General features: G+C 45.3%; 30 protein-coding genes and 5 long non-coding RNA genes across 125 annotated transcripts in view; 16 read left to right on the forward strand and 19 right to left on the reverse strand.

Moving 5' to 3' along the window:
* LOC310669451 (FK506-binding protein 15-like) overlaps positions 1 to 8,451 on the reverse strand; it is an 83,022-nt gene extending 74,571 nt beyond the window's left edge. The window contains exons 1-4 of the mRNA XM_083423490.1: positions 8,167 to 8,451; positions 3,628 to 3,737; positions 1,524 to 1,644; positions 353 to 422 (exon numbers count right to left, since the gene is read on the reverse strand). Coding sequence (XP_083279616.1) covers positions 353 to 422; positions 1,524 to 1,644; positions 3,628 to 3,737; positions 8,167 to 8,309 — 444 coding nt within the window. The 5' untranslated portion in view covers positions 8,310 to 8,451. The remainder of the gene's footprint in view (positions 1 to 352; positions 423 to 1,523; positions 1,645 to 3,627; positions 3,738 to 8,166) is intronic.
* Positions 8,452 to 14,629: 6,178 nt separating this feature from the next.
* On the reverse strand, positions 14,630 to 139,119 carry LOC310669447 (FK506-binding protein 15-like). Its single transcript, XM_083423483.1, has 27 exons — positions 138,828 to 139,119; positions 134,700 to 134,809; positions 101,610 to 101,733; positions 70,966 to 71,035; positions 62,680 to 62,754; positions 62,029 to 62,127; positions 61,600 to 61,749; positions 60,787 to 60,855; positions 59,786 to 59,929; positions 59,488 to 59,630; positions 58,816 to 58,864; positions 57,267 to 57,386; positions 56,623 to 56,704; positions 55,911 to 55,996; positions 55,019 to 55,109; positions 54,013 to 54,122; positions 52,925 to 53,032; positions 51,061 to 51,155; positions 30,368 to 30,470; positions 29,496 to 29,528; positions 28,478 to 28,649; positions 27,371 to 27,507; positions 26,684 to 26,766; positions 18,482 to 18,590; positions 16,765 to 17,360; positions 15,877 to 16,043; positions 14,630 to 15,537 (listed from the first exon to the last, which is right to left on the reverse strand). The coding sequence occupies exons 1-27, from the start codon at positions 138,968 to 138,970 to the stop codon at positions 15,509 to 15,511; spliced, it is 3,297 nt and encodes a 1,098-aa protein (XP_083279609.1). The 5' UTR covers positions 138,971 to 139,119; the 3' UTR covers positions 14,630 to 15,508.
* LOC310669633 (FK506-binding protein 15-like) lies at positions 33,159 to 43,028 on the reverse strand. The gene is made up of 7 exons (XM_083424056.1): positions 42,743 to 43,028; positions 39,348 to 39,457; positions 37,610 to 37,730; positions 36,307 to 36,376; positions 34,927 to 35,001; positions 33,904 to 34,002; positions 33,159 to 33,623 (listed from the first exon to the last, which is right to left on the reverse strand). Exons 1-7 carry the CDS (start codon positions 42,883 to 42,885, stop codon positions 33,441 to 33,443), a joined length of 801 nt encoding a protein of 266 aa, XP_083280182.1. The 5' UTR covers positions 42,886 to 43,028; the 3' UTR covers positions 33,159 to 33,440.
* LOC310669638 (uncharacterized protein) lies at positions 86,270 to 89,399 on the reverse strand. Its single transcript, XM_083424064.1, has 3 exons — positions 89,376 to 89,399; positions 88,482 to 88,589; positions 86,270 to 87,327 (listed from the first exon to the last, which is right to left on the reverse strand). The coding sequence occupies exons 2-3, from the start codon at positions 88,575 to 88,577 to the stop codon at positions 86,656 to 86,658; spliced, it is 768 nt and encodes a 255-aa protein (XP_083280190.1). The 5' UTR covers positions 88,578 to 88,589; positions 89,376 to 89,399; the 3' UTR covers positions 86,270 to 86,655.
* Positions 89,799 to 97,316, reverse strand: LOC310669635 (uncharacterized protein). Of its 2 annotated transcripts, XM_083424058.1 has the most exons (6): positions 96,747 to 97,316; positions 96,449 to 96,591; positions 95,258 to 95,360; positions 92,157 to 92,189; positions 91,133 to 91,304; positions 89,799 to 90,090 (listed from the first exon to the last, which is right to left on the reverse strand). In XM_083424058.1, the coding sequence occupies exons 1-6, from the start codon at positions 96,864 to 96,866 to the stop codon at positions 89,879 to 89,881; spliced, it is 783 nt and encodes a 260-aa protein (XP_083280184.1). In that variant the 5' UTR covers positions 96,867 to 97,316; the 3' UTR covers positions 89,799 to 89,878. The 2 variants fall into 2 exon arrangements, with proteins under 2 accessions (XP_083280184.1, XP_083280185.1); XM_083424059.1 differs by lacking the exon at positions 92,157 to 92,189.
* On the reverse strand, positions 113,330 to 130,888 carry LOC310669544 (FK506-binding protein 15-like). The gene is made up of 16 exons (XM_083423836.1): positions 130,548 to 130,888; positions 126,126 to 126,200; positions 125,478 to 125,576; positions 125,049 to 125,198; positions 124,212 to 124,280; positions 123,348 to 123,491; positions 123,056 to 123,198; positions 122,837 to 122,885; positions 120,293 to 120,374; positions 119,569 to 119,654; positions 118,693 to 118,783; positions 117,672 to 117,781; positions 116,586 to 116,693; positions 115,428 to 115,522; positions 114,788 to 114,890; positions 113,330 to 113,974 (listed from the first exon to the last, which is right to left on the reverse strand). The coding sequence occupies exons 3-16, from the start codon at positions 125,517 to 125,519 to the stop codon at positions 113,921 to 113,923; spliced, it is 1,326 nt and encodes a 441-aa protein (XP_083279962.1). The 5' UTR covers positions 125,520 to 125,576; positions 126,126 to 126,200; positions 130,548 to 130,888; the 3' UTR covers positions 113,330 to 113,920.
* A 122-nt stretch (positions 139,120 to 139,241) lies between the features above and the next one.
* On the forward strand, positions 139,242 to 204,447 carry SLC31A1 (solute carrier family 31 member 1). Of its 7 annotated transcripts, none has more exons than XM_083424107.1 (6): positions 139,242 to 139,306; positions 184,791 to 184,961; positions 200,293 to 200,470; positions 201,306 to 201,378; positions 201,857 to 202,025; positions 203,554 to 204,447. In XM_083424107.1, the coding sequence occupies exons 3-6, from the start codon at positions 200,336 to 200,338 to the stop codon at positions 203,753 to 203,755; spliced, it is 579 nt and encodes a 192-aa protein (XP_083280233.1). In that variant the 5' UTR covers positions 139,242 to 139,306; positions 184,791 to 184,961; positions 200,293 to 200,335; the 3' UTR covers positions 203,756 to 204,447. The 7 variants fall into 7 exon arrangements, with proteins under 7 accessions (XP_083280233.1, XP_083280232.1, XP_083280237.1 ...); XM_083424106.1 differs by lacking the exon at positions 139,242 to 139,306 and adding an exon at positions 179,977 to 180,097; XM_083424108.1 differs by lacking the exon at positions 139,242 to 139,306 and adding an exon at positions 180,149 to 180,282.
* On the reverse strand, positions 144,725 to 179,864 carry LOC310669938 (FK506-binding protein 15-like). Its single transcript, XM_083424402.1, has 27 exons — positions 179,600 to 179,864; positions 171,880 to 171,989; positions 171,380 to 171,518; positions 170,521 to 170,590; positions 169,180 to 169,254; positions 168,042 to 168,140; positions 167,612 to 167,761; positions 166,723 to 166,791; positions 165,779 to 165,922; positions 165,487 to 165,629; positions 164,812 to 164,860; positions 163,115 to 163,234; positions 162,471 to 162,552; positions 161,764 to 161,849; positions 160,883 to 160,973; positions 159,642 to 159,751; positions 158,316 to 158,423; positions 157,153 to 157,247; positions 154,466 to 154,568; positions 152,980 to 153,012; positions 151,990 to 152,161; positions 150,854 to 151,064; positions 150,268 to 150,316; positions 149,389 to 149,496; positions 147,792 to 148,387; positions 146,028 to 146,127; positions 144,725 to 145,248 (listed from the first exon to the last, which is right to left on the reverse strand). Exons 1-27 carry the CDS (start codon positions 179,740 to 179,742, stop codon positions 145,171 to 145,173), a joined length of 3,333 nt encoding a protein of 1,110 aa, XP_083280528.1. The 5' UTR covers positions 179,743 to 179,864; the 3' UTR covers positions 144,725 to 145,170.
* Positions 204,448 to 209,888: 5,441 nt separating the features above from the next.
* On the forward strand, positions 209,889 to 211,470 carry LOC310669692 (barrier-to-autointegration factor-like). The gene has a single exon (XM_083424163.1). The coding sequence runs from the start codon at positions 210,237 to 210,239 to the stop codon at positions 210,501 to 210,503; it is 267 nt and encodes an 88-aa protein (XP_083280289.1). The 5' UTR covers positions 209,889 to 210,236; the 3' UTR covers positions 210,504 to 211,470.
* Positions 211,471 to 212,026: 556 nt separating this feature from the next.
* CDC26 (cell division cycle 26) lies at positions 212,027 to 214,236 on the reverse strand. Its single transcript, XM_083424164.1, has 2 exons — positions 213,980 to 214,236; positions 212,027 to 212,457 (listed from the first exon to the last, which is right to left on the reverse strand). The coding sequence occupies exons 1-2, from the start codon at positions 214,058 to 214,060 to the stop codon at positions 212,284 to 212,286; spliced, it is 255 nt and encodes an 84-aa protein (XP_083280290.1). The 5' UTR covers positions 214,061 to 214,236; the 3' UTR covers positions 212,027 to 212,283.
* Positions 214,237 to 214,306: 70 nt separating this feature from the next.
* PRPF4 (pre-mRNA splicing tri-snRNP complex factor PRPF4) lies at positions 214,307 to 226,353 on the forward strand. Of its 2 annotated transcripts, none has more exons than XM_083423798.1 (14): positions 214,307 to 214,440; positions 215,611 to 215,788; positions 217,292 to 217,478; positions 217,581 to 217,668; positions 217,873 to 217,952; positions 218,174 to 218,267; positions 218,718 to 218,812; positions 219,290 to 219,348; positions 220,240 to 220,363; positions 222,457 to 222,546; positions 223,155 to 223,277; positions 224,707 to 224,814; positions 225,211 to 225,329; positions 225,755 to 226,353. In XM_083423798.1, exons 1-14 carry the CDS (start codon positions 214,408 to 214,410, stop codon positions 225,946 to 225,948), a joined length of 1,572 nt encoding a protein of 523 aa, XP_083279924.1. In that variant the 5' UTR covers positions 214,307 to 214,407; the 3' UTR covers positions 225,949 to 226,353. The 2 variants fall into 2 exon arrangements, with proteins under 2 accessions (XP_083279924.1, XP_083279925.1); XM_083423799.1 differs by having other exon boundaries at positions 214,329 to 214,431.
* A 703-nt stretch (positions 226,354 to 227,056) lies between these two features.
* Positions 227,057 to 230,575, reverse strand: RNF183 (ring finger protein 183). Its single transcript, XM_083424105.1, has 2 exons — positions 229,263 to 230,575; positions 227,057 to 228,669 (listed from the first exon to the last, which is right to left on the reverse strand). The coding sequence occupies exon 2, from the start codon at positions 228,623 to 228,625 to the stop codon at positions 228,035 to 228,037; it is 591 nt and encodes a 196-aa protein (XP_083280231.1). The 5' UTR covers positions 228,626 to 228,669; positions 229,263 to 230,575; the 3' UTR covers positions 227,057 to 228,034.
* Positions 230,576 to 231,726: 1,151 nt separating this feature from the next.
* Positions 231,727 to 237,360, reverse strand: LOC310669154 (uncharacterized protein). Of its 2 annotated transcripts, none has more exons than XM_083422740.1 (3): positions 237,269 to 237,360; positions 233,851 to 233,953; positions 231,727 to 233,115 (listed from the first exon to the last, which is right to left on the reverse strand). In XM_083422740.1, the coding sequence occupies exons 2-3, from the start codon at positions 233,918 to 233,920 to the stop codon at positions 232,208 to 232,210; spliced, it is 978 nt and encodes a 325-aa protein (XP_083278866.1). In that variant the 5' UTR covers positions 233,921 to 233,953; positions 237,269 to 237,360; the 3' UTR covers positions 231,727 to 232,207. The 2 variants fall into 2 exon arrangements, with proteins under 2 accessions (XP_083278866.1, XP_083278865.1); XM_083422739.1 differs by having other exon boundaries at positions 231,727 to 233,118.
* Positions 237,361 to 244,477: 7,117 nt separating this feature from the next.
* SLC2A6 (solute carrier family 2 member 6) lies at positions 244,478 to 259,462 on the forward strand. The gene is made up of 9 exons (XM_083422792.1): positions 244,478 to 244,602; positions 247,775 to 247,981; positions 249,492 to 249,591; positions 252,500 to 252,711; positions 254,574 to 254,726; positions 255,800 to 255,908; positions 256,571 to 256,744; positions 257,468 to 257,613; positions 259,012 to 259,462. Exons 1-9 carry the CDS (start codon positions 244,540 to 244,542, stop codon positions 259,150 to 259,152), a joined length of 1,305 nt encoding a protein of 434 aa, XP_083278918.1. The 5' UTR covers positions 244,478 to 244,539; the 3' UTR covers positions 259,153 to 259,462.
* Positions 259,463 to 261,122: 1,660 nt separating this feature from the next.
* CACFD1 (calcium channel flower domain containing 1) lies at positions 261,123 to 280,650 on the reverse strand. Its single transcript, XM_083424123.1, has 5 exons — positions 280,355 to 280,650; positions 270,770 to 270,842; positions 266,847 to 266,972; positions 264,902 to 265,009; positions 261,123 to 264,776 (listed from the first exon to the last, which is right to left on the reverse strand). Exons 1-5 carry the CDS (start codon positions 280,488 to 280,490, stop codon positions 264,680 to 264,682), a joined length of 540 nt encoding a protein of 179 aa, XP_083280249.1. The 5' UTR covers positions 280,491 to 280,650; the 3' UTR covers positions 261,123 to 264,679.
* Positions 280,651 to 283,504: 2,854 nt separating this feature from the next.
* On the reverse strand, positions 283,505 to 321,912 carry ADAMTS13 (ADAM metallopeptidase with thrombospondin type 1 motif 13). Of its 15 annotated transcripts, none has more exons than XR_014507179.1 (32): positions 321,715 to 321,912; positions 320,156 to 320,222; positions 319,441 to 319,736; positions 318,572 to 318,713; positions 317,489 to 317,628; positions 316,248 to 316,331; positions 314,649 to 314,773; positions 313,768 to 313,914; positions 312,112 to 312,246; positions 309,863 to 310,013; positions 309,220 to 309,324; positions 308,778 to 308,929; positions 308,203 to 308,266; positions 306,601 to 306,730; positions 306,338 to 306,486; positions 301,458 to 301,578; positions 300,450 to 300,530; positions 298,852 to 299,033; positions 298,566 to 298,701; positions 297,577 to 297,706; positions 296,058 to 296,207; positions 295,285 to 295,474; positions 294,207 to 294,324; positions 293,278 to 293,407; positions 292,225 to 292,404; positions 291,852 to 292,034; positions 290,932 to 291,136; positions 288,889 to 289,225; positions 288,069 to 288,215; positions 286,980 to 287,178; positions 285,653 to 285,837; positions 283,505 to 284,038 (listed from the first exon to the last, which is right to left on the reverse strand). XR_014507179.1 is itself a non-coding variant. In XM_083423362.1 (32 exons), the coding sequence occupies exons 1-32, from the start codon at positions 321,787 to 321,789 to the stop codon at positions 283,886 to 283,888; spliced, it is 4,767 nt and encodes a 1,588-aa protein (XP_083279488.1). In that variant the 5' UTR covers positions 321,790 to 321,906; the 3' UTR covers positions 283,505 to 283,885. The 15 variants fall into 15 exon arrangements, 10 of the variants coding, with proteins under 10 accessions (XP_083279488.1, XP_083279487.1, XP_083279485.1 ...); XR_014507180.1 differs by having other exon boundaries at positions 286,980 to 287,156; positions 288,863 to 289,225; XR_014507181.1 differs by having other exon boundaries at positions 286,980 to 287,156; positions 288,863 to 289,225; positions 296,058 to 296,237; positions 321,715 to 321,911.
* Positions 321,913 to 326,418: 4,506 nt separating this feature from the next.
* On the forward strand, positions 326,419 to 896,774 carry LOC310669594 (uncharacterized protein). Its single transcript, XM_083423962.1, has 4 exons — positions 326,419 to 328,235; positions 651,107 to 653,014; positions 683,069 to 683,167; positions 896,261 to 896,774. The coding sequence occupies exon 1, from the start codon at positions 326,450 to 326,452 to the stop codon at positions 327,440 to 327,442; it is 993 nt and encodes a 330-aa protein (XP_083280088.1). The 5' UTR covers positions 326,419 to 326,449; the 3' UTR covers positions 327,443 to 328,235; positions 651,107 to 653,014; positions 683,069 to 683,167; positions 896,261 to 896,774.
* LOC310669697 (telomeric repeat-binding factor 2-like) lies at positions 354,169 to 362,689 on the forward strand. The gene is made up of 9 exons (XM_083424168.1): positions 354,169 to 354,359; positions 355,987 to 356,201; positions 356,804 to 356,890; positions 357,266 to 357,412; positions 358,055 to 358,440; positions 358,637 to 358,882; positions 359,543 to 359,661; positions 361,144 to 361,229; positions 362,064 to 362,689. Exons 1-9 carry the CDS (start codon positions 354,191 to 354,193, stop codon positions 362,244 to 362,246), a joined length of 1,638 nt encoding a protein of 545 aa, XP_083280294.1. The 5' UTR covers positions 354,169 to 354,190; the 3' UTR covers positions 362,247 to 362,689.
* Positions 366,462 to 374,196, forward strand: LOC310669907 (telomeric repeat-binding factor 2-like). Its single transcript, XM_083424373.1, has 9 exons — positions 366,462 to 366,652; positions 368,281 to 368,495; positions 369,098 to 369,184; positions 369,559 to 369,705; positions 370,348 to 370,733; positions 370,930 to 371,175; positions 371,836 to 371,954; positions 373,007 to 373,065; positions 373,898 to 374,196. The coding sequence occupies exons 1-9, from the start codon at positions 366,484 to 366,486 to the stop codon at positions 374,060 to 374,062; spliced, it is 1,593 nt and encodes a 530-aa protein (XP_083280499.1). The 5' UTR covers positions 366,462 to 366,483; the 3' UTR covers positions 374,063 to 374,196.
* Positions 375,534 to 395,068, reverse strand: LOC310669713. 3 transcript variants are annotated; one of them, XR_014507298.1, is made up of 4 exons: positions 394,866 to 395,068; positions 392,938 to 393,151; positions 389,177 to 389,323; positions 375,534 to 379,127 (listed from the first exon to the last, which is right to left on the reverse strand). It is a non-coding gene; the product is annotated as an uncharacterized lncRNA (long non-coding RNA). The 3 variants fall into 3 exon arrangements; XR_014507299.1 differs by lacking the exons at positions 375,534 to 379,127; positions 389,177 to 389,323 and adding an exon at positions 390,731 to 391,423; XR_014507300.1 differs by lacking the exons at positions 375,534 to 379,127; positions 389,177 to 389,323 and adding an exon at positions 390,731 to 391,423 and having other exon boundaries at positions 392,808 to 393,151.
* LAMC3 (laminin subunit gamma 3) lies at positions 382,535 to 448,623 on the forward strand. 2 transcript variants are annotated; one of them, XM_083423364.1, is made up of 28 exons: positions 382,535 to 383,096; positions 393,853 to 394,157; positions 396,831 to 396,961; positions 397,928 to 398,094; positions 398,415 to 398,603; positions 399,412 to 399,529; positions 401,234 to 401,332; positions 401,959 to 402,095; positions 405,999 to 406,112; positions 407,082 to 407,283; positions 408,577 to 408,689; positions 410,017 to 410,235; positions 423,851 to 424,039; positions 424,945 to 425,190; positions 426,769 to 426,922; positions 428,085 to 428,227; positions 429,766 to 429,944; positions 431,246 to 431,390; positions 432,426 to 432,631; positions 433,356 to 433,432; positions 434,040 to 434,174; positions 435,212 to 435,350; positions 435,969 to 436,121; positions 439,364 to 439,466; positions 441,834 to 442,033; positions 442,422 to 442,568; positions 443,687 to 443,786; positions 446,272 to 448,623. In XM_083423364.1, the coding sequence occupies exons 1-28, from the start codon at positions 382,724 to 382,726 to the stop codon at positions 446,520 to 446,522; spliced, it is 4,734 nt and encodes a 1,577-aa protein (XP_083279490.1). In that variant the 5' UTR covers positions 382,535 to 382,723; the 3' UTR covers positions 446,523 to 448,623. The 2 variants fall into 2 exon arrangements, with proteins under 2 accessions (XP_083279490.1, XP_083279491.1); XM_083423365.1 differs by lacking the exons at positions 382,535 to 383,096; positions 393,853 to 394,157 and adding an exon at positions 395,206 to 395,451.
* On the forward strand, positions 454,050 to 470,416 carry AIF1L (allograft inflammatory factor 1 like). Its single transcript, XM_083424144.1, has 6 exons — positions 454,050 to 454,293; positions 454,565 to 454,626; positions 460,951 to 461,017; positions 466,102 to 466,143; positions 467,336 to 467,498; positions 470,276 to 470,416. Exons 1-6 carry the CDS (start codon positions 454,263 to 454,265, stop codon positions 470,361 to 470,363), a joined length of 453 nt encoding a protein of 150 aa, XP_083280270.1. The 5' UTR covers positions 454,050 to 454,262; the 3' UTR covers positions 470,364 to 470,416.
* Positions 477,389 to 556,723, forward strand: NUP214 (nucleoporin 214). Of its 16 annotated transcripts, XR_014507177.1 has the most exons (37): positions 477,414 to 477,569; positions 479,461 to 479,656; positions 483,352 to 483,503; positions 484,316 to 484,505; positions 484,984 to 485,054; positions 486,843 to 486,906; positions 488,180 to 488,283; positions 489,566 to 489,672; positions 489,838 to 489,904; positions 490,859 to 490,985; positions 491,608 to 491,769; positions 495,015 to 495,462; positions 496,479 to 496,651; positions 497,506 to 497,597; positions 498,192 to 498,281; positions 498,523 to 498,672; positions 500,290 to 500,448; positions 503,906 to 504,009; positions 504,638 to 504,820; positions 508,450 to 508,532; positions 510,137 to 510,220; positions 511,025 to 511,273; positions 516,565 to 516,720; positions 518,227 to 518,335; positions 522,630 to 522,705; positions 527,779 to 527,887; positions 531,267 to 531,372; positions 533,691 to 533,752; positions 534,665 to 536,419; positions 538,780 to 538,850; positions 540,455 to 540,611; positions 544,653 to 544,805; positions 545,318 to 545,522; positions 551,991 to 552,162; positions 552,857 to 552,999; positions 554,214 to 554,238; positions 556,530 to 556,723. XR_014507177.1 is itself a non-coding variant. In XM_083423325.1 (36 exons), exons 1-36 carry the CDS (start codon positions 477,528 to 477,530, stop codon positions 556,561 to 556,563), a joined length of 6,222 nt encoding a protein of 2,073 aa, XP_083279451.1. In that variant the 5' UTR covers positions 477,389 to 477,527; the 3' UTR covers positions 556,564 to 556,723. The 16 variants fall into 16 exon arrangements, 15 of the variants coding, with proteins under 15 accessions (XP_083279451.1, XP_083279450.1, XP_083279452.1 ...); XM_083423325.1 differs by lacking the exon at positions 545,318 to 545,522 and having other exon boundaries at positions 477,389 to 477,569; positions 516,568 to 516,720; XM_083423324.1 differs by lacking the exon at positions 545,318 to 545,522 and having other exon boundaries at positions 477,394 to 477,569.
* Positions 503,391 to 505,718, reverse strand: LOC310669712. Its single transcript, XR_014507297.1, has 3 exons — positions 505,532 to 505,718; positions 504,486 to 504,952; positions 503,391 to 503,986 (listed from the first exon to the last, which is right to left on the reverse strand). It is a non-coding gene; the product is annotated as an uncharacterized lncRNA (long non-coding RNA).
* Positions 568,148 to 596,445, reverse strand: FAM78A (family with sequence similarity 78 member A). 3 transcript variants are annotated; one of them, XM_083423959.1, is made up of 4 exons: positions 595,513 to 595,850; positions 593,438 to 594,257; positions 575,781 to 576,305; positions 568,148 to 572,704 (listed from the first exon to the last, which is right to left on the reverse strand). In XM_083423959.1, exons 2-4 carry the CDS (start codon positions 593,770 to 593,772, stop codon positions 572,572 to 572,574), a joined length of 993 nt encoding a protein of 330 aa, XP_083280085.1. In that variant the 5' UTR covers positions 593,773 to 594,257; positions 595,513 to 595,850; the 3' UTR covers positions 568,148 to 572,571. The 3 variants fall into 3 exon arrangements, with proteins under 3 accessions (XP_083280085.1, XP_083280087.1, XP_083280086.1); XM_083423961.1 differs by having other exon boundaries at positions 568,148 to 572,292; positions 595,513 to 595,778; XM_083423960.1 differs by lacking the exon at positions 595,513 to 595,850 and adding an exon at positions 595,852 to 596,445 and having other exon boundaries at positions 572,236 to 572,704.
* PLPP7 (phospholipid phosphatase 7 (inactive)) lies at positions 609,134 to 634,852 on the forward strand. Its single transcript, XM_083424048.1, has 3 exons — positions 609,134 to 609,971; positions 632,675 to 634,237; positions 634,594 to 634,852. The coding sequence occupies exons 1-2, from the start codon at positions 609,521 to 609,523 to the stop codon at positions 633,037 to 633,039; spliced, it is 816 nt and encodes a 271-aa protein (XP_083280174.1). The 5' UTR covers positions 609,134 to 609,520; the 3' UTR covers positions 633,040 to 634,237; positions 634,594 to 634,852.
* On the forward strand, positions 664,878 to 732,680 carry PRRC2B (proline rich coiled-coil 2B; the record flags this gene model as incomplete). 20 transcript variants are annotated; one of them, XM_083423313.1, is made up of 34 exons in its annotated part: positions 664,879 to 665,166; positions 681,233 to 681,400; positions 684,229 to 684,406; positions 686,095 to 686,197; positions 686,387 to 686,459; positions 686,753 to 686,896; positions 689,130 to 689,371; positions 689,455 to 689,576; positions 690,527 to 690,660; positions 691,418 to 691,508; positions 693,091 to 693,283; positions 694,488 to 694,800; positions 695,096 to 695,286; positions 696,143 to 696,344; positions 697,480 to 697,705; positions 699,061 to 701,244; positions 702,662 to 702,849; positions 704,460 to 704,605; positions 705,744 to 705,885; positions 706,979 to 707,061; positions 707,325 to 707,516; positions 707,788 to 707,982; positions 709,187 to 709,273; positions 709,734 to 709,838; positions 710,977 to 711,169; positions 716,228 to 716,320; positions 716,426 to 716,523; positions 717,774 to 717,901; positions 718,823 to 719,063; positions 721,435 to 721,626; positions 722,631 to 722,722; positions 725,501 to 725,562; positions 725,834 to 725,915; positions 727,280 to 732,680. In XM_083423313.1, the coding sequence occupies exons 2-33, from the start codon at positions 681,286 to 681,288 to the stop codon at positions 725,884 to 725,886; spliced, it is 6,801 nt and encodes a 2,266-aa protein (XP_083279439.1). In that variant the 5' UTR covers positions 664,879 to 665,166; positions 681,233 to 681,285. The 20 variants fall into 20 exon arrangements, 19 of the variants coding, with proteins under 19 accessions (XP_083279432.1, XP_083279439.1, XP_083279423.1 ...); XM_083423297.1 differs by having other exon boundaries at positions 725,504 to 725,562; XM_083423298.1 differs by having other exon boundaries at positions 664,880 to 665,166; positions 721,435 to 721,611.
* On the forward strand, positions 734,681 to 762,178 carry POMT1 (protein O-mannosyltransferase 1). Of its 6 annotated transcripts, none has more exons than XM_083423621.1 (20): positions 734,681 to 734,783; positions 736,349 to 736,493; positions 737,264 to 737,370; positions 738,235 to 738,285; positions 739,696 to 739,842; positions 741,128 to 741,239; positions 743,179 to 743,244; positions 744,667 to 744,760; positions 745,826 to 745,981; positions 746,729 to 746,859; positions 747,908 to 748,003; positions 750,217 to 750,309; positions 751,031 to 751,127; positions 752,023 to 752,115; positions 752,980 to 753,100; positions 754,291 to 754,388; positions 756,094 to 756,207; positions 757,411 to 757,537; positions 758,277 to 758,454; positions 759,966 to 762,178. In XM_083423621.1, exons 2-20 carry the CDS (start codon positions 736,372 to 736,374, stop codon positions 760,138 to 760,140), a joined length of 2,178 nt encoding a protein of 725 aa, XP_083279747.1. In that variant the 5' UTR covers positions 734,681 to 734,783; positions 736,349 to 736,371; the 3' UTR covers positions 760,141 to 762,178. The 6 variants fall into 6 exon arrangements, with proteins under 6 accessions (XP_083279747.1, XP_083279748.1, XP_083279746.1 ...); XM_083423622.1 differs by having other exon boundaries at positions 734,681 to 734,742; XM_083423620.1 differs by having other exon boundaries at positions 734,781 to 734,914.
* Positions 762,682 to 770,325, reverse strand: UCK1 (uridine-cytidine kinase 1). Its single transcript, XM_083424007.1, has 7 exons — positions 770,096 to 770,325; positions 768,596 to 768,755; positions 767,600 to 767,696; positions 766,982 to 767,124; positions 765,553 to 765,647; positions 764,310 to 764,358; positions 762,682 to 764,064 (listed from the first exon to the last, which is right to left on the reverse strand). Exons 1-7 carry the CDS (start codon positions 770,237 to 770,239, stop codon positions 763,877 to 763,879), a joined length of 876 nt encoding a protein of 291 aa, XP_083280133.1. The 5' UTR covers positions 770,240 to 770,325; the 3' UTR covers positions 762,682 to 763,876.
* On the forward strand, positions 775,705 to 779,210 carry LOC310669640 (uncharacterized protein; the record flags this gene model as incomplete). Of its 3 annotated transcripts, none has more annotated exons than XM_083424069.1 (3): positions 775,705 to 778,009; positions 778,112 to 778,405; positions 778,479 to 779,210. In XM_083424069.1, the coding sequence occupies exons 1-3, from the start codon at positions 777,733 to 777,735 to the stop codon at positions 778,622 to 778,624; spliced, it is 717 nt and encodes a 238-aa protein (XP_083280195.1). In that variant the 5' UTR covers positions 775,705 to 777,732. The 3 variants fall into 3 exon arrangements, with proteins under 3 accessions (XP_083280195.1, XP_083280194.1, XP_083280196.1); XM_083424068.1 differs by having other exon boundaries at positions 775,705 to 778,030; positions 778,094 to 778,405; positions 778,479 to 779,209; XM_083424070.1 differs by having other exon boundaries at positions 778,175 to 778,405; positions 778,479 to 778,624.
* Positions 778,674 to 885,993, reverse strand: RAPGEF1 (Rap guanine nucleotide exchange factor 1). Of its 19 annotated transcripts, XM_083423439.1 has the most exons (27): positions 885,280 to 885,985; positions 871,274 to 871,444; positions 827,338 to 827,477; positions 825,497 to 825,675; positions 823,609 to 823,765; positions 820,512 to 820,600; positions 818,843 to 818,995; positions 816,095 to 816,218; positions 815,058 to 815,241; positions 813,487 to 813,957; positions 811,244 to 811,446; positions 809,989 to 810,150; positions 799,964 to 800,254; positions 798,542 to 798,634; positions 795,334 to 795,422; positions 794,314 to 794,425; positions 792,144 to 792,219; positions 791,160 to 791,248; positions 788,056 to 788,144; positions 786,710 to 786,895; positions 786,111 to 786,195; positions 785,002 to 785,096; positions 783,067 to 783,145; positions 782,386 to 782,487; positions 780,937 to 781,034; positions 780,325 to 780,453; positions 778,674 to 779,369 (listed from the first exon to the last, which is right to left on the reverse strand). In XM_083423439.1, the coding sequence occupies exons 3-27, from the start codon at positions 827,443 to 827,445 to the stop codon at positions 779,219 to 779,221; spliced, it is 3,594 nt and encodes a 1,197-aa protein (XP_083279565.1). In that variant the 5' UTR covers positions 827,446 to 827,477; positions 871,274 to 871,444; positions 885,280 to 885,985; the 3' UTR covers positions 778,674 to 779,218. The 19 variants fall into 19 exon arrangements, 16 of the variants coding, with proteins under 16 accessions (XP_083279565.1, XP_083279564.1, XP_083279562.1 ...); XM_083423438.1 differs by lacking the exon at positions 871,274 to 871,444 and having other exon boundaries at positions 788,056 to 788,148; positions 791,164 to 791,248; positions 809,989 to 810,147; positions 885,280 to 885,986; XM_083423436.1 differs by lacking the exon at positions 871,274 to 871,444 and having other exon boundaries at positions 788,056 to 788,148; positions 791,164 to 791,248; positions 885,280 to 885,986.
* Positions 889,273 to 892,636, reverse strand: LOC310669769. Its single transcript, XR_014507372.1, has 2 exons — positions 891,401 to 892,636; positions 889,273 to 890,502 (listed from the first exon to the last, which is right to left on the reverse strand). It is a non-coding gene; the product is annotated as an uncharacterized lncRNA (long non-coding RNA).
* A 58,495-nt stretch (positions 896,775 to 955,269) lies between the features above and the next one.
* On the forward strand, positions 955,270 to 957,294 carry LOC310669763. The gene is made up of 2 exons (XR_014507366.1): positions 955,270 to 955,730; positions 956,304 to 957,294. It is a non-coding gene; the product is annotated as an uncharacterized lncRNA (long non-coding RNA).
* A 488-nt stretch (positions 957,295 to 957,782) lies between these two features.
* On the reverse strand, positions 957,783 to 1,115,544 carry MED27 (mediator complex subunit 27). 4 transcript variants are annotated; one of them, XR_014507239.1, is made up of 9 exons: positions 1,115,241 to 1,115,544; positions 1,113,149 to 1,113,293; positions 1,051,605 to 1,051,735; positions 1,010,565 to 1,010,658; positions 991,114 to 991,221; positions 982,450 to 982,490; positions 978,729 to 978,770; positions 963,759 to 963,836; positions 957,783 to 959,359 (listed from the first exon to the last, which is right to left on the reverse strand). XR_014507239.1 is itself a non-coding variant. In XM_083423987.1 (8 exons), the coding sequence occupies exons 1-8, from the start codon at positions 1,115,444 to 1,115,446 to the stop codon at positions 959,225 to 959,227; spliced, it is 939 nt and encodes a 312-aa protein (XP_083280113.1). In that variant the 5' UTR covers positions 1,115,447 to 1,115,544; the 3' UTR covers positions 957,783 to 959,224. The 4 variants fall into 4 exon arrangements, 2 of the variants coding, with proteins under 2 accessions (XP_083280113.1, XP_083280114.1); XM_083423987.1 differs by lacking the exon at positions 982,450 to 982,490; XM_083423988.1 differs by lacking the exons at positions 978,729 to 978,770; positions 982,450 to 982,490.
* A 3,305-nt stretch (positions 1,115,545 to 1,118,849) lies between these two features.
* LOC310669754 lies at positions 1,118,850 to 1,144,704 on the forward strand. Its single transcript, XR_014507357.1, has 4 exons — positions 1,118,850 to 1,119,021; positions 1,123,698 to 1,123,822; positions 1,137,995 to 1,138,082; positions 1,144,621 to 1,144,704. It is a non-coding gene; the product is annotated as an uncharacterized lncRNA (long non-coding RNA).
* The last annotated feature ends 3,389 nt before the right edge of the window (positions 1,144,705 to 1,148,093 follow it).

The following is a 1,148,093-nucleotide window of genomic DNA, read 5'->3' on the forward strand; positions in this document are numbered from 1 at the left end:
AGCTTCTGTCTGCAACGTGGATGCTGTGTTGCTGTGCGACAGCCCCTTCCCTGCTGCAAATGCTTTTTGCAGAGAAGTGAGGTCAGAATAAGAAAAATGGGAGCTATAACCCTTGTGAGCTGATGGGCAGAAAGAGACAGGAGCCAAAACAGCACCTTTGCTTTTTCCAGAGTAAGACATCATCAGGAAAACAGGATTCAGAGAAAGGGAAGCATTTCCTTAGCCTAACCTACATCAACCCAGTATCCTCCAGATGTTTAGAACCAACAGCAGCTGTAGCCCCAAACATCTGGAGGACAGCAGGTTGCCAGAAGGCCAGGCTACTTCAAGACACCACACCTCCTCCTCTTACCTCCTTGGTTGCATTGCTGCCCACTACAGCTGCTCCATACTTGCCATGTTTCACATATTTCCCATTGGTACTGGAATGAGAAGAGAACACCTCTTAGCTTCCCACAATTGTTACCACCATGCCAACCCCATCAGTTATGTTTAGCAGCTCTTTCCAAAGACTTCCCAGGGGTTGTTTGACTCCCATCAGCCCAGGCCATCTGGCCAGCGGTGAGGGGCGATGTGGGGGGCGGGCTGTAGCAGCCCAGCAACATTTTATCAGCCCACAAGCTCCCCATCCCAGGAGGTCTCTGTCATCATTTCAGTTCAGTGTTGGCTGGTGCCTCATTGGGGTGAATGCAGGGAGCCCAACTCTAGGTGGCACCAGAGCCAACGACAGGTAGGGCCAGCTAAGTCTAGGGCTGTCCCCATCTTCCTCCTTGCTGTGTTCTACCATGGTAGCATGGAGGCTGAGGGGGAAGAGGAAGCTGACAGGTAGTCCTCCCCTCTGGATCAGTTGGACGTAAGAAGGCAGGCAGGTGGGAGCCAGCTAAGGGCAGAATGAGGGGGTACCTTACTACTGGACCTGCTTTCACTGGTATGGCATAGGGCAAGGAAATCAACAGCACATCGAGCCAGAGTCAATGATATCCACAGCCTGATTGGCTGGAAGTAAAACAACAACAACAGGCAGGTGGGAGCAGGCTGAGGTTGGGGAGGCAGTGCCCCATTCGGCCCAATTCACCCCCCCCCTGTTGCTCCACCTCCATTGTCCAGCCCAGACACTGAGGTCCAGCCCTGAGGCCCTTCTTGCAGTTTCCTCGCTGTGAGAAGTGAGGTTCCAGGCAACCAGGCAGAGGGCCTTCTTGGTAGTGGCACCTGCCCTGTGGAACGCCCTCCCAACAGATGTCAAGGCAATAAGGCAAGGAGCAACTATTTTACTTTTAAAAGACAACTGAAAGCGGTCCTGTTTAGGGAAGTTTTTAATGTCTGATGCTGCACTGTTTTTAATATTTGGTTGGAAGCTGCCCAGAGTGGCTGGCGTATAAAAAATAAATTATTATTATTACTATTCAGCTGCAGCTCTTTCCAAACAAGCCAGGCAAGATGGAGAGATGATTACAAAAGATGTGAGCACAGGACTTCGGTAGCAAGAACACCCTGCAGCTCATCCCCTCTACTGTAGTACTCACAACAAATATGCATGAACAACTGTAGCGAAGAAAACTGAATGCACTGCTGCAGTGGACGCAGGAGCAGCAGCGGCTGCAGGAGCAGCTGCAGGAGGATGCTTCTGGGTAGAGAGACCTGCAGCTGGAGCAGCACATGAGAAGGGTAAGTGCTCTGTTGCAAACAGAACATTGCTTGCAAACATCAGGCCAAGTTAGCGCCCTTGTCTGAGCCAGTTGCTCAGATTAATGGAAAACAGGAAGTTGACTTTTTCCCCCTTTTAATTCTTTTATTTTGCTTTAAACAAATACAGATAAATATAAACATCCAAAATTACAAAAGAAAAATTATTAATAACAATAATGGAAAAAGCTAAAAAACTACAAAAAATATCAAAGTACATGGCATAGAACATAAGCCATTATGGGAAAGAAGAAAAAAGAGGAATGGAGGAGGAGGAGGGAAAAGAAAAAAGTGGGGGGAGGGGGGGAATGAGCCAAAACACAAGAAGGCTCCTCCATTGTTTGCTTCCGTCAAGATCACAACAGATCATTATTCTTATCAATTCTCTCTATCTGCATTCCATAGAATCCCTCATCTTGGTATCAGGGAACATTTCCCTATGTGGTATCATTCTAAACATAACCAGGTCTTTATTGATGTACCCTTATCCCCTAGATAATTATTTAAACATTCCCATTCTTTTTTCACCATCTTTTTAGGTTTATCTCTTATTGCATCTGTCAGCTTCACGAGCTCCAAGTACTCGCACAATTTGACTCCCCATTCATCTTTAGTGGGTGTATTTTTATCTTTCTGGTGTTTTGCCACTATAGTGGTGCCTCGCAAGACGAAATTAATTCGTTCCGCGAGTCTCTTCGTCTAGCGGTTTTTCGTCTTGCGAAGCAACCCTATTAGCGGCTTAGCGGTTTAGCGCTATAGCGGCTATTAGCGGCTATTAAAGGCTTAAGGGATTAGCGGATTAGCTGCTAAAAGGCTATTAGCGGCTTAGCGGCTTAGAAAAAGGGGGTGGGGAGCAAAAAAAAATCTCAAGACTCGCAAGACATTTTCGTCTTGCGAAGCAAGCCCATAGGGAAATTCATCCTGCAAAGCGCATTGAAAAACAGAAAACCCTTTCGTCTAGCGGGTTTTCCGTCTTGCGAGGCATTCGTCTTGCGGGGCACCACTGTATATCCCTTGCTGCTGACATTGCATACATAAATAACCTGGTTTTGTTTTTGGGAATATTATCCGAAACCATTCCTAGTAAAAAAAATTCTGGATTCTTACTAAATGTAGTTTTTATCAATCTCTTTATCTCTTCATAACTCATATTCCAAAATCTTTATATGTCTAGACAGGACCACCACATATGGTAATATGTTCCTAACTGTTCTTTACATCTCCTGCACTTCTTATTATACGATTTATTAATTTTTGCTAGTTTTACGGGGGTCAAGTGCCGTCTATAGTACATTTTCATAAGATTTTCACTTATAAGGAAGCAAGCCATTATTTTTTATTCCATTATTCAATCCAAATACTGGGTTTGATCATATGTTCCAGGTCCCTCTCCCATTTTACCGTAATTTCTTTGATATCCTCCTCCTTTCTTTGCCAATTCAAAAATAATTTGGCGGATTTTAGTTGATAATATTCCAGCCAGGTTATTCCCTTCTGTTTCAGTTCTCTTAGGTCCTTTATTTTCGGGTTGCTACTTATTTCCTCTACTAAATCCTTGTATGTTAACCAATCACTCTTCATATTTTTCCTATGAACTGTCATAGATTCCATTGGTGACAGCCACCATGGTGTTTTGGTCACTACTGGTTTTTTACTACTCTCCCATACTTCATATAATGCCCTTCTCACAATATGATTTAAGAACAGGAAGTTGCCTTGTATGGCGTCAAACCACCGGGTCCATCTACCTCAGTGTGGTGAATACAGACCACCAGCACCTTTCTGGGGCCCCAGGTCAGGGGTCTCTCCCCAGCACTACTCAGGAGTTGACCAACCCAGTTGATTCTGTGGGGCTTCAGAGCCAAAGGTTGGACTAGATGGGCCACTGGCCTAGTCCACAAGGGCTCGTCTTATGTTCCTAGGCATTGTGAACAGTTTACTTACCAGTAGCTAGTTGACCTTTTTTAGGCTGCTTGGGTGGCATGTATTGGAAGAGCACATTTCCAGATTCTGTAGCTGTCTGATCCTGTCCAAAGAGAGAGGCCAGCCTGGTCCTGGGCAGAGAGAAAAGTAACCATTCACTTCATTCACAGAGAGAGGCAAGCGGGTGGGAACAAGACATGTATCTGCAAGCACAAAGATGCTCATGTTTCACTGCAGGTTGGCGATTTTGTTGCAGCCTTGCAACAAATGGATTCAAAAACTAGAATCCTGTCAGTGATTAGGATGTTGGCCACATGACCCGGAACCTGTACGCCGGCTCCCTCGGCCAATAAAGCGAGATGAGTGCCGCACCCCAGAGTCGGTCACGACTGGACCTAATGGTCAGGGGCTCCTTTACCCTTTACCTAAAGGAGTAGACACATTGTGGGTCTTCTCTAAGCAGAATGTAGTTGGAGACAATCTCTTCTTTTTCCTATCAAGTTTCTATAACCTCTCTTAAGAACAAAAGAAAAGCCTGCAGGATCTGGCCAAAGGCCCAGCGAGTCCAGCCTTCTGTTCTTACAGTAGCCAACAGAACCCAAGCACAAGTTTTGTCTAAACTACAAAGTCCCTAAAACTGAAAAGGCCATTGCCCAATTATTGCACCCAAGCTTTTATAGAACCTAGTACAGTGGTACCTTGGTTTTTGAACAGCTTAGTTCACAAACTACTTGGAACCCTAACACTTCAAACTCGGAAATGAGTGCTCAGGTTTTCAAACTTTTTTTGGCATCTGAATGTACTTCGTTGGGGGGGTGCATTTTCGTTTTGAGTGCCACACTTCCAATGCTCTCTCGCTTGTTGCCTGACCTGGGCTTCCCTTATTCAGCGCTGGCCGCGCCGGCCATTGGCAACACCCGAAAGCGGAGGAGGGGGTGGCAGAGGAACCCAGCAGGTGGCAGCGACACCCCCTGCCTGCTCGGCACGGCCTTCCCTCAGTTGGTGCCGGCAGTGAAATCTGGAAGCAGAGAAGGGTGTCGTTGATGATGTAGCGACTTCGCCTTCTCTGCTTTCGCTGCCACCAATCCAGGCCCAGAAGTGAGTGCCATGACAGGATGCTGGTGCCACTACTGCAGTAAGAGTTCTTCACACACCCAAGTGGCGGGGTGGGTGGGTGGGGGGAGGGATCCAGAAAGGCTGGCATGAGGGGAGGGAGAGAAGCCAACTGGCTCCTCAGTGAGATGACTTTTGCCTTCCTTTCCATCTCTCCCGCCCCCCGCCACTGGAACTCTCCATCACACACCCCGTGCACTCATCCCTCCAATGGCAATGGGTAAATCACTGCCAGTTTTTAATATTGGGTAGTAGATAGCAGCCTGGTCTATTGCTTTCATTTTATGGATCAATAGTCTAATTAGATAGTCATTTGCATGCTAAATTGCTATTCTGGGAGTTGTTTTTAATTGTCTGGAACGGATTAATCCATTTTGCATTACTTTCTATAGGAAAGTACGCCTTGGTTTTGGAATGCTTTAGTTTTGGAACAGATGTCCAGAAGACACTGTAAATAAAACAAAAATTTAAAAGGTATCTGTCAGGGGTTCAGGAGGAGAGTCACAGGAGAGGGAGGAAACGGAGAGCGAGGGGGAGGAGTCGGAAGGAAATGTCAGCGACGACAGTAGTCCGAGGTCTCTGAGTCTCTCCAGTGACTCGGAGGATTCACAGAAAGGGGCCCCCATGGTCAGGGCAAGGGGAGTGCCCAGGGGGACACCTCGGGAAGAAGGGGCCAGAGGGGACTCAGAGAGTAGCAGCTGGAAATCCGGACCAGCGTCCCCCCCAGAGTGCAGTAGGGGGGAGGAGTCCAAGGCATCGGGATCAGGGAGCGCGCAGGCAGAGGGAGAACGTGAGGCAGGAGTGACCACACCCTCGTCAGGGAGCGAGGAAACGGTCATCCGGAAAGTTAAACGCGCGCGCGCGCCAAGTTCAAATGTACAGGAGGGCGGCAAGGTGGGCAGCCCGGGTAGGGAGCCAGGTCCTAAAGCCCGCCGAAGAGAGGAGGAGGAGTCAGAGGGGTCAAGCTCTGCGTCGGAAGAGTCCAGGAGGAATGAGACCCCGGGGGGTAGTAAGACCCAGAGGAAGAGAGAGAGAAGGAGGAGGTGGAGTAAGATTAGAGTCTTAAGCTGGTGCACAGGGGGCGGAGACCCAGACAGAGCTTCGCCGGTCTAAAGTCCAGACGTAGAGCTGGGACGCTGAGACTTGTAAATGGAGACTATTCTTCAATAAAGACTTTGATACTGTACTATCGGCTAGCGTTGGTCCTTGGTGAGCTGGGACCCGGAGCCAGCTCTGACAGTATCCATTACAGTGGTACCTCGGGTTAAGTACTTAATTTGTTGAAGAGGTCCGTTCTTAACCTGAAACTGTTCTTAACCTGAAGCACCACTTTAGCTAATGGGGCCTCCTGCTGCCGCTGCGCCACCGGAGCACAATTTCTGTTCTCAATCTGAGGTACTATTTCTGGGTTAGTGGAGTCTGTAACCTGAAGCATATGTAACCCGAGGTACTATTGTGTTGCAAAGATACAAGCCCTGCCCTTGCGGTTTACCTTTCTCCAGACAGGGAGATTCACTGCCAGGAAGGTGGGGAAAGGGAATAAACCTGGCTGAACACAAGTGGTTTTCCCTACAGACATTCAGAAGTATCTCATCTCAGGGTTGTTCTGGAAGCAGAAACTTACCCGTTACCACACATCCTAGCCCAGGTCCCCGCACTCCTGAGAGCTAGAAACTTGCAGATTAAAACAAACAAACAAAGAAACAAACAAACAACACACACATACTAAGGCCAAGTATCTTCAAACATTAAATCTCCAGCCTTAGACCCAAACTCCATGCTTTACTGAACAGCAAGCAAAAATACCCAAGGGGTGAAGTGCTCATTTTAAATGCCTGACAGCACCCCAAACAGCTAGAGAAAAACCACAAGTGGCAACATGCATGTTTGAGGGGCTCCCAAAAGAAGCGAGCGGAACAGAGATTGTGAGCTTGGCTTCTCCTTCTGGGGAGAGTGACATTCTGGGAAGACATAGATCAGGGGGCAGCAAACTTTTTAAGCAGGGGGGCAGTCCACTGTCCCTCAGACCTTGTGGGAGGCCGGACTATATTTTGAATATGGGGAGGGCACCTGCAGTTCTCCATAAATTTCTCCAAAAACTACAACTCCCACTGGCTATATGTCACTCTGACCTTTGCTTACGGCCAGTGTTGCCAAAAGCAGCAGTGCATGCCCTTATTTTGAACACCTAAAATGTCACAGTGTAAAGGACACTAGAAATATTTCTTAGGGTTCCTTTTGTAAAAGGAATCTAAGACCCCCAAACACCTCCATTCAGTCCTGTTACTGGCACCCACTTTAGGGCAGGAGTTAGAATGCCAAATTGTGACCTGGGAGATCAGGGTGCAGACCCCCACTTGGAGATGAAGCTCACTTTGTGACTCTCTCTCAGAAAGCTAGAATTAGGAAAAGGGAAAATGTTTCACCACAGCACAGGCAACAGGCATTTGTATGCAAATCAATCCTATGTACATTCATGGGGAAGTTCAGTTGAATTCAGTGGAGTCTACTCCCCAGTAAGTCTTGCTTTTTAAGAATAATCCTCCTTTCCCCATTAACCCTTGGGCTGAACTTCCTAATTCCCAACCACTACTAAAACATAATGTATTCTCTCACTCTACAAAAGGTGTGCGGTTCCTTTGGCCCTCTGGATTGTAGCGCAAGTGCACTCCCATCACCAGTGGTGTAGTTGCGGAGGGTTGCGGAGGTTACTATTTCTGCAGCAGGGTCCCTGCCTCCCGCACCCAATCATCATGAGAGGCGAACTTTTTAGCCACTGCATGCTCCAAAGCTAAGCATGTAAGAAACAGTGAAAACACAAGGCACTTCGGTTTCAGCTCAGAGTAGGTCCACTGAAATGGGCGGGCATAACCAACGCGTAGCTTAGTCGGATGCAAGCCAGCGCCTCCCATTTCATCCTTAGCTGGACGAAACCCCGCCCATTTCATCCTCACCAGCAACGCTGTGAGGCAAAGAGAGAGAGAGAGAGAGAGAAAGAAAGAAACAGAGACAGAGAGAGAAGGAACCTTGCTGGCTCAAAGACGCCTAGCTCTGCTGAACTTCGCCTCTCTCTCAGCGCCTAACAGCACGTAATTGCAGACAAAGCCCTCTGCATGTGCTCGGAGTCACCCTTCGCAAGCCTGCACCCTCCACCCCAGACCCACATACAGCTTTAGTCCCACATGCTGCCCCAGCCCCAGATACAGCTCTAGTCCCACATGCAGCCCCAGCCCCACATGCAGCCCCAGCCCCACATGCTGCCCCAGCCCCACATACAGCTCTAGTCCCACATGCTGCCCCAGCCGCACATGCAGTCCCAGCCCCACATGCCTCCGCAGCCCCACATACAGCTCTAGTCCCCTCACACAGCCCCGCCCCCTCACGCGGACCCAAAGACACCCACACACCCCGCATCTCCCCCCACGCAGAGAGGCGCCGCATTCTCACCCTCCCGTCGGAAGCTGGAAGGCCTCGTCGTCTTCATCCATGTCCCCCGACATCCTGACGGCCCCTCGCTCCCCGCGCCCCTCGGCTAAGCCCAAGCCGGGAGGCGAGAGCCGCAAAGTGCGCGGCTGCAACTTCTCGGCCATGGCTCAAGCGCTGGGCTGCAAGCCAAAGCGGCCGGCGGCATTCGCGGTCCCCAAACGGGCCAAACTTCCACGCGGAGGGAAGAAACGCGTCCAGGGTGACACGAGCGATCAGCTGCTGCCGCAGCCGCGAATTTGGCGGCGGGACTCTTAAGTTTGACGGAAAGGGAGGGGGACACGGCTGGACCAATGGGAAGCTGGTTTCTGGGAGAGGGAGGCGGGAGGGCGGGTGACGCTCGCTCGAGGCTGGCCAATGAGGTGGCGCCTCCGCTCGCCGGGCGAAGAAGGGACGCGTCTGAGGAGATCGAGGGAAGGAGGCGAAGGCGAGGAAGGCGCAGGTAGCTAACTTCCGAGTCTTCTCATTGTGCTATTTACACTTTGTCTGGCAAAACACATTTCTTTCTTCTTATTTAGAGTTCTCGTTTAATATCCATAAACTTTTACTATGTACACTCTCCATATTCCAAGATTCATTCTAGGTCTGTCAGGAGATTAACGTCGTCACTAATTTTTATTTATTTATTTATAAATAATATTTTATTAAGATTTTCCATAACGTTACAAAAGGAAAAAAGAAAAATACAAAAATAATAAAGAAAAACAATTAAAAACAATTCGATTTTTCATAACATATCTTGCATTTGCTTGTTTCCCGGACCTCCCCACACCTCCCCTCTTTGTATTCCAATTCAGTTTATTTATTCAGCAAATCCTTTCCCTCTTTACTTTATCCTTATCTTGATCATAATATGTTATACCTTTAAATTTTCACCTGTTAACATTCCGTTTTTACATATTCCTTCGTACCGTTGTTACTAAAAACCCCTTAACCTCAATCCAACATCATTCTAACATTCATTAATTTTATAATATTTCTGTAAATAGTCTTTAATTTTCTTCCAATCTTCCTCCACCAACTCTTCTCCCTGGTTTCGGATTCTGCTGGTCATTTCCGCCAATTCCATATAGTTCATCACCTTCATCTGCCATTCTTCCAAAGTGGGTAGTTCTTGTGTCTTCCAATACTTCGCGATGAGTATTCTTGCTGCTGTTGTAGCATACATAAAGAAAGTTCTATCCTTCTTTAACACCAATTGGCCAACCATGCCAATTGGTTGGTTCGTCGTCACTAATTTTTAAGATCTTCCTTAAATGTTATCCGATCTTGATTAACTTTTGGTATTGAATTTCCTCCTATTCTCCCTGTTGTTCTGGCAAGTTGTAGATCTTCTATCATTTTTGCTTGCCAGTCCGTTTTTGTGGGGATGGTATCACTGTTATAGAACATATAACATCACCTTTCCACTTCCTTGCTATTAAAATCCTGGCTGCTGTGGTTTCATACATAAAGAGGGGTCTGTGGTTTTTCCTAATTTCCATGGACATAATACCTAACAGGAAGGCTTCAGGGTTTTTTTGGAAATGAAAGTTTGAAGATCTTTTAAACTTTAGAGTAAAGAGTAAAGAGCCAGTGTGGTGTAGTGGTTAGGAGCGGTAATCTGGAGAACCGGGTTCGCTTCCCCGCTCCTCCACATGCAGCTGTTGGGTCACCTTGGGCTAGTCGCACTTCTGTGAAGTCTCTCAGCCTCACTCACCTCACAGAGTGTTTGTTGTGGGGGAGGAAGGGAAAGGAGAATGTTAGCCGCTTGGAGACTCCCTAGGGTAGTGACAAAGCGGGATATCAAATCCAAACTGTTCTTCATCATCATCATCATCATCATCATCTTCTTCTTCTTATAAATAGTATTCCAGAATTCTTTAATCCTTTCGCATTCCAACCACATGTGTATAAAGGTACCAACCCCATTTTTCCACCTCCAAGAAACATCTGAACTGTTTTTGTACATCTTGGCCAATTTGGCCAGGGTTAGGTACCACCTGTATAACATCTTCATCACATTTTCTCTAAGATTATAGCATGCAGTGAATCTTATGTCCTCCTTCCACAGCCTTTCTCACTCCTCCATATATATTGTGTCCAATATATGTATCATAACCCATTTTAGTTCCTCCTCCTTGACTTCCCAGTCACTCAAGTCACATTCAAATGAAATGCTTCCCTCCCCCAAAGGATCCTGGGAATTGTAGCTTGTTCATCGTGGAGCTACATTTCCCAGCACCCTTATGCTTAAGTTCCCTGCCTGGCTTCATACACATAATACGTTTAAAGCATGTGTCTTTCCCCCAAAGAACCCTGGAAATCATAGTGCATCCCTCACTGGGCTACAGTTCCAAGCACCCTTAAACTAAAGTGCCCAGGGTACTTTGAGGGGAATGTGCTTTAAATGTGTGGCATTTGTGCAACCTGGTTGCATATGCAACATAAATTTAAATTACATTTCCCACCTTCAAGTTCCCCAAACCCTTAACAGACTACAGTTCCCAACATTCTTTTGTCGTGAGGGAAAATTGTGTGCTTTAACAATGTAGTGTGTTCACACCCTCAGTTGCTTTACTGTGTAAGTCGCTTTGAGGTACCTGAATGCAAAGATAATGTGGGATTTAAGAGGTCTGGTGATGCATCTTACTCTAAACACACATGACATGTCGTAGAAAATAATCCAACTCTGGGATCATCTCTTGAGGTTGATTCTTTCATTGAACAAGTAGTGTGCCTTTCATTCCCACACACTGCTCCAGTAATGTTTGCAGCTGAAGCCTACATTTCAAGAAAGTTCCAGGAATCTGTGAACAGAAGCATTGCTGATTTTTCTACAATGTGTTATAACAAGCTTGTAAAGCTTGTGTGGCCTAGGTTAGCCAATTGAAAATCTGTGGTCACCAGAACATGCCCTTGCTACAAAAAGCCTGCTGCACCACTTGAAGATGGTGCAAGATGAAGGACAAAGATGCAAGGGTGTGGTATCTTTCCCCGTCTCTGCACCTGCATCATCTTCCTCCAGCTCAGAGCCAGAAAGGTAAGATAGAGGTTTGTTTTGGCTCTCTGTTCACACCCGACAAGTGCAGAACTAAAGCAAGCTGTGGGCTTCTAACCATGTTTGGGACGGCGGAGGGAGTAATTATTTCTACCCCTCTGCAGCTCTAATGTCAGAAGAAGGCCTCAGACCTCCCTCATAAGAGCACATCTGACTCCTTGCCCTGATGAAGGAAGCAAGCAGGCCTTTTTTCTTCTAATAAAGAGTTAACTTCTCTTAATCCATATGATTTCTTGCTGGCTGGCTCGCTGAGAACAAACTACCACAGAAGGAGCATGGTGTGTCCTCCACCAAAGTACTACCTCTCCTCTAACACCCCCCACACTAATATCACAGACACAGGCACTGTCCAGGATTCACAATGGCACCCAACATCCAAACATCAATGAAGACCCCGACACACACCTTGAGCACTCCTGAGCAGCATCTAGCGATCATATCTCTACCTGTGGCTGAACATATGCCACAAAACGGGCAAAGTCATACCAAACTGAAATTTCAGTCTGCCATCTTGATTCAAAATGGCACCCAACATACAAACAGCAATAAGGTCTGCCGCCCCAACCTGAGAACCCTCATGCCAAGTTTGGTATTATGGATGGAGAGCTGTCCAATTGCATAGAGGGCAAATGGGCAAACCATTTCCCAAAATATCAGTCAGGTCAACATATTCCTCCAGCATGACATAGAAAAAGTGGGGGTGGGGTGGGAGGGAGAGTTGGACTCCCCAGAGTTGGAATTAATAGATGGCAGAAAAAGCCAGTGTCTTGTCAATACATAATTCCATTTAAAAGCTGTAAAATCATGAGTCCCAGCTCTTGGAAGCAGGAAAGAAGGGGTTGGGAGCGATTCACTGATAAATGTATTTATGCACTGGCTCAATGGGAAAACTTTAGAAATTCCTTGGAAATCACTCATTGTATCAATCTTCTCCGTTCCAATGGCATTTAGGACCCAGGGAAGTGAGGTATAAGGGGAGGGGTGAGTGAGCCCACCATAATCCCCGAGATGTACAGACACATCTGCAGGGCCTTCCCAAGGAGTCATGGCCAGTGATATCCTGCCCCAAGAGTGTCAGACAGATTTCCAACGACCTCAATCACAATGCCTATCCATCCTATAGTGGGATGAAGACGGGCAAGACAGAGGGGTGTATTTGATTTGACTCATGGACCAAGGAGCTATAAATACTTTCCTTTGTACTGGGATGGGAGTAAGTGTGAAAGACTATATTTGTGTGACAGGGGTATGCCTGGATCTCAGGTTCTATCCGAGACCACACCTTTTCTGTGACAGATCTATGATGTCTTGATGATGCATCCTGAGATGTATTATGGGAAACTTTAAAATACGGATGTAACCATTGATGGGGGCTTCTGGCTGCTTTGTCTTTGTGGCAGTGGGAAGTCTTGTTGCAACAAGAAAGATCAGGCCTACTGGCTGCTGTTTTGTTTCTATCACCTGGCTAAAGTCTCTTGCTTGTGACGCTCAACCTGAACCTATGGGAATCAAGGTTAGGTGATTGTGGGGTGCTCCAAGGTCTCCCTGTTACACCTGAAATGGAAGGGTCTGAACTGGCAAGCCTGGTGAATAGCCTTTGCTGTTGTGTAAGTTTGGAGTGTGTGACAGGTGGGGTATGTGAAAGAGAGAGAGAGAAGCTACGAAGCTCTTTGGTACGATAATTATAATGTTGGAAGCTAGGCTTTTTTCAGCTAGAACTTGCTGGAATTCAGTTCCGACACATCTCAGGTGGGCGCTATCACTGGCAGAGGAAGGGGGGTGCAGTGGGTGTGGCTTGCCCCAGGTGTCATCCCCATAGCTGTCAACTTTTCCATTTTTTTAAGGGAAATCCTATTATTCCAAATAGGATTTCCCTTTAAAAAAGGGAAAAGTTGAAAGCTATGGTCATCCCGGGGGGGGGGGGGGACATCTCTGCGCCGCCTCCCTGGGACACTCGCCATGCCTCCCTGGGACGCTCGCCACCCACCCCCTGGGGACACCTTGTCCCTGCAGGTGGCTAGCCCCACCCTCACAGGCAGCTAGCCCTGCCCCAGAGTGCACAGCACTAGCTCTGGGTACCATTGCCATTCTAAGAGAATGAGGGAGGTGTTCACGGTGAGTTCTGGCACATCTTTTTCTAGAAAAATGGCACTGGTTGCAGACCCATATTTACCAGGGATGTTCCTGATTTAAAGATGCCATCTTGGTTTATGATTTGATCTTGGAGTGTCCCACTTTTCCTTAGGATGTCCCTATTTTCAATGGAGAAAGGTTGGAGGGTATGGAGTTATCCATCCCCTGAGCCATCTGAAGGCAATCCTGTAGAGCGAAGTTTCTTCAAAAAGTAATGTTTTATGTTTTTATATATGAGACTTCCGGCGTGGTACACTCAGTGGCGGGTCGAGGGAAAGTGCTCTGCATCAGTGGAGCATGCCCACTCACGGTAAACGGGAACTGGGGAAGAGCGAGGCGTTTCACAACACGCTGTGCCTGTGAATACTTTCTTTATCCTGAGCAAACCGTTTTCTATGACTGCCTTTTCGGACTGATGAAGCGTGTAGCGAAACCTGTAATATATCCGGAGAACAGGTCTCCTTTTGCCCACTTGCGTTATTCTCACCAGGGTGGTGGCTTTGATTTGCCTTCCTGTGATTGATCCATGCAAACGGCTTTGTGTTTCCAACTCAAGACCTATTGAAGAACATCTCATCCAGTTCAATCTTTGAAGAACAGCTTTGAAAAACTTTTACATGTTCTCCAGTGTGCTACCCTTGCCATTGTGGCGGCACAGGGTTGCCATTCTGTGATTGGACTTACGCTACTTGTTGATCGGTTCATTTATCCAGTCTGTGTAACGTTTATTGCACATGCAACTTCTTAAGATACAGTTGTACATTTATCCACTCCATGTTTACAGTATCTCCAGGCTTTGTTTTGCACATGGCACCTTAGTATGCTTGTTGCTTGAATGGTTACAAGTCTCCAGCTCTATTCTAGTTATTATTCTAGTAAATTTGGTTTTATACTGATAAGCCAGTTTGTGGTGGTGTTGTTTTGCTGCATTATTACTGTCACCACATTTGATACTTTTGTATATACTTTGTAGTTTTGTATCAGAGATGAGGACCAAGGTATCACCTTCTGCATATCATTCAACCTTTGGGCAAGCCACTCTCTGTTCCAGCCTCCCAACCTGAAATACGAAGAGATTACTAATACTGGCCTCCCTCACAGGACTGGTGTTAATTCTTACCATATCAGGTGTATGTACGTGAAGCACCTAGGATGCCCTATAAATGGTGAGTGGGTTTTTGGCGTACAGAACCACACAAATACCCCTCCCCTTCTTGCCTTGCTAAAGTGAAAGAACTAAGGCAACAGGGTTAATTTATTTTAATTGCACTTTATTATTATTTTCTTCAAGATCCGGTTTTGCCAAGGTTCAAAACTGGAGGTGAGCTATGGCAATAGGTTAAGTTTGGTTTCCACAGAGAGGAGCTGTTCAAGGTGATACCCATCGCTACTCCCAGCCGCAGCTGGGTCAAAAGCGTGTCGGGTACAGGTGTGTTCGGCAGTGGTGAATTAAACAGTCAGGACATTGAAGCGAAACAAAGTCCCCAGCTGACATTTGCTACCGAGAGAGAGAGAGAGAGAGAGAGAGAGAGAGTCACCCCTCTTCCTGCCAGCAGTCTCTGACCACAAGTTAAGGCCACCAAAGCCCAAATGAGCAATCTGGGGAGGCCCACAGGAAAAACTCCAGCTCCATCCATCTCAGATCCAGATCAGCAATCACTGAAGCTCTTGAGAGAAGAAAGTATTGCCATGGCATTTGCCAGGCTGCTCATCCCAGCAGGTATAGGTCATCGTCATCATCATTCTCAAAGAGTGGGGTGGGGGGAGGCCGACCCTTAAGGCTCTGAAACCGAGAGAAAGAAAGGCAGGGATAGGTCACCGCTGCTTGGCAGAGCAGGTGGCCAGCTGAGCAGGACCATCAGCAAGGTAAGCGGGAGAAGGAAGCCAAGGATGTGGGCTCTAGGTTTCTTCTAGTAAGTCGCAGGGTTGCTCCTTGTGGGACTCAGCAGGGAGGACAAAACTGGAAGTAGTTGGCTCTGCTGCCTGTCAGTGGCTATGGCTCCAGCTATTGTTAGTATTGAATAGTGGACATTGACCCTAATAAAGTGAACATGCCACAAAACCGTAACAATACAGCGCCCCTAACAGCCACAGGAAAGATTGGTGGTGCCCTGGTAACGAAACACCACCACTTTAGTTTATCAAACACCTATTGAGGGCGTCTATGGGTGGCGCTGTGGGTTAAACCACAGAGCCTAGGGCTTGCCAATCAGAAGGTTGGCGGTACGAATCCCCACCACAGGGTGAGCTCCCGTTGCTCGGTCCCTGCTCCTGCCAACCTAGCAGTTTGAAAGCATGTCAAAATGCAAGTAGATAAATAGGTGGGAAGGTAAACGGCGTTTCCGTGCGCTGCTCTGGTTTGCCAGAAGCAGTTTAGTCATGCTTGCCACATGACCCGGAAGCTGTACGCCGGCTCCCTCAGCCAATGAAGTGAGATGAGCGCCGCAACCCGAGAGTTGGCCACGACTGGACCTAATGGTCAGGGGTCCCTTTACCTTTACCTATGCCTTCCACCTTAAGTCGTCCCAAATGGCACCATACACCACTGCACCCCCTCAAAGCTCTTACCACCTCTTCCTCGTCGTCGTCGTCTTCTACCAACAGAGTTCCCAGTGCAGATGGCTTGGGAGTGGCAACTTTGAAGAAACCACCCTTGTCCTCAAGAAGACTGCAAGAGAAAAAGACAGAAGGAAAGGGAGAGTGGGAGTGATGCAGTGGTTAACGGACCAGAACCCTGGGAGACCAGAGTTCAAATCTCTACTCAGTCCTGAAGCTCATTGGGTAGTGCCTACCTTATAGGGTTGATGTGGGGGTTAAATGAGGCAGTGGGGAAGTGCTAGCACTGATGTCAATGAATGGAGCAGAGGGGTGTTGAGAATTCCATTCCTCCCGTACTGCAGATGTGTGTGGGATTGTTACATGTCACATGTCTGTTTACATTCCAGCACTGATTGTGGGAGTCTTGTGAGAGGAAGTTGAGATATGCTGTTTCCGCTCTGTATAGCTTTTGTTTTTTGCAGCTCTCTCTCCGAGGAAGAAAGACAGAGAGAGGAGCCATGTTTTATTTGTTCTGTTCTGTTTAATTTGCAATAAATTAGGCTTAGATGTTACTACTCAAGGCTGAGCTTCTGTTTTGAACTCTGCTCACTGTGTGCTCATGTCCCTGGATATGGGCCACATCAGTGTGACGGGAGACCCGAGGAATGAATCCCGGGCGACGCTGCAGTTGGGGGGAGGCAACAGGCCTTGGCATTGTCACCCAACAAGGGGGAGCCAGGCTCTTCCTTTGTGCCTTGAACCCCATGCTATTAGGGGGTGGGGGGAAGGCACGGAAAGGCAAGAGACTCATAATGGGTACAGTTCCCGTCCCCTCCCGCCCTGGCACAAACCTGGAATCCGCTTCCATGGGGCTGGACGCTGGTCTTGGCTGTGATGCTCCAGCCAAGTCCTGCTGCTTGTTGGCTAGAGCAGCTTGAGAGGTGGGGCCAGTGGTGTGCTGACTTGCCCCACTCTCCTCCTTGCCCTCTGGATCCCTTGTGGGCCCCTCCATTGCAGGTGCCGTCTCATCCGCCGCTGGATTTGGAGGTGCCAGAATGGCGGTGTCTATTGTGTCCATTTCACCCTGAGTGCTTGGCCTCTCCTCCTCAATACTGGCGGAGAGCCTGAGAGGCAGCCTTGCAGTTTGAGCAGAGGCTGCACGAGTTTGTTCAACCGGTGCTTCCGAAGAATGAGCCTCAGGAGCTGCAAAAAGCAGACTGTCTGGGGCTCCTTCGAGAGCAATGAATGGCGGACTGCTTGAGCTTTCATTCAGATTAGCCAAAGGAGCAGGGGGTGCCACTGGTGCTGGTTCTCGGAGAGAGTTGCTGTGGGGATCCCCATAAAGGGGTGCGGCACTTGGCTGCTTCCTTTCCGCCGGTCCTTCCTCCTTGGTGCTGCTGCTCCCCCTTTGCTCCTCCTGACTCTCCAGCAGCTGCAGAGTTGTTGTCTGGAACAAGTAGAGGGGAGGGGGGATTATTTGCCACAAAAAAGACTGCAGCCCCTGATGAAAGTACAGTGTAACGGTTGGTCTCTAACCAGGACTCAGGAGACCAGGGTTCGAATCCCTACTCAGCCACACAGGCACAGCTAAGTGACTTTCACTTTGTAGTATCTTAGACACAACCTGTTATTTCTAGAGAGCTGGGCCTCTTTGCTGCTCCCATGATTAGCAATATGGGGCTAAATGCCACCCCAATCTCTGACTGGTGCAAGACTGCAGGGGTCTAGGCACTTAGTCTGTGTTTCCTTTGGAAATGAGGCACAGTGTAGACTGTGGTGTCATAATGATATATAGTTTATTTACACCTGAGCCTGTAATGGAGGGGACCCCCAGCATACACTCCAAGAGAGTCCCGTTTTTCCTATTGCTGCAACCTCTAATTCAAACTGTCAGTCTGCATTGTGCTCTGATCCTGCCTCTCCAGCTTGCTGCATTTAACAGACTGAAAGCCTTTTTTCTTTTGATCACACCATAGCCAATTGAAATCCTAAAACTTCCTCCTAACCAAAACATTGGCACTCTCTTCAAACTCACTATCTCAAAGCTCTGGGTGGGGCCTCACCCATCTGCTGGCTGGTAGAGTGTCTGTCTTGCTGATGGCCCATCTCTCTGACTGCAGGACATACTGTATACTAAAATTGGATTGATAAAGAGGTTAGCATGGCCTCTGCAAATTGGTGAAGTGTTCCATTTTTTAAAGATGTTTAATGTTTGACTATGTTTTATGTATGTGTTGGAAGCCACCCAGAGTGGCTGGGTATAAATAAAATTATTATTATTATCATCATCTTCATTATTAGTTCTCTAATGGCCCACCTTTCAAGCGATCTCCTCAACACAGGAAGCTGAGTCCAGCTGTTAAGTGCCTGACTTTCAGTTTCACTCTCCAAGCAGTGATTAAATTCTAACACTTACTAAACCCAGTAGTTATGGGCATCTTGCACCCAAAACTCTGGCACCCAAACTCATGACATTTGGAACCATACAAAAAGGAAGAGAAATGATAGACCAGTTCACTCAATCTGCATCTTATTCAGGTGTCAGGATCCATCTGCCCTGGGCTGTACCTTGATGGCGTTCAGGACGATACCCAGGACCTCCTGGCCGGTATAGGACTCCTCCAAGTTGAACTGGCCCCGCAGGGACTGGAAGACCTCGTTCATGATCTTCTTCACCTGGGGCAGAATGATGCCAAAGAGTCAGAAGGCAGGGAAGCAACACCAGCAAGGACAGTGGGCTTTCAAGAGCTTCTGGACAGCCAAATGTGGTGCTGATTTCATTTATTCATTTATTTTACAACAAACATACATTATCTAAAATGGGAATCTATTTAAAGATAATTATGATAAATGCTGGACTGAGATAAAGAAAGATCTAGAAACATGGTCGAATTTGAAACTTTCACTATTAGGCCGTATCGCTGTGATAAAGATGAATGTATTGCCTAGAATGTTGTTTTTATTCCAGACACTGCAGATTATTGACAAAGTGGACTGTTTTAAGAAGTGGCAGAAAGACATATCTAGATTTGTCTGGCAGGGCAAAAAGCCAAGAATAAAATTTAAAATACTAACTGATGCAAAGGAAAGAGGAGGCTTTGCCCTGCCAGACTTAAAACTTTATTATGAAGCAGCAGCTTTTTGCTGGCTGAAGGATTGGCTACTTCTTGAAAACACTGATACTTTGGATTTAGAAGGATTTAACAATGTATTCGGTTGGCATGCATATTTATGGTACGAAAAGGTCAAAGTGCATAGAATGTTCAAAAATCATATTGTTAGGAAGGCCTTGTTTAATGTGTGGATAAGATATAAAGATCTACTTGAAAATAAAACACCAAGGTGGTTGTCTCCAATGGATGCAAAAGCTCTAAAAAAGCTCAATATGGAGGCCAATTGGCCAAAATATTGGGAGATTTTGGAGCAGGAGGGGGATAAATTAAAACTGCAGAGTTTTGAGAAAATAAAAAGTAAAGTGTGAGAGTGGCTTCATTATCATCAGATAATGGAGGCATATAAATTGGACAGGAAAATTGGCTTCCAGGTGGAAAAATCAAAATTAGAAACAGAACTACTAGAACCTAAAACTAAGATTTTGTCAAGAATGTATAACTTGCTGTTGAAATGGAATACACAAGATGAGACAGTGAAATCTGCAATGATTAAATGGGCACAAGACGTGGGTCATAATATAATGATGGCTGACTGGGAACGGTTATGGACTACTGGTATAAAATTTACGGCATGTAATGCCTTAAGAGAAAATATTATGAAAATGATAGATAGATGGTACATGACACCAGTCAAGCTAGCTAAAATCTATCATTTGCCCGATAATAAATGTTGGAAATGTAAAGAAATTGAAAGTACATTCTTCCACCTTTGGTGGACATGCCCAAGGATTAAGACCTTCTGGGAAATGATCTATAATGAATTGAAAAAGGTGTTTAAATACACCTTCCCAAAGAAACCAGAGGCCTTTCTCCTGGGCATGGTTGGCCAAGAGGTGAAAAAGAAGGATAGAACCTTTTTTATGTACGCCACAACAGCAGCAAGAATACTCATTGCACAACACTGGAAGACACAAGAGTTACCCACTCTGGAAGAATGGCAGATGAAAGTGATGGACTATATGGAATTGGCTGAAATGACCGGCAGAATCAGAGACCAGGGAGAAGAGACGGTGGAAGAGGATTGGAAGAAATTTAAAGACTACTGTCAGGGAACTGCCATCGGCAGCACAAGAGGTGCCAAGGCTCTCTGAAGTAGAGAGAGACGTAACACCTGAAGAGGGAACCAGTAGGGGGCGAACAGGAATGTCAAGGGAAGGAGAGTCGGAGGAATGGCTCAGAGACGTTTCTAGCGAAAACAGTGGGGATGTCTCAGGTCCTCCTATAGGGACCCCCGTTCCTCGCCGGAAACTGTCACGCAGAGAGTCCAGAAGACGTGTTTCCGTTAAGGAGCTTTTATGTTGGAAACGTTTCCGAAAGCAACCACTTTCGGATTCTGCTAGCGACTGACGCAGCCATGCTGGAGGGGCTCCGTCACAGGCAGAGGTTTGAGAAACTGTTCAAACTCTGAGGGATTTGCAGTTTACACACAAGCAGCTCTTCATCCCATCACAGCAATCCGAAAGTCACCGACAGCTAGCTTGTGCCAGGGAGAGGCATCATGAGCGAACCAGCCGGAACTGGAGGGGCAGCTGGAGGAGGTCCAAGCCTGGAGGAAAGGTACAGGGCGTTAGAAATCCAGCTTGCCTTGCAGACGGCGAGGCTGGAAGAGAGGAGGGCTCAGGATGCAGAAAGGGGGAAGGAGAAAGCCACCCCACTCAACAGAAAGATGCCAGGATTGGTGCAGAAATTTGGGGGGGACCCCAGAAACTATCATGCCTTTAGGACAGAGATGCAATACGCTCTCAATCTGCAATTTGATGACTTCCCTGATGAGGAATCGCGAGTGGCTTTTGTAATTAGCCATCTTGAATCAGGGGCGAAGGACTGGGTTAGACCCTTGATGGCAGCAAATAATGAGATCCTAAAGGACACAAGGAAGTTTTTTCGTGCCATGGACCTGATGTTTTCCAGCGACATTGAGCAGGGAGAGGTGCGAAGGCAGTTAATGGCTTGCAGACAGGGAAACAGGACTGTCCGTGAGTACTGGACTGAGTTCACTATGCTGATTCATAGATTGGGGTGGGACTTGTCTGCTGAACCCATTCAGATGCTTTTCGAAGAAGGTCTGTCTTCGTCCTTGAAAGATGAACTTTCCCGGACCCCCAGAGCGGAGTCTATGGACCAGCTGACTAAAGCCGCGCTAGCCATAGGAGCGCGCCAGGAAGCGAGGGCTTTGGAGAAGCGGGAGGGGAAAGGAGAACGTTGGAGGGAGCTCCGCATTCCAGACATTCCAGAGCAGCCTTTCCCGCCGGCAGAGCCGATGGAAGTGGGAACAGCGCGTGCGCGCGCAGTTTCAAACATCGGTGAAGGGCGGAAGAAGGAGGGAAAGGGCGGGAAGAAATGTTATCTCTGCCAACAGCCAGGACACTTTGCCAGAGTCTGTCCACGGAGAAAGGAATGGCAAGGCATGGCAGGAGCTGTTGGGGGAGAGGAGGAGGAAAGCACGGAGCAAGTAAAAGCCAACGCCTGGCTGCCGTCGGGGCACAGCAGCCAGGCTCAAAAGCAGTGAGAGTGCCCGCACCAGAACCTCCCAGACCTGCTCTAGTGATAGAGGTGTTGCTAGAGCTGCCAAACGGACATCCTCTACAGATCAAGGCCCTTCTGGATTCAGGCAGCTCCTGTAATTTCATGAGTAAGGAGTTCGCAGCTGAGCACCAGATACAAACCCTCCCCTTAAGTAAACCCCTGCAGGTAACCACGATTGACGGCAGAGAGTTGTTGGGAGGAGAAGTGAACCAACAGACAGTCCCCATGACAATGAGGGTGGCAAGGCACACCGAGCGGATAGCGTTTAATGTGGCCACCTTGGGAGGAGCTCCCATAATTTTGGGGATGAGCTGGCTGGCACTACACGATCCTCTAGTGGGCTGGCACCAGAGGGTGGTCTCCTTTGGGTCAGCGCATTGCCTAGAACACTGCAAGCAGGGAAAGGATCCAGGGGGAGCCAAGCTCACCCTAGCTGGGATGGAGGTAATGAAGCAAGGGGAGGTGCCTCCGCAATATGCAGATCTGAGCAACGTATTTAGCGAAAGGGAAGCGGACAAACTGCCGCCGCATAGACCCTTTGACTGTCAAATCAACCTACTCCCTGGGGCTCAACTCCCAGTGGGCAAGCTGTACGCCATGTCAGACAGGGAGATGCAGGAGCTGAGGGAGTTCATTGACAAAAACCTGAAGAGGGGTTTCATCAGAGAGTCCCGAGCGGTGGGGGGCAGCCCAGTGTTTTTTGTGGACAAAAAAAACACAGATAAGCCGAGGCTTGTAGTGGACTTCAGATCCCTAAATGCCGTGTCGGAACCCCTGGCTTTTCCTATGCCCCGAATTGATGACATTCTGACCAGGGTAAGGAAGGGGAAGATTTTTACAAAACTGGACCTGCGGGGGGCGTACAATCTGATACGGATAAGGAAGGGGGATGAATGGAAGACCACCATGTTCACCCCTTTGGGAGCATTTGAATACCTCGTAATGCCCTTCGGTCTCCAAGCCGGCTCCGCATGTTTTCAAAGTTTTATCAACCACGTCTTGGGACCTTTGCTCTACAAGAATTGTGTGGCCTTTTTGGATGACGTGTTGGTGTATTCGGAAGATGAAGAGCAGCATGTGAGAGACGTGAGAGAAGTGTTGGGCCGGCTGCAAGCCAATCAGCTGTGGGTGAAACTGGAGAAGTGCCAGTTTCATGCCAAGGAGGTGGAATTCCTGGGGTACCGCTTGTCAGACAAAGGATTGGCCATGGATCCAGGCAAGGTCCAGGCGGTGCTGGAATGGAAGACACCGAAGACCAAGAAGGATGTGCAAAGGTTCCTGGGGTTTGGGAACTTTTATCGGAAGTTCATCAAGAATTTTGCACACTTGACAGCGCCCATCACCGACTGCCTCAGTAGCAAGAAGAAATTTGTTTGGACGGCGGAGGCGGAGAGAGCTTTTGAAGAACTGAAAAGGGCTTTCGCTTCGGAAGAACAACTTCTGCATGTGGACCTACAGAAGCCCATGAGAGTGGAGACAGACGCGTCAGACAGAGCGGTGGGGGCGGTGCTTCTTCAGCCGGGAAGAAACACGTCGGAGTGGAGACCGTGTGCCTTTTTCTCGAGGAAGCTGAATAAGTCCGAGCGGAACTACACGGTGTATGACAGGGAACTACTCGCCATTCACGAAGCGTTCCGGAGGTGGAGACATTTATTGATTGGGGCACAACACAAGGTGCAAGTGTGCACCGACCACAAGAATTTGGAGTATTGGAGGACAGCTCGAGTACTCAACCAACGACAAGTGAGATGGGCACAGGAATTTTCCAAATTCCACTTCGAGATTTGTTATGTACCAGGCCCAGAGAACGTCAGGGCGGACGCTCTCTCACGCAAACCAGAGTACTTGGAGGGGGAGGGGGCAATCGAAGAAAGACATGTCATTCCCGAGGACCGCTGGGTGTGTGGGGCGGCGCTGGTGGGGAGACGGCAACTGGTAGAAGAAACGGAAAATGACGAATATGCCCAAAATAAGCTCAGAGGTCTCAGGGGAGAGGGTGAGAGCCCGGAGGGTTTTGAAGAAAGAAATGGGGCATTGTATTACAAAGGGGCACTGTATATACCAGAAGGTGAATTGAGAGGGAGGGTACTCAAGCAGTTGCATGATAGTCCCACGGCGGGACATTTTGGACAACACAAGACCATGTGGATGGTCACCAGGGAATTTTGGTGGCCCAAGGTGAGGGAAGATGTAAAGGAGTATGTAAGAGGGTGTGACCAATGCCAGAGGGCCAAGGGGGAAAGAAGGGCGCCGGCAGGGTTATTAGAACCACTACCCACGCCAGAACGGCCTTGGGAGGCGGTATCAATAGATTTTATGACGGATCTGCCCAAATCCAAAGGGAAAACGGCCATCATGGTAGTAGTGGACCTGTTGACTAAGATGTGCCACTTTGTAGCATGTTCACATGCAGTCACAGCGGAAGAAACAGCGAAGTTGTTTGTAGAACACATCTTCCGGCTGCATGGCGCCCCCTTGAGGGTTATCTCAGACCGCGGGAAACAATTTACTTCCAGGTTCTGGAGGAAGCTCATGAGCTTGCTGCACGTGGAAGTCAATTTCTCGACGGCCCGGCACCCTGAAACCAACGGGCAGGCGGAAAGAGCAAATAGCATCCTCCAACAATATCTGAGGTGTTATGTCAATGACAGAGAGAATGATTGGGTCGAAAAGCTGGCGCTGGCAGAATTTGCCTACAACAATGCGGAGCATGTGTCCACAGGGATGAGCCCCTTTTTGGCCAATTACGGGTGTCACCCCAGGGCATTCCCGGGGGAGGGAGGCGAGAGATGGAGCGTCCCAGCGGCCGAACATTTTGTAGAAGAGATGGAAGCGATCCATCGTCAGCTTCAGCTCAACTTAGAAAGGGCCAAGGCACAATATAAGAAGCAGGCAGACAAGAACAGGAGGGAAGGTGAAACAGTAAGGGTGGGGGATCAGGTGTGGTTGTCCACCCAAGGGTTGCCGTTCAAAGGGGGTTGTAAGAAATTAAGACCCAAGAGATTGGGACCCTTTGAGGTCATTCAGCAGGTCAACCCAGTGGCTTTCAAACTCCGGTTACCCAACCACATGAAATTGCACCCAGTGTTCCACAGGTTGTTACTGTCACCGTACAAGGGGGGAGGTGAAGGGGAGTACAACAGGGGACCAGTCTTGGAAGAGAGGGAGAGCAGTAACCATGTAGCGGAAATCCTCGATTCCAGGTGGAAGGGCAATCAGGTGGAGTATTTAGTGGCGTGGGAAGGGGAACCGGAGTCGGAAAACACTTGGGTGACAGCAGAGGAGGTCAATGACGAGGTTTTAACAGAAACGTTCCACCAAAGATTCCCGAGGAAACCACAGCCGGCAGCAAGGTTTAGGAGGGAGTATTTCGGCACCACAGACGAGGAAGAGGAACTGGAAGGATTCGCGGAGTCGGAGTTGGAAGAAGGAACGGACTCAGACGACGAGGAGTACCGAGAGACTGGGAACCGCAACAAGTGGAGAAAGGTGTTCGAAACTTCAGACGATGAGGAAGGTTCTTTCCGGGGTTTTGCCCCCTCCCAACTCGAAGGGGAGGAGACGGGAGGGGGTGAAGGGGGCCCTGGAGGGGAGGTGGATGTCAGGGAACTGCCATCGGCAGCACAAGAGGTGCCAAGGCTCTCTGAAGTAGAGAGAGACGTAACACCTGAAGAGGGAACCAGTAGGGGGCGAACAGGAATGTCAAGGGAAGGAGAGTCGGAGGAATGGCTCAGAGACGTTTCTAGCGAAAACAGTGGGGATGTCTCAGGTCCTCCTATAGGGACCCCCGTTCCTCGCCGGAAACTGTCACGCAGAGAGTCCAGAAGACGTGTTTCCGTTAAGGAGCTTTTATGTTGGAAACGTTTCCGAAAGCAACCACTTTCGGATTCTGCTAGCGACTGACGCAGCCATGCTGGAGGGGCTCCGTCACAGGCAGAGGTTTGAGAAACTGTTCAAACTCTGAGGGATTTGCAGTTTACACACAAGCAGCTCTTCATCCCATCACAACTACCTACAGAAACATCATAAGATTAATGAATGTTAGTTTGACATCAGATAGAATGTAAAAGGTTATTAGTAAAAAAGTTGTAAAATTAAAAGACTCAACATTTAAGACATTAAGGAGATTAAGTTATACTAAGATATTAAAATTAAGATAAGGACCAATTAAGGTAGAGGGAAGGGATTTGCTGACTAAATATAAGATCTGGAATACAGTGAAGGGAGGTTTGGGGAAGTCGGTGAAATAAGTCAATGCAAGAAATATTACGAAAATGGAATTGTTTTATTGTTGCTTTTTTCTTTTTGATGTTTTGTGTTTTTGTAATTTTGTATTTTTCTGTTTTTTCTGTTTCTGTTTCTTTTCTGTTTTACTTTTTGTGTCAAAACTTAATAAAAATATTTTTTTTTAAAAAAGAACATACATTATCTGGATAGCATCCATGTGCCAAGCGATGGATGACATTGCATAGTGCTGTTCAGACTAACAGGTAACACCTCCTGATTGAAGTTACAGAAGTGTGGATTGCCATTGCTTTTGCTGAATGTGACTAAGATTTCTCTCTACTGCTTGTCCCCCGCCACTTTCCTTAACACTTCTTATTTCATGAGCACTTCAGGGTTTGTTACAGAGAGAGGAACACATCTGTGTGTATTTTTAGGAGATACCTTATTTGTGAGACTGTAAACTGTTTTAAACTGTTGTTAACTGCTGTTGCCTCTGCCAACCTGGTGCCCTTCCAAAAGTTTGGGACCAATTAGGCAAGCCACATTTCACACTGTACTATGGACAGGGAGTCCAGTGTCTCTCTCTACAGATTGTATACAAGGTAAACTCCCACCCAGCTGCCTGCACTGAATTTTACGGGTCCTCCAGCCTTTGACAACATGTAATTTATGAGTTGCTTTTTCAGCTAATGCTAAGCTCTCTATATATTTGCATCAAGCAGTTCAGTCTCTGCATTACTACACAGCATCACACTGGCTCACAGCACAGATGTATAACAAGCCTGTGGGACACGTTAGAACCACAAACCCTCCATCAAGACATTTTAAGGGAGCCCCACCGATATTGCCTTTCACAGGCTCTGGCTGTTCCTGCTGTGGTGACAGCTTCTCGTTCTCTGAGCTTCTTGTGGTTTTAAGCAGGGAAAGCTAGAAGAAAACCAGCATTGACTAAGTGGCGGTCCGCAGACCACAGTTCAGGAGCCCTTGTAATAAACAGTAATCAGAGAGGCCTATGGCAGACATGAAAACCTAGCAGAGTGAGCAGAGGTGTTCCAAGGACAGGTGGCTCCTGCCCATTGAGGTGGGTGGGGCAGAAGGCAAGGAGCCCAATGACAGGCAGAGCCACATCCTGATTGGCTGTAAGGAAGAAGGCAAGCCAGTGGTGGCTGGGTGAGGGCAGTGCCCTGTTTGCCTAATAGACTAGACTCCACTCGGTGGAGACTGACCTCTTGGGGACCGCCTGCCAAGAGTAAAAGTAGGTGGAGCAACATACGTTAATTTCCCCACTTGTCCCTTTCAATCCTCCATTTAAGAATGAAAGAAGCCCAGCCAGATGGGCGGGGTATAAATTATTTCATTATTATTATTATTATTATTATTATTATTATTATTATTATTATCATCATCTTCATCTTCCAGGGAGGCAAAGAACAGTCAAGGGTGCAAAGCTGGGGTGGAAGGAGAGGGGTGTGGCACTGGGAGAATCTTCTGGCCTCGGGTGATGACTTTTGCCACCCCTGGGCAACAATACCTTCTCCAGATTCTCCTTCTTAATGCGGATATCAGCCAGCTCCTCTTCCAGGGCTGCCACCTTCTCATCCAACTTCTTCCCACTCAGCTTCTCCTCCTGGTATCTGCTTTTCATGTTGTCAGACGATTTCTGAAGTTCTGTGGAGGTGGGGCACAGAGCCAGTTACAGTGCATGCCCTTGTTTCCATGCACTGCACTATATGCGTCAAACACTCACAGCTTCCCACAAAACATTCTGGGAAATGGGAACATTCTCTTAAGGGTGCTGAGAGGTGGTGGGACACCCCAGTCTGCCACCACCCCCAGCTACAATTCCCACACTGTTAAGCTATGTTGGAAATGGCCGCTTAAGCAGGGCTCTCCACTTCAACACAACTAGTGGCAGCCGGAATGAACCACACTTCCCAGGATTCCTTGGGAGAAAGCCATGACTGACTGCAGTGGCATGATAACGCTGTATAGTGTGGATGGGGCCTCCGTGTAACTTTAAAGACATACAGGTGAAACTTGAAAAATTAGAATATTAGAAACTAATATATGAAATAACTCATGACATGCAAAGTGAGATATGTCAAGCCTTTATTTGTTATAATTGTGATGATCATGGCATTTATACACATATCACATGTTTCTTCTCACCGCTCTGCTCTTGCATGCAGGGCAAGGAAGCTGCAGAATCTGCACAAACCCATTTTCTATTATGTTACATTATGTTAATGTTACTTATTGTTTGTAAGCTGGAGATTCATTTCAACAAAAAGCAGCATAGAAATACAATCAATTAAGTTTGTAGAGATCAGAAGCTTGCCCTCTTTAAAAGGATGGAATTAAAGTCAAGAGTCTTTTTGGAGACACTGTGTCTGAGTCTTTAACAGCTACACTGCAGGAGGCCCTAAGGAGCAGGACCTCCAGAGGTTGCTGGACTCCAACGCCCATCATCCCTGGCTACGCTTGCTGGGGCTCATGGGAGGTGAAGGCCAGTAATACTTGGAGGGCCACAGGCTCCCTACCCGCAAGCTAAAGAATTTCCTAGAATGATAAAACTACTCTGCACATGCTTGGATCGTGCTCTTCTGCTATTTCAGCGCCTCCTCTCAGCTTCTCTTACCTGCCAACTGTGCCTGCAGTTGGTTGACCAGGGCTTTCTGCCTCTCCGACTCTGTCAGGGCTTCATTCAGTTGGGAGTGGTAATCGATCCCCTCCTTCTGAAGACAGATCAACCTCTGCTGGATTTGGGAGATCCGCACCATGATTTCCGCTAGCTTCTTGCTGATTCTGACCTGCAATGCAAAGGAGGAGAAGAGACAGGAGAACATATGGGGAAGGAGAGCCACAAGACCTTTCCTGGGAGGATGCAAGAGCTGTGCTTTTGGAGGCTCCCAAGTGCTAAGAATGAGTCTCCCAGGAAACACCCTGCAGAACTGGTCTACTGGCAAGGCAATGAGGAGCAGGGGGAGGCAGAAGCCTTGGGCTTTTTAGTTAGTTCAGGAGAAAGCATGCACGACAAAGGTGCATAAAATGGAGAGCAGAAAAGATTTCCCCAGAAAATTCAGGACAGACAAAAGAAAGGACATCTTCACACAGCAGAGCTCTCTCCCAAAAGATGGAATGAAGGCCACCAAGCTGGATGGCTTTAGCAATGGAGCAGGAAAAGCTATCCACAGCCCGCAGCCACAAGGTCTCCTTCCACCGTTGGAGGCAGCATGCTGTTCCTGGGAATTGCAAATGGGGTGAGCACAGATCCTGCTTGTAGGATTCCCTTTCGGGACATCTGGTTGTGAGAATAAGACGGGCTTTGGGCCTGATCCAGCCAGGCAAAAGCACTCAAGGAGGGTGCAATGTAGGACTGGTGAGGGTGCGTGGCTTGGAAGGAGCTTTGAGGGCCAGACACATAGGCCTGGAAGGTGGCCTTTGGTCCAGGGGCCTGGAGTCCCCCCACCCCTGATTTAGGAAAACCCATTGTCACTGAAGCTGGGATGCCAAAGCACAAAGAGGCTTCGCAACGAGAGACACCTGCAGAAAGCGTGGGGTTTTCGCCTGCTAAAAGTATGAAATGGTGACCTGGAAAGTATGAAAGGAGTAAGGAAGTGCTCAGGTAATCAGGACACCCAAGGACAATGCCTCACCTGGTCCCACCCCTGATCCAGTGGCGGCATGTGCTAGAGAGAAAAGCGGCAACAAGGAGAGGAGAGTTAATACCACCAGAAGCAAAAGCAGCAAGAGGGGAGAAAGTTTTATCAAAAGAGGCAATGGCATTCTGGGTTAAGAGCACTCTGCTTATTCTGTGGTCCAAGGGCTGATTATATCACTCCAAATCCCAGCGGCCTCAGGGTAAGATGCATGGAAGATCCCTTAATGGCAGGGTTTGCACGCTGATGCCCAAGCAAGAACAGGCCACAGCAAACCTGGACTTGCATGCTCTCCCCTTACATCTCCTCCTCTCATGCGCCCAGGAACCCTGACACTTATGCCTAGCCATGGTTTGCTGTGTTGCCTGGGACAACGAGCTGCAGCTAACATCAACTATGGGTAATATCAAACACACCAACTTCAAATGTTTGTTTCTATAAGCTAACTTCAGAAACTAATTCTACTTAACATTAATGGCTGTTCTCAGTCCAGACATCAGAGGAAGCAGCAGTTACCTAGAAGTGGAAACTCTCACACCCTTCTTCTTGGCTGCATAGGAGGAAGTGAGGGGGACGTTCACTGTGCTTGCTCACATCATGCCAACCTGAGGTGCTTTTCAAAGGATTACCTGAAGCTTATGAATCTTTTACCTGTATGTGCATGTATACCTAGCCAATCGTTTGTTCTTTTTTGTTGTTGCTGCTGCTGCTCAGAAACCTAACTTCTTTCTGGCCTGCAGGCAAAGGGGAATAGTGACCTGCACTAGCGATTGTGAACTCAAGGACGGGATCCTGGGATGGCACTTGCCCTCCCCACAGCCTCAGTCACTTGGCCCTCCTGTTGTGGCTGTCACACTGCCAGGGCTTACCTTCTCCTGTTCAGCATGTAGGACCCTTGCCTGGGTGTGCTCCATGGTCCTCTGCAGTGAGCTGTTGCTCTGCTCAGATAACAGGTTGCTTTGCTCCACATAGCTGGGGGAGATTTGTTTTTTTACACACGTGAATGTGCATGATTTGATACTTTCCACCCTCTCATGTAAAAATAAATAAATCAAGGCAGTATCATATGTAGATCTCACTTTTCAAAAGCCACCCTAGGAGAGCTTCTATCCTTTATATCAGAATCCTAATAGTTCTTATTTTATGTTCCATCTTTCCTCCAAGGAGCTCAAATACTGGTATATAGTTTTCCTCCCTTTTTTATCTTCACAACAAGCCTGTGAGGTAGCTTAGGCTGAGAGAGAGTGACTGGCCCAAGGTCACCTTCATGGCAGAGTGGGGATAGGAACCCTGGTCTCCCAGATCTTACTCTGACAGACCCTCTTAACTGGAACCCCACCCTGGCTATATTCCTGTATTCCTCTATTTGTCCATCCAGCCCAGTACTGTCCACTTTGACTGACAGCAGCCTTGAGGTGCCTGGGGATTGAGCCAGGCCACCTGAGCTTTAGGCTCCCTGCATTATGGAAGGAAGGGAGTTAACAAACCTGAGCATAGTAGGAAGAGTCTATTAGGGGGTAGGATCCTCAACTGATCTTTGGGACTCTGCCTCGGCCAAGCCCCTCACCAACCCCACCTCATGACCTCCCCAAGGGAGCTTTAGCCTGGCTGGAATGTGTCCTTGAACTGTGACAGTGCACCTTGCTTCCCTGGACAGGGAGAGGTGTGTGCAGAAAGAAGCCCCACATGGTGTATTTTCTGGCTACACAGAAGGCAGGAGCAGCATCTGTTGCTCTCTCCACTGGAGCCCCAGCCCAGCCCAGCCCTGGAATGTGGCCCCTGCCAGGTTGTCTATGAGACAAGGTGGCCTCAGGATTCTTTGGAAGAAGCCACGGCTGCTGAAAGTGGCATGGCGCTATTTGGAACATATGATTGACTATAATTTATTGAATTTGTATACCAGATTTCATCTGTAGATCTCAAGGTGGTAGTGCAGATGGGGTCTGAGTTATGCAGCTGAGGTGAAGGCCAAAAGCCTCAAACACAGAGGTGGCAACCTATTTAATTCAGAGTTAGGATTCGACAACTGGGAGAATGGAAGGCTTAAAAGCTAAGGGCACCCTCAATTTATTTCTCACCCTGGCTTTGGAGCAGGTGTAGGAGGAGTCAGCCATGCTGGGTCTGTAGCGGGGCTTTCTGATGATGGTGCTGGTGAAGGTGTGAAAGAGTCCCTGGGGCCCAGGCTCTGTCCGGCGGAGTCACCGCCCTTTGCAAACCACACCTAAGGGAGCAAAAGAGGGGCAGGGGCATCATGGAGTCTGGTCAAGGCAACCACTGCCTCCATTTGTAGAACTTTATCCAGGCCGTAGACCGACCACCCAACAACCTTCCGAGGTTCTCTTGGTTGCTAACACATTGGGAGGAAGACACACTCACCCGTTTGACTTCCACCTCAAAGGCCAGAGTTGAGTCCAGAGGAATGCGTTCAGCTTCTGCCAGACGCCCATAAGCCAATGCTGGTGGGACAAGGAGGAACCGCCTGCCTCCTCTCTTCATGCCAATCATTCCATCTTCCAAGGCCTTCAAGTTCCAGAAACGGAGAACCAAGCAAAAAACAAATTTGGGTGACCGACTTCACTAAGGGCCAACAGGATCTGTGTGTGTGTTTGTCAGGTTGGTAAAGGCTGGTCGAGAGCAGGGCAGAAGAATACTGACAGTTCTCATGCAGTCATGCGGAAAGAACTGTAGTTTAAAGCAGGGATGAAAACCATTCCCTCTGGGGAAGCCTTCTTGGTGGGGAGGAGCATCCCAGGAGTGGGTGGGGCAAAAGGGGAAAGTGGGAGGGGCAACAAATGTAATTTTTACCTTTGTACAATAGGCTACTTTAGACACCCACTCACACTCCCCCCTCTGTCTCTCATCCAGGACAGCAAAAGGCAGCACTGGAGGTGCAGGACTGTTTTGGTCCAGGCCACAGAGCAGGCTTGGCGAGGGGCATGGCCTGGGGCGAATCCTGAGGGCCAGTTTCAGACAAGCTGGGACAGCTACCTGCCTGCTGTTCTTGAGGAAGCCATTTGATCTGGGTTTGAGCTCAAAAAACATCACTGCTATTTAGCCTTCCACATAGCCCGGGCTGCTGAACTCTGCTTAGATGTGGAAGTGGAAAAAGAATCCTTGCACTGTGGTGGGAAGATAGCGCCATCTTACCTTGATGACTTTGCCAGAGCCTAGCTTCAGACGGAGCAATTTCCCTTTATTTATATTTGAGTCGAAAACCTGTTCCAAAAGTGGAAGGTCGATGGGGTGAAATTACTTTTAACGTGGAAGGTAATAGGTTCACGTTCCGCTACTCCCACTGCTGAGCCAACAGCAATGAGTATCGAAGGACGGGGCACAGCTCAGGGACACAGCACCTGTTTTGCAGGCAGAAGGTTCCAGGTTCAACCCTGGCATCTCCAAGTAAGGTCAGGGAAAGGCTTTTGCTTGGAAGCCTGGAGAGCTACTGCCAGTCAATGTGGGTGATGCCAACCTAGACCGGTGGCCTGATGCAGTGCAGGGCAGCTTTCTATGTTGAATCCCCTACCTAGCGGTGCCTCCCATGTTGCAGATTGGGTAAAATGAGGTTGAGAAATAGGATCTACACCTTGGAGACAGGTGTAGCTTAGGGCCTAACAGCATGTGCTTCCCAGGAAGAATGTCTTGGGTTCCCTCCCCAGTTGAGAAAGGGCGGCAAGGCTGGGCAGGGCCCCACCTCTGGAGAGCAACCAATGCAAGCCCCATGGAAAAGCACTGGCTAGAGCTCATTGGGGTTGGGGTCAAATGCACATTGAGCTGTGAAGCAAGCTGGGTGAGCCTCACCAAGTCCCTCTACTGTTTCATTTCCTTGCAATGTTATTGAAAGGCAAAAAGACGGGGTTGTGGGAGAAAAGGGCTGTATGCAATCTATAAACCAGGAGTGGGAAAGCTGTGGCCATGCAGTGCTGCTAGAGACTTCAACCCCCATCATCCCCAGACACCCCCTCTGCCAGGTCTCACCTGCCCAAGACTACCGTTCTGGAACAGCCAGCCTGTAAAAGTGATCTCCAGGACATCTCCAGTCACCACACCTTGGCCGTCCCCGAGAACAAGATCCTGGCACAGCACTGAGTCAGGAGAACGGGTGCTGTTATACTTGGCAATGCACAGCTGCAAAGAGGAAGAACCAAGCCCCTTTGTGTCATTAGCCTGCATTGTCATCCGGACCTATGCAATCTGGCCCAACGCAGCACTGGCTGAAGACCCCAGGGGCCTGAAAAGGCCCCAACTGGCTACACCACCATTCCTTGCCCTCCCTGGATGCTTCTTAGTGGTTGGCAGAGAAAGCTTCTGGTGACTGATGCAAGAGAGCTGACCTCCCGCGAACACAAGTTTAGTGTCTGCAGGACAGCCACCCCCCACCCCACAATGCAATGCACGCCTCTGGCACCTGCTTGCTGAAGTCCACAGCCGCCATTTCTGATTCAAACATGATGGACCAAATCTGCCTCTGATCATCATGAAATGTGCAGTAGTTGTTGGGCTGCACCTGCAGAAAGAGAAAAGAGAAAGTGGAATTCTGAGCAGCAGACAGCCTCTGCTCAAAACAACTTTCTTAATGATGGGTCTTGCTAAAGACTTTGTGTTGTGTCCCAATGTTAGCCCTACTCAGAGCAGACCTATGAAAATTGATGAACATGATGAACTTTGGTGCATTAATTTCAGGCAGTCTACTCTGAGCACACACACAAACATCAACATATGTAGTGTGTCATGTTTAGAAATGGAAAAATGCTATAGGACTTCGGGGTGGAGGGCTACCCCATGGGATGTAAGCTACAGTAGGACAGAGGGCAGAATGTCATCTATTTTACTTTGTTACCTCTAGGTAAGTGTTTTAACCATAGAGGGGCCCCTTGGATCTAACACTACTCAAATCTTATGGGTTGCAAAAAGCATTAAAGGTAAAGTTACCCCTGCCCGTACGGGCCAGTCTTGACAGACTCTAGGGTTGTGCGCCCATCTCACTCAAAGAGGCCGAGGGCCAGCGCTGTCCGAAGACACTTCTGGGTCACGTGGCCAGCGTGACATCGCTGCTCTGGCAAGCCAGAGCCGCACACGGAAACGCCGTTTACCTTCCCGCTAGTAAGCGGTCCCTATTTATCTACTTGCACCCGAGAGTGCTTTCGAACTGCTAGGTTGGCAGGCGCTGGGACCGAACAACGGGAGCGCACCCCGCCGCGGGGATTCGAACCGCCGACCTCTTGATCGGCAAGCCCTAGGCGCTGAGGCTTTAACCCACAGCGCCACCCGCGTCCCAGCAACAAGCATTAGCCCTTCTCAAAGCAGACCCACTGAAATTAATTGACCACAGCTGAGACCTCATATGCAATGTGCATTTCAAACCACCAAAGAATTCTGCTTAGCTTCAGCCTATGCCATGGTCCTTGCAGGTCTTAACGTCAAAGCTTACCGTGAATACAAACCAGGCATGGATGCTGGCGGTCGCAATCTGCTGCAGCTGGCTGATATAAAGAAGCACTCTGTACTGGATTCCACAAGAGACGGAAGGACAGAAGAAAACAAGAGCAAAAGTGAGGAATCAAAAAACTACGGGGCTGTCTGTTTTCAAAAGGACCTGGAGCTCTTCTTATACCAGGTAGCATTTCCACAGCACCCCAACAGCCAAATGACACATTAACATATAAATACATCAGAGGTGTTCATCGTAGGAATTGCTTTGGTTGCAGGTGCCTGCCTTAGTTACATGTGGAGCGACTTCGTTACAATGGAGCAGGCGTGGGGAGCGTTTGGTGCTGAGCTACAACACCCATTGGCTCTTGCCAGCATGGGCAGTGGAGAGGGATGATGGGAGCTGTCGTTCTGCGACATCTGGAGGACCAAAGGCTCCCTATACCTGGAGTAACCAAGGGGTGAGATCTGTCCTTTTCCGCCCAATCAGCTAAACGGGAATGACAGCCCAGTGTTTTATCCTGTCCCCACCACCCTCACCTGCAATAGGGGAGTAGGACAAGGCAATCATACCAGAGTCTTCCTGGAATAAACGCACATGTTTCCTGACATATTTTATCCGTTGATTGTAAAACACCTGTGAATCCTTTCATAGAAAGTGGGGCAGAACAAACCACTGAAGAGCTAGCTGAATGGGCTGAAAAGGACAGAGGCTGGAAAAACTGAATCCCTTTTCCAACATAAGCTGCTGAAACCCCCTTCCTTTTTTGAGTGTGGTGGGAACGTTTATTGGTTTTTCAAGCCACGACAAAGTTACCGTCTCACCTCTCTCTATCCACTCCGCACACAATATCCCCTAGGCCCTTCTTTTGTCAAGATTCTAGTCCACATGGTTCTAGAGCACATAAGAGCACAGGGAGCTGCCTTGGACTGAATCAAACCACTGGTCTCTCTAGCTCAGGACTGCATACTCTGACTGGCAGCAGTGTCCCCAAGCCCTAACCAGAGGAGCTGGCGATTGGATTTGGGAGCTTCTGTCTGCAAAGTGGATGCTGTGTTGCTGTGCAACAGCCCCATCCCTGCTGCAAATGCTTTTTGTAGAGAAGTGAGGTCAGAATTAGAAAAATGGGAGCTATAACCCTTGTGAGCTGATGGGCAGAAAGAGACAGGAGCCAAAACAGCACCTTTGCTTTTTCCAGAGTAAGACATCATCAGGAAAGCAGGATTCAGAGAAAGGGAAGCATTTCCTTAGCCCAACCTACATCAACCCAGTATCCTCCAGATGTTTAGAACCAACAGCAGCTGTAGCCCCAAACATCTGGAGGACAGCAGGTTGACAGAAGGCCAGGCTACTTCAAGACACCACACCTCCTCCTCTTACCTCCTTGGTTGCATTGCTGCCCACTACAGCTGCTCCATACTTGCCATGTTTCACATATTTCCCATTGGTACTGGAACGAGAAGAGAACACCTCTTAGCTTTCCACAATTGTTGCCACCTTGCCAACCCCATCAGTTATGTTTAGCAGCTCTTTACAAAGACTTCCCAGGGATTGTTTGATCAGCCCAGACCATCTGGCGAACAGTGAGGGGCAATGTGGGGGGCGGGCAGTAAGCAGCCCAGCAACATTTTATCAGCCCACAAGCTCCCCATCCCAGGAGGTCTCTACCCTCAGTTCAGTTCTGTGTCGGCCTGTGCCTCATTGGGGTGAATGCAGGGAGCCCAACTTAAGTGGCACCAGAGCCAACGACAGGTAAAGGTAAAGGTACCCCTGCCCGTACGGGCCAGTCTTGACAGACTCTAGGGTTGTGCGCCCATCTCACTTAAGATGCCGGGGGCCAGCGCTGTCCGGAGACACTTCCGGGTCACGTGGCCAGCGTGACATCGCTGCTCTGAGGGCCAGCTAAGTCTAGGGCTGTCCCCATCCTCCTCCTTGCTGTGTTCTACCATGGCAGCATGGAGGCTGAGGGGGAAGAGGAAGCTGACAGGCAGTCCTCCCCTCTGGATCGGTTGGACGTAAGAAGGCAGGCAGGTGGGAGCCAGCTGAGGGCAGAATGAGGCGGCTCCTTCCTACTGGACCTGCTTTCACTGGTATGGCATAAGGCAAGGAAATCAACAGCACATCGAGCCAGAGTCAATGATATCCACAGCCTGATTGGCTGGAAGTAAAACAACAACAACAGGCAGGTGGGGGCAGGCTGAGGTTGGGGACGCAATGCCCCGTTCGGCCCAATTCACCCCCCCCGTTGCTCCCCCTCCATTGTCCAGCCCAGACACTGAGGTCCAGCCCCGAGGCCCTTCTTGCAATTTCCTCGCTGTGAGAAGGGAGGTTACAGGCAACCAGGCAGAGGGCCTTCTTGGTAGTGGCACCTGCCCTGTGGAACGCCCTCCCAACAGATGTCAAGGCAATAAGGCAATGAGCAACTATTTTACTTTTAAAAGACAACTGAAGGCGGTCCTGTTTAGGGAAGTTTTTAATGTCTGATGCTGTACTGTTTTTAATATTTGGTTGGAAGCTGCCCAGAGTGGCTGGGGTATAAAAAATAAATTATTATTATTACTAATCAACTGCAGCTCTTTCCAAACAAGCCAGGCAAGATGGAGAGATGATTGCAAAAGATGTGAGCACAGGACTTAGGTAGCAAGAACACCCTGCAGCTCATCCTCTCTACTGTAGTACTCACAACAAATATGCATGAACAACTGTAGCGAAGAAAACTGAATGCACTGCTGCAGTGGACGCAGGAGCAGCAGCGGCTGCAGGAGCAGCTGCAGGAGGATGCTTCTGGGTAGACAGACCTGCAGCTGGAGCAGCACATGAGAAGGGTAAGTGCTCTGTTGCAAACAGAACATTGCTTGCAAACATCAGGCCAAATTAGCGCCCTTGTCTGAGCCAGTTGCTCAGATTAATGGAAAACAGGAAGTTGACTTTCCCCCCCTTTTAATTCTTTTATTTTGCTTTAAACAAATACAGATAAATATAAACAACCAAAATTACAAAAGAAAAATTATTAATAACAATAATGGAAAAAGCTAAAAAACTACAAAAAATATCAAAGTACATGGCAGAGAACATAAGCCATGATGGGGAAGAAGAAAAAAGAGGAAAGGAGGAGGAGGAGGGAAAAGAAAAAAAGGGGGGGAAAGGGGGGGGGAATGAGCCAAAACACAAGAAGGCTCATCCATTGTACGCTTCCGTCAAGATCACAACAGATCATTATTCTTATCAATTCTCTCTATCTGCATTCCATAGAATCCCTCGTCTTGGTATCAGGGAACATTTCCCTATGTGGTATCATTCTAAACATAACCAGGTCTTTATTGATGTAAACTTATCCCCTAGATAATTATTTAAACATTCCCATTCTTCTTTCACCATCTTTTTAGGTTTATCTCTTATTGCATCTGTCAGCTTCACAAGCTCCAAGTACTCGCACAATTTGACTCCCCATTCATCTTTAGTGGGCGTATTTTTATCTTTCCAGTGTTTTGCCACTATAACCCTTGCTGCTGACATTGCATACATAAATAACCTGGTTTTGTTTTTGGGAATATTATCTGAAACCATTCCTAGTAAAAAAAAAATCCGGATTATTGCTCAATGTAGTTTTTATCAATCTCTTTATCTCTTCATAAATCATATTCCAAAATCTTTATATCTCTAGATAGGACCACCACATATGGTAATATGTTCCTAACTGTTCTTTACATCTCCTGCACTTCTTATTATACGATTTATTAATTTTTGCTAGTTTTACGGGGGTCAAGTACCATCTATAGTACATTTTCATAAGATTTTCCCTTATAAGGAAGCAAGCCATGATTTTTTAGTGCATTATTCATTCCAAATACGGGGTTTGATCATATGTCCCAGGTCCCTCTCCCATTTTACTGTAATTTCTTTGATATCCTCCTCCTTTCTTTCCCAATTCAAAAATAGTTTGGCGGCTTTTAGTTGATAATATTCCAGCCAGGTTATTCCCTTCTGTTTCAGTTTTCTTAGGTACTTTATTTTTGGGTTGCTACTTATTTCCTCTACTAAATCCTTGTATGTTAACCAATCACTTTTCATATTTTTCCTATGAACTGTCATAGATTCCATTGATGACAGCCACCATGGTGTTTTGGTCATTACTGGTTTTTTACTACTCTCCCATACTTCATATAATGCCCTTCTCACAATATGATTTAAGAACAGGAAGTTGCCTTGGATGGCGTCAAACCACTGGGTCCATCTACCTCAGTGTGGTGAATACAGACCACCAGCACCTTTCTGGGGCCCCAGGTCAGGGGTCTCTCCCCAGCACTACTCAGGAGTTGACCAACCCAGTTGATTCTGTGGGGCTTCAGAACCAAAGGTTGGACTAGATGGTCCACAAGGGCTCGTCTTATGTTCCTAGGCATTGTGAACAGTTTACTTACCAGTAGCTAGTTGACCTTTTTTAGGCTGCTTGGGTGGCATGTATTGGAAGAGCACATTTCCAGATTCTGTAGCTGTCTGATCCTGTCCAAAGAGAGAGGCCAGCCTGGTCCTGGGCAGAGAGAAAAGTAACCACTCACTTCATTCACAGAGAGAGGCAAGCGGGTGGGAACAAGACATGTATCTGCAAGCACAAAGATGCTCAAGACCAGAGGGTAATGGATTCAAAAACTAGAATCCTGTCAGTGATTAGGATGCTGGCCACATGACCCGGAACCTGTACGCCGGCTCCCTCGGCCAATAAAGCGAGATGAGTGCCGCACCCCAGAGTCGGTCACGACTGGACCTAATGGTCAGGGGCCCCTTTACTTTTTACCTTAAGGAGTAGACACATTGTGGGTCTTCTCTAAGCAGAACTTAGTTGGAGACAATCTCTTCTTCTTCCTATCAAGTTTCTATCACCTCTCTTAAGAACAAAAGAAAAGCCTGCAGGATCTGGCCAAAGGCCCAGCGAGTCCAGCCTTCTGTTCTTACAGTAGCCAACAGAACCCAAGCACAAGAGGCCTCTCCCCTCTGTGGCTTCCAGCAACAGTTATTCAGAAGCGCTGCTGCCACCAACCTGGTGAGCACAGCCACGGTGACTAAACATCGCTAGCCGCCTCCTCCCTGAATTTTTCTAATCCTCTTTTAAAGTCACCCAAGTTGGTGGCCATTCCTGCCTCCTGCGGGAGAGTTCTGTAGTTAAACTGTGCATGGTGCGAGAAAGTTCTTTCTTTTGCCTTCCCTGAAGGTCTTCCAACATTCAGCTTCATCGGATGTTCACAAGAGGGAGAGAAACTGTTCCCTATCCACTTTCTCCATGCCATGCCTAATTTGATAAACTTCTATCATATTATCTCTTACTTGCTTTCTGTCTAAACTACAAAATCCCTAAAACTGAAAAGGCCGTTGCCCAATTATTGCACCCAAGCTTTTATAGAACCTAGTACAGTGGTACCTTGGTTTTTGAACAACTTAGTTCACAAACTACTTGGAACCCGAACGCTTCAAACCCGGAAATGAGTGTTCAGGTTTTCAAAGTTTTTTTGGAATCTGAACATACTTTGTTGGGGGGGGGGGCATTTTTGTTTTGAGTGCCACACTTCCAATGCTCTCTCGCTTGTTGCCTGACCTGGGCTTCCCTTATTCAGCGCTGGCCGCGCCGGCCATTGGCAACACCCGAAAGCGGAGGAGGGGGTGGCAGAGGGACCCAGAGGGTGGCAGTGACACCCCCTGCCTGCTCGGCACGGCCTTCCCTCAGTTGGTGCCGGCAGTGAAATCTGGAAGCAGAGAAGGTGTCGTTGATGATGTAGCGACTTCGCCTTCTCTGCTTTCGCTGCCACCAATCCAGGCCCAGAAGTGAGTGCCATGACAGGATGCTGGTGCCACTACTGCAGTAAGAGTTCTTCACACACCCAAGTGGCGGGGTGGGGGGGGGGAGGGATCCAGAAAGGCTGGCATGGGGGGAGGGAGAGAAGCCAACTGGCTCCTCAGAGAGATGACTTTTGCCTTCCTTTCCATCTCTCCCGCCCCCCGCCACTGGAACTCTCCATCACACACCCCGTGCACTCATCCCTCCAATGGCAATGGGTAAATCACTGCCAGTTTTTAATACTGGGTAGCAGATAGCAGCCTGGTCTATTGCTTTTATTTTATGGATCAATAGTCTAATTAGATAGTCATTTGCATGCTAAATTGCTATTCTGGGAGTTGTTTTTAATTGTCTGGAACGGATTAATCCATTTTGCATTACTTTCTATAGGAAAGTACGCCTTGGTTTTGGAATGCTTTGGTTTTGGAACAGATGTCCAGAAGACACTGTAAACAAAACAAAAATTTAAAAGGTATCCATTACAGTGGTACCTCGGGTTAAGTACTTAATTTGTTGAAGAGGTCCGTTCTTAAAACTACAACTCCCACTGGCTATATGTCACTCTGACCTTTGCTCACTGCCAGTGTTGCCAAAAGCAGCAGTGCAGTGCCCTTATTTTGAACACCTAAAATGTCACAGTGTAAAGGACACTAGAAATCTTTCTTAGGGTTCCTTTTGTAAAAGGAATCTAAGACTCCAAAACACCTCCATTCAGTCCTGTTACTGGCACCCGCTTTAGGGCATGAGTTAGAATGCCAAATTGTGACCTGGGAGATCAGGGTGCAGACCCCCACTTGGAGATGAAGCTCACTTTGTGACTCTCTCTCAGAAAGCTAGAATTAGGAAAAGGGAAAATATTTCACCACAGCACAGGCAACAGGCGTTTGTATGCAAATCAACCCTATGTACATTCATGGGGAGGTTCAGTTGAATTCAGTGGAGTCTACTCCCCAGTAAGTCTTGCTTTTTAAGAATAATCCTCCTCTCCCCATTAACCCTTGGGCCGAACTTCCTAATTCCCAACCACTACTAAAACATAATGTATTCTCTCACTCTACAAAAGGTGTGCGGTTCCTTTGGCCCTCTGGATTGTAGCGCAAGTGCACTCCCATCACCAGTGGTGTAGTTGCGGAGGGTTGCGGAGGTTACTATTTCTGCAGCAGGGTCCCTGCCTCCCGCACCCAATCATCATGAGAGGCGAACTTTTTAGCCACTGCATGCTCCAAAGCTAAGCATGTAAGAAACAGTGAAAACACAAGGCACTTCGGTTTCAGCTCAGAGTAGGTCCACTGAAATGGGCGGGCATAACCAACGTATAGCTTAGTCGGATGCAAGCCAGCGCCTCCCATTTCATCCTTAGCTGGACGAAACCGCGCCCATTTCAACCTCACCAGCAACGCTGTGAGGCAAAGAGAGAGAGAGAGAGAGAGAGAAAGAAAGAAAAAGAAAGAAACAGAGACAGAGAGAGAAGGAACCTTGCTGGCTCAAAGACGCCTAGCTCTGCTGAACTTCGCCACTCTCTCAGCGCCTAACAGCACGTAATTGCAGACAAAGCCCTCTGCATGTGCTCGGAGTCACCCTTCGCAAGCCTGCACCCCCCACCCCAGACCTACATACAGCTCTAGTCCCACAAGCTGCCCCAGCCCCACATGCAGCCCCAGCCCCACATGCAGCCCCAGCCCCACATGCAGCCCCAGAACCACATACAGCCCCAGAACCACATACAGCCCAAGCCCCACAAGCTGCCCCAGACCCACATGCTGCCCCAGCCCCACATGCAGCCCCAGCCCCACATACAGCTCTAGTCCCACATGCAGCCCCAGCCCCACATACAGCTCTAGTCCCACATGCAGCCCCAGCCCCACATGCAGCCGCAGCCCCACATACAGCTCTAGTCCCCTCACACAGCCCCGCCCCCTCACGCGGACCCAAAGACACCCGCACACCCCGCATCTCCCCCCACGCAGAGAGGCGCCGCATTCTCACCCTCCCGTCGGAAGCTGGAAGGCCTCGTCGTCTTCATCCATGTCCCCCGACATCCTGACGGCCCCTCGCTCCCCGCGCCCCTCGGCTAAGCCCAAGCCGGGAGGCGAGAGCCGCAAAGTGCGCGGCTGCAACTTCTCGGCCATGGCTCAAGCGCTGGGCTGCAAGCCAAAGCGGCCGGCGGCATTCGCGGTCCCCAAACGGGCCAAACTTCCACGCGGAGGGAAGAAACGCGTCCAGGGTGACACGAGCGATCAGCTGCTGCCGCAGCCGCGAATTTGGCGGCGGGACTCTTAAGTTTGACGGAAAGGGAGGGGGACACGGCTGGACCAATGGGAAGCTGGTTTCTGGGAGAGGGAGGCGGGAGGGCGGGTGACGCTCGCTCGAGGCTGGCCAATGAGGTGGCGCCTCCGCTCGCCGGGCGAAGAAGGGACGCGTCTGAGGAGATCGAGGGAAGGAGGCGAAGGCGAGGAAGGCGCAGGTAGCTAACTTCCGAGTCTTCTCATTGTGCTATTTACACTTTGTCTGGCAAAACACATTTCTTTCTTCTTTTTTAGCCTTCTCGTTTAATATCCATAAACTTTTACTATGTACATTCTCCATATTCCAAGATTCATTCTAGGTCTGTCAGGAGATTAACGTCGTCACTAATTTTTAAGATCCTCCTTAAATGTTATCCGATCTTGATTAACTTTTGGTATTGAATTTCCTCCTATTCTCCCTGTTATTCTGTCAAGTTGTAGATCTTCTATCATTTTTGCTTGCCAGTCCGTTTTTGTGGGGATGGTATCACTGTTACCAGAAACAGTAGATTCAAATTCTTTGTACTCATTCAAATCCTAACAGATGTTGGTTAGATCGGACAAATAGCTGAAGAGGAAACTGAGCTGCTGTAGCCAATAATGTGGGATTTAAGAGGTCTGGTGATGCACCTTACACCCATGACATGTCGTAGAAAATAATCCAACTCTGGGATCATCTCTTGAGGTTAATTATTGTATTGAACAAGTGGTGTGCCTTTCATTCCCACACATTGCTCCAGTAATGTTTGCAGCCGAAGCTTACATTTCAAGAAAATTCCAGGAATCTGTTAACAGAAGCATTGCTGATTTTTCTACAATGTCTTATAACAAGCTTGTAGAGCTTGTGTAACCTGGGTAGCCAATTCAAAATTTGTGGTCACCAGAACATGCCCTTGCTACAAAGGGCCTGCTGCACCACTGGAACATGGTGCAAGATGAAGGACAAAGATGCAAGGGTGTGGTATCTTTCCCTGTCTCTACACCTGCATCATCTTCCTCCAGCTCAGAGCCAGACAGGTAAGATAGAGGTTTGTTTTGGCTCTCTGTTCACACCCAGCAAGTGCAGAACTAAAGCAAGCAGTGGGCTTCTAACCATGTTTGGGACTGCGGAGAGCGTAATTATTTTTATCCCTCCGCAGCTCTAATGTCAGAAGAAGGCCTCAGACTTGACCCACTCGCAAGAGCACGTCTAACTCCTTGCCCTGATGAAGGGAGCAAGCAGGCCTTTTTTCTTCTAATAAAGACTTAACTTCACTTAATCGATATGATTTCTTTCTGGCTGGCTTGCTGAGAACAAACTACCACCGAAGGAGCATGGTGTGTCCTCCACCAAAGGTACTACCTCTCCTCTAACACCCCCCACACTAATATCACAGACACAGGCACTGTCCAGGATTCACAATGGCACCCAACATCCAAACATCAATGAAGACCCCGACACACACCTTGAGCACTCCTGAGCTTCATCTAGCGATCATATCTCTACCTGTGGCTGAACATATGCCACAAAACGGGCAAAGTCATACCAAACTGAAATTTCAGTCTGCCATCTTGATTCAAAATGGCACCCAACATACAAACAGCAATAAGGTCTGCCGCCCCAACCTGAGAACCCTCATGCCAAGTTTGGTATTATGGATGGAGAGCTGTCCAATTGCATAGAGGGCAAATGGGCAAACCATTTCCCAAAATATCAGTCAGGTCAACATATTCCTCCAGCATGACATAGAAAAAGTGGGGGTGGGGTGGGAGGGAGAGTTGGACTCCCCAGAGTTGGAATTAATAGATGGCAGAAAAAGCCAGTGTCTTGTCAATACATAATTCCATTTAAAAGCTGTAAAATCATGAGTCCCAGCTCTTGGGAGCAGGAAAGAAGGGGTTGGGAGCGATTCAGTGAGAAATGTATTTATGCACTGGCTCAATGGGAAAACTTTAGAAATTCATCGGAAATCACTCATTGTATCTATCTTCTCCGTTCCAATGGCATTTAGGACCCAGGGAAGTGAGGTATAAGGGGAGGGGTGAGTGAGCCCACCATAATCCCCGAGATGTACAGACACCTCTGCAGGGCCTTCCCAAGGAGTCATGGCCAGTGATATCCAACCACCTTAGTCACAATGCCTATCCATCCTATATTGGGATGAAGCTGGACAAGACAGAGGGGTGTATTTGATTTGACTCAGGGACCAAGGAGCTGTAAATACTTTCCTTTGTACTGGGACGGGAGTAAGTGTGAAAGACTATATTTGCGTGACAGGGGTATGCCTGGATCTCAGGTTCTCAGGCATTACCTCAATAGAATTAGAACAGCGAGAGGGGGGAAATCAAAAGAAGGGAGATTACCATATTCATTTTTTCAAATGGCAGAAAATTTAAATTTAAAAGACGCATGGAGACATAGATACCCAAATGAAAAAATAATACACAAATTATTCTGAGGCCAAGCAATAGGCAGGAAGAATAGCTGGAATTTGGATAACAAAGAATTTAATTTGGAAAATCAAAAAGGTAGAAATACAACCTACATCAATAACAGACCATAATTCAATTATGATGGAGTTAAGAAACAACAGAAAAATACAGTTGAGCCTTGGGTTATGTTACCTTTGGGTAACGTAATCCTTGGGTTGCAAACCTGGAAGTGTATACTTCCGGGTTTCACTGCGTGGTCATGCACAGAAGTGCTCAATCGAGCTGTGCGCATGCACAGAAGGGCGTCTCCAGTTACAAAGTTTTTGGGATGTGGCCAGGCTCCAGAACAGATCCCATTCGTAACCGAAGATGGAGAATGAATGAAAAAATCTTAAACAATGAAAAGATAATGAACAAAGCACAAGAACTTCTGAAGGATTTTTTTCAAATAAACATGGCACAAGAAACATACATCAGAGTGAAATGGGATGCAAGCAAAGCTTTCATAAGAGGATTTTATATACAACATGATGCGATACAAAAAAGAATTAGGGAGGAAAAATTCGATCAAATAAAAAGGAAATAGATGCAAATGAGAAAACATTAGCCAAAGACCCAAAGAATGAAAATGCAAATAAAATAAAAAAAGAAATTATTTCAAAATTATTTCTATTGTGTCCATTTCACCCTGAGTGCTTGGCCTCTCCTTCTCAATTCTGGCGGAGAGCCTGAGAGGCGGCCTTGCAGTTTAAGCAGAGGCTGCACGAGTTTGTTCAACCGGTGCTTCCGAAGAATGAGCCTCAGGAGCTGCAAAAAGCAGACTGTCTTGGGCTCCTTCGAGAGCGGTGAATGGCGGACTGCTTGAGCTTTCCTTCAGATTAGCCAAAGGAGCAGGGGGTGCCACTGGTGCTGGTTCTCGGAGAGAGTTGCTGTGGGGATCCCCATAAAGGGGTGCGGCACTTGGCTGCTTCCTTTCCGCCGGGCCTTCCTCCTTGGTGCTGCTGCTCCCCCTTTGCTCCTCCTGACTCTCCAGCAGCTGCAGAGTTGTTGTCTGGAACAAGTAGAGGGGAGGGGGGATTATTTGCCACAAAAAAGACTGCAGCCCCTGATGAAAGTACAGTGTAACGGTTGGTCTCTAACCAGGACTCAGGAGACCAGGGTTTGAATCCCTACTCAGCCACACAGGCACAGCTAAGTGACTTTCACTTTGTAGTACCTTAGATACAACCTGTTATTTCTAGAGAGCTGGGCTTCACCCTCTTTGCTGCTCCCATGATTAGTAATATGGGGCTAAATGCCACCCCAATCTCTGATCGGTGCAAGACTGCAGGGGTCTAGGCACTTAGTCTGTGTTTCCTTTGGAAATGAGGCACAGTGTAGACTGTGGTGTCATAATGATATCTATCTATCTATACTTTATTGTGGTCCAAAGATCCACAAAACAATTTCTAAACTAGATACAGTTAAAACAACCAGACAGACAGATGGAAGAAACCAAGGCAGTCATTTTGTTTTATCTAGGGCATAATGATCTTTGTTTCTTACAACCTCCGAAAGGAACTTTGCCACGGCCAGTGTCATATCATTTGACCTGTCTTCCAAAAGGTATTTAATATGGGAGGCTTCCGATTTTCCTGGTAAATTTGCCAGTAGGGGATTGATCTGTTGGTCCCTTGCGTGTTCATGCAATCAATGTCTGCAGAACATAAACAAAGCCTATTCTGATAGGGGATGCCTCTCAGCCTGTCATTTAGAACTTCCAAGGGAAATACATTTAGTCTGGCTTTGGTAAATAAACGCCGATAGGTAGGTACAGACAAATTCCTAAGGTATGAGGATATTTGATAGTCATACCCGTATTGGATTCCAGCTGCGACCAGGCTACAAATTACATAAGATCGGGATCGCAGGTCCCTATGTGAGATGTCCCAAAGCCTTTGCCTCAGGGATTCAAGGGCAGTGTCATAACCCAGATGATATAAGAGGGATGATGGTAGTGGAGCAACACACGTTAATTTGCCCACTTGTCCCTTTCAGTCCTCCATTAAAGAATGAAAGAAGATGCATGATCAGGGTACAAGGGCATCTTCCAGGGAGGCAAAGAACAGTCAAGGGTGCAAAGCTGGGGGGAGGGGTGGCACTGGGAGAATCCTAAGGGTCAGAGAGAGTTTTCCAGGGAGCCACTTCTGGCCTCGGGTGATGACTTTTGCCACCCCTGGGCACTACCTTCTCCAGATTCTCCTTCTTAATGCGGATATCAGCCAGCTCCTCTTCCAGGGCTGCCACCTTCTCATCCAACTTCTTCCCCCTCAGCTTCTCCTCCTGGTATCTGCTTTTCATGTTGTCAGACGATTTCTGAAGTTCTGTGGAGGTGGGGCACAGAGCCAGTTACAGTGCATGCCCTTGTTTCCATCCACTGCTGTAGCTAAGCCTAAGTACAGTGCCATCTGCACTATATGCGTCAAACACTCACAGCTTCCCACAAAACATTCTGGGAAATGGGAACATTCTCTTAAGGGTGCTGAGAGGTGGTGGGACACCCCAGTCTGCCACCACCACCAGCTACAATTCCCACACTGTTAAGCTATGTTGGAAATGGCCGCTTAAGCAGGGCTCTCCACTTCTACACAACTACAGTGGTACCTCGGGTTAAGTACTTATTTCGTTCTGGAGGTCCGTTCTTAACCTGAAACTTAACCTAAGGTACCACTTTACCTAATGGGTCCTCCCGCTGCTGCTGCCACGCCACCGGAGCACGATTTTTGTTCTCATCCTGAAACAAAATTCTTAACCCGAGGTACTATTTCTGGGTTAGTGGAGTCTGTAATCTGAAGCGTCTGTAACCTGAAGCGTTTGTAACTCGAGGTACCACTGTATTGGCAACTGGAAAAAAACACACTTCCCAGGATTCCTTGGGAGAAAGCCATGCCTGACTGCAGTGGCATGATAATGCTGTATAGTGTAGATGGGGCCTCCGTGTAACTTTAAAGATATATCACATGTTTCTTCTCACTCTTACACTGCTCTGCTCTTGCATGCAGGGCAAGGAAGGTGCAGAATATGCACAAACCCATTTTCTATTATGTTACGTTATGTTATTGTTTGTAAGCTGGAGATTCATTTCAACAAAAAGCAGCATAGAAATACAATCAATCAAGTTTGTAGAGATCAGAAGCTTGCCTTTTTTAAAAAGATGGAATTAAAGTCAAGAGTCTTTTTGGAGATTGTGTCTCTGAGTTTTTAACAGCTACACTGCAGGAGGGCCTAAGGAGCAGGACCTCCAGAGGTTGCTGGACTCCAACGCCCATCATCCCTGGCTACGCTTGCTGGGGCTCATGAGAGGTGAAGGCCAGTAATACTTGGAGGGCCACAGGCTCCCTACCAGCAAGCTAAAGAATTTCCTAGGATGATAAAACTACCCTGCACATGCTTGGATCGTGCTCTTCTGCCGTTTCAGCGCCTCCTCTCAGCTTCCCTTACCTGCCAGCTGTGCACGGAGTCGGCTGACCTGGGCTTTCTGTCTCTCTGACTCTGTCAGGGCTTCATTCAGTTGGGAATGAAGATTCATCTCCTGCTTCTGATGACGGGTCAGCTCCAGCTGGAGCTGGGAGATCTGCGCCATGGCTTCCGCTAGCTCCTTGGTGACCCTGACCTGCAACGCAAAGGAGCAGAAGAGACAGGAGAAAATATGGGGAAGGAGAGCCACAAGACCTTTCCTGGGAGGATGCAAGAGCTGTGCTTTTGGAGGCTCCCAAATGCTAACAATGAGTCTCCCGGAAAACACCCTGCAGAACTGGTCTACTGGCAAGGCTATGAGGATCAGGGGGAGGCAGAAGCCTTGGGCTTTTTAGTTAGTTCAGGAGAAAGCATGCACGACAAAGGTGCATAAAATGGAGAGCAGAAAAGATTTTCCCAGAAAATTCAGGACAGACAAAAGAAAGGACATCTTCACACAGCAGAGCTCTCTCCCACAAGATAAAATGAAGGCCAAACAGCTAGATGGCTTTAGCAATGGAGCAGGAAAAGCTATCCACAGCCCGCAGCCACAAGGGCTAGGGTCTCCCTCCACCATTAGAGACAGCATGCTGTTCCTGGGAATTACAAGTGATCCAGTGGCGGCATGTGCTAGAGAGAAAAGCGGCGACAAGGAGAGGAGAGTTAACACCACCAGAAGCAAGAACAGCAAGAGGGGAGAAAGTTTTATCAAAAGAGGCAATGGCATTCTGGGTTAAGAGCACTCTGCTTATTCTGTGGTCCAAGGGCTGATTATATCACTCAAAATCCCAGCCCCCTCAGGGTAAGATGCATGGAAGATCCCTTAATGGCAGGGTTTGCACGCTGATGCCCAAGCAAGAACAGGCCACAGCAAACCTGGACTTGCATGCTCTCCCCTTACATCTCCTCCTCTCATGCGCCCAGGAACCCTGACACTTATGCCTAGCCATGGTTTGCTGTGTTGCCTGGGACAACGAGCTGCAGCTAACATCAACTATGAGTAATATCAAACACACCAACTTCAAATGTTTGTTTCTATAAGCTAACTTCAGAAACTAATTCTACTTCATTAATGGCTGTTCTCAGTCCAGACAACAGAGGAAGCAGCAGTTACCTAGAAGTGGAAACTCTCACACCCTTCTTCTTGGCTGCATAGGAGGAAGTGAGGGGGACGTTCACTGTGCTTGCTCACACCATGCCAACCTGAGGTGCTTTTCAAAGGATTACCTGAAGCTTATGAATCTTTTACCTGTATGTGCATGTATACCTAGCCAATCGTTTGTTCTTTTTTGTTGCTGCTGCTGCTGCTCAGAAACCTAACTTCTTTCTGGCCTGCAGCAAAGGGGAATAGTGACCAGCACTAGCGATTGTGAACTCAAGGACGGGATCCTGGGATAGCACTTGCCCTCCCCACAGCCTCAGTCACTTGGCCCTCCTGTTGTGGCTGTCACAATGCCAGGGCTTACCTTCTCCTGTTCAGCATGTAGGACCCTTGCCTGGGTGTGCTTCATGGTCCTCTGCAATGAGCTGTTGCTCTGATCAAATATCAGGTTGCCCTGCTCCACATAGCTGGGGGAAGAATTGTTTTTTGCACACGTGAATGTGCATGATTTGATACTTTCCACCCTCTCATGTAAAAATAAATAAATCAAGGCAGTATCATATGTAGATCTCACTTTTCAAAAGCCACCCTAGGAGAGCTTCTATCCTTTATATCAGAATCCTAATAGTTCTTATTTTATGTTCCATCTTTCCTCCAAGGAGCTCAAATACTGGTATATAGTTTTCCTCCCTTTTTTATCTTCACAACAAGCCTGTGAGGTAGCTTAGGCTGAGAGAGAGTGACTGGCCCAAGGTCACCTTCATGGCAGAGTGGGGATAGGAACCCTGGTCTCCCAGATCTTACTCTGACAGACCCTCTTAACTGGAACCCCACCCTGGCTATATTCCTGTATTCCTCTATTTGTCCATCCAGCCCAGTACTGTCCACTTTGACTGACAGCAGCCTTGAGGTGCCTGGGGATTGAGCCAGGCCACCTGAGCTTTCGGCTTCAGCCACAAATACCAGCTGTTTCTCATAGAGCATTAAAAGTGAGCAAGAGTCTCCCTCACCGTTGGTTGCGGTCAATCAGTTCACCAATCTTCTTGTTCTGCTCCTCAATGCGGCTGCTCTTCTCAACGATCTCCTCTTTCAACCTCTCATTTTCCTGTGGCACAAAGAGCAAAACGGAATGCGTCAGAGCCAGTCCTGGCCTCTACAACTCTCACAATCTCCAGCCACAATCTCTTCCCCAACCTCTCTTGGGGACCCAGATTTGAGCAGAGAAATCGTTGTGGTCTTCCGCCATGCAAGCCTATTTAGTAAGCAAATTGCGAGACAGCTGTACTGCATGAAGCCATGTGTCAGGGGTTCAGGAGCAGAGGCACAGGAAAGGGAGGAAACAGAGAGCGAGGGGGAGGAGTCCGAAGGAAATGTTAGCGATGACAGCGGTCCGAGGTCTCTGAGTCTTTCCAGCGAATCGGAAGATTCACAGAAAGGGGCTCCCATGGTCAGGGCAAGGGGGGTGCCTAGGGGGACACCCCAGGAAGAAGGGGCCAGAGGGGACTCAGAGAGCAGCAGTTGGAAATCAGGACCAGCGTCCACATCAGAGTGCAGTAGGGGGGAGGAGTCCCAGGCATCGGGATCAGGCGGCGCACTGCCAGAGGGAGGACATGAGTCAAGATTGGCCACGCCTCCGTCGGGGAGCGAGGAAACGGTCGAAAGGAAGGTTGAAGGCTGGGCGCGCGCGCCAAGTTCAAATGTACAGGAGGGCGGCGCAGTTGGCAGCCCGGATAGGGAGCCAGGTCCCAAAGCCCGCCGAAAAGAGCGGGAGGAGTCAGGGGGGTCAACGTCAGCGTCAGAAGAATCCAGGAAGGAAGGGACCCCGGGGGGTAGCAGGACCCAGAGGAGAAAGGAGAGACGGAAGAGGTGGAGTAAGGCTAGAATCTTAAACTGGTGTACAGGGGGCGGAGATTCAGATGGAGCTTCGCCGATCTAACCCTAGACGTAGAGCTGGGGCGCTGCGGCTTGAAAATGGAAACTGTACTTCAATAAAGACTTTTGTACATTACTACCGGCTAGCGTTGGTCCTCTGTGAGCTGGGACCTGGAGCCAGCTCTTACACCATGGAAGCAAGATACATGGTAAAAGCAAAATACAACACAGAAATCCAAGCTCTGAGAATGAATAAAATCAGTTTCACAAACTCTGATACAATAAGCCCATCTATTCTACTCAACTTTAAGAAACAACACCATTTCAGCAGGTATAAAACTTGATCTTCATAAGTGACATCTCAGGATGGAAAGCCCTCCAAAGCAAGCATGCTTTCAAGAGGCATCTGAACAGCATCACACTAGGCCCTGGTCTGATTTCTGGATGTCTGGAGCTGCAATACTAAAAGCCCAATTGCTAGTGCAGCCTTAGAGGAACTGGAACAGAGGAAGCTCCCTTAGCTCAAGCCAGATAGTTGCGTGTATCTAGCTCAGTGCAGCCTACAACAGGGGCAAAGAACCTCTGCCAGTCCAAAGGCTGCCTTGCCTCTGGATCAACTGTCCAGGTGTGGGCGGGGCTAGGGACAAAAGTGGGTGGAGCAACAGATGTGGCTATAATACAGGAGACAAGAAGTCTCTACACCGATTGCTCCACATCCAGGCTAGCAACAAAGACACTTCCAGCTGACTCAAGGAAGGTGCAGAGCAGGAACAGGGAAGGACAGGGCAGCATTTGTGCCCAAGGCTCCCCACTGACTGGCAGCGTCTCCTCCAGGGTTTCAGGCACAGGGTCTCTCAGCCCTGCCAGGAGACACCATTGGGGACTGTACCCAGGACCTGTTGCCTGCGAATCACAAGCTCTGCCACTTAGCTGTGACCCTTCACCTGAAGGTAAAAGCAAGGTGTTCTAGTCTTCATGCTCTCAAGTAGACAGGATCTTTACCTGCAGGATACGCTGGATGTTACTCATGATCATAGAGGTTTCCATGGTAACAGAAGAGATGCCTGGCAGCAAACCGGGGCCAGAGTTTTGCTTCCGTAGTTCCTCCAGCTGCAAGGGATGTGGGGAGAGAAAGGAAAAACAAAAAGGAGATGCAGCTTGAAGTGTCAGCACATGGGAGAGAAGAAGCCAGATCAGGCCTGGGCCCTTTGAGCTGCTCACTTGTTTGCCAAGGAGAGAAACTGCTGGGAGCACAGGAACCTGGCTCGGTATCAGACCACTGGGTCCATCTAGCTCAGTGCTGTCAACACTGGCGGGCAGCATCTCCCTGGGTTTTCAGACTGGGGAGTCACCCAGTTCTACCTAGAGACATTAGGGAGCTAACATGGAACCTTCTGCATGCAAAGAGGTGCTCCACCACCTAGCTGAAGCAACTTCCCTAGTCCCCAACCCCCCCCCCCATCAGAGATTAAAAAGACAATTCACAAGCCTACTATAAAAGCAGCTAGATACAGTTCTCCAACACTATGAAACAGAAGCAAAACCTGAAGGTAGATTGATTTATTATTTCAGAAAATGTATATACTGCCTGATATATGTATTATACAATGAACATAAAACCCCAAAGTTGTTTAAAAGCCTTAAAACAGTTGAACAACAATCAATATCAGGCAGGCACCTTCACTGTACAGGCAACTCCCCATCTGTGGGCGCACCACTTTTGGCCCTGCAGGGGTGCGGGGCAGGCTGACATGCACAGTGCCTCAGAACGCAAACCCCGTGTAAATGGGGAACTGCCTGTACCCTTTTTGGCACATGCTTCTTGAGATCTCTAGAATGCTGATAGGTTTCTAGTTTATCGCTGGTTTTAATTTTTTGAATATTTTAATCGTTTTTACTAATAATTCTATTGTTTTATTCTTTTTGTAAAGTGCTTTGAGTTTTTTTATGAAATAAAATAATCAACAATACAAAACCAACACCTCAGGGGAGGGAGCTTTTCAGCCCACTGGAAAAGCCTGTTGCAAGAAAAACACCTTCCTAGCAAGGCAGTTCTTAAGCAGCTTCCTATCCTGAAAGTTCTGTATTACCTTGACTGACAGCTGGTCCATCTTGTCAGCCACCTTCCCAACGGCCAGGCAGATCTCTGTGTTCTGCTGCTGGGTGTCTGTCAGCAGGAATGAACCAAGGTCTCCAGCTGCTGTGAGAGGAAAGAAAACTTTGCAAGGTTGTGTTTGTTATTGTTGTTTCAAAATGAGACAGCCAGCGGAAGCAAATGCAGTGGTACCTTGGGTTCAGGTTACAGACTCCGCTAACCCAGAAATAGTACCTCGGGTTAAGAACTTTGCTTCAGGATGAGAACAGAAATTGTGCAGCAGCAGCGTGGCAGCAGCCGGAGGCCCCATTAGCTAAAGTGTTGTTTCAGGTTAAGAACGGACCTCCAGAACGAATTAAGTACTTAACCCGAGGTACCACTGTAGAAGTGGACAGGGCGGGAAGAGAGGGGTCACACCAATAAGAAAGGGCAGGGAGAAAAGAACACAGTTGTCCCTGAGCATCTTAACAAGCAGCCGTGAATCTTCGAGGGTGGGGGACTTTAAGGCAACTTAGCTGCCTATTCCCAGCTTTTAAACGGCTGGAATAAGGCAAAAGGAAATGCTTCTTCACACAGTGCAGACTTCGGGAGGCAGTGATGGCCACCAACCTGGAAGGCTTTAAAAGAGGATTGGACAAATTCACGGAGGAGGAGAAGGCTATTGATGGCAACCAGCCATGATGTCCATGTTCCAACTTCACAATTGGGGGCAATAAATGCTTCTGAATACCAGCTGCTGAAAAGCACAGGAAGGGAGAGGTGCTCAGATCCTGCTTGTGGGTTTCCCACAGGCATCTGGTTGGCCACTGTAAGAAGAAAATGCTGGACTACATGGGTCACTGGCCTGATCCAGTAGGCTGTGATGCTCTGAACGGGGGAATTTCTAAGTTTCACTGAGACTTTTGGGTTGTCAACAATGTTAATAAAGGGGTTTGCTTTTTTAAAAAAGTTAATGTTTGAAAGCAGCTCCCAAAGCTACATAGTGCAGAGTTTGAACATACCTTGGAAAGGAGCTGGGCACAACCCAACAGGCTGGAGCTGGGAAACTGCGGCACTCACTTGTGGGTAAGCATATGGCATCCCTGCATAAGGCTGAGAACACAGGTGGGGGAGGGAAAGGAGAGTCAGGTGACTTGTCACACTGACCAAACAGACGGCAAAAAGGTCCCCCATTAAAACAGCAGGATTGCTTAAGCCTGCTCTCAAGGGCTAGATGACCCAAAGGCCAAGGACTGCAAGGGATCCTCTCCTGCAAAAGGCAATGATGGACAACCATTTGGACAGCTTTAAAAGAGGATTGGGCAGATCCATGGGGGAGGCGCCTATTGATGGCTACTGGCCTCAACAGCTAATGGCTGGAAGAAGGAATGCTTCTGAATGCCAGTTGCTGGAAACTGGGGGAGGGGAAAGAGCTCTTGCACGCAGGCACTGATTGTGCACTTTGCACTGGGACATCCAGGTAGCCACTGAGAACAGGTGCCCCCATGTGAACAGGATGCTGGGCGAGATAGGCCGTTGGCCTGATCCAGCAGAGGTTCTTCTTACATTCTTCTAAAGATCATCCAATATATAGAAGATCCCAGCTGGATTTGGTGGAAACTACCTCTGCTGAGGTAACAAACTGCTTCCCTCCAACCCAAGGCTATTAATACTGCCAGTTCTTAATCTAGCGCTTTTGGGATTTGCACCGAAGGGCTATTACCTTCATGGTTATGCTTCACCCTCCCTATTTTGCAAATGAAGACTGACACTGACAGAAAAGGATGAGGAAACTTAGTCAAGCCTGCTAGTCACATGCCCCTGTCTTGAGCAAACCAGGGAACAGAGCATGATATTGTGGCTCACTTGGCAGCCTATGAAAGAACCTTCCTCTGCCTACAAAAGACTCCTTACCTGACAGTTTTGAGGGGTTATTGGAAGGGGTGGGTGTGGCTGGGGGGCAGCAGGCACCTGGAGCCACGAGATAACTGGATGAAGAACTAGGAAGAAAGCAGAGGCATCAGCGTTGCCCATCTCAATACAAGCAGCCCATCATCATCAACAACAACATCAAAATGTTTGTCTCTATTTCCACCCAAAGGAGCCCAGAGGAGTAAGCACACAAACAGATTAATTCAAGCATCTAAACACAATGCCAGTGACAGATGCAGACTCTGCTCAAGCTGATCTACAGCAAATGAAGGACTGCTCCCCCATCCCCCCACATCCAGATTTCCTCCGCTTTCCATGCACAATCATCATGCTGGCTTCTGGGTTGTGTCCAACTAAATTCTACTGAGTAGAGCCACTGCACTCAAGAAGAACCCTGCCAGATCTGGCCAGTGACCCATCTAGTGTGGCACCCTCTTCTCACAGTGGCCAACCAGGTGCCCCCCATGGGAAGCCTGCAAACAGCACCTGAGCACAAGAGCCCCTCCCCTCCTGCGGTTTCCAGCCACTGGCATTCAGAAACATTCTTTCCTCCAGCCGTGGAGGGAGGGAGGGCGCAGCCACAGTGCCAGTGGCCATTGACAGCCCTCTCCTCGTTGAACTTGCCTAACCCTCTTTTGAAGCCACCCTAGTTGGTGACCATCACCAAGGCACAACAAGGGAACACACTTTTTACCTTGCATTGCCCACTGAGGAGGGGCCATTGGACAATAGTCGTTCGGACAGAAGGTTGAAAATTCTTGAATGGCATGCGGCTCCTGAAGAAGACAATGCACAATTAACCCTCCTGGGAAGTGGAAAGGGACCCTGGAGGTTTCAAATCCCACATTAACGAGAGAGAGACATGCCAGAACATTTGTAGCTATGGGGTTTTTTTTAATACGTTGTAAGCCGCTTTGAGCATTGTTTTAACTTGGGAAAGGCGACATACAAATAAAATGATTGATGATCCTTACAAGGCTTTCCCTCAAATTAAGATTCAGACCCAAAACCAGTTTGGGGTGAATACTAGATCTAGGGAGGGCAAGACTCTCAGTTTCATGCAAAAGGCCCCAGGTTTGATACCCGGTAGGCAGGGAATGCCCCCTGTCTGAAACCCTGTAGAACCAGGTAGGTTTGTAATTAAGTAAAAAAAAGGGCCCTCCCCTCCTTCACTGCCAGTCAGTGTAGACAGTAGGGAGCTAGGTGGATGAGCAGTCTCACTTGGTATAAGGCATGCTATGTTCGTCAACCGTCATCCTGCCAACCTACCTGAATTTCAGCAACAGCCAATACACACAAACCCCACTGAAAAAAAGCTGAGAATTGAAGCTAACACACCTCTACCTCCTTGTCAGCTGAGTCCTGCTGGGGTGCAAGTGTGCCGGAGGGGACAGGTAGCATAGGCTGACCCATCTTCGCCATACGGGAAATCAGTTTCACTTTTGTTACATCAGGATTCTGTCCGGGGAAGTGGGGGGGGGGGCGAGAAGAGAAGGGAAGAGAAATTGGTGTTATAATTGGCCATCCAGGCTTTTCAGAAACGCAGTTATTGTTTGCCAGAATATGACATCAGGCTATAAAACAGGGAGGGTGATTGAGGGGCCCTTCCATCTAGATGTTGTCGGCTACAACTGCCCAAGCCAAAGTGACCTCATTGCCCAGCTAAGGAAAATAAAAGTGGTTTACAAGCTCATACAACAGCTTATATTGCATTTAGATTTCCAATCTTCCTGCATTAGATATTTTCATGGTTTCTTTAAAAAAGAGAGAGATTCCTCTTCCCATATCATGGGATGCATCCAGTGAAACAACCTCTCATACCCTTTCAAAGCCTAACAGTGGGATTTCAAAATGGTGGTGAGGGCTGTCACATGCCCTGGGCAGGATTAAGCCAAGGGGACCAGATCCCCTAAGAGAAAGCAGCTGTTTGTCCTTCTCTCTCTCCCCCCACTGTGGCTTCCTTTGTGCGCCTGACAATGCATGTCAGATGCTCAGTACTTAGGCCTTAGTTGAGGGCATATCAACCAGCTGAAAATGATGGCAGAGCTGAGATAAATTCAACAGAGTAAATAATTTTTGATGGTGTAAAAGTGGAAAACTGATTTGAATGGTTTACTAAAATATGCAGGAATGTATAATATATAAAATGAACCATGGTAGGAGAAGAAGGGATATTTTACAGTTTGTAAAATGTTTATTCTGAAATGTAAAATAGAAAACTTAATAAAATTAGAGAAAAGGGCACAGCAACCTTCACCAACCTGGGGCCCTATAGGTGTAATGGACTACAACTCCCATCAGCCCCCAGCCAGCATGCCCTCTGATAGGAAACAGGAATGAAGTACACAGATAATCAACTAAGATGTTGTCAACATGAACACCCATGGGGGGGGGGGTGTCCTCATGAACACACCATTTCCTTGCTATATTTTCACTCTAAAACTATTAATGCATGAACTTTAAAACTGCATTTTTTTTAAAAAACACACACACTTAGAAACCCATCTTAGAAGTCTATACAAGCACAATATCAAATGTTAATTACTTGTATTTACTGATAATAGGCTTTTCCTGTGACACACCGTATTTTTCCGTGTATAAGACTAGGCATTTTCTCTTAAAAATAATGTCAAAAATTAGGGGGGGTCTTATACACGGATACATTTCCTCCCATTTTCTTAAATCTAAGTCCCCCAAAATAGGTGGCGTCTTATAGACCGAAAAATACAGTACTTTTATTATGTGGGAGCTTTTGAGTTTCTCAAAAAATGCTCACCTATAAGGATCCCTCTCTCTATGAGAGGACCAAGTTACTTCTCATTGCTTTGGTCACATTCAACAGGAACTATTCAATCAATAGGAAGATTTGGCTCCAATGGGGACTTACCGCTCGCTGTTTGCTAATAGAGCTTGATTTGGCACGCACAGCTGGCTCCCTGCAGTATGGAAGGAAGGGAGTTAACAAACCTGAGCATAGTAGGAAGAGTCTATTAAGGGGTAGGATACTCAACTGGCCTTTGGAACTCTGCCTCGGCCAAGCCCCTCACCAACCCCACCTCATGACCTCCCCAAGGGAGCTTTAGTCTGGCTGGAATGTGTCCTTGAACTGTGACAGTGCACCTGGCTTCCCTGGACAGGAAGATGTGTGTGCAGAAAGAAGCCCCACATGGTGTATTTTCTGGCTACACAGAAGGCAGGAGCAGCATCTGTTGCTCTGTCGACTGGAGCCCCAGCCCAGCCCAACCCTGGAATGTGGCCCCTGCCAGGTTGTCTATGAGACAAGGTGGCCTCAGGATTCTTTGGAGGAAGCCACAGCTGTTGAAAATGGCATGACGCTATTTGGAACATACGATTTATTGTGATGTATTGAATTTGTATACTGAACTTCATCCGTAGATCCCAAGGTGGTACAGTGCAGATGGGGCCTGAGTTATGCAGCTGAGGTGAAGGCCAAAAGCCTCAAACACAGAGGTGGCAACCTATTTACTGCAGAGTTAGGATGTGACACCTGGGAGAATGGAAGGTTAAAAGCTAAGAGCACCCTCAATTTATTTCTCACCCTGGCTTTGGAGCGGGAGTAGGAGGAGTCAACCATGCTGGGTCTGTAGCGGGGCTTTCTGATTGTGGTGCTGGTGAAGGTGTGAGGGAGTCCCTGGGGCCCAGGCTCTGTCCGGCGGAGTCAGCGCCCTTTGCAAACCTCACCTAAGGGAGCAAAAGAGGGGCAGGGGCATCATGGAGTCTGGTCAAGGCAACCACTGCCTCCATTTGTAGAACTTTATCCAGGCCGTAGACCAACCACCCAACAACCTTCCGAGGTTCTCTTGGTTGCTAACACATTGGGAGGAAGACACACTCACCCGTTTGACTTCCACCTCAAAGGCCAGAGTTGAGTCCGGAGGAATGCGTTCAGCTTCTGCCAGACGCCCATAAGCCAATGCTGGCGGGACAAGGAGGAACCGCCTGCCTCCTCTCTTCATGCCAATCATCCCATCTTCCAAGCCCTTCAAGTTCCAGAAACGGAGAACCAAGCAGAAAACAAGTTTGGGTGACCGCCTTCGCTAAGTGCCAGAACCACACAGCCTTCGCCAACCTGACGTTGTCCAGATACCTTGGACTCCAACTCCAATCAGCATGCGCTGGCTGGGGCTGATGGGAGTTGGAGTCCACAGCACCTATATGTGTGTCAGGTTGGTAAAGGCTGGTCGAGAGCAGGGCACAGGAATACTGACAGTTCTCTTGAAGTCATGAGGAAAGTAGCTTTAAGCAGGGATGAAAACCATTCCCTCCGGGGCATCCTTCTTGGTGGGGAGGAGCATGCCAGGAGTGGGCGGGGCTAGTGTGGAAAGTGGGAGGGGCAACAAATGTAATTTTTATCTTTGTACAATAGGCTACTTTAGACACCCACTCACACTCCCCCCTCTGTCTCTCATCCAGGACAGCAAGAGGCAACATTGGAGGTCCAGGGCTGTTTTGGTCCAGGCCACAGAGCAGGCTTGGCGAGGGGCATGGCCTGGGGCGAATCCTGAGGGCCAGTTTCAGTCCCTGCTGGGCCTGAGGTTCCCCACCCCTCCTGTAAATAAAGGGCAAGCCTGACTGACCAGTAGGGCAGGATCAGGAATTTTGCAGGGATCGAGGGACCCTGTTTCGGCCTCCCACTCCACCAGATCCTGGCAAGCGTAGACAAGCTGGGACAGCTACCTGCCTGCTGTTCTTGAGGAAGCCATTTGATCAGGGTTTGAGCTCAAAAAACATCACTGCTATTTAGCCTTCCACATAGCCCGGGCTGCTGAACTCTGCTTACATGTGGAAGTGGAAGAAAGAATCCTTGCACTGCGGTGGGAAGATAGCGCCATCTTACCTTGATGACTTTGCCAGAGCCTAGCTTCAGACGGAGCAAATTCTCTTTATTTACATTCGAGTCAAAAACCTGTTCCAAAAGTGGAAGGTCAATGGGGTGAAATTACTTTTAATGCGGAAGGTAATAGGTTGACGTTCCGCTACTCCCACTGCTGAGCCAACAGCAATGAGTATCGAAGGACGGGGCACAGCTCAGGGACACAGCACCTGTTTTGCAGGCAGAAGGTTCCAGGTTCAACCCTGGCATCTCCAAGTAAGGTCAGGGAAAGGCTTTTGCTTGGAAGCCTGGAGAGCTACTGCCAGTCAATGTGGGCGATGCCAACCTAGACCGGTGGCCTGATGCAGTGCAAGGCAGCTTTCTATGTTGAATCCCCTACCTAGCGGTGCCTCCCATGTTGCAGATTGGGTAAAATGAGGTTGAGAAATAGGATCTACACCTTGGAGACAGGTGTAGCTTAGGGCCTAACAGCATGTGCTTCCCAGGAAGAATGTCTTGGGTTCCCTCCCCAGTTGAGAAAGGGCGGCAAGGCCCCACCTCTGGAGAGCAACCAATGCAAGCCCCATGGAAAAGCACTGGCTAGAGCTCATTGGGGTTGGGGTCAAATGCACACTAAGCTGTGAAGCAAGCTGGGTGAGCCAAGTCCCTCTCCTGTTTCATTTCCTTGCAATGTTATTGAAAGGCAAAAGGATGGGGTTGTGGGAGAAAAGGGCTGTATGCAATCTATAAACCAGGAGTGGGAAAGCTGTGGCCATGCAGTGCTGCTAGAGAGTTCAACCCCCATCATCCCCAGACATCCCCTCTGCCAGGTCTCACCTGCCCAAGACTACCGTTCTGGAACAACCAGCCTGTAAAAGTGATCTCCAGGACATCTCCAGTTGCCACACCTTGGCCGTCTCCGAGAACAAGATCCTGGCACAGCACTGAGCCAGGAGAACGGCTGCTGTTATACTTGGCAATGCACAGCTGTGAAGAGAAAGAACCAAGCCATTTGTTTCATTAGCTACCATTGTCATCCGCACCTATGCAATCTGGCCCAAGGCAGCACTGGCTGAAGACCCCAGGGGCCTGAAAAGGCCCCAACTGGCTACACCACCATTCCTTGCCCTCCCTGGATGCTTCTTAGTGGTTGGCAGAGAAAGCATCTGGTGACTGATGCAAGAGAGCTGACCTCCCGCGAACACTAGTTCAGTGTCTGCAGGACAGCCACCCCCCACCCCACAATGCAATGCACGCCTCTGGCACCTGCTTGCTGAAGTCCACAGCCGCCATTTCTGATTCAAACATGATGGACCAAATCTGCTTCTGATCATCATAAAATGTGCAGTAGTTGTTGGGCTGCACCTGCAGAAAGAGAAAAGAGAAAGTGGAATTCTGAGCAGCAGACAGCCTCTGCTCAAAACAACTTTCTTCCTGATGGGTCTTGCTAAAGACTTTGTGTTGTGTCCCAATGTTAGCCCTACTCAGAGCAGACCCATGAAAATTGATGGACATGATGAACTTTGGTGCATTAATTTCAGTGAGTCTACTCTGAGCACACACACAAACATCAACGTATGTAGTGTGTCATGTTTAGAAATGGAAAAATGCTATAGGATTTCGGGGTGGAGGGCTACCCCAAGGGATGTTAGCTACAGTAGGACAGAGGGCAGAATGTCATCTACTTTACTTTGTTACCTCTAGGTAAGTGTTTTAACCATAGAGGGGCCCCTTGGATCTAACACTACTCAAATCTAATGGGTTGCAACAAGCAATAGCCCTACTGAAAGCAGACCCACTGAAATTTATTGACTACAGCTAAGACCTCGTATGCAATGTGCATTTCAAACCACCAAAGAATTCTGCTTAGCTTCAGCCTATGCCATGGTCCTTGCAGGTCTTAACGTCAAAGCTTACCGTGAATGCAAACCAGGCATGGATGCTGGCGGTCGCAATCTGCTGCAGCTGGCTGATATAAAGAAGCACTCTGTACTGGATTCCACAAGAGACGGAAGGACAGAAGAAAACAAGAGCAAAAGTGAGGAATCAAAAACTACGGGGCTGGCTGTTTTCAAAAGCACCTGGAGCTCTTCTTATACCACGTAGCATTTCCACAGCACCCCAACACCCAAATGACACATTAACATACAAGGTGCCTGGCTTAATTACATGTGGAATGACTTCGTTACAATGGAGCAGGCGTGGGGAGCGTTTGGTGCTGAGCTACAACACCCATTGGCTCTTGCCAGCATGGCCAGTGGAGAGGGATGATGGGAGCTGTTGTTCAGCGACATCTGGAGGACCAAAGGCTCCCTACACCTGGACTGCGGAGAAACCAAGGGGTGAGATCTGTCCTTTGCCGCCCAATCAGCTAAACGGGAATGACAGCCCAGTGTTTTATCATGTCCCCACCACCCTCACCTGCAATAGGGGAGTGGGACAAGGCAATCATACCAGAGTCTTCCTGGAATAAACGCATATGTTTCCTGACATATTTTATCTGTTGGTTGTAAATCCTTTCATAGCAAAGTGGGGCAGAACAAACCACTGAAGAACTGGTTGACTGGGCTGAAAAGGACAGAGGCTGGAAAAACTGAATCCCTTTTCCAACATAAGCTGTTGAAACTGTAGAATAGTGGGTAGACACGGCAGATGACACAGCGATTTCTCCAAAGCAGCTCTTTATTTTGTAAGCTGGAACAGGACTGAACAGCAAACAGCTCAGCCGGCCTGCTTTTATAGGCAGCCGGCTGTCAACATTGTAGCAACAACAACCCAGGGTTTCCTGCCTAAAATAACTGACGTGGACCTGAATGAAAACTATCTACAGTATCCCCCTGCTGGCCCAGGGTGAGAACTTCAGTACATAACACCCCTCCCCACCGAGATAAGGCGTTAGTTACAATCGTAATGGTTTCCTTATATACAGCACTACATGTAATGGTTCAAATGTGCACAAAAGCATATTGGTTACATTTCCCATACTTAGACCAACAGTGATACATGTCCAACAACATAGTCCTTTAAATAAGTTGGGCGCTTGGAAACTCTGCCAGACCGCCGGGGACTGGTAGCCAAGTCCGGGGGGCCACCCAATTCTTCCTGAGGCTGTGGTGCGACCCTAGGTGGCGTTGAAACCAAATCCCCTGCTGTGGGTGCAGCCTCCGCAAGTGGAGTGGTCTGAGTCTGTGGTAAGTCTGGCAGACCCTCTGAAGCGGCTTGGTTCAGCTCCACGCTGGCAGTTTGCGAGGGAGGTGTAGGTGGAGCCTCGCCATCTGTAAGTGTCTCTTCTGGAGCCACAAGCGCAGCTGGGGGCACCACGGTAGTGTCCAAGTCCCCAACCCTGTGCCTAAGCTGGTCTATGTGCCGGCGCCACAAGCGTCCGTCTTCGAGTGCCACCTGTTACGAGCGAAGTCCAGTGACTCCCACTACTGTGGCTGGCACCCAAGGAATGTCCCCCACATAGTTCCGGGCAAAGACCTGGTTTCCTGGAACAAATGACCGTGGCGCGTTGGCACAGCCTGGGGGTTCAGCCACGGCAAAGTCCGGGTGCAGCCGGTCGAGCGGTGACCTGAGGCGGCGGCCCATAAGCAGTTCAGCAGGACTCCGCCCTGTGGCTGCATGAGGGGTGATGTGTTGCACAAACAAGTATTCGGCGACCCGCTCGTGCCAGTCTCCCCGGTTCAGGCGCGCCAGTCCCTCTTTTGCCGAGCGCACCATTCTCTCCGCTTGCCCGTTGCTGGATGGATGAAATGGTGCCGTTAGGGCATGGCGGATGCCCAGTCCCAAAAGATGCCTGACGTGAACTGCGGTCCGTTGTCGAAGACAAGGACATCAGGACACCCATGCGTTGCAAACAGGCCTCGCAACACCGAGGACGGCCTCGGTAGGGGTGGAGGGCATCAGGGCCACCTCCAGCCATTTGGAATAGGTATCTACCACTACCATAAAGGTCCGGCCGTGAAAGGGGCCAGCCAGATCGATGTGCACCCTCGGCCAGGGTGTCTTTGGCATCTCCCAGGTGTGTCCCTTAGCTGCCGGTGGTGCAGGCCTTGATTCTTGGCACGCTTGACAGGCAGACACCCAGGCAGTGATGGCATCGTCCATGTTAGGCCACCAGACGTAACACCGAGCCAACGCCTTCATTTTGACAATTCCCGGGTGGCCAACGTGCAGAGCCTCCAGGACGCGTTGACGGAGTCTTTGGGGAATCACGACGCGGTCTCCCCACAGCAGACAGCCACAATGAGCGGAGAGTTCATGTTGTCTAGTTGCGAAGGGCTGAAACTCCGATGCATAAGGCCCTTGTGGCCACCCCCTCCACACCCAGTTGAGCACACAGCTGATGGTGCGATCCTGGGCAGATGCGGAGGCCACAGTGGCAGCCGATACAGGTGCTGCCAGAAGATCCTCAATCAAGAGGAGTGATGAAGCTGGTGCCGGGTCTTCCCCAAACGCTGGAAGAGGGCAACGGCTGAGGGCGTCAGCATGGCCCATCGATTTCCCCGGGCGATGGACGAGCCGGTAGTGGTAGGCAGCCAGGAAAACAGTCCATCACAGCATGCGCGCCGAGAGGACCGGTGGAGCTGGATGATCACCGGCGAGGAGGCCCAGGAGCGGCTTGTGGTCAGTGATGAGGTCAAAAGTCCTGCCATAGAGGTATTAATGGAACCTCTTCACTCCAGCCACAAGTGCCAATGCCTCCTTGCCGAGCTGGCTGTAATTCCGTTCCTTCGGAGATAGCGTCCTGGAAAAGTAGGCGAGCGGTACTTCTCTTCCGTCTGGAAAACAGTGACTAAGGACAGCGCCAATGCCAAAAGGTGAGGCATTGCAGGCAAGGACCAGCGGCCTGGATTCACTGTACTGTACCAGCACACTGTCCGATGAAAGGAAAGCCTTGACCGCGTTGAAGGCCGCCATCTCCCGATGACCCCAGGACCAAGGCGTCTTTGTGCTGAGGAGTCGGTGAAGAGGCTCAGCCACCATGGCTTTGTGGGGCAGGAACATGTTATAAAAGTTCAGCAGCCCCAGGAACACCTGCAACTCCGTCTTGTTCTTTGGGATGGGGGCCTGCTGGATAGCGCGGATCTTGGATGTGGTCGGGTGAAGGCCGGAGGCATCGATAAGATAGCCCAGGAACTCTACCTGTGGCACGGCGATCTGGCACTTCTCCCTCTTTACCTTGAGTCCGGCCTCTTGGAACCTGGTCAGCACGGCACGGAGGCGCTCGAACAGCTGCTGGTGTGAGTCTGTGGACACCAAGACGTCATCAAAATATGGTACCACGCCCGGAAGCCCTTGCAGGAGACACTCCATAAGGCTTTGGAAGATGCCAGGAGCGACACTCACCCCGAACTGCAACTGGCGGCAATGGAATGCTCCTCAGTGGGTGACGATCGTCTGGGCTTCAGCAGTGGCATCATCGACGGGCAGTTGTTGATAGGCTTGGGCAAGGTCCAGCTTAGCAAAGACCTTACCCTCACCCAGGGAATGCAGCAGGTGTTGGACAACAGGAACCAGATAAGCATGCTGCTGAAGTGCCTTGTTGATCGTGCACCTGTAGTCAGCGCAGATTCTCACCGACCCATCTGGCTTGACAGGCGTGACGATGGGGGATTCCCACTTGGCGTGGTCAACCAGCTCCAAAACTCCTTGGGCGATCAGCTTGTCCAGTTGTTCGTCCACCTTAGCCTTGAGAGCAAAGGGAATCCGGCGTGGCTTTAGCTTGATGGGGGCGACTTGTGGATCAAGGCTAAAGGAGATGGGCGTACCTGTATATTGCCCCAAAGTGCCGTCAAAAACCTCGGCAAAGTCTTTGACAAGACCCTCAGTCTCTGCGTTAGAGATGCAGTTGATGCCGGTGACTTCCAGGCTGAGGGCATCAAACCAGTCTAGCCCTAGGAGGCTTGGCCGCTGACCTTCGACCACTACCAACCGGAGCAGGCCCGAAAAATCCTTGAAGGCGATCCGGAACTGGCCAACGCCTACCACAGGAATGTCGCTTCCCTGGTAGTCTCTCAGGTGTACGCGGTGAGAGTTGAGTTGCCTTATGGCGGATTTCCTCCGTCTCGGAGGGGACCGCTCTCCGAAAAGAAGGGTCTGACCGCCTACGGCGAGGTGGAGATCCGCAAAAAACCACGGTCGGAGGAAGACCGTGAACTTGGGATCCGGCTTGTGCCATCAGCGCCTCCCCTACTCGCGGGGAGACCCGGTTTCGGGGCTCCGGAGCGACGTGGGGTGAGTGGCGCGGCACTTTGGATCGATCGCTATTTTCGGGGAGTGAAGCCCCACAGCTGCTGTCAGGAAGTGCCAACTTTTCCTGGTGGACAATTGGATCAAAGAAACTTTTGTAAGTAAAGGAAATCGGATTATAAATTATTGGAATTCGATATTAGATGGAAGGTTAAAACAGGAAGCCCACCTTCCACTCTGTAGAAAGATCAAGGCAAAAGTGAGAGAACTGGAGCCTCTAAAAAGTATCTCGCAAAGAAACAAATCTGTCACCTAAGTCTTTTAAACCCCCCCTCGGAAGCAGGGGAAGAGGGGGAGATTGCCTCAACAGCTTATAGCCCTGCAGAGCAGTGTATTTGACTTTATTTTCTACCGTCTCGAACCCGGGACCGGGCTGCCAAAAGGAGAAAAAGAATTCTTACAACTAGAAATAACTATTAAGAAGGAACGGATTAAGGGAGAACTGAATCTTTTCGTCTCTTGTTTTTTGGAAAGGAAAAAAGGAGCTGAACTATAACTGTTATTGAAAGGTAGATGAAAAACAACTAAAGGGAACTGTAACAGACTGTTGTGGACTGCTACAGAAACACATATTGGATTGTTATATTGTTACACTTTTGGATGGAAAATTCCCACACAGGCTGCAATCCTGCAGACTGAATACAAGCAACTGACCTTGACAGCAAGGTAACATTGAAAGAACAGGCTTGGGAATATGGCAGAAAAAATAACAGCTCTGTTTGAACAATTTCAAAAAAACCTGTCTATTCTGGAACTTTGCATTTCTTATTTGAAGGAAAACGCATACAGCTTGGCTCAACAAGGAAAAAAATTAGCAAACTCAGCTCAAGGATTGAAATCAACTCAACAAGGATGGATATCTGAGAAGAATATGGATCAAACAGAACAGGCTCTATCTCTGCAAGAGAAACTCTGTGGAAATTACAGTAATAGAGCCTCAAATTGATGGACAAAAAATGGACTATGAGAGTAAAGAGTTCAAAGGACAGATTTGGAAAAGTAGTGCCACATATGGACTGAGTGATACAGGTTTGATAAGGTACATTTTGGAAATTGGCACTTTGAGAAAGTTTGAAGAAGTGAAATCTAGCAACTTTAAAGAGAGTGTGGAGCAAGCTTTGGACAATTTTTCGGTTTACAAGAGGAATTATAGAGTTTGGGCAAGCTTGTTCAAAAAGGTTAAAGAAGACGTTGAGGGGAAAGTGTCTTGGGACATAATTTTAGGCTCGAAAAAGACTCTGCAGACAGGCCAGGAAGATGACTTAAAGGCCTCGGATATAAGACAACCTGGCTGATTGATTGACCTTATGGATTGGAAAGACTTTAAAAATTGTAAAAAGGACTGGCAGTACCCGAAACCGGGGGGAAGAGATGGTGGGATAATTTGGAAATTTATAAGTAAAATTGGATATAATATGGATTGAACAAGTATTTTTGGGGGATGATGGAAGGAATTTATTTGGTTCCAGGGATTAAGATAAGGAAAAGGAAACATTAGGATATAAGGGTACATTATTATAGGGTTTTAAGATTAGAAGATTTAAGGTTAATTTTATTTTTCTATTATTATCTTTCTTTTTAAAAGGGGTAAAGGTAGATAAATGAAAAAGCAGCAAAAGATGGATGGAATTTGCCGATCAGATTAAAAATTCGGTATACAAAGAGGGAGGTGGGAGGAAGTCGAAAAAACAAGTTAAAAAAGAAGGAATTTGAAACTTTGCGTGGTTTGGGTGTTTTTGTGTTTGCTTTTTGGGAACTTTTGTGTTGGGGGGTAGGGAAGAGGGTCTCTTTTTTGGGTTTTTTATTTTTTTCTCTTTTTACTATTTTATATTTCTCTTCTCTATTTTTGTTTCTTGTGGATATGTTTTTGTTTTGGTGTTATGCTATTGGAAAAATCAATAAATATTATTTTTTTTAAAAAAAGAGAGTCGAGTTGCCTTTTGGACACTTTGGGTACCAGTCTTTTGATGGTGCTCCAAGACACGATGGACAGGGTAGACCCGGTGTCGATCTCCATGTCACATGAACACCGTGACGTTCAGCTTGCGTCGCGTAGGCGAGTCGGTTTGGCCAATCGTGGTTCCAGACGGGCAGCGGCAGTTGGAGAGAGCGAAACAGCTTTCCTTGGCAGACTGGAGTGAAGACTTGGACTTGCGAGTCAGTGAAGGGGGGGTGTCAGACGGAGCCGATCGGCACACCTTAGCGATGTGGCCCCTTCTGGAACACGTCCGACAGATGGCGTCTCTGAATCGACACTTGGCATTCCGGTTGGCCCTTGGACTTCTGTTGGAACTTCCTGCGCTCCCGCTTTGTCTGGTGCACGTCATCGTCTTCACTGGAGGATGCCTCATCACTGCTGGCCTCTTCATGATGCACTGGCACTGGCTTCCTAGCAAGACGCGGGCTGCTGGACTTGCGGATCTCCCGGGCAGAGCGTTCAGCGCCGAGAGGACCGGTGGAGCTGGACGATCACCGGCAAGAAGGCCCAGGAGCGGCTTGTGGTCAGTGATGAGATCAAAAGTCCTGCCATAGAGGTATTAATGGAACCTCTTCACTCCAGCCACAAGTGCCAATGCCTCCTTGTTGAGCTGGCTGTAATTCCTTGTTGAGCTGACTGTAATTCCTCGGATCTCCGAGGCAGAGCGTTCAGCAGCTTCTGAGTCCACAGCCTGCTCAATGGCTTTCTGTAGCGTGAGGTCTGGCTTGGCGAGGAAACGCCGTTGCAGATGGATGTCCCGGACCCCGCAGACGATTCGATCCATCAGGGCATCGTCTAAGTCTCGGAACTCGCAGTTCATTGCAGCCTCTCTGAGGGCAGTGGTGTAATTGCTGATTGACTCCCCCCTGCCTGGTTCCGGTGGCGGGCAGCAATCTTGGACGGCTTTGGCGCGTAGTGGTTGCGGAGCTTCTCTTGGATCGTGTCCCATGATGTTGCCTGGACTGCTTCAGGCGCAACCAATGCTCGGGCCGTCTCAAACACCTCAGGCCCACAGAGGCTGAGGAATAGGCCCCGCTTCCGTTCATTTGATACTGCTGTCAGCTCGTTGGCTTGGAGGTAGTAATCGAACTGAGCGAGGTAGGAGTCCCATGATTCAGAGGCTGGCGTAAACGGCGGTAGAGTGCTCTAGCCAGAACAGTCAGCTCTGAATTGGTTCTGTCCAGTGATTTCGCTCAGTGATTTCGCTCTGTGATTCAGCTCAGTTCAGAGGATGGCCGCCTCTGGCTTTGCTCTGATGTCCACCGATCCCATCCTCGTCGCCAGTGTAGAATAGTGGGTAGACATGGCAGACGACACAGCGATTTCTCCAAAGCAGCTCTTACAGAAACCCCCTTCCTTTTTTGAGTGTGGTGGGAACGTTTATTGGTTTTTCAAGCCACGACAAAGTTGCCGTCTCACCTCTCTCTATCCACTCCACACACAATACCCCCTAGGCCCTTCTTTTGTCAAGATGCTAGTCCACATGGTTCTATTTAAATAAGAGCACAGGGAGCTGCCTTGGACTGAATCAAACCACTGGTCTCTCTAGCTCAGGACTGCATACTCTGACCGGCAGCACTGTCCCCAGCCCTACCCAGAGGAGCTAGCGATTGGATTTGGGAGCTTCTGTCTGCAAAGTGGATGCTGTGTTGCTGTGCGACAGCCCCTTCCCTGCTGCAAATGCTTTTTGTAGAGAAGTGAGGTCAGAATAAGAAAAATGGGAGCTATAACCCTTGTGAGCTGATGGGCAGAAAGAGACAGGAGCCAAAACAGCACCTTTGCTTTTTCCAGAGTAAGACATCATCAGGAAACCAGGATTCAGAGAAAGGGAAGCATTTCATTAGCCCAACCTACATCAACCCGGTATACTCCAGATGTTTAGAACCAACAGCAGCTGTAGCCTCAAACATCTGGAGGACAGCAGGTTGACAGAAGGCCAGGCTACTTCAAGACACCACACCTCCTCCTCTTACCTCCTTGGTTGCATTGCTGCCCACTACAGCTGCTCCATACTTGCCATGTTTCACATATTTCCCATTGGTACTGGAACGAGAAGAGAACACCTCTTAGCTTTCCACAATTGTTGCCACCATGCCAACCCCATCAGTTATGTTTAGCAGCTCTTTACAAAGACTTCCCAGGGGTTGTTTGACTCCCATCAGCCCAGACCATCTGGCCAGCGGTGAGGGGCGATGTGGGGGGCGGGCTGTAGCAGCCCAGCAACATTTTATCAGCCCACAAGCTCCCCATCCCAGGAGGTCTCTGTCATCATTTCAGTTCAGTGTTGGCTGGTGCCTCATTGGGGTGAATGCAGGGAGCCCAACTCTAGGTGGCACCAGAGCCAACGACAGGTAGGGCCAGCTAAGTCTAGGGCTGTCCCCATCCTCCTCCTTGCTGTGTTCTACCATGGCAGCATGGAGGCTGAGGGGGAAGAGGAAGCTGACAGGCAATCCTCCCCTCTGGATCGGTTGGACGTAAGAAGGCAGGCAGGTGGGAGCCAGCTGAGGGCAGAATGAGGGGGTACCTTACTACTGGACCTGCTTTCACTGGTATGGCATAGGGCAAGGAAATCAACAGCACATCGAGCCAGAGTCAATGATATCCACAGCCTGATTGGATGGAAGTAAAACAACAACAACAGGCAGGTGGGGGCAGGCTGAGGTTGGGGACGCAATGCCCCGTTCGGCCCAATTCACCCCCCCCCTGTTGCTCCCCCTCCATTGTCCAGCCCAGACACTGAGGTCCAGCCCCGAGGCCCTTCTTGCAATTTCCTCGCTGTGAGAAGTGAGGTTACAGGCAACCAGGCAGAGGGCCTTCTTGGTAGTGGCACCTGCCCTGTGGAACGCCCTCCCAACAGATGTCAAGGCAATAAGGCAATGAGCAACTATTTTACTTTTAAAAGACAACTGAAGGCGGTCCTGTTTAGGGAAGTTTTTAATGTCTGATGCTGTACTGTTTTTAATATTTGGTTGGAAGCTGCCCAGAGTGGCTGGGGTATAAAAAATAAATTATTATTATTACTAATCAACTGCAGCTCTTTCCAAACAAGCCAGGCAAGATGGAGAGATGATTGCAAAAGATGTGAGCACAGGACTTAGGTAGCAAGAACACCCTGCAGCTCATCCCCTCTACTGTAGTACTCACAACAAATATGCATGAACAACTGTAGCGAAGAAAACTGAATGCACTGCTGCAGTGGACGCAGGAGCAGCAGCAGCTGCAGGAGCAGCTGCAGGAGGATGCTTCTGGGTAGACAGACCTGCAGCTGGAGCAGCACATGAGAAGGGTAAGTGCTCTGTTGCAAACAGAACATTGCTTGCAAACATCAGGCCAAGTTAGCGCCCTTGTCTGAGCCAGTTGCTCAGATTAATGGAAAACAGGAAGTTGACTTTTTCCCCCTTTTAATTCTTTTATTTTGCTTTAAACAAATACAGATAAATATAAACAACCAAAATTACAAAAGAAAAATTATTAATAACAATAATGGAAAAAGCTAAAAAACTACAAAAAATATCAAAGTACATGGCATAGAACATAAGCCATTATGGGGAAGAAGAAAAAAGAGGAAAGGAGGAGGAGGGAAAAGAAAAAAGTGGTGGGAAATGGGGGGGGGGGGGAATGAGCCAAAACACAAGAAGACTCCTCCATTGTATGCTTCCGTCAAGATCACAACAGATCATTATTCTTATCAATTCTCTCTATCTGCATTCCATAGAATCCCTCATCTTGGTATCAGGGAACATTTCCCTATGTGGTATCATTCTAAACATAACCAGGTCTTTATTGATGTACCCTTATCCCCTAGATAATTATTTAAACATTCCCATTCTTCTTTCACCATCTTTTTAGGTTTATCTCTTATTGCATCTGTCAGCTTCACGAGCTCCAAGTACTCGCACAATTTGACTCCCCATTCATATTTACTGGGTGTATTTTTCTCTTTCTGGTGTTTTGCCACTATAACCCTTGCTGCTGACATTGCATGCATAAATAACCTGGTTTTGTTTTTGGGAATATTATCTGAAACCATTCCTAGTAAAAAAAAATCCGGATTATTGCTCAATGTAGTTTTTATCAATCTCTTTATCTCTTCATAACTCATATTCCAAAATCTTTATATGTCTAGACAGGACCACCACATATGGTAATATGTTCCTAACTGTTCTTTACATCTCCTGCACTTGTTATTATATGATTTATAAATTTTTGCTAGTTTTACGGGGGTCAAGTACCGGCTATAGTACATTTTCATAATATTTTCCCTTATAAGGAAGCAAGCCATTATTTTTTAGTCCATTATTCAATCCAAATACTGGGTTTGATGATATGTCCCAGGTCCCTATCCCATCTTACTGTAATTTCTTTGATATCCTCCTCCTTTCTTTGCCAATTCAAAAATAATTTGGCGGCTTTTAGTTGATAATATTCCAGCCAGGTTATTCCCTTCTGTTTCAGTTCTCTTAGGTCCTTTATTTTCGGGTTGCTACATATTTCCTCTACTAAATCCTTGTATGTTAACCAATCACTCTTCATATTTTTCCTATGAACTGTCATAGATTCCATTGGTGACAGCCACCATGGTGTTTTGGTCACTACTGGTTTTTTACTACTCTCCCATACTTCATATAATGCCCTTCTCACAATATGATTTAAGAACAGGAAGTTGCCTTGGATGGCGTCAAACCACTGGGTCCATCTACCTCAGTGTGGTGAATACAGACCACCAGCACCTTTCTAGGGCCCCAGGTCAGGGGTCTCTCCCCAGCACTACTCAGGAGTTGACCAACCCAGTTGATTCTGTGGGGCTTCAGAACCAAAGGTTGGACTAGATGGTCCACAAGGGCTCGTCTTATGTTCCTAGGCATTGTGAACAGTTTACTTACCAGTAGCTAGTTGACCTTTTTTAGGCTGATTGGGTGGCATATATTGGAAGAGCACATTTCCAGATTCTGTAGCTGTCTGATCCTGTCCAAAGAGAGAGGCCAGCCTGGTCCTGGGCAGAGAGAAAAGTAACCATTCACTTCATTCACAGAGAGAGGCAAGCGCGTGGGAACAAGACATGTATCTGCAAGCACAAAGATGCTCCAGACCAGAGGGTAATGGATTCAAAAACTAGAATCCTGTCAGTGATTAGGATGCTGGCCACATGACCCGGAACCTGTACGCCGGCTCCCTCGGCCAATAAAGAGAGATGAGCGCCGCAACCCCAGAGTCGGTCACGACTGGACCTAATGGTCAGGGGCCCCTTTACTTTTTACCTTAAGGAGTAGACACATTGTGGGTCTTCTCTAAGCAGAACTTAGTTGGAGACAATCTCTTCTTCTTCCTATCAAGTTTCTATCACCTCTCTTAAGAACAAAAGAAAAGCCTGCAGGATCTGGCCAAAGGCCCAGCGAGTCCAGCCTTCTGTTCTTACAGTAGCCAACAGAACCCAAGCACAAGAGGCCTCTCCCCTCTGTGGCTTCCAGCAACAGTTATTCAGAAGCCCTGCTGCCACCAACCTGGTGAGCACAGCCACGGTGACTAAACATCGCTAGCCGCCTCCTCCCTGAACTTTTCTAATCCTCTTTTAAAGTCACCCAAGTTGGTGGCCATTCCTGCCTCCTGCGGGAGAGTTCTGTAGTTTAACTGTGCATGGTGTGAGAAAGTACTTTCTTTTGCCTTCCCTGAAGGTCTTCCAACATTCAGCTTCATCGGATGTTCACAAGAGGGAGAGAAACTGTTCCCTATCCACTTTCTCCATGCCATGCCTAATTTGATAAACTTCTATCATATTAGCTCTTACTTGCTTTTTGTCTAAACTACAAAGTCCCTAAAACTGAAAAGGCCGTTGCCCAATTATTGCACCCAAGCTTTTATAGAACCTAGTACAGTGGTACCTTGGTTTTTGAACAACTTAGTTCATAAACTACTTGGAACCCTAACACTTCAAACCCGGAAATGAGTGTTCAGGTTTTCAAACTTCTTTTGGCATCTGAATGTACTTCGTTGGTGGGGGGGTGCATTTTCGTTTTGAGTGCCACACTTCCAATGCTCTCTCGCTTGTTGCCTGACCTGGGCTTCCCTTATTCAGCGCTGGCCGCGCCGGCCATTGGCAACACCCGAAAGCGGAGGAGGGGGTGGCAGAGGAACCCAGCGGGTGGCAGCGACACCCCCTGCCTGCTCGGCACGGCCTTCCCTCAGTTGGTGCCGACAGTGAAATCTGGAAGCAGAGAAGGGTGTCGTTGATGATGTAGCGACTTCGCCTTCTCTGCTTTCGCTGCCACCAATCCAGGCCCAGAAGTGAGTGCCATGACAGGATGCTGGTGGCACTACTGCAGTAAGAGTTCTTCACACACCCAAGTGGCGGGGTGGGTGGGTGGGGGGAGGGATCCAGAAAGGCTGGCATGAGGGGAGGGAGAGAAGCCAACTGGCTCCTCAGTGAGATGACTTTTGCCTTCCTTTCCATCTCTCCCGCCCCCGCCACTGGAACTCTCCATCACACACCCCGTGCACTCATCCCTCCAATGGCAATGGGTAAATCACTGCCAGTTTTTAATATTGGGTAGTAGATAGCAGCCTGGTCTATTGCTTTCATTTTATGGATCAATAGTCTAATTAGATAGTCATTTGCATGCTAAATTGCTATTCTGGGAGTTGTTTTTAATTGTCTGGAACGGATTAATCCATTTTGCATTACTTTCTATAGGAAAGTACGCCTTGGTTTTGGAATGCTTTAGTTTTGGAACAGATGTCCAGAAGACACTGTAAACAAAACAAAAATTTAAAAGGTATCCATTACAGTGGTACCTCGGGTTAAGTACTTAATTTGTTGAAGAGGTCCGTTCTTAACCTGAAACTGTTCTTAACCTGAAGCACCACTTTAGCTAATGTGGCCTCCTGCTGCCGCTGTGCCACCAGAGCACAATTTCTGTTCTCAATCTGAGGTACTATTTCTGGGTTAGTGGAGTCTGTAACCTGAAGCATATGTAACCCGAGGTACTATTGTGTTGCAAAGATACAAGCGCTGCCCTTGCGGTTTACCTTTCTCCAGACAGGGAGATTCACTGCCAGGAAGGTGGGGAAAGGGAATAAACCTGGCTGAACACAAGTGGTTTTCCCTACAGACATTCAGAAGTATCTCATCTCAGGGTTGTTCTGGAAGCAGAAACTTACCCGTTACCACACATCCTAGCCCAGGTCCCCGCACTCCTGAGAGCTAGAAACTTGCAGATTAAAACAAACAAACAAAGAAACAAACAAAGAAACAAACAAACAACACACACATACTAAGGCCAAGTATCTGCAAACATTAAATCTCCAGCCTTAGACCCAAACTCCATGCTTTACTGAACAGCAAGCAAAAATATCCAAGGGGTGAAGCCCATTTTAAATGCCTGACAGCACCCCAAACAGCTAGAGAAAAACCACAAGTGGCAACATGCATGTTTGAGGGGCTCCCAAAAGAAGCGAGCGGAACAGAGATTGTGAGCTTGGCTTCCCCTTCTGGGGAGAGTGACATTCTGGGAAGACATAGATCGGGGGCAGCAAACTTTTTGAGCAGGGGGGCAGTCCACTGTCCCTCAGACCTTGGGGGGGGGCGGACTATATTTTGAATATGGGGAGGGCACCTGCAGTTCTCCATAAATTTCTCAGCTCCGAAAACTACAACTCCCACTGGCTATATGTCACTCTGACCTTTGCTCACTGCCAGTGTTGCCAAAAGCAGCAGTGCAGTGCCCTTATTTTGAATACCTAAAATGTCACAGTGTAAAGGGCACTAGAAATCTTTCTTAGGGTTCCTTTTGTAAAAGGAATCTAAGACTCCAAAACACCGCCATTCAGTCCTGTTACTGGCACCCGCTTTAGGGCAGGAGTTAGAATGCCAAATTGTCACCTAGGAGATCAGGGTGCAGACCCTCACTTGGAGATGAAGCTCACTTTGTGACCCTCTCTCAGAAAGCTAGAATTAGGAAAAGGGAAAATATTTCACCACAGCACAGGCAACAGGCGTTTGTATGCAAATCACCCCTATGTACATTCAAGGGGAAGTTCAGTTGAATTCAGTGGAGTCTACTTCCCAGTAAGTCTTGCTTTTTAAGAATAATCCTCCTTTCCCCATTAACCCTTGGGCTGAACTTCCTAATTCCCAACCACTACTAAAACATAATGTATTCTCTCACTCTACAAAAGGTGTGGGGTTCCTTTGGCCCTCTGGATTGTAGCGCAAGTGCACTCCCATCACCAGTGGTGTAGGAGTCTGGGGTTGCGGAGGTTACTATTTCTGCAGCAGGGTCCCTGCCTCCCGCACCCAATCATCATGAGAGTAGGTCAACTCAGAGTAGGTCCACTGAAATGGGCGGGCATAACCAACGCGTAGCTTAGTCGGATGCGCCTCCCATTTCATCCTTAGCTGGACGAAACCCCGCCCATTTCAACCTCACCAGCAACGCTGTGAGGCAGAGAGAGAGCGAAAGAAAGAAAGAGAGAGAGAGAGAGAGAGAAGGAACCTTGCTGCCTCAAAGACGCCTAGCTCTGCTGAACTTCGCCTCTCTCTCAGCGCCTAACAGCACGTAATTGCAGACAAAGCCCTCTGCATGTGTTCGGAGTCACCCTTCGCAAGCCTGCACCCCCCACCCCAGACCCACATACAGCGCAAGCCCCACATGCAGCCCCAGCCCCACATACAGCCGCAGCCCCATATACAGCCGCAGCCCCACATACAGTCGCAGCCCCACGTGCTGCCCCAGCCCCACATACAGCCCAAGCCCCACATGCAGCCCCAGCCCCACATGCAGCCGCAGCCCCACGTGCTGCCCCAGCCCCACATACAGCCGCAGCCCCACGTGCTGCCCCAGCCCCACATACAGTCGCAGCCCCACGTGCTGCCCCAGCCCCACATACAGCCGCAGCTCCACATACAGCTCTAGTCCCCTCACACAGCCCCGCCCCCTCACGCGGACCCAAAGACACCCGCACACCCCGCATCTCCCCCCACGCAGAGAGGCGCCGCATTCTCACCCTCCCGTCGGAAGCTGGAAGGCCTCGTCGTCTTCATCCATGTCCCCCGACATCCTGACGGCCCCTCGCTCCCCGCGCCCCTCGGCTAAGCCCAAGCCGGGAGGCGAGAGCCGCAAAGTGCGCGGCTGCAACTTCTCGGCCATGGCTCAAGCGCTGGGCTGCAAGCCAAAGCGGCCGGCGGCATTCGCGGTCCCCAAACGGGCCAAACTTCCACGCGGAGGGAAGAAACGCGTCCAGGGTGACACGAGCGATCAGCTGCTGCCGCAGCCGCGAATTTGGCGGCGGGACTCTTAAGTTTGACGGAAAGGGAGGGGGACACGGCTGGACCAATGGGAAGCTGGTTTCTGGGAGAGGGAGGCGGGAGGGCGGGTGACGCTCGCTCGAGGCTGGCCAATGAGGTGGCGCCTCCGCTCGCCGGGCGAAGAAGGGACGCGTCTGAGGAGATCGAGGGAAGGAGGCGAAGGCGAGGAAGGCGCAGGTAGCTAACTTCCGAGTCTTCTCATTGTGCTATTTACACTTTGTCTGGCAAAACACATTTCTTTCTTCTTATTTAGCCTTCTCGTTTTATATCCATAAACTTTTACTATGTACATTCTCCATATTCCAATATTCATTCTAGGTCTGTCAGGAGATTAACGTCGTCACTAATTTTTAAGATCTTCCTTAAAAGTTATCCGATCTTAACTTTTGGTATTGAATTTCCTCTTATTCTCCCTGTTTTTCTGGCAAGTTGTAGATCTTCTATCATTTTTGCTTGCCAGTCCGTTTTTGTGGGGATGGTATCACTGTTATAGAACATATAACATCACCTTTCCACTTCCTTGCTATTAAAATCCTGGCTGCTGTGGTTTCATACATAATGAGGGGTCTGTGGTTTTTCTTAATTTCCATGGACATAATACCTAACAGGAAGGCTTCAGGGTTTTTTTGGAAATGAAATTTGAAGATGTTTTAAACTTTAGAGGAAAGAGTAAAGAGCCAGTGTGGTGTAGTGGTTAGGAGCGGTAATCTGGAGAACCGGGTTCGCTTCCCCCTCCTCCACATGCAGCTGTTGGGTTACCTTGGGCTAGTCGCACTTCTGTGAAGTCTCTCAGCCTCACTCACCTCACAGAGTGTTTGTTGTGGGGGAGGAAGGGAAAGGAGATTGTTAGCCGCTTTGAGACTCCTTAGGGTAGTGACCCCCTTCATGGATCACTGCCTTGCCGTGGCGAAGGGGCTTGAAGAACTCAGAGAAGCTATGAACTATGCCGAGCAGGGCACCCAAGATGAACAGGTCATAGTGGAGATTTTTGACCAAACGTGATCCACCTGGAGCAGGAACCGGCAAGCCACTCCAGTATCCCTGCCAAGAAAACTCCATGGACAAAGACAACAGGCATATAAAAGTTATGACACTGGAAGATGAGCCCCTCAGGTCGGAAGGCGTCCAACATGCTACTGGGGAAGAGCGGAGGACAAGTACAAGTAGATCCAGAGCTGATGAAGCAGCTGGGCCAAAGCCGAAAGGACGCTCAGTTGCGGATATGCCTGGAAGCGAAAGGAAAGTCCAATGCTGTAAAGAAAAATATTGCATAGGAACCTGGAATGTAAGAACCATTAACCTGGGTAAGTTGGATGTGGTCAAAAATGAGATGGCAAGAATAAATATTGACATCCTGGGCATCAGTGAACTAAAATGGACAGGAATGGGTGAATTCAGTTCGGATGACCATCATATCTACTACTGTGGGCAAGAAACCCGCAAAAGAAATGGAGTGGCCCTCATAGTCAACAAAAGAGTGGTGAAAGCTGTACTGGGATGCAATCTCAAAAATGATAGAATGATCTCGATACGAATCCAAGGCAGACCTTTTAACATAACAGTAATCCAAGTTTATGCACCAACTACTGGTGCTGAAGAAACTGAAATTGACCAATTCTATGAAGACTTACAACAACTTATAGAAGTGACACCAAAGAAGGATGTTCTTCTCATTATAGGGGATTGGAATGCTAAAGTAGGGAATCAAGAGATAAAAGGAATAATTGGCAAATTTGGCCTTGGAATTCAAAACGAAGCAGGGCAAAGGCTAATAGAGTTCTGTCAAGAGAACAAGCTGGTCATCACAAACACTCTTTTCCAACCACACAAGAGACGACTCTACACATGGACATCACCAGATGGGCAGCATCGAAATCAGATTGATTATATTCTCTGCAGCCAAAGATGGAGAAGCTCTATACAGTCAGCAAAAACAAGACCTGGAGCTGACTGCGGCTCAGATCATCAGCTTCTTATAGCAAAATTCAAGCTTAAACTGAAGAAAGTAGGAAATACCACTGGGCCAGTAAGATACAATCTAAATCAAATCCCTCATGAATACACAGTGGAAGTGAGGAACAGGTTTAAGGATTTAGATTTGCTGGACAGAGTGCCTGAAGAACTATGGATGGAGGCTCGCAACATTATACAGGAGGCAGCAACAAAAACCATCCCAATGAAAAGGAAATGCAAAAAAGCAAAGTGGCTGTCCAATGAGGCCTTACAAATAGCGGGGGAGAGAAGGCAAGCAAAATGCGAGGGAGATAGAGAAAGATACAGGAAATTGAATGCAGAATTCCAAAAAATAGCAAGGAGAGACAATAAGGCCTTCTTAAACGAGCAATGCAAAGAAATAGAGGAAAACAACAGAATGGGAAGAACCAGAGATCTGTTCAAGAAAATTGGAGATATGAAAGGAACATTTCGTTCAAAGATTACCATAATAAAGGACAAAAGTGGTAAGGACCTAACAGAAGCAGAAGACATCAAGAAGAGGTGGCAAGAATACACAGAGGAATTATACCAGAAAGATATGGATGTCTCGTACACCCCAGGTAGTGTGGTTGCTGACCTCGAGCCAGACATCCTGGAGAGTGAAGTGAAACGGGCCTTAGAAAGCATTGCAAATAACAAGGCCGGTGGAAGTGATGGTATTCCAGCTGAACTATTTAAAATTTTAAAAGATGATGCTGTTAAGGTGCTACACTCAATATGCCAGCAAGTTTGGAAAACTCAGCAGTGGCCAGAGGATTGGAGAAGGTCAGTCTACATCCCAATCCCAAAGAAGGGCAGTGTTAAAGAATGCTCCAGCTACCGCACAATTGCACTCATTTCACACACTAGCAAGGTTATGCTTAAAATTCTACAAGGCAGGCTTAAGCAGTATGTGGACCGAGAACTCCCAGAAGTCCAAGCTGGATTTAGAAGAGGCAGAGGAACCAGAGACCAAATTGCAAACATGCGCTGGATTATGGAGAAAGCTAGAGAGTTCCAGAAAGACATCTACTTCTGCTTCATTGACTATGCAAAAGCCTTTGACTGTGTCGACCACAGCAAATTATGGCAAGTTCTTAAAGAAATGGGAGTGCCTGATCACCTCATCTGTCTCCTGAGAAATCTCTATGTGGGTCAAGAAGCTACAGTTAGAACTGGATATGGAACAACTGATTGGTTCAAAATTGGGAAAGGAGTACGACAAGGCTATATTTTGTCTCCCTGCTTATTTAACTTATATGCAGAATTCATCATGCGAAAGGCTGGGCTGGATGAATCCCTAGCCGGAATTAAGATTGCTGGAAGAAATATCAACAACCTCAGATATGCAGATGACACAACCTTGATGGCAGAAAGTGAGGAGGAATTAAAGAACCTTTTACTGAGGGTGAAAGAGGAGAGCGCAAAATATGGTCTGAAGCTCAACATCAAAAAAACAAAGATCATGGCCACTGGTCCCATCACCTCCTGGCAAATAGAAGGGGAGGAAATGGAGGCAGTGAGAGATTTTACTTTCTTGGGCTCCATGATCACTGCAGATGGTGACAGCAGCCATGAAATTAAGAGACGCCTGCTTCTTGGGAGGAAAGCAATGACAAACCTAGACAGCATTTTAAAAAGTAGAGACATCACCTTGCCAACAAAGGTCCGTATAGTAAAAGCTATGGTTTTCCCAGTAGTGATGTATGGAAGTGAGAGCTGGACCAAAAAGAAGGCTGACCGCCAAAGAATTGACGCTTTTGAATTATGGTGCTGGAGGAGACTCTTGAGAGTCCCATGGACTGCAAGAAGATCAAACGCATCCATTCTTAAGGAAATCAGCCCTGAGTGCTCACTGGAAGGACAGATTGTGAAGCTGAGGCTCCAATACTTTGGCCACCTCATGAGAAGAGAAGACTCCCTGGAAAAGACCCTGATGCTGGGAAAGATGGAGGGCACAAGGAGAAGGGGAAGACAGAGGACGAGATGGTTAGACAGTGTTCTCGAAGCTACAAACATGAGTCTGACCAAACTGCGGGTGGCAGTGGAAGACAGGAGTGCCTGGCGTGCTCTGGTCCATGGGGTCACGAAGAGTCGGACACGACTGAACGACTAAACAACAACAACAACAACAACAGGGTAGTGACAAAGCGGGATATCAAATCCAAACTGTTCTTCTTCTTCTTCTTCTTCTTCTTCTTCTTCTTCTTCTTCTTCTTCTTCTTAATAGTATTCCAGAATTCTTTAATCCTCTCGCATTCCCACCACATGTGTATAAATCTACCAACCCCACTTTTCCACCTCCAAGAAACATCTGAACTGTTTTTGTACATCTTGGCCAATTTGGCCAGGGTTAGGTACCACCTGTATAACATCTTCATCACATTTTCTCTAAGATTATAGCATGCAGTGAATCTTATGTCCTCCTTCCACAGCCTTTCTCACTCCTCCATATATATTGTGTCCAATATCTTGGGCCCAGTGTATCATAACCCATTTTAGTTCCTCCTCCTTGACTTGCCAGTCACTTAAGTCACATTCAAAGCACATGCTTCCCTCCCCCAAAGGATCCTGGGAATTGTAGCTTGTTCATCGTGGAGCTACATTTCCCAGCACCCTTAAGCTTAAGTTCCCTGCCTGGCTTCATACACATAATACGTTTAAAGCATGTGTCTTTCCCCCAAAGAACCCTGGAAATCATAGTGCATCCCTCACTGGGCTACAGTTCCAAGCACCCTTCAAGTAAAGTGCCCAGGGTACTTTGAGGGGAATGTGCTTTAAATGTGTGGCATTTGTGCAACCTGGTTGCATACGCAACATAAATTTAAATTACATTTCCCACCTTCAAGTTCCCCAAACCCTTAACAGACTACAGTTCCCAACATTCTTATGTCGTGAGGGAAAATTGTGTGCTTTAACAATGTAGTGTGTTCACACCCTCAGTTGCTTTACTGTGTAAGTCGCTTTGAGGTACCTGAATGCAAAGATAATGTGGGATTTAAGAGGTCTGGTGATGCATCTTACTCTAAACACCCATGACATGTTGTAGAAAATAATCCAACTCTGGGATCATCTCTTGAGGTTAATTATTGCATTGAACAAGTGGTGTGTGCCTTTCATTCCCACACACTGCTCCAGTAATGTTTGCAGCTGAAGCCTACATTTCAAGAAAGTTCCAGGAATCTGTTAACAGAAGCATTGCTGATTTTTCTACAATGTCTTATAACAAGCTTGTAAAGTTTGTGTAACGTGGGTAGCCAATTCAAAATTTGTGCTCACCAGAACATGCCCTTGCTACAAAGGGCCTTCTGCACCACTGGAACATGGTGTAAGATGAAGGACAAAGATGCAAGGGTGCGGAATTAATAGATGGCAGAAAAAGCCAGTGTCTTGTCAATACATAATTCCATTTAAAAGCTGTAAAATCACGAGTCCCAGCTCCTGGGAGCAGGAAAGAAGGGGTTGGGAGCGATTCACTGAGAAATGTATTTATGCACTGGCTCAATGGGAAAACTTTAGAAATTCCTTGGAAATCACTCATTGTATCAATCTTCTCCGTTCCAATGGCATTTAGGACCCAGGGAAGTGAGGTATAAGGGGAGGGGTGAGTGAGCCCACCATAATCCCCGAGATGTACAGACACATCTGCAGGGCCTTCCCAAGGAGTCATGGCCAGTGATATCCTGCCCCAAGAGTGTCAGACAGATATCCAACCACCTCAATCACAATGTCTATCCATCCTATAGTGGGATGAAGACTGGCAAGACAGAGGGGTGTATTTGATTTGACTCATGGACCAAGGAGCTGTAAATACTTTCCTTTGTACTGGGATGGGAGTAAGTGTGAAAGACTATATTTGTGTGACAGGGGTATGCCTGGATCTCAGGTTCTATCCGAGACCACACCTTTTCTGTGACAGATCTATGATGTCTTGATGATGCATCCTGAGATGTATTATGGGAAACTTTAAAATACGGATGTAACCATTGATGGGGGCTTCTGGCTGCTTTGTCTTTGTGGCAGTGGGAAGTCTTGTTGCAACAAGAAAGATCAGGCCTACTGGCTGCTGTTTTGTTTCTATCACCTGGCTAAAGTCTCTTGCTTGTGACGCTCAACCTGAACCTATGGGAATCAAGGTTAGGTGATTGTGGGGTGCTCTAAGGACTCCCTGTTACACCTGAAATGGAAGGGTCTGAACTGACAAGCCTGGTGAATAGCCTTTGCTGTTGTGTAAGTTTGGAGTGTGTGACAGGTGGGGTATGTGAAAGAGAGAGAGAGAAGCTACGAAGCTCTTTGGTACGATAATTATAATGTTGGAAGCTAGGCTTTTTTCAGCTAGAACTTGCTGGAATTCAGTTCCGACACATCTCAGGTGGGCGCTATCACTGGCAGAGGAAGGGGGGTGCAGTGGGTGTGGCTTGCCCCAGGTGTCATCCCCATAGCTGTCAACTTTTCCATTTTTTTAAGGGAAATCCTATTATTCCAAATAGGATTTCCCTTTAAAAAAGGGAAAAGTTGAAAGCTATGGTCATCCCGGGGGGGGGGGGACATCTCTGCACCGCCTCCCTGGGACACTCGCCATGCCTCCCTGGGACGCTCGCCACCCACCCCCTGGGGACACCTTGTCCCTGCAGGTGGCTAGCCCCACCCTCACGGGCAGCTAGCCCTGCCCCAGAGTGCACAGCACTAGCTCTGGGTACCATTGCCATTCTAAGAGAATGAGGGAGGTGTTCACGGTGAGTTCTGGCACATCTTTTTCTAGAAAAATGGCACTGGTTGCAGACCCATATTTACCAGGGATGTTCCTGATTTAAAGATGCCATCTTGGTTTATGATTTGATCTTGGAGTGTCCCACTTTTCCTTAGGATGTCCCTATTTTCAATGGAGAAAGGTTGGAGGGTATGGAGTTATCCATCCCCTGAGCCATCTGAAGGCAATCCTGTAGAGCGAAGTTTCTTCAAAAAGTAATGTTTTATGTTTTTATATATGAGACTTCCGGCGTGGTACACTCAGTGGCGGGTCGAGGGAAAGTGCTCTGCATCAGTGGAGCATGCCCACTCACGGTAAACGGGAACTGGGGAAGAGCGAGGCGTTTCACAACACGCTGTGCCTGTGAATACTTTCTTTATCCTGAGCAAACCGTTTTCTATGACTGCCTTTTCGGACTGATGAAGCGTGTAGCGAAACCTGTAATATATCCGGAGAACAGGTCTCCTTTTGCCCACTTGCGTTATTCTCACCAGGGTGGTGGCTTTGATTTGCCTTCCTGTGATTGATCCATGCAAACGGCTTTGTGTTTCCAACTCAAGACCTATTGAAGAACATCTCATCCAGTTCAATCTTTGAAGAACAGCTTTGAAAAACTTTTACATGTTCTCCAGTGTGCTACCCTTGCCATTGTGGCGGCACAGGGTTGCCATTCTGTGATTGGACTTATGCTACTTGTTGAACAGTTCATTTATCCAGTCTGTGTAATGTTTATTGCACATGCAACTTCTTAAGATACAGTTGTACATTTATCCACTCCATGTTTACAGTATCTCCAGGCTTTGTTTTGCACATGGCACCTTAGTATGCTTGTTGCTTGAATGGTTACAAGTCTCCAGCTCTATTCTAGTTATTATTCTAGTAAATTTGGTTTTATACTGATAAGCCAGTTTGTGGTGGTGTTGTTTTGCTGCATTATTATTACTGTCACCACGTTTGACACTTTTGTATATACTTTGTAGTTTTGTATCAGAGATGAGGACCAAGGTTGCATATCATTCAACCTTTGGGCAAGCCACTCTCTGTTCCAGCCTCCCAACCTGAAATACGAAGAGATTACTAATACTGGCCTCCCTCACAGGACTGGTGTTAATTCTTACCATATCAGGTGTATGTACGTGAAGCACCTAGGATGCCCTATAAATGGTGAGTCAGTTTTTGGCGTACAGAACCACACAAATACCCCTCCCCTTCTTGCCTTGCTAAAGTGAAAGAACTAAGGCAACAGGGTTAATTTATTTTAATTGCACTTTATTATTATTATTTTCAAGATCCAGTTTTGTCAAGGTTCAAAACTGGAGGTGAGCTATGGCAAGAGGTTAAGTTTGGTTTCCACAGGGAGGAGCTGTTCAAGGTGATACCCACTGCTACTCCCAGCAGCAGCTGGATCAAAAGCGTGTAGGGTACAGGTGTGTTCGGCAGTGGTGAATTAAATAGTCAGTTCTTTGAAGCCAGACAAAGTCCCAAATTGACATTTGCTACCGAGAGAGAGAGAGAGAGTTTGTCACCCCTCTTCCTGCCAGCAGCCTCAAAAACCACGAGTCAAGACGACCTCAGCCCAAATGAGCAATCTGGGGAGGCTCACAGAAAAACCCCATCTCCATCCAGATCAGCCCCAGATCAGAACACAAGGCACTGAGTACCATAAGACCCATCATAGGTACAGTTCCCGTCCCCCTCCTGCCCTGGCACAGACCTGGAATCCGCTTCCATGGGGCTGGACGCTGGTCTTGGCTGTGAGGCTCCAACCAAGTCCTGCTGCTTGTTGGCTACAGCAGCTTGAGAGGTGGAGCCAGCGGTGTGCTGACTTGCCCCACTCTCCTTCTTGCCCTCTGGACCCGTTGTGGGCCCCTCCATTGCAGGGGCCATCTCATCCGCCGCTGGATTTGGAGGTGCCAGAATGGCGGTGTCTATTGTGTCCATTTCTCCCTGAGTGCTTGGCCTCTCCTCCTCAATACTGGCGGAGAGCCTGAGAGGCGGCCTTGCAGTTTGAGCAGAGGCTGCACGAGTTTGTTCAACCGGTGCTTCCGAAGAATGAGCCTCAGGAGCTGCAAAAAGCAGACTGTCTTGGGCTCCTTCGAGAGCGGTGAATGGCGGACTGCTTGAGCTTTCCTTCAGATTAGCCAAAGGAGCAGGGGGTGCCACTGGTGCTGGTTCTCGGAGAGAGTTGCTGTGGGGATCCCCATAAAGGGGTGCGGCACTTGGCTGCTTCCTTTCCGCCGGGCTTTCCTCCTTTGTGCTGCTGCTCCCCCTTTGCTCCTCCTGACTCTCCAGCAGCTGCAGAGTTGTTGTCTGGAACAAGTAGAGGGGAGGGGGGATTATTTGCCACAAAAAAGACTGCAGCCCCTGATGAAAGTACAGTGTAACGGTTGGTCTCTAAGCAGGACTCAGGAGACCAGGGTTTGAATCCCTCCTCAGCCACACAGGCACAGCTAAGTGACTTTCACTAAGTGACTTTCACTTTGTAGTACCTTAGACACAACCTGTTATTTCTAGAGAGCTGGGCTTCACCCTCTTTGCTGCTCCCATGATTAGTAATATGGGGCTAAATGCCACCCCAATCTCTGACTGGTGCAAGATTCCAGGGGTCTAGGCACTTAGTCTGTGTTTCCTTTGGAAATGAGGCACAGTGTAGACTGTGGTGTCATAATGATATATAGTTTATTTACACCTGAGCCTGTAATGGAGGGGGCCCCCAGCATACACTCCAAGAGAGTCCCGTTTTTCCCATTGCTGCAACCTCTAATTCAAACTGTCAGTCTGCATTGTGCTCTGATCCTGCCTCTCCAGCTTGCTGCATTTAACAGACTAAAAGCCTTTTTTCTTTTGATCACACCATAGCCAACTGAAATCCTAAAACTTCCTCCTAACCAAAACATTGGCACTGTCTTCAAACTCACTATCTCAAAGCTCTGGGTGGGGCTTCACCCATCTGCTGGCTGGTAGAGTGTCTGTCTTGCTGATGGCCCATCTCTCTGTCTGTAGCACATACTGTATACTAAAACTGGATTGATAAAGAGGTTTGCATGGCCTCTGCAAATTGTTGAAGTGTTCCATTTTTTAAAGATGTTTAATGTTTGACTATGTTTTAGATATGTGTTGGAAGCCGCCCAGAGTGGCTGGGTATAAACAAAATAAAATAATAATAATTATTATCATCATCATCATCTTCATTATTAGTTCTCTAATCGCCCACCTTTCAAGCGATCTCCTCAACACAGGAAGCTGAGTCCAGCTGTTAAGCGCCTGACTTTCAGTTTCACTCTCCAAGCAGTGATTAAATTCTAACACTTACTAAACCCAGTAGTTAAGGGCATCTTGCACCCAAAAGTCTGGCACCCAAACCCATGACATTTGGAACCATACAAAAAGGAAGAGAAATGATAGACCAGTTCACTCAATTTCATCTTATTCAGGTGTCAGGATCCATCTGCCCTGGGCTGTACCTTGATGGCGTTCAGGACGATACCCAGGACCTCCTGGCCGGTATAGGACTCCTCCAAGTTGAACTGGCCCTGCAGGGACTGGAAGACCTCGTTCATGATCTTCTTCACCTGGGGCAGGATGATGCCAAAGAGTCAGAAGGCAGGGAAGCAACACCAGCAAGGACAGTGGGCTTTCAAGAGCTTTTGGACAGCCAAATGTGGTGATGATTTCATTTATTCATTTATTTTACAACGAACATACATTATCTAGATAGCATCCATGTGCCAAGCGATGGATGACATTGCATAGTGCTGTTCAGACTAACAGGTAACAACTCCTGATTGAAGTTACAGAAGTGTGGATTGCCATTGCTTTTGCTGAATGTGACTACGATTTCTCTCTACTGCTTGCCCCCCACCCCCGCCACTTTCCTTAACACTTCTTATTTCAAGAGCACTTCAGTGTTTGTTACAGAGAGAGGAACACATCTGTGTGTATTTTTAGGAGATACCTTATTTGTGAGACTGTAAACTGTTTTAAACTGTTGTTAACTGCTGTTGCCTCTGCCAACCTGGTGCCCTTCCAAAAGTTTGGGACCAATTAGGCAAGCCACATTTCACACTGTACTATGGACAGGGAGTCCAGTGTCTCTCTCTACAGATTGTATACAAGGTAAACTCCCACCCAGCTGCCTGCACTGAATTTTTCAGGGTCCTCTAGCCTTTGACAACATGTAATTTATGAGTTGCTTTTTCAGCTAATGCTAAGCTCTCTATATATTTGCATCAAGCAGTTCTGTCTCTGCATTACTACACAGCATCACACTGGCTCACAGCACAGATGTATAACAAGCCTGTGGGACACGTTAGAACCACAAACCCTCCATCAAGACATTTTAAGGGAGCCCCACCGACATTGCCTTTCACAGGCTCTGGCTGTTCTTGTGGTTTTAAGCAGGGAAAGCTAGAAGAAAACCAGCATTGACTAAGTGGCGGTCCGCAGACCACAGTTCAGGAGCCCTTGTAATAAACAGTAAGCAGAGAGGCCTATGGCAGACATGAAAACCCAGCAGTGTTCCAAGGACAGGTGGCTCCTGCCCATTGAGGTGGGTGGGGCAGAAGGCAAGGAACCCAATGACAGGCAGAGCCACATCCTGATTGGCTGTAAGGAAGAAGGCAAGCAAGTGGTGGCTGGGTGAGGGCAGTGCCCTGTTTGCCTAATAGACTAGACTCCATCGACTGACCTCTTGGGGGCCGCCTGCCAAGAGTAAAAGTAGGTGGAGCAACATACGTTAATTTGCCCACTTGTCCCTTTCAATCCTCCCTTTAAGAATGATCAGAGTTCAAGGGCATCTTCCAGGGAGGCAAAGAACAGTCAAGGGTGCAAAGCTGGGGGGAGGGGTGGCACTGGGAGAATCCTAAGGGTCAGAGAGAGTTTTCCAGGGAGCCACTTCTGGCCTCGGGTGATGACTTTTGCCACCCCTGGGCACTACCTTCTCCAGATTCTCCTTCTTAATGCGGATATCAGCCAGCTCCTCTTCCATGGCTGCCACCTTCTCATCCAACTTCTTCCCACTCAGCTTCTCCTCCTGGTATCTGCTTTTCATGTTGTCAGACGATTTCTGAAGTTCTGTGGAGGTGGGGCACAGAGCCGGTTACAGTGCATGCCCTTGTTTCCATCCACTGCTGTAGCTAAGCCTAAGTACAGCGCCATCTGCACTATATGCGTCAAACACTCACAGCTTCCCACAATACATTCTGGGATCTGAGAACATTCTCTTAAGGGTGCTGAGAGGTGGTGGGACACCCCAGTCTGCCACCACCCCCAGCTACAATTCCCAAACTGTTAAACCATGCTGGAAATGGCCGCTTAAGCAGGGCTCTCCACTTCAACACAACTATTGGCAGCCGGAATGAACCACACTTCCCAGGATTCCTTGGGAGAAAGCCATGACTGACTGCAGTGGCATGATAACGCTGTATAGTGTGGATGGGGCCTCCGTGTAACTTTAAAGACATACAGGTGAAACTTGAAAAATTAGAATATCGTGGAATTTATTTATTTCAGTAATTCAACTTAAAAGGTGAAACTAATATATGAAATAACACATGACATGCAAAGTGAGATATGTCAAGCCCTTATTTGTTATAATTGTGATGATCATGGCATTTATAGACATATCACATGTTCCTTCTCACTCTTACACTGCTCTGCTCTTGCATGCAGGGCAAGGAAGGTGCAGAATATGCACAAACCCATTTTCTATTATGTTACATTATGTTAATGTTACTTATTGTTTGTAAGCTGGAGATTCATTTCAACAAGAAGCAGCATAGAAATACAATCAATCAAGTTTGTAGAGATCAGAAGCTTGCCTTTTTTAAACAGATGGAATTAAAGTCAAGAGTTTGGAGATTGTGTCTCTGAGTCTTTAACAGCTACACTGCAGGAGGCCCTAAGGAGCAGGACCTCCAGAGGTTGCTGGACTCCAACGCCCATCATCCCTGGCTACGCTTGCTGGGGCTCATGGGAGGTGAAGGCCAGTAATACTTGGAGGGCCACAGGCTCCCTACCCGCAAGCTAAAGAATTTCCTAGGATGATAAAACTACCCTGCATGTGCTTGGATTGTGCTCTTCTGCTATTTCAGCGCCTCCTCTCAGCTTCTCTTACCTGCCAACTGTGCCTGCAGTTGGTTGACCTGGGCTTTCTCCCTCTCCGACTCTGTCAGGGCTTCATTCAGTTGGGAGTGGTAATCGATCCCCTTCTTCTGAAGACAGATCAACCTCTGCTGGATTTGGGAGATCCGCACCATGCTTTCCGCTAGCTTCTTGCTGATTCTGACCTGCAATGCAAAGGAGGAGAAGAGACAGGAGAACATATGGGGAAGGAGAGCCACAAGACCTTTCCTGGGAGGATGCAAGAGCTGTGCTTTTGGAGGCTCCCAAGTGCTAAGAATGAGTCTCCCAGGAAACACCCTGCAGAACTGGTCTACTGGCAAGGCAATGAGGAGCAGGGGGAGGCAGAAGCCTTGGGCTTTTTAGTTAGTTCAGGAGAAAGCATGCACGACAAAGGTGCATAAAATGGAGAGCAGAAAAGATTTCCCCAGAAAATTCAGGACAGACAAAAGAAAGGACATCTTCACACAGGAGAGCTCTCTCCCACAAGATAAAATGAAGGCCAAACAGCTAGATGGCTTTAGCAATGGAGCAGGAAAAGCTATCCACAGCCCGCAGCCACAAGGGCTAGGGTCTCCCTCCACCCTTGGAGGCAGCATGCTGTTCCTGGGAATTGCAAGTGGGGTGAGCACAGATCCTGCTTGTAGAATTCCCTTTTGGGACATCTGGTTGTGAGAATAAGACGGGCTTTGGGCCTGATCCAGCCAGGCAAAAGCACTCAAGGAGGTGCAAAGTAGGACTGGTGAGGGTGCGTGGCTTGGAAGGAGCTTTGAGGGCCAGACACATAGGCCCGGGATGTGGCCTTTGGTCCAGGGGTCTGGAGTCCCCCCACCCCTGATTTAGGAAAACCCATTGTCACTGAAGCTGGGATGCCAAAGCACAAAGAGGCTTCGCAACGAGAGACACCTGCAGAAAGCGTGGGGTTTTCGCCTGCTAAAAGTATGAAATGGTGACCTGGAAAGTATGAAAGGAGTAAGGAAGTGCTCAGGTAATCAGGACACCCAAGGACAATGCCTCACCTGGTCCCACCCCTGATCCAGTGGCGGCATGTGCTAGAGAGAAAAGCGGCAACAAGGAGAGGAGAGTTAATACCACCAGAAGCAAAAGCAGCAAGAGGGGAGAAAGTTTTATCAAAAGAGGCAATGGCATTCTGGGTTAAGAGCACTCTGCTTATTCTGTGGTCCAAGGGCTGATTATATCACTCAAAATCCCAGCCCCCTCAGGGTAAGATGTGTTAAGTTGTGGGCGAACTCCCACCACAGGTTTGAGTCTGTGGTAAGTCTGGCAGACGCTCTGAAGCGGCTTGGTTCGGCTCCACGCTGGCAGTTTGCGAGGGAGGTGTAGGTGGAGCCTCGCCATCTGTAAGTGTCTCTTCTGGAGCCACGGGCGCAGTTGGGGGCACCACAGTAGTGTCCAAGTCCCCAACCCTGCGCCTAAGCTGGTCTATGTGCCGGCGCCACAAGCGTCCGTCTTCGAGTGCCACCTGGTACGAGTGAGGTCCAGTGACTCCCACTACTGTGGCTGGCACCCAAGGAATGTCCCCCACATAGTTCCGGGCAAAGACCTGGTGAAGGCCGGAGGCCTCGATAAGATAGCCCAGGAACTCTACCTGTGGAACGGCGATCTGGCACTTCTCCCTCTTTACCTTGAGCCCGGCCTCATGGAACCTGGTCAGCACGGCACGGAGGCGCTCGAACAGCTGCTGGTGTGAGTCTGCAGACACCAAGACGTCATCAAAATAAGGTACCACGCCCGGAAGCCCTTGCAGGAGACACTCCATAAGGCTTTGGAAGATGCCAGGAGCCACACTCACCCCGAACTGCAACCAGCGGCAATGGAATGCCCCTCGGTGGGTGACGATCGTCTTGGCTTCAGCAGTGGCATCATCGACGGGCAGTTGTTGATAGGCTTGGGCAAGGTCCAGCTTAGCAAAGACCTTACCTTCACCAAGGGAATGCAGCAGGTGTTGTACAACAGGAACCGGATAACCGTGCTGCTGAAGTGCCTTGTTGATCGTGCACTTGTAGTCAGCGCAGATTCTCACCGACCCGTCTGGCTTGACAGGTGTGACGATGGGGGTTTCCCACTTGGTGTGGTCAACCAGCTCCAAAACTCCTTGGGCGATCAGCTTGTCCAGTTGTTCGTCCACCTTAGCCTTGAGAGCAAAGGGAACCCGGCGTGGCTTTAGCTTGATGGGGGCGACGTGGATCAAGGCTAAAGGAGATGGGCGTACCTGTATATTGCCCCAAAGTGCCGTCAAAAACCTCGGCAAAGTCTTTGACCAGACCCTCAGTCTCTGCGTTAGAGATGCAGTTGATGCCGGTGACTTCCAGGCCGAGGGCATCAAACCAGTCTAGCCCTGGGAGGTTTGGCCGCTGACCTTCGACCACCACCAACCGGAGCAGGCCCAAAAAATACTTGAACGCAATCCGGAACCGGCCAACGCCTACCACGGGAATGTTGTTTCCCTGGTAGTCTCTCAGGTGTACGCGGTGAGAGTCGAGTTGCCTTTTGGACACTCTGGGTACCAGTCTTTTGATGGTGCTCCAAGACGCGATGGACAGGGCAGACCCGGTGTCGCTCTCCATGTCACATGGAGCTCCTTCAATGAGCACCGTGATGTTCAGCTTGTGTCGCGTAGGCGAGTCGGTTTGGCCAATCGTGGTTCCAGACGGGCAGCGGCAGTTGGTGAGAGCGAAACAGCTTTCCTTGGCAGACTGGAGTAAAGACTTGGACTTGCGAGTCGGTGAAGGGGGGGGTGTCAGATGGAGCCGATCAGCAGACCTTAGCGATGTGGCCCCTTCTGGAACACTTCCTACAGATGGCGTCTCTGAATCGACACTTAGCACGGGAATGGTTGCCTCCGCAGCCGGCACATTCCAGTTGGCCCTTGGACTTCTGTTGGAACTTCCTGCGCTCCCGCTTTGTCTGGTGCACGTCATCGTCTTCACTGGAGGATGCCTCATCACTGCTGCCCTCTTCATGATGCACTGGAACTGGCTTCCTAGCAAGACGTGGGCTGCTGGCCTTCCGGATCTCCTGGGTGGAGCGTTCAGCAGCTTCTGAGGCCACAGCCTCCTCAATGGCTTTCTGTAGCGTGAGGTCTGGCTTGGCGAGGAGACGCTGTTGCAGATGGATGTCCCGGACCCCGCAGACGATTCGATCCATCAGGGCATCGTCTAAGTCTCGGAACTCGCAGTGCATCCCATCCTTGTCGCCAGTGTTGTGGGCGAACATATAAGACGACACAGTGATTTCTCCAGAGCAGCTCTTTATTGTAAGCTGGACAGACTGAACAGCAAACAGCTCAGCCGGCCTGCTTTTATAGGAGCCAGCTGTCAACATTGTAGCAACAACAACCCAGGGTTTCCCCCCTAAAATAACTGACATGGACCTGAGTGAAAACTATCTACAGTATCCCCCTGCTGGCCCAGGGTGAGAACATCAAGACATAACAAGATGCATGGAAGATCCCTTAATGGCAGGGTTTGCACGCTGATGCCCAAGCAAGAACAGGCCACAGCAAACCTGGACTTGCATGCTCTCCCCTTACATCTCCTCCTCTCATGCGCCCAGGAACCCTGACACTTATGCCTAGCCATGGTTTGCTGTGTTGCCTGGGACAACGAGCTGCAGCTAACATCAACTATGGGTAATATCAAACACACCAACTTCAAATGTTTGTTTCTATAAGCTAGCTTCAGAAACTAGTTCTATTTAACATTAATGGCTGTTCTCAGTCCAGACAACAGAGGAAGCAGCAGTTACCTAGAAGTGGAAACTCTCACACCCTTCTTCTTGGCTGCATAGGAGGAAGTGAGGGGGACGTTCACTGTGCTTGCTCACACCATGCCAACCTGAGGTGCTTTTCAAAGGATTACCTGAAGCTTATGAATCTTTTACCTGTATGTGCATGTATACCTAGCCAATCGTTTGTTCTTTTTTGTTGCTGCTGCTGCTGCTCAGAAACCTAACTTCTTTCTGGCCTGCAGCAAAGGGGAATAGTGACCTGCACTAGCGATTGTGAACTCAAGGACGGGATCCTGGGATAGCACTTGCCCTCCCCACAGCCTCAGTCACTTGGCCCTCCTGTTGTGGCTGTCACACTGCCAGGGCTTACCTTCTCCTGTTCAGCATGTAGGACCCTTGCCTGGGTGTGCTTCATGGTCCTCTGCAATGAGCTGTTGCTCTGATCAAATATCAGGTTGCCCTGCTCCACATAGCTGGGGGAAGAATTGTTTTTTGCACACGTGAATGTGCATGATTTGATACTTTCCATCCTCTCATGTAAAAAGAAATCAAGGCAGTATCATATGTAGATCTCACTTTTCAAAAGCCACCCTAGGAGAGCTTCTATCCTTTATATCAGAATCCTAATAGTTCTTATTTTATGTTCCATCTTTCCTCCAAGGAGCTCAAATACTGGTATATAGTTTTCCTCCCTTTTTTATCTTCACAACAAGCCTGTGAGGTAGCTTAGGCTGAGAGAGAGTAACTGACCCAAGGTCACCTTCATGGCAGAGTGGGGTCCCAGATCTTACTCTGACAGACCCTCTTAACTGCTACCCCACACTGGCTATATACTTGTATTGCTCTATTTGTCCATCCAGCCCAGTACTGTCCACTTTGACTGACAGCAGCCTTGAGGTGCCTGGGGATTGAGCCAGGTCACCTGTGATTTAGGCTCCCTGCAGTATGGAAGGAAGGGAGTTAACAAACCTGAGCATAGTAGGAAGAGCCTATTAAGGGGTAGGATACTCAACTGGCCTTTGGGACTCTGCCTCGGCCAAGCCCCTCACCAACCCCACCTCATGACCTCCCCAAGGGAGCTTTAGCCTGGCTGGAATGTGTCCTTGAACTGTGACAGTGCACCTGGCTTCCCTGGACAGGGAAAGGTGTGTGCAGAAAGAAGCCCCACATGGTGTATTTTCTGGCTGCACAGAAGGCAGGAGCAGCATCTGTTGCTCTGTCCACTGGAGCCCCAGCCCAGCCCAGCCCTGGAATGTGGCCCCTGCCAGGTTGTCTATGAGACAAGGTGGCCTCAGGATTCTTTGGAAGAAGCCATGGCTGTTGAAAGTGGCATGGCGCTATTTGGAACGTATGATTTACTATGATTTATTGAATTTGTATACCAGATTTCATCCGTAGATCTCAAGGTGGTACAGTGCAGATGGGGCCTGAGTTATGCAGCTGAGGTGAAGGCCAAAAGCCTCAAACACAGAGGTGGCAACCTATTTACTGCAGAGTTAGGATTCGACAACTGGCAGAATGGAAGGTTAAAAGCTAAGGGCACCCTCAATTTATTTCTCACCCTGGCTTTGGAGCGGGAGTAGGAGGAGTCAGCCATGCTGGGTCTGTAGCGGGGCTTTCTGATTGAGGTGCTGGTGAAGGTTTGAGGGAGTCCCTGGGGCCCAGGTTCTGTCCGGCGGAGTCAGCGCCCTTTGCAAACCACACCTAAGGGAGCAAAAGAGGGGCAGGGGCATCATGGAGTCTGGTCAAGGCAACCACTGCCTCCATTTGTAGAACTTTATCCAGGCCGTAGACCAACCACCCAACAACCTTCCGAGGTTCTCTTGGTTGCTAACACATTGGGAGGAAGACACACTCACCCGTTTGACTTCCACCTCAAAGGCCAGAGTTGAGTCTGGAGGAATGCGTTCAGCTTCTGCCAGACGCCCATAAGCCAATGCTGGCGGGACAAGGAGGAACCGCCTGCCTCCTCTCTTCATGCCAATTATCGCATCTTCCCAGTCCTTCAAGTGCCAGAAATGGAGAACCAAGCAGAAAACAAATTTGGGTCACCGCCTTCGCTAAGGGCCAACAGGATCTGTGTGTGTGTTTGTCAGGTTGGTAAAAGCTGGTCAAGAGCAGGGCACAGGAATACTGACAGTTCTCTTGAAGTCATGAGGAAAGAACTGTAGTTTAAAGCAGGGATGAAAACCATTCCCTCTGGGGAAACCTTCTTGGTGGGGAGGAGCATGCCAGGAGTGGGCGGGGCTAGAGGGGAAAGTGGGAGGGGCAACAAATGTAATTTTTACCTTTGTACAATAGGCTACTTTAGACACCCACTCACACTCCCCCCTCTGTCTCTCATCCAGGACAGCAAGAGGCAACATTGGAGGTCCAGGACTGTTTTGGTCCAGGCCACAGAGCAGGCTTGGCGAGGGGCATGGCCTGGGGTGAATCCTGAGGGCCAGTTTCAGACAAGCTGGGACAGCTACCTGCCTGCCATTCTTGAGGAAGCCATTTGATCTGGATTTGAGCTCAAAAAACATCACTGCTATTTAGCCTTCCACACAGCCCGGGCTGCTGAACTCTGCTTAGATGGGGAAGTGGAAGAAAGAATCCTTGCACTGCGGTGGGAAGATAGCGCCATCTTACCTTGATGACTTTGCCAGAGCCTAGCTTCAGACGGAGCAATTTCCCTTTATTTATATTTGAGTCGAAAACCTGTTCCAAAAGTGGAAGGTCGATGGGGTGAAATTACTTTCAACGCGGAAGGTAATAGGTTCACGTTCCGCTACTCCCACTGCTGAGCCAACAGCAATGAGTATCGAAGGACGGGCCACAGCTCAGGGACACAGCACCTGTTTTGCAGGCAGAAGGTTCCAGGTTCAACCCTGGCATCTCCAAGTAAGGTCAGGGAAAGGCTTTTGCTTGGAAGCCTGGAGAGCTACTGCCAGTCAATGTGGGCGATGCCAACCTAGACCGGTGGCCTGATGCAGTGCAAGGCAGCTTTCTATGTTGAATCCCCTACCTAGCGGTGCCTCCCATGTTGCAGATTGGGTAAAATGAGGTTGAGAAATAGGATCTACACCTTGGAGACAGGTGTAGCTTAGGGCCTAACAGCATGTGCTTCCCAGGAAGAATGTCCTGGGTTCCCTCCCCAGTTGAGAAAGTGCGGCAAGGCTGGGCAAGGCCCCACCTCTGGAGAGCAACCAATGCAAGCCCCATGGAAAAGCACTGGCTAGAGCTCATTGGGGTTGGGGTCAAATGCACACTAAGCTGTGAAGCAAGCTGGGTGAGCCTCACCAAGTCCCTCTCCTGTTTCATTTCCTTGCAATGTTATTGAAAGGCAAAAAGACGGGGTTGTGGGAGAAAAGGGCTGTATGCAAGCTATAAACCAGGAGTGGGAAAGCTGTGGCCATGCAGTGCTGCTAGAGACTTCAACCCCCATCATCCCCAGACACCCCCTCTGCCAGGTCTCACCTGCCCAAGACTACCGTTCTGGAACAGCCAGCCTGTAAAAGTGATCTCCAGGACATCTCCAGTCACCACACCTTGGCCATCTCCGAGAACAAGATCCTGGCACAGCACTGAGTTAGGAGAACTGATGCTGTTATACTTGGCAATGCACAGCTGCAAAGAGGAAGAACCAAGCCATTTGTGTCATTAGCTACCATTGTCATCCGCACCTATGCAATCTGGCCCAAGGCAGCACTGGCTGAAGACCCCAGGGGCCTGAAAAGGCCCCAACTGGCTACACCACCATTCCTTGCCCTCCCTGGATGCTTCTTAGTGGTTGGCAGAGAAAGCTTCTGGTGACTGATGCAAGAGAGCTGACCTCCCGCGAACACAAGTTTAGTGTCTGCAGGACAGCCACCCCCCACCCCACAATGCAATGCACGCCTCTGGCACCTGCTTGCTGAAGTCCACAGCCGCCATTTCTGATTCAAACATGATGGACCAAATATGCCTCTGATCATCATGAAATGTGCAGTAGTTGTTGGGATGCACCTGCAGAAAGAGAAAAGAGAAAGTGGAATTCTGAGCAGCAGACAGCCTCTGCTCAAAACAACTTTCTTCCTGATGGGTCTTGCTAGAGACTTTGGGTTGTGTCCCAATGTTAGCCCTACTCAGAGCAGACCCATGAAAATTGATGAACATGATGAACTTTGGTGCATTAATTTCAGTGAGTCTACTCTAAGCGCACACACACACACATCAACATATGTAGTGTGTCATGTTTAGAAATGGGAAAATGCTATAGGACTTCGGGGTGGAGGGCTACCCCATGGGATGTAAGCTACAGTAGGACAGAGGGCAGAATGTCATCTACTTTACTTTGTTACCTCTAGGTAAGTGTTTTAACCATAGAGGGGCCCCTTGGATCTAACACTACTCAAATCTTATGGGTTGCAACAAGCATTAGCCCTACTCAAAGAAGACCCACTGAAATTTATTGACCACAGCTGAGACCTCATATGCAATGTGCATTTCAAACCACCAAAGAATTCTGCTTAGCTTCAGCCTATGCCATGGTCCTTGCAGGTCTTAACGTCAAAGCTTACCGTGAATGCAAACCAGGCATGGATGTTGGCGGTCGCAATCTGCTGCAGCTGGCTGATATAAAGAAGCACACTGTACTGGATTCCACAAGAGACGGAAGGACAGAAGAAAACAGGAGCAACAGTGAGGAATCAAAAACTACGGGGCTGGCTGTTTTCAAAAGCACCTGGAGCTCTTCTTATACCAGGTAGCATTTCCACAGCACCCCAACACCCAAATAACACATTAACATACAAGGTGCCTGGCTTAATTACATGTGGAATGACTTCGTTACAATGGAGCAGGCATGGGGAGCCTTTGGTGCTGAGCTACAACACCCATTGGCTCTTGCCAGCATTGCCAGTGGAGAGGGATGCTGTCGTTCAGCGACATCTGGAGGACCAAAGGCTCCCTACACCTGGACTGCGGAGAAACCAAGGGGTGAGATCTGTCCTTTTCCGCCCAATCAGCTAAACGGAAATGACAGCCCGGTGTTTTATCCTGTCCCCACCACCCTCACCTGCAATAGGGGAGTGGGACAAGGCAATCATACCAGAGTATTCCTGGAATAAACGCATATGTTTCCTGACATATTTTATCCGTTGCTTGTAAAACACCTGTGAATCCTTTCATAGCAAAGTGGGGCAGAACAAACCACTGAAGAGCTGGCTGACTGGGCTGAAAAGGACAGAGGCTGGAAAAACTGAATCCCTTTTCCAACATAAGCTGCTGAAACCCCCTTCCTTTTTTGAGTGTGGTGGGAACGTTTATTGGTTTTTCAAGCCACGACAAAGTTACTTTCTCACCTCCCTCTATCCACTCCGCTCACAATATCCCCTAGGCACTTCTTTTGTCAAGATTCTAGTCCACATGGTTCTAGAGCACATAAGAGCACAGGGAGCTGCCTTGGACTGAATCAAACCACTGGTCTCTCTAGCTCAGGACTGCATACTCTGACTGGCAGCAGTGTCCCCAAGCCCTAACCAGAGGAGCTGGCGATTGGATTTGGGAGCTTCTGTCTGCAAAGTGGATGCTGTGTTGCTGTGCAACAGCCCCATCCCTGCTGCAAATGCTTTTTGTAGAGAAGTGAGGTCAGAATTAGAAAAATTGGAGCTATAACCCTTGTGAGCTGATGGGCAGAAAGAGACAGGAGCCAAAACAGCACCTTTGCTTTTTCCAGAGTAAGACATCATCAGGAAACCAGGATTCAAAGAAAGGGAAGCATTTCATTAGCCCAACCTACATCAACCCGGTATACTCCAGATGTTTAGAACCAACAGCAGCTGTAGCCCCAAACATCTGGAGGACAGCAGGTTGACAGAAGGCCAGGCTACTTCAAGACACCACACCTCCTCCTCTTACCTCCTTGGTTGCATTGTTGCCCACTACAGCTGCTCCATACTTGCCATGTTCCACATATTTCCCATTGGTACTGGAATGAGAAGAGAACACCTCTTAGCTTCCCACAATTGTTGCCACCATGCCAACCCCATCAGTTATATTTAGCAGCTCTTTACAAAGTCTTCCCAGGGGTTGTTTGACTCCCATCAGCCCAGGCCATCTGGCCAGCAGTAAGGGGCGATGTGGGGGGTGAGCGGTAGCAGCCCAGCAACATTTTATCAGCCCACAAGCTCCCCATCCCAGGAGGTCTCTACCCTCAGTTCAGTTCAGTGTCGGCTGGTGCCTCATTGGGGTGAATGCAGGGAGCCCAACTCTAGGTGGCACCAGAGCCAACGACAGGTAGGGCCAGCTAAGTCTAGGGCTGTCCCCATCCTCCTTCCTGCAGCATGGAGACTGAGGGGGAAGAGGAAGCTGACAGGAAGTCCTGCCCTCTGGATCAGTTGGACGTAAGAAGGCAGGCAGGTGGGAGCCAGCTGACGGCAGAATGAGGGGGTACCTTCCTACTGGACCTGCTTTAACTGGTGTGGCATAAGGCAAGGAAATCAACAGCACATCGAGCCAGAGTCAATGATATCCACAGCCTGATTCGTTGGAAGTAAAAAAAACAAAACAGCAAGGTGAGGGCAGGCTGAGGTTGAGTTGGCAGTGCCCTAATCGCCCCAATTGACCACCCCCACTGTTTTTCAGTTCCACCTCTTTCTGAACAAGCCAGGCAAGATGGAGAGATGATTGCAAAAGATGTGAGCACAGGATTTGGGTAGCAAGAACACACTGCAGCTCATCCCCTCTACTGTAGTACTCACAACAAATATGCATGAACAACTGTAGCGAAGAAAACTGACTGCACTGCTGCAGTGGTCGCAGGAGCAGCAGTGGGTGCCGCAGCAGCAGCTGCAGGAGGATGCTTCTGGGTGGGCAGACCTGCAGCTGGAGCAGCACATGAGAAGGTTAAGTGCTGTGTCGCAAACAGAGCATTGCTTGCAAACATCATGCCAAGTTAGCTCCCTTGTCTTGGGACCAAGCCAGTTGCTCCGATTAATGAAAAATAGGAAGTTGCCTTGTATGGCGTGAAACCACTGGGTCCATCTACCTCAGTGTGGTGAATACAGACCACCAGCACCTTTCTGGGGCCCCAGGTCAGGGGTCTCTCCCCAGCACTACTCGGGAGTTGACCAACCCAGTTGATTCTGGGGGCTTCAGAGCCAAAGGTTGGACTAGATGGGCCACTGGCCTGGTCCACCAGGGCTAGTCTTATGTTCCTAGGCATTGTGAACAGTTTACTTACCGGTAGCTGGATGACTAATTTTGGCCCGCTTGGATGGTCTGTATTGGAAGAGCACATTTCCAGATTCTGTAGCTGTCTGATCCTGTCCAAAGAGAGAGGCCAGCCTGGTCCTGGGCAGAGAGAAAAGTAACCATTCACTTCATTCACAGAGAGAGGCAAGCGGGTGGGAACAAGACATGTATCTGCAAGCACAAAGATGCTCATGTTTCACTGCAGGTTGGCGATTTTGTTGCAGCCTTCCCCAAAGACCAGAGGGTAATGGATTCAAAAACTAGAATCCTGTCAGTGATTAGGATGCTGGCCACATGACCCGGAACCTGTACGCCGGCTCCCTCGGCCAATAAAGCGAGATGAGCGCCGCAACCCCAGAGTCGGTCACGACTGGACCTAATGGTCAAGGGCCCCTTTACCTAAAGGAGTAGACACATTGTGGGTCTTCTCTAAGCAGAACTTAGTTGGAGACAATCTCTTCTTTTTCCTATCAAGTTTCTTTCACCTCTCTTAAGAACAAAAGAAAAGCCTGCAGGATCTGGCCAAAGGCCCAGCGAGTCCAGCCTTCTGCTCTTACAGTAGCCAACAGAACCCAAGCACAAGAGGCCTCTCCCCTCCTGTGGCTTCCAGCAACAGTTATTCAGAAGCCCTGCTGCCACCAACCTGGTGAGCACAGCCACGGTGACTAAACATCGCTAGCCGCCTCCTCCCTGAATTTTTTCTAATCCTCTTTTAAAGTCACCCAAGTTGGTGGCCATTCCTGCCTCCTGCGGGAGAGTTCTGTAGTTTAACTGTGCATGGTGTGAGAAAGTTCTTTCTTTTGCCTTCCCTGAAGGACTTCCAACATTCAGCTTCATCGGATGTTCACAAGAGGGAGAGAAACTGTTCCCTATCCACTTTCTCCATGCCATGCCTAATTTGATAAACTTCTTTCATATTATCTCTTACTTGCTTTTTGTCTAAACTACAAAGTCCCTAAAACTGAAAAGGCTGTTGCCCAATTATTGCACCCAAGCTTTTATAGAACCTAGTACAGTGGTACCTTGGTTTTTGAACAGATTAGTTCACAAACTACTTGGAACCCTAACACTTCAAAACCGGAAATGAGTGTTCAGTTTTACAATTTTTTTTTGGAATCTGAACGTACTTCGTTGGTGAGGGGGTGCATTTTCGTTTTGAGTGCCACACTTCCAATGCTCTCTCGCTTGTTGCCTGACCTGGGCTTCCCTTCTTTTCTTTTATTTTTTAATTAAAGATTATCTTGTTTTACAGAAGCATGTGTAATGTCTCTCGTATTTTTTCCATGTAACATTTTATCAAATCCGTTTCATTTGTTGAGACATTAGGGGGAGGGGGGGAAAGGGTGGAGGGGGGAAGATGGGTAGGGGTGGGGTCAGGTGGCGATGTTTCTATTATGCTTAATGTATGTAGGGTTTGGTGTCAGCGTTGCTTGTGCTGTTCACTTGTGTTCCTTTGGTGGTGACAGAGGTTGGGGTTGGCTTAGGGTGTGGTTGTTTGTTTGTGATTGGCTGTGGTGATCTTTGCTTTTATCTGTGAGTGGGGTGGGTGGGTGTTTTGGATCAGGTTAGTCATATTGATTTGTATGCTGTTGGTGGATTATTGTCATTGTCTTGTTGGGCTGTGTACGTGATAAAGGGGAGCCATACCGGGGTAAAGGCGTCTTCTTCTGTTTGTCCCCATGTCAGTTTCAGTTTATTGGTTAATTTTTCTTGTAGGGCTGTTTCCCATACTATTTGGTACCATTGGTCCATGCTTACTCCTGACAGGTCTCTCCAGTGTCTGGTTATGGTGTTTCTGGCTGCTGAAAATAGGTGGGTTATGAGTTCTTTGTGGTGTAAATGGGCATTGTTGTCTTGGAAGATGTTTAGTAGGGCCAATTTTGGGCTGATGTCTAATACTTCCTTAGTTATTTTACATATTTCTCGTGTGGCTGTTGTCCAGAATAGTCACCTTCCTTTCCATCCCCCCCTCCCCCGCTGGAACTCCCCCATCACGCACCCTCGTCCCTCCAATGGCAATGGGTACATCACTGCCAGTTTTTAATAGTCTAGTTATGGGAAAGCAGACCTTGGTTTTGGAACACTTTGGTTTTGGACCTGATTAAGTTTGAGAACCAAGGTACCACAGTAAACAAAAATAAAATTGTAAAGGAATCCATAATTGAAAAGATACAAGCCCTGCCCTTGCGGTTTACCCTTCCCCACACGGGACAATTCACTGTCAGGAAGGTGGGGAGAGGGAATAAACCTGGCTGAACACAAGTGGTTTTCCCTACAGACATTCAGAAGTATCTCATCTCAGGGTTGTTCTGGGAGCTGAAACTTACCAGTTACCCCACATCCTAGCCCACATCCCTGCACTCCTGAGAGCTAGAAACTTGCAGATTCAAACAAACGAACAAACACTAAGACCATGTATCTTCAAACATTAAATTTCCAGACTTAGCCCCAAACTTCATGCTGTACCAAGGGGTGAAGTGCCCATTTTAAATGCCTGACAACACCCCAAACAGCTGGTCCCGATGAAACAAACCCGTGGACTGCCTGCCAAAGGTACTTTGTTCGCCGTAGGTCTGACATCGCTGTTCAAGTGCCCCAGTTGGTTCTCCAGCTCCCACCCATTCAATGTTGGCTGCTGTTTTCTCGTGTCATTACCCCTCCCCTCTCTTTTCCATCCTGAAGCATCAGCAAAGTAAGGCGTGGGCAGTGGGGGGTGAATTAAACAGCTAAGGTTTCCAAAGGCAATTCTGCGTTTGCACAAGAGCAATCCTCTGGAATGGCTGCATGACCTTGTGAGAGATATGAAAATCTATCCCGTATCATCCCTAAGCAGTTCTTACAGGATTCCAGCTGGAGAAAAACCACAAGTGGCAACATGCATGTTAGAGGGGCTCCCAAAAGAAGCGAGCGGAACAGAGATTGTGAGCTTGGCTTCCCCTTCTGGGGAGAGTGACATTCTGGGAAGACATAGATCAGGGGTCAGCAAACTTTTTAAGCACGGGGGCAGTCCACTGTCCCTCAGACCTTGTGGGAGGCCGGACTATATTTTGAATATGGGGGGGGGGGATCTGCAGTTCTCCATAAATTTCTGAACTACAACTCCCACTGGCTATATGTCACTCTGACCTTTGCTCACTACCAGTGCTGCCAAAAGCATCAGTGCAGTGCCCTTATTTTGAACACCTAAAATGTCACAGTGTAAAGGACACTAGAAATCTTTCTTAGGGTTCCTTTTGTAAAAGGAATCTAAGACCCCAAAACACCTCCATTCAGTCCTGTTACTGGCACCCGCTTTAGGGCAGGAGTTAGAATGCCAAATTGTGACCTGGGAGATCAGGGTGCAGACCCCCACTTGGAATGAATGAATGAATAAAACTTTATTTGCATAGCCAACAGGCCATAGCATCGAAGGACAAACACCAACAGAAGTACATTACAAATATAGTTAAAATCTTGTGACCTATTAAAACCCTAGGTAAATTAATAATCTCAGTACTTAAAACTTAGCAGAAGTAATAAAATAATAGTAATAAAACATAATGATAATAATCATAAAAACCCAGGCGAGGAATCCGGGTGACCACACTGATATCATTCAGATACCAGCTCTCAATCTCATTGCTCTCTCGATAAATTTGGCAACCTTCTCTGTTGTCGAGCTGTTCTGATCGGCTAGAAGTGAGCACAATTTGGCTTCGCAAGAGCGGCCGGGGATGGCAGATAGGAGCGGTGTGATGGTCTCGTCCCTGAGATCTTTATATAGGGAGCAAGACAAGAGAACGTGTGACGCCGTCTCTACATAGCCAGCTCCACAGGGGCAGAGCCGGTTCTCAAATGGAATTTTTTGATATCTACCTTCAAGAACAGCTGACGGTAACATATTTAGTCTGGCCAGTGTAAAGGCCCGCCTAAGTTTTGGAATGGTTAAGGTAGACAAATAAGGTGCCCGAAAATCAAAATGGGAGGGGGGCAGATAAGCGTACCAAGCACTAAATTTCTTAATATAGGCCAGATTATTCTGCTGCTCAATATCCTTCAAGCGCTGTTCGATAATGGTTTTTGCCTTGGGGAGACCCACTTTCAGGAGATGCTGTGCTTGTAGGCCACATGTAAGTAGTTTTTGATGCACTACTTTGGACCACCGACTTCTATGAGCGTCTCGTGCTACTAGAGGTAATAGTCCGGATGGGTTTAAATTTAAACGAAGCCAATAGTTGAATGTTCTTATCCAGGTCCGGGTCTCGACGGAGAGGAGGCCGGTCTCCAGCCGTAGGGCCACATTTGGTACGCATGATGGAACGGCTAGAATCTGTCTTAGGAATTTAGACTGGACCGTTTCGAGTGTGCGGCAATGATTTCCCGTCCAGATTTGGGCCCCGTAGAGTAGTTGTGCCAAGGGTTTTGCTTGAAAGACCTCCAAAGCTGCTGGGATATGTCTGCCCCCCTTCGTAAAGTAAAAGCGAGACAGTATTTTGACGCTTTGAGATGCTTTTTCCCTAGCATATTTATGGTGGGCCTCCCAGGCCCCTGTTGACTGGAAAACTACTCCGAGGTATTTGAAAATTTTGACCTGTTCTATTGGCTGATTGTCCATCTCCCATCTGTGATGTCTGTGTCTCCTAGCGAAGACCATGACTTTAGTTTTTTGGTGATTAACCACCAATTGATCTCTCCTGCAGTAAGCTGAGAATTCTCTTAGTAGCCTTTTGAGGCCTACTTTAGTTCGTGATAAGAGAACCGCGTCGTCCGCATAGAGGAGCACTAAAATTGATTTTTCGGCCAGTTTGGGGGCATGGAACTCTGGGGATGTTAGGTGTTTGACCATGTCATTGATATATAAGTTAAATAAGGCTGGGGCTAGAATGCAACCCTGCTTGACTCCTTTGGTGGCTGGTACAGGGCCAATTAGTTGCCCATTTACTGAGGCTCTTACATATAACTTGGAGTCTTTATATAGGCTTTTTATCAAGAATAGTAATCCCCCACTTGGAGATGAAGCTCACTTTGTGACTCTCTCTCAGTGTAACATCAGCACAGAAGAAGTGGAACAGAAAGCTAGAATTAGGAAAAGGAAAAAATATTTCACCACAGCACAGGCAACAGGCATTTTTATGCAAATCACCCCTATGTACATTCATGGGGAAGTTCAGTTGAATTCAGTGGAGACTACTCCCCAATAAGTCTTGCTTTTTAAGAATAATCCTCCTTTCCCCATTAACCCTTGGGCCGAACTTCCTAGTCCCAAACCACTACTAAAACATAATGTATTCCCTCACTATACAAAAGGTGTGGGGTTCCTTTGGCCCTCTGGATTGTAGTGCCTAACAGCACGTATTTGCAGACAAACCCCTCTGCATGTGCTCGGAACCACCCTTCGCAAGCCTGCACCCCCCACCCCAGCCCCACATGCAGCCGCAGCCCCACATACAGCCACAGAACCACATACTGCCCTAGCCCCACATACAGACCCAGAACCACATGCAGCCCCAGCCCCACATGCAGCCTCAGCCCCACGTACAGCCCCAGAACCACATGCAACCCCAGAACCACATACTGCCCCAGCCCCACATATAGCCCCAGAACCCCATGGAGCCCCAGAACCACATGCATCCGCAGCCCCAAACCCACCCCAGCCCCACATACAGTCGCAGCCCCACGTGCTGCCCCAGCCCCACATACAGCCCAAGCCCCACATGCAGCCCCAGCCCCACATGCAGCCCCAGCCCCACGTGCTGCCCCAGCCCCACATACAGCCGCAGCCCCACGTGCTGCCCCAGCCCCACATACAGTCGCAGCCCCACGTGCTGCCCCAGCCCCACATACAGCCGCAGCTCCACATACAGCTCTAGTCCCCTCACACAGCCCCGCCCCCTCACGCGGACCCAAAGACACCCACACACCCCGCATCTCCCCCCACGCAGAGAGGCGCCGCATTCTCACCCTCCCGTCGGAAGCTGGAAGGCCTCGTCGTCTTCATCCATGTCCCCCGACATCCTGACGGCCCCTCGCTCCCCGCGCCCCTCGGCTAAGCCCAAGCCGGGAGGCGAGAGCCGCAAAGTGCGCGGCTGCAACTTCTCGGCCATGGCTCAAGCGCTGGGCTGCAAGCCAAAGCGGCCGGCGGCATTCGCGGTCCCCAAACGGGCCAAACTTCCACGCGGAGGGAAGAAACGCGTCCAGGGTGACACGAGCGATCAGCTGCTGCCGCAGCCGCGAATTTGGCGGCGGGACTCTTAAGTTTGACGGAAAGGGAGGGGGACACGGCTGGACCAATGGGAAGCTGGTTTCTGGGAGAGGGAGGCGGGAGGGCGGGTGACGCTCGCTCGAGGCTGGCCAATGAGGTGGCGCCTCCGCTCGTCGGGCGAAGAAGGGACGCGTCTGAGGAGATCGAGGGAAGGAGGCGAAGGCGAGGAAGGCGCAGGTAGCTAACTTCCGAGTCTTCTCATTGTGCTATTTACACTTTGTCTGGCAAAACACATTTCTTTCTTCTTATTTAGCCTTCTCGTTTAATATCCATAAACTTTTACTATGTACACTCTCCATATTCCAATATTCATTCTAGGTCTGTCAGGAGATTAACGTCGGCACTAATTTTTAAGATCCTCCTTAAATGTTATCCGATCTTGATTAACTTTTGGTATTGAATTTCCTCCTATTCTCCCTGTTGTTCTGGCAAGTTGGACTCCCCAGAGTTGGAATTAATAGATGGCAGAAAAAGACAGTGTCTTGTCAATACATAATTCCATTTAAAAGCTGTAAAATCATGAGTCCCAGCTCTTGGGAGCAGGAAAGAAGGGGTTGGGAGTGATTCACTGATAAATGTATTTATGCACTGGCTCAATGGGAAAACTTTAGAAATTCATCGGAAATCACTCATTGTATCTATCTTCTCCGTTCCAATGGCATTTAGGACCCAGGGAAGTGAGGTATAAGGGGAGGGGTGAGTGAGCCCACGATAATCCCTGAGATGTACAGACACCTCTGCAGGGCCTTCCCAAGGAGTCATGGCCAGTGATATCCTGCCCCAAGAGTGTCAGACAGATATCCAACCACCTCAGTCACAATGCCTATCCGTCCTATAATGGGATGAAGCTGGACAAGGCAGAGGGGTGTATTTGATTTGACTCAGGGACCAAGGAGCTGTAAATACTTTCCTTTGTACTGGGACGGGAGTAAGTGTGAAAGACTATATTTGCGTGACAGGGGTATGCCTGGATCTCAGGTTCTCAGGCATTACCTCAATAGAATTAGAACAGAGAGAGGGGAAAAATCAAAAGAAGGGAGATTACCATATTCATTTTTTCAAATGGCAGAAAATTTAAATTGAAAAGACTCATGGAGACATAGATACTGAAATGAAAAAATACACCAATTATTCTGAGGCCAAGCAATAGGCAGGAAGAATAGCTGGAATTTGGATAACAAAGAATTTAATTTGGAAAATCAAAAAGGTAGAAATACAACCTAAATCTATAACAGACCATAATTCAATTATGATGGAGTTAAGAAACAACAAAAAAATACAGTTGAGCCTTGGGTTATATTACCTTTGGGTAACGTAATCCTTGGGTTGCAAACCTGGAAGTGTATACTTCCGGGTTTCACTGCGTGGTCATGCACAGAAGTGCTCAATCGAGCTGTGCGAATGCACAGAAGGGCGTCTCCTGTTACAAAGTTTTTGGGATGTGGCCAGGCTCCAGAACAGATCCCATTCGTAACCGAAGATGGAGAATGAATGAAAAAATCTTAAACAATGAAAAGATAATGAACAAAGCACAAGAACTTCTGAAGGAATTTTTTCAAATAAACATGGTACAAGAAACATACATCAGAGTGAAATGGGATGCAAGCAAAGCTTTCATAAGAGGATTTTATATACAACATGATGCGATACAAAAAAGAATTAGAGAGGAAAAATTCGATGAAATTAGAAAGGAAATAGAAGCAAATGAGAAAACATTAGCCAAAGACCCAAAGAATGAAAATGCAAGTTTAAAAAAAAATCAAATTATTTCAAAATTATTTCTATTGTGTCCATTTCACCCTGAGTGCTTGGCCTCTCCTTCTGAATTCTGGCGGAGAGCCTGAGAGGCGGCCTTGCAGTTTAAGCAGAGTCTGCACGAGTTTGTTCAACCGGTGCTTCCGAAGAATGAGTCTCAGGAGCTGCAAAAAGCAGACTGTCTTGGGCTCCTTCGAGAGCGGTGAATGGCGGACTGCTTGAGCTTTCCTTCAGATTAGCCAAAGGAGCAGGGGGTGCCACTGGTGCTGGTTCTCGGAGAGAGTTGCTGTGGGGATCCCCATAAAGGGGTGCGGCACTTGGCTGCTTCCTTTCCGCCGGTCCTTCCTCCTTGGTGCTGCTGCTCCCCCTTTGCTCCTCCTGACTCTCCAGCAGCTGCAGAGTTGTTGTCTGGAACAAGTAGAGGGGAGGGGGGATTATTTGCCACAAAAAAGACTGCAGCCCCTGATGAAAGTACAGTGTAACGGTTGGTCTCTAACCAGGACTCAGGAGACCAGGGTTTGAATCCCTACTCAGCCACACAGGCACAGCTAAGTGACTTTCACTTTGCAGTACCTTAGATACAACCTGTTATTTCTAGAGAGCTGGGCTTCACCCTCTTTGCTGCTCCCATGATTAGTAATATGGGGCTAAATGCCACCCCAATCTCTGACCGGTGCAAGACTGCAGGGGTCTAGGCACTTAGTCTGTGTTTCCTTTGGAAATGAGGCACAGTGTAGACCGTGGTGTCATAATGATATCTATCTATCTATCTATCTATCTATCTATCTATCTAATATGGGAGGCTTCCGATTTTCCTGGTAAATTTGCCAGTAGGGGATTGATCTGTTGGTCCCTTGCGTGTTCATGCAATCAATGTCTGCAGAACATAAACAAAGCCTATTCTGATAGGGGATGCCTCTCAGCCTGTCATTTAGAACTTCCAAGGGAAATACATTTAGTCTGGCTTTGGTAAATAAACGCCGATAGGTAGGTAAGGCAAATTCCTAAGGTATGAGAATATTTGATAGTCATACCCGTATTGGATTCCAGCTGCGACCAGGCTACAAATTACATAAGATCGGGATCGCAGGTCCCTATGTGAGATGTCCCAAAGCCTTTGCCTCAGGGATTCAAGGGCAGTGTCATAACCCAGATGATATAAGAGGGATGATGGTAGTGGAGCAACACACGTTAATTTGCCCACTTGTCCCTTTCAGTCCTCCATTAAAGAATGAAAGAAGATGCATGATCAGGGTACAAGGGCATCTTCCAGGGAGGCAAAGAACAGTCAAGGGTGCAAAGCTGAGGGGAGGGGTGGCACTGGGAGAATCCTAAGGGTCAGAGAGAGTTTTCCAGGGAGCCACTTCTAGCCTCGGGTGATGACTTTTGCCACCCCTGGGCACTACCTTCTCCAGATTCTCCTTCTTAATGCGGATATCAGCCAGCTCCTCTTCCAAGGCTGCCACCTTCTCATCCAACTTCTTCCCCCTCAGCTTCTCCTCCTGGTATCTGCTTTTCATGTTGTCAGACGATTTCTGAAGTTCTGTGGATGTGGGGCACAGAGCCAGTTACAGTGCATGCCCTTGTTTCCTTCCACTGCTGTAGCTAAGCCTAAGTACAGCGCCATCTGCACTATATGCGTCAAACACTCACAGCTTCCCACAAAACATTCTGGGAAATGGGAACATTCTCTTAAGGGTGCTGAGAGGTGGTGGGACACCCCAGTCTGCCACCACCCCCAGCTACAATTCCCACACTGTTAAGCTATGTTGGAAATGGCCGCTTAAGCAGGGCTCTCCACTTCAACACAACTATTGGCAGCCGGAATGAACCACACTTCCCAGGATTCCTTGGGAGAAAGCCATGTCTGACTGCAGTGGCATGATAACGCTGTATAGTGTGGATGGGGCCTCCGTGTAACTTTAAAGACATACAGGTGAAACTTAAAAAATTAGAATATCGTGGAATTTATTTATTTCAGTAATTCAACAATTCCGAGACTGTTAAACCATGCTGGAAATGGCTGCTTAAGCAGGGCTCTCCACTTCTACACAACTACAGTAGTACCTCGGGTTAAGTACTTATTTCGTTCTGGAGGTCCGTTCTTAACCTGAAACTTAACCTAAGGTACCACTTTACCTAATGGGTCCTCCCGCTGCTGCTGCTGCTGCCACGCCACCGGAGCACGATTTTTTTTCTCATCCTGAAACAAAATTCTTAACCCGAGGTACTATTTCTGGGTTAGTGGAGTCTGTAATCTGAAGCGTCTGTAACCTGAAGCGTCTGTAACTCGAGGTACCACTGTATTGGCAACTGGAAAAAAACACACTTCCCAGGATTCCGTGGGAGAAAGCCATGCCTGACTGCAGTGGCATGATAATGCTGTATAGTGTGGATGGGGCCTCCGTGTAACTTTAAAGACATATCACATGTTTCTTCTCACTCTTACACTGCTCTGCTCTTGCATGCAGAGCAAGGAAGGTGCAGAATATGCACAAACACATTTTCTATTATGTTAATGTTACTTATTGTTTGTAAGCTGGAGATTCATTTCAACAAAAAGCAGCATAGAAATACAGTGGTGCCCCGCAAGACGAATGCCTCGCAAGACAGAAAACCCGCTAGACGAAAGGGTTTTCCGTTTTGGAGGTGCTTCGCAAAACGAATTTGCTATGGGCTTGCTTCGCAAGACGAAAATGTCTTGCGAGTTCCTGCGGGGTTTCCCCCCCCCCCTTTTCCCAAGCCACTAAGCCGCTTATCAGCTGATCCGCTAAGCCCGCTAAGCCACTAATAGCGCTAATCCGCTAAGCCGCTAATGGTCTTGCTTCGCAAGACGAAAAAAACCGCAAGACGAAGAGACTCGCGGAACGGATTCTTTTCGTCTTGCGAGGCACCACTGTACAATCAATCAAGTTTGTAGAGATCAGAAGCTTGCCTTTTTAAAAAAGATGGAATTAAAGTCAAGAGTTTGGAGATTGTGTGTCTGAGTTTTTAACAGCTACACTGCAGGAGGCCCTAAGGAGCAGGACCTCCAGAGGTTGCTGGACTCCAACGGCCATCATCCCTGGCTACGCTTGCTGGGGCTCATGAGAAGTGAAGGCCAGTAATACTTGGAGGGCCACAGGCTCCCTACCAGCAAGCTAAAGAATTTCCTAGGATGATAAAACTACCCTGCACATGCTTGGATCGTGCTCTTCTGCCGTTTCAGCGCCTCCTCTCAGCTTCCCTTACCTGCCAGCTGTGCACGGAGTCGGCTGACCTGGGCTTTCTGTCTCTCTGACTCTGTCAGGGCTTCATTCAGTTGGGAATGAAGATTCATCTCCTGCTTCTGATGATGGGCCAGCTCCAGCTGGAGCTGGGAGATCTGCGCCGTGGCTTCCGCTAGCTTCTTGCTGATTCTGACCTGCAACACAAAGGAGCAGAAGAGACAGGATAACATATGGGAAAGGAGAGCCACAAGACCTTTCCTGGGAGGATGCAAGAGCTGTGCTTTTGGAGGCTCCCAAATGCTAAGAATGAGTCTCCCAGGAAACACCCTGCAGAACTGGTCTACTGGCAAGGCTATGAGGAGCAGGGGGAGGCAGAAGCCTTGGGCTTTTTAGTTAGTTCAGGAGAAAGCATGCACGACAAAGGTGCATAAAATGGAGAGCAGAAAAGATTTCCCCAGAAAATTCAGGACAGACAAAAGAAAGGACATCTTCACACAGCAGAGCTCTCTCCCAAAAGATGGAATGAAGGCCAAACAGTTAGATGGCTTTAGCAATGGAGCAGGAAAAGCTATCCACAGCCCGCAGCCACAAGGGCTAGGGTCTCCCTCCACCATTAGAGACAGCATGCTGTTCCTGGGAATTGCAAGTGATCCAGTGGCGGCATGTGCTAGAGAGAAAAGCGGCGACAAGGAGAGGAGAGTTAACACCACCAGAAGCAAGAACAGCAAGAGGGGAGAAAGTTTTATCAAATAAGCAATGGCATTCTGGCATGCTTATTCTGTGCTCCAAGGGCTGATTATTTCACTCAAAATCCCAGCAGCCTCAGGGTAAGATGCATGGAAGATCCCTTAATGGCAGGGTTTGCACGCTGATGCCCAAGCAAGAACAGGCCACAGCAAACCTGGACTTGCATGCTATCCTCTCATGCGCCCAGGAACCCTGACACTTATGCCTAGCCATGGTTTGCTGTGTTGCCTGGGACAACGAGCTGCAGCTAACATCAACTATGGGTAATATCAAACACACCAACTTCAAATGTTTGTTTCTATAAGCTAACTTCAGAAACTAATTCTACTTAACATTAATGGCTGTTCTCAGTCCAGACATCAGAGGAAGCAGCAGTTACCTAGAAGTGGAAACTCTCACACCCTTCTTCTTGGCTGCATAGGAGGAAGTGAGGGGGACGTTCACTGTGCTTGCTCACACCATGCCAACCTGAGGTGCTTTTCAAAGGATTACCTGAAGCTTATGAATCTTTTACCTGTATGTGCATGTATACCTAGCCAATCGTTTGTTCTATTTTGTTCTATTTTGTTGCTGCTCAGAAACGTAACTTATTTCTGGCCTGCAAGCAAAGGGGAATAGTGACCTGCACTAGCGATTGTGAACTCAAGGACGGGATCCTGGGATAGCACTTGCCCTCCCCACAGTCTCAGTCACTTGGCCTTCCTGTTGTGGCTGTCACACTGCCAGGGCTTACCTTCTCCTGTTCAGCATGTAGGACCCTTGCCTGGGTGTGCTTCATGGTCCTCTGCAGTGAGCTGTTGCTCTGATCAAATATCAGGTTGCCCTGCTCCACATAGCTGGGGGAAGAATTGTTTTTTGCACACGTGAATGTTTGCATGATTTGATACTTTCCACCCTCTCATGTAAAAATAAATAAATCAAGGCAGTATCATATGTAGATCTCACTTTTCAAAAGCCACCCTAGGAGAGCTTCTATCCTTTATATCAGAATCCTAATAGTTCTGTTCCATCTTTCCTCCAAGGAGCTCAAATACTGGTATATAGTTTTCCTCCCTTTTTTATCTTCACAACAACCCTGTGAGGTAGCTTAGGCTGAGAGAGAGTGACTGGCCCAAGGTCACCTTCATGGCAGAGTGGGGATAGGAACCCTGGTCTCCCAGATCTTACTCTGACAGACCCTCTTAACTGGAACCCCACCCTGGCTATATTCCTGTATTCCTCTATTTGTCCATCCAGCCCAGTACTGTCCACTTTGACTGACAGGAGCCTTGAGGTGCCTGGGGATTGAGCCAGGCCACCTGAGCTTTAGGCTTCAGCCACAAATACCAGCTGTTTCTCATAGAGCATTAAAAGTGAGCAAGAGTCTCCCTCACCGTTGGTTGCGGTCAATCAGTTCACCAATCTTCTTGTTCTGCTCCTCAATGCGGCTGCTCTTCTCAACGATCTCCTCTTTCAACCTCTCATTTTCCTGTGGCACAAAGAGCAAAACGGAATGCGTCAGAGCCAGTCCTGGTCTCTACAACTCTCACAATCTCCAGCCACAATCTCTTCCCCAACCTCTCTCGGGGACCCAGATTTGAAGAGAGAAATCTTTGTGGTCTTCCGCCATGGTCATGGACAGAACATGGGCAGTTTGGAGCTGCTCCCCTTTTGCAAGCCTCCTAGGTAAACGTTATTTAGTAAGCAAATTGCGAGACAGCTGTACTGCATGAAGCCATGGAAGCAAGATACATGGTAAAAGCAAAATACAACACAGAAATCCAAGCTCTGAGAATGAATAAAATCAGTTTCACAAACTCTGATACAATAAGCCCATCTATTCTACTCAACTTTAAAAAACAACACCATTTCAGCAGGTATAAAACTTGATCTTCATAAGTGACATCTCAGGATGGAAAGCCCTCCAAAGCAAGCATGCTTTCAAGAGGCATCTGAACAGCATCACACTAGGCCCTGGTCTGATTTCTGGATGTCTGGAGCTGCAATACTAAAAGCCCAATTGCTAGTGCAGCCTTAGAGGAACTGGAACAGAGGAAGCTCCCTTAGCTCAAGCCAGATAGTTGCGTGTATCTAGCTCAGTGCAGCCTACAACAGGGGCAAAGAACCTCTGCCAGTCCAAAGGCTGCCTTGCCTCTGGATCAACTGTCCAGGTGTGGGCGGGGCTAGGGACAAAAGTGGGTGGAGCAACAGATGTGGCTATAATACAGGAGACAAGAAGTCTCTACACCGATTGCTCCACATCCAGGCTAGCAACAAAGACACTTCCAGCTGGCCAAAAGAACTCAAGGAAGGTGCAGAGCAGGAACAGGGAAGGACAGGGCAGCATCTGTGCCCAAGGCTCCCCACTGACTGGCAGCGTCTCCTCCAGGGTGCAGGGTCTCTCTCAGCCCTGCCAGGAGACACCATTGGGGACTGTACCCAGGACCTGTTGCCTGCGAATCACAAGCTCTGCCACTTAGCTGTGACCCTTCACCTGAAGGTAAAAGCAAGGTGTTCTAGTCTTCATGCTCTCAAGTAGACAGGATCTTTACCTGCAGGATACGCTGGATGTTACTCATGATCATAGAGGTTTCCATGGTAACAGAAGAGATGCCTGGCAGCAAACCGGGGCCAGAGTTTTGCTTCCGTAGTTCCTCCAGCTGCAAGGGGTGTGGGGAGAGAAAGGAAAAACAAAAAGGAGATGCAGCTTGAAGCATCAGCACACGGGAGAGAAGAAGCCAGATCAGGCCTGGGCCCTTTGAGCTGCTCACTTGTTTGCCAAGGAGAGAAACTGCTGGGAGCACAGGAACCTGGCTCGGTATCAGACCACTGGGTCCATCTAGCTCAGTGCTGTCAACACTGGCGGGCAGCATCTCCCTGGGTTTTCGGACTGGGGAGTTGCCCAGTCCTACCTAGAGACATTAGGGAGCTAACATGGAACCTTCTGCATGCAAAGGTGCTCCACCACCTAGCTGAAGCAACTTCCCTAGTCCCAAACCTCCCCCCCCATCAGAGATTAAAAAGACAATTCACAAGCCTACTATAAAAGCAGCTAGATACAGTTCTCCAACACTATGAAACAGAAGCAAAACCTGAAGGTAGATTGATTTATTATTTCAGAAAATGTATATACTGCCTGATATATGTATTATACAATGAACATAAAACCCCAAAGTTGTTTAAAAGCCATAAAACAGTTGAACAACAATCAATATCAGGCAGGCACCTTCACTGTACAGGCAACTCCCCATCTGTGGGCGCACCACTTTTGGCCCTGCAGGGGTGCGGGGCAGGCTGACATGCACAGTGCCTCAGAACGCAAACCCCGTGTAAATGGGGAACTGCCTGTACCCTTTTTGGCACATGCTTCTTTAGATCTCTAGAATGCTGATAGGTTTCTAGTTTATCGCTGGTTTTAATTTTTTGAATATTTTAATCGTTTTTACTAATAATTCTATTGTTTTATTCTTTTTGTAAAGTGCTTTGAGTTTTTTTATGAAATAAAATAATCAACAATACAAAACCAACACCTCAGGGGAGGGAGCTTTTCAGCCCACTGGAAAAGCCTGTTGCAAGAAAAACACCTTCCTAGCAAGGCAGTTCTTAAGCAGCTTCCTATCCTGAAAGTTCTGTATTACCTTGACTGACAGCTGGTCCATCTTCTCAGCCACCTTCCCAACGGCCAGGCAGATCTCTGTGTTCTGCTGCTGGGTGTCTGTCAGCAGGAATGAACCAAGGTCTCCTGCTGCTGTGAGAGGAAAGAAAACTTTGCAAGGTTGTGTTTGTTATTGTTGTTTCAAAATGAGACAGCCAGCGGAAGCAAATGCAGTGGTACCTTGGGTTCAGGTTACAGACTCCGCTAACCCAGAAATAGTACCTCGGGTTAAGAACTTTGCTTCAGGATGAGAACAGAAATTGTGCAGCAGCAGCGTGACAGCAGCGGGAGGCCCCATTAGCTAAAGTGGTGTTTCAGGTTAAGAACCAGCTTCAGGTTAAGAACGGACCTCCAGAACGAATTAAGTACTTAACCCGAGGTACCACTGTAGAAGTGGACAGGGTGGGAACAGAGGGGTCACACCAATAAGAAAGGGCAGGGAGAAAAGAACACAGTTCTTGAGCATCTTAACAAGCAGCCGTGAATCTTCGAGGGTGGGGGACTTTTAGGCAACTTAGCTGCCTATTCCCAGCTTTTAAACGGCTGGAATAAGGCAAAAGGAAATGCTTCTTCACACAGTGCAGACTTCGGGAGGCAGAGATGGCCACCAACTTGGATGGCTTTAAAAGAGGATTGGACAAATTCACGGAGGAGGAGAAGGCTATTGATGGCAACTAGCCATGATGTCCATGTCCCGACTTCACAATTGGGGGCAATAAATGCTTCTGAATACCAGCTGCTGAAAAGCACAGGAAGGGAGAGGTGCTCAGATCCTGCTTGTGGGTTTCCCACAGGCATCTGGTTGGCCATTGTAAGAAGAAAATGCTGGACTACATGGGTCACTGGCCTGATCCAGTAGCCTGTGATGCTCTGAACGGGGGAATTTCTAACTTTCACTGAGACTTTTGGGTTGTCAACAATGTTAATAAAGGGGTTTGCTTTTTTAAAAAAGTTAATGTTTGAAAGCAGCTCCCAAAGCTACATAGTGCAGAGTTTGAACATACCTTGGAAAGGAGCTGGGCACAACCCAACAGGCTGGAGCTGGGAAACTGCGGCACTCACTTGTGGGTAAGCATATGGCATCCCTGCATAAGGCTGAGAACACAGGTGGGGGAGGGAAAGGAGAGTCAGGTGACTTGTCACACTGACCAAACAGACGGCAAAAAGGTCCCCCATTAAAACAGCAGGATTGCTTAAGCCTGCTCTCAAGGGCTAGATGACCCAAAGGCCAAGGACTGCAAGGGATCCTCTCCTGCAAAAGGCAATGATGGACAACCATTTGGACAGCTTTAAAAGAGGATTGGGCAGATCCATGGGGCTACTGGCCTCGACAGCTAATGGCTGGAAGAAGGAATGCTTCTGAATGCCAGTTGCTGGAAACTGAGGGAGGAGAAAGAGCTCTTGCACTCAGGCACTGATTGTGCACTTTGCACTGGGGCATCCAGGTAGCCACTGAGAACAGGTGCCCCCAGGTGAACAGGATGCTGGGTGAGATAGGCCGTTGGCCTGATCCAGCAGAGGTTCTTCTTACATTCTTCTAAAGATCATCCAATATATAGAAGATCCCCGCTGGATTTGGTGGAAACTACTTCTGCCGAGGTAACAAACTGCTTCCCTCCAACCCAAGGCTATTAATACTGCCAGTTCTTAATCTAGCGCTTTTGGGATTTGCACCGAAGGGCTATTACCTTCATGGTTATGCTTCACCCTCCCTATTTTGCAAATGAAGACCTGATACTGACAGAAAAGGATGAGGAAACTTAGTCTAGCCTGCTAGTCACATGCCCCTGTCTTGAGCAAACCAGGGAACAGAGCATAATGTTGTGGCTCACTTGGCAGCCTATGAAAGAACCTTTCTCTGCCTACAAAAGACTCCTTACCTGACAGTATTGAGGGGTTCCTGGAAGGAGTGGGTGTGGCTGGGGGGCAGCAGGCACCTGGAGCCACGAGATAACTGGATGAGGAACTAGGAAGAAAGCAGAGGCATCAGCGTTGTCCATCTCAATACAAGCAGACAATCATCATCATCATCATCAACAACAACATCAAAATGTTTGTCTCTATTTCCACCCAAAGGAGCCCAGAGGAGTAAGCAGACAAACAGATCAATTCAAGCATCTAAACACAATGCCAGTGACAGATGCAGACTCTGCTCAAGCTGATCTACAGCAAATGAAGGACGCTGCTCCCCCATCCCCACACATCCAGATTTCCTCCGCTTTCCATGCACAATCATCATGCTGGCTTCTGGGTTGTGTCCAACTAAACTCTACTGAGTAGAGCCACTGCACTCAAGAAGAACCCTGCCAGATTTGGCCAGTCGCCCATCTAGTGTGGCACCCTCTTCTCACAGTGGCCAACCAGGTGCCCCCCATGGGAAGCCTGCAAACAGCACCTGAGCACAAGAGCCCCCTCCCCTCCTGCGGTTTCCAGCCACTGGCATTCAGAAACATTCTTTCCTCCAGCCGTGGGGGGAGGGAGGGCGTAGCCACAGTGCCGGTGGCCATTGACAGCCCTCTCCTCCATGAACTTGCCTAACCCTCTTTTGAAGCCACCCTAGTTGGTGACCATCACCAAGGCACAACAAGGGAACACACTTTTTACCTTGCATTGCCCACTGAGGAGGGGCCATTGGACAATAGTCGTTCGGACAGAAGGTTGAAAATTCTTGAATGGCATGCGGCTCCTGAAGAAGACAATGCACAATTAACCCTCCTGGGAAGTGGAAAGGGACCCTGGAGGCTTCAAATCCCACATTAACGAGAGAGAGGCATGCCAGAACATTTGTAGCTATGGGGTTTTTTTTAATACGTTGTAAGCCGCTTTGAGCATTGTTTTAACTTGGGAAAGGCGACATACAAATAAAATGATTGATGATCCTTACAAGGCTTTCCCTCAAATTAAGATTCAGACCCAAAACCAGTTTGGGGTGAATACTAGATCTAGGGAGGGCAAGACTCTCAGTTTCATGCAAAAGGCCCCAGGTAGGCATTCCCGGTAGGCAGGGAATGCCCCCTGTCTGTAACCCTGTAGAACCAGGTAGGTTTGTAATTAAGTAAAAAAAGGGCCCTCCCCTCCTTCACTGCCAGTCAGTGTAGACAGTAGGGAGCTAGGTGGATGAGCAGTCTCACTTGGTATAAGGCATGCTATGTTCGTCAACCGTCATCCTGCCAACCTACCTGAATTTCAGCAACAGCCAACACACACAAACCCCACTGAAAAAAAGCTGAGAATTGAAGCTAACACACCTCTACATCCTTGTCAGCTGAGTCCTGCTGGGGTGCAAATGTGCTGGAGGGGACAGGTAGCATAGGCTGACCCATCTTCGCCATACGGGAAATCAGTTTCACTTTTGTTACATCAGGATTCTTTCGAGGGAAAGAGAAAGGGAAGAGAAATTGGTGTTATAATTGGCCATCCAGGCTTTTCAGAAACGTAGGTATTGTTTGTCAGAATATGACATCAGGCTATAAAACAGGGAGGGTGATTGAGGGGACCTTCCATCTAGATGTTGTCGGTTACAACTGCCCAAGCCAAAGTGACCTCATTGCCCAGCTAAGGAAAATAAAAGTGGTTTACAAGCTCATACAACAGCTTATATTGCATTTAGATTTCCAATCTTCCTGCATTAGATATCTTCATGGTTTCTTTAAAAAAGAGAGAGATTCCTCTTCCCATATCATGGGATGCATCCAGTAAAACAACCTCTCATATCCTTTCAAAGCTTAACAGTGGGATTTCAAAATGGTGGTGAGGGCTGTCACATGCCCTGGGCAGGATTAAGCCAAGGGGACCAGATCCCCTAAGAGAAAGCAGCTGGTTTGTCCTTCCCCCCTCCCCACTGTGGCTTCCTTTGTGTGCCTGACAATGCATGTCAGATGCTCAGTACTTAGGCCTTAGTTGAGGGCATATCAACCAGCTGAAAATGATGGCAGAGCTGAGATAAATTCAACAGAGTAAATAATTTTTGATGGTGTAAAAATGGAAAACTGATTTGAATGGTTTACTAAAATATGCAGGAATGTATAATATATAAAATGAACCATGGAAGGAGAAGAAGGGAAGTGACTGGATATTTTACAGTTTGTAAAATGTTTATTCTGAAATGTAAAATAGAAAACTTAATAAAATTAGAGAAAAGGGCACAGCAACCTTCACCAACCTGGGGCCCTATAGGTGTAATGGACTACAACTCCCATCAGCCCCCAGCCAGCATGCCCTCTGATAGGAAACGGGAATGAAGTACACAGATAATCAACTAAGATGTTGTCAACATGAACACCCATGGGGGGGGGGTCCTCATGAACATTTCCTTGCTACATTTTCACTCTAAAACTATTAATGAAAGAACTTTAAAACTGCATTTTTTTAAAAAAAACCAACACTTAGAAACCCATCTTAGAAGTCTATACAAGCACAATATCAAATGTTAATTACTTGTAGTTACTGATGATAGGCTTTTCCTGTGACACACCGTATTTTTCCGTGTATAAGACTAGGCTTTTTCTCTTAAAAATAATGTCAAAAATTAGGGGGGATCTTATACACGGATACAGTGGTGCCTCGCAAGACGAAAAGAATCCTTTCCGCGAGTCTCTTCGTCTTGCGGTTTTTTCGTCTTGCGAAGCAAGCCCATTAGCGGATTAGCGCTATTAGCGCTATTAGCAGTTTAAGGGCTATTAACGGCTATTAAAGGCTTAAGGGATTAGCGGATTAGCTGCTAAAAGGCTATTAGCATCTTAGCGCTTTAGAAAAAGGGGTTGGGGAGCGAAAAAAACCCTCAAGAATTGCAAGACATTTTCGTCTTGCGAAGCAAGCCCATAGAGAAATTTGTCTTGCGAAGCACCTCTGAAAACGGAAAACCCTTTCGTCTTGCGGGTTTTCCGTCTTCCGAGGCATTCGTCTTGCGGGGCACCACTGTACATTTCCCCCAATTTTCTTAAATCTAAGTCCCAAAAAATAGGGGGCGTCTTATAGAGCGAAAAATACAGTACCTTTATTATGTGGGAGCTTTTGAGTTTCTCAAAAAATGCTCACCAATAAGGATCCCTCTCTCTATGAGAGGACCAAGTTACTTCTCATTGCTTTGGTCTCATTCATCAGGAACTATACAATCAATAGGCAGATTTGGCTCCAATGGGGACTTACCGCTCGCTGTTTGCTAATAGAGCTTGATTTGGCACGCACAGCTGGCTCCCTGCAGTATGGAAGGAAGGGAGTTAACACATCTGAGCATAGTAGGAAGAGTCTATTAAGGGGTAGGATACTCAACTGGCCTTTGGGACTCTGTTTACTGCAGAGTTAGGATGCGACAGCTGGGAGAATGGAAGGCTTAAAAGCTAAGGGCACCCTCAATTTATTTCTCACCCTGGCTTTGGAGCGGGAGTAGGAGGAGTCAGCCATGCTGGGTCTGTAGCGGGGCTTTTTGATGGTGGCGCTGGTGAAGGTGTGAGGGAGTCCCTGGGGCCCAGGCTCTGTCCGGCGGAGTCAGCGCCCTTTGCAAACCTCACCTAAGGGAGCAAAAGAGGGGCATCATGGAGTCTGGTCAAGGCAACCACTGCCTCAATTTGTAGAACTTTATCCAGGCCGTAGACCAACCACCCAACAACCTTCCGAGGTTCTCTTGGTTGCTAACACATTGGGAGGAAGACACACTCACCCGTTTGACTTCCACCTCAAAGGCCAGGGTCGAGTCCGGAGGAATGCGTTCAGCTTCTGCCAAACGCCCATAAGCCAATGCTGGCGGGATGAGGAGGAACCGCCTGCCTCCTCTCTTCATGCCAATCATCCCATCTTCCAAGCCCTTCAAGTTCCAGAAACGGAGAACCAAGCAGAAAACAAGTTTGGGTGACCGCCTTCGCTAAGTGCCAGAACCACACAGCCTTCACCAACCTGACGTCGTCCAGATACCTTGGACTCCAACTCCAATCAGCAGGCGCTGGCTGGGGCTGAAGGGAGTTGGAGTCCACAGGATCTGTGTGTGTGTTTGTCAAGTTGGTAAAGGCTGGTTGAGAGCAGGGCACAGGAATACTGACAGTTCTCTTGAAGTCTTGAGGAAAGCAGCTTTAAGCAGGGATGAAAACCATTCCCTCTGGGGCAACCTTCTTGGTGGGGAGGAGCATGCCAGGAGTGGGCGGGGCTAGAGGGGAAAGTGGGAGGGGCAACAAATGTAATTTTTAGCTTTGTACAATAGGCTACTTTAGACACCCACTCACACTCCCCCCTCTGTCTCTCATCCAGGACAGCAAGAGGCAACATTGGAGGTCCAGGACTGTTTTGGTCCAGGCCACAGAGCAGGCTTGGCGAGGGGCATGGCCTGGGGTGAATCCTGAGGGCCAGTTTCAGACAAGCTGGGACAGCTACCTGCCTGCCGTTCTTGAGGAAGCCATTTGATCTGGGTTTGAGCTCAAAAAACATCACTGCTATTTAGCCTTCCACACAGCCCGGGCTGCTGAACTCTGCTTAGATGGGGAAGTGGAAGAAAGAATCCTTGCACTGCGGTGGGAAGATAGCGCCATCTTACCTTGATGACTTTGCCAGAGCCTAGCTTCAGACGGAGTAATTTCTCTTTATTTATATTTGAGTCGAAAACCTGTTCCAAAAGTGGAAGGTTGATGGGGTGAAATTACTTTTAACGCGGAAGGTAATAGGTTCACGTTCCGCTACTCCCACTGCTGAGCCAACAGCAATGAGTATCGAAGGACGGGGCACAGCTCAGGGACACAGCACCTGTTTTGCAGGCAGAAGGTTCCAGGTTCAACCCTGGCATCTCCAAGTAAGGTCAGGGAAAGGCTTTTGCTTGGAAGCCTGGAGAGCTACTGCCAGTCAATGTGGGCGATGCCAACCTAGACCGGTGGCCTGATGCAGTGCAAGGCAGCTTTCTATGTTGAATCCCCTACCTAGCGGTGCCTCCCATGTTGCAGATTGGGTAAAATGAGGTTGAGAAATAGGATCTACACCTTGGAGACAGGTGTAGCTTAGGGCCTAACAGCATGTGCTTCCCAGGAAGAATGTCCTGGGTTCCCTCCCCAGCATCCCCAGTTGAGAAAGGGCGGCAAGGCTGGGCAAGGCCCCACCTCTGGAGAGCAACCAATGCCATCCCCATGGAAAAGCACTGGCTAGAGCTCATTGGGGTTGGGGTCAAATGCACACTGAGCTGTGAAGCAAGCGGGGTGAGCCTCACCAAGTCCCTCTCGTGTTTCATTTCCTTGCAATGTTATTGAAAGGCAAAAGGATGGGGTTGTGGGAGAAAAGGGCTTTATGCAAGCTATAAACCAGGAGTGGGAAAGCTGTGGCCATGCAGTGCTGCTAGAGACTTCAACCCCCATCATCCCCAGACACCCCCTCTGCCAGGACTCACCTGCCCAAGACTACCGTTCTGGAACAGCCAGCCTGTAAAAGTGATCTCCAGGACATCTCCAGTCACCACACCTTGGCCGTCCCCGAGAACAAGATCCTGGCACAGCACTGAGCCAGGAGAACGGCTGCTGTTATACTTGGCAATGCACAGCTGCGAAGAAGAAGAACCAAGCCCGTTGTGTTATTAGCCTGCATTTTCATCTGCACCTATGCAATCTGGCCCAAGGCAGCACTGGCTGAAGACCCCAGGGGCCTGAAAAGGCCCCAACTGGCTACACCACCATTCCTTGCCCTCCCTGGATGCTTCTTAGTGGTTGGCAGAGAAAGCATCTGGTGACTGATGCAAGAGAGCTGACCTCCCGCGAACACTAGTTCAGTGTCTGCAGGACAGCCACCCCCCACCCCACAATGCAATGCATGCCTCTGGCACCTGCTTGCTGAAGTCCACAGCCGCCATTTCTGATTCAAACATGATGGACCAAATCTGCCTCTGATCATCATAAAATGTGCAGTAGTTGTTGGGATGCACCTGCAGAAAGAGAAAAGAGAAAGTGGAATTCTGAGCAGCAGACAGCCTCTGCTCAAAACAACTTTCTTAATGATGGGTCTTGCTAAAGACTTTGGGTTGTGTCCCAATGTTAGCCCTACTCAGAGCAGACCCATGAAAATTGATGGATATGATGAACTTTGGTGCATTAATTTCAGTGAGTCTACTCTGAGCACATACACAAACATCAACATATGTAGTGTGTCATGTTTAGAAATGGGAAAATGCTATAGGATTTCGGGGTGGAGGGCTACCCCAAGGGATGTTAACTACAGTAGGACAGAGGGCAGAATGTCATCTACTTTACTTTATCTCTAGGTAAGCGTTTTAACCATAGAGGGGCCCCTTGGATCTAACACTACTCAAATCTAATGGGTTGCAACAAGCAATAGCCCTACTGAAAGCAGATCCACTGAAATTTATTGACTACAGCTGAGACCTCGTATGCAATGTGCATTTCAAACCACCAAAGAATTCTGCTTAGCTTCAGCCTATCCCATGGTCCTTGCAGGTCTTAACGTCAAAGCTTACCGTGAATGCAAACCAGGCATGGATGCTGGCGGTCGCAATCTGCTGCAGCTGGCTGATATAAAGAAGCACTCTGTACTGGATTCCACAAGAGATGGAAGGACAGAAGAAAACAAGAGCAAAAGTGAGGAATCAAAAACTACGGGACTGGCTGTTTTCAAAAGCACCTGGAGCTGCTCTTATACCAGGTAGCATTTCCACAGCACCCCAACACACAAATGACACATTAACATACAAGGTGCCTGGCTTAATTACATGTGGAATGACTTCGTTACAATGGAGCAGGCATGGGGAGCCTTTGGTGCTGAGCTACAACACCCATTGGCTCTTGCCAGCATGGCCAGTGGAGAGGGATGATGGAAGCTGTCGTTCAGCGACATCTGGAGGACCAAAGGCTCCCTACACCTGGACTGTGGAGAAACCAAGGGGTGAGATCTGTCCTTTTCCGCCCAATCAGCTAAACGGGAATGACAGCCCAGTGTTTTATCCTGTCCCCACCACCCTCACCTGGAATAGGGGAGTGGGACAAGGCAATCATAACAGAGTCTTCCTGGAATAAATGCATATGTTTCCTGACATATTTTATCTGTTGGTTGTAAAACACCTGTGAATCCTTTCATAGCAAAGTGGGGCAGAACAAACCACTGAAGAGCTGGCTGACTGGGCTGAAAAGGACAGAGGCTGGAAAAACAATCCCTTTTCCAACATAAGCTGTTGAAACTGTAGAATAGTGGGTAGACACGGCAGACGACACAGCGATTTCTCCAAAGCAGCTCTTTATTTTGTAAGCTGGAACAGGACTGAACAGCAAACAGCTCAGCCGGCCTGCTTTTATAGGCAGCCGGCTGTCAACATTGTAGCAACAACAACCCAGGGGTTCCCGCCTAAAATAACTGACGTGGACCTGAGTGAAAACTATCTACAGTATCCCCCTGCTGGCCCAGGGTGAGAACTTCAGTACATAACACCCCTCCCCACCGAGATAAGGCATTAGTTACAATAGTAATGGTTTCCTTATATACAGCACTACATGTAATGGTTCAATTAGGCACAAAAGCATATTGGTTACATTTCCCATACTTAGACCAACAGTGATACATAGTCCTTTAAATAAGTTGGGCGCTTGGAAACTCTGCCAGACCGCTGGGGACTGGTAGCCAAGTCCGGGGGGCCACCCAATTCTTGCTGAGGCTGTGGTGCGACCCTAGGTGGCGTTGAAACCAAATCCCCTGGATTCGCTGCTGTGGGTGGAGCCTCCGCAAGTGGAGTGGTACGAGTGAGGTCCAGTGACTCCCACTACTGTGGCTGGCACCCAAGGAATGCCCCCACATAGTTCCGGGCAAAGACCTGGTTTCCTGGAACAAATGACCGTGGCGCGTTGCCACAGCCTGGGGGTTCAGCCACAGCAAAGTCCGGGTGCAGCCGGTCGAGCGGTGACCTGAGGCGGCGGCCCATAAGCAGTTCAGCAGGACTCCGCCCTGTGGCTGCATGAGGGGTGATGTGTTGCACAAACAAGTATTCGGCGACCCGCTCGTGCCAGTCTCCCCGGTCCAGGCGCGCCAGTGCCTCTTTTGCCGAGCGCACCATTCTCTCCGCTTGCCCGTTGCTGGATGGATGAAATGGTGCCGTTAGGGCATGGCGGATGCCCAGTCCCAAAAGATACCGCTCAAAAGAGCCTGACGTGAACTGCGGTCCGTTGTCGGAGACAAGGACATCAGGACACCCATGCATCGCAAAGAGGCCTCGCAGAACCCGGATGACGGCCTCAGTAGTGGTGGAGGGCATCAGAGCCACCTCCAGCCATTTGGAATAGGCGTCTACCACTACCATAAAGGTCCGGGCGTGAAAGGGGCCAGCCAGATCGATGTGCACCCTCGACCAGGGTGTCTTTGGCGTCTCCCAGGTGTGTCCCTTAGCTGCCGGTGGTGCAGGCCTTGATTCTTGGCACGCTTTACAGGCGGACACCCAGGCAGATATGGCATCGTCCATGTAAGACCACCAGACGTAACACCGAGCCAACGCCTTCATTTTGACAATTCCCGGGTGGCCAACGTGCAGAGCCTCCAGGACGCGTTGACGGAGTCTTTGGGGAATCACGAAGCGGTCTCCCCACAGCAGACAGCCGCGATGAGCCGAGAGTTCATGTTGTCTGGTTGCGAAGGGCTGGAACCTCAATGCAAAAGGCCCTTGTGGCCACCCCCTCCACACCCAGTTGAGCACACGGCTGATGTTACGATCCTGGGCAGATGCGGAGGCCACAGTGGCAGCCGATACAGGCGCTTCCAGAAGATCCTCAATCAGGAGGAGCGATGAAGCTGGTGCTGGGTCTTCCAGAAACGCTGGAAGAGGGCAACGGCTGAGGGCGTCAGCATGGCCCATCGATTTCCCCGGGCGATGGACGAGCCGGTAGTGGTAGGCAGCCAGGAAAACAGTCCATCGCAGCATGCGCGGGGAGAGGACCGGTGGAGTTGGACGATCACCGGCGAGGAGGCCCAGGAGCGGCTTGTGGTCAGTGATATACCTGCCATAGAGGTATTCATGGAACCTCTTCACTCCAGCCACAAGTGCCAATGCTTCCTTGTTGAGCTGGCTGTAATTCCGTTCCGTCGGAGATAGTGTCCTGGAAAAGTAGGCGAGCGGTGCTTCCCTTCCGTCTGGAAAACGGTGACTAAGGACAGCGCCGATACTAAAAGGTGAGGCATCGCAGGCAAGGACCAGCGGCCTGGATTCACTGTACTGTACCAGCACACTGTCTGATGAAAGAAGAGCCTTGACCGCGTTGAAGGCCGCCATCTCCCGATGACCCCAGGACCAAGGCGTCTTTGTGCTGAGGAGTCGGTGAAGAGGCTCAGCCACCGTGGCTTTGTGGGCCAGGAACATGTTATAAAAGTTCAGCAGCCGCAGGAATGCCTGCAACTCCATCTTGTTTTTTGGGATGGGGGCCTGCTGGATAGCGTGGATCTTGGATGTGGTCTGGTGAAGGCCGGAGGCGTCGATAACTCTACCTGTGGAACGGCAATCTGGCACTTCTCCCTCTTTACCTTGAGCCCGGCCTCTTGGAACCTGGTCAGCACGGCACGGAGGCGCTCGAACAGCTGCTGGTGTGAGTCTGTGGACACCAAGACGTCATCAAAATATGGTACTACGCCCAGAAGCCATTGCAGGAGACGCTCCATAAGGCTTTGGAAGATGCCAGGAGCCACACTCACCCCGAACTGCAACCGGCAGCAACGGAATGCCCCTCGGTGGGTGACGATTGTCTGGGCTTCAGCAGTGGCATTATTGACAGGCAGTTGTTGATAGGCTTGGGCAAGGTCCAGCTTAGCGAAGACCTTACCCTCACCCAGGGAATGCAGCAGGTGTTGGACAACAAGACCCGGATAAGCGTGCTGCTGAAGTGCCTTGTTGATCGTACACTTGTAGTACACTCGCTTCCGTTCATTTGATACTACTGTCAGCTCGTTGGCTTGGAGGTAGCAATCGAACCAAGCGAGGTAGGAGTTCCATGATTCAGAGGCTGGCGCAAACAGCAGTAGAGGCACAAGTGAAGCGATGATTCCGATGCCGGTGTGAAGGGCGATGGATGGAACACAGTGCTCTAGCCAGAACAGTCAGCTCTGAATTGGTTCTGTCCAGTGATTTCGCTCAGTGATTTCGCTCTGTGATTCAGCTCAGTTCAGAGGATGGCCGCCTCTGGCTGTGCTCTGATGTCCACCAATCCCATCCTCGTCGCCAGTGTAGAATAGTGGGTAGACATGGCAGACGACACAGCGATTTCTCCAAAGCAGCTCTTACAGAAACCCCCTTCCTTTTTTGACTGTGGAGGGAACGTTTATTGGTTTTTCAAGCCACGACAAAGTTGCCGTCTCACCTCTCTCTATCCACTCCACACACAATACCCCCTAGGCCCTTCTTTTGTCAAGATGCTAGTCCACATGGTTCTATTTAAATAAGAGCACAGGGAGCTGCCTTGGACTGAATCAAACCACTGGTCTCTCTAGCTCAGGACTGCCTACTCTGACCGGCAGCACTGTCCCCAGCCCTACCCAGAGGAGCTAGCGATTGGATTTGGGAGCTTCTGTCTGCAAAGTGGATGCTGTGTTGCTGTGCGACAGCCCCTTCCCTGCTGCAAATGCTTTTTGTAGAGAAGTGAGGTCAGAATAAGAAAAATGGGAGCTATAACCCTTGTGAGCTGATGGGCAGAAAGAGACAGGAGCCAAAACAGCACCTTTGCTTTTTCCAGAGTAAGACACCATCAGGAAACCAGGATTCAAAGAAAGGGAAGCATTTCCTCAGCCCAACCTACATCAACCCGGTATCCTCCAGATGTTTAGAACCAACAGCAGCTCTAGCCCCAAACATCTGGAGGACAGCAGGTTGACAGAAGGCTAGGCTGCTTCAAGACACCACACCTCCTCCTCTTACCTCCTTGGTTGCATTGCTCCCCACTACAGCTGCTCCATACTTGCCATGTTTCACATATATCCCATTGGTACTGGAATGAGAAGAGAACACCTCTTAACTTCCCACAATTGTTGCCACCATGCCAACCCCATCAGTTATATTAAGCAGCTCTTTACAAAGTCTTCCCAGGGGTTGTTTGACTCCCATCAGCCCAGGCCATCTGGCCAGCGGTGAGGGGCAATGTGGGGGGCGGGCAGTAGCAGCCCAGCAACATTTTATCAGCCCACAAGCTCCCCATCCCAGGAGGTCTCTGTCATCATTTCAGTTCAGTGTTGGCTGGTGCCTCATTGGGGTGAATGCAGGGAGCCCAACTCTAGGTGGCACCAGAGCCAACGACAGGTACGGCCAGCTAAGTCTAGGGCTGTCCCCATCCTCCTCCTTGCTGTGTTCTACCATGGCAGCATGGAGGCTGAGGGGGGAGAGGAAGCTGACAGGCAATCCTCCCCTCTGGATCGGTTGGACGTAAGAAGGCAGGCAGGGGGAGCCAACTGAGGGCAGAATGAGGGGGTACCTTCCTACTGGACCTGCTTTCACTGGTATGGCATAAGGCAAGGAAATCAACAGCACATCGAGCCAGAGTCAATGATATCCACAGCCTGATTGGCTGGAAGTAAAACAACAACAGGCAGGTGGGGGCAGGCTGAGGTTGGGGACGCAATGCCCCATTCGGCCCAATTTACCCCCCCTGTTGCTCCACCTCCATTGTCCAGCCCAGACACTGAGGTCCAGCCCCGAGGCCCTTCTTGCAGTTTCCTCGCTGTGAGAAGTGAGGTTACAGGCAACCAGGCAGAGGGCCTTCTTGGTAGTGGCACCTGCCCTGTGGAACACCCTCCCAGCAGATGTCAAGGCAATAAGGCAATGAGCAACTATTTTACTTTTAAAAGACAACTGATGGCGGTCCTGTTTAGGGAAGTTTTTAATGTCTGATGCTGTACTGTTTTTAATATTTGGTTGGAAGCTGCCCAGAGTGGCTGGGGTATAAAAAATAAATTATTATTATTACTATTCAGCTGCAGCTCTTTCCAAACAAGCCAGGCAAGATGGAGAGATGATTGCAAAAGATGTGAGCACAGGACTTGGTTAGCAAGAACACCCTGCAGCTCATCCCCTCTACTGTAGTACTCACAACAAATATGCATGAACAACTGTAGCGAAGAAAACTGAATGCACTGCTGCAGTGGGCGCAGGAGCAGCAGCGGCTGCAGGAGCAGCTGCAGGAGGATGCTTCTGGGTAGAGAGACCTGCAGCTGGAGCAGCACATGAGAAGGGTAAGTGCTCTGTTGCAAACAGAACATTGCTTGCAAACATCAGGCCAAGTTAGCGCCCTTGTCTGAGCCAGTTGCTCAGATTAATGGAAAACAGGAAGTTGACTTTTCCCCCCTTTTAATTCTTTTATTTTGCTTTAAACAAATACAGATAAATATAAACAAGCAAAATTACAAAAGAAAAATTATTAATAACAATAATGGAAAAAGCTAAAAAACTACAAAAAATATCAAAGTACATGGCATAGAACATAAGCCATTATGGGGAAGAAGAAAAAAGAGGAAAGGAGGAGGAGGAGGGAAAAGAAAAAGGGGGGGGAAGGGGGGGAAATGAGCCAAAACACAAGTCCATTGTATGCTTCCGTCAAGATCACAACAGATCATTATTCTTATTAATTCTCTCTATCTGCATTCTATAGAATCCCTCATCTTGGTATCAGGGAACATTTCTCTATGTGGTATCATTCTAAACATAACCAGGTCTTTATTGATGTACCTTTATCCCCTAGATAATTATTTAAACATTCCCATTCTTCTTTCACCATCTTTTTAGGTTTATCTCTTATTGCATCTGTCAGCTTCACGAGCTCCAAGTACTCGCACAATTTGACTCCCCATTCATCTTTAGTGGGTGTATTTTTATCTTTCCGGTGTTTTGCCACTATAACCCTTGCTGCTGACATTGCATACATACCGTATTTTTCGCTCTATAGGACACACTTTTCCCCCTTCAAAAATGAAGGGGAAATGTGTGTGCGTCCTATGGAGCGAATACGCTATAGCCCCTTGACCCTCTCCCGGCTGGAGAGGGGACACGCGCCTATAGCAGGAGTCTCTTTAGCCGCGCACCACCTCTTCAGCCGGGAGAGCGCTTGCAGGGCTAAAGCAGCCCCCCACCCCGCGACCCTCTCCCGGCTGGAGAGGTGACGTGTGCCTATGGCAGGAGCCTCTATAGCCGCGCGTCACCTCTCCAGTCGGGAGAGCGCGCGGGGGGCTAAAGCAGCCCCTCGCGACCCTCTCCTGGCTGGAGAGGTGACACGCGGCTATGGCAGGAGCCTCTATAGCTGCGCGTCACCTCTCCAGTCGGGAGAGCGCGCGCGGGGCTAAAGCAGCCCCCCGCGACCCTCTCCCGGCTGGAGAGGTGACACGCGGCTATGGCAGGAGCCTCTATAGCTGCGCGACACCTCTCCAGTCGGGAGAGCACGCATGGGGCTAAAGCGGGCTTTTGCGAGAGGTGAGGGAATTCCCCCACCTCCCAGGAAAGCCAAGAGAAGCCGTGCAGCCCTTTTAAAGTGCGCGCGGCTTCTGACGGTTTTGCGGGAGGTGGGGGAATTCCCCCACCTCCCAGGAAAGCCAAGAGAAGCCGTGCAGCCCTTTTAAAGTGCACGCGGCTTCTGACGGTTTTGCGGGAGATGGGGGAATTCCCCCACTTCCCAGGAAAGCCAGGAGAAGCCGCGATCTCTTTAAAGGGATTGCGCGGCTTCTGCGGGCTTTTGGGAGAGGTGAGGGAATCCCCCCACCTCCCAGTAAAGCCAGGAAAGCCCTGCGCAGCGTCTCTCAGCAAGGAGAGGCTGCACGGGGCTAAATGGGAAGCCAAAACAGCGAGCGGGATCCATCCCGCTCTCTGCCTTGGCTTCCTCCATAGCTGCGCGCAACCCCTCCTGCAAGGAGAGGCTACACGGGGCTATGGATTCTTTTGCCCTGCGCAGCGTCTCCTGGCAAGGAGAGGTTGCGCTGGGCTAAAGAGGAAGCCAAAACAGCGAGCGGGATCCATCCTGCTCTCTGCCTTGGCTTCCTCCATAGCCGCGCGCAACCCCTCCGGCAGGGAGAGGTTGTGCACAGCCTGTACGCTGCTCTTTGGGGCTGGGGGGGAAAAATATTTTTTTTCTTGATTTCCCCCCCTAAAAACTGGGTGCACCCTATGGTCCGGTGCGCCATATGGTGCGAAAAATACGGTAAATAACCTGGATTTGTTTTTGGGAATATTATCTGAAACCATTCCTAGTAAAAAAAATTCTGGATTCTTGCTAAATGTAGTTTTTATCAATCTCTTTATCTCTTCATAACTCATATTCCAAAATCTTTATATCTCTAGACAGGACCACCACATATGGTAATATGTTCCTAACTGTTCTTTACATCTCCTGCACTTGTTATTATACGATTTATTAATTTTTGCTAGTTTTACGGGGGTCAAGTGCCGTCTATTGTACATTTTCATAAGATTTTCCCTTATAAGGAAGCAAGCCATGATTTTTTAGTCCATTATTCATTCCAAATACTGGGTTTGATCATATGTCCCAGGTCCCTCTCCCATTTTACTGTAATTTCTTTGATATCCTCCTCCTTTCTTTGCCAATTCAAAAATAGTTTGACGGCTTTTAGTTGATAATATTCCAGCCAGGTTATTTCTGTTTCAGTTCTCTTAGGTCCTTTATTTTCGGGTTGCTACTTATTTCCTCTACTAAATCCTTGTATATTAACCAATCACTATTCATATTTTTCCTATGAACTGTCATAGATTCCATTGGTGACAGCCACCATGGTGTTTTGGTCACTACTGATTTTTTACTACTCTCCCATACTTCATATAATGCCCTTCTCACAATATGATTTAAGAACAGGAAGTTGCCTTGGATGGCGTCAAACCACTGGGTCCATCTACCTCAGTGTGGTGAATACAGACCACCAGCACCTTTCTGGGGCCCCAGGTCAGGGGTCTCTCCCCAGCACTACTCAGGAGTTGACCAACCCAGTTGATTCTGTGGGGCTTCAGAACCAAAGGTTGGACTAGATGGTCCACAAGGGCTCGTCTTATGTTCCTAGGCATTGTGAACAGTTTACTTACCAGTAGCTAGTTGACCTTTTTTAGGCTGCTTGGGTGGCATGTATTGGAAGAGCACATTTCCAGATTCTGTAGCTGTCTGATCCTGTCCAAAGAGAGAGGCCAGCCTGGTCCTGGGCAGAGAGAAAAGTAACCATTCACTTCATTAACAGAGAGAGGCAAGCAGGTGGGAACAAGACATGTATCTGCAAGCACAAAGATGCTCCAGACCAGAGGGTAATGGATTCAAAAACTAGAATCCTGTCAGTGATTAGGATGCTGGCCACATGACCCGGAACCTGTACGCCGGCTCCCTCGGCCAATAAAGCGAGATGAGTGCCGCACCCCAGAGTCGGTCACGACTGGACCTAATGGTCAGGGGCCCCTTTACCTCTAGGAGTAGACACATTGTGGGTCTTCTCTAAGCAGAACTTAGTTGGAGACAATCTCTTCTTTTTCCTATCAAGTTTCTATAACCTCTCTTAAGAACAAAAGAAAAGCCTGCAGGATCTGGCCAAAGGCCCAGCGAGTCCAGCCTTCTGCTCTTACAGTAGCCAACAGAACCCAAGCACAAGAGGCCTCTCCCCTCCTGTGGCTTCCAGCAACAGTTATTCAGAAGCCCTGCTGCCACCAACCTGGTGAGCACAGCCACGGTGACTAAACATCGCTAGCCGCCTCCTCCCTGAATTTTTCTAATCCTCTTTTAAAGTCACCCAAGTTGGTGGCCATTCCTGCCTCCTGCGGGAGAGTTCTGTAGTTAAACTGTGCATGGTGTGAGAAAGTTCTTTCTTTTGCCTTCCCTGAAGGTCTTCCAACATTCAGCTTCATCGGATGTTCACAAGAGGGAGAGAAACTGTTCCCTATCCACTTTCTCCATGCCATGCCTAATTTGATAAACTTCTTTCATATTATCTCTTACTTGCTTTTTGTCTAAACTACAAAGTCCCTAAAACTGAAAAGGCCGTTGCCCAATTATTGCACCCAAGCTTTTATAGAACCTAGTACAGTGGTACCTTGGCTTTGGAACAGCTTAGTTCACAAACTAAGTGTTGGAACCCTAACACTTCAAACCCGGAAATGAGTGTTCAGGTTTTCAAACTTTTTTTGGCATCTGAATGTACTTCGTTGGGGGGGGTGCACTTTTGTTTTAAGTGCCACACTTCCGTTGCCTGCTTGCTTGCTGCCTGACCTTGGCTTCCCTTATTCAGCGCTGGCCGCGCCGGCCATTGGCGACACCCGAAAGCGGAGGAGGGGGTGGCTGATGCTGCAAGGACAGTGGTGGCAGAGGAACCCAGAGGGTGGCAGCGACAGCCCCTGCCTGTTCGGCACGGCCTTCCCTCAGTTGGTGCCGACAGTGAAATCTGGAAGCAGAGAAGGGTGTTGTTGATGATGTAGCGACTTCGCCTTCTCTGCTTTCGCTGCCACCGATTCAGGCCCAGAAGTGGCTGCCATGACAGGATGCTGGTGCCACTACTGCAGTAAGAGTTCTTCACACACCCAAGTGGCGGGGTGGGGGGGGGGAGGGATCCAGAAAGGCTGGCATGGGGGGAGGGAGAGAAGCCAACTGGCTCCTCAGAGAGATGACTTTTGCCTTCCTTTCCATCTCTCCCGCCCCCGCCACTGGAACTCTCCATCACACACCCCGTGCACTCATCCCTCCAATGGCAATGGGTAAATCACTGCCAGTTTTTAATACTGGGTAGCAGATAGCAGCCTGGTCTATTGCTTTTATTTTATGGATCAATAGTCTAATTAGATAGTCATTTTCATGCTAAATTGCTATTCTGGGAGTTGTTTTTAATTGTCTGGAACGGATTAATCCATTTTGCATTACTTTCTATAGGAAAGTACGCCTTGGTTTTGGAATGCTTTAGTTTTGGAACAGATGTCCAGAAGACACTGTAAACAAAACAAAAATTTAAAAGGTATCCATTACAGTGGTACCTCGGGTTAAGAACTTAATTTGTTGAAGAGGTCCATTCTTAACCTGAAACTGTTCTTAACCTGAAGCACCACTTTAGCTAATGTGGCCTCCTGCTGCCGCTGTGCCACCAGAGCACAATTTCTGTTCTCAATCTGAGGTACTGTTTCTGGGTTGGTGGAGTCTGTAACCTGAAGCATATGTAACCCGAGGTACTATTGTGTTGCAAAGATACAAGCGCTGCCCTTGCGGTTTACCTTTCTCCAGACAGGGAGATTCACTGCCAGGAAGGTGGGGAAAGGGAATAAACCTGGCTGAACACAAGTGGTTTTCCCTACAGACATTCAGAAGTATCTCATCTCAGGGTTGTTCTGGAAGCAGAAACTTACCCGTTACCACACATCCTAGCCCAGGTCCCTGCACTCCTGAGAGCTAGAAACTTGCAGATTAAAACAAACAAACAAACAAACAAACAACACACACATACTAAGGCCAAGTATCTTCAAACATTAAATCTCCAGCCTTAGACCCAAACTCCATGCTTTACTGAACAGCAAGCAAAAATATCCAAGGGGTGAAGCCCATTTTAAATGCCTGACAGCACCCCAAACAGCTAGAGAAAAACCACAAGTGGCAACATGCATGTTTGAGGGGCTCCCAAAAGAAGCGAGCGGAACAGATTGTGAGCTTGGCTTCCCCTTCTGGGGAGAGTGACATTCTGGGAAGACACAGATCAGGGGTCAGCAAACTTTTTGAGCAGGGGGGCAGTCCACTGTCCCTCAGACCTTGTGGGAGGCCGGACTATATTTTGAATATGGGGGGGGGGGCACCTGCAGTTCTCCATAAATTTCTCAACTCCAAAAACTACAACTCCCACTGGCTATATGTCACTCTGACCTTTGCTCACTGCCAGTGTTGCCAAAAGCAGCAGTGCATGCCCTTATTTTGAACACCTAAAATGTCACAGTGTAAAGGGCACTAGAAATCTTTCTTAGGGTTCCTTTTGTAAAAGGAATCTAAGACCCCAAAACACCTCCATTCAGTCCTGTTACTGGCACCCGCTTTAGGGCAGGAGTTAGAATGCCAAATTGTGACCTGGGAGATCAGGGTGCAGACCCCCACTTGGAGATGAAGCTCACTTTGTGACTCTCTCTCAGAAAGCTAGAATTAGGAAAAGGGAAAATATTTCACCACAGCACAGGCAACAGGCGTTTGTATGCAAATCACCCCTATGTACATTCAAGGGGAAGTTCAGTTGAATTCAGTGGAGTCTACTTCCCAGTAAGTCTTGCTTTTTAAGAATAATCCTCCTTTCCCCATTAACCCTTGGGCTGAACTTCCTAATTCCCAACCACTACTAAAACATAATGTATTCTCTCACTCTACAAAAGGTGTGGGTTCCTTTGGCCCTCTGGATTGTAGCGGAAGTGCACTCCCATCTCCAGTGGTGTAGCGGTCTGGGGTTGCGGAGGTTACTATTTCTGCAGCAGGGTCCCTGCCTCCCGCACCCAATCATCATGAGAGACAAACTTAGCCACTGCATGCTCCAAAGCTAAGCATGTAAGAAACAGTGAAAACACAAGGCACTTCGGTTTCAACTCAGAGTAGGTCCACTGAAATGGGCGGGCATAACCAACGCGTAGTTTAGTCGGATGCTAGCCAGCGCCTCCCATTTCATCCTTAGCTGGACGAAACCCCGCCCATTTCATCCTCACCTGCAACGCTGTGAGGCAGAGAGAGAGCGAAAGAAAGAAAAAAGAGAGAGAGAAGGAACCTTGCTGGTTTCAAAGACGCCTAGCTCAGCTGAACTTCGCCTCTCTCTCAGCGCCTAACAGCACGTAATTGCAGACAAAGCCCTCTGCATGTGTTCGGAGTCACCCTTCGCAAGCCTGCACCCCCCACCCCAGACCCACATGCAGCCCCAGAACCACATGCAGTCCCAGAACCACATACAGTCCCAGCCCCACACCCACCCCAGCCCCACATGCAGCCCCAGCCCCACATGCAGCCCCAGCCCCACGTGCTGCCCCAGCCCCACATACAGCCGCAGCCCCACGTGCTGCCCCAGCCCCACATACAGTCGCAGCCCCACGTGCTGCCCCAGCCCCACATACAGCCGCAGCTCCACATACAGCTCTAGTCCCCTCACACAGCCCCGCCCCCTCACGCGGACCCAAAGACACCCACACACCCCGCATCTCCCCCCACGCAGAGAGGCGCCGCATTCTCACCCTCCCGTCGGAAGCTGGAAGGCCTCGTCGTCTTCATCCATGTCCCCCGACATCCTGACGGCCCCTCGCTCCCCGCGCCCCTCGGCTAAGCCCAAGCCGGGAGGCGAGAGCCGCAAAGTGCGCGGCTGCAACTTCTCGGCCATGGCTCAAGCGCTGGGCTGCAAGCCAAAGCGGCCGGCGGCATTCGCGGTCCCCAAACGGGCCAAACTTCCACGCGGAGGGAAGAAACGCGTCCAGGGTGACACGAGCGATCAGCTGCTGCCGCAGCCGCGAATTTGGCGGCGGGACTCTTTAAGTTTGACGGAAAGGGAGGGGGACACGGCTGGACCAATGGGAAGCTGGTTTCTGGGAGAGGGAGGCGGGAGGGCGGGTGACGCTCGCTCGAGGCTGGCCAATGAGGTGGCGCCTCCGCTCGCCGGGCGAAGAAGGGACGCGTCTGAGGAGATCGAGGGAAGGAGGCGAAGGCGAGGAAGGCGCAGGTAGCTAACTTCCGAGTCTTCTCATTGTGCTATTTACACTTTTCTGGCGAAACACATTTCTTTCTTCTTATTTAGCGTTCTCGTTTAATATCCATAAACTTTTACTATGTACATTCTCCATATTCCAAGATTCATTCTATGTCTGTCAGGAGATTAACGTCGTCACTAATTTTTATTTATTTATTTTTAAATAAATAAGATTTTCCATAACGTTACAAAAGGAAAAAAGAAAAATACAAAAATAATAAAGAAAAACAATTAAAAACAATTCAATTTTTCATAACATATCTTGCATTTGCTTGTTTCCCGGACCTCCCCACACCTCCCCTCTTTGTATTCCAATTCAGTTTATTTATTCAGCAAATCCTTTCCCTCTTTACTTTATCCTTATCTTGATCTTAATATGTTATACCTTTAAATTTTCACCTGTTAACATTCCGTTTTTACATATTCCTTCGTACCGTTGTTACTAAAAACCCCTTAACCTCAATCCAACATCATTCTAACATTCATTAATTTTATAATATTTCTGTAAATAGTCTTTAAATTTCTTCCAATCTTCCTCCACCAACTCTTCTCCCTGGTTTCGGATTCTGCCGGTCATTCCATATAGTCCATCACCTTCATCTGCCATTCTTCCAAAGTGGGTAGTTCTTGTGTCTTCCAATACTTCGCGATGAGTATTCTTGCTGCTGTTGTAGCATACATAAAGAAAGTTCTATCCTTCTTTAACACCAATTGGCCAACCATGCCAATTGGTTGGTTCGTCGTCACTAATTTTTAAGATCTTCCTTAAATGTTATCCGATCTTGATTAACTTTTGGTATTGAATTTCCTCCTATTCTCCCTGTTGTTCTGGCAAGTTGTAGATCTTCTATCATTTTTGCTTGCCAGTCCATTTTTGTGGGGATGGTATCACTGTTATAGAACATATAACATCACCTTTCCACTTCCTTGCTATTAAAATCCTGGCTGCTGTGGTTTCATACATAAAGAGGGGTCTGTGGTTTTTCTTAATTTCCATGGACATAATACCTAACAGGAAGGCTTCAGGGTTTTTTTGGAAATGAAAGTTTGAAGATCTTTTAAACTTTAGAGTAAAGAGTAAAGAGTAAAGAGCCAGTGTGGCGTAGTGGTTAGGAGCAGTAATCTGGAGAACCGGGTTCGCTTCCCCGCTCCTCCACATGCAGCTGTTGGGTCACCTTGGGCTAGTCGCACTTCTGTGAAGTCTCTCAGCCTCACTCACCTCACAGAGTGTTTGTTGTGGGGGAGGAAGGGAAAGGAGAATGTTAGCCGCTTTGAGACTCCCTAGGGTAGTGACAAAGCGGGATATCAAATCCAAACTGTTCTTCATCATCATCATCATCTTCTTCTTCTTATAAATAGTATTCCAGAATTCTTTAATCCTCTCGCATTCCCACCACATGTGTATAAAGGTACCAACCCCACTTTTCCACCTCAAAGAAACATCTGAACTGTTTTTGTACATCTTGGCCAATTTGGCCAGGGTTAGGTACCACCTGTATAACATCTTCATCACATTTTCTCTAAGATTATAGCATGCAGTGAATCTTATGTCCTCCTTCCACAGCCTTTCTCACTCCTCCATATATATTGTGTCCAATATCTTGGGCCCAGTGTATCATAACCCATTTTAGTTCCTCCTCCTTGACTTCCCAGTCACTTAAGTCGCATTCAAAGCACATGCTTCCGTCCCCCAAAGGATCCTGGGAATTGTAGCTTGTTCATCGTGGAGCTACATTTCCCAGCACCCTTAAGCTTAAGTTCCCTGCCTGGTTTCATACACATAATACGTTTAAAGCATGTGTCTTTCCCCCAAAGAACCCTGGAAATCATAGTGCACCCCTCACTGGGCTACAGTTCCAAGCACCCTTCAACTAAAGTGCCCAGGGTACTTTGAGGGGAATGTGCTTTAAATGTGTGGCATTTGTGCAAACTGGTTGCATATGCAACATAAATTTAAATTACATTTCCCACCTTCAAGTTCCCCAAACCCTTAACAGACTACAGTTCCCAACATTCTTTTGTCGTGAGGGGGAATTGTGTGCTTTAACAATGTAGTGTGTTCACACTCTCAGTTGCTTTACTGTGTAAGTGCTTTGAGGTACCTGAATGCAAAGATAATGTGGGATTTAAGAGGTCTGGTGATGCATCTTACTCTAAACACACATGACATGTCGTAGAAAATAATCCAACTCTGGGATCATCTCTTGAGGTTGATTCTTTCATTGAACAAATAGTGTGCCTTTCATTCCCACACACTACAGTAATGTTTGCATCTGAAGCCTACATTTCAAGAAAGTTCCAGGAATCTGTTAACAGAAGCATTGCTGATTTTTCTACAATGTCTTATAACAAGCTTGTAAAGCTTGTGTAACCTGGGTAGCCAATTCAAAATTTGTGGTCACCAGAACATGCCCTTGCTACAAAAAGCCTGCTGCACCACTGGAAGATGGTGCAAGATGAAGGACAAAGATGCAAGGGTGTAGTATCTTTCCCTGTCTCTGCACCTGCATCATCTTCCTCCAGCTCAGAGCCAGACAGGTAAGACAGAGGTTTGTTTTGGCTCTGTATTCACACCCGACAAGTGCAGAACTAAAGCAAGCTGTAGGCTTCTAACCATGTTTGGGACTGCGGAGGGAGTAATTATTTCTATCCCTCAGCGGCTCTAATGTCAAAAGAAGGCCTCAGACCTCCCTCACAAGAGCACATCTGACTCCTTGCCCTGATGAAGGAAGCAAGCAGGCCTTTTTTCTTCTAATAAAGAGTTAACTTCTCTTAATCCACGTGATTTCTTTCTGGCTGGCTCGCTGAGAACCAACTACCACAGAAGGAGCATGGTGTGTCCTCCACCAAAGTACTACCTCTCCTCTAACACCCCCCACACTAATATCACAGACACAGGCACTGTCCAGGATTCACAATGGCACCCAACATCCAAACATAAATGAAGACCACCCCCACACACACCTTGAACACTCTTGAGCTTAATCTAGCGATCATATCTCTACCTGTGGCTGAACATATGCTATAAAACGGGCAAAGTCATGCCAAACTGAAATTTCAGTCTGCCATCTTGATTCAAAATGGCACCCAACATACAAACAGCAATAAGGTCTGCCGCCCCACCCTGGGAACCCTCATGCCAAGTTTGGTATTATGGATGGAGAGCTGTCCAATTGCATAGAGGGCAAATGGGCAAACCATTTCCCAAAATATCAGTCAGGTCAACATATTCCTCCAGCATGACATTGAAAAAGTGGGGGTGGGGTGGGAGGGAGAGTTGGACTCCCCAGAGTTGGAATTAATAGATGGCAGAAAAAGCCAGTGTCTTGTCAATACATAATTCCATTTAAAAGCTGTAAAATCATGAATACCAGCCCTTGGGAGCAGGAAAGAAGGGGTTGGGAGTGATTCACTGATAAATGTATTTATGCACTGGCTCAATGGGAAAACTTTAGAAATTCATCGGAAATCACTCATTGTATCTATCTTCTCCGTTCCAATGGCATTTAGGACCCAGGGAAGTGAGGTATAAGGGGAGGGGTGAGTGAGCCCACCATAATCCCTGAGATGTACAGACACATCTACAGGGCCTTCCCAAGGAGTCATGGCCAGTGATATGCTGCCCCAAGAGTGTCAGACAGATATCCAACCATCTCAATCACAATGCCTATCCATCCTATAGTGGGATGAAGCTGGACAAGACAAAGGGGTGTTTTTGATTTGACTCAGGGACCAAGGAGCTATAAATACTTTCCTTTGTACTGGGATGGGAGTAAGTGTGAAAGACTATATTTGTGTGACAGGGGTATGCCTGGATCTCAGGTTCTACCCAAGACCATACCTTTTCTGTGACAGATCTATGATGTCTTGATGATGCATCCTGAGATATATTATGGGAAACTTTAAAATACGGATGAAACCATTGATGGGGGCTTCTGCGCCACTTCCCTGGGACACTCACCATGCCTCCCTGGGACGCTCGCCGCCGCCCCCGGGACACCTTGTCCCTGCAGGTGGCTAGCCCCACCCCCACGGGCAGCTAGCCCTGCCCCAGAGTGCACAGCACTAGCTCTGGGTACCATTGCCATTCTAAGAGAATGAGGGAGGTGTTCACGGTGAGTTCTGGCACGTCTTTTTCTCGAAAAATGGCACTGGTTGCAGACCCTCCAAGTGCCCATATTTACCAGGGATGTTCCCGATTTAAAGATGCCATCCTGGTTTATGATTTGATCTTGGAGTGTCCCACTTTTCCTTAGGATGTCCCTATTTTCAATGGAGAAAGGTTGGAGGGTATGGAGTTATCCGTCCCCTGAGCCATCTGAAGGCAATCCTGTAGAGCGAAGTTTCTTTAAAAAGTAATGTTTTATGTTTTTATATATGAGACTTCCAGCGTGGTACACTCAGTGGCGGGTCGAGGGAAAGTGCTCTGCATCAGTGGAGCATGCCCACTCACGGTAAACGGGAACTGGGGAAGAGCGAGGCGTTTCACAACACGCTGTGCCTGTGAATACTTTCTTTATCCTGAGCAAACCGTTTTCTATGACTGCCTTTTCGGACTGATGAAGCGTGTAGCGAAACCTGTCCGGAGAACAGGTCTCCTTTTGCCCACTTGCGTTATTCTCACCAGGGTAGTGGCTTTGATTTGCCTTCCTGTGATTGATCCATGCAAACGGCTTTGTGTTTCCAACTCAAGACCTATTGAAGAACATCTCATCCAGTTCAATCTTTGAAGAACAGCTTTGAAAAACTTTTACATGTTCTCCAGTGTGCTACCCTTGCCATTGTGGCGGCACAGGGTTGCCATTCTGTGATTGGACTTATGCTACTTGTTGAACGGTTCATTTATCCAGTCTGTGTAACGTTTATTGCACATGCAACTTCTTAAGATACAGTTGTACATTTATCCACTCCATGTTTACAGTATCTCCAGGCTTTGTTTTGCACATGGTACCTTAGTATGCTTGTTGCTTGAATGGTTACAAGTCTCCAGCTCTATTCTAGTTATTATTCTAGTAAATTTGGTTTTATACTGATAAGCCAGTTTGTGGTGGTGTTATTTTGCTGCATTATTACTGTCACCACATTTGATACTTTTGTATATACATTGTAGTTTTGTATCAGAGATGAGGACCAAGGTATCACCTTCTGCATATCATTCAACCTTTGGGCAAGCCACTCTCTGTTTCAGCCTCCCAACCTGAAATACAAAGAGATTACTAATACTGGCCTCCCTCACAGGACTGGTGTTAATTCTTACCATATCAGGTGTATGTACGTGAAGCACCTAGGATGCCCTATAAATGGTGAGTGGGTTTTTGGCGTACAGAACCACACAAATACCCCTCCCCTTCTTGCCTTGCTAAAGTGAAAGAACTAAGGCAACAGGGTTAATTTATTTTAATTGCACTTTATTATTATTTTCTTCAAGATCCGGTTTTGCCAAGGTTCAGAACTGGAGGTGAGCTATGGCAATAGGTTAAGTTTGGTTTCCACAGAGAGGAGCTGTTCAAGGTGATACCCACTGCTACTCCCAGCAGCAGCTGGGTCAAAAGCGTGTCGGGTACAGGTGTGTTTGGCAGTGGTGAATTAAACAGTCAGGACATTGAAGCGAGACAAAGTCCCAAATTGACATTTGCTACCGAGAGAGAGAGAGAGAGTTTGTCACCCCTCTTCCCGCCAGCAGCCTCAAAAACCACGAGTCAAGACGACCTCAGCCCAAATGAGCAATCTGGGGAGGCCCACAGGAAAAACTCCAGCTCCATCCATCTCAGATCCAGATCAGCAATCACTGAAGCTCTTGAGAGAAGAAAGTATTGCCATGGCATTTGCCAGGCTGCTCATCCCAGCAGGTATAGGTCATCGTCGTCGTCATCATCATCAAAGAGTGGGGTGGGGGGAGGCCGACCCTTAAGGCTCTGAAACCGAGAGAAAGAAAGGCAGGGATAGGTCACTGCTGCTTGGCAGAGCAGGACCATCAGCAAGGCAAGCGGGAGAAGGAAGCCAAGGATGTGGGCTCTAGCTTTCTTCTAGTAAGTCGCAGGGTTGCTCCTTGTGGGACTCAGCAGGGAGGACAAAACATAAAGTAGTTGGCTTTGCTGCCTGTCAGTGGCTATGGCTCCAGCTATTGTTAGTATTGAATAGTGGACATTGACCCTAATAAAGTGAACATGCCACAAAACCATAACAATACAGCGCCCCTAACAGCCACAGGAAAGATTGGTGGTGCCCTGGTAACAAAACACCACCACTTTAGTTTATTAAACACCTATTGAGGGCGTCTATTGGTGGCGCTGTGGGCTAAACCACAGAGCCTAGGGCTTGCCAATCAGAAGGTTGGTGGTACGAATCCCCACCACGCGGTGAGCTCCCGTTGCTCTGTCCCTGCTCCTGCCAACCGAGCAGTTTGAAAGCATGTCAAAATGCAAGTAGATAAATAGGTACCGCTCTGGCAGGAAGGTAAACGGCGTTCCGTGCGCTGCTCTGGTTTGCCAGAAGCGGCTTAGTCATGCTGGCCACATGACCCGGAAGCTGTACGCCGGCTCCCTCAGCCAATGAAGTGAGATGAGTGCCGCAACCCCAGAGTCGGCCACGACTGGACCTAACGGTCAGGGGTCCTTTTACCTTTACCTATGCCTTCCACCTTAAGTCGTCCCAAATGGCACCATACACCACTGAACCCCCTCAAAGCTCTTACCACCTCTTCCTCGTCGTCGTCATCTTCTACCAACAGAGTTCCCAGTGCAGATGGCTTGGGAGTGGCAACTTTGAAGAAACCACCCTTGTCCTCAAGAAGACTGCAAGAGAAAAAGACAGAAGGAAAAGGAGAGTGGGAGTGATGCAGTGGCTAACGGACCAGAACCCTGGGAGACCAGAGTTCAAATCTCTACTCAGTCCTGAAGCTCATTGGGTAGTGCCTACCTTATAGGGTTGATGTGGGGGTTAAATGAGGGAGTGGGGGAGTGCTAGCACTGATGTCAATGAATGGAGCAGAGGGGTGTTGAGAATTCCATTCCTCCTGTACTGCAGATGTGTGTGGGATTGTTACATGTCACATGTCTGTTTACATTCCAGCACTGATTGTGGGAGTCTTGTGAGAGGAAGTTGAGATATGCTGTTTCCGCTCTGTATAGCTTTTGTTTTTTGCAGCTCTCTCTCCGAGGAAGAAAGACAGAGAGAGGAGCCATATTTTCTTTGTTCTGTTACGTTTGATTTAATTTGCAATAAATTGGGTTTAGATGTTACTACTCAAGGCTGGAGGAATGGGAAAGGAGTACGACAAGGATGTATTTTGTCTCCCTGCTTATTTAACTTATATGCAGAATTCATCATGCGAAAGGCTGGGCTGGATGAATCCCTAGCCGGAATTAAGATTGCTGGAAGAAATATCAACAACCTCAGATATGCAGATGACACAACCTTGATGGCAGAAAGTGAGGAGGAATTAAAGAACCTTTTATTGAGGGTGAAAGAGGAGAGCGCAAAATATGGTCTGAAGCTCAACATCAAAAAAACAAAGATCATGGCCACTGGTCCCATCACCTCCTGGCAAATAGAAGGGGAGGAAATGGAGGCAGTGAGAGATTTTACTTTCTTGGGCTCCATGATCACTGCAGATGGTGACAGCAGCCACGAAATTAAGAGACACCTGCTTCTTGGGAGGAAAGCAATGACAAACCTAGACAGCATTTTAAAAAGTAGAGACATCACCTTGCCAACAAAGGTCCGTATAGTAAAAGCTATGGTTTTCCCAGTAGTGATGTATGGAAGTGAGAGCTGGACCATAAAGAAGGCTGATCGCCGAAGAATTGACGCTTTTGAATTATGGTGCTGGAGGAAACTCTTGAGAGTCCCATGGACTGCAAGAAGATCAAACGCATCCATTCTTAAGGAAATCAGCCCTGAGTGCTCACTGGAAGGACAGATCGTGAAGCTGAGGCTCCAATACTTTGCCCACCTCATGAGAAGAGAAGACTCACTGGAAAAGACCCTGATGTTGGGAAAGATGGAGGGCATAAGGAGAAGGGGACAACAGAGGATGAGATGGTTAGACAGTGTTCTCGAAGCTACAAACATGAACCTGACCAAACTGCGGGTGGCAGTGGAAGACAGGAGTGCCTGGCGTGCTCTGGTCCATGGGGTCACGAAGAGTCGGACACGACTGAACGACTAAACAACAACAACACTCAAGGCTGAGCTTCTGTTTTGAATTCTGCTCATTGTGTGCTCATGTCCCCGGATATGGGCCACATCAGTGTGACGGGAGACCCGAGGAATGAATCCCGGGCGACGCTGAAGTTGGGGGGAGGCAACAGGCCTTGGCGTTATCACCCAACAAGGGGGAGTCAGGCTCTTCCTTTGTGCCTTGAACCCCATGCTATTAGGGGGTGGGGGGAAGGCACAGAAAGGCAAGAGACTCATAATGGGTACAGTTCCCGTCCCCTCCCGCCCTGGCACAAACCTGGAATCCGCTTCCATGGGGCTGGACGCTGGTCTTGGCTGTGATGCTCCAGCCAAGTCCTGCTGCTTGTTGGCTAGAGCAGCTTGAGAGGTGGGGCCAGTGGTGTGCTGACTTGCCCCACTCTCCTCCTTGCCCTCTGGATCCCTTGTGGGCCCCTCCATTGCAGGTGCCGTCTCATCCGCCGCTGGATTTGGAGGTGCCAGAATGGCGGTGTCTATTGTGTCCATTTCACCCTGAGTGCTTGGCCTCTCCTCCTCAATACTGGCGGAGAGCCTGAGAGGCAGCCTTGCAGTTTGAGCAGAGGCTGCACGAGTTTGTTCAACCGGTGCTTCCGAAGAATGAGCCTCAGGAGCTGCAAAAAGCAGACTGTCTTGGGCTCCTTCGAGAGCGATGAATGGCGGACTGCTTGAGCTTTCATTCAGATTAGCCAAAGGAGCAGGGGGTGCCACTGGTGCTGGTTCTCGGAGAGAGTTGCTGTGGGGATCCTCATAAAGGGGTGCGGCACTTGGCTGCTTCCTTTCCGCAGGTCCTTCCTCCTCAGTGCTGCTGCTCCCCCTTTGCTCCTCCTGACTCTCCAGCAGCTGCAGAGTTGTTGTCTGGAACAAGCAGAGGGGAGGGGGGATTATTTGCCACAAAAAAAGACCGCAGCCCCTGATGAAAGTACTGTGTAATGGTTGGTCTCTAACCAGGACTCAGGAGACCAGGGTTTGAATCCCTACTCAGCCAAACAGGCACAGCTAAGTGACTTTCACTTTGTAGTACCTTAGACACAACCTGTTATTTCTAGAGAGCTGGGCTTCACCCTCTTTGCTGCTCCCATGATTAGTAATATGGGGCTAAATGCCGCCCCAATCTCTGATCGGTGCAAGACTGCAGGGGTCTAGGCACTTAGTCTGTGTTTCCTTTGGAAATGAGGCACAGTGTAGACTGTGGTGTCATAATGATATATAGTTTATTTACACCTGCATTTAACAGACTGAAAGCCTTTTTTCTTTTGATCTCACCATAACCAACTGAAATCCTAAAACTTCCTCCTAACCAAAACTTTGGCACTCTCTTTAAACTCACTATCTCAAAGCTCTGGGTGGGGCTTCACCCATCTGCTGGCTGGTAGAGTGTCTGTCTTGCTGATGGCCCATCTCTCTGTCTGCAGCACATACTGTATACTAAAATTGGATTGATAAAGAGGTTAGCATGGCCACTGCAAATTGGTGAAGTGTTCAATTTTTTAAAGATGTTTAATGTTTGACTATGTTTTATATATGTGTTGGAAGCCAGAGTGGCTGGGTATAAATAAAATTATTATTATTATCATCATCTTCATTATTAGTTCTCTAATGGCCCACCTTTCAAGCGATCTCCTCAACACAGGAAGCTGAGTCCTGCTGTTAAGCGCCTGACTTTCAGTTTCACTCTCCAAGCAGTGATTAAATTCTAACACTTACTAAACCCAGTAGTTATGGGCATCTTGCACCCAAAAGTCTGGCACCCAAACCCATGACATTTGGAACCATACAAAAAGGAAGAGAAATGATAGACCAGTTCACTCAATCTGCATCTTATTCAGGTGTCAGGATCCATCTGCCCTGGGCTGTACCTTGATGGTGTTCAGGACGATACCCAGGACCTCCTGGCCGGTATAGGACTCCTCCAAGTTGAACTGGCCCCGCAGGGACTGGAAGACCTCGTTCATGATCTTCTTCACCTGGGGCAGAATGATGCCAAAGAATCAGAAGGCAGGGAAGCAACACCAGCAAGGACAGTGGGCTTTCAAGACAGCCAAATGTGGTGATGATTTCATTTATTCATTTATTTTACAACGAACATACATTATCTGGATAGCATCCACGTGTCAAGAGATGGATGACATTGCATAGTGCTGTTCAGATTAACAGGTAACACCTCCTGATTGAAGTTACAGAAGTGTGGATTGCCATTGCTTTTGCTGAATGTGACTAAGATTTCTCTCTACTGCTTGTCCCCCGCCACTTTCCTTAACACTTCTTATTTCATGAGCACTTCAGGGTTTGTTACAGAGAGAGGAACACATCTGTGTGTATTTTTAGGAGATACCTTATTTGTGAGACTGTAAACTGTTTTAAACTGTTGTTAACTGCTGTTGCCTCTGCCAACCTGGTGCCCTTCCAAAAGTTTGGGACCAATTAGGCAAGCCACATTTCACACTGTACTATGGACAGGGAGTCCAGTGTCTCTCTCTACAGATTGTATACAAGGTAAACTCCCACCCAGCTGCCTGCACTGAATTTTTCAGGGTCCTCTAGCCTTTGACAACATGTAATTTATGAGTTGCTTTTTCAGCTAATGCTAAGCTCTCTATATATTTGCATCAAGCAGTTCAGTCTCTGCATTACTACACAGCATCACACTGGCTCACAGCACAGATGTATAACAAGCCTGTGGGACACGTTAGAACCACAAACCCTCCATCAAGACATTTTAAGGGAGCCCCACCGACATTGCCTTTCACAGGCTCTGGCTGTTCTTGTGGTTTTAAGCAGGGAAAGCTAGAAGAAAACCAGCATTGACTAAGTGGCGTTCCGCAGACCACAGTTCAGGAGCCCTTGTAATAAACAGTAAGCAGAGAGGCCTATGGCAGACATGAGAACCCAGCAGAGTGAGCAGAGGTGTTCCAAGGACAGGTGGCTCCTGCCCATTGAGGTGGGTGGGGCAGAAGGCAAGGAGCCCAATGACAGGCAGAGCCACATCCTGATTGGCTGTAAGGAAGAAGGCAAGGAAGTGGTGGCTGGGTGAGGGCAGTGCCCTGTTTGCCTAATAGACTAGACTCCACCGACTGACCTCTTGGGGAACGCCTGCCAAGAGTAAAAGTAGGTGGAGCAACATATGTTAATTTCCCCACTGTCCCTTTCAATCCTCCATTTAAGAATGAAAGAAGCCCAGCCAGATGGGCGGGGTATAAATTATTTCATCATCATCATTATCATCATCATTATTATCATCATCATCATCTTCCAGGGAGGCAAAGAACAGTCAAGGGTGCAAAGCTGGGGTGGAAGGAGAGGGGTGTGGCACTGGGAGAATCCTAGGGGTCAGAGAGAGTTTTCCAGGGAGCCACTTCTGGCCTCGGGTGATGACTTTTGCCACCCCTGGGCACTACCTTCTCCAGATTCTCCTTCTTAATGCGGATATCAGCCAGCTCCTCTTCCAGGGCTGTCACCTTCTCATCCAACTTCTTCCCACTCAGCTTCTCTTCCTGGTATCTGCTTTTCATGTCGTCAGACGATTTCTGAAGTTCTGTGGATGTGGGGCACAGAGCCAGTGACAGATGAAGCCTGTGCCACAATGCATGTCCCTGTTTCCATCCACTGCTGTAGCTAAGCCTAAGTACCCCCGGTCTGCCACCACCCCCAGCTACAATTCCCAGGCTGTTAAACTATGCTGGAAATGGCCACTTAAGCAGGGCTCTCCACTTCAACACAACTATTGGCAGCTGGAACAAACCACACTTCCCAGGATTCCTTGGGAGAAAGCCATGACTGACTGCAGTGGCATGATAACGCTGTATAGTGTGGATGGGGCCTCCGTGTAACTTTAAAGACATACTGGTGAAACTTGAAAAATTAGAATATCATGGAAAAGTTCATTTATTTCATGAGATAACTAATGACATGCAATGCGAGATATGTCAAGCCTTTATTTGTTATAATTGTGATGATCATGGCATTTATAGACATATCACATGTTCCTTCTCACTCTTACACTGCTCTGCTCTTGCATACAGGGCAAGGAAGGTGCAGAATCTGCACAAACCCATTTTCTATTATGTTAATGTTACTTATTGTTTGTAAGCTGGAGATTCATTTCAACAAAAACAGCATAGAAATACAATCAATCAAGTTTGTAGAGATCAGAAGCTTGCCTTTTTTAAACAGATGGAATTAAAGTCAAGAGTCTTTTTGGAGACACTGTGTCTGAGTCTTTAACAGCTACACTGCAGGAGGCCCTAAGGAGCAGGACCTCCAGAGGTTGCTGGACTCCAACGCCCATCATCCCTGGCTACGCTTGCTGGGGCTCATAAGAAGTGAAGGCCAGTAATACTTGGAGGGCCACAGGCTCCCTACCAGCAAGCTAAAGAATTTCCTAGGATGATAAAACTACCCTGCACGTGCTTGGATCGTGCTCTTCTGCCGTTTCAGCGCCTCCTCTCAGCTTCCCTTACCTGCCAGCTGTGCATGCAGTAGGTTGACCTGGGCTTTCTGCCTCTCTGACTCTGTCAGGGCTTCATTCAGTTGGGAGTGGAGATCTATCTCCTGCTTCTGATGACGGGTCAGCTCCAGCTGGAGCTGGGAGATCTGCGCCGTGGCTTCCGCTAGCTCCTTGGTGACCCTGACCTGCAACGCAAAAGAGCAGAAGAGACAGGAGAACATATGGGGAAGGAGTGCCCACAAGACCTTTCCTGGGAGGATGCAAGAGCTGTGCTTTTGGAGGCTCCCAAATGCTAAGAATGAGTCTCCCAGGAAACACCCTGCAGAACTGGTCTACTGGCAAGGCTATGAGGAGCAGGGGGAGGCAGAAGCCTTGGGTTTTTTAATTAGTTCAGGAGAAAGCATGCATGACAAAGGTGCATAAAATGGAGAGCAGAAAAGATTTCCCCAGAAAATTCACGACAGACAAAAGAAAGGACATCTTCACACAGCAGAGCTCTCTCCCACAAGATGGAATGAAGGCCACCAAGTTGGATGGCTTTAGCAATGGAGCAGGAAATGCCTCCACCGTTGGAGGCAGCATGCTGTTCCTGGGAATTGCAGGTGGGGTGAGCACAGATCCTGCTTGTAGGATTCCCTTTCGGGACATCTGGTTATGAGAATAAGACGGGCTTTGGGCCTGATCCAGCCAGGCAAAAGCACTCAAGGAGGGTGCAATGTAGGACTGGTGAGGGTGCGTGGCTTGGAAGGAGCTTTGAGGGCCAGACACATAGGCCCAGAAGGTGGCCTTTGGTCCAGGGGCCTGGAGTCCCCCCACCCCTGATTTAGGAAAACCCATTGTCACTGAAGCTGGGATGCCAAAGCACAAAGAGGCTTCGCAACGAGAGACACCTGCAGAAGGCGTGGGGTTTTTGCCTGCTAAAAGTATGAAATGGTGACCTGGAAAGTATGAAGGGACTTAGGAAGTGCTCAGGTAATCAGGACACCCAAGGACAATGCCTCACCTGGTCCCACCCCTGATCCAGTGGCGGCATGTGCTAGAGAGAAAAGTGGCGACAAGGAGAGGAGAGTTAACACCACCAGAAGCAAGAACAGCAAGAGGGGAGAAAGTTTTATCAAAAGAGGCAATGGCATTCTGGGTTAAGAGCACTCTGCTTATTCTGTGGTCCAAGGGCTGATTATATCACTCAAAATCCCAGTGGCCTCAGGGTGAGATGCATGGAAGATCCCTTAATGGCAGGGTTTGCACACTGATGCCCAAGCAAGAACAGGCCACAGCAAACCTGGACTTGCATGCTCTCCCCTGACACTTATGCCTAGCCATGGTTTGCTGTGTTGCCTGGGACAACGAGCTGCAGCTAACATCAACTATAGGTAATATCAAACACACCAACTTCAAATGTTTGTTTCTACAAGCTAACTTCAGAAACTAATTCTGCTTAACATTAATGGCTGTTCTCAAACCAGACAACAGAGGAAGCAGCAGTTACCTAGAAGTGAAAACTCTCACACCCTTCTTCTTGGCTGCATAGGAGGAGGTGGGGGGACGTTCACTGTGCTTGCTCACGTCATGCCAACCGACAGTTTAGCATGGCATGTGAATGAAGCCAATGAGATCTTACTGTAGACCAATGTAGTGCATTTTTTTTTAGTCACTGTGTTAGATTTTAAAGGGACATTCAGTTGTTTTCTCATATTCAACCTGAGGTGCTTTTCAAAGGATTACCTGAAGCTTATGAACCTTTTACCTGTACAGTGGTGCCCCGCAAGACGAATGCCTCGCAAGACGGAAAACCCGCTAGACGAAAGGGTTTTCCGTTTTTCGATGCGCTTCGCAGGACGAATTTCCCTATGGGCTTGCTTCGCAAGACGAAAATGTCTTGCGAGTCTTGAGATTTTTTTTCGCCCCCCCCTTTTTCTAAGCCGCTAAACCGCTAATAGCGCTAAGCCGCTAATAGGGTTGCTTTGCAAGATGAAAAAACCGCTAGACGAAAAGACTCGCAGAACGAATTAATTTCGTCTTGCGAGGCACCACTGTACATGCATGTATACCTAGACAGTCGTTTCTTCTACAGTGGTACCTCGGGTTAAGTACTTAATTTGTTCATGAGGTCTGCTCTTAAACTAAAACTGTTCTTAACCTGAAGAACCACTTTAGCTAATGGCTCCTCCTGCTGCTGCCGCCGCGCCGCTACTGCACGATTTGTGTTCTCATCCTGTGTTCTTAACCCGAGGTAATACTTCTGGGTTAGCAGAGTCTGTAACCTGAAGCGCGTGTAACTTGAAGTGTATGTAACCCAAGGTAGCACTGTATTTTGTTATTGCTGCTGCTCAGAAATGTAACTTATTTCTGGCCTGCAAGCAAAGGGGAATAGTGACCTGCACTAGCGATTGTGAACTCAAGGACGGGATCCTGGGGTAGCACTTGCCCTCCCCACAGCCTCAGTCACTTGGCCTTCCTGTTGTGGCTGTCACACTGCCAGGGCTTACCTTCTCCTGTTCAGCATGTAGGACCCTTGCCTGGGTGTGCTCCATGGTCCTCTGCAGTGAGCTGTTGCTCTGCTCAGATAACAGGTTGCTTTGCTCCACATAGCTGGGGGAGATTTGTTTTTTTACACACGTGAATGTTTGCATGATTTGATACTTTCCACCCTCTCATGTAAAAAATAAATAAATCAAGGCAGTATCATATGTAGAGCTCACTTTTCAAAAGCCACCCTAGGAGAGTTTTTACCTTTATATCAGATTGGAACCCTGGTCTCCCAGATCTTACTCTGACCGACCCTCTTAATTGCTTTAAAAAAAAAAAAAATTATTCCAATTTTAACAAATACAGAAAAGAATTGAAAAAGACAAAATACTGTAAAAATAAAGAAAACAAACAAGAATAGAGAAAAATTAAAAAATACATAAGAAACCACCCCTCCACCCCCCATGCAGAAGAAAAAAAAACAAAAACATTTAAAAAAAAAGGGGGGGGAACCACTTCCATTTTTCACAATTCCATCCTTCAATAACTTATTTCCTCGGCCTCCTCCCACCTCCCTTTTTGTATTCCAGTTATTAATTAAGTCTGCAAATTCTTTCCATCCTTCACTGCTTGCTCACTTATTTATCTTAATCCATTTGTACCTTATCCTCCCATAAACATCTAAAAAATTGTCTATACTCCAATCTAATAAGAAGAGAGAAAAAGAAAAAAACCTTAAATCTTATACCCTTAAATCCTAAAATCTCAGGTCCTTATCATATTTCCACTAAAGTCATATAATTTCAATCCATCATCTCCCAACATTCCTTAATTATACAATATTATACTAAATGCTGTTTTAGAAAATTCTCTTCTCCATGGTTTCGGATTTTATCAGTCTTTTCAGCCAATTTTATCAGTCTTTTCTGACAGTTCCATTAAATTGATTAACCTGGTGCTCTTATGTCCGAGGCTCTTAACTCCTCTCCCTGTTCTGTTTGCAGATTTATTTCAGTGCCTAAAATTAAATCCCAAAGGGCTTTCTTCTCAACAGCTCCTTTATTCCATTTCAACATATTTGCCCATACTCCATGTTCAAAATTGTAATCCAAGAGGTATTCCAAGGCATACTCCACAGTCCCTTTGAGGTTACAGAACTCCACTTTTCCAAGCTTTCCTGCAGTGCCTCGCTCCAACAAAAAGTCCATCCATCTTGCCTTATTCAATCCAAGTGGGGCACTGCCTCTCCAATTCTTGTTTTCAAAGTCCATAACCTCAAACTTCAATTTGTATCCATCAATTTGGTTCACTGGGGCCAGGGCCTCCACTTGAGTTTCATCTTGCAAATCCAAAACAGTTTGTTTTTGTTGTTTCATCTTCTTCTCCAATGCTTGCCATTTCGAAGTTGGTTCCACATCCCGAACAGTACCTGTTGAATTACTCACTTTCTGTTCCAAGACAAGTGCATTCTGTTTCAAGTTGGAAACACTCTGTTCAAGAGTGTCCACTTTCTTTATCATCAAGTCTGTCATTTCAAACATTTGCTCCAACAGAGCATTTATTTTATCAGACATGTTCCCTAGAGCTTCTTGTTTTTCCAGTATTATCTTAACCCTCCTCAAGGCCACTTATTTCTCAGCCTCTTTCCTTTGGTGGAAATTTCCACCTCACACATGTCACAGTGCAACAGTTTCTGAAGCTCCCTCTATCGGCAACAGTTTCTATTTTTTTGTTATTTTCAAGTCAGAAACCAGTAACAAAATTACAATTCAGCTCTTCTTCTTTTTAAGTATCACGAAATCAATACGAAAAGATATATATCTCAATTCAACCGTCCATCAAGATGTGTTCCATTCCCCATTGTTGTTTTTCCAAATCATAAAGCTTTTTGACAGTCCGATCCCAGGCTCGAGATAGTGGTAGATTAAGTCGTCTTCCTCACTCTCCTGCAGGTTTAAATCATCCACAAAGAAGTCCCCCCCCCTCCCCTGCTTCCGAGGGGGTGTTCAATATCTTAAATGGTGAAAATTAATACTTTGCAAAATACTTTCCCAGGCTTTAGCTTACGACAGCTTTGCTTTGATCTTTTTACAAAACGGAAGGCGGACTTCCTGTTTAGACCTTCACGTTCAAATTCCAGATTAAAATGTTTAATAGTCCAATTTTCTATTTACTTACGAATATTTACTTAAAGTCCAAATGTCCACAGGAAAAGTCGGCGCTTTCTGGCAACAGCAATGCGGCTTCACTCCTTGGAAGTAGCGGCTGATTCGATGTACCATGCCGCTCACCCCACGTCGCTCCGGAGCCCCGAAACCGGGTCTTCCCGCGAGTAGGGGAGGCACAAAAGGTACATGCCGAATCCCAAGCCCACGGTCTTCTTCTGTCTGTGGTTTTTTGCGGGTCTCCGCCTCGCCGTGGCGGTCAGACCCTTGTTCTCAAGGAGCGGATTCCTCGGAGACGGAGGAAATCCGCCATTAACCAGAAGCGCCAACCCGGACGTCTGACGACCCTTTTAATTGCTACCCCACACTGGCTATATTCCTGTATTCCTCTATTTGTCCATCCAGCCCAGTACTGTCCACTTTGACTGACAGCAGCCTTGAGGTGCCTGGGGATTGAGCCAGGCCACCTGAGCTTTAGGCTTCAGCCACAAATACCAGCTGTTTCTCATAGAGCATTAAAAGTGAGCAAGAGTCTCCCTCACCGTTGGTTGCGGTCAATCAGTTCACCAATCTTCTTGTTCTGCTCCTCAATGCGGCTGCTCTTCTCAACGATCTCCTGTTTCAACCTCTCATTTTCCTGTGGCACAAAGAGCAAAACGGAATGCGTCAGAGCCAGTCCTGGCCTCTACAGCTCTCACAATCTCCAGCCACAATCTCTTCCCCAACCTCTCTCGGGGACCCAGATTTGAGGAGAGAAATCGTTGTGGTCTTCCGCCATGGCCATGGACAGAACATGGGCAGTTTGGAGCTGCTCCCCTTTTGCAAGCCTCCTAGGTAAACGTTATTTAGTAAGCAAATTGCGAGACAGCTGTACTGCATGAAGCCATGGAAGCAAGATACATGGTAAAAGCAAAATACAACACAGAAATCCAAGCTCTGAGAATGAATAAAATCAGTTTCACGAACTCTGATACAATAAGCCCATCTATTCTACTCAACTTTAAAAAACAACACCATTTCAGCAGGTATAAAACTTGATCTTCATAAGTGACATCTCAGGATGGAAAGCCCTCCAAAGCAAGCATGCTTTCAAGAGGCATCTGAACAGCATCACACTAGGCCCTGGTCTGATTTCTGGATGTCTGGAGCTGCAATACTAAAAGCCCAATTGCTAGTGCAGCCTTAGAGGAACTGGAACAGAGGAAGCTCCCTTAGCTCAAGCCAGATAGTTGCGTGTATCTAGCTCAGTGCAGCCTACAACAGGGGCAAAGAACCTCTGCCAGTCCAAAGGCTGCCTTGCCTCTGGATCAACTGTCCAGGTGTGGGCGGGGCTAGGGACAAAAGTGGGTGGAGCAACAGATGTGGCTATAATACAGGAGACAAGAAGTCTCTACACCAATTGCTCCACATCCAGGCTAGCAACAAAGACACTTCCACCTGGCCAAAAGAACTCAAGGAAGGTGCAGAGCAGGAACAGGGAAGGACAGGGCAGCATTTGTGCCCAAGGCTCCCCACTGACTGGCAGCGTCTCCTCCAGGGTTTCAGGCACAGGGTCTCTCAGCCCTGCCAGGAGACACCATTGGGGACTGTACCCAGGACCTGTTGCCTGCGAATCACATGCTCTGCCACTTAGCTGTGACCCTTCACCTGAAGGTAAAAGCAAGGTGTTCTAGTCTTCATGCTCTCAAGTAGACAGGCTCTTTACCTGCAGGATACGCTGGATGTTACTCATGATCATAGAGGTTTCCATGGTAACAGAAGAGATGCCTGGCAGCAAACCGGGGCCAGAGTTTTGCTTCCGTAGTTCCTCCAGCTGCAAGGGGTGTGGGGAGAGAAAGGAAAAACAAAAAGGAGATGCAGCTTGAAGCATCAGCACACGGGAGAGAAGAAGCCAGATCAGGCCTGGGCCCTTTGAGCTGCTCACTTGTTTGCCAAGGAGAGAAACTGCTGGGAGCACAGAAACCTGGCTCGGTATCAGACCACTGGGTCCATCTAGCTCAGTGCTGTCAACACTGGCGGGCAGCATTTCCCTGGGTTTTCGGACTGGGGAGTTGCCCAGTCCTACCTAGAGACATTAGGGAGCTAACATGGAACCTTCTGCATGCAAAGAGGTGCTCCATCACCTAGCTGAAGCAACTTCCCTAGTCCCAAACCTCCCCCCCCCCAATAAGAGATTAAAAAGACAATTCACAAGCCTACTATGAAAGCAGCTAGATACAGTTCTCCAACACTATGAAATAGAAGCAAAACCTGAAGGTAGATTGATTTATTATTTCAGAAAATGTATATACTGCCTGATATATGTATTATACAATGAACATAAAAACCCAAAGTTGTTTAAAAGCCTTAAAACAGTTGAACAACGATCAATATCAGGCAGGCACCTTCACTGTACAGGCAACTCCCCATCTGTGGGCGCACCAGTTTTGGCCCTCAGGGGTGCGGGGCAGGCTGACATGCACAGTGCCTCAGAACGCAAACCCCGTGTAAATGGGGAACTGCCTGTACCCTTTTTGGCACATGCTTCTTTAGATCTCTAGAATGCTGATAGGTTTCTAGTTTATCGCTGGTTTTAATTTTTTGAATATTTTAATTGTTTTTACTAATAATTCTATTGTTTTATTCTTTTTGTAAAGTGCTTTGAGTTTTTTAATGAAATAAAATAATCAACAATACAAAACCAATGGCTGGCGCTGTGGGTTAAAACCACAGAGCCTAGGGTTTGCTGATCAGAAGGCCGGCGGATCAAATCCCCATGACGGGGTGAGCTCCCGTTGCTCGGTGACTGCTCCTGCCAACCTAGCAGTTCGAAAGCATGTCAAAGTGCAAGTAGATAAATAGGTACCGCTCCGGCGGGAAGGTAAACAGCGTTTCCGTGCACTGCTCTGGTTCACCAGAAGCGGCTTAGTCATGCTGGCCACATGACCCCGAAGCTCCCTCAGCCAATAAAGCGAGATGAGCCCAGAGTCAGTCACGACTGGACATAATGGTCAGGGGCCCCTTTACCTTTACCCTGAAAGTTCTGTATTACCTTGACTGACAGCTGGTCCATCTTGTCAGCCACCTTCCCAACGGCCAGGCGGATCTCTGTGTTCTGCTGCCGGGTCTCTGTCAGCAGGAATGAACCAAGGTCTCCAGCTGCTGTGAGAGGAAAGAAAACTTTGCAAGGTTGTGTTTGTAATTCTTGTTTCAAAATGAGACTGTCAGCAGAAGCAAATGCAGTGGTACCTTGGGTTACATAGGCTTCAGCTTACAGACTCCGCTAACCCAGAAATAGTACCTCGGGTTAAGAACTTTGCTTCAGGATGAGAACAGAAATTGTGCAGCAGCAGTGTGGCAGCAGCGGGAGGCCCCATTAGCTAAAGTGGTGTTTCAGGTTAAGAACATTTTCAGGTTAAGAACGGACCTCCAGAACGAATTAAGTACTTAACCCGAGGTACCACTGTAGAAGTGGACAGGGCGGGAAGAGAGGGGTCACACCAATAAGAAAGGGCAGGGAGAAAAGAACACAGTTGTCCCTGAGCATCTTAACAAGCAGCCGTGAATCTTCGAGGGTGGGGGACTTTCATGCAACTTAGCTGCCTATTCCCAGCTTTTAAACAGCTGGAATAAGGCAAAAGGAAATGCTTCTTCACACAGTGCAGACTTCGGGAGGCAGTGATGGCCACCAACTTGGATGGCTTTAAAAGAGGATTGGACAAATTCACGGAGGAGGAGGAGGCTATTGATGGCAACTAGCCATGATGTCCATGTTCCGACTTCACAATTGGGGGCAATAAATGCTTCTGAATACCAGCTGCTGAAAAGCACAGGAAGGGAGAGGTGCTCAGATCCTGCTTGTGGGTTTCCGACAGGCATCTGGTTGGCCATTGTAAGAAGAAAATGCTGGACTACATGGGTCACTGGCCTGATCCAGTAGCCTGTGATGCTCTGAACGGGGGAATTTCTAACTTTCACTGAGACTTTTGGGTTGTCAACAACTAACTTTCATTGAGTTAATGCTCAACAGGTAGGATTTCATTTCCTGAGCTACAGAGGTAGATGCTCAACATTCACTATCCATACCAGTTTGGGAAATATGGGTGTCTTAATTAATACTGGTGAGTCACCATTTCTTTCTCTTATTATTTATTGTTTGCTTTCTTCATATATGGCAAGCCTGCTACCAGACTTTTGGGTTGTCAACAATTTTAATAAAGGGGTTTGCTTTTTTTAAAAAATTAATGTTTGAAAGCAGCTCCCAAAGCTACATAGTGCAGAGTTTGAACATACCTTGGAAAGGAGCTGGGCACAACCCAACAGGCTGGAGCTGGGAAACTGCGGCACTCACTTGTGGGTAAGCATATGGCATCCCTGCATAAGGCTGAGAACACAGGTGGGGGAGGGAAAGGAGAGTCAGGTGACTTGTCACACTGACCAAACAGACAGCAAAAAGGTCCCCCATTAAAACAGCAGGATTGCTTAAGCCTGCTCTCAAGGGCTAGATGACCCAAAGGCCAAGGACTGCAAGGGATCCTCTCCTGCAAAAGGCAATGATGGACAACCATTTGGACAGCTTTAAAAGAGGATTGGGCAGATCCATGGGGCTACTGGCCTCGACAGCTAATGGCTGGAAGAAGGAATGCTTCTGAATGCCAGTTGCTGGAAACTGGGGGAGGGGAAAGAGCTCTTGCACGCAGGCACTGATTGTGCACTTTGCACTAGGGCATCCTGGTAGCCACTGAGAACAGGTGCCCCCAGGTGAACAGGATGCTGGGTGAGATAGGCCATTGGGCTGATCCAGCAGAGGTTCTTCTTACATTCTTCTAAAGATCACCCAATATATAGAATATCCCCGCTGGATTTGGTGGAAACTACCTCAGCACTGCCGAGGTAACAAACTGCTTCCCTCCAACCCAAGGCTATGAATGCTGCTAGCTCTTAATCTAGCGCTTTTGGGATTTGCACTGAAGGGCTATTACCTTCATGGTTATGCTTCACCCTCCCTATTTTGCAAATGAAGACCTGACACTGACAGAAAAGGATGAGGAAACTTAGTCTAGCCTGCTAGTCACATGCCCCCGTCTTGAGCAAACCAGGGAACAGAGCATGATGCTGTGGCTCACTTGGCAGCCTATGAAAGAACCTTTCTCTGCCTACAAAAGACTCCTTACCTGACAGTTTTGAGGGGTTCTTGGAAGGGGTGGGTGTGGCTGGGGGGCAGCAGGCGCCTGGAGCCCCGAGACAGCTGGATGAGGAGCTAGGAAGAAAGCAGAGGCATCAGCGTTGCCCATCTCAATACAAGCAGTCCATCATCATCATCATCATCATCATCATCATCAAAATGTTTGTCTCAATTTCCACCCAAAGGAACCCAGAAGAGTGAGCACACAAACAGATTAATTCAAGCATCTAAACACAATGCCAGTGACAGATGCAGACTCTGCTCAAGCTGATCTACAGCAAATGAAGGACGCTGCTCCCCCATCCCCACACATCCAGATTTCCTCCGCTTTCCATGCACAATCATCATGCTGGCTTCTGGGTTGTGTCCAACTAAATTCTACTGAGTAGAGCCACTGCACTCAAGAAGAACCCTGCCAGATCTGGCCAGTGACCCATCTAGTGTGGCACCCTCTTCTCACAGTGGCCAACCAGGTGCCCCCATGGGAAGCTTGCAAACAGCCCTCTCCCCTCCTGCGGTTTCCAGCCACTGGCATTCAGAAACATTCTTTCCTCCAGCCATGGAGGGAGGGAGGGCGTAGCCACAGTGCTGGTGGCCATTGACAGCCCTCTCCTCCATGAACTTGCCTAACCCTCTTTTGAAGCCACCCTAGTTGGTGACCATCACCAAGGCACAACAAGGGAACACACTTTTTACCTTGCATTGCCCACTGAGGAGGGGCCATTGGACGGTAGTCGTTCGGAGAGAAGGTTGAAAATTCTTGAATGGCATGCGGCTCCTGAAGAAGACAATGCACAATTAACCCTCCTGGGAAGTGGAAAGGGACCCTGGAGGCTTCAAATCCCACATTAATGAGAGAGAGGCATGCCAGAACATTTGTAGCAATGGGGTTTTTTTTAATACGTTGTAAGCCGCTTTGAGCATTGTTTTAACTTGGGAAAGGCGACATACAAATAAAATGATTGATGATCCTTACAAGGCTTTCCCTCAAATTAAGATTCAGATCCAAAACCAGTTTGGGGTGAATACTAGATCTAGGGAGGGCAAGACTCTCAGTTTCATGCAAAAGACCCCAGGTTTGATACCCGGTAGGCAGGGAATGCCCCCTGTCTGAAACCCTGTAGAACCAGGTAGGTTTGTAATTAAGTAAAAAAAAGGGCCCTCCCCTCCTTCACTGCCAGTCAGTGTAGACAGTAGGGAGCTAGGTGGATGAGCAGTCTCACTTGGTATAAGGCATGCTATGTTCGTCAACCGTCATCCTGCCAACCTACCTGAATTTCAGCAACAGCCAACACACACAAACCCCACTGAAAAAAAGCTGAGAATTGAAGCTAACACACCTCTACCTCCTTGTCAGCTGAGTCCTGCTGGGGTGCAAGTGTGCCGGAGGGGACAGGTAGCATAGGCTGACCCATCTTCGCCATACGGGAAATCAGTTTCACTTTTGTTACATCAGGATTCTGTCCGGGGAAGTGGGGGGGGGGGGCGAGAAAAGAAGGGAAGAGAAACTGGTGTTATAATTGGCCATCTAGGCTTTTCAGAAACATAGTTATTGTTTGTCAGAATATGACATCAGGCTATAAAACAGGGAGGGTGATTGAGGGGACCTTCCATCTAGATGTTGTCGGTTACAACTCCCCAAGCCAAAGTGACCTCATTGCCCAGCTAAGGAAAATAAAAGTGGTTTACAAGCTCATACAACAGCTTATATTGCATTTAGATTTCCAATCTTCCTGCATTAGATATCTTCATGGTTTCTTTAAAAAAGAGAGAGATTCCTCTTCCCATATCATGGAATGCATCCAGTAAAACAACCTCTCATACCCTTTCAAAGCTTAACAGTGGGATTTCAAAATGGTGGTGAGGGCTGTCACATCCCCTGGGCAGGATTAAGCCAAGGGGACCAGATCCCCTAAGAGAAAGCAGCTGGTTTGTCCTTCTCTCTCTCCCCCCACTGTGGCTTCCTTTGTGCGCCTGACAATGCATGTCAGATGCTCAGTACTTAGGCCTTAGTTGAGGGCATATCAACCAGCTGAAAATGATGGCAGAGCTGAGATAAATTCAACAGAGTAAATAATTTTTGATGGGCGTAAAAGTGGAAAACTTATTTGAATGGTATACTAAAATACGCCAGAATGTATAATATATAAAAAAAACCATGGAAGGAGAAGAAGGGAAATGACTGGATATTTTACAGTTTGTAAAATGTTTATTTTGAAATGTAAAATAGAAAACTTTATAAAAATTATTATAGGGAAGGGCACAGCAACCTTCACCAACCTGGGGCCCTATAGGTGTAATGGACTACAACTCCCATCAGCTCCCAGCCAGCATGCCCTCTGATAGGAAATGGGAATGAAGTACACAGATAATCAACTAAGATGTTGTCAATATGAACACCCATGGGGGGGGGGAATTACATTTATAGAACCTACCAATGTGGGGGGGGGGGGCTCATGAACGCAGCATTTCCTTGCTACATTTTCACTCTAAAACTATTAATGAAAGAACCTTAAAACTGCATTATTATTATTATTATTATTATTATTATTATTATTATTATTATTATTTTTTAAAACCCACTTAGAAACCCATTTCAGAAGTTTATGCAAGCACAATATCAAATGTTAATTACTTGTAGTCACAGATGATATGCTTTTCCTGTGACACGCCATATTTCTCTGTGTATAAGACTAGGTTTTTTTCTCTTAAAAATAATGTCAAAAATTGGGGGGATCTTATACACAGATACATCTTTCCCCATTTTCTGAAATCTAAGTTCATAAAAATAGGGGGCGTCTTATACATGGGAGCGTCTTATAGATAGAAAAATACTGTATCTTTATTACATGGGAGCTTTTATTTAAAAATATATATCACAGGATCAACAGGGAAATGTAACCTGAGTTCCTCAAAAAATGCTCACCAATAAGGATCCCTCTCTCTGTGAGAGGACCAAGTTACTTCTCATTGCTTTGGTCACATTCAACAGGAACTATACAATCAATAGGCAGATTTGGCTCCAGTGGGGACTTACCGCTAGTTGTTCGCTAATAGAGCTTGATTTGGCACGCACAGCTGGCTCCCTGCAGTGTGGAAGGAAGGGAGTTAACAAACCTGAGCATAGTAGGAAGAGTCTATTAAGGGGTAGCATACTCAACTGGCCTTTGGGACTCTGCCTCGGGCCAAGCCCCTCACCAACCCCACCTCATGACCTCCCCAAGGGAGCTTTAGCCTGGCTGGAATGTGTCCTTGAACTGTGACAATGCACCTTGCTTCCCTGGACAGGGAGAGGTGTGTGCAGAAAGAAGCCCCACATGGTGTATTTTCTGGCTGCACATAAGGCAGGAGCAGCATCTGTTGCTCTGTCCACTGGAGCCCCAGCCCTGCCCTGCCCTGGAATGTGGCCCCTGCCAGGTTGCCTATGAGAGAAGGTGGCCCTCAGGATTCTTTGGAGGAAGCCACAGCTGTTGAAAATGGCATGGCACTATTTGGAACATATGATTTATTGTGATTTATTGAATTTGTATACCGGATTTCATCCGTAGATCTCAAGGTGATACAGGGCAGATGGGGTCTGAGTTATGCAGCTGAGGTGAAGGCCGAAAGCCTCAAACACAGAGGTGGCAACCTATTTACTGCAGAGTTAGGATGTGACACCTGGGAGAATGGAAGGCTTAAAAGCTAAGAGCACCCTCAATTTATTTCTCACCCTGGCTTTGGAGCAGGAGTAGGAGGAGTCAGCCATGCTGGGTCTGTAGCGGGGCTTTCTGATTGTGGCGCTGGTGAAGGTGTGAGGGAGTCCCTGGGGCCCAGGCTCTGTCCGGCTGAGTCAGCGCCCTTTGCAAACCTCACCTAAGGGAGCAAAAGAGGGGCACCATGGAGTCTGGTCAAGGCAACCACTGCCTCCATTTGTAGAACTTTATCCAGGCAGTAGACTGACCACCCAACAACCTTCTGAGGTTCTCTTGGTTGCTAACACATTGGGAGGAAGACACACTCACCCGTTTGACTTCCACCTCAAAGGCCAGGGTTGAGTCTGGAGGAATGCGTTCAGCTTCTCCCGAAGACCCGTAAGCCAATGCTGGCGGGATGAGGAGGAACCGCCTGCCTCCTCTCTTCATGCCAATCATCCCATCTTCCCAGCCCTTCAAGTTCCAGAAACGGAGAACCAAGCAGAAAACAAGTTTGGGTGACCGCCTTCGCTAAGTGCCAGAACCACACAGCCTTCGCCAACCTGACGTCGTCCAGATACCTTGGACTCCAACTCCAATCAGCAGGCGCTGGCTGGGGCTGATGGGAGTTGGAGTCCACAGCATCTATGTGTGTGTCAGGTTGGTAAAGGCTGGTTGAGAGCAGGGCACAAGAATACTGACAGTTCTCTTGAAGTCATGAGGAAAGTAGCTTTAAGCAGGGATGAAAACCATTCCCTCCGGGGCAACCTTCTTGGTGGGGAGGAGCATGCCAGGAGTGGGCGGGGCTAGAGGGGAAAGTGGGAGGGGCAACAAATGTAATTTTTACCTTTGTACAATAGGCTACTTTAGACACCCACTCACACTCCCCCCTCTGTCTCTCATCCAGGACAGCAAGAGGCAACATTGGAGGTCCAGGGCTGTTTTGGTCCAGGCCACAGAGCAGGCTTAGCGAGGGGCATGGCCTGGGGTGAATCCTGAGGGCCAGTTTCAGTCCCTGCTCGGCCTGAGGTTCCCCACCCCTCCTGTAAGGAAAGGGCAAGCCTGACTGACCAGTAGGGCAGGATCAGGAATTTTGCAGGGATCGAGGGACCCTGTTTCGGCCTCCCACTCCACCAGATCCTGGCAAGCGTAGACAAGCTGGGACAGCTACCTGCCTGCCGTTCTTGAGAAAGCCATTTGATCAGGGTTTGAGCTCAAAAAGGGTTTGAGCTCAAAAAACCTTGCACTGCGGTGGGAAGATAGCGCCATCTTACCTTGATGACTTTGCCAGAGCCTAGCTTCAGACGGAGCAGCTTCTCTTTATTTACATTCGAGTCAAAAACCTGTTCCAAAAGTGGAAGGTCAATGCGGTGAAATTACTTTTAACGCGGAAGGTAATAGGTTCACGTTCCGCTACTCCCACTGCTGAGCCAACAGCAATGAGTATCGAAGGACGGGGCACAGCTCAGGGACACAGCACCTGTTTTGCAGGCAGAAGGTTCCAGGTTCAACCCTGGCATCTCCAAGTAAGGTCAGGGAAAGGCTTTTGCTTGGAAGCCTGGAGAGCTACTGCCAGTCAATGTGGGCGATGCCAACCTAGACCGGTGGCCTGATGCAGTGCAAGGCAGCTTTCTATGTTGAATCCCCAACCTAGCGGTGCCTCCCATGTTGCAGATTGGGTAAAATGAGGTTGAGAAATAGGATCTACACCTTGGAGACAGGTGTAGCTTAGGGCCTAACAGCATGTGCTTCCCAGGAAGAAGGTCCTGGGTTCCCTCCCCAGCATCCCCAGTTGAGAAAGGCGGCAAGGCTGGGCAACGCCCCACCTCTAGAGAGCAACCAATGCAACCCCCATGGAAAAGCACTGGCTAGAGCTCATTGGGGTTGGGGTCAAATGCACACTGAGCTGTGAAGCAAGCTGGGTGAGCCTCACCAAGTCCCTCTCCTGTTTCATTTCCTTGCAATGTTATTGAAAGGCAAAAGGATGGGGTTGTGGGAGAAAAGGGCTGTATGCAATCTATAAACCAGGAGTGGCAAAGCTGTGGCCAAGAAGTGCTGCTAGAGACTTCAACTCCCATCATCCCCAGCGCCTGGAGGATGCCACAGAAGTGCCCCATATGCAGTATAAAAACAGTATCAGCCAACCCCTCTGCCAGGTCTCACCTGCCCAAGACTACCGTTCTGGAACAGCCAGCCTGTAAAAGTGATCTCCAGGGCATCTCCAGTCTCCACACCTTGGCCATCTCCGAGAACAAGATCCTGGCATAGCACTGAGTCAGGAGAACGGCTGCTGTTATACTTGGCAATGCACAGCTGCGAAGAAGAAGAAACAAGCCCGTTGTGTTATTAGCCTGCATTTTTCATCTGCACCTATGCAGTCTGGCCCAACGCAGCACTGGCTGAAGACCCCAGGGGCCTGAAAAGGCCCCAACTGACTACACCACCATTCCTTGCCCTCCCTGGATGCTTCTTAGTGGTTGGCAGAGAAAGCATCTGGTGACTGATGCAAGAGAGCTGACCTCCCGCGAACACTAGTTCGGTGTCTGCAGGACAGCCACCCCCCACCCCACAATGCAATGCATGCCTCTGGCACCTGCTTGCTGAAGTCCACAGCCGCCATTTCTGATTCAAACATGATGGACCAATTCTGCCTCTGATCATCATAAAATGTGCAGTAGTTGTTGGGCTGCACCTGCGGAAAGAGAAAGGAGAAAGTGGAATTCTGAGCAGCAGACAGCCTCTGCTCAAAACAACTTTTTTCCTGACGGGTCTTGCTAAAGACCTTGGGTTGTGTCCCAATGTTAGCCCTACTCAAAGCAGACCCATGAAAATTGCTGAAGTCCACATGATGAACTTTGGTGCATTAATTTCAGTGAGTGCACTCTGAGCACACACACACAAACACCAACATATGTAGTGTGTCATGTTTAGAAATGGAAAAATGCTATAGGATTTCGGGGTGGAGGGCTACCCCAAGGGATGTTACCTACAGTAGGACAGAGGGCAGAATGTCATCTAATTTAATTTGTTACCTCTAGGTAAGCATTTTAACCATAGAGGGGCCCCTTGGTTCTAACACTATTCAAATCTAATGGTTGCAACAAGCATTAGCCCTACTCAAAGCAGACCCACTGAAATTAATTGACCACAGCTGAGACCTCATATGCAATGTGCATTTCAAACAATATCATACCACCAAAGAATCCTGGGAATTGCAGTTTGCAAAGAGTGCTGAAATGTTGTTGGGAGACGCCCCTACTCCCCTCACCACAGGGCTACAATCCCCCCCAGTTCTGTACGAAGAGGGACTGACCATTGAAACATGAAGATCGCTGGGTGTGACCTTGGGCCAGTCACTGCTTCTCAGCCTCACCTCCCCCCACAGGGTGTTTGTGGGGATTAAATGAGGCAAAAAGAGAACCACACATATCACCTTGAGAAAAAGGAGGCATAGAAATGCAAAAAATAAGCAAAAAGGCAGACCACTAGGTTTCCAGGATTTTTTTTGCATCAATTATTTTTGCTGACCCTCTGGATGCATAATACCTGGCTTATGCCGAGTGATTTCTATTACTACATGAGAGATCTCAAGGCAGGCCCACAGGGTTCCTAGAAGGTCTGCTGTCCAGGAGCCAACCAGCTCCACACCTCCTTAGCTTCAGCAAGATGCGTTGCATTGTGTAACCTCAGCCTATGCCATGGTCCTTGCAGGTCTTAACACCAAAGCTTACCGTGAATACAAACCATGCATCAATCCTGGCGGTTGCAATCTGCTGCTGCTTGCTGATGTAAAGAAGCACTCTGTACTGGATTCCACAAAAGATAGAAGGACAGAAGAAAACAGGAGCAAAAGTGAGGAATCAAAAACTACGGGGCTGGCTGTTTTCAAAAGCACCCGGAGCTCTTCTTATACCAGGTAGCATTTCCACAGCACCCCAACACCCAAATGACACATTAACATATAAATACATCAGAGGTGTTCATCATAGGAATTGCTTTGCTTGCAGGTGCCTGGCTTAGTTACATGTGGAGTGACTTCATTACAATGGAGCAGGCGTGGGGAGCCTTTGGTGCTGAGCTTCAACACCCATTGGGCTCTTGCCAGCATGGCCAGCGACATCTGGAGGACCAAAGGCTCCCTACACCTGGAGAAACCAAGGGGTGAGATCTGTCCTTTTCTGCCCAATTAGCTAAACGAGAATGACAGCCCGGTGTTTTATCCTGTCCCCACCACCCTCACCTGCAACGGCGCAGTAGGAGAAGGCAATCATACCAGAGTCTTCCTGGAATAAATGCATATGTTTCCTGACATATTTTCTCTGTTAATTGTAAAACACCTGTGAATCCTTTCACAGCAAAGTGGGGCAGACAAACCACTGAAGAGCTGGCTGACTGGGCTGAAAAAGACAGAGGCTGGAAAAACTGAATCCCTTTTCCAACATAAACTGCTGAAACCCCCTTCCTTTTTTGAGTGTGGTGGGGAACGTTTATTTTTTTAAGCCATGACAAAGTTACTGTCTCACCTCCCTCTATCCACTCCGCACACAATATCCCCTAGGCCCTTCTTTTGTCAAGATTCTAGTCCACGTGGTTCTAGTTAAATAAGAGCACAGGGCCTTGTACTGAATCAAACCACTGGTCTCTCTAGCTCAGGACTGCATACTCTGACTGGCAGCAGTGTCCCCAGCCCTACCCAGAGGAGCTAGCGATTGGATTTGGGAGCTTCTGTCTGCAAAGTGGATGCTGTGTTGCTGTGCGACAGCCCATTCCCTGCTGAGAATGCTTTTTGTAGAGAAGTGAGGTGAGAATAAGAAAAATGGGAGCTATAACCCTTGTGAGCTGATGGGCAGAAAGAGACAGGAGCCAAAACAGCACCTTTGCTTTTTCCAGAGTAAGACATCATCAGGAAACCAGGATTCAGAGAAAGGGAAGCATTTCCTTAGCCCAACCTACATCAACCCGGTATACTCCAGATGTTTAGAACCAACAGCAGCTCTAGCCCCAAACATCTGGAGGACAGCAGGTTGCCAGAAAGCCAGGCTACTTCAAGACACCACACCTCCTCCTCTTACCTCCTTGGTTGCATTGCTGCCCACGACAGCTGCTCCATACTTGCCATGTTTCACATATTTCCCATTGGTACTGGAATGAGAAGAGAACACCTCTTAGCTTCCCACAATTGTTACCACCATGCCAACCCCATCAGTTATATTTAGCAGCTCTTTACAAAGACTTCCCAGGGGTTGTTTGACTTCCATCAGCCCAGGCCATCTGGCCAGCGGTGAGGGGCAATGTGGGGGGCGGGCAGTAGCAGCCCAGCAACAGTTTATCAGCCCACAAGCTCCCCATCCCAGGAGGTCTCTATCCTCATTTCAGTTCAGTGTTGGCTGTTGCCTCATTGGGGTGAATGCAGGGAGCCCAACTCTGGGTGGCACCAGAGCCAACGACAGGTAGGGCCAGCTAAGTCTAGGGCTGTCCCCATCCTCCTCCTTGCTGTGTTCTACCATGGCAGCATGGAGGCTGAGGGGGAAGAGGAAGCTGACAGGCAGTCCTGCCCTCTGGATCGGTTGGACATAAGAAGGCAGGCAGGTGGGAGCCAGCTGGGGGCAGAATGAGGGGGTGGTGTCCTACTGGACCTGCTTTCACTGGTGTGGCATAAGGCAAGGAAATCAACAGCATATCGAGCCAGAATCAATGATATCCACAGCCTGATTCATTGGAAGTAAAAAAACAACAACAGTAAGGTGAGGGCAGGCTGAGGTTGAGTTGGTGGTGCCCCATTCACCCCAAATGACCACCCCCCACTGTTGTTCAATTCCCCCTCTTTCCGAAGAAGCCAGGCAAGATGGAGAGATGATTGCAAAAGATGTGAGCACAGGACTTGGGTAGCAAGAACACACTGCAGCTCATCCCCTCTACTGTAGTACTCACAACAAATATGCATGAACAGCTGTAGCAAAGAAGACTGAATGCACTGCTGCAGTGGGCGCAGGAGCAGCAGCAGCGGGCACAGCAGTGGGTGCAGCAGCAGCAGCTGCAGGAGGATGCTTCTGGGTGGGCAGACCTGCAGCTGGAGCAGCACATGAGAAGGTTAAGTGCTCTGTCGCAAACAGAGCATTGCTTGCAAACATCATGCCAAGTTAGCTCCCTTGTCTTGGGACCAAGCCAGTTGCTCAGATTAATGAAAAAAAAAGGAAGTTGCCTTGTATGGCATCAAACCGCTGGGTCCATCTACCTCAGTGTGGTGAATACAGACCACCAGCACCTTTCTGGGGCCCCAGGTCAGGGGTCTCTCCCCAGCACTACTCAGGAGTTGACCAACCCAGTTGATTCTGTGGGGCTTCAGAGCCAAAGGTTGGACTAGATGGGCCACTGGCCTGGTCCACAAGGGCTCGTCTTATGTTCCTAGGCATTGTGAACAGTTTACTTACCGGTAGCTGGTTGACCTTTTTTAGGCTGCTTGGGTGGCATGTATTGGAAGAGCACATTTCCAGATTCTGTAGCTGTCTGATCCTGTCCAAAGAGAGAGGCCAGCCTGGTCCTGGGCAGAGAGAAAAGTAACCATTCACTTCATTCACAGAGAGAGGCAAGCGGGTGGGAACAAGACATGTATCTGCAAGCACAAAGATGCTCATGTTTCACTGCAGGTTGGCGATTTTGTTGCAGCCTTCCCCAAAGACCAGAGGGTAATGGATTCAAAAACTAGAATCCTGTCAGTGATTAGGATGCTGGCCACATGACCCGGAACCTGTACGCCGGCTCCCTTGGCCAATAAAGCGAGATGAGCGCCGCAACCCCAGAGTCGGTCACGACTGGACCTAATGGTCAGGGGCCCCTTTACCCTTTACCTAAAGGAGTAGACACATTGTGGGTCTTCTCTAAGCAGAACTTAGTTGGAGACAATCTCTTCTTTTTCCTATCAAGTTTCTATAACCTCTCTTAAGAACAAAAGAAAAGCCTGCAGGATCTGGCCAAAGGCCCAGCGAGTCCAGCCTTCTGCTCTTACAGTAGCCAACAGAACCCAAGCACAAGAGGCCTCTCCCCTCCTGTGGCTTCCAGCAACAGTTATTCAGAAGCCCTGCTGCCACCAACCTGGTGAGCACAGCCACGGTGACTAAACATCGCTAGCCGCCTCCTCCCTGAATTTTTCTAATCCTCTTTTAAAGTCACCCAAGTTGGTGGCCATTCCTGCCTCCTGCGGGAGAGTTCTGTAGTTAAACTGTGCATGGTGTGAAAAAGTACTTTCTTTTGCCTTCCCTGAAGGTCTTCCAACATTCAGCTTCATCGGATGTTCACAAGAGGGAGAGAAACTGTTCCCTATCCACTTTCTCCATGCCATGCCTAATTTGATAAACTTCTATCATATTATCTCTTACTTGCTTTTTGTCTAAACTACAAAGTCCCTAAAACTGAAAAGACTGCTGCCAAATTAGTGCCCCCAGGCTTTTATAGAACCTAGTAAACAAAAGAAAAATGGAAAGGTATCCATTATTGCAAAGATACAAGCCCTGCCCTTGCAGTTTACCCTTTCCCGACACAGGGAGATTCACAGCCAGGAAGGTGGGGAGAGGGAATAAACCTTGCTGAACAGAAGTAGTTTTCCCTACAGACATTCAGAAGTATCTCATCTCAGGGTTGTTCTGGTAGCTGAAACTTACCAGTTACCACACATCCTAGCCCACTTCCCTACACTCCTGAGAGCTAGAAACTTGCAGATTAAAACAAACGAACAAACACTAAGGCCAAGTATCCTCAAACATTAAATTTCCAGACTTAGCCGCAAACTCCATGCTATACTGAACAGCAAGCAAAAATATCCAAGGGGTGAAGTGCCCATTTTAAATGCCTGACAGCACCCCAAACAGCTGGTCCAGATGAAACAAACCCGTGGACTGCCTGCCAAAGGTACTCTGTTCGCCGTAGGTCTGACATCGCTGTTCAAGTGCCCCAGTCGGTTCTCCAGCTCCCACCCATTCAATGTTGGCTGCTGTTTTCTCATGTCATTACCCCTCCCCTCTCTTTTCCATCCTGAAGCATCAGCAAAGTAAGGCGTGGGCAGTGGGGGGTGAATTAAACAGCTAAGGTTTCCAAAGGCAATTCTGCGTTTGCACAACAGCAATCCTCTGGAATGGCTGCATGACCTTGTGAAAGATACGAACATCTATCCCGTATCATCCCTAAGCAGTTCTTATAGGATTCCAGCTGGAGAAAAACCATGAGTGGCAACATGCATGTTTGAGGGGCTCCCAAAAGAAGCGAGCGGAACAGAGATTGTGAGCTTGGCTTCTCCTTCTGGGGAGAGTGACATTCTGGGAAGATATAGATCCAGCTCACCCCACTCACGTGCCTACTCAGTTCCGCTTGGAGGCAGGGAGAGCAAACTAAAGAAGAGGAAGTAAAACAGGAATTGGAGTTGACAGGACCCTCAAAGCATTTATTTCTTTATACACCACACGCCCCTTGCCATAGCAGCAAACAAGTGTGTGATATATATAAAAAATACAATTAAAGCTTAAATAAAAATAGAGAAACTGTTAAAAACATCTAAAAGCATAACAAAGCATCGAAAACCAATTTAAGAACAAGAATCCAATCATGTGCCTGGAGAGGCTTGTTAAAACAGAAGAGTTTTCAGCAGGCATCTAGAAGAGCAATGATAGTGCCTGCCTAATGTCAACAGGCAGGGAGTTCCACAGTTTGGGTGCTGCCACACTAAAAGAAATGACTCCCTAGTGACAGATGGTACACGAATAGCCCTTGCCGAAGTGCAAGTTCCACAGGTCGAAAGGGATTAAACTGACAAGTACTGCATGGAGTACGGAAATGCCTTAAGTAATCTGGGACTTCAGCAGTGCCAAGATAGGATTTTCCTGTATCTCACAGGCTCTCTTCCTATGGCCCCTCTAAGCTAAAGTAGGGGATGAGAAACTTTTTCAGACAAAGGACCTCATTCCCCTGTAGGCAACCTTTCAGGGGCCACATACTAGTTGTGGGTGGGATCAGGGGCCAAAGTGCGACTCTTACCTTCTGCACAGGTCAACTTTTTATTTTTATGTTCAATCTTTATGCATAATTTATGCTGCAACCTATATTTGGTTGCCTTATTAATACATCTGAAATTTGACTCTGCACATGAGGCTACATCCCACCCATGCAAAAGTCAGAGATTTCCACACACCCCTCTCTCTATTTTCTCCATCTAGGGAAGCAAGAGGCACTATCACAGTTCAAGAAAACATTCCACACAAGCAAAAGCCCTGAGGTGTGTGCAGGGCAGGGCCAGTCAGAAGAGTGAACCAGGGAGTGGGCATCACCTTGGTAAAGGCCTGAAGAACTGAATTCCAAAGGATCTCTCTGCTACCACATTTGTACATTAACTGAACTGGTGATGACTGGTTTCCATTGGGACTGGTGGGGTGGAAGGCTGGGAGCCCAACAGTAGGAGGAGGCAGAGCCAGGAAAGTCTGGTGGTGTTGTCCCCATCCTCTTCCTTCCTGCTGAATTCTACAATGGGAAAACTAGGGCCACCCCTTGGACTGGTAGGCATAGACAAGAAGGGACGCAGGTGGGAGTTGGCTAAGGGCAGACTGAAGTTGATGTGGCAGTGTCCCATATGCCCTAAAACAGCAGCCTCTGATGGCTTCCCAAGGGCTTAAAAGTTTGACGCTGTTACTCAGAATCATGACATTTTTCCTACTTGCACACCGAAAGCACTCAAAAGAGCAGTTCTTTCTCCCTTAAAAATTGGCATCAACTTTCTACCAGGCATTAATCACGTTTTCAAGCTTCTCTTCATATCCTTCAAGGCTAGAAGGATAATAATTTTATAAAGGCACAACCTTAGGTGAAAACTCTCATAAGTGAAAGCCAAGATTCCCAATACAAATATATTAATAAAAAAATTGTCCAGTAGCACCTTAGAGACCAACTAAGTTTGTTCTTGGTATAAGCTTTCATGTGCATGTACACTTCTTCAGATACACACCTAGTTGTTCTCTAAGGTGCTACTGGACATTTAAATTTTATATATATATATATATATTTCGACTGCGTCAGACAAACATGGCTACCTACCTGAATCTATTCCCAGTACAGTATTTCTCAGTTCTATGCCAAGAACTAGGCTCTGAGCGCAGTAGTGGTGCAATTGAGGAATTCACCAAGTTCCTACACCAGCATTTCCTCAGTGTTTGCCCTTCTGAATTCTTTTAGATTCCTGTTTTTTCTGAAAATCCTTCCTAAACTGGAAACTAACACCAATGATCATTCCTGTTCCTCAATGTATTGCCAATGATGATGATGCAATGTTCCTTGCTGGATCAGGGTTCATTTTTACATGCCTCCTCATCCAGGAATCCACTACCACAGGAACAGCCAACAAGTCAATGAATGGCACCCCAACCTTGCTAAACCCAACTGCACTTGTTCCTTTTGTGCAATCAGTATTCACAGCTTACTTATCTCACTGAATTCTTGCAACATTCACTCGGGGTCCAGACAGTTAACCTCCCCCATTGCCACCCTTAAGAGTTCCAAGGCAACGACGACACTCTCCAACACCATCATGTCTGCTCATGATATGGGGGGGGGGCATCAGCAGTTCTCCAGAAATTACTGGACTACAACTCCCACTGTCCCTGGCCTTCAGCCATGCTGGCAAGGACTGACAGAAGCTGGAGTCCAGCCATAGGTTCCTCATCTCTGCCTTATGCCCTCCTTGTGGCCCTCTGACATGGCAATGCCCATAATAATTCCTTGATAAGAGCTCTAGCCCCCTTACTCTGGAAGAATGTTCTACTGTGAGGCAATCTCTCCTTTGGAGGCACAGATTTAGGAGGAGGGAGTTATGGAAACAAGGCATAGCCTTCTCCCCACCAACCACCATAAGACATGAGAGGTGAACACCCAAGGAAAATGTCATGCCTGAAAGGAAAAAGATCAGGAACATAAGAAGCTGCCTTCTATCAAACGAGACCCTTTGTCTATCTAGCTCAGTACTGTCTACTGACTGGCCGTAGCTTTCCTGGGTTTCAAACAGGGGGCATTCCCAGCCCTACTTGGAGATACCAGGGATTGAACTTAGGACCTTCTGCATGCAAAGCAGACACTAAATTTTGTTCCCAAAGCATTCCAAAAGAATCAACTCAGCTAATCAAAGGACTTTACCTTCAGCCTTGGGGCGGGGGGAAGCTGCAGCTTGGGGAAATGTCTTTTGCAGTAGGAAAAACAAGCTAAGTTGAGCTGCAAGAGGCGCTGCCCTGATTTAGGTTCCCAAGGAGACTGACAGACATCCCTCAAGTCAAGCTGAATGCCCTTGCAAAGGATTCTCATTGCTTTGCCAGAGAAATGTGAGGTGGAAGACAATTTAGTATGTTTAGGTTTTGTATACCCTGCCTTTAGTTGGATAAAGCATTGAATTTTTGTTAGTTTACAGTGGTGCCTCGCAAGACGAAAAGAATCCGTTCCGCGAGTCTTTTCGTCTTGCGGTTTTTTCGTCTTGCGAAGCAAGCCCATTGGCGGATTAGCGCTATTAGCGCTATTGACATTTTAAGGGCTAAAAACGGCTTTTTAAGGCTTAAGGGATTGGCGGTTTTGCTGCTAAAATGCTTTTAGCAGCTTAGCGCTTCAGAAAAAGGGGTTTTGGAGCGAAAAAAAAATTCAAAATTTTTCGTCAATTCCATAGGGAAATTCGTCTTGCGAAGCGCCTCTGCAAACGGAAAACCCTTTCGTCTTGCATTCTCTGTGGTTCCATAATAATTTGGGGGGGGGGGGAGATTTTTTTTAAAACCTCCTCAACTTGCCCAAGCACCCCAGCCCAGCTTGAAGGCCATTCCTGTGTGTGTGGTTGGATGTCTTCTTCCTAGGAACATAAAAAGTGGCCTTACATTGAGTCACGTCCTTGTTCCATCTAGTTCAATTTCACCTATAGCAACAGCTCTCCAGGGTCCCAGACAGGGACCTCATCTGCACTATACATTGGAAGCACTATTATACTCTTTATGCCCTCATGGCTTCTCCTACAAAGAATCCTGGGAACGGTAGTATGTTAAGGCTGCTGTGAGTTGTTAGGAGACCCCCTGTTCCCCTCACAGACTTACCATTCCCAGAGTTCCCTGGGAAGAGGGAATGCAGTCACTCTGAGAATTGTGTGTGGATGCAAAAACTATTGAAAGCTGTATGATACTGCTTTAAATGTAAAGTGAAGATGAGATCAGGAAGTTTTTCCCAGCCTTACCTGCAGATGCTGGGCATTGAACCCAGGACCTTCTACATGTAAAGAAGATACTTCACCACCCTGTAATGCCAGTGTTGGAAAGTGTGGGTTGCAGAGGTTGGGCCCTGCAGGAACAGAGCACTTAGCTACATGGGCTCTGGGCCTGATTCAGCAGGGTTCTCCTTATGACCTTAGCCCTTACAAATCTGTGATGTAGACCAGTATAGTATTCCCAATCCTATAGGAAGTAGTGACCAAAGCCTGAAAGATAGCAGATTCACTTAAATAATGTACGTACTGAATTGGGGACTTTCCAAGTGATGCCTTTTTCTCTTGCTTACTAATTATCACACCAGTTCCTGAAGCAAATTAATCAGCTACAAGTGTTAGGAAGAGTGAATCCTAGCTGACCAAGCTGCAGACCTACGTTACCCTCCAGATGAGTCGTCCTCTCATGGGGCAGTTAGGGTTCAGTGGCCACTTTATTCAGGTGGCTATATGTCACTCTGACCTTTGCTCACTGCCAGTGTTGCCAAAAACAACAGTGCATGCCCTTATTTTGAACACCTAAAATGTCACAGTGTAAAGGGCACTAGAAATCTTTCTTAGGGTTCCTTTTGTAGAAGGAATCTAAGACCACAAAACGCCTCCATTCAGTCCTGTTACTGGCACCCGCTTTAGGGCAGGAGTTAGAATGCCAAATTGTGACCTGGGAGATCAGGGTGCAGACCCCCACTTGGAGATGAAGCTCACTTTGTGACTCTCTCTCAGTGTAACATCAGCACAGAAGAAGTGGAAACAGAAATTTAGAATCAGGAAATGGGAAAATATTTCACAACAGCACAGGCAACAGGCATTTGTATGCAAATCAACCCTATGTACATTCATGGGGAAGTTCAGTTGAATTCAGTGGAGTCTACTCCCCAATAAGTATTGCTTTTTAAGAATAATCCTCCTTTCCCCATTAACCCTTGGGCCGAACTTCCTAGTCCCAAACCACTACTAAAACATAATGTATTCCCTCAGTCTACAAAAGGTGTGGGGTATGTTTGGCCCTCTGGATTGTAGCGCAAGTGCACTCCCATCTCCAGTGGTGTAGTTGCGGAGGGTTGCGGAGGTTACTATTTCTGCAGCAGGGTCCCTGCCTCCTGCACCCAATCATCATGAGAGGCGAACTTTTTAGCCATTGCATGCTCCAAAGCTAAGCATGTAAGAAACAGTGAAAACACAAGGCACTTCGGTTTCAGCTCAATGCTGGCTCTGCTCAGAGTAGGTCCACTGAAATGGGCGGGCATAACCAACGTATAGCTTAGTCGGATGCAAGCCAGTGCCTCCCATTTCATCCTTAGCAGGACGAAACCCCGCCCATTTCATCCTCACCAGCTGGCTCAAAGACGCCTAGCTCAGCTGAACTTCGCCTCTCTCTCAGCGCCTAACAGCACGTAATTGCAGACAAAGCCCTCTGCAGGTGTTCGGAATCACCCTTCGCAAGCCTGCACCCCCCACCCCAGACCCACATACAGCTCCAGAACGACATGCAGCCCCAGAACCACATACAGCCCCAGAACCACATGCTGCCCCACAACCACATATAGCCCCAGCCCCACATGCAGCCCCAGAACCACATACTGCCCCAGCCCCACACCAGCCCCACATGCTGCCCCAGGCCCACATACAGCTCTAGTCCCACATGCTGCCCCAACCCCACATGCAGCCCCAACCCCACATGCAGCTCTAGTCCCACATGCAGCCCCAGCCCCACATACAGCTCTAGTCCCACATGCAGCCCCAGCCCCACATACAGCTCTAGTCCCACATGCAGCCCCAGCCCCACCTACAGCTCTAGTCCCCTCACACAGCCCCGCTCCCTCACGCGGACCCAAAGACACCCGCACACCCCGCATCTCCCCCCACGCAGAGAGGCGCCGCATTCTCACCCTCCCGTCGGAAGCTGGAAGGCGTCGTCCTCTTCATCCATGTCCCCCAACATCCTGACGGCCCCTCGCTCCCCGCGCCCCTCGGCTAAGCCCAAGCCGGGAGGCGAGAGCAGCAAAGTGCGCGGCTGCAACTTCTCGGCCATGGCGCAAGCGCTGGGCTGCGGAAGCGAAACTAGCAAGCCAAAGCGGCCGGCGGCACGTGATCACGACCAAGCATTTACCGGTCACCAAGCGGCCCAAACTTCCAGGCGGAAGAAAGAAACGCGTCCACGGGGGCGCTAGCGAGCCGCTGCCGCTGCCGTGATTTTAGCGCCGGGGCTCTTATGTTTGACGGAAAGGGAGGGGGACCAATGGGAAACTGGTTTCTGGGAGAGGGAGGCGGGAAGGCGGTGACGCTCGCTCGATGCTGGCCAGTGAGGTGGCGCCTTCGTTCGCCGGGCGAAGAGGGGACACGTCTGAGGAGGTCGAGGCAAGGAGCAGAAGGCGAGGAAGGCGCAGGTAGGCGGCGATCAGAGGGAGCGAGTGCGAGGGTTCCGGTGCCAGCGCCTCACCGGGGGGGGGGGGGGAGGCTGAGGGCATAGTTGTCAACCTTCCCTTTTTTTGCGGCAAATCCCCTTATTCCGGAGCCGTTTCCCGCTGCTGTCCCGGATTGTTAGAGATCCCGTAGCCTGTCCCCGGGACAGGTGAGGCTGCTGATCCCTTTTTTCCGAGGCTGCTGATCCCTTATTTTCAAATCTGAAAGTTGACAGCTATGGCTGAGGGAGGTGGACGAGGAGGCAGGGAACGAAGATAACTGGAAACAGTTCCGTTTTTATATGTGTTCATATATCTATATGGTAATCTTGAAAAATAATAAGATAAATATGATCGTTACCTCAAGAATAATGAATAAATCCTAAATGACAGAGGAGCAACGGGAACGCAGGGAGCCTGGGGGCCTGAGGGTGAAAAGGAGGAATGAAACGGGGGTGAAGAAGGGCAGGATTCCGAGGGGGAGGCAGAGGGCAGGAGGGACGAGGGCGGAAAAGGCGGGTGGCTGGAGCTCGGGAGGTGGGAAGTGCCGTTGTATTCCGATGTGGCATTTTAGTTCTTGTTTATTATTGCTTTCGTCTTTTTTCAATACCTTTGGGTGCATGTGCCACACAGTACACTTCAGTCACATTCTTTTTTTTTAAATAATTTTTTATTGTTAAAATAATTCAACATTAATACACATACAAACATACATTTCATACAACATACCTACATACATACAACATACCTACACTCAATCCCACAGATAATTCCCATCACCATCCACCACCCCTCACCCTTTGTGTTAGACTTCCAATCTACTCAATTGCAATTTCTTTCCACTTCTATTACTTTCTTTCACACACCTTTAACCTAATTTCATACTTCTTTTTCTATTACACATTGTTATCCATCTTATTTAGTATTCCAATATTTGAAACGAAACTTGTTTATTCTAACAGGAGTTCTGATTTTTCGATATAGTTTTGCAAGTATCTTTTAAACACCTTCCAGTCCCTGTCTGCCTTCTCTTTTGAGATCCTTCCAATTTCTCCCATTGTTTTGGATATATTGTAGTACTCCAATAATTTGGCAAGCCGCTCTATCTTTGTTGGTACAGTACCACTTTTCCAATTTTTCGCAATCAATAGCCTTGCGGCTACTGTTGCGTATAAATATAAGGTCTTGTCTTCTTCCTTTAGGCTTCCTGGTACTATTCCCAATAAAAAACCTTCTGGTGTTTTCCTAAATGAATATCTGAACATTTTTTTCATTTCGTTATATACTGTTTCCCAAAATTGTTTGATGTTTAAACAATTCCACCATATATGTATCATAGTACCTTTTCCAGTGTTGCATCGCCAGCAGACATCGCTACAATTTTTATTCATTTTTGCTATTCTTTCAGGTGTTAAATACCATCTGTGTTGCATTTTGAGATAGTTTTCTTTCAATGTATAACACATAGTGAATTTCATATCTTCCTTCCACAATTTTTCCCATTGTTCAAACATAATATTTTTCCCAATATCTTGCACCCATTTGATCATTGATGCTTTAACCAATTCATCCTTTGTTTCCCACTCTAAGATCAAATTATACAATTTAGATATATTTTTTGATTTTTCTTGTATTAAGTATTTATCGAATTTTGATATTTCTTTTTCAAATCCTAACTTTTTGTCTTTTGCTAATCTGTACTTAATTTGAATATATTGAAACCAATCACTAATATGAGCTTTAATTTCTGTATAATCCTTCAGTCACATTCAAAGCACATGCTTGCCTCCCCCAAAGGATCCTGGGAGTTGTAGTTTGTTCATCGTGGAGCTACATTTCCCAGCACCCTTAAACTTAAGTTCCCTGGCTGGCTGCATGCACATCATACATTTAAAGCATGCATCTTTCCCCCCAAAGAATCCTGGAAATCGTAGTGTACCCCTCACTGGGCTACAGTTCCAAGCACCCATAAACTAATGTGCCCAGGGTACTTTGTGGGGAATGTGCTTTAAATGTGTGGCATGTGTGCAACCTGGTTGCATATGCAACATACATTTAAATTACATTTCCCCCCTTCAAGTTCCCCAAACCCTTAACAGACTACAGTTCCCAACATTCTTTTTTCGTGAGGGGGAATTGTGTGCTTTAACAATGTAGTGTGTTCACACCCTCAGTTGCTTTACTGTGTAAGTCGCTTTGAGGTACCTGAATGCAAAAATGTCACTAATAATTGTAAAATAATAAATAAAAATAAAATGAATTGAGTGAAGAAGAGTAAGGATCCGTGAAAGCAGAAGATGGGCAGAAGAACTCTGTTGCAGGAACAAGCCAAAGCCTATCTAATCCAGCTTTTGGTCCTGACTGAGGCCAACCAGATGGATGTCCTCATGGAAAGCCCACAGGGAGGAGCTGAGTGCAACTACAGTGCTCCCTAGCAGCTCATATTCAGACGCTGACTGCCTCCAACAGCGGAGGGAAGACATAGGCATCATGGCTAGTAGCTGTTGGTAGCCTCTTAAAGCCTCTGTGAGTGAAGGTGGGTGTGGAAAGGTGAGAAGGATGGGACCTGAGTGTTGAATTGAAATGAGATTTGTAAAGTGTAGGGGACTGAATGGAATGGGTGACAGGATGAAGAGGTGGGTTAAGGGAAAGAACATGAGAGTGAATGATAGGCGAGAGACAGAGGCCGAATGAGAAAGGAGAGTGGTGGTAGAGAATGATCAGCTGGCTGGACTAGTAGAGTTTAATGTTATAGGGAAATGGGGAGGTGTGTATTTATGACCAGCAGGCCTTCCAAAGTGTCGTTCTAGGAAGCGATGTAACTTGCCTTCCTAACTCTCTAGTTCTTTTATGTCCAAACAGTTTCTTTGAGGGATTTTTCTTTTTGGGTTTTTCAAGACTGAGCTAGAAAGAATGTCAGTTTCCAAGCTGGTGAAGAAGTGTTTGCTGATTTGGAAGACAAACAGGCCCAAAATACAAATAAATCAATAAATCTATATTGTATAGGAGTGGCTTGTGTGAAATGTTTTTTTTCCACCCTTGCTTTGGAGGTGGCAGTGTTGTAGGGCACTTCCTAGATTGGCGCACAGGAGTAGGTGGATAAGTATTCTAGGCATCTGGTTTCCCAGGCTCCAATAAGTGTAAAGGTGGCACCTAGAACTTCTCAGGCTTGAATTATCATGATTGGTGCTGACTACTGAGGAGTAGGAAATCTTTTTGCAGGTGTAGTCTAATTCATTCTGCCCAGAAATGCACCCTTCTTCTGTTATCTTCTGTGCCTCAGGTTCCATTTCTGGGCTGTTGTCCAGGATCTCCTGGTTTAGAATGCCTTTGTCTGGAGAGTTGGCTAGGCACGTCTCCCAGAAGAATTAAGAACTGATTTTAAAAAGGCTTTTACACTCTTGGAGATTAACTCTGTAAAAAAAACCCCCAAAAACAAACTTTTCTGTAATAAGAGTCTCTCTCAAAATGTGATTTGAAACTTGAGAGTTTAGAAGCCAGCTGTATTTTCCCTGTCAATTGTGTCTTTGAAAACTGCATCACCAGAAACAGCAGATTCAAATTCTTTGTACTCATTCAAATCCTAACAGATGTTGGTTAGATCGGACAAATAGCTGAAGAGGAAACTGAGCTGGTGTAGCCAATAATGTGGGATTTAAGAGGTCTGGTGATGCATCTTACGCTAAACACCCATGACATGTCATAGAAAATAATCCAACTCTGGGATCATCTCTTGAGGTTAATTCTTGCACTGAACAAGTGGTGCGCCTTTCATTCCCACACACTGCTCCAGTAATGTTTGCAGCTGAAGCCTACATTTCAAGAAAGTTCCAGGAATCAGTGAACAGAAGCATTGCTGATTTTTCTACAGTGTCTTATAACAAGCTTGTAAAGCTTGTGTGGCCTGGGTAGCCAATTCAAAATTTGTGGTCACCCGAACATGCCCTTGCTACAAAAAGCCTGCTGCACCACTGGAAGATGGTGCAAGATGAAGGACAAAGATGCAAGGGTGTGGTATCTTTCCCTGTCTCTGCACCTGCATCATCTTCCTCCAGCTCAGAGCCAGAAAGGTAAGACAGAGGTTTGTTTTGGCTCTGTATTCACACCCAGCAAGTGCAGAACTAAAGCAAGCTGTAGGCTTCTAACCATGTTTGGGACTGCAGAGGGAGTAATTTCTACCCCTCTGCAGCTCTAATGTCAGAAGAAGGCCTCAGACTTGACCCACTCACAACAGCACGTCTGACTCCTTGCCCTGATGAAGGGAGCAAGCACATCCCAGATGCAGGAGCAGGGGTACCTTTGTTCCTCCAGATGTTGCTACACCTCCCATCAGCCCTAGCAATCATGCACAATGGACAATAATAATTGGAGTTGTACTTCAGCAACCTCGGGGAAGGTTCTTCACACTTTTGTTAGAGCATGTACACAGTTTTAAAAAGAAATCCCCAGAAACCACATTGCCCTGTTCTAGCTGTTTGATTCCAGTCACTGTGCTATCCATCTGACCTTGGACTGTGTATTTGCCAGATCGAGAGTGTTTTCATAAGAAGAAGGCACAAAATAAAAATCAACATGAGGGCAACTTTCCTCCTTTTACTGTGTACCTGCCCATGTCCCTGGGGTTCTTAAAGGTGGTATTCCTATTGACTAAACAGTCCATTTTTTTCTTTCTTGGCAGTGTACAGAAATCATCAGTCTGCTGCCAGGAGTTGGAGTTTAGGCTTAGGTGTTCGGGAGCAGAGCTAAGCACACAAACAACGGAGAATTACAGATGATATAGATTGCAAATTTTACACAGGATAAGAGCTATCTCTTCATTTGTAAACTTTTGAAGTCATCCGTAGTTAAGGTAAGCCTTTTGGTCTATTTTTAGCTTGTTAATTAATGCTTGTTTATCTTCCAGCAGTTCATTTATTTTGTGGACATTAATTAGCTGGCAGATAGAGAATCCAAATAGTTCTTCTAGTTTCGTGAATAGTTAAAAGAAGGAGATATTGCCGACCTAGTGCCCTAATTTAAGAACTATTATACAGTGTGTGGACTTCATTAATGTTCCTTGCTCAAGACAGTTCTCCACCTCCCAAAACTTCTATGTCGTATGAGAGGTTTATCTTATCCCTGACCCCCTTATCTCAAAAGGGAGTTTTTTCAATATGCCTTGGTTGCCTTTAATCATGGCATAATGATTTCTGTGGACAGGAGTGTCAGCAGCTGATAACTAGTCTCCCATCATTCCTCCTTAGAAGTCGAGTTCAGTAAGGCTTTTGACAGTTCCCCATGATATTCTTGCAAAGTAGGTGGTAAAATGTAGACAGGATGAGGTAACTGTTGACTGGTTCACTGACCGAACCCAAAGAGTGCTCACTAATCATCATCCTGGAAAAAAGTGACAAGTGGGGTACCACAGGGTTCTCTCCTGGGTCCGTTGTTATTCAATGTCTTTAAAAATTACTTGGATGAAGGAATTGATGGGGATGCTCATTAAATTGGCAGATAACACCAAATAGGACAGGTAGCTAATGGATTCAAGATGACCGTAACAGATTGGAGAACTGGACCCAAACTAACAAAATGAATTTCAATACGGGCAAATGCAGGGTTCTGCACTTAGGCAGGAAGAACCAGATTCACAAATATAAGATCAGAGACACTTGTGAAAAGGACCTAGGGGTCTTAGTGGACCACAAGCTTAACATAAGTCAACAATGTGATGCAGCAGCAAGAAAGCTAATGCAATTCTAGCCTGCATCAACAGTAGTGTCCAGACCAAGGGAAATAACAACACCACTCTATTCTACCTTAGTCAGACGATAGCCAAAATATTGACAAGCTGGAACATGTGCAGAGGAAGGAACCAAGATGATCATAGGTCTGGAAATAAAGACTTCACGGGAACAGTTGGAAGGAGCTGGGTATATTTAGCTTGGAAAAGAGGAAACTAAGAGGAGATGTGATAGCCATATTCAAATATCCCAAGGGCTGTCACATGGAAGATGGAGCAAGCTTGTTTTATGGTCTGGAGGGTAGGACTCGAATCAATGGCTTCCAGTTACAAGAAAGGAGATTCCAACTAAACTTCAGGAATAACTTTCTGACTGTAGGAACTGTTCAACAGTGGAACAGAGACTCTTGGGAGGTTGTGGACTCTCCTTCCTTGGAAATTTTTAAGCGTAGGTTGGATGGCCATCTGTCATGGATGCCAGATGTTTTAGTTAGGGTTGCCATATTCCCAATGGTGAAAATCTGGACAGAGTTGCTGAGTTGTTGTTTTTCTTTGGATCAAAGTTGCTGAGCTTTTTTTGGGAACATCTCTCTTTTTGGTGGCTTTTCTTAGATTTTTTAGATTTTTTAAAAAATATCCCAACTTGCCATACTTTCAGGTTTTCCCAGACATTTTGCCGATTCAGCAAAGAATCACCCAGACACCATTTTCTGAACTATTCCTGGACATATGGCAGCCCTACTTTAGTTGAGATTCTTTCATTGCAAGGGGTTGGACTAGATGACCCTTGAGGTCCCTTCCAACTGTACAATTCTATGATTCTATGAAATACTCTGGTCCCAGACCATGTACAGCTTCATAGAGGATAAACCATGGTAACTAGCCTAGGTGCTTCTGCTTTTTGCTTCTTAAACATTTTAATTTTCTTGCAGTGGCATCCAAAGCAGGCCTGTTTTTGATGATAAGGGAGAGTCTCATTTGTGCTGACTTGTCTGCTTACCCCAGAATAGACTTCATGTTTGTTGGATTGGGTGGTGTTAATTAAAGTTAAACTTTAACTCAGAGTAATTAAACTCGGAGTAGAGCTATTGAAATTAATGGACCTAATTTCATTAATTTCAGTGGGTCTGTTCTGAGTAAAACTTAGGTGAATGTCCTCCCCCCTTGGTTTTTTCTTTCTTTTCTTTTTTTTTAGAATCTCAGGATCTATCAACCAGAGTCAGATGCAAAAGATACACAATATTTTTTTCTTTTTTTTCTTTTTCTTTTATTTTTTAAATAAAATTTTATCAGATATTTTATAATTATAAAAAGAAAAACAATGAAGAAAAACAATACATAAACTCAACAAACAATACATCAACAATAAAAGGGGGGGGGAATACTACAACAATACAACATAAAGAAAAAACAAAAACACACCTCCAGATTTTATATCCAAATCTTTCATTAGCTTATTTCCTCAGCTTCCTCACACCTCCCTTTTTTGTATTCTAGTTCAAATTATCTGGTTCAACAAATCCTTTCCCTCCTCTTCAATTTTTGTTCTATATTTTATCCTAACACAATTTAACTTTCAATTTTCCAATTTAACACATTAACACTTAATATTCATATAATTCTTAATAACCCTTCTGCTAAAACCACATAACTTCATTCTAATATAGTTCTAACATTCATTAATTTTGCAGTATTTCTGTAAATATACTTTTAATTTTTTCCAATCTTCTTCCATCGACTTTTCTCCCTGGTCTCGGATTCTGCGGTCATTTCCGCCAAGGATACACAAGATTTAAAGGGCATGTGTCTAAGTGCAGTTTGAGCCTAGGGATTTGTTCTCAGTACAAGAACTGAACTAAGCTCACAGTCTTCCCGGTTAGCCTTCAGCTTTTTTCATTTCAGCATTTTATTCATATGGAAAGAATAGTTGTTTATTAAACAAACAAAACAAAACAAAAAACACCTAGTCGATCAGCTGCAAGTCACTCAGAGATCTACCAGTAGATTCCAATCCACCTTCTTACCGCCCCTAGTCTGTTCTGTAGTTACTCTACATGGCAGTAGGGTGGGAGAAAGCCTTGAGAGTACACAGTGATAATGCGAAAAGGCTTGCCTTAACTCCACAGGAATGATTCTCTTCTCATTGTAAAATCTTGCCAGCTCTCCTCAGAGTGGGTGTTACTTGAACATAGGGTCCACAGCTAGAAAACAGTTGCAAAACCCACAAGCAACCCATACAAAGAGTCACTCACAAATGTGCATCACATGCCTATATTCATGTGCCTTAAAGTTAATCTCTTCTTGTCCTTTGTCAGTGTCATTTACCCATGCCTGTATGGAGGCTTCCAAACAGAAAACTATTTTTTTCTTAATCTAGAGTAGTCTGTGGAGTTATTTGGCGGGGCATTTAGGTTTTGGTCATGTGACTTTCTAGGCTAGCAGTGCTTAATCACAGGTCATACAGAATCTTTAATTGCTAGAAATAGTGGTACATTGAGGAAGCAGGCTGACTTGGTTTTGGTTAGTTGCACCCCCTCTTTTTGCTTCTGTTGCCCTCTCCCCAAATATCACTATTAGAATGAGCTCAAGTCTCAAACCTCCCTGGGGGTGATGGCTTGGAAGAACAGAGACTGTGAAGCTGAAGCAGCTTTGGAGAGTTAATAATTACCCTCCAGGTATACACAGTGGGTCTGGATGCTGCATGTCAGTGCCATTGAAAGCTGCTGTGTGGAAACTTTGATCTGCTGAGGGATTGTTGGCAAGGGCGGAAAGCTGGTCTCCTGCCAGCTGTGAAATGGGGAAGCAGATGGGGAGAAAGGAAGCCCCCAACCCTTGTTGGCCTATTCAGGATTTCTTGAAAAGCATTACGTTTTTAAGAAAGCCAGGAAGCTAGATTATTGGAACTTGCAAACCTTTATTGTTCTGATGCCAAACAGGAGTTCACTCTTTCCCTGTGCTGATTGGCAGCAGGCTCTCCCAAGACCTCAGGTAGTGGTCTGTCCCAGCTACCTGACATCCCTCTTAACCTGGGAATTCCTGCATTTGAAAAATCAGCTCTTACATTGAACTATGAGTCCTCTGGGCACCACATAGCTTGGATTGCTAGTGGGAAAGGCGAGCTGCATTTCCTAATGGCTGGACCATATATGCAAATCTTTATCTTTGACCACTTCAATAGCTTTCTTATGACCAAATGCACGGCATGTTGTTACTAGCTACTATATCTTCCCTCCCCGCACAGCCCTCCTCCAATCAGCTGCTCACCTGACAATTAGATAGAGGGTAATATTCAAAGGCAATAACATTTGAATTCAAGGAAGGCTTCTGAAGAAGGAGCAGTCTTGAGAGGCTTCTTTAGGAAGGCAGCAAAAATATACCACCAGCTTGACACCAAACAAATTTTTCTTGCTTTGGTTACATTCCCCCCCCCCCCCCATCCCAGAGCTCCATACCCACAACTTTAATGTGTATTTTGGCAGATTGAATAATCTGCCAAAATACAGAGTCTGCCTGTCTGCTGTTCTCTCTAGGGGGTGAGCAGGACCTTCCTAACACAAACCGAACTGCTCATTGTTCCATTTGGCTGAGGTCCTTCCTGGTTTTGAAACCTGATGATCCCTACAATTGCTATGTGCTATGCTAAAATAAAGAATGGGTTTACATACATTTGCCTGTGTTTCATGTTGAGTCTTTACAGCACAGGAAAGGGTCATAGCTGAGTGGGAAAGCATTGGTTTTGCATGCAGAAAATCCCAGGTTCAATCTCTAGCAGTACCTCCAAGTTAAGGTTAGGAGAGAGCTCTGCCTAAACCCCTAGAGATCCACTGCCAGTCAGGGTAGACAGTATTGAGTTAGATGGACCAATGGTCTGGTTCAATCCTATGTTCTTGCTGTACAAAGTGTATAAGATGTTGTGGGGGTACTTTGCCATTCAACTCTGAATGGAACTTCATGCCTCATTTCTCCCACCTTGCCCCATTTGTCCTCCTTATGTTTCTGACTTTTCTGTAAACTGTCAGAACACACCATCTTCCGTTATGTGGTCGTTCATCCAGATTTCACTGGCAATAGTGATGGTTCATAGGTGGTACCTACTATTCACTGCTCCTGGCTGTTGGCCCCCACAGATACCTGCCCCAGCAAGCAATGGACTTGCGTCAAAGGCTCTAATCTGCCAGCCCTCTGGCCTTATCATGCCAAGACAAAGTTGGGTGCTGTTCTAGAGTTCAAAGTTGCACAACAGTTGCCTGTAGCCAAAGGGTTGCAGTGCTTCTCTGGAGGATGGGGGGCACGGGACCAAAACCATTGCTCCTGTTTTCTTTTGATGCTGCAGTGACTTTTGGCAGAACCCCACTGTAAGCAGGTTTACCATCTTTTTTGGGGTCAGGCACGGGCAATGGACTTGAGGGTGGAGCTTGCCAATTGGATCATTACAGCCTGTTGCAATAGCTGTAAATAATAGTGGCAGCAATTCCTTTACAATTACATTCTAATCTAAAGGCTTAGTCAGAGGAGAGGTACAGAGGTATTGTTTCCCCTTGTACGGTAAGTCTTACATTGTGCAAGGGCACAATGTCCATTCTCTTGTCACCTCATGAACAACAGTATTGAGTTTGCAAAATATCTGCGGGGTTTCAGGAAATAAAATTGCTCCTTCAGCAGGAGCCAGTTTCCCTGGTGCTTTTCTTCCTGGAACCTAGATTTTGCCTTGATATGGTCATTAGTTTACCAGCCTGTGCCTCTTTAAGTTCTCCCAGGAAATAATAGTGATGATCTGCTGAGGGAAGAGGGGTTTGAATCTCTTATAATATTGCTCTGTGCCCTTTGGTGTGGTTCGCATGGCTTTATTGCTTACCTGGGTCCACCTTGCACATTACACAGGCTCCTCTCTAGGAGGAGACTGTCTGAGGAAGGGCTGTAGCTCAGTAGCAGGCATCTTCAGGTAGGGCTCAGAGAGACCTCAGTCCAAAAGTCTGGGGAGCTTCTGCATGTTCTGACTTTGTATAAGAAAGTCTCCTATGTTTCTCTCAAATGTTAAGCACACTCTTTGGTGCTGAACATCTTGGTGTGTGGCCTGAAAAGCCTGGCTGTTTTTGGTTTCAAGAAGTCAGATATTGTTCTTTTTTGCCCTCTTTCTTCCTGCCTGTTTTGTGCTTATTCTTTCCAAATGGGAAGAGTGAATGCAGCATCCTACTCTCAATGATCCCCTGGGCTAGGAAGGAAAGATTGCTGCAGTGCTCGCTTATTGTTTGGAGAGTAGAGTATGTGGTGCTGCACTATAATGTCTGAATCTGCTACTCTTCCAATGTGAGCAGATGAGGAGGAGGAGCTTCTGCTGTGTCTTAGATTGGTTGTGTCTTAGATCGGAAGAAAACACAACAGTATTTTTTGCTGTCTGGGGAACACTTTGCTGTAGGATGTACTAATTCTCATCCACCTGGGAGAGGAAGAGGAATTATTTGCTGACAATGAGCTAATTGCAGCTATGAAGCAAAATATACAGACCAGTTGCCTTTGAGGTTTGGAAGAAATTAGGGGTTAATATTGGGACTGTGGCCAGTTCAGTCTTTGTTGTCCTGCCACATTGCCAGGATAGCATTATATGGAGAATAAAAAGGGGATTTGGGGATAGGTTGTTGTCTCCAGTCACTACTTGTGATCTTCTTTGGAATACCTGTTTGGATACTGTTAGATGAGGAGGTCTGAACTAGGTGGACCTTGATCTGATCTCAAGGGGAAACTCCAATTTTCCAGAGCAGAGGTACAAGAACCTCTGGTTCTCCACATATTGCACCATAACTCCCATGATCATCCCATATTGTTGGACCACAGGTCCCTCGTCTCAGTTATAGAAGGATTAAGTGAGAAAAACACTTGTGTGGGAGACTATCTCCAGAATTGAATCTGAGCTGCATCACACATTAGAGAAGCTATAAGCCACCTCTGAACTCTCATGAGCTTCTGTGTTCTGACCCCTGACCTCAGGTTCACAGGAGTAGAGGCAGTGCTCTCCAAATACTTGAATCTGCGCTAAAAATAGCAAAATTGTCAAGTGTGGGATTGGAGTGTGGGAGAGACATTAAACAAAACAAACACAACTGGGCAAAATCCTTATCAACTTCATGATTATAAACATGCAGAAACATGAACCTAATAGTATTAACTTCTTTTTAAAGCTTAAAGATAACCTCATTGGCAGGTTAAGTTGTAAAACCTGTACCTCCGGTGAATGCAGACCTCTAGATTGTCTCAATGCAGTTGGGTGTGACTTGCTTGTCAAGTATGTTGTTGCTGTGATAATTGGCCCATCATAAATACTTTCTGGGCTGGCAGCTGATTTCAAGCTTTTAGAATAGTCAATAGCAGGGTGGCAAGCTTCAATTTCCTGCCCATGGAACTTGGTCTCTAGCTGCATAAATGTGCATGCAGACATACAAAAGGCCAAATAGAAGTAGTGTGCCACTATAAGAAATGACTCACAAGGTCATGCCTCTGTACTGTCCTATTAGTCCACATCTAATACACAGGACTAGGGCTGAGCTGAAATGGAAAAGCATATTTCATGGGAAACAATCACCCCTTGTGAATGCTACCATATTTTTCTATCTATAGGACACCCCCGTATATAAGACCCCCCTATTTTAGGGGACTCAATTTTAGGAAAATGAGGGGAGATGGCCCAAAGTTGTTGAGCCTCTCCCTCCACACAGCCGCAGGTAGGAAACAGTTCCTAGTTTCCCATGTGCAGCAGCATGGGGGGAGGGATTTGCGCTCCCATCAGCCATTGGGCTCCAGTGCTGCTGCTTGTGGGAAACAATCCAGGGAGCACCCACCGCACGCAGCGGCAGCGGGGGAAGTTGCGCTCCCTCCAACGAGCTGGCTGGTGGTGCGCAGCTTCTCCGGCCCCCATGTAGCTGCAGGCAGGAAACACCCCCCAGGTCGCTCCCTGCTTGCTGTGGCATCGGGGGAAGCTGCACTCCCGCCAACAAGCTGGCTGGCGGCACGCCACTTCTCCCCCCCCCCCCCAATCCACTATCCATGTATTGGACAACCCCAGTTTTTTGACGTGATTTTTGAGTCAAAAAACCTCGTCCAATACACGGAAAAATACGGTACTATATATACTCACATTCACAAATGCAGCAATAAGTATTTGAGGTGGGGGCACTGGAATATAGGGCAAAAATTTCCTCCACTTGGTTTGAGGGTGGGAAGCATTGGCCTCACTTTGATTTGGTTTAATGATGCTATTGCAGAACCAAATCTGTTGCCATGATGTTGTTGTCATATTGGTTATATGATCATTGATTGCCTGGATAACATAGCCAGTGAGATAATTTTTCCCTAGCCAAAAAGTGCCAAGGCTGCAGTGAAAAGAGGAAGTGAAATAATGTGAAAAAAGGGTTTAGAGAGGTCTCTTGGAGAATATCTTGGTGAGATGTCTCCCCTCTCCCCATATTCCATGACACTTGAGCATCCTGAAATTCTGCACCAAATATATCCCCCAAGAAAAATTTGGCTCAAGCCCAGACCTGCATCTCCCTTCCAAACCTCTCCCTATTCTGACCTTTCATGTACCCTGCCACTTATCTCCCCAGCCTAGCTTGATTATAGGTTTCAGTCAGGATAGGACGGAAGGTGAGACAAGATTGAGCTTCCCCTTAGCCGTGAACTCCTTTGAGGGAGCAAAGCAGACCCTCCCATTCTTCCATTTTACCCATGAACATTGCAGTCCTATGAATAAATAAATATGGCTGCTCCATCATCTCTCCATATGTGTTCTCCTAGTAATACAGCCTGCCACCACCCTGGGCAATGGACATGGTGTTGTACATAGTTTGTCATAAGCCACCAATACATATTTTATTATTCAGTCGCAGACCCAGTAAATCATAAGCCATAAATCAGCCTGTGTGTCAAATGAGCCTGGTTTGCAACCCAAGTTTGAAAAATAATGCAACTCAGGGAGGGGGCAGGGAAAAGCAGAGTAAGCACAGAGAGCAAAGGTTTACAACCAGAGGCAGTGATAAGGGGAAGGAAGGAGCGAGATAATGAGGTTGTTTGTTTGTTTGTTTGTTTGTTTTTGAAAGGAGAAGAGGAGGAGACTGAACGTATGAGTTGTGTGTGTCTGGATATAAAATTCAACAGCTCTTTGCTCGCCATTTCTCTGAATATTTGTGGAAGTGTGGGCAAACACTTGGATCGAATCCTGTTGTGGCTCTTTCCATAAATATTCTTCCCCTCAACAACTCCTTTTTGCAAACTGCTGAGGTTCAGGGCTTGAAACGTGGTAGTATTTACTTTGGAGAGGAAGTGGTTAATATTTGCAAAAGGATGTCAGGAAATTGAATAAACTGGGAGCAGCATTCTGGTCTCATGATGTTGAGATTAAGAGTATCCATTGCAGTTGGCAAGCGAGTGTGTGAATAAACAGCTCTGGGGTCCCTCATCTCCCTTTAGCGGGCAAAAGGTTAGTCTGAAAAGAGCTTGGCTCAGAGGTAAGAATCCCTAACGCTGTGTTTACCTGCCAGCTTCTGCCTCACCTGTATGTATTGGCTGTTATTTCTAACTCTGCATGTGTAGCAGGGAATCTTTTCCGGTTAACAAGGAGACAGGGCTAATTAGATGCTCCCCAGCATTTGTTTGAAGTTTATATCATTTGTCCTGGGAGATAGAAGGGGAATAATTTACATATGTATGTCTGAGCTGTGGACTATCTGCTGTCTGCTTATGGGATGGATCAGAGCACCAGAAATAGTGGCTGTATCTCACTACAATCTGGAGAGCGTTCCTAACAAGCATTGTCTGCTCGTGTGGAATTGCTGCAAGATGGGAACATCCCAGTGTGGCAAACCATTTGTTATCTGCCTCATTGGACGGCTGCTATTTTTCCAAACCTGGGATCTGGTGGGAAGGGAAAAGGTTATGTGTGTGTTGAACAACCTGGTCACAATGGAAATCCAAGAAGTGTGATGTTTAACTCTTGTTCTTCTGGGAAGACCTGAGGGCAGTGATTAAAGGGCAGAGGGATGTGTGTGTTGAATTAATAAAATATATTGTATTCTGCATTTGTAAGTGCTCTGTATCAGTAAGTGTTGGGTGAGAGGGAAAGTCCTTTTGATTTGTGCTTCCTTGAACATGTACATGTTGGAGGAGGGAAGCTTCCTGGTGCTATAATCTCCTTAGCAGTGTAGTGTTTTGATTTGAGAGATTTTGCTGTTAACCATAGATTAACCATTGCAGTAAAGCTTGTTAGCCACTCAGTTATTATTTTTTTTATCTTAAGGGTTTTGGTTCAAATCTATTTTTACAGCTGCGCATTGTCGGCTGAAATCCAAAGCCCTACTTAGACTCGCCCAAGTGTTTCCTTAGACCCAGTAGGACTTTTCCCGTTTGAACAGCTGATGGGCTGTGTTGTAAAACAGGTTTTCTAACTCCCCTGCAGTTTTGCTATTGAAGTGTGTGTGGGGGGGTGCTTTAGGTGGTTTACATGTCCTGTATAAGATAAGCAAAATTTATTTAATTTTTTTTAAAAAAAACTTGTTCTGATTCTGCTGGTCCTGAGGAAGGAATGAGATCTGAGCAGGACACTTTGTCCACTGGATATTTGATTGGTTTTGGCCTGGTGCCAACATTGTCAGCTTTGGGGCGCTGAGCCTGTTTGCTCAAGTTTTTGGTTTTAATTTAGATCACACTTAGATCAATTTATAATCTGGGATTTTTTTGGTGTTCATCTTCTAGTGGGGTGGGGTAGGATTTGTTGTTTTTATTTTTTTTGGATGGACACCTATAGGCATTTTTTTAAACAGTATTATTATTCTATGTATATAAGGTTGTATCCAATGTTTGGCCTATTGGAAAAAAGCAAATACATTTAATTATTCTGAGGTTCTAGGTCCTTTGTTACATGAGTGCTCTGTTTGTCCAGCAATCTAGCCAGCACTTGCCTGTATCCTCTCTAAGTTAATTCTGCCCCCTGCAAGCTGAGCCATTTTGTTTTCTCTCTCCCAACTTGTTAATCGAGTGCAACCCATTGTTTTAAATGATTTATGACCTGTTGGATATTTTTATATTTTTGTAAGTTGCTTCTGAGACATTTTTTGTAGAAAGTAATGAATAAATGCAATTAATAATAATATTTACCTCACACTTCCCCCCCTTTGTGTGCACATGCAAAAATCATGCTACAAAATGAAGAAAAAAAAGATATTAAGGCTGCAATCTTGTGCCTCCTAGGGCTTACGTGCCTGGGATTTGTGTTGTAAAAGCATAAATAATCTTCATAAAATAGGAATATTTTTAAGACTTCTAAAAAAGAAGTTAAAAGTCATGTAGCGACAGCCAAAGCACCATTGAAACAAAGTTTTCAATAAATGAAAGAAAAGGCTCTGTCATGGGTACCTTTGTAGCTGATTTTCCCAAATGGGACAAGGAGCAGAACCTGCAATTTGGTTCTTTCTTTCTTGTTTACAAAAAAAGTTCAGTGGGACACGTTAAACATAACTACATTGGATGCAAAATACCACTTATATGTTGACAAAATTCAGAGAGATTAAACCTGAACCAGTGGGTTCAAATTGGAAGAAAAATTATTTAGACTGGGGATGGGAAACCTCTGGCGCTCTGGGTAGTGTGGGTCTCCAGTTTCCACCAGCCCCTGCCAGCCCAGACAGTAACCAGGGATGATGATCATTGTAGTCCAATAACAGCTGTAGACTAGTTTCCCGTCTCTGACATAAACACTAGGAAAAACCCTGATGTTACAATCTGTTGGGCAGTGAGACAGACTGTAAGCGGAGGTTTGATGGACATCTATCAGACTCCCTGTATGTAGTACTACATTTACGAAGTGTTAGATTAGAGATTCCTTCAAGCTCAATGGCTCTATGAGATCCTTTGCATGTAAAGTGTGTGCTCTGCACCAGGCTACAGCCTTTCAAGGACCAGTTTCTATATTTAAAGTTGCAAACTTGGAGCTATACACAGCCCTTTAATATGCATGTGAGTACATGGTGTGCGCTTGCAGCGGAGGAGGTTGCCTAGCACTGGAACACATTCAGCTCTTGATCTTCATGCTTTTTCATCATTTATGCTAATGTGCAGAGCAGACACAGTGCCGAGAGGTGGAGCCCCTCCCTGCCCTGAGATTCAGCTGCCAGGATTCACTTGGGTTGCCCAGGCTGCTCGGGAGTCCTGCCTGCGGCAGACAATAAGGTGCTTTCAGGCTGAGCCACTGGCTTCCTGTCAAAGAACCGCACACTTTGCTTTGGGGGCTGCAGCTCTGCTATTGCACTTGACTGGCTGTGTTGTGCAGGGATCTCCTTTTGCAGTGGCTGGAAAATCTCTGAGCATCTGGTATTGCTGTGTAAGGTGTGGGCCTTGGCATGTTTGTGGGGCAGGAAAGAGGCTCTCGCCACACATCAGCTTAAGTTACTTACTATTATTATTGTATATTATTATTTGATACCCACATTTTGCCTGACGTTACACAAGGCAACTTACAGATATATAACAAGAAGGGTTAAAAACATAGAAAAGACCATAATTAAAAACAACTAAACAATAAAATAAAAAATGTATACATATATAAAATCTATTAAAACCATATCAATATTTGCAATAAAAACAGCACAGCACCAGACCTTTCATTAAAAGCAGTCAATTCCCCCAAGCCTGTTGAAACAAGAAGGTACCCTGCTGGCAGAAGGACAGCAAGGAGAGAGCCAGTCCAGCTTCTCTAGGGAGGGAGTACCAAAGTCTGGGAGCAGACACCAAGGATGCCGTTTCCCACGTTTGTACCAAGCATGCCTGTGAGGGTGGTGGGACCGAGGGCCTCACTACTACTACTGCTGCCATCACCATATCGAAAGTCATTCAGAGCTGGGTTGGATCCTGTAACATTCCAACCTTTTACCATAGCTTCCGCCCTTGCTTTTGCCCTACTTGGGAGACTGCTTGGTTTGCCCCATGCATAGGGATTCTGTGGCCCTCCTGATGTTATTGGACTCCCCATCAACTTAATAGACAGGGGTGGTAACAGCTGTAGTCCAACAGCATCTAGAGGGCCACAGGTAAGTATTTATTTATTAATCTGTGGATTAATGTTGCAAGGTGATTTGTAGACACATTCTTAAAACCGGTTTAAATAATTTTAAAAGCAGTAGAACAACTGTGTATAGGTTTAAAATCAACACAGGATGAACACGTAGGCAGAGACCTTTTCCTCTTGTTGAAACAAAGATGAAAACAAACAGTCTTCAATTGTTTCTGGAAAGTACAGGTAGCAGGTGCCTGACATATTATTATTTTTATTATTTATTCAACTTATACACCGTCCTATACCCGGAGGTCTCAGAGCAGTTCACAACATATCTCAAGAGGAAAACTCAGGAAGCTAGTGGGGTGCCCACTATCTGGTTCCCCATTCCTGGTTTACACATATAAAATCGCTGGCACCACCAATCCATTTCTTCCTTCATAACTTTCCTTGGAGTCAATCTTCTGCTTTATTCCCTGAAAGTCCTCATCCCCAGTTGAAACAAAGCCTACATGTGGTAGAGTTTGATAATATTCATTCCTTGTTATTCTTGACTCTTCCTTCTTCCCTCTCTGTTGAAATTTAGGCTGTGAGCTCCTTTGAGAAAGGACATGGCTCTCTTCCTGCCCCACTCCCCAAATATGTTACTCCTTAGAAGTGCCATGGCATTATAAACCATAAATCCCCCTTATCTAGCTGGGGAGGGGGCAGGAGTTTGTGTCCAGTGTTCATCATTACTAGCTTCCTTACAGTACATGTAAAGTACCTTCTTTACAGTTCCAAACTACTATATGGTTTGGATCATTATATGGTAAACGTTTAAACATCTCCTTGCTTGGATTTCTTACCACTTTTCCTCCTGTGGAAACAGCTACACCTTGAATGTTGGGCAGCCACATTTTCTCTCTCTTTCCCCGGAGACTATTTGATTATCCGTGGCAATGAGATTAAAAAGATTTCAATCCAGCCTTCTGTGCACTTAACCATCTCCCGCTTCATTCAATTATGAAGACATGGGGGAGGCTGTTGCTCTGGCAACGGGGACTAGATGGCTGGGGGCAGCTGATGTCCTTTTCTGCTGCTGGACAACACCTTCACCTAATGTGACTGTAGTGATCTGTTCCCCATAAAAATGTCCAGTTGCCAATTAGAGGGGAAAGTTTCCATGCATTTGACTTTTGAGTTGATGTAATTTAAAATAGGGCTGTAGCACAATTAAACCTGTGACAACAAAGTTATCTTTGTAGATGTTTGTGGATAGCTCCTGCAGTTCCCAAGCAGATATTTGATAAAAAGCATGTCCATTTTTGCTTATTCCTGCTCCCTGTTGTGTCATAGAATTGTGGGTCTGGCTACAAGGTGACCAGGTTCCCTTTGGTCCTCTATGTGTCTGTGCAGTGTAGGATGGTGCTCATTGGGCCTGGTGGGCCAATGTTATGAAGAACATCAGTAGGTGGAGCCTGAATCACTGACAGGCAGAGTGAATTTTAGTCCAGCGTTCTCCCACCTGCTGAGTTCTACAAGGGCAACACTGAGACTAAGAGGAGGAGTCTGGGCTGGATGTAAGTAACGAGGCAGGCTGGGGCTGGCAGAGGGTAGACTGAGTTTGGTGGGGCAGTCCCATGTTTGCTCTACTATGTCTATGGCAGCCTTGGAAATTATTATAGAATAGTTCCTGGCCTGCTACATGCTTTTATGTAGCCTCCGGCACCCCTTCCTTCTCCAGTTCTTAAATGCCAGTTCCTTCTGCCAAGCTGCTAAGGGACTCTTCCATGGGATCGTTGCCCTTCACAGCTGGGAGAGCTGAATGGGATAGCCTTGTACTGCTCTGTCCATTATAGTATTGGTCAGGGGTTGGCAACCTAAGGCCCATGGGGGCCGTTTAACTGACCCACGAGCCACCCCTGAACCGAGCCACTACTGGTTCATGGCCTGATCTAAAGCAGGCTGTAGCAGCATCACCATATGGGGGGGGGGGAGAAAAAGAACTGGGTCCCCAAATGTATGCTTGAGTTAAAGTTTGGTCCCAGGTCTGTAAAGGTTGAAGACTACTGCTGCAGGTGACTTTGGGCCACGCACCAACTTTCAGCCTAACCTCAGAGTGGTTGTGAGATACAGTGGAGCAGAGGGGGAAAATGATGGAATATAAATAAAAAGCACTTTTAATGAATGCACTTCTGTATATACATGTTAGCTGTTCTTGCATTGCGCAATCTTCCAGAACTGATTTCCATATCCTTATGAGGTCTGGAAACTTGATTTTCCAAAAAAAACTAAAAGAGTAATGAACATTCCAGTGTTTATGTAGAATATCCATAGGCTTGGTGTAAGGGCCAAGTTTCTTAAGATTAGCTACAGGCATGCCTCTTCCTCTAGAGGTACTTTATTCTTAATTTCTTCTATTTTGTGTGTGTTTTCCAGGCTTCTACAGCATCCCCTGCCCTCTATTTCCTTGGGGGTCAAAATGTCCAACCATCACATGGCGCACATGGGCCATGATATGAATAGCTCAACAACGCCCACCCCAGATCCTCATGCACACCATCATGCCATGACAACATCGGGGCATATACATGATGGAGGGATGATGATGATGATGGTGAGTAGAGCCCAAGCGATACCTCTGGTGCAGAAGCTGTGTGACAAATTTGGTCTGCCAGGCCTCCACATTGGATGTCAGGTGTAGGGCAGGCAGAGGTGTCCTGCTTGTGCACCTGAACCTTGCAGAAATAGAATTTGACTCCTGCTTTCTGAATGGTAGGGTATATCAGCAATGTCACCAGATCTACTAAAAATCTGTCCAGATCCAGAAAGAAAGAGAGAAGCAACAGCACGCACATCCCACTTGGACTCTTCAACTCTGTGGGTGCCAACTCCCAGTCACATGGCCTGTTTGTGGCCCCACCAAACTTTAAGCAAGGTGCTGATCAACACCAACAGCAAGCCCTGTGGCATCCTGATCAGTGACTTTTTGGTGAAGGTGATCCCTGCCTGAAGCAGGGCTTGCTGATTGGCGCTTGCAGCAAGCCACACAAAAGTCAGCTTTGAAGTTGGGTCACCTGACAGCAGGGTGATGTTGAATGATTGACAGGTACCGGTAATTTCAGAGGGTCTTCAAACCTTAGTGGAACTGCAAGTGTTTCCTCCTTCCATCTCATGAATTGGGAATTCAGCTGCTGACTGCAAATGGTGACTGGAGAGAGCAAATGTTGACCACTCTCTTTTCTCACATGCACACATTCACTACCCTTGGATCATGCTGGTAAAGAGAGAGGCAGTGGGGTGGGGCTGGGTGAGTAGGGTGCAACTCCCATGAATTTGCAGTCTCTGTGGTTCTAGTCCCGTGCAACCTGTTTGAAACTGTGATGCCCAAAGACCCTGCCACTCACAAAGCTCCATTGTGGCATTAAATGGACTCCTTGTTTCTTGTGCAGGATATGACCTTCCACTTTAGTTATAACAATGTGCCTTTGCTGTTTTCCGGGCTTGTCATCAACACTGCTGGAGGTGAGTGAGTGATTTACTAGGTGCCACTAAGATGGGTCAAAGTATCTGTTGCCCAAACCACAGTCTGGTGGAGGAGTGGGGGATGTTGGACTGAATACAGTACAGCAACAGGCAGGAAAAAACATCAAATAATCTACTAAGACCCTCAGCAATTTTCAAGTGGTTCTTAGGCAGGGGAGATGGGGGAGAGAGTTTGGGAACTGTTAGATTTACTGATTTATGTGTGGTAGATCAACTTCAAGACTTGTTCCATTATCCAGACCTCCTTGGAAATGTTAACAATGGGGGTGGGCCATAGCTCAGTGGTTTATCACATGTGGTCCTTCTGAATAACTTAATGCTGGAATCAATGTTGCTGAGTAACAACCTCAGCCAATCAGATTGTAGTGTCACTTGAGTGCTTTACCTGCCTTAACTGGAGTGCTGATATCCCAGCATGGAATAGATCCAGGAACTTTCCTCCTTCTCACTCTGCTAGAAATGGCTGGTGCATTTGTGGCCATTTTCCTCCTGGCCATGTTCTACGAAGGCCTGAAGATTGCCCGAGAGAGCCTCCTCCGGAAGTCGCAAGTCAGCATCCGCTACAACTCCATGCCAGTTCCTGGACCAAATGGCACAGTCTTGATGGAAACACACAAAACAGTTGGGTACGCACACTCTTTCTATCTACAGGGGACTTTAACATGGGAAACCCAACTGGGGCATAGCCAGTTCATGGTCCTTTCTGACCTAACTCACAGTACTTGTGGTATCTCACAAAGCAACTTTTCTCTGCCTGGTGCCCTCCAAATGCCTTGGACTACATCTCCCATCAGCCCTGACCACTGGGGTTGTGCTGCCTGGGTCTGACGGGAGTCAGGAGTCCAAAATTATCTGTTGAGGATACCAGGTTGGGGAAGGCTGCTGTAGAATCAGAGATGAAAGAAAGCAGGATCCATGGTGCAGGTTGCAGCTTCAGCATCCATGGCAGATGGTTTTAAATACCTTCCACAAAGAAAAGTCCACCACCTCTTGAGGCAGACTATTCCACCAGGTTATATCCAATGTTAGCCGTCCGACTCAGAGCACCCGTTGAAACTGATGGACACATCTAACTTGGGCTCATTAATTTCAGTGGGTCTCCTTTGGGTATAACCTAATTGGATACAACCCCTCTCAAACGTTTACCCCAAAACCTGCTTCCTGCCCACTAATTCTTGTTTGCTACATTTATTTCTTGCCTTTTCTTCCAAAGAGCTCAAGGTTTGGCATACATGGTCTTCTCCCTCCCCACAACAACCCTGAGAGACGGGGACTGACCCAAGGTCACCTAGTTAGCTTTGTGACTAAGTGACTAAGTGAGGATTTGAACCCCTGGTCTCCCAAACTCAAGTCTTACACTCTGTTTCCCAATCCACTCTTGTTCTCATCCTGTCCTCTGGTGCAATAGGAATCAAGCCCACTCCATCTTTTGTGTGACAGCACTTCAGATATTTGAAGTTGGCTATGATGCCTCTCCTTAATCTTCTCACATTTAGGCTGAACATTCCCAGTTCTTTCAACCATTCCTCATAAGGCTTGGTTTCTAGACACCTTACCATCCTGGCTGCTCTCCTCTGGGCATGCTCCAGTTTGTCAATGTGTGTCTTAAAATGTGGAACCCAGAACAAGGCTTGACCAATGCAGAATAGAATGAGCTGCTATTTTTCATGTTCTGGATGCTTTGCAGCCTAAGATTGTGTTACTCTAGTGTTGTTGTTGTTGTTTCTATACCACCCTTCAAGTTTAGCTTGTGATCCACCAAGTTACCTAGATCATTTTCACGTATGCTGCAGCCACACCAGTCTCCCACATGCTATGCTTGCAACCATATTTTGTGTGTTTCCCTAAATGCAGGATTTCACATTTATTCCTGCTGAACTTCCACCCTGCTGGTTTCAGCTTGTTGTGTCAGGAACTAAAGTGGGCTGCTCCTTCTCTAGCAGGGGGGCCGGGAGCCATTCTATGCTAGATGTGTGAGAGAAGTGTCAATTTAATTCTTTCTTATTACACCTTGTTGCTTCAGTTCGTAGGTCATTTATAGATCTTAACCCTTTCTGGCTCCAAAGTCTGCCATTCGTAGTCAGTCCTTGCCCATCCACCCAGCATGTACTGAATGTTTCCTTTCTCTCTCTCTTTTTCTTTCTAATTGGTCAGGCAACAGATGCTGAGCTTCCCTCACCTTTTCCAGACTGCGCTGCACATCGTCCAGGTGGTGGTCAGCTACTTCCTTATGCTTATCTTCATGACCTACAATGGCTACCTCTGCATTGCCGTGGCAGCAGGCGCTGGGACAGGCTACTTCCTCTTCAGCTGGAAGAAGGCTGTGGTGGTGGATATCACGGAGCATTGCCATTAACACCAGGCAATGGGTCCAGGCCTTTCCCTACAGCCTCTGGCAGGGACCAGGTGCAGCCCCAGTCTTACTGGAAACCAGGCCAAGAACATCCCATGTGATGCTCCCCCCCCAAAACTCTCTGGGGATGAAACCTGTGCCTCTCACTCCCCCCTCCCCCCATTTCCCCCTCCTTCCCAATAAGCATGGGCTCCTGACCATAGCTGTCAACCTTCCCCTTTTTTGTGGGAAATTCCCTTATTCCAGCGCCGCTTCCCGCTGCTATTCCGGATTGTTAGATATCCCGTAGACTGTCCCCAGGCCAGGTGAGGCTGCTGATCTTTTATTGTCGAGGCTGCTGATCCTGTATTTTCAAATCTGAAAGTTGACAGCTATGCTCCTGACTGGTGGAAAGAGTGCTGATCGCCAGCTAAGATAGCCTGCTTAGGATGGTTGGGTTTATATGCTAGATACAATTAGTGTGCTTGATTGTACTTTTTTGTTTTTAGACTGTACCATGATTGAAAATAGCTGGCAAGCTGACAGGAAAATTATTCCATGTTCTTTTAATAATACTTTTAAGTAGCATATGCTCTATTGTTATTTTTTACTCAAATCAGTGGTAGCAGAAATGTACAGAGAGCTTCAGTCATTGTGCCAGTACTTCTTTCTGGTAATATAATAGAGGCCTGTGCCTATTGCTTGGAGGCTCTTGATCACTTGTTTCCTCAATGTTTGAGTCTAGTACAGTGGTACCTCGCAAGACGAATGCCTCGGAAGACGAAAAACTCGCAAGACGAAAGAGTTTTTCATTTTCTGAGTTGCTTCGCAAGACGGATTTCCCTATGGGCTTGCTTCGCAAGACGAAACGTCTTGCGCCTTTTTTAAAAAACCGCCAATGCATTCCTACGGGAAACCGTCAATACGCAGTGGTGCTTCGCAAGACGAAAAAACTCGTAGAACGAAAAAACTCACAGAACGAATTAATTTCATCTTGTGAGGCACCACTCTATTGTGCTCTTCTCCCAAACCCCCAAGCCAAGCAGTTTATGCCCCCCTGGTTTGGGGCAGCCTGTTGCCTCTGGTCCAGGAACTGCTGCAGCACCTGCTTTTCAGAACAGCAGTGGGCCTCTACACATCAGCCAAGGGTAATAGGCCAACTGCTAAGAACAACACATAGCTCATGTGCAACTGGGACCTGCTGATTTAATGATGGGATGTGCAAAAATGAATGCAAATGAAACCAGTTTTAGAAGTAGCAAGTTCTATTTTAAATAAACTGATGGAACAAAACACTGGCTTTGTTTCGACTTTTGGGTAGGAAGAGTGTCTGTCTTATACAAACGGTTTGCATATTGATCCACAAGATTGGAACTCCCTCAGACCAGGTTGGAGTTGGGAAATCTTTAGGCAGTTTCTGCTCCAGCAATCTATCTGTTGTTCTTTTTTGAGGAAGGAGTGGTGGGTGGGTTTCTCTCCTCCTGGTACATTTCTGCAATGGCTTTTGTCTATTTCCCAGCCCCTTTAAGATAAAGACCAGCACAGGAGTTGCCAGGGAGCACACACAAACCTATTACCCACTCCAGAAGATACTGAACTACAACTTCCATCATCCTCCCTAGCTATTGGCTGATGGGTGTTAGAGTTTAGCAGCAACTGAAGGGCCAAAGGTTCCCCACACCTGTGTTAATTCATTTACAGGTAGGCATCTCAGTTTGCAGTTTCAAGCAGCAAGCTAGCTAGGGATCAATGTCCTTGACTGTCTAAATCATCACAAGAAACTTAGTTTCCCGCCTAAGAACACTACTGGTTTTCCCTGAAGTAATACTATCCCAGAACTAAAGTGCAGGTTGTGCCGGTGATTCCTGGTATGTTCTAGATCTAGCCCCAAAATAATAGTGCATGTCTCAGGATGCTGAAAAAATATATTTTTTATTTTCAAAGCAACCCTGTGACTTTTGCCTTTCTTGCACTTCTTTTCTAATGTATGTTTAGGGCATAACCTAATTTATTTAAGAAAGATGGTGAAGACCACCTGAGTGTTGTTTTCTGGAAAAGTGGTACCTTACACTATTAGCACAGGGCTATCCAAAATGAAATTTTATAATTGTGAACTGCTTTATATACCCAAAAATCCCAGTAGAAATACCATAACCCCATCCCAAAAAGTCCACTATGTCATAGAATCATAGAATTGTAGAGTTGTCCCCCTTGTGTTTTGATCAGTCCTGGAGCAAACAAAGAATTCAGCAACCAATAGAGCTGTGTGTCTGCCCCAAAGTCAGGTGTGGAGAAACTTTGGCCTGCCAGATGTTGCTGAACTACATCTCTCATCTCTGGCTGTTAGCTGTTAGCAATGCTCGTTGCCTGGACTGATGGGAGTTGTATTTCAAGACATCTGGAGGGCCAAAGGTTCCCCCACACCTGCCCTAAGCCCATCAGCAGTACAATGTAAGAAATTTTTCCTGGAAGGGTTACAGGGCTCTGTTGATGTCATTCAGGGCATACCTACCTTCCCCAAAAGGAACAAATGTGAAGAACCAATTATCTGTTTTAATGTCATGCAAGAGGCTACTTTCTTAGGTAGGAAGGACGACCTGGAGGCTGCAGTTGGGGAATCAGTGACCTATGTTGCATGCCACTGCTCACTTGATGACCCTTAATATACAGATTCAAAAGCTGCCTTGTAGCAGACCACACAAATACAACTAGAGCTAATGAAGGATGTGCTGATTAATACACAGCCAGTAGGGCCTCGGTGGGTTTATTCACAAGGAACAAGGAAGTCTGCAAGAAAAACATCTCATGAGGAACTGGGCCAGTTTTCCCTTCAATACAACAAACAATAGTTTAAGTTTGATGTAGAGTACCTTTGGCCCTCCAGATGTTGCTGAACTACAACTCCCATCATTCCCGGCTGTTGACCATGCTTGCTGAGGCTGATGGGCATTGTAGTTCAGGAACTTCTGGAAGGCCATAGGTGTAGCTGGAAGTGCCAAACAGCATCAAACTGAAATAACTGACACAGAAGCAGAATGGGACTTTAACCAGCATTAGTTTGTCCTCCATTAAAAGGTATGTAGCAAACAGGCTCCTCTCACTACCTCATTCCCCTGCAGCAGGTATTCACATAGGCATTTCTACCTCTGTAGGTTAGGGATGTGGGTGGCGCTGTGGTCTAAACCACAGAGCCTAGGGCTTGCTGATCAGAAGGTCGGCAGTTCGAATCCCCACAACAGCGTGAACTCCCATTGCTTGGTTCCTGCTCCTACCAACTTAGCAGTTTGAAAGCACATCAAAGTGCAAGTAGATAAATAGGTACTGCTCCGGTTGGAAGGTAAACGGTGTTTCCATGTGCTGCTCTGGTTCCTCATGCTGGCCACAGGACCCAGAAGCTGTCTGCGGACAAACGCTGGCTCCCTTGGCCAGTAAAATGAGATGAGTGCTGCAACTCCAGAGTCATCCGCAACTGGACTTAATGGTCAGCGGTCCCTTTACCTTTATCTAGAGGTTATCTAGCTAACAGCCACCAATTACTTTATTGGCTATAAATTTGACCAATCTCCCATTAAAGGCATCAAACCAGTGGTCGTTGCCACATCCTGTGTCAGTGAATTCCATAAACTAATTTAGATGTTCATTGTTTTGGGTACGTCTTGAATCTGTTGCCATTGATGTAGTAAAGCATTGCGTAGCAGATGAGGGTCCCTGTACATACTTCTTGTTGGAACTACAGCTGCCAGCATCCCTGGTCATTGGCCATGCTGGCTAGGGCTGTTGGGATTTCACAACGTCCACAGAGGGTCACCATTTGGCTACCCCTGTCTCCAGAAGCCCTTTGGGCAAGTTTATTGGAAGCTAAAAATGAAAGCAGTGTATCATTTAACTCTTGGTCATTCAATATGTTATGATGTTGCTTAGCATATAATAAGAGAGGCTTTATTTAAATAATTGCCTAAACTCTTCCTTGCAACCACATTCATGGTCCTAAATGAAATGAAACAGCTCCTCTGTAGGGGAACACTTAAGACTGAAGGTCTATACCTCCATTACCAGTAAGGAAAATATTTTGGACTGATTTCTTTGGCATAATTTCTTTAGAAGGCATGTGCAACCCTTCTTGAGCAGGCTTGGCTTTCAGTCCCTGCATATAAAAATGATACCCACTTTTCTGCTTTAGACTTCTGCAAAAATTGACTTTGGAGGCAACAACAGAGTAGAATTTAGATAGCCATTTGCTTCAAGTGGTCTTTTTTTTTTTTGTAAATTGCTTTGAGTGTGGGTGGTTCTTTTCATCCAAGATCACTACATGCCCCAAATGAATAATACTGTGTAAGTAAAGTTAGTAACTTTATAAAGTGAGATGTAAGGTTATTACAGAATTTCTGCATGCAGTCTGTCTTTAGCATGAAGCAAACAAACTGTGTCCTAGTTTAAATGTCACAGTCAAATGGCTTCCCCGGGTCTATGCTGTGTTTTATGTGTTTTTAACATTTCACTATACACTAAGTCATTTGAAAAGGTGAAAGTCTATAGTAGATGGTAGGTAACTGAGCTATGTGTAAGCAGCATCCAACCTCTGAATCATCTCTTTACAGGCAAGATGCTCATACTAGAGTACAGGGATGGGAAACCTTTGGGCCCACCAGGTACTGCTGCACAAAAGTTCCCATCATTTCTGACCAGGGGCTGTGCTGCTGATGGGAGCTGGAGTCCCAACATCTGCAAGGCCACAGATTTCCCCACCTCTGCCCTAATGATAGTATCAGTGTGCTCCCAGCTTTAGGAGACCTAAACTTTCATTTTATATAGATGGGAGGAAACCAGTCTCTTCTAGTGTGCCTAATCTTGGCTTATATCTTATGTATAACTGGAAGTAAAACAAAACAGGCAATTTGAATCTTATGTGCATTTAACATGTGATTTCAGCAATATGTGCTTGGCGGCAGCTACATTCCAGCCTTTTTCTTCTGCCTGCTTCTGTTTCTCTACTTGCTTCCCGCCATCGGTCCACAAACCTATTTCTGCCCAGGCAAGTACTGCTTGGCATGTTCTGTGAATGGGGTGCCTTTGGTGGAAGTGTGGTAGCTCTGAGAGTGAAGATCCACAATGTTCTCATGAGAAGTTGCAAGAAAGGCTTTTCATGGGTGTACTTGAGGCCTCCAGCTTCCTCCCACCTCCGAGCCTTCAACTTGCCAGTTGCCCCCTTTGAACAGTCATGGCTTCTCAAAAAATCCTGTGAACCTCAGTTAAGGGTACTGAGAGTTGCTAGGAGACCCCCTTTTCACCTCACAGAGTTACAACTCCCAAAGTTCCCATGCTAAAAGGATTGACTGTTAAACCACTCAGGGAATTGTAGCTATTAGAGGACTAGGGGTTTCCTAACAACTGCAGCACCCATAACAAATTGAATTTCCCAAGATTCTTTGGGGAAATCATGACTGCTTAAAGCAATGCGATATTGCTTTAAACATATGGTGCAGTTGGGGCCTCATTTTACTTGCTAAAGAATTGTGTCGCTGGTGCTGTATACCTCACTGTGCCCAATAAACAATGGTGCCTTTCAATGTATTTTCAGACTTGTCTCTCTCTTCTAGCAAAATATTCTATGGCAGATGTACATTAAATCCAGTTTGAGATTGCCCATCTGATAACATTATATAAGTACAGATGAACAGTCTGTGTATGTAACTAATAAAGCAGAATGTATCATATAGAAATTATGGATGTGTGTGGAATGTTTCAAAGCACCTAGCAGTACCACGAAGCTAGTGTCCGTTGGGATACTGCCAGGGAGACAAAGTCCATCATGACTCCACGTCGTCTCCGGACGTCCATCGATCTCCCGTAGACACGCAGTATCAGCAATTAGCGACACGAGCTCCAGAAATAGCTTGCCACATTCCAGAGCTGATGCACACTCTATCAGCAGAATTCACACAGCGAAAGATGCACGCAGGAGAGCATTATTTACAAGTTTATTCAGCGTTGGTCAGAACAAAGAAAACATGACTGTCTGCTTTGGTGTCTCAGGCACAGAGAGAAAATGAAAGCATAGACACAACAGAAACATCCTGTGAACAGGAAATGCGCAGGCTATGACACAAACATCCTGCTCCCTTTTAAGGTGGCACGGAAATATCCTAACAGTGTCTTTATTTTATTTTTTAGGCCAGCATCTTTCATGCATTTCGGTGTCAAAACATTTTTTGAACCATGTGCAGGAGATAGATTTTGATGATGCCTCCTTATATATACTGGCCACATTCACAAAACACATTTAAAACACTATTGTTTTAAATAGTCATGGCTTCCCTCAAAGAATCCTGAGAACTGATTTGCTAAGAGGGCTGAGAACCCCTTTTCTGCTTCCAGAGCGGTTTATCAATCCCAGGGAACTCTGGGAATTGTAGCTCTGTGAGACTAGTGGGTCTTCTAACCACTCTCAGCACCCTTTGGTGGGAGCAGTGGTTGAGACAAGAGAGCAGGCAGAGCTCCAGGCAACATGACCACCAGTCAGAAGCATCAGGACTTCGTGGCAGAGCCCATAGGGGACAAGTCTCTTGGTACTTTAGTTGGCATTGGAGATGTACTTGGCAGGAAGCTGGAAGACAAAAACTTTGACAAGGCGTATGTGGTTCTGGGACAGTTCTTAGTGCTGAAGGACAAGGACCTCTTCCGCGAGTGGCTGAAGAACATGTGCATTGCCAACGCCAAGCAATCCAGAGACTGTTATGGCTGCTTGAAGGGATGGTGTGATGCTTTCTTGTGACTGTTGGCCAAAGCCTGGTGGATGCTGTGAGGGCTTTTGTAGTTGAATAGAGATTGTTTCTCTCCATCTCTCTCAGCACCTACTTCTTATAAACCTTCCAGCATCTACACAGGTTGCTGAGGCCTATTGCTCCCAACACTGGGGTGGGGTGGAGGGGAGCCATGGCTGCCTTTTAATGTAACTGAATCTTTTTTCCTCCAGGGAGAGGACTGAGAAACATCAAATGTTCTAAACATCAAGTAGGTCGTTGTTTTTTACATGGCTTTAATAGAAACCTCCCTCACTGTTAGGCCACCCAACTCCAGAACCAGACCTGCCTGCTAACAATAATAGAAGTTTCCCTGCTCCCTTTGTTTGAGCTCGTTAGACTGAGATTTACCCGTCAATTCTGAAGACAAAAGATGTTATTAGGATTATTGTTTTTGTGATTTCTCTCCAGTGTTTGATCCCCGCTATAATTTTTATGCTACTCAGTTTATTGGCAAGAACCAAAAATCAGCTGTGTTTACTAAAACAACTCTCAGCACCCTTAACAAACTGCAGCTCCCAGAATTCTTTGCAGAAAACCATTAGCAGCTATCACTTGTTCTAATCAGTAAACCCAATTAAACTAATGGACCCAAGTTAGTCTCATTCATTAATTTCAGTGGATCTACTCTGAGTAGGACTAGCATTGGCTATAGCCTACTGCTTATGAATGGATCACACAGAATTCAAGCACAAAAGGCAGGAGCAGATTTTATTGCAACCCATGGACTTATAAGGCAGCCTCTTGTGGCATACTGTTTTGCAGGAAGATTAATTTGTCAGTATGCAGCAGCTTTAGAGAGAATGCCTACTTCCCAAGACAAAAGGGGGAGGGGGAGATTCTCAAATACTAACACCTCCTGCATCTTTGGAGCATCTCTGTAGCAAGTAGATCTTGGTACCTTGTTTCACCCCGCAAATAAAAGCATATTGGTCATAACCGTGGTCAACTCCATCTTTGTGTGAGAAAGATGAGGAATATAGTGTGATTGCCCCCCAAATCAATTTTGCTTCAAAGTCAGACTTTTTGTCCACCTAACTCAGTTCAGTCCACTCTAAAGCAGGCGAAATTCTGCCACTGTCCACCAGACAATGGTGAACTCCTAATTCCTATCAATGTCAGCCAGCCTATTTCAATGGTCAGGGAGGATGAGAGCTAGGATTCAGCACCGTCTGGAGGACCACAGCTTCCGCACTCCTTGTCTACTCCAGGGATACAGGCAGCAAATGGTCATTTCCCAGGCTGGCAACTCAGAAGCATTTTTAACTGGCAATGTCAGCAGTTCAGCCTGGGACCACCTGCATATCCAGTCTGTGCTCTTCCGCTAATAATCTAGGGCCTCTCAGTTGTAAATAAACCCACTCTAAAACCACCTCAAAGTAAAAAAATAAAAATTGCTCAATTTCACTTCTGTTACGGCACCCGTCAGCAAGGCTCAAGGTCTCTTTCATAAGTAAAAATGCCCATCTATGTTTATACAATGAAGCATGCAAAGTTAAAAACAAACATTTTATTAAGCACGGCAGCCTAGCAAGGTTGCACAAAAGAAACCATCAAGTAAGAGACCCCATCTTTGTAGGGAAAGCAAGACTTGCTCTGCTTGGAGGAGGAACTCCCGTTTAAAACCTAGAGGAGAGAAGCTCAGTCTCTTCTGCTATTTCTAAACAGAGTTTGTTGGGCTTCTGAAACAAATTCCTGCTTTCTTCCGAAGCTCACAGGTACCAGGCACTGCCACTGTCCACCCTTTGGGCTCTAGAACTCAAAGTTCCCAAACTGAGATGAACGGTTGTTTGGTTTGGGCTGGGGTTTGTAGCCAATCCGGTCATGTATCATCTGCTCCCGGCTCTTATGATCAGTGCTGAGTCCCAGCGCACCTTCACCATCGCTGCCTCCCACCACATCCACCTCCTCACGCTTCCTACGACTCTGTGGAAACAAATGGGAAGAATGATTAAAGAAAACTACTCCAGGACAATCACATGTGTGCCTCCTCCACCCATGACATGTTTTCTTTTTCAAATATAGCTGCAATGTATCAGATTCTTTGCTTTCAGATTTAAGACACTGCAAGCTGTCAAAAGGTTCTGCCACAGAAAGGGGCCAAAGACCTTTACTTGTGAGTGCAGGGTGCTAACATGAAGGCAACCTCAAGAATCATTTGGCATTTAGATCTGCTACTGTGCACGCACAAACACACCTTCTTGCACAGGAATACAGGTAGCAGTTTTATACCAAATTGGACCATTGTTTCATCTTGCTCGGTATTGTCTACTCTAACAACAATATTGCAGGATTTCAGGCAGGGAGTCTCCCAGCCCTACCTGGGAGACTGAACTTGGGATCTTCTGCATGCAAAGGAAATGCTTTACAGCTGAGCTTATGATCATCTAACATAGAACACAGGAAGCTGCCTTTTACCGAGTCAGACCATTGGATCCACTTAGCTCAGTATTATCCACCCTGGAAGGCTCTTCCAGACTTACTTGGGGATACAGTACTCACAATTGAACCTGGGACCTGCTCAATGCAAAGAAAACCCTTTGCCACTGAGCTGCGACCTTTCCCCAGCCAACAACCTTATATTAAAACAAGCAAATATCAGCCCTGAGGAGCCAGTGTTCTTTCTCCATACTGTGAATAATTTTATAAGCTTGGTTCTGCAAGTTTCACCCAAGTAAGAACAGTAGGAGGGGGGAATTGCATCCAACCCCAGCGGGTCGCTCTACCTCACCGCCTGTTTACTATACTCAGTACCCTCCTGAGTGGGACAGAGCAGCCTGGGCCGGGCAGCTCAATAACAAACAGGATGGCTACTCCCCTTGTGAGGAGAAACAGCTTTTTAAAAAAGAAAAGAGAGAGCAAGGACAAGAGAATCTCTAAGACATCACCTTGCCAACAAAGGTCCGTATAGTTAAAGCTATGGTTTTCCCAGTAGTGATGTATGGAAGTGAGAGCTGGACCATAAAGAAGGCTGATCGCCAAAGAATTGATGCATTTGAATTATGGTGCTGGAGGAGACTCTTGAGAGTCCCATGGACTGCAAGAAGATCAAACGTATTCATTCTTAAGGAAATCAGCCCTGAGTGCTCACTGGAAGGACAGAACGTGAAGCTGAGGCTCCAATACTTTGGCCACCTCATGAGAAGAGAAGACTCCCTGGAAAAGACCCTGATGCTGGGAAAGATGGAGGGCACAAGGAGAAGGGGACGACAGAGGACGAGATGGTTAGACAGTGTTCTCGAAGCTACCAGCATGAGTTTGACCAAACTGCGGGAGGCAGTGGAAGACAGGAGTGCCTGGCGTGCTCTGGTCCATGGGGTCAAGAAGAGGCGGACACGACTAAATGACTAAACAACAACAAAGCATGTGCAGAGTGCGCAAACAACAACACCACCACCGAAGAAAGGTGGGCAAGGAGCGCCTCGCCGTCCCGCAACCACCCACCCACCTCGAGTTCCTTGCGGGCGCCGTCGAACTCCTCGATGTCGTCCAGCTTCAGTTCAAGCCGCGTCGGTTTCCGCCGCAGCATCTTGCAAGTACACCTTTTCCCCCCGCGGCTCTTCCGCGCGTGCGCAACAGCAACCCGCTCTTTTCTTCACCTGCACCTCTAGTTCAGACGCCAACGCCAGAGGCTAGATCCCACCATGCCCCACGTCGCCGGCCAGCAACCCGGAAGGTCTCGCTCCGCATAACCATAGAGCTCCCAGGCAGGCTAGAGCGACCCGCTCTCCGGGATGGAATGGAAAGGCATCATTGGCTGTGGCGCTCCGCGGGGGCGGGGGAAGCCGCTGTGCCGGAAGTGTTTGTGGGGAGCCCGTTGTGTGCGATTCCCCCACTACAGAGCCCCGGTCTGAGAGGAGGAGTTGGGAAAGCGCCATGGCTGCGTCGCGGATCGCCGTGGTGAATAAGGCAGGGAGCTTGAAACTGGGATATAATGTGGTTTCTTAGTTTAAAAAACGTGTATCTTTTCATAGAAATGATAAAATGAAAAATCTGTTTGAAATAGACGCCAGTGTCTACTTATTTACTGCAGTGACTAACGTAACCTCACGTCGGTAGTAAAAGTTTTTAAAGCGTAACGGATTGTATCCAACTAAAGCTCAATTCAAGGTTGGACTCATTTGAATTAATGAATATGACTCGCTTGCGGCTGTTAATTTCAGTGGTTCTACTCTTTCAGTGGAGCTGAGTTGGGTGCAACTCAACGCTTCGGCTTCTGCCACAAAAGGCAGAATGTTATGCTTTAAGATTTCTAATATTTCTGCTGCATTAAAATAACAAGGCATTCTTTGCCACCTTAAAGACTAACAAACGTTGTTGTTGCAAAACCACCTATTAGAGTGGACTTGTAGTCCATGAAGATTATGGCAGAATATATATGTGTGTGTGTGTGTGTGTGTGTGTGTATTGTATCCAGTGCTATCTCTACACAGAGCAGACCCACTGAAATGAATAGACATAACCAATTCAAGCCCCTTAGTTTTAGTGGGCCCACTCAGAGTGAGATATGGATACAGTCCTTTGCTTTTAAAGTAGCATGATACTCATGGACTAATATGACTGTTCCTGTGGAATATTTTATGTTAGTCACTGTAATAAATATATTACCAAACAGTATAATCCTTAACCATGTTAGCTCAGAAGAAAGTCCTATTCAGTTCAGTAGGGCTAACTCCCACAGAGGTGGGCTTAGGGTTTTAGCCTTAATGATTAACAGTATGCTGGGATTCAAAACAAAATTGTCTCATGTACTGTTTGATGGGGTGGGGGCTGTCAGATGTGGGCAGATGTCATGAGTCAGGAGTATAGGGGGAGGGGAGCTGGTTGCTGCCTTTTGGCCCTATTCCTTTACAGCCTCCTTTTCTGCCTCAGTCTGGACTGCTCTCTGCCCCAAGTCTCTTCCTGCTCACTAAAGCCTGTTGCCTCTTCTCCCTCTGACCATGCATCACTGTCCCTCTGGCTCTGAACCTTCTTCCCCAGTTCTCTGCATCAAGCCAGCCTATGATAGCAGGTGGGGGGAAACCCACATTTGCTCTCTTACTTCTCCATGTAGGCTACTGCTGAGTTTCCTTCTTGCAGGGTTCAAAAACAAAGGCTTCAGATGAAGGGGATGCTCCTCCAGCCAAGAAAGGCCCGATTTTCTATGGGAGCTTGGAGGAGAAAGAGCGAGAGCGTCTTCTCAAAGGGGAATCTGGGATGATGGGCAAAGATGCGGTCAAAGCAGCTATTGAGGCTGGCAACATCAATATCACCAGTGGTAAGAGATGGTAATGAGCTGACTGGGAGATGGAAGGAAAAGGATGGAGGGAAGAACAGCTAAGTGGGGCTGATAATTTGTTTAGAATGCTTGTAAGCAGGTCGTTTTCAGCAAATGCTCTCAGAGCTCACAGTTCAATACTAAAATTACAATTAAATCAGGAAGTCCTTTAAAACAAATCACACTAAAACATTACACAGCATAATGGAGATTAAACGAGATGCTGACATAAAACCACGTGCTGCAGTAGAACATCTTAAAAGTCTGTGCAAGCAAAGAAGGCATTCACCTGGTGCTGACAGAATGCCACAACTAAGAAGCCTGTGTCATTGTCCACCATACTTCCAAGGGTGGTAGGACCTAGAATAGATATTAATGTTTGGGTGGGTTCATGCGGGAACAAGTAATCTGTCAACTAGCCTGGCCCCAACCCATCTGGGGCTTTGTAGGTCAAAATCTGCACTTTGGCTTGAGCTTGGCAATGAACTTTAATCCAGTGTATCTCTTTTGGACAGGCAAAATAGGTTCCACATGACCAGTCCCATTTATTTGCTTTAACTGTAGTTTCCAAGCAATCTTCAAAGACAGCCCCAAGTACAGTGCATTACAGTAATCAGTCCATGGATAAATGTGACCAGGCTATCTTTATCCCAGGGATGCTATCTGTTATACATACGGTGGTACCTCTGGTTACAAACTTAACCTTTTCCGGAGGTCCGTTAGTAACCGGAAACCGCTCGTGACATGAGGCGCGCTTCCGCTAATGGCGCCTCCCGCTGCTGCCGCACCACCAGAGCGTGATTTCTGCTCGCATCCTGGGGCAAAGTTCGCAGCGAGGGGCATCTACTTCCGGGTTAGTGGAGTGTGTAACCCAAAGAATTCGTAAGGGGGACGGTTCGCAACACAAGGTACCACTGTAGTTCTTTACAGGAGAAAGCAAGAGACAAATCCCTGCCCTGAGGTCTTATAATCTAGGTCTAGATAGGTGTGGCAAGGAGCAAAACACTAGATGAGAAGGAGTGTCACAGGTGGCAGCAGATCAATGTGGGTACACTCTGCTTAGGTTTCATTTCAGGGGAGGAAATGGTTGTTGGCTAGCTGCTGCCCATCTACAGGTCCTTTTTGTTCCCTCTGGATATAAAAATGTGTGCTGCCAGTGGCCATAAGAGATTGTGCTCTCTTAACCCCCCCCCAAGCAATACCTTAATTACATTGTGCCTTTGTATGAATTTTGATTTTAAGCCATTTGGGGAGCCACTTTTGGCTGAAAAGAGGGGTGTAGATCAAAGTCTTAAGCCACAGGCCTCACTGATAACATAAGCTTTGACCTGGACACTCAAGGAGCACAGAGAGGTGACACAACGTATACCACATATTGTTGCTCTTTGCTTGTAGCTTCATTGGAATGAAGCAAACGTACGAAATGAGGGTCAAGTGTTGAGGCTTTGTAGGGTCCTGTTGGGGTTGTATTTCCTATAACTTTTGGCTTTCTACTATGATCAGGAGAAGTTTTTGACTTGGAAGAGCACATCAGTGAGCGCCAGGCAGAGGTCCTGGCAGAGTTTGAGCGCCGGAAGCGGGCCAGGCAAATCAATGTTTCCACAGATGACTCTGAGGTCAAGGCCTGCTTACGAGCCCTCGGGGAGCCTATCACACTTTTTGGAGAGGGCCCTGCAGAAAGGAGGGAGAGGTGAGAGAGGATGAAATTGACTTGCTCTCACTTCCTTTTCCAGTTCATTGATGTGACTCATATAAACAAAGGCAATTTAATCTTTACTTTATTTCTCAACAGGCTACGTAATATTCTGTCCGTGGTTGGTACGGACGCATTGAAGAAGACCAAAAAAGATGATGAGAAGTCCAAGAAATCAAAAGAGGAGGTAATAATTTTTAAAGTGTGTTATGAGTGACACCAGCTCTGGGGTTTCAAATGGGAGTCTTCACAAATCCTAGGACCTTTTGTATGCACAGCTCACACTTTCCCACTGGGCTCTGACCTTTCCCCTTAGCTATAAATGTGTGCCCACTATACTAGCCAAGTCTCACAAGAGATTCCCACCCCTTTAATGTTTCCTTTGTCTTAGTATCAGCAAACCTGGTACCACGAAGGACCAAATACTTTGAAGACAGCCAGACTGTGGATTGCCAACTACTCTCTCCCTCGGTAAGGGGCTGGGATTGAGAAATGCTAATGCATACATTGATGAGGCCTTGTATATCTGTTGTCCCTAACTAGAGTGGTGGTGATGGTTGAGAAATGGGGGATTTCAAACCCACCCACCTTCTGCACATGACAGAAGAATTGTCACCATCACAACTTGCAGGCTTCTGCAAGGGTTGAATATGGGCAAGACCTGATTACATTAATTTTTGTCCCCTTCACAGGGCAATGAAGCGATTGGAGGAGGCCCGGCTGCTCAAGGAGGTCCCTGAGGCCACACGGACATCCCAGAAACAGGAGCTGCACAAATCTCTAAGGGTAAGTGGGACCCATCTCTGCTATGACTTAAAAGTTCTGGGCACTGGGCTGCTGCAGCTCAGAAGGCCCCCGAGATGCAGAGGTTCAAATGAGCTTGCAGAAGGCTTCTGTGCCTCTGCTCCTCCTCAGCATAGTTCAATGGTAAATGCTTTGAATGTGGATGATCCCAGGTTGACTCCCTGGCATCTCCATCTCCAAGGACACCTGGACAAGGAAAGATTTCTGCTGGTTGCTTGGAATTCAGCTGCCAGTTCAGAGCACGTAACATTGCACTAAATGGGCCCAACAATTCAGCTCAGTAGAAAACACTACTGGGGGTGAGGTGGGGGAGCAGCCTGGGCAGGAAACATCATCTCTTTTCTTTACCACCTCAGGGCCATCTCATTTTAGTGAGCCCCTCAGTTCCTCTGGTGGCAAAATATTATCTTTAGTTTTTTGTTTTTCTTTCAGTCTTTGAATAATTTCTGCAGCCAAATTGGGGATGACCGCCCTATCTCCTATTGCAACTTCAGCCCCAACTCCAAGCTCCTGGCTACAGCTTGCTGGTAAACTTTATTCTGCTTTTCATTATTTCCCTCCCAATCCTGCTAAGTTCTCCTATAGTGCACAGGAGAGGCTGCCTGAGCCGTTGAGGGCAGTCATAGACTCATAAAATTGTAGCACTGGAAGGGATCCCGAAAGTAATATTGTTCAAGGCCGGCAATTAGCAAGCTCTGGAAGGCTATTGTGGGGGTATTTAGAAAGTGATAGTGCTGTGGGTGCATTTTATCATTTTGTTGAAGGTTGTTTTTAAACTTGCTATCTTCTGTTTTGTTTTTAGACTTGTTATCTTGCAACTGGCGTGTGTGTTGCTATTGAATTTTGCTTGGTGTTTATATGTTTTTGATTTTTTTTTACTCTTAGCTTCCTTGATTGGTTTTGTTTGGTTGGTTTTGTTTGTAAAACAGAAAGACAAGGTATTGAAAACATTTTAAGATAAAATAAAATGCCAGTCAGTTTTCCTTCTGCCTTTCCTCTCCCAGGAGCGGCCTCTGTAAGCTGTGGTCAGTGCCGGATTGTAATCTCATTCACACTTTGCGAGGTATCGTAACTGTTTCCCACCGCACCCATTGCCAAAACAACCTTCTTTTCTCTTATCTTCCCTCAAATGACTGGAGCAATTATATGGCTGACTAGGAGCATAAGGCTACATGGGTGGGAGGCTATGAATTTTGAGAGTGGTGCTGTGCAAACCTCTTCTTCTTCTTTTTTCCACCTTGGGCTTGGGTGAGATGGCATTCCTTTCTCGAAGACAGCCTAGACTCTAATAATCAGTGTTGGGAGTCATATCCTGTAGGCCCACTGCTTAGCTGCTGACTAATTCAGGGCTTGGGAACGTCAGGCCTGTGAGCCACATGTGGCCCTCACAGCCTCTCTGGCCCTTGGGATTCTCTTCAACTGCACCAACCCTGCTTGGCACCCTCCTTAAGTGTTTTTACTTGGGTGGAATGTGTCCTTGAATTCTGATCAGGTCTGGAAGGAGACTAGAAATGGGAGTGTGAAGGCAGGTAGCCTACTGTACAAAGGGAAAAGCTGCATTTGTTGCTCCATCTTCTTTTGCTTTTGGCCCCTCCCACTATTGGCATGCAGCCATCCTCCATTCAGGCCAGCCAGAGTCATTTTCAGAATTCAAGGATGCAATCCAGGCTGGCAGAAGACACTCAAGAAGGGCGTGAAGCAGGGACAGTGAAGTGTGTGGCCTGAGGGGAAAGAGTGAATTAGTGTGGGGAGAGTGCCAAGGGACCAAAGTGGAAGGTCTTGAGAGCCACGTTTGGCTTACAGGGCCAAGCTTCCCCACCCCTGCTTTAGCACAAAAGCTAAATTTGGAGTGATTCCCAAAGAGTCTCTTCGGAGCAATAGGAAGAGGCCCAGACAGAGGAAGCAAGCTTTAAATTGGCTGGCTCTCAAACTGTCTGTCTTGTCTGTTCCCCAGGGCACAACACCAACGTTGGAGCCATTGTCTTTCACCCCAAGGCAACCATCTCCCTGGACAAGAAGGACGTTAACCTGGCTTCATGCGCAGCGGATGGCTCTGTCAAACTCTGGAGTCTTGAAAGGTAGGCCTGGGCCCAGGAAAATCAGTTGCCTTCCCTTCCTTATTTTATTGGCTGCTGTGGGTGGTAGAGAAAAATATTAAAGCAGCCCAGAGAATGGCTTCCTGTTTAACTTCCTTCTGCAACAAACAAAAAGCTAACACAAGTGACTGAGGCAGGGGCATGACCACACCATACTTTTAAAGCATGTGGCTCCCCCCCCCCCCCAAGAATCCTGGGAGCTGTAGTTTGTTACAAGTGCTGGGAATTATAGTCCTGTGTGGGTGAACTATAGTTCCCAGAGTTATTTTGCCATGGGTGCTTTTGGGGCCTGATCCAGCAGTGCCCCTCTCTCCATATAATGAGGCTTCTTTTCTGTGTTACTGTTTCTAAAGCTTTATAGAGACACGAGTTTGCTTGGCTTATTGGTTGTGCCCCCGGCCCAAACTGTGAGGTGGTGGTGGGGTTTCCCACTTCTCCCCCATGTCATACTTGTCTTACATTTTACACCTCTTGTCTTGCTATGTCCCTGTTAGTAGCACCCAGACAAGCTGGGTTTGTTCCAACAGTCAAGGCACTGTGACTCTTGGGGAAGGCCGTTGATTTTGTCAGTGCCTTATCCAAGGAAACACAGAGAGAGAGAGAGCAGATTCTTTAATTGGGCCTCAGGGAAGAGGTTTATTTCTGCCAGATACTGTTGCTGTGGGTAGAAGCATCAGTGGCGGTAAATTCACACTCCTTCTGTCAGTCTTGGGTGCCTGTGAGGTCATAGAATCATATAATTGTCAAGTTGGAGGGGACCACGAGGGTCATTGAATCCAACCCCCTGCAATGCAGGAATCTTTTGCTCAGACTCATATTTAGTGATAGATTTTCTCCCACCTGTTGAACTCGAGACCCTCTTTTGCAACAGTGAGGGACCTGTGGCCCATGGGCCTGACTGGGCCTGGCCGGGAAGCTGATATGGCCCATAGGGCCATTTTTGCCAAGCCGCACCTGCCTCACCCCTGACATCTTGTATAATATGGGGCAGGTAAAGACACGGCCACAAAAGGGACAAGTTTTAAAATGTGTTGTTCTGGGACCACTCTGTGGCTTGTTATATTGATGTCAAATTCAAACCCCACTGGGTTAGGCTTCCTTCTGGAGTTCCCTGAGTTCCTTCACCTTTTATTTAAGAAAGTCAGGGTTGCGTGTTCAGGACTGGATCATTCCAGCAGCAAGGGGGCTCAATCCAACTGAAGATAGCGGCTACAGTAAGTGGAGCTGGTCTAGTAACTCTGATACTTGAGGAAGTATTAAGATTCCCCTCTGCCAATGAGGTCACTGTTTCACTATCCGGTCACTTTCTTTTGGAACACAGGATTGTAGACCCATTGAAATGCATGGACATGGTTAACCTAGGTTCAGTAATTTCACTGGGTCTGCTCTGAAATGAACTTAATTGAATACAACCCCATAGGAAGCTGCTTTATAGCAAGCCAGACTAATTGCCTCTCAAGACCACTGTTGTCTGCTCTGACAGGCAGTGGCTCTCCACAGTTTCAGGTGGGAGGATTTCCCAGCTGTACTTTGAGACCCCAGGGATTGAATCTGGGATTCTTTTGCCTGCAGAGTTTGTCTACCACTGAGCCACAACTGCTCTGCTTGAGCAGTCAGGGGTTTCCCTTCTTTTTTGACCGCCCTTTGATTCCCCTGGTTGAATTTCAGTGTATATCATTTTAACGGTTTTCCAAATCCAATATTCTTATAAAATTAACTTAATCACTTAGCATCTTTCTTTCTTCCCAATTCGGCATTAAACATATTGATTCATCACATTACATATTTAAATCCTAAGCCTATCTGATATTTGCAAGTTTTTCCAATTAAGTTAACTTAACATATTTAACTAAATAGTCTTTAAATTTCACCCATTCCTCCTGGTAATCCTCCTCCTTCTGGTCACGGACTCTTCCAGTCAGGTCTGCTAGCTCCGAAAAGTCCATCATCTTCATCTGCCAGTCTTCCACTGTTGGTACTTCTTGTGTTTTCCAAACTGCCTCTTTATTTTAGTCTCACTTATGGGACAGCCAGCACCATCAAGAATTTGCCGTGAGATGTTGTGTTTCTTTCAGTGATGAACCAGTGGCTGACATCGAGGGACACACAGTGAGAGTAGCCCGGGTGGCATGGCATCCCTCTGGCAGGTTTCTGGGCACCACCTGGTAAGTCAGAGGAGGGGGTGCAGCCCAAAGGGCCACACGTGGCACCTGGTCTAATTTCTTGTGGGTAGCAAGGAGGAGAATAAATAGGGAAATGATGTGATGGAGAGGGAGGAAGAGCAGAGAGCGGCAGAAAGGAAGAAAAGGGAGTGCCTTCCATTGTTAGTAGTTTCGCCACCACTGGCAATGCCGCCGCCATTGGTTACCTTCGAAAGAATTCTGTCTTTGATAGAAAAACAGTTGTGTTTTATGTGTGATATGTTACTTCTTTCCATTCAGCCCATCACTCATTACACAAGATGGAAAGTGAGAGGTCAGAATGGGAGGGAGCTGCAGTTGAAGATCCCAATACTTCCTCAGTGAGATTGGCAACTGAGCAGGGAATTGAATTATGTGTCCTAAATGCTACACATATCCCTGTATCAGTTGGCTGATCGCCTAAGTTTGTGGGGGCCAGGGGCAGATTAGATTAATTCCATGGTCTCAGCTTGGAGTGGAGATAGGATAGACAATCCAGCCACCTGCTTGAACTTCAGGGAGGGGACCTCTTGGGGCCTTGTGAGATATTCACGTGGGTCTTTGTCTCTTCTCCACCTCCCCACCCCCTGCAGCTATGACCACTCTTGGCGCCTGTGGGACCTGGAGGCTCAGGAGGAGATCTTGCACCAGGAGGGGCACAGCAAAGGTGTTTACGACATCGCCTTCCATGTTGACGGCTCCCTTTCTGCCACTGGGTAAATCTACATGCAAGTGCAAGTCCTAACCCTCCTTGGGGGTTTTACTGAGCGAGTATCAGCCAGTCAGTAATGGTGCTCATTCTTGCTAGTTCTAAAATGCCAGAAAAGAGAGAGAACTGGTTGGGATTCTACCTTCAGAAGATTCCACTCAAGTCTTCACTCCTGCAGCTAAAAAGTCACAGGGTGGAAATTCTAATGAGGGAGGGGCCATAGCTTAAATAAGAGTGTCTGCTCTGTCTAGAGAAATTCGCAGCTTCAATCCCCTGTAGTTATCTCCCTGTCTATAATCCTGGAGAGCAGCTGCCAGTCAGTGTAGACACTACTGAATTAGATGGACCAATGTTTTGATTCATTTCAAGGAAACTTCCTTTCTTCCTAATAGCTTGACTGTATTCCTGAGTTTATACTACACATTAAAATAAAAGTTTCAACTGTTTAGGGTAATATTAACATTTGCCCCATCATTGTTCCAAATCTGCAAATTCTGATCTGGGCAGCTCTTGCTTTAGCTTGTTTGTAATTGAGTCGATCCTTCATTGCCATATAACTATGCTTTGGAACTCCCTGCCTATTGACATTAAGCAAGCTACAGTGGTACCTCTGGTTACGTACTTAATTCGTTCCGGAGGTCCGTTCTTAACCTGAAACTGTTCTTAACCTGAAGCACCACTTTAGCTAATGGGGCCTCCCGCTGCTGCCGCGCCACCGGAGCACAATTTCTGTTCTCATCCTGAAGCAAAGTTCTTAACCTGAGGTACTATTCCTGGGTTAGCGGAGTCTGTAACCTGAAGCGTATGTAACCTGAAGCATATGTAACCTGAGGTACCACTGTTTATAGTTCTAGGCACCTGCTGGATCCTTTTTTGGGGGGGGGGGGGCAAGCCTACCCAGGTGCATAATTTAGTTACTTTATTTTTAAAGTTCTACTTATTTTTATGCGTGTTTATAATGCCAATGGCTTTTATGTATATTTTTTCTTTTTAATTGTTTTGCAGATTTTAGCTATGTTTCACCTACAGTTTTCGTACTCCTCTTAGATAACTTTTTGATTTAAGTGCATTATAAATATTCTAAATCTATACAAACAAAGTGTGCTAATTAGACTTTGCTACATGTGATTTGCCAGGTAGGTCAGATCTGGGTTCTGCTTGCAGAACCTTGGATCTGCAGACAGGAGGTGGTAGTAACATGGGAGGCAATCTGAGCTGCATTTCAGAAAGGCTTTGCTCCAGTTTAACAACTGTGGTTCACAGAAGCTCCTTTGGCTCCTGTTTAGTGATGTTAAGAGGCATCCAGCCTAGGTGACAACTAAAGAGGAAAGAAGATCCGAAAATGGCTTTAAGTGAAGCCACTTATTCAAAGTGGAAGCACGGGAAAGGGGTTTGTGTGAGAAAAATATTGTTTGACATTTTCCTCTTCCTTTCAGTGGCCTTGATGCATTTGGCCGCGTGTGGGATCTGCGCACGGGGCGTTGTATCATGTTTTTGGAGGGTCATCTCAAGGAGATCTATGGGATCAACTTTTCCCCTAATGGGTAAGAACCAATTTGCCATCCCCTCTTGGGGTGCAGGTCTTAATATTGACACACAGACAACTAACTTCTGCTTGGAGTAGATTAATTGAAATTAATGGAACTAATTTAGTCTGCATGCACACTATACATTCAAAGCACATTTCCCACCCCAAATCATCCTGGGAACTTTAGTTTTCCCCTCACAGAGCTTATACCCTTAGTAAACTAGAGTTCCCAGGATTCTTTGGCAAAAGCCATGTGCTTTAAATGTATGATGGGTGCATAGCCTTCCCCCCCTCCCTCAATATATTTTATTAAAGCTTTTTCATAATCATGTAGGATTATGAATAGGGCTGAAGCTGGGAACAACCCCCTTGCACGCAAACCCAAATTCCTCCTCTCCCATACTTCTCATAGGTACCACATTGCCACTGGCAGCGGTGACAACACCTGTAAAGTGTGGGATCTCCGCCAGAGAAAGTGCATCTACACCATCCCTGCCCATCAGAACCTGGTGACCGGAGTGAAGTTTGAACGTAAGTCTCTGCAGCTCCTATGGCCTTTCCCCAGAAACTGAGGATATATAATGGGCTGAAAAGTACCTTGTCTGTGGTTTCCAAGTGCAACATAGATTCCCAAGACATGGATATATACCGCTCCCCATCCTCCCCAAATACACTGGCTCTTGGGAATAGCCTGTATGCTCTGTCACTCGCCCTCCCTCTTCCTGCATCCCCCCTGTTCCCTGCTTATGGTTGGCTTCTGGGTAAGGTTTTGGGGAAACTGGTAGCACTCTGGAAGTAGTTGGACTCCCAACTCCATCAGCCCCAGCCAGCATAGCTAATGGTCATGGACGATGGGAGTTGTAGTCCCTCACCCCTGCTGTAAGTGGTGAATCTCTGTATTGCCTCCTTAGTCCTCCTCCTCACTTCCTGTTATTTTTCTCTTTCCCGCCACCCAGCAAATCATGGCAACTTCCTGCTTACTGGAGCTTACGACAACACAGCCAAGGTCTGGACGCACCCAGGCTCATCCCCACTGAAAACCTTGGCAGGACACGAGGGCAAAGTCATGGGCTTGGACATCTCCCTGGACGGACAGCTGATCGCCACATGCTCTTATGACAGGACTTTCAAGCTTTGGATGGCAGAGTAGGGGGAAGGAGCATTTCTGCCGGATCCACAGCCAAGGAAGGCAGCCTGCTGTGACTCCCTGGGCCTCCGCCACAGATCAGGGCATGGCTTGATGCACTTCTGGGATACTGCCTCCTCCTCACACCTGCACACCCTCTGGTCAGGCCAAGCTGAGTTTGAGAACGCCTTTCCTATTGCATTTTGCTGTAGTTGTGTACTCTCCCCTCCCTTCCCTGTGGAACAGGCTTGCATTGATCTAACACCACCAACCTTTAGGAATACCCATGGTGCTAACAGAGCTGGTAGGGTGGGTTGTTCTGGTTGTTATTTGGGAGTGGGATCACAGCTTCTTCTCACTCGGACAGAGACTTTTCTTGAAAAACGACACCCTAACATTAAAGCAGAGTGGCTGCTTGAAAATGGTGAAGCCTGTGTGGGTTGTGTTTTTGACGCGTTGTTTCTTGAGCCAAACAGCCTCTGGTGATGGGGTGCCTCCCCTGCCCCACCCCTCAGTGCTCTGCTTTCCTATTATCACTCCTGCATTCATGGACTCATCAAGTTGGTAGGGACCTTAAAGATCATTAGCCCGGGAATGGTGAAACCACAGGCCCTCTAAGCGAGATGTGGCCCTCCAGGCTTCCCTGCCTGGCCCTCAGGACTCTCCCCCGGCCACAACCCCCCCGCAAACCATGTTTCACATCCTCCCTGAGAGTTTTTGCCTGGCAGGAATGTGTCCTTTCACTCTGATAATACTTCTTGCTTGCCTAGATGGAGGAGATGGAAGGGCGTGTGTGTATATGGAAACTGGCCTGCTGCACAGAGGTAACATTTACATTAGCTGCCCCACTCACTTTTGCCTCACTCCACCTACCACCGGCATGTGGCGTTCATGCCCAGAACGGAATGAGGTAATTAGGTTGGGGGGAAAGATCTTCCACCCCTGAATTGTCATTTCCTTGTAGGGAAAGGCTCTGCAGCCACCCCACTAATGTTCATTTTGTGTGCCCCTTTCCCAATCCACCCTGTCCTTGCTAAACCTACCTCCTTGCAAGATCCAAAAGATTGCTTTGATCCTATTATCAACCCCCACTCTTACAAGCTGATGCAATTTGAAACAAAACACTGCAGCGTAGATACAAAAGTTTTAATGTCACTGCCGTTTGGCCCTCTAACCATTAGTGCATACACCAGGAGAAAAAAAACGTTGAGCATCTGCCTTCATTTTCATACCTGCATGACTTGAGTACACAGCGGACCATCTCCAACCCTGGACAGAGAACAGTTAAGATCTGCAGCCTTGGTGGTTCCACATTCAGCAGTGCAGTCAGTGTTCTCTGGATGTTGGGAACACTTCATTGGCTGCAGCAGAGGCATTTGGCACAGGGGAAGAGTCCGGTTTGGAGGGTCGGCATGGCTCAGTGGTAGAGTCTTCCAGGTTCAATCCCCAGAATCTCCAGGTAGCAATAAGAGAGACCACTGCCTGAAACCCTGGAGAGCTGCCACTCAGTGTAGACAGTATGGAGCTAGATGGACCAATGGCCTGACTAATGTCCCTATGTCCCTTTACTCCAAGTATGGGGAAGCTTGGGCCCTCCAGATGTGGTTGTGTTACAGCTCCCATCATGACCAGAGATGATGGGAATTGTAGTTCAGCAACACCTGGAATGAGAAAAGCTCTCCTCTCCACACCTGCTATGTTCCCATTATCCATTTTCACCCTCTTACCCACTTTAGCCAACTTAGGAAGCAGTGAGATTGTTTGTTGAAATGCTCCCACTGCCCTGCCATGTCCTCATCCCTATTTTAAAGCTCACAAGTAACCCTCAAGGTCAAATCCTGGGACCCAGTGGCAGTCCAAACCATTTTGCTGTCTGGGGCGAAGGACAATTGGCAGCCTCTCTCTTGTTCGATAGGCAGAATCTGACAGAGCTTTGAGTCTTAAATCATAACTCTGGGCAATGTCTTCCAGCACACTTGAGCTGACTTAGAGAACTCAAGGCAGGTTGTGTAGCACACACAAGCTAGTCCTCCCAACACTTTGCTGCTGCTTGCCAACCACCTCTACCCTGCTCCCAGCATCTTCCGCCTGAGGAGGCTGCTGGTCCCTGTCACCCCCACCCCCAAAAGAACTGCCTGGTCCAAAAGATAGAGAAGATGAGTAGTAAAGTCACACTTAAGATGACAGCCATCAGGTAGGTGAAAATCCGGAGCTGGGGGTTGCAGGCACACGCCCACATTGGGGAGCGGTGGTGGTTGGGCAGGGTTGTGGCGGCAGTGGTAGTGCTGGCCGGGCGGCTTTGCTCACGGTAGCTGTCAATGCTGGGATCTGTCACTGGGCCCAGGTCCAAGGTGTAGACCCTGGGCTGGCGGAGGAAGTACCTGCTCTTGCGCTGCTCCTTCAAGCACAGCTGCCGGCCCTCCAGGATGATGTGGTTGGGCTCCAGGCGCAGCAGGCGCAGGATGGCCTCGTTGGTGGGCAGCTCAGTGACGGGCTGGTCAGAGGGGAGGACAGTAGGGTGGCGGCAGAGTGGGCACTGCAAGCGGTTCTGAGCCAGGGACACCAAGCTGAGATGAGCCAGGCACTCAATGCAGAAGGAATGTTGGCACTGAAGGACCTTGGGGGTGCGGAAAGTGTTGTCGTAAGGGTTCCAGCAGATTGGGCATTCGGCCTCCAGCCCCTGGACCTCCTTCTCAGCCATGGGGAGACCCGTCAGCAACACAGCCTTCTTTGCTACCTAGGAGACTAAAAAAACAAGGGCAGGTGGAAGCTCAGTGACAGTAATCATACAGCAGCATCAACGCAGTGGAACCTTTGGCCCACAAGATGCAACGATTGGCTTGCCATAGGGCCGTGCTTGCTGAGGCTGATGGGAGTTGTAGTTCTTCAGCATTGGTGGGGGGACAAAGGTCCCCAACATCTGGTTTTTACAGCATCAGCAAATGCAAAGAGAGAGGTCCTCCACCCAAGGGAGTTTGCAGTATGAAGTTTAAGAGTGGAAGCGAGCCCTTCTCTTGCAAAGCAATTGATAAGGCAAGGATGGGAAGATAAACATCCACATCAGAACAGCCTGCTGGATCAGGCCAATGGCAATCTAGCCCAACATCCTCTTCTCACAGCAGCCAACCAGAAATGCATGGGAAACCTTGCGCACAGAGCATAGGTGTCATGGCTAGTAGCCATTGATAGCCTTATCAGAGGAAGCACATAGAGGCTTGTGCTGTAGTGGTAGAGCCACTGCCAGTCAAAGGATCAATGCTCTGACTCTGTAGCATAAAGGCAGCTGCCTGTGTCCTACACCCACCCATCCCTGCAAAAAAACAATACCCAAAACCTACCTTGCCTTGAAAAGCAGGAGATGTGGACAGTGTGGCCTCATCCTAACTCAATTCCATCCAGGAACAATGTTGCTTTTCACACCTGCCAGAAGTCTGATGCATTCTCCTTCTGCTTCCTTATTCTTTCTTAAGATTGGCGAGCAAGTGTGGGTTTGCAGCGGGATCTGAACTGGTCCAAAATGAAGAGAGAGAGAAAGCCTAGGCAGGAAGATGCTTCCTTTGCTGGTGCTGCTAAACCAAAGGTGCTCGCTCTCCTCCTCCCATTCTCAGGGGACTTTGTCCCTTAGGCAGAGCTTCGCATTCTCCTCTGTCAGGTTGGTAAGCAGCTGTTGTTTACTACCAGGGCCTGGCAGCCAAGGTGAGAGAACCGGTGGAAGGCCGGCAGGGAAAGCCTCCTGGAAGCCCCAAGCTGACCTATTTTTCAGCACTGCTGCCATTGATTTTAGGTACCTTGGTTTAGGAGCATGGGAGAACAATAAGGCACGCTCCAAGAAGCACAGCAGCATTTGCCTTAAAATCCCAGCACAATTCTCAAAAGCAGTAAGACATGTTTTCTCTCCTTAACACCGTCCACTGTCTCCTTCTAGTACTGAATTGTAGCTTCGAAACCCTGCTGGGAGGGCAAAAGCTTTCCCCCTTATACATTGCAATGGACCATGTCCATTGATGGTGGAAACAGGTATAAATGTATTATTTAACATCATTAATATACTGATTGTGCTAAAACCTCTAAACAATACTCCCCCCCCCCATTTTTAAAAAAGCATTTAAGGATAATTGAAACTAATAGTCAAGAGATTAAAACATGTTAACATCGACATGCCCATATCAGCTTTCCAACAGAAAAATGTTTTTAGCAGGCACCGAAAAGAATACCACAAAGGTTTCCCACTTGATTTCATTTGGCAAGGAGTTCCAAAGTTTATGTGCTGCCACAGTAAAAAGTTTGACTTTTTGCAAGTGTGGAACAAGTATTCTGTGGAACCAGTAACAGGGCCCAAGTGGGCACATATGAGATAAGGTGATCCCACAATAATAATAAAAAATCTCCTGCATTTGTAAGTGATATTATGGTTTGTTTACTTTTGTGTGTGCAGAGCCCCCCCCCCCCCAGGCAATGAAGAGAATATTAATATGAAAGAAAGCACACAATAAAATACAATGAATCAATCAGAGCAATATAAAATGGTGAAGTGGCATGGCTTGCCAAGAAGCCTAATGGCAGCCTGATCCAGCATCTCCTATATGTAAGGGGCTAATTTATAGTTGAACAACTGCTAAGTAAAAGCATAAAAGGTAAAGGGACCCCTGACCATTAGGTCCAGTCGCGTATAGCTTCCAGGTCATGTGGCCAACATGACTAAGCCGCTTCTGGTGAACCAGAGCAGCTCTCGAAAACGCTGTTTACCTTCCCGCTGGAGCGGTACCTATTTATCTACAGTGGTACTTCGGGTTAAGTACTTAATTCGTTCCAGAGGTCTGTTCTTAACCTGAAACTGTTCTTAACCTGAAGCACCACTTTAGCTAATGGGGCCTCCTGCTGCTGCCGCACCGCCGGAGCCCGATTTCTGTTCTTATCCTGAAGCAAAGTTTTTAACCTGAAGCACTATTTATGGGCTAATGGAGTGTGTAACCTGAAGCATATGTAACCTGAAGCATATGTAACCTGAGGTACCACTGTACTTGCACTTTGATGTGCTTTCAAACTGCTAGGTTTGGCAGGAGCTGGGACCAAACAACAGGAGCTCACCCCATCGCGGGGATTCGAACTGCCAACCTTCTGATCGGCAAGCCCTAGGCTCTGTGGTTTAACCCACAGCGCCACCAGCATCCCAAGTAAAAGCATACTGCTCCTCAAATTTATCTTCAGAAAGGTCATGTTGTGGGGGTTATAAAAATTAGCTGGCTAAGCAAGATTTACAAGAGGTGTTGGAAGCACATTGCCCAGTGCTGCTTGAAGAGACTGGCGAAATACTAAATATCCTCTGATTACTCTGGATATGTGTTTGTGAACTGCCTTCATGCTCTCATCACACAAAACTCCCATCATTCTGCTTCTCATTTGGAAGCCAGGCTAACACACATCCTGCCCCCCTCCCCTTTCCCCTCCGCTCTGGTGTCTCAACATGGAGCAAGCCCGCCCCACAACCAATCACCCTCATTGGGATGGGCAAAGCCAATTGGCAAACCACTAAAATCCTTCCCTCCCTTCCCAAATTCCAGAGGTACCATCCTTTATTCATTGGCCATAACATACTGTAATGGAACTTCCAGTTTCAGAGGCAGTATACCGCAGACTATCAGTTTAGTGGTGCAGCTGGGTAATTGTAGTCCTTGGTCTTATTACCTCTGTGCATTGTTTCAGTTGCCAAAAAAAGAACCTCTTCTCCCTTCCAACCCAATGTGCTTTATAACACACTGCACTGTCAGAAGCAGTATGGCTATGAATACTAGTTGTTGAGAATTAGAAATTGAAGAGTGCTGTTGCACTCAGGTCCTGCTTCTGGGCTTTCCATAGGTGTGTGAGTGGCCAGCCAGTGATTTGGACAAACAGGATGCATTTAATCCTCCAGGCTTGCTGGCTGCAGCTCAATGGCAGAGTATCTGTTTTGTATGCAGAAGATGCCAGGATCCGTCTCCTGCAACATCTCCACATAGGACTGGGAGAGAACCCAGCCTAAAATCTGGACTGCTGCCAGTCAGTGTAGACAATACTGGGTGTGTTTATTTCCAGGAATACAGCTGACTGGAACCAGGGTAGTGCTCCTGATGTCACAATTCAGGTTGAAAGTTTCTTAACCCATATAATCTTCAAAACCCAAGGAACAGTGGCTTCTGTTTTTTAATGCATGCTATCCAGACTCTCTTGTTACTCTGCAGCCACACCAGACATTGACAGGAAGGTGTCCTCTTCTGAGAGTGTTGGCGTTCCAGACACCTGCTCCTCAGCAAACAAAACCACTTTCCAAATACTGTTCAGACTTTACCAGGAGGACAAGGAAGCTCCCATTAGAAGCCACCAATTTATCCACTGCCCTATCAGCAAAGAGAACAGTATTCAAAATGTCAGACACCAGTCTGGGAGTGAAGACTTGGAGGAGGAACTCTTCCCGTGCTCGTTTGATACCATTCAGCAGAACAGCAAGGCTGATCTTGGTGGCCAACCGTTTTCCATCCACAGAGCTCCGTGTGGACACCATTATGCCGTAAGGTACAAGACTTTGCCCCACATAAATCTCTGCAGCAGAGATATCACAGGTCCCATTTTCCAGAATGCCCCTCCAGGGAAGCCAGACACTACTTTGCTCGAGATATCGAAGTTTCACGGCACTCTCCTCTGTCAGGAGGGAAAGAGTTGCTTTGGTGAGGCACAGAAGTGTGCTTCTTGCATCACCCAGCCCAGCGGTGACCAGGACCCAAGGTTTGTCAGGATTTGTCCCTCCCAGCTGGCCACATATGTATTGCTGCAGAATCTGCCACGTAGTTTCTGGCTGGTTTGGGAAGAGAAGGCGAAGGAGTCCAAGCCGGCTTTGGGGCAATTGATTCTTGGTGGGGCTCGCAGCCCTGTAGTCATCCAAGGATAAGTGGCTGTTACCATGATGGAGCAGGATCATAGAAACAAAGACAAACACGAGGGCCAAAAAGGCAGCAAGGGAAACAGAAGGGAGGAAATCAGAGTCTTGCAGGTCTGGTGCAGGGGTTTCGGTAGAGGCAGAAGGAGCTGATCTTTCTCTGGCCTCCATCTCTGCACGCTTCCAGGGTTCACAACACGGTTCTTCAGGGAAGTTTCTACAGTCAAACAAATAGGTCTCCTCCTCATCAACATCTTTCCACATCCCTCGCATGTCTTGGTCTTCTAGCACAGAGAAGGAAAGGAAAGCTCATAAGCAGGGTCTTAAAAACAACACACACACACACACACACACGTAAACATAGCACTGAACAAGGTGGTAGAGACCTGAAATAGTATGGCTGTACCATTTCACTCTGAAGGAAGAGGGTCATATTTTGGAATGTTCCCTGCAGGTCCAAATCCAACATAACTGGAACTTCTCTGCCTGCTGTGCTTTTTATTTGTGGGGTCTGGATTGATGGATTGATTTTAATACAGAGAAGCATTAATAATCACCCCAGTGGCTGCCCTTGTCTCCAGTTTTGGTCCCCTTAAAACTCTACCCCTTCTTTGAGAGCCAGTGTGATGTAGTGGCTAGAATGCTAAACTAGGACATGGGAGACCAGAGTTCATTTCTTCACTCAGTCATGAAGCCCGCTGGGTCACCTTGGGCCCAGTCACACACTCTTAGCCTTACCTACCACACAGGGTTGTTGTGAGAATAAAAGCAACAGGAGGAGAAGTGTGTATGCCACCTTGACCTCCCTGGATAAATAAGTAAAATAAATTATGTTGCAAGTGCCTATGTCCAAGCATGCAGGTTGATCATTAGACAGAGCTATTTGCCTCTACCTAAAAGCCTTATTTGGTAGCGGACATCGCAACACCTTGTGGTTGTGAGTTCCAAAGGTTTATTGCACATCACATGCAAAAGACAATGCCAAGGAAGTTGCCACACCTACACCAGCGACTTACTTTCAGCTTGGAGTGCAGACATGTCTTGAGCCATTCTCTGGATAGAGGGTCGTTTCCCACAAAGCTTCATCTATAGGTACATCTCTCTTACATCTGGGACCTACTGAGTATGGAGAGAAGGAAAAGAGGAGAGTGGCCCAGTTAAATTAGCCTCTTGTAGCAAAAACAGCCAAGACCCCTGAGACCCCTTAAGAGACCAACACATTCTCTGTGGCAAACATTTGCATAGACAAGAGCCCAGTTTGTCAGATACACAAAGTAGGCTGCCGAGACTGAAATTTAGGTAACTGCCTAATCCCAAGTCAAACGGCTGGTGCATATAGTCCAGTCTTGTCTACTCTGACTGGCAATGGCTCTCCAGGGTTTTAGGCAAGGGTTTCTCCCAATCTCTACCTGGAGATGCTGGTAATGAGAGAGAGAGACATGGGAAAGTGGGGGAGTAATTTGGCTCCACCTTTCTCCTCCTTTCTCTGGGTGGCGTGTGGGTTAAACCACAGAGCCTAGGGCTTGCTGACCAGAAGGTCAGCGGTTCGAATCCCCGCGATGGGGTGAGCTCCCATTGCTCGGTCCCTGCTCCTGCCAACCTAGCAGTTCAAAAGCACGTCAAAGTGCAAGTAGATAAATAGGTACCGCCCCGGCGGGAAGGTAAACGGCATTTACGTGCGCTGCTCTGGTTCGCCAGAAGCAGCTTAGTCATGCTGGCCACATGACCAGGAAGCTGTACACTGGCTCCCTCAGCCAATAAAGCGAGATGAGCGCCACAAACCCAGAGTCGGTCACGACTGGACCTAATGGTCAGGGGTCTCTTTACCTTTACCTTCTCCTTTCACAGGAGCAAAAATAAATTGAACTCTTTGGTGACAGAACCCCAGCAGAGATTTAAAAATCACAGCACATGCAGCAAAGTAAAGCATGAAATTATAGGCTGTTAGACCTTTATATATACACTTGTGAGTTTAAAAACTTCCCTCTTCCCCTGGCATAGACTGACAGCAAGTAAGAAGGCAGATTGGTTGGGGGCTGGCTGAGGGCATGGTGAGATTGGTGGAGGCATTGCTCTACATGTCCAATGGACCAGCCTCTACTAACCCTCCAAGGAGGCTGATCAGTGAGTACACTCAGTCCTAACTGGGAAGTATTGGGGGGCAGGGAGCTCCCTCAATTTAGCATTTCTGCCCCCTCATATTTTTGTATTTCTGCAAACAATGGGGTTCCTCCGAACTTGTTTGGGGATACAACTTCTGCTTTCTTGTGTCTGGGTGTTGTCATGTGGCTATATAAGGATCGGCACTTGACTCTGAACTTTGGCAATAAAGGGAATGTTAGCACTGAAATGCTAATAAACTCTTATGATCTGTTATGAGCCATAAAAAAAAAAAGGCCTGGCAGTTTTTATAGGATGATCTCAGAGAATGGTGCCATTTTGTCTACAAAGTGATCAATAAACATTGGCCATTCCAGTGAGGTGGGACAAAGTAGGCTAAAGGCAAAGTTTTAAAGAGGGAGAAAAATGAAGAGCTCTCTGCTGAGTTTCCACTAGTGTATATTCAATCACTTTAAAGGCAATAGTTCTTCAGCTGCATGCACACTACCATTCACTTTTGCTCTCGGGCAAACACAGATCCCACATCTAACACCAGTGGTACATGCCACTCCAATACCCATGAGCTGTAAGAGATTCCTGGGGCTCCAAGTGTTTACCCGGGTTGTGTCTCCGCTGGGAAGATTGAGGCACAGCAGAGGCTACTATCTTTAAGAAATATGGCTTATTAACACATATTTACACCTGGATATCTGCCATGGACGTGGGACGTGGGACGTGGGTGGCGCTGTGGGCTAAAGCCTCAGTGCCTAGGGCTTGCCGATCGAAAGGTCAGCGGTTCGAATCCCCGCGGCGGGGTGCGCTCCCGCTGTTCGGTCCCAGCGCCTGCCAACCTAGCAGTTCGAAAGCACCCCTGGGGGCAAGTAGATAAATAGGGACCGCTTACTAGCGGGAAGGTAAACGGCGTTTCCGTGTGCGGCTCTGGCTCGCCAGAGCAGCGATGTCACGCTGGCCATGTGACCCGGAAGTGTCTTCGGACAGCGCTGGCCCTTGGCCTCTTTGAGTGAGATGGGCGCACAACCCTAGAGTCTGTCAAGACTGGCCCGTACGGGCAGGGGTACCTTTACCTTTTTATCTGCCATGGAGGGGTTGCTGAACATTATACCCCAGGTGTGTCTCTCATTGCCCCTCTCATATCTTCAGCAAACTTGGGTCCAAAACAGCAGCCAGTCATGGCTCGTGGTCTCCTGGTGCAGCCTCCTCCAGCCAGTGCCAAAGTGGTTCTGACCTCTACACACACCCACACCCTCCACATAAAATTCTGGCCTTCCCATCAGCTCATGGAGAACTAGCCTTTGCTCTCCTTCCTGGCACACCTCTTGCCAAAACCCCAAGCCTCCTGTGAAATTATACTTTTCCCTGTCACTCCTGTTTTGCACAGACCTGAGAACCTTCTTTGATGTATAGTACCTGGCCACTGTTTCATAATGGTTTGCATTCAACCAGCCAGGCCAGACTGGTTTGCATAAGCTGGCCCATGGATTCCTTTTCTGACACAGTTCTGTAGCCTGCATTTCCCATTCCTATCCCAGACATTAGCTGGATTAATTAATTTATTGGGTTTAGGCGGGGGTCTTCCCCTGACCAAACTCTTAACAATATTCATTCAGCCATCTTATTGGGAGGGCTGTAGCTTAGTAGAAGAGCATCACCATTTTGCATGTAGGAAGCCCCAGGTTCAGTCCCCGGGACCTCAGGTAGGGCTGGGAGACACCTCTGCCTAAAATTCTGGATTGCTGCTGCCGATCAGTACTTTGGCTAAAGCAGGTATCCTGTGTTCCTGGAAAGCGCCATAGCTCAGTGGTAGAGCATCTGCTTTGCATGTGGAAGGTGCCAGGTTCAATCTCCAATGGCATCTCCAGGTAGAGCTGAGAGACCCCCCCCCCCAAGCGAGGCTCTGAAGAGCTTCTGCTGGTCAGAGTAGACAAGGCAAGCTAGATAAACCAATTATCTGGCTTGGACTAGGGCAGCTTCTGATGTTCCTCTGGCTGCAGCTCAGACAATGCCTATTAAAAGCATAGCTACAGGCGCTTGTGCAAAACCTGATAACCTTATCTGCCCACCACCCCAAAAATGATGTCTGGTTTTATTTACTGAAAATATTTGGGATCGCCTCTTGTCTTCATTCTTGAGATGTTTAGACTCACCTTTACTTCATGCTTTGCTGTATGTGCAAAAGTTGGCAAAAATTATCAGATTCCTGGCACTTTCTAGATTTGCAAGGAACATAAAATGGTTTGTTCCCCACCACCTCTCCCCCCAAAAAGTTATTATAGAACCAAGGAGAACAAGTCTTGAAAAGGAGCAAATACTTACCACCTTTTCCACATACAAATGGGGTACACTCCACTCCCCCATGAAAAGGTTCCCTTGTTGCATTTCAAGTTGCCCACTGCTCTTTCAACTTGGCACCACCAACTTCCCCGCAGACACCTCTCATCTGCATACAGGTAGATGTTATCACAGGTATGCAACTAACAGAAGATCTCCTCCCTCCAAGGCACAGTTTTCCCCAGGTCCTAAAGCTAGTATGTCTTAGTTCTGGGCGTAGCACATAATGAGTGCATACAAGCCAGGGCTTAATTCATTTGTATAGGTTCTGCAGAGAAGTCACACCTGGCTTGATCTCATCCCAGCAACATCAGAAGCTGCCTTAGAGTAATTCAGGCCTATTGTTCCATCTAGATCCACACTGATTAGCAGAGATTCTCCTGGGTTTTGAGCAGGAATCTCTTTTATCCCGACCTGGAGATGCTGAGGATTTAACCTAGCACCTTTTCAAATGTGAGACATGTACTCTGTTACTAAGATACATGCAACCGAATACACTACAGCCCCTATTTTAAGTCCCTGCATGCAACCTATTATACACTGTGTGTGTCCCCCACTACTGTGCTCCAGTGCAAAAAAATTAAATGTGTTATAAACAAAAAATAAGGGCATGAAACATTTCCCACCATGACAACAAAGCCTCCTGCATATACAATATATGATGCTGCCATTTAGAAAAGAGGAACCAGCAATCCTAATGGCAAATTCCTGCTGCTCTGTGGATTGAGAGATGCACTCTGGACATGCTCAAAAACCTCCCTCCACCAATTGTTACTAACAGGTATGGATCCCCCCCCTCCATTTTAAGTCTCCCTTTCCACATTGGTTTGCGATTTATTTATTTTTAAGTTCTCCTGGAAATTCAGCAGCCTTTTGATGTAAATTATTCCTAATATAAACAGTTTGCTATGCAATTTTGCCTGATACACACATTTTTGCAAAGGAATTTCCCCATGATACGGAACGGGGGGGGGCATGTCTTCTTCACCCCTTCCGCCGGTCACCAGAGGGTCTGAGGTGATAACCTCTAGGGCACCCAGCCCCATATGGACCCCTCAGCCCCCACACTGTTACACAAGCACCACACTTAACTCCGAACCCCATAAATAAAAGTGCCTTTCTCCTTTCCCTACGTCCATTCGCTAGAATAAATAGACCGGGCGAAAATAAGCCCAAACCGCCTTATGTCTCCCTTTCGCTATACCCGCTGTATTGTTTCCATTAGTAGACCGTGTACAGTGGTGCCTCGCAAGACAAAATTAATTCATTCTGAGAGTTTTTTCGTCTTGTGAATTTTTCGTCTTGCGAAGCACGGTTTCCCATAGGAAATGCATTGACGGTTTCCCATAGGAATGCATTGAAAAAGGCGCAAGACGTTTTCGTCTTGCGAAGCAAGCCCATAGGGAAATTCGTCTTGCGAAGCAACTCAAAAAACTCTTTCGTCTTGCGAGTTTTTCGTCTTGCGAGGCATTAGTCTTGCGAGGTACCACTGTATACAGACATTTTGTATCTCTTTAATGGGTGCGTTCTACCCAACCAGAACCATGCATTCGCTTTGCAGAGCTAGCTCAGCGAGCTCCTGCACGCCTCATTTAACCTCTTGACAACTGCTGACGGCTCCCCGCTGGGAGAACAATGGAACTGAAACTTCTGAACTCATAAAAGTGTCAAATCTTGCTACAATATATCTATTTTGTTTCCGACTTCAATTACCAATATAAAATGGACCCCCCCAAAAAGACTACAAATCTTTAGAAATTCGTATAAAATCAACCACAACTCCGATTTCCTTGCTTTTGGTGCCGATCGGCTCAGTCTCTTCAGGACTCCATGACACCTCCCCTGCCTCCATGATCCCTCGAGTGAGGTGCCACGTACTCAGGAAGACCCTAATCCGGTCAAATCGCTCTGCCAAGCCTTTCCTCCGGAAATGCCAGGTGGCAGACTATGCATACATGGACCATTGTCTTCTCATCACCGGTACTCAGGATGTGCTTATCTGTGCACATCTCCAGCTCTGCATATTCCCCCTCCGTCCTCCATATGTTAATCCGGTGTAACCCAACCTCTTCCTAATGTATTCGTGATGTAATCTGTGTAACCCAACCTCTCCTTAATGTATTCATTATGTAACTATGATGTATTTTGCATTGTACCCTGGGACATGGAGGGAAGTTTCAAAAGTTCATGTCACCCCTTTCTCGCTGTTCAATCTCGCCTTGAACCTGTTGCGCAATAAACTTGGATCTTCTGCATCTTGCTCCTGTCTCCGGCTGAGCTCATTTTCCTCCGAAGGGACCCGCGGACTTAGTCCGACAAGCTGGGTGGCAGAGCAGCCTCGCACCCAGATTTTACTGTAACACCCCAACATCTTTGTATCATGTTCCCATTAATATAGACATCTTTATGCACACTTCAAGCCAATATATAGAATTCTGTACACAATACATGACTGGAGATCTGGCTTGCAAAATTCTGAGAAGGGAGGCTGCGTTTCAATCTGCACATGGTTTTGGAAAGTTCAAATCAGATAGATTCGTCTTTAAATGTGAGCAGAAACTAACTTCTCCCCCAGCCCTAGACACAGGTTATGCTGGCTGAGGGAGATGGGAACTGTAGTCCATCAACTACAGGCCACAGGTTTCCCATGCCTTTGTGTTAAAGCCCCCCCCCCCAATTGCAGTGGATAAGATTCAAAGACATCACAGTAGCTGAACTATTATAATTATTTATATTTATTAAATTTGCATACCACCCTTCACCCGAAGATCACAGGGCGGTTCACATAATAAAAGCAAGAACAAAAAACAAACAAACGAGCCAATAACCCCTTTCAACCAAACACATTTAAAAGAACATGGAATGTTAATCAGCCCGGCTAAAAAGAAAGCCTTTTGCCTGGTGCCTAAAAGTATGTAGTGAAGCCGCCAGGCAAGCCACACAAATTAGCAAAGGTTTGGCAAGTCCTAACCAGTAACTATGCAATAATGTTTGCGCTGCTTCTTTTGGAAAGCAAAAGCAAGCTGGCTGTTTCCACTGAAAGTGGAGATTCCCAGAATGAACCACCCTTAAGGGTGCCGTATGCCCTGTTTTAAGTCAATCGCCTGCAACACCTGCACACCAAGCAAAAATTCAACAGGTTGAGCTATTTCCATGGAGAGGTGGGGGAAACGCAGCCTGTGGTTTCCCCCACTTCCAGCACACAGCGGTTCAGGAAGACCCAGTGCTTTTGGCCAGTTAAAAATATAGCACAAGAGTAAAGCTTGTAAGAAAAAGTTGGCTGTTCTAATGCCCCTGAGACTTCTTAGTCTCTCACATACACATGGCTTGCTGTTTTCATGTGGTGTGATCCCATGTGGCTGCAGTGTATCTGTGAGGAATGGAGAACCTCAGTTTCCCTGTGTATAGCTGTTGAACTCCAGTTCCCATTAGCCCCAGCCAGTATAGCTGAAGATCAGGGATGATGGGAACTGGAGCCCACCAACATCTGGAGGGCCACAGGTCTCCCAAACCCAGGAAGATATAGATGCTGCAGTCAAATGGCTGGGCTGATCCTGTGGACAGCTTTCACCCCCCTTCAAGGCCTTGTGGCAATTGAGTGGGGGAGACCACCAGTGGGTTAGTAAAAAACAGATACACCACCTACTGAATGAAAGCCTGTTGTGCTGTAGGGCCAACCCAATAGCAGATATGGAATAGGTCCTACATTTCCACTATTAAAAAAGCGTTGGGTTGTATTCAATACTAGTCCTACACAGAGTGGACCCACTTAAAATTATGGGCATAAAATACTTGTGGAACAAACTGGGTTCAGACCTATGTCAAGCTTTGCTCATTCACAATGAACCTTAGGAGAGACTTCCTAACAGAAGGAGCTGCTTGACAGTAGAATAGACCTTCCTTGGGAAGGGTCATGGGCTCTTCTTTGGCGAAATTGTTTAGGCAGCATCTGGGTGGGAATCTTTAAGGGGTCTTGGACTTGGGAAAATTCCTGTCAGGGATCCAGCATGTCATAAGATTTTTGCCACAGATACTGGAATGCCCATAGGTTAGGGTAGAACAGGGTGGGTGGGTGGAACTGAGGGAAGATGGTGGGAGGGGCTTAGCTGCAGGGTGCAGCCTCCCCCAGTTGACCTTGGGAGAGAGACCTATTGGGGATAGAGAAGACAAACACTGCATACACAGCATGCATCACATCCCCCCACCATTGTTATGGCTGCTGGGAATTAGTTGCTCTGTGAGGAGTCAACTGGAATTGCCAGGATCCTTTGGAGATGTGTGTTTTAAATGTATGGCATGCACACAGCCCAAGGGAGCTAGATTCTCTTCTAATATAACAAGGATAATGGCAATAATAATGGTTTTATTATTTGTATCCCACCCATCTGATTTGCCTATCTTTGTCACCCAGCTCAAGCATGATATCTCCTCTGTTATCTTATTTCTACACCCTGTTTGCTCATCCTCCCTGACTTCCTCTTTTTGGTCTGCTGCTAGACCAACCAGAACAGAGATTTCCTCCCCAATAGCACACTTCGTTTGGTGTTTCTTCTACAGTTGCTATTATTTTTGCCTTTTCTGCTTTTTCCTTGCCCATTTGGGGAAGGAAGGTTTGCTGGAAGGCAAACAGCATCTCCTGGTGCAGAGGGAGTGGGAACAACTGGGCAAACAGCTCTGTGCCCCCCAGCTGCATCTCCATCTCTCTCTGAGAGGGAAAGGCACACCTTGAGCCACCCTGGATCCCCGCATCAAAGAGCCGCTCCTCTGCAAGGAGCCTAGAGAAGATTATCAAAGCTTGAAGGAGAAAGATGCTCAGCAGGCGGAACAAGAATATTACAGGTAAAGTTTCTGCCTCTCTTAAGACAGCTCTGCTAATTTCATCTCCCTTTTTTCCCTTCCCATGCTTAGAGGCACACCTTTCTTGCTTATAACTCTTCCCCCTTAAATCCCACTTTCCTGGAATACTTTTGGCTTAAGATGCTAGTCCTCATCCCACACCAGATCCACACCATACTTTTAAAGCATATTTAACGCATGTTTAAAGCACATGGCTCACCCTCCCCCAAAGAATCCTGGGTACTGTAGTTTGTAAGGGTGTTGGGAAATGTGCCTCTGTGGAGGGAAAACTACAGGTCCCAGGATTCTTGGTGGTGGTGGCTAGGGAGCTGACAGTTTAGCTTACGGTTCCTGTACAAAACATCATGTACTTTGATAAAGTGTTGTTTGTGTTTCTGTGATCCAGGAGTGGGAGAAAACATTTTCAGCCTGAGGCAAGGCATTCAGTTCTGGCAAGGGTTACATGCCAGCGATGGCCACATTTGCCAGAGGGAAAAGTGGGTGAAGTAACACATGTAAAGCAAGAAGCATGATAATATTGCAGATATTAATATTGTGCAGCTTGAAGCAATTGTATGCATTAAAACTAACTCCTCTTGGAATAAAACGCTGCCCCGACCCATAAGTATTGTTCAAAGCTTTACTAACCAGATCTTCTTTCAAAACAGGTACAAAAACATTAATGATACATCCAAAACAATTCCTTACAGTCATGTGCATGTCCCAACACAGGTTGGGCTTCTTATAAAATATGAAACCAAGGGTCTGTCTCTCCACAACCTCCATTACAGCCTGGAGCTGTTTTCCCTTTAGGAGAGACCTCATTATCACATCCTTTGTTATTGGCTGCTTGAGAACTCAACTCACACAAAACAGAGACCCCCGCAGATTAACATATGCATAAAAGATCAGTCTATCTCTTTCATGTGATCTAAGTCAGTCACGAGACAAACCAGAAGACATCAACAGTTAATCATCAACCTGCTAGAGAGCAGAAAGCTCCTGTTGCTCTTCTTTAGTTTCGGAAATTTCCAGTTCAACCCTTAGTAATATACATAGAGGCATTCACCATTTCAGTGTCAATTAAACAAGTATACTTAACACATAAGAGTTCAAGGACACATTTCAGTCAAGAAAAAGCACTAAAAGAGGGTGTGGATTAGGAGCCATGCGAGGCCTGGAGAAAGTTCAGGGGGCCATACAGAGAGACTTGGAGGGTTGCATTCAGCCTGCATGGAGGGCAGGTGCATGGAGTTTAGGATGATAAGATGGAGCTGCAAAAGAGGAAGGCTCCACTCAATGATAGAACCAGTACCTGGCAACCCTGGGCAAGTTGCTAGGAGCCTGACAGCCTGGCAGGGGCATGCTGCCAATGGCTGCCTTGGCCACCCAATTTTGACCTATTCCAGCCGGGCTCTTCCTATGTTCCACCAAACTCATAAAAATACAGGAACCCTCTTGCCATCAACATCCGTGATGGACCACATTGGTCATTCCATAATTGTTCTCTTCTCTCTCCCTTTCCTTTCCAGGACTCTTAAAAACCATCGGCTCTTCCTTGCCACCTTCGCTGCTGTGCTTGGGAACTTTAGTTTTGGTTTTGCTTTAGTCTACACCTCCCCGGTGATCCCTGCTTTGGAAAAATCTCTGGTCCACAACTTAAGACTAACAGAGGCAACGGCATCCTGGTTTGGGGTAAGACTGGCAAGCAAGCAGGAAAGGCGGGAGAAATAGACCTGAGAGGTGCATGCCATCGGTTGGATTGCAGTGCTCCCAAGGGGTGCCAGGTCTGAAAATATGACCCAAAGCTGCAGGTCTCTTTCTCTGGGTCTCCATGGGAAATATTAAAATTTAAGACTGGTGGGGTGGTCTAGTTTCTGCTTGGGAACTTTTGCTACTAGCCAGGGCTGGTCCACCTATGAAGCAGTATCCAAAAGGGTGGAAGGACCCAGAAGGGAAACAGATCCATCCATCCAATAAATTTATTGCTTCTACCCAGTGACAGAAGTGACAGCTGCAGCATGCTTCTTGGAGGCCAGATCTGCCACTTCCTTGGCAGCACCCCCATGCCACTTCTACAGCGGCCTTTTGCTAAACAGGAAGTGCTGATATTCTCCTCCCCCCCTTGTTCCCAAAGAATGTCCTTATTCCCTCCTCCCCCCCATCCTGATGTAGATCTTCACTCACTCCTTCCAGGGATGGTGATGGGGTGTGTGTGCCTTTTTGTGGTTTGGCTCAAGTGCCAAAATGTATTGGGCCAGCCCTGCTGCTAGCACCCATTCCATGATGACCAAGCCCCATCCCATCCTGGTAGGCTCCACCCCCTGGCCTATATGCCATCACTTGAGCCTCAGGAGACCCAGCAGCCCTGGGCTCAACCAAAAGATTGTTGGCCCCCAGAATCTGCTTTAACCTTTGCAATGGAAGAATCCAAGCTGAGTGAAGGGGTGAGGCTGAAGCAAGGATATGCCTTCTATTTCTGGGCAAGTTGCTGTATCTTGGATTAGTCGACTCTACCTCGCTTGCAGGGTTGTTGAGAGGGCATGATTGCATTTTTCAAATCCCTAAGGGGACAAAACGGTTCTCTGCTTCTCCAGAGGGCAGAAGTGGATCTCATAGGCTTCAGTTACAGGAGGGTAGCTTTAGATGGAACGTTAGGGAAATTATTTTGTCAGTAAGAGAGGTTTAGCAACGAACCAATTACCAAGAGGAGGAGTAGACTCCTCTGCTTTGGAAGTCTTCAACTGGAACCTGATGAGCCCTGGAGATGTTCTTGCTCTTAAGTTTTCTTCTATGACCTCGTGGTTGGATTAGCATAGGGGGTGGGGAACCTTTTTTCAAAGATCTACACTGGCTCCCAGTACGTTTCCGAGCACAATTCAAAGTGTTGGTGCTGACCTTTAAAGACCTAAACGGCCTCGGTCCAGTATACCTGAAGGAGCGTCTCCACCCCCATCGTTCTGCCCAGACACTGAGGTCCAACTCCGAGGGCCTTCTGGTGGTTCCCTCGCTGTGAGAAACCAAGGTACAGGGAACCAGGCAGAGGGCCTTCTTGGTAGTGGCACCTGCCCTGTGGAACACCCTCCCACCAGATGTCAAAGAGAAAAACAACTACCGGACTTTTAGAAGACATCTGAAGGCAGCCCTGTTTAGGGAAGCTTTTAATGTTTAATAGACTATTGTATTTTAATATTCTGTTGGAAGCCGCCCAGAGTGGCTGGGGAAACCCAGCCAGATGGGCAGGGTAATAATATTATTATTATTATTATTATTAATAATAATAACAATCAAGGGCCACATTCCCTCCTGGATAACTTTCGAAGGGCTGCATAGCAGTTGTGGGAGGGGCTAGAGGCAAAAGTGGGTGGAACTTCAATGCAAATGCTAATATTAATAACTACACGACTTTTAGAAGACATCTGAAGGCAATCCTGTACAATGGTACCTCGGGATGTGAACGGGATCCGTTCCGGAGCCCCGTTCGCATCCTGAATGGAACGTAAGACGTGATGGCACGTCTGCGTGTGCGTGGGTTGTGTTTCGCCGCTTCCGTGCATGCGCATGATGTCATTTTGAGTGCCTGCGCATGCTCGAGTTACTTCTGGGTTGCCGCAGAGCACAACCCGAACGCGCTCAACCTGAAGCACATTCAACTCGAGGTATAACTGTATAGGGAAGCTTTTAATGGTTGATGTTTTTCTGTGGTTTTATATAGTGTTGCAAGCCGCTCAGAGTGGGCGGGGTGAATGAATGAATGAATGAATATACCTGCAGGTCTCAGGGCAGTTACAACATAAAACTACAATGTAAAAACAGGGAATAAATAATTAAAACAAAAACAATCCAATAGTCCCCTCCTCCCCAACACATTTTAAAAGGCCAGTGGATGTCAATCAGCCAAAGGCTTGGGTTAAAGAGGAATTTTTTTGCCTGGTGCCTAAAGGTGTATAATGAAGGCACCAGATGAACCTCCCTGGGGAAAGCATTCCACACATAGGGAGCTGCTGCCAAAAAGGCCTGTTCTCGTGTTGCCATCCTCCGGATCTCTCATGGAGAAGGCACACAAAGGACCTCAGAAGATGATCTCAGGGTCCAAGTTGCTTCATATGGAAAGAGGCAATTCCTTGAAGTATTTTGCCTTCATCCAGCTCATTTCAACCACTCAAGGAGTATGCAAAGCAGGGCTGGTGAGGGTTGTGGCCTGGGAAGATTTTCCAGGGACCTGAATTAGAAGATGGCCTACAAGACCTCTAGGATTCTGCAAAATTAAACAAGTGTATTTTGCAGAGATGATTAGGCCTAAGAAATTTAATCTGGGGAGCGATCTGCAAATCCATCAGATTAGTCAACGGATGATAATTTTAACCAGTAGGGCAGAGAGATAAATACATCCACTGGGTGCTGCTGCTTTGGCTTCAGTGTGTTGCTCTAGCAGAGGAGGCTGTGTTAAAAGTGGCCTTCCTGTCTGACAATGTGGGAGTTTTTTGTTAATTAAACCATAATGTCACATGTTTCCTTTCTTTCTCTTAACATCGCCTACACTGAGGCTTTAACAATATGCAAATATACTTAAATATAGTTGATGGGTGGGTTTAAGAGGCATGTCAGCTCTGCCTATTTTCCACAACCTATCCCAGCCCCCCTTGCTTGTAATCTTCATTCTAGTGAGAGTAATTGTTCAGGTGTCATTACCAACTCCAAAGACAAACATAACTTTAATGAACAGACCATACAACCCACTAGACTTGCTTGTGATGCTTCCTTCCTGGGCAAAATACTGATAGTTCTATATAGGACACTCTAATCACCCTGAGAGCTGGAAGGGACCACTGGAGGAGGAAGAGGGGGGCAGGGGGAGCGTACCGCGCTTGGCAGCACAATCCTAGTGGGGCGCCATTGCAGCTGCCCCTCTGCCTGCGCTGGGCACCACGACCCCGCAGGCGGTGTGCCATGCCCCCAGGATGTGCGCCAGCCACGCCCATGCCTGATCTCTGCCCCCGGTGCCAGAGCATGAAGCTCTGCCACTGGAAGGGACCACAAGGGTCATCTAGTCGAACCCCCTGCAATGCTAAAGAATCCCCAACTGATGGCCGCCTGGCATTTGTTCAGAAATCTCCAGTGAAGAGGAGTCCATCACCTTCTAAGAGAGTCCATTCCACTGTTCTCAAACAGCTTTTACTGTCAGAAATGCCTTCCTTACGTTTAGTTGGAATCTTCTTTTTAATCGTTTGAATTTATTGGTTCAGATCCTGCCATCTGGAGCAACAGAAAACAAGAGGCTCCATCTTCCAAGTGACAGCACTTCGGCCATTATATTAGGGTTGCCATATTTCGGACGCAATTCGAACACAAAAGTTGTTGAGGTTTTTTTTTGCAAAATCTCAAACAACCAATACCGTCATATTCTGTTTGCCAGGTGTATGGCAGCCCTACCTTACATTAGCTCTCAGAGTACTCTTCTCCATGCTATGCATACACAGCTCCCTCAAGTCTCTCCTTCATCATGGAAAATTTATTTCCCCCCCGGGCCAGATTTCTCAGGGTGCTGAATTCAAAGCCCACTAGTTGCACTCCTATTTCTATGGTTTCAGGCCGCCATCATGATCATATTTTCTTTCCTAACATATTGCCCCTGTTTCTTTGTGTGTCTGGCAGTCTGTGTTCACCCTTGGAGTCGCAGCAGGTGGTTTGAGCACCATGTATTTCAACGACTACCTGGGCCGCAAGCTGAGCATCATGTTCTCTGCTGTCCCATCTGTCATCGGATATCTCTTCATGACCAGCGCCCAAGGGACCTGGATGCTGCTGGTGGGCAGGCTGTTAACAGGATTTGCTGGCGGAGTGACTTCTGCTTCCATCCCAGTAAGTCAACAATGTACTTTTCCTTCAGGTTCAATCCCATTCCAGCAAACTCAAATTGTGTACCATATGTTGAAAGCAATTTGAGGCCACTTTAAACAGTCATGGCTTTCTCCCAAAGAATCCTGGGAAGTGTAGTTTGTTCAGGGTGCCAAGAGTCATTAGGAGACTCCTGTTCACCTCCCAAAACCACCATTCTGAGAGTGGTGTAATAACCAGTCCCTCTTCCAGGACATCCAGGAATTGCCAAGCCCACACTGGAACTTGGATGGGTCATAGAGATTTTCTTGCCTCTGCAGCTACTTTTGGGCATGTGCCCAAGAGCCTGGATAGTAAAGTGATAATTATCTCTGCCACACACTTCCTTCCTCTTCCATTTACTGGCTGAGCAATATTTAAAATAGTGAAGTTGGAGGTAGTGGTGTCCTGAGTTGTAGTTCCCCCTTTCTGTCTCCTGAAAGGACCACAGGAATATTAGGGGAAGGACCATAGTACAATGGGAGAGCATCTGCCTTGCATACAGAAGGTCCCAGATTTAAAACCTGGCATCTTCAGGTAGGGCTGGGAATATCCCCAGTCTGAAACCTTGGAGAGCCACTAACAGAGTCAACAATAGTGAAGCAGTGCGTCTGACTCAGTAGAAGGCAGCTTCCCAAGTTTTTCCATTTAAACCAGACCATTATTCGGAACCATAAGGACTGGAAAGCTTAATTTAATTTTAGGGGAACAGTCGTAGCTCAGTGGTAGAGCATCTGCTTTTTATGCAGAAGGTCCCTGTCATCTCCAGATGGGGCTGGGAAAATTTCCCCGCCTAAAATCTTGGAAAGTCACTGCCAATCAGTGTTGACAATCATGAGCGGTTTGATTTTCATACTAACCTACCTTTGTAGGGCCCTGAGTGCAACAGAGTTCTCTACACCTATAAATCCCAGCAATTGGAATTCAGAGGCATATTGCATCCGACAGTATGTGGCAAGGAACAGGGGAGAAATTAAGTTCCCATTCAAATGTAAACTTTTAAAAAATGCAATTCCCAACACAGTATTTGAACCAAAACACAGCCATTCTACAAAATACCCACTCATCTGGATTTTGCACTACAGTTTTCCAGCCACGCAATGTCTCAAAAAATGTATGTGCTAAGGTAAAGTGAATCAATGCATATATCAGTGAAAATAATGTACAGAAGTGCAAAACTGCTCAGAAATAACACATAGAGTAGGAGACATTCGCACAAAAAATGTTGATGAATTTTTTTCGAGGACATGTTATTTATATATTAAAAAAAACAGGCTGATGTACAAACATGGATGACTGATGTTATGCTTGTTAAAACAAGAAACTGAGAGAAGCTGAAACTGATAGATTCATCCATCCCTAATTGTGGCTACATCTATTAACATAGGTCCATTAATTTCACTGGGTCTACTCTGTGCAAAGCCTATTTGGACACACACACCCCTGTTCTGCTGATTAAATTCTGGCAACTTACCTTCCTTTTCTGTCCCTCCAGGTGTACATCTCTGAGATCTCTCACCCTGGAGTCCGGGGAGCTTTGGGCTCCTGCCCTCAGATCATGGCCGTCTTGGGTGCCCTTTTCCTCTATGCTTTAGGCAAGTAATTGGATGTGAACTGTGGAGGAACGGATCAGCGTCAGACTATTTGGCTTAAACGTAGGGCGGCTGGTGGTCCTTAGATCAGTGGTGTCTTCAGACAGGAGAACTGGGCTTCAGAGATGATTGGAATGCTTTGTTTGTTCTGGAAGGATTAAGGTATCCTTCTCCTCCCCCTGCCAGAGTCTTGCATCCCCTCTTCCAATACATGGGCCTAGTCTTCTGGTTGGACAAGTAAGACCAGCTCAGGACCTCCCCAAATTGCAGGGTTTCCAACCCAGTGACTCCTTGTTTATTTGTTTGGAGAAACACTGGAAATTTCACAAGCTATTTATCTGATCTTTTGAAGTCATTCTGCGTTTAACCCTTTCTCAGACCTTTGACACTGAGGTCCAGCGCCGAGGGTCTTCTGGTGGTTCCCTCACTGCAGGAAGCCAGGTTACAGGGAACCAGGCAGAGGGCCTTCTCGGTAGTGGCACCCGCCCTGTGGAACGCCCTCCCACCAGATGTCAAAGAGAACAACAACTACCAGACTTTTAGAAGACATCTGAAGGCAGCCCTGTTTAGGGAAGCTTTTAATGTTTAACAGACCACTGTATTTTAATACTTTGTTGGAAGCCGCCCAAAGTGGCTGGGGAAACCCAGCCAGATGGGCGGGGTATAAATAAATGATGATGATGATGATGATGATGATGATGATGATGGCAGAAATACACATTGGTTATCAGAGCTTAGCCAATGTCTGGGGCGTGGGCTTCAGATCAGTGGCAGAGCTTCTGCTTTGCATGTAGAAATGTCCTAGGTTTAATAGCCAGCAGCTCCAGGTAGGGCTGTGAAAGACTCCAGAGGAGAGGAGAGTGCCCTGGATCTTGGGTGCTGCTGGTGGGCTACCCATTGGGGCATCAGGTTGGCAACTGTGAGAACAGTATGCTGGACTAGAAGGGCCATTGGCCTGATCCAGCAGGCTCTTATTCCTTGTCTGAAACTCTTGGAGAACTGCTGCCAGTCAGTACTGTCAGAGCTGGCTCCAGGTCCCAGCTCACAGAGGACCAACGCTAGCCGGTAGTAATGTACGAAAGTCTTTATTGAAGTACAGTTTCCATTTTCAAGCCGGAGCGCCCCAGCTCTACGTCTAGGGTTTAGATCGGCGAAGCTCCATCTGAATCTCCGCCCCCTGTACACCAGTTTAAGATTCTAGCCTTACTCCACCTCTTCCGTCTCTCCTTTCTCCTCTGGGTCCTGCTACCCCCCGGGGTCCCTTCCTTTCTGGATTCTTCTGACGCTGATGTGGACCCCCCTGACTCCTCCCGCTCTTTTCGGCGGGCTTTGGGACCTGGCTCCCTATCCGGGCTGACAACTGCGCCGCCCTCCTGTACATTTGAACTTGGCGCGCGCGCCCAGCCTTCAACCTTCCTCTCGACCGTTTCCTCGCTCCCCGATGGAGGCGTGGCCAATCCTGACTCATGTCCTCCCGCTGGCAGTGCGCCGCCTGATCCCGATGCCTGGGACTCCTCCCCCCTACTGCACTCTGGTGTGGACGCTGGTACTGATTCCCGACGGCTGCTCTCTGAGTCCCCTCTGGCCCCTTCTTCCTGGGGTGCCCCCCTAGGCACCCCCCTTGCTCTGACCATGGGAGCCCCTTTCTGTGAATCTTCCGATTCGCTGGAAAGACTCAGAGACCTTGGACCGCTGTCATCGCTAACATTTCCTTCGGACTCCTCCCCCTCGCTCTCTATTTCCTCCCTTTCTTGTGCCTCTGCTCCTGAACCCCTGACAAGTACAGACAGTAATGAGCTAGATCAGCCCTTCTCAACCTGTGGGTCCCCAAATGTTGTTGAACTACAACTTCCATCACCCCTAGCTAGCAAGGCCAGAGCTCAGGGATGATGGGAGTTGTAGTCCAACAACATCTGGGGACCCACAGGTTGAGAACCGCTGAGCTAGATGGACCAATGGGCTGACTCAACATAAGGTGGTTTCTTATATTCCTGGAAAGGGCCATAGCGCCATAACAGAGCATCTGCTTTGCGTGCCATGTTCATTCCCCAGCTTCTCCAGTTAAGGCTGGGAGAGACCCACATCTGAAACCTTTCGAGCTCTGTTGACATCCAGTGCAGGCACTACTGAGCTAGATGAACCAATGATTGGAGTCACGAAAGCTACTTCCTGTTGGAATCAGATAGATTTGAACCCTGGCCTCCCAGGTCGTAGTCCAACTCTCCAACCATTGCACCACACTGGCTCTTCAGGTTACTCTTTCAGGGGCCAGGCAACCTTTTCTGTAAATGTTCAGGTTGACATTCAAGAGGCAAGGACTGTGTAACTCAAGAGCCAGGAAGTGCCCACGGAAGACCAAACACACTGGACAGGATTGGGGAGCCGATAATGTCGCAGTCAGGCTCTTGGTTGCAAAACCTGAGATCGAAACAACAGATTGGGTAGAGATAATGCAGTCGCTCAGGGCGCCTGCCAATTAACTCAGAACATGTAAGGTTTTTGAAACAGCCTGGCTGGTAAAGGAATGGAGAGAGAAAGGGGATCCAGCAGTAATGTTGTAGGCCTTCCCAAGATGACAAAAAGGACTGGAATTACTGTACATTTAAGCTGTTGTGCCCAAAGCTGGGGCAGTCACCATGGTATCTTCCAGCTGATATTGGACTACAATAGGTATGGGTAATCTTTGGCCCTCCAGATACTCATGGGCTATATCAGCCCCAGTCAGCACGGCCAACAGCCAGGGATGATGGGAGCAGTAATTCAGCAACATCTGGAGGCCCAAAGGTTCCCCAAGTGTGGACTACACCAGCTCTGAACATGGGGAGTAGAGGGGTATGGTTGTTTATTACTGTTGCAGCTTGTTGGAGACAGTCCTTCACTCACCTCTTGCTCTGTCCTCTTCCCACTGCAGGCCTCGTTGTTCCCTGGCGCTGGATGGCAGTGGCTGGACAGGTGCCCGTCCTTCTCATGATCGTATTGCTGTCTTTCATGCCTGACTCACCTCGTTTTCTGGTCTCCAAGGGGAAGGAGGATAAGGCCCTGGATGCCCTGGTATGGCTGAGAGGAGCAAAAGCAGAGTACTGGTGGGAATACGAGCGAATCAAGGAAAGCTTCAGTGAGCAGGTGTGCTATGGAAGGATGGGCGAACATGTCAATTTCAGTTCCTTTGTTCCAGTCGTAAATTCAGTTCTCCACATTTTCACATCCTTTTGCAACTTACAAAAAAAAAAAAAAAAGCTCCTGTGAAAATTTGTCAGCATTTTTGTGTGAATTTCTCTTACTGTACACATCTTTTAATGAGATGTTGCCTAATGTCCCCCCCCCCCATATTTATTTTTTTGGCAAGGCCACTTTTCTCTAATTCAATGCATTTTTGAACCAATTTTCACCCATATATGCATTTTTATGGATGCTTTGCATAGCATTTTCATTTTTGTACACCTTACTTGGCTGAAGTGCAGCACTACAAAATTTGGCAAAGTGTGAATTTTGAAGGAGGGCTGTGTTTTAGTTTGTACAGTGGTACCTCAGTTTAAGAACAGTTCTGTTTACGAACTACTCCGCAAAACTGGAAGTAGTGTCCTGGTTTGCGAAATTTACCTCGGTCTAAGAATGGAAGCCGAATGGTGGAAGGGCACCAGCTGCAGGAGGCCTCATTAGGGAGAGAGCACCTCAGTTTAAGAACAGTTTCGGTTTAAGAACAGACTTCCATATATATATAATATATGTAATATAAAAACTGCCTCGCAGTTTGCAGTTAACTAGGAGAAGTCTAAAGTGGCATCACCCCAATTTTCTGATCTCCTTCTGTGCCCCCTGCTCCCAAATTACACTCTTGTGTCTCAAAAGTAGGGCTGGAGGAGGAATCTGCCTTTACTCAGATTCTAAATCTCACTTACCATACTTTTCCGTGTATAACACGCACCCGTGTATAAGATGCCCCCTATTTTGGGGGACTAAAAATTAAGAAAATCCCACGTCCCCGCTAGGCACTACCCATGTGTAAGACAACCCCCTATTTTTAAACATAATTTTTCAGTAAAAAACATAGTCTCATACATGGAAAAGTACAGTACTTAATCCAACCCAAGAGGATTATGACCAGGGGCAGGTCAGTGGCCCATTTCAGAATCTGCAGTCTGGCAGATTCCTTTGCAAAGTGCCCTGGAGTTTTAAAGCTACAGTTACTTAACACTGTAGTCTGAGTATTGCACACACACCCCAGGGGCGTCTTAGCCATAGAGGCTAGTGGCACGGGGCGCCATGGCACCATGTTCTGGAGGGCGCCAGGGAAGAGGCGGAGGCTGGATGCTGCGCCTCCAGGCATCAGCTCGCCGCCCTCGCCCACCTCCGCCATGTCGCGCCGCACCAGGAGCCTCCGCCCCGCCGGAGGAGCTGCCCTCCAGCCATTGCCTGCCCAGAAGGAAACGTGAGGGTGGGGGTGGGGGGCAGCAGAGGGATCCTTGCACCATGGCGCCAGATATGCTTAAGACGACCCTGGCTCCCCCGCACTGTCTTCCCCGCCTTTGAAGCTTTTGAAATAGCCTGCCTAGCTGTGTATGCTTGCTGGTGCTGGTGGGAATTATAGTTCAAAACATCTAGAGGGCACCAGGTTGGCCAAGTCTAGAATATGCCCCTGAATGGAAATAGTTTCCCACAGGAATTCCTCCTCCGTTGACCTGGAAGGCAACAGATCCTCAAGTGCGATGTGAATCTGTCTTCTTCTTTATGTAGAACAGGTGTGAGGAGCCATTGACCCTTCAGGTGCTGCTGAACTACAACTCCCAGGGGAGAATGGTACTTCAGCACTTTCTGGAAGGCCAAAGGCTCCTCACGCATACAGCAATTGTCTATAGAAAGGGAGAGCCAAGCAAAAGAGGAGGCATCATTCCATTCCTTGGAGGCCATTCCACGAAATCCTGATCTTGTTCCTGGGTGTGTGTGAAATGGATCTGTCTGAGCCGTTTGTATCCATATTTCCTTAGAACAGACCAATTTCTTGGAAAGAGATCAAGCAGCCCTACATCTGGAAACCGCTGGCTATCACCTTGATGATGAGGTTCCTGCAGCAGCTCTCAGGGGTTACCCCCATTCTTGTATACTTGCAGGTGATATTTAACAGCACAGAGGTCATATTGGTAAGCTAGCCACTTATCCGAAATTCTCCTCAGGACCTGTCCCCACCCCCATTCCACCCACTGCCTTCCTTTTTTGGCTTCCATTGAAATATCCTGCTAACTCTCATTTGTGAAGGGGCCTTCTAACAACAGTTCCCAGGATGCTTTGGGGGAAGCCATGACTGCTTAAAGTGATAAGAGAGTGATTTAAATGTATGGAGCAGATGTAATTTAGTTTTTAAAGCATGCCTTCCAACGTTCCTCAGATGAAAGGGGAGACATTCTGTTCTACATCAGTATCACTGCCCAAGGGGAGGGTGTTTCCCCATGTTTTTATTAAAGTTTTCCATTACAAAGACAGCCCCTGCCCCGCAACTCCCCTGACGATTGCCTATGCTGATGGGCTGATGGGAGTTCTAATTTAACAGCATCGAGGGAATCAAATACCAAATCAGCCTACAGAAGGGAGGGCGCTGCTTGTTCACTGTGTGTTTCGTTTCTACCATTGTGGCACAATGGTTAGGGTGTTGGACCAGGACCTGGGAGACCAGGGTTCGAATCCTGACTCAGCCATGAAGCTGCTTGAGTGACCTTGCGCCAGTCACCATCTCTCTGCCTAATTTACCTCACAGGATTTTTGTAAGGATGAACTGGGGAGGAGGGAAACGATGTGCACCACCTTGAGAAAAGGTGGCATATAGAGGTGATAAATAAAATAAAATACCTTTACAACCTGTACGTTCCCCACACCCCAGCACCAAACTAGACATGAAACTAAATGTGGCATTTGGAATCACCATAAAAAATTGCTCCTCATCAACATCCACACATGATTAAGAAAAAATATTATATCATTCTTAGTTTATTAAATTTGTTCTCGTAACAGAAAATAAAACACTAATTTTCCTCAGGCTTACAACCTAAAGAGACACGAGAAAAAGGGGAAATGGGTTGGGGGCGGGGGAGGATTTATTATCATGTCCAGTTTGGCCAGTTATCTCCTGTTCGCTGTGTGCGTCTGTTTTAAGAAAATGCTGACTCAGGGAAGAAGGAGCCTCAGACACGCTAAATGGTTTCTCCTTTTACCTTTGCAGGAGCCGCAATATGATGCTGTTATCGTGGGGGCCGTACGCTTAGCATCAGTGGCAGTTGCCACCTTCTCAATGGATAAAGTCGGAAGGAAGGTTCTTCTATATATCTCAGGTGCAGGTTTTGTCCACTCTTATCACACCCCACCTGGTGCATCTATAGATCTATTTTGCAGAGTCAAAACCAGCTTTGGGGAATTGTTTGATTCAATCTTTGGGGTGTGGGGGAGAGAGAGGGGGAGAGATAAAGTATTGAATTGAAAGCACTGAACATGTGGGGTATGGGTGGGCATTCTCTCCCCATCACCCCCCAAACCAGATACCCAATAAAGTAAAATGTGCCGCTGGTGCTTTGCAACATTTGCCTTTCCAACCTAGGCCACATTCACACCACACATTTAAACTACTATGATACCACTTTAAACAGTCATGTTTTCCACACAAGAATTCTGGGAGCTGTAGTTAAGGGTAGTGAAAGCTGTTAAGGAAACCCCTTATGGCCTTCACAGAGCTACAATTCTGGAGTTCCTTCTGAAGAGAGATTGGTCATTAAACTACACTAGGGATGGTAGTTGTAGTTCAGCAACATCCATGGGGTAGGCCAAAGTTCTCCTACCCCAAGCACTTTACGGGGGGGGGGGCAGTAGGTTCTTAGCCACAGGGCCATCTCCCTAGAATGTCAGGATCCAGAGACTGGGTGTGAAATAATGAGCAGGTTGAGGAAATTCCCAGACATAAATAACCCTCACATCTCACACTGTTGTTCTTTTTTTACAGCCATCATTATGCTTGCCTCAAACTTGACTTTGGGCTTCTACATCCACTTCATACCTCAATATTCCCATAATTCAGCAATTATGGTTAACAGTAGTAGCCACGAGGGCCTGGCTACCAGCTGGATAAGTGGCCTCACCGTCATCCCTCTGATCGCCACCATGGTCTTCATTGTAGGTATGTTATTGTCAAGAACAGGAAGCCACCCAGATACCCTCTGAATGTTTTAAGCAGTAGCTTGATGTGGCTTATTATTATTGCAAATTAAATTTATATACCATCCTTCAAGTGAGGATCACAGGGCATTTATAGTATAAAATTATGCAAGGTGTGGAGAATGTGGAAAGAGAGGGACTTTTCTCTTGTCTGTCATAATGCTGGAATTCATTGACATCCAGTGAAGCCAAATGTTGGAAGATGCAGGACAGATCAGAGAAAGTCCTTCTTCACACAGCACATAGTTTAACTATGGAATCCACAAGAGGCAATGATGACCACCGGCTTGGATGACTTTAAAAGAGTACTGTACAAATTCATGGAGGAAGAGGAGCCTGTCAATGACTACCAGTCATGATGGAAGTGCATTACCTCCAGTACCTGTCACTGGGGAACATGAGTTGGGAGAATGCTGTTGTGCTCAGAACCTGTTTATTGGCTTCCCTTTGGGGTATGTGGTTGGCCACTATAACAACAGGATACTGGATTAGATGGGCCTTTGCTCTGAGCCAGCAGGGCTCTCCTTATGCCAAAGCTTCCCTACACCTGCTGTTATAGAACAGAACTAAATCAAAATTGACATTTATAGCTGTTTTGGTTTGCCACACTAACATGTTTGAGGAAGGACTAGTCATTCAGCTTTGCCTGAGGTTTTTCAGAGGGGCTCCTCTTTCCTGTCTCTAGGTTATGCCATCGGTTGGGGCCCCATCACCTGGCTGCTGATGGCTGAGATTCTCCCACTGAAGGCCCGAGGGACAGTGTCTGGGCTCTGTGTGCTTGTGAGCTGGTTGACTGCCTTTGTCTTGACAAAAGTCTTTCTGTTGGTTAAGGTAAGTAGAGGAAGAAGAGCAGGGTCGTCTTACCCTTAGGTGCAAGGGGTGCGGGGCACTCAGGCGCCGGGCTCTCAGGGGCACCAGGCCAAGAGTCTGGGGCCGAGATTTGGAGTCCGGAGATTGGGAAGAGCCGACAGCTGCTGCCGAGCAGAGCAGAGCCCGTCAGAGTGCAGCAGCAGTTCTGCTGCGGGCAAGCGAGGTGCTGAGGCAGCCGGCTGACTCCACACTCCTGCGTGCCTGGGATTGGCGGGCCGTTGAGAGGCCCGCCCAGAGCACGCTGATCACACAAGGCGCCTGGCTTCACTCAGTCACCGCCACCTCTGGCTCTACTGTTGTGCTGGGCTCTGCTTGCCCTCCCCTCCCCCCCCCCAAGTGCCTGGCCCCAGCCTTGCTCTGTCGCTGCCACCACCACTGCCTCAGACTCCTCTGTTGCTGCTGAGGTGGCCAGCCCAACCAGCTTTGCTGTGTGCACCTCGCTGGCCCGCCCTAAAAAAATGTCAACAACTTTGGGGTCCCCCCCTAAAAAAGGTCGACTTGGGGGTGTGTGCGCCAGGCGGATCTTTGTACCCCAGCGCCGCATATGATTAAGACGGCCCTGAATAAGAGACTTCATACATGTTGCGAGATATGCCACAGAAAGGGGCTGTGTACACACCCCCATTCACCTTCAGTGCAGCCCCACCACAATCTGTATCTATCGTGTCATTTCTTATGGAATATTATGTTTTGATGTGTTTAACCCCACAAACCCAGCTTCAGGTGAAACTGAGAAAAAGGACCTAGCGGCGTTTTAAGCTGGTAACAGCCCTAACCTGCTTTAACAGTCTGACCCCTGATCCTAGGAACCTTCAGCACTCTTAACAAACTACAGTGGTACCTCAGGTTAAGTACTTAGTTCGTTCCGGAGGTCCGTTCTTAACCTGAAACTGTTCTTAACCTGAAGCACCACTTTAGCTAATAGGGCCTCCTGCTGCTGCCGCGCCACCGGAGCACGATTTCTGTTCTTACCCTGAAGCAAAGTTCTTAACCTGAAGCACTGTTTCTGGGTTAGCAGAGTCTGTAACCTGAAGCGTATGTAACCCGAGCTACCACTGTACAACCCACAGAATCCTTTGGAGGAAACCATGACTATTTAAAGTGGCATCATAGTGCCACCATAGCGCATAGTGGTGTGAATGAAGCCAAAGTCTCAGTATCCTCACCAGGGTCTAGAGCAGGGTTGGGGATTTTTTTTTTTTTTACCACAGGGGTCACAGATGACTAGTGGGCAAGGCCACAGTCAAAAGTGGGAGGAGCATGTAGGAAATAGATTTAATGCATAAATAAGTACTTTTCACTCTGCCCCATGTCCTCTTTCTCTGCTTGTCCAAAGGATAATTTCTTTTTCTTTTCCAGGCACAGTATGGTCTGGAGGTTCCTTTCTTCTTCTTTGGGGCCATCTGCATAGTGAACCTTATCTTCACGTTTTTCATTCCCGAAACCAAAGGAAGGTCCTTGGAGCAGATTGAATCATACTTCCGGACTGAGCAGAAATAATTTATGGAATCTTTCCACCGCCTTAAATGAACTTTCAACATCAATTCAAGTCCTTACAATATAAGCAAATGAGAGACTTTTGAGGCCATGACAGGTTGACCACTGTGATAACTTATTATCCAAGTTTCCCCAGTCCTTAAACTGGGATGGGAGGTGGGGCAGATATAGTGAGATATTATTGCTCATATGCATTTATTAATTTCCTTAAAACTGACAGGTGCCATGGCAGCTAAGAGGTTGCAATACACACCAGAAAGTTCTCAGCTGGAACCTTGCCTCAGTCACAAACTCATTAAATGGTTGAAGGCAAGCCACTCTCTCTTTATTAGCTTCCTCCATCTGCAATATGAAAACAACGATACTAACCTACCTTGCAAGGTTATTGTAAGGGCTGCTATTAGGATGTGTGTGAAGCATTTTGAACATTGTGAACCAGGGGCTGGCAACAACTGTGAGCCAGTGAGCATATCTGGAATTTTGAGAAAGTGCCATGGGTGCAATTACTCATTTGTTCATCCCAGGCTTTTCAATGGACTTCTCCATTGCTATCCAAACCACACAGTCCATGCCCTCCCGCCCCCCGTTTAAAATGGATTTATTTGAACTAGAGCAACTGAGTGCTTTATTTAAGCAAATCTGACATTTCAGTATGTGTTTGAAATCCCTCCTACAAAATATTGGCTAGAGGCACCATTTGTCATTTCCGCATGTGCTCAGCTTGGGTCTAGTAGATTACCTGGCAACCACCACACCTATTTTCCTGGTTCACGAGAGACAATGGAGAAGAATAATAGATTGCTATGGGCCCCAGTCTACAAGACGTTTAGCCAATAGCATTCAAGAAGTCTGTCAAGGACCCAAATCCCACTGGCAGCTCTGATCACATTCAGTACAACTGTTGCTGCCATTACCAAGTGACCCAACCAATATCATTATCATTATCATGATCATCTAACCTCTGGGCTTGACAAACAGAAATAAACAGGGGTTTCTTTTCATATCATGGAGAGCAAAGTCAGCAAAGTCATCTGCTCAGAAAACTGCAGTGAGAGGCACAGCTGCAGGAACCAGTTGAAAAAGTTGGCAGCCCCAATGGCCACACCATAGATTCCAACGCCAAGCATCAGAATGCATTATGTGCATTAACCATAGGCAGCTTTAGCTTTTTAAACTCCATATTGGTTTCATACTACTTCTAAGGAGAAGAGGAAGCCCCAACCATTCATTGAACTAGATGGAGAATGTTTATGTATTTAAAATGCCAGCAAATGGCATTGCATTCTGTTCTTGTATTTGCAGCCCAAGCACACATATTTGCTTTAATAGTGCCATTTTTCAAGTAATGAATAATTGTTTGGCAAAGAAGAGAGCGCAAGAGGGGAATGGAGAAAAGGGGGAGGGCTTTATGGACTAGGTCAGTGGTGTCCAAACTTTTTTCAAAGAGGGCCAGATTTGATGAAGTGAAGGGCCTTTTTTAGGATTGAAGTTGTTGAGGGTTTTTTGCCTCAGGGGCAGAATTAAACCGACCAGTGGGCTGGATTAGGCACCCAAAACGGACTTTGGACATGCCTAGACTAGGTTAAGCTCAACAACTACAGAAGTAGAAGCTTTTCAGTAGTACCAAGACTCCCCGCAACCCTCAATCGCTGGATATCTCCCCCTCACTTTTGGTCCTTTGAACATTCATCATCCATGTCAGCATACTTTCAAGCTGTACTGGGGAACTTTCAGAAAAAGTTAAAGCACGTGCAATTTTCATAAGATAGGAAGTAGCTCCTCTTAAGTCTGAAATAGCTCTGAAAAGATCAAAAGGGTCAGAAGCTCTTTAATCCACAGGAATCAGCTCTATATAATGTATCCTGCTTTTTCTGCTTCCAGAGCACATTCTTTAGCAGCAGGAAGCACATACATATACAAACACACACACATTCCACTGTAGTAAGTAGCTTTTGAAACTGAAGAACTTATTACCAGAGGTAGAATGGTCTTTTTATTCACTGCATACACAAAAAGAGGATCAGTGACAGGCAGGTTCAGTAAACTGGTGGTTGTCAAGGGATTATACACAGAATAAAAACTGGTTTACTCAGATCAACCTTTTCCCCGTGGAACAGTGATGCAAGCCAGCGGTATCATCTTCACAGAAGTGGCCCATCCCATTTTGCCAACTGAGGAGAGACAGGAACGTGCGCCCTTGTAGCAGCGTCCCCTCAAAGCCCCACTTACTGGAGCTGTATGGTGACTTCTAGCGAAACCTCCCTGGAAGCCACAGCTGCACAACCCCAGCACTAACCCATGGGATTCCACTGCCTAAGCTGGGCTGCTTCATCTGCATCATGGGCCCTAAAGCTTCACATCCTTGAAAAGGAGGAGGCCACCTGCTCATGGTTGCTTATCCTGTAGGCCAGAGATGACCAGCCAGTTGCCTTCCAGAATCTTACTTCCAGAATCCCTGGCCATTGGCCATGTTGGCTGGGGCTGATGGGAATTGTAGTCCATGAACACCTAGGGGACATACTCTACACAATATCCCTCCACTAGTGCATCGTATAATTCACGAGACAGGCGTAAGGACTTCTTCACACAGCACGTAGTTGAGCTATGGATTTTACTCCAGAGAGCTGTTCCATGAGGGGCACCAAGCAAAGATGGCTTTAAAATGGGTTAGGACAAATTTGTGAAGGGTAATAAGGCTATTGGCCACAGCTGCTATGATGTTTTGTTGTTGTTGTTAATTGAATTTATATACCACCCTATACCTGCAGCTCTCTAGGTGGTTTATATCTTGCCTCTAAGTGCCAGTTGCTGGAAATCACAAGTGAGGAGAGTGCTGTTGTGCTTGGGTCTGTCTTGTGAGCTTTCCACAGGCATCTGGTTGTCCACTATAAGACCAGGATGCTGAAGTAGATAGGCCTTTGGTCTGATCCAGCACAGCTCTTGCTGAGGCCCCTTAATAGCAGGGGTGGGGAACCTCAGGTTCAGGGGCCAGCTGTGGCCCTCCAGGCCTCTCTAACCGGCCGTCAGAACCTCCCCAAGCCACACCCTTCAGCAGCCCTGCATCACATCCTCAAGTGGTTTTGCCAAGCTGAAATGTGTCCTAGGATCCTGAAGGTGCCTCTTGCTTGCTTGCCAGGATGGAGGAAAGCAAGGCGTGTGTGAATGTGTGCTGAAACTCGTCTACTGTACAAATGTTACACCTGTCATTTGGCCCACTTTTGCCTCTGGTATGTGGCCCCCGAAGGTTGTCAAAAAGGAAATGTGGCCCTCAGACTGACAGGTTCTGTGCCCCTGCACTAGGGTGCATGAACGGTCTTTCAAACAATAGCTTTTCATTCCGCCATTAATTACAAGATAAATAAATTTGAGAAGGGATCCTAGAATTAAATCATTGCATTTCCATCTGCTTGAAAGATGGTGTTGGTGAATACAAGTGGTACGTTTGTTGCATGCTAAAAAAAACCCAAACACCTGAAGGGAAAAATCAGACAATACTGTGCAATGTGCATCCTAGAAACAAGAAAATATTATCCGTTATACAGTACAGTAAAAGAAAAAGAAATTCTTACAATGCAGAATCCAGAGTCTCCAATAATTATTCACAAAAATTAACTACGCCTGAGAAGAGACTGCCTTATTCTTTTATGCTCTTTCAAAATGGCAGTGATCCAGCTTTGTTCAATCTTCAGAGACAGGGGTGAGCTTTTTGACAAAGGTCCCTTCCTCTGAAACCTTATCTTTCAACAAGAAACAGGAATCTCTAGCAAAGCATTTCCTCCTAAAGGAAGCCTACAATACCATCACTTCTTGTTGATAATGCATTTGAAAATACTGACCCTTAGCGGTGGGACACAACATTGCATCCGGCAGGTAAGATTCTCACATGCCCTTGTATCAACTACCTCTATAGACTTAATTAATTATTCACACTATTTCTGTGCCCTACTCAGTTCCCAACTAGCCCCATCTTCCTCTTCCTAAAAAGACAGAGACCTAACACTACTAGACAGAAATCGTTTCCCAACAAATGAAAGCACCTGTCTCATGTTCTATACCCCAAGAGAACAGATCCCCCACCGGAACAGTTCGAGGAACTCCAAATAAATAATAATAATAATAATTATACATTTTTTATGCTTTCCAAAGCAAATTACAAGGAAAAGGAATAATAAATTAAATTTATAGCTACAGGGTATAAATATGGAAAGTGGAATTATCAAGTAGTAAAACAGGTTAAACAGTAGCAAAGAAGATTGCGACTGCGTAGCATTTCAGGGCAAGGAAGTTTTTTCCCAGTTATAAAAAGCAGTGACCAGAAACAAAACTGGCCAACTGCTTGAACCATTTTACAGTATTGCATTATGGAACCTAAGATTTGTGCTTTTTACATGTACAAAAAATGCCTATAATTGCAGCTCAAGTGTTTTTTATGGGGGACGGGGACGGGGCTTATTGAGGCCCTTAACTTGAAATGCTTTGAGGTATTGTAAACCAGTTCTTTCATGCCACCTCTGGCCATCTTTGCTGCAAAGTGAGAGTGACAGTTCTCTCAAGGAAGCAGGGGGTCCTTTGCTAGACTTTGGGATGCAACAATGTCTGCCCTTCCCATCCTTGGAAGCCAGGATGACTCCAAAAAGTTATCCTTTTCCCCCACAGGAAAAGCTATTCCCCCCCCCCCCCCGCCCGCTGAAGAATCCTAAAAGGAAAAATACCAAACGCAAACAAACTAAGGGTTTTCAAGTAATTTCTCTCCTTAAGAAAATGCATCTCACAAATCAACACACAGTTTGCTCAGTTCTTAAATTACTAAAGAAACGTCAGTTCTAAAATTACTATAAAAAAAAGGTCTAAAAATTCATCAGGGGAATAATTTTCTGCAATGCAGAGGGGGGAAAACAAGACTCTAAAGTAGAAAGACAGCAAGGTCTGTCAAGCCCCCAAAGTTTGTAACTCTAAGAGAGAACACCAAATCAGAGACTGGGTTGGTGGCTCAAATACTCAACGCTGAGGTCCTAGAATTCATTTGGTACCACATTTTCCAGCTCCCAAAATAGCTTCCCCATCACCCCAAATGTCAAAATAAAATCAAGGCTCAGAATGTAGCTTCTGATGATCTCAGAAGTACCGCATTGAGCTGCTAAAACTGTATCAAAAGGCTGTTGCAACACAGGCGACTAAGAGTCCACCACAGTGATGTGACAAATGGGGCTTGTTCACCCTATATGGTTCCACACCAACCTGAGAAAGGAGCAGGGTGGGAGAAGGGAGAACCCCCACATTAAATCCTGCCCCCTTAAAGCTGCAGCATATAAGATTCACAGTGTTGCATAAATGTGTTTTTGTTTTTTTAAAATGTTCTGGGGACAAAGGAGAAGGTATGTTTTCATTCTGCACTCTCCGCCTTGAAATTAGAAGTTTTGAAAGAGTTTCACAGCACAGGGTTCCAAGGCCAGTTTCTAAGGCTGGAGTGAATTCCCAAGCTTTGCTTTTCAGTGAGATGGGAATGACTGGCCTCAAAAGAATGGCGATGTCACACGGCCTGCGGTTCGACACTTCCTGTCACCCCTTCTTCGTTTGTTTGCTTCCGTTGCAACTGCTGCATCCTTGCGTACGTGATGGCGTCTCCCCTACAAAAGGCAAAAGACAGCATAGGAGCTTGGAGTGAGTGGCGGTTTCGACAGGCACAGCACCCAAGACAGACCAGCAATCCACTGGCTGAAACAGGGAGGGAGGGAAAACTCTTCTCTCTTACTTTTTGCCTAATGCTGAAAGTCCATAGAGCACTCCCGTCGCAAAGGCAATGGCATTGCCTAATAAAGTTGTCAGAGTCAGGCTCAGTATAACTGGGAATATAGCCATCCTGGGGGAAAAGAGAGGAAACTTCTGAAGTTAAGGCAGTGTCATGCTGCAATCCATTTCAACGCAGGATGCCTAGCAAAAAAAAAGGACCCAAATGTGGACCAAGCATTTGCTGGTACAGGATTTTGTGACCTCAGATTTTTCGCTTCCAAATGGTCACTGAAATGACCTACTGAAATGAATGAACCCAAGTTAGGCATGCATGCCCATGAATTACAATGTGTTTTAATCACACAATCAGATTTAGGGTACATACAAACCAGATATTGGAAAGGGGTCTGTGGAGAGGGAAAACATACCCAGCTTCAAGAACCAAAGTCATTCAAGGGGGGAAAGTTTAGAACAATTTGTATTTTAAACATACTGGGTGATATCCAACAGGTCAGTGTCAGAGTAGATTCACTGAAAGTTACTGGACAAATGACTGAACAGGTCTACTCCAAATATGAGATATTGCCCATTAACAACTTTTCTAGGAAGCGTACGCCAGGCAACACTCATGAACTTTCTTTTTTTAAAAAAAAAAGATTTTGGCCACATCTGCACCATGCATTTAAAGCTTTATTAGATAAGTTTTAAACAGTCATGGCATCCCCTCAAAAAATGAATCCCGAGAATTGTAGTTAGCTGAGAATTTTTAGGAAACCCCCATTCCCCTCACAGAACTACAATTCCCAGAGTTGTTTAATTATCAACCCCTCTTCCCAGGGAGTGGGCCAGCCTCCACCAGGCCTCTTCTTCCTTAACTGTTACTTGAGGGCAGCCATTCCACCCCAGGAAGCCAGGCTCATTTCATCAGCTTTACTTGAGGCCCAGCTTCATCAGGCACCTCCTGACCCTATACAGGACCAGATGGTCAATACAGGAACAACTGTCTAGAAATCTGTGCCTGTGTTTTTTGTTTTCCTCTACCCGCCTTGTCCTTTCCCCCTTGCGTGTCATGTGGGTTCTTGTTAGATTGTAAGCTTGTGAGTAGGAACTGTCTTGTTTTGTTTGTATTGAAAGCTGCTCTAGGAACCTTTTTGGCTGAAGAGTAGGGTACAAATGATATATATATATATATATATCTGGGATAGCTGAGTTGGTAGAGCATGAAACTTTTAATTTCAGGGTTATGGGTTTGAGCCCCATGTTGGGTAAAAGATCCCTGCATTGCAGGGGTTTGGACTAGATGGTCCTAGATGGTCCCTTTCAACTCTACAATTCTATGATTTCAGAAATAGACTGGAAAGAGAAGTTGCTGAATTGCAACTTATTACCAAAATTAAAACCATGGAGAGACCTGGTCTGAATAGAGACATTGGATTCTTATCTCATTATACATGATAAAGCTATTTTTAGCCATCTCACCCCTTGCTTTTTCCTGTAAGACCAATTGCAGTCGTTAACAGTTGTCAACAGGTTTACCACACCTATCAGCCAATCACCCATTCCCACCACCCTTCTGAGTAATACCCCTCCCCACCCTCTCACAATATATAAGGGTCTGGTGACTCCTGTTTCAGTGCATCTGAAGAAGTGTGCATGCACACGAAAGCTCATACCAATAACAAACTTAGTTGGTCTCTAAGGTGCTACTGGAAGGAATTTTTTTATTTTGTTTCGACTACGGCAGACCAACACAGCCACCTACCTGTAACTATTCTATGATTCTGTGATTCTTCTCACTAGTCATCATCCCCTTCCAAACCACAAAGAGTATGCTTTGTTGTGTTTACTGTGGATTTGTTATGCCAGAGCACTTTAACTGTGCAAATTTAGAGCTCTGGTATGCACTTGAATCCCTCTGGCACAATACTGGCAATCCAGAGTCACTCCCAACCCCAGGACACACTTACCCGCAGTAGAAGGCACCTTTCTGCCATGGACGCAGTTTGTCTGCCCTTGCTGACACAGCGTTTGCAAACTCGATGAACTGGCAGCAGAAGGGGGCCTCGCACAGGAAAAGGACGAAGGCATTCAACCTTTGGGGCAAGAAGTCACACTCAAAACCAGAGAGAACCCACCCCATCCATAATGAAAGGGGCCTACCGGTGAACGCATGAATTTTTTGCTGGATCAGGCCAATGGCCCATCTAGTCCAGCATCCTGTTCTCACAGTGGCCAACCAGTTGCCCCAATAGAAAACCCACAAGCAGAAGCCAAGGACAAGAGCTCTCTCTTCTCCTGTGGTTTCCAGCATTCAGAAGCATTGCTGCTTTGAACTGTGGAGGCAGGGTAGAGCCATCATAGCTTAGAAATCATGGATAGCCTTCTCCTCCATGAATTTACCTAATCTTCTCTTAAAGGCGTCTTAAAGTTGGTGGCCATCACTACCTCCTGTGGGAGCAAGTTCTTCTCTACACTGAGAGAAGAAGTCCACCCTTTCGTCTGTCCTAAATTATTTGACTTTCAGCCATGTTGGATGCCCATGAGTTCTAGCGTTATAAGAGAGGGATTTAAACTTTTTTCTACCCACTTTCTTCATGCCATGCATAATTTTATGAACTTTCAAACAAAGATATTTAACAGGAAACTAAAATATTATCTTAAAGATTTCAAAACAGAACATTGCAAAAGAGGCCAACTACAGAATGCGCATTTAACACAGCACAACTAGCAAGAGAATAAAACATTACCTTAAGCATAGAACATATCTGCTGCTGTTGCTGCCAATCCTGCCATTGGTGGTTCATGGCAGGCAGCGGATGTGGAAGCTCAGGCTCTGTGACCTGGGTCTGCACTAAGAGACAGCCAAGATGGCAATTTCCCCATATACAGTGGTACCTCGGGTTACATACGCTTCAGGTTACATACGCTTCAGGTTACAGACTCCGCTAACCCAGAAATAGTACCCCAGGTTAAGAACTTTGCTTCAGGATGAGAACAGAAATCACGCGGCGGTGTGGTAGCAGCGGGAGGCCCCATTAGCTAAAGTGGTGCTTCAGGTTAAGAACAGTTTCAGGTTAAGTATGGACCTCCGGAACGAATTAAGTACTTAACCCGAGGTACCACTGTATAAAGCATTTTTATATGTTACTTTCACTGATCTATGTACTTAAAAACTTCAGGGAAGTTTTTAATATGTGACATTTTAGTGTATTTTTCATCTTTGTTGGAAGCCGCCCAGAGTGGCTGGGGAAACCCAGCCAGATGGGCGGGGTACAAATAAATAATAATAATTATGATGATGATGATGATGATGATGATAGGCACACTTTACCTTTGTCTATGCACTGCATAATCCAGAGAAGCACAAATTTCAATATTTGGCTGTGTTTCAGTTCTCGTTGTTTCAGAAAGTGTGGGTGTGGTTGGTGTGCCTTTAAATGCAGCTGACCCTCCAGGTATGGTGACTGTTAGCTTGGTCTGACTCAATTATGTTTTCTTGGGTTCTGTGTTTTATTTTACTTCTAATTTTAAGTGTTTTAAATTTTGTGGTGTTTTAAAAGTTTTCCAGTTTGTATTGTGTTGTTGTTGTTTTAAATCTTCCACCTTGCTTGTCATGGGGCATTTACTCAGAAAAGTGGCTTTAAAAGATTTTCAATTAAAATTGCCTAAAATAAACTGGCAGCAGCTCTCTGGGATTTAAGAGCAAGAGACTTCCCAGCCACACCTAGAGATGTCGGGAATTGGACCTGGGACCTTCTGCCTGCAAAGCAGATGCTCTAGCACTGAGCTATGTCTCTTTCCCTAGAAATAAGGTAAGATTCTAGTCCTCATGGTTCTGAACAAACACATGGAATTGCCTAGTACTCAGTAAGACCCCATGTCCATCTAGCTCAGAACTATCTGCATTGATTGACAGTGGCTCTCCTGGAGATGCCAGGGATTAAGCCTTGCTCTACCAGTAAGGTGTGGCCCTCTCCCAAAGCCACTCTGAATGGTTTTCTATTTTCAGAGCCACAGGGACTCAGCTGCAAATACAGTCATACCTCGTGTTACGTTTGCTTCAGGTTGAGCGTTTTCAGGTTGCGTCCTGTGGCGACCATGACATAAGTCATGTCAGACTAACCTGATCTCGTTTTTTGACAGAATTACAAGCCTGGTAGATGAAGGGAATGCAGTGGATGTAGCCTACCTTGATTTCAGCAAGGCATTTGACAAGGTGCCCCATGATATTCTTGTAAAGAAGCTGGTAAAATGCGGTCTTGACTATGCTACCACTCAGTGGATTTGTAACTGGCTGACTGACCAGACCCAAAGGGTGCTCATCAATGGTTCCTCTTCATCCTGGAGAAGAGTGACTAGTGGGGTGCCACAGGGTTCTGTCTTGGGCCCGGTCTTATTCAACATCTTTATCAACGACTTGGATGATGGACTCAAGGGCATCCTGATCAAATTTGCAGATGACACCAAACTGGGAGGGGTGGCTAACACCCCAGAGGACAGGATCACACTTCAAAACGACCTTGACAGATTAGAGAACTGAGCCAAAACAAACAAGATGAATTTTAACAGGGAGAAATGTAAAGTATTGCACTTGGGCAAAAAAAATGAGAGGCACAAATACAAGATGGGTGACACCTGGCTTGAGAGCAGTACATGTGAAAAGGATCTAGGAGTCTTGGTTGACCACAAACTTGACATGAGCCAACAGTGTGACGCGGCAGCTAAAAAAGCCAATGCAATTCTGGGCTGCATCAATAGGAGTATAGCATCTAGATCAAGGGAAGTTATAGTGCCACTGTATTCTGCTCTGGTCAGACCTCACCTGGAGTACTGTGTCCAGTTCTGGGCACCACAGTTCAAGAAGGACACTGACAAACTGGAACGTGTCCAGAGGAGGGCAACCAAAATGGTCAAAGGCCTGGAAACGATGCCTTATGAGGAACGGCTAAGGGAGCTGGGCATGTTTAGCCTGGAGAAGAGGAGGTTAAGGGGTGATATGATAGCCATGTTCAAATATATAAAAGGATGTCACATAGAGGAGGGAGAAAGGTTGTTTTCTGCTGCTCCAGAGAAGCGGCACGGAGCAATGGATCCAAACTACAAGAAAGAAGATTCCACCTAAACATTAGGAAGAACTTCCTGACAGTAAGAGCTGTTCGACAGTGGAATTTGCTGCCAAGGAGTGTGGTGGAGTCTCCTTCTTTGGAGGTCTTTAAGCAGAGGCTTGACAACCATATGTCAGGAGTGCTCTGATGGTGTTTCCTGCTTGGCAGGGGGTTGGACTCGATGGCCCTTGTGGTCTCTTCCAACTCTATGATTCTATGATTCTATGATTCTATGACCCGGAAGTACTGGAAAGGGTTACTTCCGGGTTTCGCCACTCGCACATGCACAGGTGTGCAAAATGACATCACACACATGCGCAGAAGCGGTGAATCGCGACCCTTGCACATGCAGACACGCAGGTGCGGATTGCGTTCTGCTCATTTTGCAAACGGGCCTCTGGAATGGATCCCATTCGCAACCAGAGGTACCACTGTATAACGTTTTAAGTGCATTTAAAGTGTATTAAACAAATGTGACACTAGGTGGCACTGATGAGCTAATGGCAAATTCCATATATACTTTACTACTTTTTATTTTTTTTAAAAAAAGCACTTTCACAGTGTTTTTTTATATCTGTGTAGATTCAGCCTGGAGGGGTTGGAACTGGCAGGAAGGCCAGAGACTGTGCTAAGTGGGCAGTGCAAAGGCCACACATCCCACCAGGACAAATCATTCATTGCCTGCCTCTGCATTTGCAACAGACTTCCATCTCAGTTGCCGTTGACTTGCAGCACCCCGGTACTCGAAACAAATAGTCACCGCAAAGGAAGTCAAGTTTACTTACATCATCCAAACGCCAGCTGCGATGTTGAGAGGGTGAATAGTCACACAGTTAAAGAGGCCAGCAAAGGCACACGCTGAAAGGAGAAAGCAGGTAGAAAATGTTAAGATCAGCCCTGGTGGGTCAAGGCATCCTGTTCTCACAGTGACTGACCTGATTCCTCTGGGAGGCTCCCAAGAAGGTCTTGAGTGCAACAGCACACTCTGTCAACTTGCATTTCCCAGCAACTGGTCTGTATACACTGGTATATACTGGGGTGTATGAGGTGATAGGGGAGGGGCAGTACCTCTGGCAGGGGACATAACATGCTATTTCTGGGGTAGATTGTCCACCTCCTCCCCGCCCCCAGCTCTCACCTGTGGCTCCTAGAAGTTGCCAGCATGTAACAGTGGCCACAACCCCAGAGCAGCTTCAACTGGCCAGCTAACCAGGTGAAGGTAGCTGATGGTGAGTCAGGGACTTCTCCTGCATGTGAAGACAGGCTCTGGTGGATTGAGTGGATGAGACCAATACTGGGTCCAGTAGTCAAGAAGGCGTTTTGCATTCATGTTGTAGAGGGAAGTGAGGGGCAGATGGGGTTCATCAACCTAGGAAGGTAGCCCATCTAGCTGAAGGAAAACTCTGATCCTAAACGTCCAATGCCTTGTGGGATATTGTGATGGGATGAAGAGCTGCTTGTGTGTAAATTGCAATCCCTCAGAGTTTGAACAGCTTCTCAAACCTCTGCCTGTGACGGAGCCCCTCCAGCATGGCTGCGTCAGTCGCTAGCAGAATCCGAAAGTGGCTGCTTTCGGAAACGTTTCCAACATAAAAGCTCCTTAACGGAAACACGTCTTCTGGACTCTCTGCGTGACAGTTTCCGCCGAGGAACGGGTGTTCCTATAGGGGGCCCTGAGACTTCCCCACTGTTTTCACTGGAAGCATCTCTGAGCCATTCCTCCGACTCCCCTTCCCTTGACGTTCCTGTTCGCCCCCTACTGGTTCCCTCTTCAGGTGTCAAGTCTCTCTCTACCTCAGAGAGCCTTGGCACCTCCTGTCCTGCCGATGGCAGTTCCCTGACATCCACCTCCCCTCCAGGGCCCCCTTCACCCCCTCCCGTCTCCTCCCCTACGGGTTGTGAGGAGGTAAAACCCCGGAAAGAACCTTCCTCATCGTCTGAAGTTTCGAACACCTTTCTCCACTCGTTGTGGTTCCTAGTCTCTCGGTACTCCTCGTCATCTGAGTCCGTTCCTTCTTCCAACTCCGACTCCGCGAATCCTTCCAGTTCCTCTTCCTCGTCTGTGGTGCCGAAATACTCCCTTCTAAACCTTGCTACCGGCTGTGGTTTCCGCGGGAATCTTTGGTGGAACGTTTCTGTTAAAACCTCGTCATTGACCTCCTCTGCAGTCACCCAGGTGTTTTCTGACTCCGGTTCCCCTTCCCACGCCACTAAATACTCCACCTGATTGCCCTTCTACCTGGAATCGAGGATTTCCGCTACATGGTTACTGCTTTCCCTCTCTTCCAAGACCGGTCCCCTGGTGTGCTCCTCTTCACCTCCCCCCTTGTACGGTGACAGTAATGACCTGTGGAACACTGGATGCAATTTCATGTGGTTGGGTAACCGGAGTTTGAAAGCCACTGGGTTGACCTGCTGAATGACCTCAAAGGGTCCCAATCTCTTGGGTCTTAATTTCTTACAACCCCCTTTGAACGGCAACCCTTGGGTGGACAACCACACCTGATCCCCCACCCTTATGGTTTCACCTTCCCTCCTGTTCTTGTCTGCCTGCTTCTTATATTGAGCCTTGGCCCTTTCTAAGTTGAGCTGAAGCTGACGATGGATCGCTTCCATCTCTTCTACAAACTGTTCGGCCGCTGGGACGCTCCATCTCTCGCCCCCCTCCCCCGGGAATGCCCTGGGGTGACACCCGTAATTGGCCAAAAAGGGGCTCATCCCTGTGGACACATGCTCCGCATTGTTGTAGGCAAATTCTGCCAGCGCCAGCTTTTCGACCCAATCATTCCCTCTGTCATTGACATAGCACCTCAGATATTGTTGGAGGATGCCATTTGCTCTTTCCGCCTGCCCATTGGTTTCAGGATGCCGGGCCGTCGAAAAATTGACTTCCACGTGCAGCAAGCTCATGAGCTTCCTCCAGAACCTGGAAGTAAATTGTTTCCCGCGGTCCGAGACAACCCTCAAGGGGGCGCCATGCAGCCGGAAGACGTGTTCTACAAACAACTTCGCTGTTTCTTCCGCTGTGACTGCATGTGAACATGCTACAAAGTGGCACATCTTAGTTAACAGGTCCACTACTACCATGATGGCCGTCTTCCCTTTGGATTTGGGCAGATCCGTCATAAAATCTATTGATACCGCCTCCCAAGGCCGTTCTGGCGTGGGTAGTGGTTCCAATAACCCTGCCGGCGCCCTTCTTTCCGCCTTGGCCCTCTGGCATTGGTCACACCCTCTTACATACTCCTTTACATCTTCCCTCACCTTGGGCCACCAAAACTCCCTGGTGACCATCCACATGGTCTTGTGTTGTCCAAAATGTCCCGCCGTGGGACTATCATGCAACTGCTTGAGTACCCTCCCTCTCAATTCACCTTCTGGTATATACAGTGCCCCTTTGTAATACAATGCCCCATTTCTTTCTTCAAAACCCTCCGGGCTCTCACCCTCTCCCCTGAGGCCTCTGAGCTTATTTTGGGCATATTCGTCAGTTTCCGTTTCTTCTACCAGCTCTCGTCTCCCCACCAGCGCCGCCCCACACACCCAGCGGTCCTCAGGAATGACATGTCTTTCTTCGCTTGCCCCCTCCCCTTCCAAGTACTCTGGTTTGCGTGAGAGAGCGTCCGCCCTGGCGTTCTCTGGGCCTGGTACATAACAAATCTCAAAGTGGAATTTGGAAAATTCCTGTGCCCATCTCACTTGCCGTTGGTTGAGTACTCGAGCTGTTCTCCAATACTCCAAATTCTTGTGGTCGGTGCACACTTGCACCTTGTGTTGTGCCCCAATCAATAAATGTCTCCACCTCCGGAACGCTTCGTGAATGGCAAGTAGTTCCCTGTCATACACCGTGTAGTTCCGCTCGGACTTATTCAGCTTCCTCGAGAAAAAGGCACACGGTCTCCACCCTGACGTATTTCTTCCCGGCTGAAGAAGCACAGCCCCCACCGCTCTGTCTGACGCGTCTGTCTCCACCCTCATGGGCTTCTGTAGGTCCACATGCAGAAGTTGTTCTTCCGAAGCGAAAGCCCTTTTCAGTTCTTCAAAAGCTCTCTCCGCCTCCGCCGTCCAAACAAATTTCTTCTTGCTACTGAGGCAGTCGGTGATGGGCGCCGTCAAGTGTGCAAAATTCTTGATGAACTTCCGATAAAAGTTCCCAAACCCCAGGAATCTTTGCACATCCTTCTTGGTTTTCGGTGTCTTCCATTCCAGCACCGCCTGGACCTTGCCTGGATCCATGGCCAATCCTTGGTCTGACAGGCGGTACCCCAGGAATTCCACCTCCTTGGCATGAAACTGGCACTTCTCCAGTTTCACCCACAGCTGATTGGCTTGCAGCCGGCCCAACACTTCTCTCACGTCCCTCACATGCTGCTCTTCATTTTCCGAATACACCAACACGTCATCCAAAAAGGCCACACAATTCTTGTAGAGCAACGGCCCCAGGACGTGGTTGATGAAAGCTTGAAAACATGCGGAGCCGGCTTGGAGACCGAAGGGCATTACGAGGTATTCAAATGCTCCCAAAGGGGTGAACATGGTGGTCTTCCATTCATCCCCCTTCCTTATTCGTATCAGATTATACGCCCCCCGCAGGTCCAGTTTTGTAAAAATCTTCCCCTTCCTCACCCTGGTCAGAATGTCATCAATTCGGGGCATAGGAAAGGCCAGGGGTTCCGACACGGCGTTCAGGGCCCTGAAATCCACTACAAGTCTCGGCTTATCTGTGTTTTTTTTGTCCACAAAAAACACTGGGCTGCCCCCCACCGCTCGGGACTCTCTGATGAAACCCCTCTTCAGGTTTTTGTCAATGAACTCCCTCAGCTCCTGCATCTCCCTGTCTGACATGGCGTACAGCTTGCCCACTGGGAGTTGAGCCCCCGGGAGTAGGTTGATTTGACAGTCAAAGGGTCTATGCGGCGGCAGTTTGTCCGCTTCTCTTTCGCTGAATACGTTGCTCAGATCTGCATATTGCGGAGGCACCTCCCCTTGCTTCATTACCTCCATCCCAGCTAAGGTGATCTTGGCTCCCCCTGGATCCTTCCCCTGCTTGCAGTGTTCCAGGCAATGCGCCGACCCAAAGGAGACCACCCTCTGGTGCCATCCCACTAGAGGATCGTGAAGTGCCAGCCAGCTCATCCCCAAAATAATGGGAGCTCCTCCCAATGTGGCCACATTAAACGCTATCCTCTCGGTGTGTCTTGCCACCCTCATTATCATGGGAACAGTCTGTTGGTTCACTTCTCCTCCCAACAGCTCTCTGCCGTCAATCGTGGTTACCTGCAGGGGTTTACTTAAGGGGAGGGTTTGTATCTGGTGCTCAGCTGCGAACTCCTTACTCATGAAATTACAGGAGCTGCCTGAATCCAGCAGGGCTTTGATCTGTAGGGGGTGTCCATTTGGCAGCTCTAGCAACACCTCTATCACTAGAGCAGGCCTGGGAGGTTCTGGTGCGGGCACTCTCACTGCTTTTGAGCCTGGCTGCTGTGCCCCGACGGCAGCCAGGCGTTGGCTTTTACTTGCTCTGTGCTTTCCTCCTCCTCTCCCCCAACAGCTCCTGCCATGCCTTGCCATTCCTTTCTCCGTGGGCAGACTCTGGCAAAGTGTCCTGGCTGTTGGCAGAGATAGCATTTTTTCCCGCCCTTTCCCTCTTTCTTCCGCCCTTCACCGATGTTTGAAACTGTGCGCGCACGCGCTGTTCCCACTTCCATCGGCTCTGCCGGCGGGAAAGGCTGCTCTGGAATGTCTGGAATGCGGAGCTCCCTCCAACGTTCTCCTTTCCCCTCCCGCTTCTCCAAAGCCCTCGCTTCCTGGCGCGCTCCAATGGCTAGCGCGGCTTTAGTCAGCTGTACCATAGTACCATAGACTCTGCTCTGGGGTTCCGGGAAAGTTCATCTTTCAAGGACGAAGACAGACCCTCTTCGAAAAGCATTTGAATGGGCTCAGAAGCCAAGTCCCACCCCAATCGATGAATCAACATAGTGAACTCAGTCCAGTACTCACGGACAGTCCGGTTTCCCTGTTTGCAAGCCATTAACTGCCTTCGCACCCCTCCCTGCTCAATGTCACTGGAAAACATCAGGTCCATGGCACGAAAAAACTTCATCGCGTCCTTTAGGATCTCATTATTTGCTGCCATCAAGGGTCTAACCCAGTCCTTCGCCCCTGATTCGAGGTGGCTAATTACAAAAGCCACTCGCGATTCCTCATCAGGGAAGTCATCGAATTGCAGATTGAGAGCATATTGCATCTCTGTCCTAAAGGCATGGTAGTTCCTGGGGTCCCCCCCAAATTTCTGCACCAATCCTGGCATCTTTCTGTTGAGTGGGGTGGCTTTCTCCCTCCCCCTCTCTGCATCCTGAGCCCTCCTTTCTTCCAGCCTCGCCGTCTGCAAGGCAAGCTGGATTTCCAACGTCCTATACCTTTCCTCCAGGCTTGGACCTCCTCCAGCTGCCCCTCCGGTTCCTGCTGGTTCGCTCATGATGCCTCTCCCTGGCACAAGCTAGCTGTCGATGACTTTCGGATTGCTGTGATGGGATGAAGAGCTGCTTGTGTGTAAATTGCAATCCCTCAGAGTTTGAACAGCTTCTCAAACCTCTGCCTGTGACGGAGCCCCTCCAGCATGGCTGCGTCAGTCGCTAGCAGAATCCGAAAGTGGCTGCTTTCGGAAACGTTTCCAACATAAAAGCTCCTTAACGGAAACACGTCTTCTGGACTCTCTGCGTGACAGTTTCCGCCGAGGAACGGGTGTTCCTATAGGGGGCCCTGAGACTTCCCCACTGTTTTCACTGGAAGCATCTCTGAGCCATTCCTCCGACTCCCCTTCCCTTGACGTTCCTGTTCGCCCCCTACTGGTTCCCTCTTCAGGTGTCAAGTCTCTCTCTACCTCAGAGAGCCTTGGCACCTCCTGTCCTGCCGATGGCAGTTCCCTGACAGATATCTTCATGGGGGTTGGGAAGGCTAAGGAGTAAATCCTACACAAATTTGGAGTGGAGTCCCTAAGATGAATGGATGGCACCTCAAGTCCTCCTTCCAGCAAATCCTGCAGCCAAGCTGGTGCCAAACATATTGCTCTGCTTTCTTCTGGACCACATTGGCGAGGCTGAGAGGCTTGTAGTCTGGGCAACCAGGACCCCCAAATACTGCCCAGGCTTGCACACCACAGAAGGTCACAGCAGTTTGACTTCACTCCAAGAGGCACACTAACAATGGTATTCACTGCTTCCAGCAGTGGAGGTAGAACATCGGGATCCATACCCTTGTCTACGAATCTTCTTTTAAAGCCATCCAGGTTGGTTGTCATCACTACATCTTGTGGGAGTGAGTTCCACAGTTCAACCATGGATTGTGAGAAATGAAGCTGCAACATGACATCACATGAGGAAGATGACAAAATTTTGTGGCTATTCTGAGGACAGATTCTGACACCAAGGGCTAGTCACCTGCCTAAGGTTACGCTTCGCTTTCATAGCAGAGGAAAAACTTTGATGTGATTCTCCTGGATGTAACCAGACTGAGTTCCGAGAGCTTTGAGAACTGGACGTTTGTTCTCTACAAACTCTGACAATGTTTCCAAAACTAATTTTTGTAGGGTTTTTTGGGGGTGGGGTGGGAGAATTGAGTGCATCTGTGTGCATCTGTTTTCTTTGTGCCATTATTTCTTGTCTACTCAGCTCTGCTGGCCCTTGTTTTTTCATGAGCAGTGTCGCATAATACTGGGATTAAGTTACCTGCTGACGAACGCGAAAGGGGTCTGATGCTGTATCGGATGCAGAGAACCTTGCTGCAAGTTTAATGAGGACCAAATCCCAGGTGGTTCCAAGGCTTATTTTCGGACTGTTCAGAGCATAGTTGCTTTTTTTGTGGGTGGGGAGGGGCAGGGGGAAGTGCTGCCTTTAAAAGCAGTCAAAGGTCTGAGAATTTTAGCAGGTGAAACTTTCCCTAACAAGTGAGTAGGAGAAGCAGAGAGTGGAACCCAGCCAAATTCTACTATAGCCAGAGCCAGCTCGCCCATGATGCAAGGAGAATAGTGGCTGCGACAATGAATGTGAATTTTTGTACAGTAGGCCAGATTCTACAGCCTCACACACCCCTCTCTAACCTCCATGTAGACATGCAGGAAGCATTATCAGAGTTAAAGGGGGGAAACTCTCCTGGATATTTGTTTGAAGGGGACCCAGTGTGTGCCGCAGGTTCAGCACCCAGCCTCCCCCAGAGTGCTCAGCCTCCTTCTGAGGACATTAAGTTGCACATGCATCGTGCCTATGATGTCACACACGCCACATCTGCCGGGCCCCCTCAATCTTGGGGGCAACCTGGCGCCTCTGCTCACGGAGGGGTCAACACTTGGCTGGCGAGGGGTGTTGCATGAAGAGGGATTCAAGGAACAGAAAGAGTGGCCTGGGGCTGAGGAATACCAGCTTGACAAAAGATTACTCAACAAGTTTAAACATAGGGAGCAAAGTACAGCAGGAGCAAAGTTCAACCCCGTTATCAGGTGTGACCTAAACCATGAGTAAGAAATCACATTACAGAGAAGCAACTGGGAACAGGTATCCAGGGCTGGGTGTAGCAAGGGAGAAGTTCTTTCAAGTTGTAAGCAAGTGTCTCAGGCACTGTCCCCAACTTAATCAGCCTTTGCAAAACACTTTTTAAAAACACTGACTTCTACAAAAGTAAACTCTGCTTAGAAATGCAAACATACCAGAGAATGAACAAATCAACTATACAAATGGGCTCTGCAACAAAATGGTACAGCACAGAGTGCTCCTGTACCCAGTCGGCTGGGCAGCCATGCCTTCCTGGGCAGCCATGCCCTCCATTCCATTCCTGAATGAGAGAGGGTGCACTTTTTGAAAAGAGCTTCATTCTATCTGTCTGCTTTTATTTATTTGAATGTTTCCAGGCCACCTTTTAGAGCAACACCCTTGCAAGGCAGCTTACGGCAAACACAAAATGCAATATTACATTTCGATTAAAAACAAAAACAAATCAAGAACCAGTCAAACCAGGTCCCTTAACTAACCCACAGGCTAGCAAAGGGCCATTGTAGTGAATGAAAACAAACTTAATACTAGAAAAAAGCCAGCAACAACACAAAACTAAAACAAAAGTTTCAGGCCAGCTGCCCTATTAAATCTTTCAAGGAAAAAGACCCTGGAAACGTGTGTTTTTTATATAAAAAGTTCAGCTGCGCTGATGGCAGACATATGCAAATAACTTGAAAGGGTGTGTCACAAGCATGGAGTCACCACCAATAAGGTCCCAGTTCTCATGCCCCTGCCTCACAGAGCTACAATTCCAGTGTGATTTAATAGTTGATCCCTCTTCACAGGGAACTCCGGAACTGTAGCTCTGTGAAGGGAATAGGAGGTCATCTAACAACTCTCAGCACCCTTAGCAAACTACAGCTCCCAGGTTTCTTTGTGGGAAGTCATGGTTGTTTAAAGTGGTATGTTATTGCTTTAAATGTGTAGTGCAGATGTGGCCTGAGTCAACATCGGCTGGCCCTGATAAGATAGTGGAGCCTCCATGGTCGGAAGCAGAGAACCCACTAAATATCAGATCCTGGAGGTGAAGAATATGGAATGGCTAATATCATTGTACCCTTCTTACTGGTTTCCTGGTGGCATGTGGCTGGCTGGACCTTTGATCTGATTCAGTCATGGAGTTCTTATGAATCAGGATGGTGGGGGGCATCTAGGCACAAGCAGAGACTGGGTGGGTGTTCCCCACATGCCACCACTGTAGGCTGAGACATGAGAGAGACAACTGGCTGAGCTTGAACTAGTCGTTGCCTCCCAGCCTCACCTACCTCACAGGGTTGTTGTGAGGATAAAATGGGGAGGGGGAGAGCCTTGAACTCCTTTGAGAAAAGGTGGGATATTAATATTTTTTTTTTAAAAAAAAAACAATGAAGTGACTCTGAGTAACTCAATCAAACACCAAATACAAACATTTGCTAATGCAAAATAGGCACTACCCTGTTGCACTTTTGATCTGTTTTGCATATTGCACACCCTGATGTAGGTATTTATTTACCTACTAACTATATTTAAATGAAGGCAGTCAATAGTTTAGTCCTCTTGACAGCTCACAACAGAAGAGTGACAAAACATGTTTCTTTTTTTTTTAAGAAAAAACCCACCCCAAAAACATGTGTACAAAAAGTTTGCAGTGCTATTCCCCCGCCCCCTACAGGAGAGAAAATTAACGCAAAATTCCCCAAAGACACAAAATCAGCCAGTCGGTGCAAAGCAAGCCCCCAGCATAGGAGGCAAATTGCGTCTTGGGACTTTGCTCAGGAGGTGCGGGGATAGGGGAATCACTGGAGGAAAGAACTGTGGGGTGGGAGGAGTAAAGGAAATACTCACAGATGCCCCCAATGATGCCAGCCAGTCTGCATAACCACTTGTACCACCAGGTCATCCCATCATCATCATCGGTGGAAGACGGGGTAGCAGCAGCAGTAGCTGCATCTGACTGAGGCTGCTCTTCATGGGAATTCATCCTGCCTTTGGGTATGTGTGTTAAACGACAGGTAAATCCACCTTTCTCCTTTGCTGCTTGCCACTGTAATTTCTCCCCCGCCCCTAGCACTGGGCAGGATCCTAGTCCTCAGCGCATCGCTGTACACCCACTGCCCACCCACTGTCCCTTTAAAAGCAGCTCAAGCTGACAATGGAGACAGCCCCGCCCACCCCAACCAGCTGTCCCCCCCCCCCAGCGTCTCCCTTTGTATTGCATTCTGGGTCCCCTCCTCCTCTGCAAGAGGATGAAGTGGGAGGGGCTGTCTACATCTCTCATCCATAGACTTAAGGAGGGAAAAGTAGACTGACCTTTGTTTGTTAAGGGCTGCAACTCCCTTGTTAATTTTGAAGCCACGTAATAAAACTGCCTCCAAGCCTATATTCCAGGGGTGACCCTGATTTAAAGAAGCTGCCCCGGTTTCTGACTTGATCCCAGAATGTCCCACTTTTCCTTAGGATGTCTGTGTTTTCATTGGAGAAATGTTGAAGGGTATGGAGTTATGTGACCTCCGAGCCATCTGAAGGCAATCCTGCATAGGGGCGGTTTTTGTTTAATGTTTTATTATGTGTGTGTGTGTATATATATATATATATATATCGAAGGGACGCGGGTGGCGCTGTGGGTAAAACCTCAGTGCCTAGGACTTGCCGATTGTATGGTCGGCGGTTTGAATCCCCGTGGCGGGGTGAGGTCCCGTCTTTCGGTCCCAGCTCCTGCCCACCTAGCAGTTCGAAAGCACCCCTAAGTGCAAGTAGATAAATAGGTACCGCTTTATAGCGGGAAGGTAAATGGCGTTTCCGTGTGCTGCGCTGGTGCTGGCTCACCAGAGCAGCTTCGTCACGCTGGCCACATGACCCGGAAGTGTCTTCGGACAGCGCTGGCTCCTGGCCTCTTAAGTGAGATGAACGCACAACCCTAGAGTCGGACACGACTGGTGTGTGGAGTATACGTGTATATCATTATGGAATGGGATGTCCCTATTTTCATCGCAGAAATGTTGGAGGGCATGCTATAGGAAACTGGTAGCTGAGAGATCTCACACCCCCTTAAAAAAAGGAAAAAGAAAGGGGAGGAATAGCAGCAAATGCATAACGACTTTATGCTCTTTCTAAGATGTAATGCTGAATTTTCATGTGAAGTTGAATTTTGAAACATGTTAAAATCTTGCTTGCCAGTGCAAATGGAAGGAGATGCTAGTGCGGTGCGATGGTTAGAGCAGAGCTTTCCAAACTGTGTGTCGCGACACTTTAGTGTGTCGGCTGCAGTGTGTAAGTGTGTTACACAAACGCTCCCCACACACTCCTCTAGGGGATGGGAAAGGGTTAGTTTAACCTCTGGTTTGCTAGTGAAACAGAATTACTGTGTCACGAAATGATGCATTTCTAAAAAGTGTGTCACCAACATGAAAAGCTTGGAAAGCTTTGGGTTAGAGTGCTGAACTAGGATTTGGAAGAGTTTTCAAATATCCATTCAGCCATGAAGCTCACTGGGTGACCTTTGGGGCAGTTAATTCTCTTAACCTAACCTCTACCTCACAGGGTGGTTGTGAGCAATGTTTTTTCCAGGGGTACTCAAGGGTACTCAAGGGTACTCTGTACCTTTTCTAGATAAAAAGGACTGGCTGTGAGGATAACGGGGAAAAAGAGAACTATGTACACCACCTCACATGGGTACAGCCAGGCTTTATGGGGGGGGGGGCAGAACCAAGTTGTCTGCAATGCAATTGGTCAGTTAGTTAAGCATTTTTATTTGTTTACTTGGTTTAGGGGGGTAGCCCCCCCCCACTACACACATGCCACCTCAGTCTTAAGTATATATTTTTCAGAGTCTCACTAAGCCACTTCCCAGGGTCCACCGGACTTGTGGACTTGAACATACTTTGTTCAGAAGGGGTGTTGGGAGTAAAGCAACAACACTTGCAATAAGTTGCAGCATTATCAAACTATTTATTCCTGCACTCTGCTGTGTACACACATACACTCAAGGCTGTTGCCACTGCTAGTGTTGCTCGCTAATCCCTCCTACCGCCTGCCTGCCCCTCCACCCTCTCACAGCTCCTGTCTCTCTCCATCCCTGCGTCCTTCAATTCTTACTGTTTAAAACCACCATTTTAAAACTTCCTTTCTCTTCTGCTCCCTTCCCCCACCCTGACCAGGCAAATCCAGAAGTGTGATGCAGCACTACAAATCCTCCAATGGGAGTTGTACAATGACAGCGTTTGATTTTTAGGTATATAGAAAAATATATACCAAACTCCAACACTATTTGCCTCACAAGTAGTAGTTCCAACTCAAGAGTTGGAAAACCTGCATTTGCAACTGAGTCTACACATCCTCCAGCGTGCCATGGCCAAGCCTGTATCTGTAGTGAGTGTGGATGCATAACACACACAACTGCAAACATATTTGAACACACTGCATTTTTCAATATACTGTATACACAATATACTGTAGAAGAGTTAATATACTGTAGAAGAGTCAATATACTGTAGAAGAGTTTGAATTATGGTGCTGGAGGAAACTCTTGAGAGTCCCATGGACTGCAAGAAGATCAAACGTATCCATTCTTAAGGAAATCAGCCCTGAGTGCTCACTGGAAGGACAGATCGTGAAGCTGAGGCTCCAATACTTTGGCCACCTCATGAGAAGAGAAGACTCACTGGAAAAGACCCTGATGTTGGGAAAGATGGAGGGCACAAGGAGAAGGGGACGACAGAGGACAAGATGGTTAGACAGTGTTCTCGAAGCTACAAACATGAGTCTGACCAAACTGCGGGTAGCAGTGGAAGACAGGAGTACCTGGCGTGCTCTGGTCCATGGGGTCACGAAGAGTCGGACATGACTGAACGACTAAACAACAACAATACACCCTCACCTAAAAATCAGAGGCATTTGGAATAATAATTTCTAGGTAGAGGACAGCAGAGATTGGCCAACTCAGACTTACATAATACAGTACTCAGGTGCAGGGATTATTAATTTCAGGCTAATAACTTTTCAGGTTCACACCCATATAAAGACTTTATTGGCTGATCTCCAAGAGGTATGTGTATGTTGACTTTACCACATGAGAGGAGCAGGACTAACCCTGCTCGAAAACAACAGCAGCAGCATTTGAAGGAAAAATAATTGAACCGGTGGAGATCCCCACCTGAGACAGTGGCAGAGGCAGGGTGAGTTCAGGCATGAGAAGCCCCTCCCTTCCACAGCAATGGGAACAGGTGCAAAAAAAGAGAAGGGCTCCTGCAACCTCTAAGAGTTTTTCAGTGGATATCACTTTCCATCCCTCCTACAAGACAAACTGTGTTTACTAACTCCCCCTGACTATACAACCCTTGGATGAACAGTTGCCCTTGAAACAACTTGAGGCTGTGTTTATTTGGGCAAAGTTACCCAGTATTCTGCTTGGAAACCGACGCTGGCAAAGTCTTTGCTGAATTCAATTTCGGCCCTGCTCCCAACTGACTCCCAGTAGAATGGCTGGTTTCCATGGAAAACTGCGGTCTTCATGGCATTGACATCTCGGATCTGAAGAATGGAAGGTCAGGTCAGCCAAAGACACAGAAACGTGACATCCACAACAGTTAAACTATACTTTGTAGTGCAGAGGTAAACCATGGAACTCACTCCCACAGTAGGCAGTGATGGTCATCAACTTGAGAGGCTTTAGAAGAGGAGTAGGCCACAGTTGGAAACCATCATTTGCTGGAAACCACAGGAGGGGGGAGTGCTCTTGTGCTCAGGTTCTGTTTTCGGGTTTCCCACAGACACCTGGTTGGTCACTGTGAGAACAGGATGCTGGACTAGGTGGGCCACTGGCTTGATACGGCAGGCTTTCTTTATGTTCTTATGTTCACAATGCCTAAGGATTCCTTCATTTCTCCAGTTTATGTTTATTTTGATTTGTGCTTATGATGGTATCGGGAGGGTTATACACGACCACACTTTTGCACCTGCAGATGTTTCAAGGTGGACTTACTGCTTACTACAGTCAGCACGTCCCATAAAATTCCTGCTGAAATCATGTAACTTTTCACACCACAAACATTCTGGTTTATTTATTTTGTCCTACATTTGTTGCATTGGTGGTGGGTTTATCCTGGACTGTTCACACATTCTTCTGCTTTATTGGTTGTTCTGCAATGCTTCCCCAAAATGGAACCTCACTATTACTACCTGGAAGTGTAACTCTTCTGCTACAGAAGAAGAAGAAGAAGAAGAGTTTGGATTTGATATCCCGCCTTTCACTCCCTTTAAGGAGTCTCAAAGCGGCTAACATTCTCCTTTCCCTTCCTGCCCCACAACAAACACTCTGTGAGGTGAGTGGGGCTGAGAGACTTCAAAGAAGTGTGACTGGCCCAAGGTCACCCAGCAGCTGCTTGTGGAGGAGCGGAGACGCGAACCCGGTTCACCAGAATTACGAGACCATCGCTCTTAACCACTACACCAAACTGGCTCTCCACTGCTCTCTACAGGGCAACAAATGTGGGATAAAAAATAAGCCAGAATATTTGTGGTGTGGAAAGTTACATGATTTCAAGGGGGGGGGGGGACCAACAACAACCCAAACCTAGTATGGACTCTGGAGGGGTCCCAAGAGTGGCTATTCCACCATAAATGTCCAGGATAGAAGCAGCATTTTGATGGAAAAGGAGCAGGGGTGGGGGAGAGAAAAAGCAGAAGACAACAACAAAATTTGAGTGCATGTTAGAAAATAGCCTCCTGTACAAAGGTAACATTGGCACTCATTGCTCCACACACTTTTGCCTCTGGCTCTGCTCACCATGGGTAAATGGCTCCCAGAAAGTTGTCCAGGAAGGAATGCAGCCAATAGGTCAGTGGCGGACTTTGGTAATATGTCGCCCTGAGTGAGAACAAAATCTGACTTGCCCTTCCCACCTCCCATATTTTTTATTTTCACAATAATTGTTTTTGGTACAGTGGATCTTCTCAGTAGGTACCCATATGAATATAGGTGGTTGTTGTTTTGCACCCCTTGGCTCAGCGCCCTGTGCGGAAGGAACCACCCACACCGCTGTAAATTGAGTGCTGATCAGGTTCTCCACCCTTGCATCTGATTAATGTTATGCTTTTATTCTCCTAGTGTGTGAGACCTGGACCCTTACTCTGCAGTTTTCTCACCGAGATGTAACTGGAGTGTGTTTGGTTGGAGTCAGCTGTTGGGTCCACATATGCAGCTTGAATGGCAATGCGATGCCTTGGAGCCACGTCAACAAATGTCCTGCAAGCCCTTTGTTGTTCCCAGCCTGCCAAAGGCATAGGGGTCACTATTCTCCCACTGGGACCGAACAACTGCACGTCGCAATCTGTGGTTTAGGAAATGGATGCAGAAGACAGCAATGAGTCCAGGGATTTGTGGTAGAGTTTTACTTGTGCTTTAAAACTTTTAAAATGTTTTTGAAAGAAAATGCCTAGCTGCCCTGGAAAAATGAATGCAATCCAGGAACTCTCCTAGACCAGGGGTCAGCAGACTTTTTCAGCAGGGGGCCAGTCCACAGTCCCTCAGACCTTGTGCGGACTATATTTTTTTTTGGGGGGGGGGAATAAATGAACGAATTCCTATGCCCCACAAATAACCCAGAGATGCATTTTAAATAAAAGGACACATTCTACTCATGTAAAAACACACTGATTCCCGGGCCGTCTGCAGGCCAGATTTAGAAGGCGATTGGGCCAGATCCGGCCCCCGGGCCTTAGTTCGCCTACCCATGTCCTAGACTATCCCTCCCCAAGTGCCTCACTCTGTGAAAGAACCTGCTTTCCCTTCCTCAGAGTAAGGCAGAGATAAGGAGCAGTGAAAACAGACTGTAGTTGCATTACAAGAACAAAACATTAAAAGCAAGGGAAGTGTTAGGCTCCGGTGGGTGAGTGCACCACCCAGTGGAGCACCCGACCCCTAACACATGTGCCTGGCCTGGGTGGCCTGTGCGCCAACCTATTTTTACACTCTGAAAAAAACACCAGAGGATCCAGCCACAGACCTCATGTCTCTCATGGAACCCTAAGCCCTTCTTAAAAAGGTAAAGGGTCCCCTGACCATTAGATCCAGTTGTGACCGACTCTGGGGTTGTGGCACTCATCTTGTTTTACTGGCCGAGGGAGCCAGCGTTTGTCCACAGACAGCTTCTGGGTCATGTGGCCAGCATGACTAAGCCACTTCTGGCAAACCAGAGCAGCACACGGAAACGCCGTTTACCTTCCCGCTGGAGTGGTACCTATTTATCTACTTGCACTTTGATGTGCTTTCAAACTGCTAGGTTGGCAGGAGCAGGGACCGAGCAATGGGAGCTCACCTCGTTGCAGGGATTCAAACCGCCGCCCTTCTGATCAGCAAGCCCTAGGTTCTATGGTTTAACCCACAGAGCCACCCGGGTCCCTTAAGCCCTTCTTAGATCTCCCTTTTTCACTTCCAGTGGAGCCAGCTCAGTATGGCAGCAACCAAACCTACCTTGATGGTATTTCTTAGCTGCCACTTTGCTGCTGTACCAAAGGGAAACTCCATTCCCAAGACCCAGGCGGCGCTGTCTCACCACCAGCGTGTTGGTCCTGGTGTTTATGGTGGAATGCGCCAGCTTCTTACAGCCTGTCCGCCACATCATCCGTGTAGAAAACAACATCACGTCACCTGGAGCAAAAGACAAGGGATGCTGGGGAACACGTCAGACTGATCATCCACAACCATTTTATAATAAATGAGACTGTCTGCTGATAGTAGGGAAGGGCAATTAATTCTGTCCATTTTGGTTCCCTCTCAATTCCTACTTTTTCCAATTTTGTGTTCACTGCGTTTCTGCATCAGTGTGTGATTTTTAAAAAGGTCCTCATGAACATTTAGCTGCTATTTCTCATAATCTGCTATTATATCTTTATATGCACATGCTTGTTTGTAATCTTAATTGTAAAAATATTTATAAACCACTATTCATTTTTTAAAAAATACTATACGTGAAACAATACAATAGAAACCTTGTATACAGTTAACATCAGAATCAGCTAACTATTCTAGAAATATGTTTTCTTAATCGTCTACATAAGTCTGACAGAATAGAAAACTTTCCAGCAGATGCTGAAGCACAAGGCGCCTGCTGAATCTCTATTGGCAGAGTATTCCACAATTTTGCTTAATACACGTATATTTTGGCACAGCACTTTTCCTTAATGTAATGCATTTTTGCATGCTATTTTCACTAATATATATATATATATTTACCCAAAAGCATGTTTTCCTGCACACATTACTTGAGGCTGGAGAACTGTGTTGCACAAATTTTGAAGGAGGGCTGTGCTTCGGTTCATGCATTGTTTCAGAAAATGTGAATTATGATAGGTTTGTCTTTCAATGCCAATTCAGTTGGATTTCTCTCCCATCCTGAGCTGTCGGGGACATATATAACTATGCAGGCACCTGTAATCTCAATTCAGGCCACAGAATAGGGTGGGGAAGCTATTTCAGCCTAGCATCTCCTGGTTGAGTTAAGATTTGAACTGGTGGCTTGCCAGCTCTCATGCCCTCCAATGCTATGAACCAAACACTCACCTGCACTGCAGTTCAGGGAGCTCTCCAGCACTTGGACCCTTAGGACCTCTCCTAAGGGGCGGCCAATGGCAACAATGCAGTCGCTGGCTTGCACACCAGTCATGTTGATGAACCCAGTGGAATTTAGGAATAGCTGCCCACAGGGACCTGCAAAGGAAGAAAGGCAGCAATGCTTCTGAATGCCATTCCCATTAGTGTATCTGATCAGCAATTGTGAGAAGAGGACTAGCTGGGCCCTTGGACTGATCCTGTAGGCTCCTATGTTCTTAAGAGGGCATAGCTCAGTACCAGAGCACCAGCTTCTCTTACGTTGAAGTCATTATGTCATGCTCTGCAACAGCCATTTTATGAATTTATTATTATTAAATTATTACCTGCCTTTCTCCTGCAGGTCCCAAGGTAGGTTACAACAATTTGGAATTTATTACTAAGAACACTTAGCAATCATATGTACACTGTGGGTCCAAAACCACATAAAACTCAGGAGTCAACGGCCAGGGTAAAAAAAGTACATCTGTACAGGTTTCTCTGGAAGCTGTATAGTTAAGAAGCCAGATGTACCTCTGTGGAGAGGGAATTCCAAAACTTAGGGGCTGGCACAGAGAATGTTCTCTTCCAGGAAACCACCACCCTGAACTTTTGAAGGCTTTTCTGATATTAACACCCAAGAGAGTCTGTAGGAAAGAGGTGGTCTCTCAAATATGCCCCACCAATTGCACTTCCTCACAAATGTACTTCCTGGCCTAAAAGGGGTTGGCAGCCCCTGTTAAAAGGCGAAGTCTAGTGATAATCACACGTAAGTAAATACAAGCTGCGCAACTGTACTCATCAGCGTCCCACAGTATATCCTCAAATCGTTTCATGGAAGGAGCAAGTTCATCAGGCTGTGGAAGGTCCAAAGCTCTATGCTGTGGCTTTTCAGGGCCAATGGTCACTGCAGCCATCAGTTGCTCCGTAGGAGGCGGCAAAGTCCTGAGATCTGTCCTGGAGACTGGAGCTGCTGTGGCCTGTTCAAGGCAGGGAGCGACAGAGCAACTTCGCAACATCACAGGCTTAGGGGAGTGCATGCAAAAGGTGGGGTTCACCCGTGCCCCAGTTTCGGGATTGACGCAGAAATCCTGTCGTGTCTGAATACCATTCCCACAAGAGGCAGAACACTGGAGGGAGAAACCCAGAAGCAATTTTTAAATGAACAGTAAGCATTATCGGATGAGAGGAGCCCTGGAATAATGATTGGCAGCCCCATCATTGGCTTATGACACTTCTGCCTTTTCCTCAGAGACCACAAGCCAGTACAGATGGCTTTCCGTTTTGTGTGAGAAGGGTGGGCTGGGAAAGAATGACTCCCACAAGGGTGGTATTTGAGATTTGAAGCTAGGCTGATCTAGCTCTAGTCGAAGAGTCTAACCCAGGGCTCCCCACAACCAGTTTGGGCTGGAGGTCACATTCGGAAATCTAAGAAAACTGTGGTGGGCACCACAAAATGCCCATTTCACAGAAGAAAAGCTGGTGGTACTGAATCCACCTATCTAAATTTTAACAGGGAGAAATGTAAAGTATTGCACTTGGGCAAAAAAAATGAGAGGCACAAATACAAGATGGGTGACACCTGGCTTGAGAGCAGTACATGTGAAAAGGATCTAGGAGTCTTGGTTGACCACAAACTTGACATGAGCCAACAGTGTGACGCGGCAGCTAAAAAAGCCAATGCAATTCTGGGCTGCATCAATAGGAGTATAGCATCTAGATCAAGGGAAGTTATAGTGCCACTGTATTCTGCTCTGGTCAGACCTCACCTGGAGTACTGTGTCCAGTTCTGGGCACCACAGTTCAAGAAGGACACTGACAAACTGGAACGTGTCCAGAGGAGGGCAACCAAAATGGTCAAAGGCCTGGAAACGATGCCTTATGAGGAACGGCTAAGGGAGCTGGGCATGTTTAGCCTGGAGAAGAGGAGGTTAAGGGGTGATATGATAGCCATGTTCAAATATATAAAAGGATGTCACATAGAGGAGGGAGAAAGGTTGTTTTCTGCTGCTCCAGAGAAGCGGCACGGAGCAATGGATCCAAACTACAAGAAAGAAGATTCCACCTAAACATTAGGAAGAACTTCCTGACAGTAAGAGCTGTTCGACAGTGGAATTTGCTGCCAAGGAGTGTGGTGGAGTCTCCTTCTTTGGAGGTCTTTAAGCAGAGGCTTGACAATCATATGTCAGGAGTGCTCTGATGGTGTTTCCTGCTTGGCAGGGGGTTGGACTCGATGGCCCTTGTGGTCTCTTCCAACTCTATGATTCTATGATTAAACAGGCAAAACATTTAACCACTTTCCCAAAAAACAAAGACTGACAAAAAAGCAGGCAATGCCCCCAGAACAAGTCCTCAAAGTAAAAAAAAAAATAACGAGAGGGGCAGGGGGCCTTGGCAAGTGCCAAGGGGGGTTCCTGAGAGCAACCCAGCTCTGTCCTAATTCCAACACATCTCTGAATGGTATTGAAGCCTGAACCAGGGGTGGGGAACCATTTTTAGCCTGAGAGCCACATTCCCTTCTAGGCAGCCTTCTGAAGGCCACATTCCAGTTGTTGTTGTTGTTGTTGTTGTTGTTGTTGTTGGGGCCAGAGGCATAAGTGGGAGGAGCAATGGATGGAAATTTTGCTTTTGTACAGACTCGCCCCACCCCGTCTCCATCTTCCATCCAAGCAAGAGGCATTATCAGACTTAAGGGACACATTCTAGCCAGGCAAAAGCACTTGAGATATGAAGCAAGGCCAATGGGGTATGTGGCCTGGGAAGAGTTTTGCTGGCCAGATAGAGAGGCCAGGTGACCCCAAGGCTTTAGTTCCCCACCCCTGACTGAAAGGTTTACCTGTGTCCATTTGGTGACCCTCCATTCATAAGGGCAGACCCGGATCACACAAGGCACACTGAAGGGGGGCTTCTCTGCTTCTGGGCACTGGCCCTTAGCCAGCTCAATCTCTTGTCCCCCAGAAAGCTGCATGCAAGTCACCAACTGGGTGGCTACCCCAAGTCCACAGGAGGAGGAACACGGACCCATTCTAGTCACTTTCCACCTTCTCAGAGAGAGAGAGAGAGAAGAGAGTTGATCAGTGAGTCAAGTGAGAGTTGATCAGTGAGTCAAGTGAACACACACAACTGCCCTCTTCAACATCCCCAGATTTTAACAGGACCTTCCTATCATTCCACTTTGCACAAAACATTTGGGAATATCAGATTATCTATATCTAGCTATACTGCTCTTCATAAATACAGCCCAGAGCAATTTACACACCACATTCAAATTCAATCTAAAACATTAAGGTAATAAGAAAATTATATGTAGCATTTTAAAGTTTTCTGTTTATGTGTAAAGAGCTGTTGCATGTTTTGGAGCCCTTGACATTTTGGTGTTGTTGTTCTAGTGTCTTCGTCTCAGTCTGAACCATTTGAATATAATTTATGCACAACTAGCAGCCTCGTAGCTGGCATGCCTTGGGAATTCTAAGAAACAAAAGAAAATTGTTGAAGATTTGAAAGGTTCAGTCCACCATCTTAATTCAAAATTGCTTTCAACTGTATTCCAGTATAGACAAAAACTTGCTCCTTCACCTCAGGAAGCATCATGCTAAATTTGGTTGCAATATTCAAATGCAGACTGAAAAAACAACTTTCCAAGATATATAGTACAGATAGATAAGCAGTCTATAAATTGGCTAAATAATAACAAAATAATATTTGTGGTGATGAGGAAAAGACTCCAGTTAAATGAATGCACAACTAATGAATGACCTTGGGGGACATGGTTCCAGGTTGCACACTTCCTGCTCTTCCGGGCGAGGCAAACTCTCACAGACCGTGTCTGGTAGAATCTCTTCCTCCGCCTTCTCCCCCATTGCCCGTGCACAGTACAGGACCTTGCGCATCACGCCTCTACCACAACTGGTGCTACATGTGCCCATTTTGTAGGACCACCTGGCAGGTGGAAACAACAGAACCCAGTTGTTGAATCAAAAGCACCCAGGGGCCAACATGTGACTCCCACCCTCAGTTCCACCCACTGTTAACAGGCCAATCCCAGACCTGGCTCTAGAGATTATGAATTCATCATAAAAGACAAAGAACGCTCTCCTTGGCCACTGCCCTCAAAACAATTGGCACTTACCTGGCTGGGCATGGCTCCATAGCACATTCTCTGTTGCTGGCTGGCCTGTGTATCCGGCTACATTTCGAGTGAGGAAGAGTGCGGGTTGTGTTCTTGTCTCGCCGGACGCAGCGGACCAAGAGGGGTATCTTTCCTCCACCACAGGTCACAGGGCATGGAGCGAGTTCCTTCACTTCCCAGCTGGAGGGAGAGCAGGAAAGGAGGAGACAGACACAAATCAACTTATTCCATCAACTTCCTTGGGCTTGTGACAAAACCACGGATCCAGTCACTGGTGGCAAGCAGGAATAATCTCCAGGTGACCATCAGAATCATAGAATCATAGAATCATAGAGTTGGAAGAGACCACAAGGGCCATCGAGTCCAACCCCCTGCCAAGCAGGAAACACCATCAGAGCACTCCTGACATATGGTTGTCAAGCCTCTGCTTAAAGACCTCCAAAGAAGGAGACTCCACCACACTCCTTGGCAGCAAATTCCACTGTCGAACAGCTCTTACTGTCAGGAAGTTCTTCCTAATGTTTAGGTGGAATCTTCTTTCTTGTAGTTTGGATCCATTGCTCCGTGTCCGCTTCTCTGGAGCAGCAGAAAACAACCTTTCTCCCTCCTCTATGTGACATCCTTTTATATATTTGAACATGGCTATCATATCACCCCTTAACCTCCTCTTCTCCAGGCTAAACATGCCCAGCTCCCTTAGCCGATCCTCATAAGGCATTGTTTCCAGGCCTTTGACCATTTTGGTTGCCCTTCTCTGTACACGTTCTAGTTTGTCAGTGTCCTTCTTGAACTGTGGTGCCCAGAACTGGACACAGTACTCCAGGTGAGGTCTGACCAGAGCAGAATACAGTGGCACTATAACTTCCCTTGATCTAGATGCTATACTCCTATTGATGCAGCCCATCAGGCAAGGAATCGTTTGTAAACACATGAGTGAATGGATTCTTTTTTCTTTCTTCCAGGCTGCAAATGTGCCTCAAGGGCCTGTGAAAGGAATACAAGGCTAGATCTGCAAGATTTATTCATACTTATGCTCATGCTATGCACTTTTACCTTGCTGGACATGGCGTGGGGTTACACAGTTCCAGCTGACTCGCTGGCTTTGGTGCCTGGTTACAACGTTCCTCCTCTGCTTCCTCTCTGGTGTCAAAGACCAGGCAGACATAGCTCAGCCACATCAAGCCTGGAAAGAGAAGTGGCCAGAGTGGATTATGTAAAACTCCCTTGTTTTCCCCCAGGAGCCCACTTGATGAGCTCCAATTTCTTTTAATTCCTTCTCGCAGGGATACTGGATCTTCCCTCTTTCCAGCTCTCAGCCTGGCAGCAGCCATTCCATCTGGCTGTGAAGCCAGGAGCACAGAAGGGAAGCAGTGCTATTCCACTGGCTCTGCTGAAAGACCAATTGATTTTGGTTCTCTCTCAACTGTCACCTAGCAGCCACCATCCAGTCAGGCTGCAGAGGAGAATAGCTATCAACGTTTCCCTTTTTTTTAAGGGAAATTCCCTTTTCCCGAATAGGATTCCAGCTGGGCAGCAGCCATCCCATCAGGCTGCAGCAGAGTGAGGGTTGGGACTACATCAGCTCTGCTGAGAGACCAATTCCATTGGGCTTCTCCAGCCTTCAACTGCCATCTAGCCATGGCCTTTGCATTCCATCAGGCATTCCATCTAACATTAAGAACCAGTCCCTGAGCTTGCTTTTTCCTCTTCCCTCCTCACCCCTATTTTCTTTCATGTCACATCACTCAGGATAGACAGTTAGCCTATGGACAGGGATTGTCTTGCTTTATTGATCATATTTAAGCCACTCTGGAAGCTGCTTTGGTTGAAGAGCAGAATGAAAATGCTTTGAAGTCAAACAAACAATTAGTGTAGGATAAGAGTGTTGTCAAGACAAAGCTCCATTCTGGAAAATGATAATACACAAAATAGTCTTTGATGAGCTCATTAATGCACAAGAAGCACCTAGGAAACCACCTTACCTCCCCCGCAGGTGACAGGGCATGTTCCAGCCAAAGGGCTCCAGACATACACTGAGCGATCTCCAGTCTTATGAGGCCAAAACGGGACCAAGAGCTCTGAGCGGGGCATCTCTTCCTGCTACAGAAGAGCACAATATCTCATGGCAGGGAAACAAGTTAGGATGTGGAATGTAACATATCTGTCAAGGCTCCCATTTAGGGAACCCAGGGGACTCCCGTTCTGGCACAGGGATCTTCTCAGCAGCTTCATCATACTACAGCTCCCAGGGTGGTGAAGTATGTAGCGCTGATGTGTCCAGTTTGAGGATGCATCTATGCTACATACTTGACCAGGGGTCAGCAAACCTTTCCAGCAGGGGGCCAGTCCACTGACCCTCAGACTTTGTGGGGGGGCCGGACTATTTTTTGGGGGGGTGGGAAATGAACAAATTCCTATGCCCCCAAAATAACCCCGATATCCATTTGAAATAAAAGGACATATTCTACTCATGTAAAAACACGCTGATTCCCGGACCATCCGTGGGTCAGATTTAGAAGGCAACTGGGCCAGATCCAGCCCCCCAGGCCTTAGTTTGCCTACCCATGTACTGGACCAACTTATTTTAATAGGCTACATTGTCAACACAGTCTCCTCTAGAAAACCATTTCATGTTACAAATATGCTGGGGTTGCTTTCAATTGAAAAGCTATTATTACGCAGGAGTCGATGGAGAGAAAAGCTGAATAAGTGTACATGGCTTGAGCTGTTAGCATACAGTGGCTACATTCAACTGCAATTGTATCTCCCCCAATATTTCTATTTTCCCTTCTATAATGCACTTTGTATGTTCTTTTCACTATTATATGCATTTTTATACACACTTTAGTACATGCATATTTTGGTATACGTGGAGAACTGCATTGTCAAACTCGAAGTTCAAATTTTTAACCATGGCTGCGTTTTAGTTTGTATATTGTTTTGAAATGGCAAATTAGGTAGATTTCTCTTCAGATGCGAACTAAACTGGGCTTTCCCTGCAACCCTAATTGGACTGGCCTTTAGTCCAGTCCAACAGAGCTCCTCCTATGCTCTACGTACCGTGTTCCATCCCAAAGGGCAGATGTTCACCATGCAAGACACAAAGGCCAGGGGCTTCTCATCCGCTGGGCACAGGCTGGCATCCACGGTACTTTCCACCCCATCCCAGAGTTGAACGCAAGTCAAATTCACTGGGGCAACCCCCAAGCCACAAATCGCAGAGCACTGGCCTGGCTCTGATTCCTTCCACCTGGATAGAAAGTAACAGCCATTACAGAATGGCATTGGCCACTTCTGGATTCCTCTGCAACAGATTCTATATTCACTGTGTGTTCGTGGGTGGAGAGATGGATAAGCTTTCCAAATCTTTTATGGAATATAATGCTATCAATGGCTTCTAACCATAATGGTTCTGTTTTCCCTTCATTGTTTGAGGCAGTCTGCATCTGCAAGAGGGGAGAGTTGATGTTGAACCCAGGTCCTGCTTGCGGACTTGCCATTGGAGGAATCAGGTTGGCCACTATGAAAACAGGATGCTGGACTAAATTTTTTGGTCTGACCCAGCAGCCAGGCTCTTCCTATGTTCTCCTTGGATTAACTTAGAAATGATCAAAGTTTTCCTGGTGTAGTTGGGCAAGATCAGAGAAACCCCTCAATGTAATTTTGTGAGCCAAGTAAAGACTCATGGTTCCAGGTGTATGTGTGTGCTACCACCCATCTTCACCAATCACTGCACATTTCTGCAGTTCTTCCTTGCTCTTCCGCAGAATCACAGGAGGCCAAGACATTGGACAACCCATTGTCCCTTATGGGTGACTTATATGTTTACTTACCTTGGAAGACACATCTCAGTGTTGCAGGACTCGACAGCTGATGGTTTGGGAGCATCCACACATTCTGAATCAGGCAGGGTCACATTCAATCCTCTTTCTTCCTTTGCACAGTAAACCAGTCGCTCCATCACACCACCGCCACAGGGGACGCTGCAGGGCCCAAAGTACTCTGCTACCCATCTTGAAGAAAACAGGAAGGGCCTGTCACACCCACCCACAGTCATGCAGGAAGTGGCATCAGGAGCACAGGAAGCTGCCTTATAACAGAGTAAGAGCTAGGGGTGGGCGATATACCCAGAACTGGTTTGAAGTCCGTATCATATTGGTTTCATAATTCTTGACCTGGCAATATATCACGAATCATGATATGTGTGTGTTTATGTGCTATACAAAAATCACAATGTGGGGAAAGCCAACCAATGCCTCTACAAAGCTTCATCCTTATTTCAGTCATTGGGATGTATTGGTATATCACCAATGTTTAACTGATGATATATCACAAGGTTGAAAACCAGATATCGCCCAGCCCTGTTCAGAACATTGATTTGAATAGCACAGTAATGTCTTCAGTGACTGGCAGTGGCTCTCCAGGGTTTCAGAAGGGTCCCTTCCAGCCCCACCTGGAGATGCCATTGGGGACTGAACCGGGAACCTTCTGCAAGCAAAGCAGATGCTGAGCTGCTGCAGTAGTAATAAATATTCTAGTCCTTGTGGTTCTGAGTACAGGGGATGAAATAAAAAGGGATGTTGGAAGCTGCCTTGTATGAGTCAGACCACTGGTTTATCTAGCTCAGTAGTGACTCTCCAGCATTTCAGGCAGAGAGTCTCTCCCAGCCCAAGCTGAAGATGCTGGGGGTTGAACCTGGGACCTTCTGCATGCAAGGAAGATGCTCTTCCTGGGACTCTGTGCCACCTAGTAAAACCACTGCACCACACTTGCCTAGCCAATTCTAGCAACCAAACTGGAATATTAGGACTAGTGGATTCATGCAGAGTTGGTCTTCTGAGATAGCTTCAATATGTACACATCTCCTAAATTAAACTATATTTACTGTTAGGACATAAGCTAACGTAGGAAGCTGTCTTATATTGACCCAGACTGTTGGTTACCCAGCTCACTGTCTACACTGACAGTTCTTTGGAGTTTCAGAGGATTCTTTTCAGCCCTACCTGAAGATGCTGGAAACTAAATCTGGGACCATCTGCATGGAAACCATGATCTACAACCCTTTCATAGAAAGTTGCTTTGTACCTAGTCAATCCATTGTTCCACCTAGCTCAATATTCTCTGCGCACGCTGGCAGTGGTTCTCTTGGGATTTCAGGCAGGGAACATCCCCAGCCCTAACAGGATTGAACTTGGAACCTTTTGTATGCAAAGCAGATGTTCTACCACTGATACCCTACTTTAGCCTTTTCAGTGATGGCAGCGATGGGCTATGCTGAGGCTTTTGAAGATGAACATGGGTCACCTGGGCTCCTCCTTTCCCACGAAGAGAACTAGCAGAATCTTTACTCACTGGGGCTGGCAGGGGGCCACAGCACAAGGCTCTTGCCTGGCAGGGGGCCTTGGGGTCTTCAGACAATGTAGGTCATCCGTCATTTCATTCCTTGCTTTGTCAAAGCAGGAGTAACTGACCTTCAGAGCACCTGCAAAATATGAAGTGTAAAGGAGATCGAGATTTGCCAGAAGGAAAGAGGGGAGTCAGTGCTGATTGGACAGAACAGCTATGGGTGACAAGACAGACAATATTAAAATAGATGGCCACAACTAACAGGTTAGTTATTTTCTATGGGTCTACTCTAAGTAGAACCTAGCTGGATACAACTAATTGCTTTTCAGTACATACTTTGCCACGTGAAATATGCATCTTTGTACAAATTTAATCCAAAAAAAAAAGAAGAAGACAGAAGTGCCTGGCGTGCTCTGGTCCATGGGGTCACGAAGAGTCGGACACGACTGAACGACTAAAACAACAACAACAACAACAATCCAAAAAAGCTCATTTTTGTGCACATCTCAACCCCAAGCAAACATATTGCCACTTTTTCTTTTTTGGGGGGGACTCAAGGAATTTGAGAGTGGCAAAACTGGAAAGTTAATGCCTTTTAGCCCTGAGTAGGGTGGATCAGGTTAGTCCACTTAGAACTGTGTACCAAATGAAATTCTCAACCATCCTCATCCAACCCCTTGCAGGAAACCTGAGGCTATAACATCCAGTGGTGTCAATTGGGAGTGGTGGGGTGTGCAAGAAGACCAAGAGGAGGTGGAGCCATAGCCAATGACAATAACCCTTGCAACTAAGGAGGAGGCTGACAAGTGGGGCCTGTGGACTATATTTAAGTAAAAAGGTAGACAGAGGTTGGTGAGACAGTGTTCCACTTGCTCCAGTGCACCTTTATTAAGTCAGCACCCTGGAGAGCAATCCCACCTCTGCGCTCAAATAACTTCATCACAGAAATGTCTCATTCACAATTGAGTGTGGAGCCAGAAAACAATGTGCCTCACCTTCCCCACAGCTCACGGAGCAGGGGCCAAGCTGGGGTACCCATGAATGTACCTTTTTCTCACTTGGTCTAAAGTAGCTGAAGGCAATGTCTGGGCTAGTGGCAGCCCCATACTCCTTCCCATATTTCCTATAAACCTAGAAGGGAAAAGCAACCAGGGTTTGAATGGCATCCAGAGATCAACCAACGGCTTGGCTGATTTCAATGGGTTTAAGAGGGAGTGGGAAAACTCAGGCCCACAGGCCAAATGACCTGCCAGCCCTCTCTATCAGGCTGTACCGTGTTACCTGTATTTCTATGTCCTCCTGCGTTGGCCCATTCACATGAATCTCCTCCAAGCTTGGCAGGTTCTCCACAGTGAGAAAGACCTTGTATTCTATCTGATTGTCTTCCAGGGCCGAGGGGTACGTGATGTTGAAAGAGATTCTGCCTTTCCCTGCTACTACATACTGCCCTTGTACCTTCACACCTGGAAGGAGGCAACAGCAATGTGTCACCACAAGGGATGGGAGATACCCGCTTTTCAACATTGCGATGCTATCACCAGCAAAACATCGCAGTAGAGTAATATATCATGATGTCTGAAAATGAAGAGGAAGGAGGACTTCAAAGCAGATTGAACTGGCTCAGTACAGTAGTCAGCCAGCCCTCCGTAGTCAATCCTCATTTGCGGCACTGATGGCATAGCATATACCGACAGCATTGCCTCGCCTCAGCGCCTCTCACCGCCCTGAAGCAGGTGCACCAGCTCCCTCCTAGCCTACCCCATGGACCTTGCTGCACTTCACGGAGCACCTGACATTGCCGATGCCCCAGCCAACCCCGCTACCTCCATCTTGCAGGCAGCAGATTGAGGGGAAACAGGTGCCACTGCCAAGCCACCATGAAGGCCTAGAGGTGAGGCAGAGGACCCAGCGCTGCTCCCCATGTGCTCCCACCACAGGGATTCAAAGGACACGGCCCTGCCTTCGCTTCCCAGCACCCAGTGTGAGGCAGAAGGAAGGAGGCAGCTTGCTTGCTTGGCTGGAGAAACGATGGCACTGACAGGCGAAAGAGCCTCCCCCTCCCTCCCTCCCCAGTCTGAGGAGAGCTGAGGACTGAGGAGGCCATGCGTGAAACACTGGCGACACCTGCTGGGCTTCATTGTATATTGCCTACCTTAAAACTGTGAAATTGTCACCGCTATGACCCGTTTCACACCCAGTTTCGGGCAATGTTTGCCCAGGCCTATTCTCCACATCTAATTGGTACAGCTTTTGCTGTGAATATAAGCATATTAAAAATGGAGCTTTGCAAAAGCATGGCTTAGTAGGTACAATCCCAAGACATTTGTTTTTGGATTGGCTTTTGGTTAAAGGAAACTGGGGTGGTTGCTACATTGGAATATTGGGGTTCCCACAAAATGATGCGTTTGTTGAGCATTCATCCTGATTTCCTTGGGCAAAGTTTATGCAGAGGCCAGACAACGTACCCTATTAACTGAGCTGTTGTTCAGAATTGTCTGCGGAGAGATTATACATCAAATGAGAGCATTCATCCTGATTTTCTTGTGTGGTGTTTATTCATTTATTCCACTTTTTAATGCATTTCCCCGCCACTTCCATTACCACAAAAAGTCATATTTTTCTTTTAAAAAGTGAATTTGTTGTGCTAGAGCGACAGAGTACTTTAATCTACTTTAATTAAGCAAATGTATATTTCTGGTTTGCGACTGATTTCCCCCTGCAAAATGTTTGCATTCTTGAGGCAATCTCGTATGGGTTTGCGTTAGAAATTATGGAGGTTGGTTGTGGCAGTCTTAAAGCAGCTTTACTATCTGCAGCTTTGTCTTATATGTTTAAAGGATTTCAGTTTGTTTGTTAAAAAGCTGGATTACTAAACTCACCCAAATGCGTGAACAGTGGGTTCCGGTTGACCACATGGACCATGGTGGTGTTAGGAGGGAGCCTCAAAAATGTAACGTACTCTGGAAGGGGGACAAAAGAGAAGGGAGAAATGGGGCACATTTATACCAAAGAAGATCCAAGAAAGGAAAAACGAGAGGCAGGAGAAGATGTCTGGAGCTAAAAATGTGTGGGTTTGAGGCACAACCAGGCAAAGTGGAAAATTCCATTTAAAAATAGAAGCAGAAATTGCTGGTGCTTATTTGCTTGGCCTGTGTTTGGAATGTAAATCAATCCAGCAAATACCGATTGGTAATTGGTGGTGTTTTCAGTCCTCAAAGGATGTGTAATTGATTACTTCCTCTCATGCGCCCTCAGTTTAAATTGTGCTTTCTTTGTATTCAAATGAATGATGAGGAAATTATTATGTCGTTCATTGCATTAAATTTGTAACTTACATATGATATGATAATAATATAATAATTTATTATTTATACCCCTCCCATCTGGCTGAGTTTCCCCAGCCACTCTGGGCAGTTATATGGAAATTATTATTTAACTTACATGAAATAGCAGAAAGCAAGGCAAATAATATCTTATCTGGTGGAAACCGAACTGCAGGGGCAAGGAAACAGTGATGGTTGGGATAAGAACAGCTCAGAATGGAAGTTGCTGACTTTTCACAGCCCCAGCCATGTGACATTCAAAGCTATGCCAAAGCTATGCCAAAAGATTTCAGTGTCCCAGTGCAAAAAATGGTTTATTTTTTTTTTACTTTTAATCACTGAACTAAACTTAGATCCAAGCAAAATTTCAGTTTGCAAATTGTTTTGAGATAACCCGATTTCTTCCCCATCCCTACCAGGAACCACTCACTATATTTCGGCTTAACCTACCTTCCAGGCTTGTTCTGAATGTAATGAAGAAAACAGTGTGCTCCATTCTTGGAGGAAAAAGAATAATAAAAATGTAACAATTAGAAAATAAAAAGAGAAGGAGCAGTGCTATACCTCTGGATTTTCCTTCTGCGTAAGAATCCTTCACACTGAAACAGGTAGTGTTGTCTCCACCACATACGCGGCACATATCCATCCTCTTCACAGAATCCATCCTACCGTCACAACCAAACATCTGGGCAAAAAAGAAAGCAAACTGCTTCAGTTGCGCCCAGGGAATGATGGAGCCACAACTGGCCTAATGCAGTGATAGGATATGATGAAGGTCCCCAGCATGGTGCCCATGGACACCATAGGGCCCTCAGTCCATCACCCCTTAGTTTCTGCCCCTCCCTCCCCCTCTCCCAAAATGAGTTGTTTAGACTTTGGGGAGTGTTGTCTATTGTGGGGGAGTTGCCTGGCTGTTTTTTTTAATACATATTTTTACTTATTGGGGGAGTTGCAGGTTTTGGGGGGGTCTTTTTTGGGGGTGTCGGTGTAGACAATACTAAGCTGGATGGACAAAGGGGCTGACATGGAATAAGGCAGCTTCCTGTGTTCCTAAGGTCCCTTTCTCTTCTGTGCAACTGGATGATGGGGGAAACAGGGAGGCATAATTTTTTTTAAAATGTTTTTATTAAAGGTTTTGTTTTTTTTTAAGTTTTTTATTTATACAACAAGAAAGACAAACAAACAAACAAACACCAAGCACAAATACTAAACCATACACTAATCACAAAAACAACCATAGACACACAATACTCCTAGCAGACAATAAAACATCTATTGGTCTTAACACTAAAGACCCGACCTCCCGTCCATTCCATACTTCAAATTCATATTACTTATTGCCCATACACATTTTTTCTTATAATTAAACTTATTCTCATTAAATCTAATTTCTTATATCTACCTTACAACTATTACTGAAGTTCCTCGAATGCTGCAACAGAATTTAAACTACTATATTTATTTTTCAGATATTCTTTGAAAACCTCCCATTTAGAAACAAATTCCTGTTTTGATTTATTCTTTATTTTTTCTGATAAACCATCTAATTCAGCATATTCTGTCAGCTTTTGGATCCAATCTTGAATAGAGGGGATTTCATTACTCTTCCATTTTGCTGCGATCAAAACTCTTGCTGCCGCCGTGGCATATAAAAAGATACTCTTCCTCTTTTGTGGAATATCCAAATCTGTTATTCCTAGGAGGTAGGCCTCTGGTTTTTTATTAAAAGAGATCTTTAGCATTTTTTGCAGCTCTGCATGTATACTCTCCCAGAATGCCTGTATTTTCCTACATATCCACCACATATGGAAGAATGTTCCTGAGTCTCCACATCTCCAACAATTACTTGATACATTTTTATACATTTTTGAAAGCTTCCATGGTGTTAAATACCATCGATGTTGCATTTTTTGAAACTTCTCTCTAATCGTGTAACAATTTGTGAATTTCCAATTGATCTTCCATAAATTTTCCCATTGGGCCATGGTTATTGAGTGGCCAAAATCCTGGGACCACCTCACCATTGCCACTGTTTCCTCCTCCTCCTTGACCGTCCAGTCAAGGAGGAGTCGGTAAGTTTTGGAAAGGGTTTTTCTTTTAGAATTTACAAGATCAGATTCAAATCGGGAAATTTCTGTTGAGAACCCCTTTTGTTTGTCAGATTTAAATTTTTCAAATAACTGATGGTATTGGAACCAGTCTGAAATGTGGTCTCTTATTTCCTCAAAGTTTTTTAATTTTATTTGGTTATCTTCATTTTTTAGAAGTATTTTATATGTTGGCCAGCTTTCCTGAGTATTTTTCCGTTTTACTGCTATGGCTTCTACTGGAGAAGTCCACCACGGGATTTTAGGCTCCATCAGGTCTTTATATTTTTCCCATACAGCAAAGAGTGATTTTCTTATTATATGGCTAGTAAAGTTTTTATGAATTTTCGCTTTTCCATATATTAGGTAGGCGTGCCATCCCCAGCGGTTGTCAAAACCTTCCAGGTCCAAGAGGTCCGAATCCTGCAACGTGCACCAATCTTTTATCCAGGTGAAACAGGCTGCCTCGTAGTAAAGTTTTAGGTCGGGTAGGGAAAAGCCTCCTCTCTCTTTTATGTCTATTAAGATCAGGTGTTTAATCCTAGGTTTCTTCCCTTCCCACAGAAATTTGGAAATTTCTCTTTGCCATATCTTGAGACAACCTGCTTCACCCAGTATTAGAATCATTTGAAATAAAAAGATTAATTTTGGAAGCACATTCATCTTTATAATGGAAATTCTACCCAGAAATGTTAATTTTAGTTTACTCCAGATTACCAAGTTTTTTCTAATCTCTAACCAAGTTTTGGTGTAATTATCCTGGAATAAATTTATGTTCTTGGGGGTGATCCAAATACCCAGGTATTTCGCTTTTGAGGAGATTTTCAGGCCCAATGTTTTTTCTAAATCGTCCTTTTCTTCTGTGGTTACATTTTTAACAAGCATTTTTGTTTTTGTTATATTCAGCTTAAAGCCTGCCACTTCTCCGAATTCTTTAATCAATTCCAGCACTCTTTTCAGACTTTCTTTAGGGTTTTCAGTCATAACGAGTAAGTCGTCCGCAAAAGCTTTAATTTTATATGTTTTGTTTCCCAGAGTGATGCCTTTCACAAGCTGATCCTTTCTTATCTGGTTGTTCAAGACTTCCATCACCAAGATAAATATCAGTGGTGACAGTGGGCAGCCCTGTCTAGTTCCCTTGTTTATTTTGCACTCCTCAGTAATTCTTCCGTTGATGATCAGTTTTGCATATTGTTCTGTATAGATGGCATTTATTCCTTTACAAATACTTTCTCCCAGTCCGATTTCTTCCATTAATTTTTTCATAAACTTCCAGGACACATTATCAAAAGCTTTTTCAGCGTCCACCAACATAATAGCTGCTGATTTGTCAATTTTAATATCCAAATATTCTAATACATTAATCACACATCTAATGTTGGATTGCATAAATCGTCCGGGAAGAAATCCAGTTTGATCTTTATGGATTATCTCTTTCAGCACCATTTTTAATCTATTTGCAAGAATGTCTGCGAATATCTTGTAATCGTTATTTAACAGTGCGATGGGTCTGTAATTGGCCATATTTGAGGCATCTGTTCCCTGTTTGTGGATAAGCGTAATAAAGCTATCCTTCCAGGTTTTCGGTAGCTTTCCATTTGCCAGAATATTATTCATTAGGTCTTTCATGGGAAGAAGTAAAACTTGTTCTAACTTTTTATAGTAATTAGCTGGGAGACCATCTGGGCCCGGTGTCTTTCCTAATTTTGATCTCTGTATAGCTTGTTGCACCTCCATAGCTGTTATTGGTGAGTTCAAGATTTCAGTTTTTTCCTTAGGTATTATTGGTAGTTTATTTTTGCCCAGATAATCAATTATTTTTTCTAGAGTCTCTGGACCTTCTTTATATAGTTTTCCGAAAAAACTAGCAAAGTTTTTACTAATTTCCTTCGGTTCTTGAATCCATTTGTCTTCAATTTTAATTTTATTGATAATTCTATCTTCCTTTTTCTTCTTTAATTGCCAGGCCAACAGTTTGCCAGGTTTATTTGCAAACTCAAAATTTCTATGTCTCAACCATTTTATCTTTCATTCTATCTCTTCATTTATTATCATGGAGAATTGCGTCTGTAAAATTTTTATACTTTGCTTAATTAGTTCATCATCTGGTTTTTGGAAAAGGATCCTTTCCTTTTTTCTAATTTCCTCCCATATCTCCATTTTTTTCTCCTCCTTTATTTTCCTTTGGAATGCATTTTGTTGGATAAAGAAACCTCTTATGACAGCTTTACCCGCATCCCAAACCGTCTCTAGATCTACTCCTTGATTTAAGTTGAACTTAAAATATTCTTCTAAGGTTTTCTTGATTTACAGAAGTATATGTAATGTCTCTCTCTCTCGTATTTTTTCCATGTAACATTTTTATAAATCAATTTCATTTGTTGAGACATTAGGAAGAAAAGGGGGAGGGGGGGGGAGATGGGTGGGGTGGGGTCGGGTGGCAATGTTTCTATTTTACTTAATATATGTAGGGTTTGGTGTCAGCGTTGCTTGTGCAGGTTCTCTGCTGTTCACTTTTGTTCCTTTGGTGGTGAGAGAAGTTGGGGTTGGCCTAGAGTGTGGTTGTTCATTTGTGGTTGGCTATGGTGGTCTTTGTTTTCATGTGTGAGTGGGGTGGGTGTTTTGGATCAGGTTAGCCATACTGATTTATATGCTGTTGGTGGATTATTGTCATTGTCTTGTTGGGCTGTGTATGTGATAAAGGGGAGCCATACCGGGGTAAAGGCATCTTCTTCTGTTTGTCCCCGTGTCAGTTTCAGTTTATTGGTTAATTTTTCTAGTAAGGCTGTTTACAGGAGGCATAATTAAGGGTTGCCACCTTTTCCTTTCAGCCTTGCTCCTGTGCCTTTAACAGCAGCCAGGAAAACTAAACCGAGTGTGTTTAACAGGTTATTTCTTTTAAGGGGTTATTGCTCAGTTCCTCCTCGTGGGATTCCCACTGGGGCATCTGAAAGAAGAAGATGCTGGACCGGATGAGTCACTGGCACAATCCAGCAGGGCTATTCTTAAATTCTTATGTTCAATAACAAAGCCTTGTTTTCTGATTTTATGTTATGCCTTCAGCTCTTAATCTTTTGAAAGCATATTTTTATGCAGGGAGCAACTAATGTCAAATGAATCATAATAATTACATAAATGCACAAGCAAGGCTTTTCCTGTCCTGGAGATACATTATAGGGTCCTGGAGATACATTATAGGGAAAGCTTCACTGGGCTGAGTCACTGAGGAGACGAACTAAGAATGGGTGCAAGACAGAAAAAGGCACAGCATTAAAAAAAACAAAACTCCAGGACTTGCTTGCCTTAATGAAGTGCCAGATGTTCTCTGGCACACCTCTGCATGGCTATTGTCCTTACCCTGCAGCTGCCCATCACACACAGGCCAACCGCTGTCTCTTCTGCAGGGCTGCTCAGCTCACACCTTGTTCCATCTGTGAATCGATCCCCTCGGCTCACCATGAAATTCTTCCCAGATGCCCTACACATGTGTTTGCACATAGCTTCTCCTGTGATGGGTAGAAAGCGCTTAAGAGTTTTAGTGTGACAATGAATTTAAATAGTATTGAGGAAATGTTAGAACTCCCCACCCCCTTTTCATAAAACCCCCAAATTTGGATTACCTTTGGTGTAGCCAACAGCCGATACCCACTTATAGAAGGATGGGAACTCAAGGCTGAGGTAAAGTGGTTTCATATCCGTCAAAGCACATTGTTCATCCATGAAACCCACCTGGGTTGTCGTTGGACAGGGCTGTGGAAGAGGAGACAGATCAAATGGCTGAGATCAAACATGCCATTTCCTACCACCATAACAGCTGGGCTGCCCTTTGCTTTGGAGAAACAAGTAAATGGCCCACTCTTCTAACCGCATTGGTGAGTTGGAGGCAAGTCCTTCTGATTTAAATTCCAAGCTTAATTCCAAGTAGGGGCTTTTAAGGGATGAATATCATGTCCCAAACCTGAATTTGTGGAGATGGCATCAAAGGAGAGGCAGTGCTTTTAGAGATGGATTGGCAGGTGGGAAGATAGGGTACTTAACCCTTCCTGTGTCCACCAACTATTTCCTCAATTTAAGCAAGTACACACATATTCTAATTCTAGTTGCTAATACTCTTATGCAAGGGACCCTTACAGTTAAGTCCAGTCGTGAACAACTCTGGGGTTGCAGCGCTCAACTCGCTTTACTGGCCAAGGGAGCCGACGTTTGCCCACAGACAGTTTTTCCAGGTCATGTGGCCAGCATGACTAAGCCGCTTCCGGTGAAACCAGAGCAGCACATGGAAACACCGTTTACCTTCCCGCCGGAGCGGTACTTATTTATCTACTTGCACTTTGATGTGCTTTCGAACAGCTAGGTTGGCAGGAGCTGGGACCGAGCAACAGGAGCTCACCCTGTCATGGGGATTCGAACCACTGACCTTCTGATCGGCAAGCCCTAGGCTCAGTGGTTTACACCACAGCACCCCCCCCCCGCGTCCTGTATGCAAGGGACCACATCCATGCAATTCCCTTATGTAGCCTTGTTTCACCCTAAGACCATCCATAACTAGCTGGAGCTTGTTTTTTCTCTGTTTAGGGAAGCTTTTAATGTTTAAATGAATATTTTATTTTAATATTTTGTTGGAATGGGTGGGGTATATATTATTATTATTATTATTATTATTGCAACCTCTATACATGCTCCATTGGGAAGAGCTGTATAGCTCAGGGGTGGACAGTCATGTAGAGCTGGGAAAGGCTTTTGCCTGAAACCCTGGGGAGTTGCTACCAAACAGTGTATGGACAATAATGAGTTAGCTGGACCAATGGTCTGACTTGGTATCAGGCAGCTTTCTATGCGCCTGAGATTTTCTCTACAGCTTGAGGACTAGAAACTTGACACAAAGCTAGGAATTAGAGGTCCACATCTGTGGATGCTGAACTAGACTCCTCACCAATGTAAGAAGAGCCTGCCGGATCAGGCTAGTTGCTTATTTAGTTCAGCGGCCAACCAGATGCCTATGGGAAGCATGCTAGTGGGATCTAAGTGGGATCTAAGTGCAACTGCACTCTCCCCTCCTGTGATTTTCCAGAAACTGGCATAACTGGTACATGCCACATGTAAGGAATCATGGAAGACAACACAGAGCCTATGTATATGAAGAGTGTCCTGGTGTTTACAAAAGGAAAAGCTGCCAGGGCTTTCTAAACAAAGGACAGAAACAAAAATGGCTGCCTGCCTACCTGTTCATTACACATCTCTGCTTGCAAGTCTTCTCCCTCACACTGACGTCCACCAAAAGCAGGTCTGGAAGGAAAGGACACCTTTGTGTGTGTGGCAGGAGGAGAGAGGATCTTAATCACACCCACACTGTACATTTAAAGCAAGTCCTGACCCCAATCCTGGGAACTGTAGTTTCTTAAGGGTGCTGGGAATTGTAGCTCCATGGGGGGAACTACAGCCCCCAGGATTCTTTGCATTGGGTGAGTGAAAAATGCTTTAAATGCATGGTGTGTGACCCATCAGATCCCAGTTTCTGAAGCGAGGTTGCTCTCTGAGCATAGACCTGGGACACACCTGGCCATCAAGCAGCTTGGCCCAGGTGTCATTGGAAGGACCTATGAATGTGCACTGCGCTACTAAGCAGACATTTACACATCTCGTTTCAATTAAGTGCCTTAGAGGCTGTCCCATTGGGGTGGATGGAGCTTTGCCCCACCACCCTCAGTTCACCTGCATCCAACTCTCTCCCAGGTTCTATGGCTCCCTTCGAACACAGTCCCAAAAAACCCCACTGCTCTAACAAGGACTTACTCACCTAGGGTTGTTGCACTGTCGCCGCCTGGCCACGACTCCCCCACCACAGCTCCGAGAGCAGGCAGTAAAGGCGGTCCAGGTAGACCACTTCCCATGGACCGCTGCAATAGGAATCAGTTCTTCCAAAGATCTACAGCGGCCTTTGGAGCACCACTGGAATTGAGAACATCACGGCCATCAAGTACCAGAACAGCAGCACAACTAAGGCCATGGAGGTGTGAATCCAGAAGGGCCACAGAGAAGCTAAGCAAAATGCATGTAGCTGGACTCTCAACTCCCATCACCCATGACCACAACATCTGGAGGACTACAGGTTCCTTAGACTGATGGGACTCCCATCAGTTCAAGGCAGCCTGGCCAACATTCAGGGAGCTAGACATCTAGAGGGCCACAATGTCCTCATCCCCATTCTACTGCTGTTTCATATCAGAAGACCCATTTACCTTGTTGATTCCACATTCAGTGCCATCCAGGAGGGGAATGAGGATCCGAGTGCAGCTGGATTGGTCGGCTGGGTTAGTGTGGCAAGAAAGAACTTTGCACATATCCTAGAAATAGGAGAAGGGGGGAGGAAGATAGGTGACCTGCTGCTTTATTGGTTGTTATTTATTTGACTTAGGGAAAACATGGGAGTGGGGAGTGTAAGGGGAACCACTCCCACAGCCTCAGCACCCTGCTATAACACTGGCCTACCTTACTAGGGTGTTGTCCAACATGACAAAGATAACGTACATGACATGCTTTGAACATGCTGAAACGCTAGGTGAATCTGAGAGCCAGTGTGGTGGTGTGTCAGATTAGGATCTGGAAGACCAGAGTTCAAATCCCCTTCTCAGCCACAAAGCTCACTAGCTGATCTTGGGCCACTTACCATCTCTCAGCCTGTCCTACACCACAGAACTGTTGCAAGGATAAAATATGGGGGGGGGCAACAGGTGTGAAGGGAGGAGTGGAATGTATGACACCTTGAGCTTTTTGAAGAAAATATGAGATAAAAATGTAATATGTAACTGAATTGGAAATGCTATGATTATGACTATTTGCATGTAATATCAGCATGACCCAGCAGATAAATGTAATACATACAATGTCGTGCCTGGAGAAAGTGCAAGCTGTAGCTCCGCCCCCAAAGGCCGTTTTGCACTGCTCATCCACCCCATAATAAAGGCCTGGCTTCTCTCCTGGGATATTGTCCTTGAGGTCTGGCAAGTCATTTGTGCAGCCTGCTTGGCCTGTACTGGGGAAAAACCAAGACAGAAAAACTGCTTGTGGATTAGCTTCAAGAAGTGCCAACTGTTATTAAATGCGTAGCCCACCAGTGATATCTTTAAAAAAACCAACGGGTTTCATCATAGTCCAGATGCTAGGGCAGGGCTATGCAGAGGGAAGAGGTGGAGCCAGGAGTGTTGTGGCCCATTTTGCTGCATGAAGCAGAATGGAAAGTGTTGCTTTGTTGCTCCTGTACCAGCTTCGCTGCCAGCCCTGCTACCTCCACCACTGGCAGAAAAGCGGTGCCTGTATCTGCACCAATTTGCATGAATCTTGCTGAAATCAACCTGGGACATTGCCTTTGGGGGCTTCAACTACCTCAGTCCGCTTAATGGTCGAGCCCACACTGAGCGGGGTCATGTAGCTAGGAGATGGCTCAACTCTCAGATGAAGGAGATGGGGCTATGCAGATAAGTCTTACCTCAGCTCTCACTGGCTGTCATTTAGTTCTATTGGGCTGAGCAAAGTCACCCTGGTGAGGCTGTTTATAATATGCAGATGAAGTGGGATGGGCTATTCAGATAGGAGCTGGCTGAGCTCTCAGGGATCGCTGTTTAGTATTTGCAGATGAAGGAAGTTGGGCTATGAAGTTGAAGGCTGACTCAGCTCTCAGTGGCTTCCACTGACTTCTATACACTGGCGGAAGAAGAGGAGTGCGGAGGAAGAGGAATGCGGAGGGAGTGCAATGCCCCCCGGCAGCGCAATCCTGGCAGGGTGCCATCGTGGCTGCCCCCCCCCCGCCCACGCTGGGTGCCTTACGCCTCCAGGCAGTGTGCCCCACCCCCAGGACACGTGCCAGCCCTGCCCTCGCCTGATCTCCGCCCCGCCCCCCGCCCCCCCCCCCCCTGTGCCGGAGCATGAAGCTCTGCCACTGCTTCTATATGAATCATTAACTTGTCCTGGGGCTTTGCTATTGATGAGTTAATAAGATTATATTAATATTATATTAATAATAATAAAAAAGAGGATGGAAAAGGAGTATTCCCTTATAGCAGGAGGTATTTACCCAGTTTTATTTCCCCACACCCTGTGGAGAACAGATCCTGAAATACAGTGGTACCTTGGGTTGCATACGCTTCAGGTTACATACGCTTCAGGTTACAGACTCCGCTAACCTAGAAATAGTACCTCAGGTTAAGAACTTTGCTTCAGGGTAAGAACAGAAATCGTGTGGCCACGTGGCAGCAGCGGGAGGCCCCATTAACTAAAGTGGTGCTTCAGGTTAAGAACAGTTTCAGGTTAAAAACGGACCTCCAGAACGAATTAAGTACGTAACCAGAGGTACCACTGTAACTTCTCCATGTCTATAGGTAAAGGACCCCTGGACAGTTAAGTCCAGTCAAAGACGACTATGGGGTTGCGGTACTCATTTCGCTTCAGGCCGAGGGAACCAGTGTTTGTACACTGACAGCTTTCCGGGTCACGTGGCCAGCATGACTAAACCGCTTCTGGCATAATAGGACACCATAACAAGTGCCAGAGCACACAGAAACGCCATTTGCCTTCCTGCCACAGTGGTACCTATTTATCTGCTCGCGCTGGTATGCTTTTGAACTGCTAGGTTGGCAGAAGCTGGGGCAAAGCAACGGGAGCTCACCCCGTAACACAGATTCAAACCGCCAACCTTCTGATCGACAAGCCCAAGAGGCTCAGTGGTTTAGACCACAGCGCTACTGGTGGTCTCCCTGTATATAGACTGATATGATCCCAGAATCCCATTGTTAAAATGAGCTATAAAAAGTGTATGTGTTTTGTTCCCATTAACTGTGTGCCCAAGAGCAAGTGAAGGATAGTCTATTAGGAGGTGAGCCCTGCCAATCTCAGCCTTCCCCCCGCATACCCCGCCTGCCTGCCTTCTTACTTACAACCATTCCAGGGGGTGGGAGAACTCAGCAGGGCGGATGGTGGGGGAAAAACAAAAATTAGTTGGCTCTGCCTGATGTTGGCTGGCTCACCCTACTGTTGTGCTCCTTACCTTCTGTCCTACCAGTCTCAAGGAACACTGATCCACCACTGCCCAGGAGGTTGCAAAAGACATGGTCCAAAGGGCCCCTTGGCCCTTTTACCTGACAAAGGCTAAGAACTGCTCTCTGCTACAGGCGGACCAGGTCAAATCCACACTGTTGTGGCCACCTTCAGAGCCCATGATGTGCCCATCGCCTGCACATCGGTTCCCTTCTCCGTCATGCTGGATCCCAAAGCTGCAATGAAAATAAAAAGGGAAGGAATGGAAGGAAGGAAGTGTGAATAGGTATGGGGGGGGGAGAGGATGAATCTGAACTTAAATTCTGTGATTTATTACTGCAAATCATGGCATGAACCTTGGTTGACCCTGGTACCAGCCTTATCACAAACATATTCTGAAAGCCAAGGTCAGCACAAGGGAATCAAGTTGCCACTAAAGTCTGTTCAACACCTGAATGAATGGCATCAAGTTAATGGTGAGATAATTTTAAGGCAGCAGGTAGAAAAAACGGATGGCCAGGTTTAGTCAATTGCTCACTTGGAACATACTCTTTCAACCTTTTGTTTTAAGCAAAACACAGAGAGTGAGAAGCAGGCAAGAAACTGAGATAAAATCAATAGCACAATAACTGGAATTTTAGGAATTGTTCATGTCAAGCCCCACCCCCCTTCTCCACTGGAGGGCATTGGATGAATTTAAAATTCCCTAGATTTTCAAGTTAGATAGCTCTCATAGCTTCAACAGCAAGGAACTTACTCAGCACTCCCATGCCTGCTTTGTACTCTCCCCTTGTTCTCTGCTTTACTTTCAGTGTGAGTTCCATAGGAAAATTGTCATTCTTACTTTTCTAGGTTTTTTAAAACAGTTGGGGAATCTTTCACTCTTCAGATCAAGGTGTGATAGAATTTGCTGGCAGCTTGAACAGTAATTTTGCTGTCTGAAATAGCATTTATATATTCTGTCACTTTCGTTTCATATAATAAACCAAGCTTTATTCCTTTGTGCAAGAACTTCTATGGGTATAGGTTTAAGGGTAAAACACATATTCGTAAATGGACACACGTTATAACTCCAGCAAAAGATCCCAAACCTCTCTGTAATGTGTGTATGCATACATGTGAGTGCTGGATATGTACGCGGGTACAGACAGATGCTTGTAACTCCCCCCCCCACCCCCAGTTTTTCCAGGTTGAAGACAGATCATGCACTCTGGCTGTATTCACAACATATATTAAAATAAATTGTTCATTCTTTGCTGTTTGAATTGTATAGCATGGTTTTAAATTAGAAAAGTGCAATAAAACCACCCAGAAGTCACATAGAAAAAATATCAGAGGCTGTATACAAAGCAGACCTTGCAGAGCTACATTTCCCAGCACCCTCAGCAAACTACAGTTCCCAGGATTCTTTGAGCAAAGTTGTGTGTTTTAGATGCACTTTAAATGTATGCTGTGGATCTGCCCTTAGCTTAGTATGTTCCCTCAAAACACAAGAGGCCTTCCAGCCTTCATTACATATCTTTAGGCGCCAGGCAAAAACATTTCTCTAAAACCAGGCCTTTGGCTGATTAAACATTCTATGACCTTTTCAATGCATTTATGAAAGGGGGGAGGGGTTATTGATTTGTTTTTGATCATGGATTTTGTGTTTTCATTTGGTATTTTTAATGTTGTGAACTGCCCTGTGATCTTCGGATGAAGGGTTGTATACAAATTCAATAAATAACAATGATGAGATTAATTCCTTGCCCACTGACCTGTGACCGATCTCGTGGGCAATGGTAACTCCCAGACCAAATCCAGTGTCTTCGGTGATGATGCAGCTCCAGGAACTGGAACAGGCCCCGCCCAGCTGAGTGACACCACGCACTTGCTTGTTTCCATCAGGCAATTCCAGGTCAAATCTAAAGCAAAACAGGTAAAGAGGAAGAACACTAGAACAATGGGGGGGGGGGGGGCTCCTCCAGAATGTATTTTGTGGGAGTACAAGTGCATACTGGAAATTTTAGGTGTGCACAATTAAAGTGGGATTAAAGAACTCTGTTGCCCTAGCACAACAAATCTACTTTTAAACAAAGTTTGACTTTTTTGAAGTTAGGAAAGTAGGGGGGAAATACATTGAAAAGTGCAGCGTTAAGAAATGACTAATGGAAAGACATATAAACTTCCTGCAAGCAAATCAAGATGGATGTTCAATAAAGACAAGCATTGTCTAACCTCTGTGTAAGTTTTGTGCAAGCATATCAGGGCAATCGCTCAGTAAATATGTCTCGAGGAGCCCAGGCAGATGGAGAGATAGGAAACTAGTGGCTCTCCCCATGCTATTGGACTACGATTCCCATTATCCCCTTTCCACTAGCTGTATTGGCTGGGGCTGACGGGACTTAAGAGTCTGGAGGGCCACAGTTTTTCCTGTCCCTGGACAAGGCTATCAAGAGCTGCTTTGCAGTTCCATGGGCATTGCAAGACCTACTGAACTGCTAAGTTTCAGCACTGGGTGCTCTCACACCATCCATGTAGGGACCATGTGCTCACAGGAGAGGTTCAGGCAACCTTTCCTGTAGGCCCAGTGTGTTCCAAATTTTGGTCCACCTTCCATTACACATCACTCAAAGAAAGGAGAGAGAGCTTAATTTACCTGGTCATGTACAGAACTAGATCTGCATGGTGAGGATCCGAATCATTCTCAGGGTTGACTTTCTCAGCCCATTTGCAAATGCTGATGATCGAGGAAGTGATGTTGGTAGAGATGTCGATGCCTTCCTAGAGAGAAGGTGTTCACTGAGGCCACTTTAGTCTCAGGGGTGCCTTTGTAAAACTCAGCAGGGAGGAGGATTGGCACAAATGAGAATTAGTTGTCTCTGGTTCTCAATGGCTATGGCTCTGCTTGCCATTGACTGGGGCTCCATCTACTGTTTGGGCTCCTTGCCTCCCCCTACCCATCCCAATGGCCAACAACCACCCAATTAGGGATGTCATTTATGAGTAAGATTCATTTCATTTACCATTCACGAGTTATTGATCCTAGCTTGGCCCATGAGGAGGGTTCTGGAACCGAGTGCACACAGATCCATATGAGCTTACTAGGCCAGGAGGTTCCCAGTAGGGCACTCTCCTGACAAAAGTCCCTAGAATCTGAGGGTGTTATGCGCCAGGGCCAATTAAAACCTGGAGCTGACTAGGGCTGGGTGATATCTGCTTTTCAACACTGTGATGTATCACCAGCCAAACATTGTGATATAGTGATATATAATGATGTCTGAAAATGAAGAGGAAGGAGGACTTCAAAGCGGTTTGAACTACAGTGGTACCTCAGGTTAAGTAGCTGCGCCGCTGCTGCACAATTTCTGTTCTCATCCTGAAGCAAAGTTCTTAACCCGAGGTACTATTTCTGGGTTAGTGGAGTCTGTAACCTGAAGCATATGTAATCCGAGGTATCACTGTATCTCAGTACAGCAGCCAGCCCGCCCTCCACAGCCATTCCTCCTTTGTACCACATTGTAGATTCTATCTGCACTGATGGGACAGCATATACCAACAGTATCACCTCGCCTCAGCACCTCTCACTGCCCCCAAGCAGACGCACCAGTTCCCTTCTAGTCTACCCCACAGACCTCACTGCTTCATGCTGCGCCTCATGGTGCCAGTGCCACAACCAGTCCCACAACCTCCATCTTGCGGGTAGCCGCTTGAGGGGAAACCACCATGAAGGCCTGGGTCTGGAGGCGAGGAAGAGGAGCTAGCAGTGCTCTTGCCGCTGCTCCCTGCATGCTGCCTCCTCAGGGGCTCAAAAAACTCGGCCATGCCTCTGCTTCCCAGCGCCAAGTGTGAGGCAGAAGGGAGGAGGCAGCCCACTTGTTTGGCTGGAGGAGGGATGGCGCTGGCAGGCAAGTGGGCAGGTGGGCGAGTGAGTGAGCCAGTGCAGCGCTCAAGAGGTAGGTGCAGGCATGGCTGCTGCCCCCAGGACCACTCCAGTATCATAGGGGATGGCTGGGCAGTGGAGGGAGGGAGGGCGGGAGGGAGTGGGCCTCGGGTGGCCTTGCATGGCTCTCTGAGAAGAGCTGAGTGCTGAGGAGGCCATGCATGAAACACTGGTGACACCTGCTGGCTTCACAGTATATTGCCTTGCCTAAAATCGTGAATTTGTCACTGTGATGCACGTTTCAAAACCATTTTCGGGTGATTAATCGATACATCGCCCATGCCTAGAGCCGACACGGTCTTTATTTATTTATACCTCAGGTTCAGTGAGGACAATCATTTGGACTAGGTGAACCCTGAACTGTGCTCCCAGTGACGCATCTCGAAGAAGCTCTGCTCCCTGTTGAGAAAAAGAAAGAAAGCTTAAGGCAAGGGTGGGGAACATGTGGCTCTCTTAGATGTTGTAGGACTACAGCTCCCATCAGCCCCAGCCAGCATAGCCAATCGTCATAGATGGAAGGAGTTTGAATCTAACTTTACATGGAGGGATACAAGTCCCTGGTTTAAGACAAAGCTATGAGCTTCATATCAACAGCAGTAGATGAATTACAGTGCAGAACATGCCATTTCAACTTGTTCTGTGAAGCTTTGGAAGGAAAGGGCCACCTTTTAAACACTGGTTTTTTGCATTCTCTGTTGCAATAAATGTGAGAGCTGAAACAGTCTCAGAATCGCTGTTAAATGTTCGAAAAAAGTCAGAAGCCCTAGACAGTATAAGTTCCTCAACTAAGTTTATTCAACATTTGTCAGTGACAACAGCTCACTCATAGGAACACAAGAACCAAACTGACTGGACGATAATAATGCCAAGCATGAACTGACCGTTGACAGTTGACAGTTGACAGTTGACAGTTGACAGTTGACAGTTGACAGTTGAAAGTGAATGTGCTTACTTGCCATTAGAACGTTTGTCTACCAACGCTTATATGATTGGTTAGAACACGCCTTGTAACATAAAATATGTTAAACCCAATACACAACAAACGCTTAACTGAATGGAACCTCCAGATCCAGGAGCAGACTACCTCTGGATTCCAGTTGCTGGGGGGAAAGGAGGAAGAGCAAAGGAGGAGGCTTGGCTTTTTGGAAGCCCATGGCTGGCCACCACGGAAGTGAAACAGAGTGCTAAAATAAAACAAACATTTGGTCTGATGAAGCAGGGGTTTTACTGGGGGTGGAGGAGAGGAAGCAAACTTCCAGCGCTATCAGGATGTTGGCAGAGTTTGCTAGATGTTACTGATGCATAGATATCATTGCGTCACACCTATTTTTTGTGCTCTAGCTACTAATGCGTTCATGCCCTGCTTGCAAACTTCTTGTTAGGGCATCAGGCTGGCCCATGGGATGTGAGAATCCTGTTCTTAGATAGGCTTATTGCCTTATCCAGCAGGACCTTAAAAATTCTTTTAGTGTACCATCACATAAAAGATACAAACTGCCACAGGATCAGGAAAAGAAGGGGGGGGGGGGACTGCATACAGCCAGAGAGCAACTCACAATGTTCACGTTGGTGAGGATGTACCTCTCGGTATCTTCTTTGTGGAATTGAAATACATCTGGGCCCACCACAACCAAAAGCTCCAAGTGTTTCACGTCCCCTTCAGCCCCTCTGCGATATCGGGATGGGAACTTCCACCCTGCAATAGCACACAAACTGAATCCATTGAGAGCTTCTGCCAAGCCAGTAAATAGGTAAAGGTAAAGGTACCCCTGCCCGTACGGGCCAGTCGTGTCCGACTCTAGGGTTGTGCGCTCATCTCACTTAAGAGGCCGGGGGCCAGCGCTGTCCGCAGACACTTCCGGGTCACGTGGCCAGCGTGACGAAGCTGCTCTGGCGAGCCAGCTCCAGCGCAGCACACGGAAACACCGTTTACCTTCCCACTATAAAGCGGTACCTATTTATCTACTTGCACTTAGGGGTGCTTTCGAACTGCTGGGTGGGCAGGAGCTGGGACCGAAGGACGGGCGCTCACCCCGCCGCGGGGATTCAAACCGCCGACCATGCGATCGGCAAGCCCTAGGCGCTGAGGTTTTACCCACAGCGCCACCCGCGTCCAAGCCAGTAAATAGTACTGAGCTATTTGGACCAGTGCTCAGAGCCAATATGCGGCTGCTTCCTTTGTTCTCCTAATATACACATTGTTTACACAGTTTTCTCTGATATAATCAATATTATTATTATTATTATTATTATTATTATTATTATTATTATTTATACCCCCACCCGTCTGGCTGGGTTTCCCCAGCCACTCTGGGAGGCTTCCAGCAAAATATTAAAATACAATAATTCATCAAATATTAAAAGCTTCCCTAAACAGGGCTGCCTTCAGATCTATGGATGTCATTATCGCTAACGTATTTCATGCATACTACATGCGATTTTTAAAGTATTACTTGACTGGAGACCTGCATTGCGAATTTCAGTGGGTGTCTGCATTTTGATTTGCATATTGTTTCAGAGGACAAATAGGTTCAACTTTACTTTACTGAATTTCTTCCCCATTCCTACTCTGAACAACATAGACTGACACGCAGACCAGACCCCCTGGTTCTTGACAAGGTTCTGACAAAAATGCCTACCTGTCTGTGTTGTTTTGTTGTTCTGTTGAGTCCTTAAGATGACGTGAGGTTTGGGAAGGAGTGGGCCCATCAGCAGCCCTTGGTCTTGTCTTCTAACTGGCTTAATGTGAATTTTAGCACCATGGACAATGACAAATCCTTGCTAGGAGGAGGTAAAAACATAAGAAAGAAGAATCTCCTGGATCAGGCCAAAGGCCCATCTAGTCCAGCACCCGCCTCTGACAATGGCCTGCAGGAAACTGACAAGCAGGCCTGAGCACAAAAACACTCTCCCTTGGTGCAGTCTCTAGCAACTGGTATTCAGGCTGTGGAGGCAGAGCCTAGCCATCATGGCTAGTAGCCACTGAAAGCCTTATCCTCTGTGAGTTTCTCCAGTCCTCTTTTAAACCATCCAAATTGGTAGCCATCACTGCCTACTCTGGGAATGAGTTCCATAGTTTAATTATGTGAGATGATTATGATTATTAAATTAGAATCATATTCTTCCCTTGCTGTCAAAGAAGCCCAGGCTGGCAAACCAAAAACCCACCCACATCCACCCCAAAAAGTAATACTTCTCAATTAAAGACATTACATTTTTTTTGTAAAAGATATAGAAACAATCACATATCCTCACAGCTAATAATTTCAAAGTTGCCAGAAACAGTATCTATCAACCAGATGCATTTCACAAATGGAGAACCACCACTGAGAAGGCCCTGTGCCAGGTCAGCACCAACTTGGTAACCCCCAAGGGCAACATCACCAACAGGGCCTCCGCTGCCAATCTTGGAGCTCAAGCTGATGTACTTAGATACTTGCAGAAATGTGATATTTGCCTGCCTCATAGGGGATCTTTGCTTCTTAAAACATGCTGAGACTAAACTCACCAGCTGCCCTTCACAATATGTCATTCGGCCTTCTGCACCTGGAGGACTGAGGATCTGTCCCCCAGCAAAACAGTTGCCCCAGAAACGGCGTAGCAAACTGTTGGATGAGCTCAGCCTTCGGTTGCTCACGAAGGAAGTGGGAAAGAGGGCTTGGTCCTCTGAGAATTTGAAGGCAAAGACTTCCCCTGAGGCTCTGAATGAGCAAAGTTGGGTTTTGCAAGATGTCCATCCAGCATGGCCCTCTTCACAGGAGCAAGTCAGGTACACCACTTTGAACTCTGGCACTGTGGAAACACCTGGCGTTAATAAAAACTATAGATATTGATGAAGAATTCAAACAAGTGCAATGATTCTTTAACCAGGTCTTTGGCTGATTGACATTCAAATGCTCTTTTAAAATGTGTACATGTGAGAGGGGAGTGCTATTTGGTTGTTTTTGTTTCATTTTGATTGTGTATTTTGTTGTGATTTTATCGTGTAAACTGCCCTGAGACCTGTGTGTATAGGGTGGCATACAAATTTTAATAATCATAATCATACATACACACACACACACACACACACACACACACAGCATCCCCTTCTCCCTCCAATCCCAGGTTACAAAGTTGGTAGCCAATAGAAGGCTTCCCCCCTGCAATTGCAGAGCAGACGACCCATTTGAACCCAGACTGTGCTTGCTAATGCAAAAGCAGGGTAGTAGCTAACTTCTTACCTTCAAATACTGAATTGGTGCCAAAATATGAGGAAGTGTCATGAGTTTCCAAAGAATCCAGAAACGTCTGCAAGGGGCAAGAGGGCGGAGAGAGAGTCAGAAACTATGAATGTGTGGACCTGACTCTTGGCTTGATGGGTTGCCCTCTGAAGAAGTGGGGTGGGATGATAGAGCAGCCCCTCCAATGCAGACAGGGAACCTGGGGACTATGAGGGGTAAACCAGAGAGGACTTCCTCAGATGACAGCCTGCCTGACGAAACTGCAATATGGAGGGTCCCAATCCCTACCCACCCTCCCAAGTTGGGCGTATCTGAGGGCCATTTTTAAAAGCAAGAAAGTGTAGTCATATATTTGGAATGATAGGGGTGTGTGTGTGTGTGTGTGTGTGTGTGTGTGTGTGCTGCTTAAGAGGTGGCTAGTTTGTGTGTGATTGATCATGATTTTAAAAGCAGGACTCTGGAACCCATAGTTGCCAAGAGGATAGGGACTGGTTTGGCATGTCCCTATATTATCTGACAGTTGTCTCCTTAGCGGCTACCTTTGTGAACAGGCCTTTGTGTAACTAAAGAGGTCAAATACAGATACCGTGTTGACATAGAAACTAAATAGCCATGACCCTTAACAAAAAAATAGCCCAGCTCTAAAAGGAGCCAAGTGGAACCCTTACCCCCAAAAGGCACCCCTAGCATTCTAAGTAAGTTTGTGTCACTTGTAAAAGGTTTGTTTCCCCCCCTCATAATCCCTTGCAAAACTTTGATATTTTTGGTGTATTTTTATTTTTGTAAATCTACCAAATAATAAAATCAAATCAGGATCAATGTGTTCTTTCCAGGAAGGCGGAAGGGGTGTGTGCTGTGTCCCACTGATGAAGTGGTGGTGGCACCCACCCTTCTTCTGATAGGAAATGCTGGGGGGGGGTGGAATGGGGATTTGAGGAGGGTCATTTGGGAGGTGGGGAGAAATGTCCCTATTTTCATCTGAGGAGTATTAGAGAGCGTGCCAGAACCTCCGCTGACATTGGCTGTAAATAAAAACTGCAGTTGAAAGGACTTGTGCTTGAACTTTCTACTCCTCCCTCCCTCTTGTTTTTTCCTTGTGTGCTGTGTGTGTTTTTAGATTGTGATACTTGAGGCCTGGGGCCATCTTAGTGTTTATCTTTGTAAGCTGCTCTGACATGTCTCTGGTTAAAGAAGTCCAAGTGCCATAATAAATAAATTTTAAATGTCTTGTTCAGAGACAACACTACAGCAATACATTCCCCCTTCACCCACTGCAATGATCTGGGCTTATATATATTTTCAACCTAGTATCTGACGGAGTGCTTCTTTCCATGCGTGAAACTAGCCACGCAAAAACTGCTGACTAGATGGTGCCATTCATAGAGATGCGGGAGCAGGGAGCAGGCTCAAAGCTGAGGAGGGCAAATTAATGGAGGTTTACCACTGAACTACCCCACAGTTTTATTTAAAGAGCTGGATCAACTCCATCAAGTATTTCTTTAGCAGGAGGAAATGAACTCTTTCCCTTGCAGCCCTGTTTTTCTAGAGGTCAAACTTACCCGTTGGGTTCTTGACAGCCAGCAAACTCCCAAGGGGAACACTGCACAAAATACCACCCAGGTATTTAGGGTCATGATGATACCAGCAGGATCTACACAATGTACACCTCGGAGCAAGTGAGAAACTCTGGGCTTCTTTTTGGCCTTTTCATGTCATGGAGCAGAATCAACAAACGGCAGAGAGTTTAAACAAGTGAGGTGGGGCATTTCAGGGGAAAGGGTATTTTTCTGCTGCAGCTGGGGGCTCTGCCAAAGGAGCTGAAGGGCGGAGGAAGGCTTGTGCAATGTTTGCACAGACTGGCCTCAGCCAAACAATCAGTGATGGAAATAGGAGCTTTGGGATGGGTTATTTTGAAAATGCACACACAGCAAAACAAGACAGAAAAGAGAAGCCCAGGAGTGCAGGGGGATGGAAGAGGCATTTGTTCTACTTTCAAGCAGATTCCCGGTTTGTGTCAACCAGGGATGGAAGGCTCTTGTCAATTTTGGTCATTTCAGTTTCTCATTTTTCCAATCTTTAATCAAGTTCTCCATATTTATGAAGCAGTTTGCAAACTTTTAAAACCCCTCACAAAAATTCTACAGCACTGTGGTGCCAAATTATTGTATTAAAACACATATTTCTCTGCAGTTTTGACTAGTGTAAACATTTTTGCAAGCATTTTTTCCTAATGTTTCTGTATGTTATTTTCACAAATACATTCATCTTTATGCACATTTCCCATCCACCCTTCTCCAGTGAGAGATGGTGACGCTGGGGCTCCTCACCTTTGCAGTACATCTGCATAGAACTGAAAACTAATTTGAGGTAGCCTCAGTGAAAATTGAAATAGGGCAGTTTTTTATTCTGGATTAGATAACCCAGGACAATTTTGTCTCTCTGGTTTCATATATCATAGACTCCAGTTCTCCACACTGCTGGTAGAAACTATCAATTTGTTCTCAGACTTTGGGGGGACATTACACCTTAGTCCCCCCCCCTCCGTATGCTGTGCAAGCAAGAAATATACACACACACGAAATTTATTTTTATCAAATAAAATGCTGCTCCTTCCAATCATTCTGAAACTATATATTAAGATGGGGAGACATTTAACAAAGCTGGGGTGAATAATGAAAAGAAAAGCTCTCTTAGGATGCAAGAAAAGGGATTAAATTCAGGAGACATGTGGGATGCATAAAATGAGACTCTATGTGGACCCTAGGGCCAATGGTTGTCCACATTTCATTTACAGCTTTCAAGAGAACAGCCTGTACTTTGAGTTGGGCTCATCAATTGAGGCATCAAAAAATGTTCTTCTGAGTTGGCCTTTTGAAGGCTTCTAGGCCTAGTTCCTACAACAACTGATGAGGTGGTAAACTCTAGGCTTTACCATTTTGGATGGTAGTTGGGGCTCATGGGACAGAATACACTTCAATATTAAAATCAAAGCCGTAGTGTAGAAAACTGGATGTTGAGTGAAGAGTTTTAGCCTAGTTTAAATAGGCTGGGAGGAAAGGAATTTTTTTTCTTCCACTTTATCATTTTCAAAAATATAGGTTTTGCCCCTACAGTTGTAGGGAATATGACCAACTGCTGTGTAAAGGGAGCCAGTGAGAACGGTCAGGTACCACCAGGAAGAGTGAATTTATTTCTCTTTCTACCCCCTCCCTCCCTGAGTAGTTCTTATTCTACACTTCCATCTTACATGATGACATCCTAATAGTCTCCTTCCTCACAAGTTCCATGGTTGTCATAGAGATGGCAATAAATTATTTTGCATCATCATAATCATCCTGTTGAGTTTTCCTGTTTTCAAGGACTCTGAGCAGTTCCTATTATGCACTGGGATGCTAGGATATTAGATTGTGGGATGTTAAGTTTCCATGCATGGAGCGGTCTGCACAATATTGCTCAAGCGTAATGGGGATTCTGATGAACAGAACTCCCTATTCTAAGTGGGATGAGGAATTAATGAATATTCAACACTCCTGTACCTGTGTCTCCTTGGCTGCCTGGGATACCATGTGCACATATGAACTGGACTCTAAATAAGAAATGATGTGACAATGTAAGGAAATGACGACGACCATATGTTTGGAACAGGAGTGGGAAACCTGATTTTAAGAAATTGTAGTAAATTAAATTAATTTGGTAAAAAAGTAGGGCCTATTTTTATTGTAGAGTATATTCCTCCTGAGGTACTTAATGCTTCTTCCAGTCCATTATTCCTGTTCTCCTTTTTACATAGTACTATGCTATTTCAGTAACAAAAAAAATCTGAGGGGCTGCAAAATTCAGAAGATCCACTTGGAGGCTCCAAATATTGGCTTCAAAAGATTACCAAAGTCTGCACATTTTATCCTTCTTGGGGAGGATAAACCTTATGCGATCAAGGCTTTAATCAGGTGTATTTGTGTGGCGGCAGTAAATAAAGGGAGAGTAGGTTTCTTCTGCTCTCTTTTTATTTACTTCCCCCACACCTCCTAACACCAGAGTTCTGCTTAAGCCCATGCAACAGCAGGAAGCCCTTTCTGCCTCACCTCCCCTTCTCCCATGTTGCTGAGACTTGCTTGGCAGCCACCACTATTCCAATGAAAAAGTAAACTGGTGTTATTTACTGAGTTAAAAATAAATAAACTTGTCTTGTTTTCTAAGCCTCTTTCCTCTCTTCTCCCCTCCTGTGTGTGTGTTTCTGTGCCCTCTCCTCTCTTTTAGGGAACGTTCCATCACCTTACCTTTGATATCTATGCTACTCATTAGTTCTACAGCTTTTATTTTAGATAAAAGCTGCTAATTTAAGAATTATGTGTCCACTCACCTCTACATAGCTCCGTGCCTATTTCAGACTTGCTGTTATAGCGGTATATAATGATGTTTAGCTGATGACATATCACAATGTTGAAAAGCAGACATCTCCCCGCCCTAGATGCAGCACTTTTCCTTTATCACCTATGTTTATGTAGGATGCTCATTTCAGTCTGTGAATCTTCCTGCCTTTTCAAGTATCAGTACCTCATTTGTGACATAATATATTGCATGTAGGACTTGCTTTTGTTTTAGGTATGTTCCTCCAGAGGTTCTTAACTGTTTCCAGTCCATCATTCCAGTTCTGCTTTATACATAGTGCTATGCTATTTCAGTCAGCCAAAAATCTGAGGTGTTCCAAAATTCAGAAGATCCACTTGGGGGTGCCAAATATTGGCCTTCCAGAGGCACCCTTTTTAGGAAAGATTTCAAAGTGCATCCATGGAGGGCGGTGCTAGGACTCTGGCATGCTGCCAGAGTACTTGCTTGCCCAGGGTTGGCCAGGAAAGAAGGGCTCTAGGACACTGCCAGAGCCTTGGACTTCCCTACCCAGAACCAGAGTGCTGCTCAGGTCGCTCAGCCAAGGTGGCACAAAATTGAGAAGATCTATATTGTCTGCCTTTGGAAGGGTGGCACAAGGGCTCTGGGGTGCTGCCACTAAACCACTAAACCTTATGAGACTGCAGTGGGGGGGGAGGTAAATAAATGGAGAGTGGAATTCCGCTATTTATTTACTTCCCTAGACTTCCGGGTTGGCGCTTCTGGTAATGGCGGATTTCCTCCATCTTGGAGGAATACGCTCCTTGGAAATTAGGGTCTGACCGCCACGGCGAGGCGGAGACCCACTAAAAACCACGGGCAGAAGAAGCCCGTGGACTTGGGATTCGGCAGGTACCTTTTGCACCTCCCCTACTCATGGAGAGACCCAGTTTCGGGGCTCCGGAGCAATGTGGGGTGAGCGGCACGGTACATCGAATCAACCGCTACTTTCAAGGAGTGAAGCCACATTGCTGTTGCCAGAAAGCGCCAACTTTTCCTGTGGACATTTGGACTCTAAGTAAATATTCGTAAGTAAACAGAAAATTGGACTACTAAACATTTTAATTTGGCATTTGAACATGAAGGTCTAAACAGGAAGTCTGCCTTCCGTTTTGTAAAAAGATCAAAGCAAAGTTGCCGTAAGCTAAAGCCTGGGAAAAGTATTTTGCAAAGTATTAAATTTTCACCATTTAAGTTACTGAATACCCCCTCGGAAGCAGGGGAAGAGGGGGAACTTTTTTGTGGACGATTTAAACCTGCAGGAGAGTGAGGAAGACAGCTTAATTCACCACTGTCTCGAGCCTGGGATCGGGCTGTCAAAAAGTTTTACGATTTGAAAAAATTAACAACAGGGAATGGAGCACATCTTGATGGACAGTTGAATAGAGATATATATTTTTTCGCACTGGTTTTGTGGTATTTAAAAAGAAGAAAAGTTGAATTGTAATTTTGTTACTGGATTCTGACTTGAAATAACAAAAAATAGAAACTGTTGCCGATAGAGGGAGCTTCAGAAACTGTTGCAACTGTTACATTTGAGAGGTGGAACTTTCCACCAAAAAACAGAAGCTGAGAAATAAGCGGCCTTGAAGAGTCTTAAGATAAGAATGGAGAAACAAGAAGCTCTAGGGAATATGTTTGACAAAATAAATGCTCTGTTGGAGCAATTGCATGAAACGACAGACTTGATGATAAAGAAAGTGGACACTTGTGAACAAAGTGTTTCTGACTTGGAACAGAATGTATTTGTCTTGGAACAAAAAGTGAGTAATTCAACAGGAGCTTGCAGGGCAGCAGCTGAAGAAGGAGCCAAAAGGGTTTTCTTGTGTGTGTGATTCTTTGTGGCTGATTAGCTGCTCTCCCTGTGCAAAGGACCGCTGTAGCCACCCCCAACGACACGTTCTCAAGATGGAGGGGGAGGGAACAGCTGCAGTCGCCTGCGGTTCCTGCGCAATGTTTGCCATCTTGCCAAAGGTTGCAGGCAGCTTTACCTGCAGCAATTGGAGGTTGATTGCCCTCCTAAAAGACAAAGTCCAGCAACTGGAGGAACGTGTAGCTACGGTCCAAAGAATTAGAGAGCTGGATCTCTTCTTGGAAGCAACAGAGCACACCGTCTCCACCAAGGAGGAGACAGGGGACTCCCCTGAGAAGGAGGCTAGTTCACCAACACAGGAGCCAGATATATGGAGAAACGTGACTCAAAGAAGTAGGAGGCCCAGGGTTCGCTCTGATTGTTTAGAAATACACAATCGTTTTGAGGTCCTCTCCCCTAGCATAGAAGACGAAGAGCAGACTCCATTTGAGGATCTCTCCCTCATTACAGTCGATCAGGTATATGAAGACGAGCAGCAAAGTCAGTCCTCAGGGAATGTGCAGGCGACCTTGGAACGGACAGCTCACGGAAGAACCCTGACCAAACCTAAGAGGAGGCGTGTAGTGGTGATAGGGGATTCCCTACTGAGGGGAACAGAAGCAGTGATCTGTGGGCCTGACAAGATGTCTCAGGAAGTGTGCTGTCTCCCCGGGGCTAAGATCCAAGATGTAACTGAACGACTGCAAGGAATCATAAAACCCACTGACAAATACCCCTTCCTCTTGGTTCATGTGGGAACCAATGACACTGCAAGCAATAGCCTCCAGAAGATCAAAAGAGACTATAAGGCTCTGGGCAGGAAATTAAAGCAATTAAATGCACAAATTGTCATCTCATCTGTCCTCCCAGTTGAACGACGTGGCCCAGGGAGAGAGGGGAAAATAGTGGAAGTGAACAGCTGGCTTCGCAAATGGTGTAAACAGGAACGGTTTGGATTCTTAGATCACGGACTGCAGTTTCTTGAAGATGGACTTCAGGCAAGCGATGGGCTGCACCTCACAACAGTTGGGAGGAATGTTTTTGCCTAAAATCTCAGAAACCTCATCAAGAGGGCTTTAAACTGACTAATGTGGGGGAGGGAGACAGTGCTCCTGAAGGTAGGAGTCTATCAACTGATGAAGATGATCATCCAAATGTCATAGACCAAATGGAGCAAACAGCACGCAGACCTAGTGGTGGGAGGAAAAAATCCTTAAATAAGAGACACGGGGGAATGATTAATGGACTTCAATGTCTGTACACTAATGCGCAAAGCATGGGAAATAAACAAGATGAGCTTGAGCTCTTCGTACAGCAAACTAAATATGACATAATAGGATCCCTGAAACCTGGTGGGATAAGTCCCACGATTGGAATGTAATAATGGAGGGATACAATCTGTTTCAGAGAAACAGACCACACAAGAAAGGAGGAGGAGTGGCGTTATATGTCAGGGATGTGTATACCTGTGAAGAGATTCAAGATTTAGAAACTCAAAGCCAAAGTGAGAGCATTTGGGTCAGAATTAAGGGAGAGAAGAATAACAGTGACCTCATTGTGGGAGTTTACTATAGATCCCCAAGCCAAACGGAGGACATAGATGATGCCTTCCTGGAACAGATGGCCAAGCATGCAAAAGGAAGGGAGATAGTAGTAATGGGGGACTTCAATTACCCGGATATTTGTTGGATGTCAAACTCAGCCAAGAGCATAAGGTCAAACAGATTCCTCACTGGCCTTGCAGACAACTTCTTTGTCCAGAAAGTGGGAGAAGCAACAAGAGGAACAGCCATTTTAGATCTGGTCCTAACCAATGTTGATGACCTGGTTAGTGGGGTAGAAGTGGAAGGATCATTAGTGATCATGCTCTTCTGAAGTTTACTATACAGCAGAAAGGAGCAGCCAAACATACTAGGACTCAATTTCTTGACTTTAAGAAAGCCGACTTCATAAAGCTTAGGGAAGTACTGGGTGAGATCCCATGGACAGTAATACTAAAAGGAAAGGGAGGTCATGATGGCTGGGAGTTTGTTAAGAGGGAGATAGTAAAAGCACAACTTCAGGCAATACCAATGAGACGGGAACATGGAAGGTGCCTAAAGAAGCCAGGGTGGCTATCTAAAGAACTTTTAACTGAGTTAAGATTTAAAAAGGATGTGTACAAAAAATGGAAAAGGGGGGAATTCCAAAGAGGAATTCAAACAAATAGCCAGCACGTGTAGACACAAAGTCAGAAAAGCTAAAGCACAGGCTTGCTAGAGAGGTTAAAAGCAACAAAAAAGGCTTTTATGGGTACGTTCGTAGCAAAAGGAAGAACAAATAAACAGTGGGGTCACTCAGAGGAGAAGATGGTGAAATGCAAACAGGGGACACAGAAAGGGCTGAACTCTTCAATGCCTTCTTTGCCTCAGTCTTCTCCGATAAAGAAAACAATGCCCGACCTGAAGAATTTGGAGCAAATGATTCAGCAGAGGAAACACAGCCCAGAATAACTAAGGAGATAGTACAAGAATACTTGGCTAGTTTAGATGTATTCAAGTCTCCAGTGCCAGATGAACTGCATCCAAGAGTATTAAAAGAACTGGCAGATGTGATCTCAGAACCACTGGCAGTCATCTTTGAGAATTCCTGGAGAACAGGTGAAGTCCCGGCAGACTGGAGGAGGGCAAATGTTGTCCCTATTTTCAAAAAGGGGAAAAGAGAGGACCCAAACAATTACCGCCCAGTCAGTATGACATCAATACCAGGGAAGATTCTGGAGCAGATCATGAAGCGAACAGTCTGTGAGCACCTAGAAAGGAATGCTGTGATCACCAATAGTCAGCATGGATTTCTGAAAAATAAGTCATGTCACACTAACCTGATCTCGTTTTTTGACAGAATTACAAGCCTGGTAGATGAAGGGAACGCAGTGAATGTAGCCTACCTTGATTTCAGCAAGGCATTTGACAAGGTGCCCCATGATATTCTTGTAAAGAAGCTGGTAAAATGCAGTCTTGACTATGCTACCACTCAGTGGATTTGTAACTGGCTGACTGACCAGATCCAAAGGGTGCTCATCAATGGTTCCTCTTCATCCTGGAGAAGAGTGACTAGTGGGGTGCCACAGGGTTCTGTCTTGGGCCCGGTCTTATTCAACATCTTTATCAATGACTTGGATGATGGACTCAAGGGCATCCTGATCAAATTTGCAGATGACACCAAACTGGGAGGGGTGGCTAACACCCCAGAGGACAGGATCACACTTCAAAACGACCTTGACAGATTAGAGAACTGGGCAAAAACAAACAAGATGAATTTTAACAGGGAGAAATGTAAAGTATTGCACTCGGGCAAAAAAAATGAGAGGCACAAATACAAGATGGGTGACACCTGGCTTGAGAGCAGTACATGTGAAAAGGATCTAGGAGTCTTGGTTGACCACAAACTTGACATGAGCCAACAGTGTGACACGGCAGCAAAAAAAGCCAATCCAATTCTGGGCTGCATCAATAGGAGTATAGCATCTAGATCAAGGGAAGTAATAGTGCCACTGTATTCTGCTCTGGTCAGACCTCACCTGGAGTACTGTGTCCAGTTCTGGGCACCACAGTTCAAGAAGGACACTGACAAACTGGAATGTGCCCAGAGGAGGGCAACCAAAATGGTCAAAGGCCTGGAAACGATGCCTTATGAGGAGCGGCTAAGGGAGCTGGGCATGTTTAGCCTGGAGAAGAGGAGGTTAAGGGGTGATATGATAGCCATGTTCAAATATATAAAAGGATGTCACATAGAGGAGGGAGAAACGTTGTTTTCTGCTGCTCCAGAGAAGCGGACACGGAGCAATGGATCCAAACTACTAGAAAGAAGATTCCACCTAAACATTAGGAAGAACTTCCTGACAGTAAGAGCTGTTTGACAGTGGAATTTGCTGCCAAGGAGTGTGGTGGAGTCTCCTTCTTTGGAGGTCTTTTTAAGCAGAGGCTTGACAACCATATGTCAGGAGTGCTCTGATGGTGTTTCTTGCTTGGCAGGGGGTTGGACTCGATGGCCCTTGTGGTCTCTTCCAACTCTATGATTCTATGATTCTATGATTCTAGGAACTGCTCAGGATGTGGAACTAACTTTGAAATGGCAAGCATTGGAGAAGAAGACGGAACAAACTGTCTCGGCTCTGCAAGAAGAAACTCAAGTGGAGGCCCTGGCCCCAGTGAACCAAACTGATGGATACAAATTGAAGTTTGAGGTGATGGACTTTGAGAGCCAGAATTGGAGAGACAGTGCCCCGATTGGACTGAATAAGGCAAGATGGGTGGACTTTTTGTTGGAGGGAGGCACTGCGGGAAAGCTCGGAAAAGTGGAGCTTCGTAACCTCAAAGGGACTGTGGAGTATGCCTTGGAACACCTTTTGGATTACAATTTTGAATATGGAGTATGGGCAAACATGTTGAAATGGGATAAAGGAGCTGCTGAGAAGAAAGCCCTTTGGGATTTAATTTTAGGTACTGAAAGAAATCCACAGACAGAACAGGGAGAAGAGTTAAGAGCCTCGGACATAAGAGCACCAGGTTGATGAATTTTATGGAACTGACAGAAAGACTGATAAAATTGGCAGAAAAGACTGATAAAATCCAAAACCAGGGAGAAGAGATGGTGAAAAAGATTGGGAATTTTTAAAACAGTATTTAGTATAATATTGTATAATTAAGGAATGTTGGGAGATGGTGGAATGAATTTTTACGACTTTAGGGGAAACATGATAAGGATTTGAGATTTTAGGATTTAAGAGTATAAGATTTAAGGTTTTCTTTCTTTTTTTATTAGATTGGAGTATAGATAATTTTTTAGATATTGATGGGAGGATAAGGTTTAAATGGATTAAGATAAATAAGTGAGTAAGCAGTGAAAGATGGAAAGAATTTGCTGACTTAATTATTAACTGGAATACAAAAAGGGAGGTGGGAGGAGGTCGAGGAAACAAGTCATTGAAGGATGGAATTGTGAAAAATAGAAGAGTTTCTTTTTTAAATGTTTTTGTTTTTTCTCCTGTTGGTGGGGTGGAGGTGTGGTTTTTATGTACTTTTTAATTTTTTTCTATTCTTGTTTCTTTTTTTATTTTTACTGTATTTTGTCTTTTTCAAATTTTTCTGTATTTGTTAAAATTGGAATAACTATCACTCTAAAAAAATAATAATATTTATTTACTTCCCTAAACTGGGGTTATGCAAAAAAAAAAAAAAAAAAAAAAAACCTTGTCCCAGTTATTTAAGCCTCTTTCCTCCCTTCTCCCCTCATGTTTGTTAGGGAATATTCTCTCATCTTACCTTTGATATCTATCCTGCAAATCATTTCTACAGATTTTTTTTGTTTTTAGGGAAAAGGTGATAATATTAAATTTTCATGTACTGTAATATAAAATAACAGTTGTAACAATATTTAAAGGGTAAGAAAACATTTACAAGTTTTAGTCCCCTCAGTAGTAGCAGTTGCCAGAACAGGACCCTGTACACATCTACATAGATCCATTGGGGGCGGTATTTAAGTAGGGACTTGGGGAACAGCTGAATTCCCTTACCTTTTTTATTCATTTTTTTTGTCTGGGAGAACTAGAATGGATATATACACAATGCTTGATCATTCAGATCATTGTCTGCTTGAATTTATTAACCACACCTTACTTTTAGGTACTGGGCAGGGAAGGTGGCAATCCGACTAGGGCTGCAATACACAAACAAAACGTTTCATGATGAGTTCCTCCACTTTATTCTAGAAAAAATGCTCTGGTTCTATCCTTATTTCAGACATGCTGTTGTATTGGTATATCACAATGTTTAGGTAGTGACATATCACGATGTTGAAAAGCAGGCATCGCCCAGCCTCGTTGTATCACCATTTTAGGAAAGATTACAAAGTGCATCCATTTTGTGTAGCCTTTGGAAGGGCGGTGCTAGGGCTCTGGGATGCCAGAGCCCTGGCACCACCTTCCCAAAGCCGGAAATCTAGTACTTGCTTGTGCAGCATTGCGGAGGAGGGAGCTGTTCAAGGACACTGCAGTTTCCTTCCCAGAGCCAGAGTTGTGGCAGTATCCCTGGCAGTTTTTCTGCCCAGGGTACCCAGACTCTACCTTTGGACCCCTATTCAGGTTAGACCCCTATGCAGTAGCAGTTGCCAACAGATCACCCCGTTTGCCTCTACATAGTTCCATCCTTATTTCAGACATGGTGTTATATTGGTGGTATATAGTGATGTTTAACTGGTGACACATCATGTTGTTCAAAAGCAAACATCACACTGTCCTTTTCCGTTCTGACCTATGCTTATGTAAGATGCTCATTTCAGTCTGTCAATACATTGCGTATAGAACCTCCTTTTGTTGTAGGATATATTCCTCTGGAGGTACTTTACACTATTTTCAGTCAGTTTTTACATAGTGCTAGGCTATTGGAGTCATTCCAAAATGTGAGGTGATGAAAAATTCAGAAGATCCAATTAGGGGCGCCAAAAATATTGGACATGCACAGGCTGCCATTTTTGGAATGATTACAAAGTGCATCTATTTTGTGCAGCTGTGGGAGGCCGGCACTAGGGCTTTGGGGGGGGGGCTGCTGCAGCCCTGGCACTGCTTTCCTGAAGCCAGAATTTAGTAAGGACTTGCCCACACAAAAGTGAGAAGATGCATACTTGAGAAGATCTACTTGGGGGCACCAAATATTGTCCTCCCAGAGGGTGCCATGTTAGGAAGTATTACAAAGTGTATTCATTTTGTATAGCTTTTGGGAGGGTGGCGCTAGGGTGGCCCCTCCTTCCCAAAACGGGAAGTCTAGTACTTGTTTGTGCAGCATTGCGGAGAAGAGAGGTGCACTGCCAGAGCCCTGCAGTTTCCTTCCCAGAACCAGATCAGTGCCTGCAGCTTTCATCACAGCAAGCCCAGCTTAGGTGGCACGAAATTTGGGGCTCTTGCAAGAGTAGGAAGCCATTTCTGCATCCCCTCCCAAAAGCCCGGCATGTTACTGTAGCTCGGATGGCAGCCTCCACTACTCTGGTAGAAAAATAAACTGGAGTTATTTAATGCTGAGTTTAAAACAAAAATAAATCTTGCTCTGTTTAAGCCTTTTTCCTCCTGTTGCCACACAAACAGTCTGCGTCTCCCTCATCTCTGTTAGGGAACTTTCTGTCACCTTACATTTCACATCTATGCTGCTGATTTCTTCTACAGCTTTTTTAAAAAAAGGTATTATTTTAAAAATTATTGGTAATATAAAATCACAGTTGTAACAAATTCTTAAGTGTAAGTTAAAATAGGTTTTAGACCCCTAAGTAGTATGAGTTGCTGGCATGTAACCCTGTTCGTTCTACATATCTCCGTTCATATTTCAGATACGGGCATGGTGCTGTATCAGTATATATCACGATGACATATCACAATGTTGAAAAGCAAGACATCGTTCAGCCCTCCTTGCAAAATTCAGAAGATCCTCTTGGGGGCGCCAAATTGGCCGCCATTTTAGGAAAGATTAAGAATTGGGTCCATTTTGTGTGACTGTTGGAAGAGGGCGGTGCTAGGGGTGCTTCCAAAAGCCTGGCACTGCCATATTGAAGCCGGAAGCCTAGTAAGGGCTTGCCCACACAAAGGTGAGAAGATGCATACTTGAGAAGATCCACTTGGGGGCACCAAATCCTAGCTTCCCACAGGCCGCAGCCATTTTAGGAAAGATTACAAGGTGCATCCATTTTGTGTGGCTGTTGGAATGCGGTGCTATGGCTTTTGGAGGCTGCTGCAGCCCTGGCACTGCCTTCCTGAAGCTGGAAGTCTAGTAACTGCTTGCCCAGTTTTGAGAAGAAGCGAAGGGCTCTAGGAGGTTGCCAGAGCCCTACAGTTTCCTTCCCAGAGCCAGACTGCAGCCTGCAGTTTTTATGAAAAAGGCACCCTGCCAAGGTGACACAAAATTTGGTGGCTCTTGCAAGAGGAGGAAGCCTTTTCTGCCTCCCCTGCCAAAAGCCTGGCATGTTGCTGTGGCTTGCATGGCAGCCTCCACTACTCTGATGGAAAAATAAACGGGGGTTATTTAATTTGGAGTTTAAACCTCTTTCCTCCCTTTGCCTCCCCCCATCTGTGTCTATCTCATCTCTGTTAGGGAACATTCTCTCATCTTATCTTTGACATCTGTGCTGCTGATTTCTTCCACAGATTTTATTTAGAGAAAAGGTGCAGATTTTATAAATGTTGGTAATATGAAATCACAGTTGTAATAATTTCTAAAAAAAATAAATACGTTTTAGTCCCCTAACTAATATGAGTTGCCAGCACGTAACCCTGTTTGTTCTACATATCTCCATTCATATTTCAGATACGGACATGGTGCTGTATCAGTATATATCGCGATGACATATCACAATGTTGAAAAGCAAGACATCGCTCAGCCCTCCTTGCAAAATTCAGAAGATCCTCTTGGGGGCGCCAAATTGGCCGCCATTTTAGGAAAGATTAAGAACTGGGTCCATTTTGTGTGGCTGTTGGAAGAGGGTGGCGCTTGAGGTGCTTCCAAGGGCCTGGCACCGCCATATTGAAGCCGGAAGCCTATTAAGGGCTTGCCCACACAAAGGTGGGAAGATGCAAACTTGAGAAGATCCACGTGGGGCGGCAAAGCTTCCCGTAGACTGCAGCCATTTTAGGAAAGATTACAAAGTGCATCCATTTTGTGTGGCTGTTGGAATGTGATGCTAGGGCTCTTGGAGGCGGCTGCAGCCCTGGCACTGCCTTCCTGAAGCTGGAAGTCTAGTAACTGCTTGCCCAGTTTTGGGGAGCAGGGAAGGGCTCTAGGGTCTGCCAGAGCCCTCCAGTTTTCTTCCCAGAGCCAAATCGGAGCCTGCAGTTTTTAAGCAAGAGTCACCCTGCCTAGGTGGCACAAAATTTGGGGCTGTTGCATGAGCAGGAAGCCCTTTCTGCCTCCCCTCCCCAAAGCCTGGCATGTTACTGTGGTTCACTTGGCAGCCTCCACTACTCTGGTAGAAAAATAAACCAGTTATTTAATGCTGAGTTTAAAACAATAAAAATAATTCTTGCCCTATTTAAGCCTCTTTCTCCCTGTTGTCCCCCCCCCCCATCTGCGTCTCCCTCATCTCTGTTAGGGAACTTTCTGTCACCTTACATTTCACATCTACGCTGATAATTTATTCTACAGCTTTTATTTTAGAGAGAATGTATAATTTTAAAAATTATTGGTAATATAAAATCACAGTTGTAACAATTTCTTAAGCGTAATTTAAAATGAATAAGTTTTAGACCCCTAAGTAGTATGAGTTGCCGGCACGTAAGCCTGTTCGTCTCTACATATCTCCGTTCATATTTCAGACACGGACATGGTGCTGTATCAGTATATATCGTGATGACATATCACAATGTTGAAAAACAAGACATCGCTCAGCCCTCCTTGCAAAATTCAGAAGATCCTCTTGGGGGCGCCAAATTGGTCGCCATTTTAGGAAAGATTAAGAACTGGGTCCATTTTGTGTGGCTGTTGGAAGAGGGCGGCGCTTGAGGTGCTTCCAAGGGCCTGGCACCTCCATATTGAAGGCGGAAGCCTATTGAGGGCTTGCCCACACAAAGGTGAGAAGATGCATACTTGAGAAGATCCACTTGGGGGCACCAAAGCTTCCCATAGACTGCAACCATTTTAGGAAAGATTACAAAGTGCATCCATTTTGTGTGGCTGTTGGAATGCGGTGCTATGGCTTTTGGAGGCTGCTGCAGCCCTGGCACCGCCTCCCTAAGCGGAAGGTCCAGTAACTGCTTGCCTAGCTGTGGGAAGGAGGGAAGGGTGCTGCCAGAGCCCTGGAGTTTCCTTCCTAGAGCCAGAGCAGTATGGGCAGTTTTTCTGCACAGGGTGCCCAGCTGAGGTGGCACAAAATTTTAAGGATCCTTTTTATCTGCCCTTGGAAGGGCAACACAAGGACTCTGGGAAACTGCCAGAGCCCGAACAGAACCTTCCCACAGCTGAGTAAAACAAATGCAATTGAAGCTTTGCTGTAGTGCAGAGCTTTCCAAACTGTGTGTCGCAATGCGTAAGTGTGTCCTGCCACCCGAACACTCGCCCCCCCTTTTTCCTGGGGGGTGGAAAGGGATTCATTTAACCTGTAGTTTGCTACTGTGTCTCAAAATGATGTATGTCTAAAAAGTGTGTCCCAGACATGAAAACTTTGGAAATCTGTGTGTGTGTGTCTGAGAGAGAGAGAGAGAGAGAGCTCTATTTATTTACTTCCCTAAACTGGGGTTATTTCAAAAAATAACCCTTGCCTGGTTTTTTAAGCCTCATTCCTCCCTTGTCCCCTTCCTTCTGTGTGTCTCCCTTGTGTCTCTTAGGAAATATTCTCCCACTTTAACTTTGAAATCCAGGCTACTAATTACTTTCACAGGTTTGATTTTAGAGAAAAAGTCTGAATTTTAAAATTATCTGTACCATAAAATAAAGGTTGTAACAATATGTTAAAGGTAAGTACGATTTTATAAATTTTAGATGCCTAAGTAATACCAGTTCCCAGCACATATCCCTTCCATTCGCCTCTGCATAGTCCCATCCTTATTTTAACCAGTGTTTTGTTGTTGTTTAGTCATGTCCGACTCTTCGTGACCCCATGGACCAGAGCATGCCAGGCACTCCTGTCTTCCACTGCCTCCGGCAATTTGGTCAAACCCATGTTGGTAGCTTCAAGAACACTGTCCAAGCATCTCATCCTCTGTCATCCCCTTCTCCTTGTGCCCTCAATCTTTCCCAACATCAGGGTCTTTTCCAGGGAGTCTTCTCTTCTCATGAGGTGGCCAAAGTATTAGAGCCTCAGTTTCAGGATCTGTCCTTCCAGTGATCACTCAGGGCTGATTTCCTTAAGAATGGATAGGTTTGATCTTCTTGCAGTCCATGGGCAGTGTGTTGCATCAGTATATTGCCATGTTTAACTAGTGACATATCATTACAGTATGTTGAAATCGCTCAGCCCTAGTTGCAAAATTAGGAAGTTCCACTTGGGGGCAGCCATTTCAGGAAAGATTCTGGGATGCTGCCAAAGTCCTGACACTGCCTTCCTGAAGCTGGAAGCCTTGTAAGGGCTTGCCCACACAAAGGTGAGAAGATCCACTTGAGGGTGCCAAAAATTGGCCTCCCAGAGGCTGCCACTTTAGGAAAGATTACAAAGTGCATCCATTTCGTGTGGCTGTTGGAGATGAATAGCATGCCAGAGCCCTGGCACTGCCTTCCCCAAGTGCGAAATCTCGTACAGTGGTACCTCAGGTTAAGTACTTAATTTGTTTCGGAGGTCCGTACTTAACCAGAAACTGTTCTTAACCTGAAGCACCACTTTAGCTAATGGTGCCTCCTGCTGCTGCCACGCTGCCGGAGCACTATTTCTGTTCTCATCCTGAAGCAAAGTTCTTAACCTGAGGTACTATTTCTGGGTTAGCGGAGTCTGTAACCTGAAGCGTATAAAACCTGAGGTACCACTGTACTTGCTTGCCCAGGTTTGGGCAGGAGAGAAGGGCTCTAGGACACTGCCAGAGCGTTGGACTTCCCTACCCAGACCCAGAGCACTGCTCAGGTCGCCCAGTCAAGGTGGCACAAAATTGAGAAGATCCACGGGAGGAATTTGCTCCGTGGGAATCTGGGTCTGGCCGCCACGGCGAAGGCGGAGACCCCGCAAAAAATCACAGGCGGGAGAAGCCTGTGAGCGTGGGATTCGGTGGGCACCCTTTGTGCCTCCCCTACTCGACGTGGGGTGAGCGGCGCGGTGCTTCGAATCGTCTGCTTCTTCCATGGAGCGAAGCCGCATAGCTGTTGCCGGAGAGCACTGACTTTTTCCTGTGGAGAATTTGACTTCAAAGTAATTACCCGTGAGTACAGCTGAAGTGGGAGGATTGGACTTTTAAACATTTAATTTGATATCAAAACGGGGAGGTTCAATACAGGAAGTCCGCCTTCCCCTTTTGTAAATAGACTGAAGCAATGAGGCTGCAAGCTGAAGTCTTGGAAAGCCTTTTGTAAAGGATTAAATTTCCATTGGCAAAGAACATTAAACCCCCCCTTGGAGGCAGGAGAAGAGGGGGGGAGTTGTGGGCTGAGTGTGCCTGTAGGAGACAGCGAAGAGAGCTAAAATACCGCAGCTCTGACCCTGGAAACAGACTGCTAGCAGGACTGACGTTTTTTGGAATGTTCATTGACAGCGTTTAGAACGTTCATTGACAGCTAGCTAAATAAGGGAGAAATACATTGTTTCTACTGTCTCCAGCTGCTTTTAAAAAGGAGTAAAAGTAACTGAAAATTGAAACTAACTCTGGATTGTTTGAACTGTGTTTAAAAGAGAACATTACTGGCTAATATAAATAGAAACTGTTTCCCCCCAGTGGAAGTCTTTGAAACTGGTTGCTTTACAAGAGCTGGGCTAGGGGAATTTCCAGCTGCAAGATAAAAAACTGTGAGACGCTGGGACTGACCATGAATCTTTTAGGTGTTATGGCAAATGGAAAGGAAAAAACAGATCAGTCAACTGCTGAAAAAACTTTAAGGTCTGGGAGGACTTGGCAGCAACCCAGGAGGGGCCCAACATCAGGCCCCCCTGCTTCTTCTGTTGCTGCTTCTGCACCAGTACATTCAAAACCAAGAGGAATGTCGACAGAAGAGGCCTTAGCGGTTGCATTAGGTAAGATAAATGATTCACTGGAACAGCTTAACAGGAAAAGAGACGCGTTAAATGCGAAAATAGATGCTACAACTATTAAAATCGACTCAAATACACAAAGTATAAACAATCTGGGACAAAAGGTGAATACCAATACAGAAATCATCCAGAAATTGATATAGGAATCTACTTTGATTCGGCAAACTGCGGAGGAAGCCAGGGAGAAAGCCGTTGCTGCTGAATGGAAAGTAACACAACTGGAGAGAGAGAGAGTCCCAGCCCTACAGAGGCAACTTGATGAACATAAGTTGACGCTTGCTATGATTGAACTTAAAGAAAAACAGATTAATTTGAGGATCAGAGCCCTACCTGAATTGGAGAAGGAAAGCTTGATAGACTTTCTCACACAGGAATTTGCTGACTTTTGGGACTTGGACTTGGGTCAAGGAGAGTTTAGAATTGTGAGGGCCTTCAGACTTGGAAGAGGAGGGGGAAAAGAGAAGAATAGAATAAGAGACTGTTTGATCACCCTTCGAACTAAAGAAGAGAGAGATAGAATCTTGGGTTGGCATTACCAGAAGAACCTTGAAGTACAACAGTCAAGAGTGGAAATTTTTAAAGACGTCCTGAAATATCTTTTGGATCTTAGGCCTAACTACGGAGATATTGTTGCCCTGCTGAGAAGGAATAAAATCATCTTTAGGTGGCAGTTTCCCCCACCTATCTTTCGGCTTCAAAGGAAGGAAAATAAAAATAAGATCAGTAGAAGATAAAGTAAAGTTTTTGTATAAATACGAAGAAGATCTGCAGAAGGGACTTGGAAAAGAGCCAAGAACATCGGATAGAAGATCACCAGATAGAGGACTAGAACAAAGAGCATTGGACAGAAGATCACCAAACAGGGGAATATTGGATATATCAGCATTATCCTTTGGATTGGCTCTCCCAGTGAATGTGTCACCATCACTACCAACAGAAGAAGAGCAAGCATTGGGTGCAGTTGGAGGAATATCAGAGTAATTACATGATGGCGTTGCAGGTTTTGAGCTGGAATGTGAATGGACTAAACTCCCCAGAAAAAAGGTAGAGAGTCTTTCATTTATTGAAAAAAGAACAGTTGGACTTGATTTGTTTACAAGAAACACATGTGATAAGGCTACACAGGAAGATATTGAGTAATAAAAGACTGGGCCAAGAATTTATCTCATCAGACAAAGTCAAAAAAAGAGGAGTGGTCCTTTATGCAAAGGAGAGCCTATCACTGAAATTCATATTCAAATATGACCAAGGAAGATTTGTTGCAATTGAAATTCAATCACAAGGAGAGAAATTCCTGATTGTAGGTATTTATGACCAGATGAAGGAAAATCGGAGTTCTTTAAGAAGCTACACGAGATTCTGATGGATTATATGGATTATAATATGATCTTGATGGGAGATATGAATGGAGTGGTGTCTACAAATATGGACAAGGCGCAGAGACAGGTAGTCACCAAAGATAGTAGATTACCAAAAACCTTTTTTGACATGACTGAAAGTATGGACTTAGTTGACATTTGGAGAATGAAGAACCCTCTGGGAAGAGAGGGAACTTTCTTCTCTGAGGCTAAAATGACTTGGACAAGAATTGACCAAATCTGGGTAACCAGGGGATTGGTTCCGAAGAGCAGCAAAGTGGAGATTTGCCCCAAAACTTGCTCTGACCATAATGCTGTGAAGATGGAAATGAAATTGACGCCAATTGGTTCCTTTAGATGGAGGGTGAACGATACTTTGTTCAGGAATGAAGAGGTGATCAAGAAGGCCCAAAAAACTCTAAGAGACTACTTCAAGATAAACATGAATACTACAGTGGAAAAAAGAGTAATTTGGGATGCAAGCAAAGTGGTTATGAGAGGATTTCTAATACAACAGAATGCAATTAAGAAGAGAATTCAGAATGAAAAAAAGGATAAAATCCTGGGGAAAATAAAGGGAGAGAAGAAACTGCGAGCAAAACCAAAGTCACAGGAGATCCTGAAAGAGATAAAGTTATACCAAGTACAATATACGAAGCTGATGAATCAGGAAATAGAATGGAAGATTAAACAGATGAGGCATAAGACATTTGAATCAGCAAATAAGTGTGGAAAATTGTTGGCCTGGCAAATAAAAAAAACAGAAACTTAATACTATTACGAATTTGGAAGTGGAAGGAAAGAATATACAGAACCCAGCGGAGATCAGGAAGTGTTTTCAGAGGTATTTCAAACAACTTTATACACAGGAGAAGCAGAAAGAAATGGACATTGATCAATTTTTGAAAATAAATGGACTACACAAAATCTCTCAGGAAAAACAGCTAATGTTGAATGGCAAAATAACAGATCAGGAGGTGGAAGGGGCTATTCAGAACATGCAATTAGGAAAATCTCCAGGACCAGATGGTTTGACTTCAAGATATTACAGATCTTTGAAAGAATGGTTAATACAACCATTGAAGGAAGTCTGCAATGAAATATTGGAAGGGAGAAAGGCACCAGAGTCGTGGAAGGAAGCTTATATTACACTTATACCGAAAACAGAGACTGAAAAGACACAGCTTAAGAACTACCGCCCTATATCACTGCTTAATGTAGATTACAAAATTTTTGCAGATATTTTGGCTAAGAGATTAAAAAAGGTGTTAGTAGAAGAAATTCTTAAAGACCAAGCGGGCTTTCTCCCGGGCAGACATTTGTCTGACAACATGAGGAATATAATTAATATTCTAGAAAAACTACAAGTGAATATCAATACTAAGGCAGTCTTGATATTTGTGGATGCAGGGAAAGCCTTTGACAACATTTCTTGGAGTTTTATGAAGAAGAATCTACAGGGGGTGGGGGTAGGGCAAGGTTTTGAAAATGGTATAGGTGCAATTTATTCAGAACAAAAGGCAAAATTAATTGTGAACAATGTAGTGACAGAAGAGTTTAAGATTGAGAAAGGGACACGACAAGGTTGCCCAATTTCTCCATTGCTCTTTATATCGGTCCTTGAGGTTTTGTTAAATATGATTAGAAAGGACCAAGAGGTTAAAGGTATACAAGTGGGAGCTAAACAGTACAAACTGAAAGCATTTGCTGATGATTTAGTATTGACTTTACAGGAGCCAGAATCTAGTACTAAAAGGGTATTGGAACTGATCCAAGAATTTGGACAGGTAGCAGGTTTTAAGTTGAATAGGATAAAAACTAAGGTTTTAGAGAAAAACTTAACTGTGAATGAGAGAGAGAAGTTTCAGAAAGAGACAGGACTAACATTGGTTAAGAAAGTGAAATATTTATGGGTTAATATGACTGCCAAAAATGTGACTTTATTTAAGGATAATGATGAAAAATGTTGGATTGAATTGAAAAAAGATCTAGAAGTATGGACAAATTTGAAGTTATCATTGTTAGGCCGAATTGCTGTGATAAAAATAAATGTGTTGCCAAGGATGGTTTTTGTTTCAAACATTGCAAATTTTGGATAAGATGGATTGTTTCAAGAAGTGGCAGAAAGATATTTCCAGATTTGTTTGGCAGGGCAAGAAGCCTCGAATAAAATTTAAGATATTAACTGATGCCAAAGAAAGAGGTGGATTTGCCCTGCCAGACCTTAAACTTTATTATGAATCAGCCGCTTTTTGCTGGCTGAGAGAATGGCTGCTTCTTGAAAATACTGAAGTGTTGGATTTAGAAGGCTTCAACAATGCATTTGGCTGGCATGCATATTTGTGGTACGACAAGGTAAAAGCACATAAAGCGTTTAAAAATCATATTGTTAGAAAAGCATTGTTTAATGTTTGGATAAGATATAAGGATTTGTTAGAAAAGAAAACCCCAAGATGGTTGTCACCAATGGAAGTGAAGGCACAGAAAAAACTCAATATGGAGGCCAAATGGCTGAAATATTGGGAAATTCTGGAACAGGATGGAGACAGAATAAAATTGCAGAGCTTTGAAAAATTGAAAAACAAAGTGCGAGATTGGCTCCATTATTACCAAATAATGGAGGCATACAATTTGGACAAAAAAGTTGGTTTCCAGGTGGAAAAATCAAAATTGGAAACAGATCCAAAGATTAAGAATTTGTCAAGAATGTATAACTTGCTGTTGAAATGGAACACTCAGGATGAAATGGTGAAATCAGCTATGATTAAATGGGCACAAGATGTTGGACATAACAGAATGATGGCTGACTGGGAACAGTTATGGACCACAGGTATGAAATTCATGGCATGTAATGCCCTAAGAGAAAATTTAATGAAAATGATTTATAGGTGGTACATGACACTAGTCAAGCTTGAAAAAAGTTATCATTTGCCCAACAATAAATGCTTGAAATGTAAAGAGACTGAAGGCACATTCTTTCACCTTTGGTGGACATGCCCAAGGATTAAGAGATGATGATTTTTAACGAAATGAAAAAGGTATTCAAATATACCTTCCTGAAGAAACCAGAGGCCTTTCTCCTGGGCATGGTGGGCCAATTGGTGCTAAAGAAGGATAGAACTTTTTTTATGTATGCAACAACAGCAGCAAGAATACTTATCACGAAGTATTGGAAGACACAAGATCTACCCACCCAGGAAGAATGGCAGATGAAGTTGATGGACTATATGGAACTGGCGAAAATGACTGGCAGAATCCGAGACCAGGGAGAAGAGTCGGTGGAAGAAGACTGGAAAAAGTTTAAAGACTATTTACAGAAATACTGTAAAATTAATGAATGTTAGAAGAATGTTGGAATGAAGTTATATGGCTTTAGTAGAAATGTTATAAGGATTTAAGTATAAATAGATTAATAGAATATTAAAGGAAAAAATAAGGTTAGAATGTGTTAAGATAATTATACGATAGAAAACAGAGGAAGATGGAAAGGAATTGCTGAAACAATTGACAGAAGTGGAATACAAAAAGGGAGGTGTGAGGAGGTCGGTGAAATAAGTGAATGAAAGATAAGATATTGAAATTGTTTGAGGTGTTTTAAACTGTTTTTGTTTGGTTTTGTTAGTTTAACGTGTTAGTGATATGTAGTGTTTTTGTATTGTATTGCAGTTATTTTTTATTTTTTTATTTTTGTTCTTTGTTTTTGTTTTGTTTTGTAGTGTTTAAATTGTTGGAAAAGTAATAAATATTATTTTCAAAAAAAAAAAAAATTGAGAAGATTCATATTGTCTGCCTTTTGAAGGGTGGCACAAGGGTTTTGGGGTGCTGCCGGAGCCCCTGACACAACTAAACCTTATGAGATTGCAACTTTGCAAGTGGCGGGGGGGGGGAGGGGATAAATGAATGGAGAGTGCAATTTGTAACCCCTGGTTATAAACTGGGGTTATTAAAAGAAAATAAACTTTGTGCTCTTTCCTCCCCTCTGCCCCTCTGTTTGTGCATGTCTCTGTGTCTTCCTCCTGTCTGTTAGGGAACATTCTCTCACCTTACATTTGATATCTGTGTTACTAATACTAATAAACTCTATTAAACTCAAAAATAACAGTTGTAAGAAAATCTTAAGGGTAAGTAAAAATGTAGAAGTCTTAGATTCTTAAGTAGCAGCAGTTGCTAGCACAACACTGTTGAACTCTACATCATTTTCAGCAGGAACTGAGGAAACAGCTTAGCTCCCCTACCTTTTAAAAATTATATATATATATATTTTTCCTGAGGGGGGCTGTAATGGATATACACCCAACGCCTGAGCCAAACATCCACCTGTATCTGTAGTCAATAATGTTGTGGCCATTTCCAATCCAGATCGTTTGGTTGAATTTATTAATCACATCTTCATTTATACATGGGTGCAGGGGGTGCCAATGCAACCGATTCTGCAATAAATAAACAAAAAGACAAGTTCCCCCGGTTTCCCCCTCCCCCAAAAAATGCTTTGGTTCTATCCTTATTTCAGACATGCTGTCATTGCCTTCCCAAAGCGGAAGTCTAGTACTTGTTTTTGCAGCATTGCGGAGGAGGGAGCTGTTCAAGGTGTTCAAACTGCTAGAGCCCTGCAGTTTCCTTCCCAGAGCCAGATCAGTGCCAGTGGGGTGTTTGCTTGTATTTCTGTGTCTCCCTCCTGTCTTTTATGGAACATTCTTTCACCTTACCTTTGGTATATATGCCAGTAATTACTTTCACAGCTTTTTTTCCCTTAGGGAAAAGGTAGTATTAAAAAAAATTATCTGTACAATAAAATAACAGTTGTAACAATATTTAAAGGGTAAATAATTTGTAAGTTTTACACTCCCAAATAGTAGGTAAAAGGTAAAGGCAAAGGACCCCTGGATGGGTATGTCCTGTCGTTATTGACTATGGGGTTCACCTCCATATATTTATCTACTTGCCCTGATATGCTTTTGAACCACGGACCTTGCCGAACTGCACCTGCTTCCCTGTTTGCCTCTTTATAGCTCTATCCAGGGGTTTTGAGTTGGAACTTGAGGAAATTCAGTTTTGCTGCCTTTTTTAAATTAAATTTTTTTGTTGTTGTTGGGCAGGGTGGGGTTGGAATGGATATACACCCAATGCCTGATCCAAAAATCCACCTGCATCTGTAATCAAAAAAGATGTGGCCATTTCCAATCCAGATCATTGTCCACTTGCGTTTATTAATCCCATCTTACATTTAGCCAGTGAGGGTGCTGCGTGGTGGCACTGCGATAGACAAACTTGGTGGTGAGTTCCCCCACCTATTTTTCCAGAAAGAATGCACTGTTTCCATCCTTATTTCAGACATGCTGTTATATCAATATATCGCAATGTTTAGCTGGTGACATATCACAATGTTGAAAAGCAGACATCGCCCAGCCCTCATTGCAGCCCCTTTCCTTTCTGACCTCCGTTTATGTAGGATGCTCATTTTAGTCTCTCAATCTTCCTGCCTTTCAAGTAGCAGAATCTCATATATGATACAATGCATTGCAAACAGGATCTGTTACACGTAGGACCTGCATTCGGTGTAGGGTATATTCCTCTGGAGGTACTTTTACATAGCGCTATGCTATAGCAGTTATTCAAGATCTGAGGTGCTGCAAAATTTAGAAGATCCACTTGGGGGCACCAAAAATAACATAGCCCGCCATTTTAGGAAAGATTACAAAGTGCGTCCATTTTGTGTGGCTGTTGGAGGGTGGCACAGAGCCATGCGCCGCCTTTCCAAAGCCGGAAGTCTAGAAAGTTATTGCCCATCTTTGGGGAGGAGTGAACGGCTCTAGGACCCTGCCAGAGCCCTAGTGTTTTATTCCCAAGGTTGCACCAAAATGAAAAGATCAATTTTGTCTGCTTTTGGAGGGGTGGCATAAGCGTTCCGGGATGCTGTTGGAACCCCTAACACCATGTAAAGGATATGTGATTGCAATTTTGAACTAGTGTGTGCGTGGGAATAAATAAATGGAGAGTGGATTTCCTCTGCTCTCTATTTACTTTGGTCCTTTTGTTTAAGCCTCTTTCCTCCCTTCTCCCCTTCTGTATGTGCTGGTGTGTCTGTCTTCCTCCTGTCTGTTATAAAAAATTCTCTCACAGTACTTTGATACCTATGTTACTAATGACTTCTACAGCTTTTATTTTAGAGAAAATGTGCTAATTAAAAAATTATCTGTACTGTAAATTAAGAGTTGTAACAATATGTTAAAAATAAGTAAATTTCTATAAGTTTTAGACCTCTAAGTAGTAGCATTCCATGTAGCACCTGCTTTTGTTTAGGGTATGTTCCTCTGGAAGTACTTAACAGTTAACAGTTTTCAGTTCATCATTCTTGTTCTCCTTTTCAGATAGGGCTATGCTATTTTAGTCATCCAAAAATCAGAGGTATCACACAACTGAAAAGATCCACTTGAGGGCGCCAAATATTGGTCTCACACTGGGTGTGATTCATGCCTGTCCATTTTGACTGGCTGTTGGAGGGCAGCAGAGAGCCCCGGCACTGCCTTCCCAAAGCCAGAAGTCTAGTACAGTGGTACCTCTGGTTAACCTGAAGCACCACTTTAGCTAATGGGGCCTCCTGCTGCTGCCGTGCCGCCGGAGCACAATTTCTGTTCTCATCCTGAAGCAAAGTTCTTAACCCGAGGTACTATTTCTGAGTTAGTGGAGTCTGTAACCTGAAGTGTATGTAACCCGAGGTACCACTGTAATTGCTTGCCCAGTTAAAAAAATTATAAAGAACCAAAAAGCCTCTTTCCTCTTTCTGTTTTCAGATCATAAAGTTCTTTTTATAGATAATTTATATTCAGTATGGGACTTTGATGCTGTATAGACGCTGACACAGAAAACCTCATACATACACTATGTAAATGAATTAAAGTTTACTACCTCCTTCTTTTCCCCTCCCAATCTATCTCTCCACCCCTCCTCCCCCACCTTATAATTGTATTTATTATGAATAAATATTGCATGCACCTCAACTAACAAAACAAAACACAAGGGGGAGGACACACTACTGTACTAGTCTCCGAAATTATTTATGGAAGTGTTCAAAATGCTGAGTTTAAATCTCACACCTCCAAACTTATTACAATGAAATTTCAGATCCCGTATAAAAAGCATATCTTTGTGGGATGACTTTGTGGTCCAGGAGACCATTGAAATCAGTTTCTGCATAAATCAGAGAATCCTCATTAAAACTTCTGCTTAGGTGGCACTATACACTGGTCATGCTATCCAGAATATTTAAGGAAGCTGATCCTAATTTTCAGAGGGGTTGCACAGTGAAAGCTACATATTTCCAAATGTGGTGGTTTTGTGACATCACCAAACCTTTTCGGAGTTGTGTCTTCAAAGAAATAGCTTGTTATATAACAAAACAATTAAATCAACCAATCTCCTTTATTGGCCTAGAAAAAGTGCATCATGTACATGGATCAGAACACAATTAACAAAACATAGTAGAAGATAGTTTAGGACAAACCTGTCCAGACATTGTGAGGTTCATAGCATCACTCAAAAATATTTCCACATTATCCACAATCTACAATTGTTCAGCAGATAAGACACCCTGGAAGAATCAGTGCAATAAATCCCCTCCTTCAATAAGGGGGCCAAATACTTATCATATATTTTTGCATAGAATGGGAAATAAAACAAAACGTGTGTGATGGATTTGACCTGTTTTGTGCCGAAAGGGCAGTACTGCATCTTTCAGAGTAGGGGATTTTCTAAAATCTACCTTGCAAAACTGCAGATGGTAAGACGTTGAATCTTGCGAGGGAAATTGTAAAGCTGGTGTAAATATGGCATGTCCTGGCCCAAATGAGGGTGGAAATATATAACAAATCAATTGAAATGTCTCCTGCACTAGCACTACTTGGGCTTATGATCCCACCCACTCAAGACTACCCTAATACAGTGGTACCTCAGGTTAAGAACTTAATTCATTCTGGAGGTCTGTTCTTAACCTGAAACTGTTCTTAACTTGAGGTACCACTTTAGCTAATGGGGCCTCCCGCTGCCGCCATACCACCGCCATGCAATTTCTGTTCTCATCCTGAAGCAAAGTTCTTAAACCAAGGTACTATTTCTGGGCTAGCGGAGTCTGTAACCTGAAGCGTCTGTAACCCGAGGTACCACCGTAATTAGCCATTCTGTTAACAGCTGGCTATATGGAGATAGCCATATGTTGGAAAACTGGTGTTGGGATGAACAATGATTCTTGGTATACCAGAGTATGGTTAATAATAATAATAATAATAATAATAATAATAATAATAATAATAATAGGACCCTGCCCATTTGGCTGGGTTTCCCCAGCCACTCTCGGAGGCTTCCAGCAGGATATAAAAGCATAATAAATCATCAAATAAAAAAACTTCCCAATACAGGACTGCCTTCAGAGGACTTCTAAAAACTGTGTAGTTCTTAACTCCTTTACATCTGAAGGGAGGGCATTCCACAGGGAGGGTGCTACCGCTGAGAAGGTCCTTTGCCAGGTTCCCTGTAACTTCACTTCTCACAGTGAGGAAACTGCCAGAAGACTCTAGGAAGTGGACCTCAGCGTCCAGGATGAATGATGGGGGTGGAAACACTCCTTCAGTCACATTGGCAGAGAAACAACATGTCTTTTTTTATAATTAATTTTTATTCAATTTCCAATATACATCTTATCCAAATTTAACATTCAACATATACATAAACATCTTTTGTACTTCCCTCAACCTATCTGACAATTCTCCATATTATCACTACATCTCACATTTCTTAATTTTATGTTGCACTTAACCTCTTTTAATTTTAACCTATTTTTCAAACAACATTTCAATCAGTCTTTTTCACAAAGCTTCTTGAAAGCCAACAAGCGTTAGTTGCTCCTCACATACATTTTTGATATATTCTGTAAATTTATTCCAGTCCTCGGAAAATCTCTGATCGCGTTGGTTCCTTATTTTCCCAGTCAATTTGTCCATCTCCGCATATTCCGTCAACTTCCTCCTCCATTCTTCCTTGGCCGGCATTTCTTCCTGCTTCCATTTCTGGGCCATCAAGATTCTTGCTGCTGTCACTGCATACCTAAACAATTTCACATCATTCCTACTAATTTCATTCCCTACTATTCCTAATAGAAATGCTTCTGGTTTCTTAATAAAGGTATATTTCAACATTTTCTTCATCTCATTATAGATCATTTCCCAGAAGCATTTTACTTTCTTACATTCCCACCACATATGGTAAAAATTTCCCTCTTTTTCTTTACATTTCCAACATTTGTTACACAGTTTATACATCTTACCAAGTTTCACTGGTGTTACATACCATCTGTACATCATTTTCATTACATTTTCTTTTATTATAGTGCATGCAGTGAATTTCATTCCCTCTTTCTACAATTTTATCCATTGATGAAATTGAATATTATATCCAAAATCTTTGGCCCACTGAATGATAACCGACTTCACTTCCTCATCTTTAATGTGCCACTCAAGTAATAATTTATACATTTTTGACAGAACTTTAACATCATTATTCAAAATTTCCTGTTGAAACCTCGATTGCTTTTCTTGAAAACCTCTTTCCAACAATGCCTTTTTGCATTTATCTGATAGTAATGCAACCAATCATTTACATTTTCCTTCACTTCTTCATATGGTTTTAATTTCCATTTATTGCCTTCTTTTGTTATCAAATTCTCATATGTAATCCAATTCCCTGGCATATTGACCTTTTTTACACTCAATATCTCCAGTGGTGACAACCAGTATGGAGTTTTAAACTCTAATAGGTTTTTATACCTATTCCAAACATCATTCAACGGTCCTCTGTTCTTTTCACACCATAAATACGCGTGCCACCCGAATCTATTGTCATACCCTTCTAGGTCCAACAATTGTGTGGAGAAACAACATGACAGGGCCAAGTGGCAAACACAATCCCTATTCCTTTCATAACATATGGCAAATGTTTATTGAACACATAAATTGTTCTGACTGTGGCAGGAATCCACCCAACACTCATGGGAAAATGTGGCATGATTTTTTTGGAGCAAACAAATGCAACTTTATTACATAGCATGACGAAAGTCTGTAATTTTATCAGGACAAGTTATTTGTTGTTTACTGTTGGAAATTGTTTTCTCAAAATGTATCTTCTGTACCATTAAAAATAAATGAAAACATTGTTTAAAAGAAAGAAATCTAACTGTGAAATGGAAAGAAAAAGGCTTATAGAAAACTCAGTCAAGTTAATTCACAGATGGCAGATGGCATCTAAACACCCATAAGACATTTACATAGACAAAACATATTTGCCAGCATACTGGAAAGATGCAGAGCAACTGGTACAAGATTCCCTATAAGGTGGACATTATGGGGAGGAATATTCACTGAAGCCTCCTGCCAACCTAGCAGTTTGAAAGCACGTCAAAGTGCAAGTCGATAAATAGGTACCACTCCAGCGGGAAGGTAAACGGCATTTCTGTGCGCTGCTCTGGTTGGCCAGAAGCGGCTTAGTCATGCTGGACACATGACCCGGAAGCTGTACGCCGGCTCCCTCGGCCAATAAAGCGAGATGAGCGCCGCAACCCCAGAGTCAGCCACGACTGGACCTAATGGTCAGCGGTCCCTTTACCTATTCACTGAAGCAATATTAGAAATCAGAAAGTGCTGTGTAATCAAAGTTTGAGCTATTAACAATTTTTAAGGAAGAACAACTTGCTTTGTTATATAAGGATCATTATTTTCCTTCTGGTGGCAACACTATTACTTATAGCACAGAATTGGAAGAAACATCTGCATATCACACAATGGAGAGAGAATGTAAGAACAATTACCCTAACTGAAAAACTACTGAAGAGGGTACATGCATTGAACAATACAGCTGATGCAGACATTTCATTTGGTATCTCATCATAAAATATTCAAATGAACATCCTGATGACAGGCATCCACCAACCACACACATGGACTTATGGCAAAATCTTATATATATAAGTCTTCTGTTCAGGGGTGGGAGGATGGAGAATGAGGAAAACTTACTGTTTTGTTTATACATTTTGGAAATAATTGAAAATTATTTTTTTTTAATAAAATACTAGTTTGCAACAGTTTGTTGCAGATAGTCAAATTACAATTGAATAAATAGAACCGGCCCCTTGCCCTGTAAAGCAAGATGAGCACCGCATCCCCAGAGTTGTCTGCGACTGGACTTAACTGTCATGGGTCCTTTACCTTTTCTTTTTTTCTTTTTTCTTATTTTACTAAAGCCCTGTCTCTTCGAGTCTTCATTCCAGATGTCCAGGCAGTGAAATGACTTCCTTTATTGTAGAACCATCAATCCCTCTTGATTCATTTATTTCAGAAGTACGAACTCTACCAATACATCAGTAGATGCTGGCCAATCCACAGATATCCCTCTAGTCTGAATTAACATAAGCCCCACTATGTGTAAGTCTCCAGATTTCCCAACAAATAATTAACACAGATCTAGATCTGTACTCTGTTGAATCTATTTTGATACCAATATGTTGGGCCTCCTTTGTTTGTAGCTCTTGGACAGGGTTGCTATATTCCGAAAGGTAAAAATCAGGACACCATGAAAGTTGTTGAGCATTTTTTAGCAGAAACGCCAAAATAAACCCATGACAGTAGTCCTGGAATAGGGCTCATTCTCTCTCTCTCTCTCTCTCTCTCTCTCTCTCTCATTTCCCACTACTCCCCCCGTAAGAGCTCCCTAGCACTCAGTTGGAGCAAACAGCAAGGACCTGAGTAAGGAGAATGCCATCCTATTCTTACCTAATGTTGAGAGATCATACATAATATGTAACTGGTTCATGCTCTGTGCAAGGAAACTAGAAATGGTGAGCAGGGTTAGGGGTTGGGGGTGTCCTCATATAGTCCTTCTGTTTTTCCTTTCTTTCAATGGCCAATGTATGAATACAATCTGCTAGAGCAACCCTTTGCCAACAAATATCCAACAGGAAGATTTGGAGGTGCCAAGAGTCCAGGAACAGGAGTCCTCTGTCAAATGTCCAAACCCCAAGGGACCCGAAAAACTTTTATGTCTTGAACCATCATGTGATCTTTGGATGAAAGGCTGTATTTAGAAAATTAATTAATTAATTAAAGTAGTAATAAACTGCAATCAAATCAGAAACAGTCTGGAGTCTGGAAAAAAACATATGGATCAAAAGGTATGGAAGGAAAAATGCCTGACCAAGAATGAGCAGTAAAGGGGTAGATAAAAATGGATTGCCTGTTTCCTCCCCATCCCAAGGATTAACAGTACGTATTCCGTCTTGGTCAGCTAGGAACACCTCTCTGTAAAGTTTCTACCCCTTGTAAAAGTTGTTCCTAACCTAATGTTCTCTAAATATTATAAATAATGTTATCTAAATACAGTGGTACCTCGGGTTAAGAACTTAATTCGATCCAGAGGTCCGTTCTTAACCTGAAACTGTTCTTAACCTGAAGCACCACTTTAGCTAATGGGGCCTCCCGCTGCCGCCGCGCCACCACCGCACGTTTTCTGTTCTCATCCTGAAGCAACGTTCTTAACCCAAGGTACTATTTCTGGGTTAGCGGAGCCTGTAACCTGAAGCGTCTGTAACCTGAAGCGTCTGTAACCCGAGGTAACACTGTATTAAGTGTACCTGAAGAAGTGTGCATGCACGCTAAATCTCATACCAATAACAAAATTAGTTGGTCTCTAAGGCGCTACTGGAAGGAATTTTTTTCTTTTCTTTCGACTACGGCCGACCAACACGGCAACTAAATATCAACTAAATATCTACCTGCAACTAAATATCAGGGGCATGGAGGTGTGGTTCCACTGGGGATATAGGAGTGCAGAGGCGGAGCTAGCTGCTCTGGTACCCACAGCAGCGCACATGCTGTGCACCCGGGGGTGGGGCGATCGTCCCACAGGGGCGGAGGGGCGAGCACGGGGGCGGCACCGCCTGCCGCTACAGTCCCATGGGGGCGGTGCCACCCGCGGCGAGCATCCTAGGGGGGCGCGGCGGCGATGTCTCCCCCACCTCAGGGATGACACCGGGGGCGCATCCCCTTCCTTAGCCAGTGCCCTCGAGCTCCGTCCCATAGCTGTCAACCTTCCCTTTTTTGCGGGAAATTCCCTTACTTCAGCGCCGTTTCCCGCTGCTTCCCGCTGCTATCTCGGATTGTTCGATGTCCCGTAGACTGTCCCCGGGACAGGGGAGGCTGCGGATCCCTTCTTTTCAAATCCGAAAGTTGACACTATGCTGCTGATCCCTTCTTTTCGAGGGTGCTGATCCCTTCTTTTCAAATCTGAAAGTGGACAGCTATGCTCCGTCCTCTATCCTCCCCAAGTCTGATTTCTCTGCCTGATGTCTGTGGGAACCTGCCCGGCCGCCCCCTTGATTTAATAGACTTGTAGATTTGCAAGGGTTCCTCAAGGATCATCAAGTCCAACCCTTTGAACTGCAGGATTTGCTCCTCGGTGGAGGAAAGAGTATTTGGAAAATCAATGGGGAGGGGAGGGCAACCTTTATTGGGCAGCCTCAGGCAAGCCTTGCCCTAGCCTGCTTCCCAGGGCTGTCTTGAAACTCCACTCCAGACTCTCAGGAAGAGAAAGGGCAGTATAACAAACCACACCAACCAAATCCCTTTAAGGATTCCTGCCACGTCAGGGGCAGGAATCCTTAAAGGGCGCAACTTGCGCTACGCCCCCTTCCCGGCGTCTTGGCGCACGGTAGGAGGGAAGATGGAGGAGGGTGGCTGCCGAGCGTCCGAAGGAGCCGCGGAGGCTCGCGAAAAGGCCCTCGAGGAGGCGGTGAACCGCTGGACCGGCCCCTTCTACGTCCACCAGGCCCTTCAGGCTTTCCGGGCCGGCCGCAGCCGGGACTTTCGCCAGCTGCGGGATGTCGTCTATGGTGGGCAGGCCAGTTAGTTTTACGAAAGGGGCATTGGGGGAACATTGGCGCTGGGTTCAAGGATTCTCAAGGTGCAGTGGTACCTCGGGGACTTAATTCGTTCCGGAGGTCCGTACTTGACCTGAAACTGTTCTTAACCTGAAGCACCACTTGAGCTAATGGGGCCTCCTGCTGCTGCCGCGCTGCCGGAGCACCATTTCTGTTCTCATCCTGAAGCAACCTTCTTAACCTGAAGCACTCTTTCTGGGTTAGCCGAGTTTGTAACCTGAAGCCTATGTAACCCGAGGTACCACTGTACTTCCTGCAGAGGGACGTGAATGTAAATAACTAATAATAATAATAATAATAATAATTTTATCATTTATACCCTGCCCGTGTGGCTGGGTTTCCTCAGCCGCTCTGGACGGCTCACAGCACACAGTATATCAGAACATACTAAAACATCAGACATTAAAATATATTGCCTAATAGCCCCAGTTCCACTTATGTCACTATTACATATTTACATTTATATATCACATTTAATAGTCATTAGGTGTTTTCATTTAAGAAAAAGTGAACCTAAAGCAACTTAAAATATAATACAATCTATATCCCTGGTATGTTTGTCATTTGCCTTTAGAAATTAAGGGAACCGATTTTAAAAGAAAAGGCACAACGTACAACGAACCAACAGCACAGAACCCAAAAGGAAGGTCTGAAAACAGCCAGTTGTGATTCTCAGCAAGATGGTTAGGATACATGCCCCCTTAAATGAATGCCTCCTAAAGCCCATCACAGATGGTCACGAGAAGGGTTAGGATCCCCCCACCCACACTTAGCCTCCTAAGTACAGTGGTACCTTGATTTATGAACTTAATCCGTTCTGCAAGTCTGTTCTTAAACCAAAATGGTTCTTAAACCGAGGCGCACCTTCCCTAATGAGACCTCCCGCCTCCGGTGCCCTTCCACCGTTCGTATTCCGTTCTTAGACTGAGGTAAAGTTCTCAAACTGGGACACTATTTCCATTTTTTTGGAATTCGTAAACCAAATCGTTCTTAAACAGGACTGTTCTTAAACCGAGGTACCACTGTACCTGAAAACTTCAGCGCCCTCTTGAAATCTATTACAAATTGGAGAATGTTGATGCGTATATTAAGAGAATGAGTTTAATGAGTTTTGGGTATGGCCCGTAGTTGAGTGAGATGGTTTCCAGAAGCCAACCGATAGGAATGGCCTAGCACCTTTGGAGTATAGTTTTAAGAAGCTCAACTACTTTCCCACTCATTTTCTTACAGCAATTATTTCTGTATGTCTGTAAATAAAATCTGTACATACTGCATTTCTGCCCTACAAAACAGGAGCCCCAACAAAATATCTGACCACAAAGATGAAGACACTGAAAAGTGATGTGTTTGTGTATATATGGATACTAAGGATATTGTAGTTTACACAGAAAAAGCAAGCAAATGCGCCGTGACTCCTGGGCCAAAGGGCATGTTGGGATGAAGTTGGCTGTCTGTATATGGTCAGGGGATAAGGTATGGGACAGGGCTTTGGTGCCCTGGCCCAAGCCTCATGACACCTGATTGGCTGAACTATCTGATTTTGCTCAGTGACTGTTTGGACTGTCTTGTTCTTCTCCAGCTGTGCTTGCACGGCCCCTAGCGCAAGAGAAATGTATTGGCATTCAGCTGCAGATTGTGCAGTTTCTGTCTAAGATTGATGAAGATTGGACCATTGATCCCAAGACCAAGTTAATGCCTCTTGAAGATGCCCTTGTTATTTTGGATAAGATGAAGGATGAACTGAAGTTAAACAGTGATGCAGTAGAAGAAATAAGAAAAAAAATAAAGGAAGCGGTAAGTGTTAGCAATTCCTCTTCTGTAGGCACTGCTTACTGTTTCTCAGCCTAGTTAGAAAGTATGAGGACAGCTGTCTTTAAGTTTCGAAATGCAGTATATATCAGAAAGGGTTTAATGAAGGTTCTAATTCAATGCCAGGATTAACTCTTGCCTATTTTTCTCCATGCTTAAATTAAGCTTTTCAATAAGTTCACAAAAGTTAGTAGAAGCAAGGAGGCAAGATTCCTAGATGGTGGGATGAAATGAGAGAGAAATGTATGCTCAAAGGTGCCTGAGTTTATTGGAACTCAGCATGTTTTCCTTCTTCGGGAAATCCAGGGTAATCCAGGAAAAATTGGCTTCTTGACTGACTCTCCTAAGGCATCCATTATTCCAATGTTGTTAGCCTTCAGATATTTAAGTAGCTTGCCTTACTTGAATTTAAAAATAATTTTCTTTAATAAGTGATCTAATATTACACAATGAAAACCCACCGAGCTGAAAATGTAAAGCAGATCTAGAAAACTGTTAGGGGGTTGCTCCCAAACAGTATCTTCTTAGATTAGGAACATTCCCCCAAAGTCTTCCTTGCAAACCATTATTTTGTCTTTCTTCTTCAGGCTGTTATAATGTGTATAAAAAACAAAAAATATGGACAAGCCAGAATGATCTTGAATAAACACATGACAAAGGACCCAAGTTCCCAGGTGAGCTTTCAGCAGGTATGAGTTCATGTTGCAATTGTTGTTGTTGTTGAAATGTGCCTCTTATAGGGTCATTTCACTACAAAGCAGAGTCATGGTTTGTCCTTCCCACATTCTCCAATTCAGTGAGTGTCTTAAATACTTAGGAGTTTATTTTCCTCCTTACGCAATGAGAAAAATTATATCCGCAAGCAGTACATGTTGCTACCGATTGTGCTCTAGTCATCATTACTTTCATGCATTCGTGACATTACCTAGACTGCTCTTGTGGTTTGGCTTCTTTTGTTTAAACGTCTAATGACTGCAAAAAATTGTTTTTATCTCTGCCCTGCGCTGCAATTTGCTTGCAAGTTCTGAAAAACATTTTCCTTTTCTTAGAAAATGAGGTCAATGTTGCAGAGAATCATCCGAAGGAAAAAGTTAACGCATCCAGCCATCTTCAACTTTTCCTATGAAGTTTTCCAGCAGAGAATACTTCTGTCTTTAGAAAGCTGCTGGAGTGTCCCTGAGCCCTTTCTCCTACACGTAAGCAAGGCTATGGGGTGTTGTTTGATTGTTGTAGTAGTGGGAGGACTATAGCTCCGTAGCCGAGCATCTGCTTTGCATGCAGAGGGTCCCAAGTTCAACCCCTGACATCTCTAGCTAGGACTGGGAATGCCCCCTGCTTGAAACCCTGGAGAGCCACTGTCACTCAATGTGTGGTGATGGAAAACTATGTGAGCCAGCTTTTTTTCTTCCTATGTTCCTGTGTGTTGCTGGAGCGCTTGAATATCACCCACCTTGCCACAGCAGAGCTCTTTCCGTCTAACCACTGTGATCAAAAAAGCACATTCAACACCAGAGGCTTAAGACAGAAGCCTTCTCCCTGGACTAACTATGATGTGTTTGGGAAATATTTTTGTGAAGAGCAAAGTGCCCCACTGCAGAACAGAACATGGCTGCAATGTCACATTTGACATATATCAAGCTTGTAACCTGACAATGTTTTGGACTAGCAATACCCAACAGCTCCAGCATCATGAGGCTGTGCTGACTGGGGCTTAGGGGAGTTGTAGGCAAAGCATCTTCAGGGCACCAGCTTGGGCATGGCTGCTGTATAGAAGTAGAAAAAGAAAAAGAAAGTAGAGCAGTGTTGTCTAGTAACTGTGTTCACACTCTCTGTTTAAGATGGCAAAAAAGGATTTGGACGATCAGATAGAGACCGGGCTCAATCCTTTGGAAATGGCCAGCAAGGAGGAAATGGTGAAAGAAACCTCAGAGTTGGCAGCAGCAGATAATCCTGAATCTGTGGGAAGATCTGATGAGACTTTGGAAGAGCCCAGGCCTGAGGGAGGGCTGAGCAATACAGCGGAAGAAGAGCCCAAGTCTCGGGAGGGAGGCCGTGAGACAGTTGCAAGGCTTTGGATGGAGGCAAAGGGAGCTGTTTTGGAAGTTGCTAAAGGGGTTGATGAGTGCCAGGCAGCTTCAAAGCCAGAAGAAGAAACCAGTGGAGCTGCAGAGCCTGCTCTAGTTGCTGATGCCACTGTCTCAGCAGCTTCCAGTGACACTGACAGGTTAGCAGCCTATGGCCTCTTCCAGTTTTGACTCCTTTGCCATGCTGGGCAGCTGTTTTGCCATACAACTTCTGGCTCTCAGCACTCCAACTCAAATTGCACCTGCTGCCAGGGGAGCAAGGTCTTGGGGGTGAGGTCAACAACATAAACTGGCAAAACTTGGGGAGCAACCTGCTGAGGTTTCTTTCTTTTGCAGATGCTCGCTTAAGAGGATGGGCTCACATCCATGTTTGGATTCTGATTTCCACGCAGCCAAGTGCCAAAGGGAGGAGGAGAACCATGCTGCCTCCAGGCCACACCCTAGTGAACGCTCAGTGTCCATAAGCACACTGGTTATGGGGTCAGAGAGCGGGAACCCCCCAACTTCCTGCCAAGTTTCATCCAAGAGGCCTGCGCAGCCCCAAATACCCACCCAGCCTGATGAGACCTCCCAATCTCCCAGGTAAGAGTCCATGACTGCTGTGAGGTCTGCTGGGGAGCTGGCACAGCATGAAGCATTTGGTGCCACTTTCCCCTTTGCAAGGAATCCATTCAAAGGCCTTAGGCCTCAGCCCAGAAGCTCCAAGGAAGGCAAAGGTGGTTGCAGTGGTAGGGTTGCATTGCTGTGCATCTTCTCCCCCAGCTCGTAGAATCAGGTGGCGAGAGAATCAGGTTCACATACCTTGTCTTCATCTTTATTACTCAGATTGCAAAGATAGCAGAATTGACAATACGGTCTCTGGCCCCATTAAAGACTGCTAACCAAATTTATTGTGGCAGAAGCACCTGTGCCAGACTCTGCTTTGTCAGATGCCTGGAATGTTAGCTTCAGTTGCCAGACAAAAGGTAGAAAATGTTATTTCTCTCCCCCCTCCCTCCTTCCGTCAGTTTCAAGGATCAGGGTTTAGGTTTCTGCCACCAGCTATTTGCTCATATTTAAACAGTCATAGGTCTCCGCAGTAGTGTGTTTGCTGTGACAAATTAACCTCCCTCCTTGTCTGATACTTAAACTCAGCATCTCCATAATTTTGGTTATGTGTGACATTAACTGATGCAGCTCAGTCCTGTCCCATCTCCTTGTGGGCTAAGTCTTTCCTCACTTGTGTTTCTCTGTTCCATTCAGATTAGCTAAGAGGAGACTAATTTGTCCAGATCAGAATGAAGAAGAGGATCTCCCAGGTGATGAAGAGGTTCATAGGGACCGGGACCGGCCCGAGACCCCCAGAGACGCCCGACACCTGGGTAAGCAGCAACGGTTTAAATCCGCTTGCCTGGTTTTGGGTGCTTGGCATGATCAAGGTTTCTTTGCCCCAAGGCTGCCATTGCAGAAATATAGCAAAGCTACTCTCCAAAGAGCCCTGCTGCCAAGCAGCTGAGGCTCTCCTCTGAATGTCAGGCCAGAAGCTTTGAGTTCCCATTGTCTGCTCCATAGATTTGGAACCTGGTGAAGCAGCTAGTATCCTGTACACAGTAAGCAGAGGGGTTTTGGGGTACATCTCTTGGCTCAAAAAAGTAAAATATTTGGACTGCCTGCTCCAAGTGCACAGCAGCAGCAGCACCGACAAAATCATTGCCTTTTGCCTCAGACTGGCTTCTTGTTCTGCAGGATGCTCAACCATGGCTCCATGCACTCTTCTAATGAAAGCACCTGTGCAGTTTTGATGTCTTCCCACATTGCATTACCCAGTGACATCACAATGACATGGGGGAAAACATCGCCAGCATGGCAGGCAAAGACAACTGTTAAGTGCGATCCTTCAGGAGGCTTGCTTAGGCTATGCACAGGCTGGCTAAAGGCAAAGCTCTCAAAACCTGGTAAACGTCTTACAAAGCAAAGTGATCAATTTGGTGAACCATGCTAGAATGAGGTGGCACCTGTGAGTGAACATGGATGGCTGTTTGCCACATAGTTTAGAGTTGCCATATCTTGAAGAGCAACAAAGAGGACAGCCTGAGCCAGGGAAAGAAGTGCACCCACGTGCCTCTTTTCCCAGCTTGGGCTGGCAGCAGCAGCGGTGTATAGAGCCGGCCAAGCTTTAGTTTACCGTATATACTTGAGTATAATACAACCTTTTCAGCACATTTTTTATGCTGAAAAAGCCCCCCTTGGCTTATAATCGAGTGCGGTGGCGGCGGAGGGATGAGCGGCCCGAAAAGAGCCCTTTCTAGCTGCTGGTCCCACCCGCCTCTTGCAAGGGCAGGCACAGGAGCTGGGGTTGGGAGAGGTGCTGCGTTGCGCTGTGCCTCTCCTAATCACGGCTCCTATGCCTGCTCTTGCGAGCGGCAGAGGCAACGGCAGAGGGACAAGCGGCCCGAAAGGAGCCCTTTTGGCCTGCTTCTTGTTCTTCCACCGCTGCCGCCACCACCAGGTTTCTTGTGTGGTGAACCGGCTTATACTCGAGTCAACAAGTTTTCCCAGTTTTTTGTGCTATAATTAGGTGCCTCGGCTTATATTCGGGTCAGCTTATACTCGAGTATATACGGTAATAAAGGAGGACATGTCTGGCATGTCCCAGACGTATTGCAACCCCAACATAGTTTCATCAGTAGTTGGCTGCCTAGGCATCGTGGTGCCAAGGCTGGGTAGAAATTGACCACTACCCTGGATTCCTGATAAGGGGACAGTAGTGGTAAAACCTCCCAATTACTGAGCCAGTAGCAATAACCAGCATACTGAGTGGTTCCATGCATCCTGTAAAGTTTGTAAATGAATTTGTGTTTCAGAATCGAAGGAAAAAAGCAGCAGCAGCAGCAGCAGCAGCAGCAGCAGCAGCAGCAGCAGCACTTCCCTCTTGGGTTCTAAAAAGAAGGTAACCAAGCCTACACCCAGTCTGGAGCTGAGCACACCAGTGAGGACAGATAGGTCTGCCTTGATAAGACCCCTCTGAATGGAGGCCAGTTGAGGAGGACCCCCTCTCCCAAATGAAGTAACTGATGAAATCCCCATTAATGGGAACATAGGAAGCTGCCATATGCTGAATCCTGATCCCTCTAGCTCAGTATTGTCTGTGCTACAGGCTTTCAGGCAAGGGGTCTCTTTCGCAGCTCTGCCTGGATATGTCACAGGTTTGAAGCTGGGATCTTCTGCGTGTTCAACCACTGGACTACGGGGCATCTCCTAGTTAATTAATCAAGGGCAGTGATGGCCAAACCTGGCCCTCCAGCTGTTTTGGGAGTACAATTCCCATCATCCCTGACCACTGGTCCTGTTAGCTAGGGATAATGGGAGTTGTAGTCCCAAAACAGCCGGAGGGCCAAGTTTGGCCATCACTGATCAAGAGTCTTGGATACCCAGATGTTTCCAAGAAGCCTGGGCAATCTCAGCACGTCATATCTGCTATCTTTGATAGCCTCTTGAACCACACTGTAAGGTGGCTGAATTTTATTACCCACATTTTGCAGAAGGAGAACTAAGTGTGGAGAGCATGCCATCAAGTTGGGTTTAATCTTTCGAAATATGAGCCAAATATTTGCCTGCTGTGAGTCACTGGGCTACAGCCCATGTCAGCGGTTATCCTCTGTTAGCAACAGCCATGGAGCCATCTCCAGAGGGTGGGGTATCTGTCGTTCTGTCATGGGGGCAGGGGGCAAGTCTTGCAGCACTTGATGGTTGCTCACAAGAGCCTGTGCCCTCTTCTTTCTAGATCTGGACCTCAGAGGAGTCTCAGTGGATTAAGGAAGGTGTGAAGAAGTTTGGGGAAGGGAGGTGGAAAGCCATCTGCCAGGCATTCCCCTTTAAGAACCGGACGCCTGTGGCGATCAAGGACCGATGGCGGACGATGAAGAATCAGGGACTCTTCGGGAATGACCTGGAAGCAAGTGGCTGAGCTTCAATGCTATGTGGACATAGGGTGGGCCAGAAATACTTTTGCAGTGTATTGCATTGGGCCAGCAGGCTGGTCACTGCAATCTCTTAGCATCCCTCTGCTTTCTCACATAGGATCTGCCCCTGCCTGAAAATACAGGTTCAGCCAACAGAACTTGAATAAGATATATTCTATCCACAAACAGGACAACATCATCTTATATTCTCAGGATAGGCAAACATTCTTATTTACTTTTGGAATCAACTTACTTCATTTAGTATTAATAACATACTGTATAAAATCCCACCACACTCAACCAACTCCAAAGATTATGCATCGCCTTGAGTTAATTTAAAACTAAATGTTATTTTTACTGAAACTGCAGTGTTTCACACATTTTGTGTAGCAATTGTGTTTGTGTTGCACACAAACCATACAATTGTATAGTTATCAAAATATTTCCAGTGTTGCTACAGTTGGTAAGAAAGTGATGAGTTCTTTAGATACTACTTTTTTTTTTGGACTGAAATCCAAAGATTTAGCCTCGCCTTGAGTTAATTTAAAACTAAATATTATTTCTACTGAAACTGCAGTGTTTCATTTTGTGTTGCAATTGTGTTTGTGATGCACACAAACTATACAATTGTATATTTTTCAAAATATTTCCAGTGCTGGATAATGGAATAGCTTGCTACAGTTGGTAAGAAAGTGATGAGTTCTTTAGATACTACATTATTTTTTTATTTTTATTTTTTGTATCTTGGAACACTGTTAAAATAAAAAATCTGGAGTGAATTCAGTTGTGTTCTTTATTATTGCTGTTAGCTGTATGTGAACCAGGGACCAAACAACCTGTATACAGGAACAAGTCCACCATAAATGTATATTTGTCCCCTTAGCGTCATATCCACACCAACATTAGGGGCTTATAGCTGATGTGATGTTGGGATGGAGTCCTATACCATCTGTGGAAGTGAAAGTTCTTTAATATTTGCAGACACTGACAATATTAGAAATCAGAAAGTGATGTGTAATCAAAGTTTGGGTTATTAACAATTTTTAAGGAAGACCAACTTGCTTTGTTATATAAGGATCATTATTTTCCTTCTGGTGGCAACACTATTACTTATAGCACAGAATTGGAAGAAACATCCGCATATCACACAATGGAGAGAGAATGTAAGAACAATTACCCTAACTGAAAAACTAATGAAGAGGGTACATGCATTGAACAATACAGCTGATGCAGACATTTCATTTGGTATCTCATCATAAAATATTCAAATGAACATCCTGATGACAGGCATCCACCAACCACACACATGGACTTATGGCAAAATCTTATATATATAAGTCTTCTGTTCAGGGGTGGGAGGATGGAGAATGAGGAAAACTTACTGTTTTGTTTATACATTTTGGAAATAATTGAAAATTATTATTTTTAATAAAATAATAGTTTGCAACTGTTTGTTGCAGATAGTCAAATTACAATTGAATAAATAGAACCGGCTCCCTTGGCCTGTAAAGCAAGATGAGCGCCGCATCCCCAGAGTTGTCTGCGACTGGACTTAACTGTCATGGGTCCTTTGCCTTTTCTTTTTTTCTTTTTTCTTATTTTACTAAAGCCCTGTCTCTTCGAGTCTTCATTCCGGATGTCCAGGCAGTGAAATGACTTCCTTTATTGTAGAACCATCAATCCCTCTTGATTCATTTATTTCAGAAGTACGAACTCTACCAATACATCAGTAGATGCTGGCCAATCCACAGATATCCCTCTAGTCTGAATTAACATAAGCCCCACTATGTGTAAGTCTCCAGATTTCCCAACAAATAATTAACACAGTTCTAGATCTGTACTCTGTTGAATCTATTTTCATACCAATATGTTGGGCCTTCTTGGTTTGTGGCTCTTGGACAGGGTTGCTATATTCCGAAAGGTAAAAAGCAGGACACCACGAAAGTTGTTGAGCCTTTTTTAGCAGAAACACCAAAATAAACCCACGACAGTAGTCCTGGAATAGGGCTTATTCTCTCTCTCTCTCTCTCTCTCTCTCTCTTTCATGAGTTAGCATACTTATGTAAGAGATACTTATGTATTTTTTGCACAATGCCCAGAAACACCTTAAGCCACGCACGCCTTGCCCCTTCTGTGTAAACACCTTTGCCTGTGGACTAGGAACTCCTTCCCGACCACCTTCCCAAAGCCTGCCTGATTTTGACAAGGCTGCCTAAGGGCTCCTACCATGCTGACGCAGCCCCAGCTGGCACTGCGTTCCCAGAGAGCCAGGCTTCCTGGCACAGCGGAGATCTGGCCTGGAGGGAGGAGTCTCGGGAGGAAAGGTAGCGGCAGGGCACAGGATTTTTTCCCTTTCCTAAAACATCCCCCGGTTGCTATTTTCGTATCCCGTGTGTGTATACGGGAAAATCCGGACATATGGCAGCCACCCTCTCGGGCTGCGTTACTCTTGTTGCATATCTATATTTCCTCTTTTCCCACTACTCCCCCCGCCCCGCCCCGCCCCGCCCCCCAAAGCGCTCTCTAGCACTCAGTTGGAGCAAACAGCAAGGACCTGAGTAAGGAGAACGCCATCCTATTCTTACCTAATGTTGAGAGATCATACATAATATGTAACTGGTTCATGCTCTGTGCAAGGAAACTAGAAATGGTGAGCAGGGTTAGGGGTTGGGGGTGTCCTCATATAGTCCTTCTGTTTTTCCTTTCTTTCAATGGCCAATGTATGAATACAATCTGCTAGAGCAACCCTTTGCCAACAAATATCCAACAGGAAGATTTGGAGGTGCCAAGAGTCCAGGAACAGGAGTCCTCTGTCAAATGTCCAAACCCCAAGGGACCCGAAAAACTTTTATGTCTTGAACCATCATGTGATCTTTGGATGAAAGGCTGTATTTAGAAAATTAATTAATTAATTAAAGTAGTAATAAACTGCAATCAAATCAGAAACAGTCTGGAGTCTGGAAAAAAACATATGGATCAAAAGGTATGGAAGGAAAAATGCCTGACCAAGAATCAGCAGTAAAGGGGTAGATAAAAATGGATTGCCTGTTTCCTCCCCATCCCAGGGATTAACTGTATTCCGTCTTGGTCTGCTAGGAACACCTCTCTGTAAAGTTTCCACCCCTTGTGAAAGTTGTTCCTAACCTAATGTTATCTAAATATTATAAATAATGTTATCTAAATACCAAAAAAACTCATAACAATAACAAACTTAGTTGGTCTCTAAGGCGCTACAGGAAGGAATTTTTTTCTTTTCTTTCGACTACGGCCGACCAACCCGGCAACTAAATATCAACTAAATATCTACCTGCAACTAAATATCAGGGGCATGGAGGTGTGGTTCCACTGGGGATATAGGAGTGCAGAGGCGGAGCTAGCTGCTCTGGTACCCACAGCAGCGCACATGCTGTGCACCCGGGGGTGGGGCGATCGTCCCACAGGGGCGGAGGGGCGAGCACGGGGGCGGCACCGCCTGCCGCCACAGTCCCATGGGGCGGTGCCACCCGCGGCGAGCATCCTAGGGGGGCGCGGCGGCGATGTCACCCCCACCTCAGGGATGACACCGGGGGCGCATCCCCTTCCTTAGCCAGTGCCCTCGTGCTCCGTCAACCTTCCCTTTTTTGCGGGAATTTCCCTTACTTCAGCGCCGTTTCCCGCTGCTTCCCGCTGCTATCTCGGATTGTTCGATGTCCCGTAGACTGTCCCCGGGACAGGGGAGGCTGCGGATCCCTTCTTTTCAAATCCGAAAGTTGACACTATGCTGCTGATCCCTTCTTTTCGAGGGTGCTGATCCCTTCTTTTCAAATCTGAAAGTGGACAGCTATGCTCCGTCCTCTATCCTCCCCAAGTCTGATTTCTCTGCCTGATGTCTGTGGGAACCTGCCCGGCCGCCCCCTTGATTTAATAGACTTGTAGATTTGCAAGGGTTCCTCAAGGATCATCAAGTCCAACCCTTTGAACTGCAGGATTTGCTCCTCGGTGGAGGAAAGAGTATTTGGAAAATCAATGGGGAGGGGAGGGCAACCTTTATTGGGCAGCCTCAGGCAAGCCTTGCCCTAGCCTGCTTCCCAGGGCTGTCTTGAAACTCCACTCCAGACTCTCAGGAAGAGAAAGGGCAGTATAACAAACCACACCAACCAAATCCCTTTAAGGATTCCTGCCACGTCAGGGGCAGGAATCCTTAAAGGGCGCAACTTGCGCTACGCCCCCTTCCCGGCGTCTTGGCGCACGGTAGGAGGGAAGATGGAGGAGGGTGGCTGCCGAGCGTCCGAAGGAGCCGCGGAGGCTCGCGAAAAGGCCCTCGAGGAGGCGGTGAACCGCTGGACCGGCCCCTTCTACGTCCACCAGGCCCTTCAGGCTTTCCGGGCCGGCCGCAGCCGGGACTTTCGCCAGCTGCGGGATGTCGTCTATGGTGGGCAGGCCAGTTAGTTTTACGAAAGGGGCATTGGGGGAACATTGGCGCTGGGTTCAAGGATTCTCAAGGTGCAGTGGTACCTCGGGGACTTAATTCGTTCCGGAGGTCCGTACTTGACCTGAAACTGTTCTTAACCTGAAGCACCACTTGAGCTAATGGGGCCTCCTGCTGCTGCCGCGCTGCCGGAGCACCATTTCTGTTCTCATCCTGAAGCAACCTTCTTAACCTGAAGCACTCTTTCTGGGTTAGCCGAGTTTGTAACCTGAAGCCTATGTAACCCGAGGTACCACTGTACTTCCTGCAGAGGGACGTGAATGTAAATAACTAATAATAATAATAATAATAATAATTTTATCATTTATACCCTGCCCGTGTGGCTGGGTTTCCTCAGCCGCTCTGGACGGCTCACAGCACACAGTATATCAGAACATACTAAAACATCAGACATTAAAATATATTGCCTAATAGCCCCAGTTCCACTTATGTCACTATTACATATTTACATTTATATATCACATTTAATAGTCATTAGGTGTTTTCATTTAAGAAAAAGTGAACCTAAAGCAACTTAAAATATAATACAATCTATATCCCTGGTATGTTTGTCATTTGCCTTTAGAAATTAAGGGAACCGATTTTAAAAGAAAAGGCACAACGTACAACTAACCAACAGCACAGAACCCAAAAGGAAGGTCTGAAAACAGCCAGTTGTGATTCTCAGCAAGATGGTTAGGATACATGCCCCCTTAAATGAATGCCTCCTAAAGCCCATCACAGATGGTCACGAGAAGGGTTAGGATCCCCCCACCCACACTTAGCCTCCTAAGTACAGTGGTACCTTGATTTATGAACTTAATCCGTTCTGCAAGTCTGTTCTTAAACCAAAATGGTTCTTAAACCGAGGCGCACCTTCCCTAATGAGACCTCCCGCCTCCGGTGCCCTTCCACCGTTCGTATTCCGTTCTTAGACTGAGGTAAAGTTCTCAAACTGGGACACTATTTCCATTTTTTTGGAATTCGTAAACCAAATCGTTCTTAAACAGGACTGTTCTTAAACCGAGGTACCACTGTACCTGAAAACTTCAGCGCCCTCTTGAAATCTATTACAAATTGGAGAATGTTGATGCGTATATTTAGAGAATGAGTTTAATGAGTTTTGGGTATGGCCCGTAGTTGAGTGTGATGGTTTCCAGAAGCCAACCGATAGGAATGACCTAGCACCATTGGAGTATAGTGTTAAGAAGCTCAACTACTTTCCCACTCATTTTCTTACAGCAATTATTTCTGTATGTCTGTAAATAAAATCTGTACATACTGCATTTCTGCCCTACAAAACAGGAGCCCCAACAAAATATCTGACCACAAAGATGAAGACACTGAAAAGCGATGTGTTTGTGTATATATGGATACTAAGGATATTGTAGATTACACACAAAAAGCAAGCAAATGCGCAGTGACTCCTGGGCCAAAGGGCATGTTGGGATGAAGTTGGCTGTCTGTATATGGTCAGGGGTATAAGGTATGGGACAGGGCTTTGGTGCCCTGGCCCAAGCCTCATGACACCTGATTTGCTGAACTATCTGATTTTGCTCAGTGACTGTTTGGACTGTCTTGTTCTTCTCCAGCTGTGCTTGCACGGCCCCTGGCGCAAGAGAAATGTATTGGCATTCAGCTGCAGATTGTGCAGTTTCTGTCTAAGATTGATGAAGATTGGACCATTGATCCCAAGACCAAGTTAATGCCTCTTGAAGATGCCCTTGTTATTTTGGATGAGATGAAGGATGAACTAGAGTTAAACAGTGAGGTATTAGAAGAAATAAGACAAAAAATAAAGGAAGCGGTAAGTGTTAGCAATTCCTCTTCTGTAGGCACTGCTTACTGTTTCTCAGCCTAGTTAGAAAGTATGAGGACAGCTGTCTTTAAGTTTCGAAATGCAGTATATATCAGAAAGGGTTTAATGAAGGTTCTAATTCAATGCCAGGATTAACTCTTGCCTATTTTTCTCCATGCTTAAATTAAGCTTTTCAATACGTTCACAAAAGTTAGTAGAAGCAAGGAGGCAAGATTCCTAGATGGTGGGATGAAATGAGAGAGAAATGTATGCTCAAAGGTGCCTGAGTTTATTGGAACTCAGCATGTTTTCCTTCTTCGGGAAATCCAGGGTAATCCAGGAAAAATTGGCTTCTTGACTGACTCTCCTAAGGCATCCATTATTCCAATGTTGTTAGCCTACAGATATATAAGTAGCTTGTCTTACTTGAATTTAAACATAATTTTCTTTAATAAGTGATCTAATATTACACAATGAAAACCCACCGAGCTGAAAATGTAAAGCAGATCTAGAAAACTGCCGGGGGGTTGCTCCCAAACAGTATCTTCTTAGATTAGGAACATTCCCCCAAAGTCTTCCTTGCAAACCATTATTTTGTCTTTCTTCTTCAGGCTGTTATAATGTGTATAAAAAACAAAAAATATGGACAAGCCAGAATGATCTTGAATAAACACATGACAAAGGACCCAAGTTCCCAGGTGAGCTTTCAGCAGGTATGAGTTCATGTTGCAAATGTTGTTGTTGTTGAAATGTGCCTCTTGTAGGGTCATTTCACTACAAAGCAGAATCATGGTTTGTCCTTCCCACATTCTCCAATTCAGTGAGTGTCTTAAATACTTAGGAGTTTATTTTCCTCCTTACGCAATGAGAAAAATTATATCCGCAAGCAGTACATGTTGCTACCGATTGTGCTCTAGTCATCATTACTTTCATGCATTAGTGACATTACCTAGACTGCTCTTGTGGTTTGGCTTGTTTTGTTTAAACGTCTAATGACTGCAAAAATTGTTTTTATCTCTGCCCTGCGCTACAATTTGCTTGCAAGTTCTGAAAAACATTTCCCTTTTCTTAGAAAATGAGGTCAATGTTGCAGAGAATCATCCGAAGGAAAAAGTTAACGCATCCAGCCATCTTCAACTTTTCCTATGAAGTTTTCCAGCAGAGCATACTTCTGTCTTTAGAAAGCTGCTGGAGTGTCCCTGAGCCCTTTCTCCTACACGTAAGCAAGGCTATGGGGTGTTGTTTGATTGTTGTAGTAGTGGGAGGACTATAGCTCCGTAGCCGAGCATCTGCTTTGCATGCAGAGGGTCCCAAGTTCAATCCCTGACATCTCTAGCTAGGACTGGGGATGCCCCCTGCTTGAAACCCTGGAGAGCCACTGTCACTCAATGTGTGGTGATGGAAAACTATGTGAGCCAGCTTTTTTTCTTCCTATGTTCCTGTGTGTTGCTGGAGCACTTGAATATCACCCACGTTGCCACAGCAGAGTTCTTGCCGTCTAACCACTGTGATCAAAAAAGCACATTCAACACCTGAGACTTAAGACAGAAGCCTTCTCCCTGGACTAACTATGATGTGTTTGGGAAATATTTTTGTGAAGAGCAAAGTGCCCCACTGCAGAGCAGAACAGGGCTGCAATGTCACATTTGACATATATCAAGCTTGTAACCTGACAATGTTTTGGACTAGCAATACCCAACAGCTCCAGCATCATGAGGCTGTGCTGACTGGGGCTTAGGGGGGTTGTAGGTAAAGCATCTTCAGGGCACCAGCTTGGGCATGGCTGCTGTATAGAAGTAGAAAAAGAAAAAGAAAGTAGAGCAGTGTTGTCTAGTAACTGTGTTCACACTCTCTGTTTAAGATGGCAAAAAAGGATTTGGACGATCAGATAGAGACCGGGCTCAATCCTTTGGAAATGGCCAGCAAGGAGGAAATGGTGAAAGAAACCTCAGAGTTGGCAGCAGCAGATAATCCTGAATCTGTGGGAAGATCTGATGAGACTTTGGAAGAGCCCAGGCCTGAGGGAGGGCTGAGCAATACAGCGGAAGAAGAGCCCAAGTCTCGGGAGGGAGGCCGTGAGACAGTTGCAAGGCTTTGGATGGAGGCAAAGGGAGCTGTTTTGGAAGTTGCTAAAGGGGTTGATGAGTGCCAGGCAGCTTCAAAGCCAGAAGAAGAAACCAGTGGAGCTGCAGAGCCTGCTCTAGTTGCTGATGCCACTGTCTCAGCAGCTTCCAGTGACACTGACAGGTTAGCAGCCTATGGCCTCTTCCAGTTTTGACTCCTTCGCCATGCTGGGCAGCTGTTTTGCCATACAACTTCTGGCTCTCAGCACTCCAACTCAAATTGCACCTGCTGCCAGGGGAGCAAGGTCTTGGGCGTGAGGTCAACAACATAAACTGGCAAAACTTGGGGAGCAACCTGCTGAGGTTTCTTTCTTTTGCAGATGCTCGCTTAAGAGGATGGTATGGCATCCATGTTTGGCATCTGATTTCCACGCAGCCAAGTGCCAAAGGGAGGAGGAGAACCATGCTGCCTCCAGGCCACACCCTAGTGAACACTCAGTGTCCATAAGCACACTGGTTATGGGGTCAGAGAGCGGGAACCCCCCAACTTCCTGCCAAGTTTCATCCAAGAGGCCTGCGCAGCCCCAAATACCCACCCAGCCTGATGAGACCTCCCAATCTCCCAGGTAAGAGTCCATGACTGCTGTGAGGTCTGCTGGGGAGCTGGCACAGCATGAAGCATTTGGTGCCACTTTCCCCTTTGCAAGGAATCCATTCAAAGGCCTTAGGCCTCAGCCCAGAAGCTCCAAGGAAGGCAAAGGTGGTTGCAGTGGTAGGGTTGCATTGCTGTGCATCTTCTCCCCCAGCTAGTAGAATCAGGTGGCGAGAGAATCAGGTTCACATACCTTGTCTTAATCTTTATTACTCAGATTGCAAAGATAGCAGAATTGCCAATACGGTCTCTGTCCCCATTAAAGACTGCTTACCAAATTTATTGTGGCAGAAACACCTGTGCTAGACTCTGCTTTGTCAGATGCCTGGAATGTTAGCTTCAGTTGCCAGACAAAAGGTAGAAAATGTTATTTCTCTCCCCCCTCCCTCCTTCCGTCAGTTTCAAGGATCAGGGTTTAGGTTTCTGCCACCAGCTATTTGCTCATATTTAAACTGTCATAGGTCTCCGCAGTAGTGTGTTTGCTGTGACAAATTAACCTCCCTCCTTGTCTGATACTTAAACTCAGCATCTCCATAATTTTGGTTATGTGTGACATTAACTGATGCTGCTCAGTCCTGTCCCATCTCCTTGTGGGCTAAGTCTTTTCTCACTTGTGTTTCTCTGTTCCATTCAGATTAGCTAAGAGGAGACTAATTTGTCCAGATCAGAATGAAGAAGAGGATCTCCCAGGTGGTGAAGAGGTTCATAGGGACCGGGACCGGCCCGAGACCCCCAGAGACGCCCGACACCTGGGTAAGCAGCAACGGTTTAAATCTGCTTGCCTGGTTTTGGGTGCTCGGCATGATCAAGGTTTCTTTGCCCCAAGGCTGCTATTGCAGAAATATAGGAAAGCTACTCTCCAAAGAGCCCAGCTGTGAGTGAACATGGATGGCTGTTTGCCACATAGTTTAGAGTTGCCATATCTTGAAGAGAAAAAAGAGGACAGCCTGAGCCAGGGAAAGAAGTGCACCCACATGCCTCTTTTCCCAGCTTGGGCTGGCAGCAGCAGCGGTGTATAGAGCGGTGTATAGAGTCGGCCAAGCTTTCATTTACTGTATATACTCGAGTATAATCCGACTTTTTCAGCACATTTTTTATGCTGAACCCCCCCCCCCCCCCGGCTTATAATCGAGTGCGGTGGTGGCGGAGGGATGAGCGGCCCGAAAAGAGCCCTTTCTAGCTGCTGGTCCCACCCGCCTCTTGCAAGGGCAGGTACAGGAGCTGGGGTTGGGAGAGGTGCTGCGTTGCGCTGTGCCTCTCCTAATCACGGCTCCTATGCCTGCTCTTGCGAGCGGCAGAGGCAACGGCAGAGGGACAAGCGGCCCGAAAGGAGCCCTTTCAGGCTGCTCCTTCCCCCTCCTCCGCCTTTACCACTGTTGGCGGTGGAGGAACAAGCAGCCTGAAAGCAGCCCTTTTGGGCTGCTTCTTGTTCTTCCACCGCTGCTGCCGCCACCACCAGGTTTCTTGGGTGGTGAACCGGCTTATACCCGAGTCAACAAGTTTTCCCAGTTTTTTGTGCTATAATTAGGTGTCTCAGTTTATATTCCAGTCGGCTTATACTCGAGTATATACAGTAATAAAAGAGGACATGTCTGGCATGTCTGGCAACCCCAACATAGTTTCATCAGTAGTTGGCTGCCAACGCATCATGCTGCCAAGGGCTGGGTAGAAATTGACCACTACCCTGGATTTCTGATGAGGGACAGTAGTGGTAAAACCTCCCAATTACTGAGCCAGTAGCAATAACCAGCATACTGAGTGGTTCCATGCATCCTGTAAAGTTTGTAAATGAATTTGTGTTTCAGAATCGAAGGACAAAAGCAGCAGCAGCAGCAGCACTTCCCTCTTGGGTTCTAAAAAGAAGGTAACCAAGCCTACACCCAGTCTGGAGCTGAGCACACCAGTGAGGACAGATAGGTCTGCCTTGATAAGACCCCTCTGAATGGAGGCCAGTTGAGGAGGACCCCCTCTCCCAAATGAAGTAACTGATGAAATCCCCATTAATGGGAACATAGGAAGCTGCCATATGCTGAATTCTGGTCCGTCTAGCTCAGTATTGTCTGTGCTACAGGCTTTCAGGCAAGGGGTCTCTTTCGCAGCTCTGCCTGGATATGTCACAGGTTTGAAGCTGGGATCTTCTGCGTGTTCAACCACTGGACTACGGGGCATCTCCTAGTTAATTAATCAAGGGCAGTGATGGCCAAACCTGGCCCTCCAGCTGTTTTGGGAGTACAATTCCCATCATCCCTGACCACTGGTCCTGTTAGCTAGGGATAATGGGAGTTGTAGTCCCAAAACAGCCAGAGGGCCAAGTTTGGCCATCACTGATCAAGAGTCTTGGATACCCAGATGTTTCCAAGAAGCCTGGGCAATCTCAGCACGTCATATCTGCAATCTTTGATAGCCTCTTGAACCACACTGTAAGGTGGCTGAATTTTATTACCCACATTTTGCAGAAGGAGAACTAAGTGTGGAGAGCGTGCCATCAAGTTGGGTTTAATCTCTCGAAATATGGGCCAGATTTGCCTGTTGTGAGTCACTGGGCTACAGCCCATGTCAGCGGTAATCTTCTGTTAGCAACAGCCATGGAACCATCTCCAGAGGGTGGGGTATCTGTCGTTCTGTCATGGAGGCAGGGGGCAAGTCTTACAGCATTTGATGGTTGCTCACGAGAGCCTGTGCCCTCTTCTTTCTAGATCTGGACTTCAGAGGAGTCTCAGTGGATTAAGGAAGGTGTGAAGAAGTTTGGGGAAGGGAGGTGGAAAGCCATCTGCCAGGCATTCCCCTTTAAGAACCGGACGCCTGTGGCGATCAAGGACCGATGGCGGACGATGAAGAATCAAGGGCTCTTGAGGAATTAACGTGGAAGCAAGTGGCTGAGCTTCAACACTATGTGGACACAGGGTGGGCCAGAAATACTTTTGTAGTGTATTGCATTGGGCCAGCAGGCTGGTCACTGCAATCTCTTAGCATCCCTTTGCTTTCTCACATAGATTCAGCCAACAGAACTTGAATAGGATATATTCTATCCACAAACAGGACAACACCATCTTATATTCTCAGGATAGGCAAACATTCTTATTTACTTTTGGAATCAACTTACTTCATTTAGGATTAATAACATACTGTATAAAATCCCACCACACTCGACCAACTCCAAAGATTATGCATTGCCTTGAGTTAATTTAAAACTAAATGTTATTTTTACTGAAACTGCAGTGTTTCACACATTTTGTGTAGCAATTGTGTTTGTGTTGCACACAAACCATACAATTGTATAGTTATCAAAATATTTCCAGTGTTGCTACAGTTGGTAAGAAAGTGATGAGTTCTTTAGATACTACTTTTTTTTGGACCGAAATCCAAAGATTAAGCCTCGCCTTGAGTTAATTTAAAACTAAATATTATTTTTACTGAAACTGCAGTGTTTCATTTTGTGTTGCAATTGTGTTTGTGATGCACACAAACTATACAATTGTATATTTTTTCAAAATATTTCCAGTGTTGGATAATGGAATGTTGTGCTGTGATGAGTTCTTTAGATACTACATTATTTTTATTTTTATTTTTATTTTTATTTTTATTTTTTTGTATCTTGGAACACTGTTAAAATAAAAAGATCAGGTGTGAATTCAGTTGTGTTCTTCATGATTGCTATTAGCTGTATGTGAACCAGGGACCAAACAACCTGTATACAGAAACAACTCCACCATAAATGTATATTTGTCCCCTTAGCGTCATATCCACACCAATATTAGGGGCTTATAGCTGATGTGATGTTGGGATGGAGTCCTATACCATCTATACACAGGGTGGGCCAGAAATACTTTTGTAGTGTATTGCATTGGGCCAGCAGGCTGGTCACTGCAATCTCTTAGAATCCCTGGAGGCTTCTCCCTCTGCTTTCTAAGATATATTCTATCCCCAAACAGGACAACATCATCTTATATTCTCAGGATAGGCAAAGATTCTTATTTATTTTTGGAATCAACTTACTTCAATTAGTATTAATACCATACTGTATAAAATCCCACCACACTGGGCAAAATCCAAAGATTATGCATTGCCTTGAGTTAATTTAAAACTAAATGAGTTAATTTAAAACTAAATATTATTTTTACTGAAACTGCAGTGTTTCACACATTTTGTGTTGCAATTGTCTTTGTGTTGCACATAAACTATACAATTGCATAGTTATCAAAATATTTCCAGTGTTGGATAATGGACAGCCTTGCTACGGTTGGTAAGAAAGTGATGAGTTCTTTAGTTTTTTAGGTTTTTTGTTTTGTTTTTTTGTATCTTGGAACATTGTTAAAATAAAAAGATCCGGAGTGAATTCCGTTGTGTTCTTTATTATTGCTGTTAGCTGTATGTGAACCAGGGACCAAACAACCTGTATACAGGAACAAGTCCACCATAAATGTATATTTGTCCCCTTAGTGTCATATCCACACCAATATTAGGGGCTTATAGCTGATGTGATGTTGGGATGGAGTCCTATACCATCTGTGGAAGATTCTGAGTGAAAGTTCTTTAATTTTTGCAGACACTGACTTGAAGGGTTTGTTCGTCCATATGCCTTTCCAAATTGAGTCTTCCGTTGTTACTTTTAAATCATATTCCCATATCAACTTTATGCTAGACGAGTCCCCAAATTGGTTCTGTATTAAGTGACCATAAATTTTTGATACTATTTCCTGGGTAATCCTCATTACCTAGTGGCACCTTGGATCATTCAAAAGAAGTTGCATGTAGTTTAACTTATCAGATCCTTTAGTAAATGTTTAATTTGTAGAATTTGAAGCCTGTTTAAAGTTAATTCCCATTTTTAGTACATTTAAAGTTACTGGTCTTACTCCTGTAAAAAAATCACAGTCTGAAATAACCTAATTTTACCCTGTTCCTTATTTTAGCTTCTAAAGTATAATCTTTCAGACTGGCAAATGCCTGCAGAGCAGTGAGCAGTGAACAACCTGGGGAGATTCGACTTTCATTTTTCCCATTTCCTCAATTTAGTTTGTAAATATGGGTTATTCATTCAGGCAGTAATTTTAAGGATTAAGGTTTTTGAAAGATAAAGCACATAGCAGACCTAGGCCTATTTGTTTTTCTTCAAACTGATCCATTTCTTACCATCCTTCATAATCATGAAACCTAGCTGTGTCTATAGGAATGCATCATGGTATACCGAGAGGTTTGGTAAACCCCAACCACCTTCATTAAAAATAAAAAATAAGATTTTATGGGCAACCATGAAGACTTAACTTGAAATATGAAACAATTTTAGTTTGCCATTTGGAAGTTGGAAAAAAGTAGGGAGGACCCGAAAGAGGAACAGAAAACAAGGAATTAACATGATATGTACTGCTGCAATAGAGCCTAAAATGGAAACGTTAAATTTGTTCCACTTTCAAAAGTCCATGTTCATTTTTAAAATAATGGGATAACTCAGTTTAGATTCATGGTTCATGATTTTTAGAATCGGCACACTCAAGTCTCTAAATGCAGAGCAGCACATAGGTGTATTAAGAATATGACAAGTGTGTATTTGAATCAGTGGCGGAAGACTGAAAAACATCAGCATTGATTTTCCAATGTTTACTTTTAAATCTGCCACTTCAGAAAAGGATGTTAATTCTTCCTTTAATGCACAGGCTGACCCCTTAGGGCCTTTCATCATCACAACAATATCTGCATACATTGTCAACAGGTGCTCCTTGCCCTCTCTCGGATATCCTTTTACATGTGGATTAAGACGTAGGATATTAGTGAATGGTTCAAGAGAGAAGGTGAGGAGCAGTGGGGACAAGGGACAACCTTGTTTTGTCCCCCTCCAGATTGCAATTGCTGAGGAGTCTGTTATTGTTAGGGCAGCTGAATTATTTGAATAGAGTTTAGCTATTGCTGTAATAAGGTGATTGCCTAGTTGTCATGTCTGCAAAATGTTAAGAGATAACAGAATTCCAGACCATCAAAGGCTTTGTAATAATAATAATAATAATAATAATAATAATAATAATAATAATAATTTATAATATATTATTTATACCCCGCCCAACTAGCTGGGCGCTCACTCTGGGCAGCTTCCAACAAAACATTAAAATACAATAATTCATCAGATATTAAAAACTTCCCTAAACAGGGCTGCCTTCAAATGTCTTCTAAAAGTCTGGTAGTTGTTGTTCTCTTTGACATCTGGTGGGAGGGCATTCTACAGGGCGGGTGCCACTACCGAGAAAGCCCACTGTCTGTTCCCTGTAACTTTGCTTCTCGCAGTGAGGGAACCGCCAGAAGGCCCTCAGACTGTACCTCAGTGTCTGGACAGAACGATGGGGATATACAGGGGTATACAGGAGCGCCTAAGGAACATAAAGCCAAGAAGAATGGTTTGGTGAGGCACTGTGAATCACATTCAACAAACGGTCTTCTGGTTTAATCCTGCCCCTGTGGCAGTCTATCTCCTGGGGTAAAATCCTAAAAGCTCAACAACCTCAATTCTAAAAATGCTCAACAACTTCGGGGTAAAATCATAAAAAAGCTCAACAACTGCAAAACTGCAACTGGTCAGCCCTCACACGTTTACTCCATCAAATCTGGCCCTCTTTGGGCACCCCTAGGCGTAAAATGAGTTGCAAGCCCATCGGGTCAATGGCTCTTATTATACAGTACTTCAGTTTGTTAAGAGCTTGATCAATTCTTCTGCAGAATGTTATCTTTTGTTGTGCTTTCTTTGTTAAAGGTTTGATACCACATCTTTTCACTATTATTATTATTATTATTATTATTATTTTAGGTAAAGGGTTATTTTGGTTATATAAAACTATAAACATATTTATAAAACTCCATAAACATATTGCTAATCTGATTTTAGTCATGACTGAAAGTGCCATATTTAAGGTGCATATTTAAGGTAATTGTTTATGTAAATTGCTTTCTTTTGCTAGTTGTTCTCCCATTAGGACAGACTGTTCCTATCACCACTGTTTTTCCTGTTCCTTTTTTAGCTGGTGGGACTGGCCAGAGGCGGAGCTAGCTGCTGTGCACCTGGGGGTGGGGCGAGCGTCCCACGGGGGTGGGGTGGCAATGTCAAAGACCCTCCAAAACTGGGAGATGCCCTTCTTGTGATGATGCCCACAAAGGAGAAGGTAAGCCATTTCCCTCAAAGCATCTAAGGTGGCCATGAGGACAATCTTTAAAAATTAATCTAACCATGACAAGGTTCCCTATGTTTCTAAATCTTGAGGGATAGCAAAAGAAGCAGAATGCAGAAAGAATTAGGAATCCTACTTACACTTTAGATGAAGTGTCTCTTCTTTGCGTTAGAAAACATTTTTGCTTACTCACAAACTACCTCTTCTCGCCTGAACTATAGTTGCTCTTCCCAAAGTCCTTATCCCAAAGTCACTCAGCAGAGGGACGTGTCACAATGGAGGACATGACACCGTTACTTTAGCTACCTTGTTTAACAATGGGCATTGTTCCCCATAATATTTATTTTTCAAATATATCTTTCAGTAGGTTAAGCAGTCTTATTTCATTTATTGAGAAAAGATCTAGAGCTGGCTCCATCCAGCACGGTGCATTTCTGGAAAGGACAGGAAACACCTCACATACACACTTTTCAACATGGTGGGGTCACCAAGGGAAAACACTTCTGGCCTAGATTACGCCTGCTGTTTCTCACTTAATAGTTAAAAATAACCCTCTCAACACCCTGTAGTAATCTTTCCAGTATTATGACTTCACCTTTAGGCCTCCTTAGGCTGCAAGGAAGTGAAATGTTATGAGTTTGTGGGTGTCAGACTCACCTGAGTTTCTGGGAGCCAGACAATGAAACTCTGGACACTGAACATCTGGGGAGTTGATAAGCCTTGTTTAAATGTACCCAGTGCTTCTTTTTGGGGGGACGAAGGAATATGCATGAATCTAACAGGAGAAAAAAATTAAAATTTTAAAACTAAGGGGCAGTATTTCAATATGAGTAGGAAAATTACTATTTTTCATCATCACAGCCAGCAAAGAAGTGTAAAGTTAATGAGGACTCTGTAAAAACAAAAGATGTTGTGTAATATAAGCTAATGCATGTTCTTTGTACTTTTGTCTATTTACTGTATTTATTTTCCCTGAATTGAACTATAAAATGGTGATTTTCCTGAGTCAAAATGAGAGTACCCCATATCATTTATATAGAAAAAGGGGAGAGAACTAAAGCATTTACCATTTCAAAGGAATGACCAGGCTACCCAGAAAATGCAATCAAGTAAGGCGTTATCAAGCATCCTGACAGTCAGGAGAGAGGCAACACTCTCTCTCAGATTTCTGCTGGAGACCGTCACCTTCTGTGATGCATGTATGATGTTTTGGGGGGTGGTCTTGGGCTACAGGGTGGGCAATTTCAAAAGTCTTTATAGGGGCTTGCGCAGCATTGTTCTGAGTCTTTCCTACCTCCATGGAAGGAGGGTAGGAAACTGTTGCAACAGAAAATAAAGATCTGCCTTGCTTTCTGTGGATCTTGTCTCCTCCATCCATTCATCTTTAATGAAACACGGACTTGGGGGACTCAGTTCCTTGGGGAGTTGGGCAGCAAAACCCAACCCTATTTTTTTCTATAACAGGCCCACACACCAATGGGTGTTCTACAGGGATGTTCACTTTGAGGAAGGGTAGAGAAACCCCCCAATTTAACATTCTTCAGCAATACCTGGCTCTTTTATCTCCCTGACAAAATAGGCACTCACCAGTCAATCACCCACCTACCTGCTGCCCAGCACTCTCCTGCCTGAGCTGACAGAGATGGTCTCAGGGGCTGTGTTGAGAAATCCCAGAATGCTGGTTATGAGGGACTTCAACATCCATGCTGGCTCCCTGCTATATTCTAGAGCTTAGAATGAGAAAACAGGCTGGAAGACGGCTTGAACGCAAGTGGGGGGAAACTCTGGTTGTATGCAATTGAATACTGGTGAAGTGAAGACAGCGAAGAAGCTTTACTCTGCTGCCTCCTTTGCATCCTCATTGTCCTGTCCAGCAGAGCTTTTCCAGGTAGCATGGAGCCTGCCAAAGTCTGGCCCGAAGAAGGTGGCAGAACCAATGGCAGCTTGCTGTGACTTGTTTGCAAGGCATTTTGAGGATAAAATTGCTTGCATTCACCAGGATCTTGACTCCGCTGTTACAGTAGATTAATCTCAAGGGGCCTTGGTGGATTAACATTCTATGTCCCTTTAAATATGCTTGTGGGAGTGGGGCTTATAGGTTTGCTTTGGTTTTTTCCTTGTTTTTATTATGTTTATTATTATTACATTAAACAGTCATGTCTTCCCCCAAATAATTATGGGAGCTCTAGTTTTTTTACATGTGCTGTGAGTTGTTAGGAGAGCCTTAATTGCCCTCTGAGAGTTACAATCTCAGAGTGGTATAAACAATCAATCCTTCTTCCCAGGGAACTCTGAGAACTGTAGCTCTGTGAGAGGAATAGCGGCCTCCTAATGACTCTCAGCACCTGTAGCAAACTACAGCTCTCAAAATTCTTTAGGGAAAGCCATGACTGTTTAAATTGCTATCATAGCTGTTATAAGTAATAAAACTGCTCCTTTCCCCTTAGGGGGTACCCAAGAGCCCATATAGAGTCCTTCTGTAGGTAGGAGAAAATAACAGAGACCAACCAGAGAATATTGAGAAGCAAAGCAGCTAGTAAGCCTGATCTTTATTAACTGTTGCAACAGGGTGCCCCTTTCACACACAGGAGAAGGAGGAGGACCCAGAACCTGTGGGAATGTTCAGGTGTGCAGCAGAGGATATATTGTGAGTTTATATCCTAATCCAACTTGTGCTAACAAGTTCCCAAAGTATCAGCAGAGTTTATAGACATTCCCCTTTAAGTTCGCAACGGTAACGTCTGCACAGGTTTGCTAGAACCTCTATAATAATTACTCTGGTAATTTCCCCTTTGTTCCCTCCCTTTTATAAAGACACGACACAGTCTTTATAAAAGTATAAAAGAGTTTACTCACGTTCTGTTCACAATATGATCCCAGAAGGCAGACAGCTTTAAAAAGGTTACATACATTCAGAATCTATCTTATACGAAGATAGTCCTTATCTCCTCTCTTGGCTGGGAGCCAAGAGAGCATCCTTAGATGTTTCCTCATCGAAGGAAGATGGCAGAGAGAGAGAGAGAGAGTGGCTGGCTGCCCTGTGCTTTTATCATTTACCTGCACAGGTGAGGCCACACCCACCTCTGGTCACATGCAGAGGAAGTCCGTCCCAGGAAGTTTACCTGCTTGCTGGACTGACATCCCTCCCCATGTTCTAACATGTACACTCTAGGAATGTTGTCATTGACTGCTCCTGTGTTTACATTCCACAGAACCAAGGTGTGTCCACCCTTACATAGACATTTTTAATTGCCCAGCCTGGAGTCCAAGACCATCCCCAGAAACATCATCCATCCATCCATCACAGAAGAGGTGTAGCCCAAGACCACCCCCCAGATATATTAAATAGTGGGTGGACAGAGCAGATGACACTGAGCTTTCTCCAAGTAGTTCCTTATAAGTAAGCTGGAACTGAACTGAACAGCAAACCATTCAGCCGGCCTGCTTTTATAGGCAGTCGACTGTCAACATTGTAACAACAACAACCCAGGTTTTCCCGCCTAAATTAACTGACGTGGACCTGAGTGAAAACTATATACACGATACCCCTGGTGGCCAGGGTGAAAACTTCAATACATAACAAGATGCATCATACCTACATCACAGAAAAGGCAGTCTACAGCAGAAATCTGAGTGCGTTGTTTATCTCCTGTCTGGCAAGTTACTTGATTGCATTATCTGGATTTTGGCCACTCTTTTGTTATTATAACTACTTAATTCCTGAATCTAGGTCACAGGCTCACACCCTGTTCATATCTTGAATGTGCCCTGAAGACAGGATCTGTGAGGAAAGATACAATGGGGAGGTTTCCCACTTTGACCTGGCAGAGAAATATTTGAGGTCAATTTGTTCAGGACCTAATCTGTGGGGTTGCAGACATGTGGTTTATATATACAGTTATGAACATTTTTTTTAATATGACCTTAAAATTCTTATAACAATAGCACTTTAAATTTATGGAGTGGATGTGGCCTTGGAAAGTTGCTAGTACCATAAGATATGCTGCCTCATGAAGGGATTTATCTGAGCGCAATAAAAGATTTTGGTTCTTTACGGGCCTTTTCTCTAAGTGTCCTCCCTCCAAAACAAACAAACAAACAAACAAACAAACAAACAAACAAACATCCAGTCCCCTTCTCTCTTTCTTTGATCCTGAGAATTTTGGTAGGCCATTTTCACCCAGACCTACAAAATAACCTTTGGATGTGGAGTGTGACGTTTCCATCTCCGTCCACAAGATGGAACTGGGAGAGAGAAGATCTGTGGGATTCTCTCTGCTCAGTCAGAGGAGGAGAAGGAGGGAATTGTGAGCAGCTCTTTAGAGCCTGGGATTGTGTCAAGACATTTCAGTGGCTTCTTTGAGACTGATCATGGCTGGGGTTATCTGGTGTCTGGCTTTGGTTTGGCTGGGACTGCATCTGACCATGGGGGCCATGGATTCATGCTATGATGCCCATGGACGGGCACAGCGCTGTATGCCCATCTTTGAGAATGCCGCATTTGGGAGGCGTGCACAGGTGTCCAACACATGTGGCTCCCCACCAGAGGATTACTGTCTCCAGATGGGAACACGAGACTCCACCACACTCTGCCACCGCTGTGATGCCGGCAGCGATGTGCTCCACCACAACGCCACCTACCTGACAGACTTCCATAGCCAGGAAGAGCCCACGTGGTGGCAGAGCCAGTCCATGGCCTTTGAGGTTCAGCACCCCAACTCAGTCAATATCACCCTTCACCTGGGTAAGTTAGAGTGACCTTGTTTTTCTCCCTTCTCCCCTCTCCCCTGCAAACTGCAGAAATTATTTTTTAAGATGTAGCAGCCAAACGGTACATTGAAAGCACATTTTTACCTCCAAAAACCCCTGGGAACTGTTGTTTATCCTTCACAGAGCTAGAACTCCCAGCACCCTTAAACTACTGTTCCCAAGTTTCTTGGGTGTGCGTGTGCTTTAAATGAATGATGTGTACACAGCCTTAATTCAGCATCACATACAGGCACGTTGGCAGGATGAAATTCAGGGATGAGTGGGGTGATCTCTCCTACCTATATCTGAAAGGGTGAAACCCTCCTCAGCCACTTTACCTTATTGTTTTTATCTGGGGGTCTCAGCATTTAACCTTTTATTTCTGTTAGGTTAGGGCAATGGAATTATTTAGAAAATCAACTTGCAATAAGCTTCTAAAGTTTCTATTTTAATTCAAATAAACTACCCCATATGTGCCCACTTGATAGCTGCAATCAGCGGAACTGGCACGTTTAGAATTGCCACATAATGTTCATTCCGTGGCTGCAAGGAATGGGATCTTTTAAGGCCTCATTTGCACTATACATTTCATTGCGTTTCACACCACTTCAAACAGAATCCTGGAAAATGTAAATTGTTAACAGAGCTGAGTTTTGTTAGGAGGCCCCTTTTCCCTCCCAGAGCTACAATTTCCAGAGTGGTTTAACAGCCAAGCCCTCTTCTCACGGAACTCTGGGAATTGTAGCTCTGGGAGGGGAATAGGGAGGTCTCCTAACAACACTCAGTACCCTTAAGAAACTACAGCTCCCGGGTTTATTTGGCTTTTTAAAGCACTATGATACTCCTTGAAACCTGTAGTGCAAATGAGGCTCTAGTTTATGGAACTCCCTGCCTATGGATGTCAGATAGGTATCCTTGAATGTTTTTAGCACCTGCTAAAGGTCTTTTGGCGGTTCGAATCCCGTTGCTCGGTCCCTGCTCCTGCCAACCTAGCAGTTCAAAAGCACGTCAAAGTGCAAGTAGATAAATAGGTACCGCTCCGGCAGGAAGGTAAACGGCGTTTCCGTGTGCTGCTCTGGTTCGCCAGAAGCGGCTTAGTCATGCTGGCCACATGACCCGGAAGCTGTACACCGGCTCCCTCGGCCAGTAAAGCGAGATGAGCGCCGCAACCCCAGAGTCGGTCACAACTGGACCTAATGGTCAGGGGTCCCTTTACCTTTACCCAGCCATGTAGTTTTATAACAAACATTTGTTTTTAAATCTGCTGACTTTGCCTATATTTTGATCATTTCATTATGTCAACTTGAATAAATATTTTATACCATCTTATGTAAACTGCATAGAAATAATGGGTGGTAGTCAACTATTTTTTCCTCAGGGTAGACCTGTTAAAATGTTCATTTCTATAGGTTTGCTCTGAGTAAAACGTCATTGAATACCATCCATTTGTTTGTTATCAACGGGTTTGTAAAACACATATCTATGTATAGTACTGTGATTAACAAAATAGGTATTTTATATTTTGGCTTCCACCTTCATCAGATACTCTGCTAAAAAATGAAATTATATTGTTTCCAAAGTGGCAGTTATGGAGCTTTGAGGATGGAACATTCAGATTGGCTTTGTTTGATGAAGCAAAACGATGCTGGTACTATTCTCCATACTGAGGCCTGATAACATGTCCTGCAGTGTGTACATGCAGACAGACAGCTATAGATATAAGAAGTGCTTTTATGGGTGTTGGGGGGGGAATGAGACACTGGTACTCATATGTTGATAAAAGTGCCATGGGTGCCAATGCAAGATCGCTGCCATGAGCAAGAGGTTAGGGCCCTCTGTGGTGAATATCACCACCCAAAAAGCATTGGATATAAACATATATGTATCCAATTTTAGTTTTATTCAGAGCAGACCCAGAGGAATTAATGAACATGACTAACATAGGTCCGTTCATTTTGGCAGGTTTACTATAAGCAAAGCTGAATTAGATACGATCCCTTGCATTTAATATTTTGAATAGCACAGCTGGAAACACTGGTAGATTTTAGATACTGGCAAATATTCATATGGGCTCTATTTCTGTTTTGGAATGCATGTGTTCATGTTGCAACATGTGAACATTGGAAGAACTTGTGGTATGGTACCAGTGACCCATCTAGTGCACTATCCTGTTCTCACAGTGGCCAACCAGACGTCTCTGGGAAGCCTGCAGCCAGAACACTAATTTCACTTGCGATTCCCAGAACTTACGATTCAGAGACATATTGTATAAAGACTAAGAAGTAAACTATAGATAATATTGTAGAGATTAAGACCTAAATCATATTTTAACTGCTGCCACAACTGTTTTGTTTATTGTTATATTGATTGTTAACTTAAACTTAATTTTATTGTGTTTCTGATTTGTTTAGTACGGTATGTGAGTCCGGTCTGGGACCGTAATAAATTCAATTCAAATTCAGAGGCATATTGCTTCCACCTGTGACAGTGGACAATAGACAGCCTGAAAAATTAGCAAGTAATTGAAGTGCTCCTTAAAATAATTGTTGTTGTTGTTGTTGTTGTTGCAACTGAAGTGCTCCGGAAAATAATAGCTGTTGCTGCTGTTGTTGTTAATTTATATACCAGCTTATTCCCTGACAGGGACTCAAGGTGGCCTACAAATAAAAAAAGAGCTAAAAAAATGTGTGTGGTCCAAAATAATTCTAGTGAAAAAGCTTGAAAAATAGCAATAATCAATCAAATAGAAACCCACTGTTATATACTGAGCTAATGGCTTATCTCCGACAAAATAATAATTCCTCTCTGCTAAGATGGAGATGGAGAACCTGCGCTGTCCTCCCTCCACACATTACTAGACTCCAGCTCCCATCAGCCCCAGACAGCATGGCCAACAGTCAGGGATGACGGACACTAACATCCAGTCCAGTAACATCTGGAGGTCCACAGGTTCCCTATTACTGTACTGTCTTACCACCTTTCCCAATATTAACTGACTTGTATATATTGCTATTTCTGGGATACTAGAATTTGTTAGTGAATGTTAGCAATAAATGAATATTGGGCATATTGAAGGGAAGATAACCGCTGCAGCAATTCCCCTGAAAACTGCCACACATGGAAATTCCTGGGTTTAGCCTAAGCAAACTAGTCTGGCTGGGTTGGTTGAATGTAAACCATTATGAAACCAGGGCCAGGCATCCACACATCAAAGAAGGTGTCTGGGTCTGCACAAAACAGGGTTGCAAAGGTAATGGGGAGGAGCCTGAATAGCACTTGGCATCCATCTGTCTCGAGAGACAATGGAGTGTACCTCCAGGGATGAAGCACTGAAGTGACCTCCCGGGGGTGCAAGCCTGGGCAGTGTATTGAGGTCCTGAACTGCCTAGATGAGAAGACCACCCTCTTAAAGGTAAAGGGACCCCTGACCATTAGGTCCAGTCATGGCTGACTCTGGGGTTGCGGCACTCATCTCGCTTTATTGGTCGAGGGAGCAGGCGTACAGCTTCCGGGTCACGTAGCCAGCATGACTAAGCCGCTTCTGGCGAACCAGAACCGTTTACCTTCCCGCCGGAGCGGTACCTATTTATCTACTTGCACTTTGATGTGCTTCCGAACTGCTACGTTGGCAGGAGTAGGGACCGAGCAATGGGAGCTCACCCCGTCGCGGGGATTCAAACTGCCGACCTTCTGATCGGCAAGCCCTAGGCTGTGTGGTTTAACCCACAGCGCCACCCGCGTCCCTAACCACCCTCTTAGCCTTGCCCTAATGCCATACAAGAATATAGAAGGGTGGGGGGAGCTGACAGGAGGTGTTGCAATTGGCTATGTATTCTGGGAAGGTGAAGAAGAAAAAAGAGAGAATACCATCTAGGAGCAGGAGGGCATCAGCTATTAGGACTGGCTGGGGAGCAAGAACAAAGGGGTGGTGCTTAGGATGGCTCTGTCTGCAATGCTGGGCTGCTATGAGAGCCAGTGTGGTGTAGTGGTTAAGAGCGGTAGTCTCGTAATCTGGGGAACCGGGTTCGCGTCTCCGCTCCTCCACATGCAGCTGCTGGGTGACCTTGGGCCAGTCACACTTCTTTGAAGTCTCTCAGCCCCACTCACCTCACAGAGTGTTTGTTGTGAGGGAGGAAGGGAAAGGAGAATGTTAGCCGCTTTGAGACTCCTTAAAAGGGAGTGAAAGGCGGGATATCAAATCCAAACTCTTCTTCTTCTTCTTCTATGAAGGACAAATGTCTCTTGAGATGACAATGCTGTAAGATCTACACCCCCTTAATCTAAACTCAGGTGTAAAGATAAAGGTAAAAGGGACCCCTGACCATTAGGTCCAGTCGTGGCCAGCTCTGGGGTTGCGGCACTCATCTCGCTTTACTGGCAAAGGGAGCCGGTATACAGCTTCTGGGTCATGTGGCCAGCATGACTAAGCCGCTTCTGGCGAACCAGAGCAGCGCACGGAATCTGCTCCGGGCTGCTAAGACTGCCGCTGCTGCGTTTCCCGGGGACATTTGATGGAATCTGGGGACATTCCATGAATGGAATTTTCTGGGGACTTATTCACAAATCTGGGGACTGTCCCCGGGAAACAGGGACGTCTGGTAACCCTAATTATAACTCCCACTATATATTTGGTAACTATAGCAATAGCAACACACATACCATCTTGGTGCCTCTCTAGCTTTGAGCAATTTCATTATATCCTTATATCCTGTTGCCCTCCCAAATCTTGGCTCCATTGCAATTATGGAATGATCTCTGATGACTGCTAAACAAATAAGCAGTAACCGCTCTAGCCTAAATCTCTGAGGACAAATTTTTATGTGTGTGTCTATTTAGCATGGTCTAGATGGCAAAACTGGAGGGGGTGGGTGGAGGGTTGGAGGTTCAAGTGATGGCCATCGAGTCCCAAGAGAAGAGAGGCCCTTCAGGCCAAGAGAGTTTGGAACAGTCTGCTTCTGAAAGAGGTCACTCCTTTCCCAACCCCCTGTGAACGCGCCCACATCTGTTACAAATTGACAGGATGTTTGGACTGGCCATTCTACTTAGGATGAAAGGAGCTGGCCTAGCTCCAGTCTCTGACACCTCTGTTAAACCAGACTTTCCCCCGCTTGACCCAGTACTGTGTTTCAAGGATAAGACAATATGTGTTTTAGAGACAGCTTCTCTAAAAGCCCTTGGACATGACATGATATGGGAGGACGGAGACAGGAATGTGACTATAGTCATACCTCGGGTTGAATACGCTTCGAGTTGAGCGTGTTTGAGTTGCGCTCCGCGGCAACCCGGAAGTAACAGAGCGTGTTACTTCCAGGTTTCGCCGCTTGCGCACGCGCAGACGCTCAAAATGACGTCACATGCATGCGCAGAAGCGGCAAAAAGCGACATGCGCGTGTGCAGACGTGCCGTCACTAGTTATGTTTGCTTCTAGATGTGAACGGGGCTCCGGAACGGATCCCGTTCATATCTAGAGATACCACTGTACTAGGAACAAGCTGGTGTCCACTGAAGCAGAACTTGGTTGTCATTTGTTTCTGTTACTCCTCCCTCACAGAAAATCTGTTCCCAGAGGCCACATTTACACCATACATTTAAAGCAGTATGATACCGCTTTAAACAGAAATAGCTTCCCCAAAAAGATTACGTGAGCTATAGTTTGTTAAAAGTGCTGAGAATCTTAAGGTGACCCCTGTTCCCCTCACAGAGTTAGAATTTCCCTGTGAAAAGGGATTGACTGTTAAACCACTCAGGGAATTGTAGCAGCAAATTGTTTGGGCTTGCCCTGGAGGAACCTGTGGCCCTCAGAGTGTTGCTTGCTTCCAACTCCCATGAGCTCCCACCAACATGGTCAATGGTGAGGGATGATAGGAGTTATAGCCTGGCAACATCTTAGTGTAGGAATGTAGGCAATCTATGAGAGATTGCAATTCCTGCAGGCTCTGTTGGAGGTGGGAGAAGTACACATTGTCCTAGCTGAAGAACAACACATTTTCCGGCAACCGGAACAAATTGCAGTTGAGTCTAACAGTGGCAAAGTAAATACCATTGCTATTTTTAAACAGGATGTTGAAAACTCACCCAAACACACTACCGCCTCCACAAAGGAAAGCCGGCACCTCTATCCCCTGCTCATAGGCTTCTCAGAGTCATCTGTGTGCCACTGATACAACGAGGATGCTGAATTCGATGGCGCGATCCAGACCAGCAAAAAATCCTTATATTCTTCTGAAAGAATCATTAATATATTGTCATTAATAAACAGTAGTATTTAGATAATATTTGGAGTATTGAAGGGGAGATTCCAGGCCAGTGGAAAAATACAGGCTAAGCTCTTTTTCCAGGTCAGGGCCTCACCCGGGATAGAGGCAGTTGACAAGAAGTGTTGATGGCCCATCCCTGAGAACACCTTGCGTCTGTGGTTACTGCGGCGGAGAAAGGTTTGGGATTGAAAATAAGAGAGGAGGCAGACTATGCTGTGAGATCTGCACCTCCTTCATCTAAACTCAGCTGTAAATATGTGTATTTATGTGGGGGTTACATTCTGAACCTCCGTATGCATACGTGAAATCGCATAAAATGGGGAGCACCTGGAGAGTCCTCCTGGCTCCCGAGAAGACCCATCCCAGAGCCCGCAGAGGACAAGCCAGTGGCTTGCAGTTACTACTGCTCTACCCCCACATCAGCTGTTAGGTAGGAGGTCTCAGCAAAGCCCTGCTGTGGCACTGGCTCCTGAAGAGACCATCTCCAGCACCCTAAGAGGATGTCCTCTTTGGGCTCTGGAGAAAGTCTCTTCATGAGCCAAGAGGACCTTTCAGGGTGCAATTACAGCATTCACTTCCAGAATTCTGGCACCGCATATGTGCACAGTCACATGCAAACAGTGCATGTGTAGATGGGAACTTGCCTGTAATTAAGCCATATTTCTTAAAGACACTACAGCCTCCACCACATCTTGATTCTCAACAGAAACACAACCCTAGATGATAGCCTGAAACCCACTGTAATTGTGTGTACCTCTCAGCAGAGATTGGGGTCTTCCCTTCAATGTTCCAAATATTATCTAAATACTACCGTTAATTAATTTCCACCATTCACTAACATACTGTGGTCCTCTAGATCTATTTCAAAATTCAGCTGCTAACCATGAGAGCTAAGGATCAAACTTTGGAAGCAGAATGCGTCTAAATACTAGATGCTGAGGGGTGGGGACACAATATTTGTTTTAAATATTAACAGCAGCCTTGTTGCTCAGAAATCCCAACAAACTCCTTCCAATCAGTTCTGTTTTGAAATCTGTGGTTAAAATCAGTGCAGTTTTGAGGACCACCTGCTTCTTTTTCTGCATGAGTCACTGTTCTTGTTGGGCTCAGAAAATTGACTCATGCAGAGACATAATTCCACTGCATGAGTGGATCAGGAATCCATCAAGCGGGTCTGATTGTGCATCTTGAAGGAGGAGGACACTAGTCGCAAGCATGGGCCAACTGAAAGAACAGTGAAAAACCATGTAGTAGGGCAGTGGGATCACCTCCTCAGTGACTTAATGCTTAGCACCAGCGTTTTTCTTCTAGAAAAAGAGGTACTGGTACTGCATACCCTTCAGTATCTCCAGAAAAAAACTCACTCCATTGTTTTTGATGCAGAAACGCCTACAACAGACATCTCCCCTCATCTGTTCCAGGGTTACTTGCCAATCCCCTACCCTGCCCAAGTGAGGGGCACAGAAAGTCTGTTGGTGGATTCAAAATCTCATCTTTTACTTGCCAATCAATGACAGATGCTGACGTCTACCCTTGCAGTAGCCGTTGGATAACTCAACACATGCCTGCAAGGTTCTTGCATTGTCCCAGCTCCTTCACAGACATTTTTCATATGGGTGCAATTAAGTGTTTGTTTTCCCCACCCCTTAGTCCCAGAATAATTGCCATTTCTCAACATTTTGGATTCATTAGGGTCTCAAATGAGGCTAGCTGATTGTGCCGTCTTTTCTCATTGCAAATAATTTTGCAGCGGGGAAGTGGCTCTTCACTGGTTGCATTTTTTCCCTTGTGGCTGACAAAAGATTTGGTGGTTGTTGTCTTTTTCTAAAAAAATAAAAAATATGATTGCTGGATGAAGGAACTGAGAAAGCCTGTTTCTGCTCACCACAAGGGGAAACAGACACTGTGTCACCTTCTTTCCAACCCAAAAAATGGCTAGCAGTGCACATGTTGATCTAATTCTTGAGGACTATTTTCGGCAGGCTGGCGTCACTGTGCAGCACCCTCAGGCTCTGACGCAGTCCCTTGAAAGGTCACTGAAACTTAGAGGGGGAAATGTCTGTCCCTAAAAGGAAAAGTGAAGTGGATAGGTAGCAGGGCAACTTAGAGGTCCCCGCGAACCAACAGTGGGAATGAAAGGAATTAGTGGTTGAGCTGCGACCTGGCGTCGGTGGCTTTGGCCTTTCACCTGCCGCTATATGTTGTTGTTGTTTAGTCGTTTAGTCATGTCCGACTCCTCGTGACCCCATGCACCAGAGCAAGCCAGGCACTCCAGGCACTACATACTTCCCACCAAATATTTTCCACTGAAAGAATAAGGCCCCACTCTGCACTATACATTTAAAGCACTATAGTATCACTTTAAACCATAGGTAGGCAAACTAAGGCCCGGGGGCCGGATCCTGGCCCAATCGCCTTCTAAATCCGGCCCACAGATTTTCCGGGAATCAGCGTGTTTTTACATAAGTAGAATGTATCCTTTTATTTAAAATGCATCTCTGGGCTATTTGTGGGGCCTGCCTGGTGTTTTTACATGAGTAGAATGTTTGCTTTTATAGTGGTACCTTGGGTTACATACACTTCAGGTTACATATGCTTCAGGTTACAGACTCTACTAACCCAGAAATAGTACCTCGGGTTAAGAACTTTGCTTCAGGATGAGAACAGAAATCGTGCTCCGGGGGCGTGGCGGCAGCAGGAGGCCCCATTAGCTAAAGTGGTGCTTCAAGTTAAGAACAGTTTCAGGTTAAGAACGGACCTCCGGAACGAATTAAGTACATAACCCGAGGTACCACTGTATTTAAAATGCATCTCTGGGTTATTTGTGGGGCATAGGAATTCGTTCATACTTTCCCCCAAAAATATAGTCCGCTGCCCCCCCCCCAAGGTCTGAGGGACAGTGGGCCGACCCCCTGCTGAAAAAGTTTGCTGACCCTTGCTTTAAACTATGGGTTGGCAAACTAAGGCCCGGGCCAAATGCAGCCCAATCGCCTTCTAAATCTGGCCCATGGACGGTCCTGGAATCAGCATGTTTTTACATGAGTAGAATGTGTGCTTTTATTTAAAATGCATCTCTGGGTTTTTTGTGGGGCATGAGAATTGGTTCATTCCCCCCCCCCAAAAAAAAAAAATATAGTGCGGCCCCCCACAAGGTCTGAGGGACAGCAGACTGGCCCACCGCTGAAAAAGTTTGCTGACCCCTGCATTAAACAGCCATGGCTTCCTCCCACCCACCAAATATTCCTGGGAACTGTAGCTTGTTCTGTGTGGTGAGAGTTGTTAAAAGAACGCTACTCCTCTCAAAGCTACAATTCCTAGAGTTCCTTGTGAAGATGGATTGGGTTTTGATACCCAGAACATAAAGTCAATTCGCATGAGGTGACAGTAAGACCTCTGAAGCCCAGCCAGCAGTACCCCACTTTAACAGGAACAAGCATTCTACAACATACCAAAGAATCCTCTGGGAAGTTCTGAGTTTCCTCAGCAGATGAACTGATGTGGGCAAGGGTGTAACTATTTTATTTTTTTGTTTGTTTGTTTTAAACCCACTGATTGCTATAACTGCATTATGGCCCTTACTACTTTAATCCGTTCCAGCTGCATTTTCCATCTCTTGCTGGCACGGATCAGCCCTGATGCCACTGCGCCACGATGCTTTCTGTGGATGAAAGACCTTTGCTTGTTGATTTAGGGCAGAAGAAGGAGAAGAAGAAATAAACATTCACATTTAGATCCAAGAGATAGCAGGGAAAGTGGAACTCTCTGTGTTTTATTCCAAGAACACTAGATGGTCCTGCCGAGACATAGGGATGCAGGAGAAAATTGATTCAGTTCACAGTTAAAGGCAAACTGGCCATAATTTGTACTAACCGTAACTTAGCCATTCTTCAAAATGCTCAAAATCTTGCACTGCAGTTCTCAAACCAAGTTATGGACACAAAAAACTGTAAGTGAGGGTCACGTGTGCAGGAAAATGCATAGATTAGTAAAAATATATTTTAAAAATGCATTATTTTAAGGGAAATTTATTGCAAAAGTGTGTACATTAGGCAAAATTGTACACAGACAAGTGTATTAGGAAATTTTCTCACTAAGATGCTGGTGAATTTTCATGGGGACTTGTTAAAAAAAAAGATATTCACAAAATGATGTGGAAATGTGGAGAAATGAGTTTAAGACTGGAAAAACAAGAAACTGAAATTTACAGATTCTCCTATCCCCAGCTGATAGGTTTTCCAGGAAAGGAATGAGCAGAATGTTCATAAGCAAGGTAATGGTTTTTTTTTAGAAGAGACAATAGGGCACATCAACAAAAAGGTTGTAGCATGGAGTGTTCCCTGTTCAGGGACAGGGTGATGACTAGCCAAATAACAAATCTCCCCTAGGGATGAAGAGAAATTATCACTTTAACAAAAAGAGCCCATCCGAAGATAACAGTGATTAAAGTGCAGCACTTAAGAATACTTGACCATTCTTTATTTTCTCCCCTTTTAGGAAAATCTTATGAAATCACCTACGTGAGGTTGAAATTTCACACCAGCCGCCCAGAGAGCTTTGCCATCTATAAGCGGAGCCATTCTAACAGCCCCTGGATCCCTTACCAGTATTACAGCGCCTCGTGTGAGAAGACATATAGGAAGCCAGAAGGACAGTTCTTGCGACCTGGCCAAGATGAGCGGGTGGCACTCTGTACAGACGAGTTCAGCGACATTTCTCCACTGAGTGGGGGAAATGTGGCCTTCTCCACCCTTGAAGGCCGGCCTAGTGCCTACAGCTTTGACCAGAGTCCCATTCTCCAGGTACAAATCTCTGGGTGGATGGTCCCTTACCACAAGAACAACAGCCTGGTAGTATAATCAGGAAACACTGAAGAACAAACTACAGTGGTACCGCGGGTTACAGACGCTTCAGGTTACAGTCGCTTCAGGTTACAGACTCCGCTAACCCAGAAATAGTACCTCGGGTTAAGAACTTTGCTTCAGGATGAGAACAGAAATTGGGCGGCAGCGGTCCGGTGGCAGTGGGAGGCCCCATTAGCTAAAGTGGTACTGAAGGAGGAGAGGACAGGTTAAGACACCCTAAAACCTGTGTAGTCACACCCCCGCCCCCACCAGGCAGGCCTCAAGCCTCAAGACTTTTCAAAATTACTTTCTCACTCCCCCTTCCCTCCCCTGGGCACAATTCTCTTCCCACCCGTCGAAAAGGCCTGAAAAGGCTACAGTACCTCAGGTTAAGAACAGTTTCAGGTTAAGAGCAGACCTCCAGAACGAATTAAGTTCTTAACCCGAGGTACCACTGTAGAAAGGCACTATGATTTTGTGAAGAACATGTTGCAGAATTTGCCTGCAATAAAAGACCAGCCTGGAGGGGCCTGGCATCTGGAAGGCCACAGGTTCCCCAATCTTGGAACTGTGTTTCAGTTTAACCTCACCCACCCATGCAGGCAGGATGAGGCAAAACGGGAAGCTGCCGGCCTACGAGTGCAGCTCCCCACAAACCTCCCTTACCTTGGTCAGGCAGCAGTGTCCGCAGTGTGATGGTGGTTTCCAGCAAGATTTTGCAGTATACAGGAGTTATTGCGAGATTTTGGTGAGATCTTGAGAGACCTTGCCAGAATCTGCTACTGCCACTTTAGGCTCTCTTTAGCTTCTGCTGCCTGAAGTGGCTGCCTCAGTCAGCCCCATAGGTGGACTGGCCCTGCACCTAGGAAGTCCGTTGGTTTCAGTTGGCCACAGCAGTTGTTTTCATCAGTGTGCCATGGCAACCTGGGTGCCTTGAACAATGCTCAGTTGCCGCGAGCAACACTGGCCTCTGTTCCTCTCCCCCCCCCATGCCCTCTCATATCTCTGTCTCCCAAAGACTTTCACAGCTGTTTGTTTCATCCCCATCCACACGCTCCCCTGGCAAATGGTACCTCTGGGGCTGGCCAGGGGGTACTGGTTGCCAGGAGCTAAGGTGACCTTGGAGTAAGCAAGCAAGCAAGCGTTTGCTGTGTGCAAGGCCTGCCTGGGAGCTGAGTGCCTGGTGCTGAAGGGGAGCCTTTCTGCCATGCAGGCCTGGCAGTGCCTGCTGCTGCCATTGCTGTCTCCCAAGGTACTGGCCTCACATTCACCTTTGGCCAGTCTCTGTTGGGCCACTAAGGCTGGGGGCATCCTTGTCCCAGGCCCCTGTGGGGCAATGTGAGGAGGCACCTCTTTTGGGTACAGGAGGGGTAGCAGCTGTCCAGGGGACCCCCAAGAAGAGGGGAGAGGAGAGGAGGCTGAGGGAACACTCCAAAGGGAAAGTGTTTGAAAAGGGGTGAGGGGTTGCTGGCTCTGCAGGTAAGGGGTGACATAACTGGGCTCCTGAGCCCCACAGGGGTGTCACAGAAAGAATGTAATTGGTCACGGGTGCTGTGGACTCAAAAAGGTTGATAACCTCTGGGGTACAGTCCATTGGGACTGGTAGGGGGGAAGGCAGGGAGACCAACAGTAGGTGGAGCCAGAGAGCCAGTGGCAAGCAAAGCCAGCCCATTCTAGTTTTGTCCCTGTCCTCCTCCCTGGTGAGTGCTGAGACTAAGCACAATGGAACTGAAATTAAAAAAAATAATTAAAAAATTGTCCAGTAGTTGGTCTTCTAAGGTGCAACTGGACAATTTTTTAATTTTTATTTTTTTATTTCGACTGCGTCAGACCAACATGGCCGCCTCCCTGAATCCAGAATGGAACTGATAGCCACTGACACCTTCTAAATGGTTTGTTCAAGAAATATAGCCCACGAAGGAATGTGGCCTTTGAACTCTAAAAACCCTCTGCCCTTCTGCTCTTGATCAATCAGATGTCCTGTACCCCTACTATTTGCTTACTTTCTCACTTACTATAATTAATTTCTTCATCCAAGGATCACAGGGAAGTTTGCAATATAAAAACACAAAAATATATAAAATAGTAACAAACAAAAACTGTTATGTACTAAGCTTGGATCCTAGAACAATAGGCAAGTAGGATCCTGGAATGCAACAACTGATTGGCCTGCAGGAAAAGACCAATCAGACTCCAGGAGGGAAGCAGAATCAGCCAATCAGACAGGACTCATTGTGTAAATAATGTATATAAAAACCTGAGGTTTGGGGGGCAATTGAATCACTGTTTTACAAGCTGTAATAAAGAACATGAAATCACTACAGGACTCAAGAGTATATTATATCAAAAACAATACCCCCATCTGCTGTTATTGTCTCCACCCTTCAAAGTCCCAGGCTCCTCCCCTTCTCTTAGAATCCGAGCCTTTGCAAAAATTCGTTTTGGTCAGTGCTTTTCCCCCTAGGAGGTACTTAAGGGTACACAGTACCGGCATGTCTTCTTCTTGTTGTTAAAAAGTGTGGCACTTACTGTAACAACTTCATGGTGAGTACCAACACCTATTTTTTATAGGAAAAAACATACATTTCGGTCCCAGTGGATTGTCAATACTGATCCTGTGTAATTCTGTAGGAGTGGGTGACCGGGACGGATTTGAAGATTTCTTTGGACCGGCTAAATACCTTTGGGGATGACATCTTCAAGGATCCCAAGGTGCTGCAGTCTTACTACTATGCCATCTCAGACTTCTCCGTAGGGGGCAGGTAAGATGGGATGGGTGGGCGGAAAGAGGAAAAGGACAATCATAAAGGGTAGTTTTTTATTGGGAAGGGGTGATTGCTCTCACCTGGGAAAAAGGAAAGTGTTGCCAACCTTAAATCATGACTTCCTGCTGTCTTACGAATCCCCGCTTCTTAAGGCTCAAGTGTAAAATCCTAACCCAAGGACCACTACCCTTTTTTGGGCATGAGGGGTCACCACATGTGGAAATCAAAGAAATTCTCCTGGGTCCCAGCAAATGGCTATTTTACAATTTCCTGGAGATAACAGGAATTGAACCTGGGACCTTCTGCATGCAAATCATGCTTTACTGCAGCTCAGACAGTGTTTCAAATGAGACCGGATAAGGATTGCTGATTAAAGAAGCAAAACATGTGTCCTTTGGGTGGAGGGAGGGATAAATAGGGGTGGGGAAATCATGGTCCCAAATGTTTCCCCATTCTACCTCCCCCGTTCCTGGTTTTCTTTCTGCCCATTTCTGCTACAGTGTTAAGAAAACACACTAGAGAAAAAGGAGGATGGGAGGGTGAGGGTGGTCTTATGAAAGCACAGCAAGGACCACACTGGCTTTATCTGTCTTGAGTCTTTCTCTCAAGCAGCTGGGATTTGTTTTCTTCTGAACAGGCCACCCTCAGAGACTCCAAGCACAGCAAGTCCTGGGATTAGGGGTCAGGGATAAGCCCTGGATAAAAGAGGTGAAGGGTGCTATGGACTTGATTTGTGTTCTATCTCTCAAACTTTGCTTAGCATATGTGTTCCCTTGAGGAGAAGAATGTATTTTCCTCATTTTCAACAAAGGCGCATTCAGGACAGACGAGGGGTCTGGAGCGCAGAGAATGTTGTTGGGTTTGTTTTTGTTTTAAATAGCCTACCCTGCTTTGGAGAAGTTCCTAACTGAAGAGGTGAATAATACTGAAAGGGTCAGTTGTCCATGTTTGGGTCTCTCCTAGGTGCAAGTGTAATGGCCATGCTAGTGAATGCATCCCAAATGAAGAGGATCAGTTGGTTTGCCTCTGCCAGCACAACACCACTGGGGTAGACTGCGAGTTGTGCCAGCCGTTTTATCAGGACCGCCCGTGGGCACGGGGCACCGCTGAGGCTGCCAACGAGTGTCTCCGTAAGTGGCATGTTGGAGTCTGGCAACTGTGGTCATTTCCAGCATAAGGAATAGCCTCAGAGCAGAAGGACCACCTATACTTCTGGGTTCCTTTCCCCCTCGGAAAATTTATTTCAGTGGGTCAACTCTTGAGTATGTTGGAGAGCACCCATTATTATTATTATTATTATTAATCTACAGTCAGTTATTATTATTATTAATCTACAATCAGGATACCGTAAGCAAAAATAAAACAGAGAAGTCTCTGCCCCCAAGGCAATAAAAGTTAAGACAATAAGTTTTGGCAAAACAATCTTGTGTTTGGGTTTTTTTGTGCCCAGCATGCAACTGTAGCGGCCGATCAGACGAGTGCTTTTATGACTGGGAGTTATATCGACGCACTGGGCACGGTGGCCACTGCCGAAATTGCCAGGACAACACGGACGGCCCGCACTGTGAGCGCTGCCGCCAGAATTTCTACCGCTGGGATACCCAGGCGGCATGCCAGCCCTGCAGCTGCAACCCAGCAGGTAGGCAGATTGGGGAGGCAGTATGAAGGGTAGGGGGGCAGGAAGGGGGAAGTGACATAAAACTCCTAGCTATCTTCTTTGACTGGTAGCACATGAATATATAGAGGGGGGGGGGAGAGAGAGAGAGAGAGAGAGAGAGTTTTTAATACAAGATTGTTCACAACAGAGACTCCACCCACATATTATTATGCCACTTTAAACAGCCATGGCTCCCCCCTCCCCCCAAGCATCCTTTGTTCAGGGAGGTGAGAGTTGTTAGGAAACCCACCATTCCCCTCACAGAGCTAAAATTCTCAGAGTGGTTTAGCAATCAACTGCTCTCCCCAGCTTCCTCCCTGGAATCTCCAGGTGGTGCTGAAAATGCCCTTGCCTGAAACCCTGGAAGAAGAAGAAGAAGAAGAAGAAGAAGAAGAAGAAGAAGAAGAAGAAGAAGAAGAGTAGTAGTAGTAGTAGTAGTAGTAGTAGTAGTTTGGATTTGATATCCCGCCTTTCACTCCCTTTAAGGAGTCTCAAAGCGGCTAACATTCTCCTTTCCCTTCCTCCTCCACAACACACTCTGTGAGTTGAGTGGGGCTGAGAGACTTCAAAGAAGTGTGACTGGCCCAAGGTCACCCAGCAGCTGCATGTGGAAGAGCGGGGACGCGAACCCGGTTCACCAGATTACGAGTCCACTGCTCTTAACCACTACACCACAGTGGAGAGCTACTGCCAGTCAATGTAGATAATCCTGAGCTATATGGAGCCAATGGTCTGACTCAGTATAAATCGGATTCCTCAGTTCCTTTGTTGACACTTTATATCTTCCCAGGTTCCTTGAATCCCCAGTGTGACAGCTCAGGGGCCTGTGAATGCAAAGCGACGGTGACAGGCTGGAAGTGTGAGCGTTGCCGAGATGGATTCCATTCCCTCAGTGAAGGCGGGTGCAGGTGAGAGGAGGAGGAATAGTATCCCCTGGAACTGTGGCAGGGGCAGGACTAGCTCTACCGTTAGGCAAAGTGAGGTGGCCACTTCAGGGGGTAGAAGCTGGGATTCCTCCTGGGCCCCAAGCCATTGTCACTCTTCAGCATACTCCTCTCCACCTGTTCCCATTCTTCTGAGCTGATGCTAGGAATGGTGAAGAAATTCAATTTTGTTTGCATTTCAGTGGGAAGGTGCACTTCTCAAATCAATACACAAAGCGAAACATGGCTACCTTTCAAAATTAACTTCTCAGAGTGTTTTGATTTGATTCTCCAACCAAAGTGCATATATTAGGAAAATATGCACATAAAAACGCATTTACTGGGGCAAAATAACATACAAAGTGCACTACATTAGAAGAAATAGCTTGCAAAAATGCATATGTTAATCTACACTGCATATAAAAGTGTGTTTATTAGGAGGAATTCACACAAGATGCTAACAAATTTCTTGACTGTTTTTACATATACTAGGGGCTGTGCCCTTGTTCACTCCTGTCACCAGCCCTCCTGCCATTCCACCCACATTGACCCCCTAGAACTGCGCCTTTCCTCTCCATGCAATTATAAATCCTCTGATGGGGATTATGTAATGACAGTCTTACATTTTTATGTACCATATTTTTCGTCCCATAGGACGCTCCGTCCCATAGGGCGCACCTAGTTTTTTGGGGGGGAAATAAAGGAACCCCCCCTTTATTTCCCCCCCAAAACCAGGTCAGGGAAACCGAACCATGTCGAGGAAAAGCGGGATGGCGCTGCGCCTCCTTGCTGTTCCCCGAGCTTGTGGGGCTGGCCGATATCTGCCCGGCGCGCGGGGTGCTCTGCTTCAGGGCGCTCTGCGCGCCGGGCGGCAGGCTGCTATCCGCAGCGTGGGGAGCCCTGCGAGGAACTCCCGCAGGGCTCCCCACGCTGCGGATGTCTGCCCGGCACGAGGGACGCTCTGCTTCAGGGCACCCTTTGCGCCGGGCTGCAGGCTGCTATCCGCAGCCTAGACAGCCCTGCGGGAACTCCTGCAGGGCTGCCTAGGCTGTGGATGTGTTCCCGAAGCGCCGGGTGCTCTGCTTTCAGCGCGCCGGGCGCTCCGGGAAGCAAGCTGCTATCCGCAGCCTAGACAGCCCTGCAGGAACTCCCGGATGTGTTCCTGAAGCCTGGAGAGTGAGAGGGGTCGGTGCACACCGACCCCTCTCGCTCTCCAAGCTTCAGTGAAAGCCTGCATTCGCCCCATAGGACACACCCAGATTTCCCCTTCATTTTTGGAAGGGGAAAAGTGTGTCCTATAGAGCGAAAAATACAGTATATAGGAAGATACAAAACCTATAATTGCTGCAGAATTGTGGATAACTGAATTTAAGATTGGGGGGGGGAGGGAGAAACCAAAACTGACACATTTGTCCATCCCTAGCGGGCAGCAACGCTTTCTTGTTGCAGGGTTGGCTGCCTTGCCTAGTTCCCTTCTTTCAACACTTCTCAGACATTGTCTGGGAAAGTCCCCTTACTGAGAGAGCAGGTAAAGAAGCAGCCAGGCCAGGCCACACACCCCAGCAGCCATGATGCATATGGATACCTTGCTCTGGTCACATCACACATGCTGGAACTGGCGCTGCTGTACTGCAGCCTTCGTTTGAGTGACACAACTTACCCGTATGTGTCATTGGCCTCCTTTTTCAGACCTTGCACTTGTGATGCAGCTGGCAGTGTAGGAACATGTGACCCTAACACAGGACACTGCAGGTGCAAAGAGAAGGTAGAAGGGTACCTGTGCAACAGGTGAGTAATCTTGATCTCCCGCCTCTCTTCCTTTCCCTCTGTTGTTCCTAGCCCTGTGCAAACATAAGACTATAACCTCCTCAGAGGAGGGATCTGTCTTTTTTATTGATGAGAATAAAAGCACCTCCAGATATTGCTGAACTACAGCTCCCATCAGCCCCAGCAATCATGGCCAATGGCTAGGGATGAGAGGAGTTTTAGTTCTGTAACATCTGGTGGGCCAAAATTTCTCTGCACCTGATTTTAAAAACAAACAAACAAACAAACAAACAAACAAACAAACAAACAAACAGGCACTGTGTCATGAGCCTGAATCTGGGGCGCAGCCAAGACTCTCAAAGAACACAAGAAGAGTCGGTCTGGATCAGATCTGCCCCATCTGGCTAGTATCCTGTTCTCACGGTGGCTAACCAGATATCCCAATGGGAAGCCCACAAGTACAACCTGAGTGTCCTCCCCACCTGTGATTCCCAGCAACTGAGGTTCAAAGGCATACTGCCTCCAACAGTGGAGGGAGAATTTAGCCGCTGTGGGTGGTAGCCCTATCTTCCATGGATAAAGATACACCGTCAATAAAAATTGGTCTGCTCCATGAAGCTGACTGACATATGCTCTTTCTTGTCCAGGTGCCAACCTGGTAGCTTTAATCTACAGCTCCACAACCCTACTGGCTGCACCAGCTGCTTCTGCTATGGCCATTCAACAGCGTGCACAGTGGCCCAGGGGTATGAGGTTCACAATATCATCTCTGACTTCAGCCAAGGTAGTTGGGGAACTTTTCTATATGGGCATATCTGCACACTACAACGTTATGTTGGGCTTATAGCACTTTTAACAGCTGCAGTTTCCTTGATATCATTCTGGGAGTTGTAGTTTAGTGAAAGTGGTAGGATTTCTGTTGAAGTTCCCTAGGCTCCATTCAACCCAACTATATCCCAGGGCTCCCAGGAGAGACAGAAAAACAGTTAAAGCAGTAGAAGTCCATAGTGTAAAGTGCACAAGGGCATCACGTGTTTATGCAAAATAGTGACAAATAAATAAATACCTGTAGAAGAAAACTAAAGGATTAAAATCTGTACAGGCAGTTTGTGTAGGGGTTGCGTTCAAAGTCAATACACATGGCAGTGGTCATGCTTAAGCCCCTTCTGAGCCCGCCCAGTTCTCAGGCCAAAAGTGGTGTATGCATTAGCACTTGCTCATCACTACTAGTTTTTACAAGTTTTTACTGAGACAGGTGTGAATGAGGGTAACACAGATTGGCAGTTTTGAAAAGGCAGTCTTTCTGTCTGTGGGTGGAGTCAGTGCGAGGCACAGGACTCTCTAGAGCAGGGATGTAGGGTTGCCATATTTCAAATATGGCAATATTTGCCAAAGTTGCTGAGCTTCTTTTAGTTTTGCCCAAAGTTGTTTAGCTCAATATCTCAAAAAAAGAAGAAATTTTTGAGCTGTTTTTAAGGAAATCCACAAAAAACCCGAGACTTCCAACATTCTGGCTATGTCTGGGAAATTCTGGACGTAGGGCAACCCTAAGGTAAGGTTGCCAGACGTCCCCGTTTCCCAGGGACAGTCCCCGGATTTACAAATCAGTCCCCTGACAAAATCCATCTATCTAATAGGAAGTTGAAAAGTGTCCCCGGATTCATTGAAAAAAATCTGGTAACCTTACCTAAGGGATAGCCAAAGTGATGCCTTGCAGGTGTTGTTGGACTATAGTTCCCATCATCCCTGGCTATTAGGCATGCTAGTTGGGGATGATGGGAGCTGGAATCCCACACAAGCCGTAGGACAAATTGGCTACCCCTGCTCTAGAGCAGGAAGAAGCAACCATTTAGCAATTGCTGCATTTTAGCAATTGAAAATCACATACCCCTGTCAGTCTTGCTATGAATCGCTCAGATATCTGCCACTGCATCCCAGTTCACTTACTAATTTCTAAAGCAGCTGCCCCACTGAGCATGCTGCTCAGCATGAGGAGCCAACCCTGAAGCAACTGTTCTATAAATCCGGCTAGGCCCCTATTGGCTCCCCAGATTGCCTAAGTGTGGCTGGACTGTTGAGCTGCAGTACCCAAATCTGGCCATTATTTGGGTGGCACTGTAGAGCATCAGAGACCAGGCAAATAGCTCACTGTACAGTGGTACCTTGGTTTACAAACATAATCCATTCCCAAGGTCCGGTTGTAAACCAAAACAGGTTGTAACCCAAGGCGTGCTTTCGCCAATGGGTTGTAATAATTGGTTGTAATAATAATAAATGGGTTGTAATCCAAAAAAAGGGACATGCACTTCCAGGTTTGACGTGGTTGTAATCCAAAACAGTTGTAATCCAAAGCAGTTGTAAGCCAAGGTAGCACTGTATGTGAAAGCCTCCCCAATGGCACAGCATCAATGGCTCAGCAACTTCAAGAAAAGGAAAAAGCAGCTGTGTAAACCCAGCACTCATAATTTATTTAATTCTGAGCTGTATTTGGCTGAGTTATAGCTTTCTGTTTGGCCAGTGGAGAGACATGTGGGCGAGTACACAGCTGGTGACCCAAAGTAAACCCAATGGAGCATATGAGGCCTTCTGTCTCCTGTTCTCCCTTTGCACAGCAGGAGTTTATTCTGCACTGGCTGAAGGCCTCTGTGTGAACCTAGCTTGGACTCTGTGTGAACCTATCAAGTAGCTCGCTCAGTCGCCATCCAGCATCCAAGATGGCGCTGAAGCAAGTTCATAGACCTCTCTCTTGTGCGTGAAAGATCACCCTCTGGTGAGCAGCCCAAGGAACGCCCATTATAGAACCTGTCAAAACCCACAGGGCCCAGTGGTCAAGGGGCTCCTGCTCCGATGGAAAACCTGTGTGAATTATTCTGTGCGTAGCTGTTAACGTAATAATCTGAACATGCTATTACTGTCTGCTGGGCCAGGCTACCCATGAGGTGAGGTGGTGCAGTTGCCTCTGGTAGCAGATCCAGCCTCCAGGGAGCACACCGCAAACCACTGCCTGCTGCCACTCATTCCTTGCTGGTCTCATTTTACTTCCCCACTGCCTTCGGGTGGGGGGAGCTATGAAGGCGGAGTCAGGAGCATTTTCTGTTGTGCCTCAAGTGGCAGAATGTCCTGGGCCGGCCCTGACAGTCTTTCTGTGTATGTGTTTTATTTAATTGTAGATGCTTATTTCTTTACTATTTGGTGGATTTTTTATTGATAGGGTTGCCAAATGTCCTCCTTTTCCAGGAAACGTTCTCTTTTTCATGGGTAGAGTCCCAGGGCAGGTTACAACAATTACAACAATATTAAAAACAGTTAAAACAAGTTACAGTCACAGAAATAAGGTGGAAATAAGATATAAGGTGGATATATATCTCAAGTGTCAAAATCTGGGGTAAAGAGGTGTGTCTTATCATTTATCATAAGTTGCATAAGCTGCCAGATGCATCTCTATGGGAAGAGAGTTCAACAGCTATGGGGCTGCCACAGACAAATTGACAATTAAGTGGTGTATAAAAAAGGTAAAGGTACCCCTGCCCGTACGGGCCAGTCGTGTCCGACTCTAGGATTGTGCGCCCATCTCACTTAAGAGGCCGGGGGCCAGCGCTGTCCAGAGACACTTCCGGGTCACGTGGCCAGCGTGACATCACTGCTCTGGCGAGCCAGCACCAGCGCAGCAAACTGAAACACCGTTTACCTTCCCGCTATAAAGCGGTACCTATTTATCAACTTGCACTTAGGTGTGCTTTCGAACTGCTAGGTGGGCAGGAGCTGGGACCGAACTACAGGAGCTCACCACGCCGCGGGGATTCGAACCGCCGACCATGCGATCGGCAAGCCCTAGGCACTGAGGTTTTACCCACAGCGCCACCACGTCCCTTAAGTGGTGTATACAGCAATCAAATAGTTAACTGATTAACAATATGTTTTTAAAAACACCCAAATAGGCATGGCATGAAATACCCATTGTATTGGAATCTGTTCCAATTATTTTTAAAATGGAAGGTGAAGCAACACATTTCGTTGTAATGCCTTTCCTTGGTTCATATAGCTTGCCTTTATACCATAAGATTTCTTAGTGTCTGGAATCCAGATGCTTTCTCCCCATGGCTATCGTGGTGCAAAGTAACAATTGGTTTGGGGTTTTTTTCATTCTTCCAGAGCTCCAGTTCCTGTTTCAACATGAATAGCTGATGAGACTCTCAGTCGCAGGGTTGTGGGTTCGAACCCCACGTTGGGTGAAAGATGCATTGCAGGAGGTTGGACTAGATGACCCTTGTGGTCCCTTCCAACTCTACAATTCTACGATTCTATGTAGTTATAGGGTGAAATTTCATCAGGCCTCCATGAGCAAGAATGGCGCAAGAAGGGAAGGATATTAATTGAGTGCCTGCTTTACACACAGAAGGTCCCAGGTTCAGCTCCCAGTGGCATCTCCACTTAGGGCTGGGAATGAAATCCTGGAGAGCCGCTTCCCGTCAGTGCAGACAATACTGAGCTAGATAGAGTAAAGGGTCTCGCTCTGTATAAGGCAGCTTCCTATGTTCAGGTTGGAAGGGCTGTAGCTCATCTGTCTTGCATGTAGAAGATCCTAGGTTCAATCTTGTAGGCAAAAGCGAGCTAAATTGCAAGGTTAATCAGACTTGCTTTGTCACTCTTTCTCTCTCTTTGCTTGTGTTTTGTTGTTTTTTACCAGGACTCGATGGCTGGAAAGCAGCAAATCCAAGTGGGCAGGAGGTCCCCCTCCGCTGGACTAGAGGAGAGATCTTCCTGGAGCAAGAGGAGGAAGAAGCTGATTTTATAGCGCCAGGTATAGTATCTGCAAAGCAGGAAGGAATGAAAATTCCTTCTCCCAATGCTGCTAGTTCCTTCCATTGCAGTTTATCATAATGACCCCAGGTCCAAATGGCCCTCTGGAAGGAATTTGCCCTTGGGGCCTGTTCCAAAAGCACATAACAAGCTGGTCACTCGATGCTCACTGTTCTGCAAGAGTAGCTTGTGGTGCCAGTATCCTTCCAGCTTGAGGTCATCACTTTGACTATGTCAGGGACCAGGAGTCAGATTCCTCATCAATGGGTGATGGAGGCAAAGGTGCAGAACCCAAAGTGTTCAATCTACGCTTTAATGGAAGCCTATCTAATTTACGCTTCACAGAACAATACCATCAAGGCTATCCTTTGAAATTCACACTTTGCCAAATTTTCTGATGCAGGTTCTGCAGCCAAAAGACATGTGTGTTACGGGGGAAAGTGTACCTAAGAATGCATATTTTTCTGAAAAACAACATCGAAAAAGGCATTCCCTTATGGAAAATTGCTTGCAAATCATGTATTTATTGGGCAAAAACGTGTATAGCGTTGACAGATGCTGACAATTTTTCGCAATGTTTTTAAATAATAATAATAAATCACAAACAGCTGGTGGAAGAGTGGCAAACTGAACTTAAAATTGGAAAACTGAAAAACTGATAGAAACCGAAATAGAGATATTTGTTCATCCAGCCCCAGTATAGTGTATTGGTTAGAACGTCAGCCTAGGATCTCTGAGTCGAGGTTTCAAATCCCCTCTTGGCCATTAAGCTGTCAGGGAGATAGTTGCCAGTTGCTATCTCTCAGCCTAACCTACCCCACGGGGTTATTGTGGAGGATGAAATGGGAAGAGACAAGAACCACGTACACCACCTTGAGCTGCTTGGAGGAAAAGATGGGATATAAATGCAATGTGATAAATAAACTATCTAACTTTTGCCTTTCCTCTGAATTTCCCTCTCAATCCTTAGAGAAGTTCCTGGGTGACCAGCGCCTTAGTTACGGGCAGACCCTCTCCGTGTTCTTCCGCATAGCAAGCACCACACCTGACTTCCATTCTTTCCCCATTGGGCTGGTTTTGGAGGGGGATGGCATCTCAGTGTCAGCCAGTTATGCCGATACAGAAGACAGCAGAAATGGCACACACTGTGAAGAGCACATGATAGCGTTCAGGTATCTTTTTCTCTACCATTCTTCCTCACCTGTTCCTATCACAAGCCAAGGTGTTTTGATCTAACAGCCTTTTAAAAATTCTCAAGGATGCAAACAGTAAACAATGGCATTGTGGTGATCAAAAGAAAAGTAAAGAGAGGGTCAAGAGAGAATCAAGGTCACCCAATTTAAAAAGTTTTATTTTGTTCATGTGAATATATATGTGTGATATTTGTTGTGATATGTAACTAGGGTAGCCAAGCTGGTTTCCTCCAGATTTTTATGAACTGCAGCTCTCATCACTCCCAGCCAGCATGGCCAATGGTCAGGAATCATGGGAGTTGTAGTCCTAAACATCTGGGAGGCACCACATTGCTCATGGTGGTGCTTACTAGATTTAAAAATGTTATATTTTTATATACATATATTGTTCCATGCCACCCCGATCTCTTAGTGGTGCAAGGGGTTCCAGATGCTTACCCAAAGTGTATTTCCTTTGTAAATTAGGCATAGCAAAGACTGCAGTGTCTTTATGATATATGGTTTATTTACACATATATACAAACTGAGCCTACAGTGTACAGAGCATTCACATCACAAGATTCTTTGCTCCTCTCTTAGGAGCAGCAGGCTTAGGTCTACAAACAGGAACCAGCCATGGTGCCTCTCCCTTTGTTACAGCCAACCCACCAAGAGTTTTGGCAGGCCACCCTTTCCTCCGCTTTTCAAACCTCTTGCAAAGTGCTTACATCTTCTAAGCTGAAATCCTAAACCTGAAATCCTGAAATCCTGAACCTGTTCTGAGCTGCTAGCAACAGCTGTATTTGCAGCGGAGGAGTGAAATGCTAGCATGTTCTTCCCCTCCTCATTTTTATCATCACAGCAACCCAGGCTGTGACTGGCAACAAGTCACCCTGCAGCTGAGGAGAGTGTTGAAGCCTGGTCTCTCAGGTCCTAATGTAGCACTCTTAACTAAATAGTAATATTAATAAGTTATTGTTAGGTGCTCCTATAACAAGCTCATTTTTTGTTTGAGCTTTGAGGAGCATTTAAATACAACCAACACAGGGCAGGGCAGTGCACTTTATTGCTTTTCAGTTAACTCTAGTCAATTTTTAGTTGGCATCAGAGAGATTTGATTTGCGATCCATTAAAACTTTGGCCACTAAATGGTCAAGTACTCAGGTCTGACAAGGGAGCAAACAGAAGTCGGATAAGTGTCATTTCACTGGGGGTGATAAGGCCATTGTTAAAGCTCTCATTCTGCTTCCCCATGGGCCCTTTTGTGTGCTTCCAATCCTGTATTACTCAAAGGCTTCACGAGGCTGAGGAAGAAATGCAACCAGCTCTGTCAGCTTTCCAGTTCCAGCGCCTGCTCTCCAACCTGACAGCGCTTCGGATCCAGGCCAAAAGCAGTTATGGACCAGGTAAGTCATTTGAAAACCTGCTATGTGTAGTTGGTCCCTGGTGTAGGCAGTCATGTAAAATGTGCAATTCCTCAAGACCTCTGGTTTTAAGTGAGCTTGAATTTGAATAAGAGCATAAGAAGAGCCTGGCTTGTTCCAGACCAGAGACCCATTTAGTCCAGTATCCTTATAATTGCCAACCAGGCATCCATTATGGGAAGTCTGTGAAAGCAGAACCTTTCTCTCCCCTCTTGTGATTCCCAGAAACTGGTATTCAGAGGCATACTGCCTCCCAAAATGGAGGTAGAACATAGCCATTGTGGATAGTTTGTCTAATCTGGTACGCCACTCCTGGCATAGGACCTTAAGGTCCACAAATAACAACACTTTGGAGGTCCCAAGCCGCAAGGTGGTTAGATTGGTCTCAACTAGGGCCAGGGCCTTTTCAGTACTGGCCCCGAATTGGTGGAACGCTCTGTCACAAGAAACTAGGGCCCTGCGGGGCCTGACATCTTTCTGCAGGGCCTGCAAGACGGAGCTGTTCTGCCTGGCCTTTGGTTTGGACTCAGTCTGACCCTTATGTTTCCCTCCCCTCATGGTTTTGATCTATGGGCTATTATTAAAATGAGGCTGCTTTTTAAATTGTATTTTAACCTGTATTTTAAATTGGTCCCCCTCCATTATGTTTTTATTGTGATTTTACTGGTGTTAGCTGCCCTGAGCCCGGCTCTGGCCTGGGAGGGCAGGGTATTAATAATAATGATGATGATGATGATGATGATGATGATGATCCTGTTTTAAAGCCATTCAACATATAGGTTGGTGGCTTCTACTGCATCTTGGATGCATGGAGAGGGGAAGGAAAAATAAGAGTATTGGAAGGCTGAGAACCTAAGAAAAGCCCTGCTGGATCAGACAAATGGTCCATTTAGTCCAGCATCCTATTCTCACACTTAGCCAACCAGATGCCCTATGGGAAGCCCAAAAGCAGGACCTGAATGTAACAGTAACTCACCCCATTCATGGTTACCAGCAACTAGCATTCAGAGACAGACTACCTTCAACACTGGAAGGAGAACATAGGGAAGGGGCTGTAGCTCACTGATAAATATCTGCTTTGCATGCAGAAGGTTGCAGGTTCAGTCCCTGGCATCTCCATGTAGGGCTAGGAGAGATCGCTTGCCTTGACCCTGGAGAGCTGCTGCCAGTCAGCATAAGCAAGAATGGGCTAGATGGACCAAAGGATCTGACGGTGTAAAGGAGCTGCCTGTGTTGCTAGCACAGCCACCATGACTAGGTGTGCAACTGAGTCTTTTCCACCCTCTGGGTCTCCCTTCTTTCCCCTCAGGTAGGATTCTCCTGAAGGAAGTCCAGCTTACGTCAGCTCACCCAGGCCTCTCTCAGCCTGCGCTGTGGGTCGAAGAATGTATATGCCCGCAAGGATACATTGGCCAGTTCTGTGAGTCTTGCGCTCCTGGCTTCAAGAGGGAGGTGCCATTCGGTGGCCCCTTGGTCAGTTGTGTTCCCTGCTCTTGCAACCAACATGGCAGCTGTGATCCTGACACAGGTCAGTCCTCTCTGTCTCTTTCTGTCTCTGCCATCCTGTTTGGTATAGTGGTTAGAATGTCAGACAAGGACCTGGGAGACCAGGGTTCAAATCCCCACTCAACCATGAAGCTCGCTAGGTGTGATTTTGGGTTGGTCACAGTCTCTCAGCCTAAACTATCTCACAAGGTTGTGGTGGGGATTAAATGAGAAGTGGGGAGAACCATGTGCACCAACTCAAGCTCTTTGGAGAAAAAGGTGTGATAGAAATGCAATGAATAAATAAATAAGAATCAATAATTTCTCACATTTGTATTAATTAGTTCAGTTTATGAATCGTTTCTGATAAAATATCCCAAAAGCAATTGAAGAGTAAATGAATTTTCACGATGACTTCTTTTTATTGCAAACTGATGTGGAAATGTGGTGAGCTGAACTTAAGAATGGAAAAATTAGAAAAAATTGCAGATTCACCTACCCCTAGTCCCCATACTGCAGGAATATCATTTAAAAGTACCCTATTTTTCGCCCCATAGGGCGCACCGGCCCATAGGGCGCACCTAGTATTTTGGGGGGGGAAATAAAGAAAGACAATTTTATTTTTCCCCCAGGTGCGGGGCTGGGGCGGGGGAAGCCCAAGGTTCCCCCGACCCCATCCTCCAGAACAGGCTGCTCTCCACAAGCCGTAGGAGCCCTCCCACGGCTTGCGGAGAGCTACCCGAAGCCCGGGAGCGACTACTCAGCGCGCCCAGGCTTTGAGATAGAAGCAGCTCTGCACAAGCCGTGGGAGGGCTCCCGCGGCTTGCGCAGAGCTACCCGAAGCCTGGGCGCGACTACTCACCACGCCCAGGCTTTGGGATAGAAGCAGCTCTGTGCAAGCCATGGGAGGACTCCCGCGGCATGCGCAGAGCTACCCGAAGCCCAGGCGTGACTGCTCAGCGCGCCCAGGCTTCGGGATGCAGGCAGCTCTCCGCAAGCCACGGGAGCCTGGTGGGAACTCTCGCGGGCTCCCAAGGCTTGCGGATAGCTTCCTGAAGCCTGCATTCACCCCATAGGACACCCACACATTTCCCCTTCATTTTTGGAGGGGAAAAAGTGTGTCCTATAGGGCGAAAAATATGGTACTCCCAGGATTTCTCCAGTACAGTCATACCCCGGGTTGAATGTGCTTCAAGTTGAGCGTGTTCGGGTTGTGCTGCGCGGCAACCCGGAAGTAACGGAGCGCGTTACTTCCAGGTTCCATCGCTCATGCATGCGCAGGCACTCAAAATGACATCACGTGCATGTGCGGAAGCGGTGAAACGTGCCTTGCACACGCGTAGACTCGCCGTCGCACCATTGCATCTTATGCTCCATTCAGGATGCGAACGGGGCTCCGGAACGGATCCCGTTCGCATCCTGAGGTACAGCTGTACAAAGTTAACATGGACAGTAACATTCAGACTGAAAGGAAAATATCACTGGACATGTCCACACAGTGACCAAGTTAACCCAATCCAGGTATGGCTGTTGTGTGTGATTCTACAAACCACACACACATGTGCTTAGAGGCTGCCAGCATCTGGCTCATGCTCTGTTACTGCAACATATGGGCTGCTTCATGGGACATGACTGAGATGCACAAAGGCTTGTATTGCTCCTTTTTATTAAAAAAAAAAAAGGAAAATTCTTAACAAGTTCCTTTGTTTTACCAAATGGAAACAGCACAACGCTTTGCTGTCTTCTCCCACCCCCGCCTTTTTTTTACTGAGGAATTCCACTGCGTCTGGTCTCCTCCTTTCTGGTTCCACGCAATCCTTGGATGCAATTCCAGGGCTTTGATCTTGCAGCTCTAATTTCCTTCAATCAAGCTGTGCGTCTGTCAGATAGGCTCTTGCCAGTCATTTGATTTCTTCCAGCCCTGCCACATCCACCCTCTTCTTCCTTGCCCCCATTTGCCCGGCTCTGTTTGCAACTCCGTTTCCCAGAGCAAACTCCAAGCCAGCCAACACAGCCTTGTTCCCATCTTGTGTTGCTTGCTATACTGGTTAGATGGAAATTGTGAACTGAGCGTGTTCAGTGGGAGTAGAACACGAGTGAATGGTGGGTGGTGGTGTAAATGAAATGGATTATCTTGGTAGAGAACATAGGTGACTGAACCCCTGAATAGAAGCTCCTAGACATGTTGGGAAATCCTGCTGCAAAACAGGAGCGGAAATTGCCACAAAGTTCATCAAAGTTCAGAAATTAAAACCAAGCAAGCAAATATGAGCACTGTTGTTTCCATAAATGCTACAAAAATAATTATGTGATTGTATGCATTGCTTTTAACATTTCCTTCCACTAAAATCAAGTAAAATATTTATTGTTACGGTCAGCAACTAGCATCAAGGAAACAAAATAGAAATCACATAAGACACATTATCCAAATGCGTTATCATGTAAATCAATCACATAACTAATCTTGTTTGTTTCAGTTGTAGTGGCTAGTGAAGTGAATGAAATAGGCTCTAGTGGAACTTGAACTGTGGGGAAATGGAAACAGCACTGATTTCAGTGAATGGTGGATGGGATGGAAACTGCTACCTCCTTACATCCCTAAGAGGACTTCATGCTGCAACATTTTCTTGCAGCTCCTGCTACTATAAATGATAGCTACTGCTGATCCAAAAACTTTACTGTTTTTGTGGCAGTTCCCCTACAGTATTTGCCATCACTTGGAACCTTTTCTTATGGCTTACCAAATTTCAAAAATTAATAATGGCAATTGTGTTTACAGTTGTGACATATCACTCCTAACCACATGCAAAAGTGTGTTGCTCTACACTCTTTTCTTCAAATTCTCTTTTGATTTCGTATTGGAAACAGCTTCTCTGTCTACCTGGAGCGATCTCTAAGAAAGGGCATTTTGAATCTACAGACACGGCCCTTCATAATCAGAGGTTCTCTGGCTATGCTCTATGTGAAGTTTAAGACCTTTTCAAGTCACCTGCATCCCATTTTGAAGCTTGCATTTATTTCTTTATGCTGTCTCCACTTTTTATGGGCTAAAACTGCTGATGGTTAACAGAAAACCAAGCAGCATGGAAATGATGAGCCGGTGTGATTTATTGGTGGTTGAAACTATTTAAGAAGGCTTACTAGCAACAGGCATCCTTTGTCCAGTTTCAGGAAGCTGTTTTCTTGTGTAATGCCCATTCATGTCAATGGAGCTTATTCAACAGAAATACGTGATGGTTTATGTGCAGATAAAACAGGGGTGAGAAATCTAGGACCTGGGGCCCAAATGCAGCCCTCCAAACCTTTTTGTTTGGGCTAGGGCTGAGTGATACTAGACCCTCCAAGTGTCCCTATTTTCCAGGGATGTCCCTGATTTTGAGAAGCCATCCCTGTTTCTGATTTGATCCCAGAATATCCCACTTTTCCTTAGGATGTCTCTATTTTCATTGAAGAAATGTTGGAGGTGATGGAGTTATCTGAGTTATTTAATTTTAATTATGTTGGAAGCTGCCCAGAGTGGCTGGGGCAAGCCAGTAAGATGTGGGGGGGGGGGGGTATAAATAGTAAAATCATCATTATGGAATGGGAAGTCCTTATTTTCATCGGATAAATGTTGGAGGGTATGTGATACATTGTCCAAAACTGGTTTGACATGGCACAAACTATGATGTGTGCATGTCCCAGGGTTGCCAAATCCAGAAACAAAAGTTGTTGAGCTTTTTTTTTTAAAGGAAATTCACCAAAATCTAAACTTTCTGACATGGGTTGCAGTACATCAGGGTTTCAAAAAGATTCGTCTCTACCCTGATTCAAACAGCAGTGTTCTGTTTGCTCTGCAGGGGGCAGAGAAGCACAAGAGCATGTATCAAAGAAAGCAGCCTACCAAGGACCTTTCCTCAGTAACTTACGTAGACACCATGAGTTTCTTGTTTAAAGTGCCAGCACCAGGCTAGGAGGTAGTTGAAGGAGACCTCATGATACTTGAACTTTGCTGGGACTGTCACAAGAGCAGGAAGCCTTTTCTGCCTTGCCTCCCGAAAGCCCCCCATGCTTTTGAGCCCTCAGCCAGGGCTAACTTGGCAGCCACTAGTAATCTCGTAGAAAAATAAGCTGGGGTTATTTAATTCTGAGTTTTAAAAATAAATATAAACCTTGCCCTGTCGTTTAAGCCCCTTTCTCCCCTTTCCCCTTCTGTGTAGGGTTGCCATATTTCAAGAAGTGAAAATCTAGACACAAAAGCCGACTTAGCTTGCTGTACATCCAGATTTCCCCTGACATTTCAGCGATTTCCTGTATGTGCAGGAAAATCTGGAAGTACGACAACCCTATGCTGGTGTGTCTGTGTCTCCATTTGGGAACATTATTGTATCTTATTTTTTGATATCTATGCTGCTAATTACTTCTACAGCTTTTATCTTAGAGAAAATGTGATAATCTAAAAAGCACCTGTGCTGTAAAATAGCAGTTGTAACAATATGTTAAAGGTCAGTATGATTTTGTAGGTTTTAGACCCATAAGTAGTAAGTTGAGTAAGCACTTGCCTAGCGTTGGGGGAAAAAGAAGGGCTTTAGGACCCTGCCAGAGCCCGGAGCTTCCTTCCTAGAGCCAGAGCAGTGCCGGCAATTTTGAAGCGGCACAAAATTGGGAAGGTCCATAACTGGAGAAGAGATATATTTGGGGGCTCCAAATATTGGCTTCAGAAGATTACCAAAGTCCATCCATTTTATCTGTCTTTGGGAGAGTGTTGCAAGGGCTCTGGAATAGGAGTAAACCTTATGTGATCACAACTTTGTTCAGGTGTTTTTGGGTGGGTGGAGAATAAATATTTATTTTCCCACACACCTCCTGACGCCAAAGTTATACTGGGACACTTGCAAGAGAAGGAAGCCCTTTCTGCCTCACCTCTCAAAAGCCCCCCATGTTGCTGAGGCTTTCTTGGCAGCTGCTGCTAATACAAGAAAAAGAATAAACTGGGATTATTTATTTCTGAGTTTAAAATAATTGAAATAAACATAGCCTTGTTGTTTAAGCCTCTTTTCTCCCTTCTCCCCTTCTGTGTGTGCTGGTGTGTCTGAATCTCTCTCCTGTCTGTTAGGGAACATTCTGCCACCTTAGATTTGATAATTTATGCTACTAGTTACTTCTACAACTTTGATTTTAGGGAAGGGTGCTAATTTTGAAATTATCTGTACTGTAAAATAACCGGCATAACAATAGCTTATAGGTAAATTTTTGACCCCTAAGTAGTAGGAGTTGCAAAATACATCACCCCATTTGTCTCTACATAGTTCCATCCTTATTTCAGACATGGTCTTATATATTGGTATATCGTGACATATCACAATGTTGAAAACCAGACATCGCCCAGCCCTCATCGCAGCTGTTTTTCTTTTTGACCTATGTTTATGTGTGATGTTCATTTTAGTCTGTCAATCTCCTTGGCTATTCAGATAGCAGAATCTCATATATGATATAATATGTTGCATGTAAGACCTGCTTTTGTTGTAAGGTATGTTTCTCCAGAGGTACGTAATGCTGTTTCGAGACCATTATTCCTATTCTCGTGTTTTTTTTTACATAGTACTATGCTATCTCATCCAAAAATACTTGCGAAGATCCACTTGATGGCGCCAAATATTGGCCACGCAGAGGATGCCATTTTAAGAGTGATTACAAAGTGCATCCATTTTGTGTGGCTTTTGGAAGGGCGGCGCTAGAGCCCTGGCACCGCCTTCCCAAAGCCGGAAATCTAGTACTTGATTGCCCATCTTTGGGAAAGAGATAAGGGCTCTAGGACCCTGCCAGAGCTTTCCAGAGCCAGACATCACCCAGCCCTAGTTGCAGCACTTTTCCTTTCTGACCTATGTTTATGTAGGATGCTTATTTTAGTCTGTTAATCTCTATGCATTTTCAAGTAGCGGAATGTCATATATGCCATAATACATTGCATGCAGGACCTGCTTTGGTTGTAGGGTATATTCCTCCTGAGGTACTTAAAAGTGTTTCTAGTCCATTATTCCTGTTCTCCTTTTTACATAGTTCTATGCTATTTTAGTCATTCAGAAATCTGATGTGCTGCAGAATTGGCAAGCTCCACTTGGGGGCGCCAAAAAGCTGCTGTCATTGTAGGAAAGATTACAAAGTGCATCAGTGTTGTGTGGCCTTGGGAGGGTGGCACTAGGGCTCTGGAGGCAGCCCTGGCAATGCCTTCCTGAAGCGGGACGTCTAGTAAGTGCTTGCCCACACAAAAGTGAGAAGATCCATTTGGGGGCGCTTATACTAGCCTCCCAGAGGTCTCCATTTTAGGGAAGATTACAAAGTGCATCCATTTTGTGTGGCTGTTGGAGGGCGGCATAAAGCCCTGGCACCGCCTTCCAAAAGCCAGAAGTTTAGTAAGTGCTTGCCCAGTTTTAGGAACCAGGGAAGGGCTCTAGGAATATGCCAGAGCCTGGTTTTCCTGCGCAGGCTGTCACACCACGATGGCACAATATTGTACCTGCAGTTTTTATGCACAGGGCACCCAGCCTAGATGGCACAAAATATGAGGCTCTTGCAAGAGCACAAAGCTCTTTCTGCCTCCCTTGCCAAAAGCCTGGCAGGTTCCTGTGGCTCACATGGCAGCCTCCACTGTTGTGATAGAAAAATAAACGGGAGTTATTTAATTGTGAGTTTAAACCTCTTTCCTCCCTTTGCCTCCCCCCCATCTGTGTCTATCTCATCTCTGTTAGGGAACATTCTCTCATCTTATCTTTGACATCTGTACTGCTGATTTCTTCTCTTCCACAGATTTTATTTAGAGAAAAGGTGCTGATTTAAGAAATATTGGTAATATGAAATCACAGTTATAATAATTTCTTAAGTGAAAGTAAGACCCCTAACTAATATGAGTTGCCGGCACGTAACTCTGTTCGTTCTACATATCTCCATTCATATTTCAGATACGGACATGGTGCTGTATCGGTATATATATCGTGATGACATATCACAATGTTGAAAAACAAGACATCGCTCAGCCCTCCTTGCAAAATTCAGAAGATCCTCTTGGGGGCGCCAAATTGGCCGCCATTTTAGGAAAGATTAAGAAGTGGTTCCATTTTGTGTGGCTGTTGGAAGAGGGCGGCGCTTGAGGTGCTTCCAAGGGCCTGGCACCGCCATATTGAAGCCGGAAGCCTATTAAGGGCTTGCCCACACAAAGGTGGGAAGATGCAAACTTGAGAATATCCACTTGGGGCGGCAAAGCTTCCCGTAGACTGCAGCCATTTTAGGAAAGATTACAAAGTGCATCCATTTTGTGTGGCTGTTGGAATGTGATGCTAGGGCTCTTGGAGGCGGCTGCAGCCCTGGCACTGCCTTCCTGAAGCTGGAAGTCTAGTAACTGCTCGCCCAGTTTTGGGGAGTAGGGAAGGGCTCTAGGGTCTGCCAGAGCCCTCCAGTTTTCTTCCCAGAGCCAAATCGGAGCCTGCAGTTTTTAAGCAAGAGTCACCCTGCCTAGGTGGCACAAAATTTGGGGCTGTTGCATGAGCAGGAAGCCTTTTCTGCCTCCCCTCCCCAAAGCCTGGCATGTTACTGTGGTTCACTTGGCAGCCTCCACTACTCTGGTAGAAAAATAAACAAGTTATTTAATGCTGAGTTTAAAACAATAAAAATAATTCTTGTCCTATTTAAGCCTCTTTCTCCCTGTTGCCCCCCCCCCATCTGTGTCTTCCTCATCTCTGTTAGGGAGATTTCTCTCACCTTACCTTTGACATCTACGCTGATAATTTTTTCTACAGCTTTTATTTTAGAGAGAATGTATAATTTTAGAAATTTTTGTTAATATAAAATCACAGTTGTAACAATTTCTTAAGCGTAAGTTAAAATGAATAAGTTTTAGACCCCTAACTAATATGAGTTGCCGGCACGTAACCCTGTTCATCTCTACATATCTCCGTTCATATTTCAGACACAGACATGGTGCTGTATCGGTATATATTGCGATGACATATCACAATGTTGAAAAGCAAGATATCGCTCAGCCCTCCTTGCAAAATTGAGAAGATGCTCTTGGGGGCGCCAAATACTGGCCTCCCATTGGCCGCCATTTTAGGAAAGATTACAAAGTGCATCCATTTTGTGTGGCTGTTGGAAGAGGGCGGCGCTAAGGCTGGGATGCTTCCAAAGGCCTGGCACTGCCATACTGAAGCCGAAAGCCTAGTAAGGGCTTGCCCACACAAAGGTGAGAAGATGCATTCTTGAGAAGATCCACTTGGGGGCGCCAAATCCTAGCTTCCCACAGGCAGCAGCTGTATTAGGAAAGATTACAAGGTGCATCCATTTTGTGTGGCTGTTGGAGGGCGGTGCTAGGGGTGCTTCCAAGGGCCTGGCACCGCCATATTGAAGCCGGAAGCCTATTAAGGGCTTGCCCACACAAAGGTGAGAAGATGCATTCTTGAGAAGATCCACTTGGGGGCACCAAATCCTAGCTTCCCACAGGCAGCAGCCATATTAGGAAAGATTACAAGGTGCATCCATTTTGTGTGGCTTTTGGGAGGGCGGTGCTAGGGGTGCTTCCAAAGGCCTGGCACCACCATACTGAAGCCAGAAGCCTATTAAGGGCTTGCCCACACAAAGGTGAGAAGTTGCATTCTTGAGAATGGCTTCCCATAGACCGCAGCCATTTTAGGAAAGATTACAAAGTGCATCCATTTTGTGTGGCTGTTGGAGGGCGGTGCTAGAGCCCTGGCACCGCCTCCCGAAAGGGGAAAGTCCAGTAAGTGCTTGCCTAGCTGTGGGAAGGAGGGAAGGGCTCTAGGGTGCTGCCAGAGCCCTGGAGTTCCCTTCCAAGAGCCAGAGCAGTATGGGCAGTTTTTCTGCACAGGGTGGCCAGCTGAGGTGGCACAAAATCTTAAGGATCCTTTTTATCTGCCCTTGGAAGGGCAACACAAGGACTCTGGGAAACTGCCAGAGCCTGAATAGAACCTTCCCACAGCTGAGTAAAACAAATGCGATTGCAGCTTTGCTGTAGTGCAGCGCTTTCCAAACTGTGTGTCGCAATGCGTAAGTGTGTCCTGCCACCCGAACACTCGCCCCCCTTTTTCCTGGGGGGTGGAAAGGGATTCATTTAACCTGCAGTTTGCTAGGAAAACTGAATTACTGTGTCTCGAAATGATGTATGCCTAAAAGTGAGTCCCAGGCATGAAAACTTTGGAAAGCTCTACTTGTGTGTGTGTGTTTTTGTGTGTGTACGTGTGTGCACGTGCACTATTTATTTACTTCCCTAAACGGGGGTTATTTCAAAAAATAAACCTTGCTCTGTTTTTTAAGCCTCATTCCTCCTTTGTCCCCTTCCTCCTGTGTGTCTCCCTTATGTCTGTTGGGAAATGTTCTCCCACTTTAACTCTGATATCTAGGCTACTAATTGCCTGCACAGGTTTGATTGTAGAGAAAAGGAGCAAATTTTAAAATTATCTGCGCTATAAAATAACGGTTGTAACAATATGTTAAAGGTAAGTACGAGTTTATAAAATTTAGACCCCCTAGGTAATAGCCGTTCCCAGAATATCATCCCGTTCGTTTGCTTCCACATAGTTTCATCCTTATTTTAGACATTGTGTTACATCCGTATATTGCGATGTTTAGCTGGTGACATATCACGATGTTGAAATTGCCCAGCCTTCATTGCAATATTAAGAAGTTCCACTTGGGGCTGCCAAATATTGGGCTGCCAGAGGCTGCCATTTTAGGAAAGATTACAAAGTGCATCCATTTTGTGTGGCTGTTGGAAGAGGGCGGCGCTAAGGCTGGGATGGTTCCAAAGGCCTGGCACCGCCATATTGAAGCCAAAAGCCTAGTAAGGGCTTGCCCACACAAAGGTGAGAAGATGCATTCTTGAGAAGATCCAGTTGGGGGCGCCAAATCCTAGCTTCCCACAGGCAGCAGCCGTATTAGGAAAGATTATAAGGTGCATCCATTTTGTGTGGCTGTTGGAGGGCGGTGCTAGGGGTGCTTCCAAGGGCCTGGCACCGCCATATTGAAGCCGGAAGCCTATTAAGGGCTTGCCCACACAAAGGTGTGGAGATGCATTCTTGAGAAGATCCACTTGGGGGCGCCAAATCCTAGCTTCCCACAGGCAGCAGCCATATTAGGAAAGATTACAAGGTGCATCCATTTTGTGTGGCTTTTGGGAGGGCGGTGCTAGGGGTGCTTCCAAAGGCCTGGCACCACCATACTGAAGCCAGAAACCTGTTAAGGGCTTGCCCACACAAAAGTGAGAAGATGCATTCTTGAGAAGATCCACTTGGGGGCGCCAAATACTACCCTAGCTTCCCACAGGCCGCAGCCATTTTAGGAAAGATTACAAAGTGCATCCATTTTGTGTGGCTTTTGGGAGGGCGGTGCTAGAGCCCTGGCACCACCTTCCAAAAGCCTGAAGTCTGGTAAGTGCTTGCCCAGGGTTGGGAAAGAGAGAAGGGCTCTGGGACCCTGCCAGAGCCTGGTTTTCCTGTGCAGGTTGCCATGCCAAGGTGGTACAAAATTGGAAAAATCCATAATTGAGACAATCCAATTGGAGGGGGCAGCACATTTTGGCTTTGAAAGAAGTTAGTCATCCCCCTCCATGTTCCTGACGCTTGCTTTTCTAGTAGAAGAATAAACTAGGATTATTTATTGCTAATTTAAAATTAATATTAAAAAACCTTCCTTTGTTGTTGAAGCCTGTTTCCTCTCCTCTCCCCTTCTGTGCATGCTGGTGTGTCTTTTATTTTAGACCAAAGGTGATAATTTTAAAAATATTGGTGTATCACGATGTTTAGCTGGTGACATATCACAATGTTGACATCGCCCAGCCCTCGTTGCAGCCCTTTTCCTTTCTGACCTACTGGATGCTCATTTCAGTCTGTCAATATCTGTGCCTTTTCAAGTAGCAGAACCTCATATAGGATATAATACATTGCACGCAGGACCTGCTTTAGTTGTAGGGTATATTCATCCTGAGATACTTAAAAGTGTTTCCAGCCCATTACTATTCCTGTTCTGCTTTTTAGATAGTGCTATGCTATTTCAGTCCTCCTAAAATTGGAGGTGGTGCAAAATTAAGATCCACTTGGAGGTGCCAGATATTGCCTTGCATAGGCTGCAATGATTATGTGGCTGTGGGGAGGGCAGTGCTGGGGCTCTGTGGGGCTCTGTAGGGACTCTGTGGGGACTTTCCCATCTTTGGGATGGAGGGAAGGACTCTAGGGTACTGCCAGAGTCTTGACAGTTTTCCTTCACAGGGCACTGAGTGAAGGCGGCACAAATTGGGAAGATCCATAATTGAGAATATCTATTTGGGAGCACCAAATATTGACTTCAAAGGATTGCCGAAGTCTGGTCTATTTTATCCATCTTGGGGAGGGCGGCACAAAAGCTTCTTGTTTAAGTCTCTTTCCTCCCCGCTCCCCTTCTGTGTGTGCTGGTGTGTCTGTGTCTCTCCTCTCTGTTAGGGAACATTATCTCACCTTACCTTTGATACACATGCTACTAGTATCTTCTACAACTTTTATTTTAAGTGAAAGGTGCTAATTTCAAAATTATCGGTAAAATAAAATCACAGTTGTAGCCCTTGCTGCAAGTCTTTTCCTTTCTGACCTATGTTTATGTGGGATACTCATTTTAGCCTGTCATTCTCAGAACCTCATATATCATATAACACATTGCATGTAGTACCTGCTTTGGTTGTAGGTTATATTCCTCCATTATTTTTGTTCTCCTTTTTACATAGTTTTACATTTCAGTCATAAAATCTGAGGTGTCACAAAATTGAGAAGATCCACTTGGGGGCGCCATATATTGTCCTTGTGCAGGCTGCAAGGATTACTGTAGGAGTGTGGCATGAGGGCTACTACATGCTTGCCCAGCGTTAGGAAGGAGACTGCCAGAGCCCTGGACTTTCCTTCCCACACCCAGAGTTCTGGGAAGATTAATCATTGAGAATATCTATTTGGGGGCGCCAACTATTGGCTTTCGAAAGATTACCAAAGTCCGTCTGGTTTATCCATCTTTGGGAGGGCAGCACAAGACTCTGGCATCCACAGCTAGTCCAATGGAAAAATAAACTGGGAGTATTTACTTCTGAGCTAAAAATAATTGAAATAAAACTTGCCCTGTTTTTTAAACCTCTTTCCTCTTTTATCCTCTTCTCTCTGTGTGTGTCTCCCTCCGGGCTATTAGGGAACATTCTCCAACTTACTTTTGATATTTATGCCTCTAATTAATTCTACAGCTTTTATTTTAGAGAAAAGATGATTATCTAAAAATCACCTATTCTGTAAAATAACAGTTGTAACAATATGTTAAAGGTAAGTACGATTTTATAAGTTTTAGACACCAAAGTAGTAGTGGTTGCCAGCACATTATGCTGTTCACCTGTACACAATTCCATCCTTATTTAAGACAACATATCACAACGTTGAAAACTATACATTACCCTGCCCTAGTCTGGACCTTGGAGCTCTCCACAGGCCACACAACCCTCACTGGCCCTGCTTCACACCCTCCTTGAGCTTTTTTGCCTGGTTGGAATGTATCATTTGCTTGCCTGGATGGAGATGTGCGTGTGTTTGTATGTCTCTGTATGTAGAAACTAGCTTCCTAAAGTAAAAAAATTAAATGCACTGCTGTGTCCACCTTTGCCTCTGGCCCTGCCCACCACTGGCATGTGGTTCACAGAAGGTTGCCCAGAAGGAGTATCTCCACCCCCTCCGTTCAGCCTATTTAGCCTGGACACTGTGGTCCACCCCCTAGGGTTTTTTGGCAGTTCCCTCACTGCCAGAAGTGAAGCTATGGGGAACCAGGCAGAGGGCCTTCTTGGTAGTGGCACCCACTCTGCGGAATGCCTTCTCTTCAGATGTCAAGGAGATGAGTAACTATGTAACCTTTAGAAGACATCTGTATAGGGAAGCTTTTTAAAGTTCAATGTTTTATATATACTGGAAAGCACCCAGAGTGGTGGGGGCAACGCAGTCAGATGGGCAGGTACAAATAACGACAACAACAGCAACAATTATTATTATTATTAGCCTCATGCTAGCCCAGCTTCTATTTGAACGTTAAATGGTTTTGCTAATTTCCGTGTGCGTGCTTTATTTATTCTTTTATCTGTTTTATTGATAATTTTATTATGTCTACCAGTTAGATCGCTGAATCAAAAAGCTCTCTGTTTCTACCTTGTTTTTATAGTTTGTTTTAAGGACCTTCCCTTTTTGTACACCACTTTGACGTGTTTAACATAAAGTGATTTATACATTTTGGAAATAAAACAAGAAGAATGTTTGGGACAGGCCCCAGACAGCTAACTGTTCATTCAATATTTCTAGGACTTCCAAAAATAAATAACTTCCATGTGAGACAACACACCGACCAATATTTTTCAAATGAGGGCTGCGCCATTGAGCAGATAAAGGAGATTAGTTGGTTAAAATATAAATATAAAATGTAGATATATTTAATCCAGATATATGAACTGGACCCCTGGTCAATAAGAGCCTAGATGGACTACCTGCCCAGCCCAAAATGGCCGCTATGTTGTTCTTACAAAAAACAAAAAACAACCATGATTCCATTTAAGGAAAGCAAGCAGTTGTTTTTCCTTTTCTCCTCTCTTAACTCCTGATGGCTTGTCCTGTTCCTTTTCCCACCAGGCCTCTGCCAATGTCTCCACAACACAGAGGGGCCTTCCTGTGAGCGTTGTGCTGCTGGTTTCCATGGCAACCCCTTCACTGGCCGCTCTGATGACTGTAAGCCTTGCCCTTGCCCTGGACAGACGCCTTGCCTGGCTCTCCCACAGAGCGGAGAGGTGGTCTGTACCCACTGCCCACTGGGACAAAGAGGTGTGTATAACTATTGAGGCTGTGCTCATACGTTAAACAAGTGGTTGCCAATCTGCCAATCTGTGGGGTTTTTTTGCTGGTGACCATGAAGCCTCTGATTCCTGCTCCACAAACTGCTTCCTTGGTCCTGAGGTGGGTGCCTTATTTCCCCTTGAAAAGTAAATAGGTGCTCTTTCCCACTTCCTCCTTTAGCTCTCTCTGCTTTTCAAGGCACCTCTGAGAATCTCAGTTCATCTTGGGGGTTTTTAAAGTGCAAGTTGCTGGTCCTTATGGCTATGGAACGAAATCTGGAGATATATTTCTGCCTTTGCTCTCTCCCATTCTCCTCTGTCACTCTGTCTTTGTTCGAATGAACCTCTATGTTTATTTTAAACATTGACTCATGGAATCAGCAACAAACATTTTATACCTCTGTGTCATTTGCAATTAGTGACAGAAAATCAATTTCAGAAGGAAAAGGAACATACAATTTTGTCTTTATGGCTTATAGGGAAGTTTGGATTCATGTCAATGATGACAAGCACCAGAGCAGAGTGAAATAATTCTCCCGCTTGAGTTAATAATGGCAGATGGGCTGCTGCTGTAATGCTTCCTAGGAGACCAACAAGTGATATTTTTCAGTCAGTTGAAGATGGATTGAAAGAGGAATTAGTAATCTTAGTGAATGCATAGTGAATGCAGTCATCCCACAGAACAGGATGAACAAGTTATATTCCTATTGTTCCAAAAACCTACCAACTCTACTCAGCCAGAAAGCACCTGAGTTACATGTGTACGCTTTGGAAAGTGATACCTTTTGCAAACTGCTTTCAGCTCTCTTAGGAACTGCATTACCATCTGCAGTCTCTTTTGGTGGGACTTGTTGACAAAACCTGGTTCTCCCTACCTCTGCTGTTCTTCTCTAGGGAGACTCTGTGAGCTGTGTGACGATGGCTTTTTCGGCGACCCCCTGGGAAGGAATGGTCCAGTCCAACCTTGCAGCCCCTGTGAATGCAACAGCAACGTGGACCCCAATGCCGTGGGCAACTGTGATCCTGTCTCAGGCCAGTGTCTCCACTGCTTATACAACACAGCAGGAGAACACTGTGAGAGGTGTCAGGAAGGCTTCTATGGAGATCCACTAGCCACCAACCATGCTGTGAAGTGTACACGTGAGTACAGGCCTTCCATTCATCCTGAGAGCTGCTTGGAAACCTTTTGGTCCAGCAGCATGCAGAAGTTTTAAAAAGTATTCCAGGGGTTCCAGCCCCTGACCCAAAGTCCATTTTTCCTTTTGGAATGAGGCACAGTGGAGACTGTAGTGTCTTTATGATATTTACACATATATACAACCTGAGCCTACGATGGAGGGGTTCACAGCATCAACACCCCAAAAGGGTCTTGTCTCTCCTACAGTTGCAGCCTTGGATTCAAACAGAAATCAAACATTGCTCTCAAATGTTGCTCTGTCTCTCTCTCCAGCTTGCTGCTTCACTGCAAATGTTCAACTCCCAACTTTCCTCTTGCTTTTGTCATTAACATAGATAAAGAAAGGAGTCTATATTTCTTGGAAAGTATCTCTTTTCATTATGCCTTTATCACCCTCCTGTGTCCAGTGAGATGCTCTGACATTGGCGTAGGTCAGATATTATTTCCCCATTTTTAAAAGAAAAAGGGGGCCCTGTGTCCTGCCCACTTCCACGTGGGCTTATCAGCGCGACACCTTCAGTGACTCTCCCATAACATGGAAGCTGCAAAATACGGAAACTGAGAATTCTTTTAGGCTGCGTCCAGTCTTCCTGGATTTCCTGTGCTAAATGGAAATTGTAGCAAGAGCAGTGGGCCCTGTTGCTGACCTTGGTGCCCTGGTGAATGTCCAGCCTTGCTGCCTTCTGGAGCTAATCCTCTTTAAACCAATTGATGTTTCTGGACACTTCAAAGGCAACTAAAAAGGAAAAATAATCATAAAATTATGGTTTCCACAAAATCATAAATTACAACACAGGTGGGAAACCTCAGACAACACTATCTTAATAATTTTTTAAGGAGTGTTTTTGCCTGGCGTGGATAGAGAGGGATGTAAATGTGTGTAGAAACAACCCTACTGTAAAAAGGTAAAATTTACATTCATTGCCCCACCTTTTTTTGCTTCTGGCCTTGACCACTTCTATGAAGTGGCTCTAGAACAACTGCATATAAGGACATATCCTGTTTTGGGGAGCCAACATGCCCATCCAGGCGGATTTTTACATTTTAATGGAAATGTCCAAGTTTGGGGTTTGTTTTATTTTTTGGTTTTCGGGTGGGGAGGCATGCACATGCTTGGGAGGGCACTGTGCCTCAGAAGCGCCACAGTGGAGCGAGGCCATCACAGCAAAGAGCAAAGATCAGGTAGGAGCTGGGGTTCTGCCTCCACTTGGCCTGGCAGTGGCTCAGCCTCGGACTGCTCTGCATGCCATGGCCCACTGGATGGAGTATCCATTTGTATGTGGCCCTTGGAATGTTGAATGCAATAGAATGTGGCCCTGAGGCCAAAAGAAGCTCTCCACCCAGGTTTAAAACAATAAAAACTATTATTTTTTTGAAAAAAACAAACAAGCCAACAGAATGGAAAATTTAGATTTTAAATGCACACAACAAATATGGGTTGCTTGTTGAATGGGGGGCCTGGGTTGTGCCAAGACCAGTAGGCTTATCCCACCAAGTATTTAAGTGTAAGAATGTATTTTCCCTCCCCTCATCCTTCCTAGCCTGCAAGTGTAACCCTGGAGGCTCTACCAATGGAGCAGCGACTTGTGATGATGTCACCGGTCAGTGCATCTGCCTCCCCCATGTGACTGGGCGGGACTGCAGCCAATGCCAAGCAGGTTATTATGACCTCCAGCCAGGAAAGGGTTGCAAAAGGTAATCAGGTGGAGTGGGTGGGAAGGAAGGGTGGGGGAGAAAATGGTTTTTAGAGAAAAATCAGGCAGGGAATATGTAATATAGGAGGAACCTGCCTCATACTGAGTCAAACCATTGGGTCCATCTAGCTCAATATTGTCTACACTGACTGGCAGCAGCTCTCCAGTATTGCAAGCAGGTTTCTCTCCTTGCCCTACCTGGAGAAGCCAGAGGCTGAACCTGTGACCTTCTGCATGCAAAGCAGATGCTCTTCCTCTGAGCTACAGCCTCTTCCCGTAGCCTATTCTGTGGTTAAACATATTCTGATTACTATTGTACTGCTGATTGGAGTTCAATATTGTGACAAATATACCCTGGTTATGGAGCTGAACAACCTAGCCATACATACTTGCTAAGGTTTCTTGTTATGGCAGTGAACTTTGACTTTTATTGATAATTATAGTATTTGTTTTACTTTCCTTAAAGGTTTTTCCCATTTTGGGGTTGTTGTTTTTTCAAAATTACTGTACTAATTGATTGTAAATGAAACCTCACAGCTGTTTACAAAACAAAACATAAAAACATTAAAATTATCAATAAAACACTGAGGTTCTGTTTACAGTCAGGTGGTGTATAAATTTAATTAATTAGGGCAGGCAGGCAGTCCCATAGTTTTTCCACCACATAGGATGTCCGGTATCTTTTCTGAGCCAACTTAACAAATCTTAACTGTGTGTGGTTGAGAAGGACCTGGAAGCAAATCTTAGTGCAGAACAATGGTTCTCAAAGTTTTCCTCTGGGTCATATTTCCAGAAGAAACATTTGCTTGTGCCACTTCAATTTTTATTGATAAGAAATACATTGGAAAGCAAAAAGAAACAACTCTTAGCATTGTTGGATTTTGAAAAGCTATCTATCCATATTCTGCAAATAAATACAAATAATATTGTGATGGCATAATCTACCCTACTACCCTGAGATGTTTGTTATTTTCCTTTGATTGTCCTTGAATCTTCCCGCCGTACTTGCCATCCTCTCTTGCCACACCATTGCAGCAAACCACACCCTTTGAGAACCACTGGCACAGAGACAGGATTATATGAGCAGGCCATTGAGTAACATGGTTCTAAGCTGTTTCTTCTTCTCTCTCTATCTCTATCTCTCCCTCTCTCCCCCTCCTCAGTTGCCAATGTCACCCAGTAGGTTCTCAACACAGCCGCTGCCACCCACTCACAGGGCAATGCTCTTGTCAACCTGGCGTGGAAGGTGTGTCATGTGATCAGTGCCAGGCTGGTTTCTTTGGCTTCTCATTCCAAGGATGCCGAGGTAACTCCAGTGCCTGATTGAGCGTCTTCACAGTTTGCTATAATGTCTTGTCATGGATGCAGTGCTCTCTTTCTCTTTTGGCTTCCTCCCTGCTCTCCACTGGAATGCAACTGATTAAGAGGATCTGTCTTAAAAGGATGGGGTGGAGACTGATAAATTAGTCACAATGTGGAGCATCCTGCAGAAGAGCCTGGATCAGATTAAAGGCTAGTCCAGCATCTCATTCTCACAGTGGCCACCAGATGCCTGTGCGAAATGGCAAGCAGGACCCAACAGTACTCTCCCCGTTGGTGATATCCTGCAGGGGCGCCAATTTGAATAAACTATGGGGGGCAGGTCCTAGCAACAGAGGTACCTAGAGCTGGTGAGATGGTTTATTCCCTACTCAATCCACTTTTTATCCCTAAAACAGTTCTGTGAGGTTGATTGTTTTCAAAAACAGCAGCTGGTCCAAGGCTATTCTGAACACAACTCTCTCCAAGCCCAAGTTTCTAGGCATCTGGTAGTCCCCCCCCAACCCAAATCAACAAGTCCTTGCTGCAAAATTATGCATTTGCCTGCTTGGGCATATTTTTAGGACACCTTATTTCTGTGACAGTAGGCTTTAATTTAAATTGCTTTTAAATATTGTGATTTAATTGTTGTAAGGAGCTCTGGGTCCTTGGGGTAAAGGGTAGAAAGAAGAAGAGGAAGAGGAGGAGGAGGAGGAGAGCTTTACCCATTTTCACTTATGGGGAGGGTAAATGGCAAAATGATAAATAAGAAATTATCTTGATGGTTTTTGCTCTCTTGCCATCCAGCAATCCTTTTACAAGTTCGTTTACAGGGCTTGTTGGGAAACAAAGTCTAAAAGTAGAATAGAAAGAAAGGCAGCAATGCCCATCAACTTTGGGTCCCCCCAGCCACCTCAAACATTTTAAGGGGTGGCAAAGGAACCTGAGTTCCAAGCAGCAGGTATTCAAAGGCTTGCTGCTTCTGATGGTGGAGGCAGAACATAATCATCATGGCAGGTAGACACTGATAGCCTTATCCTCTATGAATATGTCTAATCAGCTTTTAAAGCCATCTGAGTTGGTGCCCATCATTGTCTCTTGTGGGAGCGAATGAACTATGCATTTTTACCACATAAATTACAGTGATATTGAACACCCTGCAAGAATAAGTGGCCCTGAGCTATATTAAGAATTATCTGAGCTGGAGATACTCCATTATCCTAAAAAGAAATCTCACTATTTCTCTTCCCTTTGCCCACCTCTGGAAGCCTCCCCAAAAGCTGGAAAGGTGGGATGTTATTCCAAGTTAGACCACTGCTCTGTCTAGCTCAGTACTGCCTGCACTGACTGGCAGTGGCTCTTAGAGATTTTAGACTCGGGTCTTTCCCATTCCTACCTGAAGATGCCAGGGATTGAACCTGAGGCCTTCTGCATGCAAGGCAGGTGCTGTATCACCAGACTATGTCCTTTCCCCTTCTACTCCTCCTTCACATGCATGCTGTGTCCCCAAATTAAGAGTCACATATATTGTTTTCTTACTTCCAGCCTGCAACTGCTCCCAGCTCGGTTCTGTCTCCCTCCAGTGCCATGACAACAGCACGTGTGTGTGCAAGCAAGGCTTTGTGGGGTACAAGTGTGACCAATGCAAAGTGAACCACTTCTATGACCCTGGGAGCAATCAGTGCCTGGAGTGTCCTATTTGCTATAGTCTCGTGAAGGAAGAGGTAAAACCCACCGCTTGCTTGCTTGCTTGCTTGCTTGCATCAGCCCGTCAGTCAGCCAATCAGCTAATCAGACATTTTAGTCAGATTTGCTAAATGCATAGTTAGCCAATTAACCCCATTAAAAACAAAAATATTTCCTTACTATATTTCTAGACTACTGTCCATCCCTTAAGATCCCTGGTATCAAAACAACAAAACAACAGCAATCATAAACCAGTTAATGCAACCAAACATGTAAATTAACAATTATGATAACTGTATTTCTGTGGGCAAACAGAGCATTTCATTTTGAGCTGGTCTCACCAGCCATTCAACTCAGAACGCCCACCAAAGCCTGGCTGAACAGCTAAGTCTTAGGGTAAAGGAAGGTGCCATATAAACCTCCAAGTGGAGGGAGTTCCAGAAGTGGGGTGCCGCTGGTGAGAAGGTTCTATCCCATGTCACTATACAGTAGACCCAACACTCTTTAGCATATCTTAGGGCCTGTTCAGGTTGGCATAAGGAAAGATGCTTCTTCAGTTATTTGGGCCCCAGGTTTTTTAAGTACTTCATAAGTTAGCATCATTGGATCCAGTAGCATATATGCAACCAGTACAGCTCCTTTAAAATTGGTGTTGTATGGGTGAGATTGGCTACACCACTCGGCGCTCTAACTGTTGCAGCATCTGGACTGTCTTCAAGGGTAGCCAGCCCCATGTAGAATGCATTGCGGCAATCAAATTAGGAAGTTACTACATCATGAATTACTGTGGCTAGGCAGTAATACTTAAATTTAGATAATTTAGTCAAATTTATGGCTAGTCAACCAATGTTTTTGTTGATTTAGTTGCATTTATATACAAATATGAAGCAGAATCTGATTATGTGTGAGGCTAATTGGCCCCTGTGATATCGCCAAGAACCAGGAACATTTAAAAATTTTAATTGATAAATTTCTGGATTGAATACATGTATTCATTTCTAAGGCTGTGTTGTTGAGTGGTAGTTTCAAGTTTTACATTTTTGTATTGCCCTTTTTATCTTTCGTCATTTCTGAGCTTAAGACATTTTAGACAAGCATTTGCCTGGGAAAGTTGCCTAAACTTAATCAAATAAACTATTTTCTACCCTTTGCACTATACGACTGTCTTTTACTATCATGTCTGCATTTCTTCCCAAAAGCCATCTTGTTTCAGACTCATTTCCTCTGCAAGCAGCAAGTTGTGGAACCCAAGCTCGGGGTTGTACCCTGAGGCTGTCTTTTTGTATTATGTATGTCTTCCCTGGAAAGCCATCCCATATTGCTCTCTTTCTCCCTGCAGGCAGACAATTTGAAGGCCAAGTTGACAAAGATGGAGTCATGGTTGGAGAAACCCAATTGTGGCGTGATGAGGGCACGTTATTATTCTGCCATGCTGCGGGATGCACCACGGGGTGACACTCTCCACAGCCGTTACCTGTTGAAAGGTAAAGAGATTGGGTGGGTGGGAAAGGGGTCTTCCTTTTCTGTTGGAGCACAGGAAATATCTAGAAGGGACTTTCAGACCCACCAACAGAGAATCCTCCCAATTTTCATCAAACTAGCAACTCAAGAGTGTCCTAGGATTTGCCTCGAAAAAGGTCAAGTATATGGATGAATGGATCATTCTGTGTCTTCTTCATGTGCATTTCACGTGTGTCCATCTTGTTCTACACCTTGCTCAAAAATGGGAGAGAAAAGGTGATTGGCAGGCCTACAGTCTAAAAGGCACAACAAAAAGGAAAAGGAATTGAGATTGAGGAAGACAACAACTGGCACTGATTTTTGGTTAAAAACAGTGCTTTTCTTCTAGAAAAAGGGTTCTGGTACTCACCATGAAGTTGTTAAAGTAAGTGCCACACTTTTAACCAGTGCTTTTCTTCTAGAAAAAAAAAGGTGCCGGTACTGTGTACCCTTGAGAGCCCCCTGAAAGAAGCACTGTTATAAAGTTCCCAGAAGTGTTCCTTCTGCCAGGAAGCAAGCAAACAAGCTCTAAGGAATGTAAGAAGCTACCTTGAGCCATTGGGCTGCCAGTGTTGTCTACACTGGACAGCAGCAGCTGTCTCAGGTTTCAGGCAGCCCTACCTGGAGAAGCTGAGGATTGAACCTGGGGCCTTCTGCATGCAAGGCAGATGCTCACCCACTGAGCTACAGTCCTCCCCCAGCCCTTACAATACCCTGTAGCTGGTCATTCTTTCGCCAATGGATACAGCCAGGTTAGTCTCTTCCTAGCCATGATGTTCTTCCTGCGAGGCAGAGGGTGCAGCTTCCCTTGGTTCTCCGGTCAATTGCAGAGGCTAAAATGTTGAACACTCCTGCCCTGCACTCTATGCACAATACCTATGTACCTCTCCACTACAAAGGAGTTGATCAGATAACACCCACCCAAACATATCCCATAATTCTCCATATCCAGCTTTTCTCTGGCACAGCCCCAAGCATGTGAAGTAGCCATTGCAAAGAGCAATTTTTGTCCCCTGCAGGTGCCAAAGTGGCTTTCCTAGAAGAGCTTGCTGAGCTGGAGAGCCTAGTGCATGATGCAGAGAGCCGGCTGAGGAACACCAGTGAGATTATGGGCTGTGACAACCAGAGTGGCACCAAGGGCTGCCTCCTCCTCACTGACATCCTGCCCATCCTGCAGTCCACACAACAACAGATCCAGATGGCCACCGACACACTGGATGCCATGGTACCACACCGAGAGTGGAGCTGGCATGGCGCAGAATTCAAAAGCATCCATGGGCAAGGGCACAGCTCGCCAAGTGCCAGAGATCAGCTGATCACTGTGTGCTGAAGGCTGGTCCATTAGGGAGAACAGGGCACTGCCCCACCAACCTCAGTCTGCCCTTTTCCATCCCTGCCCTTCCTGCCTTCTTTCTTACAACCAGTCCAGAGGGAGGCCATGCCTGTCAGCTTTCTCCTCCTTAGTATCAGTGTTGCCCTTAGAGAAAATAGCAGGGTGATAGGGACAAAACTAGAATGAGTTGGCTCCGCCTCTCATTGTCTCTGACTCTGCTTCCTGTTCCACCCCACCAGCCCCACTAACCACCAGATACCACTGTATCTGGAACTCGTAGAGCACTGTCCTCTGGGCTTCACAGATCCTGACAATTGGCTGATAGTTAGAGCTTATGAAGCCTGATATACAGCTACGTCTTTACCTGCTGCACGCTTGGCATCATATCAGAAGGTGGTGTAGAGCAGGTGACCTTGGCCAGAATGGCCTGGCAGGCCAAATGGGCAATCTGGCAGGCATAATCAGGCCCCTGAGCCAGAGGTTCCCCATTGATGCTGTAGCCCCACATCTTGTGTTTATGGGAAGCTTGCAAGGAGTATATTATTTTCAGAAGTGTATTGCCAGAGAAGAGAGTTTTCTCCAGAAAAACAGAGGATTTTCCCTCCTTCCCTTAAAGGAGTTTCCTGCTGAGATGTCGCACCAGCCCACCAACTGGACCCACCAGGCACAGGAGTCTAGAGTGCTGGCCCAGAGGTATGTTTCACATATTCACAATTGAATATATAAGTTCCAACTTAGAATGGACTAATGTCTTCACTGATTTCAGTGAAGTGATTTCAGTGCGATGAAGGCTGCGTACACACCATATGTTTAAAGCACATTCCTCTGCCCCCCAAAATCCTGAGTACTGTAGTTCACCCAATTAATCAACTAGTAGCAATTGGACAGGGACACGTGGGTTAAATCACAGAGCCTAGGACTTGCTGATCAGAAGGTCGGCGGTTCGAATCCCTGCGACGGGGTGAGCTCCCGTTTCTCGGTCCCTGCTCCTGCCATCCTAGCAGTTTGAAAGCACGTCAAAGTGCAAGTAGATAAATAGGTACCACTCCAGCGGGAAGGTAAACAACATTTCCGTGCGCTGCTCTGGTTCGTTAGAAGCGGCTTAGTCATGCTGGCCACATGACCCGGAAGCTGTACGCCGGCTCTCTCGGCCAATAAAGTGAGATGAGCGCTGCAACCCCAGAGTCGGCCACGACTGGACAAAATGGTCAGGGGTCCCCTTTACCCTTTACCTAGCAATTGGACTGGTGAGATTGCCAACAATGCCAAAGTCACTCTGTTTTCTCTCTTCTCTCCACAGCCATATGAAGGCTGCAGCCTTGGTGGAGGACACTGCCCAAAAGGCCATGCTCCTGTCCAAGAACAGCTACCACCTTCTGCAGAGTATCATAGAGGACAATGCAAACCTGGAGTTTAGGGGACAGATGGAAGAGAGGTGAGCTCTTGGGGATGTAGTCCAGCATTCTTTTTCCACAGTGGCCAAGTGGGTGCCCAAATGCAAAGCCTGTAAGCATCTGCAGTTATCATATTGTTGACCCTGAGTTACACTGTTCTCAGTTCTAGAGGGCAGGAGATACAGATATACAGTATTAGAAACATCTTAATTATTAGCCAGGGACACGGGTGGCGCTGTGGGCTAAAGCCTCAGCGCCTAGGGCTTGCCGATCGAAAGGTTGGCGGTTCGAATCCCCGCGGCGGGGTGCGCTCCTGCTGCTCGGTCCCAGCGCCTGCCAACCTAGCAGTTCGAAAGCACTCTTGGGTGCAAGTAGATAAATAGGGACCGCTTACTAGCGGGAAGGTAAACGGTGTTTCCGTGTGCGGCTCTGGCTCGCCAGAGCAGTGATGTCACGCTGGCCATGTGACCCGGAAGTGTCTTCGGACAGCACTGGCCCCTGGCCTCTTTGAGTGAGATGGGCGCACAACCCTAGAGTCTGTCAAGACTGGCCCGTACGGGCAGGGGTACCTTTACCTTTACCTTTAATTATTAGCCAATCAGTTCTATCCGCAGCCATTTTTTCCTCCGAGCATGCAGACAAGAGTTCTCTGCCCCTCAACAAACCTTAACCTCAGAGAGGAACAGATATGTTTAGACTGAAGGCAATGAGGATGTTTTCAATCCAGCTCATCTGCTCCACAAATGTTATGGCCATCTTCATAAGCATATGATTAACATCATATGAGGGACCATCATAATTTGCTTCAAGTTTTGATCTAGGCAAAATGAGGTGCAAAAAGAAAAGAAAAACCCAGCTCCTTAATTGTTTTGCTAGTATTTTCCTCTTTGATGTCAGCTTTAAATTTTGAGTTCAGTGACTCTGAAATAATGACTGGGAGTTTTGAGTCAGCAAAAATGTCCCCTGGTCTTTCTCAGGAACTTCCATTCCCGGACCACGTGATTGTGCATCCTGCATCAATTTTCTATTTCTTTTGTTGCCCTATTGGCTCACAGTTTCCTTTGGCATCTTCTCACAGCTACCAGAGAATCCAAAAGGCACAGGAGGAGCTTGGCTTCCGGATGGAAGAGGCTACAGCCAAAGCTGAGGAGACTTTTGCTTCAGTCCATCAGGGCAACATGGCAAAGAACCTCACGCAGATCAGTGTCATAGAGCTGGTGAGAAGTGGGGAATAAATGTGCACTAAATACACCCCCTGCCCCTTTTCACAGGACCATGTCACATAAAAAGGGAGGGAGGTATGCCACGGGTTATAGCCAATAGCAGTCCTACACAAAGTAGACCCATTGAAACCAATGGACATGACTTATTCCTATTAGTTTCAATAGATTTACTCTGAATAGGAGCTAGCTGAATGCAACCCAGTGACTTTGGGATATGGGGGTGAACTTTAAAAATCTGGGGAATGGCTCTTACATTTAAAAATGAGGTGGCAAAGGCTTTTTTCTCCCCCACATCCCTCATTCTTGTGAGGAGTCTATTTGGCTGTTATTGGCTGATACATTTTCCAATTTAATTATAGTTTCCCCTGGAAACTTTACTAATACCCAGGTAGAAAACTGTTGTTTTTATAATCTCCCATTGCTGTTTTACTAAGGGTATCATACCATTTTTACTAATTTGGTTTTATTCTATGGGGGTTTTCGTTTCATTTTTGTATTGCCAGTTTGAAAGCCACTGAGTGGTGGCAATGCTGTAAAGACAACAACAAACCATCTTGCTTGGGTCAGATCACTTAATAGAAATTAAACTTCTTCCGGCGTTTCCTCCTACAGCGCCCCTTGGTTCAGCAGGCTGAAAATCTTACTCATTGTGCCAATGAACTGGAGCACCTGGCAGAACAGAATAAACACCTGGTGGCCAACGGATCTCTTACTGTAGAGGCCACACTGGAGGGCGTGGCTCAGAGGATGAAGGAGTTGGAACAAGTGAGTTACTCTCTGCTTGGGGCTACATCTCATTTCTAACCAGGACAATTTGCACTGGCAGGAATGGCACAATTCCTTCTCTTCTTCTGGCTGAGTGCTGTTGTTTGCATTGACCAAATGGCAACACTTGTCCACAAGAGGGTGCTGCTATACAATCCTAAAAAGTACAAAATCCCTCTCAGTGTTCTGGCTGAGCGCTGCTGTTTACATTGAGAAAATAGCAACATGTGTCCACAAGAGGGTGCCATTCACTCCTGAGATTACAAAAACAAATCTTATAACAAAGCATCAAAATAAATTGAGAGATTAAAATGCAATCAAACTGGCTTTAAAAGAGGATTAGACAAATTCATGGAGGATGAAGCCTTTCAATATCAACTAGCCATGATGAAAATACTCTGCCTCCATGGCTGGAGGCAATACTGCTTTTGAATACCAGTTACTGGAAATCACAGGAGTGGAGAGGGCTCTTGTAGTCAGGTGCTGCTCGTGGGTGGGTTTCCCACAGGTGTCCGGTTTGCCACTGTGAGACCAGGATGCTGGGCTAGATGGGCCGCTGGCCTGATCCAGCAGGGCTCTTCTTGCATGCTTATGTTAGCATAATAATAATAATTTATTATTTATACCCCGCCCATCTGGCTGAGCTTCCCCAGCCACTCTGGGCGGCTTCCAATTGAGTGTTAAGAACAATACAGCATTAAATATTAAAAACTTCCCTAAGCAAGACCGCCTTCAGTTGTCTTTTAAAAGTAAAATAGTTGCTCATTGCCTTATTGCCTTGACATCTGCTGGGAGAGCATTCCACAGGGCGGGCGCCACTACCAAGAAGGCCCTCTGCCTGGTTCCCTGTAACTTGGCTTTTCACAATGAGGGAACCACCAGAAGGCCCTCGGCACTGGACCTCAGTGTCCGGGCAGAACGATGGGGGTGGAGACACTCCTTCAGGTATACAGGACCGAGGCTGTTTAGCATAACTACAATATATCATAAAATTATATGTACTACCAGAGCTGCTGCACCAAACAGCTCTGCAGGCCTTTGGGAGGCAGAAGTGCAAGAGGGCATCAAAGGAGGGATGGAAGGAAAGAGGGACAGAGGCCAGTGCTGCCCACAACACCCCTGACCATCACTCAAGGCATCCCATGGTGCCACATCACACTAGCTGAAAACCACTAAGCTAATGAATAAATAATAATCATGCACAGAAAAGCTTTCTTTCTTACTTACTTTATATACTACCTTTCCCTCCAAGGAGCTCAAGGTGGTATACATGGTTCTCCCCATTTTATCCTCACAGCAACCCTGTGAGGTATGGTAGGTAATGGTAAAAGACCCGTGGATGGTCAGGTCCAATCTAAGGCAACTATGGGGTGTATCGCTCATCTTGCTTTTCAGGCCAAGGGAGCCAGCCTTTGTCCACAGAAAGCTTTCCAGGTCATGTGGCCAGCATGACTAAACTACTACTGGTGCATGGAGGACCGTGACAAGTGCCAGAGCGCCTGGAAATGCCGTTTACCTTCCCACCGCAGCAGTACCTATTTATCTACTTGCACTGGTATGTTTTCAAACTGCTAGGTTGGCAGAAAGTTAGACTGAGAGGCAGTTACTGGCCCAAGGTAATATTCATAGCTGTGTTGGAATTCAAACCCCGGTCTCCCTGGTCCCAGGCCAGTGCTCTAACCATTACACCTCCCTGTCTCTCAACAGAATAAAAACAACCAAATAGCAGCAGGAAAAAATAAGACAGTAATGATGTTAGTAACGGGTATATTTCTCTGAGCTGCTTTTCTTAAGCAAGTGGAAAACAAAGGAGGTCATCTGCCATGAAGTGACATTGGCAAACCTAACCCATTTAATGATAAAAATGATATTGAGCCAGTGGGTAAAGCCAATCATACTGAATCCTGAAAATGACCCTTGGTTTCCCTCTCTCCCAGCTTGACTGAGAATGCTTTAGGATCAATGCCAAAATACTGACCTCATACGATTTTCCAGGACCCTCAGTACATAGCTAAAACAAACCTTGAGGAATATTTATACAAATGAATGAGTTGGAGGAGTTGTTTTCTGGTTGCAGAACATGGCTTCAACACTAATCCATTTTGCAGGCTGAGCCTCTTGGGCTTGCTGATCAAAAGGTCGGTGGTTTGAATCCCCACAACGGGGTGAGCTCCCGTTGCTCAGTCCTTGCTCCTGCCAATCTAGCAGTTCGAAAGCACGTCAAAGTGCAAGTAGATACAATAGGTACCGCTCTGGCAGGAAGGTAAACGGCATTTCTGTGCGCTGCTCTGGTTCACCAGAAGTGGCTTAGTCATGCTGGCCACATGACCTGGAAAATCTGTCTGCGGAAGCAGACAAACGTTGGCTCCCTTGGCCGGTAAAGCGAGATGAGCGCCGCAACCCCAGAGTCATTTGCAACTGGACTTAATGGTCAGGGGTCCTTTACCTTTACCTATGCCTACAGGAACACGTGTGAAGCCCTTCCTCAGTTGAGGCTTCCAGGGTGAATGGGAGAGCTCCCAGTGCACACAGTCCAAATCACCTGCATTTATAAAAAAATATTGCTGGATCACTGTGAATGTATTTTGGAGCTACTATTACAATTGTAGCCCAGCCTCTCTCTCTCTCTCTCTCTCTCTCTCTCTCTCTCTCTCTCTCACACACACACACACACACACACATACTTTTAAGAGAATTTCTTCAAGAGCAGACTTACAGATGTTTTCTATCTCCCCTTTCTTGCTTTGATAACAAGATTGGGTAGTGCTTTTCTTGGGTACAGGGCATGTTTCTGCCAAACTTAGGGACTCTCTTTTTAAAAAATAATGGTGCATTTAAACAAAATCTAGGTTGCCTCCAATACTGTGCATGGAAATGGTTGGTCTTTTAGTGTGACACCACCTACACTTTGGAACTCCCTGCTGATTGACAGAAGGCGGGTACCTTTGCTGTACAGTACTTTCTTTGGTACTTGCTTAAAACATTTTTGTTTAATCAAGGCTGTCCAGGTCAAGCCAACTTGTGTTTTAATCTTTTAATCCTTACTGTTGTTTTTAATTATCTTGTGAATGATTTTAATACCTATTTTTAAGTGTGTTTTATTAATAGCTTTAAAGTTTTATTTTGTGTGTGTGGCTCATTAGAGGTTTTATTATAATTAAACAGAATATAAACCTTGTGAAATAAACAAATAGGCAAAACAGGTGGGGGTAGAAAACCCTGATCATTTTTGTTTTTTGTAGCTATGGCAAAGGACAAATGACGCCCACACACAGGCATCCTCATCGCTCTTAAAGGGGGAGGCTGTGCTCTCCGAAACAAAGACCTTGTTGGCTACCTTGGATGGTAAGAAAAGAGTGCCTGATCAATTACTTCCATGATGAGTAGGCTACCTTGATTTATATCTAGATCAGCCTTGGCCAACCTAGAACCCTCCATATGTTTTTGGACTGCAACTCCCATTGGCCCCTGAGAGGACAGCGATATCATAGAATCATAGAGCTGGAATGGGCCATGAGAGTCATCTAGTCCAACCCCCTGCAATGCAGGAATCTCAGCTAAAGCATCCATGACAGATGGCCATCCAACCTCCACTTAAAAACCTCCAAGGAAGGAAAGTTCAACACCTCTCGTGGGAGTCTGTTCCATTATTGAACAAGTTCTTCCAGATGTTTAGTCGGAATCTCCTTTCTTGTAAATTGAAGCCATTGGTTCAAGTCCTACCCTCCAGAGCAGGAGAAAACAAGCTTGCTACAGCTTGCTACATCTCGACCTTGACAGATTAGAGAACTGGGCCAAAACAAACAAGATGAATTTTAACAGGGAGAAATGTAAAGTATTGCACTTGGGCAAAAAAAATGAGAGGCACAAATACAAGATGGGTGACACCTGGCTTGAGAGCAGTACATGTGAAAAGGATCTAGGAGTCTTGGTTGCCCACAAACTTGACATGAGCCAACAGTGTGACATGGCAGCTAAAAAAGCCAATGCAATTCTGGGCTGCATCAATAGGAGTATAGCATCTAGATCAAGGGAAGTTATAGTGCCACTGTATTCTGCTCTGGTCAGACCTCACCTGGAGTACTGTGTCCAGTTCTGGGCACCACAGTTCAAGAAGGACACTGACAAACTGGAACGTGTCCAGAGGAGGGCAACCAAAATGGTCAAAGGCCTGGAAACGATGCCTTATGAGGAACGGCTAAGGGAGCTGGGCATGTTTAGCCTGGAGAAGAGGAGGTTAAGGGGTGATATGATAGCCATGTTCAAATATATAAAAGGATGTCACATAGAGGAGGGAGAAAGGTTGTTTTCTGCTGCTCCAGAGAAGCGGACACAGAGCAATGGATCCAAACTACAAGAAAGAAGATTCCACCTAAACATTAGGAAGAACTTCCTGACAGTAAGAGCTGTTCGACAGTGGAATTTGCTGCCAAGGAGTGTGGTGGAGTCTCCTTCTTTGGAGGTCTTTAAGCAGAGGCTTGACAACCGTATGTCAGGAGTGCTCTGATGGTGTTTCCTGCTTGGCAGGGCGTTGGACTCGATGGCCCTTGTGGTCTCTTCCAACTCTATGATTCTATGATTCTATGATTCTTCCATATGACGGCCCCTTAGGATACTTTTGTTATCCACCGGTTTTTAGCTTTCCATTCTTGAGTTGGGAATAGAGTAGTTGTTTTAGAAGACAATAATCAGACATCCTGACTACATGACCAGTCCAACAAAGTTGATGTTGAAGAACATTAAACTGTCTGTGTAGCAGTTACACAAATGCGTGCTTACTGTTCCGTAAAGGTAGATCTTAATTCTTATCACCCACAGAAAGGGGTTGACCCTTCTATCTCCCACCTGGAAGCTTCCCTTTTTTCTCCCAGCCTCCCACCCTGGGAGAACTTCCCCTTCCTGCCTCTCACACAGGGTTCTTCACCAACTAGCCATCACCTTCATTTGCATACAGTGCCCTCATTGACTCATAAAAAAAACAGAAGCAAAAACAAAGAAAAGAAAGAAAAGGAAACAGGCAGATAAAAATAATATGAGTGAGAAAAGAAAAGAAAGGGAGGGAGAGAGAGAGAGAGAGAGAGAGAGAGAGAAAGCACTTCTTATTCTCAATCAGTATAGATAGATAGATAGATAGATAGATAGATAGATAGATAGATAGATAGATTCAACGTATTTAGTCCAGAATGATATCCAGCTATTCCTCCTCCTACTAGGCAATATTTTTCCAGTCATCATACCCAGACGCCTCAAGTCAATTCCTGTTCCCTTCCACACAAAAAGTTTAAAAGGGGTTCTCCTGTTGCTGTTGCTGTTGCTGTTGTTGTTAATAAGTGCCAACAATAGTCTTCCTCCAGTCCAGCATAACAACTTTACCTCCAAAAACTTTAACAACACTTCATGTTGAGAAACAATAAATCCTTCATCTTTATTCATACAGGAGTCTCTCCACTATGGTCATATATTAAAACAGTAATCTATAGTTATTTGCTTATTGTATATTCATTAATTCAAGCCCAGTTCAATATATTCCGTTCCCATTTCCCATTGGCTGCAATTTCCATCCTAAGTTTAGCAAAAGGGGGGGGGGGGAGATCCTTCCATTTTAGCTTCTTCAAACCATAGTCTCCCAGGTCTGATGCGCTAACCATTACACCGCACTAGATCTCAATATCATAATCAGGATAACCAAGCTCTTTACTCCCTCGCCATCAGGGATGAAGAGGTTGGGTGCACGTCACAAGCGCCAGTCTGCCACAAACAGGAAAATGGCAGTTGTGCGGGATCGGGCAATAGCAGAGGCCCAGAAGAAGACCAGACAAGCTCAGAAGATTCTGGGAGATTCCTTTTCAGTCTCTGCTGAGGCCCAGAAAACTGCCAACAATGCAGAGTTAGTTGCAAAGGAAGGTGCTAAGGTATGAACAGCCCACACCTGTGAAGTTTAAGGCCTACTGTTAAGTTCAGCCCACTTCTCCTGAGGGGTGAGGTCCTCTAGAGGAGCACAGGGCTTGCCTGGGTTTGGTTTCCTTTGGAAGGAGTTCCCTGGGTGTTTCTTAGTGCCTCATATTATTTGTGTTCATTTACAAACACACGGGTTGAGCATAGAGGCTGCAGCAGCCCACAGCACCCAGTAGACTTCAGGGCTGAATGGGGATTTGAACCCTTAGGTCCTAGCATGATGCTCTTAACCACGACACCACCCTAGCTTGACCCTGCCTGCTATTTCTTTTAGATTTCCCACCCTCTAATGGCCCTCCACAGCCACCCATCCTCCTCACCTGTTTTTGTCATCCTCTTCAACAGAAGGCGCAGGACACACTCAGAGAAGCAAAGAGGGAGAAAAAGCGTGTGGATAAACTTAAGGCACGTGTTGCTTTGACCGTGGCAGAAGCCTCCAGGCAGAAGCGCGAATCTGAAGAACATGGCAATGACCTCGCTGGACCTGGACAAGTCAGTGATGGTTTGGATTCATTAGCTGGAGGGGGTGCACTGCTAGGGTTGTTGAAGGACCATTGCTCAGGGGCAGAGGATCTCCTTTACATGCAGAATCCCCAGCATGTCCAGGCAGGGCTGGGAATGTCCCCTGCCTGAAAGCCTGGAGAGCCACTGCCAGTCAGTGTCGGCAATACTAAGCTAGATGGACCCCAGTAGTCTATGACTTAGTATAGGGCAGCTTCCTGAATTTCCCCTGGTATCCCTTTTTAAAGAACATGACTCCACTTTCCATAAATCTTTGGTTTACTCTGAATATTGTTTGTTTGCACCAGAGATGGGGAACCTTTTCAAGCCCAAGGGCTGCCTTCCTTCATGCGCAGCCTTTCAGGGGCCGAATGCTGATGGTGGATGTGGTGGGTGCGGGAAAGCAAGAGGCATCACTGCAGTTCAAGGACATGTGAAATCATTAGAGGAAGGTGCAGAGTAGGGCCCGTGAGAGGTGTGGCCTGGGCACAGTCCCAATGGCCAGATAGGGAAGCCTGGGGGATCCACTTTCGCCCCCTGGCTCTGAGGTTCCCCATTTTACAACATGTGCTCCATGTCTTACGTTGATATATCTCTAGAGCCATATCCATGGACTGATCACCTATTTCAGGGTGGGGGCACCTTTTGCAACCCAAGGGCTGCATTCCTTTGTGGGGAACTTTCGGGGGTGGGGGCCTACATGCCAGTGGCGGATGTGGCCAGAGGCAAAACTGGGCAGAGCCATGGATGTGACCTGTTCCTTTGTCAGATTACATACTAGCCATCCAAAAACCAGAGGTTTGGACACACACACCATACATCTTTCCAACCAGGCAACTGAGAGGCATGACCACAGTTAAAGGATGCATTGCAGGGAGGCAAAAGCACTTGGAGAGGTTGCAGAGAATGCCTGGAGATGGGTGTGCGGCAAGGAGAGCAGGGCAGGGCCTCAGGAGAGCCCCAAGAGCTGGATAGGGACAGGCCTAGAGGGTTGCTTTTGTCCTCTGGGTCCGAGATTCCCCACTGCCGCGCGTGTCAAGGGGTTAAAAGATACCTTTGTGGTCCCTGCCAATCCTACAATTCTAACGCACAGACAATCTCATCGGAAGGTTGCAGCGGAGATGAACGATCTTGAGAAGAGCCTCCGAAATGCCCAGGGCTCCTTGGAGATGGACATTGCGACGCTGAACAGCCTGCTCACCAGTCTCGGTGAGCAACCAACACCACTTGGCTGTTTTTATTTCCATTGAGTGTGGTGTGAGTATAGTTGGTTGCAAGCAATTCAAGGAAGCGCAATGAACCTCATAAGTCCAGAGAACAAGGCCGGCCCTGTTGTTAGGCAGAATGAAATGAGTGCATCAAGCGGCTGATGGGAATGGCAAAGAGCAGCAGTGAATGGCAGAGCTGTGTGTGGCCTGTGGCCTGCCCTGGCTTTGTCCATTTGCAGGTGCAGTTTGGATTCAAACTGCTTCTCCAAAGGTGCTCACTGTCTATGTTGAGCTTTATAACGTCAGGTGATTGACAGGTCGGCACCCCACCCACCTGCCATAGTTGGTTTACAGGGTGTGTGTAGGAGAATGAAAGATCTGGCATGCCCGTCAGATGCAATTCCTTGCTCCTGCAGTAGCATCCTGGGCACACCTGTAATGCAGCTGAAAGCTCAGCACTTCCTGTGCCAACCACAAGAGGGCAGCCTTTCCTTTAAAACTGGTCACCTTCTTTTCATAACGGTTTCTAAGAACTACAGTGAGCTTTAATCCTAATGTTGCAATCAATAGCCTTTGGGGATTAATGAGTGTTTGCCAAATGTTGTGCCTTGAACAAAAGCCTGGCAGGTAGAAATTAAGCAGGCAGACTTCTCCCCTGTCACCAGGTCCATGACGGGCAAAGCTTTCTGCTCGCAAGACTGTGGTTAAGGGCTCTGAGGGATATCTCAGTCAGTAGAGCATGAGACTCTTAATTTCAGGCAAAAGATTCCTGCATCACAGGGGGCTGGACTAGATGACCCTTGGGGGTCCCTTCCAATTCTACAATTTTATGAGCCTATGAGACAGAAGAAATCAGGGACTCTAAGATGATACCTGAGCCTTACTTAAAGCTGCAGTATATTTTACAGATATATTATTAGGAACACCCTCCAATGCTAAGTCAGTTGAGCAAAGTGTATGGAAAGGTGCCCAGCTTTTATGTTTGGGAGGTGTTTTTTTAATCCTTTAGAAAACACATAAACTGCTTGATCAAAAAGGTTCTCCAAATAAAATTGGTGCAAAACACAGATAAACTCAGCAGTCCAATGAAAGGCAAACATACCTAAAACCATCATCACTGAAACAAATATATTTTAAAGACCCAAATCTATGGAGAGCCATCCTAATTAAAATCAAAGATAAAAACCAATAAAGCTTTTAAAACACCTAGAGGTATCTAGATTGCATATCTAGGTACAAAAAAAGTTTTCAGCAAGTGTCTACAAAAATATAGTTAGGGGGTATTGTCTATTGTCAAACTGGGAATTTTAGGAACAAGGCAGAAGTTGCAGGAGTCCAACTAAGTCTGAGGTCTTATCCACACTTACCTTTTGCCTCACTCTTTCTAGGCACAGTTCTGCGCTCAAAAGTTCTGTTCCTTGTGGGTTCCCCATCCCACCCCCCCCACCCCCCGTGGATTGCTATTTGCTCCACTTTACCTTTAAGGAGTGGGTTTTTGCAGGGAAAGCTCTGGAGCAGGACGGGCAGCACTCAGAGCAAAGCACACTCTGTGCCTGGAAAGAACAGAGGAAAGTTAAGTGTGGATAAGCCTTTACTCAGAGTAAGCCCATTGAAAACTAATGGACCAGTCATGTCCATGAACTACAGTGGGTCCACTCTGTGTAGGACTAACTTTAGATATGACCCTGCTTTAAGGAACTTCAAGGGAAAGAGAGTTCATGAATAGAGGTTTCATTTATACCTCTTGCTAGGATTGCTTCCTGAGAGGGGAAGCTTTGTGCCTTTTAAGTAGCTGCAATCGCTGGCAGAGGTTCACCAGGTCCCATCAGCACATTCTCAGGAGCTCTTGTCAGAAAAAGACGCAGAGAACCACACTATTGCAGGGTAAGGGGTGGTGAAGGTGAGCCAAACAGTTTAAAACAAATGGGCTTTCATTTGTAAAGTGTGTATTTGGGGGGGGGGGGTTGCATCCATAGTGGTGCTCAGTCACAGTTCTGCCAGTACAAGGATTTCTGTTTGTACAACAGGACTTTCCCCTCTGCTCCCCCTCCCCACGCATCCTCTGCTAAACTTGTTCCAGGGGTTTCCCCAACCCTCTGAAGATAGGGAGGAGAGGGTGCAGGATGTGTGTGGGGAGTGGGGGAAAGCCCCATGGTGTAAGTGGAAATCTTCACACTAGCAGGACACATTAATTGGATACCCCGCTTTATGCTCAGGGAATATGTTTCTTTCCTGTCTATTATGATGCTTTAAATGTGGATCTTCTTGCATTTTTCTATTTGATCTTCAGCAGCAATGTTTCATTTTTATATTTGGCCATGTTTTATTTTAGCATATTATAAGATTTTAGTTGATGTTTTAAAGTAGTAAACTACTTGGGGTGGGGGCAGAGAATGTGAAGTGGTATAGAAATGACTGAAATAAATAATAATACATAAATGTGTTTTTCTTTCCTATCCCCACCCCTTACCCCATTCCCTGGCCAGGCAACATAGATCACAGTGCTCTGTCAGAAGCTACACTGAACTTGAGCCAAACCCAGCTGGAGCGCTTGCAGTCAAACCTGGCGGGATCTGGTGCCCTGGGCCAGCAGCTGAGCACCTTGCAGCATGAGGCTGAAACCCAGAGGGAGAGGATCGAGGCCTTCGAGAGGGACTTGGCGGAGATCCAGAGCGACAAGCAGAACCTGGAATCCATCCTCCAGAGCCTGCCCAGCAGCTGCTCCAGCAGGAAGTGACACGGTCTCCTTAAACGTGCTCCAGAGCACCATCCCTGGCAGCGCAAGGAACTGAAGGCTTAAGGAACATGGCGCGGAGGGAGGGAAAGATGGATGAAGGTCCATACCATGGAGAAAATGTCAGGATGTAAGAGGGATTTGATTCAGTTCACAGTTAAAGGCAAATCTACCCCACTGAGCTTTCTGAAACAATATGCAAACTGAAACACAGCCACCCTTCCAAAATTCACACTTCTCCAAGCTTTGCAGTGTAGTTCTCCAGCCAAGTAATGTGTACAAAAATGCACAAGTATGGGAGTAAAGTGTGCCTAGGAATGCATGTACAGTAGTACCCCCAGTTACGTAACCCTCTGGTTTCGTAAACTTCGGGATGCGAAAGCGGCAAACCCAGAAGTATTTGCCCAGGTTTTGCCGCACGCACATGTGCAGAAATGGTCCTCAGGTTGCGGAAACTTTGGGATCCTACCAGACCTCTGGAACAGATCCTGTCCGCAACCAGAGGTACCACTGTATTGGTGAAAATAACATACAGCAATGCATTGTATTAGGGAAGATTAGTTTGCAAAAATGTGCATGTTAGGGAGAAATTTGTACTAAAATGCCAATGAGCTTTCACAAGGACTTTAAAATAAATTGCAGACTGGTGTGGAAATGCGGAGAACTGAACTGGAAGAAAGAGAAAGGGAGAAAATCCAAAATTGCCAGATCCGCCCATTTCCTAAGGAGATGTTCCCATGGACAGACATTGACAAATGAGTCTAAAGGGGGGTGGGGCAGAACAGAATGTTATGTAAGTTTAACAGCGTACAGATGATAGCGTTGAACACTGCAAATAGTATTCAAATTCTTTTATGAATTTCACCAGTCATTGTCCTTATGGTTGGTATGGTTTTTTTGCAGCAATAAGTAAAACCTTAAACAAAATATAAAAAGTTTAAATCCTCAGGAAGACAAGTTCAGTGGTGTTTCTGTACATCATTTCTGGGACTCTGCCATTGTCTTAGGTCAAAACCAGTTTTGCAGGTCTTTATAGAGCTTCAGACTGTATTGTGGAAAAGCCAAAAACTAATGCTCTAAAAATGCAATAAACACTTTTGTCATTAAATGGTGGACATCTAATGGATGGCACACATGGCAGACAGTACAATTTCTTCCAGTTCCTATGTTTGCAGTTTTGGAGCTGTTTTTACAGATTTTCACTCTTTTCCTCCCTACCCTCTGCCCCAAAACATGTAGCCCTTAAAAAGGGAGTAAAAATGTGCAATTTCCCATAGCCATGGAATTGACTGAAACAGAAGTCGCGTGATTGACTGAACCTAAATATGCCATGCAACCTGGTCTAGTTTATTTCCACTGCCCCATTAATTTAGAGTTGGGGTGTGGGGGAAGCAGCTGCAATAAAGAAGGATGGGGAGAACCCTCTTCAGCAAGTCTTCTTCCCTTTCTTCCCATTACCTTGTCAAAATATCAGTTCCTTAGATCAGAGCTAATGACACTGAAGTGGTGAAAAAGAAGATTCACCCATTGCTTGGCAGAAATAACTGTCTGTAAACAGCCTCTGCCAATCCTTTTCCATCCAACAGTTCACTTCGCCACAGAATTTCTGCCTGCAATGGAGGCTGGCTATTTGGGTGAATGGGACTCTGCCCAACCAACCTCAGTCTGCTCCCCACCAGACCTCACTTGGCTGCATTTTTCCTTGCCTCCAATCCAGCAGTTGGCTCTTCCTGTTTTGGGTTTCTCTTCAGTTTCAGTGTTGCCCTTGTAGAATTCTGCAGGGAGAAAGATGAGGGAAGTACTAGAATTAGCTGGCTCTGTCTGTCATTGACTCTGGCTCCACCTTGTGTTTGGCTCCCTGCGTTCTGCCCTAGCAGTTGCAGTGGGCACCAGCCACCATTTCTTCTCTCTGACCTTTGACCTGAGGACTCAGTAGTCTGGCTATAATGCCAGCCTTTGCAGTCCACAGATGACAATGGGCCATCAAATGGGTTTCAAACAGGTGCTTTTATTCCAACTAATTTCTTTCAAATGGAAAGCCTTTGTAAATACATCATTTGGAAAATTCTTGTCTTGGTTTTAAAAATAGAGGACTTGATGTTTATATGGCTGTGTGCTGTGTGAATGTTTTCAACAGGTTTCTTTAAATCCCAGTTCACTTATGAAGTAGGAAGTTAGCAGGTCATCAATGTTTACAAATATCTCAGCTTTCATAATATGCTATTATTAATCATCATGGCAAGGTAGGGATGCAGGCAAAATTTGGTTGCCATTTGAATAGGTAACAGTAAAAGACCCCTGACCATTAGGTCCAGTCATGGGTGACTCTGGGGTTGCGGCACTCATCTCGCTTTATTGGCCAAGGGAGCCGGCGTACAGCTTCCGGGTCCTGTGGCCAGCATGACTAAGCCGCTTCTGGTGAACCAGAGCAGTGCACGGAAACGCTGTTTACCTTTCCACCGGAGTGGTACCTATTTATCTACTTGCACTTTGACGTGCTTTCGAACTGCTAGGTTGGCAGGAGCAGGGACCGAGCAACAGGAGCTCACCCCGTCAATGGGATTCGAACTGCCGACCTTCTGATCGGCAAGTCCTAGGCTCTGTGGTTTAACCCACAGCACCACCTGTGTCCCACTAATACAAATCTATTAAAATGGCACTTTAAAACAATCCATGAACTGAAATGCAGGTATCCTTTGAAATTTACACTTCTCTGAATTTTACACCTCAGTTATGCAACAGAGGATGTGTATATTAAGGGGACATGTGAATAATAACACACATATTAATGAAAAGCATGTGATGCACCGATATAACTTCAGTCCCTGGCAACTTCTATTCAGAATCATGAGGACTGAAGCCTTACTTTATATTTCGAGAAAGGACAATTATTCAACCACAGAGCATCTGCTTTGCACAAAACAAAGGCCCTGTCCCGGCTACCACTTATGAATGCAATGCATGGACTCTCAGCACAGTTATTGTCAAAGACTTTATTCCTGAATTCAATAAGAATTTTGCCCAAACATAGATATAAGGCACATGGATCAGCAGTTATATCAGAACTCTGAGGTCCATGGCTAGGAGGAAACTAATATGTTGTCCGCACACTTGACATGCCGCCTGACGTCCCCTTTTGAAGAATGGGGTGGGCACAGTCATTTGTACAGGTTCCATCTGAAGCCTCAGGACTGGGCACACAAACATGCATTCCTGGGTCTGCTCATGCCAGCACCCTGTCCTTGACAATGGAGGTGGAGTCAATGCATCCAGCTCACGGTCCAATCTGGTTGCGGGTGCCTTTGGAGGGGCATCTGATGGCACTGAGGCAAGACTCTTCCCAGCATCCAGATCAATGTTGCCATGACCACTAGGCTCCGCCCCAAGACCCAGCTCTTCCCGCTCTGAGCAGCACTGCCAAGAAGTCTCCGCAGGTCTCACATCAGCCTCAGGTTCACTTTCCAGGTAGGGACGGGAACATCCCCTGCCTGAATCTGTGAAGAGCTGCTGCCTGTCCATTCAATGAGCCAGATGGACTAATGGTGCAACTCAGAATAAGACAGCTTCCTGTGTTTCCATTTAATTCGGTCCTTGCATGCACAAGTTTGCAAGTTCAATCTTGAGAGAAGGCTGGGAGAGAACCCTCCCTGGAACCCTGCAATGGGGCTGCCAGTCAGTGTAAACAGACCAATGGTCTCTGTTTAAGGCAGCTTCTTATCTTCCCACATGCAGCAGTGCACATGCATACCTTGTATAGCTGGTCTTCTTGAGTACAATAATCCACTTTGAAATATTAGGAGTTTGGGGAAAGGGCATTCAGGGCCCTGAGATCATCGAACCCCAAGCATGCAGGACTCTTGAATCACACATTATTCACAAAGTCTTTCCTGGAATGTGTTGTCTTATTTTGGGAGGGGGAGGAACTAAGTCCATTGTGATTCCTTCTTCCTTTCCCTGCCTCAAGGACAGTTTTCCAAAAGCAAACAGTGTTACAAAACACAACAAACAGAACACTGGATTATCGCACAAGCAGATTCTGGTTTGAAGGGAAGTAGTCTCTTTGCTGCTTATGGGTTGGCCTCCAGAGGGAAATTACTAACACTTTGAAATCCTTACACAAGCAGTGTTAGATCACAGCTGGCTTGTTTGTCCTGCTGTGGAGGAGCCAAGGTCAGAGTCCGCCTCCAAACCTGTGTTACAATAGCCTACCTGGGATTTTGGCAAGTGCTAGCAGGTCTTTGTTGTCTGACATTCCGCCCAGTGAAAATACAAGGTAAGATTCTAGTCCTCATGATTCTGAATAGGGACATGGGCAGCTGCCTTGTACAGAGTCAGACAATTTGTCCATCAAGCTCAGTATCATCTACACCAGTGTTTCCTAAACTCGGCCCTTCAGCTGTTTTTGGACTACCATTTCGATCATCCCTGACCATTGGTCCTGCTAGCCAGGGATGATGGGAGTTGTAGTCCAAAACAGCTAGAGACCCAAGTTTGGGAAACCCTGGTCTACACTGCCTGGCAGTGGCTCTCAGGGGTTTTGGGCAAGGCTCTTTCGCAGCCCTACCTGGAGATGCCAGGGATTAAACCTGTGACCAGCATGATTTCTGTTTGTCATTGTTTATATTAATTACATAAAACACTTCCACCCTGTTATAAGGTGCACACACATGGCAAGCCACACTCCACAGAAAACCAATCCTTCACCTTCAAAATTAGGAAATATTCCCTGAAAAAAATAGACTATTTTAGTACACAGAACAATCCTGAAGCCATTTGGCTCTCTTAATGTCCCCAGATATTTTCCCTGCAGTAAAAGGAAGTATGTTGGAAAAACCTTTCCCATATAAATTCTTCAAATCTTGTCAAAGGAGTATATTTTATGCATGAATAGGGGAGGTCTGTGACAATAGTTTCAGGAACTAGGATATTTAAAATTTCAAAAGAGTGCCCCAGAGTAGCCACGATAAGGCAATCAGCAAGCATTATCAGGTCTCCAGAAAGGAGACAAGTCATGCACTCCTTGTATAATGCTTTTGGGTGGCCTTTGGCTTAAGGGGTTGGGCAACTTCTAAAGCCTTTAAAAGGCGTTTGGGACCCACCTTTGTTCTGGGTCCTCACCTCCTTGCAAGGGGTGAGGGGAACTGTTGCTACAGAAAATAAATATATTCATTGCTTTCTTCTGCTGGTTCCTGCTTCCATCCATTCTTCTCTGATAATGGACAGAGGGGATACAAAGTCCTTCGGGAGTTTGGCTGTAAAAGCCAACCCCAAATTTTCATATAACAACACTATTAATCCTACATGAATACAGTTTGCATACAGTTCAGATCCCATTTGGTTCATAATCTCTACTGTTGGTTTGTTGGCACTCGGTTCCTACGTGTTTAGAATGCACTAATGTCCCTCCAGAAATAAAGTTCCTGGTCCTCATGATTCTGAATGGAAACATTGGGAAGAACTGCCTTATGCAGAATCAGACCCCTTGCTGCATCTAGCTCAGTACCGTCAGCGCTGACAGGCAGCAGCTCTTCAGGGCCTCAGCCAGGCCCTATCCAGAGATGCTGGAGAATGAACCGAGACTTCCAGGTACTCTAACCTCTGAGCTACAGCCATTGCCTTCTCTGGTTCTTTAAGGCAAGCTGATGAACCCTTAGCACCGCTCACTCCAGAGATGAAACAACAGCCAGGTATGTGGTGCTCTCCCAAAGAAGATGACATCCAGACCTGAGAAACAGGAGTCTTGAGGGAGCATTGGGTTGTGTGTGGTCTGACTCAGCCACTAGGGTTCCATTAACATGAGGGACCGGGCCAGGTGGGGAGAGGCTGCCAACCCCTCCCTTTGTTTCTGGCGAAGACACCAGGCCCAAAGAGGAAGGTCACTACATAATGGGTGTTTGGGAGCCTCTCCAGTGGTGATTCAGAACCTTGGCTTGGCCAACATGGGTGGCGGCCTTTTGGAAGGGCCTCACCTCAAACGAGTATTTGAAGCAAAATCTATTCCCAGAGACTTGAGGGGAGAATTAAAAAAACAAGACTGAGCTGGTTTAGGCAGATTCTTTATTATTTTTGTTATGTATACAAGCATCCATGTTATTATCCTTTATTTATAGCACATAGGGAGGATCCTCTCTTTAAATCCCCCCCCCCAAACCCCTGGAGTAGGGTAAGAGGAGCTGGGAGCCACCGCTTAAATTTGTCACAAATTTGCCTCATAGCAAGGGGTGCTGCACTCTGCACGTGCGTAATCTATCCATCCATCTATGTTTGTATTCATTCATATAACAGGTTCTGGCACCAGCATCCTTTGTATCCTTTGGCAACTGAGGTAAGAACAAAATAATATACAAGCCCCAAAGCCGCATCAGGTTGGAGGCCCAACCAGTCCAGCATCTTCTTTTCACAATGGCTAACCAGATGGCCAGATGGGGATCCTGAAAGCAGGACCCAAGCATAGCTGTCAACCTTCCCTTTTTTTGCGGTAAATTCCCTTATTCCAGCGCCGTTTCCCGCCGTTTCCCGCTGCTATCCTGGATTGTTAGATATCCCGTAGACTGTCTCCAGGATAGGTGAGGCTGCTGATCCCTTATTTTCAAATCCGAAAGTTGACAGCTATGGACCCAAGTGCAGCAGTGCTACTTTCCACACTGGCAGTTCCTAGCGGTAATTGCTGTTCAGAACCATATTGCCTCCTTTGACAGTGGAGGTGAACTCGATTAAGGTACCACCTGCCCCTTTTCTCCTTTAACCAGCACTCTGACTGTGCCTTTGGATCAGGGAGACACCATTTAAGTTTCCCAAAATGCTCCTGAGAGTTCTCAAATGAACTGATCCTGAGCAAGTTACTCAGTTCAGGGAGACTTCAGTGTGAAACCCCTAGGCCTCCAGGGAAGCCCCATCAGTGGCGTAGTGTGGGGGGTGCAGGGGGGGCGGCCGCACCGGGCGCAACATCTGGGGGTTAGTCTTAGGGGCTGCAAATCCACGGGTTAGGGGGCGCAAATTACTTGCCTTGCCCCGGGTGCTGACAACCCACGCTACGCCACTGAGCCCCATTAAAAATCAGAATCCGGATCCTGCATAGGTGCCTGGAATCCTTGGACTCTCCCACGGCTTGCAGATTGGAGTAGTTTGGGTGGGTTTTTCTTTTATTTTGGAGAGGCAGAGACAGGCAGTGTGGTGCAGTGGTTAGAGTGCCAAACTGAGTCTTGGGTTCAAATCCCCTACCTGGCCCTAAAACTCACTGCGTGACCTTGGAAGCAGGTCACTGCGTCTCAGCCTAACCTACCTCACGGGGTTGTTGCGTGAGGAATTAAACCAGGAAGGCGGGAGCCATGAGCGCAGCCCCCTGGAGCTCCTCGGGGGGGGGGGGGACATCAACGCTACGAAGAAACCAGCGAACAAACCGAATGGTGTGGCGTTGCATTTTCGGCTCTCTGTGCAAGGAAAGGGTTAACCTTGCCAGCAGCCCATTTGCAACGGATCTGAGGCCCCACTCCGGGGAGGGCGGCATTCCTCCGCCTCCTCCGCCAGAGGGATGTGTGAGCCTCCTCAGCCGGCCTCTGCGGAGTCCCACTTCATGAATGACTCTGTTGGAAGTACCTGGGCTGGCTCGGTAGCCGTCCTGAGCAGAGGAGAGATCTTCGCTCGCCACCCTGGCTGGAAACCCGCAGCGTGCCGGCGGCGGCACCCAGCGGAGAAACTTTCTGCAAACTCCTCAGCCGGGGTCTCGCTCGTGAAATCTCCAGCATGTCTCTCATGCTCAACAGCGCATATCAAGGTACGCATGGTGGTGCAATTGTGACTCTTGCGGGGATGGGGGGGGGGAGGCCCGGGGGGGGGGGTTATGTGGGAATTTGCAAGCGAGCTCTACAGCAACCGGAGATCCTTGCTGCGCGGTGTCCCGGAGGGCTGCTTCAAAATCCTCAAGACACCGGCGCCGCTGCCCGGGAGGATGTCACCTGCTCGCTAGTCCCAGAAGTTGAAGAACACCCAGAGGGTCACAGACACACCTAGGTTTACTACATGCTCCTTCTCTCTCTTTTATCCAGGAGGGAAAGCCTTTGGATTACTCAAAGCCAAGCAGCAAGGAAGGCTGGAAGAGATCAACAAGGTGGGAGCAATTCAATCGCAAGTTATTGGCTTACATTACTGCCTGCTCTAGGATGGGTGGCTCTTATCAATTTCAGTTCCTAATAATTGCATTCTTAAGTTTTGAGTTCTCCACATTTCCACACAGTTTGCTATTTCCTTTTTTAGGTCCTCGTGGAAATTCACCAGCATTTAGGAGCAAAGTGCATTTAAATGCAAAATGTGAATTTCTCTCAAATCCCTAATCCAGCTTTCCCCCCATCAGACTGATAGAGAGGCTTCCGAATGTCAGTGGTACGATGCTCCCTACCATCAGGCTTGCAGTCTAAAAGAACTAAGAGCACAGACCACTGATTCATCTAGCTCAGCATTGCATACACTGACTGGCAGCAGCTCTCCAGGGTTTCAGAGATGGAGCCTGAAATTGACAGACAGGGGCTGTGAAGCTAACGAAGCTGAAGCTTTAGGCCCCCTAATCCCAGAGGGGCCCAAGAAGCAACTAAGTATGTAACTGTGACTCTAATTTGAGGCACCTTGATTTGAGTCAAATTGATTAATTTTTTTGTACCCATTTCAACAATCCCAAAGTTTGAGAGTCAGAAGCACAGGTGTTGTAAAGGTGTGGTGATCTGTCATGGAACAACCCCATTGAAGAGGTTAACAGTGGTTACCTAAACCTCGTTTCTGGTTGCGAAGGGGCCGTCATGACAGTTCAAACTTCAGGGCCCCCAAAATGTAGGTCTGCCTGTTGACAGATCCATCCATCCCTTTACACATGTGCAAGCTATCTGTATACAAGTGCAGGTGTTTGTGGTGGTGCACGTGGGCTGAAGCTATTCAGAAATGTGTAGTGCAGATTAGAAGCCCTGCTGCACAACTGCTGAGTGTTCCCATGTACAGTATTCAAAAGCTGGGTCCCTGCCCCCAAAGCGCTTGCAGTCAACAGAGGCAAGGATAAGAGGAGAGGAAGCTACACAGGTGTGCATGCAAGGGTAGGGTCTTAGCTCAGTGGTAGAGCATCTGCCCTGCATGCAGGTTCAGTCCTCAGTGGCATCTCCAAGTAGGGCTGATAGTCCTTTGTCTGAAAGCCCAGAGCTGCTGCTAGTCAGTGCTGACAGTTCTGAGGTAGACGAAATAATAGTTTGACTCTGTACAAGCCAAGGCAGCATCCTAAGATGCCATTTATTCCTACCATTGCATGCAGAAGGTCCCAGGTTCAATCTCAATGGTTCCCCATCTTTGTGTTAAAAAGCTTTCCGCTGAGGATCCTGGCTCACAAAATCTCTCACCTCATTGCTGATGCAACCAAACAGATTTCAAAACAACCTCTGTTTAAGTGACAAAGTGATGTAACCATCAGCTTTGATTTTGGTGTTTCAGCCTGCAGGAGGTGGAAAAACCTGCTTTAGAATCTCTGGCTTATTCCCCACCTGTTTATATGGGAGGGGGGTCCTTAATGAAAGAGATTCCAATGTCATTGGGACTTCAGGAATGTCTGTCTCTGTTGATATGTGGATGTGCTGCTGTTTACCTCTTGCAAGATCACATAAGTACTAATTTACAGCTCTCTTTGACAACTGGTTTAGGTTGGGAGGATACTGTTGGGTTCATTTTGTGTGTGTGTGTGTGTGTGTGTGCGTGCGCAAGCAAAGGAAGTTCCCAGTGGAAACTGTGTGTGGCTGATTCATCAGCAAAGGAGCATTCCCCAAACTGGTGCCCTCCAAATGCTTTGAACTACAACTCCCATCAGCCTCTGCCAGCAATGCCACCAAATGATATTAAGATACAGTACATATTAAGAATTCCATCAAAGAATCCTGGGAACTGTAGTTTCCCTCTCAGAGTTCCCAACAGACTACATTTACCAGGATTATTTGGGGGAAGTCATATGCTTTAAACAATTGATGTGGGTCTGCCTTGATACATTGACCTTCCCAGAGTTCCCTGGGAAGAGGGACTGATTGTTAAACCACTCTGGGAATTTGAGTTCTGTGAGGGGAACAGGGGTCTCCTAACAACTCTCGGCACCCTTTATAAGCTACAGTTCCCAGGATGCTTGCACCCAGACTGTTTAAAAGTGGTATGATTCTGCTTTAAATGTACATTGCAGAAGGGGCCATTTCATTGAGTGGGATTCTGTGTTCAGGGCAGCTTCCCTGCCTGGCAGGAAAGCAAGATGAGCCTGTATCTTTTGCAATGTCCTATCACATATGGTGCTCCAAGGTTTCTTGTGCTCACATACCTCTTCCTGCCTTCATCCTCCTCCATCTCCTATCGCCCCACCAACTAGGCTTTAAGCATCCTCTGGTCTTAAGACTGGAGAGACCTGTCAGGAGTGAACACGGACTACTGGTACCAAATCGTATGGGAAACAGCCTTACTAGAAAAGCTACCCAACAGACTCAAAGGAGGGAAATAGAAGAAGACGCCTTCACCCCAGTATGGCTGCACTTTATCACATACACAGCCCAACAAGATGACAACAAGAACCCACCGACAACATACAAATCAATCCGGCTAACTTGACCCAAAACCCTACCCTCCACTTCACACTCGCAAACAAATCTAATTGCAGCCAACTAAACACAACCAGCCATGCCCTGGGCCCCCCACCCAACCTCTCTCACTACCAAGGAAATATAATAAATAAAAAGAAAGAGAACCTACCCAAACAACGCTGACATTAAAAACCCACATACATACTAAGTATAACAATGTGACTTTACCACTTCTCCCCCTTCTCTCCCTTCTTTTTTTCTTCTGCAACCTTATTCTGTATACGGTTGTACCTTGGCTCCCGAACGCCTTGGGAGTCGAATGTTTTGGTTCCCGAACAATCGAAAACCGGAAGTGAGTGTTCCAGTTTTCGAATGTTCTTTTGGAAACTGAACGTCCGATGGGGCTTCTGCGGCTTCCAATTGGCACCAGGAGCTTCCTGTAGCCAATCAGAAGCCATGTTTGGAAGTCGAACGTTTCGGAAGTCGAACAGACTTCCGGAATGGATTTTCTTCGACTTCTGAGGTACAACTGTACAACACCAATGACTCACATCATATGTAACTGATATAAATAAAACTTTACAACCTGAGAAAAGAGACAATAAATGTACTTTTGTAAACAAATAAAATATTTGAAAATAAATAAATAAATAAATAAATAAATAAATAAATAAGAAAGATTCTTTCTGCCTCTAGCCATTGAATGGAGATAATGGTTCTGGTTAAGGTAATTGGAGGAGTGGGGTGTTGAGAAGGGGTGAGAGAAAACACAAGGCTTGTCAAGGCTTCAGGATCTGCAAATACCTTTCCAATCTCAAATTAGTGGAGCTACTAACACAGGAGTAGACAAGGGCATTCCCAGAATATCTGTCTTTCTCTGAGAAAATATTGGAGGATCTGGAATTTTTCCTCCATGCACAGTCTCCCTCTTGGGATGGAGCAGGGATGAGACAGTTTTTTCATCCCGGGGGCCGCATTTCATTCTGGGCAACCCTCCAAGGGCCAAATGCCAGGGGTGGTTGGGGCCGGACACACAAGCAGGATGAACAATATTTGAGAATTTTTTTCCTTTGTACAGTTGGGCTAATTTGTGAGCACAAAAACCCATCTCTGTCCTCCACCCAGTGAGAGACATGATTGGAGTCTGAGGACGCATCCCAGCCAACCAGAAATACTAAAGGGGGTTACAAAGCAGAGCCAGTGCAGGATGAGGCCTGGGAAGAGGGCGTTCGGCTGAGACGGTATGGTAGAGAGATCCAGAGGCCCACATGTGGCCCCCTGGCCCCAAGGTTCCCCATGCCTGGGCTAGAAAGCATGAGTCAGAGTCATGTTTGTTATTACCTCTCCAGCTGTGCAGAGGCTCACAGTTGATCCTGCTCATAAAGCCTCCCAGATCACTGTGGAATATTTGACATTCCAGCCTTGTTGGGGATAGCATGGCAAGGTCGCCCCTGGGAGACAGCCAAGACCTTCTATGGGAAAGGCAGGAAGCTTCTCTCAGGCTCCTTCCAAGGCTCGACTGGCCACAGCACTTGGCAACCCTGCCTATGCCCAGCTCCTAACCTGGTCTCGGGTTCACAGCAGCAGGAGGGGCTTCCAAAGTGGGGCACATAACCTCTGACTCCATGCATGAAACCAGAGCCCTAAACTTGCGACTCTAGCTGAGCATTAACCAAGGAGACAGGAAGGGTGATTTTCAGGTACTGATTTCTCCAGCACCCATAGCTCTGTGGCAGAGTACCTACTTTTCAATTGAGAAGGTCCCAAGCTGAGGTGCTGGAGAGCTGCTGCCAGCCAAAGGTACCATTGGTGTGACTTCCTATATTCCTGGAAAGGGCCTGAGTGGTAGACCACCTGTGTTGCATGTCCCCAGTTCAATCCCCAGAATCTCTGGGTATTGGTGGGAGAGACCTTCCATCTGAGATACTGGGAGTGTAGCTGCCAGTCAGTGTAGGCAGCTGGTCTGACTCAGTAGAAAGCAGCTTCCTGTTGTTTAAGAAGGGCTGTAGCTCAGTGGTACAGCATCTGTTTTGCTTGCAGGTTCAACCCCTGGCATATCCGAGGAAAACTGAGAAAGACACCCCCCCCCAGTGTAATTCCATAGTGTCTGGCACTGGCTGGCAGCAGCTCTCCATGTTTTCAGACAGGGAATCTCTCCCAGCCCTACCCAGAGATGTCAGCAAACAAATGCTCTGCCTCTAAACTAAAATACTACCCCTGTCCTCATGGCACTAAATAAAGGGGTGATAAATGGAAGAAGCTGTCTCACATTGAGTCAGATCACTGGTTCATGTAGTTAAATATTGTCTGCACTGACTGGCAGCAGCTCTCCATGGTTTCAGACAAGAGTCTCTCCCAGCCCTACCTGGAGAGGCCAATGGGGACTGAACCTGGAACCTTTTGCTTGCAAAGTAGATGCTCTGCTACTGAGCCCCATCTCCAGAATCTTTCCTGAAGCCAAAATGGGAATTTACCAGGAACTTGTGCTCATCAATTTGGGACAGTTGGAAAACAGGCACCATTTAATCCAGAAGGTCGGCTCCTTTTCTTCCAAATAAATAAATAAAATTTTATTTATTTGGAAGAAAAGGGGCTGACCTTCTGACTGGCACTCATCTGACTGGCTTGCCCTAGCCACTCTGGACTGCTCCCAACAAAAATATTAAAAACACAATAAAACAACAAACATTGAAAACTTCCCCATGCAGCAGGGCTGCCTTCAGATGTCTTCTAAATCCATCTTGCCCGCCTGCCTCTCAAACAGAAGCCTGCTGTGCAGGACATGCTCATCCTGTGTGCTGGGTGTCATCCCATCAGAAGGTCCTGGTTCTGTGAGCAGAGAGGAGGACAAACCCAGAGCCAAATGGTGAGCAGATGTCGGTGATTTCTGCCATGTGGAATGTGTTGCTGGTGCCTGGGGGTGGGTGGGTGGGGGGGACAAACAGACTGGAGCCATTACATTCCATCAGGTTCCTAAGGGCTGGGAGGAAATTTGGAACAAGAGCCTCTGGCACGCAGCTGCAGAGGGAGCTGGCTGAGTGGGGGTCACCCAAGCAGCCTGGCCTGCACCCCACGGCACTCTTGCTCCTCTCCGCCCAGCGTAATACAAACAGAAACGGGAGCGAATATTCTGTGTCCGCATATTCATGCCACATCCAGAACAGATCTTGCAAATATGACCGGAGTTTGCTGCTTCCAGTCTGCAAGTGAGAAGAAGTGGTTATGTTTGTAAACACAACACCACCAACACAACTTGCATCACATTGAAACGAGTGGGGGGGGGAGCAATGACAACATCATTTACGTAAGTAGATAATTGTGTAATTTACATCACTTCACCACAACAGACAGCAAGAGAAATAATGGGAGTTTGGGGGCGAAAATGAACTCGGAGATGTCCTTGAGGGTTGAACCTGGAACCTTCCGCATGCAAACCAGTTGCTCTGTCATTGAACTGTGACCTTTCCCCCAGAAGTAAAATAGGATTCTAGTCCTCAAGGTCCTGGATAAAGAGTCGATTTTAAATGGGAGCCCAGAGAGCTGTCTTACCCTGAGTCATACCATTGGTTCGTCTAGCTGAGTGCTGTCTGCACTGATTGGCCACGGCGCTCCAGGGTTTCAGGCAGGAAACATTCTCTGGCTTACCTGGAGAGGCCAGGGATTGAACCTAGGAGCTTTTGCATGCATGGCAAAGGCTCTGTCAACGAATTACACCCTGCTGCTTCTCCAATTCAAATTGGTCTTCCAGAAGTACCAGTGTTATGTGGTATTAACCCATCTGAAGACTTTGTTATTACTTCCTTAAATGTATTGAATTCATTTCTCTCCCACCACCATTTCTTTCTCAGGAGTTTCTCTGTGACCCAAAGTTCAGCGATGAAGAGCATTTGGAGGAAAAACTTGCAGTTTTCAAAGGTACATTGTTTAAACTGAGAGTGGGTGACAAAAAGCAGCTGATGCTACTACATCTTGGGTGAACCAGAGTTAGGTGAACCAACTCTGACTCAGCCTATTTAATCCTTCTATCCCAATATGGCAGCAGCTCCACAATAACTGATACCGAGACCCTTTCAACTAAGGATGCAGGGGGCCAAACCAGGGAATTTCTACAAGCAAAGCGGGTGATTTACTACTGAGCCATGGCTACTCCACATATTCCCTGCACCTTCTAAGCATGGGCAGCCATAGATAGCACTCCAGCTGCCATCATTCCTGGCCATTGGCCATGCTAGCTGGGGCTGATGGGAGTTGGAGTCCAACTACAGTCAGAGATCCCCAGGAGATGGCTGGTGTATGGTAACTAGGATGGACTCCACTGTCAATTTTAGTTTCTCTAAGTTTCTCATTTTTGTCCAGTCGTAAATTCAGTTCTCTACATTTCTGTAGTAGCTGGATGTTTTTTAAAAAAACAAAACAAAAAAACACTCATCAGCATTTTAGTGTAAATTTATCCTATTTTTTCTGCACACTTTTGAATACTATACACATTTTTTGCCATAAATTCCCCCTCCTGCAATATATTTCTATCTATTATTTTCACAAATAAATGCATTTTTTTTATTTTTGCAAATCTCTTCCAATATATGCATTTTGCACATACCCTCTGGTTCTGCTTTGCAACATACAGAGAAGTGCTATTTTCAGAAACATACAGAGAAGTACTAATTTCAGAAATGTGAATTTGGGTGAACAAAACCCGATTTCTCCTCCGTCCCAAAACTTGTACCCAGCCCTTCAGAGAGCAACTCAAGCTGAAAGCCTCTCTTAGGTTTACATGCCCTGCCCACTCTCCGCACTGATTGAAGACCTTTAAATGTAAGACAATCCACTAAAAGCTTCTGTTTGAGGGCCTCCAGAATCTTAAGAGGTGGCCTTTGTCCATATGGAAAAGCTGGCTTTGGAAGCAGGTTCCTCAGCCACAAGCCACCATAGTCTTGCAATAACTCTTTGGCAATAGTGTCAGGGTGTGGGAGAGGATCGCAAATCTTTGGGTCAGGGCTTTGGGACAGCTGCTTCCTTGCCTCTTTTTGACACGGAGGTTTCTGAGAAACAGATGTGATTTAGGAATCTGTGTTTTTTGGGTTGGTTTTTTGTTTTGTTTTGTTGGCCTCACTTTATTTCCTTTGCCTGGGGACTCTGGAGTGTACACAGATATGTTTCTGTTTAGGATTTAGCCTGAGGTGGGGACAGTGGCCCAAATTGACCTAGTTCTTTCCCCCCACGCTGGGCCTGGGGGATTCTGCAAGAACCGCACACGGTTATTGTGGTTCCACATGGATCCCTATGAAATTACTGGTTTCCCTTTTGGCAAAACAATCATCGCAGAGTGAGCCATTGCACTCAACATCTAGTCTGAAAATTTAGGGACCAAGGACTACTGATGGCTCTAAGTTCACTGGGTCCATCATTTTCAATGGGTCTTCTCTGTGAGTAGGACTAGCTTTGGTCACAATCTGCAATGCATATCTGTTTGTCATTTCTTCACTATACAACTTTCACTGCCCTTCTTTGCCCTGGCTTTCGACACTTGAGATATGTGTGTTCAGGGCCCACCCTCTTCCTGTCACTGTAATCTGTTTTAACTGTTTTTAATTTTTAATTGTTTTAACTTGACCTTGTACCTGCTAGTGAAGGGCGGGTAATATATTTAACAATGCTGCTTCTAATTTCTCAACCCACCCTACAGCTGTGTCCTTGTGGTGTGGGTGGGTTTTTTATTTCTTGCATTTTCATTTGTTTGTTTTTAAGCAAGGCCTGAAACATACACAGATAGATTTCCCCCTCTGAATAAGCCTTTCTTCAAACATTGTGGCTGGTGGGTCGCCAGTTTGTGGGTTCCTCTAACCCGAGCCCACAACTTGCCTTCATTCTGCTGCTCCCTGGCCTTCCATGTTTTCGTCATGTCGATTCCAGCTCCCGTTCAGCCTAGAGTCGCTCAGGCTGCTGCCAAACGCCTTCACCGGGTCTCCCAACAATCACCCTGTTGTTCTGGCCTCCTTCTCCCCCGCTGGGCATGAGAAGTTGCAAGAGCCCCTCTGCAGAATTGGCATTTGTGTCAAAGCTATTTGTGTCTGTCCGTGTGCGTACTAAGGCAAGATTTTGCCCCATTGAACGGGGGATGAAAGACGGAACCTTTGGACCCTACACAGGAAAGCTTAGACTGCTGAGAAGGGGCTTGAGGAAGGGGAGGGTTTTTTGTTTTTGTTTTAAAAAAGCATGTCTTGTTCACTGCTGTGCTTCCGAAACTGGATTCTCAATGGACAGAAATAGATTTGGGGGTGGGGGACAACAACACACAGAGAGCAACTTAGAACCGGGTTACACAAATAACAGGCTGTGCCGTTAGTTGATCAAGAGTGGCGTTGTGGGGAATCACACAACTGAATGCTTCTCTATACTGTACTACCAAAAGAAAACCCTGTCACATAGAAAGCTGGAGTATCAGTAAGAGACATTCTAACCTAGCAATCTAAAGGGTATGCTAACTTTCTAGATTCAAGGATCAGGTGCTATAAGAACAGCCCTCCGGCATCAAGCCCGTAGACAACTCCCTATTAAAACCAGCTGTTAATCCAGAACTGGAATCTTCATTTCTAAGGGAAATAGCTCAGTGATAGAGAATATCCTTTGCATGCAGAAAGTCCCAGGTTCGATTCCCTGCATTTCCAGGGAGGCCTGGGAATTTCCTGTGCCTGAAACCTTGGCGAGCCACTGCCAGTCAGAGCAGACAGTACTAAGCTAGATGGACTATTGGTCCGACTCAACATAAGGCAGCTTCTTACACTCATCAGGAGCATCTATAGCCTAGTGGCAGAGCATCTGCGCTGCATGCATAAGGTCCCGGGTTCAATGCCTGGCATCTCCAAGGAGGGTTAAGAGTGACATCCTGCCTTAAACCCGAGAGCTGCTGTCAGTCAGTGTAGACAATACTGAGCTAGATGAACCAATGGCATCTTTCCATGTTCCTGTCTGTATCTGGAGTTTCTGAGAATTGAACATGGGGCCTTCTGCATGCATATCATGTGCTCTATTGGTGGTACCTTATAGTGTTAGAGAGTGGGGTATATTTAATGTGAAGGAAGCCATGCAATTGAATCAGGAAAGCCAAGAAGCTCTGGAAGTGATTCTCCAGGATTCCCAGCTAGACCTAGGGAAAAAATGCTGCTGGTTTAGGTAAGGCTGGATTGTGCTTTTGCCCATCAGTGTGGTCACCAGCTTCAGAAAAGGACCCAATCACCCCAGAGTATGCCACAGGTAATAATAAACCGTAAGGAAATGAAGGAAGACATCTTTTTGCAATTCTGCCCTGTGTTTATCACATGCGGTAGCACTTCTGTTCTGCTGCAGTTCATCTCCTGCCCAAAAACTATGCTATTCCTCTTGTGTTCTGTTGCAGTGAAATTACAAAACTTCACTGCACAATTGCCTTTGCAATATCCTAGCCCATTCATTTCAATGCAAGGGGGAATGCAGTGCAAAGGGGGGGGGCATGTGTGGGTCTATTTTTTTAACATAATCAATTACATATCATTAGTGGACTAAAAGCAGCAACAATAAATACCACTTGCATTCACTGGATTTATTTCCGTTCCAGACATGGTACAAATAAGCGAACATTGGCAATTTCTGCTCCTGCTTTGTCAGAATTCTCTAACATCCCTAGAGCAGTTCTGTCCCACCTCCAAGAAAAGCCTCTGAATGGGGTCCCTAATTAGAGCCTCTAAACTGCCATGTGGGCTAATTGGGTTGTCGTGGTACGTTTGGGCCTGTCTTAAAGGGCCTTTGTGATTCTACATGGCACCCATTTCACACACGCAAGCACACACACACAACCCCATCGAGGGAGGGGGTACTTTCTGACTGGTCCACAGAATATGCCTGCCAGCCTCCTTTTTTGTGACATGGGCTAAGTGCCCAATGAGGATGATAGCTATCAAGTGGCTTAGTTTTTAAGCCTGAAACCAAGGTCCCAAAAGGAAAAAGAAATAAAAGGAAGAATTATTACAGGGCTCTAAGTTGGGGAAGGTTACTTAAAAAGAAAAGGAGAGAAAAGAAAGCAGCAAGAGGAAATCTGTCAGGGGAATTTTCCAGCAGGGTGGGAAGTGGTGCTGTTGATTATTCTATCGGACCTCTAACCAGAAAACAAAAATGTGGATTTTGCAAACGCAGAGAGATAGATGGGCTTGCAAGGTTTTGTATGCTTTGGAAGACTTACTGGCACCAACCTCCAAGTAAACAGGCAGCAAGGCTGCAGTCTCTACAGATGCCAACCTGGGCACAAGTTCTACAGATCTCACAGGGTCCTTCTACAATCGGCCAAAATAGACATGGCGTGAAAGGTCCATGAAAGGGATCTTCCCTTATATTTTCTTTCCAACAGGTACACAGGACCCTGAAGGAGTGATGGACAAATAAGTCAGTTTCTTTTTCCATTTACTCCAATTATAAGTTCAGTTCACCACATTCCCACATCTGTTTTTGTTTACTTTTTTTTTTTTTTTTTTGAGAAGGGCTCGAAAAACACACCAGCATCTTCCTTATATGCAGAAATTGCCAGGTTCAATCCCCAGCATCTCCAAGAGGGCTTGCAAGGAATCCCTGCATGAAAACCCAGGTAGCTGCTGCCCGTCAGTGTAAGACAGTACTGAGCTAGATGGACCCAATGGTCTGGCTTTGTATCAGGCAGCTTCCTATGTTCCACATGTGCAATCCTCCTCATATACATATTTTTGCAAGCAATTCCCCTTAATGGAATGCATTTTTGTGTGTCTTTTCTTTTCGGCCTGAGAACTGCACTGCAAAATTCGAGGGAAGAGCAAATTTTGAAGGGTAACGGGGTTTCGGTTTGCAAATTGCAGATTCAGAAAGGTTTGTGTTCAAGTGATAGCCAGACAATTTATTTCTCTTCCCTATTGTGATGCTGTTTTGAAGACAAGTGGAGGTGGCAGGGTGGCAGGTGGAAGTTTTGATTGTGATAACATGTTCCTTTTATTTTATAGAAAAGTACATGGAGTTCGACCTGAACAACCAAGGTGAAATTGGTGAGTGGCTTCTGTTAAAATTTGCAAAGCTTCCACTCCTGTGTTATGCTGAGCCTTCTTAATGGGGGTGCAGAGGTGTGGAACCTTTTTGACCTAGTGGACCAGGTTGTCATTTTCCCCACTTCGGTGGAACAATCCACCAGCTAACCATCTGATGGCAATTGATTGGCAGGTGGGTTGTTCCTAACACCTGTCAGAGGTAGCTTGATGGGGATGGGGGTAGATACTGTACAAGTATGATGCATGGGGTGTTTACTCTTGCTTTCTACAGGGTTTGGATGCATGAGCCAGTTCTACCTAGGAATTGGCTAGCATGCCTGAACCAAGAAGGGCTGAACACAAGAACACAGAAAAAATGGCTTGCTGAGCCAAACAGCGTGTCCTGGCAGGCCAATTCTGACCTATGGGCCAGAGGTTCTCTACAACCCTTGGTATAGTGGATCCCTGAATCCCATCCACTGTATACATTTAATTATTATTGACCTGCCTGTGTGTATTGACTTACCTGGTTTCTAAGATCAGTGGACAAGGCCCTCCTGGTAGTCCCTCTTCAATGTGACGTTCATGGTGTGGGGCACCAAGAAAGGGCCTTTTCAGTGGCAGCTCCTTGTTTGTGAAACTCCCTCCTTACTGAGGTGTGTCTGGCCCCATCTCTTCATCATTTAAAGTGGCTGGTTAATATGCAGATTTTTTTGGTTGACATTTGGAGGAGGTGAGGCCTGATTGTGCAAGTGTTCTTTAGTGATTTGATATGTATTTTTAAGGATTGTGTTATTTTATGGATTTAAAAAATCTGTCTGCCTGTTGTAAGCCACCCTGTGGCTTGTGCAGAGGTTTTTGAATTCTCTAAAATATATAAATTAATGCTATTATCAGTGCTCATTTTCTAGAAAAAGAGGTGCCGGAACTCACCGTAAATATCTCCCTTGTTCTCTTATAATGGCAATGGTGCCCACCTGAGAGGGCCGGAACTGAGTTCCAGTGAGTTCTGGCTTGAAAAAAATATGCCCTGGCTATTATTATGGTAGCCATCATTGCCATTCAGAATCGACTAGGCACAGTTGGTTCTAAGGAATCTTCTAGAGTGGAGGGGGAACGGTCTCCCATGCCTAATCCATCTCTATCAGGCACTGTAAAGTCATGCCCCTCATTGTCTATACCACTCATCACCCCTTGTTATCATTCCTTGTAGATCTGATGTCAGTGAAAAGGATGATGGAGAAGCTGGGAGCCCCCAAAACCCACCTGGAGCTGAAGAAAATGATCTCGGAAATCACTGGAGGTGTTAGCGACACCATCTCTTACCAAGATTTTGTCAACCTGATGCTTGGGAAACGGTCCGCAGTCCTCAAGTTGTGAGTATCCATAATAAGAGGGAAGGAAGAGAGGTTTGTTTTGGGGTGGCTGAGCTCCAGTGGAGGCTAGCCCATCAGGGCAGATAGGTCACTGCCCCACTTAGCATTATGATTGGCACAGCGCCATCTGACCCTGAAGTGGAAAGAACCCTGAGAGCAAGACTCATAGTATCATAGAATCGTAGAATTGGAAGGTATCCCAAGGGTCATCTAGTCCAACCGCCCTGCAATGCAGGAATCTGAGCTGAAGCATCCATGGCAGCACCTCAAATAGCTCCGCTTGCACAGCTTGCTCCAAGGGAAAGCTGGAGGTTGATTGAGGCCTTATCACTCCCTCCAACCAGATTACCTCTCCCATCCTAGGCTCTGCCCCTCACACCTGAGAGGCACGACTTCTCAAAGGGAGAAGCTCCTAAAGGCAAGTGCGTCTCCCTCTCTCTGTGTGGCTTCTTGCTTGCGGTGTTCCTTGCGCTGTTAGACAGGTGCTGTGGATCGGGAAGTACGTGACCCCTCACCCATGTAACTTGGGCTCAGGGGAAGGCATCTGTGAGTGCCCTGGCTTAGGGTTTTGAATTTGGTGACTGAAACCAGGCTCTGTTCTTCAGCCAGCAGAACATCAGTCCCACTCTTAGCCAGCTCATCTTCTGCCATTACTGAGTTTTGCTTGCTGCTCAGGGCTGAGGCCTTGACTGCTGCAATCTTTTGCTTTCTGGCCTTAGGACCGGAGGAAGCTGCCTTACCCAGAATCAGACCTTTGGTTCATCTAGCTCAAAACAGTACTGTCTACACTAACTGGCAGCGGCTGAACAGGGTTTTTTTCCCTTCCCCCAGCCTCCACAGCTGGAGGTAGCAATGCTTCTGAATGACAGCTGCCGGAAAACACAGGAGGGGAGAGGGCTCTTGTGCTCCGATTCTGCTTGCAGGTTTCCCACAGGCATATGGGTGTCCACTATGAGAACAGAATGCTGGATCAGGGGGGACATTGGCCTGATCCTGAACGGCTCTTCTTAGATCCTCAAGTCTTTGCAACTAGGCTGTGAGAATCCCGGAGGCATATGATTGGCCCCTGTGGGAAACTGAATCCTGGACTCGGCAAAACCTTTCGGCCTGGTGCATCAGGGCTCTTTCTTATCTCCTCATGTTACCCTCCTTCTCAAGTTGGCTTCTGTCTCTGTTTGCTGAGGAATAGAGGAGGCCAGTTTTCTCTCCCCCACTCCTGTCCCTATACCGACATGAATAGCCCTCAGAAGACACAGGTCCCTTTTTCAGAAATGAGCACGCAAACAAGCCACTCATTGTCTCTGGCCTCCTGTCTCGGTTTCCGCTCCCGTTCCAGAAGCCGACTCCCCATCTGCAAACAATAGACAGTGAGGGCCGAGGTAGCTGTTGAAGTGCCCACGGCTGTGAGTGTGTGAAGTGGTGCCTGTTGCAAAGCCTTCTGGGATATTTCCGTCCATTTACTGAGTTTCCCCTTCAGCCTGTTAATTCAAAGGCTGACCAGTGGGGTGGGGCAAAATGCAATAGCTACAGCCATGAGACTTTCAAGCGGCATGTTTTTGTTTTAGGAAGGGATGGTGGCTGACCCACCACTGTGCATTTCCTTGGGGAGGGGGCAGCTCTAGGTCTGAGGGAGGGTCTGGCAAAAGAGTCTCTGGCAGGCCATGAGCCTGTATCTGGCAGTGGTGGAGAACAGCAGCAGTAAAAGGAGAACGAGGTGGCTTGGCATCGCCATGGTGATTTCCCACAATGCCTCTGCTGCAATGTGGCTCCAGAGTAAGGGTGGGGAACTGCAGGCCCAGGGGCCAAGTTGTTGTGGCCCTTGGGCTGAAGAAGATTCTCCACCTGTGTGCCAGCTGGGCCTACCTTGCAGGCTTGTTTGGAGGGATTCCAATGTAACCCATGTGAACAGATCTAAACACTCTTTTGAATATCTATACTGCATACTAAGACCCTAAAATGCAACGCATTGTTTTCATAAGAAGCAGCATTTTTATACTGTTATTAAAAATAGCAGTTTATGACCATGAGTGTGCCTAGCAAAAGTACACCATAAACTTCTAACGGGACACAGAGGATAAAGAGTTGTTTATCTTGCTTCGTTTGCATCAAGTGGTTCAGTGATAAGATTGTTTCCTCCTCTTGTTGCTCCCCCTGGGAGCAGGATGGATCACTTTGCATTCACACCCCAAACAGAATTTGAGCCAAAGTTTTGGAGTGGAGGATTCTGGGGTGACTCCTAGTGACCAATATTGCCCTCTGCTGGCTAATACGAGATAAACACAAGTTTCATTTAAGGACATAATACTACAGTGGTACCTCAGGTTACAGACGCTTCAGCTTACAGACTCCGCTAACCCAGAAATAGTACCTCAGGTTAAGAACTTTGCTTCAGGATGAGAACAGAAATCGCGCGGTGGCGGCACAGCAGCAGCGGGAGGCCCCATTAGCTAAAGTGGTGCTTCAGGTTAAGAACAGTTTCAGGTTAAGAATGGACCTCCAGAACGAATTAAGTACATAACCAGAGGTATCACTGTATTATTATTACCTTTATATCTATATTTTTGAAAGTTGGCTATGCAGCTGGGTGCTTCTTCAGATATCGTAATCAATGCATGATGGTTCCCGAGATCAAGGAGTGCTGACTTCAGATCTGCAATGATTCTTTGCTCACTGAGAATTCCCAAGCAACACGTGACTGGCAGGTTGCTAGTCATTACATTTGTACCCCAGCTCTTCCTAACAGGTTTTCTTCTGTTGTTTCTTTGCTTTTCTTTCAGGGTCATGATGTTTGAAGGAAAAGCCAACGAAAGCAACCCAAAGCTTTCAGGTCCACCTCCTGAGAGAGATATCTCCAGTCTTCCTTGAAAGGAAAATGAGCCCCTCAGAGCTTACCTTGTACGCTTTCATATTGCTCACCAGAGCGGTTTTACCTGGGCTTCCTGCTGCATTGCTTTGATACTGGACAGTGTTAGAAAGCAAGAAACTAACCAGCCTTTAGCAAAAAGGAATGACAAGGGAAGTTCCAGGGATTTCTGCTGGAGGAGTCCCTAAGTAGCCATGCATTCTATTTTAATTTTTTAACTGAAAACCCTCCCTTGCCTTTCCCACTTTGTTTCTGGGCCCTGAGGCATCCTTTTTTATTGTAATTTCTTGAATATTTGTGTTCACTGTGATATCAGGTCATAAGCCACCCAGTGGCGTTGTGTGGGCAGGGTCACAGGGGTGGTTGCCCTGGGCTCAAAATTCTTAGGGGGTGAAAACTGTCAAAAAAGAGAGGGGTGGAAGTAGTAATAGCACATATTAAACAGCATGCCCATCCCCTCACACAGAAAACCTCCCAATATTTTGGGCTGAGGAGCAGATTTGGGTGGTGGCCTAGGCACCCTCTGCACTGGCTTTAGAAAGATACAGTGGTGCCTCGCAAGACGAAAAGAATCCGTTCCGCGAGTCTCTTCGTCTAGCGTTTTTTTCGTCTTGCGAAGCAACCCTATTAGCAGATTAGTGCTATTAGCGGTTTAGTGGTTATTAGCGGCTATTAAAGGTTTAAGGGATTAGCGGATTAGCTGCTAAAAGGCTATTAGCAGCTTAGTGCCTTAGAAAAAGGGGGTGGGGAGCGGAAAAAAATCGCAAGAATCGCAAGACATTTTCGACTTGCGAAGCAAGCCCATAGAGAAATTCGTCCTGCGAAGCGCATTGAAAAACGGAAAATCCTTTCGTCTAGCGGGTTTTCCGTCTTGCGAGGCATTCGTCTTGCGGTGCACCACTGTATTCACTTCCAAACAATTCCCTGTTTTGCTCTCCGCTGTGCTTGTCTCAAGTGATTTGATATGTGCACATCGAAGATACAGAAGTCAGTGTGATAGAGTATTTCATTTACTTTATTCAATACTGGAATGATGGAAGGAACTCATGGACTGCTAACATCCCAGGGGTTAGGGGGCGCAACACTTCTCTTGCCCCGGGTGCTGGCAACCCATGCTACACCATGGCACCATCCCATTCTGAATACAGTTTGCACCTGCAAAAATTTATGGGGCAATCCTTCTCTGTTTCCAACTGGCAAATGTCCTGTAGCTTCCTGCTGAAAACCTGTTAACTTTCTATGCCACAAATGTTCTGGTTTTTTTAATTTTATTTTGTCCCACTTTTGTTGTGGTATAGCACAAGAGTTACCCCTCCAGATGGCTGAGGGAAGCCTTGCAGAACAACTAACAAAGCAGAATGATGTATGGACAGTCCAGGATAAATCCACTACTGATGCACTATCATTACATTAATAGCAAGTTGCAGAATACCTAGGGTTGCCCTATCTTGAAGAGCAAAAGAGAGAACAGCCTGAGCTGTTGCCATCCCAGGGAGAAAGGCATGTGGGCACATAGGGTCACCGCCGTGTCTGCACACCTCTTTCTCTGACTCAGGCTGGCAGCAGCTACAGCGTGCAGAGCCGCCCAAGCCCGAAAAACTCGTACATTTCCTTTAAAATGTAACAATCTGCCTGGGCATGTTGGCCCTCCAAAAGAGCACATGTCTGGGTTTCCCCAGACATATGGCTACCGAAGAATACACCTGCCCCAAACCACCAGTCTGGAGGGGATCCCCCTCCCCCTCCTCTCAGAAGGATAGGTCAGTTGTGAAAAATAAAAAAGTGAAAGTGAAAGCAGAATCCCATGTTGTAGAGCAGTGCCCCATTTGCTTCAATGGACAAGACTCCACTGCTGACCAAGATATTGAGGCCATGTGTGTTGGGTTGAAACCAACAACCCAAATCTGGTGACCCCGACTCACGACTTTCATGAAGGAGACGGAGAATTGAGGAGAAGCGACAGCTTCTCTCGAGATCTTGCTGTTGCTGCCACTTCTCACTTCTCCTATAGTGGGAGGGGGTGGCCTTTCCTCTGTTGCCACTGCCATTGTTGAAGCATCTGCAGCCAGGTTTTGGTGAGATCTCGTGATCCTCTCATTGAATTTTGCCGGAACCTGGAAACTGCAGCCGTGCCATTTGATTCTGCTAAGCAAGGCTTTGGTTGTAGGGCAGCACCATCTTCCCCTTTTGCCTCAGGAGGCGAAACAGGGCAGGCTGCCCCTGGCCAGCTGTGTCTTTGTCCTTATTCTGCAGCTAGGCTTCACCAGGACCTGTTTTGCTGTCTCAGAAGCAAGACACCTTTGTGCCAAGACAAGCCTTCCTTTAGCTTGAAAACAAAAGAACCACCGAAAGAGTGAATGAGTTATCTTACTTCATAATCCTAAATTCAAAGCCCTGATCTGGCAAGCAACATCCACAAAAGGGCTTCAAATTTTTTTTGCACGTTGATTTCTGTGGAAATACAATCTTGCATTACATTTGCAAAACCCAAACTTCTTCGCCATATCTTATTTAATGCTTCTCCAGCCTAACAGCCAATTTTCAGCAAGAGGATCCTCCCAGCATTCCTGAAAGACAAGTATTCCTTGCTGTCATTTTCTACATTTGTGGCATCTTGAACTCTGGTGGATTTCGTCTCCCTGGTTGTCACAACTTTACTTGTTCCTTGTCCTGTTTTTCTTAAGTGTTTTTCTCTGCAGTTTTTGGCAGCAGTTGTTTTGAAATCTCATGCTTATAAAATAATAATAATAGCAGCAACTTGGTCATTCTCTTAAAACTCTGGTTTGTATAAAGCAGAAGTGAGCAAACTGGGACCGACTGCTAGAACTCTGGGTGATTTTGAGGCTTTGTACACATCATAGAGTCAAAATGTTTTTAGAGCAAACACATTCAAGAATCCTGGGAACTGTAGTCGTCTGCCCCCCCCCCCAATGTGGGATTTGCTCAAGCAGCTCATACCTCCCTATAGTTTCCCAGTGGCCCTGCTTGGTTCTCTACTTAGCATCACTTGCCACCTGAGTTTGCCATTTGAATGATAGGGCTCACCTTTTCACATAGCTAGTAAAAAGAAAAAAAAAGAAAGCATATCTGAGGGGAAAGAGAAGCATGCTTTGGGAATAAGTTACATGCAGAAGGGCCATAGCTTATTAGTCATAGAACATCTGCTTGGCACATAAAAGGTCCCAGGTTCAATCCCTGGTAGCTCCAGGTAGAGTTGGAGTGACTTCATATTACTTAACTGTCCTGGGACATCCCAGAATTACAGAAGCCACCTCGGCTACTGATTCCATCCTGGGATGTCCTGTTTTGGCTCTGGCAGAGCGTGAGACCAAAGATGCATTTTTTAATGGTGTCACACTCTCGCCTTGGGTCCATGCACCGCCCACTTCTCTTCCTCCACATGGGCCAAGTGGTGCCGGCTCCCACAAACCCCTGTCTCACAACTTTGGCTGGAAGGAAGTAGGAGTCACTGTGGCTAAGTTGGTGGGGTGGGGAAAGAGGCCGGCGAGTGACTGTTGTTACAACAAAAATACCTCTAATTCCCTTATGGGGTATCCAGAGCCTGTACAGAGTCCCTCAGGAGATCTCTATCAGTCGGAGAGAAAGCAGAGGTCAACCATAGTATATTGAAAGCAACGCGGCTAGTAAGCCTGATCTTTATTCAAGGAAATAAAATGTTGCAACAGAGTCCCTTCTCACCACACACAGGAGGGAGAATCCTGAACAATGGTGGGCAAGCTCCTATAAAGACTTTTGAAATTTCCCACCCTATATCCCCCAAGACCACCCCCAAAACATCATACATACATGATGGAAGGAGGCAGTCTCTAGCAGAAATCTGAGAGTGTTGCTTCTCTCCTGTTTGCCAGTGTAATAAACAAAAAATCTGCCCTTATTCCCTTATGGAGGACACAAGAGCCCTTATAGAGTCCTTTGTAGGTTCTCCATCGGTCAGAGAAAATAACACAGGCCAACCAGAGAACATCGAGAAGCAAAGCAGCTAGCAAGCCTGATCTTTATTGATTCTGTTGCAACAGGGTGCTCCCCTCACATGCAGGAGCCCTAGAGGTCCACCCTAGAGTCCAAGACCACCTCTAGAAACATCATACATACATCACAGAAGGGGTGTAGCTCAAGACCATCCCCCAGATACATCATACCTACATCACCGAAAGGGCGGACTACAACAGAAATCTGAGTGCGTTGTTTATCTCCTGTCTGGCAGACCTGTTAATGGTCACTTGATTGGATACCCTGGGGAGCCTGGCCAGTCTTTTGTAATGAAAAATACTTAGTTCCTGAGCCAGGTCACAGGCTCACCCTTTTCATACACAGACATACTCTTAAGACAGGATTTGTGAAGGAAAAGACAATGGGGAGGCTTTTCCATTTTCCTTCGACCTTGCAGAGAAATATTTGAGGTCAATTTGGGAGGGACAAAATGGTTTCAGGACTTTTTCTGTGGGGTTTCAGACATGTGGTTTATATATGCAGTTATGAACATTTATTTTTTATATGTTGTTGTTTAGTTGTTTAGCCATGACCCCATGGACTAGAGCATCCCAGGTAGGGATGACCTTAAATTTTTTATTTCATCATGATACCTGATAATGCCTTACTGATTGCATTTTCTGGATAGCCTATTTCAGACACGTAGTTTATATACTTATGTGTGTGTTTGCCTTGTACATTTACGAACATTTATTCCATATTTGAGACCTTAGAACTTTTATAACACTGTTGAGGCAAACAACAACAACAATGAAGTGGTGATGGGGGTGGGGGAGAAAGGTGTACAAGAGTTGGTCAGTGCAGTGGGGGGAGTAAGGTAAAGGTAAAGGTACCCCTGCCCGTACGGGCCAGTCTTGACAGACTCTAGGGTTGTGCGCCCATCTCAAGAGGTCGGGGGCCAGCGCTGTCCGGAGACACTTCCGGGTCACGTGGCCAGCGTGACATCGCTGCTCTGGCGAGCCAGAGCTGCACACGGAAACGCCGTTTACCTTCCCGCTAGTAAGCGGTCCCTATTTATCTACTTGCACCCGGGAGTGCTTTCGAACTGCTAGGTTGGCAGGCGCTGGGACCAAACAACGGGAGTGCACCCCGCTGCAGGGATTCGAACCGCCAACCTTTCGATCGGCAAGCCCTAGGCGCTGAGGCTTTAACCCACACCGCCACCCGCGTCCCCTAGTGGGGGGAGTAGTGAGTCCCAAAAGAGGGAGGGAACTGAGGGAGAGGAGGCCTGAAGGAGAGGGGCCTCCGTTGACGTGTCTGATGGGAAATGGGGGACACTGAATGCATCTGTGGATGGGGTGGTGTTGTAAATAAAAATATGCCCTTTTCCCTTATGGGGTATCCAAGAGCCCATATAGAGTCCTTACATAGGTTCCCTATTGGAAGGAGAAAATAACAGACGCCAACCAGAGAATATTGAGAAGCAAAGCAGCTAGTAAGCTTGATCTTTATTGATCTGTTGCAACAGGGTACTCCCCTCACACGCAGGAGAGGAAGAGGACCCCCAAAATTGCTGTGCAAGGGCTTATAAAGACTTTTGAAATTCCCATCCTGTAGATCAAGACCACCCCCAGAAACTTTATGCATACATCACAGAAGGGGTGTAAGACCACCCCTCAGATACGGTACATCCCACCTACATCACAAAATTTTAAATGTTGTTTTTCTCCTGTCACAGTTTATCTCCTGTCTGGCAAGTTACTTGATTGGATTTCCTGGGGAGCCTGGCTATTCTTTTGTAGTGGTAAAATACTTATTTCCTGGGCCAGGTCACAGGCTCACACCTTATTCAAACAGACATATCCTTGAGACAGGATTTGTGAGGAAAGAGACAATGGGGAGGCTTTTCCAGTTTAACCTTGCAGAGAAAGGATTTGGTCAGTTTAGGAATCAAAATGGTTCCAGGTTGGTCTTCCTGTGTTGATCTATGTATGTGCAGTTATGAACATTACCATATATCTAAGACCATAAAATTCCTATCACAGTGGAGAGGCATTGGTTGGGTGGGTCATGTCCCAATTTGCATCACCCGAATGCTGGAGGGTATGCAATTCTCTTTCTGAAACCTCAGAGAGCTGCTTGCCAGTCAATGTAGACAATACTAAGCTAGATGAACCAAAGGTCTGAATCTGGGTAAGGCAGTTTCTTCTGTTGAGAAGTTTCCTGCTGCTTTGGTGTATCTTTATAAATGTCTACAGCACAACCTCATTCCATCTTTATTCAGAAGTCCCACTCCATTCAATGAAGCTTCATTTCCACATAAGTGCACAAAAGAGTGCAGCTTCAGCTTCTATTTTTGAAAAAAAAAAAGAGAAAAAAAAAGAGCAGTTTGTTAAGGGTGCCAGGAACTGTAGCTCTGGGGGGTATGCGTGAAAACAACAGTTCCCAGGACTCTTTAGGGGAGGAGTCATGTACTTTAAATATACTGTATAGTGTGGATGTGATATTGGAAGGAGTAGGAATTGCTATATATTCTGCTACGATTTGCGGGTGTGGAGAGGTGAACGCAATCTTCACAGAAAATGTTGTAAGTGCCTCAAGGTAGGGGACCTTGGAATACACATTCAATGGTGCTATAACAACAACGACCAAATCGTGGTTTCATAGCTTTCTAAGGGCAGCTCTTCGTTCCGCCTTAGATATGAAGCTGACTTCTAAAGAGCCTCAGAAGTCCTGTTTGCCTTGTGTGAGTCTAGAGTGTTATGGTCAGATACCTAATGTCTTTCTCTACGGTTACTGCAATAAGAGAAGGTTTGAAACCAGGCCTAATACGTCATCGGAATTGAGGTAACAGAACTGCATCACTTTCCGACCAGGCTATCAGCGCCTTATATCCCCAGTTCCCACAGGCCGGGCGCCTTCCCAAAACATGGTAACGGGCGCAAAGACTCGTGTTCGCCCTGTACATAACTTCCCACCCGCTCTCGTTCTTGACATAGAGGTTTCGAGCAAAGGAACCAAGACGGCGGGTGCACGCCTAGAGCGTCGCCGGAAGTTCCCGTTGTGGGCTTCTTCTGTTCCCGGAAGCGGATGTTACCTCTCCTTTGCTTCCCATCCTGGTTTATAAGAGGCAGGGAATGTGATTTGAGGTAGCGCGCGAAGTCCTCCTGCTGCACCGGTTGGCTTCGTTGTAAGTCTTCGTCCGAGGCTCTGTCATGGGGGACGACATGGATGTAATTCCCGAGCGGGAGATGAAGGTGAGTGGGAAGGGGGCCAACATTTCCTCCAGTTGCACCTGTTATGTTAATATTGTATTTTACCCTGTTGTGTTTGTGCCGGCAGTACTTACGTTAAAATAAGTGGGTTACCTTACAAGGATGTTGTGAAAGTTCACAATGCTTAGAAAGCGTAGGTAATCTTAGTCTGTTTCAGTTTTTTAATTTTTGAAATTGTGTGTCTGTGTCAGGAAATTCAGAGCACGTTATATAAACTAGCCATGCATTTAAGCGCTATCCAGGAATGGATAACATTTTTTAAATATATATTTTTATTTATTTTCAGTAATAATAGCTAGGTGCTGAATAATAAAAGAAAATGTCTTCAGCAATACAGATACTAATGGAGAACTTATGTGGTCCTCCAAACAGGTGTCTTGTAGGACTGCAACTGCTATCATCTCTGGCCTTGCATACTGGGGGCTGGTGGGAGCAATACCTGCAGGGCCAACCGGGGCTCCCTGCCATTGCTGCAGGTGACCAGAAATGGCATGTAGGTGGACCAGCCGAAGTGCCTCTCCTGCATACCCAGCTTAGAAACCAAAACAGCTTTTAGAGGACGGAAAGTTCCCCTCTTAGATGGCTTTGAAAGCAGACCGGCTAATGCATCAGGGACAGTGCCTGGTACCCATGGTGTCTGTTCTATCTCTGCTGCCGGGAGTCATTATGCCTCATAATACCAGTTGCTGGAAACCACAGGAGAGAATAGTTGCTCTTGTGCTCAAGTGCTGCTTACCAATTAACTCTTGGAGTATCTGGTTGGCCACTGTGAGAACAGGATGCTGGGCTTGAAGGACCACTGGCCTGATCCAGCTTGTCTTATATCCTTCACTTCCACTGGAAATACTACACTCTGTTTCTTCTCTGCCCAGGCCCCAAGAGACTGGTAAAATAATTGGCAGGCTAGTAAGTTCTGTGGGTCTGTTTACAAGACAGCTATAAGGGTTTCATTATTGCAGCCTTGTAAATAAGAAATTTGTTCAGGTGTTGATTTCGTTTCCACCCACCCAGTATATTTCTTCTGTGCTATAGGTTGCTCTGAGTGCTCTACCAAGAGAAGATTGGAGCAATGGCTAAGACAGCCTTGTAAAAGAGCTTCCAAAAGTTACTAGCCTGTTGTTTAGTTGGCATGGTAAGAGGCTAGTGGCCTCCATTTATGTTCTAACTGCAGCAGTGGGGAAAGCCCTTCATCTTTAGCTATTATCTGATGCTGTTTTGACAGAATACAGCCTATAGTGAGGAAATTTAAACCACAGGATAAAGCTTTAAAATTGAAACAGTCAATATAAAACAGAGAAATCTAGAACCGTTTTGAACAGTTTATCAGCACAAACTAAAGGGCTAGGTATTTTCTAAGTTTTACTAAATCAGGTGCATGAGCAAAAACATGGAACCATTCAGTAGACTGTGTTATCTTTTCAGACATGATGCTAAACTCTGAATTGACAGTGAGACTCAAACCCCTTCTCTCTTCTTTTACTGTGATGTAATAAGGAGAGAGGATGCTTCCTCCGTTAAACTAATCAGAGTTTCCTGTTGTGTTCGAACTTGGGGGGGGGGGGGACTGTTAATTTAAGCTATGGTTAATTCAAACAAGCCAGGTTCTAATCATGATCCCTAGCTGGCTTGAACTAACCACAGTTTCCCAAACTTTAGATGTAACAAAGAGCTTCCGTTAGATTCATAGTGGAAGTAGATGCTTCCAATCTCCTTTTAGTAGCTGGGTCACTGAGGAGTGGGGAGCAAACAAGTCTTAGAAGCATTTGTGTAATTAAATAATCAAGGTTTTGGTTGAGTTCTATGTCGTATTTGAATAAACTGATGCATTTAGATTTAGCCTGCACAGATTTTTTAATCTATGAATGTGCCACAGGATTTTAAGTTCAGAGCATTGAAGAAAGTACGGATCTTTGATGCTCCCGATGAACTCCCCAAAGAGCGTTCCAGTCTTCTTGCTGTATCCAACAAATATGGATTACTATTTGCTGGCTGTGCAGCTGGATTGCAGATCTTCCAGACAAAAAATCTTCTAATGCAGATTCCAGTGGGGGATTCTCCTAATAAAATAGGTAAGTTTTTTATCTTTCCCCACCCTCATCCCCAGTCTTCCTTAATTTTTATCTATAGAGCTGTATTTTTTGGCATTAAGCATAAACTCACTTGTTCTGCTTTGAATACCCATCATAAGCTTTGGGGTGGCAAGTATCCTTTACAAATTATAGGGCTGGGATTTTTTTACCTATTTGGCTCATGTAGCATAGTGGGTAAGGGACTGAGCTAAACATCTGGAAGTCTGCATTCAACTGTTGCCTCATTCATTAACTTGATTGCCGTAAGTCTCCATTTTCTTTATTTTCTCCCCCCCCCTTTCTTTTTTTCCTTTTGGATTTTTACAATTTTATATTCAACCAAACAACACAATATAACATTTGTCATATACAAGAAAAAGAACCCCCCCCCCTCGTGATTTCCCTCAACTTCCCCTTCTGGTTCTTTAAATATTTACTACTTCTGCTTAATTATTATCTTATTTTTATAATCTTATACTTTAATGCTCTTATTTTCTTATCAGTTTTATACCAGATTTTCCTTCATGCTTACATCTTACAGTCAATTTCATTCCATGTTGTCCTTACTTAACCTTTGATCATCTTTTCTTACTTGTAAGTGTTTAATCAAACCCTGCTAGTGAGTCCGTATCTTTACAGTATTTCTGTAAATACAACATAAAAGGTTCCCAGTCTTTTTTAAATTCTTCATTATCATTGCCTCTGATTCTTTCCATTAGTTTCGCCATTTCTGCATATTCCATAAGGTTGACTTGCCATTCTTCTTTCAATGGTATCTTGTCCTTCCATTTTTGGGCTAGTAGAATCTGAGCCGCCGTTGTAGCATACATAAACAACTTCTTTCACTCTTTTGGTAGTTCCTGTCCTATTACAGTGGTACCTTGGGTTAAGTACTTAATTCGTTCTGGAGGTCCGTTCTTAACCTGAAACTGTTCTTAACCTGAAGCACCACTTTATCTAATGGGGCCTCCTGCTCCCACCACGCTGCTAGAGCACGATTTCTGTTCTCATCCTGAAGCAAAGTTCTTAACCTGAGGTACTATTTCTGGGTTAGCGGAGTCTGTAACTTGAAGCATATGTAACCTGAAGCATATGTAACCTGAGGTACCACTGTATACCCAACAGAAAAGCTTCTGGTTTTTTAACAAAGATTATTTTAAACATCATCTTCATTTCATTATATATCATTTCCCAATAACTTTTAATTACTTTACAGTTCTACCACATGTGGTAAAGCGTACCTTCTTTCTCTTTACACTTCCAGCACTTATTAGCACTTGTTCTATACATTTTTGCCAGTTTAACAGGAGTTAAAAACCATTGGTACATCATTTTCATATAATTCTCTTTCAAAGTTGTACATGTGGTGAATTTTAAATCAACTTTTCATAATTTTTCCGGTTTCCCATTCTAATATTAAATTATACATCTTCAATAATTTGGTATTATCCTCTATAAATTCTGTTTGAAATCTAGATAAAGTATAACTAAATCCTTTCTTTTTATCTTCTTTGAAGACCTCATTTGCTTGAAAATATTTTAACCAGTCATTAACATGTTCTCTGATCTCTTCAAATTCTTTTATTTTTAATTTCCCTTCTGTTTCTATTAATAGATCTCTATACGTAAGCCGTTTTTCTCTCCTATTTATTTTTTTAATCAATGTTTCTTCCATTGGAGACAACCACCATGGAGTCTTCTGTTCTAATAAATCTTTGTACCTTTCCCAGACTTTTAAAAGTGATCTCCTAATTATATGATTATGGAATGCTTTATGAACATTCCCTTTCTCATACCACAAGTATGCATGCCATCCAAATCTGTTGTCATGACCTTCAAGATCTAACAAATCTGTATTTTCCCGTTTGATCCAGTCCCGGATCCAACCAATACAGTCAACTTCGTGATATAATTTAAGATCTGGAAGGGAAAAACCTCCTCTATATTTACTGTCTGTAAGTAATTTATATTTTATTCTTGGTTTTTCCCTTTCCAGATGAATTTTGCAATATCCCTTTGTCATTTCTTGAAGCATGCTGCATTACTTACAACCGGTACTGACTGGTATAAATAACATTTTTGGCAATACGTTCATCTTGATCACCGCAATTCTTCCTATCAGTGATAAATTCATTCTTCCCCATACTTCCAGATTCCTTTTTATTTCATTCCAATTTTTCTCATAATTATCTTTAATGATGTTAATATTTTTGGTTGTCAACCAAATTCCTAAATATTTAACTTTTTTATGAATCTCTATTTCTATATTTTGCTGTAATTCTTACCCCCCCCCTTTTTTTCTGGTACATTTTTCACTATCAGCTTTGTCTTATTTTTATTCAACTTAAAACCTTCCACCGGCCCAAAGTTCTGTATTTTTTTCTAGGACTTTTGGCATAGAGTTGTTAAGGTCCTCCACTGTTACTACAAGATCATCTGCATATGCTTTTAATTTATATGTCCCCCCCCCCCCATGATTCCTCTGGTGTGTGTTTTTACCTATTTGGGCTCATGTAGCATTGTGGGTAAGGGACAGCTAAACATCTGGAAGTCTGCATTCAACTGTTGTCTCATTCATTAACTTGGTTGCCCTAAGTAAGCCTGCATTTTCTAACCTGCCAAACTGGTGCAGGGGAAATAACATTGGCCAACCATCTACCGTCGTTGTAATGCTTACTGAGACAATGTGTGTGAATCACTGTGAATACCTGTTGCTGGGAATCACAAAAGGGGAGAGTGTGTAGTTCCTAGCTTAGTGTTGTCTTAGAATGCTGGGATCAGGGGTTTATTATGCATCTCTGTATTTATTTCCCTTTACTTATGTCCTAAACTTCCCAACAGGAGCATGGCTGGGCAATGCAGTTTACAAATACAGCATAACAATAAATAACATTAACAACACATAAAGTAGTGGCATTGGCAAGAAGGCATATTACATTCCAAAGGCTTGAGTAAACCATAAACGTTTTCACATTGTGACACTTTCCATTTGCAAGGGAGTTCTATATTCTATGAAGCTGCCATTCAGAATGTCTTGCATTAATAGTGCCTGTCCAGTAGGGCTGGGCAATATATCAAAGCAGTGCCCCAAACTGGTTTGAAGTCCAGATCATGATAACAGTTTCAGAATTTTTCACCTGGCAATATATCACGAATCCTTGCTCACTCCTTGGCTGCCACCACCACTGCACATTTCACTCTCGAGTGACACTTGCAAGTCCGTCTGATGTTCACCCACAGTGAGAGGCCCAATTCCTCCCTCTGCAGCCCAGCTGCCAGCCTTGGCAGAGTGAACTTGAGAAGGTGCTTGTCTGCCTCTCCGCACCTTCACCCAAGCAAGTTGGCTGCCTCATCCCTCCCTCCAGATTAGAACAGTAGGGGTGTGCAATGTATCATCCAAAACCAGTTTGAAGTCCATATCCAGGAGTCTACACGTGGCTGCTTATTTCTTCATACCTTCTTCACACCTTTCTTCTTATTTAAGACATTGTGTTATATCGGTATATTGCGATGTTGAAAACCAGACATCGCCCAGCTCTGCTGCCCAACAGGTTGAAATAACAAGCAGGGCATCCCCAGCTGATCTTAATAGACAAATAGGGCAGTTTGGGGTTAGTTCAGGCCTCCAGCTACCTTTTAAATAATTTATTGGTGTTTTTTCCCCCTCCCTGGTGCTCCTCTTCATTTTTTTTAAGTTGAGAATGTCCAGAGTCTTTTCGTTCCCACGAAGTTCTGCGTGCATCACTTGGCACTCAGCTGTGATAACCTCACACTCTCTGTCTGCATGGCTTCCAGTGAAGTTGGGTCCTTCATTGGCTTTTTCGATGTTCGCACCTTTGTGAATCAGGTAAGTTGCATGGTTTAAAAGCAAACTTGGAACCCCCCCCCCAACCCTCACTCCAGGGTGTGTTTTGCTATGAGTTTTGAAACTGGAGAGCTTCAGCAAGCCCTAATGAAGCATAACCACACTTTAGGATTCAGATGTAATGCTAAACCATGGTTAATTAAAAATTGGGAGGAAAACTACCACAGCATAGTATTCATGTGCGATAGTAAACTGGTGTTAATCAAAAAGGGAGCAGAAGATTCCAGTCTCTTCCTTGTGGCTGTGCTGGCAGGGGGGATGAAGTGTGTGAGGCTGAGGTTTGCTGTGACTCGTATCCTCTCTTTCTGACCCTCAAAACTCTCCCCAGGCCCCACTCCTCACCATCCTTGCTCTGCATTCTCCTTGAGTGCTTTTGCCTGGCTGGAAGTTGTCCATAAACAGTGATAATGACTCTTGCTTGCATGGCTGAAGATACGGGGGGTAGCACAGGTAAAAGGCTCTGACTTTTGCATGGCTGGAATGTAACCCACTGTATATATCCAGTACTCTGTGCGCTTTTGCATCAAGCCATGCCCACTACTGATATGTGCCCCCTGGAAGGTTGTCCAGAATTGAATGTGGCCCTCTGTATAAAAAGGTCCTCCAGTCCTGCAGTAATCTGCAGCTCATCATTACTTCTGAACTCTACCACTGATAGGAGCTTTAGGTTAGTGAAAACATTGCTTTCCTTCAGGTCTTGGAAAGTATGGTGGGCCAGTGATTTGACTCTACTGAAAGCGGGTGTCTTTGCTCATATGGATACGGTCTAACAAACATACATTTCTTTCTAATAGGCTAAGCAGCAAAAACGCCCCTTTGCCTATCAGAAGATGGCTGGGGCGATGGTCAATGACTTGAAATGGAACCCAATGAATGCCTCCATGCTGGCCGTCTGTCTGTCTGATGGAAGCGTCTCTGTCCTGCAGGTGGCAGATTCCGTGAAGATCTATGCAACTCTTCCCGCTTCAGTGGCTGTTACATCAGGTTGGTAACATGACTTTTAGACTGATGCAGAAATCCCTGTTATAAATAAGCTGAATTTGAGTTCCAATTTACACATATTTTAGGTGTACAGCTCAAAGTAAGCCTGCATGCTCCATATGGACAATTGCAAACAAGGGTATCTCATAAGGAACCTTTGGCCCTCCCAATGTTGCTGAACTCCAACTACCACCCACCCCTGGCCATTGGCTGTGCTTGCTAGGCTGATGGGAGCTGCTGTTCAGCAGCATCTAGAGGGCCAACATTTCTAGGGTATGCTCTCCTGAGACCATCGTTGGCTGCACCTTCGTGTTGAATGGACATTCTGTTGCATTCCAAATTTGAGATTGTTGTGTTTGAATAACACTTGTGAGGGCAATTTAAGCCATTTGCCAAATTGCACTGGCTGGTTTTGTTGTTGCTATTTCCTTTGCAACTGCTTAATGATGCCTGCTTGCTTTTCTCCCACCCACCCCTTTAGTGTGTTGGAGTCCTAAAGGAAAGCAGCTGGCTGTAGGCAAGCAGAACGGCACAGTGGTCCAGTATCTCCCTGTAAGTCTGTTTTGTTCTATTTGGCCTATAATGATCTGCCTCCTCCTGCTTCTCCCTCTTGGTTCTTTCCTGTTTTGTTCTCCCAATTCACAGTTCAGAAGATGGAGTCTTAAGCATAAGGGAAGCAGAAGTACATGCCTGGGAAGGGCTGTATTCTAGAGCTTGAGCATCCATTTTGCATGCAGTAGGCCCCAGGTTCAGTCACCGGCACCGCCAGGTAGAATGAGAATTTTGCTTTTGTATAGTAAGCTAGTTTTTTCATGCCTGCACACTCTTCTCTATTCACCATCCAGGCAATCAAGAAGTTTAGGAGCGCAAGGCTGCATATGCACCATGCATTTAAAACACATGGTTTCTTCCCCCCTTCCCCAAGGAATCATGGGAACTGTGGCTCTTTTGGGGTAAACAATGGTTCTAAGGATTCTTAGTGATAATCCATGTGCTATGAATGCATGGCTGTGCACCTGTCATATTCAAGCCAGGCAAAAACACAAAGGGGGGGAAGAGGGCTAGTAAGGGGTGTGGCTTGGGGTGAACCCTGAGGACAAAAAAGAGGCTTGGAGGACTGCATTTGGTCCCTGGGCCTAAGATTAATTAATTTTCTTTTTTATTTTATTTGTTTGCCGCTCTTCTACAAAAAAATCATGCTCAAAGCAGCTTACAACAAAGAAACAGGAGTGCATTTCGAACGAACACTACAAAGACCTTCATAATAACAGCGCTACAAAAATATATCATACCAAACCCCCACATTTCAGTACTATAAATATAACAAGCACCTTGCAGCATGCAATAGCAAAAACAACAAGGAAGCTTCATAGTTTCACCTTAGTCCTAGAAACACCACTCCTATGATGTTGCTTACAGTCCCTCACCTGTAGCAGCAGCTTATAAGGCTTCCAGGGGCAAAGGATTGGGGTTGCTGGAAACACCTCTCCCATGATGATGTTCATCTCTGATATAGGTGAATTGGGGCCATGCCCATAATTAAGCGGGAGGTTAAGAGTGCCCACATTTGACTGCCAACAATCTCTCCTTAGAGGGATCTTCGGCTACAAAATGCCTGTGCCTGAAATCTTGGAGCATTGCTCCCATTGAGAGCAGATTAGGGATAGGGAACTCATAGCCCTCCAGCTGTTGTTTTATTCCATGGGTAGGCAAATGAAGGCCCAGGGGCCGGATCTGGCCCAATCGCCTTCTCAATCCAGCCCGCGGATGGTCCGGGAATCAGCGTGTTTTTACATGAGAAGAATGTGTCCTTTTATTTAAAATGCATCTCTGGGTTATTTGTGGGGCCTGCCTGGTGTAGAATGTGTGCTTTTATTTAAAATGCATCTCTGGGTTATTTGTGGGGCATAGGAATTTGTTCATTTCCAGCCCCCCACAAGGTCTGAGGGACAGTGGACCGGCCCCTTGCTAAAAAGGTTTGCTGACCTCTGTTGTATTCCATCTTCCATCAGCTCCATCTAGCATGGCCAATGGTCAGGGGATACTGGGAGTTATAATCCAAGAACATCTGGAGGGCTTCAGGTTCATCATCCACAGAGCAGACAGTACTGAGTGAGATGTACTATGTCATCAGAGCACTGAACCATGGCAGCTTTAGATGAAACGCTTTGGACATTTTTTTGAAAGTGCTTGTATAAATTCAGAGTGTTTTTGTTTTATTATTGCATGTGTGATGTGAAGTGTTGCATTGTAGATAGAATACTTAAAAAAACAACACCCCCCCCTCCATATAATTAAACTTAGGGTATTCTAATCATGCTTGTTCTTTTACTTTTTCAGAACCTGCAGGAGAAGAAAACAATTCCCTGTCCTCCGTTCTATGATTCAGATAACCCTGTCAAAGGTATTGTGTTTCCTAAAATTTGGCGTTTTGACCAGTTGGTATTACAATAGTACAGATGGATCATGTAATCACAGTGTTTCACGTATGTATGTGCCTAGAATTTGCCCACCCATGAAATCCAGGCATATTGTAGAATGTGAGATGCTTGTTTTTGACTAGTTGAATCTCCCGTGTTTAAAAATAAATCTGGCAGGTGTTTTGCTGAAAATACTAAGTAGTATTTTATACCAATCCCATTTACAGTATGGATTAATATTTAATCTCCTGTAATTTAGTTGTCAGGGTTGTTAATGCAGCACAGTTACATAATTATAGTGCAAAGATTTGATAATGCCTTGCTTTCTTTTGGGGGGGGAAATGCAGTCCTTGGGCATATTATCACATCTGTTACGTTAAATTTTTAATTTGTATATTTGTAATTGAAACTTGAAGTTCTTTATACGTCTTGTTCCCTAAGATTAATACAGCAACAAAACTGTTGTACTCACAGCAGCCCCTTTGAAATTGATGGAGATGACTAAATTAGGCAGATTAACCTCAGTGTGTCTACTCTGAGTAGAACTTTGCTGGATGCAGCCTTCCGTAGGGAAGGTTTCCAGTGTCCTAGATCCTTCTGTCTTCACGCACTACACAGTGTTAATGAACACATAAAGGAACTAACCAGCTGCATTATACCAAGTCAGACTGTTAATCCACAAAGTTTAGTATTGCTTACTCTAACTGGCAGCAACTTTCTGGGATTTCAGGCTGGGGTGCTCCCCAGCCATACCTGGAAATGCTGGGGATTCAACCTGGGACTTTCTGCATGCAAAGCAGGTGCTGTACCACCAAGATATCCCTCTTCCCATATAGCTCATTGGATGGACATATACTTTTGACTCCAGAAATCCCATGTTCATCTCCAGGTGAGCATAACTCAGTGGAAGGGCATCTGCTTTGCATGCAGAAGGTCCCAAGCTCAGTCCCCCAGTATCTCCAGATGGGGCTGTGAATGTCTCCTGCCTGAAATCTGGAAAGTCACTGCCAGACAATATTGAGCTATATGGACCAGTGATCTGACTTGACATAAGGCAGCTTCCAGTGGGATGTACCCAACTGACTTCTACACAGGTCCATTTATTTCAATGGGCCTCCCCTGAGTAGGACCAAGCTTGCATACAGCCCTATGTTCCTGTGTAAGTAATAAAAACGATAATAATAATGAGTGGCTCTTGAGAAAAACAAAAGCAAAAAAACCCGACAACCCAAGTTTACTCACATTTCTGTTTTCCAGTCTTGGATGTGTTGTGGGTCAGCACTTATGTCTTCACTATCGTATATGCGGCTGCGGATGGGATCTTGGAAGCTGCACCGGAAGTGGTGATGGCTGTGCTTCCTGTACGTAAAGAGAGGAAACGCTGGGGAAGCAATTTCTTTTTCTCTTGTCTTTGATTTCTAAGTCTGTGCTGCCTACTGTCATTCTCACAATTTTGCCAGGTCTTTGTCCCTGGTGTGTCTTCCTGCATTTTAGGCTCTTGCTTCAGAACGATAAAAAAAAGTAGTGACCCGAGATGTAGAATCCCACTTCATAGAAACCATTTAGTCAAACTTTGCATGGAAATTGAAGCATTCACCAACCACAGCAGCCTCTGCACTTCTGCTGCGAGTGTCAGTTTTGCATGCCAAGTCCCCATACAAACATGTGTTAGATGCCTACCTCTTAGATGCACAGGTTTAACTTGGGTGTTTGGAACTTTATTTCTGCCTGAGGGCCACATTCCATCCCAAGCAGCCTTCCAGGGACCACATGCCTGTGGTGAGCAGCAGGGTTGCAGGCAAAAGCGAGCAGAGCAATGGATGTACATTTTGCCTCCGGATAGTAGGCTAGTTTCTATGGACACTCATAATAGTCCTTTCTGTCCTCCTTTCAGACAACCAAGAGGCATGATCAGAATTCTAGGAATGCATCCCAGCTAGGCAAAACAGTTTAGGAGTTCTTACCTTTTTGTGGTTATTGAAACATTTCATCATACTTTTGGCCAGAGGTGTGGGACGCTTGACCTTCCACACACTGTAGGGACTCCAGCTTCCATCAGCCCCAGCCAGCATGGCCTGTGTTCATGAATGATGGCAGTTTGTGTTATATAATAATGCATTTTTTATATCCTGCTTTTCCCCCTACACTATAACTCAAGGTGGATTTCAGAAATTAAAGCAAAACAGATAAAATACAGAAAGCTAAAAACATACAGAAGATAATAGTTTAAAAAGAATTAAACTGTAATAGAATTAAAACTATATAAACGCAAATTATGAAAATACTGATAGCAAAAAATAGCAAAGCCCTATTCAAATCACTTTCCTTAAAAGCAGTCAGTTTCCAAAAGCACATGGGAACAAGGCAGCCTTCACGTGCCAGGGGAGAGCAGCAAGAAGGGAGTCAGTCTAGCTTCTCTAGGAAGGAAGCCATAAAATCTGGCAGCTGGCTATCATGAAGGCCCCCTCCTTGTAATTATGAAACAGTTGCAACCATAAAATAGTTATGTATGTTATAAATGATGTAAATATTTTAGAACAGTCCATCGCCTACAGGGTCATTTGTGAGTTGCCCCTCCCCTAAGGCACTTTTCCTCATATGTTGCATCTCCCACACAGTTTCCTGTTCTGTCTCCCCATTCAGAAAAAAGAAGAAAAGCGGCCTGAGCTGTTTGTGAATTTTATGGAGCCCTGTTATGGCAACTGTTCTGAGAGGCAACATCACTACTTCCTTAACTACGTTGAAGAATGGTGAGTAATGGCGATCATACAACATTGAATAGTTCCCTTTTAATATTAATTAGGTGAGCAAAGGGCTGGGTGTATTTAAAGATTGTTATTTGAAACTAACAGGGAAAGGTGTTTATGCTGCTTGAAGTGGGTTATGGATTTGTGGTTGTTGTTTCCTTCCTCAAGGGATCTGGTCCTTGCAGCATCTGCTGCTTCCACAGAGGTCAGCATCCTCGCAAGGCAAGGCGACAAGGTAATCCCACTTCCTATTTCCCCAGCAAGTGCCTCTTATAAGAAGACCAGAGGTCCCAGTGAGAGTTCCAGAGGGGTAGTTATTATTAGTCATCTGCAGCAAGAAATAGCAAAGTCTCATGTCACCTTGAAACCCATGCACTTACTGGGACAGAATATTTCATTGATTATCATTTATTATTATTATTTATTTATTGCACTTATACCCCACCTTTTTTCCTCCAAGGAGCTCAAGGTGATGTACATGGTTCTCCCCCTCATTTAATCATCACAACAACCCTGTGAGGTAGTTTAGACTGAGAGGCAGGGACTGGCCCAGTGAACTTGATCGATTTGAACCCTGGGCTCCCAGGTCCAAGTCTGACCTGCTAACAGTTACATTACTCAGGCTCTTGCTTTTGTGGACTGTGGACTGTGGACTCACCCCCGCCAATGGTGGTGGACCAGATATACCCTTTTGACTTTAAGGCATCTCTTGAAGACCTTCTTATGCCAACAGGCCCATGCAACTGCTTAAACATTTTTTATTCCAGTCGTTTAAATGTTTATTTCATAATGTTTCACTTGTACTTGTACATATTGCTGTATACTGCCTTGATACTTTATATGAGTTGGTTGTACATAAAAATAGTAATTTTCCTCTCCACTGCACGTGCCACAGTGATTTTTTAAAGTGGAAAAAAGCCCTTATTACTACAAGTTGACCTCCCTGGCAGGAATGATTCCAGAGGCTGCCAAAGCACAGAGCTAATTGGGAGTGGCCATAGCTCAGTAGCAGAGGATCTCTTTAGCAAGCATAAGGCCCCAGGTTCCGTTCCCAGCGTCCCCAGGTAGCGTTGGGATATGCTCCCTGCTTGAAACCGTAGGGAGTTGCTGTTAGTCAGTGTAGACAATACTGTGCTAGATAGACCAAGATCCTGATTCCTAGTACTAATTAAACTAACCCTTCTTACAGAACAACTGGGAGCTGTGGGTTCTGGAAGACTCCAGCCGAGCAGAACTTCCAGTCACAGATAAGAGCGATGACACTTTGCCCGTAGGAGTGGCCATTGATTACACCAGCAACATGCCCATAACCATTAGTAAGTATATGAATGTTGCTCTTGGGTTAAGGATAAAGCAAACAGCAGCACTCTCAATACCAGGTGTGGGGAACCTTTTGCCCTCCAGATGTCGCTGAACCATCAGCCCTAGCAAGCATGGCCAGGGATGCTGAGAGTTGTAGTTCAGCAACATCTGGAGGGCTAAAGCTTCTTCACGCCTGCTGTAGAGGGAGCTTTAGTGCTGGTTATTAGTCTTGAGAAGATGCTAATAATAGATCTGGAAGTGCCCACCTTCTAACTGTGTTTCTCGAGGCTATTCAGAGTGGGCAGACCTGTGACCCCGGGGCCAATTGTTACCCTCCAGGGCCTCCATCTGGCCCATGGGACTCTCCCCAGCTGACATTGTTTTTTGCCTGGCTTCTGGTCCATGGGGTTACGAAGAGTTGGAAACGACTAAACAACAACAACAGAAATGCATGGAATGCATTATTCAAGAGAAGTCATCTTGGGCACCTAGTTCCCTTTGTAAAGTTTTAAACTCTTGCCATTCTAATGTAACTTCCTGGTCCCTTCCCAGACCAGGGCTGCTTACTAAGTGGAGGTACTGCTGAACATGTCTGCTCATGGTGTGTGTGTGTGTGTGTTTGTCGCATTTTTGCAGGTGAAGATAAAACCACGGACCCAGCACCGGTCCTGCTGCTGCTGTCAACTGATGGAGTCCTCTGCCCCTTTTACATGGTCAATCAAAACCCTGGTGTGAGGTCTCTGATGGTGGTGCCAGAGCCTCTCTCTCCAGAAGGAGACAGAGGAGCAAAATCAGCCGGTAGGTGCTTGCTTGCTTTTTTTGGGAGTTTTGGTCCAGCAACACCTGGGGATTCAAGGTTGTAGAACACTTATCCTAAAGCACTTTGAATGCAAATGGAGCAGCCTGGTGCCCTTTAGGTGTTACTGAACTCCCAGCAGTCAATGGTCAAGAGTAATGAGAGTCACAATTCAATGTATGGGTGGCACCTTGCCAGAGAAGGCTGGTGTAGAGTGATAAGGAGGATGTGGCAAGCAACATGCACAACCTGAGATCAAAAAGTTATACCTGTGCCCCTTACCCTCCCTTTTCAATCTTTCAACTTTGCTCATCAGCATTTCCACCTTAATAGATCTTAATAGATCACAGTGTTCCATAGGAGAGTAGGAAACAGACCTCATGCCAGACCATCAGTATTATCTGCACTGACTGGCAGCATCTCTCCAGGTTTCAGGCAAGGGCCTCTCTCCGTCCCACCTAGAGAAGCTGGGTGTTGAGTCTGGGTCTTTCTGCGTGCAATGCAGAGGCTACCAAACTGTCCCACTTTGCGTATATGATTAGATGGACCTACGCTTTGGATGCAAGGAGTCCTGTGTTCAGTCCTTGGCATCTCCAGATGGGGCTGGGAGAGACCCTGGTCTGGAAACCTGGGGAGCTGCTGCCTGACAGTGTAGACAGTGCTCAGTTAGCTGGACCAACAATCTGACATGAAATAAGGAATCTTCCTAATAGGTGCGGGGGGAGCAGTATAGTTCAGTGGTAGAGAAACCTGCTTTGCATGCAGAAGGTCTCAGGTATCTCTGGGTAGGGCTGGGAATGTCTCCTGCCTGAACCTTGGAGAGCTACTGGAGATGTCAGGGATTGAACCTGGGACTTTCTGCATGCAATACAGGTTCTTTCTCATTGAGCTTTCTCATTGAGAACTATTTGTGTATTATCTGTTTTGGCCAGAGATGAAGGTTCACTTCAAAGCCCTGTTCACTTTTCATCTGTGTAATTGCATTTCCTGTTCAATACGGAACACCTTAGTTTTGGCAAAGGCTTTTCTTTCCAGCTCCACTTGGCATGCTTGTCGGCAGGATGTTTGATTCAGACTGACATGATCCTTGCCAAAAATCGATGGGGGATTGTAGAAGGCCTTGTGCTCTTAATTCTCAGCTCAATTAAAATCCAGCCAACCTGGGAAATTGTAGTATTGATTTAAGGGCCAGCCCTTTGGGCAGGGATCTTGGAGGTCCGATCTGTGAGTCTGAAAAGATCTATTGTGCATTTTTATTAAATTACTTTGTATGTCTACCCTGCCATATCCTTAAACGGCAGAGCTAATATCAGTATTCTAAGCATGTATCTGAGGGACGCGGGTGGCGCTGTGGGTTAAACCACAGAGCCTAAGACTTGCCGATCAGAAGGTCAGGGGTTCGAATCCCCATGACGGGGTGAGCTCCCGTTACTTGGTCCCTGCTCCTGCCAACCTAGCAGTTTGAAAGCACGTCAAAGTGCAAGTAGATAAATAGGTACCACTCCGGCGGGAAGGTAAACGGCGTTTCCATGAGCTGCTCTGGTTTGCCAGAAGCGGCTTAGTCATGCTGGCCACATGACCCGGAAGCTGTACGCCGGCTCCCTCGGCCAATAAAGCGAGATGAGCACCTCAACCCCAGAGTCGGTCTCGACTGGATCTAATGGTCAGGGGTCCCTTTACCTTTTTAAGCATGTATCTGCTCATGTACACAAATCTTGCCTGGTCTTGATAGAGAATTAAAATGTGTGCTGACTCTGGCCCTCCCCTGTGGGGCTAAATGGGGGAAGGAGAATCTCGTATGATGGCATGCTGAACTGTGGAGATAAGTCCAAGGGCCTCTGAGATACATCTCAATTGTATAGGAAAGTCTCTCCACAATACGAAGCTGTGCGGCAGTTGAGGGTCTTCTCCCTTTTGCAGTGAATCGGCCTCAGTGTGTTATCAGGATCACCCCACATCTTTCTTCCAAGCCCAGAGACCATAGACAGCAGCTGCCAGTCCAAGCAAGCAAGATTAAGTCAAATGGGCAAATAATGTGCTAGTGTGAAGCAGCTAGCCTTTTAACTGCAGCATACACCCAGTCACGGTTAAAAGCTTTCCACCAGCCTGCATAACTGTAACTCCAAGATGTCGATTATAGCATCCTTGCCTGGTTTTATAGCCCGGCTGAGTTAGACGCACAGCCCATTTCCTTATTCCTCATCTCCTGTTGCACCTCCTGGCTAGCTCACCCTGTTCTGGAATCGTTCTGCTCTGGGTTAGTGCTCTCAATTGTCTTGGCACACAACACCATTCTAGTGTGGCCCTTGAGTGTTGTCTGGCTTCTTCCTAATGGGTCATTCCACATTAATTCAACGCGGTCATGCCACCCACCATCTCGGATTTTGATGAAACTTGGTGTACACCCTTCCCTTATGGTTGAAAGAAAGTAACCCCCTTAATTTTTCCCCCCTCTTGAGATCCTCGGCCTTGTGTACATTTTATTTTTTTCCTCCATAACCAATGATCAGATCTCTTTGAAATTTTACACAGCTCAATAAGAGGATGAGGATTTCAGGAAAAAATACACCAGTACCCAAAAGTTTTTATAAATGCCTAAAAAAATGTATAAATGTACTGTAGTTTTTTTGGTGAAAAAACTAGGTTTAGAAAACCTAAATTTTCAGCGTGTGGGCATGATGGAATCAAAAGTTTTTGATGGTGAAAATTATTGCAAAGACATGCTCTTTCTCAACAGAGAATAAGATTTAATGGTTTTTTATGTCTTGTAACAAAATTTTACGTTTTTGGGACATCATAGGGGAAAAATGGCTACCGGGTACAACTTTCCTACAATGCATAGCTGTAATAGAAAAAATAAATAAAACAAAGTTGTTCCTCTTAAAATCTAAAATAATATTGGTTATTACAGGTTGGGGTTTTTTTTTTCCAAAAGTGCAGACTACTTTTTCAGTTTTGGGGTATTTAAAACGATGAAAATTGGCTATATCGTGAAATCAATCTAAAAAAAATTTGGTCAGAAACTTTAACGGCTGGCATGTAAGGAAATAAGACCTAGCAAGAAAAAGATTAAAAGAATTTAAAATTATGCATTATTTTCAATTTTGCAACCATAAGGGAAGGGTGTTCACTAAGTTTCATCAAAATCCGAGAGGGTGGGTAGTGAAACTCTTGTTTTTTTATTTGATGTGGAATGGTCCTAATGTCACGTAGTAACTTTTAACAAAACCTCTCATCTCTCTTCCAGGCAGCACTCCCCCGTCATCCGCTTCCGCTTCTGCTCCTCCAAAAGTCGAAGCTCCCTTGGCCGTTGTCCCAGCCACATCTGCAGTTTCCAGCAAAGGGGCAGCCCCTTTGTCTTTCGCTTCCTTCACTCTGAAATCCACCAGATCTGCCGCTGATGCCCCACCGCAGTATCCTGGCGTATCGGAGACCCCCAAGCCTCCCCTTGGTTCCAACCTGAGCGGAGCAGTCGGCTTCCCCTTCTCTCCAACCACCAGCATCTCCAAAGCGCCTCCAACTCCATCTCTGCTGTCCACCCCCATTACAGCTTCTCCTCCCTCCTCTTTTGGTTCCGTGAGTTATAAAGCGGGCATGGACAGCTCAGCCGGGGCCCCTCCCTTCGCGAGTCCTGTTGGGCTAAAGCAAGGTTTTGCCTCGCCACCTTCCTCCGTCAAAACTAACCTCACTGAAAAGTAAGTCTCCCTTTGAGTCTTTTTAGCCAACGTAATCGTGGTGGTGTTGAAGCAGTTTTTGAATGTATTAAACACATTGTTTTAAAGTTGGTGGGGCTCTCCGTGTGTTGCTGGATTCAGGGTTCCCATTGTCCGATGGAACATTCTGATTGCGGCTGATGGGAGTTGGAGTCCAATACCCGGAAGGGTACCACAGGTTCTGCACCAGGGGCCCCATCTGCATTGTACATCTAAAGCAGTACCGTTTTAAACAGGTCCTCCGTCCAAGGAATCTTAGGAACTGCTTGTTCAGGGGGATGAGAGCTGTTAGTAGACCCAGAGTTCCTGGGAAGGAGGATTGACTCTTAAGTCACTCTGGAAATTATATCTCTGTGAGAGGGAATAGGGGTCTCCTAAGCTATCGCTGTGGTCTAAATCACAGAGCCTAGGGCTTGCCGATCAGAAGGTCGGCGGTTTGAATCCCTGCGACGGGGTGAGCTCCCATTGCTCAGTCCCTGCTCCTGCTAACCTAGCAGTTCAAAAGCACAAAGTGCATGTAGATAAATAGGTACTGCTCCAGCGGGAAGGTAAATGGTGTTTCTGTGCGCTGCTCTGGTTTGCCAGAAGTGGCTTAGTTATGCTGGCCACTTGACCCAGAAGCTGTATGCCGGCTCCCTCAGCCAATAAAGTGAGATGAGCGCCGCAACCCCAGAGTCGTCCGCGACTGGATCTAACGGTCAGGGGTCCCATTACCTTTATCTTTAACTTATCTCAGCAGGCTTAACAAGCAACAGCTCCCTGGATTCTTTTGGAGAAGCCCTGACTATTGGTACTGCTTTAAATATATAGTGCAGCTATTTTTCAATACATTTGTGGGACAGAGGTTTTCCACTGCTCTTGCAGAGTGCTGATGGCACAGGGTGTGACCAAGGGCACCCTTCATGCAGCTACGGGTAACAGTCACCTGCAAAAGGCCTGTACCATGAAGCGTCCTAGTGCCAAGAGCATGAATTTTTCTATTCTTCCTCCCTCCCCAGGTTCGCTGCTGCAGAATCTTCTACACCAGCTGCCAACAGCGGCCAAAGCTCCAGTATGTTTGCCTTTTCACCTGCTGCAAAGCCTGTACCTGCTGGGACTCAGGTTCAGTCCACTGTGCTGGGCACTCCTCCTGCAGTGCCGATCAAGGCTTCCACCCCAGTCTCTTCAGCAGGTACATCCCCTCTCCCTTTCCCCCTTTTTCTGCTGATGAAACCTCATATGTAGTTGTGAGTGCATTACATGTGGATTAGTATGAGAAACAGGGATTGAGGACTATAAACTTTGTACAAAATTGTAAGTCTGGCATTTCAACATCCCACAGTGGGTTAGTTCTTTTTGCTGAAGGTGTCTATTGCTGCCACACAGATTTTATTTTATTTTATTTTTAACTGCCTGGCTGTGATCCCTCCTTTCTGGGATGGTCACATGTGTGCTTAGAGCTCTCTTTGCCACAGTGGTCTGCTCTTTCTTGCTAATTTCTGCCCGCTGTTGCATCAGGCAGTGGAGATTGGCGCTTATGGAATCTCTTGCATCTTGGGGGGATGGACGGACGACTTTCTTTATTCAGTTTAATTTAAAGTGTTTATTTACTGCAGAGCTTTCCAAACTTTTCATTTTGGTGACACGCTTTTTAGACATGTATCATTTCAATTTTTTTCCATTCATTTTTTTACTAGCAAACTGGAGGTTAAACTAACCCTATTCCAGCACTGGGAGAAGCGTGGGGAGCATTTGCATGACACACCTACACACTGCAGCTGACACACCAATGCGCCATAACACACAGTTTGGAGAGCTCTGATCTACTGCTTAATATTTCAAAAATCTCCTAAGCAACATTTAGTCTAAAAAACAACAACAGCATGTCATTAAAACTAAAACACAACCTTAAAAACAGCAATATGGAAACTACATAAAAACATATAAACTCAATTTTCTTGAAAACAGATAGCCACACTTACCAAATCCTGTAATTTTTGAAATTCATGAGTCTGTGAGTCATTTTGTTTCTTTTTGGACTCTTAGTGGTGCGTCCTTCTCAGAGTGCTCCTCCAGCTTCCCTGCTCCAGAAAACGGCCAAGATTTCCTCAGCTCTTTCAAAAGTGAGCCCTTCCCAGGTACGGTAATTAGAAGCTCACCTGTCTATCCTTGACAGGAACCATATTGTTCCATCTCAAAAACAAGGATCAAATCCGACAGAGTTTACTGCATGAACAAAGCTGCTTCTATCTCACACAGCTTCTCTCTGAAAGATTGAAGGAGTCTCTGAGCAGATTTGGGAAAGGGAGACATTCAGTTACACGGGTGAACCCCAAGAGTGTGCTCCTATGCATATTAGGTGGTTATTTAGGCAGGAAGACATTTTACCTGTGACTCCTGGTGGATATGTGTCTCGGGGTGCCTAAACACTGTTGAGGGTGGGGTGGGGGTTGCTTAGGAGATTTTAGGGGGGCAGGTTTTAATTTTGGGGAGGCTTAATTTTTCTTGTCCTTGGTATTAATTTTTTGTACCATTATTGTCAGACCCACCCATATAGACAAGCAAATTACAAATTTTATTTACTTGTGTTTCGCTTTCAACACACATGCTCCCGCCTTCCTCCTTCTCTTCCTTTTACATATTCAGAAGTTTTCTTGTTTTATCTCTCATAGCAGAACATTTTAGTTCTAAAATTCCCCATCAAACAATAATAAAGCATTTGTGCCTTGCAGGGTCGGCAGCAACCACCCACTGCTGGGGTAGAGAAACAGACTCACCAGTGGAATGATTCAGACCCTGTCATCATAGGAATCAGGGAGGAGGTGAGGCTTTCTGGAGCTATGATGTACTGTTCCTCCCCGGGTCACCTTTCTTTGAACCTGGACTCCATATGAAGTTGGACTTCAACTCTCATCAATGGTCAGAGGATGATGGGAGTTGTAGTCCAACAACATCTGGTGGGCAACATGTTTGCTGTCCGTACTGTTCTTCCCCAACCTGAGCTCTCAGCGGTTGGGTGTGTCATCATTTAACATGCATGAACTACTAAACTTGTTCCTGTAGATTGCACATTTCCAGAAGGAGATGGAAGAGCTGAAAGGCAGGACAGCCAAAGCTGCCATCGAAGTGGGCACCGAGGAAGAGGAGGAGATGTTGAGGATGGAGTCAAACGACCTTCACACTTTCCTTTTGGAGATCAAAGAGACAACAGAGGTAAGAGGATTTGGGGGAGGATGTAGCCTCCAGTTGAGAACCAAGTTTTCCTTCATGCTCAGTTATCTCAGTGTTGAGAGTGGGTTACTTGTTAGGTCCTGGTTTTTACAAATTGAAGAACTTCTCATTCTGTTGACTGCATGGGACGATTATGGCGGTATTACTGTTACTGAGACTGTGACATTTTCTGTGCAATCTTAACCATGTCTGCTCTGTTTGGTAGCCCTGGTAATTCAATGTGGGTGTTGTATTCTTCATTGTGTGGTGTATATATTTTATTTTCCGCTTTGCCTGAAACAGCTGCCAAATCAGTATCATAAAGCACAGTGGTTTGAAATGGCCTTCTGATTCCTGCCCCACTCAAGACCCACTTATACAGTAGTTAGTTCACTCCATTGTTTCATAATTGAGTGTATGTTTTCATTTGCTGAAAACAATATGCTGTGCCTTAATAGGCCACTTTGCCCTTGGCTGCACGCCTCATGTATTTTCCTTATTTATCATACTTATCCTATTCCCATCAGATTGCACTCTTAAGGAGGACGTTTGAAAGGGGATTTGGTCTCCTGAAGGAGACGTACTCTCTCCATTGTGTTGCCTCCGGTAAATAGGTTTGCTGGGTTTGGGGGAACCGTCCCACAAACCTTTTTTGAGCTAGAGACAAAAGTAAGATGACAGAAATGTGCATACAGCATAGTTCCATCTTCTGGTTAAAGAAGCTTAGCACCATGTCTGAACTGATAACCATAATTTGTGACTGGCTTGGAAATCATGGTCTGAAGGCTGTTTGGGTTTTATTCTTTTGGCAAATCATATATATTTATTGAATGATTTTTAGCCTCTTCTTCTTCAAACTTCTCAGAATGACTTTAGAGCAAAAATCCACAGCAAGCCACTTAAAAATTACAGTGGGAATAAAAGGTCTGGTTTTGAGCTAAGACTGAAAATAAAATAAAGACAGCATCAAGCAAACAGTTTGCCACAGTTGAAGCCTCTAGACCAGGGGAGGGCAGGCTTCCAAGATCTGCTGTCGCTTTTGCTGGAATCCTGATATTCAAACAGAACAGTTGCAAAAGGCACACACTTAAGGACAAATCCCTGGGCTTAGTTTTCTTTAATGTTGAGTACCAGAACTGAAAGGCACCATCAGTCCTTCTTACCCAAATCCACCCTGGTTACCATCTACCCAAGGCTTTCTTCATTTCAGTAATATATAATGGGACTGGTTGCTAATGTTATTGTTGCCACTGTTTTTGTTCTATTTATGTTGGGGTTTTGTTTTTTTAAGTGCTCTGTTTTGTCTAGTTAGTTTAGTTATGGTTATGGGGTGGCATACAGATGCCAAAAATTTAAAAAAGAAATGAACAGGGAACTGGGATGCAGACAGGCTTGTAGAAGCCTTGAGATTTGTTAGGTCCCACCACCCCTGCCCCTGAGATGTAGAATCCTGCTTCTGGCAACAGTTTGTGCTGCTGAACTGTGTTGTTGCCCCAGTATAGCTTTCTTCCAGACCTGATGAATTAACATGTCTGTGGAAAAGCCACATATGTGTTTTGTGACAAAGAGTTCCACCTACTTCCTGGTGGGTCTTCCTCTCCCTTTGTTCCTTTCTTGTAGTCCCTTCATGCAGACTTTAGCCTCCTGAAGACAAGCCTGCTGGAGGGGTTTGCTGGGCTGGAAGAAGCAAGACAGAAGGACAAGCGTGCTCACAACTCTGCATATCTTCAGCTGCTCTATAAGAGGCCTTTGGACCCCAAAAGTGAAGCTCAACTTCAGGTAGGATCCTTGATAGGGCAAGGGGGTCAGAGCTTTGGGAGCCAGGGGGAAATTATAAATGTCTGCTAGGGAGGCAGAGGAAGTTCCAAACCCCATGGTCCCCAGCAGGTAATGGTACCTGTTCCAGTTAGAGATGTCACATAGGCTGCTCCAATCTCTAGCAAGCATTCCCTGCTGCTAGTTGCTCCCTTCTCAGACGTTAAGCGTGTTTGCTTGGAAATGTTTTGGTAAGAGCTTTGGACAGTGTATATGAATCTCTTACCTCTTCCACTCCTCTTTTTACTTCCGCAAGAGCCCTGTCAAGTAGATTAGACTGAGATATGGTGAGTGGCCCAAGGCAACCTTGTGAGTTTCATGTCTTTGGATATTAGAACCTGGGTTTCCCTAGTCTTATAAAGGTAAAGGGACCCCTGACTGTTGGGTCCAGTCACAGACAACTCTGGGGTTGCGGTGCTCATCTCGCTTTATTGGCTGAGGGAGCAGGCGTACAGCTTCTGGGTCAAGTGGCCAGCATGACTAAGCCGCTTCTGGCAAACCAGAGCAGCACATGGAAACGCCATTTACCTTCCCACCGGAGCGGTACCTATTTATATACTTGCACTTCGTGCTTTCGAACTGTTAGGTTGGCAGTAGCAGGGACCGAACAACGGGAGCTCACCCCATCACGGGGATTTGAGCCACCGACCGTCTGATCGGCAAGTCCTAGGCTCTGTGGTTTAACCCACAGCGCCACCCGCGTCCCTTTCTTAGTCTTAGTCTCTTTATCCAATACCCCAGGGCAGCTATGTTTTGGTCCTTACAGCTGTTGGTGAACCACAACTCCTTTCACCCCTGACTATTGGCCAGGCTGGCTGGGACTCATGGAGTTGGAGTCCAACCACATCTGGAGAACCACAGGTTCTCCAGTACACTGTTGTACTGCTTCTCTTGTGAATACATGTGTAATTCCCCAGATTGGATGGAAACTATTTGTAGACTGGGTTGGGTTTTGTGACTACCTGTTGACAATCCCTATTATTTTTGCTAAAGTGGCCATGGCCCAGATGTAGAACATTTCCTTTACATGCAGAAGGTTCCAACTTCAATCCCTGTCATCTCCAGGTAGAGTTGGGAGAGAACCCTGTCTGAAACTCTGGCAAAGTGTTCCAGTCAGTGTAGCCAATACTGAGCTAGTTGGACCAGTAGTTTGACTCAGTACAAGGCAGCTTCCTGTGTACATTGGCAGTTGATTCAGAACCATGAGGACTAGAATCTTCCTTATGTTTAGGGGGAAATCAATAGCCCAGTGGTAGAGCACCTGCTTTGCATGTAGAAAGTCCCAGATTCAGTCCCCAGCATATCCAAGTAGGGCTGGAAATGTTCCCTGCCTGAAACCCCTGAGAGCCACTGCCAGTCAGTGTAGACAGTACTGAGCTTGATGGACCAATGGCCTGACTCAATTTAAGGCAGCTTCCTACGTTTCTGGGGTGAGCAATGCCTTTATTGTACGATTGTCTAAAGGGCAAATTGTTGGCCAGCTGGCCTAGAGGCTGTTCTTTAAGCCAATGTCATCTTCTCAACATTTTTCTTTGCTCCGTCTTCAAACATGGAAGGCAGAGTTTTTGTAATGAAGTGCCAGTTTAATAATTCTAACCCAATTTTTATAAAGAAAAAGTGGGTTCATCATCGGGGATTGTTTTATCACCACAAAGTGCCATGCTGCTCAATGTGATGATTTACAAGGACTTGAGCTGCTGCAGTTAATTTCACGGATGGGGAGGCTGGAAGCCAAATGGGCTTGTAAATGCTGGGTTGCCGCAGGAAGTTCCTGCCAATGTGCAAAAAGGTTTTTTCGAACGATAGACTTCACCTCACTCTGCTTGCGCTTCTCCTCCCCTGGGGTGTCAGAAGTTAAACAAGCTATTTCTCCCCTGTCGTGCTGAACTGTAAAATATTGAACTGAGCCTTGGCTGGTATTGTGTAATTGACACAGCTTGGATGCATGAGGATAATGTGGGATGCGACCTCTGAGCAGGAACCATAATTAAAACAGTACCTTAGAAGGCGGAATGTAAGGTCAGGGTGTTAGTTAATCTCTTATTGCCCTTGGGTGATAACTCCCTTGCCATAAGAAGAGCCCTGCTGGATCAGGCCAAAGGCCTACCTTCTCCAGCCTCCTGCTCTCACAGTGCCAACCAGGTGCCGCAGTAGAAAGCCTGGAGTGCAGCTGTGCTGTCCCTACTTGCGATTCCCAGCAACTGATAGTCAGAGGCATACTGCCTCTTTTTTTGCTATAAGGAATTAAAATCGAGGAAAGGTGGATAGCATTTCTCTCTCTCTCTCTCTTTTGACAATGCTCTTCAAAATAGCAACACCTCCTTGCCGAAAGCAGCAGCCATCTCTCCCTACAAGTGTAGCAGCCAGCAAATCAATATCTTCCGCAGCCCTGCTGAGTTCTGAAGCCAGTGGAACAAGCACATTCATTAAACTAAAGAAGCCTTTTTGGGGACAATTTTCAATCATTCATGCACACCAGTTGAGGCTCCAACAGGCCCCCTGCAGGCAATAATCATCTTCCCCAAATGCCACATCTAAATTAAAATAGGGCATTGAGTCGTTGTTGCTTGAATAAACATGTGAATCTAGATCTGTAACGTGATACAGATAAGCAGAATCTGGCTGGATTCGAATGAAGGCCTGTCTGGCCCAGGATCCTTTTCTCACAGTGGCCAATCAGATGCCTCTTTGGAGCCTATGAACAGCAACAGCCCTTTCCACTTTGGCCCCATTTTCTTGAAACCCATTATTAAATAACCCTTTTCAGTATACAAAATGCTTGAAGGTTCACTTTGCCCTCCCGGCACCACTGTGAGTTAGGCTTGAGACAGGTCTAGGCATGCAGCAGAGTGAGGTGCAGGCTGAGGGAGGGCAGCTCTGGTTTACATAAATCAAGAAAGACAGCCTGATTTTCTCAAATTCATCCTTTATTTCTGCAAACTGCTTTGTACTCTACTATGGTACGTCAAGCCCTCTAACAATACCTTTTCCCAAATCCCAGCCAACCTGCCTTTCTCCAAAAGCTCCAATGTCTTCCACTGATTGGCTAGTTCCAGATGTGAAGCTACAAGTTTCCTATTGGACTAATTTAGTATCCTCAAGCTGCCCAGTCACCAATAAGGCTAAAGCCGGGTCAGAGAAGATAGAAATGTTTTAAAATAAATGCCTAAGGTTGTTTGTACTGATTCTTTGGTTATTTATTCATCCTGCCCCACATTTCCTCAACTGGGTGCTGGAAGCCTCATTGAAATCTAGATAGATTACAGTCTGTTATTAACCACAGAAGGAAACCAAATCAGTATGGTTGTAAACTCTTGATAATCTTAATAATTTCTGAAACACACCACACACACACACAGACATAGTGTCCTGAGTGGATTAAAAATGATTCTAAATTCCCCACCCTCTTTTTTCTGGGCAGGAAATCCGGCGCTTACACCAGTACGTGAAATTTGCTGTTCAGGATGTGAATGATGTCCTGGATTTGGAGTGGGATCGGCACCTGGAACAGCAAAAAAAGCAGAAGTGAGTTTTCAAGCTTACTTCTTAGCTAAGTGATACTCAAAAAGCCAAGTGTCTTCAAATATCATAGTGCTGTTTGCAACATAAAAACACAAATATCTAGCATGATAACAAATGCCAGTTGGTGCAGCAGTAAAACTGCTGGCACATTTTCAAAGCTAAGCAGAGTCCGGTTTCAGGTTTCAAGTTGGACGAGGGGACTGACTGGGTTGAGATTCTTGCATTGCAGGGAGTTGGACCAGATGACCCTCTGGGCCCCTTCCAATTCCTCAGTTCTACAATTTGATGGTATCATGAAACGAAACAAAACCCCAGTTCTTATAAGAAAAGCCCTTCTGGTTTATGCCAATGGTCCATCCTGTTCTCATGGTGGCCAACCAGATGGCTGTCGAAAACCGATAAGCAGCATTCAAGGACACAAGCACTCCCTTCCTGCGGTCTCCATCTGCAGAGATTTGAAGCGTTATTCTCTGACCTACCATTTACAATCTGCATTTGTGCTTTAAGTGTTTTAATATATGACATTCTTTATAAATGTTTGCATTGTTTTGTTGTATTTTTCTGTGTTCTTTTGCCTCTCTCTTTCTCTCCCTGTTGAAATTTGGTTTCTGGTTTTTCCTTTTCCAAATAGGCACTTACTGGTACCTGAGCGCGAGACTCTCTTCAATGCCCTCACCAATAACCGGGAGATTATTGACCAGCAGCTGAAACGGCTGAAGAATTTGGTGGGCAGCCTGCAGGAGCTCCGCTTGTACAATCAGACACCACGGTGGAGCCTATCCACTACCACCTCTTCCAGCACCAGCATACAAAGGTGGGCATAGCTCAAGAAACCCCCCAAGCAGCTTTGCTTTCCCACTCTGCAGTGCATTGGTTTGTCTGAGTGCTGAGTCCAAAGCTTTGCCAAAGAAGGAGCATTGTGTCCAAGTTTTGCTCAGCGTAGACACTGAAAAGAATGAAGATTACTAAGTTAGGCCCATTCATTTCAAGAGGTTTACTATTTGAGTTGAACACAATCCATTGAAATTAATGGATCTATGTTGGTCATGTTTGTTAATTTCAATGGGTCTAATGTTTGATGTAAGCCACATTTTCCTTCCTTGTGTTTGGGTCTAGATGGAATGGAAAGCTTGTGTGTGTGTGTGAGTGAGTGTGTATACATACTTTTTTAAAACAGCGTGTATCTAGTGCTTAAAGCCCCAAAGGGTGCTATGAATAACAGAGAACTTGGCAGTGGGACAAACTAAGTAGGCTTTTGAGCTTTCAGGGGTTGTGGACTGAAACAGATACGTGTGTTGAACCATGTTCCACCCCCACCATCCCCACATTCCTCCAACCCATCACCAGCCCCATCCAGCTTTGTGTGTGTGTTTAATATCATTGAGTAAACATTTTCTGAAAATCTTTTCCTCTGTTCAGTTTGAATAACGGTGACTTTTAGTCCGTGGATTCTGTTAGAAACTGTATCCCACATCCTTTATACTGAGCACAGTCGTACGTGTTTACATGTCTAGAAGCTGCTTACCTTTGCCCAGGGGGCTTTGAGTTGCTCAAATTTCACCACCACCTTCCCCATCCCCAAGTACCACATTCTATACTATGGTAGTCCCCTCCCCACAAAGAAGAACATTTCATGGCGGGTTTTATGGTGGGTAAGGGACTCAAGTTAGAGGGGAAGGAGATGGAAAAGTCAATTCCATGGGCAGGTTCCATTTACGGAACTTGGAATCCAACCTCTTGTAACTGATAATGCAGGTGGATCTTCTTGTCCTGCTGGCCAGTTTAGTTTTCCTCAAAGGAACATGCCTGTAAACACTAGTTTCCTGTGAGTTGCTTGCTTTTCTTTCTCCATGTGTACTTCAATGTCTAAATAGAATAGCATAGTGGTTAAGAGCTGTGAGCTAAAAAATGGTCCCTCTCTGCTCCATATTTACAGTAGCTGAGTTCACTGGAAGCCAGCCTACATAAAGAGTTCTTATAAAACAGATGGTGGGGGACCTTTGGCCCTCCAAATGTGGTTGAACTACAGCTTCCATCCACCCCTGGCCAATAGCCCAGGTGTGGTGGGAGTCATTGTTCAGAACATCTTGAGGATCAAAGATTCCCTACTGTTTTTTTAAAAAAATATAAAACAGTAAATGCTCGCAGATGCAGCTCTATTTATGGGAAAACTGAAGTGGTTGTTTCAGACTTTGGATGCTTGGATGTGGGGGCAGCCATGGTAGCAACCCCCATTTCCCTCTGTTGAAGGACAGAGCTCAGTGTGTGCATGCCATGTGGCCTGCACTGTATCCCCTAACCTAGAGGTTTTCAACCTTTTTGAGTCCACGGCTGCCTTGGCCAACTACGTTCTTTCTGCAGCACCCTGTGGGGCTCAGGAGCCCAGTTATGTCACCCCTTGCCTGAAGGGCTAGCATCCTCTTTCCCAAAACACCTTTCCTTGTGGAGTGTTCCTTCAGCCTCCTCTCCTCTCCCCTCTCCTTGGGAGTCCTCCAGGCAGCTGCCACCACTGCCCCTAGTCTCTGAACTCCGCAGCCTCCCACTTGTCTCTTGATACAATACGATACAATACTCTTTATTGTCATTGTCCCATACTGAACAATGAAATTGAAAAATCTACATAAGACATTCAAAACCCAGCAAGCCTGCTATCCCAGCTATCCCAACCTGGTTAGCCCTCTAAAAACTCTGATGCCCCATTTTCTAATACAATATACTCCCATACAGACTCCTTACAAAGCGTTTAAAACCAAAATCGCATTTGGGTAGAAACTGTTTCTCAGGCAGCTAGTCCTAGTCTTTATTAACCCTGTACCTTCTTCCAGAAGGCAGAAGCTGAAAGAGATTATTTCCGGGGTGCGCACTATCCTGCATTATATCTGCAGCTTTCTTATGGCACTTGGAAGCATAGATTAGATCCAAGGTGGGAAGAGTGCACCAAATTATTCTCTCTGTAGTCTTTACAACCCTGGACAGCATTGTTTTTTCCCTGACTGTGCAGCTCCCAAACCACAAACACAGACCATAAATTAATACAATATCCACAGTACAATAGTACAATGGTACCATTCCCAACAGCAAGGGCTGGCTGGCTGGGCTCTCTCACCCGCTTGTTTGCTTACTCTGAGGCCACTTCAGCTTCTGGCAACCAGCCACCCCCTCCCACCCCCTGGCCAGCCCCAGAGGCACCATTTGCCTGGAGAGCTTGTAGCCAGGGCTGCTGCAACAAACAGCTGTGCAAGCTTTTGGGATGCAGAGATGTGAGAGGGCATCAGAGGAGGGAGAGAGGGACGGAGGCCAGGGTTTCGCCTGACTGTCAGTCAAGGCACCCCAGGGTGCCACAGCACACTGGTTGAGAACCACTGGCCTAACCTGCTTCCCACAAGTGCAGTGGAGCCTTCTTTTCCTACTAACCATCACAGGAGGATGCTGTCCTATCACTTTGGAACTTCTTGTTTAATGACACCAGACAGGTGCCTTTACTATTCCCTTTTCAGTGCGTATTTTTTGTTTAGGTAAGCTTGTCCAGACACATAGAAACAGGAATTTAAAAAATATTTAAAATCCACAATAAGAAGGAAAAAAAAACACATTAAAATTAATGTTGACATTCTGTCTATATTGTCTTTCATGAGGCAAGCATCTCCAAATGTACAGATGTTGACATGCTTTAAGCTCTTTTTAATTGCTCATGTTATTTCTTTTAAAAGGTTTTAAAATTTGTTTCTGGTTTTGTATTGCTAATTTTACAATTTATTGTAAAGTGCTTTAAGGTTTTATTTATTACAATCAGGGTGTGTGTGTGTGTATATGGTTAATCAAACCAGGTGATTTTATTGTTTTTGCTTTACTTTTTGTAAGCCACTTAGAGGTTCCATTTACATTTAAGTGCTATATTGTTGTTAAATAAAATATGGACATATTTTTCCTCTTCTAAGTGTCAGTAAGCATATAGGTAAGATGCATTGGTAACTTAGTGTCTTCCTCTGCACCTCATCATAATATTACATTTTTTGCTTCAGTTTCTTTTCCATCCTCCGAGGAAGAGCTTTGATAAGCGTTGCTGCAGATGCCCCTGGTTTGTATATGAACTAAAATCGTATTGCAGTATATAAAAATTGAGCTAAAATTGGTATTCAGCCAAGCTGCATTCCAAGTAGAGCTATTGAAATTTATCTAAATCAGCCATGTCCATTAATTTTGATGGGTATACTCTAAGTAGGACTAATGTTGGGTTCATCCCCATAAATATTTTAGCTTTGCCTTTAGCTAATTTTAAGTTGCTGAGACCACGTTTCTGCCATGGCTCGTTGCTGTGCCAAGAATCCGACGTTAGTTGTGCTTTTTGAGTTCTTCAGAAACAGTAAATAGGGTCTGATTGATGCTTGGCTTCTTCTTTTTTCCTTTCCCTCCCTGCTGCTTTTCTAACTCTCATCAACTCAGCCTTGACAGTGAACTGGAGAGCCTAAGTAACGCCTTGACAAAAGCTACTCTTCAACCTTCCACCAGAACTTCAAAATCACCAGGTAGTGACTACATTGGTCTGTTGTCATGTCCTTGTGTAGTGCTAATGTGTGTGGGTTTGTTTTCTGTGTAACAAGCACACTTTAGGGGACTCATTGCACAGAGATAATAATCGGTCTTGATTACTGTATAATAATTTATCAAGGTTTTGTACATCACAGTCAACCACACTATGACTTACGATGGGTGTGGAGAACCTTATGGCCCTCCAGATGTTGTTGAACTACAACTCCCATCAGTCCCAAACAGCATGCAGGATCCCAGGGAGGAGCTCACACCTGTTCCACTCCCCTTTTAGCTCAGCATAGTGTGGCACCTTGGCTACTGATTGTGGTAAAGGAAGAGCATCCCAAATTGCAATCCTGGGCTCAGAATGCAAGCTGAGCCAGTCCTTGGCTTAGTTGCTCTACCAAACTGACCTAAAAATACTGGCAAAGCAACTGCAATCTGCTCTGCAGGAGCCAGCATGTTCATGCTAAACCATGGTTTGTCTTAGTGTTAACATGTGAACCCAACTGCTGTATGAAATTATTTAAAAAAAATTGTCTAGCTTGAGTCGCTTCTTTGAGCCTCAACCCTGCTTTTTTCCTGCACAATGAAGCTATAAAACAAGTTAGAATATAGTCACAGCAATAAAAATGGAGATGGAGCAGCTACAGTATTGTCCATAAAACAACTGCTTTTGTGTGCTAAGTATGAAGTAAAAAACCAAAACCCTAACTTCACAAGGTTTCAGAAATCCACCATGAAGATTCTACTAGCATATTTAAGACTGGGCCGGGTGACTGATGAGGACTCATTTTTCTTCTGGTTTGATGGTGATGTAATAAAGCAAAGGAGGAAATGAACAAAGCATTGTATGCAGCTAAATACTACTTGGAGTGGACCCAAGTTAGTCATGTTCATTAATTTCCATGGATCTACTCTGAGTTGGTCTAACATTACATACAAACCCCCCCCCAATAATTTTTCATCTGTATTTTATTTTTTATGATTAACTGTTACAAATACTTCATATGAAGAGAGCTACAAGGCTAGCATGCGTAACTTGTTTCACTTTGCAACCATTCTTTTATATAAAATATTATAATCTTATTTAATCCTAAAATAGAGAATTACCTATGGCCACCTTTTCAGTAGGTGTTATGGACTACAAAAGCATGCTAGTGCTGGCGGGACTTGCAGTCCAAAACCTGCGGAGGGTGCCAGGTTGAGGGAAGCTGTTCTCAGTGGAGGAGGGCGTCCATGGCGGTTGCTACTGGTTTCAAATCCATGGGCTGGCTTTCAGGTTAATTTGATAAAGTGTTCCCAGTACATCTGGGAAACTTGAGTTCAACAAGCTGCACTATGTGTAACCAGCAAGTTGGTATCTCCTAACATTTAATTTACTCCTGCTCAGAGTAAATGTATTGAAATAGTTGGGCATGACTTACTTCAGTCCATTACATTTAAATGGATCTGCTCTAGAACTCAGTTGGCTGGAAACCTTGTCTTTTTTTAAAAAGTGGATGTAAGGGTTTGCAATTGAAACTGAATGTCTGCAGGATTATACGGGTCCATACTGGCAGTGCTTGATAAATAATCACACTTCTTGCTTCTCTTCTAGCCAAACTGTCCCCTGTGAAGCAGGCCCAGCTGAGGAATTTGCTTTCTAAGAGGAAGGTGCCGCCCGTAAGGACAACTGCACCAGGTATCCTCTGGGACTTGAAAATAACTTAATCACTTGGCAAAGTTGTTTTTCCAACTGTCTGCTCCCCCTGACACACAGACACACACAATAGCCTGCCTTTGCCATTAGGTGGAGCCAGCTGCAAAGCATTGCAATATATTCCTCTCCTCTTCAAGGGGTCCTTCTGTTCAGGGTAGCCATGCCTTCCTCCTCTACTAGCTGTAAGGGGCTCTATCAGGCCAATTCACTATCCAACACATTTTGTATATTTCTTTTTTAATTGACAACTTGGCATTCTGTAGCTCCAATGACCATGCTTGGTCTTCATTGACCTGCTTTTTGGAGGGGCTCCCCTTTGGGAGTTGTTGGGGTGTTGTTGTTTTTGTCCTTCTCCAGTCCTTGGGATTTGCTTGAGTGTGCTGTTGCCTCCCTCTTGTTTCCAAGTGCTTGGTTCCATTTTAAATTAATCTAAAGCTGCTTTCACACTATACATTTTAAACATGTACTCTCCCTCAAAGCAGCATGGGAACTATGGTTTACCCCTTGGAGCTAGAATTCTCAGCAACCTTAAGCCCATGATTTTTTGGGGAAAGCTGTGTGCTTTAAATGTATTGGCAATGTATGCAGTCTAAGCCAATTTTAATCTTGGGGTTGCTGGGTCAGAGCAAAGGCACCTCAAGATATCAGAGTGCCAATATCCCGTCACATCTTGTTCCATGACTCTTCCTTCTGAAATACCACCCACCCCCTCAAAGCTACTGTATAAGCTTCCAAATCAGGAAGGCTTCCTGTTGCTCTCATCCCCTCTTTGCCTTATGATTTCAGCCAACCTCTCCCAGTCAGCCTTCCTGTCCTTGAGATACGATGAAGATTTGGATGATGTTAGCTCCACGTCTTCCACTGCCCATTCCTTGGAGATTGAGGATGTTGAAGCCCCATATCCAGAGGAAGAGGAGGTTGCCCCAATCCAAGTTCCCCGGCATGCCCCCGTTGTCCGAACCCCCTCAATTCAGCCTGGTCTAATGATACAGCCCCTCCCTCATGGCAAACCCCACATCCCAATGGGCACTTTGAGTGAGTAGACTATAGAATGCACATCTTTCTCATTTTGTGTTTCATTTTGCAGGATTTTTGTTTGTCAGTTTTGTTGGGAGACCAGGTGCTGAGCTGAGTTGAGATGACTAGATGCTGGGGAAACAAATGTAGAAATCTAAAGATTGTAGCAGGATTAAAATAAACTGCAGAAAGGAAAGTGTAAAATGAAAACCTGCTGGAGGGAGGGAGGGAAGTCCATGCTCGGTAGAGCAATGAAAAAACAAGTGGGTATAAGATTATGGAACTTTATTGTATTTGTTTTGTTTGTTTGGTTTATGCTAAAGAAAATTAATAAAAATGCATTTAAAAGAAGAAGAAGAAGAGATGACTAGATGCTGAATTGAGTTGACTCCATGCTGAGCTGAGTTAAGGTGGACCATTAGTCAGATCAAGTATATTAGTTTTCCTATGTTTTCCTGCTTGGAATCTCTTTTGCTGAAAACATGGACACTTTATGCCAAGAAACCTAAATTCTCCACTGACTCATCTCAACCTAATTCTTCACACATTCTTTTGCTCATTTTGCTGAAAATTGCTCAACCTCTTTGCTTCTGGGCCTCAGTATTCTGACTTACTGAGTTTCTGTGAGCTGCAGGGTCTGGGAGGGAGCAAACTGCAGCATTTGTTGATGTTTCACTATTATGCTGCCCTTCTTCTAACAAGCTTAGGGCAGCAAACATGGTTTCCTTCTCCCTACTACAGTGGTACCTTGGAAGTCGAACAGAATCCGTTCTGGAAGTCTGTTCGACTTCCAGAATGTTCGGAAACCAAGGCGTAGCTTCCAATTGGCTGTAAGAAGTGCCTGCACCCAGTTGGAAGCTGCGGAAGCTCCATCGAACATTCGGCTTCCAAAGAGCATTCGCAAACTGGAACACTCACTTCCTGGTTTGCAGCAGCATTCGGGTGCCAAAATGGACAAGTACCAAGGCGCTTGACAACCAAGGTACTACTGTATATCTTCACAAAAACCCAGTGTCTTAGGTTAGGTTGATAGCAATTGACTGGCCCTGGGGTATTGACCTCAGAGAGTCCCCAGTTCCTTGCATGGCAGTTCCAGGCCTTTCTGGCTAAGGTTAATGGGAGATGTCACCTCAGACATCTGATTGGTAAAGGCTGTTTGTTTGTTTGTTTGTTTGTTTGTTTAGATTTTGAAATTTACAAACAATTGTCAAACAACCAAAACGGAAAGAGAATTCCGTTGATTCCCCTGGACTTCCTTCTTCCCCTTTGTGGGGCCTTATGTTAACTTTCCCCCCTTGCATCTTCTCTATTAATCCAAATCTATCCTATCTCCATTACAACCATAATTCATCGTTAAACTACAAGTATTATTCCAATCCTACTAATAATTTTAATTTAAGAACTTTGCTTCAGGATGAGAACAGAAATCATGTGGCGGCAGCGGGAGGCCCCATTAGCTAAAGTGGTACCTCAGGTTAAGAACAGTTTCAGGTTAAGAATGGACCTCCAGAACGAATTAAGTTCTTAACCTGAGGTACCACTGTAATACTTGTAGTTTAACGATGAATTACGGTTGTAATGGAGAGATAATAGATTTGGATTAATAGAGGAGATGCAAGCGGGGAAAGTTAACATAAGGATCCACAAAGGGGAAGAAGGAAGTCCTGGGGAATTGACGGAATTCTCTTTCCATTTTGGTTGTTTGACAATTTTTAAGGTAAATTATATATTTTACCCATTCCTTATTAAAATTTTGGTCTTCCTGATTTCTGATACTTCTGGTCATTTTTGTCAGTTCAGCATAGTCCATCAGCTTAATCTGCCATTCTTCTCTGGTAGGGACTCTGTCTTCTTTCCATCTCGGGCAGCAGTGGTCGCATACATAGTCTTTTCTGGTCCATTGGTATTTCAGCATCTAGAATTCCTAGAAGGAAAGCTTTGGGTTTTTTTTTTAGAAAAAGTTATTTTAAACAGTTTCCCCCCAGTTTATTATATATCATCTCCCAGAATTCTTTTACTACTTTACAAGTCCACCATGTATGGTAAAAGGTGCCTTCTTTTTCCTTGCATTTCCAGCATGTATTTGACCTTGTTTTATACATTTTAGCTAATTTGCTAGGAGTTAAGTACGAACGATACATCATTTTCATATAATTTTCTTTCAAAGTATGACCTCCTGTAAATTTCAAATCCCAATTCTGTAACTTCTCCCATGGCATAAATTGGGAGTTTTTCATTCAGCGTTTTTCTGCTTAAGATCATCTTCAATATTATTTATGTTCTTTTTGCCGGCTCAGTATAAGGTAAAGGGACCCCTGCCCGTTAGGTCCAGTCGCGGACGACTCTGGGTTTGCGGCACTCATCTCGCTTTACTGGCTGAGGGAGCCGGCGTACAGCTTCCAGGTCATGTGGCCAGCGTGACTAAGCCGCTTCTGGCGAACCAGAGCAGCACACGGAAACGCCGTTTATCTTCCCGCCGGAGCGGTACCTATTTATCTACTTGCACTTTGACGTGCTTTTGAACCGCTAGGTTGGCAGGAGCTGGGACCGAGGAACAGAAGCTCACCTCATCGCAGGGATTTGAACCACCAACCTTCTGGTCAGCAAGCCCTGCTCTGTGGTTTAGACCATAGCACCACCCGCGTCCCTTGGCTCAGTATAGTTTTGAATAAAATCTTATCAAAATGTTTTCTTATATCTTTCGGATTATCTATAACTTTACCTTCTATATTGAGCTTGAAATCAGAAATCAGGTCTTGCCAGTTAAGTACATGTAAATGTTCACTCTCACAGAGAAATAATAATAATAATAATGATAATGATGATGATGATGATAATGATGTCTTATTCCAACCAGGAGAAGCACGTGTCAGGAAAATCCATTAATAATCTGAATAATCCAATACTGGGGTAAACCTGCCAATAACAGTAAGATTAAAAAAGAGAAAGGGAGATGATAATAAAAATTACTAATAAAACCAAAGATGATGATGATAATAATAATAATAATAATAATAACAACAACAACAACAACAACAATAATAATAATAATGCCAACAAAGGCCATATACTTTATTCAAATATTTTTATATTTCTGGTGAAAATTAATTACTAATAGGAAAAATAAAGTAAAATATATACCTTATATATTGTTCCCATGCAGATTTTTCTAAAAAAACACGTCCGGGGTGGACCTCTTTTTTACATCCCCCAACATTTGCCAAATTGATTTCCATTTCAATATGCAGTTTGTTATTTAAAAAATTCAGAGCTCTAAACTTTTGGAAAAGTTACTGCTTTGATACTTTTTGCCATGGAGCTGTGTTGGAGCCTGGTGCTTTTGGCTCAGTCTCCCCCCCCCCCCAACTCTTTTCAGAGCAATGAGTGGGGAAAAGAGCTCGGCAATTGCACTGCCGGACTCCTCAGAACCCAAAAGGACCTTTGGGCTTTCTTGGGGGTGCACGGTGCCCTCATGCTTCCCCCAATTCACTTGCTGTCCAACGCCATTCCACAGTAACCCAGACGTTGGTAAAGGCTGTTTTAACCACTACACTTCAGTGGCTTGGTAGATAGGTGTACAAGGAAGGTGGTTGGACTGGATAGCCATATTCATGTGAGAGAGGTGGCTCTGTAGCCCCTAGAAAGTCAGTAGGCCGTAAATGAAATGGAAGATTTGTGCATCCTATACTAATTCTGTGCATAAGCAGCAGGATTAAAGATACTGGTATTTTTGTAACGGTTGGGATTAATCTGAGACTAACAACAACAACAAATATTTATTATTTATACTCTGCCCATCTGGCTGGGTTTCCCCAGCCACTCTGGGTGGCTTCCAACAAAATATTAAAATACAGTAGTCCATCAAACATTAAAAGCTTCCCTAAACAAGGCTGCCTTCAGATGTCTTCTAAAAGTCTGGTAGTTGTTGTTCTCTTTGACATCTGGTGGAAGGGTGTTCCACAGGGAAGGCGCCACTACCGAGAAGGCCCTCTGCCTGATTCACTGTAACTTCGCTTCTCGCAGTGAGGGAACCGCCAGAAGGCCCTCGGCGCTGGACCTCAGTGTCCGGGTAGAACAATGGGGGTGGAGACGCTCCTTCAGGTATACTTAGCCAACTTCGACATACGCAGCCATGAAGCCCTTATTGAAAATCTGTTTATGGCAGGAAATGTTGTTGCAAAGCGCTGGAAATTCATAATGGGCCACTACAGACGCTAGTATGGTTGAGGAAAGCCTCTTGGGAGGCAGAACTAATAACATTAACAGATTAACACAACCTTTGGGAATGGAAGCGGAAATTGTGATAAGCTGTTGCGAAGATAGGACCCTTTTGTGTAAATTTTTATTATTACTGTACGGGTTCTCAGAGGACCTTTTACTTTCTGTTTTGGTCTCAAATCATTGCAATATTATTATTTTTTAAAAAATGCACACAGGGCCTCAAAGCCCTTGGCCCAGAACCAGATAACCACAGAATGATTTCATATGGGTGCTGTGGACTTAAGACTCTGAAATAGCAGCCTCCCCAGCTGTCTAGCAAACTGTTTTTGAAAGGGCCCTTCAAGAGCAGTTTGTGGTATGGAACAGCAGAGCCTGATACTTCAAGGGGAGGAAAGGAGAAGGAAACTAAAACCCATCTTTCTTTCCCCTTCCATGGTTCTTTTAATTTTCCCATAATTTCTGCATAGTCTGACAAAACCATTTAGTTTAATTCTCTCCCCCCCCCCATTATATTTCTTTATTATACATTATACTGTTGAATTTACCTTAATCCTGCTAGCGTTTTCACTTGTTTACAGTTATTTTAAGATATTTGAAGATGGCTATCATATCTCCCATCAGTCTCCTCTTATCCACGCTAAAAATACCCAATTCCCTAAACCATTCATCCTAAAGCTTGGTTTCCAAAGCCTTGATCTTCTTGGTTGCACATGTTCCAGTTTCTCAATATTCATCTTAATGTGTGGCCAAGAACTGGACACAGTCCTGTAGCTGGGTCTGACCAAGGCAAAGTGGAACTGGTTATTTCCCTTGATCTGGACACTATACTTCTGTTGATGCAACCTAGAATTGCATTAGCTGTTTTTGCTACTGCATTGCACTGTTGGCTCATGCTAAGCTTGTGATCTACTAAGACCCCCTAGATCCTTTTCACATGTAGTACTGGAAAGCTAGGTGCCCCCCCCCCCCATGTTATATTTGGGCAGCTAGTTATTCCTGCCTAAGTGTGTAGAACCTTACATGATGTTTACAAGATGTTTGATTCTCTGCTGTTCATAGTAACTTAACAATCTCCCACCCCATTCCAGTAGCCATGCCCAGAATCATCCCCCAAGGGGCAGACAGCACAATGCTGGCAACAAAGACAGTGAAGCATGGAGCCCCCGCTCCCTCCACTGGCCTCCCAGCACCTCAAGCAGCAGCAGAGGCAGCATTGCGGAGACAGATGGCTACCCAGAACCCAGGTAAACCTCACACTTTGACCAGGTATCGATTTGGGGTTACTAATGATTGTGTAGACTGTGCACATCTCCTCAAAGGAACATGGGTGGTGCTGTGGTCTAAAGCACTAAGCCTCTCGGGCTTACTGATCAAAAGGTTGGCAGTTCGAATCCCTGTGATAGAGTGAGCTCCTGTTGCTCGGTCCCTGCTCCTGCCAACCTAGCAGTTCGAAAGCACCCGAAAAAAGTGCAAGTAGATAAATAGGTACCGCTCCGGCAGGAAGGTAAACGGTGTTTCCATGAGCTGCTCTGGTTTCACCAGAAGTGGCTTAGTCATGCTGGCCACATGACCCGGAAAAACTGTCTGCAGACAAACGCCGGCTCCCTCGGCCTGTAAAGTGAGATGAGCACTGCAACCCCAAAGTTGTTCGTGACTGTACTTAATGGTCAGGGGTCCTTTATCTTTACCTTTTTGCACATCTCCTCACTTTTTAACTCCGGTTTTTCTTGAGTTTTTCATGCCATTGAGACTCCATTGAAGTATTTTCTGAACCAACCCCTCTCTTTCAGTCATGATTAAACCGCCTCTTTTTCGTTTGCTTTCAACGAAAAAGAGGTGGTTTAATCATGACTGAAAGAGAGGGGTTGGTTCAGAAAATACTTCAATGGAGTCTCATTGGTCGCTTGGCCATCTTCCAAACCGGCTCAGCATGTGAATGGAATGAGACTACACAGCCTTCTTCCACTCCTAAACAATGCTCTGCCCCACTTGTGTGGATTAGATAAATTCATGAAGAGCGAGGCTATCAATGGCTGCTATATAAAAATCTCATGCAAAGAGAACAGCACCATATAACAACCACATACAAAAATGCTGACGGGCACACAACTGTAACAATCATATACTGATAAGAACAACATTGCAGTCTGGCAGATACCATTGCCCTTGTGCAGAGTACATTTCGGCAAGGCTTACAGGGGAATCACGTGGTCCCAAATCATCATTTTACTGAAGAATCTTCTAAGAAGCCAATAATAGATGATTTCAAGACCCTGATTGCAATCCTCACCCCGGGGAAGACTTCAGGGATGCCAGTCTCTGAAAGAGGTTATACTGGGTCTCAAGAGGTGATGCCACTGAAGGGCCCAAACGTATGGAAAGATTATTACAATTGTGTGCACTTCAGCATTTTTTAGCCGTGGCCTTTGATGGCTACTAGCCATCCTCTGTTGGAGGCAGTGCACCTCTGAATCCCAGTTTTATTTATTTATTTTTATTTAGAACATTTGTACTCTGCTCTTTGGCCAGAAAGGCTCCTAGAGCTGCTTACATACACTCAAAACAAGACTGTCTTGCAGTCTAAGAATGAACACAACACACCTGGAGATGCCAAGGGTTGAACCTGGGGCCTTCTGCATGCAAAGCGGGTGCTCTTTCTCTGAATAGGCAGCCTCTTAACCTTGTCTGGTTAATCATACTCAGGTTATTTTAACCATTAGCATGTCTCTTTATTATCATTATGTTTAAAGCTGCGAGTGCTTCCTTAACTGAATCAACTTTGAAGAATGTCCCTCAGGTGGTGAATGTGCGAGAACTCAAGAGTAATACCTCTCCTCCAGCTGTTTCTACAATAATAGGGTAGGTAAACCCTTTTAATTTTCTGTGCTCACCTTTCAGATGTATTGTTTTTGTTTAAGCCATGCTTGCAGGAAGGTTCAGCTGTCAGTAGGGCAGTGTAATTGTTTCAGAAAGGCAGTGGTGAGCCTCTGCTTGGGCTCCTGAAGCTGGTTGGCTTGTTTTTAAAGGAGCAAAGGGGCCATTGAAAAAGAAGAGGCTCTCTGTATTCCATGGTCTTGGCTTTCGTCTTTAAAATAAAGTTTCTAGTCCCCTGGCCTTCCAGAATTAAATTGCATGTTGATTTAGTGAACCGGAATGCAAATACAGGCACCCCCCACTTGCATGTGATTGACTTGCGCATGGCCCATATACATTGTGCATGACCCGCCTAACAGCTGATGTGTGCCAGCACAGCCACCACTACTGCTTTTCCACTCGTCCTCTAGCTTCCTTCCAGCTCTAGAGTTTCAATTCCAGTTGAAGTTGTATATTTGGTACAGTATTTTTGCTCTGGATTGGAGAGAGAGCGGCAGAGAGAACATTTAACAGGAGTTTAGAGGTTGCTCCCTACTTGAAGCGATTTTCACTTACACACGAGGCTCCGGGATGTAACCCCTGCATAAATTGGGAGTTCAATTTAACCTTCAACCTTCCTGAAGTCACATGGAGGATACAAGTCTCTGATTTTTATGTCCACCTCCTTCACCCCACCACCCCACCTTGCCAGTCCCAATTAAGCACGATAGCACCTGGTGCGTGTTTATCGCTTCAGAGCATCTCCAAACAAATCCCCAGCCAGATGGTCAAATATGCGTAGTTGTCTATACACTTGCTAAGTTGGGAACAAAGTGCCTTATACCAGGTTAAACGGGTCCATGTAGCTCAGTATTGTCTCCATTTACGGGGAGCAGTTCTCCAGGATTTCAGACAGGGGTTTCTCACAGGCCTGCCTAGAGTTGTCTGGGACATTCTGCATGAAAAGCAGATTATCTACCACTCAGCCATAGCTTTCCCCCCTCTCAGCTGCTGCTTCTTCTTTGCAAATTGCCCCCTTTTTACGGTGGAAAAGACATCACCTGTCATTCCTTTATGTAAGTTGGTGATTGATTGGTGTTCCATCCTGAAAGGTGAATTGGCCACATTTTGGTTTATGTCCCCTTCTTTTTGTTTGTCATTCACAAACTCCTTCCATTGCCTGCCTTTCACCCCACCTTTTTTTCCTTTCCTTTCCTTTCCTTTCCTTTCCTTTCCCTTTTTTTTTTTTTTTTTCAATGTGAAAAATTAACCTCCTTGCAAACTAGCATCAGATCTGCCTGCTTTTTTGGCCATCCGTCTGCTCTGTTTATTCCCTCTGCTACTGTGAAAAACATCTGCTCTGTCATATTGTGCTTGCCAGCCTGTCTTTTATATATATCCTGCTGGGATTTTGCACATGCTTTATCTGACGCCACTGATGGTGATGGTTACGTCTCATAATCCCAGCACATGGCTGGTTCAAGGGTTAAATATTAATTAGGAACACGATTACCCTAGGAACAGAGAGAGAGAGAGAGAGAGAGAGAGAGAGAGAGAGAGAGAACAAGAGAAAGAGAATGAGAACTGGTCAGGACATAGAAAGATGCTTTATACTATGCCAGACCATTGATTCCATTCAGCTCAGTACTGTCTACACTGACCAGCAGCAGCTCTGCAGGATTTAAAGCATAGAGTCTTTTCCCAGTCCTACCTGGATATATTAGGGATTGAACCTGGCACTGTCTGCATTTAAAGCGTATCCTCTACCATCAAGAAGAAGAATCTTTATTTGCATCGGCCACTAGCCATAGCAATAAAATAAAATACAATGTACCCAGCATAGAGGTAAAAACGTAACTATATAAAATACATTCTGGAGGTTTACATCAACAATCAAATAACAGATCTTATTCTAATTGCGCCTGATAAAAAAATTGCAGTTTTTGCTGTCACCTGGTTATCTTGATCTGCTAGAAGAAAAGTCACAGTAGCAATGGTTAAGTGACCTGGTATGGACAATAGTAGAGGGGTAATAACTTCACTCCTCAAATATTTATAAAGGGTGCAAGGTAGAAGCACATGAGCTACTGATTCAATACTGCCGTCTCCACATTTGGCATAAGCTTTTTTCCAATGAAATCGACCCTCAAGTAAAGCTGAAGACAGTATATTTAATCTTGCGTAAGTGAAAGTGCGCCTGTGTTTTGGAATTGTTAAATTTTGCAAATAGTGTGCCAATGTATCAAAATGTCTAGGTGGAAAATAATTATACCATGGACAAAATTTCCTCATGCTCTACCATCAAGCTGCAGCCACTTCCCAAATAGGTACACAGAGAGCTGTAACTGCCTTGTAACGAAGTTTGACCATTGACCCATCTATTTCAGTACTGTCTTCACTGACTGGCAGTGGCTAACTAGGGTGGAGATGCCAGGGATTGATTCATGTTATTGTCAGTGTGACAAAAAATAAAAGAACCCAGTCTATGTAAATGGAGGAGTGTGTTTGTGTGTATACACACACTCACACCAAAGGGGAACGCAACACTTTCTCTCTGCATCCCCTACCCACTCCTGGCTGTTGCTGCAAGCAAGCCTTCTGCAAACACCCTCACAAAAAGAATTCTCTTGGATCAGACCACAGGTCTTCTGCTATCAACAGGAACCAAGAAGAAGCCCACAAGCAGTGTAGGGGTGGGGGTGCATCTTGAGTGTGTTTGCCTTGCTGGGCTGTGCCCGTGAACTCTTATAAAGCCTCTAGCTTGCTTGTTTGGATGGAGGATAGAGAGGGGTGGATCAGTGTGTTTGTAGAAACTAGCCTACTGTACGAAAGTAAAAAAATTACAATGATTGCTTCTCATACTTTTGCCTCTTGCCCCACCTCCTATTGGCATGTTGCCCCCAGAAGGGAATGCAGCCCTTGGAGGAAGGATGGGATAAAAATGGAGTAAATATGAAAGTAGTAAAAAGGCTAGAGAATTCCTATCTCTGGTGCGTTTGATTGAGTCTCTGCACTAGGCATAACCCATCCGAACTGATGGAGCAGAGACTCATGCAAACATACTCCAAGCTGCCACTGACTTGAAGGGTGACTCTACTGCGTCTTGAATGATGTTATGGACCCAATCTTGTCCTATGCAAAGATGGAGGAGAATTATGCAATCTTGGCAGAATGTAATCGGCACAACAGTAACTCATGAAGGGGTGCAGCAGGCAACACGCCCTTTGAGAATCTTGCATTTTCTTTTGGCAGCTTAGCATTTATGCTGTCACACAGAGTTAATCCTCCTCATCTCCAGGAAGGGCTGGGAGAGAGCCTCTGCCATTCAGTGTACAGTGAGGGGGGGGGGAGTATTTGATCCCCTGCTAAATTTGCCCGTTTGCCCTCTGACTACTTTGGTGGCTACTTTGGTGGATCTGCAAAGAGGAGTGGGACAAAATACCTCCTGAGATGTGTGCAAACCTGTTGGCCACCTACAAGAAACGTCTGACCTCTGTAATTGCCAACAAGGGTTTTGCCACCAAGTACTAAGTCATCTTTTGCAAAGGGATCAAATACTTATTTCACTCATTATAATGCACATCAATCTCTGACTTCTGTCTTCTGGGTTTCTGGGGGTTTTCCTGTTGTTATTCTGTCTCTCACAGCTACATTAAACCTACCATTACAATTATGGACTGGTCATTTCTTCATCAGAGGGCAAACAGGCAAATTTAGCAGGAGATCAAATACTTTCCCCCCTCACTGTAGGAAATACCGAGCTATATGCCTTATGAGGAACGGCTAAGGGAGCTGGGCATGTTTAGCCTGGAGAAGAGGAGGTTAAGGGGTGATATGATAGCCATGTTCAAATATATAAAAGGATGTCACATAGAGGAGGGAGAAAGATTGTTTTCTGCTGCTCCAGAGAAGCGGACACGGAGCAATGGATCCAAACTACAAGAAAGAAGATTCCACCTAAACATTAGGAAGAACTTCCTGACAGTAAGAGCTGTTCGACAGTAGAATTTGCTGCCAAGGAGTGTGGTGGAGTCTCCTTCTTTGGAGGTCTTTAAGCAGAGGCTTGACAACCATATGTCAGGAGTGTTCTGATGGTGTTTCCTGCTTGGCAGGGGGTTGGACTCGATGGCCCTTGTGGTCTCTTCCAACTCTATGATTCTATGATTCTATTCTATGATTCTATATGCACCCCAACAATCTGGCTCATTCAATGGCAGCCTCCTTTGTTCCTGTGTTTTGTTTGTTGAATTCTTTGGTGGTTTGTTTGGCCTCTGAAATCTTTTCCCTTTTCCTTTTCCAGGTCATCGGTTCCTCAGTCGGCTGCACAAGCTGTCCACCAAGTTCTGGCAACTGTAGCTACCAATCAAGTGAGCCAGGTATCACCCGTCCCTTGAAACTTCTCTTTCTTTATAGACCTTTCCTTTCGTAGAGACCAGAGTTTTTGCTAAGGGGTGTAGCTCAGTATTTGAGCACTTACTTTGCATGCAGTAAACCTCAAATTCAATCCCTGGCATCTCCAGTTAAGGCTGGGAGAGAGTCCCTAGCCTGAAACCCCTGGAGAGCCACTACAAGTCAGTGTAGGCAATACTGAGCCAAATGGACCTAAACATCTGACTTGCACATAAGTTTAGCTTCTTATGTCCTGTCCCATATGACACCACTGTTGAAACATTAGCACTAGCTGTCCCTCTACTACCAAGCCAAGTTCAAGGTCCATTATTCATTTACAAAGCCCTGACTTCATAGATCCAAGATACTGCCTAATAATCCTTTATATCCCAGTTTGATCACTGAGAATCATCTGCAGGTGTGTGTCTGGTCATACCCCAAGCTGGTGAGGCTTGCTTGATGACAACAAGAAACCAAGCGTTTAGTGTCATCGGCCCAGTCCTGTGGAACACTCTGCCACGGGAGATTCAGTAGACATCTTCTGTGCCAACTTTTAAATGCCTGCTGCTAACTATTCTATTCCACCAGGCCTGTGCAGGTGACTAATAGTATATTGTTAGGGAAATATTAGGGCTCAAGTACAATACTCTGGGCTCAGCCCTTCTTACACACATTTCCATTCTATACAGTCATACTTCATGTTGCATCCGCTTCAGGTTACGTGTTTTCGTGTTGCATCCTGCGGCAACCTGGAAGTACTGGAATGGGTTACATCCGGGTTTTGCCACTCACGCATGCGCAAAAGCGCTAAATCGCACCTTGTGCAGATGTGGCGCTTCGGCTTGCGTCAGTTCCATGTTACGGACAGGCCTCCAGAATGGATCCCGTCCATAACACGAGGTTCCACTGTAATTATCCAACAATCCCTCCCTTTGTTCAGAAAAAAAGCCCCCTTACCTTTGCTTTGGAATTCATAATTCTCCTTTAAACTTCCAACCATTTGTTTCACTTTCTTTTTTGGCTTTCTGCTTCATTTTTCTTTCAACTTATGTGCACACAGCATTCATGACACATGCTTAATGCAGCCTGAACGTAATTCTTTAACACCTTCTCTACAATACCCTATTTACTTGCCAACGTTACAATCTCAGTTACATCCTGCTGATGCCCTTTGTAGCTCTAGAGATCACACACAGAACAAGCAATAATAGCAGTATGACAAGTAAGCCTAGGATGTTGTACTCAAAATATTACAGTAGAACTATAAGCAATTCAAGGGGGAAGCTATGGAATAGAGTCCATGAATCAGATACAGTGGTACCTTGGGTTACATACGCTTCAGGTTACACACTCCGCTAACCCAGAAATAGTGCTTCAGGTTAAGAACTTTGCTTCAGGATAAGAACAGAAATTGTGCCCCGGCGGCGCAGCAGCAGCGGGAAGCCCCATTAGCTAAAGTGGTGCTTCAGGTTAAGAACAGTTTCAGGTTAAGAATGGACCTCCGGAACGAATTAAGTACTTAACCCGAGGTACCATTGTATTTCAGTCCCAAAGGTTTTCTGAAGGCATGTATCCCTGTGAGGAAGAATCATAAAATCATAGAATTGCATAGTTGGAAGGGACATTGAGGATCATCTAGTCCAACCCCTTGCAGCACAGGAATACACAGCTATGCAGGAATATGCAGCTTCCCCATATGGGGATTGAACTTGCAGCCTTGGCATTATCAGCACCATGCTCTAACCAATTGAGAAGAAACACGCAAAACAGAATGAGAACCAAGGATTGCTCTTTTCAGGCCCAAAAAATTGTCTGAAGGATGACAGTCTTTGTTCTCTGGATCAATCCATGTGATTGGGCATCCAAAGGAGAAAACAAGGCATGCAAGGAATGGGCTTGCCCCTTCTCCTCAGGTGGTAGGAATGGTATGACCCACACAAGTTGATCATAACACACATCTATGGTGTTCAGATAGGTGTTGTTAAGCTCCTGCTCCTCTTCTTTTCCACCGGGGAATCGAGTTTGAAGGATCTATGTCCCTGGCCTCCAAGATCAAGTCGTAGTTGTCTTGAGGCCATTAGGAGGACGCACCTTTTTACACCAGGCTGTGGCTTGTGGTGCTTGGCAGCAGCACCTGTAATTTGAAGAAATAGCAGGAGACTAAAAGCAGAGTTCATCAGGGGCTTTCAAGAGAGTCCCATTCATTCCACAAGCCTCACTAGTTAGCAGGGCAAGAATAGGCCCATTAGCAGCAAGCTAGTCTTCTCTCTTCGTAGTGGCAAAGCCTCTTCCGCCACAGGAAGTTTTCTAGACTGTGCACCCTGTCCCTTTTGACAAAGTTATTGGCCTAATTTTTCTTACAAATATGTTAGTGGCTGCCTCTGTATTAGCTTTAAAACAAGGAGAACCTAATCCAGTTTTTAGCAGCCACAAGTGCTGCTGCTGTTCACTCCTCCCTCCTTCTTGTGTGTGTAAAACCCATTCCTGCCTGCAGGCTGTCTCGCCAGAGTGGTACATGCTCTGGTTATCTCTCGCTTGGACTACTGCAATGTGCTCTATGTGGGGCTACCTTTGAAGGTGACCCGGAAACTACAACTAATCCAGAATGCGGCAGCTAGACTGGTGACTGGGGGCGGCCGCCGAGACCATATAACACCGGTCTTGAAAGACCTACATTGGCTCCCAGTACATTTCCGAGCACAATTCAAAGTGTTGGTGCTGACCTTTAAAGCCCTAAACGGCCTCGGTCCACTATATCTGAAGGAGCGTCTCCACCTCCATCTTTATGCCCGGACACTGAGGTCCAGCTCCGAGGGCTTTCTGGCGGTTCCCTCACTGCGAGAAGACAAGTTACAGGGAACCAGGCAGAGGCCTTCTCGGTCTGTGGAACGCCCTCCCACCAGATGTCTAAAGAGAAAAATAACTACCAAACTTTTAGAAGACATCTGAAGGCAACCCTGTTTAGGGAAGCTTTCAATGTTTAATAGGTTATTGTATTTTAGTGTTTTGTTGGAAGCCACCCAGAGTGGCTGGGGAAACCCAGCCAGATGGGTGGCGTATAAATATTATTATTATTATTATTATTATTATTATTTATTATTTTATTTATTTCACAAAGCAAAACAACTTCTGGCTCTTCTGTCCTGATGGCTGTGCAGTTGCTAAAGCTGAACTATTCTTATAATCAAGACTAGCCTATCTGCAGAGTTTTGAAGGGCAGAATGTAAGTTTTTCAATTTAAAAGAGTTAAAACACAGGCAGGTTGCCAAATGCACAACTTATCCTTAATGCTGCTGCTTAGAATTGCCACCTTATAATTGTGAATGGGGAAACCCAGCCAGATGGCTGGGGTAATAATAATAATAATAATAATAATAATAATAATAATAATAATAAAAAATAATAATACAATTTTTAAAGGTATAAGCGAGAGCAGCAGGTTGTAACAGTTAAAAAGTAATAAAATAAGAAAGAAAATACAAAGCAAAAGGCAAAGGTTAATAGTACAAAATGAAAGTAAGCCACTTGTTGCCAAAGTTGTTTAAAACTATGACGAAGGAAGAGGACATCTCCCTGCCAATCGCTTGCTTCCTAGCCCAGTGCAAGTCAAAAGCTGCAAGATAGCATAGGGCAGTCAGGGAGGAGTTTGGTATAGAAGAAGGGAGGCAAATTGCTAACCCTCCTTTTTTCTTCAAACTGAAAGGCACAGGAAAACTTCAGGATAACGTAAGTAAGAAGACTCAAGCCTCAGAGCTTATTTAAATTTATTGTGTATTATAACCATGATCAGATTAATTCTGTTTTCAAGCCCTTAAAAGCAATCCATATGTCGCAGTCCAGTTTGGGAAATGGGACTGAGTAGTGGCATAATTTTGGGGAGATATGCCAGTTTTCTCCCATTGTTTTAACTGCCTTTCGTAAGCCCCATGAGGGAAGAGTTTTTAATGCTCAGTCTCTTACAGACTGCACAAACTCAAGCTTTCTTTCTTTAATTTTCATTTTTCATTTTCACCTTTTACATATATTTTTAACAAGAAAAACAAAGTATTTACAAATCTAATTTACCTTCCCCTTGACTTCCCTCCCCTCCTTTCTGTGGTTACTTATTCTATATCTTTTTATTACTGCATATCCAATTCAAATATATTCATTTTCCCTTATCTTCCACTTAATTATCTCTTACTGCATGTGTTTATATCAGTCCCACTAATGTTTTGATTTTTTATAGTATATCTTCAAATAATAAAATTTCCCCACTCTATTTTTAAAAGTCTTTCTTCTTGATTTCTTATTCTTCTGGTGAGTTTCACTATTTCTGCATACTCCATTAATTTTAATTGCCAATCTTCTTTTATAGGAACTGTTTCTTCTTCCATCTGTGGGCATAAATCATTCGAGCAGTTGTGGTAGCATACATAAACTTTTCCCCCCTGTCCCCTGGGTACTTCTCCATCAGTTATACCTAAAATAAAAGCTGCTGTTTTTTTCACAAAAGTTATCTTCATCATTTTTTAAATCTCATTATAAATCATTTCCCAGAAAGCTTCATTCTTTCTTTCTTTCTTTCTTTTTAAAGTTATGTATTGGCATTCATAGATAAACAAAAATACATACCAATTGCAAAGTATCTTTTTATAATATACTAAAACAGCTACTTAGTCTAAAAAAAGAACAAAGTTAGAAAGAAGAAAAGAGGACAGACTTAAAGAGAGAGAAAGTAAGAGAAAAGGGAAAGAGAGAAAAAACTAAAGAAATGTAGAAAAGAGTAAAATAACTTTCAGTTCTTTGTCCTGCAGCTTCATATGATATTCATTTGTTAAAATCCAACCATTCTGTTTTCTGTAAACTAGTACTTTTTCTATCTTCAAATCCTGATGTTACAAGTTCATTTTCAGGGGGTGTCGGTGGTCGCGCGTCAATCAGATATGCACAAAATGGTCGCTGCCTGTAGTTATTTCTTGCCCTAGAGTGCACCATCTCTCAAGCCCTTATCCTTCCTTGCATGCTTCTTGGCCTAACTACTATTGTGTTTTGTTGTGTTTTGTTTTGTTTTGTTTTAGGGACCTTCACCAAGCTCACTTAAGATGCAGTCTCCACCCAACTCTGCTTCCGTGGCAAGTGTCACCATGGCATCTACTGGCCAGCCATCAGCTGGCAAAAAGAGCACAGGTCAGTTTATGCTGCTGTTGTTGTTCAAATTGATATCCTTACCCTTCTCCTAAAGGCACCCAGAGCAGCAAAAACACAAGATAAACTGTCTAAACACAGTTCTTAAGCAGATGCAAAATGGGAAAGATCTGTACGCAGAAGGCTTGTGGGAAGAAGACGATCTTCAGTAGGTTCCAAAAGACACTGGAGATGGCACCTGCCTTAATATTTAAAGGGAGGGGGATCCAAAGAGTAGGAAACCAGTGCTAGTCCTACTCATAATAGACCCGTTGTAGTTAATGGATGTGACTAATTCGGATCCATTAATTTCAGTGGGTCTACTCTGACAGGTAAAGCTTGGATACAACCCAGGGCGAGAAGCAGAAAGCACCAGAGGATCCACATCTCTGCTTCTAATAGTAAACTTGATTGTTGAGAGATGATGGGACTGTAGCCAAAGTAGAGCCACCAACAAACAAGAACCTGAGGGGGTGGCCCTCTATAGCTTACAGAAGTACAAGAAAACCAATCATCAGTGGAGCCAAAAATAGCCCAATATGGTCTGAGCATGCACAGTGGCCAATGCTGAGTGCCTTAGGAGAAAAACAGGAAAAATGTGGGGGTGGGGTTGCAATGGAATGGAGTAACCTGGGGAAGGGTCCGAGCTGGCTGGCTGGCAGAAGGAATGGAAGCGTTCCACCCACCAGTGGTTCACTGCAGGTCCCATCCCAATAGTGTTAACATAGAGTGCTTATCTGTTCAGAAATGGCATTTCCCCAAAACTAATCATAATTTCAACACACTTGCAGGACTCCTTAGTTAAGCAGAAATGTAGAAGCTTGATTTCAGAACGTCTCCCCTGAGTATTGTCGCGGGGGGCAGAAAATTGCAGACAGATGGGGAAAGAAGAGGGACTTGGCCTGCTCAAGGCAATTATGATGTACCATGGGGTAAAAGTATCCCAATTGCAACAAATAGTGAAATTGAGCCAGGTAGATACAGTATTCAGCTAAGTTCTACTCAGGGTAGACATTCTGAAATCAATGTACCCGTCAGTCATGTCCCATCATTTTCAGTTAGTAGGACTAACATTGGGTACTGCCAGCTAACAAGATCTGAAGTGACAATTACTGACTAGGAGCAAGAATTTAGGGCTGTAGTGGCATAAGCTCAATGAAGACATCAGCCACCAGGGTGTAGTAGCCATTGAAAGGGCTGGTTCCAGGATCTTTAGGAACAGGATTAGGGATGAAACTGACAGTGTTGTAATGTCATTGTACAAATCAGTGGTGCAACCACCAACAGGAATCATGTGTACAGTTCTGGGCATTCAAGTCTGCTGTGCAGGGATTGTGACTTTTTGGCTACATAAATAGGTAATGACACTTAAAACCTGAAATGCTGGCAACCATGGGGTGAAGATTTTTTTTTTAAAGTCTTTCTGGATCCAATTTCATCCAGCCTTCTTTCTCCAGTGGAGCTCAGTCAGGTGCTTCTGTGAGGCTCACAAGTGGAACGTGAAAGCAACAGACCTCATCCCCCTTCAGAAATGACATTTTCATTTTTATTTTAACAAACAGGACAGATTTAAATCATGAGCAAGCTGGAAATGTTGGGTCTTGAATCCTAAAGCACTTTCCTTGCCTTTTAAAATAATTATGGTTATTGTTTTTTAAAAATACATATTTTCATTGTTTCCAGCACTAGTCCTACTCAAGAGTAGGCCCACTAAAACTAATGGACCCGAGTTAATCATGCCCCTTAATTTCAGTGGGTCTGCTCTCAGCAGCATTAGCACTGGACACAACCCTTTCTTTGGAATTCTAACAGAAAAATATTGCTGTATAAATGTACACATCAATATAAGCAGTCCCAAAACAGGTATCTAAACGAAATTGAGTAAGTGTAAGTATATGTTCATGGCAGTGAGATCCTTGAGCCGCTGAGTGATAAACTATTCATCTTTCCAGCCTTGCAGTGTAAGTCCCTTAGCCAACGCAAGAGTTTCCAGAACCCACTCTTGCCGCATTTTGAACATTTGTTGTTATGGTGACAATTTCGAGAGATGTTTGCCCAAGGTCTCTTGATAGCTTTTGTATGCAGTTAAATAAATAAATAAAAATACACAGTGCTATTACCTCTTGGGAGGTAGTGGCTGTCAGCCTCTCTGTTCATCACCCCTCCTTTCAGTGCATACACAATCCAGACTGATTCTTGCTTTGGTTAGGTAACCACTCAAACTGAAATCATTTTTATTACCGGCATTGGCAATACTTTTTTGTCGTGCAAGGAGGGAACCTGCAAACAGCCCTGAAAAAGGGGGTTGGTGCGATTCTGGGGTGTGTGGGGATTCAGGCCAAACACTGCTAGGAAACCATGGTAGGACCATGGTAAAAACCATGTTTTTCAGTTCTAAAGGCCGGTTACGGTTTATGTGAACTTAGGAGTTGGGAACAAATGAGCCAGGTTGCTGGATGAGGCCAAAGGGTGGGGGTGGGGCATCTAGTCCAGCATCCTTTCCCTACAGTGGCCAACCTGGTATTCACAACCATGCTGACTCTGACAATAGAGGGTAGAGCATAGGTTTTGTGACTGGTGTCACTGATAGCCTTCTCCTCTATGAACCTTCCCCCCTGCAAGGGATACATTTGTTTGTGGGGTAATCCATCAAGGGCTCCATGCGGGGGGGGGGGGGGGCAGGAGAGAAGGTATTGGGCAGGACTGTAGCCAAATTTGGGGCAGAGCAACACCATCCTTTCTCTCACCACGCCAACATTTGTTCATTCTGTTTCCCATATACTATTTATTTATTGATTCATTCATTGATTCCTTCTCCCTCTCCCTCCCCCTCCTACACACACTTCACACCATTCATGCATTCGCCCCCTTTATAACTCCTCTAAAGTATTGTCTCTCATACACGAATACGAGTTCATATTTCCAGTGGAGATGGAGTCGGAGTGGTGCAAAGGCTTGCTAAGCTGATACATTTATGGAAAGCTGCTTGATCTGCTTATTGGAGCTCAGTCATATAATCTCTCCCTCTGCCTCCACCCCCTCAGTGCCAGTTTTCAGAGCCCAGAATTTGTTGTCTTAGGCTTGAGTGTTACTAGCTCCTCTATCATTACTTGTCTTCAGGAAAGGGAGAGGGCTTCTTATGGCCCAATCTGTCTTGGGAGGTAACACAGCAAGTCCCAGGAAGAGCCCATAACTTAATGGCAGAGCATCTGCTTTGCATCATCTTTGCTTCATCTTTAAATAGTTGGATGAAAGGTGGGGTATAAAACATAGTAACTCAAAAATACTTGTCCTGGGAAAGCTGACAGTGCAATTTCTCCCCCCTTCCCCTCCCTTCTATCTGTGGTGTGTGTATAACTCTGTGCTGTATTTACAATCCCAGGGCAAGGCCCTCAGAAGATACCAGCATCCGTGACTTCTGCTGCTGCTGCGCCCACTCCATCAACAGCTGCCCAGTTCAACAAAGCGTTCACATTTACCACCTCTGTGTATGTATGGACGTCTTTCTGTTTCCGTTTCTTTGATGTCCCTTGGTAGCAGTAGTGTTACCAACAGCAAGACACGTGATCACTTTTCAGAGAGCTGGTGTAATGTGGTGGTTATATACCTGAGAGGTGTGTTAGGCTGAGCAATGAAGGCCAACCTGGCCTCTTAGTTCGAGTCTTGGTTAGAGCAGCCATGGCCAACGTGGTGTCCTCTAGCTGTTTGGGATTAGAGCTCCCATCAGCCCCATGGTGGTAGGAGTTGTAGTCCAAAACAGCTGGAGAGCATCTGGCTGCATTAGACTATTACAGGGGTGGCCAACTCCCAAGAGACTGCAATCTACTCACAGAGTTAAAAACTGGCAGTGATCTACCTCCTTTTGGGGGGTTCAGGTCAAAGTTGTTGAGTTTTTTCACGGAGGAGGTTAAATGTTGAGCTTTTTTAAGGGGAGCCACGGTTGTTCAGCTTCTTTTGGGGGGAGCCAGTGATCTACCACAAACGTCCAGTGATCTACCGGCAGATCACGATCTACCTGTTGGACATGCCTGGACTGTTAGATTGAGGACCCGAGGAATAACCTTCAGTAATACCTTGCAGGATTGTTGTTTGATTAAAACAGGAGAGTCATGGCTGTCCCCTTGAGCTCCATGGAGCAAATATGGGGTGCAAGACCGGAGCCTTCACCCCACTTGAGAATAAGCCCAATGAAATCCAGTGCTTCTGAATAGGCATGACCAGGTTTGCAGCCTATGTGCACTACGTGGGAGGTGGAGATGAAGCTCAAGTGAACTGTTGTAGGGGAGGGTACCACAACCTGCCTTCTATCCTGGTTTGGCTGCCCATGTCTCTTGTTGACAAGGGTTCAGAAGAACACAAAAAACCCACAAACACACAACATTCTATCTCATTACCTGCCACCACCAGAATTCTTGGCAGTATTTGTAAGCCGATTTCTCCATAATGGCACTAGCCCTAATGATAGTCCTTTTGCTAGGACAGAAATTGCATGTCTCACATAGCCACTGGTGTGCATTGAGACTGGTGGGTTTGGGAGGTCAGGAGCCCAACAGTAGGCGGCACCAGAGCCAATGACAGGCAGAGCCAGCTAAGTCCTCCCAGCTGAGTTCTGCAAAGGGCAACACTGATTTGATTTGATTTATTGTATGCCGCTTTCTATGCCACTTTCCATTCAATAGAATCCCAAAGTGGCTTACAAACAATAAACAACAATAACTGAACACAGGTGGGGGCTGACTGAAGTCAGTAGGGCAGTGCCTCATTTGCCCAGGCTAGCCTCCCCTGCAACCTGCAGCACTGGATATATAAAATAAAATATAAAGGCAAAAGCATTCATGCAGATCCAGGCACAGAAACTGAAATGCACCCATGGAGGGGCTGAATGAGAGCATGGAAGCTGGAAAAGATGCAGTGGCCCAGTTAGCCATAACGTAGCTTTTATGGCTTGGGAGGGAAAGCCTGTAATCTATACTCATGGAGGTGACTAAATCGTCCTTTTGCCATCTGGAGGCTTCAGTTGCATAAGCAGTCACATGGAGAAGGTTGCCATGGGGTAGGCAGTTCTCATTCCATCACATTATAATCAGACCTGGGGAACAACCATTTAAATCAGGGTTGCGGTTGCTGAACTACAATTCCCACCAGCCTTTGCAGCCAGCATGGCCAATAGCCAGGGATGATCGGAATTATAGTTCAGCAAAAATCCTCTCCCACGCCTGATTCAGATGGGAAGGGGTCACGGGGGATTAGGAACCCAGACTCCCCATGTGTGAATTAGGAGAAGCTGAAATTCCGCACTGTGCATGTGTTCTGCAAATTAAGTAACCATGCACATGTTTAATTTATATATGGAGGGGTCGCTCAGCGAACACTTTCATCTTGTCATGCAGTTCAGGTAGAATAGCTCATCATCTCATTGCTTTTAGGGGAAAGCCTGTGTAATGAAAACCTGAAAATAAATGGAGAGAAAGGTGGCACAGTTGTTAAACAGGACTCTCTTTTAAAGAAATTATTATGATGACTAGATCTGTTTGGCCACTCACCGACGCATAATTGGGTGGCATATAGCCACAAAAAAACAAAAGCAACACAGTGTTAATAGACAATGCATAGTGTAGGTAGGTAGTGAATTCTTGGCATCCTACCAAACTATACTTCCAATTAGTGAGAGCCATGATGTTTAACTGGAACAAATATGTAGTGTATACACGTGTACCGTCTTCCGTCCCCGCCCCCCGCAAACCTTCTGCTTCCCTTTTCGAAAAGGCCAAATATTGTACATTAATGTTTTTGTTTTGTCTTCTAGACCTGAAGCTAACCTTGATGCAATCCTCACTTCTCTTGCAACGTCTGTCCCTCCAGTAGAAGGTGAGTTTTTGTTTTTAAATGGGGTGTGCATTTTGAAGAGAACGTGGCCCTCAGGCGGGGGGGACGGGACAACTTCTCTAGTCCTGCTGGTACAGCCACAACTCCTTCCTTCTCTAATCCAGGGATAAGGAACCTTTAGCCCTCCAGATGTTTCTGAACCACAAGTCCCATCAGGCCCAGCAAGCATGTCCATAGCAGTCAGGGATGATAAAGCTCAACAGCATCTGATGGCCTTTTTCTTAACTGGGTATGCTGGATGTTGAACCTAGGCTCTTCTGCATGCAAAGAATATGGTCTACCACTAAGCTCTGCCACTAAACATAAACCTCCCTAGATATATGCAGTAGGAAAGGAGTGTTGTTTAGTTGTTTAGTCGTGTCTGACTCTTCGTGACCCCATGGACCAGAGCACGCCAGGCACTCCTGTCTTCAGGAAAGGAGTAAACAGAAGCAAATGTTTCAAGAGATTGGGAATACCTGGTTGACTTGATCTATAGCTGCAGTTTGCCAGAAGTTGGTGGGTGGTTTATGTAACAGACTGTGGAACTGATGGTCTGGAAGAGGAAGGGGAAAAGGTTTTGGAGGTTAAACCAAACAATACACAACTCAACAAACTAAGCAGAGGGACATAAGAAGCTGCCTTTGATTGAGTTGAGCTGTTAGGGTCCACCTAGCATGGTATTGTCTGCACTGAGTGACAGTGACTCTCCAGTGATTGAGGCAGAGTTTCTCCCAGCCCTGCCTGGTGATGCTGATTGGGATTGAACCTAGGACCTTCTGCAGGCAAAACAGGTGATCTACCTCTGAGATATGAATTCTAGGGTTTATGCTGCTTTGGAGCTGGGTGGTGGTGATCAGTGAACCTTACCTTTGAAATTTATTTGCTTTGTGTCTTTCTCTTGTGCCTTGGCAGCAATACCTTCTCCTCCAAAACAGCTGAGCCAGCCTGATGCCTTTCCCCTTGGCGGGAACGTGAAATTTGGAACCCCTCTGGAGAGCTCCTTCACTTTTGGGTCCCCAAAACCGTCCAGTCTTCCAGGAGTCCCCATGACAAGCAGTGGCTCAGGAGATCCAAGCCTGGCAAACAGCCAGGTGACCTCAGCCCCTGTGGCCTCCGTCCCTTTCTCAACCTCTGGGAAACTGGAAGGGCTTCCATTAAAACAAGGAGATCACCTCTTCCAGGGCACCGCTGCTGGGGAGACCCTTGGGAGTTTCTCTGGGTTAAGAGTCGGTCAAGCTGATGAGAATTCCAAGGCTGCCACTACCAAACAGCCTCCACCTGTTAATGCCACAGGAGGACAGCAAGCAAAAGTGAGCACAATACCTTCTGGGTTTACTCTTGGAAGCTCTTTGCAGGTCAGCAAACCAACAGAGGTGGCTGCCTCTGTGATGACAACCAGCTTAACATCAACGTCTGGCAGCACCATCTTCAGCAATGTCCAATTGGTCAACACAGGGTCTCCTGCTCTCTTTGGAGTGCCTGCAGGGGGTGCCAAGTCAACTTTCGCACTTGGGATTCAGCCAGCAAATGCCGTAGCAGCAACACCCTCTTCTGCTCCAGCGGCAAACTCTACTCTGTCATTCGGAAGTCTGTTGAGTTCAGCTCCAACTGCTGTGGGCACCACACCAACAGGTAAAGGAGAGGAAGATGCCAGAACGTCCCCAGGCCCTGAAAAGCTGCCTCAGAGTGATGCCAGCAAGCTTGGAGCAGTGCAGCTGCTGCCCCAGCCCCAGGTCCATACTCCAGAACCTCCTCGAGATCCTCCTGCTCTGGCCACACCTTCGTTGGAAGAGGTGGATGCAATCAGTCTTGCTGTGGCAGCAGCGGGAACAGTAGCACCTGCCAAAGAAGCCGTTCCCGCCGCTTCTCCTACTGATTCAAAGGCTGAGGTGGTTTCTGTGGCAACATCTCTGGACCAGCACACTCCAGCAACCTTGCCTTCAGCAAGCATGGCCTCTCAGCCTGCCGAAGTTACCAGAGCGCTTCCAGCTTCCTGTAGCCCAAGTGCGTCCATCCAGGCCCCGGCCACTGGCACCTCTGCGTTCACAGTCAATGTCTCAGCCCCTTCTGTGTTTGCACAACCCCCCGCCACCTGCTCTTCCGGCTCAGCCTTCAGCCAACCTGCAATTGAGGCATTGGTGACCCCTTCCATGCCCCCCATCTTCGGCCAGCTCTCTGCAGCACCGCCTTCTCCATTTAACCAACCCCCTGCCACCCCGCCACCATCCACCTCCACCATCACTACACAGGCAGCAACTCCCGGGTTCAGTACATCAGCTTTTGGTGGTGCCACCACCTCCACAGGCTTTGCTCAGCCAGCCTTTGGCCAAGCCCCCACCTTCGGCCAGCCAGCCAGCACATCAAGTGGGTTCACCTTCAACCAGGCAGCCTTCGGGGCTGCTCCTGCATTTGGGCAGATGGCTTCTTCCACCACCCCTGCATCCAGCAGTGGGAGCGTCTTCGGGGCACCATCCAGCACAAGCACCACCAGCTCCTTCACTTTTGGACAGCCTGCGGCCACTGCAGGCACCAGCCTCTTTGGCCAAAGCAGCACCCCTGCTTTTGGGCAGAGCTCCAGCTTCGGGCAGGGGACATCCATCTTTGGGGGTGCGGCCGCTGCCACCACCCCAACATCCTCGGCTGGATTCAGTTTCTGTCAAGCTTCAGGTAAGAAGGCATGTGCAGGGACCAAGGGGTAATGGGTTAAGCGGGAGAGGAAAGAGCCATAGCTCAGTGGCAGAGGGACTGCCTTGCATGCTGCAGAAGGTCTCAGCTTCAGTACTTACAATCTCCATGTTGGGTCAGGAGAGATGATGAGACTCAGAGTGGACAATACTGAGCTGGTTGAACCCAGTGCCCTGGCTCAGTTATAAGACAGCATGCTATGGGTCTGTTCAATTCAGCCCTTTATTCAGATGCATGCAGACTAGAATCTTGCTTTATTTTTTAAGGGAAAGGTCAATGACTCATTGGTGAAACATCTTCTTTGCATGCAAAAGGTCCCAGGTTCATTCCCCAGCAGCATCTCCAGGGCTAGCTGAGAAAGACTCCCTGCCTGAAACCCCGGAGAGCCACTGCCAGTCAGTGTGGACAATACTGAGCTTGAAAGACCAGTGATCTGACTCCAAATAAGACAGCCTCTGGTGTTCTTCCTGTGTTCCCATGAGGTGCCCTGTGGCACCTTAAGTGGTATCTCACCAAATTTTAAAGGTGACTTTAAAAACCTCAAGTTTTCAGAAGAAATATCAATGATCCAGGGCATTTTTAGTTTTCTCACTGAAAGAATTGGAAATGCAGTTCCTGCCTGGAGGCCCCTGTAATGTACAGGAAAGGTGATGGGGGAAGCCCAGGGCATGATCCATCAAGACAGTCCACTCCCCAGAAGCACAGCAGGGGGATGGGGCGAAGGGAGCTCTCCCCATGGATCACAGTGCCCAAAGGTGGGAAACTAATTAGGTTTCAATATACAAGATGCACATTTAAGAAAGAACATCCCCCCCCCCCGCCCTACTAATTACCAGGACAAAATATTTTAAAAGGCATAAGTGAGCCCTGCCTACAGGAAAGGGGCCTTAATTACAGGAAAGTGCCTTAGTTTTGATGGCAGGGTATGCATTTTGAAGTGAGCAGGGGAATTCTTTTTAATACAAACACTTCATTATCTTTTCATGGGAACAGGTGATTAACACAGCTCCAGATCCTTCTTGCACAAAGGAAATCTGAGTCCTCGGCTGGGACTCATTTAGCAGTTGCTGCCATTTTGAGATGTATTTAATGGAAATGCAGGCCTTTTTAATTCCTTCAAGATTTTAGAACCTCAGCATTGCTCAGTATTTTTGCTTTTTTTGGAGAAAAGGAGAGGTGATGGGAGTTGAAGCTTATTCGTGTACAGGGGGCACCACGTTGCCTATCCTGGCTTAATGTAATATGTTGAAGCCATGCTGTACTTATCACTAAGCCCACAATTAAAACCATTTTGCATAGCAATCAAGGCCAGCAAGAGCACCGCAATAGGGGGCGTCCAGATGACATCACTAAATGTAGGAAGCTACCATATATTAATCAGGTGATCAATGGTGTCCACATGGGCTGGCAACAGCTCTCCCGCATCTCAGGCCAAGGGAGTCTTTCCCAGTCCTTCCCAGAGATACGGCTGGGGATTGAACCTTGGGCCTTCTGCATGCAAAGCAGCTGCGCAACCCTACTGAGCTGTGGCAAAGTCCTCCTCTCTCCTCCCCACTTCCTCTTAAAAGACATGGGCAAAGAGGTACATTTTTGTGAAAAATTATACAAGGAGGGGGCCACACTCAACTCGTAAGGGGGGATGTTCCATAGCCTGCCGCACATCAATGCACCTCTTACAAACTTGACATGGCAGTGGCATTTCTAACAAGGCCTCCTCATTCCGCACACGCAAGTCTATATTCTATGGTCTCCTTCATTGACTGGTTCTCCTCTAGACATTTTGGATTGTATCTCACAGTTAACCTGGCTGTTTGGACTACAGCTCCCATCAGGTATTTGGACTACAGCCCCCATCAGCCTCAGCTAGCACAATCCAGTGGTTCCCAAAGTTTTCAGGCCACTCCCCCCTTGGCTCCATAAACTCATCCCCAGTGCTCCCTACCCTATAAAAAGCATTATTCAGAATTTGCATGATTCACCAAGGGCAATGACAACACAGTACAATTCAAAGCACTGTGTTAATCAATGGCAGAGTTATTCAAAAGACAATTAAATATATTTAGGTTAGTTAATTCAACAAAATTGATGAACTTGATACAGTGATAACATCTTCCCACTTTGGCAACCCCAAGCCTTGACAAAGGGACTGGCTTGGCAAGCTTGCTCTCATGCATTCCACCCCAGACACAGGATCCCAATACTTGGAAGGGACTCCTGGCATCATCCAGAATGACTCCTCCCCTCATATCTTTGGTTCTAGTCCAGCAGTCCTCATTTGTCTTGTGTCTAAATGCTGACTTTTTCTCCCTGCCCTCTTTTCTTTCTTTTTCTCCCATGTCCAGCATTTGGCTCCAGCAGCCCAGGCCCTGTGTTCGGGCAAGCGACCAACACCAGCGGGAACCTCTTTGGCCAGGTAATCTTTCCTAAACTTATCGTCATGCTTCTTCATGCACAAAAAAACCCCTGTGCTTGGTTCTGGTGGGAAGAGCAGGGGAATCCCCCTTAGGGGTTTATATATTCCAAGACTATAGATCAGGAATAGCCAATGTGTTGCCCTCTGGATGCTGCTATTCTCCTGCCTCCCATTATTCCTGACCACTGGCCATCCTGGCTGGGGCTGCTGGAAGCTGGAATCCAACAACATTGGTTCCTCCTGCCCTAGATTTGCATTGTGGTCAATTCAGGGACATGCAAGGAACTGCTTCATACTGTGCAGAGCAATATGAGTCGAAGATACCTTGAAGACCACATGAGCTTTTATATCCTAGCTCACCTGACCATGAAAAAATGCCTGTGCTCTGCTTTCACTGTTTGAAGCAGTGATGTTGCTGAACAGTTTTTGGGAACCCCAGGAAGGAGAGAGTTACTCCTTTTGCTTAGGTCCTGCTTGTGGGTTTCTCATTGGGGCAACTGGGTGGCCACTATGAGAACAGGCTGCTGCCTGATCCAGCAGGCTTTCCTTGTCATCTTAAATCTGTTCCCCAAAATCCAATTTCCCATCTTGCAGGAACTGATTGGCTGGCTCCTATCTTGCCTCCCTCCCCACCTCGCCCACTTTGCTAATCACACAGGAGTCAGATTCTTTCCCCTAGAAAAGATGGCTCCTGTGTGCTTAGCAGAGTAGGGGGAGGAAGAGCCTAGAAGACGGAAGGAAATACATTGTCCTTCACAGCTTGCGAGTATTCAGATGTCTATAGCCCACTACAATTCCCCAGAGGTACAGATGAAGTTGAACACATTGTCTACTTAATACTTGCTTTCTACACTCCTGGCTGTCCCGTCCCATTCACCTGTCAGGTTAGCAGATAATACCAAGCAGTAACTCTTTGGTGGTGGTACCTAAACCCTGGAATCTGTTCCAGCTTCAGGACAGTCAGTCCCAGAGACTGACCCTTTTAAATAAGATGTCAAAACTTTTCAGGGATGTTTTTATGTGCATGCATGCATGCATGGGTGTGTGTTTTATCTTCTTCTGTTGCTGCTAGGATTTAAAAAATAATAATTGTGACTTTCTTTTCCTTTAATTGTAGTCTACTTTAACAAATAACTTTTGAAAATCATGCTATATACATTTCGCCAAATTTGTTGTATGTAAAAGCGGTATATAAGTACAGTCATACCTCTAGTTGCGTTTGCTTCATGTTGCAGATTTTCGGGTTGTGAACGTGGCATACCTGGAACTTCCAGATTTCGCCACATGTGCAGAAGTGTTCTGCGTGCTTTGCGCATGCGCAGAAGTACTCTATCATGCTCCACACTTGTGCAAAAGCACTGCTCTAGTTGCAGACTTTTCGGGGTGCAAATGGTACCCCAGGACGGATCATGTTTGCAACTAGAAGTACCACTGTATCTAAAATATAGAGTCGGAGAATTTGCAAGCCCACTAACACTTTTTGGATCCTAGCCCAAGTCTGCAGGGGTGCTTGAGGAATGCTTCTAGTCCTCATGGAATCTGACCCCTGTGTACCTGCGAGCCAGTGAAAACAGTTCTCCCCCACTTTTTGTTCCTCCTTACAGCAGACTTCTTCTGGCGGGGGTCTCTTCGGGTCTGGAAGTAGCAGCGGGAGAGGTGGTGGTTTCTTCAGTGGCCTAGGAGGAAAGCCAAGCCATGAGGCAGCAAATAAGAACCCTTTCAGCGCCACCGGTGGGGGATTTGGTTCCTCGGCCACCCAGAGTAAGTAGTGCCAAGTCTTGCGTGTTCATTGTCATAGCCACTCCATCTTTGTTCTTCATAACTGGCTGATTCACACAGGGTGTTCTCCCCGCCCCCCAATGCTGGAAGACCTGCATCACCTTATGTGAATGACCTATGCCGTGTAGAACTTCCCCCTCAGTGGAGCACTTTATGAATTGAATCTGTTTGCATTGACAGTGGAAGCAAGGAAGCAAGTGACCAGGGACCTAATTTCTAGGCCATGGGTTGGCAAACTAAGGTCAACAGGCTGGATCAGGCCCAGTTGCCTTCTGGATCCGGCCCGCAGACGATCCAGGAATCACCTCATAGATCGCCAGCGCGCGTTCTGTTCCTCTCCTTCCCTTTCCCTTGCATGGCGGTGGCAGCACCTCCCTCCCTTCTCCTGGCTTCTCCCTGCCCTGCCTAGAGAAGGAAGGGGGCTGGGCTTTGTTGGTGCCAGCAGCAGTAGCACTTGAGTGGCTGCCATTTTAAGCAGCCCCTCTTCAGAGCCCTTTCACACGCTGATCATCGTCCCTTTGCCGCCACCAGCCCCTGCCGCTCGCAAGGCACAGGTAAGCAGCCACTGGGGCTCGTGGTGCTCTTGCATCATTCTACCCCCAATATAGTCCGGCCCCCCACAAGCTCTGAGGGACAGTGGACTGGCCCCCTGCTGAAGAATTTTGCTGACCCCTTTTCTAGGCCAACCAAAATCTTTTGGCTTTCACAGGAGCAACAAAGCCCAGGGTGGGGATGGGAATGGATTTTGGAAGCGACAGTGGTGGGGAGATCAAGTCTGCTTGGCGGTCAACCATTAGTTACAGAGCTCCTGGGTTTGTGATTTCAAATCTTGGTTCACATGGGCTCAGTTCAGTGTCCCTATAAGCAGCTTAGGACCCATGTACCACTTAGGTGTCTCTTCACACATAAACCTGCTTTTGCATTGAATTTCTGCACCGGAGGCCCTTCTCTGGGCCCCTCTCCTGCTGGAAGTGAGATAGGTCCTGTCAGGCCTTTTAGAAGTGTTTTAACTTTTGTGTTAAGTTGTGTTTCCATTTCTGTCTTTGCCAAAGGCCCCATTCTCACCATACACTTAAAGCACTATGGTCCCACTTTGAACAGTCATGGCTTCCCCCAAAGAATTCTGGGAACTGTAGTTTGTTCAGGGTGGTCAGAGTTGTTAGGAGACTGCTGTCCCACCTCACAGAGCTACAGTTCCCAGAGTTCCCTGGGAAGAAAGATTGATTGTACAAACCACTCCAGGAGGGAAAGAAGGGTCACTTAACAACCCTCAGCACACTTAACTCTCCCAAGTCCCCACCCCAACCCAACCCTACTTCACACCCTCCTTGAGTGTGTTTGCCTGGCTGCAATGTGTCCTTGAACTCTGATCACACTTCTTGCTTGCCTGATGGAGGACAGAAAGGAGTGTGTGTATGTGAAGGTGTGTAGAAACTAACCTACTGTACAAAGACAGAATTGCCGTTAGTTGCTCCACGCACACTTGCCACTGGCCCTGCCATGTGGCCCCAGGGAGGTTGTCCAGAAGGGAAAGTAGCCCTTGATTTGAAAAAAGTTCCCCTCCCTGATTTAGCTCCAATGCATGCTAAGGCTTTTTAATGTAGTGGTGTCAGTATTTTGGAACCTTTTTCCTATTGAAGTGAGATGAGTACCTACAGTTTTGACATTTTGTCACCTGCTGAAAATGCTTTTCTGCCACTGAGCACTTTTAGGACATTAATTTGATTCAGCAGCAGTCATTCTTTTCTGCATTATGATCAGCCAACTATAGGGGGTGGAAAGGGCTTTATTCTCCTCAGTATTTGTGCACAGGGGGTTGGGCCCCGCCAGTGTTGAGCAGGCCGCCGTTCCCTGCCACCCGCCGCCACCGGGAGATCACTCATGTGCTGGGTGGGGCCAGGACGTGTGGAGAGGGGAAATCGCCCTCTGTGTATGTTATACCCTGCTGCTGCCAGGTGGGCAGGGGCAGGTCGTGCAAAGGGACGTATGATGTCACGTACCGCCATGCCCCCTCAATGCGGGGGGCAAGTCAACGCCCCTGATTGTATAATGTAATTATTTTTTACACCACCAATATATTTTTCTTATGAGTTGATGGTTTAATATTCTTACATAATAATAATAATAGTAATAATAATAGTGTCACTCTGATAAGTTTTCTAATCCAAATTAATGTAGTGAATAATCCATATATACTCTCTCTCTCTCTCTCTCACCCACACACACGACCTTACACATACACACACACAAACACACACACACACAATAAAGGGGGCTGGGTTCAGAAAGAAGCTGCAGTCTTGAGCCCAATCCCCTAAATCTTAAGGACAAAGAGGTCTAGGAACATACACATGTGCCTTATCCTTGAGTGGTAAAGAGAAGTTTCCACACACTCACAACACTAGAACTCCTTTGAACTTTGCTGGGCCCTGAGGTTTGCAAGATGATTCTGATTCTGAAGGTCAGTGAGGCTTTCACTTCTGTGAGCCATAACTAGACATGGATGTAGAGGCACTTTGAGAAGAAAGGCTTTATACTCTCTCTTTGTGCACATTATAATGCATCTGTCTCACTGCATTTGCTGAAAATGCAGGGACAAGTAGCATTGGTGTCCTGAATCCATAATTGGGGGGGGGGGCTGCATCTGTAGCCCTTTTGCTCAACCCATCAGGGAGACAGGCCCAATTGGGCCTTCTAGTGATAGCAGTGGGGCTGCTCCCAAAACCCTCTGCTTCAGGGCTTCCTGTAGACAGCTGCTGGCAGGGGTTCCAGTATCCAGCCTACTTCCTGCCTGTCCACACTTTTGGCAGGCAGAATGAGAAGAGACCAGCAGAAACCCCAACCTGGTGGAAAAGTGGTTTGGGTTACAGCCTTAACCCAACAGGCTGGAAGCCTATGGGGCTCCAACTCCCATCAGCCCTTAACTGATGATCCCCAGAACATAACCCCCATGTAAGTGGCAGGCTTACTGTATTTCTCTGTTATAATATTCTGCTGCTTATTACATGTGACTTTGATTCCTAGCATGATAAGGTGGTAAATTTTTCATTGATGGCTATCAGTAGATGGTTGTCATTTAAAATCTTTTCTCCTGCTCTTCATAGAGGAGTCACCCCTCCCTTTTCTGTGGTGTCATGACGCTCAGTATTCACATTTTAAGATGGGCAGTTTGATACAAAGCCCCCCACCCCTCCTGCAGACATCACTTCTTTGATTCAAGACTGGTTGTTGCTGGTTCAGATGGTCAACCTCTTCTGAAAAGCAGATGGCTTGAGGGAGGCCAGAAAGCCAAATAGTGCAGAGGGGAGGGAAAACAACCCAGTGTGTCTAGCCTATTTGACCCGGAAGAGAATCCCATACAATCTTCTCAGGGAGTGTATATGTGTGCATGTGGTATAGCAGCAGTAGCTGTTCAGATAATACAGTGGTGCCTCGCAAGACGAAAAGAATCCGTTCCGCGAGTCTTTTCGTCTTGCGGTTTTTTCGTCTTGCGAAGCAAGCCCATTAGCGGATTAGCGCTATTAGCAGTTTAAGGGCTATTAACGGCTATTAAAGGCTTAAGGGATTAGCGGATTAGCTGCTAAAAGGCTATTAGCAGCTTAGCGCTTTAGAAAAAGGGGTTGGGGAGCGGAAAAAAACCTCAAAAATTGCAAGATATTTTCGTCTTGCGAAGCAAGCCCATAGAGAAATTCGTCCTGCGAAGCACCTCCAAAACGGAAAACCCTTTCGTCTTGCGGGTTTTCCGTCTTGCGAGGCATTCGTCTTGCGGGGCACCACTGTAAGTCTAATGGTCCTGAAATTCAATGAAAAGGGGGGTGGGGAGTCTTTACATTTCCAGAAAATATGCTGTTCATCTTGTGCCATTTCTTTCTCACCGCCAGGCCAGGCAAGCGGCGACATGTGCCATCTTAAACCCCTGATCCTCATTGTGTCTCCCCCCCCCATTGGGCTTTGGGCACTTTTGGGGGGAGGCGGGCCTTTTTCTGGTATGTAAGAAAAGACTCTCGTTTCTCCCCGCCCCAGATACATCAAGCCTTTTTGGAAACAGCGGTGCCAAGACCTTTGGATTTGGCACCACCGCCTCCTTTGGCGAGCAGAAGCCGATGGGCACATTCAGCTCTGGTGGAGGGAGCGTGGCATCTCAAGGCTTTGGGTTCTCCAGCCCGACTAAAGCAGGTATTAGTTTGTCTATTGTTTCTTCTTGTAAACATAGGAAGCTGCCTTCCGCCAAGTCAGGCCCTTTGGTCCATCTGCCCCAGTAGTGTCAGTGCTGACTGGCAGAAATGGCCCTTCTCCCAGGGTTTCAGGCAGGGGACATTCCCAGCTCTACCTAGAGATGCTAGGGATTGAACCTGGGACCTTCTGCATGTAGAGTGGATGCTCTACAACCAAGCTTTCCCCACTATGGGGAGAAATGGGGAGAACTTGTTCTTCTAGCTTGGGGAAGATCCTCCTGCCTTTTGAACAGCAGTTACATCAGATCTTGTGTTCTAAGCCAACATGCACACCACCACATAGGGGACATTGGCTTTGAGTTTTCTTGTGGGTTTTCCCTTGTGGCTTCCGGTTGGGCCTTGTGGGAACCTGATACAGGGCAAGATGAGCCACTTGCCTGATACAGCAGCCAGACACCTCTAGTGTTCTCTCATGTTCTCCCTTCCACTTTTCACTTCTTTCTTCTTTTCAAGGCTCAGATTAGCAGCCGAACAGAAAACTCTGCAGCCAGGAGGTGCAAAGGGTGTGATTCCGGAGCATGTAGAGAGGAAAAGAGAACAACTGAGAGGCAGCGAGGGGAAGGAAAGCGGGGTGCTGCAGGAGTCAGGGGAGAAAGTGGAGTCAGACACATGCACAGAGGGAGGGAGGAGGCAACCATGTACACAAGTGTTGATTATGGTAAAACAGGTCTTCTTTTTATGGGTCTTTCCCCACCACTGTTGTCATCAAATTGTAGATCACATCTTTCTCTAGATATGTAGTGAACTGACCCAAAAGGAAGGTGGGGAGAAGCAACCATCGAGGATGGTGCCCTCAATACTATATTAGTGTTCCCACAGGGTCTAAAAGGATGGGTGACCCTTGTATGTTGTGACTTTTAATGGTTGTGCTTATGTCCTGCTGTCAGGCTTCCTTTTGGGTCATCTGGTTGACCACTGTGAGAATAGCATGGTGGATTTAGATGGGCCTTTGGCCTGATCCAGCAGCCAGGCTCTTCTTAAATTCATATCAGGGTGCTCTGCAGCTCAGGCCAGGAGCTCTGTAGGTCAGGTGCTGGTTCCCTGTGCCACTGGTACTGGTGGATGGCCGAAAGGAAATGACCACAGCTCAGTGGCTGAGCACCTGCTTTGCATGCCGCAGGTCCCCTTACGGTAGAACATGATACATAGTGCTATCGGAGGCAGCTTGACTCTGAATACTAGTTGCTGAGAATTGCAAGAGGGGAGAGCAGTGCTGCACTCAAGTCTTGCTTGCAAGCTTCTCACTGGGGCATCTGGCTGGCCACAGTGAGAACAGGATATTGGGCCAGCTAGACTTATGGCCTGGTGCAGCAACGAGGCTCTTCTTATGTTCTTAACTTGCAATACATGCGTTGGTTCCCACGAAACTTGGAGGACATGGGTAAAACCTAATGGCTCATGGACAAAAGTGTCACTGGATCTCTAATCTCCGCTAAATAATTCAGCTGCAGCTCTCTCTTTCTCTTCCCCCCCCCCAGACAGTTGTGTTTACAACCGGCTAGTATCTGTTACATTGGTCAGGACTGGAATTTCACCCAGGGTATTAAAATGCACCTCCAGTCAGAAACAGCAAGGAGCTATATTGGTAGTCATTTCTTGTAGCCGACAGGCAGCCTGTTAATAAGATGGAAGTGTGCGTTGAAAAGTTACACGTAAAACAGTAAAAACTGTGAGCTGCATGGAAGACTGGTGGAGGGGAGTTAATTCCATGCCAGGGATTATTGGAAAATGGACAGAAAATAGGAGTAGCCGGTATCATGATTCTTATATGTACATCTGCAGGGCAGCCTCAGTTGAAATGCAGGTGATGCTTGTGTGTTCCAGTAAACCGTGGTTTAGCAGGAAGTGAACCCTGCCCAGCCTGGTTGCTCTCACTTGGCTGCTCCCTCTGTTGCAAGCAGGAGAAGCATACTGAGTGGTTTGTTTTTCCCTGGCAAGTCAGAATCACAAGCCACAGCCTTCAACCATGGTTCTTCGTTTGCTTTCAAATCCTACCTTGTTTGGGAAAAGCAAACCCCAGCCTCAGCTTTGGGTGTTACAGGAAGCCAGACTTAGTTGTGGCTTCCTGACTTGTTTCTCCTGTCTCATGCCAGGGTAAGAGCAAAGTGAGGAGTGATCAGACAACTCTGCAGAAGCATGCCTCTTGTTCCCAATAAGGCAACAACTTGTTCTGACTTGTCATGCATCACCTGTGATCACAGCCAGTGTGCAGATGTGGGTTTTTTAGGTCAAAAAAGAGGTCAGCCAGAATTATCATAAGGTGGCACCTTTCCTAAGAGGGAACTTAGGGGTTGGGGGTTGCTTTCTTTTAATTGAATCCCCATCCCCAGCTTCTATCCCAAGGATGGGGAACCTGTGGCCCTCCAGATGTCATTGGACTCCAGCTTCCATCAGCCCCAGCCAGCAGGGCACAGTGGTCAGGAATGATGGGAGTTGTTGTCCAGCCACTGGTTTCTCACCACTGTTCCATCATACCTACACTTGATGCATAGGTACAATAGAGGCATATCAAATTATTCATGGTGTGGAGGAGGAGGAGGAGGGGGATATAGGATTTCCCACTTCCTTTTTCTGTAATAGTCAAACTCAAGTTGTTAGACAGTAGATTCAGGACAGACTAAAGAAATTAATTCTTTGGACAATGCAGAATTTAATGTGTGGAATTCTCTGCCACGAGCTGCCTTCGTGGTCTTTAACGGGCAGTGGAGAAATTCATGAAGGAGGGCAAAGTTTGTCCACAGTTGTTAGCATGCTAGGGGGCAGACAATGGAGGAGTGGGATTTGGTTTTCACATCCTACGTATGGGCCTCCAGGATGCATTTGGCAGCCCACTATGTGGGAAAACAGAGTTTTAGACTGGATAGGCATGGGGTATGGACACTTCCTTTTTTTTTTTTTTTAAGATATTTATTGAAGTTTCAACATATTACAGAAATAAAAAAGAATAAAAAATAAAATAAAATACAAGATAAAAACAATTAAAAACAAATCAGTCTTTCCATATCTTATCTTTCATTTGCTTGTTTCCCTGACCTCCTCACACCTCCCTTTCTTGTATTCCAGTTCAGTTGGTTAATTCAGAAAATCCTTTCCCTCTTTAATTTTATCATAATCTTTTACCTTAATATATTATAGCTTTAGATTATCACCCGTTAATCCATTTTTACATGTTCCTTAACATTGCTGCTAAAAAAAACCACTTAACTTCAATCCAGCATCATTCTAACATTCATTAATTTTGCAGTGTTTCTGTAAATAGTCTTTAAATTTCTTCCAATCTTCTTCCACTGACTCTTCTCCCTGGTCTTGGATTCCGCCAATTCCATATAGTCCATCACCTTCATCTGCCATTCTTCCAGAGTGGGTAATTCTTGTGTCTTCCAATACTTCACGATAAGTATTCTTGCTGCTGTTGTAGCATACATAAAGAAAGTTTTATCCTTCTTTAACACCAATTGGCCAACCATGCCCAGGAGAAATGCCTCTGGTTTCTTCAGAAAGGTATATTTAAATACCATTTTCATTTCATTATAAATCATCTCCCAGAAAGCCTTAATCCTTGGGCACGTCCACCAAAGGTGAAGGAATGTGCCTTCAGTTTCTTTACATTTCCAGCATTTATTATCGGGCAGATGATAGATTTTTGCTAGCTTGACTGGTGTCATGTACCACCTGTATATCATTTTCATAATATTCTCTCTTAAGGCATTACATGCCGTATATTTCATACCTGTGGTCCATTACTGTTCCCATCATTATGTTATGTCCAACATCTTGTGCCCATTTAATCATAGCAGATTTTACCGTTTCATCCTGAGTATTCCATTTCAACAGCAAGTTATACATTTTTTACAAAATCTTAGTTTTGGGGTCTAACAATTCTGTTTCCAATTTTGATTTTTCCACCTGGAAGCCGATTTTCTTATCCAATTTATATGCCTCCATTATCTGATAATAATGAAGCCAATCTCGCACTTTGTTTTTTAGTTTTTCAAAACTCTGCAATTTCAATTTATCTCCCTCTTGTTCCAAACTTTCCCAATATTTCGGCCATTTGGCCTCCATATTGAGCTTTTTCAGAGCCTTCGCTTCCATCGGTGACAACCACCTTGGGGTTTTATTTTCAAGTAGGTATTTATATCTTATCCAGACAGTAAACAATGCTTTCCTGACAATATGATTTTTAAATGCTTTATGCACTTTGACCTTATCATACCACAAATATGCATGCCATCCAAATGCATTATTAAAACCTTCTAGATCCAAAATGTCTGTGTTTTCAAGAAGCAGCCATTCTTTCAGCCAGCAAAAAGCTGCTGATTCATAATAAAGTTTAAGGAAAGTATGGACACTTTCTAAGCCCAAGGGCCGCATGCCAGTACTGGAGAGGTCCAGAGGCAATAGTGGGCAGAGCAATGATTATAAATTGTCCCTTTATAGGGACATTTGTCCCTGTAGGCTGGTTTCTTCTCACATTCACTTGCTGTTCTCCGTCCAGGCAAGCAAAAGGCATTGTCAGAGTTCAAGGGCACATTTTGGCCAAGGAAGGCGCAAAGTGGGGTCATGTGTGTTGTCTGGGGAGAGTTCCAAGGACTAGACAGGGGAGCCCTTGGAAGGGCTACATTTGTCCCCCAGACCTGATGTTATCCACCCCTGTGATTATGGGCCTTTGGTCTAACCCAACAGGGCTGCTTTCTTTGGCTTTCCTCCTTTACTTTAGAATATTATTATTTTATGCTGTTTTGCAGGACCAAGACCATTTTGAAGGGGGTTTCAGATAAATAAGTAAAAATTGTAACACAAAACACAATTAAATAACAGCATTGTGGCTCTGGTCTTCAAAACCACACAGAGTTGGAAATTTCCTAAAGCTAAAAAAAGAGCAGCATAAACACACAAAAACGGCACCCATCCCCACCGACTGTCAAGTCAGCCTGTGTCATCAGATGCCATCATGCTGAAAATAGGGAGGGTGTTCTAAAGCCCCACCAGCTTCCTAACCAAAGGTGAATTGGAAAAGGAGTGTCTAAAAGAAAATGGGGGTGGAAACAAATGTATCTCGCAAAGAAGGAAGTTACATAGGCGAAGAGGCCACCACCAGAAAGGCTCCATCACACATTCCTTCCAACTAGCCAGATTTGTACCTGCTGTCATGTTGATGAGCTGAAGGCAAACAAATTGGTTCATTTCTTGGCTCAGTGTCACACACTTCCCGTGTGAGCCGTGAGTTTGTTTTTACAGGAGAGTCTCAAAAGATGGTGAATCATGCCCCGGCACCCAAGGGCTTTTTTGCACTCCTAGGAAAGGGCTGAGATGTTACTGGCTGTATGAGAGATGCTGCAAGCAGACTTTCAAGCAGACCTTGAATACTTTTTATTTCCCATACACCTAGTGTCTCCTTCTTTTTTTACGTGCGTTTCTTCAGGCATGGCCCTGAAAAGCAGCTCAGAAAATAACCATTTTTTGGGGGGGGGGATAAAGACCCCCTCCCTCAGCTGTCACCAGTCATTCCCATTAGGCTGCCTCAGTAGGAGAGATGGGAAGCAGGCCTCATCCCATCAGCTCTGCCAGAATACCAGCTCCATCAAGCCAGCTGGTCCTTATAAGAATGGCTGTTTAAGAACGGGTGCCCAGATTTGCTTTTTTCCTCTTCCCTTCTTGTCCCATTTTCCTCATTTGTCATGTGTTTCTTTTCTTTCTTTCTTTCTTTCTTTTTAAAGCTTGTAAGCCAGCCTTGTTTTCAGTTGATTTCACAAATATGGGCTGCTCTAGGAGCCTTTTTCAGGGGCTGGAACGGAAGAGTAATGTGCAAACACTGATAAATAAATAAATCTTGGCATCAGTTAAAATGAAAGTGGGGCGACAGGAAATGGCATCATAGACTTGGGAATGTCTTGCTTTCCTCCTGGTCTGCTTGTGGCAGGTCAGGGGTGTGTGGATAGCTTGCCTCTAGGGTGCAACACACCGCTGAGCTGAAATGGTTGCAGTTTTGCTGGCGACATCAGAAAACAGCTACCTTAGCAACTGCTATTGCTTCCCCCCTCCTTTTCCCCATCTTTTGCTGAGAGCTGCTGCTGCTGGCGGCAGCAGCAACTGCTGCTTTTTCATGCAGGCGCTCTAGAGCGGGCGTTCTTGGCCTGTTCTTCTTTTAATTCATGTCCAAGGTTTTTCTTCTTAAGGACATGCCTGCAGAATCTAGCCACCCCTTTTGCAGTAAGTGCTGTACGGAGGGTGAAGAAGGCAGCTCTTAATGACAAACTCCCCCATCCCCACCCCCCCCTTCTCTCTCTTTCTCTCTCTCTCTTTTTGGTGCATTCTTGGGGGGGGGGGTGGAGAGTTGGGGGTGATGGTTGCCGATTTGCAGTTCTCAGGGACATCCGGACTCTCTCGAATGAAGGCCAGCAGGAGGTCGAGGTTCCCCTTAGATGGGAAGTAGGGGGGAATGCAGTGCTGTAAATCCGATAGAGCACTTCTCCCTTGCAGACATAGACTGCAACTCTAAAAGAAAAAGAGGAAAATGCTAGCTAAGGCCTTCCTCTGCCCAAAGCTTCCCCACCCCCACCCCATTCCCAATTTTGCCTCTTGAATTAAGCAATGCTTCTCTCTCTCTCTCTCTCTCTCTCTCTCTCACACACACACACACACACACACACACACATGAGTCTCTTACAGAGAGAGTTCAAAATTGTGAGTTCTGGCATCCAAAAAGGTGTTGAGCCTGATCTTTGCTTTGCCCAAGAGGCCAAAACCAGAGAGGACTCATCAGACAACTGTCCCCCCCCCCCCACAAAATTTCCTTTTTTAGTTGCGCCTTAAAAAAGGAGGGGAGAGGGTATTTTGTAATATTTACTGACTTCGTGTTTTCTAGGATGAAATGGGGGCCTTTGAAAGTGTGTCAGGGCCCCATTGCTTCTGCAGCACAAATAAAGCCCCACTCCCCGGCAAGTTCAGGTCTGTGGGGCTTCTGCACTGAGAAATGGCCTAACTCTGATTTCTTCTTTCTTTGCTCTTCTTGCCTTGCCTTTCTCGCTCTCTCTCTCTCTGTTATTTTGATTTTTTATTTATTCTTTTGCTTGTGTATGTCCCTTTCCCTTTTTTTTCTTTGTTTGCCTCTGTGTTTGCTCAGGTGGCTTTGGAGCTGCTCCTGTGTTCGGCAGCCCTCCCACTTTTGGGGGCTCCCCCGGGTTCGGAGGGGTGCCAGCATTCGGTTCAGCCCCAGCCTTTGCAAGCCCTCTGGGCTCGACGGGAGGCAAAGTCTTCGGAGAGGGGACAGCGGCTGCCAACGCTGGAGGATTCGGGTAAGCCACAACAACAGCAACAAAACAACAGGGTCTTGGGAGTGGGGTTTGCTCCAGGTGCTCCATTTTTCTTTCTTAGTTTGAATAAATATTCTGCAAGCCACCCTTCATTTCACTACATTTCATTATATTGATTTCTTTAATCAGATTTCTTACTTATCCTTTGCCAGAAGGTCCTGGGGCAGGTAACAGCAATGAATTATACAATTTCCCCCAAACCCCACCCACCTGTGCAAGGGACAGCAAAGAGCCAAACCCAGGGAGCCCCTGCTTAGTGCATTGAAACCTTGACCATCAGCTGATCAGTGGTACTGCAACACACTGTGCTATTCTATTTACCAGCCTTGTACAGTGCTTTGAAGTCCTCATTGTGGGGACTTCAAAGCACCCCATTGCCTGATGTCATTGCGATGTCAGTTGATTGGCAGGTGGGTGACTCTGTTAATAAAAGGAGGGCAGATGCACCTCACCAAGGAGGGCATTCCACCAACGGGGAGCCACCATTGAGAAGACCCTGTCCAGGAAGAACACCAATCCAGGCAGCAGTACCAACATGGCCTCCCTTGCCATTCACAGCAGCCAAGTTGGCTGATTGTGGATTTCTGCCTTCATCGAGCTCTTTTTGCTTCACTTACCTTTTTTAAAAGCCACACCCTCTTTAACCCACTGCTTGCTCCTGCTCTCTGTTCCACAGGTTTGGCGGCACAGCCAACACAGTGTCATTCGGAACGCTGGCAAGCCAGAACACCCCTACCTTTGGATCCCTCTCTCAGCAGCCTACGGGTTTTGGCACACAAGGCACTGGCTTCTCCGGTTTCGGGTCGAGTGGAGGAGGAGGTATGAGCTGTTCTTGACCCTAAATAGAAGGGAGCTTGGAGAAGTGGGAGCGTAGGGAGCTTCAGCACTTTGTCATAACCTGTTAGAGGCTGGATTTCAGCTGCAAACCAAGCTTAATCGTATCTTAAAGGGGAGCAGGGGTTGCTTTTAAATTTTTTTATTGCATTTATGTCCCACCTTTCTCTCCAAGTTGCTCAGGGTGGTGTACATGGTTCCTCTCCCGCATTCAATCACTTACAACAACCCTGTGAGGTAGGTTAGGCTGGGAGGCAATGACTGGCTCAAGGTCACACCCAGTGAACTTTGTGGCCGAGCGGGGATTTAAACCCTAGTCCAACACTTTTAACTGGCTACACCACACTGGCTCTCTGTTGGAGAGACTGAGGGACATAACTGTATCCAGCATACTTCCTTTCATTCCCCTTTGGGGGTGGGAAAATAGAAATAAATGTATATTTTAAACCACACTTTTAAAACCTTTATGTAAGGGTTAGAGCCTTTTTAACCACCTAGCGACAATTGCAGTTAAGCAGTACATAAATGGTTTAAATATTTTTAGCAATTTACAAAACACACCAAAGCTGATGTTAAGCCCCCAAACCCAGAAACCTTCCGCCGCCATTCATTTCTTGGGCTTATTGCTCTCTGCACCTTCTGAGTAGGAATTTGCAAAGTCTGCTCATGAGCATGTGCAGAGTTTCCATCCCCTTGTCCTTGTCCTCCACCTGGTTCTTAGATGTTTTGAAGAAATTTTTCTCAGAACAGGAGAAATGGAAGTCCTCCTTCACACAGCCCATAATTAAAATTTGCTCTCACAAGAAATATTTACAGCCACTAACTTGGGCGGCTCTAAAAGGGGGTTAGACAAATTCAAGAAGGAATTAGGCTGTGTTCTACCTCTCCTGTCAGAGGGAAGGTGTCCCCAGTTGCTGGGAATCACCCCCAAGAAGCTGCTAACAGTTGACAGTACTGAGCTAGATGGACCCAATGGTCCGACTTAGAAGGCAGCTTCCTCTGTGTATGAATTAAAAGAAGAGCTTTAGTTGCGGGTTAGAGTTAAACACTAGACTGGAGAACTGGAGTGATTGGATACTGGTTAGGGGGCAGAGAGAAACTGTGCTGATGGAATCCTGACACCTTTCCTTAATGTGTGTTTTGTAATATAACCCATCCAATAATCCCTTTAACGTTGCTTTTCTCCCCACCCCTTACAGGCTTTGGCTTTGGATCGTCTAATGCGTAAGTCTCTCTCGTGCTGCCTTCCACGTTGTCGGTAGGTTTTTTCGGTTTATTTTGTGCCAGAAAGAGAGCTTCTTTTGAGGTGAAATATATTATTAAATATGGTAATCCCTTCTTGAATTTTGAATCAGCAAGAGATGATTGTGGGCTTTGTTCCCTCTTTCATTTCCCCTTGTAATAACATTAATGAGAAGCTTAAGATCTAGAAGGCAGTGTTTCTCCCGGGGAGCTGATCCTCCCTTAGAAATAGGCAGCTCATTTCTTCTATTCTTCACCCCGCACTTTTCCCCTTTGTAAATGTAGGACTTTAACCAACTATTTTTGGAATGCTCCGCAAAGTGGGAACTCAGTAAATGCTCTTTGGAATGCAGAGCTCTCCTGAGTAAACTGAGGCAGCAGTGTGCCCACCATTGGAAAAGTTCCTGAGAGCCACAAGCACTGTGTGCCAAAGCAAGCTTTGCCATCGTGGTAGAGCACCCATCAGTCTTGGCCTGCAGAGGCATTGTGAGACTCCCATCTCCCCATCAGCCCCAGGAAGTAGTCTAAAATATATGGAGCATCGCAGGTGGTCAAAAGCTGTGCCTTTTGTTATTCTTGTTATTAGTATTATTTATTAACACAATTTTCATAATACAGCCTCCCCCTCATCTCTCAGCAGAGAGAAGGGGTGTCTATAAAGTACAATAAAACAAACAAACAGACAAACCAAAAACACTAATCTATCAGTGCTATCAAAAATCAAGCCCAGAATGTTCAAAGAAAGTTTTGCATGCTGCTGGGAGATGTCAGTGCTTATGGGGCTGGCCAGTGGTGCAGCCTGGCAATGATTGGCTGAGCTGCCTTTTAATTTCAGAGGTAGGAAGAGCGGGAAGAAGAATCTTGCCTGTCATTAGCTCTCAGCTGCTCAGGTCCATGAGCTTCTAAGGCCAGGCTGGTTAGGGCTGATGGGAGATGGAGTCTTACAAGAGATCTGGCGAGCCACAGCTTTCCCCATGGAACAAGCAGGAGGAGGCCTCAGATTTGGGGGAGATGATCTTTTGAAAAGAGTGTTGGAAAAGGGGAAAGGTCAAAAGGAGAAGGCCTGGAGAGGCAGCCTGAGAGGGTAAGGGGGAAAAACTGGTGCAAGAAAGACAAAGCAAGGCCAAATATCCAGACACCAGGAGCTACAGCTACAAAGGGGAATCCTTCCTTCCTTTCTCTCTCTTTCTTTCTTTCTTTCTTTCTTTCTTTCTTTCTTTCTTTCTTTCTTTCTTTCTTTTTAAAAAGCATTTGTACCTGCTCTTCTGCCAGAAAGTCTCCTAGAGTAACTTACATACAAGCAGTTAAAACAAAGCAGTCCCTGAGACAGAAATATTATTTATTAGTTGGGTTGGGTGGGGTAGAGGGAAGGCCTCTGGACTTTGCCTCACTTGCAAGGCTTGTAGAAGTACCCAAAACAGGGCAAGGTGCCATGAAGCAAGCTAAAAATAAGCTGGGCCTTTCACCCAGGCAGATTGGCAATCTCAACACTTTTTTTTGGGGGGGGGGAGAATCTTGGGGAGATCTCCTCCTCCTTGGCTCATGGGGATCAGTGAGGGGGATGTGGAGCAGTGGGCACACTTGTTCTCCAGTCCTCACTGTTTGGCTATTTTTAAACCTAATAAATGCTTGTGCTTTGAAGACTCACTTGGGATTGAATATGGGAATTGGTAACACTGGGCTGTGACAAAGAGATATTTGGGTTTTTCTTCCCTTTTTAAAAAATAAGCAGCTTAAGAAGTCTGTTCCCTTTTGGGGGAAAAGGGGTCCAAGACCACTCAACTAGCCTGGAGCAGTCGGAGGTCTCCTTAGAGCCCCAAACTCTCCAGGATTATTGGATTCAGGCAAGGGTGGGGAACCTCTGACCCAGGAGCCAAATCTGACCCTCCAGGCCCCTCTCTCTCGCCCTTGGAAGTTCACAGCCCTTGCCAGTCCTTAAATTTTTGCATGGATGAAGGATAGACATGCATGTGTTTGTGTAGAAACTAGCATACTGTGCTACATGTGAAAAATTAGCATGAATAGTCCCACCCATGTTTTACTGTGACCACGCCCACCAGTGCCATGTGGCCCTCAAGGTTGCCCAGGTGGGGATGCAGCCCTGAGACTTAGAAGGGTTCTCATTCTTGACCTAAGGCTTCCGTCCTTGAAAGGGTCTAGCAATGGCTGCTATGCAATGGGATATTCAGAGTTAAGCCTTTTTGGCATTGGCAGAGGTCTCTGGCAGAGGGGTCTCTTGTTCTCACCCTTGTTTTCTCTTTTTCCTCTTTCAGATCCACCTCTGGGTTTAGCAGCTGGAGAAGCTGAAAGGATGCCTGCTCCTGTTGTTCTTCTGTTGGGTGGGCAGGAGTGAAGTGAGGAGATAAACATATTGCAATTAAATGTCAGGATTTTGATGTTTAAATTAGTTTTTATTAACGATTTTATGTGTTACAAATAAATAAAGGAAAATAATCTTGTGTATCCATTTTTGATTCATAGAATCTTTTTCACAGTTTGATTACATTCAGTATGAGACACTATTGTCATAGGCATCAGGGGGAGAGAAGGGGGAGGGAGATGGGGGTAATATTCTTTCATTCTATTGCATCATGTTAGTGTAGAGTTTGTGTCAGCACCACGTGGGTAGGTCCTTTATTTGTACATTTTTTTACTTGTATTGGCATTGCAAGAGATTAGGGTGTCCAGAGCTTCATTGGTTGTGTTCAGTTGGTTGCAGTGCAGTTTGTTTGTATATGTTGGGGGAGGGGAGTGTTGTTGGGTCAGATTAGCCATATTGATTCATATGCTGTTGGGGGGATAAGTCATTTTCTTGTTGTGCTGTATATGTGATAAAGAGGAGCCATACCTCCGTTGCTTGTCCCTGTGCTAGTTTAAGTTTGTTGGTTAGCTTTTCTAATAGGGTAGCTTCCCGTACATTTAGGTACCAGTGGTCTATGTTCACTCCTAATAGGTCCTTCCAGTGTCTAGTTACGATGTTTCTGACTGCTGAGAATAAGTGACTTAGAGTTTCTAGTCATATCCATGTGTGTTGTTGTCCTGGAAGATATTTAATAGGGCTAGTTTACCTGTTTTGTTATTGTGGTTATTCCCTGCGGCACTGATATCCAAAAGGAATGAACTTTGGGGCATTCCCACCACATGTGGAAGTACTTGCCTATGGAGGTGTAGCCTCTCCAGCATTTAGATGAGGTCCGGGGGTGTATCAGTGCCAACTTCCGTGGTATTAAGTACCATCTATAGATAAGTTTCAGGGTAAGTTCTCTTCTTTTGACTGAAATGGATTTAAATGGTGGTTTAGACCACATTTTTTACCATTGGGTGGGGTTTATTTTGTGTCCTATGTCATGCTCCCATTAGTTTTTAATCATGGTGAAGGGGTCTGTAGTGTCTTGGAGTAGTATTTATATATTGTAGATACCACCCCCTTCCTGTGTCCTTCCAGTGTTAGGAGGAGATTTTCAAAATTAGCCAATGGCCTAATGGCTGCTGCTTTTGCTGCTGGGTTGTTTAAGAAGGCTTGTGGTTGGTGATGGGTCAGTCGGGCTACTGGAATGTCCCCTAACTTGTCCTATATTCCCTGTATTGATAGGGTATTATCATTTTTATAAAAGTCAGTTTGGCGATATAGGCCTTTAGCTTGCCAGGTCTTTATTTGGATGTTTTGGGATACATGGTGGAATTTGTGAGTGATGGGCCAGGGGTATTAGTGGGGGTGGGGTCAGGGCCAATTTTCCTACTTTTCCCTTCCATTATTTAAACATGGACTGTGTGCATCCGTTTAGTGTTGTGGGAATTTCCTTAGTAAAAAGTAAAAGTGAAATTAAAATTGTGTGAATGAGAACAAGACCAGGAGTTCAATTAAAAAATAATAATAAATAAATTATCAAAAAATAAGAAGTAAAGTCAAGCTGAAAACGTGGGGACAAACCTTCAAAGTTAGAGAAAACAGTAACAATAATAAAAAAGAATAAAAAGAATAAATAATTGGGAACAAGAAAAAAACAAGAGAAAAACTAAACTAAAAATATGGTGGAGGTATAAAAATAAGATAAAATGTAATAAGAGAAGGGAAAATGGAGCTTAAGGATCAAAATATTGAGGTGAGGTTGATGAGAATGGTAAATCTTGGCCCTGCAGGAAGCTTGCAGTGAAAGAGGAGAGGGGGAGGCTAAATGTATGTGATTTTGTTTGATTTTAGTGGGGGGTTTATAGGGGGGGTGGAATAGCCGGCCGGTGAGCGGCTTTTCCTGGCCTGCAGTTCCAGCCCCCTCAGAGTGTCTTTCCCAACTTCCCTGGCTCTGCTGGTGGTGTGCAGGGAGCAGAAAACAAAAACAAAAATGCAATTTTTCAAGAAGAGAAAAATTGTTTATATATTTGATACATGTGTGTGTATCTGTTGCCCACCCCGCAGCTGAGGGGAGCCAGATGTTGGGGTGGGGGGTTGTGTTCTTTCTAGTGCACCCTCCACATGGCCAGCAGAGGCTCCCCTTTAGTGGCAAAAATGGACAAATTTGTGGGTGGCCTAAACTGCACTGGGAGTCCTGCCGGACTTGGGGCCTGAGGTGTGGGCATCATCTTCTGGGAGAAGCCCTCCATGAGATGAGGTTGGGTCAGCCTTCACTCCTGGGCACTGCCATCTTCCCTCCCTTCGTGCTCCCCCCCAACGTCTGCAACTCACTGATTCCGCACTCACAATCAGGACGAGAAGGTAAGGAGGGGGAAGAGGCCTGTGCAGTGTCTGCCCCACTGCAGGACAGGGGCCAAGCCCTGTCGCACGGCTACTGGGTTTCTGAGCCCCGCTGGGTCAGTCTCAGGATTGAGATTCCCTGGGAATATTTGTTTCTCCATGGCCTCTGCATCTCTCTGTGTCCCATTGGGCTCCCCTCCACAAGCAGCAGCAGTGGCAATGATTTCAGCAGCACAAAGACCGGCCAAATTATTTAGCCGGTGCTGTTATTCCGCTAGCAGCTTGCCGAGCCTGTGGCGGTCACTGTCTTGCCTCACCAACTTGTGATTCCCAGCCACTGATACTCAGAGACATATTGCTTCCCAACAGTAGAGGCAGAATATAGCAGAAATGGTCCCTGTTCCTGGGTTTTTCCAAAATCATGGAGACCAGGACCCATTTTCTCTTTAAAATAATTATGCACAATTCATTGGGAACAGTAGTTTCCACAAAATCTGTGCATGTGCTCACAGGCTTCCTTTTGTGGCGTCGTGGAAGCTCTTCTCTGCATTCTTTCCTCTTCTAGAAATAGCATTAATTACAGGAATTGCAACTTGTGAATTAACATAAATAGTTCTTGAGCGGTGTCTGGTTTTATTGCCTCGTTCTCACCATGCTATATTTAAGGAGGCTGCTATTCTCTATTGGTGCCCCCCCCCTTTAGCTTTATTGTGGTAGTAGCTGATCTTTCTATGTTTGTTATGCACACCTGTCACCCAGCATCAGCGCCTTATCTTGGTATCTACTACATGGCCAGTTGTTGGATAATCAGCTCAGAAAATCTGTGGCCACAGAAAGAAAAGGGAAGTATTGAATGAAACTTGTTGGCTTTGCAATAAAAATAGCAGTTTTTGCACACGTGCACACACACACTCACACTCCATTAGGGGAAACCAAAAAAAGAGGGGGATGAGACTTAAGTAAATACAACCTGCAAATTTTAATCTTCAGTAGCTGTTGACTGAAACAGCCCTGGCTTCATTTGAATGAAATCAGCCCTTCTTAACCTTTGGTTCTGCTGCCACTGAGGGATTGCAGAATGTTTATGAAGATTTGAACTGCTCCAAAGGTTGTGTTTTTAAAAAACTTATCGGCCAGGAAAGCCAAGGGACAGATGACTTTGTGTGCTGTTAATAGGATGGCATTCATAGATGGGAGGAACAGGCACTCTGAGCAGCTATAGACTACTAAGACGAGAGAGAGAGGAGGAGGAGGAGGAGGAGCAGGGATGCAGAACAGTTACACCAGTATTACATAGAAACCTGCATTCTGCAACTTGTGTAACAGGTGGTAAACTGCGGCTCTCCTGCATATAAAAACACACACCAAAACTTCACAAGTCCCAAAGAGTCATTTCACCCGTTGTTCTTTCCCCACATGAAAACCATATACATGAGGATCCACTGGCAATGAAAACTGCTGCTGTTTGTATTTTCAAAGGAGAAATGTTTTTCCTCCCTGATTGGTGCAAGCTGGATTTCCTTCAGCAGAGAATTTTAGTAGTTACTGTACAGCAATGGATTTCCTGCATGAAGAAGGGGCAGAATGAGGTCCTCTTCCAAAATGTTTCTGTTTTCAAGTGGGATTCAATCACATACCAGCAAATCTGTGTTGTGCAATGGAAGTTGATGTGATGCTCTTGTGCAACAAACCAGCTCCCTGCTTTAAAAACATCAACTGACTTTGCAATAAAGAAAGCAAAGAAAATGCCCTGGAAAGTATGGCATAACAATTGCTTTACATAATAAAACCCTGCAAACAAATTGGAATGAGTACTTAATAAACAGCCAACACTGGCAAACCTGCCTGCAAGCTATTTGCAACCAGAGCCGATGTTCAATAAACACATCGTCTGGAAGTATCCTACATGATATGTTAAAAGTTCTCTCTCAGCTATAAATTCTAACCCAAACACCCTTGGTTTAATCTTATATCTGTTTCTATCTAGCTCCATCTAACCTGATAATGAGCCCCGCTTACATGGAAGTCAACTTGTGGGACTTTTTAAGTTAACTTTTCCCCTCAACAGCATGTAAAGAAAAAGGCTGCAAAGAAAATATAAAGGAGAAAGCAAGTATTAAAATTACCAGTATGTATAGTTGTTGAGCTGACTTAAGCCTTTTATGTTAATGTCTCACCCCTAGACATTGGTATTGGTTATTTCATTTTTCATTTGCATCTTCAAAGGAGTTTAATAGAGAATTCACACCTTTAAAAAATGAACAATTAGAAAAAGTAAATTTGCATATGATTCCACTGCCGCTGAATGACATTTCCTGTAACTCATCTTAACAATGATACAAGTAGGGGGTTTTCCATCATGCCCTTATCAAAGGAAATAACTCTGCCCACTTCCAACTTTATCCTTTCCCCTGCTTTCCCTTGCCTTTTTTTTTTAATTGAACCTAAGGAATAGTTTAAGTAAATTCACAAATATGGAAGTGGTAGCTTTTTCAGCTTTGGACAAAAGCCACTGGAAATATGAAGACAAGCTAGAGCAGGTGGTTGTATGCACACATACACATTGTTACATTTATAAAATCACTAGGCCTTATTATACTTCACCCCCACCCCATTGGTTATAAATAGAAGTTGGCTCATCGCAAGTTGTTGACCTCAAAATTCTTTGCATTGATCATCCAACGCATTGGCCTGTGCTGCAACCTAGAAAAAGGTCTCTTGTCAGCTGTACTCTTTCAGATGCCAAGCATGCCACTCGCACTGGCTGGCGGGTTAAAGCTGTTTGAGTTAATTGTAAACGAATGTGAGAAATGATGGGAAGTTGATGCTTCGCACCCAACAATGCCAGAAAGCATACCCTAAGGGAGGAGGGAATCATTTCACATATTTGTTTAAAACCTAAAAACCACAGGTGCTGTACAATAGTTAAATTGTAGAAGGATGTGCCAAAGATGGAAATGAGCTACTGAGCTAAGTTCAAGGTGCTGGTTTAGGTGCATAAAGTTATATACAGCTTGGGATCAAGATGCCTGATGTATCATCTTGCCCCTTATATACCTAGTTGATCATTGCACTCTGCAGGTGAGGGTCTCCCACAGATACCATCTGTTCTGCTCAATGTAGGAATCGGTACTTTAGTGGCACCTGCCCTTTGGAACGCTCTCCCTGTAAACATTAGGCATCTTCAGTCTGGCTTGGCAGTCTATAGCAGACACCCACAGTGAGGTCCCTGTTGTCTCTATCTCCTACAATTTTTACCCACATACTCTCAATCTGCCTTCCATGCTCCAAGTCATGGATCTCTTCACAAGTGTAACCAACATTTGCATATAATGCTACTCCTCCCTTCCTTTTTGACCTGTTTATTTTAAGCAGGTTGTACCCCTCAAATTCTACATTCCAGTCATAAGCCTCACCCCACCAAGATTCAGTAATGCCTATTAAGGTCATATTTACCATTCCGAAATACGTTCAAGTTCTTCTTGATTGTTTCCCATGCTCTGTGCATTAATGTAGAGACAGCTGAAACCATAAGGCATTCCTCCACACACTGCTGCCTCTGTCCCCTCTCTGTAGAGAGTCGCCTGCTACCACCTTCCTTCTCTGGTTGATCTCTGATTGAGTTGCAACTAATCAAATCACTCCCAACCATTAAACAAAGGCACGTTGAAAGGTAATGGCCATATTCAGCATTATTTGCACCCTGCTGAGAGCCTGAGGGCCCTGCTCCTGCCTATCTCCATCTGGTCCAGGTGGCAGCCTATGCCCTTTTAAAATGTGGGGGTTTTGGGGGGGTATATATTTTGTGGTTTTATATTTTGATTTTGTTCTGTAAACCACCCTGAGACCTCCAGGTATAGGGCGGTATATAAATTGAATTAAATAATAATAATAATAATAATAATAATAATAATAAATAATAAATAATAAATAATAATAAATAAATAAATAAATAAATAAATAATGGGTTACAGGTTCAATCCCTGGCAACTGCAAATAGTGCTGGGAATGCCCCTCTGCCTGAAACCCTGCCAAGCATGCACAATACTGTGCCAGATACACCTGATTTGTCTGGAAGTAGCTTCCTGCTTAAATCAGCTTTTTTTCTGAACCACAAGGACTAAAATCTTTATTGTTTTTAGAGGACAGGACCGTGGCTCAGTGGTAACGTATCTACTTTGCACACAGAAGGTCCCAAGTTCAATCCCTGGAATCTCCAGGTAGGGCTGGGAACTTACCCTGATTGAAACCCTGGAGAGCCGCTGCCAGTCAGTGAAGACAGTCTGGAGCTAGAAGGACCTAATAGTCTGACTCAGTATAAGGCAGCTAATTTTAATTCTTTGTGTTTCCCAGTTGTGCTGTAATATGTCTTGAGCTATAGGTCCGGAACTGCATTTTTAAAAAACTACGCAGCAATGTTGGTGGCAGCCTGGCAATTGAGGATAGAGTTTCTGGCTTTTATAGCTTCAAATGTAGCAGAGGCTGGACGTCTCCAAAAGGCATTCCTATTTGACAGCTGCTCTGTAGTCAGTCTGGCTGGCTAGTGTCCAGTTTTTGGCAAACAGGTGCTCTGGGTTGAGGGCGTGGGGAGGTGGGGGATAAAGCAAGCATCCAGTTAGCATATTTGGTACGCAACACGAAATGGGCACAATATTCTAACCAATGTTCAGGCTTTGCATGCATTTGGTCCTGGGCTTGTCAACCCCCAGAATTTCTAGATGAAGCACTGTCTGCCAGAAGATTTCCATGTAAGCTGCTGTGACCCTCGATGCTGGTCAGCAGAGGCATCTACTGTCGGCATCTTCTTGGAGGATTAGCCAAAGGTGAAAGCAGCCCTCAGGACAGTTATAAAGTTTCCGGTGTTTCCAAATATTGCAGGGTTTGGCTTCTTTTTAATGGTTCCACTTTCTCCCTGTTTAAAGCACTGTTTCTGCAAGAGCTTTGGTATTTATTTTTTTCAACCCATCCCTGCTAAAAGAAAAAGCCACTTTATAGCACATTCTCTGGATTTCCCCCCTCTGTGTGTGTTTGTGCCCTCCCCCCTTTTATCTGTACTGGTCACCATTTTTCCTATATGCTTTTTGTGGTGTCTTTTGTTCTGGCTGCCATTTTCTTTTTCTTTTGGTGGTGTCCTTTTTGGTGGGTTCCATTTTCCCTTTTTCTTTTTTGTGGTGACCATCATTTCATCCCTTCCATTTTTCTGTGATAGCCACCAAGTCCCTTCTATTTTCATTTCATATTAGCTCCAGAATGATACACACCAAAAAAAATATGGAAGGCACCAAGCTGACAAAAGTCGCTTGCTGCTCTAGGCCATTATGACTTGGTTTTTAAAAATAAAAAGTATTTTACACTCTATGTCTGTTCTGTATTTCCTTTTAAGCTACCATTAAGACCAGGGCATTGTTGAGACTGCAAAATTGCGGCCATTTCAGAAATGAATAGGGTGGGGGCAGTGCTTTTTCCCTATAATATTCCTATAATTTTCTCTTAGAGTGGCAATGGTATTCACCTGAGAGGTGTCGGAATTGAGTTCTGGTGACTTCTGGCTTAAAAAACCCTCAGGTGAGATGAACCCATTAGAAAAACAGATACAGAAGCCTCACTCCCTTGAAAGTGGGTTGAAATTTCTCCATCCTATGCATAAATTTGATGAAATGTCCTCTTTAATTTTTCTGCCTGCAAATAAGGCAGAACATTTTTCAATGGGTCTGCTCTGAGTTAGAATAACATAGGATACAACCCTGTACATTTAAAACTACAGGCAACTCCCTGTTTGTGCGGGGGTTGTGTTCCAGGTCATTGCACACTTGTGTGAAATTGAGAACCCATTGAAAAAGCCTGAAAACACCCTGTTACACCCCTGTCCTCCCTCCACTCTGCCCTTTTAGTGACGTTTCCAGGATACTTCTGCGTTTGGTGCTGGGTGGGTGTGTGGGTGTGTGTGCAATTGCACACATATTGGTCATATCTAAAATGAGAGTTGCCTGTACAGTGGTACCTCGGGTTACATACGCTTCAGGTTACAGACTCCGCTAACCCAGAAATAGTACCTCGGGTTAAGAACTTTGCTTCAGGATGAGAACAGAAATCATGCGGCGGCAGCAGCAGGAGGCCCCATTAGCTAAAGTGGTGCTTCAGGTTAAGAACAGTTTCAGGTTAAGAACGGACCTCCGGAACAAATTAAGTACTTAACCCAAGGTACCACTGTACTGTATATCATACCACTTTAACCAGGTGTGGTTTCTTCCAAGGAATCATGGGAACTGTAGTCTGTTAAGGGTGCAACGACTTTGTTAGCAGATCCCCTATCCCCCTCCTATTGCTATAATTCCCAAAGTGGTTTAACAATAAATACCTCTTCACAGGGAATTATGGAAATTGTAGCTCTGTAAGGGGCCTCCTAATAACCTTGTGAAGTGAATAAGGGGTATCCTAACAACCTTCAGAAACCCTTAACAAACTACAGTGGTGCCTCGCAAGACGAAATTAATTCGTTCTGTGAGTTTTTTCGTCTTGTGAATTTTTCGTCTTGCGAAGCACAGTTTCCCATAGGAAATGCATTGACGGTTTCCCATAGGAATGCATTGACGGTTTTAAGAAAAAGGCGCAAGACGTTTTCGTCTTGCGAAGCAAGCCCATAGGGAAATTCGTCTTGCGAAGCAACTCAAAAAACAAAAAACTCTTTCATCTTGCGAGGCATTCGTCTTGCGAGGTACCACTGTACAGTTACCATAATTCTTTAGGGGAAGCCACAGCTTTGTGCCCAACTCTAATTTTGCTAATGCATGACTTGCAAATGTCAGAGGCTCATTTTTCTCCCACCCTGCCTTCATGTTGCTTACAGAAGTGAAAAGGTTTTTTAGAAGATGAACAAGAAGGGAGGTGGAAGCATTTTCTAGGGGAGAGGGAAAGAGGCAGTAATGATTCATGTTTAGCTTTTATTCTCCTTCCCAGGAAGCTCTGGAGTCAACGTTTATCAGGAGCCATTGCTATCAAGCAGCTGTCAACAGTTGCTAAGAGGGGAAGGCGTGATGTAACTCCAGTCACCCATTTCTTGTGTGCCACCCACCCTCATCGTGGAGTTATAAATAGATGCTCCCTCAGACAAGGACCTTCGGCCCAGAGATTCCACACACTGTGCTGTCATGCCAGCAGCAAGCCTGTGCAGAACTGTCAGCAATTTCTTTGGCGATTATGGAATCAGATCCCATGTCGAAATCCCACAGGTGAAGCTCACATGTCCATCCATCCATACATCTATCTATATGACACCACAATGGCCAGCTGCACATTGCATTGCCAAAAAAAGGGACATGAATTTCATAGAATGATAGGACTGTAGTTAGAAGGGACCACAAGCATCATCTAGTCCAACCCCCTGCATTACTGGAATGACAGCTATAGAATCCCTGACAACCTCTGCTTAAAAATCTGCAATGAAGCAGGGTCCACCACCTCCCAGGGGAGTCTGTTCCACTTTCAAACAGCTCTTTCTGTCAGAAAGTTCTTCCCCATAAGTCTTTCTTGTTTTGAACTCTCTCCCCACACTCCCCTCCCTGTTTCCATCACAACCAAAACAGCTGTGATGGGGGGAGGTTACACCCTTATTTGCAATTGCTGTGTAGAAAAGGAGCGCTAACCACACTAGCAGCTTGGTGCTACACAAGCACATAACACTTCCTGCGAGGCACATGAGGCACATGAGGAAAGGCACATGAGGAAGTGGGCAGGGCAACGGTGGCCCAGCTGAGGAAAACAAATAGCCCTTTTGGTACTGGAAGCTTTGGGGGGGGGGAGTAATGTTGTATATATATATATATATATATGATAAAGGTTCATAAATGTACCAACCAAGCGCATACATAGATGTGTGGACCACATGTATGGAGCAGCACAGGAGGACCGCCCTGAAACCATTCGACTCCCAAATTGACCAAATGTTTTCTCTGCAAGGAGGGAGGGGGTGGGGGAGCCTCCCCATTATCTCAGGAAGGGGGTAATCACCATCTCAAAGGAATGGGCAGACTACCAGGAAAGGCAATCAGATAAGGCATTATCAGATAACCTGGCAGACAGGAAAAACAGCAACATTCAAATTTCTGCTGTAGACCACCTTTTCTGTGATGAAGGTATGATGTTTGTGGGGGCTGGTCTTGGGTTATACCTCTTCTGTGATGTATGTATGATGTGTGGAGGGGTGGTCTTGAGCTCCAGGGCAGGGAATTTAAAATGTCTATATAAGGCCTGGGCGCCATTGTTCTGGGTCCTCCTCCTTCTCCTGTGTGTGAAAGGGGCACCCTGCTGCAACAGTTCAATAAAGATCAGGCTTACAAGCTGCTTTGCTTCTCAGTATTCTCTGGTTGGCCTCTGTTATTTTCTCCTACGTAAGGACTCTACAGGGGCTCTTGTGTCCCCCATAAGGGAATAAGGACAGATTTTTGTTTATTACACTTTAAAAAGCATGAGCCTCCTCCTTCCAAGAGGTTGGAAAAGGGGGAGCCCTAACAAGGTGTCCCCACTCATTTGTGGGCTTGACTAGGCCTCACCCACATTCTACATGTAGAGTAGTATTTTACTACAGCCAGCCATTTCGTCTGGGATTTCCTTTCCCAGACCCTGGCCCGTTACATCTTGCCCCAGTTCAACCCTTGTTTGGCCTTCCTTGGGTGGCAACCACACGTCAATTGGAGGTGCCTAAAATGGCCACCGCCTGTACTTTAAACAGCCATGGGTTCCCCCAAAGAATCCTGGGAGCTGTAGTTTGTTGTGCTGAGAGTTGCTAGTAAACCCCCATTCCTCTTACAGAGCTGACATTCTCAGAGGGGTTTCCCCATCAATCCCCAGGGGACTCTGCAGCTTTGAATGGAAGTGCCTTCTATCCCTGCATTATTTTCATTCCTGCCAGGCATTTTAAGTAAAATTTAAGAATTGGCACCCAAGTCCCCACCCCCTCGTCCCTTTCCCCCCATGTGTTCATGTCTTTTAGACTGTAAACCTGCAACCAGGACCTGTCTCATTTTTTACTGATGGCATGTATTGTAAGTCACCCTAGGGAGTTTTTTTTTAGGGGGTACAAATGAGTCTAGACAAATAAACTCCAGGCAGCTTGTTCTAGGTCTCACACTGCAGCCCAATCTGACATGTACAGTTGTTTACTCCTATAATAATAAACACACGATAAAACCAGACGTCAAAAGGTTCTTTTTGAAAATTCTTTATTTTGTTGTTTTTTTGTAAAGCAAATGTGTTGCTTTTATATCTTCTTAAATACCTCTTCTTCTTTTTTTAGTGTCCAGACTTGGTACATTTCCCCACCCCCACAAGACATTTTCACAGTATTTTTGCAAAGACCAAGGGACAGTTCTTATTGCTGCAACACAAATCCAGGCACAACTTTGAACGGGGTTATGGTAACCTGCCCCCTCCCCTTACAGGCAAGATGGACCTTCTACCTTTTTAATTCATAGCCAAGACCTGCTCCCAAAGTTATTCCCTTGGTCTTTTTTGCGTGTGGACAGGTACCGTACTAACTGGTGCATTTAACAGCTGGCTGCCACAAATCAAAGGCTTCGATCACAGTGTAGTAGTGCAAGAGAGAGAGGTGTGTGTTATTATGCTTACAAGTATGGATGAGGCCTGTCTCCTACCATATTACCCTGCCCAGGGTTTGAAAACAGTTGGAGTAAATGCAATTTCAGCCACTGTTTCACCTCAGTGTTCCTACTCTGGTCCTTATTAATGCATTAGAGCAGACTATTGCCACCCCAACTTTACAAGGTGAAAGTGACTATTGCAGAGAAGTGATGTTTGCTTCATTGAATTCAATCTGTGCTCCTCTAGATGTTGCTGGAGGATGGGAGTTGTAGTCTGAAAACATCAGGAGGAGTACAGTCCCGCCCTCACCGTTCCCTGGTCTAAGGAGCAACCCTCACAGCATGCAAGAGATGGGCAAATGCCTGTTTAGAAGAGGCATTCACTTGTGAAAAAGGAGAATATTTCACATTCTTAGATCAAGGGTAGGGAATTTCTGTGGCCCTCCAGCTGTTGTTGGACTCCAATTCCCATCAACCTCAGCAGCATGACCAATAGTAATTATGGGAGTTTTGTGTCCTAGGAACATCCGGAGGTTCACAATTCTCACACACACACACACACACACACACACCACCTTTAAGCAGAAGCTGTATTCACATGAATGCTGTACACTGGGCAACAGTGAGGCAACATTGACCCACCCAAGCCCAACAGTTAAGTGTGTTCTCATTTTATGTTGAAAATGGCTCAAAGCAGGGAAGCGTGAGAAAGGACGAAGGCAGGCCAGCCACAGTGCTAAAGGTTTAGGCATTCTGAAGAGGGACATGTGGAAAGATGAGTAACCCTAGGCCACGACAGTCCAATCTCCCTATCTCTTTTTCTCTCTTTGTATGAGTAATTTGTCACCTGTTAACCTGTCTCCATGCAATGAATGCTGCAGGTCCCTGTGATCAACAGCAAAGGGGAGTGCACAGCACAAGGCCCCCAGGGTTTGCTGTGCTTGATTCGTCTAAGGTCTGCCTTCATCAGTGTCCAGCTAACAGACACTGGGCAGGGAGAAGAGGAACAGCAGTGGGAATTGTCCTACAGCTTTGTATCTCGTTGTCTTCCTGGAGTCTCTGGTTGGCCACTGTTGGGACCCAGATGATGCTGGACTACATGCAACTTCTTGATTTGATCCAGCCAGTCTCTGTTTAATGAAATAACACCTGACCTGCCTGCTCTTAATGTGAATCTAGAGAAGCTCCTTTCAGCATTACCAGGGCTTTCCCCCCCAGCCAGAACTCACTGGAACTCAGTTCCAGCACCTCAGCTGGGCGCCATTTCCATTATAAGCGAACAAGGGAGGTGTTCATGGTGAGTTCTGGCACCTCTTTTTCTAGAAAGACAGCACTGAACATTAGTATCAGCTCCCATATCTCACACAACCCTCTTACCCCCACAACCCCAACACCCCACCTTCTGAACCCCTTCACCAGTGGTTCTATTCATCTTGAGGGCAACTCAGTCCAGCCAGTCATTTTCAGACACAACCCATTTTGTGTTGGATCAAGCCTGTCCGTGACAGCGCCTCCCCCTCCCCGCTTAAAGCAGCAGGGTTGAGGAAAACAGCTGAATAAGAAGGCTTTAACAGGGAGGGAGTCTGCTTTCTTGACATCCCCCATAGAAACAGAAAGGACTGGGAAACCACTTCAGCAAGACAAAAGCAGCAGCCTCCTCTCTGAATTTTTTTTAAAGGGCTGTAGCTCAGTGGCAGAGCATGTGCTTTGCATGCAGAAGGTCCCAGGTTCAATCCCCAATGACATCTCCTGGTGATGGCTGGGGAAAGTTCCCTGCCTGGGGCAATGAAGAGTTGCTGCCACTCAGTGTAGACAGTACTGAGCTAGATGGATCAATGGTCCAACTCAGTAGAAGGCAGCTTCCTAAGATGCAGCTGTTATTTCCAAGTATTCTCAATCACTTTCATAGGGAAAGCTGCTCAGTGTCACAACTGAGGGTCTGGAAACCAAGCTGTATGAGGAACAGTTGGGCATGTTATCCCGGATAAGAGGAGGATGAGAGGAGGTATGATCAGGAGGTATCAGGGAACCACCTTCAAATATCTAAAGGGCTTTCCCATGAAAGTGGGAGCACACTTGTTTTCTCCAGCTCTGGAGGGTAGGACCCGAACCAACGGATTCAAGTTATGAGGAGATTCCGATTAAACATCAGGAGGAACTTTCTGACAACAAGAGTCATTCTGCAGTGGAACAGACTCCCATGAGAGGTGCTGGACTCTCCTTCCTTGGAGGTTTTTAAGTGGAGGTTGGATGGTCATCTGCCATGGATGCTTTGGTTGAAATTCCTGCATTGCAAGGGGGGGGGGGTGGACCTCAGGGTCCTTTCCAGCAGTTCTATGATTCTGTGACCCTGGCATCAGATTCCTTGTCCTCGGGGATATGAGGGTGAAGACTCCAAAGCAGAAGGGAAAGGACAGAGAAGACCAACCACAGAAGCATGTTTGCCAGACAACCTACTAATGCCTGTGCCCCAGCCTGAAGATATAATGGTGCCATTCATGGGCTTAAAAGACCTTTTCACAGAGGCCCCAATGACACCAGAGTCTCCCCTGTTCTGCTGACAGCACCAAGACTGATGGGGTGTGCTGTGGCCCTTTAACTCAAAAGGCACCGCTCACCGTGGGAAGAACTAGCAGGAGGGATGGAGATGATGCTTGCTCAGTTTGATGCTTGCTGAAGCAACATCTTCTCATAGCCTGAACTGGTGGGGCAGAAGGCTGTGAGCCCATACAGTAGGTAGAGCCACAGTCCAGAACCAATGAGAGGTGGAGCCAATTAATTCTGATGCCCCACCCCAACCTTCTCCTTGCTGAGTTCTACAAGGGCAACACTGAGGAGGAGGAAGCCAACAGCCCTTGGGCTGGTTGTAGGCAAGAAGGCAGGGCAGTGACAGTGGGCATTGACTGGTGTGGCAGTGCCCCATTTGCCCAACAGACCAGCCCCTCTGCTGCTTGCGCTTATCCACACTGTGCAACTGAAGCACTCTTATCACTTTTAACAGTTGTGGCTCCCCTTCCCCCAAAGGATCCTGGGAACTGTAGTGGTGCTTTGTTATTTTAATAACTCTGTGAGTATATTACCCTTGCCTGAGAATCAGCCCATGCCTTGAGATGTTCAGGACTCTTGTTCTGGGCATTTTGTAAGTAATTGTAAGCATTTTCATGCAGGCACAGTGACTGGTGCATTCTGAGTAGCATATTGCACACTCGTTTGGTGCTATATAGCTGTGACCTTCAAAAGTAGCAGCTGTCTAATTTCCTTGGCTTGATTACGGATCATACAGGAGCGAGGGATTTGGCTGATCAAAAACAAGCTTTAGGGCCAACTGCCGCCAAATATGAATTGTTTGGATGGATTAGGTTAATACACCCACACCCTAGATTCTGAATGTGTGGTTTCTCAAGACAAGTATCCATATCTCATATATATATATATAGCTGGTTGTTGAAATTTTAAGCAGCAATGGTAAACTCCCACTTCTAACTGCAACAATAAAAGTGTGTCACTTCTGTCCTGTTTTGGAAAAGAAATGGCTTCCATCAGGAGTAAACAACTCCTGTTTTACCCCTGTTCTGAAAACGGAGGGCAGTAGCTATGGCTATACCCCCATATGTTGGGTGGTGGAGGGAACATGTATACTTTCAAAAGGAATCACTAGCCAAATATTTCTGCAGGTAAACTCTTAATCATGCATTTTGGGGTGGTTGGATGGTTTGTTTTTATTTTGTTTTGCACCATCTCTTTCATGCCCTGCAGGGGGAAAACAGCAGATGAGTGACTTGCAGGCTTTTCCAGCAATAATTTAACACCAAACTACCCCTTTGCCAAGTGCAAACCCTACAGCAGTAGCAGCAGTAGCAGGGGTCAAATCCAGCAACAGCGGTAAGCGCATCTGATGGTAATCGGCTAGTGCAAACACACCATTACTTAGAGAACTATTATTTTCAGAAAAAAACAGACAAGTGTGCATTTTAGAATCCTGCATGTTGAGTTGAAAATGTGGTCTCCCCTCCCCACTTCCTTTTCTTTTTAAATTTTAAACCAAACGGCACACTGGGCTCCCCCTTTGGTGAAGAAGGGACCCCTATATTGCCCCGATCCCAAGTGATCCGTGCTGAACGCTGGCTGCCCCGTATCATTAGAGGGGAAAACAGTCCTGTTCCTGTGAATACCAGAAAGAAACGGTGTGTCATGGAAGTTTTGTCCTGGGGCCTGTGCATTTTCAAAACTGAGTCTCTTCCCCTCCACCTCCCCATCCCTGCCACTGCTTAAAATATTCCATATGGACTGTATCTAAGCTTTGCTCAGAGTAGACTCACTGCAACTAATGGACACTGTGACCAATTTCATATGTTAATAAAAACAATTGGTCCACCAGGCCCAGGACTTACTCTGACCAACAGCAGCTCCTAAAAGTTACATTCAGAGGTCTTTGCCATCACAATAAGCACCCTGACCACAGACTGCACGCAAAAGGTTCTGTGTTCAAAGCATGTGTTTCCCTAGTAAGTTACAGCTCTGCCCCTAAATTAAGTTATTTTCAATATGGGCATGGCTAGTTTAGGTACATTAATTCCATTGGGTCTACTCCTAGTTAGTTGGATACAACTGTTTCTCGCTGCCCTGAAGACCCTCCCAAAGGGGAGAGGGTTGGATATGGAGAAGGAAGTAAAGAATCCAGAGTAAAACATCACCCAGATCACTTCCTGCTATCCTTGCTTGGTACTCTGTTTTCTTTCTAGAAAGGTGTGGGGAACCTTTGGCCCTCCAGATGTTGCTGAACTACAACTCCCATCAACCCTGGCTCCTGGCCATGCTTGTCGGGGCTGATTGAAGCCATAGTTCAGCAACATCTGGAGGGCCAAAGGTTCCCCACACCTGATCCTAGAAGCTGTGAGCCACGGCTTCCCGTTCTGGAGCTAAAATTCTTGCTTCTGGAAGGGAAGGCAGACAATTCGCAGCAATTGCACAGGTCACAGCATCCCCATCTAAGCTAGGGAGGATTACTTGGGGGGGGGGGGGCTCAAACCAGATTTTCCCCTCCGTGACATAGAAAAATACAATTCCCCCCAAGCAAATGTTGCTTCCACACTAGTTGCTTTCAGTGCTGCTGGTGCATTTCTTTCCCTCACTGTGCAGAAAGTAAAATTAAACTGGTGGTTCTGCACAGCACTTAATATTACACTAAATAGATCAGCAATGCCACTCCCCATGGCTAAGAACCTTCTGTAATGCTTTTTCAGAAGAAAGACTCATTAAACAAAGATCCCCGCAACTGTTAATTAAAAGCTTACTGCTGGCAGGTTCAGCCCATTATATTACTTTTTCTTGAATACAGTTCTCCTGCGTTGCCAATTTCTGTTCCTGTGAGCAGGGAGGCTTTAAAGACTGATTGCCTCTCATTATTTTCTTATCATTTTTATGTAGAAAAATAGTACTGTCTATTTTGCTCTATACAAATAAAAAGGGGCTAAAATGGGAGGCAATGCATACTTAAAGCACCTCTGTTCACTGGATCAGAAACTGACAATATTCGGCAGTGAAGGGACTGCTAATATCCCTCCATTGAACTAAACAGAAAGCAATAAAGTGGGTTGAATCTGTACACAGGAAGTTTGTAATTAAAGAGGAGCCCTGAAAAGTCTTTTTAAAGATAAAGGGACCCCTGACCATTAGGTCCAGTCATGAACGACTCGGGGGTTGTGGCACTCATCTCGCTTTACTGGCCAAGGGAGCCAGCGTACAGCTTCCAGGTCATGTGGCCAGCATGACTAAGCTGCTTCTGGCGAACCAGAGCAGCGCATGGAAACGCCCGCTGGAGCGGTACCTAGGAGGGACCGAGCAACGGGAGCTCACTCCGTCGCAGGGATTTGAACCGACGACCTTCTGATCGGCAAGCTCTAGACTCTGTGGTTTAACCAACAGTGCCACCCGCATCCCTGAAAAGTCTTTTTTACAAGCCCTAAAATTACCAAAAAAATAGAGACCCCCACACCCCACTACAGATCAGATTTGAAAAAGATGCACAGAGGGTTCTATCCAACTGTGTTCTACTAAGAGTAGACCCACTGAAATGTTAGTAGCACTGACATCGGAGGCAACACAGGAATGCAATTTGTAAAAACTGAGTAAACATAGGGTGATAATTTTAGGGGGAAAGAAGGGCTAGTGTGGAAGCAAGTAGAGTCCCTGCACTACTAACAGCAGCAGTCAGGTGGAAATTAAGCAGGTGCAGTTTCCTTCACCGCCTCTCTGTCCCAAGAGAATCTCTGCTGGTGTAGTTTTAGTTTGTTTCAAAAGCAAGGGGGGAAAGATGGCAACCTCCTTTAGCAACTGGTTGCGATACAAGCTCAATGATTCATTTTCATTCCAGAACAAAACATCTCCCCCCCGCTCACTCTAATATCTAGTAAGAAAAAAGGAGCCTTCTTTGCTTGCTTGCTTTCTTATCCCCCACCCCACCCCGCTTCCCCGCTTTTTTAAAAAATGCAGCTTAAGGCAAAGGTTTGGCAATGCAAAGTAAAATCTACATAAGGCCGCGTGACTTGTGTTTGCAATTTGGAACATCATCTCCGTAAGAACAAAAAATCCACCCACCCATCATCATCATCATCATCATCATCATCCAGGGAGAGGAGAAATAAACAAATTGTTGTTTTCTTTTCTACTCTGTTGCATCTGCATCCACTCCCCTTCCCAACTAAATAAAATTAATTTTCTCCCTTCCTCCTCCCATCTCAAAAATAAAACCTCCCTCATTTAATATATATATATATTAAAAAAACCTTTTCGTTTTTTCTCTCTCTCAGGTGATCCAAGCTAAGTTAATGAGATTGAACTTGAAAACAACAACTGAAGGAAGGAAAAAAGCAACTTTTACGAAGCTGGAAATCAAGTGTGTGGACATTGATTTGTTCGCTCCCTTAGAAACTCGATGTCTGGTGACAAACGTACACACACACCCCGTCATGCTCTTGAGGGGAGCGTCCTTCCTGTTGAGCGTCTCTAGCACAGTGAGACCCGTTCCGACGGGAAAAGGTAGAATGGTTGCATTATTATTATTATTTCTCTTTTCTGTCAAATGAGTTTTAAAAGTGCATCTGGTTGGTTTTTTTTTTTGCTTAAATATGTTTTCTTAAATATGAAGCGGTTTTTTTCCTCCTCCTCTCTCTGCCCCCACCCCTCCCAATCCACCCCGTGAGGCTGGACACACTTAGAGAGAGAGAGGGTCTCATTACCGATGCTTTGGAGGTATCACCACTAGAGGGCGCCCGTCCTTAGGCCTCCACATGAGTACCTGGGCGTCGTTGGCATTGGGTTTCACGAGGGCACTAGGTGGTATTGGCTCGTTCTTGCTTAGGATCTGTGGCTGCTCCTGGGCATGGGGCTCCTTCAGCTTGGCACGGTGCCCCAAAGGTTTGCTGGGGGTCACATCGATGCCCAGCTTCATCCGCCACCGGATTGTCTGAAGGATGACCATCTCGTTGGTGGCTGTGTTGGTGGCAACCAGCCAGGTAGTAAAGCTCTGATCCCTGTGGATGCTTGTGAGCTTGGCCACGTTGCTGTCACTCACTGGGACAGCCCAGGTGACACTTGGGTAGAAGTTATCGTTCATGCTGACGCTGAACTTCCCTTCCTTCTTGGTGGGCCCCACGATGGTACAGGTCTCTGTGGTGTTCCCATACCAGGGGTAATTGACCCCATCCGAGTCGCTGATCGCTTGGATCTTGCCCTCGAGGAGATCTGGGAGTTCCCAGCTTGACCTGCATTTGAGAGGGAAAGGAAAGGAGAAGATGGGCGTTGTTTCTCCTGCAGGGAAGACTTGCGAATCTTGTATAGTGGTACCTCGGGTTACAGACGCTTCAGGTTACAGACTCCGCTAACCCAGAAATACTACCTCAGGTTAAGAACTTTGCTTCTGGATGAGAACAGAAATCGTGCAGCGGCGGCAGGCCCCATTAGCTAAAGTGGTACCTCAGGTTAAGAACAGTTTCAGGTTAAGAATGGACCGCCAGAAGTTCTTAACCCGAGGTACCACTATATTCAAGTATGTAGCACTTCAGCATTTTATCAATTAATGGGCTGCATTAATTGATTTCTAAAATTTATTTATTAATTAAATTTTATTTAATCCCACCCTACGCACAGAGCGGCACACCCTTCTGTGTCCTCCATCCAGGCAAGCAAGAAGCTTTTATCCAGAGTTCAAGGGCACATTCCAGCCAGGCAAAAGCATGCAAAGCAGGGCCAGTGAGCGAAGTGGCCTGGGGAGAGTCTTCAGGGGCCATATAGAGAGGCCTGCAGGGCCACATTTGGCCGTTGGGACTGAGATACCTGGGAGAATGGGGTTCTAAAGCCTGCCTCAGCTATGAAGCTCACTGGGTGACCTTTGGCCAGCCACTGTCTCTCAGCCTAACCTACCTCACAGGGTTGTTGTGAGGATTAAATGGGGGGGGGGGTGAGGGGAGAACCATGCACAGTATCTTGAGTTCCTTGAAAGAATAGGTGGCATCTAAGAGCCATAAATAAATAAATAAGCAGCCAGCCAGCCAGCAAACCAATGGTACTGCAGTAAAATTTGCTGTGATTCCTCGACCACTTTTGCCTTAGGATATGCCTACCAATGTCTTCAAAAGGTAGTCCAGAAAGTTCCCACCCCCTCAGAGCCGTAGCTAAGTGGACTTGCGCCCCTGGCAGAACTGTCCTGATTGCGCCTCCTAGCCACGGACAAATTAGCTCTTCTTTCTGCCTATCCTCCAACCCGCCCCCCTTCACCCATTCAATCCCTCTGTTAAAAACCTTTTCTTATGAGGCAATAATCAATATTTTTATTTATAGACAAATCTATGGACATATTTTCAGTCTATTTTGTCCCCCCCCTCACCTGCACCACCTCACCACCCCCTAGCTATGGCCCTGACCCTCCCCCCGCCATAGCCCCTGCCACAAAATCCCGAGTGTTGCCATTTCTCTGCTCCCACAGAAGGCCATGTCTTGTCATACCACAAATGTCCTGTAAGAAGGAGCCTGACCATCTCATTCTCAGGATACACAAAAGATTAACTGAGCACAGGCTCTCTTGACAGAGGAAAAGGGGCTATGGGGCAATTCTTAGCATATGGGAGGCTGACGTCTGGGGTTACCACAGGACTGAGAAAAGCCTGGAGGATTTTTTGGTGGGGTGGGGGGAAGTACTCATCCAACTTTCTCCAGTGGGGGGTGAATCAGAGATCACAGTAAGAAAGCAGACATCTGCTCTCTGTCACATTGTGTGTGCCCATCTGTCTGTCTCAAAATCCCCAGGGAGAGACCCTTTTGGGGACAGGAGATTATCATTTATTATTATTATTATTATTATTATTATTATTATTATTATTATTATTATTATTCTGGTTTGGTTTTATTTATTTTCAGGCAGAAATTAAGGCCTGGAAAGGGCAGGGGATTATCTCCCCAATCCATCACAGGCCAAGTTCAGCAGGTAGGCAGAGCCACTTGACTGGCCCATTACCTGGCATTGCAATGATATCATGTGGCCTTTGGAAGCCCTTTCCGAAGTGTTACCTTGGGCACGGGGCTTTGCAGATAAGCTGGTGGGCGGTGCATTGCCACCCTTTCAACTTTTTACTTGAACTGCAGTTGGCAAAGGCAAATCTAGGATTGCATGACCAGTGTGGTTGCACTGGGTGTGGAGCTTCAGGGGCGCTGCAACTGCAATATCCAACGGGGTGCCAGATATTGGCGTTGCACAGGGCACCACTGAAATTTGAGACGTCAAGGTCCGCCACTGCACCTGGCATTTTATATAGGACAGAAGGCCATGGCTTGGGTGGAATAGGCTACAGGGCCAAATGGGTGGGCCCGGAGGTTTCCGAAGCCCTGCAATAGATACTACAGAAGCACTGAAAGGTGGACAGCAGCGATAGGGAACCTCAGCTATGACCATCCAGATGTTTCTGGCCTCCATCTCCTGGAAGCCAGCATGGTAGCAAATGGCCAGGGACGATTGGAGTTGGAGTTGAGCAATAACAAGGACCCCACAGGTTCCCCATTGCTGGCACTGAGGGCTGTTTTGGGCCTTGGCCCTTCTTTATTGGGGAAAAGATTAGGATGCTCAACTTAAAGAAAAATAAAAAAACAACAGTGGGGATTCCTGGAGGAATGCAGGAAGGAGGAAAAAGAAGTCTACTAAATCTTATTTTAATTACTTGGTTTATTAGAAACATTTATACTCCACCTCTCTGCCTGGTGCTGTCAAAAGAGGCCTGCGGAACAGGCTGAGGCTTATCACTCTGAGCCAGTATGGCAAATCACCCACCTCCCACCCCCATTGTGTGTGATTTTCGCAATGAAAGAGGGGAAACGAGTGCGCGGCAGAGCGCTGTTTAGGAAACCGAAGGGAAGGGGAGGCGTAAAAAGCAGATGGTACGAGGCTGACAGGAAACGTTCTGGCACATACATCTATGGGGAGGAAACTTGCACAACCCCCCGGGGCCCTCGCTCGCCTTGCACGTGGCTAATACTGGCATTCGCAAGCAATTAAATCCGCCTACAAATTTCAGCAGGAGGAAGGGAATGGGGCTTCATTGCCCTTTTTATGGTTGACAAGAAAGCCCACTGCATACACACACACAGAGTCCTTCCCATGCCCCTTGCCAGCTGTTGTCCTTGACTCAATCCCACCTGAGGGTGGCTGCAGCTCAGTGGCGGAGCGTCTGCTGTGCATGCAGAAGGTCCCAGGTTCGAATCATGGGAACTGGAGCCTTATTGACACTTAGATGAAGGACAACAATTCAATAGCAGAATATCTGCTTGGCATGCAGAAGGTCACAGGTTTAATCCCGATTGGCATATCTTGGTAAGGTTTGGAAAGGCTCCCATTTGAGATTCTGGAGAGTCACTGCTGGTCAGGGTAGACAATTCTGACCTAAATGGACCAGTGGCCTCAGTATAAGGCAATTTCCTGTGTTTCCCAAGACCTTATCTCTTTCAAACCAGCTATTATATTCACCAGTGGCCGATTTGCAAGAGAGCATGGTCATAGTTTGGTGGGAAAAACCTACCCTTTGCAAGCAAAAGTTCCCAGGTTCATTCCATCCCCACCATCTCCAGTTAAAAGGAGCAGGAAGCAAGATTCCTCTCTGTCTGACACCCTGGACAACCAGTCAACATATGGCCACATCCACACCATATATTTAAAACAGTATCATACCACTTTAAATTGTCATGGCTTCCCCACAAGAATTCTGGGAACTGTAGTTGGTTAAGGGGGCTCAGAGCTGTCTAACAACCAATCCCTCTTCACAGGGAACTCTGGGAGTGGTGAAAACTGGTGTCCTCTGGATGTTGCTGGCAGACAACTCCCATCATGCCTTGCCATTGACAATGCTGGTCTAATGGGAGCCCAACAGAATCAGAGGGCACCAGGTTAGGGAAGGCTGTAAGACTACAACTCCCATTATCCCCAACCTGCTGCCTGGAGTTGATAAGAGTTTTGAGTTCAACAATGTCTTAGAGGGGACCAGGTTTGGGGAGGCTAATATGAGCAATATTAGGGGCAGAGGGACAAACCAGCTAAGACAGAATGGAGCAGGGTTTAATCAATACCCCCATTCATGCCTGACCCTTTGCTTCCACATTAAATGTGGTGCTTTGAGTCCCTTTTTAAACTGGGGCACCTTGGTTGTCTGGCATACAAATAGGTATGAGAAGAGGGTGGCGATTGATGGGGTGGTGGCTCAGATGTTGTAACAGCACAGAAAGCTCTGCATAAAGTAGTGGGGATGGTTATATTTTCCTATGAAGATTTTAAGGGGAAGGTGCATCCACAGAGCTTTCTCCCACATAAAAAGTTGACTGTCTCCCAACTGTCTGTTACCTTCCTTCCCCGCCTCCCTGCTTTCTGCTTTCCAATGCATTTTGCATGCTTAAAAAATAAAGATGGCTGCAAAAATGATTTAGTAATAATAATCCTGTTTTCCAGCCTTATAAATCCTAGGCTAATCATAATCCTAATTTTCTTTCTAGGCACTGAGTGGTTTTTTCCCCTCCAGGGTTTGTTTAACTTGAATAGAGGCAACAGAATTTTGTCCTGTTGAGGATTGGCCATCAACACAATCCTGTATAGAGGATACAGGCAAGATTGTAAAATTCGTGGTTTTGAGTCCAAGGGTGCTAGACCTCTCTAAATTCCTGGATCTAGAAAGTGCTAGAATTTAATAAAGGCTTAAGGTGTTAAAACTGGTTGCAATACCTCTCAAATCCCTGGATGCAGCAAATGTTAAAAGTTAATGAAGCCAGGTTAGCTTCCTATGCTGAGGTGAGTGACTGAGTTCTGGGTCATCAAGAGAACAAAGGATAATGGACTTTTGTGAGGCAGATAAAGCCAGAGTTTACAGCAGAGAGGTTTGAGTTAGCTGTTATGTGAGCTAGAAGCTGGAGGCGGTAATGTGACCTAGAAGTAAAGCAGCAAGCTGGAAAGCCACAGAGGCAGAGCACAATGTTGGATGCCTGTCTAAATGCAAGGCTGGGGCTATGGGAGAAACAAAACCCTTTTGGGGTGTTGATACTGTGAACCCTCCATCAAAGGCTCAGTTTGCATATACAGTGGTACCTTGGGTTACAGATGCTTCAGGTTACAGATTCCGCTAACCCAGAAATAGTACCTCAGGTTAAGAACTTTACCTCAGGATGAGAACAGAAATCGCGCGGCAGCGGCGGGAGGCCCCATTAGCTAAAGTGGTACCTCAGGTTAAGAACTAGTTCAAGTTAAGAACAGACCTCCAGAACGAATTAAGTTCTTAACCAGAGGTACCACTCTATGTGTAAATAAACTGTGTATCATAAAAACACTACAGTCTCTGCTGTACTCCGTTCCCAAAAGGGGGCACAGACCCTGGGTAAGTACCTGGAACCCTGGAATCTTGCATCGCTCACAGACATTGGGGTGTTGGCCAATAATACAGCGGTACCTCTGGTTACATACTCTTCAGGTTACATACGCTTCAGGTTACAGACTCCGCTAACCCAGAAATATTACCTCAGGTTAAGAACTTTGCTTCAGGATGAGAACAGAAATTGTGCTCCGGCGGCGCGGCGGCAGCGGGAGGCCCCATTAGCTAAAGTGGTGCTTCAGGTTAAGAACAGTTTCAGGTTAAGTACAGACCTCCGGAACGAATTAAGTACTTAACCCGAGGTACCACTGTACCTCGTCTGTGGATGGAGCTCTGGGTGGGTGGGTGGTTTTATTAAACCCATACGCTTATGTGCTAAACTCCGTCCTTGAAGCATCAGAATCCACCAGCCCCTACCACTGCCTCCCCAAAGAACCCAATAGGCCTCATGTCTACCAGGCACCTGTGCTACAGTGTCTACCATGGTTCTCTATGGGGAGATATTAAAGATGTTGGGGTGATGGTGGTGGTCATTCATTCATTCAGTCAGTCAGTCAATTTATAGACTGTTTGGTTAAAATCAACTATAAGCTGTGAACAAAGGGCAAAGGCAGATGGAAAGGGCTGGCTCAGCATTGTGGCAATCCATAGACTAAGTCCAGCCCCAAAGATTGTGGGAATGGGGGGAGAGGGAGAAAAAAGTATGGCAGCCATCTCTCGTGTAGAACTATGCAAGCTTTCTGAGTTACACAGAACCCTTCAGCAAAGCTATTAATGGAGGAAACCTAGACAAAATCCGCAATCTTATTCCTTTCCAATCACATCTCTCTCGCACAAGGGACAACAGGGAGTCTGCTGTTTTTAAGAGGATTGCAGATTTAGTGTTTGCGGCATTGAGCACATACAAGCACCAAATCCATCCCTGGCATTTCTGCCATTCTGAAATGTAATCTCTCAGATGGGGAAGGTTTTGTGCTTAAGGAAACACAACAGAGAACACAGGAGGGTGGGGGTGGGGGAATCTCCATGCAATTTTATTCTTCACAATCCCTTTGGCCCTATTATTCTACAAATGTACTTGCCATTTCGCTTAAAATGGTCTCCTGTCGCTTTTCAAATAGCAACCTTTAAAACTAGAGACTTGTCTAATCTGGCCAGAGTTCACCTCTGCTTCATACTACAAAGAGACCAGGCGGGTAGTACAGAGCGCAGATTTTCCTGTGCCAGACATCAGCCCCACAGTTTGCCTTACTGCACTTCATAGTGGGTGGAGCAGGGCAGAGGCTGTGAACCAAATAGACACAAGCTCTTGGGCAGACAGAATGCTACACCCCCCCCCTTAAAAAGCCATTCAAGAGATTTAATAGAAATGGGATTAAGATACAGACAGGGTTCTGTTTAAGCCATGAATTCTATTTTAGATTTGCCCTGGAATGAGTGGAATACTTGCAGGTCTCCTTGGGGGGGGGGGCAGTATTTGGCCTTGCTACAGCACAACCATCACCAGCCCCTGCATGCCTGGGATTTAGAAGTAAAGAGTAGGGTTGGTCCTAAGTGCCTTGGGCTAAAACTCACCAGGATGGGAGCTCTAGAAATCTGTAAAGAGCTTCAGCATGCATATAGGGTCACAAGCTACGTGACAGGCTGGCTGGAACTCCCAATTGCTTCTCTTTAGAATGGGGGGGGGGGACTTCCTTCTTTGAAGTGCTGTTGACCTCACGAGAAAAAACCCATTGGAACCAACACTGGAGGGCCCAGAATGTCTGCAGAGCCGCATTAAATTAAGCTTAGGGCCACATGTGGCCCCAAGCTTTCAGGTTTCCTAGTGCTGCTTTAGAAACTAACCCTTCCCTTTCAGCCGTCTGCTAAGATGGGAAAGGTGAGCAGGGTAATTGTGAGCACTTAAGACACACACACCCTCAGAAGCTGGCAGAATTTTTGCCAACACACTGAAGAATGGGGGTTATAAATAGGACGTTTCTTCTCCTGTTTTACTTCCTGCTTCTACCTGCTGTTTCCGTTCAGGTTCAGAATGCTGCAGACACCGTTTGAATATATATATTTTAAATCTTAGGAAGGAGAATAAGTGTGTGGTGGGGGAGAGAAAACACTTGATAGGAAGCAATAAGATCTGCCATTTGGTCACATGGTGACCAACGAACGACCCATCGCCCATCTGTCTAGTGCCAAGGGTGAAATGCAATTGCAGTAGTTCATTCAATCTCCAGCATCTTAATGTATTTTAAAGTACACTTTACCCTAGTATATGCACGTTCGTATAAATTACTTGGCTGAAGAACTGCACTGGGGAGGGGGGGAATCAAGAGCATATTGAACTTTGATGCATGGCCATGTTTCAGTACGTGCGTTCTTTGCGAAGTGTGATTTAGGTAGGTTCTCCTTTAAATGCAGACTGAATCAAATTTACGCCCCAATCTAACCTCTGGATGAACACAGAAAGCTGCAAGATAATTGGACCATCTAGACAGCGTAGTGTCCACACCACAGCCTTCCACAACTGGGGGGCTCCAAATGTTTTGTACTACAATTCCCATCCACCCCAGGCAACATTGCCTATAGTCAGGGATAGGGAGGTGCATGAAGTTTGTATTTTTTGAATTGCTTACAAAATATGTAATTCGCTAGGCTATTTCATGCCTTCATCAAAGCAAGCACACATCAAGCGAGATTCTGTGAGTGTTCATAAGATTACAATGCTGTGAATTTTTTGGGAATAGTTTCTTTTTTGGAGTAGGGGATGTTTTTCGTAAGTATCCTGCTAAGTTAGCTCCACTTTTCGCAAGTAATCTCATTAATACATATATTGTACTACTGTAGTACAATTATGTAAACCAAAGTGCGCTATTGATTGCGTGGCCAGAATCCACGTGATGAAACATACACCAAAGTTTCCGAAAACAATTACAAAATCTTAACATGGGCACAGGGATAAAGGAGCAACAAAATTATGGCTCTTCCCCTCACCACATTGAGGTCTGCTAGGCTGGAGCAATTTGAAGAACTTACGTTAAAGTCATAGATCAGAGATGGGGAGGGCCACATTCGCTCATGGTCAGCCTTCTTGGGGCCACATGTCATTGGTAAGTGACGCCAGAGGTTCCAGGCAGACAGGAGCACCTATGGGTGAGGGTGTGAATTGGGGAAAGTCCCAAGGGCCAGATAGGCTTTCAGGGCCTTATTTGGTCCCTGCACTCTTGCCATTTTTATAGTTTAAATGGAGATTCCCCGAAGGACCACCTGCACACATACAAGCTTGCCCCGCTTCGTATAATCAGTCTTTATTAGATTTGGGACAGGGCCTTTTGGTGGTGGCCCCTGTTCCTGAGGATCTCCCTCTCAAGGAAGGAGTGTACATCTGGTCCTTTTTAGCTTTCAAACTGACCTTAAAAGCTCTTATATTTCAACATGGCGCCACGGGTCAATGAGTCTGGCTATTAACCATAAGGTTGATGGTTTGACTCCACCCAAGGATGGCTGTGGGCAGGATTCCTGCCTTGAGGGTAATCAGTCTTTATTAGATTTGGGACAGGGCCTTTTGGTGGTGGCCCCTGTTCCTGAGGATCTCCCTCTCAAGGAAGGAGTGTACATCTGGTCCTTTTTAGCTTTCAAACTGACCTTAAAAGCTCTTATATTTCAACATGGCGCCACGGGTCAATGAGTCTGGCTATTAACCATAAGGTTGATGGTTTGACTCCACCCAAGGATGGCTGTGGGCAGGATTCCTGCCTTGAGGGGGTTGGAGTAGATGACCCTCAGGGTCCCTTCCAACTCTACAAACCTATGATTCTATGATCATGCTTTTATGATGTGAACAGGGCAAATATGCTGCTTTAGCTTATCGTCGCCTTTTAGTTTTGCGTGTGGATTGATCCTACAAGATTTTTGTTCTAAAACTTACACTTTTGCAATTAGCCACCCTAACCAGTGCTGTTTTTCATGGCGAGGTACCAGAACTCACCATGAACACCTCCCTTTTTCTCTTAGAATGGCAATGGCACCCACCTGAGAGGTGCCGGAACTGTGTTCCAGTGAGTTCCTGATGAAAAAAAGCCCTGAGCCTATCCAGATACAAAGATGTTCACCTGTTTTAATCTCTTTTACTGCTAATTTTATTTTTAAATGTTTTAAACTTCTTCTTTTTTTACAAGCAGTCTTGTAAACTGCTTAAAGGTTTGACCACAATCCAGTGGTGTATAAATTTTGTTAATTAACTAACGAACGAACGAACTAACATTATTATTAGGTACTTATTTTTCTTATTAAATTTACTTCCTGCCCTTTCCCCCAAAGGAACCCAGGGTGGCAAACATACAACATTGATAAAACAAAATTTCTTAAAAGTAACTCCAATACATGTGCAGACTTGGGAAAAAGCTCAGCTTTAAAAGGCTTGTTGGAAAGAGGAAGGAAGGTCTTAAGTAGGCGCTGAACAGGCAACAGAGACCTGTCTAATACTTAAAGGGAGGGAATTCAAAAGGGTAGTTGCCACCACACTATAAGGCCCTATTCCTACATTGTGAGGAATGGATCTCCTAATAAGATGGTAACTGCCAGGGCTTTTTTTCCCAAAAAGAAAACGAGCTGCTGGAACTAAAGTTGTTGATTGTTGAGACTTTTTTAGGGGGAGCAACCAGCCCCAAGCACCACAGAGGTGCCGGAACTTGTTTCCGGTGAGTTCCACCGGGGGGGGGGCGGGAATCTAGTGGAGGATTCCATTATTTAACTAGTCAGGGAAGTTTCTTGGTGAGTTAATAGCTCCCAGAACTGTCATTGGTCCCCTTTCCACAACTGGCTGGCAGTGGGAAAGATAACAGCAAAGTAGAGTGTGTGTGAATTGAGTGAGAAGCAGGCAGAAGCCAGAGAAGGAGAGCCATGCTTGATTCCAATATTTCAGCTTGATTCCAAGGCTGTGACTAATGGAGAACAAGACCCTTCTGGTCCACTGTGAGAAACCTAAGGGCCAGCTCAGGAAATGGCAGCACACCAGGATGTGGGCTGCAGTACACTCTGAATCACTGGGGATACTTCCCCAGCGATGGCATATACACACCCAAAACAGAAAGCATCTGAATGATCTGGGCTGGCGCAGCAGCTGAAAGACTGAGGGCCTCATGAGCCCTTCAGATTAGCTGGACGCAAACTCCCCAACTGAGCCCAGCCAATAGGGCCGATGGTCAAGGGTGAGCGGTGTTCTGCCTCCACTGTCAGGGCAACATGCCTCTCTGTATACCAGTTTCTGGAGATCGCAAGCAGGCAGAGTGCTGTTGCACTCAAGTCCTACTTGCTGGCTGGCTTCCCATTAAGGCATTCTGGTTGGTGCTGGATTAGATGGGCCTTTGGCCTGATTCAGCAGCCAGCCTCTTCTTAAGTTAATTCAATGAAATGAAATAAACGAAAAACTTAACCAGGCAGGGCTGCTCTTATGATGAATGAAAGACAGGATATAAACAGGATCAATGCATCAAAATGAATAGCAGAAGGGGAATGAGTATAAACAGGCTCTTTTGGCTGTTTGAGGACTAGAAACTTTGTGTGTGGATTTGCAAGGCTGTTTTAGGACAGGGTAGCTTTCTTAGAACTTGATTCCTTCTCTCCTCTTTCTGTTTATTTAGCTTACTCACATCTACAGCGGTTTCCCTTCTTTCAGTCCTCTTTTTTGGGGAAAGCAAGTGAGTGGCTCTCTCTTATTAATGTGACATTTCCATCTATCCTCTCACCCACGCACAATGCTCAGCCCCCAAGATTTGGCCAGTGTCAGAGCGGTCAGCCCTGCAGCCATCTGCTCCCTCTGTAGTTTACGCTTGCCAAGTCCCTGTCATCCCTCTTCTGCCTGTGGGGTGCACATTCTTTTACTGCAATAATAATTTTAAAAAGCACATCCCCAGAGCTGCCCACCTCAACATGCTGCTGAAGGAATTCCTTGCTGTGTCCTGCGTAAGAGTCTCCCCCACCCCTAGGTCCTTTTTATTGTGCAAATCATTACTATTTGAGCTCAGCTTAGTATCGGGGTGGTTATATGTGATGATGTTTTCAATACTGTTTTGTTTTCTCATGCAAAGAGATGGAGGGGGTCTAACAATTTCAGTTCTCCATGTTTCTCACTTTTCTAGTATTCAGTTTTCCACATTTGTGCAGCAATTTGCAATTTAAAAAAATCCTAATGGAAACTGGATGGCATTTCCATGCAGATTTCTCCTAATAAACAAACTTTGGTAAGCACTTCTGACTAATGCACATGTTTGCAAGCAATTTCCACCTAATATAATGCATACTATGTATGTATGGTATATAGTTTTATATTCTATCAATGTTTATTTTTTTAATGTTTTTTTCCTGTGTTTTTATCGGTTCCTATTTTTATCTGTGAGCCGCTTTGAGTTCCATTGGGGGAAATGCAGTGTATAATAATAATAATAATGGTGATGTATGCTGTATTATTCACTATTTGGGGAACTGCAACACAAAATCTGGGTAAGTGTGAAACTGGAAGGATGGCTGTATTTCAGTTCTGATATTATTTTGGAAAGTGTGGATTTGAGAGATTGGCTTTCACTGCCGACTGAGTAGAATCTCTCCCCCGCCCATAGTGCCTGAAAATGAACACAGGAAGTTGCTTTATACTGATGTTTTCTTTATGACACTTTGCACACAGGGGTGGAAAGTGCAGGAAGAGAGACAGCTCGTGTGCTCTGGTCTCGCTTGAGGGTTTCCCACCGGCATCTGGGTGGCCACTGTGAGAAGAGGATGGTGGACTAGATGGGCCATTGGAATGACCCAGCAGCCAGGCTCTTCCTCTCATGGCAAGAGGGAGCAGTCATAATTATTTTCAGTACAGCCTTTAAAGATAAGCCTACCATTAGGTGGAGCAAGGCAAGCACCTTAAACACACTACCATGGTCAGTGGGGAAGAGGGAGTCCTCCTTTGGAAACCCCAACTATTCTTTATGGGAGGACAGAGCTATATTTATTTCCCTGCACGCCCCATAAGCTGGCCTGCTCTCCTGAGCTGCAACCAAAGTTGTAGCCCTTCAACTGCCCATCCAGTTGGCTCCTGTGCATGGAGAGGCAATGTTAGGATGCAGTTTTGACAGACAGCACACTGGCTTGGGTTTGCCTTGTCTAGAGCAGTGTAGGGCCTCTTTTTCATTGTGGCTGCTCTCCCCTCAAACTTCCTCAGGGCTATTTCAGGCAGCCCTCCCCATTGGCTTCCTGTTTTAAGGGAGAAGCAGAGTTGGGGGAGTGGCGGAGGGGGGAAACCACACGCCTCTCAAGTCCTTCTGATCTGAACCTACTTTTTAAAGCCGGCTTAGTGGTAGCAAGCCTCAGGCCCAGGGGAGTTAAGTGTAGCCCTCTCCATAGTCACTTTTATTCCATACATGTAAGAACATTAAAAAGAGCCTTGGTGGATCCGGCCCACACTGCCTCCTGAGGAGGCAGATTTCATAAATGTACTTCTTTACACAATGCACAATTACTTTTCTGTCCTAATCTTCCAACATTCAGCCTCCCTGATGTCCCTGAGTTTTAGTGTAATGAGAATAGGGAGAAGAACTTTACTCTACCCACTATTTATACATCTCTATCATGCCATCTCTTAACCCGCCTTTTCTCTAAACTAAAAAGCCCCAAATGTTGTGACCTTTCCCCACAGCTGATCCACTGCCTGCATCATTTTGGTTGCCACCTTAACTTTCATGGCTCCTTAACTTTCATGGTTTCACTTCACAGTCCTCCATCGCCTCCAGAGACAGATGGGTGCCAACAATAGTTTGCTGTGGGTTATTAGGAGCTTCCCTCACAGAGATAGAATTCCCAGCACATGACTGCTAAAAGGGGTAAGAGTACTGTAAATGCATGATGGCGACATGGCCCACTCAGCTTTCAGGACTCTCCTCAAGCCACGCCCCCTTTCTCCAGACTAGGGAAGGTAAAGGCACAGGTGCCTCTGTTCTAACTACAGTCACATGGAAGTGGTGGGCGGGGCCAGAACAAAAATGGGAGCAGCAAAGAGGATTTGAATTTGAAAACTGCACAGTGGGCTGGCTTCTACACAAACTCACCCACCCTTCTGTCCTCCATTCAAGCAACCAAGAGCCATAATAATTTTCAAGGACACATCCTAGCAAGGCCAAAAAAACACCCAGGGAGGATGTGAAGTAAGGACAGTGAGGGCCAACAGGTTACATTTGGTTTCCCAACCCTTGGCTGGAGGTAAAAAATAAAAAATAAAAATAGGAGGGTAAATGAGTTTCAGGTTAAGAACGGACCTCCGGAATGAATTAAGTGCTTAACCCGAGGTACCACTGTATTTGATGTTTGGGGAAATTATAATTTGTGGCAGACCTGTGGCTGTAGAATGCCCTCACCTAAGAGATATGTGGGGGTTATCATTTCAGGGGGCGCTAAAAATATTTTATGCATGACTGCTTTTAAGTGAGGGTGTGTAAGAGGCAAAGGCCACAATTTTTTCTGGGATGCGAAATGTTCTGCTGTTGCTGCTATTATTATTGATAATAGTGTGTTGTTTGGTACTTTATACAGCTTTAACTTGTTTGGTTTTTTTATGTTGTCAGGCTGCCCTGCGGGAGAGGGGCTATTCTGAAAGATGAGGCAGCGTATTAGTAATTTAATTTAAATATAAATATAAATTTAATTTCAATATAAAAAGCCCCTCAAGAGCATGATGCATTTGTAGCTACACTGGGGGAAGCTTTTTCCGTTTGAGGGCCACACGCTCCTTCTAAGGGCCCTATACCATAAGCTACTCTCCAGCCACTCAGAAGCCAGAGATTTGCATATGCCTCCATCCAGGGAAGCAAAAGGCATGGCAGTTCAAGGGCACAGTCCAGTCAGGCCAAAAGTGCCCAAGGAGCACCCCAAATCACCCAGGACCCGGGGAGGGAGTTTTGCCTGGGAAATAATCCCGAGGACCAACGAGAGACATCTGGAGGTGTCCCCCATTTGCATTCAATAGTGACTTTATTTAAAACAAACAAACCAACAAACCTGCTTTACTTGCAAATTGTACCATGATCCTTACTGGACTGAAGCAACTATTTCAGATTTTAAAGACTCAGAGGAAGGAGGTCAGATTTCTAAGAAATATAACTGTTTAAATTTCTGAAGAGCCTTAATTTCATATTTAGATATCTGGGCACATATTTAGATATCTGGGCAAGGAAGTACCTAAGCTCCGTCTCAGGACTGCTGTGAGAATGAATGGGGGTTGCCTGCCCTAAATCTTAACAAACATGGAATATCCCTGTAAGAGTTGCTTGTGCCCTGGGCATAATGAGATTCCTGTGCTACAGAGACTCCCCACTTCTTTGGGGGTGGAATACGGATGCATACATGCAAAGTTAAAAAAGACCCTCTCAGAGAGCAGAGCAGGCTCTGAGTCAGTGTAGGAAGAGGCCCCTGGCGACTTCCTCTGCTGCTCCCCTGTGTGAGAACAGATAAGGAAACTTGCTACAAGCAGAAAGCCGCCTTTTCCTGTGCTGAAAGACTCAAAGGTTTCCTTGGATAGCCGTGCCAGTGAACTGGCAATTAGGGATGAGTGAATCCGTCCATTTCGGTTTCTCTCACTTTTCCCAATTCTTAAATTAAGTTTTGCACATCCCCTTGTGATTAAAAAGACCCTCATGAAAATTAATAAGCGTTTCAGAGCACGTTTCTCCAAACATTCACATTTTTGCTATTCAATCTTGCCTAAGGGGCAGTTTTTGCAAACCAATTTCCCCTTAACACAATGTATTTTTTATGCTGTTTTCACTAATAAAGGTGTTTTTATGCACACTTTAACCCTGTTGTATGCATTTTTTGTACCCATTACTTGGTTGGAACAGTTCATTGCAAAATCTGGAGAAGTATAAAGTTCCAAGAATGTTGCAGGAAGTGCTAATTAGTCTAAGTTCCCCCTTCAAATGTGAACAGAATCTGATTTCTGTCCCATCCCTACTGGTGATGCAGGAAGCCAATTTTCCCTTAAACTCACTGCCAGGTTGTTGCAGTGGCCACGACAGGAAGGGATCAAAACACAGGCCATTTAAATTATAGCCACTTGGCTAATATACACCTACAAATGTGGCCTGCAGCAAAAGGTGGTAGTGGGGAGTGGTCCTGTTCAGGCTTCCAGCCAGCCGTGCCCTTTCTTAGGGTACTCCATTCCATTCCCGCTTCCGTTCCAGAGCAGATATTCTTCTGTGTCACCACTAAGAACTCTTGGTTCTATTTGGGCTATTTAAGGAGGACATTAGAATTTCACCATAAATATTTGCTATGCATTTGCAAAACTTTAGTTCCCCTCCTTGAGCATGCTGATTTTATCCCTCATGTTTCTCAGCATGTCCAATTTTGGCTACAGTCCCACCGGTACTCACCAGCTGAGTTTGCTATTAGAAGAAGCCGGTTTAAAGAATTCCATTCCTCCCCCCAACATTCCATCACACCCCAGCAGGACCAAAAAGCAGGACCTATACAGATTGGGACTGACCCTTAATGGAAAGGGGAAGATACTTTTAGCCCCATTCACTGACACCCTCCCCCCAAAATTGTTTTTTCTTATATAAGTGAATGAGACGGGACAGCTGGGAGGTGGAATGTGTTGGAAGGAGCCATAGATCAATGGTGATAGGGCAAGTGCTTTGCAAGCAGACAGTCCCAGATTTGATCCTGGGCAACTATCTCCCACTAAACAAATCCCAGAGCAGGTGAGGAGAAAGACCTGGGAGCCTGGGAGAGTCAGGGACAGCCAGAGCAGGCATGCAGTCATTCTCTGACCTGGTATCAAGGCAGGTTCCAGGGACCTTATGAAGAGAAATGAAGCACTGGATTTGGAGGGATAATGAGAGACCTGCCCTAAAAACCTGCCCTAAAAAACTGGATGCCACCAGTGACAGGAGGATACGTAACGTAGAAAGCTACTTTATACCAAGTCAGAACCTTAGTTCCTCTAGCTCCATATTGTCTACACCAGGGGTCAGCAAACTCTTTCAGTAGGGGGCCAGTCCACTGTCCCTCAGACCTTGTGTGGGGGCCCGGACTATATTTTGAAAAATAATAATGAATGAATTCCGATGCCCCACAAATAACCCAGAGATGCATTTTAAATAAAATCACACATTCTACTCATGTAAAGGTAAAGGGACCCCTGACCATTAGGTCCAGTCGTGGCCGACTCTGGGGTTGCGGCGCTCATCTCACTTTACTGGCCAAGGGAGCCGGCGTACAGCTTCTGGGTCATGTGGCCAGCATGACTAAGCCGCTTCTGGTGAACCAAAGCAGCACCTTCCCGCTGGAGCGGTACCTATTTATCTACTTGCACTTTGACGTGCTTTCGAACTGCTAGGTTGGCAGGAGCAGGGACCGAGCAAGGGGAGCTCACCCAGTTGTGGGGATTTGAACCACCGACCTTCCGATTGGCAAGTCCTAGGCTCTGTGGTTTAACCCACAGTGCCACCTGTAAAAACATGCTAATTCCCAGACCATCCACGGGCCGCATTTAGAAGGCGACTGGTCCGGATCTGGCCCCTGGGCCTTAGTTTGCCTACCCATGCTCTAGAATGTCAGGCAAGGGATAGCCCAAGCCCTCCCTGGAGAAGCCAGGAATCAAACCAGGGACACCTGCATGCAAAGTGGGTGCACCTGCATGCAAAGTGGGTGCATCATCCTAAAACACAGCAGGGAGCTGTATATTGAGACACACCATAGGTCCATCTAGCTCAGTACTGTTTACAAGGCTCTCTATGGTTTTAAATAGAGAGACTTATCCCAGTCCTACTTGCACATGCTGGGGAATGAACCTGGGACCTTCTGCCTGAAAAGTAGGTGCTCTGCCACTGAGCCATGGTCCCTTATCCAATTGTACAGCAGGTTGCACCCCTTGGCAAAAATCCTTGCAGGGTACAAGTCCCTCCCCTCCCCATCCCCAGGCACTATGACAAGTTAAATCTAATAGCCGCAGCCAATACTGTACCACTCACATTCCGTGTTCCCCGTAGTGATTGTAGAACTCCATGTGACTACAGGCCTGGATCCAGCCGACGATCCAGGTCTCTTTCCTGGGGAGAGGAGGCACCAACACCTGAGCAGAAGCCCGGAAGTGCGGGGTCCGGTATCTCAGAACCACACTGGACGACTCATCAATGTTGGTAGGGACGGGGTCGATGGAGGCCTTAACTTCAATGACAGTAATACTCTCCCGAAAACCTTTTGATTTGCAGCTAATGCTCTGAATACAGCCCATGGCCCACAACACCAGCACGATTTCCAAAAGGCGCCAACAATCCTCATCTGTTATCTCAAAACCGATATCCATAGGATAGAAGAGTCATCGTGGGAAAAGTTTCGCTATATATACACATATAGATATAAATTTGAATCCCACTATTTGTTGGAGTAACAGGTTTTGCAGCGCTTTCTTCGCGAGTGGGGCCTTTTGGGTATGTAAACTTCTGTGCAATGGCAGACAAAAGTCTGATAAATACTATTTTGGATAAGCAAGGAAAACTGTATATAAAAGAGATGCAGGTTCAGCAAATAAATATATCTTGGTTTTCTTTGATTTCCCTTCAGCCTTCCTTTCTTCGAATGCAGTCGGTTATTTACTCTTGTATTGCACTCTTGGCCTTTTATTCCCTTTTTATAGATTTCTTTGGATTAAAAAAAAAATCCTTTTAAAGCAGAATGCTGATGGTCTATATGAATAATAAATCCATCCCTTTTGGTCTGTCTCCTCAGCTTCTCATAGACAACGTGGAGTTTTCACTTCACTTCCTGACATCCAGTTATTCCCAACTTCCCCTTAGTAAAAACAAAAAGGGGAAAAAGACTTTAAACACACACAGACACACAAAACACCACAATAAGGAAAAAACCAACAGTAAGTTTTAACAAATAACGAACTTTTCTACCCCTCCTCTCCCAGGCTGGCTTCTGAAAAAACAGGTTTCGCTGATTTTTATAAGAAAAGCAACCCACAATAAATAGCTCAAAAAATAATAAAACACAAGTTTTACTAACATATCAAATTTGCCCTGTTTTGCATTTAAAAAGAAAAAATCCGTGAAGGAGGAGAAGAAAAGGGAAATGGGTGCACTCAATGAGTTTCTCTTCCCAGTTAAGAGAAAACATCAAACTAAAAAAGAAGTCTGTGAATTAAAGTATCCAATTTATCGTGGCAGCCGTTTGAAGGCTGGAACCTCGTTCTGTCACATTTATGACTTCATGCACCTGATGAAAAGGCACCTCTGGAAGAAAGGGGATGGCAGTACGCTGTAACAATGCAGTCCTAACCATGGCAACTTGAAAACAAGTCTCACTGACTTCCACCTAAGTGGTTACACGACAGCAGCCTAAAGCTGCAATCCTCGACTTACCTGGGAGTAAGTCCCACTGAATTCAATAGGGCTCACTCCTGAGAAGACATGGTTAGGACTTAGGATTGCATGGCAATCCTGGGTAACACAGTGTTCTTTTTCACTGCAGCAAACAAGTTCCTCATTTCTAAACAAGAAATCTTAGCTGCAACTCAGCCAAGAACAAGCCAGTTAAGAGTCCTTAGGGTAGCTGAAAGGAACAGGCTTAATGGGTGCTCAGCACCAGGCACTATTCTCTTCTAGTTCATCCCTAACGTTGATACACACATATACACACCATCCTTCTTTCGCTTCCTTTCAGAATGCTCTGCTGGGCAGTAAAGCAAAAAATAATTAAGAAATAAAATGAAACGCCAAGGCAGCTAATTCAGAAACCTCTCTGTCACAATCACAGACACTATAGTACCTTCTTAAGTCACTTCTAAATATAAAATATAGGGGCCCTAGCCAGCAGCCAAACACTTTTAAAAAGTTTTACTAGATTTCAACAGAAGCACGTGCTTCAATTGTCTCTCTTTTTGAAATCGAGGAGGAATTGTTATAAATGCTCAAAAGTGGCTTGGATTGTGTCCAAGCCACTTTTGAGCATTGATACACAATCGGTAAGTAGAGTCCTGGCTCTCCTGGGAAGAAAAACTTATTTATTTTCTATGCCTCTAAAAACATCCGCGATGCCTTACTTTTCGAAGCGCCCCACCAAGAGGGGAAGGAAGATGAATTTGAGTCTCTTAATAGATATATATCTATATACATATATTTTAAAAAGACCAAAAAGAGGGGGGAAACTTTTGCGTAAAGTTTTGTCTCCTGATGCTGAGAGGGTCTGGTCTGGCGCTAGCGGCGGAGGCTGCTCCTGTGATTGCTGCTGCTGCTCCTACTGCCGCTCCCCGCAGCTGGATGGAGGAGCCCAACCCGGCAGCCCCTCGGTACCGTCCAAGCCCCGTTGCGCATGAATCGCGCCTTTAGTGACCCAACCGCACCTCATAATCGCTTTCCGTGACATCTCCAATGACACCCACCTGAGCGATACAGAGGGGTGAGAGAGGAGGAGGAGGAGGAGGAGGAGGAGGGAGGGAGGGGGAACCACCTGCAAAGCTCAGCCATGCATGGGTTGCCCCCCTCCTCCTTCCCCCCTCCTCCAATGCCGACCCCCCCTTCCTCTCCTCTCTGTGCAATCTTGCAGCCGACGATCACACTGCTGCTGCTGCTGCTGCTGTGGCCGCCGCCGCCGCTCTCGTCTCCTCCCTCTCCTCGCCCGCAGCCGTGTCCTCAGATCTTCTCTGCAGCCTTGCGCCTTCCTCTTCCTCCTCCACCTTTTCCTCCCTCTCTTTCCTTGCGGGCCACCGCCGGTCACCCGAGGAGAGTCGTTTTGCAAGCCATGCCCAGGGAAAGAAGGGAGACCCTCGCCCGCAGTCGCGTCGTGTGCGCGGGTACAGGCAGGCACAGAAAGGGTAGATCAGCCAAGGTGGCGCAAAAGGAGACTCTCAAGGCAGGGAATGTTTCAGATGCTCCTCGCCCGGGTCTGTCATCCCGAAGCTTCCTATTCCCGCCCCCAGCGAACGTTGGAACGCTCTGCAAAGCGCTGAAGATTTATTGCAATGAGGGTATAGAGTTAATTTATTTTACGTTATTTATTTCAACCCACCCACCCCAATTCAGCTCTATTGAGCCCACCACAAAGCTAGCTGAATGCGTAAGTGTGCATATGAGATATTATTATATTACCCCGTTTCACCTTTAAAAATTAATCGTCCAAATGCCATTCACAAATCCCTCCAGAACTGCAGCTGCAGAAGCACCCTCCCTCCGCCGCACAAATAAAATGTGTATACGAAGGTGCCTTTTTGCAGTCAAGAGAGCAATGTAAGCAAACAGACTTGCGTGTGCAAATGACTTATCAGTGCATGACACGGTTTGGGTGGTTTATGTGCATATCTATGTGTGCATGTGTGTCTGTTGGTTTGCTTGATATTTTTGTGCAAAGGGTATCTTGTTTTTTCCTCCCCGCGCAGCGCGCTAGGCTGGCGCTTGCGGGAATCCCGGACGGCGGGCTCCTCTCCTTTCTGCAGCAGAGGAGTCCGCACAGGCGGCCGCGCGACTCCGCTCCATCTTTCGCCCACCACAACCCGCTGCTTGCCCGGTTCCTTATTATTATTAGTATTTCTACGCGCGTGGTTGATCCGTTGCTTCCGACGCTTCTCCTCGGCTGGGGACAGAACTAAACAGTCAGACGCCCGACCCGCTCTTCGATTGCTGCAGCAACATCGGGTGACTGCAGGCGCGGGTCAAACTTTGCAGAAAGTCCCACTGGCCAGCGGCGCCATCCTCCACCTCCCCGCGTGCCCGAGGCGTCTTCTTTCCCCTCTGCAGTCTGCTCCCCTTTTGCAAACGGGCTCTGCAAAAGCACACGCGCGGGCGCACTATCCTGCCCGCCTTTCTGCTTCACTCTGACGAGCAAGACGGGAATCCCAGTGAAGCGGAGAGCAAAGCAGCCTGACCGCCAGCCTCCCGCTCGTCTCTCCTCTATCTGCAGCTGTTTCAGACCTTAAAGGCACTTCCTCCCAATCCGCGCGGGAATGCTGGGTATTGTAGTTTTGGTTCTTTATTATCCTCTCGCCCCTCTTTCCAAAGTAAAGATTGGTTTTTTTTAAATTTAAATTTCGGGATTGCTGTTCTTTATTGCAAACGGGTTGTATTTGTGTTCCTCCTCGCTCCACCAAACACAGCAGCAACGCTTCTGAATACCAGTTGTTGGAAACCTCAGGAGGGGAGAGACTTCTGGTACTTGAATTATGCGCTTGATATCTGGTTGGCTCCTGTGAGAACAGGATGCCGGATCAGATGGGCCATTGGCCTCATCCTGAGGGTGGTTCTTTTATGTCTGTGGTCTGACACTCGGACCACTACACCACACTGGCTATAAAATGATGCGAGTTGTGGTGAAAGTGGATCAGGAGATGTCCTGGGAGTGTGAATTAGGTAGGCTGGTGTTAAAACAGGGACTGAATTAACAGCCCCTGCTCCAATTCCTACTCGGAATCCAGCTTCTCAGAGTAACTCAGAGCAATGAGGGAGGGAACGGGCTGCACAGGAATCTCTGAGATAAGGAGGTGTAGGGGACAGAGACCAGCTCCGGACAGAGCTGTTCAAGATACAACCCACTCGATAGGGAAAGCTTGTGGCTCAGTACAGTGGTACCTCGGGTTACATACTCTTCAGGTTACTTACGCTTCAGGTTACAGACTCCGCTAACCCAGAAATAGTACCTCGGGTTAAGAACTTTGCTTCAGGATGAGAACAGAAATCGCGTGGCGGCAGCACAGCAGCAGCAGGAGGCCCCACTAGCTAAAGTGGTGCTTCAGGTTAAGAACAGTTTCAGGTTAAGAACGGACCTCCGGAACGAATTAAGTACGTAACCAGAGGTGCCACCATAGTAAGACTCAGTACAAGGCAGATTCCTGTGGAAATTGGCTGTTGATTCAGAACCATGAGGACTAGAATCTTCCTTATGTTTAGGGGAAAATCAATAGCCCAGTGGTAGAGCATAACGGTATATCCCATAACGGTATATCCAGTTACGGCTGCAAAAGATTCCCTGCCTGAAACCCTGGAGAGGTGCTGGCAGTCAGTGCCTACAATACTGAACTTGATGAACTTGGTCTCACTCTGTATAAGGCTGCTTCCTAAGTCCCTGAAAAGGACCATAGCTCAGTGGCTGAGCACCTGCTTCGCGTGCAGAAGGCCCCATGTTGAATTCCAGGCAGCATCTCCAGGGGAATCCAGGATAGTACCCAGTCTCAAATGCTGGAGAACCACTGCCAGTCTGAGTTGACAAAACTGAGCTTGATGGTCCATATGGCAGAGCACCTACACTGCATGCAGAAGGTCCCAGATTCGGTCCCCAGCAGCATCTGCAGACAGGTCTGGGTGAGTCCCCAATCTCAAACCATGGAGAGCATAGGAGCAAACTCCTGGGGGCCGAGATCTCTTCAGCCCTCCCCCACATTGCCATTCAGATAGTGTGGGTATGCTGCATTTTGTGATCATTTATACTGGGCAGGGCTTACCTGCCCCCCCCCCCCCCAGCAAATATTTTATTCCAGTGGGCTCCCCTACTGGAGAGCCTCTGGCAGGCAGCGTTGAAGATACTGAGCTTGGTGAACCTAACGGTCTGACTCACTGTAAGGCAGATTTCTGTGTTCCAGTGCGGTGCTGCAGTCGATCATGCTGATAAGCCACAAATCTGCTATGAAACACAGAACACTTAATAGGGTTTTCCCCAAACCCTCCACCTTCATTGGTGTGTGTATTTGTGTGCACATGCGTTCATGTCAGTAGGTTTCATTTTCCAGTGGTTTGCTTCCTGCACAGAATCAAAGCAGATTGTGATGCTTTGGGCTATGCTTTCTGAATGCAAGGTCACTGATGAGAAGCAAAGCTTCCTGCCTCCTCACCCCTCCTCTCCCCACTCACGCCTGGCGGGTATTTTGCTGGCCTGGTCAATTTCTAATTTGGGTGAGCCCATGCTGCCTAGAGGCAGCTCATCTCTCCCGTTTTTCATCTGAGAGTTAGGGACATAGGAAGCTGCCTTGCAATGAGCCAGACTGCTGGTCTCTTATAGCTCAGTACTGCCAACACTGGCTGGCAGCAGTTCTGCAGGGTTTCAGGCTTCTACAAAGCAGGAACACATATCTAATATATCTCTTTGCACTTAAGGCTCTTGCCTGCCCTCTGACTCTCTCTGTTTGCCACCCCTTTCTCTCTCATTGAACCACACACACTTCCCCCTCTTTGACATCCTTATGAAATTAGGCTGAGCTATTAGGCCAGGGGTAGCCAACGTGGTCCCCCACTGTTGTTGCACTACAACTCCCATCATCCCTGACCACTGAATATGGTAGCTGAGGCTGATGGGAATTTGAGTCCAAAAAAGCGCTAGGTTGAGAGAGACAGTGGGGATTTGAACCTTGGTCTCCCAGGTCCTACTCCAACACTAACCACTTGGCCTAGCTGCAAGGGAGCTAGTGGGCTGAGGGGTAGCCTTTGGGTTGTGGGACTTGGGTTCAAATTCTCCATCACAATGTTCAACGAATGACCTCAGTCCGGTCGCTCGCTCTCAGCCTAACCTACCTCCCAGGCTTGTGAGAAAAATGGGATTTGGCTGTTCTATGCCATTTTGAGCTCCTTGGAGGATTAGGGGATTAAAACACTAACAATAAATAAATAATAATAATAATGCAATGTGTTAAAGCTACACACACTCCAGGTTACAATGGCTCTCTCCACCAAGAGAAGATCTCCCGCGTTTCCTCGCTAGTCTGCTCAGTCTGTGTGGCTCTCTGATTGACAGACTCACCATAGCAACAGCTATGCAAGAGATTCTAGTGCCAGGAATGTGCAGCCAAGGGTGCTTCCTCAGAGTTTGGTGTCTAAGGGTGAAGAGGCATGCTATCTTGCAAAATGTAGATTCATTTGGCAAATGCAGATGTATCTGTGTCCCTGGGTGGTATCCATATCAGATTTCCAATAAAATTCATCTATGTGATATTCCTTATTAACCTGTTTTTAAATATATAGAATTGCTAAAAAAAAAGTTTTTATATATGTAGCTGTTTTTATATTTGCACCTGTAATATATGCTTTCATCGTAGTGTGTATCACTTTGGGATTTCTCATGGAAATAATGCCAAAATTTAATATATGCCCACTCAACCACTTCAGTTGTCAGACCTGGCACCATCACAGACGTCACACAATACTTGTTGTGCATTTATAAGAAATAGATCTTTTAGTGTGGTGGCCCCCCCATGCTTTGGAACTCACTACCTATTGACACCAAGCAAACCCCTTCACTGTACTCTCTTTGGGCCCCTACTAAAAACATTTTTTGTTTAGAGAAACTTATCCAGCTAGGTAGAATGCTGACATGTGCTTTAATCTAGTTTTCAGTTTATTGCTTTTTTTTTTTTAAGGATGTTTTAAATAGTTGCTTTTGTCTGTTCTTAACAGATAATGTCATTGTCCTTTTCTTAAAGAGTTTTGAGGCAGTTGTTGCTTTACAATCAAGTGGTATATAAATTTCATGAAATAAAATATTTATGCATGTATCCGTTAAAATACTTGGCTGGCACAGTTTCATAAAAATGGTTCCCACACCTATGTATTTAGAGGTTATCATCAAGGTGACTGGTCCAAGGTCATTCACTGAGCTTTGTGGCTGGGGGGCATTTGAACCCCATTTTTAGCCCAACACTTTATCTGCAGCCACCCACTTCCTAACCTCTGATCCTTTCCTTGCAATTATATCAATATGTTTCTGAGATGAAAAAAGGCTTGGGAAACCCCTGGGTTTGTAACCTAACATGCCATTCAGCTTTAAGGCGAGAGGATCTGCTAACAATTATGGATAAATCAGTTCCACTTGTATTTTTATTTTATTTTTAATATGTATCTACCTAATTCATCCTTACCCACCCAATACATGAACTGAAATTGCAGTAATCTTTCAAAATTCACATTTCTCTGAGTTTTGCAGTGCATCTCTCCAACCAAAAGTATGCATTCAAAAATGCAAATATGGGAAAACTATACAAACGTTTGTGTGTGTGTGTGATGAAAATGACATGTGTTATATTAGGGGAAATGGCTTGCTAAACCACACATATATATGTATTAGTGAAAACAACACACAACAATGTTATTTGTTGAATTTATATCCCAACCTTCCTCCCCACTGAACCCAAGGCAGCAAAAGATGCTATATCGGGGGGAAATGGCTTGCAAAAATGCACGTGCCAGGCAAAACTGTGGGCAAAAATCCCTGTATTGTGGGAGGGGGGGCAGGGAAACAGGACAAAGTGAGCTGATGCTTGGGAAAATGAGACTGAGGGATGTGTTCATACAGAGGAACATCCAGAGAAAGGGAAGAGCAACCTCTGGCCTTTGGGGGAAGCACTCTTATTCCGCAAAGAGGTGGAATTCCGTGCACTGGGGACTTCTCCAAGGTGCTAAAATAGACTCTGGCGAGGGATCAGATTGCAGCACCAAAATAGCCAGGAGGCAGCAGCAACAGCCATTGCCGCCTTGGAAATCTGAACTGGAGAGTGCAACAGCTAAAGGAAGACAAGGCCTGGAGCAAGAGGGAGATACGGGTGGTGGGGAATGAAACAGAATAATAATTTAAACCTCCCTTGCTTCAGCCAGTGTCCAAACTGCGCCCAGCCTGCCTGTTCTGGGACTGCGCCTGCCATGATGGCTGTGGTGGAGAGTCCCTGAAAGAGCTGGGAAATGGTTGCTAAATCCTAGCCATGAAAATTCAGGCACAGATATGCAAGGTAGCATATTTGAGATGTCCTTTGAATGGTTCTGAAGCTTCAAAGTGGAGGGGGCTGTAAGGTAAAGGTAAAGGGACCCCTGACTGTTAGCTTGAGTCGCGGACGACTCTGGGGTTGTGGCCCTCATCTCGCTTTACTGGCCATGGGAGCCGGCGTACAGCTTCCGGGTCATGTGGCCAGCATGGCGAACCAGAGCAGCGCACGGAAACACCTTCCCACCGGAACGGTACCTATTTATCTACTTGCACTTTGACACGGTACCTATTTATCTACTTGCACTTTGACATGCTTTCAAACTGCTAGGTTGGCAGGAGCAGGGACCGAGCAACGGGAACTCACCCCATCGTGGGGATTCGAACCGCCTACCTTCTGATCGGCAAGTCCTAAGAGCCAGTGTGTTGTAGTGATGAAGAGCAGTAGATTCGTAATCTGGTGAACCGGGTTCGTGTCTCCGCTCCTCCACATGCAGCTGCTGGGTGAGCTTGGGCCAGTCACGCTTCTCTGAAGTCTCTCAGCCCCACTCACCTCACAGAGTGCTGTTGTGGGGGAGGAAGGGAAAGGAGAATGTTAGCCACTTTGAGACTCCTTCGGGTAGTGATAAAGCGGGGTATCAAATCCAAACTCTTCTTCTTCTTCTAAGCTCTGTGGTTTAACCCACAGCTGCTGTAGCTCATTGGTAAGCCAGTGGAGGCTGGTCTATTAGGGCAAAAAGGGGCATTTCTCCACCCTGCCTCGGCCTGCCCTCATCCAGCTCCCACCTGCCTACCTTACTTAAAACCAGTTCAGGCAGTGGTCTTGACTGTTGGCTTCCTCCTCCTCGTTCTCAGTTTCATTCTTATAGGAAGATGGGGACAAAATGAGAAGGAGCTGGCTGTGCCTGTGATTGGCTCTGGCTCCCCTGCTGTTGGGTACTCCCTGTCCTCTGCCCTACCAGTCCCAATGAGCGTCAGCCATCTCTTTTCCACGCAAAAGGTTTAGTGGCAAGGAATGTAAACCCATTTAGGCAAGGAGGTCTCCGAAGGGCATCTTTTGAGTCCACACCTGCTCCCCTCAAATAGAGTCATCTCCCCTCCATGACTCAACAGTGGCGTTAGTTGGTTGCCGTTGACAACACGCTTTTACAGACCTTTCTGCTGCTTTTAGTTATCTTTTTTCTTTCAACTGAATTCTGGCTTGTTGTGTGGTTTTCAATGATATTTTAAATTGGGCATGTGGCTTCTATGGGGCAAAGCTAATAGGAAAAGAAGATTATGAAGACTGTAATTAAAATTCCTTGGCTGAGAAATGTTCTACAGAATGAGTTGCGCACTTGTCCAGATGCTTTCTGGGAGGTGGGACGCTGATGTTTCAGGACATGTTTTCCCCTCGCTCACCTTTGAACATCTTACATCTCCCGTTTTTAAAAGAGGCAGCTGTTTCTCCAATAACAGAGCAACCCAAACCCCTGATCTTCCATGCACTTACCAAAATGGTGGCAGCAGTAGGTACCACCAGTGGTATCCTCCACTGGTGATAGCCAGTGGAACCCCACCCCACCCCATTCGGGCATTTCTGGAACAGAGAGGGGTTATTGCTGTTGTAATATACAGTTACTGGCACACACATGCATGCATAAAAGAGTTAACCTGAGCCCTGAGCTTAGGTTGCAAGTGGGTGTGGCTTAGTAGGCTTTCAGCAGCCCCTCTCCTCCCCTTCATAGTCTTTTACTCTTCTTGCTTCCTGGAATGAGCAAAGAAGGAGCCATGTCACCAATGGCTCCCAGCTGCAAGAAAAACCAAGTGAACTGAATCTCCAAAAGGGAGATTTTTTAGCCTGCAACTTTGTTGACTTAAAGATTGCGTGGTTTGTTTTAGTAAGGAAACAGTTTTTGGGGTGGGTTTTTGTTTTGTGTTTTGTTTTTGTTATTTGGAACCTTTTTTCTTCTTTGTTTACTGTTGGCAGATGGAGACTTGTCTGCTGGAAATTCTGAGAGTGAAATATTCACTTATTTAGAAAGCCTATTCTTGCCTAAGTATTTTCATGTGGAATGTTTGTATATAGGTGGGCGAGGGCAGATACAAATCTAACCAGGTTTTAATGTGCTTAGAGCAATCACCACTGTTCTAACTCTGCTACAACAGAGTAATAATCTCTCTTCCAGACTTCTCGCTTAAACAGTTGCTAAGTTGGCAGTGGACCTACTGGATCTTGACGAGGCTCTGCTGCTGTCATGTGATGGCTACTGGTCTGATCCAAGTCTATTTGCAGTCTGGGAACCGGAGTAGCAAAATGACTCCCCTGCCCTGACCAACAGCTTTTGGCTTTGGAAATAGTGGGGCCTGTGGATGCAGTGGTAGTTGACATTAGATACTGCTGGTGCTAAGGGTTTGGACTGCTTGCCTGAGTCCCTCTGCAGGATCAATGCTTTATTTGGGTGAAAGGAACAAGATTGGCATTGCCTAGAAACTAAGGAACGTTTTCCCCCTCGGGTATTCCTGAGCCACGTGGTTCCCAGGGAACTATATTTTCCAGCATCTAGGGGTGCTGTTGTATATTTTTGATACCCCTACTCTCATAACAAAGGGTCGTTGGCTATTTATTTATTTATTTATTTATTGTTTACATAAATATGCAGTGGTACCTCGGGTTAAGTACTTAATTTGTTCCGGAGGTCCGTTCTTAACCTGAATCTGTTCTTAACCTGAAGCACCACTTTAGCTAATGGGGCCTCCCGCTGTTGCCATGCCGCCGGAGTACAATTTCTGTTCTCATCCTGAAGCAAAGTTCTTAACCTGAGGTAATATTTCTGGGTTAGCGGAGTCTGTAACCTGAAGCGTATGTAACCTGAAGCGTATGTAACCCGAGGTACCACTGTATAAGTAAAGGTAAAGGTACCCCTGACCATTAGGTCCAGTCATGGATGACTCTGGGGTTGCGGCGCTCATCTTGCTTTGCTGGCCATGGAAGCCGGCGTACAGCTTCCGGGTCATGTGGCCAGCATGACTAAGCTGCTTCTGACGAACCAGAGCAGCGCACGGAAACGCTGTTTACCTTCCCGCCAGAGCGGTACCTATTTATCTACTTGCACTTTGACGTGCTTTTGAACTGCTAGGTTGGCAGGAGCAGGAACCGAGCAACGGGAGCTCACCCTGTCACGGGGATTCGAACTGCTGACCTTCTGATCGGCAAGCCCAAGAGGCTCTGTGGTTTAACCCACAGCACCACCCGTGTCCCTATGCCAGTATATGCACCATTAAACAAAAACCATACAAGGGAACAAAATATATCAATTTATCTTACTTTTCTTACGTATATATCCTGCTTCCCCTTGTAATATAATCCTTTGTTTTAAAATATTTCTATGCTACTTTTCTGAGCACATACTGTATTCATCCAAAGTGGCGTAAAAAAATAAATATAATTGTTGTTGTTGTTTAGTCGTTCAGTCGTGTCCGACTCTTCGTGACCCCACGGACCAGAGCAGACCAGACCAGAAATATAATTATATCTGCCTTTTAAGATCTGCTTTTACAGGTGGGGAGAGAGAGAGAATGTGTTCTGATTTTGTATCACTTTGGGACACTTTTCATGACTAATAATAAATAAATAAATCTAACAGGACTACAACTCCCTTAACCTTGACTGTTGACCACACTTGCTAAGATTGATGGGAGTTACCAATCTGATATACAGTACACATATTGAGGGACGAATAGAATAAAGAATTAGAGATCTCAATTTCGACCATACAGTAGGAAACTGTTTTAAGTGCTATAACAAGGGTGCCTCTGGACCTTAAATTGAGGTTCATACAACAAAAAATAATATTTTTAATATACTGGACCCCATTACATTTGTTTAAAAAAGGGCTACCTAAGGAACCTAACTACCTAACTTTTGGAGATGCAATAGGGACAATGTTTCTCTAAAACATATGCTTTTTTATTGCCTATACAGTCATACCTCATGTTACGTTCTTTCAGGTTACGTCCCGCGGCAACCCTGAAGTACCGGAAAGGGTTACTTCCGGTTTTCACCGCTCGCGCGTGCGCAGAAACGCAAAATGACATCACGCCCATGCGCAGAAGTGGCGAATCGCAACCTGCACATGCGTAGACGTGCCGCTGCAGGTTGCACTCTTTTCATGTTGTGAACGGGACTCCGGAACGGATCCCATTCACAACCAGAGGTACCACTGTATTGAAAGATTTCTGACAGAAGGTAACTGAATCCATCAACAGAATTGTACAGAATGATCTTACATTTACTGTGGGAAAATATTCTTTTGAATTATATACCCAGCACATGGATCCTTACAAAAGGACAATATGAGTGGACTCTCCGCACCATTATCATGGCAAAAAGACTGATACTGGTGAATTGGAAAAATAAAAATGCAGCTCCCTTCTACAATTGGATCAAAGACTTGTACAAACTTGCAACATATGAACATCTTGCATATAAATGCAGACTTGCCATGGACAAATTCAATAGTTGGAACCCATTCTTACATATACTGTAATAGGTTAAGATCTGGTGAATTACAACAATTCTGTAAAGTATACAGTTTTGGTCCCGTCCCCCCCACTTTTACTTTGTCTTCTACACAGCTGCTGCTTCTCCTTTTCTTTTTCTCTCTTTTATTTACGTTTTGCCATGTTTAGTGCACATATAATTATGTTTTTCTTTTTTAACTTTCAATAATGATGCCTGTTTAAAAAAATTAAAAGATTGATGGGAGCTGTAGTGTAGCAACATCTGGATGGCCATACGTTTTGCAGCCCTTTCTTTAAATTGATTCTTAGGTAGGCAAAACACCACCATAAGGTCACAAGTGGGAGGGATCAGTGGCCTTGGAGGCTGGGTACAGGGGAAGAAATTCAGCTTGGTTTGCAAAGGAAAGGTAGATTTGATGCAGAGGCTCAAAGAGCTTCAGTTCACCTAGAGCAGGGGTAGTCAACCTTTTTATACCCACTGCCCACTAATGCATCTTTCTTGACGGTAAAATTTCCTTACCGCCCACCAGTGCTCAATGGAAGGAGGATTCAGCATGTGCCATAGAACCCCCTACCGCCCACCTAGGATCCTGAAACGCCCACTAGTGGGCGGTAGGGGCTAGGTTGACAACCTCTGACCTAGAGCCATTCTTGTGGCAAGTTGCTCGCATGGAGTTCTCCATGGTGCTGAAACAACCAACCTGCCTTGCTGTGCTCTTATTTGTAACCAGGACAGGACATTCCAGGTTCATTCTAGCTCTGGACTTGTGGGTTTTGGTCCTTACTAGGAACACTCTCACCCATGGGTAGGCAAACTAAGGTCCGAGGGCCAGATCTGGCCCAATAGCCTTCTAAACCCGGCCCGCGGATGGTCCAGGAATCAGTGTGTTTTTACATGAGTAGAATGTGTCCTTTTATTTAAAATGCATCTCTGGGTTATTTGTGGGGCCTGCCTAGTGTTTTTACGAGTAGAATGTATGTTTTTATTTAAAATGCATCTCTGGGTTATTTGTGGGGCATAGGAATTCGTTCATATTTTTTGCTTCAAAATACAGTCCGGCCCCCCCATACGGTCTGAGGGACAGTGGACCGGCCCCCTGCTGAAAAAGTTTGCTGATCCCTGCTCTCACCCATGCCTGATTGGTTTTTCACATGATGCTCCCAGAGAATAAACCAGAGACCTCATAGGCCGAGGACCCTAGGAGCAGGCAGGGTCTCCAGAACCAACATTGAGGATCCCCTTGAGGGGCCCTCTGAGTTGAGACCAGCTGAAGAAGAACTGGTCAGATGAGAAGGTGGGGGAACCACACACAAATACACCAGCCTCAAAGCTTTGGGGTCAGACTGAAGAGCAACATCATAGCCTACACATGATGTAGCTACAATTGTTTTATGTTTAGTTTTTAAGTTGTAGCAAGTGTTAAGTCTTGCTCCGAGTAGGCCCATTGAAATTGATGGATATGACTAACAGGTACCTTAATTTCAGTGGGCCTGCTCTGAGTAAAAATTCAGCCCCATCTGCACTATACATCTAAAGCAATATTACACTACTTCAAACAGTCATGGTTTCCCCTAATTATTGTGTATGGAAAGGCTTGCAGAAACAGAATGGTTTTAAGCAGGCGTCTAAAACAGGATAGTGAAGGCGCCTGCCTGGTATCAGTAGTCAGGGAGTTCCAGAGCACATATGGAACAAACATTGTGTGATTATCTTACACCTAAGATTACTACCTTTTTTGCTGACCATGTGCTTTTGCCTTTTCCAGCAACTTGACAAAGCAGAAATCCAACAGGTGCAGCTTTTTCCACTGCTCCAGGAAGAAAACTTCACACACAGTTTATATGGCACAAGAGAAAGACCAGTTTGTTTAAGTGGCAGCTTACTCCTTTATCAGGGATAGGGAAGAAATTGTCTATTTTTGTGAGTTTTTTTGTATTTTAATTATAAACTACCTGGTTTGTACTTCTTCAACCAATATGCAAGCTGAATCACAGCTAGTCTTTGAAAGTCACCTTTCTCCAAATTTTGTGATGCAGTTCCCCAGCTAACCAATGTTTACAAAAAAAAAATGCACATTAGGAGAAAGTGTGTAAAAATTAATCTATTAGTTAAAATAATACACAAAAGCGCATTATGTTAGAATTTTTATTTTTTTTAAAAAGGGTACATTCATCAAAACTGCATACTAAAATGTGTTTATAATGATATATTTGCACTATAATGCTGGTGAATTTTCAAAAGGGTTTGTTTTCCCAAGAGATCCACAAATTACTTCAGAAATATGGAGAACTGGATGTAAGATTATTATTAAGATTGGAAGAAAGAGTAGCTGAGAGAACCTAAATTGACAGAGCCGTCCATCCCTCTCCCCACCCCCTAATTCCCCCCAAAGTTGTACCACGGTGACACTAATTGCAAGATAACTGAAGCAAACAGGCAGAGGGAAGCGAGGGAACTACATTTCCCATCCTCCTTTGAGGCCCTCAGAAACAAGCAATTGGAAGATTTAAATAGACCAAGCCAGAAGCAACCAAACCTTTTGACTGGTCAAATTGCCCTCCTTTGATGCCTGCCTATTGGCTGCTTGGGCATTGATCAGGTGCCAGACTGGCTGCTGTTACTGTCATTTATCTCTTTCTTCTCTGCCCCTCCTTCTCCAAGCTTGGTGGGCCTGCAAAGTAAACAGCCATGTGCATTGAGCATTCCTATCTCTATATTTAACAGCTGCCCGTCTTACCAGGCTCATGACTTTTGAGGGAGGTGGGGTAGGGGCTGCTCAGGTCTTGGGGAGGGGTGAAAAAAAGAAGAAGTCTGAGGATTCTCTCTCTTTTTCTTTCCCCCCTCCTCTTTAAATTTCTTTTTTAGAGAGACCTGCACCATGCCGGCATCTCAAAGTCGGGCCAGGGCGAGAGACAGGAACAATGTCTTGAACAGGGCTGAGTTCATGTCTCTGAACCAGCCCTTGAAAGGTGCCCAAGAGCCCAGGAGCGCTGGCCGGAGGCAGAACAGCCAGCCCGGCCCCACTCCTGCCCCAAACGAAGGTGCCAAGGAGCGGAGGCAATCTCAGCAGCTGCCTGAGGAAGACTGCATGCAGCTGAACCCTTCCTTCAAAGGAATCGCCTACAATTCACTTCTGGCCATCGACATCTCTCTCTCAAAGAGGCTTGGGGTGTGTGCCAGAAACGCCTCGTCCTGGGGCAATGCCCGCTCCATGATCAACCTCATCGGGATCACCGGGCATGGGATCCCTTGGATCGGCGGCACACTGATCTGTCTGGTGAAGAGCAGCACCCTGGCAGGCCAGGAGGTCCTCATGAACCTACTTTTGGGTGAGTCCCTTTGCACCTTCCCACTTCGTCCTTTCCTTTCGAGGCCTATATCCAGTGGTGCCCGGTGCCCAGTGGGAATGGTGGGGTGGAAGGCAGGGAGCCCGAACAGTAGGTAGAGTCACAGCCCATGACGGGCAGAGCCAACTAATTCTGGTCTGGTCCCCATCCTCCTCCCCACTGCTGAGTTCCACAAAGGCAACCCTGAGACTACAGAGGGGCAAGGTGACAGTCAGCGCTGCCACCACCCTTGGACTGGTTGTGTGTAAGAAGACGGGCAGGAGGGGGCTTGCTGAGGGCAGGCTGAGGTTGGTGGGGCAGTGCCCCATTTGCCCTGATGGACTAGCCTGCGCTGCCCATCGCCTCGGCATGTGGCTTAGGTGGCTTTCTTCCTACCCTCACCTACCGTTCCTTACTGTTCTTAGCTTTTGCTTTCTTGAGCATCTCTTGAAGTCATGGAATAGGGAAGATGGCTTTGGATGAAGACCAACATATTGTCTTAAGGTGTGGTGTAGTGGTTATTTGTAAGTCTGCACCTTTGGAGGCCCACGTGCAGAGCAACAAGTGTCTGGTTTAGCCTCCTTCCATTTCTCTTAAAAGAATATCAGCGTTGGTCTTTGCCCTTTCATGGTGACAGCAGAACAAAAGTAAAATGACGTTCTGACATATATTCTTATTTGTTTGTTTTTTGTGTTGTTGTTGTTTGGCATTGCATATATATCTCACCGGGACGCGGGTGGCGCTGTGGGTTAAACCACAGAGCCTAGGACTTGTCGATCAGAAGGTCGGCGGTTCGAATCCCCGCGACGGGGTGAGCTCCTGTTTCTCGGTCCCTGCTCCTGCCAACCTAGCAGTTCGAAAGCATCTCAAAGTGCAAGTAGATAAATAGGTACCGCTCCGGCGGGAAGGTAAATGGTGTTTCCGTGTGCTGCTCTGGTTCGCCAGAAGCAGCTTAGTCATCTGGCCATATGATCCCGAAGCTGTAGGCCGGCTCCCTCAGCCAATAAAGCGAGATGAGCGCCGCAACGCTAGAGTCGGCCACGACTGGACCTAATGGTCAGGGGTATATTTACCTTTACCTTATATATCTCACCATTTTCCTCAAGGAGCCCAAGATGGTGTACATTGTCCCCCTCCCATCATTTAATCTGCACAACAACCCTGTGAGGTGGACTAGGCTGAGAGGCAGTGACTGGCCCAAGATGAACTTCATGGCTACATGGAGATTTGAACCCTGGTCTCCCAAGTCCGGCACTCTAACCACTACACCACACTGTCTGAAAAGCCTAGAAAGACAGATTCTGTCAGGCTGAACCCACAACCCAACAGGTTATGCCAAGTTGCCACTCATAATCTTGCCAAGTTCTTCTCAGACTCATCCTCCGGCCACTATGTTCTTCCTCTTCATTCTCAGATCTCAATTCTGCAATATGGGTATCAATGATTATACTCAATGCTAGTATAAGCACATAATTTGCATATGTTCCTAACTTTGGGGAAGGGGTCTAGCTCCAGAGGATTTGCATCGCATGAAGTCCAGGTTCAGTCCTGACATCTCTAGGTAGATACGCTGATCTGAAAACCTCAAAAGATGCTGCCAGTCAGGATAGACAATACAGTAGTACCTCGGGTTACAAACGCTTCGGGTTACGCATTTTCAGGTTGAGGACCATGGGAAACCCGAAAGTACCGGAAAGGGTTACTTCCAGGTTTCGCCGCTTGCACATGCGCAGAAGCACTAAATCATGCTTCGTGCATGCGCAGAAGCGCCAAATCACGTCATGTGCATGCGCAGATGCAGCGCTGCAGGTTACGAACGCTGCAGGCTGCAGACGTGCCTCTGTCACGGATTACGTAGAGGGAACCCCAAGGTCTGCAGAATATTTATGGCGGGACACTAAGGGGAGGGAAAAAATACCCCTCTCAAAATAACTGAACAAGAACTGAGTATACTCAGTAGCCACAGAATGCTGACCAACTATGAAAAAGATTGAGAGTGAGAATGGAATGGAGAGCCACAGAAATGAGTATGGCTGGCTGGTACCTTGAATTGGAACCCTCTCCTCTGCAACATCTTGTTGTACCTGACAAGTTTCCATTCTTCAGTGGCTGTCAGGGGTGCTAAAACTGCGTGGTAACTGTACCTGATATGCATGTCAAAGGTCCTACGCTCAATTCTGAGGGCCTCCAGCTAAAACAAGGAAGTGATAGATGATAAAGACCAACCTTACTGTTAACCACATGTGGGTTTTTACTCTAGCTCCACCCTTCCTGGTTTCCATGGCTTTAGCTGTCATATATAACACCATCTGTGAGTGTTTCATGAGGATAACTGAAACATCTTAGACCAGCCTTTCCCCAAGCTGATTATCCCCCAGCCATTTCAGACTACAGCTCCCATCAGTCCCAGGCTCCACCTCTGAGCCATAGGCTCCTCCCCTTTAGTCTCAAGAGTCTGAGCCACAAAAGGCCTAGCAAGCCCATCTCAGTTATCCTTTAAATAGGGTAAACCATTCAGAGGTTAAAGGGAGTTCAGGGATTATCATCCCGTTAGGCATCTGGCTTCCCATCTGGGCATCTGGTTGGCCACTGTGAGAAGAGGATCTTGGTTCCAATGGGCCTTTGACCTGTTCTAGCAGCCAGGCTCTTATTATGTTAGTATAATAGTGTGTGAAAACGTGTTGTTGTTGGGTTGTATACAACTAAGTTCTGATCAGAGTAGACCCATTCAAATTAATGGAACTAAGTCATGCCCATTATTTTCAATGGGTTTCAAATGAGTAGGACTAGCACTGGCTATAACCTATTATTATTATTATTATTATTATTGGTGGGTGTGGGTGTGGGTGAAGGTGCTCACCAATACACCACCACCTTTTCTTTTGCTACTCATGGCAGCCATTTTGGATGGGCACCCACAGCACTTTTAACAAAAGTACCAGTACCTCATTTCTAACCATAAAAAAAAATCAATCCTCCTCCTTCTCCATCTTTGACCTTTCTTAGCACGCTTCAGAGATGTCTCGAAATATCTCCAGATGGGTCATTCCACATCAGCTCAACGCAGTCATGCCACCCACCATCCCGGATTTTGATGAAACTTGGTGTACACCCTTCCCTTATGCAATCAAAAGTTTCTGATGGTAAAAATTATTGCAAAGATTTTTTTTTAGATTGATTTCACGATATAGCTAATTTTCATAGTTTTAAATACCCCAAAACTGAAAAACAAGTATTCACTTTTTGGAGGAAAACCCTGTAATAACCAATATTATTTTAGATTTTAAGAGGAACAACTTTGTTTCATTAATTTTTTCTTTTACACCTATGGATTGTAGGAAAGTTGTACCCAGTAGCCATTTCCTCCCCATGATGTCCAAAAAACGTAAAATTCTGTTACAAGACATAAGAGACCCATAAATTTTATTCTATGTTGAGAAACAGCATGTCTTTGCAATAATTTTCACCATCAGAAACTTTTGATTGCATTGTGCCCTAATGCTGAAAATTTAGGTTTTCTAAACCTAGTTTTTCTACCAAAAAAGCTATATTTATACATTTTTTAAAGCATTCATAAAATCTTTTGCATGCTGGTGTATTTTTTCCTGAAATCCTCATCATGTTATTGATCTCTGTGTAAAATTTCAAATTGATCTGATCATTGCTTATGGAGGAAAAAAATAAAATGCACACAAGGCCGAGGATCTCAAGAGGGACAGAAACACAGATTTCACGAAACTTTGAAGTGCTATAAAATTAAAACCGTTTGAGACAGAGGAAAAAAATTAAGGGGGTTTCTTTCAACCATAAGGGAAGGGTGTACACCAAGTTTCATCAAACTCCGAGACGGTGGGTGGCGAAACCCTTGTTTTTTTGCGCTGATTTGATGTGGAATGACCCAGATATTTTTTGCCATAAGCCACCTCCTCCACCCTTTGGTCCTTTTACTGTACTATCTCTGAAGCCCACTGAGGGCAGCTTCTGAATTTCGACAGTGAGGGTGGGAAGGGGAGGTGTTCTTGGTGGCTACCTCTCCATTTTGAGAAGCTCCCCACCACCATCATTGCGCATGTGTAAGGTAAAAGTAAAGGACCCCTGGGTGTTTAAGTCCAGACTATGGGGTGTGGCGTTCTTCTTGCTTTCAGGCCAAGGGAGCCGGCATTTGTCCACAGACAGCTTTCTGGGTCATGTGGTCATCATGACTAAACTGCTTCTTCACAACGGGACGCGGTAACAAGTGTCAGAGTGCACAGAAACGCAGTTTACCTTCCTGCCGCAGCAGTACCTATTTATCTACTTGCACTGGCATGCTTTCAAACGGCTAGGTTGGCAGGAGCTAGGACCAGTGGCGTAGCTCACCACTTGAGTGCCCAGTGCAGTGCGCGCATCCTGCACCTGAGGATGGAGCGAGCCACCCATGGGGGTGGGGCGAGCCAAGGCAGGGCATGTTGTGTGGAGCCTCTCGCTGTAGGACGGCTGAGGCAGTGGGCAGACACAAGCCCTGCACTGCTCGAAAAAGCAGCGCAGAGCTTGCAGGCAGTCCGCTTGCCGCCTCCCCCTCAGGAGAGACGTGTGGCTCAGGCACACTGCAGGCCCTGTGGTGTGGCACCCAGTGCCCCCGCCTCACCTAGCTACCAGTGGCGTAGGAAGGGTGTGTCGTGGGTGCAGGAGTTTTTTAAAAAAATATGGTTGTGAGCCCTAATTTTATTTTATTTTTAAAACACATATTTTTGCCATTTTGTCACCCCCTCAGTGATGATACCCGGGGCAGCTTGCACTCACCACACACCCCTTCCTACGCCAATGGGTGGGACAAAGCAATGGAAGCTCACCCCATCACACAGATTTGACCCGCCAACCTTCTGACCAGCAAGCCCAAGAGGCTCAGTGGTTTACACCACAGCGCCACCCGCGTCCTTGCATGTGTAGACCCAGCATCAAACCTTGAAATGGCTGGGCATCTGCCGAAGGACCACACCCCAGGAAGAGGTGTGGCAAGAGGCACATAGACCTGCTGCACTGAAGTCTCTTTTACAAGAGCCCTGCAAAACCACGAGACAACACAGCACATTTGCCAAGTCTCAGAATTTTGGAAGCCCTGTAGAAACTATTCTAGCTGTGGTTAGTGTGCATTAGTGTAGCTAAGGGCGTGTGGGAAGGGTGGTCCACATTGAGCGGTAGGCTTACCCAGATGGCCCAAAGCTCAACATGGGACACGGGTGGCACGCAGCCTGCATGCCCGCCAGCCACTGCCTCCACTTGGCTGTGACTGCCTTCCAGCGGGTCCAGTACTGCCAGAAAAAAGCAACACAGGGTGTGGCGCCAGGAGGGCACCCAGGAGGGATGCGGTTGGTGTGCGCTGGCCTGCAGGTTTCCCTCCCCAGTCCCAGTTGCCTGGGCAGAGGTGGCAGCAGCACCCTGATACCTGCTGGGCTGTGCTTGGTGGACGGGCATTGCCAAGATGGAGCAAAACGAGGCTCCGCCAGGCCCCATGAGTGCAGTTACAAAATCAGGATGGTCCAGGGCTTGGCTCACTCACCCCTCCTCCATGGATGGATCATCCCACCCCCTTGGGCAGTGCGTGCGTGCGTGCCCCCACGAGCACCCAAATGGGTTGCTACATTGCTATTAGTGTGGTGGACCAGAGGGAAGGGCTGCAGCTCAGTGACAGAGCATCCCATGTTCAATCCCTAACTTCTCATGTTCAGAATATTGAGGACTGGGCTCTTGGTTTATTTTTAAATGAAGGACAATAGCTCAGTGTTGGGGCATCTGCTTTGCATGCAGAAAGGTCCCAGGTTCAATCCCTGCCATCACCAAGTGGGAAAGTCCATTGCCAATCAGTGTAGACCAGGAGTAGCCAACATGGTATATTCCAGGCATTATGGACTACAACTACCATCAATCCTAGCCAACATAGCTAATGTTCAGGGGTGGGAGGAAATTGTATTCCAAAACGCACAGAGAGCACGTTGGCTACTGTCCAGTGTGGACAGCCTTGCACTAGATGATCTGACTTAGAATCAGTTCCTACATTCTTAAAGCTCACTGGATAATCCTGGGCTGATCACCATCTCTCAGCCTAAGCTACCTCACATAAGGTGGCCTGTTTTGCATTGTCAAAAAATGAGAATTAGCACCACCAAAAAACAGAGGGCAAAGGGGGGGGATGCCAATTTGCTTCAAATCTGCACATGGTAATTCATATGTGTAGGTGGAAATCTAACAGCCCTCCAAAATAGAGGAGAGCAATGGCTATCTCTAACCTCACAGGGTTGCTGTGAGAATGGCCTTTGCCATGCAGCCCTCACCTGGGCTGCTGCCACCGCCCTCAACTTCTTAGGGCGGCATAACTACCCTCTGCTGATCTTAACCTCCAGGGAGGGTATGTAGGGTTGGTCTCCCAGATATTTGAGGCCTCAGTTGTTTAGGGCTTCAAGCACTAACTAAGCACCTTCACTTGAGCCTGAAAATAATCTGGCAACCAGTGCAACTGTTTTATGAGGTATAAATGGAAGACCAGCCAGTAACCTAACCACTGCATTTTGGTCCAATTGACATTTCCAAGTTGTCTTCAGATAAAGAAATGATAGATATCCTCTTGGGTTGGATCTCAGGGTTAAGTTGGCAAAGGAAAGAATGAGGGAGGTGAGTACATTCTGGTTGCTGTTGTGGGCTTGTCTCAAAAAACAGCACACCCACCAGCTTTTATCATGGCACTTTCATAATTATTGTTGTTGTTGTTGCTATTTAATTAGTATGTGACGTAGTGCCAAAGCGGGCTTCTAAATAGACTGAAAAACAGTTTCTATCCAAGAGCTGTGGCCTTTTTGAATGCTGTAACTCGATAGTGTGACCTGGGAGTTTGATGGGTGTTGGTGTGGGTGTGGCTGGAATGTGGTTTGTTTGGTTGTTGTTGTTGTTTTGCTTTTGTTGTTTTTAAGGGATGGCATCCAATTTCGTTGCACTTGTGCAATGTTGCACTTGTGTAATGACAATAAAGAATCTATTCTAAATGATTTACAAAGTATAAAAGCTTGTAACACAAATATTAAAATATAAATACTGTACCGTATTTTTCGCCCTATAAGACGCACTTTTTCCCCTCCAAAAATGAAGGGGAAATGTGTGTGCGTCCTATGGGGCGAATGCAGGTTTTCGCGGAAGCCTGGAGAGTGAGAGGCGTCGGTGCGCACCGACACCTCTTGCTCTCCAGGCTCCAGGAAGCTATCCGCAAGCCTTGCGCACCTGGGGGGAGTTCCCCTGGGCGCGCAAGGCTTGCGGGCGGCAGCCTGCAGCGCGGAGCACGGGGCGCCCTTCGGAGGACGCCCCGTGCTCCGCGCAAGCATCAGCAAGCCTTGCGCACCGGGGGAGAACTCCCCCCCCGCGCGCAAGGCTTGCGGGCGGTAGCCTGCAGCGCGGAACACGGGGCGCCCTTCGGAGGACGCCCCGTGCTCCGCGCAAGCGTCAGCAAGCCTTGCGCACCGGGGGAGAACTCCCCCCCGCGCGCAAGGCTTGCGGGCGGCAGCCTGCAGCGCGGAACACGGGGCGCCCTTCGGAGGACGCCCCGTGCTCCGCGCAAGCGTCAGCAAGCCTTGCGCGCCGGGGGAGAACTCCCCCCGGTGCGCAAGGCTTGCGGGCGGCAGCCTGCAGCGCGGAACACGGGGCGCCCTTCGGAGGACGCCCCGTGCTCCGCGCAAGCGTCAGCAAGCCTTGCGCGCCGGGGGAGAACTCCCCCCGGCGCGCAAGGCTTGCGGGCGGCAGCCTGCAGCGCGGAACACGGGGCGCCCTTCGGAGGACGCCCCGTGCTCCGCGCAAGCGTCAGCAAGCCTTGTGCGCCGGGGGAGAACTCCCCCCGCGCGCAAGGCTTGCGGGCGGCAGCCTGCAGCGCGGAACACGGGGCGCCCTTCGGAGGACGCCCCGTGCTCCGCGCAAGCGTCAGCAAGCCTTGCGCGCTGGGGGAGAATTCCCCCCCGCGCGCAAGGCTTGCCGGCGGCAGCCTGCAGCGCGGAACACGGGGCGCCCTTCGGAGGACGCCCCGTGCTCCGCGCAAGCGTCAGCAAGCCTTGCGCGCCGGGGGAGAACTCCCCCCCGCGCGCAAGGCTTGCGGGCGGCAGCCTGCAGCGCGGAACACGGGGCGCCCTTCGGAGGACGCCCCGTGCTCCGCGCAAGTGTCAGCAAGCCTTGCGCGCCGGGGGAGAACTCCCCCCGGCGCGCAAGGCTTGCGGGCGGCAGCCTGCCGCCCGGCGCATGGGGCGCCCTGAAGCAGAGCGCCCTCGCGCCGGGCAGACATCGGCCAGCCCCACAAGCTCGGGGGACAGCGGGGAGGCGCAGCGCCGCCATCCCGCTCCTCCCTGACCTGGTTTTGGGGGGGAAATAAAGGGGAAAAAATTTTTCCTTTATTTCCCCCCCAAAAAAGTAGGTGCGTCCTATGGGACGGAGCGTCCTATGGGACGAAAAATACGGTACTTGTAATTGAAATACACAATGAAACAATCCTGTTAAAATAAACAAGCATAATTATAGATATAATGAAACTATCCCATTAAAACAACACAGCATGTCAAATGGGAGGATCAAGTTCTGATATCCAGAGAATGCCCCTGTAAATAGGTACATCTTCAAAGCCAGCAGAATGCCAATAGTGATAGGGCTTCTTATATTTCAGTGGGGAGTGTGTTCTGCAGCACAATGGAAAAGCCAACAGCAGAAAAACCTGCTGTTGTGTTTCCATAAGCTAATAACTACCAGGCCTTGGCGAAACTAACCAGCTTCCAATTGTAGTATCGCTACGCTTAAGGGTGCAGAGCCTAAAAGGTGTAGCATGGCTTGGGATGCTAGGCCTGACCCTGGACACCAAAAGGCTGCCATTGCAATAGGTTTACCCTGACCTTTGGGGCCTCTCTGGTTCTTCTGATGGTAAATTGTTTTAGCCCATTTCAATACTGTGTTTTTATATTGCTATGAAAGGCAGGTAAGGAATTCAATAATAAAAACATAACAAGCATGATGTAGTTCATGATGTTGCAGATTCCTCCCTGCATTGCGGGCATTTGAACATGCGCTGATTAGCCTAGCCACCCATCTGCCAGTCATCAGATGCCAGGATGGGTCATAGGATCCATTGCACAACCATTGCACAACTTCTTCTTTTTTAAATGTATTTTTATTAAAGATTTCTTGGTTTACAAAAGTATGTGCAATGTCTCTTTTTTTCAAGTTGCATTTTCTACAGATCAGTTTCATTTGTTGAGACATTAGTGTTACATTAGGAAGAAAAGAGGGAAAGAGGTGGAGGGGGAAATGGTGAGTGGGGTTGGGGTTGGGTGGTGATGTTTCTATTTTACTTAATGTATGTGTGGGGTTTTGTGTCGGCATTGCTTGTGCAGGTTCTCTTCGCTATTCGCTTGTGTTCCTTTGGTTGTGAGAGAGGTTGGGTTTGGCCTAGGGTGTGGTTGTTTGTTTGTGATTGGCTGTGGTGAACTTTGTTTTCATGTTTGAGTGGGGTGGGTTAGCCATATTGATTTGTATGCTGTTGGTGGATTCTTGTCGTTGTTTTGTTTGGCTGTGTATGTGATGAAGAGGAGCCATACCGGGGTAAAGGTGTCTTCTGTTTGTCCCTGTGTCAGTTTCAGTTTATTGGTTAATTTTTCTAGTAGGGCTGTTTCCCATACTATTTGGTACCATTGGTCCATGCTTACTCCTGACAGGTCTCTCCAGTGTCTGGTTATGATGTTTCTGGCTGCTGAGAGTAGGGTGCACAACCCACTCTGAAGCTTTGACAGAGCAAAATGGATCCATTTGCTGGCTCCAAAACACCCTAGAGCTGTTTCTGTGATTATAGCTTCAGAGTTAGGTCCTGACATCATCCCACGAGTGTGAAACATTGCATCAAAACTAACCCTGTATAAGTTTCAAAATCCAGGCCTTTCAACCTTATTATGCACATGGGGGGGGGGGCTGTTGTTCTGGTGCTTTGCCGCTTGCTTGTTGTCGTGGCAATATGGGCCAATATGACCTGCAATGCAACCTGATACGGAAGGTTTTGTGTAGCCACCTCCTTGCACCAGACAAGTGACTCTGACCTGGTTTGAACTCGCTTTGCAGGGAGAAATTTATTGCTTTGTGTCCATTGCATTGCAGGCAAATTGGATGCTGAATTTCCAGGATTCAGGTGTGCCTGTATTCAGGGGGGCTAGGTTACATGGCCTGTGACGGGATCTGGTGGGACACTGTTGCTTTGGGAAATGAAAAGACAGATTGTTTTAGCTTGTCCACTTTTGGATTTTGACACACCAGGCAAAATTTCTGATGCAGTCACTGGGCTGAGAGCCAACCTCTGGCTCAGCCTTTGCAGCCAGGCTGTTGAAAAAAGGATGGGATTAGAGAATGGCTGGAGATAGTGTGCTCTCCCCCCCCCCCCCGCCCTCTCTCTCTTTCTCTCTTATATATCCTCTGTTCTAGGGGGGAATGTCAATCAACCCAATCTGAGTTGGAAGCCCCATTAGCAGAAGATACGAGCCTGTTCTCTTTCTTTCTCATCTCCCCTATGTTGGTGGAGTGGTAGTCAACCTAATCTAAGGAGGCTAACCTACTGACCATTAGCTTAGTAGGTAGCCCAACACAAGTTTCATTGGCTGCGTTAAAACATAATAAGCCAGACTTGCTTATTGCTGCTCCAAGCCACAGTCACTAGCTAACCTTAACTTGTGATTTGTTGTCGGCTTGCTGACTGCAAGAAACAACTAACCACACTCCCTAGGTCAGATGTTATAGCAAGGCATTGTTTCTTGGTTTATTAATTCCACCAGCAGCAAAATCTCAGGTAAAAAAACCACAGGGCTTTAACTAACTAAATTCTACTCAAAGTAAGCCCATTGAAATTAATAGGCCTAAGTTAATCATGATTATACATTTCAATAGGACTATGGGATAAGATGTTGGATAAAACCCATAAGTTCAAAAAATAGGCACAGTGCAGTATGATCCAGTGTGGTGTAGTGGTTAGAGACTAGAGCCTGGGAACGAACAGGGTTTGAATCCCCACTTTGCCATAAAGCTCACTGGGTTACCTTGGGCCAGTCCCTGCTGCTGATGCTAACCTACCTCACAGGGTTTTTGTGGGGATCAAATGAGGAGGAGGAGGAGACCCATGTATGAAAGGTGGAATATAAAAGCAGTGAATGAATGATAAATAAATTTGCCTGCTAGAGTTGTGCTTGTTATGGGGATAACATTCTGCTCAGAGTTAGACCCATCAATGAATCTGTCAGTAATTGCCATTATTTTCAATGGGGTTACTGTTAATAGAATGAGGATTGTATACAGCCCATAGTTTCTAGGTTACTTTTTATACACTGAAAAGTAGAAGAGATTTGTGCCACCTGTGTCTTCATGACTTTACCAGCCATTGCAGCATTTGCCACCCTCATCTCAGAACAGTAACAACCAACACATTTTAGGAAAAGGCCGATGAGAGGCAAGGGTAATGAATGGTCTAGAATAAATGTGAGTGATACACATCTAGCATTAAACTGTTCCACGCATCTTTATGACTGCATTTCAATAGCAATTTCCATAACACTTTTATTTTATGTGTGCCTAAGCATGTGTGCTCTCTGTTGGCGGTTGGGACACTGTACATAAAAACTCAATAATTCTCAAGTATCAGAAATCAATTTCAGAATAATTATTTCACACAGCTCTCTTCCTCTATGGTGATAACATAAATTCTTCTGCAGTAAGATGTGGGTGAATATACTGTGTGATATCATACACAGAATTATGGAAGGGAGCTTCTGAGATGGTCAGTGATGTGCATTCATGTTTCATCCTTGGCCCCTTCATTGTTAGATTTATAAACGCAAGCAGGAAGATGTGCTTAATACCAGGCAACACTACACACACACACACACACACACACACACACACACACACACTTTCTGGGCTTCGCTTGACCTGCTGTGATCTCGGTAGGTGTGCAGTGATGTGGGATAAATTCCAAATGTTGTGCAGGCTGAAGAAGAGGCAGGCAGGGGCTGAGAGAGGGAATGCTTCCTCTTCTTCTCCTGGAATATGACGTCCCAACTCCTCACAGCCTCGGGATGTGAATGAGAGTATCTATTGCCATCAAAGATCACACCACGAATCTCACTCTTTTCTGTTCTCCTTGGAAGCTGCGGTAAACACCTCGCCCCAAGTCCAGGAGATGATGCAGGCTGCTTACATTCCCTCTCTCTCTCTCTCTCTCTCTCTCTCTCTCTCTCTCTCCTGTCTCATCTGATGTATTAAATGCACTGACAAAGAGCAAACTGTGTCTGACTAGGACTGTCTTTGTATAAATAGGAGGAGCTCCTATTTTACTGCCACTGTAACTTGCACTTAGGGAGGGATGAATCTGTCAATTTCAGTTTGTCATTTTTTCCAGTCTTAAATACAGTTAATAGAGTTCTTTAGGCTGCATTTTCTGATTTTTAAACATATATTTTAAGAAATCCCCATGAAAATTCATCACCATTCTTGTGCAAGTTTTATCAATTAATCACATGTTTGCAGGCAAATATATGCATTTTTGCAAGCAATTTCCTCAGCGTAATGCACTTCTTAAAAAGCTACTTGCGCTGATATATGCATTTTGATGCACATTTCCCACTAATGTGTGCATTTTTGTACACACTGCTTGGGTGGAGAACTGCACCACTAAATTTAGAGAAGTGCAAATTTCAAAGGGCAGCCATGTTTCACTTCACACATTGGTTGGCAAAGTGTGAATTAAGTCATTTCTCATTAAAATGCAGACAAAATAAAATCTCTCCACTATCCCTGCTTGTAGCATAATAATGTTTAATCACCACCACTGCCATGATTCAAGACTCACAATTCACAACTTTGCTTGTGTCTTCTATTTGCAATTCTTTCTCTCACTCGCATCCAACCATTTGCACTGTTTTGCACATCCACTGTTTCACATGGACACTGTTCACTCAACAGCTTAAGAACTGACTTGTCATCCTATTGTTTCCTTTCTGTATCTGCTGTTTCTGTCTCCTTGGCATTTTGTGTGTCCCTATGTTGAAAATAACTTTTGAGCAGGTGGAGTGTTTGCAGACATTCCATAGCAGGCTCAGGCACTGGCTAGACTGGTTTGGTTCAATCAGCTGAAGCCAGAGATCTTGTAAGGCACAGTTGGTACGGCATCTACTTTGCATGCACAAGATCCCAGATTCAGTCCTAGCATCTCTGGATAGAACTGAGAGTGTCACCTGCCTGAAACCTTGGAGAGCAGCCAGTGTAGCAATACTGAGCTAGATAGAACAAGTGGTCTCACTTAGTATAAGACAGCTTCCTAGACTGGTATTATTGTTATTACTACAGGCAGCAACCATTTTGCATGGAGGTTCCATTCCTGGGGGACGTGGGTGGCGCTGTGCTCTAAACCACTGAGCCTTGGGCCTGCCGATCGGAAGGTCAGCGGTTCAAATCCCTGCGGCGGGGTGAGCTTCCATTGCTCAGTCCCAGCTCCTGCCAACCTAGCAGTTTGAAAGCATGCAAAAAAAAAAAAGTGCAAGTAGATTAACAGGTACCGCTCCCGCGGGAAGGTAAACAGCATTCTGTGCGCTGCTCTGGTGTCAGTGTTCCGTTACGCCAGAAGCGGCTTAGTCATGCTGGCCACATGACCCAGAAAAACTTTCTGTGGAGTGGACAAATGCCGGCTCCCTTGGCCTGTAAAGCGAGATGAGCGCCTCAACCCTAGAGTCATTCGCGACTGGACTTAACTGTCAGGGGTCCCTTTACCTTTCTTCCATTCCTAGACTTCGCATACATCAGCAGAGCACAAATAACACCCGCACCCATTCCACCCTTTTCCGGGTCCAAAAGGAACCCAACGGTCAGCAGTCGTGTGTCAGCTGGACATGTGCAAAACGGTCGCTGTCTGTAATTTTGTTTCTCTTGTCAAGGCTAACTTGATTATTGTTTTCCTTTGGCTTTTAGGAAATATGCAAACCAATTTTGGGGGTGGGAAAGGGAAATCTGTGTGTTCTGTTCTTTACTTTAATAACAGATAGGTAGGTGCCTCTGCAAACATAGTCTTGCCCTAAACTGCTTGGGACCAGGTTGTGTGAAGAACCACCTGCAGCACTCTGAGCCTGCCTGGCCTTTAAGACTGGCCACTGGTAATATCCATCAGGCAGGGACGTTTCAGTGGTCGTTCTGTTTTTGTGGAACTCCTTCCATGGGAAACATGCTTGGCTTCCTCACTGACTGATTTTACATGGACTGCACTTCTGATTTTGTGTTGTGAACCTCTCAAGAACCTGAAAGGCGGTTTTAACATTTCTGAAATAAATTATTATCCTTAGCCACCTTGCTGCTTTATCACAAGAGGTTGCCTAGTGACCACTATAGGCCTACTAGCCTGTCCCCCCCAAGTGACTGGAATTTTGAGGCCTAGCAACCATTGTAGGTCCATCAACTGCTGTATCAAATGGCTGAAATACTGAGGTCATACCAGTTGCCTAGTGACTACTATAGACCCACCAGCCTGTCCTCCAACCCAAAGTATCAAGGTGGTCATAGCATCATAGCAATATAGAATTGTAGAGTTGGAAGGGACCCCAAGAGTCAACTGGGCCAACCCCTTGCAATCCAGGAATCTGTAATGCAATAGATGGTGAAAATATGTGTCAAAAACTAGATCCTGGACCAATGACCATTTAGTGCAGTGGCTCATAGAGTCTGGTAGTGAGAGCTGTGAGGCAGGCGAGGAAGTGACTGGTTAAGATTTAACTTCAGCTGTGAATTCAGGAAATTTTAGGCCAGGGCTGGAAAACCTTTAGCCCTCCACATGTTGCTGGACCACAGTTCTCATAATCTCTAACCATTGGTTGTGCTGGCTGGTGCTGATGGGAATTGGAATCCAACAACACCTGGAGAGCCACAGATTCCCCAGATCTGCTTTATGCCCCATTTGCAAAATTGGTTAATAACACAGATCTACCATAGGGGTCCCTTTACCTTTTTACCATGCAGGGTTGTCATAAAAGTGACAGATCATTGTATGCAAAGCACTTTGAATGCTCAGAAAGCAGCATAGAAATGCCTTCACATGGGAGGTATGTGTCATGTTCGCCAAAATCAGGGCATCAAAGGTCAGTAGTTATTTTCAGTACCGAGTTACCAGAGCCAGCCTCAGCAGCTGGTACCCTTGTGCAGCTACTAGCGCCTAAGTGCCTTGGTAGGACTCAGGTGTGACACTCGGCACTCCCACTCCCTTAGTGCTTTGGCCCTCCAGATGTTGCTAAACAAAAACTCATTAGCCCAGCAAGCATGGCCAGTGGTTAGGGATGAGGGAGTTGTCTTTCAGCAACATCTGGAGAACTAAAGGTTCCCCATGATAGCAAAGTCACTTAAATAAGGTTGAAGGAGTCCAGAGAGAAAAGTCTTGACAATACCTTACTGAGGAAATTGAGCAGGGGTGGGGGAACCAGGGGTGTTTTGTCCTTCTTACTTCAGGCTTTGAAATAACAGGGCAATGTACAAGCATACAGAAGTAAAACTCCATTGGAACCACACAGCCAGGCAAAGCACAATGCTACCTTAATGAAGATCATCCCACTATTCAGGGTTACTAATCAGTACCCCCACCTGTCTTCCTCTTCGCTAGTTTTCTTTAATATCAGCAGAGTTAACCCCTTGGTGAATGATCTCTGCTGCGGGACTTCCAATGCCCCACAGGTGCTCTCAAGAGATTATTTGTTGGCGCATTGTGGGTCATTAAAATGCTGGGTGGTTCACCTGCCACCGAGTGGGATGCTGCTGCCTGCCACTACAGTTAAGCCCACCTTGGGGTACAGTGGCATGAGGGGCACACCAGATGGCACACTGCCTGTGCAGGATGCTCCAAGCCAGAGCCAGTGCTGTGAAAGATTACAGGGAACGGCTGCACCTCCACTTCTTTCCGCAGCCCCCTTTTCCATTTATATTTCCACCCTGGTGTGAAATGTGATTTGCCTTAATAGCAACCCTTCCAGGCAGAACTTAGCAGGTATGAACGATGGCACGCCAGCTGAATCCAGAACGGAGTGTGGATAAATGTTTCTGTGATTCAGCAGAGCTATTGGTGCCGTCAGCACTTAAAAGCATCTCCTGCGGGGGGGGGGGGTGGTTTGACTATAGTTGAAGTCCCACCTCCAGTTTGTGACCTTGGCAAGGTACCCCTGCAGGGAATGGGGGGACAGACAGAAAGGTTCCTCCCCCCACCGAGAGTGGTTTTGCAGCTGCAAGGAAGAGACTTCACCCGAGGGGGAACCCGTACGCATCTATAGCCTGCCTGGCCCTAATGCGACTTGACAGAAACATGAGCTGAGAGAAGAAAGGAAGAATGGAGAGAGGAGAATTCAGGATATTTCTTGAAAGCTGCTGAAGAACTAGGTTTTTGGGTGCGGGGCAGGGGTGTCAAGGAGAACAAGTCTAAAAAAACCTTTTCTTTTTTTTTTCTTTTTTGCTGAGAGAGAGAACACTGGATGCCAGGGTTAAATGCTAAAAATGGAACTTGGGGGACCTTGTCTACACAGTGCTCCCAAAAATATTGTGGTCTCACACTCTTAAGGCTTGAAACATGCCTTGGTGCTCATGGCAGACACACCATGTACCTTCTAAGAGCACATAATGAACACTACATAGGAGTTCATTGATGGAGGCCAGCTAAAAGGCAAATATACCGATGGAGAATAGCTAAACGGAGCTTCCATGTTCAGGCACAGTATACCTGAAGGACCAGAGGCTTTCAGTAACCATCAGAGCAGCTTAGTTCTTTCTCGCTCTACTTCTGGGGTGGGGAAATTTTTTTGCTTTGAAGGCTAGGTCCTTATCAGCATTGGCCTTGCAGTTCAAATTTGACAGGTAGATGGGATGGCCCACTTGTCAGTCACACAGCGTCATTAAGAAACCATGAGATTAACAGGTGGGCCGTCCCATCCGCTTCTCAAAATCCTTTTCACAGGGTCCCAAGCCTGTGTACTTCCTAGAGGCATTGAAATGGCTACGTCTGGTTTGCCACAGTGAGAACAGGATGTTGGAGCAGATGGGCGCCAGGCCTCATCCAGCAGGGCTTGTCTTACATTCTTGTGCTGCTGGGGAGAAAATTCTGTGCTTGGTCTGATCCAGCATGGCAGCACCTGCATAGTTACGAAAATGTCCCTTTTCTAGTGAGCTGTGCTGAATTGCTTATTCTACAACATCAGAGCAGTTATCTAATGCAGCAGGCTTGGTTTGTTCATCAATCATTGTGCATCTCTAGGGAACTCTGCAACTACTCTCTGTCTTCCTCTGCATTCTAAAGACCTTGCTGCTGATTGCCAACTTATTATTTTTTATTGGGCTATGCTCCTCTGTCTTTAATAGCAGCATGGCATGCCAGAAAATTAAGGAGACGAAGCTTTTCCTGTATAGAGAATGAAGTCTGGGAAGAGATTCAGTTGCTCAGTTTGTATTTGCTGGGCAACTTTCAAAGGCAGAGGAGCAGGGCCCAGGGGGGAAAGCTGGCCACCAACCTTCTATCTATTAATGTTTAGGGCTGAAAGCAGAGCTGGGGGAAATTCGGCCCTTGGGTCTAAATGCAGCTCTCCAGGCCTCTCCATCTGCACCTCGGGACTAACCCAGGTTACATCTCCTCAGCCACAAACCCTCTCCCGAAACCACATCCCCCACCAGATCTGCTCTGCAACCTCCTTGTTACAACTAATTCTATTTCCACTCCTGTTACTTTACAATTTATTCCTTGAATATGTAAGGAAAGATGTTGGAAGAGAGTCAACGGGAGGCTACTCTCTCAGGATGTTCCCAAACTGGCACTAATATAATAAAATGCTAAGCAGAAAATCAGCATCCCTGTGTAAGATCTATTTCCACCACTCACCCTCCTGATGAGCTTTGTCTCTCCAGAACAGCTGCAAAGTTGCTGCGTTTCGCAGCAATCTGGGAAGAAGCCACACTAAAGTAATTGGTTCAGAGATACAAATTGCCTTTGCTCACAAGGGCACAGTGTGCAAAAAGAATGGAGGGTCTTGGGTCAGCCAGCCATTTTACTCGTTAGTCCTAATCATCTTGGACAGGGGAGTCTAACATATCTTATACTTCTCATCTCTTCCTTGACCCCATACCTCATCATCTTTTTTGATGATTTAGCTTATGAGGCGGTTTATACCCACTCACACACTTTAGCCCCCATATCCGTTAAATATTGTGGAAAGCTGTCTGTATGCTGTGCAATCTAGGCACCTCTTAAGATATCATAACCACATTTTCTGTGATGTTTCCTGAGATCAAGGAGCAGGTTTTTGTCTATGTTTGGATATGATTGGATGCCATCATGAATCAAGATGGTGGACTGAAACTTTCAAAACAGCACTGATCTTAACCAAATATTGCATTACAGTCCTTGAAATCAAGGAGCAGGTTTTCGTTTATATTTGGATACAATGCACACCATTTTGAATCAAGGCGGGTGGCCAACAGGTTTTCAAAACTAATGTTTGGTTTCTTACCATTCCCAAGCAACTCCATGGATTAGGCTACTAATACCTATGGGCATGACCTCTTGTTTAAATAATAGCCCTTTTTTCCCTACTGTGAAATGTGTGTCTATGGTCACCTCCAGGTGATCTCTTTATTGGGTATTCATCTTGATTTGTTTCCACAATGTTTGTGGGGAGGTTAGATGACACCGGCTGTTTACTGAGCATTTATTTATTTAGAGCACTTATACCCTGCTCTTCAGCCAAAAACGCCCCCTAGAGTAGCTTACGTAAAATTAATTAAAGCAGGACAGTGCCTGATGGACCTGGGCTTTCGGCAAAGAATGAACCCTGCTTCCTATCTCTCCCAGTCAGGCAGAGAGCATTCATTCTAATTTGTCTGCGGGGAGTTTATACTGTGCTGTGTTGTTATCCCACATATTCCAATGCATTTCCCCTTCACCTTCCTTATCACAAAAAGTCCAATCTGGGAATGGAATGCCAAGTCAACTTTAATTGCACAACTTGGACCTGCCGAAATGTGACTGACTCCCATCTGAAAATAGCAGCCGCCTGGAAGTGTGCGCTCTCTCACAATCTCAATCTCTCCCTCTATCATGCATCCAGACGGCTGACTTCTATTTTTATGAAATCATTGTTCCACCGTATGCTGCATGGGGAATTACAGTTAACCTTTTGAATTTTAAGGGTGTGGGGGGTATAGGAAAGAGGAAGAAATCTGAATTAGTTAAAGGCAAGCTTAACTAATTCTCACTTTCCAAAACAATGCACAAACTGAAATGCAGCCTCTGTTTGAAATTTGCACTTCCCCAAGTTTTGCAATGCAGTCCTCCAGCCAAGTAACACATACAAATATGGATTTACTGGGGTAAAGTGTGCATATAAATGCATATGTTAGTGAAACTAGTCTACAAAGGTTATATTACTGGAAATTTATTTTCAAAAATGTATGTGGCTGGTTAAAATGCATACGAAAATGTGTTTATTAGGGTAAATTCACTAAAATGTGGATGAATTTTCATAAGGACTTTATTTTCCCCCTCTCCTGCAAATTAACATAGTAATATGGAGAACTGAACTGGAAAAAAATGAGAAGCTGCGAGAAACCGAAACAAGCATGTTTGAAATTGACATACAGCTCCTTTTGTGTGTGTTCATTTTTTAGTGTTTCAGTCACACTAGTGGGCACAACACAGCTGTGTGGGTGGGAAAGAGATGGTGCATCTGAGCATGCCATTTAAAAATAGCAACACTATCATCTATCATTCTACTCCATTTTAAAAAAATACACAAAAGCCCCTTTTAAACTTAGGCACTGCTGTCTGATGTTATCAGTAGGGGTGTGCTCAAGGGCCTGTGCGTCGATACAGCCACCTAGCAATGATACCTAGCGTGTCATTGCACACATCAAACCCATGCCTCTTAAAAAGACAGAAGAAGAGTGCCAGGGAAGCCTTCAGCCTGCCTGGTCCCCTCTAGATGTTTCAGTCTACAATTCCCTTCAGCTCCAGCTGCATTAAGATGATCTACACCTGCAGAGATGGTTCTGCTTTTCTGCTCTACCACCAAGCAGCCAATTAACATTTGTATTTTACAAATGAGAAGCACTGAGACTGAGAGATTTTGCGCACACACACACCAAAATTGCTAGAAATTTTACTTGCCATTGTTAAAACTACTGGGAATCAGGAACACGTACTGATCTCCTGCAGCAAATCGCATAGGGTAGAACTCAAATCTAGCTCCTGCATACCCCCACCCATTTTTATTAGGAAAGCAGAAAGGTGCCTTGCAGCCAGCAAGTTAATCCATTGCCCCATCTAGCTCATTATCCTCTCCAACGAGTAGCATAGTTCTCCAGTGGCTTAGACAAGAGGTTTTGCCTATCCTATCTGGAGATAGCATAGAATTCATCCTGGGACTTTCTGCGTGCAGAATATGTGCTCTGACACCGAGTTGCGTTCTGTCACCTTCAACAACTGGGGCAGGGAAGAGGAAGATTATTACCCCATGGGATTCAAAAGCAATGCAGACAGTGTCTGGCCCTGGAATATCCCAGTGGCTCACAGTGACCCTGCCCTATAGCTGAAGCGATTGGGGCAGGCAGTCCAGGCAGCCGAAGCCTTGGTTGTTGGTATGTAGGCCACATAAGGAAACTTGAGCCTTTACTCACAGAGTGACGGCACCAATTGTATCTATTTCTGAAGGCCTTGTGCCCCTGACAGGCCTGATTTGCTGTTGCCGCCGAACCTTCCCAGCGATTTGGTGAAACAGGGACTCCGGCTGATTAGAAACACCAGAACGTTTATGCCCCTGAACGATGTGCCATGACACAGGCTAATTGGAGGCTGAAAGAAGAGTGCCCAAGGTTACTCTAGTGGGTCTGTGGTGAATGTGAGACTCTTTGTGTGGGCATAGGTCTCTTGAAGGCCTTAAGTATAGAGAGCCTGTGTGGAATAGGGAGCAGAGCAAGTGTTTCCAGCCTTTTGGGGCCTAGGGCTATGTTTGGAAGCTCAGGGAACTCCCCCAGGCACCACAAAATACCCATTTCTCAGAAAGAGAATCAAAGATGTTCAGAACCCCAACTTCCTCCGAAAAAACAGGAAAAATATCTACACAGTACACTCATACCCATACAAGTCAAATCCTTTCTGTTTTTAAAAAATGTGATGGGTATGGGGCTTTTGTGGGCACCAAGGACATGTCTGAGGGCACAATAGGGTCCCCAGGTGCTACACCGGGGGTCCCAAGAGCTAGAATGTCAAACTAAGACAGTGGGTGCCAGGGTTCAAATCCCCACTCAGCCATGTCACTCACTGGGCCACCTGGAGTCAGCTTCTATATTCCTCAGCCTACCTTACTTCAGCACAAACTTTAGGAATTACTGGTCTACGTTGTCTAAACAGACCTTTGGCAACCATCTTCCAAAGCCAAGCTACCTTTTGATTGACTGTCATTATCTTGTCATCGCTCCCCAACAATATTTGACAGGTGCATGTCTCTTATATAATTCTGTTTATATCCCACTTTTCCTTCAAAGTGGGCTTTTGCCAACATGGCATGCATGATCTCCTCATCTGTTATACTCTCAACAATATTGTGATGTAAATCCAACTGAAAAATAGTGGTTGGCCCAAAGGCACACAGTGAGCTTCATGGCTGAATGGAGTTTTGAACCTGGGTCCCAGTGCTATCATGGCACTATGTAAAAACTAAGCCCTACTTACACACTCAAAAAGTAAACATTTTCATGGTGTAAGTATGCCTTTCAGATACACACACACACACACACTTCAGCTGGAAGTCTGAGAGCGTTGCTTTAAATGTTTCAAGTGAACAAAATACTAATCAGAGGAGGCTGCTTGTTATTTGATGGTTACTAATGGTGGGTGAATCTCATGTTCCCATTTTTATGTTCAGTTTGCCGCATTTCTGAAGCAATCTGGGGATTACTATTTTTAAGTCACAAAAATTCACCAGCATTTTAGTAGTCATTGCTCCTAATAGACACATTTTTATATGCAATTTTGCAAGCAATTTCCCCTAATGCAATGCATTTTCATATGTTATTTTCACTAATATATGCATTTTTATGTACAATGCTGTTTGCTTTTTGGTCAAAGAACCACATTGCAAAAATCTGGAGAACTTCAAATTTCAAAGAATATTTGTGTTTTGGTTTACATATTATTTGAGGCAAATTACGTAGGTTTGCATTAAAATGTGAACATTTTTTGTTAGCCTTTATTTTTCAGTTTAGGGAAATGCTTGTAGCAAAGCATCACCATCTACCCCCTCACCCACCACGAAACACTTCATGCATATGCAGTGTGAATTATAGTAAAATATTAAGCAGGTTTGGATAACACTTTTGTTTTCATTATACTGTACCATTTATGCGCCTTAACTGCCTTAACAGGTTCCCAGAGTGAACTGTGGGTAGCCAGTGGTTAAAGGGTTACGCTGTGTTTTCTCGAATGTATTTAATAAACATGTACCATACAGTTTCAAAATTGCCTTCTGTCTTCCGTGTCTCTTAGTGCATTAAAATGTGAAATGAAATGAATTTCTACCCTAATGGTTACCACTTCAGATAATTATTTTAACCTTTTGCCTCAGACAGCTCGTCTCTCTAATTCTCTGCCTTGTTTTCTCTCTCTTCTGCTCCAGCCTTATTTCTGGACATCATCATTGTGGCTGGCTTACAGAAGATGGCCAAGCGAAAGGGCCCGTATGACGTAAGCCCAGGCCTGTTGGACTACTTGACCATGGACGTCTATGCTTTTCCAGCAGGACACGCCAGCCGAGCTGCCATGGTATCCAAGTTCTTCCTCAACCATCTGGTCTTAGCTGTACCGCTCCGGATCTTAATTGTGATCTGGGCCTTCTTGGTGGGACTTTCCCGGATCATGGTTGGGCGGCACCATGTCACCGACGTCCTTTCTGGATTCGCGTTTGGCTATTTGCAGTTTAGGCTGGTGGAGGTGATGTGGATGTCTTCTAATACTTGCCAGATGTTGATCTCCATGTGGTGAAACAGCAGCAACGCACTGTCCTTTCCCCCTTATTTTTACATAATGAAGACTTGAATACACTTTTTAAAAAGTGAAGGATTTCGAAAACGAAACATGGTACACAAACCTCCACATGCTGGGAATGAGTATCAACTTCCACCAGGGTGGTGAAGACCTGGTTGCATCTATTATAGCACAATGTCTTGGGATGATTTCTTGCCGGTTGTGCTGCCAAGACCCACTGCTACATTTCGCCATGTTTTCTTGACTCCCAAGTGGATGGAAAATTAATTTGGTTGTAGGGAGAGAACACAATTACATTCTGTTGCTGTTTGTTTGTTTAGATGGCACGCTCTTGACACTGTTGGAATGCCTACCCCTTGTTGTTGAATGTGGTTGTGCATTGATTTTCTTTTGTGGAGGCCAGGAAATTTGATGTGAAGTGAATTATAAGGTTGCAATCTGGAGCTCTATTATTCAGTCCCTAAGTCATACTCAGGGTAGGCCCACTAAAATCAATTGACTTAAGGTCCTCATCTACACTAAGCGTTTTAAAGAAGGACTGTGCCCACCATGGCTTACCCCTATAAATCCTGGAAATGTAGTTTGTTACGGTGCTGAGAGTTGTTAGGAAACCTTTGTTGCCTTCATAGAACTTCAGTTCCCAGAGCTCGCTGCGAAGAGGGATGGACTGTTTAACCACCCTGGGAAATGTGGCTCTGTGAGGGGAATAGGGGTCTCCTGATAACTTGCAGCGGCTTTAACAAACCACATAATTCTTTAGGGGAAGCCATGACTTTTTAAAATGGCATGACACTGTTTTAAATGTATGCAACTTCATCACATCCAGCAATTTCAATGGGTCTACTCTGAGTAGGGCTAACACCAGCTATCTCTTAAAATTCCTTAAAGCAGCAAGATCTGAGGGCATTTATTTGCTCCTGTTGCTGTAATTAGCATGATTCTAATTTTTTCTGCTCAGCAGACTACAGATGGGTGACACTAGGGTGGCTACTTAACATAACACCGAAGAAAAGAGGACACAGATTCACATAAAATTTGCATGTACCACTTCATATGTATGCATGCAAATATAGTGAATATGGTTATAATTTAAATAGAAATACACAGACAGAGACTAGGTGACCTGCTTGTCTCAGGGTTAGCCATTGATGGATGGCTTCAAGGTGCTGGCCAGGATGATGGGAGTTGTACAGTGGTGCCCCGCAAGACGAATGCCTCGCAAGACGGAAAACCCGCTAGACGAAAGGGTTTTCCGTTTTGGAGGTGCTTCGCAGGACGAATTTCCCTATGGGCTTGCTTCGCAAAACGAAAATGTCTTGCGATTCCTGGGGGTTTTTTTCCGCTCCCCACCCCCTTTTTCTAAGGCACTAAGCTGCTAATAGCCTTTTAGCAGCTAATCCGCTAATCCCTTAAGCCTTTAATAGCCGCTAATAGCCGCTAAACCGCTAATAGCGCTAATCCGCTAATGGGCTTGCTTCGCAAGACAAAAAAACCGCTAGACGAAGAGACTCACAGAACGGATTCTTTTCGTCTTGCGAGGCACCACTGTAGTCCAAAACATGTGGATGGCACCAGCTTGGTGAAGAGTGAAGTAGGTTAGTGCTGAGTGAAACCATGTCTGCCTTACTTCTTGCTGCCTTGAGCAATTTAAACCTATGGTCCAGAATCCCAGATTGCAACTGTCACTCTCCCACCCTCTGCTGCAGTGAATTGCAATTCTATTTGGGTTACTTGCATCCATTGTCCCTCATGCAAGCCAGGCACAGAGCCAGAAATTAACAAATAATAAAGGATATGTCAAGTTTGGCAATGGGTTTCTTCCCCCCTTAATTCAATTAAGTATTTAAAGTCTTCCAAGGAGTAACCGTTAGGATGGTGGATGCATCAGTGGCGGAACATCTGCTTTGCATGCAGAAGGTCCCAGGTTCAGTCCCCAGTGGCATCTCCAGGTAGGGGTGGGGGAGACTTCTGCCTGAAACCCTGGAGAGCCTCTGCCAGTCAGCACAGGCAACACTGAACAAGATGGGCCATTGGTCTGACTCACCTTTGTTTCCAGGTTGGTGTTGCAGGATTGAGACCTAGTGCAACCCAGAATGTGGTGAGAATGCATTTTAAAGACAAGGCGGATGTCACATCCCAGAATCTACAGGCCAAAAGGGAGAGGGGGTTAGCAGACCCACCAAGTGCCCCTACTTTCCAGGGACATCCCTGATTGAGAGAAGCCGTCCCAGAATGTCCCGCTTTTCCTTAGGACATCCCTATTTTCATTGGAGAAATGTTGGAGGGTATGGAGTTATCCAGTTCCCCAAGCCATCTGAAGGCAATCCTGTTTAGGGAAGTTTTTTTAAAAAGATATTTCATGTTTTATTGTGTTTTTATACATTGGAAGCTGCCCAGAGTGGCTGGGGCAACCCAGTAAGATGTGTGGGGTATAAACAGTAAAATTATCATTATGGAATGGGATGTCCTGATTTTCATCAGAGAAATGTTGGAGGGTATGAGTTAGTTGAGAGTAAAAGGTAACCCACTGGGGATCAAATACGGTGAAACTGTCCAGAAATTACACACAGTGCAAGAGCGGCTTCAAATCTCCACCAACTTCCAAGAGTTACTTCACACATTTAACCTCAGAGGTGTGGCACTTTAGGCTGGGGGCCAAATGTGGCCCACTGGCTCTTTCTATCTGGCCTGCAGGCCTTTCCCAAGCCACATTCCTCACCACCCCTCTTTACCTGGCTAGCGTATATCCTGAAACACTGGTGATTTTTCCTTGCATGCTTGGATCAAGAATCGAGAGTGTGTGTGCACACATATGCACATACACATGTGTAGAAACTAGCCTACTGAACAAAGGCAAAAGTTATATTCATTGCTCTACCCACTTTTGGCTTTGGTCTTGCCCACCACTGGCATGTGGTCCCAGAAGGTTACCCCGATGGGAAAGTGGTGCTTGGCTTGAAAATGTCCCCTACCACAGTGATAAGATATACACTGGCTTGGCTAACAACCTTTATAGGCAATGCCTGTTGAGGTAGGTGCAGGTAGATTTTTAGCTGTGGCTGTTTTGTGATTGTTTGTTGTTGGGTAATCAATGCGAGAAGCAAATAAATAGAAAATCTATCCCTGGCATACAAGTTGCCCTCTCCCCAGGAAGTCACCAGAGAAGCACTAGCTTGCAAAGCAGACAGAAGGAATCCTATTGCAACCGAGACGCAGGAGGGGATCCTATGTGGCTTCTCCTGCCAAAAAACAGCCACCACTGCTGGGACTCTTAAGCTGGCCAGTTTACACCATCAGCAGTTCCAAGCCCCAACACTTTCCCTGGGCTCAAGAGCAGCCCAAAATGAAATAGAGGAATCTCCATCCTCTCTGAGATTCCTCTCACCCTCAACAAATTATTCCCCCTTCAAATAATTATCCTGCCCTGCTAGAAGCTTCACCTTCCTTGAAGATTCCCCTGAATAATTTCTATTTTGATTAACTCCCCCCACACGCCCTAGACAGATTTGTGGAGCAGAAGGCTACTGATGACTGCTAGCCACAATGGCTATGCTCAGCCCCCATATTCAGAGGGAGTAATGCTTCTGAATACCAGTTTCTGGTGCCTGCAGGAGGGGAGAGGGCTATTGTGGTCGGGCCCTGCTTGTGGACTTCCCTCAAAAATCTGGTTGGCCTCTGTGAAAATAGGATGATGGACTGGATAGGCCATTGGCCTGATTCAGGAAAGCTCTTAACAAGTTATTGCGGAGGGCCATGGGTTCCCCATCCTTGGAGAACAAGATGGAACCCTGCATGTGAGAGTCTCTGCTTGTGGCCTATATCTTAGCAAAATTATTTCTCCCACTAGACATGCATTTTTTAAATATTTTATTACAGGGTATGCATTTTTAAGCTGACACAAAAGCAGCAACTTCCTTTGCTAACTAATTCTGGTTCGGTGTCATCCCAAGTTCTTGAGTCACTTGGTTTTTTCCACTCTCACCCACTCACTCTGGGTTTTTTGCACATCTACACACAGGGGTGCCAACTTGAATAAAATATTGAGGGGGGGGAGATAAGCCCCGCCTCACATAATCAATCACATGATACAGTGCATGCACACCATTTGAATGGCAATGCCCATCAACCTGGGGGGTTGACCCCCATCAATATTTTATTGGGAGGCCAAAGCCCCCTCGGGCCCTAGGAGTTAGCTCCTATGTCTCTACCTTATTGATTGTTTCTCCCACAACAGCTGGTCCCCTTTTTCTTCACTGCTGGCCAAATGCATCTTTCTCTGAAGGATGCTGTTCTGTTAGCATAGCCAATAAGCTCACACTCTCTGCATCCGGGTTGAGCTGCTCTGTTCTGTGATTTGTGGCTTGTTCTCTCTATCAGCAGCGAAAGAAACTGCATAGTCATCTGTCATTTGCAAGCCTTATTTCCTTTTTCTTTACATCTTTGCTTCCTGTGTGATGACATCTTTCACTTAAAGTGGCAGGCATCGTCCTGGCACCCAGGCTGTCTCAGAGGTCCAGAGAGGGCAGGGCACTGCTACTTTGGGCCATAATACCGTAAAAAGATGATACTTTAAAACAAAATAAAACACAAGGAAGGAAGGGTTTTTTTTCCCTGTAATCAGCTGGTCTGGACACGTTCATCATGGCCTAATCTTGTTGTCGGACTCCCATCAGCCCCAGCCAGCATGTCCCAGTGGTCAGGGTTGATCAGAGTTGGTGTCCAACAGCATTTGGAAGGCACTACATTGGCTACCTCAGGGTTGCTGGGTCTGAGCTGCCATTTAAATGTCCCACAATGGCGTCAAGCAATGCAAGGAGAATTGTAAGAAATTAAAATGGCAGGGCAGGTTCAGCTACCTGGTGTGGCAAGTGTGGGCCCTGGATTCTGGGGTCCTGTTAACTTCCCAGTAGAGTTGCATGTAGACCCCAGAGTCTGTGTGCTCTTCCCTTGAAGAGCAGAAAACAGTAGCCCTGAAATCTCAAGATTCCCGGGTACTTTTTGTAAATAAAGTGCCAGGGAGCAAATGATAATGATGGATTGGCACCTACCCACTAATGATAGTGACAAGGGGGAAGGGAATCAGTTCAGTTGAGAATTTTAATGCAAAACCTACCAATTCACTCTAACTCGATCTTAATACACAAATGGGAACATAACCACCCTTCAAAATTCACACTTTTCTGAATTTTGTGGTGCAGTTCACCAGCCAAACAATGGGTAGAAAAATGTGTATACTACAGTATATGAAAAGGTGCATTAAAATGCCTATACTACAAAAAATACAAAAATCTATTACATATTTTAGAAAGTCTTTCACAGAATTGTAAAGCTGGAAGAGACTTCCAGGTTCATCTTGTCCAACCCCTGCAATGCAGGAATCTCAATACATGGTCCCCCATCCAGTTTGAAGCCATACTGGACCCTGCTTAGCTTTCCACATGTGCTAGCACTAGCAGTTTTATTGCTGTACCAGTGGGACTTCATTATCTTTGGGTTTGGCCACCTCTTGAGATAACATTGCCAAACTCAACATTAGGGCTCCCGAGGTGTGGGATGCAGTTTTCATCAATGTTGGGATTTCATCCACCATTTTGAATTAATATGGCAAACCGAAACATCACTTTTGCATGACACTGCCCATTTTGGGGCATAGATCCAACCACTTCTAGGCATACAGTATCGCCATTAAACTCAACACAAAGGTTCCTGAGGTGGGGTGGGGGTCTTTGTTGTCATTTGGATGATAAGCGCCATTTTGAAATAAGACGGTTGACCAAAATGTAACTTTGGTGTGAGTTCACCCAGTTTTTGGTGTGATGGGTCCAAACTCACAAACTACACTGTCCATTTAAATACAGAATCCCCCCCCTTTTTTATCAGGAAGCACCAGATACTCCCCACCATTATATAAGGCGACATAGTTTGTAAAAGTGTCTTTATTAGGGAACCTTACTTGCAAAAATGTGTGTAGTAGAAGAAACTTGGCACTTAAATGGAAGAAAGCAAAATGAGAAGCACATGAGACACATTTTCTGAATGGGTACACAGTGGTACCTTGGATTAAGATCGATTTGGTTTACAAACTCTGCTAAACCAGAAATAGTATCTTGGTTTGAGAACTTTACCTCTGTCTAAGAAGGGAATCCGAACGGTGGAAGGGCACCAGCGGTGGGAGGCCTCATTAGGGAAAGCATACCTCAGTTTAAGAACGGACTTCCGGAACGGATTAAGTTCGTAAACCAAGGTACCACTGTAATAAATGTAATCTGATATGGTAGATTTAAAAAATAACATATAAGATGGGCACCAACAACTTAAACGATGCAATCTTTTCACAAACTCAAAGGGGGAAAATTTCAGAGTTTATATTATGGTGAAATCTCATGAGAACTTAAAAAAAAAAAAAAATTGAAATGCAAACCACTGTGGAAATGTGAAAAAATGAATGTAAGACTGGATATACCAGAAAACTGAGAGAAACTGAAATTGACAAGTATACCCTTCCATATTTGGGACTGCTGAAGTTTTTGAACTAGAGGGGTCAAGCAGGCGGGTTGGCATATAGTAGAGAGGGAATAACATGCCTCTTTGCTGCTGACACCGCCAGCTTTCTTCCAGAAGCGCGGTTCATCGGTGTGCCCGTGTGGGAGGGGGGGTGGGGAGAGATCTGTTTCTGAAGCCCACTTCAGACTTTGCAAAGAGTCTGCAGCGCGTCTCGGGGTGCAGGAAGGAGCCCTCAGAGGGATTGCGCTGCTTGCATCTGAGAACTCAAAACTTGCTTCTGTCTCTATAGCAACAGTCAAAGCTTGCAGAATGCCTACTTCTCCCCCTTCCTCTTCCCGCTCCCGTATATCAACTTTGCATGAGCAAAGCGCAGCGTCATAGCTGATGAACGTGGTAGCACCCGTGCAAAAAATGTAACGGCGTGTTCACATCGGGGTCACCTTTCCTTTCCAACCATGCACCCAGTTATTGGTAGAAGGACTCCCACCCTCCCTTGAACGGGAGAGATTCCTCTCCCTGTCATGCTGATTTAGGATAAATCATTCGAAATGCGGCTCTTAACCTCCGTTGTGCAAGAAGACGTGGGGGATGCCTTGATTGCTTCCGGCATTTGGGAACGAAGAAGCATTAAGAATTGGAATAACTACTGCAATTACTCAGTGCCATTCTTTCTGGATGGTTCCCTCCCCCCCATTGTTCTTTTCTTTCGGGTTAGATGTGTTGAGGAATGAGGAACTACATTCTGAGCGGCTAAAAGTACGCAGCAGCATCTGGATATCCTAGGGCCAAATCCAGCCATTATCGTTGGGCATCGTTCCGGTTGCCAGCCTGGCTATAACAGAATGGGGTGGCTAGGTGCGATGCCCCCATTGACTGACTCACCTAGGAATTAATATTTTTACATTTCCATTTTTTAAAAAAATGCATCTTTAAAAGAAGGGGAAGAAGAGGGCTGGTTCTGTGTAAGAGCTTTCCCCTCTTTCCTATCATAAGTTCAGATCTCCACGTTTGCAATCAAAACCAAAAGAAAATTCACAGGAAAATTCAGCAGCATTTCAATACAGATTTCTTCTCACATACTTGTTCGTATGTAATTTTGCCTAAGCAGTATTTTCTAATACAATGTATTTTTGTATGATCGTTTCATATGTGTGTGTGTGTGTACATTTTTATGGGCGCTTTCTTGTAGCATGTCCATTTTTGCACATACTACTTGGATTGAGATTCTCAATCCAATAGGGTGTTTCACCTCGCACATGGCTTCGGAAAGTTCGACTTAGGGTAGGTACTCATTTTTAAGTGGGCACTGAATCGCATTTCTCCCCGTACCTGGGAGGTGTACCTGACCTCACCCTGCAAAATAAGAAGCTGGGTGAGGTCTGAGCTTGCTCAGCGGTCACTCAGTGGTCACTCAGTGTCTCTTGGTGGGCGAGGCGGAATGGAAAACCAGGGAGGAGCGGGAAACACAATGGATATCTTCTAAGAGGGCATGGCTGGCAGGCATCCTGAACAGCAGCAGCATCCCATCCCATTCCCACTTACTGTGCTTCTTACTGACTTGGCAGTGCTGCAAAGAGATAAAGAGAAATTGGGGGAGGGCGGGGGCGGGACAGGAGCCCTACTGGAAAGCTGCTCAAAATACACAGCGCCGGCCCTTCTAGCATTGGTGCTGAACAACGCGGTAAGAGTGCCTCTCCAATTTTAATTCAGGGGGTGAAAAGTGTTCCACGGTTGTTCAGCTATTTGAGCGACACCAGCCTATGAGAGCTCGAAATGCAAACCCGAAAGCCGCCCATTGGGTAGCAGTGACGCTCCGGTACAAAAGATGCCATCGGGTCCTCCTCTCCCACGCAGAGAAGCAATCAGTGATTCTCTTTACATTTCGCGTGACCGCCGTAAGATGCCTCCAGCTCAGGACTTTTAAGGCTGATTAAATTCAGGAGTGAAAGAGGTTTTAATTTTATAGAAAATATGAAGCGTGCCAAGCATCTCGCAAATCTGGATTGCAACCTCCAGGCATGCAGAGAGAATATGAGGTGGAAGAGAGTGAATGTGCTTTATCCTGCTTTCCCCTTTGTACATTTCCCTGTAAGCCTCACAAGCCGTTCGTGCGGCACTTCCAAACAACCTGCTTATTGAGCATCCCTGCTGATTTGTTTGGCAGGGAGATCAGACAGCGTTGGCTGTTTAGTGAGCATTCATTCTGATTTACGCGTTTGGAGGTTAGATGACTGTTACATCAAAGCAAGGGTTCTCCCGTACCTTTCTGGTGCATAAAGGTGGTACCCACAGCACACATACATTTATAGCTCATTTCCCCCTGCCCCATAATTCTGGGAACTGTAGTTTGAAATTGTAGCTCCACTAGGAGGGGTAAACTATAGTTCCCAGGATTATTTGCATGCAGAAGGTCCCAAGCTCAATACCCAGCATCTCCAGGTAGAGCTGGGAGTGTACCCTGTCTCAGACCCTGGAGAGCTGCTGTCAGCCAGTGTTGACAATACCGAGCTAGGTGGACAATTGACCCTACTTGGTGTAAGGCAGTTTCCTCTGTTTGCACCATTGGAGCATCTGGCTCAGTACAAGGAATGATGCATTTATGCAGATTTAATTGATCAATGAATATAATGAATCATCTTAGTTTTCTTTAATCAGGTGACACCACTCATTAGTGTAATACGAGCATAAAAGCTATGAGTTGTGTCAAACATTAGTCACACTCAGAGCAGACTCATTGAAACTAACGGGTGTTGCTAACTTAGGTCCATTAATTTCAGTGGTTCTCCTCAGAGTATGGATAACATTGGCTACATCCCTTCATTGTCCATAATGCTCATTGGCATCACAAATGCCACCTCTCCAGTGTCTCTTTAAAGTGAGCAGGGACCAGATGATGTTAACCTCTATTAGCACAAAAAAAAAACCCTGAAAAGCTATTTGATCCTTACATGGGAGAAAGCCCCTCCAGCAAGCTGTGTCCTCTTTGTTTCAGCCTCCACAGATGCAATTTTGGGAGAGTTAACAGTAGCCTTCAGAGGAGGGTTAGGATATGGAGCAGTGGTACATACATTTTATTTTTTTAATGCATTAAATTTATAGAGTATGAATGAAAATCAGCCTTGTGCAGTTGAGAGGCATGTTTGTTCCTGGATTCATGGGCAACTAGACAGTGTCTCTGTTTGCATTTGCCAGCACTGTGTCTTCCTGTGGCACAGGACTGCAGCATCTGCATAGTGTGTGTAGTGTTGCATGCCATCAAACAGCAGGAACACCCCCCCCCCACCTCAAGTCCTGTAATACGGGTGGCAGCATAATTCTGTTTCTCCGCAGGAAGAATAATCCTGCAAAGAGAGCACACTGTGTGTGTGTGTGTGTGTGTGTGTGTGATTAATGCTGTTACGCAATAATTCATTTCGCAAGAGCTTAGAGGAAAGGCACCTTTTTTGGTGTGGCTGTTTCAACCTCTGCCTGCAGCTACGTCCCCTTGTCCATCAAGAGTCCAGTGAGCAAGGAAGCTCAGCAAAACTGGTGTCACTCCACAGAGACCCATGCGTTTTTTGGTTAATGCACACAGATTCAGCTACCCATAATATAACTGCTGCATGCCGGCTGAGAAAGTGAAGCTGTTCTTGGAAGAGAGAGAGGGAGAGGTGAGTATGCCAAAGCACCCCCTCTCAGTTTCAATACCATTTGTGATGACCGTATAGTAATGTGACACCTCTTCTGTTGTCTGGGCTGCACCTGTCCTGTCTCAGATGTTGATCTCAGTCAGATGGCCAGTAGTGGGAGGCGGTGTCAGCACAAGGCAGAGTTCCTAGGCAAGCTCTACCAAGGCAAGCAAAGTGAGGCAAAGTTTAGGGCATATCCACACTTACCTTTTGCCCTGCTCTTTCTGTGCTTAAAAACTCTGCAAGCACTTTTGTTTTTTTGCCCCAGAACATTTTTCTGCAAAAACTCTTTGAAGCTCAGTTGAATGTCAATTTAGATTTTCCATGGATTGCTTTGCTCCAATAGAACTTCAGAGAGAGAGAGAGAGGTGTGCTTGGACACAGAGCTTTAAAGCGTGGATCGTGCCTGGAAAGAATGGAGGAAAAGCAAGTTCTAGTAAGGCAGAACAGAGCAAAGCAAAGTTCCAGGTCAGCACCACTGACAGCTCAATGCATAGGTCAGACTGGACATTTATAGGAGCAGGACTCAAATGATGCTTCAGCAACAGCAGGGGTACCAACCTGAATAAAATATTGGGGCCAGCAGATAAGCACCATTCTGCATAATCGATCACAAGGCACGACATACACACACCATTTAATGGAAATGCCCATCAACTTGGTGGGGTGGCCCTCTCAAATATTTTACTGGGGGGTCCAAAGGGACCTCAGCCCCTAGGGCTTGGCTCGTATGAGCCACAGGCAACCCCAGACTGAGAACAGAGCTTCAGTGCATTCTGGGTAGCAAGAAAGCCACCTCTTCCATTTAAGCAGGCCTTGCCTGCTTCAGTAGATGTTGCATCTGATGGTATGTGGGAGATTCTGGGTCTGCTGGGACTTCTGGGCCAAGGTCTTAGACTCCAAGGGTGCAAGGACAGTCTCCTGTGTCTGAGGAGGTGGCAGCAGGATGGGCTCCTTATACAAAAGGGACTCCATAACTGAAGGTGCTTGCTGAATCTCTAAGGGGAGACTGTTCCAAGATGCCATAGATGCTACTGCAGAGAACACCCGTTTCCTAGCTGACGCCACAGGGATCAGTTATAAGTGTGCTGTTCTCTATCACAAGTGTTTTTCAGCATAGCTTTGATGGTAAATCCATCCCTGACATTTTGCCTGTTTTGAAGCCTGTGACATCACATATACTGGGCACCTGCTGGGCTTGTTGAGGAAGTTTTTCAACATCTGCTTTGAGAAGGTTGTCCAAGTAAATTACTAGGGTTTTTTTACGGGGGGCGGGGAGTGTGGAGTGGGAGGGAACGGGGGAGAGTGAGAGATTTAAATCGCCTGGGCAGACTGTCTGAGGAAGCTCAGCTAAGCAAAGGGCCCTTCGCTTCCTCTCTGTGTGGGCAAACCGTCTGCTGAGCTCCAAAGCTCTTAATTGTGGCATTTGGACAAATTGGCGATTACCGCCAAAGGCCATTTTGTTCGAGCAGAGCAAATGGCCCGCAGCATTCTGGAGGTCCATCTGTCTTTATTAATTAACACCGGGGAAGGAATGAAAAGGAGACAATGAAGGTAACGGTTTATGTAGTGTTGCAAATATCACCACCCTTCAGGGAATTTCTCCCCCAAAATGGTATTGGGTAAATAAGCCTTGTAATGGAGACAACACCCTAGAATTTGGTCAGATTCTTTAAGGTCCTGGCAAAAGAAGAAGGAGAAACAGAGCAGCACATAGATACTACAGCTTTGAGACGTCACCCTCCGCTCACAGCCTGTTTGGGTGCAACACATGCCAGCAAATAATCATTTGTTTATCTACAGTCAGGGAGAGGTGGGAAATATTATTTATTATGCCCTGAATTGGTCCCTATATAATTCTGCTAGGGATAAATTTCTCAAAGGAATTCTCCAGAAGCTTTACTTCATTGAAGAAATTTTTGTTGATGGGTGGGGATAAATACACTACATATAAGGTTTGTGTGGATTGCATCCCATGTTAGTCCTGCTCAGAACAGGCCCAATAAATATAACGGACATGGCTAACTTAGATCCATTAATTTCAACAGGTCTGCTCTAAATAGAACTTAGTTGGATATAACCCTATGTCTGCCTTAGCAGCCCAATGAGGCAGATTAAATTTCATTGTACAGTGGGAGGTCCCACCTGCTGGGAACTGCCTGTGCTGTTTCTATAGTTTCTAACAAGCACATTTGATCATTGGCTGGCTGGCTGAAGTAGCCTGCTGCACGAGGGTAACAATTATGTTTTGCCTCTGGCTCCACCAACTACTGGCATATGGCTCTCTAAAGGTTGCTCAGAAGGGAATGTGACACTCAGTCTGAAAAAGTTCCCCTGACTCTGCTTTAGGTTGTCCTTTTCATAGGGACACAGGTCTCCCTAGTTGTTGACTGTGGCGACACTGTCTACTTGAGAATCTTAGATAAGGTAGTAGGCTTTCAAGTTTCTTCAGCCTGCTCTGCTTGCAGATTAGCAGGCAGGGTCTGAGCAGGAAGAGAGCTTTCCAGTGGCGTAGCGTGGGTTGTCAGCACCCGGGGCAAGGCAAGTAATTTGCACCCCCTAACCCGTGGATTTGCACCCCCTAACCCGTGGATTTGCGCCCCCTAACCCGTGGATTTGCGCCCCCTAACCCTACGCCTCAGATGTTGCGCCCGGTGCGGCCGGCCCCCCCTGCACTGGAGCCCCTGCACTGCTACGGCACTGGAGCTTTCTCTACTGGAAGTAGAGCAGCGGCAGGCTTAAATCTTGAACCATTTGCCCTCACCCTCCTCTCAAAATATATAATGCAGGGGAAACCTTTGAAAGCAAGAACGACTCTCACTGCCTCCGCCAATCACCACCCTGACTTCCCTCCCAAAGTGACATCTGTGTCTACCCACTGCAGGGATGTTTAAGAGCAGGCTTAAGACCTTTTTATTTGGCATGGCTTTTGGACCATGAGGTTGGGCTTTGAAGATAATTGTCACTGATTTGCTGCTCCATATAGCTGGATTAATATTTTGTGATGTTATTTACTTTGTGTAAATAAATAAAGTATTTATTTATAATAAATAAATTTGGTAAATAAATAAAATAGAGCACCTAGGGTGGGTGCTCTGGCCTCGTAGCTTACAGAGAACACATCTCATTCACATTACAATTCTTTGCATGGTTTTTGCTAATTGCTCATCTAGGAGACCTGGGTTTGCAAACCTAGAGAAAACTGAACCGGCAAAGTCAAAGCCCAGATACCTAATTCATTACAGCTGAAAAGAAATTGAGCAAAGCCTGTAGATCTCATTTGCGGGCATGTTAGGAGTCATGCCTTTTCCATGAGTCCACAAAGCCAAATCCATTTCAAGCAAGACTTTCCCCCCCACAGAGATTGTCCCTCTGCCACATTTGTGAAAATGGGAAGCAAATTGTGCTAATTATGCACTTTGAAGGATGACAGTGGCTCTGGGGCAGAGCACGTGCTTTGCATGCAGAAGGTCCAACATTTAATCCCCAGGCATCTCCAGGTGGATCTGGGAATGCTTCCTGTCTGAAACCCTGGAGAACTGCTGCCAGTCAGTGTCAGCAACACTGAGCTAGATGGGCCAATGCCATGGCTCAATGTAAGGCAGTTCCGTATGTTCCATGATGACTAGAATCTTATTTTACTTTTAGGAGGACAATAGCACAGGAGCAGAGCAGATGCTTTGCATGTGAGAGGTCCAAAATTTAATCCCCAACAGAATTCCAGGCAGGACCGAGAAACACACCTGTCTGAAGCCTTGGAGAGTCACTGCCAATCCATGTTGACAGTACCGAGCTTGATGAACCAGACAGCCTGATAGAACTAACTATGTCAAAACAGTTGCAACAGGGGAACCTAGGATGGTTTGTCTGCCATGGTAAAGCTAAGAGTAAAGGTAAAGGTAAAGGTACCCCTGCCTGTACGGGCCAGTCTTGCCAGACTCTAGGGTTGTGCGCTCATCTCACTCTATAGGCCGGGAGCCAGCGCTGTCTGCAGACACTTCCGGGTCACATGGCCAGCGTGACAAGCTGCATCTGGCGAGCCAGTGCAGCACACAGAACGCCGTTTACCTTCCCGCTGGTAAGCGGTCCCTGTTTATCTACTTGCACCTGGGGGTGCTTTCGAACTGCTAGGTTGGCAGGCGCTGGGACTGAGCAATGGGAGCTCACCCCATTGCGGGGATTAAAACCACCGACCATGTGATCGGCAAGTCCTGGGCGTTGAGGTTTTTACCCACAGCGCCACCTGCGTCCCAAAGCTAAGAAGGGGGAGGGGGAGTTAAATCCTGAGCCTCAGCTGTGCTTGAATCATGCCTGCGACTGGGGGAAAACGAGGGAGCTGTACCCTTTAAAAGTCCTCCAGCAGGTCTGCTTCCACACAGCATAATTACTCCACGCCAAGCAATAAGTATCTCTACAGTAACTCATCTGAGCCCACCAATAGGATTTGCAGGTTCACAGCCTGGTTGAAATGAATAGATTCCTCAGCTCTGGCCTCCAAATAAAGGAATGGATGAGGATCTATGGCCCCTGTGATTGGAGGAGAAGTTTTCTGCACCTGCTATTCCCATACCGCCACCCTGTTTAACCAGTTTCCCTTCAGACAGCACGGCAACCAAGGGAGGCAGAGAAGAGGACAAAATTTGGCCCAGCAGCTGGGGTATATCGGTTGTGGGCAATAGATGGGAGTCACTTAGCAAAATGGGGAGAGACAGACATCCTGCCCCAGCTGAGCAGTGGGTAAATGCTACAAGATTAGGCATGTGGAGGAGGGAAGTGGTCAGGTTAAAGTTTCTCTCCCAAGTTAAAGGTAAAGGGACCGCTGACCATTAGGTCCAGTCGTGGCCGACTCTGGGGTTGCGATGCTCATCTTGCTTTATTGGCCGAGGGAGCCGGCGTACAGCTTCCAGGTCATGTGGCCAGCATGACTAAGCTGCTTCTGGAGAACCAGAGCAGCGCACGGAAACGCTGTTTACCTTCCCGCCGGAGTGGTACCTATATATCTACTTGCACTTTGACGTGCTTTCAAACTGCTAGGTTGGAAGGAGCAGGGACTGAGCAATGGGAGCTCACCCCATCGCGGGGATTCAAACTGCCAACCTTCTGATCGGCAAGTCCTAGGCTCTGTGGTTTAACCCACAGCTCCACTCATCTCCCAAGTTAGGGATGGGCAAATTGGTCCATTTCAGTTTCTTGTTTTTTGCAAACATAGGTTCAATTATTCACACTTCTACGCTGGTTTGAGTTTGTTGGGTTTTTTTAAGTATTCCCCACTTTATATACACAGACGTTTAAAAAATATTTTTTTCTAATATGATATATTCTGATATGTGTCCTCCCCCACCCCCACGCATGGTTGCATTTTCTGCACCCTGGGTTGTATGCAAAGTTAGCCCTACTCAGACTAGACTCATTGAAATGAATGGTTTCATCAGTTCATTAGCTTCAGTGAGTTCAGACTGAGTAGAATTTAACGCGGCCTTCTGTTCCTCTGTTTTCTTAGGGGATGGGAATATAGCTCATTGTATTCCACTGAAAATAGGATTGCTCATGATAAATGCAAATAGAAAGCGGGTGAGAATACCATCCAAAGGTAGAGTGATACTCCAGCTTTTCACAAAAGTGACTCCAGCATCGCTACATCTATTTGTGAAGAGAGAGACAAAGAGAACACAGGAAGTAGCTTTGTATTGAATCAGACTACTAGTCTGTTTAGGTCAGCATCATCTACACTGGCTGGCAGAAGCTCTGCAGGATTTCTGGATGGGACTAAACCAGAGCCCTTCTGCATGCGAAGCAGATACTCTACCACTGAGCTGTGACCTTTCCCCTAAAAAATAAAGTAAGAGTCTAGTCCTCATGGTTCTAATTAAACAGCTAATTTACACAGGAAGCTGTTTTGCAGTGGGTGAGACCCTGGTCCATCTATCTCAGTATTGTCTACACTGACTGGCAGCAACTCTGCAGAGTCTTTTCTCAGCCCAGCTTCTAATTTATTACCTATGTTAATCATGCAGATAAAACAATTACATAAGCAAGACTAGGTATACAAAAAAGATGGGGTGGAGTATAATTGGCAGCAGTAACAAAGGAATGTTCTCGTGCTATACCTGCCTGGAGAACAATATGTGATAGCTTAGGTTAATGTTATACATTTGCATCATTTCGTATTCTGAAATACTTCTGATGGATATTTGCCATTTTCAGATTGTAAGTGGAAGTTCTGAAGCTCCACTAGCCTGCCAAAAAGTAGCCCTTTCCCCTTTCCATATGCAGATAATGTGTTAGCTTATTGGCGAGAGCCATTTCCCATACTTCATTATAGCATTTTAACAGTAAGAGTCCTTGTAAGCCCTTGCAAAATCTAGTGGTCAGGGTTTTTGCTGCAATTAGCAAAAAACAACAACACCCAACCAGTTTCTCATCACAAAAAATATGTCTTCATTATTTCCAGTAACCAAATTCAGTAATGTGAGTTCCGGTGTAAAGCAAAATTGTTTTTACTGAATTTTGTTCCAACATAAAAGGGGGGGAAAGGCTCCATCTTTCAGTAAATGTGTTGTCTCCCGCTCTCACCCTTACTATATTCATTAGCTTAACCATCTATGCTGTGTTCCAAATTCTAATTAATGACTCATCTGCTGTAAGTGATTTGGATTTTTTCCAGTTGTAACCTGTCACTGTAAGAGCTGCTGTTGGCAAGTGGACCATAATTTATGTACCTTCCATAAAAAGGATTTCCTTAGCCATGGGAGGGGAAACCCTGAAGTAGCCATCTCCAGCCTGCCCCCCCCACTCAGATTCTGAGCTGTAGCCCAAAACATCTGGAGGGCACCAGGTTCGGGGGTGGGGTGGTGCTGTGGTCTAAACCACAGAGCCTAGGACTTGCCGATCTGAAGGTTGGCGGTTCGAATCCCATTGACGGGGTGAGCTCCCGTTGCTCGGTCCCTGCTCCTGCCAACCTAGCAGTTCGAAAGCATGTCAAAGTGCAAGTAGATAAATAGGTCCCACTCCGGCGGGAAGGTAAACGGCGTTTCCATGTGCTGCTCTGGTTCTCTGGTTCTCCCAACCTCACAACGGTTGGGAGGAATGTTTTTGCCAAAAAACTCAGAAACCTCATCAGGAGGGCTTTAAACTGACTATTGTGGGGGAGGGAGACAGTGCTCCTGAAGGTAGGAGTCTATCAATTGATGAAGATGATCATCCAAATGTCATAGACCAAATGGAGCAAACAGCAAGCAGACCTAGTGGTAGGAGGAAAAAATCCTTAAATAAGAGACACGGGGGAATGACTAATGGACTTCAATGTCTGTACACTAATGCACAAAGCATGGGAAATAAACAAGATGAGCTTGAGCTCTTGGTACAGCAAACTAAATATGACATAATAGGCATCACTGAAACCTGGTGGGATAAGTCCCACGATTGGAATGTAAAAATGGAGGGATACAATCTATTTCAGAGAAACAGACCAGACAAGAAAGGAGGAGGAGTGGCGTTATATGTCAGGGATGTGTATACCTGTGAAGAGATCCAAGATTTAGAACCTCAAAGCCAAAGTGAAAGCATTTGGGTCAAAATTAAGGGAGAGAAGAATAACAGTGACCTCATTGTGGGAGTTTACTATAGATCCCCAAGCCAAACAGAGGACATAGATGATGCCTTCATGGAACAGATGGCCAAGCATGCAAAAGGAAGGGAGATAGTAGTAATGGGAGACTTCAATTACCCAGATATATGTTGGATGTCAAACTCAGCCAAGAGCATAAGGTCAAAGAGATTCCTCACTGGCCTTGCAGACAACTTTATTGTCCAGAAAGTGGAAGAAGCAACAAGAGGAACAGCCATTTTAGATCTGGTCCTAACCAATGTCGATGACCTGGTTAATGGGGTAGAAGTGGAAGGATCATTAGGCGCAAGTGATCATGCTCTTCTGAAGTTTACTATACAGCGGAAAGGAGCAGCCAAGCATACTAGGACTCAATTTCTTGACTTTAAGAAAGCTGACTTCATAAAACTTAGGGAAGTGCTGGGTGAGATCCCATGGACAGTAATACTAAAAGGAAAGGGAGTTCATGATGGCTGGGAGTTTGTTAAGAGGGAGATAGTAAAGGCACAACTTCAGGCAATACCAATGAGACGGAAACATGGAAGGTGCCTAAAGAAGCCAAGGTGGCTATCTAAAGAACTTTTAACGGAGTTAAGATTAAAAAAGGATGTGTACAAAAAATGGAAAAGGGGGGAAACCACCAAAGAGGAATTCAAACAAATAGCCAGCACGTGTAGACACAAAGTCAGAAAAGCTAAAGCACAGAATGAACTCAGGCTTGCTAGAGAGGTTAAAAGCAACAAAAAAGGCTTTTATGGGTATGTTCGTAGCAAAAGGAAGAACAAAGAAACAGTGGGGTCACTCAGAGGAGAAGATGGTGAAATGCAAACAGGGGACACAGAAAGGGCTGAACTCCTCAATGCCTTCTTTGCCTCAGTCTTCTCCGATAAAGAAAACAATGCCCGACCTGAAGAATTTGGAGCAAATGATTCAGTAGAGAAAACACAGCCCAGAATAACTAAGGAGATAGTACAAGAATACTTGGCTAGTTTAGATGTATTCAAGTCTCCAGGGCCAGATGAACTGCATCCAAGAGTATTAAAAGAACTGGCAGATGTGATCTCAGAACCACTGGCAATCATCTTTGAGAATTCCTGGAGAACAGGCGAAGTCCCGGCAGACTGGAGGAGGGCAAATGTTGTCCCTATTTTCAAAAAGGGGAAAAGAGAGGACCCAAATAATTACCGCCCAGTCAGTCTGACATCAATACCAGGGAAGATTCTGGAGCAGATCATTAAGCAAACAATCTGTGAGCACCTAGAAAGGAATGCTGTGATCACCAATAGTCAGCATGGATTTCTGAAAAATAAGTCATGTCAGACGAACCTGATCTCATTTTTTGACAGAATTACAAGCCTGGTAGATGAAGGGAACGCAGTGGATGTAGTCTACCTTGATTTCAGCAAGGCATTTGACAAGGTGCCCCATGATATTCTTGTAAAGAAGCTGGTAAAATGCGGTCTTGACTATGCTACCACTCAGTGGATTTGTAACTGGCTGACTGACCGGACCCAAAGGGTGCTCATCAATGGTTCCTCTTCATCCTGGAGAAGAGTGACTAGTGGGGTGCCACAGGGTTCTGTCTTGGGCCCGGTCTTATTCAACATCTTTATCAACGACTTGGATGATGGACTCAAGGGCATCCTGATCAAATTTGCAGATGACACCAAACTGGGAGGGGTGGCTAACACCCCAGAGGACAGGATCACACTTCAAAACGACCTTGACAGATTAGAGAACTGGGCCAAAACAAACAAGATGAATTTTAACAGGGAGAAATGTAAAGTATTGCACTTGGGCAAAAAAAATGAGAGGCACAAATACAAGATGGGTGACACCTGGCTTGAGAGCAGTACATGTGAAAAGGATCTAGGAGTCTTGGTTGACCACAAACTTGACATGAGTCAACAGTGTGACGCGGCAGCTAAAAAAGCCAATGCAATTCTGGGCTGCATCAATAGGAGTATAGCGTCTAGATCAAGGGAAGTTATAGTGCCACTGTATTCTGCTCTGGTCAGACCTCACCTGGAGTACTGTGTCCAGTTCTGGGCACCACAGTTCAAGAAGGACATTGACAAACTGGAACGTGTCCAGAGGAGGGCAACCAAAATGGTCAAAGGCCTGGAAACGATGCCTTATGAAGAACGGCTAAGGGAGCTGGGCATGTTTAGCCTGGAGAAGAGGAGGTTAAGGGGTGATATGATAGCCATGTTCAAATATATAAAAGGATGTCACCTAGAGGAGGGAGAAAGGTTGTTTTCTGCTGCTCCAGAGAAGCGGACACGGAGCAATGGATCCAAACTACAAGAAAGAAGATTCCACCTAAACATTAGGAAGAACTTCCTGACAGTAAGAGCTGTTCGACAGTGGAATTTGCTGCCAAGGAGTGTGGTGGAGTCTCCTTCTTTGGAGGTCTTTAAGCAGAGGCTTGACAACCATATGTCAGGAGTGCTCTGATGGTGTTTCCTGCTTGGCAGGGGGTTGGACTCGATGACCCTTGTGGTCTCTTCCAACTCTATGATTCTATGATTCTATGATTCCAGAAGCAGCTTAGTCCTGCTGGCCACATGACCCGGAAGCTGCACGCCGGCTCCCTTGGCCAATATAGCGAGATGAGTGTCACAACCCCAGAGTCGGCCACGACTGGACCTAATGGTCAGGGGTCCCTTTACCTTTACCTTTACCCTAAGGAGAAAGACACTTGGGGGAATCAAATGTGCATCCTCAGCCAACCAGCAGAAGTGGGGGACATTTGGCCCTCCAGATGTTGCTGAACCACAACTCCTATCAAGTGTGGGAAATGGGAGTTGTAGTTCAGAAACATCTGGAAGGCCAAAGTTTCCCAGTGCCAGATCTCAGCCAGCCACCTTTTCTGCCTTCCTCTTTAAAGAGAGAGGGCCACACAGGATCCTGTCACAGCGAGGGCCTGGTGGTCAGAAGCCCAGCGGTGGCTGAGTACAGTCAGTCATAGGCCAGTTTCCAACAACCAGCATCCAAAGAGAACCAGTCAGGGCTTGAGCTGTTGCTCCAGGACTAGCTGCTGCTGGCTGTGTGGGCAAAGCATGTCTTCCCTCTCTGCAGGGCTGTCAATCTAATGCAACGTTTCCCAGTGTGGGATGTGCTCAAAAGGCACCATGAAAAGCAATGTGTGACTCCGATCGATCTCGCTTGTCAGTCACCCTGGCCACGCTCCCTGCCTAGAGTGACAGCTTGCGCAGCGTGAGTATTCCCTCGATTCACAGTCGTTGCCTCTAGAGGATTTTCCAACTCTCAAAGGTTTGCACTGGTGGGAAATCCTTAGATTATTTTCCCCCACTGACACTTTGGCTAGAGATGGGGCTTTGGTAGTGAGGTGGACACTTCCCCTAGCAGGTGCCCTGCGTGCCACCTCCGCTGGAGAAGCCATGCAGGTATTTCCATCAAAATCTCACAAGGTCTTGCGGAGCCTGTGAGATCTCGCCATCTCCACTGCCCCTTTGTGCCACTGCCACAAGAGATGCCAGGCGGCGGGGAATGGCGGTACTTCCTGTTTTGCCTCAAGTGGTGAAACAGGACGTGCCGCCCCTGTTGGTAGCCATCACTGCCCTTTGGGGGAGCGAGTTTCATATGTGCTGTGTGAAGTAGCACTTTTTTCAATCCATCCTGAGTCTTCTGACATTTGGCTTCATTTGATGTCTATTGGTTCAAGCGTTATGAGACAAGGAGAAAAACTTCTCCTAGCTGCTTTCACTATGCCATGCATCATTTTATGAACTTCTATCAAGTCCCCTCTTACTCACCTTTTCTCTAAACTATAAAGTCCTGAAGGTTGCAAACTTTCTTCCTGGGAAAGTCCCTCCACCCCCTTAATCATTTCGGATGCAGAGGTATTATAGTTAATGGATTAGGGAGATGGTTGAAGATGGTTGGATGGAGTCAGAGAGAGTCGGGTAGTTCTCCCCCGGAATCCCTGCCCGAATCTTAGCCCCAGCTGCACAAAGCTTACCTGATGCCGTTTTGTAAAGACACTCTACACATGTTCAGAGGCACTCTCATCCTGCGCTAACCCTTTGCTTGTTGCAGAGCTGAGCTTTTGGCTTAGCGGCGGAGCCCTGTGCCAGTGTCCCTGCTGGAAAGGTCAGCCAAGCGCTTGGCTGTTACAGCACTCCTCCCTCTCTCCCATTTGTCTCTATCAATAAGAAGGGTATGAGGGTTTAAAGGAGCGGAGGGCGGGTGGGAAGACACCATCTAGCCTGCCCAGCATCTGCATCTTGTGATCCTGGAACTCAAGAGCCCCTCTGACTCAGCAAGTTATTAATAACGCACAGGCCCCCAGGCCTCCAGGCTTTTCCACTGCTGCAATCTCCATGCCAGCGTCTCCTCTATCTCTCCTCTAGAGACTGCAGAATGCACCGTTTGGTGCTTTTTTTTAATTAAAAAAAAAATCACCAGCAAGGTTAAAATCTTCTCTTCCTCTCCCCCTCCCCCCACGCTCTGCGCCATCAGGCTTTCCCCCATCCTCAGGGACGGGCCTGACAGGCGTTTGTTTGTTTTTTGCTGCAACCTTGAAAAAGCCGATCTGTGCCTGAGACTCTCCTGCCATCCCAAGGGACAGAGGTGTGCTTACGACAGTGCTGTGCCAGAATACATTTTTCTCTCCTGTGGTGCCATGAAAGTTATGTGTTCTGTTTGCACTACTAGGACACGCTGCAAAAAGCAGACCAATCTACATAGGATACTGATGCTCTGCCACAGTCCCAGGCAGCAAGGTCGGTTTTTAAAAACCCTGTTTCGATGCCAGAATAGGGCTGTTAAGTCTGATCTGGGGCTGATCTTCTTACATTCTAAGGCCCTGCCTCTGCTTCTCAGAAGCCACATTCACACCATACATTTAAAGCCCTGTGATACCTGTTTAAACAGTGACACCTTACCCCAAATAATTCTGGGAGCTGTAGTTTGTTATGAGTGCCCCTTACAGAGGTACAATTCTAGAGTGGTTAGGCCCGGGGGCTGGATCCGGCCCAATCGCCTTCTAAATCCGGCCCACAGACGGTCCGGGAATCAGTGTGTTTTTACATGAGTAGAATGCGCCCTTTTATTTAAGATGCATTCCTGGGTTATTTGTGGGGCATAGCAATTCATTCGCTTTTTTTTTATTTCAAAATATAGTCCGGCCCCCCACAAGGTCTGAGGGACAGTGGACCAGCCCCTGGCTGAAAAAGTTTGCTGACCCCTGGAACTGTTTAACAATCAATCCCTCTTTCCAGCAAACCCTAATCATTGTAGATCTGGGAGAGGATTAAGGATTTCTTCACAACTCTAAGTGCTGTTGTACCTGCAAATAATCTATACCTGTAGTTAAACAGGAGGTGCAGAGTGGTAGGCGATAACTCTGGACTTGACTCTGGACTCAGATAATCTAAGGCAGCTTTCTGTTCTCCTAGCCCAGCCCACGTCTTTTTTTCCTTCACACCTGGCTTGTGATGCCAGGTGCCAGCGAAGGACGCATATACATTATTGGCTTAAAACACAGCACAGTTGTTCCTCGCCACATGTGTTTAAAGTTGTATGTTTATGTTGCAGTATGCACCATTAACAGATTTGTTTCCCTGTGCCTGCAACCCACCCAGAGCTCCTATTCAAGACAACTATCTTCTGAGTATATTGTAATGGATGTCTGAAACGTACACATCTTGGTTTCACCACGCAGTGCTCCTCAAGAAGCTGCATGATAAATATGGACTGTGGCCATAGCTGTCAACGTTTTCCTTTCTTAAAGGGAAATTCCCTTATTCCGAAGAGGATTCCTTGCAAGAAAAGGGAAAAGTTGACAGCTATGATTGTGGATAACATCATGGGTAACTGGCCTCAAACACCAGCTGTGGTGCATTTGCACTGGAGCCAGAATAAATTGTAATATGTACACAGTGGTCAAATTAGAAGGAAAGTTGTCAATAGTGGTCCCCATTTTTTGACTTCTGGCAGGATAATTGGATGACTCTCAAGGCTTTCTGTATGCTCTTTATCACATACTGCCATCCAGTGGTCAAAAATATATACGTATGCTATTAAAAAAAAAATTCTTAAGCGGTCAAACTCACAGGATGTATAAAGTTAAAGGAAAAAAGAAATAGGGATTTGTTTTAAGGCTCCCCTTTACTCTTTTTATGAAATCTAGGTATAATCCTAGATGTTGACAAATGTAAGTCTTTCTCCTTGTGGTACTGGGTGTAGTGGTTAGAGATTTCCTCTAGGGCCCAGGATACCTGGGTTCAATGAGTATGTGACCTTGCGCTGGTCATCATCTTTTAGCCTAACCTATCTCACAGGGTTGCTGTGAGGTCACAACAGGGAGGGGAGAGAACTGTATCTGTTGTTTTGAGCTCCTGGGTAGAAGAGTTAGATATAAATGGTATCAACTAAATAATAATGATGATGATGATCATGATAATAATAATAATAATTAAAGAAAGGAATTTACTTTACTTGCCTTTATATTTGTATCTGCTCATTTACCTTTGTACTATTTCTTAAACTTTGATATGGGCGCAATTGTTTTTGTCTTATAAATGGACATTTTGTCCCATTTGAATGAAATTGGATGATTAAGGGTTTGGGGGTCACTTATGCTGGTTGGCCAGTAAACTATTTTAAAGGTAAAGGTAAAGGTACCCCTGCCCGCACGGGCCAGTCTTGACAGACTCTAGGGTTGTGCGCCCATCTCACTCAAGAGGCCAAGGGCCAGCGCTGTCCGAAGACTCTTCCGGGTCACGTGGCCAGCGTGACATCGCTGCTCTGGCGAGCCAGAGCAGCACACGGAAACGCCGTTTACCTTCCCGCTAGTAAGCGGTCCCTATTTATCTACTTGCCCCCAGGGGTGCTTTCGAACTGCTAGGTTGGCAGGCGCTGGGACCGAACAGCGGGAGCGCACCCCGCCGCGGGGATTCGAACCGCCGACCTTTCGATCGGCAAGTCCTAGGCACTGAGGCTTTAACCCACAGCGCCACCCGCGTCCCTTAAACTATTTTAGTTTCATATTAATACAATCTAGGTTGTTTCCATCCTGAAGAACACTACATTTATAGCCTGCCTTTCCTCTCAGGAACTAAAGTTGCAGTACATGGCTTTCTCCCCACCTCCATTTCCTCTTCACATCAATACTAACTACACGCCAGCAAATGTAGGGTTCCCAGCCCTGGGCTTGCAGGATGCAGAGAGTGTGTGTGGTGCCATTTGCAGGGGAGAAGAAGAGGTAGGTGGAAAAGGGGGCTACTGAACTTTCCCCAGTGACTACAGGACATACAGGTATGCCACATTCTGAATTTTGAAAAATGGGTCTTGCTGTAATGAAATGTTGCAGTACAAAGGGCTGCTCTTCGTTGTCCCAGCCAGCCACACTCTCTTTTTTTATATAAAAACGAAGCGCACCAAGCCCCTCACAAATCTGGGCTGTAACCACCAGGGCAGAAGATTCAGGATGGATTCATGTGGAGAGAAAGTGTGTTTTGTCCTCCTTATTTTGTTCGAAGAAGAGAATATTCATAAAACTAAGTTATATGAATGTGTTGCTTTAGCAGATGGGTTGAATATAAGCACTGAAGGGCAATGACTTGGGCAAAACTGTTGAAAACGCTTTGTGCATAACTAATCTTGAATGTAATCTGTTATCTGCAGCTAGGTTAACAGAGGATGGGCATGAAGTGAATTTTAGAAAGAATAAATGTGAAATTCTGAAAGGTGGGAAACTGTTCAGAAGGGAGAAATTCTGATTTTTGTATGTACAGAATGTGAAGGGTACTAATGCTGATGCTAATGGTAAGAATGAGGCCAATGCTGTTCATGCTGCTAAACCACATGACAACGGTGCTCATTGATAGACATTTTGGGCATGCAAGTTTTAAAACAGTTGCCAACATGCAGGAAGGAGGGAGCTGCGGCCCAAGATAGGAAAATAAGTGATAAGGGAGCACCTAGCTACTTTAAATTACTTCAAATCTCCAAATTACTTCTGCACCCTAGGGTTCTAAAGGAGCTTGTGGATGTAATCTTAGAGACTCTGTCTATAATATTTGAGGATTATTGGAGAACAGGTGACATCCCTGCAGAATTAAAGTGGGCAAATGTTGTCCCTGTCTTCAAAAAAGAGGGAAAAAGAAGACACAAATAACTACCAACTTATTCAGCTTATCATCTGTATCTGGAAAGGTCCTAGAACAGACAATTCAATAGTTGGTCTGTGAACACTTAGAAAATAATGTTGTGATTACTAAGATCCAGCATGGTTTCTCAAAAACAAGTCATACCAGACGAATCTCATTACTGGGTGAGTTTGAAAAGGGTGGTTCGCTACCTTAAAGGTACCACAAACTGTCATTTAAAGTGGTCAGTTTACAGCAATCCTGAACTGGTGTGTTACACTGATGTTGACTGAACTAGGGATTCCAAAGATTACAAATCTGCAGGTGGATGCGTGTTTATGCTTGACAATGGTCCCATTTCATGGGGCAGTTATAAACAGAACTGTATAGGTTTGCCTTCTACGGAGTCTGAATACCTGGCAGCCACAGAAGCCTTCGAAGAGATGGCCTGGCTCAACCAACTGATCAAAGACTTTGGGTTAGCGAGAAAGGGGCCTGTTAGCCTTATGGAAGGCAACCAGAGTTGCTGCAAGCTGTCCCAGAGTGAGAAGTTCAACACAAGGACAAAGCACATCGGGGGGTGAAGTTCCATTACATACGTGAGGCCATCCAAGACGGACTTGTGGACTTGTTTAATTGCCATACCAAAGAGATGACTGCAGATATTCAGACCAAGCCTTTACCAAGAGACAATTTTCCAGAACTTAAAGTCAAGATGGGACTCTGCGTGGTTTAATATAAAAATGAATTTATATTGTGTTGCCTAAGAGGGTGTGTGGGAGATATTTAAAATGCTGGTTAGACTGCATTTTAAATATCCCACAAAAAATTCATGTGTTGCCAGATAAGCACATGAAAGGAGCTAAAGGCCACAGAGTTTACCTGTAAACTTGCTAGAGAGAACTCTGGGAGGGAAACTCCCCCTGTGCCCTGACCGGGGCGGGGGGCGGACGACATAGCTATACAGGCAAACCTTGGTTCTTGAAAGGCTTAGTTGATGAAAAAATCAGCTCCTGGACACCAAAAACCCCGAAGTGTTCCGGTTTTTGAACGTTTTCCCAACGCAGCTTCCACTTGAGTACAGGAAGCTCCTGCAGCCAATTGGAAGCTGCACCTTGGTTCTGGGAGTCGAATGGACTTCTGGAACGGATTAAGCTCAAGAACCAAGGTTCCACTGTATATTATCCTACCTGCCTGGGCACACACTCGCTCTTTCTTTCTCTTCCTCTCTCCACCATGCCAGTAATGTGAGGACATCTGCAGTCTGAATTCTAAGCTCAGACTCCATTTTAAAGCTAGACTTAAGTATATGTCTTTGTGACTGAATTATCATTTTAAGCCTGCTTGAACCAAGTTGCTGTATCTGTTACTCTTCAACAAGTATTCTGGGTGAATAAATGCAATTTTTACATTTTACAAGACTGTGTGATTGTTAATTTAATAATATAATAATAATTTATTATTTATACCCCGCCCATCTGGCTGGGTTTCCCCAGCCACTCTGGGTGGCTTCCAACAAAATATTAAAATACAGTAGTCCGTCAAACGTTAAAAGCTTCCCTAAACAGGGCTGCCTTCAGATGTCTCCTAAAAGTCTGGTAGTTGTTGTTCTCTTTGACATCTGGTGGGAGGGCGTTCCACAGGGCGAGTGCCACTACCGAGAAGGCCCTCTGCCTGGTTCCCTGTAACCTGGCTTCCCGCAGTGAGGGAACCGCCAGTAGGCCCTCGGTGCTGGACCTCAGTGTCCAGGCAGAACGATGGGGGTGGAGACGCTATTTCAGATATAGTGGACCAAAGCCATTTAGGGCTTTAAAGGTCAGCACCAACACTTTGAATTGTGCTCGAAAATGTACTGGGAGCCAATGTAGGTCTTTCAAGACCAGTGTTATATGGTCTCGGCGGCTGCTCCTGGTCACCAGTCTAGATGCCGCATTCTGGATTAGTTGTAGTTTCCAGGTCACCTTCAAAGGTAGCCCCCATAGAGCGCATTGTAGTAGTCCAAGCGAGAGATAACCAGAGCATGTACCACTCTGGCAAGACAGTCCGCAGGCAGATAGGGTCTCAGCCTGCGTACCAGATGGAGCTGGTAAACAGCTGCCCTGGACACAGAATTGACCTGTGCATCCATGGACAGCTATGAGTCCAAAATGACTCCCAGGCTGCACACCTGGTCCTTCACGGGCACAGTTACTGCATTCAGGACCAGGGAATCCTCCACACCTGCCCACCTCCTGTCCCCCCAAAACAGTACTTTTGTCTTGTCAGGATTCAACCTCAACCTCAATCTGTTAGCAGCCATCCATCCCCCAACCGCCTCCAGACACTCACACAGACATTCACTGCCTTCACTGGTTCTGATTTAAAAGAGAGGTAGAGCTGGGTATCATCCACATATTGATGAACACCCAGCCCAAACCTCCTGATGATCTCTCCCAGCGGCTGCATGTAGATGTTGAAAAGCATGGGGGAGAGGACAGAACCCTGAGGCACCCCACAAGTGAGAGCCCAGGGTTCTGAACACTCATCCCCCCCCCCCACCACTTTCTGAACACGGCCCAGGAAGAAGGAGTGGAACCACTGAATGACAGTGCCCCCAGCTCCCAGCCCCTCAAGATGGTCCAGAAGGATGTTATGGTCAATGGTATAAATGCCGCTGCTCCAGTAGAACTAGGAAACAGCTCTCACCTTTGTCCCTAGCCCGCCAGAGATTATCAACCAGTGCGCCCAAGGCAGTTTCAGTCCCATGATGAGGCCTGAATCCTGACTGGAAGGGATCCAAACGGTCCGCTTCTTCCAGGCGTGCCTGGAGTTGTTCAGCAACCACATTAAGGGGGAGTAAAGGAGGAAATACCAGGAAAATCTGGTCTGCCTTAAAACATCCAGGATTACTTAAACTAAAAGGCTAAAACTAGCTTATCTAAGCTTCCTTTTTAAGTTGCAAAAGGATGGCACTCTGCTGAACTCACAAATGTGAGGAAGGAAGGACAATATCTAATTTAAAGTATCCTTTCCTAGCATGTATTCACATTCCAACAGGCTCTGGGTGCTGATGGGAGTTGTAGTCCAAAAAAGCTGGAGTGTACCAGATTGCAGTAGGCTGATCGAGATCAGGGCTAGGCAGAAAATAGCTTGTGATCTATCCAATGTGAATGACTTATCAGTTCATTTCATGTATGGGAGAACATACTATGCTCATTAATCTGAATGTATTACCTTCTTGTTTATTTTGAGATCTTTCTGCCCTATATGTTTGCAGAGAATAATTATTGGTGCTTCCGTTCCCTGTCTTTGATATGTCTCCTTGGAGATACACAGGAGATCTCTAGAGAATGTCTTATTGATAGGAATGGGTACGTGTAGGAGATGGTGTTAGAACAAGCCAGCTCCTGTCCCAAGGGAAGGAATAAGGGACTGTTTGTGTACACCATCTCTCTGTAATACAATAAAAATTAGAGAACATGGTATAGTGGATAGTGTTTATGGGTAGACTTGGGGTTAGTTCCCCGCTTTGCTACGAAGATTTCTGGGCGTCCTTAAGAATGTCATTTTACCTAGACCTGCTCAACCTTGCAAGGCTGTAGAAGGGATATGTTAAATAAGAGCTGTCAAGTAGTAAGTGCAGTAAAAGGGCACTGCATTACAAATGGGTTGTGACTCAATTAAAAGCACATTCTGCAACGAGGAAACTAAAATCTGACATTTGCTCAATGCAAACTGGATAGATATTGCAAATATTTGATCCTGTCATTCAGTCAGTCTTGGAGAGAGGTCCTTGCCCTGTGGCCAAGTGCAGGCTGGAAACATTTGCAAGTTCAGCCCAAAATGCTGCGTTAGACTGGCTTTCTAACTCAGCAAGGCTCTTTAAAAAGCAGAGCTGGGAACCAATGTGGTGTAGCGGATACAGTGTCCGAATAGGATCTGGGAGACCAGGGTTCAAATCCCCACTTGGCCATAAAGCTTACTGGGTGACCTTGGGCCTGTCCCTGTCACTGAAGCTAACCTACCTCACAGGGTAGTTGTGGGGATTAAATGGAAAAAGGGGAGAACCATGTATACCACTTTGAGCTCCTTGGAAAAAAGGTGGGGTTTAAATGCAATATATAAAATAATGATAATGATAATAACTCTATTGTATCATATAACTGCCTTTGCTATGAGGATGGGCATTAGCTCAGTGAAACTGCATCTGATTTACATGCAGAAGGTGCCAGGTTTAATTCTCAGTATCGGGATCTCCCGGTAGGGCTGGGAATGCCCCCTGCCTAAAGTCCTGGACAGCAGCTGCTTGTCTGTGGTTTTCAATCAGTGTGCCGTGGCACCCTGGGGTGACTTGAGGAACATTCAGGGGGCCTCCAGTGGGTCGCCCTTTCATTAACTTGCAGCCCGTATCTTCATGCATATATCCCTATCTCCCCATGTTTATCTCCCCAGGGGCAGAATGGGGGAATTCCTACTTACACATGTCCTGTAACGGAACCCCAGTGTAAGCGCCTCCCATAGGGGTGCCATAGAAAGAATGTGGTTGGTCAAGGGAGAAGTGGACAAAAAGGTTGAAAACCACAGGTGTAGATAATACTGAGCTACTTAGACCAATAGTCTGAGCTAGTATTTAGCACTTTCTTATGTTCCTATGGTTGGGACGGTTCTGTTGCCTTACAGCTCTCTACTAATCATGTGTATTTGGAAGACAGTCCTGTTGAACGCAGTAGTTCTTGCTTCCAGGTAGGTAAGCTAAGGATTCAAGAGCCTTAGTTTTTAATGTAAATTAAGGGCTGCATCCAATGCTAGCTTTGCTCAGGAACAGACCCAACGCAAAAAATAAAATTAAAAAATGGACATGACTTACTTTCATCCATTAATTTCAGTGGGTTTATTCTGAGTAGAGTTTAGCTGAACACAATCTACTTTTTGTGACTGCATTTTTGTAAGTTTTTTTTAGAATTGTTTTTAATTGATGAATTTTGCTTATACGTTGCCTTTCTCCTAGTCAGAGACCAGAAGAGGCTCACAGCATAAATTAAAACAGATACAACTAAAACTAAAACACATTATAAACATAAACATTAAAAACATTTTAAATGTTGTATTTTAAATTATCGTAACCCACCCTGGGACTTTAGGGCAAAGGGCAAATAACAAAACAACTGTTGTAAACAAAATCTGCCCTTTGCTTATGGGGTATCCAAGAGCCTGTATAAAGTCCTTAAGTGGGTTCCCTATCGGTAGGAGAAAATAACAGGCCAACCAGAGAATATTGAGAAGCAACGCAGGTAGTAAGCCTGATCTTTATTAAAGTTGTTGCAACAGGGTGCTCTCCTCACACGCAGGAGGACCCAGAACAAAGGTCTGCCCGCCCTTATATAGACATTTTAAATTGCCCACCCTGCAGTCCAAGATCATCCCCAGAAACATCATACCTACATCACGGAAGGGGTGTAGCCCAAGACCACCCCACAGATGCATCATACCTACATTATAGAAAAGGTGGTCTACAGCAGAAATCTGAGTGCGTTGTTTATCTCCTATCTGGCAGGTTACCTGTTAATGGTCACTTGACTGGATTACCTGGGGAGCCTGGCCAGTCTTTTGTTATGATAACTACTTAGTTCCTATTCATACACAAACATACTCTTAAGACAGGATTTGTGAAGGCTTTTCCATTTTCCTTCAACCTTGCAGAGAAATATTTGAGGTCAATTTGGGAGGGACAAAATGGTTTCAGGACTTTTTCTGTGGGGTGTCAGACATGTGGTTTATATATGCAGTTATGAGCATTATATATATATATGTAAGAATTATATATATATATATATATGCTTAATTTTGTTGGGATCAGGTCCATTCTTTCTGTCTTTCTCTTTTCCCCTCTCTGATCTGCTCTCCCACCCATTTTTCCCCCTTTTATTTCTTTCTGTTCTTTTCCCTTCATCCCTCCTCAGCCAAAGCGCCCTGCTTTCCCCGGCGGGCCCGGCAGGCGCCGCTGTCCCGTTTCGCAGGCCTGGCCGCTGCGGGTTCAGCTGTTCACTCCAGCCCGGGGATTGACAGGCCTTTTCGCAGGAGGCGGAGGAGGCGGAGGCAACCATAGCAGACACTGAGAGGCAGTCGCGAGAAGCCTGGGAGGTCGCCGCCGCCTCTGCCTTGCAATCCGCAGCCATCCTGACCCCCGAGCCCCCGAGCTCCCCCGCCAGCCGGCTCCCCAGGCACATTTGGCTCCCTACAACCACAACAGGTGGGTATTGGGGGGCTCAGGATGCAGTTCGGGGGCTTTTCTGTGGGGCGAGGTGGGAGGCCGGGCAGTTATAAAATGGAGACTGAGGAAGGAAAGCGAAGGAGTGAAGTAGGCCAGGTTTTCCCCCACCTCAGGGGCGGAGGGGAATGTTTTTTACCATCCCCCCAACAATCCCATTAGCTCTCCCCACCTACCCCCCTTTTTTGGCCCTTAAAGGGGTCGCAGGCCCCCCTTCCATATTTGACTTATTTCAGACTCTGCTGACCCCATTTTGTTTGTTTTTGTTTTGCAAATGCAAAGCAGACCTCCATCCAGTTTTGATGCCTCCATGCAAAAGAAAAAAAAAATCCAGAGCAACACCCAAATATGCATTTGGTTTAAGTCATTTTAGGGGTTATGAAATTATTGTTAGGTGCTCCTTGCTATTGCTGTTGCTATTAATTTGTGGTGGAGAGAGGGAATTGGAAGGTTTTGCAAGGGAGAATTGATGAAAGGGCGTTGGTTCCCCACCCCCCTCTGAAGTTTCAATAACAAACCGTGCAATTGTAATGATCGTTATTACTGCAAAATTGTGCGATGCTGATTTCAGGGATGGAGAATGGAGGTTTGTCCTTGGTTTTGGAGAAGATGTGGGCCAGTTAACACCCACCTCTTTCTATTCTCTGCCCCCCCCCCCCGCCGCTTCAAAACCAAAACATAAATGAGAGTGACTGAATATATTTCGGGTGTGCTGGATTGGGAGAGTCTTGACTTTTAATTAGTGTGTTGCCTTTCAGCGTTGCCATTTTGCCCAGGCTTCTGTTTTGCTTTTAAATCCATCTCTGCCTTCCATTGTTTTGGCCGTGCGATGTGGTTGTGGAAGGCCTGGATATGTATATCTACGTGTGTGTGTGTGTGTGTCTGTGTGTGTCCCCTGTGACTGAAACTGCAAAACTGTTTCTTACCTTAGATATCGGTCTCTGACATGCCATACATGTAAAACGTGTGTGTGTGTGTGTGTGTGTGTGTGTATGCATCTTTTAAAATAGCAACCGACATCACTCTTCCATTACGACACACCTGATTGTATACAGAAATTGGCATTTTTGGCGGGGAAGGGCACACTTTAAATAAGGTAATAAGAATTTTATTATTATTATTTCAAATGCAGAAAGATGAGGATTCTTTAATTTTTTTAAAAAAAGAAAGAATTTTGAATCTCAACGGAATTTCAGAAGTTTGGGTCTGATCTTTTTCATTGGTTGTGTTGTGATCCTGTTGCGGCTTCTTATGGGGGGTGGGCAGGATCCTGGCCCAGAGACTAAAAGTGGAAGAGAGGAAATGAAGGAAAGTCTTGCTTTGAGAAATGAGTGACATTAAGTGTGTGTGTGGTGTGGTGTAATGAATGTTGGAAGTATATTGTTGGGTGATGTTACCCTCTACTGTGAGACTGGTGCGTGTGAATGGCTGTTAGTTTTTCTGATGTGGTCAGTCTCTCCCCCCCCCCCCGCCCTTTTGTAGATCAAATTAGAATTTTAAATCTGTTCTTTAAGAACTGTGCATTTAATGGGTTTGTAGGGAGAACACGCCCCTCTTTCCTGTGTCTTTTTGGGGCTACAAATCATGGTTTTCGTTCCCAAAGTTGTGCAGCTTCCCAGCTGTGAAATGGTGATGATGAAACAAGAGAACATTTGGGAAGTTGGATCTGTCTATGCCTTCAAGATGGTCACTGTGTGTCGCATCCAAAATTCTACTGTCAATGGCTGTCGCTGTAATACAAAATGAGAATTGTGACAATCGAATTTTTTTTATTGTCGTCTTTGATCAATACCTCTTTAAGCTTTTTTTTGGGGGGGGCATGATGAAAGGCACAAAAGGTGGTGCTACTTTTTTCTCAGGATGATGGCCTGTGTTTAAGAGTGCTTCTTATTTTCTTGAGCTGGCTTCTAGCAGGTAGAATTGCTGGGGTGTTTTTTTGGTGGAATGTTACATTAGATCTCTTCTCCAGTGCTGAGCAGTCACAGGCAGTCATTGATTTCTGTTAGCACCTAGCTTTCACACATTTTTCCAAAGTCAAGCATTTAAAGATCCAGAGCCACAGGTAAAATTGAGACGGGTGGGCTATGAAACTGTATATAAATATCAATAAACTCTGCTTGCCTTTTGCAGATACAGATACATGTTCTTTTACTGGTTAAAGCTTGAAAGTTCCTCTCCCCCCTGCCCCCACCCTAGCCTAGTATTTGGGGTATATTCCCCATGTAGAGAGAGAGAGATGAAAGCCTCTCTTTTGGACTTTTTCTTGTAATCACGATGCCTTGGACCACAAGCGTGCTAAATGTTTGATTTTTGGGATGGAGTGGAAGGAGCTTAGCCAATGTGGGGTACACTTCATTCCTCCCCCCTCTGCTTTTTGCGATAGAAGGGTTATCAGTATCCCAGTTCTGAAATTGGTTGGTAATTGGGAAGGTGTCCTTGAACAGTCCGCATCTGCCTTGTGACCATTCCTGGTCCATGTTATGGTCTGGCTGGAAATGGCTCCTCCTATGTGTGTTGGGGTTAAAGATAGTGGACTTGTTTGGGCATCACCCTAAATCTGTGCCTCTCTCTATGTCATTATGCTCCAACTCCCATTAATCCACATGGCCAGTGGTCAAAGATGATGGAATGAGAGCTGTAGTCCAATGATAGCTGGAGGGCCTCAGGTGTTCTTCACACTGGTGCTAAGCCATACTTGTCCCTGGGTAAGGTGGGTGGGGCTGCTCACCTGTCAGTCACATTGACTTCAGGTGACTTCAGGGCTTGCCAATAGTGTTTAGTGCTTTGAAGTGCTGCCGATCAAAAGATTGTTGATGCTTCAAAGCGCTAAGGAGGGCTCTTTATAAGCCCCTTCAAGGATTGACCAGTTATGGAATTTTCCATGGGAAGCATAACAGCACAGCCAAACCCAGGAAGCTTTAAGTCAGTTCCTATCCATTGCTAGCACTAACTTCAAGCCCTGCTTTCTATTGGGTCCAGCTGTGCTGAGGAGCTCCCCATGGGATACTCAGGAATATATCTGATCCCAGGTGACCTGCTCTTGCCACTGATCAGCTGATTGACAGGGAGTGCAAGCCTCCCTTGTCATTGCACTTTAAGGCTCCTGATCACACAATGGCAGCTGCATCTTCACCTGCCCCATACCTTATGTCACGGATAATGTGAGAGGTGGGGCGGGTGGGTGTGATTTGGGAAACAGCCTCATGGGCCAAATTGGGAGCCAAGCTGAGCCTTATTAGCTTATTTATCTGAGTTTCTAACACTGGATCTGTTGCTCCAAAACAGAGGGAAATATTAAAGTAGACCAGTTAAGACCAGAAATGTGAAGTCCTGGGGTGGTGATGGAATGGTATGGGGGGGAATTTCTTTGTTTCCCCCCCTCCCTAAACCTAGGGTTATATCCAGTGTAGTGCTACATGAGGAATTTGTTTGCACAGCAGAGTATTCTCCTCACTCCCCAAAATCAGCCTTAGGCGTTCCCCCAACCTTCTGGAGCAGAATTGGTGCGAGTGCAAAAGGAAAAGAGGATGGAAAGTCCCATTGCACAAGCAGAAATCATAAGAATGTAAGATGAGCCCTCAGGGTTAGGCCAATGGCCTATCTAGCCCAGCATCCTGTTATCACAGTGGCCAACCAGAGGCCTGTGGGAAACCTTCAAGCAGGACCCGAGCACAAGCCTTCTCTCTGCCTGCGTTTTCCAGCAACTGGTAGTACAGCCTCCAGCTGTGGAGGCAGAGCACACCTATAATGGCTATTAGGCAAATCCTTGCACTGATGGGACATTTGAGTTGAATACTGCCCTTAAAATTTATAGATGAGCATTATTTTTTGTTTGGGGGGGGAGAGGATGAGTCTGTTGAGGGCTATTATTCATGGTAGCCAAATGGAACTTCCATGCTCAGCACAGTATACCTCTCCCATGCCAGGTACGGTTGGTCGACAGACCGTTCGTGAGAGTGCAGGCTCTCCATGTTTCTTGTATCGTCTGCTTTTGGTTGAAATAGTGTAAGATTTTGGCCTGCTTTTTCTTGGGGGCGTTTCTGCAGCTTGTGTAAGAGAAATTCCTAGTTCTTTATAACTCTGAGTACCATCCCCGGACTAGATTTGGGTTACTTTGTCCCCTCCATATATTTGAGGGCTTTGTTTGAAGGAAACTCTGAGTGTTGTAATTAGCCTCAAATAGCTTTAGATAACTTTGAGGAGTTTTGGATGGTTTCAGCGGGATTTCAAAGGGGCTTTCGAAGAGCCTCAAAGGAAGGGAGGATGTTTAGAATGCCATCTGGTGACTCCCGCAGTCCTTATCTGTGGCTGAGGTATAAGCTTGTTTTCTGGGAGTGTGTCTTGTATTATTTTTTAAAAGCTCCTACTCCCTCTGCTGAGGCTCACAGGAGACTTGCTTCAGGCACCATCTTCTTTCTCCTCTGTATACTTTTCAATATCAGGTGTTGTTGACAAACTGCATAAAGGCTGTTGCCTTTAGGCTCAGGTTTGGGCTTCTCAGGTGTATCTGGATGGCTTCTGTTGAATTCTGACTGCTGAATTTGCTGCACTGATGCAGCAGGAAAACATTTTATAAGCAGGGCCAGGGGACCTGTGACCCTCTGGCCTTTCCAGGTACCTAGGAAACTGCCTTATACAGAGTCAGACCATTGACCCATCTAGCTAAGCAGACTTGGCGGGAACTCTCCAGGATTTCAGGAAAAGGAACTTTCCCAGCCCTTCCTGGAATAGTTGCCATTGGTGATTGAACATGGGACTTTCTGCATGCAAAGCAGATGCTCCCCCACTAAGCTACAACCCTTTCATAGGGTTTTCTGATAACTCTTGGGAGGTTTCCCTGCTGCTCCTGCCTCCTGCCTAGGCCCTAGCTAGGATCAAGAATGGGGAAACTATGGAATTTTCTGCCGTAAGATTTGGTGGCCACCAGGTTCAGGAACATAAGGAGAGCCCTGCTGAATCAGACCAAAGGCCTATCTAGTCCAGCATCCTCTTTTCCACAGCAGCCGAATGAAAGCCCCAGTGGGAAGCCTACAAGCTGGACATAAGAACAATTGACTTTTCTTGCAGGTGTTGCCCAGTGACTGCTATTCAGGGACACACTGTCTCTCATTCTGAAGGCCCTGTAACAGCAAACGGGACTAGCAGCCATTGGAAAGCAGAATAGGCAAATTCACAGAAAACCAGGCTATCGGTGTTTGCTAGCCATGGTGGCTATATGCCACCTCCAGAATCAGAAACACTATGAAGTGCTGAGGAGGAGCACCAGAAGAGAGTGCTATTGGCCGTATGGCCTGCTTGTGGGCTTCGCTGTTGGCCACTGTTGGGAGAGAAAATACTGGGGTTGATGGGCATTTGACATGATTTGCTCCAAAATGTAGTGGCCACCGACTTGGATGGCTTTAGAAGAGGACTGACAGATGAATCAAGGATAAGACTATCAGTGGCTACTAGCCGTGGTGACGATGCTGTGCTTCCACAGTCAGAGATGCTTCCAAAAAACAGTTGCTGGAATCGTGTGCCCCTTTCTGACAACATCAAGCTAACAATCAAGATAGACAAGACTGTTGATACCAAGGAGCTTAATTAGACAGATCTGTCTTATTTAGACAAGCTCATGGAGGTAAAAGGCTATCAGTAGCTTCCTAGGGTCCTCCAGCTATGGGGCAGCTAGGTAGGTAAATAAGTATGGGGAAAGCAAAATGTCACTTAGAGACAGATCTGCAATATTTTCCTTGAAACTTGCATTTGTTTTCTTCTGGATTGTTTCACTTGATGTTTTAATGTGTTGTAAACTGCTTTGAGATTTTTTTCTTTTAAAATGTGGATGATACCCAGAGCTATCTCTCCTTTAAATCAGAACCAGTGAAGGCAGTGAATGTCCTGTGTGAGTGTCTGAAGGCAGTTGGAGGAAATGATGGTGGTTAATGAATTGAGGTTGAATCCCGACAAGACGGAAGTACTGTTTTTGGAAGACAGGGTGTGGGCGGGTGTATGGGACTCCTTGCTCCTGAATGGGGTAACTGTGCCCCTGAATGACCAGGTGCACAGCCTGGGAGTCACTTTGGACTCACAGGTGTCCATGGGGGCACAGGTCATTTCTGTGTCTAGAGCAGCTGTCTTCCAGCTCCATCTGGTACCATGGGCGTAGCCAGGATTTTTGCTGTGGGGGGGGCAGGCCTTTGTTAGGGGGGGCAGAACATCAGTTTGCTATGTATTTTTATTTATTTTTATTGATTTAGGGGGGCATCTGCCCCCCCGGCTACGCCCATGTCTGGTATGCCAGCTGAGACCCTACCTGCCCACAGACTGTTTCGCCATAGTGGTACGTGCTCTGATTTATCTCCATCTTGGACTTCAATGTCATCTACATGAGGCTACCTTTGAAGGAGACTTGGAAACTACAACTAATCCAGAATGTGGCTGCTAGACAGGTGACTAGGAGTGGCCTCCGGACCATATAACGCTGGTCCTAAAGGGTTTTCATGGGCTCCTAGTACGTTTCTGAACACAACTCAAAGTGCTGGTGCTCATCTTTAAATCCCTAAGTGGCCTTGGCCCAGTATACCTGAAGGAGCGTCTCTACCCCCATTGTTCAGCCCAAACACTGAGGTCTACCTCCTGGGGTCTTCTGACAGTTCCCTCACTGCGAGAAGTGAAGTTACAGGGAACGAGGCAGAGGGCCTTCTTGGCAGCGGTGCCCTCCCTGTGGAATGCTCTCTATGTCAAGGAGATGAAGAACTTTTAGAAGACATCTGAAGGCAGCCCTGTATCAGGAAGTTTTTAGTATTTGACGTTTTATTATGTTTTTATATGTGCAGGAAGCCACCCAGAATGGCTGGGGAAACCTAGTCGGATGGATGGGTGGCTTATTATTATTATTATTATTAGGTATAGAAAGTAAATAATTCTTAATAATAATAATCCCTGCCATAAAAAAGGCACCTAGATATATTGTGACTGTCACCCAGGTTTAAGGTGCCATTTGGCAATTAGCTGAAATATCTGTTTCTAACACTGCTCCCTGCTTGTGGAATGCTCTCCCAAGGGAGGCCCTACTGGCGTCATCGCTGTCTGTTTATAAGCACCAGGCACAAATACTGTTCTTTACCAAGGCCTTTACCCCTAGTTTGCAAAGTAATTGGTTATATCCTTGGCCTTTCCTCCCATTCATCCTTTTAGTTTAGTTTAGTTGAGGTGGATTTATCTTTTAAAATATTTTGGTTTTTATATTCATGGATTAGTATTTTAGGTCTAGTATTTATATTTTGTTTTAATATTTCTTCTGATTCCTTATATAGTGGTGCCTCGCAAGATGAAATTAATTTGTTCTGCAAGTTTTTTCGTCTTGCGAAGCACGGTTTCCCATAGGAAATGCATTGATGGTTTCCCATAGGAATGCATTGACGGTTTTAAGAAAAAGGCGCAAGACGTTTTCGTCTTGCGAAGCAAGCCCATAGGGAAATTCGTCTTGCGAAGCAAGTCAAAAAACAAAAAACTCTTGCGTCTTGTGAGTTTTTCGTCTTGCGAGGCATTCGTCTTGCGAGGTACCACTGTATCTACCTTCCATAGGATCATAGAATTGTAGAGTTGGAAGGGACCCCAAGGATGATCTATTCCAACCCCCTGCAATGTAGGAATCTCAGCTAAAGCATCCATGACAGATGGCCATCCAACCTCTACTTAAAAACCTCCAGTGAAGGAAAGTCCATTGCTTTTCTCATTTTATGCCCACTTAAGAAACTGTTGTTTGCATTGGAATACCAGGCATGAAATCCTCCTCCTGGGTATAAAGGATTACCTAAAGCCTTGGCAATAGGAATTTTGGGTTGTATCCAGAGTAGACCCATTAAAATTTATGGATCTAACTTAGTCAAGATAGGCTCTGAGGTTCTCGGTTCTGAGAAGGACTAGCACTGGATATAACCCTTTCTCTCTCCCTGCCCCTATCTTAAACCTTGTGTTTGTTTTCCTTTGCCGCTAATCTTAACAGTTGTGAAGATAAGCTTCCACTTCTGACCTGGATACATGCCAGGGCAGTGTAGATGTGTTTCTGTGCTCCAGTTCATTTGCAACAGAAGGGGTAGAGAATGGGATTTGGCCAGGAGCCCAGATTGTTATCTCCTCCACACATAACTGATGGGCCAAATCTGGAAGATGGGCAGTGTCCCCCACCTGGCAATCACATGACATTACAATGAGACATTGGTGGGGGGGGCGGGGGCATGGAAGCTGTGGAATCGTTTCACAGGCAGTGGCAATGTCACAGGACTGAGTGTCAGGCTCTTTGTTTGCTCCGCTTCAATGAAATACTTTACAGTTTCTTGTTGCATCTGAACTAGCAAACTATGGTTTGAGCTTGCCTTCAAAACCAGGATTCCAAACCACCATGGTTTGGCATTCCATCTGAACTGAAGCTCTGTGAGCGTTGGCAATTTTATCATTTCCATTCCCTGGTTGGAAGCTGAATTTTGTGTATGGGTGTGAGGAAGATGCCTTATTCATATGTGGCTGAGCAGTGATTTGAACCCGGACATTCCATTCTATTCTCTCTGGTGAGAGTGGCAGAGCACATGCTTTGCATGTAGAAGGTCCCAGGTTCCACTCCTGGCTTCTCCAGGTAATAAGATCAGGGTAGCAGGTGAGAGCCTTCTGCCCAAGCACCTAGAGCAGGAGTGTGGAATAGCTGAAGTAAGTATTCCAGTTAGCAAACTTTTTTTGGAAGCCGAACGTCCAATATGGCTTCCGATTGAGGAAGCTCCTGCAGCCAATCAGAAGCCACATCTTGGTTTTCGAACCTTTTCAGAAGTAGAATGGACTTCTGGAACAGATTCTGTTCGAGAACCAAGGTACGACTGTACTGTGTTAGCACTGGGCATGGGGCAGGGCTGTGGGTCTTGGGAAAACAGCCTTGCAGGCCTAGTTTGTCCCATGGGCTGGAGGTTTCCCACCACTGAATGGGCAGTACCAGGCTAGATGGGCAAACAGTGTGTCCTAATATAAGGCAGTTTCCAGTGTTTCCTCTGCATCTGCTTGCTGTTGCTTTTGGCAAGCGTTTCGGGTGAGATTGGCAAGTGGCCCTTAGTTCTGAACTGCTGGGTTAGGATTTTTCTAAAGACTGTCGATAATGTGTGGGTGGGTGTTTTCTAATTGCCACCTTGCAAAATCAGCCCATAGGTGTTTTCTTACCCACCTGTCCACATGCACCTGTGCCAAATCATTTGTTGCCCATCAACAGCCTTCAGGGGGAGAGAAGTAATAACGGTCTCTCCTCTGATTTCCAAATGTTGTCCTACCTGGTAGACTCTCCCTCATCACCCTGAAGCTAGATACCTCAGGGACATTGTGTGCTCCTTTCTTGAATTTCCAGCTTACATTTTAAAAAGTCAAGTGGCTAGCCCTCGTGGATATGAATTTTGAAAAGTGTGCAGACAGTTTTTGTGCTCAGTTGCTTGTGTAGACTTTAACCTTTTGCTTTTTCTGGGCTACTAATGTTTTGGCCACCAGTGGCAAAGAACTAAGCCCTTATTTTTAAATTTTAAGCAATGTTTAGTACAATTAAATAACCTTGTTAAGTTACCTCTATTTGTTTTCTGGTTGCTCCCCATTGATTCCACATCCCTTGCACCCTGTACCAAGATCAGTGATAGAGGATACGGTTTGCTTCCATGGTGAAAGGGAAAAGGTAGGAGGACACTTTTTGTTCTGGCCCTTGACAGATTTATCCCAAAGGTGATGTGGAGCTTAACAACTCCAACCCTTGATCTGCACAATTTTTTGTGAGCTGCAAGGAGGAAATTGGAAGCCCTTGCTTCCATTTTTACTAATGGAAATGTCTCATTGTGTCCAAACTGTTGTTTAAAACTGTATGGTTTCTTGAAGCCAGGGTCATTAACCATGGTTTGAAAGTGGGGGGAAATCCAATGTAAATTGGGCTAATTTGTATTGTAAGATAACCTGATGCCCCCAGGGAGCAATCCCGTTCAGCACATTTATTTTACTTGTACGTTGGTACTTCAGTTGACGAACTTAATCCATTCTGGAAGTCCGTTCTTAAACCAAAACCGTTCTTAAACCGAGGTACCACTGTACTTAGTAAACAAACAAACAAACAAACAAATAAATAAATTGAAATGGCCAGACTTGTCTAAATATTGTTGTTGCACTTTGCATCTGTTCATGATACTCATTAGCTTACAAAATGGAAAATCTGCAGAAAAACGGGGGGAATATTTTTTTCACTTTCCACTCAAATCCAGCCTAGAGTTACCCTCATAGCACCTCAAAGCTAGGTTAGCCATTCTCTGTTCTAGACAGTTGCTAGTATCAGACCTCATTGGCTTCTGCAAGGTGACAGCAACTATGTCTTTCATGGTGGCTGTCCTGTCCTCTCTCGTGTGGGTATCCCATATGGTGTCCTTTGGGCATTAGACTACAGTGTCCATTATACCTGACCATCGGCTGTGCTGGCTTCAAAAGGTAGTGAAGGCTGTCACCTTGAAAGGATTTAAAAGAGGGTTAGATGAATTCATGCAGGAAAAGGCTATTGTTGGCTACTAGTCATGAAGACTGTGTTCATCACCATCCACTGTCGGAAGCCTCTGGGTGCCAATTGCTAGGAATTGCAAGTGGGGAGATTGCTGTTGCCCTCATGTCCTGCCTCCCAAAGGCATTTGCAAGAAGACGACTAGGTGGGCCATTGGCCTTTTCGAACATGGCTTTTCTTACTATCTTTTGGCTGGGATTGACGGGTTCTAGTGGCACTATACTCTATTGTATACCACAATTAAACTTTGCCTAGGCGCCTCCCCTCCAGTGAAATTTATTATTATTATTTATTTCATTTCTATGTCACTTTACAGTTTAAATAAAAAAAATCTTAAAACAATTCACAACACATTAAAACATCAAATAAAACAATCCAGAATAAAACAAATGCAAGCTTCAAGGAAAATATTGCAGATCCTTCTCTAAGTGACATTTTGCTTTCTCCCATACTTATTTAACTTAATAGCTGCTCCATAACAGAAGGACTCTAGGAAGTCAGTGTGGTGTAGTGTGGTGTAGTGCTTAGAGTAACGGACTAGGACCTGGGAGATCAGGGTTCAAATCCCCACTCTGTCATGAACCTCCCTGAGTGACCTTGGGTCAGTCACAGCCTCCATACCTACCTCACAGGGTCGTTGTAGGGATTAATTGGGGGAATGAACCATGTGCTCTTTGGAGAAAAAGGTGGGATATAAATGCAGCAAATAAGCTCTTCTGCTTACCTGTTTTAAGAAAGGTGGAGGGATCAGCCAGATGGAGATGTCAGTTGCTAGCCTGGCATCCAGAGACCTCCATGTGGTCACAGTCGGACCTGTGCCAGTTGCAAAATAGGCCTGGTGCCTAGAGAATTTTGGACACTGTAGAGTGGTGACCCAATATGAACATTTTCTGCCATTTTCCCTGCACTGTCAGGTGCCCATTTTGCTCTGTGATCATCAACTGCTTTACACATCTTTCAAAGGCACATTTTTTGCTCAGGGTTTCCTGGTGGTCCATAAGACTGGACCGTGTTGTCTCTGAATTCTTGTTTTTATAATGCTGCTATACTTTTTGAAAGATGCTATTTTATTGCTGTTTATTCTGTATATTGCGTAGGGCTTTTAAATTATGAAGTGCTTTATAAATACTGATAAATAAACCTTTGGTGGGCTCTGTTGGCTGTACCTTATGAGGTAGAAGGTCAGCAAACTTTTTCAGCAGGGGGCTGGTCCACTGTCCCTCAGACCTTGTGGGGGCCCCGGACTATTATTTTGGAGGGGGGGAGAACGAATTCCTATGCCCCACAAATAACCCAGATGCATTTTAAATAAAAGGACACATTCAACTCATGTAAAAACACGCTGATTCCTGGACTGTGGGCCAGATTTAGAAGGCAATTGGGCCGGATCTGGCCCCCGGGCCTAAGTTTGCCTACCCATGATGTAGAGCTCTCAAGGTAATCACCAGCACTTTGACTGTTTCTGGAAGCATCTTGGTAACCAGAGCTGATGTGAAAGTTGTGGCTATAGAGAATAAGAATAAGAATTGTACGTGCTTCAGTCAATCTGGCTGGTTCTAGCAGGTGCCTTTCATTCATGCCCAGCAAGGTGGGGCTGAGCAACAAGCAGCCCCTTCCTCTGCAGCTTGCCTAAGAATTCCACTGGCAAAATAACCATTTCTAGGTTTGCACTGTTTAGAGCAGGGGTTTGCAGAACTCCCAACTCCCATCCCTAAACGTTGGCCACGCTGGCTCGGGCTGGTGGCAGGTGGAGCCAAAGCAATGTCTTGAGGGCAACATATCCCCCTTCCCTTCCCTTGTCACAGTGTAGTGGCCGACCCAAGTATTTAAACACTGGTTTATCCCCCAGCCATGTGTAAAAGGGTGGGAGTGTGAGACTGGGGTGGGAGGCAAGCACCCACTTGGTAGTTTTCCTTCTTCTGCCCTTCTCTACACACCCTCTCCTAACCAGTGCCCTACCAACAGCTTTCTAGTACTATTTATTTATTTACTTATTTTATTGCATTTTTCTCACTTTCCTCCAAGGAGCTTAATGTGGTACACAAGGTTCTCCCCCCCCCCCCATTTAATCCCCACAAAAACCCTGTGAGGTACATTATAGGTTTAGAGGTAGTTATTGGCCCAGAGTCACACCCAGTGAGCTTCATGGCCCTGAAGGGGGCAGGCAGTCATTGGTCAGCCCTCTTTTTTGCCTGTGCACCTTTTGTGCTTTAAATTTCACCACCTTCCTTCTTTACATGTGACTGGGGCTGGGCCACTTTTGGAAAGGCATGAGGGGATCCAGCCCAAGCAGCTCTCGAGAAACCTTTTTGATGGTAACACAAACAATCCTTCCTTGAGATGTGACAGTTGTTTATTCCTTCCTCTGTCATTGTTCCGATGCGAACTGGGATTGCGAGAAAGGGTGGTTGCTAGGGCTTCTCGTTGGCATCTCCAGACTGTGATCTGTTTCGCTGGCTTTTCTTGAAGGATTACAACCTGCCCTCTCCTTTTTTCTTCTTCTTCTCCATCCTCTGTTAACCACCTGACATCTGCTACTGCAAATGTTCCCCTTCCTGCAAGGATCTGGGGAATTGTGTTGTCAATGGGAGTGCGCAGAGTGTGCAGGTTGATGAGTCACTGTTTTCCTGTTGTATATACATACATGCAATCGCTTTGATTCAGTTAAATTGCCAAGCGCAGGCCAGTCGCTATTGAGCCTTCCTCATATCTCTGTTGCTGCCAAGGCCACAGCGATCCAGACCTAACGAGTAGCACTAACTTATTATGCAGAAAAGACTGAACTGATATTGCCACAACAGGAAAAGCAACTGCAAATATGTAGATGATTCGGGTCTTTATTTGCATTAATGCTGTTTTGCTGATTAAAATCTGGGGAGCATGCCAGGTCTTCGTGTGCTTGGGGACTTGTGATGGGTTCATCATCACCCTTCGCCTCGCTCTGGTCAGAGTGGGGGAACTCCAGGCCCAGGGGCTGGAAGTGGCCCTCCAGACCTCTCTGTCCTGCCCTCATAATTTCCCCCAGCCGCACCTCTCACCAGCCCTGCTTTGCACCTCCCTTGAGTGTTTTTGCTTGGCTGCAAAGAGTCTCCTTAAACTCTGAAATTGCCACTTGCTTGCCTGGATGGGGGATAGAGAGGGGTTTGTGAGTGTATGCAGAAACTAGCCTACTGTAGAAACGTGAATTTTAAATTTGTTGCTCTACCTACTTTTGCATCTGGCCCACCCGCAGGTGCCATTTGGCCACCACTTCTCTCTCTTTCTCTCTTTCCCTCCCTTCCCCCCACAACACACACACACACACACACACACACACACACACACACAGCAGTCCTTATGAAGTCCCAGTGGCCCTAGAGCCATAGCAAAGCAACTTAATAAACCTGGGAAACAAACACAAACAACCTCAGTGGACTCATTTTCTAACACGGAAGGGTTGTTTAAAGAGAACCCACAGGACAAGTTATCCTCATGAAATCTTGGCTGTTTTAAATAAAGCAGTAGGCTTTATTTATGGAGGAATTAACATAAAGTGCCCATTTCTTGTGGGTGTGGAATGTTGGTCCAAAATGTTCTACATCCTGGGACCAAAGGAAAGTATGGACGACACCCCCCCCCCCGGACTCTGGAGAGCAGCAGTTGTTGTTAACAGCTGACTACATACAATTCTGCTGCTACTCCCTTCCTGTTTGGTCTATTTGTTTTGAACAGGTTATACCTCTCAATTCCTATATTCCAGTCATGAGTCTCATCCCACCAGGTTTCAGTAATGTCTGTCATTCAGTAATGCCTGCCATCCTGTATTAAGAACTCCAGTTCATCTTGTTTGTTTCCCATACTCTGTGCATTTTGTAGAGACAACTGAAACCATGAGTTGTTCCCTGCGGCTGCTTTTTCCTGTAGTTTTTTGCCCTTTAGCAGGAGCACCACCTCAGTTTCCTGTGCATCAATGAAACTACCATATATACTCAAGTATAAGCCTATTTGTATGTATGTGATGTTTTAATGTAGGTGTTGTTGTTCTTAATATCGGAGTTTTGGAGTATGTTGTCAGCAGTTTGCTGAAGACACACAGCTGTATTTCTCTTTTACATCTGTAGCTGCGTCAGTGGATGTACTGGACTGTTATCTTGCCTTGGTAATGGACTGGATGAGAGCCAAAAAACTGAAGCTCAATCCAGATAAGACTGGGGGTTGCTTAGAATGTGGGGGTTGCTTAGAATGGATGGATGGGAGGTTGCCTGCTCCTGATGGGGTTGCACCCCCTCTGAAGTAGCGGGGGTGGGGGGTATGTACCTAGGGGGTACTTCTGGATCTTTTGCTTTTGATTGAGGCTTAGGTGGCCTCAGTGGTGTGGAGTGCCTTCCATCGGCTTCAGCTAGTGGTCCAGCTGAGCCCCTATCTTGACAGGGATAGCCTAACTTCTGTTGTCTGCTCTGGTAGCCTCTAGGTTAGATTACTGCAAGGGTCAGCAAACATTTTCAGCAGGGGACCGGTCCACTGTCCCTCAGACCTTATGGGGGGCCGGACTATATTTTTTTTTGGGGGGGGGGATGAAAGACTTCCTATGCCCCACAAATAACCCAGAGATGCATTTTAAATAAAAGGACACATTCTACTCATGTAAAAACACGCTGATTCCTGGACCGTCCGTGGGCCGGATTTAGAAGGTGGTTGAGCCAGATCCGGCCCCCGGGCCTTAGTTTGCTTACCCATGGATTACTGCAATGTGTAATGAGTAGGGCTGCCTCTGAAGTTTTGGAATCTTGAGCGGTCAGGATGCTCACTGGGGTTAGGCGGTTTGAGCACAGGATTGCACCAATCCTGGCACAGCTGCACTGGCTGCCAATTAGTTTCCAGGCTCAATTCAAAGTGCTGGTTTTGACCTATAAAGCCTTAAACGGCTCAGGACCACAATACAGTACCTCAAGGACTGCCTCTCCCCACATGAACCGACCCAGACCCTGCACCCATCGTCTGATGCCCTTCTTTATGTGTCCCCTCCATGAGAAGCCTGGAAGGTGACAGAATGAGAACAGGAATGCTTGTGGAATGCTCTCCCCAGGGAGGCCCACTTTGTGCCTTCATTGCACATCTTTAGGTGCAAGGCAAAAACATTTCTTTATCTCTGAGCCTCTGGGTGATTAACATTATATGGCCTTTTAAATCTGTTTGTGGGAGGGGAATATTGGTTTGTTTTTTGTTTTATTATGTATTTTCATTCTTTATGTTGTGAACTTCCCCGCAATCTTTGAATGAAGGGTGCTGTACAAATTAAACATAAAGAATAATAGCAATATATGACTATGAGTATTTTTCTTAAAATATTGTAAATTGCTTTGAGGTGCTATGACAAAAAAACTATTAACACATTTAATAAATAATAACAATAATAACAAAAGCAGGTCAATAAGATGCTTAGAATGCAGATTGATATTGTCCTTTATGTAAAAATGTGGTGTGTGTTTTTTTACTGTACTGCTTTTCTCCTCCCCCGCACCTCAGGCAGATCGGGAGCGGCGCAGAGAAATTTCTTTACTAGATGACATTTCATCGCAATGTCCGATCGTTTGGGGCAACTTACCAAGGGAAAGGATGGGAAAAGCAAGTACTCCACTCTCAGCCTGTTTGATAAGTATAAAGGAAAGTCAGTAGAAGCTATCAGGACCACAGGTAAGCAAGGAAGGGGGAGTGAACTTGGAGGGAACTATGGGCTAGAGGCTTTGGATTCATGGACAGTCTTCTGTGCAATAACAGTTGCCTTGCAAATAAGCTCACATAAGTTACTAGCCTGGTAGGAGGAAGGTTCAAGGCTCAGTGGCAAAGCATCAGCTTTGCATGCCAAAGGTCTTAGATTCATCCTCTGGCATCTGAACACATTCTTGCTGCTGTAGTAGCATCACTGACGGAGGAAGAGGCGTGCAGAAGAACTCACTGTCTCAAATCCTGGAGGACGTCAACCGATCAGTGCAGATAACAGTGACCTGGGTAATAGGGCTTTGTGGAAGGGCATTTGTGCTTCTGTTTGTGCGCCCAAGGCCAGTGCTTGTAGCTATGGAAGCAAGTGAGGGATGACTTGAAACAGTTTAATCCCTCCAAGGTCTGGGAGACTGTTCTTTTAGAAAGATCAGTCTATAAACTGAGCATCTCTAGAGGTCAAAGCAGGAATAATTTCCTTTCTATTTGATATGATTTTATTGAGTACGCTTATAATATGAAACATAGCCAGTCACCTAAGCTGCATTTAAATGGATCTGGCTGATTCAGTCGAATAATTGCACTAGTGGGCGAGTTTGCAGGAGTCATCATTCCTCCCACCCTTTCAAAAATAAGGGATAACTTAAGTTGATTCTCGAGTATTATATTTTATGTGTCTTTTTTTATACCTCCCTAACCTGTCTTTAAAAATAATAAAAAAAATACTTTTCAAGTTTATACATTTCACTAATTTTATACATTTCACTAATTTTGCAATCATTTTGACATTTCAAAACTTGACTTCCTTCCCCCTCTTTCTGCGGTTCCTTAAATTTATTTTTTAATATCTTCTGCATATCCAAATTAACTTTATTTGCTCATTTATTCATTTTCTTTAAATATATACTCTTATGAAACTGCAGGTTATTACAATAATCCTGCCAGTGTTTTTATCTGTTTACAATTTATCTGTAAAAAGTCAATAAACCATTTCCATTCTTTTATAAAAGGTTTGTTATCTTGATTTCTTATTTTCCAGTAAGTTTTGCCATTTCTGCATATTCCATAAATTTTTGTATCCATTCTTCCTTTGCTGGGACGACTTTTTTCCATTTTGGGGCAAGTAACATTCTTGCTGCTGTAGTAGCATCACTGACGGAGGAAGAGGCATGCGGGGGAGCACATTGCCACCAGCAGTGTGATCCCGGCGGGGTGCCATTGCGGCTGCCCCCCCCGTGCGCCACGCCCCTATGGGCAGCACACCATGCCCCCAAGACATGCGCACGCCCCTACGGGCAGAGCGCCATGGCCCCAAGACACACGCCATGTCCCTACAGGCGGTGCGCCATGCCCCTGTGGGTGGCATCCCCCCACAAGGTGCGCATCATGTCACGCCACAAAGACGTGCCATGCTCCCTGTGGGCGGAGCGCCACACCCCCAGGACGTGCGCCATCCCCGCCCTGCCTGCTGTCCGCCCCCCCCGGTGCCGGAGCATGAAGCGCCGCCACTGAGTAGCATACATGAATAAGTTTCTATACAGTTTAGATAGTTCTTTCCCTATAATTCTCAAAAGAAAAGCTTCTGGTTGTGTTTTTTTACAAAGCTTATTTTAAACATCCTTTTCATTATATATCATTCCCCAGTAAGCTTTAACCTTACTACAAGACCACCACATATGATAAAAAGAACCTTCTTTCTCTTTACATTTTCAACACGTATTTGATTTAGATTTATACATTTTTGCCAGTTTACTCAGTGTTATATACCATCGATCCCCAACCTCTGTCCTGGTAGTGTCTTCAGTTTTGTTCTTTTTAACTAATCTGCCCAGTGTGTTACTGGAAATATAAGCTTTATATTTATATGTGCAGGTTTTTTTGTTGTTGTTAAAATCTTTATGGATGCTGTACATATGTTTAGCATTTGGTTGGAAAGTGTGCTAATTCTTGTGGTTTATTAACACCCAATCTCTCCCCCCCTTTTTTTCTTTTGAACAACTCACTGCTCATTTATCTGAGTCCCAAACAACTTAGGACTCCAATACCTAAAAGACTGTGTCCTTCCCTACCCACCTTATTAGGTGCTGAGATTGGCAGAGAGAGCCCTCTTGGTACTTCTGCCTCCCTCAGAAGTTCAGGGCTGGGGGTGGCCTGGGAGAGGACCTTCTCTGAGGCTGCCCCTAGGCTGTGGAACTCTCTCCCCACGGAGGCACCTTCGCCATAGAGTTTCCTTTTAATGCTGAAGTCTCATCTTTTGATGGGTGTATATTTTTAGGCTGCACCTTGTTTCTGTGATTGCAAGTTGTCTTTAAACTGTTTTTAATGTTTGAAAGGGACGCGGGTGGCGCTGTGGTCTAAACCACAGAGCCTAGCGCTTGCTGATCAGAAGGTCTGCAGTTTGAATCCCTGTGATGGGGTGAGCTCCCGTTGCTCGGTCCCTGCTCCTGCCAACCTAGCAGTTTGAAAGCACATCAAAGTGCAAGTAGATAAATAGGTACCACTCCAGCGGGAAGGTAAACAGCATTTCCGTGCGCTGCTCTGGTTTTGCCAGAAGCGGCTTAGTCATGCTGGACACATGACCCGGAAAAACTGTCTGCGGACAAACGCCGGCTCCCTCAGCCAGTAAAGCGAGATGAGCGCCGCAACCCCAAAGTCGTTTGTGACTGGTCAGGGGTCCCTTTACTTTTTTAATGTTGCGTTTTAATTGTTGCAACCTATGCTGGGACCTTAGTGTGAAGGGCTGATGGTTATATTTGGTAATGATAGTGATAATAATAAAAATTAAAATAGCTCTCCCTCTCCAGTTATTCCTAGACATGGCTTACAGAGTCTTGGGAAAGTTGCTGCTGCCCGGCGCATGCCACCTCCTGCCAATTTGCCAAGTTTGAAGTCTGAGAACAAAGGAAACGACCCTAATATCATCATCGTACCCAAGGACGGCACAGGATGGGCAAACAAGCAGGACCCGCCAGACCAAAAGAGGTAGGAAGAGGAGGAGGAGGATCAGCACCCTCAACCCCTGGTCCTTTGCTCGCAGGAGGCAGTGCCTTCTGCATTCAGCTTGAGTTCTCCGAGTATTTTTATTATTTTATTTATTTTATTTCTAGACCACCCTTCATTTGAGAATTACAAGGTGGTTTACAGTATAAAAACACAAACATAAAGTAATAACAAAGCAACAACCCCCCCCCCAGTGAACAGCCTGGCTGCTGAATTCTGCACCAGCTCAAGTTTCTAAACCGTCTTTAGAGGCAACCCTACATATAACTTGTTGCAGTAATCTAACCTTAGAGGTCACCAGAGCATAGGTAACGGACGTTAAAGTACACCTGCTGAAATAAATAGAGCTAAGTTGCATCCATTAATGGGTCTGCCCTGAGTATAACCAGCATTGAGTTGTATCCAATGTTACGCCTGATTCACACCATACATTTAAAGCACAACAATACCACTTTAAAAAGCCATGACTTCCCTACCAGAGGATTTTTGGAATGGAGCAGATAAACCATCTATCCCTAATCGCAAGGAACCCGTGGAATATTGGCTCCATTGGCTTTGTTTCAAGCAAACCACAGCTAATGCTGAGTCCGTTGCTTGGCAACAGTGTGGTCAGCTGCTGTTAATTAAAAACAGGAGCAATATTTTTCCAAACCACTTTTTTTGCGGCTGCACTAGAAGATGATGGGGGTGAGGGTATGCATGCCCAAGACTGGCCTAGACTTTTTCCTTTCACACTGGACAGTGGCTCCAGCTTCTGGGGATAGGGAAGGGTGATAGGAGCTTGCTGAGATGCTCAGGCTGCTGCGTGGTGCAGGTGTCCAAGCAGCTCCCAGACTTTGAGCTGTGAATGGAGGACCACCACAGAACTGCCAGGTCAGTTCCAACTCTCTGCTGAAACTTCCAAGCTGTGGAAAAGGCTGGAGTCTCATCATGCTTGCTAAACTGCTGCAGCGCAGATCAGATTAGAAGAATGTTTGCAACAGCCACTAGCCATAGCAATAAAATAAGATGTACTGAAGATAGAAGTAAAAACTTAGCTATACAAAATACATTTTGGAGGTTTACATCAATAATCAAATAATAGACTGCAGTGCACAAATTTATTTTATTTGTAGAAAATATTTATATACTGCCGCATCATAAAAATACATCACAGCGATTTACAGCAATATAAAACAGTACAGTAAAACCAATTAAAAAAGTAGAAACCAAAAATCTTTTTAAGAAAAACATACTTCAATAGACTATTGTGACGGATATACTCTTAATTGCCTGTATAGGCCTGACGGAATACAAATGTTTTCAGCAGGCACTTAAAAGTTGGCACAGCCAGTCCCAGCTGAATCTCAGTTGGCAGCCTGTTCCACAGGACTGGGGCAATGACACTAAAAGCTCAATTTCTCATGGTCATCAAATGAGCCTCACCAACTCAGGGAATGGCCAGAGATGCTCTTGCAGGCTATCTTGGTGATTGATCTGGGATATAAGGGCTCAGGCTGTCTCTGTGGGTATCCTGGACCAAGTTGTTCAGGGCTTGGTTGCAGTGTAGAGGACTTAGGCTGCAGTTGTGGCTTGGTGGCAGATGTCCGTTGAGCTGGTCTTGATTTTGGGGCTTGGCCCACATAGCATGTGCAGTGTTTTAACTCTCCCCTGTTCTTGCCTTCCACCAGTTCCAGTGCCACGGCCGCACAGCCGCAGGAGTTGCTGCCGCAGCAGGATTTGCAGAAATCTGTCTCCAGTTTACAGAAGCTGACGCAGTCAATCAGTCAGGAGGTGAGAGAATCATATTGGTTTTTCATGCCCCATGCGCATTCCATCTTTGATTGAAAAGTGCTGCTTTCCTTGTCTGCTCAGCTCTTTTGGACATGGGTTGCCAGTCTGCCCATTCATATTAAGTCCCGAAGCTGTCAGGTCCTGATCCAGCTGGACTCTGCTTCATTCTCTTTTTGTCTTCTTCCACAGAGTACAAATTCAGTGCCAGGTGGACCAAAGTCATGGGCACAGCTGAATGGAAAGCCAGCCGGACCAGAAGGTGGTAAGTATAGGCAACCCCTGGTTTGCGCAGAGGTTGTGTTCTGGGTCATTGCACGTGTTGGTGGGGCGCACATAAGACCACCCCCTTCTGGGGCCGAAAAAGGTATGTTTGTCTGTGGTCACATGTGCCTTGAAAGCACGTGAAACGGAAGTTGCCGTAACATATAGGCCGTTGTGCACATTTTGTTCTTCTGGTTTTGTCTCTCCAGCTAAGAAGGAGGGATAGTTTTTGAAGCATGGAGCCCCAGCCTCTCTGCCTGATCACCTTGTTCCTCTTTTCTCCTTCCTCATCAGGTTCAAGGGCCTCAAGCCGACAGTTATCCTTCTCTCCCGAGGAGTTTCCAACGCTGAAAGCAGCTGGCAAGCAGGACAAGGCTGGCAAAGAAAAGGGCGTCTTAGATCCGTCGTATGGGCCCGGACCAAGCCTCCGCCCCCAGAGTACGTAAACAGTAGGAGCCAGAGTCCTCCTCTCACTGTAGCAGACTCATTTCCTGGCCTCAGATGTACACACAGATGTTCAAACACCTCAGTGGCACAATATAATGCCCCATCTGCACTATTTATTAAGCAGTATCCTACCACTTTAAACAACCATGGCTTTCCCCCCAATGATTCTGGGAGCTGTAGTTTGTTAAATTTTAAGAGCTGTTAGGAGGCCCTTTCATAATAAAACTGCAATTCTTATAGTTACCTGGGAAGAGGGATTGATTACTAAGCCTCTCTGGTATTTTTAGCTTTGTGTGGGAATAGGGGTCTCCCAACAACGCACAGCAATCTTAACAATCCACACTTCCCAAGATGCTTTGGGGGAAGCCATGAGTGTTTGAAGTGTTATGATGCTCCTTTAAATGTATAGCACGGATAGGGCCTAAATTGCTCCTGAAGGTGGTACTTAGCACTTGCAAGATTGAATGGAATATTCACAGTAAATTGATTTAAATGCTGGAAATGCACATTTTTCTCCATAGTTGGTGGGAATGCCCATTCATAACTAATCATTGGAGGCAGATAGTATAGGCTGTAACTCTAATGTAATAGGAACCACTCTTGAGACTCAGCCCAGTATTGATTCTGTTTTAATATAATCGGGGATGAAATGGTTACAAACCTGTAATCACAAGAATACATCTTGTTGGTAGCTGCCAACCCAGCGTGAACCCAGAAACAGAAGTGTCAGCAAGCTCCAAAAAGGAAAGGCATTTGTTCATAAGATATATGGAATCAGACAGAAATGGATAAGTTAATCAAACTAGTTCAAACGAGAGAAGGAAGGTTTCAGATTGTTGATTTTGCAGAGAGGTGGAAATTTGTTGAGTCCAGGGACACAAGATAGGGAAATGTAAGATGGAAAAGACAACACTAGGAACATGGGCCTGGTGGGTGGCCTAGAGGACAGCCGGTTTGTTTTGGTGTTTTCTCCCTGTCCTTGTCTCTTACAAGGGTACTGTGAACACTTGGCACCTCCAGCTCCCCCTTCTCCACTTGGAGACAAGGGTGAAAGGTGGAACCTGTTGGCCATAGTGATGTTTGTGATTTACTGTATTGTGCACAGCTGTGATTGGCCAGCAGAGTAAATGGACAGCAAATACTCCAGGGAGTCTCTGAATTATATAGGAAGTTTATGAATAGGGTTAGGGCTGGGGTGGGGAGGGGGGGGAGACCTAGGACTGTTGGACTAATGCTATGGATTATGGTACAGAAAAAATGCTTCTGGTAGGGCTCTGCCCCACCTTGCCCTGCTGACCAGCTTCCCTTGATAGGAACCTTTGAAAAACTCAGCTGTGTGTTCAGACAGTGGTGTATTTTGCTAGTTCTGAAGCAGAGTTCTAGTTTATTTGCCATTTTCACAAAGTGGAACTCCCAAGAGTTGACATTTCCCATTAATAAAGCAGCCAACATTCTGAATTCAATATGTCATATCTCCACCGTACTCGCTGCAAGATTCAAGGCTTTCATATACATTCATATAAGGCAGAGGTGGGGACCCTGCAGCCCTCCTGATACTGTTGGACTCCAGTTCCCATCAGCCCCTCAGTGGCCAGGGATGATGAGAATTATAGTCAATAACATCTGGAGTTCCATTGGCTCCCCATCTCTGATATAAGGGCCCATAGCTGCTGTTTTCCAGTATTAAGCAGCCTTTCCCAAACTGATTCCCTCCAGATGTTTTAGACTATATGTCCACATCAAACCTGACTCTTGGCCATGTTGACTGGGTCTTGGCAGTTGCAGTCTAAAATGTCTAGAGGGCCTCAGGCTGGCAAACACTGCCTTAATGTTTCAAATGGTACCTGTGGATTGAGTTAAGAGCATGGGAGCTGATAAGTAGTAACAATACAGCCATTTCATTTTCAAAACAAACAAACTGTTCTTTATATTTCCTAGTAGCAGCAGCAGCAGCTGTAGCCAGACAAAAACATTCCTCTTTAAAATTCACATCCAAAGCCCTTTTAAAATGTGTTAGGGAGGGGGGCTATCAGGTTCTCTTTGTTTTTATTTTGATTATGTATTTTGTGTTTTTATATTGTGATTTTATCCTGTGAACTGCCCTGAGACCTGCGGGTATAGGGCAGTATACAAAATATTATAATAATAATAATAATAATAATAATAATAATAATAATAATAATAATGATGTTCATCTTAGAACTGTGGTTTCCCCTCCACACAGATGTCACGAGTTGGAGGGAGGGCGGTGGCAGAAACATAACCCCTGCTGCATCTTTGACCGCCTCCCTGGCTGAGCTGGGCTGCAAGACCTCCAGCGCAGGAGACGGAGCCCCCTCCTCAGCAAACGCCAGTGACCTTAAGGAGCCCTCTCTCCGCTCTACTCAGCCGATCCGCAAGGGGGCTTCACAGTTCACGGCCAATGCCTACCAACCCCCAACTTACCATGACATGCTACCAGCTTTCGTGAGTCTTCTCCTTCTTGTTTTGTCTTTTGACACTTGTGTTTTGAACTTTTGAGTTTTGAACTCTTATTCATTTCTTTCCAGATGTGCTCAAACCAACCATCCGAGACTCCTGGGCCGGTGGACCGCGGGTCCTTCCCCCTCCCACAGTTTCGCCTGGAGCCCCGTGTCCCTTTCAGACAATATCAGACCAACGACCAAGATGGGTAAGGCTGTTGCTAGTTAGACAGCTACGATGGCTGTGTTCTGTTTCCAAGACCAGTAGTGCTGGAGACCACAGGAAGGGAGAGTGCTCTTTTGCTTGAGTCCTGCTTGCCTGTTTCCCGCAGGAATATGGCTGGCCACTGTGAGAAGAGGATGCTGGACTGGATGGGCCAGGGCCCTGATCCGGCAAGGCTTTTCTTAAGTTCTTTAAAGGCAAGGAGCATTATCAGAACAACTGGCTCATCTGTCACAGCTGCTGAGCCTTTGTAGTGCTGGTCGCGACTGGTGAGAGTTATAGTCCAAGATAGCTGTGTTGGTCAAGACTGATGGGAGTATTAGTCCACAAATGACTGGGCTAGTCAGGGCTGAGGGGTGTCGTAGTCCAAGATGGTCATGCTGGCCAGGACTGATAGGAGTTGGAGTATTCCAGGTTGGCCAAGAAAAGAGACACTACGTACTTCTCTCTGGTTAAAAACAGGCCTGGGGAGGTGTGTGGGGGGGAGGTATTGAATGACAACCATGGCAGGGGGAAGGGGGTTTAACCCTGCTGCTCACATCCCATTTGTGCATTTTGTTTCGTTTGTACATCACTCTGCGATCCCATGTGATGAAGGGGGGTTATAATGATGATGGGTGATGATGGCAATGATATCTTCCAAGGCTAATGGCACGGGGTGGGTGCTATTTACGTCTCGGAAATGCCGTAGGCTGAAGCGTTCCTACGACTGGAAGATACCATTGGTGAATTGCTCGTGTCTCGGCTTGTTTGGCCTTGAGACCTGTCCAGGAAGTAGCAGGTGCAGCTGACTGCTGAGTGCGCAAGCACATCGTGGCCACCTTGTTTGCTGCACCAGCCCTCGCTGCTTGCTTTAGTCGGCTCACCCTGTCCCTTTGTTGGCTGTGCACGCTTCCTTAGCAGGCACACAATGTCTTTCTGCCTTGCTCTCCACAGAAAAGAAAACCGGCTTGGGGTCTTGCGCCCTTCCCGGCCGCAAGGGGAGCGGGTTCCCCGGCCCACTATCATCAACGCAGAGAACCTGAAGGGGCTGGATGAACTTGATAATGATGCAGACGATGGATGGGCAGGTAAAAGGCCCACTTGCGTGAGTTTGGGCTCTGTGGCCAGGCTGCAGTGTTCAATTTCTGGGTCCCATCCCCCCCCTTCCTTTGGTGGCTCACATGGGTCCCTTCTCCCTCTGCCCACTCATGATTATAGTAAAACAAAAATAAAGAAACCCAAAGCATTGCATTGATGGAAGGTGCTGACGTCTTTCTCTAGGGCCAAACCGGTAGGGTAGTTCACTATTTTTGTTTGTTTATTTGAAAGCATATCTAAACAGCTTAATATTTTAACAGTCCCTAGGCAGTACATGCTATGTGCAGCGGGAGGGAATCCAGGGGCCATGCTGATATTTTTTGTTATTACCATTAACCGCCTTATAAATTGCCAGCTCAAGGCAATTTACGCATAAGGTAATTAAGTTAAAAATATAGAAATGAAAAATACATTTAAAACAAGACCTAAACCCCTAATCAGCGAACATTTGTAGTAAATACCCTTTTATCCAGCTGGGAAAAAATGTCGATAGAAAAATGCCTTCAGCTCTTTCTGCGAAGTAGAGATGGTGGGCGCCTGTTGTATATTGAGATGAATGCTGTTCCACAGAACATGGACACCACACTAAAAGCTCTGCTCCTCTTGAGTTACTGTAGAGCTGGTTTCTGAGATCTTTGGCCTTTTGTGTCCTGTTGGTTTTGAGTGACAGGCCCAGCCAGACATAGGATGTGCAGATAACTTCAGGGAAGTGAGCTAACCACCCTCCATCTCTTGTTGCTGTTGCAGGGATCCATGACGAAGTGGATTACTCTGAGAAACTGAAGTTCAGCGAAGATGAAGAAGAGGAGGAGACTCATAAGGACGGGAGGCCAAAATGGTAAGAGCAGTGGTGGGACAGGGAATCCGCAGCTTAGCGGGCCTCCTTCAAGCAACACACAGAGAGGTTGCTGTGCCCATGAATGCGGGTGAGAGAGGCAGAAGGTAGTGAGGCCTGCTTTGCACACAGAGCAGGAGGAGGGAATATTTTTCAGCCGCAGCGCCATGCTCTCATTTGTCTTATCTAGTCTGACATCCTTTTCTCATGGTTGCGAACCAGATGCCTGTGAGGAAAACTGCAAGCAGGACCTGAGCACAAGAGCCCTCTCCTCTTCTATAGTTTCCCAACTGATTTTCAAAAATCTGATTAGTGCCTCTGACCATGGAGACAGAGCAGAGCCATCGCAGCTGTTGATAGCCTTCTCTTCCATGAATTTGTCCAGTCTTGTTTTAAAGCCATCCTAATTGGTGGCCAACACTGCCTCCTGCAGGAGCAAGTTCTGTAGTTCAACTGTGTGCTCTGCGAAGGTCTTTCTTTTATCTGTCCTGATTCTTCCAACATTCAGCTTCATTGGGTGCCTCCGAGTTCCATTGTTACGAGAGAGGAAGAAAAGTTTTTCTCCACCCACTTTCTTCAGGCCATGCAAAATTTAATGAACTTCAATCATGTCATCTCTTCTTTGACTTTTCTCTAAACTCTACAAAGTCCCAAGCACTGCAGCCTTTCCTTATGTGCAGTTCTCTGGGGGCTGCATGCCAGGGGTGCATGTGACCATATGAAAAAGTGGACAGAGCAATGGACGTGACTCTCACCTTTCTAGGCTAGGTTGCTTTGCAGAGGTGTCTGTACACATATACACTGCCCCCCATCTTTCCAACCAGGTAAGCAAGCCACATTATCACAGTTGCAGGACGTTCTATCTAGGCAGAAGCAGTGAAAGGCAGAGCAGTTGAGGGATATGAATGGATGGGGAACAGGAGTGTGTGGCATTGGGAGAGTCCCAAGGGCTTGAGGTACCCCCACCCCGATGCAGAAGCCCTCCGCTCCTGTCCTCAACAACTGCAGTTGATAGGAACATAGGAAGCTGCCTTTGAACAGGTATAAGGCAGAAATGCTCAGTCCAGTTCCATATTATCTGCACTGACTGGCAGCAACTCTAGGGTTTGAGGCTGGAGCCTCTCTCAGCCTTATTTGGAGAAGCCAGGGATTGAACCTGGGGCCTCCTGCAGACAAAGCACATGCCCTGCTACTGAGCTACAGCCTTTCTTGGCTAAAAACAGGAAGGTCAGAAAAAGGGTCCATCTAGCTTCATATTGTCTATGCTCACTGGCAGCAGCTCTCTAGGTTTTTTAGACAAGGGACCCCCCTAGCCCTGCCTAAAGAAGCTGGGGGCTGAACCTAGCACCTTCTGCAATCAAAGCAGATGCTGTGCCCCATTGTACTTTGCCTTTCTCTTCAGTGGCAGATTTGGAGAAGATTTTCCACTTCTCTTTAGCTCCTGATGAGCCTCTGTATGGCTTGATGGGGTGTGTATGTGTGTGGCATAGATAGATATAATGTGTGTGAGAGAGAGAGAGAGCAAGAGAGAGAGCTTGAAGTCCAGTTGGTGCTGTTTTAACATCCAATGTGTCTTAATTGACAGGAACACCTGGGACCCCAGAAGGCAGCGGCAGCTCTCCATGAGCTCAGCAGACAGCACAGAGGCCAGGCACCCCCCGGAAGAAGCAAAGAGCTGGGGCGACTTGGCTGGCCTGTCTCGGCCAATCCGTAAAGGACCAGATAACCTGCCTCCCTCAGGGAAAGTGAATGGCTGGGCTCCCCTTTCAGACTATCAGGTATGGTGGGCTTGCTCAGCATGGTGGCTTGCTATTAACTGCTATGTTAGTGTGCCATGTTAGTGGCTGCTATGAAGGAGATGGGAAAGGGCTTTTGCATATAGTGTTAAAAACCTTTTCCTGTACTGTTCTACTGTGAGGTGTGCATTTCCAGGCTGCTTGAGTGTTTCCCCATATTAAAAGCAATCGGAATACATTCCTGCATTCATTCATTCACTTTTGACTGAACATTTTTATTGACACTATTGCAATGTTATGTTTTTGTTCTTTTAATTTTCCCCCCTTGTTCTTTCCCCCCCATTTTTGCTACACAAATTCAATATAGAAAGTAGAAATGCAAAAATGATTAAATATGAACAGAAAAAAGAATATTCAGCATATATAAATAAGTTACACAACCTACTTATTTATCTATTGCTCATTTCACTGCACATTCAGATGTGCACATGTATGAACATACTATCACATACGTGGGTTGCTATTACTTCTTTATGCTCTATGCCACAGTATTATGCTTGTATGTTACACTAGAGGCTGGGCCCCTGCTTGCTCTGCTCACCAACCCCCTTGCTACTCCTTCCACATTAACCCCCTAGAGTTTCCCATTCCTGCTCCATGTAACTACTGAACCCACTTTTCACTCTTCTGCTTTGCAATCCTACTTCGCACCCCTGTTTTCACCCCACATCCATGCCTCCTCCCACTCCCTTTTTTGCAACTCTCCCCGCACACAAACCACCTTCATGGTGACCTATGTCTTCCTCCTCCCACACTTTGCAGCTACTGAGCACCCTTTTTGTCTTCCGCCTTGTTAGGAAGCCACCTGCCTTCTCTTCCACAGCCCCTTTTGCATTTCTGCATTCCCTCCCTCACTGCCATGCTGTGCAACTTGCCTTCTCTTTTGCTCCCCTACCTCACCCTGACTTCATGCAAATTCAGGCACTACAGATTCTCCAGTGGGGGTTGTGGGACGCAACCTTTCATTTTTATGCATATAGGAAGGTACAGAAACGTGGTGTATAGATACCTGAATAAATAAACATAAGAGAAGGGAGCACATTTCCCAGCTTTGCAGATTTCTCCTGCTTGGCGCGGAGATGTTGGTACATATTTTCCCTCTCCTTGGTGTGAGTGCCTTTGAACTGTGGTTCACCACTGTAAGGACCTTCTTGTTCTTCACCCCCCCCCCCACCTCCTGTGCTAGAAACCTTCGCTGGGGGGCCTCCGGCAGCAGTCTTCTGAGGACAAGGAGGAGAAACTCCCCCTGCGGCAGAAGTTTGTCCACTCTGAGATGTCTGAGGCTGTCGAGCGGGCCCGGAGGCGGCGGGAGGAGGAGGAGCGACGAGCGCGGGAGGAGCGCCTGGCCGCTTGTGCTGCCAAGTTGAAGGAGCTGGATCAGAAGTGCAAGCTGGCACAGAAAGCTGGAGACAGCCACAAGCACGTGGAGAACGAAGAGCCCAGGCCTGCCACCTTGGAGATGGCCAGCCCGCCGGAGAACAGCCATGCCGCCCGGAGAGGTAGGGCTGCACTGGCTGGATTCATGGGAGGCCAAAGGAGCTATCATACACTGAAGCAGACCATGGGTCCCTCTGGCTTAGTATTACCTACACTGGTTGGCAACAGCTCTCCAGGGTTTGAGAAAGAAAATGTTCCCCAGCCTTACCTAGAGATACCGGGAATTCAACCAAGGGCCCTCTGTGTGCAAAACAGATGCCCTGCTTTTGGGGGCGAGGGGAGGGCATCTGGGCCAGCCGAGAGGTGCCTCGCCTGGAGCATCTTTGTTAAGAAGACTTTTTTCCCCTCTCTCCTTAGCAAACCCTGAGTTTCATACCCAGGAAACTTCTTCCCCTCCTGCTTACCTAGAGGAGGAAACTCTGGCCACGTCAGCAGCACACCGGAGCAGCAGTGAGGAGGAGCTCCGAGAAGCCGTGTCCCCCGCACAGGAATTCAGCAAGTACCCGAAACTGCTTCCCCCACGGTTCCAACGGCAGCAGCAACAGCATGTAAGAACCTCCACTGCGCCAAACACGCTGTTCATCTTGGAGGGGTGTGTCTATGCGCCACGGGGGAGAACTCCCTTTCACGTTATGTTGGCCACAGCCGCACTGTATATTTTAAGCATTGTGGTACCTCTTCACCAGTCATGGCCTCCCCCAAATAATCCTGTGGCTGGCTAAGGGGTGCTGACAGTTGTTAGGAGACCACCTCCCTGTTCCTCTCCCAGAAGCGCCTGGGATGGAGAGCTTGACCACTCTGGAAATCGTATCCCTCTGAGGGGAGCAGGGTTATCCTAACTACTCTCACAACCCTTAAGAGTCATGGCTTCACCCAGAGAATCCCGGGAACTGTAATTTAATGGTGCTGAGAATTGTTAGGAGCACCCCTTTTCCCCCTCACAGAACTACCACTCCCAGAGTTCCCTGGGAAGAGGGACTGATTGTTAAACCACTCTGGGAACTGTAGCTCTGGAATAAGTTCTAACAACAAACTACAGTTTCTTGAGGGAAGCCGTGAATGTTTAAAGTGCTTGGGAGTATGGGTGGATTATTAAACTACTCTGGCACCTTCTGCATGCAAAACCCTGGCCATCGCCTAAAAATAGAATAAGAGTTCAGTCCTCATAGAGCCAGACCATTGGTCCATCTAGGTCAGTATTGTCAATACTGACTGGCAGTGCCTCTCCAGGATTTCAGGCAAGGAGAATTTCCACCAACTGGAGATGCCATTGGGGGCTGAACCTGATTTAACCCAGAGGCGTAGAATTATGGGAATAGGGAGTCCAACAATGTGGTTTCTATTCAGGGGCTATGCAGGCACCTGCACTCCATACCCATTTAGTTTTTTTTCCTCCCTCTTAAGGACCAGCTGTACAAAATGCAGAGCTGGCCGCAGTCCCAGGTCTATCCTCCCTCCTCCCACCCTCAGCGGACCTTCTATCCACCACATCCACAGATGCTGGGCTTCGACCCCCGTTGGATGATGATGCCTTCCTACATGGACCCTCGCATGGTCCAGGGGCACCCCCCGGTGGATTTCTACCCCTCAGCCCTCCATCCTTCAGGTAATGTTTCCTTAAAAGGAAGAAAACACCAGTGCTTAGTTAAATTGCATCAAATCATAGCTTGTGCTAACCAGGAGTTAGAATGCAACCATGGTTTAGCTTTCATACAGGCAAACCATGGCTTAGAGCTGATTGCCTGCTTTCATTTTCCTCTTGCTCTCTGTACACCCCATTTTTTATATCTCTTTGTAAGCCATGGTGATGAGCTGATAATCCATGTGAGCAAAGGCTGGTGCACTGATGTCATTGTAAGGGTCAGGTGATAGACAGGTAGGCAGCCCCACTCACTTGTCAAACCGGACCCTGCAGGATATGGGGGTGGGGGTGGGAGATAAGGTTTAAGCCTTCCAGCTAAATCCAGTTCCCCACTAAAGACTTAAAGGTAAGGGTCGTTGAGAAATCTTTAATGTTTTGTAAAACACAGGGTCCAATAGAACAGAACCCAAGAAGTCTCTAGATCTCTAAAGTATGTTCCACAACATATATGGAAACAAATGAAAACATTTCCAGAGATCATCCCAAAGACACATCTAGTCCGGCATCCTGTTCTCACAGTGGCCAACCAGAGGCCCCCAAGGGAAGCTCACAAGCAGGAATGGGAGCGCAACCTGTAATTCCCAGCAGTTCCCAGTATTCAGGGGCACACTGCTTCTGACACTGGATGTAGCAGGTAGCCATCATGGCTAGTAACCACCAATAGCCTTATTTGTCTAATCTTCTTTTAAAGCCATCCAAACTAGTGGCTGTCACTGCTGTAATAGTTTTTGGTTTGGTTTGTTCATTTGTTTTCCAAATTGCAGTTAATTATTCAAAGGTTGCTAGCCTTCATGTCTTCCCCAGGGAAAGAGTTAGAGGGCGCCTACGGACTGGGGATTACATCAGGGGTGAGATGAGCACAGGATGCTATCTTAGACTGAGTCAGATCATTCATGCACGTAGCACACTGACCAACAGTCACTCTCAGACATTTGGGGGGGGGGAGGGTCGTATATGTGCATCTATCTCTCCAAGCCCTACACACAGAAGCTGGGGGTTGATCTTGGGGCCTCCTGGGTGCCTCTATCTCAGAACCCAGTTTGGGCTCCCAAGCTTTCCATTGCCTCCTCTCCTTATCTCTCCTTCTGTCCCAAAACAGGGGCCATGAAGCCGGCGGTCCAGCAGGATTCCCTGACCAATAGCAGCTGCCTGTCGAAGGAGCAGAACAGCCAGCCCTCCATGCAGCAGGAGAGGAAGCCTGTGTCCGGGGAGACCCCTCCACCAGTGTGGGGTCAGGAGAGCTACACTCCCTCTCAGAGCAAAGGCTGCCCCATTTCCCGCCCGAAACAGACCGAAGGCATGGCCAGCGAAGGACTGCACGCCAGGTGAGGGGGAAACCTGCCCAGGTGCTCTCATCATGAGGACACTCAGGCCCCTGGCTCGGTATTGTTTGAACTGACAATGCAGCTGTTCTTCTGGGTTGCAGACGATGATCTCTCCTAGCTCTGCTTGGAGATGCCATTGAACCTGGGACCTTTTGCATGTAAAGTTCCGCCACTGAGTTACAGCCCTTCTCCTAAAACCTACGATACTCCCTTATCCCGAGTCAGATCCATTGGTCCACCTAACTCAGCACTGTCTGCACTGATTAGCATGCTGGGGACTGAACTTGGGATTGTTTGTAAGTCATTGGCACGGTGGCAGTGCTCCTGTTGTAAACCACCTTGCTTGGATCAGGCCACAACCTTCCCAAAGCAATGATATTCCAGACTTTTCAAACTGCCTGAGGAAAGGGAAATGTTTCTATCCAGCACTGAGAAATTATGAGGAGGAGTCTGTAGGGACGTTTATATTTCTGAATTCTGAATAATCCGATTTTTTAATTAAAAAAATAAGCTGTTTCGCTAAACTGCCTCTGGATTTGAGTCCTCGACCACCTTCCTATGCCACAGCCCTCCCTTGCGCTATGTGCTCTGCCAGTAATTGGGCACTCCACTTTTGCGAAGTGCCCAGTGCGTAGAGGGCAAGAAGAAAAGCAAAAAATACAGCATATTAATGGTAGAATTGTAGAATTGGAAGGGAGACTCCAAGGGTCATCTGGCCAGACCCCCTGAAATCATAAGCATTCATTGCAGTGAGTGAGAGTGGCAGGTGATGGTCTTGAGAGCTTTCCAATATTAAATCTGGACCAACTGTGGATGCAAGTCCACAGCACTTTGCTTTTGCTGAAACAACTCTAGCAAAAGCCAGCATCCTGTTCTTACAGCGGCTAACCAGATGCTCCAACTGATACTCGGAGGCAGAACATAGCCCTCATGGCTAGTAGCCATTGATTGCCTTCTCTTTTATGACCTTGTCTGAGCCTCTTTTAAAACCATCCAAGTTGGTGGCCACTGCTGCATCTTGGATACAGAGAGAGAGAGAGAGATGGAGGAGGAATATGAATATTGGAAGGCTAAGAACCTAAGGAGAGCCCTGCTGCCTCAGATGAAAGTCCAACATCCTTCTCACAGCTGGCCAACCAGGTGCTCTCATGGGAAGCCCACAAGCAGGACCTGAGCCCACTAGTGATTCCAGGGGAAATGGTGTATCCTCTCCAGCAGGGGAGGTGGTACATAGCCCTTGTGGCTAGTAGCCACTGATAGCCATATCCTCCATGAACCTTTGTGATTGTCTTTTAAAGCCATCGCAAGTTGACTGATTTTTTTATTTTTTTGTGGGGGACATTTTCCTTTTTCAGGAACAACAGCTCCTACTCATCGCAGAGCACCAGCATCAACCCTGCACGTGACCTGTTTGAGGAGTCCAGAGAAGATTACTTAAACATCTTTGACAAGAAGCCCCAGGCCAATTTTGACAGCTGCATCGGCTCCTCCCAAAGGCTGAGCCAAGACCGTCTCTTCCCACATCAAGAATGCGCCCCTTCCGTTAGCACTGCCGACCCTCACCACACCAACCTGAGGAGCTCCTCCTTGGAAGCCGGCTTGGCCCACAGTGATAAGAAGCCAGAGTACAACGGCTGGGATACCAGCCACTATCAGAAATCCTCGGACGGGACGGCTTCTGCAAATGAAGAGGCCTGCCGAGATGAGCAGTCCTTTGGTGCTGAGGCATGGAAGAAAGACGGGCCTGCCAGCAAGCAGGCAACTGCCAAGCCAGGGTGGGCTTCTGAGAGCCGAAATGCCAGCAGCCAGCAGCAGCAACAGCAGCAGCAACAACAGCAGCAGCAGGAGCAGACAGGGAGGGCTCGAAGATCTGGCCCGATTAAGAAGCCAGTCCTGAAGGCTCTCAAAGTCGAAGAGAAGGAGAAAGAGCTGGAAAAGGTGAAAGCAGATGGGGAAGAGGCCACCCCTCCCCCACCAAAGGAGAAGGCCCCGGTTCAGAAGGCGCAGGAGGAGGAGGAGGAGGATGACCATGATTCTGCTGCCTTGCTCCATTCTGCCCGCTTCCACTTGCTGGACGAAAAGTACCCCTCTCGGGCAGTGGTCCAAGAAGTCGAGAAACCATGCGAGGAGGAGAAGGAGGAGGAGGGTGAAGAGCAGGAAGAGGAGGAAGAGGAGGAGGAGGAGAAAAACGGGAAAGCCTGGGAGGCCAAGCCTCAGTCAAGGGAGTCCAGTGACTTGCCCCCCACCAAAAGAAACAACTGGATATTTATTGATGAGGAACAAGCCTTTGGCGGAAGGGGACAGGGACGTGGTCGTGGCTTCCGGGAGTTCACCTTCCGAGGCCGTGGCAGTGCTGTGGGCTGTGGCAGTGGCAACATCAGTAGCCGGGGTGCCTACAGCAGCAACAGCACTAGCGTCTGCAGTGCTCAGCGAAGTAGCAGAGGGCGGCCCCTGAGGGAATTCAACCAGCCAGAAGAGTTCCCACGAGGGAAGCTCAGGCGCAGGATCGCCAGCGAGACCCACAGTGAAGGTTCAGAGTACGAGGAGCTGCCCAAGCGCCGCCGCCAGCGGGGCTCTGAAAACAGCAATGAGGGCTCCCTTGTGGAAAGGGAGGAGAGCGACCTCAAGAAGGGAGACTTCCGCGACTCCTGGCGGTCCAACAAGATCTATTCGGATGACCAAGGTACCCTGGATGCCAGAGCGAGGGCCCCACGAGCTTTCGGGCGCTCGCTACCCCCGAGACTTAGCAATTCTGGGTATGGGCGAAGAGGCTTTGCTTCCAAGGAGCCTTCCCAGTGGCAGGGCCGGAATGGGGGGAACACGTGGCAGGAGTACGGCCACGGCACACCTCTGGACACCTTTGGGGCCAGGCGCCTGTCTGAGAGGGACTATGGCCAAGACTCATATAAGCACCCAGACTCCTTCACCCGGCGGGCCAATGAGGAGGATCCATTAGACAAGAGGCACTACTTCCAGGAGGATTACGGGGGTGATCCCGAGAATGCTGAGAACCGTCCGTTCCGCCGCCGGCGCCCACCTCGTCAGGACAAGCCTCCCCGGTTCAGGCGCTTGAGGCAGGAGCGCGAGTCCATGGGGCAGTGGAGCCCGGAAGACAGCGGAACCAACCTCCTAGCTTGCCAGTGGCCAGGGAGAGCCAAGCTGACCATGATGGATCGGGGTGGTGCCACTACCAGGAGGTCTCCCGAGCTGCCCTACCAGAACTCCTCTGACCATGCCAATGAGGAGTGGGAGACGGCCTCTGAGAGCAGCGACTTCAGCGAGAGGCGGGAGAGGCGCGGTGGCAGTGCCATCTCGGAGGGCGAGGCCCAGCTGGACGGCAATCTCTCCAGCAGCGGCATGGGGGAGAAGAGGGAGCTGGCCAAGAGAAGCTTCTCCAGCCAGAGACCCTTAGTGGATCGGCAGAGCCGGAAAGCTGATTCGACTGGGTTTGGGGAGAAAGCTGTGAGAGCTGGTGGGAATGGAGCAGCCTCCTGCTACGAAAGCCAGCAGATGAATGGGGCACAGATAAAAACAAAAAGGTAAGCCTCACAGCTTTAATGTCCTCCCACCTTCCAAAGTAATGGCTGTAGTTGTGCAATCAGAATCTTCTGCTTAATAAACAAAGATTTTGCTTTATTCGTTTTGTAAAATTGATGTGGTGGGCCTTCCACTTAGGTGACGGTTCAGTTCTGGGAGTCCCATGTGCAAAGCCAAAATTGCACCCCCAGAACTGCCCCTTCCCCACCCCCACAAGGCAGGATTGCTTACCAGGGACTGGGAAAGTCGCATGAGGGCTTTGGGAGCTCCTGTGACCTTAGACACCCTGGGAAGCGACATGCCGGGCTTTGGGAAGGAGGCACAAGGGATGCTGCCAGAACTCTTGCACTGCCTTTCCAAAGTTTGAGAAGTGAGGAAAACACACTGGGCGGGGGGGAAATAAATAAATGGAGAGTGGGAACGGTGGGTTTCCCGCCTACCTGTGCAATTATTATTCCCCCACCTGCACAAAGCTGCTATTGTGTAAGTTTACTGTACACCAGTTGTAGAAAAAACACAGTCAAGGTGGTTTGCAAAAAAAGACAAAACTATAAAATTGTCAATAAGAGAATTAATAATAGTTTGAGACTTTCAGAATGTTAAAATAAAGTAACAATAGGCTCAAAACAGATTAAAGCTCACTCCAGCTTTCTAAACATCTGGATAGGATTGCCTAAATAAAAATGTTTTTAGCAGGTGCCCAAAAGAGTACAGTGAAGGCGCCTGCCTGCTATCTATAAGCAGGGAGCTCCAGTGTGTAGGTGCTGCCACAGTAGAATATTGATTGCTTACGAATGGAGAATGGGTATTACATGGTACCTATAATGGTGGCAGTAGTGGGCTTATGTAGCATAAGGCGACTTTGCATGTAAGGATGTGCCCGGATTGCTGCACTGCACTTAAATTCAACTTCTTGTCACACTGTGGGCAAAAGCCATGGCTCAGTGGTAGAGCACCTGCTTTGCATGTAGAAGATCCCAGGTTCAGTCTCCGGCATAATCTCCAAGTAGGACTGGGAATGCCCCCTGTCTCAAACCAAAGAGTCACTGCCAGTCATCTTTTGCAGCCCAAAAGTAATCTTCTGAGGACCACATGCCAGTGATGGGTGGAGCCTGAGGCACAAACAGAGCAACCAAGAAAAAAGCTTTTACCTTTCTGTTTTCTGCACGTACTTGTGCACACACTTCTCTTACCTATCCTCCATCCAGACAAGGACACAGTCCAGCCAGGCTAAAAAAAATCCTTAGGCTGTGAAGCAGGACCAGTGAGGTCTGGCAAGAGGGGGTGTGGCTTGGCAAGTTCCAAGAGCCAGAAAGAGAGGCCTGGAGGGTCACATTCAGGCCCCCAGGCAAGAGGTTTTCCCATCCTTGCATGAAACTATCTTCCCTGAAGCTGGTGCTCTTTCGCTTTCTCCTCTAGATCTCCCGACGACAGTGGGGGGCTTGACCCTAGCAGTCCTGAGAGCAGCCATTCTGTTTACGGCTCCCATGCTAACCTGAACAGCACCGAAGGGCTGGGAAAGAATCCAGAGAGGGAGCCCAAGTCTGGAACCCAGCAGATGGGAGAGAAGGGAGAGGCCATTTCTCAGTTTGAGCTGAGCTACGGAAGTAAGTCCTGTTCACTTAATCCAATACAGCAGCCTTTCTCAACCTGTGGGTCCCCAGATGTTGTTGGACTACAACTCCCATCATCCCTAGCTAGCAAGGCCAGAGCTCAGGGATGATGGGAGTTGTAGTCCAACAACATCTGCAGACCCACAGATTGAGAACCGCTGCAATAGAGGATGAGCTTCTGATACACAGTTTGGGGAATCGTCTGTCTGCTTTCTGTGCATTTGGACACATCTTCAGGTGATTGTTCCAAACCACCTGAAGGTGTCTATGGAGAGAAGATGCAGTGGTTTCTGATTTGTCAAAGATTAAGAGAAGTGCATAATCTGATAGACAGCTCTGTTCCAGTCTGTCGTTGTTCCAATCTGGATATAAATCCAGGACCAGTGCATTAGATCAGTTCACTTCAAGATGTGGACCAAATGAATTCCCTCTCCATGCCTAGAAATGGTTGGGCAAGTCATGGCACAGGGCCTTTTCTGTAGTGGTGCCCTTCCCCAGGAAATTCGTTTGGCTTGCTGTCATGTAGCCCTTAAGTGAATGGTCGATACAGTCATACCTCTTGTTATGTTTGCTTCAGGTTAAATCTTTTCAGATTGTGTCCCGCGGCGACCTGGAAGTACCGGAAAGGGTTACTTCCAGGTTTTGCCGCTGGCGCATGCGCAGACGCTCAAAGTGACGTCACACGCATGCACAGAAGCGGCGAACCATGACGCACAGACACGGGTTGCGTTCTGCTCATTTTGCAAACGGGGCTCCAGAATGGATCCCGTTCGCAAAGAGAGGTACCACTGTATGTAGTTTTGCAAGGGTTTGGGATTGTTTTAACATTAACCCTGCTGCTGCAATTGGTTTGCTGCTGCTGCTTTTGTCCCCCCCCCCCCCCCCGAAACGTGTGGTATTGTTGTGGTTTTTATGGCAAATGTGTTTTCATCTTATATTGTAAGCCATCTTGGCTCCTGCAGCTTAAAGGCAGATTGTGAAGCTTCTTCTAAAGAGAGACATCCTGGAATGTCTGTCCAGACCAGGATGAGTGGTAGGAGGAGTTCAAAGAATTGGTGTCCAATGATCCTGGGATGGGACCAAGTGAGCTGGGCTGGGCCACATCTGCGCCTGGAGAGGATATCAGAATGAGGACCCACCCAGATGCTTCCTGGTGCTTCTATCTTGTCCCCTTTGTCACCGTGGTCTTCCAGTCGCTCTTGCTAGCAAGTCTGGCTGCAGGGGAAGCGCCTGAAGATGCTTTGGGCTTCAAGCCAGCACTGCCTCCTGTCCAGACACAAAGACATGAGCACCAGCAAAAGCATCTCAGACCCAGCCCTCTTGGAGGAGTGTCCATTTGCTTGCCCAGTCTAAAGATACTTCTTGCTTGCTACGTTAAAGCAGGAGCCCTTTGGGGGGTGGATGTTGATGGTTAGAACAACAGCAGAGCTTGGTCTGCCATGCTTTACACCTGCTGCGCTTTGAACCTTAAAGGTTTTGAGCATTTGTTTTGGTTTTGGTTTTGGTTTTGGATGAAACCACAGCCCCAATGTCAAGTTCTTAGTCTAGTGAGAACCAGGGGAAAGTTGGAAATAAGCTGAAGTTGTCTTTAAACTGTCTCTCAGATGGTATCATGGACGGACGGCTTTCAGGCCCTGCTGAAGAAACAGAAGTTGGACCGATTGGGAGCGAAGGCTTCATCGAGGTCCTGACAAAGAAGCAGCGGAGGTTGCTGGAGGAGGAGCGACGGAAAAAAGAGCAAGCAGCCCAGGTGAGCACCTGGGGGCAGGAGTGCCCCCTGAACCTAGGTATCCATTTTTAGCACACACACACACACACACACACACACACACACACACGCCACATGTAAAGGCAGCTGTCTTAACAAACCAGGGTTTGGGTTTCATATCCTGGTGTTATACATTCTTTACCAGGGGTGTGTGGGAACAACTTTTGCCTTCCAGGTGTTTTGCAGAACTACAGCACCCATCAGCTCCAGCAAGTGTGGCCAAGGGTGATGGGAACTGCAGCTCAGCAACATCTGGAGGGCCAAAGGTTCCGTTCATCTGTTGTAAACCAAACTCTTTTGGGGGCCAGTAGGCACATTTGGAATTGTGAGGGAGTGTCACGGGCACTAGGAACAAAGTGGCTGGAACAGTGTGTCTAATCCTGCCATACAATGCAATGAGGGCATATTAAAGAGAGGAGGGGGTTTCCCAGTGCATGAGAGGCTGCACTGGTGCAGACAGGAACTGAGGAGGAAGAGCAAACAGTCTCTGGTTGTACACTGTGGACATTTGAGGGAGTAGTTACTGAGACCTTTCTCAGGTGCCATAGCAGGTACTTACTGGTAGGCACTCTGGGTCCCTTGGGCACTTCATTGGCAACTCATTTTCTAAATCATCAGAAATGACAGGCAAGGACAACTTTGCCACCACCACCAATCTTGGAGCAAAAGTTGGACTAAGCTGATCCTGTTCTTTCCCAGGCAAATCCCCATCCCGACCTGGAGACTTTATAGGAGAAAAGGGGCAACCGTGTGTGGCCCTCCAGGGTGTTCCATGCAGCCCTTCCAAGGTCCTGCTGCCACTTTTACAGTGGGTGTTGTTGCCAAATCTGTGTCAGGCTCCTGTCTTGCCTGAAGATTGTGCTGTAGATTTGACTTCTCTGATGCCACTGCTTGCTGGTGTTCTAACAGATCTAGCCCACCACTGTTTCCTGCTTCTTGCCCCATGATGATGTTGTTGCAGATTAGGGTCTCTGCACAACCCCCTTGAGTTGGAGGAAAGAGGTTCACACTTTGGCCAGACAAAAACCAATGTTTCCTTGAGATTCTGTCTCTGGGTCAAAGGCTTCTAGTGTTTCCCAGGAGTCCTCACGCCCTTGGGCTTCCCTCATTTCTCCCACAGGCTCCAGCCAAGGGCCGCGTCCTTCAGTCTCGTATCCCACCTCGCTTTGCCAAGAAACAGAGCAGCATGTGCCTTGAGCAAGGAGATGTTTCGGTTTCTGGAAACAGCCTGGGCACAGAGATCTGGGAGACCAACAGTCCAGGTGAGTCAGGTGTGTCTTGGTGAGGGTGGGATGGGGGGGCACATTCTCTTCCTGGATGTGCCAGTAGTTGGCATGGTCAGATGCAAAGGTGTGGGTGGAGCAGTGAATGCAAATTTTGCTTTTGTACAGTAGGCCAGTTTGTACACATGCGCTCTCTCTCTCGCTTTCTCTCTCACTCTCTCACTCTCTCACACACACACCCTCTGTCCTCCATCCTGGCAAGCAAGAAGCATTGCCAGAGTTCAAGGACACGGTCCAGGCAGGGAGAAACACACAAGGAGGATATGAAGTAGGACTGCTCAGGCACGTGGCCTGGGAAGAGTCCCAAGGGCCAGATAGAGAAGGCTGCATTTGGCCCCAGACCCGAGATTCACCATCCCTGTCTGGAGGCACTTGTGAGTTACTCCATTTCCAGCAAACCCTGCAAACAACACTACCCTCTCTAGATTTTCTGGAAATGCATCAGATCCCAGGCAATCTCTGAAATGGAGCAGGGTAGGGAGAGGGAAATGGGGATGGTAGAAAGAGATGGAAAGGGGTGGTCCTGCTCACTTTCGGCTGTGAGCCTGCCAAACACTAGTATACCCAGCGCCTGGCAGATTACTGCTAAGGGAATGCAGCCACCCCTTCATCTATGAACGAAACTCAAAAGAAAACTCTTCAAAACATAAGATGGAGGTAGGGCCATAGCTCAGTGGTAGAACATCTGCTTTCCACGCAGAAAGTCCCAGGTTCTGTCTCCCATGGCATCTCCAGGTAGGGATGAAAGAAAGCCCTGCTTGAAATTCTGGAGAGACGCTCCTAGTCAGTGTAGGCAGCACTGAACCAGATGGACCAACAGTCTGAATCGATATAAGTCAGCTTCTTACGTTCCCATGCACAAAAGGTATCAGGTAAAACCAAATCCAAACTGCTGGAGCCCATCCGTTCCATATTATTAAAAGCCAGAGGATAGGATTTCCCCTTACTGTTTGAGTTTTATTCTTCTTCCCCAACATGCATGTTTGAGAAAAGGCGACATATGTAACATGAGAAGCAGCCCCGGAGGCCTCTCTGAAGCATCTTAACTCCCATTTATCTGCTCTTGCCACAGCACTCTCCGTTCAGTCATCTGGCACGGATTCCTGGAGCAAACCTGTCAATGCCTTTACCAGTAACGAATCCAGCTCCACCGAGGTAAGTGCACCCAAGCCTCTCTGTAAAGAGTGGAAGGGAGGGCGGGTGTCCACTCCTGCCATCCAATGAAATGTAGATGTGTAAAGAGGTGGGGATGCCTAGTGTAATAGAGGCTGAGCTGGTGTGGTCAGGAATTGAGCACGAACCGCTGTTGTACACTATGGATATGGTGATGACTTTGACAAAGAGGCGTTAATTTTGGTGGTGGCCTCGCTTTCCGGTATTGCTGGGAGGGGTTTTAACACTTTCCACGCTTTGCGCAGCAGGGATTTAAAGGCAGCCAGGGGGATAGTGGCATTGACCTGAGCGCTGAGTCGCGGGAATCCTCCGCCACTTCTTCCCAGCGCAGCTCTCCATATGGCACTCTCAAGCCTGAAGAGATGAGTGGAGGTGGCCTGGTGGATCCCAAAACTGACTGCCAGAAAGAGCAAGCGCCAAAGCAGTCAGATAAAAAGGTAACCTAGCTTAACTGCCACTGGCACCAGATGTGCTGTCTAGCATCTGGATCCAGCTGCTGGAAGTCAAGGGTGGTCTGGTTTTGTCAGGCACATTCTGGAAACCAGGCTCAATAGGGCTGGAAGTCTTCTAGCTCATTGTTGTCAACATTGGTTGGCAGCGGCTCTCCTGGGTTTAAGGCAGGGGACATTCTGAGCCTGACCTGGAGATGCTGGGAGCTGAACTTCCTTTCTTCCTTTAAATCAGAGCTTCTCTTGTTTCCCTGCTAAGGATTCAGAGCAAAGCCTGGGTCAGAGCAAGGACCACAAGCCGGGCCCAATTGGCAATGAGCGCTCCCTGAAAAACCGGAAAGGCTCTGAAGGAGCGGAACGCCTTGAAGGCAGCGTCCCCCCGGTCAATGGGGTGGAGATCCATGTGGATTCGGTCCTTCCTGTGCCTCCCATTGAATTTGGAGTAAACCCTAAAGTAAGGATTGCTTTTGCTTCATCTTTTTCCACCTGTTATGGTTTTGTGGGCTTAGGCCCCAAATAACTGAAGGACTGCCTACCTTCATCCCTACCAACCTTCTTGGGTGTTAGCATCTGTTTGGGCAGGTGTGTGTGTGCTCTCTTAGGCCACAGTCATGACATGCATTTAAAGCAGTATGATGCCACTTTAAACAGTCATGGCTTCCCCCAGAGGTGTAGCTTGTTCAGGTGACCAGAATTGTTAGGATGCCCCTATTCCCACCACAGAGCTGCCATTCCCAGGGTGGTTTAATAGTCAAATCCTTTCGCCAGGGAACTCTGTGAGTAGGGATAGTCTGTGCATGAGATGAGGTGAAACCATTTGCCTCAAGCAGTGGATCCAGCCCCCATTGTTGCGCCGCTGCCAGCTCCTCTGGGGCTTCCTGTGCCACTAACACAACAACAATGCCCTAACCACTGTCCCCTCTATATCCTCACCGCTGCTGCTGCATTGTGGCAGCAGTGGGGGTGTTGCCAAAGATACAACTCGGGTGATGGGGCTAGTGACGGTAGTAGCGGGAGGGTGGGGGCAGAGTGGGGACCCAGACCTGCGGGGGGAGGCATTAGGGCATGTTGCCTACAGTGGCAACAGGTCTCAGGCAGACCGTATCTGTAAGGTGAATAAGGCATCTCCTAACAACGCTCAACAGACTACACTTCCCAGGATTCTCTGGGGGAAGCCATGACAGCTAAAGTGGTATCCCAGTGCTTTAAATGTATATTGCAGGTGGGGCCTAAGTTTCAATACGGGCCCAAATCTCATTCTCACTCCCCCACCCCTTTCCCAGTGATAGGAGCTAATTTCCCTACTTCTTTAAACCCTTCATTTCTATGGGGAAAAGTTAAAGGAGGCACTGGAGGCTCTGCTAGGTTAGGGGGCTAACCTTGTCCCCTGTTAATCCTGACCATTAAAGTATCAAGCCAGCTGCTCCCTGTGTCATTCCTTCTGTGTTCTTCACATAGCTTCACCTTGGGGGGTTTGCATCTAGATTGGGCTGGGGAACCACAGCATTCCAGATGTCGTTGGACTACATTTCCAATTATCCCCTGATCCTTGCCCATGTTGGCTGGGAACCTGATGGGAGTTCAGCAACCATAAAAGGACTGTAAGTTCTGCACTAAAAAGTTGAGTACAGGGTTATGTAGAAATTGCCTCTTTGCAGGATTCGGACTTCAGCCTGCCCCCTGGACCGGCCTCCAGTACCACAGCTAACTCAGTCACAAAGCTTCAGGATGCCCTGGCCAGCAATGTAAGTAGACCTGCCTTTTGCATTCCTTCCTATTGGCTTCCAGTCTGCCTATCGACCTGCCCAGCTGGGAAGATCATCTGCTGATGCCCTTCTTCAGATCCTCCTCCTGCTGCCATTGGAGGTGGATGATGACGAAGGAGGGGTCTTTTTGAACTACAGTATCCTCCTTTTGGAACGTCATCCCCAAAGAGGCCCTCCCAGCATCTATTTTGCAATCTTTTGGCACTAACTAAGCCTCTTAATTATTCTCTCCAGTCCTTTAGTGATTGTAGAGCTCAAGTCTTATTTTTTAATTAGTGTCTCATGGGATTTTTTTGTTTTGTTTCTTTATGCTGATTGTATTTTATATCTCTAATGAAGCTTTTGTCAGCCCTGACTTCTTTCTTAAATAAGAAGATTGGTATGCTGTTTCTCCAGAATAAAAACAAAACCTCTTGTCTCTGTGTTTGTGTCTCTGCAGGCTGGGCTCACACAAACCCTCCCTGTGCTCCGAAGAGACCACCACCTTCCACGGTGCATCGGCCTGAATCCCATGTCTTTCCCCACGACTGACCTCACTCTTAAAGTAAACATTGGGTTTAATGGGAGTGGGGCAGACAAGGGTGCTTGCCACAGGGGCAGCTTAGAAAGAAACAACAACCTTTCACATCCAGCAAGGGTGGAGGATTTATTTCTAAGCCTACAAACCTTGGGAGCACGTAGTTAAACTATGGAATTCACATCCCATGAGAGATCTAGTGATGGTTACCCACTTTAGATGGGTTTAAAATGGGGGTGGGGGAGAGAAGTTTATGAAGGAGAATTAGGCTGTCGGTAGTCAAGGTGGCAGTGTAGTTCGTCCAGTATTGGAGGTGAGGTCAGATTCTGAATACCAGTTGCAGGGGAAAGGCCAGTGGGGCAAGTACTGTTGTGCTTGTGAGCTCCTCCGAGGCATCTGATTGGTCGTTGTGGGATCTGGATTCTAGACATAATGGGTCTTGGCTCTGATCCATCAGGGCTCTTACCTACTTTTCCTTTGATCTATAAGGAAAGGTGTGTGTATTTTAATGAAAGTTGGAGTTCAAGAAAGGGACTTCCAGTATCACTCTGGGGGAGGTGGTGTGGGCCTCAGCACAGGAAGCTGCTTTATGTTGAGTTAGACCGTTGGTCGTCCGTCTACACCAGCATTGTCTACACCAGTGATGACCAAACTTGTCCCTGCAGCTGTTTTGGGACTACAATTTCCATCATCCCTGACCACTGGTCCTGTTTGCTAGGGATGATGGAAGTTGTAGTCCAAAAACAGCTGGAGGGCCAAGTTTGACCATCACTGGTCTACACTGACTGGCGGCAGCTATTGGGTCTTCCTAAGCTATACCCTGGATCAATCGTAGTAATAGCCAGTGTTAATGTTGCTCCTGAGTAGACCTGTTGGAACTGAGAGAAGTTACTATCTTAGGCCCATTCATTTCAGTGGATCTGAGTAGAACTTAGTCAGAAACAACTCAGGATCTCCTGAATGCAGAGCACCTCTGTTTCACGAAGCTTTCACATCTAATGAACAAGACCCCCCATTCTTTTCCTAGTTGCAAACTCCCTGGGGCTCCCTGGGGAACATTTTCTTTCCTGTTTTTAGAAGGGCTGTGGGGTTCTGTGGCTATGCACCCGCTTTGCACCTGAAATGTCTTGGGTTGTTTTCAGTTTTGTCCTCTCTGCCCTTGCAGATGGAATCAGCCCGCAAAGCTTGGGAAAACTCCCCCAGTCTCCCGGAACAGAGCTCTCCTGGGGGTGCTGGCTCCGGCATCCAACCTCCTGCCAGTGTTGGGGCTTCCAACGGCGTGAGCTACAGCTCCTTTGGTGGCGTTTCTGTACCGCCAATGCCTGTGGCATCCGTGGCACCGTCTGCTTCGATCCCAGGTACACCGTTTGCTCTCCTTCCTCTCTGTTTGCCTGCTGGTCCCCTGCTTTTCCTTCCCTTCTAGAAGTGAAATAAAACTGGTCGTTGTTAACAGTTGTACCAGGTGTACTTACTAGTGACCTTAGCTTCTCACACGATGGTGCCCACATATCCACAGAGGGACCCCTTCTCTTGGTCATGAAATGGTGAGGGTGGTTAACCTTTCAAAGAAGAAAAGTACATGGAGCTGTGGAAAGAGTGATGCTGTTTCCCACTTCATCTTTCATCTCCATGTGCTTCTCAAGGCTCAGATTAATTCTGTTGGATATGACTTGTACCCAGTTATATAGTAAAGTGTGGTGGAGAGCTGGCATTGTGTGTGTTTTCCCAGAAATAGCAAGGCATTCTGGGAGATCCCTTCTTGCGTGCCCTCAGTCTCTGTGATGTTTTGCAATGGATCCTACTGAACCCTATGCTGTATGAGCAAAGGGCATTTGAAGAGATCCTGTGGCTGAGAGACTCGAATCTTGCCCGTCACTGGACCAGCTTGTTTCTGCTACTGTGCTGGGGACTATTTTAGGCAGAATTCATCTTCTCCTGAAAGATTTTAATTCTAATAAGATTTTCCCACAATACAGTAAAATTACAGCTATGAAAAATTAAAAAGAAGAAAACCAGGAGAAAAGAAAGGAACAGTAGAAATAAAGAGAGGAAAGAGAAAAAGAGAGATAAAATAAGAAAGGGAAATAAAAGAAACATTAGCCAAATTTTTTTTTTTTTACAGAAGAACTTCCAATTTTCCACCTGCCATTTACATAATAGAATAAAATATGACTAATTAAAACTTTCAATCCTTGCAAACATCCATCTTCTCCACTTTGCGCTAAATAGTATTTCTTTTAAGTTAAGGTGTCCCAGAATCATTTGTTTCCTTTTCCCATGAAAAGTCCCAAGATATTTCCTAATTGTTATTATTAATAAATGCTAACCATATTTTTTCTTTTAATTTTACCTCTATTAATTCCCACCACAATTACTTCATATTGAATAACATTATTTTTTTCCATCCATTTCCATATTAAAGACTCCACTGTGATCACACATTGGGCCAATATTCCACTTTTGTTCCTCATTATATATCCTCTTGTTCATGTCCAGATCCATATGTTCAGTTGCATTTTCTGTTGTATTCCATTTCTTGTTGTATTTATGGTGGTATCCCGATCTTCTTCTTAAGGGCCTTCCACTTCATTTGTTTCAAATCTTTTTCCAGAGGTACTAGCATAGCTGTTATCACAACATTCTCTGAATTTGCTCCAAATTGTATGCAGAGTACTTTCTCTCTGCTAAAACTAAAAAAATACCAGGACTGAAGTCCCAAAGCTTTCCCCCCTCTCCACTCCATCAACACCATATCCAAATAATTCTCCAAATCATTTGTGACTTTTATCTTTTACTTTCCCCAAAAATCCTTGTATGGATGTCATTTCCTTTTCCACACAATTATACATTTGGTTATTTATTGATCCAGTTCTGCCAACTTTTCATCAATTTGTTCTGTGGCATCTGCATATTTCTCATATCCATTTTCTACCTCATATTCCTCTAGCTTCTTTTTTCCTTCATCATTTGATTCCTTCATCAAATATTGAGCTGATCATTGTTAATTGTTCAGCCATCAATTGGCTAAACAAAACCAACAATCACTGGTTGAGTCCTATTGAATGCTTTTAATGTTTCTGGTTATTAATGGCCATTCAATCCACCTAAATATATCCTCCTGCAAAACTACAATCTTGGGCTTCTCTGATTGTTATCTCAAAACAAAATCTTTTTCTCACAGCTAATGATAATTACTCTACTTTCATTTTCTTGAATTCTTTAGTGCCAGTGGGGGGAAAAAAAGATACCGGAATTTCTATAGTCTCGTTTTAATCTTTCTTGTCCACCGCAGATCAAGCTTTCCACTTTGCATTAGACACTTAAACAGTTAATTTCCTTTCAGTTTTTCCAGAAACAGAAGGTGGTATTCAAAGATTTTCAGATTGTAGATTTTCCCCAGCAGATGGAGGGATCTCTCATTGCAGTTCCCTTGTTCTAAACATGTTTTAAAGGGTTTTAAAAAGAGGGTGTAATTCTGTTACCTGTTTTCAATTGAACGTGTGGAGTTTGGGGGTGGTGGTGTTCTCTGCCTGCCAGCTCCCATCTGAGCTGTGAGGCATAGAAAAACTGCTTTGATCCAGATGCCCTGAGGTTAACTTTATTTGATCACCGTATCTCCAGAGTGATTAATAGAGCCAGACAGATAGTCTGGCTATTAACTATCACCAAGTAATTATCTTCTGTCAGCCAGAGCTAGCAGAACGATCTCTGAATCACCATGCCTCTCTCCCAGAAACCAGGATTTTCATTTTATTAATAATTCAGAGCACACCTATCTATAGACATACCATACCTGAGCCATATCCACTTAAGAAAGAGTGTGTCACCTAACTCAGTGTCTTTCTCTATCAGCCACACCCACTCGCCCCCAGAATTATTCTTTAAGAATTTGCTTTGATTCAGTTGCCCTGAATCAGTAGCCATTTACTAGGGATGCTTATTCAGAGCTTGAAATGACTGTTTACTTGCATTCACATGATGCATGAGCTTCATTTGCATTTAAAAAAAAACAAAACAAAAAGACCTGAGTTAATGAAATGGGAAGTTGGGTTCTTAGTGTCAGTATATATAGTATGCAGTGTTGAGTTGATGGATTAGTCTAAACTCTACTTTTTCCAAATATTTTTATTGAGTTGTTTTTTAAAAAAGAGATTAGTTGTCACAATTGTCAATAAAGAATGCAGCTATGTGATTTATCAGGTTAAAATAAAACATATGTGTGGTCTATAATTACTAAGAGTTCCATGTTCAGATAGTTAGTTAGATAGACAGATAGAGATACAGTGGTACCTCGGGTTACAGACGCTTCAGGTTACAGACTCCGCTAACCCAAAAATAGTACCTCGGGTTAAGAACTTTGCTTCAGGATGAGAACAGAAATGGTGCAGCGGCAGTGGGAGGCCCCATTAGCTAAAGTGGTGTCTCAGGTTAAGAACAGTTTCAGGTTAAGAATAGACCTCCGGAACAAATTAAGCATGTGACCAGAGGTACCACTGTATAAAAAGTAACCTTGAACTCAATCCAGACACTCACAGAGACTTGCAAAACCTGTTCAAGTGTTGTCATTTGAGGCCCCAGTGCCCTTGGTAGCATGAGGCACTGGTTTATTAGCTTGAGCTGGTTTGCTTCCTGCAGCCTTTCCTAGACAGGGATGACCTGGTCACAGTGATCTATGCTCCAGTAACCTTCTGGTTGGATTACTGTAATGTAATCTATGTGCGTCTGCTATTGAAGACAAGATGGAAGGTGCAGGGAGTGCAGGATTTGATTCAGCCACATGAATTCATATCACATCACTTTTTAAAAAACAGCACTGGCTGCCTCTTCGCTTTTGATCCCAGTGCATGATGCTGTCGTTTACCTATTAACATTGCATGTGTCTTGGAACCCAAATACCTGAAATAGCATCTCTTCCAAATACGTCTGCCCTGTCTTAAGATGGTCAGTTGAGTAGCCTTAAGGTGTCTTAATGTTGTCTGTTTTCTGAGTACCTTCCCTTGGGGAAGTGTGTTATGTCGCTGCAAAGGAAACAGCCGTTTCTATGGTGGCGCCCTCAAGTTTAGCGTGTCCTCTCCAGTGAGATACGACTGGTACCACATTGCCATCAGTTCAGTCCCAGGTTACAATATTTATTTTAAATTATTGTTTCCCTAGGCATTTTAAGTTAATGTTACTTACTCTGCTTTATAGTTTTAAAAGTTTTTAGCCGCCTCTTATTTTGTTACCGTATTTTGTTTTATTTTGTTTATTACATTTATATCCCACATTTCCTCCAGCGGGCTCCTCTTCATTTTATCTCTGCAACTACCTTGTGAGGTAGGTTAAGCTGAGAGGCAATGGCTGGTCGAAGGTCACCCTGTGAGCTTCATGGCTGAGTAGGGGATTTGAACTCTGGTCTCCCATGTCCAAGACACTAACCACTACACCACACTAGATGTTTGGGTATTAACAGATGTCCATGTTTTGCCTCATGTTATCCCCTTCCCCTACTATTTCCAACCCATCTGGTTGTGGGTTGTGTCTATTTCAGTAAGATGTAAACAGATTTTGTATTGGTCATATCTATATCGACATCCTTTTATCATATATATATGTTGAAATAGAATACTTCAGGTTGTATTCAGTACTAGTCCTCCTCAGACCAGACCCACTGAAATTAACAGACCTAAAATAGCCTCCTTCTGCACTGTACATTTACATCACTATTTATACCACTTTGAACTGTCAATGGCTTTCCCTAAGGAATGCTGGGAATTGTAGTTTGTTATTAGGAGACCCCTGTTCCTTTCTCAGAGTTGCAATTCCCAGAGTGGTTTAACAGTCAGTCCCTCTTCTCAGGGAACTCTGGGAATTGTAGCTTTATGAGGGGAATAGGGGTGTTCTAACAACTCTCAGCACCCTCAACAAACCACAGTTTGAGGGTTCTTTGGAGAAACCATAACTTATCAAAGTGGTATCTTAATGCTTTAAATGTACTGAGCAGATGGGGCCTCCGTTAGTCATTTCCATTAATTTCAGTGAGCCTGCTTTGAACAAGACCACAAGGAGGATACAACCCATTCCAATTACGTCATGATTTCTAGTAATACTTTGCTAAGGGTTGTGTGCTACTTGGAACAGATCCATTGAAATCAATAAGACTAAATGGGTTATGTCCATTCATTTCAGTGGGTCTGCTCTGAGTAGGACCGGCATCAGATTTGCAACCCTTTGAGATCTGTAATGTGGGAGTGTGTCTGGTGAAAGGAAATGCTATTTGCTTGTATTCCCTGAAAGCTTTTTATCCAGTCATATAAAGGGCAGTCTAGGAATACTCAAAACAGGTGGGAAAGAGAGGACAGACGTGTGTGCCCTTTTCGTAGGTCACTTTCCCCCTTCTTTTCCTGCCCCATTAACCTGCCTCCCTTTGCATTTAGGACCGTTATGGCAAAGGAGTGCAGAAGTAGGATTCTGGAGTTCAGTATGGGGTGGGACCCCTGTATCTTTGATGGCCGGGTGGAAGGGAGATGGTGAGCAGAAACGCCTTCTTCTACCCACTTCCCCGCCTCTCCGGAGTGAATGGGATTAACTGTTTGCCATTTCCCCCCCTCTCTCTGAAAAAAATATGATTCTAGGTAACCACATCCCACCCCTGTATCTAGATGGACACGTCTTTGCCAGCCAGCCACGTCTCGTCCCCCAGACAATACCCCAACAGCAGAGCTACCAGCAGGCAAGTCAACTGGGTCTGTGCAGATATGTTATCCAGGAACGTTGTTAATATTGTATTTATTATGACTGGGCCTGTGCATATGTATTATTAAGGGAAGTTGTTCTTATTGCTGCGTTTGTGCAAATGTGTTATCAAGGAGTGTTATTATCTTCATAATCATCACCATCTAAGGCACTGGTCTTTGACTGGTGGGTTGAGATCCACCACTGGGCTGTTGTCCTTTCTGTGGTAGGTCATGGCAGCAGCACCACGGCTGAACAAATATATAAGGGCAGGAGATTAAGAAACAGGTCCTTGGATACATTTTTGGGTTAAAGGTGGATCCTGGACCTGGAAAAGTTGATGGCTGATTCTAAGGAGTTTTAACCAATGTAGCACTGAGTTAAATCCTCTTAGCGGTATATGTGTTTCCACTGGCAAAAATGTTTTGCACCAGTGGTGGAACATTGCTGTGCAAGAGAATGCATCCAAGCAGACTGCTGGTGACTTAGTTGCACAAAACATTGCACAGCCTGTTCCCTGGCAAGTTTCTGCTGTTGCAGCTCTTGTGTTGGATTCCTCCTCTGCTTAACATTAAAGCTCGCCCGTCCACTGGCAGACAGAGAGTGTTGCATACGGCCCTGGATTTTTACCCTGCCCTTCCTCCAAAATGAGTCCAGAACAGCAAACAGCAAGACAAGGTGCAAAAACAAAAAGGAATAAAAACCTTTGACAATCTTGCATGATGACAGAGCTGCCAGGCAGATTTGGGGGCTCGTCTCAAAACACTGAGATGGTGCTGGTGAACGTTGATAGCTACAGCAGCAGCCTCCCCTACCATCTGCCTAAAAGTGAAGAAATAGATATACCTCTTTTTAGACTTTTGCAGAATTCTATGTGGGATTGGCAGTGCTCGCATGTGAAAGTTGGCATTTATCAGACTTAGAGTGTTAGCTCTGCTGCATGCACCTAGCTGTAGCTCATTCTTTGCCTGTTGTTGCCAAAATCAGAGAGTTTTGAGTGCTTTTGAATAATTCCAACTGCCTGCCAAGAGGCTTGAAGCCATGAATGCCATCACCTGATGGGTATTTGCCAGTAAATAATAGAGAGGAGGGAACCCAAAGAGGGAGAGGGATATGAAGTCAAGAGCAGCAGGTTTTCATGGAAGCAAAAATGGTAGTCTGCGCCACAAGATGCTTCCGTTCTCTTTTGGTCCAGGAAGCTTGCTGCCTTGATCTCACCTTCTTGTTGTTTTTTCATACTCTTTGTAGGCTGCAGCTGCTCAGCAGATCCCCCTCTCTCTTCACACGTCCTTGCAAGCCCAGGCTCAACTCAGTCTGAGAGGTGGCCTTCCTGTTTCACAGTCCCAGGAGATCTATAGCTCAATCCAGCCCTTCAGGTAATGGGATCCCAAGCAAGTCCCTCCTTCCTCCCCTCTCCCCCCCCACCCCAATCGGCTAGGGCTCAATCGACTTCTTCAGAGAATGAAATGCTGCTTCTGGGGGGGGGGGACCCCCCACACCCCTGTTTCACACAAGCAAGGGAAATTAGCAGTAGGTTTTCTTAGTAGTGGAAGCAGAATGGAAATTATAGAAATGTTTGATGATTGATTGTTTGGACCCACTGAAATGAGTGGGTCACGACTTAATTTCAGTAGGTCTACTCTGGGTGGGACTAGCATTGACTACAACCCTACATCTGGGGTCCCCAGACTGGTACCCTTAAACTACTACCCGCTTGGCCCCTCTGCTCTGATCAACCCGTTTTTAAAAAACAGTTGTTTGGGGGTTTTTATGGGGGGGACAGGCATTCCCTGCTTTTTTGGTCTCTATTATTTATTTTGAGTGTGTAGATAGGATGCTTGTTTATGTTAGTGGTGGTTGTGTGTGTGTGTGTGTGTGTGTGAGAGAGAGAGAGAGAGAGAGAGAGAGAGAGAGAGAGAGAGAAGTTTCTTAGAATTACCTGTTTTCCCTTCTGTGAAATGTTGTGGTCCCCACAACAGTTTCTCAGATACACAAAAGGGCCCTGAGGCCCAAGAAGGCTGGGCAAAACACAATTAAATGAATTTGCACAGGATACGGAATTCTCCTCTTGGCACAGGACTTTATAGAGTTGTAAAATATACTGTGTACATAACCTGGAGCATAGAAGTTGGATATGAATAGCAGAGACCCAGAGCTGGCAGCCAACATTCCTAAATCCTACCTCAATGTCTCACTCAGACGTGGCCAAAACAGTACCACCTATGCACGAAAGGAAGGTATCAGCAAACTCAAGGCAAACACTGAGGTTTGTGCACATCTGCCTTGCATCCTTTTAGGTCTCAGGTCTACATGCATCCCAGCCTCTCCCAACCCAACACCGTGGTCCTGACTGGGGGCACTGCCCTGAAGCCTCCATATTCCGCCTTCCCAGGCATGCAGCCTTTGGAAATGGTGAAAACTCAATCCGGATCCCCTTATCAGCCAGTTAACGGGAGCCAGACCCTGGTGTATGAAGGCCAGATCAACCAGGCTCCCGGTATGGGAGCCTCACAGATGATGGAATCGCAGCTTACACAGGTCAGGGCTCTGCTGCTGTCATGAGGCTGGTGCTCAGTGTGCGTATCATTCTGTCTCTTCCCAACCCCCCCACTCCTGTGCTTGCATTGATAAGGAGTTGCTAGCTTCCTGCCTGGAAAAAATATTTGCCAAAATGTGGCTTGAGACATGAAGCTTACCTTTGCGCATGTCTAAAAAGATAGTAGAGTAGACAGGTGCTGATATTCTTCTGTTTGCACCAGAGGGGTTTCATGGACACAGATGGTTTTCAAAAGTTGCTTAGTTTGATGTTTTAGAACTGGCACAGAAGTATAGAGGTGGGGTTGGGGAGCATCTCCAGTTTTGTGTGTGTGTGGTTCTTTGTACATGCAGGTCCCGCTACCAGAACGCTTGCTCTCTGAAATCTTAGTTATCCAGACACAAAGAATTAACATTTTTGTTTGGCTTTTGCAGCAGCTTCAGGCAAAAAGTATGGAGGGAGAAAGAATGTACTAGAAAGGTTCCCATAGGAAATAATGGAAATCATCAGCTCACCTAATGAACAATTTCCTGGGAACACATTATGTTTGGAAAGCAGGACCTGTGTGTATAATAGTAGTCTACATTCCAGTCATGTGGAAGTGTGTGTGTGTGTGGGTGGAGGGTCCTTCTGCCACCCCCACTGCCATCCAACATAACCCCCACTGCCATCCAGCATAATCGAGGACACATTCCAGTCAAACAAAAGAACTGCAGCAACAGGACTGGTGACCTGGGGAGGGAGCCAAGAGCCAGATGGGGAGGCTGCAGTTAGCCCCTGAGCCTGAGGCTTTGCCACCCCTGTATAGACCTGGTTGCTTTTATCTGAACACCCCAGTTTTACCTGTGTGAGTTGTTCAGACGTCAGATTACTTCCAGCGTCTCTGAGCTATGCTTCTCTTACCTTTTAAAATTGGAATATATGAGGAGTAAATTGATCCAGATGCAACAGCAAGCATGTGGCTCTTCAAGACGCTCGTTGCTTTCAGGAAACAAACCGTAACAGGTTTGGGAAGGCCCCTTTGAAAGGCCATCTGGCATTGAAGCACTTAAGATAATTTGGCGGAAAGTTGGTGCGCGGCTTAATCCTTTTATAGCAAACAGAAGACTTCAGGATGAGATACTCTTGTAGACACGGTTGGAGGAAACTGAGAGGCAGATGGGGAGGGGAGGTTTTATCCCTGCAGAATCCTTTCACCACTACAAAGCATCTTTTTTGTGAAAAGTATTAAATATCAGCAAACATTACCGTTGGCTGGAGGAAGGAATTAGTGGTTGCGCATTCTGTATATGCTCTCCCCTCATTTCTTCCTCATGTGCGGCTGGGAAGGCGGATAAACCATGGTTTAATTTCACTTTCCTGGCTCGTCATTGTGTATGATCCAGGAAACATGGTTTAAACCAGGGGTCACCAGTGGCGCCCTTGAGAGCTTCCTTTGTTCCCTACAAAGCCTCTTAACCCCCTCCCCTCTTGCTGCTCCTTTGGTCATGATGTGGTAAGAATTTACTTGTAAGCCACATCTTAATGGTTCATGCCCAGGCGAGGGAATAACACCTTAAAAGAAAAACGCAACCAAGAGAGATATACAAACTCATTATCCGGTAGGGACCCAATTTGTTAGAGGAGCTGTTGCAGTAGGGCAGCCTCCAAAACCAGTAGTTCAGTGAACCACCAGTTTAGGGAACTGCCCCAGAGACACATTTTAACAATGCTTTTACAGGGTTTTTTCAAACACAATACGTCATTAGCTCATAGCACAGAAAGAGAGGCCACCGGTCAAGGGGTTAAATCTGTCTTGCTCCGTTACATTACCTTTCCTTCATGCAGACAGATAAGCTAGAAATTTAGTAGTTTGTAGGTTCACTCAGTACATAGCTCATATAAGACAGAAATACAAGAATCAAACAATTCAATTGACAGAGAATAAATGCAATTGCTGTAGGAGATAGAAGGCTACTAAGTGACTACAGCAAAAAAAGTTGTATCAGTGATGTGGTGCTGGTGGTTGTCTTTTGCCCCGTGAAAAGTGCATAGAACAGAAGGCGGAAGTTGGAAGAACAATGTTCTTTCTCGTTTCCTCTTTCATCTCTATGTGCGTTTCAAGGCTCAGGTGAATTATTTTGCCAGATTCCTTGGAAAAGTGGTGTGTGTGTGTGTGTGCATTCTTTGTCTGGGTGGGATGATCCAGGGGAGGGGTTGGTGAGAAGAGACGGGGGGGGGGGGTCCCCTGGGCACTTCTCAAAAGATAAAAAGTTTTTATCTTGGGAATTAGCTATTCCCAACGCCAAAACTGTTATGGTCCCTGGGAAGCAGCATTGTGTGGCTACTTCTCATCATTGCCTCTCAAGTAACTGTCTGCTCATTAACACGCAGCTAACAATGTCAATGCCGGGCTCCCAGCTCCCGATGGCCCGTTACGGTTCTGGCCAACAGCCCCTGATATTGCCACAGTCCATCCAGCTCCCCCAAGGCCAGAACCTGTCTGTTGGAGCTCCTCGCAGAATTCTCTCGCCTGGTTCTCAGCCGCCTGTCCTTGCTTCGAGCAGGGAGGTAAGGACCCACAGGGTGTGTATATATGTTAATTGATTTTTTAAAAAAAATAACCTATTTCTGTTATTAACATACTTTTTCAAATTCACAACCTCGAGGCTACACTACTGTAATGCACCCTGCATGGAGTTGCCCTTGAACTCATTCCAAGAAGCTTCAAGCAATTCATATGGCATCTCATCTCCTGACAGATTTAGGAGTGTGGCGAGCATGTTAACAAGATCTGCGTTGGCTTCCAGTTACCGCGCAGTTGTCATTTGCCAAACAACTTGGGTTTTCTTACTTATCTCAAAGGTTGGAGGGGGGGGGGGAGAAAGATGACTAGGAGAGAGAGAGATGTGAAACAGGTTTTTATAAAGTCATGAATGATCTGGAGAGACTCAAATCCCACCTCTGCCACTGCAGTAGAACTCAAGGTCATCCAGAGTGAATTTGTTTGGCAGTAGATTCTGGACAGACAGTAGGAAGTACTTTGCCACACAATGTATCCCTAACATGTAGAGCTCATCCCTCCACAATGTGGTAAGGAGATTAGACAAAGTCATGGGAGAGAATTGGTCTGTAATTGTGACTGTCGTGTCCCCTCTGCACTGTACATTTAAGGCATGTCTTGTCTTTTCTTCACTCAAAGAATCTTGGGAAGTGTAGTTTGTTAAGTGAGCTGAGAGTTCTTAGAAGACCCCCAATTCCCCTCCACAAAGCTACAGTTCCTGGAGTTCCCTGCAAAGAGGAATTGACTGTTAAACCACTCCGGGAATTGTAGCTCTGAGAAGAGAACAGGAGTCTCCTAACAGCTCTCAGCACCCTTAACAAAGTACAGCTCCCAGGATTCTTTGGTCTGTGGGGAGCCATGGCTGTTGGACATGGCATGATAACTGCTTTAAATGTATAGTGCAGCTGGGGCCTATGGTTTGGGATAATGGCTGAAACTGAGCCAGAATCTCTTTCCCATCCTCAAGATGGTGAAGTATTTTTGTGAAAAGGAAATAACCCTGCAATCTGTTCCTTTCTCCTTCCAGTCCTCGCATGTAGAAATGAAAGGATTCCACTTTGCAGACACAAAACAGAATGCTCCCACAGCAGGGTCCATTCCATCGCCTCACACATACAGGTGAAATACAGTTTTGATTGCTGCAGGTTTATTTTTGTTGAGTGGGATAGAGAGAGGGCAGGGAAAGGGAAAGGTCCCCCCTCCCAAATTTGCATGTATAAATGCCTGTGAAATTTGTTAATTAAATTCTAATCTTAAGAAACTTACATGTTAAACAAGGTTTATTTAGGGGTTCTATCCAGTGTTAGTTCTACTCAGTCAATCCACTGAAATTGATGGGTTAGTTCTACTCAGTCAATCCACTGAAATTGATGGGTATGCCTAACCTTAATTTCATTGGTCTCCTCTGAGTTGCATTTAGTGAGATCCAGTTAGCTTAATCAGGTTTTATTTTAATGATCTCCTGAAAAGGTGCCCCTGATTTTCTCATTTGCAGATTTTTAACATTTTATTATTTCTAATACAGTCGTAAAATCTGCAGAGGGGAAGTGTAACCTTAAAAAGACATCCCCACTGTTTTTGCTTACAGAAGGGAAAGACTGTGGGTAAACAATATTCCACCTGCTTTGCCTGCAGAAGGTCCCAGATTCAATCCCCAGCATCTCCAGTGTGAAAGATTCCCCTTCTGAAACCATTTTCCCTGTCCCGCTGTCAACAATTATGATTGCTTGGCGTTTTAATTGGCTGTATAAATAGCTGTGGATATTGATAGCATTATTTGACTAAGGATCCTAGCTCAGGGGCAGAGCATCTGCTTTGTATGCAGAAGGTTCCTGGTTCAATTCCTAAAGGCATCTCCAGGTAAGGATGGCAGGTAGACTCGCTCTCTGAAAACCACTGCCTTTCAGTGTAGATAGTATTGAGCTAGCTAGACTAGTGTTCTGACTCTGTACAAGGCAGCTTGCCTTTCCTCTAACCTGGATGGGGATGCTTCTTGCACATTTACTTTGGTAGCACAGGGATGGAGAAGCTGTGTGGTTGGACTGCAACTCCCATCAGCCCCAGCCAAGCAACACGAGAGTGGTCTCAGATGATGGAAATTGTAGTCCAGCAACATCTGGATGGTCACAGGTTCCCCACACCTGATCTAAAAAGCTTGCTTCAAATCCATTGGGTTGGATCCATAATCCCTTGCCTGCTTGAACTTGGTTGGTTGGGGTTGATGGAGAGCTACAGGTCCCCCTACACTTGATGTAAAAGAGCCAGTCAGGCTGAGCTGGTCCTCATTTCACCATGGTTTAGTACTACATGCATGAGCGGGAATGAGCCTAAGTGAACTCAGGCTCAGATGCTCTCTCCTCCTCCCATGTGTCCAGGAGAAAGCTTTCTGCTCTGTGTAGTTTCAGTTTCCATGAATCTTGGGTTGTCCTTGCATAGAGACCACAGACTGTGATTTAAAACAACCCTAGTCAGGTTCTTAACAAGCCAGCTTCAACCCATGGTTTATGAAGCTGGTCTGCTCAGTAAACCAGAATTTGGGTGGTATCTGGTGCTGGTCCTACTCAGAGTATATCTACTGAAGTTAATAAACATGACTAATTTGGGTTCATTAATTATAATGGGTCTACCATGAGTAGGGCTTAGTTGAAAGCAACCCTTGGTTTTTAAGCCACAAGGTATACTTCATACCTAACACTCGGGTTCATGCGCACCAGAGTGCTAAATCAGAGGTGGGGGCCACATTTCCTCATGGGCAGCCTTCTAGGAGCCAGATGCAGAAGAGGGCTGGGTAAAGGAAATGACTCCATCATGGCCCATATTTTATTCTCAAAGTGATTTCAAGGCTGAACAAGGGCACTCCTCTTGGGGTCTGGGAATTCCTGCTTGCATCCAATGTTAGTCCTACTCAGAATAGACCCATTGTAATTGATGGACATGACTAACGTTACATTGATTTCAGTAGACCTGCTCTGAGTACTTATGGATCACCTTCAGGGAGCCACATACTGGTGGTAGTCAGGGCCTGAGATAAAAGGGAGTAGAGCAATGAATATAAATACTACTTTTGTAGAGTTGACTAATTTCTGCATGCACAAACACCTCTCTGTCCTCCCATCCAAACAAGCAAAGGCACAATCTCAGTTCAAGGGACACATTCCAGCCAGGCAAAAAGACTCAAGGAGGGTGCAGGGCAAGACCGCTGAGAAGGTGTGGCCTGGAGAAAGTCCTGAGAGCCAGAAAGCAAGGCCTTGGAGACTGCATTTGGCCTCTGGGTCTGAGATTCATTATCCAACCCCAAATGTCACATTTTCTAGGAATTTTACTCAGTAATGTTATGGCAACCTCTTGAGTTGCTTAAGGCATTTCCGTAACTGAAGCCACATTCACAGCTTACATATAAAGCCTTATGATACCACTTTACCACATGGCTTCCCCAAAAGAATTATGAGAGTTGTAGTTTGTTAAGGGTTCTGAAAGTTGTTAAGAGACCCTTAATTCTCCTCACAAAGCTACTGTTCCCAAAGTGGTTTAGCACTCAATCTCTATTCCCAGGTAACTCTGAGAATTGTAACTCTGTGAGGGCAATGAAGGGGAAGGTATCATAAAGACTATAAGCAGCTTTAATAAATAGCTCTCCTGAATCATTGGGGGAAAGCCGTGACTTGGTATCATTGCACTTTAAATGTACGGTGTGGATGTGAGACACAGAGCCTCCTTCCTTGCCTTTTTGGGCTGTTTAGTTTATCTATGTTTCATTCCTGCACTTTGTTTGTCTGTGGGATGCGTTACATAAAATTAAGGGTCTTGACTCTCTGAGGCACTGGATTTGCGCAGTTCCGGCAGCCGGCATTTGATTTGATTTTTGTTTTGTTTTGTGGTGGAATTTTGACATTTCAGCAGAGAAAGGATCGTTGGTGAGCATTGTGCTGGACATGTCGGGGCTCCAGAAGTGTGGGGAGGTAGGTAAAATGAAACAGGACTCGTGGTGGGGGGAACATGCCCCTGACTCCTGGCAAACACTTGAACATCTGTGAGGTGGATAAAAAAAAAATGTGGAGTCCACAGGCAACCCTCTTTTAATTGTGACTGCCCCCTCCGGGGCCTGCCTGCTGAGCTCGTTCTTGATTTTTGAGGTGGTGATTCCCTCTGTCTTTGCTTGCTCTGTCTTAACCTTTGTGTGTGTGTATGTGTCTGTCTGTGTGTGTGTGTTTTCTTTTCGCCCCCCTGCAGGCCTAATTCTGCCAGCCCCAGTGGGAAGCCCTCTGGACCGGCCGTCAATATGAACTCTGTGCAGGGGCATTACATCCAGCAGGTAAGGGTAAAGGCAAAAGCTCCCTTGTATGTATGTAGTCCTCACAAAAATGGCTGCTGCAATGGCTGCCACATTCCTCTTCACAATGGCTGCCAAGGGGTGAGCAGAGACCAATGAGGCGAGGGTAGGTAGGACGTGAGGCAAGCAGCAGAAACTGGTGGCTTGAGATTGGCTCTCTGCTGTCACCTGGTTTTCTGGGCCAGGAGGATTCTGGGAAAGGCCTACTCTTGCCTCTTTTCACCTGAAACTTGGATGAGGCTTGGGTCACATCCAAAGCATATACATTTAAAACAAATGACTTCCCCAGATGAATCCTGGGAGCTATTGTTTGTTAAGGGTGCTGGGAATTGTAGCTTTATAGAGTGTAAACTGCCATTACCAGGATTGTGGGGAGGAAGCTATGTTCTTTCAATATGTGTTACATGTATGTTGTGGATATGACTTTCACAGGGTTCCTGATCGAAGGCCTGCGGCACCTGAAAAACCTTCTGCTGCAGACGTTATTCTGGGTCCCGTAGCATCCCAGAACTTCATTCCACCCCTGAAGCTGCCCGTTTAGGGGGTACCAGCAGCCATAGTTTCCACCTGCTATTCTTGCACGTGCTGTGGGGGCACTTTCTATCAGTGGGCTCCCCCACTTGGCAGTAGGGCTCCCCACTCCTGGCAGAGACACCTCCACTCCCATCTGTCCACTGAGGGCCAGTGTGATGTGGCGGTTAGAGTGTTGGGCTAGGAGTTGGGAGACCAGAGTTCAAATCCCCTGCCTCAAGCAAGAAGCTCACTGGGTAGCCTTGGGTCATTCACTGCCTGTTCACGTAATCTACCCTCCCAGGCTGTGGGGGGTGGGAATTAAATGAGGAAAGGGAGAACCATATAACTACCTTGAACTTGGAGGAAAAATACAGATATACATGAAATTGTTATTAGTAGTAATAATATCCTTTTGAAGGTTAGGAGCACTCTGCCCCAAATAATCTGAATGTACATATAAACGAATAATTCTGTGAGTGGGCATTTCCATGCTGGCCACAGAGAATAAAGCATTTCTTTGCTAGAAGGGATACATTATTGTCGTTTTAATAATTAGCTTGCATTTCCACAGCCACAGAGAAGGGGTGTTTCTCCCCCTTTGCAGCTCTCAGGCTACTAGCCTCTTAGTATTTAAAAAATTAAAAAATGCCAGACTTACTTGCAAGGCTGATTTAATCCGCATCACTATATTCTAAGCAAATATTTTCATTGCAGGGGATTGGAGGGTCTCAGTGCACTGAGTGTGCTTGCAGGTCAAGCATGATCTCTCAGGTGCCCAATTCCTTCCTTTGTTTTCATATTCTCCCTCTCTCTCTCTCCTTCATATATCCCAGCAGGCAAAACAGCGACTGGACGAAAGCAAAGGCAGCCTTGGAGTGGTGAAACTTCCAGAGCCCCCTTCTGCCAGTCTGATTAAACCGGTGCGCACGGGAGCCATCAAGCCTCAGGCGGTCAAAGTGGAGGAGAGCAAGGCCTAAGCAACTATGCCACCAACCCACCCTCTTCCCCAGCCCCAGGATGCCAGTCAACTTCGTTATACTCCACACACACCATAGAAAGAGAGAGTGAGAAGGCTCTGCAAATCACTCCACATTTTCCACCCTGGCCACCGGCTGTGCTGAGACTCCTTGCCACCCTCCCCGGCTTTACCGCAACTTATCTGTCAGCTGCCTGAAGCGTTGGTCTCGTCAGAGTCCTCCTCCCAACAAAGCAGTTCTTTGAGCCGTGGATTTTGATGTGGACCTGCTTGCTTTCCAATGACAACAACAAAAGGCAACCATTCCTGCTGTACCGCTGCTGCTGTCCCCCCTCCCCGAAAATGACTTGAGTGGCTCTGGTGGCTTTTGTTCTTTCCTTTTCCTTGCTCCCACTTGCAAATAGCAGTGACCGCTTTTGGGGGGATGGAGCCCACCCTTCTCCTCTTTGTGTCAGCTGAGCGGTAACGAGATCAGGAGTGTGCTGGATTTTATTTTATTTTTTAATAACAAAAAAAAACAGGCCTCCAAGGTTTTTAAAGCAAAACAGGATGCTGTGTCTTTGTTTTTATAGCAGGACGTTTCTAAGTTCCCTTGCATTTCCTTCTCTTCTTGTCTTCTACTCTTTGCCTTCTGAAAAATGACACCCCCCTCCCCCAAATCTAAATCATGTACCTGGGTGCTCCCACTTTGGGCAGAGGGGATGTATGGAAAACAGTTCCTGTGTGATATGTTGAGCTTTCTACGCTCCTTTTAAATTGAGGCTGTGTCAATGCTTAGCCCTTATTTGTTTATTTCATAAAATTGATATACCGCTTGCGGTTCGAATCCCCGTGACGGGGTGAGCTCCCGTTGCTCGGTCCCTGCTCCTGCCAACCTAGCAGTTTGAAAGCACGTTAAAGTGCAAGTAGATAAATAGGTACCGCTCCGGCTGGAAGGTAAACGGCGTTTCCGTGCGCTGCTCTGATTTGCCAGAAGCGGCTTAGTCATCCTGGCCACATGACCCGGAAGCTCCCTTGGCCAATAAAGCTGGCTCCCTCGGCCAATAAAGCAAGATGAGTGCTGCAACCCCAGAGTCAGTCACGACTGGACCTAATGGTCAGGGGTCCCTTTACCTTTAAATACCGCATGATTGTAGAAAATCCTCAAAGCGGTTTACAAAAGGTGAAAAAAACAACACAGTAAAATTGAGGCAAAATTACAACCCATTTTAACCCCAAGTTAAAATTTTAACCCTAAGTTAAAATGCTCAAACATATTAAAATTACCTCAACTTTCTAAGCATCAGGGTAGGCTTGTCTAAACACGAATGTTTTTAGCAGGTGCCAAAAAGAGTACAATGAAGGCGCCTGCTTGATCTCATTGGGCAGGGATTAGCCCTTGGCTCTTTAAAATCCTTTCAAGTAAAATATAGGATAAATGTGTGGGGAACCCTTTTGGCCCTGTTATTGAATGACGGTTCCCTAGCCATTGGCCATGCTTTCTGGGGTTGATGGGAGTTGTTGTTCAGCAACATATGGAAGGCCACAGGTTCCCCACACTTGGGATAGGTAAAGGCATTTGATGGCTTAGGACATGCTTCATTTCCTTCCTCTTCCCTTGAGTTCCCTTTGTTAAACCAGAAGCAGAACTTGCTTTAAAAGTAAAAACCATTATGAAAGACATTTATACTAGGTCCAGTAGCTGCTCCAGTTGTTGTCTCTTCTGCCTGCCTGCCCCTTGCAGTATAAAAAGAACAAGAAAACCAGCATTGCTCTCATTTCAGAAATGCCAGCACGTTTATTCCATGAGATCTACCCCGATTTGGTCAACATCTGTGTGGAGTTGGGGTGTTTTTGTTTATATTTAAAAACAAAAATTCTGGAAGCAATTAGATTTGCAGCAAGGGGGTCTCCTCAAGATTCTACACAAGGAAGTTCTTGCCTTGCTGGGATCTGAGTTAGTTGAGAGTCATTGGGTTGATTCCAGTGTCAACAGTTTTCAGTTAGACCTCGTGAAATTGATGGACTTGACTAACTTAGGCACGCTAATTTCAGTAGGTCTGTTCTGATTAGAACTTTGTTCAATGCCACCCAGTGGACTTCTTTTGGTAGCTGAGATGCATGCCCATTACTGAAGCAAAATGGTAGAAGCCTCCTTCTGCACAACACACAACAGCAGATCAAAGGCTTGATTCCTTGCGAATGAAAGAAATCGCTGTGTGTGGGAGAGTTTTATTTCCTTCCTCCTCCCCTCTCATATCCACACAAACACACACACTTTTGCAAATAATTACTTTTAGAGCACTTGGGTGACTCTAGTATCTACCAAACGTAACCTCTTCATAACTTGCAGAGTGGCCATGCTCTGAAAAGGCAGGATTATACTGGATTCCATTTTCATGTCTGGTTTTGTGTTTTTAAAGGATACTAGAGGTCTCAAGTGGACTAATTGCTTCCACTTATTTCCTGTTTAGATTTGTCTTGTTAAAAACACTAGAGTGGAGAAGGAAAATTCTCTTTCTTTTGTAGACAATAACTTGAAAATTTGTCCTAACGGCCTTTTTCTGCTGGTGGTTGTTCTGCTGGTGGTTCCAAAGACAAATGTTTTGAACAAAGAATGTATTTAAGAAGGATTTGCGAGAGGTGGTGGGGAGAGGATTTGCAAGATTTGGAACACCCTCCTGGATTTCTTTTTTTAAAAGAGTTTTTAATTTCTTAAGCTTGGTAAAAACCGTGACACTTATAGGACAGCTTTAGTCCTGACTTCTAGGCTTGTTTTAACTCAGCCATGGTAATGTTTCCTCTTCACCGTTTTGTGTGTGTCTGCGTGTTTGTTTTCCTTCATAGAAAACCGTGGAAGGGGCTTGAGATAGATGGTGCTTTTAAATAAATTTATAAAATTGCCATTCCTGGGGAGCAAGAGGGTTATTTCTTGGGTTTCTGAGCTGCCCCCCATGCTTCTAGCATCTTAGAGTGATTTGAAGTTTAGTAATATTGGAGTTGCAGAAGTTCTTTCCTCACCCCCTGAATCTCACCCTGTCCACACCCCACCTTTTCAAAGACAGTGACGTTAATATTTCCCGAATAATCTTGCTCTTTTTCTTCTTCTGCATGATGCCTCTGCTACTTTGAAATATCATGAGCAATTATAAAAATGCTTCCTTGGATTTTTTAGGGGTGGGTGGGTGGGCTGTGACTGATTTTAAATTTCAACAAACTCAAATCCTGCTCTCACCAGCATATTGCTTTGCACCTTTAGCGCTCTTGTGATGCCCTTTTAATTGTATTTTAAAGAAGACACAAACCTTGTTTTTTCTTTTGTATATGACTTTCAGATGGTCCTTCTGCAAATCGCAAGGCCGAGGGGGAGGGTGGCATTGGTGGAGCTTGAGTTTATTGCTAGATGCAAAATATCACAGAAACTCCTGGTGTAAATTTAATCAGAAATACAGTACTTACTATTGAGGGGGGCGGTGGGGGAAGTCACCCTCTTTTAACAAGACAAAACACTAGAATTTATTTATACGTATTTGATGTTGTAGGTCTAGGTGAAAAAAGAAGTAAATGTTTCACTGCTCTATTTATATATTATGTCTGAATTTACTCTGTGAAGGAGAGGCCAATAAGCAACCTCTTACTTTTCATTGCCTCTTTTTGGGGACAGGCAGGTTTAATTTGCATTATTACTGTTACCTGCAGCTCACAGGACTTGTTTTTCACATGGAAAGCTGTCCCCTTACACCCTTGTTTTTCAAAAATGCAAATGATGTCCCTTCTTTGCCACGTCTTCTTGTTTTTCTTCCACTTTAGAAAAAGATATACTTTGTGTTGTTTACAGTACCTGTTGGGGATCAATAAGAAGAAGTTGAAATTTGTCTCTTGATTCTTTCAGTGCTACATTCTTCAGCTGAAGGTGGGGATAATAACCAATTTGGAAAGAGGTAGCAGATTCATAAAACCTCTGTGGCCTTCTGCTTCCCTCCTTACATTTTTGTGCAGCGACTTTGTCAGTTCTGGTGATAGTGCTGGCAGCTGACCCATGGAAATAAACCAGTTGTGGATGAGATATCTTCTGTGAGTGGGCTCCTCTTCCACAAACTGGGTAGTTTTTGTCGCCATTCAATAGAAGAGAAGACTGGGCTTTGCCTCAGTCTCCCCTAACACCGGAACTGACTCTGCATGCATCCTCTTACTTCCGGCAGATGTTTCACTCAGAGACAGGATTGTCTTGCTCCTGAGGCTGATGCAGAAGGGGCAGCCATGCTCTAAGCCCAATAGCAGCTGATGCATCACTGTGTTTTCCAACCAGCTGGCATAGCTGCAGGCTTTATTAAGGCTACGGTCACGTGTAAATAGTGTTCGATTCTGCGCCTCCATTGCGTTGTGCAGTGGTTCCCTTCTCCTGAAAACCCTCTTGTGAGTTCTTAGCTACTTTTCACGCCACGGTTTGTGGCCAGTTGTGGAGCAGAGAAAAGGCTGCAGCATATCCCTCTAAAATTAAAGGTGAAGTTGCACAGGTTCAAGTGAAGCGGTCCTTAAGTTGAATAATCCGTGGCTAGCTCCTGCGCAGCATGAGAACAGCAGCCACACAATTCTCTGCCTGCTGAATTTCATTTTTGTTTGTGGCCCTGCCCACTCATTGTGTTAAAGCATACCTCCCTCTGCCCCTCTTGAAAGACTGCTCCAAACTGATGTAATTCTCCTCCCCTTTTTGCTATACTTTTAAAAGAATAGATTTGCAGTTCAGCTGTTGCCTCCTTTTTCTTTGTTTTAAACTGGCAGCTGCACCCCCACTTCCAGCAAGGACCCCTTACATCTCGTTTGAGTTGCATGCAGGGTGGTGGTGATGGTTAGCCTCTGATTTTATGCAAAGATGCAACTCCTTTTCCATTGGGAGTGTGGATGGATAAACAAGCTCATGAGATGAAGCAGAATCATCAAATGAGATGAACAAATCATTTTGAAGCAGTGGAACTGCTAGGTGTGGGAAGAATGAAACTGGTCTGGGTCCTATTTTAGGATATAGTATGCTTGTAACTTAAGACCTACTTGTGTCCAGTGGTTTTTTTCTACAAGATGTAACCATCTGAATAGTTATGTGGGAATTGCAATAGCAGTGTGGTACTCGCTTTGGCATGTTGAGACATTTCTTAAGCAGCAAGTTCCCCACCCACCCCATGCCCCTCGTCCTGTATAAATTGCATTTGTCGTTTCTGAAAGAGGGTATTGTACTCCTTTTAACCTCACAAACTGTACAGTAAAACTTTTTTTTTCTTTTTTGGGCCTTTCCTTCTATTTGTCTTTTCATGTAGACCATATATTTGAAATGACAACTGACAACTTAAAATATCTTTTAATGTTCGATGTGGTTTTTTTTCCCCTTAAAAAAAAAAACCTTTCTGGGACAACTTTTTAACATGGACTGGATGTCTCTGATGACAGAAATCGCCAGGCTGGTGGCAGCAACGAGCTCTCTCTTTCCTCTTCTTGATTTCAGTTCCTATGGTTTCTCCTTTCAAATATGTGATTGTATTAGCTCTTTCCATATGAAAGAATTCTCCTTATTTAAATAAAAAAAACCTTAAAAAAAACCCATGATGCGCTTGTCAGCATTAGCACATGTTCATGGTTAACAGGTGGGTCAGACCGATTGAGCTCTGCTGTATCAGACCAAAGGTAAATTTTACAAGAACACAACATCCTGCTTGATTAGGCCAGTGGCCCATCTAATCCAGCACTTTATTCTCATAGTGGTCAACCAGATGTCGGTGGGAAACTCACAAGCAGCACCCAAGCACAGGAGCACTCCTCAGTGGTTTCCAGCAACTGGTATTCAGGAGCATTACTGCCTTCCAATCATGGAGGCAGGGCAAAACCATCGTGGCTAGTAGGTTTTGATAGCCTTCTGCATGAATTTCTCCATTCCTCTCTCAAAGCCATCCTGGTTGGTGGTCATTACTGCCTCCTGTTCGAGTTAACTAGAATAATAGAATTGTGGAGTTGGAATGGACCCTGATGATCATCTAGTCCAACCCCCCACAATGTAGGTGTTTTCCCCCAGGTAGGATTTAAAAAAAGATGCAACCACGAGATACAAGAAGCAAGGCACCCAGCTAGGCACCCTGTTTATTCTCTGCTGCAGCAAAGGACAGCCCCATACAATGATTCTAATAAGACAGAGACAGTCTCTAAACAGAGAACCCCAGTCCTTTTCTATAAACAAAAAACTGAATTACATTCTTTTGCCGTTTACATTTCTTTGTTCTCTGCTCATGCTTGCATAGACCTGATTTTGTCATTTGCAGTCTGCACATGCTCAGTTACCTCACTGCTGATTCAAGCCCTACTTTCTGGATTCAAACTGTTGCAATATGAGGCTGCACATCATACACATCACTAATCTGTCAAGCTCTCACAAACAGCAGCAGGCATTTTGCACTCCCTATTTTGCTTCAAAATGCTTGCATAGTAGAACTGTAGAGTTGAAAGGGACCCCAAGGGCCATCGAGTCCAACCCCCCAGCAATGGAAGAATCTCAGCATCCTCCACAGGCTCTTCCCTACATCTGGTGGGATGAACATCATAAGAGCCTTCAGGTCCAGACCATAAAGACCTTAGGCCAACCAGATCAAGATCGGAGTACCAGAGCACTCCCGTTCTGCAATTTCAGGCAACTGGTATCAGAAGCATTACTGCCTCAGAGTGGGAACGGCTGCCCTGTGCAACACCAAATTTCGGGGCGACCCTCCCTCGGCCTTCCCTACTGGATCATTGTCGCGGCGCCTTCTGCAGCGCTCCCTAAATCCGCGTCTTCCGAAGAAAACCCACCGAAATTGATGGACATGATGACAAACTTGACGTTTGATAAATGTCAGTGGTTCTGCTCTTGAGAAGAATTTCCTTGGGGATACAGCTCCTAAGCTGGGTTTATTTTGAGCCCCACTGAAATCAATGGGATGGTGTCATGACTAATTTGTCCCATTGATTTCCACGGGATCTAAGTACAAGCAGCAACCGTTTAATCAAGCTTGGGGAATCTGACCCTAATGTTTACAGGCGAGATCCATGCCATACATTTAAAGAGCTTGAATCCCCGCGCTCCGGAGGATCATGGGAATTGTAGTTCCTCTAACGGAGCAACGATTCCCACCTACTCTAATAAACTACAGTTCGTATTAATCTTTGGGAAATGCGCAACTTCTGCGCAGAAGGCATATTAGGCCGTATCTCTGGGTTGCTATGGAAACAGCCGCCCTTTGCCTCTCATCCCGCCCACCTCGGGGTAGTGCTGGTGACGTCACATCCTGCCTCGCGTCCTCCTTGGTAGCTTTCCTGATGGAAGTGAGCCGTCTCTCGTGCCCCCTTCCCTTTTATTAAAAGTGGTACGGCCCAGGCTCCGCTTCATCAGTACAGTAAAGGCAGGAGGACGGCCGCATTTCTTGCGCGGGGGGGGGGTGAGGGGCGGGAAAGAGCGGAGAGGAAGGAAGAAAAGGTAGCAGCTTGCTGGCTTTGTGTGGGTGAAATTAAATTTCCATACTTCGTCTTGATTGGGGAGGGGCGGGGTTAAAAGATGCTTAGATATAAACGAGCCTTTTGTTAGGCGCACAGTCGTGTCCTGCTTTACTGAGGGACAGATCGGGGGCGAGAAATGCGGTTTTTAAAAAATAAAATGCGCGCGGGTTGGGGGTAACAAGGGGAAAGCGACGCACGTGGAGGGGAAAGGGAGGTTAATCTGGGAGGGGGACATAGGGAGGAGGCCACTTCAGGCAAGAGGAAAGATTTAAGTGGAGCCTCCTTGTCCAGCTGCAGAATATATTTGATGCTGAGGGAACAGAGAAGTAAGGGAAGGGTTTTCCAAAGTTGGGTCTCCAGCTGTTTTGAGACTACAACTCCCATCATCCTAAGCTAGTAGGACCAATGGTCAGGGATGATGTGAATTGCAGTCCAAAAACAGCTGGAGACCCAAGTTTGGGAAACCCTGGAGGTGTCTTTTGCTTAGGGCCATATATTTGCATAAAATATGCACCTGTTGGGGTGTTTGTGTGTGTGGACTGTATATTATATCCAGTGTTAATCATAGCCATAGCTGTCAACTTTCAGATTTGAAAATAAGGGATCAGCAGCCTCGAAAATAAGGGATCAGCAGCCTCACCTGTCCCGGGGACAGTCTACGGGATATCTAACAATCCGGGACAGCAGCGGGAAACGGCACTGGAATAAAGGAATTTCCTGCAAAAAAAGGGAAGGTTGACAATTATGGTCATAGTAGACCCATTGAAATGAATGGCATGACTAATTTAATTTCAGGGGGGCCTACTCAGAATAAAAAGAATGACCTGGGCTGAAAAAATAAGGGAGAAGATGATATCGGAGATACAAAGCTGCCTTCACAGTCTAACCAGTAGTCCATCTAGCTCACTGTTACCCAATTTTCCAAACTCTGTGCACCATAAAATACTATTTTATCAATCAAAGGTTTTGGGTGCACTCCTGTGCACATTTACTAAAGAGTGAGCCCACTGAATTAAGTGATGCTTATGGATTGCAGATTTAGTGAATTAAAAGGTGAGCCCAAAGCATCCATTCACAGATGCCTGCATCATATCTGCCTTTTTCTAGTAAGCTGCTTTTATAGGTGGACAGTCCAGAGGCTGTGACTCATGGAAAAGCATAGGTTTCTACACACACACACACACACACATCTGGGCAAGAAAGAGGTATCACTTTTCAAGGATGTATTCTAGTAAGGCCAAAACACCCAAGGAGGTTACAGAGCAGGGATGGTGAAATGAAATGTGACCTGGAGAGGAGGTGTGACTTGGAGAAATCCTGAGACCAGGAAGACAAGCTTCAAGGGCTGCATTTGGTCCCTGGACTTGAGGTTCCCCACTCCCCCTTCTGGAACGATATTCTTTTAAATAATGACAACAGCTCTCTTTACTTTTAGACTTGACAAAACTGCCGGGCAAGATGCTAGAATTCCTGAAGCACCCAATTGTATTTTCCGTGCAGATCAACATGAATCTGGTGGTTTTGACTGTGGTGGGATTATTAAGCCGGTTGTGGGCCCTGTCCTACCCTCGTGCTGTGGTGTAAGCAAATTCTTTGGTTGTTTATATATATTTTTAATGACAGTGGTTCTCCTGCACCCCAAGATCCAACTCCGTTGTTTTGTTTTGCCCTTTGTGTAAGAACACCATGTAGCATTCTGTGGAGGCCACCACTGGAGTTGAAAGGCAGACTAAACATATTTTACTGAGTGAATAAAGAAAATAAATCAACTGAATAACAGGCGGGTTCCTATCCTTTAATAATGACATCCTAAATCTGCAGCCTAGGTTACACTGCCCCACCTTCCATCTTCTCCAGGATTTTCTTCCTCTTTGCAATTTGCAGCCTACCCAGTCAAATAGAACGTTACATAGGAGGTTGCTTTGTATGTCAGACCACTGATCCATCTAGCTCAGCAGTATGTCTGCTGTATTTCAGATGGGAGTCTCTCCCATCACTACCTGGAGATGCCAGGGAATGAACCTAGAGCATTGTGCATGCAAAGGAAACAATTAATGAGCTACTGTCCTTCCTAAAACATAGTAAGCTGCCCTGTACCAAGTCACACCATTGGTACATCTAGCTCAGTTACTGTGCATACTAACTGGCAGCAGCTGCCCAGGGTTTAAACATGAGTCTCTCTCAACCCTACCTGGAGATACCAGAGATTGAGCCTGGAGCCTCCTGCCAGCAAATTTGTTGTCCTTTGCTGAGATTGCTTCAAAACCCACAGTCATTCACACTGACAACCCAGTTCCTTGCCCAGCTACTGAGAAGTTCATGTGCTTTCTGCTTGCTTGTGGCCTTTCAGCTTTGATGAAGTTTACTATGGCCAGTTCCTCTCTCTATATATGAAGCGGATCTTCTTTGTGGATGACAGTGGCCCACCATTTGGTCACCTGCTTCTGGCCTTTGGAGGTAGGGATGAATCTCATTGAGCCCGTATTCATTTCTCCTTTGCCATGAGAAAAATAGTTGTGAAGGTTCAGCACAAGGGAACAGCGTTACAGGTTTAGAAGCTAGCTGATGGAAGATTCAGAATGGGTGAAAGGGGAGGGACCTCTTTAACACCATGCATAGTTCAACTATGAAATTTGCTCCCATGAAATGTAGTGATGTCCATCAGTTTGGATGTCTTTGAAGAAGGATTAAACAAACCATGGAGGATAAGGCTATCAAGGGTTACTAGCCATTGTGATGTACTGTAGGAGGCAACATGCCTCTAAATATCGCAGGTGGGAGGAGTACTGTTGCACCCTGGTTCTGCTTGCAGGTTTCCTGTGGGGGCAACTGGTTAGCCACTGTGAGGACAGTCTGCTGGACTAGTTGGGCTACTGGCCCGATCCAGCAGGGCCCGTTTTATTTTCTTAATATTCTTATGATTATCCATACCTCTCCATGTGCTGCTTCTACTGCTCTTCATAAAACAAAAAAGCAGAACACCAAACAGTGAATCCAAACCGTCTATATCTATATACCCAGTTTCTAGAAAAGTGTTCCCTTTGTTATGAATAATATGAGAGAGAGAAAGAACTTGCATGTAAACCAGTATACTTATATATATGACTGATCTGTTTGATTCTAAAATAGTTTGGGCTCTGTTGAATTGCCACTTTACACAATTTTACATCAAATGCCCAGTGACTTATACACACTCTTTAATAGTGCCCTCTTATGCATCACAAGCAACTACCATTGTTTCCTTAGCATAAGTATTTTCAGGATTGTAACCTTTGTATATGTGTGTGTGGCTGAAATCCTCTTTCCTCCCTTCCATTTTAGGTTACTTGGGTGGGTTTGATGGCAATTTCTTGTGGAACAGAATTGGTGCAGGTAAGAGGTGTATCTGGTTCATCACAGTATGTCTGAGCTAGCTGGAAGTTAATTCCTTTTGTGGAAGGGTACATCTCAAAAAAGAAAGCAATAGCTTTTTCGTTTGAGTTACCAACAGACACATGTGAAAGAGGAACAGGTATAGGGTTGTTTCTTCCAGTTGTCGAAAAGCTTTGTTCTCCCACCCCTCAGCCTCTGGGTTGAAAGTACATCTTTGCCTTCTCCCCCACCCCTTGCAGCCTCTGACAACTGTTCTTTTAAACTTTGAAATATATTCTGATAAGAGGCCAGGGTTATCTCCTGATTGACATAAGGGCCTCTCCAGGATTGTGCACAGCCTAATTTTGAAAGCATGAGGGGGAAGTTGCTTCATGATTGACATGTTCCAGTTAATCAACAGTCTGTGCAGCCTGGCTCTAAGAAGGGGGTGGAACTGCTTCTGGAGTAGCTAGTTGATTTTTTAAAAGTTTTTCTGCACTGAACCAGAAGAACAGCTGCTGTCCCGTCCTCCAGATTTTGTGGAGGCAGATGCACGTCTTTCAGGTGGGCTTCCAAAGCAGTTCATCTGCATGCACTCTTGAATGGGAGCTGGATGTAGATATAGCATAGTAGGGTTGGAAGAGAGCTCAAGGATCATCTTGTCCAACCCCTGCAATGCAGGAATCACAATTTATGAATCCCTGACATACAGGGATGTTTAAAAACCTCAAGTGAAGGAGAGCTCAGTGACAGAGATATCTCAGGAAGGGAACCTTTCTGTTCAATCCTAATTGTGAGCAAAAGGCAGTGAGTTGTATTCAGTGTCAGTAAAACCACTGAAATTGATGGGTGTGACTAACTCGGGAGCAGCAACTTCAATGGCTGTGCTCTGAGTAGGACCAGCATTGGATACAGCCCAAAATACTAGGTATGTGAAGTTTAAGCTTGTTCTTTTTAGCACACCCTTCCGCAACAACCCAGTTTCTTCCAGATGTTGCCACCTGCAAGTTCCATTAACTAGATATGTAGAATGGTAATGTAAATTTAAATCTGTTTTTAGCTAATCATTTTAATTATTCTTTGAATGTTTCAAATAACTATTTTTAACTGTTTTATCGATAGTGTTATTTTTTTATTCTTTTTGTAAACCTCAAGCAGTTGTTGAGGTTTTTATGAAATATGAAATCCATTATAAAATATGGATTTTATGAAATAAATAAATGACCCCCAACCAGCACAGTTCCATTCCCATCAGCCCTTGCATCACTGGCTGGAGATGGTGGGAGTTGTGGTCCAAAAGCAGCTGTGTTAGCTGGGGGTGGTGGTGGTTGCTGTCCAATCCATCTGGAAGGTGTCAGGTCAAGGGGGAGGCAGATGGCCATGTGGTGCTCAGTAATTCCTGACGCTTGCTTGTGTCCTGCTCTGTTTCAGAATACAATCCCACTGTGCCAGTTTGGGCCCTGCGGCTGCTACCAGCCTTGGCTGGTGCCTTGTGTGTTCCTCTGGCATACCAGATCCTTGTGGAACTGCATTACTCACACTTTGTTGCTTTTGGAGCTGCCCTGCTGTTTCTGCTGGGTAAGGAATTTCCCCCTTCAGCTGTTCTTCTTATTGGGTGCTGGTCACCATCCCTAGAAAGTATGCACACTTTGTAAGCTGCCTTATACAGAGTCAGACCGTTTGGTCCATGTAGCTCAGTGTTGTCTACATTGACTGGTAGCAGTTCTCAGAATTTCAAGCTGCCCTGCCTGGAGATGCCAGAGATTGAACCCGGAACCTTCTGCATGCAAAGCAGATGCTCTACCGCTCTTTGTTTATGGTCAGAGCTCTTTACTCATGCTCAAACTAGTAGGTTTTCACAGAGCTTTGATTTCTTTATGTAAGCTACAATCGTAAACAAGAGTAGCCCACATTTATTTATATTCTGCCTTTATCTCCAAGGAGCTCAAATTGGTGTACATAGTTCTCCCCCTCCTCATTTAATCCTTACAACAACCCTGTGAGGTAGATTAGGCTGAGAGGCCGTGACTGGCCCAGAGTCACCCAGTGAGCTTCATGGCTAAGTGGGGGATATGAACCTTGGTCTTCCATGTCCTAATCTGACACTGCAGCCTCTGTACTAAACTGCTTCTGAAGCATAAGGAGCTGCCTCCTGCTGAGCCAGACCTTTGGTTCATGTAGCTCAGTACTGTCTATGTGGACTGGCAGCAGCTCTCCATGGTTTCAGGCACAGGATGATTCCCAGCTCTACCTGGATATGCCGGGGATTGAAGCTAGGATCATCTGCATGTAAGGCAGATTACTACATCTCCCATCAGCCCCAGCATGGCCAGTATTTTGGGATGACAGGAATTGTACATCACGTTGGCTTCTCTTGAAATAATGTAAGGGAAGTGCATACTACTGAGTTGTCCTCTATGAGGAAGGTATGCATGAGCTTTTTATTTCTTTGAATATGACAGTCAGATCCCACTGAATGAGATTAGCCAAATGGTCAGTGTTTTCCTGGTGCCTGATCATCAGGCAAACATGTCTGAAGAGGGTGTTCTATATTTGGGATACCCTAACAATTTGTGCACTGTTTTTAGAGCAGGGGTAGCCAATGACATGCCTTCCAGGTGTTGTTGGTCTCCAACTCCCATCAGCTCCAGGTAGCATGGCCAGTGGTGGAGGATCATGGGAATTGGAGTCCAACAACATCTGGAGGGCATCATGTTGTCCAGTTTAGAGCATTGGGTTTTTGGAATGCTTCGTTTCCCCAGATTTAAAGACTCATTTTGACTTGTTTTCACCACTTTTGAGTGAGGGTCAATCACTTTTATTCCAGCTAAGGTGTTCTCTCTTCCTCCTCATTTCCTAACAGAGAACTCCCTGATCACTCAGTCCAGGCTGATGCTACTGGAGTCCATTTTAATCTTTTTCATCCTGCTGGCAGTTTTATCTTATCTGAAGTTCTACAACTCTCAGAAGCAAAGGTAAAAGGTGGTACAGAATTCTTTTCAGTAAATAAAGTAAAGTAATTTGACAGTAAGACATATAGTGACCATTGTTGGCTGATCCAACCGGAAAAAGTGGAGACTTTGGTATAAGCTTTCTGAGTTAGATGGGATTTTTTAAGCCAATTGTAAAAGCAAGGAGTAGCTGTGGATTCCTAGTTCCTTTCCCTGGCAAAGAGAAGAGCAAAGTGAAGCTGGTGCATATCTTTGTTTCATAAGCTGGGACACACTAACGCAAACTGAGCCGGTGTGCACCTCTTGAGGTTTTAAATTTGTGCTAATTGTTGTTGCATGTAAATAAATATATAGCAATGGATATATTGCCTTGCTTAGAAGGGTTCTGTGTGGTGCCTGAGCATTGACTGGAGGGGTGTGGAGGGACTGAATTGACACTCAAATTCATTTTATTCACCCAGTCAGATTTCTAGCCTGAGGATGTATTTACTTACTTCTGTCTCTAACTTATTTCTTAAAAAAGTATATCCTGGCCTTCATTGCCCACTTGGCCACTGTGCCTGTGTTTGTCTGATGGACATGACTGACACCTATGTAGACCATGCTGAGTGTGCAAGCTAGACTAGGAACATAAGGAGCTGCTTTACACTGAGACAGACCTTAGGTCCATCTACTGCCTACAACGACTGGCAGCAACTCTCCAGGAGACAATCTTGGCTGTCTCTTCGTGGAGACCCAGGTCACTGAGCCTGAGCTTCCACAGCCGCTGCCTGCCATGAACCACCAATGGCAGGATGGCAGCAGCAACAGCAGATATGTTCTATGCTTATGATAATTATTTTGTTCACTTGCTAATTACGCTGTTTTAAATGTGTATTTTATATCTGACTTCCATTATCAATGCAATGCTTAAGATAAAAAAAAAATGTTGGGGTTAATTTTGCTGCATTAAAGGAGCAACCTGGCATGTATGATCCGGCTGAGATTTTTGCATTGCAGGGAGTTGGACTTGATGACCCTTGGGGTCCTTTCCCACTTAATGATTATATTCTGTGTGATTGACATCTTTTGTAATGTTTTGTTTTGAAATCTTTTAAGGTAATATTTAGTTTCCTGTTAATTTCAGCCATACCTTGGGTTACAGCTGCTTCAGGTTGCATTTTTTCGGGTTACGCACCCGCTGAAACCCGGAAGTACTAGAATGGGTTACTTCCGGGTTTCGGCGGTCGTGCATGCACAGAAGCACTAAATCGCGTGTTGCACATGTGCAGAAGCCCCGAATTGCAACCTGTGTGTGAGCAGACACGCTGCTGCGGGTTGTGAATGCTGCGGGTTGCGAACATGCATCCCGCACGGATCATGTTCGCAACCCGAGCGTCCACTGTATATTGCTTTGAGTGTATGCTTGACTTGCTTCAGTAATGTTTTATTCTGGATTGTTTCATTTGGTGTTTTTAGGTAGGTTGTAAACCGCTTTGAGATTCCCCCCCTTAAAAATATAAAGTGGTATAGAAATGAAAATAATAATAATAATAATAATAATAATAATAATAATAATAATACACCACGAGATGCCAACCAGGATTGAACCTCTTCCAGTGAGCTATGGCCCTTTCCAAGAATATAGGAAGCAGCCTCATACAAAGTCACACCTTCGACCCTTTTAGCTCAGTATTGTCTGTGCTGATTGGCAGCAGTGGCTCTCCAGGAATTCTTCACTGGGACATTCCTAGCCTTACCTGGAAATGCTGGGCATTGAACTCAGGACCTTCTGCACCCAATGCAGATGCTTTGCCACTCAGAGCTGATATTAGCCAGAGTGCCCAAAATTGCACAGCAGCCACAGACTTTTGCTTTTCATCAAGCACTTACTCAGAAGCAGTTAATTGTGATGGGTTTAACTGTTTGCCTATTATATATTTATATGTGTGTGTGTGTTTTAATGATGTCTTTCTTCTTCGAGCCCCTTTTCTGGAAGATGGTGGTTCTGGCTCTTGCTGACAGGACTTTGTTGCTCCTGTGCAGTTGGGTAAGCATTCAATTTTTCCTCTGTCTCCTTTTTCTATTGTACAGTAATTCTCTCCCAAGTTGTTCTGAGTAGGGTTTATCTTAAATTTCCTGCTTCATGATGATTCCTGAATTCCTTATTTATGATTGTGTGTTTTGCTTTGCTTTGCTTTGTTTGTTTTTTTGTTAAATATTTATATGCCAGTTTTACAGCATTTCTTTATAAAAGCAGCTTACAAGAGCAAGATGAGAAATTAAAATAATGTAAAGGCAATAAAAACAGAAAACAATAACTAGAAAATATATCGGCCATCCAAAATTGGGGAGAGGGGGATGGGGTAGATTCCTTTATGGAGAAATGTCAATGGCCTAATAAAAAAAGAAAGGTTTTCTAGCCCATTTGGAAGGCAAACAGTGGCCTCATTTAATGTTAGGAGAACAATCTATTATAAACCTTGTGCTCACATGCTGCCTCCTCTCTTTTGGGACCTCAGCAAGTTTCCAGTTACATTTTAGATCAACCACAGTTTAACATTACATCTGCTCTCTAAACTGTGCCTAATCTTAACCACCATTATTGAAAGCAAGCCAGCTTTATAACCGATTGCTTATGGAGAGGCCACATCACAAATAGTTGAAGCTTTGGCAATGTATTCAATGATTCCTTTGACAGAGTCCCCACATAACCTTTCTTTTTGTATGCAATTGATAGGTAACATGCTACAGGATTTCTTGGAATGGATCAGCATTATTTTACTACAATGTAATAACATACTCTATTGACATCTATGCCTGGGTTCAGTTTAGGTTTTAGGTTAGTCTAAAGCAGAAGCTTTATAAAGCTTTGACCAGACTGCGGGAGGCAGTGGAAGACAGGAGTGCCTGGCGTGCTCTGGTCCATGGGGTCACAGAGAGTCGGACACGACTAAACAACAACAACAACAACAACAAAGCAGAAGCTTTTAAACATCCCTTGTGGCAGAGTTGGAGGTTGGGATGGTTGCACACAAGCCTAAGTCTCCTCTTTGTAATGCTAAACCATAGCTTAGTTCTATGTGCAAACACAACCGTTTCCCTTTTTCATAGAGCTGTTCCCCAGCCTGAGGCACAGTTGCAAGTACTTTAATTTCTAGCTGTTCATACTGAAGAGAAAGGTAACTGAAGCATATCCTAGATTGCTGCCTGTGGGACTAATTTGGCACAAATTCAAAGGCTCTTCCTGAACAGCCAAGAAATGTTCCTGCATACATCTTCCATTCATTTTCCAGGGAGTTATGCAGGAGACGGTTCTCTTGGACTTTAATCTTAGATTGTCAGTGACCTTTAAAAGGTCTGAATTCAGCTCTGCTCTGTTTGGGAACATTTCACACATTTTAAATAATTTACATTTTGGTAGGTCTGAGTGGTTTCATTGCTATTTATTTATTGATTGCTGCATTCACAGGGTGAAATATATGGGCCTCTTCACGTACATCCTGCTTTTGGCCATTGCAGGAGTCCACTCCTGGCAACTGATCGGTGACCAGAACTTGCCCAATGTAAGTAGCAAAGTGCCTTGTGTATGCGTTGCCCGCCTTTATAACAGGAATAGCCAACATGGGGCCCTCCAAATGTAGTTGAACTATAACTCCCATCAGCCTCAGTCAGTTTAGCCAATGGCCATGGATGTTTGGAGCTATTTTTATTTATTTATTTATCAAATCAAATCAAATGAATAAATTTAATTTTTATTTATTAAATTTGTATCCTGACCTTTCTTCCAAAGGAACTCAAGGAGAGCAGGCATCAAAGTGTTAAAACAACACACAATTTAAAGTAACAGTTATACAAAACATGACAGAAACCATGAACAGCATTGTGATTTTAAACACACACACACACACTTGTTAAAGTTTCCAGGGCCACTTTGGAAAGAAATTCACTCAGGGAACCAAATCCATCCTGTGTCGCAATGACCACCAGCTTTCACAGCCTCAAAATAAGATTCGACTTATTTATTTATTAAAATTTATATACCGCTTACAAGATCTCAGGGCGGTTCACAGAATAAAATGCAAAATAAAAACACAAGTAAATACTGTATTTTTCGCTCTATAAGACGCACCAGACCACAAGACGCACCTAGTTTTTGAGGAGGGAAATAAGAAAAAAAATATTCTGAATCTCAGAAGCCAGAACAGCAAGAGGGATCGCTGTGCAGTGAAAGCAGCAATCCCTCTTGCTGTTCTGGCTTCTGGGATAGCTGCGCAGCCTGCATTTGCTCCATAAGACGCACACACATTTCCTCTTACTTTTTAGGATGGAAAAAAGTGAGTCTTATAGAGCAAAAAATACGGTAATTAAAAGCAACAAATTCGTGTAGGATAAGGCTATCCATGGCCGCTGGTATTACCTCCAGACTCCAGTTACTGCAGAACAGAAATGGGAGAGGGGCTATTGCCTTCCTGCCCAGCCTGTGCATGTACTGGAGGCATATGATTGACTGTGGGAAACAGGAAGCTGGAATGAGATAGGCCTTCAGTCACATCCCATAGGGCTCTTCTGAGTTGTTTCTAGGTGTGAAAAGCAATCTTTTTTAGGGGGTGTTTCCTCTTTCCTCCTAGATGTCCCTGCTGTGCCACTTGCTAGCCAGAGGTCTGGCCCTCGTGATCCTCCCAGTAGCCACATACCTGTCTTTCTTCTACATCCACTTGGCTTTGCTGTATCGCTCAGGGCCACATGACCAGATCATGAGCAGTGCTTTCCAAGCGAGTTTGGAGGTAAGGAGTGGGAGAAGGGGCAGGGGCTGCAGAGGCAGGGGAGGGTTCTTTTTCAGAAAGAATGCACTAAGATATAAATTTGTAAAGAAAATAATTGTTGTTCACGTGCTTTTATTGGCATTGTCTGTTTTGCTGGAAAATTGGCTTGTTGGAGTTTTTGAGAGCCCTGTTAACTATGCAACCATTTCTGGATCCTGAGCTATGTTTTAAATGAGTTCAATCCCATCTACAAATGATTCAACCATTGAGCATATACATGAAATGCATAGGAGCATAGGAAGGTGCCTTATACCGAGTGAGACAGTTGTTCCTTCTAGCTCAGTATTGATCCAACTAGTTCAGCATTGTCTCTACTGTATTTCAGAGAACAGTTTCTCCCAGCCTTTCTGGGTGATAAACGTGGGGCCTTCGGCACAGAAGGCAGGTCCTCTACTGACACTGAGCTACAGCCCTTCCCCTAAAGCATGGGAAGCTTCCTTATACCAAGTCAGACCATTAGTCTATCTAGCTCAGTTGTTTTCTACACTGATTGGCAGCAGTTCTCCAGCATTTGAGGCAGGGGACATTCCCACCTCTACCTGGAGATGCCATTGAAGATTGAACCAGGTATCTTCTGAATGCAAAACAGAGCTGCTGCCCTTCCCAAATAGAGGCTACTTAGATTCTGGTGTGTACTTGGGCATAGCAAAGGACAACATTAAAACCAGGTGTTTCCATTTGTTCTCCGCGTTTTGCGGCTCTTTCTAGGGTGGTCTCGCTCGGATCACACAAGGCCAGCCTCTGGAGGTGGCATATGGCTCCCAGATCACCTTGCGCAACATCCTGGGGAAACCCATGCCCTGCTGGCTGCATTCTCACAAGAATACTTACCCTATCAGGTGAGAGAGAGGAGAGAACCTTTGCCCTAAGTCAGGGTGACACAGAGGACATTGTGTCTGACTTTGGTGTCTCTATCTGGAGCAATACCTTAGTGAGATTTTTTGCTTCATTGAATTTCCAAAATGGCCTTTGGGTTGAACCAGCTGCCTCTGGACTTGTGAGTTTTGCAGTCATGGTATAGGTTTCTTTTGCACTGTGGGTAGTAGGGATAGGGACTTTGGGTGGTTCTTTCCTGCTTTTAGTGGACTACAACTCCCATCACTCCTGACAGTTGCCCATGCTGGCTGCAGGGGCTTTTGGGAGTTGGAGTCTAACAATAGTTTGAGGTCATCAGGTTGTGTTGCTGAACTACAACTCCCATCATCCCCATACCATTGGCCATGCTGACTGCAGGGGCTGATGGGAGTTGGAGCCCACTAACATCTGGAGATCTCCCAGATTCCCCAGCCTTAACTAAGGAGAGATATCTCCCTCTTTCCATGGAGGAATGTCTCTTCTAAATAGAAGCATTATTCTGTCTCTTGCAGATAATGCTAATTGTTAGATCAGGGGATTGGGTATCCTTGGTTTCCTGGTGTTGCTGGACTACAACTCCTGTCATCCCTGACTATTAGCCATGCTGGCTGGAGGCTGATGGGTGTTGGAGTCCAGCTACATCTGAAGGGCACCAGATCCCTTGCTCCTATCCTGTATAATCCACAGGATCACAGGAACTTCAGAAATTGTGATGACTACCCCCACCACCAGAGCAAGCCAACTTTTTTAATGCAGTGAGGGGTTTCCCCGCCTGCTGGGCTGTTGATTGAGATATACTCCCAGTATCCAAATCAGAGGCAATCATGCAGGAAATCACAGGAAGGGAGGCAGCTCATGTGCCCAGTTCCTGCTTGTGGGTTTTTCACAGGCGTCTGGTTGGCCACTGTGACAACAGGAGGGTGGTCTGATCTGGCAAAACTGTTCTTATGTTCTTAACTCCTGAATTATTGCCTGATGCATGTGATGCTTTGGGAGTGAATCTTTTCCACAAGTTCCATTCTTTACCCCTAGGTATGAAAACGGCCGTGGAAGCTCCCACCAGCAACAAGTCACCTGCTACCCTTTCAAGGACGTCAACAACTGGTGGATCGTGAAGGACCCTGGAATGTAGGTAGACAGACACTTCTCTAAAAAAGGGGTGGGAAGCCCCCTTTCCAGGCCCAGGGCTGCATTCTCTTTCTGAGCAACCTTTCCAAACTATGCAAGAGAGGAAAAAGCAAGAGATATTGCTTGATGCATTTTTACAGAACTGATGGGCATGGGGGTGCAAGATTTATTTTGGGGTTTTTTGTTTTTGTTTTTTAAGCACAAGGATCACGCCAGGTGTGTTTATAAGTTGGAATTGTAGATATGATCTAATGGGTTGAGAGTGGTCAGCACCTCACGTTGTGATCAACAGAGGGGCCCTCATGGTAGCTTTGCCTCACTCAGAAGCTTGGAGTGGTGACCCAGGAAAGGGCCTTCTCTGTGGCAGCCCCTCAGTTGTGGAATCCCCACTCGTTTCACAGAGGTCTGCCTGGCACTTTCACTATACAGTTGTTGGCAATTGCTGAAGGAGCGCCTCTTTTACCCTGGCCTTTGACTCCTGGGATACATATTTTTAGGACCCACCCTGGAACCTTAGGGTGAAATGTGAGTAATGAATCAATAGTGATGATGATGATGATGATAATGATAATGGTGATGATGCTTCTACTGCTCTCTAAAACCAGCAGTTATTTTGAGCTTCCTCTGGATTACCAGTTCTCTTAGATGTCTTTATTATTTTCTTGTATTTATCCCATGTACATCCTACCCTTCCTCCCAAAGAGTAAAATAAAAACATAGTTGAAACATTTTGAAATGTTTTTGAAAATTACCTACTCTCACAGTTACTAATTTCAAAGCTGCCTGGAAACAATATCCTTTCAGCCATCAAATGGTGAGGGTTTTTGAATCCCTCCTGAATGGGAGGCAGGTGTACCTCATTCCAAAAATGAAAGGACGCTGTCACTGGTCAATGCCAACCAGGCAGCATCCAGCACCACCACCAACAGGGCCTCCCCCTGCCAGTCAAAGGGCTCAAGATGGTTGATGTTAAAGGAGACACTCCTTTAGGTAATTGAGTCCCAAGCTGACTGCAGCACTGCTTGATTCCAGTGGTGGCTGGTGCCCACCGGGACTCATAGGGAGGAATTAAGGGAGCTGAACAGTAGATGGCGGCAGAGCAAATGACAGGCAGAGCCCACCAATTCTTTCCCCCGTACCCCATCCTCTAGGGACGCAAGTGGCACTGTGGGGTTGAACCACAGAGCCTAGGACTTGCCGATCAGAAGGTCGGTGGTTCGAATCCCCGCGACGGGGTGAGCTCCCATTGCTCGGTCCCTGCTCCTGCCAACCTAGCAGTTCGAAAGCACGTCAAAATGCAAGTAGATAAATAGGTACCGCTCTGGCGGGAAGATAAACGGTGTTTCTGTGTGCTGCTCTGGTTTGCCAGAAGCAGCTTAGTCATGCTGGCCATAAGACCCGGAAGCTGTACGCCGGCTCCCTCGGCAAATAAAGCAAGATGAGCGCTGCAACCCCAGAGTCGGTCACAACTGGACCTAATGGTCAGGGGTCCCTTTGCCTTTACTCCATCTTCTACAAGGGGCAATATGGAGACCAAGGAGGAGGAAGCTGACAGGCAGAACCACTCCCTGAGCTGGTTGTAAGTAAAAAGACAGGCAGGCAGGGGCTGGCTGAGGGCAGACTGAAGCTGGTGGGGCAGTTCCCTTATTTGTTGTAATGGACCATCTTCCACTGCTTGACACCCTCAGACATATTTCTCCTGGTTTTTTAGCCTAGGTTTGGTTTTCTCTTTCTTTTCTTTTCTTTTCTTTTTTCTTTTTTTTTTAAAAATGTCATGGCCGACTCTGTGGTTGCGGCGCTCATCTCGCTTTATTGGCCGAGGGAGCCGGCGTACAGCTTCTGGGTCATGTGGCCAGCATGACTAAGCTGCTTCTGGCGAACCAGAGCAGCGCACGGAAACGCCATTTACCTTCCCGCGGTACCTATTTATCTACTTGCACTTTGACGTGCTTTCAAACTGCTAGGTTGGCAGGAGCAGGGACCGAGCAACGGGAGCTCACCCCGTTGCGGAGATTCAAACTGCCAACCTTCTGATCAGCAAGTCCTAGGCTCTGTGGTTTAACCCACAGTGCCACCCGCGTCCCTTTCTCTTTCTTTTCTTGAACATTTCACTTACCTCTTTCCTGGCTAATTACTGGGACCTGCTCCATTTCGGTATTTCCAGGCCTGCCTGGAACTCCCCCTGTATCATCTTTGCCCATCTCTCAAAACAGGCAGCAGCTGGTGGTGAGCAACCCCCCTCGCCCTGTGCGCCACGGCAGCATTGTGCAGCTTGTTCACGGGATCACAACTCGCTACCTCAACACGTAAGTAGCCCTTGGCTCTCAGAAAGGTTGCTTCTGCCCCCAGCTGCAATGATTAAGCTTTGTTCAGATGGTAATTTACAGTAGACATCCAGCATTTTAAAAAGAGGAGATATCTGGCAGGCATGCGCAGGTAAACAAGAACATAGCTCAGTTGGTTAGAGTGTTGTGCTGACAATGCCACCGGTTGCAGGTTCAGTCCCCATGATTCTACTTGATAAGAAGAGCTTAGCTATTGAATCAGGGCAGAAGCATCCTGATTCCTGGCAACTGGTATCCAGAACCATACTTACTGCAAGAACAGAGGTAGAACATAGCCATGGTGGCTACTTGCCATTCGTATCCTTATCCTACGTGAATTTGTCAACTCCCCCTTTAAAGCCATCCAAGTTGGGAGCCACCGCTAAATCTTGATGAAAGCAAGTTCTGTACATAAAAGAGACAGATGGCCTTCAGGTAACCAGCACCTAAGCCATGAAGGGGGTTTAAATGTCAAAACCAGCAATGGGAAGCTGGTTTGGGGGTGGGGGGGTCAGTACAAGTTGCCAAAGCACAGCGTGTAACGATCACATGGCCCTGCTACCATTAAAGTAATTGAGCAGCTACATTTCCCCTTTTAACGGAAGTAGCTGCAAGGAACAGCACAGGTCAGGTGCTAAAGTAGCTCCGTGGAGAGGCTTTAAGGAAACTGCTCTGCATCTCTTTTATCCATCTGCCTTTACAGACATGACGTTGCTGCGCCCCTGAGCCCTCATTCCCAAGAGATTTCCTGCTACATTGATTACAACATTTCCATGCAGGCTCAGAATCTCTGGAGAGTGGTGAGTTGTTGATCGGAGGGAAGGGAATCACACACCCCATATTCTCCAATCTGAGATGAGCAAGGCTTCTTAAAGACTCTCCTCACAATAGGGATGGAAAAACCTGTCAATTTTAGTTTCTTATTTTGTATCACAATGATGGCTCATACATTCAGTTCAGCAACGTTTGTGCACACATGGGAGGAACAGGGTCTCTTTTGAAATACCCAGATGTTGCAGTGGGAGGAAGACCCAGACACCTGTACTCCTTCACTCACACCCAATCCTGCCTGCTTTGCACTGTCAAGGCATTCTTGGTGATGTTGAAATACTATCCTTCCAATGATTATATAATGCAAACATAGAATCAACATGTTGTGCATTTAAAACTGAACGTTTAGAGCAGGGTTGTGGGGAACCTCAGGCCTGGGGCATGATGTTGACCTCCAGACGTCTCTGGCTGGTCATCAGGATTCTTGTCAGGTGACACCCCCTCTTGCTAAGCCACACTCCTCATTAGTCCTGCTCCATGCCCCTCTTCAGAGCTTTGCCTGGTTGAAATGTGCTCTTGAACTGTGATCATGTTTCTTCCTTGCCAAAGTGAAGAATAGGCATTTGTGTGTGTGACATTGGAATAAATATATCCTCCTGTACAAAGGTGAAATTTACATTCATGGCTCCTCCCACTACTGGCATGTGTCCCTTAGAAGCTTGCGCAAAAGGAATGTGGCTCCCAGGCTGAAAAGGCTTTCCCAGCCCTGTTTTAGGGGGAGAGGTGAAAGGGAAGGGGTCTCTTAAACAAACCCACGTTAAATACCTGCAGGCTGTGTTTCTTGGCTGGAAAAGTCAACTCGGCTGCAAACAGCTCAACTATAAAAATGATCAAAATTCAAGTGATAACTTGCTATTATTGCAGGAAATTGTGAACCGAGACTCGGATACAGATGTCTGGAAAACAATCCTGTCTGAAGTAAGGCTTGTCCATGTGAACACCTCGGCAGTGCTAAAGGTATGTGGGTTTTGGAGTTTCCCCACCCCCAGAGCTTCCCACCAGGAATTGTGCAGAGGCACAGCAGGCAACCCACTTCATGACTTTGGGCTCCTGGAAGCCTTTATTCATTTGATTTATTACATGTGAACTCAGCCTTGCCCAACACGAGTCTTCCCCTGTGGCTTGATGGAGGTAGAAACTGTCTTTCATGCCTTGTTACGCTGCCATTTCTACGGTGATATACGCTTGGTATTTATTACCCCTGCTATGCAAAAATCTCCAAATGAATCCGAACTTCAGTGTCTAAAATCCCTGGTAGAGGACAAGGATCCTGAGATCACATTAAGGGTAGGCAAATTCCGTGTGATTGCCATAAAACTTAGGGAACAAGCTGTGCTATCATAACGATTAAGGCCTTAAATGATAATTTTAGGTTATATGTTAGTGACTAAGTTTTCATTTATATATTTTTTAACTGTTGCTATATCTGTATTGTCCCTGTTATACCTAATTGCAAATTCAAATGTATCCCTATTGTGGTTTATGACTTCCTTGATATTGTATGTGGGCTGGAATTGGTCTGTGACCGAAATAATAAAAAACTGCCTCTTGCGAGTGAATTCCGAAGCTATAACTCAGTGCTGTGTGAAGAAGGACTACAACTCCCATCAGCCCCTGCCGGTATAGCCAGTGGTGAGGGATGATGGATGTTGTAGTCCAGGAGCATCTGGAAGGAACCAGGTTGGTGGGGTGAAGCAGCACAGTTTGTGAACAGCTGTGCTGTGGGCTTCTTTGCATCACTATTGGCTGCTATAATTTTTGTTTTGGGAATGAAAGACAGCCGGCAGCCAATCAGTTTTCTCTTCTTTCCCTATCCTGCAGCTCAGTGGCGCATCTCTACCCGAGTGGGGCTATCGGCAGCTGGAGATAATCGGGGAAAAGATTTCTAAAGGCTACCACCAGAGCATGCTGTGGAACGTGGAAGAACACAGATATGGGAAAAGTCAGTTCAAAATCTAAACACCCTTTAAGACCATTATGCAGGGCTGGGAAAGTCTCCTGTCTGAAACCCTGGAGAGCTGCTGCCAGTTAGTGCCAACAGCACTGAGCTGATGTAGCATTGGTCTGACTCAGGTTCCTATTTAAAACCAGCTCAAGCATTACCCCAGTCAGGAGCAACCAGTAAGCAGCAATCAGGTCCTTTGGGTTCTCAGTAAATGGAGGGCAACAAACTCTTAAGGAGCAGAAGCAAGCTTTTTTTAACTGCTATAATAATAAGCATAGAAACAGCAAGAGGTGTTAGTATACAAAGTGAAGATAATTAAAAGATATAAGGGAATAAATTTAAAGATACCTGTCGTTTCTGCCAGTGAGATTCCCGGAACTGGTGACAGCTCCGCTCTTACTTAGGCCAAAATATGGCACTTTACCTGAGCAGTCTAAGCTGAAATCTCATTGCTGAGGCTGGGGCCTTATATGTTATTATTATTATTTATATTTACTGAATTTATATACCACCCTATACCTGCATCTGTAGAGGCCCTGTGCCCAGATTACGTAGTCTTTGATATACAGGTGCTCATGATGCCATCGTTTTCTCATCCACTTCTAAGGGTATGTCCTTGGAGTTCACACTTGGAAGTTGGCACATGAGGGAAGCTGTCCTCTTCCTGAACTCCCTGTTATATTCTCTGGCTGGCACCCTTGAACTTCTGTCATTACTTTCATTATAGCAAATATATAAACAATAGAAACTACAGCTACATCAGAAGACAGGAGAAGCACCACCTAGTGCCTATTTCTCGTGACACTACAGATTCAGGACCATGAGGACTAGAACCTTGTGTTTACTTTTAGGGAAAGGCCCATAGTTCAGTGGCAGAGCATTTGCCCTTTATGCAGAAGATCTCAGGTTCAATCCCTGGTGTCTCAGTTTGGGGCTGGGAGAGATTCCCTGCCTGAAACATTGGAGAGCCGCTGCCACTCAGAGTAGAGAGTATTGAGCTACGTGGACCCCAATGGTCTGTATAAGGCAGCTTCCTATGTTCCTTTGGAATGTGTTGCATCCAAGGACCTGCATGCTTTTAGAACTTTTATAAAAAAAGTGTTGTAGGGAAGCTTACTATTTCTCTTCCTCCCTCCCCTGCGAATCAGGTTATGTCTCAGACCAGTTTGTTTCGGCTTCTCTTCCAGGCCAGGAACAGAAGGAGAGGGAGGTGGAGCTGCATTCCCCAACGCAGATCAGCATCAGCCAGAACCTCAGTTTCATGGCCAAGTTCACGGAACTGCAGGTGAGAAGCAGAGAGAGGTTGAAGGCAGCAAAGAGTAGAGTGGAGGAATCTCCCCACTGAAGCCCAGTGCAGGAGTCACCCAGTTGAAGTCTTGCACCATAAAGAAGTCAGAAAGACCAGCCTGTTCCCATAGGAGAACTTGGCACTGAGCTCACCTGTGGAAAACCTCCAGGCAGTGTTGATGGGAGTTGTTCTCTAACCCGGTGCCCTCCATAGGTTTTTGAACTCCAGTTCCCATCAGCCCCAAACAGGGGGTGATGGGAGTTGTAGTCCAACAAGATCCCTGAAAGCCACAGGTTCCTCACCTTCCAGCTTCATAGGCTGACATAAATAGATTTTTAAAATGTTTTATTATTACTGTTTCACTTGCAGGTGGAAAATCCATTGTAAGGTGAATAGCTTGGGCATTGTGTGTGACTCACAGAAGGGGCTGGGTGGGCCAGATGAGCGGCTTTGGAGGCAGAAGACCCCAGGCCCAGTACCTGGTATCTCCATTTAAAGGATGTGAGATACCTGGGCTGGGAAATCCTCTTGCTTGAAAGCCAAGCACCTCATCAGCAGAGACACAGCACTGGGCTGGGTGGACCCAGTGGTCTTGCTGAGTATAAGACGCAGGGCCAGTGATGAGGCCCCTCTGGCCCTCCAGATGTCTCTGGACTGCAACTCCTTCTCTTCCCTTAAGGTTGATGGGACCTGTGAGGTCCAGCATCATCAGGAGGGTTGCAAACACCCCATCTGTGATAGCAGACAGAGGGAATGGGTCGTGGCTCATTTGTATCTATACGTCCTCAGCTTCATTCCTGGCATCTTCAGCCAAAAGGATCTCAGGTACCCGGCCTGGGAAGGACTTGAGATGCCTTGATAGCTGCTGACTCTGATTGTTTATTATTCTACTTTATATTTACTTTATTCTTACATTTACCAAATCATGGAGATCAGGGATTCCCCTATGGCTCAGATGCCCAGCTCATGCTTATCTGCCTCCAGTACGGTGGGCCAAACTTTATGGAATCTGCAAGAGGCTCCTGACTTGTTGAACTTCTGGCACCCACTGAAGACTATCCCCCCCCCCCCCCCGCCTTTAAATTCTATCAAGCATTTTAACTGAATCTTGATTTTGTCATTTTAACTGATTTTTATTTTTGTTGTATTGCATTTCTTATGCATTACTTAAGAGATGATTGTAAGTAAGGCAGTATAGAAGCTGTCCAGATAAATACATTATAAATATTTGTAGTTCCAGAGACTTCAAGATGGCATACATGGTTATCCCCTGTTTGTTGTTTGTTTGTGTATTGCATTTATATTCCGCCTGTTTCTCCAAGGAGATCAAGGTGGCATACACAGTGTCCCTGTCCCCCCATCCTCGTTTAATCCCCACATCAACCCTGTGAGATAGGTTAGGCTGAGAAACAGTGACTGGCCCTAGATCTCCCCTGAACTTCCTGTGGCCAAGTGGGGATTTGAACCCTGGTCTCTGATACTCTGACCACCACACCTGGGGATGCTGCTGAACTTTCTAACCTGTCTGTCCCCCAAATTGTCACATGGTTATCAAAAGTGTTTTGCTGGTGAGTAAGTTCTCATTCATAGAAATATATTGCCCTGCACTCATTAGTTTGCAGTGCTAATCAGGATTAGGCCAGGGAACTGGTTGTAGCTGTATTGCTCTGATAAGTTCTTAGTTGTCCTGTTCTGTTCTCAGTGGAAGATACTGACTCTGAAAAATGAAGACACAGAACACAAATATAGCTCTTCTCCCCTGGAATGGATTACCTTGGACACCAACATCGCCTACTGGTTCCACTCCACCTCGGGGGTAGGTTAATCCATTAACTAGCATTATTTATATATTGTCTTCCAAGAAAAAAAATGTTGTCTGGTTGGCTTTCAGTGTTAGGAAACTGCCTTACACTGAATCCAGCCGTTGGTGGTCCTAGCTCAGTATTGTCTTCACAGACTGGCAAGTGAACCTGGGTCCTCCATGCAAAGCAGGATTCTCTGTTGCTGAGCTTTGGTCCTCCTGATACATTAAAAAATACAATAAAGCCCCAAGTTTTAAAACCAGAAAGATTAAAACAGAGACTAAAAAGCCTTATTGGAGAGCAGCTGGACAGAGAGCCACAGAACTGGACAATAGACATAGCTTAAAAGGCCCTGTAGAATGAATTTGGAAAACACTATTTTCCAAATAGTGGAATAGTTTCCACTATTTGCTGAAAAGACAGCAGACACGTCTTTCTACCTGTAGAATGACATGCCCACACCTTTTTACCGCATCCAGGGAACCACTGCTAAAAGTTTCTGTTTGACAGTTTGGACCTCTCTTGAGGACAGCTCCTTATTATGTGAGAAGTCTATCCAGACATGCTTTATGGGAGTCATTTTTGGCCTAAAGGGCGGAGCCTACATTTTCAAAGGCCTGGTCACCTGGAAGCAGTTTTCTACTTGCCACAGGCAATTGGCAAGTTGCAACCTTGTACAGGCAGGTTCCTCCTTAGTTTTAAAAGCCAGCCCCCACACACAAATGAATGATGCACTCCAGTTTTCAAATGTGAAGAAACAGATGCAAAAATAAAATAAAGACGTAGCTGCGATAAGACACTTCTAAGGGCCTCTTCACCTATTTATACTTTCTGCCAAGAGAAGCAAAAATTAATGTATTGTGTGCACCCTATGATTCTGCGGGAGTACAGAAAAAGGTAACATAGTAAGGAATGCAGCTTCCTGAGACTTAAAAAAGAACCCAGGCTTCTAGTCCTTATGGATGTGAAGTTTGCTTGGAAGTGTGTGGACTATATATTTTGAAATTTCAGAATTCAAGAGCTGTTTTCTCTCTCTCTCCACTGGATGAAAACAGCTTTAATGCACCTCTCCTGGATTAGGGGGGAAATGAAGGTAAATTGATGTCAGGGAAAATGGGAATTGCAGTTTAAAGCATCAGTGGGGGGGGGGGTCACCAGGATGGGGAGGGCAAATTCCACAGCAGTGCTTTTAACATTGTTGGTTATTGGTTCTCTAGGCCCAGATCCACCTTCTGGGGAACATTGTCACCTGGATGTCTGCCAATGCAGCCACTGCTGCATACGTGGCTCTGTTCCTGTGGTACCTGCTCCGGCGGAGACGGAATATCTGTGACATCCCTGAAGGTCAGATATTTCAACTATTATCCCACCTCTTGTTTGTTTATTTCCTTACCCATTTTACAACTCACAGCTCCAAACATAAATTTATATTCCCATAAACAGCTTGCAAAGTAGCAAGAAAAAAATAAACTGCAATTAAAAAAATACCACCACAACAACCCTGCAAGGTTGGTTAGGCTGAGAGACAGAAGCTGACCCATGATCACCCAGTCAGCTTCATGCGCCCGATGGTGGATTTGAACCTGTATAAAAATGACTGGGGAGAACGTGAGCTCCTCGGAGGAAAGTCATAATATAAATGGAATAGAATTAGCACTCCCTTATTAGTAAGGGCTGCAAGCTCAGTGGCAGAGCACCTGCTTTGCATTCAGAAGGTTCAGTCCTTGGCATCTCCAGGTAGGGCTGAGAGAGTCCTTTGCCTTAGACCCTGGAGAGCTGCAGCCAGCTAGTGCAAACAGTATTGCACCAGGTGGACCTACATTCTTACTTAATTCAGCACTTTGCTGGGAACACGTGAACAAAAACTCCAACTTTATTTTTAGGGGAAAGGCTGCAGCTTAGTAACAGAGCACCTGCTTTGCATGTAGAAGGCCCCGTATTCAATCCCCAGCTTCTCTAAATAGGCCTATGAATGTCACTGCCTGAAATCCTGGAGGTTTCCAGTCTGCGTAGACAGCAATGAGCTAGATCAAGCCATGGTCTGTTTAATGCAGCTCTCTGTGTTGCCCCTGTATCCTGACAGAGGCATGGTGGCAGTGGGTGTCAGCAGGAGGCCTCTGCGTGGGAGGCTGGGCCATGAATTACCTCCCATTCTTCCTGATGGAGAAGACGCTCTTCCTCTACCACTACCTGCCAGCTCTCACTTTCCAGATCCTCCTGATCCCTGTTGTCCTGCAGCACACCAGCGAATACCTCTGCAGGTATGACTTCTCTTGCCAGGATTGCTCTCTGCCAGGAGGCTTTATGTTACAGGGGCGTTGACAAGGCTTAGCATGTCCAGAGGCGGGTGGCAGTGGGGTCTGGAAACCCAAGTCCTACTAGCAGCAAATGAAAGGCTCAGTGTATGTTTAGCCTGGAGAAGAGCAGATTAAGGGGAGACATTATGGTTGTCTTCAAATATCAGAGGGGCCTGTTCCACAGAAGATGGAACTGCCTTGTTCTTGTTACTCCAGAGATCAGGATTCAATCCAGTGGCTGAAAACAGTAGGCAAGAAGGCTATAGTTAAGACTAAGTTGTTGGTTGGTTTATTATTTATAGCATTTGTACCCTGCTGTTCAGCCATAAAGGCTCCCACAGCGGCTTACATAATATCAAAACAAGGCACTCCCTACCTGCAGGTTTAAAAACACATAAACCCACAACACACAAGGGAAAGGGGGCAAGGAGGGAGGAGGAAAATAAAAACTCAAACACCAATTTCTAGACAGCTGTTCTGATATTGACCAGTTGCCACAGTTCAGAGGCAGGAAGTGCCTGGCAGAGTTGGACCTCCAGCACAGCTCTTCTTCCTCTCTCTCCCATTGAGACAGCCTGATGGAATGACTTTCCCCAGATGACAGCTGAGGGCCAGGAGGGCTGGCCTGTCTGTTGCAGTTGAGCTGATGGAGTGAACTCTGTTTCTCAGCTCTCTATGGTGATATAAGGGCTGTTTAGCAGTGGAACCGACTGCCTTAAGGGGAAGCAGGTCTCCTTTTGCTGGAGTTTTTAAGGCAGGGCTGGGCACTCCTCCATTAGGGATGCAAGAGTTTCATCTTGCACTGTGGATCCTGTACTGAACAGGGGCTTGGATCAGATAAAAACCCTTTCTTCCACATACTGTGGAGGAGACTTATGGGAGCAACTGTGGAGGAGCCAAGGGAGCAACTGTGTTGGGAGCCATTAGAAAGCTCAGTGTTAGAAAAGACTCCACTGCTTTGCTTGCAGGTGGTCTCCGCTTCTGTCCTCAGCATCTCCAGATGAGGCTATGAGTTGGCCCTGTCTGAAACATTGCCAAACAATGTTGACAGTACTGTGCTAGATGAGCCATTGGCCTGACTTGATAATATGGCAACTTATTTAAAGTAGCCCTTTATTCAGAACCATACACAGTAGAATCTTACTTCCGGGGGAGAGCTCAGCGGTAGAACACCTGCTTTGCATGCAGAAGGTCCCAGGTTCGACCCCCAGCCTCTCCAGGTAGAGCTGGGAAAGACGCCTCTCCAAAAGCCTGAAGAGCTGCTGCCAATCAGTGCAGACAACACAGAGTTGGATGGGTCAAGCATCTGACCCTGTATAAAGCAGGTTGCTACGCCCAGAATAACTGTGACTACTTATATAAATTCAAGTGATATCACTGCAACATTAAGAGGGCCAGAAGTTCATTGGTTGAGACAATCTTCCCTTAAACTGCTGGTTCATGTTTGCTTCAGCCTGTGTGTCTCTTCTTTATAGATCCAAACTCTCAAAGAGCATGCACAGTGCTCTTGTGGTTGCCTGGTTCTCTTCTGTTTACCTGACCTACCACACATTCCGACCGCTCACCTACGGGAAGCCTCCGCTCACCAAAAGTCAGCTTCAGGACCTACGCTGGAAGGACAGCTGGGACATCTTGATCAGCAAACACTAGTCTTGCAAGACGAGCAACAAACAGCCCCCTGGGCAACTTAGCCCACTGATCATGTCTGCAAACACATGTACTCTGATTGCTTGATGTGAGGACTTAGAACAGGGGAGGCCTGTCTTGTTCGCCCACCTGAAGCAAAATGGGACGGCGTCGGCCCTGCTGCAAAAACCTTGCTTACTGAGGTTGTGCAGCTGTGGGTTTTGGCAGGGATGGGTTGCCAGGGTGTTCCCCCATGAAGTGAGAGAAAAAAGAAAGAGTTTGGATTGATATCCCGCTTTATCACACCCCTTAAGGAATCTCAAAGTGGCTAACATTCTCCTTTCCCTTCCTCCCTCACAACAAACACTCTGTGAGGTGAGTGGGGCTGAGAGATTTCAAAGAAGTGTGACTAGCCCAAGGTCACCCAGCCAGCTGCATGTGAAGGAGCGGGGAAGCGAACCTGGTTCACCAGATTACGAGTCTACCACTCTTAACCACTATACCACACTGGATCTCACAAGTGTGTTGCAAGATCTTGCCAGAAGCTGCTACTGCTCCTCGCTTCTCCCATGGCGGGGGTGGAGGTGGGTACCCGTTGGGGTTAGAGGCAGGAATGGTCAGGCTGTCATAATTCCACTGTTCATTCAGCCTTGCCCATCCTGCCAACTGATGACCAGTTTTGACACCACCTTTTAAACTGAAATAGAATCATAGAATTGTAGAGTTGGAAGGGAAGCCAAGGGCTGTGTAGCTCAACCCCTTGCAATGCATGAATCTCAACTAAAGCACTCATGACAGATGGAGCAATGAAAACCAGTGATTTGGAGTCCAAAATTTGGGAGTTGCAGCATTTTGCTATTCTCTTATGCATTAAGCAACAGGAGAAAAGGTGGCATCAGAACTGGCCCACTTTAAAGCAATATTCCCACTCTTGTTTCCAGTAAACTAGAGTCCAGGAGGTTGAATGTGGTTGGCAGCCGAGTCCATCTCTTGCTGAACCTGGATCAAGTTCTGTGATTCTGTGGCACAGGCAAAGTCTTGTTCCTCAAGAGGAAAGGCTGATGGTCTCCAGAGAATGCAGAGAGTGCAGAGGCACTGCTGGGCAATGTCTCACTTTGGCGTTCTGTGATTAGTCACTGTAAATTATTTTATTTGCTTGTTGGAACTGTATGTGTCATTTTAGAATGAGGGTGGAGCACAATCAGTCAATAAAATGTAGACAAGGGAGGATAAATAATTGGAAGCTGGAGAGCTTTTAAAAAAAATAATAAGAAGAGAAACTTGGCCTAGAGTGCTAACAAAGCAGATGGCACAGAGTGATCTTCAACATATTCTTGTTTTAAACCCTGCCTTTTAGATAGAGCCTTCCTCCTTATGGAGGGAGTTTAATGAACTTTTTTTTTTGCCCTTCACCCTGAAGTGGACTGTTCTCCTATTGAGAGTATTTTGGGAGGACCTTCTCTTACAGGTATTACAGAAGTGGCACCTATACCTGCCAAACATGGGCCATCTCTGATTCTGCAAGCACTCCAACTCATCTCAAGCAGGGATAGGGAACCTGTTGCCCTCTGGGTGTTTGTTGCCGAACCACAGATCCCATCAGCCCTGGCTCTCCTTGCTAGGGCTGATGGGACTGTAATTCAGAAAACTCTGGAGGGCTAAAACTTACTCATGCCCACATTAGGAGCAGGGTAGTTTAGTATTGTAACAGAGAGTGGGAACCAAAAAGGGTGGAGGTGAGAAGTAGGAATGTTGCCATTTAGAGAAAGGCAGTATATTAATTGCATTAGAACAATTGCTCCCCTAAGAGCATCGCTCCTCCTTGGCACTGTGTTAAAACACACCTGAATACTCGAGACCAGCAAACTGCGAAAACTTCAGCTTTTATAGAGGTGGACAAACTTGCTGATGACCAATTAAGCAGGGGCATTTGATTAGCAGGACCTGCCTTCCTCTTAGTCCCTTAAGTCCTACGGAAGCAGTAAGGGTGTAACTTAAATTTTTCACACGTGGCTTCCCCATTTTGGTTTCATTTTTGTTAAATAAATCATGCTGTGTAGTATGTCGTGTTGTTGTTCATCCGAGGTTGTATTTACCTAATTTTAAGATTTGGTAAGGAACAGATGATGATGATGATGTCCTGATATGTAAAACCACCAAATTCAAAGAGGGTGTACTTTCTTTCCCCCATGACTCTGTATCCCACCTTTTCCTCCAAGGAGCTCAAGGTGGCGAACGTGGGTCTTCCCTCCTTGCAGTGACTGGCCTAAGGTCACCCAGTGAGCTTCATGGCTGAGCAGGAATTCAAACCCTGGTTTCCTAGGTCTTTAACCACCACACCATGCTGGACAGTTCACTGTCTCCTAGCTCAGCTGAACAGAGCCTCCATAAACCTGGATGGTTCCTGTTGAACAAATCCTGACAACTACTGTATGATTAGCGTACTTGAAGCCAAGGTAGGATTTGCATTGACCATATTCCTTTTGATCATATTATGGAGTTTCATACACACACACACACACACACACACACAATGGAGGAAGGAAAAACAACTCAGTCATGTGCCATTTTTCCATGTTTTTTTATTTATTAACAAAGCCAAAACAAACCAACTAACTAAGTCAAGCCTTGCTTTTAGAAAATGTAGAGCTGGCAAGGCCTCACTTTTATCACTTGCCTGGGGGTTAAAATGACTCTATAAAAACCACTGACCAGGTATTTTCCAACGTCAAAACAAGATCTCTGAACTTTGAAAAATGCCACCTGGTAGTGGCAGCGATAGCAGCACAAATGCATTTTAATAGAAAAACATTTTAGATGAGGCAAACACTGTTTACTTAGTGGTGATTACTGATCAAAGAAGAATCTACCACTCGTTAAAACTACAAGTCAACTGGAAGCCATAAAGAGATGGATTCTGCCATTGCCCACAACTGATCTCAGTGGTTGCCCCTTGTCTTGCTATATAGAGAGCGCAGAACTGCTCAGTCAGTTCTCCTTATGTTAGCTAGATGCAGTCTGTGAAAAAGCAGCTGCTTTATATTTAAAAACACACATCCTCCTAAGTCTATCCCATCGTTACCTAGTGGAGTGCATTAAAACACCAAAGTTATCACCCCCATCCCGGTCCTTGAGAAAGCACCATATAATTGAGAGATAGAAGGGGGTAGGCTACCCCCATGGTTGCCAGAAGATGATGGTGATGCTGGATATTTTTGTACTAAAATGATTCTGGCTTTTAAAGCTAATTGCCACCCTTTTCTTCTTTCCCTTAGCAGAGAGACAAAACGCGGCAGAAGAGAAATTGCACACCATTCCACATGGCCCTTTCCTATCTCAAAATATTATGCAAAAGTCTTGCTGTAATGAAATGAATTTGCGGGGAGATAAAATTGACTTTGAAAAGCAGCCTTCTGGCCATCACTCCTGTGTCAAATTATATTGGGGGGAGAGAAATAGGGAATAATTTAAGCACAAAGACAATTTGCTTGCCTGTAGCAGACCCATTTTCTTTCCTAGAAAATTAAAAACCATGGCAGGCAAAGACTAGAGAGAACACCAAAAAAAGGAGCACTTTTCTTTTTAACTTCTGGGGCAGATTTAGGTACTATCTGAAAGGAGCGAAACTAAAAACAGAAGGCAGTTTAAAACCACAGATTCGTCACCTCTTGGAAGAGAATATGGAGCAGTGAAGGGCATCCAAAGGGAACCTTGGAACCGGTCAAAAGTCCAGCTGGTGTGGGAGGGGCTTCCGGCCGCCTTAGTGGGGGCGGCTGCTGGACTCCAAGTGGGAGCGTTTGCCGGGAGCCAGCAGTGGGCTGCTGTCTACTTGCTCAGGGAAGGGCCTCTTGGAGGAGCGTCCATGCCCGTTCATCGTCCCACGCTGCCACTTGCAGAGGTCACCATTAAGAATGTCCTGAATATGCTGCACAATGAGGTTTATAGCAACTGCCGGAAGAAAGGCAAGAGGTGAGTGGAGGAATTAATTATGGGAAGGGGCAAGAGGTCAGTGGCAAACTAAGCACAGGGTCTGGCATCTACATTATTGCTAATTATTACAAAGGAATCGAGGGGCAGGTGGTGGAAAATTCCAGCTAATAACCATCATTTCAAAAGTCTGTGCATCTTCTTTGCCTGAAATGAATATACAAAATGAGCCTTCAGGAGCCTAGAACGGCAAAAATGCCTCTTACCCATGTTGTCCACTCCTCGAGGGATAATCACATCAGCGTATTTCTTGGTCTGGAGATAAGAAATACAACAACTGTGAGTCTATGAACAAACCAGCAGAGCTGCCTCTAGTGCCCTCTAGACATTGGTGGACTTCAACTCCCAGCATCCCTGAGCGTGCCCATTCTGGCTCAGTCTGATGAGAGCTAGAGTCCCAACCACATCTAGAGAGTTCCAAGTGAGGGAAGGCTGCTCTGGAGACACCTGACCTCTGCCTTTAGGGCAGAAAGGGAGCAAGGAGGCTAAGTCCATGTGGACTTTGTGAAGATGCTTCCTCTTGTTACTGGTGTCATTTATGACAGAGGAATCTTCCTCAGATCAGATTACTGTTCCCTTCTGGGCAACCCTCCAAGAGCCACATTCCAGTGATGGGTGGGACTGGAGGCAAAAGCAGATGGGGCAACCTATAAATTTTACCTTTGTAGAAACTAGCCTACTATACAAACACTGATGCACTCAACTCCAGCACCCAGACAAGTGAGAGGCATCAGTGGAGTTCAAGGAAGCATTCCAGCCAGGGAAATACATGCTTTGCAGCAAGGGCTTTGAGAGATGTAGCCTGGGGGAGTGTTCTGAAGGTCTGCTATGTCTGCAAGGCTTACAGTTTCCCAGGGCTGACTTTTCACAAGCTACTTTGGAGAACACACCCCACCAGCCCCAGCCACCACAGCCAACAACCAGGGAGGGATGGGAGCTGTAGTTCAGAACATCTGGATAGCACCAGTGTTTGGGGAAGGCTGTCAAAGAGGCACAATTTCTGGGATGCAAGAAGTCCCTCTGGGTTCCATTCCCAGGTGAGGCTTTGTCCCAGAAGAAAGTGGGGAACCACACAATTAAGCTCAGTGGAATAACACAATTTAGGACACAGAAAGCCCCAGATCAGCATCTCCAGCTAAAATAAATAACCAAGGAGCAGCTGATGGGGAAAATACCTCCTCTCTGCTTGAGACTCAGGAAAGCTGCTGTCAGAATAGAAACTACTGAGCTAGATGACCTAACAGTCTGACCTGGTTTAAGGCCACTTCCTATATTCCTAACATGAAGGGGAGGGGGAGGAAACCATAGGTTTGATTCCAAGCCAATCTCTCTGAAGCCTCTCTTGAGACAGCCAGAGAGATACTGCGAGGAGGAAATGCTCCTCCACCAGCCTTCCATGCTTCCAAAATGGGCTTGAGAGGGAGGAGGGGGGATAAAAGATTCTGGTACCGGCAAACAGAACTCTTCGAAGGCAGGCTTGACAAACGTTGTGTACTGGGTCAGGATCTGCTCCAGGTCCCTTCCCCGCTTCATATCCCGGAGAACTACAGCCGGAGGAACCAAACAGGGCAGTTTAAAGAGACAAAAGAAAGTCTTTCTTCAAGCAGCACAGAATTACAACCACAGTTCAAGTCCACAAGATGTGGTGATGGCCAGCAACGTAGAATGCTTCAAAAGAGGACTGGACCAATTCATGGGGAATAATAAGGCTATTGATGGCTATAAGCCACAACGTCTATGTTCTGTGTTCCAATGTTGGTGACAATATATGCCTTGGCATACCAGTTGCTGGGAATCACAAGTGCTGTTGGTCTCAGGTCCTTCTTGTGGGCTTCCCATTGCGGCTTCTGGTTGACCATTACAGGATGCTGGACTAGATGAACGAATGACCTGACCCAGAAGGGTTCTCCTTATGTTCTTAGTCCAGAACATCTGGAGGCTGGGGAAGATGTAGTGATGTCCTCCCCCTTAGATGGCTTCAAATTTGTGGAGGAGAGGCTATCAGTGGTTACGAGTCACAATGTCTAGGTTCTACTTCCATGGTCTCCATTCTATTTCTCCCTAGCATATTTAGAACATTGCTTCCTGTATACCCAAGGGATGAGGAACCTGCAGCCCTCTGGATGTTGTGGGACTCCAACTCCCATCAGTCTCAGCCAACATGGCCAAGGATCAGGGATGCCGGGAGTTGGAAGTCCAGCAACATCCAAAAGGCCTTAGGTTCCCCCATCCCTGACTGAAGTAGCAGCATTCCTCTTCAATGGCTCTGTTTAGAAGCATAGGGATGCGGGTGGTGCTGTGGTCTAAATCACTGAGTTTCTTGGGCTTGCCAATCAGAAGGTTGGTGGTTCGAATCTCCACAACGGGATGAGCTTCCGTTGCTCTGTCCCAGCTCCTGCCTACCTAGCAGTTTGAAAGCACACCAGTGCGAGTAGATAAATAGGCACCACTGCGGTGGGATGGTAAACGGCATTTCCGTGCGCTCTGGTTTCCATTACGGTGTTCCGTGGCACCAGAAGCGGTTTAGTCCTGCTGGCCACACGACCCAGAAAGCTGTCTGTGGGAAAACGCCGGTTCCCTCAGCCTGAAAGTGAGATGAGCACCACAACCCCATAGTCGCCTTTGACTGGACTTAACCTTCTAGGGGTCCTTTACCTTTTACCTTTACCTCTGAAGAAGCATTTCCTAATGAGAAAAGAGATCTTTTTTTTATCAGGGCTGGGGAATCTGTGATCCTCCAGATGTTGCTGGACTCCAGCTCCCATCAGCCCCAGACAGCATGGCCAATGGTTTATGGGATAGTGGAGGCAACATCTAAGGAAGTTTCTGACCCCTGTGGTAAAAGTGTTTAAATAAATTCCAAGAAACCAGGGGTTACCTCTCCGGGAGAGCCTGACATCTGAGTCCGTATCAACGAAAAGACGGAGATGAAACATGTCGCGGATATCTTGAGTATAGAATACCAGAATTCCCTCAAAAAGCACCACATCTGCAGGGTAGACCATAGTCGTCTCAGGCAGCCTGCAGTGGACATGACACGGAATGGCAAGATGTGGTTAAGAAAGGTCCCAGTGTGACTGTTCCAAATGCCCAGGGAGAACATCTGGAATGCCATGCTTCCCGTTTCAGCACTTTAGAATGCTTGAGGGGGCTGGGGATGTTTAGCCTGGAGAACAGGAGACCGACAGGTGATAGGATAGCCATATTCAAAGAACTGAAGGGCTGTCACATGGAAGAGGGAGCAAGCTTGTTTTCTGCCGCTCCAGAGGGTAGGACCCAAACCAATGAATTCAAATGACCTTAGAAAGATCTTTCTGATGGTAAGAGCTGTTCGCCAGGGGAACAAGCTACGTCAGGACGTGGTCATCTTTCAGGGATTCTTTAGCTGCGATCCCTGCAATTGTAGAGGGTTGGGCAAGATGACCCTTGGGGTCCTTTCCAACTCTACAATTCTAAGACCACATTTTGCCCCCAAAAACAGGAAATGCATACTGACCTGGAATGGGTCACAAAATCGTACGTTGGAACCTCAACCGTTTGGCCATCCACAATATTCTTCAACGTCATTTGCATTAATTCATTGTCAAAAGCATCTGTGCAATGCAAAAAAATAAGGGTGGGCAAACGAAACTGGATCAGCAGCAGAGGCAGTTTCAGATTTAAGATGCACTGCAAGTCAGGCACTATGACGGTGGTACAAAAGCTGCTTCCACGCAGCCTGATCTTGTGTACTGAGGACCCATGCAGGCGATGTGAATTACTGGTCCCGTATCACAGCAGCAACTAACAAATAGGGCTTTTATTACCTGTTTGACAGGTGGGATGTGGAGGCAATTTCACCTGTACAAGGGGGCAAAAGCAGATGGTTCTGTGCAGTGCTAGCCCTGCTCAGAGTAGAACCACTGGAATGGATGGCCTTGACTTAGGTGCTTAAATTTCAGTGGGTCTACTCTGAACAGGGCTTAGCTGGCTGCAACATAAAGCTATCTATGGACAGCATCTTCAAAGGCAAGGTGTTTTTTTTTAAAAAAAAATACAGTGGTACCTCGGGGTAAGTACTTAATTCATTCCGGAGGTCTGTTCTTAACCTGAAACTGTTCTTAACCTGAAGCACCACTTTAGCTAATGGGGCCTCCTGCTGCTGCTGCTGCGCCGTTGGAGCACAATTTCTGTTCTCATCCTGAAGCAAAGTTCTTAACCCGAGGTAATATTTCTGGGTTAGCGGAGTCTGTAAACTGAAGCGTATGTAACCTGAAGTGTATGTAACCCGAGGTACCACTGTAAATGAATGCTGGGTTTAATTTTTAAAAATGTAGACAATATTTGTTCCCAGGATTCTCCAGATCACAGGCTGGAAAACACAAAGTGAGACTGCTGCTGGATGCCATAAGCATAAAATTTGGGGAGCAGACATCCACTCTGAGGGAGACCCTCTTTCCCATCCATAGGACTGCTAAGTGTAAAAATTACCCGGCTGCCCCACTGGGTATACCTGGGTGATCAAAGTTGTACTGTCCCTTCAGGGCTTTTGCCTTCTGCTCCGTCGTAAGCACTTTATAGAACCGATCCTGGCTGAGGATAACGACTTTCCGCTGACGGTGATCCACTTCATTTTGCCCCACCAACTCCATGATTTTCTCGCACACTGTCGACTGCCCAGGAGGAGGAGAATTTTGGAACACATCAGAAAAACAAACCCACCTACGCACGTGGCCGACATTTCTCAGCCTAACATACCTAAAACAATGAACGTAGCACTATAGTCCACGAAGGAAGAGGCAGATGTAACCATAAATTTAAACTGAACAGAAGGAGAAGACCCTAGAAACTAGAAACCTTACAGTGCCTGCTTTATCATACAAAGTAATGAGGGACTTGGGGGGATTTTTTGGGAGGAGAGCAGTGGTGGACCTACATTTTGGGGCCTTGAAGCTTGAACTATTATGGTGTGCCCTTCCCAACCAGCAATGAGGTCTGGGTAACCATTCTTATCCTCTTCTGTGGGTTGTTCCACAACAGATCACAACAATTTTCAAAGAAATTGTAACTATTGCACCTCACATTTTGATTAAAATTGCTGTACTGGATTATCTTGCCTGTCAAAGCCACTGGTGTGAATAATAATTAAAAAATCCTATGCCTTATTGTTTTCTAGTTATGGGGGGAGGAAATGAAAAATAGGGAAAATTTGGGGTGTCCTTTTTGAAGAAAAAAATGTAAGCTATGTGGACTAAACTCACTTCTGCGCCCCCTCTGAAGATTTAGTTTCAATAGTTTCATAATAGATCATCTCTCCCTGGAGACCTAGAGATGTGAGGATACACTGCTCTGCCTCCTTTCTTTTAGCAAATGTTTTGCGCCACTGGGGAAGTGGTAATTCTGTATTGATTTGTTTTGGATGTTTGTATGTGATGCCAATAAAAGGTTTGGTGATGATGATAATGGATCATCATCTGCCCCTGGATGGTGGAGCGGGAATCACAGGCAAAAAAACACTGTGGAGTAGGCACTAAAAAGTGTCAGACTAGGCCCTGGGAGAGATCAAGGCTCAAAACTTCCCTACTCCAGCCACGAAGCCCACCGAGTGACCTTGAGCCAGTTCCGTAAGTGTCTCAGCCTAACCAACCTCACGGGGTTGTTGTGAGGATAAAATGGGGCGGGGGGGGGGAGAATACACGTGACCCCCTTGGAGGAAAGATGAGATACAAATGTAAGAATAAATGCAATATGAGCATCACCATCATCATCCGGGACGTTTAAAGGTGTCAGGAGAGATATAGGGAAAATTCTCAGGGATTTGAAGCTTTTGCAAGAATCGCGCGCAGGTTTTAACTGGTCCGCAGTGCAATGCAATGCAATCAGGAGAATTAATTCACATTCTGTTGCTTTGCTTGCAATATCATTATTTCGTTGTTGTTGTTGTTGCATTTTTATTTTGCACTCTGGCAGGGGCGCGGCGGCCCACGTAGCCAGGGAGCCTCCGCTTACCTACCTTGCCGCTGGCGGTGCCTCCGCTCACCCCGATCAGGAAAGGACGCGGGTGCGGCCGCTCCGCCTCCCCGGCGCCCGGCAGGCTGCTGCTGCTACTGTTACTACTACCGCTGCACCCGATGCCATTGCTGCCCGTAGTGGCCATGGCTTGGGCATTGCAGAAAGGGCCGGCCCAGTTTCAGATGCCGCAGCTGCCACTGCCCCAGGACGCACAGACTCCATCTCCCAGCAACCACAGCGCGGCAAGGAGCGCTCCGTCGGCTCGCGGGCGGGCCGCGGGGCACGCTGGGAAACGAAGTTCTTTAGCCTCCTCCGGAGAGCTTGCGCAAAGTCGGTTGCGCACTAAGGCGGTAGTGACAAGGGGCGGGGCGGGGGAGCCGGGGGCGGGGATTTCGGGTTAGGAGGCGGGGCTGAAGCTGGTAAGGAAGCGCAATAAAGTGCTGCAGCACAGGATAATAAAAAAAAAGTTAAATACCTGGAAATCCGAGCAACTATAATCAACCAAATTTAGTTCATTGCGCAGCACCACAGTGCATTATTCACTACCACCACCAAGAATCCTGGGTACTGCAGTTTGTTATGGGTTTTGGGAATAGTAGTACTGTCAAGGGATTATCTACAATTTCCAGGATTATTTGGGGGAAATTATGTGCTTTAAATGTATGCCATTTAGACTTGTGACATCTAATAGACTAACAATTCATTTTAGCTTATGCAAATTGTTTATTAAATTTCTATCCCACAGTTCCTTTCAAAAGGAGACCAGGAGTGGCAGAAATGCTATTAAAAATAAAATAAAATAAATTAAAAACCATTTGTAACATCGAAAATCATCCCTCGTCCTCCAGCAGCTTCAGGGTTAACTGAATATCTGAATAGGACTTGGCAGTGGAAAGTAAAACAGCAAACCCCAAACCAAATTCTGAAGCTGGGGCAGCAGTGGCAGAGCAAGCAGAATTGGAATGGAGTAACCGTCCACTGAGCGCTGGACCAATGCCCTTGCACCATTATGATAGGACTGGAAGCGCCTGCACCTGTGAAACAACTTAAGATGTGGAAGGCTCAGCCAAATGGCAAGCTGCGCCTCCAGGCAACACCCAGTAGTGCAGGGTCTTAGAGCACCAGAGGAGGAAGTGGTCCTGGCCAGAGTGCCAGTACCCTAGAGCCTAGGTGAAGGGAACTTAGTTCCGCGTGGCACCTATGGGCAGATTGCAAGGGGAAGGAAAGGTGCTGCTATATAATATCAGTGCAGAGGATGTGGTGCTTCTGGGTGGCCAGTGCATAGCCCAGCTGATTTGTGAAAAACTGGACACACCAGCCATCCAACAGGTAGCAGAGCCAGGGCTGCCCACCAACCCCTGGTGCCAACTCCAGGGGCCCCATGGGCTTGTGTACCCACAAAAATGTTGCTGTGAGTGCTCAGCCTTTGCTGCTGCTGCCACCTGCCGCCTGACCTCTGGCGCTGAAGCCTGTGCCTCCATTGTGGGGCCTCTGTTGAGGCCTGCTGCAGCCATGGACGTGGTTCTGGCGTGGTTCTGCAGTGGGCCTCAATAGAGGCTCCACAGCAGAGGCCCTGTCCCAGTTGCTATTGCAGTGCTGGAGCATGCTTGTGCACTGCGCATCATGATGTGGCAATGTGACGTCACACCAACATGATGGTGTGGTGCATGCAGAGTACCCACAGTGTGGGGCCGAAGTCAGTGCGCCTGCTACCAACAGAAGGAGTAAAGTTTTCGGATCCACAGACTGTGAGGTAACACCAGGGCAGAAGGTATGGGTTGTTTATCCCAATCAACTCAACCAACCTGATGAGATGATCAGCCGGAGGTACTTACTGGGTGGTAATAACTAACACCACTTGCCCAATTCATCTGCGTACAGCTTAAGTAAGGTGCAGGAATAACAGGATTCTCGACCTGCTTATAGGACGCATAACACACTACCTGTGTCATACAGTCCTTTATCTTGTGTGTATTATGTTCCCCATATTGCATATAACCAATTTTGGGTTTTTTTTAATGCAAGCAGGTCATGGAAAAGGGAAACAAGCAATTGATGGAAGCAACCTGATAAGCTCTTCTGTGCATGAGCAGCGAGTTCCTTTCTAGAACCGAAGACTGATGTGACAGAGAACTGGAAACAGTCGTATTCCAAAGTGCAAGCTGTTATTGGGGGGCTGAGAGAGCAGAGCAATTAGCAATATGAAGGGAAGATAGCGTAAAGCCATGGGGTGGAATGTGGTGGAAATGCAGAAGAATTGCAATTGAGGTGGTGTAGGTGGCCTTGCGCAATTCACCCTTCGTCTAATGCCGACTCCTGTTGACTTCATTGCTTGCAGGAAAGCTTCTGTTCTTGGAGATGGCCCAGCTGTGGGTTGATTGCTTTGCTGGCCTAGATCATGGGTAGGTAAACTAAGGCCCGGGGGCCGGATCCGGTCCATATGCCTTCTAAACCAGGCCTGCAGACGGTCCAGGAATCAGTCTGTTTTTACATGAGTAGAATGTGTCCTTTTATTTAAAATGCATCTCTGGGTTATTTGTGGGGCATAGGAATTCATTTTTATTTTTATTTTCAAAATATAGTCCGGCCCCCAACAAGGTCTGCGGGACAGTGGACCGCCCCCCTGCTGAAAAAGTTTGCTGACCTCTGGCCTAGATCATGGGACCCCCCATGTCAGAGGAAGGTAACCTACAGAAAGGGGAGCTTTGCTGCAGTTCTAAACTGCTGACATGTGCTGCATAGCCTGGCCAGACAGAGATATACAGTGGTACCTCAGGTTACATACGCTTCAGGTTACAGACTCCGCTAACCCAGAAATATTACCTCGGGTTAAGAACTTTGCTTCAGGATGAAAACAGAAATCATGCTCCGGCGGAGCGGCGGCAGCATGAGGCTCCATTAGCTAAAGTGGTGCTTCAGGTTAAGAACAGTTTCAGGTCAAGTACAGACCTCCGGAACGAATTAAGTACTTAACCTGAGGTACCACTGTACCATAATTTTCCGCCTATAAGACGCCCCCATGTATAAGACTATTTTTGCGGGCTCAAATTTAAGAAAATGGGGGGGAGATGGCACAGAGTCGTTGAGCTTTTTTTTTTGGGGGGGGGGTTTACCCAGGGTTGTTGAGCTTTCTAAAGGGGGGATTGCTGAAAATCGCTCAACCGCACGTGTCCAAAACTCCGCCTCTTGTCAGAAGCGGCCTATCGCCCGCCCAATTGCCGCAGCAACAGCCAATCAACACCAGCCATTGACGCAACCAATAACACATCCAATAGCTGTTGAAAGCCACGGCAGCAACCAATCAAATGTCTACCCTATGTACTATCCATGTATAAGAAATAAACTAGTCTTATACACAGAAAAGTACAATACATCCCTGGGGCTTTCTGAAGCTGAAAGGAGGGCTTCTGCCATTTGTATCCTTGTGTAAAGCAGGGTCTGGTATTCTTGTGTCAAGATCCTTTGGCAAAACAGAAAGGTAGCTCTGTTTTTGATACAAATGTCTGGGCACATTTTTGCCTCCACAAAGGGAATGGCTTCCACATGAAGCGTGTGTGGTCCCAACATGGGATGACCTTCTTTGAAGAACCGTAGCTCCCTGGTAGAGCACCTGCCTTGCAAGCAGAAAGTCCCAGCATCTACCCCCAGCATCTCCAGGTAGGGCTGCAAGACCTCAAGAGGGCCCACCAGCCTCTGGCCCATCTGTTCTGTGAGTCACCATTTAAATACTGCAGAATGCCACAGAGTAGCACTATACTGGGTGCCCTTGGGCACTGTGGGAAATTAAAAAATCAGCTCCCGGACATCATTGGGGGGCAGTGTTGCTGTCACCGCCATGCATATGCCTAAAGATGGCTCAGACCGGAAGAAACTTTAGGAACCTAAATCAGACTGTTGGACCATCCAGCTCAGTACTGTCTACAATATCTGGGAGAGGCTTTCAGGCAGGGGGTCTCTTCCATTCCTTCCTGGAGATGCCAGAGGTTGGACCTGGGACCTTCTGCATGAAAAACATGCACAATGCCACTTAGCTGTGGTCTGCTTCCAAAGATGAAGTACAGTGGTGCCTCGCAAGACGAAAAGAATCCGTTCCACGAGTCTCTTCGTCTAGCGGTTTTTTCGTCTTGCAAAGCAACCCTATTAGCGGTTTAGCGGATTAGCGCTATTAGAGGCTTAAGGGATTAGCGGATTAGCTGCTAAAAGGCTATTAGCAGCTTAGCGCCTTAGAAAAAGGGGGTGGGGAGCGGAAAAAAATCTCAAGAATCGCAAGACATTTTCGTCTTGCGAAGCAAGCCCATAGCAAATTCGTCCTGCGAAGCGCATTGAAAAACGGAAAACCCTTTCGTCTAGCGGGTTTTCCGTCTTGCGAGGCATTCGTCTTGCGGGGCACCACTGTAATATTCTAGTCCCTGTGGTCCTGAAGAGCTGGTTTTAAGTAGGGACCTGGAAAGCTGGCCTTATCCTGAAGCAAACTATTGGTCCACCCAGAGCAATATAGTCTACACTGACTGGCAGTGGCTCTCTGGGGTTTTAGGGAGGGGGACTTATCCCAGTCCTGTTTGAAGCTGTTGGGGATTGAATTTAGGACCTTCTGCTTGCAAAGCAGATGCTTACACCAGTGAGCTACAGCCCTGAAACTTTACTCAGGGACATATTGATTCTGAAGCTGGCCATGGCAATTCGCCTACCACCTGGTTCTCTGGTGTGGGATTTCCCACTGTGAATCGCCCCACCTTCCCCCCCATCTCCCACCAGGCGAATGGCCCAAACAGGCCAACCAACAGGAACCAGGAAGAGAGACATGGTAGACAAGCAGGAAACCAGACCAATGGGAGAAACTGGATTTGATTGTCACTTTAATCTTGGCTGACCAAGGCATGCACTGTAAAATAGGATGATATTCAAGGCTGGGTTCTTTAACCACATTTATTGTCACTTGTTTGAGTGTCTCCCTCGCCCCTTTCTCTTTAATATATAAAAAAGTAACAGGTTTGGACATTTTTACAATCAGGATTCAGGGTGGGTGGGGTAAACCATAAATATACACCATCAGACCGAGGGAGGCTGGTTGGCAGAACAGCAAAGTCAAGGAAATTTTTCAGCAAGCTTGAAAATGCAAGGAATGCCTCATCTTTTTTGAAGCACAGAGTCACAACTTGAACTGGAAACCCCCCCCCACCTCTTCCTCCCTTTGCCCCCAATGCCTTTGCCCCCACCCCAATTTAACTAAAACCCCATCCCTGCCAAGGGAATGACTGTGAGAGCACCACAGTAAATAGTGCTGAAATTAACACAAACCAACAGTCGGATTCTCAAGCTGGGTATTTTTTTGCAGTACAGTGGTGCCCCACAAGACGAAATTAATTAGTTCTGCGAGTTTTTTCGTTCTACGAGTTTTTCCGTCTTGCGAAGCACCAATGTGTATTGACGGTTTCCCGTAGGAATGCATTGGCGGTTGTTTTTTTTAAAAAAGGCGCAAGATGTTTCGTCTTGCGAAGCAAGCTCATAGGGAAATCCGTCTTGCGAAGCAATTCAGAAAACGGAAAACTCTTTCGTCTTGCAAGTTTTTCGTCTTCCGAGGCATTCGTCTTGCGGGGCACTACTGTAAATGCATTTTTTATGGGTTCAAATTCCAGCACATATTTTTCTTTAAAAAGCTCCAATCCCTAGAGTTAACAATCATTTAAAACTCTCACCTGTCCACCCGCCCACCCAATTCTGAATGGAGCAAGGGTTAGAGGAAAGTCTGGAAGCCTGTGGTCTACAACTCCCATTACCCACCACCACCATGTAACCCCAAGCCGGCTACAGGGGCGGATGGGAATTGTGGACTGACAACCTCTAGCGAGCCAGACTACATCTGGTGGGGCGTCCCTGGCTCTATCCACTTACTCATGAACCAAGACACAGGGGCTAACCCTTCGCTCCCCAATGTGAAGTGCAATTAGGTGACTAATAGTATCATTCTGAAGCTGCCAGGGTATGAAAACTGCAGGTTCTGGTGAGGGCCAGAACCCCTCCAAAGGCGGTAGAAATGTAAGGACCTTTTTAGGTCCACCTTAGCTGCAAGACTGAGGGCAAATACAAAACATCCAATATTTTCTCAGGGGGGGAGTCCTTCACCAAACTCTTCTCACTCCAACCCCAGACCTCCTGATGTCACTGGCAACTTGCAGAGGAGGTTCACCCACGCATGCCCATCTGTGGCAAGTTGAAATGAAAGACACACACAAGGGTATAAATGGCAACATATTGCCTGCTGCAAAACACCCTTTAAATTAATAAAACAAAATAAAGTAAGATGAGCTGCACAGTATTACACTGGAAGATTCTGGGCCAGGTGAGTAGTCTGATTTTGCCCAGTGGATTTCCTCCTCCCAATTTTATTCACAGGACAAGGAAAGAGAAAGAAGCCTCTACCTCAATAGATATCAAAGCCATTGGCTACAGTTAACAAACTGAAAAGCAAAAATCATTCCCAAATCCTGGGCAGGCAAGTCAGGAGTCCACGTCTTGAGCCCAACTTTCAACAAATTGCTTTCAAGATTATTTGGCATCAAGAAATAAAAAACTGCTCTGTTTAGGCCCCCTTATATTATATTAAAAAAGAGAGAACGTGAGCTGGTTTGGATTTAACAATCCTAATTTGCTAAACCAGCAGTTCATCGTGGTTTCTTTAAACTAGGCTTGGGGAATTTTTGGCCCTGTAGATGTTGCTGAACTACAGTTCCCCTCCTCCCTGGCCACGCTTGCTGGAGCTGATGAGAACTGTCTTCAGCAACATCAGGAGACCCCAAAGTTCCCCATGCCTGCTTCAAAACCCAAAGCTTCCTGTTGACTCTAAAATGTTGTGGTTTAATCCTTGGGCTCCAAATTTGATGTAAAAAACCAGGATTAAATCCTGGCCACATAATATTCCAGCTGCAACAAGAAACTCTGGTCTAAAATAACCATGATGGAAGGGTCAAAGGCACAGGAGTGAGCAAGTGGGCACAACACTCATTGCCGGGCCAGTAAAGTTTTCTTAAACCAGGATCATTATCTCTGAGCTGGCCCCCATATCAGCCGCAGCTCCTGTGAAGGTGACCTGTAGCCAAGGAGATGGTTGCTTGTTGCTCAGACCAAGAACCCAGTGTGACCTGGAAGCTGTTTTATGTAAGGTGAAGACGCTGGCCTGAGGTGGTTGATTTCAGGTGCCACAGTGGGTTAGCAGAATGAGATGGACAGATATGACTCATTTGGGGATGAGAAAATCCATTGGGAAGTTCTTCTGCAGAAGCATCAATGAAATAAATGGAAGATGCAAAAGAGTGTTCTGATGCAGGTCTCTCCAACCTACTTAATTTGAGGCAGCTTTTCAACTGTTTTGCCCCAACTGGATGGTGCAACAGCTCCTCATAGATGTGCCCTCCCACCCTAAGTTCTCACTTTGGTTTTAGACACCACCCCCATCTCAGCCTGGTGCTTCCAGACAGCCAAGTATTTTGTTTGCTTTGTTTTCCTTTATGCGTTGCTTAGCACTTTGAAGTTTCTTCTTAAAAACCCCACGGGCCACTCAGTCATGCATCCAAAGAAAAAGGAAAGGAAACTGATGATGTTGCCTAGAGGTTCGTATTTACAGAAGGTCTCATTTTCTACATGTTTACTGCATTAACAGCTAGTACCATCTCTACAATAAGGGCCCCCATAGCGAGTACAAGGGGGTGGATGTCACAGAACCTCAACAATTCCAGATTTCCTGAGTCAAATAAGAGTAAAGAGATTCCAGGTGAATTTGGGGAAGATCCAGGTGAGTTTGGAGAAGATCTAGGTGAATTTGGAGAAGATCCGGGTGAATTTAGAGACGATCTAGGTGAATTTGGAGAAGATCCAGGTGAATTTGGAGAAGATCTAGGTGAATTTGGAGAAGATCCAGGTGAGTTTGGGGAAGATCTAGGTGAGTTTGGAGAAGATCTAGAAGATCCAGGTGAGTTTGTGGAAGATCCAGGTGAATTTGGAGAAGATCTAGAAGATCCAGGTGAGTTTGGGGAAGATCCAGGTGAATTTGGAGAAGACCCAGGTGAATTTGGAGAATATTCAGGTGAGTTTGGGGAAGATCCAGGTGAATTTGGAGAAGACCCAGGTGAATTTGGAGAATATTCAGGTGAGTTTGGGGAAGATCCAGGTGAATTTGGAGAAGATCCAGGTGAATTTGGAGAAGACCCAGATGAGTTTGGGGAAGATCCAGGTGAGTTTGGAGAAGATCTAGGTGAATTTGGAGAAGATCCAGATGAGTTTGGGGAAGATCCAGATGAATTTGGAGAAGATCCAGGTGAATCTTGGAGAAGATCCAGGTGAGTTTGGAGAAGATCTAGGTGAGTTTGGAGAAGATCCAGAAGATCCAGGTGAGTTTGTGGAAGATCCAGGTGAATTTGGAGAAGATCCAGGTGAGTTTGGGGAGGCGGTGAAAGTGGTGGACATACTGTCCAGAGGGCAGCTGCCCATCTTGTTCCTTTTCTACATTGGTGATGGGGGCCATTTGATTGATTAAATATCCCTGTAAACATGTAAGACTTTGCAAGGGTAGAATGTTACTTCACTCTTTTTTCCTTTTCCTCCCAGTGTCTGTGGGTGCGGAAGTATTGTGAAAAATGGTTCTCCTCGGTTATGACCTTGATGGCAACTCATTTTTCATCCCTCACACATGCTAAATGCCCATTGGGCGAGACCATGGGCACGTCAATACATGGCTCAACGCAAGATGCAGCAACTTCGCTTCTCTCTCGTCGTGTTGCAGTGCGAGGAGCGCAAGAAAGAAAAAGTTCAGATTTGGCAAAAGTGGGAACACTCTGGCACTAAAAAAACAAACCAACCCTGACCCCTTTTCCTGTGTGCTCCCTTTTCAGGCAGAAAAGCTCATCTATGGCACTGAGGAAGGAGAGCAGGGCGCTGCTTTGGTGACTCTCCCCTGCGGCCTGACGGGAAGGGAGCCCACAACTGCCGCTGAGACAACTCAACCCCTGGGCTGGGCCCAGGAGGGGAGGAGGTGGGGGGATATGGCCCGGTCACAGGTCCAAGTCTCATAGCTGCCGTCTGTGCAGGCGCCCAGTGATCCTTTTGCCCATGGCCTTCATTCGCTTCCCCTCTAGGTTTTCTCCTCCCTGTCTGTCTTCCGCCTTGTGATGTTTCGAGGCTTGATTTTGAGCGAAAGTTCCCACAAGGCCTCCTCCGCCAGGTGGTCGCTGAAGTCATTGAAAAACGAGATGATGTCATCATTCCGTTTGATGTCGTAATGCCTGCAGCAATGAGAGAGAGAGAGAGAGAGAGAGAGAGAGAGAGAGAGAGAGAGAGAGAGAGATGTTTTATAACAGAAAGTGCCGCTTTATTCAGGACTGCCCCCTAGCTGGAAGCCAAAAGACTGCGAAGTTCAGTTCACTGCCTCCCCACCCCAAAAGGCAAGGCTCACTGATATAACCAGAACATAAAAATTCTGCAAGCCAAGCATCCAAAATCCTGTGCTAAGAGAAACTGTGGTCTGTATAAATTGGACAGATTCACCTAATTCCCCCTCCTTCACTATTTTCCTTGGCTGCTTCTGAGGGTGCAGTAAATGTCTCCAAATGATTAGGCTAAAATAAAAAGCTGGTTGGTTCTCTGCCTGCCCAGCAATATCCTGTACAAGGCTACTATAGACGTAATCCCGTAAATGTCTACAACACGACAAGCAGCCCGGTGCATGGGGAAGGTGGCGCCCCTCACACATCAAGAGGTATTTCTTGTCTTCCAATATACATGCAGGTCCTGCTTACCAGCCACAATGCATTTCCTGGAAATGGTTTGTTAGGCAAGTGCTTGCATAACAAGTCCATGATTTCCATTGATTCTTATGGGAACATTTCTAACCCATGATCTCTCTCTCCCCCCTCCCACCATGGCTTCTTCCTTAAATGGCTGCAGCCAACCAGCAAAGAGACAAAAGAAAAACTCTCCTGCTGTCTGATTTGTCCAACCTCTCTCCCTGTCTCCATGGCTTTTGCCTGAAAATGGCTGTTGGTGACCAGCAGCAAAGTTGTGGCTAATAGTTTCTGGTTTCAATCGAGCGGACAGTGACGTGAAGTGTAACTCTCCACCCCCCACCCTTTTCATAAAATGCCAGTCTAGACAAGTTTCTTGCTCTTTGCTATAGTCACACATCGCATGCTCCTAGTCCTCAGGTGTTCACAATGCAAGAGAGCAGTGGGTACCACTTACACTTGCTGGAAGCACCTCATGCTGTCCAGGATGTTGAACTGCTGCCAGCGCTTGGAGAAGTTGACTTTGCCATCAATGTAGTCCGGATTCCCCAAGTGGACAAAGGTCAAGTCTTGCAGTATGAGACCTCTGGAGAGAAAGAGATGTGAAAGTGGAAGATGAAGGCCTTCTGTTATGGTTTGAAATGACAAATGTGTCCACATAGGTCTATTAATATCTCTGGGTCCAACCCAGAGGGCAGGGCTTCAGTTACAGGAGGGTAGATTCCTGGTGAACACCACGAGAAATGTCTTGATGGGAACAGCAGTTTTAAAAGGGAACTGTTGACCTAAAGCAGGCGTGCGGAGCCTTTGGCCCTCCAGATGTTGCTGAACTACAACACCTACGATCCCTGGCCATGCTTACTCGGTCTGATGGGATCTCTGCTCCTGACCTGGAGGGATAGTGGTCTCTCATTTGCTGTGAGAGATTCGGCCAGCCATTTGTTGGTGATGACCTTCCTCTGGACTTCCCAAACTGAGCAGCAGGTGAGGTGGACCAGATGGATTGCAAGACTCCCCTTGCAGCCAGCAGTGAAACCCCAGGGAATGTTTGTCCGTGTGAGCTACTCACAAGTAAGGTATGCAAGGCGGCTCCACCTCTGAGAGGGCAGCTCGGTATGCCCGGAAGGAGGAAGAACTGTCAATCAGAGTGCAATACTCAGCCAGACCCTGGCAGGAGACACAAAACATGGAGACATAGCATGAATTGTTTTGAGAGACTGAACACATTTGGATGCTCCACAAATCCAAGTGGGTCGGAGGCAAAAGATGCACCTCTCTGTATTCTGCTATGGGACACAGAAGAATCTAGCACCTCAAGAACCTCATTCCTGGCAAACAGCAATAAAAACGAAAAAGCAAGTGGCTACTAGCTCTCATGGTTGTGGTGAAAAACTGAAGGGCACGCACTTTACTACACAGTGTTTCCCATCAACAGCTGATGACTGGTGGCAGCCCGTCTTGTTACTGCAATCCACTGGAAAGAAACTCAAGAACTTGCACTAGACAAGAGATACCACCTTTTATGGAATAGTGAGATTATACAGGAGAAATCACGCACATTCCAAAATATTGACAAGGAGGATTATCAGCACCAGACTCTCTTCAAATGGTGTGCACTCTTTTATTTCTTACACAACTGTCTGCTCAAGCCTGGGATATCTGGAATTACATCTGACTGTAATATGCTGTGTTCTTCTCTTTCATGTATACTGAAATTGTGGTGATCCAAATGTTTAATGTTCGGTTTGTTGTTTTATAATGTGGATGGCAGGAACAGGGAAGTTGCTTAATTTGTTGTTGTTTTTTTAATTATGGTTTCCTCCCTTCTTCCCCCACCTCACTCCTTCTTTCTCCCTTCTTTCTTTTTCCGTTTTGCTCTTCTCTTTTGCTATGCTCCTGTTGTCATTTTTTATGTACCATCACTGTTGAAAATACTATAAGAAGCTATTTACCGAAAAACAAACAAACCCCAAACGAGTTGACAACTGGCAGCAGAAGGCATTGAGTGGTTCCTTTGAAAAGCACTGCCTTTAAGGCAAGGTGTACATGTTAGCCAATGCAGTACCCTCCAGATGTGGTTGGGCTACAGCTTCTGTCATCCCTGGCTGGCTAGGCCTGATGGGGTGGTGGTGGAGTCTAACAACATCTGGAAGGTTTTGTTCATACAAAACATCTTCATCTGCTTCAAGGAGCAAAGACTGAAGTACCAGGGAAGAGCAAAGCGGGAGTGAGCTCCTCTGTGGTATGCAGAGTGTGGCTTCTGAATTTGGCTAGACAGCTGACTTTACCTTTTGCAATCCCACACAGAGAAATATTAGTAGAGTAAAAATAGCAAAGTTGCTTATTTTAGGAAGTGCATTAACTTGGACAGAAAAGACTGTAGTTTTATGCTAACTAACTAGTCAAGAGGAAACAAAGGCAGCCACGCTTGCTCTTTGTTCTTTCTAGTGCTGGACTTTTAACTTTTGGAAACATAGGACGAAAACATTTTTGAAAAGATATATATTGAAAAACCGACCTCTGAGGTTTGTTTCTGCCACTCGAGCCTCCGGATGGGTGCTGAATCCAGGGCAGAGAGTATAGCCAAGTAGGAGTTGAAGTTGTTGAGCTTTCGTAAGTGCTGGAGCAAAACGGAAAAAAGAGGACGAAGGGTTGGAGGTGTTCCAAGGTGTTCTGGGGTGGGGGGAGAAGGTGGCAGTGTGGCATAGTAGTTAGAATGCTGGGCTTGGGCCTTGGAGAGACCAGGATTCAAATCCCCACTTGGGCAGGAAGCTCGCTGGGTGGCCTTGGGGCAGCCACTGTGCTGCTTAGCCAACTACAAGGTTATCCTCACAATGTTGTTGTGGGGGGAAAATGGGGAGGGGGCAAACCTCCTCCTTGGAGGAAAGGTGGGATATAAACACATGAAGCAAAATGAAATGAAAGGCCACTTGTCAGGGCAAAGGGTTGGGCTGTGGGCAGATGTAGAACTTGCTGGAATTTGGTAACACCTTAGTCCTGGAACTGCGGATCAGGTGAGTCTGCTTTGGAATTTGGACCTGCCAAAATTCACAAAGCATCTCCAGTCTGACCCACACAGGTGTATCCCTAGATTGGGCTTCAGCCTTAGGCTGTGACATCACTGAGGTTCAAACCTCCAAGTCCCTGGGCACTCACAATGATGGTGGTGGTGGTAATAGCAACCCTTTGTAGGACTTACCTTCATGATCTTTATAAACTTCAGGAGCAACCTCTCTCGGTCCTGGGCTTTCTCCTGCTGCATAATTATTGAGCGGACCCTGTGAGTTTGCAGATTGGGAGAGATGCAACAACGCAGCCATCAGGATTAAACAGTTCAAGCAGGTTTCTGATCCAGGAATCCCTGCTGAGCTGCTAAGCGCTGGCTGAAGCACCAGTAATGTTGGCTTCCTGATTCATCTTGGCTGGGAGTCCTGGAAGACCTGCCCCCTGCCTTGCAGGCCTTTTTCCACCTGGCCTGGGAGGGCAGCGTCCTGACTGTCTCCAGCTACAAAAGCCGAGGCTGTGGAACAGAATCGTGGGCTGGGGTGCCATTTAGGGCGTTTGTTGGGGGTGGTATTGTTGCTGGTGTTGCTCTTAATTTTTTGGCTCTTATGATTCTATGTGGAAATTGTTAAATTTGGTTGTTTTGTTTACTGTTTGTTTTGGGTGTTTTGTTTATTGTTTAAAATGATTGCTGTCTTGCGCAAAAAGCTTTCCTCTCTCTTTCTCAATGACCAAGAAACATGTGCACCTCCTACACACGGGAACTAATCTGCAGCACTCACTTTCAGAACAGCAGACAGTGGAACACATTTCTTGATGTTTGTGAGTCAGTGCGTTACATTTTTCCTAGCAGGGATCCCATTGCCAGCCTTGTCCTATTTCCCACCACCACCCCAAAACCTGACAGGATGAGGAAGGCTATGTCGTCCCCAGCAACCTTTCCTGAGGACTAGTAGATTGTGCTAACTCAAAAGGTGGGTTGATTGGTGAGAGGGGGAAAGGCAATTTCTAAGGGAAGGGCTCAACATTATATGAAGAATCAAATGAAGAATCAGAAATTCTTTTTCCTGTTCCCTTCTTTCTTTTTTCCTTTTTCCTGTAAGCTTTCTCTACCTTCCTGTCCCTTTCTTGTTCTTCTTTCCTGCCCTGTGTTTTTATTTAGATTAGCTTTGATAAAAAAGATATTTGATATTAATTTTTGTATTCCTTTTTTCCAAATTGTAATAAAATTTATTCAAAAAGAAAGGAAGTATTGTCTACACTGGCTGGCAGCCGCTCTCTTGGGTTTCAGAAGAGGGACTTTCCCATACCTGCAGATGCTGTGGACTGAACCTGGATTCTTTTGCATGTAAAGCAGACACCCTGTTGCTGAGCTATGAACATCAGCCTGGGGCCCTCCAGCTGTTTTGGACTACAACTCCGATCAGCCCCAGGCAGCAGGGGCTGATGGGAGATGTAGTCCAAGGCATCTATAGAGCACTGAATTGGTGACGGCTAGTCTACACTAATTGGCAGTGACCCCCCAGGACAGGATTTCAGACAGAACTCTTTCCCTATCTGAAGATGCTGGGGATCAAACATAAGATCATCTATGTGCAAAGTGCAGGCTCCACCACCAGAGCTACGTTCTTACCCTCAAATTAACGCAGGTGTGGGAAGATGCAAAGTGCTATGGTGGGAGGGCACGAATAAGCTGGATTCGATTTCATGGGGAGGAGGATGTTTTGCCTGGAGATCACATCTAGCATGGCCTGGTGTAGTGGTTAGAATGTTGGAATGTTGGCCAGTCACTAGCCTACCTCACAGGACTGTTGTGAAGATAAAATATAGGAAAGGAGAGGAAGAACCTTGCATTCAGAAGGGTGAACTGTAGTAAACAGATAAACAACACTTCACGCCACTACTCTGAATAAAAATGAACCTCTTAGACCTCCAAAGCCTGCCTCTTGTCAAAAAATGTGAGCCACAAACCAGGGACTTCCTTTGTGCATTGCTCAGAACCGCAGCCCTTCCTGTGATCCCTCAAAATACACACACCCTCTTGTCATCAATGCAGCTTCCCCTCCCAACAAAATATGCAACTCCGAAACCAGACAGGAAGTGAGATTTGTTGCTCTTTTGTCTTTCTTACCAGTAGGACATGTTATTAAAGTGCTCGGTGAATTGTGTCAAGTTGGGGCTTTTCTCTTCATTCTGCTCTTTTGCCCAAAGCAGAACTTCAGGGATCTGCAAAGGGGGGAAAAAAAGGTGACAAAAGTTAATTGTCCCTTTTGCCACTGAAAACACAGATACGTCCAGGTAAGGGAGGGCTTCCCCTTGACACCGAGAGCTGCCCAAGCTGCACTGTCAAAATGTCTATGCATGCAACTGCTTACTTGTTTTATAAATATTCTCAGGAATCTAGTAGGGCAGTTCCAACTATAAATAAAATGGTTTGGTCTTTTAAAGGTAAAAACAGGATCAGCTGAAGAATGGATAGATGAATGAAGAAAAATGAAATGCAAATCCAATTCATAGAGTCAATTGTTTTGATGATAGGTTATAGAAACAACAACAATGAATGCTGTAAAGGGAACATTAGTACTGTATTTTGCAGTAGGTTGCATGTTATGTTAAGTGAAAGATTCTTAATTCTATATGTAGAATAGGACGTGAAATGGAATCAATGTGAAATCCAGCTCAAGGCGAGAGGAAGGCTGATTTATATTAATACTTTAATCAATATTACTTTTGCAATAGTTTGGTATGGGTAATAATAATAATAATAATAAATATTTTAAAAAGAAAACTGTGTGTGTGTCTGTGTGTATTAAAAAGCTGCATCCCACCCTGGAAACGTTGTTTGGGAGGGAGGCCAGCACACATCACATCCGCACCATATATTTAAAGCACATCTATCCCATGTTAACAGTCTTGTGATTCCCCAAAGCATTCTTGGAAACAGTAGTTTAGCCCTTTCAGAGCTATAATTCCCAGCACCCTTAACAAGTAACAGTGCCCAGGATTCTTTGGGAGAAGCCATGTGTTTTAAATGTTTTAAGTGTGAATGTGTCCCCAGGAACCAGAAAACCATGGAGTTAGCAGGCAGCCACCTATGAGTGGCGCTTTGGGCTAACAGGAGCCTTTCACCTTTTCACAAAATGTATTTCTTGTGGGACAGTGGCTGTTCTCCCTCTAAGTACGGTTTAGGTGCTTCTTCTACAAGAATACAGGCCAGCTCTGACATGTTGTTTGGAATACCTCAATTTTATAAAAGAGCTCTGCATCCAGGAGGGTCAGTTGTTCTGCTATCTCATGGCTGTGGAAATCGTGGAGGGTCCCTGGTCTGGACAAGGAAAGAATGAAAAAGGTGATGCACAAACTCCGGAGTGTCTTCCTTTTTAAGCCTCCCCAAGTTTCAAGTCATTTTAGTTCCAGAGGGAGGTTTGCACACGTTTGGTGACATCTCAGAAACTAGTAAGGTAGGAAAAATATATAGGTGCCCCCCCCCAGCTTCCTGGACTTTTTTAGCAGGTTCCCACTCAGTGGGACTGCTTTCCCGTTGACCTAAAAGTACTCCAGAGTAGTGAGGAAAAGAAATCATACACAATAATGTGGGCACCAAGAAGCACTTCAAGCGTGGTACAATTCACTCCAAAGAACTGCAAGTATTGCATTCTACTCTGGCACTGAATACTTGCAAGAAGTTATATATGAATTAAAGCAATTTGAACCTTGCAAGTGCCAGACGTTTTGCAAAAGATATTTGAGCAAATATACTTCACCCTTTGGGATCCTTAGCTTGGGATTGGGTTTCCCCCTACTTTTGAGGGCAGAGACCAAAAACAGCACCATCTCACCTGGCTGCCACCCATCGAGCTGCAAGAGGTTTGATTGAGTTGGTGTATCGCAACATTTTCTTCTGATCCACTTTGTCAAGGATGTTTTTGCGCAGGACTCTGGCAAGGCTGAGCTCCCCATTGCAGACCAAGCGGAACACAAGGTCCATGAGCAGCTTGAGGATCTCCTCCGTCAGCTCCACCAAACTGAGAAAGAAAATGTGTGAGAAACCTAGAGCAAGTCCCCTTCAGCCAGTATATATGTACATGTGCTGCACTCACCCACACCATTTATAACCAGTGCTTTTTACCCCAAAAAGCTGTCTAAAAAGACATGGCACGAGAGGGAAAGAGAGGTGGAGAAATACAAGCACAAGGTCCCGAATTTACAGCCAATATCAGAGGCAGACTTTTGGGAGGGAAATTGAAGGGGAAAAAATATATCAGAGGCTGACTTGCTTTCAATAAAGAGCAAAAATACTTCCCCTCCCCCCCAATATCAGATCCAGGAGCAGAGCTGGTGACAATCTCTAGGCCGGCTCCTCCCATGGTCATATTTAATGAAAACTCTTCATTCTGATGATGTGAGTTTTTGCTTATTTTTAAAAAGGCACAAACCAGCTGCTAGTCCTCATGATCACAGCAGAAAAAGTTCTGTTTTCTGCATCTGTTATGAAGGCCACTTAGGAAAGCAGCTGCTCTTATCATCTGCCCCAAAATCTGTGCTGTGAAGCAGCTAAATGGTAAAAGGTAAAGGTACCCCTGCCCGTACGGGCCAGTCTTGACAGACTCTAGGGTTGTGCGCTCATCTCACTCTAGAGGCCGGGAGCCAGCGCTGTCCGCAGACACTTCCGGGTCACGTGGCCAGCGTGACGAAGCTGCTCCGGCGAACCGGCACCAGAGCAGCACACAGAAACGCCGTTTACCTTCCCACTATACAGCGGTACCTATTTATCTACTTGCACCTGGGGGGTGCTTTCGAACTGCTAGGTGGGCAGGCGCTGGGACCGAACGACGGGAGCGCACCCCGCCACGGGGATTCGAACCGCCAACCATGCGATCGGCAAGTCCTAGGCGCTGAGGTTTTACCCACAGCGCCACCCGCGTCCCCCTAGCTAAATGGTACAGATCTAATAACTTCTCTATTGTCTTAATGCATGTTTAATGCTTTGAAAAATACATAAAGACCAGCAGTAGTGGTGATTGGGTTGCAGTAGTTTCTCATCAGCACGAACTGTAGGGACTTCTCTCCATTGCCCTGGGTAACCTTGCAAAGGGAGTAAGGATAAATCTCCTCCATGTGGTGAAATGACTGGCATTTCAGATCCATGCAACTGTGCATAGAAAGTGAGAAAAAACTCGCTCACCACAGCTCATCCACAACTCGGACCAGGACGAAGAAGGTGTTCTTGCTTACTCGCTTCTTGAAGGTGTCTGGACAGTGGCAGAATTTCTCATATGTTGAGGGGCAAGTTAAAGGACTAACATGGCATAGCTGAGTTGCAGGGACCAAACCAATGCAGAACACCTTAAGGCACCTTACAGTGAACCCTCCAGTTCTGAACCTGGGTGGGCAGCCTCAGGGAGAAGTATTAAACTCAAGCATCACCAACCTGTTGCCAGTCCAGATGACACAAGACTACAACTCCCATCACCCCTGGACATGCTGGCAGGGGATAATGGGAGCTGGAGTCTAGCAACATCTGGAGGGCCAAGGGATCCCAATTCCTGGGCTGCAGCAGGCTAAGAAGAAACAGTTGGATGCTATCTTCCTGGTTCCAGGATAACTCTGCCCACCTAGGAAACCTGTTTGGTTCTCCCTGGCCCGGCTTGGCTGCAAATGCTCAAAGACCCCATTCCACTAAGACTCGTACCCAGAGCTGCTGGCTGACATGCCGGGATTCACATGCACCCAAGGACACTGCAAAAATAATAGCCAGTTGCTAGTCGTCATAATTACAAAAGAAAAGCTCAGCAGTCTCTTGGCCATCCCTATTCCCAAGGCACAGTGCCGCTTCCAGAGTGGCTGGGGAAACTCAGTCAGATGGATGGGGTATAAATATTATTATTATTATTATTATTATTATTATTATTATTATTATTATTATTACTACTACTACTACTACTACTACTACTCCAAAGCTTCTGCTTCTCATCCAGCTTGAAACCTATTAGGCAAAGCAGATATAACAGCACAGTTCTAATTACCCACATCCCTGAGAGGTGTCACAGAAAGAAAGGAGATGCAGAAATAAAAGTGAACAGGGGCTTCACACACACACACACACACAACTTCATTCCTGCCTTCTGCCTGAGAGGAGAATGCTGCTGCTCTCACTCCTGCCTGTGCAGATGGGAGCATAGATTTATAGCTTCTGGCCACGAGCAAAGGATTTCCACCCTGACAGCTGGGAGGAGGGCAGTGCAGAGCCTGCTGCGTCACATTAATCAGCAGCAGGGGCCATTTCTTGGCAGCAGGTGGCAGTGATGAGCCAGGTGTGGCACCATGCCTCTGGAACACGCTGGCACACGACCGGCAAAGCCACAAGGCCTGTGTGCTCAAGTGGAGAACGTGGGTGGTTTAGAAAAATATATCGCCCTAGGACAAAGGCAGAAAGGATGGCATTCTGCAACACTAAGGGAAGGCATCACTCCCTTTGTGTGCAGGAGTGGAAGGGAAGGTGGGGAGAGGAGAATGAGAGACACAAAACCCCTACTGTTGCAGAAAGATTGGGGGCAGGGAGCCATTTGCAGCCCAAGGGCCATATTCCCTAATGGGATACCTTGTGGGGGCCACATGGAAGGGCCAGTGGCAAAAATGGGTAGAGGAATGGATGTAAAATTTATTTTTGTACATTAGGCCAGTTCCTACACACACACACACAACTCTACCCTCCAACCAGGCAAGCAAGTGGCACTATCAGAGTTCAAGGGTGCATTCCAGCTTGGCAAAAGCACTCAGGTTTTGTTGCAACGCCAGTGAGAGGTGTATGTGTGTGTCCTGAAGAGAAGAGTTGTGACCTGGAGATAATTCCAAAGGTCAGACAAGAGAGGCCTGAAGGGCTTCATTTGGCCCCCAGAACTGAAGGTGATGGTTGTAGGGAGGAGAGGGAATGGCAAGAACTGCCATCTACCCTGAAACCTTAAAGAGAAACGGTAGCCCTTATGAAAGATGCTGATGGATAAATCTGTCAATTCTGGTTACTCTCAGATTTTTGTTTTTAAAGTTCAGCTCAACCCATTCCTGCATCTACTTACACATGTTCCGCCCCCCCCCCAAGAAAAACTCTGTGTGAAAACAGAAAGCGACTTCCATGCACATTTCTTCTGATATATATGTAGCTCTGTATGCAGGTTTCCTGCTATGATCCCACTAAACACTTCTCCTTGAAGCAGGTGGTGGGGAGAGAATGGGTAAGAAGCCTGCACTTCACAGGCTTCTTTAGCCTTTTCTCTGCTTGCTCTCCTGCAGCCCACTTAAAGGAGAGGTTCCTACCCATCTGCTGACATCACCAGTGAAGACAGTGGGTGGGCTTTATTTGTGCGGAAGTGGCCTTGCAGGCAAAACTGGACCCCCTTGGTGCGCCAAGACTGGCCCATAGGGTGGAGGTTTCCCACCCCCAATCCACCCCCCATTTTCTGTGCCTGCTTTTGGGTTGGAGAGCTGCATCACAACATTCAGAAAAGTGCAAATTTCAAAATATAGCTGTGTCTCAGCTTGTGAATGTGATGGATGACTAAGGAGAGAAAACACGACAGCATCCAGGGAGTGGCCACAGTGCAATGGTCCCCTTCCAGCTCAAATGGAAATCTAAATATTCCCTTCTTTTTGTCCAAAGACTCCAGTCTTCACAAATTCCTCTTTTGATATACAACCTGGTTCCTGGGGGGTGGAAGAAGAGAGAAACCTCAAGCTTCTTCACACCACCTTCTTTTGAATCTTTGGGTGCAACCGACAACCCAAAGGAATATAGAAAGCTGCCTTCTACCCAGCTTAGTACTGCCCAGACTGACTGACAGTGGCTCTCCAGGGTTTCAGGCAAAAAGACATTCTCTGGAGAGGATGGAGAATGGACTTGGGACCTTCTGCATGCAAAGCGGGTGCACTGAGCTATGGCCTTTCCCCTAAAATGAAAGCATGGATCTGGTCCTCATGTTCCTGAAAAAAAGTTGATTTTAAATAGGAACCTAAGGAACTGCCTTATGCCGAGTCGGACCAATGGTCCATCTAACTAGACAATAGAGTGTCCAGCATCAGTTCTTTAGGATTTCAAGCAGGAGTCTTTTACCCAGAGACGTTGGCGATTGAGACCTTCTGCACGTGAAGCAGATACTCTGCCAATGCGCTACGGAAGGGCCGCATTGACACTGTTCTAAACTGACTAGGGGTTCTGCCTCTTGGAAGGTAGACACACTGTACAATTTGGGCAGGGGAGAGAGGGGTGGGGAGATTTGCTGAGTGTTTGAAAGGATATCTGTATTGCAGTTTTTTGATGAGGTCTTCAGGTGTGATGAATGTGCGGTAAGTGGTCAAAAAGGCCTCACAGTACAGCACCAAATCTGTTGAGGACAAAAGAAGGAAGAGAAGAAAAGATAAGACACCTGTCAATCAACAGAACAGCTTTCACCCAACATGGTGCCCTCTCAATGTTTTGGACTACAACGCTCATACGTCCTAGTAAGCATGCCTAAGGGGAAGAATAAAATAGAAACACATGGCCTCTGTTTACCCTGATTGTGGTTAGGGGGTCAGGAAGCCAGAGAGAGAATTGGAACACATGACTCTAAGGCACAACCCTAACATCCAAACCACAGTGTGTTGTTATTGTTGCTGTTGCTAATATCTATTAAATTTCTTACTCACTCTTCATTAATCATGATTCTCCAATACAACTCTCAAAATCAATCAAGACAAGAGATGTTGTAGCAAACAATATCACATTAAAGAAGGGCAACTTCAGCGTGTTCAGTTGCATGGGAATCTAGTTACAATTCAGTGGGTTGTGTCTTACTCAGAGTCGACCCACAGAAATTGCTAAGATGCTTAGGTACATTAACTTCAATGAGCCAATTCTTGAGTGGAACCTAAGTGGATAGAACGCAGTCAAATTTAATATGTGAGCAGTGCAGAGTGCAGTCAACTTCAAAGCTCTTACTAAGCAAAAACAACAATCAGAACTGTACTGTAAATGGAAATGACTGACAATATGCAAGCAACAAGCCCGCATACCCCAATGAAATCTACAGTGGCCCCACTTGCAGACAGGGAGCTAACATGCTCCCTTCCGCAGATGCACACAACTATAACTGTTGCAGCGAATGTTATCTCTTGTCTGATTGCAGCTAGGCAGAATCCTCCTTTGCGTGTTGCCCCTGATTCAAGGATCCTGCCTGCTCTGATTCGTGACAAGTGATGTGGGGAGTTTTCAGCAAGCCACTCTCACTTCTGTGATACCTTTCCTGTCGGTCTCTGTGGCGTGGACCAAGAGGATGTCGCCTGAACCGCCACGGACATCTGGTCCGTCGTCACCCTGTATGAGAAGCAAAACAAATGGAGATTGTGCGTCAGGTGGCTCCGCAGGAACTAAGGAAACCTGCTTCACACCAGTTTAGACCACTGGTCCATTTTCAACATTGTCATCTGTGACAAGAAGCTGCCTTATACTGACTCAGTCCATCACCCAAGAGCTCAGGACCAACTTCAATCAGATCTCTGGGGTTCAGGTAGGGGGTTTCTCTCAGCTAGGGCTGCCATACTTCAAAGAGCAAAAAAGAGGACGCTATGACGGCCATTCAACACAAATAAATGCAATTTGTCTCAAATTTCACCCCTGAAAAAGAGGACACATGGCAACCCTAGCCCTGCCTGAAAACACCTGGAACTGAACCTGGGGCCTTCTGCTTGCAAAGTGAGTTGAGCCCCTGCCTTTGCCTTCTGGGAGACCCTGGTGCCTGAAGAGACTAGTAAGCCACACAGAAATTCCTCACGCTGCATGCCGAGTCTTGAGCTGGGGGGTGGAGAGATATCTGGGCTTGCTATCGCCCTGGAGGTGACCTCCAGCCCAAACTTGACTTTGTTTTGTCAGACTTAAAGGGAGTGGGCAGACACCTGTGAACTCTTGAGGCTTGTGAGGAGAAGGAAAATCTATGTGTTTGTCACTGGAGGTTATGTGGGGGCCAGTATGAGTGGGCTTTGGTGTATCGTGAGCCAGATCCCACCACCACAAGGAACAATTTGATCAGATCTTCAAGGTGTACATCAAAAGGCTGAGTGAAATGGATTAACTATAAAGATGTTACTTGGAAAGCCCATGCAGACCCCACAGGGATGCAGCAATTACATTCAGACATTCTGAAGTTACTCACAGGTTGCCCATCTTTGCATTAGAGCAGGTGGGGACCTGCGACCCCACAGATGCCCCCAAACTACAACCTGCATCATCCCTGGCCATTGGTCACGCTTGCTGGGGCTGTTGGGAACTGTAGTTCAGCAACAGCTGGAGGATCATAGCTTCCCCACACCTGAATTAGAGGAATGATTTTTTGAGCAGCGGGGGAAGATACCACACAGACCTGATTTTAAAGCGTTACATGTGCAAAAGACGTCAAAATGGCGCCTGGCTTTTCATAGAAAAGAACACCAGGAGGGCTGGCGGATGGCTACCAGCATCTATCAGAGAAATTATGTTCATGACACAATCCTTGAGCTATTTCTCTGGCAAGGCTCCTGGAATTCCACTTAAGATATGAGTAATGGCTTCTCCCTGCCTGCTGGCGGATCGTGGCTGGCCAGAGCACTTCTCCTGCCTCCTGCTCAAAAAACACATGCAGCATGTGCCCACAAATGATCAATCGCTGCTCTCTTCCAGACAGGACCTCTTGACAGTCTGAGAGCTTCAAAGGCCCAGCCTCATTCCCTGGAGCCCCAGGAAAGCAAGTGAGCCAGGCTGCCTGGCAGAGGACCCACTGGGGCTGGCTTTCTTTCTTTCTTTCTTTCTTTCTTTCTTTCTTTCTTTCTTTCTTTCTTTCCCCAAAGCAGCCGTTTAGGGGAATAACTGGGAATCAAGGCTGCTTGTCAAGCATTGCTTGTGTGCTGGCATGCAGTTTGTGGCACCCCCAAGAACTCCAGCTTTCATTTTAAAAGAAAGCAAAGTTTCTAGTTCAATGGCGGGGGTGGAGATAAGTTTCAAAGTGTGTGTTCATAGCGCCCAATGCAGAACACTTTTCTGCTTGACAATCGGCTGTCAAGGACCACTTACAATAAAAGAAAGTTTACACCAGTCGTGATGGCAGAAGCATGCTTTTGAGGGTTGGGCCTATGATGATGTTAACTCTTCACTCCCCAGGCAATGAATAAAATTTTTCCAGGTCAATAGAAGTTTCTTCACAGTTTCAAAACTTGCAGCGGCCCTAAGGTCTAGTAACTTGTTTTACTGTTTTACGACTACAAGTCCCATCCAGCAGTAAGGTTCTATATGAAACAAAAGGACACTCAGCTGTGCTGCTTGCTAACACGAAAATATTAGCTCAAGGGTTCAGCTCTGACATTTGGTTTAGCATTCAATCCAATTTGATTCGGGCCTGAATATGATAGCATAAAAGCCATGCTGCTGCTGTGGACTAACCTCTTGCTTCAATGTCAACCTGGCCATGATTTCATTGTGGTCAGTCAAGGACAGTTCATCTACTTCCTCCTCTGGTTGGGAAGACTCTGAAGATTCTGCTGACTTCTGTTGCCTGGGTGAGGAACAAGAGATAGTTATTGCCAAGTTTCTAGCCCACAGTGTAGCTGGTGTTTCAAAGAAATGTTAACGTAAGCAAGAGGTAGGTCTCTGACCAAAGGAGGTCACAATCAACATATTGATTATGGGTAGAGATAAGGCAAAGCTAACAAGGGATGGAGATGAACACACATGAGAAAAGTGTGTGTGGGGGGGGGGGGAGAAGGTTCTAGTCTTCATGGTGTTATGAGGGGGAAGCCTGCCTTATGATGACAAGCCGACTGATAGAGACTCAAAGGAGCCTTGGTGGAAATGTCAAGCTTCTATACTCAAGAATATGGGACTTAAACCCAGCCCCCCACCCCCCGCCTTCCATTTCCCAGCCCTTGGTTTTGAAGTTTGGCCAAGCTGTTCCACTGAGCCTGCCAGCCCCAGGATAAATTTTTTTGACACGCCTACATCCCTTCCAGCAAATCTTCTGGCAGTTCCCTCTTTGTGAGAAGTGAGGTTACAGGGGACCAGGCAGAGGGCCTTCTCGGTAGTGGCACCCGCACTCTGGAACGCCCTCCCACCAGATGTCAAAGAAAAAAACAACTATCTGACTTTTAGAAAACATCTTAAGGCAGCCCTGTCATGTGTGCAACCCAGTCATATGGAAATAATAATAATAATAATAATAATAATAATAATAATAATAATGATGATAGTAATTCCAACCAAAATTCCACCTCCAGTTGTAGATGGCAGTTTTCAAATATATGAAGGCATGAGTTGCATCTTGAGAAAACATAACCATCTGGTAATAATACTTATTCTTTTGAAAAACTGCATTGTAAATTTCTTGTGGACTTTTTCCTGAGGGAGAAGATGCATAAATCCAGCAAACTGATTACCCTAAACATATAGAGGCAACAGGAGTCCCACCTTTCACTCTCATCTTGGTTCTCCTTCCCTTGGGTGCTGCTCAGAGAAGCAGAGTCCTTGGCATGACAGTCTTTTGTTGCTGGTGATTCCTGCCAAAGAGAAACAAGCTTTGCGTTATTAACACAGGACCTCTCACCGGGGTGCCAACTCAATGTGCAGTGTCTAATTAACCCACCTGTACAAATTAAATGAACCAACAGAATACGCACAACTCAGTTAGAACGGGGGTTGTATCCAACGAAGGCCACATCTGCACAATACATTTAAAGTATTACCAAATCACTTTAAACAATCACAGCTTCCCTCAAAGAATCCTGGGAAGTGTAGTTTGTAAAGTGCTAGGCAACCATATTGCCCTTACAGAGTTACCAATCCCAGAGTGGTTTATCTATCAATCCCTCTTTCCAGGGAACTCTGAGAATTGAAGCTGTGTGAGAGAAATAGTGGTCTCCTAACAACTAAATAAATGACACTTTATCCTAAGCAAATGACACTTTCCACAATTCTTGGGCTGGGGAGAAGCCATGACTGGTTAGGTGGTATGGTACTGCTTTAAATGTATGATGTGGATGTAGCTTGAGTCTTACTCAGAACAGGCCCACTAAAATCATTAGCTAGGGTGAAGTTTAGCCCATTGATGTCAATGGGTCTACTCTCGAGTATAACATAACTGGATCCAACCTGGGGAAATCAGAATGCTCCCCAGTCACCTAACAGGGGTTAGGAGTCTGTATCCCTGCAGAGATTCTCATGACCCTCTGTCAGCACTGCCAATATTCAGGGGTGATGGGAACTGCCATTCATATTTTAGCAGGGTTTGGATGGCCAGAGGTTCTCTGTTCTTGACTCACACGCTGTTATTGTTTCCCTTGAGTCATTGTGACATGAAATAGAACGCCAATCACCATTGGCAAGTTTCAAAATCATTGCCAACTGGGTGCCAACCCATTGGCTTTGGGCAAATACTCAACAAAGTCATAACAGCCACATGTGAGCAACATCGATGTACCTTTTAAAATTGCATCATGGAGTGGGTGGGTGGGTGTTATCTGACAGCAATGAGTGGAGTGAAGAGCTGTTATTTCCCAGCCCAGCAGAAATCAGGGTCATGCATAAACAAATCCCTCATTTGGAGGAAGTTGAAAACCCCTCATCACTCCCGCCCTCCCCCCGCTACTTGGGAGTGCCAAGTTCCAGGCTTAATAAGCTTCCATCTCAGGGCGATGGGCCAGAACTAAGTAGCAGGAATGGGGAGATTACTTCCTACTTGGCTTGATGAGATCCTTGGCTATTATCTCTGTACTGAAAAGTCCATTAGGACATGGCTGAGCCACCAGGCACAGCCTCATTCTCTCTCCTCACTTGCACCCATGAGGCTCTGCCACTGACCAGAGGGCCCCTCTCAATTAGCGGACCTGGACTACAGCTGCAGGCCACCTCTAAGCAGGAAAGCACAGGAGGAAGTAGAAAGTACAAGTCTCTGCTGCCATCAAAGGGTTACACTTTATTTCAAGTGCTGGATTAGACCCCCACAACTAGAAACACAGAGATGAGCAGTGGGAAAAGTGCAGCTCCTGATATCTCCTCTTCCATGCTTTCTGTCTACAAGAATAGCCCTCCCCGCGGTTCCTCCTTTGCAACTGGTTACCCAAACATGGAGAGGAGTGGTCCTTAGGGTGACTGAGGCTCTGCCCTCCCCCCCCCCCACCTCAGCCAGGCTGCGCCTGCCTTCCTTAGTGTCCGCCATCTTCTATGACCGTATCACTAACCACAAGCGTGAATCACTTTGGTGCACGGAAAGGAAGAGGAAGTTCGGACACGAAATGGAGAAGGGCATTGGCCAATCACAGTGGGGAGGGGGTGGGGGAAGAGCTCCAAACAGCCAACCATGCCCTTGCTGGAGTACTCCATGCCACCACCCCCTTTTATTATTTAATAATATTTGCCCGCTGAGAATGCTTAGGTCTTCTCTCTTTCTGCACTCCTGAACAGAGTCCCCCCAACACCCGCCACCAAAATTTTCTATACTTCTGTAAATCTTCAGAGTCCCCCTCCCCACCCTGCCTTCCACTTGGGCATGGATAGTGACACCTTGTTTATGCAGATGCATGCGAGCACACCCCCCCCCCCACACTGAGAGTTCACTTTTAGTATCCAGATAATTATATAAAAACTAAGCGACTCGACTTTTTTCTGATCACATTATTTCAAGTCCCCGGAATGTCATCACAATGCTTAACCCGGGATGGGGGTGGAAGGGTAGTTTGGGATCTACTGGTATATCTCTGGTTGATTTCAAGCAGATCAGAAAGGACTGTTTAGCAAAGGCAACAACAAAATGTCGTTGTCGTCCCCCCCACCCACCTCTATATTATATTGCTGAAATGTAGAAAGCTTACAGGTGGAACAGGGGAAGATAACCATAAGCTAGTTTGGGGGGTGCAGAAGTTTAGTTTGTGTACAGAAGGGGCTGTGGCCTCAGTTCAGTACTGGTATTCAAAACCAATTCTTAGACTCAGGATCTTTCAACTGTAAATGTCTGTTGCCTATGTTTGGATCTTGGGAGTTCCTAGTAAAACAGAAAAACACCTGGGTTTAAAATGAGTGAGCTGTCCCTCCTCTATGGCTCTGAAGGCTTGAGACCTTTTTCATTTGCCTCCATTGCAGAGGATGCCACTTAGTTGAACTGTGTTAAAATACAGTTTTGGATTGATGATTTGGTTTTCCAAAGAGGTGGCCCCACTTAGCTGATTCATTCAACACCCAACTTGGGCATATCTCTGTTGAGCACAGAACAGCAGGTACAAAGCATCTTCCTTTCATATCCATGTATGAATGCAATGTTTCATCAAATATAAATAGAAGCCAATTATCATAGTGTTTTACAGTGGGGGGGGGAGGGGAGGGAAGGCGCCGCAAAAGCACATGGTAAGTGGCATGGGGGAGGGGAGGGGAGGGGAGAAAACACAAGGCCTGTTTGAAAAAACGCTCCCCAAATCCCTAAGAGCCATGAGCAACACCAGCAAATAGCACTGAGCAGCCCACACACCAGCAGACAGGCCTACTTGGGAGTAACCCAGGGCACCACATGGCTGGAGAAAGGCTTTGCGAGAAGCGCCACTCCCCTCTCCGACAGCAGCCCAGCCAGCATGCAGGCCCCACCAGACATATTGGCAAAAAGGTCTCCCCCAACCGCAGTTTTACTTACTCCTTCAGAGTGAGGGAGTTCCCCGTTGCTCTGACTGGAGGAATACAGATTGACGTATTCACCCTCCCCTGCCTCCTCACTGGCGTTTTCACTCTACAGGAGACAGGATGGAAGAAAGTGGGTGACTGGCTTGGTGGGTGGGTGAGCTTTGTGGGCTGAGCACAGTCCATTCAGCAAAGCGAGCAGTCTGGGCTCACAGGGCTGAGACCCTCCCCCCCATAAACTTAAAGGTGGCAGGCGGAGAGAATTTACGGCATTCATTCAGTTTCAGGGTCTTTCCAACGGAGCAATTTCCCACCTCGTAAAAGCTGTCCCCCCCCCCAATATATATATATATATTTCAGGATGCATTAATGATTGTGCAATCAAGGCATGGGGAGCATCGCAGTTGGGAAATGGGTCTCTTGAAAACCAAGTGACTAATCTGTGTGGAGGGCTGACACAAGCAGATACCAGCTTCGGATGGCAGAGATGAACGTTCCTTCTGAATTATATTCAGAGGGAGACTTCACACTGTCACCTGGAAAGGCTCACTTTTAGAATGTGTAAGGGCAAGACTCTCCCCGCATTCTGGGAAGTGTTCCCCCCCCCCCATTGCCATCACAGTGTTCCTACATGCATTACTGGTCTTGGTCCTTATGACTTTGGGGAAGATGCCCAGGGTTCCAATCAGCAGACTGAGCAGGATGTCCCCCCTCAAAAAAAGCACCGGTGTTAGATTACTCTAGCCTGCAGCAAGTGACCTAATGCACAATATTGCCATCTAAAGAGGTGAGCTTCCCTAAGACCACTCTAAAATTACCTAACTGCAGCACTGATTGGGATGTACTGTTTCACTGGAAGGAGGCAAACAGAAGAACAACTCATACAGAAGTGAGATGAGTGGGTCTTTTATGGGTAGGTGCTCTGGACTCACAGGGCCTCTCATGACATGCAGATTGGGAATGACTCCTTTCATGCCTTAGAATATTCTATGCATCCTACTCCCACATCAAGGTAAACGGTTTTAGTGATTAGTCTCTTGGTTTCCAAATTTGGCATGCAGCTGAATATTTGTAGAGAGGGGAGCAGGGAAGGCAACCTGCATGAGAAACAAGAGCCACCAGACTCTCAAAATTAAAATAATCAGGATCGCTTGGGGCGGTGGCCTCTCCTGCAGGTTGTGCTCCTTGCCTTCCACCCAACCAGTCTCAATGAGCACCAACCATTGCTGCTACAAGATGGGTGTGGCCAAAGTGCTGGTGAGCCGGCTGGCAGCTTTTGCAGATTAAGCTTGCAAGGCTGATTTCAGGCATGCCCACCTTGCTCTCTTTCCAGCCATCCAACACACAACCCCACCCCCATCATGATCAACACAGTGCACAAGGCAACCCAAGCAGCCTACAACAGAGAGGGTGCCTCGAACGGCCAAGGAGTTCTCACCGAAGATGTCTGGAGAGAATCAGTGAAAGAGGTTTCAGAAGGAAGGCAGACAGAAGCAGTCCCACTAAAGCTGCTCTCCTGAGAGGAAGAGGTAACCCCGCCATCTGCAAGGCCGAGAGGCTGGCCGGCTGCGGCAGACCCTGCCGCCAGGTCAGAGTTCGGAGACTGGTGTGCAGGTGGGAAGCACAGAGGCAGGGAGGAGGCGGCGGAGGCAGATGAGAGAAAAGGAGGGATGGAAACTTGGCTGCGAGGCACAAAGTCTTGGGAGAAAGACCTGAACACCGATTTGTACTGCAGTGGGTGGGGAGAAGACAGCAACAGTGGTGGAGAAGTAAAAGGGCCAAGCCAACGGGGAGGGATTTGGGGAGCAGGGGGAAAGGAGAGGAAGAGAGACAGAGAAAAGAGAAAAGAAATTAGATCAACAGCAGCTCTAGGCAAAGTCACAACGTCAGCTCTAGGCAAAGCGGTCCATGGCCAAGGCGACACCATCGCATCAGCCTCCTTCCTCCCTTCTCTATTCTTTTAATGTTCCTGCCATGCCAAAAAAAATGAACTGGAGGGCATAGCTAGGACTATGTGCACTAACAAATAAACGAAACATTCCGTACCACAGGAAATGGCATTCTGCAGTCCACGAACCATGATGCAAATCGAGAATATCTACATAGTCCTCTCCTATTCTGCACAATCTATTCTGCTTTTTAAAAACAAAACAAAACAAAAGCACTCTAGATTTCACAAGTCAATGAGCCAGACTTGTAAAAAACTCAAAAAAGTAACTAGTTTGCTCACTCCTTGTTCTTTTTTACTAGGTTGTGTTCTCATGATGGCTGCAGAAGAGGGTTAAGTCCTCTTCTTTTGCAGCCAGCATGAAAATTTATGATATCAACCTCTTAGCAGACTACTAATTGCTTCTTTAAATGCCCTTTATCTAGCAGACTGGTGGAGGAGAGACAGAGGTGAGAGGAAAATTCCCTTCATCTGTAGCCAGCACAAAACCAAGTGGACTAGTTGATGAGGAACGGAAAGATCTGTCATTCTTCCACCAGCCTGCTCTCTTGCCTGCATAAAATTCCCAGTCATCTACGGTGAACAAGAGGAGTTGTTACTGAACAGTACTTAGCTACAGAGGAAGCATTTACTCTTGACCATTGATACTGTTGTCCAGTAAACCACCTGGATTCTGATGTGTCAACAGGCACTGCCCATACACTTACAAGCTTGCCATTAATTTTGCAACCACACGGGTTAGTAACTTTCAGTATAATAGTATAATAAGTATAATAAGAATTTTTAAAAGAGATTTTCATGAAGCTGAACTCCCTGTATCTAAGACCACTTCATCTGCTTTTTCTGGACTGTCGTGGAATCACAGAATGCACAGATCTCTGATAGTGTGAAGTATGTTTTCTTTTTTTAAAGGTGCTAGTCCATATGGCTTCAAAAATAAGCTGGAACATACAAGGACAACGCCCAGAGGAAATTCAGCATCTGCAGCTAAGGTTTGCAGTTGTTAAGACAGCAGGGCTCCAGAGTCCCGCCAAGTAAATTTAGCCCTAAATAGCAGAGTCAGAATTTGGAAAATTGCTTTGCATGAGTTACAGAATTCATAGAAATCTGCTTTCCTTGGTACAGAAGTAACTATTTCCTTTGCACATGGCACACACAACACTTGACTGCACCCACATGAAATCCCGGGCATCGCCTTCTTTTCGACATGTGTCCATAGTGGGTGCTAGGATCTGCTTCTTGATAAGAGCCTGATGCTGGCTGGGGGCAATTCCCATATTACATAAAAACAGGATAAGCTTGGAACGGCATCTGTGAAAATGTATTGATAGGCTTACCTAAACAACAACGTTTTTAGCAGGCATCAAAAAGAGTACAGCAATTCATGCCTCTGCTGTTGCCCTAAGAGGACAAACCCCCACCAGAATGGTACATTCAAAATTTTAAGGATTTGTTAAAAACAAAAGAAGGCTCTAATCCTTATTGATGCAAAGATACCAGAAGGGGGACTGCTGGGTAAGATCTAGGGGGGCTTCAGTGCCAAGCTTAGCCTCTAGCCTCTCCGGCTGAATTGTCAAACAAGCAGAAATTATGCAAACTTACTAAAAACAATGGAGAGCAGATGATATGGCATTTGCTCTATTTGTATAATTTATGAAGGTTGTGGAATTAAAAGAGCTGAGACATGTCTCTGTCAACGAGGCACTCTCCAGATGTTTTGAACTAAAACTCCGATCAGCCTCAGTCAGCCCCTAGGATCATCCCTCTATCTCCCTCCCTCCACAGCTCTAAAGATCAGTGCACACACACACACACACACACACACACACAGTGAGAGAGAGAGAGTGTGTTAATCTCTCTTGGTTAAGGAGTAATTGGTTTTACAATGCACACCTCAGAACAAGACCTCAAGAAAGTGTCAGGGTTTTGAAAGAGGCAAATGAGCCGTGCCAGATCAGTCCCAGAGACCACTGGGCCTTCCCAACTGTGCTCGCCACTGGCAAAAAAATGAGAGAGGTGCTGACAGTGTTGTATGGTGGCTAGAGTGTCATACTATGGCCTGAAAGACCACTGTTCAGATCTCTGCTTGGCCATGAAGCTCATTGGGTGACTTTGGGCCCTGTCACTAACCCTCTCGGCCTAACCTACCTTATAGAGTTGTTATGGGGATTCAGTGAGTGGGTGGGAGAACCACACATGCCACTTTGATCTCCTTGGAGAAAGGAAGGTGACATATGAATGCAATAAATGAATTGTTGTTGGGCTGGGCTCTTAGCACACTAGGCTCAGGAGTTTATTGAGCTGTGAAATGTCAGGGTAAAAAAAAGCAATATTTGCACAAAGAGCTAATCTGCATTTTGGTGGACATACAAACAGTGATCTAATTTCACACTTTAAAAAAAGTATTCAAACAAGTTGCCCCAGGTGTTAAACCAGCATTTGCAAGACTTCATGGGGCTACGAGTTAAAGCAGGTTGCTAACAGACAACTTGACCATTGCGCACTCACCCTGATTTGCTAAGGAAATTAGGCTTCATTGGTTATTTAGTGAGTGTTCATTCTAATTCGTTTACAGGGAGGATAGATGACACTGGGTTGCCCCACACTTTTCGGTGCATCTCCCCTTTACTTTCCCTAACACAAAAGTCCGATCTTTTGTGGAAGGGGGTCAGCTTCCGCAAATCTAAGTACAACCAAAACTTGCTGGCACATGACTCACACCCCAAATCAGGAACAGTTGTAATTTATTACCTTAAACCCCACCCTCCGCCATTGCCCCTTATGCCTGCAACTCCACCCCAAAACTTCCTACATGATGTTATTTTGCTCCCTCCACTTCAAATCCCTCCCTCAAAACCCAACTTTTCCTTCTTTCATTCATTCATTCAATTAGCAAAATGTATGTACCATATAATGATAATGATGATGACGATAAATAATAATAATAATAATAATAATATCTCTAAGAAGCTTTACATAACTATGGTATAATATATTCATTAAAAACTAGCAATAAAAAGAGACTATTTAAAAAACAGTAGATATAAAAGGATTACCAGAAAATAGGTAAAACCAACAGTTACACACAGACAGACAGACAGACAGAGAGACAGACACACACACGCACACACACACACGTACATAATAAAATTATGTGTCTAAATAGGTTGGCCTAAGCAAAAGAAGTTTTTAGCAGGAGCAGGAAACATGGAAGGCTCCTGTCTGACACTAACAGGTAGGGAGTTCCGTGGAGTAGTTGCTGCAACATGCAAGAGACTGATTACTTGCAAATGAAAAGGAAACACTGTACAGGTCTTGTAAAATAGCTAGTTCTAGCTTTATCCCCAAATCCTCACTTCCAAATGTCTAAGCACATCTAATTGCAACTGGGCAGCCAGTGCAGTATAATGGTTAGAGTGTTGAACCAGGACTTGGGAGCCTAGAGTTCACATCCTCACTCGGCCATGAAACTCCCTGGGCTAGTCACTGTCGCTCAGCCTAATTCACCTCACAGGGTAGTTGTGAGGATAAAACAGGGAGGGGGCAGAACCATGGGCACCATCTCTGAATGCTTTAAATAGCTGCTTTTACAGATAATCTACATAAATGTTATGAAATAAAGAAAAAAAATCTTGAGCTCCTTGGAGGAAAAAGTGCTATATGAAATGCAATCAATAAATAAATTGCTGGCAGCCACCCCTTGCTATCTTTCTTGATCCATTGTTCTTTCCCTGCCCACTGCCTGGACAGAAACCCACATGCAGCCTGCTACTACTAGAAGGCTAAAAAAAAGGTCCCACCCCAGACAGAGAAGCCGGCGGCTCACACTTTACCTCCCGACCGTCTACTGGTGGAACAGTTTTCCCCTTTCCCGAATCGAGCGCAGCCTGCCCAAGACCGTCTCCCATCTCCTGTCTTTGGGACTTGACTGGATTTTCCATGCATAAAGAATTGAGAAGAGGGTAAGCCGGGGGAGGGGGGGCAGGGGGGTAATTTGGGTGGGTGAAACTAAAGGTGTATGGAGGGGGGAAGGAGAGGCGTAAGAGGAAGATACTGGTTTCCAGATGAGGCTCTTCTTGCCCCTCCCTGCCTGCTTTGTTCCAGATGAGCAGAGCCAGTGGGAATGTGTGTGCAGGGGGTGGGTGGGTGGGGGGGTCCTGCGCCATCAGCCTTTGGTGCTGCCTCAGTAACCCCGACAGCCCTAATCTCCATATTGATTCTGGGTCATGGACAGCAGTTTGGAGAGTCTCTCGTGCCTGCCTGGCCCGAAAACATTAAATCCCCAGTTAAGACTCCTGGCTCATGACATCACCCTAGCTCAGCAAATCCCATTCTGCTGGCCCAGGCTGCCTGATACCTTTGTCGTGATCAGCTCAGCCTACTGGGGAGAGATTTGTGGAAGTTGTAGGTTGGAGGGTGTCCTGTTCAGGATCTAGTTATTTCACTGCACATGCATGCTCTCTCTGCTTTAGTGGAAAGCTCAGTAGTTAAGAGCACTGGCTCTGCATGCCAAAGGACCCAGCCTCAATCCCCAGCATCTTCTATTCAGAATCATGAGGACTATAGGCCTACATTACTTTTAGATGAAGGACAGTAATTCAGCGACGAAGCACCTATACTGCATGCAGAAGGTCCCATGTTCAATGCCCAGTGGCATCTCCAGGTATAGCTGGGAAGGTCCCCTGCCTGAAACCCTGAAAAGCTGGTGCCAGTCAGGGTAGGTAATACTGAGCTAGATGGACCAATGGTTTGACTTGGTACAAAGCAACTTATTGGGTTTCTGCTTAATCCAGCGCTTGCGTGAGGGAGACCTTGGGTTCAACCCTTGATGGCAACTCAAGCTGGGTCTGGGGAAATCCCGCCTTAGACCCTGGAGAGCTACGGCTGCCCATCACTGTCCATTCTGTTTTAGCAGGTCCCAAGCAACCAGGAATGGAAGATGGAACTGATAATAGAACCAGCATCATCATAAAGAATAAAAGGAAACAAGTTAGAAATATCAATTCAGGACTGAAGAGCTACAAAGGGTACAATCTGGCCAGACTTAACTGTCTTTCTTTCTTTTCTTTCTAAAAAAGTTTCTAGTTCCTATGCCTGTCAACAGATACTGGAAAATATACGGGCAATGTCTGTTGAAATCTCAGTGACGGCCATCCATCCATCTACCCACCCACCCACCCAATAAAATGTATACAATGCTGGATTGTAAAAAAAAACCCCAACAAACCCTCAAAGTAATTTTCCAAAAAAGATGAAACAATAAAATTATAAATAAGAAAAATAACAATAATTTAAGACTTTTGAAAAGTTAAACTAAGAATAGACTAAAAACAGATTAAAACTTGCATCAGTTTTCTAACATTTGGGTTTAAACAAAAATGTTTTTGGTGGGTGTGTGCAAATACAATTCCTAGTGGTCTGGGGGCAGGTGGGAGCTTTGTTCCTCTGCCTAATGGGCTGCCCCTCCTCCTCACCTGGCAAATTCGGAAAAAATGCTGCAGAACAGAGCTAAATACAGACTTGTTGCAGAATTTATGCAAATATGGTTGCAAAATTTACTGAGCTTGCAGAAGCGCCGGCGCACACACATACACAGCATTGCCTGGGTACAATTTTTTATTTTATTTCCTGAAGGAGGCTACTGTTATGATTTCTCGAGGGACTGTTCCCGCCCCTCCTTGGAGCAGATCAGCGTGTCTGGAATCAGGCAGTGGAATCTTAACTATGCAGTCATGCTGGGACCAGTGCCAATTATGAAGCAAGTATTTAACAATATGCGTGTGTCTATATGTGCCGGAGGGCGTGGCTGAGAAGACTTTAGGTCTTTTGTCTACCTGGATATCCTCCTCACTGATCGCTGGCTGATATGCCAAAGCAAAGCAAACCTCTCCAGAAAACACTGGTGCTTCCACCCCTTAGCCCACATTTCTTTCTTTCTTTGAAGGATCCAATAGCCAGGAAGAGGGACCATCCAGTCCACAGAATTGCTGCAAGCTTAACAAATCGCAGCTGAGGATTTAAACTTGGAATCTGTCCGGCGCCTGTGGGTTCTCCCCCTCCTCTGCCTCCTGCAGGGTCAGATGGGTTAAAGCCAACAGCTGACTGTGGCCTGGAAACCCCCCCAGCAAGGGCTCCTCTGTCAAGTGAGCAATTCTCCAGTGGGAAAGCAGAACTGAGGCAATGCAGAACAGAAGCTTTGGAAGACAAGGGCTTTTAAATAATAAAGATGAAATGGTCAGCCAAAATCAGCCTAGGGTCAGAGGAAGAGATTGTGTGTTTGTTTTTGTTTTAAATAGAAAGCTAGCTGAATGAAGACCAATAGTTGTTACTTTGGGGCATGATTCATACTGCCAAAGGTTGCAGAATTATAGCTGATTGGGAGGGTCTTGGGCAATAAGCCCAGTTTGCCAAAAGATTAAAACAAATAAATGGCACTATAAGTGACAGGAAAACACACAGGAAAGTGCAGGGTGACATTTGGCTCTGACACAATGCCATCTAACTTCCCTGCAATTGAATCAGAATGAACGCTCACTAAATAGCCAATGCCGTCTAAGATCCCTGCAAACAAACCAGAACAGATCCTTAATAACCTGCTTGTCTTAATAACCAGTAGAGGACAATGCCAGAACTTAGAATGTGAGGGGTTAACTTAAATGAGGATGTCTAAATGTGTGTCTCCAAGGAGAGCAAGGTAAAGTGTTAGTCTCCCAACTCAAGAGGACTGGCTTTAAACAGTGCGGGCTAGAATTCTGGCTCCTTTACCTTGATTTACCTTCATTTGCTCACACAAAGCTTACGCAGAGGCCAGACACTGCATGGTACTCACTAGCATTCACTCTGAGCTTGGGCAGGGCAGTTTTACAGCAATGAGCATCCACCCTGGTTTGCCAGAGCGTTCAAGTGTGTTCCCATTTTCTTCCTGTTAAACATTTGTTCATCCCACACTTTTCAGCACATTTCTCCATTACTTTCCTAAGTTGTATTTTAAGTGGATTTGTTGTGCTAGGCTAGGGCAACCCAGTGCTTTAATTCACAACCATCACACAAACCTAAAGTTCTGGTTTGGGCCTGAATCCCTCACACTAAATTACTGACCATCTGGGGGCACCCTGGACCTGGATAAGGGTTGAAAACATGGGTCTGGCCACTAGTTCCCAAGAAAATCAATCACTCTCTTTCTCAGCTTCAATCCCATTTTTGCTAAGGGGGAAAGGGTGACCTTAAGGCACTGCCTCCGGGGTAATAGTTCCATTTCACAACCAACCTAAGGAGCTGAGGCTGGCATTTTTTTGTTGTTTTTGTTTTTCCTCACAAGCAGAATGGGTAAGGAGACTGCCCTCTACTAAATAAACAAAATCTATCATATTGGTATTCTTCATTTTTCAAGTCTTAAGATCAGTTCTCCTCAAGAAAATTCATCAATATTTTAATGCAAATTTCTAATGACTATATTTTTTGTATGCAGTTTTTGTCTAATAAACATGTTTTTGCAAGCAATTTCTCCTAATATACAGCATTTTTGTATGTATTGTTTTCCTAGATAACTGCATTGCAAAATCTGGAGAAGTGGGAATTAGGTATTTTCTTATTAAAACAAACAAAAATGCATTTCTTTTACATCCCTATGTAAAACTAGTTCCTGGAACTTTTCCCTACCCTGCCTTCTTCACAAGAACACTACTGCTTTAAATGCATAGCGAAGATGAGGCCTTATTTCAGAGAGCCAGCAAAAGTAACACTCATTTTCAGTGGCTGAATTCCACTGCTGCCACAGAGCAGCCTCCCTCATCATGGTACCTCCAGAAGCTGTCGGGACTCCAACTCCCATCATCCCTGACCACTGGTTACATTAGCTGGGGCTGATGGGAGCTGTAGTCTAACCATGTCTGGAGGATACCAGGTTAAGGGAAAGGGAACTACAATTCTCATCATCCCTGACCACTGCTTGTGCAGGTTGGGGCTTATGCAAACACCTGCAGAGAGTTGGGGGAGGCTGAAAGATTCTAGTCCTGATAGAGAAGGAAGAAAGTATATTCCAAAATATTCCAAAAATCAACTGAACATCACCAGGGAAGGAAACAAAATGGCGCAAAAGGAGCTACTGGGATGGAACTAGGAAAGATCCTCTATGCACCCTCATTTATTACACAGTTGATTTTCAAAGGCAATGGGTGGATGGGCAATACAGCACGTGGTTCTGGATGCAGAAAGCCTAAGAGTCAAATCTAATTTCAAGGCTTGCAAGCAGCAGAGCTAGAACAGGCCCCTGCAGTGGACCATGGAGAGATGTCGTTGTTCAGAATAGGTTAGGTAAGTACCATTCAACCTTGGATCCCTAGATGTTGTTGGACTACAACTCCCAGCATATCTGCCCATTGGCTAAGGGTGTTTCTCATCATGGGACTCCCTGGCAAATGTCCCTACTCCTGTCAGCTACTAGCCACCTCTTCCCCTCCCTCCCATATATTCCTGCTGGATGCAAGGTGTAGAGCTTACCTGAAGGACCAGCCCAGACACTGTGGTCTTCATCAGAGGCTTTTCTCTGTGTGCTTTGACTGAGGCCGGTATGTAGTGACCTCATGAGAACAAGCCCTTTTCAGTGGCACCTGCCCTTACCCTCCCAGTTTGTGGAATGCTCTTGCTAGGGAGCTTTCTGGCCCCAGGTTAGGCAGTTTTTATTACTCAGACCCTTGGTAGTGAAGCGAGCCTCTACTGTGATGCTCACCTTTGAGAGGGGTGTGGTAGGACTCGTCCCACTAATTGGATGAGTGTTTTAGGAATGCTGTATGGTACAGTGGTTTAACAATCAATTCCTTGTCCCAGGGAACTCTGGGAACTGTAGCTTCATGAGGAAAGTAAGAGGTCTCCTAATAACTCCCAACAGCTTTAACAAGTTAGAGTTCCTAGGATTCTGTGGATGAAGCCATGACTGTTTAAAGTGGTACAAAGTAGTTGCAGTGGCAAATTCAGAAGTGCAGGGTCCCTTCATGATAGTCATAGCCATGCCCCCTCACAGCTGAAGCCCCTTGTCAGTGTTCCTAAGTGCTTAGCTTTGGTGCATGCATAACAACTTCTCCAGAAGTTGTTCTTCTCCAGAGTTTCCCTGAGGAGTCAATCCTCAGTGGCTGGCTCATCTCCTTTCACTCTGATTGGCTCCAACCAGCTCCAATCAGCACAAAGGGTGAGAAGACTTCTCAGTAGCCGAAAAGCTCCTCTTTCACGCCAATCAGGATGCTGGAGACAGGGATTCTTGCTGTGGAAATAGCAATTGGTCTCTGACCCCTCCCGATCCCCTGCAACACTATGCCTCTGGTGGCTTGTTACTGCTTTAAATGTATGGTGCAGTTATGGCCGGTATATTTGGCTCCCAAAGAGTCACAAACACATTGCCCCCTCCCCCACAACACACACCCCACCGCCATCTGGGGCAGTAAATCACAACCGCCACCCCCCACCAAAGAGACAGCAGGAGTCAGCAAGACAAGACAAGAAGTCCAAAGTTAGTAACTCACCGAGTGCACAGGAAGGGTGCTATGCTGGTGGAGGAAGGAATTAGAGATGGACATAGTGAGGCCCTGAGCCGTGCCGATGTCCTCGGTGGCGATGGGCACTTTAGGTGGCTGGACACAGTAGGAGACAGAGGAGAAGGAGGAGGAGGCAGCAAAAGAGGCCTGCTGGAGGAAGAGAGAATGAGAGAGGAAGAGGAAGAAAAAGGAAGAAAGAAGGAGGAGGGAAGAAAGGGGGGAAAGAATGGCCTCAAGCCAGGCCCTGCAAACTCCCAGATCAAACAGCTGACAGGGGCAGGATCTTTTGAGACCTGCATAGCTTCTTATTCTTCTACATTGCTAAAGGAAATAGACGAAAATATAGAAAAGAAGGGAATATCTGCAAACAGGATCTTTGTTTCATTTCATTGTCTTGCAGTGCAAGTTTATGAAGAAACATCTAAAATGCAGAACCGGCTGCCTGTGTTTGATTTGCCATGTTAACTGTAAAGTTGGTCTCTTTCTGCAGACAAAAAGTCTGCTACGACTTTAAATTAGAAAACACCAGAAAAGGGAGATTGTCCCATAAGAACTAACCCCCCCCCAAAGAGTTTCGCCATTTTTGAGAGTTTCTGCTATTTAACTATTATGGAATTCCCATAATGGGTATCTGGTTGGCCACTGTGAGGACAGGATGCTGAACTAGCTGGGTCCTGGGTCCTTGGCCTGATCCAGCAGGGCTCTTCTTGTGTTCTACATCCACTGTCAGAGACAATATGCCTCTGAATGCCAGATTTGGAAGCAGGAAGACAGCTATTGCACTCAAGTCCTGTTCACAGGCTTTCCATTGGGGCACGTGGTTTGCCAATGTGAGAGCAGAATGCTTGACTAGATTGGCCCCTGGCCTGGAGGTCTACGGTGATAGCACAACCTCCATGCCCAGTTGATGAGGAACAACTGGAGAGCACTGTTGCACACAGGTCCCACTTGTGAGCATCTAGTTGACCATGGTGAGAACCAGATGCCAGACTAGGCAGACCTCCTTTGGCCAGGCTCTTCCGATGTTCGAATCCAATGCCTTCACCCTAGTGGCTTTTGGGTCGTATGGTCAAGGGCCTATAAATTACCCAGGTAAGTGAAATAAAAACAAAATCATCTATAAACATTCGGTGGGAGAGAAGAACTACAAGTAATGGGGCCTGTCTCCTCGGCAAGGTGGATAAAACAAATCTGAAATGCATCACATCTGGTGGGTCAGGAAGAGGAGGAAAGGAGCACTCACCAACTGCCGCTGTTTTGGTGGGAGGGCAGGAGGTGGAGCAAGATCCTGCCCAGAGTCAGCACTGCTGAAGGAGTCGTTGAACCCATAAACCTCCATCAGGTGCTTGTTCTTCTGTTGGTAGATGTGTTCATTCTGCGGTGTCTGGTAGAACATAGAAGGCTGCGGTTCTGAGTAGTCCTCTACAAACTGCATATAGGCCATCACTGGAAGAGAAAAGATACAGGAGGGTGTGAGTGGTTTACCACCTGGGAGGCTTCTGGGGAACCTTCCCTTCCCCAGCACCACTGGCTGCATCAATGGATCAAGGTATAGAACCAATCCAAGCTATCTTTGCCATTTCAGCTGTGTGGTAGCCATGACCACCAATGAGATTTTGCTCATCCTATAGAGGAGGAAAAAGATCCTTACATCCACCAACCCTCATCCTCCGAAGGCCATTATAGCAGCTGTGCACCTGTCAATCGCCTGGCATCACAATGAGATCAGGGGAAGCATTTCCATCTGCTTGCGTGGTTTGGAAATGAAGCTATGTAGGCAAAGGCACAGGGATTTGATCAGTGGCATCAGCAAGCCCAACACCTGATGCCGGGTCTTGACCAGGTTGGCATGGTTTGCAGGGGCAGAGAGCCTCACTGGCAAAGTAGGCCATTGGGAACAAGATACTGGTGGATGATGGGCTGGAGGTTCCCAACTGCTGTTCTATATGGGGGGGGGGGCATGGCTTCCCTTGAGGAATCCGGGGATTTGCCATTTGGAGGGGATGTGGGAAATTGGCCCGGTTACATCATAGCAAAAAATGAAGAAGAGGGGACGCGGTTGGCGCTGTAGGTTAAACCACAGAGCCTAGGACTTGCCGATCAGAAGGTCGGCAGTTCGAATCTCCGTGATGGGGTGAGCTCCCGTTGCTTGGTCCCTGCTCCTGCCAACCTAGCAGTTCAAAAGCACATCAAAGTGCAAATAGATAAATAGGTACCGCTCTGGCAGAAAAGTAAACGGCATTTCCGTGTGCTGCTCTGGTTCGCCCGAAGTGGCTTAGTCATGCTGGCCACATGAACCGGAAGCTGTACGCTTTCTCCCTCGGCCAATAAACCAAGATGAGTGCCGCAACCACAGAGCCGGCCACGACCGGACCTACTGGTCAGGGGTCCCTTTACCTTTACCTTTAAGGAATCTCAAAGCGGCTAACATTCTCCTTTCCCTTCCTCCCCCACAACAAACACTCTGTGTGGTGAGTGGGCTGAGAGACTTCAGAGAAGTGTGACTAGCCCAAGGTCACCCAGCAGCTGCACGTGGAGGAGCGGGGAATCGAACCTGGTTCACCAGATTACGAGTCTACCGCTCTTAACCACTACACCACACTGGCTCATTCGCATTTCCTGAAATAGTAAGTGAATCCAAATGTAGCCATTTTTCTAGATTAACACCTCCAAAAATGTGTAACAAAAAAAAGTGTATCGAAGAGGGAAAGGTGCATAAAACTGTATATTTGTGAAAATAATGAACCATAATGCATTCTATATGGGGAAATGGCTTAAACAAGTATGTGCATTAGATAAAATTAAATACAACAATGTGTGAGTTGAGAGAAAGAAATGCACACCTGAATGCTGAGAAGTCATCCCAGTGACTTTTTTTAAAATGCAAAGTAATGTGGAAATGTGGAGAACTGAAAATTGGAAAAAAGAACTGAGAGAAAACTTCCAGACTCCAGCTCCACCAGCAGCCAACATGGCTAATAGTCAGGGATGATGAGAGATGTAGTCCAGCAATATCCAGAGGGCCATAATCACCTTGCCTGTGATCTGGGTCATTACTGTCTGCACTGAGTGGCAGAGCCTCTCTAGGGTTTCAGGCAGAAGTCTTTCCCAGCCGTTCCTGGAGATGGCAGGGATTCACCCTAGAGTTCCTACATGTAACCATGTGCTCTACCACTGTGGAATGTTGGAAGTACAACAGCAGGGATAATTTAGTTGGTATGATTGGCTATGTGGTTCCAAGGGAGTTTTCCTCCGTATATTTGGATGTTTGTCTTCCTGCTATGTACATGAACCAAAAAAGACAAAACCTCTCTGTTCCTTTCTCCTCAAACTATACACAGTTTTTTTCTGGTTTGCACAGGGAAGTATTATCAGGCCTTTTTGCTCTAGACTTAATCTGCATTATTTTAAGTGCTAACATGGAGCCCCTTCCTGAGCTGCAATGGGCACATGAGCCACGAGAAACTGAGTCAATTTCGCACTTACTGTGTTTGTTTTTCTTCTCTGGCAGAGGTGGCGGTTTCTCAGAGTCACTAGTGGAGTCCGGAATGAGAAAGTCAGTGAGGAATTCAACGGGGGCTGGGGAGTTCCCTGGCTGGAAGGGCAGCACGGTGGCAAAAGGCGTGATGGTCATAGGGGGGAGCAGGGTGGGGTTGTGCAGATCGTCCTCTGAAATGTTGTCATACTGCGAGGGGTGCCTCTCGAACAAGACACGGCAGCCAGAAGTATCAAAAGTAGGGTTGACTGTCCCCCTCCTCTTCTTCTCTGGGAGAGCCGGAGGGACCTCAGCAGCCAAAGCGGCCGCCACTGGTAGCTGGAAAGTGCGTCCGTAAAATGGGGAGCCGGCCTCCCCCAGAGACTCTGGCAAAGGGCTGAGGGCAGTGGGCCCCTGCTGAGGTAACTGGTCGGCATTCGAGAGGTCCTGCTGCAGGAACTCGTAGTCTGGATCATAATGATCTGTGGAGAATAGAAGAGAGGCAACCATCAGGAGACTGAGCAACAGTGAGCCCCAACTGCTAGGTCAGAAGGGTACTGATACATACCAGGACAGACCAGCAGTGGGTGGTGCCCCTTGGGACTGGTGGGGCAGAAGCAGAGGTGGATTTAAGGGAGCACGGCAAGTTCAGTCATGCTGAGCGTGGGGCATCAGGGACACCACAACTATTACATAGCGTGGAAGGCAAGAGGTGGGGAGGAGGAGGTGCCAAATTTTGGTGTCGCATATGGCACTGCTGATCATTGAGGCCCCAGGGTCTGCCACTCGCAGGAAGTCAGGGAGGCCAACAGTAAGTGGCTACACACACAATGACAGGCAGAGCCAACTAAGGCCACATCAACACCATATATTTCAAGTACTACGACACCACTTTAAGCGGCCATGGCTTCCCCCAAGTAATTCTGGAAGCTGTGGCTTGGTAAGGGTGCTGAGAGTTGTTAAGGGAACCCTATTTCCTTCACACAACTACTATTTCCCAGAGATGCCTGTGAAGAGGGAGTGGCTGTTAAACCACTCCGTCCTGAGCATTCAGCTTCAATGGATAATCCTCTCTCAATCCAGTTTCTCCACACCATGCATCATTTTTACTATACACCTCTATTACATCTCCCTCTTATTTGCCTTTTCTTTAAACTGCACACAAAAAGCAACACCAGAAAAGGGCCTTCTAGGTGGTGGCTTCCTGTTTGCAGAACAGTCCCTTCCCAGCAAGGCTCCACTAGCAGCTGTCACTATCTGGTCTAACTTGCCAGGTAAAAACATTTTTATTCACCCAGTCTTCTGGCCCTTAGTTTTCTGCTTTCTTTTTTTTTAGCAGGATAGGTTGAGTAGAATAAAACATAACATATACTTTATCATTCTAGGCTGTCTCCAAATGTTTGATTCTGTGAGTTGCTTTGAGTTCACATTTGTGAAATGGAGCTACTAATCAATCACCATCAGCTTAGATGCTACAAAGGCATTTCTAAACACCAGGCCCTCAAAACCCAAGCTGCAGGGTGCATGTACCCTGTCCCCTTTCCCCTCTCCAGGTCCTCTGGCAAGAACACCCACTCCCTACCTAGCGTTTCACAGCTTGTGTTGCGGGAGCACTGCCCACTGTCACAGTCCAGCGAGGAGAGCTGCTCATCGGATTTGCTGAGCTTGCCCATGCTGTTGTACGGCGAGAGGCGGGGGGATTCCCCGCCATAGGACTGGCTGCCTCCTGACAGCCTCCGCTGCGCGTAACAGTCTGCATCAAAATCCTGGAGGAACAGAAGAAGAAGAAGAGGAGGGGAGTTATGTTTGTTTCATTTATTCAAGGTATTTATTTTATTTAAATATTTACAAGCCACACTTTCATTAAAAATAAATAACAAAGCGGTGAACAACAAAGGCATGATATAATGTGAAAACATCAATAAAATGCTTTCAGGTTTTAATGTGTTTTGAAAAGTTAAGGTTTTGTTGTCTTGGAATGTTTGGGAGTTGCATTGCAGGAATTTAGTTTTATTTATATTGCGCCTTTCCTCCAAGGAGTTCAATGTGCTGTACACAGTTCTCCCAGTTGTGGGGGTGGGGGCAGGAGGGTGATTTGGAAGGGGGGGGGGAGCCAAAAGACCTCCCACACACATGGGGAGAGCATCAGCTGATCAGCTGTTTCCAGCTGTACGTAAAGTGTATAACCCCCTCTATGTTTATCTACTTAAGAAACTAGGCTTCTCGACCTTTGCAATAAAACTGTCTCACCTCCCTCCCCACCCCCCTAAAAAGCTGCACGCACATAGGGCAAAGGTACTCTATACCACACCCAGATATACAGATCCTACATGGAACCCTTCCTTTTAATGAGTGGGGAGAGGGGGCAACATGTGCCCCCATCACTGTGCTGGGCCAGGCCAAGCCTTTCAACTTCCTTGTCCTGTACAGTGACAAAATAAGGCACCAACATCATGCAGTGCCCACTGGTACTCTGCACTTTCATGTCCCACCACCAGCAATTAAATTGGGTTTGGGAAGGCTGCCAGTGCAGCCTTGGCAAGCCAGTGGTCTGCTACTCAGAGAAGAAAACTAGATGGGCCAACAGTCTGAACCAGCACAAGGCAACTTCTGACTTACCTGCCTATTTATTCCAATTGGCAAACTGGACCCACTGGTGGTCCGGCTCATGGGTGCCACAACAGCCACTCTAGTGGGAGATGGCGCCGACTGGCGTTTCTTCGGTGGCAGTGCAGGAGGAGGGCTGTGAAAGGTGGGTCAAAGAAAAACATGAACAACGCCAGTCAAGTACTTCTGGATCAAAAAGCCACAATAACCATCTCTAAGAAGGTTGGGGAAGGGCCATAGCTCAGTGGCAGAGCATTTCCTTTGCATGCAGAAGGTCCCAGGTTTGATCCCTGCTGGCATTTCTAGGTAGGGCTGGGAGAGACCACCACCCTCCACCCAAAACTCTGGAGAGCACAGCAGGCAAGATGGAACTAGACTGACCAGTTGTTTCTCAGATGTGAAGTCTCTCCCAGACCTACCTGAAGATGCTGGGGAGAGAACCTAGGCCCTTCCCCTGAAAACAAAGTAAGATTCCAGTCTTCATGGTTCTGAATAAAGTACTGATTTAAACAGGTTAAAGAGGCTTCCTTCTAATGAGATAGACCGCTGGGTCCATCTAGCTCAGTACTGTCTACACTGACTGGCAGCAGCTCTCCAGGGTTTCAGGCAGGCAATCTTTTCCAGCCCTACCTGGAGATTGAACCTGGGACCTTTTGCAAGTAAAGCAGATGCTCTACCACTGAGCTATAGTCTTTCCCTCACTAGCTGCTATTTCCTTCAAAGGATGGAGTTTCTCATGAAGTTTGAAAATGGTAGTAAAACCCAAACCAACCATTCCTCTGCATTCAATGAGTGGGGTAGAGTTAATTGTTCCTAATAAGTAAAGGTAAAGGTACCCCTGCCCGTACGGGCCAGTCTTGGCAGACTCTACGGTTGTGCGCTCATCTCACTCTATAGGCCAGGAGCCAGCGCTGTCCGCAGACACTTCCGGGTCACATGGCCAGCGTGACAAGCTGCATCTGGCGATCCAGCGCAGCACACGGAACGCCGTTTACCTTCCTGCTGGTAAGCTGTCCCTATTTATCTACTTGCACCCGGGGGTGCTTTCAAACTGCTAGGTTGGCAGGCGCTGGGACCGAACGACGGGAGCGCACCCCGCCGCAGGGATTCGAACCGCCGACCATGCGATCAGCAAGTCCTAGGCGCTGAGGTTTTACCCACAGCGCCACCCACGTCCCTATTGTTCCTAATGGGGCTGACCAAAAACACCCCCCCCAAGCAACCAGATAATGGTAAGATTTTCTAGATGCCAATATGTTTGCAAATTGTTCTGTTTCTGGGGCACGCCCAGAAACAGAGGGTGTGTTGATGTCAAAGCCCTTCAACAGTGAGAAAGCTGCACAGCCAACTCACACCAGTGACCACAGAGCCTGCAAAAGGAAAAGAATCTCACACGATTCTAGCAAGCCACACAGTATTTGTTTGCATCCCCCATGACACACTTCAACAAGCAAGGTGTTGCCGTTCTTCTTAAACAACCCTGAGCAGCTGGGTAGAGGGTCATAAGAAATATCACACCCACCCCCGCAACTTCTAAAAAATATGTAACAAGACTCTTGCTGGATCAGGCCAATTGCCCATCCAGTCTAGCACCCTGTTTTTACAGTTGCCAACCTGATGCCTAAGGGAAGCTCATAAGCAGGATCCACGCACAAGACACTTCTCTCCTCATGCAGTTTCCAGCACTAGGTATTCAGAAGCATTACTGGATCTGGCCATGGAGGCAGAATGAAGCCACTGTGTCTAGTAGCCATTCATAGCGCTCTCCTCGATGAATCTGTCCAGTTCTAATTTAAAGCCATCTAAGTTTGTGACAGGGACGCGGGTGGTGCTGTGGGTTAAACCACAGAGCCTAGGACTTGCCGATCAGAAGGTTGGTGGTTTGAATCCCTGTGACAGGGTGAGCTCCCGTTACTCGGTCCCTGCTCCTGCCAACCAAGCAGTTCGAAAGCACGTCAAAGTGCAAGTAGATAAATAGGTACCGCTTCAGTGGGAAGGTAAATGGCATTTCTGTGCGCTGCTCTGGTTCGCCAGAAGTGGCTTAGTCATGCTGGCCACATGACCCGGAGCTGTATGCTGGCTCCCTCGGCCAATAAAGCGAGATGAGCGCCGCAACCCCAGAGTCGGTCACGACTGGAACTTTTATCTTTACCTTTAAGTTTGTGACCATCTCTGCCACAATTTAGGAGCTCTTGTGTGCTTGCTGCTTAAGGAAGATAATAAGAGTTTTGCTTTGTCTTCTTCCACTCTTTTTTGCTTTATTTCCGCACGGCCTCCACCCCTATTTCCATGAAACCAGAAATGAATGCACCTGCACCTGCACCTGCACCCACTCAACTTATGCATCGAATCTCACCTTGCTTAGGAAATGAGAATGTTTTCCAGTACCAGTGGTGAGTGTGGCCAATGTATGCCTGCTCAGATGTGCACACACTGTACAGATACAGACCACACACAGAGACAGACAGATCATTTCCAGCCTTTTGTCACCAGCGCAGGAAATGCTGCCTTTTACTTCTGCCCTACCAACCCCAAGAAGTACCGCACCAGCCACCACTGGAGTTCTACAGTCCATTCACACAACACAAAACAGCAGCATGAACCCAGAACAGTGCTGGTTGTCTCCCTGACAAGTTTACATGGAAAGGGTTCTCTAAAGTCTGAAAACCTCTGAATGACAACTAGTTAATTATTTCAACCCTGACTATAATGACAAGAGGCTACCGAGGCAACCCCTGAACTCATTTATTCCAGCTCTACCTGTTTTCAGCGACCCGGATGCAGGGAAGAGGAGGCTTGGGAGGGGCGACTTCTTCGTCCATAGGATCTGTCAAAATCTCCGCCGTCTGAGCAATCCCTGTTGTCTTGTTGAGAATCTCCATCTCACGATCCGTCAGGGGAAGCTCTGAAGGGCTGAGAAGGATGGGAAAAGAATGGCTTGCTTTGTATAAAGCATTTGCAGCATTATGGTTCATTTGGCATTGTGCACCAGGGGCCCAGAGAGGGCGCCAGGCGCTGTGTAGAATGTACAAGTATTTGGCAGACCCAGTCACTCACTCTGGCCCTTTAAGAAAGCACCTTTTCCCACATGCATGTTTAACAATTAATTGATATAATTTAATTCAGTTCCTCTCCCTATATTCCTTTTGCTCATACAACTATTTATCTAATATATAAAGGTAAAGGTACCCCTGCCCGTACGGGCCAGTCTTGACAGACTCTAGGGTTGTGCGCCCATCTCACTCAAGAGGCCGGGGGCCAGCGCTGTCCGCAGACACTTCCGGGTCACGTGGCCAGCGTGACATTGCTGCTCTGGTGAGCCAGAGCCGCACACGGAAACGCCATTTACCTTCCCGCTAGTAAGCGGTCCCTATTTATCTACTTGCACCCGAGAGTGCTTTCGAACTGCTAGGTTGGCAGGCGCTGGGACCGAACAACGGGAGCGCACCCCGCCGCGGGGATTCGAACCGCCGACCTTTCTATCGGCAAGCCCTAGGCACTGAGGCTTTAACCCACAGCGCCACCCGCGTCCCTAATATATAAATGTACCCAAATATAACACTGGGCAACAACTGATTTAGGGTATTTTTGCACTGCTGAATCAGGAAATGGCATCCGTTTCTCTCCATCAGGTCAGGTTTACTGTAAACTGAATGGTGGGCATTGATAAAGGTAAGTACATGTAAATTGCAGGTTGCTTCACCATTTTTCAAACTTCAGGGCTTGAACTTCCGTTTCTTGGAACTCCTGGAATGCTCAGCGGCAGGGAGGTCTCTCTTCAGAGTCCAACAGCAGTCAGCCATCATGACTGCATCCCAATTCATTAATTAACTACTAACCCCATAAGCAGGGTACTATTTTTTAAATGCTACAGTCTTTTAATTTACTGGATAAGAGGATATCACAATACACGGGCATTTGATCACATCCACACCATACATTCAAAGCCTGTGGCTTCCACTTAAGAATCCTGGGAACTGTAGTTTGCTAAGGGTGCTGGGAATTGTAGCTCTGAGAGGGCTAAACTTTTAAGCTTGTAGCCAACTGAATTTTACTCAAAGCAGACATGTTGAAATTAACGTGCCTGCATTAGTCATGCCCAGTTACTTCCATAGGTAGGTCTACTTTGAGTAGGATCCACATCAGATAAAAGCCTACTATACCCAGGATTTTTTTGGGTGGGGAAGTCATAACAGTTAAAGGGCTATGAATGTTCCTTAAATGTATGGTGAAAATGTGACCTTATGTTCCACGGATTCAGCAGCAAACCAGAGCAAGAAACCCCCCTGAACTTGCTGCTGCTTCCTCCCTTCATCTTCCGCTATTTCTCTTTTGAGTGTGTTCCCTGCAAGCAACTGATACAGGCGTGGCCTGTCCCACGAGTAGCTTTGGTTTCTGACTGCTTCATCAGACACTCTTTGTGACTCACCTGTCCGTTGAAGAAGCAGGTATGCTGGGTTTAACGGGGCTTGTGGGGGACGGGTGTTCTTGCTTCTCAATAGTGAGCTTCACCAGCTCCTAATCATAAAATGGAATACAGGGAAAAAAAGGAAGGCTCAGTCAAAGGCCGCTGCAACTTTATTCTCCACCAGAGAAAACTTGTTTCTATTCTGCTTCAAGGTTTTGGATTTTTCAAAGCCCCCAACCCCTTCCAAAACCTTCACCCAATGCCCTGGACAGAAAGAAATAGAACAGAAGAATGTGAGTACTGGAAAGATACCCTAGTGGTCTAATCCATGAAGAGCTTACATTGCAAGGTGTAAACACAGCAACCCTGAAAGAAAGACCTGCCCAGCCTCTGCTTAAAAGATCCCCTCCTGCAACGGAAGTCTGCCAACTCCAGGAGACAGTCCTGTCCACTTTAGAAAAGCTCTGGCCTCTTTGACATTTCACCTAATAGTGAGCTGAGATCTGCACCCTTGCAATTTCCACCCTCTGGCCACAAAGAGCCCTGAGAACTAGAGAAGAGTAATAACATAGGACAGTCGGCTACTGTCTTTTCAGATTGGGGCCCCTCTTCTAAATCCCAGCTTTCTGTAGAGGGGCCACTTCTCTGTTTCATTGACTTTGCTGTTCATAAGAACTGGGGGGACTCTGGATCACACCCTCTAATGCTGGTAAGCCTGCTTCACCACAACCTCAACCTCTCTGGCTTCTAACCCCCCCCCCCCCCAACACACATCCACATGCTGATGAGTCCATGAGGGCTAGCACCTTGCTGGCTTTTAAAACTATTATTTTCAGAATGATGTATGCTTCCAAGATGTTGAAAACTGTGCATAACCATATCAGCGCTTCCATGGGGCAACAAAGCAAGAAGTGACACATGCATTGCAAGGTAATATACACATGGAAAACAGCTCTCTCCATGGTGGCTGCCTGGGTTTGTGTTCCAAGCAGGCTTCGAGAGTTGGTTCATTGTAGATCATAGCATTGACAGTCTCTTTTTATCTACCATGATGCAAAAAATAAGGAGGGTTCAAGCAACACTTCCAAACAAAGGTGTATTGCATTGAAATGTATGTGTGTATTGAAATATATGAATGGAAATTTCATGGGAACGCAAGATATATCAAAGAGGGAAGTAGCTACTGGAAAGCGGAAGTGGAACGGATGAGGTTTGCTGGACTTTCAGAAAGGGCACCAGGGGGAAAGGGTCGGGGGGGGAAGTGTGGCTCTTTCCTTTGTATAGTAGTAGACAACATTCCAGCTGCGCAAAAGTTACTCTTTCTGCACACGGCCCTCTTCTATCTAGGCAGCCAATCAGCGTTTATCACAGCCCAGGGCCAAGTTACATCTGGTCTAAAATGTGTGGAGCAGGCTTGGCGATGGCATGTGGTCTGGGGAAAAGCAGAGCTGTTCTGCTGTTTGCCCCGTATGGAATTGTGGATTGTGAGTTTTTCAGGGCAGGGACCTGTCTTTATACTCAGTAAAGCACCATACGTGCTGATGTAAATAGCAACAACAATACAGTGGTACCTCGGGTTAAGAACTTAATTCGTTCCGGAGGTCCGTTCTTCACCTGAAACTGTTCTCAACCTGAGGCACCACTTTAGCTAATGGGGCCTCCCGCTGCCGCTGCACGATTTCTGTTCTCATCCTGAAGTAAAGTTCTTAACCCGAGGTACTATTTCTGGATTGGCAGTCTGTAAGCTGAAGGGTCTGTAACCCGAGGTACCACTGTACTGTGTTGCCTCAGAAATTCTGGGCCTCTTCTAAGGAAGTGTACTGCTTTTGTTTTAAAATCAATGTAAGTGGTTATCAATAGCTAAAATTTGATGGCAAACATAGAAGATGGTCCCCCCAAAATACCACAGCTGCACAACCACAGAAGCCAGAAGACTGGGAGGTGGTTTTCATTTCTGCATCAGGTTCCCAGAGCTCAATATGTTAGCCTAGGTGACTTGTCTGAAGAGACAGCTGTTTATGACTAAAGTTTTAAGGATAGCAATGTTGCTTTTGCTTTTGTGACATTTTTGCAGGTGTGCGGAATACGTATTCTAGCAAAGCTCCTAGAATATGAAATCCTTCTTTAAAAGGTAGCTCATCTCTTCATGCAGACTTGGTCAGTTAACAAAACAGAATTAAAACAACAACCCTAAACGCAATGACTGCCACTTAACTCAAAGGAACTTATTACTTCCATGTCAACAAATAATAAAGTAGCACAGCCCAAACATCAGGTGGGCTGCTTGATACTGATGCAGAGGATTTCAATTAAACTCTGCATGGCCAGTAAGGACTGTTTAACATTAAGAGGAAGGGCCATAGGTCAGTGGGACACCAATTTTGCAACCAGAAGGTCCCAGATTCAACCCGAAACATCTCCAGGTAGGGCTGGAATAGATGCCAATGAGAAATCCCGGAGAGCTGCTGTCCATCAGTGTTGACAATATAGAGCTAGATGGACCAAGGGCTTGACATGGGGTTCCTTCAGATGACAGAGCATTTCTGATTGGCTTGCACAAAGCTTACCTGGAGGTTAGACTATATGAGTAGCATGAGTTCTATTCAATGTAGACCCACTGAAACTTTTTAGAGCATTCCCCCATCACTTTACTAGGTGCAAAAAAAACACAACCCCTTTTAAAAGTGGATTTGTTGCATCAGAGCAACAGAGAGTTTTAATCCATTTCAACTGTACAAACCTAATGTTCCAGTACATGCTTAAATTCCTCCTGCAAATTACTTATGGTCCAGAGGTGACTTAAGTAGAACACAGCTGTCTATCCTCTAATAATGATAAAGATAACAATAAACCACGACAGATCCACCTTGCAAATCAAGATTTCAAATGAGAAAGGTATGCTTTATTGGGTGGGGGAAGCTCCCTTGGAATTCTACTGTTTCTGACCAAGTTGTGAGTACAGATGCATTTGAGGTGTGTGCTATAACTAAGCATCTATAGAAGTGTGTCAGAAGAGCCCAGCCTTAGTATTGCTACCATCAGTTTTGAGACAGCCCGTTCTCATGGTGGGAGCAAGGGGTCTGAGGTATGGTCAGAGGCAGAGAAGACAGCACTGTACCTTGACTCCATCCAGAACAGCCTTGATGACTCCTTTCACTGTGTTCACCACTTCTTTATCTTCAGAGTTCAAGCCCTCCAGCATCACCTGATCAGACCAACGTATCAGATTGCCCAGGCTCTGGTACACACGGCTATAGCAGGAAGAGATGGCCGAACTGCAGGAGCAAATAAATAAATAATGCATTGGCATGGAAAATACATGGAGAGAGGTGTTTCAATAAAGGAAAACTGCTGGAAAAAAATCCTTTGTCACAATACATTTTATTCTGATGTACGACTCACCCGGTCCCCAATTTGAAGACTATTACTTTTATATTTAATAAGCAAGTCAAGATAAGCTCATCCCAAGTCTTACGAGGAACAGTTAAAAACAAACAAACAAGCAAGCAAACAAACAAACAAACAAACAAACAAACAAATAGGGCTCTTACTACTGAGTCACTGCCTCACAACAGCCCCTGAAGCTTCAGAACAGTCTGCAAGGGGCAGCCCAACAACCCATGCTGTACCTATGCCCACCCTAAAAAATCAACCAATAATTTGCACAATTTTCTAGGGAGACTATTGAGGGTCAGATTCAACAGAATAGTTTTGCCAGCAGGATTCTGCATAATGGGTCCTAATAATAATAATAATAATAATAATAATAATAATAGTTTTATTTGTATGTCGTCCATCTGACTGGGTTGCCCCAGTCAATCTGGGCGGCTCCCAACAGAGTATTAAAAACACGATGAAACACTACACATTAAAAACTTTCCTAAAGAGGGCTGCAATGGGGCTTCCCCCTACCCTCCCTGGCACAATGTTGCAATAAGGCTTCCTCCAGCTCCCCCTGGCCTCCTCAAACTGGCTTGTGGTGGGCGTCAGGAAAGCATGAAGGGAGGACAAGGGAGACTGTTCCATCTGGCAAACGGGAATGCTTGCACTGACAGAACAATAATAGCAGCCTGGCATTGAATTCCTCCTTATAGACTTTAATTATGCCATGTGCGACCTGAATTTGTTGGATTTGTGTTTCATCCATGCTACCCCATCCCCCTTTCTGCTGCACAGTCTGATGAATGGCAGATCAGGAAACAACATTCAGCCACATCTCCAATTCTGAAAACAGCACACTATGGTCACCGTGCATGAGAAAATGTAGAACTAAGCAGTTGCTTGTTATAGTTCTACTTCCCCTGTTGATGATGCAAAACACATTGGCTTCAAACGAGAGGGAGAGGAGAGAGAAATAAATCTAGACACATGTGTCAGGAAGGCAAAATTATGTGAAAGTTATTGCATGCCACATATATATATATTAATGGAGTAGATCATATATTCCCTAGTGAACGCAAGAAGTGTCCAGCTGGATTATACTAATGATCCAGTCTTGACCTGGGGGTGTTGGCGGTGAGAACAAAGCAGTGCAGCTTCAGAACTTATCTCAGCAAGCACTGGGAAGCGTCCCAAGAAAAGACATTTCTCATAGGCTCTGATAACTCTTGCCCTGCCGATGCTTTCTCGACCTTGTTAGGTCCACATTTATCCTTAAAATGAGTGAAGATCCAAGGCCTTGTGGTGGGAGCATTGAGTATGCAAGCATTTGATGTCAACCGCACTGCTGTGGTGCCTTTGCAGCTGGTGAATTTCTTGGTGATCATGTGGCTGGAGGGAGGCAGGGTTTGAGCCTTTCAAAACTGAATATATTCCACATCACAATAGCATACCCAGCTGAGTGCAGACCCACTGGATCTACCTTAATGACATTAATGGATCACCTGGCAACTCTGTGGTCACTGGATGGAAGGTTGTTCTTAGCTGTAATTGCTTATAATATGCTTTCAACAGCAGCAGCAGCAACAACCTCCTTGTTCCCGGTTAATTCCCTGACAGCAACTCACCTCTGCTGAATCCGCGTCTCTGCTTGGACCAGCGGCAAGATGGCTTCCAGTACTTTGCTGGCAGATCCCGGCAGCATCTCCAGCACCTTGCTGTCGATTGCCATTTTGTCAACGATGGTCTTGAAATAGCGTAGTGCACTCACTACGTCCTTCTCTCTCTCCTCCAGCCAAGTGAGATTCTGAGGAGGAATGGAAGGAAGGAGAAATGGAAACATTTACTGTTTTGGTCACTGACCATACAGGAAGGAAGGTGCTATCAATAAAGATTCTGGGCCAACTAACTGCTACATGTGTCTGCTTGCATGTCGTTATTATTCACAGAATCACAGAATTACAGAGTTGGAAGGGGCCCCTAAGAGTCATCCATTCCAATAACCTGCAATGCAGGAATCACAACTTAAAGAATCCCTGGCAGAATTCAATTATTGAATTACTTCCGATGAAGCACCTTGAAGCTATTTTGCAATGCGAGAAAAGCATCTATTGCATCTATTTTAAAAATGGTTTCGAATTCAATATGAATACCAACTGTGATAAAAAAATAACCCCCACGTTATTGAAAGAGGAGCATCTTCCATACAGCTAAGCAAGCCCTTGGAAATAGTGCCTGGCTGATATGTAACAGGAGGGAGTTCCAAAGGGATGTGCCTCCCTCCAGCTACATGCAAGAGGACTGTACCACACAAAAGCTAGAAGAGCAAAACCACCACAACTCTCTCAGAAAACTAAATGAGTGACTCACACCTACACAATCCAAGAAACTGGAGCCCTAGCAACTGATGGGCTGTATCAGAAAGGCACACTTTATTTCTCCCTGATACAGAAATAACATGGAATAATGTTTTGGGGACACTTTCCTGCAGCAAGTCTTGGGAATCAAATTTAGCACAAGACAAACAGGGCTCTATTAAAAGTATATTAAAACTTTGTTTCGGGTTAAGAGTTTTTTCCCCAAGGTGGGGGTTGCACCATACCCAGGAATTTCAATGTTGCTTTTGGCGACTCCATTTCCACTTTAGCTAGACTCTCCCTAGTCAATGGTTAACCAGGCTTGGCCCCCAAAATAAATATATACAGATACAGGACAAATAATACAGAGCCTGCTCTGAAACACCCATGTTGGCTCTGCATAAAATCTTGAGGAAGCCTTCCACGGGCCACCCTCATTCTCTCAGAGTGACAGCATCCTTGCCTGCACTGTGAACCTGATCAGTTGCATCCCTTTCGGCTAATCATTTGGCTGAAGACAATAGTTAATATTGCTTAGGAGCTAATCCCCACAAAGGCTGACTGTTGCGCAAGTCTCTCTGCTTAAACACTTGGCCTCATAAATAAATTCACCCAATGTTGCAGGCTGCCTCACTCTCTCTCTGCCAGGATCCCAAACTAAGAGCAGCAGACTAAGCAGGATGGAGACTGGCCAGGTGCGTCAGACCAGTGGCACCAACAAGGAGGCTTGCTGGTGACTCAGACATACAGCATGATGTTCACACCCGAGATGGATCTAGTGTTCAACCTGGCAGAGTGGGGGTGGTGGTCTTGGTCCAGGGACCCCTGGAGTGCGGCCTCCACATTGGGGACCTATGCCCCCTGCCTTGTCGACCCATCAACACCAGAAATGCACGGGGGGGGGGGGGAAGGCAGGAATCCACAAAGACTCAACTCAGACCAAGGAGCAAGGCTGGCCTGCAGGCTTGTGGTGCAAGGAAGTTTCTGTGGTGGACCTCCCTACTTCCACTGCTTCCTGCTCAACATATCTACTTAACAGCAATGCCTCTATTGCACCACCTGCCCCTCATGGGCTCTGCCTTTGGGGAGGGGGCATGACACCACCCACTTACCTTGTTCACCACCTTCTCGGGAGTCTTCACCATGAGGTCAGGCTGCTTCCCTTTCCTGGATGGTGTCCGCTTTATTTTGGGAGAGTGGAACTTGTCCTTCAACTTCATGGTGAATGAGGCGAGATGGGAGCGCTGAGAATCTACAAAAAAAGATGAGGGGTATGAGTGTATTTATCTGATTGGGCTGGAATCCAACTTGCATCAAGAGATATGCCCATATCAATAAATCAAATCTTTATTATGGTTGGCTGATGCTGAAACAAAGCACATGATATACAGCAATACAAAATAGCTAGAAGAACTAGCTATTAATGATTCAAGATGACAAATGAGAAACTGACCATTATAGCAGGTGTTGCATATTACAATCTTCAAATATGTACACTGAAAACTGCCATGTGCAGGTCAGACTGGTGGTCCCTTCTAGTCCAAAACTGTCAACACTGACTAGTAGCAGCTCACCAGGGTGTCAGACTAGGAGTCTTTCCCTGCTCTACCTGGAGAGGCTCTGCCACTGGTCTGCAACAGAGTTATTTGACCCCTCAAAGCAGTGCTTTTTTCTGAGGATACTCAAGGGTCCGCAGTACCAGCACCTTCCCCCCGCCCACCCAGAAGCACTGGTTAAAAGTTCGGTACTTATGGTAACAACTTCATAGTGAGTACAGATACCTTTTTTACTAAAATGAAAACACTGCCAGGTTAAATAATATGCCTCAACGGTGCTGAGTGGAGACTGTGGATGGAAGCAGATTTGCGTTCTTTCCCTTTCTTCAGTATTATTTGTCAATAATAGTACAGGATCAACATGAGCTTTCATGATCTAATATTTTCGATATTAAAGCTTTAATCTTCTCCCAGTTTTTCCAATATAAGGGTGCTGAGAGCTGTTACAACCCCCCCATGCCCCTCCCAAAGCTACAATTCCCAGAGTTCCCTGTGAAGGATTGTTAAAACACTCAAGAAATGTAGCTCTGTGAGGAGAATAGGGGGTGTCCTAACAACTCTCAGCACCCCTAACAAACTATAGATCTCAGAATCTTTTGTCAGAAACCGTAACTGTTTAAAGTAGCACCATAATGCTTTAAGAGTATAATGTGAATGTGGCCTCTGTTGAATACAACTCAACATCCCAGCAGATATATAGGGGGAGGACTTGGTAGCTGGAATAAATGCGGAAAAGGATATACAATGGTACCTTGGTTTGCAACCGCTTTGGATTACAACTGTTCTGGATTACAACCACGTCAAACCTGGAAGTGTGTGTCCCTTTTTTTTGGATTACAACTCATTTTTTTGGATTACAACCAATTTTTTTTTTTTTTTTTTGAGGCCCCATTGGTGAAAGTGTGCCTTGGGTTACAACCTGTTTTGGTTTACAACTGGACCTCCGGAACGGATTATGGTTGTAAACCAAGGTACTACTGTAAAGATATATTGTTAAACTGGCTGCTTAAATGAGGAGAGGAAGCATAATCATCTATGGGGTTTCCCCCTCTCTACCCTCATTTTCATTTGAGCTATTTTAGTTTCAATGCATTTTTCACGGTCCTTAGCCCTTGCAAAGAAGAAGTGGTACCTTTCTAACATCAGCAGGCATATTTGTACCCACTTAAACTGCAAATTGAAACAAGCCCAGGTGATTTCACAGCAAGCCACTGCTGGCAGTCTCCTGCCTAAGCTGACACAGCTGGTCTCAGAAGGTGCTGGGACTCACAGACAACTGGTTTGGTGGGGACTTAAACATCCATACTGAGGCGACTGGCTCTGGGGTGGCTCAGGACTTCGTGTGCGTGTGCATGTTCATATGTATGTACATCTATATCTATACTGCTCTTCAACGTCATGGCTCCAATGATGACTATGCAGCTGTCACCGGCCCAAAGCATGTGGCAGGCCACACTCTGGACCTTGTTTTCTCAACTGGATAGTAAGAGGGTGATTTCAAAGTGGGGGATATTGACATCAGTCCCTTGTCAGATCACTTCCTGTTGAGATGTAGACTTTCAGCACCTTTCCCCCTCCGCTAAGGTGGGGGACCTGTTAGGATGGTCTGCCCTTAGAAGCCGATGGATCCAGTGGACTTCCAGAGTGCTCTGGGAGATTTCCTGTCAGAGTTCTGGCTGACCTCTGGAACAACTGAATGGCTCAGGCTGCTGACAGGATCACCCCTGAGCGCCCTCTCCTGCTTGGCTCCCTGGTATACTCCAGAGCTTAGAGAGAGAAATAGAGTCATAGCTACAGGGGAGCTAGCCAGGTGTTTTGCCCTGGGTGAAGGCTCCAGAGGGGCTCCATTGAGGCTCCCAGTCTCTCTCTCTCTCTGTGTATGCAAATATGCACAAGGAGGTGCCAAACTTGGTCTTTGACCCAGGTGAAATACAGCCTAGTTTTGCCCCTGGTGAGGAAAGAGGCTAGGAGATGGTTCGAACATGAGTAGAAGAACAATCTGGTTGAATGCAATCAAACTCTGGTGGGGGCTCATCATTGAGTGTACCTGGTGAGCAGTGAAGACAGCGAAGAAGCCTTACTCTGCTGCCTCCATTGCATTCTCATTGTGCAGTCCAGCAGAGCTTTTCCAGGTAGGATGGAGCCTGCTACAGTCTGGCCCGAGGGAGTTGGCGGAACCTATGGCAACTCACTGTGGCTTGTTTGCAAAGCTTTTGAGGATAAAATTGCTTGCATCCGTTGGAATCTTAACACCGCTGTTACAACAGATGAAGGGCAGTATATAAATTTAAACAACAGGGGGAGCTAAGCGGCGAGGCAGGCAAGCCAGATGGGAAACAACCACCTGGCTTCTAGTACAATATTAGACAAAAATAAACAGTGGCTCTCTCAATATGTTCCTTCAGCTTGTTCAAGGATGCGGTTGCCTCAGTTTATAAATCACACCTGCTGTTATGTCTATCTGCCTACAGTTAGGCTAGGCAAACAGAATACATGAGAATGGAAGAAGAGCCTGGCTGCTGGAACAGGTCAACATTCCATCTAGGCCAGCATCCTGTTCTCACAGTGGCCAACCAGAGGCCCAGTGAGAAGCCTGCAAGTAGGACCTGAGGACAAGGGCAATTCTCCACTTTTGTGGTTTCCAGCAACTGGTATTCAGAGGCATTACTGCCTCCGGCCATGGAGGCAGAGCATAGCCATCATGGCTAGTTGCCATCAATAGCTTTTCCCTCTATGAGTCTGTCAAATCCTCTGTTAAAGCCATCCAGGTTGGTAGTTATCATTGCTTTCTGTGGAAGGAGGCTCCAGAGTTTAACGATGTGCTGCATGAAGAAGTCTTCCCTTGTATCTGTCCTAAATTCCCAACATTTGACTTTATTAGAAGTCCACCAGTTCTGGTGCTTTGAGAGAGGGAGAAAAACTTTTCTCTATATACACTTCCCCGATGCCATGCAAAATTTTATAAACTTCTCTCACATCACATCTACTTTGGCAGAGGACTGGACACATCAAGAATGCTGGATCTCATTTTTGTAGCAAGTTATAGGCTGTAAGGGGTTGTTGAGTAGGACTGCTTTTCAAATAAAGAAGCAATATATTCCATTTTGAAATAATCCTTACACAAAGGAACATAGGGAGTTTCCTTACACAGAATCCGCTAATCATAAAGTAAGATTCTAGTCCTTAGAGTTCTGAATAAATAGGTACATAAATCAATAGGTACATACTGAAATAGACCATGAGTTCATCAAGCCCAGTACTGTCTATACTGTCTGGCAGTGGCTCTCTGGAGTTTCAGACAAGGGACATTCCAATACCTACTTAGAAATGCCAGTAATTGAACCAGGCACCTTCTCCCAAAACCAGTAGGCTTGGGAACTCCAAGGCCCAGCCTGCCACCACCTCCAGCAGGTCTGACAGGGTGGCTGCCGGTGTGCTGGGTGGTCGGTACACCAGCCAGACAGCCAAGCTCTCCTTGGTGCCCCACATGAGACCAACACATTCAATGCCAGAGATCGCCGGTGATGGCAGAGCTCTGAAAGAGCAATCCTCCCGGATTAACAACGCTACTCCCCCCCCCGACCCACAGTCTGCGATTGATGGAGGACAGAGAAACCTGGTGGTGTTATCTCATGTAGGGAGACTACTTCGCCTTCCCATACCCAGGTCTCCGTCACGCAAGCCAGGTCAATCCCCTGTGAGACAAAAAAGTCACGCATGGTGGCGGTTTTGTTGCCTATGGACCTGGCATAGTGCACAGCAGTAATGACAGAGGTGGGTAATCCTTGCTCTCCCTACCCTCATCCCTTAGGATGGGGCATAGATTGGAAGGGGTTCGAGGATCACTGCATCTCGAAACCCTTTGCCGATAGAGATTTCTAGCCCCACTGCCATTCCTCCCTAGCCCTTCAATAGTGGAAATCCCAGACCCCATACCAGCCTCCCCAACAGAGGGGTAACATCCCCTCAATAATAAATCATCCTTGGGCCAGGACTCCTGGGTCAAAATGGTATGGGGAAGAGGTGGAGGTTTGATAGGGTAAGTATCCCTAGAAGATAAAACCCAACCAACCGCACCCCAAGCAGGGAGGACAGTCCCATGGTGTTTCGTTAACTGTCAATCCCCCTCTCCCTCCTGGGTTGATTGGAGGATTGTTGGTTCTATCTGTGGCTGTGGGAGTATTAATGAGGTATGTGCTATAAAATGTGGATCACTGGCTAACAAAGAGCTAGCTTCAAATACGGAAGATCTGTCCATCCTGTCTCACCAGGAGTACAGTAGAGAAGGTTGATAAGTTTTTGGAACATTAGGCAAAGGTCCAGATGTAGATTTGGTGCTGGATATCTCTAGATTGTCAGCAACATAGAGTTCTTTAGGTGTTGTTGCCATAGAAATGTCGGAGGCGCATTTGGACAGGTTGAAATCCAGAGCTGCTCACGCCAAAGGAGACGGATATAGGTCATCATTGGCATGCAGACAACTGGCCCATGGAGCTGCTGAGTCACACAGAAGTCTTCGTAGGCTCAAGACTAACCTCAAAGTACTCAGAAAAAAGAAACTACTAGAAGGGAATTATCTGCACACTTCCCATCCCACGTCTTGCAATATAACACAACTGCAATCCACAGCTGACTTCCATACTGTAGCAATACCTAGTTTGGGGGTACAGTAGTACCTCTGGTTATGAACGCTTCTGGTTACGAGCTCTGCTAACCTAGAAGTAGCTACTCCTGGTTGCAAACTTTGCCCCAGGATGCGAACGGAAATCATGCGCTAGAGGTGTGCACGCAGCGTGAGGCCCCATTAGCTAAAGTGGTACCTCAGGTTAAGAACAGTTTCAGCTTAAGAACGGACCTCCGGAACTAATTAAGTTTGTAACCAGAGGTACCAGTGTACTTGCAGGCTGCTACAGAGGTCATTATCCAAAACTCCCTCTGTGCTAGCTGAAAACGTACTGCATTATGACTGTCAGCTGTTTCAACACTAACCTTCTCTCTCTAACAATGATAAATGCTAAGTTTAGCCTTTTCTATTCCAGCATATGTGACTGTACGACATCAAAACAAATGTCCTATGCATCTTTGGCCATGACATAAATGGTGCTCTGGGTGTTCCTAATCCAAATAACAATGTGCCAAAGATGCATATACATTGAGGCGGGGTTGGCTCTTCAAAGATAATCTGGTCCAATATCCCTAGAAGGTGGCCTTTGCTTGAAACTCTCTTCGCAAAGGTAAGTCTGCTGCCTTCTGAATTTTTAAATGTTCTGTCAAAATTCTGCTTCTTGTCATTTGGACCTGTCAGACTGTGTCCTCCCCTCTGGAGGATTGGAGGATAATTTGCTGCATGATCCATGAGATAGGCTTTTTCTCCCTTAAAAAGTACATAGAGCTGAAAGGGGAAGTTGGAAGGATGACATTTTAAAGGCTCAGTTTAATTCTAGTAGATCCAACTTCTACCCAAAACTCTTAGTAAAGTGATGAGTGAGTGTCTTTTTGGGTATGCGTATCTTGAAGTGACCAGAGGGGATGCTGTCTACAGTGTTCTGTGCCCTAAGGATTGAAAAGGTTTTAGACCTCTGGTCTAAAACAAAGGACGGAAAGAACTCTTTTGTATTTCTATGCAAATTTACACAGATTCCTTCCATGGATTAAAATTCACACAATTAGATTAGCCATGGCTTTTTAAAATGGGTGACAGGCCTAATTCTAGCATTTCCACAGTGAGATGGGTTTACCCCGCCTTCACCATGTCCTGCTTTCGAATGAGATTAAATTTGATTGGGTTGCAATCACGGAAAGAATAACATTTCCTCCAACGCTCAGCTTTCCTTATCCCTCTTGTCTAGTAAGTAACTGAGAGGGAAATTATGTATATGTTTACTAAGAATTAAGGCTTCATCTACATCAAACCTTTAAAGCACCACTATACCACTTTGTAGCCAAAAATAAATATAGGAGCTGTAGTTTGTTAAGAATCCTGGGAGTTGTTAGATGACCCCTTTTCTTTGCACCAAGCTACAATTCCCAGAGTGGTTTTAACAGCTAAACCCTCTTCCCCAGGGAACTCTGGGAATTGTGGCTCTGGGAAGAGAATACGATATCTCCTAAAAATTCTCACCATCCTGTACAAGCTACAGGATACTTTGGGGGGAACAATGACTGTTTAAAGTTGTATGATAGTGTTTTTAACCTACAGTGCAGATGGGTCCTGATTCCCACCAAGTTTAATGGGACTTACTCGTAGCTAAGACTGTACGGTTAGGTTTTTTCCAAAAACAAACCCCGAAGCCTTTATTTTAGGAATTCGAGGTGCCAAAATCCCAAGGGAGCAGAAAAGGCTGTTTATGTATGTGACCACAGCTGTGTGTATTGGCCCAGAGATGGAAAGAAGATAAAGTCCCTACCAGAGAAGAATGGCAGATCAAGTTGATGGGATGATGCCTCAGTGGCAAAAATGAACAGAAGAATAAGAAGTCAGGAAGATAAAAATGTTAATAAGGAATGGAGAACTTTTTTATAATTTACCTTAAAAACCATTGTAAACACTTAAAATCATTAGTAGGATTTGAATAACACTTGTAGTTTAATGGTGAATTTTGGATATAATGGAGATGTAAAAACATTTGATTATAAAAGATGCAGGAGGAAATTATTAATAATAGGGCCCACAAAGGGGAGAAGGGAAGTCCAGGAGATTCTCTGGAATCTTGTCTTTATGTTGTATGTTTGTGATTATAAAATTTTAATTTGAAAACCAAATAAATTTATGTGTATGGTTAGGAATGCCCTCGTTACATTTTCTTTCCTCCTACCCCATGCCACCCCGCATGGTGCTATCGATATGACGTGAAAATAGTTCTTCACATTTACTGCTTTTATGTCAGCCTGTAAATGATATGAAAATGTTCAAATTTTACAATTCCAAAATCCATAACTAGGCAACACCTTTGCTATCCAACATATCAAAATGTCACAAAATAGCAAGCATGTTTTTGAGATGTCCATAGCACGGGATAGAGTGGGAAAGAGCAAAAATGAACCGGAAAGGGAACTGCTAAAGTCATTAAGGTGTGATGATGAATTATGGAGAACCTCTGAAAGCTTGCTCATTATTTTTAGCAGTTAAGTCTGTCAGAGATCAGGGTTCCAATCAGAAGAGCCTGGTGCACTGGATCAGGTCCAAGGCCCATCTAGTCACACATCCTGTTCTCACATTGCCCAACCAGAGGCCTAAGAAAACCCCCAAGCGGGACCCTGAGTGCAACAGCCATCTCTTCGCAGGTGATTCCCAGCAACTGGATTTAAGAGGCATAAAGAAGCATATCATAGCTACCAGCCACTGATAGCCTTTGCTCCATGTGTTTGTCTACTTCCTCTTTAAAGCCATTCCAACTGGTGGTTGTCGCATCATCCTGCTGCAGCCAATCCTACTGTTTTAACTATGTGTTGTGTGGAGCACTACTTCTTTGTGCCTGTCTTGAAATCTTTAAATATTCACCTTCAAGGGAAAATCCTGGGGTTCTAGTGTTATGAGAAGGGGAGGGGAAATGTCACTCTAATCGCTTTCTCCAGGCCATGCATAGTTTTATACCCCTTTACTCAAACAATTTCATTCCTTCTCAAAACAGCCTCCCATGGGCACCTGCATTTCATCTCCATGGATGCTTCCTTGCCTTTGAAAATGGTTAACAACAGAGCCCCCGACCCTAACCAAGATCTCTGGGCCACAGCCTTTGCCTGCTCTCCACATCCCTGAGAGAAAGTCTAACACATAAGCCTGCATACAAACCTTCCTCATTTCATCTGTTTGGCAAAGACGAATGTGCCTTATTACCAGGCTGGGTTTGAACGTGGTCCAGCTGCTGAGTCATGGCCTTATGCTGGCTTTAAAGCTTGCCTTGCCACAAGTCGGCGCGTGCCTAACTCCTGACAACACACACAGTGCGCGCGCGCACACGCACTGACAAAAATTTAAAAACCAGCCTGTGACTTCCAGGCAAGAGTGCCCTGGCTGGGAAACCGCCTTCAGGCACAGAGAGCCAGTCGCGAGCACCAGCAATTCTGAGTCACCTTCGAATGCTGCTGGAGCAGCTCAGAGCAGCTGGGCGACATTTCGACACACTGCAATTTGCTTGAGCAAAGCTTTTGTCAGTTGGCCAAGACAGAACATTAAAACCTGGTGAAGGAGGTCCATTTTTTTATTTTTATTTTTTGAAAACCATAGGAGCGGACTGAGGCAGGAAAAAAGGAGCCAGTGGAGGATTTATTGGCCCCAGGCTTGCAGCAGGATGCAAGCAGCAGGACAAAAAACAAGCTTACTTTTTTGCAAAATAAAACAAGTGACTCTTTTGTTTGGGGGAAGTGTAGTGTGCTGCTTGTGGGTTGTAGCCAGCAGAGTAGACCATGCAAAATTCATGAACCTAAGTTAGTCATGTCTATCAGTTTCAATGAGTCTCCTCTGAGTAGGACGAATCTTGGATTATTACCCACAATCTAACTCCTGTGTAAGCTTTGTGCAAGCGAATCAGGAGGAAGCATATGGGCCATAGTGGGACATGCACAGAAAAAGCTGCAATATGTATCTCACCTACGGGCTTCTGTTCAGGATTCTAGTCAGCCCGGCATGCTCTCCTCAAGGATACTCCATTCCACTCCCTCTTTCCAGTTTCCTTTCTAACCAACCTATTATGCGGCTAGTAAGCATGCTGAGTTTTCTTTGGGATTATTTGGGGCTGCTGTGTTTTAACTCCCTTAAGAGTTTGTGTGGTTTGTAAGAAAAAGTCTGTACAGTGGTGCGCCGCAAGACGAATGCCTCGCAAGACGGAAAACCCGCTAGACGAAAGGGTTTTCCGTTTTGGAGGTGCTTCGCAAAACGAATTTGCTATGGCCTTGCTTCGCAAGACGAAAATGTCTTGCGAGTTCCTGCGATTTTTTTCCGCTCCCCACCCCCTTTTTCTAAGGCACTAAGCTGCTAATAGCCTTTTAGCAGCTAGTCCGCTAATCCCTTAAGCCTTTAATAGCCGCTAATAGCCGCTAAACCGCTAATAGCGCTAATCCGCTAATGGGGTTGCTTCGCAAGACGAAAAAACCGCAAGACGAAGAGACTCGCGGAACGGATTCTTTTCGTCTTGTGAGGCACCACTGTACTTTGCAAACCTCAAGGTACCCCTGCCCCTTCCATACCAATTTATCTCTCTCTTGTTTCTTAGAGGTCCCAGTTTGACTCCACTATTTCTGTCGGCACCCACCAGATGAGTTCACTATTAGAGGGACTGAGACCAATCCAGCCTAGATATAAATAATCTGAAAACCCAAAGCCCTTGATTTCCTCAAAGGACACTTTTCTGAAACTGCTTTTTAAAAAATGATTCATTTAAAAGACCAGGCGGACAATTTCACACACATAAAAAAGCCCCAGGTCAGTCAAAACATTTATTTCCCCCACTGTGACAATGATGCTTGGAAGCAGACACAGCTTTTGAAAGAACACTCAAAATTTAAGAATCGTGCAATCAACTGGAAGGCTAACAAGCTGTGTCACTCTTTTTCAAAAAAGGCCTAAGGGGACAGGAAGGAAGGAAGCATCCCAAAAGCTACCAGAGGGAGAGCAACAAAGGTCCTCTCTTCCCACCTGATAATGAAGCCACAAAGCGCCTCTGAGTGAACAGAACTCTTCCAAAGCGCTTCTGAGCACAGAGGTGACTTATGTAACGAGTTACACAACGCTGCCCATTAAAATGGCATTTCCCTCTTCACTGAGCGCCTCTCTGTCATCTGAAGAGTGAGTGGCAAAGACAGGGAAGCTTCAATTAAAGCCCTGGCCAACGGGGAGGGGGAGTGGGGGTGCATGAGGATTTTGGCGGAAGTAGAGCAGAAGGATGAACTCCAGATGAAAGAGGAAGCTTGGGCTTTAGAGGCCAAAGCATACTGTTAACATTATACCAGTGTATGACTCCACTTCCTAAGCTCTGCAAAAGTGCAACGAGGGTGGGTGGGTGGGTGTCCCTGAAACAAGAGGGCTTAAAACATAAGCTTTGACAGGTGTGGGCCAGAAAGGGATGGGAAGAGTGGAAAAGGAAGAGTACCATATTTTTCGCCCTATAGAATGCACTTTTTCTCCTCAAAAATGAAGGGGAAATATGTGTGCGTCCTATGGGGCGAATGCAGGCTCTCGCTGAAGCCTGGAGAGTGAGAGGGGTCGGTGCGCACCGACTCCTCTCGCTCTCCAGGCTTCAGGAAGCTCTCCGCAACCCTTGGGAAACTGGCACGACTTCACGCTGGTCTCCCAAGGGTTGCGCAGAGCTGCCTGCATTCCGAAGCCTGGGGCGCGCTGAAGAGCGCACCCGGGCTTTATGCAGCTCTCCGCAACCCTAGGGAGACCGGCGCGACCTCCTGCCGGGCTCCCTAGGCTTGCGGACAGCAGGCTGTTCTGGGGCCTGGGGTCGGGGGAAGCTCGGGCTTCCCCTGTGCCAGCCCCGTGCCTTTATTCCCCCCCCCAAAAAAACTATGGGGTGGTGTGTCCTATGGGGCGAAGAATACGGTAATAAAGGAAGAAGAATATGGAGCTCTCTTTTCAACTCACTGGCTTCAATTTTGGTTTAAGTGTTTAAACCTGCTTCAGTTGTTTTATTGCTTATTCAGGAATGGAAAGCATCTTTCTGCCCGTATAGGTAACTGCTGGGGCAGGGATGTCCCACCCCTGAGGCAAGGTGAGGCAGTCACCTCAGGCAGTAGGATCCACAGGGGCAGCAGATCTGTCCTCAGAGGAATGCATCAGTCACTGCTGCAATGAACTCCTTAGAGGCTGGATCTGCTCTCCCATGCCACCTCTACAGTGGCCTCTTAGCAATTAAGAGGCACTGCTGGTCTTCCAAATTTAGGGAGGAAATAGCGGGGCTAATAATAATAATAATAATAATAATAATAATAATAATATCCCACCCATCTGCTTGGGTTCCCCCAGCCACTCTGGGCAGCTTCCAGCAAAATACTAAAATACAACAATTCATAAAATTATTCCCTAAACAGGGCTGTCTTCAGTTGTCTTCTAAAAGTCAGATAGTTGTTTATTTCTTTGACATCTGATGGGAGGGTGCTCCACCGAGAAGGCCCTCTGCCTGGTTCCCTGTAACTTCGCTTCTCGCGTTGAGGGAACCGCCAGAAGGCCCTCGGAGATGGATCTCAGCGTCAGGGCTGAACGATGGCCGTGGAGACACTCCTTCAAGTATACTGGGCCAAGGCCGTTTAGGGCTTTAAAGGTCAGCAACAACACTTTGAATTGTGCCCGGAAACGTACTGGGAGCCAACGTACTATAGGGTCTCCTGGACTGTGCACCTGATTGGCAGGATTCAGAGTGAGCCCCTTCCCTCCAACTGTGACGGCCTTTGAATCCCACTTCAGCCATGGGGTAACACTGATTTGACACCCACCCCCGTTCCCGATGTAGATCTTCACTCACCCTTTCTTCCCTGGCAGGGGGATTTTTTGGTTCACGTCAAGTGCCAAAATGTCTTGGGCCGGTGCTATGCTGGGGGCCAGAGATAGAAAGTGGGTGGAGCAATGGATGTTTCCCAATTAAAGCAAGTAATAATACTGCTCTATTCCACCTTGGCTAGAGCACACCTAGAGTACTGTGTCCAGTTCTGGGCACCACAGTTTAATAAGGATACTGACAGACTGGAATGTATGCAGAGGAGGGTAGCATAGAAGATAAAATGGTCTGGAAACCAAGCCTTATGAGGAATGGTTGAGGGAGTTGGGTATGTTTCAACTATCTAAAGAGCTGTCTAATAGATGACAGTGTAAGCTTGTTTTCTGGCAGGCGTTACTGAAATCTGGTGGGATGAGACTCAAGACTGTAATGTAGAAATTGAAGGGTAAAACCTGTTCAAAAGGAATAGACCAAATAGGAAGGGAGGAGTAGCAGCATTATATGTAGAGGATATGTACACTTGTGAAGTTATCCATGACCTGGAGCATGAAAAGCAGATTGAGAATATATGGGTAAAAATTGTAGGAGAGAGAAACAACAGTGACCTTACTGTGGGTGTCTGCCAAGCCAGACTAAAGAGTTGGATGCGCTTCCTAGAGCAGATTACCAAACATTCAAGAAGGAGAGATATAATACTCATAGGAGACTTCAACTTCCCTGATATCTGTTGGAACTCAACCTCTGCCGAGAATGTAAGGTTTAACTAAGCAACAAGGGGATCATCTATTTTGGACCAGATCCTCAACGAGAGAGAGGAACTGGTTGACGAAGTGGAACTACTCAGAAACTTGGGAAGAAGTGATCATGTCCTCCTGGGTTTCATAATACAGAGGCTAGGGGAAACTGAGTGTAGTCAGACATGCACTCTGGACTTTAAGAAGGCTGATTTCAAAAAAATTAAGGACCTACTGGGTGAGGTCCCATGGTCAGAAATGAATGGGACTCAGCAGCGTAGCTAGCCGCTCAGGCACCCAAGGCAGCGCATGCATCCTGCGCCCGGGGCAGGCTGCCCATGGGGCAAGCCGGGGCAGGGTGAGCTGAGCAGAGCCGGGCCTCCCCCTCCGCTGTAGGGCAGCTGAGGGGGAGGTGGTGGGCAGAAGCAATCCCCATGCTGTTGCCTGCCCATCACCTCACCCTCAGCTGCGCTACAGCTGAGGGGGAAACGATGGTCAGATGCCAGCCCTGTGCTGCTCAAAAGAGCCGCACAAAGCTTGCAGACAGTCCGCTCACTGCCTCCCCCTAAGTTGTATGTTGGCTGAGCCTGCAGGAGGTGGCGGGCAGACGCAAGCCCCACGCTGCTGTTTTGGGCAACGCGGAGCCTGCAGGCATCTACCATGTCACTCCCAGGAGAGACATGTGGCTCACAGTGTGGCGTCCAGTGCCCCCCGCCCCCTAACTATGCCTTAAAGGTGAAATATTGAAGGCAGAAAGACAGACAATTCCAACAAGAGAGATGGGAGGCATCTAAAGAAACCTGTGTGGCTGCATAAGGAGATTACAGCTGAGCTGAGATTTAAGAAGGGCATATACAAGAAATGGAAGAAAAAGGAAATCACAAAGGAAGAGTATACATGAGTAGCCAACAGTTGCAGGGTGAATGTCAAGTGAGCTAAAGCTCAGAATGAACTCAGGCTTGCAAGAAAGGCTATGCTCTGGTGGGTAGGACCTGGACCAATGGCTTCAAATTACAAGTAAGGAGTTTATGAATAAACATTGGGAAGTACTTTCTGATGGTAAGAGCTGCTCAATAGCAGAACGGGCTTGGGCTTCCTCGGGAGATGGTGGACTCTCCCTCCTTGGAGGAATTTAAGCAGAGGCTGGGTGACCATCTGTCATGGATGCTTTAGTTGAGATTCCTCATTGCAGGGGGTTGGACTAGATGATACTTGGAGTCCTTTCCAACTCTACAATTCTATGATTCCGTGTTACTTTTTTGCATAGCTTGTTTACTTCTACACATGCAAAAGTAAGGAATTTCTATACACACACACCCTTCATCTAAGGCAAACGAGAGATTACCACAGCTCAAGGACACATTCCAGCCAGGCAAAAGCAGTCAAGGAGGGTGTGGAGGAGAGCCAGGGAAGGTGCAGCTTGCTGAAGAGACATGGCCAAAAGCTGGATAAAGAATCTGGAGCACCACATGTGGCTCTTGGACCTTAGAGGATCCGTACCTCTCAAATGTAAGTTTCTGTAAACTGCTTTGAGGGCCCTTGTTAGCACCAAATGGTGGTTTAGGAATGTAAATCCATACTTTCTTATTTATATAAGGTTAAATTTCAGTTGGGAATGAGGATTCTAGGGTCTTTAAGCCAGGTGTATAAATGAAGTTACTAGCCTGCAAAATAATGTTTACTAGCCAGCTGGCAAAGGAGAGAAGGAGAGTGCCACCCCTTTTTCCATTAGCCAAGTGTGCATTTCTATTCTGAGTACAGCAAAGGGATAGAGCGCTCCATCTCCTGCCAGCCTGCTCACTTTACCTGCATGCCATTCCATGTTGCTACCAGTTCACTCCACCAAGCCCATGGATACATGTGCAAAGCATGAACTAGACAGTCTCTCAGCTCTCTTCCAATTCTATGCTTTTATAAGTGTGTAATGACCATCATTTCCCATTTATTGTCCCTAATGATGTTGTGGTGGGCCATGTATAAGCTGTAAGTCACTTACACTGGTGACTACCTCTAGGAATCACATATTTATGCCCAGAGCTATTCAGACATGCTAAAATTAGTCCGTTAACAGTTTTAGTGTCTTAACCACCACCCACTTAAATTCTAAACAATAGAAGAGAAGTAAATGCTATTGCATTCTCCTGTCTTAAAATATTTACAAGTCCTACAATAAAAATAGTTTCCAAGTAAAGCACTCAGTTGGTTCAAACATTTAAGCCATGCTACTCTCATTTGATTAAATCCACCCCAGTCCCAATTTCAATTCAAGTGATTTTTTTATTATTTGGGAAAACTTGTCAAGATAGCGTGAAAAAAACTAACATGGCAGATTTCCTTTATTTTTTTGCTTTTGTTTACTGAAGATATATATAAAAGTCAAAGATACTAAATCAGATCTCTCATCAATTTAGGGCAGTAGTAATTCTTCAAAGTCAACGTTCTAGAGAAACCATGCTCACTGCTTGCATTGCTTGCACCACCACTCCCCCTGCAGAGGCCGCAGGAAGAAGAGTAGGTGGATGGATGTCATATTGGCCATCCTTTGGACCTCCTAGGAAACTCACCCAACCAAACCTGCTGCTGCCTGGAACTGGGTTCATGCAGTACAGCTAATCTGAGAGCAGAATAGGATGCAGTGGTGGGTAGCCCAAGGAAGCAGCATCAGACCTGGATGCCTGTCCATAAACCCCAGCATGAAAGACTAGGATGGTGCCAGCAGATTCCAGGAAACTTCTTTAGGAATGGAGTGATCTGTGAGTTTGTTTGGGCCCTGTGTGAGAGCCAGGTGTCTGAAGGAGTGGCAGAAAATGGTCAGAAGAAGGAATTTACATTAGTATTTATTTATTAGTTACTGTGTATTAATAGTTTTATTGTGTATTTTTGCAACATAAATGCACTCCCCTTGAGGCCGATGGGAAATTTCCCAATCTGTTGAGAAATTTTAGTCCTACTGTAGCCTTTCCAGCCTTGTGCTCTACAGATAGTGGACTACACCTTCCACCATCCCCAAAGGATGGCCATGCTGGCTGGGGCTTATGCAAATTTGAGTCCAACAATGTCTGTCTGGAGGGCACCAGGTCAAGGCAGGCTGCCCTACAAACCCCCTTTTTTACATCCTTTGATTGTGTGTAAATGCAGCCTTGGCTCATTTCCTTTCTGAAGACAATGGAAGAAGCTTCAACATACAGGAAACTGGCCCACCCTTAACCTCTGTTGCTTGGGTGGAGCTGTCCCAAGTCCCAAGACTCTGTAGGGAATGAGCAGATTAGGAAAGCAGCCAGGATTCAGTGGAAGAAGGCGGAGGTGGTGGGCAGGCATGGGCTGAATCCAGACAGTCCAGCCAGATTGATGGGAGAAACTTGTTCCTGATCTGCAGGTCACCCTCCCAAGCAGCTTGGCCCTCAGGAAGCAGAGGCAGCCAGCGGCCACTTTTGACTTCACTGACATTTCAATGGCTGGGCTGAACCAGGCAGCTCATAACGGAGGGCAAAGCAGCATCTGAAGGCTGGAGAAGGGAGGGCCCTCTCTCCTTCCTCTGCTGGCCAGGGGAATGCTCCATGACTCACAGATGTCATTGCCTTCCATGTCTGGAAGGGGCTGGTGGAGAAAGCAAAATAAAATAAAATAAAAATTTTGGAGGGGGATAGTTTCATTTGGAATCCTAGCCACCTACTCTAAGCAACAGCAGTCAAGCTGTTCCTAGCTGCAGGGCTATCAAAGGGGGAGTTCTTCTGTCACTCAAAGGGTTGGTCCATCTACCACAGTATTGTCAACACTGACTGGCAGCAGCTCTCGTGGGTTTCAGGCAGGGGTCTCTCCCAGCTCTACCTAGAGATGCTGGAGTTTTATAAAACCTACTGACCTATGGTCAGGGATGATGGGAGCTATAGCCCAGCAAGTGGTGAGCATTCTCAGCCCTACCTGGGGATGCTGGCAGGGATTAAACCTGGGACCTTCCGCATGCAAAACAAATCCTCTACCAGTGGAACTTCCTCAAAAGGGTGAATTAACTGGTGGCAGGCCAACAGCACAGCAGTCCTGAGCATGGGGCCAAAAGGGTATCAAATGCGAATGTAATCTGCATAGCCCCCCTACAACTCCCGATAGAAAAAGTCAGAGCTGACAGAAGACTAGCTGCACCAGCAAGAAAGGAGCACAGGAAGCTGCCTTATAACAGATCATGTGACTTAAGTTTGTCCAGGTTCAATTTACAAATCAGTATTTTGGCTTGCCTGGAGGCCCCACTCCGCCAGCATGCAGAAACCCATCTCTTGCTTTCGGGCAAGCCCAGCAGATGTTGCAGGAGGGGCGCATAAGACCACCAAGGCTGCTACTGGATTATACCGAAATCCTAGTGTGAAAAGGCTATAATAACAAATAGCCCAGGCACTTATGGTCTGAAGCACCTTCAGTGGCTGGATTTCCAGGATGGAAAGCCACATCCTCCTGAAAAGAACAAAAGGCTCTGACCCTTCCCATCCCCCACAAGGCACCAGCCTCAAGCTGGAGGAACAGTGAAAGGGTGTCAAACATTGATATGGTGCCCATTTTCTTGTTTGACCTGCCTGTCACTTCCCTTGGGAAGGTTCAGTGTCCCGTCCCCCCCTTCTTGGGGGAAAGGAAAACGAACTTCGCAATTTAGGCTTGGATTTCAAGGCATGCGACTTGTCTGGCTGGAATACAGGTTTCTAAAAAGAACCCCATGTTGCCAGGGGCTGTTTACCCATTGCCAAGGCAACAGGGGTGATGTCATTGTCTCTCACCATTAAGGCACACAATTATGGCAAGGGCTGTGGAGGACACCAATGTCCTCCAACAAGCTATCCTAGGGTTCAAGAGCTCAGATGTAAGGCACTCCACAGAGAGTTTTATAAATAAAATTACATAAAATAAAATAAAAGAAAGAAAGCAGCTTCTAATACTAAGTGCTGACATAAATGGAGTCGGAATAAAAGCACTGAGAACAAGAGAGCTGGTATGCGATGCTCAGGGAAGTGCTGAGATTTGAAGCAGTACAGAACATATATAAATGAATGCCTAAAGGGGGGGTTATTATTTATTCTTATTTTATTTATTATTTGTTGAATTTATATGCCACCCTATACCCAGAGGTCTCAGGATGGTTCACAGAACAAAATCAAACCACAAATCAAAATAAAATCAACAGCCCAATACTCCCCCCCAACCCCCCCCCACCACATTTTAAAAGGGCATAGGTTCCACTGAGAATTGAGCAGGCTCAGTAGCCACAGAATGAATGGACTGGAAATGCAAAATTAGGATGGGAATGGGCTGGAATAGCCAAAATTATGAGTTCACTGACCCCTTGATAAAGTTTCTATTGTCCCCAACTGAAATTATTAGAAGCATAAATTGAATAAAGTAAAATAATAATAATCAATATATCACCTACACTTGTTTATTACCAACCACGATTACAGTGGTACCTCGGGTTAAGAACTTAATTCGTTCTGGAGGTCCATTCTTAACCTGAAACTGTTCTTAACCTGAGGTACCACTTTAGCTAATGGGGCCTCCCGCTGCTGCCGTGCCGCGGCGGCGCAATTTCTGTTCTCATCCTGAAGCAAAGTTCTTAACCCAAGGTACTATTTCTGGGTTAGCGGAGTCTGTAACCTGAAGCATCTGTAACCCGAGGTACCACTGTACTAGGATTTGTAATCTGTAAGAAGAAAATAAATAAGCAAAACAAGTGTGTGGGGGGAAATGATACCCTACTTTTAATATTCTCTGATGAGACGGGTGCACCTGGGTGGGCTTTAGCCTCTAGCAAGTTGGGAATTCTGGGCTATAGGCTTGAAATTGTTTAAAAAGTGAAACTCTGAACCCGTCTACAATTCTTATTTGAAGTAAGAGGAAGAACAAGCAAGTGGTGAAGATGGAGAAATGCTATTGGGTGACAAAGAGAAGGCAGAACTGTTCAACACCTACTTTGCCTCTTGTCTTCACCCAATAGGAACACAATGCCCAACCTGGCGATAACATAATAAATGATGTGAGGCAGGAGCTGTGGCCCAAGAGTGGAAAAGAGGTGATAAGGGAACACCTAGCTAATGTACCGTATTTTTCGCTCTATAAGACGCACCAGACCACAAGACGCACCTAGTTTTTGGAGGAGGAAAACAAGAAAAAAAATATTCTGAATCTCAGTGAAAGCAGCAATCCTCTTGCTGTTCTGGCTTCTGGGATAGCTGCACAGCCTGCATTCGCTCCATAAGACGCACACACATTTCCCCTTACTTTTTAGGAGGGGAAAAAGTGAGTCTTATAGAGCAAAAAATACGGTAAATGAATTCAAATCTCCAGGCCTAGTGAGCTGCACCCAAGGGTACTAAAGGAGCCTGCGGATGTAATCTTAGAACCTCTGCCTATAATCTTTGAGAATTCTTGGAGAACAGGTGAAGTCCCTGCAGACTGAAGGTGGGCAAATGTTGCCCAGTCTTCAAAAAAGGGGGGCATCAAATTATCTATGATTCTATGAGCTATGAAGAAAGAAATATGGCCTGAGAATACTGTTATATTGTGGAATCATCTGATTAAATACAGATGTTCCTTAATGGCAAGGCAGATGCCTTCTGTACATGCTCATGCTCTTGATTTCTCATAGTTCCTAATTAAATTTCCCGCATCTAATTAGATTGCCTGCATTATACCTCAGAAACTTATTTTCCACTGCTGGGAAGAGAAGAAACAGGATGGTGCACCTGCACCAAAAAATCATCATAGTAATGAAACATTTCTCTCCCATATCGGCCTCTACAGCCACAGCAGGCACTGCGACCTACCTATAGTATGACTTCACCCGCAAAAGTGTACTCCTCCATTGTCTGCCAAGCAAGATGGATGCCAAGCAACTAGTTTGCATTAGTTAGTACTTGTTTGGATGCCAAGCAACTAGTCTTGAAACTTGTCAGAACCCTGTCTTGAAAATGATGGTTCCGCTGTATAAAGGAATGCCAAATCATATACAAATTGCCTGGAAGTTTTAGTCCTTTTCAAAATCTCAAAGTATGTATTATTTCTTTCATTTATAGCTATATTTCAGAGTGAGTGGTAGCAAGTATCCTGTGTAAGATTTTGGGCTGTTTTCCACTGACTTGCAATTACTATTCATGCTGACAAGATCATATATAAGATCAAGATTAATGTTAACCTGGTAGCATTAATTTTGGATTTTTCATTTATTTACTTTTTATTTGGAGTCTATTTAGTAATATCTATTATTTCTGTCACAATTAAATTCCAAAAATCTTGCACCAACTGATATTCCCACCACAAATGATAATATGTACTAAGTTTATTGCAACCCCTCCAACAATTAAATGATATAGTAGAAAACATTTTTGATGTTTTGCAAAGGAGTGCAATACCATCTGTGTAGTAATTTTAAGGAATTCACCCCTAGCTATTCTGGAAACAGATTTTAAGGGTCACAATTCCCAAATTTTATTCTAATCCTTGGGAAGAATTTGTGTGCCAACAGCTGGTTCGCATATCTTTTTGTTGTTGTTAAATTTTTTATTCAGTTTCAATAACAATCTTCCAATTAATGACAAATCAAATCAAATCAGTCCAAATTACAATAATAACAATACCACCTATTATATATTCCAATTATAAAATTATTATTGGGGGGTGGGACTTCACATGTTCCAGATGTCTAGAGATAATTGTGCTCATTCATGTTTCTGCATTTTCGGCTACTTTTCGAATTCCAAACTAATATTTTTCAAATTATCCATTCTTATTCTCAGTCTGATCAGTCGTTGTTTCTGTGGTTCACATTTTCTGTAGCAAAATTTTTATATTGTTAACCCACAGGAGGCATTCCCCCCCCCCCATCTTATTCTCTGTCCAATTATGTTGGTGTTCAGTTCTCTTATCTCTCCTTTGTTCGTTAAGTTCTCATTAAAGGCACCGGGCTTCATTCCAAAAATAGAGTTTATAAATGGCAAGTCAACAAGTTCTCTCTGATGTCTCTTAATGAGCTGGTGTCCGTATATGTCTGTATATAATGCTGTATTGTGGGGCATGCTTCCCGGCTGTATATTATGTGAGAATTATTTAAATTCCTCCAAGAACAAAAGGACAACTCCTCCAGGCCCTAGAAGAGCTGGCAGGGATCCAGCGCTCTCCATCCTTCTGTCCACAATTTCTGTCCACAATAATGTATAAAAATAATTCATACAAGCAGATGTATTTTAGAACAAAGTACAGTGGACGCTCGGGTTGCGAACGTGATCCATGTGGGAAGCACATTCGCAACCCGCAGCGCCACGTCTGCGCATGTTGCGATTTGGTCTTCTGCGCATGCACAACCGCCGAAACCCAGAAGTAACCCATTCCGGTACTTCTGGGTTTCAGTGCGACCATAACCTGAAAAAACGCAACCTGAAGTATCTGTAACCCAAGGTATGATTGTACACCCCAAGTCCAATGGATTGTACACCCCAAGTCCAAAACAGGCATCTGGAACATGCCTGTTTTTTTATTTATTTATCCAAATCTTATTATTTTACAAAACAGGTGTCTCCTGCGTGTAGGAGTGGCTCTGGAGAGTGCCATCCGTGCCGTGCTCTTAGACCCAGCATCCCTGCCACTTGCACCTTGATGCGAGCCGACAGGTCACGGATGATCTGCGGGTCTGTGAGACAGTCCTCCCCCACCCTGGGGAGTCTGCCAGGGCTAATTACCCCCATAGCAACCCTGAATTGCTGGCACGGCTGGGGTCTGTTCGTGTGCGAGGCAGCCATTTCCCACAGCAGGAAACTGGTTCCACATATCCATAAGTTACATTAAGCAGTATAGAATACAATTTAGAAACTATCCCAGGCCCTTTTTGACCACCCTTTCAACTCTTATGTCCTTATTCATCCCCTGCACAGTCCCATGGTGGCGGGGTCAAAACCAATCACTATGGGAAATTGGCTAGCTGGCTCCCTGAACAAGAACAATCCAGCTAGAAGGTGAAGCTGACACTGCAACATTTTGCTGCAGATATTACTAGTCCATTCCTCATCTAAAACGGGAACTGGAAGTAAACATTCTAGTTCATATTAAAAGCATGTGGATTGATCTGTGTCACCAAATGCTCTGCATTTCCTGTTTTGGAAAATCTCTTCAGGACTTGAACAGGAAGCATTCTGTAGTTGTTTTCACACTCTCAAGCAGGGCAGGGATAAACCATCATCACTGACTATCGCTCATGCTGTTTGGGATGATGGGAGTCGAGTCCAACAACATCTGGAGTGCACCAGGTTGGCGAAGGCTAATGCTCTAAACCAGTGGCTCCCAATCAGGCTGTCTGTGTAACCCACCTAGGGGATCCGTAGCACTAACCCACCAACTGTCCAGGACATCCTGTTTTTGAAAGCCATGCTCTTCTCACATGAATATGGCACCCAAAACCACATGAGATCACAGCCAGATGCACATCTTACCCAAGATTGTGGCGACCCAAAACACATGTTTGTCAGCGCTGTGTTCTTTCATGGGTCATGTGACTCGCATGGATGCATGGTCCTGAAAACATGTGTCCCAGTTTTGTGCTGGGACATATTGGAGGTTATGGTGGCACCATTCACATAACAAAAACTACCATAGAGATGTCAACACTTTCAAAAGTAGGGAGTCAATGGTTCGGCTTTTGAAAAACAGGGAGTTTGTAATACTTACCTAATTGGGGACCACTGCTCTAAATCATAGCTCTAAACCAATACAACACACATTTTGCAGCCGACAAGTCCCCTGTATCAGGATGAAGGACTACCTAGTCTAGCATCCTGTTTTTTTACAGCAACTGACCAGATGCTTCCTAGAATCCCACAAGCAAGGACTGAAAATAGCAGCTTTCTCCCACCACTTCCAAATACTGCCTGCATCTTCAGTAGGTGGCATACAAGGTACACTGCTTCTTAACTTGGAGGCTCTATTCAGACACTACAGCTAAGAACTATTGACAGACTCTTCCTCCTCCAGGACTTTGCCTCATTCCTCTTTAGATTTTTGCCATGGAAAACACTGACAACACAGCCATTTTTAGTCAAAATGTCTAACACCAACCCATCAATGCTATGTGAAAAGCAAGACTCACTGTAAAGCTAAGTAAATGCTGGTTTGGGCAAGCTAAAGTTATACTTCGGACACAAGGTGGGTACCTTATCCCTCCTTATGTCCCAAGGGGGCAAGGGACAAGACCGAAGCAATCAGAGATTGGGATACTCCCAAAACAAAACAAAAAACCCAGGTTTGGTCCTCTTTGGTGACACCAGAAACCATCTGAACTTGCAGATCCAATCCTATAGACTTGCCTCTCAAAAACCTTTATCTTCCCAGCCCTCACTCCCAGACTGCAACTGTTATAAACTAGTGTTGAGAGGGCCAGGGAGATAGGCTTTTCCACAAGGGCCCTTTCATATCTGGGTGTCTAAGAATCACCCATCTCTCCATCTTGTCTGTTGAGCTTCCAGAACAAGCCAGCTCCAAGTGGGGCTCCAAGTCAAAGATGGGGAAAAACTCCAGCTTTCCAGATGTTGTTGGACTCCAGCTCCCATCATCCCCAGTCACCATGGCCAGTAGTGAGGGATGGTGGGAACTGCAGTCCAACAACATCTGTAGCCCAGCAGCCCCATCCCTGCTCTTTAAGGTGGGAAATAAAGCTGCTGTCAACTGGATTTCCACAGCAATTTTCTTTTTTTAAAAAATGTGTGTAGCAAGGGAACCAAGGATGGGTCAAGTGGCCTCAGGGACACTTGCATTCCAAGATAGGGCAAAGTTAAGGAGTGATTGCAGACAGACGACAGGGGACCCTCAAATGACCACAGACAATAAAATTGTGCAATGATTGACTAGAATTTGGGGGTCATCCAACAACTGATTGGCAGTAGATTTGGTAGGGCCAAAGATAACAGGGGAAAGGTTGATAGGACTGGACATCTTTAGCTCGGAAGAAAAGAATTGAGTGGGGAAGGCAAGATAATTGTATTCAAATCTCTGTAAGGTTGTCACATAGAAGACAGAAAAAGTGTGTTGTCTGCTGTGGTGAAGAGCCCACACTAGATATAGTGAGCTTCAGATTCAGGAGGGGAGATTTTCAGTTGAACATTAGGTGGCATTTCCTGAAGGTCACAGCTATTCAATAATGGAGCTAGATATGGGTGGGGGTGCATCCTCTGGCTGGAGGTCCTCCAGCAGAAGCTGGAGAATTGCCTGTTTGCTGGGCGGGGGTCCTAGCTGAGGATTTCCAGCTTCAAATAGGAGACTGCCCTAGATGGCGCACTAGGATCACCCTCCAGCTCAATGATTCTATGACTTGTTGACAAAACACATAGCTTAATTGATAGAATCTGGTGTCCCCACTGTTGGGGACAAGCAGCAGAAAGAAAGGGCTATTGCCTTTGCACCCTGTTTGTAGGCTCCCCAGGAGGTACCAGGCTAGCTACTAAGGAAAGCAGAATGGACCTTTGAGGTGTCACATAGCAAAGCTCTTCCAACATTAATGCATATATAGTTGGATTTGATAGCTGTGCACAGAATGTAGGAAGCTGCCTTAAGTGGAGTCGGACCAATGGTCCATCTAGCTTAGTGTTACCTATGCTGACTGGCCATGGCTCCCCAGGGTCTCAGACAGGGAATCTTTCCCAGCCTTGCCTGGAGATGCCAGGGATTGACTCTGGGACCTTCTGCATGCAAAGCAGATGTTCTCTCACTGAGCTACAGTCCTTCACTAAAATGAATCAGACCATTGGTCCACCTAGGTCAGTACTGTCCCTGCTGCCTGGCAGCAGCTCTCCAACATTGCAGAACAGGGTCTTCTGCAGCCCCACATGGAGATGCCAGGGATGAAACACAGATCCTTCCACATGCAAGGTTGATGCTCTGCCATCAAACTACAGTCCTTGTACACAACTGTGCAACACAAAATTAAGTGAAGGGAACCAGGGTTCTCAAGAGAATTTGGCAGGTTGACACCGCAGCTAGGCAGAGACTGGGGGCACAAGGCAGCCAACAGCACTTGCCTGTGAGTGCTCCAATTGGAGAACAGGACGCAAGGGAGAAATGTGCTAAGAGGAAGGCACGCTTGGCAAATACACACCGTGATCAACTCCTGCCCAGAAACCTATGTCCCCACTGTGGAAGGACATGTGGATCCAGAATTAGCCTCCAGAGTCACTTATGGGCTCATTGTTAAAACCGTGTTTATGGAAGACAATCTTACTCAGCTACAAGTGATCGCCAAAGAAGAAGAAGAAGACCTGATCGTACAGAATTCTGACCTCGGTCTGGCTCAATCTGAAGACAGCTGTGAGTGGCTGCTGGTATCCGTCCTGACTGATCCACTAGAACCAGTCATAAATCACTCAGACTCAGCCAGGAGATCCAGTGTTAGACACTTCCCAGGCACCTGGCTACTCAGGCACCTAACAGTGCTCAGGATTTGATGCATTTCTGAAGCCTGGGTGTGGAAACATATGAAAGTTTCTTTAGTGTGTGTCATGTGTGCAGCATTCCTGCAAACTGAGTCCAGCCAAAGCCCACATAATGGCAGCAGGAATAGGGAGACACTTGTAAGTGAACTAAAAACAGGCCTTGCATCAACTGAAAGCCTTTTGGGCCAGAGGCCACAACTTCCTACACCTCCCTAAATGAATTTTAGAGGGTGGGAGAAGAACAGACTTTCCTGAAAGAGGACCTCCTTCTTTATATCACTAACCAAACCACCTTTACCCTCAGGCTCAAGAGAAGTTGAGGAACTAAAGCTGTGGTGATGTACAACCCCCCCCCTTTTTTTTTTTTGCTGTTCTGAGCAGTTCGGCTATTGCAAGAGGGTGGTAGAGGTGTGTGTGAGAGTGTGTAAAGGGAAAGGTTGGAGGCTCATTTCTCCACTGGGAAAAAACCTCAGAAGGCAAAACTCCCTGACAACCCCACCTAGCGAGCTGCCTTATAGTGAGTCAGACCATTGGTTCATCAAACTCAGTACTGTCTACACTGACCGGTAGTGGCTCTCCAGGGTTTGGGGCAGGGGCTTTCCCAGCCCTACCTGAAAATTACAGGGATTCAACCTAGGCTTGGGTCTTCTGCATGAAAGCAATGCTCCAACACTGAGCTCTAATGAAGAAAGGAAAGGCTGAACGTTAAGTAAACCAATTATTACAATCAAGCACAACACAAATATTGTGAAATAAAACAAATACATAACTAGCCAGGATCCTGTGATCTCAAGGTTTCATGTTAAAGTATTCTTGCTGCATTTCTGCAAGATGTACTGTTCAGCAGTGGGGGCGGGGTGCAGGGGTAATTCTGTCCTTACTCTGTATCAGTGTGACTGGAGCACTTAATCACTCCTGACATAGAAAGAGTAGAATAACCTAAGCCTTGAGGAGGCTGTCTGATGTAACTCTGTACTGTGCCAAATGCACCTCCTTCCAGTTAGTGACTTGTGCAGAAGTCAGGGGTTGTTGTGTAAAGATGCAAGATTGAAGCAGTGCTCCAATTCTCCCTCTCTCTCTGGATCATGGCCCCAATCCTGTGATCCTGACCATCAAATCAGTAGCTCAGAACTAATTTTAGCTAGTGCTAAACTAAGAGATGCATTCTTTGGGAACTGAACTGTCTAGTTAAAGGCAGAAAAGGGAGATGGTGCCCCAAAATGAAGGGAAAGACAGCCAACAGGGCATCTGGGAAGTGGTAATAATAACCCCACAGCCCAGCCTTAGAATCACAGCACATGAAATGTCAGAGGCCAAGGGAGGTCAGGCTTGGACACCTTTATATCCGGAGAGTGTTCTCATTAACATAAGGTTCAGCCTAGCAATCCATCACAGTTTAGATGCAGTGAACTCACCTTTTAAAAGCACTAAAAATGCAACAAACAAACCCCAAACAGCTAGTTTACATCTTTATTTCTACAGTTTTCAAGCAAGTGTGATGTTCAGGGTTCAAGGTCTGAAACACAAGTGCAGAAAAAATGTTCCTTCTATGCTGTTCTAGACATTCCCTACAGCTCCAGGCTTTGTTTTTATTTACAAGTAACCAACGTAAATAAAACTCTTCACAACTAGCTGACGTGCAGTTCCATTTGTACAGTATAGCTTTCCTTTAGTGAGTGAAGGACAAAGATATATTGTGGGAGGAAGGGGCCAGTCAGCCAATCGGTTACAAAAGCAGAGGAAAAGGATGGAGAACCTCTAGCCCACTGCCTCACAAACTGTGCTACACGGACCACCAATAGTCTGTGACAGTGCCTTTTTTCTGGAGGGACGCAGGGAGATGCATAACCTAAACATTTTGTGAATCTAAGTTCGGCCTTATTGAAGGACAGTATTTCAATATGAGTAGGAAAATGATAGAAATCCTAAACATGTTGTTGTTTTTAAAGCACCGGTCATCAGTGCCAGGCCGCAAGGCCAACAGCCAGATGGGTCAAGGGTGTTGTAGTCCAGCAGCATCTGGAGAAACACAGCTTCCCCATCCCTGCCACGTCAAGAACTCCAGCAAAGAATAAATAAAAAGGAGGTATCTATCACCAAAGCAGCAGCAATAAAGCTATAATGGTTTTTTAAAAACAACCATATTTTTTAAAATAAATGCTTCACCAGCTTACATACTGGAATACCTTTTTTCTTTTTAAAAGACACTGAGCCCACCTAACAGTTGGCCACAGAACCAGATCAACAACAGTTGCCTTAAATAGAACACAGGCACCCATCCCCTTGAAGAGTTTAGTGTCACCCACAGGCCAAAAGTTCTTCCTTGCCTCCCCTCCAAGCCTGGAGCTCTACTGTTTGGTTGCATTATCTGATCGCTGCTTCTTAGGTTGTCCAAGTGTTAAATCATCAAACTGAGGGCACTTGAGTAGAGGCTTCCAAGGACTGCCCACCCCATCCCCTAGAAAGCAATTTTCATTAGGAACCCAATTACCCACAAGGCGCAATAAAAAACATTTAAGGTCCCTGATCTCATAACTCTTCGGAAAAGTAGTCAATGCTCACAGGCTTCCAATGGAGGGGTGGGGGTGGGGTGAGAGAAGGAACCACTTGAGCAAATGCTAGAAAAGGAGGAAAGCTGTAAAATTATTTGCTGCTAAATGCCTTCCACCAGCACCCACCCTCCCAACAGAAGAATTCTATCTGGGAAAGTATATTGTTGCTGGTACAGTGGTACCTCGGGTTAAGTACTTAATTCGTTCCAGAGGTCCGTCCTTAACCTGAAACTGTTCTTAACCTGAAGCACCACTTTAGCTAATGGGGCCTCCTGCTGCCGCCGGAGCCCGATTTCTGTTCTTATCCTGAAGCAAAGTTCTTAACCTGAAGCACTATTTCTAGGTAAGCAGAGTGTGTAACCTGAAGTGTATGTAACCCAAGGTACCACTGTATTCGTTTGTAGCCAATGTTAGCTCTAATCAGACCCCTGTACATTTAAAGCTAATTTAAAGCACTTGACTACCCCTAAATAATCCTAGGAGCTGTCACTTATTAAGGGGTGGTGTGAATAGTAGCTCTCAAGAGGGGTCAAATACAGTTCCCAGGATCCTTTGGGGGAAGTCACATACTTCAAATATATGATGTGTTCTCAGTCTTAGAAGCAAGAAACCACAAGTGGGATGGGTTGACAGTCTTTAGAGAAGGACATGAGAAGAGCCTGTTGGATCGGGCTATTTGCCCATCTGTTCTCACAATGGCCAGTCAGATGCCTGAATGTGAAGCCCACAAGCAGGACCCGAGCACAGGCGTCCTCTCCCAGGCTGCTGGTATTCCAACAGCTGGTATTTAGAAGCATTATTGCCTCTGACTGCGGAGGCAGAATTTGCCACTGCAGCTAGTAGCCACTAATAGACCCCATCAGGTTCATTCTTCTGAACTATGGAAATCTGTCCAAAATCTAAGCATCTAAGTCCTGCATTCCCTTTGTTTGCAAATGTCTAACCCGGTGCAAGGAGAAAGGTCTCCCTCCCCCACCTCTCTTTGATAAGGTCCTTTTAAATCAGATCAAAATGTGTAGCCTGAGGGAGATGGTGCCTTGTCACTCCAGCCAGCTCTCTTTCTGCCTCCCTAATTAACAGGGAGTGGACAACAGCAGTCTGCAGCCTGGAGGCTTGGAAGCTCTCAGCACAACAAGAGGCCAAGCCTGCTATGCGCTATGCGCAGGACCAACCATGCATTGGCAGAGCTGCTGATGCATGTAACAGTTTTGGCTGCAGCAATGGAGTTGACACCCAAGAGGAAACTGGGCGGCTGAAATCATGGAACCAGTATACACCCCAATGACCAAACCTGGAAGCCTTGAGGCAAGAGGAAGATGTCACAGCAGATGTGGCTGGCTAACTACTGAAGGGTGACTAAAGTGTTGGGGAAGATTAAGGCTGGTCTTACCATACAACATACAAGAAACAGAATAATGATAGGCACAGAGAATAAGATCCCGCTAGACCAACCTGGTAGCCTACAACTTCCCTAAGACCCAGCCAGCACAGCTGAGGGTCAAGGAATGATGGGAGTTGCAGTCCGACAACATTAAGAGAAAACTAGGTTAGGGGACACTAGAGATGTGGGAGGAGGTCATAGTTTGGTGATAAGAGCACCTGCTTTGCATGCATAAGGTCCCAGGTTAAATCCCCAATGGCATCTCCAGGCAGGAATGGGAATGTGCCCTGCCTGAAACCCTGGAGTACTGCTGCCACTCAGTGTAGACAATGCTAAGCTAGGTGAGGATCAAGGATCTGAGTTGCTATAAGGCAGCTTTCTAAGTGAGTGCTGACTGGGTGCTAAGATTTGAAGTTAGGCAGGCCTGGACTTGCCTGACTCTGTTCCCTGGTCAACTGCAGAGGATTTGTTACTTAAAGGCAACCATGCAGGTGAGGATTTACCAGCCTGAATGAGCACTGCAAGAGCAGTCCAGGCATTTCTTACAGCTGTGATTCACCTAGAGCTCCAGGCAGTATCTTAGTATCTTCTCTGGCTGGGCTTGCTCATTCAAAGAAGAAGATAACCATCCCACTGCGACAGAGTGTTTGAGTGAGAGATAGAGACAGACAAAGAGAAAGGTATATATTCTCAGGCAAAGATTAGTGGAATATTATGCAGCACAACATTCATTTGTCAACTTACAAGAACATTATGCACTTCATCTCTATTCAAGGCAGGAATTTTCTGCTTAGGTAGCCATCCAAATAGCAAAGCTGTCTATCTGGTATGGGCCTTGAAAGCAGAGAATGACAGGAAGCCTATCAAGCGTGTCTGTCTATCCCCTAACAGGAAGGGATCTGTTGATCTTGGAACTGGTGCAGAGCAAGATAACAGGGAGCTGCTTTATACCAAGTCAGTCCATTGGGTCCATCTAGCTCCATAATGTCTACACATTGTGGCTTTACGGGACCGCCTCTCCTGGTATGCCCCCGCAGAGGAACTTAAGATCCATGAATAACCATAGTTTAGAGGTCCCGGATCCTAAGGAAGTCAGATTATCCTCCACCAGGGCCAGGGCCTTTTCAGTGATGGCTCCGACCTGGTGGAATGCTCTGTCCCATGAGACTAGGGCTCTGTCCCATGAGACTAGGATTTAACCTCCTTTTGCCAGGCCTGTAAGACAGAGCTATTTGGCCTGGCCTTTAATTGGAATTCAGCCTGATCTTTTATTTCCCTTCTCTTTCCTCCCCCTCCCCTTTTATGTAGATAACCTGCTCTTGGACCCCACAGCTAATTCTCCCCTGGCCTCCTCGCTGGCACAAGTAGGACTAATTCAGCCAGCTAGCCCTGGTGACTATCTAATGTTTATTGGATGGATTTCCCCCAAATTGATTTTTGAACTTTGAATTTTATTGCTATTCATGCTTTTATACTGTATTTTATGCTGCTTCTACGTTGTATTACAATTAAGTGTTTTAAATTTGTTGTTTGCCGCCCTGAGCCTGGAACAGGGAAGGGCAGGGTATGTATAAATAAATAAATAAATAAATAAATAAATAAAGTCTGGCACCAGCTCTCCAGGGTTTCAGGAAGGGCACATTCCTAGCCCTACCTGCAGTGGCATAGCGTGGGGGGGTGCAGGGGGGCCCGGCCGCACCGGGCGCAACATCTGGGGGGGCGGCGCACTCGCTCTCTGCCCCTACCTGGCTCACTCACTCTCTCTCACTGCAGTGCTGGCTGTGCGAATCCGATCCGAGCCGCCGGGTCGCCGCCCACTGTGGAGGGGAGGGTGCCAGGCGTGCGGTGCGGTGCGGTGCGGAGAGAGAGCGAGGGACTATCGGGGGGAGGGACAGTGCAGGGGGGGCGCAAATTACTTGCCTTGCCCCCAGCTAGGGGGCGCAAATTACTTGCCTTGCCCCGGGTGCTGACAACCCACGCTACGCCACTGCCTACCTGGAGATATTGTTGGGAATTGAACCTGGGACGTTCTGCATGAAAGACAGATGATCTACCACCAAGTTGCAGACCTTTCCCTAGATGGAGTGGGTGATTCACAGAATGAGACCATTGGACCTCCTAGTTCAGTATTGTCTGCACTGACTTTCAGCAGCTCTACAGGGTTTCAAAGAAGAGTCTGTCTTAATCCTATCCAAAAATGTTGGGTACTGAACCTTGAACCTTCTTCCTCCAAAGCTGAAGTTCTTCCCATCACCAGAAACACCAACACCTAGTGTGAGCTGGAAAGCTTTGAATTCAAATCTCAATTCAGCTGCTATGGGTGGCTTCAGGCAAGTAATACTTTCTCCCTTTGCTAAAATGATTATTTAAAATCTGTCATACGCTTTACCAATTCAAAATAATTATGCTATTATTTTTTAATGCTGCAAGCCACCTTACTTAATAATTTATTTATTTCACAAAAATTATATACCACTTGACTGTAAAAAACCCCAAACCATTCATCAGTTACAAAAGAACAGCTAAAACATCTATTTAGAACAGTTAAAAAATTATTAAAATCGGTGATAAACTGCCGCGTCATCTGGGTCTGTCAGGCCAAGGCGCTGCTCAGAAGAGACCAAAACCAAGCTGGAGAGTGCCCCCCCCCAAATTCCATTTACCGTATTTTTCGTCCCATAGGACGCTCCGTCCCATAGGCCACACCTAGTTTTTTTGGGGAGAAATAAAGGAAAAATTTTTTTCCTTTATTTCCCCCCCAAAACCAGATCGGGGAAACCGAACCAGGTCGAGGAACAGCGGGGTGGCGGCGCTGCACCTCCTTGCTGTCCCCCGAGCTTGTGGGGCTGGCTGATGTCTGCCCAGTGCGCGGGGCGCTCTGCTTCAGCGTGCCCTGCCCGCCGGGCAGCAGGCTGCTATCTGCAGTGTGGGGAGCCCTGCGGGGAACTCCTGCAGGGCTCCCCATGCTGTGGATGTCTGCCCGGCGCGAGGGGCGCTCTGCTTCAGGGGGATGCCTAGGCTGCAGATGTCTTCCTGAAGCCTGGAGAGCGAGAGGGGTCGGTGCGCACCGACCCCTCTCGCTCTCCAAGCTTCAGCGAAAGCCTGCATTCGCCCCATAGGACGCACCCAGATTTCCCCTTCATTTTTGGAGGGGGAAAAGTGCGTCCTATAGGGTGAAAAATACGGTACAATTAAAAAAAGGAAAATCACGTGTAGATGGTTAGAACACACAGAAGATAGAAGGGATAACTGATCAGGAAAGTGATGGTACAAGATTACTTAGCATTGCTTATTCTAAAGAGATTCTCCTCATTTATTCTCTAATCTACACGATAATCCTGGAGAGAGAGAGAGAGAGAGAGAGAGAGAAGAGAGATGCAGCTGTTGTGTTTTGCTGCCAGCCAGTGAAGGCGGTAACCACTTCCTATTGATGCTGAGGATTTCCCGAGATTTCTCCACACATCCCTCCCGCTTCATGTGGCTTACTCATAAGGAACAGCTGCTCTGGCAAGGGTCAGAATCAACATGCAACTTCCTTGCTTAAATATAAATCAATGTATTAGAACGCAAAGGGGGAAGTCAAAACCTTCCTCCCTTAAAACAATCCAGATCCTAGATCGGGTTTGTGTGTGTGTGTGCCTTGCAACCCTGGCTTCCTGCCATCAGCGCTCCCTTCGAGGAAACAGTTACACCCTCTATACAACTGGAGAAAAGGAAGAGAGCTGAAAGGGAAAATGTTTTAGACAGGTTTCCCAGGGTAAGAAGACATCCGAAAGTCCCTTGAGTGCGACCGATATTGTTTCCAGCATAAGAATAATATCTCAGAAACACACACACACTCCAGATGGCAAAAAACAAAACCGAAAACAAAACAGTTTCCTTCTCCACTGTTCAAAATTCACACAAGAAAATTCCTCCACTCTCTTAGCAAATTTTACAGAGCAGACAGAGCTCAAGCAGCACAGGACATACTTTGCATACACAGGATCCCAAGTTCCACACCCAGCATCTTCGGGCAGAGCTGAGAAAGAAACATACCCCCACACACGAAATCCTGGAGAAATGATGCCAGGCAATGTTGACAATTCTGAGGTACATGGACTTATGGTCTGATGTATTGTAAGGTAGTATAAGCCCTGGCGCAACTCCAGGGGTCCTTGGGGACAACCTACAATTTTTGTTGTTGTATGTGTCCCCCCCTGCTACTGTCCAGCTTTCACTGCCCCCCTACAGTGCATCACCGCCTTACCTCTGGCACTCAGGCGCTCTAGTGTCAACTGAACCTGGGTCTGCACCTCTGCCGAAGGGCTCTAATAGGGCCATGACATCATGTCACTGTGACGTCTTCACAACACAGTGTGGCACATGCACAAGGGCACTCATGGTGTGGGGCTCAAGTAAGTCCCACTGAAGCCCTCTGTTCCTAACTGGCAACAGATTCAATTTGAGACTGTTATTTACCACAGCTTGAGTAGGCTTGCATTTAGCCACTTGCTTGGTCACCTGTGACACTTTATGCATTTGCCTTCCATAACGTGGTACCCTCTTTTTTTTGTGTTTCCAGTCATGAGTCTACCTTCCTTGTCTGATGGTGTTCAGGAGGAAGGCACTCCTCTTTTACAATGAAAACTTTGGGAGGAGTTTCCCATATAGGGAGGCTCCCTCTTCACCAGCAATAACCTTCACAGTCCTCCTGTGCTTTCTCTCACTTACTACACTGATAACTAGATGGGCAAAGGACTTTGGGGAAACTCTATGAACAACAATAGACAAGCTGGAATGTGTGCAGAGGAGGGCAACAAAGATTATCAAGGGTCTGGAAACCAAGCTTTATGAGGAACGGTTGAGGAAGTTGGGTATGTTTAGCCTGGAAAAGAGGAGACTGAGAGATGTGATCACCATCATCAAATATATCAAGGGCTGTCACATGGAAAATGGAACAAGCTTAATTTCTCCTGCTCTGGAGGGTAGGACTCAAACCAATGGATTCAAGCTATAAGAAAGGAGATTCTGACTAAACATCAGGAAGAGCTTTCTGACAGTAATAGGTGTTCAACAGTTGAATGGTCTCCCTTGGGGACTCTTCTTCCTTGGAGGTTTTTAAGCAGAGGTTGTATGGTCATCTGCCATGGATGCTTTAGTTGAGATTCCTGAAATGCAGGGGGTTGGAATATGTGGCCCTCAGTGTCCTTTCCAACTCTACAATTCTATGATCTTATAACTACAGTTCCCATCAGGTCCAGCCAGCAGAGTCTTCTCCCTGCTTGGAGTTGGACAGGACACACACACCCTGTTATGCTGAGTCCAGTGCAGCTGCAAGGATCCTGCCAGTTTTCTCCAGCTTATAATACTAGAAATCAAGATCACCCAATGAAACCGAATAGGGGAAGATTCATGGCTACTGAAATAAATACTTTCACACAGCACATAGCTAAACTATGAAACTCACTCCCACAAGATGTTGTGACAGCCAGAAACTTGGATGGCTTTAAAAGTGGATTAGATCATGGAGGAAGAAGTCTATCAATGTCTACTAGCCATGATGACTATGTTCTAAATTGAATACAAGTTGCTGGAAATCACAAGTGGGGAGAAAGCTCTTGAAATCAGGTCCTGCTTGTGGGCTTCCCATTGAGGCACCCAGTTGGCCACTGTGAGACCAAGATGCTGGGCTAAATGGTCCATTGGCCTGACCCTGACAACTTCTCTTATGCTATGTTCTTATGGACTTTTGGCCTGATGCAGCAGGACTCTTCTTACGTTCTTAACCTTTCTTGCAGAGAACCCTGTCCAATATCACTTAATGCCTCATTGGGCAACAACTCAAAAGCCTGACAGTGACTCCAAGGGACTCCTGCAAGGCTGCCTGAAACATAGTTTTGGTGACCATTGGTCGTATTTTTAACAGAAAACACATCCATCACCCATGACATGTGCATACAAAAATGTTTGCTAATCAAGCTTTGCCCTTTCAGCTCAGGATGGAAAATCCACAGCCTCTTGCTGAACCACTGACCGCCTCTGGCAACACAAGCTCCCAGAATGTCCACAGATGCAGACGGCTACAAGGATTGAGCAAGGATGGCTTGGCCCAAAACTCAATCCTTTCCGCAGTCTGGGTATCCAAGTCGAGACACAGCACACAAAGGACTCCTTGTAAAACCCAGACCCACTCACAATGCAGCCACAGTCGCCCAGAGTTATCAGGACAAACATTATGACATTAAATGGCATCTGTTGAATCAACTGAAATGACAAGAGAGGCTTTATTATTATTATTATAAAAAGAACAGCCTCACAACTCGCCATGGAGAGAGTGCTCCAAGTGCTGTGACAAGAGCGTCAAGCTGTGGCACAAAAGCATCCTCAATGCCACTCAGAGACGACACTGAAAAGTTGCCTTCACAAACACTACCAGTCCTGAACCAGACATCCATCAGCAGCCTGGTGTCCTCCAGATGTTTGGGACTACAACTCCCATCAGCCTCAGGTGACACAGCCATGCTGAAGAGCACTAGTTTGGCAGACCAACCAGTCCTCATGTCTTGCCCTGCACATCTGTGTGCCCTGCATATCTGTGTGCTGTGATGAGGAAGGGGACATTGATTCCCAAATGATGCACCAAGGGAAGCAAGTGCATTGTGAGAAATGCATTCCCATTATACAGGGATATGGAACTCATGGGCCTGCAGATGTCAATGAACTCCCCTGTCATTAGCCCCAGTCAGTAAGGCTGATGGTAGGGGATGGTAAGAGGTGGAGTCTAACAATAGCTGGAAGGCCACAGTTTCCCCATTCCTGCCTTTTAAAAAAAGTAACAACTCCTGAGCTCAAAGAATGCATTATTCCATGTTCTGACCTCATTCACTCCCCAAACAAACCTTTTGATGCAAGCTTATCAAGGGTGGAACCCTGACTTTCAGGCTCTTTTTCTCCAGGAGATTAGTCTAAGGATGTGGAACAGGAAAAGGAATTGCCCTCAGTGGTATATAAGAAAGCAGAAACACTTGAAGTAAAAGAAGCCCATTATGGCAGTATCAATTTGACCCAAGGATGTTGTGTTTCTAGCTCAGAAGCCCTAGAAAAACCTAAACCCCCATCAGAAACAACTGCTAAAGCGGCCTCGGCCCCTTTAAATGAAGATCCTCCTCTCACTGAAGGAGGAGCCAGGAGCTAAGACAGGGCTTCAGCTCTTATTTAAGGCTCAGTGGGGGAAAACTGCTGCTGAAGCAACATCTAAGCTTGGCTGTCATGGAGGCGCCAGCCTGAGTCTTTTATCTGTCCTGAATTTACAACATTCAGCTTCACTGAATGTCCATTGGTTCTGGTGGGGAGAGGGAGAGGGAGAAGCTTTTCCCTATCCACTGTCTCCCGGCAATGCATAATTTTATAAACTTCTATCATAGCACCTCTTACTTTCCTTTTCTCTAAATCTGCAAGTCCCAAACACTCCAACCTTTCTTCATAGTGGAGTCACTTGCTTGTTTTGGATGCCCTCTTCTGAACTTCTTGTTCTAACTCTATAATACCCCTTTTTGACGTGAGCCCAGTGTTAGAAAATCAGGTGTATAAGCTATGCGCCAAATGGCTCCTTAAATCAGGGTTACAGTCACGAAAACAAAAGTTATATTTTTCAATATGATTTCTTGATTCCTGAATATCATTCGAAGTGTGTGGATAAAATATAACCTATAGAGGCTTCTCCAGGCTTCCAGTCAGAGGACATTCCCAGCCCTGCCTGGAGATGCCAGGGATTGAACCTGGATGCTCTACCATTGAGTTACAGCCCTTTGCAAAGTCATACTCAAATTACTCATCAAGGCTTTTATGCACATGTACAGAACTTAAGACGTTTGTTGGCTTCAGATGGGAGTGGGGGCTGCAACAGCTGCCAGGGTTTGTGGGATTAAAATAAGGGTCCAATAAGGTTGCCTCAGCTTCCCGCTGAGGCTGCCAAAGGCATCCCAGGCTGCTGCTTTCCCCAAACATCTTAGCTAGAGGCACACCCTTCACTCACCAAAGGTGTCAGCTTTCCAAGAGATTCCTCAGCTGCTCAAGGGTTGCATTCAAGGGAACGCTCTGGCTTTAATTGGTTCAACACATCTGTAAAGCTGAATGCTTTAGATTCCTGCTTATTTTTCCAGTTAAGCACAAGCACTGATGATTGAGCAGAGGTTTGTTTTATTTCATTGCTTTGATGGCCTAGTCAACCATCCATTGTCACTGTTCACTATTTCCTCAGTGGGGCAAAGCTGCAGGAGGGCTCCAGGCAAGCAAAGTGTACTGACACTCTCAGGCAAAAACATGAGTTTCTCGTAAAGGCAGGGGCTAACCAGCATTTCAACAACACACTTGTGGTCAGAACTGCATGTACCCCCTGCTGTAAAGAACAAAGTCATTTTTATTTATCTGTTTTATTTTCTGCTGCTGGTAGTATAAATTATACAAATTCATTTCGTCTACATACATGTAATCTCTTTTGCTTCTCTCAGTCATGAAAGGAGGACAAGGAATTAAAAGGGCACTGAAGGACCTTCGATTTAAAAAAAGCAATTTAAGTGCAGAATTTTATCCTTGTTTGTATCTGTAATGGATTAGAAGTTGTTTTCATACATGTTTTTTTCATTTTTGGTGTTTTTACCAGCAAGGGTTTGGGGATGTACGGGAACTGATTCATAAATGAAATGAATAAATAAATAAAATCTTTAGCTACCTTGGAAACCTTCAGGTGGAAAACATATCATATTACATACCTAGTGTTCTTCAACTGTGGGTCTCCAGATGTGGGTGGACTACAACTTCCACCATCCGTGAACACTGGGCTAATCTGGCTGTGGATGATAGGAGTTGTAATTCACCCAGAACTGGGGACATCATATGCCATCACCCTGCTTGCCCCACACCAATCTAGTCCTAAGCACGTTGCTCCACTTGAGCAGCAAACTCCTTCACAAACACTGTGCCAAGAATGGCAGCCTAATGCAAGCCAAAAGAAAGAGAGAATGATGTCATGCCCTGCTCCAGTTTAGACAGATGAGTACATTGCTAAATCAACTTGTTTACAATGGTCTAATTGCCCCCGCACCGGCAAGGAAGCGTAGCCCTGAGGGACAATTACCACCCACGCCACCGCCCTTCTTGAGCTGTCTCCCAAACTTCTCTCCTGGGAGAAAAAAAAATACTGAGTAGAGAAAGCATGCAAAGATGTGTCTATTATTGTGCCTTAGAAGCTTCCCTGCCTCCACCCATTTCAATTAACAGCAGGAACAGTTAAACTGGTAGCCTGAGGGCCAGAGCCAGTCTTGGAAGCCGTTTTATTTACTACCCACCACCCACGGTTGATGGCATTACCAAATCTTACTCAAGGTGCAGTTAAAAGGGGAGGAACCACGTGAATGAGTCAGAATAAAGAAATAAAAATCAGATAATGGATCAGGGTAGGGAAGACCTATTTATTTAAAGCATGTTTAGTTCATTCCTCTAGTAAAAAATAAAAAGGGGGGAGAGGTCCTAAAGCAGTTTACAAATGTTAGTGATAAAACAGTCCTTGCCCTCAGGTTTAGAATCTAAAAGACATGACACAAAAGGAAAAGTGACTGGGAGGGGAAACCCCAGGCACAAAATTGACACTAGCATAGTTCTTCCTGTATGATCATATGAAGTTCCTACATTACTACTGAAGAATGAGGAGAATTCTGGAACGCTACTGATAGCTGGGATAGAACAGTCAGCCAGCTGACTCATATTCAAGGAGCAGGGACCAGATCAAGACTCGTCCATCCCTACCTCTCAGACCCATGAGATGGGTGTGCCTAAAGGTGACAGGAATGCCAGGTCAGAACTGACTGGTAAAATGCCTATAATGTCTTCCACCTATTCAGATCAAATGATCTGTCCTCAACACAGTTTATTTCCAAAGCACTCCTTGTAAACACCAAGTGCTGATCCTTCAGTCATCTGTTTCCCGGTTTCCATTCCTGACAGCTTTATTTTAAGATTGCAGAATGTTTCCAAACAATTCTTTTTCTAAGTCAAACTGATGAGTTTCCAAACAAAATCACTTAACACAATCCGGCTGCTCTAAGAATGTTTGTTTGTCTCACTGGAAGCTCAACAGTTGGGTGGTTTCTAAACATGTGTGGAATTTGGTTGTTGTGGAAGAATCTGAACTCTCCTCCTTTCCCGCAATCCCCCCCACCAAATTCCACGAATTCTTCAGGACTTCAAGACTAAGATTTTTGGTGGTGTTTCCAAAATAAGAGGAGCAAGGGAGAAGAGGCTCCTTCTATGCAAATTGGGAGATCAGACTTCTGGGACAACAGTTAGAGGCAAAAGGGTGTGTGGGTCTCTAAAAACATAAGAATATAAGAAGAGCCCTGCTGGATCAGGCCACGGCCCTTCTAGTACAGTATCCTGTTCTCACAGCGGCCAACCAGATGCCTGCAGGAAAAACACAAGCAGGACCCCAGCACAAGAGCCCTCTTCCCTCCTGTGGTTTCTAGCAACTGGTATTAAGAAGAATTACTGTCTACACACACACACCACACACACACACACACACACAACCTTCACAGTTACCTGGACATTTTTTTATTATGGGCCGCACATTTGGAAACAAGGAACAAATTGAACATTGCCCCTCAACTTTCAGTTTCTCATCTGTAAAAAGAAATCTGATGAGCCCACCTTCTAGGAAGGCCAGGCTGTTAGTACTTTCTGCCCCACTTTCCCAATTATTTAGAGGGTGCTGCTAACTGCTTGGCACCAAGCAATTCTGTGTGCCCGGGCACTAAGTCCCTGAACATTCAGGCCAAGTCATTTCAAGTCTCTCCACAGGTATCCCCCAGCTACTGGAAGTTACCAGCACAGATGAATAATTCACCTTACAGCTGCTTCTAATGTCAGACAACTGGCAATGCAGACTCTGAACCATGCATTTTTCAGAGAGGTGGAAAATAAGACCTGCTAAAACATGCAATAGCTAGTGGTACTTATGTAATCTCTCTCTAAAAAAGAAAAAAAGAAAAGAATCCTGGTTTCTGAGGTCAATTAAACTTGCATACGTTTGGGGACATCTTGGGATCAAAGCTGTTAGACGACAACCGCTCAAGAGGCAGTGTCAGGTGAGGTGATCTGGTGCTTAAGTGTTCTTGACATGTCTCCACTGAAGGCCCACAAAACCCATCCCTCACCCATTCACTCTTCTGAACCAAGGAAGAGAAACTCTAGGAGCCCAAACTTTAATTTCTAAGTCCTTGTGGCTACAAAGCTCTGTTTCGAAATATAATGGCTATAAATAAATGAACAGTACAGTTTTGCAATTGTCCACAAAAATGACTGCTTCTCAGACATATCTATGTATAGAATGTATTTGTGGCAAATCAGCAGCTTGAAAGGGAAGGCAAAAACATTGCAGAATAACTTCCTGTTCTGGTCCCTTGAAGGCAATTCTTACTCACCATGGGTGACAAGCATGAATTAGGGGTGCTCAATAGAGGAAGTTGCCTGATAAAGAGCCAGCCCCTCAGCCCATCTAGCTCAGTATTGTCTACAATGACTGGTCGTAGCTCTCCATGGTTTCAGGCAAGGAGTCTTTTCCAGCCAAACCTGGAGCAGTTGAACCTGGGACCTTTTGCATGCAAAGAATGTTCTCTACCACTGCGCAATGGCCTTTCCCTGAGTAAAGTAAAAGTCTAGTCCTCAAGGTTCTGAATATAGGGATGAATTAAATAAGAACATAGGTTCATCTACACAATATTGTCTGCACCAGCTGGGAGCAGCTTCCCAGGGTTTCAGGCAAGGAGTCTTTCCCAGCCCTACCTGGAGATGCCAATGTGGACCAAACCTGAGACTGCCTGTAGGACATAATATTCAAATGGAAGACTGGGAAAAACTATGGAAAGTAAATTTAAAATTTACCAATTGTATATTATTAAGAGAGAATTACATGAAGATGATGTTTCGATGGTATATTACACCTGCTAAAATGGCAAAAATGTATAGAACAGGCTCCAATAAGTGTTGGAAGTGTAAAGAAAAAGAAGGCACATTCTTTCATATGTGGTGGAATTGTAAAATAATTAAAAAGTATTGGGAAAAGATTTATAATGAATTGAAAAGAATGTTTAAGAGAACTTTTGTTAAAAGACCAGAAGCCTTTTTATTAGGCATTTCAGGTCAAGATATGCCAAAAAATTGTTCATGCACGCTACAACAGTGGCTAAGATGGAAAAGCAAAGAACAATGGCAAGAAAAACTGATGGAATATGCTGAAATGGCAAAGCTAACTGAAAGACTCCGAGACAAAGACAATAGAGATTTTAAAGAAGATTGGGAACCATTTATGCTGTATTTACAGAATCAATGTAAAGAAATGGACTTACTAGCAGGGTCTGAGTAAACACAATTAATAATATAAACATAGAAGCTATAAAGATGAGGTTAAAATGATAAGAATATAGCAACATTCAATTTATGGATATAATATTGAAGTACAGTGGTACCTCGCAAGACGAAAGAGTTTTTCGTTTTCTGAGTTGCTTCGCAAGACGGATTTCCCTATGGGCTTGTTTCACAAGACGAAACGTCTTGCGCCTTTTTTTTTAAAACCGCCAATGCATTCCTATGGGAAACCGTCAATACACAGTGGTGCTTCGCAGAACGAAAAAACTCGCAGAACGAATTAATTTCGTCTTGCGAGGCACCACTGTATAGTATTGTAAGCAGGACAAGTTTATATGTAAAAAAACCAGAAGGGGAAGTTGAGGGAAGTCATGGGGTGGGGAGTGGGGAATTCAGTTTGTTATTATTTGTTATGATATAATTGTGATAAAAGAATATTAATGTAAAATTCAACAAAAAATATTTTTTTGGGGGTGGAGAACCTGAGGCTGCCTGCATACAAGGCAGATGTTCACAGAGCTAAGGCCCTTCCCCTAACAAAACTGATTAGCAATGCATACTGGATCAGTTTCTTCTTCTACAACTAGGAATGGAAGGGCACCCCAACTCAAGTGAGCTGTCAGTTCCAGTTCTGATCATGCATTCACCCATCCCAAGCACACTGAGAACACCGCAATCCTTATCTTAGGAAGGGGACCATGTGGGTAGCAGCTAAAAGCTCTTTCTTAGAAGAGGAAAGGTCTACCCAGACCAAACCCTCTATTATTCCCCATGACAGTACAGTACACTGAAAACAAAAGGTCACGCTCACAATGTCTCCACCTGCTAGGATCATGAGCAACAATTCTGATCATCCCTGGTCCAGTGGCATTTTGCACCAGGAAAGACAGATGCTAGAGGTGTATCAACCCCTATGATCTAAGGCAGGTGGAGCAATAAGGCACAATAGACACTAGATGTGCTTTGGGAACAAGGGTGGGGCGCCCCTTGTGGTCTTGAACACATCAACCCCGCCAAAACTCCTTCACAGCTCAGTATGGCAATCCAAAACATGTCTGGAAGTGCCTATGTTCCACTTATTAATGCCAACCTGCACGGCTTATCAAAGCAGTAGCACAAATTAAATGAAGATATGAATATGCAAATCAAGGAAAGATAAGAATATTCAAATGCAGCCACAGCTGGTCATATATTTTCAACACAGTTGTCATCTGTAAGACAAACTGCTTGGGCCCTTGCCTGCCCAATCCCCAATAAAATAAAAATATCTCTTGGGAAATAAATTATGAAAGCTGGGGGAGAGTGAAGGGCAGGAGGCAAAATGGCTTCCTATTTATTTCAGCATTTAAAGGCATTTGAACCCCTGCGTATCAGTGTCAAGTTTCCAAGCAACTAACAAACTCCACAAGGAATGGCCATGACATCTGGGGCTTTTGAGTTTAGAAAGGCGTGTTATGAGGAATGAGAAAAGGGATACAGAAAAGATTTCATCCCTCTCTTATAATAGTAGGACTCGAGGGCCATCCAATGAAGCTGAATGCAGGAAGATTCAGGAGAGCTAAAGGGCATCTAGCTGGTGAGAACAGGAAGCTGGACTAGATGGGCCACTGCCCTGATCCAGCAAACTGTTCTTATTTGCCAAGCATTTATAAAAAAGTTGAAAATGCACAAAAACAAAATTGCAGAGGTTGCAACCAGGACAGTGACTTCAAAAGGTCGGAAAGCAAGCCTGCTAGAAGAAATGAGCCTTGCCTAGCCCATCAAACTGTGAGCAAAAAGACAGAACTGGATGGATCTATCCTGAAAGGGATTTTCATGTTTTAGGCACCACTACAGAAAAGGCCCTGTTTCCTATGCTCCACCTGCTGTGCATCTTATTGGCTACAGTTCCACTGAGCAAAACCTCCATCTTAAGACATAGGCAAGTTTATGGCTGTGTGGACTATCACCAATTTAAGGTGCCAACAGCTGGTGTTGAATGGTGTTGAATGGCTCAGGACCAACTCATGCCTTGACATCTGTAGGGGGTGGCCCTGTTCTTGGCACTCCCAAGAGAAGCAGTTCACTATGCAGTGATGTAAGGGCAGAGTCTTCACTGCAGCAGCACCCCAACTGTGGAACTTCCACCACTTGAAATAAGACTGCTCCACTCCATATTAATCTTCCACTGCCATGTGAAGGCATATTTTTCCATTCAGTCTTTTGAGATGATAAGTAGGAAGAAAAGACTGTACGACTGCCAGTTTTTAAAGAAGTATGCAAGACACTGTCATTCGATTTTCTTTTCAGTTGTGGTTATGTGCTGTTGAATTTTATATGAGTGTTTGCACACCACCCTGATTTATATAGATGAAAGGTAGTCTAGAAATGAAAGGCCATAAACTAAGTAAATTGGGAGAAAACAATCCTTTCACAATACTTTTAAAGGCACATTGATATTTTACTGAGCTTGGACATGGTTCAGGTTCCCTACTCATCCACAAAAGCTCACTGGATGTTCTGGGGCAAGCCCTTGTCTCATGTTCACACATGCAGGCCTCACCATCTGATGCAAGGCATGTGTCAGTGTGCCATCACAGGTCGAACGCCACAGTGAGAACCTCCGCATCGCCTCAATGCATTCCATGGTGTCCCACTGGCACACTGAGTTGCAACTCATCAAGGAAGAGGAAACAGAAGGAGAAGAGGAGGTGGAGACAGAAAGTGAGCAAGTCTAAAGGGAAGATGAGAAGAAAGAGAAAGCAGTGAAGAAGAAAGCAGTATTTCAAAATAAAAAAGAAGTCTTGAGGAACCCTTTTCTGTTGAGATCTGCATGCCCTCAGACTGCATGCCACCCCCTTTTCTTTTTCAGCTACTCCTTTTCTCTCTCACTCCCCTCTTCCTGCTACTGGAGGAATAGGTTGCTCTTTGAGAGAGGTCCAAACTGAGCTTTTGCTGCTTCCATCATCCCATCTGATTCAGGTTCCCTCCCTCCAGACTGTTTTTCCTAGGCTCCTGCCCCCCACGAACCCCCCCCCATCAATGTTTACAGGGGAAGGGGACAATTCACCTGTCAATCACCTGACATCATTATGATGCCAGGTGATTTGACAGATGGCTTGCCCCACCCACACCCACCCTGGTCAAAAGTACCTTGCGCAGTGCTTCCCAAAGCACTTAACAGCCGGTTGGTTATCAGACACTTCAGAACTGCAGCATAAGGAGCTTTACTGGCCTCATGCTCAGCAAACCTCCAAGTTCAGGGCTGACAAAGTTACTTTCTGCAGGGATCAGCTTCCCTATGGCTGTAGGGTGCCCACTCCTGATCTAAATGAGCACCTGACTATATCCTGAATGGCTGACATTATTTAGGACACAGTGAAGTAGCATTTAATAATACAGCAAGGAGTTCAACCAAGAAAATATTACCTGTTCTACCTGGGAATAAGAAAAGGCACAGACTAAGTAGTTCATGTACTGGTAGATGGCTTGCATGTGTTGTGCGACAGAGCCACTGGCTTCTACTGGTTCTTAGGGGAGGGAAGGCTGCAAAGCTTCCAAGTGCACACACAATGCATGGGCTCTTTGGGAAGAAAGAGTGGGGTAAAAAATTAATAAATAACAGACCCAGCACTCTCCTATATGGACAGCAAATTCCAAATATGACTTCACATGTTTCCCATTTCTCTGTGAGATTCTGGAAATAATGATTGACCCCAACTGCAGAATGAACAACACCACCTACACCTTGAGGTAGAAGACTAGAAAAGGATTATAGCCTAAGAAGGCAATTCCTATACTGCATCCCTCATGGCTCATCTCCAGAGGAGGTTGCCTGATTTATCTCTGCATGAGTCATAGTGCTCTAAGGCAGCTTCCTTTCAATAAAGACCAACATCCTGGGTCAGCGCATCACCCACACTCCATGCATCAGCTTAGTGACAACATGCTTGAGATGGTGGGAAATGTTGTCTACCTGGGTTCCACCATAACCAGCAACCTTTCCATCGATGCTGAGATGGACAAGCATATTGGCAAGGGAACGACTTGCCTCTCCAAAAGGGTATGGGAGAATGTGATGCTAACAACCAATACTAAGATTAAGGTCTACCAGCCTTGCATGTTGAGCACACTGTTCTATGGAAGTGAGTCGTGGGCAACTTGCCAGGAGTGATGCCTCAATGCATCACATGGCATGTGATGTGCTCTCCCAAGCCAACATTCCTAGCATGTTCACACTTATGTTTCAGTGTGGTCTAGGCTGACTTGGTCATGTACACAGAATGAAAGATCACAGGATCCTCAAGGATGTGCTCTCCAGGGAGCATGCTTCAGGTACTAGGCCTGTTGGCAGACCAATTCTGCATTACAAAGATGTCCACAAATGTTGTATGAAGGCTGGCAACATTAACCCTGCCATATGGGAATTCCTTGCAGACGATTACAGTGCTTGGAGACAGACAGTCAGGTGATGTATCCACAGCAGTGACCAAAGGAGAAATGACTGGGAGGAGCACAGAAAGAAAAAACACTATGGCGCACCTGTAGCAGCAAAACCAGATGCCTTCATCTGCCACAACTGCAACAAAACATGCCTCTCCTGTATCAATCTCTACAGCCACAGCAAGAGCTGTAACTCTCCAACAGTTTGACTCCCAAAGGCACACTCTTCCATTGTCTCCCAAGACGGACAGAGCAAAACAATAAGAAGACAAACAACTTCCAATATTGCAGACCACTGGCCAACATGAGCAAGGCTGATGGTAGCTGGAGTCCAGCAATACACGGAGGGCCACAATTTCCTCACACCTTGCTCTAAAAGTAAGCTTTTTTTAAGGATAAGAATGAAAATTGTCTGCAAATATCATTATTTTTAAATCAAGCTTCTCTTTTCAGAAGCTTGGAAAGCAGAGAGCTAGGCAGAAGCTTATGAGCCTGAACCTAGTGGGCACATCCTAGCTAAACTATTGATTTCCCCTTGAGCTTTTCTCTGCATGACAGTTGGCAATTTTTTTTGAAAAAAACAGAACTGGTTTCTAAATACAGAGTACATTCCTCAGGCTATTTTAATGCCATTCAGACCACAGACATGTACAGAGGTTCACTGGATTAGAAAACACACTTCAGAAAACTGTAAGAGATTCGCAAGGACGAAACAACCCACGGAAGGCACTAAATAAACTCCTGAGACCTTTCAATGCAATCAGTTGTTCATGACCATTGTACACAATGGATTGTTTGGGGTGTGTCTGTCCTTTTCTACGGATTTCAATTGTCATCAGCTTTGAATGGTTTTCTGGAAACACAGAATATGAATGGATAAATAAAGGAACCAGGGCTGAAGATAGTTGCAGAGTAATTAATGAATGGAATTAGTTCACAATTATGCTGCCCACACAGTTGCAATTCTTTAATGACCTGCATATTTCTGAAAAAGTCATACCCTGCAGGCAATGCCCTGCTACAACCCTTTGTAAGTGAAGATCATTAAGATTCAGGGCAGTCCAACTTTTCATACCAAGTGGGATGCAAGAGTACTTCAACACGGAACCTGTGGGCCACACACTGCCTAGTTGCGTGCACAGGGGCTAGGGAGTGAGTCCAAAATCTGATGCCCCACCCTGTTCCCATGCTGCCTTCCCAAAGTCAGCTATACAAGGTATCAGGCTTTGGGAAGGAGGCACAAGGCTATGGCAGGGACTGGGAGTCCTCCTACCTCCTTCACAAAGCACAGTGCCTTGCTCACCAAGCTTTAGGAAGGCAGCATTAGGTTGGGGGGGGTGTCAAATGTTGCTGAGAGCCACCCCAAAAACGCTATTGAGGGCTGCATACAGTCCTCAGATTGTGCATTCTGGTTCAGAGTGAACAGAACTGCCTTGCTTGATCAGACCAAAGAGATGTCTACTCCAGAGAAGCTAAAGGTGGAGGCAGCAGTCCACTGGTATCTCACAAGCTCCACCCAGATGGCCCGCAGAATGATTGTGGGATGGCCAAGAACAGTCAAGCCAGTGCTGTGCATGCCAAATGCAAGGAGAGCTGGGAATGGTACTTTTCCCAGAGCTACTGACCCACATTGGTGGCAGTGGGAAACTCTGAAAATCTCAGAAATTGGTTCAAAAGAACGGAGGTAGCTTCCAAACTTTGGGGTGGGGTGTCAAGTTTTTGTCTGAGCACTATTAGGGAGTTTGTTCTCCGCCAGACTGAATGCAGCTTAAGTACCTAGATGTGTCTTTTGGTTAGCAGTGAGCTACCTGTCCCCAGAAGGAGTGTAAATTGGTCTATTGCCAAATGTTGTTCAAATTGGTGACATATGACCAAAACAAAACTATATGACACTTGTTGGCCAATCTGTGGCCATCCAGATTTTGCTGGGCCATAACCCTCATCATCTCTGGCTACTGGCCAAGCTGGTAGGGACTGACAGGAGTTGGGTGTCCACAACATCTGGAGCATTGCGTGTTCCCCATTCCCACTCTATGGCTCAAAGCACTGCAAAGCAGAGTAGATGTCTTAAGGAAATCAACAGCACACTCACATAACAATGCAAGAAAAGTCCTGATGGCCCATCTAGTCCAGCATTCTGTTCTAAAAGTGGTCAACCAAATGCCCTAGAGAAGGTGTGGAGAACCTCTGGCCTTCTGGATGTTGCTGAAACTCCCTTCATCTCTAGCCACTGGCCGTGTTTGTTAGGTGTGATGGGAATTGTAGTTCAGCAACATTTGGAAGTTTATAGGTCCCCCACTCCTGCCTCCAAGGGAAAGCCACAAGCAGGACCTGAGTACATTAGCACTCTTACCACATGTGATTCTCAGCAACCCGTGCTCTGAGGTACACTGCCTCCAACAGTAGAGGCAATAGACTTTTTCTCCATGAATATGCCTATTCCTCTTTTAAAGCCCTCCAAGATGGTGGCCATCACTGCCTCGTGTAGGACCAAATCCCACATGAAGAACTAACCGTTGCCTTTCTGTCATCGGAAGAGTCTGGCAGCAACAACTACATTGGAAAAAGCAAATTATGGGTTCAGGATACATGGGGGAGAAAAATCTCTTGCCAAAAAGGGCAGCCGGGTTGCACCAACAGATATTTTTAGCCAGATTTTGAGCCCCTCTTCTCTTTGATGGTGAGCCTAAGGGAACTGTCCACACCCAGATAATAAATTTAGAAATTCTTTCCAAATTCAGCTTTTTGGTTACGTCACAAGCCAGCTGCCTTGCATTCCATTAGACTCCAGCTGTCTCCCTCCCCATCCCAATAACACAAAACACACATTCCCTTCTTACACCCGAACAGGCATCCGAGTGTTACCTTAATGAGTCGGTCGGCTACTTTGTTTATTTTAGCAATACTGTTTTTTAGATTATAACCACAGTATTTTCAACACTATTTTCAATTGCCTCCACTATCAGAGGCAATCTGCCCCTGAACAGCAGTTGCTGGAATCACAAGTGGGAAAATGCTATTGCATTCAGGTCCTGCTTTTAGGCTTCCCATCATGGGCCTCTTGTTGGCCACTGGGAGAACAGGATGCTGGACTAGACAAGCCTTTGGCCTGATCCAGGAGCCAGACTCTTCTGATGTCCAAGCCGGCTCTCCCTCACCACACATCAGCACTCAATGTTTACCAGATGTGAAAGCTATGCACTGAACCCATGGTGTACATTTCATACATACAGCTTGTTGCCATGTGGTGAGCAGTAAGATACATTTGCACCAGCCTGAAAGCAGAAATCAGCTGATCACAGTGTTAGTGCAAGCCTGCCAGTTATTTCCAGGATTGAGTGCCAAGTATACAGATTTCTTGTCCATTTCGATTTCCATTCATAAATTGCCTCCATCTCATGTCTACATTAAAATGTTATTTTGGAAAAATGAAATTTATACCCAAGCATGTATTTTATCTCAGTGTAGTTATTTCTTAAATATTTCATTATAAAATATACATTTTAAACACCTTTTAAAAGTCAATAACAATCTCAAAATTCAGATAACTACAAAATAAGGAAGGAATAATTTGTTATTCTGATCCACACATCAACCTAGGAGGTGCAGATAAGGGTAAATTGGCATCAGAGTTCACAGACTCCAATCCCTTGAGCATCCCTGGGGCCACTTCTGGGAGAGAGGAATGGCGATTTAGCTGTGTTTCTGCTAGCTGCAACTGGCAGAAGATAATTACCGTAGATTCCGGCATATTAGGCGACTGGGAGTATTAGACGACCCCCCAAATTGGCAGCTGCAATTTGAGGGTTCGTCTTAGGAGCCCAGTTGCCTAATACGCTGGGCAGCTCCATGCCGGGAGAAAGCCGCCAGGTGTGGAGCGAAGCCCGCAGCCCCTGCTGCTACTTCCGAAGTAGCGGGGGGGGGGGCCTCCGCGCCAGGCGGCTTTCTCCCGGTGCGGCGCGGAGCCTGCTGCCCGTTGCTGCTGTTTCAGAGCTGCCGCAGCAGCAGCAAGAGGGGGGCAGGCTCCACGCCATGCCTCCCATACCCAGCGTATAAGACGACCCCCGACTTTTTAACCTCTTTTCCAGGGTTAAAAAGTCGTCTTATACGCCAGAATCTACGGTATGTGGTATTTTCTAAAATTCAGACAGATCACTCTGGAGATCACGGTGATCTGGGAGTCAACCTCAAGACACCTGGATCAAAGCCGTTTTCCTGCTGTCTATGCTTGCATTTTGGACAGATGATAGGATGAGCTGGCAAGCTATGGAGTAACACCATCATGCCAAAATGCCACACAGTCACCTTATAGGTAAATAAGAATCACATCCTCTCATTTTAAAACATCTCTGGGATGAAGAAACTGTCACAAGACACCACCCCTCCCCCGCCCCAAATCTGCTGGGGAAAATCTAAAATTTGAAAATTTTTGAGTACCACTTTCTGTTGTTGAGAAAACAGAGAGGGAACTACCGTAATTCTTAAAGTATCTAAAGCAAACTGGAAGGCTTGATTTATGGTGGACTAGAAATATTAAAATGAATTATAGGAACTCCTGTATTTGAAAATCTTTAATCTTTTTTCCCCCTCTGCCACTAAAAAATTGGTGAAACTGAAAGTCAAGTAGCCATCATTAGCTGTGGTTGATGGAGAGAGACCCCTGGAAATTTTGGTCTCCCAGGGTGAGAGACTGGGAGGAGAAAGGAAAAATCCCAGGTGAGAGCTGGCAGGGGCTACTGTCCTTTGTGGGTGGGTAAGGACCCATAATTATTTTACTTATTTGTTTTGTATCTTCTGCAGTTGTAATTTACTAGATTATGGGAAAATCTTAATAATGAGGCCACTTTCTGCATCTCCAAATGATTTACCTCATCAACCTCATAAAAGGTAACTTCCTATGTATGAGTCAGATTCCTTGGGTCAATATCCTCCATACAGTAGGGTTGCTATACGTCCAGTTTTTGCCAGACATGTCCTCTTTTTCAGGGGTGAAATTACTGTCCAGGCAGATTTTTAAATTTTTGGAAAATGTCTGCCTCTGTGTTTTCTCTTCCTACAATTAGTTATAGTGATGGGAATGAGGAAGGTCCCAAGATGGACCTGGTGTGCTGGGTGTGGAACTTATTGCTTCCCCACCTGGCCCACCAAAGGCTGTGAGGATGCAACGGCCCTTCTGGAACTTACCATAAGCAGATGGCTAAGTGTGGGAGAGTTGGGAGCGCGGACCGGTGGGAGAGGAAATATCATTTTTCTTTAGGGTGGGGGAAGAGGGTTATTTACTACTATAGGGGTGGGGAGAGAATCAGCTTTTTTCTTTCTGTTTGGGGCCATCAGGATTCGTTCCCAAATTCCCACTTCCCTAAATTTCTACAGAAGCGGGGGGGGGGGGGGGTGTTCTTGGCCAATCAAGAAAGCTTTGTTTATCTTTAGGAAGACGCGTTATGCTTAAGTCTGCTCCCCACCCCACCTTTTCATGGTAGGAGATTTCATTAATGTCTCTTTGGAAAGGGAAAGAAAGTATCATTTTGCTCTGAAAATCATTCCCTTTTTAAAGGGAGGGACAGTATGCACTTAGGCTAGTATTGTTCTGACACATTATGTTGTAAAAATCTAAATTGGGCTCAGTCTGAAAAGCTCAAAGTGATGTTAGCCTAAGCTCCCTCACAACAACACTGTGTGGTTAAGACATGAGATTTTGCCCAGAGCCTCTGAATGCAATATCCCATGGGACTCCCACAACCAATAAAAAAATTTCTGGGGAGTGTGTTTGCTTCAAACAGTAGTATATGGTGCTGAAATATGAACATCCTTTGGAAATTGGCAAATGTGTCCTCTTTTTTGCTCTTCAATACTGTATATGACAACCCTACCATATTGCCTGCATTAACTGGCAGTGGGTCTCCAGGATAAGTGTCTTTCCAAGCCCTACCTGACGATGCCGGGGATGGAATATGGGACGCTCTACCACTGAGCTACTGCCCTTCTGAAGTCTTTACATTAGAAGCAGCTGAGACATTTAATCACTCCCAGTGTGCACACTCGTCAGAATTACCCACCCTTGAAGCTGGTTGCCTATTGACAAAAACACAGGAGGTGAAGCTGCTTCAATGCTTTAAAAAATAAGCCTGTTGGAAAAAGAAACAGGGGGAACCTCCCATTTTAATTTAGAAGAAGCATGCCTCAACTATCAAAAGTTTGCGAAATACTCCTATAGACAAAGCAAGCTTGCGTAAGATCAATTACTGTGGATTAATTAACCTTAAGATGATGTAAATGCTGCAACCCTATATATGCCTGCTTGGGGGTACACATCCTATCAAATTCAACAAGGCTTGCTTTCAAATAAGCATGCATAGAATCAGTCTCATAACCACCTGTTACTTTCAACAGAGCAATGTTAGAAATTCAAATATTATAAGCTAGGCACCAAATGGCTTCTTAAATCAAGGTTACAGTCACCAAAATGAAATGCCTAGTTGCCATTTTGGGGCCAGACAGCTCAAAAGTCGTATTTTTCAATATGACTTTTTGGTTACTGAAATTCATTTGGATTGTGCAGATAAAACATAACCCATAGAACTCTACAGGATGTGTTAGTAGTGTGTGAACACAGTCAAGATCCAAGGATCCCCAGCCATGCACCTCCAGATGATGAAGTCAGACACCATCCTGCTCCCCTTCGCTTGGTCATCTTCACTTGGTTGCAAGTGGCTAATAGCCAGGTGCGAAATGAGCCTTGCAAATTCCAAACGAGGTGAGGAACCTCAAGCCCAGGAGCCAAATGCAGCCTCCTGGCCTCTCTTTCTGGTCCTTGGAATACTCCCCAAGCCATGCACCCTCTCTGAGGCCACACCCCTCACTGGCCCTCCTTCACACCTGAGTGTTATTTCTTGGCTGGAATGTGCCCTTGATTTTTGATAATACTTCTTGATTGTATGGTCAGCAGTTCGAATCTGTGTGATTGGGTGAGCTCCTGTTGCTCTGTCCCAGCTCCTTCCAACCTAGCATTCGAAAGCATACCAGCGTGAGTAGATAAATAGGTACCACTGTGGCGTGAAGGTAAACAGCATTTCCGTGCGCTCATGCACCACGTGCATGGTGTTCCTTTTCACCAGAAGCAGTTTAGTCCTGCTGGCCACATGACACGGAAAGCTGGCCGCGGACAAACACTGGCTCCCTCAGCCTGAAAGCGGAGATGAGTGCCACACCCCACAGTCGAATTTGACTGGACTTAACCGTCCAGGAGTCCTTTACCTTTACCACACCAACTTCTTGAAAAAGATTCCAAAGCCCCTGGTTTGAAGGCAGTTTTGCAAATAAGCTTGCAGAAGTTGCTAGCTGTCTTTCAAGATATAGTACCTGGGCTTATTATTTGCAGCCAGGAAGAGAAAGAACAGCCAGGTCTAGCTGTCCTGTAACGGCAGGCTGACATGACATTTCGTTTCTCCAATTAACCTGCTGGGACAGCCAGTTAATCTTTCACCAGAGGTTCACAGTGCTCCACAGTGCTGCGGGGATCCTTGCCTCCCAACAGCATCAGGCAAACCCCTGTGTCCTTCCTTTACCCCTGGGTTGGGGAATCCTTTTCAGTCTACATTGCTTCATAGGCAACTTTTTGGGAGCAAGATGACACTAGTAGGAGGGCAACAGATGTAATTCTGACAATGGCACAGTGGGCTTCATCAAAGCTGTACAAAGGCCAGAGTCTTCAATACTCCCTTTCCATGCCTCTACCCAGACAAACAGGTAGCTATGGCACAGTTTAAGGATACATCCTAGCCAGGCAAAAGTACTCAAGGAGGGCATGGAGGAAGCCTGAGAGGGGAATGACAGCCTGGGAAGAGAGCTAAGGACTGGACAGAAGCCCAAAGGGCTGCATTTGATCCTGGCTACTGCTTCGCCCCCTAACCGAAGGAATGGGAGATCCCCTGAAAAGTATTGCCCTAGGTTGCTTTATATACAGTTGCTTTATTCATCACACACACACGCACACACGCAAAGTAAAGGTAAAGGACCCCTTAAAGGATGGTTAAGTCAAATTTGATTATGAGGTATGGCACTCATCTCCACTTTCAGGCCAAGTGAGCCAGTGTTTATCTGCAGACAGCTTTTCAGGTCAACTGCCCAGCATGACTAAACAGCTCTGGCACACAGAACACCATGACGAGTGCCAGAGCACACAGAAAGGCCATTTACTTTCCCGCCACAGTGGTACCTATTTATCTATTTGCACTGGTATGCTTTCGAACTGCTAGGCTGGCAGGGGCTGGGACAAAGCAACGGGAGCTCAACACTGTTGGGTGGATTTGAACTGCTGACCTTATGATCTGCAAGCTCAAGAGGCTCAGTGGTTTAGACCACAGCGCCACCCGTGTCCCTCTGTCACAGTATTCTGCTCCAAGCATTCAGAAGATATTACTATCAATTAATCAGTATCTGGGGAACAATCTGACCTCTGACACAATGGGATGCTCACTTGTTTTAGACAGTTACCGTACTTGGTACAAGAGACACGATTTGCACAGTGCATAGTACTTGAAATCAGCTGCTAGGAAATCCAAGTCACTTTTTATTTCCATGGGGTCCCTCCAAAACCTTATCACAGGAAGACAGATTCAGATGCTGCACAGAGCTAAGAAGTCAAGACAAAAAGCATTTAAAAATCATCAGCCCCAGAAATCTCTCTATGCCTTTCAAGCAAGTAGAGACAGACAGGTCTGAACAGTGCCTGTTTGGTGGGGAAAGGGTGGTGGCATGACACCACAACTGTTACTGTACATTCCCCCAAGGAAGATATCCAGAGAGTCCTTACAGCACAGAACACAATACAACATTGATTTCTCTCTGCTAATTAAATGCTACATAATGAAACCAAATAAATGCACTGCTTGATTTGCAAAACACTAATTGAATCTTTAAATATAACACCTCTGGTACACCGAAAAGCAGCTGTAAACAGATACAGCTTAAAATCAGAGGAGACCCTTTAGGAGTCTGAAGTGCCACTAGGCATCCCAGTTAAATGCTTCCCAGTTCACTGCTTCAAGCAGAGTAATGTCTTCCTAACCTTTCTCTTTTCAAGACTAGGGAGAGGGAGATCCCAGCCAGATCCAGCATTCTGGAGAACAAAGAAGAGGAAGGAAGGAATATTAAGAGAATATATTACACTCTTTCTACTAAACAGGACATTTAGAATTTAAAAATCTGTCACTATGCACAAAGCTATGCCACTCATTAACAGCCTTGTTTTTAGCTAATAAATGTGCAAAAATACAACTTTCAGAACAGTGGGTATTAGTTTTCAGAAATCATATGAAAGACTTGAGAAACTAATTTCTAGTGCACCCCTCTCAACGCATGCAAAAAAGCAAGAAAAATATATAAACAAGTAGAAAATTTCTTTCAAGTGCCATTTGGAGTTTCCCCTCACAGGAGGCCTCAACTCATACCTCTCTGTTCAAACTTCAGTGGCAATGCAATTCAGCAGGAAAACCCCATCCCCCCTTCAATGGGTGCTGGGACAGGCATTTCCCCACCTACACCCCAATATCAGTCACATCTGGAAACACCCACCAGTTCCCCCAGTCACCACCAGTTTCATACCGCAAATCAGGAGCAGAAACTCTGGAAATTCTAAGTCTGTGGGGCTTCTGCAAATATCAAGAAAATGCCAAAGAACACTTTCATGAGGCTAATCAATAGAGGATAAGCATATACATGAATGCAAGAAGTCTCCTTCTGTTGTTCCATACTACCTGCAAAGGACCCTGTTTGGAGGGATGAGGGAGAAAGCCAAAGGTCTTTGACAGGTTACTCGTGTAAACCACACATCCTCAATCTGATATCCTCCAGATATTTTGAACTACAACTCTCATCAGACCGACCCAGCGCCTTGGGAAGTAGCATCTACAGATAAAACTTTTCATAGCTGTGTGTGGCTATAAACCCGGACCTCCACAGTCCCAGCCCAACACCACCAAATACCACCAAATCCTAATAGTGAAATACAGTAGGTCAGTGGAAATTAATACCACCCCCTTAAATACTACCTGAGAAAGCTCCCCCACAAAGTCTGCTTTATAGGACTCAACGAAGCTGGGGCTGATGGGAGTCCAAAATATTTGGAGGGCACTGGGTTGCCAATGTGCTATAGTAGTTAAAGGGTCGGACTAAGACCCGGGAGACCCAGGTTCAAAACCCTACTCAGCATGAAGCTCACAGGATGGCTTTAAGCCACTCACTGCCTCTCAGCCTGTTCTACCTTCTATGGTTATTGTAGGGATTAAATGATGAGGGGGAGAATCATGCACACCACCTTGAGCTCCATGGAGAAAAGCTGCAATATAAATGCAATAAATGAATGAATAAATAAATAAATAAATAAATAAATAAATAAAGAGTTGGAAGAATAAACTCTTTATCCAGTACTGTACTAGGATGAATTTACACTATAGATTTTATTTAAAAGGCCCAGGTCAGGGTGGGGAAAAAGTGTTAATCTGCAAGTGGAATGAAGTTTGTTTTACAGAGCTTTATGAAGCATGAGAGCTGGGTTTTTTATAGAGTTGGAAGAAAAACAAGATACTCTGTGGCATTGGGGAAACCATCAGTAATAAGAAGAATCTGATTTATGAAGCTGGAGATGATTGTTCGGGTCAGGAAACAAGATTATCTACTGTATTGCACTATGAAAGTGGTTACATCGTGGTGCTGATAATGCCAAGGCTGCAGGTCCAATTGCCATATGGGAGAGAAGCATATTCCTGCACTGCAGAGGGTTGGACTAGATGATCATCAGGGTCTCTTCCAGCTCTACAATTCTATGATTATATGAAAGAGTCTGTTCTGAATGAAGTTTCGGGGAAAGGTGCTGCTGCTGCTGCCATATGGGGAAGGAGGAACTCTGCTCTGAATGGTTCTGTGCTGAAAGAAGTTGAGAAGCTTATATAGTTCTGAGGGAGGGAGCATACCTGACACACAGGCCTGAGAAATAAAGAGTGTCCTTTGGGGGGGGGGGGGAATCCAGTTCATTCTTTTAAGATTGGTTTTGAGAAACCCTCCCAATAGTATGTGGGGCTTGGTGCAAGTCCCCCCTATAGGTCAAGAAGCCTTCAATGTCTTTTACAACGGGGTACATGAATGTAGAGCCGCTATTCCATGGGGCAGGAGTAAACCTGTTTTATAGCACCCTCCTACAGGACTGAAAGAGTAAACAAATAGCTGTACAGGGTGCAATAGGAATTATTCCACAGGAGGGAAAAAGGCTGTATGCAAATATCAGGGGGATACTGAACTTAGGGAAGATGGCTCTGATTCTATGCATAAAATAAAGAGCATTATATGTGAGGAAATTAGGAGCATCCCAGGACCTATGGTTTGAGTTAGTCCCCAAACGTATGTGTCCTATTGGACTGACAGCAGTGCCATGAGGCAGGAACCCTGATTACTCCACAGTATTAGAAACAGCATTTTTTAATAATAAAAAAGGGGGAAAGGGGGTGTGTTCCTCCAAAGGGGGTAGGAAAGACGCCTTTTCTACAGGGCTCCCTATACTGGGGGGTATGTGTGTGTGCATCTCTCACATTTGCTATTTATGATTTGCAGCCTTACCCTTTACATATATTTTTTTAAAGCTGCTCTTCTATAGGGCAGGAAAGGGCCTACTACTCTCTGGCATTTAGAAGACTTTTTTTTTAAATGAAAAGAGATGGGGCTGCTATTCTATGGGGCAAGAGGAAAACGTTTTTAGGAAAAACAAAAGGAGAAGGGGACAAGAGGAAAGTCGAACTTCAATGGATCTCTGCCGTGGGCGCGGGAGGATTACTATATTCTGTAAGGCGGCCAGACCCTTCCGGGTGGGGGCTGCCTCCATTGAGCATGGGCGGGGGGGGGGGCGTGTGTGTCTGTGTGATTCTCTCTCTCTCAGACCCATATAAATCCAGCTGATGAAAGAAATCAGGAACCAAAACGGTGTGTGAATGAAAAGCCCTGGTCTCTAGTGCGCCCCCACCCCACACAATTTCCCTCCCCCCCCCCGTCCCCAAAATACCGCCCCGCCGACTGAGGAAAGGCGGACGGCCTCCCCCTGCCCCCTTTCTCTCAGCGGCCTTCCCGCCGTCCACCCACCTGCTTTCTCGATCTTGCCGGACATGTCGCGGCCGCGCCGGGGCTGGGCTCCGATCCCGCCCGCCTGCAGAGGGGGGCTTGGGACGGGAGCTCGGGGCTCAGAGGCCCAGCCCGGCTGGAGGAAGCGGCGGAGGTGGAAGACGACGACGACGACGAAGCTGCCGCCGCGAGGGAACACCCGAGCCGGGCGGGAAGGAAGCCAGTCTGCTCCGCCTCAAGACGCCGCAGCGGGGCCTAAGACGAGCGGCTCAGCCCGGCCTCCTCGTCCTCCTCCTCCTCGGTCGCCGCCGCCTCGTCTCGCTTCCCCTCCCTCGGCCGGGCCCCGGTGTGTGTGAGAGAGAGAGGCTGGAGAGGAGGCCGCACAGCGCGCCCTGCTGCCCGCCCTGGAGAAGGCAGTGGAGCCGGTGGCGGTGGCTAAGGGGAAGGAAAAGGCCTCTCGCCTTCTCTTCCCCTGCTGGATGGCAGCCTGCCTTGGGAGGCAGGGAACCCCCCTCCCCACTGGACTCAGTGGGGCAGGGGGGAGGCCTCGCCCCGTCATGAACCAGCCTCTCTGCTTAGGAAGGGAGCCCCACAGAATTTAGCAAGCCTTACTCCGGGGAAGCGGGCGCTGTGACCTTGCTTGGGAGGAAGCCCTGTTGAATTCAGTGGGGCAAAAAGGCAAGTGAGAGCTGGACCATAAAGAAGGCTGATCGCGGAATAATTGATGCTTTTGAATTATGGTGCTGGAGGAGACTCTTGAGAGTCCCATGGACTGCAAGAAGATCAAACCTATCCATTCTTAAGGAAATCAGCCCTGAGTGCTCACTGGAAGGACAGATCATGAAGCTGAGGCTCCAAGACTTTGGCCACCTCATGAGAAGAGAAGACTCCTTGGAAAAACCCTGATGCTGGGACGACAGAGGGCGAGATGGTTGGACAGTGTTCTCGAAGCTACCAACATGAGTCTGACCAAACTGCGGGAGGCAGTGGAAGACAGGAGTGCCTGGCCTGCTCTCGTCCATGGGGTCACGAAGAGTCGGACAGGACTAAACAACAAGAAAGTCCTGTCTAGTCAGAGGCGGGTCCCTCAGGGCAAAACACTGCCTACACAGGAGTAAACCCCTCCAAGGAAATCCTGTGTTAAGCCCCGCTGAGTCCAGCAGAAGCTTACTCCCAGGGAAGTGCATATATAGGATTGTCAATAATAGGTTTTATTTTACTCCCAAGTTGCTCAAGGTGGCATAAATAAGTCACCCTCTCCCCATTTTACCCTAATGACAACCCTGTGAGGTAGATTAGGCTGAGAGGCAGTGACACGTCCAAGGTCACCCAGTGAGCTTCATGGCTGAGTGAGGTTTAAATGGGGGGAGGGGGAGCAGCAGGGAGAACCACATACAGCACCTTGAACTGTTTGGAGGAAAAATGGGTTATAAATAAATGCAAATAACGCTAATAAAGTAAGCATGGATAGGACTGCAGTCTATGTGTCTACTAAGGAGCAGTTATAAAGTTTCAAGGTGACTTCTCACCATAACCAACTCAACACAGGGGCAATTGGGTTGCCTGTGGACCAGGTGTAGTGAAGCTTTGTTACCCCTCCAGGTGTTGCTGAACTACAATTGCCCATCCCTGGCTGTGCTTGCTAGGGCTAATGGGAGCCATCATTTGATAACATCTAGAAGGCCAAGGTTTCTGCCCCCCCCCCAGCTGTAGTAAATGGTTAAGAGGAGTCTGAACATCATATCAGAACTAAAGGCAAAGTAATCTGTAGCCATTTTGAGCAGGACTGGGGAACCCATGGCCTTCTCCAGATGTTGGACTCCAAGCTCCCATCAACATGGCCAAGAGTTCAAATGCCTCATGTGAAATACTCCTGCTGCTTAGAATTCTTAGTCACTTTTCAGCTTCAGGTGAAAATATTGCAAGATCTTGAGGACATAAACAATTTATGAACAAAACAATCTTTCACTGCCCCCTCCATATCAGCAAAGCAAAGTCATAGAGTTGTAAGGGACCACAAGGATCGTTTAGTTCAACCTCCCCTGCAATCCAGGGATCTTTAGCCCAAACTAGAGTTTGGGACTCAAACTCACAACCCTGAGATTAAAAGGCTCATGCCCTACTGACTGAGCTATCCCAGGGATTGTGTGAGTTTAATTTTCATTTTCATTCAACTGTATTGTTTTTCTTTTATTTCTTTACCATAATATGTTAACTGAATTATATGTTTTTTGTTAAATAAATAAAAATAAATATTTAAGAAGAAAAAAACCCTGGCAAGTGGTCAGGGATGATGGTAATTGTAATCCAGCAACATCTGGAGGGCCATAGGTGCCCTAGCCCTGATTTAGAGACTAAACTGGAGGTAGGTTTCCTGGTCTTCTAAATATTTCTGTTCAAGTGAAGCTTTTCTCCTGGTATGGAGAGATTAAGAGACAGGTAGTAGCCTTCCTTTGCTGGTTTTAGTTCATTTATCTCAATGCAAAGCCTTTACATTTCCCTCAGCCTTGCATTCACTTGTGTATTTAATCTTCAGAATAAGAACGCATTGGCAATTATGAGCTCCCTTTCACATGCAAGCATATTTCTATCACACAGTGCATAGTCAGACTGTGGAACTCACTCCCACAGGAAACAGTGACAGGACGGCTTTCAAAGAGGATTCCACAAATCACAGAGGATAAGGCTATCAGTGTCTACTAGTCATAATGGCTATGGTCTGCCTCCAGTCAGAGGGGCAGAAATGCAGAAATACCAGTTGGTGGAAGTAGGGAGAAAACCTTTGCGCTCGGATCCTGCATGTGGTCACTTCCTATTGAGGCATCTGGTTAGCTAGTGTGAGAAAAGGATGCTGAACTATATGGGACTTATAGAATCATAAAACTGTAGAGTTGGAAGGGACCCTGAGGGTCATCTAGTCCAACCCCCTGCAATGTAGGAATCTCAACTAGATTATTCATGACAGATGGTCATCTAACCTCTGCTTGAAACCTCCAAAGAAGGAGAGTCCACCACCTCTTGTCGAAGGTTGTTCCACTGTTGAACAACTCTTACAGTCTTGTGTTCTTATCCAGATTGGATCTTATTTTGACTTTGGAATAACAAAAAGCAGGTTTACCCCCCTCCCTCAGCCCCTAAAAAAGTGAGACTGTGTATCCATGTATGATGGGAAACAGGGTATCATGCCAGTGTAACTGGGAGGAAAAGGTTTAATTAATGAATAAATGACACATTCTCCCCTCACACTGGGCACTGTGCCCTCCTCTATAACCGACTGCCTGAAAGGCATGGCTTCTTGTTGGTTCAATTGTAATCCTGACCCTGGTTGGTGCACTCTTTGACAGTTCCAGTGGAAAGCCTTGGAATTATTTTGGCCAGACAGAGAGAGTGGGTGGCCTCTAGTGGTGGTGGTGGGGAAAGAAATTATGCTGCATAAATCTGGCATAATATGTTTTAAAAAATAATACTTTCCAAAACTTTCTAACCCTTTTAGGGAACCTGTACCACACCAGCTTGCCTGTTGGACACCCCCTGCGTGATTGCTACAGAACCCCGTTGCTTGCAGATAATTGTGGGAAAGGTTCTGGCTTGCCCCCTCTGTTCCTGAGGTGACAGTTCGGGTAAGTAATCTGCCTTTCAGGTAAGCTTTTTCCATATTATAGAGCTCCATGTTAAGGAAGTCCCTGTTTTTGTAGAACAGCATATGTAGTTTTTGAAAACAAATGAAGAATTTTTATGTTTAGGAAACAACAAGGAGAAGCAGGACTAAGATGCGGAGATAAGCTCCAGAGATCCAGACCGTGGGGAGCCCCAAGAAATTAATAAATACAATTTGGACTATAGTTTGATCTTTTTTATTTTATTTTTTTATTTTTTAATTGATTGGATATTTAATTGAATGTTTTCAATTGGAAAATCAATAAAAATGATTTTTAAAAAAGAATTTTTATGTTTCAACAAACCATTCCAGTTGACTGATGTATGTATGTATGTATTTATTTATTTATAAATATAAAATAAGGTCTCTGCCTAGGGCAGTGGCTCCCAAACTTTTTCAAGCCACCACCCCCTTAGTTCCATAAGTTCATCCCCAGTGCCTCCTACCCTGCTCTATAGAAAACATGATTCAGAGCAGCTGTTTGCACAACTAATGTTATTGTTGGCATCCATCTGTCTCAAGAGACAATGGAGTGCACTTCTGGGGCTGCAGTCAAACTGCTGGAGAGTCCCAGCGCCTGCTGTGGCTGCAGAGACCAGTAATTCATAACTGCTGCCTCCTGTGCTGTTTTTGCTGCATTAGCAGCACCAAAAGTGCCATCCCCAGGATGCAGGCCTTGGCAGTGTGCATGGAGGTCATGGGCTGCCCATACAACCACTAATGTGGTCTAAGGGAAAACGTTTGGCACCAGTTTGGCTGCCAGGAGTTTCTAGAAGTAGTCATACAAGGTTCCAGCCAACTGCAGGGACTTCACTACAGATTTTTGTAATGTTTACTCTCTATCTTTTTCTTCTCCAGAAGATAAGAACACAATAAAATTCAAACCAGTAACAATTAATTGCACATTTATTCAAAATCCAACTAAAAGTATTTAATTTAATTAATTCAACAAAATTGATGAAGTTGATCCAGTGATTCCAGCTTTTCAAAGTCATTTACATCTCCAGTGCCCCCCCCCCTTAATCCCCTCCCCAGGGAGCAGTACAACCACAGTTCTAGGGTGTTTGTGTTGTTTTTAATACACACCTTTGTGTTTGTATTTCTCTTAAACCTATTTTTGTTGCTTTTGCTGTGTGCTAGTAAATCACTTCGAAACTTATGTGAAAGGCAACTCTTTTATTAAATTAACTCTAGTGTTTTTCATAATACTAAACAACATTGTTTTAAAGGCATACAAGTGAAACCTAAAACAAAATCTTGCTGTGTATGGAGTGTTCTTGTTCAGGCATCCATGATTTCATCCATGATATGCTACTTTTCCTCCCGTCTGGTTTTCTGTCCTCCCTCCACTCCCCCCAGACCTCATCTTCACTATACATAAAAGCCACTATGATACCACTTCAGACAGTTATGGGTTCCCTCAAGGAATCCTGGGAGCTATAGTTGGTTAACGGTGCTGAGAATTATTAGGAGATCCCTATTCCTCTCATGGAGCTGCAATTCCCACAGTGGTTTATCAATCCCCAATCCCAGGGAACATCTGGTAGGACCCATCACTGCTCTCCTCCAAAAGCCTGCAATTAAGCCTAAACAGTCCCTGCTTATTTAACTTATATACAGAATACATCATGCGAAAGGCTGGGCTGGATGAATCCCTAGCCGGAATTAAGATCGCCGGAAGAAATATCAACAACTTCAGATATGCAAATGACACAACCTTGATGGCAGAAAGTGAGGAGGAATTAAAGAACCTTTTATTGAGGGTGAAAGAGGAGAGCGCAAAATAGGGTCTGAAGCTCAACATCAAAAAAACAAAGATCATGGCCACTGGTCCCATCACCTCCTGGCAAATAGAAGGGGAAGAAATGGAGGCAGTGAGAGAGTTTACTTTCTTGGGCTCCATGATCACTGCAGATGGTGACAGCAGCCATGAAATTAAAAGACACCTGCTTCTTGGGAGAAAAGCAATGACAAATCTAGACAGCATCTTAAAAAGCAGAGACATCACCTTGCCAACAAAGGTCCATATAGTAAAAGCTATGGTTTTCCCAGTAGTGATGTATGGAAGTAAGAGCTGGACCATAAAGAAGGCTGATCGCCGAAGAATTTATGCTTTTGAATTATGGTGCTGGAGGAGACTTTTGAGAGTCCCATGGACTGCAAGAAGATCAAACCTCTCCATTCTTAAGGAAATCAGCCCTGAGTGCTCACTGGAAGGACAGATCCTGAAGCTGAGGCTCCAATACTTTGGCCACCTCATGAGAAGAGAAGACTCCCTGGAAAAGACCCTGATGTTGGGAAAGACGGAGGGCACATGGAGAAGGGGACGACAGAGGACGAGATGGTTGGACGGTGTTCTCGAAGCTATGAATATGAGTTTGACCAAACTGCAGGAGGCAGTGGAAGACAGGAGTGCCTGGCGTGCTCTGGTCCAGGGGGTCACGAAGAGTCAGACAGGACTAAACGACTAACCAACAACAAAGCCTAAACAGTAAATGCACACAACTGAAATGGTTGCTTAGCTGTCACTCAATCACATGCGGCCTCAGTTTCCCCTCCACTGTCACTCTGGCTGCTGTCTTAGAGCTGAATAGGCTTTATGAAGCAGAATAGGGTCAGATGTTCCAGTAAGCTCCCAGCTCCAGAGGGTGACCAAGGCATTGACGGAACCACAAGCCATGTCAGCAGGAACACACACATCCCTGAGCTAACTAAGAAACAGTTGGATCTATCAGACTCTGGGGGTGAGCCATTCTAATTGGCCTCCACCCCTGCAGAGTTTTGAGGGTGCCAAATAGGCACATTTCTCCCATTAATGCTGTGAAAAGCTTTGCCTCCTAATTACTGCATTTCACGCTGCAGGAGCTGGCCAAGCCTCCCCCACCCACTGCCAGTTGGCAACCATAATGTTATATTCTTAGTTGTCATTAGCCCTGGTGTTATTATCCACAGCCAAGATATGTTTCCTATAACTGAGATGCAGCGATTGTTTTGGGGGTATTTAAGAGAATAATTTTCTTACCATCAGCTCAATGCACACAGAGTTCCAGGGAGTTAGCACTGAGTTGTGGGGAGTGGTCTGCAGTGAGACAGGAGCTATGGATAAGGACCATAGAGCCAGCCAGGAGGCATCGAATGCTGGAATTAAAGCAACAACAGTTGCAATAAGTTACCTGAATCATTTGGGCATAATAGACAGAAAGGCATCCTATTCTTCCCTCACTGATTCCTTCTTGAGTAACCATTTGTTCCTTCAGGCTTTACTTCCTTCCTGCTGCTGCTTCTTCAGTGTTGAATCTTCCTTTTCACATCCTCATGACTCCATAATGGCCACATGTAAGCTTGTGCTCAGATTGGTTTTATTTGCCAGGCTTGATGAACCTTAACATTTCTTTATCCTTCCAACTAGCAGCCTTACCAGATTATTTATTTATGCACTTCACTGTGCTATTTACACACACACACACACACACACACACACACAAACTAACAGGAACAAGGGGCAAGTCAAGAGGCAGGGTAGAGGGGCAAACCAGAACGCCAAAACCAAAGGGCAACTGTATGAAGCAGATAAGCTCAAGCAAGGTTTATCTGGAGCAGGAACCCCTTATGGTTGTTCTTGTCCAGAAGGAGTCAATGAATGGAGTGAGTGCAGAGACCCAGTGGCATAGTGTGGTGGTGGTGGGAGACGGGTGGTTTCCCCGGGTGCAAAATTGTTAGAGGAGCAAAATTTCAACAACCAGCAATTCCTCAATACTGTGTGCTTCTGTCGCTGGGCTCCATTGAAAATGGCTTCTCCGTGCAAACCAGGAAGTGACCTCTCCATCCAGACAATGGAGCAACTCTTCTTATCTCTGCAGCTGCGGTCTGGGTGAAACGTTAGGCAGATGAATGTGCATACATACTCTGCCTCTTTCCCGCCCACCCATCCACATGGCCCTGGGCACTGGCAACCCACGCTACACTACTGCAGAGACCAAGGATGCTAAATTGCCCAGGCCGTTGCTGCCACATTCAGTTCTGTGCCTCACCACACAGGGCAGCTGCACACAGACCCAAAAGTTCTTCATTTGAACCCCTCACAGCCCCCAACAACAGGTGAAACAGAGGGCTTTAATGTGCATCAATCACAGCACACATCAAACTAGGCCAGAGGGGTATAATGTTGTGTCTCTTTCTGTTCTGTGGCTCCAAGGATGAGGTGGTCTGCCTCATTCCATTACTTGCTCATCAGTACTCTTGTTAATTCTGGTGTTCAGAGGTGAGTGTCAATCATTATTTAACCAGGATCAATGCACAAGCAACAGGGAGCAATCAGGAGGCTTCTGGGAACCCCAAGGTCTGCAGAAGTACAAAAAATAAAAATCCAGGGAGGTGATGATAGATAGATAGAGAGATGGATGGATGGATGGATGGATGATAGATATAATGTATTCCTGTTAACTCAATCCATGCATCAACTAAAGACTCCAGAATAAATGCAGCAGTCAGCTTAGTGTTTGTCTTGTTACCCTGGAGTACAAGGACCCACCTGAGGACCCGAATGAGAGGATAGTTCATTTGGTTACAATGTGGTGCTCATAATGCCAAGGTTGCAGGTCTGATCCCAGAAAGCGACAGCTGCATATTCCTGCATTGCAGGGGGTTGGACTAGATGATCCTCAGGGTCCCTTCCAACTCTATGATTCTGTGATATGAGAATGCTGAATGATCAGGATCAGCAACTGCAGAGGCAGAATTAGGGCAGCACAACTGCTCCTGCAACACTGGGCATTGAGTCTAGGGGGTGCCATGGGGCACTTGAACATTGTGAATTGAGCACTGCTGAAATTTGAAAGACCAAAGTCCACTCCTGGCAACAGGAAACAGGAGGGTTACATTGACAGTTGTCACACAAAGGAGGAATATAAGAAGGGTGGGGGGGGCATCACCAGGGAACTGTTGTGATTGATGATTTTCAGCTTGTTAAAATAATAATAATAATAGTAAAAATTAATAATAATAATAATAATTTATTTATACCTCGCCTGTCTGGCTGGGCTTCCCCAGCCACTCTGGGCGGCTTCCAAAAAAATATTAAAATACTGCAATACATCAAACATTAAAAGCTTCCCTAAACAGGGCTGCCTTCAGATGTCTTTTAAAAGTCTGTTAGTTGTTGTTCTCTTTGACATCTGGTGGGAGGGCGTTCCACAGGGAGGGCGCCACTACCAAGAAGGCCCTCTGCCTGGTTCCCTGTAACTTGGCTTCTTGCAGTGAGGGAACCGCCAGAAAGCCCTCAGTGCTGAACCTCAGTGTCCAGGTAGAATGATGGGGGTGGAGACGCTCCTTCAGATATACTGGACCGAGGCCGTTTAGGGCTTTAAAGGTCAGCACCAACACTTTGAATTGTGCTCGGAAATGTACTGGGAGCCAATGTAGGTCTTTCAAGACCGGTGTTATATGGTCTCGGCGGCTGCTCCCAGTCACCAGTCTAGCTGCCGCATTCTGGATTAGTTGTAGTTTCCGAGTCACCTTCAAAGGTAGCCCCACATAGAGCGCATTGCAGTAGTCCAAGCGGGAGATAACCAGAGCATGCACCACTCCGGCGAGGCAGTCTGCAGTCAGATAGGGTCTCAGCCTGCGTACCAGATGGAGCTGGTAAACAGCTGCCCTGGACACGGATTTGACCTGTGCCTCCATGGACAGCTATGAGTCCAAAATGACTCCCAGGCTGCGCACCTGGTCCTTCAGGGGCACAGTTACGCCATTCAGAACCAGGGAATCCTCCACATCTGCCCGCCTCCTGTCCCCCCAAAACAGTACTTCTGTCTTGTCGGGATTCAATCTCAATCTGTTAGCCGCCATCCATCCTCCAACCGTAAGAATAGCCCTGCTGGATCAGGCTGAAAGACCCACCTCATCCAACATCCTGTTCTTACAGAGAACCAACCCATAGCTGTCAACTTTTCCCTTTTCTTGCAAGGAATCCTATTCGGAATAAGGGAATTTCCCTTAAAAAAAAAAAAGGGAAACGTTGACAGCTATGAACCAACCACATGCTGCAATGGGAAGTCTGCAAACAGCACCCTGAGTTCAACAATTTCCCCCCCCCCCCCAGGTTTCCAGCAATATATGTGAAGATATTGTAATTCACTTCCAGATGTCTCACAGGAAGCTGTTCATAAATGAAATAAATAATAAATAATAGTGGCCAACAAGATGCCTAAAATATTTCAAAGTAATAAATTTAACACAATTTCTGATACATTTTGATAATTTTTTAAACCTCATTTAAATTGTTTTTCTCTGGCAAGAATCTTTACTGAAGTATATGGATATACTTTCAAATATATGTGGTTAGACTATTCCAGTCCAAAATGTCCTCTTTTAAAAGGGCAGTGTTTAAAGTTTAGTTCATTTATGTCCTTAGATGTATTTTTCTTAAATAACAAAAGAACAAAGGCATCTAACGGATTCAGACAGAGAAAAACAAGAAAAGAAAATAAATTCCATAAAAATAGACAATCCTATGTTGTCTTCAACTTAAGTTCTACTCAGAGTAGACCCACTGAAAACAATGGATCCATGTTAGTTATGTCCATTGTTTTATTTATTAATTCATGCACAACATAAATGCCATAATGGCCTCTAAAACAGTTTTACAGCTATAAATAAAATAAATATGTAATGAAAATGTGTAATAACAAATCCATCAGGGTATTAAAACATCAGGGTATTAAAACAAATGGGTCTACTCTGATTAGGACTAACATATGCTCCAACCTCATTTTTTCCATTTCAAAAACTTTTAAGCCTTAATTTGTCCAGCCATCAATCAATTCATGATTAAATCTATTTTATTCAATAATAGGCCTACCATAAGCACAAGTTATAATTTGATACCATCAATTTTCTCTAGAGGGCAGCATTGCATGGGACATAATAAACATGCCATTATAATTGAAGTTTAAATTATTAAAGGATTCCAAACAGAGACATCTGCATTCAGTGTAACCGGCTGATGCATGGAAGCATAGCAAAGATCTAGACACTTGCTACCAAAGTATTACATTACAGTACGAGAACAATCCTTCTCTTTGATTAACCTTGATTCCTGGTTGTGGTCAATGGGGAGAACCAGGTCTAGGCATCCTGACCTCTTTAGACACCCCCTTGCTGCTGGCCAAGGCTCCCCCTGCCCATTTCAATATTTTCCTCTTAATTTTTTTTTCTTAACTAATTTTTAAAGTTGTCAATCAAATATTTGTTATGGTCAACCAAACACTAAAGTGCCAAATGTCTTCCTATATACATAAAAACAAATGGATGTCATTATGCTGCAGTTCATGCGGCTGCTGATAGGCTGTAAAGGTAAAGGTAGAGGGACCCCTGACCATTAGGTCCAGTCGTGGCCGCCTCTGGGGTTGCAGCGCTCATCTCGCTTTATTGGCCGAGGGAGCCGGCGTACAGCTTCCGGGTCGTGTGGCCAGCATGACTAAGCCGCTTCTGGCAAACCAGAGCAGCGCACGGAAATGCCGCTTACCTTCCCGCTGGAGCGGTACCTATTTATCTACATGCACTTTGACGTGCTTTTGAACTGCTAGGTGGGCAGGAGCAGGGACCGAGCAACGGGAGCTCACCCCATCGCGGGGATTCGAACCGCCGACCTTCTGATCGGCAAGTCCTAGGCTCTGTGGTTTAACCCACAGTGCCACCCGCATCCCTTTGATAGGCTGTAGTGAAGTTTAATGGAGGGAGGGGAAACTATTGAGAAAACTGCTCTCTGTAGCTTCTTACCCTTCTTTAAAAGAGGCTGGGGTGAGCTGTAAGCGTTGAGTGAGGTGTAAAAAGAAGGGTTTGGTCAGGTGTAAAGGGAGGTGGGGTTGGTGTGGGGGAATAGGGGTTGGCAAACTCTGGGTTGGTGAGCAGAGCCCCTAATATATTTAGAAAAAAACCCCATAATCATAGCCTCAGAAGAAGAATCGAGGTCTAAGAAATATCTCAACATTCAAATATGTTGCCACCCCTCTCCCTTTCAAGGAAGATATCAAAAGGATCTCCAAAGATCAACCAGGAAACTGCCCTGTAAAGGGACAAATTATGCATTATCTGACCCGTTGTTAGAATCTACAGTAGAAAAACACTTGAGCCTTTCAAGCTCTATAGCATTGCTAGGACTTTCCCCTAGGGCTGTGTGTTGTTTAGGGGCAGTGGACCTTGTTGCCTGTTTTTTATGTCTTGTGTTTTATTTGTTTGGGGTGTGTATATGTTTTGCCTAGTTTTTAGGGGGTTCTCAACATCATCACCTTTTCAGCTAGCACCAAGTTTGTAATCTAAGAGACAGAACCAGGCCCCAGCAAGGCCAGGGTAAATACAGCAGGAGACAAGCCCAGGTAGAGAAGGCAAAGGTGGGGCAGCACCCTGGATAGCTCCCAGTGACACCTTGGTTGGAAGTCGCAGAATGAATGCCTGAAGTAGGTCCACAGCTACCTTTGAGTGCTAGATCTGGGAGATCTCCCTGCTGAGCCATGAAGGGTGACTTTGGGTGACTGAGCAACTGTCTCTCAGCCTGACCAACCCCACAGTCTCGTTTTGAGGATAAAATGTAGCAGGGGGAGAGAAGTGCATACATCACCTTGAGTTCCTTGGAGGAAAGGTTAGGAGTGTGGCAAAAGGCCATGGAGTAAGCCACTACGATGCATCTTTGAGACTGATCTGGCTTCCTTGATCATCTACAAGAGAGACGTTCCATCTAAAATCTCAGCATGCAACCCATGGTGTTTTTCTAGTCAAATAATCGCCAACAGAGCCATCGTTCCTTTGAAAACTCTTTCTATGACCAGCAAATTCAAAGGCAGAGTTGTTCTCTCCTCCCTGCCTCCCCCACATCCAAAATCAGAGAGGAGCTGAAGGTGACTCTGGGCTTGCTTTGCAGAAAGAAGAAGAAGAGGAAACAAGTGAAAATTAACAGGACACAAAAACAAGGAAATTCAAAATCAATATCCCAAAGTCAAATCCTAAAAAATCATGCTCTGGAAGGAAAGGTGACCCCCACGAGAAATGTTACAAGACATGACAGCTCTGATCTCCAATTTCGTTTCTCCTTGCTCTAGTTCCGGGCATGCAGAGTTTATTCTGGAGCCAAGAAAACAGCATCCCTCCGTATTGCCAAGTTCCCACAAACTTCCTGGATGCTAACAGTGGACCAGTAACACCAGAAATGGGGAGGGGAGGGGAAGGTGTGTGTGAAGAAGTGTGTGTGTGTGTGGGGGGGGGTGCTCCTGAAGACTGAAATTCAAAGGGGACCAGGACTTTTTTTTTATCATGGAGTAGAGTGCCAGACAGCCCTGCCCTCCTCTGCAGCGCTGCCTTCCATACCCTGGTCCCCTGCCTTCCATTTCCTACTACAATCAGCATTCTGTGGCCATTGGGTTCCCCCTATCCCTTTAGGACTCTCCCCCCTATAAAAAACTGGCGCTGTTTTTTAACATAGGCCTTAGGTTTCTCTGATTCCTTCCTCTTATGTTTTGGATAACTAAGGAGGCACACCTGAATAATGAGTTCATTGTTAGTATTTACGCAATGCTTCGTGTGCTGTGAGTGGGTGCAGGAGCCTTTCATGTGAGGGCCATGTTCCGTTCAGGGCAACCTTCCAAGGTGGTGGGCAGGGCCAGAACCAAAAGTGGGGGGAGCAATGTATTCTCGCTTTACCTTTGTGCACTAGGCTTGTTTCTGCATACACTCAGAGATACCCCTCCCCTCACTCTCTGTCCTCTATCCAGGCAAGCAAGAGACATGATTACAGCTGAAGGGCACATCCCAGGCAAGAAAAAGCTCTTGGGGAAGGTACAGATTGAGGTGTGTCACCTGAGGACAGGGGGTGTGACCTAGGAAGCTGCGTAGCCTAGAAAGTCCCACAGGCCTGGAGGAGAGGTCTGGAGGGCTGCATTTGGCCCTTGGTTTAAGGTTCCTGACCACAGAAGAGGAGAGCTCTCTTAGAATCATAGAAATGGTAGAGTTGGAAGGGACCACGAGGGCCATCCAGTCTGACCCCCTGTAGCATAGGAATATTTTGTCCGATGTGGGACTCAAACCTACGACCTTGTGATTAAGCTAACTCAACTGCCTGTCCATTAGACAACACATCTGCCTTTGCAATTGCTTCCAGACCACACTTTTTTAAAAAAAAAATTCAGGGCACATTGTCCAGATAACGAGAGAAATGCCACAGCATTATTTCCTTAAGCACTCCTCTTCACGATTCCTGCACTGCAGGGGGTTGGGCTAGATGACCCTTTGGGTCCCATCCAAACCTTACAGTTGTATGATTCTGTAATTCAAGTCTGCCTCAACTCCGTCTCTGTGTTTCCTTTTCCACCTTTTCAGAGCCTGACCTCCAGATTTCTGTCTTTGGAGGTTATTTATTTATTTGTTTATTTTGTCTGGTAATTCAGAGGAAGCAGCAGGGAAAGAAGCCCTCCATAATGCCTATTTGTTGACACACAGAGCCTTTTCCTCGTCAGACAAAGGGAACAAAGGCCAGAATAGGCAAGGGGGTCCATAGCATGGCAGGGAGGGCAGTTGCGCCTTCATTTCCCGGTGGCCACGGGAGGTCCCCAACCCTTGAAAAGTTAATCGAGTTCAACTGTGCCATCAGAGAGCTCCTACCGAGCCCAGTTGGAAGGAGCCACTCGGCTCATTTATTCTGGCCCCACTCAAGATTTCGCCTCTTGGCATCTTCATTCCTTTCACATTATCCACCGGAAACTAAGCCCTACAATGCCCAGCAGATTAACAATACAGTCTCTGAATGTGTCTCACATCCATCGAAGTTCACAAAAGCTGATGCCTAATAAATTTTGCCAGTCTTGAAAATGCCACAAGTCTCTTTGTTGTCAAAGAGCTAATTGTCACTCAGTGGTTGATCTAGAATGGGCCTTTTGTGTGAGGCAGAATTCAAAGTAGGCTAGCACAGAATGCTGCTGCCTGATCGCTGACAGGACTGAGGCCCTGTCAGTGTATAACACCTGTGCTCAGAGACCTGAACTGGTTGCTGATTTGCTAACCGGCCAAGTTCAAAGTATTACCAGTGGTGTACAAAGCCTTTAACAGCTTGGAGCCAGTTTACCTGAGAGATGGCCTGACGCCATATATGTCCACTTCGATATGCGAAACCGGCGCAGTTATAGATGCCACAATAATATAAATAAAATTAAAAGGGCCAGAGCAGTGTAGGGATTTGCGTGTTAGACCCAATACATTTTGCTGGCTGAGGCAGATAAGATTATACTTCCCCTCCCAACACAAAAAAATCACATAGAGATACATATCAGACAGACAGTTAAATCTTACTTTTTTCCAAAACTTTTTTATTGGTTTTCCAAATTTATAACAAACACAAAAGAAAAACATTACAATATTAAATAGACAAACAACTAAATATGTATCCTAACTGTTAAAATCCCAATTTAAATATCAATGTTGAATGACTTCCTCAAATCCCCCCTAACTGTGTTTCCATAGAATTCATTGTAGCAGTTTTCCAATATCCATTTTCAAATAAAATTAACTTATTCAATTAACATCTTTCTTTCTTTTCGTAATGTTCTCAATCCATTATGTTATACAATTCAACATATTTTACTCCTAGGCCAATTTGGTACTTACAAGTAGTTCTGTGTTATGTTAGAATGTCTAGCTAAATAGTCCTTGAATTTCGTCCATTCTTCTTGATGCTCCTCCTCTTTCTGTTCGCGGGTTCTTCCAATCAGGTTGGCCAGCTCCAAAAAGTCCATCATCTTCATCTGCCATTCCTCCACTTCAGGAGAACCTCAGGCCTCCCGGACCACACACTGACCACAGCCACTAGTACTAAATAACTTTCAGGGATTGCTTACAAGCTGGCCCCTTACTCAAGAGTAGCACAACAACCCTGGGTGCATAGATGTATGCTATGATGCTGTTGTTCAGCCTGGACCTTTGGTGCTAATGTTCTTGAGGACTGGAGCACCACCACCTTTTCCTCCAACAGCTACAGGGGTTCTCCAGCAAGTCCCGACCCAGAGGGCACCCCAAGGGGATCCTAAATGCCAGTACTAGAAGACCCTGTCTGCTGGTTAAGATGCTCAACAACTGGTGTTATCCTTGGAGTACTCCATGGCTGGTGTCAGTCCAGGATTAGGTATTAGAGACTTGGGCTTTTAGACTAGGGAAATCAGGGTTCAAATCCACACATAAAGATTACTTGATAACTTTGGGCCAGGCAGCACCTCTCAGGGACAGGCACCTGCTGTCCTTAGAATGTCAGGCAAGGGACAGGACATAAAGGCAATCAAAAATAAACAGCTGATGTAATAAAATAACAATGTTTGAAACAAACAATTTGTTAACAATGCATGCAACGTTATAGTCAAAAGAGGATTCTGACCTCTTTATTCCTCTGATGATGGAAGCCGTCTGTTTTTTTAGGGACTGTTATCTAAATGGATGATCCATTTTCACCTTCAATTGCAAATTCATTTTCATTCATTGCACAAATGATGTTGCAGAAGTGGTAAAAGGTCCAAGCAAAAGCAACACAAGTGATCAGTGGCCCAAGAAATAGTAACCAACAGGCGAAGGTCAGGACTTTCCAAAACTGTCTATGACATTAGCACCGAGCAAGGCTGGTGAGGGAAGGGCATGAGCTGGGGAAGGATTCTGAGGGCCACGTAGAGAAGGCTGGAGGGCCACAACCATCTCCTGGGCCTGAGGTTTCCCAGACTGTGTCTGAAGGATTTGGCAGATCCAGAGACACAGGAATGATTTCATAAGGCCATTCAAAGAGCCAAGATTTTCATTTTGTTAGGACTGATGGGATTTTAAATCTTAATGCCTGAACATACAAAAATAATAATAATCTGCTTTTAAATATTGTTGGAACCCACCCTGATCTTTCATGATAAGGGCAAGTAGAGGGCCTCTAATGAATAATGCATTTCAGCACAGTGGCCGTGATTACTCGCTGATCTTTCAGACTCAATAGCAGCAATTGGGCGACCAGCCCAGGATTGAACCTGGCCCAGAAGGCCGGCCTGGCCAGAGTGTGACAGGAATCTCCAAAGGTTATAATGCTGAGTATTAACACGCTCGTCTTGTGCCTGACCATTCTCCCTGACCTCTGCAAAAGATCAAGGTGAAGCAGCGTTTTTCAGGGAATAAAAATTGAGGTGTGAAATACTGCAGAAAGGAACTGGAACAGGCAGAATTAAAGAAATAAAGTCTGCCCCTCTTGTCAATCCGTTATTTCAGATCTGGGATGGGAACACACAAATCTTAGAACTTTGCTATTTTAAAGAAAGAATAATAAGAGGTGATATGACAGAGGTTTATAAGATTATGCAGGGCATGGAGAATGCGGATAAAGGGTTTTTTTGTTGACTCCCTCATAACACCAGAACTCCTCGAGATCCAGTCTAGCTGAATATTGGAAGATTTGGTACAGACAAAAGAAAGTACTTCTTCACACAGCTCATGGTTAAACTGTGGAACTCACTCCCACAGGAAGAAATGATAGCCACCAACTTGGATGGCTTTATAAGCGGATTGGACAAATTCTGTTGCTGGAAATCACAGGAGGAGAGAAAGCTTTCATGCCCAGGTCTTGCTTGAGGCTTTCCCATGGGCATTTAGTTGGCCACTGTGAGAACATGATACTAGACTAGATGGATTCATCAGGCTCTTCTTATGTTCTTATCTTCTTCCTTCTAAGTTAAGTGCAAGAGGGCCATTTTAAATTTTAGATGGGAGAGGAGAGGTGTTAATTGTCAACAAGTTTTAAAGCAGGGTAGGGAAATTTGCCACCCCAAATACCACCGGGCCTCAGCTCCCAGCAGCCCAAGCAGGAGGTCCAATGGTCAGGAATGATGGGAGTTCTAGGACAGGAACTATCTGAAGCTGGTGACTATAATGATACAGAGGAAGGAGTCCTTCTCAAACCCTCTAGGAAGTGACGTCCTAGTAATGAATGACTCCACAGAAAAGTTTCTGAGATTGCAGTCAAGCATATATAAAAACATAAGAAGAGCTCTGCTGGATCAAACCAAATGCCCATTTAGTCCAGCACTCTGTTCTCACAATGGCCAACAAGAAGTCCCTTATGGGAAGCTGGCAAGCGGAACCCAAGTACAATAACAACCCTCCTGATGTGTGCTTCTCAGCAGCTGGTATTCAGAGGTGATACTGCCTCCATTAGTGAAGGAAGAGCACAGTCCTTATAACTAGTAGCAGAACGGCAGTGTCAGGGTGCTGCCCAGGAAAGCAGAGAGGCAGAAAAAACACAGGCTTTTTAGTCATTTTTATTATTACTCAAGATGCCAAGGCAACCAAGCACCTTTCAGTATCTAACATTGCTCTGAATGAAGCTCCTCGTCCCCCTTCTCCATACTTTCTCATACTCCTCCCCTCTCATATGGTTGCTGTTAAGGACCACCTGCCTTTGAGCCCTCTGCTCTGCTATTCTCAGTGAACGTCTGGTTTTGGGGGAGGGGATGGGTTCTGGGAGACGCAACAGCGTGTCTGTCAGCTGCTGCTCGGGCTGTGCCTCATCTCCCATCATTTCCCAACTTCTTCCCTCTTCTTCTTCTTCCTCTGGGGTGTGCCTTGTGTCAAACCAGTCTTGTAGACTATCTGTCCCTTCTTCCTCTCTGGAAGGCTCCTGGGGAGGTGGTCTCCACCACTGCTCTTCATCTGCCCAGTCCCTGACAAGCAGGTTGAGATTCACATGAAATTCTGAAGGTGCCAAAAAGAGAAAGAAGTATGCAAGGTGGGGAGATACTCCCTCACATATACAGTATTCTGCAGCGGGATGAGGACTCTATTTCTCTCCAGATGTTGGACTCCATTTCCCATGAGCCCCAGTCAGCATTAGCCAGGAATTATGAGAGTTGTAGTCCAGCAATATCTAGAAGGCCACAGGCTTCCCATCCCTGTTTTAGCAGGGAGAAAAGCTACTTTTGCTATTGAAGGCAAATCAACATGCCAGGTAGGCTACCTTAAAAGTAAAGCTAGATTATCATGTGATATTTTTATAGGGTTAGGAGGATCATGGGGCTGGGAAGTAGCTCACATAACAGTAATATTTTTCACAGTCAAGATGGATGAGCATTGTTGTGGGTGTGGCAGGTCAGTCCAGATGATGACCTGAGTCCCTTCCAATTCTTGAGGTTCTGTACCCAGTGAGGCTGGAATCTAAGAGAGGAAGTTGCTGAACTAGTCTTTGCAAGACACAGGACCTTACCTGGCCAATTAAGGGTCCTCATCAGCATCCCCAAAGGTTGAACTAGGTTGCAAGAGCTACAACTAAGTGATGGTGCCCTCCAGGCTAATGGGTGGGCTTTTCCTCCACCTAGCTCAGGGATCAGCAACCTGCGGCTCCGGAGCCGCATGTGGCTCTTTTACACCTTTGCCGCAGCTCCGGGGCGGATACTAGCGAGGGGAGGAGGCGCACTGTGCGCCCCGACACTCCCCACTGTGGCGGGCGCTGTACTGGCTGTGACGTCGCATGGGGGCGGGGCGTGTGTTAGTCACACACCGTCTCGACATCACCTTCCCGCCCGCCCACCCGCTACATTGTAAGGGGCATGTACGCTGGTCACTGTTTTGAAGGGGAGTGAAGAACACACACACACAAAAAAAGGTAACTTGTTAATTTAATGTTTATTTCTATGAGGAGTAGTAATTCTGAGGGGTCAAACAAAGAAATAATTTTAAAAAGTGACAAAAAAGTTATTTTTATAATGACAAGTTTTGCGGCTCCCAGTTTTTTTTCCTTCGGAAACGGGTCCAAGTGGCTCTTTTTGTCTTAAAGGTTGCAGAGCCCTGACCTAGCTGCTAGGTAGGAGAACATGAGCTGAGCTGGAATCAGGGTGGAAGCTAGAGACACAGATACATGCTTGACCTGTGATGGATGCCAAACTGTGACTAATGGGGATGCAAGATCTGTTGGGATGTTAATGCTGAAAACCCTTCCACCTTTTGCTCAGGTTGTTTATATCTGTTTATTTGACCATATCTCCTAAGGACACTACGGGCTTTGCAGACCTTCATCCCAAGTGCTAGAACAGCATTGCCCCTGTGTAACAGTATTTTGCAAATCACTCCAATAATTCTTGCAAACCGAAAACCACCAACTTTCAGAGGAATCTCTTGACAGGGGGATGGGGTGTGCACGGGGCAGGAGGGGGTGGTGTGGGGAGGCTTAGATTGTGCAATTAAGGACAACTTAATTCCCTTCCAGAGTCTCCACCTGCAGCCTGATCAGGTTAAAGAGGAGACCTCTGGCAGAGCAAAAAGTTAAAAACAAGTCCAAAGAGTTTAAGTTAATAGAACCATTAACTGGTGCTGTATTCCTGGCTAATGAGGATCCTGCGTGTGAGAGGGCGAGGGGGGGAAGTCAGTCTGTTGCGAGATAATGAATCGCGGCGACTTTAACTGACTAGAGGCACTGGAGCTAATGAAGTCACTCGAGAGTTGAGATCCCTCCTCTGGCAAATCTGACATTGTTCTGAACAATGCCTCACGTATTTCAGACGAAGAGCTGAAGCGGGAACAATGGACCCAAGGCGCAAACCACGGTTGCGTGGTTGCGTGATGAGGGAGACGGCTAGGGCCCATTCTCCTCCTGCGGGCCTAGAGAAAGTCAACTGCTTCTAAGCAAAAGGACGAGTGCCACTTTGCAAGGGAACCATCCTGATCCGGCAGAGATTCACCGGAGTTTTCCAGAATGGGTAAAAGTTACATAACTCAGTGGTAGAGCACCTGCTTTGCATACTGAATGTCCTAGGTTTAGTCCCTGATGGCATCTCCAGGTAAGACTGGGATAAGATTATTTCCCGGAAACCCTGGAGAGCTGCTGCCAGTCAGTGTTGAAAATACTGAGTTGGGTGGAGCAATGACAGCCAGTGCTGTATAATAGAGTGGAAGAGATCTGGGGGAGACCAGGGTTCAAATCCCTCCACTTAGCCATGAAGCACACTGGGTGTGGCCTTGGGCCAGTCACTGCCTCTCATCTTAACCTAACAGGCTTTTGTGGGGATTAATTGAGATGGGGTAGAGCCATGTGCACCATCTTCAGCTCTTTGGAGAAAAAAAAATGTGGGATATAAATGCAATAAATAAATGTGTGTCCTGCTACAAAGTAGCCTTCTCTGTCCCCATTAAATTCCCTATATTTAGGGAGGTTATTAGGGGGGTTATTAATTAATAACAGTATTTATATGCTGCTTTTCAGGTGGACCTCATAAAGCCATTTATCTAAGATTACAGCAATAAGCATCATATATATATATATATATATATATATATATATATATATGAATGGAAGAGGCAGCTTGTTTGTTTATAAAAAGTTGTTGCTGCTTCTTCTCCCCTCCCCTCAAGGCAAGACACCCAATACAGGGCTGGCTCACCCATGAGGCAAGGTGAGGTGACCACCTCAGGCGGCAGGAGCTACAGGGCTAGGGTTGCCATATTTCAAGAGGTCAAAATCTGGACACAAAAGCTGTTGAGCTTTGGGAATTCGACCCAATAAGGCATTCCAGACATGACAACCCTATACATGTCAATCTTTATTCCTTCCTTGTTCCTGATGCTGATCTTCACTCTCCTTGGCAGGGAGGGGAGCGTCATTTTGTGGTTTGCCTCAGCTGCCAAAACATATTGAGCTGCCCCAGGCCCTACACTTGAACCTGAGGCTTTCTGCACACAAAGCAGTTGTCCTGCCCCTCAGCTACGGCCCTCCCCCTCAATGTCTTTACTGAACCAGCAAAGTGGGTGGTCCAAGCTTGTTTCCTTTCTTCCATAAAAATGCAGAGCTTCCAGTGATTCCCATGGTTTAAGTATTCCTTTATGAGAAATGGCCTGAGCAGACCTAAGAGAAACATAAGAAGCTGTCTTCTACTATCTAGACTGGCAGAGGCTCTCCAGGGTTTCAGGCAGGAAACCATCCCAGCCCCACCTGGAGATGATGGGGATGAAGCCCTGGGCCTTCAAAAGCAGGGGCTCTGCCATTGAGCTGTGACCCTCCGCCTAAATAGGAATTAAGATTTTAGTTCCTATGAATAAAGTGCTGATTGATATAGGAGCACAGGAAGCCCAAGTATGACCATTGTGGTCCATGTAGCTCAGTGCTGTCTACACTGACTGGCAGTGACTCTCTGGGATTTTGGGCAGGGGTCTTTCCCAGCCTTACCTGGAGATGCCAGTTGGGAATGAACCCAGGACCTTCTGTTCTTACCCTCTCTGACTCAGTTTGGCTGCCTCGCCACTTAAGAACATTTTGTCTGGTGGCCTAACCAAACTTTTCATGTCTTTCTCCCCCCCCCCAAAAAAAGCGCCTTGTGGTCTCCTTTTGCCTCTTGCATCTCCTTAGATTCTGGGTGCTTCCACTGGAAAACACTGCCGGCCAAAACCTACCCCATCAGGATTTGCAACCCAGCTGCTCCAGCTGCTCCTGATTTGAAGATCTCTCCACTGTCTCCTTCCTCCCCCTGCCTCTGCTCTCCCCACCACCTTACACCTCCAGGCTACAGCTCAACAGATTCGTCCTGAAGGCTTATGAGTAATTCCTGCCCATAAACCTTCTGACGAGCCTGTGTGCTTGTAATATGCATGCCCTCCCTGGCTTCGGAAAATGCTTAGTGTGCAGAAGTGAAACAAGGAAAGAACAAATGAGAGTTATTCATTTGACTCATGTGGAGTGGGTGCCTATAGCTCATCTGCTATGGCAAGGTGGGACCCTCAGGCACCAGGAGCAAATGTGGCCCTACGTTTCATTCTACCTGGCCCTCTGAGCTCTCCCTTGGCCCCGTGCCCAGCCCTTCTCAGCACCCTCCTTGAGAACCTTTGTTTGGCTTGGAATGTGTCGTCTGCTAGTTTTTATCAGGCAAGAGGGGCTTGTTGTGTCAGTTTAAAAAAAGGAGGCCAAACAAAAGGCTGCACCTGTAATAAGCTGCAACACACTAAGACAGATGCAATCCATATTCGAAAATTAATTTTGTATTAATGAAAGCGATAATATGTCAAGAATCAAGACACCAAACCTGTCCAAAAAGTGGTTTTTATTTTTTTTCGTAATAATTATATACTGCTCAAATTGTCAAAATGAAACCCGAAAGCAGTTTACAAAAAACGTATAATGAAATTGTCAGTGAGAAGAGTTAACAACAATAATTGTAAATGTTCAAAAAAGTGAAAAAGAGATTAAATCATGTGTCAATGTTCCAAATATCTGGATAGGCTTGTTAGTAGGCATCTGACAAAAATACAGTGCAGGGTCCCTGCCTGATCTCAACTGGCAGGGAATTCTGAATAGTACGTGGTCAGGAGTCCTCTGGGTAAGAATTAATGAACGAAATAAAAGGAAGCCAGTCCTTAAGGACTTTAACTATGTCAGTTTCACCTCTCATGGCTCTATAGTGTCATTTCCCACACTTTGTCATACCAATTCTGGAAAGTGCTCTTGAACTATGGGAACATCAATGTACACAGTACTGCGCTAGATGGAACAAGGTAGCTTCCCATTTTATTCTGTCACCTCACAAAGTTGAGAACCCCACGCCCCCTGATATTCTAGTCTCCTGAGAATGCAGCAGGACAACTGAAGCCTTAAAACAACAAGAAGAAGAAGAGGAAGAGGAAGAGGAAGAAGAAGAAGAAGAAGAAGAAGAAGAAGAAGAAGAAGCAGAGGAAGAAAACCTTTGAGAAACCAGAGGACTGGTTTTTACAGAGCCCCACTTGTAGTAACTACACATCAGGGAGAAAGAGGCTTCTGTTCATTTCACTGGGGGTCAGTGAGGGAAAACTGATCAGTGGATGTCTTGCTCCCACTCTGCCACCTTTAATGGTGCCCTAAATCCATTGATTAGGGTGGCTGCCTCAGATTGCCTCATGGTAGGGCCTGACTTTTAATTAAACTCCCACCAGGGACATGCATCCTCAGCCATTTCTGCGAAGGCCAAGAACTCCCTTATCCACAGCCTGATTAACACTTGGCCTTCAGTGCAATTAAATCAGCTAACGAGGGGAAGTCACAAGGCCTCTCATATCGAATTGTCTCAGATAGGCAATGCAATTTTCAAAGACCAGTGGTACCAGCAATCTTGTGCGAAGTATGAGCAGGCCAGGGCTGAGCTGATACTACCCTTGCTGGTGCCTTTCCTGGGAAAGTCAGAAGCTCACTATGTCAGGTCCCTACTGGAAGACCGGATAAAGGCTACAACGTTGGCAGTGGCAAAGTTTTTGGCGGTGGTTGTAAGAACAAACGAGCCCTATGTTCCAAACAAGGTGCTTGATTGACCTGGAGGTGGGTTGTATGAACTCTGTATTAATTTGTAATGTTTTGTTGGGTCTCTGGACCGTAATAAAGATTGATGATGATATATATAATAAAGGCGGTGGTTTGTTTTTTTGCACAAATTAAATGGCTTTATCAGGAAACATTTTCAGCCTGTGGGTGGGGAAGATGCACTTATATTATCAGGAGTCCAGTCTTCAGGGAACTGGGAGAAAATTTGATTCATTTTGTGAACATACCTAATCCACACTCTCCAGAACTGTATGTGGAGAGAAAAGCTGCTATCCTTCAAAATTTGCCCTTTGGATTTTTGCCCTACAGCTTTCCAAGTGAAGAAAAAAATGAGTACAGAAATAAGTCTATTCAGGGAGGAAGCATTCGTAAAAATGCATATATACTGAATGCAACACACACGCACATTTTAATTGCTGTGCTGTTTTAATGGGGCTGCTTTATTGTGCATTTTAACTATGGGTGCTTACACTTTAATGGGGATGTTTCATTACGTATTTTAATTTTCAGTCTTTATATTTTACTGACTTTGCAGTGAGTTTTTACATTAGGAGCCTACTTTGGCATTGTGGTATATAAATAATTTGTTTTTGTTTTTCTTATTATTGTAGGAGTAGGAGTAGAGGTAGAAGTAGTAATAGTAATAGTAAGATTACTATTACTTAATGGTAATGCAAAATTGCTTGCAAAAATGTGTAGATGGGGCAGTGGTGCCTACAAAAATATATGTTAATTGGAGAAATGCACATAAAAAAGCTGACAAACTTTATTATTATTATTATTATTATTATTATTATTATTATTATTTTGTACCCAGCTAATCTAGGCAGCTTCCAGCATATATCAGGATACCTTCCACCCAAATAACAAACTGATGCAGAAATAAGATGAGCTGACCTTGAGACTGAACAGTTAAGAGAACTGAATCGACATAGTCATCCCTCTGTCCAGGTCCGTCAAGTATGGACATTAGTTAAGACTGGAAAGCAGGCCTGGATTAAAGTAACCGGAGGTGCAGGGCTAGGAAACTTAATAGCGTCTGATCATGAGAAACAAAACCTCATTCTTTTCTTTATCTACTCCATGGAAGCAGAACATTGCTGAAATCTTAGCACTGATTAAAAGATGGTTTATAAATTTATAACCTTTCGTAAGTTTGGAATTAATGAAGACGATCGCTCATAGGGGAATCATAGCTATACGTTAAGGACAGGTAAAGGTCCAGTCGTGGCCAACTCTGGGGTTGCGGCGCTCATCTTGCTTTATTGGCCGAGGGAGCCGGCGTACAGCTTCCGGGTCATGTGGCCAGCATGACTAAGCCGCTTCTGGCGAACCAGAGCAGTGCACGGAAACGCCGTTTACCTTCCCGCCGGAGCGGTACCTATTTATCTACTTGCACTGGCGTGCTTTGAACTGCTAGGTTGGCAGGAGAAAGGACCGAGCAATGGGAGCTCACCCCGTCGCGGGGATTCGAACCGCCGACCTTCTGATCAGCAAGTCCTAGGCTCTGTGGTTTAACCTACAGCGCCACACTGCGTCCCTGCTATATGTTATAACATTACATTATTTACAAAGTCAGGACGGTTTCTTTTGAGCTCTTTTTGGATTCAAACTTACCAGTTTTATCAACAAAATCAGAAGGTTGTAGTTTATCATTTTCTGTGCTGAGAATGCATAGAACTCCGGGAGCTGTAGCCCTGTGGGGGGTTAGATGTCTCTTTGGCCTAATCCAACAGGGCTCTGTTTATGTCCTTATGGCTAGCCCAGGTATAAATTGAGTATCTGAGTACTGGACCCCACTCCCTGGTTCTGAGATCCAAAGGATATCCCTGCTCAGCTTCCTTCCACTCAGCAATTTCACCACTCCCACACTTTAAAACCTGTGCCATTGCTTTGTTGTTTTATTGCAGCAGAACCTTTTCCCACCTCTTGGCAAGGGCTGTAGGAGTAGAGCCTCTGCCTTTCTTGCAAAAGGTCCAGATTCACTCCTTGGCATTTCAAGGGAGGGCTGGGAGAAACTTCCTATTCAAAATGCCAGAGAGCTGCTGCCAGCCAGTGTCAACAGTACTGAGCTTGATGGACCAGTAGGCCAACTATTGGTGAACCATGTGCTCCTTGGACAAAAGGGTGGGATATAAATGCAATAAATAAGCTTAGGAAAGCTGGTGGGGCCAGCCAGGTGGAGATCTCAGGTACCAACCTGGCATCCAGAGACCTCCATGTGGTCACAGTTTGACCCACACCAGTCACAAAGCACACCTGATGTCTGCCTAATTTCTAACACTGCCCCGTAGGTGTGATCAGACACACCCCAATGAAGTACGTGTTTGATGAGGAAGTCTGTCCAAGTAAGCGCCCACCATCTCATCTTTAAAAGCTTGGCAGGAGGTGCATGACAACTGTTGGGGAAAAGTTGGGACCAAGTTCGTTGCTTCATATGGGAGTGAGTTCCATACTTTTATCTGCCCCAAATCTTCCAGCATTCTGGTTAACTGAATATCCATGAGGTCTAGTGTTGAGAGAAGAAGCAAAAGTCTTCTCTTTGCATTTTCTCCATGCCTTGCATAATTTTATAAACTCCCACAAGAAGCAGTGATGGCCACCAACTTGGGTGGGTTCAAAAGGCGATTAGACAAATTTGTGGATGGTAAGGCTAGCAATTGGCTACAAGGCACAATGGCTATACAGTCCTACCTTGGTTGACAAACACCTTAGCAGTCGAACGTTTTGGCTCCCGAATGCCACAAACCCAAAAGTGGGTGTTCCAGTTTTCGAACGTTCTTTTGGAAGTCAAACATCCAGCAGAGCTTCCACGGCTTCCGATTGGCTACAGGAGCTTCCTGCAGCCAATCGGAAGCCATGCCTTGGAAGTCAAACATTTTGGAAGTCGAATGGACTTCCGGAACAGATTCTGTTTGGCTTCCGAGGTACGACTGCATTCTACTTCCACTGTTGGAGGCTGGTTGCCTCTGAGTACCAATTTCTGAAAACTTCAGGAAGAGAGAGTGCCATTAAGGCCATGTCCTGCTTGTGGGCTTCTTGTAATGGTCATCTGTCTGACCTCTGAGAGAACTGGACGCTGGATTAGATGGGCCTTTGGCCTGATCCACCAGCCGGGCTCTTCTTCCGAGTCATCATTTGAGAGATCTAAGGACTTGGCCGCAACGCTATATTCATGATGAAGGCCTTTGATTTGTCAACAGGTGCTAGAATCAACACTTCAGTTCAAAAGATCCTTCCCTCTCCCAGCTTCCCTCCCATTTCCCAGGCTGCCTCCCTGAGCCCACAGTGCAACCACGTCAACCACAGTTCAAAAGCACAGCTTGCATTAAAACACACCACCATTCCCCCTCGTTGGCTGAGATCAGAAACACCTGCAGTGTTGATTGATTGCCTGATTAAGGGTGGGATTGATTGGCCTGTCCTCATTAGCATATTGTTAGCAATGACCCTGTGGCTGGCCCGAGATGAGGAAGTGGTGACCTGGATGGATTAAAAAGCGCAATGCGTCAGAGAAGGATGGGAGGATCTGTAAAGGGAAGGGGGTGGCAGTGGTGGGAAATGACTCTCTGTAAAAAGCTAGATCGATTATATGCACATTATTAGCCTGCTGAGGTTTGAAGAACTGCTGACTGGCAGCAGAAGAGCCTTGTGCAAAGGCCTTCCTATCTTCCCTGGGTTCTTGTGGATTCTGACACCCACCCACCCCATACACAATATTTCTTGCTGTCACAAGCTGGTATTGTCATGGAGGCACCGATCCTTGAAGGGCTCTGTGCCAAAATCTATTAGGCTTGCACTAGGCCAACAGCTCACAAGAATGTTCCAGAAGTTGCAGGTTTTTATCCAGTGCCAGTCGCTTTGCGCTGCTTTTATTTGTTTGTTTTCAAAATAAATAATAAATAAATAAGTCCTACTCAGAGCAGACTGGCTGAAAATAACGGACATGGCTTGCTCAGGCCCACTAATTTCAGGATAACAACTCTGAGCAGAACTTACTTTGATACAACCCATGGCTCCTCTGATAAAGGCTGAAATCCTCTGAAATATGCCAGCTGTGAGGATCATCAGACCCCCCCAGGGGCCAAATGCGCCCTTCTATGTGACCCTTGGGGACTCTCACTTCACCACACCCCCTCCAAAAGCCACACCCCCTCTCTGGCCCTGCTCTTTGTCTTCCTTGGGTGCCTCTGCCTGGTTGGAATGTTGCCTATTGTACAAAGGTAGGAATCACATTTGTTGCCTCAGCCATGCTTTGCCTCTGTCCGCATTCACCCGCAAAAGGAAAACCACAAGGGGATTGCAGCCCTTGAGTGGAAAAAGGTTCCCTACGCCTGGGCAACACCCATGAATCTTAAGCGTCTGGTGCCTGGGTTCAGTGGGGTGCAGGGGTCAGCCCTAAATGGCCTTTTTGGCAGCATTAAGAGAGTTTGCAGTGGTAGCCTGGAGCTGATCAGCATTGCTGAGAATGGACAATAGGTCACTGCAGGAGAAGGAGGCACAGCGGCAGGCAGGCAAGACCAGGGGAGGGAGGAAGAAGAAGAAGAAGAAGAAGAAGAAGAAGAAGAAGAAGAAGAAGAAGAAGAGTTTGGATTTGATCTCCCACTTTATCACTACCTTAAGGAGTCTCAAAGCGGCTAACAATCTCCTTTACCTTCATTACCCACAACAAACACTCTGTGAGTTGAGTGGGGCTGAGAGACTTCAAAGAAGTGTGACTAGCCCAAGGTTAACCAGCAGCTGCATGTGGAGGAGCGGGGAATCGAACCCGGTTCTCCAGATTATGAGTCTATCACTCTTAACCACTACACCACAGGGTCTTCAGGATCACGGACAGCTGTCAGGCTGCAGATGAGTTGCTTTGGCAAGATGCAGAGATCAATGCATTCGTTGTCTTCATATTTTGACACGAGGTTTGGAAAGACAGCTGTATTCATTCACCTTTGAATCAAGGTGGTGATGGAACTTCTTTTTTTACAGGCAGATGCATTCTCCTGCAGCTAGCCTTTGCAGGGGGCTGCATTGCAGTGGTGGGTGGTGCCACCCCACTCTCTCATGCATACACAGATATTATACACATCCATACACTTCCACCCACACACCTATACAGACAAAGTCATTGGAGCCAATCAGAATCTGCTTACAAGAGGGGAGAGTGTGGGCTTGATGGAGATGACCTGAAGGCCACATCTGGCTCATCCAGGGGTTGTTGCCAAAGACAATATTTAATTCTGATGGGACCTAGGAAGCTGCCTTATACTGAGCGAGACCATTGTTTTATATAGTTCAGTATTGTCTACACGGACTGGCAGGGGCTCTCCTAGTGTTTCAGGGGACATTCTCAGTCCTATCTGGAGATGCCACTAGGGACTGAACCTGGGGCTTTCTGCTTGCAAAACGGATTCTCTACCTCTGAGCCCCTGCTGTGCTCCCCTAAGGTGTACCGTTTTAGCTCCTATTTGCACTGATGTTTTTGTATTTCTACTGTTATGCCTTAACGTGATTTGTGGATTGTCTAATCTTAGTGTGCCTGAATAGGAGACGCTTCTTTGGCCTTTTAATAGTTGCATTTTTTGCTTTTTTGCAGTTGTTAGGGAATAATCTTGATTATGTTGCTATGCTAACTTCCCCGATGTCATCGTGAGCTGCTTTGAGCACAGTCTACCATGGCAGAGTAGCACACAAGTAAACTGAAAAACAAAATTGAACTGGAGCCTGCAATTGCAAGGTAGGAAGGGATTCAGCAGATGACATTTCTGGAGCCAACGCTGTGCCCTGTTTCTCCTCAAGAAGAACACATGTATGCGAGCACACACATGCACACACACACACACATGTACACACACAAAGTTGTCTGCTACCAACAAGGATACTCAAAGAAGTCTCCTGATGGAAGTGCATGGAAATGTGTGTGTGGGACATGCAGGAAACAGATAAAGAGAAGTTGTTCTATCTCTTGGAGCATCTGGTGAAGCTGAACATTGGAGAATTCAGGACAGACCGTGCCATAGCCCAGTGGCAGAACATCTGCTCTGCAGGCAGACATACTTAGGTTCAATTCCTCACATCTCCAGGCAGCAGATTAGTGACACAGCATCTGCTTTGCCATGCAGAAGGTCTCAGGTTCAATCCTCATTGGCATCTCCAAGTAAAGCTGGGAGAGGCCCTTGCCTGAAGCCCTGGAAGACTATTGCCAGCCACTGCAGACATGACATGACCAAGCAAGATGTGCCAATGGCCTGATCCAAACAAGGCTCTTCTAATGCACCACCTCCACGGTCGGAGCAGCCTGTTTCTGAGTACCAGTTGCTGGAAGTCAGAGCTGGGCAAAGGGCTCTCATGCTCAGATCCAGCTCGTGGGCTTCCCTTTGGGGCATCTGGTTGGATAAGGATGCTGGACTGGATGGGCCACTGGCCTGATCCAGCAGAGCTCTGTGTTTTCCTGCACTTTTAAGCATCTGTGCTGGGGCAGAATCTTAGCAAGTGAAGATTTTTCCTTGACAAGTAGCGTCTGCCAAAATTCCATCTTCCAAACAGCTACGGAATCTGCAGGAGCTCTGCTATCCTCCTTGGCATCTGCTCATCACTCAAGACGCGAGCAGTACTACCTGCTTCACTTGGAAACGTTCCGCCTCCCAACTTTGTCACTTTTTGCACATTGACTAACAGGCATGTTGCTGTTTCTCTCCCCCCCCCCTTCTCCTCTTTCTTCTCCTCTTCTTTCCCCGCTTTCTTTTTTAGTACAGTGAATCACCAGCCTCATATAGGATTTCCATCTGCTCAAAGGCAGACCTTGCCAGACTGTGTGGCATTCGGCTTCTGTCCAAATTCAGAACCCAAACACACACAAAAAAGAGTTTTAACTTGCTTCTGCTGTAGCTCTCTCTCCTCCACACACACACACAATTATATACACGGTTTATGAAGATAGGGAGCTGTCTCAGTAGGACAGGCCATCAGGCCATCTAGCTCCTTATCAAAGCCTCTGAAATGAAAACAGCTTCCCAGACACCATTCCCAGACATAGCTGTGCTCTCTCAGCTGGGCCTGGCAAAAGGGTGTCGTCCAGTGGCAGAGGATCTACTTTGCATGCAGGAGGTCCCAGGTTCAAGACCCAGCAGCATCTCCAGGTGGGGCTGGGAACTTCGTCTTCAGGCGCAAGGAGAGCCCGGGCGATTTCGAACGTCTCCTCTCTGCAGACGCTGAAGAATATCGCCCTCTTCTTGGCGTCTTCTTCATGGGTGACCCCTTTGGCTTCTAGGAGGAAAGTGAAACGGAAGGCGTATACTTCCCAGTCTCCTGATGCTGGTTTGAACAGCGAGAAGCTGCTGTCGGTTGCCATTCTGAGTTCCTTGTGTCCCGGAGATGAAGCCTGGATACACGGTGCGAGGCAGCGGTGCGGCAGGTGGCGGTGCTGCGGTGCGGTGTGTTGCTGTCAGCTCAGTGGGATCCCACCTTCATCGCCAGTGAAATATACTCAGAGTCGAGAGTGGATTTCATGCTCTTTATTCAGCTCATAGTGGTGAGGAGGAAAATGAATGTTCCTCCAAAATATCTGCTTTATATACATTATTTACACAATGGGCTGCACATGATTGGCTAATTCCGGGATTCTCCTGTAGGCCAATCACTTCCACCTGGAGCTGGATTGGGTGGCTCCTGCGGACCAATCATACTGCTGCATTGTTCTAGGACCAATCAGACTGCTGCATTTTGGATCCTATTCAACTCAGTACATAACACTTCCCCTGCCTAAAACCAAGAAGAGCTTCTGCCAGACACTGCAGGCAATGCCAAGCAAGATGGACCAGTGAGTCTTGCTCAGTGTAAGGCAGCTTCCTATATTTGCAGAAACTCATCCCCTTTAATAAGCAAAGCCCTGAACAACTTGGGCCTGTAGTACCTTAAGGACAGCTTGATCCATTATGCTCCACAGCAATCGCTGAGAGCATTCCATAGGGGACCCCTGTGTTTCAGTCTGGCATTTGTTAGGGAGCGAGTCTCAGAGGTGGTTTTAGGGCAGTACAACTGGTTCCTCATGCACTGGGCACTGAGTAGAGAGGGAGCCCAGTAAGCACTGGCTCTGCTATGGGAAGGAGGCGTAAGGATTCTGACAGTCCTTCCACCCAGGGCCGGATTTCGGTTTGATGAGGCCCTAAGCTACTGAAGGTAATGGGGCCCTTCATATGTCCAGCTGTCCTTTGTCAACAACAAATTGTCGCTGGTTTTTGTGTTGAATAGATGCTATATGGTAATTGATGGACCTAATAGGTATCTAAAGCCATTTGCACATAACAAAATATGTATTTTATCAAAGTCATTGTTGAACTGAAATACAGTTAAGAAGTATACTAATAGTGAAATACAATTAAAAAGAAATTGTTTTTTTAGGGGTTGTTTTTAAAGGTCTGGAACAGATTAATCCATTTTGCATTACAGTGGAACCTCGGGTTACATACGCTTCAGGTTACAGACTCTGCTAACCCAGAAATAGTACCTCGGGTTAAGAACTTTGCTTCAGGATGAGAACAGAAATCGTGTGGCGGTGGCGGTGGCAGGAGGCCCCATTAGCTAAAGTGGTGCTTCAGGTTAAGAACAGTTTCAGGCTAAGAACGGACCTCCGAAACGAATTAAGTACTTAACCTGAGGTACCACTGTATTTGGGCCAATACGGTACCTCTCCTGTAACCCCCCCCAATATATCCCAATTGCATGATATCATGATTTTGTGATTCGATATCATGAAATTGTGATATCATACAATCGCTGATATCATACAATCATGAAATCATACCACGATTTCACACCACGATGCCACGGAATCACAATTTCACGAATTGTGACAACACACAATCATGAAATCATGAAAACTTGATCTCGCACTTTGATATCATGAAATCATGAATTCATGATGATTTCATGAATTCAAGAATTCATTATGATTTCATGAATTCAAGAATTCACGATGATTTCATGAATTCATGAATTCACGATGATTTCATGAATTCAAGAATTCATGATGATTTCATGAATTCATGATTTCACGATGATTTCATGAATTCAATAATTCATGATGATTTCATGATTTCATGAATTCATGATGATTTCATGAATTCATGATGATTTCATGAATTCATGATGATTTCATGAATTCATGATGATTTCATGAATTCATGATTTCACGATGATTTCATGAATTCATCATGATTTCATGATCTCACGAATTCATCGTGATTTCATGAATTCATGGTGATTTCATGATTTCATAAATTCGTGATTTCATTTCATGAATTTGTGATTTCGTGATTTCGTGATTTCATAAATTCATGAATGCGTGATATGATATCTCAAGACCACACAATCATGATTTCATGATTGTATGATTTCATGATGCCTGTATCATGATCGCTTGTGGAATGATATGATTGCTTCATATCATATTGGACCAAATATAAGCCACACTTTCCCCCCCAAATTGTGGCTGTGAAAAGTTAAAGTGAGGCCTATACAGTGGTGCCCCGCAAGACGAATTCCTCGCAAGACGAAAAACTCGCTAGACGAAAGGGTTTTCCGTTTTCTGAGGTGCTTGCAAGTTTGTTTCCTGTTTCTTAAAACCGTTAATACCCAGGGTGCATTGCTTCAAGAGGTGCAGTTGCGACTTGACTTCGAGGAGCAACTCATAGCACGCGGTGTGGTAGCCTTTTTTGCGATTTTTGCGATTTTTGAAGACTTTGGTGATTTTTGACGCTTTTCCAGAACTTCTTTTGCAGCCATTTGGTAAGTTAAACTTTAAAAAAAAAAATTGGGTTTTTGGATTTTCGGTTGGGGTGTTAGGAATTCAAGGACTTGGTGTTGGGGAAGGGTCTGCAAGAATCTGGAAGCTTGTGGGGTTTTTTTCTGTTTTTTTCTGATTTTTTGGGACCATTGGGACCATTGGGGCAAACTGCCTTTTTTAAAAAAAAATTGTCTGGCTTTGGATTTCTGAGTGGAGGGTGGCTGGGGGGTTCAGAGAATTGTTGAGAAGGGGTTTGCAAGAATCTGGAAGCTTGTGGGGGTTTTTTCTGATTTTTTGGGACCATTGGGGCCAACTGCCTTTTTTGGAAAAAAAAATCTGGCTTTGGATTTCTGAGTGGTGGGTGGCTGGGGGGTGGTTCAGGGAATTGTTGAGAAGGGGTTTGCAGGAATCTGGAAGCTTTTGCGGGTTTTTCTGCATTTTTCTGATTTGCTGTGACCATTGGGGCAAACTGCCATTTTAAATTTTTTTTCCCAGGCTTTGAATTTTTGTGTGGAGGGTGGTTGGGGGTGGTCAAGGAATTGTTTTCTGGGAGGTTTGGTGCTTTTGGATTTTTTGGATGCGCAGCACTGATTTTCTCTTTTTGGGGTTTGCGAAAGTAGGAGCAGTGCTGCCATGGGGCCCAAGAAGACTGCTGCTGCAGAGGCCGGCGAGAGGAAGAAGGAGAAGGTCACCCTGGAAATGAAGAAGGAGATCATCCGGAAGCACGACGGTGGAATGCGTGTGACGGAGCTCGCCAGGGAGTACAGGAGGAATCCATCCACCATCGGGACCATCCTGAAGATGAGGGAGAAGATCCTTGCGACGGACGTGGCCAAGGGAGTCACCAGGATTGTCAAGAACCGCCCAGCTGTTCTGGAGGAGGTGGAGAAGCTGCTGCTCATCTGGTTAGAAGAGAAGCAGCGTGCAGGGGACACAGTGACTGAGGCCGCCATTTGTGAGAAGGCCAAGGCCTTGCACGCAGACCTCGTCCAGCAACAGCCAGGAACCTCAGGCGAGCCAGAAGTCTTCAAGGCAAGCAGAGGCTGGTTTGACCGGTTCAAGACAAGATCTGGAATCCACAGCGTGGTCAGGCATGGAGAGGCTGCCAGTTCTGATGTTCCTGCGGCTGAAGACTTTGCAGCGGAGTTCCTGGAGGTTGTGAAGACCACAGCAGGTCTTCAACTGTGACGAGACTGGGCTGTTTTGGAAGAGGATGCCCAAAAGGACATTCATCACCCAGGAGGAGGCCAAGTTGCCTGGCCACAAGCCCATGAAGGACCGTCTGACCCTGCTCTTCTGTGCCAACGCAAGCGGCGACCTGAAGATCAAGCCCCTGTTGGTGTACCACTCTGAGAACCCATGGGCCTTCAAGAGACACAAGGTCGACAAGGAGCAGCTGAGTGTCATGTGGCGATCCAACAGTAGGGCTTGGGTCACACGTGTGCTGTTTGTGGACTGGGTCAATCTTGCTTTTGGCCCTGCTGTCAAACAGTACCTGCTGGACAATGACCTGCCACTGAAGGCTTTGCTCGTGATGGACAATGCTCCTGCTCATCCTAAAGGCCTTGAGGAGGACTTGTTGGAGAAGTTCAGCTTCATAAACATCCTGTTCCTGCCGCCTAACACCACGCAACTTCTCCAGCCGATGGATCAGCAGGTCATCGCCAATTTCAAAAAACTGTACACCAAGGAGCTTTTCAGTCGATGCTTCGAGGTGACTGATTGCACCACCATCTCCTTGCGGGAATTCTGGAAGGACCACTTTGACATCGTCACCTGCTTGAAGATGATCACCACGGCCTGGAACAGGATCAGCCAGAGGAATTTGAATTGCGCTTGGCGTAGCCTGTGGCCGTACTGTGTGGCACCAAGTGACTCTGATGCACCAGAGTCAACAGTGGTGCAGGACATTGTTTCCCTGGGGAGGAGCATGGGCCTGGAGGTCACAGAGGAGGACGTCAGCGAGCTGGTGGAGGAGCACGACCACGAGCTGACCACCCAGGAGCTTGTTGAACTGCAGGCAGAGGCTGCGCAGGAGCAGGCCTCGCTGGAAAAGGAGGAAGCAACTGAGGAACGGCTGTCCTCCAAAGAACTGAGGGACATTTGTCACAAGTGGAAAGATGTGCAGGCTTTTGCAGAGCGGCACCACCATGACATGGACCTGACCTGTGACCTTGCGAACAGTTTTGACACGAGGGTCATGTCGTCTTTCAGGCAGGTCCTGAAAAGGCGGATGAAACAGCAGACCATGGACAGGTTCTTCACCAAGAAGCAAAGAGTAGAAGAGGAACCTTCTTCGAGTTGTCCCCCGGAGTCTTAGAAAATGCTTTTCTGCCATGTTTACAAAGTTAAGTTATTGTTCCTTCCATTTTTGAAATGCTCTTTACAGTATGTGTGACTTTAAAGAGCACTTAATAAACTGTTCTTGTACCAAATTTGGCTTTGTTCCGACTTTTTTTGACCATAGGAACGCATTAATTGATTTTCAATGCATTCCTATGGGAAACCGTGCTTCGCAAGACAAAAAATTCGCTAGACAAAAAAACTCGCAGAACGAATTAATTTCGTCTTGCGAGGCACCACTGTATTTGGAACGAAGCACTGCACGCATGCCTCCTGACACTACTGCTCTGAATGGGGAAAGGGGGGCAGGCCTCGTGGGCTTGGGTGACGGTAGTACCGGGAGGCGGGCCACGCCCATAAATAAGCCTTCAATTTTAAAGGTGTGGCTTATTTGCAGATGCGTCTTAGATTTGGGCCAATATGGTATTACAATACTATGATTGTATGATTTTTTTTGCTCTTTGTGCCTCTTTAGAACAATACCTGTCGCACTTTAATGTCGTCTTCTACAAAGATCCATTGACCTCGCTAGTAAGCCATCCAGAATGCCTGCACTCTCGTTCTTTTGCAATGGCTTTGTGAAATGAGGATGGTGATAATAATTAAATACTGCCAAAATTCACCCATAAATATTTTGTTTTGCTTTGTCCCTTAACATGAAGCTGAAGAGGAGGATTTAAAGGCTGCTTGTGGACAAGCAATTTTCAAACATATTTTAGTTTATTTGCTTCTCTTAAAATTGCAGCCTGCAAAAGAATGCAAGCTTCTCCCAGAGAGCCGAGGGAACTGGACAGGGGGCCAGAGGAGGCTGCCTTGTAGCAAGTCAAACCTCAGATTCATCTCATTCAGTCCTGCCAGCCCTGACTGCAATATGCCCCTCTTGCCCCCCTCACCAGCGAAGTGGCTGCTCCAGCCCTGCCAAACTGCCCTTCCCTCCTCGGGAAGCCACAAAGGTCTTCCTCCTTGAGGACCCCCAACGTCCAGAGCCAACCACACGCCCCCAAAGCGCTGCCACCCAAGCTGGGGCAAGAAGCCAGACAACTCTGGAGTTGCCCACCGTCAGAAACTCACCTGCCCTGGGACTTCTTGGGAGGAGGAGGTGAGGCAGTGCACAGGGCCAGATTTAGGTTTGATGAGGCCCTAAGTTACTGAAGGTAATAAGGCCCTTTATATGTCCAGCAGTCCTTTGTCAACAACAAATTGTCTCTGTTTTTTTTTTGTGTTGAATATATCCTCTATGGTAATTGATGGACCTCATAAGTATCTCAAGCCATTTGCACATCACAAAAGATGTATTTTATCAAAGTCATTGTTGAACTGAAATACAATTAAGAAGAAGTATATTCATAGTGAAATACAATTAAGAAGTATATTAATAGTGAAATAATTATTCAGCTCTAACTTGAAATGATTTTTCATTCATAAACTTAATACTGCAAACACATTGGGCAAGAACAAAAGTTCCTTTAGGAACACAATTTACAAAGACTCATCTTCTAGTCTCTAGAAACTTGCTATAACATGAAATAAGGATAGGTGCAAATACGTGATGCAAATGACTCATAATCATAAATAGCTTTACTCATATGAAATTAAGTGTTATAACCTGTACAATGCAACTGTAGTTTATACAATGCATTTTTAAAATATAATATCAAGATTACCATTGTAGTCCACACTGTTCATTGGGACAGCAGACCTTTGTACCCTGTTACAATTAGTACGGTAAGTGTAAAAGACAGTATTTCTAGTAATATGTCACATTCATAAATAATACCAATACTATACACACCTGTACATCAAAAAATTATTTAACAGGACTAATTATATTAATGCATCTACCCAATACCCCTTCAACTGTATAATTTTATCATGATTCATTGTTAGTTTGCTGCTTTAGGGGATGTTTTTAAAAGTCTGGAACGGATTAATTCCTTTTGCATTCCTTTCTATGGGAAAGCGTGCCTCGGTTTTGGAACACTTTGGTTTTGGAACAGATTTCCAGAACGGATTAAGTTTGAGAACCAAGGTACCACTGTATAAAGAAATGAGCAAACCCGTGATATTTTAGGGAGAAGGCTAGCAGGCGGGGCCCACTCCTTACGTCATAGGAGCCTACACAACACAAAACACTGTTGCTGTATGTACCGTAGGTTTTATTTCATTTGTTTTTTTTAATCTTATATTTTGGAAATGTACATCCAGGTTTTTTTCCCCTTTAAATTTTTTTGGGGCCCTAAGCTATAGCTTGTTTAGCTTATACGTAAACCCGGCATTGCTCCCACCTCTTTCTCAAAGACTAGTTTGCACTTGCTCAGCTTTCGGAAGGAGCTGGGAGGCCTCCAGGACCCTGAAGGAGCCCTTGGATCTCCTTCCGAAAGCCCAGCGCAGTGCTAGGTGCTAGGGCTGGGGCAGACCGGGGAGGCACCAAATTTTGGCCAGTCTGACCCTGGGGAGCCTTCATTGCTGCAGACCATGCTCTGTAGATGCTCCCTGCCTGCAGATGCTATCTATGGGCCCTTCCCAGGGATCATAAAATTGCAGGCTAAGCTTTCTTTAACCGAGCAAGGACCTTAGCTTCTATTTGCCTTGCTATTTTTTATTTATTTATAAGAACGTTTACAAGCCAGCTCATTCATATGCAAAGATATGGTGCTGTACAATAAGTTGTTTTAAAGTTGTTTGAAAAACAGCAACTGCTGTATCCTTTAGAGTTTGTTGCCCTGTGTTCCTTTTGGAGGAAGCGAGGTGGGTGTAAATGATGTAATTAATTAATACATTAATTAAATTCATTCAGATTGTAAGATAATAAAAGACAGGATGAATGACCAGCTCGTTCTGAATCAAAGAAGTCCTTGAAAAACGCTCACTACTTCTTTTGCCATTTTGAAGACATTGCATTCGGATAGGTCTCTTGTGGCCAGGATGGCGAGAAACCTAAAACAATGTTGTTGTTTTAAAAAATGATGTTTTCGTGGGCAAATCTTTCCAGATAACATGGACAGAGCCGGATTACAGGGAAGAGGTCTTCCCAAAGAATTTATGTGCTATTCTTTTCTATCCGAGAGCCCGCACCTCGTTTGACCTTCAAAGATGGACCACCCTTGGTTTCCAAAATGGGTCAGTGCTTCCCATACCTTTCAACTCTCCTCAAGGAAGGTTGCGCCAGACATTGCATGAGATGCTGTTTTCCTGAAGGCTGGTTTTTCCTGCGCCCGGGCTGGCTGTTTGATGTGGAAGCCTTTGAGGCCCCAGCAAGGAAATGTGCGCAGCAAGTTAGCACAGGGTCTTCTGAACATTAAATAAAGCAGTTACAGCAGCAACAAGCAGCCCTGGGAGACAGCCAATTAGGCAATGTCTGGTTAGCAGAATATCATTTAGTCCACCCCCACCAGCTTCCTCCACCAGCCACAGGCAGATCCAGAGAAGGCTGGAGAATTTGTATGTCTTTGTAGGGAAGAAAAAGAAAGGAAGGAAAAACCTTGTAGTTGTAAATGAGAACATACATACAGCCCTGTTGAATCAGACCTCAGGTCTATCTAGAGCAGGATCTTGCTCTGCACAGGGGCACCATTAGAAGATAAGAAGAGATGGGTGCTGGATCAGGCCAAAGGGCGCCCATCTAGCCCAACCTCCTGTTCTCGCAAGGAAAGCCCACAAATAAGATCAGAGTGCAACAGCAACTCTCCCCACAGGCAATTCCTGGCAGCTGGCATCCAGAGACCTGGAGGTAGATTCATAGAATGACAGAGCTGGAAGGGACCCTGAGGACATCTAGTCCAACCCCCTGCAATGTAGGAATATTCAGCTGCCCCATACAGGGATCAAATCTGCAACCTTGGCATTGTCAGCACCACTCTCTTACCAACTGAGCTAGAACATAGTATTCGTCGATAGCCTTTACCCTCCTCCATGAGTTCGTCCCATCCTTTTAAAAATCTGTCTGAGTTTGTAACCATCACCACATCTTCTTGCAGCAAACACCATTGTTTAGCTACTTGCCTGAGTGCATCGTGTGTCTGTCCTGAGTCTTTGCCCATTCAGTTCCGATTCTAGTATTCTGAGGGAGAATGCCTGAAAACTGAAGATGCTTTGGGGTGATGCCAAATTCATGCGAAATTTATTGGACAAAAATGGGCTGAAGCCCATTCAAAGCAGCAAGAGCTTGCCATGTAATAACATCTTACCTCTGAGCTTGTGCAGAGGGCATTTAGAAACAGAAAGAACTTGTGCTTCCTGTAGTCAACATTTTCTTTTCTCTCTACTAACCACCAAGAAATAAAGACAGATTTTCTTGCTGTTGCTTTGGGATTGTTCCACATGGGGTTTCCTTTGCCATAAACAGACAGACCATAAGGGGTGGGGGTGGGGGGAGAACCTGGCTTATTAAGCTATTTTTAAAAGGAGAAAATAATATAGATATATTTTTGACAATTAACTTACAGTTTTGTTTATTTTAAGCACATTTTTTCTGGTATCCAATGTTAGTTCTCCTCAAAGCAGGCCCACTGAAATTTATGGGTGCCACTAACTTGGGTCCATTCATTTCAATGGGTGCACTCTGTGCAGAACTTAGTTGTGGGCAAACCACAGTTTGCTGTGATGCCTAGATTGGAAAGTGCCTTCTCTCAAAGCCATGCTTTGAATATTGACATTTATATATTCACCCCATTCCTTGCCATGTCTCTTAGTCATACCATGATTACAGCCTGCTCCAAACCACCCCAAATGAGGATGAGGAATAAAATTGTTTTCATATGTTTGTTTGCCTTGCGTTGTGGCCTACTTGCTTCATGCTGAAGGATGGTCCATAAGGAGTCCTAATTTGACATAATGTGTTATCATAATCTGTGGGGTAGAGGACAACATTCTTCTTGACTTAGAAGTGCACCTCTGAGACAGACAGAGACAGACAGCTGTTATTTTTGGTAACTTCTCTGTGTGATCTTTGCAACTCTTGGGGAAAAGGCGCTAAACCAAAAAATAATAATCTCTTTGCAACAGGCAGCAAAAAGGGGTTTTTGAAGTTCTCGTCTTTCTGCACAGCTGTTCCTTCTTCCCTGCAGACTGTTGCAGATTGAGAGAGAGGAAACTCAACAGTAGAAAGAAAGGAGAGAGAGAGAGAGAGAGAGAGAGAGAGAGAGAGAGAGAGAGGGAGGATTAAAATTCAGCCACTACATAGGGCTAATTTGTATACATGCACAATCATTGTTTGATAAACGCAACCTCAAGAGAGGACTCACTTGAATGAATGGGGCATCATATTAACACCACAGAGGCAGAAATGGATGTATCTCCAACCCAAGAATTCATGGACATCCAATGAAACTGACTGTTTCAGGGCAGATAAAATAAAATATTTGTTCATGCAGCACCTAAACTGTGAAACTTGTTCCTGAAGGAGGCAATGATGTCCACCAACTAAGATGGCAGTAACACAGGACCAGACCAATTCACGGAGGAGAAGGCTATTGATGGCTGCTCCACAGCTGAAAGCAGAAAACAGAAATGCTTCTGAATACAATTTGCTTGAAACCACAGCAGGGGAGAGTGCTTTTGTGCTCAAATCTTGCTTGTGGGTTTCCCACCAGTATCTGGTTGGCCAATGTGAGAACAGGGTGCAGGAGTAGAGGGCCTTTTAGCCTGATCCAGCAGGCTTTTCTTACATTCTTATTCTTGCATACTTCGGTTGGCTGCCATGTTACATGGACAACTCAATAAGACCCCCAGTTAATGAATGGATATATTTGTATGAAGCTGTAGAAGCAGAATCTGCTGAACGTGTCCTCCTATACTGTAGCCTGTATAGTGAATGGAGAGAGAGGTTACCGGTAATTCTCCCTCTACTGACAGCTTTTCCAAGAGAATTCTAATACAAGGCCCAGGTAGCAGTGGTGTAGCGTGGGGGGTGCAGGGGGGGCTGGCCGCACCGGGCGCAACATCTGGTGGTTAGGGTTAGGGGGCGCAAATCCACGGGTTAGGGGGCGCAAATTACTTGCCTTGCCCCGGGTGCTGACAACCCACGCTACGCCACTGCCAGGTAGGGAGACTTGGAGGGACATATTTGCTGCCACCCAAGGTTCCACAGCTCTGTTCTAATAGGTCTAAGAGAGACTTCCTAAGAAGTCTAAAAGAAACCTCATAAAAGGTATGAGAGAAGCAGTGAATAGCAGTGGCAATTATCTATCTGTACTTACAATAAGAATGTAAGAGTGTCACCACACAGAAGTAGTTCATGTGGCCATTGACAGACAGTGGAGTGAGCAGGGGTACAGTCCCTAGTTAAACTTTAAATTGCTATGCATTCCCACCAGTGTCTCAAAAGGACACTAATATACTGAGGTTTTGGTAATTTGCATATATGCAAATTGTGGTGGCTTGAAACCTGGATGGTGAAAAGCAGAATATTTTTTTATTTTTAAATTAAAGAATTAAATTAAAGAAATGTGGAGCCCACCATCAACAGGTAAGGTAGTTAATTGACTGAAATTATTTCATTTGATAGCAGCCTTTTTTTTTAATCTAATCTTGTTCTTATTTAACCCATTTAAATTGTTGGAGGTGAGTAATGCTACAGTCACACCATGCAATCAAAAGCCCTTTGATACCACTTTAAACAGTCATGGCTTCCACTAAATAATCCTGAGAGCTGTAGTCTGCTAAGGGCACAGATTGCTATTAGGAGGACACCCCCCCCCCCAATTCCCCTCATAGAGCTACATTTCTCAGAGTTCCCTAGGAGTAAGGATTGGTGGTTCAAACCACTCTGAGAATGCCATGGTTTTTTTTTGGGGGGGGGGATAGGAGCCTCAGCACCCATAACAAAGGGCAGCTCCCAAGCCCCTTGGGAAAGCAATGAGTACTTAAAGTTGGTATCATAGTGCTTTAAAATATGGAATGGATGTGGTCTAAAACAGGCCTCCTAATTTTGGTAGGTCTACTCTTAGTTTGATTCAGTTCTACCCAGCTCTGCAACACATACTTGGGATTCAGGGCTTAATGAGTCAGATCAGAAAGAGGAGACAGACAGACAGACAGAGAAATAACATTGCCCCCCCCTTTCTCACTCCCCCACCAACTAAACACACATTTCCTCTCCATAGGGCTGTGTTTTCTCCAGCCCACCTCCTCCTTGGCTGTCAGTAATGAGCAGTTGTTTGCTTGGACAGGGCTCTTTACAGAGTCTGCTTCAGAGAGCAAGGACCAGAGCGGGGAAAGAAGAAAAACAAAATAAACAAAGCTTCAGCTCATCCATGGAAGATCAGAAATTAAAAACAACAACAGTGGAAATCTGCCTGGCTTCTTGAAAGTGGGGAGCTGTAATCTCATTTATTTTTTTTAAGCCTCAGATCCACAGGCAGGCATCTGTTCACCACCACAGAAAACCCAGTTAACTAAGATGACGCCATCATGTATAAAAACATAAAATAAAATTTAAAAGGACAGACTGAAACAATGTTCTAGATTTTTAGATATGCTTGCAAAACGGCCTCTAAAATTCACCACTCAATTTGCTGGCAGAGAAATTATTTTTTGGGAGGAAGAGGCTGGGGGGGGGGGGGAATTCACTGAATTTTTCCAGGTGGGCAAGGGAATGGAGTGACTCTGCTGTGAGGGGAAAGTTGCAGCATTTGGGGCTTTGGAGTTTAGAGAAAAAGGTGAGAGATAACATGGCAGAAGTTTATAGATTAGTACAATGCATGGAGAAAGTGGCAAAGTTTTTCTCCCTTTCACGTTATATAGATGTAGAAGCATAGCAGTCAACTTACAGATTTGAAAATAAGGGGCCAGCAGCCTTGAAAATAAGGGACCATCAGCCAAAATAAGGGACCATCAGCCTCACCTGTTCCAGGCACTCCAGTCTTCCTGTCCTCCTGCAGTCTGGTCAAACTAATGCTGGGTAGCTTCGAGAACACTGTCCAACCAACTTTGTAACCAGAGGTTCAACTGAATAGAATCTGAATCACATGTACCACAAGGCCTATGTAGCCTCAACTTAAGATGGCTCCCCGGCCTGGCTTTGCACTGCAAAGTTTGTAGCAGCACATGCAACAAAATGGCGTCCAGCATTCAAAAAACCCCTCAGCTTGCATTAACTAGCCACACACAAGGCATGCAAGCTCCACCCCCCAGTCATTCTTAGACTTCTTATTGGGTGAGCAACACAGCCAAGCAACACAGTTGGAGCCTTCCTCCTCAATGGCCGGCAGGGAGGGAGGGAGAGGAGCTGCTTCCTTTGAAATTTAAGGGACATCATTTAAGGGACATTTAAGGGACATCCATCAATAAGGGACAGCAGAGGGACATGGCGCTGGAATAAGGGACTGTCCCTTCAAATAAGGGGCACTTGACAGCTATGTGTAGGAGACATACAATGAAGCTAAATGCTGGAAGATTCAGGGCAGATAAAAGAAAGTACTTATTCACGCAGTACAGAATTAAACTTTGGAACTCACTCCTGCAGGAGTCAGTGGTAGCCATTGTTACGTACTGAGTTGAATAGGATCCAAAATGCAGCAGTCTGACTGGTCCTAGAACAATAGGATTCAGAATGCAGCAGTCTGATTGGTCTGCAGGAGCCATCCAATCCAGCTCCAGGCGGAAGTGAATCCGCAACCTGATTGGTCTACGGGAGAATCCCGGAATTAGCCAATCATGTGAGGCCCATTGTGTAAATAATGTATATAAAGAAGATATTGTGGGGGAACTTTCATTCCTCGCTACTATGAGCTGAATAAAAAGCATGAAATCCACACTTGACTCTGAGTATATTTCAGCCATTAACTTGGAAGGCTTTGAAAAAGAACTAGACAAGTTCACACAGGACCAGCAGTGATGCTTCCAAATATCAGTTGCTGGAAACCACAGGAGAGAGGGCTCTTGTCCTCAGGTTCTGCTTGTGGGCTGCAGACACAACAGCGGGATAGAAAATGGAATGGACTGGCGGGCAGCTGGAGTATTCAACACTGCAATGCTGTAAACTGTGTCACTGTGCTATAGCAGGACAAGGTAAGGTAGGGTTGCCAGGACACCCCGAAAGTTGAGTTTAGGAAACCACCAAAATTGTTGAGTTTTCCCAACCCCCCCAACCCCCCCAGATGTCAATTTCACCTGGTTAAGTCCAGGAAAATCCAGGAGCTGAATGCAGTCTTGCAGGCCTCTCTATCTAGCTCTCAGGACTCTTCTGACAGCCATGTTCCTTACCAGTCCATGCCCCTGTAATAAATGTAAATCTGCCCTTATTCCCTTATGGGGGACATAAGAGCCCTTATAGAGTTCTTTGCAGGTTTTCCATTGGTCGGAGAAAATAACAGAGGCCAACCAGAGAATATTGAGAAGCAAAGCAGCTTGTAAGCCTGATCTTTATTGAACTGTTGCAACAAGGTGCCACCTTCACATGCAGGAGGAGGAGGAGGACCCAGAACCAAGGTGTGTCCGCCCTTATATAGACATTTTAAATTGCCAGCCCTAGAGTCCAAGCCCACCCCAGAAACATCATACCTACATCACAAAAAGGGCGGTCTACAACCGAAATCTGAGTGCGTTGTTTACCTCCTGTCTGGCAGGTTACCTATTAATGCTTACTTGATTAGATACCCTGGGGAGCCTGGCCAGTCTTTTGTGATGATAAATACTTAGTTCCTGAGCCAGGTCACAGGCTCACCCTATTCATACACAGACATACCCTCAAGACATGATTTGTGAAGGAAAAGACAATGGGGAGGCTCCCCCACCTCCTCCTTCCTTGCAGAGAAAACATTTGAAAATGGTTTCAGGGCGGTCCTCCTGTGCTGCTCCAGACATATGGTCCACACATCTATGTATGCGCTTGGTTGGTACATTTATGAACATTTATAATATATAAATAAGACCTTAAATTTTTTATTTCACCCCCATTTGCAGGATGAAGTGATTTTGCCTGACCACCAACTTGGCTGGCTCTAAAAGAGGATTATGCAGATTCATACAGGACAAGGCCATCAATAGCTACCAGACATTCCCTCTACTCCAAGAGGCAGTCTGCCTCTGAGTGCCAATTGCTTGTGGGCACTCAGGCCCTGCTCACATGCTTCATGTTGGGACATTTGGTTAGCCACTGTGAGAACATGATGTTAAACTGCACGGATCCCCTTTGGCGCCATCCACCAGGGCTCCTGCATGCCTGGGTGGACTTCTATTGGATAAAGCAGAGGTGGATTTAGGGGAGCGTGACTGGGCATGGAGTTTCGGGGACACAGCAGGAGGTGATGCAACTATGATTTAGACTGGGAGGCAAGAGGTGGAGGACAGCACCGAATTTTGGTCTTGCACATGATACAAGTTGAGACCCCAAGGTCTGCCACTGAATAAAAGTTAGAGCTGCACCTGTTGATCTGCTGACATTAGCCCCTGCCTACCACCTGCATGCAGGGATGTGGGTGGTGCTGTGGTTTAAACCACAGAGCCTAGGACTTGCTGATCAGAAGGTCAGCAGTTCGAATCCCCGTGACGGGGTGAGCTCCCATTGCTCGGTCCCTGCTCCTGCCAACCTAGCAGTTCAAAAGCATGTCAAAGTGCAAGTTGATAAATAGGTACCGCTCCAGCAGGAAGGTAAACGGCGTTTCTGTGCGCTGCTCTGGTTCGCCAGAAGCGGCTTAGTCATGCTGGCCACATGACCCGGAAGTTGTACACCGGCTCTCTCAGCCAGTAAATCGAGATGAGCGCCGCAACCCCAGAGTCGGCCACGACTGCACCTAATGGTCAGGGGTCCCTTTACCTTTTTACCACCTGCATGCAGCCCCTGGAGGGGACATGACCCTTGGGCTGGAAAGCGTTCCTTTCTGGAAGGACCATATTGCATCGCAAAGCGATAGACATTCAGATAGTCCCTGCCACTACCTGCAAATGGTAAGATGAACACATCAGGTCCAAGAGGGGTGGGAAGAGATTAGAGATTGCTAATGTCACCAGACAGGGCTATGGATCTATATCTTTCTCTCTCTATATATATACAGTTTTCTGCTCTAACCTGTCTTTTACTTCCACCACCAATGGCCAAGCGCTGTAACGGGATGTGGCTTTTCAACATTCGCAGCTGCTCCAAAGGGGGTGGGGGGGGGGAGAGAAAAGAAAAGAAAGAAAACAGGCACAAGTGGCGTGGTGAAAAAGAGGAAAGCAGCTCATGAATTATTTATCCTCGCTCAGATCAATCCTTCAGCACACTGTCAGTTAGGAATCAAAGCTCGAACAAGGTTGGCAGGGGAGGAAACAGCTTTTCAAATTCCTCCGCACACAACCTTAACGAGATGCCCGTTCGGAGGCAAGCAGCGCCCTGGCGCCCACAGACACACACACACACAAGCCTTTCCTTCCTTTCTCTTCCTCTCCCTCCCAACTTCCCACATGCTCACACCCTTCACTCTAAACATCCGTGCCTTTGCCGGAAGCCCTTAATTTAAAGAAGAAAAGGAAAAGAGCTTTTTTGGGGGGGAAACACACACACATGAAAAAAGATACCCAACACATAACAACTGTTTTCAAGTTCATCCCAATATTCTCTCTCTCTCTCTCTCTCTGTTAATAATTGATGTCAAGAAAAAGCTTGCTCGCTCTTTTTCAAAAAAGAAGGGGGGGGGGAGAGAAGTCACCTTGTTCGCGGTGGAGAAAGGGTTGGTGGAAATAAATAAGTAAGGAGGGAGCTCAAACCTGGCTTTGTTTGAAAGGAGGAGGCAGTGGCTCTAATAGGGAGGGCTGCAACGCTTCGGCAAAACGCCTGTCTCCATTTGCATCCCCTCCGCTTTTGAAGGCCGTATTGTGAAAGGTAAGTTTAAAGAAAGGCATTGCTTCATTGTATTACTTCAGTGCGCTGCTTACCTCGTTGGGGAAGAGGCGAGGAACGCAGGGAGTCATTAAGGCTGGCGATGTGAAACAACCTTGCCCTCTCCTTGTGAGGCCTTCCAGCTCCTCCAAGGAATGAAGTCCTTGGGCTATCTTCTCCTCTACAGCAATGCCTTGGCTGAATTTGAAACAGTGTTGTGCTGTAGCTAGGACCGGCCTGTCCATGGGGCAGACCATGGCAGCTGCCTCAGGTAGAAGAATCAGAGTGTACGCCTCCTGCTGCCAGAGAAGTGAGGACAAGCGGTTAAAGTTGCTTCTGGCACGATCATCTTGTGAGAGCCCAGTGAAATCACGCAGGGGCCTCTGGAGGCCTCTCACAAGATGCCATGGGACTCTTGTGCAATCTCACCAATAACTGCAGCTGTGCAACCCTGGTATGTGAGGCTTTGGCGTGGGTGGCAAGGGGTGGCAGTGTATGGTACGCACACAGGGAGGCACCTTCCTGCTTTGCCTTAGGCAGCAAAGTGGGATGGGCCGTACCTGGCTGTAGCTCAGTGGTAGAGCATCTGCTTTGCATGCAGAAGGTCCCAGGTTCAATCCCTGACATCTCCAGGTAGGGCTAGGAATGTCCTGTTTTCTGAAATGCTGGAGGGTTTTTGCCAGTCGATGCAGGATTTGAACCCTTGTCTTTCCCAGGTCCAGGTTCAGCGCACTGGCTTTGGCTGTCTTCTCAACACTTGACTTCTCATTGAGGCCCCAACATGTGTAAGAAGAGCCCCTGCTGAAACAGACCAAAGGCATAGCCAGTCTTGCTTCCTGTTTCCCACAGTGGCTAACCAGATGCCTGAGGGAAGCCCATAGGCAGGGCTGGAAGAAAACGGCAATCCCTTGCTTGCAATTACATAGGAAGAGCCCTGCTGGATCAGAACAAAGGCTCATCGAGTTCAGCATCCTGTTCTCAGATCCGGCCAACCAAATTCCTGTTTGAAAGCCAACAGCTGGGGCTGGAAGAATATATCCTCCCTTCCACTTGCCCCTAAGCAAAGTATACTTACTTTTAAGGGTACACTTCAACCAACATTTCACTTCAGCCACATGGAAATTAAGAGAGGATCCCATCGCAAGCTGCCAAGTTTAGGAGCAGCCTAGTGACTCAGCAGAGTTACAACTGTGGCAATGTGACAGTTTCAAACTAAAATATTGATGGGGAAATTGCTCCGCTAGAGATAGCTGAGGTCAGCTTTTACGATCCAAGAGTATGTAAGCTATGCACTCTCCACATCCACCAACACCATAAAAAAGAGACAGCGTTTTTGTGCTTGTATTTGCGTGCACAAACCTTGGAATGACTGTGTTGTTTCCGCAAATCGTTTATTAGATTAGAAAACAAAAGACCCAGGAAGCTGCTTCAAAAGATGAAACGGGTTAGGCAAGCTTCAACTCACAGATGATGGAATTGGCAGTGTCTTTATCAGAATAAGTGGGACTCGGGTGGCACTGTGGGTTAAACCACAGAGCCTAGGACTTGCCGATCAGAAGGTCGACGGTTTGAATCCCCGTGACGGGGTGAGCTCCCCTTGCTCGGTCCCAGCTCCTGCCAACCTAGCAGTTCAAAAGAACATCAACGTACAAGTAGATAAATAGGTACCGCTCCGGTGGGAAGATAAATGGTGTTTCCATGCACTGCTCTGGTTCGCCAGAAGCCGCTTAGTCATGCTGGCCACAGGACCCAGAAGCTGTACGCTGGTTCCCTCAGCCAATAAAGCGAGATGAGCGCCGCAACCCCAGAGTCGGCCACGACTGGACCTAATGGTCAGGGGTCCCTTTACCTTTACCTTTACCTTATTAGAATAAACAGGATTTGCACAGGAGTGTTAGGCCTACTCTTTTTCGGTAGGTCTTGCCCCTATGAGGCAGTTGCAGAGACTGAAGCCTTCCCACAACTGCCTAAGCCCTGGGGTTTCCCCCAAGCAATCTGAAACTGTGCCTGAGTGCCTGTCTCTGCTTCTCCTGCTTCATGCCTCTCTGTGTTCCAGGAGACCGGGGAGAGGGGGACCTTGTTGCAGCAGGAGGAAGAAACACCTGTGCTTCTTCACCTGCCTGACTCATTTCTGCCTCTTGGCCTCCTTCATCCCACTCTCCTGCCTCTGCTTCTTGACTTTTCTCTGCCACAGACTCTCCCTTCTCACCAAGCCCTGTTCCTCTTCAGCTTCCAACACTTCCTCCTCCCAGTCTTTCCCTTCTGACAACTCATTGCTGTCCCACAACCACACCTCAGGCCTTCTTCCATTGGGGGTTCCCCAGCTGTTTCCTCCCACGAGTTTCAGCCCAAGGTTCTGGAGAAGTGGACCACATGGTGCTGGTGGACATGGCCAGAAGTAAAAACTGGGAACAAGAGAAGGATCCTAACCTATGTACTGGACCTATTTCAGTCAGGTGCTCTGACAACATGTTCCCCCACACTCATCCAGCAAGAGGCATTATCACACCTGGGAGGGAGACTGGGCAAGATGAGTGTGGACTGGGAGGGGGGGAGGGACTTGACCCCCAAGGAAGAAGAGTTCACCACCTTCTGAAGGAGTTTGTTCCAATGCTGAACAGCTCTTACTGTCAGAAAGTTCTATCTGATGTTTAATAAGAATCTCCTTTCTTAGGAGTGAGATTATTACAGTCAGGATAAAAGGATAAAGGATAAATGTTTGTTTGTTGATGTTTTTTTCTTTTATGTTCGTTGATAGGTTTGTTATAAATTTGGAAAACTAATAATTTTTTTTTAGTAAAAAACAAACAAACACTCCTTTCTTGTAACTTGAATCCATTGGTTTGGGTCCCACCCTCTGGAGCTGGAGAAAACAAAACAAGCTGTGTATATATATATTTAAGGAAATAAGTAAGTGGGTCTTACTTCTGAGTAGACACGCCCAGGATTGCACTGTAAGCATTCCACAGAGGAGTCCACTGAGCACAAAGGCTTTCACTCCTCTGGAGACAGGATGCGACGCAAGGTTCCAGCTGCAGTGTCCCCTTCCCCTGGTCGCAAGCATATTCATCACCACTGTACAAAACACTTGCTGCCAAAAGGGCAGGCCACGCCACAAATGCCAATAAATGTATTAACATTTAATGTACCCTGTTAATCTGGTCATTGGGACTTGGGCTGCTGAGGCTCTGCTTTCCCTTCACTGAGCACCCTCCCCCAGCATTTTAAGCATTCAATCCATCATCGCTGATCATAGATTGATTCGATTGCCGATAGGCCAATACTGCATTCTGCAGCGCACACACCCTCCCCACCTTTTAATTTTCAGCATCAGGTTTTAATTACGAGCTGCGGTGTTGCCCGGCCATGTCAAAGTGCATCAAAGTCTGTCTGGGTTCTGTTGTGAGTGAAAACCCCAGCATAAATCATTGATCTATCTTTGTTGGAAATTAATCTATCAATGGCTCCCTTGGGACAGGACGAGGGCAGAGTACAGAGAAGTTGTCCACAGAAGCTGCTTTCAGAGTCACAGTCGAGAGCGGCTGTGGCCAACCTGGTGCTCCCTAGGTGTTTCGAACTACAATTCCCATGCACCCCAGCAAGTAAGGTTGTGCTGGCTGGGTGCTGACAGGAGTTGTAGTCCAAAACATATGGAAGGCACCGAGTTGGCAAAGTCTGGCTGAGAGGAAGAGAGAACAGTGGGGTTTGGTGTGATTATCATGGAGCATCTATGGGGAAGGGCCCAGAGGCAAAGCACCTACCTGTCATGTAGAAGGTCCCAGGTTCAATCCCCGATGCATCTCCACATAGGACTAGGAAGAACTTCTGCCGGAAACCCAGGAGAGCCACTGCCAGTCAGTGTAGACAACACTGAGCTAGATGGACCAATGGTCTGGCTCAGTATAAGGCAGTTTCCTATGTTATTTGCTAGATCAGGTGTGAGGGCCACATTCCCTTTTAGATGACCTTCCAAGGAGCACATGCCTGAGGTTTCTCACACCTGATACTGATAACCTGCATTCTAGGTGAATGTCAGGTTACTCCAAAAGCATATCTCCCACTTGCTGTCAATTTAGCAGGATACAAATATATTGTGACAGGATGAGGCTGAAGCTGGTTCCTGGTTTCCTGGTAAACTAGACTCCTGATTCCCAGTTTCTTGTTCATCATGGGACCTTGCTTCAAGTTCGCTATTTAAACACAGAGCTGCTTGAACAGCCTGGATAAGGAAGGGAATAGACACTTTTGCACCTGGGGGAAAGTGTTGGGCCACTCCAGATTGTATATCTAACCTAACCTTTCAGATGACCTAGAATTGTCTCAGCTTAAAGCTTCATTTGCATGGAATGCTCTTCATTCATTCCACCTTATTTTTATACTGCATTTTGTTTCAAGGACATACAAAGGTCACTTTCAGGCTGTCAGCATTTTGCAGAAAGGATTCGAGAGCATGCTGGACATTTAGGTATTTGCTGCTAGGAAAGTGACAGGAAAATGCCTTAAAGATGAGAGAAGTTAACAGGAAGATGTGTAAACCCTGCACAAGCAAATCCAGATAAATGTGGGGCAAATATTTACTATTGTAGAGCTGTCCTGCAAACAAAGCAGAAAAAATGCTCAGCATTTGACTGGACATCGTCTAACCTCTGTGTAAATTTTGTGCAAGTAAATAGCAGTTAAAGTGGAATAAACAGGGTGCATGGAGGAGCCCCAATGTGAAGCAAGCACAGCCTACCCTTCCTTTGATACTTCTGGAAAACTCAAATGGCTTATTGTACAAAGACCTAATCTCATATTTGATAGATGCTGCTCAGCTAGATACACCACTGGAAATACTCCATGTAGTTCTCATTGCAGTGGTGGTGATACAAAGACTGGTCTCTTGCCCTAGCTGAAAAACTTATGCAAAGACTTAAGGTAATGAATGAAAGCAGGAGGGACAAATTTGCAGACACATATTTGCAAGCCTTTAATCAGATAATAGGACATGGGATGCGGGTGGTGCTATGGGTTAAATGACAGAGCCTAGGACTTGCCGATCAGAAGGTCAGCGGTTCGAATCCCTGCGACGGGGTGAGCTCCTGTTGCTCGGTCCCTGCTCCTGCCAACCTAGCAGTTCAAAAGCACATCAAAGTGCAAATAGATAAATAGGTACCACTCCGGCGGGAAAGTAAACGGCGTTTCCGTGCGCTGCTCTGGTTCGCCAGAAGCAGCTTAGTCAAGCTGCCCACATGACTCGGAAGCTGTACGCCTGCTCCCTCGTCCAATAAAGCGAGATGAGCGCCGCAACCCCAGAGTCGGCCATGACTGGACCTAATGGTCAGGGGTCCTTTTACCTTCACCTAATCAGATAATAGCATAAGAACAGCCCTGCCAGATCAGGCTAATGGCCAATCCAGTCTAGCATCCTGTTCTGACAATGTCTGGCTAAATGCCCCAAGTGGAAGACCACAAGCAGGACCCCAACACAAGAGCCCTCTCCCCTCCTGTGTTTTCCAGCGCCTGCTACTCAGAAGACTTAACTGCCTCTGACCATGGAGGCAGAGCAGAGCCATCATGGCTATTACCAGCTTTCTTCTCCATCAATTTGTCTATTCCTCATTTAAAGCCATCAAAGTTGGTGGCCATCACCACCTCTGGGTGGAGCGAGTTCCATAGTTTTAACTCTGTGCTTCATGAAGAAACCCTTCCTTTTATCTGTCTTGAAGTTTTCAACATTCAACTTCATTGAATGCCCACAAGTTCTAGTGGGAAGGGGGTGGGGGGAGCCTTTCCTCTGACCACGTTCTCCATACCATGTATAATTTTATAAAATTCTATCATGTCACACCTCTTACTAATCTTGGATTTCCCACCACCGCCAAAGGCACTGTAAGCCTCCGGGGTTTCTCCTCTTCGGAAGAAAAGCTGGCTTTGGGGGGGTAAGTGATGGTGTTTTACTGCACTGCCTACTGAACAGAAGCTGCACACTTCACAAGTGGTCAGAACGGAACTTGCCGTATCAAGCCAGTTACTTGTGCTCTGTGCAACTTCTGCTGACACACAGTTATCCTGATTGAATACTAGCCTTTTGTTATTGAAAAGCAAGCTAATGGACAGGGCAGAGGCAGACAGGAGGAAGAAAGATGCAGGGTCATCAAATCAGGCAGGGAAAGAATGACTCAGCAGAAATGATTGCCCATACATACACAACACAGTTTAGAATAGGCCCATATCACTCTCCCAGCATTCTGCGGGGGGGGGGGAGGGGAGCAGAGGCTGGGAACCTAAGGTCTGGGGAGCCTAATTTGACTCTCCAGTCCTCTCTCTCATACTCCCCAAGTGTTCTGCTTTCAGCAGGACATACTGGATCACAGAAGCCAGTCCCAGCTTCTGTTTGGATCCTGGAATATCCCGTTTTTTGATCCAGTGCTCTGGTGATCATCAGCAGGGTCGGACCAGGACGCCTCCTGGTCCAGCACTCTGGGACGGCCCTCCTGATGATCCCCAGAGTGCCAGACAACAAGTTGTGTCCCTCTAGACATCCTGATTTGGTGGACAAAAATGTTGGCGGTAAGTTGTTCCACCCACCACAGGCATGTGGTCCCCGGAAGGGAATACAGCCCTTAGGTTGGAAAAGGTGAATTAAAAGATAGAGCTGCCCTTGAAGATAGTTCGAAAACTGCATGTCACAGCTGCAAGAATTTTAAAACTGAAACAGAAAATTTTAGGTCCTATCTTGCTGTTCTTAAGAGTAACTGGCTGCTTCTGAAGCCAACTTGAAGTGGGAGTTGACTGCTAATAGTACTAAATGGTGAGTGAACCCAGGTGCCTGAAGGAGCACATCATGCCCCAACTAGCACCAAGCACAGGGGCTTTCAGCCTGAGCTGCAGAAGCTGAGCCAAGAGAGAACCGTGTAAGCTGAGCCAGGAAGAACTGTAGCTCAGCTGATCATTTCCAAAGCTGGCTGACAATACACTCAAATACCCCAGCAAATGTCCAGAGGAGACTGAGAGAATTATACAGCCACTGCCATCTCCTCCTCTCCTCTGCTGGGTCATTGCTTGCAGCTTGGTCTTCTCCCTTCTCCCATGTAGACGCCTGGTGATAAAACACAATTTTATAAACGTTGATCGTACTTCTGCAGTTTCTCAGAGTTTCCTGGGGCTGCTTTTTCCCACACTGGTGGCTGGTGCCCATTGGTGAGGCTGAAGGCAGGAAAACCAACAGCAGGTGGAGCCAGAGCCCATGACAGGCAGCGCTAGAGCCAATGAGAGGCAGAGACAACTACTTCTAGTTTTGTTCCCCATCCTCTTCCCTGCTGAAACATAAGGAGGAGGATGATCCTAGGCAGTTTCACCCTCTGCACAGGTTGCAAGTAAGAAGGCAAGCAGGTGAGGGCTGGTTGAGGGCACACTGGTTGGTGTGGCAGTGCCCTGTTTGTCCTCATGGACCAAGCTCCACTGTTGGTTCAGCAGTGCAAGGGTGTGAAAATATGTGTGTGTGTGTGTGTGTGTGTGAGAGAGAGAGAGAGAGAGAGAGAGAGAGGAAAATAAGAGAGAAAATGGCCCCACAACAGTAACATGCATTTTCCAGAAACATTTCTGCTGCCCTAATTTGATGGAGATCTAACCTGGCATGTTCATCTGATTTACATTCGGTAAACAAAAATTTAAAAGTGTGTCACGGTAATTTAACATGCTACAGTATATATGAAAGTTACCTGAAAACCTTTCCCAATGGCTGAAAGTTGCTGAACTGAGATATTTGATTGGGATGCGGGGAATCAATAAAGTGCACTTAGTGCGGCTTAAAGTGTTATATTCAAATGACTTTAAAGCTTGGAAACCATTTTTTTTTTAATGGCACACTTATAAATATTGTAGAAGATGACAGCTGAGTAGTGTGTGCACACTTCACTCACCTATGAACACAAACTATGGAACTCACTCCCACAGGAGGCAGTGATGGCCACCAATCTAGAAGGCTTTCAAAGAGGATTAGACAAATTCATGGAGGAGAGGGGCTATATTAGCTACTAAACACGATGGGAAGCAGCAGCACTTCTGAATCCCAGTTGCTGGAAACCTGGGGGGAGGGAGTGCTCCTGTGCTCAGGTGCTGTTTGCAGGCTTCCCACAGGGGCACCTGGTCGGCCGCTGTGATAAAACAGGAGGCTGGACTAGAGGGGTCATTGGCCTGATCCATCAGAGCTCTCGTTATGTCCTTACAACCTTCGCTGCTGGAATCTACCACAATGAGTCCAACATCTCTTTTTAAACATCTATTTCTGTACTAGTTTGTCTCTTGGCTCCTATCCTTTTTCTTTCTGAAGTCTTTCTGTACGGGAGAATTCTTTGATCATGTAAAGATTTCCAATGTGGTGGGATTAAATACTCTCACCTCATCAAGCACAAAAACGAAAAAGGAACGTCTCCATGAAATGAGATGAAAGGGGCTGTCTAGCATCCTTTCCCCCTTCTTCTCCACCAGATCGATTTGTATATAATCAAGTGAGATCTGCAACATAATGTTGCACTACATCACCCCCCACCAACCCAAGACAGGTGTGGCTAACCTGTGGCCGCACCAGATGCAGTTTGGCTCTATAGGTGCATGTGAGGCATACATTTAAAGAACATTCAAAGAACACATCTTCCACCAAAGAATCTCAGTCACTGTAGTTCTCCTAAGGGTACTGGCAATTGTAGTTCTTTGAGGGGTAAACTACAGTTACCAGGATTCTATAGGGGAAGCCATGTGCTTTAGATGTATGCTGTATATGCAGCCCAGCTCCCACCAGTGGTTAGGAATGAGAGCAGTTGAAGCCAGCAACATCTGGGCTGGCTATCATTTCTCCATCCTTGTCTGTCTAAGACGATCTGGAGGCTGGGGAAAGGAACACAGTTTCCCCAGCTACCTTAGCAGTGGAGCATAAGAGCATAAGAAGAGCTTGTTCAATATCATTAATTGATATTGTTATACAACCATACCTCGGGTTGAAGTAGCTTCGGGTTGAGGGTTTTCAGGTTACGCTCCGCGGTGACCCGGAAGTAATGGAACGTGTTACTTCCGTGTTTCGCTGCTCACACATGCGCAGACGCCCAAAATGACGTCACGCGCATGCGTGGAAGTGGCGAATCGCGATCCGCGCACGCGCAGGTTGCGTTCGCTTCAGGATGTGAACAGGGCTCTGGAACGTATCCCGTTCACATCCAGAGGTAGCACTGTAGTTTGGCTATTATTGGGAGAATATTGGAAAACTAATTAAAAAAATAAATACAAGAAAGGTAAAGGACCCCTGGATGGTTAAGTCCAGTCAAAGGCAACTATAGGACAATCCTGCTGGATCAGGCATATGGCCAGTCTAGTCTGGGACCCTGTTCTTACAATGACCAGGTGCCTTTGCAAGCAGGACTTGAGCAAGAGAGCACTACTGTGGAGGCGGAGCATAGCCCTTGTGGCAAGATGCCATCAATAGCTTCATCCTTCATGAATTTATCCAGTTCTCTTTCAAAGCTATCTAGGTTGGTGGCCAGCACTACTTCCTGTGGCAATGAGTTCCATAGTTTATGCACTTCATAAAGTAGTACTTCCTTTTATCCTTCCTAAATCTTTCAACATTCAGCTTCCTTGGATGTTCATGAATCCTGGTGTTATGAAACAGGGAGACTGACTTTTCTATACCCTCTTTCTCCATACCATGCATAATTTCATAAACTTCTACCATGTCACCTCTAAATTAAAATGCCCCAAATGTCGCAACCTCTCCTCATAGGGGAGTCACTCGCTCCCCTTGAGAGTTTTGTTTGCTCTTTTGCACAATATCCTTTTTGAGGTGAGGTGACCAGGACTGTACAGTGTACACATTTCCAAATGCTGTTGCACCAGAACTAAAACTGGGGATCTTCTGCGTACAAAGCAGATGTTCTGCCACTGAACTTTTGGCTCTTCCCCATTACATTCCCTTTGCAGGATGGGTCCCTTGCTCCTGCTCACTAGCAGAATTTTGGATTGAGAAGCAGAGGAGCTTGCCTTGTGTAAGCAGCAGTCTACGCTTGTTGCAAAACTCGGGAGAATATTCCTTTAGAGAGCTTTATAAGCCAAAACCTAGCAATTGTGGGGAGCTGAAAGGAAAGCACAGCTGAGAGAGAAGAATAGGGAGCCTTTTCTTTTAAATGTCTCTGAGTCGATAGGTGAGAACCAGAGGGACGCTTTGGAAGTCAACGATTGTCCTTTCACACAGAGCCCAGAAAGTTCAATGTAAAAATAGAGGACGCCACCCACTGCAGTCTGATCTTTTCCTCTTGATCCTCCTTTTAGTTTAGCCAGTTCTCTGTTTGAGGCTTGCACAGAAACTATTTCCGTGCGTGCTCAGCACCCACCTTTTCTCTTCCTTTAGATCTGGGGTAGGGGATCTTTTTCAGTCCAAGGACTCCATTTCTTTCTTGGCAAACTTCAGAGGGGGTCATGAGCCAATGTCGAGCCAGAGGCAGAAGGGGGTGGAGCAACAACTGTAGATTTTGCTTTTGTACAGTAGTCTAGCTTCATGCATTCACCAACACACACTTTCTATCCTCCATCCAGGCAAGGATGCGGCCTTATGAGGCAAAAACCACACACTTCTACCTGCTGGAGGTTGAACCTGTCTTCATATAAAGTAGATGCTCTGCTACGAAGCTGCTATGGGAGGCATTTCTCAGACAGAGTTTGATCCAGGCAGGATGGGGAGAGGGGTGCCTGGCATTAGCCCTCCTGATGGCCTTCTAAATGACAGCTGTCTATCAAAGGAAGTGGCTGATATTTCACTGGTCAACCCTGCAATCCTGCTACAGTGGTACCTCAGGTTAAGAACTTAATTCATCCTGGAGGTCCGTTCTTAACCTGAAACTATTCTTAACCTGAGGTACCACTTTAGCTAATGGGGTCTCCCGCCACTGCTGTGCAATTTCTGTTCTCATCCTGAAGCAAAGTTCTTAACCCGAGGTACTATTTCTGGGTTAGCGGAGTCTGTAACCTGAAGCATCTGTAACCTGAGGTACCACTGTATTTATTATGGCATTCCTATCCTATATTTTTCTCCAAGGAGCTCAAGGTGGCGTACATGGTTCCCTCTCCCCATCCCCACCGGGGATTTAATCCACACAACAACCCTGTGAGGTTGGCTGTAGTTTGAGAGGCAGTGGCTGACCCTAAGGTCACACCCAGTGAGCTTTATGGCCAAGTGGTGATTTGAACCCTGCTCTCCAACACTCTAGCCATTATACCACACAGTCTTATTTACTCAGACACAAACTTTGTTGTGGCCTTCCTGATAGGTACATTCCCATATAGGATTGGATCCTAAATTAATTGAAAACTAGCTAGATGACTAATTGATATGGTGGGGCAGGAGGGAGAATCTTAAACTGGTTGACAGTCCTAATAATTACTAGGTACTTAAATTTTTCATTATGCTTGGTTGAATAGCTCTTATGTGCTCTTAGTGCCTGGATACGGAGTACAGGCCTTAATCATTTATTATGACACATGTCTTAAAAGGAATGTGGAAGGGAGCAGTAACAAATAAATCACTGTGTGTGTGTGTGTGTGTGTGTGTGTGTGTGTTGGCCCCTCACTCCCATTCCACATAGTAGGCATGTGAGGTTCTGCCTTCCGTAACAAGCTGTGAGGGCTCAGGCATTGAGATTAATAGGAAATCAGTTCAGGAACATTAAGACTGTAACATTCTGAAAGGCAGGAATTAAGAATCTGCATAGAAGTGTCTCATGTCAAAGAAGCAGAGAGACGCAAGTTGGTAAGGAGAAAGTCGGTGTAGAATGAGCACAAGCTGTGAGCCAGAAATCTCCCACTTCACATATTGCCTCAGATATGATTTTGCACTGAATCCAATTCTCTCTTCCATCCCTTCCCCCACCCTCTACAATATGCACTCAAAGCACAATTTGAGGCTGTTTAGAAGCCCTCTTGCATGTCCTGCTGTCCATCTTCCTGCCCAATGCCCTAGATACTAAGAGTACCAGATAGCTCCAAGTGACCCTAGACAGCCTGCTTTGGTGCAGGATTTGAATCCAGTGCACAGCCCTATTTAGTTCCCTGCCAAATTTGGTTAAAAGTACTGATGTTTTGAAAAGAAGTTCTTAATTCAAAATGGCATCTGACAGTTTCCACACATAGACCAAAACCTGCTCCTCTATGTTAGGAACAATCATGACAAATTGGGCAACAATATCACAAGTGGAGTGTGAATACTTAAAGAAGAGACAGACAGACAGAGGCGGATGAACACATTTCGAATTACTTTTCCACCGATGGCCACCAGTTTGGATGGCTTTATAAGAGGATTGGACAAACTCTTGGAAGATAAGGCTATATCAATGGGCTACTAGCCAAGATAGCTATACTCTGCCTACTGCTTCTGAACACCATTTTCTGGAAGCTCAGAAGGGGAGTTTCCTCTTGTTCTCAGGTCCTCTTTGTAGGCTTCTCTACAAATCCTGAAAGAACAGGATGCTAGACTTGCTGGTCATTAGCCTGCTCCAGCTGGGCTCTTCTGAATTATTATTATTATTATTTATTAAAATATTTTTTATTATTTAATAATTTATTTATTACCCCCCCCCCAATCTGGCTGGGCTTCCCCAGCCACTCTGGGCGGCTTCCAACAAAATATTAAAATACAGTAATATGGGAGATAAATAAATAAACACTATAAACAAGCTTCTCCAAGTGAGAGCGAGAGTGAAGTGTTTCTATCTCCTCACTCACCCTCCATTTTTTTTCCAAAATAACTAAATGGAAGCAATTACTAAAGGAAAAAAAATGGAGCGGGGGAAAGTGGTGCATTTCCCCCCCCCCCAGCTGCAGGAGTTTTAAGCAACACACATGAGTTATAGTTCCGTCAGTCAGTTTTAAATTACTTTACTTGCCAAACAATCCCCTCTCCCTCTACCCGTAAACATGCTTCTCAATATTACAGCTCTATCAAATGACACTTTACATCAACATACAGCATTTCTTCCCTCTCCACGCTTGCTGATGCCATCACTGTATTTTTAAGGAAAGCAGAGCAAATGCCTTTTTAAGTGCCCAGTAACTGGAGGTGTGGCCTTTTGTTCATATACCACTAATTTATCAAGAAGCATTTTCATGGCTTCAGATAACCTGGGGTAGGCATTATTGATTCCCACCCTCCAAGGTGCTTCATATAAGCGTATAACAATTGTCAAAGAAGAAAAATAGCCCACACAGCTATTTTATTTCAACTCAGGAATGAGAACCGGAGCAACTGCTGGTTTAAAGAGCATGCAGGATGGGAAGCAGAAGTCTTGCTACCCTGGGAGACAAAGCTGGTTAGTAGACAGGAGCAGAAATGATGGCTTTTATAGAGGAAGAGGGAACGCCATTGGCCCCTTGTGTCACCTGACAAGCCGCTTAGCCAGCTAATAGGATTTAGCCTGGCAGGTAGCAGCAAGCTGCAGCACCTTCCTTTTTGGCCAGAGGGCACCAAAGAGCAACCTTTAAGCATCTGGAGGAACCCTCACCAGCTTCTACTTTCAGGTATTGCCTCAATTGGTAGAGGACAAAAGATTTTTGACTGTGAGACTCCATAATTTGAGATCCTGTATTACTTAAATCCATTTTTGACCTTGTAGACTCAGCTTTACAGTTTTGTGAATGCTATATTTACTTATGGCTCATTTATTAAACTTATTAGTCACTGTTTTGACAGGGCAACTTGTAACAACAAATAAATAACGTACAGTAAAACTACCACAAAACACAGCATAGAGAAATCTAAATCACATTCGTATTTTACAATGGCAAACCTGACACACATGGAAGGAGGCCACAGATAATTAAAAGCCAAAGGCCTGGTTTAAAAAAACACAGGTTTTGCCTAACATTTAAAAGGAAGAGCATTCCACAAGTGGGGAGCCATCACCAAAAAGGTCTGTTCTTGTGCTGCCACCCTCTCGACCTTATATGGAGCAGGCACACAGAGAAGTGCCTCAGTTGATTGCAGGGTCTGGATTGGTTTATAGGGGGAGAAGTTTTGCTTATGACATACCTGCATGCCCAGTAGGTAGGTAGGTAGGTAGGTAGGTAGGTATTTATTTATTTATTTATTTATTTATTTATTTATTTAAAAATAAACCACCTCACAGTAAAAACTGTAAATACGCATGGGCTTATTGGCTGCTCTGAGTGGCCCCCATGAAAAAGCATAGAAAAATGGCCAACTGGGCAGAATACCCTTTAGAAAACAGACTCACACAGATTTTATCTGGAACAAGCCTGAAAACAGTGAATCCCTTTGTTTCTTTCTATTTAATCTTCTCCAATATGTGTTGGTTGGGGATGTCTACCCCTTCTAACCCACTACATGTTTATCAAATCAAACATTTGTTTAGTGATTAATACCACCAGCAAGCTATGCCCACCGCCACCCATAACTTTTGTGCTCTGAACTTTCTGCCCACAAGAGACCAAAGGGATGTCTTAAAATTCAGTTATAAAAACAACAAAATGATTAAAAGTAGCCAAATGAATTACTGGCCAGTAGAAACAATAAAAAGCCCAAACAGCAGTCAGATCCCACCCCACGGTTAATTTTGATTTTTAGGGTATATCTTCTAATAGTCATTCCATTACAGTAATAATCAATTGAGGCTGGATGCAGGCTTCATAACATACCCTTAAATAACTGGTTCAATAAAGTTACATTCCTAAAACAACAGAATCACAGAACTATAGAGTCAGAAGGGACTCCAAGGGCCATCTAGTCCAACCCCCTGCTATGCAGGAATCTGGCCCATAGCCATCCCTGGGTGGGCTCCAACCACCAACCTTCTGGTTAACAGCCAGACATACTGACCCATTGTGCTACAGAGACCAATGCCCAAAACAGTCCAAAATCTTACACTAGATGCTTAGTACTGCTAATTCTGGAATATAGCTATAATGGAGGAAATCACACATAATTTGAGATTTCGACAAGGACTAGAACTTCCAGACCCTTTGTATATGATATGGCCTTTATGACATACATATACAGTGGAACCATAATTCATAAGACAACCCTTGCCACAAGCCTGGCAAATCTGGAACTAGAGTAGACTTGATGATCTGATAACGTTGATAGTCTTAACTTGGACTCTGCTATTTTAAACTCATGTGCAACTACTCATTCTATGTGTGCATTTTACAGTTTTTGTTTTTTATCTTTAAACTTTTGCCCGTTGTTATAATTGTTCTCTCTGTTTTATATACATTATAACATGGCGGGGGGGGGGGACGGGACTTTACCAAAAAAGAAAGTTACATTCATTGCTCTCAGAGAAATTGGCATGTCCTATTTGAACAGCTAGGTGTGATGCTGATCCTTCCAATTTCACCTCTATTTATTAGCTATATGGCATTGCATCCGCACGTGTGCCAAATACCTTTGCAATTTGATTTTTAAAATATTGTAAGTTGCTTTGAGTTGCTGTGTTAAAAAAAGCAACAAACAAATTTCACAAATAATATTTATTTATCTATTTGGTGTCTATAAACAGACAATACCTTTTCCTGTTTTCCTGTTGCCTTCATTGTAAAATATAAGTTTTTAGATATCCCATTTATAATTTTATAGTAATTTTATCCATTTCATACACTCTTGATTTCTTCTTCTGACTTTAATATCAAAACCCCCTTGTGTTAAATTTATATTATTATGCTGTTAATATTTGTTTTTCTCTTTGCCTGAATTGTCTGGGTTTTTCCTGCTTCAATAATATATTTGTTTTAAGAAAACATCCAGATCTTGAAAGGACCAAGTTGGAAGATATTTCCATAAAACAGTTTCCTTAAAATAAATAAATTCAAGTACCGTATTTTTTGCTCCAAAAGACTCACTTTTTCCCTCCTAAAAAGTAAGGGGAAATGTGTGTGCGTCTTATGGAGCGAATGCAGGCTGTGCAGCTATCACAGAAGCCAAAACAGCAAGAGGGACTGCTGCTTTCGCTGTGCAGTGATTCCTCTTGTTGTTCTGGCTTCTGAGATTCAGAATATTTTTTTTTCTTGTTTTCCTCCTCCAAAAACTAGGTGCGTCTTATGGTCTGGTGCATCTTATAGAGCAAAAAATATGGTATTTTATAGCTAACTGGCTGCTGTTGATGCCTTGGCTTCAGAGACCTGATCTTTTTTAAAAGCAAACTCAACCCAGAGTCTTTTACCTTCCATATACAGTGGTACCTCCGGTTACGTACTTAATTTGTTCCGGAGATCCATTCTTAACCTGAAACTGTTCTTAACTTGAAGCACCACTTTAGCTAATGGGGCCTCCTGCTGCCACCGCACAATTTCTGTTCTCCTCCTGAAGCAAAGTTCTTAACCTGAGGTAATATTTCTGGGTTAGCGCAGTCTGTAACCTGAAGCATCTGTAACCTGAAGTGTCTGTAACCAGAGGTACCACTGTATTAAAGAACAGCAAATGAGGATTTCCCCCTTTTGATTGCAAACAATATCTTTTTATTTGTTTAATGCCAAGAGGCTTGAGAGGAGAGGATGGCAAACCACATCTGATTCAAAGATGACAATGAAGAAAAAGAAAACCACCACAACAAAAAACCTCCGCAGACAATAATCATCTGCATCCCAAACTGGTCAAGAATTGCAGCATCGAAGGGAATAGGAAAACATCAAATAATTTCATCAGCTTGAAATGGGGAGGCAATGGGCATGGGACTTTAGAGGCAGTGAGCAGGACTCCAAATCTAAACCAGGCTTCTTGGAGTGACTGGATGCGTTTTCTCAATGCAAGTGGATAAAATAAAGCAAACCCCCTTTTCTCTTTTTCATTTCCTTTCAAATAATCATTTGTTTCAAAGAATACCAGGTGAATGCGAGAGGGATGAGGAGATTCTTCTCCGGCCAAGTTCACAAACGCAGCGGGAATTTAAAATACCTCCAAGAGGAAATTGCATTTAACCTATGCATGGTGTCTGTCAGGGATTCTTCCACACCTGAATCAGAGAAAGGGCTTCAATGTGCTAAACTCAACAATGAAGTTGCATCTAAGGCTTGGATTCATGATGGGTCCATCAGTCTCTTTACACATATTTGAATTCCTTTGCAACTGTGCAACAAGGTTACTGTGTAATAAGGTTAAAATTTAAAGGGACAAGCTGTCAAAACCTCTGCTGTCAAAGCTGTTGCACCACAGCGCCCCTTGTGGCTGCCCCATTGAAGTAGCAGGCAGTACTGCTCAATTCCATGAATGGGATTGCCTGCTGCGCAAATGTAGCAAGCAGCCCAGCTGGGTACTGATTCTGTCTATCTTAACCGGAAACAATTAGTCAAGCCTGTTTAACTGAGGAAATTGTGTCTATATGAATGAAATGCTGTTTAAAACGGTTTGTAAATGCTTTATTCTGTATAACTCAACTTCCAAAATCTCATGCACACTCCTGCATTCTGGGAAACTGCTGCCGTCATAATAACCCCCTGAGCACGGGAGCAGGTAGGCTGCAACCTGTCAGGGGAAGCGTTTGGGCAGGGTTCCTCCAACACAAAGGATATTGATGGAGGTGACTGATAAGATATGTAGCAATGTTTGCAGACGGTCTGATGAATAGGATGTACCCATCTTGTTGGTTGTTCACAATGTCTTCTGAACGCAACTTGCTGAAATTGTTCTGAAAGTCAATGCCTCATGTAAATTCTACGTGGAAAAGTGTAAGACCTGCAGTCCATAACTGTCCTGATTGACACATTGTAATTTTGACCTGACTGACCTACTGTACACCCCAGATTGGTGATGTATCCTTGATGTTTTCGTACGTGTCCCCGATGTCTGTGAGGTGGGATTTCTTGCCGTTTTGCAGGAAATGTAAACCTTTAAAAGGCAGAGCACACTTTGTCTTGGGTTCTCCTTTCTGTACCTTTAGAGAGGTTGTGTCTTTGATGCAACAAATAAACGACAAAAGGCTTAAGAGCCCACATCAGGATATTTTCCGGGTTGTCTTCCCTTTTATTTCCACTCTGATCAAGGAACCTGGCTTCTAGCAAGGTAAGGTACCAGCTCTAAAGTGAGCCCCGATTTCATGTTTCAGGTTAGATCTATAGTGGAACCTCAGTTTTCGAACATAATCTGTTCCGGAAGACCGTTCGACCTCCAAAACATTCGACAACCGAGGCCGGTCAGCAAATTCCTTTTAAAAAATGGACAAACATGCCTCAGAAGCCCTTCGACTTTTGAGGTGCGTTCAAAAATGGAAACAGTTACTTCCAGGTTTCCAGCATTCAGGTTCCAAATTGTTCGGATTCCGAGACGCTTGAAAACTGAGGTTCCACTGTATTGAGCTGCTTAGCAGGAAACAAGATGAGACAGTCTCTTAGCTTAAACAACTATTTGCAAAGCTTTATGCTCTCTTGCGTTTCATTCTATTTGTGTACCTTGCAGCACACTGCCTCTATATTCTATATGAGTGGGCAGTATATAATCATTTTTATAAAGAAAGAAGTAAAGAACATAAGAGCCTGCCAGATTAGGTCAGTGGTTCACAGTGGCGTAGCGTGGGTTGTCAGCACCCGGGGCAAGGCAAGTAATTTGTGCCCCCTAACCCATGGATTTGTGCCCCCTAACCCTAACCCCCAGATGTTGCGCCCGGTGCGGCCCGCCCCCCCTGCACCCCCCACGCTATGCCACTGGTGGTTCATCAAGTCCAGCATCCTGTTCTTATAGTGGTCAAGCCCATTATGGGAAGCCCACAAGCAGGACCTGAGTGCACAGCACTCCGCCCCCCGTGGTTCCCATCAAAAGGGCATTTAGAGGCATACTGCCTCCAACAGTGGAGAGAGAAGATAATAATAATAATGTGGCTGGTGGCTCTGGCCAAAGTCCAGCACCTTGTTCTCTCAGTGGCCAACCAGGTGCCCCAAAGGAAAGCTGGCAAGGACTCAAGCGCAACAGCAACTCTCCCCTTTGTGACTGGTGGCAACTGGTATTATTTAGAGCAGGGTTCAGCAAACGTTTTCAGCAGGGGGCCACTGTCCCTCAGACCTTGTGGGGGGCCAGACTGTATTTTGGAAAAGAAAAATTATGCAAGAGCATCATGAGCCCCGGTGGCTGCTTACCTGTGTCTTGCGAGTGGCAGGGGCTGGCAGCAGCGGAGGGACGATGAGCGGTGCGAAAGGGCTGGCTCCAGAGAGGGGCTGCTTAAAATTGTGCTCAGCCAACCGCAGCTCAGCAAAGCCCAGCTCCCTTCCTCCTCTAAGCAGGGCAGGGAGAAGCCAGGAGGAGGGAGGAGGCGCTGTCGCCGCCGCCGTGGGAGGGAGAGGGAGAGGGAGAGAACGTGTGCGCTGGCGATCCACACGGCACTTCCTGGACTGTCTGTGGGACGGATCCAGAAGGCAATTGGGCCTGATTTGGCCCGCATACCTTAGTTTGCCAACCCATGATTTAGAAGCATACTGCCGCTGATCATGGAGGGAAAACATATCCACGTGCCATTGTTAGCCTTACCTTCCATGGATTTGTCCAATCCTCTTTTAAAGCCTCACAAGTTGGTTAGCATCACTGTCCCTTGTGGGAGCAAATGACATGGTTTAATTCTGAGCTGTGTTATGAAGCACTTTCATAGAATCACATCTTCCAACATTCAGTTTCATTGGATATCCCCCAGTTCAAATATTATGAGGGGCAAAAACTTCTCTCTATCCATACATTTTATATACTTCTATCATGCACGCTATCACTTCTGGATTCTGTTGATCCTCAGACTTCTAGGTTTTTGGGGTGGGGTTGTTGTTTTTTTGGCTCAAATGGAAAACACCAAAAGGGCAGCAACTATACAAGTACAAACTTAAAGGCCTCCGGTTAGAAAATTAAAAGTTGTTTGCCGTGGCTTGATGGCTTAATCAGCCAATCGATATTGTTCACAGGGCAGGCAGGGAAGGAGCGGAAAGTCAGTATGAAAAATGCATGAGGGGTGAAGGGAGACCTGAAAGCAGAAAATTAAAAAGCCAGCCTGTTACATTTGTCCAATATCAGCAGAGAAATTAAAGTGGTTTGTGGTGTGTGTGAGCGAGCAAAGGAACTCTCAGACTTGCTGGGGGGGGCGAAGGTGGGAAAGGAGCAGAAATATGTATACCTGCTGAGGGTTCCTAGCTTGCAAAAACAAACAAACTACCCCTGCCTTAAGTTAATTAAGTTGCTTCCTTAAAAAGGCGTTTTGCAACTTGTGATATCTGCAAGGTCTACAAAACCAAAATATTTCTTCCTTTAATGGGGACCTACTGAAAATCAATTTTATGCCTGTGTTCTGACTAGTAGAGCCAACATTGAACAGATGGGGGAGCTTTACTGTGATAGTATGTGGGTAAACTTTAACAGGTTTCTCCCTTATCATATAATGGAAATAGCACAGCCCCCAACACAGGACACACAGGAGTCATATAGGAGCACAGGAAACTGCCTTGCATGGAGTCAAACTATTGTCCACCTACCCCAAGAGCTGCTGATCTGTGGCTCTCCAGGTGTTACTTAAGACTCCCAATTTGTACCACCCCAGATAGCATGGCCAAAGGTCATGGGTGATGGGAGTTGGGAATCCCAATGTCTGGAGGGTCTCAGGTTAGTCACCTCTGAATTCTAGGGGCTTTTCAGGTGCATTGACCAGCTGATAAGCAGTGCCTGCAAATTCCCTTTGACCCTACCTCATCTTTACCTGACCCACCTACAGAGCAGATGGGTGTGATTTGGCCAAACAGGGAGGGGGCACACTGCTGGTCTATAATGACTAGCAGCGGCTTTCCATGGCTTCAAGCAGGGGGCATTCAAAACCGTACCAGGAGATGATGAGGATTGAACATGGGTCCTTCACCATGCAATGCTGATGCTCTATCCTGGGCTATGATCCTTGTGAGTGCCGCCAGGTTAATGCTCCACACACCCTTTTGCCTGGGATCCCAAGGTGGGGAGGGAGGTTGCAGGGAAAGCATTAAGCACCCACTTCCCTGTCCCTGGACTGGTCTCCACAAAGTCACCCCCAATCAGACACCATTTCAGAAGAGATGTGGCGGCTAAGCTCAACGCTCAAGAGCAAAGTGCAAGCCTTCTGCTTTGGGAGGTTTCATCTGTCTTTTGTCTCAACTGTGACAGAGGGGGTTCACTGTGGCACTTTGTGAACTCTTGGTTTGCCAAGCTATGGTTTACTAGATAGGCAATGGCAAGGTCCACGCTTTCCATGCTTTAATGAAACGGGAATGTGAAAAATGGGCTGACCTCCTCTAAATAGCCAATGATGGCAGAAGGCCAACTGTTTCTCGGTGGATACATATTATTAAGATGTGTAGTTTCTCTTCGTTCGTTTCCTTAAAAAAGAAAAAGCAACACTTTTTGGCAAGGGCTGCTTGGAACGATTTTTTTCCAATAACCTTTGCTTGTTGCCCCCACCTTGTACTTTTATTATGCCTCGAGCGTTGCATGCCTGGGCTTTTGATCTAGTTAAACAGAATGAATTGAAAAGGTTGGAAGCTAGAATCTCTCAGGATGAAATCTGAAAGGCAGGAAGATTCCTTGCTGGAGCCTCTCACTGCAACGGGAAGGGGTTCCAATTAAAATTTACCTATCTCTGCCAACAGGGCTTTGAGGGGGTTCCCACATCTGGATTGTAAGTCAAGGAGAGCAGCTTTCCATTTCAAAAATGAGACCTGAATTCTTGTGAAATGGAACACCAACCTCCCTGCAACCACCCTGGACCATTCCCTGAAGACATTTCCTACTTGCTAAGAGGCTGCTGTAGAGGTGGCATGGGCTGCTGAGGAGGAGCGCACCATGGGCGTTGGCGGCTGGCAATGCATTCTTTGGAGGATGGATCTGCTGCCCCTCTGGTCAGCACATCCTCCTCCTCCTCCTCCCCCTGCTGCTGCCACTGGTGGGGGGTTGCTTTGATTCTCCTTCTCCTCTGTGGCAGGAGGAGGATGAGGAGCCAGCCACTGAAGCTGTGCCGTTATCGGCTCCATGGTCGACCTCATCTGCCCCCTGATTTTTTGGGACATTGAAGGGGCCGGGCCCCATCCCCAAAAACACTGCCTCCCCCAAAGGGCTCAGCCTGCATGAGTTGGCACCCCTGCCATGACCCTCTTCAAAGAGGGCAACAGGTAAAAAAGGAAAACAGAAGCCAAGACAGAAGTTGAAAGCCAGCTTTAATTAACACAAAAATATGAGTAATTTATTGACAAAACCTACACAGTCCATCTGTGCAGGCATCTGGAAATCATGACGACAGTGATTGATCTCAAAGTTTCAGTCCTGAAAGCTCAAAGCTTTAGATGATGACCACAAACAGTATCATCATGGCGGGTCATACATGAACAGAGTCAAAAAGCAGCTTGAAGGAACAGCTCTGACCCTACAAAGTCTTTACAACTGATTTCAATGGATTAAACTAAACTTTAAATATTTCTAAAGATATATTTGATCTTGAAAAAGGAAGCAGCAAACAACATCCCCCAGAACTGTGAGTCTTCATTTTCTGGCTTGTTACAATCTTAGAAATAAAAACAGAGTGGGAACAAAGTACAGTGGTACCTCGGGTTAAGTACAGTGGTGCCCCGCAAGACGAAAAACCCGCTAGACGAAAGGGTTTTCCGTTTTTCAATGCGCTTCGCAGGACAAATTTCCCTATGGGCTTGCTTTGCAAGACGAAAATATCTTGCGAGTTCCTGCGATTTTTTTCCGCTCCCCACCCCCTTTTTCTAAGGCACTAAGCTGCTAATAGCCTTTTAGCAGCTAATCCGCTAACCCCTTAAGCCTTTAATAGCCGCTAATAGCCGCTAAACCGCTAATAGCGCTAATCCGCTAATAGGGTTGCTTCGCAAGACGAAAAAACCGCTAGACGAAGAGACTCGCGGAACGGATTCTTTTCGTCTTGCGAGGCACCACTGTACTTAATTCGTTCCGGAGGTCTGTTCTTAACCTGAAACTGTTCTTAACCTGAAGCACCACTTTAGCTAACGGGGCCTCCTGCTGCCGCCATGCTGCCAGAGCACGATTTCTGTTCTTATCCTGAAGCAAAGTTCTTAACCTGAAGCACTATTTCTGGGTTAGCGGAGTGTGTAACCTGAAGTGTATGTAACCTGAAGCGTATGTAACACTGTACACAAAATGGCTGCCAAGCGAAGGAAACCTGTACTAGGAGATGTTGCTTCCCCAACAGTGTGGAGGCACTAATGTCAAAGTACAAAATCTACATACTGCCTTACTTGCAGAGTGGCAAAAAGCCTTTGACACTATTAAAATCAACTAGAAAAATTATCCAGAAGACACAAACAATAGAAATAATTGCAAACGAAACTAAGGGACTGGGTGTGAAAAAACTCAGAAAAAAAATCCAAACTCTTCTATGATATCTGACTGTGTGGATGATTAGGAAAATAAGGGGAGACACCAGAATTAACGATTTAGATCAGTTCCAGAGGAACTAGGCGGGAGAGCAGAGGGCTGGGGGACCCGGCCTTTTCTTTCCCCGAGAACCAACAAGAGGGGGGAGAGGGAGGAGGGGCATCGTTGTTTCTCTCTGTGCACCACCCTACCCACAACTCCCTCCCTCTGTGTGGAGTCTGCACGCCTCATTGTTGCCCCCCCACCTCCCTGCCCGGGGCTGTGGCTTTATGAGGGCAGAGGCAGGTGCCTTACGCCTTTCTTGGGCCAGCCAGCTGGCTGGGCGTCAGGCAAAGCGGACAGCTGGAGCGGGGCGTGGAGAGAGCAGTGGAGTGGAGAAAAGAGCACCGAAGCACCTGCCTGCCGGCATGGAAAATCAGTAGCACCTGGAGCAGGGAGGTGCTTGAGGTGGCCACTAGGAGGCAGAGGCAGTGCCGGCGCCAGCGCCAGCACCAGCCAGAGCACCTGCCAGCCGAGCCTTGACCGGCCATGCCCCCTGTGGAGTCGCTCCAGCCGCAGCCAAGCGAGCGTTAGGGAGCTCAGTGGCCATGGCAGAGGGCATCGGGTGGAGGCGATGACGGTGGCATGGGCTCCACAGCTTCCTTGCATGCTGCCCTCCCGGCTGGCATTGCCTCTTTCAATTCCTATGAGCCATGGTGCGATCGATCAAAATCTATCCCATGATCGACCGGTCGATTGCAATTGACCCGGGAAACATGTCTGCTCTTATGCTTCTTGCACGTTAGTTCCTAAACCAAAAAAATTGCACCATTTTTGTGTGACATTGTCTTGACAAAATTTTCATTACAAATTTATGAAAACTGTCAGAGAAAAGGGGGGCTTAACTTATAATAAGCAATAACTTATAATAAGTAATAACTTAAAATAAGTGTTACAGAATTCTATGATTATGATGGAATTCTGCTTTAATTTATGTATTGTTTATTGTTAATGTTCTCTGTTTTTAATTTCTAGCATGTCTGGAACCTTGATGGGACACAAGTATATTGGAAGCAATATTTATGAGCTTGTCATCTGGAGTTGGTACCTCGTTGGAGGTTTTTTTAATATGTTTTATATGTTTTTACTATATGTTTAATTTTGATAATTATTTACGTAGTGATGCAGAATGTATCTCATTTTCAGGTACATATTTTAATATGTCTGAACCTGTAAAAGTTTTTATCCTGAATTCTAAATGGTTGGGCAACCAAATGAAGAGAAGATGGATTTCAGATTTTATTTTATTTTCTGCAAACAAATTAAAAGAGAAACAGAGCACTGTTTTATTTTTCTAAAAGGGAATGCAGATCCTCTAACTTTCACATTAGCTTCTATGTATGCCCCAAATAAAATCCAGTTAATTTTGACCTCCACACTTAAAACAGTTTCAAAATTTTGCAGAAGGTGGATTAATCAATCCTAGTTAGAGACCTGAACTGGGCTGCTGATCCTGATTGGGACAGATCTACACCACTATGAATAACTGCTAAGAAAACAAAATAAAAAACTAATTTTCTTTTAAAAATTCTTAAGAAATATGATTTGATTGATGTACGGTGGTTTAATAATAATAATATAATAATAATAATTTATTTCTAGCCCGCCCAGCTGGCTGGGTTTCCCCAGCCACTCTGGGCGGCTTCCAATAAAAGATTAAAAATACATTAAAACATCAGTCATTAAAAGTGGCTGGCCGGACCAGAGCGAAGGAGAAGCGGAGCTTTCTGGGACTGGGGTCAGAGGCTCTACTGAGGCAGGAGGGGAGGCTCTGTTCAAAGCCTGTGCTTCTCACAAGAACAGCGGAAGGATAAAGAAAAGGAATCTAGTTCCTACTCACAAAGGCAGGGGGGCCGGAGGTTGGAACAGATTATATTCTTATCTCCACTTCACTTAAATCCAAGAAGCAAAAATCGGCACCTTCCTGGTGACCTGATCCTTCTCCAGTCTAGTCTACTATTCCTATTTTAAACATGCATGAAACCGCACAATCATGGCATTTTGACACTACATTACTAACCAGCCAATTAGCTGTCAAAGCCATCTCCACAACCATCTCAGAACATTTTGAACCTATTGCAGATATAGATTTACCAGATAAATGATGTGTGGTTCTATGAAAGCAGCAGTATGGCAAGTAAGAATAAGATATGTAAACAACATAAACAAGCAGCAACATCTTTACATATTGCATTGAAAAAAATTAGAAAGCACCATAAATCAACTGGTTCTATAAAAATTAGGAAACAAATTTAAAGTTACATGTCATAAATCGGAAACTATAGAAATTCAACAAATAACAAAAAGTCTGCTGTATCTGAAACAAAAATAAATATGAGAAAGGAAATCAAAATTCTAAATTATTTGCCAATAATTTAGGGCACTGCAAAGGCCATCATTCTCTCTCTCTGCACCTCCAAATGCTCCTCTAAGGGGAGTGTAATGATGAGTGAGACTGCTGATTCCTCCAGCCCCCAACACCTACCCTGTGTTTATTTTTACATCCCGCCCCCCAGCCAAGCGCATAAAGCTGAATTTGTACAAATTAAGTTGCGAGTTGTCCATACAGATATTTGGAAAACAGTAAAGAGGTGTTTCTTGGGATCCAACTTCTGAGTCTGTTTCCTCCGCAGACTTCTGTCAGCCTCCAGGTTGTGCTACTGCCTACAGGTGTCATGGAACGCCTCCAGTGTCCGAAAGTCCCGCCATGTGGGTGGTAGACCATCTTGCAGAAACCTTCCGCAGCGCTGGCATGGAGCCTGGAACAGCTTTATGTAACTTCTTAACCAGGTCTTAAAAAGTCGGAAAGAAAAAGAAAGAAGGGAGGAAACTTAATACGGACACTCCCAATGTCATCACTTCTGTCAAGACCAATGATGCAGAGGATGGGAAATGTATCTTGGCTTGAGCCCAGAGAGAGGCAGACTTTAGAAGTATACCAAAAACCCACAAGGTCACAGTATAGCTGATAGTATACTTTATTGGAATGCCTGTCCTCTCTCAATAAGCAACAACATAAACAGAAATTCCTGCAGTGACAAGCAGGTATTTGTAACTAAAGGGTCACCATGGACAGCCTGGACTTCCTTGCAGCTAGACCAAAATCAAATTCAGCTTGACCATTCAGCTCATAAAAAGTGACCTTTTCATTATGAGATGCTAGAGTCTGCCTCTTGCATCCAAACGTCATCTATCCAAGAGCCACATGCTTCAGAAATGTGAAATCATACAGAAACATTTCGAAAACCAGTTTCACAGCTATCCTTTCAAACATGTGCCTTAAGTCTCAGCAAGAATATATGCAGATATATTTTGTTCATGGCCAACATGGATTTAAATCTTGTTCAGAAAGAAGGCCATGACTAGGCAGGAATCTGGGAAAGTAGGAAGAGTTGCCAATTTTAGGGCAGGTCTGTTTGGCAGCGCTGCTAATGTTGGGGAAATATATAATATATGCCATGATATATGCTATTTCTGTTGTCTTTGGCGCCTAATGAAAACCATCCTCTTTCAACAACCATTTTAAATAGAGGTATTTCCCAGTCTGTTTCTGTATTGGAGATGTTTTTAGATGATTAAACTGTTTATCACTCATGTATTTGCCACCCTGGGCTCCTCAGGGAGGAAAAGCAGGATATAATAAATTTAACAAATAAATATGATCAGGTCCATTTTAGCTGCAGTGATAAAAAGCACACCAGTTTCTGAAACTCCCAGGGCAGAGATGGGAACAGAAACACATGAAGCTGCCTAATGCTGAATCACATTATTGGTCTGTATGTTTCACTATTGTCACAGGGAACCTGCAGCCCTCCAAATGTTGTTTGACTACAACTACTACAACTCCCATCATCCCCGACCATTGGTGACACTGCCCAGGGCTGATGGGAATTGGAGTCCAACAGCACCAGGGTAGGAAGATTGGCCGACAAAAACTGACAGTTGCACCTCCACCCCCTATGTTTCAGGCAGGAGTATTTTCTGCACTTTCAGCTGGTTATGCTGGATAACAAAGGCCCTTCTGTATGCAAAGCATCAGGTTCATAGCCTTATCTCTACAGAGATACTTTTTACTATATTGACCCCAAATGCCTACTTGCAGGTGGGCAGACTGAATTTTAGTTGCATCTACTTATGGAAAATGAAGATACATACAATGGCCCCTTGAAAGGACAGACAAAAACAAAAGCCAAGAGATTGTTAAATATAAACTTTTATTTATACAAATAATATATTCTAGACTGCAGAGTATATAGGGAAAGGCCATAGCTTGGTATTAGATCATCTGCTTTGCATAGAGAATGTCCCAGATTCAATACTCAATGGCATCTCCAGCTAGGGCTTGGAGTGACCCCACCAGTCAGTATAGACAATATTGAACTAGACAGACCAATGGTGTGACTCAGCAGCTTCCTGTATTTCAGTCTGGGACACCATTATGGGAGACCTGACACTCTGCAGCAATACAGCCTCGTCCCGCAAACCCAACATGGGGAGGCCTGGGGCCTTCCAGATGTGGAACCCAATTCCCATTGGCTTCAGGGTCAGGGAAGGTGGAAGTCCACCAGCGTCGAAAGTGTCACAGATTTTCCATCTATTCCCTAGACATCTGGCCAGCAGATCTCTAAATCAGCTCTCCATTAGACAAGGATGGAGCATTTGTTTAATGAGAACCGCCTGCCATGTGTGAAAAAAAAAAAAAATCCCAAACATTTCAGCAAATTAAATTATGCAATGTTTATTTTCCTTCTACTTCTTCAGGCAAGGAGTGCCACACTCATCATGCAAATGTTTGCTAACAAGAAAATGTTTATAACAGTAAATATTAAAAGCATGCAAAATATCTCCTTTACAAAAACAGTAACAACATAGCCAGTCCCCACCTTTTCTTCTATGTGCACAGGATGCGCTCTTCCTCTACCCAGCCTGGCCTTAAGTTGGACGGTCAAGGTCAAGGAGGCAGTAACATTTTCTACTTCAGCTGCCTTTTTTTTTTTTAAATGGTTAGACTGTATTTTTAAAACTACACTTTCTGCCCTCAGGCCTTAGGAGACAGCAAGCTAGGTGGGGAAGGAGGAGGGCGAAGGAAATCAACTGCTGAGCAAGGTGTTTCTAGGGGAAGGTTTTGCCCCCGAAGTAGGTCATCCCCATGGCCCTAAGTAAGAAGCAACGTTATATAACTTAATTTGAAGCTCAAGGAGACATGCAGCTATAGAAGAAGAAAGAAAGCCTCCAAGACAGACAGATTTGTGCTATGAAGGATGCTCATGAATCTTGTCATCTGAAATCCTATTGAATTATGTCAATAAGAGAAAACTGTTCTCTGAAGAAGGGGCTGGCTCCATTTATTGAAACGAGCCCTTCTCTCTTCATCCAACGTGCATTCTCTCTCTCTCTCTCTCTCTCTCTCTGTTTGTATATAGTGGCCTATCAATAACTTTATTTAAGGCCTTCTCTGGCTGCAGAAGTCAAGACAGGGCCAGTAGTGAACACAAGGGCACAAGCCAATTGCTGATTACACCAGCTTCATTGGACTTGGTTATTATTATTTAACCATATTGAAATTCTTTTTTTTTTTTTTAAAGGAAAATCAGGTCAAACTGTGTGCTTAAAACATTTCCTGGAAGGAAAAGGAGGTTAAAAAGGAAGTCCTTCATTCTTGTCTGGACAATTAAGACTTCACCACATCCTGTCAACTGGATTACACACCTGATATGCGAAATGCCTACTGCTATTGGCACTTGGGGTGAACATCCTGACGTTGATTTGTTAAAAGTTATCAGAACTGCTTTAGTGAATCAATACAGCAAACCTTATGGCTCAGACAAATGTGTCCCATACAGTTTCTGCACATTAATTTTCAGGTGCGTGCTGCAGCGGGGGAACTGAGTTGCCATGATTGGCTGCTGCTCATCAAAAGTGCACTGGCAGTTAATGGACGCTTCAAAGGAAGGCACGCTGAGGAAGGCACATCATTCACATGGAGCTTAGCTAGTCAGATGCTCAGTGAGTTTTGCCATTTATTATACCGTCTTTTTCGCCCTATAGGATGCACTTTTCCCCCTCCAAAAATGAAGGGGAAATGTGTGTGCGTCCTATGGGGCGAATGCAGGCTTTCGCTGAAGCCTGGAGAGTGAGGGGGGTTGGTGCGCACTGACCCCTCTCGCTCTCCAGGCTTCAGGAAGCTATCCGATAGCCGTGGGAGACCCAGCTCTCCCACGGCTAGCGGAGACCTTGCCGGCACCCAGAAGCTTGGGGCGCACTGAGCTCCGCACGCCCCAAGTTTCGGGATTGGCGCAGCACACCTGGGGGGGGGGGGATAAAATTTTTCCCCTTTATTTCCCCCCCAAAAAACTAGGTGCGTCCTATGGGCCGGTGCGTCCTATGGGGCGAAAAATACGATATGTTGTTACTAATTTATTTCAACATTTGGTGAACTACTTAATCACTGTGGTCTCTTAAGAGGTGCACAGGAACCCAAGACAATAAGACTAAAAGTGAGTTAAAACTATAAATACTGCTGGATTAACTAAATCTTTGTCAAGCGTATGAAGTTCAGCAGGAAAGGGGCCTGCTGATCTCAAGTGGGAGGGAGTTCCACAGACTTGGGCTCACAATACTGAATGCCTGGCTCCTGGTGTATATGAAAGGTGCATCTGAGCCATGAGGGACCACTAACAGTGGCTCCTCCAAATACCTCAGTGATTACATGGGATATAAAGGTTCAGGTGGTCTCTGAGGTATCATGGACCCAAGTTAAGGGCCTTGTAAATTAATACAATGAGGTGACAGCTGTTGTAAAACACATGATCCAGGGTAGGATTCTTCAGCAGATACACTAGGACTTTTTGAAGGGCAAAAGGCATCATTCTGTAATTGCTCTAGCCAGGATTAGCTTGTGCTCCTTGTTTTCTCTCCCCATTATATTGTTGAACAGCTCCACCAATACACTTTCAGACATGCTCTGGTAAACACCAATGGCTGTAGTTTCCAGTATGCTCCCTGTCCAGATTTCCAAAATCTTCCAACAGTATCCTGGGGTGGGGATGAACAACAGACAATGCTGCTTCCCCTTTTTTCCCCTCTTGCCTTGACCAAAACAGCCTTTCAAGACTTTCATAAAAACCTCACATGCCATTATTAACTACACTGCAAAGTTATGCCAGTTGAGAGAGTTTGTATCAAACTTACCATAAATGACCTGACTACCACATCCGGCATTTGAGGCAACTGGTAATGCAGTAAGGCAGTAGTAGCATGATCAGTTACCTGGAGGTGACAAGAAAGGAGGGAGGGAGGGAGAGAGGAAGACTTGTCAGTGGTGTTTTGACAACGTACAACTCCTTCCATGTATCTTCCACTTGGCCCTTCTCTTGACTTGTCTAACAGAAGCATGACCTCAGGTATCCAAAGTATTTTGGTGTCAAATAGCTAGGTGGTGGGACAGGGGATATTATTTCAAAATATTAATGAATAATAAATGTTCACAGTATTGGGCTTTCCTGTGCCCCACCATTCTGCTACAGCCAGTGGTCCCCCCCCCCGACCACAAAAAGTCATTCTTGAGGTTCACTAGATTTTCTAGAAAGACTTAGGATGATGTAGCATGTGGGGTTGCAGCTGGAAGGGGGAATTGGGAAACCCTACCCCCTTGAACACAAATACAGTGGTGCCCCGCAAGACGAATGCCTCGCAAGACGGAAAACCCGCTAGACAAAAGGGTTTTCCGTTTTGGAGGTGCTTCGCAAAACGAATTTCCTATGGGCTTGCTTCGCAAGACGAAAATGTCTTGCGAGTTGCTGCAATTTTTTTTCGCTCCCCACCCCCTTTTTCTAAGGCACTAAGATGCTAATAGCCTTTTAGCAGCAATCCGCTAATCCCTTAAGCCTTTAATAGCCGCTAATAGCCCCTAAACCACTAATAGCGCTAATCCGCTAATGGGCTTGCTTCGCAAGACGAAGAGACTCACAGAACGGATTCTTTTCGTCTTGTGAGGCACCACTGTATCTACATGATCAAAGGTAACACAGACTACAAAGCAACTACGAATGGAGAACCAAGGCACATCAAGAACACAGAAGGCAAAATACACAAGGGGGCAAAAGAAGTAACCCCTCTCCACCACCAAAAAATAGTGACATCAACTGGGCTCTTTTGGATTACCAAGAGATCCCCAGTCATAGGTAGGGCTGGCCTGGAGGGTGGGATGGCCCCTTCCTCTATAGAGAATGAGATTGGTGTGGATCCTGGCTAATCCAGATCAGAGGAAAGTGGCATCCCTGGGTGTAAAATGCTCTCTAGAAGCCACGGGAAAACAATAATTTTAAGAAACAAGCAAATTTCAAATACATGAGGTACTTCATGTAAAAGGTAAGCAATCATTCAGAACCACCCAACCCAATACAATAATCTAGTATTATCATTCCCATGTTACAGATGTGGAGGTGGGATTGGGATAAGGAAAGCCATATGGCAAGTTCACAGCTTAAACTATTACCCACTAAGCTACAGCAGCTCAGATACAAAATGAACAGGGAGGCTTGGGCATTTCAGCATCAACCAATGTTATCTAGCAACTTGCCTTATACAAAGCCTGCTCTTTGGTCCATCTATCTCAGTGCCATCTACAAGAGGGAAGGGGAACTTCCCATTCTCCCAGCAGCCTCAGTCACCATGGCCAATGATCTGGGAAGATGTGAGTTGTAATCCAAGCAACACCTGGGAGAGCCACAGCTGCCTCATCCCTGGTCTGCACTAACAGGCACTGGTTTTCTGGACAGGGGTCTTTTCCAGCCCAACGTAGGAAGCTGGAGATGGAACTTGGGACTTTTTGCATGCAAAGCAAATGCTCTTAAACTAAGCTATGGTCCTTCCTTTCATACATGGCTGCGATTTTAAAAACAAAAAGGAAAGGAAGCTCAAAAAGATGCACTCCTAACCTAGCTCATAGCATAAAATCTATGTAACTATCTGTGTCCCCAGGACTAATGACTCATAGTTTTTTTTATTTAAAAAAACCCCCAACGAAGTTCCTAAAATTAGGAGTACCAGAGAGATTCCAACAATGTTGTTAGCACAATTAAGTAGTACTAAGGGGAAAGCAGCACACGATGGCATATTGAGAAAGCAGCTACATCAAGGGTTTTGTGTTTTAGGCTATGACAGCAATGAAGAGGGGATTAATTCCCTTTTGGCTGTGGCTCCATGAATGAAGCCCAGTGCAGCTTTGTGGAATCACTAACAAGCAGCGGGAAAAAGCATTATAGAGGAAAATCCTCAGCTCTGCCACAATTACAGCTTTTGCAAGTTCTCTTCTGTCACATTCCCTACACTCCACATCCCCCTGAATTGCTGCTGTTTCTTTAAAAAAAACCAGCAATTGCTGTTGCTTAAAACACACACACACACACACACACACACACACACACAAGCCAAAGGTATGAAGTTGATATCCTTCTTGGCCCATGTAATGCAACAAGAGAACAGGATGAGGAAACCAGTCCCCTGGTGTTTCAGTTGGTTGACATGTAATTTCCTTCAAAAAATATTTTGCTTGCAAGCTGACATGAGAAACACTGTTGCAGGTTGGCAGCTGCATGCCAGTTGTGAATGAGACCAGCTGCAATAGAGTCCAGAGCAATGGATTTACACACACACCTCAATCTGCTTTACAGACTAGGAAGAGGCACTATCATATATTGGTGTAGGTCAAATATGTTGCTGGACTACAACGCCCATCAAGCTCAGCATGGCCAATGGCCAGGGATAATGGGTGCTGTAGCTCAGCAACATCTGGAGGGCCAAAGGCTTGTCTTGGAAAAGCATCTTGTTTCTGCCCCTTTGTCTTAGAAAACTAAGCCAAGATGCACACAGTGGAAGGGAAGGGGTCTTTTCCCTACTGAGGTGGGAAGGACAGCTCTTGAGTATCCCAGGAGTCCCAATAATCCCAGACTTTCGAGGAGGCTGGGTGGATCCTTGTTCCTTTACATCACAAGGCTGGGACTCATCACTGTGTCCTCCTTTTGCTACACACATCTTCTTTGTCCCATTGTTTCCCTATCCTTTTTATTTTCCTGTATCTAGAAAAGCCCTGATTCACTGCACCAGGAGGGCTTTGTTTCTCACTGGTCTTTGGCCTCTTCCAGAAATAAAAGGAACATGGGAAGCTGCCTTAGAAGCAGTTTATTAAACTGATAAGACAGATCCGCTTTGAGGAAGACGGAAGTCTATTAGGGAAGATAAGGAATTGGGAATTAAGAACATGGCAGCATAAGTTCTTTTGTAAGAACATATGGATTTATGGATGTATGTTTTGTTTTTGTTGTTATTATTTTATCATTTTTGTGAATTTCTTGGATGTGTTTGTCTGTGTGTGTGTGTGTGTGTGTGTGTGTGTGTATATATATATATATATATATATATATATATATAAGAATGAGAGAAGCTGCCTTGTACTGAACAGACCATTGGTCTACTTAGTACTGCCTATACTGAGTGGGAGCAGCTCTCCAAGGTTTCAGGCAGGGGACGTTCACAGCCATACCTGGAGATGCCAATGGGGATTGAACCTGGGACCTTCTGCGTGCACAGCAGATATTCTACCGCTAAGCTATGTCTCTCCTCCATGCGGTTATCATGCTGTGGCAAGGGCGATTTCTGACTCTACTTTGTTGTGTCATCTACCCCTCTATGTGCTAGCAAGAGAGGCGGGAGTATCTAGGATGACCGACTGCTACTGCACTACAGCACCTGCCTCGATCAGGATGGACTTGATGCCATGGAGGGGTAGGTGCAAGTCACTGCCAATCTTTCAAAGCAAATAGGAGAAGAGGGAGAGCAGGTTTGCAATGCCAGAATGTATTGTATTTATTCATTGCTGTGTGGTGCCTTGCCAGGGTTAAACCCCAAAAGCTGAGGTATGGATATCTTAAAGAAACAGAGGTGGTAAGGTAGCCACCCACTGGGCTTGGGACAATTCCCCCTTCTAATGATTTTACTGGGATGAAACTTGCATAACAAATTGATAAAATTATGCATGGCATGGAGAAAGTGGGTAGAGAAAAGATTTTCTCCCTCTCTCACAATACTAGAACTTGTGGACACCCAATAAAGCTGAACTATAGAAGATTCAGGACAGATAAAAGAAAGGACATATTCACAGAGTGCATAGTTAAAACTATGGAACTCGCTCCTACAGGAAGCAATGATGGCCACCAACCTAGAGGACCTTAAAAAAGGATTAGACAAATCCATGGAGAAGGCCATTAGTGGCCACTAGAAATGATGGCCATGCTCTGCTTCCATGGATAGAAGCAGTAATCCTTCTGAATACCAGTTTCTGAAAACTCTGGGAGGGGAGAGGGCTCTTGTGCTCAGCTCCTGATTTAGCATTTCCTACTTAAGTTTCCCTCCCTTGCTATAGAAGTTAGATGAGATCAACAAGACCCACCTCATCCACAAAATGTATACTACCTCTAACATGTATGCTAGCCTTTCCACAACCTGGTGCCCTTCAGGGTGCTTTGAATGGATCCAGACGATGGAGTTGTAGTTCAAAGCACCTGAAGGGCGCCAGGTTGAGAAAAGCTGGTATATTCAGACACGCACAATAAAAAGTCTTAAAAAGCCACAGTATAATTGCACACTGTCTTTCTTCCAACTGCCAGTAATTAGCTTATTCCCATTCTAACTTGCAAGCTATCTATCATGCCCTAGTTTTCCCCTTCACACAGCATGCTTAGATTCCTAGTTACGTAACAGGCACACATAAAAGCAAACCGTTAGCAACAGCTCTCCTTCTGCTACATTTCAACCTCCAACGAATTGATTTTGTGGTGTTTTCTTTTTTCTTTTTAACGCTTCCACAACAAAGTTGCTTTTTGGGGGTATTATTAGCATTGAAGATGTGGGGGAAACTTTGCTGTGGGGAAAAATAAAGTGTTGCCATTAACAAATTCAAACTGACTGGCTACTTGGGCATAGCAGACATATGCTGTTCCTATTGTAATGCAGAGCTAATGAGATTCCGCTGGGAGATAAAAGCCATCCCAGCACTGCTGGAATACTAATAATGTTTTCTCAATGAAAAAGCAGGTGATTGGTACCAGAAGCAAATGGGGGGGGGGGGAGAGAGAAAGCATTTCGAACACAGATCAAAGTGGGCTCCAAACAGAAAGAAGAGGAAGGGGTGGGAACACCCTGAACCCCACAGAAGTAGCCCCAAACAGTGTGATGTTGAGTGCTGCAAAGTGACGAGGAAAAAACCCAACCTGACTTAGAGTAGGAACTTCACACTAGTGCTCCTCAAATTAAAACTTTCAAATACACATTTTCTCTGACAAAAGGGTAAAAAATAACCAGACTGCAAAGGTTTCATTAGTACATATGTCCCATGGGGAGGTTTCATTCTCCTCTCCAACATTTATCTGTGATGTTATATGACTGACATCCTGTAATACTTCTCGCTTTCACTTATTAGCATAGTCCCACAATTGCTGTTCAGTTTAAACATTATTTTGCCATCTAAGCCAAACTTCTTCTTCCTTGGATTTAAGTTTTACTGAGAAGGAGAGTTGCAAAGATGAACATTTTGGATTAGTGCAGCTCTGGGAAGCAGAAAACTCCTTTAAGAGATCCATAACGCACAAGAATCCATTTGGAACTGAGTCTGGCACTTTGGAACCTGGCTCAATTCAGCTTGGAATATTTTGGAAGTTGCCTGCCTCATGTCCAAATCAGAACTGCAATTCAGGAGAATTGAAGTTTTGTGCTGCTCCATGGGCTATCATTGGGAAATAAATAAATGGCTATTACCTTTGCTCTTTTAGACACAATTAGTTGAAAACTGCAGGTATCACAGTCCCTACTGACAAACTTTAGAAGGTCAGGTGCAGGGGGTTTTCCTACAAGCTATTTACAGTGATAGGCTGAATAAAAAGGATTGACTTTACTTGATAGTGGAATATTGTTTTGTTTAACATGTAAGCATTGCTTCTTGTAAACCAAGATTCCTGGTTTACACAATACTAAGCTGGGATTCTTAAATGGTGTGATGTTCATGCTTGTCTCCATTTCTGTGCTGGAAATAGATTTCAGAAGCATACATGTTTCATAAAATTCCAAAATCATGATAGCGTAGGAAATACCTAACTGACTGCAGAGACTACTGCCAACTCATGTGTCTATCAAGTTGATGCCTATTTAATAACATTTAGATACTGCTTAAACAAAAAGAGTACAAGCAACTAATACTCTGTTTACAAAAAACATTATATAATTTTCATTTTAAAAATACAGATAAAATTAAACATTAAAAACAACCTGACATAAAATTTAACACATATATATATATTATTTATTTGATGCCTATGATTACTATCCAGTTCACTGCTCTGAGTTAAATTTGGAATCACCAAACTAAATAAAACGAATGTTTTGAAACCTGTCTATTTGTATTCTTAGTATTTCTCCCTGTCTTACTGGGCCAATGGCTGCTACCCTATGTTTTACACACACAGTGGGCCTGCCCCTTATGAGAGGGTTCAGTTGTGGGGATTCATGGGCAAACGCAAGATTATGCAAAGTCAGGAACCCCCAGAACTGCCCCCCTGTGTGGTGCTGAAGTGCTGCTACCTGGGGTCTGGGAAAATTGTGAGAGAGCTCTGACAGCTTCCCTTCTGCAACCTTCCCAGACCCTGGTAAGTGAGAAAAATTCACTGGGTGTAAGGAAATGGGAAATAATTAAATAGAGAGTGGAGGGTTTCCCTGGCTCATCATCATCATTTATTTACTCTCCACACACTCCCTGTGTAAAGTTGTGAACGTGCAAATAAACTGAGTGTAAGTTGTGGGCTTACTGTATGTGTTTTATGTTTATATTGTAATGGCCATTGGCTGCAATCAATAAAAATTAGAATCACGGAATTGAAGAGCTGGATGGGGCCTTGCAACGCATGAATTCTGCCCTCAGACATCCCTGGATGGGCTTGAACCACCAACCTTTTGGTTAACAACCTTTGAAAATTTTAAAAAATCCAGTTGTTGCAATTTCACAATTCAGCCATGCAGGATACCAATTCAATAGGCTGACCCTGGAACTGCCCATCACCTGTCCTTGAGCAGATACTGTCAATATTCTGTACTTGACTCATACATGCATTCATTCCACACACCTATTCACAGAGATTAATGACAGGAATACATCTTCATATATTACAATACTTATGTGCCCTTGTACTGGAGGAAAACAATACTTTAGGACTGCAAACTTTACAGTGAGGCAACCTAGATGCAAAACCAGGCCAGGATCATAAGGGATCCAGGATGGCTTGTGGTGGCAGCCCCTCTACTTTGAAATTCCTGTCACATTGAGACCTGGCCCAATCTCAAGGCTAGGTGTATTCTGGAAGCAGTGTGAAAATTCTTCATTTAAACTGGGTTTTGGTGGACAGGATTGGAGTCAGTGGGTTTTGGTTTTTTAAAAATATTTTATTAAGGATTTTCTCGTTTTACAGAAGTAAGTGTAATGCCTCGTATTCCCCCCCCCCCCCCATGTAACATTTTTACAAATCCGTTTCATTTGTTGAGACATTAGGGGGAGAAGAAAAAAAAAGGGGAAGAAAGAAAGGGGGGTGGAGGGAGGGAAGATGGATGGGGGGGGTCGGGTGGCGATGTATCTATTAAACTTAATATATGTAGAGTTTGGTGTCAGCATTGCTTGTGTTGTTCACTTGTGTTCCTTTGGTGGTGAGAGAGGTTGGGGTTGGCCTAGGGTGTGATTGCTTGTTTGTGATTGGCTGTGGTGATCTTTGTTTTCGTGTGTGAGTGGGGTGGGTGGGTGTTTTGGATCTGGTTAGCCATATTGATTTGTATGCTGTTGGTAGATTATTGTCATTGTCTTGTTGGACTGTGTATGTGATAAAGGGGAGCCATAACGGGGTGAAGGCGTCTTCTTCTGTTTGTCCCCGTGTCAGTTTCAGTTTATTGGTTAATTTTTCTAGTAGGGCTGTTTCCCATACTATTTGGTACCATTGGTCCATGCTTACTCCTGGCAGGTCTCTCCAGTGTCTGGTTATGGTGTTTCTGGCTGCTGAAAGTAGGTGGGTTATGAGTTATTTGTGGTGTAAATGGGCATTGTTGTCTTGGAAGATGTTTAGTAGGGCCAATTCTGGGGTGATGTCTAATACTTGCTTGGTTATTTTACATATTTCTCGTATGGCTGTTGTCCAGAATAGTTGGATTTTGGGACACTCCCACCATATGTGGAGGTATGTGCCTGTGGAGGTGCACCCTCTGCAGCATTTTGGTGAGGTTCCTGGGCATATTAGCGCTAGTTTTCTTGGTGTTAGGTACCACCTGTAGGTGAGTTTCAGTGTGAGTTCTTTTCTTTTCGTTGATATGGATTTGAGTCAGTGGGTTTTAATGAATATACATACACTGAAATAGAAATAACAAACAAACAATTGTTACCAATCCCAAGTTCTTGGGTTGGGAAACAATTATTGATGATGATGTTCCCTGATTCTTTTTCTTTATTTTTAAAACTATATTCACAGCCTGCTCCCAAGCTCTTGGGATGGGAAGGGAAACAATAATTAATAAATTATGTTATTACAAAAAAATAATGAAAAATAAGGGAGTTTGCAAAGATTCTATAATGTACTGTTGAGTCTCCTCCTCAAACAAATCACCCACGCACAATAATGGTTATATTTAAATGCATGGTTTTTCTATATAATCCAATGTTTAGCCCTCTGTTGTCGAGAAAGATGTAAGAAGCTTATTCTCATTCGTGCAAAGCATGTCTGGACTTGTGTTGATCCCACCATGCAGAATGGGGGCTGCCTCCCATGTTGTTTCTAGGGGTGATTCATATAGCACCCAGCAGCTGCTGTGTGTAACCCTGAAGGGAGGTGGTTGCCTGCAGCCTCTGACTATGCACTGAAGCACCCTTAAAACTATTCCCTTTTCCAAGAAGGTTTGCCTAGTGCCAACCATGCTGCATTTTAAGCAAAGATGCTGCTGCAGCTGATTGTGGCTGGTTAGGTTTTACTTCTTCTGCTGAATTTCTACGCTCCTGGTCCGTTTTGTCTGTATTTTTGTATTTCATTGTAGAAAAGAAAAGAACAGGTTCTACTATTTCTTTGTATACTGCCCTGGTAGCTTTGCTGAAGGGTGGCATAAAAACAGATAAAAGCAAACAAATAAATGAAACATCAGCCTTATTTTCCAAGAAGCTCAGGGTGGCATCTCTATCTCTCTCTCTCTTCCCAAACCCATAGCATCCCGACAACCAGCCTTGTGCAATAGGAAGGCTGAGAGACAATGACTGGCCCAAGATCACCCATAAAGCTACATGTCTGAGTGGGGATTTGAACCCTGGTCCCCCAGGTCCTAGTCCAACACTCTAACCAGCACACCATTTACTTCCTTCCACTCCAGAGATCCCATCTTATCTGATAAGCTCTCACCCTCTCTCAGTCTTATGGCCTGACCAATTTATTCTCAATCATTACTCTCGTGTTCATATACTATTTTTCTTCTGTAATTCAAAAGCGGTGAATAAAAACAGAAAACAGAATAAAGATATAATTTACTGATGAAAATATTCCATGAAACAGGAAGCTTATACTTTCCTCCTGATTTTCACCAGAACAGGGTACTCTGTGGCCATCACTGAGGAGGGTCTTCTACAAATTGTTCTGGTCCTACAGTGGTACCTCTGGATGCAAACGGGATCTGTTCCGGAGCCCTGTTTGCATCCAGAAGTGAATGCAACCCGCATCCGCGGGTCGCGATTTGCCGCTTCTGTGCATGCATGTGACGTCATTATGACCGTCTGTGCATGTGCGAGCAGCAAAACCCGGAAGTAATGTGCTCCGTTACTTCCAGGTTGCCGCAGCGAACAACCCGAAAATACTTATTCCGAAGCTACTTCAAGCCGAGGTATGACTGTATTAGATTAAGCTTTTATTGATGGATAGACTCTAAGCATGACCCTCCCCTCTCAAACTGAAGCAACTGGTAGGCTCCTATGGGGAGAAGCATTCCTTCAGGCAACCTCCAAACCATGGCCAGACACCAAAATGCTGGCAGCTAGAGAAATGGGGGTGGGTAGGCAGAAACACATTTATAAAAATATATACCTATTTTAAAATTTATTTTAACAAAATAGATATAACAATGAGAATGTGATGTTCTTCTAGGGTTTTGCTTTTATACCGCAAAATTCACAATCTGCCTTTGAAAAAAGGGTGGGAACAAAGACCCTCAATGATGATGATAAAAAGAAAATAAAAAAGCTCTTACTTTTCCTTACTAGCTGGAGATGTGCGAGGAGCTAATAAAAAGGTTAAAGATCGGCGCTGTCTCTGCACCTGCAGAGTTTAAAATGTCAGAAAAATGTGGAGATGTGCCAACCTTTCCTCGTCTCTTTGTGTTTCTGCCCTTTCAGAGATTCCTCCCTGTATTTTTAAGCTCTATTCTCTGAGACTCACCCTGCTGGTTCGCTGGATGGTCATAAAAGCTCATTCACCCCAGAAAGGGAGTTCAAGAAAATCTCCAGGGGAACCTCTGTAAATACCTGTACATTTTAGTTGTAATGGGCCCTCTGGGAACACTCTTCTCCTATCAAATTAAACACACTCGGGGATCCTACTAATCAGGGGAAGGCACAAGTCTTGCTGACACAGGCAGAGTTTGCAAACAAAGAAGTCAAGACGAATTAAGCTCCACATGACAGGGCTGGATTGGGAAGGACGGAGGCCTTTGCTCTTTAACCCAAAAGGGCCGTGCTGTGGCTGTCTAAGAAATTAACATGTTGGCAGCTACATTGAGCAGGTAGCTCTGCAAGCTCCAGATGCTGCTTTATTGCCACTGAAGAGAGAGTAAAAAACAGTCTGGCTTCGAAAAACCTGCCATTCAAAGGAAATCAATGTTGTGATATTCCAAGGGGCTACCACATAAAGGAGTCACTGGAAACATGGCATTGCTATTGGGAGTGGGAAAGCTTAAGAAGGATAGCACACAGATGGGTAGAAACCACACGCACACACCTGCAGTCAAGGAAATATTTATGTGGCTTCCCTGCCCAGTCCAATCTGGACACCAACTCCTCAAAGGATGAACCAGACCTCTGGCTGACCATACACTTGGGGGAGCAGGGTCCTCCACATAGGAGCCAACTCCTAGGGGCCAAGGGGCTTTTAATATTTGAGGGGACCGCCCCCTAAGTTGATGGGCATTGCCATTCATATGGTGTGTGCGTGCCACATCATGCAATTGATTATGTGGGGCGGGGCTTACCTGCCTCCCCCCCCCCCAATATTTTATTCAAGTTGGCACTCCTGGTCTTCCATCACCAGCCCTGGAGATGCTGAGTCTGGGGAGGAACCCCTCAAAAGCTGCGTCCGGTGGACCCTCGAGAGACTTCGGGGTGAATGTGGGCTGATGAGCTCCCAGTAGAGTTTGAGAGATGAGAGATGTTCAGCCAACATCTGAGAGTAAAGATGTTCAGGCCCACATGAAAGTGTGTACCTGAAAGACTAAACTTGCATGTGACAGGAATAAAAAACCCCTTATGGGAAAGCATTCTCAGCTGGAATTAGGAATGGCCTTGTCTTCATGTTGAGCTTTTCAGCTGCTGGAACATCACAGCTCCTTAGCTTCCTGACCCTAAAAAGTAGAATTCTTGACTCACACTGCTAGACTGGATCTTCTCTGTTGTTGACCTCAGGACTTTCTAATGTTGCCTCTAGACCACATTTTGGACTCAGAATGATTCATGCCTGATCCTGACTGGTCTTTGACTTTGCATGCTTGACTTATCCTAACATTGTTTGGCAATACTGTGAGACCATAGCCTCCTTGGATTCTACAGGCTTGGAACCCACCTGCAGACTCCCAACTCCCATCAAGCCCAGCCAACATGGCCAATGGTCAGTGTTGATGGGAGCTGTAGTCCAACAACATGGAGGGCCACAGGTTTAAGTAGGCTTTTGCAGTAATATAATGGCAGTGACAGGAGGTGGGCCCCCTAATTCTGGCACTAGGCTACAGAATAAAAAACAGAGCCAGAAAGACAAAAAGTTGGGTGTAAAGTGACTTTGGGGCATTGCTGCACTTATGGAATGTTGTTGCACAAGGGGGAAAACAGTAAATTACCAAATATTGATGTGCAACGGAGAGCATAACAAGAACCAGCTGTTGTGCAACCAGGTTCCATTAGCACAACTGTTGCATTGGATTCCATTGTTGTGCAACCTTTGAACTGCCGTCTGCTAGCGCAAGGGCTCTTGCAGTAGCGGAATGAGAATGCTGAATACAGCCAGATCTTTACAATGCATCAATGCCATTGACCACTGTGGGATTAGAAGGACTTCAGCTTAAGCACATTGGTTTATGTGGTCTGTGAATGGGGCTGTGTACAATGAACCTGAGGCAAGTTACATCTTACTACTGGCTTTTTCATTCCTCTGTATCAAGCATTTGAAAAAGAAAGCATTCATAAATGTGTGTGTGTGTGCACGCGCACGCAAGTATGTGTGTGTGTGCGTGAACACACACACACACACACACACACACACACAGTATCTAATGTTGGAATCCTAAAGCATTAAGAGAGCCAAGCCTACAGCCTGGACCCATTTATAACATAAAAACCCATTTAATGGCAAGAATGAAAGCTACTCCATGGGCTATAATTAGTTTAAAGCATTATTGATGAAGGATTATCATGGATGATTTTGTCCTAAGTTGCTCTGCATTATACTCCTCTCTACCTGACACAAGGAATATATTTTTCAGAAGGGAGAGAAAGGTTTGCTTAATCCGTTAATTCTCACTTGTCTCTCGGGTAACAGACTAACTACTGTGTTATTCTGCCTCTTAATGCTAGTCTGGGAATGGGCTACCTACCTCCCTGAAGCTATTCTTTGATCTGGAGGAAGCTGGCATCACAGGTCAAAATTATTTACTTCTGGGTGAACACAGAATCCTGGCACCAAAAGTTTCAAGAAATATCTATACAGGAATTATAGTGGCATGCCTCCAGGCCAGGCCAAGCTCAAGAGTCTCTTGCTGTTATTTGTTTGACAAACTTGAGCAATGGCTTTTCAAAACTTTCAATTTTTAGGAAACTATTTTCCACATCTGTTGAAGAACTTCTCCATATGTGGCATTCTAGGATGTCGCACAGGATGCTAGACAAGTCCTATTAGTGTCATTCCATGTAAACTAGGTTCCTTAGCCTGTGTATAACACTGTCAGGCATATATTGCAGGGAGAGATCAGTAATTTTCTTGATCTTCCTACCGAGAAACCATCAATACTCTCTGACATATCACAAGGTTCCTCAGAACAGTTTGTAAGCCACTGTACGGGGGGGGGGGGGGGAATATGATAGGAAACTAAGCAAAGTACATTGGACTTTTTAAGTTCCTTCAACTTAAGGCTTGGATCCCATAAAATGAGAACAGGTTTAGCTTAATCTTGGAATATCAAGTCATCCCCTTGGGATGGGGATTAAAACAGTTGAGGAAAATCTGCTAGTGTCTGCCATCTTTGACCTGGTCTCCTTTTGGAGGTGATTTTTAGTCAACACCACAGACACCATTAGGCAAGTGGTCACTTACACCACATCATCGATAGCTGTTTTAATGCACCAAAAGTCTTGTAATTCTTAGGTCATTCATCAACCCTTAGAACTTGAAATAGGCATAGAAACCAACATTTTTTAGGTTTATAGGAGAATGATTTAAGCATTTCTCTTCCTGATGTGTCAAATCACATTTAAGACAGACACTTAAAATAATAATCTTTCTTATTTTCAAAGAAAAATAGTAAGTTTAAACATATACATGTTGATGCATGTGTGTGCCTGCCCACACCTGAAACCAGGACCTTTGTCACCAGCACTCTGACTTGCCAGGGAAGCCTGTCAAACAAAGCTCAATGGAATGTAGAACCAGACAGAGTGAAAATTATTAGCTGCACAGGTCAAACAGGATCAAAAAGGACCTATAAAGCCCCAGGCTCAAAACCAGCTTCTAGGCCTAAGCAACTTGTCAGGAGTCCAGGTATTTTGCTTTGCCCTAAGCTTTGTCTTCTTTACTGTTGTCCCAGTGCTGATGAGATCTCTGCCCTGCCTTGGGCTGACAACCTGTTTCTTGGCAACACCTGCTAAGGCCTAACATGTTGTACACACATGGCAATCTTTAGTCACCAACTGTGACCCTGCCAAGCAAGTGGCTATTTACAATACAATTACTACAGTTTCAATAGCTCTTATAATGGACCAAATGTCTTGTAATTTGTGTGTGTGTGTGTGTGTGTGTGTGTGTGTGTGTTGGAGAGTGTGTATCAATAGCTCAACTTACATATGAAGTATAAGAACAGCAACAAGAATTCATGCCCCAAATTTACAGAAGCTTAAAATGAAAATTCACATGAAAACTGAACCATCCAACCAATCCTGGTTGTTACATAGTACATTCCTGCATGACCCTTGGGATGCCTTCCAACTCTACAATTCTATGTGTCTATGTTTACAAATGAAGTTCAAGGCAAAAATGATAATACAGCCAACAACTGAGACTACATTCCAAAAGGCTACCTGCTAGGAGATTAACCAAAATTAATCTTGACATAAATGTAATATTTAAAAATACTGTAAATCCATTTTTAAAAATCTACTTTAAATGTGTTAATTGTCCATTGAGACAAGTTCCTATATTTTATCATACCCTTCCTTAATAAATGGTGCTTTTGACAATCCCTATTTTCCTGCATATTCTGGATCTATAGACTTTAACATCCTAATACTTCACAGACGTACTATAGAAGACAGAATGAAATTGAGTGTTTTCTTTTAAACCAAATTGTGAGCTCTCTGCATGCGCAGAGAATTACTTCAACCTGTTCTTAAAATGATCACCTTGCATTCTAGCACATCTGGGAAGCTCCAAGTGTGTTGAGGAAGGTGGAATCCAGAACAGTTGCCAGAACATTTAACTAAACAAGCATTCACTTACTTCAGCAGGCATATGCAACCTAAGAGACAGTATGTGCACATTTTGAAAACGGTGTATATATAAGGTCATATTCAAATATGAAATAAAATAACATAACATAAGGCAGACACCATTTAGAAACAAAGAAACTTGCCTTTTGAAACACTTGATAGTTGGACTTGGACCATATGTCAAGCTGCAGAAAAAGAAAAAAGTCCTATATCATCATCATCATTAAATGTGTATCTTCATCTGAGGATTACAGGGAAGTTTACAATATAAAAACACAAAAATATGTAGCACAGTAACATACAAAAACAATACCCCCCCCCCAGTTTAAAAGGCCATAGGCTGTTTAATTAGGCCTGGAAGAAGAGGAATGTTTTTGTCTGGTGCCTAAAGATATGCAATGACAGCGTCAGGCAAGCCTCTCTGGTGAGAACCTTCCACGAGTGGGAAGCCACCACAGAAAAGGCCCATTCTCGTTTTGATGCCCTCCAGACCTCTCATTGTGGAGGCAGACAAGCAAGAGCGTCAGATGATGAACGCAGGGTCTGGGACGGTGCATATAGGGAGAGGTGGTCCTTGAGATATTGCAATCCTGAGCCGGTTAAGGCTTTATAGGTCAAAACCAGTACTCTGAATTGGGCCCAGAAACTAACTTGCATGCAGTGCTGTTGGGCTAGGATTGGTATCATATGCTCAAACTGTACTGCTCTGGTGAGCAACCTAACCACTAAATTTTGCAGCAGCCTTCTTCAGAGGCAGTCCAATGTATAACACATTGCAGAAATCTAACCTAGATGTTGCCAAATCACATGACAGAAATTAGGTTAGCCCTGTCCTGACAGGGGTACAGCTGGGCCATCAGCCAAAGCTGATGGAAGGCACTCTGCCCCACCAAGGCCACCTGAGCCTCAAGTGACAGCAATGGATCCAGGAGTACTCCCAAACTGTGTACCTATTCCTTCAGAGGGAGTGCAAACCCATCAAGAATGGGCAACCTTCAATCTATCCAGTCCAGAGAACCATCCACTAACAGTGCCTGAGCCTTATCCGGATTAAGCTTCACTTTACTGGCTCTTGTCCAGTACATTACACAGCCACTGCCACACCTGCAGATGCAAAGGAGGAATAGAGCTGTGTGTCATCAGCATAATGCTGACAACATACTCCAAAACTCCAGTTGACCTCACTCAGAGGCTTCATGTAGATACATGTTCAACAACACAGGGGATAAAATCAAACCCTGAGGAACACCAAATGGAAACGAAGAGCACTCACCAAGAATCACCCTCTGGACCATCCAAGTAGGACTGAAACCATCACAAGGTGGTGCCACCCATCCCCAACGTGGACAGTCGCTTCAGAAGGATACCATGGTTGATGGTATCAAAATACACTGAGAGGTTGGGGAAAATTAACAGGGACACATTTCCCTTGCATGCCTCTTGACAGAGATCATCATGCAGAGTGACCAAAGTGGTTTCTGTGCAAATCCTGACTGATAAGGATCTAGAAAAACAATTTCCTCTAATAGCGCCTGGATCTGACCCATGACCACTCGCTCAAGAAGGGGAAATTGGCAACTGGTTGGTAATTACTTAGATTTTCTGAATCCAGGGAGAGTTTCTTAATGAGTGGTGTTGCTACTGCCTTCATCAAGCAAGGAAGCATTAATACTTCCCTCATCCAGCCAGCTGTCCCTTCCCTGTTAGTTTTTCTCAGCCAAGAGGGCCATGGGTCCAGAACACAAACTGTCATCCTGACCAATCCAAGCACCTTGTTTGCATCCTTGAGACTTTCTAACTGAAACACTTCCAACATAACAGTATTCTGGACATCTCTTGAAATTCATCTGCTATAACAGCAGAGTCAAGGTCCTGGCGGATGCAAGCAAGATTAACATACATGAAATATTAAGAAACACATATTCATTCCACCTTTTTTATTAGACTGATTCCTATTGGAATTATTCCTGACAAGCAAATTTAAACTGGAATCCTAAACCTTTCCACTAGATAAGGGGTCCAGTGCACATGAAATATGTCAGGAGTGCTCTGATGGTGTTTCCTGCTTGGCAGGGGGTTGGACTCGATGACCCTTGTGGTCTCTTCCAACTCTATGATTCTATGATTCTATGATTCTATGATTCTATGCCTATTCAGGCATCCAGCCTCACAGAAGGTAGAAGCAGGGCTGGCCCACTCACAAAGCAAGGTGAGGCAACTGCCTCTATCAGCAAAATCCACAGAAGCGGCAAATCCAACCTCTGAGGAATGCATTGCCCTCTGTTGCTGCTGCAGTGCCAGGGTTCCTTGGAGGCCCAATCTGCTGCCTCCACAATGGCCTCTTGGCAAATAGGAAGGACTGCTGGTCTTCCTCCTATGGAGGAAATCACAGAAGCTGCGCTCTGGGGTCTCCTGGACTCTGCACCTGCCTTTGATTACCAGTTCTACCATCAGGTAAGGTTGCTTTGACCCTCACCATTGTTCCTGATGTATATCTTCACTCCTCCCTTCTTCCCTGGTCTGGGGGACACCATTTTATGGCTTGCCTCAGGTGCTAAAAGGTCTTGGGCCAGCCCTGAGTGGGAGAGTGGGTCTGTGCATGTCAAGCCTGCATAGACACCCAAACCATTCCCTCACAAATGCTGCCTGCATGCTAGAGATATGCCTATTGTGGAACAACCTCCTGAACATATATCAGCTGCCCTGTGAGCTGTAACTCTGAGTGCCAGCACTTTAAAATGGGGACTGGAAATACCTAGGTGGCCACAATACAGTACCTAGGTGGCCACAATTTTGCACCAGCTGAAATTTCCAAACCGTCTTCAAAGTCAACCTCATGTTGTCTGGGCAGCCTCAGTTCATTACAATAGTCATGATCCCACTAGTGCATGGATAACAGTCAACTGGCATGCCTTCCCTAGCTCCTATAAAGGATTATTGGCTGCCATCATCTGGGCAAACTTGGTTGGTCCTTCAGGGGAGAGTGCAACCTCAATCTAAGACCAGTCAAAAACCTCTATCCAGAGTAGTATGTTTCCCTACTTATAATGCCTCTATTTTGTCTGGACTAAAGTCTCTGCTTGTTCTCCCTCATTCAGCCCAAACAGCTTCCAGGCACCAGTTCAGGAGTTCAACAGCCTCCCTGGGATGAAGAGGTGGAAAAAGGAGATACAGCAGTGCCATCTGTATATTGCTGATGTTTCAATTCACATCCCTGGGTGACTTTCCCGTTTGCAACTAGGCTAGAGCTTAAATGCAATGCTGTCCTCACCTACCTGATTGAGTGCCAATCTTGCCCAAATGGTCGCACTTATAAAGACAAACCAAAAGCCTTGTTTATCTTCTGCTGTTTCTTCTGTAATAATTTAGGCTGCTATCCTAACCTCACATAATTAGGAGTAAGCTCTATTGAATTCATCAGGACTTATTCTGAGTAGACCTACTTAGGAATGAACTTTTGCATGAGCATCTATAGAAGTTTTCATGCAATTACCTATTGCTGTACTGCCACAATATAAACTCATACAAACAAGTCCTCCTGGGCTACTTCACCCTCCACCTAGACAGCACAATCGCTTCAATTCATTTGGAACAGGTTGTGCTGATCCATGTGAATATTTAACAGTGTCAGAACTGTGTCTGTAACAAGGGCATCTCTCATAAAGCCTTGATGCAGTCTTGTGTCCACAACATAAGCAATTCAGTGACAAGTGACACAGAAAACATTTAGCTGAATTAAGCCAGAAAACTGGCCTACAGGGACCAAATAAAATGCCCCCCCTTGAATATTGTATTTAGATTCCTGGGAAGGAGAGACCTTTGTTAAGCAGAAGTTAAGGTCACAGGGTAATGTTATGCACACACCTGAGATTCAGATGCCTTTTACATTTTTCAAGAGCAGCGGGCTGAAAAAGCAATACATTTCAATATTAAAACACAGTAAAGTCTTGCAACTGGATTTTGGGGTTTAAAGGATTGTGGAGAGCATGGATTAGTGAAATGTGCCACTAAGTAACTGAGTTCAATTTTATGTAGATGGTTGCTATGCTTTTGGTAAAGCTGGGGGTAGATCAAGACAAACTCCTTGCAGTATTCTAGCAGCCCACCCCAACAATCACAAATTTATGGCTCACTCCTTTTCAATTCCAAATATCTTGCACTAGCTCTGTTTTTCCTCTCCTATCTGGAACACACCCCACCTCATTTAACATTCTTGTAAATATCATTATTATTTATTCATATGACACCATCAATATGCAGGTGCTTTAGAGAGTACAGGAGGGCAAGCCCTTGCCCAGAGGAGCTTGAAATCCATAAATCTGGCACAGGAGAGACAACAGAAGGTAGGGAAGTGGAGGGAGAGGTAAACATGGAAGAACTGGTATTTAAGATCAAGCCATTGTTGAACCATGGGAACTAGAGGGTTCTGCCAAAGAAGGATTCATGCTCTTTCTCAGTTCCACTTTCAGCTCTGTGAGTTTTTCAAGGCTCAGATTAATTCTACTTGATCCAACTTTTACCCAGATCCCTTGCAAAAGTGGACATTCACTTTCTTTAGGAGCGGCTATTCAATGGGGAGAGAGAAGAGAAATGTGACCATGGGCCTAAATAGGTTGGCAACCTCTAGTTTCAAGGCTCACTCTGGCTCCATGTTACCTGGAATGATGGGGTTGCTTTTACGCTATGCTCTGAGTAGCAGCTGTACCTTCCACATATGTGATGATGACGATGTTTATTTATCTTTCTTTTCTCCAGACTAGTATAAGAGTCACTTTTTCCCCTCCTAAAAAGTAAGGGGAAATGTGTGTGGGTCTTATGGAGTGAATGCAGGCCGTGCAACTATCCCAGAAGCCAAAACAGCAAGAGAGATCGCTGCTTTCGCTGCGCAGCGATTCCTCTTCTTGTTCTGGCTTCTGAGATTCAGAATATTTTATTCTTGTTTTCTTCCTCCAAAAACTAGGTGCGTCATGGTCTGGTGCGTCTTATAGAGCGAAAAATACGGTAATTAAACTACAATAGTTAAAACAAATTTATTAAAATATGAACAGTAAAAATATCACAACGCTATTAGAAAGCCCTCACAACACTATTTAAAAGCCCTTTTCTTAAAAAACAAAACAAAAAAAGTCACACCCCCAAAAGCCTGTTAGAATAAAATGGTCTTTACTTGCTGACAAAAGGATGGAGCCAGTCTAGCTTCTCTAAGGAGGGAGTTCCAAATTCTGGGAGCAGCCACCAAGGTGAGAGGGCCCCCACCAAACATATCTGAAAGGACCGAGCCTTTCCCAAAGATTTCAGAGTGCAGGCAGATTCAGGAGAATATGGTCCAGCAGATAACTTAGGCCTAAGTTGTATAGGGCCTTTAAAGTCCTAACCAGCACTTTGAATTATGTCCAGAAACAGACAGGTAGTCATGGGGCTAGCATTGTCAGCCTATGATCCTCACATAGGTGGGAAAAAACCTAACAACATTACCTGGATCAGTGCAGAAGCAACTGCAGAGCCAGTGAAAATCAAACCATGCAGCTGGATCAAAGTTATCTGATCCAATGAGCAAGACTGGCTGTTTCAAAACCAACACCCTTTCCTTTCCTTTCATGTCATGGTGGCACTTGCCAACATGGAGCACCATGGCTTCATAAAGGATCAAGTCTCTCAGTATTTATTTTCATTCTTTTGTTAAAAACAAAACAAAGAAAAGATGAACCACACAGAAAAAGCACAATGCCAGTCACAACAACTGAAATCAGTTCTGAACGGTAATTCCTTAGCACAGGAGCTGAAGAGCCCTAATGTACATAATTCAATTCTTGCATTCTTTTTAATGCTCACCAAGGTTTTAAAAATAAAATGGAGCCATATGCAAGGCCTGTAAACCCACCACCATGAAACCAGACGAATGAGGCGGGTGTGCTAAACAATGCATTGTTGCAGGTCTATTATTCTTCAACTTTTCACTTTCAATCAAGACACACATTTGTAACTAAAAAGCTGCTGAGAGCACAATTTCAAGGCATCCTCTGCATGTGAATTAAATTGGGCCTCAATTCACTCTCTCTTTCTCCCAGTGCCCTACTCTCCCCACCCACCCCCAGCACAAGTAACAAGAGGCCATTTTCTGAAGGTCGTCTGAACGATTTCAAAGGCGATAACAAATCAAAATGTTCCCTGCATCTAATATCAAACAGGGCTGATGCCAACTCTTATTAGAGAAATCGGATTCAACCCCCCTCCCCTTTACCCAAACACACACACATCCTGCTTTGAAGTGGAAAGAATGCCGGGATCAGAAATTACTCGAGAGACGGTTCTGGCTGTCTTTGAAGCTTTCCTTTGATACCACTATTTCTTCTCCTCACTTATGCTGGGAGGCAAAAAGCTGCCTTTTCTTATTGATATGGGGTAATTAACGAAGTCAGAACATTACCATAACCCAGGTGGCTTAACAGGGCAATTCAACAGAGACACCCCCTCCTCACATTCCTTTAGCCTTACCTAGTGCAAAAACCTATTTGGCCAGGTAGCACTGCCCATTCCAAACTTGTCAAGTCATGGCTCTTTCCCCACTTCCAGCGCTTGTACAAATGCAGCAAGTCACGACTGCCAAAGAAATACTAATGCAGTTTTTGTTTTGATTAGCAGAGCTGGGTGAGCAAATTAATGGCTCGGGTCAAAGTCTGTCCCAAAAGGATGAGCTGCAAGAAGTCCGTTAGTCAAGTATCTGAAAGGTACCAGCTAATTGCCTGTCATGCGTGGACTGTGCCACTGACAGAAGTGGGGAGAGTATGCCTGAAAATATGGGTGGCATGAAGCCACTCGTGCTGCTATGTGGCCAATTAAAATGCATCAGTCTGTGGTGGAGCGATGGACCAGGAGAAACTGCAGGAGAATCAGAGCCAGAACTGGTTGTAAAGTGAAGACTGACAGGTCCCAGTTTGCATCCAAAAAGGGGGGGGGGGGAGCAGCAGCAGCAGCACAGAGTAACTGCCACAACACAGGTTGCTTAACAGGGTAATTCAAGTGAGACTGCGATGAAGCATCCACCTAGTGCAAAAGGCAAGAAGCAATTTAGACCACAGGATGTTAAATTCCTAATGCACAATACAAAGCAAAGCGTTAATAGTTCTCATCTCATATCTTCCACTCTGCATTATAAATGGTCCACCTTTTCACCATGTTGGGGAAGGGAGGGGGGAATACCCACAGGATGCCATCCAATAAAAACATGCTTAAGGCATCAGTAGATTTCAGCTGGCCTGAGCAAACTGTCTCTAGGACTGTGGTCCTAGTGACTTACTTCCAAGCCAACCAAGAAGTATCGGTGCAATTGATTTTAGTGGGACTTCTAAGTAAAATGCCTGAAAGAACTGAAAGTAAATCGTCAGTCAAATACTTAGAATTCAAACGGCAAATCTATTTATTCCAAGAGCCTAGAATATGAGCAGCTGGTATGCCTGTTTTCACTTTGTTAGGAAACTCTTACTCCTTGCTTTGCTTCACCTCCTTAAGCCTGGAAACACTTTCTTGGGATGCATCTGTGTTGCCAACTTTCCCACCCATACCCCTTTTAATGAAGCCTTTGGCTTAACCCCTTCATCCTACATGCAACAGCATTTGTTTGCATGGGATTTTTTTTGCCTCTCTTATTTTTTTATTTTATTTGTTTAACAAAATTTATACACTACTTGACTAGAGGAAAACATCCGTGTTTACTAAAAAACAACCCCTCTCCTTCTCGCTGCTGAAATTTAGATTTTTGGTTTAGAAATTAAGATTTCAGGGCAGGGACAGATATTATTCTTTCCTTTATGGAGCACTATGTTGAGTGATGGTATTATGTGGGGGGAGGGGAGTAACAAAGGAGAAGGTTAAGCATTTTCTCTTTCTACTTTGGCATGAAAATTTCCTGTCCATCTTTTCTTCATTGCTATTTGCATTTTGAATAGGAAGAACAACAGGCCCCTTTCACGGTTAAGACAAGAGTTTTGATTTTTATAATCTACTTTTCTTTTCTCTTAGGACATCTCTCTCAACCACTGGCAGCGAGAGTGGATAAACTAGAACAAGCTTGTTCAACATCACTTAAGCGGTTTCCCCAAAACAGCTCTTCAAGAAGAAAATCCAGCTATGATGGCAATCACTCAGTCCCAAAAAGGTGCAGTTAAGAAAGCAATACTGCACTAGTTCAAACAAACCTCTCCTCACTGTCACTGCAGCTGAAAAATGATGTGTGGATCTTCAGCAAAAGTCCAACTCAGTGCTACCAAAAGCCCTGAAACAAAGCCATAAAATCAAGGCCCAGGGGCCAAAATATCTGGCTCTTATATCTGGCTTTTGCAGGTAATGGGGGTGGGGGGTGGGCCTAGCTGGGGTCTCAGCCCTGGGTGAAAACTCTAGAGGGGCTCCATTGAGACTCCCAGCTTATGGGGGAGGGCTTCCCCCTCCTTGCAGCTCCGGAGTCTAAAAGTGCCAAGTGTCCTTCAGCATCCTTCTGTGGACCTCAAGCTGCTGAGCACCAGAGGGATGCTGATATGCAAGGGGAAGCAGGAAATCCTGGAAAATGATCCTCCTTCCTCTTTCCCCCTGTCTGTTTTTGGAACTGTGTGTGAAAGAGAAATCCTTGAGAAGGTTGCTCGCCAAGCAAAGTTGAAAAGGGGAAGTTTCATTGCTTTCTTCTTTTGCTTCCCTCAATGTCTCAGAGGTTAGTTAAAGAGATCAGGACACCACCTCCTGTCCTTTTTGGGGACAGATGCTTTTGTCATGCTTAAACAATTTACATGTCAAGTTCACAAGATAAGCACTTTGGCGTATTGCTTACTTAGGTGTTATTTCTCTGTCTCTGTCTCTCAGTGTGTGTGAGTGTGTTGGATTTAGAGGACAACATACATGTTTACACCATGTGTATACATAAAGAGGGAACTGCTGCATACAATCATCTACAAAAAAATCAGTCGTCTTTATACTGAAAATAAAATACCTGCAATGAAACAAATGTGATGCTGACATATGAAGCACTTTGTATTTATTCCTTCCTGTAATTTGGAAGGGAAATGTAGCCAATCCACTCTAAATTCTTTAATTGCAATGATTCAGCAGCCAGCAATTTTTAAGGAAAACTTGTGGAGTATTTTTTTCTTTTACTTTATTCTTTAGAGCAAGCATGGACAAACTTGGCCCTCCAGCTGTTTTGGGACTACAACTCCCACCATCCCTAGTTAACAGGACCAGTGGTCAGGGATGATGGCAATTGTAGTCCCAAAACAGCTGGAGGGCCACATTTGGCCATGCCTGCTTTTAGAGCCTTAAACTGCAAGCATTTACTACTAAGAAGAATGTCCCACTGAATTCAATGGAGCTTGCTCCCAGGAATCTGTGTAAAGATTCTGCAGTCTTAAGCATTTTTATTCAGAAGTAACTCCCACTGAGTTCAATAGGGCTTACTCTCTGGGTATGTGCCTGATCATTATCAGTTTCCATTAACTATCATCTATCTATCTATCTATCTATCTGTCATAATACTTAGAATTTGTCAAATGATCTATTACTCTCTGATGAGATCTGCTTAAGGTTGAATGAAAGCCAGATACACACAGAGACAATTTTACTATTTGGAGAGACTATCTCTTCTCCAGATTACTTTTTTTCCTTCTTGCTACTTTTTATGCCCTTTGTGAACAAATGTGTTGAGAGATGTGTGTGTGTCTGTGTACGCAAACACACGTGGGGTGTGTGTGTGTGACAAACTGGGTCTTTGCCCCAGGTGACAGAAAGCCTAGTTTCGGCCCTGGCTCTTGGAATTCGCTCACCACATGCCACAGTCCCTTCTCAGCCACCCTCATCCACCCAGGCCACTCTCCTCCCGAGCCTTGCTTTGTACCCTCCTTGAGTGTTTTTGCCTTGTTGGACTGTGCCCTTGAACTCGGATAATGACTCTTGCATGCTTGGAGGATACAGAACTATGTGTGTGTATATATAATCTAGCCTACTGCACAAGGTAAGAATTTATTTTCATTGCTCTACCCACTTCTCCCTCTAGCTCTGCCCACCACTGGCATATGGCCCTTGGAAGGCTGATGAGAAGGGAATGTGGCCCTTGGGCTGAAGAAGGTTCCTCCCCCTTGTCATATGCTTTACTGAATATGAGTCACCAGCTCTGTAAGGATCTGAGACTCCCTATTCTAGCCTGACCCAGGATAACTCTGCAATCCTAACTTATGCACACATGAATTTGATTTCCATTAGGGCTTTTTTGAATTCTGTGCCCCTTTGCTATATTATGATAATAATATTTATAGCTTCATCCATGTATCTGGCATTTTATGGAGTAAAAGAAGAAGACAGGTCTCTTCCCTCAGGCACTTACAAATCTGAATGAAGACTGAAAAAGAGTTTGGATTTGATATCCCGCTTTGTCACTACCCTAGGGAGTCTCAAAGCGGCTAACACTCTCATTTCCCTTCCTTCCCCACAACAAACACTCTGTGAGGTGAGTGGGGCTGAGAGACTTCAGAGAAGTGTGACTGGCCCAAGGTCACCCAGCAGCTGCATGTGGAGGAGGGGGAAGCGAACCCGGTTCTCCAGATTACGAGTCCACTGCTCTTAACCACTACAACACACTGGCTCTCTCTCTGACTGGTGTATGTGTGTGTCTTTGGCAGCTGGAAAGGTAGGCTTTTGTAATCTTACTAATTAAGTTATTAAATGTGTATTCTGCCCTTACTCCCAAAGATCCCAGTATGGAAAAATGATAGCATAATGGCACTACTCAAATACTCTGCTACAAGCTCCTTCACAAGCTTTATTTTATTTTAGGACATTTCTACCTTGCCTTTCATGTATGCTCACGCATACCCTGCCCCCCCACCCCAAAGCAGCTTCCAGATTGAAAACACAAAAATTCAATAAGTACAATGTTGTGAAGATTAAAAAAAAATATGACTGATTGCAAGTCACCTCAAGCACTTGCTGGTAAAAAGGGGTCCAAGTGTATTAAATTTATGAGATACCCCAACTCCACTTTGAGGTGCCAGATAGATTATTATCTCTTCTGCACATTGAAAAGAGAAAGAGGATTTTTGGACAGTCAGTTTTTAGATTTTATTTTACTGGTATCTTAAATGTCTGCTTCACTTGTATGCTCCCTTGAAAAGGAAGTGAAGAACCTTCTTTAGATGGGTGAGAACCAGAACTGTGTGTTCTTCTGTGTGGAAGCGAAATGCATCCCTTAAGGTTCCCACCTGACAAAGCTTGCAGAAGAAACATGCACTGATGCTGTCAGTCAGTTCCAGAAAAAGAGTGGCACAAGTTCCCCCTCCTTTCAGGACATTCCAGAAGCTTCTGCACATGTGCAGTGTCCCTACCTCAGCCTGTGCGTGTTACTAGGCAACCCAGTTTAAAGCCAGGCCAAGGCAATCTTTGGACACCTTTTATTTTCTCTCTAGTGGGAGAATCTTTTACCTGAAAAATGGAATTATATGTTCTTTCCAGCAGAGCAGATCCACCCCCACCACCGCCTTTTAAATCCTAAGGAGAGCAAGCAGCTAAGGAACTCAGGGGTCAGTGCGTAACACAATGTTGTATGTTACAAGAGATTCGCTTTTTTGAAAAATAATTCTGTCCTCATTATAACATGGCCTATGGGTGCCAAGTGCTTGTCTGGTTATAATGAACCTTGTATTTTTAATGGGTTTTGTAATAAGGAGAGAGAGAGAGATCCAGAGGGGCGGGGGAAGAATGTGAGAGACAGGAGTGCTTAGTACTTGTTACTGGCAAAAAGGTGAGCCTAGGTGGGTATCTCAGCAAGAGCCCATTCCACTCTGAAGAGAGAAAGAAACCAACTTGAAGGCTGTCAGGTCCCATTAACATCCTCTAAAGCTCCACAGAAAGCCATATGGAGTGCTTGCAGTCAAGAGAAATTAGGGGTTCAAACCAGGTGACTTTTTTTCCCATAAAGAAGATCACTCATGGAAGCAGGTTGCACTTCCTTAATAGCTGCCATTCAGAATGCTATGGTTACCATCAGATTAAACCAACTTGGGACAAGTCCCTGATTTCTCATCAGAAAGAGGTTTTTCTTATTAAATGGAAAATTGGTGTACAATTTCCTGGTGGCTTGGCGGTGGGGAGAGAAATCCAAAGCCTGGGCAACTGATGTGCCCCAGCAATAGTAGATACTAATAATGATACAACATGGGCCTAAGGCAAGTGTGGAGAATTTTGGCCATTCAGAAGCTGCTTAATGATAATTCCCATCAGCTTTAGCAAGCATGGGTAATGGCCAAGTATTGTGGTACTTACTGTCCAGTAACATTGGGGTGGGGAACAAGGATCCTCACACCTGGTCTAAGGGCTGAGGACATAGTAAATCAGGAGAAAAGTTATCTAAAATTAAAAGTGGGATGCTTTACATAAATAACATTCTTGGGCCAGGGATGCATCAATTGTAGAGACTTGCTCTTCTGTAATTGTCTGAGCACCAAGTTCCATATAATCATCCATAGTAAAGGGAAATATGGAAGAGACACTTACCTTGCCATCATCTGTGTATACATTTTCATGATACCCCTTGACAATTGTTCGGTCAATGAAGAGGCTCCGCATCACCACTATGACTTTTAACACTTTTCCTAATGTAACCTGTCAGTGGGTGAGGGGATGTAAACGTGACAAAAAAAAAAAGACAATGGTAAGAAACACATACTCCATAATTTAAAAGACTGAAAGGCAAATGGGGGCTTTTCTATATGAGCATCAGGGAAGAACCCTTTATTGATAGTGTTTAGGTTCTGAACTATATATTATGCATGTCAAAATGGCTTTCCCATGTTGAGTTCTCCCCTCCACCCCACCAATATTTAGGGTTATCCCCAGATCCTGCCAACCTAGCAGTTCAAAAGCATGTCAAAGTGCAAGTAGATAAATAGGTACCACTCCAGTGGAAAGGTAAATGGTGTTTCTGTGTGCTGCTCTGGTTTTGCCAGAAGTGGCTTAGTCATGCTGGCCACAAGACCCGGAAAAATTGTCTGCGGACAAATGTCAGCTCCCTCGGACAGTAAAGCAAGATGAGCACCACAACCCCAGAGTCGTTTGCGACTGGACTTAACTGTCAGGGGTCCTTTACCTTTACCTTTTTAGCTCCTAACCACCACCTTGCAAGTTTTTCTGTTTCCAACAGGGAGGCTGATGACGTCCAAGCCGAGGAGGGAAAAACTTATGTCACAATTACTTTCCACATACAATCCTACCCCACTCTTGAACCTTCAGCTATGGGTTTGGATAGAGCAAATAGTATTCAGCATGGATTTATCAAAAGTATATGCTGATGTCATATTTGGGTCAGAACTGAAACAACCTCATCCTGAGCGCCAAAGTTAAAGTTGAGCTTTGGGTTACCAAAACCAGAACATCAACTAATCTGGAAAGAAAGCACTAAATCATGTCTTTTGATTTTGAAAAACACTGGCAAGTAAAGGCTGTGAAATTTCTGCATTTCACAAAATGAATAAATAAAACTAAAACAGAGCCCAAGAGAAAAGCCAAAATAGCCAGAAGCCTCTAGGCCCACCTGCTCAAGAGAGGGGGATGAGCAAGATGGAAAATGATTAAGTTGAGTGGAAGGTTTGGTGAAGAACAAGAGATATACAAAAAACCTCACTTGATAAACACAGTGATAACAGTGTGGTATTTTCTAGCACAATATAATGTGTTGAAGTTTATACTGTTTTGGAGGGTAAAAGAAGAAGCGACAGATGTAGCTGTGCAGAGAAAATAAAAGACAAGCAGATTAATTGAACCCTTCAACAGACTCTCTTTCAGGGGTATTTTGCTTGATAAAAGTGATAGCACAACCTGACCTATACTAGATATAAGGAAGGAAATAACTTTATATAATGTGCATTCATTTCTGCTGAACACTTAAGCACTATTTGTGCATTTTCTAAAGTTTTCACAACAGGCTTGTTAATATTAAAAGCTTCCAGTTCTGTGCCAATATTGTATTGACACTGGAATTCCAGCAGCTGTTATGTTGACTGGAAAAGCAGAGGCACAGCGTTTCAGCAAATGAAGGTACTTTTGGAAATGAGGAACAGTCCCGTGGGATTATAGATGCCACTTCCAAAAGGCAGGTGACAGAAGGGAGAAAACCTGAAGCTCCGACATGCAGAAATCTTGAAAGGGCTAGCATGTTGAGCAGCTGCAATTAGCTTTTCAAAAATGACTCAGGTTAGATCTGTAGTCACAACTAGGTACCAAAATAGGATTGAGGGTTCACCAGAGTTTTAAAATGGTGTTAATGGCTCACAAAAATATTGTTCCCAATGCAGAATATGGTGGTGTGCCAAATGAGCTTTTAAACTTAGCTTCTGACCTTTTTACTACATTTCCCAAATGATTCAGCAGTTGGTGGGAGGTGCTTTATCCAACGGGGAGCATCTGAGAGCAAAAGTCACCAATGATACTACACCTCTTAAAAAAGTCGTGAAGGTCATTCCACGCCAAATCACCTGGTGCCATGTACTCTCATGACTCAGATTTTCTGTAAAAAAAAATTTTATGTGTAGATACTTATGAGATAAGCTCAAAATAATATTTTAAGATTTTTTGGTCCATAATTGGGTGCAGGAGAATTTTTTGAAAATTTCGATTTTCGCGCGATTTAGGCTCTTATGTTCTTATGGTTTTTGTGCCAAGCAATGTAAACCAAGGCTCACGAGTACAGTCTGAGATCTTCTGGCAAGCTGAGGACTGAATGATGGGGACTGTAGCCCCAAATCAGTAGCATGGAAAATACTATATTGGTTCCATGGTGGAGCAGCCTTTAAGTTCTGGGTAGCACCTCCTCTTTGCTGATAATCAGAACCCCTTTCAGCAAGTAAAGCACCCATGGCAGTAGCTTCACCTCAGCTCCTAAGACTGTTTCCAGGGGTGGACCTCGGCATCTCAAATGTCAGTAGTGCCCTGTGTGACATCAAAATCTGGGGCCCCTACACATCTTGCCTTCCATTGGATGTCATAGTTGCCCGCAGCAGCATCCTAGAAACTCTGTGTCCGGTGCAACCACACTGGTACCGCTCCCCTAGATCCGCCTTTGATGTTCCCGCATGGTTTGTAGCACCACTTGAATTAAAGTGCATACAATTACGTTTTGAAGTTTACCTCATAAGGTTATTTCTTTTGTGAGTGAGAGGCCCCATTTCAACTGGGGATGAGAAGCAGTTTGGGATTTGGGCCATGGTTCTGTTGTGCCCCGACTTTGAAAATAGAGCAGCTCTGAGTCAGCAACCTTTCCTCCCTTTGGTTGGAGTGGGAATAATATGATGGTGGTGATGATGATGATGTATACCTGACCCATCTGGCAGGGTTTCCCCTGGAAAGCAGCTGGTGCTGCTCTTACTTCGCTCCACATCTTCCCTCACCTTTGGGAGAGAAGCAAAACAGCTGCTTGGCCACAAGAACCCACCCTTTGTGTCACTTGGTCTGACCCTGTTCTTCAAAGCTCAGAAGGAGAAACACATATCCAGCTGTATTCTGCAATATCCTTTCCTCACTATCTAGTTGTTTTCTAGTGTCTAATAGCCAGCAACATCTAAAATTGATAGCAGCATATAGGCTCTCTAATCCACAGCTCCCCATTGCCAGAAACACAAGCTAAGCTCCATAAAAAGCCATAAAGTGCGTGCCTCAATTTGAAGATATTCTGAAAACAGGCAGCTCCTTTCAGTGGACAGACTGTCTACTTCTTAAATTGCATTACAAAGACAACATTATTTTTTACCTTCTGAGGCAAACTTCTCCCTATTAAATTTCAACTTCTTCTGTCGATATCCTGATAGACACAGTACTTGGCTTTTTAATATTTTGCCTGTAGGATATGTGCCAGCTCGACCTTGATGTAGAAAATTTTAATTCAAATCAATACGTGAACAAGGTCACTCTAAAATTCAATTAATATGAATGGGGGAAAATGCCCCACAGTTCTTTGAGCTGAAAATGGAACAGCTGCAGGTTAAACATGCATGTAACCCTCTGTCTAATACTACTACAATCCCAGCCTGTTTTTAAACACTACAGCGCTGATTCTGACTATCAGGATGCAAAGCCTCTAGCTTTTTTAAAGGACAAAATGTGATAAAATTTGCATTATCCTTAAATCTTTACGGACAAAAAATAGTGAAAAATCCCCCAAGGTACCTTGGATTTTTAAAAAAGGCCTCTTCCTCCAATAATTAGTAATTCTATTCAACTTAATGAGTTAACAATTGCAAAATAGCTGGCATACCAAAGAGTTGAATGAAATGAAGACAGGAAATATATTTTAAACTCAAAGGCACCAGCATCAAATTTTTAAGAACCAGAATCAAATATGCGGAACTAAAAAAAGATTTTGATTCTTTGGAGTTTGCACTGCATTTCTATGCATCTGGCTGGTCAAGTATATCGGAGGATTTTAGCTCTGATAAAAAAAAAATGGTGCCCCTTAACAGCTCTTTATTAATGGTAATTAAGTAATACACCACTTATGTGCCAAAATAGCTTTATAGTTAGGAAGAAAAGTTCATGATACTGGTTTGGTTTAGCATCCATGATCTGCTCCTTTTCAAGCCATCTATGCCAGCAGTGATTGCCAAATTTTGTGGCAGTGAATCTCAAAAATTTGTTACAACATTTGTGAGGAAATACACAAATGTCTTGAACCCACCGCCCAGCAATTTTATCAAGTTCCAGCATTATGAAAATGCTTTCTACCTACTTTTCCCAATTCATGCACAATTTCATGTAGGCATGAGAGAGTATAAAAGAGAAAGAGGTCCCTCTGTCTGCACAGTGGTGATGTAGGTTTTCCAAAAACATTTATGCTGCCTTAACTTGATGGAGCTATCTTGGCATGCTTATTTGACTTATATTTACTAAACAAAATTCAAACAGTATGTCAAGTTAATTTTACATGCCATATGCTACTTATAAACCTTTTCCAATCGCTGAAATATTTGATAAGTTTGAATAAAATGCACTTGGGCAGCTTAAATGTTATATTCAAATATGTACTTGGAAACTAATTTTACTGGAATGCCTGTAAATATTGTAAAACATGGCAATTCAATAGTGTACGTATTACCATTATATTAAATTTTAAAGGGGAACTTGTGGCACTTTAACTAATATGACAATTTTTAAGAACACCTGAATGTCTTTGCATATAAATACATGTGCTTCATAAAGACATTCATCTGAAAAAGTGAACTAAACTTTTATTTTAGATTTGGCAGGCTTCATATCAATTCCAGCTGTCAAGTTTGACTATTATTTAATTATTTGTAGCCTAACAATTATTACTAATCAGTTTTATTAAAAAAAATGTATTTCTAAAAGTGGAAAGGTTCAGTAGAAAAGATAAAGGAATGGAAAACATTCCAAGCTATATCACTGATGTGCAGAGTAAATGCCACTGGAACAGTGCTCAATTTTTAAAATGTCGAACTTCTAAAGCAGTAGTTTTCAAACTGCGTTTGGGGAGATCCTGGGGAGCTTTAGAACTTATCAGAGGAAAACACAAGAACAGAAAAATAGCACTGCTGAATCAGACCAGTAGTCCGTCCTGTCCAGCATCATGTTCTCACAGTGGCCAACCAGATGCCCAATGGGAAGCTTGCAAGCAAGAAATGAGCACAACATAAATACGACAATATTTGGAATGAGTTTATACAAAATGTAGCAGGCTATTAATATTTATATATGTATTAGGATAATAATATCAAATTTATAAAATAATGTAAGGGTTAGGGTATTTTTCATATATATTCATATATGTCTTTCTACACATTTTTGTGTCTTTATATTTCGTCTCTTTTTCTTTGTATCACTTTATCCCTTTATGGCTGAAACCTTTTCAATAAAATATTGATAACAACAACAACAACAACAACAACAACAACAACAGCAGCAGGCAGGATCTGAGCACAACAACACTCTTCCTTCCTTTCCAGCTATTGGTATTCAGAAACATTACTGACTTCAACAGTGAGTGCAATGCTTAGCCATCATGGCTAGCAGCCATTGATAGGTTATGGAACAACAATGCCAGCTAAACCTTCATGAAAGACAGCTTGTCTGTACATTACTGGTCTCCGTTGTGTCATGATTCCAACTTTGAACCTCAGCCAGGACTCTGACACAGGGGAGGAGGAACCTGCTAGATCAGGAAGACCAGTGGCACAAGATGCATAGGTATTGAATCCTTGACACATAGCCTGAGTTTGTCAGTCAGGAACCCCATGAAACAGATTTCCCCAAACTGGGACACCCCCACCCAAAGGAGAACCCCATCTCCCCTTTTCACCAGAGGCCTCATGCTCCCCGGTGCATGCTCTCCTGTGAAGGCAGCACACAAGGTAGGGAGCTGACTGAGAGGTGATGGAATATCACTGATTGCTTGGATGCAGAGGAATGGTGGGAGGAACAGCAAGGCCCCCCGCCCGCCCCACATTTCCATGCCTCATTAATCAGCATAGCAACTGAAAATCATGTTGTATGTGTTTGGAACAATAACAGAGAATGGTAAAGAAAATAACTTTCTTGCTAGTTATTATCCTCTACAGTTCCCCTCAATGGCTGACCCTACACTTCCTTCCTCCTCTGCTGGTATGAATGCTACACTTTGCTTTTCATGCTCATTCTTCTCTAATGATGCCTATTTGTAAATAGCAAGATAGGATGCAATTAAGCCATTAGCGGCTAAACAAACAAACATGCTAATTAGGTTCTTTACAAGGCTTTTTTTTTTTTAATAGAGAGGCTGGAATTTACCTTTCATTAATCTGACTTAATTGCAATACCATACGCTAAAAAGTCAACATAAATTAAGGGCTTTAAACGATTTCCCCAATATTAAAGATAAGCTGGTGAATTCCTCTCCCCTGAAAATCCCTCCACCCCCAGATAACAAATGGCAGCCTCTTAATAAGGAAGGGTAAACAGCAAACAACTGTACCAAAATGAAAAGGGGACTGTTTAGCTACCATTAGTTGCATTTATGATGTAATTACCTTGCTGCGATAAAGAGGTAAGCATCTTAAAAACCTACAAATCAATTCAGTTAGCAGTAGGATATGAAGGATGCCCAACTTCTGTCACTGCATCAGTTGGATCCATGATACTCCAGAGTCCAATAAAGCCCCAAATTATCAATGCTCTATGGAGTGCCAGAAATGCCTTCAGGGCATGGATGGGGAGTTTCCAGTGCTACACTCTTCAAGAAAAGCATATCCAGGACCAGATGTTAACTGCTCTGCTGCCACTCAGTGTCACATTCCTGGTGAGGCCTCATGGAGAATTTGTTCCATGATTTTGTTCTGGGTGTATGTAAGGGAACTAAAGGGCTTTGGTTAGAGTAGATTGTACATCATAGTTGTGTCATGTGGTAGAGCATTGGCTTCACATGCAGAAGATCCCAGGTTCAATCCCTGGTATCTCTAGGAAGGGCTGGGAGAGAGTCCCTGCCTGAAATCTTGGAGACTCACAAGCTAGTCAGTGTCAGCAAGACTGAGCTAGCTGGAACAAAACCAGCTTTCCTTGTTCCAAATACCAGGCTCCTTCTCATTAGTGGAGACAGTAGTTGGAAACGACTCAAACTCCAAGATGTTTAAACACCTGGCAACTGCCATTCCTATTAGAAGGCACACTATGATATTTCCCCATTTCCCCACAAGAACTTTCTGCAAACAGGTCCTGAATCAAGACTGTAAAGCTATTTCCTAGTGGTTGAGGGACTAAATCCAGTTTGATGCCATTAATCTGTCTCTATATATGGGGGCTGTTTGGCAGTTTGTGGACTGGACAGGGGAACTCAAGACAAAGAGGATTTAAGGATGCAATTACCAATCCAGCAAGGATAGTGCAGAGGCTTCTGGCTAGTCTCCTTCTGTCTCGAAAGGCAATGGGGTGTGCCAGTGGCGTAGCGTGGGGGGTGCAGGGGGGGCCGGCCGCACCGGGCGCAACGTCTGGGGGTTAGGGGGCACAAATCCACAGGTTAGGGGGCGCAAATCCACGGGTTAGGGGCGCAAATTACTTGCCTTGCCCTGGGTGCTGACAACCCACGCTACGCCACTGGGGTGTGCCTCCAGAGGTCAAACTGCTGCGTTAGCAACAACGAAGAGACCTTCCTGTGGTGCAGGCTTGGGCAGTGTGTATGGTGGTCCTGAGATGCCCAGATGACAAGATCCCCCTCTCAGCCTTGCTGGTGTGGTCCAAAGGAAAGCAGAGCAATACATTTTGCACCAGCTTGGCTGCAGAAGTTGCTCAAAATTAGCATACAGGATGCCATCCAACAATTTTAGGGACTCCATTCCGGATTTGTGTAGAGCTTACTCCTTAGTCTTTTCTTCTCCTCAAGAAATCCCACAAGGTTTAGTATCAGGGTTTTCCTTCTCCTTTCCAGGTTGACAAGCCCCACCTGCCCCTCATTTACAGAATGTGCAGAAACCACCATCTTGACCAATGGGCCCCCATTGGTCTTGTCTGCTTAATTTGGTAGAGCCTGTCTTCACATGCAAGGAAGTTCTTAACTCATTGAGGGTTTGAGACCCATCAACTACTCTCACCTGGTTTAACCAGCCAGATGAAGCCATTCCTGGGGTGTGGCTGCTGCCACACGCCAACAGCTTCTAGGAGCCATAGGGGAGAACTGAGTGCAGGGTGGGGACCAAAGGTGGATAAACTACCTCAAAAGGAGCACATGTCCCCTACCCAAGTACTACCCCTCCCATAACAACCCATACACCCCAGAGGTCTCTGCTCCCATGAAAATGTGACCCCTAGTTGAATTATTGTGAAGGAGTTATTGGATCAGGTTCTCCAAAACATGGTTTGAATGCTCTGGAATCAGGGCTGGCACAAGGTATTCTGAAGGGCAGGAAAGCCTTTGTTCCCAGTAATAAGGGGGCAAAAAAGCACAATAATTTTTATGCTATTTGTTATGAAATTGTTTATTACATAAATGATGACATACAGTGGTACCTCGGGTTAAGTGCTTAATTTGTTCTGGAGGTCTGTACTTAACCTGACACTGTTCTTAACCTGAAGTACCACTTTAACTAATGGGGCCTCCTGCTGCTGTCGCGCCGCCAGAGCACAATTTCTGTTCTCATCCTGAAGCAAAGTTCTTAACCTGAAGCACCATTTCTGGGTTAGCGGAGTCTGTAACCTGAAGCCTATGTAACCTGAAGAGTATGTAACCCGAGGTACCACTGTACATGGAAGAAGGGTGTTTACGGTTTATAACACAGTCTGACATCTACAGTCAGTTAGCTCCTCTTCTCTGTTTTTTCTTTCTTTTCCTCATGTACTTTTGCTTTTATTTTGCAAAATAAATGCAGGAAGTCTGTAACTAATGGTCATAATTGAAACTGCCCAAAGATAATTAAGTTATTGTTAACAATCAAAATTCTACCTTATACCTTCCTGCACTGCCAAAATTTATTATTACCATATTATCTTGAGATCGATAAATGTTATATTCTGTTTAATTTAATTTGCAATGTTTTGTAAACGATTTTGTATATTTTGGATTACTAGAAAACCAATAAAATTCAAAAGAAAGGAAGAAAGGAAGGCCCCTCCACCCCCAAACACATACACAAATTCCACATACAGAAGTCAACCAGACTGCAAACAAGCTTTGGTGACAAAGAGAGGTCTGCAAGGCACACGCACAGCTCTGTCCTCCATGATCTTGGTGCCACCCTGTCTGCCAGCATCCGCTGTCTGAGGCAGCAGCTAAGGCTGCCACACCTCAAATATGCCATGTGCTCCTAAATCTCCTTCCTTTTCTCTTCATTTTTCCATAGTAGCATTTTCTTCCACCACTTTTGGCTAGTACTGCCTCCTAACCATATTGTACAAGCAGATTTCAAAACGTAGTATGGAGGGAAAGATGCTAACCATGGTTTGCCAATCTGAGCATCACAGCAAGCTAGTCTTTGTATCAAACCAAGCCCTATTCAGAGTAGACCTATTAAAATTACTGGCCGAAAATAATGCCAAATATAGGGAGTATTTTGCAGTATTCTCTTGAAAATGACTTTACTTTTTTAAAAAAAAAATGCTGGGATTGGCAGCAAGGATCCTATATGCAAAACATTGAGGGGGGGTGTCACATATTAGATAATGAAATATTAAACTATGGGAAATGGCCACTTTAGGAATCCTCTTACCTGGATTCCATGGGTTAAATATGGGCAAGAAAATTTTTTAAAATGTGAACAAGACTGGTAAAAGTTTACAGAACTCTAGAATAATGAACAAGGAACAGTGCCAGGGGTCATCTGGAGCTCTGAGGTACATTGCCAGCTATATATTGATGACACACAGCTCCACTTCTCCTGTACACTTGAAAGTATGGCAGAGGATGTGTTGGACCATTGTCTTGCCTCTGTAATGGAATGGACAAGAGCCAGTAAACTGAAGCTCAATCCAGATAAAGCTGAGGCACTGTTAGTGGGTGGTTCCCTAGACCAGATGGATGGGAGGTTGCCTACTCTTGATGGGGTTACACCCCATTCTGAAGGAGCAGGTGTGTAGCTTACAGGTACTTCTGGATCCACTGCTGTTGCTTGAGGCTCTGGTGGCCCAGCTGTGCCCCTATCTTGACAGGGATAGCCTAACTTCTGTTGTCTATGCTCTGGTGACCTCTAGGTTAGATTTCTGCAATATGTTATATGTAGGGCTGCCTCTGAAGATGGTTTGGATACTTCAGCTGGTGCAGAATTCAGCTGCCAAGTTGCTCACTGGGGCAAGACAGTTTGAGCATATAACACAATCCTGACATTGGTGCTAGTTTTGACCTATAAAGCCTTAAACAGCTCATGATTGCAATACGTCAAGGACCACCTCTTCCCATATGACCTGACTTGGACCCTGCGATCATCATGTGAGCACTTTCTTTGTGTGCCTTCTCCACTAGAGCCCTGGAGGATGTAAGTTTAACAAACAACAATGTTCTTAGAAGAGCTACTATTGGATCCAATCATTATTATAAAAAACCAGGAAGTGAAGGGGACCCATTCACCAGAAAAGAGGAAGGAGTGAGAAAATCTGTGGCATGTTCCTGAGCCTTCACACCATTAAACATTTAAACCAAATCAATGCTCCTTAAAGGAAGGAGCTGTATAGACTGTTAAGAGTGATCCATTACAATGACTGCCCTTTAGGAAACAAATGATGTGTGTATGTTTTCCCCTATCCAAAAGGTACAGATGTTCTATATACATAGCTTGAAATTAAGATGTTAGAGTCTCAATTCTGTGATCAACACTGTTACCTCAACTCTTTAAGAAGAATATATGAAATAGTTACTCAAATTAAAAGCTGGAGAGCAGGAATTAAATGCTTGAGGCTACAATCACATTAGGAAAAATAGGGAGATAACTCTGTTAACTAAATTGCTACCACTAAGATAAATTTAATACAGCAGACAAAACTGCAGCAAGTGTACTATCAAGATGTCTAATTTGTCTGTATTTAGCATACAGACCACTTCTATACTGCCAGACTACTTAGAATAGCTAAAGGGAGATTTAAGATGCTAATAGATAAATTATGTAATTTAGTAAGAATGGAAACCACTGGGAAAGGGGGTGTTACTCCCCAATTTCACAGCAGAAGGAAAAGATGAGGTGAAGAAGCCTAGATATATAAAATATTACAATTATATAAAGGAAATAAAATGGTTGAGCTATAAAAGTAATGTGAAAAACAGTTCCTTAAAATAAGCCATTTTCTGGGGTGGAATATATTTTCCAAAATTATACAAATTATTTTAAGACTCTGCTTTAAAATGATGAGTTGCAGTGCTTCTTTGTTAATCCATTCTGCAATATTTTTAGAAACCATGAGCTTTCTGTAAGTCTTTAGAACATTACAAAAAATAACAGTGGCTTTTACTCCACATGCATTTTGCAAATGAGTGATGAAATGGGGCACAATACAGAGGTGTTGGGTAGCGTCTGTTCCTTTCAGTGAGGCTTACATGGGACAAGGGTATGCCCTCATCAAAATCCATGGAAGCAAAGATTTGGACTTGACATCTGAAGTAGAAGCCTTCTTACCATACAGTACTTTTACAAGCATTATTTTACAATAATGACCCCGCATTATGTATACTGTCCCTTCTCTCCAGCCCTTCCTAAGAGATTAGGTCAGGTAATAGTTAAAAAAAAAAACAAAAAAACCTCAACCAATTAAAACACCACCAAACAACAAGCAGTTAAAATACACAAATTAAAAATTACTCACATAATTCTGGTCATCCACACCACAGCCCAAAATAGAACAATTCATAGTTCTTCCAGATGGAACTCTAGAGTAGGCTTTCCCAACCTGTTGCCCTCCAGATGTTTTGGACTCCAACTCCCATCATCCCTAGCCACTGGCCATGCTGGCTAAGGCTGTGAGCAGCTGCAGTCTGCAACATCTGAAGGGCACTAGTTTGGGGTTAGGGAAAGTTCCACTGTAATGAAGATGCCACAGAATCCCTCTCTGAGACCCAGGTGTTCAAACCTGGTAGAGATGTACAAAGCTGTTCCAGTTGTAGTGTATGTCACAATCAAGATAGCCCTTTCAGTTATACTGGTAGGCATGATAGTACAAAGGATAAATTACATTCTACTAACTATTTAGGATACTATACTAATACGGTAAGGGACGTTGGTGGCGCTGTGGGTTAAACCACAGAGCCTAGGGCTTGCTGATCAAAAGGTGGGTGGTTTGAATCCCTGCAGCGGGGTGAGCTCCCGTTGCTCGGTCCCTGCCAACCTAGCAGTTCAAAAGCACATCAAAGTACAAGTAGATAAATAGGTACTCCTCCAGTGGGAAGGTAAACAGCATTTCCATGCGCTGCTCTGGTTCGCCAGAAGCGGCTTAGTCATGCTGGCCACATGACCCGGAAGCTGTACGCCGGCTCCCTTGGCCAGTAAAGCGAGATGAGCGCCGCAACCCCAGAGTCACCCATGACTGGACCTAACAGTCAGGGGGTCCCTTTACCTTTACCTTACGATATGGTGACTCTTGAAGATTTCACAGAATGAAAGAATTTATTAAATATCATCTAACACTGAAGATTCTAATGCACCATGAATTCAGCATCAGCTTGTGAAAACTTGAGCTAATAGAGTGTCAGACTAGGATCTAGGAGACCATGGTCTGAATCCCCATTTGGCAATGAAGCTCACTGGGTGACCTTAGGCCAGCCATTGTCTCACAGTCTAACCTACCTCATAGGGTTGTTGTAGGGATTAAATGAGGAGAGGGATCACTGTGAACACCACTCTGATCTCATTGGAGAAAAATGTGGCATATAAAGGCAACTAATAAATAAGTAATGTGAAAGTACCTTTGTAAGATGTGCATAATCTCTCCACCTGAAGGCACACAAGATGATATACAGCATTCATTTTACACATTGTGGTTGGTTCACCGTGCAGTGGAAATACAAACTGACACTGGTGACCATTTCAGTTTAGACTGTGGTCATCCTAACATAAGCTCCAACAGAATCACAGAAAGAAAATAGGCAACTCCAGAATATTCTCTAGAATAGAGAGAGAACACCACCTGCAGCCTTCAGAGCTGCCTATACTTACACATGAATCACATCAGTCAGCTGGACTAACAAGAACAGATGTAAAGAATTGCCACTAAAGTGCTAATTATGCTGTGTAGCTGAACAATGACAACCTAAATTAATTGTGTTGCTGATAAATCTGGGGAGAATACAGCAGCAAGGGACAATGCAAGGGGTTGCCGAACCCTGAATAATTTCGTGCCAACTAGCTAGTAGATTCCTCTTTTATAGCTGTTATAAGTTTATGTCCATTCCAACCTGCTCAGAGATTCAATTCAACAATAAAAGCTTTGCCTTGAAACAAACATTTTCAAACTTAATATAGTTTTATGGACAGGTATAAACAACCCATGTAAAGCATGATTTATAGCCAGGATCTTAAAAGCACTATATCATAGCACTGAAGATGCACAGCAGCTAAAATGTAAAAACCTGTCTTTGTATGACAATGGATCTCCATTAATACATAATCAAACTCATGTGAGGTTCAGGGTTTTTTTAGAACAAGAAGTTGCTCTATCAAGGGGATAGTTTGTTGCCCACAGCATACACCTTGTTGAGAAATGATCAAATAATTCAATTTGTGAAAGTCTACGACTGGCCAGGATATCAGGCTCAGTTCATTTTTAAAAAGAATTTATATGCCATCCTTCAGTAAAAAATCTTTTCAGATTGGCTTATAAATCAAACAATACAATACAAATTAAAATACATGATTAAACAACAATTAAATCAAAATAAATTGGTGAAGATTTATAAAGGACAGAAATAATGACACACATATATTGCACTCATACAAATTTTGGAGGTGAATTTTTTTGCAAGAAGTTAGAACCTTAATGGTTTCACATGGATAAACATTTAAATGTGGAGATTTTTATTTTACTGATGAAGTTCACAACATGGGTTAGGCCTTCAGTATTTCTCCTGTCACTTCTTCATAGAAAAACTTGATGCATCTATGGGGGTGAAGTGAAACCCCTGTGTTAGCAGAACCAAAGTGCCCTCCTTGGGGTGCAAGCCTGAGCAGTGTGTAAGGTGGTCCTGGGCTGCCCAGATTACAAGATCCCTCTCTCAGCCTTGCTGGTGTGGTCGAAAGGAAAGCAGAGCACCAGCTGGGCTTGTAGGAGTTGCTGGAAGGACACGTACAAGGCACCATCCAACCACCTCAGGGACTCCACTCCGGATTTGTATAGGGTTTACTCCTTAGCCTTTTCCTTTCCCAAAAATGTCCCAACAGGCACTGGGCACATTTTTCCCCCTGGGTTTACTCCCAAAGTCTTTCTCATGAATGAGTATAGCTGCAACGCAGCAGAGGATCAGACTTTTCCTTCTCCAAGACAGGCAACCTTCCCAGGTCGACAAACCCCATGTGCCCCTCACTCTTCTCTACAGCACATGCAGAAAGCACCTTCTTGATTGCTGGACCCACTACAGTGGTACTTAATTCGTTCCAGAGGTCCATTCTTAACCTGAAACTGTTCTTAACCTGAAGCACCACTTTAGCTAATGGGGCCTCCTGTTGTTGCTGCTGCTGTTGCACCGCCGGAGCACGATTTCTGTTCTCATCCTGAAGCAAAGTTCTTAACCCAAGGTACTATTTCTGGGTTAGTGGAGTCTGTAACCTGAAGCATATGTAACCTGAAGCGTATGTAACCCGAGGTACCACAGTATTGGTCTTGTCTGCTCAATCCGCTGGAGCCTGGCCTTTGCATGCAGGAGAAGTCCTTAACTTATTGAGGGTGAGCTACTCTCACGTGGTTTAGCCGACCAGTCAAAGCAGTTTCCTATGGTGTGGCTGATAGCTTCTAGGAGCTACAGGTGAGAGCTCAGTGCAGGGTGGGGACCAAAGGTGGACAAACTACCCCAAAAGGAGCACATGTCCCCTACCCAAGTACTACCCCTCCCCTAACACCCCATACACCCCAGAGGTCTCTGCTCCCATGAAAATGTGACCCCTAGTTGAATTATTGTGAAGGAGTTATTGGATCAGGGGACCAAAGGTGGACAAACTCCCCCAGAAGGAGCATGGCATGTCACCCACCAGAGGTACCACTCTTTCCCTAACATCCAACTTCTAATTCCCATTTATAATTCCAAATTGGGAAAACGTGCAACAAAGTTTTTGAATTGAAGACAATGAATTTTGCATAGTCTTTTTATTAAGGCTGTTATCCTAGAATGTTTGCGATCTTTCATGTGTGGATGCAGTTAAGATTAACTGATAAATCAATAGGGTGGAATGGGATCAACTGCTATCCAAAACTACCATGATAGACTACTTTAAAATCAGCTGAGGATTCCACAGTGCTCTGGAAAAGGGTTTCAATTATTTATGTGCTTAGACTATGCACTGTAAATCCAGCTTAATGAAGTACAATCACTATGTATAAATCTGAGAAACACAGAAAGAGCGGATTGTCTAGAGGAAACCTTGGCCATGCAGGATTGCAATACAGCAGCTACTAAGAACCAACAAATGCCCTTAGGAATGAGCTTCGTTATGCTTCTGTACTAGCTGGAGGTTGTAATGTGCATAAGGGCCTTCCCTTGGTAGGCATATGTTTATATGAATGCTGCCCAAAACTGAAGGCTGAAATGTTTAACCTTTTGTGCCTCTTCTTTAGACTGCTTTGTTAGGAATTTTGAAGGGAATTGAGAGTCTGGCCATTGTGGTAAACTCTTACCTCTACTATATTGTTGTTGTTGCTACCTTTATTTCCCACTTTCCCCCAAGGAGCTCAAGGCGGAACACATGGTTTTACCCTCTCCATATTATCTTCACAACAACCCTGTGAGGTAAGTTAGGCTGAGCGCTGGTGACTGGCTCAAGGTAACCTAGTGAGTTTCATGGCCAAGTAGGGTTTGAACCCTGGTCTCCCATGTCCTAGTCCAACAACGTAACAACTACACCACAGTGCAGTTCTTCTCCATAGCCCCTCACTCTTCATTCAACTTGAAATACCTGTACTGAACTATTAAAATCTACCTTAAGGCTTAAGAGAATGATCTAATATGGAAAGTCTCTGCAGGAAATTATGCACACTTGGTGTGCTCTATGGCCTGTACTAGAGATGACAGGATCTTGAAGCAAAAGTATTTAGATAGTTGCTCTGCAGGGGAGTTTGGGGTGGCACTAGTTAATTGAAGCTTCCTTGGAGTGAACTTGTGGAACAGCTAGAAAGGGAAAGGTCCCTGTGATAAATTCCAGTCATGGCTGTTGGACAGGTGTGCACTCATAAGAAAATAAAGTGCCAATGAGCAATTAAAACGAAAAACTTGTTTTCTTTCAACTTCATGCTTTCTGCCTAAAACATCTTTGTGCACTAAAACTTTTGGTTCCCAAAGTGTCTGAAGAAAACTCTTCATCAAGGGAAATATTTAATACTTCTTATAAAAAAGGCTTTGCATTTTAGGTGAGCTGGGGTGGAAAAGAAAAGCTCCAAGGGATAATTTTAGTAGTATTAACAATTTGACAAAAGATATGCACTGGGAATTATATCTATTTCTGCTGGTGGTTCTGTTATTTATTTATTTGATTCTTATTGTTTATTATTTAATATATATTTATCTCACCTTCTCCTAATCACAAATATTTTTTATTATGATCATACACAGATCAGCCACTAAATTTCAATCAAACAAATACAGTACAAATGTTCAGTTTACAGGCGAGCAAAATAATATTTGGAATTGAGAATCTCCCAAATTGTGATTCAAGGTGGCTTACAATGTTTACTAGAAATAAACTAATCATGCCCATTCTTTCAATGAGTCTCTTTTAGGTAGAATTGGATTCATCCCTGAAACTAAGGTTTCAGACATTTGTGGTCTTACACTTAGATTTTCTAAAAGAAAACTAAAATGGAGATTATAAGTACCCATCACTAATTGAGAACAGAGCTATGTAGTCTTGCCAAAACTGATGCTAAATAAATATCAGATAGGCACAGCCAAAATCTGCTGTGAAAACTTGGATAGCACCCCTAATGCCAGTACAAGATCCTCAGGATGCCTGCCTGGGCTGCCCTTGGGGTTTATTTGCATGTGTGTTTGTGTGTATATACAAATGTGTACACAGAAGCACAGGTGCAAAATGCTGTGCTATTACTCCTAACTCACCAGAGATACAAAATTCCAGACAGATTTTGGTCCTGCTAATAAATACAGAGGATGTCAAATTTGAGCTTACACCAAAAGCATTATGAATACCAGCAGACTGACGGACAATTAAAAGAATATAATGCTAAATGAAAGTGAATGCTTTTGCATGATGCTCCAGAATTCATTCACTACATGTAGTATATTGTTCCACTTGGTGAATCATGAAACCACAAATTAATATGCCAGGGGAAACAAGCTTTTTTTAAAAAAAATAACCCTCCAGTTCAGTCAATCCTGGAATAGTATTAAAAAATTGAATATTAGACAACTGAGCAGAAATAAATGAAATATGACAACTGATTTTTATTATGACTAAAGGAACTTGCTTCTTTCAAGAGCTGTACTAAGAATATGTTCATATAAAAAAATGCTAAAATCTCAACTGAAGTTGCTGAGAAGCTAAGCAGTTGGTAAGCTATAAATGTGTTTATAGTTTTTCATTTACACTACAATTTGACATTAAAACAAAGCTTCTCTTTCGGTTTGATTCATCTAGGCTGTATGCCTCCTGCGTTCAGATGCTTGTGAAAATCATTTATTTATTTGGCCAGCAGCCATGATCTCTTATGAAAATATGTTTCTGGCTCTCCAAAATTAATGTAGATTATGTACATTAGTTTGATGCCACACACTTGATGACACAGGAACACAGGAAGCTGCCTTCAAACTCTATGGTTTTATTTCCTCTTCAGATTAAAATATTTGTGGTTTGGTGCAGTTATTTGTTCCCTAGAATTTTCCATCAAATTTCCATATGAAACCCATGAAAATCTTAGCCGTTTACATTGCTTAAGATCCAAACAACTCTGCAATGAACTCCAGGAGATCACACTGGGGGTGGAAGGTCTGTTTTCTGTTTCAATGCTACACAGCAAACTACTATTAAATCTGAAAGGGTGGAATGAGAAGCCATTTGTGATGCCATGTAGAAGTCAGCTCTTTGCAGACTTCTGCAAAAATAGATTTGCTGCAAGTCCTATGTATGAATTTAGCAGCTTTCCAGCTTAGGACCTTAAAAGACATTTGGTTCAGAAAAGGACAACCAAAATGATCAAGGGGCTGGTACAACTCCCCAATGAGGAACAGTAGCAATATTTGGGGCTTTCTAGTCATGTTGTGGAGAAAGTACTGTATTTTTCCATGTATAAGACGCCCCCATGTATAAGACTCCTCCTATTTTTTTGAACCCAAAGCTGAGAAATTAAGAAGTTGCTCAGTTTTTTTTTGGGGGGGGGGGAGGCGATCACCCTAAAGTTCAGTTTTTGGTGCCGATTGCATCCCCTGTTGCTCCGCACTGAGGGGACACTGCGCTTTACTGCTGGAGAGACTGAAGTCTCCCTATGCAGCGGTGTACACTTGCTTTCCTTCTCCAGGGCACTGATGTTTCCTGCTAAGTAGAGGGATAGAGAAGGCCCTGGATGCACTTGGTGCCCCTGGTGCCCTTAACCTTACATGGTTTGTGGTGCAGCGTGGCGCAGTCTGGCGATCCGGTACCTGTGTGTGCACAAGAAAGAGTGGCACGTGTGGCTGGAGGTGGGGGGGGGGGAGAAGCAGTAGGCAACGCTTATCTCTGGTAGCAAAAGCTTGCATGGCAGCTGCGGAAAGATCGAGGAAATCAGTGGAAATATTTTTCCATATATAAAACCCTGAATTTTCTGACGAACAAAATTTAGCAAAATTGTGTTGTTATACGGTAGTTAGGAAGGATACTAGAACTCAGTGTCCTCCAAGGAACCCGAATATCGAAAAATTAAGTACAGACCAGAGAAAGTACTTCTTCACAAAGCACATAGTTAAACTATGGAATTTCCACCTGCAAGAGGTAGTGTTGGCCACCACATCACACATCTTTAGAAGAGGATTAGACAAGTTCATGCGGGACAAGGCTATCAATGCCTGCTAGCCACAATGGTGATGCTCTACTGGAATTGCATATGAGGAGATCACTGTTGTGCTCTTGACCTGCTAGCAAGTTTCCTACTGGCCATTTTGAGAACAGGATGCTAGGCTAGATAGACCATTAATCTGAATCTGAACCTTTACCCTGACAGATGACTTGTAAGCTTTTGCCAGCATCTTCTGATCAATTATTAGTAGTTAAGATTTTTTTAAAGCACATGCTTTCTCCATCTCCCAACCAGGAACTTGCATTTTTGTGTGTGCGGACCACCAGTTTTGCTTGTATAAAACTTTAACATACCAGTAACATTGCAGAGGTCCCATTTGGCCTTGATAAGTGGATGGACATTTCAGGAAACATTCTATCAATACGGTTGATCACATCATCAACGTACCTAAAAAAGGAACACAAGCATTAAAAAAGAAAAAGACGAAAAGTCTAAAAGTCTAAACTGAGAATGGAGCTTTGTACATGGGTGCATAAATGAAAGCTATCTCTATTCTTTAACAGCTCTATCAAGATCCTCTCATCAATACCCTTGCATTTTTAAAATTGAGTCATACAAATTCCCAACACATTTTTTCTACTTTGCCAGCTACTTTTTAGGTTTTACCTGGACCACATGAAATAAAAAATCACAAATATTATTTCCTCTCCTTCCCTGGAACATTCCTTATAGCCCCTTTCTTCTCATATTCCCTCTCTGCTCTTCTAAATTGTGATATGCTACTGCACACCTGTAGTTCCTATGCAGAAACCAACAAAAGTTATGGAAGCACTTCATGATGTGCATCTCTGAAAGCCACCCCCACCATATGCTGTTCTGACCAATCAAGATTCTCTAAGCAATCTTGTGGTCAAACCTGCTTGCAAAGCTGCTTTCAAAACAGGGGTTATATTCAACTTAGTTCTACTCACTGTAGACCCACTGAAACTAATAGACCTAAGTTCCCTGTGTCTTTTTAAATTTATTTTTAAAATGGTCTACTCTGAATTGGTCCAACAGTGGATACAGCCCATGGATAAATGTATTGCCATGTGTAAGACTTTTTTTTAATGTACAGTCAATGATCACTTTGCTTTGCGCAGGGGTTCTGTTCCCAGGCCCTGCACATTGGCGGACTACATATAAGTGTGGCCTTCCCCGTCCCCACCCTGCCTCCATTCCGCCCTGTTTAGTGACATTTTTAAGGTCACTTCCAGGTTTGGCACTGTGCTCATGTGCATCATTCAGACACACATTATCTGGCTGTTGCCTGTATACACATTTAAGTTATCTGGATTGGCCCTTGAATCAAAATTCCAAGTAAAGCATTTGGCCCAGTAATGATGAACAGTGTGTCTCGTCTTTCTGAGCTACATGCCTTGACACACAAATTATGATTGTGCACATATAGCAATGCTCCTCAACAGACTATTTTAGCACCTGCCCAATCAGCTCCTAGTAATCTAACTCCTAGTTAAAAGGTGTAAAATAAAATGAAGAGATGAGAAGACTTGTGGGTATCTTTCCCAAAACAGTAATCCTCCAGGAATGCTGTGCCAGGAAACATACACATTTTTGGCCCTAATTTAGTGTTCATTTTAAGGGCTGGCAAGTTTATCCTGCTATCATAACACTCCATTAATCACAAAATTCACATGAAGGCAGCCGGCTAGCCAGCCAGCCAGCTAACTCCTTCAGAAGCCTAGAGGATCCCAAGATTACTTCTTAGTATAATAACCCATGCTTTAATTCTTAAATTTTGCCATTAAAAATAATTAAAATCATACTTAGCAAGGTGAAGAATTTTTGCAGAAGTCACCAGTTTTTCAAGCACTGTGTCTGTCTATATCTATCTATCATCTATCTATCTATCATCTATCTATCTATCTATCTATCTATCTATCTATCTATCTATCTATCTATCATCTATCTATCATCTATCTATCATCTATCTATCATCTATCTATCTATCATCTATCTATCATCTATCTATCATCTATCTATCATCTATCTATCTATCTATCTATCTATCTATCTATCTATCTATCTACCTATCATCTATTTTTAATAATAATTTTTATTAGTTTTCAATTACAGTCCAATAATAGCCTCATAACAAGATGCTGGGAAAGATGGAGGGCACAAGGAGAAAGGGACGACAGAGGACGAGATGGTTAGACAGTGTTCTCGAAGCTACAAACATGAGTCTGACCAAACTGCGGGAGGCAGTGGAAGACAGGAGTGCCTGGCGTGCTCTGGTCCATGGGGTCACGAACAGTCAGACACGACTGAACGACTAAACAACAACAACAATAGCCTCATAACAAGATCAATTTATAATACAATTATTAATACCAATTGTTCAAATACTGAATTATATAATTAATATAAAGTGGCCCCCGGTGTGCTAGATTTGATGATTGTCTTTATTTCTGCATTCCAAAATCTTATTAATTTCAATTACATTCCAGTCATAATAATAATCCCTTATACAACAACTGCAATATTAATAACTTCTATTCATGTTGACACATTAAATAATTTATAAAACTACAAGTGACTATATCCTTGTTCTTCCTGTGTGGGGCAATTATTTTGTCTATGGTGTTTCTCCCTGTCCTTGTAAGATGTTATGTCTTTCTTTCTCCTGGTTGTTGCTGTTATCCATCATGCCTTGGGCGGAGCTGATATCCCATTGTTGTTCCAGAGATTTCTCCATCACTCTGTCCTGTGCTTCATTGTTTTGCAACTTTAACAACAGCTGTAAAAGTCACCCTGTCCCAGTAAATACTACCTGTTGTCACCATTTTTCCTAGGAAGAAGAGTGGTCTGTCGAAATGCAGATGACTCTATAAAGAACCTTATCAGTCCCTTGGCAGTTGACAGACTCCTTTCATTCTTCCTTCCAACTGAAGATATATGAGCAATTATACTTCCAATTAAATTCAATTCCAAGTCCTCTTAGCGTTATTCAGTTCACTTCATAAATAATAAAGGATGGGGAAGAGTCAGCTCTAAGTTTCCATCATAAACCTTTTGCAAAATAAAGCTCCCCCCCCCTTTTACCCATCAGTTCCGTTTGATGTTATATTCCATATTTATACTCCAATTTCTTCCATCCTTGCTTGCACAAATATAATTTGAACTAACATTCAGAGGAGGGTTGCCGAATCATAAATGTAGAGAATAAAACTTTAAACAAAGAAACTGTAGGCTCCTTTCCCCCTCACTGTCCTTTGCTCTGAATGAAGTCTTTTCTGAAGTTCAAACTTTAAAGTCCTTGCAGTTGGTTTGTTCCGCAGTTTGTGATCTCATCTCTTCTAGCAAATGCCTGTATTTTAGTCCAATTAAGCTCTAAATAACAGCAGAACCTCTGCTTCTTAATAGCAGCATTGGAGGGTTTTCAGCAGGTGAAGTGCTTTTGCACTCAGCGCCTCCCTGCCCCCCGCATTCCATGCCAGAGTGAGAGCCAAGTACCGAGACAAACTGAGTGAAATCCGTTCCCCACGTCCCTGGGGGGAATTTGCAAGGATAATTACCCTCTATCATCCTTGTTTTTCCTTTGCCAACGATCTCCCGCTCTCATGGGGGCTGCCTCCATTAATGCAGAGCAGAACTGGATGCCCTATCTATCTATCTATCTATCTATCTAAAAAATACCTGATAGGATAGCTTTTACGTGAATGGCACCACCTAGCAGGCAGAAGGTGCTTCAGAAGGCTTATATTTGGCCAAAGTATAGAATCCACCAGTTCATCTTGTGGAGGGCTGGGAGTAGTACAGAGAAAGATCAGGAATCAAAAGTTAAGGACTATTTCAAAAGCTGCAGCTTTGTAAACAGGTAACATGGCATCTCTCCCCCTCTTTCTCACATATAAACTTGTCCCCAAAGAGAATGCAGAAAGGCAACACTTTAAATGCCTTTCAGTTCTACACTGGACAGATGGCTTAGTTCTTCAGTACGACCTTTTAAAATAAACTGGATTAGATCCAGTGATCCGATGTTAGTGTTATGTTTAGTAGCTCAGGCACCGTTTAAATAGCGTTTCTCCCACACAGTGTGTAAAATACATGCTGTTCATTTTTCACTCTACATACAAAACCTAAGAATCGAATATATATATGTATCAAACTTTTATTTTGCTTTATAGGAGAGAGAAGAAGACAGTGCTCTGATAGCATGTTTTGTTTTTCTTCTTCAGGAAGCCAATTACTGTCACGAAGCACAGGGCTGGTCATGTGAATGGTTGAACATCATATATTGCCAAGAATTAGTCAAGTATTTAAAGCACATATTTATTAGAAAGGGAACACATAAAGAAAATGTCAGTGGATTTAAAATACAACAGTCTTAGTATTTAATCTTCTAAAGCATCTTAGGGCCTCACATACTCCCTTTCCCCCTCTACTCTCAATTGCATAGGTTCAATGAACTACTTTCTCTTCAGCACCGAGCTACCACTTCCCATTCCATCCAAGCTGCCAACAATGGTTTGTGTTTGCCCTTCAAACCAGAATTGCAAACTCTGTCCAAATTTTACTGTTACATTCAGGAGAATTATTTTCACCAGTTAAGAAATGGGCATCTTAGCCAGAATTACATGTATCTTAATAGGAACCGTCAATTTCTAATATTTTCCTAATATGGCTGTTTCCCCTCAAATGAAGGGGAGAGTGGGGCACCCCCCCACTATCATGTTCTGATCCCCCCCTCCCCAAATGAATTACAGCACCTGGTTCCACATCACAGGGGAAACTTATACTTGTTGAATAAGAATCACAGAGGAAGCTTATACTTGTAAACTCTCCTCTACTGATGTGCTCCCAGGTGTGGAGAAGCAGGAATGTGATTGTGAGGGTGACCCAACTCTGATTTTCACATGACTGTAAACTTGCAGGAGGGAGAATTCTTCGATAGGGTTCTACTCCCAGTTCTGCCAAAGACTTCCATTGTGCATGAAGGTTCATGTTGCCCCGTCTCTGGACATGGATACTTTCTAAGTTCAACTGAAGATTCAGTCTTAACATGTCATGTCCTTACCTACTGAATTGAAATTTAACAGACATGTGACATACAACAGCTCCACACATCTGTTTAGGTGGAACGGAACATCAATATCCTAACAATGACAACCTGATGTATCTCCGGTGTTCTCTTGAAGATGTGCCTCCCCAAATATATGTGCTAAGGAAAACAATTGTGCCTACCTTGCTGCTGGGGGTACACACTGTACTATTTGTTATACAGTGGTACCTCAGGTTAAGTACTTAATTCGTTCCGGAGGTCCGTTCTTAACCTGAAACTGTTCTTAACCTGAAGCACCACTTTAGCCTATAAGACCTCCTGCTGCTGCTGCGCGCCGGAGCACGATTTCTGTTCTCATCCTGAAGCAAAGTTCTTAACCCGAGGTACTATTTCTGGGTTAGCGGAGTCTGTAACCTGAAGTGTGTGTAACCTGAAGTGTATGTAACCCAAGGTACCACTGTAGTAACAAACAGGATTGCTCGGTTTCATTAACGTGCAGCTATTCTATATTACACCATGTAGACATAGATCAGCCTCTCAAGCAAGTTCGTTTTCCACAAAATTCCATTTTCCCTGCCTCACTTTTGCCTCTGGGTTAGATATTAGAGGGTCAATGGCACCTCTCAGCAGGACAAGTTGGTCATGAGCCTCCAACTTCTGACATCTAGTGAAGGTATCTCTAGTATAAGTAGGTACTTACTTACAATAACATCTATATACATATGTTAAAAATACTGAAGACATCTGAATAGGGTAAGTGCTATAGAGGACTTGCTCAGCATTAAAGGAACTGGTTTGCATACAAAAAGATCCCCAGCATCTCTAGGTAGGTCTGGGAACCAGCCCTTGTTTGAAGCCCTGGAGAGCCAACATAGACAAACAGTGAGCTAGAGGGATGAATGGTCTAATATAAGGGAGCTTCCTATCCTTATAAATGCATGCAGTATGCGGGAGACCTATTGCTACTTGCTACCATTCTCAGTGCCAAGGTGTTTTAATGGCAAACTCGTTTCTATTAGGAATATTATTTTATTTACAACGTACTATGATTCCTGGTGGGCAAGGAGAAGCAATGCAATGCTCATGGAAGAGGATGAACTGATGCCCCAAACAGCACCTACTGCATCTGGTACTAAAAATGGGCCATAAACAAAACTGTCACAATTCTCATAATGCTGATTTGAAAACTGTAGATATAGTTTATTATTCCTGGGGTGAAAATAAAGAATTTAATTCAAACAGTGCCTCTTAAGCAAGCACAAGCATGTCTGCAAGTGTGGCTCTGCAGCAGGTTTTCCAGTGACATGAATTAACAATAGTTATTAAAGCAGTGATCTCTGCCACCTCTTGCAAAATGACACTTCATGCTTGGAGAAGCAGTGAAAGGATCTTCAACGAATTCTCATGCTGTGAAAGCCTCTCCCAGATGTGACTATCAGCCAAGAACGTGCGTTTTGAAGACTGAAACCTCTCTGCACAGCTCCATATTACAATTTATTTATTTTTTTGGATTAATGGCATTTAAAAAAACCAAAACCGGTTTCTTCTCAGTGCTGGAATGCATGCTTTACAAACTGAAGGTTCCCCAGAGTCAACTCTGTCCCAACATCACCAGATGCAGCTGCCAGAGTACTGTCTTTTGGTTCCACTTAGATCTTACACAACACCTGTTTATTTAAACAATTTATATATATTAGTTAACTAGAATAGTCTGGAAGCGGAGTACAAGAAATACGTTACATACAGATAAGGTAGAAATTGGTTAAAATAATAGAATTAGACTTCAGTTAAAATGGCTGTGGTAATAAATGGTGGCTATGTTCTGCCTCCACAGTTGGAGGCAGGAATGCTTCTGCATAGCTGTTTGCTGAAATCCACAAATGGAGAGTGCTTTTTTGTTCAACTCCTGCTTGCAGGTTACCCGTAGGCATCTGGTTGGCCAGTGAGAACTGGATGCTGGACTAGCTGGATCACTGGCTTTATCCAGCAGGCCCTTTTTATGTTCTTAAAAGAGTCTTCAGTAGGTGCCGGAAAATCAACACCAAGCAGGCCTGTTGGACCTCACCTGGAAGGGAGTTCCAAAAAATTGCTCCCACAATACTGAACAGAAGGTTCATGATGGGTATTAGTCATGAGGGACCACTAAGTGTGACTTTCCATGATCAGGCAGGACTATAAGGGATCAGGCAGTCCTTAGGGTATCCTGCTAAGGGCCTTTTAAAGCAATACCTTGGTAAAAAAATAAAAGTAGCTGCACACTGAATTGTTAAAAGCTCACATGTCAAAATTTTAAATATTCAAAGTTAACCTGATTCATATTCCTAAAAATGACACATTTTCAATCAGAGTGAGGTTTTTCTTTTTCAAATCAAGCTGCATTAACATCTGCTCGTACAGAGACATTGACATCTTGCCATTTCTAAACTTTATAGCAGCCAACAAAATTATCTTTATTCATTTAGTTAAAGAGAGTCATACTCCATGTTCCTGCTCTTCAGTCTTCAAGGCAGTTTTCAACCAACAGAACCATCAGATCCAAATATCACAAAAAATCAAAGAAATGTCATATAAAAAGGGAAAAGCAGCAAGACTAGCAAAAACATTTATTCATCAAAGGCTTGGTAGAGTGAAAGTTTTAACTTGGTACCATGAAAACAGAAGAAATGGCACCAAATATTTCTGGAGGAAGCCTCACCTAAATAGGGTGCTACTACAGGAAAGGCCCTTCCCAGGTCATCAACTCTAACATTGGAGAAAGGGGCACCTACAGAAAGTTATCTCCTCATATAGTACTCTTAATCTACACCATCAGCACCCACTACTGCAAGCCTGGCTGGATTCATCTAAAAACTAAAGCTATAATTAAAATTATGAATTTAGTTAATTACCAAATGATGGAAATATTTGGAAATACAGAGCTCCAAAATGGCAAGTGGGACCACTTTGCACCACCTAAACATGCAATTAGGGGAATCAGATTCTGGTATGACTATTGTGAACAGAGGAAAACAGGCTGACAGGAACATTGCCACATAATACGGCAGCTGTTTCCGAAAAAGCCCCTGCTTGGCAAACTGCTGTCCGACCCCTCCATCCACCTTCTGTCTTGCAAGGAGCTCTTGTGGATTGCAAAATGTATTTATTTATTAATTTATTGCTTCCCTACAACTGACTTTAAAAAAAGGCTGCAATCTGTTGTATGGTAAGAGTGAACCTCATGCAACTCAGTTGCAGAAGTCTGAGTAAATAGGTATAGGGCCATGCTGCAAACTTTCTACAGGGGAGCTGCAGGGAGAATGTAGTTGGTCAAAGGAGCTGTGGACTCAAACAGGTTGAAAACCTCTGCGCTAGAGGATGGTGGAATACTAATAACAATGCTTTCTATCTCAGCCAGTTTTCTATTTGCTTGAGGTGCAACTTCAGAGTTTGGTAAGAAGCTCATCAATCGACTAAAGTGAAATCAAGAGCAATTAAGGGTAGGAAGTTTGGCCAAGATCTGCTCTCTCTGTAAGGAGATGCCTTTCTCAGAAAGATCTCACGGTCTATATAAACCAGCTTGTACCCATCCACTCCAGTCTATTTCCCGCTTCTCTAAATGCTGGATGAGAGCAGATAGGAACAAGAGGAGAGATGATAATCCTGTTGAAGAGATCTAGATGGCAAGGCCTTCCAGGCACAGGAGCGCATCTAATTGTCTTTTGCAGTGCGTCTCTTGCAAGCATATAATCAGTGGTTTTCCCCTCTTGAGTGACATTTCTACCCTGCATCTTTTAACAGGAGAATTTAACCTGTTGACATTTAATCTGAGTATCTTTATTTTTCCAGTATCATCCATTATTCATTATTGAATTGTTGTTGCATATGGCAGCATGGAGGCAAACAATGCAGTTTGCATCAAGAGAGCCAGTGTGGTGTAGTGGTTAAGAGCGGTAGTCACGTAATCTGGGTAACCGGGTTCGCGTCTCCGCTCCTCCACATGCAGCTGCTGGGTGACCTTGGGCCAGTCACAGTCTCTCAGCCCCACTCACCTCACAGAGTGTTTGTTGTGGGGGAGGAAGGGAAAGGAGAATGTTAGCCGCTTTGAGACTCCTGAAAGGGAGTGAAAGGCGGGATATCAAATCCAAACTCTTCTTCTTCTTCTTCTTCTTCAAGAACAACGGTAATATTAAGCATCTAATGGTGTGTAGCGGCATATGATGCCATGGTGAAAACTACTTTTGAGAATTGTTTAGAAGGGGAACGAGATCCCCTTCAATACTTAACACCATTCCATGTTTCAAATGCCATATAAGGGGTCACTGAAATTTTAAATCTGTGTCTTTCACTCATCCTGTGCTTATAAGATTCATTAAGTGCCGTATTTTTCCATGTATAAGATGCCCCCATGTATAAGATGACTCCTATTTTTTGAGCCCAAAATTAAGAAATAAAATAAATATTGATATTTTATTAAATATTCAAAACACCAGTATATTTAGTACTGTATATTTAAACAAACAGTGAGGCAATCTGTGTAATGGCAGCTGCTCCTGTCAGCTAAGTGTAACTCCACTGTAGCTGCAGCTCCAGTTCTCCCGCCTGTGTGTTGCACTTCTGTCTCGGTATTTACGTATTTGGTCCACGAGCGCCGGCAGATGTGAATGCTGATTGAGGAGCTGCGACTGCCAGAGCTGCCTGAGGGAGTGCGCTTGGGGAATGGGGGGTCTGGGTAGCCAGGGGGCGGCTGAGGGAACCGGGTGGAAGGGACAATGTCCAGAGTGGAGGCTGCTGGGAGGGGGGGAAGAGTACCAGACCAGGGTTTGTCATGAGGCAAATAGTGAGGGGAGGCTGGGGGGGGGGGGGAGAATATGGATGGTGGCGTCTATTTATTTATATATTTAATTGCAACAGTCTGTGTATAAGACGACCCCCAATTTTAAACTTAAAAATTTGGGGGAAATATCATACAGTGGTACCTCTGGTTACATATGCTTCAGGTTACAGACTCCGCTAACCCAGAAATAGTACCTCAGGTTCATAACTTTGCTTCAGGATGAGAACAGAAATCGTGTTCCGGTGGCGCAGCAGCAGTTGGAGGCCCCATTAGCTAAAGTGGTGCTTCAAGTTAAGAACAGTTTCAGGTTAAGAACGGACCTCCAGAACGAATTAAGTACTTAACCCGAGGTACCACTGTATTATACATGGAAAAATACAGTATATACGGTAAATCTCTGACCATTGTGTTAAGGAGCTCTTTTAACTTGTGAGATATGCAGCGTACTTAGCAAAAGTTTTCTTTCTTTAAAGAGTTAAGCGGCCTGCTGGCTGCCAAGGCAGCGCCCTCTATCTAGTCCAGCAATATAATTCATTTTGATGCATTCAAAGTGGTGCTTTATAGATGCTTTTTGAGCTTCCCGCTTCTTTTGCCAGTCTAGGTCGAATTCTTCTTCTGAAGATTCTATGTGTGAGGCAGCTTGCTCAAAATCACCTGGGATGGTTAGATTGAGATTGAGGCAAAACATGCCTCACCTCCTTGTGGGTGGAGGCTTGGTGCTACATTCCGCCTGAGAGAACAATCAGATAAAAGGGGTAGCCCCATCTAAAACACCCCCCAGCATTTTGGAGTTTCTCCATAAATGGCTTAAATTCTCATGATTAAACGTTGCAGCACAAATACTGCAAAATTGTAATTCTTTGCTCTTCCCACTCCTGGCTGCCTGGTGTGTGCACTTCTCTTAAAATGGCTTCCTCTATGCAAAGGCAAAAAAGCTTTCTGGGTCTGTTGTCAACATTTTGTTTTTATTTGTATCCTGACAAATGATTCAAAAGGAACATGTAAAAAAGCACAAGGAAAAATAAAAAACCTACCAACAACTAAAAACAAAAGCAGCATACAGAGGGAGGGGACGAAATTAGTTCCTAAGGGTTTATTCCGTTCTCACCATTTAATAACTCCACATGCATATCATCACATTTTGTGATCATACATCCAATCAGAACCTGAACTGTTTGTTTGTTTTTCCCTTTAAAATTTTAAGATTAGTTCCTGATCACAGGCATCGAACCATAAGTGGTGTTGAATTTTTTAAAGAATGCTTTAAATTTAGAGATTCACGAACAAGGGACTGAACAAAGGGCCCTCTCTTCCTGTGCCAACATTCTGGCTTTGGATTTTTCTGGTTTGTTAGATCGATGACATTAAACAAGAGCTCCCTGATTCGGACAGAATAGGCAAATTTGGCTTAAAATGAGCCATGATTTTCATGCCAAAATTGGCATACAAGGGGGTGGTAGGAGACCTCGGCCCCATGGTTTCATAATTCATATTTTATGAAGTTGCAAGCATTAATCTGAATCAGGCTTATGTGTAATAATCTCAACATTTCTGCTCTTCTCTGTCCATCATTAACTTCTCTTCCAGGATCCCACAACTCAACTTATTGCTATCAGCACAGCAAATGCTATAATAATAAAGCAATACAGCAATATGGATATGAGAATGTAAAAAGTAGTTATCCAGGAAAACATAAATCTGCTTTACAGTAATTACCAGAAACTTGTCTGAGCCTTTAACTATTTTCTGTGTGTTTACTGACAATTGATATTCATTCTTTTGGAGAAAGAACTTGAAAGGAAAAAACTCCCCATCTAAGATTGTCAGCTGTAAGTGGTAATGGGATTTTAGGAACACATACTTCCCTGTTAAAACTTGTTGTTTATTAAACTGTCTGTTTTTCAAAACAGACCTTGTTTCACAGTCAACAATAAGTTTTGGCAGCTGTTATTCATGTCACCTCCAACAAAAATACTATATATGCAATAAAGCAGACCATAAACACAGGAGAAAGGTGATAAGTTTGCCTTGAAGGAATTAAGAAACTAATATTTGTATACTAATATTTAGGCATATTCTCCAGTGAAATTTTTTTTTAATATGCTTTCCCTCACTCTTGCTACGCACTGCAGCATTCCCCCCCCCTATTATGTTTTTACTGTAATTTTACTGGTGTTAGCCACCCTGAGCCTGGGTCTGGCCAGGGAGAGCGGGGTATAAATAAAATTATTATTATTATTATTATTATTATTATTATTATTATTATTATTACTATTATTACTATTATTACTATTATTACTATTCCCCCTACCCCCCAAAAAAAATCTGAGTTCAGAATTCTAAATCAACCCTTCAACTCAAAACCTCCAGGAAGTATGAATATACATATACATATTCACATCAATGCAGTGGTACCTCGGGTTGCAAACACCTCGGGTTACAGACTCGGCTAACCCGGAAGTAGTACCTTGGGTTAAGAACTTTACCTCAGGATGAGAACAGAAATCGCATGGCAGCAGCGGGAGGCCCCATTAGCTAAAGTGGTACCGCAGGTTAAGAACGGTTTCAGGTTAAGAATGGACCTCCAGAACAAATTAAGGTAGTAACCAGAGGTACCACTGTATAGACTTCTTAACACTTCCTTATCTTAACTACTGCATCAGGATAAAGTAGTCATGTTATGAAGTGAGACTCTTTATCATTTGGAGTCATTAAAAGCTCCACCCAAATAAGTTGGACATAGTTTTCTCTGTCCCCACCCCAACTGCCCAAATTCACTTTAAATAAGATCAGGCAGCCATTAAGGATTTCTTAGCAGTTTCTTCTATAGCTCAGGAGTAAACATAACCCCTAGTAGAAACCTCTCTTCCTTCTTAGGGGTGGCGCGAGGAATCTTTTATCAAAACATGACAAACCCATGTCTACCCAGCTGTCCTCCCCAGGGCTGGTGCTAGACAGCAGCCTATTGTGCAGACCTCAGAGGAGTGCAATACTGACCTTTGTGGAGTACAGTTTTATAAATATTTTTGTTATATCTTATTAATTTTTGGTAACATTTTACTTATACTTTATATATTGAAAGATGTTATCATTTTGTAGTAGTAGTAGTAGTAGTAATAGTAATAGTAATAGTAATAATAATAATAATAATAATAATAATTGTATAGTGCTCATCTGACAAGGTTGCGCCCCAGTCACTCTGGGTGGCTCCCAACAGAATATTAAAAACATGATGAAACATCAAACATTAAAAGCTTCCCTAAAACGGGAATTCATACATTAGAATTGGGGGTATTTGTGTATATATGAAACAGACCACTGAGTTGATTAGAGGTTATGTCTCTGTCTCTCTCTCTCTCTCTGCTTCTCTCTCTCTCTCTCTCTCTCTCTCACACACACACACACACACACTGTAAGTTTTAAAATTAAGTGCAGTTTCAGCCACACTTTAATCTTTTTTTTAGAAAATGTATTAATTTTTCTAATGAGCTATAGTTCTACCTGAAAAACCTTCATATACAGAAAGAAATTGAAGAACAAGAATGTGACTATGCTCTTGTTGAAACTAGCACTAAGAGATTGAATGTTGATTCTCCTACTACAAAAGACACAAACTCTAAGGCAGTTGCTGTTGTTATAATACTTTTTATGTTTTTATTATTGATACTCCATAAAATGTGGTTGGTTGGTTGGTTGGTTGGTTGGTAGGTGTGTGTGTGTGTGTGTGTGTGTGTGTGTGTGTGTATAGAAGTCAGGGTCCTTGCTGGTGCTATTTTTCTGGTAATGAGATTTTTATTAAAGTTTTTCATAATACAATAAAGTAGCTGCTACAAAAATTCTAAGTAGAATACAGAGTCCTCTCTTTAAAGTAATTCTTAGCCCTTACCACCCACAGGATATAGCAGTTCATCCCAGCTCTCACCTGGGATCTTTCCTTTCTCCTCCCAGCTTCTCACGCTGAGAGACCAACATTCTCTGTCTCTCACCCAGGGTCCTCTATCAACCATCCACCCCCACCCCCATGAGTATACAGTCTCTGGCCCTTAATAAAGGCCCCAGTCATAGGACTACAAAGAAAAGAGAAAAAAGAAGAAAAACAAAGGACACCCTCCCCCGAAAAAAGGAAAATGAAATAGAGAAAAGTGAATGAGAGAAATAAAATAATAAAGAAAAAGAAAAAAGAAAAATATACATTAGAGAGCGATAAAAAAAACCTTCTGATTTTTCATCTGTCGATTACATTAAAAAATATATTATTTAAGATATTCAATTCATGCTAACATCAATCATCACCACTTCCAGTGCAGTTATTTCTTTTAAGTCTCAGAATCATTCATTTCTTTCCCCCACAAAATGTCCAAGATGGGTTCCTAAATAGTTATTATTATTGATAAATGCCAACCATATTTTTCAACAACCACAGCATGCTTATATCCCATGCATCTGACTGGGGGAAGGTCTGTAGTTTGTGGGTAGAGCATCTGCTTTGCATACGGAAGGGTCACTCTCCAGATAAGGTTTGAAGAGGCCTCAGTCTGAAACTTTAGGTACTGCTGTTAAGTCAGAGCGGACAGTACTGAGCTAAATGGTCCAATGGTCTCACTCAGTATAAGACAACTTCCTGTGTTCTAGTATAGACACCCAGGCATACAGAGTCACCTAGAAGATTTTTGACCGCTTCTGGCAACCACATTTGCAAGCCTGTACTCAGTAAGCTCAAGGAGAACTGTGGAAAAACAGCATTCCAGCGTGCAAAATCACAAGTAATTGCATCTATGGTCATATAGTACAGGAACAAGTAATTAATAGCTTTTTACGAGGAATCCGATTAGCATGACAAATGATATGACTACTGCAAGCAATGTACAGCTAATTGGACTACTCTGTACAGCAGGGAAACATCCCATGAATACATCTCAGGAGGAACAGGAAAGGAGAAGCTGGCTCTGTCAAGGCTTTCATCAATCAAGTGTACTTCACAGCACTCTGTATCCTGGCTTTGCTTCAAGAACCTTTCAGTTGGCAGCTGGAACACACCTGCTGCATGACTATAGCATTATTTAAAATACAGTAGATGGTAAATAATGAACCTTGAAATACTTGCACTCCTGCACAGAATACGAAAGGAGGATGATAAAGTTGTCAGAGCGAGGAAGGTTTGCTTATAAACACAATTGGGTTGTGTGAGGATTGATCAGTTTCAAGAAGGTAACATACCAAACTGAAAGGAATACTGCTGCCTAGGTGACCTGTGAAGAGGTAAGAGGAAAAGCTAGTCTTGCAGGCCACTGCACAGTATAGCTAAATTTAGAAAAGCCAGAACTGGTTTAGTGTGTTTTCTGCAGCACTTAGAGGCCATCTTTCCAGAGCCATGCTAATCTAAAGATTTCAGACATTTCAAGTAAAGTTGATGAAAGCATTCCCGTGACACTCAAAAGATGCTGTCTCCATTACTGACACGCTTCTTCTGTCCATCTGCTTTCTGTAGAAAGAAACTACTAGCTTCCAACTTTCTCTGTCTTGCACACTCAAATATGCCATGCAAACTTATAATGTTAAGCTCCCTACATCTCTATACTCACCCTGGATCTAGGTCCTTGAATGGTATAGCAGGAAGTAAAGTGCTTTTTGTTCCCATCTCAAGCAGGCTTGAATTATTACTCAGGTTTCATGCTTCCCCAGATGTTACCCAGGCCAATAAACACCAGAACAGAGAAATTGTGGTGGCAAGTACAAGGTGGTGAACTGAAGAGGGAGGGAGCTATGATGCCAAGGGGGTGGAAGAAGATGCCAAGGAACAGAAATGCTGAACAAAATGAGCTGGGATTGAGGTAGCAGCATAAGATGGGATGCCTTCTTGTAAGTAGATGCTTGGCCACTGTGTGAACAGAATGCTGGACTAGACTTTTTAAATGTGTATATCAGCTTCCTACATTACTGTTTACAACCCACAGAAATGACAAGAAAATACGCACTGCTAGATATCCTGTTCTGATTCCACATCGAAGCCTATGGAAAAGGGCACCATAATTGTTGCAATACCACAAACAGCTCCTAGTTCAGAATAGGATTTCAAGAGGCTGGGAAGCAAACTGATGCCTTTTGAGCCTCTGTCTTCAGGTCTGCTCCCCTAGTCTTCATCCCATTTCTGAAACCTCTGCAAGACCTCAGACCTGGATATGGAGTTCTTTTCCTGTGCTCCACAATCTCCTGCCTGGGGCACTGCTGGTTAGCTGAGGTTTCCTGCTTGGCAGGGGGTTGGACTCGATGGCCCTTGTGGTCTCTTCCAACTCTATGATTCTATGATTCTACTAATTTCCTCAGGCATGGTGGAAGGCATCTGTGATGGTTCTAGTTCCCATTAATCACACCCTGTTGCTGCTGTGGTTTGTGGTTTAGCCATCTCCTGGTTACCAACACCAGGCTGAGAGCCAAGAAACCCAGCCTGGCTCCATAGTCATTGATACAGCAGCCTGCAACTCAAGTGTCCTGGTCACTGCTGGATTCTGGTTTAATGACATCATCCTATAAATAACAACAATTTAACAAAATCCAAAGTTTTGCCACCCTTATGCTCCTTTAGGAGGAAGGGTGGGATAAAAATTTGGCAAACTAAATCAAGAGTACATTTTACATACAGTATTTCAAGATAGTATCAACAAACCAGCAAACACAAATCACTCCCATCAATAATGACAAATTAAATAATTACAAGCAGGGAAGACATTTTAAGATAGGCCTTTGGTCTGATCCAGCAGGGCTCTTCTTATGTTCAGACCCCAACCCCAAAACTATTCAGATCTATTCTTGAAATGTCATGGGCCTTTTATCTAAAATGAGATGTGTAGGAGAATGGAGGCTGAGCTTTCCAGTAAGTAGATCACTATAGGAAAGTGGGTTTGCCAAACACGGAACACAACAAGTAATCAACCAGTAAATTACTTGACAACTAAGGATTCAGATCTCCAGTTCAATCTACAACATCAACAACAAATGAAACTTGAGGCTGCCCAAGATCCCAGGGACTAGTGCCAGTCTGAGTGAATAGTAATAACTTTACATGCCAGTGGTGAACTCATCTTAAAGCACTAGGTAGATGGGGGGGGGGGGAGAGAGATCATGTGACAGACTGACAACAAATAGTCCCCTTGCTTAAACTAAGGCGTTTGTTCATTTTCGACTCCCAGTGGTATTCCACAATGTCCCCCTGCTCAATCTGAACACTGCAAAAAGGGGCTGTGAAAGAAGTGCCCTCCTATGCCCTTTGCAGCTTTTGAAGAGAAGTGATCAAGGGAGATTTCATTATAGGGGAATAAAAGTGTGCATGGAGCATTCTGTGCCACAACAACAACCAGAACTTTTCTCCAATTTTTAATTGGAATGAAAGGTCAGAGAACCAGATGAAACACACACTAAACATGTGGTGTGACTTCTGCAAAAGCACCAAAGAAAATAAATAGTCGAAGGGAGAAAATAATGGGGGAAAGGAGGCATATATGATAGAAATTGGAGTAGTGTGCTTCCATTAAAACAGACAAATAAGTTGATTTTAACTTTGCATTCTTCTTAGATAAGATGGACTTTTGATGTGACATTCAGCAGCCACAATCCTTGACCTGATTAATGATGACCATTCATTTTTAGTTTATATTAGCAATTAAAAAGTTTTCTATGAAAAGGAAGTTAGAGGCGCTACCATAGTCTGAATTAATACTTTTGCCAAGGCCACACCAACCATCTGTTAATCAATATGGCAGCAAAAGCAACCCTTTGCTGATTATGATAACTTGTAATAAAAGTGATAGCAGGCCTGTATACCTAAAAATAGAAAGTCTCCAAATAATGTTAGAAAGTGTTAGCAGCTTAAATGTTGGAACCCCACTTACTGATTATAACATCATCTACAGAGAAACTGCTGGTTTATGGGCAGTTTATGTTTTATGTGAAACCAGAATTGAAAAGGGGGAAAAAAGAAAATCCTCTATTTAAAATCATCCTCAAAATGCCAAGGCTTCTATAACATGCTTTCTGTTCAGAAACATGGTCTAGATATTATATTACTGAGATGTGTATGTCTAATTAGATAATTCTGCATTACATCTACATTTACATTTTCTACACTTATCTAAGTGTGGGGCCTGATTTATCTGCCAACATGATATGAAATCAGGTTGGTAAAAATGTCAGTCTTTGTATTGATAAGCCAATAATTTGGAGTGAGGATGAACCATAGAATAAAATGAAGAGCAGAAATACTCCCCCCACCCCAGAAGCTCTATCAAAGGAAGCGTTTTTTTAAAATGCTTTAACTTGTAATTCACATAAATATGAGGGTTGTTTGAAATTGTCCATTCTGCTAGACACCTGACAATCAAAAAACAAAACTGCTTACTACAGAAATATATCTCTCTTTTGTTGTTTTGCCACCAATCTTGCCTGCAACAAGGTTATTCCACAATGTTGCTTTCAAAAATCCCATTGCAAAAGCTAAAAAACTGTCAGAATTCTAGCAGCAGTTGTGCAAGTTTGATATAAATTGTAAAGGCCAATATAAGAGGAATTCTTTTATGGCAGCAACAACAGATCATACACATTCATCTTTTGCTTGCCTAACTCACACCCACAATCATTACAGTTTATCACATCACACCCCGTAGGTGTGCTGAAATTCTTTCTTCTGCGCCCTTTTAACATGGAGTCTAGGATACTTTTGAAAAAACACCAAGGGCTAACAGATAAATATACTCACTTTCTGCTTGCACTTTCAATTTGATTGAATTCTACTAATTTCATCAATTTACAAATTTATTCAGATCCTCAAATAGCAACATACAGAAAGTGAGTCAACCCTTGCAATTTTGGGGCATTGATTCAAAAGTAGCATAGAGCCCATGATAAAGGACACTGAAGAAGGGAGTTTCAGCCCACCTATTTGGTGTGGTACCATATACTGTTGAAATGTAGTGGGTGGAGGCTATCGGTGAAAATGGTGTATCTTCACAGCCAGAGCAACAAATAAGCTGGAAGGGAGGGGAATGTGCCAAACACCTGCATGGCTACCACCCACCCACCCACCCACACACACACACACAGAGTGCTTTTCTGGGTTTCTCCCATATTACTTTGTCCAATTTCTATCTCAGAATCACCACATCTCCTGGCCTTTAGTTATCTCATTCTATGGCTAAGCCTCCCCACCCCCTGCCATCATATACAGGTTCACAAATTAAGAACACCTTCCCTATAGATCCATAGCTTCTTTTGCAAGATCCTATTAGGACATCTGTAGCTCTGAAGACTTATTAGGAAAAAAGCAGGGAAAAAGTTAAGACTTTTGACATCTAGATGAGTTATTTTGCTTCTGTGAAATTGCTGATACTGCAAGGACTGCCAGCCAAACAATTTTATAGGTAATAATTCAAAGATATATTCCTCCTCCCAAAATAAATAAAAGCTTCCTTAATCATCTTTCCTGTGACCAAAATAAGTTGAATAAAGAGGAAAGCACATGCAGCTGAAGACCAAGCCTTAATAGTTAACTATGTTGTGATGTCCCTGCAGTGTTCTAGGGAGCCCTTATCCTTCAGGGTTCACAAAAAGTCTCTTACTAAACCCCCTCAAATGGGACTCGACAAGTGAAGTAAGCCGTATTGGGTTCAATATTTACTCCCAAGGAAGCGTGTATAGGATTGCAACCTAAGCCAGACAATTTAATATAGAATATTCCTAACTCAACGTGACAAATGTATAATATAATCCAAAAACAAAGACAGTCTGTATTGCACAGATCTTTACATAGGAAATATATATAATATATAAATAAATATAATAATATTTATATAATATATAAATCAACCCTAACAAGGCATGGAACTGCTGGCTTATAAGGCCTATGGTCTGCCCATTTTGCCTGCGATATAGTTGAAGAAAAAGTGCCCATCTGTCCATCCTCTGATGTCAGGTGCTGGGTTTGTGAAACTGTGATGCCAAATTCCAAAGCAAGCTCCCAATTCTTTCCCAAAGAAAAAATTGGGAGTATGTTATAAGCATGGTCCTGCCTGTACCTGATTATACCTTTCTAGATGCTGTGTTTTGAATTTAATACCTTTCTCTCTCACCCTGCCCTGATTTATAGTGTACTCCCAATCTTGTTGCAGTTGCAGCAAGTAAATTTACAACAGCTAATATCATACAATGTCAAGTGGGCATCAAACTGGTCCATGGAGAGTGGCTATTCTGGATCCCTGTTTTAAGAAGTGCACAGAGAAAACTGTATGAATTCACAAAGTTAATGGACTGCTTATTCCCTCAGCCCTTCAAACTCTCTCTGGCTGCAATCCTCCACAAACCTATTCACAGAAATCCTCCTGGGATACAAATGAATTCACACACATATACAGTTGTGGCCTCTGGAAGTTGCTTGTATCAAGCACATGGAGCAAGCAGAATCAGACGAGTGTGATTTTTCAAAGTTGGATCGTTTCCACTTCATTTCAAAAACCAGTTAACCCCCGGACTCAAGAACAACAATTATATTTCAATTCTTCAGTAACAGTTCTTTCATTAAAACCTCCAGAGTCTGTAAGGCATGTACAAAAATTATCACCAAATGTTCTCCCTGCTGAGCTTACCAGCAAAAAAAGAGGAAAGCATCTGAAAGTGAAAAGAAAAAAAAGAGATAGCATAGCCTTTGGCTCAACTGGTTTGTAGCTCTACAGGGCTATTTGGTACAAGGTGATATTCTATTTTGACTTGAAAAAATTTGAAGCACCAAGATGATTCTTCCCCCCTACACCTTTTATAGCTCACTTGATTTTAACACTAAACACTGGATGTAACACTCAGCAGAAGAGCTCAATGATTAAGAGACTCAAGTAGCCAGGGGAGTTTGACACAGACTGACAGGCTCCAGCTAAGCTTGCTGCGTAAGGATTTCGTCTGCACTTTGTCTTTCTGTTACTGAAATCATACCTAAGGGCAAAAAGGCAAGGGATACACAATAATACATCATGGCTCACTTATCAGGAAGGGCCCTGACAGCAAGTAGATAACCTTCCCAGTAAAGACTTAAAAGAAATAATGAGAGAAGAGCACCAATAATTTCTTACATGTCACTAATGCGCTATGAATTTTGAATGTTTCCTGGATACGAGAAAAGAAAATCCCTAACTGAGGAATCATCATCCTTGGCAATGGCTGCCATGACCAAAAATGGGAAGAGCACCCTCTTTGGATTGTATTCAGTGATAGTCCTACTCTGAGTAGACACACTGAAATTAATAAACATGACTAACCTGAGGTCATTAATTTTAAAGAGTGTACTCTGAGTAAATATTGGTTGGATACAAACCTTTGGAATTGTGTATGAGATTTCTGCACTCTTATGCGGAGATGGAGGCTGCCTTGCAGCAATGGCAGAAAATGACTCCTTTTCCTCCCTTAGTGGCCCCAGGTCCAGATGAATTCTGACATAAATAGCTGCTGGAGGAAAGACAGAATCTAATTTGATTCTGGATGTCTTGGATTCTAGAATGCCCCAGGCAAAATACTGCTAGGTTGGTATTATCTTGAAAGACTTTGTGCCTGCTGCGTTGGCATCTGTGTCCCCATCCATTCCCATTTCTACCTTCCAATTTTTTTCTTTGGATACAAGGGATTCTTTGTGTTCTATTATTCCTGCCCCTACATTCTTTCTAAGCCCAGTTATTAGAGCACAATAACAAGGGAGTTTCAAGAGATGGTTTTATGATAAAACAGTCAGATAATCCCCAATGTCTACATAATAATTTCTTTAACATTCACCTTTCTTTTAGGTCTCCTTATTTCTTTCCTTCCCTACATTCTTTGTTCATGATCCCTTTCTTACTCATTCAATTTTTCTATTGGAATCTTCCTCCCTTTCCAATCCTGGCACACTCCTTTCACCTTCTCCTCTGGCACAATCCTCCCACCCATCAACCTCTCATTCCTCACCTTCTCTTTCCCCAACACATGCTTCTTTTTGTATTTCTTTATTACTTGGACTCAACCCCTCCCCATTCTGTTATTTGCTACCCCAATCCTCCTTGCCCTACTTTTTAGTGCTTTCTACTTCCATTTTTATTCATGCCTTTTATCCCAATAGATGGGCTCCATGAGATGGCCTCAATTTTAGCTAAAGTTTCCCAGGGCACAACTCTAAAGGGGAGAAGTAAGGAAAGTAACCATTAGCCAAGACAGAACATCCAAAAGAAGACCATGCTAAATAGCTCTTAAAATAATTGCCAATTTTTTAGTTTGGCACAGTGTATATTTGCACTCCTGGTTATGTGTACAGGTATGTAATCACTAGCATATCTAAATAAAATAGGGTATAGAAAATCTAAGGGACAAATGCAATATGTGGCATTTCCAGAGATATGAAGGCTTCAGCAAGGCAGAGACAGAGAAGACTCAATGGAAAACTTCAGGGGTCTTCCTCAGCTGTTATCAGACTTGCTTTTATTATGTCTTTATTAAGCTCTTTTAAAACTAATGCATTTACTATTCTCTACAATGCCTTCCTCTTACTCTGTATTCTCTTTAATTCCTTCCTTTCTTAACTCCTTTCTTATTAATCCATCCATGCATACTACTCCTTCATACTGCAATTTCCTTCTTGCTTCCTGCCAGGGGCTGTGTTAGGAGGGGGCCTGAACTCAAGGAGTTGTATTCTGCTAAGCTCCACTCAGAGCAGACCCACTCAAATTAATAGACCTTAGTTAGCCATCCACTCCGGGTAGGACTAGCATTGGATACAACCCCAGGGTCTTTTACACCAGGCCCAAGAACTCCTTGCCTTTCTTATTTATTTATTTTTTTAACTTTTTAAAAAACCTATGTTGCTTACAGGGCAGCTTCCCCTCTGAAAGTCTGCCTATTTTTGCATCCACATATATGTATGTATGCTAAATTGCATCATAGGCATGTTCCCTGAGTCCTTTAAGAGCCAGGAGGACCTCCTGCTTTTAGCCATCTTCCCACACTTGATGCACGGCTAGCTCCAAATATTTGCTAATGCACTAGATTTGTGATTTAGGAACACCTGCCTTATTCTGAAACAGAGCCTTGATCTATCTAGCTTAGTACAGCTTACACCAGTCTTTCTCAACCTTGGCTCCCCAGATGATGTTGGACTACAATGCCCACCATCCCTAGCTAGCCAGACCAGTGGTCAGGGATGATGGGAGTTCAATATTGGAGGTCCAAGGCTCAGAAGAGCTAATCTACTCTGACAGGTAGAAGCTCTCCAGGGTTTCAGGCAGAAAGTCTCTTTCAGCCCTATTTGAGATGTCACTGGAAATTGAACCATGGGCCTTCTGCATACAAAGCATGTGCTCTGCCATTGAACTATGGCCTCTTCAAGAAATAAAAAACAGGTCTCATTTTCATGTATTGGAATTAATGTACTTTTCCTGCAGATTTCACCTCCAACTCCCCCCCCCCCCCCGGGACAACAATAAATGTTTATTTTACTAGAGATAATCATAAGCTACAGCAACTGTCACAGACTCCTCTCCCATCAATCTTGATTGATTAGGTATGGCTCTTTATATGGGGGGGGGGGGAAACCACTTTGTAAGAAATGTGTAGTGGTGCAATACGTGAATGGAAGTTAAAAATGAAATGTGAATATGGCTGAAGATCAGTATTATTCTGTAATAGGGAAAAGAAGATTAGAAGAATCTCTGGCACCAGATATATACCCACACACTGAGCTTTTTGTAAGGAGATTAATCACACCCTAAATAAAAAATAGTAAAAATCATCATCATCATCTTAAACTAGTAAAAGTCTCATACAGCAAAAGAAGGTTGGCTTGGTAGAGTGTTAAAGCATTAAAGAGCCACAAGTGGGAAGATAGGTACACAATGGCTCTGCATAGTATTCTGCAGCTATGAAGCCCAAGGGATAAAAGTGGCAGTCTAGCTTCCTCTGAAGGCTGCAATTGGAATAAATTATGCAAACATGATGTGAATGGGTGTAATAATAATAATAATAATAATAATAATAATAATAATAATAATAAATTTTATTTATACCCCGCCCTCCCCAGCCAAAGCTGGGCTCAGGGGGGCTAACAACAATAAAAACAATCCAACATTGTAAAAACTTTCCACCATAAAATCAATCAGAAACAAATTGATGGCAACCAGCAAGCAGGACCCTGTGCAGATTGCCAGAGGAGGGGGTCAGGCTGCGCCCTGACCAAAGGCCTGGTGGAACAGCTCTGTCTTACAGGCCCTGCGGAAAGATGTCAAGTCCCGCAGGGCCCTAGTCTCTTGTGACAGAGCGTTCCACCAGATTGGTGCCACAGCCGAGAAAGCTCTGGCTCTAGTTGAGGCCAGCCTAACCTCTCTGAGGCCTGGGACCTTCAGGATGTTTTTATTTGCTGACCGTAGGTTTCTCTGTGGGGCATACCAGGAGAGGCGGTCCCGCAGGTACAAGGGTCCTAGGCCGTATAGGGCTTTAAAGGTTAAAACCAGCACCTTGAACCTGATCCTGTACTCCACCGGGAGCCAGTGCTTAATCTGTTCTTAAGCACTTCAGAAGAGCCTTGCTGGATCAGACCAAAGGTCCATCTAGTCCACCATGCTGCTCTCACAGAAGCCAACCACATGCCAATAGTAAGCCTGCAAGCAGGACCTGAGTGCAAGAGCACTCTCCCCACTTGCGATTCCAAGTAACTGGTATTCAGATGCATGTCTCTGGTACTGGAGGCAACACAAGGTCATCCTCCATTAATTAATCCTCCATGAATAGATCTAATCGCCTTTTAAAGCCATCCATGCTGGTAGCCATCACTACCTCTTACTACATATACTTTATTATGCCAGGGGCCAGAAAGGAGGCCGGGGGAAAGTCAGCAATCATGAAAGCCAGTTGTACAGTGGAAAGTGTTGAGCTAGGGCAAGGCTGGGAAGCTGAAGCCACTCAAAATGTTGCTAGACTAAACTCACACCATCCCTCAACACATTGACTGGGGCTAATGGATTGTTACAGATTCCCCATTTCTGGACTTGGGAGAGCTTGATTCAGAGCTTGATTCATTTTTGTTGCCTGTGGCCTGGCCCTGCTCAACTAAGCTAGCTTCAGAGCGTTTAGTGAGAGTAAAATGGCACGGGGAGATTGGAGAGAAGAGACAGAATTAAGTCTTGATCTCCTTCAAAAGAGGGCAGAATAAAAATGTGACAATAAGGCACCGTGGGTAGAAGGAATAAAAGAGGGAGGGGAGAGAGGGAGGGAGGGAGGGAGGGAGGCAGGTAGGTAGATGGATGTGAAGGATTTAAATAAGTCTTTGCCAGTTTGATGCCCTCCAAGTGGTTTTGAATACAACTTGCATCAGTCCCAGCCAGCATGATCCTAGGAACCATGCCGAATAAAGATGGCCCGTTTCTCTGGAGGCCACATTTTCAATCAGCTACACAGTAACATCTACATTAGAGGTAACCAGGGACTAAGACACTGCACTGACAAGTCCCATGCACAAGGAAGTGGCATGGCTGCCTTGTATAATGGACATATTTTTGACCATGCATATTCTGTGTTATACTTCATTCTCACCTAACAGCTTTAACTCTCCTAATAGTTTTAAGCCAGTGGTTCCCAATTAGCGAAGTACTGTGAACCCCGTTTTTCAAAAGCTAAGCCATGGAATTCCTACTTTTGAAAATGTTGATATCTCTGTGGTAGTTTTTGTTATATGAATAGTGCCATACCCTCCAAAACTGGGGTGCACATCTTCCAAGCCATGCTCCCATATGAGTCACATGACCCATGTGAGAGCACAACCCTCAAAAACATGATGTCCTGGACAGTTGGTGGGTATGTGCCATGGAGCAACCCATTTGTGACCACTGTTTTAAACTATAAATTTATTTGCAATATTTTATACTGTGCTGTGTGGACTGCTTGTTTTATGCTGTACAGTGGAACCTCAGGTTGCGAACGTGATCCGTGTGGGAGGCACGTTCGTAACCCAGAGTGTTTGCAATGCACAGCGCCACGTCTGCGCATGCACGGGTTGCAATTCGGCATTTCTGCACATGCGCAAAGAATGATTTAGTGTTTCTGTGCATGTGCAAATGCCGAAACCCAGAAGTAATCCGTTTCGATACTTACGGGTTTGGCACGGTGTGCAACCCGAAAACGCGTAACCTGAAGCGTCTGTAACCCGAGGTACCACTGTATTTATTTCTTGACATTTAAGATGATTTGTCATTTTCGTCTCCTTTTTAAGTATTACTGCTCGTGTGATATGTTGTAAATTGCTCTGGGGCCAGCCTTTTGAGAAAGTGTCATGCAAACAGATGATAATGCTCTACTATCAACTACTCTATGGGAAGGAATCCATGAGATGCTAGCAAGCAGTGAACACATCAGGCACCTCATCCTGTTCCACAGAACTGTCCTCTCCTCTACAGGCTGGTATTTCATTTTAAGTGTCTTTTACTTTGTCCCTTGCCTGCTTGGACCTTGGGATCACCTTCAAAGACTCTTCCCCAGGGTCACCACCAAGTGAAGCACAATGGATGAGTAACTGTTTATCAGGATCAGCCTCTTAAGACTATTCTGAAATAAATAGTAATTTATTTTAGTGGTGAGGGCTTATGGCTTTTCTTTAAAGTGTTTTTTTTTTTTTAAGTAAATGCTATGGCTTTGCATTAATAAGTGATAATGAAAATCAATTGCTTGATGCTGAACACAACTCCTGAGAAATTCAGATTAAGCCAGGCTCTGCAAATTGTTTTTTCTCTCCTTTGTAATGAAATTACGCCACCTAGTAAGTAGCTGGTAACAAGAGAAGAGGACTATAAGACTTTTAAGAACGGAAACGGGACTCAAGAAATCCAAACTGCTGCTTAAGAGTCACACAAGGGGCTCGGGTGATCTTAGCAGAACTTGCCATCTCAGTTTATTTTCAAACACCAGACGACACATTGGCCTCTCTTGATTTCAAATGCAGTTTGTCATATTCCATGGGGAGATGCCATTTGAGATCCAATGAGTATAATTTTGTTTGTTTGTTTGTTGCTCACATAACTTGTTTCATGGTTCTTTGGCATCTGGCCAAAGTAAAAAGGCTATTACTTGCATAGATACTAACACAGTTCCACTGTCTATTTATTCATTTAAAAGTAATTTTTGCCTAGAAGGGCATTTTCTGTCAGTGTCCACACATCCCAAATGTACAAGTTAAACCAGGCTGCCAACTTTTTTGGACCAGTGGGCACATTTCAAATTTCGATGAAGTGCTGGGGGTGCCGTCATCAGATAGCTGCTATGGGGTGTGTGGGAGTATGACATAAAACAAATTGAGAGAGAAAGCCACTCCCAACAACCTTATGCTTACCATGGCAAGTCAGCTATGCCCTGATGGTCCTCACTGAGACCACACATGCACATACACACTGACGGTGTTGCTGTCTAGTAACAATAGGAAGCATTCATAAACTCATAGAGGTGGAATGGACCTCAAAGGTCATCAAGTTCAAACCTCTGCAATGCAGGAATCTCAACTACAGCATCCAAGACAGATGGCCATTCACCTCTGCTTAAAAACCTCTAATGAAGGTACCATTTAAAAAACGCAAGGTACTCATACCAAACTCACTCTCATTTCACACAAATCACATAGAAGCCATCTGCACATTTTGCCCCGTAACTTTCTTTCTATGAGGGCTAGAGACATTTTTTTAAATGAAAGCTCAGGGTGTGGGGCAGCTGCTCAGGAGTACTAGTGAAAACATTTACAGATGCTGTGGTTCCTGTGGGTGTTGGGCTGGCAACCCCAAGTTAAACATTACACTGGGCCATCCCATTATGCCAGTTTAAATCTTTAAGTAATGTGTTGCAGTTTACCAATTATACGACTATGCAGAGAGTAAACACATTTTTTAAAAAGTAGGTAACAAGCCTGTGGCACAGGCAGCAGGACTTTGCTTTACTGTTAGTTCTAAGCAAGGAGGTTTCTAGCCCCAATTATAGCAGACTCAGGCTTTTGCTGCTGCCTATCTCTTCAGAGCTGTGATGTTGCCTGATCTCAACAGAATGAGTAGCTAGACCGCTCCAAGGAATGAACACACAATGTACCGTATTTTTCGCTCTATAACACGCACCAGACCATAACACACACATAGTTTTTAGAGGAGGAAAACAAGAAAAAAATATTCTAAACGAAACAGTGGATATATGATTTTTTGTGGTTCATGCGGTGGCCACAGACATGTGATCTGACGGTGAGTTTGGGGTAGCCCAATGCAAAAATCCTGAGGATCCATGTGGATCCGTGCTAAAGTCGCCCTAAAGTCGCAGGGGCGCTGGGAGAGTGAACGGGAAGCAGGAGGAGGAGAACGAGAGCTCAAGCACACACACACACACAGCCCCTATAGTGGCTAATCCAAAATCGGACAGCAAAAAACTGCAGGCAGGGACAGAGAGCACGGGGTTGTTTTAAAGCAGCCAACCCCGCTCTGTTTCTCTCCCTCCTCTCCCTCTTCCCTGGCTCCGCTCGGTGACAGGAGCCGCTTACACCCGCTTTGCTGTTTCAAAGCGAGCCACGGACTGCTCATGACTGCAGCAGATTCCACCGCCATCCGTAGGCATTCACTCCATAACACGCACAGACATTTCCCCTAGCTTTCTAGAAGGAAAAAACTGCGTGTTGTGGAGCGAAAATTACGGTAGTTTGTCTTAGAGGAGCACTCCCAATTACTCTGGGTGTGGCTTGAAATTTGCTGACCAAAATTACATAGAAGATTTCAGAGATGGGTGGTTCCATATCAAGTGATCCATATTTTTTACCTCATGCCACCCAATTTTCTTAATATTCTTAATATTTTGTACATTTTAAAAAAATTAAATCTCATCCTGTTTTTGAGTTATGTGGGTTTGATTTTTTTTTTAATGAAAATTTTGGCCTTGCCAAAAACTACACAAAAAGCTTACAGCGGTTCTCAACCTGTGGGTCCTCAGATGTTGTTGGACTACAACTTCCATCATCCCTGAGCTCTGGCCTTGCTAGCTAAGGGTGATGGGAGTTAGAATCATAGAATCATAGAGTTGGAAGATACCACAAGGGCCATCGAGTCCAACCCCCTGCCAAGCAGGAAACACCATCAGAGCACTCCTGACATATGGTTGTCATGCCTCTGCTTAAAGACCTCCAAAGAAGGAGACTCCACCACACTCATTGGCAGCAAATTCCACTGTCGAACAGCTCTTACTATTAGTTGTAGTTCAACAACATCTGGGGACCCACATGTTGAGAAAAGCTGCCTTAAAAGCTCAGTCAATAACTGAAATATTTCAAAACGAAAAATACCAATTTTCAGAACTTCAGAACTTCATGGGCTTTAATATGCTATGTCACATGATGGGCTTACTTTAAGTTTTAAAGTTAAGTTACAAAATTTTAAATTTTAAAAAAGTGATTAAAAATAATAACATGATTTAAAATTTCCTATTTTATTATTATTTAATATTTCCAAGAGCTACCTGCAAATTTTCATCTTGGAATCTGAATGGGATCACCTTCAAAAATGGGATGAGAAAAAACACTTTTAGATATAAACTTAGTTTTTATCATTCAACTAACGTACAAAATATTAAGAAAATTGGATGACACGAGGTAAAAAATATGGATCACTCGATATGGAATGACCCAGATGCCCATTCCTTTCAGGGATTGCAAGTAGCAAACCCCTTAATTTCATGGAACAGTGATGGTGTTACTGCTGATACAGTCTTCTTCCCCCACTCCCTTTTTTTAAAAAAGAAAACCTGAAAAGAAACAATCACTTGTGGTTGAAATCCAGACTCAATACACCAGGCTCATCACTATCCTTCTCTCAAATTCTAGACAACTTCCTTCTTGATAGCTGCAGAAGAAAATACAGCCAAAAAAGCCACAATGTATTCTGAACCTTGCAGCTTGCCGGGCAAGGTTAAAGCAATCTACAAAAAAAAAACAAAAAACTGCTGATTGGCAACTGAAGTACATTTCACAATCTCTGCAGAACAAAACAAAACAACATTCCACACAAGGCCAGATGAACAGGAGTTAAGTGTAGATATTCATTTCTAGTACTACTAGAAGAAAAGGAATTAAGTTTGCTCTTTGTTGAGAACTAATTCTCATTGGGGGTCAAATTCTGAATAGGGAAAGGGCCGATATGAGTCAAAATACTGAAAGGTCTCTTTAAACTTTTCTTCCCCACTGTGAGAACATTAGCCAATCAGCTTTGATACTGATGTAATGCAAGAGTTCTCCGAGCTATTACTTTACATCTATTTATACTCCTATTTGCAGTGTTCTCTCTCTCTCTCTCTCTCTCTCTCTCTCTCTCACACACACACACACACACACACACACACATATATATATATAAATATATATATAATATGTGCATACTGTGGGAGGATAGATAAACAGAAGCATTGGAGAGTCAGACTTGGTCTCTAGGATACCAGTTGCCAATCCTGCTTTTTACACCATTTATACAGTCCACATTACTTTGGCTACAGACACACCATACATGGCTTGCCGTATGGTGTGCATGCATCCTTTGTCATGGCACTCTAAGTTAACATAAGGGCCTGAAAAGGCAAATATCATACTGTTAAACCAGTATCGGTGCTAGGGAAGCGCATTCATTTCATGACTAATGGAAAACTGAATTGAGCAGGAATTATTTGATCAAATTTGCATCCATCCTGAAATGAATGTACAAAGGAACATTCCTATTACGGTGGTACCTCGGGTTACATACGCTTCAGGTTACAGACTCTGCTAACCCAGAAATAGTACCTTGGGTTAAGAACTTTGCTTCAGGATGAGAACAGAAATTGGGTGGCGGCGGTGGCAGCGGGAGGCCCCATTAGCTAAAGTGGTGCTTCAGGTTAAGAACAGTTTCAGGTTAAGAACGGACCTCCAGAACAAATTAAGTTCTTAACCCGAGGTACCACTGTAGATATATTTGGAGGAGGATCAGAAGAGGACAATCAAAATAACAGCGAGAAAGGTGCAACTCCCCTCTGCATTTGGAGGCAGTTAATACTTCTGAATACTAGTTGCTGGAAACTGCAGGAGGGGACAGTGGTCTTGTGCTCAGGTCCTACTTGTGAGTGCACCACAGGCATCTGGTTGGCCACCGTGGGAAAAGAATGTGGGACTAGATGGGCCACTGGCCCAATCCAGCAGGGCTCTTCTGCTCTTTATTTATTGCTACTTCTGGCCACTATTATCCCCCAGAGAGTCCAAACACAGCATTGCTGTGGGACACTTGGTGAGAAAGTATCAGGGGATTGCCTGAAACCAGTGATCAAACTGGAATATATCACTGAGATTATCTGCAGGAGTGTCTATAGTCATTCTCCAAACTGGTGAGATACATCTGACAACAAGAAACGTAGCCTTTAGCTTCATATGCCCAGTCCTGTGGAACACCCTACCAATGGAGATTCAGCAGGTGCCTTCTGTGCTAACTTTTTAAAACCTGTGGTGAAAAATTCTATTCTGCCAGGCCTATGCAGGCATTTAAGAGTCTCTCACCCACAATGGTCTATTGATGTTGTTTTAAATTCTTTTTGCTTTTAACTTGTTTTTAACTTTTAATGATTTATTGCATAATTTTATGTTTTTATGTTGTAAACCACTTTGAAATATTTTAATGATACAACAGTATATAAATATTTTTATAAACCAGCCAATAAATAAGAAGAGGAGCGCTCACATTTTTTATGGCAGCTGCCTCCTCCCTTCTCCCCAACCTCAGAATGGTAGCTGCTGAGTTCTGCTCCTCTGCTGATATAGGTAGTTGCAACAAAACACATTTTAAAAGAAAAAAGAGGCAAAAACTTCAATAATGAGTCTTGGATACAGTCTGAAGGTGCATGAGGCCACCAATTTGCTGAAGCTATGCAGGTCAGAGTCTGGTCAGTGCCAGAACGGGTGACTGCTTGGGAACCATGTGTATGCTACCTTGGGCTCTATGATTGAAGAAAAGTGGACTATAAATGTAAGAAGATAAAATAATATTGAAACAAGCCAAAAAATTGATAAGCAATGAAGGGAACACGAAATGCATGAGATTTCAACAAAGGAAATCTGAGATGAGCAAAATGCAATCTGGGAAGAAAAAGATGTATTGCACATTCCTAACAACGACATCACAAGACTGAATGCAGAAAAAGACACACTTCCAGCTTGTATTTCTTTTCTGGAGCAGAGCCAGTTGCTAATTCATTACCTTGAAAAAGTAATACTAAAGGAGTTGTGTGATAAACTAGCAAGAGTGAGGATATTGGGGATGTCCCTTGTATTGAAAGTTATTGGAAAATGATCTCTTCCTTATTAATGCAATTCCCATCATGTACAAAAAGGTATCTCTATGTTTGAGAATGCACACAGTATTTTAATCTTTAATTATATTAACTCTTCTAGGGAGAAGCACAAACCCAGGTCTCTGGATTATTTCTTTATTGCATATCATCTCTATGGTATTTAATGAATATTGTTACTTAATGCAGCATTTGCCAGTAAGGGGGAAAGAGCAAAATTTGCGTAATACTAAGGAAATTTGAAGCAGCTGAAATTATTGCTACGTACATTTCACCTCACTCACTCTCTTGAAAAGTTTTAATAGCAACCTTTGGTTTGCTTAGTATTAATTGACCACCTTCTTGTTGCACAGAAAATCTTACTGCACTGTCCACTTCTATACATAAGACTGCAAAGATTCTCCACTTCACTTTAAGACAGAGGTTTTCAATCTTTCTGCATCCACAGCTGCCTAGACCAACTACATTCTTTCTGTAGTTCCCCCTCGTCCTGTCTGCAAGCAGTGTAGCCCCCTCCAAAGCAAGGGCAAGGAACCAGAGTTCCTGTCAGACGTGCTTTGCAGATGACATAGGCCTCGCTTTCTCCATGTGTGGCCACATTTATTAATCTAATCTACAGAATCTAATTTATCTATTCAGAGGAGGGAGGGAAAGAAGGAGGGGTGGAGGCAGGTGCTGCCCACGACTTCTCCCACCATCCTTCATGTCACTCCAGGGCACCAAGGCCCATCAGTTTAAAACCACTATCCTATGAGGATGGGAAGGAAGTGACTCCTGAGATGTGGAAAAAGGGAAAAAAAGGAGATGAGGGTTGATGTATAAAGGCAGAAGTGCTTACAAGAAACCCAATAGTGGAAATTCAGCCTCAGGAGTGCTGCAAATTCAGTCTTTGCAAAGCTCCAAGGAAACAGAGCTCCCTCAAGTGTAACTAGTGGGGTGGGAGAGCTGAAATTAATGCCAAATTATTTAACATCTGGCAGCCAATGTGATAGCTCATTACCAGACGTTATGTGCAGTATTTAGCATTAACTCAATCTGATATGCTGGCTGAGACCCTACTTGCCTGCTCACCAGAGTGCTACATGCTGTGGTTATCTCCCGTTTGGACTACTGCAACATGCTCTTCGTGGGGCTACCTTTGAAGGAGACTCGGAAACAAATACTAATCCAGAATGCAGCAGCTAGACAGGTGACTGGGAGCGACCACTGGGATTATATAACGCTGGTCCTAAAGGTATGTCTCCCAGTATGTTTCTGAGCACAATTTAAAGTGTTGGTGCTGACCTTTAAAGCCCTAAGTGGCCTTGGCCCAGTATACCTGAAGGAGCGTCTCCACCCCCACCATTCAGCCTGGACACTGAGATTCATCTCCAAGGGCCGTCTGGCGGTTCCCTCACTGCCAGAAGTGAAGTTACAGGGAACAAGGCCTTCTTGGCACCCTCCCTGTGGAACGCTCTCCCTTCAGATGTCAAGGAGATGAAGAACTGCACAACTTATAGAAGACATCTGAAGGCAGCCCTGTGAGGTACCTCGGTTCTCAAACAAAATTCGTTCCAGAAGCCCGTTTGGCTTCTGGAACATTCAAAAACCAAGGCACAGCTTCCCATTGGTTGCAAGAGCTTCTTGCAGTCAGCAGAAGCTGCATTGCATGTTCAGGTTCCAAAAAATGTTCAAAAACGGAAGCATTTCCTTCTGGGTGTTTGGCGTTCAAGAACCCAAATGTACAACAATGGGCATGGTCGGCCAATTGGTGTTGAAGAAGGATAGAACTTTCTTTATGTACGCTACAACAGCACCAAGAATACTTACCACGAAGTATTGGAAGACACAAGATTTACCCACCCTGGAAGAATGGCAGATGAAGGTGATGGACTATATGGAATTGGTGGAAATGACCGGTAGAATCCGAAACCAGGGAGAAGAGTTGGTGGAGGAAGATCGAAAGAAATTTAAAGACTATTTACAGAAATACTATAAAATTAATGAATGTTAGAATGATGTTGGATTGAGGTTAAAGGGTTATTAGTAATAATGTGGTGAAGGAATATGGAAAAATGGAAGGTTAATAGACAAAAAACTAAAGGTATAATATACTAAGATCAAGATAAGGATAAGGTAGAGGGAAGGGATTTGCTGATTAAATAACTGAACTGGAATACAGAGAGGGGAGGTGTGGGGAGGTCCGGGAAATAAGCAAACGCAAGAAATATTATGAAAATTGAATTGTCTTTATTTGTTTTTATCTTTGTATTTTTCTTTTTTTTTTTCTTTTATGTAAAAATCTTAATAAAAATATTATAAAAAACAAAAACAAAATGTACAACAATGGAGGCATTCAGGAACTGAGGTTCCACTGTATTGGGAAGTTATTTATGTTTGGGGTTTTATTATGTTTTTATACTGTATGTGTTGGAAGCTACCTAGAATGGTTAGGGCAACCGAGTCAGATAGGTGAGGTATAAATAATAAAATTGTGTCACAGCTTAAATGGGTACACACCTTTCACCATGTATTGTTCACACAGTACATTTGTTACTGTGGCTGATACTTCTTGCACTCGATTATATGTAGCACTCAGGCCCAGATGAGACAGTTTATCTATCTATCATCTATCTATCTATCATCTATCTATCTATCTATCTATCTATCTATATTAGTGACAGTGTTAATCATGGTCATATTTGCAGCAGTGGACTAGGTGGCCTTTGGTCTACAAATTCTATGATTCTATGGTTTTTTGTGTGGTGGTAATCTTGATGTATATAGTGCTCTAGGAGGCTTAGTTTCGTCAGAATCTAGTATACACTGCCAGAGTTAATGCTAAATACTTCTGGTAAATGAGCCACCACAGCTGCTAGAAGGCCGTGAAAATTTGTGTCCCAGGCTTTTTAGATTCGTCTTCCCAGGCACTATCTGAAACCAAAGCAGCACATTGGTTGGCAGATGTAATTTTCTCCCCCGCCCCCAGCTCCCCCCTCCACTAAACGGAGCCCTCACCTCACCTCCGGCTTGCGCGAGCTGGAGATGGGCGGGGGCTCCTTTAAACTTCTCCATTCAGGGGCACACAGCTGCTTGCTCCTCAAGAGAGACATTGGGGCTCGCTCAGCTGGGGGGCGGGAGCCGTCCTGCCCCCCAGCTGAGCAGCGCAAACAAGCTGTGTTTGTCCCTGCCTGCGAAGCACTGCGGTGAAAGTGCCTTAGCTACCGTGGTTAGAGCTGTGGCAGTTTCACCCTGCGCCTCATGGGCTGGGGCCAATGCAGTTTGTTTCAACATTGTGTTGTGCTGTCAGATCGCAATGTTTGTCTGGTGATATATTGTGATGTTGAAATCCTAACATTGTCCAGCCCTACTCCCCACCCAAGCCCCTTATCGGAGCCGTGTGCTCCTTCCCCTCAGCCTGTTTTAGTTTTTGCTGCCATGCTTCGGCTTAAGCCAGCTAACTTGCGCAACAGCCAGATGGTGGATATGTCAGTTACCAAACCTGGTGACAAGACATGGCTGCTTGGTTGCAAGTGGACTATGGCCAGTCACAAAACACGGCTGGCGACTGGGGAATGTAGAACACTGGGTGTACCTTGTAATACTAACAGGAACTAAGGGCAATGTCAAAATTTAAGCAGCATGGGGGAAAGCCACATTATAAAAAGTTTCTGTCCTCCCTCCTTTCCCCAAAATGTGTTTAGGCCCCTGCAGTAAATCAAGTTGTCAACCAGAGAACCCTGAGCAACTGAAAAATCTGTTTTCTCAAAGAAGGATGGTCCAAAGGGATAAGAAGTGCTCTCCCATTTTTAAGCAATTATTTAATTTTAGTGGTTCTTCTATTTTTCTTGACAGTCTAATAAAGAATAATGAGCCAACTGGAGAGAAAGAAAAACCACTAACAAAATTATATGACCCGCTGAGCCTACTCTGCAGCCAGGACTCCAGGAAAAGTCCCACTAATGGCAATCTCTCAGCAACCAAGTGTTTGAAGCTAAAGGGAAGCCAGACAACAATAAAAAGTTGCTTCCGGAACTCTCTCCCATCACATTCACTTCTAACCTATCCTGGCATTTCTACTGGTTCCCCTACCTATACCTGGTAGCAAACTGGAGCTTTTGAAACATCTCAGAAGGTCAAGACAATGGAACAAAGTCCCCACTCAAGGTTAACAGCTTCAAAGTGGCTTTGAAGTATGCACAGCACAATGCTAGGAAGGACTCACAAAGCCAATTTCACAAGGGGGGGGGGTTTAACTTTCTGACACATCATGTTGCCTTAATCTATAATGCTGGGTGAAGTGTCATTTTTAACATCTACAATTCTCAAAGCAAGTCTAGTGCAGGTAAAAGAGGTTTCCTAAGGCCCATATGGTTCATTTAAAAAATGGTGGAGGGTAAGGCTTTTGCAATGGCTAGCAGTCATAATGACTATGTTACCTCCAATATGAGAAGTGATATGCCACTGAATACTAGTGGCTGGGAAGCAGGAGAGGACTATTGCACTTCTGACCTGCTTGTAGACTTCCCAGATGCATTTAGCTGGTCACTGTGAGAACAGGATGTTGGACAAGAAGGGTCTTTGGCCTGATCCAACAGGGCACTGAAGGCTAACTCTCCTATGGAAATCTACTGCTCCCATTTTACAAAAAGAAAAATAACTCTTTATCATGCATAATATATTTACCACATGACTATTATCCAGTACTTTAACCTATATTAAGAACGGTATAGCTATATAATGCATTATTGTTACTATGCATACCTATCCAGTCAATACTACCCTCAATATCATGTGAAATCATCAATCCTTGCATATAAGGCCCTCTGTCCCAAGTATCACATCCATAACTTGAGGATGCACCACAATCTCACCTTTTCCAAGCCTCTGGCTGATAAGTTAATTGCCCTCTTATCCACGCCCATAGCATAACTGATCTTCCAGGCAGCTGGTGTTTTTTATTTCTCTTTCCCCTTTGCATATGCCAATTCAGTTTTAGTCTGGAGTTATGGTGCAATGGTCTTCGCACAAACTCTCTATATGGTATTTCCATGTATTTCCTTTAATACTTTAATACTTAAAAAGATAGTGGACTATACTACTGTCTAGAAAACCAGCCTTTAACAGACTTGGAACTAGGCAGTTTTGCCAAGGATGATTTGGCTTGAAATGTGATGGGAATCTTGGATTCTTCTTTCAGATCAAGAGATCGGAACCACCCACTCAAGTAAAAGAGTAAACAGCTGCCAGAAAAGCCATATACAAATGGCTTTCCCACATAATTTTGTTCTTGGGCTGCAGAAAAATCCCTTTGACCTGAACTATACGAACAGATATGATATCATGCCAAGTGCCATTTCTAAATCATTTTTCCTTTGGAACAAATTAAAATAGATTAAGACACTGTAAATGAATCATAGAATTGCAGCACTGGAAGAGACCCTGAGCGTCATCTAATTCAACCTGTTTGTGTAGTATCATATAATCATAGAACTACAGAGTTGGAAGGGACCCCAAGGGTCATCTAGTCCCCTGTAATGCAGGACTAGCTAAAGATTCCATAACAGATGACAGTTCAACCTCTGCTTAAAAACCTCCAAGGATGTAGAGTCCACAATCCCCTGAAGTAGTTCTTTCCACTGTTGAAAAGCGCTTACTGACAGAAAGTTATTACTGATGTTTAGTTGGAATCCCCTTTCTTGTAACTTGAAGCTATTGGTTTGGGTCCTAACCACTGGAGCAGGAGAAAACAAGCTTGCTCCATCTTCCATGGGACAGTCCTTTAAATATTTGAAGTTGGCTTTCATATCTCCTCTCAGTCTTCAATTCTACAGGTAAACATACACAATCCATCAACCATTCCTCATAAGGCTTGGCTTCCAGACCCTTGATCATCTTGGTTGCCTTCCTCCACGCACGTTTCAGCTTGTCAATATCCTTTTTCAATTGTGGTCCCCAGAAGTGGTCAGAGTATTCCAGGTGGGGTCTGACCAAGGCAGAATAGAGTGGTACTAGTACTTCCCTTGATCTGGACACTATACTTCTGTTGATGCAATCCAGAATAGCATTGGGGGGTTTTTCTTCTCCTGCTGTATCACCTCAGTTGGTAGAGCATGAGCCTCTTAATCACAGGGCTGTGGATTGAAGCACAACACTGGGCAAAAATATTCCTGCATTGCAGGGGGTAGGACTAGACAGCACTTATGATCCTTTCCAACCATACACTTCCATGATTCTATTCAACCCTGTTGACTCATGTTAAGCTTGTGGGCTATTAAGACTCCTAGAACCTTTTCACATGTACATTACTGCAAGCCATGTGTCCTTCATCTTACATTTGTGCAGGTGGTTCTTCCTGTCTACGTGCAGAACCTTGCATTTGTCCCTATTGAAATTCATTGTGTTAGTTTGGGACCAGTTATCTAATCTGATTTTGAATACTGATTCTATCTTCTGTGGCATTTGTTACCCTTTCCAGTTTGGTGTCATTGGCAAATTTGATGAGCATTTCCTCAATTCCTTCCTACAAGTTGTTTATAAAGACGTTGAGCAACAACAAGTCCAGGAGAAAACCCTGTGGCAACCCACTTGTCACATTTTCCAGGATGATGAGGAAGTATTAGGGAGTACTCTTTGGATTTGGTCAGTCAACCAGATACAACTAACAGTTATTCAGTGGCAGCAGTGAAAACAAGGCAAGGGAATGTAAGCGGCATTAACAGTGTAATCTGTAGTTATATATATGGTGGCCGAACAGATATAGATATTATTAGGAAGCACCCCACTGTGCTTGGGGTATCCTTCCCTCTTCTACTGATCACTTATGGGAGCAGAGGGAAGAGACAGTAAGCATAAGCAGTTCATCTGAACTCCTTGATTAACCTGTTTGAACAGCTCTCTGGCTGGAAAGGTCCAATGCGATCATCAACAAGCAAAGTAATCAGGAGCTGGAAGGTGAGAGGTGTAGGAAGTCAACTCCACACATGTGTATATTTGAGTGTCCCCTCTAAAGCCCTCTCTTCCTTGCTACTCCAGCATTTTCTAATCAGATGAGCAACAAGAGGAAGAGACTGCAGGGAGGAAAGGTTACAATGAATGCACATAAGCATGCATGAGAGGTCTGTGGTGCACACATGGTATGTAGTATACAAGAGAGTATGGGGTCGGCTTGCCCACTTTGGCCACACTCATCTTTCCTTTGGCCATGGCCAGTACTGACATGCAGCCCTTTGGAGGGCTGGTCAACAGGGAATGTGGCCCTCCAATTGAAAAAGTCTGGCCACCACTATTTTAATGATACAGTGGTATCTCGGGTTACAGCCTCCGCTAACCCAGACATAGTACCTCGGGTTAAGAACTTTGCTTCTGGATGAGAACAGAAATCACGCCACGGCGGCACGGCAGCAGCGGGAGGCCCCATTAGCTAAAGTGGTGCTTCAGGTTAAGAACAGTTTCAGGTTAAGAACAGACCTCCAGAACGAATTAAGTACGTAACCAGAGGTACCACTGTAACTCAATAGCACAAACTTTCCTTACATTAGATGAGGCTTCATTGCTTCACTGATTATAAGAAATCTGCTTAACACTCATAAATACAACAAGGGCTAGGATTTCAAGTGTGCATTTGGCCCTTTTCTCAATCTCTGCAAGAATTTATCTGGCTCACTAAGTTCAGCTATATAGATATTGTAGAATGGTAAGATATCCAAATATCCATATGCAATTGCTTTCTGTTGCAACAGAGATGGTGGTAGGAGGCAATATTTACCTTTTCTTTCTGTTAGTCTTTCTGCTAAGGACTTAGTTCTTCCTTTGGGTCTCCTGTGTCACATAACTATATAGACTGGTGGCAAAGAGGATGCTGATTATCTCAAAACTAGATACTCAGCAGCACAGGTTTCATACCTGAATGAAAAAGCGTGCTTCTGAGAGAAGGGGGCTCAGAGCACCACACTAACGTCTTATGCATCATTTCTTATTGTGATAATTCCTCTATATATGTCACTAAATATTTTAAGAATTTGATTAATTTATAAGCTTTGTTGCATGGCGGTGGGGTTTTTGTGCTTGGCATCAGAACCAGACTACGCAAATTGCTGATTGCTAGAGTCTTTATAGTTACTGAACTTAATTGCATGTAGCCTGCAAAAAGTGTCTGCATTCTAATATAAAATAAACATACAATAAACAAGCGGCCTGTATAAATTTTATTTTTTTTAAAAAACAAACCGTTTAGATTAACAGAACCATATATTCAGCTTCAGGTCTCTTGTTTCTTATCAGCAAGTGAAAAAAGAGGTTTTCCCATCCTGTTTGCTTCATTGTAGATCCCCCCACCAAAAGTAAAGTCAGAGGCTGTGATTCAATTATCTATTTAGACAGATCCAAGCCATGCTGCTTCCTCACTCAATGCCTCAAGCATTTGATCAAGGCTGCTTTCAAGATCTCCAGAGCAGAACTGGAGGGAATACAGCTCTTTGCCACAATCACATGAACAGCTTCCATCTCCCTCTGACCCAAAGAATCCTCAAAAACTTAAAAGCAGAAGTTATCCCGTTCCTCATCTCGAGAACTTTTACCACCAAAGACTGGACTGGAACTACAAGTCCCAGGAACCTTACCTGAAAAGCAATGCTCTGTATATATTTCCTTTTCAGAGAGTCCCCAGAGGACATCTGATCAGCAAAAATCCAGTGTGACTTAAGGCTGGTATGCCTGAAGGTCTACCATCTTTGTCTTCTCTTGCCCCAAGATGAGTTTTAGGGTGGGGTGGGGCTTTTGGAAAGGAGGGTTTTCCTCAACCTTTCTGGGAAAATGCTGGATGATCCTAAACACATTCCAATGTTTTTGAAAGCTCCCTAAAAATTATTTAAAAGATTGCCAAGGTGCCTGGGTGTTTTCAGAAATTCATTTTTTCTTTGCAGGTTTTAGGGACAAAAATGGTGAATTACAGAACAGCAGCAGGTAGACACATATTGAACTTAAGTAAGTAAACTTGGCAGAATAGCTTTTACACTCCACCCTCCTCTCTCATTCTTTTAAAAATGTATTTAAATAGAAAGCTGCAGAATGTTATTGTACTGCAATTTCTCTCTCTCTGCATGTGTGTGTGTGTTTGTGTGTGTGTGTATTCTCTTTCTTTCTCCCCCCCGCCCACACTACACCTTTAGTACTTACTGAGGTGGAAGCACTAGGGTAGTAGGTTGGGCTTTCGGTCTCCGCTTGGCAGACACCCCCATTTGGTTGGCTGACCGTTTCAAAGACTGCTGATTCAGAAGACCAGACGCCAGCCCTGCATGGTACTGCAACTAGAAAAGAGGGAGAGAGGATATGGAATCAGTTAATAACCCTTCTCTTTGAAACATTTCACAAGTTTGGACTTTACATGCTACACATACATGATTGAGCTCAGAACCAAAACGTTTCCTTCAACAAAAGCACAGCTTGTGCCATTCTAAGTTCTTCCTTTATAAAGCACAATGGCAGTGGCGGGGGTGGGGGGCATGATGATCATTTACTGCATAGCATTTTATGATATTTTGGCAAACACTCCTACACTTGTCTAGAGGTTACAGCACTTTCACAAGTGTGAACATGCCTGGGATATCAGCTGTCAGCTTAGGAGATGGCAATGAAATATTTCACAAGTATCTATCCAAATGCTCTTCATGCTTTTCACAGAGAGAGTCATCAAAAGACAGTTCAGGATTCTTACATTGTAAAAGTCAATTCTCCTTTTCTTCTTAGACAATGAACCCACAGCTGGCATTGACAAGACACAGGGGATCTCTACAGCTGAAAAGAACCTAGGTGCTAGAAAGCAAAAACTATATTGGCCTAAGCCATGCATTCCGCCTAACCAACCAGCCCAGCTTTATGATCCAGGAATTACACGGCTACCTAGCATAGATTTGCTACAAGTATTAATTATTTTGAATAGAATAAATATGAAGAAATAAAAGAAATCTCAAGAATTTTCTGAGGGCTAGTGGTAGCCTGCTGCAGCAAAGCCCACAAAGACTCCAGGGGCGCATTAAAAGCTAACAAATTTATTAGACTATATATTGTCATGGATTACAGTCTACCACCTCAGATGCATAAAGTGATATAAGAGGGGAGACAGGTGATCATGTAGGGTTTAATTGGCACAGAACTCAGTAGGACAACCAAGCTGAGGGGAAGATGCACTTAAAAACACAAGTTAAGGGCTAATCCAAAATGGCACCACCACTTTACTAAATGGGACCCACCAAAAATGCTATTTTCACCTAAATGGTATCACTGCAGTCAAACTGAGAGAAAAGAAGTCCAGGTGAACTTTTAGTTTTACTTTATATTCTCTGCTATAGGCAAATCTCTCCCTTTACCACTTACCTCACTAGGGAGATGGGGGAAATAAAACTACACAAGTAATAGAAAAATAGCAAACAAGCAAACTGTGAGGGGGAAATCAAAGTAAAAATGGGGGGGAAGTAGGGACGTGGGTGGCGCTGTGGGTAAAACCTCAGTGCCTAGGACTTGCCAAACGTATGGTCGGCGGTTCGAATCCCCGCGGGGGGTGAGCTCCCGTCTTTCGGTCCCACCTCCTGCCCACCTAGCAGTTTGAAAGCACTCTTAAGTGCAAGTAGATAAATAGGGACCGCTTCATAGCGGGAAGGTAAACGGCATTTCCGTGTGCTGCGCTGGTGCTGGCTCGCCAGCTGCAGCTTCGTCACGCTGGCCACGTGACCCGGAAGTGTCTCCAGATGGCGCCGGCTCCCAGCCTCTAGAGAGAAATGAGGACGCAACCCCAGAGTCGGACACGACTGGCCCTTATGGGTAGGGGTACCTTTACCTTTACCTTTTTAAGCACAGCAAAGTAAACAGAAGAGGACAGTTGAAAATAAAAGAAAAAACAGTCCCACCACCAAAAAGTGAAATTACACTAGAGAAACACTAACAAAGCTAAGAATCCTAAGAAACTCAGTTGGACCCAACCTAATCCAGCCTTAGGAGGGGTTGGTCTGGAGTGTGGGATGGCTCCTCCCCCTGGAGAGGAGGCAGAAGACTGATAGGGCCTCTACCTAATCCACTCAAGGGGAAGTGCCATCCCACATGTTAGCAACGTTAGCATACTCTGGCAAACTTTGGAGTTTCCTGAACCCACCAATAACGATACTCTAGCTACTCAGTGACCCAGTCTCTGGATCCAATCCTGTCAGTGCTGAGTCCACAATTATAAGGAGTGACAATGTTCTCCATAAGCTAAAGTAACAAACTAATCAGGGGAATGTGCACTGCACCTTTGCTGCCACAACCATCTGAGCATGGCCAACTTCCTTTCTGGCAGTATTTTACGTGCCAATGGGGGGGGGAACACCCTCCCTTGTGCTGCTCTTTGCAAAATACTTAGCAGAGCTGGACATCTTAAAGGCCTTCTGGTCCCAAATTTTGAGAAAACCATGCCAATTACGAGTCCACTTTCTGCAGATCACTGCACATTTCTTGCCTAGAGCGCTCAATCATATAAGGAAATAAGGGCTGAGTATTTGACTGGTCCAAAGAAAATTAATTGATTGGTCAAGTTTCAGAACATTTTGTACAACACAAAAAATCCCACAACAACCAAAATCAGTTATGGTAATTTGCAGGTCACTCATATTTAATCGGGACGCGGGTGGCGGTGTGGGTTTAACCACAGAGCCTAGGACTTGCCGATCAGAAGGTCAGCGGTTCGAATCCCCGCGATGGGGTGAGCTCCCGTTGCTCGGTCCCTGCTCCTGCCAACCTAGCAGTTCAAAAGCACGTCAAAGTGCAAGTAGATAAATAGGTATCGCTCCTGCAGGAAGGTAAATGGCGTTTCCGTGTGCTGCTCTGGTTTCGCCAGAAGCAGCTTAGTCATGCTGGCCACATGATCCGGAAGCTGTATGCCTGCTCCCTCGGCCAATAAAGCAAGATGAGCGCTGCAACCCCAGAATCATCCGTGACTGGACCTAATGGTCAGGGGTCCCTTTACCTTTACTAATATGGTTACCTTCCTTTTAAAAAAAAGTTATCCAAGGGGACAGAGGAAGATGGACAAAGCTAATCAGAAACATTAAGAGGAAGATATAAGAAATCATGCACTTCATATATGGCAGCAGAGTTGTAAGACCAAGTAAGTCTGTCAATCCAATGTGTCCCAAATAGCCACAGACTTGTTGAATCCTATCAAGTGTCCATCGAGTTCAGCACTATGCTTTGAACAGGTGCCCCCAGGAAGCAAGGTGTCTTATTATCCAGCACCTGTTATTCAGAGTTAAATTGTTTCTCTGAAATGGTCCCATTAAGTCAAGGGTGGGGAAGTTGTGGCCCCTGAGATGCTGCCATATTAAACATCATCCGTAACCATGTGCTGTCAGCCAGGGTTGATTGGAGTTGGGAGTTTTCAGAAAACACTCTACAAATTAATGACACCATCCAGCAAAGAGCAAACTGTCTGTTTGTGAACATCCCATTCTGCATCATAACAACTTTCTGGTTTTCTTGACCCATTTACCATGTGATCTAGACAATGATACAAAGATGTATAGCATTCTTAATAGAAGTGGAGTTACTCTCTGCTAGAGAGGACTGGGTATCATTTCACTCTAGCATGCTCATCTTAAGCCAATGAATTTTGCTAAAATTTGTTTTTCTCCCACAGATTCCTTAAATAAAAATCAATGAATGCAAGGGACAGTACATGTTTGAAAGACAATGTTTCAAAATGTCAAGCAATCCCATTTTCAATCTTTGCTACTAGAATTTGCAGTGAGAGCAATATGAACCACCTTTTCATGGAATTAAAGGCACCACTAACTTGGCAAGAGACCCTTTTCTGACTCTATACACTTCCCTTCCCTTCCTTTCATGACATCTTATTAAGACCAATGCAAGCTCAGCCATTTAGACCCTGGCGGACCAGTCTGGAAGAGGAAGGCTTGTTATAGACCAAGCGACACAGGCTGGGGTGACTTCGTCCAATTTAGAAGTCTGCACAATGGACATGGCACAAACATCTGCACTAATCAGAGCTAGATTTTGAATTGTGCCATTTAAAAAGGGGTGGGGGGGGGTCCCATGCTGAAACTACCTTGTAGGATTTCTGCTTTGGAGGGCATTATCTGAAAGCATAGTGATTTTTTTAAAAAAATTGTATTATTATTCAAAACCAGAACACGTTTTTTGCCTTTGAAGGCCAAGTCTTTCTGATTAAACTGTGTTTGTTAATTGCATGTAATACAGGCACTCCTGCCCACCTAATTCTGCTTCCAGGAACAGAGATCCAACTGTCAAGATCTATAAGGGCCCATTAAATATTTACCAAACCATCTTTATAATGGGAGAAAAGGTCAAAGTTAATAAAACTGACAGGCAGCTCCTGTCCAACCTGATTTATACATTATTTAAGCACCATATACTGTATTTCACAGAACAGGCTCCTTTCTTCCCCAAGCTGGAAACATTTTCTTAGCTTTTAGGTCTAAAGGAGGAACCAAGATACTACAGCTAATTCAACTAATATGGTCCATAAAATATATGATTTAATCTCTGCAAGATTAGCAGAGATATTTCGGCTTGGCAATGTTTCTAATCATGGACACTTAAGGATTTCCATGAAATCCATTCATGGCACAAGGCCCTATCTCCAATGCTATCATATTTAATAGGCAGAGGTCTATGGTTCAGTTCTGTTTAACCATCATTTGGCATCATGCCAGAATTAACTAGCATATGTTATCAGCTGGCAGACCAGAAGTAGATTGTAGCCTCAATCAAATGCAATGCCAAACCATAGTTTAGTGTTATTTGAATGAACTGCAGTGTGTGTTTCTCCCTCCTCTGCCAGCATGACTAGGAAACAGGAGTTTGGAAGTTTTTGTATAAGTTTTAAGATTAATTGCAGCTTGCTGTGCCATCAAAACACAAACTTGCTTCCCAGCATCACCTTCAGGGTTGGAAAGTCCACAGGCTGTAAAAACTTCAACAAGATTATCCAAGGAGGACTTCTGGTGTGACAAAATGGCGATCAACACAAAAACGATGGTCGTCTGCTGAACAAGGAGCCATTTACGCCACTGCTGTTCCTACTGTCGATGTATTGGGGATAACGGGCGGAACTGCAGAGGCTGTCAGAGCCGGGTAGGAGCGTGGTGTGGGCCTGGGAGAGTGAAGCGTCAGCCTAGTAGGACTGCTGAGTGGGGCCTGGTCGGAGGCTCGGTGCATACCACAGAGCTTAGCCCCTGTGTTCCCATGCCGCTCTGCACACCAGCCGCTGACTGGTGTGCAGTTATCAATTATCTATATTTGGAGGGCTTGATTAAAGTGGAAGAAAAGAGGGAAATAATCCAATGTTTTCATGAACTAGATTTATTTTGGCTAGGCAAGTACCTAGATTCTTCTCATTTCCATATTTGGCATCAAAATCCCATGGGACATATTACTATGCCTGAAATAAGGATGGTATTCCAGGCTGTGGTAGACATCAAGGGCAGTTCATGGACCTGTATGCTATTGTATCCAGGCAAAGCCACAATACAACCTGAAAACAAACTACCAATGGGCATTTTCTTCTGAGAGCCTCCATTGTATTGGGTCATCCTTGTGAACTTTGGGTTCTTCTTGCAGACCTGGCTCATAGTGTTGGACTGTGATCAAAGAACAGTCATAGGTAAGAACTTCAACTGCAACAAATGCAGGGCCAGGCGGCTTCTGGAGAGACACTTTGGAAGACTAACTTGAAGTAGAACATCCACTTTGCTGGATGTTGAAAACATGTTTGCTGGTGTTATTATGGCATCTTCTTACATCTGTACAAGGAATGAAACATTCTCCTGGAGGATTACCCAGATTTCCCTTGGCCAGTTGATGTGAAAGATACAGTGTCAGTGCCAGGTAAGCAGGCGGACCAGCCACCTTTTGCACTCTGAAGTATTTGTTTGTTTGTTTGTTTGTACCCCACCCATCTGTACTTTGTTAGGCAGAGATAATCAAAAGTGCTTTAGGCCAATTCATTTGGCCTAGTTACCTTCATGTTACCTATGCCCCAGACCTCTGAGACTATTCCTGTTACTATGCTAATTGGAACTACTGCAACTGTTTAATTCCACTTGTTTCTAGCATATCACTCCAAGCCCCTATACAGTGCAACAAGTGAGAAAAGTATTCCTCTTCCATGCCCTATTTCTACAGCTAGTCAATGGCAAGGAATCTGGTGATGCGTTGAGACACTGTCAGCTCTTGACCACTGTAATGGAGCTTGGGTTAGCAGCCTGGTATTCTCAAAAGAGACGGGGTAAAAAAAGCCAACATTGGGTGAAACCAACTGCAGTTTCTTTGCTACTCTGCAAGCCAGATTATGTTCAACAAACCATGGTTAAAACAAACTACAGTCATACCTCGGGTTGAATGTGCTTCGGGTTGAGCACGCTCGAGTTGCGCTCTGCGGCAACCCAGAAGTAACTGAGCATGTTACTTCCGGGTTGTGCCGCTTGCGCATACGCTCAAAATAATATAACGCGCATGCATAGAAGCGGCAAAAAGCGACGTGCACGTGCGCAGATGTGCCGTAGCTAGTTACGTTTGCTTCTAGATGCGAATGGGGCTCCAGAACAGATCCCGTTCGTATCCAGAGGTACCACTGTATGTCTTGGTGTTATGTTTGATTGCTGATGTTAAGTATAAGAAGCAGGCTTTCATTAGTTGCCCTGTAACATCTACAGTATATGTAAAAAAGCTGTGCTGTGCACATGAATGGCTTTATCATCTGTGCTGCTTTGAATATCAGCTTTATCAGAACAGGAAAAAGGATGCAACTTTCCTTCCTGGGAAGTTTAAGTGTTCCATAATCACCTTCTACCAATCTATTTTCTGTTATAACTCAATTCACACAAATAGTAAGCCCTGTTTGGACGGTATTCCAATCATTCTTGACTCAGCCCTGGATTCTTAACTACTGAAACTGCTTTTGGCTCCCTGCCTGCAGTGCAGGCCAACAACTCTCCCATGTACATTTCAATGTATCTTCTCTCTCCCCCCCCTTTCATCTCCAAGAAATAGTCAAGTCAATTATCTATTATACCATCTCCTCTCAAAGAGACTGATAAGACAGGAGCCAAGACTGAAGCTCTTACATGGAGCAATTTAAGGGTTGTCTTTAAACATATTCTTCCAATAAAAACCAACCACACGTCCTTCCATCTTTCTATAGTGCCAATGTCAGACATTGCTATTATCTCCCTCAAACTGCTGTCAACAATGGATTCCATCTTGCTTGCAAAATGCTAAGCAGCAAAACACTCTCAGATTAAAATGTGTCTTATACTTTCTATCCCTGAATGCTGTCATTCTAAATCAGCTGCAGCAACCTGGATTCCCTATGATCTGGATACCTTATTAAAGCAGCCTCCTGAAAAACATTCTGTCTTGAGGAATTCCAAGCACCTGCTAAACCTTCTATTGGTACCATAGCACCACAAAGTGGCTTTTAAAGAAAAGCATTTAGAATAATCTCACATGATAAACAATTTTTTAACTGCTAGTATGTATTTATTATTCTAAATATATCTATCCCTTATCCACTGGTACATTGCTGGGTTTTAAAATATGTCACACAGCTGAGATCTACACAGATGAAGGCATTTCTCAATGCTCTACAGGAGTCTTCTCACTAAGGCAGGAAATCAGCTGCCCAGACACCTTTGCTAAAAACAAACAAGGAAGGAAGCAGTATGCTGTAAGGTGCCTGGAAGCAAAGACCACAGGGAAGATAAAAATCTTGCATGAGGCAAACACACCATCCACACAAAATATACTGCAAGCTCACTGAAACCTCCGTTCTCCCAAAAACATACAATCTTGAAAGAAAGGGATTTGGGGAAGTTTAGGTGGGGGAGGATTCATAGACTGGGAGAAGTAGAAGATACTCATTCTATTCTCCAGCAAGAAAGCAGATTAGAGATACCCAGGGAACCAGATTAGGAATGCCCAGGGCACCAATTTGTATTTCACTAGTAAAGTCCTTCCTTCCCACTTTGAGGAATACTTACGAGCATATCAGACAGCTCCTTCCTTCCCACTTTGAGGAATACTTACGAGCATATCAGACAGCTCTATGAGCCTGTCACGATTCTGCAGCAGAGCAGGAAAAGTGCAGAATTCAGCGCATGAGAAACCCATTTTTCTTTTTAAAAAGCAAGCATGTTTTAGGTTGGTTTTTTATTACATGTAGCTCAACCCAACACATTGCTATTCTGCTTTTCAGACAAAATGTTGTTCCTCAGAGCCGTCCACATCAATCAAAAATTCAAGGGAGTGCTGATGACAGACATTGTACATAAATGAAAATGAGCCACAGGTCCTGTCTTCTGGTTCACAAACCAGGTAGGGGAAAAGGAGACAAGGAAAGGGAACAGAAGGGAGAAGGAGAGGAGAAGGATAAGCTTGAAAATACCAGTACAAAAGTGGCGAGTTATAAACAGGCAATGACAGCCATTTGGGACCTGGCTGATCTTGCTTTGTTAGAAACAGTTGAAGAACTGAATGACCCTGCTCCTTTATTCTTCCTGGCACCCATTGCCTTGCCTCCCCCTTGCTTGATTTTAGCCTCTAACCTCTTTGGGTCAGAGATCATGCACATTGATAGTAATAATAATGATACTTTCTTCCTTAAGAATTATCCATTAAAACTACCTAAAAACAAACAACACCTTCATTTAGCAGAAATACGACATCAGAACTCCTTTGGAAATTGCTCCAGATCTAGGTCACAGGACTGTAGTTTGTCTACTGTGGCAGTTTTAATAAAGTTTTGTGTTTGTTTGTTTGTTTTTTAAAAATCCCATGAAGATCATGTGAGGTCAAATTGACATTCTGCTTGCATAATTCATGCACTGGAAAAAGTTTAAGCATGCTGATGAATGGTAACACCTGCCTGGAGAAGAACAGGATGTACAGTAAATTCTTCTAAGGACACACTCTTAGTTTGTTACATGGTGCAGAAACTGCTATTGTTAAGAATGTACAACAGGCAAGCTGGCAAACCTTAAGCAGCAGATCAGTAAACTAAAACCATAGCTGATTAAGCACCAGGATTACAAGTTCCGGATGCATTTGTTCACTCTCAAGGTTACCTTGGTTCTAAGAAGTTTTCCTATATTAGGGATATTTATATATTCCTGTCTACCTTTCCTTCAAGGAGCTCAGGGTATTGTACATGCTTCCCCACTTACTATTTTATTACCACAACAATCTTGTTAGGGCAGGTTAGGCAGTAACTGGCCCAAGGTCACCTAATGAATACTAACAAACTACAGTGGTACCTCGGGTTACAAACTTAATTCATTCTGGAGGCCCGTTCTTAACCTGAAACTGTTCTTAACCTGAGGTACCACCTTAGCTAATGGGGCCTCCCGCTGCCGCTGCACCGCAATTTCTGTTTTTATCTCGAAGCAAAGTTCTTAACCTAAGGCACTATTTCTGGGTTAGCGGAATCTGTAACCTGAAGTGTCTGTATCCTGAAGCATCTGTAACCCAAGGTACCACTGTATAGGTTGCATCCAGTGTTAGCCATACTCAAGCAACCCCATTTAAAATATATGATTTTTTTTTATTATTTTTTTTGCATAGATATATGATATGATATGAGTAACTGAGATCCATTAATTTCAATGGGTCTACTTAGAGTATAATTTAGTTGGATACAACCCTATATAGGAAACAGGACATGTTAAAATGCCCCTCTGCACACAGACACAAGCACAATTACAACAAAATGCACAAAGAACTGCCCATTTAGAACTACACCCTTAAATTACCAATTGAGGGTCATAGCCGCAGAATGCAGAAAAAAATTGGAGCATTGAAATGATGACTTTAAATCAGCAATATGCATAAAGATGTCTAATATGATTAGAGTCAAAGCAAACACACCATGATCTGTCAACTTTCATCCTTGTTAACATGCAGGCCATTACAAGAAAATAAACTGAGCCTAGCATAGGCACATAACATATTGCTTATAATAAATGGTATCAGTATACACATTGCATCATTGATCTGTAATCTCTCTTTACAGCCAGAAAAAGCAATCCATTACTCCATCTTAGCTAGTCAACAACATTGTAGAACCACAAATTCAGCAGTCAAACCTATGAGCACCATTACAAAATGATTTCTTCATCTGTATCCCTTTGTCCTCCATGCTCTGGGGTGGTTGTTGCTTGCCATTCTTATATATATTTTTTTGCAATTACTGCTGCTACTAGGCTTTATCTGCAAGTTTTACACTAATTTTGTTTTATGCAGTTTTTAAGAATGTGGTCTGCTTTTTTTTTTTATTCATTTTGTATTGGAATCTGCTCATTTTAATGGTATTTTATATTGCTTATTCTCTCTGGAATTTTGCTTCTAAAATTGAAAGGTGGGGTACAAATCTTCTAAATAAACTTAACAAGCAAAACAATGACCAGAGACATCAACTTTTATAAGATTATCACTTCTTCAAACATGACCACAAGAGAGCCACCAGATGTGAAGCCATGAGCAAAATTCTGTGTTGTTAGATTTTAAAACAAATGCTGCAACAGCCAAGGTAATTAGGCTTTCCCAGCTTTCTAAATGTGCATATGCACAGTTTGCAAATATGTAGCCAAATATTATTAGCAGCAATTGTTACTAGCCTACCTATCTATGATTTATCCCTGTTGCATCATCTATAGCCCACACAAACCACTCTCAAAGGTGTGTCTTTGGAGAGCCCTTTGGTAAAAACTGCATCAGGCCAATAGGCCATCTAATCCAGCATCCTGTCCTCACACTGGCCTGTGGGAAAACAGCAAGCACAACAGAATTCTCCCCTCCTGTGGTTTCCAGAAACTGATACAGCGGTACTTTGGGTTACATACTGTAATGGTTCTAGGGGTTGCTCGTGCGTAAGCAGGTGCCTCTCTCCCCGGCTGGGTGCAAACACCTGGCTGGGCTACCCAAGTGAACCTCTTCTGTCCGGACAGCCACTCACCCGTGGCTGACTCAATCGCTGGCAGAATCCGTGAGTGGGCATTTCTTAAACTTCTTCCAGCAAAGAAGTTCTTTGATGCCTAGTCTCCGCCTACACTCTCTGCGCGGAAGCCTTCTGCGCAGGGGGGGCATGGACAACGGAGGACCCCTACTCTCCCCACTGGTCCCAGGCAAGGAGTCACAAGACCGCCTCGCCACTTCCCCCAGCTGCCCCCCTTCTCCCCTGGGGCTACGCTGATTCTCTTCCCCAGAAGATGGCCTGCTCCTCCCGATCCCTGGAGGCTCTCTGGAATCCCTCTGGCTTTCGGCTCTCCCCCTCCAGTACTGATGGCAGTTCCCTGACACATACGCTTCAGGTTACATACGTTTCAGGTTACAGACTCCGCTAACCCAGAAATATTACCTCAGGTTAATAACTTTGCTTCAGGATGAGAACAGAAATCGTGCTCCGGCAGCACGGCGGCAGCGGGAGGCCCCATTAGCTAAAGTGGTACCTCAGGTTAAGAACAGTTTCAGGTTAAGAACGGACCTCCGGAACGAATTAAATTCTTAACCCAAGGTACCACTATATTCAGAGGCATTACTGCCCCCAGTGGTGGAGGCAGAGCACAGCCATCATTGATAGTCCTCTCTTCCACTAATTTGTCTAATCCACTTTTAGTGGCTATCACTGCCTCCTGAGGCAGCAAGTTCCATAGTTTAACTACGTGCTATGTGGATTGGGGGGCAGGCGGTATTTTAGGGCAGACTCCAATCTTAGAGACCACTAGGTCAGGCCTGCTGGCCTGCAGTATCATTGCAGTTCAACAATGATATGCTAGATTTCCTTGGGGAAACTTGTCCATCTTTGCTGATCTTCACAATGAACAATACTGTTCAATGACCACACACTTTGTATGTAAAAGGTCCTATTTTCAACCCTGGTACTTTCCATTTTAACAAGAAGCAGGTGGCAGAGGATGTCAAAGACCTTAGCCTGGCTGGGTTCTTGACAGAGCTGCTGCAGTCAGAACAATGGTTTTATGCACAGTCTTTGCCATGTTCTAACCCTGATAATTTGCAACACACCATTGAAAATGACTAGTCTGACAGTTATAAAAAGAGTGGTGACCTAAAAAGAGGCCTTTTCTGCTGTTCCCCCTGTACTGTTGAATGTTCTTCCCTTTGCCGCTTGTAAAGCAACAGCCATCAGTTGCTTCAGGTGTCTTGCAAAGACTTGTCTTTTTGTTGAAGCATCCATGCTCTATTTTAGGTGACTGAGTTCTCTAATTCTTCTTTTATATGCTTTTATATTGCTGTTTAGTTGATGTCAGTCTGCATTTAAATTATTTTTATTTTAAAAAATGCACACTGCTTAAGAGATATGAAAAACATTAAGCAGTTTATAAATGTTTTTCAATAAATAAAAGTAACTAAAAATTTCTCTAAAACACCCCTCTCCAGTTGCCTGGAAATAAATTGTATTTATCCCCAAGAAAACCAGGTGAGTCACTGTTTACAATCCTGGTCTACAGAAATGGTATTTCAGGATTGGGCAAAAACTGTGTTCCGACAACTCTGGGAAGAAATTTAGTCCCTGCCCCCAACTCTAATGAGCAAAGGCATGCACTGGAAGGGTCATCTCTCAGGTGAGAGCAGACATCAGAGAGCCAAACTCACTGTGCAGCAGCAAACTTTCTGTCATTCACTAGGTGAGAAGAGGTTGATGCTAGGAGTGGGTGGGGCCAACAGAGTGTAGGATGCTGCTTGCACTGCACTAGTCAAATGTCAACATAGAACTACAAGGCCAGCGGTACAACATGGCCTTTATAGTGTAACATCTAACAAACTACCACATTTTTTGCTCTATAAGATGCACCAGACCACAAGACGCACCTAGTTTTTGGAGGAGGAAAACAAGAAAAAAAAAATAGTCTGAATCTCAGAAGCCAGAACAGCAAGAGGGATCACTGCGCAGTGAAAGCAGCAATCCCTCTTGCTGTTCTGGCTTCTGGGATAGCTGCTCAGCCTGCATTCGCTCCATAAGATGCACACACATTTCCCCTTACTTTTTAGGAGGGGAAAAGTGAGTCTTATAGAGCAAAAAATACGGTATATATTCCCCGGGAAATAAATGAAAAGCTATTATGATAACTTTTAAAAATCTTCAATATAAAGTATTCTAGTAACATTCCCACAAGACACAAAACATTCCCACAACATTCCCACAAGACACAAAAAAGGGGTTAGGGCTTCAGTTCCATAATACCACTGCAGAAGAGATATGCCCAGGCACTAAGGTAATCTTCAGAGGTTTTCCTCCAGATGTCTGTGTTGTAATGATTAAGAGTGTGGGACTAGGTTCAAGACCCAGATTCAAAGGACTACTTGGCTAGAAAGTTTAACATGTACGTTTGAGCCAGTTACTATTTTTCAGCCTAACCAGCCTCACAGCACTACTGCAAGTACAAAAGGGGGATATATGCTGCTTTGAACTACGTATGAAGTTCTGAAACTGTTTTAACTGCTGCCTTAATAATGGTTGTGATCATATATTTTTAACACAGCGATTTTATTATTATTCTATTAGAATTACATTGGCTCCTAGTACATTTCTGAATACAATTTAAAGTGTTGGTGCTGACATTTAAAGCCCTAGCTTTGGCCCTGCAGAAGTGTCTTCACCTTCAACGCTCAGCCTGGACACTGAGATCCAGCTTTGAGAGCCTTCTGGTGCTTCTCTCATTGCAAGAAGTGAGGTTACAGGGAACCAGACAGAGGACCTTTTCAGTAGTGGTGCCGACCCTGTGGAATGCTGTCCCAGCAGATGTCAAACAGATAAACAGCAATGTGATTTTTAAAAGACATCTGAAGGCAGCCCTGTTCAAGGAAGTTTTTAGTCTGTGATGTTATATGTGTTTCTTCTATTTTTTGTTGGGAGCCACCCAGAGTAGCTGGGGCAATCCAGTCAGATGGGTGTCATTATTATTATTATTATTATTATTATCATCATCATCATCATCATCATTATCATCATCAGCAGCAGCTCTGGAAACATGGTTAAAGGTACAAATTTAAACCACCTGAGAATTTGAGCTTTCTGCTTTTAAAGCAACTTCCTAGTGTTTCTGACAAAAGAAAAATAATACCAGATACATGGAGCACCAAGTAGAAGCAAAGACATCAAGGTTCAGTATTTTCAATAAATACAAGAAGCAAAAAGGCAAAAGGTCATTTAAGTAGTTGGATCTTTTTGTTTTTAAACCACTTTGTGGTATAAATACAACTTTGACCCAGTTATAAGGCAATGCTACTAATTGGATACATGATATGAAAATATCCTTTTTAGTCTACAGTGGACGCTCGGGTTGCGAACGTGATCCGGCGGGATGCACGTTTGCAACCCGCAGCATTCGCAACCTGCAGTGGCGCGCACGCGTGGGTTGCAATTCAGCGCTTCTGTGCATGTGCAAAGCACGATTTAGAGCTACTACGCATGTCTACCGCTGAAACCCGGAAGTAACCCGTTCTGGTACTTCCGGGTTTCAGCGGTCTGTAACCCAAAAAAACGCAACCTGAAGTGTCTGTAACCCGAGGTATGACTGTATATACAAAGCAATCTCCTTAACACATTTTCATCAATTTTAAAGGTTTTAGGTACTTTTCATCTCAATGGCACATAATGGGTTATGTCACACTTTTAATGCTCCAACAACAGGTAACCAGCATAATCTGTGATTCCTTTATGTGAACCGCCCTGAGACCTTCGTGTTCAGGGCGGTATAGAAACTAAAAAAATAAATCTTATGAAAGTGTCAAATTTGGCAGGCAAGAATCTGACACAATCTTGTAAAAAATCCTAACAAAAAAGCCTCTCCACAGTAAATTACCTGCAAAAATTTAACTGGCTTGCCCTCTTACTCATTACATGGGGTTGGCAGCAGAAGACAAGACTCTTAATAAGAAGCAGGTGTGTAAGATGAGCTCTTGGAGGGTGCGACAGTTTGGAGTTCACACTTAAGGACATATAGTTCCATGTCGCCTATGGCAACCAGCTAAGTGGTTTAAAATTGTCCATACGTTCCTCAAAGAGTTAAACTATGAATGCCTTTTTTAATGCAAACAAAATCCATCAGATTTGATTGATAAAAGTACAGTTTTTTAACTAAGGCTGAAAAAGTGTAGATTGGCAACATTTCCCCCCACTATAATTTGCTTCCTTTGCTTTTTTTCACTGTAGTGCACATAAATCAAAGTAGTGTTAAAGAGGCCCATATATCACAAACTGGCATTTCAAAACTATTTACAGACTCCATAATATTCTCAACATGAAACAAAAATGTGGCTGGGAAAGATGAGTAAATGAAAAAGGCAACTCAAACATCCAAATGAGGTTAATTAAGTTTGGAAACAGCTCTTCACCAAATGCATGAAGATATTTAATAAGAATGATTCTAGCAGTTGTGGTTCCAAACACACAATACAGTCTACTTTCAGGACAAAAACAACCACCTGCCTGCTGAAACTGTATTTTACCTTCATTTTTAAACAACTGACTATTAGCTCAAAATGATACTTTTGGAAAGAGTATGAATAATATCATCACTGTGGAAGGAATTCAAGACTCAACTGCTTTGCTGTAATAGGTCCAAGTACTAAAAAGTTTAAACTGATGTGCTATTTATTCTGACATGCTTTTCCTAATAGCAGTTAACTTGAATCCTCTCCCCCTAGGGAAGAAATGACAGAGACTTCAGTTTCCCATCCTCTGAAGTTATTTGGACACAGAGAAAGATCCAAAAGCATCAATATGATTTGCAACCAACTCCAGAAAAGTACAGTAGTCTAAACTAAAGTGTCTCAAATCACATACTGTACTTGATCTAGCACAGACATTCCTTTACCACAGATTTGGGGAGAAATAGTAAGATTTCCAAGGATTCTTACAAGCCTTCCCAGAAATACCAGTATGTCTGCAACTTCCCATGGGGAAAGGAATTAGGGAACACCAAGTAAGGATAAAGAAACCATAACTCAACACTTTATTGCTCCACTGGATTGAGACAAGTATAATCCATACAAAGTACTCACTAGAAAAAGTAAGGCACATGCGGTGAAGAAGAAATAAAGACAATTCTGAGGCCTAGAACACATATGGCAACATCTTATCTTTTATGGCACCAGGAGCAGCAGAACTTAATCTGAAGGAAGAATCTACTCCAGTTTTGCCTATTGGCCATGCAGTGTAAATGCATGCATCTTCATGGAGAAAGGGAAATGTACCACACACGAGCAGTCAGGGTGTCACAGGGCCCAAAATGCTCTGTTAAGTCACAGGTCCACTCTACTTGCTGTGGATCATAGGAAGCGCCTTCACATAATTCAACCAAAACTCCTGGGAGAGGCCAGGCTCAAGCTCTTACAAAGAGAACTACTTGGAATGCACTAGATCTACAACAAATTTATCGTGGAAACTCCATATAGTTTCTTTGGAAGAAATATATGTGGGGGGGCACAACTACTAACAAAGGTTTTCTTATACCGGTATTTTATAACTATGATTTTATAACCAAGAGAGCATACATGCCCAAATTTCTCCTGTTCCCTTTAACCTGCAGGGAAGTTGGATGATAGCAGTACTAGTGATGTGAATTTTGCTGTTCCAAATTTTCCAGAAAACCTTCCTCTAAAAACTACTAATCTGCATAGGGTAATTTGCATAAGAAAAACTTAAGTTGCCCTAGAAAGTGATCTAAATTGGCATGTTTACTGTACTTATCTTTAGCAAGCAAATCTTTCTAAGGTACCCCATGTTAATTTTTAACCTGAAATATTTGACCTGAAATATTTGAGTTGCAAAACTGAAGTACAGTTAATGTGGTTTACATCTTATATTATGTAGACATTTTTACTGAAATACTTGTAAAACTTTAAAGATAATTTGTATTGTTCAAATTTTAAAGGAGGAAAGCAAAGGTACTGAAACTATGGGCACACTAATAAATTTTAGTTACTATGCATGAAACTTTGTGTTATATGCTGACTCGCATACTTGTTGAGGATTTATCCAATGGAAGTTTCTTCTGGTCCCCAATATGGATTTTGGATTTTCTTCTCATAGGCTAACACAGCTGTAGCAGAATTGAGGAACCTGGTTCAGATACTGCTGGGCTGCAACTCTCATCACCCCAATCCTGCTGACTGGGGTACTGGAGTCCAAGAACATCTGGAAGACCACAGCTGCCTCATACCTCTTTTAAAGTGTCACATTTGACCACAATTTAAAAGCTGTTTTTAACCAGAGAAGTGTAGAACCTTCTGCTGGACTTAAGCAGGGTGGGGCGGGGGTAAACTCACATGATGGAACTTTGGCATGCTGAAGAGCAAAATGGGTTACCATCTTACAGTTGAGTAAGCAGACATAAAAGCCTATATACACATAATGATATTTTTCTTGTTCAGACTTTGTTTCCAAAGTGAGCGTTTAAAAAGAAATGCATGCATTAAACAAACCCTACAGCATTAAAGATGGAAAGAAAAGGAGGAGGGGAATAGCACCCATATGAATAAGGGGACCAAAGAAATGGTGTTGGGGGGTGAGGGCATTCTTTTTTCACCTGTACCTGTTGTCAGATTGCGACAACCGAATTTTATTTCTAGTTTTGCTGCAATAATTAAAATGTTTTTACAATAGCAGATGCCTTCCCTCCCACACGTCAATTAATTTGCAAATGCACTCAGGTTATAGAAATAATGAAGTGCTGAATGCATTGCTACTGCCAAGCTCTGCTATCAGGAGGTGGAGGCTGTAGGCGAAGTGCTAAAATCCACACCAAAGGAAAAGTTCTGCCACACACAACCTGGTCAACAGCTAACAACACACACCAATTACTTCATTTACCCTCTTCACCCACAACCAAGCAAAGCCTTCTTGCACAGAAGGTATTTGCCTAAATGTTCGCTGCAAAGTTATCCTGGAACCTGTGGCTGTGTGTTGTCTGGCCACAGCAGGGAATATATTTCATAATCAAAGGGTGCTATCCAACTAAATCCACTAGCACAAGAATTTCAGATTGTACAGCAGAACCTCTCCCTCTCCGCAGGCACACACATACCCCCATCTGTTCTGGAAGGTTGCAAGATTACTAACACTATGATAGTGGTACTTGACTTGGCCAAGAATGCTGGTGACTGTCTAAAAGGTGTGTGGTCAGTACTAAAAGCTAACCCTAATACTACACCAAAATGCATTATTCTATGTTTGCATCAATGCAGCATGCACACAGAGAGATAGCGAGAGAGAGGATGTCTTGTATGAAGAGGAGACTCTGGGGTCCTCCAAGTGGGTGAATTCAACACCAAGGAAGATTTTAGTCCCCTTAAGAAGTGGGCCCACTTTGAGAAGAAGGTGACTCTCTTCTCCAGGATACTGAACTTTCCCCCTTTTCTTTCCAAACCGGCACTCAGCTCAAGTCTATTTGGGAGCTGGTGTACAAGAATTATCTTCCCTTATCTAGGCTAAGCACAGTGGCACTCCAATATCTCTGCAGGTATCCTATAAACTTCCAAAGTGCCATTTTCACCCCATAAGCCCTAAACAATTGCTTGGGTCCTTTCATGCTGGAAATTATTGATTCCTTTCTCTTGCCCTCAGACATCAACTCCTTGAAACTGTTTCTACCTGGGGGAACCCAGGTAGCAGGAGATGGCACTGTGGCTCCTCTGTTCATTGGCAATATTATATATATTGGAGGTACACACACTGTGGAGTATGAATATCAAAAGTCCCATGTGATGAAGGCATATATTATTACTATTTATTTATAATATAGCACTATTTGAAGAGATTGATTGAATTTAGGCTTTAAAAAGTGGAAAGTCAACATTCTGCATCTACTTAATGCACAGTTGATTAAGTATTATTTTACACATTTTTGAAAAAGATACATTTAATTCTAATACTTAGCAATGAAGTACTTGCAATTCTCTCTCTCTTGCACACACTGTCTTTCTTGCAAACATGTAAGATTCTACCCCCACCCCAATTTTAAAGGGCAGGGCACTCTACTATATCCCCTGCAGGGCAAATACAGAATAGTCAGCATCATGATCACAGGTGTTTCTAGCTTACAGAGCACAAAGTCAGCTGGCAACCACAGTGGAAGCCTGAGCCAGCAATTTAGCAGAAGGAGCTCTACAAAGGAACATCCATCTGACTGCTGACTTGGAAGCCTAGGCCAGCATCCCAAAACATTTCAGGAATACCTCAGAGGTGATCCCAGGTTAGGGGTTCTGGTCCATCACATAGCATTAAAGTTGCCTGCATCAAGGAACCCATTCTAGCCACTTCTACTGGGTTTCACCACTGACACGCATGACTTGAGAATACAGGTGGAACACAGCCAACTCTGCCTTCCCATATGTCCACTGCAGACAAAGAGGTGTTTTGGGGAATTGCTCACCATTGCTAATTTCACCAAGGAGCTCCTGATAAACTTCCAAGGAACTCCAAAATTCCCCAGAACAACTTGAAGAGAAAGAGGATTATGTTTACAACACTGATGGCATATATACAAGGCCATGGCTGGTTAAAGAACTAGATATGAAATAGCTTTTCAGTTCTTGTAGAGAAACTATAGATGTGATGCTACAAACAAGGGCTCTGGCAAGATTTACAGCCTGGAGTGGGGGAATACATTTTGTTAATACATTTGTGTCTTGCCTTTCCTCGAAGGAGCTCAAGGCAGTGTACACAGCTCTTCACCACCACTACTTTAACCTTACAAGAACCGTGTGTGGTAGGTTTTCGTTCATGTTGTTGTCCACAGAAGTGGTCCTATAGTGGTTTATAATGAGGATTTCTCTCTCTCTCTCTCTCTCTCTCTCTCTCTCACACACACACACAATTCAAACAAAAAATCAACAGCAGTATAACACATATTGTATTATATGGCACAAAATGCAAAATCTGGACAGCATCCATGCAACCTGTGAAAAAAGATGCTGAAAAAAATAGAGATTTTACAAGTCAACATTTGGATTCCTCTTTATGTTTGGAAATGGTCCCATTTCCTGCGCCACTTATAAACAAGGATGTGTAGCTTTGTCTTCCACAGAATCAGAGCACGTAGCTGCAACTTAGATATGCAGAAAACTGGTCTAGATTGAGCAAATGACTATGGAATTTGGGTTGTTTCAGAAAAAACTAGTTTGACTGATAGAAGACAACCAGAGCTGTCTGAAACTATTTCAGAGCAAAATGTTTCACACAAGAACCAAGCACATTGGGATGAAATACCACTACACGTGTGATATGATACAAGATGGACTTGCTGAATTGGTGTTTTGCCAAACCAAAGAGATGACTGCTGACATTCTCACCAAGTCCCTACTAAGAGACAGTTTTGATAATCTTCAAGTCAAGACGGGACTCTGGGTGGTTTATTAAATTGTACATTTAATTATTATATTTGCCTGAGAAGTGGTTTATGGGAAATTGCGGCCAAACATAACCATGCATGAGTGCTAGTTAGTGCATGAAGGGATTAAGAAAACAGAGCTGCATTCCTAGACATGGGTAGCTCACACCCCTCTTATTTGTGAGGAAGTGAAATTACTTCTATTTACTTTACTCACTCTCTTGAGTCTTATTTGTAAGGAAGTGAAATAACTTCTATTTCCTTTACTCACTCTGAGTCAGAAGGCCCTATCCCATGTCCCCATATATTTAACATACAACTTCTTCATAAGCCCATTTTATCCTCAAAACCAGTCTCCTAATGTAGGTTAGGCTGAGAGATTGGTTCAAGGTTACCCAGTGAGATTCATGGCTGAGTAAGGATTTGAAACAGTGTCATTATAGCCCTAGTCCAGCACTCTAAGCAGTATACCATATTGGCTCCCACAGAGATACTGATTATCTGAATATACTCATTGCCTTCATAATGCCTAACCCATACTGAGGTGCCACTTCACGCAGTAAGTTCACACAGTGCCCAGAGCGATCATCAACCTCACTGACCGTTTGAACAGAATGGAGGAAAGCTGAAAGTGTCACTACCTGAATTTTCTTTCTATGGATACTCCTGGCCCAAAATCTAATTTAGTTTAGATTCCCCCCACTTTAATAAGTAGGATGCAATTATGCATCCAAAATCCCAAAATGCCTGAGATTACCATTAATCACTTTCAACACTGTTTTTATTCAAGTGCTTGATCTTTTATTTGGTATTATCATTTTTCTTCTGCTTAACCTCCCCCAAAAAATATTGGCTTACTGTTCATAGTCTGTCCTGAGTAAGATAAATCATGAAGCTAAGTTTGGACATAACACTAAACCAAAACATGGATTAGCTTTGAGTAGTGTGGCAGCAGGAAGAACTGGGAGGAGTAAATTGGCTGTGATTTTCATTCCATGCATTCATCCACACGGGCTTGTTCATTTATGGTTTGGCAATGTGCAGCAGACTGGGCATGTGTGTGACAGAGTAAGTGGGAGATCATTATTGTTTACACACTTCTCAGTCAGGTAACCAAACTGAAAACAAACTGAAATGCCTAGCACTTTAAAATAGTCTTACTCTTTTAAATAGTCTATATACAAGTAATATAGGCAAAACTATTTTCAGATGTCAAAATGTTCTATCTGCATATGAGCTGTTAAATTTTTATGCCCTATTCAGTTTCCATTTGAGATTTTTATACAACTGAACCTTCTTATCTTCTGTACTAAATTGCAAGGACACAGGCTCAGCTTGGCCAGTTATATTAATAATAAAATACTACCAATCTCAGAAGCAGCAATGTAACATTAACACAGGCAGGCTTACATGAATGGAAATGGAAACGTGTATATTACCAAAGCTTTTAACAAGCGGGAAGGAAGAGAAAAGGTCTTACCATCTATGACCAATTTAAATCTCCATTTTTTGCCTGTAGGCATGCAACCTTGTCACCCCCCTACTAGCAATAAAAAACCCAAAAATATGTATTTAAAAACATAACACCATCTTTTCTGATAAATGATCCCAAGAGTTTGCCATTTATTTGATTCAAGAGGACGCTTGAGGGGACAGGAAAAAAGAATGAAGGCTTACAAAAAGAAGCACATTCAGGTTTATAGAAAATGTACACCTATCAATAAAAAAACCTCTTTGTGCTAAAGCAATTGCCACCATACAATTGTTTTCATGGTATCATTAGAAAAATATGAAAGTTTGCAATGCAACAGAGAGTTGGTTACCTGCAACTGCTGCTTTTCAAGTGAGTGTGTGCAGCCCCATGTAAGGAACCGACCACAGCTGGATAGACTCTGAATGCCAGTCCTACTGCTCTAGTGACAGAGAAGAATCTGTCATATGGGGTGGAGGCAAAGGAGTCAATATCCTCCTGTGTGTTTCTATCTCACAGACCCACCAAAGAATGTGACAACAGGAGACCAGGGCTCTTGGAGAATCTCCTACTGAAGAGCAGAATAGCAGACTGTGCAACAAAACACCCCCCAGAAACCCATTTACAGCAGGGGTAGCAACAGTAATAATTATTTTTTTATTTATACCCCACCCATCTGGCTGGGTTTCCCCAGACACTCTGGGCGGCTTACAGCATATATAAAACTTGTTGTTGTTGTTGTTTAGTCATTTAGTCGTGTCCGACTCTTCGTGACCCTATGGACCAGAGCACGCCAGGCAGTCCTGTCTTCCACTGCCTCCCGCAGTTTGGTCAAACTCATGTTCGTAGCTTCGAGAACATTGTCCAGCCATCTTGTCCTCTGTCATCCCTTTCTCCTTGTGCCCTCAATCTTTCCCAACATCAGGGTCTTTTCCAGGGAGCCTTCTCTTCTCATTAGGTGGCCAAAGTATTATATATAAAACATAGTAAAATATTAAATATTAAAAACTTCCTGATACAGGGAAGTATTCCATTCACCAAGGTGTTTTCTGTGTTTCCCCACCCCCAGGATCACAAAGATGGTCCCGCCCTCTCTCTATGTATATAGAGAACACGAACATATATATATATATATATATATATATATATATATATATATATATATACACATTAACAATGGACAGCAACTTTGGGTTCCCCACTCAGAGGTCATTATAAAATAAGTCTTTTGTGACCCCAGACCCCCCCAACATTTCAAAATAAACATTTAATAGGGCTGTATCCAACATTTTCTGTCTGCTGGTACAAGAAGGACAAGAGGACAGGTGACATTTAATGTTGTACAACAGATGACAACAGTTTCACTAGCAGAAAATCACTGAAAAGATTACTTTCAGGATTCACACATCACTTCAGCTCTAAGACTGATAACAGTCCCACTGCTTTTGCATATAGGTGAAGGGTAAAGGACCCTTGGGTGGTTAAGTCCAGTCAAACTTGACAATGAAGTGCAGCACTCATCTCACTTCAAGCCAAGGGAGCCACTGTTTGTCCACAGACAGCTTTCCGAGTCATGTGGCCAGCATGACTAAATTGCTTCTGGCACAACAGGACACCGTGACAAATGCCAGAGCACACAGAAACACTGTTTACCTTCCTGCCACAGCAGTACCTATTTATCTACTCGCGCTGATATGACTTTGAACTGCTAGGTTGGCAGGAGCTAGGACAGAGCAACAGGGGTTCATCTCTTCACACGAACTTGAACTGCCAAGCTTCCGATTGGCAAACCCAAGAGGCTCCGTGGTTTAGAACACAGCACCACCCGCTCCCTAGGTCTTCAAGTTACAGCGGAATGAGACTGCAAAAGCAGTTAGCTGTTCAGTGTTTTTTTTAACTGAGAATTTAAATGTTACCAGTATATCCTTAATTTCTCCTACATCAGCTGACTGGTCATATCCAGGAACATCCAGGCACTTTGCAGTAACCTAATTACACTCAGGAGTCTTTCATCAGACATACTTCAGCTCAATGAAAATGTAAGCGAGCCTTTCCTTTCCCACATTATACAGCTAGTAAATTCAAAGTCAGTCACATGTAAGGGGAAAAGCATAGATTCATCAGTATGTCAGTCTAAGATACTGAGCAAGCAAAGATTGTTCTAGTTCCCTTCTATACTTCATTATTCATGAACTAAAGAGTAATGAACATTCATCTTTGTTGCAGGTATCTGCAGTGACTAATGCAAGATAGAAAATTAAATTGATGTGGCTACCCACAATGGCTTCTTTTGGCACATTCCTCAGACCAAGGAAAATCACTAATATTAACACAATTATGCCAGCCACTCAGAGAGGCATCATTACATGGTGCTGTAAGTAGTTGGGATGATATACATATTCTAGCTGAGATCCAATGGACCTTGAGCCAAAGTAGCACTAACTTATGCAGGTCCATGAGCAGATGTAAAAGCAACATGGCAAGAAAGCATGGCATGTGTGAAGCAACTGGAGGGATATCTGCCACCACCTTCTTTTTCAAACTACAAGAACCTTGAGAATATACAATAGCTTCCCTGGATATAGACGAACAATAGAAGCTACATACTCATTTATCATTTAGGAAAGGGACAAAGTTTAGTGTTAGAGCACATAATGCAAAAGGCCCCAGGTTCAATAAGTGGTATCTCCAAGCATGTCTGGGAGAGAACCTGGAGAGCTGTCACCACTCAGTACAGACAGTACTGAGCTAGAAACACCATTGGTCTGACTTAGAAGAGGGCCATTTCCTATATACTGATCTCGCATCACAATCCAAGATAATCTGAGAGCACTCTTGTGTCAGTGATGTGCCAAGTCAGAGTGTCAACTGCACACTGATGAGGAATTCTTGAAATTGCAGCAGTCCCACCTCCAGAATCGTCCGAGCATTGAGTTGTTAAAGGGATCCATGTCTGAGGAAGTTTTAATGCTCACAGCTAAAGTAGATATGTGGAAATTATCTTGGGACAGCATTTAAAGTAGTTTGTTCCACTGGCTTTTTTTAATGCATTACCTTCACCCAAAGTCTTTGGGGTGGTATAAAAAGGTAAAGGTAAAGGTACCCCTGCCCGTACGGGCCAGTCGTGTCCGACTCTAGGGTATAGGATTCAATATAAAAATAGGAACAAGGTGTTCTGAAATGTTCTAACTAAAAATAAAATGAAAGTGTATTTTCTGCATTTTGAAGGGCAGTCAATCTTCCAGATACATTACCAACAATGAAAACTGCACACCACTTTGAACTCAACAGATAGGCAGCTTAAGCTCTATTTTCCAAGCTCAACCCAAAAAAACTACTGACAATAAATAGTGCCACCTGACTAGTGAACTTAGAAGTAGCCTCTCTTGTATGTATGTACATTATAATTTCATGTACAGTCATACCTCGGGGTTAAAGTAGCTTCAGGTTGAGCGTTTTCAGGTTGCGTTCCACAGCAACCCTGAAGTAACGGGATGGGTTACTTCCGGGTTTCGCCACTTGCACAGACGCTCAAAATGATGTCACACCCATGCGAAGCAGCGAATTGTGACCTGCGCATACGCAGGTTGCGTTCTGCTCAGGATGCGAATGGGGCTCTGGAACGGATCCCATTTGCATCCAGAGGTACCACTGTACACTTATTTCAGCGCTTGGAGAGACAAATAAATTAAATGCAAGAGGGTACTACTCATTACATTACTTCTGATATTTTAAATGTTAGGAACAAGATGGCAAAGTTGGTGCTCATATTTTGTTTTCCTCTTGGTAATCTTATTTCCATGTGAACATACTGTTACAGGTTTGTTTTAGAGGATGATGCAAGTACCAAGTCATCCCCATCCCCAATAGATTCTTCCAGGTGACAGCAGCCATACTAACAACGGTCTTTCCACTTTCCCTTAATAAAAGGCTTTTTCAAGGAAGAGTGCTGTATAATTTTGAACAATAAAATAATAGAATCGTAGAGTTGAGACCCCAAGGGCCATCTAGTCCAACCCCCAGCAATGAAGGAATCTCAGCTAAAGCATCCATGACAGTTGTAATATTTGTTATTACATGACACTTGTAATAATTGCTATTCACCCTAAGTGAATAGCACCCCAAATTGAAAGGCTGGTTTGCAAGATCAGGAGTAAACTGCAAGTGTCACTTTCAAATCAAACTCCTAGCACAGCACTTAAGCCAACCTCCAATAGCTATATGTTTTATTTATATACTGCCAAAGCCAGTATGGAAAACACTTGTCCTGGCAGTAAGAAAATGGATCCACAGCACTTTTGATGATGTAATACACAGACACAAGGAGATCAGCAAAGCAGAGCAATAGCAACAGCAACTCAACAACCCGGTGACTCTCTTAATATTGCCTTAGTATGCTATAAATGTTAAAACACAGTTCAGTACCAACAGAACCCATGCTTCACATTTTCAATATAATATACTTTTTCAATTTGGGGGATCTGATTACAGTTCATCCTTACCACACTACCCCTGTATCATCTTATTTTGATAAATTTACATACTGAAATCTGCTTTTCTGAAGCAAAACAATCGGAGTTGCACTGAATGTTCTCTGATTTCGTTACTTGCCAATTTTAATACTATTTTGAAAGTAGCAAATTCAATGAAACTGAGCAATGGATACAAACTACAAGAAAGAAGATTCCACCTAAACATTAGGAAGAACTTCCTGACAGTAAGAGCTGTTCGACAGTGGAATTTGCTGCCAAGGAGTGTGGTGGAGTCTCCTTCTTTGGAGGTCTTTAAGCAGAGGCTTGACAACCATATGTCAGGAGTGCTCTGATGGTGTTTCCTGCTTGGCAGGGGGTTGGACTCGATGACCCTTGTGGTCTCTTCCAACTCTATGATTCTATGATTCTATGATTCTATATGAGGGTTGGGAGGAAGGCACTCTTGCCTCTGATTATTTGTATTTTTGTTGTTCTTCAGTAGTAACCTTTTCCTTCCCTGGCTAAGTTTCTTCACACTCACAAACATCAGCCTCATGTGCCCACACTAACTGCAGTGACCCATATGGGATTGTGAAGTAATAATGTAATGTCATCAACAAAAAATAGAAGATCATATAGCAACAAGGAATTGACACAGAGAAGAACAACCTCAATACAATGCAAATGTGACTAAACAACAAGTGATGAAAATAGGCTGTGGGTGTTTTTGTTTGTTTGTTTGTAACCATCCAAACTAACATTAAATGGGGAAAAGAGATAGAAGTTCTGGATCAATCCTAAAAATCATCAAACTATTAACTAAATTCTGAAAGAGAAATCCACAGAGCTCTTGCAACATATACACCTTGTGCAAATTAAATGAAACAAAGAATGTTTTCTATCTTACTCATAATCCTGTACAAACACGAAAAGTCAATCGATCGTTATGGTGAACCTGAAACCAATAGAAGGAATGATGTGCTCGCCACAATATGTTGAAGATTCTACAAAAGAGAGTTATTCCAGAGCTGGAAAAGAGGCATCCTGACGGTACTGGGATATTGCAGCAGAACCTAGCCTCCTGTCACACATCAAAAGTGGTGAAGAAATTCATGACACAGCAGCAAATACAGGTACTGGGGAATTCCCCAGACGTAAATCCCATTGAGAATTTGTGGGCTATATACAAAAGTCGCCTCCCTGCTGTAGACTGTATGACTATGGAGAAGCTCATTCAGGCGCTGATTCAAGTGTGGTACAGGGATCCAAAAATCAACAGTGACTGTTCGAAAGTAGTAGACTCCATGCCAAACCATGTTCAAATGCTGCTTAAAAATAGCGGAGGTCATATCCATTACTAATGTATCTATATGTGAGTTTTATACAATATATACAATATATTATACAATATATAAGTTTTGTACAATAAACTACATTGCTTGTTTCAATTAATTTGCACAAGGGTGTAGGTTCGAAACTATTTCGGGGGTTTTTTAATGCAGGCAGACTTATTTAATTGGAGGCAACATAAACACAATTAGCTAAGAAAAGTTTCCAACTGCATCCTAAAGCCAAAATGTAGCAGGCTTGTTTCAACTGAAAATAATGTTTCACAGCTCAAGTACTTAATTAGGTACAACAGGCCTCTCAGTTACATGTTTAAATACACATACAAGCAAACAGTCAGCAAATCATTTAGATCTGGCTAATTTTGTTATTCAATGATGCTCCAGGCAAAATAAACACAGAGAAAGAAAACAATGCTTAAAAATAATAATAATGAAATGGCAATTGCACTCTTTAGAGGGTGGGGTGTTCAACCGCTGAAATAGAACGTTTAATACAAGATTGAGAGCCACAGACACTCCAAAATGAGAGACAAAGGGCCAATTCACACACAGGGCCAATGTGTATGTTCCACACACAGCACTGTGTAGGAACAAGTCAGAGGCTCCCTTCTGCTTCTACACAAGGCGAGAACAGACTTTTGAATGAACCAGGAACAACACAAGCATAGGCACAAGGTCCAGGGGGCTGAGGCATCCTTAAACTTTTTTTTTTTAAGTCCCCCCCACCCCAACCCCTTGTTAAAGCTGAACACGGAGCTAGACACAGAGTGACAACAAAACACTGCACGACACCACATGCAGCCCCTCAATGTTCTTCAGAAGATGGCGCCTCTGGGCACAAGTAATGTTCTATATAAGTTGGTAATGCCCAGGTCATCCAGCACAAAGCGTGAAGTACAGCAGTGGCAAGTTCAGAGTCCCTTCTTGATAGTCATGGCCATGCTCCCTTCTAAGATTATACAATAATCTTATACAGTAATGATAAATAGGGATTCATGGCAACGAACAATGTAGATCTCCACATGCAGCCTCTCAGCTAGATCGACTATTTTCTTGGTATGGGAAAATCATTTGGAGTACTTCAATATCCTTTTTTCTGAGTAACGTAATTCATGTTTTCCTTGAAGTTTTATTGCAAGTAACAGAACTTACACACCATTCTCCTTGAACCGTGTGTTGTTGGTGTTCCTAAATGCTTAGTTTTGAAGCAGGTCTTCTCTAGAGTGACCCTAGGGGCCAATCCTCAGTGGCTGAGTCACTTCATTTCACTTTGACTACAGCCAGCACAAAGGATGAGAAGACTTCTCAGTGGCTAAAAAGCTCCCCTTTTGTGCTAACTGTTGTGAAGGTGGGGGGGGGGTAATTAACAAAATAAATCCACCTGGTAAACTGGGAATATCCCCTCAAACACAGAGTTTTGGACATACCACACCTTTCCTCAGCAGAGTTTCTTTTTCTTTGAGAAAAATATGTGGCTCACGTAAATGTAATAAAGAAAATGTAATAAAGAAAATAATAATAAAGAAAACTGTAACAAATTAACATAATGAGGGAAACTAAGGACACGAGGCAAGTCTGAGGCAAGAAACACAAAGAGGCAGTTAGTCCCTCTCAACTGAAACTTAATGGAACACACTGAAGGGAGGGGCTGATTCCGGAGCATGACATATAAGCCCAGCCCACCAGATACCAAGGGACGTGGGTGGCGCTGTGGGTTAAACCACAGAGCCTAGGATTTGCCGATCAGAAGATCGGTGCTTCAAATCCCCATGACAGGGTGAGCTCCCGTTGCTCGGTCCCAGCTCCTGCCAACCTAGCAGTTCGAAAGCATGTCAAAGTGCAAGTAGATACAATAGGTACTGCTCTGGCGGGAAGGTAAACAGCATTTCCGTGCGCTGCTCTGGTTCATCAGAAGCGGCTTGAGCGCCGCAACCCTAGAGTCGGTCACGACTGGACCTAATGGTCAGAGGTCCCTTTACCTACCAGATACCAAATATTCTACTGATCAAATTAGGCCCAGTGTTTTTCTTACACTAACTGGGTGACTCTAGGACGCTGGTGACAAGGAGCCTGCTGCAGAACTAGTAACAGGTCTCTGACCCTTTCATTTCATTTCATTTCATTTCATTTCATTTCATTTCATTTCATTTTCAATTTGTATACCAGCCAGCCCACTACATCTATGCTGCCATTACTTCTCTGCACTTTGCACAACACTCAAGAGGATGAGTGCTCTTTTGTGCGTCAAGTGCAAGACTCCAGCTCTGACTCTTTCCAAGTCCTCTGGCATACTCATAGAGGTCAGATGAGAACGGGGGGGGGGGGGGTGTTCATCGCTTTGCACTGAGCTTTGGAAATGAAATCATTCTTACTGCTTCTTGCTTGCCCCAAAGCAAACTGAGAGAAAAGATCCCGTCTCAGCACCAGTGCACTTTATAACTTCTCCACACTGAAGGAGCTCATAGGCTTCCTGGCTGAGAAAGAATCACTTTAGCACTCAAGAACACCCCGCATTTCAAGGAATCTTCTGACCAGCACCGCATGGGCCAGCACAACAGAGATAAAAGTGTTCCTAGTTTTAGCAGCTCCTGAAAGGAAGGGAGCAGAAGGAGTGACCAAAAACAAAACACCTAGCTATTTTGTCCACAAACCTATATGTGTGGGTCCAGTCAAGTATTTTCAACAATGAGAAGTGCTTATGCACTATACAGAATATGCAAAGCTTCCAAGAACATACTGAAGAGGACAAAAGCAGGAAACAGTGCACTAGGAAAAAGAACGTTCCACTCAAGGGACTCTGATAAAGATGCAGCTGTAGATACAAGTTCCCCTGTCCTCTGCCTTCTGTGGAATAAAGGCATTTAAATACATTCCACAAGAGTATTTCATATATTCTTCGTGCTCTCCACTTGGTGGAAACACAGTTTCATTAGATAAACTGCCTCCATGTTTTATGAAGCCACTGAAAGGCTCCCTTATTGACCAGCTCTTTAATCAAGAGGAAAAACTCCAACATATTCCATGAAAGATTTCAGAACCCCAGTGATAGGGAAATTACTCTGGTAAAAAGCATGGGCAAATTTACTGGGAAACAAACATTAAGCACAGGGAGGGTGGCACTTGTGACTGAACACACCCTGACTTTTACATGACATTTGGATTTTGGATTTTACAATCCTTTTGGACTTTACTGAAGGTGTAAAATGATTCTGCTGTCTAGGGATGGCACGCTTTTGCTGCTGAATTATTGGGTCTGTTTTACTGGTTATTGTATGACTTATCATCAAGTCTTGTCCTTTTTAGTGTTTTTATATTATGCTTCGTGCTCTTAAAATGTTGTAAGTCACTTGGAGACTTCTATGTGGCAAGTGACTAACAAACTCAAATAATATTAATGGGTAACATGGGAACTGAGCAACAGGATCCATGGTAGCATACAGTTTGCCAAAGATATGGAGTCCTAAACTTGAACTTACATTATTGAAAAAGGAAAAACAGCCTTAAAACAACAACAAACTTTTTAAGCTTCTATTGCAAGTTCCTAAGAAGTATTAGGCCCTTCCTGAGCGACTAGAGAATAAGATAGAAAAGAAATCAATTTAATTATAAATGAGGTGCTTGTGAAAACATTTCTCACTTTTGGGCTTCAGTTTTGACTGTACTCAGCGTGAACAGAATTAAAATAGATTTTGTGAAGTAATTACAAGCAAGCATATTCACAGGGCTTGGCCTGGCATGACAGCTGCCACTGGTATCCTTCTTCTCAAGAATGCAAATGATTAAGGAAGATTAAATACCTACTTTGCTTAAATACTCTTGATAATGAGCTCCTTCCCTTCAGAAAAAAGAAGAGTGTTTCATGTTGGCAGCTGATGGATCTTAGTTTAAATTTTTTTAATTTGAAACAGCACCATCTGTTGTTCGGATTCCCAAGTTCAAGAACGGAGTCAAGCTCCAGTCTCAAGGAATTGGGGAGGGGGGGAAAGAGAGACAGGATGGAAAACTGAACAAAACCCAAGCTACAGAGCATATTGCACTGTGCCCTTTTTCATCTGTCACTTTTTAAATTCAGCAGAAAGTTAATACCTTTTTAAATGTACTTTACAAGCTATGCATACTCCAAAAAAAGTATTATTTTAAAAATATTTTATGAATTTTCAAGAAAAAGAATATAAGCATAAACATAAAATTTTCAAAACATCCCACAGAAGACAAATGCTTCAATTTCCCCCCAAAAATATGTTTGTATGTGGGGGTGCCGGTCATGAGGATGTTTATTTGAACGTTTTATAAAGGGGTGCCATATTTCAAGAAAATTTTACACACTGGATGCCAATGTTAGAACTGAAATATGACAGCTAGTAGCTAAATGGCACCCGAGACCTAGGTTATGGGCGCTGCAACTGAATGTCTAGGCATGCTTTTTATAACAAGAATATAAAGCTAAAAATGAAGGAACTGCTGCTAATGTCTTATTATTCATTTTTCATGTGGCCTAGTCCTTATCTGAAGACTGCAAAAAACAAAGCCATACTTCCCCTGCCCACCCCACTAATATTCTTATGAGGATCCCTTCTCCAGTCCTCAGAGAGTGGCTGGAAGTGAGGAGGCAGAAAAAGGTCCCCTTTCATTCCAGAAATGGCAGTTTTAATCTGAAATCTTAGGCATAGTACTGAGTCCAGAGTTCAGAAATTGCTCGCATTAATAAAATTCCCTGTTGCAAAACGCGCCTAGAACAATGTGAGTTTTGAATGCTGTTGGATGCATCATTCAGGGTTTGTAGTCTCTCAGTTTCTCAGATACAGTAATTGTCTATATGTTCTGCTCCCATTGTGTGATGTGTAGATGGTGATCAAATCCTTTCAATTTTTGCTATAAGTAATTGTGCTGCTAACAAGAGAAAGACCACCCAGAGTGGCTGTGGCAACCCTGTCAGATAGGCGGGGTACAAATAATAAATTATTATTATCAAGTTCCCTGTGGAATAAATTGAGTATCTTTAAAAATTGTTAATAAACCTAGACATGGCTTGGCACTGTACATTTGGTTCCTAATTTTCCTCATTTCTGCAAATACTCTTTCCTAAAATGGTTGCACTAATTCACATGTCCACCACATTTGGAAAATTGTGTCAATTACCTTGCATCCATCCCCTCCAGCCTGCTGCAGAGGATGCTTTGTCCATATAACGGAGTCTTACAGGTGTTAGATGCCATCCATATATTAAGTTAAAAGAGTTTTCTCTAATGTGGGGTGATGTTAAGGGGGGGGAGTTTGTCATTCCAATTTGCTTCTTCAGTTTCTACACCTAGGTCCTTTTACAAGTTTTGTTTTAATAGCTGAGCACTGCCCAATGACTAGGTCAGTGAATATTTTGTATAAAATTGTACATTCTGGGGAGGGGAGTATTCAGTCATATTCAGAATTAGTTTTTCAAATGGTGTCATTTGTCTAATTGCTTGAGATTTAATGGCTGAATTTGAGATAAAATGCATCACCTGATAGATCACATCCTTCCATTCTTTCCATTATTTGCCTTGCTGTAGAGAGATATAACTTTCATAAAAGTGAATCAATCTGTACAAGCCTTTTTCTTTCCATTTCATATCAATCAATTCTCTATTGTGTGTAAAAGGAGGTGTGCAATGCGAAGGGAATCAATGGTGATTTAGGTGGCGTTAATTTTGTTTCCAGGATTGGGTTTGTTATCATTTCTAAGATAGTTTTGTAATAATAAAAAAAAATACCTGATATTCTGTATTGCACGTGTTTATCAAATTCCAATTAGATCCAAAGCTTCTCTTTTACATTATTTACCGTACTAATTACATTTTGTATGTGGGTTGCACCATGGGTCTCCAGGAATACTGATAAAATAATCATAGTCTAAGTCTCTTGCCCTGATGAATAAAGCCTACAATCTTTTTTGCCATTTCTTTATGGTCTTTGCTCAAATACATATACAGTGGAACCTTGGTTGTCAAACTTAATCCATTCCGGGAGTCCTTTTGACTCCTGGAACCATTCGAAAACCAAGGCGCAGCTTCTGATTGGCTGCAGGAGCTTCCTACACTCAACTGGAAGCCGCGGAAGCCGCGTTCAATGTTCAGCTTCCAGAAACGTTTGCAAACCAGAACACTTACTTCTGGGTTTGCGACATTCAGGAGCCGATTTGTTTGGGAGCCAAGCCATTTGACAACCAAGGTACCAGTGTAGGTTTGAAACAAATATGTTTTTTTTGTTGTTGTTGTATCATCATTTTAACTGATGCTACCCTACCCATCCAGGAAATAGATGTCTTTAACAATCTTTCAAGATTCTTTGTAACACTTTTCCCCACTGGTGAAAAGTTAGCTTTAAATAATTGTTTCCATGATTTTGTCATGTTGATTCCCAAATATTTAATATATTTTGGACAACGTTTAAAACTCGCTTTAACTTGTACTTTTGTACTTCTGATGGGACATTCAGACATAGTAGTTCTGATTTTGTTTTACTGATGAGTTATTAGAATTTTGGAAAAATAAAAAATCACCCTCCAATGAGTTTAGTGCCCTCCTTAGATCTATTAATGCTTATTGACAAAGGAGATCTTTTAGGTTGCCTGGATGTGTAGAAGCATAGCTGTCAACGTTTCCCTTTTTTTAAGGGAAATTCTCTTATTCCGAATAGGATTCCTCGCAAGAAAAGGGAAAAGTTGACAGCTATGTGTAGGAGAATGCCTTAGTTTCCCCCTTTGATCTCTCTTTGGGTCTAATGCCCAATTTAGATCACCTCCTAAAAATAGTCTGCCTTCCTGAAAATCCTTTAATTTATTTAATATCACTTCAATGAATTCTTTTTGCCGCCGCCCCCAAATTTGTACTATAAATCGAATCCAAAGTTAAATTTTCACCATTTAAGGTGCCTTTCAGGAAAATCAAACGTCATCATATGTCTTTTAAAATCCCTACTTCTTTAAACGTAACAGGGGTTACATTCCAGGCCTCCCCGTGTGCAACCGAAATCGTGTAACTGGGAGTACCCTGGAGGGGCAACGAGGCTTGCACAGCTGACACAGAGGGTAGCAGCAGCTAATCCTGAACTACCCTGAACATCAGCTGTTAGGCGGGGAGGCCTGAACAAGTGCCATGGACCTCCAGCTCATGAGAACATCCTCTTCGGGCTCTGGGGTGGGTCTCCTTGTGAGCCATGAAGATTCTCCAGAGTGCTCCGCTTTTCTGGGTTCACAGCACCACGCATAAGCACACTCATGGGCAAATAGAGAATGTGCCTTTATGTGGGGAAATCCAAATACTTGCTCTTTAAAAAAAATCGAGCAGCAGAGTGCCACATTGCCTTGGATTGATTTATTAATGGATTTAATTCTAATTGTTTTTTAAAGATGGGTTTCTTGTAGGAAAATAAAATCTGGATTTCCGTTTCAATTCATTCCAAACCCTTCTCCTTTTAATAGGGTTTCCTAGGCCATGAGCAGATTTTAATGCTCATGTTAACATTTATCCTCATGGGGGGGAAATTCTGACTGCAAATGTTATTTAGGCCTTACATCCAACAGCCCAATTCACTATAGCTAGTGTCAAGTTTAAGTATTAGTAGCTTCAAAAAGTTATTAACTCTTCTGGACTTGTTTAGTCTCCCTTCCGGTCCACTTCCCTCCTAGAATTGCAGTGTAATGCAAAAATAAAGCAAAGTCTAAAATGCTGCTCTCCATAGAATCCCTTTGCAGAGATTCATTTAGGAGTCCACAGGTAGGAAGTATAAACAGGGCATTGAGTCAGTTCACATTCTTTTCTCTCCCCCCCCCCCCGCGCCCAACTTCAAACAGTTAATATTTTATTGTACTTGCTAAGAAAAAGGAAATACTTGTTTCAGCTTTCCTTCACTTTCTCCCTTCACCATTTTCTTCAACAGTTACACTCTAATATTCTAGCACTGGGCATAATATATAGTATATAGTTATGAAAATTAAAAATTAAACAAGTCAGTTTGCAGAAGAATGTTGTTTCTGATTTCTTTATGAACTCCTAGGATTCTTATTTCTCTGTGACTTGCAATGCCACCCATATTGGCTCTCTCCTCTCCTTCTTCTGCCTCTTCCTGAATGAATTTCAATTGTTCCAGTGGTAATTTGGCTTCAGTTGGAGTGGAGACTATCAGGGTTTTGTTGTCTGCAAATATAATAAGTTTAAATGGGAAGTTCCATATGTACCTCACTCCAGCAGCTCATAGCAAGTTTTTTTTAAAAAAAAATAGGTTTCTTTTTTGCAGTGCCTCTACGCATAAAGCATTATAAATTTGGACTTTCTTCCCTTCCATATTCAATTCTGTTGATTCTCTTGCTGCTTTCATAATTGGTCCTTTTAAGGAAGAATGTGCCAGGTTTTTTGTTTGTTTGGTACCTTAAGCCAGTGGTGTCCAAACTTTTTTCAAAGAGGGCCAGATTTGATGAAGTGAATTTTTTAGGATTGAAGTTGTTGAGCTTTTTTATGGTTTTACCCCAAAGCTGTTACGCTTTTTTTTAGGACGTACCCCAGGAAATAAACTGCCACAGGAGCCAGATTAAATTGACTGGTGGGCCAGATTAGGCCCCCAATACTGACTTTGGACAAGCCTGCCTTAAGCCCAGCCTCAAGGGAGCATGCACACACTCAGGAACTGCCATTCTGGGAGTGCAACGTAGAACAGCTATACCCCAGAAGGAGAAGCAGACAGCATGCTCGAAGTCCAAAGCAAGACTATCACTAGCCATTGATATAGAAAGATCAGGTCAGGATGGGGAACGCGAGCTCCCATTGCAGCTGGGGTCGCTGCTGAAGTCCTGCAGGATTCGCAGCATAGGCTTGCTAGGCCAGCCTGCTGCCACCACCCGCTTCTCCAGTGGCTCCGCAGCCTTCGGCCAGGCCTGCGTGTCTCTTTCTGCAGCTTGGCTGGTGGAGGCCATGGCCTGTGAACAGGAGAAGCCCACATTGGTGTTGGTGCTGCTGCCATGGTCAGCAGTTCGAATCCCCGCGGCGGGGTGCGCTCCCGTCGTTCGGTCCCAGCGCCTGCCAACCTAGCAGTTCGAAAGCACCTCCGGGTGCAAGTAGATAAATAGGTACCGCTCTGGCGGGAAGGTAAATGGCGATCCGTGTGCTGCACTGGCTCGCCAGCGCAGCACACGGAACGCCGTTTACCTTCCCGCTGGTATTTATCTACTTGCACCCCGCCGCGGGGATTCGAACCGCCGACCATGTGATCGGCAAGTCCTAGGCGCTGAGGTTTTACCCACAGCGCCACCCGCGTCCCTGCCCTTTAGGGGTACCTTTACCTTTATAATTACAGTATTTGGTTGCATGGAAAGGGTTAGATGAATCTGAGAACTCATGGGAACCAACAGAAAAAATAAACATTCCAGAATTGAGAAGAATTTCATAGAAAATATCCCCACAAGCTAAAACCCCATAACTGGCATCTTCAAGAAATTTTTGAAGAGACAGATAGAGAGGAAGAGGAGTTCATAGGGTTCAGTCCTTCAGAAACAGAGGAAAGCGGGGAGGAGGAAGGGGGGCTTAGGGGAGGGGGTGATGTCAGGGAAGAGTTAGAAGTTTCCAGTTTCCCAGAGGGAGAAAGCTTTCCACAAGGCGGGGAGGAGAGCAGTGAATCTAATATAAGAGAGCAACAGGAACAACAGGGAGGGACAGGATGTTCACAGGAAAGGCAAGGGTTAAGTTATAGCTCAGATTCGGAGGAGGTTAGAAAAAAGAGCGGGAAAGCGAAGTGAGAAAAAAAGAGCGGGAAACGTGGCGCGTTCGCCATTTTGGGAGAGTTGCTGGTCACAGAGAAGCAGAGCTCAGAAGGTATCTGAAATAAGTGGCTCTGAGGAATAATAGTTAAAGATAAGAACTGTTTATAAGATTGTTAATATGCAATAGAAAGTTATAAGAGAAGAAGCTTTTGTGTGGTGATCTGAAGAGGACGACGACCAGTCCTGAAATGCCCCCCTTTTATTTTTGTTTTGTTATCGTTTTATCTAAATTCTCCCTCCCACCCTCCCTGCCAATTCGAGGAGGCAGGAGGGAGCTGCATACCAGGACTCAGAGCTAGGGAGAACCTCATGCCGGCTGCTCAAACTCTACCTCCAAAAATTTTAACCTTTTAACTTTCGGTTTATTCCTTCAAACCTTACTTTGAATCTCCATTTTGGTTTTTCATTTTTAACCCCAAAGAAAGGGGAGAAATATTTACATTTTGATTTTTTAAACTACCTTCCATTTTTAACTTGATTCTCTGTCTTGAACTCTGACTTTTACCTCCAAACCCCTACTCCTACTCTCACTTGCACTCTTTACCCTCATTCAATCATTTAATCCTCCTCTTCCCCCTTTTCCTCTTCCCTTCCTTTCCCTTTTCATATTAATCTTCATCTATCCCTCTCTCATATTCTAGTCTTTCCTCTACTCCCACACACACCCCTTACATAAGTGCATACACACAAATACAGACACATACTAGGGTTGCCATATGTCAAGTTAAAAGACTGATCGGTAGTTAAAAACAGAAGTCAGCAAATTTGTCCTCTTTTTTTGCTCTTCAAAATATGGCAACCCTACCTAAACACTCTCTGTGTGTTGTTTAAATTCACATTTGAAGTTGGAAATTGTTGATTTAGCCAATTACCAAAAAAAGGCTTTCATATCTGTTTTCTCAAAGCCCTCTGGAGCTCCTTTTAGTCGTAAATTATCCTGTCTACTCATATCCTCCCAGGAATCCATACGAAGTTGTAGGCCTGACACTGGTTAAGTGAGTATTTTAATGGTGGATTTGTTGCATATTCCTAGTTCCAAAGCTTCATTAGCTGAAGCAGACAGTTCAGTAAATTTTGTAGATAAGTCTTTAAATTTTGTTTTAATTTTGACTTTAAAGTCTTTAAAGGCTGCATTCCATTCTATTGCTAAATCTTTTTAAAACTATTTTAGAAGATCCTGGAAGGGTTCAAAGTCTTCTTTAGTAAGACACACAGCTTTCGGGGTTATAGCTGATTTTGTTTCTTCCTGACCCATATCTGATTTTCTGCTGCTAATTTTAGAGTCAAAATTGCTTCTGAGTAATTTTTCTTTAGATATTTGGGGTGACTTTTAGGATCCACTTCTTTCCTGGGTACCTTTTAGGGTTTTTTTTAGCTTATAATAGCTGATAGGTGGAGGTGGGGGGTTGGAGCTAGCAGATTATTTCACCACCTTCAATGATGACGTTACCATCCTCCCTCCAAAGCATATTAAATAAATAAACCAGTGGACCACAAGCAAGACTGGAAGCTAAAAACAAGGATATAGTACTTGAAAGAGTAAGTTATTAGGAAGCCCACTGATATATATTTCATTATTTCCTTCTTAGTAATTCCAAACATCTATGACCTTTTGGCAGCATTAATGCTCTCTTCCATTCACTTTCCAATATTATCATCTAATTCCATTAAAGAGCAGCTCTCCCTCAAATAAGAGCTTTTATGGGAAGAGGCGTCATGGTTAACAAGCCATTGTGTTAACATGGGGGAAGATAAAAAGAAATGAGTGTTTAAAGGTACTAATTGAATTGAGATCTGACATCCTTATCAGGCCACAGAAACCTTTGCAAAAAAAAAAAGAGAGAAAAGAAAAGGCATTTTATTAACAGGTAGGTAGCCGTGTTGGTCTGCTGTAGTCGAAACAAAATAAAAAAATTCCTTCCAGCAGTACTTTAGAGACCAACTTAGTTAGTTAATGGTATGAGCTTTTTTGTGCACGCACAAGAAAGCTCATACCAATAACTAGTTGGTCTCTAAGGTGCTACTCGAAGGCATTTTATTCTTTCTATATCCATTGCAAAGCAGACATTCATTTTCCAGCTCCGACACAGCAACATGCACACACAGACACATGGAAGGCCATCCAAGCAAAGGAAGACTCCATTTGAAAGATGAAGCATCCTTTCCATCCACTTACTCAAGCACACCCTTCAACTGTGGAATGTGCGCCTGCATTGGTCTTTGAAAGGTCATTGCTGCTTATGAAAAAGTCAGAACAAAATGTGTACTTCAATATTATACCTTCAATTTATAAGCCAAGAGAACCCTTTATTATGTGGGTTGAGGGAAGTAAGTTCTGTCTCTGTCAGAGCTAAAATGCCTGCGGCATCACTCACACAGAATTCACACAGCCTGAGCAAACACAAGCCCAGGCAAAGGGCTACATGATATGGAAAGGTTCATTACGCCTGTTAGCATCACTTGGAAATTGCTGCCCTTAAACTCTACTTCCTACCAATGAAGTTGTTGGATATTGCCCGACCAATTCAAATATTTAGCAAGAAGCTTCCTTGAACTAATGTGCTACAGTTTGGATACCCAAGTTCAAGAGGGAGGAATTCAGCTTGGTCAAAAGCCACATAATGCCCCCTTCTTTTATTAGATTGAATGGTGGGTTCCAGATATGCATGATATGGTAATTACCTAATGTGCTTCTTGAGGCAAATAATGGAGAAAAACTGATTCTGAGATGCTGATGGTGGGCTGAGAACATCTTGACATTTTGAGAATATCCTGAGAACATCCATTGTGTTTGCAAAACAAGTCATGAGTGGACATCCGTTGTGTGTGTATAAATTGTAAAGATAGCTGATGAGGCAAACAGCTAGAAGGTAATGCATGTTGTGCTGTGCTGGAAAACACCGAGCGGACAAAAGGCCCAAATTGTATGTAGGTCCGTCTGGAACTGAAAGACTTTGAAGGGTCTTTAATACCACCTATGAAGCAGCTCACATGCAGCAACAACCTATGAAGCAGTTCACACCAAGAGCCAGTGTGCTGTAGTGGCTAGAGTACCGGACAAGAACCTGGGAGAGTGAGCTTCAAATCTCCCACTCTACCACAAAGCTCACTGGGTGACCTTGGACCAGTCACCATCATCTCCCAGCCTACTTACCTCACAGGGTTGTGAGAATAAAATGGGGAGGGAGAGAATCATCTATATCACCCTGAGCTTCTTGGAGGAAATGTTGGATATCAATGTATAAATAAATAACCTCTACTTCTGAATTGACTTTGGGGTTAGCCAACCAAGTGTCATTAGGGAGGGGGTTAAGGTTTTGTTTATCTGCTAATTAGTGGGTGGGAGTATTGCTTTATCTTCTGAGTACTGCTAATGCTGTTTGCTACCATTTATACAGTACATTTATACAATTTTCAGAAGATGCTATTCAATTCAAATCCACACCTCTCACTTCTTGAGTGCTGAGCTACCAACTCCAGAACTGCATGGATGATTTCATGAGAATACTTTACACACAATTACTTCAGCTTTCCTTTTTTTTTTAAAAAAAAAGGGAATTACTACCTTAGTACAAAAAGCCCCCCCAAAAAACCATCTATACTTTGCATTATCCTTTAGACAAGCAGGCATGTTACTTCTAAGCTGCTAGCTAATTCCTACATTTGTAAAATGTGGAGAATGTTTCTCCCCTTTAAAAAGGCAAAACAGCATGTAAATTAAAAATGGTACATTGTGGAAAGCAGTCATCAATAAAAGAAGGTATATAGCCAAGTCTGCCATTACATATTCTTCAATCGTCCTGAAATGCAAGTTTGCCCTTTAAACTCAGTGGACCAACCAATCAATTCGGCTGCAGAAAATAAACAGTGTGCATGCAATGTAGAAGACTTCCCTGCAGAAGGATAAACTTTAAATGGCTGCCAAGCTTAAACCACTTTATTTTGCTGAAGAAGTTACCAAGATTTGTCTCCATTGATTTAACTTGCAAGAAAACCACCACCTCAAAACTGCAGCATCAGCAGATACTAAAAGGTCAGCTTCTTGCAGGATGAATGCTGTATCAATACTTATTAGGATGTTTTCATACAAGGTACACGAGAGGGATGGAGAGAAGATGCCTGTAATCTCACTTAATCCTAGAGCAGCACTGTCAGGCTCTTTAGAATGTGGGAAAAAGCAAAGTGGGAGGGGGGGAGCCCTTAAAATATTCTTGGGTATTTTAATGGGCAGAATACTGGACAACAATATCCTGGCATTAACAGCTATGAGAAGGACATATTAATAAGTTTGAAAGTAGATCATTGCCTGGCAAGCAGAATTGCCTCCAAAGCAACAAGGAATATTTGTGAACTATTCCGCCTCCTCTCCTATTCCTTCAAGTCCCCTATAAATAAGAAAGGGTAGGAAGGAGACTAAGAAAAGGCTCTGTGAGCTAGTACCTTTTGTGGATTTATTTGCAAGGCTGATATTAGCTACCAATGGCCACCTCTGAACCAGTGTTAGAAACTGAGATATAAAAACTATTCCTCATCATGGCCCCTTAAACCTAGGTTACAGGTGCACTAGCGAAATATTTAGGTGCTTTTTTTGTTTTTTACTAGATAACAAAGATGAAAATTATTTGTGTATATTGTCAGCTCCAGCTAAAATCTGACTCACGCTACAGCATAGCAGAAAAAAGAAAACGCTGCTGTGTGCCAGTCAGCCAAATGATGGGGATGTCAGGTGCCAAAATGCACCTGGCACCTGGCTAATTTCAAACACTGCTTGGAACATAGTTACACTAAACATGCAAATCTGTTTTATATCACATTCAGTGTTATGGATTCCCACAAAGAATGTTGGGGGATTATAGATGACAGAAGTGATGAGAGTTATTATAAATTATTCCCTTCACCACCACTACAATTCCTATGTTTTCCTGGGAAAAGGAAATTATCTAAGCCAGTTTATTTTGTGTCAGTATGCCATAAAATGACCTTGATAAATCAAGAGCTTCCTTCCCCAACAGTATTAGAGAGATATTTTGCCAATCTGGTTTACCGTTGATGCCAAGGTATTTATTGCATTTTTATGCATTTGTACTGTAGTGAACCGGCAGGGACGCGGGTGGCGCTGTGGGTAAAAGCCTCAGCACCTAGGACTTGCCGATCGAAAGGTCGTGGTTCGAATCCCCACGGCGGGGTGCGCTCCCGTCGCTCGGTCCCAGCGCCTGCCAACCTAGCAGTTCGAAAGCACCCCCGGGTGCAAGTAGATAAATAGGGACCGCTTACTAGCGGGAAGGTAAACAGCGTTCTGTGTGCTGCGCTGGCTTGCCAGATGCAGCTTGTCACGCTGGCCACGTGACCCGGAAGTGTCTGCGGACAGCGCTGGCTCCCGACCTCTAGAGTGAGATGAGCGCACAACCCTAGAGTCTGTCAAGACTGGCCCCTACGGGCAGGGGTACCTTTACCTTTACCTTTTTACTGTAGTGAACCACCCTGGAATTCTTAATGAGGGGCAGTAAATCAATGTTTTAAATAAAAATAAGTAAGATCTGCAACATCACATTATACAGTGTCTTCTATTTACACATTCCACCATAATTCTTGTTTTTATTAACGAACTTCTAGTTACCCTTAAACTAGAAGGGTACTGTGCATAGTCATCCATTTACAGAAGGCATTACCAGTCAATAGCAAATGTGATATTAAGACTCCTTAGACAACAAGTGGTTGGTATCATAAATTAAGGAGGTGGAACAAAAGGACTGCCATGGACAACTACTTAATTCATTTCTGTGAACATCCCAATATGAACTCTTGTCAATTTACCTACTTTCTGCAGCTTAGTTTCCAGCTTGGCAAACTCAACCACCAAACCCTTAGAATAGGGTAAGATAGAAAAGGGTAACATCTAATTAAATAAGAACAAATCTAGACTTTGTGGGAAAATCCTAGGCCTGTTAAGAGTGTTTGAACCATTTTTTGCCAGATAGAAATGTCAAATGCTAGTGATACTTTTAAGACTGATTCTAATAGCCACTTATGTCTATGTGTTTGGGCAAAAGTGAGACAAGCTTGGAACACTTAAGTCCCACCCATTTCAATAGGCGAAATCTAAGAATATGCTTAGCTCACTGCAACCATCTCAAAAAAGAAACAGAAAAGGAAACCCGAAAGGATGTGAAGGTGCTTGCTGTAGTTGGATCACGTGCCAGGGAAGTCAAATTACACTGGAGTTGTCTTCTGAGTGGTTTTGCCTACAGTGTGCTTGTAAATTCTGAAGTTCCACAGCTATGATGCAGAAGCTTCCTTAAATACTATTTGATCATCATTACCTCTGTTTTCCTGCAACACGCAGCCACACATATGTGTTCTAGGGCAAGCTCTCCAAAGAAGCATCCAATTAGCCTTATTATTAAATTGATTTATTACCTGCCCTTCACCATAAGATCCCAGTGTGGGTCACAATAATTTGAAATGCAACATTAAACAATTTAAAATGCAACATTAACACAAATTAAAGCCAGCACTCTACGAGAATCAAGTGCTGCTGCAACATATTGCCCTAAGACTCAGGATCCTCTGCAGCAGGCAGAAGCTTCTCAGCAAGTACTTATATGGAAATGGTTCCTTAGAACCATATAGGGACTTGGGAAATAGAAAACTGTCAATAGTCTAAAAGCTCTTCTGCTGGAACTAGCAGGAGCAGCCTTTCAAAAAGCTGTCAAGACTGCTTCTTCCTGCTTCTTCTACCTTGCAAATGCATTGGCGGGTGGGGGACATTACAATGTATCTCGACACTTTTCCAGGATATACTAGCAGAAAAGGTGACTTTGGATAATCTAATGTGAAATTTGATATGATAGCAGCAGCTGTGGGGTGGGGTGGGGAAATTAGATTTTAAAAGCAAAATAATATCTGCAGTTTACCACTATACTTCATCCTCCTAAGCATGTTTTCCCTGGCCATATTATCATAAGGAAAACAGTTGGGAGAGAGCATGTGCAGGGAGATAAGGTCCAGAGGGCTCTGAGTCAGCTGTAGATCAGTGGTAAGACATCTGCTTTGCATGCAGAAAGGTCCAAGAACATTTCCAGGTGTCTCCGGGTAGGGCTGGTAGATATCTCTGCCTGAAACCCTGAAGAGCTCTTACCAGACTGCCAATGATAATGAGATAGATGGACCAATGATTCAGTACAAACATGCTTCCTATAATTTGGCACATGCATGTCCCTTTTGCTTTGAAAAATCCAACTCCCTTCCTTTATTTCCATTTATTTTGAAGATTTATATCCCACCTTTTGAGCAAATGATATCCAAAGCATCTTCCAATGGATCAAATGATACTAGAACAATGTATATTCATTGGTCCCATTCATATGTTATTTAAATAAGCTCAACTCTCCAGTGGTTTGATATCACCCCCGGAAGCACACTCCATTGTTTCCCAAGACAGACGGATGCCTACAACAACAAGCTTGAAGGTCACAAGTCCCTTCCCCTGTGAAGTCTGGAAGATTTCTACAAAGATCTGCTTTAATTTCACCAAAACTTAGCTTACCATCATACACTGTCCAAGAATCCAATCCATAAGCAATGCTTAGTTAAATATACCAGCTTTGTAACCTATGCAACTGACCAGGGTTTTGTTTGTTTGTTTGTTTGTTTGCAAACCAGGATTCCTGGTTCACACACACTGATCACCAAGATTCAGTGAAAGCCAAACTACTTTCTCCATGAGTGCTCTTCCTGGGCTGGGCAGAAGCAGGAAAAGGTAAGGGGGGAGTCTGTGAGCACCACACTCTGCTCAGAGGCCTGTGGAGGTTCATTCATTTTGTGCTAAACAGTCTTCACCAACCTGGTGCCCTCCAGATGTTTTGAGCTACAACTTCTGATAGCTATAGTACAAAACACACAGAGGGTGCCAGGTTGGCTGTGCTAAACAATAGCTAAATAATAATGTGCAAACATCATGTCCTCCTACTGCTGTCCTTATGAAGCTCACATTAAGTCTGGGGAAATATCCCTTCCCACTCAGGGAATGTAACATCAAGTGGTACTGGATAGAACTGTGTCTAAAAAACTGGGCTTCTACTCACTCTGGCCAATAAAGCACATTTTCCTCTTATTTAAATAAATAAACAAAAGCACATCCTTCTTACTATCTCTCAGCAACAGGCGAGCAAAGCAGTAATGGAGAACAGGATGCTGGACTAGATGGGTCAATGGCCTGATCCATCAGGCTACCGTATATGCTCAGAGATGCTGGGAAGAAATCATGGCTAAATCTCAGCCCGGTATTCTAGTGACACTGCCATGGGGAGCCCAGTGATAGATAGTGTCTGGAAGCACTAGGTGTAAAATCTCTCCACAGTCAGAAAAGTTTCGTGTTTAAAGCGCATGAAACTGTCACAATTTGGCCCTAAGCCTTGAGAGATCCTACAAAGTGATTTGCTCAAAATGACAGATTAGCCTTAAAAATAAATCACACTACACAATCTGCCAACTAACCCCAAAACGGCAAAAACAAAAGTTTATATAATTTCTCTGAAATTCTAGAAATGCAACCTTCCACTAGGGAGTGAAAAATGGAGCGCGCACACACACACAGAAACTAAAACACGGAGCCGTAAGGCAGGCCAAAATTACAATCTCAACATGACAACAGCATTGAAACTCCTAAACAGAATCCAACTGAAAGCATATGGATAGGGCAAATGGATATTAGTATAATATGTAGCTAGTTTTGAAGCAATATTTCCTTTTATTCTAGATAGATAGATGATGGGTAGGCAGACATACAGACAGACAGGGGGAAAGAGATTAAGACGGTCTACAGAAGAGATATGGAATCGTTTTACCACGTCGTTCTTCTATTGAAGTTCATCTTAGACACAACAGCTTCCCCCACACTCACTCTGGAGTTGGAAAGCTGACAGCTTCCATATATTTCATACAGTAAAAAGTTAGCATAGCAAAACAAATCCCAGTTAATGTCGTGATTGGCGGGGGAAGCTTTAATAGATAAATAGCAGTCATTTCAAACTGAATTAGGCTCCGAGTGAAAAGAAGCTGTCAAATACATTATACACATAAAATAAATATACATTTTTTGGGGGGAAACCATAGTGGTTGGCCAAAAATAAACAAAGCAACCACATTAATATTTTAGACACTGACAGCACCACAGTCTTCTGTATTTTACAGGAATTTATAGATTTATTGGTTTCAGTTTTAAGGCTGAGTTTTGTTTTATTTTATCTGTGTTAACCTAAAACAAAGAGCCTCTTATTGGCAATTACCTCCCACACACCTAGCCTCAGAGTGACAGTTTAGGATACATGCTGGAAAGACCTACTTCAGGGAGTAGGATTGACTAGTGATGTACTGTGAGTATGTATGTTCATTAGTAGAAATCCTTCAGCTGAAGCCCAGTCTTCAGACAGGTATTAAGCAGGAGTTCTATCAGTAAGCCCCAACTGTCTATATAAACATGCGTGCTATGATCTGAGCTTTTACACTGTACTCAGCAGGAACACAGCTCTGCTCCTTAATAAATTAGTGAAAAGAGACATAGTAGTACTTTCTCACCTTTATGGAAATAAACCATTTCAAAAACCAAACTGTGCATGCTATTCTCTACTTTTTTCTTTTTAAGGTGGTACTATTTAAAAAACAGAATAACAATACATATAGGTGACACAACTCTTCGAAACTCTTAGCTGTAGGATCCCACACACCTTTCTACCAGCCCACTCCTCTTGGTACAAGTTTTCACTGCCTTCCACTACACTTAAGCAACAAATCAGTACCAATGTTAATTGAAGTCAAGGCTAACACCAGAACTGCCATTTGAGGCAGCAGCTCATGAAACAGCACTACACTACACTACACTACACTACACTACACTACACTACACTACACTACAGCATGCTCCAGATTTCTCAAATGCACAAGTCAAGGATTACATCAGAATCACTGCCAACAATTGCTAATTCCTTGGCTAACATTAATCCACATTTCCTCTAAGCCAACAGCTAAAGAGTAAGGCCACATAAAGCTTCTTCCAAAGTACTCCTCAATCTAGATGAAATCTGGGAAACATTTAGCTCTCCAGATGTTGCTGAACCTCATCATCCCTGGCCACGTTTTCTAGAGCTGATGGGAACTGTAGTTCAGCAATATTTGGAGGGCCTAAGGTTCCCCATACCTGATCTAGATGGACTTTGGTTTCTTCTTATATTCTTATTAAGAAGATAAGGTCTTACAGCTGGTTGGTCCATCTAGCCTTGATCTTTCTAGTGATACTGGAAGCTGCTCTCCAAGGTCTCAGGCAAGGTCTTTCCCAGATCTGCCCCAGTATTATGGTTTTCCAGAAGCTTTTTGAACCACCCTACATTAATTGGTATCCAATTCATTATGTTTTATTTTTGCCTTGTTAATTTTATAGCTTATCCAAGATATAAAAAATATAGATATAAACAACAGAAGGTTTTCTACCAATTCCCAAAAGTTGTCAGAAATGAAATACCGTATTTTTCGCCCCATAGGGCGCACCGGCCCATAAGGCGCAACTAGTTTTTTTTGGGGGGGGAAATAAAGGGGGAAAATTATTTTTCCCCCAGGAGCGGGGCTGGGGCGGGGGAAGCCCGAGCTTCCCCCGACCCCAGCCCCCAGAACAGGCTGCTATCCGCAAGCCTAGGGAGCCGGGCGGGAAGTCGTGCCGGTTTCCCCAGGCTTGCGGAGAGCTGCCCGAAGCCTGGGGCGCGAGAGGGGTCGGTGCGCACCGACGCCTCTCGCTCTCCAGGCTTCAGCAAAAGCCTGCATTCGCCCATAGGATGCACACACATTTCCCCTTCATTTTTGGAGGGGAAAAGGTGCGTCCTATAGGGCGAAAAATACGGCATTTGGGAGTTGGGAAGGAGATTGTTTTAAATCCTATTCAAACAAATGGTAAACTCTTTTTGTAAATTATTTTTATTAAAATATTTTAAGGCATGGCAACTCAGTAGCATAAACACTTCTCTTACACCGTTAAAAATTTAAGGTGCTGAAAACAAAGTGGACTAATTTTAGCAAACTGAAGGAGATGTGTTTTTTTTTTTTAATTACAAAAATACACATGCTTCTCAAGGAGAATTCACATGGGAGAGGGAGCAGAATAATAATTGTGAAACTCTCCAATTTTGCTGGTATTATATCTGTTCATTGTTTTAATACTTTTATAAAATGATTTTTTTCCTGCATTTTATCATGGAGAATTTTCCACTGAAGCTCTTTGAGATGCAGCAGCTTGAATAAGAGACTTTGCATTCAGTGCATATGCTTCCTCGCAGAACTACCGCCAGCAGGGGAATTTGTACAAGAGAGGGGCTAGGGAAAAGACAGAATACAGTTCTGTGGTTTCTTCCCAATCTTAACACAGTTAAGAGACACTGGAGCATTGCATCCATAATGTTCCACTGCTTCAAGTACAACAAGAAACTGCCTCGGGGCTAGAAGAAGGGCCATACCTCAATAGCAAAGCTTCTGCTTTGCATGCAGAAGGTCCCATGACCTATCACTGGCATCTCCCTTGGGGCGTGCAAAGAAACCCTGCCTAAAACCCTGGAGAATCTCTGGCAGTCAATATAGGCAATACTGAGCTAAATGGACCAACTACCTGACTCAGCACAGGGCTACTTTCAAACATTAAAATGATCTGTGGTTGTCACTTTCTGAAGTATACCAATATTTGGCAATGCTGCAACTTGAGCAATGCCAGTTCTCACTTCCCTTAATTAGGCAAAATTGGATTCTAATATATCCCCAAGGTGCTATAAATCACTAACACCTTGTCAGTTCTTGGTGAGATTGAAAGTGTTAAGGCACCTTTATTTTCCAGTGGGCACCTTGTTTGTCTCCCATAAGGAACCAGATCCTATTTGTTAGCGGAAGGCTTCTGTTCAACTTTATTTGAACTTCCATTCTATTATACATTGGTCTCAACATCTGTCTGTGATTTAATTTTTTAAAATAAATATATAAAATATATTTCTGTATTAAATTATATATTCAATCAAATATATTAATTGCGCAAAATAATTGTAAAATTGATTGTGTAAAATAATGTTGAATATATTACAAACACTTTAATTTACAGTATGGAAATTTAATTCAATGTGCAGCCCATGGGTTCTGCGGCAAAAACTCTTGTGGCCCACTTGGTCTGACAGGTTGGATTGCCCTGTGAGTAAACACTCTTAAAAGGATAAGAAAAAAAAGATCACTCATTTAAACTGTTTTACAGCAAAACCCGTTCCAAATACCTTTGGAACTTCCTTTCCAGGAGGACAACCTATAGCTTCATCACTCTGAGTCTTTTTTAAAAAAAATCTACTGATGACACATTTATCAAGTCTGCATTAGGCTGATTAAAAAAAGGTTAACATTAGCTTTTCTTTTCATAAGTGTTCAAGCTCAAATTTATCCAGAACTATGATTCTGCCTTCCTCTTGGGCTTTTATTTCAATCTGAATATCAGCAGGTCATCTATAGTCATAGTACACTGAAAAGAATCCATAAATCAGAAGTGGGGGCAGGAGGCAGGGCAGCTGATAATGTAGGCATCTCTACCCTACAGTGTTGCCCTGATGTTCTCCCTCACACACTGCAGAACATCTTCCAAGAGCAACACAGCTTTGTTCAGGACTATGAATGAGAGAGAGAGAGAGAGAGAGAGAGAATATTGTGTTTTTTAAGGTATCCCACACACACACACACACACAACAATTATCCTCAGGCTGAAATTCTTTGGGCATTCAACTTAGGAAATGCTAATATTGAAGTAAAGGCTGTGCTGCCAAGCAGCAGGAGCCACAGCAAAAACACTGTCACAGAGGCCTCCCCGCCATCACTTAGGAGGCTGAACCTTACAAGGCAGAACTGACAAAGCCAGCAGGATTCTCCATACCTAAGGAAAGCACCAGGATAATTTGGTTCCACAAAAGTATCCCATCCGCAGGGGCACAAAAGCATCTACTGTGCTACAACAATGGCCCCTATAACCCATAATATATTAACACACACACTCAAAGATGGTATGAAACCATTAATGGCAAAATTGGCCCCAAGGAAGACAAGGTATTTGTTGTGTGTAAGGACTGCCATTAACTCACCTCCTTTGTACCTGAACAGTGCAACACAGGTGGCTCACTCAGTCAGATCCCAGAATACATGTTTAACAATAAATAACCAAGTCTTTCATTTTCTTTTTCCTTGGTATAAGCACAGCCACAGATGTTTATAGAGCAATCTACATGTCCCAATTAAATGCATGCTTTCAATAGTTATCAGCCAATGTCAAAGCCCTCTTTGTTCTGCAAAGCCCAGAGACAAGAGCCTCAGTTAAGGGGTTTTTTCCATTGCCATAGGTAGTCTCCTGCTGGAAATTTCTTATTATAAATGTGCCACCCTGCTGAGCAGAACCCTACAGGAATTAGCTCTTTGCAATTTCCTACAATACCTACTGTGCATCTCAACCCTTTCAAGTACAGAGATTTTTCCCCATTTGTCTAATCTCACTCTTTTGTTTTACATTGTTTAGGCAAGGAATATTTTGCATTGTTTAGTTGACTGGCATGGAACATATTTTTTAAAAAATAATCCTAAAATTGTCAGCTACAATGCAAATGAAACAGGTGTGAAAGGGACTGTGGATTTCAACTACTTCTACAAGGGCACATGTGAACCAGTGAATGCCAGTTCTAAAATGGGCTCATCTGATTAAGCATCTTCACATCACTGAAAGATCTACACCTAATTGAGGGGCTTCTATTCAGCACTACAAATGAGCAGTTTCCAGTCAGTGCTATTAATAGCGTATAGGAGCTTGGTTCTAACAAGCTTGGTTCTTGTCAACCACAGTAACTTTACCTAATGTTCTGATTACATTTACAGAATAATTGAAGGTTTCCCTAAACCACAGAAAACTACGGCAAAACTAGTCACAGAACCTACCCAAATACAACACACACCCAAATCCTGTTTCCATTATTCTCTGACAGTAGATCGAAGATTAATGTTGTCAAATTAAAACTCTCAAATGTGACTGTTTATACATGTGCAGTTGTTACAACTGCTCTCCCTCTCACTGTTTATGTGGATTTCAATCACCATATGCCAACTTATACAAAAAATTGTTCCAGTGACACACGGTGGGGGTTTTTTGTAGGAGAACAGTTAGGGTCAGGACCGGGGGGGGGGGGGAATGCACACGTGATGCTGTGACATCCTGACATCACACACACCCTGAAAGAGACGCCAGGGCTCTGGTGGATGCTGTAGCCCTCCTGCCTCGTTTGCAAATCTGGGCGGGCTTTGGGAAGGTGATGGGAGGGCTCTTGGACCCATCAGAGCATTGCGCCTCCCTCCCTAAGCCAGGCAGAAGCTTTGTGGGCTTTAAGAAGGAGAGCCAGGGAAACATTTAGGGGACTAGCCTAGTCCCCTTAGTCCACTGACCGCACACCACTGAATTATACAAATAAAACGTATGATTATTTAAATATAGATTCTGGACACACCATAGAAGCTAAAGCTTGTGCTTTTTGAAACAGGCAGACAAGCAAAATAAATTTCAATATCTTGAACTAATGGCATATCAACTTGTTAATTTGTTTATTGCTTGATAAAGGTAAAGGGACCCCTAACCATTAGGTCCAGTCGTGGCCGACTCTGGGGTTGTGGTGCTCATCTTGCTTTATTGGCCGAGGGAGCCGGTGTACAGCCTCCGGGTCATGTGGCCAGCATGACTAAGCTGCTTCTGGCGAACCAGAGCAGCGCACGGAAACGCCGTTTACCTTCCCGCCGGAGTGGTACCTATTCATCTACTTGCACTTTGACGTGCTTTCAAACTGCTAGGTTGGCAGGAGCAGGGACCGAGCAAGGGGAGCTCACCTCATCACGGGGATTCAAACCGCCGACCTTCTGATCGGCAAGTCCTAGGCTCTGTGGTTTAACCCACAGTGCCACCCGTGTCCCTTATTGCTTAATACTGATCAATAAAAAAAACTGTTTGCCTGTAACCTGCAAGAGAAAAATTCCTGGGGGAAAACACTGAATGTATTTATTTGCCAGAAGAAAGAAACATTCTTAGGGCTGGAGGAAAGGTTTATTCATTCCATTTGATCACCCAGTTTTCCAGTAGCCCTCTGGTTGGGCAGCAATGAGCTTAGACTCTCCTGGAGAAGATGACTTGAGCCAACTGGGGCTATTTGGGAACAGATATTTTTAGGATGTTGCAAACTGCTTTGAGATTTTCTTTGAAAAAATGAAGCAACACATAAATTATATAAAATAAATAAAAATAAGGGAAAGTTATAAGGATCTCAAAGAGAGGCAAAGTTCTTACAGCAGGGCCCCTTCATAACTAGTTCTCTTGGAATCTTTGCATTTTCAATGAAGTGTGAGGACCTCTACTTTCGTTCCTTTGACTCAAGTCTAGAAAACAGGATAACAGTCCTCTGTGCAAAGCAACAACTGAATATGATGCTCGTTTACTTACTGAAGCCAGTTTAGGTATGTCAAGATCCTAGATTATAAATCCTGATAGCTTTCCCACTCTGATCCTAATCAAAAATGAAAATCAGAGTAGCAACATCTATTTCAAAAGCAATGATATCTCATTCCCAAGAGGGATCATAATGACCAAATACTTGTCAATGATGCATTCTTCACACATGCATCATTGCTCTAATGAAGTAAATAAAAAATGCTTCCCTTAATTGTATGAATGAAATCTCTCTGGAGAAAACTGGATACCTGAAGTAACGTTATAAGAAGTGTTATAGAGAAATTTTGTAGAGTAAATCTTGTGGCTTGGGTAAAATGCAGTTCTCTGATACCATTAACATATTTCAATTTCACTATTTAGGGAAGCTTTTAATGTTTGATGTATTTTAATATTCTTTTGGAAGCTGCCCAGAGTGGCTGGGGAAGCCCAGCCAGATGGGCGGGGTATTTTTTATTATTATTATTATTATTATTATTATTGTCATACCAAAGCAAATTAGAAATGTTTGAATACAATTAGAAATTATCTATTAAATTCACATTGAATTATGGCTTATTACAAGACAAAAAAAAGTTCACCTCAACAGTGTTCTTGGACTCCTACGGTTAACAATTAATGACACTTTATTGCTGTTAAACTCAATATCTGTGTCTGATCAATACCAAGCTACCAAAGCAGTCTAACAAGTCTGAAACTCCCCTACAAGTACCTATTGATTTTTTTTTAAGGCATGCAACAAAATGACCTACACAAATAACTGAGAATGAAACAGATAATTTAATAAACTCGAGAAAGTACAACGTTATTTCCCTTGGCTTCAATGTCAGAAAATCATAACTCATTATTGGTAGTTCGCACTCTTTTAAGGAGGGGGTTCTATATACAAAGGTGTGATTGCACAATAGTTCTGGTTGCCACATCTCGAAAGGATATCGTAGGGCTACAAAATGTTGAGAAAAGAGCAGTCAAACTGATGAGACCGGAACTGCTCCCCAATGAAAAAAGGGTACAGTATTGGGGGCTTTTTCATTCAGAGAAAAGGCACACAAGAGGAGATATGTAAGAGATGAATAAAACTCTGCATTGTGTGGAGAAAGTGGTCAGAGAAAAGTTTTTCTCCCTCTCTCAATACCAGAACTCAGGCCCATCAAATAAAGCTGAATGTTTAAGAATGAGAAGACACATAAGGAAGTACTTTCGCACACAGCAAATTGTTAAACCTATGGAGCTCACTACCAAAAGATGTAGTCATGGCCACTAATTGGATGATTTTAAAAGAGAATTAGACAAATTCCTAGAGGATAAGGCTATCAATGGCTACCAGTCATGATTGGCAAACTTCAGTGGGTTGCATCCAAATAAGTTTATCTCAGAGTTGACACAATTAAATTAATGGCATTAAGTCAATTGTGTCCATTGTTTTAAAGGATGTAATCTGAATAGGACTAACCTTGGATACAGCCCAATATTAGGACTAGTATGTTTCCAAAGAGCAGTTGCTAGAAAACACGTGGGGAGAGTGTTGTTGTGTTCAGGTCCTGCTTGCAGACTTCCCATTGGGCCACCTGGTTGCCCACTATGAGAACAAAAAGCTGGATCAGATGGGCCACTGGCCTGGCCCAGCACAGCTCTTCTTATGTTATGTTCTTACACCCTATGATACCCTGGCATCACTTTGAAAGAGGCACTCTACCCCTCCCTGAGTGGCCAGTTGCTTTAGGGCACCTGCAAAGCCCAGCATAACACCAGGAACAAGAGCCCGTAAATCAGCAACATAACAAAGCCCTATTCCAAAATGTGTGAACAGCCCAATTAGCTATGATATGCAGTCTGCTGGAGGTTTACTTTTATCCATATATTTTCAATGTGTATTGAGATTTTTTTTTCAATTTAAATTGCATTTTTTTGGTTTTTCAAAAGAAACTTACAAACATTCAAAAACACAATGACATACATTTCTAATAGACACCCCCCTCCCTTTTGTGGTTTCTTCTGAATTTAAATTTTCATACCGAATTTTCTACATTACTCCATCTTTAATTATTCTTTAGTTTCTCATAATAATCTGTTTAACTGCTTGTTTTACATTAATCCAGCTAATGAACTTATTTGCATACACTGAGAAAATGTTTTATTTAAGTTTTTTTTTTGTGTGTGTGTGTCTATTTAGCTCAATTCCTTGTACTACCCTTGTAGTATTCATCCCTCCCCTATTTAGTTCACATAATTCAACTGTCTAAAAATCTTTGGCCAAGAACCTTATGTACCACACCTTCAATGGTTCTCTAAAATGCATTTTTGAAGAGTGATCAGAAGATTGTTTCCCCTTCCCCCAAAAAATCAAACAAGAAGCACTTTGCAGCATGCAAATATTGCAGCAAAACATGGAATAATTTGGTCTCAGCTCTAGCTGTAAGAGCAGCCTGGAAGGATGGGAAATTCCTTTACTAAGACCAATGGGATGACACATCTGCATTAGCAGATGGCAGGGTCAACAGCCCCTGCAAAGATTAACAGAAAAGGTGTCAAAAAGATGTGCCATTTTAGAGTACAAGATTATCAAACTACCTATTTAAGATAAGCCTACTAAAAGAGTTCTCACAAAGCTTTGCTACTGCAGAATCCATGGGAACATCTTAGCAGGCACAGCCTCAGGCATGCACTGGGGCTAGGGCATACAAGTGACACGTCAAGGGCAAAGTGTGCATGAATATACAAGTAACAATAAAGGAAAGCAGCAAGTGAGAACAGTGTTTAATCTAACCTCAAGGTACATAGAAATAATGTCTTGCTAAGGTGGCATTCCCTAATACTTCAGGACTTAATTTACTGTATTTGGACAAGAAAATATGTCTCATGTAGACACACCATATTTCAAGAACTACAAAGTTCACCCTACAACAGAGCACAACAAGGCCACCATAGAATCATCTCTATTCACTAAAAATGTCTCTAAACTGCCATCTGGATGCTGAGAAAGCAGTGAAGTTTGCCATGCAGAACTGGGGGGTGGAGTCTAATCTGAATTTCAGCTGCTTACCTGCCAAAAAGTTCACCATTGGACAATCTATTTTAGTGAACTGCACTAGAATAAAAAAGTTCAACTATTTAAGCCCTCAAACAGCCATTCCTACTAATTCAGCCTGAATTAATAAAATGCTATGACTCGAGAATTCAGCTGCAAATGCGTTAGTTCAGACAGATTTTTTCACCCATTTCAACACCACAGAGCATAAGCTTTTGACACCAGTGTTATCCTACAGTGAATCCTCACATGCATTTAATATTAGTTCCATGTATACATTACAAAGTATATTCTTTGATGCCACCTACAATTTAGAAGTTTTTATTAAAAGCACACTACAAATGATTGCTTGAAGACCCTACTAAATGTTTTTAGAAACAGAATACACATTTTTATTTCAAACCACAAAGGCAAGTGAAAACACTGCACCTAAAACTTTGGTGATGTCAAATGGACGGCACGTGATCAGTCCTGCTCTACAATGAAAATGGCCCGTGGGGGTTAAGAGAGGTTAGGAACTGGCCTACTAGTAGGAGCCAAAAATTCCTACCCCTGGTTGAGTCTTACATTTGCAAGCTGACACACACCTCAGGCTGGCACACTCCCCTCTGCTCCTTGGCACAGTTCATACAGTAGAGATTGAAAGCATTCACCATTAAACTGAGTAGTTTTCCCGTTACATCCATACTTCAGAGAAGCCACCCAGAGGACTTGGGTTATTGGGTGGTATAGAAAAGCAACAGGTAAAACAAAAACAAATTATACTTAATCTAAACAAGCCTGTATCAAACTACAGCTTAACAATCTTGACTTGTTCAACCAAGCAGAGTTTAAAATTGAACGAACCAGTGTTTTCAAGTTTACATGTTATAGGGAACTCTGATTAGTTTAAAAGCAGGTATTTCCAGTCTCCTTGCAGTCTCCACCTTTAACTGGATAATGGGGTGGGGTGGGTAGTATGTTCACTTAGGCTCATTCATACAACATGTCCAAATCAGGCAACTGCCTCGTTATCTGTTATCTTTATAAGAACTTTAGCTCTTGAATATACTAAAATACACAGATTAAGAGATGGTGTGGCATCTTAATTTGGCTTCTCTTTTTAAACACACACACACACACACAAAAATAGATTTAAAGATGTAATTCATGTTTCCATATGCTCTTTGACAGGCAATTAGCCCACTTAAGTGTTTAACTAACAAAGCAAACACCGTATGGTTACACCCCTTTCCCCATCCCTTTTCATTTAACATTTGCTCATACACACAGACACCCTCTATTTCTGTTGTCCATCTGTTTGCAAGTGACATAAAGCTGGGCTGGGGGTTCCCTTGCAACCAACATAGTCAAAGTTGCATGCCACAACAGAAGAATTAGCTGAATCAATGCCAACTGAATCAAGTCTATTGGTCCACCTGCTGCACTTTTCAGTTTCCCGCTCTATTTCAATCAATTTTCTCCTCTCCTCTCCTCTCCTCTCCTCTCCCAGCCACTTTCTCTTCATCTGTCATTCAGCCCATTAGCCCATCAAGCTCAGTATTGGCTTGCAGTGGCTGGAAGCAGCTCTCCAAGGTACCGAGCAGGAATCTTTCCCAGCCCTACTGGGAGATGCTACAGATTGGACCGCCCCTGTGCAAGAAACTAGGTGCTGTAGTACTGAGCTATGCCACTTCCACACTGGATTCAATGGGTTTTACCCTCACGTTAAGCGTAAATACCGCAATGACAACTGCTCCCCATATGAACCAACAGGGACCCAGCAATCATCCTCTGAGGTCCTTCTTCATGTGCCTCCTCCATGAGAAGTGCAGAGAGTGGCAACAAGAGAATGTGCCTTTTCTGGGGTGGCTCCCCATTTGTGGAGTGCTCTTCCCAGGGAGGCTCACCTTGTGCCTTCATTACATATCTTTAGGCACCAGGTGAAAACATTTCTCTTTTTCTTTTTTCAGTATAACTTTATTAAATAATACAATCAAATTTCCAGATATATTTGCAAAAAACACAATTGTTTACATATATGTCAAACATAAACTATGAAAGAAGATAGAAAATAAGAGAAAGGGGGGAAAAGAAAAGAAAGAAAAAAGAGAAAGAAATACTGTTTTCCATAAACAGTAAACAGAATTACTGTTTATTAAAACCTTTCTCTATAACCAAGCCTCTGATTAACCTTCTATGGTCTTTAAAAAATGTTTGTGAGAAAGGGGGGGTGTTATTGGTTTGTTTATGTTTTATTATGTACTTTTGTGTTCTCATTTTGCTTTTTTAATGTTGTGAACCACCCTGTGAACTTCAGATGAAGGACGGTATACAAATATATTAAATAATCATAATCAGACTATTTATATATCACAAGCTCAACAAGGAAGGTCCTTCTAATAATCTGGTTTTGTCTGCAGTTCTCTATCTACTTACTTGACTGTAAGGTAAGTCACATTGAATTTAACAGCCCTTATTCTTTTTTACCTGTTTTTATTAAGTTTTTTGTTAGGAACATAGATAAACAAACAACAATGAAGAATGAAACTGAAGCCACAAGTATGTTGCACACATTTTTTGTGAAGAGGAAACACCAATTCACACCTACAGTACATAGCTATATTTCAAATGTAGTTGTCCAGAAATATTTTAGAGGTCTGTCCAAAAGTTTGTTTATGAGCAGGAGGCATTATTCCTCTCCTCTGATGAGCTATAAATGCTAACAATGGATTCCAGCCCCCAAGGAATGCGTATTCTGACTTCAGCCCCCTAACTGTCCCATTCTGTTGCCTCATTTCTCAACCACCACTACACATTAAACCTTTGATCATCAACTTTGCAATGGGATGGGAGGGTGCATTGGTCCAAAGATGTGTAATATCCAAGCACACAGCAGCCAACAAAAATCCAATCCAATCTTTAATGGGACGTATTTTTGAGCAGATGAGTGTACAAGACTCTATTAATAGGGAGTAAATTCATGAGTTGAAAAATGCTGAAATATCCAAATTCTTTTACCCCCCTTTTTTTACTCCTGCCCTTAAGTCCACATTTTATCCTAGCTCAGCGATGTGTTTTATGTGTACAATTGTTAACGCATGAGCAATCTGGGCAGAGAAGGAAAGGGAGCTGTCCTGGGCTCTCAGCTCATCAAATATACAACACACCAGCCACAAAGGGGTCAAAAATTAAAAATTAAATGCAGAGAGGCAAAAAGTACTTCCATGCATCACAGCAACTAAATGCTCTCCCCTTCCAAATGACAGCAAAGAGTCAGACCAAAAACCCACTCCAGTGACTCCATATGTTCTTATTTAAAAACAGCTGCTGAGAGTGGGCAAAACCAATCCAACTAAATCAGTTTTGCATACATGCAAGAGTAAAACGTTGTCTCATGTTACTGCATCATAAAACAAGCAGGAAGTGAAAGAGATGGCCAGAGAAACTATTCTGAAGGAGCAAAGAGTTACAGGTGACAAGCCCTCTTGTTAGAACAGGCAATTGAAGCATCAATACCAGCTGATGTAAACAATGGAGGTGGGAACAAATTACTGAATTCAAAACGAAGTGGTGATTAAAGGGCAACTGCTGAGTGAGTATTTAAGTGCTTTGAAACCAGTTTATCACAAAAAGATAAAAAGGCATAAAGAAGTGCTTAAACCACATTCTGAAGGCAATTATAGAGCACTAAATTAAAATAAAACTACATTTCCACATGCAGATGCAAAGGTGAGAGAGGACCTTGAGGTTTAGAGGCATTCCCAAAGAGGCAGAGGAGCTTATTGATGAAAGAATCATTAAGGAGTTAGCCAAATGGTTAGAGCTTCAAGAAGACGAAATAATTAAAGGCACAGAGAAAATATTCAGAGTGAAATCAGATGTTGCTAAAGCAAACAAATGGCCTGGAAACTGTTTGATGTCTTTCAACTCAAGTCAAATTAGAGATAAAATTTTGCAAACCAGTAATAAAAGAAGACTCAGAATTGGGGAGAAAGACATTATTATCGATAAAGGAGATTCCTTCACACCTGTTGAGAAGGAGAGACAACTATACATTTCTGACTGAAGCATTAAAAGCAAACTCCATTGTTTATAAGTGGGAGGTTCTGGAGGGAATCTCCTTCTTTAAAGGGGAAAGGCGGAGGTGTGTGACAGCGGACAAAGCTGCTTGAATCCTGCTTGAGGGTTTGCCACAGGCATCTGGGTGCCCATTTTGAGAACATGATGCTGGACTAGTGGGCCATCAGGCTGATCCAGGAAGGTCTCCTTATATTTTTATGTGTGTAAGGATTACCCTAATATCACTTTTTTGAGGGTGACTACACAGGATACAAAGGTTCCGAGTAAAGAGGAATGCCTCCTTGACGCCAAAAAGATTGCCCACCCTACAATAACAATCATTGTCCAATGGTGGGTTTGTCCAATACTATGCAGGTATTTTCATCGATGAGAAACAGAGAAACCAGCTGCTATCATGTATATTAAGATAAAAACATAACATATATAGGGCAGTTATTCAACTAAGTTTTATTTAGCGCAGAGCCACTGAAATTAATTAGCATGCCGAAGTTAAAAAGGTAAAGGTAAAGGGACCCCTGACAGTTAAGTCCAGTCATGAACGACTCTGGGGTTGCGGCACTCATCTCGCTTTACTGACCAAGGGAGCCGGCATTTGTCCGCAGACAGTTTTTCCAGGTCATGTGGCCAGCATGACTAAGCTGCTTCTAGGGAAACCAGAGCAGTGCACGGAAACGCCGTTTACCTTCCTGCTGGAGCGGTACCTATTTATTGCACTTTGACATGCTTTTGAACAGTATATGCCTAAGTTAGGTCCTTTCATTTCAATGAGTAAAACTTAGTTAAATAACATTCTACACAATGCTAAAGTAGAGGGAAACACAGTTTAAGCCTAGCCAATAACATGGTCTGTTGATACAGCCATCACCAGACAAGAAATATCTACTGTAACAGCTACCATATTGGCAAAATGTTGTTGTGGTCTATAAGACACCTGGAGTTCTGTCAGGGGGAAAGGCGGTTATAAATAAATAAATAATTCAACATGTCATCAGATTTCAAGGTATTTTCCCAACAGCTTGAAGAATGATTCTCCTCCAGTGTTACAAGCTCCACCTTCAGTTTGATACGACTTTTGTAGGTAGCTACCTAGATATTATATAGCATTTTCTTGTACAATTCTAAAAGTTTAAAACTCTGTTGAACTCATTAGAACAAGCAAAGTTTTGTATTATACAAATCAATCATGCATTTTATTTAAACATGTACACAGTTTAAAACATGAATGTCACCAGAGAGATAACTCCAATCAATTCTTAGAAGATGTCAAGGACTGAAAAAGCACCTCCTTATGCTTTTGGATGCGCTTTTTAAACACTTACGAGTAGAAGAGGTGCACACAAATTTGTTGAGGGTGGAGGATACAATTTTGCTTAACCCATTCCCATCATCAGCTTCTGTTAGCAGCCTCTTAAAACAAGGACAGGGTATAGATATAGCTGCCATACTATAATTTCTCTTGCACCATAGCACAGTGAGCTGCTTCTCTCTGCATCAAAGCAAGAGGCAGCTGAGATAGCAAAGCTGCAATAGCCAAGAATTTCAAACCCCTCTATATAACATAACTTTGACTAGCAATTAACATTAATACACTTCTTTTATTTCTTACCTTATTTGACCATTTATAAGCCTGAAGCAGCTGGCTGTAGAGGGGTGTTTTGTCCTGCACAGGATCTAAACTCAACAATCCACTATTGTGGAGAGGATGGTTCTCCGATGGCTTGCCTACAAGATTACTTAGACGTTCCAGTTCACTAAAATAAAATGAAAAGCCATTAAATTATGGTATTTAACACAGCATATTTTATTAACTCTTATGTGGTTTTGTCATATTTTACTACACAGTAGGGCAGCTTCATTCACTGGGCTTCTCAACATTGCACATCACTGCTGGGTACCAAGAGTAAGAGGGGCAAGGGGAAGGCACTGGGAAGCTCATTGTAGGTACAGTGGCAGGAGCATCGGATACGTTTGTTTATAATTATATTTTGGGAATGATTCATGTTCTTATGTAGCTGCACTGTTTTATATTTTCTGGATGTCCCATGCTCATATTATAAAGTAGTTGTGTTTTGTGTTCTAAATCAAGCACTTCTAGGAATTGTTTCTTTTTGTTTTCTAATGTATTTCTCATTAATAAAAAATTTGGTGTGGAACAAGCAATTTTTTGTTATGAAAGTTTGTCCCAGAGAAAAAAGTTTGAGAATCAGTGCATTATGCATCACCATTAAAAAGAAACAAACTGGGAAGTTATAGTGCTGGGAGAGACTCTGAGCCAGAGACCCTGGAGAACCACTCTTTTGCAACTGGTGTACAGGTCCCTTGACCAGGTCACATACCCTCACCCAAGCTATCTCAAAACTGTCAGATTAACAGGAGAAAAATATAGGATCCCCTGCATCTAAAAAGTTTGAAGACTTTCAGTACAGACAGGGGAGAAAGGTAGATGCATTCTCCAGCTCTCTTTATACTTCATACCCTCAGTGTTTTCGCCTAGTTGGAATGCATTGTGGAAAGAAGAAAAGAAAATCTATAAAAATTTATTTACAAAAAAAGAGAAATGTGTTCCTGAACTAAGTTGATGCCTCCTGCTTTTGTGGATGGAGGATAGAGAGATGGTTTGGGAAAGTAGCCTACTGTGCAAAAGTAGCATTTATACCTGTTGCTCCACCCACTTTTGCCTCTAGCCACCCACCCACCACAGACATGTGGCCCTCAGAAGGCTGCCTAGCAGGGAATGTGGCAATTCATTACACTTCTGGTTAGAATCCTCTTTCTTTCCAATTAACCTATCTTTTTTCAGTTTCTGCACCTGGGTCTGCTGGTCATTCCCCAGCACCTGACAGTCACAGCAACACCCCAACCTCTTAACACAACACATCCAACAATTAACAACCATCCTCCCTTCTAGCTTGCCCCAAACCATATAGCATCCAGAAGATAGACCTCCTCTGGACCTAGAGGTTTCACTGTTTTGCTGTGCAGAGCATGGCATATCCAGTTAACAACAGCATTGCTGTGGCTTGTCCCAACAGCACAGAATTCAGAAGGGAGATGGTCCCAGAACCTGTATGGTTCCAGAACACTGTGCAGCTGTGGCAAGCATGGCATCTCCAACAACAAACCTTGCCCAAGACCACAAAGCTTTCAGAAGGTAGACCATCCCTGCTGTGGAAGTTCCACTGCATAGGTGTGGAGAGCATCTCCAAATATCAACCACTACCCTTTGTGGCTTGCCTTAAACCAAGTTGTATTCAGAAGAAAGTATTGTCTCTGCACATGGAGGTTCCATTGCAAAACTGTAGACAGCATGACATATTCAATTAATAACAGCAGCTACTCTCCCTTGTGGCTTGCTATGAACGAAGCAGCATTAACCTGCCCGTGGTGATTTCCACGGCATAACTCTTCAACGAACAGCAGCAGCAACCCTCCCTTAAGGCTTGCCCAAACCCACATAGCCTTCATAAAACAGACTGTTCCTGAACGTGGAAGTTCCACTGTTCAGTTGTCACAGCGAATTAGCATTTCACTGCACTATCGAATTCCACATCTAATTGGGGGGTCGCCTTTTTCTCAAGCATTTCTAGCCTTGTGGGCACCATCTCCTCATCCCAGAAACGGGAGGAAGGGAGGGGGGAGTGTCGCCCAGGGCAACCTCCTCCTCGGCAGGTCTTTTTCCTCTTTCCCTTCCTCCTCACCCCAAGTCTCTGCTGACGGAGTGGAGGCTCTCTTGAAAGCTGGAGACGAAGCTCTTCTCACGGCCCTCCAAAGCCTCCTTGTTGCGCCTGCCGTCCTTGAGGCAATCGAAGACGCGCGTGACGCTGGAGCGCAACGCCTGGATAGCCGAGATAGCCTGGGCAAAAGCCTCCAGGTTGACCCCGGCGCTTAACACCCCATCCGCCATCTTTGGCCAGCAACCTCCTGTCGGAGCGTGAGGATATACTGAGAGGAGTGCGGGGGGGGGGGGAGGACGCCGCCGCCGCAAAGCAGGCTGGGAGATGTAGTGCACGGAACTTGGGCAAAAGAGATTGAGGGACGCTGCGGTCGCAAAGCAGCCTGGGAGACGTCTCCCCCCCCCCCCCCCGCTCCAAAAAAGCGCGGAGAATGAATCCTAAAGGGCAAGAAGACGCTCCAGCCACAAAGCAGGCTGGGCGATGTAGTCCGCGGGACAGTGAGAAGATTTTCAGGAGATGTAGAGGCGTGTGATTGAAATCGGAGTGCTTTGTTTACCTCCTGTCTGCCAGGTTACCTGTTTAATGGTCACTTGATTGGGTTGCCTGGGGAGCCTGGCCAGTCTTTTGTAATGATAAATACTTAGTTCCTGAGCCAGGTCACAGCCTCACACCCTATTCATATCTTAAATGTGCCCTTAAGACAGGATTTGTGAAGGAAAAGACAATGGTGAGGCTTTTCCATTTTCCTTTGACTTTGCAGAGAAAACATTTGCTCAGTTTGGGAATCAAAATGCTTTCAGGTCGGTCTTCCTGTGCTGATCTATGTACGTGCTTGGTTCCTTTAACATATATCTAAGACCTCAAAATTCCTATCACACCAATCACAATGAATAATGCTTCCATTGTTTTATCTTATTCATCATCCACATCTGGGCACTAGAGATGGCAGATTAGAGACAGAGAGAACATTTTCCTTCCTTGAAACCACCAATGTAGCCAATGAGGCAAGGCAGTCACTTAACTCATTGCCCAAAAAGAGGATATACATTCCCCCCCCCCTCTTTCCTCTTAAGGAACTTAAGGTAACATAAATGCTTCTCATCTTTTCCATTTTGTGCTCACAACAACCTTGTGAAGTAGGTAAGCCCCAATAGATAGTGACTGGCCCAAAGTAATCCAGTGGGCTTCATGTCTGAGTGGAGATTTGAACCATTGTCGCCAAGGCCCTGGTCCCAACAGGAGGTACAAATTTGCATATAATCTCTTTATAGACATTTAGACAGATATTTGCATGTTTAAAAATCAAGGCAATTAATTTCCCATGTAAATAACCTCAAATAAATCATTCAGTTAAGTCCAAGCTTGGATCGCCCAAATAAGTACTACTATAAATTTGCCCCAATTTGTTTTGCACCAACCTCCAAAATAAATTCCCCTTCAGTTTATTGACACCCCCCCCCAATTCATTACCAGTCACCGCATCATTCCTCCAACCCCATATCAGAAATGAAATTAAAGATGAACAGCATGCACTTTGGATGATGGAAAGAGAACACTATCTTGCACAGCCATTGAAATACTCTGCTGTCCAAAGGAGTACAGGAATGGGGAATCTGGTCCTCCAGAAGCTCTTTGACTCCTGCTCCCATTGTTCTTGACCACTGACTGGCAAGAGTTGGTGGGAGTTGGAGTCCAACACGTGGAGGACAGCAGTTCCCCCCTGTAGCATAGGGTGAGAGGCAATCATCTGCCCCTACTTATTCTACCACTGTTATAGAAAAAAATGGGATTGGTGTTTACAGCCCAGCTCTCCATCAAGGGATTCAGTGTCAGTCAGGGAAAATTGAGTGGAGTCAGGATCCAGTGAAAGCAAAGAAGATCTTTATTTTTCTGCTGCAACAGAGTTCACACACACACACACACACCTTTCAAGGACCCAGAGCAAAGGTGTGCAAGAACTTTTGAAGACTTTAGAAAGTCTTAGCCCATCCCCTTAGCCAAAGACCATCCAAAATGCATTATACATACATCACAGAAAAAGGCGATCTACAACAGAAATTTGATAGTGTGGCTTGTCTCTCTTGCATTACTGATTGCATTACCAGGTTAGTCTGAGCCAGTCTTTTGAGATGGTAAATACTTTAGTGCTTGGATGCAAGTCACAGACACACCCTATTCATATACAAAATACACCATTAAGAAACTGTTGCAGGAATTTATGTATAGTTGGGGGGGGGTTGCCCCTCCAGCAGATATCATGCACATGCAGCCCACTACCAAAATCAGCACTATCACTTTTGTGACTTTTGTTATTTGTCCCCACAAAACACTTCATCACAGTTTCTTCCTATCTATTCAAAGGGCCTTTGCTACACAATACCAAATGTAACAATTCACTGATAAATGTATCTATGTACTGGTTCACTGGGAAAACTTCAGAAATTCATATAGACATGTGAGCTCAGCTACTCAGCAGCCCCTCTGCATGAGTGATAATTCCTGACATCCTGATACCTGAGTGCCAGACAGGTAGCCATTCCAGAAATAACAAACCAGATGAAGACAAAAGGGTGTGATTAACTTGGCTGGGAAACAGGGAAATGTAAATATCTCTTTTGTTACACTTGATGGGTGTTTGGTGGAGGGCAAGGAGAACCATGGGGCAGGGTTCAGGATGCTCAGATTACTGCCACCAGACCTCCCCTTTCATGATGTAACCATGATGTAGTTTGGGGGGTGTAACATGGGGATTAGCAGCTAATAAAAGTTTGGGTTCTCTTTTGTTCGGGGCTTCCATCTTGTTCCACCTTGTTGCAGGTGGGAGTCCTATAGCAACAGTCTTCAATAAAGACCAAGCCTACTGGCTGCTGTTTTGCTCTGGTATTCCTGGCTGGTGTCCTTGTTTTTTGTCCAAGGGAGCCCTCAGATTTCTCCATTAACAATAGGATTTGTAGCATTTGTAAGTGAAAAGAACTACTGGGAAAGATTTCTCCAAGATATTTCCTTCTGCAGAGGAAACATAGAGTCTTTAGGAGAGCCAAGATGGCTTCAGGATTGCTCACCTGTACTTTTTCTGACATGTGGTTTATATACTTATGTATGTGTGTTTACTTTGGAACGGGTTTTTTGGGTTTTTTTGAGACCTTGGAAATCTTTTAACACCATATTTCTTACGAGCTCTGCGCTAATCACTGGCCCGGCTCCATTGGTAGGTTTACAGCACAATCCTACTCATGACTTCCTCAATACATCCCTTTGAGCAGATAGGAGTTCAGGTAATGATTGTTCACTCCCACCACCATACATTATAATAACTTTTCCAGCTCTTTCAATCAGCCATAACACACACAGTCTCATGTTCTCAACAAGAGAATGAGAAGATATGAGTGCTCCAGCAATTTTTCCTCATGTTTTCCACTTATAAATTCTGCAGAAACACAAAGCTATCCTTAGGATGTGCTAATTTTGTCCACATAACTTCTTTGCACTGTATTTATTTTTAGACCATTTTCCTGGAGAATGGCTTTATTCCCTTTTCTTCTATGCTCTACACATAATACTTAAAACATTGTGTGGGAATAAAGTGCTGACACTCATCGTCTGTTTTACATAATGCCCTGGGGAACCAGGCTGTCTTTACTCCATCTGTTGTCTTGTGATGTAAGGCTTCCCACATTTAGAATTCATAGATACTCGGGGTTTGTCTATGTGTTGTAACTTTGTCTATGTGTTGTCTAAGGTCCATTGTGGAGCTTGCGCTGGTTTAACCAGCACCAGACCTGCAGGTTCTGCACTGATAAACTTGGTGAGTTGGTAGAGACACTGCCGGCTGCTTTCTTTGGAGAGTTCAACATGAATCACTTTGCGGAATGGCAGACATTTGCAACTCATGATAAACCATGGTTTATGCAAGAGCTGCAGTGAGCCTTCTGGTTGCACACTTCCCTCTCCTGCGTGGCTGGGAGGAGGACTTTAACCTTTTTTTATACATAACCATTGTTACCTGTTTTATACAAACTAGGGATCATGGTTTAACATAGTGGTTCTCAAAGCGTGTGGCATTGGTGTGCCAGGACAGGAGAGCGAGAGCATCAAGTGATACTGAGGACAATTCTAGTTGGATTGAATCACTGGATTGAACAGTATTGTCTATTCTACAGTTCTCCATCACATATTGCTGTGAACAAAGATTTCAAAGTGACAAATATGAAAGATCAGAAAAGAGAAAGGCTTCTTTGCAGTGCCATAGCTAGGAGGTGGGGGGTGGGGCTAGCCGGGCTTTTTTGCCTTGAGTGAAGCCTCCAGAGGGGCGCCATAGAGGTTCCCAGTCTACGTGTGTATGCAAATGTGCATGGGGATGCCAAACCATGGTTACCATATTTTTTTCAATTAATCCGGGGACCCTTTTTTTTTTTTTTTAAGCTGAGTAGAAACAGGGAGTCAGTAGTGGGGATGGTGAGGCAAAAGACCCTGGGTCCAAGCACACATGCATATTGTATAAAGGTGCAAAGCCCTTCTTTTGCACCCTGTGAAACATAAATGCGCAGAATTTTTAAAAACACACTGGGCAACGGCACGCTGCCCACCTGTAACTCCAAAGCCTTCCCCGATCTCCTGCCCATTTCCCCCTTTGTTTGGGGGAGGCTCGGGAGTCACGGGCAGGCAGCTGTTGCTTTTGGGAGGCGCAAGGCACGTGGTTTCCCTGCCAGGCAAGGTGTAAAGCCCTTCTTTCGCACCCTGTGAAACATAAATGTGCAGAGGTTTTTAAAAAACTGGGCAACAGCCACCCGCAACTCCCAACCCTCTCCCAATCAGTCAGAACAAAGGGGGCAGGGGATCTGTACCGCCAGATGTCCCCGGTTTCCCTTCGGCAGTGGCGGCGGCAGCCTCAGCAGCCCAGAGCCAGCCTGGTAGCGCAGCTGGCTCTGGTTGGCTTCAGGAGCTGCTTGCTGCCTGCTGCCATGGCGCCCACCATATTTCCTCTCCAGAAGTCCCCATACGATGTGTTGCGCACATTACACATCATATGGGGACTTCCAGTGAGGAAAAATGCCGGGCATCACGGCAGTGAGCAGCTCCTGAAGCCAGCCAGAGCCAACTGCGCTACCAGGCTGGCTCCAGGCTGCTGAGGCTGCTGCTGCCACATTTTCCGGGGACAGAATTTGTCCGGGGACAGATTTGCAAATCTGGGGACGTCTGGTAACCCTATGCCAAACTGGATCCCTGGTGAAATAAATTCCAGTTCCACCCCTGCTTCTTTGTATTGATGAGGAGATGAGAGTTCATCTCAAATCAGACCTAATATAAATGAGATTACCCAGCAAAAGCAAACTCACACGTCTCATTGTGTTTGTATACATTTTTAAGGTCATATATATAAGAGGTTTGTTTATAATTATATTTTGCACATGATTCATGTTTTTATGTAGCTGCATTGTTTTATTCTTTCTGGATGCCCCATGACCATACTATAAAGTACCAGTAGTTGTGTTCTACTGCTAGGAGTTGTTTCTTTTTGTTTTCCAATATATTTGTTATCAATAAAAAAATTGTGTGGCACAAGCAAATTTTTATTCTGAAAGTGTGGCCCAGAGGAAAAAGTTTGAGAACCACTGGTTTAACACTTGCTATGCTCATTTTCAAAACAAGCCAAAGTCAAACCTTGAGTTGATGAAGCTGACTTGTTTAACTGACAAAACAGTAAGCCATGGTTAAATAAAACTGAAATTATTATTATTATGTATTTATTTATACCCTGCCTTTTTATCTTGGGAAGAAAAGAGGGGGAGTGGACTTGCAGCAACTTGTGCACATATATATGCAACCAATAAGAGCCACAAAGCTGCAGTTAAGCATATAGTATTTTATTGTATTTTGTTATGGGAGCTGCCTTTGGAACAACAACAACAATGTTCTACTTTGTGGCTTTAATTGGTGCACAATTTCATACTTCTTTATGGTACTTCTATGTGTTTTCTTACATAGTAATCTAGGACAGGGATGTTAGGATTCATTTCCCATGTTGCAGTCATGGGATTGTTTATATCACATGACGGTGTATGTTTTCATTCCACATTGTGGGAAGTGATGGAGACTGGATGTTTATATTACTGTGTTTCCGTGATGTAGGACATTCGTCCTTTTGTTCTTTCTCTTTGCTGTCTGATGCCGAAGAGGAAGGAGCTGAGCTAAGATGCTCTGAGTGTGTATATGTAAATAAACGTACCTCTTGGTATCAGTCACTGTGATGTTTGGACTGGAGAAAGCTTTTGTGTTGTTTTTTTTTAAATAATGTTTATTACTTTCCCAACAATTACAAAGAAACAGTAAAAGAAAAAGAAAAAAGAAAAAAAAAGAAAAAGAAAAAAGAAGAGAAAAAAAGACAATACAATACAATACAAAAACAATTTAAAATACATCAAACACATCCATCAGTTTCAACATCTTATCTTTCATTCACTTATTTCCACGAACTCCTCACGCCTCCCTTTTTGTATTCCACTTCTATTAATTGTTTCAGCAATTCCTTTCCATCTTCCTCTGTTTTCTATCCTGTAACTATCTTAATACATTCTAACCTTATTTTTCCCTTTAATACTCTATTAATCTATTTACACTTAATTCCTTATAACATTTCTACTAAAGCCATGTAACTTCATTCCAGAATTTTTCTAACATTCATAGTTTTACAATATTTCTATAAATAGTCTTTAAACTTTTTCCAATCTTCTTCCACCGGCTCTTCTCCCTGGTCCCGGATTCTGCCAGTCCTTTCCGCCAATTCCATTTAGTCCATCAACCTTCTTCGTATTTAAAGAAGAACTTTACTTTGTCCTCTACTGATCTTATTTTTATTTTCCTTCTTTTAAAACTGAAAGATAGTCCTTGGGGGAACTTCCACCTGAAGGTGATTTTATTCCTTCTCAGCAGAGCAACAGTATCTCCATAGTTAGGCCCAAGATCCTAAAGATACCTCGAGGCATCTTTAGAAGTCTCCACTGTTGACTGCTGCACTTCCAGGCTCTTCTGGTAATGCTAACGCAAAATTCCATCCCTCTCCTCTCCAGCACAAAGGGCGACCAAACTGTCTCTTAATCTATTCTTCTCCTTTCTCCCTCTTCCTCCACGTCCAAGGGCCCCCAGAACTCCAAACTCTCCCTGAGCCAAGTCCAAGTCCCAAGATTCAACAAATTCCTGTATAGGAAAATCTATCAAACTTTTCCCCTCCAATTCAAGTAGGGCTCCAATCCTCAAATTCATTAAGTGTGTGTAAATTTGGGGCTTTTATGTGCTTATATTTACATTGCTAAACACTTAACATTTAGGCAGTAACAAATTTAAAGTACAGTACAGCTATTACCCAATCTTGGAGAATTCAAGCAGAAGGCACCCTACTGCTTAGAACTCCCAGTATTAACAGCTGGAGAACATAAAAATGGAAGTTCAGAATGCAGATGCTTTTGTTCTTAATTATATATTCTTTATATTGCAGAGGATCCATTATGCATGGAGAGAGCCAGTGTAGTGTAGTGTAGTGTAGTGTAGTGTAGTGTAGTGTAGTGTAGTGTAGTGATTAGAGTATTGGTCTAGATCTAGATTACAATGGTGGGGAATATGTGGTCCTCCAGATAGATTCCCAGCTCCCAGCCAGCATGGCCAGTGATCAGGGACTACTGGACCTACAGTCTAGCAAAAACTGGAGGGCCACAATTTTAAAATGTGCATTCCCCCCACTCAGCAATAAAGTATACTGTACTATTGTTTTGATTCTGAATATAAGGCATTAGTTCAATGTTCACATTAGTTCAGATGATCCCAAAGGGAGAGGGAACACTTTTAATGGAGGAAGTTGTGGCCCAGAGTTTAAAATACTACAAAACCCAACTCAAAATAGAGCTTCTGTTTTGTAAAGCAAAAGGTTGGGGCAGAGATTGGAAGTGTTATAGCTGGAAATGATACTGGAACAAGGCACTCTCTTGGAGAGCTTATGTTATGACAGAAGCATTGCTTTGGTACTGATTGAATGTTGATTTTGATCAGAAGGGAGGCACTGCACTTAATACTAATCTAGTTGGCAACTTTCTGCCCCCCATCCCATCTTTGAAATCTGAATAATACATCAGATTCAGCAAGCTAGGAAAAACCTGCTCCTGTTGAATTTCTGCTGCTTCTGCCACCATTAAAAGCACAGGGATCTTTCTAGGCAAGAGAATGGTCTCCAAAATGCTAATGAAACATGGTGAGACAGTGGCAGGTGCTGCATATCCTCTTCAGGGCTCCAAATTGGGACGTTAGCTCTACTGGGCTCATTATAAGTTGAATATCTCTTGAACATTATTGCAGAGGCATTCAGTATTTGCTGACTCTCTAAATCTGTTTCGCATCTGCCAAGACCTATGTCACAATAGTCTAAGCTCATGCATATTTTCAGGACACCACTTAACATGTGTAACTGCTTAACTTAACCTTTTTGTATTCAAGGCACAGGGAGATCCTGCAGTAAGCTGAACCTGTATTTCCACTGCAAGGCCCATAATTTCCCCGCACGCACTAGCACTGATTTGTCGTATATTCTGGCAGTCTGAAAATTCTGGAGCAGCCTTCAGGTAAATTTAATAAATAAAAGGTATTTTATTATATTAAGTATAAAATCGAACAATGCAGTTAGGATAGCTCCCCCCCCCCCATATAAAAATGTGTGTTATTCATTCAATTAATTTATGTTATGATCCCTCCAGAACGTTAGCGTTTAGTCACAATGGCAAATGATAACAATACCTTCTGGGATTGTCAAAGCTGTCAAAAGAGCATTTAAACTTTGTACTATCTGTTTTAGAGAAGAAGGCTAACACATTTAAGTGTTTGTGAAGTTGCTATAGGGAAATCATTTTTAAAAAACTAACAGCAACCTTAAAGTGATATTTGGTATTTTCAGCAAAGGGGGGGGGAAATGAAAATTCCCTTTTGATTCTTTGGATATATTAAGCAGTCTTATGTTTCTTTGGTTCTGTAGCACTGTCTGCTGCATCCAGGAATAAGAAACTTTATTATTTATATAGCACCATTTCCTTAAAGAATTGTATGGCTGAAGTGCCTCTATTGCTTCTTCCAATTATGCTGAACTTCATCTCAGTTTGCCAGCGACAGTCACTTATGAAAGCATTGCACTGGCTGCTAGTGAGCTAGCAAACCCACTTTAATATGCTGGTTTTAATGCATAAAGCTATAAATGGCTTAGTAGAACCCAGGTACTTGAAGAAGTCCCTTCCCCAATACTGAGTCCTATGGTCAATTGGAGAGAGTTCTATGGTCAATTGGAAGGGACCCTGCTTGGGGTTCCACCAGCCAGTGTTGCTGGCAGGCTTACGGCACAAGACAAGCTATCCTTAGTGGCAGCACCTCATTTGTGAAACGTCCTCTTGAGTAACATTCAGCTGACTTCCACATTAACTCCGGCTTAAGTTAAAAACATATCTATTTATCCTTTGGGTTCTTAAGTTGATGCTGACTCTGGAGAAGATGATTCTGGTTATGTGCTATTGCTGATTTGTGTTTAATATTTTTGTTTATCCTCTTGTATATTTTTATATCTTATTCTGTTGTAGAGTCTATATTGTGAGTCACCCAGTGCTTGGAGGAAGGGCTGGGAAGAAAAACTACATAATAAAGACTTAATAAGGCAATTGGTCCAGATCCGGCCCCCGGGCCTTAGGTTGCCTACCCCCGAGTAAGTGGGAAATCCACTTGGGGAGTGCTTGAAAATTAGCAGGAGGGGGAAGAGTTAAATAGCCCCTGCCAATTCTCCATAGAGCGTGTGTGCTGTTAAATAGCAGTTAATGTGTACAGTGCTTTAAAAAAAAATCAACTGCAGCCTCTTGAGTGGGTGTTGATAAGTATCAGGATCACAGCAGGCAAGGAAGGGGGATATCACTTTTGGGAAGCCACTGTTTGCATTGGAAGAGCATCCCTCACAAGCAATTTCAAAAGAAAGGGTGCAAACCTGATAATCATTATCCCTGCTTCCCCTTCACTATTTGCTATTTGCATTTTTTTAAAGGGATGTGGGTGGATCGCATGGTCTGCGGTTCGAATCCCCGCAGCGGGGTGCGCTCCCGTCGTTCGGTCCCAGCGCCTGCCAACCTAGCAGTTCGAAAGCACCTCCGGGTGCAAGTAGATAAATCGGGACCGCTTATCAGCGGGAAGGTAAATGGGGTTCTGTGTGCTGCGCTGGCTCGCCAGGTGCAGCTTGTCACGCTGGCCACGTGACCCGGAAGTGTCTGCGGACAGCGCTGGCCCCCGGCCTCTAGAGTGAGATGAGCGCACAACCCTAGAGTTGGACACGACTGGCCCGTACGGGCAGGGGTACCTTTACCTTTATTTTTTTAAAGTGCAGGTCAAATGCAAAGACACATTTAATGGTCGCATCTTACTTGGCCCTCACTGTATGCTTTCTGTGAGCATTTATTCTTGCTCTTTCACACATTGTGTTTAAAAATGTGAAAGCTACTCAGATGTAGGGGAGAGAGAGGTTAAATAAATGACACAAATATTTACAAATGAGTGAATTTGATGATGTTTAGATTAAGAGGCCCATATTTCAGCACTATGAACCTGAACCCCATCATCCTTTTTTAGGTCATGTTTAAGTTAATGTAGGAAAGGCCACAGCTTCTGCAGCTGGGCTTGCTCAACATCATAATAAAAGACTTCATTCTGCATAGCTGTCAGCCTAGCACCTTAATACTCATACAGTACTAAATTACATGAAAAATGTGTGAGTTAAAAATACAAAGGGAAGAGAGAGAGAAAAAACATTTCCAAGAAATACTTGTTTTGTTTTTTTATGTACGTAACACTCTGTCCCCAAATATTTGTCCATTTTTTATCAGCAGAAATAATTGGCTGCTGGCTCTATTTCATATTCATTTTGAAAAGCAATATGATCAGCTGCACCATGAGGTGTTTTTTTAAAAAAAAAAATTCTTAAGACTTTGGGATCAAGTGAAGAATCTGGTGTAGATCCAAATGAGAGGAATATATTGTTATTTTAGAGTCTGAATAATTGCTTGAAAACTGAGTTGTGAAGACATTTGAAGAAGAGAGAGAGAGAGAGAGAGAGAGAGAGAGAGAGAAACCAAATTCACAGATGGTTTGGATATAAATCCAAACTGCAGTCAGTCCACTCAACATCTTTTTTTAATGCTTCTGCTTTTCTCTCTCTCCCTTCAGCCCAAATGTTGTTGCCTGCTCCAAGACATATGTGCTTCTTTCTTTAAACTGAACTGAGCCTCTGAATCATGTTCTTTCTCTGCATTCACATAGCAATTGATTTGAAAATCTGCGCCAATGCATTTTATTTTTAAAATATATAAAAATACGTATTTACTTTTTGTAAAATGGGGGGGGGGAGGTTCTCTCACTCTCTTTTCTGCATATTTTCAAAAGCAGCTGTCACACAAGTAGGTTAGATTCAGCTGTAGAAAGAAAGATAGAGCAAGAGCAAAACATTAACAGCAACGTACATGGAGGGAAGGCAGTGGTGGCTGGTCTACCTGGGACTGGTGGGGTAGAAAGCAGGAAGACCTATAGTAGGTGGAGCCAGAGCAAATAACAGGCAGTGCCACTTCATGGACTCATTGTAAGTACAGTGGTACCTCAGGTTACATACACTTCAGGTTACATACGCTTCAGGTTACAGACTTCACTAACCCAGAAATATTACCTCGGGTTAAGAACTTTGCTTCAGGATGAGAACAGAAATTGCGCAGCGGCAGCAGGAGGCCCCATTAGCTAAAGTGGTACCTCAGGTTAAGAACAGTTTCAGGTTAACAACAGACCTCCGGAACAAATTAAGTTCTTAACCCGAGGTACCACTGTAAGCGGGCAGGCAGTTGGAGTCTGGCTGACGACTGACTGAGGCTGGTGGGACAGTGCCGGTTTCCCATAATAGATCAGCCTCCACTGAGATTAGACCTGCCAGTGGCTGTTAGCCATGACAGCTATGCCCCAATGATCAGAGACATCGTACCTGTTAAGTTGTGGGTGAACATATCAGACAACACAGCGATTCTTCAAACAGCTCTTGTTTATTCACTGGCCAGAACAGAACTGAACTGAAGGGTTCAGTCAGCATGCTTATATAGAGCTCCAGTACAACGTAACTGTAACAATTTTCTAAAACTATCCAATCACTGAACGTCACTTTCGATGCCTTATTTGCATAACTATCTACAGTATCCCCCTGCTGGCCCAGGGTGAGAACTTCAGTACATAACAGTACTTCAGAACACCTGATGCTGGGGACAAAAGAAAGAGGAGGGTTCTTGCCTTCCTGGTAGCCTTCTGGGAAGCATGTGGACAGCTTTTTTTTTTTTTTTAAAGGAACAGTGAATTATGTGGCCAGCTCTGGCTAAAAGTTTGTTTGTTTTCCTACATTTTGATCCACTTGATGTTGCCAGTTGTTTTAAGAAGTAGCCCATGCATATTATGTTACATCAATCAGTTGAGCACTTAACAGTGGTCAAGTCCTTTGTTTCCAGGAAAAGGCATAGCTTGCAAGTCAGTCAAAAGTGTTGGGGAACGCACTCCTTGCCAGTTGTCCAGAGGATGCCATGGAGATTTGCAGAATGCTCCTCCCAAGACCAGCATTGATACAGCTTACCTAAACAGGGCTGGGGCAGGGTCACTGGTGACTGGTATCTATTGGGCTTGGCAGGGTGGAAGGCAGGGAGAATAACCTCAGACTGAGCTATAGCCAGGCAGGGGTAGAGTCAATGAAAGAGGAAGTCAATGAAAGAGGTAGTTTCGCCCCGATCCTTCTCCCTGCTGTGTTCTACAAGGGCAATCCTGAGTTTGAGAAGAAGGGGGGAGATGGCAGGCAGTGCCATTCTCTGGACTCATTGCTTTGAAAAGTGCAAATTTGACAGGTTCACCTTTAAATGCAGATTGAATCACATTTCTTCCCTATTCCCAGTTAGGAGAGAGATGATAAGTTAACCTCAAGCTTTCCCTTCCTCTCTTCTCCTATTCATTTGCATCTGGGGAGCTTAGTCCCTCAATGAACCTTCATCTATGTGGATCAGTGAGAGCTGGCTGTGGCTCTCCACCCAATTCTGTCCACCTTGGGAGAAGACATGATAAAGTATAGAAAGCAGTGGCGTTCAGTGAAACTTTTCATAGGGGAACAGTTAGGGCCAGATGTTCCAGCTTGTGAGGGCGAGCGGGGGGCATTGTGTTGTCCTGCCATTGCGTTTGTGGACATCAGACTTCCCTCCCTATGCCAGGCAGAAGCTTCCCAGACTTTGGGAAGGAGGCCCCAGGCCTCTGATAGGAAGCTGGAGCCTTGCTGCCTCTTGGACCCTGTTGGAGCATCACATCTTCCTCCCTAAGCTGGGCAGAAGCTTCCTGGGTTTTGGGAAGGAGGCACCAAGCTTTAATACTTTAATACTCTAATTTTCCTAGCCCACTGACCACACACTACTGGTAGGAAGTATATTATGTCCTTCTCCCCCACATCATCTCCCTACTTTATAGAAACAAACAAAAAATTGTGTTGCTTCAACTTAGCTTAGGCTAGGCCACAGACCACTTATGGTCCCAGCTGGCTAACTGGATAGCAGTGCTGTCAAACAGAAATGGGAAATGTTGACCTCCAGATGTTGTTCTCCAACTCCCATAATTCCTGCCCACATGGTCAGTGGTCAAGGATGATGGCAGTTGCAGTCCAAAAATGGAGAGCTGTAGGTTCCTCACCCCTGTGTCTTGCAGTTAATAAAAGGGATGCTGACAATTGGGACATGTTGGGTGTTACTCTGCCTAGTTAGGAATTCTTGGAAAATGTCAAAACTATTTCACAAGCTGAGACTGCCTATCTTTGGCATTTGTGTCCCATTCAGGAAGATGCATTGACCTCCAGAGGGAAAGTAAGAACCAAGTTTTTGTTTACTCCACTGTTGCTGTATCACAGACATCTCTCAGTTTACTGGAATAGCTGTGATGCTGATGATACACCTGAAAAGCAGAATTTGGATTGCACTGTATATTCCCTTTAATTGGTTGAAATATATATGCAGTAGTTTTAACCATAGAGAAAAAGTATGTTGGCATCTGATCACCTTGAACTTGGATTCTTAGAGCTAATTCCCCTCTTCAGTATGGAATGATTAAAGAAATAGAAAGGCTGCATCCATCTTCCATGGGTGGTGGTGGGGTGTGGGGAATTATTTTTTACTATCTAGAGATTATTTAGCATTTGATATTGATGTCTCGTCTGTCGAAAGATTTAAGGATCACGATGTAGTGTATTCAAGTAGCAAGCATTTTTCATTGTCCTGTTAGTGACAGTAGAATTCGCAGCCAGTTGTAGCGATTTATCTTTTCTCATATCGATTGTGTGTCTAGCCTACACTGTTTGCAGAAATTCAGCTACTACAAAACTGGAACCAGTAGGTAGTGTATAAAAAACGGAATGGGGATGGTGCTAACGTCTTTATATTCTAATACACCACAGCTCATTAGCATACCCAAAATTTCACAGCTGAACATACCAGTGTTCTTCTTGTGCATGAGTGGATGATGCTAGGAGAACAGGCTCATAGCCCAGCAGCCTGGTATTCTTCTTCTTATTAATTAAATTTATATATCACCCTTCATCCGGAGATTTCAGGATAAAAATGCAGAGTAAAAACACAAAATAAATATTAAAACAAAACAATACCGCCTTCCCATAAGCACATTTAAAAGGCTATAGAATATTAATCAACCAAAGACCTGGTTGAAGAGGAGCATTTTCATCTGACGCCTAAAGTTGTATAATGAAGGCACCAGATGAACCTCCCAGGAGAGAGCATTCTACTAATGGGGAGCCACTGCCAAATAGGCCTGCTCTTGTGTTGCCACCCTCCAGACTTCTCCTGGAAGAGGCACACAAAGAAAGACCTCAGAGAATGATTGCAGAGTCCAGGGGGAGAGGTAGTGTGCAGTCCTTGAGGGGGAGAGGTATTGTGCAGTCCTTGAGGTACTGTGACACTGAGCCATTTAAAACTTTATAGGTCAAAACCAGCTCTTTGAATTGGGCTCAGAAGCTAATTGGCAGTCAGTGCAGTTGGACCAGGACTGATGCAATATGCTTAAACCCTCGTGCCACATTGAGCAACCTGGCCAAATTCTGCACCAGCTGACATTTCTGAATCATTTTCAGAGGCAGGCCTGTGTATAATGTGTTGCAGTAATCTAACTTAGAAGTTGCCAGACCATAGACAACAGAGGTTAGGCTATCCCTGTCCAGATAAAGGTATAGCTATACCACCAGCCGAAGCTGATAGGAGGCACTCCTCACTACTGAAGCCACCTGAGCCTCAAGCAATATCTCAATGCATTTGTATGGCTTGTTTTGATTGTCATATCTCAAAGCAGAGTGGGTCAGAAGCTACAAGATGGATGCTTATAATTCTTGGAGGCCGAAGCAAACATTCCTGTGTGTGGATCCTCATAATGCAGGATGCACACAGAGTAACTGGTCTCCGAACTAAAGAGAGCACCTGTGCTTACACCTCTTGGCACATGCACTCTGAAATACAAGATACAAGCAAGCCTCATGGCCTACTGCTTTCAGGTGCTGCATTTGCCTGATGGGGAAAATAATGTTTACTAGGGACTAGAAAATTATCAAGTAGGATGTTTGTAGAGGGAGAGAGGTTGCTTATTTGTTTAAGACCAGCTTAATATCACCACAACTTCTGGCCACAGTTATTCATCTACCTGTCTTATTCTGAATCAACTATGGCTTCCAATCCATTTTCAAAGACAGCCCCATATAGAATACATTACAGTAGTCTATCCTGGAGTTACCATAGCATTGAGGCTAACCTATCTTTGTGAGTTCTGGGTTCAGTGTATCTCAATGCATTCTTCACTCAGACACACATTGACTTATTTCATAAAATGTATATGTTGCTTGATTGTTTAAAAACTCAAAGTGGTTTATAAAAAGATTAGTACAATAAAAAGATTGGTAAAAACAACTATTAAAAACAACTACAGTCATACCTCTTCTTGCGAACGCTTCATGTTCCTTTTTTTGGGTTAAGAACACGGCTTCGCCGCACACACAGCACGCGCACACACAGAAACGCTCTATCGCGCTTCACACATGCGCAGAAGCGCCACACTGGTTACAGACTTTTTGGGGTGCGAACGGCACCCCAGAATGGATCATGTCCGCAACCAGAGGTACCACTGTATTAAAACATTTTTTTAAAAATCAGTGATAAACTAAAAGCAGATAAAAATACCCACCAGCATTCTACATATCTGGGTAAACAAAACTTGACTGGCCTCTGCATGTAGAGCATGCGCTTTACTACTAAGCTAAGGCAACTAGAAGCATGCAGAGACTTCTACAGTCTCCCCCGCCCCACTCCCTTTAGCACTTCTCCCTAACACCACATCTGACCTGGAGTGTTAAATACTGTTTATCTTAGCATATCAAATGTTGAGCTTAATTTCAGCCTGTAGCTGAATATCTTCTTGGAGCTTGCCCAGAAAACTACTCACCCTCCGCCTCCTCTCTAGCAAGGCACCAAGTAGCAAAGTAGCAAAGTGTTCATCCAGTCTTGTATAAGTTAGGAGCATTAGCTCATCAGAACACATTTTTACTGGCTACCCCACAGCAACCTGAAGTGTTCTGTATTTTTCAAAAATGTCTGTTTCCTAAGTAACTAGTGAGCCAGTCACATTACCAACCTTTAAATAATATTTGAGATCATAAAACTAACTAGAAACTGATTTGGCTTTGAAACCCTACTAACTTTATAGTGTTGTCCTTTAAGTTTTAACAGAGATTTTTCTTCTTGAATTAAGAGGAAAATACTAAAAATGTGCCATGACTCTTGAATCCAGCAGGGATCCAGACTCAGAACCAGAAGCTGCAGAGGCAACAGATCAGGATCTGGCTCTGGTTCAGGACTGAGCTGACTGCTGGAGATAAAGAGACCACTGCACTTAAGACTGTTGGACAGGATCCTTCAGAGGAACATCCCAGATCACCAAGACCTATAGGGCCAGAACCCAGACCCTTTCTGCCTGAGCCTAAGGAGCCACACGCCTTTCACTGACATGACTGGTTCTGGAGTTCACCAGGAAGGGAGGCTATGGATCAGAGGAGGCATGCTTATCTTCAGGCCTGAGGGTTGACGCATGAAGACTCTGCAATGGGATGGAGCCCAGTGGAGGTCATCTGGAGACAGGCTTAAAAAGCCTCAGTCTGCTTCCAGCCTTTGCTGGAGCAAGTTTCAAGTGGTACATGCCCAGAACATGACAAAATGGTACTTGCAACTAAATGTTGTAGTGCATCCTTCTGACAAATGTGCTTGTGTTCAAGGCCCTCCCCCAGTCAACCATTCTGCCCAGCAGGGCATTCCATTCTCTCTCCCCCTGCCCATTTTATATTAGGATAACAATCACTAATATTATTTAAAGAATGGTAATTGTGTGTGCCTTATTAAAGAGTTACTTAGGAAACGGGTGTTTAAAAATACACATTACTTCACCCTGCTTTGGAGAAACCAGTGAGAATGTGTTCTGATGAGCTAATGTTCTGTTTTTCTTTTCCAGCTGCTGTACTACATTCCTTGGCTACTGAAAAGGTTTAGTCTTCATTGGGCTGTTTTGGGAGAGTTGGTTGGGAGAGGTTGCTCCTGAACTTTGTTTGCTTATATATTTTTTGTACTTCTGCAAACACTGTTTCTCAGTAGCTGAACTTAAGCAGTACTGCTGCTGGCATTTGCCATCCAAGTTCACTATTAGAAGGAGTGGTGGAAATTATTCCTATGGGTGATAACCAGTGCTGGTTCTAGTCCGAATTGACCCATTGACATTACTGGTTATGGCTAACTTAGATTTCTTAATTTCAGTGGGTCAGCTATGAGCAGGACTTGAATATAACCCACTAGTTCTCAGGTGTGAAGCAACTCTCCTTAAATAGGTTCAAAGGGACAGACAGCATGTTACTGGGGCTTGGTGGATGGCTGCAGTCAATATATCCATCCTCCACATGCTGTCAGGTAGTATTTTCTTAAAAGAAATGTGATGTGATGTCATTGTATTTCCTCCCATCCCCGCAAACAGCAGCCAATGAATGGGAGTGGGAATGGCTTCAATGACCTATGTTTATTTTATCAAATTACTTGGGTGAGGGGGGTTGTGTGTCTATAAGCAACAGCTACACACACTGCATAACTTGTAGTCATTCAACTTGTTATGTAATGAGCTCTTGGACTTACATCGCTACTGAGTCCCATACAAACAAGATCGCTGGGTCTTGCTTTGTATTAATCCAAAGTGTCCCAAGCTCTGCAGTTGCAATTGTTACAGGAAATGCTAGTGACTTCATCTTTCAGACACTCTTAAATTGTGCCTCTGTAGCTTCATGAATATCTTGGATGAAGTGGCCAAGCAAAATATATTTAATCATAGCTGTTGGGTTTGGACATATTGCCAAAGCATAGGTGTTTTTTTAAAAAAAAACCTTGATTAGTAAGCTAACAACAAACCATTGCTTGACTTTGTGGTTTTTTGCCAGAAAGCAAACCATGATTAGTATGCTGGGCTAGGTTCAGATGTTCACATGAGCCACACTTTGGCAAGACAAGCCATAGCCTACAAATGTGTGGGAACCAGTCTAGTTGGAAAAATAGTCTTGCCTGGGCATAAGGCAATTTTTTACAGGCTTATTCACACTTCCTCTTGTCCTGCTGCATTCACCCAGGGAAAACTGCTCTTTAGCAGTCAATCAGAGCTAATGGCAATTCTGGTTTTATCTGGATTCCCATTTCCTCTGATTTAGCACCAAAGAGCAGGTTTTCCCTGGGAAAGCGGGGCAAGGGGAAAACCACCTGAACATGTGTAGAAAGTGTTGGTCAAGTAGAAAACCGCTTGGACACATGCTTTCTAGACACGGGACAAGTGGAAGTGGGTACAAGCCCTGTCTTTTGTTGAAGAACCAATGATGAACTTCTAGAGGAAACATTTGATCTAAATCTGATATAAACTTCCTTTTCCCCTCACTCTTCTTCACCACCATACCTTTTCACAAATGTCCAATAAAATCTTTTAATTTTCTGTGTTACAATATACTTTCCAGATCTCAGTATCTCTTCTATGCTCAACCCTTTTCTTCTATCTTTTAAAATACTGAAAACTTTGTTTTCCTTAAATTGAGAGGAAGTAATTTTCACTCTCATGCCCACAACTCAGTATTTTCCTCAAATACAGTATTACACTCTAAGAAGTAGGTATTGCCTTTTAAAATAAGAGCAAAATTAAAAATATATGTAGATATAACCTGCACTGATCAATTCCTACTTATTTTTCTTGGAAGGCTGCCCTAAACAGATGATGAGATCCAAATTTAATAAACTAGCAACTGCTCCCCTTGCAAGATCCAGATTTTATCTATCTCTTGGAAACCGAGCTTCATTTTAATTTGGATGAAAATAAAACCCATAATAATCATACATGAACCTTGCTACACCTCACATTTCAAAATTCCATTTTATAATAATGTCCATAACTTTATGGCATCATTCACATATATATATATATATATATATATGCAGGTTTTGGTGTCCTCGGGTGTCTTCCCGTGTAAAAGTTGGGGTGTCTAGGAGACGTTTCGACGAGGTCTCACTCGTCATCTTCAGGCTGGTGCTTTCGGCTTCTTGTTACTGGAACTCTGTTCCAGTAACAAGAAGCCGAAAGCACCAGCCTGAAGATGACGAGTGAGACCTCGTCGAAACGTCTCCTAGACACCCCAACTTTTACACGGGAAGACACCCGAAGACACCAAAACCTGCATTCCTGTACCCGTGAAAATCTACGAAAGCATATATATATATATATATATATATATATTATTGGGGTGGGGTGGGGGAGCACCAACTGGACAAGAATCTGAAAATGGCAACAGCTGAAAACAATAAAAGAACAACGGAGCCTCCCACAGATGGCACTTAGAAGAGAGAGTGATCAGATGGTGTGAAATGCACAAACACACACACATAAAGGGGTGGAAATTACAAGAGATTAACAAATTTTCATTCCTTATTTAAAACTGAAAGCCAAGTTTTACTATAGCAAAGAAAGGGGTGATGCAGCAATAGTGGTAAACTGGGATGTCCTTCATCTGAATGGCAACTGGCACAAAAACTCAACAGATTTTGGGAGGCTGATACAGCTCAGTGGCTAGAACTGGGAACTGGGCAATATATCGACCTATCATCCCAAACCAGTTTGAAGTCCATCTCATGATATTGTTTCAAATTTTTTGGCCTGGCAATATACTGTCATACCTCGGGTTACAGATGCTTCAGGTTGCGTTTTTTGGTTGTGGACTGCCGAAACCCGGAGGTACCGGAACGGGTTACTTCTGGGTTTCAGTGGTCGCGCATGCGCATGCGCAGAAGTGCTAAATCACGCTTTGCGCATGCGCAGACATGGGTTGTGAATGCTGCGGGTTGCGAACATGCATCCTGCATGGATCACATTCACAACCCAAGTGTCCACTGTACTGTATAATGAATCATGATGTGCGTGCCAATGTTTCTCAATCAGTCAATCAATGCTTCTCTTGATTCCTGCAGCCTCTGCTAACTCTGCTGGCTCTGCTCTCCCCTCCTTCCTGCAAGAGGCAGCAAATAACAAGAGCAGGCGTCAGCAAAAATCACGATGCAGGAAAAAAATGTGAAGTCATTAGAAGAGACAATATTACATTAGATGGACAGTCAGTCTGACATGGTATAAGGCAGGTTCCTATATTCCAGGTGGCCTTGAATAAATCATAACTTCAGGTCCCCATTTGCAACTTGGAGATAATAAATTATTAGTGTATCCTTGTGAGGATTACTGAAATAATGTTAGTTTCTAAAAATACATCTCTGCTTTCTAAAAAAGAAAAAACCCAAATGAAGCCCAATTTGGAAACAAAAATAAAATAAAAATTTTAATCAAACTTAAAAACAAACGCCAATAACGCTCTGAAACAAACAATAATCGCTTAAATTTAAACAACCAGCAAACGATGCAAACCTTACAAAGTACAAATAAATTAGAAACATAGGAAGGCTCACATAGGAAGCAATAAGCTTCTGAAATAGGCACTTTGTCAGCAAGTGGTGGAAACATTTATTGTAATGAGGCCAAGTAGGCCTTTCTGTCGAGGGCATTCTAACACACTGGCGCCACAACAGAAAAGGTGTTCAGCACTAGAAGGGCGTAAAGTGGGACCTGAGGTGTTAGTTGAAGTGCATGACAGGATGGTCCTGAGGACCAGTACAGTGGTACCTCGGGTTACAGACTCTGCTAACCCAGAAATAGTACCTCAGGTTGAGAACAGAAATTCCGCGGTGGCAGCGGGAGGCCCCATTAGCTGAAGTGGTACCTCAGGCTAAGAACAGTTTCAGGTTAAGAACGGACCTCCAGAACGAATTAAGTTCTTAACCCGAGGTACCACTGTACAAGCCATTTTTCACATGAGGTGAAGTAGAAATCCTTCATTGCCCGCCACTGTTGCTGCTTTCTGCTCTCTCTCACCTGTCTCATTCTGAGGAACATGGGGTCCTTCCTCAGAGCATGGCATTCTGGGCAAAGTGACCTTGGTGAGGCCTGCAGCACCACCAACTTTGTGGTGGCAAATACAGGAAAGCACCATGGTGAAGAGAGTGGGAGTCACTCTGACCTTGCATTTCTATGGTCTTCCTATTTATTGTCATGCAGCAGCCATGTTCAAATGGGAAAAGGAAGTGCCAAACTGGGATGGACCAAGGGCAGTACCACACCAAGCAACCATACCCTCCCACATTTACCCAGTGAAAATCAGGACGTCCCATTCTATAATTTTACTGTTTATACCCCACACATCTTACTTGGTTGCCCCAGCCATTCTGGGCAGCTTCCAACATATATAAAAACATAATAAAACATTAAACATTTTTTAAAAACCCTTCCCTATACAGGATTGCCTTCTGACGGTTTGGGCATTGGAAAACTCCATACCCTCCAACATTTCTCCAGTGGAAATAGGGACATCCTAAGGAAAAGTGGGGCATTCCGGGATTAAATCAGAAATCAGGACGGCTACTCTAAAGCAGAGACATCCTTGGAAAATAGGGACACTTGAAGGGTCTGAACAACACTGGTTTGAATTAGCACTGCTATGATGCCTAATGATGTCAGAGATAAAGATGGGGGTATATGTCAATTTTGGTTTCTCTTAGTTCTTATTTTTCCTACATTTCTGCATCAGTTTGCTATTCTGTTTTTTAAAGTCCTCTTAAGAATTTGTCAGCATTTTAGTATCTATTTCTCCTAATGCATACATGTTTGCTTTCAGTTGTGCCCAATAAACACATTTTTGCAAACAGTTTTTGCAAATGCATTTTTATTTCCAGTAATATGTAATACATTTTTATGCAAGCTTTCCTGACATATATAGTTTTGTACACGTATTCCTGTTGGAAAGTGACATTGGAAGAGGAGGAGTAGAAGTGCAAATTTTGAAGGATAGTTGTGTGTTGGTTTTTGTATAATTCTGGGAAGTATGAATTAGGTGGGTTCACATTAAAAGCATATCATACCAAATTCCTCTTCCATTCCTAGTCACTAATTGATATGCTTCTACACATGATTAGGACTAGGTGTGAAAGTATGCAGGCTTTGGCTTGTCAACTTTCTGGTGCTCTCTTGCTGTACTAAACAGAATTATATTTAAATTAAAAATCTAGATACCATATCCAGCTAAGTTGTTCAGAAAAGGTTCAGGGGGAAAAGGCAACCAAAATGACCCAGGGGATTGAACAACTCCCCTAAGAGGTAAGGTTACAGCATTTGTGGCTTTTTAGTTTAGAGATAAGGTGAGTAAGAGGTAACATGATATATGTGTATAAAATTAATGCATGGCATAGAAAAAGGAGAGAGAGAATATTTATTCCTCCTTGGAATACTAGAACCCAGTGGGACCATCCAATAAAACTGAATGCTGGACAGTTCGGGACAGACTAAAGAAAGTACTTATTCAAATAGTGCATGGAATCGCTCCCACAAGAGATAGTGATGGTGACCGATGCAGATGGCTGCAAAGCAGAATTAAACAAATTCATGGACCATCAGGCTACCAGTAAATATTAGTCGTGATGGGTATCCGACTGTCTCCACAACTGGAGGTAGCTTGCCTTTGAATAACTGTTTCTAGCAAACACAGGAGTGGGGAGTGCTGTTCCTTGCACACATGTCCTGCTTCCGGATGCAACAGGACTCTTCTGTGTTCTTATAGCCCCCTGGTGATCTTATGCTGTTAACCCATGGGTAGGCAAACTAAGACCTGGAGGCCAGATTTGGCCCAAATTGCCTTCTCAGTCTGTCCCACGGACAGTCCAGGAATCAGCGTGTTTTGACATGAGTAGAATGTGTGCTTTTATTTAAAATGCATCTCTGGGTTATTTGTGGGGCATAGGAATTCATCCATTTCCCTCCCAAAATATAGTCCGGCCCCTCACAAGGTCTGAGGGACAGTGGACCGGCCCCCTGTTGAAAAGGTTTGCTGACCCCTGTGTTAACCTAAAGGTGGGGAGACGGGAGAAATAACCAACACCAAAAAGACAACATGTGTAAACATTTATGCACAAGGACATGTTCAAAATACTCTATTGATTACATAAAAGTAGTTTTACAAAGTGTTTCAGAGACGCTTGGCCTTAGTTTCCCCATCCCAGAGTAACTAGAAAATTGCAAAGCTTTTGCCTTCACCCTGTACAGGACTACAAAGACTTTCTAAGCCCATTAGCAATCCATTATTTACTGCAAAGCACCAAAAGAGGAACCCGTCTCATTAAACCATGACACCCCCCCCCCCAAAAAAAGGATGCAATTTGGAAGACATGTTTTTTCCTAGCTGCAAGTGACAGCCTATCTTTACTTAACACAGTCATTAAAAACAAAATCTGTATTAAGAATAGGTAAATATCTGAACTTGCTAGTTTACAAGGCTAAAGCTATTAAAGCCCTGGCAGTGGAAAAGAGGGTAAAAGATAAGAAACTTGTAGAGTTCTTCAAAGACTGATGCTTAAGTTGCGCTCTAATAATGACATTGATTCTTTGCAATCAATATCCCACTCCCCATAAGAAGGTTCCACATCATATTCTTCCCTGCATTATCCCCACAGCAGATTTAATTAGCCATTAACTGTACAGGAGGGAGAGAAGAGGCTGGTGTCCCCTTGCTCTTTGTAGCAGATTTATTTGTTTGGCAAGAATATTCTGCCGCCACCCCTGCCAAAAATGATTACTAGAGAAAACACTACACTACAGTAAACAGAAGTCACTCCAGTATATGATTTGAAATTTTGCACCCTTATTCCATTACAGCTAACACAAGGTTGCAAAAGTCACAACCTGGAAGTTTGTTCTGTCCACTGAAAACTACCAAAGAACCAGGGAATGTGTGACTGTAAAATGTGTTCTTGCTAATATTTGTTTCTGGTCATTGGGTTGCACAGGAATGAAGAATATCTGACATCCATGCCAATATTAGCCTTGAGGGGGGTCCAGTTTGGCCCAGGAGGCAATCATTTCTGAAACTATGTCTGCCTGTCAATCAGGTGACACACCCCATGAGTGGCTGACATGAGCTGATGGAAGAGGGAAGTGGATCCCCAAAGAAAGCAGGGTTGAAACACCCTCCTATCAGCTGATGAGCAGTGGGTTCAATCCTTCTTGGTTTGGCTGTGCAGAAGAGCTCCCTGCGGTTCCCACCTTCTCACCCTCTCCCTCTGGTGCTGCTGTGATGGCCCAACAGCTCTGAAAGCCTAGTTTGCCACCATGCTGTCGTTCACAGCACCACTTGTTGGTGGACATGCAAAATGCAGCATGATGACATCCTTGGGATAATACTGTTTCACGCCATCCCCAATCTCTACCGAGAGGTAGCATAATTTCAGGGGGGTCCAGGTATTCACCCAGGCTTGTGTTTCTGTTGCAAAATCAAGACACAGCGAAGTCTGCCGTGTATTAGAAATAGGGTTTATGCATACATATTTACACCTTCAGTGAAGGGGGTGTATGAATGAATGAATGAATAAAACTTTATTTGCATAGCCAACAGGCCATAGCACTGAAGGACAAACACCAACAGAAATACATTACAAATATAGTTAAAATCTTGTGACCTATTAAAACCCTAGGTAAATTAATAATCTCAGTACTTAAAACTTAGCAGAAGTAATAAAATAATAGTACTAAAACATGATAATAATCATAAAAACCCAGGCGAGGAATCCGGGTGACCACACTGATATCATTCAGATGCCAGCTCTCAATCTCATTGCTCTCTCGATAAATTTGGCAACCTTCTCTGTTGTCGAACTGTTCTGATCGGCTAGAAGTGAGCACAATTTGGCTTCGCAAGAGCGGCCGGGGATGGCAGATAGGAGCGGCGTGATGGTCTCGTCCCTAAGATCTTTATATAGGGAGCAAGACAAGAGAACGTGTGACGCCGTCTCTACATAGCCAGCTCCACAGGGGCAGAGCCGGTTCTCAAATGGAATTTTTTGATATCTGCCTTCAAGAACAGCTGACGGTAACATATTTAGTCTGGCCAGTGTAAAGGCCCGCCTAAGTTTTGGGATGGTTAAGGTGGACAAATAAGGTGCCCGAAAATCAAAATGGGAGGGGGGCAGATAGGCGTACCAAGCACTAAATTTCTTAATATAGGCCAGATTATTCTGCTGCTCAATATCCTTCAAGCGCTGTTCGATAATGGTTTTTGCCTTGGGGAGACCCACTTCCAGGAGATGCTGTGCTTGTAGGCCACATGTAAGTAGTTTTTGATGCACTACTTTGGACCACCGACTTCTATGAGCGTCTCGTGCTACTAGAGGTAATAGTCCGGATGGGTTTAAATTTAAACGAAGCCAATAGTTGAATGTTCTTATCCAGGTCCGGGTCTCGACGGAGAGGAGGCCGGTCTCCAGCCGTAGGGCCGCATTTGGTACGCATGATGGAACGGCTAGAATCTGTCTTAGGAACATTACACCCCAAGTTTTTGTATTGTTCCTCTTGGCGAGTCATGGCCCTCATCTCTCGTCACAGCCTCCTCTGGCCATGGAATTCTGCCCAGTTTTTTCCTCCTTGCTCTCACCTTGCCAAAAACCTCTGTGTAAAAGGACAAATATTTTTCTGTGTGACACCCACATTGCCCTGGCAACCTCCCTGTTCAAGGTAAAGGGACCCCTGACTGTTAGGTCCAGTTGCGGATGACTCTGGGGTTGCGGCGCTCATCAGCTTTATTGGCCGAGGGAGCCGGCATACAGCTTCCGGGTCATGTGGCCAGCATGACTAAGCCGCTTCTGGTGAGCCAGAGCAGCACATGGAAACGCTGTTTCCCTTCCCGCTGGAGCGGTACCTATTTATCTACTTGCACTTTGTGCTTTTGAACTGCTAGGTGGGTAGGACCTGGGACCGAGCAACGGGAGCTCGCCCCGTTGCGGGGATTTGAACTGCCGACCTTCTGATCAGCAAGTCCTAGGCTCTGTGGTTTAACCCACAGCACCACCCGTGTCCCAACCTCCCTGTTAGGTAGGGTCTTTTATCTAGATGGCTTTTGCGATGGGTTAATGGCAGGGCCATCATCTCCCTCTGTCCCTCTGTCAGGCTTTAAAACAAGTTCAGCCTGTCAGTTCACCTTAATTATAAAAGCTGTGGCTAAGCCCCAGGACCCAATAATTTAGAGGGGGAAATCTAGCACCCTATGTTTTATGAGAGAGTTCAGTCACACAAAAGCCAGAGGTTTATATACACTGAGAGTCACACAGACACAACTCTCCACACAGGTAAGCAACGGGCATCATCACAGTTCAAAGACATATTCCAGCTGGACCAAAGGAGGATGCAAAGCAGGGCTGGTGAAGGCTGTGGTCTAGGGAGAAGAGGTCTAGGTCATCCTGTGACCTAGGATGGGCTCACTCCAAGGACCAGTTAGTGGGGCCTGGGGCTCTCCATCCCTCCTATCATCCCAAAGAGATCATCTTTAAAGAGCTATGATTCTTCTCATTGTTCTATGTATGGATGTTTGGTGTAGGCTTTTTTATTTTTAAAAAAATGCAGTGGTTGCAAACTGTGAGACACTAAAATGCTACAAGAAAGTCCATTTAACACTTTAAAAGTGGCAGATAGTGTACCCCTGTGCTTTGCAGTTGGAATTTTTAAAAAGAGGAAGTGACATGAAGAGTTCAGCAATTTGCACAGAGAGCTGTGCTCGGTGAAAGATCTGCCCTCATTTTGATCTGGAATTTTGCAGTGCCACCCACAAAGGTCATTTACTAGCAGAAGACAGTGTGTTGAAGAGGGAAAATCAAACCCCCAACCAAAAAGTGCAAGTTTTGGGCCTATGCAACAAAAGGACCTAAAGATCCAGTTTGCAGCATCTGTCAGAAAGTATGTGACATAACTATACAAAGCTGTCTCATACTATTGGTCTTTCTAGCTTGGTATTCTTTTGACGGGCAGTGACTCTCCGGGGGTTTCAGGCAGGAGTCCTACCTGGAGATGCTGGGGATTGGACATGGAACATTTTGAATGCAGAGCATGTTCTCAACCACAGAACTATGGCCCTTCCCCTTATAGCAACCCAGTCAATCCTCCCTACAGCACTAACAGTAGTCTTGCAGAGGGTTTCACACAGGAAACGGGGGGAACCTGTCTTGGAGGAGGGGATATCCCCTTTCCACCCCAATTTCAGTCACTTTGGTAGCAGGGATGTCATCTCTCTCCTCTGACCTTTCTGCAGAGTGAAAAGCCTCAGTGGCGTCTGTGAGAGTTTTGCTAAGCTGAGGGGAGGAGGCTGAGCAAGAGGCAGCAGCAGTGACTGAGCAGAAGACTGAGCAGGAGGGCACAACGTCACCTAGAGCCAGGCTCCACTTTCGCAGGTGGGAGCAGACCCACCCACCCCAATAGAGTGTTCACATACAATCCCAACATGCCCACAAGGAGAGAGAGTCTTGCAAGTGGGTGTGCCATGCCTCATCCAGGAAATTTGTTGGAACATCTTTCTTGCTTCTGTCCAGTTCTGAACTTGTGGCCCTGCTCCTGAATTGTGACGGTTCGAATCCCCGTGATGGGGTGAGCTCCCGTTGCTCTGTCCCAGCTCCTGCCTACCTAGCAGTTCGAAAGCATGCCAGTGTAAGTAGAAAAATAGGTACCGCTGCAGCAGGAAAGTAAACAGCATTTTCTTGCGCTCTGGCACTCGTCACGGTTTCCTGTTGTGCCAGAAGCGGCCACATGACCTGTAAAGCTGTCTGTGGACAAACACCGGCTCCCTCGGCCTGAAAGCGAGATGAGCGCCGCAACCCCAGAGTCGCCTTTGACTGGACTTAACCGTCCAGGGGTCCCTTACCTTTTACCTTTACTTGCTTGAATAAATATATTTCTTCCACATAAGAGCCTCTGTCTGCACATATTGGGCAGGAGACAGGACAGAATCTTTTACAGCCCTCTGTACAGCACTTCTGGAGATTGACTCTGGGAACTTTTGATTGTAACACATATGCTGTATCATGAAGTTACAGTCCTTTTTCAAAACAGTAGCAAAGGGGGGGGGCATAGGAGACAGTTGGTCCACCTAGCTTAATATTATCTACACACACTGGCATTAGTTCTCCAGAGTTTCAGGCAGGGGACATTCCCAGCCCTACCTGGAGATCATAGGAGGGAATGAATCTGGGATCTTTTTGCATGCAAAGCTGTTCATTGAGCTATGTTCCTTCCGCTACATCAGATCCATGAAGTGTTATCCTGAGTTGATCTTGTGAAGCTCACTGGGTAACTTTGGGGCAGGTACTGTCTCTCAGCCTAAGCTACCTTGCAGGTTTGTTGTGAGGATAAAATTGGGAGAGTAAGAAATATGTATGCCGCTTTAAACTTCTAGGCCAGGGTATAAATATAATAAATAATATACACTAAATGGCATGCTAGATAGATCTGGAGGGAGGCGGACACAGAAAGGGACTGTTTTATATGATGCCAAACATTCACATGCTTGCAAATGTAGCCTAAAGCAGCAGCCATCAGCAATGCATTCTCATCAGAAAACTGTGTTTCTTTTTCTTTTTTTATATAAGAGGAAACTTGGCTACATTAGTCCAGAACATAAAGGTTGCTCTTTGCCCTTAAAGAAAGAGAAAGTGGGGGGGGGGGGCATCACAATTAGCAGCAGAATCTGAAGAATTGCCCGTTTGCAGTGCTATATTTTAAACTCTGGCCTGACGTTTTGGCGATATGTCTGCTGAATATTAACAAGCCTGCAAAGATCCCAGTGCTACTGTCTAAAAGTATTGCTTTCTTTCCCTGTTACGTGCAGTGCCTTATTTTGTTGGAAAGTAGCAGGTGCTCAGCAGAAGGAAACCAAGGACTGAGTCAGTGAGCTGGGCAAACCTTTTGCACTTAGGTGAGTCATGGAAGGGCAGTAAGTAAAGTGTGTTGGGGGGAAAGCATGACTCTGTATGAGTCTGTGGGGTGGGAGAGAAAGATGAATTGTGTGGTTTAACTGGTGATGGGGGATCAATTGTGTTTTGTTGGAAAATATTAACTTCAATGAGAAACTATATAATTTGCACTTATAATGTGTCTAGGGTTTGGTTCAATTCAATTTTGTTTTCATTTTAGTGAGAAGCTACCTAACCCACACTTCTCAAACTAATGCGCAAACCGATACACTGCTGTCCTTTGGAATTCTCACTTCTTTGAATTTTGAGACGCAGTTCTCCAGCCAATCAATGTTTTACTAAAATGCATACATTAGGGAAAACTGCATACAAATGAAGATACTTGGGGAAACAACATAGACGAATGCATTGCTTTAGGAGGAAATTGCTTGAACAAATGTGTTCATTAGTCAAAACTGCATGCAACATTTATGTTTATCGGGGGAAATTACGTAGCACTAAAATGCTGGTGATTTTTCATGATAATTTCCCCCTTAAATTTCACATTACTGAAGAAATGTTGAGAACTTAATCTAAGATTGGAAAAATTAGAAGGTGGAAGAACAAAAAGTACCAGATAAGTCCATCACTATCTGTGACATAATTTGGTGACATAACAGTGCTGCTTCAAATCTGTGTTGGCACTGGCACTGTATGGCACTGATCTTGGTCCATCCCAGTTTGATTGGCACTTACTTTTCCCACTTGAACATTCTTCTTTTTCTTCTTTCTTCTTTGGCGATCACTCGTAGCCAAGTAAGATTGTCTTCCATAAGCATGGTTTTAACAATGAGTCCATAAGTGACTGTGGAGGCTAATTCTGGATCCACACGTCCTTCCACAGTGGGGACATTGGTTTCCAGGAGGGAGTTGATCACCGTGTGGATTTGCCAGGTGTGCCTTCCTCTTGGCACGTTTCTCCCTCGTGTCCTGAGTTCAAGTGTCTTCAAAGCCCATGACACCTTTGGTAAAAACTGTTCTCCAATTGAAGCACTCACAGGCAAGTGTTTCCCAGTTGTTGGTATTTATACCACATTTATTTAGATTTGCCTTGAAACAGTCTTTAAAGCTCTTTCGTTGACCACCAGCATTATGCTTTCCATTTTTAAGTTTGGAATAGAGTAGTTGCTTTGGAAGACGATCATCAGGCATCTGTACAAGATGAGCAGTCCAACGAAGTTGAGGTTGAAGAATCATTGCTTCAACACTGGTGATCTTTGCTTCTTCCAGTACAATGGTATTAGTTTGCCTGTCTTCCCAAGTGATGTGTAATTTTTTTCGGACACACTGTTGATGGAATCTTTCGAGGAGTTGGAGATGGTGTTTATAAGTGGTCCATGTTTCACAAGCATACAGTAAGGTTGGTAGTACAATTGGATCATAGTTTGTCTAGCTTCTTCCTATTGACCTTACCGCCTTGGCTGACCCTGCTGGGAGTACAATATTCCCGACAGCTTCACTCACAAGGGTCATAAGGTAAAGGTAAAGGGACCCCTGACCATTAGGTCCAGTCGTGACCGACTCTGGGGTTGCGGCGCTCATCTTGCTTTTTTGGCTGAGGGAGCCAAAAAAGCAGTCATGTAGCCAGCATGACTAAGCCGCTTCTGGCGAACCAGAGCAGCGCACAGAAACGCCGTTTACCTTCCCGCCGGAGCGGTACCTATTGATCTACTTGCACTTTGATGTGCTTTCGAACTGCTAGGTTGGCAGGAGCTGGGACTGAGCTCACCCTGTTGCGGGGATTCGAACCGCTGACCTTCTGATCGGCAAGTCCTAGGCTCTGTGGTTTAACCCACAGCACCACCTGCGTCCTGCACAAGGGTCATAGGAAGGTGCAAACCCACTCACCACAACAAGGTGATGATCCAGCATGTGAGCCACTTGAATGTAGTTGCTGCATGATACTGAATACCAAGCCTATAAAAATGCAATTTCAGAGTGCAGCACACTATCTCCACCATGGTTCTTTGGATAGTTGGTGTAACTTTTCTTAATGACTCAGTAGGGTTCTCACTTGATTAAATAATTTTTTGTCCCCACTTTTAAATTTGTTTATTTTTATTTAATAATTTTTATTTATTTTACAATTTTAACTTCACCAAATATTCTCCATAGAGATAATGCAATTCTGGATAAAAATAAAAATGAGAATATAAATAAACCTTAATCATGACACATTTTCAGTATATATAAACATATTTTGGAGGTTCGCTTTAACCTCCTGACTTCCCTCCGTTTCCTTTTCTGGTTCATTAAATAAGTACGTTTTCTGCATAATTATAAAACCTCTTTTTCTTATTTTCCTTATATTATCAATATTTAACTAATTAGCATCATACCTTAATATTTCAAATTGCCTATGTTAGACTTTATCTCATTATTTAACACTTGCAAATGTTTCATATTTGTTTACAATGTTTCTATTTGTTTACAACATTTTTGTACATATACAATAAATGTTTCCCATTCTTTTTGAAATTTCTCATTGTCATTGTTTCATTAAATAATTTTTAGTTGAGTTGATCATCTGCCTCATAACTAATTCATTAAATTTAAATAAATTTTCATAGTACCTCAATATATTTGCTTTTTGAGATACCTAAAGAAGCCTAAGCACAATTTTAAATTATACCACAATTACTATGCCTTGTTAAAAGGGAGAACTATTTTTATAAGTAATTTCTGTTTTCTCATTATAAAGAAACAGAGTTGTTGTTGTTGTTTTAAGCCTCCAAAAGTGTTCTTAAGCATGACTAGGTTTGTACTACTTTGCCAAAAACTGGACAACGGCCAAAGCTCATTGGCAGAGCATACACTTTGCATGGAAATTGTCTCAGGTTCTACCCATGGCATCTCTAGGAATGGCTGAGGAAGCCTCCTGTCTGAAACCCAAGAGAGTTACTAACTGTTGGTACAGCTAGATGGACCAATGATCTGACTCGATATAAGGCATAACAATGTTAAAAGAATCAGTTGGATCAGGCAATTGGCTCATCTAGCCAAGCATCTTGTTCTCACACTGTCCAAACTGATACCTATGGGAAACCTGCAATCAAGATTTGAACACAAGAGCATTCTCCTCTCCTGTGGTTTCTAGCAACTGGTATTTTGAAGCATTACTGCCTCCAGCTGTGGAGGCAGAGCATAGCCATCATGGCTAGCCATCACTGATAGCTGCCTCCTCCGTGAATTTGTCTAATCATCCTCTGAAGCCAACTAAATTGGTGGCTATTGCTGCCTCCTGTTGAAGTGAGTTCCATAGTTTAACTATGTGTGAAGGCATCTTCCTCCTAGTGGGATCATAGCTTAATAATAGAGAACATGCTTGGATACAAAGGGACCAAGGTTC

The sequence above is a fragment of the Podarcis tiliguerta genome (assembly GCF_965153285.1).
Source record: "Podarcis tiliguerta genome assembly, chromosome: Z".
Lineage (NCBI taxonomy): Eukaryota > Metazoa > Chordata > Lepidosauria > Squamata > Lacertidae > Podarcis > Podarcis tiliguerta.

What these genes read in the sequence shown, in the direction of transcription:
- LOC310669633 (XM_083424056.1), bottom strand. Translation starts at nt 42,885, where the DNA reads ATGGCCGAGAAGTTGCAGCCGCGCACTTTGCGGCTCTCGCCTCCCGGC. An exon ending in GTTGTTCATGCATATTTGTT is followed by an intron (nt 36,377 to 37,609) that starts GTGAGTACTACA and finishes TTCTCGTTCCAG; the next exon opens with TACCAATGGGAAATATGTGA. An exon ending in GCAGCAATGCAACCAAGGAG is followed by an intron (nt 35,002 to 36,306) that starts GTAAGAGGAGGA and finishes TGTGGAATCCAG; the next exon opens with TACAGAGTGCTTCTTTATAT.
- LOC310669638 (XM_083424064.1), bottom strand. Translation starts at nt 88,577, where the DNA reads ATGAACGAGGTCTTCCAGTCCCTGCAGGGCCAGTTCAACTTGGAGGAG. An exon ending in TCGTCCTGAACGCCATCAAG is followed by an intron (nt 87,328 to 88,481) that starts GTACAGCCCAGG and finishes TACTTGTTCCAG; the next exon opens with ACAACAACTCTGCAGCTGCT.
- LOC310669635 (XM_083424058.1), bottom strand. Translation starts at nt 96,866, where the DNA reads ATGAAGAGAGGAGGCAGGCGGTTCCTCCTTGTCCCGCCAGCATTGGCT. An exon ending in ACTCCCGCTCCAAAGCCAGG is followed by an intron (nt 95,361 to 96,448) that starts GTGAGAAATAAA and finishes TTCTTCCCCCAG; the next exon opens with CTATGTGGAGCAGGGCAACC. An exon ending in TGGATCAGGGGTGGGACCAG is followed by an intron (nt 91,305 to 92,156) that starts GTGAGGCATTGT and finishes TTTGCATTGCAG; the next exon opens with GTCAGAATCAGCAAGAAGCT.
- LOC310669544 (XM_083423836.1), bottom strand. Translation starts at nt 125,519, where the DNA reads ATGTTTGAATCAGAAATGGCGGCTGTGGACTTCAGCAAGCAG. An exon ending in CTATTAGCAAACAGCGAGCG is followed by an intron (nt 120,375 to 122,836) that starts GTAAGTCCCCAT and finishes TGTCTTCTTCAG; the next exon opens with GAGCCGCATGCCATTCAAGA. An exon ending in CTGATTGACCGCAACCAACG is followed by an intron (nt 114,891 to 115,427) that starts GTGAGGGAGACT and finishes TTCTTCCCCCAG; the next exon opens with CTATGTGGAGCAGGGCAACC.
- LOC310669447 (XM_083423483.1), bottom strand. Translation starts at nt 138,970, where the DNA reads ATGGCCGAGAAGTTGCAGCCGCGCACTTTGCGGCTCTCGCCTCCCGGC. An exon ending in CTGTGGACTTCAGCAAGCAG is followed by an intron (nt 61,750 to 62,028) that starts GTGCCAGAGGCG and finishes TTCTCTTCACAG; the next exon opens with CTGTGCATTGCCAAGTATAA. An exon ending in CAGCTGACAAGGAGGTAGAG is followed by an intron (nt 56,705 to 57,266) that starts GTGTGTTAGCTT and finishes TGTCTTCTTCAG; the next exon opens with GAGCCGCATGCCATTCAAGA.
- LOC310669938 (XM_083424402.1), bottom strand. Translation starts at nt 179,742, where the DNA reads ATGGCCGAGAAGTTGCAGCCGCGCACTTTGCTGCTCTCGCCTCCCGGC. An exon ending in CAGAGCCTGTGAAAGGCAAT is followed by an intron (nt 149,497 to 150,267) that starts GTCGGTGGGGCT and finishes ATTCTGCCCCAG; the next exon opens with GTGAAGAAGATCATGAACGA. An exon ending in TCGTCCTGAACACCATCAAG is followed by an intron (nt 148,388 to 149,388) that starts GTACAGCCCAGG and finishes TGCTTGTTCCAG; the next exon opens with ACAACAACTCTGCAGCTGCT.
- SLC31A1 (XM_083424107.1), top strand. Translation starts at nt 200,336, where the DNA reads ATGTCCAACCATCACATGGCGCACATGGGCCATGATATGAATAGCTCA. An exon ending in TGTCATCAACACTGCTGGAG is followed by an intron (nt 201,379 to 201,856) that starts GTGAGTGAGTGA and finishes TCACTCTGCTAG; the next exon opens with AAATGGCTGGTGCATTTGTG. An exon ending in GAAACACACAAAACAGTTGG is followed by an intron (nt 202,026 to 203,553) that starts GTACGCACACTC and finishes CTAATTGGTCAG; the next exon opens with GCAACAGATGCTGAGCTTCC.
- LOC310669692 (XM_083424163.1), top strand. Translation starts at nt 210,237, where the DNA reads ATGACCACCAGTCAGAAGCATCAGGACTTCGTGGCAGAGCCCATAGGG.
- CDC26 (XM_083424164.1), bottom strand. Translation starts at nt 214,060, where the DNA reads ATGCTGCGGCGGAAACCGACGCGGCTTGAACTGAAGCTGGACGACATC. An exon ending in GCGCCCGCAAGGAACTCGAG is followed by an intron (nt 212,458 to 213,979) that starts GTGGGTGGGTGG and finishes TTGTTTCCACAG; the next exon opens with AGTCGTAGGAAGCGTGAGGA.
- PRPF4 (XM_083423798.1), top strand. Translation starts at nt 214,408, where the DNA reads ATGGCTGCGTCGCGGATCGCCGTGGTGAATAAG. An exon ending in AGCTGCACAAATCTCTAAGG is followed by an intron (nt 218,268 to 218,717) that starts GTAAGTGGGACC and finishes TTTTTCTTTCAG; the next exon opens with TCTTTGAATAATTTCTGCAG. An exon ending in ATCAACTTTTCCCCTAATGG is followed by an intron (nt 224,815 to 225,210) that starts GTAAGAACCAAT and finishes TACTTCTCATAG; the next exon opens with GTACCACATTGCCACTGGCA.
- RNF183 (XM_083424105.1), bottom strand. Translation starts at nt 228,625, where the DNA reads ATGGCTGAGAAGGAGGTCCAGGGGCTGGAGGCCGAATGCCCAATCTGC.
- LOC310669154 (XM_083422739.1), bottom strand. Translation starts at nt 233,920, where the DNA reads ATGAAGCTTTGTGGGAAACGACCCTCTATCCAGAGAATGGCTCAAGAC. An exon ending in GTCTGCACTCCAAGCTGAAA is followed by an intron (nt 233,119 to 233,850) that starts GTAAGTCGCTGG and finishes TCTCTGTGCTAG; the next exon opens with AAGACCAAGACATGCGAGGG.
- SLC2A6 (XM_083422792.1), top strand. Translation starts at nt 244,540, where the DNA reads ATGGAAGAATCCAAGCTGAGTGAAGGGGTGAGGCTGAAGCAAGGATAT. An exon ending in TGACTTCTGCTTCCATCCCA is followed by an intron (nt 247,982 to 249,491) that starts GTAAGTCAACAA and finishes CTGTCCCTCCAG; the next exon opens with GTGTACATCTCTGAGATCTC. An exon ending in CCTTTTCCTCTATGCTTTAG is followed by an intron (nt 249,592 to 252,499) that starts GCAAGTAATTGG and finishes TTCCCACTGCAG; the next exon opens with GCCTCGTTGTTCCCTGGCGC.
- CACFD1 (XM_083424123.1), bottom strand. Translation starts at nt 280,490, where the DNA reads ATGAATTCCCATGAAGAGCAGCCTCAGTCAGATGCAGCTACTGCTGCT. An exon ending in GCAGCTGGCGTTTGGATGAT is followed by an intron (nt 266,973 to 270,769) that starts GTAAGTAAACTT and finishes CTTGCCCCAAAG; the next exon opens with GTTGAATGCCTTCGTCCTTT. An exon ending in CTTTCAGCATTAGGCAAAAA is followed by an intron (nt 264,777 to 264,901) that starts GTAAGAGAGAAG and finishes TGCCTTTTGTAG; the next exon opens with GGGAGACGCCATCACGTACG.
- ADAMTS13 (XM_083423354.1), bottom strand. Translation starts at nt 321,789, where the DNA reads ATGACCCTAAATACCTGGGTGGTATTTTGTGCAGTGTTCCCCTTGGGA. An exon ending in TTGTCCTCACTGAACCTGAG is followed by an intron (nt 314,774 to 316,247) that starts GTATAAATAAAT and finishes CCTTCTCTCTAG; the next exon opens with GAAGGCATCGACATCTCTAC. An exon ending in GCCCACGAGATCGGTCACAG is followed by an intron (nt 312,247 to 313,767) that starts GTCAGTGGGCAA and finishes TTTTCATTGCAG; the next exon opens with CTTTGGGATCCAGCATGACG.
- LOC310669594 (XM_083423962.1), top strand. Translation starts at nt 326,450, where the DNA reads ATGGAGGGGGAGGGAACAGCTGCAGTCGCCTGCGGTTCCTGCGCAATG.
- LOC310669697 (XM_083424168.1), top strand. Translation starts at nt 354,191, where the DNA reads ATGGAGGAGGGTGGCTGCCGAGCGTCCGAAGGAGCCGCGGAGGCTCGC. An exon ending in CAAAGGACCCAAGTTCCCAG is followed by an intron (nt 356,891 to 357,265) that starts GTGAGCTTTCAG and finishes TCCTTTTCTTAG; the next exon opens with AAAATGAGGTCAATGTTGCA. An exon ending in CTGAGCCCTTTCTCCTACAC is followed by an intron (nt 357,413 to 358,054) that starts GTAAGCAAGGCT and finishes TCTCTGTTTAAG; the next exon opens with ATGGCAAAAAAGGATTTGGA.
- LOC310669907 (XM_083424373.1), top strand. Translation starts at nt 366,484, where the DNA reads ATGGAGGAGGGTGGCTGCCGAGCGTCCGAAGGAGCCGCGGAGGCTCGC. An exon ending in GACAAAAAATAAAGGAAGCG is followed by an intron (nt 368,496 to 369,097) that starts GTAAGTGTTAGC and finishes TTTCTTCTTCAG; the next exon opens with GCTGTTATAATGTGTATAAA. An exon ending in CAGAGACGCCCGACACCTGG is followed by an intron (nt 371,955 to 373,006) that starts GTAAGCAGCAAC and finishes TTTGTGTTTCAG; the next exon opens with AATCGAAGGACAAAAGCAGC.
- LAMC3 (XM_083423364.1), top strand. Translation starts at nt 382,724, where the DNA reads ATGGCTGGGGTTATCTGGTGTCTGGCTTTGGTTTGGCTGGGACTGCAT. An exon ending in CTGCAGCTGCAACCCAGCAG is followed by an intron (nt 398,604 to 399,411) that starts GTAGGCAGATTG and finishes ATATCTTCCCAG; the next exon opens with GTTCCTTGAATCCCCAGTGT. An exon ending in TTGCAAAGGAAGGTGCTAAG is followed by an intron (nt 442,034 to 442,421) that starts GTATGAACAGCC and finishes CCTCTTCAACAG; the next exon opens with AAGGCGCAGGACACACTCAG.
- AIF1L (XM_083424144.1), top strand. Translation starts at nt 454,263, where the DNA reads ATGTCTCTCATGCTCAACAGCGCATATCAAG. An exon ending in GAACAACCAAGGTGAAATTG is followed by an intron (nt 466,144 to 467,335) that starts GTGAGTGGCTTC and finishes CATTCCTTGTAG; the next exon opens with ATCTGATGTCAGTGAAAAGG. An exon ending in CGGTCCGCAGTCCTCAAGTT is followed by an intron (nt 467,499 to 470,275) that starts GTGAGTATCCAT and finishes CTTTTCTTTCAG; the next exon opens with GGTCATGATGTTTGAAGGAA.
- NUP214 (XM_083423324.1), top strand. Translation starts at nt 477,528, where the DNA reads ATGGGGGACGACATGGATGTAATTCCCGAGCGGGAGATGAAG. An exon ending in TTCAGATAACCCTGTCAAAG is followed by an intron (nt 486,907 to 488,179) that starts GTATTGTGTTTC and finishes TCTGTTTTCCAG; the next exon opens with TCTTGGATGTGTTGTGGGTC. An exon ending in CAGAGGAGCAAAATCAGCCG is followed by an intron (nt 491,770 to 495,014) that starts GTAGGTGCTTGC and finishes TCTCTCTTCCAG; the next exon opens with GCAGCACTCCCCCGTCATCC.
- FAM78A (XM_083423959.1), bottom strand. Translation starts at nt 593,772, where the DNA reads ATGGATATCGGTTTTGAGATAACAGATGAGGATTGTTGGCGCCTTTTG. An exon ending in CACTACGGGGAACACGGAAT is followed by an intron (nt 576,306 to 593,437) that starts GTGAGTGGTACA and finishes TCTCAAATGCAG; the next exon opens with GTCAAGCTGGGAACTCCCAG. An exon ending in GTGATACCTCCAAAGCATCG is followed by an intron (nt 572,705 to 575,780) that starts GTAATGAGACCC and finishes TGGTATTCACAG; the next exon opens with GAACAGGACTGTTTTCCCCT.
- PLPP7 (XM_083424048.1), top strand. Translation starts at nt 609,521, where the DNA reads ATGCCGGCATCTCAAAGTCGGGCCAGGGCGAGAGACAGGAACAATGTC. An exon ending in CCTCATGAACCTACTTTTGG is followed by an intron (nt 609,972 to 632,674) that starts GTGAGTCCCTTT and finishes CTTCTGCTCCAG; the next exon opens with CCTTATTTCTGGACATCATC.
- POMT1 (XM_083423621.1), top strand. Translation starts at nt 736,372, where the DNA reads ATGCTAGAATTCCTGAAGCACCCAATTGTATTTTCCGTGCAGATCAAC. An exon ending in CTTTCCAAGCGAGTTTGGAG is followed by an intron (nt 745,982 to 746,728) that starts GTAAGGAGTGGG and finishes GGCTCTTTCTAG; the next exon opens with GGTGGTCTCGCTCGGATCAC. An exon ending in AAGAATACTTACCCTATCAG is followed by an intron (nt 746,860 to 747,907) that starts GTGAGAGAGAGG and finishes CTTTACCCCTAG; the next exon opens with GTATGAAAACGGCCGTGGAA.
- UCK1 (XM_083424007.1), bottom strand. Translation starts at nt 770,239, where the DNA reads ATGGCCACTACGGGCAGCAATGGCATCGGGTGCAGCGGTAGTAGTAAC. An exon ending in GTACAACTTTGATCACCCAG is followed by an intron (nt 767,697 to 768,595) that starts GTATACCCAGTG and finishes TGCATTGCACAG; the next exon opens with ATGCTTTTGACAATGAATTA. An exon ending in TCGAAGAGTTCTGTTTGCCG is followed by an intron (nt 764,359 to 765,552) that starts GTACCAGAATCT and finishes TCTTATCTCCAG; the next exon opens with ACCAAGAAATACGCTGATGT.
- RAPGEF1 (XM_083423436.1), bottom strand. Translation starts at nt 885,304, where the DNA reads ATGTCCGGCAAGATCGAGAAAGCAG. An exon ending in CACAAGCTGTGAAACGCTAG is followed by an intron (nt 813,958 to 815,057) that starts GTAGGGAGTGGG and finishes TATTCTCCACAG; the next exon opens with ATCATTATGATCCAGACTAC. An exon ending in CACCAAAACAGCGGCAGTTG is followed by an intron (nt 810,151 to 811,243) that starts GTGAGTGCTCCT and finishes CTCTTCCTCCAG; the next exon opens with CAGGCCTCTTTTGCTGCCTC.
- MED27 (XM_083423987.1), bottom strand. Translation starts at nt 1,115,446, where the DNA reads ATGGCGGATGGGGTGTTAAGCGCCGGGGTCAACCTGGAGGCTTTTGCC. An exon ending in TATACACAGATGATGGCAAG is followed by an intron (nt 978,771 to 991,113) that starts GTAAGTGTCTCT and finishes CTTTTTCTGCAG; the next exon opens with CTTGACATATGGTCCAAGTC. An exon ending in ACTATCAAGTGTTTCAAAAG is followed by an intron (nt 963,837 to 978,728) that starts GCAAGTTTCTTT and finishes TGTCACCTCCAG; the next exon opens with GTAACTGATCATGCTACTAC.